The following is a 1,153,433-nucleotide window of genomic DNA, read 5'->3' as shown; positions in this document are numbered from 1 at the left end:
TAGGGATGAGGAGGCCATGCATACTAGGATAGGGATGGGCCATGCATACCAGGATAGGGATAAGATGGGCCATGCAAACCAGGATAGGGATGAGGAGCCATGCAGTCCAGGATAGGGATGAGGAGGCCATGCATACTAGGATAGGGGGAAAGGGGCCATGCAAACCAGGATAGGGATGAGGAGCCATGCAGTCTAGGATAGGGATGAGGAAGACATTCATACCCGGATGGGGATGAGGAGGCCGTGGATACCAGGATGGGAATGAGGGGATCATGAATACTTGGATTAGGGGCATATATATGTGTGTATGTATATACTGTGTATATGTATATATATATATATATATATATATATATATATATATATATAATCTCCAGATATTAGAACACAATGACCACATTTTTGGCTTCTATTAAATATCTTTAAATTATTAAATTATTATATAAGTGCTCTCTGATAAGCATTTTACATGATAAAAGAAAAAAGGTTTTGCATCAAAGCATGAATGAATGATTTGGGGAGTATGGCAAAGCATTATTGGATTTAATAAATTTGTATAACTTCAATTATTTATTTCTGCTACACATAGAACCAATTTTTATAGACTTACAGTAATTAGGTTCACATGTAATGGAGCAAATCTGTATGGATTTGGATGTGGATCTGCAACAAAATCCAAAAGTACAGTGCAAGTCAATATACACACTGACAATGTTAGCAGAAAATCTGCAAAGTGTGAAGAAGCCAAAATGATGCAGAACCACATGGCATAAGCACACTAATAATGGTTTCTAATGTGCTTTTCAGCTGCCCAGATTGAATCCATGTGCTTCTTCTGACCAAGGTACAGTTTTCTTGAATGATACTTGGTTGTGTGGCCTCGGTATGTGGCTGAGGAAGCCAAACATCTAGATGTGGTGGCATATGAAACCGATTCCTGCACTTACATCGGGGGCAGCATTGTTTTCTTGGAGAGGAAAAAAGACAAATAGGAGATTATGTATAAAGTGTGAACCTTCAACAGGTTAATGATTGCCCTGGTGCCAAAAAGAAGAAACAGCCAGGCTCAAGTGGAAGATTTGTCTGTTGTGCGCTCATTCTTCAGTCATTGCCAACTTTTAACAAAGATCTCATTGACTTATAATGTGTCCTTTATTAAAGTATGAAAAATAATGAGTAGAGAGCAGAACTTAACAGGACTTCAGCTTTACTCTGGAGCACAATTATGTCTGTATGTGCCTGTGACAATCTATCCAAGTACTGCTAATTCATGACATCATTAGAGACATGCTGAACCTAGCACTGAACAATCATATCTGCACTTTATTGCTTTGTGCTTATATGGGCCTCATTTATAGATGTATTGCCTGCATCTACAGAAGGCAAAGTGGCATGTCAAAAATCACACTCAAAATGAGGTATAGTTTCTTTTACCACCTATTTTTCTGGTCACTTCTTGAAAATAAGGAAAGAGGCAATTTGTACCCAAGACCCAACAATAAAAATGAGAAAAATTCATGCAAAAATATCTATGCCACAAATAGTATTTTATTTATTATGCACAAGTTTAAAAATTCTGTAAAATCTTTTTGTTTCAGTCAGATCTGTCTAAATAGCTAAAACACTTAGGCTATGTGCACACGCTGGGGATTTTGCTGCGGATCCGCAGCGGATTTGCCACTGCAGATTCGCAGCAGTTTTCCATGCGTTTACAGTGCCATGTAAACCTATGGAAAACAAAATCCACAGTGCACATGCTGCGGAACTGATGAGCTATTGGTCTGTGAGGGCTCATACTCACTTGTGAGAAAAACGGACAAGTGCAATCTGATAAAAAAATCTTTAAATGAGTAGGTGTGTCCAAACTTTTGGTCTGTACTGTATATATATATATATATATGTATATATATATATATATATATATATATATATATATATATATATATACATACAGTACAGACCAAAAGTTTGGACACACCTCATTTAAAGATTTTTCTGTATTTTCATGACTATGAAAATTGTACATTCACACTGAAGGCATCAAAACTTTGACTTAACACATGTGGAATTATATACGGTACTTAAAAAAGTGTGAAACAACTGAAAATATGTCTTATAGTCTAGGTTCTTCAAAGTAGCCACCTTTTGCTTTGATGACTGCTTTGCACACTCTTGGCATTCTCTTGATAAGCTTCAAGAGGTAGTCACCGGGAATGGTTTTCACTTCACAGGTGTGCCCTGTCAGGTTTAATAAGTGGGATTTCTTGCCTTATAAATGGTGTTGGGACCATCAGTTGTGTTGTGCAGAAGTCAGGTGGATACACAGCTGATAGTCCTACTGAATAGACTGTTAGAATTTGTATTATGGCAAGAAAAAAGCAGCTAAGTAAAGAAAAACGAGTGACCATCATTACTTTAAGAAATGAAGGTCAGTCAATCCGAAAAATTGGGAAAACTTTGAAAGTGTCCCCAAGTGCAGTGGCAAAAACCATCAAGCGCTACAAAGGAACTGGCTCACATGAGGACTGCCCCAGGAAAGGAAGACCAAGAGTCACCTCTGCTTCTGAGGATAAGTTTATCCGAGTCACCAGCCTCAGAAATCGCAGGATAACAGCAGCTCAGATTAGAGATCAGGTCAACGCCACACAGAGTTCTAGCAGCAGACACATCTCTACAACTGTTAAGAGGAGACTTTGTGCAGCAGGCCTTCATGGTAAAATAGCTGCTAGGAAACCACTGCTAAGGACAGGCAACAAGCAGAAGAGACTTGTTTGGGCTAAAGAACACAAGGAATGGACATTAGACCAGTGGAAATCTGTGCTTTGGTCTGATGAGTCCAAATTTGAGATCTTTATTTTCAACCACCGTGTCTTTGTTCGATGCAGAAAAGGTGAACGGATGGACTCTACTTGCCTGGTTCCCACCGTGAGGCATAGAGGAGGAGGTGTGATGGTGTGGGGATGCTTTGCTGGTGACACTGTTGGGGATTTATTCAAAATTGAAGGCATACTGAACCAGCATGGCTACCACAGCATCATGCAGCGGCATGCTATTCCATCCGGTTTGCGTTTAGTTGGACCATCATTTATTTTTCAATAACCTCACAAATCTACAGTTGAAAATCCCATAAAAAGTGAAAATGTATTAAATATTCATTAAAATGAAATAATGCAATTCAGAACAGGTTAATGGATAACAAAGGGAAACAAGTGAAGCACTATATGATAGTACAATAAACCAAAGGACTCATGTCCACCTCACTGCAGCATACGTACTAACTTATAGAAAGCCCATAGCCTTATGTCAAACTGGGATCAGTGTCCACAAAATCATAGATAACTGTATCAAAAGAGCAGGGCCAGCAACATCCACATGTACATGCAACTACATAGTAATGATGCAGTGAGCGGTCCAGAGTCCACCCCGACGCGCGTTTCGGAGCGCTAAACTCCTTCCTCAAGGGGCACAAAGAAATGGTGACGCATGTCACATTTTATAGCACCTTACCGGAAGTATCCCGGCACGCCGATGCCTAGATCCGCCGTATCCGGCGCTCACCCCGCCAGCCGAGGCAGGAAACACGTGGGGCCCCACGTGATCCTCCACCAGGTAGCCAGGGAGACGCGAGACCCGGTAGGACGCAGGCAGCGCGCATGCGCGATACAATCGCGGCCATATTGGAACAGGTAAAAGGTAAGGGCAAAACATTGCTCACCATTATAGATGCAAGATATAACAACAGATGAATGAATTAGACAATATACCAAAAATAAGAAGACAAGGACCTACAAAACAGTATATGAATACAAATATGACAAACCCACTAAAAAACAATAACCCTCGTAAGGAAAACAACAAAACAAACCAAAATAATACATGGACAGTCAAATAACACAGCTTATATGGATATGATTGCAAATATCCATGTGAAAAAAAGTCCCACGCATAGATTCTTGTCCAGAATATTGTTGCTTGAAGAATACATCATAGTGTCGACTGGTCACAATCAAGAATTTCTCCATCTGTATAAAGCTTCCAGAGAACGATGCATCTGTATGTATACATATAATACAATAAAATGAATAAAATCAGAATATAAAAAATGTACAAACCATAAGTGCAACACCCAGGTGCACAAAGAATAGGGATCACAGAAAAGGTGCAAATGAAATATTTTCATTTAACCCATTCGGGTATATGGTTGGAGAGTCCAGATCCATCTAGTCTCTGCCTGGGCGAGGCGTTTGCTGAGATTACCCCCCCTAATATTAATGCTCAATAGATCAATCCCTCGAACTTTTAGGCCAGAAGCGTCACATTGATGAAATTCCCTAAAGTGACGTGGCAGTGTTTTGAGGGTGGCTGTGTCCGTGCAGGCAGATGCCGCCTCAATACCCAAAACATGTTCTCTAACACGCACTTTAAGTTGGCGTGTGGTCAATCCAATGTAGATAAGACCACACGGACAAGTGGCATAGTATATTACATACCTAGAGACACATGATATATTCTGTTTGATGGTATATGTTTTCGTACCTCTAGAATCAACAAAAGAGGTACTTCTTTCAATATTAGGGCATGCGACACATCTACCACACGGAACACAGCCACCCCCTGGTCCCATCTTATCCAAAAAGGTGGTAACTGGCTGACTAGTATAATGGCTCCGCGTCAATCTATCACGAAGATTTTTTGCTCGTCGAAATGTAATTAGGGGACTGTCCGGAAGAAACTTACCAATTATCGGATCCACCTTTAAGATGGGCCATGCCTTATTCATCACTGCACGTACTTGAAGATGTTGGGGATTATAAGATGTAACAAACCTTACTGAACCACCTCCTTTAGATTGTTTAGGTACCTTGTTGTAAAGGAGGTTATTACGATTCGAGTGTTTAGCGCGATGGTACGCGCGCTTCACACTCCGATGACTATAACCCCTCAAGAGAAAGACTGATTTCAACTTCTCCGCCCTCTTCTCAAAGTCCGCATCAGTAGAGCAGACCCGACGAAGGCGGAGGAATTGACCTACTGGGATTGCTCGGATCATATGGTGCGGATGGCATGATGTAGCGTGTAACAGAGAATTAGTGGCCGTATGTTTCCTGAAAATATCAGTCTGAATTTGGCCATACCTATCTTTCCGGATGGTAACATCCAGAAAGTCAATTCTCTCTGAATCCCACACCGGGGTCAGACGTATGTTCAGACCGTTGTCATTCAAGACCGACACAAACCGCGCAAGGTCCACGGCCGTGCCCTGCCAGACAAAGAAGATGTCGTCGATGTACCGTGTCCATAAGAGGACACGGTCCATCGACCCCTGTTTGTCCGACAGGAATAGATCCCTCTCCCACAGTTCCAGGAACAGGTTAGCATAGGATGGCGCAAAGGCCGCTCCCATGGCTGTGCCCTGGAGCTGTAGGTAGAAGGATCCCTTAAAGACAAAAAAATTGTGGGTGAGGGTGAACTCTAATAGCTCCAGGATGAGGTCCCTCATGGATACAGGGAGACTCGACATACCCAGAAAAAATTTAACCGCCCGAAGGCCATCAGAATGACGAATGTTGGTATAGAGGAACTCAACATCCACGGAAGCCAGAAGAGTATCACCCTCAAAGCACAGGCCGTCGACCCTGCGCAGCATATCTCCAGTATCCTGGAGAAATGAAGGGAGATTACAAACCAATGGTTGAAGATAATAATCAATCCACTTATTCACCTTTTCAAGAAAATTACCTCTCCCAGACATGATAGGTCTGCCGGGTGGTGACATAAGATCTTTATGGATTTTCAGCAGAAGGTAGAGAGTGGGAATTGTAGGTTCCTTAACTTGCAGTGCCAGAACCAACTCCTTGGTGACAACGTCGCAGTCCAAGGCCCTCCTCAAAATAATCTCTAATTTAGCATTAAATGCAGATAGGGGGTTGTATGTAAGTTAATATACAGTGTTGTTTAATTGGCGGAATGCCTCCCCTTCATACATTGAGGTAGGCCAGACTACGACGTTGCCACCTTTATCGGCCGGCTTTAGCACCACATCAGGGAGGTCTTGAAGAACCCCAAGTCGAATTCTCTCTTCTCTCGATAAATTGTCCCCTCTGCCAAATTTAGATATTTTTTGAAGATCCTCTGTCACCACCCGCACAAACAAATCGATGCTGGGACAAGAGTTAAACGGAGGAAACTTAGCAGAACGTGGACGAATGCATGGAGGAATCTTACCTCCTTCACTCTCATGCTCTAAGGCAAGTTCTTCCAGGATCCTCAACGTTTCCTGCTCTTCCTCTGTAGGGAAGAGACGTTGAAGTTCATCATTAAAAAAGTGTCTCCTGAATAACAACGATCTGGCAAAGATATGTAAATCCTTAACAGTGGTGAAAATGTCAAACCCCGGGGTGGGAGAGAAAGACAGACCCCTACCCAAAATGGAAAGGTCAACCTCCGTTAACACATGTTTACTTAAATTAATCACCTTATTATCACTGCCATGCGCACCAAACGAAATTCCCGAGCGTCTCCTGTAGGGATGGTAAGCATGATCACGCAATCTCTGGGTGGTATTCATCATAAGTGAAGTGGCAGAAGAAATAGATGCCTCTGATTGGCCACTCAAAGAGGAAACAGATGTATAAGATGGTGTTCTCTGAATTTTGGAATCATACTTATTCCTCCACAAATATACCCTCTTAGTTTGATAGTCTTTTAGATCACGATTATACTTAATCTGATTTTCTGATTTCAACAGGACAATGACCCCAAACACACCTCCAGGCTGTGTAAGGGCTATTTGACCAAGGAGGAGAGTGATGGGGTGCTACACCAGATGACCTGGCCTCCACACCAGACCTGAACCCAATTGAGATGGTTTGGGGTGAGCTGGACCGCAGTGAAGGCAAAAGGGCCAACAAGTGCTAAGCATCTCTGGGAACTCTGTTATGATCTGGTGGCCTAAGAGCAGCATGAGACGTACTCTGGAGAAGGTGGTACCTGTACTGACCGCAGACCCTGAACTAAACACCGCAATTAGAAGTAGCCGTGGAATGTACCTAGCACTCCCTGGACATCTCGACACAGCCGGAGGACTAATTACCCCTAGAGATAGAAAAGGGAAAACTATCTTGCCTCAGAGAAAATTCCCAAAGGATAGGCAGCCCCCCACAAATATTGACTGTGAGAGGAGAGGGAAAAAACATACAGACTGAAATCAGAATTTAGCAAAGGAGGCCACTTGTAGCTAAATAGAAAGGATAGGACAGAGTACTATGCGGTCAGTATTAAAACACTAGAAAATATCCACCACAGAAAATACAAAAACTCCACAGCTAACTAAAGATATGGAGGGTACATCTGCATCTCCAGAGATACCAGCTTGGCTAAACAAATCCTTATACAGACCAAGCTGGACAAGACAAAAAACATGGAAAAGAACTGAACAATAAGGCCACAGCATGTGGACAGCAAAAAATCAAGGCCAGAACTTATCTTTGATGAAAAGAACTGCAAAGCAGGAGAGACCAGGCAGAGATGTGAATCCTCCAGGAACAATGGACAACTGGCCCTGACTAAAGGGTGAAGCAAGACTAAATAGCCCAGTCACAATTGCAGAAAGTGAACACACCTGATAAATGCTGTGATTCAGAGACAGCAGCGCTACCACTTACAACCACCGGAGGGAGCCCAAGAGCAGAATTCATAACAGAACAAGATTGTTGGAAGACCATTCCTGGTGACTACCTCTTGAAGCTCATCAAGAGAATGCCAAGAGTGTGCAAAGCAGTCAAAGCAAAAGGTGGCTACTTGAAGTTATATTCTGTTGTTCCCTTTATTTGTTTGAGCAGTGTGTATGTATATATACAGCACAGTGGCTCATTGGGCAGCACGGTGGCTCAGTGGATAGCACTGCAGCCTTGCAGCGCTGAAGTCCTGGGTTCAAATCCCACCAAAGACAACATTTGCAAGGAGTTTGTATGTTCTCCCCATGTTTGCGTGGGTTTCCTCCGGGTACTCCGGTTTCCTCCCACATTCCAAAGACATACTGATGGGGATCACAATCTAAATTCCATATCGGGGACAGATATGATAATGTGTGCAAACTGTAAAGCGCTGCGGAATATGTTAGTGCTATATAAAAATAAAGATTGTTATTATATATTTCATGGAGGGATAGCAGAATAGCCGATAATTCGATGTCGGCTTCTGCAATACCATTGCAGAAGCCGACAGGATAGGAGACATGGTTTACATTACATGGTTTTCATTACATGGTCTGCAATGATTGCAGAAGCCGACAAATGAATTATTGGCTATTCTGCTGTCTATGAAATATATATATATATATATATATTTATATCAGTGCCTACAAGTAGTATTCAACCACGTGCAGATTTAGCAGGTTTACACATTTGGAATTAACTTGGCATTGTGACATTTGGACTGTAGATCAGCCTGGAAGTGTGAAATGCACTGCAGCAAAAAAGAATGTTATTTCTTTGTTTATTTTTTTTTTAAATTGTGAAAAGTTTTTTCAGAGGGTCATTTATTATTCAACCCCTCAACCCCCCAGAATTCTGTTTGGTTCCCCTAAAGTATTAAGAAGTAGTTCAGGCACAAAGAACAATGAGCTTCACATGTTTGGATTAATTATCTCTTTTTCCAGCCTTTTCTGACTATTTAAGATCCTCCCCAAACTTGTGAACAGCACTCAAACATGGCCAACATGGGAAAGACAAAGGAGCATTCCAAGGCCATCAGAGACAAGATCGTGGAGGGCCACAAGGCTGGCAAGGGGTACAAAACCCTTTCCAAGGAGTTGGGCCTACCTGTCTCCACTGTTGGGAGCATCATCCGGAAGTGGAAGGCTTATGGAACTACTGTTAGCCTTCCACGGCCTGGACAGCCTTTGAAAGTTTCCTCCCGTGCCGAGGCCAGGCTTCTCCGAAGAGTCAAGGCTAACCCAAGGACAACAAGGAAGGAGCTCCGGGAAGATCTCATGGCAGTGGGGACATTGGTTTCAGTCAATACCATAAGTAACGTACTCCACCGCAATGGTCTCCGTTCCAGACGAGCCCGTAAGGTACCTTTACTTTCAAAGCGTCATGTCAAGGCTCGTCTACAGTTTGCTCATGATCACTTGGAGGACTCTGAGACTGACTGGTTCAAGGTTCTCTGGTCTGATGAGACCAAGATCGAGATCTTTGGTGCCAACCACACACGTGACGTTTGGAGACTGGATGGCACTGCATACGACCCCAAGAATACCATCCCTACAGTCAAGCATGGTGGTGGCAGCATCATGCTGTGGGGCTGTTTCTCAGCCAAGGGGCCTGGCCATCTGGTCCGCATCCATGGGAAGATGGATAGCACGGCCTACCTGGAGATTTTGGCCAAGAACCTCCGCTCCTCCATCAAGGATCTTAAGATGGGTCGTCATTTCATCTTCCAACAAGACAACGACCCAAAGCACACAGCCAAGAAAACCAAGGCCTGGTTCAAGAGGCAAAAAATCAAGGTGTTGCAGTGGCCTAGTCAGTCTCCTGACCTTAACCCAATTGAAAACTTGTGGAAGGAGCTCAAGATTAAAGTCCACATGAGACACCCAAAGAACCTAGATAACTTGGAGAAGATCTGCATGGAGGAGTGGGCCAAGATAACTCCAGAGACCTGTGCCGGCCTGATCAGGTCTTATAAAAGACGATTATTAGCTGTAATTGCAAACAAAGGTTATTCCACAAAATATTAAACCTAGGGGTTGAATAATAATTGACCCACACTTTTATGTTTAAAATTTATAAAAATTTAACTGAGCAACAAAACTTTTTGGTTTGTAAGATTTATGCATCTGTTAATAAATCCTGCTCTTGTTTGAAGGCTCTAACTTATTTGCATCTTATTAAACCTGCTAAATCTGCAGGGGGTTGAATACTACTTGTAGGCACTCTGTATATATATATATATATATATATATATATATATATATATATATATATATATATATATATATATATATATATATATACACACACACACACACACATATATACTATGTTTATATTTCTATTCTATCCTATTCCATACGTGGCATGTCAGCTTTTAATCTCTCTCCCTCTATATATACCGTATATTTATTAGTCCAAAAAAGGAAGCAGCACACCACTGTCTGTGAATAAGGACAGGAGCTATTTTATTTAGCCCATGATGGCGACGTTTCGGTTCAGTGTAGCGGACCTTTTTCAAATATATATATATATATATATATATATACACACATATATATATGTTTTGAAGATTATTTGGTTTGAAAAAACTGTCTACAGTTGAATTTTACAATGCAATTTTAACCTGAGCTTTTACATACGGAGAACTGCTGTATGTAAAACCTCATGTTAAAATCGCATTGCATACAGATTGCATACGCATGTCATAAGGATGTTCCGTGGGAAAAATTGCACGGAAATCGCATTACACTTGTCCGTTTTTTTCAGTCCGGATATCGGACCGTTCTTTTTCTCGCAAATGGGTATGAGCCCTAAGGGCCCATATACTGCTCTTGTACAAGGGCCCATTTCAGTCTGTGTCCGCTAGTGGATCTGCATGAATACAAAGTTGTGATTTATGTCATTTTAATCCTATGAGTATTGAAAGGTAATTTATCTGAAAATGCAAAAAGTGACACGTTGAAATAAGAAGGCAAATACAGCTCATCAGCAAAACAGTTTCTGTCAGTCTTAGGGCTCGCTCAGATGAGCGTATAATTATTCCGTGTGGCCCCATTATAGCCAGTGCACATAGCCAATTTATCACGCAAACGGAGGATCTGCATGGAAAACAAAATTGCAGCGTGCACTACTTTGGTCAGTTTTTCATTCAGAATAATGCATGCAATGGACGGAATCTCCGGCACCCACCGGCAGTGCAGAAGCGCATATGGAGCTGCACTCGGACCCTGTCTTGTCCGCAATCTGGGGTCACGACTGGCCCGATTTCCAATACGGCCATCTGAACCAGGCCTTACTGGCATGCAGGTTTTAAATTCACATTACCATACTGAGCTGAAAATCTGGTCAGCTTGTTTTGCCTGGGATGGACCAACTGTAAGAGCGGATGCTGACTGTATACAGCATCTGAATGGTAATTGGAGCATAGTGCTTATATCTGCAGAATTTAGGTCATGTTTGTACAGTAGTGTTTAAAATACTAGCAGTCCAATGTGACTAACCAGACCGATCACTGTTTTTAGTATAAATTATATTTCCACATGTCAAACAATTTCCCAGTTGGTGCAGTAGATTCTAAGGAAATAAACTCCGTATTCATGCTCTGCAGGTTTTTGATTCTATGTATTAGAATAATTAATTGAATAAGTAATAGCAGTGTGGAGTTCAATTAGTGAGGTCAATCATTCTGGGAAGAAACAGGTGTGATTCAGGTGGCCCTTATTTAAGGGTGAAGCCAGGATATGTTGTACAGGCATTTCTCCATGAAAGCCTGAGAAATATAGGTCTTTCAAGACATTATTCAGAAGAACAGCGTACTTTGAATAACTCCTTAACGACCATGGGTGTTTTTGGTTTTGCATTTTCATTTTTTGCTCCCCTTCTTCCCAGAGCCATCATTTTTTTTATTTTTTGGTAAAAATGGCCAAATGAGGGCTTGTTTTTTGCGGGAAGAGTTGTAATTTTGAACCATATCTTGTAATAGAAAACGGGAAAAAAATTCCAGGTGAGGTGAAACTGCAAAAAAAGTGCAATCCCACACTTGTTTTTTATATGACTTTTGCTAGGTTCACTAAAGGCTAAAACTGACCATCCATTATGATTCTCCAGGTCATTACAAGTTCAAAGACACCAAATGTGTCTAGGTTATTATTTATCTAAGTGGTGAAAAAACATTCCAATCTTTGAAAAAAAAAAAAAATTGACGTTTTCCGAGCCCCGTAGCGTCTTTATTTTTCGGGATCTGGGGCTAGGTGAGGGCTTATTATTTGTGCGCCGATCAGACATTTTTATTGATACCACTTTGGTGCAGATACGTTCGCCAGTTATTGCATTTTATTGCAATGTTGTAGCCACCAAAAAAAAATAATTCTGGCATTTCGATTTTTTTCTCGCTACGCAGTTTACTGATTGGATTAATTCTTTTTATATATTGATAGATCGGGTGATTCTGAACATGGCAAAACCAAACGTGTATATTTGAATTTTTTTTGTTTTATTTTGAATGGGGCAAAAGGGGGGTGATTTAAACTTTTTTAATATTTTTAAATATATATATATATATATATATATATATATATATATATATATATATATATATATATATATATATGTATATATATATATATATATATATATATATATATATATTTTTTTTTTTTTTTACTTTTTACGTGTTTCAATAGACTAGAAGCTGCACTTGTCTGATCGCCTCTGCTACATAGAGCAGGGCTGCAGCATGGCTCTATGTAGCAAATATGCTCACTTGCTATGAACGCCGACCACTAGGCGGCGCTCATAGCGATCCAGCAATGACAACCACAGGGGTCTCCAGCTGACACCGGGTTGTCATGCCAACCCATCAGCGACCCGCGGTCATGTGACACGAGCGCCGTTGGGAGGAGGTAATGATGCGCTTCATGTGCGTCCATGTTAAATACCGACGTGAGCGTTTGACAGCAGCATTTAACATTAACAGCTGCGGGTGAATGGCGATTCCACCCGCGGCTGTTCCGGGCACGTCAGCTGATCAGATCAGCTGTCGTGCTGGAAAAGGAGTGGGCTCATCGCCAGAGCCAGCACCAGACGGGGAGGCGTCCAATGACGACTGTGTCCATCATTGGACGTTAAGGGGTTAAAAAGTTGATTGAAGAGAGTAAAACTTATAAAGAAATGCAGACAATGATAGGCTGTTCAGCTAAAATGATCTCCAATGCTTTAAAATGGAAAGAAAAAAAAGAAGAGAGACGTGGATGAAAACAGAAGACTACTATTCGAATGGATGGAAGAATAGCCAGAATGGCAAAAGCTCAGCCAATGATCAGCTCCAGGATGACCAAAGACAATCTCAAGTTACGGTACCTGTGAGTACTGTGACAGTTAGAAGACATCTGTGTGGAGCTAATTTCTTAGCAAGTAGTCCCCGTAAAGTCCCACTGTTAAAAAAAACAAACAAAAAACCGACACCCAATCCCCGGACCTTAATCTAATTGAACACTTGTGGGGTGACATGAAAAATGCCGTTTCTGAGGCAAAGCCAACAATGTCAAAAAATTGTGGGATGTACTTCATGCAGCCTATATTCGAACAACAGTTGGCAGGTGCCAGGAGTTGGTTGACTATGAAACATAGATGTGAAGCAGTTCTAAAAACTGTGGGTATACAACTAAAATATTAGGTTAGTGATTCACAGGAATGCTAAATCCTCAAAAAAGGACATATCAGATTGTAAAGACAAAGGCACACACTGCTATTTTTTGTAGAACAGCACAATGTTCACTTTTTGTTATTTTCTGCAAAGTACCGTATATACTCGAGTATAAGCCGACCCGAGTATAAGCCGACCCCCCTAATTTGCCACAAAAAACTGGGAAAACTTATTGACTCGAGTATAAGCCTAGGGTGGAAAATGCAGCAGGTACCGGTGAATTTCAAAATTAAAAATAGATACTCCATACCGTTCATTATGGCCCCATAGATGCTCCACATAAAGCTGTGCCACATATAATGCTCTGCACCGTTCATTATGGCCCCATAGATGCTCCACATAAAGCTGTGCCATATATACAATGCTCTGCACCGTTGCCCCATAGATACTCCACATAAAGCTGTGCCATATATACAATGCTCTGCACCGTTGCCCCATAGCTGTGCCATATATATAGTGCTCTGCACCGTTGCCCCATAGCTGTGCCATATATATAGTGCTCTGCACCGTTGCCCCATAGCTGTGCCATATATATAGTGCTCTGCACCGTTGCCCCATAGCTGTGCCATATAGTGCTCTGCACCGTTGCCCCATAGCTGTGCCATATAGTGCTCTGCACCGTTGCCGCATAGCTGTGCCATATAGTGCTCTGCACCGTTGCCCCATAGCTGTGCCATATAGTGCTCTGCACCGTTACCCCATAGCTGTGCCATATAGTGCTCTGCACCGTTATTGCCCCATAGCTGTGCCATATAGTGCTCTGCACCGTTGCCCCATAGCTGTGCCATATAGTGCTCTGCACCATTGCCCCATAGCTGTGCCATATAGTGCTCTGCACCGTTGCCCCATAGCTGTGCCATATAGTGCTCTGCACCATTGCCCCATAGCTGTGCCATATAGTGCTCTGCACCATTGCCCCATAGCTGTGCCATATAGTGCTCTGCACCATTGCCCCATAGCTGTGCCATATAGTGCTCTGCACCGTTGCCCCATAGCTGTGCCATATAGTGCTCTGCACCATTGCCCCATAGCTGTGCCATATAGTGCTCTGCACCATTGCCCCATAGCTGTGCCATATAGTGCTCTGCACCGTTGCCCCATAGCTGTGCCATATAGTGCTCTGCACCATTGTTGCCCCATAGCTGTGCCATATAGTGCTCTGCACCGTTGCCCCATAGCTGTGCCATATAGTGCTCTGCACCGCTGTTGCCCCATAGCTGTGCCATATAGTGCTCTGCACCGTTGCCCCATAGCTGTGCCATATAGTGCTCTGCACCATTGCCCCATAGCTGTGCCATATAGTGCTCTGCGCCGTTCATTATTTCCCCATAGCTCTGCCATATAGTGCTCTGCACCGTCCATTATTGCCCCATAGCTGTGCTGCTGCAATAAAATAATAAAACACATACTCACCTCTCTTGCTTGCAGCTCCTCGGCGCCATCTTCCCGGCGTCTCTGCACTGACTGATCAGGCAGAGGGCGGCGCGCACACTATATGCGTCATCGCGCCCTCTGACCTGCACAGTCAGTGCGGAGAGAGAGAGACGCCGGGAAGATGGCGCGACGCCCGGCGTGTGGAACGAGGACAGGTGAATATGTAATACTTACCTGCTCCCGGCGTCCCGCTCCTTCCCCCAGACAGCTGGTCTTCGGTGCTGCAGCCTCTTCCTCTGTCAGCGGTCACCGACACCGCTGATTAGAGAAATGAATTATGCGGCTCCGCCCCTATGGGAGGTAGAGCAGCCTATTCATTTCTCTAATGAGCGGTCCCACGTGACCGCTCAGGGGAAGAGCTGCAGCACCCGGAGACCGTGGGACGGGTAGGGGGAGCGACAGGATCGCCGGGACTAGGTGAGTATATGACAGTCCTCACCCGCCGACCCCACCACCGATCATGACTCGAGTATAAGCCGAGAGGGGCACTTTCAGCCCAAAAATTTGGGCTGAAAATCTCGGGTTATACTCGAGTATATACGGTAGTTAAAATTATATACATTTCTCTTCATGTTTTGAATTAAAAAACAGTGCAAAATGTTCCCAATGCATGGAAATAAAAACTAGTATAAAGATTTTGTGATTAACTCTTATTTTTGAACACACTGCTATTATTTGTATGTTGCTTTCTTTTTGTCGCTACAATCACGGCAAAAAAACGCATCACTTTGCAGCAATTTTCCAAAATCGCTGCAAAAATGTTGGGGCTCCAAAAATTGCAACACAGCCACAATATATACATACATACATTCAGTGCAGGGAAGCTCTCGGCAGTAGCGCATGCATATTAGCAGCGCTCCTGCCGAACGCAGTTTTAACCCTGTGGACGCCGGGGGACGTGACAGACATCAGAATGTGAGTATGTACTGGTTTTTTTTTTTTACTTTTACAATGGTAACCAGGGTAAATATCGGGTTACTAAGCACGGCCCTGCGCTTAGTAACCCGATCTTTACCCTGGTTACAAGTGAACACATCGCTGGTTCGGCGTCACACACGCCGATCCAGCGATGACAGTGGGTGATCAGCGACCAAAAAATGGTCCTGATCATTCCCATCGACCAAGGATCTCCCAGCAGGGGCCTGATCGTTGGTCGCTGTCACACATAACGAGATCGTTAGAGGGATCGTTGCTACGTCACCAAAAGTGTGACGTTGGAACGATATCGTTAACGATATCGTTATGTGTGACTCAGCCTTTAGGGGTGGGGGCTCATCAATTTGTCTGTTTTGTAAGTTTGCTACTCAACTGAATACAATGGGAGAATCATTTAACCTCGTTTTCTCCAGAATTCACATAAATGGATTCACAAACATGGTGAATTGTTTCACCAATGCATACCAATTAAAAAGTGAATCAATGAAACAAATTAGGAAGAAATATTCTTCTCCTTCATCCAGTAGCCAGAACTTAATTTTAATAGTGAATATAGTTATATATCAAGCCATATAACAGAATATCTGTGAGTATTCTGCAGACTAGCTCTGAAGGAAGAGGACATAGCTGCTTACTGAGTCTCTTGCTACACAATGTTTACACCACATAATGAAGTCTGCAGCTTTTACCTATTCCCCAGCTCCCTATACAGAGATCCATGTTACATTCAACATGAGGTATTAAATTCTCTTTTTTTGAGAAGCAAGAAGTCTCACACAGCTGTCAAAAAGTGAGACAGTGGGAAGCCCGGACTTGAACAGAATTCGAAGGTCCTGCACACACACCATCTATAGGAACGGACGCCGCTGAGGAGATCGGCTGTCTGCAGAAGGTGAGTAGAACCATTTTTTTTTATTATTTTTAAACATTCTATCTTAATATTGATGCTGCATAAGCAGCATCTATAGTAAAAAGTTGGTCACACATGTCAAACACTATGTTTGACAAGTGTGACCAACCTGTCAATCAGTTTTCCAAGCGATGCTACAGATCGCTTGGAAAACTTTAGCATTCTGCAAGCTAATTACGCTTGCAAAATGCTAAAAAAAAAAAGCGAAAAAAAGGGAAAAAAACGCAAAAAGAAACATGCGGATTTCTTGCAGAAAATTTCCGGTTTTCTTCAGGCAATTTCTGCAAGAAATCCTGACGTGTGCACATACCCTAAAGGCTAAATAACACTCATCATCACCAACCAGCATAGATAGAGTAAAGGACAGCTGCTGGTATTTGCATAGCTAAAAGGATACATGATGTACTAAAGTGCACATTACAAGTCATTTAACCTACTTTAAGCTATCTATCTTCTAGTGCAGTCTTTAAAAGTTTTCCTCTGTGTTTTTTATTGTTCCTAAAAATTTCCTTTTGCAAGCCACGAGAGATCCTGCATGAAAAAAATCTCACAAGTAAATACAAAAAAGCAGAAAGCCAATAAAAACATTCAACTGGATTTATTAATGGTTTTACACCAGCATTTCTGAGTTAAAATTATTGGTTTCTAACACAAACTGTGAGTTTTCAAAAACTATTGAGAAAAGGGAGTGCGGTTGACCTGAAAAGTACGGTACGGCAAGTAGGGCTGTGGAGTCAGTAAGTCAAACCTCTGACTCAGACTCCTCAATTTCCCTGACTCAGACTCCTCAGCACTGTTCACTACTGAGCATGTACTTAAAGTGCAGCACAGATTCATCTCAACTAAAAGCCGAGATCCTTAGATCAGTAGCAGAATGAACATTTATAGGACATTTCATAACTTTCCCAAATTCTTATGAAAAAAATCACAGCACATCCTTAACTGAACTACTGAACCCAATTTATTATATATTTTAGGACTTGGAGTCGGTCCATTTTATACCGACTCCACCAAAATGGACACTGACTTCAACTCCACAACCCTGTCGGCAAGTTTTCATCTGATTCATCAGAAACTGGAGGAAAACCCTAACAAATCCATGCTGATTCACATCCGGAATAGATATCATCTGTCTGTAGAACAGTTAAAGTTGCATCAATTACACTGCTCAAAAAAAATAGGGAACACTAAAATACTACATCCTAGATATCACTGAATTAAATATTTCAGTTGCAAATCTTTATTCATTACATAGTGGAATGTGTTGAGAACACAAACATAAAAATTATCAAAGCAAATCCAAATGAATATCCCATGGAAGTCTGGATTTGTAATGATACTCAAAATCAAAGTGGAAAATCCAATTACAAGCTGATCCAACTTCAGTGGAAATGCCTCGAGACAAGGAAATTATGTTCAGATGTGTGTGGCCTCCACGTGCCTGTATTATCTCTCTACAATGCCTGGGCATGCTCCTGATGAGGCAGCGGATGGTCTCCTGAGGGATCTTCCCTCAGACCTGGACTAAAGCATCCGCCAACTCCTGGACAGTCTGTGGTACAACGTGACGTTGGTGTATGATGCAAGACATGATATCCCAGATGTGTTCAATCGGATTCAGGTCTGGGGAACGGGCTGGCCAGTCCATAGCTTCAATGCCTTCATCTTGCAGGAACTGCTGACACACTCCAGCCACGAGGTCCGACATTGTTCTGCATTAGGAGGAACCCAGGCCAACTGCACCAGCATATGTTCTCACAAGGGGTCTGAGGATCTCATCTTGGTACATAATGGCAGTCAGGCTACCTCTGATGAGCACATGGAGGGATGTGCGGCCCTCCAAAAAAAATGCCACCCCACACCATTACGGACCCACTGCCAAACCGATTATGCTGAAGGATGTTGCAGGCAGATCGCTCTCCATGGCGTCTCCAGACTCTGTCACGTCTGTCACATGTGCTCAGTGTGAACCTGCTTTCATCTGTGAAGAGCACAGGACGCCAGCGGTGAATTTGCCAATCCTGGTGTTCTGTGGCAAATGCCAATCGTCCTGCACGGTGTTGGGCTGTGAGCACAACCCCCATCTGTGGACGTCGGGCACTCAGACCATCCTCATGGAGTCTGTTTGTGCAGACACATGCACATTTGTGGCCTGCTGGTGGTCATTTTGCAGGGCTCTTCCTGTTCCTCATTGCACAAAGGCTGAGGTAGCGGTCCTGCTGTTGGGTTGTTGCCCTCAAACGGCCCCCTCCACATCTCCTGGTGTATTCGCCTATCTCCTGGTAACGCCTCCAGCCTCTGGACACTACGCTGACACACAGGAAACCTTCTTGCCACAGCTCGCATTGATATGCCATCCTGGATGAGCTGCACTACCTGAGCCACTTGCGTAGGTTGTAGAGTCCGTCTCATGCTACCACGAGTGTGAAAGCACAACCAACATTCAAAAGTGAACAAAACATCAGCCAGAAAGCATTGGTACTGCGATGTGGTCTGTGGTCCCCACGTGCAGAATCACTCCTTTATTGAGTGTGTCTTGATAATTGCCAATAATTTCCATCTGTTGTCTATTCCATTTGCACAACAGCATGTGAAATTGATTGTCAAACAATTGCTTCCTAAGTAGACAGTTTGATTTCACAGAAGTTTGATTTACTTGGAGTTATATTCCGTTGTTTAAGTGTTCCCTTTATTTTTTTGAGCAGTGTACATTAAAAGGCATGCACATATTACAATACATTTGGCGCCATTCAATCCAATGAGTTACAGTTTAGGCCTTAATTGATCTACAGTATGGTGTCCAATCTTACTCTCCTTCAAAGCTGAGTCATTTGGTATTATTATTTATATAGCACCACTAATTCCATGGTGCTGTACGTGAGAAGGGGTTACATCAAAATACAAATATCACTTACAGTAAACAAAACTAACAATGACAGACTGGTACAGCGGGAAGAGAACCCTGCCCTTGCGGCTTACATTCTACAGGATTATGGGGAAGGAGACAGTAGGTCGAGGGTTGCAGTAGTTCCGATGGTGTTGAGGTGGCCGTGTAGTCATTACAGGCTGTAAGCTTCTTTGAAGAGGTGGGTTTTCAGGTTTCTTTTGAAGGATCCAAATGTGGTGGATAACTGGACGTGTTGGGGCACAGAATTCCAGAGGATGGGGGATATTCGGGAGAGGTCTTGGAGGCAATTGGGTGAGGAGCGAATAAGCGTGGAGGAGAGAAGGAGGTCTTGGGAGGACCGGAGATTACGTGAGGGAAGATAGTGAGAGATTAGTTTGGAAATATACGGAGGAGAAAGGTTATGGATGGCTTTGTAAGTCAGTGTTAGTAGTTTAAACTGGATACGCTGGGAAATTGGGAGCCAGTGAAGGGATTTGCAAAAGAGGGGAAGCAGGAGTGTAGCGAGGAGAGAGATTAATTAGTCGGGCAGCAGAGTTAAGGATGGACTGGAGGGGTGTGAGTGTTAGAAGGTAGGCCACAGAGGAGGATGTTGCAGTAGTCGAGAAGGAGATGATTAGGGCATGCACGAGCATTTTGGTAGAGTGAGGGTTGAGGAAAGGACGGATTCTGGAAATATTTTTGAGCTTGAGGTGACAGGAGGTGGCAAGAGCTTGGATGTGCAGTTTGAAGGACAGGGCAGAGTCAAGGGTTACTGCGAAGCAGCGGATTTTGGGGACAGGGGAAAGTGTGATTTTATTTGGTATCTTTAGTAAAAAAAATATCGGAGAACCCCCAAAAAACTTGCAATATGTGAATGTTACTTATTAGGGAAAAGGAAGGACCCCCCGTAATGCCATATACCCCTCTTACACATGCATGCTCACATATCTGTATGAAGTCACTTTGTATATACTGTTCTGGTATGATCCACCAATCCACAACAATTACAGATAGACGCCATTTGTTTTTCATGTTTATTATCTTTCTCCAGGAGAAAATGAGACAACAGCAGATTTTCAGGCTGATAAATAAAACCTCTGCATAACTGTGGTGGGATGAGATCAGACAAGAAAAATGAGAAACAGAAAAAAATATCAACTATTCTATCTGCAACTGTTCTACAGGACAAGATTCAATGAGATTAGATTTGCGGTCACTTGATTCATTGCAGAAATTTCCTAAACTGAATGTTACACATAAAACAGAAGAGACCATGGCTACATGCAGAATAATGGAATAGTTCACTATACGGAGGATTTCAAATAGTACATTTACATTTCTAACAGAAATACCTATGGATCTAAAATATGGAGTCCGTCATAAAATAAAAAAAAAATTAAATATATAGAATTCCAATCAAACAAAAAAACAACATTATTGCTAGTGAGAAGCATTTTCATCTGGTCATTCTGGTCATTTTGCTGGATGGAGATTAAGAAACGTGCAGGGAAGGCCGGCCACAAGTCCAGCTTTGGCTCTGCCATTCTCTACTTCGTACGTTCGGGAGGGAGGCTATCGGTGAGGCATTTCAATTGTTCTTCTCCCAGTTTGATTTTGTCTTCCAGTTCTCGCTGCTCGAGGATGAGGGCTGATTTCATCTTCACAAAGTGCTCATAGTCTGCAAGGTTTTCTTCATTAAGGTAACTAGCCAAAATGTCAAAGACGGTGCGCTCGCGGCGGTCCAGGTTCTCTTTCAATTCCTTTGCATCTTCATGCTGTCTCGTCAGCAACTTCCTCTTCTCAACTAATGTCCGCTGAAAAGATAGACAAGCATTCATTAGAATAGGAAGACCCAAAACTTAAGATCTCATGTTGGGGACACATTCCTTAATATGATGGCCAAAAATAAAATGGATTTATATGAATACAAGCATCATGAACATGCCAGCAAGATGAATGACCAAATCAGAAAACTGGATATTCTAGATAAATGCTATTAATATGGTCCCCAAGAGCTAAAGAGGACTTGATCATGACACTTCTACATACCCTTTCTTCAGAGGAGGCATTCTCATCAAGGTTATTAAGGGCATTTTCCACCCGAGCGAGCCTTCCGGACAGTGACAACAGTAGATTTACTATTTTCTCCAGATCACCAATAAACATTCGGAACTTGTCGAATTCATTTGTTTTGCAGACTTCTTTCACTATGATCTCAACCTCCTCTCCTAACGCATTATTACACTGGATGTCCTCTAAGAGAGTTTCTCGGGCCTCACGTAGGACTTGTAGCTTCTTACTGATGCTGTCGATGAGTTCTTGCTGTGGTGAAGAGAGAGGAAAATATGCTGAATAATGACATCTAATGGATTATATGTGTTCTATTCAACATCCCAACATAACTGCAGGAAAATTTACCAAGTAGGAATGGAACTTTACTAAAACTTACCAGTGCCATAAAACACCATAGTAAATTTGTATGTCTATTTGGGACGACTGACGTTCATTTTATATGGAATAAGTAAAATAAAACTATTCATACAGTACTTTAAAAAAAAAAGAAAAAAAAGAAAATCTCCTTGGCCAACAAAGCCAGATTCCTAGGAAGCCTATCTATAGATTTCTTATCCGTATATTTTCTATAAATCTGTATCCATTTCCTGCATCTCTTCCAGAAGGGCAGCCGCAAACCCCGCAACGTAGAACTTGTAACATGTTTTTACACAACAGACATAATGCACTTGTTCCTTTAGTGACAGCATATTACCACCAAATGGTGATCAAATTAGATACAGTATACGCACAGTACTTCCATACAGTGCCCATATAATGAAGCCATAAGTTATATGCAGATACTTACACTTCACTACAGAATAGGTAGTAAGGGATAATGAAAATGTTCTTTATTGTTAAAGGGTTATACCCATAATTATATTTTTAATAAAGTGCAGTAAATGCATTATTGTTAATATACAGTGATCAGCAGCCTGTTTAGACTGAAAGATTATGGTACAACTCGTAGGAAGACTTGTTTAATGATAATCTTGAAGTGCAAATGCACCATAATGCATAATGTTTCCTTCTAGTACCTTACTGTCTTGTTTTCATCTATATCTGCCCCCTATGCATTCACCTTCACATAGCAGAATTGTCAGTCCTTTTACCAACTTCTAAAACTACATTTCCCAGCAGTACTTGCTTCTGCTCAGTGTTGTAGATCCCCCTTCCCTTGTGCGTTTGACTAGCCCAAACTCTCTGAGTTACCTATCTAACCTAAGGTTAGAATTCTCCTTATGTTTTGTGCACTCTCTGTTCCTGTATATGACCCTACCTGATGAATTAAATGTTCTGTTTTACATCGTTGTTAGAAAATTTCCACATTTTCCACAACGGAGTTTGCAATAACTACGTAGCACAGAGCGAAAACGTAAGTTAAGATGTGTTTGTTGCTAGCTGCTGACAGATCAATGAAATGAAACTGCAATTGCTGTCCTGTTGATGCCTATGGCAGAGGATTATCTTCTGCCACATACATGATCAGAGCAGCATTTACAGTTTCATATCACTGCTCTGTCTGCTGCAGTCAACACACACAGTTCATCTTGTGTTTCAGACCTGCGCTGACCATCACTGCAAACTGCACTGTGCATGAAGAGCGGAGCTAACAATGATGTAAAACCACACAGCTATACTGATGTAGAAGATAAAATTCGACTGGTAGAGTAGAGTTGTGTACAGGAACAGAAAGGGTACAGAGGAAGAGAGTACATTCAAAAGTTAGAAAACATTCTATGTCAGTGGAAATACAACAGGAAGGTTCCAATGGCAAATGGAGAGTAAACACAGCCTGGATATGTATGTTTTGGGCTGTAATATGGGCAAATATATGAATGAGTCATAACATCCTTTGTGGTCAAGGACAGTAAAGGGATTAATGGCAAAACCAACAGGGATGGCCTTAGGGAACTCAAAAAGTATACAGAGACACCACAGGCCCTCTAGTAATATTAATACACAAATCCCTAGCACTATAGGGTGTTGAAGGGTTAATAAGAGTCATTTTTTAGGAGGGCAAGGCTATGAAGGGTTGTTCGAGCTACCCCTGGTGTATTCTTATATAAAATCATTTTGAGAAAAATATGTTGTTTTCTCACACTGTCTTTATATCGCTTGCACAGACACTTGGAAAAAAACAGTAAATGGCTTTGAGGTTGAAAATGAATTTTGCAGTGAAGGTAATGTTAGAAGGCCTCACATGTAAGCCATTCAGTTTTAGTCAGCTCAGCGCAGAGGGGACACTGCGTAATAAGTCTTCTTAGAGAAGAGCTGGCCTGGCCCAGAGATGATCATGTATTATAGCTGAGGCATGAATAATCGCTAGAGCAAAATCTCATCTACAGAACAACAATCAGTCTCGTATAATGAGATCCCCAGGTTTTGTAATAAAAATTCAATGCAACACGTTCTCCAGGTTTACAGTCGGAAAATAGAGGAGGAGAGGGAGACAGCATCACGAAATCCAACGGAAATGTTTATCGGCTGGCATTTCCCTTTACTACGGTAGAATGCCATCTGAAAGTAGGTGATCAGCTGACACCATCATTGACATTCTTGTAAGGGGAACCAGTCCTGTCAAATAATGCCATTAACCTGCAGATATCGAGCTAGGCTGCAAGTTAATAGCGGTATATAAGAGTCCGGCCGCAGTACTGAAAGTGCGACACCTGGGAGAGGATGCAATTTATTTCTCCTGGGAGCCACCGGCTTTCAGTCACACAGGTATGCTGGGAGCAATTATGGTCACCGCTCATAGTAAGCAAACCCCGGCACTGACTGACAGCCGCCTCTGCAGTGCATTAATCTGGAGCTGGCTGTCAAAGTGGTGGGGTGTGCCTACAGCCGCCATTCATATATAAGCGAGATCCTTAGAACAGAATAATAAGACATAATAATACGAAGTCAGACCCTATAGTTAGTGGTGAGGGGGCTACACTCATGCAGGACACTCCCATAAATGGTGAAAACACAAAAAGACAGAGTAAAATCGCCCTGGATAAAAATTAACAAAGTTTATTAAGAAAAATAAGTGAGGAATCAAAAATAGAGAGGGCTGGGGCTGACAGTGGAGACTATGGGCAAGACCCTTGGATTACAGTATTGTCCTTGCTGATTGTGTCCTCCTCTTAAAGTGATATACACCTTATCACTCCTGTTAGTGATAAACACCTCTCCATTTTTGATTCCTCACTTGTGTCTCTCAACACCAGTTACCTATTTTGTACTATTCTGTATATGAGGCATTCAGTGATTGTATCTTCATGGAAACATGTACCGATGGGGGCATTAACCGTATAAGCACTTTAATTTGCTGCTATCTAATGGAATTTTCATCCACTAAAATAGTGTGGGACCTTGTGCTTTACACCTGTGTTCTAAACTGTCCACTATGTCAGCATTTTCATTATTTTGTTACTTTTTTCAGTGTATAAATATTTTTCTTAATAAACGTTGTTACTTTTTATCCGGGACGATATTGTTCTATGTCTTTTTGTGTTTTCAGTCGCCATTCATAGTAGTGTGTGCAGTGACTGTAATTACTTCAGGCACACCTGTTTAACTGACAGCAGTCGCTTCCGAGAGAAATAAACTTCATTTTCTCCCAGGTGCCGCACTTTCAGTACAGCAGCCGGACATTTTCACAACACTACTAACCTGTAGAATAACCCCAAATCTGCATGTTATTAGTGTTATTAGACATGATAGAAAGTAAAGTAAAAGAGAACCTACCAGTTAGTAATTGGTAATGTAGAGTTTTATCTTATAGTATACTATTAAACCTCAACCTTTATGTACATTTTTGGTATACCATGATCCAATAATTTCATAAAAATGTTATATTGCTGAAAACTATTAAAGGTCTCTCCTCTCCCCAGACATGTTTGTTTAGGTAAGTAACCCTTAAAATAACAATTCTGGAGCATCTTTTCTTATACCTTTGTGTTAAGCCGTTCCTCTATTATAACTCTCAAAAATGTAGGCATAAATTTTAACAATTAGGGGCGTGTCCCTGCACTGTCCAATCAGAGCTTGCGATAACACACCTCCGACAATGGAAATTGTAACACCCGGTTCTCACACCGTTCTCAATTTCCAAGAAGGAACAACAGATGAATACTACTGAATACTACAAACACTAAGAAAAGGTGCTGCAGAATTTTTACTTCATGGGGTATACATTTATTTACTAAAACAGTTACTAGTCAAAAATGTTTGGCCAAGTATACGGCGTATTAAATTGCCAAGCTGCCATCGTCACTACATTGTTACCTTTTTCTCATACAGGTTATGGTCCATCTCATCCTCCGAGCTCTCGTCATTGTGCTGATGCTCCTGCATGTCTTTCATTTTGATGAGGAGCTCGGCTTTAGGCGCAGATGTGCTGTAGTAGGTAGAGCTGGTTGTCAGAGAGATTGCTGCAGCTTTACTCAGCTCTTCTTTTCTGTGGGATATAAGTCACCGTGTTACTCAGACAAACCATAATATATCTATAGCTACAACCAAACATACAGCACTATGCATTGCTGCCCGCATGGTAAGGTCAAGTACGCATGTCGCATCAAGAAGCTCTTAAAGGCAAAGCCGCGGGTTTTTACTTCCTGCCAATGAATGGCACTATCCACTCGGAGCAACTATACAGTATTGGGTTACAAACAGTAACAAATAACAAGATGCTCTAGATCAGCGATGGTGAACCTATGGCACGAGTGCAATAGGGGGCACTCTGAGCCCTCGCTGTGGCCACATACGCCAGGCCCGGGAGACACCACTCCCTTCTTTCCATTTTCAAATGAATTTGCCTTGTTGTGTTTGAAGTATTTGAGACGTGAATAGTGAACAGTGTTGTGCCGGGACCGGAGCAGAGGAGCCTGCCAGCCCCAGGTCAGACGTGCAGAAGTATGATGGCGTCATCACACCACTGACATCACACTGCCACCTGGGGGCGCACAGGAGTGGAGACAGCATGGGCACTGATAAGAGGGGGAGCCGAACATTACATATATAACTGTGTATGGGGGGTGGGGGTAATTGTGAAAGGGGACACAGCTTTATTGGAGGCAGTGTATGAGGATGGGGTTTGCTTTATTCAGAGGGGCAGTGTGTGTGTGTGTATTTTGCAGAGGGACAGTGTGTGTACGAATACGTTGCAGAGGGCAGTGTGTGTGTGTGTGTGTGTGTATTTTGCAGAGGGGCAGTGTGTGTGTGTATATTTTGCAGAGGGACAGTATGTGTGTGCATACATTGCAGAGGGGCAGTGTGTGTGTGTGTATTTTGCAGAGGGGCAGTGTGTGTGTGTGTGTGTATTTTGCAGAGGGACAGTATGTGTGTGTATATTTTGCAGAGGGGCAGTGTGTGTGTGTATATTTTGCAGAGGGACAGTATGTGTGTGCATACATTGCAGAGGGGCAGTGTGTGTGTGTGTATTTTGCAGAGGGGCAGTGTGTGTGTGTGTGTGTATTTTGCAGATGGACAGTATGTGTGTGTGTATTTTGCAGAGGGACAGTATGTGTGTGCATACATTGCAGAGAGGCAGTGTGTGTGTGTGTGTGTATTTTGCAGAGGGACAGTGTGTGTACGAATACGTTGCAGAGGGCAGTGTGTGTGTGTGTGTGTGTGTATTTTGCAGAGGGGCAGTGTGTGTGTGTATATTTTGCAGAGGGACAGTATGTGTGTGCATACATTGCAGAGGGGCAGTGTGTGTGTGTGTATTTTGCAGAGGGGCAGTGTGTGTGTGTGTGTGTATTTTGCAGAGGGACAGTATGTGTGTGTATATTTTGCAGAGGGGCAGTGTGTGTGTGTATATTTTGCAGAGGGACAGTATGTGTGTGCATACATTGCAGAGGGGCAGTGTGTGTGTGTGTATTTTGCAGAGGGGCAGTGTGTGTGTGTGTGTGTATTTTGCAGATGGACAGTATGTGTGTGTGTATTTTGCAGAGGGACAGTATGTGTGTGCATACATTGCAGAGAGGCAGTGTGTGTGTGTGTGTGTATTTTGCAGAGGGGCAGTGTGTGTGTATATTTTACAGAGAAGCAGTGTGTGTATGAATATTTTGCAGAGGTGAGTATTTTGCATGCCTCCTGTTGTCACACCAGCGACAATGCCTCCAGTTATATCTGCACCAGCTCCAATGCCTCCTGTAGTGTCAGCATCAGCCCCAATGCCTCCTGTAGTGTCAGCATCAGCCCCAATGCCTCCGGTGATGTCCACACCAGCCCCAATGCCTCCTGTGATGCCCGCATGAGCCCCAATGTCTCCTGCGATGTCAGCACCAGCCCCAATGCCTCCTGCGATGTCCACACCAGCCCCAATGCCTCCTGTAGTGTCAGCATCAGCCCCAATGCCTCCTGTGATGTCCGCACCAGCCCCAATGCCTCCTGCGATGTCAGCACCAGCCTCAATGCCTCCTGTGATGTCCACACCAGCCCCAATGCCTCCTGTAGTGTCAGCATCAGCCCCAATGCCTCCTGTGATGTCCGCACCAGCCCCAATGCCTCCTGCGATGTCAGCACCAGCCTCAATGCCTCCTGTGATGTCCACACCAGCCCCAATGCCTCCTGTGATGTCCACACCAGCCCCAATGCCTCCTGCGATGTCAGCACCAGCCTCAATGCCTCCTGTAATGTCAGCACTAGCCCCAATGCCTCCTGTAATGTCAGCACCAGCCCCAATGCCTCCTGTAATGTCAGCACCAGCCCCAATGCCTCCTGTAATGTCAGCACCAGCCCCAATGCCTCCTGTAATGTCAGCACCAGCCCCAATGCCTCCTGTAATGTCAGCACCAGCCCCAATGCCTCCTGTAATGTCAGCACCAGCCCCAATGCCTCCTGTAATGTCAGCACCAGCCCCAATGCCTCCTGTAATGTCAGCACCAGCCCCAATGCCTCCTGTAATGTCAGCACCAGCCCCAATGCCTCCTGTAATGTCAGCACCAGCCCCAATGCCTCCTGTAATGTCCGCACCAGCCCCAATGCCTCCTGTAATGTCCGCTCAAGCCCCATTGTCTCCTGTGGGGTCCGCAGCAGGCCCAGGTTACATTGCTGTGTTAGCACTTTGATAAGTAAGTGGGTTTTGGGTAGCCGTTAGGACACTCCGTCTTTAAAAGGTTCGCCATCACTGCTCGAGATCATATAAATCCTGGAAGGAAAGATCACAAGACAGAAACTGACCTATTTTGGACATGTGATGAGGGCTAATTCACTAGAACGGTAGATGCTACTTGGAATGGTCAGTGATGAAAAGAAACGAGGAAAAAAAACTATAGGCCCAATGGCTGAATAAAATTAATAATGACATGAGAATGAACATGAAGCAATTGATAGAAGCCGTGGAAAACAGGGAAGCATGGCGAGGAGTGACTTTTAAAGTATCCAAGAGTCAGACACGACCGAACTAATAAAATCAGATGCACCTAGGACGGTCTAATCCTATTGCTGCATACACATTAAATGGGAGCAAACTTGGGACTACATAACAGGAAAAGGGTATTCTGGTTACAAGTAAGCTGAACAGAAGTACTCAATGTCAGGCAGCAGCCACAAAAGCAAACAAGATTTTAAGGTGTAAAAAAAGAGAGATAAAATCCTGCGAACCCAAAGTAGCATTGTTACCCCTCTATGAACCACTTGCGAGGCCACATCTAGAGTACGGGATCCATTTTTGGCCTCCACATTTCCAAAAGGATATTCAGAAGTTAGAGTCAGTTCAAAGGAGATTATTATATATTCACATTATTTATATATATATATATATATATATATATATATATATATATATATATATAAAAACCAACCAGCACTCCTAATGTAAACACGTGCACGCTGCTAACTGCATAAAATAGAAATGTATATATATATGTGTATATATATACACACACACATACATATATTTATATATATCGTATATATTCGAGTATAAGCTGAGAATTTCAGCCCATTTATGCTGAAATTGCCCCTCTCGGCCTATACTCGAGTCATTCCCAGGGGTCGGCAGGGGAGGGGGGAGCGGCAGCTGTCTAATACTCACCTGCTCCTGGCGTGGTCCCTGCACATCCCTGGTTCTCCGGGCGCCGGCGGCTTCTTCCTGTATTGAGCGGTCACATGGTACAGCTCATTACAGTAATGAATATGGACCCGACTCCACTCCCATAAGGAAGGAGCCGCATATTCATTACTGTAATGAGCAGTACCATGTGGAAGAAGCTGCCGGTGCCCAGAGAACCAGGGACGTGCAGGGAACGCGTCGGGAGCAGGTGAGTATGACGGGGGCAGTGCGCGATATTTACCTGTCCCCCGTTCCACCGTCAGCACCGCTGTGTCTTCTGCGTCCTCTGCAGTGACGCTCAGGTCAGAGGGCGCGATAACGTGATTAGTGTGTGCGCCGCCCTCTACCTGAACAGTCAGTGCAAAGGACGCTGAAGACACAGCAGCGCCTGACGGTGGAACGTAGACAGGTGACTAAAGCAAGTGCCGGGGGGGCCTGAGCGACGAGAGGTTAGTATGTCTTTTTTTTTTTTTAAATCGCAGCAACAGCATATGGGGCATAATAGTATATGGAGCATCTTATGGGGTCATAATCAGCATTTGTGCAGCATTATACGGGGCAAATATTTCTATGGAGCATCTTATGGAGCCATAATCAGCATTTGTGGAGCATTGTATGGGGCAAATGTCTGTATGGGGCAAATGTCTGTATGGAGCATCTTATGGGGCCATAATCAGCATTTGTGCAGCATTATACGGGGCAAATGTGTCTATGGAGCATCTTATGGGGCAAGTGTGTCTATGGAGCATCTTATGGGGCCATAATCAGCATTTGTGCACCATTATATGGGGCATATTTTAATATGGAGCATCTTATGGGGCCCATCATAAACTGTATGGAGCATTATATGGGGCTCCTGATTCAATATGGATATTCAAAAACACTTAACCTACTGATGTCTCAATTAATTTTACTTTTATTGGGATCTATTTTTATTTTTGACATTTACCGGTAGCTGCTGTATTTTCCACCCTAGGCTTATACTCGAGTCATTAAGTTTCCCCAATTTTTGTGTGGCAAAATTAGGGGTCTCTGCTTATACTCGGGTCGGCTTATACTCGAGTATATACAATATACCGTATATACTCGAGTATAAGCCGACCTGAGTATAAGCCGAACCCCCTAATTTTGCAACAAAAAACTGGGAAAACTTATTGACTCGAGTATAAGCCTAAGGTGGAAAATGCAGCAGCTACCGGTATATGTCAAAAATAAAAACAGATACCAATAAAAGTAAAATTAATTGAGACATCAGTAGGTTAAGTGTTTTTGAATATCCATATTGAATCAGGAGCCACATATAATGCTCCATGCAGCTCTTTATGGCCCCATAGATGCCCCATATAATGCTCCATACAGTTATGGCCCCATATAATGCCCCATATAATGCTCCTTGTAGTTATGGCCCCATATAACGCTACATACAGTTATTGCCCCATAGATGCCCCATATAATGCTCCATACAGTTATGGCCCCATATAATGCTCCATGCAGTTCTTTATGGCCCCATAGACGCTCCATATAGCATTGTGTCACATGTAATGCTGCTGCTGCAATAAAAAAAAAAAAAAATCACATACTCACCTCTCGTCGCTGCCCGCTGCTCCTCAGCATCCAGTCTCTCCGCACTGACTGTTCAGGCAGAGGGCGGCGCGCACACTAATACGTCATCGCGCCCTCTGACCTGCACAGTTACTGCAAGAGGACGGGAAGACGGAGCGGCGCCCGGCGAATGGAGCACGGACAGGTGAATATGAAATACTCACCTGGTCCCGGCGCTCCTGACGCTGTCCCTGCCTGTCCCATGGTACCGCAGCTTCTTCCTGTAATGAGCGGTCACCGGTGCCGCTCATTACAGTAATGAATATGCAGCTCCGCCCCTATGGGAGTGGAGTCCATATTCATTACTTCAATGAGCGGTACCACGTGACTGCTGAATAGAGGAAGAGCTGCAGCGAGGGAGACCATGGGACAGGCTGGGACAGCGTTAGGAGCGCCGGGACCAGGTGAGTATGCGACACTGCTCTCTCCCCCTCACCCGCCAACCCCACTGCCGACCATGACTCGAATATAAGCCGAGAGGGGCACTTTCAGCCCAAATATTTGGGCTGAAAATCTCGTCTTATACTCGAGTATATACGGTATATATATACGGTATATATATACGGTGTATATATATATATATATATATATATATATATATATATATATATATATATATATATATATATATATATATAGATAGATAGATAGATAGATAGATATTCGATACAAAGCACTGGCACTCATTACGGGTGAAGGAAAGGCGATTCCGGTAGCTAAATTCTTTACAGTTGGAGCAGTCAGGCTGTATAATGTCCTATCACCACAAGAGGAAGTGATGGCGGACACTATTAACAGCTTTTAAAAAAGGGCTGGATAATTTCCTCAGTACACAACATTGTGGGATATAGATAATTGATATAATGTATTAGTGGTGGAGAAAGGTTGAACTTGATGGACTTAGGTCTTTTTTCAACCTATGTAACTAGGTAACCCATGCCCCATATGTCTTATTACAGTGTAGGCAGCAAGTACCTAATACACATTATTACCAAAACTTAGCAAAAAGAGGAAAAAGCGTGTTGTCCCCATAGCCAACAATGCTCCAAAACTTCCAGATTCCTTCTCAGATATTTTTGAGCAATCTGCTATTTGGTCTTCAACTGCAATCTTGTTGTCTCAATATATTTGTTAAAAACATAAAATGCAGTTATGTTATGTAATGGATGACATGAATATACATACTTTTCCTCTGGAGGCCTTGGAGATGGAACTTTAGGATTCATCTTCCTGCGTTGCTGCGCTTCTTCAAGAAGATTTTCATCTTTTCTAAATATTCCTTCCATAAGGTCCATTGTGGTCATCATTTTGGCATTAGGATGTAAAATATCCGCAAGAGACTTATCTTTTCCTACAATTTCTCTCACCAGTTCCTCAGACTTCAGATCAGCATAGATCAAATCTTTGCCCTTGGAATTACCAGGTGTAAGAGATCGGTCAGGACTGGCATTCTCTTCAAAGTCCTGGACTGACTGACTGTTGGACGCTCTGGACTGGTCGTCTGAATCATGGTCATGTCTGGTATAAGCACAAAAGCGGGAATAGGACTGTTCAGATGTGCTAAGGGTTTTGATCTGGTCTTTGGTGAGACCGGTTGGTAAGGCAGGTGGCTCAATGGCACTCAGCAAGTTGTTCCTGCTTTCCTTCTCGGCATGACTTTCAGAATGGACAATTTTGATTGGGACCATCTTCACTGTTGTGTTGTCTATCACCCTTTCAAATCTGAAAAAAACAAAAAATATATTTTTTTAATTCGATTTTCTTGACAGTCAGGCTCAAATCAAGCACTGTGTGGATGACTAGAATTGAAAGTAAATTGACAAAATATGCAGAAATATAGTTTAGATGTTACACTGCTTAAATGCTATGGCTTGGTGTTCTGTAAAATTACACAGTAGGATAGCTCAAACCTCAAGCAACAAGAAAATAATTCATGTTTTCTTAGTTCTGTACAAAAATACATTCACTAAAATTAAAGGCTTAAGAAGATGCTGAGGGTCAAAAAAAGGATAAACGGATATGTTTAACTACAGGGACAAAGGGAAAGGAATACCGCCTCAAAAATAATAATAAAAAAACAACCTACAGTCCTTCTAGAGAAGGTGATGCAGATGGAAGACTCCAGGTTAGACTCTAGGCTAGACGTTCCCTTTGATAGGCTTTTAGTTGAATGACATTTATTTCCTCTCCAGGGATAGGTGATACATTTCAGATTTGTGCGGGTACAAATGAAAGTGCTCCTATCCTTTCTAATACAGTGAAAACTGGAGCACAATTATTGAGGAGCCGCAGAGATCAGAACTTTTCAATATATTTAGCAAAGGGCTTGTCTCAACATGACCACAATGATATGGCTGGCTTGGTCAACAGCTCAAACTGGTCAGCCATACATTACCAGAGCACAAGCCACGTAATACATGGAAAGGCTGGGACCACCAGAGAGGGAGCTGCTGATACTCGGTCTCCCTCTTCTCCATGAGATCACCCCAGCTGTCAGTATGGGCTGTTGGCGCATCTGAAGCTGGTATATGGAGTAAAATATGCCATATTTGCAGATGACACTGATTGGTTCAATATTATTTTAAAGTAATAAAAGTCTGAAAAATAAATGTCTTTTTTGTATTTGTGAGACAGGCGCATGTGACCACGCTGACAACACCTCCCGTCCGGGACCGTTTGTTAGTAATGCACCGAGAGGAAAAGTGGACAGCAGCATCAGTGTCAGCGCAGCAGGAAAAGTGAGGAAGGTCGTGGGGGGCAGCCGAGGACGCGGGGCGGTCCTCATGGGAGTGGCATTTTGCTTCAGTCAGATCTGTGGGCGAATACTTTTCGCTCCTTATGGCGCTGCCCTTTATGACTGGACAGCGTCCTAGTGCATTGTAAGTACACCCCCTCCCCCAGAGATGAATGAAATTAAACGCCTAATTGAACATTAAGACAATTAACACTTTAGCTGTCAGTAATTTCGGTTCCTTGCATCCCCACAACTAGGAGGAAAAACATGTTTTTGGCTCCTGATACTATATGCACAGGAATTTACAGTTTCCAAGTCAAAATTTGTGACAGGTCCTCTTTAAAGGGGTTGTCCAGTCAAAACGAATAAGTCTGCAGTCTCTAAGTATGACAGCAGGCATATAAATCCTCTCAGTGCACTCACTGTGGGGATTCGCCGGTTTCAGACCCGGGAACGGAGGGTATGAATGAGTTCTGCATACCACCGGGCAGTGGTATTGTATTGGGCCGAGGCAGCACCTCGTCTAGTGACGCGGCTGGCCAGTGGGCATCTCCAACTAAAGGGAGCGGCCTCGCTCCATACAAGAGTATAGAAGCGAGGACGAGCCAACTGGTCGGTCGTATGTATAACTCATACGTACCCTGTACTGTCTTCACAATTTTCCATGGTATATCTAATGCCGTGAAACATTTTTTGTACCTTTCTAATGACTGATAGCTTTTAACAGTGAGATCCCTTCGCTGTATTGTAAGCGGTTTAAGGATCATGGCTTTGGCTATAAAACGAAACTAAGAAAATGGCAGGGAAATCCTACTAGAACAGCTAAACTATACACAGGGTTAATCAGAATAACTGTAAATGATGGCAGCAGTGTACTGACTACTATTTACTGTAATATGAGTTTAAAAGCAGGTGCAGACAAATGCATATTCTCTCAGAAGAGAGATTGAGACCAATTCTGCAAATCGCGTTCTGATCAAACTCTGATCACAGTTTGAACATAGTGTGATACGATTTTCTCAGATGAGAAGATGGAGAAAAAAAATTCTGTGGAAATTGGACTGCATTCAGATGTCACCCAAGTGCAGGCCAATAGTTTCAAAGCACTCATTAACTTGCATGGCCTAGTGTGATCCGAATATTGAACATGCAGTCAATTCTCCCATCTGACATGTGCATGGCTCCATAGACCAACATTGATCCAAGGGCAATCCCATGTTCTGTGCGATCACCATCGCAATGAAAATGCACTCGATTGCACCTGTCCTAAATGCGATTCATCACAATGACAAATTATAAAAAGGTGTTCACACTTATGCAACCACATTATTTTAGTTTTTTATTTCCACCTTATTCTAGCTTGTTTCTCAATGTATTTGTACAGATTATGAGTGACATTAAAAGGTGGAAAAAGTTCTGAAATGGTTCCCCTTGGTAGACGTTAACTATATATACAGTGAAGGAAATAATTATTTGATCCCTTGATGATTTTGTAAGTTTGCCCACTGACAAAGACATGAACAGTCTATGATTTTAAGGGTAGGCTAATTTTAACATTGAGAGATAGAATATCAAAAATAAAATCCAGAAAATCACATTGTATAAATTATACACGGTAAATTTATTTGCATTTTACAGTGAAAAATAAGTGTTTGATCCCTCTGGCAAACAAGACTTGAAACTTGGTGGCAAAACCCTTGTTGGCAATCACAGCAGTAAGACTTTTTTGTAGTTGATGATGAGGTTTGCGCACATGTCAGGAGGAATTTTGGTCCACTCTTCTTTGCAGATCATCTCTAAATCATTAAGATTTTTAAGCTGTCGCTTGGCAACTCTGAGCTTCAACTCTCTCCATAAGTTTTCTATGGGATTCTTTTTGAGCCACTCCTTTGTTGCCTTGGCTGTATGTTTTGGCTCATTGTCTTGCTGAAAGACCCAGCCACGGCCAATTTTAAATGTTGTGGAGTAGGGAAGGAGGTTGTCACTCAGGATTTTATAGTACATGGCTCCATCCATTCTCCCATTGATGTGGTGAAGTTGTCCTGTGTCCTTAGCAGAGAAACACACCCAAAACATAATGTTTCCACCTACATGCTTGACAGTGAGGACAGTGTTCTTTGGGTCATAAGCAGCATTTCTCTTTCGCCAAACACGGCGAGTTGAGATATTGCCCAAGACCTCAATTTTTGTCTCATCTGTTCACAGCACCTTCACACTCACAGAATTATCCGGGTGTTCATTGGCAAACTTCAGATGGGCCTGCACATGTGTCTTCTTGAGCAGGGGGACCTTGGCGGCACTGCAGGATTTTAAACCTTTACAGCGTAATGTGTTACCAATGGTTTTCTTGGTGACTGTGGTCCCAGCTGCCTTGAGATCATTAACAAGTTCCCCCTGTGTAGTTTTAGGCTGATCTCTCACCATCCTCATGATCAAGGATACTCCATGAGGTGAGATTTTACATGGTGCTCCAGATCAACAGTCATTTCGTATTTCTTCCATTTTCTTACTATTGCACCAACAGTTGTCTCCTTCTCACCCAGTGTCTTATTTATGGTTTTGTAGCCCATTCCAGCTTTGTGCAGGTCTATAATCTTGTCCCTGACATCCTTAGAAAGCCCTTTGGTCTTGCCCATGTTGTAGAGGTTAGAGTCTGACTGATTAATTGAGTCTGTGGACAGGAGTCTTCTATAAAGGTGACTGTAAGGCTATGTGCGGTTTTTATTGCGGATTCTGCTACGGGTTTTCACCTGCAGTTTTCTATTGGAGCAGGTGAAAAACCGCTGCGGATTCTGCACAAAGAATTGACATGCTGCGGAAAATAAACCGCTGCGTTTCCGCGCGTTTTTTTCTGCAGCATGTGCACTGCGGATTTCATTTCCCATAGCTTTTCATGGTACTGTAAATGCAAGAGAAACCACTGCGGATCTGCAGCTGCGGAAACGTGGATCCGCAGCAATATCCGCAGCGTGTGCACATACCCTAAGACAGCTGTCCTTAATGCAGGTAACGAGTTTATTAGGAGTGTCTAACTGGGCTGGAAGGGGGATCAAATACTTATTTCTCACTGCAAAATGCAAATAAATGTATATAATTCATACAATGTGATTTTCTGGATTTTATTTTTGATATTCAATCTCTCAATGTTAAAATTAACCTACCCTTCAAATTTTAGACTGTTCATGTCTGTCAGTGGGCAAGCTTACAAAATCAGCAAGGGATCAAATAATTATTTCCTTCACTGTATACTGTATACAGTGCTCAAAAAAAATAAAGGGAACACTAAAATCCTACATCCTAGATATCCCTGAATGAAATATTCCAGTTGTAAATCTTTTTTCATTACATAGTGGAATGTGTTGAGAACAATAAAACCTAAAAATTATAAACGTAAATCACAACTAATATCCCACGGAGGTCTGGAGTTGGAATGATGCTCAAAATCAAAGTGGAAATTGAAGTTACAGGCTGATCCAACTTCAATGGAAATGCCTCAAGACAAGGAAATGATGCTCAGTAGTGTGTGTGGCCTCCACGTGCCTGTATGACCTCCCTACAAAGCCTGGCCATGCTCCTGATGAGGCGGTGGATGGTCTCCTGAGGGATCTCCTCCCAGACCTGGAGTAAAGCATCCGCCAACTCCTGGACAGTCTGTGGTGCAATGTGACGTTGGTGGATGATGCGAGACATGATGTCCCAGATGTGTTCAATCGGATTCAGGTCTGGGGAACAGGCAGGCCAGTCCATAGCTTCAATGCCTTCATCTTGCAGGAATTGTTGACACTCCAGCCCCATGACGTCTGGCACTATCCTGCATTAGGAGGAACCCAGGGCCAACTGCACAGGCATATGGTCTCACAAGGGGTCTGAGGATCTCATCTTGGTACCTAATGGCAGTCAAGCTACCTCTGGTGAGCACATGGAGGGCTGTGCGGCCCTCCAAAGAAATGCCACCCCACACCATTACTGACCCACTGCCAAACCGGTCATGTTGAAGGATGTTGCAGGCAGCAGATCGCTCTCCACGGCATCTCCAGACTGTCACGCCTGTCACATGTACTCAGTGTGAACCTGCTTTCATCTGTGAAGAGCACAGGGTGCCAGTGGCGAATTTGCAAATCCTGGTGTTCTGTGGCTAATGCCAAACGTCCTGCACGGTGTTGGGTTGTGAGCAAAACCACCATCTGTGGACGTCGGGCACTCAGACCATCCTCATGGAGTCGGTTTGTGGCCAGCTGGAGGTCATTTTGCAGGGCTCTGGCAGTGCTCCTCCTGTTCCTCCTTGCATAAAGGCTGAGGTAGCGGTCCTGCTGCTGGGTTGTTGCCCTCCTACGGCACCCTCCACGTCTCCTGGTGTACTGGCCTGTCTCCTGGTATCGCCACCAGCCTCTGGACACTACACTGACAGACACAGCAAACCTTCTTGCCACAGCTCGCATTGATGTGCCATCCTGGATGAGCTGCACTACCTGAGCCACTTGTGTGGGTTGTAGAGTCCGTATCATGCTACCACGAGTGTGACAGCACAACCAACATTCAAAAGTGACCAAAACATCAACCAGAAAGCATTGGTGCTGAGATGTGGTCTGTGGTCCCCACCTGCAGAACCACTCCTTTATTGAGTGTGTCTTAATAATTGACAATAATTTCCATCTGTTGTCTATTCTATTTGCACAACAGCATGTGATATTGATTGTCAGAGTTGCTTCCTAAGTGGACAGTTTGATTTCACAGAAGTTTGACCTGGAGAGTTATATTCTGCTTAAGTGTTTCCTTAATTTTTTTTGAGCAGTGTATGTCTATACGCTAGTGTTTTACATATACATATATATATATATATATATATATATATATATATATATATATATATATATATATATATATATATATGTATATAAAACACTAACATCTAAAGTTCAATGTTAATAGCCACTATCAGATGCTCTCGATTGGAGTACGATATATATGTACATTGAACAGTGGTCACCAGGAACTTAGAAGACCCACTTCTTATAGCTCCAGCACCATATGTGATCTTTAAATGACCTTTCCAAGGATAATAATTTCTCCTTTATTTCATTTTTTTTTTAAGTGAAAGCTGGAAAAAGAAAAAACCCAGATGCTTGATGCCATTAAGAGGGTTTAATAACAGCAGACGGAAAAACATTCATTCAGTTTTTCCGGACTAAATTTTCCAGCTGTTTGCAACAAGAGGCACTTGAGTCACTGTACATTTCACGCGGATACTCAGGGAATGTAAATTATGTAACCCTTCACTATGATATGTGACTAAAAATTCAACATTGCTATGAAAAAATATTTTTACGGTCATCATCGGCAATCTCTGCTTTTGTTCATCCACTAAACTGCATGATAAAGGTCTATTTACATAAAGTAGATGCACACATGCCAAGAAGTGATATGCTCAGGTCATTAAACATCCCTCTAATATTTCAGAACTGGAATAATAGGATGTTGTGGCTGGAAGGTAATATCGTGTATCAGCAGCTAGTCTTTCTTCCCTCATTGAAATAAACAAGCATACTCTAGCAAGATGTGGGTTTTTTCCTTAACTTTAGCATGTATGCCAATAAAACTCCTGACACATAGGATGAATGTGTCCACAGTCCAACATATACCATCCCAATAGAGGCTTAAAGCTGGGCTATGCTAATCCACTGCATGATTCAGGTCGGTTTTTACTGTCCCCAGTATTGCGATCGCCGTTATTCATGGAATAACGGAAACCGCAAAAAAAAAAAAAAAAGAAAAAAAAAAGTCTGATTTCCCACTTATTTCTCTCTCCTATGATATGATCTAGCACATCAGAGGAGAGAGAAATGGGGCCCTCCGCCCCCCTGGTGTCCCCCTGTCCCTCAGCATCTTCTTCCGGAAAGAAAATGGTGGGTGCATGCGCAGTGCGGCCGCCGAGATCTGCCGGCCAGCCCCCGGCAACAATAGGAGATTTTTCATATTGATTCATTTTGATCACTGAGATAGGGTATATCACAGTGATCAAAGTAAAAGAAAATTTTAAATCAATCCCCCCTTTATCACTCAATTAGTTAAGATATATTCAGCCTGTGTTGTAACCTTAAGTAGCTGCCTGTATATACGTCTAGGATTAAAACATAACCTTTATTCAAAAAATCTAAAAGGCAAAATTAACAAAATTTCTAAATTACAAAAGTGCAAGGTGCATAAGTAGTTAGATAAAAATAATCAAATAAAAAAATGTATTTTTTTCCATTAGGGTTGTGGTTGGGGTTAGGGTCGGGGTTAGGCTTGGGGCTGGTGTCGGGGGTTAGGCTTGGGGCTGGTGTCGGGGGTTAGGCTTGGGGCTGGTGTCGGAAGTTAGGGTTGTGGTGTCGGGGTTAGGGTTGGAGCTAGAATCGGGGGGGGTTTCCACTGTTTAGGTACATCAGGGGGTCATCAAATATGACATGGCGCTCCTTCTCTTCTTAGCCATGCCATGAGCCCAAACAGTGGCTTTCCCCCACATATGGGGTAATGTTTCCAAAGTAAATTTTTTTGTGGAAAAAGTTCAATGGGTTTTTTTTCCTTCCAAATTGCTTTAGCTCTCGTGAAGCACCTGAAAGGTTAATAAACTTCATGAATGTGGTTTTGTGCACCTTGAGGGGTACAGTTTTTAGAATAGTGTCACTTTTGGATATTTTCTGTTATACTGAACCCCCAAACTCACTTCAAATGTGAGGTGGTCCCTAAAAAAATGGTTTTGTAAATTTTGTTAGAAAAATGAGAAATCGCTGGTCAACTTTTGCTGATGCCAAGTAGACATGTGGGAAATGTTATTTATTAATTATTTTTTGCAATACGACTCTCTGATTTAAGGGCACAACAATTTTAAGTTTAAAAATTGCAAAATTTTCTAAATTTTTGCTAAATGTGTTTTTTTTCCCTAAATAAACGCAAGTCATAACGAAGAAATATTACCACTAACATGAAGTACAATATGTCACAAAAAAATAGTCTGAGAATCAGTAGGACCCGTTGGAAGTGTTCCAGAGCTATAACCTCATAAAGTGACAGAGTGACAGTGGTCAGAATTGTAAAAAATTGGCTTGGTCATTAAGTACAAAATTGGCTCTGTCACTAAGGGGTTAATATCTTCTTACATTGTGCCAATTTAGGGGGCCATAGGCAATGATGGCTTCAGTTTAATGTACTGGTTAGTAAATACCCTGTTTGTTCTAAACACTTTTCTTAAAGGGAACCCGTCACCCCCAAAATGAAAGTTGAGCTAAGCCCACTGCCATCAGGGGCTTATCTACAGCATTCTGGAATGCTGTAGATAAGCCCCCGATGTATCCTGAAGGATGAGAAAAAGAGGTTAGATTATACTCACCTGGGCGGGCGGTCCGATCCGATGGGCGTCACGGTCCGGGGCCTCCCATCTTCTTACGATGCTGTCCTCTTCTTGTCTTCCCGCTGCGGCTCCTGCGTAGGCATACTTTGTCTGCCCTGTTGAGGGCAGAGCAAAGTACTGCAGTGCGCAAGCGCTTGGCCTCTCTGACCTTTCCCGGCGCCTGCGCACTGCAGTACTTTGCTCTGCCCTTAACAGGGCAGACAAAGTACGCTGGAGCTGCAGCGTGAAGACAAGAAGAGGACGTCATCTGATGAAGATAGGAGGCGCCGAACCGGGACCGCCCCTGGGTGAGTATAATCTAACCTCTTTTAGGATACATCGGGGGCTTATCTACAGCATTCCAGAATGCTGTAGATAAGCCCCTGATGCCGGTGGTCTTAGCTCAACTTCCATTTTGGGGGTGACAGGTTCCCTTTAAGCGGTTTCTAAAAATCTGTTAAAAAACCCCAAAATAACATAAAATTAGATGTTTTCAAACTCAAGGTTAGATAATTTCCTTTCATTCAAATTGAATGGTGAAATATATAGAATTACACAAAGTATTATTACATTAGGAAAAGCCCAATAACGAAAATCAGAACAAGAAAACTATAATTTGGCTTTATATTTATCTTTTCTCTGTTTGCATACAATACCTTGCCAAGCTTTCATCCTGGACTAGAAGGGGAGGCTTATCCGTAAGCTTCTGAGGAGCAAATTGAGGAGATGGTGATCGTGATGGCTCCATCGCTGGTTTCTGAAGGTAAGAGGCCTTTGTCTCTTCAGTCTCAGAACTGTTGTGCTTCTTGTCTAGGTTCTGGCTGACATTCTCGGATGACCCAGAAAGTGTAGGGTTGGGCAAAAGGACATTTAAATGTTTATTTGAAGGCCCCCCGGGACTGTGGACAGGTGTTGTCTGAGGTTTCACAACATCTGCATTGCCTGGGGAATAAGATGCACTTTTCCCATGAGATGGTGTCAGTAAGGATTCGGTAGAAGTTGCTAGAGAAGATGTGGATCCGTTCTGCCGCCAGTATTTGTCTAGTTTTGGAGGTGGTGGTCTTTGAGGAGCTGGTCCACGTTTCTTGTTGACTAGTATGGGCTCTTCCCTCTGATATTCTTCTCTTGGATGTGTGGAATTTCCGGTGTTAGAATGAGATTCTGATATAGGCACAGCTGAGAAGCTGATATCTCTGCCCTTTAACCTCACATTTTCATTCGTAAATCTGTAATCACTGGGCAGTGTTCCAGAACGAGCCCTACTTTTCTGGGGAACATTGAGTGTATGTGTTACTTCAAAGGATTCATTTGGCACCTTCCTATTGTTCTCATACACTATAGTCTCCTTTATGGGCACAAGATCACTTTTATCTTCTACCTCTACGATCCTAAAATAAAACAGAAAGGCAGTCACAAAATGTAAAGATAAACCATGCGTACGTGCATACACACTAGTACTGGTGAAATGAGCAGAACACATAATGAAAGATGAGGTGTTAACAGAAAAAATGTAGCCAACACTGGACTCAAGAGAGAACTTATCAGAGGTGACAATTTTTGGAAATAATCATATGATAAAAGTCTAACAATTCCTCTGCAGATTTTCTTAATGCATTGTTCCTCTATTACTCCTCGATGTTCGCAGTTGGGGTAGGTCCCTACAGACTCTGACACTGGCCCATCAGTACTGGCAGTGTAGACATCTCATTGACAAGGGAATGGTAATACACAACGGTCACCTTATAAACAAATCTCTAGGAGGAGTAACAGAGGAGACAGCACAACACAAAATTAAAAGAAATGTTCTAGAACTGATATTTCATGGAGAACCCAAGTATTTACTAAAGCACGTGTCCGGAGAGCAGTCTGGTCCTGTTAAGAAGCCAAAATTGTACAATCATTAACAGGTGAAATTCCATATGGCCTACGGCACTCCAATAAATATAGATTAACCTTTGTAATTACTCAAATTTTGGTAAAATTTTGACAAATAGATGATGTTAACGGCGAGCGATATTGATGGCTTTTTGGAAACTGAAGAACTAAGTGGTGATGAAGTAGTGTGTCCACGGCAAAGCACAAACACTAGGAGGAAAAGTGAATGAAAAAGGAACAAAAAGTACCTCAGCGGTTCAGAAAGATCGCAGAGCTGTTCTGAAGCAGGAGACTGGAAAGACACCGTATGCTGAGAGAAGAAGCTGGAAGTGGATAGAGTATATTATCAGAATTTAATGACAGACTATTGTACGTTACACTGAAGCAACAGGGCAGCAAGACGTCAGCTCAAAGCAAACAAATGGTTATTAAATGAAAGCCTTCATAAAATAGAGAAGAAATTCACACCACCTCTAATAACAAGCATACATATGGTGCCCATCATAGAGGGAGCATAGGGCCCTGTTCACAACTGCTTATATGAGTAGGATTGATGCCAGGGATAGACATATTGAGGGATGCCACAGAGTATCGAGGAGTCTCCTCCATCAGTGGATGCATATGATGCAGAGGACTGGCGAAACCCACACAAGAACAAAGGGAACGGTTACTGGTGAATGACTGCTGCTGTGACTGCAGTGGACATTTATGTGCAAGAGAAAAGGCTAAAAATACTAGAACCATGAAAAAAGGAGCTTTATCGTTCCAAGGCAACGCTCTGTTATCTGTTGCTAAATCGAAGCCTTCCAGAATTAAACCAGTGATTTCAATGGAAATATTTAGCAATGAGTTCAGCACACATTGTAAACAAATGCTTTCCATTTTCATTTAGACCAGGGCTTGTAGTAGAATTTTTGCAAAAATTACTACCTTAGTACAATACTAGTATATATTTTATTAGCTATGCATTTCGAAAACTTTGTAAAAACAAACTGATCCATTTTATTTTAAAAAGAACCTTTGAAGTCCCATTAATATGTAATAATAATAATAATAATTTTACGAGGTTTGCGGTTCCGAATCTCGTGTTATTTTTTGTTTCCATACCCAAGATATAACCCTCTCTGTCTTGGATCACGCCCACTTGGCTGAAAAGACTACATTTACATACAAGGAGGTGAAGGCCATATCATTAAAGGAGAAGCAACGGGGTGAGAGAAAAAAAACAACAACACACCATCACCAGATTCAGAACAGCATCATTTAGACCAGATAAGACACTTACGTTTTATTGGCACATGATAGGTGGTCTTTACATATATAAAACCAGCAAAAGACCCATATTTTTATATACATCTTCATACGGGGCCTAGTCTTATAAAATGTCAAATTGTCTAGCCAATTAGTTAGCTACAGTAGGCAAAAATAGCAGCAGACCGTTATTTCCAACTTAAAGGTGCCTGTAAACTTAGGCTTTTCTGACCTTCCATACAGATGCACACTTAGGCCCCCGTACCCATTAGACTAATGTGTGCCGAACCTGCTGATATTGGCGGTTCAGCCGACAGTCTAATGTGTGCAGAGGAGCTGGTCGACCAATGGTTGGAGGGATGTTGATTGGTCAGGTCTGATTTCGAACTGCTGATCACATCGTTCTCTCTGAGATAAGTCGCCGGCTGAGGGGTCAGTCGGTACCTTCCTCATCGAGAACACAGGAGTGCTTTGCCGAACAAGTGCTCCTATGTTAAAGCCGGCCTTAAAGAATAAACACCATGGGAGGTGATGTAGGCGGAGAGGACCGATTTGGTTCTTGGAATTTCAACACCCGAACCTTTTTAGTGAAATATGTTGCTGCCAATGGTGTCTGGCAGTGACTTTATCCTTTCTCTCCAATGAAAACACCTGAACACTGGGCCAAGTTTTTCCGTCAAATATATGGGAGAGTCGGCTGAGATGGCTGTGGGTCGAACAGTAGGCGTAACGCCAGCCTTGGCTTGACCACCTCCGCTGGCATGGTTTCCTGGACATTATCTGCTACAGGACAGTTGGAATCCCCCCATACAGGTCTTACCAAAATCAAAGGGTCATGAAAACTTTGCTCCAATGTGTATGGGGGCTGTTCTACATTTAGGTATGTATGCTTCAGATTATCACTTAGAATATACCAGATCCATGAAGGCTTTTTACGAGAAAACAAAACAAATCCATATCATGTCACTTGCTTTGTATGAGATTTTGATACAACATAGCGTTTGAGGCAAAATTACAATTGGTGAGCATTTTTATCCACCCTGAAGGTGTTATTTTTGGCAAATCCATTACAAGATAATCAAACAAAGGGGACCTAGCCATCTAGGGATTAAAGAAGAGGACACGGGAGGAGGGAGAATGTGCATCATGTAATTTCATGTAATACTCTGATATTCCAATGTCTCTGACAGATTGCTGAACGTTGCACTGCATGTGAAAAGCAATGAATGCGGCAGTTTATTCCTGAACATAATGAGAGATGTTAATTATCGCAGCGGCTGTGACAGTGACGAGTCGTAATTTGACTTGAAATTGCCAATGAACATTCCACTTCTGAAAATCAAAGACGACATTTCTATGACAACTGCGGAAAACATGCCCGACCACCAGCCCACATTTATCAAAATTTTAGCTGAACTGTTGTGTTTTTTTAAAGCAGTTCTTCCATTAACACAGTCATTTTTGGCTCAAGGGAAAAACTTAAACATAATAGCTTATAGGGTTGATAATTTCAAATCTGTGGTAGTCTGCCGTGGCACCCACCCCCACTGATCAGCTTTTCTCAGCTCTGGCAACTGTTCAGTAGCAGCAGATCCGTAGTACCCGTCCTCTGCCACTAAACAGTTGGTGGAGCTGTGCTGATCAGCTCTGCCATTGATTACACCTGGTCAATGCAACCACCTGAGAACAGCAGATGGGTGGGTATGGCTGCATTTCAGACCCCACCAAACTAATACTGATAACTAATCCATGGGATAGGTCATCAATAATATTTTAGGAGAAGAACCTTTTAATTAATTTATCCCATAACAAAAATGTATCATCTATCCTCAGCATTGGGGATTAATGTATGAAAGCTGGGGCCCCATCACTAAAGCCTTCACGATAAGTAGAATGGGGGTCTCCAAGCCTTCTATGGATAGGAGACAACCAATAATTGCGGGGCAAACCTTTTAATCCTTTAGATGTTATGCTCATAAATGATCCTCTTTTACTAGTCTGATATTGGAAATACACTTACTGGCAGATTATGAGGGCAATCTGAGCTACCAGGGGCCCGAAGCTCCAGTGGGGCCCCATCACCCGATTACCCTCATTATAATGTTTTGTGCACCGCCATCTGCGGCACACATATCCCTGCAGGGAACTTTCCTGGCGCTTCGCTACCAATGATGCAAAATGGCAGCAAAGTTCAAGGGGAGCTCCCGTCGCGTCTGCTGTGAAGCGCCAGCACGATGTCATCAGCTGACGGAGGCGTGCGGATGTCATCACGCTAGCATGTACATGCTGGCCAGACTACAAATGGAGCCTCGGGGACCAGAGCACCAGGAGCGAGGAGAGTGTTTTTTTCTCTTATTAATATGTATATGGGATGTGCTGGCTCATACTGTATATAGGACGCTATGTGCAGGCTCGCACTGTACACAGCAGGCTATATGGGGGCTCTCACTGTATACAGAAGGCTATGTACAGGCTCACAGTATACAGGAGGCTATATGGGGGCTCATATGTATAGGAGGCTATATATGGGCTCACACTGTATATAGAGCCTATATGGGGCTCACTATACAGTAGGTTATGTGCGGGCTCGTACTGTATATAGGAGGCGTTGTACAGGCTCATACTGTATATAGAAGGCTATATGGGGACTCACTATACACAGGAGGCTATATAGAGGCTCATACTGTATACAGGAGGCTATGTGCAAGATCACACTGTATACAGGCCATGTGCGGGCTCATACTGTATATAGAAGGCTATGTCCAGGCTCACACACTATATAGGAGACTAGGTGCGGGCTTATACTGTATATAGGGAGTTATGTCAGTGCTCATATTGTAGCTAGGTAGGTAAATGGGGGCTCATACTGTATATATACGGAGCTACGTGGGGGCTCATACTGTATGTAGAGTTGTAGGGGCTGTGTGTGGTTTCATACTGTATGTACAGTGCTGTGTGGAGGCATATTGCCTGTGAGCTGTTATCTTCTTTGCGTTACAACTTATGATCTCCTTTTCTTGTCCCGATTGAAGGAATTCCCTGATAAAAACCTGAATGACCAAAAGAGGGGGAAAATGCGTCGGAAGAAGATGCTATTAAGCCAAGTATACAACTTTCAGGCCACATAGGGTGTGTGTGAGATATATTTCTTTATTTGACAAATACATATTGTAAATATTTATATATATTCATCACATTTTCTGATCACTTATTGAGGATGTCTTGTCATTGAGAGTAGTGATAGGGCACCAGAGGGGCAGTTGGTGAGGGGCAGGGCGCCATACTGTTTCAACTTAGGATACAAACCTCCGCTGTCAGGAAGGGAATTTTCAAGGGCAAAACTAGTCCCTATCTCCCCTCATTTCTGCTTTTTCATATCACTGTTTTTCTGTGCAAGTGTGCATTTATGTATTAGGTTTTTAAACTAAGTAAATAAAGAGAATTTTTTAAGTTTTTTTTTGTTATGGTTTATAAGTATAAGGGCCCCATAGGTTGATTACTTTGGTTGTTGATTGATGGGGCTATGTGGAGCTCATATTGTATGTGGGGAGCTATGTGGTGGGTCATTCCGTACATAGGGCGATGTCAGCATAATTACTTCTGCTCAATACTTAGTCATACAATTATTAATTATTATTTTTTAAATCATATTAATATTGAGCAGAATTAATTTCAGCCTATTGGTTCAGCCTCCACAATAGTCACAGTCTGTCATGTGGTCCCTTGGGAAAATTAATCTCATTTCGTATAGCGCCATGTTATGTATTATGCTATGTTATGTATAATGCTGTACTTAAGTGAAAAATTTGCTGCTATTCTGTATAGGGATGTGCACCTGAGCACCTGTGTGTTACTCACATGACCTATCGGCGGGGGGGGGGGGGGGGGGAGGTCATGTGATACATTGGGTACCTGAGGGTGTCAATGTCTTCTAAGTTGGGGTCCTGGCTACTCTTAATCCAGCCCCGAATACACTAGACGGCCAATGGCATGCAGACACTTGGCCATCACACCAATATGGGTCTACTGGACATTCCATTCAAAAAGCATGGTAGCTAATAAGTGAGAATTTGGTATGGCAGGTTCATTTTATAAAGCTCATGTTTATATCGCTTACATGTTGCTGGGACAGATCTAGCAGATAAGGAACTGCTCAAACTTAGTTGGCATTGTATGATAGTCACCGTTCCTGGCACTTGGCTCTTCGGCAGTAAATCTCCGCCTTTTAGTGAGGGTCATCTAGAATTAGTATAATTCCCGTACAAATTCATGATGCGTGCACTATGGGAGAAACAATGTCGGCCCTTCAAACATCGAAATCTCAAGCAAGGCTGTGCAACGTTATCATAAGTCAAGCAATACAAAAAAGGTATTCAAAATACTGGCGATTCCAGCATGTAGGAATGATCTCATGGGATGCAGTTAATGAATGTGCCCCCATGTGTGGAGAACGCAGCGTATGAGCCCCAAACAAACTGTAGTGTCAGAATAGTTATGGATTCATGTAACGAGGGACAGATGGCCTCCATACACGGCACCATGACGTGAGAAATTATTATATTCAATAAGGGTTCGCCAGCGAAGCAGGCAAAATACCACAAAAATATTCACTGACTGTTCAGGAAGCAGGAAATAACAGTCAGGATTTGTCTATCCAAATATATCACTCCGCATATAGTCAGGAACATGGTGCAGACATGATTCAACAGTCATCGTATTCTTCTTACACATATTACTGGGGTGTATTATTATGTAAGGCAGAAAGCGAAGCTGACCCATCACTGAGTGGGATGGGGAGACCCTTTAGCTGGAGATAGGTGTAGGTCCTGAGGGTTCTATAGATATGCCTTAAAGGAGTGTCCCCATCTCTAAGATGCTATCCCAATAGAAGGGGTAGTAATAATAATATTAGCAAATGTCTCCAATTAGAAATGTAGTATAGTCATTCTTTCTTGCTATGTTTCTTTCTTGATGTGCAGGCATTGCAAGACCTTAGGTATCCATGGTTATGACCACTAGCTAACTCACTATATGAGTTGTTTTAACCATGGATACCTAAGGTCCTGCAATGCCTGCACATCAAGAAAGAAACATAGCGAGAAAGAAAAACTATACTACATTTCTAATTGGAGGTATTTGCTAATATTATTATTACTACACCTACTACATATTGGGATAGGATCTTGGAGATGGGAATACCCCTTTAAATGTCCATCCTCAGCCAGACTCATATCTTGAATTTCCTATGACATTTACAATAGTTGTGTCTTTTTCTTTGTCAGAATCCCCCCTTACGCACCACGGCCTCTTTGCTAGCGGTATATTTTTGGACCGCTATAGCACTATAGATCTGTATATCGAGCACTCAATTGAAAACGGCAAAAGAAAAAAAAAACAGATCGGGACTGTTATTTTTCTCACTTTAATAGAAAAAAAAAATCGTAAAATCGATTGGGTACCTTTCTATCATTCCACAAGAAGTCTGGTTGGCAATGCCATCCTTTGTGTGGAAAGGGCAACGGGGGTTTCTAAAATCTGCCAGAGAAACAAAGCTCCTCTCTAACCATCTTCATCTTGGAACCTTTTTTTTTCTTAGAAATCTGAAATGCTATACTGACATACCATGATAAATACAAATAAGAGGATTTTTGGAAATATCCATTTCCTTCTCACTAAACCTCACTTCTGCCGGCAGATTACAATTTTTGCTCACATACCCAAAGACAATAATTCACATTACATGAAGCCATCACAAGGGAGAAAAAGCTCCTAAACTTTCACTTGTGTGTCAAATTGCCAAGTACGGTAATAAATCGTACAGAACGGAAACTTGTCTTTGCCTGTTTCAAAGGGATAACCAACTGGCATGTTTGGGTCGAGAGGACGAGCTGCCAAATACAACACAAATTAGGAGGCACGGGTAGTATTAGCTCAGCCTTTATTTTCTCTTACCCTTTTATCACACTTTTTATATGCTTATAAAATCAACCAACATGAAACACTTCCTTCAGTAATCTATTCAGGTGCGGACTTGAGTAGACAAAAAAACTGGCCAAAAAGGAAGGGTGCAGAATTCCAACCCAAAGTCATGGAGTACATCTAAATATATATCCTCTGCTTTTTTTTTTGTCTCAGCATTTACAAGGAATATGCCAGACTGTTGTAAATCAACACTGTGTGGAGTCAGCAGCCTCCAGCAAATAAGAAAATGTTGATTTTGTCAATTTTTTTTACGCAGGGCACATTTCTGATGATTTCTGAAAATATCATTGGGCTGATGACACTGGATGTGGTTCCAGGCAACCACACTACCTAATAATACTGCCAGTATATGGCGGCAGGCAGGCAGAATTTCCACTTTCGTAAAATAAAAAGTTGTTGATCCAAATAATATCAGGCTGACATTTCTTAGGGAAGTAAATTTACATCTGGATGCAGAAGCTGCTATTTTCTTGGATTTACACTTCCAGATCTAGCATAGGTCACCTTCACTCAGTGGGAGATCGTTATCCAAGTGTGGGACCCTACTGATCTTTTATCAGTCTTCAGAAATGGAGTTGTAGAGGAGCTTTGTGACTGAATAGAGGTATATTTTGCAGACTTTATAATGAAAAGGTTATCCCCAACAAGCCAAGTTATCACATATCCAAAGAATAGGTGAAAAGTAGCTGTTTGCTGGGGAATCCAGCCACTAAGTTCCTCCCGATCCCAAGACACGGTGTCCTAAAGTCCCTTTAAAATGAAACGGCGGTACCAATCCATTTATTTTCCATGGGACAACCGAGTACGTTGCTTGCCTACTATACCTCCAGCAGTCTCATAGTTAATGAACGGAGGTAAAGAGGCATTTTACTACACTTTTCTCATTATTAGGTCCCACCAGTTGGACCCTCATTGATCAGCAAGTTGAGACCTAATCTGTGGATAGGTGATAACTTGCCCTGCAGGAAATAACATTAGGAGGGGCGGGGGATGTCAGAGGTTAAAAAGTGCCCAGACATCAGTGCCCCAGAGCTACAGTTCTAAATTAATACAATCCATATAAAAAGATATGTTATGCTAAAGGCTGGCCCTGACTTCTGAGATCAATAAATAGGGAGAAAATACAAGAAGGCAATCACCCTCCTCTTTGTTGATTACATGCCATCAAAGCACTAAAATCATTCAATGGCCATTTGTGTCACATGACAATGCACCTTGCTAACCCCCCTGTGATCCGATGTGGTATTCTACAGAAATCCATGCTTTTCTTAATATGTAAATGAGTTGTTTAGATCTATGCGCTGAACACAGATCTCACCGATACTCTGCCTCCAGGGATTATTGTAAATGAAAGGGGGCGTTACCAGTGTGAGACATGTAATGACTGACAGTCTGCTCTCATGTCTCAAACTGGTATTGTCACCTTTCAATTAATAGAAGCTCTGCAGGTAGATTCTCAGTGAGATTTGTGTCCGGCCCTTATATCAAGACAACATGACTTCTCTGGAATAAGACACCGGCTTGCAGATTTCAAGGTATCATTCAACTTTCTGGGATCGACATGCCCATGTAGACGGATTAGGAAGGTTGTTCCTACCGACAGATGAACTTTAACTTGAGATTTTAAAAATAAACTTTATACTGATTAGAATCAGCTAGACAATGGTAAGCTGTGCCTGCTTAGAAGTATCCAACACCTTCAGCGGTTTCCTCTGGACACCAACACCACACTTAGGATCAGCACACACTGAATTCTTGCAAACAATGATTACTATATGCATACCTCCCAACTTTTTAAGAACAGAAAGAGGGACAAAATATGTGATGTGCATAGTGTGCTGCGGACATTTTTTCTCCCCTAGCCAGAGATGTCAGAGGTGCAGTATAGTATATAGTATATATATAGTATAGCAGACGCCCGAGACTGCAGGGCGTAGACCGAAATCCAGGACTGTCCGCAGTATCAGGACGGTTGGGAATAGAGATGAGCAGATCGATTCACGGGTCTCCCCGGCCCTGGATCTATCTGGGTCAGTGGTACCTCGCTGCTGGACGGGAGACCACAAATCTCTTACCTTCCAAAGTCCCCAGAGCAGCATGATTAGCCAGGCGGGCTGGCGCGGTGTCATCTGTGCATCCTGCTCATCTCTAGTTGGCATCTATGGATTTATTTTCTGTTCATTCATTCATAGTCCTAGCAGAAAGAACTTTCTCATCTTTATTTCGCTTCAGTATACCACATCTGAATTTTTGGTTTCTCTAAAGCTGTGTTCACACGATGCTTAAATATGGTGTTTTTTTTCAGCAGGTGTTCACACCAAACTACACAATAACAATCCTCTCTGATTATTGCATTTTGCTGCATTTTTATGCCTTTTCCACCATATTTAATCTGTTTTTTGTAATGATGTAAATCACTCTTTAATGTTTTTTTTTTTTTTTAACATGCGCTTATATTTAAGCTCCACATGGAAGTTTACTTATTTAAAAAAAGCGCCAAAACCGCAGAGTGCAGCAGCATCTTCAGAAGCAGACGGGGCGCAGCTTTCAGAAAATCATATCTACTGTACTTTGCTTGGACAGTTAAACAGCAGAATTTCTGTGCAAAAAAAGCAGAAAAATAGGCAGCATTTACACTATTCTTCCATAGGCTTCTATGTGGAGCCTGAAAAAAACACAAGTAAAAAAAAAAAAAATGCTGTTGCATTTTTAAACACAGTATTAAAGCATTACAAATGCGGATTCTCGTCTGCACCAAAAATGCATCAAATATGGGGGGAAATGCATAAAAGAAAGCAGCAAACATGCAATAACCAGAGAAGATTGTTATTACATCGTGTGGTGCAGACATCTGCAGAAAACGTGCAGGAAAAAAAGCAGTAGAGAAGACACAGTATTTACAGTACATGTGATCACGGCTTCAGCGTTACATTTTTTTTCTCTATTAAACACATTAAAAAAAGTATCAATCACACCATTTACCGATCCCCGTAAATAATTTGGTTGCTGTGTTGTGAAGGTCGTTACGATTACAGGGACACCAAATTATGTCCATGTTATTTGTGGATTAGTGATGTTTAATATTTTTTCATTATTTTTTTAGTAATTTTATAGGAAGAAAAATCATTTTTCTTTTATTCTCCCTCTAGAATACAGAGACATAAAAATACACTGTGATATACAATGTATCTCTATGTCTCAGTATAATCTGACTCTGGGTTTTAGAGGCTGTGATACAGATCAAGTATATAGTGGCATCACCAGAGCAGCAGCTTTAGCTCCTGCCTGCAATTACAGAGTTTGTCTAAGGGTACCGTTACACAAAACGATTTACCAACGATCACGACCAGCGATACGACCTGGCCGTGATCGTTGGTAAGTCGTTGTGTGGTCGCTGGGGAGCTGTCACACAGACAGCTCTCCAGCGACCAACGATGCCGAAGTCCCCGGGTAACTAAGCGCAGGGCCGCGCTTAGTAACCCGATGTTTACCCTGGTTACCATCGTAAATGTAAAAAACAAACAAACAGTACATACTCACATTCCGGTGTCCGTCAGGTCCCTAGCCGTCTGCTTCTCGCACTGACTGAGTGCCGGCCGTAAAGTGAAAGCAGAGCACAGCGGCCGCAGTGACTCACTCATATTATTCAAGCACACCAAAGATACTCGGATAACACGTTATCAGAGCACGCTCGCTCAGCACTAGATTGTCGTTATTTTTAGTAGTTTTACAGGAACAAAAAAATCTGACTTTTTCTTCACCTCTAGAATACATAAGAATAAACTGTTGCATATAATTTATCTCTATAATAGTATAATATACTTATGGATTCACAGATTGCAACACAGCTCAAGATGACCAAATTCTCCTATGGACATCCAACATGGGCTATGGCTCATTGCTACAGTTGCTCGTTGGTTTGTCTCAGGGAGACCCGATCAAAATACAAGAGAATAGAATAATTTAATTTATGCACTGAGCAGAGATGTGGCCCCACCCCTGAGGAGGAGCAGCTATGGAGCATCAGAGGGAGGGCGGCGGTACTGAGCCCTCAAATCGGGACTTCGGGACCATCCTGCTGAATCTGGAACGGTCGCGAGCTATGCTATATACACAAGTTATCAGATATTATTGAATATATATGGTACCCTCCATAGGTCAACTCAGTATTAAAGTTTGTAAATTAAAGGGAATCTGTCACCCCAAAATTGGCCTATAAGCTGAGGCCACCGGCATCAGGGACTTATCTACAGCATTCTGTAATGCTGCAGATAAGCCCCAGATGTCACCTGAAAGATAAGAAAAAGAAGTTAATTATACTCAGCCGCGGCGGTCCGGTCCGATGGGCATCGCGGTCCGGGTTCGGCTCCTCCAATCTTCATACGATGACGTCCTCTTCTTTGCTGCCTGCCGCGGCTCCTGCGCAGGAGTACTTTGTGTGCCCTGTTGAGGGCAGAGCAAAGTACTGCAGTGCACAGGGGCCAGGAAAGGTCAGAGAGCCCAGGCGCCTGCGCACTGCAGTACTTTGCTCTGCCCTCAACAGGGCAGACAAAGTACGCCCGCGCAGGAGCCGCGGCAGGCAGCAAAGAAGAGGAATTCATCGCATGAAGATGGGAGGAGCCGAACCCGGACCGCGACACCCATCGGACCAGAACAGAACCGGGACCGCCCCTGGGTGAGTATAATCTAACCTCTTTTTCTTATCTTGCAGGTGACATCGGGGGCTTATCTGCAGCATTACAGAATGCTGTAGATAAGCCCTGATGCCAGTGGCCTTAGCTTATAGGCCAATTTTGGGGTGACAGATTCCCTTTAAATGGTGAAAATCTTACTTTGCTCTAGGTGACGACCTGCTACGCACTTCAGTCCCGCACATTCACAACTGACTTTTACATTATTTCTAGCATTTCTTCATGGAGAGATTTTTTTTTAATGACGCATTCCACTAACCTGATTTTAATTAGGTTTTTGGGGAAGCGTAATGCCTGGCATTTTCATTCAACATTACTAATAATGTCTCAGAATTTATTTTCCACTTTACACTATCCAAGAACTGATCACGAGAGAAGGTTGTGGCTTCTGGTTATAGAATGACATTTTTCTTATGTTAGTATACTAATCATACACATACTGGAAAAGGAATATCCAAGATAATCTTTAACAAAGGTCGCAACCATAGAGGGTAGAAGGGATTTCGCAAAAGGTCCTCCTGGCTCAAAGACAACCAATCCTATTAAAGTCTGTAACAGTTGGGGCCCTGTTGTAGAGCCTGCATTGGAGCCTATGAGTGTCAAGTATCAACACTGCCATTACACTTAAAGTACAGATACAATTTAGTAAGATTTTTAATTGCTTGTGATATATAGGTATAGAATCATGGAATGGTAGAGTTGGATGGGACCTCCTGGATCATTGTGTCCAACCCCCCCTGCTCAAAGCAGGATTCACTCAACCATCTCAGACAGATGTCTGTCCAGCCTCTGTTTGAATACTTCCATTGAAGGAGAACTCACCATCTCTCGTGGCAGCCGGTTCCATTCATTGATTATCCTCACTGTCAAAAAAGTTTCTTCCAATATCTAATCTGTATCTTCTCCATATTTTATTTTATTTAAAATGTTTTAATTGTTTGTACTGTGACACAAATACATTACTGTATGTCAAATAAACTTCCATTTCAATATACCGTTATTTAAGCTTAGGCACCATGGCGGCTCTGATCCTGTGACATTAAAATTTGACCTTACATCTAACCTGGTTGCCTCATTGATGCTGCTGCAGAAGAGAAACTAAAGCAACATAATAATCCTTATCTTCCACTATTTATGGCTTTACACCACATTTTCCCTGAAAAGGGACTATATATTTGTTATGTTTGGTCATCGTACCTGCTGCCATCCATTTGCCTCCCGCTGTCTCCTCTTTTGAGACGGGCATTCCAGTCCTCTTGCGTCCAAGATGTCTGCCGTACTGACAAGGGGACATGCAAGTCTAAACCCCTGTTGTTGAGGCGTGGTTCAGACTCAAAGGGAAACGGTCATGATGCATAACGCTACTAGGGCTAATCTGCAGATTCATTAGAAAGGTGCCCGGTAGCCGTATTGAAAGCATGTCTCCAGGGAGAAACTTAACTTTATTCTTGACAGGAGCCGCTGCCTTTCAGCCACCTAGGCGTGCCTGGAGCAAATACAGCACTGTGACCGCCGGCTGTAAGCATGCCCCGGCACTTGGATTGCCAGCTCCTGGTGCAGTGTATCAGTGTAGAGTGCGGTTGTCAGTCAAAGTGATTCTTTGCAGTATGAGCGGTACTGTAACCACACCGGCAAATCTGGTGGCTCATAGTCTCCCAGGAGCTTTGCCATTAGTTCAATGGTTGGGCTGCTGACCTGCAGATTAACCCCACCTCTTTAAGCTAATAGCATTGTCCAACGTGACAGGTTCACACTAATGGTGTGCGCTCCATGCCACTCCAGTGGCCATCATGGATGAGGAGGATTGGAGGAGATGGCATCAGGAGACAAGTGGAGGGCTTTATGTAGGACGACAGGACAAATGTTTAATCCAGCTTCCTCGCCAGGGTGAATGGTCACTTTAGAAAGGTCTTAACATTTACAGAGTCCTACATATAAGGAATTCAGATGAGAATGTTTCATCTACTAATGATTTAAGAGAGAAAACATCATCTATAGGTTTCCTTTATCCCATTATGTGCATCTTGTAGACGCCATTGTTTGTAAGGCATGGGCCTCATGACAGATCGACTTCAGAGACATTGTAGTAGTGAGTCACAGATTACGGAGGTAAATCTCAGGTATTCTACAGTAAAGAAGTGCTACTTGAAGGGATTACTAGATGCAATTACTGCATAAAGTAAAAGTGGCTTGTTCAGGAGACATCATAAAAACAACAGTCTGCGGCGCATGAAGCAGAATATGTAAAGTTACAGTATTAAGAAAACCTCTTGCAGGAAGGTCTACACATCACAGAGGTTATTAGCGAGATCGTTCTCAAGGTTGGAAGAATTCACGAAGTTCCATAATATGGCTCCACATTCCAGACCTGGAATGCCATTTATATTCTAGGGACCTTTCCTTACACAATTACACATACTAACCTCTTAAAGCGCCCATGCCCCATGCCAATATTGGCTCGGCTCACAGTCTGATGTGTCTGGGGGCCTCCTGCCTCATAATTAAAGGGAGATAAGGATCCGGCATATTCAATTTCAGATTGCCGATCCTATACTTCTTGGTGCGATAAGCCGCAGCCAGAGTAATCTGCCAGTGGCTCGCTCAGAGAGAACACAAGAGCCTTCCTGTGTATGGCGGAGTTAGGAGATGGCTGTTGGCTGAACACTGTCACCTTTATGAAAATGTGACAGTATGGAGAAAAATGCTAAATTCTTATTGGGGTTCTCACCTGCAAGATAAGACTCTCTGACTTTTCCCGGCGCCTGTGCACTGCAGTACTTTGCTCTGCCCTCAACAGGACAGACAAAGTACGCCTGCGCAGGAGCCGAGGCAGGCGGCAAAGAAGAGGACGTCATCGTATGAAGATGGGAGGCGCTGGACCCGGACCACGACGTCCATTGGACCAGACCGCACCGGGACTGCCCCTGGGTGAGTATAATCTAACCTCTTTTTCTTATCTTGCAGGTGACATCGGGGGGCTTATCTGCAGCATTACAGAATGCTGTAGATAAGCCCCTGATGCCGGTGGCCTTAGCTTATAGGCCAATTTTGGGGTGACAGATTCCCTTTAATAAGGGTCCCAGTGATCAATTGTAATCTACAGTATAAGTAAACTTGGCAGTGTCATTTCCCTGCAGCACTACTAGAGGTGAAATTTGGTATTACACAGTGCCTGTTCATATCACTGAATGCTGTGTAGTGTAGGATAGTACAGATCCTCCAAAGCGAGAGACGCTCCTTATATCCGCTCTGCACTCTGGCCAAGTCAGGAGAATCCAGAGCAGAGTGTCTCCTCCATTAACCCAGCATTCCCCAGCACAGCATGTGAAAGTAGATAATGCTTTTAATCTGACATTTCTGTGTCTCTACTCTGGAAAAATCTGTTCAGTAACTACAGAACATCTGTATGCATGCGTACTGTATACCATATGTGCACACACCCTGTATACCATATTTCCGCACACTGTATACCATATGTGCACACACCCTGTACACCATATGTGCACACACCCTGTATACCATATGTGCACACACACTGTATACCATATGTGCACACACTGTATACCATATGTACACACACACTGTATACCATATGTACACACACTGTATACCATATTTCCGCACACTGTATACCATATGTGCACACACTGTATACCATATGTGCACACCCTGTATACCATATGTGCACACACCCTGTATACCATATGTGCACACACCCTGTATACCATATGTGCACACACCCTGTATACCATATGTACACACCCTGTATACCATATTTCCGCACACTGTATACCATATGTGCACACACCCTGTATACCATATGTACACACCCTGTATACCATATGTACACACCCTGTATACCATATTTCCGCACACTGTATACCATATGTGCACACACCCTGTATACCATATTTCCGCACACTGTATACCATATGTGCACACACCCTGTATACCATATGTACACACCCTGTATACCATATGTACACACACACTGTATACCATATGTACACACACACTGTATACCATATGTACACACACACTGTATACCATATGTACACACACACTGTATACCATATGTACACACACACTGTATACCATATGTACACACACACTGTATACCATATGTACACACACACTGTATACCATATGTACACACCCTGTATACCATATGTACACACCCTGTATACCATATGTGCACACACACTGTATACCATATGTGCACACACTGTATACCATATGTACACACACACTGTATACCATATGTACACACACACTGTATACCATATGTGCACACACTGTATACCATATGTGCACACACACTGTATACCATATGTGCACACACACTGTATACCATATGTACACACACACTGTATACCATATGTACACACACACTGTATACCATATGTGCACACACACTGTATACCATATGTACACACACTGTATACCATATGTACACACACTGTATACCATATGTACACACACTGTATACCATATGTGCACACACTGTATACCATATGTGCACACACTGTATACCATATGTGCACACACTGTATACCATATGTGCACACACTGTATACCATATGTGCACACACTGTATACCATATGTGCACACACTGTATACCATATGTGCACACACTGTATACCATATGTGCACACACTGTATACCATATGTGCACACACTGTATACCATATGTGCACACACTGTATACCATATGTGCACACACTGTATACCATATGTGCACACACTGTATACCATATGTGCACACACTGTATACCATATGTGCACACACTGTATACCATATGTGCACACACTGTATACCATATGTACACACACTGTATACCATATGTACACACACTGTATACCATATGTGCACACACTGTATACCATATGTACACACACTGTATACCATATGTGCACACACTGTATACCATATGTACACACACTGTATACCATATGTACACACTGTATACCATATGTACACACTGTATACCATATGTACACACACTGTATACCATATGTGCACACACTGTATACCATATGTACACACACTGTATACCATATGTACACACACTGTATACCATATGTGCACACACTGTATACCATATGTGCACACACTGTATACCATATGTACACACTGTATACCATATGTACACACTGTATACCATATGTACACACTGTATACCATATTTCCGCACGCATACTGTATACCATATTTACATATGCGTACTGTATACCGTATTTATATATGCAGTGTACACTATTTATACATACTGTATACCATATTTCCGCATACTCTACCATATTTCCGCACGCATACTCTACCATATTTACATATGTGTACTGTATATATTCACATGTGTAAATGTGAGCATTAAAGTGAGTAACAATATAACAGATAATCTCTCTGTATGGGAGTGTATAGGTATATATATCCAAACCTACACCTGTAACTTTATTTTATATTATTACTGAATAGATTATGGAATGGAGGAAAAAAAAAAAAATCACCACAGATTCTGATCTTTAGTTATGACTTGCCGTGAAAAGCTGTTGCCTAGCAACCACCAAATATGTATGTCTCTGTCAGAGATACGGCCACCTCCCTGTTACCAGGCAGAAAGCGATTTTTTTTTTTTTAAATAACAAAACTGCATTGAAATTTCATCATCCACTTATCCATGTAATACTTTTTTCCCCCAACTAGAAATGCAATGAAAGACAATGCAGCAACATATAAAGAAGCAACATTGCTTATTAACCCCTTCACAATTTTCCATCAACATGGCTGTATGAGGGCTTGATTTTTTTGCAGGACGAAGTTTGAACAACACTATTCGTTTTGCAATTCAATATACTGGACAACAGAAATTTTTTCTAAGGGGGTGAAATTGCAAAAAAATAAATAGATCTTCAATTTCTGGGGGGGGGGGGGGGGGGGGCTAGGAGAGGTGTTTTTACGGTTTTTCATTGCATGGTAAAAACATAATTCTCCAGGTCTGCACAGGTCGGTATTTTTTTTTTTTTAGTAATCTAAAAAATAATTTGAAAATTCTAAAAAAAAAAAAAAAATCGGCACCCCACGATTGCCTCTTGGTGGGAGCCTATAGGCGCATGGTGCCATATGTTGAGAAGAGATTAAACATTATATAATTTTTGTTAAAAAGGACTTATTGCTTGACATAAAAGTGTATACACGCTCTCTGGACAGCAATACTAATGCCAGCCACCGGCCAATCAGAGGCCTGCAGCTGACATCAGTGTGCAGTGCGGCGGCTTATGCCGTTACTGCACGCGCCGGCACGCCAATGTCAGCTGCAGGCATCTGATTGGCTGGAGGCTGGCACTGGTGTGCAGAGAGATGGTCTCGGCATGGCAACACATTTCAGTTGAATGTGCGTTCAAGGATGCATATTCAACTGAAATAAAGAGCTAAAGTCGGGGGGGGCCTGGAACGGGCTGCGATCGACAAGGGGTCTTACAGTGACTGCGGGCCGCATGTGCAGAAAGGAAGCCAAAGAAACAGAGGACAGGTGAGAAAAAGTGTTTACATTTTTTCCTTTTTCCCTTTTTTTAATGTGTATGCGAAGAATGGTCCAATAGGGGCCAATACTACAATATGGGGACCAGAATGGGGCATTACTATAATAAGGGTACCAGGATGGGTCATTACTACAAGGAGGGGACCAGGATGGGGCATTACTACAAGATGTTTGCCAGAATTACCATATGGTGCGAATTGTAAGAGAATATTACTGTATTGTCCCAACTGGGGAAAAAAAAAATTGCAAAAATACACAAAAAAATTCAAAATTAAGCATTAAAAAATATTTTGTCACTAAAATGCTGTTTTATATATAAACTAAAGTAAACAAAAAAGTGCACATTTGTTAGGCTACTTTCACACGTCAGGTTTTCAGTGTCAGGCTAAATCCAGCAAATTTTCAAAAAAACGGATCAGACGAATGTTGCCGCCGGATCAGGTTTTTATTTCCCATAGACTTGTATTAGTGCCGGATTGCACCGAATGACATTGTGTTTCGTCCGGTTTCTTGAGAAAGCGTCCATTGCAACGTTTTTGGTCTCCGGCGAAAAAGCCTGAAGTGCCGGATCCGGCGCTTCCGGCTGTTTGCTACAATGAAAGCCTATGGGAGTCGGAAGGTGCTGGATCCAGAAAAAGGCGGATCCGGCGGCCTGATCCGGTTTTTTAAACTGAGCATGCTCCAATTTTTTTTTTTTATCCAATAATCTAGATAGGCTGGCCGGATCCGTCAAAAAACCGGATCTGTCGCATCAGTTTTTCAAAATCTGCGCCGGATCCAGTTTTTCCAACATTCGCTGGATTTAGCCTGACACTGAAAACCTGATGTGTGAAAGTAGCCTTATTGCCACATCCATAAAGACCCAAGCCTGAGTTTGAGACTCCTGGAGTAGGTTGGTAGGTAGGTAGATAGATAGATAGATAGATAGATAGATAGATAGATAGATAGATAGATAGATATTTTACCTATACATACTCATCTGATGACAATCTTAAAGTAAGGGTGCCCACAGACTCAGGATAGCATGCACAACTACATAAAAGTGAATGGCTGGGGGTGTTCTGCATCTTGTAGAGATCTCTGGTGCTTTGGGGACAGGTAAATCCATCCTGTTGAACTCTCCTCTACCTCAACAACAACCCTTGGCTAAGAGTGATCTAGTCCCACAGAGATTCTGTCAAAATGTCATGTCCATGGTCGCTTTAGCAAATTCCCTATCTAAGAAGACAAGACGTGCGTATAGCCTGGGACACACCGCATGTGCGGACAGCCCAGAACAGAAACATACAGGATTGCTGCGAGGTTGCCTGAAGCCCCGTCCTCCTAGACGGGAGAAATAGTGAAGCCGGATTCATTCCTACCGTCTGCTGCGCTCCTGGAGCAGAAGACACAGGGATTCTTTGAAAAGACACTTACAAATCCCTCCACGTCGTGTTATTTGAGCCCGGCTACTGTCGCCTTCTGGATGGGGCTGGGCGAGTCGGGTTTATGTTTAAACAAGATTTGTTGCAACAAAAGACACAGAACGGATTACAACATCCACCTTCTTGGCACTATTAAATAACCGAGAGTCGAGCCCTTGGCACCAAGTAACCTGTGCGGTTCAGTCCCTTTATAAATGTGGCTCACACACTTATCGGAGCTCTTCAGTCTTTGCATTCAGGCGCTTTTACTCTTAGAATACTGAGGATATTACACGTTTCCTTACAGCAGCGGCAGTGTCGCTCCGTGCACGCACTGTCAACTTTAACCCTGTTGACAGAAGGTTTGGGCTGCACACTGTGCCCCTTTCATAGTGCACTGCCTGGAAGACTGACCGCCTACTAGAGCGGACATGCTAATGATAGAAAGCTGCACAAGACACTTCTTTTCACTAGGTTTCCCTCAAAACCAGAACACAGAAGGATCAGTAACATATAAGCTACAGGTATCACGGACGTGTGGATGTCTCACAACTGGGGACAAAATAGTAGTGATGAGGGCAGGCATTGTGCTTCCCACGTGGACATTACGGATAGATCCACAGGATATAGTGTAAATGTCTGATAGAGAGCAGTCACGGCACTCCAAACATGAACCAATGGAAACCTTTTCACGCATAACCATCAACTGGAAGGTGACTATGATGGAGATTTTAACTTTAGCATACCCTAAAATCATTATTGTAGTGGGAATACTGGTAAATGTCTCATAGATTGTAAGCTTGCGAGCAGGGCCCTCATTCCTACTGGTATCTGTTTTGAACTGTGATTTCTGTTATGCTGTAATGTCTATTGTCTGTATAAGTCCCCTCTATAAGTTGTAAAGCGCTGCGGAATATGTTGGCGCTATATAAATAAAATTATTATTATTATTATATTAAATGTGGTTGACCAGTTTAACATTTCATATTCTCTGCTATTTGACTTTTCAATTGTCTCATCATTTCTGGAAAATATACTTCAAACACTGCTTCGGCTCTTAATACATCCAACTAATTCTCCGATCGCCCAGGTATGAAAAGCCAGTTTTAGGTCAATGGAAAACAGGGTGCACTTTTGATGTCACAGGAAATTATAAAGTAGGCCTTCAGCAAACTGGAATATGAAGGGACCCAGATGTCAACTCCTAAAGATTAGTTCTATAGGCGCCTAACTTCAGAAACTAGAAATGTATTCGAGACATGAGATATCTTAAAACATCTATCCCTGTGGACCAAATGCCAAAAGCTCTAGCTAATAGGGGTTGGTCCACATTGGGAGGCACCACTATCATCTCAAGGTGTAGCTTTTCTCTAAATTTGTCTTTGAAATCAAAAGACCTTATCTGAAGAGTGTAAGTGGTTCTAGATGCAAAAGTGTTGGTTGACCAACTCCACATGAATGCCTATGGATTTAAAATGGGTTAAAAGCTCCAGGTCTTACGACCACCACTCAATGCTCATAAACTGCTCCAAAGTACTCTGCTCGCCCGATAAGACGTTCAGAAAACCTGCGCACCGAGTGGTGTATGGGCCCAAATAAAAGTCTATTTTGAGCATTTGGTGGGGGTCTCGGGACTCAGAACTTTCAGGTCTTTAGGATATGTAAACAAGGAAAAGACATAAGAAAAACATGATCTTTAAGATGTCTTATTATTGTATTAAATTGGAAATCACCAATCATTTAAGGCTTCTTGTCGTTCGATCTAACCTTTCCTTTCTTAAGTCAAATATATAAGAATATTTCACTACCGCTGAGTCTTAGCAGTCACACGTTATTAGCAGGTATTAAATGCTGACACCTTTACCATATATACTACACGGCAGCAGGATTTATTTCTAACCTAAAGCATAACTACATTAAAAAGTGATGACTTGAAATAAATATGATCTGCACTCTGCTCGTATGTCATCAAATAGCTCAATATGATATTCCTTTTGCCCTTGGAGACATAAAATGCAGTAGAGACAGGCGCACAGTATGACAAGTTCATTGCCCTCATAATAGTGCCATTTACCGCACACATCATCTTCTCCACCACCGACTGCCGAGCTGTTACACTTTTCCTCTAGGTCAAATCTAGGCCTCACATACTCCGCTTTGCCATTTATGTTACTACTAGGGCATGTCAACAACTCACTGGGATTTTACCTTGTATTTCTTCACATAATCTACGTTAAAAACCGCCCACAAGTGGCCACCCATTGTATGCAATGAGAACGTGGCTGTTCGAATGGCCACAGATTTTTCACGCTGTTGCTTGAAAACTGAAATATCACTTATTGGGGTGGTTTCTCAGTGGATTTCTCTAGGACACCATGTCTGGTAACCACATGGGTTAGGCCTCACAGAATAATCCATGGCAGAAACACAGAGTCCACTGATTCCTGCTGTGGATTCTTTTGCAAATACACATTGGGTTTTCTGTAACTTAAATTTTAATGTTCACACACAGTTTATTTTTTCCACAGTTAAAAGAGCAACCTCCCACCCTACCCACAATATGGGTCTGAGTGAAGGGACCTCCAATGATCCCTTGATTTTACCTCTTCACCTCAATGCTTCCAGCCAGATGCCATGCACCAGGACGATGGAGAAGAGTAGCTTTGAATTTCTACAGGTCCCATACACATGGCTATATCACAGATTCATGCTGTACAAAATGTAGATTATATGGACAAAAGTATGGAGACGCCTACATCTTACACCCAGAGGAGCTTTTATAACACCCCGTGCTCAGTCCAAAGGCATTAATATGGCGTTCAACTCCTTTGCCGCTATGACAGATGCACTCGCTGACCGTCTTCTCTTAATTTTATTGCATATAGCAGAAAAATATTTGAACATCGTATATATCAACAAGCACTGTGCCCTTTATTCAGTTATCTTCATTTATCTGTTTTCTTTATAAGCATCAAAGTATACACACTGAATAAAATAAAATAAATTATATTATATTAGCATTTTAGTAGATTCAATTTTTTAGTTTTAGAAATTGTCCAACTTTTTGAGACTTAGAAGAATTGGGACAATATCAGCAGAAATTACACATGTTCTATATTACATATGTCTCTAACCAAAAAAAATAAAAAAAGAATAATAAAAAGCTAAGCTGAGTCATTAGACTTAAAAGCATGTTCTGGTCTCGCAATGTGTTCACAAATAATCTACAACCAGATGTTGTTTTGTCTAAGAGCTGTAACCACAAGATCACCGAGCTGCGCTAAGTCCCATCTTCCTGATACCAGGCCTTCTTATATGGTCACTCATATGTCAAGCACAAGATTTAAAGGGCACCTCAAATGCTTAGCCTGGAAGCTTTGCTGAGGATCATATTATAATCAATGGCAGCTTAACAATGGAGGATCACATATAGAAACCAGCTACAGTGATACTAAAGGAGAGCATGAAATAGATACCCCTTCCCCGACTGTTTTCAGGTGTAATTTTGCCCCTCTTTCCTCCAATCCCACTGGAACTCTGCAGCATCACTTCTGAAAGGCATAGAGCTGCACAATACTGATCACACTTCGCGGCAGGAAGAGTGTGGCCCCTACAGATGACGCTCCGCCTGCGGAGTCACTTACATATGGATCCATTACCACTTCTGGTGAAATTGCGGCAGCTCCAGCACCGGGCCCAAAGGAAGTGGGAGTGCATTCAGATTTCTTTTTTTTAAGTAAGCCATTAAGAAAAGTGATGCATATTATTACTGCAGAACTGGAAAACGGAAGTAAAAAATAATTGGGAGATCCCTTCATGGAGTGCCAGGACTGTAGAAATAAAGACTCCAACCCTACATTCAAATATATTTTGACCTATTGAGACTAAGTAAAATTTTCCAGAAAAAACTCCTAAATTTAGTCAACATTTTAAAATTGTATAAGCCCACTACCACGTCATAGTGACCTGTTTCTAAATGAGAAATGCATGTGGGGTCAGTGTCTTTTTTGCTACCGCTGTGGTTTATTTACTTAATTTGTATCTGTCCCCTATTTTTAATTGCTTTCCTTTGGTACCGGCACTCCTTCCATTTGTACAGGGCCTCCCTTTTATTGTAGCAGGAGGTTCCAGCTAGTTGTCTGAAACTACATGAAAGTCTGTGCTTTAACGTCAGTTCACTAGGTTGTTGGTGTAGCATGGCAGCCATTGCTGCGGTAGTGCCGAGTCTGTAAGGTGGTGCTGCTCCGAGCCCAGGGAAGTCATGTTTGGCAGGCGGCAGGGCTGTGGGCACCTGGTGTCTATGAACAGTGGTGGCGATTGCCCCCAAGCAGTGCTACACTTAATAAGAGGTCACCATGATGTGGCAGTGGGCTTATACAATTTGATCAAAATGTTGGCTAAGAACCTCGTGTTCATGTTTGAACATTTTATAGTACATCACTGTGTAATATTTGGATGCACAATCTTAGTTTAATCCACCAAAGAGGGGCTAAACGTTAGTATGAATCCTTGCTAAAAGTGCGTATCCCTCCCCTTGCCCCTCCTCCCCCTCCTGGTCTTCCCTTCCCAGTTAAAATTTAAAACCCAATAAATTGTTTGAAAACAAAAGTGCACCAAAGAGATAAATTCGAAAAAAGTAGTAGCGTCATCCCTACAATGCAATAAGCCACAAGTCATCATTCTGCCCGACGACTCCGACTTTATACATCACGATGGCTAACTTTTTGGTGCATGTGGAAAGAAGAAAGGGAGAAGCTGCCACAACCATACTTCTGAAATATTTCTATGTTGAGCTTATACACACAGACCCCTAGTAATGACCTACACTGTCTGAATAGCTAGCACCTCTGACAAAATGGCGAGATTTACCACAAGTAAATGTTACTACCACTTTCAAATCTAGAACTTACTTCCACTTAAAGTCTGTGACCCCAGAGATGCCTTTCGAGCTACAGGAGCGAGCGTGTACGGACAGCTTGGGACGGTCTTAGTAAACGTGTCATCATGAGAATTGTCAAGCTGAAGGCAATTTGGATTGTCAAAGTGAAAAAAAAAGAGCATAAAAGAAAATGAAGCTGCGACACGAGAGAACGTGGAACGTGCAGAGGTTGTGTGTTTCCTGGCAGCGCTCCACAATGGCCCAACAGGTTCAACAAGTTCCAGTGATCATTACATGCAGCTACAAATCCAGGTCACAGCTCACAAAAATCATTTTAAGACCACTCGCTTCCAGAACGCTGTGGGGACTAGAACATGTCTGCTTCAGGTTTTATTATTCCCAATCCATCAACATATTCATGGGAAAGAGCGAAAGTGCTGAAGTCTGCGCAGCTCCCACCATGGTAACGCTATTCTCCATTAAAGGGAATCTGTGGCCAGGTTTTTGCTACTCCATCTGAGAGCAGGAGGATGTAGAGGCGGAGACCCCAATTTCAGAGATGCATCACTTACTGAGCTGCTTGCTGCAGTTTTTATAAAATTACTGTTTTTATCTGCCACAGATCTAGCAATTCTCCGAATACCAGTCCCTATATAACTCCGCCCACACCACGACTGACATTTATGTGTATACTGTGCATAGGCAGAAAGCTGCCAATCAGTGGGGAATGGCGGGGTTATGCAGAGCCCATGGATATGAAGGGCTACATGGCAGTGGGTTTACGAGTCCCTCTGGTGATAAAACAGGCATTTTATCAAGACTACAGCAAGCAGCCCAGTAAGTGATGCATCACTGGAATCAGAGTTTACACCTCTACATAATGCTGCTCTCAAATTAGATGGCAAAAACCTGGTGACAGATTCCCTTTATTCAGATTTCAAGCAATAACCTCAGCACATATAAATATTTCTACTCACTAGTAAATAAAAAAATGTCTACAACAAGATCAAAAGAAAAAATTATGGTACACTATGTAAGCTTCAAGAAAATGTTTTATCATCACTTTAGAGGGAACCTGTCACTGTCAAAATGTCGTGCTACAGAGCGACAGGAGGAGAGGAACCGGATATATAGCGGGAAATGATTCAGTACAACAAGGTTTATTGTTTCAAACAGATTATCCAAGAATTTTTTTTTAATGGACTGAAATGAGGAGAAGCAATAAAATTATAAAAAAAAATATGTATTCAGTGGCTAATTTCCCTATGCGCTGTGGTGTACCCTCTAATGTCAGGAAGGGATGATGAGTTGACTATATACTGACCATGCTACCATTACCGCTGAGGCCCATCATTGGCTGCAGTGGGTATATGCACTCGGCTGATAAAGGACCGGTGAGACAGATGCAGGGAATATGCAGCCATCGTCTATTAGCATAAAATCAGTGATTTCATTATTTTAATACGTTACCTAATTTGAGCCCCTCTTTGTGGCCTTGGGAGTCCTGTGGGTGGTCTCATTCCGACAGATATTTCTAGGTCCATGATCATACAGGGAAAGCGGACCTCCTGGTGAGTGGTTCTGGTGACCAGGTAGGGTTCCACCCCGTAATCCCATAGTAGCAATAATCCTGGCACTCAGGATAGTGTGAATGGAGTATCGCTACTGTTGTGGCACATGATGCCCAGCGCCCAATCAGCCCTGCGTCACTGTCCCCGCTTACATATGAACTGAACACGGAGAGAAGTCGGAGATCAGCTGCAGCCCGGACTGCCTCTTCATGTTCAGTTTGTCCAAAGGCGGGGACAGTGACGCCACCGCTGATTGGGTGACGGGCATCATGTGTCATTCCACCGCATCCATCACAGCGCCAGGACCGCGAGTGCCGACACAGTGGGAACAGCGCCAGCATAGGAGGGGAGCGTAGGCTTTATCATTTTATCGGGGCCGATTATTTAGTTTATGGCCTTTACCAAGGGGCGGTGCTTACAGGATTCTCTGGGGTCACCTCTTTGGGCTGCTCATTATAATTAGCATGTGAGCCACGCCTCTTTGGAAAAGACCAGAATAATCATTACATAAAAAGAATCACATCTCCAGAACCAAATGGTGGATTTGAAAAAACTAACAATAAAACAAAAACATTACTCAGGTAAGCAGAGGGAAGAACATAAGACTGGTAATATTTGACCTGGTGATAAGTCCCCCTTAAATGCTTTATTGCATTCCATTATGCTGAAAAACACTCCGCTCGGTGCCATCAGCCACTGAAATGGCTACATCTGCTAAAAGAGATGCAGACCCTCAGCTTTAATTAAAACGCAAAAAGCGAAAATAGCAAAATCAATCTGACTCTGCACATTGGTATGCTAAAAGAAAACATGTGGCGTAGGTATAAAATAACACATATATTCAAAGATGTTTGCCGCCCTGTCAAACCAAACAGCAGCCCTCTTATTACCACCCTCCCTTCACTGCAGAGGACACTGGATGCGATTCACTCCCACACACAATGCTTCTATCATAGGCACTAATGATAGATATATATGTATGTATGCGTGCATGATGTATGGGTGATGTGTGTATGCATGGGTGATGTGTGTATGCATGTATGATGCATGTATGTATGCATGTGTGATGTATGTATGCATGTGTGATGTATGTATGCATGTGTGTATGCATGTGTGATGTATTAATATGTGTGTGATGAGCGAATGTGCCCGAATTAGGTGTTTTCCGAGCACGCTCATGTGCTGAACAATTGACTTCGGTGTGCTCAAAAAGTATGTCACATACACGGATTACCTGTTTGCTGGGCAATCCCTGCATATGTTGTGGCGGTGGAACAGCTGCGAGACATGCAGGTGCAGGGATTATTCGAGCTCACCGAAGAAACTCAGCATAGGAGCATGCTCAGATGACACCTTATCCAAGCATGCTCGCTCGTCACTAGTGAACACCGAATGTATGAACTCTGGACTGAATTACATTACACCAAAAAAACAACACAAAAACAACAGATATTCGTGCACATATGGATCACACTGTGTGACCTACCTGACATTCTCCGGATAGGTTTGTCTGTTAGTATCAGGTCACCTTGTCGCTGGCAGATGGGCTCACACAGTGTAATCACACTGTGCGCTGAGCACCTCAGTTTATAGTAGTAATGCCGATCACAATTCATCCACTCAATGTTCACCTTGGTGTGTATGTGCCTGTACGCTGTAGTAATGCGGTCACAACATCCTGCACCTGCGCATTCATTTTATTTTGCTACTTCATTGCCAATTTCATTTTTGGCGGGATGTTTAATGTGTAGAAGGACCTGAAAAGGGAACCCGGGATATGGCATAGCACTAGAGCTATTATACCATCACTTTTTGGTTGGTGGGACCTCTGTGACTCCCCCATTCCCACCACGTAGCGCACGTTTCCTTGCACAGAGGGACTAGCAGCCGACCTCATTCTGGCCACAGTGGGTCCCAAGGAAAAACTACAGGAAAAAACGAAAAATAGCGCTATGAGAGCACTGCAGCCCCTGTCCACTTCAGGGCTAGTGGGGGTCCCGGAGAACCAAGCCTTAATAATCATAATAAGAGGGTATATCCTAGCAACACCAGTCACTGTATGGGATATTGCTAGGATCTATACACTGCTTGCCTCTGGCGGAGCAGATTGGCAGGAGCACTGGCTACCAACCCCCGCTCCATTACATGGAGAGGCCATCACATGAACTGCGCTGATAATGTGCATAAGATCCAATCATTATAGGAGTTTCTTTCTCCTTTTCAGTCTCAATACACCCTGCAAATGACCTACAGAAACCCCTATCTTCTCATGGTCCGCCTCTATGGTTTACACCGAATATCAATGTGAATCTTCACCCTTAAAGAGGAAAAATAAAGACCTGGCAGAGCACTACTATACCAACTGCAGCTTTACACACAGTCCCGACTCTGATCTCAGAGGACAGACTCACATTTCCATACTCTCAGCAGAAAACTATCCTGCTAAAGTCACCTGGAGGGCAGCGGTGGGGAATGGGAAATCTCCGGCAGGGATACGATGGCATACACTGAGGACAGCACAAATACCCAATAGTATGTACACAAGGGGAAATCAGCAGTGAAATCCGCAGCAACAGAAACCACTGCAGACGTCACTGTGGATACCTGCACGTCCCACCCTTGTACCTGGGAGTGAATCAGCCGTGTCAGCGGACAGCCCTCCATTTCTCCCCTGCAGAACCTCTTAGTTTGTAGTTGTGTACATGCTACTTACAGAAATAAGCTGCAGGTTCTGTGTCTGGAAGATCTGTTACAAATATTAAAGATCCAGGACTGAAACTCCACTACGTAAAACGCAGTGTGTGTACTTCCCCTAAGGCAGTCTTGCCCTACCTGTGGCTCTCCAGCTGTTGTAAAAGTACAGCACCCATCATGTCTTGACAGCTGGAGAGCCACAGGTTGGGAAACACTGCCCAAAGGGCATGTCATACACACGGCAGACCTCCGTAATGTCAGGTCATGCTATGGCAGGGATACAGCAAACATCTCCCCGGATAGTCCACAAATCCTGATAGTCATTCATAGGGCAAAAAAAGTCCCACTGTCCAGGAATTTACTCGAGTCCTCCGCGTGACCCTTCCAGGGTGTGTACATATGGATACATATCATTTCTTGTAGCCCCTGACCAGTCTATACATTTCCATGTAATATTCCTATTTATGCAGATACACTATGTCCCCAATACACGGTGCCATGTAACCCTTTACGTCCCGCATTCCACAAATCCTTCAGAAGAATAAATCCATGTCGTTTATATTCGGGGTAAGAGTGAAAACGTCTTTCTCAGCCGCCCCGGTGGGTGGAGGACGCACATCAGACACCGCTCAGACAGCGGAGAGCAGCGTTATGGCAGACAGTGATTTATGCCTCCTACACTGATCTAGAAATCAAATGGAGGCCAGGGAGAATACAGCTATACATGAGGCAGAAATAGGGGTCCGTGCAGAACAAGGGCCGATTGTGCCGGACACACAGGATGTTCTCTGAGAGGAATTTACCATTTTCTCTGCCTGTGTCATTCACTATATGGGAAATGCAACACAACACAGCCGGCTATAGCTACATACACAAGATATATACAAGAGGCTCTTTATGATATGAGCACGTGCTATTCTTTATATACAGGCATTATTGGGGAAAAAATAAAATCTGCATTAAAAAATAACAGTAATGTGTGTCTACTGACTATAGGATTTATGAAGTGCTAATCATCTGCAGAATTACTGCCTTGGTAACAGGGGAGGACCCTTACCTCACGGACGAGCCTTCTGTGGCACTGCTGCAGGGTGCGGAGCCGCTCTCAGCATCTTCCCCCTCGCCGCTCGGCTGCTTCGTTGGATCTACAACTGCTCCCTGCAGAAAAGATTTCAAAGCACACAGTCAGTCACCCAGTCATCAGGTTTCAGGACGGAGAAATCTGCGATTATGGAAGCCTGTGTTTGTGGGCTTGGTCTGCGGCGGAGAGCACGAAGCCAATAGTGTGCTGTCTTGTCATGCTGGCTGGGCTGCGAGCTCAGCAATGAAGCACATGACTCGGGCAGATCTGCTGCCACTTGGCCATTGTGCTCTTATCTGGGAATAAAGTGGAAACAGCAGCAGACGAGCGCCAAGAAAGCGTCAGACACTTGTTTCAATTATTCCAAGAAAGCAAAGTCATAAATATGAGCACGGTAATAATTGAGACTTGGGCTCTGTTCACATGTCACAAATGCCATCAAATGCTTTCCTTCTTCCATTATAATAACCCCCCCCACAACAAGCAGAAAGCAGACGGACCCCAAATAAATCTATGGGCCCCTCTGCTCCTGTTTGACACAGGATTGCTCAGACTGATCCGAATTCCATTGTTCGGCTTAGTCACGTGGCAGTTTTACTGCGCTTTTCCCGCGGAAAAAAAGCACTGTACCAGCAAAGTGAATGAGATTTCTGAAAATCTCATTCGTATGTTGCTTATTTTTTCCAGGTTTGAAGCAGTTTTTAATTTGAAGTGTGTCAATTCTTTCAGCGTTTTTTCACCCATGCAAGTAAATGGTAAAAAAAAATGCATTAAAGATACAGGTATATTAAGCAGAGTTTTTCCTGCCAAGGGACAGGTTTTTAGTGAAGAAATGTCTGCTGCAAATACTTACAAGTGTGCTCATCTGTTCCATATGTCTGTCCTAATTCTGACCCAAATGGAACAGATGAACGCAAAACACATCCTTGGGCTCAACTGACAGTCTAATGTGTATGGGGGCCTACCGACTCTCCCCTAATCGATGACTTTGGGCAAGATAAGGACTCCACATGTGTAATTTCAGCCCGTCGATCCGTTTGTTCCTGCCACCAGCAGTGTCCGGCAGCGGCTCTCTCCTAGAAAGCACAGGAGAACTCCGTAGAGCGAGCTTCCTGTATTGAGAAGTCGCGAGAGATAGATGCAAGCCAAACTATTAGCCAAACCATCGCTCAGCCGACAGCTATCAATTGAAAGATTTCTCTCTCCTTAACAGAAGTGCCACTGATGACCAGCAGCATTTCCTGTCCAGTTTGCGAGAGCAGGACCCAGGCAGAACGACGGCTGCCAGAATACACTGCTAGGTTATATTCACAAGTGCAAAATTTTTAATTTCTGCAATAAAAAACAAAACAAAACACATCTCAATGGGGTTCGCAAGTGCAGTCAACAAGGCAAAGCCAGGAGCGCTGGGGACCATGCAGGTGTTTGACGGGATGTAATCATGGCCAAAGGGGTTGGGCGACGCTTCGCTGAACAGCGAAGACATTTTCTAGAAAGTGAGTAAATTAAACACCTGTCCTTAGCATGTAAGGGAACGATTTGGGGACAGAAGTGTTAGGTGTCGAGTTGCCGCCGATGCACAGGGGGAATCTCGAACCATGTCCGCTGCGGTCTCCCATTCTCCTCCAGCCACAGTGGAACCTGCTCAGCGGAGACGTCGGTCCCAGCGTCTGGCTCAAGCTGATACTGTGCGAATGGTTACTGCTGCCTTTCCAGGCTCTGCCTTTGTAGCCAGCACAGATCAGCAGCAAGCAGGCCTTTCTGGGACTAAGTCCTGCTTTTCCCATACTGAGCATGCCCACGGGATGACCTCCCATTGGAGGTCGGGGGTCACATGCTCAGGTCCTGTTGCGGCTCCTATTGGACCATCAGGAAGGTCCTGGAGCACTACTGCTATAAAAGGTTCGCATGGCTGCTCGGCCATGCGCTAGTGTAAACTGATTTACTTGTGTGTGTGTGTAGATGAATGCCTGTCGATGGATAAAAGCTCTGAATAATTCCCATCCCTAGGGTTGTTGCCTGCTCGCAAATGGTGCAAGCTACCTAGCGCCAGACAGTGCTACTCTGCACATCCAGCACACAATTCTGCATCTCTCAGTAGCGACCACCAGTGTGGCGCTGTGCGCTTTCCGGGCCCTGGTTAGGGTGGTTAGTGGCGTCCGCCAGAGCAGCGTTGTAAGCACTCTTGTGCGATAAATTATTAGTTCAGTTCTACCCCTGACACCACAATAACGGTGTCAAGCGTAAGAGGTCTAGAGGAACTCTTTCCCCGTGTCTTGGGACAGAGTTCTGTGACCCTTTACTTGCGCTCTCTGTGCGGTATCGCAGCCCTGTGACGCAACAGGGTTCGCTTCCTTCAAGCCAGGTGAAGCTAACCCGTGTGTGTATTCACATTATACCGCCATGTAGTCCGCCATTACCGAGCAGCAGGTGTCCTTTCTGCACGGTGGACCCCGGACTGCGAACGCACCTCATATCATCGCTAAATACTATTTGGTGCGTTCCGCCAGTCCTAACAAGAAGTCTAAATCAAATAAAGGGGATTGGATGGGTATGGCACTAAGTTGGCTGGCCGGGGTCAATATTGAACTAATGTACAGTGACACTTAAAGGATATGCTTACACATTCAACTGAATCGTTGTAGAAATTCTCAGCGGATACTTGAGTTTTTGGCATAACTAGTCACCAAGAGGATAGCCTAATGGTTATTCTTTACAACTAAGGCTACTTTCACACTGGCGTTAACTGCATTACGTCGCAATGCGTCGTTTTGCCGAAAAAACGCATCCTGCAAAAGTGCTTGCAGGATGCGTTTTTTCTGCATTGACTAACATTAGCGACGCATTTGCGACGCAATGACACGTCGCAACCGTCGTGCGACGGTTGCGCCGTGCTGTGGCAGACCGTCGGGAGCAAAAAACGTTACATTTTTGCTCCCGACGGTCCACTTTTTCCGACCGCGCATGCGCGGCCGGAACTCCACCCCCACCTCCCCGCACCTCACAATGGGGCAGCGGATACGCTGGAAAAATGCATCCGCTGCCCCCGTTGTGTGGCGGAGACAACGCTAGTGTCGGGAACCCGACGCTAGTGTGAAAGTAGCCTAACTTGGTATTTGGGTTTTTGCGTTTTTTTTTTTTTTTTTTTTTTTTACTTAGGGCCAATAATGAACACCCTGTGGATTTTAAAGTGCATTATTACATGTGAAGTTTTTCTAGAGCTTTTGTGTCAGGCATAAAACATAGTGCAGTGCTATTGCATCGTACACATAACACACGTAGGGGGGAATCTATCAAGACCGACATCTCATATGCCAGCACTGTACCTATGGCCGCTGGAGGAGGATGCACCCAATTTATTAAGAGGTTAGTAACTTATGATGGACAATGGATGCAGGTAGGGAAACTTTATTAAATCAAATCTTATTTTAATTGTAAATTAGGATGTTTTTCTGAAGGCGTTTGTGCCAGACTGACCAGTGGCACGATACAACTGGTAACCTTTTACTAATCAGCTGTCTATACTTGATCGCTCAGTGCGCATGGGCTGACGTTCTACAGCAGCAAGAGACCTGTTTACACAGGATGATGCAATGCTGAGAGCAATGGTCTTTTACGCTGCCTAAAAAAATCATTTCACTGATGAACAAGCGTTTGCTTGTTCACCGGGTGATTGTTTACATGGCAGGATAATCGTGAAATGAGCGCTTCTAACAATGCTTGTTCATCATTAGCTTGCAGTGTAAATGCCCTTTGGTGTGGCTTGCAGATTACAATGCTATATCTCGGAGGTCTGGAGGAAACCTCACTACCATTGCATGGAAGTGCTGACAACGTGCAGGGAACACGCCTTACTGGAGTTTTAAGTTTGTTTATTTTGGCAAAAGAAAGTCTAAACCTCATTTAATTACTATGTTGAAATACAGTAAGGATCTACAGTCCCAGTGGTCCACCAGGGAATCAGATGATAATCAAGTGGGCCGAATCCTCAAGAAACATGCACCGAAGTAAGAATGTTTATTGTTACAGCACAAAAAGTGAGGAACTGTGTTAATTATTGAAACAAAGTGTCATCAGAACATGACCCGGTTAGTTTAGGTTAGTCATGTTTTTTAGGAATTTGTGGTGTCAAAATTTTCCATGTTAATATCTACAGTATATTGAAAAATAATTTGGACATTGTACAGTTGTCAGTCTGGCCACTGAGCCGCATGTTAGGCTGGTCCTTCCTACCCTGCACAGGAGACTTCAGCTGTCATCTCACTATAGTAAGGGGCAGGGAAACAGTAAGGCTAAGTGCACACGTTGCAGAATTGCCACGGAAATTTCCGCGGCAATTCTGCGCCTCTTGCCGCGGGCATATCGCATGCGGAATTGGCATGCATATTCCCGCAGAAAACTAGCGTTTTGCAAGCATAATTAGCTTGCAGAATGCTAGCGTTTTCCAAGCGATCTGTAGCATCGCTTGGAAAACGGATTGACAAGTTGGTCACACTTGTCAAACATAGCGTTTGACAAGTGTGACCAACTTTTTACTATTGATGCTGCCTATGCCGCATCAATAGTAAAATATAGAATGTTAAAAAAAAAATAAAAAAAAATGGTTATACTCACCTTCCGCAAACAGCCGATCTCAGCGGCTTCCGTTCCTATAGATGGTGTGTCCGCGACGTCATCGCAAGTCCTTCACACACACCATCTATAGGAATGGAAGCTGCCACATGCACAGCTGAGAGGCGGGAAGACTCCGGGGGCCATCAGAGAGTGAGTATATCACGATTTTTTATTTTAATTCTTTCTTTTTTTTTTAACAATTATATGGTGCCCAGTCCGTGGAGGAGAGTCTCCTCTCCTCCACCCTGGGTACCAACCGCACACGATCTGCTTACTTCCCGCATGGTGGACATAGCCCCATGCGGGAAGTAAGCAGATCAATGCATTCCTAGGTGTGCAGAATCCCCGCGATTCCGCAAATTAATGAACATGCTGCATATTTTACTGCAAATCGTTTCCGCTGCGGAAAAACTCTCAGTATGTGCACAACATTTGCGGATTGCATTCTAATTAATAGGATGCTTAATGTGAGCGTTTTTTTCGCGGTTTTATAGCGTTTTTATAGCGAAAAACCGCGACGTGTGCACATAGCCTAAGAAAGAACACCTATATAGAGAAGGACCAGATACTTCTCATCTCCTCCCTTTCCTGCACAACAAAATCTTCACGTGGCCCCAGGCATGCCTACACTGTAAGGCTGCGCACCCAACATCAGTAACAGTAGCATTTTGGCTGGCTAGCTTACTGGGCAGTGGCTCCAGGGAGAAAACGGTTAAATTCTCACTGCCGCTGCTTGCTTCCAGTCATGGGGACTGTGCAGAGAGCTGTTACAGTCCCTACTCACTACACAGTGAGGGCAGCCTTAGTCACTCCCATTGACTGACAGCCTGCTCTGAACATATGCTGCAGACTCTGCGGGAGAGGCTGTCAGTCAATGAGCAGGGGCGGGACCACAGCGTTCTCACTGTGTAGTGGACAATGGCTGATACAGCTCCCTGGCTCAAGGGTTTGAACAGTGACTTAGTGGTTAGCACCAGCTGCAGCGCTGGGGTTATAGGTACATATCCCAACAAAGATGACATCTGCAAGGTGTTTGTATGTTTTCCCCATGTTTGGTGTGTTTCCTCCGGGTACTCCGTATTCCTGTAATAAAGACATACTGAAAAGGAATTTAGAATATGAGCCCCAATGGGCATAGCGATTATGTCTGTGAAGCGCTGTCGACTTAACAGCGCTACATAAATAGGTCTCACATTAGTCAACCCCTTTACAGCGGCCTTTCCATAATATAACATTTTTTGATTGATGTAGGTCCAACATTCAGCATTCCTGCCATGATGCTTCTGTGCAGTGTCCCTTCCTAGTTATTAGACACAGCGGCAGTGCCTAGCATCATAGCTCCATTCCAATCAGGTGAATGGGCAGCAATGAGCTGTGAGCAGCAATAACAAGCAGAGCTGCCATCAAAAGTATGGAGGTGTGCCACATGGAGGATTGTAGACGATGAAGAAGACACGGCCAATACTAAGCAAGGCCATTCATTAAAAAAAAAAAAAAAAAAATTAGAAAACCGCTAAAACTGCAGCTTTGGCAAGATGGCCACCTCTATATCACGAGAGAAAAACAACAATAAAAAAAAAAAAAAATTCTGCAAATCAGAAAATTAATTCAGATTAGAAAAGAAAAATATTATCAGTATCTGCATTTAATAAGTAAAGGAAGGAGATACCTTCACCTTACATTAATTAAAAAAGGTGTGTAATGCCCTACTAATTATTCACAGCACAGTAGATTGCTTTCATGTGGGTAACAGGTATTTATTTTCCCTACCTACCCCACACAAAAGTTAGTTTCTGCCTTCCTCTAGATCAACACGTAATAATCTGCTGATGGACGTCTTTTCTGGCCATGTAATTATACTGTAGGTAAACATTTTGTTAAACTTGCAGCTAAATTTTAGCTGTGCACATTGGAAAGCTAAACGTGTACCCACAAAGTACATGTTAGGTCAGCAATGACCTTACTTCAACGATCACATCCTTACCAGAGGCCTTCAAGGGGAATTCCCATCTCACACATATGGAGCATATCCACAAGATACGCAAGAAATGTATATTCTCTAGAACAGGGGTCGGGTTGCACATGGGAACTAGTTAGAGGAGAGGTGAATGAAAGCAATGAGGTGAATGATCATTCTGACCACCTCTACGCGAACAGTGACAAGTTACAGGGGCCCCTTCAATTAGTACTTAAAGGGTTATTCTCAAAAACACAATCTGCTGATCGCTTGGGGCCTAAATGCCATACAATGCTATAATGCCATATTTAAATGACTTACATCTTGTTTCATTTTATTTTTATGATTTATGGACAGAAATAAAAAAGACAGGACTCCATCTATGCTTTTCAGTGGATTCTTTGTAGACAAGTCCTCACAACCATCTCACCAGGCAGCGGGGCCTTGGGTACCCTCCCCAAGCAATCCCAAGATCAAGGCTCTGAAACGTAAAGAACAGGGCTCTGCAGCCTTGTCTCAAATGAAACGAAGGAGCACATGCTTGGTCTCTTCACCATTTAACATGTATGGGCCTGCCGGAGAAAGAAGAACTCAGTATCCTGCTATTTCCAGCAGTCCCATTCATAATTGATTAGAGACCGAGCATGTTCACCTTGGGATTGTTGGGATTTTCAGTGGTCGAACTCCCACTGACCAGCAATTTATCACCTTTGAAGGTAATAAGTTGTGATTTTGGGAATAACTCTTTAATCGTCGAGATTCGTTGTGGAACCACTGTGCCTCGGACCGCGGAGAGCCTGGAGGGGCGTGACTAAGATCACCGGACTGTTCACTAGAGCCTCTGATGGTGAGGCTAGGCTTGGCTCCCGATGCACGCCAGGAGCCACTCCAGGACAGACCAACGGACGCTCGGCAGCTGGAACCGGAAGGACAGACTGGATGGTGTGGCAGGCAGGATATGCACCAGAGTGCAGCAGGCAGGATCTGCACCAGAGTGCAGCAAGGACTGGTATGCAACTTAGACTACACAACAGGAAGGTTGCTCAGGCACCTCCCCAGTGGGGAGGAAGCAATATATACATACTGCCTCACAGCCATTGGCTGGGGAGGAAATAGCAAATGCACGTGCTGGCCCTTTAAGAGGGAGGGCGGGCTTGCGCACACTAAGGACATGGCTAGAGGCCTGGCTGGAAACTCTGATGGAAGCATGCAGAGCACGAGAAAGGGGAGAACCGACCACAGCACGGGTGAGTGAAGAGACATGCCGGAGGCCCTGCCTGTCAGAGCAGGGATCCGGTATGGTGCTAACAGTTTTACACTGTATCAATGAGATAGCGGTGGTATTTCTTTAATGCTATAATGCCATATTTAAATGACTTACATCTTGTTTCATTTTATTTTTATGATTTATGGACAGAAATAAAAAAGACAGGACTCGATCCATGCTTTTCAGTGGATTCTTTGTAGACAAGTCCTCACAACCATCTCACCAGGCAGCGGGCCAACTCTTCCTCAGCACTAGTGATGAGAGTATATGCAGCGCCCCAGAGTCCTGGTCGTTGCAGTACTGACGCTCCGCCGCTAAGGGGAGTGATGGTACGTCTGATGGCACTTAAGGAGTTCACCTGACCAGGTATCACAGACACCAATACACTTCACAGTCTGGCCTCCAGGGTGAGCAAAGGGTACTATGTATTAGGCCACTCCTCACAATCTGGTAAAACTGGGGGTTGGATAGGAAGTTAGAGAGAAGCTGACTGGGTTGGAACTAGGCAACATCCTGTGGCAGAGGGTGTTGCGGGGAAAGATTCAGGGGGGTCCCTGTCAGGGGTGGGATCCTGACAGAGGCCTACCGAACAAGACAGAACGTTAAGGAACCGCGCCTGCACTACATTGCGGCGGTATCTCAAGAAAGGACAAGAAGCGAGGGTTATTGTGGAGAGTGAGAAACGAGATGACAGCAAAAAGGAGATAACACCAGTAGGAGTAAAGCCGTAAGATCGAGGCAACATCCTACTGAGGCGCGTAGCCGGTGGCCAGAACGCCGAGGGAGTATTGGGCTCCAAGCATTACTTCAAACCAACGGCAGGACAGTTAATTATAGGTTGGCGGTCTCACCTAAATCACCTAAGCAGACATAGGGGACGATTGTGGGAGAGGGGCGACACTAGGGTCCCGGAAGAACTCCAGGCCTACCCGTCATACGGGTGCGTCCTAGCCATATCATCTGGGGGCGGAGAAGAACATCAGAACAGATACAAGTTGTGAGAAAGAACATCAGAAACAGACAACAGTTGTGAGGACTATCCCGTGGTGCTCAGCAGGGAAGTACTACAACACACAGGCGCTAGAAGGTAGGCACTGATTTCCACCTGCAAAGGGAACTCTGGAGGTGCCTTCGGACCGGCCGGTCTCAGCCAGCCCTGTTAGCGGTACTCTGGATTGAGGATCCTGAAGCCTTCAGTAAAGAGGTAAAGAGACTGCAACCCTGTGTCCTCGTTATTCACCGCGACTTGCACCACGCATCACCATCACATCTTTCATTGGACGCCCCTTAGCAGGGTCACGGACCGGGTCTAGCCACCGTGACAACCCTAAGACCGAGACAGAGAGGCCCGGTACCGAGTACCCCTCGGCCCTGCGTCTGGGGGCGCTCCATATACTCGTTGCTCATTGCAGTATTTGTAACTGCTCGGAGATTTAGTTTTTGTTGACGCAGCTGCATGAGTTACAGCTACTAGCCAGCCTGAGTACATGGGGGGGTTGCCTGGTTGCTAGGGAATCCCCACATGTATTCAAGCTGTCTATCAGCAGTAAATCATGCAGCTGAGGCAACGAAAACTAAATCTCCGAGCACTCACAAATACTCGGAGACCACCCGAGCGTGCTCGGGAAAACCCGAGCAACGAGTACACTCACTCATCACTACTCAGCACCCACCCTCTCTTCCTAGGCTTGCTTTCTTCTCTCTTTGGAAACTGATTTCATCCTGTAGGTTGCTCTTTTCTCACCTACATGAAACAGCTCAGGAGGAGGCAATCTACAATGACCCTGGAATATTTACCTTCTATTACATAGAAGACCAGGTCATAAGTTGGGGCTCCTCTCAATTCCTGTTATGGAGCTATTGGAAAGGAGAGTCTAGGGTACATATTATGCTTTGCCACCACCTCCCACCTCAATCTTTTTGTTATAAACTAATACAAAAATTCAAATTTGAGGAAAACGAATGGACTAAATACAGGGCTCCATCTGTGACTATGTTTATCTTGGAAGCACCATTTCTGTGGCTGATAGGGTGCGCCCCCTAGGACCACAAACACTGAGCACTGTGTAATGGTGGCTTAGGTGTTGCCTCTGTACACAACAAGTTGTGGTTTCAATTCACATGAACCAAACGGATTTGGAAATTATTGTTTTATGTAGTAGGAAAACTTTCCCAGCAGTATAAATCACAAGATCATACATTTAAACGGCTGCAAAAAAGTACTCCTAGGCTATGCTCACACATGGCGTTTTTTCTGCGTATTTTACGCAGCATATTTGGTGTACACAGTGTGTTTTTACTGTGTGTATTTTTAGCCTTGCGTTGTTTTTGCCAAAAACAGCATGTCGATTCTTTCACCGTTTTTTGCAGCGCCTTTCACACATAAAAAAAAACAGCAAGTAAAAAACGCTGCAAACTTGCAAGTTAAAATTGCGACAAACACGTGTGTATCGGAAGCAGGATTTTTCCGGCCACCGCTCTATAGTAGGATTGACGGTACCTTGTACCACCCTTGTTTTCACCAGATTATGACCCTGCATTGTCTGCTATTATAATCTAAGGAAATTAGTGGATTCAAGTGCAATATTGATTTTCTACCTGCATTGTTAGAGCTATGTTTCTGCTCACTTTCTAGCAGCAGCCCGTTCAGCATATACGCTAACGGGCTGCTGTTAACGCAAGTGGTGACGTTACATCGCGCTAGCGCAGATAGAGCATCTGCTAGCTCTATCTGTGCTAGCAGTGACGGACCCGGAAACGCTGCAGCCCGCGTCTCAGGGTCCGTCACTCAATGACGGCACATGGCTAGCGCACGCCCATTGTGGGCGTGCGCTAGCGATGCGTCAGACATTGCATTCAATGGCGGCGTTAACGGACTACGTTACACCGCGTTATGCCGCGGTGTAACGTAGTCCGTCTAACGGACGCCAAGAACCCAATGTGAACCTAGCCTAAGACTGGCCTGGTACTGGTTTCTATCAGACGATCACAACATTTTGAGGCACTTCGTTGTTGTTTTTTTAGGTTTATTCATTTTTAATCATTTTTCTAAATAAAATCTTGATATTTTAATCTTTCTTCTTCTTCTTCTTCTTTCTTTCTTGTCACGTGTCTCTCTACCATCACGTATGTGATACGCTGGTGGTGGCACTATTGATTTCAAGCATCAGGTACACTGTCTGGTAAGTTACCGTTCATTTTTAATACAGAATTGCTTCACACGAAAATATCACAAGCGGAAGACCAAACACAATCAGTAAAAGCCTTTAACTCAAATGTTAACGTAGATCTATCATCAGATTATACAGACGGGTCTATTTGGCAAAACCGTGCAAAAAATAGTGATGATTGGATTATTGGAGCAATCACAGGATATATCAGACAGTTTCTGTGTGCAATATATTTATGAGAGCACTTCTGACACCATCTTAAGTGATTAACGAGGTACTATGCGTACACAGTAGCTAGCCATCAGTCACTGCGAGAAGGGGAGGTGGGGTGCTCCTCTTATTAATGCACCAGTGCTTTGCCCCTAACATTTCTTGTACTATTTTGGTTAATAGGACAGAGTTGTATAATTCTATGCTGTTCTTACATAGCAGCATATCAAGCTGATAGGTCTGATTTAAGAATATGCAGATGAAATAAGTCAATGGCAGAGAAACAAATTTACCTGAGTGTAGAAATCAGTTGTAGGGGATGATCTTGACCTCTCATGCATGTACTGTGATTTCTGAGACTGGTCAAAGTCAGCATCCAGAATATTATCAGCTGAATGGCATCTGCCAGAATTCTTCCTTTCTAAAGGTTTCTTTTGCTCTTTCCAAGATGCTTGGTATTCTGCAAAAGTGCCTAACCTCGGAAGCTGATGTGATGCAATGTTATCAGTAGATTTATAACTGACCCCATGATATTCGTCTTTACGATTTCTATCCTTATCAGGCTGATGTTCAAAGCCTAGCGATGCAGCCCGAGACCTATTTTCATACAATGATTCAGAAGGTTCTTTTTCAAAATCCTTGACATTGTGCATCTCATACGTGACATTGATTTCTGTTGCAACGAAAGGCAGTGGTTTCGGAGCAGCTGGAGGTTGCGTACTTTTGCTTGTCTCTTCAAAAAATTTCCATCTATCTGCAAAAGAACCAACTGTTCCTTGAGTGGCATCTCGACTTTGAAACTGAAGATTATCTTCATAAATCCCAACTTCATTCATCTTTTCCGGCTCAGAGTAGGATTTAAGTTTTTGCTGTGCTGTAAATCTTTTTCGGCCACCAATGCGAGTTATGTTTTGTGAATTACTTGTTGCTGTACTCTGCTTTGATTGAAGATTGTCAAACTGGTAAGATGTGCCATCAGAGGGTAACACAGGCTTTGAAATGCAATACCCTTGGTTTCTTCGTTCGGGAGAAAGTGTAGGGTCTACAAGACTGGGTTCTAAATCTCGACGCTTGAAAGAAGTAGCCCTTAAAACTCTGGCCTGAGCTTCTTTTAAATGGTTCTTGTACGTGTTGGAAAAAGAACCATCAGTAGAAGGGGTAATACTTTCTATAGAATCCTGGTTCCAGTTTTCTGCTTCTTCTCCTTCGTTCGATTCAGTTAACGCTGCTGTACTTTTGCTCTTCTGCAAACGGGCCCGCCTCTGTTGAATTTCGTTCCTGAGAGTTGTTGCAAATCGGTCACTTCTTCGCGATTGTTTGTTTGACTCTGTGAATGGTTGTTTTTCATTTGTTTCAGGGGAGCTTACTGATCGATTTCTTCCTTCCCGAGCTAGGGAATGCAACATAGGGGTAATCTGAGGCGTTATCTTGCTTTCTTCTTCTTCATTCCAAGAATAATCTTTCTGATGTGATCTATACTTATTGCTTGAGACAGCTCTGTTTGCCTGAACATGTTGTGCAAAATTATGGCTATCATATTGTTCTTCGTAGTAATCACTGTTTTTTCTCGGCTTCATCCTTTCATTACTGCCTGAATGACCGTCTTTTTTCCCTGTCATTTTAGGACTATATTTCTCACAGTTTTCTGGTGAAGGCGGATTGTTCTGCTGAGGTAGACAATAAGTGGTTTTTAGGGCAGTATTGTCTTGAGAGATAGATCTTCGATCCAAGACATCTACTTTACTATACTCCTCCCTATATGGATGTTGTGTGATGCTTCCCTGAGGTGGCAGTTTGGTTCCAGCACTGATAACACGACTCTGTCCATTATTGTCTCCTTTTACCTTTAATCCAGTATTGCTCTCAGAATTACTGAAGCTTCTTCGCTGATGTGGACCATAAGCATGCGTTGGGTCTACCATCAGCTCATGAGTTCCAGAATAGAAGGTCACTTGTTGAGGTTGTGCTTTGATAGAGGCTGAAGCTCTTGAATTTTGGAACAAAGTGCTCTCATCGCTGTACTGACGCTGGTGGTAGTAACTGTATGATGGCTGTACAAACCTTACATCTGTGGTGGACTGAGAAAGTTGCAATCTATTGGAATGAGGTGCAATGTTCTGATATTTGTCGTGATAGGATCCTATTTGATCCAAATTGATTTCTGACTGATAAGAAGCATTACTAATTCGTCTAACATCTTCTACGTTCCTATCTGGTCCTTTGATATGTCTTTGCTGGTAATCAGCAAGATCTGAACTCCAGTCAACTCTTGAATGAGATGTATTTGCAACATTAAAGTGCTGTGTGCCTGGTAATTCTGAATGTGTATGAGGAGGCTTCTCGTGGGTTTTAGTAATGGCATAACTATCGCTGCGAAGTGGAGGTGGTGGTGGAGGAGGTGAAGATGCCTTTTTCTTCTCAGGAACATGCCAAACTGGTCCAAAACTTGATCGTCCGGAATGTTTTGTTTCCCCATTATCATCTACTCTTGGAGACTTGTTACGCTCATAAAATGTAGAAGGCGACTGGTATCCCTGTTTATCTTCTGCTCCCTTGGTTTCATGGATAATCTGCCCAGTCTTTGTGGGTCCCTGTTTTGTAGTGTCCCATTCATTAATTTTATACAATATATTCTCAGTTGAAACAGATCCACTTTTAGACAGTGCATGGTCTGGAGTGACAAAGCTGGTGGAGAATGATCCATATGCCGAATCTCTCTTACTGTGGTTACCTATATTATCTATGCTGTTATTGGATTTAGCAGAAGATAGTCTGCCAAACTGGTAGGTCTGGTCAATACTGTCCATGCTACCCACTGAACTAAAATGTCCAGAAGTCCTGTGCAAGTTGGTTTGGTCCCAAGAGTTTGTTAAGTCATGAGATGATGAGCTAGAAAACAAAACAAAAACAAATATATCAGGTATGTTACAACTAACAGAATAGGAATACACATTATTGTCATCTTGTTCTTACATTTGCTTCCTAAAAAAAAAATAAGTTTCTTAATTTATATGTTTTATGTAACCTATATAAAAAAGTTTAACGATTATCATCCTAAAAAAGCAAAGCCTCTCGTCTCATGACACTTCACTTAAGCTGGTTTCAGACTTGCGTTCGGCAGGGCTGTGGATGAAAGCCTTTTCCCTCCGTTAAGCTCCGCCCACTGTTGCACCACTTAATTCAGCTCCGCCTACATCTACATGCGTTCCGCGTACCGCATCTTTAACATTGGGTACATAGGCCATGCGGATGTATGCGGATGCCTCCGCATGTGTCGTTTTGATGCTGTGCTGAACTGCGTCGAACGCAACATGTTGCATTTTGTTGCGGTCGGGCCAGCGTCAAAGCGACGCATGTGGAGGCATCCGCATGACCTGTGTACCCAATGTTAAAGATAGGGTACGCAGGACGCATGCAGACGTAGACAAAGTTGAAGGAAGAGGTGTGGAAGTGGGCGGGGCTTAACTGAGGGAGAAGGATGTCATCCGCAACCCTGAAGAACGCTAGTGTGAAACTAGCCTTAGTGTTCCTGTTTTCTCTATGGAGAAAGCCAAGTAAGCCGAAATAGGCAGAGTAGATGTCGTCCCTCAGAACAAAAGGCAATTGGATTCCAACAGCTCATTGCATATTTCGCCCTACATAAACTGTTGAGGAAGAGTCAGGAGGACCCCATACACAACAGATGGTTGTCCAGTCCCCCTGAGACATTCAGATTCAGCTGAAATTTACCTAATTTGTATGGTGGTCTTTTACATTTTCCACAGCTTTAAAATTATTTGTCTATCCTTAAAATTAAATAAATGTATGACTCCTGTATCACAGGTAACATTAGTCAGGGACAGGCTGCCCCATTACGGCCATCTATTTTTTACTCTAAAATGCTACTGAGATTCAGAGAAAACAGGGTATATAAGGGAGCCGGGAATGGCGAGAACAGTCATCTGGATTGGTCTGACAACTTCTCTCAGGCTAGTTCGATTGACAGGTCCCTATCTGTGGAGAAGGAGACTTCTCAATCCAGCCAACCCTGGCTGGGAGAAGCATGCAGGGCCAGGCCCAGATGACTGGACTCCTCCTTCCTGGCTTCTTTTTAAACTATCAGCCCTGTAAAGTCCCTGAAATATGTCAAGAAGGCTTGCGTATATTAAATTAGCAATATCTGTTCAGTCACTGAAGGTACATATAGCAACCTTAAATTATGCAGGATTATAATACAAGGTAATAGACAATTTTATGAAATAAAACCTAGAAAGGGTACAGAGATAAGTCACAGTAGTTCTGACAAAACGGGGTAACACACCATATAACACTAATTACCATAAGGCGTGTAGTATAGGACCATTAGGGTATATTTAAATATTTAATTATTTTTCTATGGTCAAATATTGCTTCAATGCAGAGATTACAATGCTTCAAGCTACAGCCAATATCCTGATGCTTCACAACCATAGCTGGCAGTCCACCTCCTAACCCCACGAACCGAATGGGGACTAAGCTGCTGCTACACCCCTCTGGGATGGCATATCTTCCATAAAAACAAGAGGACTTGTCTGATCCTAGCAGATATCGGGGGAAGTTGCACTACTACAAGCAATAGACATTAAAAACAATTACCTGGAATGATATCTGTTCCCCCACGTAGGGTTGAAGTTTGAGCTTGCAAGCTGTGCAGTCAAAGACTCCATGGGATTTTCAATAAATTTTGTAGAGTGCCAAGAATGAGGTCTATAAGTAATATCATTTTTCCTACAAAAGAAGAAAATTAAAAGAAAAAAGTTATTAATATTTACTTTAAGTACCCGGACATTTCAACAGTAAATGTAATTAGCCATAAAACTAGCGGCATACAAACTGAATTCTGGAATAATCCGTTATGGTCACAGATCTAATTTCAAAGGTTTTATAACTGAAAAATGGATAAGTGAATAACAAACCTAGCCATACATGTATTAAAGGAGGCATGCTTGCCTACAAATAGTATCCCCTGGATAAAAGTGATAATTGTTAGCTCATGGAGGGTCATACTGGTGGGACCCACATGATTGCCAAGCAGCAACACTGGTGTGTCTCAGTTTCCCCCAGCTGCAAGAATGGAGGCCTTGAATAAACTGGCTAGCTGCGCAAGAGCTCTGCTGCTCCAGGTAATGCCTCTGGCACTGACAAAGGTGGCAAGTACAGAGCAACGCTTGGCTGTTTCGTCTCTTTGGGGGCAGAGACTTGGCACCCATAACCCACTGCTCTATTTAGCTATTCCTGTAACTTTATATCTGAAACATCTTGGAAGAATTTCTAGCTCACATTATAAAAATTCCACCAGTGACCAGACCACTGATCCTCAATGAATATGTGGTCACAGTCCATAAAAATGAAGGGAAGTTTTAAAGAGATAAATTGCTGCAAAGTTTTGGTAAGGCCCATTCATGTCAAGGAGAACAGACTCTTCATGCAATGAGAATTAAGAGTGCAACTAGTGATTATATTTAGGGGTATTATATGGTGTGGGGGTTTGATCTTTTTTTTGAGGAGAATTAGATATTTTACAAGGCATACCAGAGAGAGTGACATCAGTCTGATCCGCATTGCCTTTCACTTCGTCCAGCAAACCGGCTCAAAGTGATCCAGTAGTGTTAATATTGTTCCCCTTTTCTCATTGAGTGGTAGATACTGTTTATTTAGCATGTAATTCATGCTGTCATCTAAGGTCCCCCTACATAATAGGCCAACGCTGGTGATACTGGTTTAATGTGCATTGAGGTCTCCTGACTCTCCCCAACAGTTGATGTCAGGAAAGATGAGGATCAAATATGTCCTAGTTCGGATCCTTTTTTCTCTGTAAGTTAAGTCGCCACCAGGAGTCTGACAATGGCTCTCTAGTAGAGAACACAGGAGCGCTCGGCACAAGTGTTCAAGTGTAAGGAGGAATCAGGAGAGATAGGCGGCCAAACAATCGATCTGCCTAATCATCGTTTGGCCGACAGCTATCTATTGTGTATGGAGGCCCTTAGTGGCCTGCTCCTCTCTTTTAGGGCTTGTTTCCATTTGCGAGAAACACGTCCGTGTCTCGCATGTGGAAACCAAGCTCTGGCGCCGACACTTGGGAGCAGAGCATGCGGCTCCATGTATTGCTTTGCGGCCGCACGCTCCGCTCCCAAGTGCCAGCACCAGAGCTTGGTTTCCACATGCGAGACACGGACATGTTTCTCGCAAATGGAAACAAGCCCTTAGAGTTAGCTTTTATATGTTTGTATTATGGGGTGTATTATAATTTTAGATTTCGTAAGTATCTTCAGCCTTGTAGACCATGAATAGCAATGCATTGTGTATGCTTGACTATTTCTCAAAACTAAACCTCACTCCTGCTGCTCTAGAACTTTTCAATACACTAAGGCTAGGTTCACGCTAATAATGCTGTTCGCTAAGCACTAAGGAAACTTGAACAGAGCTCTAGCATAGCCATTCACTTGCATTAAGCCAATGAAGCCACATCTTTTTCAGACATGTACAAAATTTGTCTGAAATACATGAATACTGGAGGAATGAGGCCAAACCGAGTTCACAGTAACTCGTTCGGCTAAACTGAAGTGAAGGGCTCTGTCGGGGAGACGGCACTATATAAGTGAGAACCTTGCCTAAAACTTGTAAGTTTTACTATCCGCACCATTAAAAGATAAAACGCTAGTTGAGAAAAAATAAAATCAAAATAGAGACGGAGATGGACATATATGTCAAAATTCAAACCGATGTACCGATGTAGTTCAACGTAGGGGACATACTTCTATAGGTTTCAAAGTGTATATCCTATGCATACATACAAATGTGAACCTAACTTTAGTTGAGTGAGCATCCATGTGTTCTTAAAGAAGAAAGCAACAGGGTTGTGCGTGGTAAAATACAACAAGTCCAATCTTTCCTTTCCCTGACATCGGCTACCTGGAAAAAGTTGGGTCATAACCATAAAAATAAAATGGACCTCTTGCTCCTCCTACCTAAACAATGTTTAAATAATGCGTTTGTATGCCACCTTAAAACACTCATATTTTATCATATGATAAAAAAGGTCCAAAAACCAAGGCACCAGACGTTCTCCGATTACCGGTAGTCGTCAACGTATGGCTGGACAAAGGCCCTATGTGGCCGAAACATTGCAGGTTATTTACTTTGTTAATTAATAAAGCTATTAATGATTAGAGAATGTCTGGTGCCTTGGATTTTGGATCTTTTGATGTTCTGACAACATTATGGAGCGTTGCACCAAGACTGCCAAGATTGCAGAGAGATTCATGGAAATATACCATTTGTAAAAGGAAATACAGGTGCCATCACAATGGAATATGAAACTACTACATAGCACAGAATGCTGTACACGGTAACTAATTAGATTTATCATGTATGACATAAGATAAATCTAAAATGCATTACGACAAGGCAAAGGCACAGAAAGGGGAGCACAGGAGTCTATGAGGATTCACTACGGATACAAGAACTAGTCAACTATGGTCACATAGGAGGGACAATACAGCAATACTGTACCTCATGGAACTTCTCAAGATGTTCATGAGAAAACTCCTGGCCACAAGGAGATCTTTATCTGATGGCATGGTCTTTGTTATAATATTCACCATTACTTGCCTCTTCCTGAGCCGCCAGCAAGCAATAGAGAGGACAAACCAGTTTAAGATGTCAAACCACTCCAACCGATTAAATTAATTTACTAGACGCCTCAGTGTAGAGGACAGAGTACAAGATATTACATACATCAGAAAATATTTTGAAAAAAATATATATTATTTTGGCTCTGTATTTGCACAATATAGCAGAGAGTTTCTACTTTGGTGCTCACATTAGGCTTACCGATAAGATCAAAGCCTTAGATAGCAGTGAAAGATGGCAGCTACAAACAGTGAATAACTGAAGGTCCAGCTATCATTTGGGAAACCACAATAACCTCTCACTCCTATCTAAACTTGCACTTTTAGTTGCTTGGATGGAGGCAAGCGGCTAAACCCACCTCTCTACCAACTCATCAACCACAATCAGACAAAATAAAATTCAACATGAAACCAAGAGTGTGGGGTTGGGGGGGGAAAGGCAAGTAAAAACCACAGCCTTTAGACTATTGACTAATATAGTCAGATGACCCTAACAATCATGGCCAGCTATCTAATTGGCATGGGGGTAGGGTCTCCTGACTCCCAAAAGAAGTTGAAGAAAGAACATATGCACACTCAGTCGAGTATATATATATATATATATATATATATATATATATATATATATATATATATATATATATATATATATATATATATCGGTATGGGAAAGAATAGTTAGCAGCTGACTATGAAAGCATATAAGCACCCTTGGGAAGGTTATACACTCTATACTTTTATTTTTTGTAGATCTAATGGCTTTAAAGTTATTGAGTGGTCAGGTTTACTGGGGAGCAAAGGAACATTGTGGTGATTTGGCTGCCCGTGGCAGTTTTAACAAAAAAAAAAACTGAAGAAGAGAGAAAATGTTTCCAGTGTAGTTACATTTATTGAGTATTTATAGGGAGGGTTTTGCAGACGAAAAAACAGTAAGTTTATTTTTTTTTTAAATCTCCCTTCTCAAACATGTAAGGATTTTTAATGACATGGTTGCCTGTTTGCGCAGCCACCGCTATCAGGAGGCAGCCAATCTCCTAGGCAAATAATCTGCTCTTGCAAGCTCTTTGGTATATAGGTTGTCAATGCTGATCTGAAAGTGTCCGGGTCGCTCCTCTCCTCTGAAGCTGCAGATGCCACGCGGTCTCCTCCTGGCACAATGAGAACAGAGACAGGGCCGCTGATTGGCAAACACTTACTAGCACACCACCCCTGGTAGGACTTCATCCATGGTGGACATCTAAAGGTACCGTCACACTAAGCGACTTTGCAGCGAGAACGACGACGATCCGTGACGTTGCAGCGTCCTGGATAGCGATCTCGTTGCGTTTGACACGCAGCAGCGATCAGGATCCTGCTGTGATATCGCTGGTCGGAGCTAGAAGTCCAGAACTTTATTTCGTCGCTGGATCACCCGCTGTCATCGCTGGATCGGCGTGTGTGACACCAATCCAGCCATGTGTTCACTTGTAACCAGGGTAAATATCGGGTTACTAAGCGCAGGGCCGCGCTTAGTAACCCGATATTTACCCTGGTTACCATTGTAAAAGTTAAAAAAAAACAACACTACATACTCACCTTCTGATGTCTGTCACGTCCCCCGCCGGCGGCTTCCCTGCACTGAATGTGTCAGCGCCGGCCGGCCGTAAAGCAGAGCACAGCGGTGACGTCACCGCTGCTGCCGGCGCTGACACATTCAGTCAGTGCAGGAAGCTCTCGGCAGCAGCGCGTAACCCTGTGGACAGCGGGGGACGTAACAGACATCAGAATGTGAGTATGTAGTGTTTTTTTTTTTTTTACTTTTACAATGGTAACCAGGGTAAATATCGGGTTACTAAGCGCGGCCCTGCACTTAGTAACCCGATGTTTACCCTGGTTACTCGGGTGCTGCAGGGGGTCGTTCCCCTGATCGTTGGTCGCTGGAGAGAGCTGTCTGTGTGACAGCTCCCCAGCGACCACACAACGACTTACCAACGATCGAATCGCTGGTCGTGATCGTTGGTAAGTCGTTTAGTGTAACGGTACCTTAAGGTACATCACTCTTACTGGTAGGTTATGTGTGTGGATTTTGATGCGTTTCTGGCAGCACAGATTTGCATCAATTCCACAGTGTAGTGCACAGCCAATGTTAGTCTATGTGAAATTTACGTTTGCTGTGCACATGCTGCTGGAAAAAAAAAGCGCGGAATTGCGGCTTTTTTTTCCTCACAGCATGTCAATTCTTTTGGCGTTTCTGCATATTCATGGACCCTCTCTAGGCTATGAATATCAGCCCGCAGCTGTCTGCATAGCCTTTCTGGCAATAAATTATAGGGGGACCCCACGTCATTTTTTGGGGTGGTCCCCCTATTTTAATAGCCAGGAAGGGCTAAATATACAGCTCCGGGCTGATATTCATAGCCTGGGACGCTCCATGGGTATTAACCCATTCCCAGGCTACAAACATCGGCCCCCAGTCGCTGGCTTTCCCACTCTGGAAGTGAAAATTGCGTGGGAGCCCAAGCAATTTTTTTTTGTAATTAAAATGATATTGTGATTAAGGCCGGGGTCACACTTGCAAGAAACTCGCACGAGTCTCGCACCTCAATACCCGGCACTGCCGTCGGCACTTGGGACGAGAGTGTGTGGCTCCATGTATTTCTATGTAGCTGAACGCTCCGGTCCGAGTGCCAGTGATGGGTATTGAGGTGCGAGACTCGTGCAAGTTTTTTTTAAGTGTGACCCCGGCCAACGCAGATTTTGTGTGTGTGTGTGTCTTTATTTAACTCTAAGTATTTTATTATGTTTATTACTAAAGATCAGGCTTGATATTATCTTTAGATATAGCCATCTATAGATAGATCTCTCTAGATCTATCAATAGATATATATATTTATCTATAGATCTATCTATCAATATTTCTGTGTGTGTAAACATTATTCTTCAATGGAGTATGTAAATGAAGAGGTTGGACAAGAAATGAAATCACTTTTTTTTTTTTTTCAATAATAGATCTTTATTTAGCTTTCAAAAAGGCATACAAATCTGCATGAAAAAAAGCGCATCAAATCTGCACCTGCGTTTTCTGGGAAGAAAGAATCTCTACAGAAAATTCCACATACCCGTACTGCACATACATGTGAACAAAAACCCCACAGTACCACAAAGAGGTGCACAGGCATCCACGTGAAAACTAATGAGGTATTCTGGAAATTGTGGTTCTACACCCGGAAAGCAATAAGCTGCCAAATAAAGAGAAGAACATTTCAAGCATATTTAAAAAAAAAACAGCAAATACGTCTACAGAAACAGCTAATGTTTTGAAGAAAGAAAGAAAAAAATAACTACCACAACACAAAAGAGCTATTGTCCCAGGGTCCCTAATGGTTACTGAAAGTGGTGGTGGAACCGCTGTGAACCAGCCCTTTATAGCTGCTTCCTCTTGATTTGCCTTCCGGTACTCGAAACTGATTTGTACGACAGCTTTTTTCAAACAATTTAATCCTGCCACCTTGTGGCCACAGTATGAAATGGCTGAGCGTCCAAGCCATTTTACAAAGCAATATATTATGACCAGTATTTCACCATGTATTGTATTCATAAAATAATGTATAATGAATCAAGACTTTAGGTAGGACTTAGTCATTTAGTCAGAAATGGAAGAAACTCTTCCCCCCCCCTCCCCCTGCTCTTCATTAGCGCAGATCAATTAATTCCAGAGGTGGCGCAGAAGGATATAAAATTAGATGCACATGTATATTTTCTTCTGGACATCATATTCACTCTTGTGGAAAGCCAGGTGACATCTCAGGTTTCCTACTCGGAAGGACTGCCCTTGTTTGTATTATGTTTTAGGAAGTAATAGGACCACATAGGGAATAGATATGCCATGGAGCAGTGTTCCTCAACTCCAGTCCTTGAGAGCCACCAACAGGTCATGTTTTCAGCATTTCCTTAGTACTGCCCAGATGACATCTGCTTCACCTTGACAGGCATTCTATCACCCTGGCAATACTAAGGAAACCCTGAAAACATGACCTGTTGGTGGCTCTCAAACACTGGAGTTGAGAAACACTGCCTTGGACAGCAACAAGAGCAGGGAGAGGATAGGCTGGTCCTGGTCAGATGGACTAGGCCTGACCATGTACTACATGGGTGCCCACTGACATGAATGGGAGATGTGGCGAAATACATACAGTAGTAGTTGGTATCAGGTTCTCTGGCAGAAGCAAATCATCTCCAGGAGGTTCGGTGGACAGAACTGTTAGTTATTGATGAATCCAATAATTATGGACACGAATACTCAACCTAAAAGAACGAGAAGGGTGGTTTTTTGGTGGGGGAGGGGTACGGAATTTCTATTGTTTTATTTGCCGGATTTGAGGTTTCTCTAACAAACTGTACAATCCTGAGACACGAGAACTCATATAGGAGGCACTCCATTGTAGATGGCAACGTGTCAGAGTTTTTATCCAATTAGTAATAGGGTGCAGGTCGGCGGGGTGAGATGTTTTTTAAAGCAGCTCTAAGGTAATGATTCTCCTTGAGGAGTTCTAAAAGCTGTAGGGAATCTCATGATATGGGCAAACTACGATTTTTCCAGGAGGGTTTGGAGAAAATCCACTCAAACCAGCCTGAAAAAGAGCTAACAAAATGCTCAAAAGAATGAACATTTCTATGTAAAAATGACTTGCTGTCCATATGTTCAGTCTTTTGGATGTCCTAACAGCTTTAGGTTTCTAAAAACGCCAAGAAGTTCAAAGAAGTGACCTGACCATTCTTCAGCCACCTTCTGCTTACAAGGCAGTCAATGGAAAGGCTCAAAAGTTGCCCAGTTTTTGGTTGATAAAAACATCTGGAAATCATTAGCACAAAAGACGCCCCAAAACACAGCAGGTCAAAAAAGCGACAAACAAACGTGCTCGGATAGGGTGTTAATCGAGCATGCTCGTGTGCTAACCAAGTGTCTTTGGCGTGCTCGAATAATATGTTCGTAATATGCCATATAATCAGGCAATCCCCGCATATGTCAGGCAGCCACGGGACTCAAACATATTATTCGAGCACTCCGAAGACACTCGGTTAGCACCCGTGCATGGTTGGAAAACGCCTTATCCAAGCACATTCGCTCATCACTATTAAACATTAAAAAAGTGACAATTCAGGTTTGGAAAACACCAGAGAAAAAGAAAATTTCCTGAAGAGTCTACCGCTTGAAAAATTGATATTTTTAAAAGCCTGAGAAAGAGGTTGTGTGCTCGTAGCCTTAGACGAGCTGACCTGCAGCATTAAATGCCCATCGACTACATGAAAGCATCATTTAATAGCCTGTTTGGACAGACTGCCTGGACTTCCATGCACACAGAACAATTATTAATGCAGTGCTACATTTGGTATATTGACCCCATAAGTAGGATGCCTCACATAGGAGACCCTTTAACTGCACGGTCAAGGGAGAGCCCCGGTGCAAGAACAGTATGTATAGGCACTTTACAGCCCAAAGGCTCCTCATAAGGCACAATTCCACCTAGTTTGGTGGTAAAAATTGACATTGCACATTTATAGCTATGAAACAGAGCCCCCCGGGTTTGCCAGGCCATCCATGCAGCTGGGCGGATCAACTTCATGGTGAATTTCCCGAGATTCATGTCCCTACAAATTTCACACACTGCTGAAGACTGGTGACATCAGCTGTGGTCACGCGGAGTTTTCCATAATGCCCTAAAACCGTAACATCACCAGGAGTAGTGCAGCCAATCAGGGAGGCTAATACTGCCAATATAAAGGATGGAGGCCAAGGAGCACCACTGTCTGCCTGTACAGTGCAGGAATAGGAGGTCAGAGCGCACAGTAATACATCCACTTAGGTGGAGTGAACGATCAGTTCTCTCTCTCTCTGCCAGGTATAGGCAGCAGAATCTCCATTATCTGTGCCAGTGATGGACGAGACTGGCATCTATGCAGAAGTGGAAAACAATAGTGGCAGTCAAACGGTATAATGCAATAATGTGACTGCCATCAGGTTTACTACTGTAAATGGACAACGATCGCTACGTCATAGTGGGGGTGCGATATACAAGTCCAGTATGCATAGTTTCACCAGCATAACCCCACAATTTAATGCATATTCTAATTTCTTTTCCATAAAGTAGCCAACCTTTTAAGAGTGAAGGATGCCACTGTATTCTTAAAGATCTCCAATACCAATTCACATGTTGTCCCCTGATCTGTGCCTTGAGATAATCCGGTCTTGGAGATCTGAAAACAATTCTTTTGGGAATGACATACATGGGCAGCAGTGGGACGTTATACAGACATACATGCACATTTCCAAAGCATGACCTATTCATGGAATTTGCCAGAAATCACTCCAACCTAGATATAGAAGTAACTTGATGGTTAAACAGAGCGTGCACTCAGGCTGAACCTCGAGCGTCCATATATCAGAGGACCATTTATTGACATACTAACCAAGGCCGACATGACTTCAGTAAATGTATAACAGATATGTATGTAAAATGCACTAAAGCAAATCTGCCGTAACAAATATTTTTCAAGAATTTATAGCAGCGAACACAACATGTCTCAAGAATCTACTCCACTGAAGAAACTATTCCAAGAATGTTATTGTACCTGGTCAGATGATGTGCTTCACATGGACCTTATCTTGGGTAAATTCTCCCGGGGACAAAGTGTTAGTCCGGCCCTTTCATGCCTTGTTTAGATGAATTATAATGTCAGTTACACAATGGCAGCCAAGTGGAAAGAGAAGAAACTGAGAACTGTACATCCAAAGACTGAGGAAAGCAAAATAGAGAACAGTTCCTCTGAAAATGAGAAAAACTAGGAGGCTCTTGAATCCTGCCAAGGAAAACACCGAGAGCTATTCAAAATGAGACCTAAACACCAGCAGATGGCTTAGAAGCTGTTTCAATTATTGCATTAGTCCATAATCTCCAACCTGTGGCTCATCAGCCAAAGCAAAACTGTAATTTCCAGTATATCCTGACAGTCTAAACACAAGGCATAAGGACCGGCTCCAAGTTTTTGTGGGAGGCCCGCCGGGCCCCTTCATTTTCAATTTTTCCTCCTCACCTTCCAAGAGCTATAACTTAAACTTTTCAGTCTACAGAGGATTATCAGGGCTTGGATTTTTTGGGAAACATAACTTTCTGATTTCTTTTTAGCCAATTTTATTTTATCATTTGGACGGTCACCGAATGGGATAAATATGATATTTTCAAAGCTGAACAGTTAGTTACGCACGTGGTGTTACCAGATACAGTGGGGCAAAAAAGTATTTAGTCAGTCAGCAATAGTGCAAGTTCCACCACTTAAAAAGATGAGAGGCGTCTGTAATTTACATCATAGGTAGACCTCAACTATGGGAGACAAACTGAGAAAAAAAAAATCCAGAAAATCACATTGTCTGTTTTTTTATCATTTTATTTGCATATTCTGGTGGAAAATAAGTATTTGGTCAGAAACAAACAATCAAGATTTCTGGCTCTCACAGACCTGTAACTTCTTCTTTAAGAGTCTCCTCTTTCCTCCACTCATTACCAGTAGTAATGGCACCTGTTTAAACTTGTTATCAGTATAAAAAGACACCTGTGCACACCCTCAAACAGTCTGACTCCAAACTCCACTATGGTGAAGGCCAAAGAGCTGTCAAAGGACACCAGAAACAAAATTGTAGCCCTGCACCAGGCTGGGAAGACTGAATCTGCAATAGCCAACCAGCTTGGAGTGAAGAAATCAACAGTGGGAGCAATAATTAGAAAATGGAAGACATTCAAGACCACTGATAATCTCCTTCGATCTGGGGCTCCACGCAAAAGCCCACCCCGTGGGGTCAGAATGATCACAAGAACGGTGAGCAAAAATCCCAGAACCACGCGGGGGGACCTAGTGAATGAACTGCAGAGAGCTGGGACCAATGTAACAAGGCCTACCATAAGTAACACACTACGCCACCATGGACTCAGATCCTGCAGTGCCAGACGTGTCCCACTGCTTAAGCCAGTACATGTCCGGGCCCGTCTGAAGTTTGCTAGAGAGCATTTGGATGATCCAGAGGAGTTTTGGGAGAATGTCCTATGGTCTGATGAAACCAAACTGGAACTGTTTGGTAGAAACACAACTTGTCGTGTTTGGAGGAAAAAGAATACTGAGTTGCATCCATCAAACACCATACCTACTGTAAAGCATGGTGGTGGAAACATCATGCTTTGGGGCTGTTTCTCTGCAAAGGGGCCAGGACGACTGATCCGGGTACATGAAAGAATGAATGGGGCCATGTATCGTGAGATTATGAGTGCAAACCTCCTTCCATCAGCAAGGGCATTGAAGATGAAACGTGGCTGGGTCTTTCAACATGACAATGATCCAAAGCACACCGCCAGGGCAACGAAGGAGTGGCTTCGTAAGAAGCATTTCAAGGTCCTGGAGTGGCCTAGCCAGTCTCCAGATCTCAACCCTATAGAAAACCTTTGGAGGGAGTTGAAAGTCCGTGTTGCCAAGCGAAAAGCCAAAAACATCACTGCTCTAGAGGAGATCTGCATGGAGGAATGGGCCAAAATACCAACAACAGTGTGTGGCAACCTTGTGAAGACTTACAGAAAACGTTTGACCTCTGTCATTGCCAACAAAGGATATATTACAAAGTATTGAGATGAAATTTTGTTTCTGACCAAATACTTATTTTCCACCAGAATATGCAAATAAAATGATAAAAAAACAGACAATGTGATTTTCTGTATTTTTTTTTCTCAGTTTGTCTCCCATAGTTGAGGTCTACCTATGATGTAAATTACAGACGCCTCTCATCTTTTTAAGTGGTGGAACTTGCACTATTGCTGACTGACTAAATACTTTTTTGCCCCACTGTATGTTTGGGATTTTTACCATTTAATATACGGTATGTGCTGGAAACAGAAAACGGGGGTGGGGATTATAAACATTTATATATTTTTTATTGGTTCACCAGAAGTCTTAAATTACAGATCACTAATAGAGCACACTGCACTACTCTAGTGGAGAAGTGTACTGTCAACTTGCCGATCTCCTATGAACCTAGCCAAGAGGTTCAGTCTACCAGCTGCCATGACAATGCCATTCCACAATCATGTTGTAGGAGGAGTAGATGGGCATCAGAAGGGACATCAACCTCCATGTTTAACCACTGAAACGTGGTGGTCTAACAGGTTAAACTGTTGCGATTGAGTGAGCCAGATCCTCAGACTGCTTCCATAGATTACAAGCAACTAAAGCCTGGGCAGAGAGGGACATCCATGCTTGTGGACCCTGGCACTTGCCTGGCTTTCCCAGAGGTCGCTTGTCACCTATATGACTGGAGACGTGTGCAGTATCGCTCTATTCATTTTCTGCGGGACTACCAAAGATATCACAGCTCTGCTTTGATATATCTCACTATGGCTCCCAACAAGGATTTTTCAAGGGCAGCATGTTGATGCCATTGAATTCTTTGCCTTAAATGTATCATATGTGCAGGTAAACTAAAGTTAATGAATAGTCTTACAAGACTGTCAATATATGTGGCTCTTTGGAATTTCAGACCTAGATTTCTCACTACAAAAAATGACAAACATGCATAATTTTCAGTTGCATGCCTATAAAGTGCCATCAGAATTCCCATGGCAACTTTTTGGTCACGGGTATTTGGTGGACAACGGACTTAAGTCCTGCTTTGTCACCACATTGATGACGGTACAGAAGCAACTTTTAATCAAAATCAATCATTCTAGCTCTCAGATTCAACTGGTTTTCAATGGATGTGCTGAAATTTTCAATATGTACCATACTCATCCGTCGATCTAACCTCCTGATGAGCCGTGTGGTGAAACGCGTAGAGGTCACATGACATCTAATTGATAAGTACTCTCCCCTCTGACTATTCCTCTGCCATTATGCGTTATTCTAGATCTTACTGATGTACTTAAGGGAGGTTCATATCTATGGACATTGTTCTGGTCACTAATATCCTATTTGAGGATTGAGCCTTTGGCTGATAGATCTCTAATTAGTATAGAATTGTCCGATATTACATTTGTGGATTGGGATTTGATCATATAAATTGTATTGGCACCCACAAACCCTCTGTCTCCAGATAATGTATATCGTGTATCTTTTGCAATCACTGGGGTATTGGTCTATTAGGGCTTCCTAGGGAAAGCTGTCATGGAGCGGGGGCGCCATATCTGCTGACCAGTAGAGTGCCAACCTCCGCTGTGTAGGCAGGGCACAGTGTTGGTATAGTACAGTGGGGTTATGCAATTAGCATTGAATAATCTTTTTCATCACTGTGCATAACGGGCCACTATCTCTGACCTTGTATACACCTTCCTGCCTGTTTTTCGCTGTCCCTACAGCAATTAGTGTGACTGTGTGGTCCCCTTTTGACATGTCAGTTATGTATTGGTCACTTTTGTGGACACACAGGACACTAGGATCAGCCATCGGTGAGCGGGGGCGCCATTCTCGTATTTTCTTATAGGGTGCCAACCTCCGCTGGTAGGTAGGTGATAGGTTTAGGGCCTATTGTTAGGGTGGACCTAGTATGCACTTTTTGTATGGTGTGTGTTATTACATGTTGTGTGTCCCCTTTTTAGGATTTAATAATAAAGGTTTAACTTTTCATCTGTCTTTAATGAGGTTTTTTATGATAGCTACGTCAAAAACAGCCTCTTGTATAATAGGATTTTTGCAGTAATTCTTAGTTTTTTCGTTTTTCTAACTGTGCATGTTGCTGAACTTTTCTTTGTTGGCAGTGGAATCCAGGCTTGCTGGCAGAGCATCCTGGCACGTCATGTGTCCTATGGTACATTGTGTCATATGATATATGGTTGCTGATAATCTCCCATAGAGTGTGATATACAGTGGGGCAAAAAAGTATTTAGTCAGTCAGCAATAGTGCAAGTTCCACCACTTAAAAAGATGAGAGGCATCTGTAATTTACATCATAGGTAGACCTCAACTATGGGAGACAAACTGAGAAAAAAAATCCAGAAAATCACATTGTCTGTTTTTTTAACATTTTATTTGCATATTATGGTGGAAAATAAGTATTTGGTCAGAAACAAACAATCAAGATTTCTGGCTCTCACAGACCTGTAACTTCTTCTTTAAGAGTCTCCTCTTTCCTCCACTCATTACCTGTAGTAATGGCACCTGTTTAAACTTGTTATCAGTATAAAAAGACACCTGTGCACACCCTCAAACAGTCTGACTCCAAACTCCACTATGGTGAAGACCAAAGAGCTGTCAAAGGACACCAGAAACAAAATTGTAGCCCTGCACCAGGCTGGGAAGACTGAATCTGCAATAGCCAACCAGCTTGGAGTGAAGAAATCAACAGTGGGAGCAATAATTAGAAAATGGAAGACATTCAAGACCACTGATAATCTCCCTCGATCTGGGGCTCCACGCAAAATCCCACCCCGTGGGGTCAGAATGATCACAAGAACGGTGAGCAAAAATCCCAGAACCACGCGGGGGGACCTAGTGAATGAACTGCAGAGAGCTGGGACCAATGTAACAAGGCCTACCATAAGTAACACACTACGCCACCATGGACTCAGATCCTGCAGTGCCAGACGTGTCCCACTGCTTAAGCCAGTACATGTCCGGGCCCGTCTGAAGTTTGCTAGAGAGCATTTGGATGATCCAGAGGAATTTTGGGAGAATGTCCTATGGTCTGATGAAACCAAACTGGAACTGTTTGGTAGAAACACAACTTGTCGTGTTTGGAGGAAAAAGAATACTGAGTTGCATCCATCAAACACCATACCTACTGTAAAGCATGGTGGTGGAAACATCATGCTTTGGGGCTGTTTCTCTGCAAAGGGGCCAGGACGACTGATCCGGGTACATGAAAGAATGAATGGGGCCATGTATCGTGAGATTTTGAGTGCAAACCTCCTTCCATCAGCAAGGGCATTGAAGATGAAATGTGGCTGGGTCTTTCAACATGACAATGATCCAAAGCACACTGCCAGGGCAACGAAGGAGTGGCTTCGTAAGAAGCATTTCAAGGTCCTGGAGTGGCCTAGCCAGTCTCCAGATCTCAACCCTATAGAAAACCTTTGGAGGGAGTTGAAAGTCCGTGTTGCCAAGCGAAAAGCCAAAAACATCACTGCTCTAGAGGAGATCTGCATGGAGGAATGGGCCAACATACCAACAACAGTGTGTGGCAACCTTGTGAAGACTTACAGAAAACGTTTGACCTCTGTCATTGCCAACAAAGGATATATTACAAAGTATTGAGATTAAATTTTGTTTCTGACCAAATACTTATTTTCCACCATAATATGCAAATAAAATGTTAAAAAAACAGACAATGTGATTTTCTGGATTTTTTTTTTTCTCAGTTTGTCTCCCATAGTTGAGGTCTACCTGTGATGTAAATTACAGACGCCTCTCATCTTTTTAAGTGGTGGAACTTGCACTATTGCTGACTGACTAAATACTTTTTTGCCCCACTGTACTTCTACCCCATTGGCAAAAAGACACTTTTGGCATCTAGCTGGACCCTTTCAGATTACGAGGTTGGATTGTCTTCCTTCCTTACATGCGGAACATGAACACCATTTTACTTTTTTAGTGACTAATAAAACCAGCAGATTCTAAAGCGTGCTCTAGTAGGTTTTTTTTAACCATTTTTAAAAAGGTATAAAATAGGTCAGAGAGTGATAATCTGTGCACTATCGAATAGTTGAGTCTTCCGCTGATTTACCCATCACTGCCGATATGACCTTTACAATAGAAATAAGCAGATGACCTCTGCACCATTCATACAGGACAGCAAGAAAAAACATAAAAAGTGCAACCTCAGACGTGCACCAATGGGACTTCTAAAGGTTTATTAAATCTCAATTAAAGGGAAGGTATCATCAGAAAGTTATTTTTCAAATGACGTTTTTGTATTAAATTTTTTTGGGGGGCGGAGGGGTTTATTTTGATTTTTAGCAATGATTTCCAGTATTTAAAAAAAAAAAAAAAAAAATAGAAATCCTGCAATTTTCACACTGGGGCTATTTTAGACTTATGCTTCTTGTTGTTTCAGGAAATCGACATTTATAATAGAAGCAATGAACAAACTGACTTTTTTGTATTCAACCATTTAATGAATGTGTGCAAAAGTTATTGTGACGGGAGGGGGACGGGGTCAGCTGTGACTGATAACACATATCCACCAATCACAATAGGTGAAATCAGAAGTGTCATTGTAATCATGCCTCTGAGGATAAGGAAAACTGCTGTAAACTCTTCCTGGGAGGACAGGACGTAGGAGGATAACATTCTCGTAGTGGCCAATATGATAATTGTAAGATTACTATTTTTTAATAAAATGTAATCAATTGCGATATGAAAAAAAAATATTGACAATTTTTTCATCCAGAAATACATATAACACAAAAACCTAATTTAAACAATAGGTTATTTTTGATGAAAACTTCCCTTTAAACATTTATACCCAAGGTACAGAGACCAAGTTTGGGGTGGCAGGCCTCCTTCACACATCCGTATGAAACACGTAAGGCTACTTTCACACATCAGTTATTGCCGTCCGGCACAATCCGGTGAATTGTGAAAAAAAACGGATCCGGCAAAAGTTGGCGCCAGATCAGTTTTCTTTTCTTATAACTTATATTAGCGTCAGATTGCGACGGATGGCCTCACGTTTCATCCAGTTTTTGCCGGATTCGTCAAAAATTAGTTTTCCAGTGGCAGGAGAAAAAGTACAGAGGAACATTTTTTTCTTTTGCAGCGAAAAAATGCACAGTGACGGATTCGGTGAAAAACAGTTGAAACGTGAGGTGAAATGATGGATTCCGGCGACTGATTCCGTTTCTTTTTAAAGAAATCATGCATTTTCCATTATGGAGTCAGTCTCTCGCTCTCTCCTTTTCCCCGGTACAGGAAGTCCATACTCTATCCCCAGGTTAAAAAAAGTCAGATCCAATCCGTCACATCAGTTTTTCACAATTTGCAACGGATCCGTTTTTTTTTTTCAAAATTAGCCGGATTGTGCCTGACGGCTCAAAACTGATGTGTGAAAGGGGCCTAAGTGAAAACCGGTATCGGTGTTATCAGTGTGTCCGTTTTTACCATCACTGTGGTCCTCAGTGTTTTTTCAGTATAGAGAAAGGAAATAATTACAAAGCGTCTCCTATACTTTGCAATGGTAGACACGAAGAGCACACAGACTATACACAGAAGCCATCCGTGAGGTGTACGTGTTTTTCACAGACCCATAAACTTGTACTGGCTCTTGTCATCCGCTCTGCCGGAAAAAAATGGACATGTCTTTGTTTGTTTTGCACAGACACAAGGTTGTTGGGAAAGCACCATAGGTTATAATGGTACGTGAGGCATCAGTGAAAAAAGCGGATATCACACGTACTGGAAACACAAAGGTATGAAGGAGGCCTTAAAGGGGTTGTCCACTACTAGAAAAAAAAACTCTTCTCCTACCTTGCACTTGGACCCGATAAAATAAAAAAGCCTATACTCGCCTACCGTACCGTCCCCACGGTGTCAGCACTCTCTGTCCACGGGGCTCCCCTGTGTGGTTGTTGTGACACATGACCCTGGCACCCAATCAGTGCTGGCGTTACTGTACTGTCTCCGCCATCGGACAAATTGAACATGAAGAGGAAGTCCGACCCGCAGCTGATGTCTAACTTCCTCTTCATGTTCAATTCGATACAAGGCAGAAACAGTAACAAAATGTCGCAACAACAGCACAGGAGAACCGGGGAGAGAAAGTGCCGACACCGAGGGAATGGCACTGGCAAGGGACAGGAGTAAAAGCTTTATTTTATTGGGGCCAAGAGTGGGGTATGAGAAGGGGTTGTCCAAGTAGCGGACCACTTGTTTAAGGTCAGGGCACATGGACCAACCAATGGTCATTTAAATGTCTGTTTACACAGGCAGCCCAAAGTAGATGGTGCCCACACAGTGCTGTTCATTTGCTCGCTAAGTGTGCATAGGCTCGGCAGCACAAGCCCTCCTGACACAAAGCAGTGTACCGATGAGAACAATGATTTTTTTTTTGTACTACCTGTTTACATGGTAAGGTAATCATTAGCGATGAGCGAATATACTCGTTACTCGAGATTTCTCGAGCACGCTCAGGTGACCTCCAAGTATTTTTTAGTGCTCGGAGATTTAGTTTTTATTGCTGCAGCTGAATGATTTACATCTGTTAGCCAACATAAGTACATGTGGGGATTCCCTAGCAACCAGGCAACCCCCACATGTACTCAGGCTGGCTATTAGCTGTAAATCATTCAGCTGCGGCAATGAAAACTAAATCTCCGAGCACTAAAAAATACTCGGAGGACACCCGAGCATGCTCAGGAAATCTCGAGTAACGAGTATATTCGCTCATCACTACTAATCATGAAACAATTATTTTTAATACCACTTGTTCACGATTATCTCGCAGTGTAAATACAGCTTTAAACTAGTGTATTCTTAAGGCCCCGTCTCACTAAGCGATTTACCAACGATCACGACCAGCGATACGACCTGGCCGTGATCGTTGGTAAGTCGCTGTGTGGTCGCTGGGGAGCTGTCACACAGACAGCTCTCTCCAGCGACCAACGATCAGGGGAACGACTTCGGCATCGTTGAAACTGTCTTCAACGATGCCGAAGTCCCCCTGCAGCACCCGGGTAACCAGGGTAAACATCGGGTTACTAAGCGCAGGGCCGCGCTTAGTAACCCGATGTTTACCCTGGTTACCAAAAAAAACAAACAGTACATACTCGCCTTTCGGTGTCCAGGTCCCTTGCCGTCTGCTTCCTGCTCTGACTGAGATCCGGCCGTACAGTGAGAAGTGAGAGCAGCAGTGACGTCACCGCTGTGCTCTCACTTCTCACTTTACGGCGGCTCAGTCAGAGTAGGAAGCAGACGGCAAGGGACCTGGACACCGAAAGGCGAGTATGTACTGTTTGTTTTTTTTGGTAACCAGGGTAAACATCGGGTTACTAAGCGCGGCCCTGAGCTTAGTAACCCGATGTTTACCCTGGTTACCAGTGAAGACATCGCTGGATCGGTGTCACACACACCGATTCAGCGATGTCAGCGGGGCCTTAACGACCAAAAAAAGGTCCAGGCCATTCCGACACGACCAGCGATCTCGCAGCAGGGGCCTGATCGCTGGTACGTGTCACACATAGCGAGATCGCTATGGAGGTCGCTGTTGCGTCACAAAACTTGTGACTCAGCAGCGATCTCGCTAGCGATCTCGCTATGTGAGACGGGGCCTTTACCAGTCCAGCTATGTAAAAGAAGAATTCCTGCTGTGTAATTCAAGGAGTCCAGTGCAAATAAAAGGCTCATAAATCCCTTATACATTTACTTTTTTTTTGTAAACTACTGTAGGGACTTTCCAGCACCAAAAGTCTCAAATCCTTTCAAAAGTTAAAAAAAAAAAAAAAAAAAAAAAAAAAAAGTGCCAAATTGAAAACTCCTCTAGCAGCCTTAAGGTACCTTCACACGAAGCGACCCTGCAGCGATAGCGTCAACGATCGCTGCAGCGTCGCTGTTTGGTCGCTGGAGAGCTGTCACACAGACAGCTCTCCAGCGACCAACGATGCCGAGGTCCCCGGGTAACCAGGGTAAACATCGGGTTACTAAGCGCAGGGCCGCGCTTAGTAACCCGATGTTTACCCTGGTTACCAGCGTAAAAGTAAAAGTAACAAACAGTACATACTCACCTGCGCGTCCCCCAGCGTCTGCTTCCTGATACTGACTGAGCTCCGGCCCTAACAGCACAGCGGTGACGTCACCGCTGTGCTTTCACTTTCACTTTAGGGCCGGCGCTCAGTAATGTCAGGAAGCAGACGCTGGGGGACGCGCAGGTGAGTATGTACTGTTTGTTTTTTTTACTTTTACGCTGGTAACCAGGGTAAACATCGGGTTACTAAGCGCGGCCCTGCGCTTGGTAACCCGATGTTTACCCTGGTTACCAGTGTAAAACATCGCTGGTATCGTTGCTTTTGCTGTCAAACACAACGATACACGGCGATCGGACGACCAAATAAAGTTCTGGACTTTATTCAGCGACCAGCGACATCACAGCAGGATCCTGATCGCTGCTGCGTGTCAAACACAACGATATCGCTAGCGAGGACGCTGCAACGTCACGGATCGCTAGCGATATCGTTACAAAGTCGTTTCGTGTGAAGGTACCTTTACTTCAGGTGGGCCTCTCGGGCGGGGTCTGTGCGGGCCTCTCGGGGGGGTCTGTGCGGGCCTCTCGGGGTCTTTGTGTGTGTGTGTGTGTGTGTGAGCAGGCATCGTCCAATGGGACTACAAGTCCCATGGGGCTATGCCTGGTACAATGACAGTGATTGACACATTAGCCAATGATGGGACAGTAGTAGTCCGGCTAATGTGTTGAATGTAAAAAACAAAACAAAACCCACATACATACTACATTCATACATATATACATCCATACAACATTCTACATACAACATTCTACATACATACAACAACTGACAACTAGCTGCTGTGCTATGGCCAGCGAGAAAGAAGCAATCAGGGAGATCCGGGGTGAGAATCATCTTCTGTTATAATTATCTCTGCTCCAAAATACTGTAATTGCAAAAAAAAAAAAAAAAAAAAACATGCTTAATCTAAAATGGTACTATCAAATATTGTCATATCATGCCATTATGCACAATGCCAGGAGTGGAAGATTAATTGTTTAGTTCAATTGTGATAAGTTTGGTTTTCAGACTTGCAAAGTAAAAAGAAAAATAAATGTTCCTCCTATTCCAGTTTCTTTCACACAGCTGCTTTATACTGGGACCTGTAACCTGCAGCAATTGCAATACAGAGATGTGCGCTACTGACTTGCCATAAACTTAGAGTAACCATCTTTACAATTTTCATTTCATAAATCAATAGCACACATGAAAAAAGTTTGTAAAATATCTTATAAGAGAAATCTGCTTGTCTTATGAAATAAAAATTAAGACGATGGTTACTCTAATTTTATGGCAAGTGAATAGGGCGCATGTCTGTACTGGAATGTACCGTCAGCCATAGAGCCGCGTTTACACTCTGCAGTCATCCCGGCGTTATGTGGAGTGAAAAAATGAAAACCCTATTCATACCGGCGTCCAGTACTTGTGAATTACATGGTTAGTTTGTGCTTCCCCAGTATTGTGACAAGTAGTGCAATACGAACCCAACCTAAAAACGAGAGTCACATCCATAACCAATCTTGGCAGGGGTAGAAAACAAAGATGCCAGTGACAATGTTATCTGCAACCCAGATGTCAAGAGCTGGTCCTGATGGACATCACCAGGTTCCTGCAGTAATACTAAAGGCAAATACGTCATCGTGTCCGGTCACACGTCTTCACCATCCGCATTTCTGAGGATATTGGACAATGGACCTTACATTCTCGAGGTGTACCAAAAAAAAAAAAAATTGTTAAGATAATCTGAGGAAATAATTAAGAAAAATGATATGTTCATACTCTACCCTAGGTCCAGTATATGACACATTGGCCTATTTTTTTTAGTATTTGATATTTTAATTCATACAAAAATAAAATAAAATAAAAATGTCCAACATGCCCAATCAATATTTCAGACTACTGTGAATGTTCGTCGTTCAGAAAGTCAATCGATGTTGGACCGTCCACGAACAAAAACCAGAACCATCGATGCTGGACCGTCCACGAAGAAAAACCAGAACCATCGATGCTGGACCGTCCACGAACAAAAACCAGAACCATCGATGCTGGACCGTCCATGAAGAAAAACCAGAACCATCGATGCTGGACCGTCCACGAAGAAAAACCAGAACCATCGATGCTGGACCGTCCACGAACAAAAACCAGAACCATCGATGCTGGACCGTCCACGAACAAAAACCAGAACCATCGATGCTGGACCGTCCACGAACAAAAACCAGAACCATCGATGCTGGACCGTCCATGAAGAAAAACCAGAACCATCGATGCTGGACCGTCCACGAAGAAAAATCAGAACCATCGATGCTGGACCGTCCACGAACAAAAACCAGAACCATCGATGCTGGACCGTCCATGAAGAAAAACCAGAACCATCGATGCTGGACCGTCCACGAAGAAAAATCAGAACCATCGATGCTGGACCGTCCATGAAGAAAAACCAGAACCATCGATGCTGGACCGTCCACGAACAAAAACCTTTCTACGGAACAATCGATGTTGGAATCGTTCACTTCATGAACTTTCTATCTATTATGTATGGGGGAGCTTTAGGAGACCCATAAAAAACTACTTCTAAGGGGTTTCTTTGTAGATGGGTCCCATTATTATCCCAAAGCACTGCATCCTAATCTTGGCTACAAGTTGTACTAACCACAAATACACTGGTAGCAGGAACATAACCACAAGGTAGTGCAATAAAGCCGGACAGAACATAAAACAAGAAGGTAAAAGCAGAAAATAGCAATACACACACGGAGGTCGCACACAATAACGCCCCACTACTTACTGTACCAGTCACTGGCCCCCATGTTCAGGCCCGTCAGCCTCAGACGGTGGATGATGGCTCCAGCACGTACCCATGGTGCCGGCAGTGAGCAGCAGCCGGTGTGGCGCTCTCCTGGTATGGAGCTCCCCTGGGGCCACACCGAGCAGCTTGGGTCCTACCTTGACAATGGAGCATTCCATTACCTACTGCACATGGGGGAGCACAGGAGAAGCACTTGGGAATTTCCCATGTGAACAATGCATTTTAAGAGCACAGAAACTACTTTAGTACATTGCAATGTCGCTCAATTTGTGACCCTATGACATCTGTCACTGCCAAAAAGTTAACCATCATTGTTTACCCTAAAGAAGCTACTGAAAGCATAGGATGACAAAGCCCACCCCCCTGCTGGCTCCTGAACTCACAGGGGCCCCCTCCTCGCTGATAATCCGGACCATTGTCTAAGCTTAGTGGATATAATTAGCCTAACAAAGCAGAGCAACTGTACCTGAGCCGAAACTCTGTGCCGACCCCCCCAGAAGTCATCAGTGGCAGAGGCCAGCGCCAGGAGCCCTCACAAATACATGGCTGCCGCACGGCTTGTGGACTTGGGTTGTTTGTGATAAATCCGAGTATTCACGTGAAACCAGTCTGTTTCTGGAGTAAAGTAGATCTGGAGGTGCTGAATCCAAGAGCTAGGCCCTGGCCCGCCACCATCTCTCCCGACTCCTCCATACACAGAGAGACACTGACAGACATGCCAGGTCCTTATCTCCCCAGATATTGTTTGTCAGAGTCCAGATCTCCCTCTCATGAAGCAAGATACCTAAACATTGTGACAGGCACATTGGGGACTTCTCCTAGGGTGGACCCTGACACGGACACACATTTACTCTTGCTATGGGTATGAAACTGTGACATGTTAACCATTTCTTATATGGCAGCACTTATGGTCATTATGACTATGATGTCATGAGGGCAGCACGGTGGCTCAGTGGTTAGCACTAGTCCTGCAGCACTGGGGTCCTGGGCTCAAATCCCACCAAGGACAACATCTGCGAGGAGGTTGTATGTTCTCGCATGGTTTGTCTGTGTTTCCTCCGGGGTATCCGGTGTCCACTCCAAAGACCTACTGATGGGGAATCTAGATTGAGAGCTCCAATGGGGACAGTGATGATAAAGTCTGTAAAGTGCTGCGGTATTAATGGCGCTATATTAGTGAGTAAAAGAAATAGGTTGCACATGTCTGCTAAAGGCATGGCTATGTCATATTTGTATATTATATGTATGGAGCACATTCTGATTAACAATTGTGTCATAAAACATTGCCTATACTGACCACTTGGCTCTTTTAAACATATGTATATTAATTTGTCTGTGCTAATTGACATGGTCCACCTTTTTGTACTGCTTTTTCTCTGCTTTTAAGGGTTTTTATGTACATCACTTGGTAATTTATAGCACTTAATAAAATGTCATTATGAGTATTAACTCCTTGTGTTCTCCAATTGCTGATGTATCCTGGAGCCTCCTGCTCCTAACTGAGAACAGCGCCCTTACCCCTACCCAACTGAGAACAGCGCCCCCTACCCAACCGAGAACAGCGCCCCCTCCCGACCGAGAACAGCGCCCCCTCCCGACCGAGAACAGCGCCCCCTCCCGACCGAGAACAGCGCCCCCTCCCAACCGAGAACAGCGCCCCCTCCCGACCGAGAACAGCGCCCCCTCCCGACCGAGAACAGCGCCCTTACCCCTACCCGACCGAGAACAGCGCCCTTACCCCTACCCAACCGAGAACAGCGCCCCCTACCCAACCGAGAACAGCGCCCCCTCCCGACCGAGAACAGCGCCCCCTCCCGACCGAGAACAGCGCCCCCTCCCGACCGAGAACAGCGCCCCCTCCCAACCGAGAACAGCGCCCCCTCCCGACCGAGAACAGCGCCCCCTCCCGACCGAGAACAGCGCCCTTACCCCTACCCGACCGAGAACAGCGCCCTTACCCCTACCCAACCGAGAACAGCGCCCCCTACCCAACCGAGAACAGCGCCCCCTCCCGACCGAGAACAGCGCCCCCTCCCGACCGAGAACAGCGCCCCCTCCCGACCGAGAACAGCGCCCCCTCCCGACCGAGAACAGCGCCCCCTCCCGACCGAGAACAGCGCCCCCTCCCGACCGAGAACAGCGCCCCCTCCCGACCGAGAACAGCGCCCCCTCCCGACCGAGAACAGCGCCCCCTCCCGACCGAGAACAGCGCCCCCTCCCGACCGAGAACAGCGCCCCCTCCCGACCGAGAACAGCGCCCCCTCCCGACCGAGAACAGCGCCCCCTCCCGACCGAGAACAGCGCCCCCTCCCGACCGAGAACAGCGCCCCCTCCCGACCGAGAACAGCGCCCCCTCCCGACCGAGAACAGCGCCCCCTCCCGACCGAGAACAGCGCCCCCTCCCGACCGAGAACAGCGCCCCCTCCCGACCGAGAACAGCGCCCCCTCCCGACCGAGAACAGCGCCCCCTCCCGACCGAGAACAGCGCCCCCTCCCGACCGAGAACAGCGCCCCCTCCCGACCGAGAACAGCGCCCCCTCCCGACCGAGAACAGCGCCCCCTCCCGACCGAGAACAGCGCCCCCTCCCGACCGAGAACAGCGCCCCCTCCCGACCGAGAACAGCGCCCCCTCCCGACCGAGAACAGCGCCCCCTCCCGACCGAGAACAGCGCCCCCTCCCGACCGAGAACACCGCCCCCTCCCGACCGAGAACACCGCCCCCTCCCGACCGAGAACACCGCCCCCTCCCGACCGAGAACAGCGCCCCCTCCCAACCGAGAACAGCGCCCCCTCCCAACCGAGAACAGCGCCCCCTCCCAACCGAGAACAGCGCCCCCTCCCAACCGAGAACAGCGCCCCCTCCCAACCAAGAACAGCGCCCCCTCCCAACCGAGAACAGCGCCCCCTTCCAACCGAGAACAGCGCCCCCTCCCAACCGAGAACAGCGCCCCCTCCCAACCGAGAACAGCGCCCCCTCCCAACCGAGAACAGCGCCCCCTTCCAACCGAGAACAGCGCCCCCTCCCAACCGAGAACAGCGCCCCCTCCCAACCGAGAACAGCGCCCCCTTCCAACCGAGAACAGCGTCCCCTCCCAACCGAGAAAAGCGCCCCCTCCCAACCGAGAACAGCGCCCCCTCTGAACTGAACAGCACCCCCTCCGAACTGAACAGCACCCCCTCCGAACTGAACAGCACCCCCTCCGAACTGAACAGCACCCCCTCCGAACTGAACAGCACCCCCTCCGAACTGAACAGCACCCCCTCCGAACTGAACAGCACCCCCTCCGAACTGAACAGCACCCCCTCCGAACTGAACAGCACCCCCTCCCAACCGAGAACAGCGCCCCCTCTGAACTGAACAGCACCCCCTCCGAACTGAACAGCACCCCCTCCCAACCGAGAACAGCGCCCCCGCCGAACTGAACAGCGCCCCCGCCGAACTGAACAGCGCCCCCTCCCAACTTAGAATTTTTGGAGGACTTTAGGACCTCTTCATATGCATTCTCTCTTGCATTTAAATAAAAAAAAAAAAACTTAAGAAACAGTAAGGAATGTGAACTCCTAATATGCCAAGGCCGCCTCCTCCCTTTTTCAGATTCTTAAAAGTTTACTGTGCTCCATGTTGTTTTTTTGGAGCTTGTGAAACATGTGCATTTACTATAGGCTTTATAAAATCTGGCCACAGTGTTTTTGTACAGAAATTCATGCTGTGAACACCACCAAAATAAAAAGCTTCAATATCGGTGTCCATGCCAAGGCCATTTAGGGTCATTAGACCCACGGTCGGGCTGGGGCTATCGGCCGTATTAAACTTGTGTGACCCTGGCCCAAGAGTAAGCCTGTAGTAAAGTGTCATATGATCTCGCTGCTGCCCGGAGCTCACATTATACACCACTTCTTTATCAAATTGCACTTTAGGGGATTATTATGAGCCTGGCCGTTGTGATAGATAATCAGGCACCGTCTAGCTCCATTTTTACTTACGGTATGCAATATACAATTCCATTTCTTTATTGATCTGACTCCTCTAAAAATTGTTTTAGATGTTCAAAACAAGTGAGATATATATATATATATATATATATATATATATACACACATACACACACACATTACCCTACACATATAAGTATAGTCCTTCTGAAAAGTAATGGACTGCACTTCTCCAATATACCACAAGGGGGAGTACATCAAATGTGGATTTTACACCAAAATGTACAAGGACGAAAAATAAGATCAGCAGCAGAGTTTTTGCTTTAAAAACAAACTGACATATTTTCATTTCTAGAATGGTCGGCTTTCCTTAGTGTGAGCTTCATGACATCTTATAGGACCCAAGGAAAGTGTGATTTCCATCACTGCTGGAAATTCTCAGCATCCTGTGAATCGTTACCAAGGTGCAAACTAAGAATGAAAAGGACCCCACTTGGTCACTCTACGGAGTCATCTGTATTTTTCACATGTGATTGGCACCATCCTTATTGAGCAATTTGTTCAGTGGAGCCTGCACGTACAACATGGCAGAGCCGCGAGGACACTTGTAGCTTTTTTTCTGAAGCTTATTAAGAATTAAACATTTTTTTAAATCGGTCATACAAAATAGACAAACAGCCACCAAAGACTTATCCAGAAGGTTAGCAGGTCTCCATGATGCTCTTGGAGGTCTTCCCACGGGGCCAAAAGGCATCAGATTTTCTGCTTCGGATCATGCATTACAATATAGTATTACATAGCTCCGTCACAATTTCTAGAGGAAATCTGCAGAACAAACTGAACAAAGCTGCAGAAGGAGACTGATGGCCGTTCTGAAGAGCTGGCACCTATGCCGGAAATAAATGTGCATGTTGCGCTTCTGTAGTGTATTTTCCAAGCAGTCGCGAGCAAGGGGCCAAACTTCTCAATTCCACAAATGCCGGCACCCAAGTAATATAGACAGTTCTCACTAGAAACGGCATATTTTGCCGAGAATTATGGTGCACTTAGATATGCTGATTTCAGCCCCTAAATGAAACATTAATGAGTGTCGATCAACTATACACAAGTCCTCATCGACTAATATTGATGGGGATCGAACGACAGGGAATCGATCATTGTGTTCCCATGGAGCATCATGATGTCAGCAGCATATCACCTACTTACACGGCGGCGATGCACTGCCAATAACAATCATTTCTTTTGTTGGCATAAACGATCCAAGCGCTTGATGAACATCACCGCCAAATGATTACCATCATGTTTATGCAGGCAGACAAGCGGATTATTGCCGATTCTACTGGTACAAATACACCATAAGTTTGTGCGTTCTAAAGATTGCCGTAAGGAAGGATGCTGAGCTCTACGGTAATACATATTCCCTAATAAAATACCACCTAGGAGAAGTAGCTGCCCTATAAATCAATGCCCAGCCCTTTAACCCCTTCACCCCCAAGGGTGGTTTGCATGTTAATGACCGGGCCAATTTTTACAATTCTGACCACTGTCCCTTTATGAGGCTATAACTCTGGAACGCTTTGACGGATCTTGGCGATTCTGACATTGTTTTCTCGTGACATATGGTACTTCATGTTAGTGGTAAAATTTATTCGATATAACTTGCGTTTATTTGTGAAAAAAATGGAAATTTGGCGAAAATTTTGAAAATTTTGCAATTTTCCAACTTTTAATTTTTATGCCCTTAAATCACAGACATATGTCACGCAAAATACTTAATAAGTAACATTTCCCACATGTCTACTTTACATCAGTACAATTTTGGAACCAAAATTTTTTTTTGTGACGGAGTTATAAGGGTTAAAAGTTGACCAGCAATTTCTCATTTTTACAACACCATTTTTTTTTAGGGACCACATCTCATTTGAAGTCATTTTGAGGGGTCTATATGATAGAAAATACTCAAGTGTGACACCATTCTAAAAACTGCACCCCTCAAGGTGCTCAAAACCACATTCAAGAAGTTTATTAACCCTTCAGGTGTTTCACAGGAATTTTTGGAATGTTTAAATAAAAATGAACATTTAACTTTTTTTCACACAAAATTTATTTCAGCTCCAATTTGTTTTATTTTACCAAGGGTAACAGGAGAAAATGGACCCCCAAAGTTGTTGTACAATTTGTCCTGAGTACGCTGATACCCCATATGTGGGGGTAAACCACTGTTTGGGCGTATGGCAGAGCTCGGAAGGAAAGGAGCGCCATTTGACTTTTCAATGCAAAATTGACTGGAATTGAGATGGGACGCCATGTTGCGTTTGGAGAGCCCCTGATGTGCCTAAACACTGAAACCCCCTACAAGTGACACCATTTTGGAAAGTAGACCCCCTAAGGAACTTATCTTGATGTGTGGTGAGCACTTTGACCCACCAAGTGCTTCACAGAAGTTTATAATGCAGAGCCGTAAAAATAAAAAATCATATTTTTTCACAAAAATGATCTTTTCGCCCCCAATTTTTTATTTTCCCAAGGGTAAGAGAAGAAATTGGACCCCAAAAAATGTTGTGCAATTTGTCCTGAGTACGATGATACCCCATATGTGGGTGTAAACCATTGTTTGGGCGCATGGCAGAGCTTGGAAGGGAAGGAGCGCCATTTGACTTTTCAATGCAAAATTGACTGGAATTGAGATGGGACGCCATGTTGCGTTTGGAGAGCCCCTGATGTGCCTAAACACTGAAACCCCCTACAAGTGACACCATTTTGGAAAGTAGACCCCCTAAGGAACTTATCTTGATGTGTGGTGAGCACTTTGACCCACCAAGTGCTTCACAGAAGTTTATAATGCAGAGCCGTAAAAATAAAAAATCATATTTTTTCACAAAAATGATCTTTTCGCCCCCAATTTTTTATTTTCCCAAGGGTAAGAGAAGAAATTGGACCCCAAAAAATGTTGTGCAATTTGTCCTGAGTACGATGATACCCCATATGTGGGTGTAAACCATTGTTTGGGCGCATGGCAGAGCTTGGAAGGGAAGGAGCGCCATTTGACTTATCAATGCAAAATTGACTGGAATTGAGATGGGACGCCATGTTGCGTTTGGAGAGCCCCTGATGTGCCTAAACATTGAAACTCCCTACAAGTGACACCATTTTGGAAAGTAGACCCCCTAAGGAACTTATCTAGATGTGTGGTGAGCACTTTGACCCACCAAGTGCTTCACAGAAGTTTATAATGCAGAGCCGTAAAAATAAAAAATCATATTTTTTCACAAAAATGATCTTTTCGCCCCCAATTTTTTATTTTCCCAAGGGTAAGAGAAGAAATTGGACCCCAAAAAATGTTGTGCAATTTGTCCTGAGTACGATGATACCCCATATGTGGGTGTAAACCATTGTTTGGGCGCATGGCAGAGCTTGGAAGGGAAGGAGCGCCATTTGACTTTTCAATGCAAAATTGACTGGAATTGAGATGGGACGCCATGTTGCGTCTGGAGAGCCCCTGATGTGCCTAAACATTGAAACTCCCTACAAGTGACACCATTTTGGAAAGTAGACCCCCTAAGGAACTTATCTAGATGTGTGGTGAGCACTTTGACCCACCAAGTGCTTCACAGAAGTTTATAATGCAGAGCCGTAAAAATAAAAAATCATATTTTTTCACAAAAATGATCTTTTCGCCCCCAATTTTTTATTTTCCCAAGGGTAAGAGAAGAAATTGGACCCCAAAAAATGTTGTGCAATTTGTCCTGAGTACGATGATACCCCATATGTGGGTGTAAACCATTGTTTGGGCGCATGGCAGAGCTTGGAAGGGAAGGAGCGCCATTTGACTTTTCAATGCAAAATTGACTGGAATTGAGATGGGACGCCATGTTGCGTTTGGAGAGCCCCTGATGTGCCTAAACATTGAAACTCCCTACAAGTGACACCATTTTGGAAAGTAGACCCCCTAAGGAACTTATCTTGATGTGTGGTGAGCACTTTGACCCACCAAGTGCTTCACAGAAGTTTATAATGCAGAGCCGTAAAAATAAAAAATCATATTTTTTCACAAAAATGATCTTTTCGCCCCCAATTTTTTATTTTCCCAAGGGTAAGAGAAGAAATTGGACCCCAAAAAATGTTGTGCAATTTGTCCTGAGTACGATGATACCCCATATGTGGGTGTAAACCATTGTTTGGGCGCATGGCAGAGCTTGGAAGGGAAGGAGCGCCATTTGACTTTTCAATGCAAAATTGACTGGAATTGAGATGGGACGCCATGTTGCGTTTGGAGAGCCCCTGATGTGCCTAAACATTGAAACTCCCTACAAGTGACACCATTTTGGAAAGTAGACCCCCTAAGGAACTTATCTAGATGTGTGGTGAGCACTTTGACCCACCAAGTGCTTCACAGAAGTTTATAATGCAGAGCCGTAAAAATAAAAAATCATATTTTTTCACAAAAATGATCTTTTCGCCCCCAATTTTTTATTTTCCCAAGGGTAAGAGAAGAAATTGGACCCCAAAAAATGTTGGCCAATTTGTCCTGAGTACGCTGATACCCCATATGTGGGTGTAAACCATTGTTTGGGCGCATGGCAGAGCTTGGAAGGGAAGGAGCGCCATTTGACTTTTCAATGCAAAATTGACTGGAATTGAGATGGGACGCCATGTTGCGTTTGGAGAGCCCCTGATGTGCCTAAACATTGAAACTCCCTACAAGTGACACCATTTTGGAAAGTAGACCCCCTAAGGATCTTATCTAGATGTGTTTTGAGAGCTTTGAACCCCCAAGTGTTTCACTACAGATTATAACGCAGAGCCGTGAAAATAATTTTTATTTTTTTTCTCAAAAATGATTTTTTAGCCCCCAGTTTTGTATTTTCACAAGGGTAACAGGATAAATTAGACCCCAAAAGTTGTTGTCCAATTTGTCCTGAGTACGCTGATACCCCATATGTGGGGGGGAACCACTGTTTGGGTGCATGACAGAGCTCGGAAGGGAAGGAGCGCCATTTGGAATGCAGCCTTAAATGGATTGGTCTGCAGGCGTCACGTTGCATTTGCAGAGCCCCTGATGTACCCAAACAGTACAAACCCCCCACAAGTGACCCCATATTGGAAACTAGACCTCCCAAGGAACTTATCTAGATGTGTTGTGAGAACTTTGAACCCCCAAGTGTTTCACTACAGTTTATAACGCAGAGCCGTGAAAATAAAACATCTTTTTTTTCCCACAAAAATGATTTTTAGCCCCCCAAATTTTTATTTTCCTAAGGATAACAAGAGAACTTGGACCCCAGAAGTTGTTGTTCAATTTGTCCCGAGTACGCTGATAACACATATGTTGGGGTAAACCCCTTTTTGGGCGCACGGGAGAGCTCGGAAGGGAAGGAGCACTGTTTTACTTTTTCAACGCAGAATTGGCTGGAATTGAGATTGGACGCCATGTCGCGCTTGGAGAGCCCCTGTGCCTGGACAGTGGAAACTCCCCAATTCTACCTGAAACCCTAACCCAAACACACCCCTAACCCTAATCCCAACGGTAACCCTAACCACACCCCTAGCCCTGACACACCCATAATTCTAATCCCAACCCTAATCCAAACGTAAATGTAATCCAAACCCTAACCCTAACTTTACCTCCAACCCTAGCCCTAACCCTAACCCTACCCCTAACCCTAAACGTGACTGAAATACGTGGCACTGAAATACGTGGCACTGAAATACGTGGCACTGAAATACGTGGCACTGAAATACGTGATACGTGGCACTGAAATACGTGGCACTGAAATACGTGGCACTGAAATACGTGGCACTGAAATACGTGGCACTGAAATACGTGGCACTGAAATACGTGGCACTGAAATACGTGGCACTGAAATACGTGGCACTGAAATACGTGGCACTGAAATACGTGGCACTGAAATACGTGGCACTGAAATACGTGATACGTGGCACTTAAATACGTGGCACTGAAATACGTGGCACTGAAATACGTGGCACTGAAATACGTGGCACTAGGTTTTTTGTGCAAAAAACGCTGCAGACAAAAACGCAAGTGTGAAACCAGCGACGCTTTTTATAGCAAAAAAGTTTTTGCGTCTCCACATTTTGAGACCTATAATTTTTCCACATTTTGCTCCACAGAGTCATGTGAGGTCTTGTTTTTTGCGGGACGAGTTGACGTTTTTATTGGTAACATTTTTGGACACGTGACCATTTTTGATCGCTTTTTATTCCGATTTTTGTGAGGCAGAATGACCAAAAACCTGCTATTCATGAATTTCTTTTGGGAGAGGCGTTTATACCGTTCCGCGTTTGGTAAAATTGATAAAGCAGTTTTATTCGTCGGGTCAGTACGATTACAGCGATATCTCATTTATATCATTTTTTTATGTTTTGGCGCTTTTATACGATAAAAACTAAAATATAGAAAAAATAATTATTTTGGTATCGCTTTATTCTCAGGACTATAACTTTTTTATTTTTTTGCTGATGATGCTGTATGGCGGCTTGTTTTTTGCGGGACAAGATGACGTTTTCAGCGGTTGTTTTTTGCCTCGTTTTTTTTTTTTTTTTCTTACGGTGTTTACTGAAGGGGTTAACTAGTGGGGCAGTTTTATAGGTTGGGTCGTTACGGACGCGGCGATACTAAATATGTGTACTTTTATTGTTTTGTTTTTTTTATTTAGATAAAGAAATGTATTTATGGGAATAATATATATTTTTTTATTATTATTTATTTAGGAATTTTTTTTTTTTTTTTTACACATGTGGAAAATTTTTTTTTTAACTTTTTTACTTTGTCCCAGGGGGGGACATCACAGATCATTGATCTGGCAGTGTGCACAGCACTCTGCCAGATCGACGATCTGCTGTGCAGGGCTGCAGGCTTACCAAGTGTCTGCTCTGAGCAGGCACTCGGTAAGCCACCTCCCTCCCTGCAGGACCCGGATGCCGCGGCCATCTTGGATCCGGGACCTGCGGCGAGGAGGGAGGTAGGAGACCCTCAGAGCAACGCGATCACATCGCGTTGCTCCGGGGGTCTCAGGGAAGCCCGCAGGGAGCCCCCTCCCTGCGCGATGCTTCCCTATACCGCCGGTACACTGCGATCATGTTTGATCGCGGTGTGCCGGGGGTTAATGTGCCGGGGGCGGTCCGTGACCGCTCCTGGCACATAGTGCCGGATGTCAGCTGCGATATGCAGCTGACACCCGGCCGCGATCGGCCGCGCTCCCCCCGTGAGCGCCGCTGATCGATGATGACGTACTATCCCGTCGGCGGTCATACGGGCCCACCCCACCTCGACGGGATAGTACGTCTGATGTCAGGAAGGGGTTAAAGAGTCTTGTAACATCAGCCAGCCACTGCTCTGCACTAATGAGGAGTAAAAACCCTGGAACTCTATGTAGATGATTTTCTAGCATTTGTTCCTGGTGATGTTGCCTGTTAAGGGGAATATGTCAGTAAGATCAACCCTTCCATATGGTCTATATGGGTACTCCGGTCATAAATGTATAAAATAATGTCTTAATATCTATGATCTGAAGGGGCATATAAACAAATAAGGATTGACAGTCTACTTTCCTGGTCTCACCGCAGAGCTGGGTGTGACTATGACAGTACAGAAGACCTAAACTTTGTTTCATTACACGCACATCTAGAGTTATAGAGCCTCCTCTCAGTGCTGTCAGTTGGATCAGGAGAACAAACTTTCCAGTGTGAGACATGTAATAGTAGACAGTCTGCTCTACTAACAGAGCTTAGTCTCATTTCAAACAGTTCTAGCAGCTCTCCTAAATAAATATATTTCTTAGGGTATGTGCACACGATCAGTCAACGCTGCGGGTTGGACGCTGCATACTTCTGTAGCATCCAACCCGCAGCAGCCAGAAGTTACAGCATAGTGGAAGAAATCCCATGTCCACTATGCGTCCAGAGACGCCCGTAGCTCAACCGCGGAGATGGACATGTGGCGCGTCTCTCCAGACCGCAGCATGTCTATTTATCTTGTGGAGACACAAGCCTCCACAAGATAAATTTCACCTATACAACGTATTGGACGCGGTAAATCACGGTTCAATGAACACATGCGGAATCACCTGCGTTCAATAGCCGGCAGCGCTTTGGACGCAGTGGACATGTGCTGCATCCAAAGCGCTGCCGATTCCAGATTGTGTGCACATACCCTAAAAGGTGCTACTGACATGAAATTCTTACCAGATGTTGGTAACAACTAGAGTTGAGCGAATATGTTCGGAATCGGTTGCCGAATCTGAATTTGCCATATTCATGCCATATTGTTAGCTTATTTGTGCAGAATTTATGTTTGATGATCAGTTCCGAACATATTCAATCATTCCTAATGCCATTGACTCCAATGACATTCGGCTGTGTTCAGTGAATATTGCAAAAAACAATATTCGCCAATCATAATCGGAACCTGAATTTTGAAAAATTTGCTCAACTCTAGTAACAACCCGTCCAATCCACACAATCACAAGTCAAACCATAGATGTCCATGAATTAAGTTACCATATGTGCCCTCACTAAAGTCTCTAATGACCTACTAACAGCTAAATCTAATGGTCACTACTCCATGCTAATTCTCTTGGATCTCTCCGCAGCATTCGACACTGTGGATCATCAGCTCCTCCTCACTATGCTCCGCTCCATCGGCCTCAAGGACACCGTTCTCTCTTGGTTCTCCTCCTATCTCTCTGACCGATCCTTCACTGTATGTTTTGCTGGTTCCTCCTCCTCTCCTCTTCCCCTTACTGTTGGGGTTCCTCAAGGATCAGTCCTAGGTCCCCTCCTCTTCTCTTTGTATACTGCCCCTATTGGACAAACAATCAGTAGATTTGGTTTCCAGTACCATCTCTATGCTGACGACACCCAACTATACACCTCTTCTCCTGCTTTCACTCCGACCTTCTTAGAAAACACCAGTGATTGTCTTACCGCTGTCTCTAACATCATGTCCTCCCTCTATCTGAAACTGAACCTGTCAAAAACTGAACTCCTCGTGTTCTCTCCCTCTACTAACCTACCTTTGCCTGACATTGCCATCTCCGTGTGCGGTTCCATCATTACTCCAAAGCAACATGCCCGCTGCCTTGGGGTCATCCTTGATTCTGAGCTTTCATTCACCCCCCACATCCGATCACTGGCTCGCTCTTCTTATCTGCATCTCAAAAACATTTCTAGAATTCGCCCTTTTCTTACTTTCGACTCTGTAAAAACTCTTACTGTCTCACTTATTCATTCTCGTCTGGAGTATTGTAACTCTCTACTAATCGGCCTCCCTCTTACCAAACTCTCCCCGCTCCAATCTGTCCTGAATGCTGCTGCCAGAATCATATTCCTCACCAACCGTTACACTGATGCCTCTACCTTGTGCCAGTCATTACACTGGCTACCCATCCACTCCAGAATCCAGTACAAAACTACTACCCTCATCCACAAAGCACTCCATGGCTCAGCACCACCCTACATCTCCTCTCTGGTCTCAGTCTACCACCCTACCCGTGCCCTCCGCTCCGCTAATGACCTCAGGTTAGCATCCTCAATAATCAGAACCTCCCACTCCCGTCTCCAAGACTTTACACGTGCTGCGCCGATTCTTTGGAATGCACTACCTAGGTTAATAAGATTAATCCCCACAAAACCGCGCAAAAAACGCGCTAAAAAACGCATGCGGTTTTCATGCGGAAATCCGGCAGAAATGTCAGGATTTCCACAGGAATTTTCTGCATCAATTCCTGAACGTGTGTATGGGGCCTTAGTTGTAAAGCATTGCGGAATATGTTGGCGCTATATAAATAAAAAATTATTATTATAAATAAAAAGGATTATATGTGTAATAATGAGAAATGAAACAGGGAAAAGTATTGATCACATGAAGAAAAAGGAGGTGCAATAAGCCATGGAAAGTCATGACAGCAGCTAAAATGTAACAGTAATTAGAAATCCTCCTATTTAGAGAAAAATAACGTCATTTGTTACAACTAGTGGCCTATAAAATGGTGTCTTCGACCACGTAGAGAAGAGGCATCAACTTTTTGATCTGCAAATATTAGTATAGATGGCCGTCCATATACAACTTCCTATAGGATATATCTGGGTGGTGAACAACTCAAAGTATAGCATAAATTGAAAAAGTAGGAATAGAAATGCAGTATTCTCCCATATCCTTTATTCCACACACGTACATCATTCTTCACGGCAACCAGGTAAAATCAGGGGTTAAATCAGGGGAGAGGAGAAACAACGGACTATGGCTGTTTCGCATCGTAAATGACGCTACTATGGGTCCATTCTCTTTATCCCCTGATTTTATCCGGTCACCGCGAAGAATGATGTACATGTGTATGGAATAAAGGACTTTTAATTCAAAGGTTATGGGCAAGTGCTGCATTTCTATTCTTACTTTTTGAATTTATAAAATGGTGTCTCATTACCAAGGTGCCACACAAGAAACACCTCATAATGGATAAAACCAGTGAGCTGTCTCAATACCTTCACAACCTTATTGTTGCAAAACATTTACTAGTTTCTAAACTACTGAAGGTTCCAGTGAGAACTGTTGGGGACATAATCCAGAAGTGGAAAGAACATAATTTCACCAAAAACCAGCCAGAACCTGCAAGATTTCAGACAGAGGTATGAAAAAAAATCAGAAGAGTTGTCCAAGAGTCAAGGATTACCTGTACAGAGCTACAGAAAAACCAGGAATCAACAGGTACAATTGTTTAAAAAACAATAAAGTGATCCACTCAACCCCGATGGCCTATATGCACGTTCACAACGCAAGACTCCATTGCTGAAAAAAGGCATGGTCAAGCGCCTTTAAAATTTGCTTAACCTTCCCCTAGTGTTAGCTTTCTGTTACTCTTTCTTATGTTAACGGGTCGGTTTTGACCAGTGTATTAAATCACCCCTAGGATACCCTAAAAACAGTTATTTATGATCCAATTTGTTTCTTACCTCTTAGTTATCTTGTTAGGGTTTCTCATCCATGGAAGGATTGATTTTAATATTTTTGTTGTGGCCCCCTGGGCCTTTCATTTGAGAGCATACCCTTCATTTTCAATATAAAAATATTGTCAAATGAACCTCAAGAGAATAATATAAACTTAAAAAAGTTTGTTATATTACCTGACTATTACTGAAGGGTTTTAGAACACATTTCTTAAATGTAAAAAAAAATTCATATATATTTTATATTATTAACTCTAGTAACATCTAGTGTTACGGGTCAATTTTGACCCATATCTAACTACTTTATGAAAAAGGCAAAAAACAGATTTTTTTTTTTTTTCTATAGAACTTTAATACAAATAAAAGATGAAAATTATATAGCTGTTCTGGTTGATGTTGAGGCAGGCCTGGTTGAGGAGGATGCTGGTGAGGATGCTCTTTGTGTTGCTGTGGGTGTGGACGAAGCACTTGTTGAGCTCTGGAGTTGTCGGACCAAGGCTGCAGCGGCTGGGTCTCGGGGCACTCGTTCCCTTTGGTCAATGTGCGCCTTGACAAGGGATCTTCCTAGTTCCTCAAGAAACATCCTCCGCTTGTTTTTTTTCTTCGAATTCAATCCTTGGTGAATGTGGGTCCACAACACAAGTGAATTGCATGCGGACACATCAAGGATGTTGTAAAATACAACCATTGGCCATCTCCTAGTCATTCGCTGGCAAGTGTAAGTGGCAGTCAGCTTGTCCAGGTTGTCCACTCCTCCTTTGTTTTTCTTATAGTCCAGGATGATTCTGGGCTTTTTGTCACTTACTGATGACACAGCTGCATCTTTGTGCAGTGTGGACATCAGTACCACATTCCGTCGTTTTTTGGGGCAGTATGAAACAGCAGTGGTGGTGTCTGTAAAAACAAACTTTGAGGAAAGTGGAGCCCTGTCCTTCATCTGCAACAATTCAGCGGGCAGCTCAGGTTTTTTTTTTTTTCCCACTGTGCCCACCATGGTGATTTTCCTCCTGAGAAGTTCTTGTCCAAGGTCATAGCTGGTAAAAAAAATGTCACAAGTAATGTTGTGACCCTGCAGTCCAGTAGTCATATCGAGGACTACACGTTTTCCTTGTTTTTTTTTCAGGGATGCCGCTTGCAGACTTGCCTGTGTAAATCTGTAGATTCCATGCATAGCTAGTTTTTGCATCACAGGCTGCCCAGATTTTTATGCCTGGCTTACATGGCATGTATTGCCGGAAGGGGCATTTTCCGCGGAAAGGGAGAAAACGTTCGTCTACTGTCACCTCTGGCCCTGGGTTGAACATCAGTGGAAGGAGCTGCACCCATTTCTCCCAAACATCCCTGATGGGAGCAAGTTTGTCAGATTTTGTTCTGGTGTCTCTGTTGTCAAATCTGAGGACTCTTGATATCATTTGAAACTTTTGAAGTGACATTGTTGCCCGGAAAATATTCCTGCCTGTCGATGCGTCCCAGAAACTATCAGTGGCCTCATTGCAGGATTTGTACACTCCAGCAAGGAGAAGAACACCAATGTAGGCATCCAGGACATCATCATGAAGGTCATTCCACATGTTGCCGTGGATTTTTTTTCCTTCAAGCTTTATCATAGCAATAATGACTTTTTTATTGACAATGGCATAAACAGATCAAAACATGTCTTGCTGTCACTTACTCTTGTCACAGCAAACCTTGTGATCCCAGGGGTCATTTTTATGACATTTGCAGCATCTGCCCTGCCATGTACATCTGGAGGTACTGAGCTCCAACTGATCTTGCCACTTTTGGATTTGAATCTTTCAGCGGGAGCAGCTTCAGCACCAGTGACCTCCTCATCAGACTGATCAGAACTGTCTGTGTCTTCCGGTTGATACTCCACATCATCTTCCTCCTCAGAAACCTGTTCATCTGTATCAGTTTGCTGCTGTGTGTCCTCTGATTCATTATCATCTAAGATATAATCCAGAATTTGGCTTACATCAAATCTTCTCCTCATTGTTGCATGTGTAAACTGGAGATGTATACTCTGCAAAGTACCAACTCTAAGGCTAGGTTCACATTGCGTTAGGGCAATCCGTTTAGCGCTAGCGGATTGCGCTAACGCAATGTTTTTTTCAGGGCCGCGTTTAGGGGTCGCGTTAACGTCCCCGCTCTCGCAGATCCCCGTCTGCGAGAGCGGGGAACGGACCTTGGGCGCATTTTCGCCGTGCAACGCTGTCCGTTAGCGTGCACACATTAACGCAATGTGAACCTAGCCTAAGCTGATTTGGCCATACATACCTGGACATGTCCCTAACTCAAGTTGTTGGAGGTAGAGCTGGCTGTGGGCTGTTGGTTTATATTGTGTTTATGAGTTCAGTTTTGGGACTTATTATTGTTTTTTTACTCTTATATTAGACCTGGGTCGAAATTGACCCCAACAACACAAATGTTATAATTTTAATAAGAGCATTTTACAATTTAGTAAAATAGTTTTATTTTATTGTATTTTGTTTAAAAATAAGTTCCTGAAAAAGTCAAAAAGTCTTGATGCAATAAACAAATATATGTAGAATTTGTATGCATTTAAAACCTAAAACGGGTCGGTCACGACCCTAACACTAGAGGAAGGTTTAACAATATTTAGACAGTGAAATACTGGGGGAATATAATCTGGTCAAATAAGACCATAACTGAACTCTTTGAATGCCATAATATACACCATGTTTGGAGGCCAAAAGGCACTGCATATCACCCAAAAACACCATATCCACAGTGAAGTTTGGAAGTGGGTACATTATGGAGTGGGGATATTTTTCAACATACGGCACTGGCAAACTTTATATAATTGAAGGAAGGATGAATGGACAAATGTACCCAGATGTTTTTGATTAAAAAAAATCTGCTGCCATCTACCATGAAAGCCCCTGCAAAGTGAGTGCCGACATCGTGGGAACGTCGCCAACACGGGAGGTGAGTATAGGCTTTATTATATTATCGGAGCCAAGCAAGGGGGTGTGACAAGAAGTTGTCCAAGTAGTGGACAGCTTCTTTAATTTATAGACATCTATGGTTTGATTACTTTATCTGTGTGGATGGTTGTTACAGGCATCTGATGAGAATTTCATGTTGATAGCACCTTTAGAAATACACTGTACTTAGAAAATTGGTGACTTGTTCTTATTTCAGGCACTTTGTAATCATATACAACTCTACTGAGGTTAGGTGAGCAGACTGTCAGTCATTACATGTCTCACACTGGTAATGCCTCCTTTAATTTAAAATAAGATCTGAATGCAGATCAGTGGATTTCTCTAGAATAAGAAATTGGATCACAAATATCAATATATACATTAATTTAAATTTCTATTACTTGCATGCCCGTATGGATGGCTCAAGAGTGGTGAACCTACTGACAGATTCACTTTAAAGGGCTGGACAATGTCTTCTAGAAGTAAACTCCTCCCGCAGGTGGTATGTAGTTTCTTTTGTTGTGGGAGAGCTCGTTTGCATGCTTTTCTCCCAAGGAACATTGCATGCGAGACACCATGCTAGCTGGTGTCTAAGAAATGGCACTTCCACCACGTTGCCTAAAGGCTCTTTGCCAGCTCTGCCCTGGTCGGCAATCACCCTGAAGCAGGCTGTCTGTAGATCAGTTTCTGGCTTGGCATTTATCCCTGGTTATTTTGCATGGTTCGATAAAAGGTAGAACACGGACTTATAGAGCGGCCATGTCAGGAAAGCACGCTCTGAGAATGAAAAAAAACTAACGCACATTATATAATACAATGCACAAAAATATACAGAGAACATAACGCAGACGTGTAATGGTAACCACAGTAAAGACCAGAATGCTACTATCCTGACATTATCTATTTTACTTTCCTTGTGTTTGGGAGTGGAAGGCCTAGAAATGGAGAATGAAAATAAGCAGGAGGATAAAGGTGCAGACCTGCCGGCTCTGCTGTCCCAAGGTTATCAGGATCCAGTTGGCACAGGAATGTGGGGGATTTATTGGTGTTAGACATACACAGTAGTCTGCACACAAAGAACCTACTGAACAGGAAAACTTCAGGCTCCCACTGAAGAATTAATTTGGGCTTTTGATGGAATGTGGAGATACCAGCAGGTCCGGCCATTGCTAGAGAATTAACTAAGAAAAACAGAATAGTGTGCAGATACAAAACCTAAACATGCATCATGCAACAGTAAAATATCTTTCATTCTATTAAATTTAATTCCATTAAGTTAAACTATTTTTATGACGACATATTCCCGATAAAATGAAGAAATCTATAATGAAAACCTGACAGACCCTATAATTATGAATGGGGTCCTCCGGATTCTGTTTTCATCTGCCACGTAACAGATCCATCGGCATGAACATAGTTTCACTCTTCTCAGAAAACAAATACCGTATATAACTGGCCTCTTCAGAGAGGAAGAGGACTTGAACTCTACTGCCACCTACTGGAATAGCAATCCTAAGGCCTCGATCACACATGCGCGAGATACGGCCGAGTCTCGCAGGTGAAAACCCAGCTCTGGCGCCGGCACTCCGGAGCGGAGCGTGCAGCCGCACACCAATACATGGAGCTGCTCCGCTACGGAGTGCCGGCGCCAGAGCTGGGTTTTCACCTGCGAGACTCGGCCGTATCTCGCGTATGTGTGATCCCGGCCTAAAAGTCAATGTGGACCCTGTAAGGACCCTTGTCACATGGCTTAGGATAAAAGCCAAACCAGAGTCTCAATTTGTAGATACGGTATTTCAGGGGGCTGCTCCTCGTCAGTGCAAAGCATGAGAACTGGTTTGGCTAGGTGAGAGGCTTCTGACTGGGATCTAAGGGGTAACATTTCTCCTACCCAAGAATAAAGGTTACCACCTGTATCCCAGAAAACAAACAAATAAAAAAGAATTGCCTAATGCAGATGTAAACCGGAGTGTACCCGCAGCCACATGAGGCTCTGCTATACAGTATATTCCCTATAACCATGTCACCACTTCTATAGAAGGAAACCCAACAGATTGAGAGGAAAGGGTAGTCAGAAAATGGTGGTAAGACTCAGCACTGACTTAAGAACCAGACAGAATTGTCCTAGAAGATTTGCTATAAAAACTTCTTTTTTTTTTTTTTTTTTTAAATAAAGGGTTAAAGAGAACCTGTCATCTGATTCATGCTGCCCAAACCAACGCCCGATTCCCTCTACAGGCCAGGACATGGTGGACCTGTGCCAGACTAGTCATCCGAGATGTGCAGTCCCTGGCCAGGCTCTCAAAGTATGTTTCCCATGAAACACTGCAACAATTTAGCATAAAATGTACACAGTGCCATTATCGGATTACTCAGGAAAATGAGGAGGACATCCAGTATGTGGCGAACTTCCTCCTCATTCTCCAGAATTTCAGCTGTGCCTCCTCCACAGGATCGGCACCATGAACTACGCAGCGTGGTGAGCTCAACCCAGCCCTTTTCATTTCTCATGTATGCGATTACTCCTGCACATGGACTGGACAGCATGAACTAGATGGCCAGGTTTTATTTAGGGAAAAAGATGAAAATCCAATTAAAACACTCACTTTTCCAAATTACACTATTACAAATAATTTAATTTAAAATCCGCATATCTTTTGATCATGTTGTGTTCCCAGTCATTTTCTTCTTGTGGTGACACATGGCCTTAGAGTAACTGGAAACCCATAGAATGGATGCTGACTAAGGCTGGGGTCACACAACCGGTTTTTCTCTACAAAAAAAAAAAAGAAATCGGTCCGATTAGGCTAATCAGATTCTGATCAGAGCATGATCACAGTGTGATCCGAGGTGGAAGAGAAAAAAAAAAGAAGAAGTTTCTCCGTCTTCTCCAGTCAGTCTCGCCAGTGAAACTGGACTGCACTCAGATATCATCATCATATGTTTTCCATGGAGCCAGACATGTGAATGGCCAAGTATGACCCGATTATCGGATACAAATCAGACATGTGCAGGGCTTCATTGAATAAAATGAGGACAAGTCCAATCCGTCAAAACAGCGGATAGCACTCGTCCGAGTTATATGGTCGTCTGCTGGAGCCCTAATGAGATCCTGCAGAGGTGGAAATCGTGGAATATGAGCCTTCTCCTGGTTGGGGGCACCAACCACCCCAATTTCTATCAATGGATACCAAGACATGCTTACCTCAACTCTCCAATATCAAATGACAAGACAACATCTCTTCTGAAGCCTCTGAAATGTTGCCTTCTTGATAGATATAATTACATACTCTAAACCGTGACTTAGTAGCGTGGTTTTCTATAAAATGTCTAACTTTAAAGGAGTTGTCCAGAAAAAACGTATAAAGGAGGATGGCAAACTGTCTGGCTCAGCTACTGAAATTGAGGAGTCGCCAAGCCCCTTCACTGCTTCGGTCACATGTTGGCCAAGAAATGCAACCATGTGCTGGACACAAACCAGAAGAGGTCCTGCCTCGATAAAATCAGACTTTTTTCCTTCATTGATGATCTTCACATGCACTCATTTTTACACCAATTATATAACTATAATGGAACCATATAAATATCATCTTATCATCCTTACTTCATCAAAGAGATCGGCAGCTGCCATAATTGTAAAATACAAGTACACAATATCACGTCATATCCTCAATTACAACCAAATGGGTTCCCACACTACTGGCAGATCTGGACAAAGCCTTGTAGGAACAGGACCCCATTTCCTTCTCCACACTTTGGGGCCATAAATGGAATCCTGGAGGGTAAGAGGTAAAAGAAGCTGTAATAATTTACAGAATAAGAACAACAATGCCACAGGGCATAAACCGCATTCCTGTATTGGCTTGTGTTGCTATCTTATCAGACGGAAGCTGCACTCAGGCTTCCCAAAAAAGAATTCTATTATTTGTCACAGGAAGCAAGTGTCCGAGCATCACTTCAGATTACATGCAAAAGTATGTCTCACTTGGCACACGTGCGGGTTCATTTCCAAGGCTGTCTTCACTAATCATGCTCCATTATTTGGAAGAAAAGCATAAAAAACATGCGTCATAATACAAATGTATCCAATAGGTGGCAGTTTTACTAGCCAATGTCTATATACTGTACAGTATATCATAGGGACTACTCAGGGCAAAAGCATGGAGATGCTAAAGTGGAATCTGAAAGGACATCTGGATTGTGATAGCTACACAAAAATAAGCAAAAAAGCCTATACACTGTGTTCCAAATTATTATGCAAATTGGATTTAAGTGTCATAAAGATTTAATTGTTTTGTTTTTCAAATAAACTCGTGGATGGTATTGTGTCTCGGGGCTCAATGGATCACTGAAATCAATCTTAAACACATGTGATAATTGGTTTTCTAGGTGATTCTAATTAAAGGAAAACTACTTAAAAATGATGTTCCACATTATTAAGCAGGTCACAGTTTTCAAGTAACATGGGAAAGAAAAAGGATCTCTCTGCTGCTGAAAAGCATCAAATAGTGCAATGCCTTGGTGAAGGGATGAAAACATTAGAAATTTTCCAAAAACATAAGCGTGATCATCATACTGTTAAGAGATTTGTGGCTGTATCTGAGCACAAATGTGTTTGTGCTGATAAAGGCATAATGAGGAAGATTTCTGCCACGCAAGTTCATCGGATTAAGAGAGCAGCTGCTAAAAAGCCATTACAAAGCAGCAAACAGATATTTGAAGCTGCTGGTGCCTCTGGAGTCCCTCAAACCTCAAGATGTAGGATCCTTCAAAGGCTTGCTGTGGTGCATAAACCTACTATTCGGCCACCCTTAAACGGTGTTCACAAGCAGAAATGGTTGTATTGGGCGCACACATACATGAAGACTAATTTCCAAACAGTCTTGTTTACTGATAAGTGTTGAGCAACCCTGGATGGTCCAGATGGATGGAGTAGTGGATGGTTGGTGGATGGCCACCATGTCCCAACAAGGCTGCTAAGTCAGCGAGGAGGTGGAGGAGTCATGTTTTGGGCCGGAATCATGGGAAACAGCTGGTAAGGCCCTTTAAGGTTCCTGAAGGTGTGAAAATGACCTCTGCAAAGTATATAGAGTTTCTGACTGACAACTTTCTTCTATGGTCTAAAAAGCAGAAACGTGCCTTCAGGAGCAAAATCATCTTCATGCTGACAATGCCCCATCTCATGCTGCAAAGAATACCTCTGAGTCATTGGCTGCTATGGGCATAAAATGAGATAAACTCATGGTGTGGCCACCATCTTCCCCTGACCTCAACCCTATAGAGAACCTTTAGAGGATCATCAAGCAAAAAAATCTATGAGGGTGGGAGGCAGTTCACATCCAAACAGCAGCTCTGGGAAGCTATTCCAACTTCATGCAAAGAAATACAAGCAGAAACTCTCCAAAAACTCACAAGTTCAATGGATACAAGAATTGTGAAGGTGACATCAAAGAAGGGTCCTATGTTAACATGTAACTTGGCCTGTTGGGATGTTTTGGCGTTAAATAGCTTTTTTGTTCAGTGAATGTGACCTCCTAATGCTGCAAATTCCACAAATGAGCATTTTCAGTTCTTTCAAACATATCAAATGTTTAGAAATTCTACTGCGCCTAATAATTTGGAACAGTGCATTTTGAGTTTTTATTCATTTTGGAGATTATACTGTTATCATTGGGAGATTTCTTCAATAAAATTCGATGTATAATCTAACGGGTGATGACTTTTATTAGACTGACTGTCATTTGCACTGACCATTTAGGAAAATCTGATAAAAATGTAATTTGCATAATAATTTGGAACATAGTGTAAATTTAGGGTATGTTCCCACGTTCAGTATTAGGCAGCGCTGTGGATGCAGTACATGTCCGCTCCGTCCAAAGAGCTGGTGGCTATTGAACGCAGGTGATTCCGCATGTGTTCATTGAACAGCGCGGAATCACTGCACCCAATACAACGTACGGGTGATATTTATCTTGCGGAGACTGAGCGTCTCCATAAGATAAATAGACATGCTGTGGTCTCAAAAGACGCACCACATGTCCGTCTCCACAGGGAAGCTGCAGGCATCCGTACACTATGCTGTAAGATCTGGCCGCTGCTGGTTGGCTGCTGCAGATGTACGCAACGTCCAACCCGCAGCGTCCAACCGGCAGAGTTTACTGACTGTGGGAACATACCCTATACCACAAGGGAAAAGGTCAGAGCTGCTTCTTCCACTGCATTAAAAAGCTTTCATCAAATAAAAGATAAGCAAAAAGAGTCAAACTACCCTGGTCCGTCATACCGTTGGGTCCTCCATGGCACCCGGACCAGGGCAGTAAACTCTGCTTGAGAGCCATGGTACCTCTACCACATACCAGGCCTCTGCAATGTCATGACGTCGAATGAGGCCTTGTCACCAGGACTCAAGTGGTATCATAATGTGCGTTGTGATGTTAGGACATTGTGGGGGCTTAGTAAATGACCAGGACGCCAGGCAGTGGCACACCAGAACAGAAGTGAGCAATATCCCAGACAGGCAGCCACGAAGGGCCGAACTGTACGCAGAACCATCTCTATACTATAACATTTATTTTTACTATTTAATCTACATGCATTAGTGTTTTGTTGGCCATTTTATTTTAGTTTTTGTTCACCTTGGTTTAAAAAGAAAACACTGTTCAGCTCATGATCTGCGCTAATTGGGCTGCTCAAAATGACATAAATCTAACATTCTACAATCTTACAGATAGTTAAAAAGTGCAGGGGCGGACACAGACTGCTTGGGGCCCCTGTGCAGGAAATGTGCCTGGGCCCCCCTCCTTTTAAGGCGACAAAGCTAAGGGACTGTGCTATACATAAGTGAGTATACTTTATACTAAGGGACTGTGTTAGACATAATAAATCGATAATGTCTTCCTCCACCTCCCCCTGTTCTTAAACCCATTATAAATCCCCCGCATCCCATTATTGCCCTCTCCCCCACCACCCATGATTGACCTCTTCACCACCTCCATTATTGCTTTCTCCCCCACTACCCCATATCATTGCCCATTCCACCACCTCCATCAATGCCTCCTCCCCACCACCCCCATCATTGTCCTTTCCACTGCCACCATCATTTCCTCCTGCCCCACCACCCCTATCATTGCCCTCTCCATCAACCCAATCATTGCCTTCGGCCCCGTCACCCCCATCATTGCCCTCTCCTCCACCTACACACACACACACACACACAGCACCATTCACCTCTCTGCACACACACACCTCACCTCTGCTCACACAGTATCCTGAAGCCGCACCATCGCTGGCAGCTTCCTGTCTCACGCAGCCGTGGCACTAAATGATGATGTCATTCAGCCGCTGCTGTGTGGCAGGAAGCAGGATGGATCCATTCCCTGCAGCTCCGCTGCCTTTTTCTCTTGCAGGCAGCGGAGCTGCAATCCCATGATGGCAATCTGGCCAGGGGCCCCCCGGAGACAGATAAACTGGCCAGATTGCCTTCATTATTAGCCACCCTGCAGGCAGGGATGGTTTTAGGCAAAGTGGGGCCCTAGGCAAAGTTTAAAATGGGGCCTCAAATCCTAACATATTGCACATTACACAGAAGCATTTCTGTTGTATTTATAAGCGCTGAGTTCAGGCCACTAAAGGAATGTGATCGACAATACTGAAGTTGTTCAACGCTTGTTTCCCGGCCTCTTTACACCGTCTGAGAAAGAATGATGGGAACAGAACAATCACTAATAGATCACTAACAGATCACCATACAGTATCATGTTACCAGCAGCACACCTACAGTTTACAACGGCGATGTGCTGCTGAGAACAATGATTTCTGTTCCGGCATAACCAATCCAATCAATGGATGAATAGGCAGCATTTTACTTGTTTAGTATAATACACCTCAGTCCTCAATATATTATAATGTGCACCACAGTCCTCCATATTGTAAAATACACACCGCATAATCCTCCATATAGTATAATACACTCCTCAGTCCTATAATTTACTTCCCACAGTATAATGCACCCCATAGTTCTTCATATAGTATAATGTATTCCCCATAGTCCTTGATGCAGTATAATGCAGCCCACATATAGTATAATGCAGCCACCCCATAGAGCATAATGCAGCCACCCCCCATAAAGTATGATGCAATCACCCCTCATAGAATATAAATATAATACAGCCCCCCCTAGAATATAATACAGCCCACCTCCCCATAGAATATAATGTAGCCCCATCAAAGAGTATGATGCAATCCTCCCTCATAAAATCTAATACAGCCCCCAAAGAATATAATACAGCCAACCTCCCCATAGAATATAATGCAGCCCCCCATAGTATATAACACAGCCTTCCCCATAGAATATAATGCACCCCATAGTATATAACACAGCCTCCCCCATAGAAGATAACGTATAATGTACCCACCTTAGTATACAACACAGCCCGCATAGTATACAGCACTGCCCGCATAGTATAAAGCGCAGCCTCATAGTATACAGAACAGCCTCATAGTATACAGCGCAGCCTCATAGTATACAGAACTGCCCGCATAGTATACAGCGCAGCCTCATAGTATACAGAACTGCCCTCATAGTATACAGCGCAGCCTCATAGTATACAGCGCAGCCTCATAGTATACAGCGCAGCCTCATAGTATACAGCGCAGCCTCATAGTATACAGCGCAGCCTCATAGTATACAGCGCAGCCTCATAGTATACAGCGCAGCCTCATAGTATACAGCGCAGCCTCATAGTATACAGCGCAGCCTCAGTATACAGCGCAGCCTCATAGTATACAGCGCAGCCTCATAGTATACAGCGCAGCCTCATAGTATACAGCGCAGCCTCATAGTATACAGCGCAGCCTCATAGTATACAGCGCAGCCTCATAGTATACAACACACAGCCTCATGGTATACAGCACTGCCTCATAGTATACAGCGCAGCCTCATGGTATACAGCACACAGCCTCATGGTATACAGCACACAGCCTCATGGTATACAGCACACAGCCTCATAGTATACAGCACACAGCCTCATAGTATACAGCGCAGCTCCCCCCCCCCAGAATGGCCCCACAGTCCAGTACTCACTGTTATAGAGTAAAAAAAAACAACAAACAACACAGCACACTCCTCACCTCTCCTCGTGCCCGCGCTGCTTCCAGTTCCTGCTCCTGCCGGCACACAGTGAGTGCGCGGCAGTGTCTGTCAGAGGCAGAGCGGGGAATGATGAGAGAGGGAGCGTCAGCTGACGCTCTCTCCTCCATCATTGCTTTGAACTGTACCGGCAGACGCCGGTATAGTTAAATGCGGTGGGGGAGTCAGCGCTGGCGGCAGGAGGGCCCCCTGCCTCACAGGGGCCCCATAGCATCTGCGTGATGTGCCGCTAGCTGGGGGCCCCTGGGAAAGCGAGGACCTAGGCAGCTGCTTGCCCCTAACGTCGGCCCTGCCTGCAGGGTCCTCCTGGAGCCTCCGGGCCCCTGTGCAGCTGCACAGGTTGAGCAGGCGGTATGTCCGCCCATGCCTCTGTCTCTCTGTCACCAATCTACAAAAATATGGGAAAAAAAATCCCAAAAAATGCTTTTCTATGTAAAAATCTAAAAAAATTAAATATTATACACAGAACAAGTTACACATATTTAAAGACATGCACCCGTAAAGGGAATTTCTCAGTAGTTTTTTTTGTAATTTGAGAGCAGCATAATAAAGAGCTAGAAACCCTGATTATGACCCTAATAATAATAATAATTCCAGGGATGTGCAACATCAAAAAGTTAAACTCATATTATGTAGAGTCATTACAGAGTGATATATTTCATGTGTTTATTTCTGTTAATGTTGATGATTATGGCTTACAGCCAATGATAACCCAAAAGTCATTATCTCAGTAAATTAGAATAATTAACAAAAAAAACACCTGCAAAGGCGTTTAAAAAGGTCCCTTAGTCTGTTTCAGTAGCTCCACAATCATGGGGAAGACTGCTGACTTGAAAGATGTCCAGAAGGCAGTCATTGACACACTCCACAAGGAGGGTAAGCCAATAAAGGTCGTTGCCATAGAAGCTAATGTTCACAGAGTGCTGTATCCAAGCATAATAATGGAAAGTTGAGTGGAAGGAAAAAGTGTTGTAGAAAAAGGTGCACAGCCTTGAAAGGATTGTTCAGAAAAGGCCATTTAAAAATTTGTGGGAGATTCACAAGGAGTGGACTGCTGCTGGAGTCATTGCTTCAAGAGCCGCCACACACAGACGTATCCAGGACATGGGCTACAAGTGTCGCATTCCTTATGTCAAGCCACTCATGACCAATAGACAATGCCAGAAGCCTCTTACCTGGGCCAAGGAGAAGAAGAACTGGACTGTTGTCAGTGGTCCAAGGTGTTGTTTTCAGATGAAAGTAAATTTTGCATTTCATTTGGAAATCAAGGTCCCAGAATCTGGAGGAAGAGTGGAGAGGCCACAATCCAAGCTGCTGGAGGTTTAGTGTGAAGTTTCCACAATCAGTGATGGTTTGGGGAGCCATGTCATCTGCTGGTGTAGGTCCACTGTGTTTTATCAAGACCAAAGTCAGCGCAGCCATCTACGAGGACATTTTAGAGCACTTTGGAGATGGAAATGTCATTCTCCAGCAGGACTTGGCACCTGTCCACACTGCCAAAAGTAACAATATACCTGGTTTATAAACAACAGTATCACTGTGCTTGATTGGTCAGCAAACTCGCCTGACCTTAACCCCATAGAGAATCTATGGAGTATTGTAACGAGGAAGATGAGACACCAGACCCAACAATGCAGATGAGCTGAAGGCTGCTATCAAAGCAACCTGGGCTTCCATAACACCTCAGCAGTGACACAGGCTGATGGCCTCCATGCCACGACGCATTGATGCAGTAATTGATGCAAAAGGAGCCCCGACAAAGTATTGAGTGCATTTACTGATGACATATTTCAGTAGTTAAACAAGAAGTTTCCCAAGATAAATATCAAAAATAACAGGTCCAAATTCAAAAAGCATTATGAACACAAAAAACCCCAATAGGTGTAATTAAAGTAACAGGGGAATCAAAGAATATGTTCAACCATAAAATCAATTTTATTAATAGAAATTAACACTTAAAAATCTGAGCATATTATCACTACCAAAGCAGGAAAGTTAGGGGATCATAAGAGAAAGTATAAAAAGGGGTAAAAATATATAATATAAATAAGTGTATGCAAAGCATAAGGCTCTGCCAAAATTGCACAAGTGAAATTGATGTAAACAGAGGTAAGTTACAAAGGGTTAAAAGATGTGAAAAAGGCAGAGCAACAATAGGGAAAAGTATAAAGTGAAAAGTATGGTCCCCAATAACACAGATAAAAATAGGTCTAAATGTGTCAACATACCATATGGCCATATAATAGAGAAAATAATTTTGTAGAAAGCTAATAATATCAATCATCAATTCATTAAATCAAATGATAAAATCCGTAACCTGATTGTCCACAAGCATCTATCATAATTAAATCAAGTCCATAAAGAGGTTCACAATCCCGGCTGTTCAACAGTCTATCAAGGCTCCATAATGTCTCATAGAAAAAAATAATAAAGAATTCACAGTCTAGCCAGAGACCATTTCTAGAGTTCATATATTCTGCAACAGATCCATGGAGTACAATAGCAGAGAAAAACAAGCTTGTTTGTAGGAAGACTTTCCTCCCCCAATTCTCCATCTCTTTATAGGATGAAAAATGTTCACAAAGTAGAAATCATCACATACATGGATATAGATAGGTGGATTAAAATCCGGCCTTCATGGCTGTATACTGCAGAGCAAACAAATATAAGTTAAAATCAATAAAAAAACACAAACCCACCTCCCAAAAGATGCCTCCATATTTCTAAAAATGAACCAAACCCCAGATTTTCATTAAGCCTGGTCGGTACCCAATCTAAAAGTCCACTTCCTCTCAACGTAAGCAAGAGTTTTCTTGAGATCACCACTTCTCGGTCCCAAAAGAACTCTGAGAAGACTTGAATCCCTATGATGGAATTGTTGAAAATATCTTAGTAGGGTTTTAAATTGTTCAAGATCATCCTCTGTCCTAGATTTGTCCATGTCTCTTACATGTTCCTTGATACATACGTGAAGTTCTCTAGCAAGGAGACCAATGTAGATTTTCCCACCTGGACATCGGGCATGATAGATCACCCATTAAATGGTGTCTGATGTCATATGTCTAATTTAATGACATTCCCCTGAAGGTAGCCCTCTCAGGTGTGTTCACAGTTGTCAATAATTGTGTCCTGTCCTGTTTATGAGACTAGGACACCTGCTGATTGTGCTATGTCTTCACATGTCTGTGTGGATGTGACGTCATAAGTCGTCTGCACCACAAATAATATGGGAGTGAGCGGTGACATCTTACTCCTTTAATCCCCATTCTCCTGATGATGCCTGAGAGCGGGCGAAACATGTTGGGGGACTAATGTTTACAGATTTAGGGCGACAGGACCTGCATTACAATAACGGTGACAATCCGCCAGTATATAACTAATCGCTGACTGCAGCAGTAAATGGTACGGTGTATTCACAGCCATTGACTGTGACACAATAGCACAAAGAAGCCGTAATAACAGGGTCATTTTCATTTATGGGGGTTTTAATTGTTTTCTTTGTGTTACATGTAAATAAAGCGATATTATAAAGAGGAAGAAGATGATTTCGGTGACCCCAGAGATGAGCAGCAGTGACCCGTCCTTCCCACGGATTGTGGTGGGATTACTGTAAATCACATGTGATGGGTTATTGGGAACGGTACAACCTGTATTATATATAGCACTGATGGCTTTATTATATACTGCCCCAATATCACCATATTCCTGGTAAGAGGTAATAATTGGTAGAAAGTGTTGGTTATACAGAGAATATAAAAGCTCAGGAAGAGTTTACAGCTCCGTGTATTCTGTCCATGAGGTGCAGTAGAGCCGGCTGGGTGGCACTGGGGGTAATAGGTGCGCACCACTTTGGTGGAATAGACTCTTGGGAGAAATGATAAAGGGAAATGGGACATCGAGGAAATATGTGATAAGAAACATAGAAAAACTAATAAAAATATTAACTTTACAATACAAAAATAATGTAAGTTATAAAATGGAACGATGATGAAACACATAGAGGGATTAATAATCTAATAAATAAACCACTGGAAGTCGCCATGAAGTTCTCTGCCGTTCCTCTGGACTCTAAACTGTCACCCATGATGCCCACATCACAGTGTATAGGGCAGAGCAGGGCCAGGAGCCGCTGCCTGGCAGGAGCCACCTGAGGGTTCCGTCACCTCTGACCTCTGGTCACCTGCACACGACCAACTGCCGTTTACTTTCAACTGTCGGCTGAAGTGATTGGACCGAGGTCTACAGACGGGAAGAGATTACAGAGAATGGCGACTACTGGACGAGGAGAAGTGAGCGAGAAGAGGAGCAAGGAGAAGGCGCGCGAGGAGAAGAGGAAGAGGGAAGAGGACAGCGTGACCGGATTAAAGAAGAAAAGGAGACGAGACCACAGCGGATTGGAGGAGCCAACACCTGGATGCAGCGGAGACCCTGGATCATCCGGCCCCTATGCCAGGCTTAACATCAGCCGCTTCAACATCCACCAGGTCCTAGGTAGAGGCGCCTTTGGCAAAGTAAGGTCTACATATTTGTTATTTGAAATCTGAGATTTTTCATATATCCCCATGTATTGTTCTCGGTTATCAGCCATGTCTTGCTTTGTTATTGCTCATTGTAGTGTCCTTCTGTGAGATGAGATATAAGACATCACCATAGTTAGGGCTAGTGCTGCTATAACCTGGTATTCTTCTATACTGGAGGGTTCATCTCAGGGGTCACAGCTGTAGAGGGCAGGGGACATTATTTTTTTCTCCTATCAGGCTGCCATATTGTACATACATTTGTCTGTGTTTTTATTAAATCTAGATAATCAATGATATTTGGACCATACTAATGCCAACTCAATACCTCTACTAATGCTTACTCTGTTTATTTCCATATGGTAACAGAGGAAAACCCTTTAAAAAGTCATCGTCATTTTAAATTTTATTTCATAAATCAATAGCAAACATGAAAATAAGCAGCTTTGTAAAAATTCTAATCAGATAAATCTTCTTTCTCCACCAAGAGAAAACTCTGGGTAAACTCTGTATTTAGTGAAGACAGATTGTTACATTACTGAGAGGAGATGACTGTTGGTGCCGATAATATTCTATGTAGTGGAGAGGAGGGGCTAAATGCAAAACTCCTCCCTCCTCCTCCCCCTCCCTTCTGCATAGAATATTATCAGCACCAACTGTCATCTCCCCTCAGTAATGTAACAATCTGTCTTCACTAAATACAGAGTTTACCCAGGTACATAGAATTTTGAAAATAAAAAATCAGTCCTGGCGGAGAAAGAAGCCAATTTGGCTGATAAAATGTATTACAAAGTTAAATATTTTCATGTGTATTATTGTTTTATGAACTAAATATTAAAATGACGAATATTTATTAAGACCTCTCCATAGCCCATCCATGGAGCAGGCAGTGCATTGTTCTGATAGATCTGCTCCTCTATATGGTCCTGGTCACTAGCAGACTGAGCGATCACTCAGTTTTCTCATGTGCCTTGTGGACTATAAAATCCAGATCCTTCCACCCCTGCAGACACCTTCTAAGTATTCTCCATTTGTGTTTTTCAGGTGGTCCTGGCATCTGTCCCCGGCAGTAACATCAATGTGGCCGTCAAAATGATCAAAAGGGACAACGAGGACACCATCTTGAGAGAGCAGCGGATACTCCTGGCGGCCAGACACTGCCCATTCCTGTGCCACCTCTATGCCGCACACCAGTCTCAGCACAAGGCATATTTCATCATGGAGTACCTGTCCGGTGGCAGCGTGGAGGATTTGATCAGGATGTGCGGCTGCCTGAACATCGGCAATGTGAGGTGAGAAACCAGAGAACGTACCTAAAAGAGAACTAAGAGAAAGGGAAAAAACCTGAGGTCGGGGTGCAGCTAGGGGAGCACTTATATATTTAGGGTGCTGGAAGCAGGAGGTGGGGTGCCATGGTATTTGGGGATTGCCAGAGAAGGATTTCATGACATTGATTCTACACTCTGTTCTCTCCATCAGATTCTACACAGCAGAGATAGTAAGTGGCCTCCAGTTCCTCCACGGACACAACATCGTCCACCGGTAAGCAGAACTTTCCTCCTTCTCTCTGTCCCCTTTACAAGCTGTAGATATGGCCCCCAGCTTCCCTGGTGTCCTGCCTCCTATTCTGCCGTATTTTGTAGTGACCCATTTTCCATCTCTTGTATCACTGGACAGATTTCTTATTTTGTTTTCTTCTTTCATTGCAGTGACATAAAGCCGGATAACATCATGTTGGATGCAGATGGCCACATCCGTATCATCGACCTTGGGCTTGCCCAAGCTGGCGTCTCCTCCTCCAAAAACATCTCTGGAGTGACGGGCACTTTCCATTACATGGCCCCTGAGGTGCATCGTAGAAAACGGTATAGCGCAGCAGTGGACTGGTGGAGCCTGGGGATTGTGGTGTCCAGGATGGCAGCAGGGCGATATCCATTTTACAACGGCCCCGTCAAGCAAATGGCTTTCAAATCCATCATCAACGAGAAGCCAAAATTTCCAACTTGGCTTGATGCTGACGTGAAACATCTCATCAAGAAGCTGCTGCGCAAAGACCCTCAGACACGCCTGGGTGTGAGCGGGAACATCAAAGAGCATCCATTCTTTACCACCATCGGCTGGGAGGATCTGGAGGAAAGGAGAGTAGAGCCACCATTTACACCATTCAGGCCAGTTCTGGAGAACCACCATCTGCAGTGGCCGGAGCACACAGTCCTTCACCCAGTGGCCGGATTTACGTACGTGTCACCAAGCTGGACCCGGTAAGTATCTCCTCCTCTGGGGATAACACTCATCAGGTGCTGTTCTCTCATTGTGGTAATCATCATCATCATCGATCTTACCTTTTTTCCACTTTTTCTGACAGTGACTTTATGTTTCTATTTTTCTTAGGTGGATGAAAAGATCTGGACTGTGAAAGAATTCACGACCATCTGGTGAGTGACCGATGTACACACAGGACACCTATTATGTCAGTACATTGCATCTGATGTTATATAGCAGAATGGTTCATTATAAAGACCATTCCCCTAATATAACATAAGATCCGGTAGATAGATTTCCTGTCTTCCTCTTATGTCTTGCAGGATGAGCCCGTGCCAACTGCCCAGAACTTCATGCCTCCTGACCCGTGCCTCACGTCTCTGCTGCTGTACGTCACCTCGGCTGCCCTTCAACATCATCTCTCTCTATACCCTCTTCATGCCGGACCACTGCCATTGCTGCCCCAGACCCTTGACGTCCTGGGCTGGCATCTAACATCCCTCCAGCCCGAAGATCTTCTACCCCAGGAGCGGCCTGTGCTAAGTTTCCATCTGGTGAGTTCAGGAACAATAGTCGCACCTTTCAGTCCTGGGGCCGCTGAGCAGCAGCATGTAAGGAGCGTCCATTAGCCCTGAACTCACCTTAGCACAGGCCTGGTAAGTATCGCACCCATCACCCACACTACATGGTCAGTGCAGGTCCCCACACTACATCATCAGTACAGGCACATACATAGCACACAGTACATATCAGCACATAGATGTAGGACATAGATCGGCTTCTGATCCTGAGATTTAATCTGATCGCCATATTTGGGGTCAGGAAGGAATTTTTCCCCCTAATATGAGGACAATTGACCCATTCCTCATAGGGGGTTTTCGCCTTCCTCTGGATCTACACGGCCTTAAATAGGTTTAGTATAATAGATTGATAAGTAGAATCACACACTAGTAGCACAAAAAAAGTTATAATAAAATAAAATGTTCTTACTTTAAAAGAAAAAAATAGTTCCTATAAATAATAATTAGTCCAAGTAAAGAAACATATATATTACTTTACATGACAGACATATTACACAGGTTAGGTACATTACACAGGTTAGGTATCAGCCTTTGATCTTGGGATTCATTCTGATCGCCATATTTGGGGTCAGGAAGGAATTTTCCCCCCTGATATGAGGATAATTGGCCGATTCCTCACAGGGGGTTTTCGCCTTCCTCTGGATCAACACGGCCCATAGATAGGTTTAGTAAAATAGAATAAATAAGTAGCTTATGTTTATAATAAAAAAATATATAATTTATGTAAAATAATAATATAATATTTTGGATTTACAATAATATATTCGACACAAATATAAACGTAAATTAGCCGAAAAATAGAAATTACTTTTATATTTTTATATAATAAACATTTATATAATAATAATATAATAATTTTAAATAATATATATTTTTTACATTAAACTTACGTATACACATTAGCTATGAGCCCTTGATCCTGGGATTCATTCTGATCGCCATATTTCGGGTCAGGAAGGAATTTTCCCCCCTAATGTGAGGATAATTGGCCGATTCCTCACAGGGGGTTTTCGCCTTCCTCTGGACCAACACGGCCCATAGATAGATTTAGTCTGATAGATGAATAATTTACACATATACATGATATATAATATATAATAACCTCATCTATAAATAAAATCTTCTTTTTACCCCTATACCTTTGTGTTGTCTTTACTCCATTGCTCGGCCATGTAGTCATTATTATACTGCCCCCTATGTCTGGTGGGTGCATACAGCAGTGTCCCCCACACTCCAGGCCTCACGGCCCCAACACATCATGGTGTCAGGATTTCCTTTGTATTTCTCGGGGGAGAGAACCTGCGGCAGCTTCTGAAGCCTCGATAATAATTCCATCCTCAGTGCAAAATGAAGGAAATCCTGACACCATGATGTGTTGGGGCCGTGAGGACTGGAGTTTGGGGATCAATGTCACACATGAGGTAAAGCTGGATGAGCCCCGATATCATTATATACAATGGGGATAAATCAGGTAATTGCTCTGATTCCTGGGAGTCTCAGGTCCAGAGCAGGAGACTCTGGGGCCTTTCTCCATTTCCGCTAATAAATGAGAACGCTGAGCCGCTCCATCCTCTATTACCTCAGAACTTCCTAACAGGACAGAGAAGAATGGGTTTCCTATACCAGACCCCCATATCATAGACAGCCAGTCTGATTAGATCCTCCAGAAAAGATTAATGAAGAAGGAGAATCCCCTGCAGAGAGGCGTCCACAGCAAGAGATGTGATAATAACAGCTTTTGTGTCATTTCCTAGTGATCTGTATCTGGAAATAAAGGATGACAATCAAAATAGCCGCCATTATCGCTCCTACAGGGGACATCACTAAGCTTTCATACACCCTGAACAGTACATGGTGTAATGACACATCCCCTCACATTACCACTGTTACAGAGGTGCCATAAAGCTCTCATAGATCCATGGTCAGCATTAGGGGTAGGCAGACTTGGCATCTGCCTAGTACCCTCACTCCTCCAGGGGCCTCCAGCCAGTGGTATACCGTTAATAGCGGCATACCACGCAGCCGCTAATACCGGCACACCATGAGGCCACTATGGGATCCGTGGGTCAGGGGATGCCGATACAGTTGAAAGCAATGATAGAGGAGAGAGCGTCATCTGAAGCTCCCTCTCCCATCATTCCCCTCTATTTCTGACGCAGTGGGTACGCGATGACGTCAATTAATCGCGCACCATGCTATGCCGGGCAGTGGAGCTGCTGAGACGCTCTGCAGCAGCGGGGGAACTAGGAGGAGAGGCGAGTATTGTATTTTTTTTCATATATTAGTGAGTACGTGCAGCCATAATACTGCAGGACAGTTGGGCTACATGATACTCTATGGGGTGGCTGCATTATACGCTATGGCAGTGTTCCCCAACTCCGGTCCTCAAGAGCCACCAACAGGTCATGTTTTCAGGTTTTCCTTAGTATTGCACAAGTGATGGAATTATTGCTTGTGCAGGTGATGCAATTATTACCTCTTCAATATTAAGGAAATCCAGAAAACATGACCTGTTGGTGGCTCTTGAGGACCAGAGTTGGGGAACACTGCTCTATGGGGTGCCTACATTATACTCTATGTAGTGGCTGCATTATACTCTGAGGGGGGGATGCATTATACTCTGAGGGGGCTCCATCATACTCTATCAATGACTATGACTATGGAGTGCATTATCCTTTATGAGGGCTGCATTACATTCTATCGTACTATGGGGAGTGCATTATACTATATGCACTATATGGAACCTGCATTATACTGTATGGAAGGCTATGGGGAATGCATTATACTATATGAAGAACTATGGGGTGGATTGCACTACATGAAGGACTATGGGGGGTGCATTATACAATATTGAGGACAAAAATTAGTGTACTATACTATTTGGAGGACTGAGGAGTGTATTTGTCACAACTCTGTTGTCGGGTGTCCTGGGACCAGGGGCTCATTCCCTGTCCCTAACACTAGGGGCCCCTAGCTTGCCCTGTTCCCCAGGTTACTTCTGATGATGAAGATGCTGTGGCCACATACCTTGCCTTAGCTCCACCCTCAGTCTGCACCCTTACCGCACGCAAGAAGGAGGTGATTAATAGTGTACTGTAATATACCAACCAGACTAACAAGATAATACGAACAGGGGTAACGAAAAATACCAAACATACAACCCCCCCATAGAATATAATACAGCCCACCTCCCCATAGAATATAATGTAGCCCCATCAAAGAGTATGATGCATTCCTCCCTCATAAAATCTAATACAGCCCCCCATAGAATATAATGTAGCCCCCCATGGAATATAATACAGTCCACCTCCCCATAGAATATAATGTAGCCCCCATAGAATATAATGCAGCCCCCCATAGTACGTAACACAGCCTCCCCCATAGAATATAATGCACCCCCCATAGTATATAACACAGCCTCCCCCATAGAAGATAACGTATAATGTACCCACCTTAGTATACAACACAGCCCACGTAGTACACAACGCAGGCCTCGTAGTACACAGCGCGGCCTCGTAGTACACAGCGCGGCCTCGTAGTACACAGCGCGGCCTCGTAGTACACAGCGCGGCCTCGTAGTACACAGCGCGGCCTCGTAGTACACAGCGCGGCCTCGTAGTACACAGCGCGGCCTCGTAGTACACAGCGCGGCCTCGTAGTACACAGCGCGGCCTCGTAGTACACAGCGCGGCCTCGTAGTACACAGCGCGGCCTCGTAGTACACAGCGCGGCCTCGTAGTACACAGCGCGGCCTCGTAGTACACAGCGCGGCCTCGTAGTACACAGCGCGGCCTCGTAGTACACAGCGCGGCCTCGTAGTACACAGCGCGGCCTCGTAGTACACAGCGCGGCCTCGTAGTACACAGCGCGGCCTCGTAGTACACAGCGCGGCCTCGTAGTACACAGCGCGGCCTCGTAGTACACAGCGCGGCCTCGTAGTACACAGCGCGGCCTCGTAGTACACAGCGCGGCCTCGTAGTACACAGCGCGGCCTCGTAGTACACAGCGCGGCCTCGTAGTACACAGCGCGGCCTCGTAGTACACAGCGCGGCCTCGTAGTACACAGCGCGGCCTCGTAGTACACAGCGCGGCCTCGTAGTACACAGCGCGGCCTCGTAGTACACAGCGCGGCCTCGTAGTACACAGCGCAGCCTCGTAGTATACAGCGCAGCCTCGTAGTATACAGCGCAGCCTCATGGTATACAGCGCAGCCTCATGGTATACAGCACACAGCCTCATGGTATACAGCACTGCCTCATAGTATACAGCGCAGCCTCATGATATACAGCACACAGCCTCATAGTATACAGCACACAGCCTCATGGTATACAGCGCAGCCTCATAGTATACAGCACACAGCCTCATGGTATACAGCGCAGCCTCATAGTATACAGCACACTGCCTCATAGTATACAGTGCAGCTCTCCCCCCCCCAGAATGGCCCCACAGTCCAGTACTCACTGTTATAGAGTAAAAAAAAAAACAACACAGCACACTCCTCACCTCTCCTCGTGCCCGCTGTTATGGACCTGGTGGTTAGGAGCACCCGGAATGACCTGATGAGTAAACTAGTAATCGGAACAAGCTCTGGGAAAGTGGGAACTCTGCTGACCGCAAACCCTACTCCTATCACACACACTAGAAATAGCCGTGGAGCGTACCTAACTCTCCCTAGACGCCTCTTCACAGCCTAAGAGCTAACTACCCCTAAAGATAGAAATAGAAGCCTAACCTTGCCTCAGAGAAATTCCCCAAAGGCAAAGGCAGCCCCCCACATATATTGACTGTGAGTTAAGAGGAAAGTCACAAACACAGGAATGAAACAGGTTTTAGCAAAGGAGGCCAGACTTAACTAAATAGTCAGAGGAAAGAAAAGGAAACTATGCGGTCAGCACAAAAAACTACAAAAAACCACGCAGAGTATGCAAAAAGACCCCCACACCGACTCACGGTGTGGAGGTGCAACACTGCACCCCAGAGCTTCCAGCTAGCAAGGAAATATCATGATAGCAAGCTGGACTAGAATTTAGCAGTACTAAGAAATATATTCAGACAGCAGTAACAACAAATGAACTAGCAGTGACTTAGCTTCTGCTGGAGTAGACAGGTCCTCAGAGAAGTCCAAGAGAGATCTGAACCAATACTGAAACATTGACAGCTGGCATGAAGTAACGATCTGAGTAGAGTTAAATAGGGAAGCAAGCATAACAATAAACGAGGGCAGCTGAGAAAGCAACCTCAGAGACCAGCAGTTCCCCTCAAAGCCACCAGAGGGAGTCCAAGAGCAGAACTAACCAAAGTACCATTCATGACCACAGGCGGGAGTCCGAGAAATGGAATTCACAACAGCCCGCGCTGCTTCCAGTTCCTGCTCCTGCCGGCACACAGTGAGTTCGCGGCAGTGTCTGTCAGAGGCAGAGCGGGGAATGATGAGAGAGGGAGCGTCAGCTGACGCTCTCTCCTCCATCATTGCTTTGAACTGTACCGGCAGACGCCGGTATAGTTAAATGCGGCGGGGGAGTCGGCGCTGGCGGGCCCCCTGCCTCACAGGGGCCCCACAGCAGCTGCGTGATGTGCCGCTAGCTGGGGGCCCCTGGGGGAGCGAGGACCTAGGCAGCTGCCTGCCCCTAACGCCGGCCCTGCCTGCAGGTGCCCCCTGGAGCCTCCGGGCCCCTGTGCAGCTGCACAGGTTGAACAGGCGGTATGTCCGCCCATGAAAAAGTGTATTAAAAACACACACAAACATATACCCATGCAATTATACATTTAATAATTATATGTTTGGCATCACAGTCCTATCCGGATATACTGGTCAAGTGAGATAGTGATGACACGAACATTTGAGGAAATGCAGACAAGCATTATCTCATTCACTTGATGGACATAACCAATCCTAAATATAAAGCCAAGCTGTCACTCCTATTTACAGACAGCCCTCGGCATAGCTAATTTTAGTAGTCTGTGTTCAGACTACAGTTTAGGGTTCTTCAGTTTAGTTTAGGTTTTTTAAAATAATGAAAAACGTACAATGCACAGCCCTAATTGTCAAGCTACTTTCACCATTAAAACTACTTGACCCAAAAAGAGCCTATTAAAATCAACGGAGGCTGTTGGGGTTTGCTGGTAATTGCTTAAAAATGGATATAGCATATCCAACATTACTCTGTAATAAACTGGAGCCAAGAAGCTGGTGTGAACTGAACCTAAGCAAGAGTATGGTACATTGGTGAAGATCATCGATGAAACGAGCGTTTCTAGGAAGTGTAAAGTGTGCAATATAAATGGACCTTTACAATGGTGAGCTAAGATAGTGGCATGTGGACAATTCCATTATTGCCACATTTACCAGTATTAAGCACATAAGCTGCGACTCATCAATATCGGTAATTGCTTGCCGGTCTTGATTAAGAGGCGTGGTGGAGTCAGACGCTCCTGATAAATCGGAAACGTGTGACGAGTGTGGTGCGCTACAACAGTCATGTCCTTACTGCGCTCCCTGTCCCACCCCAGGTCTATCCATTTTGGTGTAGCTGGGAGAAACTGATGGCAAAGGTTTGAAAAGTCGCAAAATGTTGGCGCAACTCCGAGTTGAGACAATATTCTGAGATTTTTTGAAGCTTTTATGCCACTTTTTTTGGAATAAAAGCTTTGATGAATTGGGGCCATAGATTTTTATGGTATCTAAACCTAGCATGAAGGGGATTTTTTTCAAAATTATGTCAATATTGTTTTAGAATTTAGAACTTATAACCAATAAAATAATTGTGCCAATAATAATGTGGCGAGTCTCTTACCTTTTCACAATCATTTTCAGCGTTTTGTGAGATCCTTTCACTAGACAAATCGCTTCCTGGCGGTAACCGGAGAGTGGTATATCATTGATATTCACAATCTCATCTCCGGCCATTAGTATCTCACCAGCTTTGCTCCCTTCTTCAACCTGCGATCAAGAATTAAAAAAAGAAAATGTAACGTCTGCAGCTACAAACCGATAGCAGTCAGAAGTATTATTACAAGGCAAAAAATACCATGTTCAAAGGCTAGGAATCCACTGACTGGAGGTTTAGGACATACAATCAATTTACATGATTTTAAACTTTTGTGGTCGACTCGACACCAATCTAGAAGTCTACCACGTCATCACCAGACCCTTCTGCCAAAACTGCAAAGTTTAAAGGGAACCTGTCACCCCCTTCCCCAGGAGTTTGTAACTAAAAGAGCCACCTTGTGCGGCACTAATGCTGCATTCTGACAAGGTGGCTCTTTTAGTTCGGGTCCCTGCCACTGCTGAAATAGCCGTGTTTGAAATATACCTCAAAATCGTCACGGGTGCAGGTCTTTCCCCCCTAATCCAGACGCCTCCCAGCCGTCACTCAGGGCCTCTGCACGTCGGGCGCTGCCTCCTCTTCCTTTATTAGCGTTCCTGGCGCCTGCGCTTTAAGTTCAAAAGGCAGCACAACTGCGCATGGCCGAAAAAAAAAATAACAGTGCAGGCGCCAGGAACGCTAATGAAGGTAGAGGAAACAACAACCAGAGGCCATGAGTGACGACTGGGAGGTGTCTGGATAAGGCTACGTTCAAATTTGCGTTGTCGTGTGCTGCGTCGGTGACGCAACGCACAACGCACGCAAAACGCAGCTAAACGCAGCGTTTTGTGACGCATGCGTTCATTTTTTAGCGCAAAAAAATGAAACATGCTGCGTCCTCTGCGCCCTGGCGCTTGCGCCAAAAAACCGCATGCGTCACAAAACGCAACAAAACGCATGTCCATGCGCCCCCCATGTTAAATATAGGGGCGCATGACGCATGCGTCACCGTGGCTGCGCCCGACGCAACGCAAATGTGAACATAGCCTTAGGGGGGAAAGACCTCCCCCGTAGCGATTTTGAGGTATGAGGGACAAATTTCAAACACGATTATTTCAGCAGTGCCAGGGACCCGAAATAAAAGAGCCACCTTGTCAGAATGCAGCATCAGAGCTGCACAAAGTGGCTCTTTTAGTTACAAACACCTGGGGAAGGGGGTGACACGTTCCCTTTAAGTTGTTGATACAAAGTTATGTGACCGATCTGCGACCAATATACACCAGAGTAAGATTCAAGACTGATCCGTCACAGAGAACACCAAGGAGGATTTCATGACCTCTCGAGGTTCAGAGACAAGACATAAAAATACATTGCTACATACATAAAGACAGGTCATAAACCTACACCGGTCAGAGGAATAAGTTATAAAAAGTCAAAGCTGCCCTGCGATAAATAAGGCTAATAAGCATGTGCTGGATGTGATAAGTGATGGTTGTGGCTCTATACTTATTTTGTGTGTGCAGACAGGTATAAACTTTATAACAGGTCACTTCCTTTAACATCATGTCCAACATAACTGCCACATATAAATAATCTGGTAGCAGAGGAACAAGTTATACAACTAATCCAGGTGAAAAAAATACAAAAAAAACTCAAGATGAAACAATGAATAAGAATATGAAGCAACCTGCACAAGAAGAGAAGATGTTTTATTAATTAATCATGGTGAAATAGGGAACATTAAAACAATTAAAAAGCAAAAAAAGGGGGAGGTGCTAAAAAGCAGATCTCCATAGAAAAATATATATGAAGACCTATAGATCTCCCGATCAGCCAAAAATAGGGCTGAATGCAGTAATAGAAAATACAGCAAAACAAGGCAGAGATGCTTACCTGCCTAGGCCACCAAACAAATGCACTCTCAGGATGCAGTGGACCCATGTGGTAGATAAGCATCTCTGCCTTGTTTTGCTGTATTTTCTATTTTTGGAGGATCTTTGAATCCTCTTTTTGTGCTTTTGCTGAATGCAGTAATATCAATACATGGGTTACAACAGGAATAGCCAAATATTACAAGTACAAATCTAAGTGCATATACGCAAATGACAGGAAATAATGGCTACAGTTAGTCTATAGATTACAAGAAATAGAAAGAGGCAAGCATAAGTGATGACACGTCCTCTTTAAAGGGAACCTGTCACCCCCCCCCCCCAGGCGTATGAAACTAAAAGAGCCACCTTGTGCAGCAGTAATGCTGCATTCTGACAAGGTGGCTCTTTTAGTTATTGGTGCTGTAACTGCAGAAATAATCCGTTTTGTAATTTGTCACAAATACCTTCCTTCAGTCCTGGAGGCAGGCCTTTCTCCCCTGCTACAGACGCCACACTGCCGTCACTCAAATCCTCTTGGCGCCGGGAGCCGCCTCCTCACCGCTGTTTTGAAATGATCCGGTGCCTGCGCTCTTTTCTCCTGCCTTGGGCAGGCGCAGTGAGCGCTGCCCGTCCTCTGTGCTCATATGCAGTCTTGCTGACTGCGCCTGTGCGGCCGCCCTGCCTGTGAATCCCAGCCCCGCAGTGTCTTCTGATTTATTCTCACTAATGGCTTACTCCACTCTCCCCGTTAAAACCACAAACGGTTAACCCTGCTGAGTATAGTATGGAGGATTCAGGAGAGAGAGCAGTCGCATGGAAAAGAGTGGGACAACAGTTGTACAGGGTCATCTTGTGTCACAAAAAGACAAGTATTCAGTAGGGATGATTCCATCTGCAGTGATATCTACTGTGCAATCACCTGGCTGGTGAAGCTTATTGGGTGTTGTGACGAGTGCTCAATTGTATTTAGACACCAATCAAAATTTTTAGGATGTTAGAAGATCTGAAACCAGAAACGATAAGGGCATTCGTCACCTACAGGATATACCAGCATCCGTATAACTCATGTGTCATCAGCTGTTCATGATGTATCCATTACATATGTATGCATTGCCTTATCCTATGGTGATTGGCATCAGTCACGCCAATTTCATGGCACATATATCCAATGGATGCCAGTGTGACATGCCAGTAAATAGCACCTGGAACCCATAGCCTCCAATGAGGTCTCCTACATTATTCTACAATTTATTTTTTGCAGTATATAAAACATCTAATGGTCAGAAAGTAGCGACAAGGACCCTCTTTTGGCCCCAGTGAGTAATGTACCCCTATGGTCATGGTTTAGAGAGTTTCGGTGTTACTCATTAATACATTCACCATTATTCATTCACCAGAGATTACAAAATGCTAATAAATAATAAGAATAAAAATGCTAAATGTTTTTAAATACCCCAAGGGTAATGCTGATTAAATAATTACTCGATGATCTATACAAGTTAGAGAAAACTCCTTGAAATTGTGCAAAACCTGCCTCTGGCGAACGGTGTGAAGTAATATCAGGCATGCCGTATACAAGGAGCAGTTGTGTCATGTATGTACGAGCGGCGGAGGCAAATTCCAGCCGGATCCCGTGATTGCAAAGCCAACATGAGCAAGCTTGTCAGCAGCAGCAGCTCGGACCCACACTGTATCAGCAAAAATCGCTCCTGTGGGCCGGTGACTTATTAACCAGAAAATCTGCTGCATAATGGGGGGTCAGGGCAGTCGCTGGGCCCTTCTAAACATTAATCAGACGTTACCTATTAGTTATTTCCTGCAAAGAATGTAAAAATGTTTTATGGCTGCGGTGTTATTCCATTATTTATTTGGCAGTCTGCTTTATATACAATGTAAACATTATCAGACCGATCTAGGGAACTCCCATCAACAAGGAAGCTTGCACAATCAGCGGAGCACATGTTCTGCGCGGAGATCACTAGTGGGAAGCAAGAAGTCCAAGGGCAAACATGGGACGGGTGGGGACACCTTGAAAACGGCTCGAATATGCACGCTAGAAACTGACTATTTCCCTCCTTAAAATGGCAGGACTTCTCAGTACTACACAGTGATTTTCACTATTTGATGAACTACTGATGTAACTGCATTAGGGTCAGTGCATAGACGGCTTTTTAAGCCGGTACAGTTCCACGACGCTCCTGATAAAGCACTACATAAACGCCAAGATTCTTTTAATCACTTCAGGTTTCCAAAGACGTAAAGCAGTTAAAAGGCGACCTGACGATTCTTCAGACGGGTCACTATTTAATTCATACAGAAAAAAGAACCTGCCGCAAAAAAAACCTCAAAGATGTAAAAAAAAGGAACTTCAGGAAAAAACACCACCGGTTTCTTGAAGCATCTTCTGTCTGAAAAAACTTGGCTCTGGAAATATCACCAGCACTTTCCACCTTGTAATGAATCAGCTCTGAAGCTAACCTGGACCATGAGCTGCTCCACAAAGAAGATAAAGAGGGGCTATGGCAACGTCACACAACCTTTTCTTCAGAAGCTCAAAAACAATGAGTTTTGTCAAACGAAAACTGATTTAGGAAACACAGGCGTATTTTATCCTGATGTTTTCGAGCAAAAAGGTTTAAAGTGAACTAAGAAAAACATTAAAATGGTACCCGTCATGTCAAAAAATGCTATTAACCTGCAGCCATGGGGTTAATCTGCAGGTTAATAGCGTTCTAAAGTTGTGTGGCCGCCACAGTATGGCTGTAAACACCCAGGCCCTAACTGACAGCCAGCTCAGGAGTCCATCAGTACTGAGCTGGCTGTTAGTCAGTGCCGGAGGCGCAGTTACACCGCACTGTGGACTCAGTAAACCAAACCTCCGACTCCTCAAATTCACTGACTCCCCCATACATGCCTCACTACTGAGCATGTATATAAAGTGCAAGAAATATTCATCTCAACTAAAAGCCGAGATCTTTAGATCAGGAACAGAACAGACATTTATTGGATATTTCATAAAGTTTCCAAATTATTATGAAAAAAAAACTTACAGCATATCCTGCATTGTACTACTGTACCCAATTTATCATATATTTTAGGAGTCTGAGTCGGTCCACTTTATGCCGACTCCACCAAAATGGACACTGACTTTAGCCTTGCGGTTGCAGCCGCTGCTCACTATGTACTGAGCGGTGACTGAAGCCGTGCTGGCCACACCCCTATGACTGAAAGCCCGAGGGTGCCACAAGGAATAAAGTTAATTTCCTCCCGGTAGCCAGGCCTTCAGTGAGGCGGCCACATGGCTTTAGAACACTATTAACCTGCAGATTAATCGCACATCTGTATTAACAGAGTTCTTTTAAATGAAAGGTTCCCTTTTACACAATGCTTCCTCAAAAACGATCACTTCTTTTAAACTCTAAGCAGTTTGGGAAGCCTAAAAAAAAAAAAAAAAAAAAATTAAAAAGGGTTTTCCAGGTTTTGGAAAAGCAATGGCGGAAGCTGGGAGACAGAGGGGCAATGTGCCCCAGAAGAAAGAAATTTGCATAACCACATTGCAGTCTCAGTCCACTTTTCATGTACATGTTTCATTCATGTTCTACAAATAAACTATTCCAGGTGTGTGTTCTAGGTTTTGTTTTCTTGGGGACAATGTCTGCAAAAACATTTACTTTTAAAGCTCACCAACTCAAGTGAATGTGTCTGTCAGTGTGGTGGGAATAGAGCTGGAGTGACAGAGGCTTCAGATCTATAATAGCGCTTCACTCCTTTAGAAATCAATATAAAACACATTTCTTCATCACGGAAGAACGGACTGGCTATGTAAAGGTATTTTTGGGCTTGGCTTTAAAAGAGCTACATGCACATAGAAATAGTTTTGGCAGTGAAATCCTGATGACATTTAAAAAAAAAAAAAAAAAAAAAAAAAAAAGGAGCTGATTAAAAACAGTCTATTTTTTCATATACTCAAAAAAACAAAAAAACAACTATCTGTGAGGCCTAGCCATAACAAAGACAGACAAGAACTTCCCATCTGACTCTTCGAGGACAGACTCTATAGGTATATGGGTTCCTTTAAAGATGATTTAGGATCTGAGGTACGGTATATATTTTTTAGCCAAAGACTGAAGAAATGATCTCTGTAAGCTCAGCTGTTTGCGAATCAGTCTCCACTGCCCTACAGTCTTGTGGACAGAAAGAATTAAGACTATAAGGGTATGTGCACACGTTGCGTTTTTTGCTATGGATCCGCGTTTTTGACGCTGCGGCTCCGCAGCAATTTTCCATGCTGTGTACAGTACAATGTTAACCTATGGGAAAACCGCGCGGAAACGCAGTGGTTTATTTTCCGCAGCATGTCAATTCTTTGTGCGGATTCCGCTGCGGGTTTACACCTACTCCAATAGAAATCTGCAGGTGAAAACCCGCAGAGGAAACCGCAAAAGAAACCGCGATAAATCTGCAGTAAAAACCGCAGCGTTTTTTGCGCAAAATTCCGCAATGGAATCTGCAGCGTGTGCACATGACCTAAAGGCTATATGCACACGTTGCGGATTGGTGTGCGGATTTTTCCGCACTGTTTTTGCAAAATCCACAGGTAAACTGAACTGCGCATTACCTGCAGATTTTCCGCGGTTTTTGTGCGGATTCCACCTGAGGATTCCTATTGAGTTGACATACTGTGGAAAAAACACTGCCGCGTTTCCGCGCGTTTTTTTCCCGCAGCATGTGCACTGCAGATTTTGTTTTCCATACGTTTACATGGTGCTGTACAACGCATGGAAAACAGCTGCAGATCCGCAGCGTCAGAACCACTGCGGATCCGCCGCAAATTCCGCACCATGTGCACATAGCCTTACAGCTTCAGCTATACAGTAATATAATGGATTTTACAGCCCACCATATTAAAGGGGTTGTCCAGTAGTTTTACACTGATAGCATATAAGAAGGATATGTCCGCATTATCAGATCAATAGGGGTGCAAAAGCAGGGCACCTCCACAGACCAGCTGTGATCAGTTGTGGAGCAGCACAGCACAGCTCTGTCAGCTGTACAGGAGCCAGGTACTGAACCTACTCAAATAACAGGAGCGGATCTACAGTACCTCACTGCGGCCACCACCGAGAGCCGCTGACCAGCTATGGTGCAGATTGTCGCACCCCCACCAAGTTGAAATTCATGACCTATCATAAGGAAAAAAGTAGTGGACAACCCCTGTAAGACTCATAGAACTACTATTTTCTCTATCCCCCACAGTACTAATGCCTCCCTGTCTTATGTGCCCCACAGTCAGTCATTAAAAAGTATCCTCGCCTCTCCATCCTCCTCAGAGTCCAAATGTTCACCTGTCAATGGTGGGCAAATTAGATCCGTCACCATTACAGCCTAGGAAGGCTACAGGGTAATTACGCCACATGCTGAGGCCTGAAGACCTATTTCTCCACTGACATGTGAGGGAGGAAGCAGCAAGTGTTCTATCGAGAATCTTGCGTAAGATCTGCGTGAAAAGAAGGTAAAATGTGGGATTATTACCAAACTTCTGTTGCACAATAGGGCATGAGCATGGACCATGTAAGGTGCCAGAGGGCCCAGTATATCCTGTATAAGGAATTCATCTAGCGAGACGATTCCTCCATAACACTGCATGTGAACAGGTCACAAACCGTGAGCCTACAAAGAAATGAAAGCCACAGCATTTCATTGTGGTACGTTCATATAAAGCGTTACTACACAGTCATACAGTCATGGCCAAAAGTATTGACACCCCTGCAATTCTGTCAGATAATACTCAGTTTCTTCCTGAAAATGATTGCAAACACAAATTCTTTGGTATTATTATCATCATTTAATTTGTCTTAAATGAAAAAACACAAAAGAGAATGAAGCAAAAAGCAAAACATTGATCATTTCACACAAAACTCCAAAAATGGGTCAGACAAAAGTATTGGCACCCTCAGCCTAATAATTGGTTGCACAACCTTTAGCCAAAATAACTGCTACCAACCGCTTCCGGTAACCATCAATGAGTTTCTTACAATGCTCTGCTGGAATTTTAGACCATTCTTCTTTGGCAAACTGCTCCAGGTCCCTGATATTTGAAGGGTGCCTTCTCCAAACTGCCATTTTTAGATCTCGCCACAGGTGTTCTATGGGATTCAGGTCTGGACTCATTGCTGGCCACCTTAGAAGTCTCCAGTGCTTTCTCTCAAACCATTTTCTAGTGCTTTTTTAAGTTTGTTTTGGGTCATTGTCCTGCTGGAAGACCCATGACCTCTGAGGGAGACCCAGCTTTCTCACACTGGGCCCTACATTATGCTGCAAAATTTGTTGGTAGTCTTCAGACTTCATAATGCCATGCACACGGTCAAGCAGTCCAGAGCCAGAGGCAGCAAAGCAACCCCAAAACATCAGGGAACCTCCGCCATGTTTGACTGTAGGGACCGTGTTCTTTTCTTTGAATGCCTCTTTTTTTCCTCCTGTAAACTCTATGTTGATGCCTTTGCCCAAAAAGCTCTACTTTTGTCTCATCTGACCAGAGAACATTCTTCCAAAACGTTTTAGGCTTTTTCAGTTAAGTTTTGGCAAACTCCCACCTGGCTTTTTTATGTCTCGGGGTAAGAAGTGGGGTCTTCCTGGGTCTCCTACCATACAGTCCCTTTTCATTCAGACGCCGATGGATAGTACGGGTTGACACTGTTGTGCCCTCGGACTGCAGGGCAGCTTGAACTTGTTTGGGTGTTAGTCGAGGTTCTTTATCCAACATCTGCACAATCTTGCGTTGAAATCTCTAGTCAATTTTTCTTTTCCGTCCACATCTAGGGAGGTTAGCCACAGTGCCATGGGCTTTAAACTTCTTCACAGGAACATTCAGGTCTTTGGAGATGGACTTGTAGCCTTGAGATTGCTCATGCTTCCTCACAATTTGGTTTCTCAAGTCCTCAGACAGTTCTTTGGTCTTCTTTCTTTTCTCCATGCTGAATGTGGTACACACAAGGACACAGGACAGAGGTTGAGTCAACTTTAATCCATGTCAACTGGCTGCAAGTGTGATTTAGTTATTGCCAACACTTGTTAGGTGCCACAGGTAAGTTACAGATGCTGTTAATTACACAAATTAGAGAAGCATCACATGATTTTTCGAACAGTGCCAATACTTTTGTCCACCCCCTTTTTTATGTTTGGTGTGGAATTATATCCAATTTGGCTTTAGGACAATTCTTTTTGTGTTTTTTCATTTAAGACAAATTAAATGAAGATAATAATAAATAATTTGTATTTGCAATCATTTTCAGGAAGAAACTGAGTATTATCTGACAGAATTGCAAGGGTGTGAATACTTTTGGCCATGACTGTATATACCCTTATATACTATCTTAAGTATATATCTAGAGTGCATGCACAGCTCTCATTAGTGCAAGAATATAAAAAGAAAGAAGAAATCGATCAACCACCTACTGACATTCAGCAACAGGACATTTGTATGCTTACTGTAAAATAGAAGGAACTGGGGAAAAAGATAAAAGGGCAACAGATTTTATATTAAAAGATGATTTCAAAGTGGAACTTTACTCCAAAACATGGACATGTGCCAGGATCTATAGTTCAGCACATAGCTACAAGGCTCGCGGGAGCGTCAACTGAGGAATTAAGAAAGCAAACACGGCTCAGAGCTTATACGGTATATATGGAAATGTGCCTATAAATGGTGCACAAACTACATTATATTATGTGGTTCTCTCGCCAAACTTAGACAAATTTAGTTATTTTTCTCGCCTATACAGCGCCATCATACAACAACATGGATGCCACGCGTCTTCCATCTATCTGCGGTTTTTACTGTTTAAATGGTAGAAGCTTAGACATTCTGCTGTATTCTTATGGAAATTAGAAAAACAAATGCCACAATGATGTATGCAGAAAAATTAAAAAAATAATGTCTGAGTGAGGCCTTAGTGTCCACAACTAGAACTGAGAAGTGTAGTGCCGACAGTAGACCACCATATATAAGCCACATGGTACCTGCACAGTAGTGCCACGTCACATCTATTCCCTATACTAGACCAACAGAGCAGGAATAATAACAGCACAGATTGGCCCAAACTTTATCGCCACAATATACAGTGGATTGCAAAAGTATTCACCCCATCTGGCATTTTTCGTGTTTAGCTACCTCACAACCTGGATTTAGAGTTTGCATCAGTTCATGTAAACTGAATACTTGATTTTCTTTTCATTATGAAGCAAACAACAAATAAGACAAAACTGAAAATTTCAGTGTGCATAACCACAGAGTGTATAACCCCTGTAAATTCAGTACTTTGGAGGCAATTACAGCTGCAAGTTGCTTTGGATAAGTTTCTTTGAGCTCTCCACATCTTGCAACTGGGACTTAAGCTCATCCCTCAGAGCAAAACTGCTCCAGCTCCTTCACATAAAATTGTTCCCTCTAGTGAACAGCAATCTTCAAGTCTGACCACAGATTCTCAATTGGATTAAGGTCTAGGTTCTGACCACGACCTGGACCATTTTCCCTGTTCCTGCTGACATAAAACATCCCCACGGCATATTGCTACCACCACCATGTTTCACTGTGAGAACTGTGTTCTTGAGGTGATGAGTCTGGTGCCAGACCTAGCGTTTACATTGGTGGCCAAAAAGTTCAAATTTGGCTTCATCAGAGATTGGGATTTTTTTTTTTTTAATAACCCAACCCCGACTTGTACTTTGACAACTTTGTCCCTGACTTGTTTGGAGATCTCCTTGGTCTTCATGGTGATTGGTTAGTGGTGCCTCTTGCTTAATACTGTTGCAGCCTCTGTGGTCCTTAAGAAAAGTTGTGTATATATACTGACAGACCATGTGACACTTACATTTGCACACAGGTGAACTTCCTTTCACCAAGCATGTGACTTACGAAGGTAATTGCTTGCACCAGAAATTTTTAGGGGCTTCATAGCAAAAGGGGTGACTACATATGCACAGGCCAATGTTTAGATATTTGAGCAAATACATTTAATGTATGCCTATATTTTTCTCACTTCACCAACTTGACAAATTTTTTTTTAATCATGTATTTTCTTTATTAAAGCATATGAAACACCAATAATACAGTCCGATACAATTTCCAGACAAATACCATACGTTAGATACCTGACCTGATAATACATTTTCGTTTTACTAAACAACACCCTTACCCCCTAACCAACTCCCCCTCTCCCACCCCCCAATCTCTTGCCCATTATCCAATACAACACCAACTTGACAATTTAGTGATGATGCATCACACATAAACGGGATTAAAAAAAAAAATTTCAGCACAGGTTGCAATGTAACAAAATAGGTAGAAAGGCAAGGGGGTGAATACTTTTGCAAGCTACTAGACTGTGCCTGATCTAATGACTATATTACTACAAGCATAAATTGTCAAAGCAAACTTTAGACATTGGGGAGGAATGTGTGATTACAGCTCTAGACTATAATTCTGGAGCGAGGACCAGATAAGTAACTTTCTATATTGAATACTCCCATATGTAAAGGGGCCTTAGTGGAATCTATAATTCCTGTTCTATTTCCAGGAAAGTCTGCATCAACCAATATTTACGAAGTAATAAAACACAATATTCATACAAGGCTGACCCAAAACATCATGATGGCTTTTCTGGGATAATTTCCAATGAATTCGTTGTGGGCGTCTGTAAGGAGTGCACACAGAAGACTAATTGGAATATTTGCTCATTTTTATAGCCCCATAAATCAGTTCTTCCGCTTAGTGTGAAAACCATGAGAGTGGCAGCTTATAACTGGACGCTTTACACTGGTTATTTTCTTAGTCACGTTACTTTTCCAGGAATACTCCCAATCATACTTTCTATGGGAAAAAATTGTAACCTGTTAAACATGTCAGGACGCTGCAGAACAGGTCATAGGCGTGCCAGCAAAACTTCCCTATGGTTTGAGTAACTGCATATAAGTGGATGGGGAAAAAAACAGTATCAATATAAATATTACAAACTTACTATTCGTTATGGGCAGACCTGTGGTTGTTCGAACTTCAATAAATCGTTCAGTTTTGGTACCAGAACGGTATTCAAATGAATGGGGGGCCCGAACATTTCGGCGTTTCCCACACTGTCATCTGTGTGATGTCATCTTTCATGCTACGGCCGGTCAGAGCACTGCAGTTCCCATACTGTCACACAGATGACAGAATATAAGCCAGCAGCTCTGGCCGCTGGTGAAAAGGTTAGCACGGCTGATGAGAGTAAAACTCATCAGTGTATGACTGGTCTCGCCAGTGGCAGTGAGAAGAGGCAAGGCTGATGAGAGTATTCATTATCTGGCACTCGTCCATAGAAATAAAATTTGACAGTGAGATACTCCACCTCCTAGACCGGTCCTCTGCTTTCGACACAGTTGACCACTGCCTCCTACTACAGATCCTCTCTTCCTTTGGCATCAAAGACCTCGCCCCATCCTGGATTTCCGCATACCTTTCCAACCGCACGTTCAGTGTCTCCCACACTACCTCCTCATCCCACCCTCTCTCTGTTGGAGTCCCTCAAGGATCTGTTCTAGGACACTTTACTCTTCTCAATCTTTACACTTGGCCTGGGACAACTCATAAAAGTCCCATGGAGTCCAGTACCACCTTTATGCTGATGACACTCAGATCTACCTCTCTGGCCCAGGCGTCACTTCTCTGCTGTCCAGAATCCCGGAGTGTCTATCAGCCATATCCTCCTCCTTCTCCTCTTGCTTCCTCAAACTCAATATGAACAAATCTGAACTCATAATCTTTCCTCCATCTCATAGATCTTCCTTACCTGACCTATCTATCGCAATTAACGACATCACGCTTTCTCCCGTATCAGAAGTCCGCTGCCTTGGAGTAACCCTTGACTCTGCCCTGTCATTCAAACCGCACATCCAAGTTCTTTCCACCTCCTGTCGCCTCCAGCTCAAAAATATCTCCAGAGTCCATCCTTTCCTCAACCGTCAATCTACTAAAATGCTTGTGCATGCCCTCATCATCTCCCGCCTCGACTACTGCAACATCATTTTCTGTGGCCTCCCTGCTAACACACCCTTGCACCTCTCCAGTCCATCCTTAACTCTGCTGCCCGACTAATTCATCTCTCTCCTCCGCTTCCCCCCTCTGCAAATCTCTTCACTGGCTCCCATTCCCTCAGCGTATCCAGTTCAAATTACTAATACTGACCTACAAAGCCATCCATAACCTGTTTTCTCCATACATCTCTGAACTAATCTCCCAATATCTTCCCTCACGTAATCTCTGGTCTTCCCAAGACCTCCTCTCCTCCACACTTCTTCATTCCTCACCGAACCGCCTCCAAGACTTCTCCAGAATACCCCCATCCTCTGGAATTCTTTGCCCCAACATGTCCGACTATCAACCACATTCGGATACTTCAGACAGAACCTGAAAACTTACCTCTTCAGGAAAGCCTACAGCCTGCAATGACCCCGCTGCCTCCTCACCACTACCGAAGCTACCGCCTCACCAACACTGGAGCTCCTGCAACCCTCAACCTACTGTCTCCTTCCCCACCATCCTGTAGAATGTAAGCCCGCAAGGGCAGGGTCCTCTCCCCTCTGTATCAGTCTGTAATTGTTAGTTTGCTTACTGTAAATGATATCTGTAATTTGTATGTAACCCATTCTCATGTACAGCACCATGGAATCAATGGTGCTATATAAATAATAATAATAATAATAATAATAATAATTGGTGCAGTGGTGTGTAGCTTACTGTACATGTATTTATTGAATAAATTTAAAAAAAATGTAGTGGGGTCCCCTCTATTCTTGATAACCAATGCATGTAAAGCGGACAGCTTTATAAAAAATAAGGGGTACCAAGCAATTTTTTTTAAAGTTATGTAAATAATTAAAAATAGCGGTGTGGGCCAACCACTCATTTTTGATAACCAGCCAAGCTAAAGCAGACAGCTGGGGGCTGGTATTCTCAGACTTGGAAGGGGCCATGGATATTGGCCCTCCTCAGCCTAAAAATAGCAGCCCACAGACGGCCAGAAAAGTCGCATCTATGACATGCACCAATTCTGGTGGTTTTCCCGGCTCTTTCCACTAGCCTTGGTGTGATGGAGTAATAGTTTTGGGGTTGATGTCAGCCGTTTTCTGTCCGCTGACAATAAGCCCAGGGGTTTGTAATAGACAGGCGTCTATCGGACATCCCCATTAGTAACCCAGTAATCAAAAGTAAGAAACACACAAAGAAAAAAGTCTTAATTGAATAAAAACACTCCCCACAAATCACCCTCTATCCATACATTAACCAAAAAGTAAAAATAAAAAACAACACCACAATATTCCTCACCAGTCCAACAATAATCCATATGACCCACAATGTGCTTCAACTCTGCTACATCTGGATGCATTGCTGAGCGATGGAATGACCGCTCAGCAATGCATCCATGTGTAGCAAAGTTGGAGTACGTTGTGGGACATATGGATTATTGTCGGACAGGTGAGGAATACTGTGATTTTTTATTTTTATTTTATGGTTTATAAATGGGTACAAGAGAGTTATTGTGGGGAGTGTTTTTTTTTCAATTAAAGGACACTTCCCTGCATGTGTCTTTATTATTTTTGACTATGAAGTAATGGGGATGTTTTCCAGACACCTCTCCATTACTAACCCCTGGGCATGATGTCAGCAAAAATAAAACAGCGGACATTAACACCAAAACTATTACCCCACTTGCTGCACCACTAATAGATTCGCCTTTTCGGGTAGGGCTGTGGGCTGCTATTTTTAGTCTGGGGAGGGACAATATCCATGGTCCCTTCCCAGTCTGAGAATTCCAGCCATCAGATGTCTTGTTTAGCTTGGCTGGTTATCAAAAATGGGGTGGACCCCACACATTTTGTTTTCAAATTATTTAATTAAAAAACGGCGTGGGGACCCCCTAATTGATAACCAGCCAAGATAAAGCTGACAGCAGCAGCACGCAGCTTTACCTGAAATGGTTACCCAAAAATAGGGGAGAACCCACATCTTTTTGCTTTTTTATTTTTTTTTTTATTTTTTTTACATACTCCACCTGAACTTACTGTACATGTATTTTTGGAATAAATTAATAATTGAAATAAATGGCGTGGGGTGTCCATTAATTTTCCTAACCAGATGATTGAAAGCTGGTGGGGGTTGGTGCTATTATGCTGGGAAGAAGCCAATATCCATGATTATTCCCAGGCTGTTAATATCAGCTCACAGCAGTCTATGTAGTCTTTAGTGGTTAGTAAAGGAGGGACACCAAAGAAAACAATGAAGTGGGGTCCCCCTTAATATTACTAACCAGCAAATTCTAAACAGACAAATGTGGGCTGATATTAATAGGCTGGGAAGGAGCCATGGATATCGGTCGCTTCCCAGACTAAAAACACCAGCACTCAGCCACCCGAGATAGCTAGATGGTGATGGTCATAATAGGACACTTTACTGGTTTCTAGATTTAGGACTCCGAAAAGTAGCCTTGGAAGAACATAATGGCGGACCCCAGAAATAGCGCATCCATTAGATACGCCAAACCTGGTGCTTAGCCTTGACTCTTCCCACTTACCCTGGTGAGGTGGCAAATTGAGTAATAGTATTGGGGTTGACGTCAGCCTTGTAATGTCAGCTGATATCAAGCCCAGGTGAGAACCTTATAACTAGGGGCTGCAGCCCGCAGTGGACGGCTTTGTCTGTGCTGATTGTCAAAAATAGAGGAGTCCCTTTTTTTTTTTTTTTTGTTTTTTTTTGTTTTTGTTTTTTTTACACAGTTTGCCGGACAATACTTGACATGGCTGTGATTGAGCCAAAAGTGCCCACACATGAAAGCTGGTTGATTGGAAGGCTGCAGCCTTTCAACAAGCTTTGTTTGGGCTGCCGAACCAGAACAGTAACACTGGACTTCAAGAAGTCAATGTTCCGTGCACTAGGCGTCAGGTACAGGTTCACCCATCTCTACTTACTATATACATAGCTGTTATGGACCTGGTGGTTAGGTGCACCAGGAATGACCTGATAGTTAAACACGGAATCGGGACGAGCTCTGGGGAAATGGGAACTCTGCTGACCGCAAACCCTACTCCTATCAACACAACTAGAAATAGCCGTGGAGCGTGCCCGACTCTGCCTAGACGCCTCTTCACAGCCTAAGAGCTAACTACCCCTAAAGAAAGGAAACAAAGCCTCACTTGCCTCAGAGAAATTTCCCCAAAGGTAAAAGCAGCCCCCCACAAGTATTGACTGAGTTAAGAGGAAATCACAAACACAGGATGAAATAGGCTTTAGCAAAGAGAGGCCAGTCTAACTAAACAGATTGAGGATAGAAAAGGGATCTTTGCGGTCAACACAACAAACTACAAAAACCACGCAGAGTGTGCAAAAAATACCCCCGCACCGACTCACAGTGCGGTGGTGCCACTCTGCACCCCCAGAGCTTCCAGCTAGCCAGGCAGTTTTATGATAGTAAGCTGGACTAGAACTTAGCAAAAAAAAACATAAGTAACAAATGAACAAGCCGGAACTTAGCTTTTGCTGGAGTAGTCAGGTCCTCAGAAAGATCCAGGAGAGATCTGAACCAGTACTAGAACATTGACAGCTAGCATGGAATAATGATCTGAGTGGAGTTAAATAGAGAATCCAGCCTAGCCCTAAACGAGGGCAGGTGGGGAAGGAATCTCAGAACCAGCAGCTCCACTCACAGCCACCAGAGGGAGTCCACGGACAGAACTCACCGAAGTACCATTCATGACCACAGGAGGGAGTTAGAGAACGGAATTCACAACAGTACCCCCCCCCCCCCCTTGAGGAGGGGTCACCGAACCCTCACCAGAGCCCCCCGGCCGATCAGGACGAGCCAAATGAAAGGCACAAACTAAATCGGCAGCATGGACATCAGAGGCAACAACCCAGGAATTATCCTCCTGACCATAGCCCTTCCATTTGACCAAGTACTGAAGTTTTCGTCTCGAAATACGAGAATCCAAAATCTTCTCCACCACATACTCCAACTCCCCCTCGACCAACACCAGAGCAGGAGGATCAACGGAGGGAACCATAGGCGCCACATATCTCTGCAGCAACGACCTATGGAACACATTATGGATGGCAAAAGAAGCAGGAAGGGCCAAACGAAATGATACAGGATTAAGAATTTCAGAAATCTTATAAGGACCAATGAAACGAGGCTTAAACTTAGGAGAAGAAACCTTCATAGGAACATAACGAGATGATAACCAAACCAAATCCCCAACACGAAGTCGGGGACCAACACGGCGACGGCGGTTAGCGAAACGTTGAGCCTTCTCTTGGGACAAGGTCAAATTGTCCACCACATGAGTCCAAATTTGCTGCAACCTGTCCACCACAGAATCCACACCAGGACAGTCCGAAGGCTCAACCTGCCCTGAAGAAAAACGAGGATGAAAACCAGAATTACAAAAAAACGGCGAAACCAAAGTAGCCGAACTGGCCCGATTATTAAGGGCGAACTCAGCCAATGGCAAGAAGGTCACCCAATCATCCTGATCAGCACAAACAAAGCATCTCAGATAGGTTTCCAAAGTCTGATTGGTTCGTTCGGTTTGGCCATTTGTCTGAGGATGGAAAGCCGAAGAAAAAGACAAATCAATGCCCATCTTAGCACAAAAGGAACGCCAAAACCTTGAAACAAACTGGGAACCTCTGTCAGACACGATGTTCTCCGGAATGCCATGCAAACGAACCACATGTTGGAAAAATAATGGAACCAAATCAGAGGAAGAAGGCAATTTAGGCAAGGGTACCAAATGGACCATTTTAGAGAAGCGATCACAAACCACCCAGATGACCGACATCCTTTGAGAAACAGGAAGATCTGAAATAAAATCCATGGAAACATGCGTCCAGGGCCTTTTCGGGACTGGCAAGGGCAAAAGTAAGGCAAAACACACTGCAGAGAAAAAAAAAATGGTCTCAGAACTTCTCTTTTCCCTCTATTGAGATGCATTAACACTTTGTGGGCCAGCTGTACTGTTATGGACCTGGTGGTTAGGTGCACCAGGAATGACCTGATAGTTAAACACGGAATCGGGACGAGCTCTGGGGAAATGGGAACTCTGCTGACCGCAAACCCTACTCCTATCAACACAACTAGAAATTGCCGTGGAGCGTGCCCGACTCTGCCTAGACGCCTCTTCACAGCCTAAGCGCTAACTACCCCTAAAGAAAGGAAACAAAGCCTCACTTGCCTCAGAGAAATTTCCCAAAGGTAAAAGCAGCCCCCCACAAGTATTGACTGTGAGTTAAGAGGAAATCACAAACACAGGATGAAATAGGCTTTAGCAAAGAGAGGCCAGTCTAACTAAACAGATTGAGGATAGAAAAGGGATCTTTGCGGTCAACACAACAAACTACAAAAACCACGCAGAGTGTGCAAAAAATACCCCCGCACCGACTCACGGTGCGGTGGTGCCACTCTGCACCCCCAGAGCTTCCAGCTAGCCAGGCAGTTTTATGATAGCAAGCTGGACTAGAACTTAGCAAAAAAAAACATAAGTAACAAATGAACAAGCCGGAACTTAGCTTTTGCTGGAGTAGTCAGGTCCTCAGAAAGATCCAGGAGAGATCTGAACCAGTACTAGAACATTGACAGCTGGCATGGAGTAATGATCTTAGTGGAGTTAAATAGAGAATCCAGCCTAGCCCTAAACGAGGGCAGGTGGGGAAGGAATCTCAGAACCAGCAGCTCCACTCACAGCCACCAGAGGGAGTGCACGGACAGAACTCACCGAAGTACCATTCATGATCACAGGAGGGAGTTCGAGAACGGAATTCACAACACATAGCTTTTTGTTGAACATAACTACACCGTCGATAGAGCATTAAGGACTATTACAATAGCCCTGACTGTATTGCCGCCAAAGCCTGAATTACAGGCTCAATTATGGGCCAAAATACTGGATGCCATTCTGCTTCTTGCGTTTTCAACAAGCTGTCTTCTGCTTGCCTCATGGTCACAACTTTGTTCTTATACCAGTAAGGCTCTAGTCACATGGCCGTGAAGTCTGTACTGTAGAGTCTTACCAAAAACGGAAGCAGATCTCTTGATTATGAATGTTTTACTTCCACATGATAGGACAATAGGTTTACAAGCAACATTCAGTTGGGCAGGTTTACTACTGTGAGTGCTCCTTGATTTTAGTGGAAATTGAGTCAAATTTAACTAAAACGTCCATTTACAGTACAAAACTATCAAAAAGTGTTCCTAGAAATGCTTGTTTCACAATAATCTTGCACTTTAAACAGGCTGTCCCTCATCAGTTAAAATTATCTTTAGTGTTGCAGAAAAGATCATCTTTCTTGGTAGAACATCATGTTGTGTAAACAACTGTGCCTCCGAGAACAATGGCAGCCCAGTGCCCATCTGAAGTGTGGTCTGCTGTGTAAACAGCCTATTAAAGGACCGCCAAGCAGCAATCAAGATGCTGGATAGCGGTCATTTAGTACTGATCAATGGTGGCAAACGGGGTAGTGTACAGCCCAGTGTAAATGGAGTGGCACACCACTGCTCAATTCATAGTCAACAGGGCCGCCAGAAAAAGCAAAGTGTAGCCGGCCAAGAGGTGATGTAAAATTGGTCATAAATGTCTAAAGATGAACAAAATTTGTAATTCACGGTGATCAGCTGTGATAAATCTTTCAGATGTTTAGTATGTATTAGATAGGATTAGTAACGTTCACTTCTCATGGGTTTGTAACTAAAGTAGGCCGTTTGATAATTTTATAGGAAAGAATGCACAGCAAGTTCAGCAAAATGTTACTTTGTTATAAAGCCATTACCTATAAATTCAAGAATGTGAGCATCTACTCAAGTCACAGGCAAAGTCTATGATATCACCTGAATGGCATGGAGGTTTTATAGCTGGAAAGCATTAGATGTGTGTACATTATAGAAGGTCAGGCGGCCCCCTACAAAGAATTTGTACTTCGGTAACTAAGCACCAACACATGGAACTGACACATATGTTCCAAATACGAATATGCAAATATTTGTCTTAGCCCCCATAAATAATGAACTAAAATAATTTTAATTCATCAAATAGTAATCAATAAATGTAAAAGATCCTCAAATTATTAATATTCTTAAATGAGCTGTTCAGTATGATGGAAGTTTTCTGGGATTTATGATAAAGTAGATGGAAAGAGCAGGGAGAAGGAGGTGAAGTTAAAAAAAAAAAACAACACACATTACAAAATAAATACATCATATGTAAGCGTCATCTATATAAGGCCGGGTTCACACTGCGTTATTGGCGCCCGTTAGACTGACTACGCTACACCGCGGCATAACGTGGTGTAACGTAGTCAGTTAACACCGCCATTAATTCCTATGACAGACGCATCGCCAGCGCACGCCCACAATGGGCGTGCGCTAGCTGTGTGACGGACCCTGGGATCTGGGTCCTGAGGATCTGTGGAAGCGCTGTGGTCAACATGATCTCCTTGTCCATTTCGCAGATGTCCTAATAAAGTCTTATCTGTTTTATCGGGCTTGGTGAGTGCAAACCATTTTTTTCTTTTTCTCTGGATCACACTCGCGAGAAACTCACACAAGTCTCTCGCTTCAATACCCGGCATTGCCATCGGCACTCGGCACTGCAGCTGCATGTATTTCTATGCAGCTGAACGCTCCGGTCCCGAGTGCCCGCGGCAGTGCTGGGTATTGACCCCGGCCTTAAACGCAATGTTTAATTAAAAAAAAAAAAAATTGAAAAAAATATGGCGTGGGTTCCCGCGCAATTTTCTGCGCCAGAGAGGGAAAAGCCAGCACCTGGGGGACTGATGTTTGTAGCCTGGGAAGGGGTTAATACCCATGGAGCTTCCCAGGCTATGAATATCAGCCCGCAGCTGTCTGCGTAGCCTTTACTGGCTATACAAATAGGGGGACCCCCCCCAAAAAAAAAAAAATGATGTGGGGTCCCCCTATATTCTATAGCCTGAAAGGCTACGCAGACAGCTGCGGGCTGATATTCATAGACTAGAGAGGGGCCATGGATATTGCCCCCCGCTACAAATACCAGCCCGCAGCTGCCCCAGAAATGGCACATCTGTAAGAGGCGCTAACTCCGGCACTTAGCCCCTCTCTTTCCACTCCCGAGTAGCAGTGGGATATGGGGTAATAAGGGGTTAATGTCACCTTGCTAATATAAGGTGACATTAAGCCCGGTTAATAATGGAGAGGCGTCAATAAGACGCCTATCCATTACTAATCCTATTGTAGTGAAAGTGTAAAAAAAATAAAATAAAGACACAGCCAGAAAAAAGTATTTTATTATTCTTAATTTCACCATACTTACCATACTTGAGCGCCTGCAAAAAAGTAAAAAAAATAAACCAACCGTATACTTACTTTCTGCCATAGTCCAATTAATAACGAATGTCCCACGACGATCTTCCTATGGAACAGTGACATCGGTGATGTCACTGCTCTATAGGCCTCCAGTGACACACTGCAGGAGCCATTGTCTCTTGTCAGTGTATCACTGAGGTTACCTTAGTTCAGAGTCTCACTTTATGGCAAAGCTGTGTGGGAATTTTCCCACACAGCAGTGCCACAAGTGAGACTAGGGACTATTTTCTCACAGGGGCGGAGGAATACATTGTGGGGAATACAATGTGGAAGGATACCTTCCATCATTGCATTCCTGGAGAGTGGTCACATCAGCTGATGCTGCTGCTCTCCACGGGAGATCGTCTTGGGACACACATTTTAATTGGTTATCTGCGGATCAGGGAGTATAGTGTTTATTATTTTATTATTTGTTACAGGTGACAATGGCTTCGGGGATCAAGGTGACAAGGTGATGGTGAGTATGTACTCTATGTTTAATGTACTGTATGTCTATATGTATGTACTGTATATGTTATGAATGTTGCATGTTCTGTATGTACAGTATGTTGCATGTTGTATGTAGTATGTTGCATGTCGTATGTTGCATGTCGCATGTGACATGTTGCATGTCGTATGTTGCACGTCACGTCGCATGTCACATGTTGCATGTTGTGTGTCGCATGTTGCATGTCACATGTTGCATGTTGTGTGTCGCATGTTGCATGTCGCACGTCACATGTTGTATGTTGTATGTTGCATGTCACATGTAGCATGTTGTATGTTGCATGCCGTATGTTGCATATTGCACGTCGCATGTCGTATGTTACATGGTGTATGTTGTGTGTTGTATGTGCACACAGTCTAGACGAGTCCGGCTCTGCTACATCTGGATGCCTGACATCCAGATGTAGCAGAGCCTGTAGATGATTGCGGAGATAACTCTCCAGCGATCACCTACACTGCAGCGTTCACACAGCTGACCGTGAGAACAATTTCAGGAAATTTCAGGAAATCCCCTCCACTATGCTGTAACATCTGGACGCTGCGTGTTTGACGCTGCGGCTCTACGCAATGTCAGACACGCAGCGTTTCCAGACCGTGGAAACACACCCTTAAGAAAAATAGCATGCGGTATAAAACAGCTACCAAATAGCACAGTGCAGTCAAAAAGTACCATGTGGGAAATGAGATCCCTGTGAGTATCACCAGGAGAAATGGCTTCCTCGGGGGGGGGGGGGGGGGGGGGTGCTACATGGAAACTATACCTAATAAAGCAAAAAACAAATATTGAAATGGAATACAAACACATGTAAACAAATAAAATGCCTAATCAGAGAGGATGACAAAATACTAATTGAGTGTTTCAGTACACTCCTGGAGTGGAATGCATCGTGCATCAAATGATACTGGCTCACAACCTCTTCACATAGTTTATTTTGGTTTTTCTTTGATTGTTACCTTTTAGGATTTGCTTTATCACATCATACAGCACAGATATTTCTTGCAGCACCAACCCCCCTGAGGAAGCCTGTTCTTCTGGCTATACGCATGGGGATTTAATCTCCCATATGGTGCTTTTGAGTTCCCTGTGCCATTTGATAGCTATAATATATTACATGCTATTTTGTTTGGTTATTTAAGCATATGAAGGATTTTCTTAGCCATTTCTTTCATGTTTTCTTTTACAGAGGTTTGGGTCATTAATGCCAACATGACTGTAATCAAGACATGTTTATTCCTCTTGGGTTGCAAATGCGGATTGTTCTTCCGCTGGAATGTTAGGATTTGCCATCCTGTTTATTTTAACACTGTCACACTGTCAAAACTGCAAACTCTGCAGTTCTAGTAACTTAATTATGATCTGCAGTTCCCATCAGGGGAAGTGGGAGATGAGGACGACTTCTCTGAATATAAACACTGGATGTAATAAGTCATCATGTTATGGCTAAAAGAAAAAAACGCAAGCGCAAAAGCAGCACATTGTAATTTCATCATTATTAATGCATAGAAAAAAAGGACCATTTTAAAATGGGACTTAAGAGAGGATTTGTCACCGGGCCAAGAGTGGCCGTTTTTGACTCTTTATTAGAGATGAGCAAATGTGAACTTAAAAGTTTGGCGTTTGTACCAGACGGTTAGTGTTTGATGCTAAACGCCCAACACAAACTTCTCCTAGAAACCCTCAGCAAGGTCCGGGGGAAGACAGAGAGAAAAGGAGAGCGCTCAAAAGTTAGCGTCCCCAATCTATTCAATGGTGATTGGGTTCTGGTTCCAGTTTAGTTGCAGTTCTGGTACCCGAACTTTGCACTAAAGTCCTAATCGGATATGCCCTAATTCTCACGGACCGGCCGCGCGGATCGTAGTGTGTAAGGATCAATAAAACTCAGTGGGTTAGGGTCCTGTAAAAAAACGGACAACACTAGGACGCGTCATACAGATAGATAAGTGAATGTAGCCTAATAATCAATGGATTAAAAAAAAAAAAAAGTTCAGTCTACCTCAGACCTGGGAAAGATGCAGCCAGTAAGCAACATCCAGCTCTCTGACTATTCCTGCCCGTGTCCGACCGAGACAGCCAAAGGACTGAAAACATTAGCCCAAACCATGCAGCCGCCTTCCACCGCCCGGTGTCCAGAAGTCACTCCTATCTGCACCCTTAGGGTATGTGCCCACGTTGCGGATTCTGCTGAGGATTTTTCCACAGCGGATTTGGAAAATCCGCAGTGCAAAACCACTGCGGTTTTCACTGCGGATTTTCTCGCGGTTTCTTCTGCGGATTCCTCTGCGGATTCCTCTGCGGGTTTTCAACTGCACTTTCCTATTGGTGCTGGTTGAAAACCGCTGCGGAATCTGCACAAAGAATTGACATGCTGCGGAAAATAATCCGGATTTTTCCGCAGCATGTGCACAGCGGGTTTTTTTTTCCCATAGGTTTACATGGTACTGTAAACTTTGGGGAAACTGCTGCGGATCCGCAGCGTCAAATCCACTGCGGATCCGCAGCAAAATCCGCAGCATGTGCACATACCTTTCGGATGCAAACAGAGGGCAGACAAATGGTGGATGGGATGATGGAGCAGACTGCTCTGTCTTCCACCAATCAGCGTGTGTGACCAAGGCAGCTAACGCAAGGACATTGCTATAGCACATCTGCCGTGCAAAGTGTCGGTGCACAGAGACCGGAGCAGACAATCGGGATGGAATGGAAGTGAGGTTAGTGTGTGCTTTTACTCCGGATTCCTCCCACACTCCAAATACATAGTGATGGGGAATAAAGATTGGGCGTCCCAATGGAGACAGTGCCAATAACGTATGTAAAGCGCTGTGGAATTAATGGCGCTATTTAAGTAAATTAATAATAAAGTAAAAAAGAACCATGGGTTGTGTGATTGTAGCCAGGTATGTTTTGAGTAACCGGCAGGGGACTGTCAGTAATGGCCGACTAGTCCAAGGCACGTCATTGGATGGCATCCCCTCGCCCAGCTGCAGTCTTACAGGTTGGACCGTGTGTACAATCACAGTCAGTGTCTGGCTCGTGCTGCCCGTAGTTCAGGGGGCATGAATGTGATGACAGGTCCTTTTTAAAAGTTACCAAAGGTAACCATGCAGTGGCTTTAATGTTCCCTCACCACTGAACAAAGTCACAAAAAAAGTGTCCAAGAGGAAGCATGACATTTCCAATGGGCAACATATGTTGGTAAGAAAATACAAAGCAGAAATTTGTATATATGCAGAGCAGCGTTTAACACCAGGGGACATTGGAATAAGCCCAGTATGTTTGGTAAAGCTTGCAATAAAGAAAAAAGTTTTAAAAAAAAATAAATAAATAAAAGTACACTTTACATCTAGTGGCAAACAAATTCGTAAAAAAAAAGTGTACAAAAAAAAAAAAAATCAGCTCATTTGGCAGTAATGTTCCCATCAATACATGTAACACCCAGGGTAGATACACAAGCTAAGGTAGCATAGTACCAGGTCTCAATATGTAAATGCAGGTACCCAGGTAGTGGCTTCTGCTAGCATGGGAAGCTTCAATATGAATGCCTGTCCCATAAAGACAAAAAATAAATGTGGATTTGCTAAAAGTGTCCTGATGTCAAGATATCAGCACCAGACCAGGATCCAGACAGCCCCAGATCCAGCTTGCTATCACACAAAAAAAAGTCTCCTGCGTCACATTTGATTAGTGCTATGTGTTTAAAATATGGATTTTAGCAACAGCAATTAAGCAGGGAATGTATGCACTCTAATGCATGATAGCTTTAAAGGGTTATTCCCAGAATTGCATTTTGTCACAAAGCACAGCAAATCCCTACTAATTGTTAATATCTTTGTGTATTTTTTCATCTTTCTGCCCCTTTTTGTATCCAGCTCCACACAGCAGAAAGGGCAGTCCTATGCTTGTAAAACTGCATTTCCCAGCAACATTGGCTTCTCCTCAGTGCTGACGCAGACCCTCCTCACTCTCCTTTAGGCTCCTGAGAATCCCCAAGTCTTATTATCGAGTCATCATCAAGGTAATTTAAGTTTAGAATTCCTCGTATGCTGTTGTGCACTCTCTGCTCCTGTGCAGTAACCTGCCTCACCAATTTTATCTTCTACCACCTGCATCAGTAGCAGTCTGTGATTTTAAAACATTAGCTACAGGCAAAGCTTAACTCTCCTGCATTCCTCCACAATGGTACTGTAGAGCTTTGCTTATTGCATAGTGTGGATAGATCAGTTTTGTGAAACTTATTCCACTCGATTGATGCATATAGCAGAAGAGAATTCTTGTCATATGCAACAATAGAGTGGGATTTGCAGTTCACAGCAGTGGTCTCTTAGCAGCAGGAAACAAACAAGCTCAACTAATCTCAGCCCCTGTATACAGCCCTCTTCAGCAATATATCCTCTCAGCTCCTCTATATAGAGCCCCATCCTGCTGTACATCACTTCTTTCAGCTCCCTCCTGCAGATCTCTCCTTTCAGCCTCCTGTATACGTAGCCCCCTCTGCAGTATCCCCCTCACTTAATTTCTTTGTATACATATTTATCTCCCATAGTGCATCTCTCCTCTCACCCCATGTATAGCGCACCTCTGCTCCCTGCTGTTAGATTTGCACTGTAATAAAGGAGGCTCTGCGACTTTCTGTGCCGTCATCCCCCACAATAGAACGTCTGTCCTAGACCCAGGACAGCTATGCTGACAGAATGGCAGCTGAGAGGCAGAATGCAATGTGCACGATAAATCGGTCCCGGGAATTACAGAAAGAGTCCAGTGGCAATTAAAGGGTAAATAGAGCTTGGAGGGTCTTCATTCAGGGGGAAGTTGGTATGTGCAAAACAGGTCATATTTAGAAATGGTTTATGTTGACTTAAATAAATGTGTACATGCTTATACGAACACATTGTGATTTTGTGAAATCCCCTTTAACATTTCCCAAAATGTAAACCTTAAGGTGGTGCAGAGTATTGTAAAATGCACCCAGCTACTACAATATAACAGTGCGCTGAGAAGGTAGCCCACCTCCCCCAAGTCTTAACAATTAGCAACTGCTGAGTCACTGACAGAAAGGGGAATTTCAGCAGTGAAGCACAAAAAGACCCTTTATAGTGGGGTCTGTTCATTCACAGTAGTTAAACTACCGGATTTACCGCTCTAGACAGTGCTGACAGATCACAAAGGTAGAGGAATTTTATGTTAGAATGGAAGTGATTTAAAAAAAAAATGACCGAAATGATAAACCACAAAGTTTGAACGGAGTTATCCGTCCTTTTATATAGATTGCCATCCTTAGAATAGCCCATCCATACAAGATTGGGGGGTCCTTCTCCCAATCAGCTGTGCGAAGGAGCTCATGGGTTACATCGGACCCATACACGATTGTTCCGCTGACCACCATCTCTCCCGATTCCCCCACACAGTAATGCACGGCTTGGTGAGTCTCCAAGAAAAGAAACAGGATCAGATGCTGAAATCCAACAGGACAGACCCTTACAATCACAGTCATCATCTGTCAGGTAATGGTCAGAGGCCTCCAGTCACATTACACTGCGGGACGATCCCACTGATATGGGCAGGACACTTGTGGCATCAAGCCCCTGAGCCACACAGTAACAGACTAACTGCTATGAGGAGGCCCCATGACCCTACACTGAGCTGCCAGAAGAGAGCTAGCCATTAGAGAGTGGAGGTCTACGGCCAACACCCCGGGGTAGCGAATATTCTTGCTCAGGCCCTGCTGGCATCTGTAGCCGAAGAAGAAAGCGTGGCCTGCAGCATTTTCTGCTCCGGATGGTGAACCAATCTGGTGCAAACACTGATATGGCTGGGTGAGTGAGAACAATGCCATAAACATTTATAGGATTAGACCGCTCTTTAGTTTTCCTCTACCCATGCATAGAAACCACAAAAAAAAAAAAAAAAAAGCAGCAGATGGAAAAATGGAAGTGGGCTCTAAACTAATATGGCTACGTTCACATCTGCGTTGTGCGCCGCAGCGTCGGCGCCGCAACGCACAACGCAAACAAAAACGCGGCAAAACGCATGCACAACGCTGCGTTTTGCGCCGCATGCGTCCTTTTTTCTATTGATTTTGGACGCAGCAAAAATGCAACTTGCTGCGTCCTCTGCGCCCGGACGCGTGCGCCGCAGTGACGCATGCGGCGCAAAACGCAAGTGCACCGCATGTCCATGCGCCCCCATGTTAAATATAGGGGCACATGACGCATGCGGCGCCCGACGCTGCGGCACGGACCGCAAATGTGAACGTAGCCTATGACATCATACAAGTCGAGTCATTTCGGGAGTGGACATTTCACACGTAACAATTAGTGCACTGGTGGTCAAGTAGCCTATATATATTGTTCTGCAGTACCAGGGAGCGGACCCTAAATAGTGTGACAGAGCTGATCACAAGGGGAACCACTGACCCCCAGCCGATCTAATACCGACGACCTATTCAGTGTCATTGGAGTAGAAAACCTCTCTAAACACAAAAGGAATCCCTGCATCTCACCTTATAGCTTTGTGCTTCTCGGAAGAAACTCTCCACATAGTCCCTCAAATCAGAAAAAAAAAAAAAAGATTTCCAAATCTTCCCTTATTGCATCATTAAAAGATTACACACAAGGCATGATGACGTTCCAGTCTCAAAATACCTTTTTCAAGCCAAAATTAAAAAGAAAAAACATGTTTTTCTTTCAGTTAAGGTCTGTTTGAGGCCAAAATGTCGCTATGCCATCTTTTCTCCTAGGATCCTTTTCGGGTGTTATGAATGTGACGACTGCAGTCCACAGTGGTCATATGACATCTTCCAGGAGAATGGGAAGCAAAGTGTCTGGGAGACTCCGGCAGCGGATTGAAATGAGACTATGCGTTATGGTTTGCTCTTATTTTTTAGACAAAGGAGTGGACAACTCCTTTAAAATAATTTAGGACAACATATTTTGCTAGATATTTAAGCAGCAATTAATATATTCATACTTAGCGTAGTCATGTTTATTTACTTTTAGATCTTTCTTTTTTTTCCGGGGTGGCGGTGTTAAATTTATGTATTTAAGTACATGCACAAAAATCAAAAATGAAATGAAAACATGGCTGCGAAATATAAACTATGCCGCATATTATACATGTATAAACGTGTGTACACTACAATATATACACACACATAATACCGGTGAAATATATATATATATATATATATATATATATATATATATATATATATATATATATATATATATATATATATATACATACACACGCATATACACGTATTCACATTATTCACATTCATGAAGTCCATGGCAGATCTGCATGACAAGAGACACATTTTGCCTGAGAAAAAATACCATGGCAGAACCTACTCTAAGTTTTTGGCTTCCTTTGTGTTGATGTCTATCTATTGCATGTCCTAACTCTTGGCGCCTAGAAAAACCAAGCTGGCTCTTGTACCCTATGAAGGGATGACCACTCAGAAGGACTACGAGTCAGGGGACGAGTACCCAGAGCTTCCTAACATGTTATAAAGACATTTGTCCACTATATGTTAATGATGAAAAGTCTGAAGAGACTAAAATATCGTCTTTGCTGTTCTCCGCTCCACTGAGTAATCTGTAAAGCACTGGAATTTCTCTCCTCAGCGTGCGCCTCAGAAAATCCCCCATGACACAAGGTTATGGCATCAATAGCCCCATACTGAGCTATTTAATTATGTCCCGAATGCCTGGAAAGAGACAACACGGCTAATGTCCTCTCATTCCCAGCAAACTTGGGTTTTGGATCAAGGTAAAGCCATACTCCCAGTCCCTAAAATACCTCGCATCTTCAGAATGGTTATTTAGACAGGAAATGTTTTAGAGAGCTTGTATATAGACATGTTGCTGGAACACTTGTCTATTTCTACATGATTATATATGGATGCAATCATCAGGGTACATAGAGTTTTTCTGAAGGCCCCATGCACATTAGATGGCGGTGGGCCTATAATCTTTAGGCCAGGTTCTCTCTCCCAAAGCTCCTACACACAGGAGAAAGGTGACTGGTAGGAGAGTACATGTTACATTTCTATTCATTCATTTATTTTTAAGATGAAGTAGTGGACCACCCTTTTAACAACATAAATGCTGATATCCCAAATTATTTCAGAGACAATTAATACAATTAAATTCTGCACAGAAAAGCAGATTAGCTCCCTTGAGTGGGACAACCCCTGGCACATCGCCATCAGATGCCCAAGTTTTAGCCTTTGATGGCTGATTATTTTTTAAACAGATCAGATTTGCCAAAACTGAATCAGAGACATGACACGCTCTATGGTCCAGATAAGACAAGTAGTAGCCATCAATTTGTTGAGTTTCCCACTGCAGGACGCCTTATAGTCCTCAGTCTATATGAAGACCGCATTGAAGTGGGAATTGATAAGAAATTGTGCACCTGTTACCGCTTTGTTCAATATCAACGAGGCTGACGAAAACAGCCGAGCGCTCTACAGATGTCTCGGTCAGTCCCAACAACTCTAAATAGAGCATCACCACTCAAGTGAGGAGGAACAAAAGGTTGAGACCCCCATTCTACTGATTGGAGTATGTTCCAGAGGTGAGGCTGAGGTACCTTTTTTTGCCGTTCTCTTCTAAAGACAGCTTCCTACTTGTCAATGGACTATGGCACTGAATCAGCAAAGCGATTAGGCTCAGCTGGTTTAGGCCAAGTTCAGACGAGCATACGCGACAGACTGCACACTGACCTGCACATGAGCAGTTTTACGCATGGCGACAGTGCACACAGAGAAATCCCACGCCAGCAATGTACAGATATTACAGGTCTGATCATTTCAACCATCATCTAAACGCAACATTACAACGCATGGAGTTGAGCTGCAATACAATACACACCCTGCGGACCTGTGTAAGAAAGCAGCCATGGACTTATAGTCCTGGAAAACCTATTTCAGCAGTCAGACATATTGGCTCAGGGGTTGGAACACTGTCGGTTACTAAAGGTTGCGAACCTATAGTGTACTAATAAAGGCTGCTGCTGATCAGCGTCCACTAACTGATTGGCTGCAGCGATCATCTGACATAAGGCCGTGTAAATGCCAGGAAACGAAGTGCTGTGATCAGGTTCTGGAGGTAAATACACAGTTTTTTTATCTTATGACTGACTGTGGAGCGAGTAGGCTGCGTTCCCACGACGAGCTGTTGGTGATTTTTCACGCTGCATATTAAAAAAAAAAAAATTAAGTAACCTTAATGAGGTTACAGACCCAAGCAAAGGTTAAAGAAAAACATGTAGTGGAGATTCCCTTCCAAGACTATGGGCTTGTTCACACCATCCTTTTTTTGCTGCGGATTTTTCAGGTCCTGATTTGGAAATCCCGCAGTGCAAAACCGCGGTGGATTTCCCTGCGTTTTTTTGTGCGGTTTCTTCTGCGGATTCCACTGTGGTTTTCCAACTGCACTTTCCTATTGGTGCAGGTGGAAAACAGTTGCGGAATCCGCAGAAAGAAGTGACATGCTAATTCTTTTTTTCCGCAGAAAATCAGCGCGGATTTTCCAGCGGAAAAAAGGAAAGTGGGAACAGCGGATTTGGTTTTCCATAGGGTAACATTGTACTGTACCCTGCATGGAAAACATCTGCGGATCCGCAGCTGCAAATCCGCTGCGGATCCGCAGCAAAAACCGCAGCGTGTGAACATAGCCTATAAGTGTATTCGTAGGACTTTTTTTTTTTTTTTTTTAAAGCAATGCTTTAGGCCTCACTCACATCAATATTTGGTCAGTAGTTTTCATCAATGTTTGAAAGCCAAACCAGGAGCGGAACTTAAGGCGGAGTCACACATAACGATATCGTTAACGATATCGTTTCAACGTCACGCTTTTGGTGACGTAGCAACGATCCCGCTAACGATCTCGTTATGTGTGACAGCAACCAACGATCAGGCCCCTGCTGGGAGATCTTTGGTCGTTGGGGAATGATCAGGACCATTTTTTGGTCGCTGATCACCTGCTGTCATCGCTGGATTGGCGTGTGTGACGCCGAACCAGCGATGTGTTCACTTGTAACCAGGGTAAACATCGGGTTACTAAGTGCAGGGCCACGCTTAGTAACCCGATTTTTACCCTGGTTACCATTGTAAAAGTAAAAAAAAAAAAAAAACAGTACCGACTCACATTCTGATGTCTGTCACGTCCCACGGCGTCCACAGGGTTAAAACTGCTTTCGGCAGGAGCGCTACTAATGCACGCGCTGCTGCCAAGAGCTTCCCTGCACTGAATGTGTCAGCGCCGGCCGTAAAGCAGAGCACAGTGGTGACGTCACCGCTGTTACTGCCGGCACTGACACATTCAGTGCAGGGAAGCTCTTACACTTAGTAACCCGATGTTTACCCTGGTTACCCGGGTGCTGCAGGGGGACTTCGGCATCGTTGAAGACAGTTTCAACGATGCCGAAGTCGTTCCCCTGATCGTTGGTCGCTGGAGAGAGCTGTCTGTGTGACAGCTCCCCAGCGACCACACAACGACTTACCAACGATCGCGGCCAGGTCGTATCGCTGGTCGTGATCATTGGTAAGTTTAGTGTAACGGTACCTTTACAGAAATAACTATAATTGAGAGATTGACACCTGTTCTGTGTTTTGGAGACACTTCTGGTTTTTAGCCTAAAAATCCTGATGAAATACTGGTTAAAAAATACTGATGTGTGAATATAAACGTCAAAGTTCGCTCAGATGTCGTTTTTCACGTATTGTACTTGTTTTTTCTGTGTTTTTCGTGGACAGAACACTTACCGATTATAACCTATGAGGAAGTTCACACGTAACGATATGAGTTTTTTATTGTTTCACGGAGACATGTCCATTTTTTTTCTAAGAGATGAAAAGGTACCGATACAAGTCTGGGTCTGTGAAAAACACAGACAGCACAGGGATGGCATCAGTAAAAACGGACACTGACCAAACACTGAGGAAACGCAAATCCAAATCTGTGATGTCACACAGACCATTTCTTGCATAGGTGAAGAAACCTGGACATCTGATTAAGGCCTTAGGTTGTCTTCACATTTTTTTACGTTCTTTGTCCACTTTTTTCTATTTTTGCATGTTTTTTGAAAAGGCAGAAAACTGCACACTGTGACCCAGTAACCGGTATAAGAAGGCTTCACAACGCTACAAATCTCATGTACACCGCCACACTGCATCAGGGGTTTATTATTCCGCAGCCTTTTTATAATGAGATGTTAATAGATGTTGTGTGTATAACAAAGCTAATAAATGGCCTATTACCTAGCAACCATGTCACCTGACACCTTAATTAAGTGCACCCCTGATGGTACACAGAAGCTGTGTGCAGGGAAGAGAACACCGATTTCAGGCTACATTCACATAGGGCAGATTTGTTACAGAAAGTTTTGGTGAACAGTGCGTGATTTTATCCAAATCTAATTTAGATGAGTGTGATCATAACCCTAACGGGGTGGTCTCCTTTCATCTATGTTTTTCCTCACATGCTCAGCGATAAGTAAAAAACAAAAACTGGGCTTTAAGTACTGAGCGGTGACTCAGCCGCTGCCCCAGGCTCTTTTTGGCTGCAGCGGTGACAAGGTAATGTAAAAGCTAATCACTGAGCTCAGCAGCTCCCCCCGTCTACATTGGCTGGGCCGCTGAACCCTGTGACTGACAGCAGTGTTGTCGACGTGATTAACATGCTGCAGCCGATCAACAAATTCTGGAGCAGCAATTGAGTCGGACCCACGAAAGGCAAGTACACTACTGGTCTTCAAAGGGCCCTTATGCGGTTTGTGCACAGGGGCCCTTTTCTTTCCAAGTCCACCAATGGCTCAGACAATCACTCGCTAAATCAGGTCTCCACAACGCCCAGTGGTTGACTTTCAGGCATTTTCTATAGTAAGTCTAGGCCCAGCAACCACAAGAAGCGGGAACCATGCAGCGCCGAGACCAGGCCTGTTGGGGGATAGGGAAGGGACAGTATGGCTTGATTTAAAAAAAAAAAAAAAAATCAGTCTGTGCAATTTGAAATAATTGAAATAATCTGTAAATTTTTTATAGTAAATTAAAGGAATTTTCCAACAAATAAAAATTGTTGATAAACTAATTGCAATTGTTAAAATTCTGCAGTTTTTAGCTTAGTCGTATGAACAAAAGAGCAAAAGAACTGTAGTCGTTTTGTAGTCCGGATACATAATGAAACCCATAGGCCTCCACCGCTTGTCCTCCATTTGGGGTGTGAGATCTGCCCCGATAGCTGTATAATCATAAAAGGTTAAGTTCCCAGGATAAGCTTTTGGTTTGTTTTTTGGTGAGTTTTTGATGGCCACCACCTTTCAGGGCTAATACACAGCATTCTATAATGCTGTATATCTGCCCCCAACCAGACCTGAAAGACAAGAAAAACAGCTTTACAAACCTGTGGGGAGCTCAGATCCAAGAGGTCTCTTTAGTTTTGGTCCGGCGCCTCCTTTCTTTTAGTGATGCCATACTCCATTCGTCATCAACCCAATCTCCCCGGCATTGCACTGCTCTGGCACAGACGTACTTCTCTGTCCCGTTGTGGGCAGAGCAAAGTACTGCAGTGCGCTGGCGCCGGGAAAAGTCAGAGAAGCCCTGGTGCTTGTACACTGCAATTATTTTACGCTGTCCTAGTCAGGGGAGTGAAGTACGCCTGCGCAGGAGTGCGATGCTGGGGAGACTGTGTGGACGACATAGGGAAGCATCATCCACACAAAACAAGCAGGAGGACAGCATCACAAGAAGATGGGAGGCGCCTGACCAAGACCAGCGACACCCCTCGCACCGGACCACCCCACAGGTGAGTATAATCAAAGCGTTTTTACTTGTCTTTCAGGTCAGGTTGGGGGCCTATTTACAGCATTACAGATGCTGTATATTAGGCCTGAAGTATGGGGGCCGTATGTCATAACAGTCAAGCCTGGTGACACGTTCGCTTTAAGAAAATAGGTCACTTGCACTTTTTCGAAAATACGCAACGTAAAAAAACTGGGAACTTTTTTTTTTTTTCAGAGAATATGAATGTTGTTTTGGGTTGTCATTATGATTTAAAAAAAGAAAACACAGTAGTTTGACAATAAATGGCTTCTTCCAACCACTAAGCATGAGTGGGGAAAAAGTTTTGGTGTCATCAATCATATTCTCTGGAAAAAGGCCAAGAAAGCAAAAATTCTGCCGGGGTATGTAAACTTTTGAGCACAACTGTTCACCCGATAGTTCAGTGACTCTAGGCAGAACATCTTTGTCACGTGACTACTGGAGAAAGGTTGCCGAGCCCCATATGTACATCGACTATAGAGCCCGGCCATGAAGGGCAACACTGCATTATGCTTGGGAATGTACACTTGCTCTAACATTATCTTTTTCTTGCTTTTTTTTTTCCTAAGCTGCACACAAAGGATTCATTACAGCTAAATTAAAATCCTACATGGGAAGGCGGGGACCACACGGAGGTAATTGTTTAATATGGTGAACTTTCTGTGTGGTCCCATGAAGGCCATAGCTTGTACAATAAGCTCTAAGAAACAAAAAGCTAATAATGTAATAAGTAGAGCACAAAGCTCCTCGCTCTACAAAAGACAGGTTACAGTCATTAAATATTAAAGAGTTTCCAGGAAAATGTTACGGTGCACCACATTAATTATATTCTGCACCACTGAACCTAAATATTAATCAACTTCCTTCAACTATGATGAACCCCTATGTGTAAATGAGAGCGCGCATTATATTCAGAGGAGGACCAATACTGTAGGATTTATAGGACAGGACAACAATATCAGATGGAGGGTGTCGAACACTTGCAGTACCGAAGAACTAATCCCACTGGGGAAGCCGGAACACTACTCTGTAGTGGGTGATCTCAGATACTGCAAGAGTTCGAGACCTCCGACAGTATGATATTGAGGACCTATCCGACGGGAAGGCGGTCAATATATCATGGAAAATCCATGGAATCTTTTGATAATATCAACCCTCCTAAGCTGTCTATAGGGGCATGCATCCAACACCTTATGCCAGAGAAATCTATGTTTTTCTTAACAGCTTTTATACATTAACCCCTTAATGACAGAGCCAATTTGGTACTTAATGACCAAGCCAATTTTGACAATTCTGACCACTGTCACTTTATGAAGTTATAGTTCTGTAAGGCCATGTGCACACGTTGCGGTTTTTGCTGCGGATAAGCAGCCGTTTTCCATGCGGTGTACAGTACAATGTTAACCTATGGAAAACAAAAACCGCTATGCACATGCTGCGGAAAAAACGTGCGGAAACGCTGCGGTTTATTTTCCGCAGCATGTCAATTCTTTATGCGGAATCCGCAGCGGTTTGGCACCTGATCCATATTAAAAAACCGCTGGTGTCTAAAACCGCAGTGGAAACCGCACAAAAAACGCGATAAATCCGCAGTACTTTTTGCACTGCGGATTTAAGCAAATCCGCTGCGGAGAATTCCACAATGGAATCCGCAGCGTGTGCACATACCCTAACACTTCAACGTATCCCACTGATCCCTTCAGATTGTTTTTCGTGACATATTGTACTTCATGTTAGTGGTAAAATGGAAATTGGGCACAAAAAAATATATAAAAATTTAGCAATTTTCTAAATTTAAATTTTTGTGCCCTCAAATCAGTAAATAACATTTCCCACACGACTACTTTACATCAGCACAAATTTTGGAAACAATTTTTCTGTTAGGACATTATAAGAGTTAAAAGTTGTTCAGCGATTTCTAATTTTTCCAACAAGATTTACAAAACCATTTTTTTAGGGACCACCTCAAATTTGAAGTGAGTTGGGGGGGGGGGGGGGGGGGGGGAGTCAATATGAGGGGAAATACCCAAAAGTGACATCATTCTGAAAACTGCATCCCTCAAGGTGCGCATAACCGTATTCATGAAGTTTAATAACCCTTCAGGTGCTTCACGAGAGCTGAAGCAATGTGGAGGGAAAAAACGAACATTTTACCTTTTTCACCAAAAATTTACTTTTGGAACAAAATTTTTTTTATTTTCACAAGGGTAATAGGAGAAAATGGACCACAAAATTTGTTGTGCAATTTCTCCTGAGTATGCACATATCCCGAATGTGGGAGAAAGCCACTGTTTGCGCTCAGAAGGGAGGGAGAACTGTTTGACTTTTTGAACCCAAAATTGGATGGAATCAATGGCTTGCACCATGTCGCATTTGAAGACGCCCTCATGTACCTAAACAGCAGAAACCTCCCAATTCTCCAACTCCAACCCTAAGGCTACTTTCACACTAGCGTTAACTGCAATACGTCGCAAATGCGTCGTTTTGCCGAAAATACGCATCCAGCAAAAGTTCTTGCTGGATACGTTTTTTCGTCATAGACTAACATTAGCGACGCATTTGCGACGCATTGCCAAATGTCGCGTCCGTTTTGCGACGCTTGGGCGTGTGGTAGCGGACCGTCGGGAGAAAAAAACGTTACATGTAACGTTTTTTGCTCCCGACGGTCCGCTTTTTCCGACCGTGCATGCGCGGCCGGAACTCCGCCCCCACCTCCCCGCACTTCCCCGCACCTCACAATGGGGCAGCGGATGCGTGGGAAAAATGCATCCGCTGCCCCCGTTGTGCGGCGGAGACCACGCTAGCGTCGGGAACGTCGGCCCGACGCACAGCGACGGGTTGTTCCCGACGCTAGTGTGAAAGTAGCCTAACACAGCACTAACACCAACCCTAACCCCAACATACCCCTAACACTAATCCCAACCCCTAACACCACAACCTTAACAAACACACCCCTAACACCACAACCCTAACCCCAACACCATAACTCCAACCCCAACCCTAACTCTAGCCCTAACCCCAACTATAAGCCCAACGGAAAAATGGAAATAAATACTTTATTTTATTATTTTTACCTAACTAAAGGGGTGATAAAGGGGGGTTTGATTTACTATTTTTTTTTAAATTTTGATCACTGTGATAGTGTATCACAGTGATCAAAATGAACCAATAGGAGATTGATGCCGGCTGGCAGGGGACACTGCCATTTTTTTTCCCGGAAGAAGACGCCGAGGGCCAGGGGGACACAGCAGGAGGGATATTTCAGGTACCGGGGGGGCTCGGAGGTCCCCATTTCTCTCTTCTCTGATGTGCTAGATCACATCAGAGGAGAGAGAAATAAATGGGAAATTGATTTTTTTTTTTGTGATCAGCGTTATTCCGTTAATAACGGTGATCGCAACACTGACCTGAATCATGTTCTCCGGGGTCACAGCTAGCCAAGACCCCGTAGAAATTCCAACGCTGGCGGGTGAAATACACTTGTTTCTCAGCGCCGTTAAAAAGAGGCGCTGAGGAATAATCACCCTTAACTGCCGCCGTTAAAAGGCATATCGGCAGTCAGTAAGGGGTTAAGATCTATGGGCAGGACAGAGATCTCCCGAAGATTCTGCCTCCAAAGCTTACTATAAATGGAAGGGGGGTGTTACTAGTGTGAGACATATAGATTAGGAGAGCAGACTGTCAGTCATTACATGTCTCACACTGGTGATGCTCCCTTTCATTTAAAATAAGCTCTGGGGGCAGAGTCTCACGGAGATCCATGTCCGGCCTATAGTTCCGCACAGCTGATTTACATAACATTGTGGGACTTTCTGGTATAAGCCATCGGATTGTAAATATCAAGTTATAATTTCAATCTGCTTCCTATGACCTACATGACCATATAGACGGTTTGAAAAGGTTGATCCTACTGATACTGTGATTAAACCATGCAAATAAACGAACCGTGTTAGGAAATTCTGCATTTTCTGAATGTACCATGGCTGTATATTGAAGGACACTGTTAGAAAGGGTAATAAATACATTGACTTGACACAATGGTATGCAATGATTCAAACAATGTTCCTATGATTATCAATTATAAGATAAGATGTTATTTAATAATTTAGGCAATGGAGAAGGCCACAGAATGGCATAATAAACATCTCAACTTTTAGTGAACTTTGTAAGATATGCTTCCAATGAAACCTTGGAAAGATACCAAGATGTCATTTTCACAAATTCGTTTAGGTAAATAAATACACATTCTCGGAAAGAACAGAACGCTAAAAGAGACAACCTAAACATACATCACTGGCGAGCAGCCATGTTTATAGGATTATCATGCTTGCTCCAGTCCATACAGTGGGAAAATGAAGAACAGATGGCAGTTAGTGCCAGTGGTAAAGGTTATTATGAATGTGCAATAGATCAAACAAGAAAAGTTTTACATCCTAGGACTGAGTTACATTCAGGCTTCATTCAGACTTCAGGTTTTTTTCATGTACGAAAAAACACAGGTCGACTTTGATCAGTGATTTTCATCAGAGTGTCATCCGAATTTTATCAATGTTTTCTCGTAGTGAAAAAAGAAAAAAAAGTTTATCCACCTTCTCAAATGTAATTTATTTATTTATTTTTACGACCTTTAGATTCGATCTTGAGCCATGGTGACTTTATGGAAGAACGATCTATAGGAAGAGCGATCTTGTGTAAGCCTAGATAGGTCCACCAGGGTTTTCTCCACCGTTATCTTGATAGAATCAAGCCATCGGGTTGCTGGTCTTAAGGTACCATCTCACAGTGGCACTATGGTCGCTACGACGGCACGATCCGTGACACTCCAGCGTCGCTCCATTATCGCTCCAGCGTCGTAGACTGCGGTCACACTTCGCAATGCACGGCGCTGGATCAATAATTTCATGACGTATTTGCGATGTAGAAGTCGTACGGGACAGTCGTACGGGCATGTCACACAGGAGGTGCTCTCACAATTCAGAGCACATTTTGCATAATCTATGGCTGACGTTCACGAGGGGCGTGTTGTGCTGCTAGCTAACTACACCTGTAATGTGCTGATTGGCCATTGGTTACTCATTGGTTGGAGAGAAAATACAGCGCTCGAGAGCTGCGGTTTTATCGGCCGGGAACAATAGTACCACGTCTGTCGAATGAGCGCACAGTATTGTACTGCCCAATCAGCACACAGGAGGTGGAGAATTTGGCGCTCCTACGTATCAAGCTCCTCCACCCATTACATCGTATACAATATCGTGCACACCTTTGTTACACGATGCGATCATGCCGCCACAGCGGGACACTTGACGACGAAAGAAAGTTTCAAACGATCTGCTACGACGTACGATTCTCAGCGGGGTCCCTGATCGCAGTAGCGTGTCAGACACTGCGAGATCGTATGTATATCGCTGGAACGTCACGGGTCGTACCGTCATAGCGACCAAAGTGCCACTGTGAGACGGTACCCTTACTCTCTGCCTTGTTCCTTCTATTCTTCTGTCCATGATGTCCTTTTCAGTGATTGCTCTCTTCGTATGATTTGTCCAAAATAGGCAAGTTGTAGACTGAGGATTCTTCTTTCGAGTGACATGTCTGGCATGATTTGTTTCAAGACTGATTTGTTTGTTTTGCTTGCCATCCATGATATTGATCACATCCTTCTCCAGCACTACATTGTGAAGGTGTTGATTCTTCTTCTGTCTTGTTTTGTTTATTGTCCAGGTTTCGCATGCGTATGTTACCACAGAAAAGACCAGACTGCTGTATGTAAAAGCTGTGTCTTTGTCGCCAGTGAAATGTTCCACGATTTGAAGACCTTGTCCAGTGATTTCATTGTTGATTTGCCTATCATATCTAACAGTCTGTGAAATGCAGACTGCACATGAGTGTCATGTTAGTGAGGTCCGATTTTTTTTTCCCACGGACAAGTTTGATTAGATACTTTGCTCAAGATTAGACATGTCTCTATGATTTTGCACAGACCTCTCAGTTCGCAAAATATCATAGACCTGTGAACAACCCTATAGGCCATTACAGGTACAAGTGATATCAGTTAAAAAAAAAGGATAGCAATCGCACGTTAAAAACGGACATCAGAACGAGTCCTATATGGTGACTTTGGCCGAGACACTGGTTGTGAAGCCAAAGATCAATGTATGCAGCTGCTACATAGCTGTAAAGCCCCCGTCTCACATAGCGAGATCGCTAGCGAGATCGCTGCTGAGTCACAAGTTTTGTGACGCAACAGCGACCTCCATAGCGATCTCGCTATGTGTGACACGTACCAGCGATCAGGCCCCTGCTGCGAGATCGCTGGTCGTGTCGGAATGGCCTGGACCTTTTTTTGGTCGTTGAGGCCCCGCTGACATCGCTGAATCGGTGTGTGTGACACCGATCCAGCGATGTCTTCACTGGTAACCAGGGTAAACATCGGGTTACTAAGCGCAGGGCCGCGCTTAGTAACCCGATGTTTACCCTGGTTACCAGCGTAAATGTAAAAAAAACCAAACAGTACATACTCGCCTTCTGATGTCCGTCAGGTCCCTTGCCGTCTGCTTCCTGCTCTCACTGAGTCCCGGCCGTACAGTGAGAAGTGAGAGCACAGCAGTGACGTCACCGCTGCGCTCTGCTCTCGCTGTACGGCGGCTCAGTCAGAGAGCAGGAAGCAGCAGACGGCAAGGGACCTGGACACCGAAAGGCGAGTATGTAGTGTTTGTTTTTTTTGGTAACCAGGGTGAACATCGGGTTACTAAGCGCGGCCCTGCGCTTAGTAAACCGATGTTTACCCTGGTTACCCGGGTGCTGCAGGGGGACTTCGGCATCGTTGAAGACAGTTTCAACGATGCCGAAGTCGTTCCCCTGATCGTTGGTCGCTGGGGAGAGCTGTCTGTGTGACAGCTCCCCAGCGACCACACAGCGACTTACCAACGATCACGGCCAGGTCATATCGCTGGTCGTGATCGTTGGTAAATCGCTTAGTGAGACGGGGCCTTTAGCGAATGGAATTATGGTACAATCTAATCCGCAAGGTAACACGACAAGCATATCACACAAAATCAGAACTAGTTGAATTTCTGGTCGCAGTACATTGTGGGTCACAATGTGATCCCAATCACTTGCATTATGCTGGAATCCAGCAGTGGCAAACAGGTATCTATGGATGATGGATCTGGGTCACGGACAGTCACCGTGTAGCCCCAAACTTAAAGAAAAATCTTCTAAGCGTTAGAATTTTATATTCATTTTCATGATCAATTATGATCATTGTCAAGACACCTGAAAAGCTGTTTCTATTTTTTTGGACAGAAGAAAGTACAGAGGGGTTTTCAGGACTTTGATATTGCTGACCTATCAGGAAGATCTGTGATGACGGCTGTGCCAATTACAGCCTAAGTCACATGATGAATGACGGACTGTCATCACTTCATCAATGTGTCTATTCAGAGACATGCAGAATAGATCTATTTGCCGTCATTGACATAAACGGCAAAAAAAAAAACAATATTCATACCATGCAACAGCACAAAAATAATAACCAGAGACCGCAAACTTTAGGATGGATCCCTAAGATGAGTGGACTTTTGGTTGCAATGAAATTAAAAAAACGAGCTGCCGTCTCATTAAATTCTAAAAATTAAGAGGGCAGTATGCCAACTCTGAGCGGTCTGCATCTTACTTTGCGCTATTTAGGGCATGCATAATTTACACGTGTTGGTAATTATACTGTTTAATCTACACCCCGTTAAGAAAAAGAAAAAAAAGATCACAAGTAGAATTAAAAGGTTTAAACCTCAGGTGTCAATATAGTATCAACTGTAATCAGATTTGGGCGCACAGTTTTTTAGCACTGGCTTTCGGATATTGGGGGCAGTGGGTGATTTATTATTTTAGGACTTCAATAAAACAAAGTAACACTACCCCATTTATGAGGAGAACCTTTTGGATTACATTACAGAAAACAAATGCTTGACAACACAGAAGCACTGTCACTCAATTTCTGAACGGCATATGAGCCAAAAGGCAAAACCGAAAAGCAGAGCGGTCCATAGTCCACTGTACAAAATGCGTTCCCAGCTATTTAATCAGCTTCACTCTTTTTTAGGGAGCCAGTGACTAGGTTTAGGGGCGCTAAACCATCAGCACATTGTAATGCTGCTGGCACTTAGCATCCCTAACATGCTGACGTAAAAACAGGTCATTTTAGAGTAAAGTAGTAAAAGAATGTAAATGTCACGGAAAACACCAGAGAGATAACGATGATCCCACTGCTGCCACCCATTTGTCATAGAATGCAAATCCGCTGCCTTAAATTGTCAGGACAGTTACGCAATTGAATGATGAGTAATTGACTAAGTTGCGGCTGCTTCCACTACTAGGCCGGGTATTGGGCTACTCACTGTGATTGTAGGGTACAAAATACGTACGCTACTTACCTGGTAGCGGTGTTTTTTCAGGAGCCATGAAGTAGCGTACGTATTTATTCAGTCGCCATGACAGCACAACGAGAGACTTTCAGAGGAAAAAAAGTGACTAGGGAGGGACTACCGCCTCCAGCACCCTTCTTCCGAATGTGAGGTCAGAGGAGCCACCTAGATCTAATCTATAGTGCTTAAGAAAGGTGGATGGAGAAGACCATGTGGCCGCCTTACAAATGTCTTCAATCGACACGTCTGCTCTCTCAGCCCAGGATGCGGCTACCGCCCGAGTGGAATGAGCCTTTATACCTTCTGGAATTTCCACGCCACCTGCGGTATAAGCGAGAGATATCGCCTCCCTAATCCATCTGGATAGTGCATTTTTTGATACCCTAAGCCCTTTCCTAACTCCCTGGTAGGATACAAATAAGGAGTGATCTTTTTTCCATTTGTCTGTTACTGAGATGTATCTGAGAAGACACCTACGTACGTCTAAACAATGGAACCTATGTTCCTTATCATTAGAGGGATTAGAACAGAAAGAAGGTAGGACCACTTCTTGGGATCTATTAAATTTTGAGGCAACCTTTGGAAGATAAAGGGGGTCAGGTCTCATAACCACTCTATCTTCCCTAAACTGCATATATGGAGGCTGTCTCGACAATGCTTGTAGATCACTAACCCTTCTCGCAGATGTGAGGGCAACTAAGAGGGCTGTTTTGACCGACAGGATTTTGATTGGAATAGTATCAATAGGTTCGAACGGGGCTTGTGTTAGAGCTGAGAGCACAAGATTTAGGTCCCATGGGACTATTCTTTGTTTAATAACTGGTCTGGATCTGGTAACAGCTTTGAAGAATCTAGATATCCAGTGATTATTGGCTAAGTCAGTATTATATAGCGCCCCCAGGGCTGAAACCTGAACTCTGAGGGTACTGGTGGCTAAACCCATCTCTAGGCCCCTTTGTAAAAATTCTAAGATCTGCGTAATATTAGGTTTTTGATCAATTTGTGCCCCCGAACTCAAAAGAAATCTTCTCCAGACCCTGACATAGATGTTAGTCGTGGAGGCTTTCCTACTTTTAAGCAGTGTATTGATAAGATTTTTAGAGAATCCCTTCCCTTTCAGAAGTGACCTCTCAAATTCCACGCTGTTAGGTGTAAGTTGGTTACTCGTGGATGTAGGACTGGACCCTGGGAGAGGAGGTCTGGTATTTCTGGTAGGATCCATGGTTGGGAAATGGACATGTTTCTCAGCCATGGGAACCACGATCTTCTGGGCCAGAACGGGGCTATCAGAATCACTCGGGCCCTGTCTTCCCGAATTTTCCTCAGAACTAAAGGAATCAGATTTAGAGGGGGAAAAGCATAGGCGAGACTGAAGTTCCAGGAGATTGAGAGAGCATCGACTGCGTATGGGTTGTCCCCTGGACTTAGGGAACAGAACTGATGTAGTTTTCTGTTTCCACGATTGGCAAAGAGATCTATTTCCGGACATCCCCATAACCGTACGATCTGATTGAAGACAGCCGGTTTCAGAGACCAGTCCCCTTGTCTGAGCTCGTTGCGGCTTAAATAATCGGCCCTGGTATTTAGTTTTCCTTTTATGTGGAGCGCCGTAAGGGAGAGCAGGTGATTTTCGGCGATCTGAAAAATACGATTTGCAACGTCCATTAAAGACCTAGACCGCGTACCTCCCTGGTGGTTAATATAGGCAACGGTCACTTGGTTGTCAGAGAGTAGTCTGACATGTCTACCCTGTAGAGGTATAAGGAACTCGTTTAAGGCACGTTCCACCGCCAACAATTCTTTTAGATTGGAGGATGACGCTCGCTCAGGCTGGGACCACAATCCCTGAACGCAATTATCTTCCCAGTGAGCCCCCCAACCCGTGGGGCTAGCATCAGTTGTTACTACTCGCGTGATCCGATTTGACCAGGGTACCCCTCGACGAAGATTTGGAATGTGTGTCCACCAAACTAGTGAATCAGTGGCCTCAACCGATAGAGAAAATTTGTTATCTAGGCTAGCGCCCAGCTGACGAAAATTATGTAGAACATCCCACTGCAGAGTTCTAGTGTGAAACTGTGCCCAGAGTACTGCCGGAAAACACAAAGTAAGAGAACCCAAAAGTGACATCGCCCCCCTTAAGGAGATTACAGGATTATTAATTGCTCTGGTGACCAGTCGGTGAATACTGTGGACTTTTGAGTCCGGCAGGCGACATTCCTGCTGATCCGAATCTACAATAAGACCCAAAAACTCCTGTGATGTTACGGGCTGAAGACGCGATTTTTTGAGATTAATAACCCATCCTAAGCTATGTAATGCTGTTATCACTTTACCCAACTGGTCTTTACAGTGTGACTCTGATCGTCCCACAATTAATAAGTCATCTAAGTAGGGAATTATTAGTATGTTTTGTTCGTGAAGGTGTGCCATAACCTCTACCATGATCTTAGTGAAAACCCGGGGTGCAACTGCAACACCAAAAGGGAGTGCCCGATATTGAAAGTGCTGTACTGTGCCGGCAAGAGAAACCGCCACCCTGAGAAAGCGCTGATGATTTACATGTATTGGGACATGGTAATAGGCGTCTTTCAGATCTAAGACGACCATAAAGCAATTGTGAAAAAGAAGCTTTATTGCTGTTTTCACAGATTCCATTTTAAAGGATGGGATCAGCAAAAATTCATTCAGGGCTTTAAGGTTGATGATGGTGCGATATGACCCATCCGGCTTTTTAATCAGGAATAAAGGGGAGTAAAACCCCTTACCTCGTTCCTCCGTGGGTACCTTAATCAGAACCCCCTTTTTTTGGAGATCATGGACTTCTGACTCCAAAGCCAATTGTTCTGCGGAAGAAGAACGGATAGGAGTTAATTTAAATTTGTCCTGAGGCATATGATGGAACTGAAACTCTAAGCCCTCTTTGATGATACTGAGGATCCATGGACTATTGGTGATCTTCAACCAGGCTGGGTAGAAGGCTAGAAGCCTACCACCCACCTGGTCCGCCAGTCATTGAGGTTTTTTGGAGTCTCGAGAGGAGTTAAACATATAACCTCTACCTCTCCGTCTGCTGTTGTAATATCTGGACGAATCTCTATTCGGCTCTCTATCGGATCTTCGGTGATAAGACCATCCTCTGGTGTAATTCCGTCTGTAAAAGGGTCTTCCCAATAGAGGGAATCGTTTTTTACTGTCACCAGCCTTCTCAAGCAGCTCATCTAGCACTGGACCAAACAAATGAACCCCCTCACAGGGGATGCCACATAATTTTGATCTGGCCTGCAAATCTCCTGGCCAACATTTTATCCAGAGTGCTCTGCGGGCTGCATTGGATAAGGCTGAGGATCTTGCGGCCAGCCTGACGGAATCCGCTGATGCATCGGAAAGGAAGGCTGCCGCATCCTGAATTATATAATAAAGAGAAACCAGGCGCACAACTATAGTCAAAGTAACAGGGAGGTGCCAAGGGGCCGGTAGTAATGAACTACATGAGCAAGAAAGAGAAAAAAGGCACTACCGTAAAAGCCCGCACACTACACCAAATAGTAATAATATAAAGCTTTATTAAGTACACCAAAACAGCAGAAAAAATGCATAAAACATAAGTAAAAACAGAGCAATAGCACCCCACTCCTGGACCCCCTATGCTGTGAGGGCACTACATCCACAATCCAAATGGTAAATAGAATGATGACAATAAATACATAGTTACAAAAAATATCAACATGAATATAAATATACAATAGTAACCATACACAATCCCAATGGTTAATAGAATGATGACAATAAATACACAGTAACAAAAATATCAATATAAATATACAATAGTCACCATAAACATATATAGTAATGCCCCAAGAATAACAGATGGCAAAAGACCTCCTATAGCAATCATGAATATATAAAAAAAAAAAAAAAAGGAAACAAAGCGCAGCTAATATAGTGTCATGTTTTCTTGCTCATGCTCATGCGCAGCTTAATGCTGTGATTTACATCTCATTTCCGGCTCCTGCATTCATGCCTCTCTCATGCACCTGTGGTCCACACCTGCACCTGGTACATCAATCAGCCAGCAGGTATTTATGTGCCTGGCATCCATGTGTACACATCTTCCCCTGACGAAGCCGTACGGGTTACGGCGATACGCGTTGGGTCGCACCCCGCTCTTACTTTCATCTGGGGCCCCCTTCTGGTTGGTATCTCCCTCTTATTTTGTCTGGGTCTTGATTTATTTTATGGCTTGCAGCTTCAGATCTGTGCGACTCCATTTGCACATATGACAGGGCCTTTATTGCACTTACTTTTTTGTGCGGGCCTTACTATTTGTCTTTCATGGGCTATGGTGGGTTAACTATAGCATTTGTTATCGTGGCCATTACTTTGACTGGGCTATAGGTATATACTCGCCCAAACAGGATTTATGCTGGCCACTATATTAGCTGCGCTTTGCTTCCTTTTAATATATTCATGATTGCTATAGGAGGTCTTTTGCCATCTGTTATTCTTGGGGCATTACTATATATGTTTATGGTGACTATTGTATATTTATATTGATATTTTTGTTACTGTGTATTTATTGTCATCATTCTATTAACCATTGGGATTGTGTATGGTTACTATTGTATATTTATATTCATGTTGATATTTTTTGTAACTATGTATTTATTGTCATCATTCTATTTACCATTTGGATTGTGGATGTAGTGCCCTCACAGCATAGGGGGTCCAGGAGTGGGGTGCTATTGCTCTGTTTTTACTTATGTTTTATGCATTTTTTCTGCTGTTTTGGTGTACTTAATAAAGCTTTATATTATTACTATTTGGTGTAGTGTGCGGGCTTTTACGGTAGTGCCTTTTTTCTCTTTCTTGCGCATCCTGAATTATGGACATAGATGATAGGATTTCACTTCTAGGAGTTTTATCTTTAAGTTGGTCTTCCAGGTGGCCTAGCCACACCATCAACGACCGGGCCGTGCAGGTGGCCGCAATTGCTGGTCTCAGGGATCCCGCAGATGTCTCCCAAGCCCCTTTAAGGAACACATCAGCTTTTCTATCAAGCGGGTCTTTTAAGTTGCCTAAATCCTCAAATGGGAGAGACGATTTTTTGCACGCCTTGGCCACCGCAGCATCCAATTTCGGGACCTTGTCCCAAGAAGACGAAGCCTCTTCCTCGAAAGGATACCTTCTTTTGAAAGCTGGTGGTAGTGAACCCTTCCTTTTGGGCTTTTTCCACTCCTTCGTAATCAGCGACTTGATTTTATCTACTACCGGAAAAACCCTTTTGGATTTACGGTCTATGCCCTTAAACATGATGTCCTGAATAGAACTTTCAGACTGAGTTTCCTCAATCCCCATGGTGTTGTTAACAGCTTTCACTAGATGATTAACCCTATCTAGCGACAGACAGGCTCGGCTGGACTCTATATCTTCAGAGGATGATGAAGACGGAAGTGAATCCGAGCTCACATCGCCTGACTCTGAATCCACATCTGACACTGGGGATGAAATCTCTTTCCTTTTTTTGGTGACTGATTTCTGGGACCTGGAATTCAAGGAATCTCTGACCTCCTGTCTAACCAGGTCCCTAAGAGTAGACGTTAGGTCAGGGGCCTCCTCCTCCAATAAATGCTGTATGCAGGATTTGCACAGCTTCTTTTTATGTCCCTCTGGAAGTGGTTCCGTACATATGGCGCACTCCCTATGCTTGGATTTGGAGGTACATTTTCTCCCCTAATAAGGAGAGAGGGAATACAAGGAGGGACAGCAATCAGAAGGCATACTTTCACGTAGCTCACTTACCCGGCCCTGTAGCGAATGGTACCGTAATCGGGGGGTCCTTATTAGCCGGAGGTTCCTTACGGCCTGAGGACTTTGATGATCTCTGAGCCGATATAGCTCCACCAGCGCGACTACTGCCACTAGACCGCTGCTGGGAGCCGACCTGAGGCTCTTCCAATTCGTGCTGCTGCTGCCGCGATGCTCCGTCCGACGAATCCATTGCAGAAATGAAGAATCAGGAGCAGCCTGCAGCTCACACGAGCTCCTTAATATACCCCCACGGTACCACCCCCTGATGGGGGACAGCAGGAAATCCAGGTGGTGCGAATTGCACTAAGTGCAAATAGGGCACGCTCCCCAGGGCCCGCCTGCACCGCCCCTGAGATCCGGCGCTATCCGGACAACAGGGCGCCGCCATTGCTCGGGGACGGCACTACTGTGCATGCCCCGTCGCGTCATCAAGCCGCGCCGCCCCTCGCAACATCCGGAAACGTCACTTCCGGTTGCGACTGCAGCAATGTCGGCCGACACGTGCGAGGAGACGCCAGCACCGCCCGAAACAGACAGCGCGCCCGTGGAGTAGCGCACAGATCCCCGGAGGTCTCGGCAGGCACGACCCCATGAAAGCAGCCCCAATACTCACCAGGTACGCGCAGCCCACAATAGAAGTCGGCTACCCCCAGAGGCCGCTTCTCTCTGCTGTCACCTACACCGACAGTGCCCCTGCCGTGTGGTGCTTCCACAATCTGACCAGACCGAGGTAGGGGACCCCCGCTACCTGCGTCGGCCTGTCAGACGTGGGATCTCCTCTTTTAATCTTCAACCCTCTTCATAGGGTCTGCCTGAAGAGGTTCCCCGTCAGGGACAGGAAACCAACTGGCGGGGGAGTAAGGTGCCGCCCTTTTTATGCCTGAGGTTTCCTGTCCCTGAAGGGCGGATCCCCTCTCTCTCGTTGTGCTGTCATGGCGACTGAATAAATTTTATATCTACAGACCGATTGGACACCCATAACAGGTAGTGTATGGCTTCAGGGGTGTGGTTTACAGAGCAAGAGGAACAGAGCTATCAAATGTTATATATTTAATCCAGAAAAGTAGGCAGTGTTCATAAAAAAAACATATAAAGAAGTGACAAAATGGGAACAAAATAATATGATATATACAAGCACATAGGATAAAAGGGATAACAAAAGAAAAGTATTAAACTTGTGTCACAGAAATGGCTGAGCTTAGCGGATGGAAGCACCTTAGAGAAATGGACAATGTCTTCTAGAACTTAAATGACAAAAACACAAACTCTGCTTTTTATCAGGTTAAGGTTACACCTACATACTTCCCGTTGTTGAGCTCATATGGAGGACTGGTTGTGGGATGTGCTAAGTCCTTTAAAAGTTTGAGATCCCCCAAATTTAAGGATATCTTTACCCCTGGAGGTCCCAGGAGGAGATGCTGTCGTCATGTTTCCTATCACGATTTTACCTTTCTATAGAGATGAAACGTGGCATGGATAGCATCATCCATCTGTCCGATATTAAGTTGGAGGTGTTCAGCCGGCCTAATGGTGATGTCAGTGAATGAGTTATGTTCATCCCTTCCTAGTTACACCAAAAATATATCTCCCATGAATATCCGATCAACACAAACCCCAATATTCATTACTGACCACTGGCTCGAGAGTGTCGGAGATAATTCCTTTGAACACAGGAAGCCCCTGTATTTCTCTACAAATCCTATACTTGTTGGCTAGTTCTCATCAGATCCCTTGTTGAAATTACATGTTCATGGCAGGAGGTCCTACTTCAATGGAGGTTGAAGTGTCAGCTCTTTCTCATGTCCCCAGCTATAATTAATCCCATATGTTCTCTCTCCGGAGAGGTCTTTATTGATTTTACAACTGTTCACTAAGACAGTACAAATTACTGAAATTAGTCTGGTAAAGGAGTCCATTTTAATTAACGTCAGTAGTGAACAAGGAGTATTGACTCTCAGTGTGCAGTACGCATTCTACCACTGCTGATGAACACCCCTCCCGACATATGTAAAAATGACTTTACTACCCATGCTGAAATGGCAGATTTTGACGTCCGCACGTATGTAGCTGCATAATAACATGATGGAAAATCTAGGTAAAAATGGTATTAAAAAGGGTTTTCCAGGCATAGGATATTGATGATTTATCTGTAGGATAGGCCACCAAAACCAGAATGGTTAGGGTCTGACACACAGCACCCCCACCAATCAACTCTTATTATTATTAGCTTCAGCGGTAGCCAGATGTAAACCTTGAACGGAGAGGCACTGTGCTGCTGCAATCAATGTGTAGCAGCCTCAACTGGGTACTGAAGGACAATTCATTCTCTACAGAGCTGACATGGGGTACTCGGCTGCAGCCAACACACATTAAATAGAGCTGCGCAGCACAGCTGTGTTCCGTGTTTATATCTGGCTGCCATCGGTGCTAACAACCATCGGATTCCACCAATCGGATATTGATTACCTATCCTTTTATATTCCAGGAGAATCTCTTTAAAAGATGAATGATACTGAATAAATCTGCCATAAGGGTTTTTACATACAATGCCATTTAGATACCCATGCAGTAACCCGTTTTCCCAGAGGAAGCCACTTCAGGATAAGGCTGGTGGTCATTTGGCGGGGGCTTTCACGTTATACTGTTAAAGTATAGAGAGAATGCCACTTTTAACTGCTTCATGGTTTCCGAACCTTGAATCAGATAAAGAAAAAGTGACATAAAACAGGACATGTACACAGCAGTGTCGTTTTTACATTGCTGTGCACAATGTTCATTTTATCAGGCGCTTTCACATTGCTCTGTCAGGTGGATAATACGCGGCATTCACGCACCTTAAAAAAAATATGTATATAACCTGAGGACTTGTCACCTTGCGTTTTTGCCCTGTTTTTCTGCCTGTTTTTTCTTGGAAAAAAGCATTTTATAGTACCAACAAAACCAATGAGGTTTCTGAAATCTCATATACATGCTGCTTATTTTTTCACTGCAGATTTAAATTGTTCCTTCAAATCTGCAGCACGTTAAATAATTCTTTCAGCGTTTATCTGTTCATCTATATGGGGAAAAACACAGGTAAAAAAAATGCATCAGAGACAGACGCCAACACTGTTTTTTGCAGCGGAAAAATTACCTGATGACCTGTTCTCACGTGCTGGAATATTTTTTATTTTCCTTTTTTAGAAAAACCTAGTGAGCATGTAATGCATGTAATAGAAATGTAGACGGATGCAGCGCACAACTATGGTGTTACGGTGCCGATATGACACAGATACACAATGTGTCTATCGCATGTGTCTGCTTTTACACGGCTTATCTGGTGAGCGTTATCAAAGCCAATATAACGAGAACATAAAAGGTGAACGATTCCTGACCCTGCCCTGTGACACAATCTGCGGCAGAGCAGATGAGCACTAGACTTAGCTGATTTCAGGGTCTTATACTGTATTACATTTTATCTCTTTACTCTTGCCATAGCAGCCACTGTATATTTAATCAAGTCAGTATCGAAACCAGATGGCCCCTGCTGGGTCTCCACGAGCCGCCTGCAGACTGACACTGCCCTTCACATACAGCGTTTCATGCTCCCCTGACGCGCACTTCACCTATTCAATGCTACTCACGTTTTCATTTTACTAACTTGTAAAACTGGTTTAAATCACCTACAGGATTACAGGTTTTAAATTGTTAATGAGGCCGTTTTCCAGTGCGAGCCTGCTGAAGAATGTACAAGAGGCCAGGAAAGAGCCTCCTCATGGTCTGTCTTCATGCCCTTAAAGCCAGGCACTGGGCACGGGCTCACCTTCATTACTAGTGCTTGTTTAGGGCCCCCAAACACGTTAGCCCAAAGTCAAACTTGTTATAGATGCTGAATGTCGAATGTGTATGGGGGCCTCACTACAGTCCCAAAATTCGGATTGCCAATCTATCTGCTCCCTAAGAGGTAAGCCTCCGCCAAAGACGTCTACCAGAGAACACAAGAGGGGTCGGCCAAGTTTTTTTGCTTCAAAATCTACATGAACTATTCAAACACTTTGAATAACCTTCCTATTCATTTCACATACAGTGAATTTTTTAAAACCCTCAACGCAGTGAAAAAAAAAATCACTTTTTAACGCAGATTTATAGTAGAAACGACAAACAAAACTTACTAAAGTAAAAACGGCGAAAAAAAAAGTGAAAAAAATACTGTTTCAAAAACAGACATGGATTCCTCTTGAAAAGAAACTCAGGCAGAATCTAATAAAAGTAAGTGTTCATTTGTGCTGAGAATTGTGCAATGTTAAAGCGGTCAGTTCGTTTTCATCCTTCGCATTTTCTTCTAGAAATGTTAAGGTATGAGCACATGACATCTTAAACTTGAGTGAACCTGACGCGTTTTTAAGTGAAACCAGCTTAAGGAAAAAAAAAACGTTTTTAAAACATTACAAAAGACGCCAGGAGCCTAACGCCTGTGTTTTGGGCTCTCCTTAGAATTCTTCAGTTTGTGGCATCTTCCAAGGGCAAGATGCCAGAAGAGTGGTCAGATCACCTCTTTTAACCACTAGGAGCATTTTGAAACCTAAACCGGCTAAAAGACGATTGTTATGATGACATCGCAATGCATATGTTCCATCTTTTGAGCATTTTTAGGGTGCTTTTTCAGGCGGGTTTCAGAGTGGTCTTGCCTGAAAAGACGTCATGTGTGACATACCCTAACATTGGTGACATGTCAGCATTCGGTCTTTTGCATCAGAATTTGTAAGCCAAAATCAGGAGTGAAACATACAGAAAAAGAAAAACTAGAACTGAAAAAAAAAAATCTATACCGGTTGTGCGTTTTGGATCTAGTTCTGTTTTTGCTGATCAGTTAGAATATTGACCAAAAATACTAATGTGTGAATAAAGCCATATGTCAAAAGATGTACAAGTCATGGGCTTATCCAGGATATGGTGCACTTTAGGAGCCAGTTACAACACTCCAACCACCGGGTGGGTGATGGACACCACTGTACGGTTACCCTCTAAATAGCCAACTACTCCTTCCAACCACCTCCCAACTGACTTATTTGGATATTTTATGTATTTATTACATATTCCCAGGATCCATATCAGGAGAACTTCTCGATTGCCATTTCCGGTTGTCATACTCTCCATAATGTTCGAAAAGGTGAGCACGCTGCCCAATCTTTTTATGTCCATGGGAGTTATTGAAGAAGTTCAGGAACTGGGCGATAATTATATCATAACAAGGGTGGAGGAGTACAGTGCTGAATTCTGCATAACCCCACCCTCTACCACTGATTGGCAGCTTTATGCCTATGCACAGTGTACACAGAAAGCTGCCAATCAGTGGTGGGGCGGGGTCACAGTGGGGGAATAAGTATTTGATCCCCTGCAGATATGAAGCAGTTTCAAAGTGCAGCATGTCAATTCTTCAGCGTTTTTCACCCATTCAAATTTCACACAAAAACGCAAGTATTTTCCACAGCGTTTTTTCCTGCCAAGAGACACGTTTTTGGTGTAGAAACAACTGCAGCAAAATCTTTACATTAATTTTTAATTGCAATATTTTTTTTTACTGTGGTTTATTTCTTCTTTTGACCTGTCATGTTTTATATAAAACCGCTTTGTTTTGGATACCACCTTTGCTAAAATTTTAGTGATAAAGTCATGGGGGATTACTGGTATTTTTATTGCTCTTCAGCCACAAAAACACAATAAAAACGCAGAGGAGTTTCTTTTCTGCAAACTTTCCTTATCTCATTGAAGTCTATGGGGAAAATCTACAAGTAAGACGCAGATTTACCACCAGAGAAATTGTAGATTTCACAATCACACCACAAATCAGTTTCTGCTGTGAAAAAAAAAAAAAGAAAAAAAACCATGAGATTTAAGGCTACTTTCACACTAGCGACGCACAACGAATTGCGTCGTTGTGACGCACCGACACAAGCAGTGAAAGCGCCGCACAACGGGGGGGGGGGGGCAGCGGATGCTGTTTTTCAACGCATCTGCTGCCCCATTGTGAGGTGCGGGGAGGAGGGGGCGGAGTTCCGGCTGCGCATGCGCGGTCGGAAATGGCGGACACGACGCACCAAAAAACGTTACATGCAACGTTTTTTGGTGGCGACGGTCCGACGCAACACGACGCAACCGTCGCACGACGGTTGCGACGTGTCGCACTGCGTCGCTAATGCAAGTCTATGGAGAAAAAACCGCATCCTGCAAGCACTTTTGCAGGATGCATTTTTTTCTACAAAACGACGCATAGCAACGTGCAGTGCACGACGCTAGTGTGAAAGTAGCCTTAGAGAAATCCCATACACTATTCTGGAAAAGTAAAAATATGCAGCAGAAAAAAAAACCTTGAAAAAATAAAAAAAAACTGAACTTAATGGTGAATTATTACACAATACTAACATTATTATTGTGGAATTTTTATGCATTTATCTGGTTTTAGAGGTTTTGCTTTTTTTCAAAATTTGATAAAATGTGTTACCAAATGCAGACCACGTAAACTGCTTGTAAAAACCTATCAAATTCTTGGCGCTTTGTCTTCGCTTGGTTTTGTTTGGCTTACGGATTATTTTGGCTGAATGCTCCCTGGCCTCCTGCTTTGTCGGAGGTGTAATTTCTCAGTGTGTTTTTACACTACGCCAATGGTGGACTTCGCTTTTATATTCATATGCGGCTTTTCCTTGACACATGACTTTATATTATTACTATATTGTAAATGCCAATATGACCAACGGTTTCCTTTGACTTAGGCTACGTTCACATTTGCGTTGTGCGCCGCAGCGTCGGCGCCGCAACGCACAACGCAAACAAAAACGCAGCAAAACGCATGCACAACGCTGCGTTTTGCGCCGCATGCGTCCTTTTTTTGATTGATTTTGGACGCAGCAAAAATGCAACTTGCTGCGTCCTCTGCGCCCGGACGCGGGCGCCACAGGGACGCATACGGCGCAAAACGCAAGTGCGACGCATTTCCATGCGCCCCCATGTTAAATATAGGGGCGCATGATGCATGCGGCGCCGCTGCGGCACGGACCGCAAATGTGAACGTAGACTTATCTACAACTTTGTGTATACTGTATCAACAAAGACAGGAAAAAGCACAGGAAATAACCTCAGATAGAAAGCAATAAGCTTCTTATCAGTCAGACAGTAAAGTTCTGTAACTTTTGCTGATTAAAGGTTATTCCCATCTTAGCTTTTCATAGCCGAGGCGGAAAGAACTCTTTCCTGGCTCCGACCACTGGAAGCTCCACCGTTTCTGGAAATGGGACTTCTGGAAAAAGCGCAGCACAGTTGCCCTCGGCGGTTTCAATTGCCCCACTTCCAGCGCTCGGAGCCAGGAGGAACTGATTTCCGTCTCAGCCAGGAAGACCTAAGATGGGAACATCCCTTCAAAAATTTGTAACAATGTCAAAGCAGCAATAAAAAAAAAAAAAAGAACAAATAAAAAGAAAAATGAGAACATTAACAGATTTATCAGGAATAGAAGATGATATGGCAACAACAACAGAATATAATAAAGAGAAAAAAACGGTTTCCCATTTTAACAGGCTACATACAAGACTCAATGCGGTAGCCAGTGATTGGCTGTTGGGGTCAATGATGGACCTGACGTCAGAGTTGTAGGATCGTCAGGGATCACAGGTGTGGTGATGCTGGGCAGAGGGGGATTGAAAGAGTGAGGTGAACAGCAGTTAGGAATTTTTTTTTTTTTTTTTTTTAAGAGCAGCCTGATGTAGGCAAAGAGACCCTGAATCGAACAATGTATCACTTAGATTACTGGGTGCAGCCACAGGAGTTTTAGATGTTACATGCAGCATAGTTGTGAAAGCTGCCCCCGCCAACACCAGGCTCTGTTTATATATTGTCTATAGATAGTGAGCTGCTTATCACGAGAAGGGGCGGAGTCAGACTAGCATGCACCATGTGATAAACCCATCAGTGTCTGTAAACAACAGCACACAGACTGAAGTGTGACATAGCATTGAATTCGGGGTTTTACCCCTACTTCATGCTGTCCTCAGATTACATAGCAAAAACCTGCTGACATATTCCTTTAAGGGTATGTGCACAAGTTACAGATTTGCCTGCGGATTTATCGGCACTGAATCTGCATCTCTTGGCAGAAAACGCAGGTGCGTTTTTGATGCTTTTTTTATGCATTTTTAATGCGTTTTTGAAAGCTAAATAAAGATGTATTATTGAACAAAAAAAAGATTTGTGATGTCATTTCTTGTACAACCTCCTCTTTTAGATCTGTCCAACCCACACTCCATTACACACACAGACAGACAGATAGACAGATAATAGATATAAATATAGATAGAAAATAGATAGAAGGAATGGGACAGATAGATATAGATAGATAGAAAGAATGAGGTGGATAGATCTATCTGTGGATAGATCTATCTGTGGATAGATCTATCTGTGGATAGATCTATCTGTGGATAGATCTATCTGTGGATAGATCTATCTGTGGATAGATCTATCTGTGGATAGATCTATCTGTGGATAGATCTATCTGTGGATAGATCTATCTGTGGATAGATCTATCTGTGGATAGATCTATCTGTGGATAGATCTATCTGTGGATAGATCTATCTGTGGATAGATCTATCTGTGGATAGATCTATCTGTGGATAGATCTATCTGTGGATAGATCTATCTGTGGATAGATCTATCTGTGGATAGATCTATCTGTGGATAGATCTATCTGTGGATAGATGTGGATTTTCTGAGCCAGAGGCGGGAAAGCCGACGGCCGGGGGCCAATATTTGTAGCCTGGGAAGGGGGTAATACCCATGTCCCCCTCCAAGGCTATGAATATCAGCCTGCAGACAGACGCGGAAATAGTGGTGGGATATGGGGTAATAAGGGGTTAATGTCTCCTAGTAAGGGGACATTAAGCCCGGTTAATAATGGAGAGGCGTCAATAAGACGCCTATCCATTACTAATCCTATAGTAGTGAAAGAGTTAAAAAAAAAAAATAAAGACACAGCCAGAAAAAAAGCATTTTAATATTCTTAATTTCCCCATACTTACCATACTTGATCGCCTGCAAAAAATTAAAAATAATAAACCAACCGTATACTCACTTTCCACCGTAGTCCAATTAATAACGAGTGTCCCACGACGATCTCCCCTATAGAACAGTGACATCACTGCTCTATAGGCCTCCAGTGACACACTGACAGGAGACAATGGCTCCTGCAGTGCATCACTGAAGAGGTTACCTGAGTTCATTGGTCTCATTTAATGGCAAAGTGGTGAGGGAATTTTCCCACACAGCAGTGCCACAAGTGAGAGTAAGAACTATTTCTTACAGTGAGAGTAAGAACTATTTCTCACAGCAGCGGAAGGATACGTCATTGTATTCCCGGAGCCCCTGAAGAGCGGCTGCATCAGCTCTCCACAGGAGATCATCGTGGGACACTCATATTAATTGGATATCTGCGTTCCCACACTTTTTTATGCAGCATATGCACAGCGGATTTGGTTTTCCATAGGTTAACATGCTACTTTTAAACGCATGGAAAACTGCTGCAGATCCGCAGCGCCGAAAACGCTGCGGATCTGCGGGAAAATCCGTAACGTGTGCACATAGCCTTAAAGAAGACACACGGACAACTATGTAATTTTCTGAAGAATATTCATCTGGGATATTACAAGAAGCCTAAATTGGGGTCAACAGAGCAGTTATCTCAACAAACCAAATTTACTTGATTTTTTTTTTTTTTAACCCCTTACTGACCTTGGACGGGATAGTACGTCCGAGGTCAGCTCCCCTGCTTTGATGCAGGGCTCCGCGGTGAGCTCCACCGTGCGTCCGTGGTCGGCGATGCTTTTCCATTGTAACCATAGAGGTCCTTGAGACCTCTATGGTTACTGATCGACCACTCTGTGGTCGGCGCTCACAGCACACCTGATTTTCTGCTACATAGCAGCGAACAGCAGATCGCTGCTATGTAGCAGAGGCGATCGTGCTGTGCCTGCTTCTAGCCTCCAATGGAGGCTATTGAAGCATGGCAAAAGTTAAAAAAAAAGTGAAAAAAAAGTGAAAAAAATAAAAAAAACATAAAAGTTTAAATCACCCCCCTTTCGCCCCAATCAAAATAAATCAATAAAAAAAAAAAAATCAAACCTACACATATTTGGTATCGCCACGTTCAGAATCGCCCGATCTATCAATATAAAAAAAGCATTAACCTGATCGCTAAACGGCGTAACAAGAAAAAAATTGAAACGCCAGAATTACGTTTTTTTGGTCGCCGCGACATTGCATTAAAATGCAATAACGGGCGATAAAAAGAACGTATCTGCACCGAAATGGTATCATTAAAAATGCCAGCTCGGCACGCAAAAAATAAGCCCTCAACCGACCCCAGATCATGAAAAATGGAGACGCTACGAGTATCGGAAAATGGCGCAATTTTTTTATTTTTTTTTTATTTTAGCAAAGTTTGGAAATTTTTTTCACCACTTAGGTAAAAAATAACCTAGTCATGTTAGGTGTCTATGAACTCGTAGTGACCTGGAGAATCATAATGGCAGGTCAGTTTTAGCATTTAGTTTACCTAGCAAAATAGCCAAGCAAAAAACAAGTGTGGGATTGCACTTTTTTTGCAATTTCACCGCACTTGGAATTTTTTTCCTGTTTTCTAGTACACAACATGGTAAAACCAATGATGTCGTTCAAAATTACAACTCGTCCCGCAAAAAATAAGCCCTCACATGGCCAAATTGACGGAAAAATAAAAAAAGTTATGGCTCTGGGAAGGAGGGGAGTGAAAAACTAACACGGAAAAACTAAAAATCCCAAGGTCATGAAGGGGTTAAAAGGATGATAGTTCTATAAATATCTAAAGCTGCATTTACTCTGATATGTGACAATGAGAAGACTAAGAAACTAAGGGCCACTACTTAGGTTTCGTTCACATTGGAGTCAGAGTCTCAGCGAATATAGCAGGAAAAAAAAAAAGGAGCTGCGTGCTGCACAATTGCACCCGATAAAACAACAACCTTACATAAAACCAATAGACTCCATAATAGACAATAGCCCGTCTGTGTCTGGGATAGATCCATCTACTGAAGTTCTGTTTTTCTGTTCCACGAACAGAATAAATGCAGAATTCAGAACACTAGTGAGAACTGTGCCTCAGACTGGCCCAATGGTGAAATACAAGCCCCATGCAGAATCACTATTTGGTGCACATCATTGGGGAACAAGTAAAACGTAGATTCTAAAGTTTGAGGAGTTCATAAAAAAAACTAATAAAAAATGGGTGTTCCTTACTAACTATAGGGAGAGGCTTAAGAATAGGGAAGGTAAAAAAAAGTGCTATAAATGATTTTAATTGCCATCTGTTACCAAAATACTCAGCAGATTTGCGAAGCTGATGCCTCCGACAGACCATTTAATTGTGCTGTAGACAATGTGACCAAGCCATCTGCACAGCGGGGCTCCTCGGCTCATCCGCCGTCACAGGAATGTGGCAGGAGTCACATTCACAACTAAACCGGCCGCCAGTAACAGGCCCGGCATGTCCGCAACGCCTGTATATCCACGCCTGACCAGGACAGGTCCGGTTACTTCCACGCGAAAAAGGCAATGACAATCTGCTCTGTACACTAGAAGAAAGAAAGGGTAGAGCCTGCAGTGAAAACTACAAAGAACGTGAAGAATCATTATATACATTAATAATATATTCTGCTCTATCATATATATCATGGATGTAGGAAAACCTCAGCTAAGATTAATAACGCTTTGGCATAAACATAACTTTTGTCCATAGACCGTCCATACTACTACCATCATTCTTGTTAAAAGCCAACATCAAACAAATCCGGTTTTTGAGTTACATGTATTTTTAAAAATTGTTGCCAATGGGTTTGGTTTCATTTTTTTTTATTTTATTAAAAAAGAAGAATAGTAATTTTGCCTTCTCCCACCCTGTCAAATGACAGCGAGCACGCACGCAGCTGTGATCGGAGGTATGAAGTTTACCTTGCAACCCTCAGGTGTTAGCTTTATCATGGCTGGTTATCAACAGAGGGGTCCTCATAGCGCGGTTGTAAATGATTAAAAAAAAATAAGAAAAAAATGCAGTGGGGTCCCCCCACTTGCCCTGGTGCGATGGCAAGTGGGGTAATGGTTTGGGCGTGGGTGGGGGGAGGGAGTTGATGTCAGCTGTTTTATGGCCGCTGGTATCAAGTCCACAGGTTAGTAATGGAGAGGCATCTATAAGACACCCCCATTACTAACCCCAGAGTTAGATTTTTAAAAAGACACAGCCAGAATAAAATCCTTTATGTGAAAGAGACACCTTTATTTAAAATTTTAAAAAAAGCCAATTAAGCTCTTATGCCCATTTTATTGAAACCCCTGTCCCCTGTAAAAAAAACCCCAGAAAGTAATAAACAATCATATCCCTCACCTGTCCAATGTGAAGATAATCCATACTGTTCCACAACGATTTGGATTGCGGTCACATCAGTGGTGCAACTCCTATCCCCACCAGCTGGAACACACTGACAGGAGCGCACTGCTCTACAGCTAGCCTCTGTTAGAAAGTTCCCCAGAGTTCATAACTGAACCAAATCATCCAGATTGTCGTGGAACAGTATGGACTATCTTCACATTGGGCAGGTGAGGCATATTGTTGTGTTTTAATTTTGTTTGTTTGTTTTTTAGAAGGGAATATGAGCATTGGTGGATTAGCTGGAAGGTGAGTATTTTTGTTGTTTATTATTTTCTGTGTTTTTTTGTTTTTACAGGGGACAAGGGTTTCAATGGAATAGGTACAAGAGGAGTGTAAATTTGTTTTTATTTTTAAAAAAGTGTGTAAAACAGGGTGACAAATTTCAAGGACAAATCAAAGAATATGCTGCTGGATCTGACTACACGGAGAATACTTGTAGTCTGTTGCCATGGAGTAACTCAAGTCTTCATATCATCTATAGAACTAAAACAATAAAAAGATTTATTTAGGACTATCTGAAGATTGGATTTATCTTTTTTATTGTATATGGAAAAGGGCAATAAAAAATAGTTCTGACTTATCTTTTACAAACCTGAAAGCTTCCACCACCTGTTCTACAAAGTACAACATCACAGAATAATTCAACTATTGTTTGTAACAAAAAGAAAAAAAAAATATTTGTGTTTGATTTAGGTGAGAATAGAAACTCACAATATTGAATAATGTTTGATGCTCTGGCCAACACTGAGATATTGTGTCATCTGTTAAATGTTTAAAGCACTTCTCATAGATTGTAAGCTTGTGAGCAGGATACTCACTCATCTTGGTATCTGTTGAATTAGGAGTTTCTCTGTTAGGTCTTTATTGTCTCTACAAGTCCCCTCTGAAATGCTAAAGGGGGTATCCAGGACTTTGTAAAAACACAAAAATGTATCTAAGGCCTTCAGTCTATTGGCGTCAGTTTGAAACCGCCATTTTCGTCAAATAGCGGATCCGCCATTTTTTGGGGGGCGGATCCGCTATTTTCCCATAGACATGCATTAGCGACGGATTGTGGCAGATGGTCGTCCGTTCCATCTGCCATGTGAGATTTGGAGGACGTCATCTAGACATTGACGGACATTATAACGTTTTTTGTCTGCGCCGAAATGGCGGTTCGCGACAGATCCGTCGCATCCGCCATTCCATAGAATGGCCGCCTATGGGCGACGGATCCGTCACGACCGTCATTTCGGCGGATCCGTCGCCCCAATCCGCTTTTTCAATTGCGCATGCTCCAAAAAGTAGATACTTTCCCCAGACAACGCCCAAGTAACGGATCCGTCAAAAAAACGGATCCGTTAGAACCGTTTTCTCAACAATTGTGATGGATCTGTCGATCCGTCACTATGTCGGAGGTGACTGACGCCAAACAACTGAAGTGTGAAAGAAGCCTAAGTACTAACAGGCAGATGATTGTAACTTACCTTCCTGTTGTGCACGGCTGCGTTCTTTTCCCGCACAGATCGGTCACAGACCGCTTGTGCTGGGGATTCAGCTGCCTCTGCTGATGCGATGGGGCGGGACTTCCGGTGTCATTCTGATTGACAGCTGGCTCCCCAATAAGGCAACTCGGATCCAGCTGTCAGTCAGAATGAAGCCAGAAGTCCCGTCCTGTCGACAAAGCAGAGCGGAAAAGAAGCCTCCTCTCTGTGAAAGTGACGTCAGCAGGAGCGTCTGTGACAGATCTGTGCCGGGGAAGAACAGCGCCGTACACAACAAGCAGATAAGCTGCAATTACCTGCATGTTAGTGCTTAGGTTTTTTTTTTTGTTTTTTTTGTTTGTTTTTGTTTTTTATAAAGTCCCGGATGTCCCCTTTAAGTGCTGCAGAATATGTGGGAGCTATAGAACTAAAAAAAAAAATATTTTAAATTTCAGCACTGGAGTTGTGCTGCTAAGGTAAGATCCCTGCACCTAATATTATGCTCACCAGCCGCTGTCTTCAGCTCTTCCCGATGCCGCTCCGAACCTGCTCCACCACCTTGTGACCACAACTTCTGGGTAAAGTTCACAAGCTTTCAATGCAAGCCAATGAGAGGCAGAACAAGACTCAGATTTGCACTGAAGTGACCTCCAGGTTGCACCAGCAAACACTGGAGCGATCCGACAGGTCCCAAACTGCTGGAGCCGGACTGGAGCGGCATGGATAGAAGATGAAAATGGCAGCTGGTGAGTGTAAGACTAAGGGCAGGGAACTTACAGGAGTGGCACCGCGCCTGCGCTGCAATAAAATAGAAAAAAGCTGGAGTGGTGCTTTAATTGGAAGATACAAGAATACTACAAAGAGGATAGGGGAAGATGCACTACCAGACTCAGCCTATGGCCAAGAGTGGCGCTGTAACTAGAACTAGGCAGACCCTTTTTTACTAGCCTCATAAATCTTACAAATAAGGATCTGGTGATAGAACAAAAATAACATGCTTAGATCACGCCAGTGAAACATGTCTGCATTCATACACTGGGCAGGTGAGCTAATACTCATGTCTGTGTCATCCCAGGATTAAGAAAGTGAATCGTTAAATAAACAAGAAAGTGAAGAAATTACTTAAAGGTGTATCCGAGTTTCGTCGACTTCCGCTTCTGCTATACAGACAACAGGTAAGCAAATTAGGGATGAAGCGAGAAAAAAGCTGCTTTCGTGAAAATTGTTTCGACACTATGCAAAACTACCAAAACCTTGAGCAATGTCCGAGACATATTCTTCCAGATCTCTCTCACATAATAAACAATCTATTATCTCCCTGCTCACGACAAAGGTCTTGGATGTATAGACGGTATGTGACAAATATGTCAGTAGAAGACACAAAATGTACTATATTCTGCTAACTGCAATCAGACCGATTCATGACCACAACTAAAGCCTTGGTGTGCTGCACATAACCACCATGACCAGTGATGGCCTGGAGTGGTCGCCACTTCAGCAAGGTGTACATATGCCAAAGGGTTTAAAAAAAAATAGCAGGAAATTATTTGTTATGTTATCCCACAATAAGCAGATACCGGTCTTGTCTAATGGGAGCCAGACAGGTGGTTATGCCCCACAATCATACTGCTATAAGGCTATGGGTAGTCAAGGAGGTGGAGACATTGTGCAGACAAGTTCATTCTGCCCCACTTGATTGACATCTCTGAAGAAAAGGTTTGGAACGTTGTGCCGCGACTTCAGGGACATCAATCAAGCCAGACTCGGCAGGATAAGGACGTGGTAAACTTGACTTGTCCGCACAGTGTCTCCACCTCCTTTACTGCACACTGCCACAGCAGGTTTTAGGGTATGTGCACACGATGCGGAAAACGCTGTGGATCCGCAGCGTTTCCGCAGCTGTGGGTCCGCAGCAGTTTCCCATGAGTTTACATTACAATGTAAACCTATGGGAAACAAAAAACGCTGTGCACATGCTGCGGAAAAAACGCGCGGAAAAGCAGCGGTTTACATTCCGCAGCATGTCACTTCTTTCTGCGGATTCCGCAGCGGTTTTACAGCTGCTCCTATAGAAAACTGCAGTTGTAAAACTGCAGTGAAATCCACAGAAAAACCGCGGTAAATCTGCAGCAAAAACGCAGCGTTTTTGCCCTGCAGATTTATCAAATCCGCTGCGGAAAAATCCGCAGTGGACCATTATACGTGTGCACATAGCCTAACACTTCATTTGCATGCTGCATTAGTAAGGACTGGCGCAATGCTGTATGGTAAGGGTTGCAGTTTGGGGGAAGAAACAACCACTTGACAGGTTCCTTTTGGTGTCAATCCGTCGCAATACGTCGCTTAATGTAAGTCTATGGGGAAAAAACGCATCCTGCAAGCACTTTTGCAGGATGTGTTTTTTCGGCAAAACGACGCATTGTGGCGGATTGCAGTTAACCCTAGTGTGAAAGTAGCCTTAGGATTAGAAAAACATGGCTACATTCTTCTAAAAAAACATTACCACACCTGTCCAGTGCATGTGTGTGGTATTACAGCCCAGACCTACATTCTGTATGTTCACACATGTCGGATTTGCAATAGACACGTTAAACATGTGTTTACTCCAGGATCTGCTGCAGAAATCCGAGGTAGTAGACACTTGGGATTTCAGCCTTGGATGTGTACACTGATGTGTTGTGGAACTGAAATAATCCAACACTTTTTTATGCAGAATTTTTTTGTGTAATTGGGAAAAGTATCGGTGCAGATTATTTCTAGTGAATGCGAACATGGTTAAAAAAAAAAAAAAAAAAAACCTTTTTATATGCATTTAATGCAGATTTTCAGTAGATTTCACACAGATTTTTGGAATGGAGTCCATATAAAATCTTGAATGTTCCGCATTGTAATACCAGTCACAACTGTGGCTCCTGATACATGAAGATTTGCAGCTGTGGAGGAGTGGTGGCAATATATATAATTTATAAACATACAGCCATGGCCGAAAGTGATGGCACCATTGAAATTGTTCCAGAAAACAATTTCAATACACCCCCCTCAATCCCGAAGAAGCCCACATGAAACGCGCGTCGGGTTGCATACACGTGGTATTTACACAGGGAGTAATGTGTAAACATAAACATCAATCCTTTGACTATACTTTATAGTTGTTAAGTTTTTACAATTGAGCACTACATTATGCATCTTGACCTTACCTCTTTCTTTGTACTTGAAATCCGCATGGTTCTAATATAGTCCATTTGGTGTTTTTTGTCCCTCCATATAGTGTCATCTACCATGGTGTTGCTCGTTTGAGGCTTCACATTTGATTCAGATTTTATACACTTATTTATCACTGTATTTATGTTCTTTTAAATAAAATTTCTACTTTTTACATAGCTGGTGAATATAGGACTTCTTGTTTTTGTAGGATCTATATTATTGAGTATTAGTCATCTGCACAAAAGAATGTGACCAATAAATGGTCAACAACTGGGAAAAAACTTAAGTCAGATAATTGTACTAACTTCAATCTCATGTCGAAGTGCAGCGTTCCAGATGTAAAAAGCAGATGGAATTAGTTTATACGGTGTATCTGACTTTCATCAGACTGACTTTGGCCAATTCCCACTGCAAAAATGAATGATATTTATGGAATAGGTGAAGTGACTGGATTTCCATACGCAAAATGCAGCTTCCTACAAAATATATGTGTGTCCCTGACAGTCGCTAAACTTCTGAACACAAACATGGCTGTTGTTGACCAAGAGTCTGCTGAGGCTATACAAGTATTTCCAAAGGAATCAGCACCTTCAATACGCCCACACAAACATTTATTTCACTCCCTTTCCCTCCCAGTAACAGCACGGCTCTTCCTAATTAGAAAACCTGATCTGCAACCGAATCCATGCTGCCAAATATCCCCTGCTCAAGTATATCACCGGGGAAGGTCACCAATACTCAACCACGTCAAAACCGTTACATATGGGACTCATGGGGAGCACATGTCTTTATATCACTAAATACACCAATATATTCTTCAGAGAAGAAGAGGACACACTCTGGTGCCACCTAATGAAGGTAACAATCCTAAAAGTCAGTATCGACCTTCAATCCACCAAACACATTACATGGCTGTCGGATGAATGATGCTTCTGCCGTTCGTTCAGCTGGCAGCCGTGTCGCCCGGCTCTCCCATACACAGTTGGCTCGCTCCTTTGTTCTCTATGAGAAAGGAACCACTTCACACATCTGGTGATTACTTATCTGCGGGAGATAATAAAAATGGCAATCTGAAATTGGACATGCCGAATAGATATTTCCAACAACAAATTGTCCAGGGCTCCCATACAAATGACACTGTCAGCCGAATTACGTGGCACCAGAGTCCATGCCATCTTCCTCTCTAAAAAGGCTAAATTCTCAAAGGTGCATTGTATGGCCTTATAAGCATCCCTACGACAAATGACCCTCCCCACAAGGAAAAACTTTACCCCTTAGAATCCCTATCACAAAATAGTTTTCTTGAATGGACACGAATTTCAGAATGCTATTTAGCACTAACAAGTGGCGTACTTTATAAATAAGAACATTATGGAGAGGTGGAAAGTCCATCAACTATGTTACTAAATTTCCGTAAACACCATTAAATACTAAGATTGCCTCTTGAAGATACAGTATGTCACAAGATTTCACAACACAAACTGCATATATAAGTGGATCTCTAAGACCTGATGACGCTGGTGTACTTCTCCTGACATTCTATGTCAGAGTGACTGCATAATCCTGAAATTAAGATAAGCATTTTAGGAGTCTGGCTGAAGAGGGAGAAAATTCATCCAAGTATATTCAATCTCTGTTCCCAAGCCAGATAAGCTGTCATCTTCAGCTTGTACTGAGCAGTGTGAGATCTCAGCAGCAGGAGGAGGGACTCTGAGGAGCAGTCAATAAGGCTGACAGGATGATTTCTACCCATGTTTAATATTAAGGGTATGTGCACACGTATAATGGTCCACTGTGGATTTTTCCGCAGTGGATTTGATAAATCTGCAGGACAAAAACGCTGCGTTTTTGCTGCAGATTTATCGCAGTTTTTCTGCGGATTTCACTGCGGTTTTACAACTGCGGTTTTCTATAGGAGCAGCTGTAAAACTGCTACGGAATCCGCAGAAAGAAGGGACATGCTGCGGAATGTAAACCGCTGCGTTTCCGCGCGTTTTTTTTCGGCAGCATGTGCACAGCATTTTTTGTTTCCCATAGGTTTACATTCATTGTAATGTAAACTCATGGGAAACGGCTGCGTTTTCCGCATCGTGTGCACATACCCTTAATGTTTCAAGAGTTGAACACTGACACAAAGTATGATAATTTTTGCATTTCGGCATTCATTTCTAGATTTAGCTTTTCTTTACAACGAGTCAAACTAAGAACATTCTTAATCACAATAATCAAGACAGAAGAAAACAATGGCATCATTTATCACTTTCAGCCAAGTACGTCCTGTCCTTTCACTACCATTTCAATCTTTTGCTCTATGGAGTCAAATCTTTTTCCATTCATTGCTCTCTATCTCTGAAATATTCTCCCTTGAGACCTTTGTCAGGAAAACCAAACTTCTACATGCAGACCCAGCTGGAAGTAGTAACTTCATGACGCCACTTCTCAACAGAATGGCGCTAAAATAAAAAAAAAAAATACATAGAAAATATAAAACGTTACTGGAAGAGAGAAAAATGAGAATCTATTTATACAATTGCCTTGTAATGTTTTCATTTCCTGTTTTGTCCAGATGTCACCGTATCCCAGAATTCCAAAAGTAGGAAGTTCACCGACCGCCATACTGGGACACCCAAGTGATGAGTGTCTCAATATGGAAACTGCTGCTGGTACTAACCTATTGCACGGTACCACTGGCGGAACACCGTCGCACCACGCACACACACACCCTCTATATGCCGTACACACTCACACAGCCTCATGCGCGGTACCACCAGTGGAACACCGCTGCAAACACACCGCCGCCGGGACCAGCCGAATGATTCACTGACCGCCACCATCTTTGTGCAGGAGGAGCGCATGCACAGTTTTAATGTGACCGCCGCTATCTGTCTGCACAAAGATGGCGGCTGTCTGATTTACTGCACCTGCGCGGATTACGCGCAGGTGCAGTGAATGATTTGGCTGATGCCAGAGGCAGATGCACGACGTGTCTACAGGCAGAGGAAGTCGGTCACATTAAAGGGGTTTTCCCACGACCGGAAGCTCATTTTAAAAACTGACTGTGTCTGACCATGTACGGAGCATACCACATCTCGTGGGCAGGGGAGAAAGCAAAATACAATACTGACATTACAGCAGGGGATCACAGTGGATTCATTTTGTGAGGTAATATATTTCACTGACTGTTTTTAAAAAATATTTTACCTCACAAAATGTATCCTCTGTGACTCTGTGAAAGGAAAGCAGCAAAGGCACAACATCGAAGACAACAAAGGGCAAATGAGACTCTTGAAGAGCAACAGCATCGCTGGGACAAAAACAATGCATATAAGCGTAGGTGTCAAGCACATGAGTCCCCTGATGCAAAAGTCAGTAGATTATCACGGGATGCCTTTGGCAACAACAGCGTAGCATGCCTGCCCCCATCGTCACATTACCGCCACCAGCACCCCCCCGATGAGATAGCATTGGGCCTCCATCTAGTGTAAGAATATTTGAGATGGTATTACAGATGTGGTCTGCTTGGACAACCCTGTTGTGTGAGAGGGACAGATGAAATGCAGCTCATTGCAGACGTACCCCTTGTGATCCACTTGTATTGTGGAGTTCATTCAGCGACTGATTTCCACTATAAGCATATCTCAGTATCACTTGTACTATGGATATAGAAGGGACATTATTGTCAATGGCCCCATCAGCGCATACACCAAATCCCGTTTTATGGGGTTACAGATGTAAGCCCTGACAGAGTCAATCGCTATTTGAACTAAGCCTGAGTTCCAAGTTCTTGTTTTTTGACTACATATTTCTAGGAGTAACGTGATCGAATCTCAGATCTCAAATGGTCAAGTATGCCTTAGGCTACGTTCACATTTGCGTTGCGTCGGGCGCCCCTATATTTAACATGGGGGGCGCATGGACATGCGTTGTGTTGCGTTTTGTGACGCATGCGTTTTTTTGGCGCAAGCGTCAGGGCGCAGAGGACGCAGCATGTTGCATTTTTTTGCGCTAAAAAAATGAACGCATGCGCCACAAAACGCTGCGTTTTGCATGCGTTGTGCGTTGGGTCGCCGACGCAGCACACAACGCAAATGTGAACGTAGCCTTAGGCTGGTTTCACAATTGCGGTTGTGTCCGCAGCATTTCGGACGCATACATCTGCATGAGTCTTGATTTAATATATTTTACATTGTGGACGCAGGTTCATGCGTTTGCATGCGTTCGCCCGCGTTTGCTTACGCATGCGTCGTTTCGCGTTGTGAGGCAGGACGCGGCTAAAGCACCATGTTGCAATTTTTGAGGCGTCAAATTTCTGCCGCCATACGTATGGGGACGCTTGCGGAAGGAGTGCGTCAAAACAACGCATTACAGTCTATGGGAACGCATAGGAAAGCACGGACATGCGTTTGCGTACGCATGCGTTTTCTGAGTACACAAGAAATCCCATGAGACATGCCCATTTGGCGTGGCTTGTGTCAAGGAAATTCTCCTGGAAAATCTTTTTCCTGTCGAATGCATGTGCATAAAAAGCACAAACGCAGCATTTTTTCCCCATCATGCGTAAGCTGATGCGGATAAAAAAATGCTGCGTTTGCCGACGATATGCTGCGGACTCAACCACAAATGTGAAACTAGCCTTACTGATATTCATAAATAACAAATAGAGAAGAGGGGGAGGAGGGGTGTGCAGCTGCAGGTTCTCACTCTGCATCTAAGAGACTGCATGCAGTGAAAGGCGAACGGAGGAGACATATGGATCACATACATTGAAAACAGACCCAATAAAGAACCACAAGCCAGAACTAGTAGGCACAACTGACACTACTAGAAAGGCCTCTGACTTAGAAAAATCATGGATGCAAGACATTATGTGCCAGTTCCCTACCACCGTCAATTGGTCACGAGGAATAAAAAAGTCTGATTCAAAAAAGGAAGTCAATAAAATGTGGACACAAAAGAAGTTCTCATACGCTTTCAGAAGAGCCTATTGGGACACAATAAAGAGGATAGGTGCCAAGCATACTCATTAGGACACGCATGTTGGTGCCATTTCCCTTTTACCACAACAGCATCAAAAGAATAAAGTAAAAGGTGACAAGGTCTATTTTCCTGAAACAACCTTCTGTGCGACTTTCCTTTACTAGTGAATTACTTGGTGTACATTGTGCCTAATGAGCTGCGGACATGGCGTGAAGGTGAAACCATGATATGAGCAACGATCATGAAAATGTGTGAGGAAAGATCTCCAAGGACGAGCCCGAAATGGCTCCTTCGCCCGGAACAGGAGCAAGCCACACATTACTACAATAGATAAGGGAAGCAATATAGCCATAAAATATAATTAGTCATAAAAGAAATGGTGGTTTTCAGAATGATTCAGTAAGAAAACGTTCCAAGTAGTCTTGAAGAAGAGACACTGGAGAAAGCAGAGTAGTTTGTGCTGAGCAGGACGGCGCTGCCTGCCAAAGGTCACTGTGTAAAGTTATCTTTGGAAGAGGCATCATGGTAACAGGATACATAGAAAAGACACCGACACCAACAGGAATTTTCTAAATCGGCTTTTAGATCAGCACAATCTGACTTAAAGGGGTTTTCCAGGATGTTTCAAACTTACGACAGAGTAAGAAAGGTTTTATAAAAGATATTACTTAGCAGATGAATCCTTTGCTGCCGCTTGACCACTGCAGCCAATCACTGAACTCAGTGAAGTTTGTATGTGTAGCACATGACTGCTGAGGACCATGATTCTAGGAAGATTTGAAAAATCCTGAAAAAAAAAAATTTTCTAATATTTTTTTTCAAAGTACAGTACAGCCATTGTAATCATCTAACAGCATATCTCATTGTGAACAAACACGGAAAAGTCACTTCCTCAAAAACCAGAGTATCTCTTCTAATGGATCATTCAGAACACCCCCTCGGAGGGTAGGGAAGTCCGGGATCAGCTGTCTCAACAATCTCACATACTGACAAAATGAAGAAGTAAACAAGTAATAGGTTTAGATCAGGGGTGGGGAACCTCAGGCCCACAATGAGCTTTTCTCCGGCCCCAGGGGCCGCAGTGCTCGGACTGGCAGCTGCGTTCTAACAACTGCTGGTCCTTTAATTTCTTCTTACTCAGAGGACGCAGCGTTCACTAAACTCTGTGGTGCGTGTAATGAAAGATTATGTCATAGCTTTGCACATCGGGGCAGGACTGTGGATAGGGTCTTCAGAGTTCGCATCTCTGCTTCAGGAAAATGGCCGCCGCGATCTCCATCTGCGCACCCGCGGCCATTTTCCTGAAGCCCCGGGCAGCCGAGCGCTCGATCTGCGCACACGCGGCCACAGGAAGATCGCCGCCCCCACCGATCACCAGGGGAATAGCGCAGATCGCGCTCTTTTCCCTCCCCTGTGCAGTGGATTCTGGACTTGGGCATGCGCACACCACTACGCCACCAACGGAAAACTAAGCAAGATCTGGGGGAAGACACCACGCCCATCTGACCAGACCAGCCTGATTGACAGGCGAAAACGGCTACTTTGGTAAGGTATTTCGGCAGCATAGGTGGGGAATCGGGGTCCACAAAATACACTATTGTAATGCACAGCTCAGGCCCTATTTAACAGTATTTTTATCTCATACGGAAAAAACGGGCTGACAGGTGCCCTTTAAGCAAAACTGATGGCAAAAAGCTTCAAACACATCTGTGCATCTTCTGAGCTTTCCCATTGTCTTGCATTGTACATGTTCCGCTCGCTTATTTTAACCGCTTGGCATTTTTAGAAACCTGAAGTGGTTGAGACATTCAAAATCCTGAACATGTGAACAGCAAGTTGTTTTTACATTAGAAATGTATATGTTCATTTTTTGAGAATTTATTGGTGCCTTTTCAGGGGTTCTTCCCATGACAAAATCTGCCTGAAAAAGACATTGTATGCACACAGTCCTAGAAAAAACCCTTCAACTTTGAAAATAATTGTCACTATAGGAGAAAAGTCTAAATTAGAGCTGATTAATATGATTCACAGGACGCATCAGTAGCCATAGATCAGAGCTCTGCAAACCTCTTCATATCTGCCAGAATCTTTGGGGCGCCTCCTCCAATATGTAAACCTACTAATCAGAAGAGGCACCGACGATTCTGGCAGGAAGGAGGAGGATGGCAGAACTCTAGAGATCTTTTTGCTGAACTCTAATGTTGATAAATGGGAGCCTTGGCTGACGCTCCCATTGAAACTGGTGGCCCTATGTTGAAACTGATTTCAAACCAAAACAGTAAGTATGCTCTAGTTTTAATAAAGTGGTTACATTGGGACTTCAGATAAATATTTTTGGTTGAGTATAGTTCAAAAGTTAAGGGTGTTTTCACACTACATTCAGTGGACCCCTTGGCGCTTACATCCACACCCCTCACAAAGTGTGATTCAGGCGTGTCGTAGGAAAAAAAAAAAAAAAAAGAGACATCTCCAGAGAGGGGACATATCACCCTCACAACAAACATATGGGATTAATTATAACTGGTAAAGTGAGAAAGAGCTGACATTAACCTCCATTTAAGTAGAACCTCCTGCCGTGAACAGGTAATTCCAGCATAGATCTGCTCTGAGGGCCAGCCAACAAGTCTAGGATTTGCATTTTCAGAGGCGGAATAGTACAGGGGCTTCATCTGTTGAAAGGAATTATCTCAGACACTCTGGAGCCAGTGGTTTGTGATGAATATTAATATTGATCAAATATTTATGCCATATATTTTTGCCGTTGCAGTGAAGCGATGAACATAACACATTCATTCCCATCATCATAATGCCGGCTGAACATCTTCAATTTAATACTGGGACAGATGGATGATGGTATCCCTGCCATGTTTCATCTCTATAGAAATGTAAGATCATGACATGAAACATGACATCTCCTGCCTGAGACCTCCAGGGGTGAAGATATCCTAAAAGTTGGGGTTCTCAGTCTTCTAAAGACCTAGCACATCCCGCAACCAGCCTCCCATATGAGCTTACAAAGGGGAGGTATGTGGGTGTAATAAAATAGAAGTTTGTGTTTTTGTCATTTTTATTAAACAGATCGTGATGCTGGCAAAAAAAAAGCAGCTTGTACAGTCCGGATCCAGGGAAAATATCTAGCTGCATATCCCGTAGTCATCATTGGGGCTTTCGTGCCTAATAGCTGGGCCGACTTTATTTTCAAAAGGAGCTGTCTTCATAAGACCACCGCTTTATAAAGCATAAAACACCACAATGTCAGGATATGCAATGTGGAAGTTTCCTCCTCGCCCTAATTCATGTAAATAAATTCACGGAGCAGCAGCCTCCAAAAATGTGAAAAGAAAACATCTTCAACCCCCACTCCCCACCCCCCCCCCCCCCCCCAAAAAAAAAAAAAAAAAAAAATTACATACCAATGCCCAGCGGTAATACTGAGCTCACGAGGAAATGATGAAGCTATTTAACATACTGAGATTAAATCTCAAGTTTCTTACAGAAAAATAAGTACCGGTACATATATCTTACGCATAAAGAAAAGCTTTCAGGATCTGGCTGCACCAGTGTCTGAAATGGCTCAAACACAAGTGCGTGCTTTATCGCAACCCGACACACAAGGCCCTCCACAAAGGGCAAACATAAAACATACACAGGCCGCTCAGCTAAGTGCTCATGTGAGCGAAAGGTGAAAGGTAGCGTCCATGACAGATTCCAGCTCCCCACCAATAACTCGCATTCTCCACATGTCTCATGGTTTCTGCAGAGCTTATTATTCCACGATACGTAGGATTATTCTTCTGGGAAGGTAGAAAAATGTAATGTCACAAACCAGCAGTTACGGAATCCATTGACATACAAGCGCACATGTAGCTCGCAGAGCACGCTGCGCAGCCTGGTGCACAAGAGGCCGCCACAGAGAACACTCCGCACTAGTGTTACAGAACATGGTTTCATAGTAGAAAAAAATTAATATTTCACATGGCACCACTGTTTTGTTTTTATTTTTTCAGGACGCAATAGAGTAGCTGACTACATATAGCGACAAGAAAGCATTTACTGTCATCGAGGACACAATGTGAAAAACAGTGCGCCAAAAAGTACGCTTGTGTACTCTACCATTCCAGAAAAACAGAACTTTTACAGAGAGTCTGCTTCCCTGATCTGGGAAATAGAGGGAAAGGGGCCCTGAACCGGGAAGCAGACAGGATGGGGCACTGAACCGGGAAGTAGGTGGGAAGGGGCCCTGAACCAGGAAGTAGGTGGGAAGGGGCCCTGAACCAGGAAGTAGGTGGGAAGGGGCCCTGAACCAGGAAGTAGGTGGGAAGGGGCCCTGAACCAGGAAGTAGGTGGGAAGGGGCCCTGAACCAGGAAGTAGGTGGGAAGGGGCCCTGAACCAGGAAGTAGGTGGGATGGGGCCCTGAACCGGGAAGCAGACAGGATGGGGCACTGAACCGGGAAGTAGGTGGGAAGGGGCCCTGAACCAGGAAGTAGGTGGGAAGGGGCCCTGAACCAGGAAGTAGGTGGGAAGGGGCCCTGAACCAGGAAGTAGGTGGGAAGGGGCCCTGAACCAGGAAGTAGGTGGGAAGGGGCCCTGAACCAGGAAGTAGGTGGGAAGGGGCCCTGAACCAGGAAGTAGGTGGGATGGGGCCCGGAACCAGGAAGTAGGTGGGATGGGTCACTGAACCAGGAAGTAGGTGGGATGGGGCACTGAACCAGGAAGTAGGTGGGATGGGGTACTGAACCAGGAAGTAGGTGAGAAGGGGAACTGAACCAGGAAGTAGGTGGGAAGGGGCCCTGAACGGGAAAGTAGGTGGGAAGGGGCATTGAACCAGGAAGTAGGTGGGAAGGGACACTGAAGTGCTTGGTCATGCCAAGGGTGCACTGAGCGCCTGTGCTTGGTTTGAACAGCCAATTTGTGCTGACAGACTTGATTAAGTGCTTTCTAGTACAAAATCATACCCCTAAAGTATAAATTAAAAATTACAAATTTACACTTCTATTACAGATATTAGGTCCGCTGGGCCTGCATGTGTTCTGTATGGGTAGAAAAAGTGTAAGCTGCTGCTAGACAGAAGGCTGTGGCTTATATCCTGGCAGAACAGAAAGTCTGGGGGCTTAAATTTACACTACGCGATCCTTCTCTCACCGACATCGTTGGTCAGGAGAAAGTCGGGAGTCCCCCATACAAATTTGATGGTCGGCTGGTACTGCTGACATTTTTTTTTTACCAAGTTTGCCAGCTGATAGATGCCCTTGGCCCACTCTCCCTTTGGTTGCATTCTTTCCAGTCTTGCTGTTTAGTTGTGGGATACCCTATGAAATGAATAAATTCATTACGTAGAATAACATAAGTTACCAAAGAAAACGGAGTGAACGGCACAATTAGGATTCACGTCAGGGAGTTCTCCAGAACTTTCTCCTAGTTGTTTCCCAGCAACAACACAAGAACAATGAAGCGGAGCTCCTGGTATTTTTCCATGGGTTCTCTGTTACGGCAGCACTGACAACAACATACGTGAGGAGAAGCTTTTCAGAATTCAAGGCTGATGAACCAAAAACAAACCCTCACATACTTCAGCGCAGTGAATAGATAGTTGTGCCGCAGGATCGGCTCCTCTTGTGATAGTAGAATAAACATGTCTTCCCTATTTATACATGGAAACCACAAACTCTCAACAGTTTGGTTAGCAGTACAAGCGTGACCCACCAGTTGGGCATAACTCGAATATACACAGATATGGCTTCACTGCAGACAGAGCTGGCCAAAAAGGCGAAAAATCCCATAGGGGAATTCATTATAGACCAAAATACTGGAGCAAAAAGGTTATAGACATTGGTGCATGCTTAAATATGCTACAATGTGTGCTTTAAATTTTTATATCACTCACCATTTTATTCTATTTTTAGTTTTTTTTGTTTTTTTTTAAAGATGTCACGACTTAAAAAGGTAACAAACTGTACTGTAGCGTATGCCAATTTCTGTCCCGTAGCTAATGTAAGTTTACTTTTCAGACAAAGAGCCTACACATTTATTAAGAGTAGAGTTGAGCAAATTTTTCAATATTCGGTTCAGATTACGATCGCCGACAAATCATGAATTGGCAATATTCGCCGAACGCCATTGGAGTCAATGATCGAATATGTTCGGAAACAATCGTCAAGCATAAATTCAGCACAAATAGGGTACCAATGTGGCACATATATGGCAAAATAGTATTCGGGAATCGTTTCAGAACATATTCGCTCATCTCTAATTATGAGGTCTACGTAATTATACAGTCAAGTTTCCCTATATCTGAATATTACAGTTTCTGCTGTAAAGACTACACTCCCCAGGGTGCTAATCAAGGAAACAAGCTTTTGTGAAGACATTGAGCTAGCAAGAGATTTCGGCTCTGGAGTCTGCAGAATTGTCATTACCGCTCTGGAGTATAATGGCCAAAGTCAGTAGAGGTCTGACATAATGTATCAATAACTTTTCACATGTAACGCGCCATGGAATAAATGGCGCTATAATAATAAATAACTTTTTACAAAAATGATTAAAAATGACAAGAAATATATATTTCAACACAAACGACACAATTGATGTGTTAGTAGGTGAACCAAAAGAAAAAAACACCCCTAAAGATAAGAACAAGAGTGGTCCTAATAGATAATATAAAGCATGGTCAATAAATAGTTAAATATGCAAATTAGGAGAACAATGGCACGGTAATGGAAAAAAAAAATGAGTTATGCAAAAAAGATAAAACATTAGGAACAGTAGTATGCATAATAGCAGCCCAGGTATAAAGGTTCACCCACCAAACACTCCCGACGCGTGTTTCGCAAAAGCTTTACCAGGGGTTATACGTTTGTCTAATTAGAAACATGAGAATCCGACACTCCGCGTCCCCAACAATCAGATTTTTCGATTGTCTGGGGAGCTTGTCAGATAACTGAAGCCATTTAATATCTACATCATGAGTGCTATAAGCAAACAGCACACAGGTAGATGGCACGATGTAACTGTTGAGGCGGTTGACCACTGCTTGGACAACCGCTTCTTAAATTCTGTATTTCCCTGTTAAAAATGAAATAAAAAAAACTCTTATACTCACCTTCTGCACTGGTGATATACCAGCAATGAAGATGCTAGGTCTCCTGGCGATTGCATGGAATTGTTGTCGTATGAGCGTTGTAGCCGAACAGAGATCCTACACATTAGGTCAATAAATGATTGTCGACTAGTTGGTTGGCCGCTAGGACGGAATATGACGGTAGATAGTGACAGGCTGTTTTGGTCCCTTGACATCCCACCAATTGCTGATGAGAGCGGGGAGGTCACAGTAGCAACAACCCCGTTAATACTCAGCTGTTTGCCTTTCTTCTAGGTCATTTTTGTAGCTGAATTACTTGAACATGGGATCTCGCAAAAAAACTTCTGCATATTATACCTAGTGGACAGGTTTAGGAAAAATTGGAACCAATAATAATGGTAGTAAGCTGAAGTATTCGTAGCCGCTAACACAGATATCACTAGTGCTCCCAGACACGGCCATATCAGTTACATCACTACTGCTCCTGTCACATGGGTGAGCAAGACAGAGGCCGAAACGTCATGGCGAAATATCCGAGTCTTGTGTTATTCTGTTCACGAATCATGTAATGATTAGGGGTGAGCGGTCCCGTGGAGGTTCAGGTCCTGGTAATGAACCCGATCTTGCAACAGATGTCAGGGAGAAGTCCGTGTTGCGGCGTTTAGCACTGGACACTAACTGCCCGGTACGAACCCCGAACGTTTAAGTTCAGGTTCGCTCATTTCTAGTAATCATACTTATGACACCAGAGTAAAAATCTTTACATTCATCAGGTACAAGTTTTTTTGCTTCCAAATGTAGGTACTGGACAGATTAACCCATTGGACCCTATTGTACTCCCCGAGATAAGGACTATTTATGGTGGCATTTGGGGTGATAGATGTCAGCTGAGCGACGCTTACCTCATGTCTACACGGTGTAAGGTGACTAAGAGCTTAGCGGATGTGTGACTCATCAGAAGTCTGCCCTGTCAGACAAATGGATGCTCTGCAGCCACCATGACAACACTACTATCACAATAGGCCCACAGAGACATGTCCGCTGACACAGTATTGACACCGGAGTCTCCTATTCTCAGCCGAAGAACCTCCCAAAAACAAAATAATACCAACAAGCTGCGTCTGTTCAGTGACAGACAGCAGAGGAAGGGTGTAGGGCTGACAGGCCTCGCCGAGGTGTTATTACAAGGGATAGCTTCATCCACCCCTCTAATTGTCTCCTTTCATACACACACTAGCCTTTTGAAGTGATATAAACCTGAGGAGGATTGTCCCCTCTTTTTGATGCTAAAAGCCTGAGAAGATAGAGACAAAGATGGGAAACGACGAAAGGGAACATTAGGTCTGGGAAGAGCCGAGATCAGACGTTGGAAAAGTCATTAAATCGTTTAGGAACATCCCAAATATACGTCATATACATCACATGCGGTAAAACATGGACAATACCGTACACCAATAAAAACATGGGACAGATGTGCGGGGTGTATAAACAAATAAAATCACACAGCAGCACACCTACACGGACCATCGGCCATCATTACTTTTTCACATCCTGTCTATAAGGCCGGTGTCACACATGCAAGTGCAATGCGAGTCTCTCACATCAATACCCAGCACTGCCGCCGGCACTCGGACCGGAGCAACCGCACACTCCGGGCGGCAGGGCCGGGTATTGATGCGCGAGTTTCTCGCATTGCAGTCGCAAGTGTAACACCAGTGTTGATATTCTGGGCAATGTATAAAGCCCACAACTGTACAGTTTTTTTATATTCCCTTTCATCAGTCTTCCACGAACTTGAAATTCAGAAATTCTCTGTCGAATCTATTTTTTTGGCATTAAGTTTAACATTGAAGACATAATATCAATTGTTACCTTAGAGAATAGAGGATACATAGTTATAAAGCTGTGGCGTCGGTAAGCCAAACCTCAGACTCCCCATACATGCCTCACTACTGAATGTACAGAAAGTGCAGCACAGATTCATCTCAACTGAGAGCCGAGATCCTCAGATCAGGGACAGAACTGACATTTATAGGACATTTCATAACTTTCACAAACTGTTCTGAAAACATTTTCAGCACAATCTGCACTGAATCCAATATATTATATATTTTAGGAGTCGGTCCATTTTATACCGACTCCTCAGCCCTGCCCCCACACTTGTACCGACAGGTCAGTACCTGGGTCTTCGTTTCTGTAGATCTCAGGTGATCAGGAGCCGTGATATACCCAATATGACGCCTCTCCTTGGTGCTTGCTTAGGCATATCTTGATATATGTAGTGCCAGCCTCTCTACCATGTGCTATACGTACACATTACACACTCCTACCTATACAGAGGTGTATGCCACTCATACAAGGTGTATGGTATTGCGGAACTTGCCACCATCAGAATATGCCAGTCCAAACATCACAGCGAGAGGCATCGGCACCTCAGACGACCCCATGTACTAATTTCATATCTATTCTTTGACAAAATTTTTATTTTGCCCTCTATGAGACAGCACACAGCTTAAAGGGGTTTTCGAGGACTTTAAAACTGCTGGTCCATGCTTTGGATACTCCAATGAGTTTAGATCTGTGCAAGGGTAACTCTGGGGGCCCCTGCGATAAGATGTCTGCAAAGTCAATGGCCCACGAGCCAGTGCTCGATCTTTACTGTTCCCCCTGCAGACCTCCATATCGTACCATGTCTGCTATTATGGAGTTGTCCTATAGAAGGACGGAGCTGGAATTCCAGGGACAACCACTACTAAAAGTGAGGAGCAGCACCTGGGAAACATATAGGGGACTCCGCTGTCCCTTCCAAGTGCAGGACCCCCAAAGATCTGACAACGAAGGCCTACCCTAAGGCTAGGACATAACCCACTTATTGGCAGGCATATCTCACTACTGCTCGTAGTATAGACTGCTGCAATAAAGTGTAAGCTCCTCGCTGTACTCTGCGGTGCAGAATATCTAGGTGCCATGACGTGGAGCGTGCAGCGATTATTCCAGGACCGCCTGGCGGTCACACCTGCGACTATGGCAGGACCACCTAGCGGTCAGATACGACTATAGCAGGACCGCCTGGCGGTCACACCTGCGACTATGGCAGGACCACCTGGCGGTCAGATGTGACTATGGCAGGACCACCTGGCGGTCAGATGCGACTATGGCAGGACCACCTGGCGGTCAGATGCGACTATGGCAGGACCACCTGGCGGTCACACCTGCGACTATGGCAGGACCACCTGGCGGTCAGATGCGACTACGGCAGGACCGCCTGGCGGTCACACCTGCGACTACGGCAGGACCGCCTGGCGGTCACACCTGCGACTACGGCAGGACCGCCTGGCGGTCAGATGCGACTACGGAAGGACCGCCTGGCGGTCACACCTGCGACTACGGCAGGACCGCCTGGCGGTCAGATGCGACTATGGCAGGACCACCTGGGGTCAGATGCGACTATGGCAGGACCACCTGGCGGTCACACCTGCGACTACGGCAGGACCGCCTGGCTGTCAGATGCGACTATGGCAGGACCACCTGGGGTCAGATGCGACTATGGCAGGACCACCTGGCGGTCACACCTGCGACTATGGCAGGACCACCTGGCGGTCACACCTGCGACTACGGCAGGACCGCCTGGCTGTCACACCTGTGTATCATCTGGATAACATTCTCAATATAAGAAAGTGCTGCAGACCCCCAGCGATTCTGCCCCTGTGGACGGAACCTTACGCTTCATACAGTCGCCCCTCTCTATAGGAGGGGGCTAAACTGACCATGGTGGTCTTCCAGGAAAAAGTTGCCAGCAAAGTTTCCTTACCTTAGTAATGATGAGGAGTTCTCCATGCTCTTTCCCTCCCTTCAGGGTAAACCCCCAAGGAGCCCCTCCAGTGAGAAACACATCCACAAGCCTGTAGCCTTCCAGCAGCCTCCGCTCCATCAGCACGGGCTGCCCCTGGTCCCCCGGTCCAGCGCTCAGGTCCTCGGGCAGGAAGCTCTCCTGGCCGCCTCTGCTCTCCAGGTTCTCCATGGTGCCGGCCAGTACTGAGCACAATGCCACATATCAGTCCTGCTCCTCCCAGCGCCCGGGACACAACTTCACGGCGCAGCCTGGAGCGGGCCCTGCTAGTGCGGCCATCGCCCTCCCTCCCCGGGGTCACACATGGGGAGCAGGTAACACGTCCTCCCCGGAACCATCCAGCACGGCCGCGGCTGTGTCCCCTCCCGGGGCGACCTCCGGGTCTCACTGTCCCACCTGTGCCGGGACGCGCTCACCTTCTATCTCCAGGTCCCCGCAGGTGACAGCTTCCACATTGCGTCCCTCCCCGCCCAGCAGCAGCAGGATCCGGTCACCGGAGAGGTGAGCGCCGCCGGGACTCTTCCTGTTCTTCCCTCTCTGCTGCCTGGTGTGTGCGCTCAGCACGTACAGAACACACGGCCGCCTGCAGGAGCCTCCCATCCCCCTCCTGGCCAGCAATCACTCACTGATTATCCCTGGGAGGGAATGTGTGCAGTCACTGTGCACATATGGAGAGGCCATACATCTGCGGGCACGGCGTGCGGCATGCATGGTGGGACATGGGGCATGGAGGAGCATGGTGGGACATGGAGGAGCATGGTGGGGCATGGAGGAGCATGGTGGGACATGGGGCATGGAGGGACATGGTACATGATGGGGCATGGTGGGACATGGTACGTGGAGGAGCATGGTGGGACATGGGGGTGCATGGTACATGGTGGGACATGGGGCATGGTGCTTGGTGGGGCATGGTACATGGTGGGATTTGGTGCATGGTGGGACATGGTGCATGATGGTGCATGGTACATGGTGGGACATGGTGCATGGTGGGATATGGTGCATGGTGGGACATGGTACATGATGGGGCATGGTGGGACATAGGGGTGCATGGTACATGGAGGAGCATGGTGGGACATAGTACATGGTGCTTGGTGGGGCATGGTGCTTGGTGGTACATGGTGGGGCATGGTACATGGTGGGATGTGGTGTATGGGACATGGTACATGGTGGGACATGGTGCATGGTGGGATATGGTGCATGGTGGGACATGGCACGGGCCAGCCCTCGTGTGCAGGGCCCTGGGTGATGGATCCTATACACCAGACCAGGGCTCACTGCCCAGAGACAAGGTGGCAGGAGCACTGAAGGCCCCATGCACTGTATGGCCATGTTCACACATTGCGTTTTTTGCAGCAGTTTTATGCAAATTTTCACAGTGCAAGCAGTCTTTGAGATCTCAAAAATCTTATGTACACACCTTGTTTTGTTTTTCCTGACTTTTGTCAAAAAGCTGTGATTTTGCAAAATGCTGCATGTTACTTCTTTCAACGTTTTTTAAAGCATTTTTGTGGTGCAAAACATACATAAAACATACAGGTATCAGGTTTTGCAGCGTTTTTGCTGCCAAAACCTGATGAAGTTGAATCAGATCATTATTTTTTTTATACACTAAGGCTATGTGCACACGGTGCGGATTTGCCTGCGGATCCGCAGCAGTTTTCCATGCGGTGTAAAGTACCATGTAAACCTATGGAAAACCAAATCCGCTGTGCCCATGGTGGGGAAAATACCACATTGTTTATTCCGCAGCATGTCAATTCTTTGTGCGGATTCCGCAGCGTTTTCCACCTGCTCCTCAATAGGAATCCACAGGTGTAAAACCGCAGGTGGAATCAGCACAATAAACGCAGGAAACACTGTGTTTTACCTGCGGATTTTTCAAAAACGGTGCGGAAAAGTCCGCACACGAATCCGCAACGTGGGCACATAGCCTAAGGGTATGTTCACACTAGGCGTTTTTCCATCTTGTTTTTTGCTGCAATACCTGCTCTCTTGGCAGCTGAAGCTGCAGAAAAAAAGGTTTAGCTTGTTTTTTTTTTTTTTTTTTGCTGCATTTTTCCTGTGTTTTTGTCACACTACATCTGTCTCTTGTGCATTGCTGATAAAGTTTAGTGCAAAAAAAAAAACTCATTCTATTCAGGTTTTGGCACAAAAAACGCTGCAAAACCTGATTCCTGCGTTTTTGGTGCAGATTTTTGTGACATGCTCTATTCTGCAAAACCCAAGCAATACACAAAATCCTGATGACAAAAAGCCAAGCTGTGCATGAGATTTCTGGAATCTCAGACTTTGCAGGGACTGTAAAACGCAGCTGAAAATTGGCATAAAAATGCAACATGTGAACATAGCCTAAACTTTATCAGCATGCACAAGAGACAAGTGTACCCTGACAAAAGCACAGTAAAAAAATAACGCCGCAAAAATCATGGAAACACTCAGCAAAACCTGCTTTCTTGATGTTGCTTCTTTACTGCCAATAGAGCAGGTTTGCCTGTGGAAAAAAAACACATAAAATATGCAGTGTGTGGAATTTATCAGCTGATAAATTACAAAAAGCAATAAAAAATTCCTCCTATGCAAACCTGCACGAATCATATTATAAAGCCATGACAAAATGGTTCTATGCCCGTGTAAGGGATTACAAAGACTGAAAAGACCCCCACCCTTCTCTCGGTTAAAACGTTCTGTGTATGTTTTACTACCAAACGCTTCTATGTGTATTGTATTAGCTATCTAATTACTGTGATGTGAATAGGGAAAGTGCAGTACGTTAATTAGGACACTAGATGGAGATACCTCAGTAGCTTCAATAGGAAAAGTAATAACATAGGAGGGACCAGCTGTGGATAAGTTATGAGTATTTCCTTGTTGGAGTTTAGTAGGACCAGGGAGCCCAGACAGTCCTGTAGGACTTAGAGCTCAGGACAGCACAGTGACCCTGCAACGTTCGCAAGATAAGAGCCCAGCCATCCAGAGCCTGAGTATTAGAAATTGCATCATCATAAGAGCGCAGGTGGCTCAATTATGTGGCCGCTTACTACGTGGGCAGATGCCCTTATGTCTGTTGCGAAACGGACAAGGGAACTCCTAAAAGTAGTGAAGCTGGACAGGGAGGACACTGCGGTCCCAGACAAGACACGACCCGGGTACATGTTAAAGGACATGAGGGAGAACTTGGACTCTGTCTCTTCATGCATAACAACGCCAGCAGCAGAACTTCAGCAGTCCCGATGGGACCCTGACGATGCAGAAGGTGAAGCAGAGGGTATGATGAAAAGGGGACATTGTATTCTTGTGACGGAGGACCAGGGCGTGATTGAGCGATATATGTCAGCCACGACTACGGCCCTGCTACCCCTCACACTTGGTGTGGTGCAGCAGGAACCCGCAGCCTTGCGATGTGGGAATGCCGTGAAAGATGAAGATACTGATACCCTGGATGAGACTGAAACCTTGGATGTGACCGATGCTATATTTGTGACCAAGATGGCGACCTTAAAGATGGCGGAAAATGGTGCCAAAGTGGAGAACGACAACTTTGATCCCACCCTTCGTGGGCGTTCTGACTTAGAGATGGCGTGAAAATCCGGCTGGCGACATCCCCAGGTCCACCCATGGTGGGCACGTATGAGAAGAAGGCCTCGCCCCTTGAACAGATTGCAGAGAAATGGGTGGAGCGGCCGGAAGCGACCCCACCTTGGAACGGTGCCGAAAATGAAGACTGAACCGGAACTTCAACATCGGGAGCCGGAGTACATAGCTGTATCGGCTGAAGAATTCAGCGGATGCGGGATGGGCACAGTCAGGATACCGGAACAGGAGGCGGTGAGTGCACCTCGGCCCTCGACCTCGGCCCCGTCTGTCTCGGTCTCCCGTCCCAGGGGGCGAGCCCCTGCGTACCAGTCCCACGCCTCTTGGCCTGATTACCGCTCATCAAACCCAGGAGACTAGACCCAGGTCTAGTAACAGCTCGTCTTGTCCTCTTTCACAGTCGGAGGGCCCCTTTCCATCTCCCGGGCAGGCCACCTGGATAGCGGGAGTTATTGAATGGAAAAAAAACAGCCTGAGAAGGAGGTCTGGGCAGAGTTGCACCGACGAGGAGGGGACGCTATGGCCAGACGTCGTACTTGCGGACAGCTAGTTCACCCGGACATTGATCGTGGCTACGGCTTTATACGCGAGGAAGGCACCAATGACAACATCTACGTTAATGCCGCTTCTGTCAAATACAGAAAGAGCCCTAGAAGAAGGGGATTGGGTCTCCTTTTTTAAAGAAGACAGCCCACAGGGATATTTCACGGTGGCTGTCACCTTGTGCCAGGAAAATGACCTGGAGCTGTATGCGGGCCCGGAGCTAGCCCAGGTAGCTTCCTGTTCCCAGGCCACTGCTTCAGCTGGCTCTGTCTCTGCTCTGCCTTGGCAGCCCATGTCTCTTGCGGCTGCAGAGTTGTTGTCAGCCCGATCCTGGGCATGGAGCTCAGAGGAGGACAAAGCGGCATGGGACGTGAGCCGATGAATCATAGACATTGCTGCTAAAAGGAAAGAGTTGTGCCTGTTGCACCATAGAAAATATATATAACGGGACTGTTCTGCATCCTAGTGGGCACAAGGAGCCCTGAAGCACCCTCAGAGTCAGGTGCAATGAGGCCAGTACGCCCAGGAGTAGACCTTTTTTTAATCATTTTAGTTTTGTTGCACCTTTCCTGCTGTATAGCAGCACTATGCCCTTGGACTAGGAACAGAACGTGTGCGGCTGTGGCAACAGACTGTTCTCCAGTTACAGGGAGCGCACATACAAAGAAAGGGCAGTGCTATGGACAAAGGAAGGGGATAAAACACCCTTCCCAAGGACTGGGGACCTAACGGACAGGTCCCATTGTTGTACATATGCTCGGGTACCATGGATGGACGGGACCGGGGCGCAGTGGACTACAGGCATCACCTGCAGGACTGTTTGCCAGGCACCTGTGATTCTAATGGACTCTCTTGTGGCGCAAACGGGCGTTCCCTGATCACGGCGGGTGGTGTCCGGTGTCTCCCACTGAGCCAAACAAAAGAAAAAAAAGACTTTGCTTAAACGTTGTTTTCTACCTCCCTGCGTGGAGTATTTCAATGTAAATAATAAAGTTGTAGGCATGATATGGTCAGGGACGACCATTCTTAAAGGAAGGGGGAATGTAAGGGGTTATAAAGACTGAAAAGACCCCCACCCTTCTCTCGGTTAAATGTTCTGTGTATGTTTTACTACCAAATGCTTCTATGTATATTGTATTAGCTACCTAATTGCTTTTGATGTGTATATGTGAAAAGGGAAAGTGCAGTACGTTAATTAGGACACTAGATGGAGATACCTTAGTACAGTAGCTTCAATAGGAAAAGTAATAGTTAACATAGGAGGGGCCATCTGTGGATAAAATAGGAGTATTTCCTTGTTGGAGTTTAGTAGGACCAGGGAGCCCAGACAGTCCTTTAGGGCTTAGTTTGGCTTTAGGGCTTAGTGCCCAGGATAGCACAGTGACCCCGCAACATTTACAAGATAAGAGCCCATCCGTCCAGAGCTTGAGTATTGGAAATTGCATCAGCATAAGAATGGAGGTGGCTCCATTATGTGGCCGCTTACTACGTGGGCAGATTCCCTTATGTCTGTGGCGAAACGGACAAGGGAAGCTCTAAAAGTAGTGAAGCTGGACAGGGAGGACGCTGCAGTTACGGACAAGACACGACCCAGGTACATGTTAAAGGACATGAAGGAGAACACAGGGAAAGAGAAGGATATAAGCTGTGTAGAACCCTATGTCGATGCTGTAATGGATCTATACATGCTGAGGAAAGAAACCAGTAAAGTTGTCTGTTTTAAGTTGAACTTGGACTTTGTCTCTTTATGCGTAACAACGCCAACAGCAGAACTTCAGCAGCCCCGATGGGACCCTGATGGTGCAGAAGGTGAAGCAGAAGGTACGCTGAAAAGGGGACATTCTATTCATGTGACGAGCGACCAGGGCGCGATTGAGTGATAAATGTCAGCCACGACTACGGCCCTGCTACCCCTCACACCCCAGCAACACTTTCTAGAATATTTCCCAATCAATCTGAATTATGTTGGAGAGAATGTAGCCAGAATGGCCTCATAGGGCTCATTCCCATCACCGTGAAAAAAAGGGTTCAGATTTCAGTCCAGAAAAGGATGGTTGTCATGCAAGTGTCATGCAAGTACAATCCGATTTTGCAGACCTAGCATCCGATTTACATCCGAGTGCAGTGTGATTTTAACATGAGATTTTACACAGAGCAATTCACTCTGTCATTTACACATCGTTTTCAAAGGAAATATTCATCAAAACACACACAAAGAAGAAAAGCCGGCAATTCAGCAGCCGCGTAGAGTAAAATCACAGTGTGACCTGACAGAATAGATTAGATATATACACATAGAATAGATATAAAGATGTCAGTCACATATGCAATTAGTACAGTGTGTGCAGCTTACTTATTGTACATGTATTTAATTAATAAATTATTATTTTTCTGAAAAAAATGGAGTGTGCTCCCGCCTAATTTTCCAAACCAGCAGATGGAAAGCCGACCGCTGGGGCTAATGTTTTTAGCCTGGGAAGGGTGTAATACCCATGAAGCTTTCCAGGCTAGTAATATCGGCTCACAGCTGTATACTTAGCCTTTACTGGTTATTAAAATTGGGGACCCCTTCCCCCCCAAAAAAAGACGTAGGGTTCACCTATAATTAATAGCAAAGGCTAGGCAGACAGCTGCAGGCTCTTATTAATAGCCTAGGAATGGGCCATGGATATTGTCCCTACCCCCCAGCTAAAAGCATCAGCTCTCAGCCGCCCCGCAGAAAAGGCACATCTATAAGAGTCTCCAATTCTGGCAGTTATCCTCGCTCTTCCCACTTGCCCTAGTGAGGTGGCAAATGAGATGATAGTAGGGGCGTTGATGTCACCCTTGTATTGTCAGGTGACACCAAGCCCAGAGGTTAGTAATGGAGAGGCATCTTTAAGACGTCCCAATTACTAACCCCATAGTCATATTGTATAAAAACACGCACACCCAGAATAAAGTCCTTTAATTGAAATAATGACGCAGACTCCTTTAATCAATTTGAATTAAACCATACTCGCGTTATCGCCAATTCCACTGAAGCCAATGTCCCCTGTAAGAGAATTAAAATAATAAACGACCACATTTTTTTCATCTGTCCGCCGAGAAGATAATCCATTTGTCCCACTATGGGTCCAGCTCTGCTACATCTAAAAGGCAGGCTGCATTGTTGCATGATGCTACTATACAGCCTGCCATCCAGCAGAGACACTGAGTAGCATGTGCTACCGCTGTTCAGTGTCTCACGGTAAACTCGTATGACCTGACTGACGTCATCGTGAGCGTGAGAAAGTTCTCATGCTCGCGATGCCATCAGAAAGGTCCTGGGAGTTCACAGCCTACGAACTCAGCTCAACTCACCAATGTCAGCATGAGGTGGGAACATTTCAAGCTGCTCTCTCACTGGCATCAGGTGAAGTGAATTCATTGGCTTCGAACTCCCAAGACCTTTCTTATGGCACAGCGAGAGTTCTAGAAATCCCATGTCCACAATGCGTACATCTGTGCCTGCAGATCTCATGCAGACACTGCCATGCGGCACGTCTTTCAAGACTGCAGCATGTCAATTTCTCTTGTGGAGACGTTAGTGTCCTGCAGAGAAATTACATCAATAGAAATGTATTGGATGTGGTATATCCTCATGGTTCAGTGAACACATGTGAATTTACCTGCGTTCAATAGAAGGCTGCGCTTAGACACTAGTTCTGGATCAAGGGCACAGATGGAGAAGTGCAGCAGAAAATCTGCTACACCAAAAACTCACCTCATACTCATTGTAAGGACGTAGCCCTGTAGGTGCTATATTATGGCCTCATACATAGTAGAGCAGTAATACAACTGATTTGAAGGTACATTGGGCACTGTTCATGCCAACTCTCCCAAAATGTTCAAGATAAAAAAGAGAAATTCCCTCGGCCTGGCTGGCAATCCTCCTGGGAGCATCACATACTCTCTGTCATGGGCTTCTCATGGTTGCTGATACAGACATTTAATCGTCACTCTGCATTAGGATATTATCTCCTGTAGGGTCTGGGCTCTAAACGATGAGCAATATCAGACCCATGGGTGGTATAGGGCTTAAAGGGTTGTCCACTACTAGGTCAACCCCTTCTTGAACTAAATGCTTGGCCTCGATAAAATAAAGGAGGTATAAAGTTTACCTCCATTTACTGGCGTTAGCTGATGAGACTACTGGGTCATTCCACATCAAGTGGACCAGTTTTAAAAATCGTCCCGACTCGACCTCCGATTTTGCTGAAAATTTATAAGGATGTACATGTATGTTTGAAAAGAGGTTCTGTAAATTTTTAGGGCCAGATCTCAAATACATTGGGCACTGTTGACCTTTCACTGGAGGTGGCCTGTAAGAGATTATGAAATAAAATTGATTTAAGAAAAGATTCCAAAGGGCCTGGCGAGAGTCAGGCACTTAGCCGACCTTATAAATTCAAGGTTGTGGTGGTCAGTTAGGAAGATTATTTGCTGTGCAGCTCCCTGAGGAAGGTGTCTCTCTTCCTTCAGACCCAGCAGACACTAAAGTTGGCTTCTGAATCTTGTAATGTTTTGTACACAGTCTATTTAGAGTCTTGTGCTTGTGTGCGAGGAAGACACGGACCGTATTTCCCTATGCTGAGTGTGACCCCGGTCTCATAGGTGTGCCTTTTCTGGGCGGCTGCAGGCTGCTATTTTTTGGCTGGGGGGACAATATCCATGGCCCCTTACCAGCCTGAGAATACCAGACCCAGCTGTCTGCTTTAGCAAGGCTGGTTGTCACAAATAAGGGGACCCCACACTGTTTCTTTAATTATATGTTTAAATAATTAAAAAATATGGTGTGGGGGCCCCTCTGTTCTTGATAACCAGCCTTGCTGAAGTTGACAGCTGAGGGTTGCAGACCCCAGCTGTGAGTTTTGCCTGGCTGGTTATCAAAAATGCAGGGGAACCAATGCTGTATTTTTTTTAAATTATTTATTTACAGCACAGGAGCCGGCTAATGAATACACCCATCAGCCACTCCTGCTCTCGCTTTTATTAGCGGCAGCAGGCATCGGATGATGGGAGCAGTAGGGTCATTCCATGTCAAGTGGACCAGTGGTCCCCACTCGACCTTCTCCGATTTTGCTGAAAATTTATAAGGATGTGCATGTATGTTTGAAAAGAGGTTCTGTAAATTTTTAGGGCCAGATCTCAAATACATTGGGCACTGTTGACCTTTCACTGGAGGTTCCACCAAGCCTGCGGCTTCAGCTAAGAGGATTTTGCAAACTTTGGCACATAGCCATTAGAGTTCTATACTGGCTATGATGCTGAAATTCGGCATACTAGCTCAACTTTTGCTGCTAAACAAGATAAAATTATTACTGGCTATGACAAAACAATATTTCGGCCGCAATTTTGTGTGAAAGTAGCTTGAAAAACGCGTCGCATAAAATTTATGCCAAACTTTGCCCATATATAACTCAAGACCAAAAACCAATAGTAACTGGTGCTTTGCCCTGTACACCAAACATCTACATGACTTTGCATTGCTGCAATATCACGGTCAAAGCATATATATTTGTGGAAATATTCACACCCACATATGATGAAAAACTTAAAAAAAACGAATTTTACCTATTTTTAGGTCAAATTTCTCAAAAAGGGTACCCCTAAAATATATTAATTCTGATATCATTAGAAAGAGCACATTTTTCTCTACAAGGATCATTGTTTTTTTTTTGAGTCTCTCAGTTTAAGAAATGAAAAATGCCACTGAACATGGTGTTATTTATTAATACACAATGAATGGTAACTGCACTATTCAAACCCTTGCATTGGTCCATGGTGGTTATACCACAACCAATTCCCTAAGAATTGGTATTATAATCCTATTAAGAATTGTAATAATGCTGTCTTTCGAGAATTGGCAGCCCCATCGCCTAGGAGCCATGGCCGATAGCCGTGCAAGGCGAGCCTCGGGCGGTCTCTTTATCGCAGGTTCCGAAGCCTGAGGGTGGGTGTCTTAGCCTAGGATCCCAAGCCTAATATTGGGTATCTTTTGTTGGTTCCCAAGCCATAATGTTCAGTCTAAGTGGTCTGGAATTGTTGCTGAATTTGCAACATAATCGGTTCAGAGAAGCTGTATTGTCGGCCCATTGCTGTCCAAAAAGGTCCAAATCTTGACATTGGCACCTAAAAGTTGGTCCATTAAGGCTATATCAGATGAATTTGGTGTCTCTGAACGAATGGTCAAACAAGCTCGAAAGCTTAAATGTGAACATGGGATCTTAGCCTTAATTAGAATCAAGTGTGGCCAGAAAGTTTCTGAGGAAGTGAAGAAAAAGGTGCAGGCATTTTTTGAGGATGATGAATTCAGTCGAATGTGCCCTGGTAAAAAAGACTATGTATCAGTGCGAATAGCAGGAGAAAAAAAAGCAGATGCAAAAGCGACTATTACTGAGCAGTATGAGGGAAATGTTTGTTGCCTATCGGGATCGGAATGGCCCTGAAATTGGATTTTCCAAGTTTTGTGAGCTTCGGCCAAATTGGTGCGTAACCATTGGATCTGCTGGAACACATTCCGTTTGTGTGTGTACCTTTCACCAAAATGTCAAACTAATGCTTGCAGCATGCCCAATCAATGATGACTACAAAGAGCTCATATGCAAAATGGTCTGTGGAATTGAATCCAAGGACTGTATGCTTGGCCGTTGTGATAAATGCCCGGGTCCTTAAGTTTTAAAAGAATTTCTAGTCAATGTGTTTGTCAACAGTGACCCTGAAGATATTATTGAGTTGAAACAATGGATTCACACTGATCGAGACACGCTTGATACCAAACAACTGACTATAGAAGATTTAATTGAAGAATTGGTTTTGAAAATTTCTAAACTTTGTAGCCATCACTACATCGCCAAGCATCAAAGTTGATATCTGAAATCGTTGAAGGAAAATCTGAGACCTGGAGAGCTTGTGATCCTTATGGACTTTGCTGAAAATTACTCATTTATTGTTCAAGATGCCATTCAAGGTTTCCACTGGGAAAATAGTCAAGCTACAGTACACCCATTTGTAATTTACTTCAAGGAGTTAAATGGTGAAGCTGCGCAGAACATCAGCTTGTGCATAATCAGTGATTGCTCACGACTAGTGTTGAGCGATACCGTCCGATACTTGAAAGTATCGGTATCGGAAAGTATCGGCCGATACCGGCAAAGTATCGGATCCAATCCGATACCGATACCGGATACCAATACAAGTCAATGGGACTCAAGTATCGGACGGTATTCCTGATGGTTCCCAGGGTCTGAAGGAGAGGAAACTCTCCTTCAGGCCCTGGGATCCATATTAATGTGTAAAAGAAAGAATTAAAATAAAAAATATTGCTATACTCACCTCACCGAGGGAACCGGCAGCGTTCTTTGCTTAAAATTCGCGCGTTTACTTCCTTACGTGAAGTCCCGGCTTGTGATTGGTCGCGTGCCACCCATGTGGCCGCGACGCGACCAACCACAGCAAGCCGTGACGTAATTTCAGGTCCTTCATGATTTTAAAATTACGTTCTGGCTTGTGATTGGTCGCATCGCGGTCACATGGGCGACGCGACCAATCACAAGCCGTGACGTCACAGGAGGCTGGACACCCGCGCATTTTAAAATGCGCGCATGTCCAGCCTCCCGTGACGTCACGGCTTGTGATTGGTCACGTCGCCCATGTGACCGCGACGCGACCAATCACAAGCCAGAACGTAATTTTAAAAATCCTGAAGGACCTGAAATTACGTCACGGCTTGCTGTGATTGGTCGCGTCGCGGCCACATGGGCTGCACGCGACCAATCACAAGCCGGGACTTCACGGAAGGAAGTAAACGCGCGAATTTTAAGCAAAGAACGCTGCCGGTTCCCTCCGTGAGGTCCAGGCTGCGTCGGAGAGGTGAGTATAGCAATATTTTTTATTTTAATTCTTTCTTTTACACATTATTACATTAATGTTGTTTCGATACCGATACCCGATACCACAAAAGTATCGGATCTCGGTATCGGAATTCCGATACCCGCAAGTATCGGCCGATACCCGATACTTGCGGTATCGGAATGCTCAACACTACTCACGACATGACACAGTTGCAGTCCACACTTTCTTAACAGTAATTGTGGAGTATCTCAAGACTCTCATCTATGGGATTCGTCATATCCACTACTTCAGCGATGGATCTGCAGCCCAGTACAAAAATTTCTAAAATTTTCTCTACTTGTGCCACCACAATGCTGATTTCAATATCAGCGCTGAATGGAATTTTTTTGGTACCAGTCATGGAAAGTCGCCCTGTGATGGAATTGGAGGGACAGCAAAGAGGTTGGCAGCTCGTGCCAGTCTTCAACGCCCAACTGAAAAACAAATACTGACCCCGGTGGATTTATTCAATTCAAGTTTTTTTTTGTTCCAAAAGAAAAAAATTGACGAAATACGGGTAGTTCAAGAGGAAAGGTTCAAAGATGGACATACAATTGCTGGAACAAGAGAAAATCACCAGTTTGTGCCAATTGATGACAAAAAGATTCGCATTTCAAGGGTGTCAAATGACCCATCATCTTTCATTGCCCATGTAGATAGATCTGTCAGATCAGAAATGCCTTTTGTGCCAATTGCAAACCTCCAGCCAGGGCAATACATTGCCTGCATTTACGATAGGAACTGGTGGATTGGAAATATTTCTGAAATTTCAGTTGACGAGCATGATGCATTAGTAAATTTTATGCATCCTCATGGACCAGCTAGCTTCTTTCACTGGCCTGTGAGAAATGAAACATGCTGGATTCCCGAGCAGTCAATCATTGCAATAATTCCAGCACCAGCTGCAACAGCAATGGGCCGACAATACAGCTTCTCTGAACCGATTATGTTGCAAATTCAGCAACAATTCCAGACCACTTAGACTGAACATTATAGCTTGGGAACCAACAAAATATACCCAATATTAGGCTTGGGATCCTAGGCAAAGACACCCACCCTCAGGCTTCGGAAGCTGCAATAAAGAGACCGCCCGAGGCTTGCCTTGCACGGCTGTTGTGAATTCTGCTTTTGGGTTCCCTCCGGTGGTAGTAGGTGGTAATGCAGTTGTCCCTGGGTTGCAGTCCTGGTCAGGTGTGTCTGCTGATTGCAGTTCTGACTGGGGTATTTAGGTGTGCAGGATTCATTAGTCCTTGCCAGTTGTCAATTGTTGTTGGGAGGTGTTGGACCTCTGCCTGGTTCCTCCTGCCTTTCTGCCAAATCAGCAAAGATAAGTGTGTTTTTTTTTCCTGTGGCACACATGCTGTGTGCTTCACAATTCAATGCTATTCTTTGTGTTTTCTTGTCCAGCTTAGATTGTGTCAGTATTTTCTCAGTCTTGTTGGATTCTCTGGAGTGGCAGATATACATTCCATGTCTTTAGTTAGATTGTGGAACTTTTTGTATTACCTGTTGTGGATGTTTTTGGAAGGGTTTTAATACTGACCGCCTAGTAATCTGTCCTATCCTTTCCTATTTAGCTAGAGTGGCCTCTTTTGCTAAATCCTGTTTTCTACCTGCGTGTGTCTATTCTTCTCCTACTCACAGTCATTATTCGTGGGGGGCTGCCTATCCTTTGGGGGTCTGCTCTGAGGCAAGATAGCATTCCTATTTCCACCTATAGGGGTATTTAGTCCTCCGGCTGTGTCGAGGTGTCTAGGGTTTGTTAGGCACACCCCACGGCTACTTCTAGTTGCGGTGTTAGTTCAGGATTTGCGGTCAGTACAGGTTCCACCGACTCCAGAGAAAGTTTTCATGTGGCTCCAAGGTCACCAGATCATAACACACGGCTATTGGCCATGGCTCCTAGGCGATGGGGCTGCCATTTCTGCATTATTACAATACTTAATAGGATTATAATACCAATTCTTAGGGAATTGGTTGTGGTATAACCACCATGGACCAACGCAAGGGTTTGAATAGTGCAGTTACCATTCATTGCGTATTAATAAATAACACCATGTTCAGTGGCATTTTTCATTTCTTAAACTGAGAGACTCAAAAAAAAAAACAATGATCCTTGTAGAGAAAAATGTGCTCTTTCTAATGATATCAGAATTAATATATTTTAGGGGTACCCTTTTTGAGAAATTTGACCTAAAAATAGGTAAAATTCGTTTTTTTTAAGTTTTTCATCATATGTGGGTGTGAATATTTCCACAAATATATATGCTTTGACCGTGATATTGCAGCAATGCAAAGTCATGTAGATGTTTGGTGTACAGGGCAAAGCACCAGTTACTATTGGTTTTTGGTCTTGAGTTATATATGGGCAAAGTTTGGCATAAATTTTATGCGACGCGTTTTTCAAGCTACTTTCACACAAAATTGCGGCCGAAATATTGTTTTGTCATAGCCAGTAATAATTTTATCTTGTTTAGCAGCAAAAGTTGAGCTAGTATGCCGAATTTCAGCATCATAGCCAGTATAGAACTCTAATGGCTATGTGCCAAAGTTTGCAAAATCCTCTTAGCTGAAGCCGCAGGCTTGGTGGAACCTCCAGTGAAAGGTCAACAGTGCCCAATGTATTTGAGATCTGGCCCTAAAAATTTACAGAACCTCTTTTCAAACATGCATGTACATCCTTATAAATTTTCAGCAAAATCGGAGAAGGTCGAGTGGGGACCACTGGTCCACTTGACATGGAATGACCCTACTGCTCCCATCATCCGATGCCTGCTGCCGCTAATAAAAGCGAGAGCAGGAGTGGCTGATGGGTGTATTCATTAGCCGGCTCCTGTGCTGTAAATAAATAATTTAAAAAAAATACAGCATTGGTTCCCCTGCATTTTTGATAACCAGCCAGGCAAAACTCACAGCTGGGGTCTGCAACCCTCAGCTGTCAACTTCAGCAAGGCTGGTTATCAAGAACAGAGGGGCCCCCACACCATATTTTTTAATTATTTAAACATATAATTAAAGAAACAGTGTGGGGTCCCCTTATTTGTGACAACCAGCCTTGCTAAAGCAGACAGCTGGGTCTGGTATTCTCAGGCTGGTAAGGGGCCATGGATATTGTCCCCCCAGCCAAAAAATAGCAGCCTGCAGCCGCCCAGAAAAGGCACACCTATGAGACCGGGGTCACACTCAGCATAGGGAAATACGGTCTGTGTCTTCCTCGCACACAAGCACAAGACTCTAAATAGACTGTGTACAAAACATTACAAGATTCAGAAGCCAACTTTAGTGTCTGCTGGGTCTGAAGGAAGAGAGACACCTTCCTCAGGGAGCTGCACAGCAAATAATCTTCCTAACTGACCACCACAACCTTGAATTTATAAGGTCGGCTAAGTGCCTGACTCTCGCCAGGCCCTTTGGAATCTTTTCTTAAATCAATTTTATTTCATAATCTCTTACAGGCCAGGATTGCGCAATGGAAAGGCTGATGCACTCTCTAGGATCCATTCAACGGAGACCCATCCATCTGCTCCTCCTAAGACTAATGTTCCTGATTCTAGATTCCTGGGAGTGATTCATAATCAAGATCTACTTAAGGACATCAAGGAAGCATACCATTCGGATTCTTTGCTGGCACTACTTCCTAGATACAGTTGTATGAAAAAGTTTGGCCACCCCTATTAATCTTAAGCTTAATGTTTTATAAAAATTGTTTTTTTTGCAACAGCTATTTCAGTTTCATATATCTAATAACTGTTGGACACAGTAATGTTTCTGCCTTGAAATGAGGTTTATTGTACTAACAGAAAATGTGCAATCTGCATTCAAACAAAATTTGACAGGTGCATAAGTATGGGCACCCTTATCATTTTCTTGTTTTAAATTCTCCTACCTACTTTTTACTGACTTACTAAAGCACTTTTTTCGGTTTTGTAACCTCATTGAGCTTTGAACTTCATAGCCAGGTGTATGCAATCATGAGAAAAGCTACTTAAAGTGGCCACTATCAAGTTGTTCTTCAGTTTGAATCTCCTCTGAAGAGTGGCATCATGAGCTCCTCAAAACAACAGTCAAATGATCTGAAAACAAAGATTATTCAACATACCTGTTCAGGGGAAGGATACAAAAAGCTGTCTGAGATTTAACCTGTCAATTTCCACTGTGAGGAACATAGTAAGGAAATGGAAGAACACAGGTACAGTTCTTGTTAAGGCCAGAAGTGGCAGGCCAAGAAAAACATCAGAAAGGCAGAGAAGAAGAATGGTGAGATCAGTCAAGGACAATCCTCAGACCACCTCCAGAGAGCTGCAGCATCAACTTGCTGCAGATGGTGTCACTGTGCATCGGTCAACTATACAACGCACTGTGTTTTTTTGCCGCCATGCATAACGCCTTTTTGTATGACCAAACAACTCAATCTTGGTTTCATCAGTCCACAGGACCTTCTTCCAAAAAGAAATTGGCTTCTCCAAATGTGCTTTTGCATACCTCAGCTGACTCTGTTTGTGGCGTGCTTGCAGAAACTGCTTCTTTTGCATCACTCTCCCATACAGCTTCTCCTTGTGCAAAGTGCGTTGTATAGTTGACCGATGCACAGTGACACCATCTGCAGCAAGTTGATGCTGCAGCTCTCTGGAGGTGGTCTGAGGACAGTTATTAGATATATGAAACTGAAATAGCTGTTGCAAAAAAAACAATTTTTATAAAACATTAAGCTTAAGATTAATAGGGGTGCCCAAACTTTTTCATTTAACTGTATGTTAGTCTTGTTTACAAGAATGGTGTGTGGTTTGAGGGGCAACGCCTGTATATACCTGAAACGGTCAGATTGAGAGTATTGCAACTGATCCACGACTCAAAGATAGCTGGGCATAGAGGAGGTCTAAAGACACAAGAATTTCTTTCACTTTTCTTTTGGTGGCCCACTTACAGGAAGGACATTCTAAACTATGTCACTTCATGCAAAGTTTGTGCGAGATGCAAGACACCACGTTCCTCACCAACAGGTCTATTGCAACCCCTACTCACCCCTTCCCGTCCATGGGGATCCATTTCCATGGATTTCATTGTGGAGTTGCCAACCTCTCAAGGGAAGTACACCATTCTAGTGGTAGTGGATCGGTTAACAAAGGCTGCTCATTTTATTCCCTGCATCGGCTTACCCACTGCTAAACAGACATCAGATTTAATGATTCAAAATGTGTTTCGCTTGCATGAAGTACCGGATGAGGTCATTTCTGATCGCGGGGTACAATTGATTTCAAGGTTTTGGCAGAATTTTTGTGCTGCATTGGACATTAATGTAAACCTTTCTTCTGCTTTTCACCCCCAGACTAATGGACAAACAGAACGGACTAATCAGACCCTGGAGCAGTATCTCCGCTGCTTTATCTGCCACCTACAGGATGATTGGGTGGATTTACTTCCACTGGCCGAGTTCTCCTATAATAGCTCTCAGAGTGCTTCCACTAAGCAGTCTCCTTTTTACACCAATCTAGGTTATCATCCTAACATTCTTCCTCAATTTCCCATAGATACGCCCTTGCCAGCTGTGGCTGAAAGAATCACGTCTTTACAACAGAATATTGATTTTCTAAAGGAAAATCTGGAATTGTCTCAGGAAAAGTATAAGAGAGCAGCAGATAAGTTTCTTAAACCTGCACCAACTTTCAAGGTAGGAGACTCTGTCTGGCTATCAACTAAAAATCTTAAATTGAGACTCCCATCATCCAAATTGGGACATAAGTACATTGGACCCAACAAGATCAGTAAGATTGTAAGTGCCGTTGCTTGTCGTCTTCAACTGCCCAGAACTATGAGAATTCATCCTGTCTTTCACGTTTCTCTACTAAAGGGAGCAGTACCCAATACGTTTCCTAGATGTTCTTCTCCCCATCCTGATCCAGTGCTGATTGATGGTCAGGAGGAATTTGTGGTGGAGAAGATTCTGGACTCCAGGTTATATAGGAATCAGCTACAATACCTGATTAAATGGCAGGGCTACCCAGTTGAGGACAACTCATGGGAATCGGTTAATAACATTAATGCTCCTCGCTTACTCCGTCAGTTCCATCAGAGGTACCCAGACAAGCCTGATCTGAGGTCATCCAGAGGCTGTCCCTAAGGGGGGAGTAATGTAAGGTTCTCAGTCTCTTTGCTATATATGCTGTGATTTTCTGTTATTGAAACCTGTTTTTTTCCGTAGGCCATTTTGCTTTGTCCTGCTTCAGTATGGAGTTTCTAGCTTCTATGTTTCTGCCCTGTTCTCTGCCTCTTGCCTTTTTAAGCAGCCTCAGCTGTTCAATCAGTGCTTCTGAATCATGTCTGCAGTCAGCCTGTGACCTGCTCCTGGACGTCTTGGACTTAGTAATCCAGCCATCTCCTACTGTGGATCTTTGGGATATTTGTGGACACTGGAACTCTGCTGCATGCTAAACAACATTTACCGGGGAAGTAACAGAGACTCGGAACCTGCTTTGTGCTTAATGCTGAACTTAAGGTTTACTCTGGTCTGCTGTGTCGCCCACCGTGTCTCCTGCCTCTGTACCTGCAATTGTGCAAAACCTGTTTCTCTGTGGCATACTTGCATGAAGTAATACAAGCAAGTCCTAACTAAACCTGTGTCTCCTGTGTCTTCCTCGCACCCAAGCACAAGACTCTAAATAGACTGTGTACAAAACATTACACTCTTTACCAAACCCGACAGGATATGAGACATAGTTTACGTACAGTAAACCATTTCATATCCCTTTTTTTTTTTTTTTTTGCACACTGCTCACCAATAATGTAAGAAGTGTCTGTGTACAAAATTTGGGGGCTCTAGCAGACACCTCTCCATTATTAACCAGGCTTAATGTCACCTTACAAAAGCAAGGTGACATTAACCCTTAATTACCCCATATCCCACTGCTACAGGGGAGTGGGAAGAGAGAGGCTAAGTGCCAGAATAGGCCCATCTTACATATGTGCCTTTTCTGGGGTGGCTGGGGGCAGATGTTTTTAGCCGGGGGGGACCAATAACCATGGTCCCTCTCTAGGCTATTAATATCTGCCCTCAGTCACTGGCTTTCCCACTCTGGCGGAGAAAATTGTGCGGGAGCCCAAGCTAGTTTTTTCCATGATTTAAGCCTTTATTTTAACAGCTAGAGCCCCAAAATTTTGCACACACACTCTACTAACATTTTTAGTGAGGAATATGCAAAAAAAAAAAGGGATATGAAATGGTTTACTGTATGTAAACCATGTCTTATATCCTGTCGGGTTTGATAAGGAGTTAGCAAAAGCCGGCAATTGAATTACCGGCTTTTATGCTATCTAGCGCTGTATTAAAATATATATATATATACAGTTAGGTCCATATATATTTGGACAGAGACATCATTTTTCGAATTTTGGTCATAGACATTACCACAATGAATTTTAAACAAAACAATTCAGATGCAGGTGAAGTTCAGACTTTCAGCTTTCATTTGAGGGTATCCACATTAAAATTGGATGAAGGGTTTAGGAGTTTCAGCTCCTTAACATGTGCCACCCTGTTTTTAAAGGGACCTGAAGTAATTGGACAGATTCAATAATTTTAAATAAAATGTTCATTTTTAGTACTTGGTTGAAAACCCTTTGTTGGCAATGACTGCCTGATGTCTAGAACTCATGGACATCACCAGACGCTGTGTTTCCTCCTTTTTGATGCTCTGCCAGGCCTTCACTGCGGTGGTTTTCAGTTGCTGTTTGTTTGTGGGCCTTTCTGTCTAAAGTTTAGTCTTTAACAAGTGAAACGCATGCTCAATTGGGTTGAGATCAGGTGACTGACTTGGCCTTTCAAGAATATTCCACTTCTTTGCTTTAATAAACTCCTGGGTTGCTTTGGCTTTATGTTTTGGGTCATTGTCCATCCGTAGTATGAAACAACGACCAATCAGTTTTGCTGCATTTGGCTGGATCTGAGCACACAGTATGGCTCTGAATACCTCAGAATTCATTCGGCTGCTTCTGTCCTGTGTCACATCATCAATAAACACTAGTGACCCAGTGCCACTGGCAGCCATGCATGCCCAAGCCATCACACTGCCTCCGCCGTGTTTTACAGATGATGTGGTATGCTTTGGATCATGAGCTGTACCACACCTTTGCCATGCTTTTCTCTTTCCATCATTCTGGTAGAGGTTGATCTTGGTTTCATCTGTCCAAAGAATGTTCTTCCAGAACTGTTCTGGCTTTTTTAGATGTTTTTTAGCATAGTCCAGTCTAGCCATTTTATTCTTGATGCTTATGAGTGACTTGCACCGTGCAGTGAACCCTCTGTATTTACTTTCATGCAGTCTTCTCTTTATGGTAAATTTGGATATTGATACGCCGACCTCCTGGAGAGTGTTGTTCACTTGGTTGGCTGTTGTGAAGGGGTTTCTCTTCACCATGGAGATTATTCTGCGATCATCCACCACTGTTGTCTTCCGTGGGCGCTCAGGTCTTTTTGCATTGATGAGTTCACCAGTGCTTTCTTTCTTTCTCAGGATGTACCAAACTGTAGATTTTGCCACTCCTAATATTGTAGCAATTTCTCGGATGGGTTTTTTCTGTTTTCGCAGCTTAAGGATGGCTTGTTTCACCTGCATGGAGAGCTCCTTTGACCGCATGTTTACTTCACAGCAAAACCTTCCAAATGCAAGCACCACACCTCAAATCATCTCCAGGCCTTTTATCTGCTTAATTGAGAATGACATAACAAAGGGATTGCCCACACCTGTCAATGAAATAGCCTTGGAGTCAATTGTCCAATTACTTTTGGTCCCTTTAAAAACAGGGTGGCATATGTTAAGGAGCTGAAACTCCTAAACCTTTCATCCAATTTTAATGTGGATACCCTCAAATGAAAGCTGAAAGTCTAACCTTCAACTGCATCTGAATGGTTTTGTATAAAATTCATTGTGGTAATGTCTATAACCAAAATTAGAAAAATGTTGTGTCTGTCCAAATATATATGGACCTAACTGTATATACACTATGTGTAGACATTTATTTGATCTATTCTAACCTGTCAGTGTGATTTTACTGTTCACCGCGCTGAATTACCGGCTTTTCTATAGAACACTGCTACGTATTTCTCACAAGTCACACTGAGGGTCCGTGTGTAATCCGTATTTTTCTCGCCCCCATAGACTTTCATTGGTGTTTTTTTGCGCAATACGCTGACAAACGCAGCATGCTGCGATTTTCTACGCCCATAAAATACAGCTGCGAAATATACGGCAGATAGGAGCTGCTCCATAGAGAATCATTGGTCAGTGTGCAATGCGTAGTTTTCGCGACTCATACGTCCGTAAAACTCTCTAGTGTGACCCCGGCCTTAGATGCATCAATTATGGCGCTTTGTCCGGCTCTTCCCACTTTCCCTTTAGTGGTGGCAAGTGGGGTTGATGTCACCTTTGTATTGTCCAGTGACATCAAGTCCACTGCTTAGTAACATTACATTACTAATCCTGTAGTTGTATGATAAATAAACACATAGCCAGAGTAAAGTCTTTTATTTGAAATAAAGCAAAACACACTTTTACTTTTTATTTAAAAATAACAAGCACAGTTATACTCACCTAATGCCTAATTTCAATGATTCCCTCATCTCTAATAAAACAAAAATAAAAAAACAATGTCCCTCATTTGTCGTTCTGTTCCACACCGTTGTCCATATCTGGGGGATAAACAGTTTTCATCCTGGACGGTGCCAAGATGCGAATATCCAGGCTGAGAACCACTGTTAACTGAACTGCTGCGAGCGCAGCATCAGTGACCGGTGGTGACGTGATCGAGGTTACCTTCAGTCACTGAGGCTGCATTCAGAGCCAGGCTGTACTGCGGTGACCTCAGTGAGATCTCAGCTAGCACCATGAGAGAAACTTTATTTTGGCAGTGTCTTTATTTACCATATAACTATAGGATTAGTAATGGATAGGTGTCTTATAGACTCTTTATTACTAAGCCATGGGCTTGATGTCATCGGACAATACAAAGGTGACATCAGCCAGACAAATATTAACCCCACTTGCCACTGCTACAGGGCAATTGGGAAGAGGCGGGCAAAGTGCCAGAATTGGCGCATCTAATAGGTGTGCCTTTTCTGGGCAGCTGCGGGCTGCTATTTTTAGGCTGAGTGGGCAATATCCATGGCCCCTTACGTGCCTGAGAATACGAGCCCCAAGCGATCTGCTTTAGCAAGGCTGGTTGTCAAAAATAGGGGGACCCCACACCGTTTTTTGTAATTATTTGTTTAAATAATTTAAAAATATTGCATGCGGACCCTCTATTCTTGATAGCCAACCTGGCTGAAGCTGACAGCTGAGGGTTGCAGCCCCTAGCTGTTTATTTTGCCTGTCTGGTTATCAAAAATACAGGGGAACTCACACTTTTTTTTAAAATTTTTTATTTACAGCGCAGGAGTCGGCTAATGAATACACCAATCAGCCGCTTCTGCTCTCTCTGTTATTAGCGGCAGCAGGCGTAGGATGATGGGAACAGTAGTCCCATCAGCTGACGCCAGTGACTGGAAGTAAACTTTATACCTCCAATTACAGCTGAGCGCTCACGCTGTCTCACGCAGCGGGAACAGCAGCTCTCTGACCAGCGGGGATGATTTCACTGCCGATCAGTAGCAATGTTTACCACCCCGTCGATCAGTAGCGATGTTTACCGCACCGTCATGCACATGACAGCATGGCAAACACTGGACTTTCGGGCCCCCATTCAAGTGAATAGGGTCCTGGTTTGGGTCCAGGGAATGTTTTGGTACCCAAACCCAAACTTTTTGTAACTGTTTGGCCGAAATCGCCGGACACAAACATCCAGATGTTTGCCCATCGCTAGTAGGCATGCAATGATGGGTAGGTGTAAAGTGATGGGTAGGCATGCAATGATGGGTAGGCATACAGTAATAGGTAGGTATATAGTGATGGGCAGGCATACAATGATGAGTAGGCATACAATGATGGGTAGGCATACGGTGATGGGTATGCAAAAACTGATGGGTAGGCATACGATGATGGGTAGGCATACGATGATGAGTAGGCATGCGATGATGTGTAGGCATACAATGATGAGTAGGCATACAATGATGGGTAAGTATACAATGATGGGTAGACAATGATGAGTAGGCATACAGTGATGTGTAGGTATACAATGATGGGTAGGTAAGCAATAATGGTTAGGTATACAATGATGGGTAGGCATACAAGGATGGATATGGCTTGAGTTGTACAAGAAGAGCAGTACATTGTGATGTGTCAGCCTTTCCCTTCACTATAAAGCAGTGTTCCCCAACTTAGGTCCTCAAGAGCCACCAGCAGGTCATGTTTTTCAGGATTTCCTTAGTATTGCACAGGTGATAATTGCATCACCTGGATAAGCAAGAATTCCATCACCTGTGCAATACTAAGGTAATACTGAAAACAGGACTTGGTGGCTCTTGAGGACTGGAGTTGGGGAACACTTCTATAAAGGATGAGTGGCTCCATGTAGGATTTGCTGATTGCATCGCTCCCCCCTGGGTTTCCCTCTCTCCTCCCCCACAATGATCCACCCCTGTCTCTTCTGATGGTGAGGCTCCTGGGCATGGAGGTCTGGAGACAGAAAGCCACAGGAGGAGCACTGGATGAAAGCATCGCTAACTATAAACCTAGAAGGAAAGATTTTTCTCCTGAATGTTGGTGGTTAACGTAATGGTGACAGCCATCTTCTATACCTCCAACAACCATTAGAGAAACTCAGGGTGGTGGTGGTGGTGTGTGAAGGGTGACTTTAATAATGTGTGTGGCATCTTGCACTTTTAGCCCATCATAAAACATTATTTGTTGTAGCACAGCAATACTCTCTCTTATATTTATATATATATATATATATATATATATATATATATATATACCGTATATACTCGAGTATAAGATTTTTGGGCTGAAAGTGCCCCTCTCGGCTTATACTCGAGTCATGGTCGGCGGCGGGTGAGGGGGAGAGAGGACTGTCACATACTCACCTGCTCCCGGTGCTCCTAACGCTGTCCCAGCCCGTCCCATGGTCTCCCACGCTGCAGCTCTTCCTCTATTCAGCGGTCACGTGGTGCCGCTCATTAAAGTAATGAATATGGACTCCACTCCCATAACGGTGGAGCCGCATATTCATTACTGTAATGAGCGGTACTGGTGACCGCTCATTACAGGAAGAAGCTGCGGTACCATGGGACAGGCAGGGACAGCGTCAGGAGCGCCGGGAGCAGGTGAGTATTTCAAAGTCACCTGTCCGCATTCCATCCGCCGGGCGCCGCTCCGTCTTCTCGTCCTCTTGCAGTGACTGTGCAGGTCAGAGGGCGTAGTGACGTATTAGTGTGCGCACCGCCCTCTGCCTGAATAGTCAGTGCGGAGAGACGGGACGCTGAGGAGCAGCGACGAGAGGTGAGTATGATTTTTTTTTATTGCAGCAGCAGCATTACATGTGGCACAATGCTATATGGAGCGTCTATGGGGCCATAAAGAACTGCATGAAGCATTATATGGGGCCATAACTGGATGGAGCATTATATGGGGCGTCTATGGGGCCATAACTGCATGGAGCATTTTATGGAGCATCTATGGGGCCATAACTGCATGGAGCATTACATGGAGCATCTATGGGGCCATAACTGCATGGAGCATTATATGGGGCATTTATGGGGCCATAACTGCATGGAGCATTATATGGGGCATCTATGGGGCCATAACTGCATGGAGCATTATATGGAGCATCTATGGGGCCATAACTGCATGGAGCATTATATGGGGCATCTATGGGGCCATAACTGCATGAGGCATTATATGGGGCATCTATGGGGCCATAACTGCATAGAGCATTATATGGGTCATCTATGGGGCCATAACTGCATGGAGCATTATATGGGGCATCTATGGGGCCATAACGGCATGGAGCATTATATGGAGCATCTATGGGGCCATAACTGCATGGAGCATTATATGGGGCATCTATGGGGCCATAACTGCATGAGGCATCTATGGGGCCATAACTGCATGGAGCATTATATGGGGCATCTATGGGGCCATAACTGCATGGAGCATTATATGGAGCATCTGTGGGGCCATAACTGCATGGAGCATTATATGGGGCATCTATGGGGCCATAACTGCATGGAGCATTATATGGGGCATCTATGGGGCCATAACTGCATGGAGCATTATATGGGGCATCTATGGGGCCATAACTGCATGGAGCATTATATGGGGCCATAACTGCATGAAGCATTATATGGGGCATCTATGGGGCCATAACTGCATGAGGCATTATATGGGGCATCTATGGGGCCATAACTGCATGGGGCATCTATGGGGCCATAACTGCATGGAGCATTATATGGAGCATCTGTGAGGCCATAACTGCATGGAGCATTATATGGGGCATCTATGGGGCCATAACTGCATGGAGCATTTTATGGGGCCATAACTGCATGGAGCATTATATGGGGCATCTATGGGGCCATAACTGCATGGAGCATTATATGGGGCATCTATGGGGCCATAACTGCATGGAGCATTATATGGGGCATCTATGGGGCCATAACTGCATGGAGCATTTTATGGGGCCATAACTGCATGGAGCATTATATGGGACATCTATGGGGCCATAACTGCATGGAGCATTATATGGGGCTCCTGATTCAATATGGATATTCAAAAACACTTAACCTACTGATGTCTCAATTAATTTTACTTTTATTGGTATCTATTTTTTTTTTTTAATTTACCAGTAGCTGCTGCATTTTCCACCCTAGGCTTATACTCGAGTCAATACGTTTTCCCAGTTTTTTGTTGCAAAATTAGGGGTGTCGGCTTATACTCGATTATATACGGTATACATATATATATATATATATATATATATATATAGTGAGATAGCGCTCACTAGCGTATTGGGGAATACTCGCTTGGCAGCAGGATAAGCATAGGCACGTTTTTTTCACATAAATAGTCCATGTGGTTTATTATCCACTCAGCACAAACCACGGAAGGCCATGTTCCACATCATAGACCTCACATAATACTAAGCACTTCACAGTATACGGCTTTGAAGCATAGTCAGTAAATATGCAGGACCTTACTTTGTCCAGTTGTCCTGGGTGACTGCATGCCGCACAGTTCAGTAACTGACCTTCATTAAGGCACATAGTCCCTTCCCCATACCCGGGGTTACCTCGTAGGAGCTCCTGCTCCACAGGCTGACTTCTAGTCAGTTCATGGTCCTCACCACAGGTGACCTGTCCGGGTGATATTCAGGACGTCCGTCGCCCGGATGGGACCGTCCAGCACCCCAGGCCACCAGTACCAGAGTCCCACCACGTGCTTTTCTGGGAGTCAACACTTCCAGGACCTTCCAGCACAGAACCACTCAGGTCCACACTCAGAGAGCATACAGGAACATGTGACCCACACCCTGGTCACATTATGTACCTGTAACCACTCCCACAGGTGAGGTATGGATCACATGGGCTGGTCACGTGATCCTGACATCATTGCAGGTCCTCAAACACCCGCACTGCCGAATAAGAAAAAGGGGTACAGTGAGCACCCTCACCCAGTGGTGAGGTATGTGGGTAGCCAGACCCTCCCATCTCTCATAGCTACCCGCAACCCGGACATAGATTCACTAAACAACATCTTAGTGCTCGTGTGCACCAAAGACCAAATACTCTGGGTTGCATTGTAGGGAGCATCTCCCCATATCAAGGGAGACTTACAGCGCAGAAGACCTCCTCCTCTGCGACACATACCGGCCTTTCACCACAATGCCGGACACTGTCTCACTATCCCCATTACGCCTCCATGCATGTCCTGGGGAGCACATACAGCGCCCCCTAGCTATAACAGGGGTCACTGCATCACAATATATTTATTTATGAATTGTTAAAAAAATGATTTTTTTTTATAGACTCTAAATTAATAGGCCTAGAATTTAAGGAGGTTGTCTCATCTGGCACCTGGTCATAAATCCTCTTAGTAATCACTTGGGATGACAGTGTGCCTCATGGCACCCATACAAGTTAGATAGCTATTGGCTAAATGATTAGTTAAGCTGACAGCAATCTCTTTTAACCCCCACGCACTACTGTTGGCTTCACACTCTAATATCGGCGTGTTCAACTGCCTGTAGTCTAATGTGTATGGAGTTCTTTAGGCCTCATTTAGATATCAGTGATTTTTCACATATGTATCAAACGGTGTGCCTTGGATCCGTTATTTTTCAATCTTTGGTCCGTGTGTCAGTTTTTACCATCAATAATTTTCACGTATAAAAAAAACTGAATAAACTACAAAGCTTCTCCTATATATTGCAAGTTAATCACGGACAGCAGACAGATTGTTCACTGATCTCATTGATGTGCAGGGGGTGATTTTCATGGACTCGGACTTGTATGGGTAATTTTGATCTGTGGCTCTAATCAAAAACAGACATCTCTCCGTGATTTTTTTTGTGGACATATGGTCTGTAAGAGCTCCATAGACTATAATGGTTACGTGTTCTATCCGTGAAAATCAAGAATAAAACATGTAAGTGTCAAATGTCTGGTTACAAATAGTAAATGAACAAACACCATATAATTGGAATTCCTTCTGACCAGTGGCTCCTTTTTTATTTTAATAAGCATATTAATTTTTACCTCAGTAACCACATTGAAAATTAAGGGATGTCAATACCAATCTTCCTGTTGGTTTACTTACTGTAGGAGAGATCTTGTTCATTCCTGCAGAAGGAAATCCTGCATAACTTTAGGATGCCACAGGGCTTCCTGTTCATATAGGGAAGCAGTAAGGGACCTGGAGATAAAAGTAGGAATATTTATCCTCTAACACTGTTAGTGAATCATCTTGAAAAAAATTGCATTGTCTAGATTGGTTAATGGTATGTTCCCACAGGGTGCATAAACAGTGAGTCTTCAGGACTAGTGATGATCGAACCCGTGGATGTATGGGTTAGGACGGACTTTTTGAAAAGTCTCGTTCGGAACCCTCACAGAGACTGAAGCTTGCTACTGGCAGTCCAATTAAAAAATTCACCCACAGAGCATGGGGCACAGTACCCACACTGCAGCTGATTATAAAGTTCACCCACAGAGCATGTTTTCACATTTCCCCCAAAACACAAAAATTTCAGTTCCAGTATCGTACATTATAAATGCCGCCAATTAAATGTTGGTAGTATGCTCTTGGATCGAGCTATTGGTCCAGTCCAGTCCAGTTAAGAATTTTGCCAACAGAGCATTGGGCACAGTACTCGTGCAGAAGTTGATTAGGAATTTCACCCACAGAGCATGTTTTCACATTTCCCCCACAGCTCCAAAATTTCAGCTCCAGTAGTGTACATTAAAAATTCCGGCGACAAAAAGCTGGTATCATGATCTTGGATCAAACTGGTGGTCTGCCGTGAGGCTTGCTCCCGGCAGTCCCAGCCCCTTTGACTTGGGATACCTCCTCAATGCTGTTGCCGAAGAGTCCTGGGGGCCTGAACTATGTACACCTTGAAAAACTTATTGTTCAAAGCAGACCTGAATTCTTAAGGTAGGGATAGTGGAATTTCACTCCATTTCTATATTTAAAAAAAAAAAAAAAAACACCAAATAATATCCCTTACAGAGCCATGAAGGTACTGCCATAAATAAATACCGAAAAAACACCTTCACATAAGACCAAGAAATAATTTAAAAATATGTAAACTTTATTGAAAGACACATACAAAACATAAAAACTGGGCAGTAACCACAAGTGCAGCTGCAAAGGTTGGAACCCCACAAGAACATCCTCTATCTAAACACTTAGTAAGGTGCAATTATGTACAGTAAATCGCAAAACATGTAAGAGAATCATAATAAATAATCAATGTAGTCTTCACACATGAATAATAGCATCTACCTTGCACTAATAGCAATATGTAACATAAGCTGGACAGCCTACCACAAAAACTATAAGTACTACATAAATATGAGTTGAAGGTATAGTTACCAAGAGGAGGAACCCGGGGACCCACCACACCCAACGCGCGTTTCGCACTGAAATGCTTCATCCAGGGGTGGTTGGGTACTGGCCAGATAGGGGTTATATATCGGTCATGACCAATGGCAAAACAGTGCTAATTAGAAAAAACACATCGGCACCGAAACAAAATTTTTTTTTATAAAATAGTTTTTATTGTGTAAAAACCCCAGAACATCGCTGAAATCGCACTGACCCGAAGAATAAAGCTTCCTTATCAATTTTACCACACGTGGTATGAAAAAAGAAGCAATTCTTGAATTGCTGTTTTATTCGGACTCCCATGACAGCACCACGAGAGAGGGGATCCGCCCCTTAGGAACAGGAAACCCACAGATACAAAAGGGTGGCACCTCTCCCACGTATCAGTTGGTTTCCTGTTCCTAAAGGGACGGGATCCTACAGAATTTACAAAAGGATCCCAAGCCGGCCGGCCGACTCAGGTAGCGGGGGGGGGGTCTCCTACCTCGGCTGGTGCGGAGATCCTGGAAGATGTCACGGTGGTCCTGGCAGGGCTGTACGGCAGTGACATTCGGCAGGGAGCGGTCGCCGGTGGTGTCCTGTCTCCGGAAGCAGCGCTGGATGAGTATGTCCCCTTGGTCTCCTCTTCCCGGTGCAATGGTGTGACTGGGGGCTCGGTGTACGGTGGCAGTGACATTTGGTGGCGCCACCCGGTGTGCTGCTGGTTAGCCGGCGTCCCACGCTGCTCTAAGCGCCGACAGGAAGCGCTGGGTGCCGGGGTGACGTCAGGGGTGGAGCCGGCAGTCACTTCCGGGTTTTCAGGGTCCCGCGCATGCGCGGTGTATCCAAGATGGCGGCGCCCACCGGTAATTGCACGCCGCTTCCTTTCAGACCCCGGAGATGTCCTCCTGCACCTGGGGGGAGGCAGGCAGCAAATCAGGGGAGCGCTGGACATATCTGCTGTCCGGAGGAGGGGTTATAAGAAGAACTCCGGATCGTGGTTCCTTGCTTCTGGCCTCATATTGTGAGTATGCAGGACGAGCAGGCACAGCAGTCTCAGCTGCCGGAAGAGGTGTCCCAGAAGCCAGAGGAAAGGAACGCGACAGAAGGAGTAGTGAATATGGCCGCAAAAGCTCCTCCAGACAGGGATCTGGAGCATCAGCCAGGAAGAATCCCCCTCATATTCCGGTACCTTTCTTTGGGGCAGCCGCTGGTAAGTGATCTTCGTGAAAGTTCACCCAGTGATGTAATCCCCCTCATATGTTTTATTATAGGGGAAGAAATGTGTCAGTAAGGCGAAACACAGAGAATGCGGCATCTGCGGGGTTCCCTTACCTGATTCGTGCCCTAAAAAACTATGTGGCCCCAGTATCCAGCAGAGGGTGAGGTCTCAGGAAGTGGGAGGGGGTGAGAGCATTACATCTACATAGATTAGATTGCCTTACTTGCCCCCTCAGGTAGCGTAGGAATCCCTTACTATGGCCGCAAGCTTGAAAGAGATGGTCAGGATGGAGGTCAAACAATCCATAAAGGGCCTATCTCAAGTGGGAAGCTCTAAATATAAAGCTCCATTGTTCTCCGATTCTTCAGCGGAGGAGGATAGGGAGCAAGTTTTCTCCGGTTCAGCTGCATCGTCCTCTTCCTCGGACGAAGATACCGCTCACTTCTGTCTACCCCTTGAGAGGATAGATAAGTTAGTTAAAGCGGTCAGAGGAACAATGGGCATAACATTACCAAGACCCCAGCTTTCCAAGGAGGAAATTATGTTTAGTGGATTGGAGCAAAAGAAAGGTAGAGTTTTTCCGCTCAATGGAAAAATTCAAGAACTTATTAATAAAGAGTGGAAGAAGCCTGAGAAAAAAGGTTCCTTACCACCAGCACAGAATCCTTAAGACCTGCGGTAGCTTCAACCTGTACAGCCAGATCAATGATGGTTTGGCTGGATCAGTTAGAGACCCAGTTGAAAGAGGGTGCTTCATGGGATTCTATTCTGACTGCCTTACCGGTGATTCAGGAGGCAGCTGCCTTCTTGTCGGACTCTTCCATTGACTGTTAAAATGGCTGCTAGGGCAGCATGACTCTCGAATGCGGCTAGGAGAGCCCTATGGTTAAAATGCTGTCCAGGTGATATACAAACGAGATCAAAGCTTTGTGCCATTCCTTGCAAAGGAGAATATTCATTTGGGCCCACCTTGGATGAACTCCTAGAGAAAGCGGGGGATGACAAAAAGAAGTTCCCTAATCTATTTGGGTCCTATCATCATCCCTTTAATAAGAAAAGATTTGGTCGTGGAAGAAAGCGTGCCTTTTCACCTGTAAGAGATCGGTCTAGATGGGATGATAGATGTAGAAGAGGTACAGGATATATGTTCCATCGTTCCTCAAAGGAGAGGAAGAAGGAGAACAAATGACTAGGAATTCCGGTGGGGGGTAGACTATCACATTTCTATTCAGAATGGTCAGAGATCACAAATAGTGTTTGGGTACAAAACACTATTTCCCGGGGTCTCACACTTGAGTTTTACCGTACCCCACGGGATAATTTTAAATTAACTCCTTTACGTTCTTCTCCCTTGGAACAATCTGCTCTAGAAGAAGAGGTGTGGTCTCTTTGTTCTAAAAATGTCCTTATAGAGGTTCCAGAGTCTGATAGAGGGAAGGGATTTTATTCTCCCCTGTTTCTTATTCAGAAACCTGATAAGACTTATCTGGTTAAACATACCTTTAAGATGGAGTCCATCAACTCAACAATAAAAATGCTGTTCAAAAACTGCTTTATGGTAGTAGTCGATTTAAAAGATGCTTATTATCATGTGCCCATTCATGAAGATTTCCAGCAGTTCCTGAGGGTAGCAGTGTTAATGGGGGGAGTAGTTCACCATTTTCAGTACAGAGCACTTCCCTTCAGTATAACATCTGCCCCTAGAGTATTCACAAAAATAGTTGCGGAGGTTATGGCTCATTTGCGGGAATCTAATATTCTTATTGTCCCTTACCTGGATGATTTCCTCATAGCAGGGAACTCAGTGGAACACTGTTTGTCTCAATTAGAATTAACTAGACTTAAATTGGAACGCCTGGGCTGGATAATTAATTATGAAAAATCCCGGTTCCAGCCCCTAAAAATTCAAACGTTTTTAGGGTTATTATTAGATTCAACTACACAACAGTGTCTCCTTCCAGAAAATAAATTAAGTCAGATTGGACATCAAGTATTAAAAGCGATTAATACACCCTCTATGACCCTTCGACAAGTATGTCCCTGCTGGGGTCCCTCACATCTTTCATCCCAGCGGTAAGGTGGGCACAATTTCATTCTAGACCCCTTCAGAAAGATGTTTTGATTAATGACAAGATCTTGAGGGGTGTATTGGGGGAAAAAATAATTTTGAAACCGGCGACTCTCGAATCCCTAAATTGGTGGCTGGATAGGGATAATTTGTCGGCAGGAGTTCCCTGGATAATAGATGTATCCCGGGTGATAACTACGGATGCTAGCTCCTCAGGTTGGGGGCTCACATGGATGACATTGTGGTTCATGGTCAATGGGAACCATACACAACGTCTTCATCCAATCAGAGTCAATTATTGGCAATTGAGTTGTCAGTTAAAAAACTCCTCGTGTATCTGCAGGGCCACCACGTCAGGATCCTCTCGGACAACCAGGTGGCAGTCTCCTATATAAATCATCAAGGTGGAACACGTTCCGAGACTCTGATGCAGGTCACAGATCGCCTGTTCCGGATGGCAGAAGAGAATTTTCAATCTTTGACTGCTCTCCACATCAGAGGAAAGGAGAATATAAAAGCGGACTTTCTCAGCCACAATATTCTAAGACAAGGGGAAAGGTCTCTAAATGGAGACTTCTTCAAGCAGATTGTCCGCCGATGGGGTCGGCCAGTGGTGGACCTATTTACTACAAAAGACAACAAAAAAGTAAATTCTCTAAATCCCAGGGAAAATCCGCTGACAGTGGATGCATTCCTCATAAAATGGGATTTTACTCTGGCTTACGCCTTCCCACCGTTGAACCTGTTACCTCTAGTGGTGAGGAAAATCAGAGAAGATCGTGCGAAGGTCATTCTGATTGCTCCTTTCTGGCCCAGGAGAACCTGGTTCGCATGGCTCAGGACAATGTCAGTAGGCGATCCCTGGGTGCTACCAGATATTCCGAATTTACTTTTCCAGGGGCCGGTATTCCATCCACAAGTGAAGGGACTCCATTTAACGGCTTGGAGTTTGAGCAGTCATTATTAAAAAATAAAAGGTTTTCCTCTAATTTGGTTGATACCCTTTTAAAAAGTAGAAAGCCGATAACAACGAGAATCTACTCTAGAACCTGGAGGAAGTTCCTAACTTCCTCAGAATTTAACATCAATGAAGGGGTACTGATACGCCAAATATTAGAATTTCTGCAGAGGGGGTTAGAGTTAAATCTCTCCACAAGCACACTGAGAGTACAGGTATCAGCACTTGGTGCCCTGTTCACGCATAATATTGCTAGCAACTATTGGGTGTCGAGATTCATTAAGGCGGTCGGTCTACTAGACCGTTACATAGAAATAAAATGGTACCGTGGGACTTAAATCAAGTCCTTTCTTCTCTAACAAAAGACCCCTTTGAGCCCTTACATGAAGCCTCAATCAAAATGTTATCTCTCAAAACAGCTTTTCTGATAGCTATAACATCAGCTCGCAGAATAGGAGACATCCAGGCGCTTTCTAGACTTCCCCCGTATACGGAATTTTTACAGGATAGAGTTATCCTTAGGCCGGACCCAGCCTACTTACCAAAGGTAGTATCACAGTTTCACAGATCGCAGGAGATAGTTTTACCTTCATTTATCCCTAATCCTTCTAACCCTAAAGAAAATGAACTCCATACATTAGATGTCAGGAGATGCCTTTTACAATATATTTCAGTTACTGATGACTGGAAGAAAGATAATACACTATTCCTATCCTTCCAAGGTCCTAGGAAAGGGGTTAAGGTACCTTCACACTCCAACTTTACAACGAGAACGACAACGATCCGTGACGTTGCAGCGTCCTGGATAGCGATCTCGTTGTGTTTGACACGCAGCAGCGATCTGGATCCCGCTGTGATATCGCTGGTCGCAGCTAGAAGTCCAGAACTTTAGTTCGTCGCTGATGACCCGCTGTCATCGCTGTGTCAGCGATGTGTTCACTTGTAACCAGGGTAAATATCGGGTTACTAAGCGCAGGGCCGCCCTTAGTAACCCGATATTTACCCTGGTTACCATTGTAAAAGTTAAAAAAAACCTCTACATACTCACATTCTGATGGCGCGCTGCTGCCGAGAGCTTCCCTGCACTGAATGAGTCAGCGCCGGCAGTAAAGCAGAGCACAGCGGTGACGTCACCGCTGTTACTGCCGGCGCTGACACATTCAGTGCAGGGAAGCTGTCGGCAGCAGCGCGCCATCAGAATGTGAGTATGTAGTGTTTTTTTTTTAACTTTTACAATGGTAACCAGGGTAAATATCGGGTTACTAAGCGTGGCCCTGCACTTAGTAACCTGATGTTTACCCTGGTTACCCGGGTGCTGCAGGGGGACTTCGGCATCATTGAAGGCAGTTTCAACGATGCCGAAGTCGTTCCCCTGATCGTTGGTCGCTGGAGAGAGCTGTCTGTGTGACAACTCCTAAGGCGACCACACAACGACTTATCAACGATCACGGCCAGGTCGTATCGCTGGTCGTGATCGTTGGTAAGTCGTTTAGTGTAACGGTACCTTTAGAGCGTCAAAATACATACTAGCTAAATGGATTAGGGAGGCTATCTCTCTGGCTTACACGACAGGTGGGGGTCCGGCTCCGCAGAATCTGAGGGCGCATTCCACCCGAGCCATGGCATCATCCTGGGCAGAAAGGTCTGGAGTGTCAATCGACCAGATATGTAAGGCGGCCACATGGTCATCCCCTTCCACCTTTTTCAAACACTATCGGTTGGACTTACATAGGGTTCTCCTCAGATCTCACCTTCGGGTTAAGGGTGCTGCAGGCTGTGGTCCCTCCCTAAAATGGCTTACATCTCTGTAAATCTCTCGTGGTGCTGTCATGGGAGTCCGAATAAAGCATTAAGCTACTTACTGGTAGCGGCATTTTTCGGAGGCCCATGACAGCACCCTTAGTTCCCTCCCTATTCACATGGGGGTTGCACATCCTTAGATTGAAAAAAAAAAAAAAGAGTGGTTTTCTCACGAGTGGTATCTGGATTGTTACTTTATTAAAGATATTGTATTTAACTGTATATAATGTTGTGTTTGCTTGTCATTAACTGCGGTAGTCCTCTCAGGCTCTGTAATCCAACTGATACGTGGGAGAGGTGCCGCCCTTTTGTATCTGTGGGTTTCCTGTTCCTAAGGGGCGGATCCCCTCTCTCGTGGTGCTGTCATGGGCCTCCGAAAAATGCCGCTACCAGTAAGTAGCTTAATGCTTTTTGTTTATTCTATCTCTCAAAAATCAGGAATAGAAAGCGATCAAAAAATGTCATGTGCCCAAAAATGGTACCAATAAAAAGTCAACTTGTCCCACAAAAAAAAATCACATGTCTCTGTCAACTGAAATCTGGAAAAATTATAGGTGTCTAAATATGGGGATGCAAAAACTAGTTCTTGCAATAAAAAGCATCTTTTACTGCGTGACAGCAGCCAAACATAAAAACCCGATAGAAATCTGATATCGCTGTAATCGCACCGACCCAAAGAATAAGTTGCCATATCACTTATACCACACGAGGAACCGCGTAAAAAATAAATAAAACCAATTCTTCACCTGCTATTGATTTTTTCATTCTGCCTCCCAAAGATCACAATACTGTTTGGCGCACATTTATCCTGCAAATTATGCTGAATTCTTACACCGAGATTTCCATGTAAATCTCTGAAGTACGTGATTCAGACTGAACTCCCGGTGGAAGATTCCCTATAATGAGGTTGTTGGAGGTACTGTGGACCCGTCTGATCTGTGATATGGCAGTGTCCATCTTTTTAGGTGAGTATAAAAGCACAGTCGACCACAGTTTTGTGTAATTCTGAAAAGAAGTACAATGCTGAACAGAGGCCAGATGGAGTCCACAGTAACTCTGCTGCCTCATTATAGTGAATGGAGCCCTCGGGGGTTTCAGCGTAGAGCGCCAGATAAATGTGATCATAAATGTTATGTAAAATATTCCCAATAGAAGCTTCAACTCAATCCATTAAAAAAGCAAGACCCCACTCAGGTCTGTCATCTGTTAACGGAAATATAGCGGGCTTCCACGTTACTGGTAGCACAAAGGCTCTGGAACAGCAAAATGACTCCTTGCCCCCAAAAAGAAATTCAGCAAATTCTGCACTCCCAAATACAAATGCCTCCTCCCTTTTGAGCCATAGTGTGTCTAAACCACACTTAGAACACACGTTTGGCATTTCTGTAGTGATGAGAGCCCGCCTAATTTACAGGTGTGAATCTCCAAAAGCATGAGCTGGGCATAATGTACTGTTCACTACAACGTACTGGACACTACAGCGCACTGGACACTACAGCGGCAGTTTGCAATTTTCACTCATCAACATTCACTACTGCTTGTTTCTGGAAAACACTCATGGAGTCAAAATCGTCACTGGACCTTTAGATAAATTGTGAAATGGGGATGCTTGAGGGGTGATTCTGCTTTTCTAGCACTTAGGGGCTCTTTATATGGAGTCCGCAAATTATTCTAGGAAAATCTGTGCTCCAGGAGACTGTGTGGCTAAGCAGTACTGTACAGCCACATATGGGGTATTTCTACATTCAGCAGAAATTGTGGGACAAATTTTGGTGCCATTTTACCCATTACCCAGTGTGAAAATGTAAAACTTATGGCTAACACACAATCTTGGTTGTAAAAATGTAAATTATTTTCTCTTCACTACCCAGTGGTATAAAATTCTGTGACACACCTGTGGTGTCAGTATAATCACTGCATGTCTAGATGACTTCATTGATAGGTTTAGTTTGTAAAATGGGGTCACTTATGGGGGATTCTGCCATTCTGGCACCTCAGGGGCTCTGCCACTGTAACAAGGCACCCTCAAACCAGTGCAGCAAAATCTGCACTGTAATATGGCACTTCTTTCCTTCTGAGCTTTGCACTGTGCCTCAAAAGTAGTTTTTGACCACATGTGGGGTATCAGTGAACTCAGGAGAAATTGCACAACAAAATTTTGGGGTCCATTTTCTCCTGTTACCCTTGTGAAAATACAAAATTTGGAGCTAATAAAAGATTTTTGTGGGAAAAATGTGATTTTTTTTTATTTTCATGGCTCAACGTTATAAACTTCTGTGAATCATCTGGGGGATCGAGCTGCTCAATACACATCTAGATAATTTCCCTAAGGGGTCTAGTTTCCAAAATGGTGTCACTTGTGGGGGGTTTCCACTGTTTAGGCGCATCAGGGGCTGTCCAAACATGACATGGTATCCGCTAATTATGCCAGCAAATTTTACATTCAAAAAGTGAAAAGGCGTTCCTTACCTTCCAAAGTCTGCCGTGTGCCCAAACCAAACAGTGGTTTGGGCACACGGCCGCCCTGCTTGTGATTCCCAGCCCCACAGTGACTTATGATTTATTCACATTGCGGGGCTGGGATTCACAGGCAGGGCGGCCGCGCAGGCGCAGTGAGCTGGGCTGCATATGAGGAAAGACGGGCAGCGCTCACTGCGCCTGCACCAGGCAGGGGAAAAGAGCGCAGGCGCCGGCTATTTTGAAAACAGCGGTGAGGAGGAGGCGGCGCCCGGCGCCAAGAAGATTTGAGTAACAGCTGTGTGGCGTCTAAAGCAGGGGGGAAACGCCGGCCTCCTTGACTGAAGACCAGGTATTTCTGACAAATTAAAAAACGGATTATTTCTCTAGTTACAGCACCCAGAACTAAAAGAGCCACCTTGTCAGAATGCAGCATTACTGCTGCAGAAGGTGGATCTTTTAGTTTGAAACGACTGGGGGGGGGAGGTTCCCTTTAAAGGCACAGTACTCCGACAGGCGGGAGGTGCAGAGTACATACAGCGGATTAAAGGCACAATTCTCCTACATGCAGGGGGTACAGAGTACATACTGTGGCTTAAAGGCACAGTACTCCCACAGGCAGAGGGTGCAGAGTGCACACAGTGGCTTAAAAGTACAGTACTGCCACAGATATGGGTTGCAGAGTAAACACAGCTAAAAGGCACAGTACTCCCACAGATATGGGTTGCAGAGTACACACAGCGACTTTTAGCACAGTACACCCACGAATATGGGTTGCAGAGTACACACAGCGGCTTTTTTGCAAAGTACATAGTCAGAATCTGTCCCTCACTCCAGCTACGTCCTATCCCTATAGTAATAAGAGCAGAAAGGTGGCAGGAAATCGTGATCCGGCCTTTATACAGGCCGGGTCATGAGGTGTGTCGGCCAATCACAGTGCCAACAATCGGAAGTGCCCACAGTCTAAAAGCTTGTTTATTGGCAGCACTGCGGCCTTTCAACAAGCTTTATTAATCTGGTGAACACAAACAGGAAACCAGACATCCAGTTAAAAGTCTGTGTTTGGGGTTCAGTACCGGACACTAGGTGTCCGATACTGACCCAGAACTTTACTGTTCGGGTTCGCTCATGCCTATTCAGGACAGAAAATCTGCTACTTTTACAGTATTTTCATTTTGCATGAGCTTTTAAGAATCCTCATGCACATCTTGAAGCGAATACAGTATAAATTGTGAGGAGGTCAGCAACAAAATTGGCCATGAGAACTTACCCTACAAGCAGTCTCTAGATCATAGGGTTTTTATGCTTAGTACAATGTAAAACAAACTGAATATAAGTTTTATATGTTTTCCCCAAAAATGTTATACAGGGTGCTTTTTTTAATTAAAGAGGGCCTGTCACTTGCTCAAATGTATAAAATACCTTGTCATAATACCTGAGTTTTTCTGATTCTGCCATTTTTTCCATTTTGCGCAGTGTCACTCCATTGCCGAAATATTCACTGTTTTGAAGTATGTGAAATCTCTACTTGTAGTGCCATTCAGCGTTTCGGTAGAGTTTTCTCTGAGGGAAAGTGGTTTCACCGCTCCCTCCCATTGCAGTACTTTGATGCATGCAAATGAGCATTGTCATGCTTAAAAATCATGGAATTCTTGTAAGATGCAGACTTTTCCTGTACAACTTGTAGCAATGCCAGGTAGGCTAAGGTTAAATACTATCTCTGCAGGCTTTGATTAGTGCACCTGGCTAGCTCTGCATGTAAAGAGGCCAGTTGTTCATCTAAAGCAGTCAGCCAGGGAAGCTCACCAGACCAGACGTGTCTTGGAGTTGGGAAGAAAGAGACAGAACAGAATTGCTCTGTAGTTGCTATTGACAATAGCTGTTTTGTTTGACCGAGCTGGGGTTAGCTCAGCCGTGTATGAGTAGCCAGGTTCTGTTCTGTTCAGTTAGCACCTGGACAAGGCTAGTGATATATACAGTATTTATGAGTAGGTTTTCATGCTGTGCAACCTATGGAAAGCAATAAAAACTGCATGGGTTTGGACCAAAAACGAATTGCCTGTGTGAATGCTACCTAAGACCTAATGTCGACCAGAGAGAGTGAATCCTTACAATTGGTGGAGAATGCGGGCATGAAAGCGAAGAGAACACAGGTGATTGCAATGTAAAGATTGAGTGTCCTGTGTAAAGGCAACTACAGCATTGCAAACACAGTCATAAAGTATGGAGGAGTTTGTTAAGCAATTAGTCCAGCAGCAGCAGACCCAACAGGAGACTAACAAACTTGTGATCCAGCAGTTTCAACAGCAGCAACAAGAGTTGCAGCAATGCTTACAACAGCAACATTGACAGCAGGATCAGCAGCAGCATCAGCAGCAGATGACTCCTGGCAGAACCTGTCTGCCAGCCAAAGTGAAGGTATCAGGGTGAAGCAATGGTACAGGATTCCTTGCAAAAAATGATTCTGGAGTATAACGTTGAGGTTTTCCTGACTGTCTTTGAAAGAGTGACAGACATGGAGAAACTGCCTTGTGCAGTGTGCAGAGATTCTTGCTCCATACCTTACTGTAGAACCGCAGAAAGTGTATTATGACCTGACCCTGCAGGATGCCAAGGAGTACGTTTATGTACCTCCAACAGATAATGGTATGAGTTGTAACCTTTGAACCCGGCACTGACCTCTCCTGGGTCTTTGTGTACTCCTCAGATGTGGGCTTGGGCCCCTTATTTGGGTCTCAGAAATGTGACCTTAGGCTCCCTGGATTGCTCAGGGAGTTCTTAATTTCCAAAGGTCATCTGCATTCTGGGGATCTGCTTAGGCAACCTAGCTTTGCATGGATTTCGGTAGTGAGTAGATAATTCAGTCTACCACCACTCTTTCCATCATCTGTGCTGGAGAGCAGGTCTCAGGCTGCAGCTACTTTTGCGCTAGGTATAACAGCTTAAACATTTGGGACCGGGGAGGCTTGTCCCTTTGTTGGTGCCAGAGGTGCACGCGTCACGCCCTGATGGACTGGCTTATGCCCCACAACAACCAGAAAAGATCCAAGTGAGTTCCTGGTCGCTTCGCATTTGATTCTTGTCAAATCTTTGGCAGTTAATGTGTGCCTTTTTTTGTCAACATGTATTTTGCAACCCTATTGACTATTTTCTCCAAAACATTTGATGGTTCTGTGATCACACCCCAAAATCATAGCAATTTCAAGAGTGCTACATAACCTGTCATGTTCTCAATGGCAAGAGAACATAGCATCAGCATATATAGGAACTAGCTCTTGGAAGATGGGAACTGAGCTGACCATGAACTAAACCTAACACACAACTAGCAGTGGCCGGGTAGCATGCCTACGTTGATTCTAGATGCCCAGCACCAGCCGGAGGACTAAATAATGCTAGCAGAGGAAAATATTAGTCCTAGCTCACCTCTAGAGAAATACCCCGAAAGGAGACAGAGGCCCCCCACATGTATTGGCGGTGAATTAAGATGAAATAACAAACGTAGTATGAAAATAGGTTTAGCAAATTTGAGGTCCACTTACTACATAGCAGAAGACAGAAAGGACACTTTCATGGTCAGCTGAAAACCCTATCAAAAGACCATCCAGAAATTACTTTAAAACTCTGGCATTAACTCATAACACCAGAGTGGCAATTCCTGTTCACAAGAGCTTTCCAGACACAGTAACGAAACTACAGCTGTGAACTGGAACAAAAATGCAAAAACAAACATGGACAAGAGTCCAACTTATCTAGTAGTTGTCTAGGAGCAGGAACAAGCACAGAGAGGCTTCTGATAACATTGTTGACCGGCAAGCAACTAACAGAGCAGAAAGGTTATATAGCGACTCCCACATCTTGATGGGAACAGGTGAACAGAGAAGCTGAAGACACAGTTCAATTCCACCAGTAGCCACCGGGGGAGCCCAGAATCCAAATTCACAACAGTACCCCCCCCCTCAAGGAGGGGGCACCGAACCCTCACCAGAACCACCAGGGCGATCAGGATGGGCCCTATGAAAGGCACGAACCAAATCAGAGGCATGAACATCAGATGCATTCACCCAAGAATTATCCTCCTGGCCGTATCCCTTCCATTTGACCAGATACTGGAGTCTCCGTCTGGAAACACGAGAGTCTAAGATTTTCTCCACAACGTACTCCAACTCACCCTCAACCAACACCGGAGCAGGAGGCTCAACGGAAGGCACAACCGGTACCTCATACCTGCGCAATAATGACCGATGAAAAACGTTATGAATAGAAAAGGATGCAGGGAGGTCCAAACGGAAGGAAACAGGGTTAAGAATCTCCAATATCTTATACGGGCCGATGAACCGAGGCTTAAACTTAGGAGAAGAGACCCTCATAGGGACAAAACGAGAAGACAACCACACCAAGTCCCCAACACAAAGCCGAGGACCAACACGACGGTGGCGGTTGGCAAAAAGCTGAGTCTTCTCCTGGGACAACCTCAAATTGTCCACCACCTGCTCCCAGATCTGATGCAATCTCTCCACCACAGCATCCACTCCAGGACAATCCGAAGATTCCACCTGACCAGAGGAAAATCGAGGATGAAACCCCGAATTACAGAAAAACGGGGACACCAAAGTGGCAGAGCTGGCCCGATTATTGAGAGCGAACTCTGCCAATGGCAAAAAAGCAACCCAATCATCCTGGTCAGCAGACACAAAACACCTCAGATATGTCTCCAGGGTCTGATTAGTCCGCTCGGTCTGGCCATTCGTCTGAGGATGGAAAGCGGACGAAAAAGATAAATCTATGCCCATCCTAGCACAGAATGCCCGCCAAAATCTAGACACGAATTGGGTCCCTCTGTCAGAAATGATATTCTCAGGAATACCATGCAAACGAACAACATTTTGAAAAAACAGAGGAACCAACTCGGAAGAAGAAGGCAACTTGGGCAGAGGAACCAAATGGACCATCTTAGAGAAACGGTCACACACCACCCAGATGACAGACATCTTCTGAGAAACAGGCAGATCTGAAATAAAATCCATCGAGATGTGCGTCCAAGGCCTCTTAGGAATAGGCAAGGGCAACAATAATCCACTAGCCCGAGAACAACAAGGCTTGGCCCGAGCACAAACGTCACAAGACTGCACAAAGCCTCGCACATCTCGTGACAGGGAAGGCCACCAGAAGGACCTTGCCACCAAATCCCTGGTACCAAAAATGCCAGGATGACCTGCCAACGCAGAAGAATGAACCTCAGAGATGACTCTACTGGTCCAATCATCAGGAACAAACAGTTTATCAGGTGGGCAACGATCCGGTCTATCCGCCTGAAACTCCTGCAAGGCCCGCCGCAGGTCTGGAGAAACGGCTGACAATACCACTCCATCCTTAAGGATACCTGTGGGCTCAGAGTTACCAGGCGAGTCAGGCTCAAAACTCCTAGAAAGGGCATCCACCTTAACATTCTTAGAACCCGGTAGGTATGACACCACAAAATTAAACCGAGAGAAAAATAATGACCAGCGCGCCTGTCTAGGATTCAGGCGCCTGGCAGTCTCAAGATAAATCAAATTTTTGTGGTCAGTCAATACCACTACCTGATGTCTGGCCCCCTCAAGCCAATGGCGCCACTCCTCAAAAGCCCACTTCATGGCCAAAAGCTCCCGATTCCCAACATCATAATTCCGCTCAGCGGGCGAAAATTTACGGGAAAAGAAGGCACAAGGCCTCATCACGGAGCAGTCAGAACTTTTCTGCGACAACACTGCCCCAGCTCCGATCTCAGAAGCGTCGACCTCAACCTGAAAAGGTAGAGCAACATCAGGCTGACGCAACACAGGGGCAGAGGAAAAACGGCGCTTAAGCTCCCGAAAGGCCTCCACAGCGTCAGGGGACCAATCAGCAACATCAGCACCCTTCTTAGTCAAATCGGTCAATGGCTTAGCAATATCCGAAAAACCAGCAATAAATCGACGATAAAAGTTAGCAAAGCCCAAAAATTTCTGAAGACTCTTAAGAGAAGAGGGCTGCGTCCAATCACAAATAGCTTGAACCTTGACAGGATCCATTTCAATGGAAGAGGGAGAAAAAATATATCCCAAAAAGGAAATCCTCTGTACCCCAAAAACACACTTAGAACCCTTCACACACAAAGAATTAGACCGCAAAACCTGGAAAACCCTCCTGACTTGCTGGACATGAGAGTCCCAGTCATCCGAAAAAATCAGAATATCATCCAGATACACAATCATAAATTTATCCAAATAATCGCGAAAAATATCATGCATAAAGGACTGGAAAACTGACGGAGCATTTGAAAGACCAAAAGGCATCACTAAATACTCAAAGTGGCCCTCGGGCGTATTAAATGCGGTCTTCCACTCATCCCCCTGCCTGATTCGCACCAAATTATACGCCCCACGAAGGTCAATCTTAGAGAACCACTTGGCCCCCTTTATGCGAGCAAACAAATCAGTCAGCAACGGCAATGGGTATTGATATTTAACAGTGATTTTGTTCAAAAGCCGATAATCGATACATGGTCTCAAAGAGCCGTCTTTTTTTGACACAAAGAAAAAACCGGCTCCTAAGGGAGATGACGATGGACGAATATGTCCCTTTTCCAAGGACTCCTTTATATATTCTCGCATAGCAGCATGTTCAGGCACAGACAGATTAAACAAACGACCCTTTGGGTATTTACTACCCGGGATTAAATCTATGGCACAATCGCACTCTCGGTGCGGAGGTAACGAACCAAGCTTGGATTCTTCAAAGACGTCACGATAGTCAGACAGGAACTCAGGAATTTCAGAGGGAATAGATGATGAAATGGAAACCACAGGTACATCCCCATGAGCCCCCTTACATCCCCAGCTCAACACAGACATAGCTCTCCAGTCGAGGACTGGGTTGTGAGATTGCAGCCAAGGCAATCCTAGCACCAAATCATCATGTAGATTATACAGCACCAGAAAGCGAATAATCTCCTGGTGATCCGGATTAATACGCATTGTTACTTGTGTCCAGTATTGTGGTTTATTATTAGCCAATGGGGTGGAGTCAATCCCCTTCAGAGGAATAGGAGTCTCCAAAGGCTCTAAATCATACCCACAGCGTTTGGCAAAGGACCAATCCATAAGACTCAAAGCGGCGCCAGAGTCGACATAGGCGTCCGTGGTAATAGATGACAAAGAGCAAATCAGGGTCACAGATAGAATAAACTTAGACGGTAAGGTGCAAATGGAAACAGATTTATCAAGCTTTTTAGTGCGCTTAGAGCATGCTGATATAACATGAGTAGAATCACCACAATAGAAACACAACCCATTTTTCCGTCTAAAATTCTGCCGCTCGCTTCGGGACAGAATTCTATCACACTGCATACTCTCTGGCGACTTCTCAGTGGACACCGCCAGATGGTGCACTGGTTTGCGCTCCCGCAAACGCCTATCGATCTGAATAGCCATTGTCATGGACTCATTCAGACCCGCAGGCACAGGGAACCCCACCATAACATCCTTAATGGCATCAGAGAGACCCTCTCTGAAAGTCGCCGCCAGGGCGCACTCATTCCACTGAGTAAGCACAGACCATTTACGGAATCTTTGGCAGTAAATTTCCGCTTCATCTTGCCCCTGAGATAGGGACATCAAAGTTTTTTCTGCCTGAAGCTCCAAATGAGGTTCGTCATAAAGCAACCCCAAGGCCAGAAAAAACGCATCCACATTGAGCAACGCAGGATCCCCTGGTGTCAATGAGAAAGCCCAGTCTTGAGGGTCGCCCCGGAGCAAGGAAATCACAATCCTGACCTGCTGTGCAGGATCTCCGGCAGAGCGAAATTTCAGGGACAAAAATAATTTGCAATTATTTCGAAAATTCTGAAACCCAGATCTATTCCCCGAGAAAAATTCCGGCAAAGGAATTCTCGGCTCAGATACAGGTGCATGACAAACAAAGTCTTGCAAATTTTGTACCTTCGTGGCGAGATTATTCAAACCTGCAGTTATACTCTGAAGATCCATTACAAACAGGTGGACACAGAGCCATTCAAAGATTAGAAGGAGAAAAAAAAAAAAAAAAATCTCAGCAGACTTCTATTTCTCTCCTTTCTCAGCCAAGGATTTTAACCCTTTAGTGGGCCGGTCAAACTGTCATGTTCTCAATGGCAAGAGAACATAGCATCAGCATATATAGGAACTAGCTCTTGGAAGATGGAAACTGAGCTGACCATGAACTAAACCTAACACACAACTAGCAGTGGCCGGGTAGCATGCCTACGTTGATTCTAGATGCCCAGCACCAGCCGGAGGACTAAATAATGCTAGCAGAGGAAAATATTAGTCCTAGCTCACCTCTAGAGAAATACCCCGAAAGGAGACAGAGGCCCCCCACATGTATTGGCGGTGAATTAAGATGAAATAACAAACGTAGTATGAAAATAGGTTTAGCAAATTTGAGGTCCACTTACTACATAGCAGAAGACAGAAAGGACACTTTCATGGTCAGCTGAAAACCCTATCAAAAGACCATCCAGAAATTACTTTAAAACTCTGGCATTAACTCATAACACCAGAGTGGCAATTCCTGTTCACAAGAGCTTTCCAGACACAGTAACGAAACTACAGCTGTGAACTGGAACAAAAATGCAAAAACAAACATGGACAAGAGTCCAACTTATCTAGTAGTTGTCTAGGAGCAGGAACAAGCACAGAGAGGCTTCTGATAACATTGTTGACCGGCAAGCAACTAACAGAGCAGAAAGGTTATATAGCGACTCCCACATCTTGATGGGAACAGGTGAACAGAGAAGCTGAAGACACAGTTCAATTCCACCAGTAGCCACCGGGGGAGCCCAGAATCCAAATTCACAACAATAACCATTGTAAGACATTTCCCATTTTTTGACTTTGCAGTGTCAGTTAAATCTCTTTTTTTGGCTCATTTTGAGTTAGGAAAACCATCTGTCCAATAATTCTGCACACCTTGATAAAGGGTCTTGTATCTTTAGGCCTCACTCTTCCTCACTATACAAATACACATCACCTGATGTGCTTCATCCAATTAGCATTCAAGAGATTTGCGGCCAATCCGTGCATCATGGCCCAGATTCAGACCACTACACATGGATGTGTGAATCTGACCTTAGTGAAAATGGAACTCACAAACCAACACAATATCGATTTCATATGGCTTGATTTTCTGCTGTGCTTTTGGACTGAAAATGGAAAGCTGAGCTCCCAGAAGAAACTCCAGGAGAATGCTCATGGAATTGTGAATTGCTGGCTTCTTGTAAGGCTGGGTTCACACTGCGTTAGTGTGATCCGTTAAACGGACTACGTTACACCGCGGCATAACGCGGTGTAACATAGTCAGTTAACGCCGCCATTACTTCCTATGGCAGATGCATCGCTAGCGCACGCCCACAATGGGCGTGCGCTAGGCAATGTGCCGCCATTGAGTGACGGACCCGAGACGCGGGCTGCAGCGTTTCTGGGTCCGTCACTGCTAGCGCAGATGGAGCTAGCAGATGCTCCATCTGCGCTAGCGCTGTGCCAAAGTCGGCACTTGCGTTAGCGCAGTCTGTTAGAGTATGCGCTGAACGGACTGCACTAACGCAATGTGAACCTAGCCTAAGCTCAGATGTTGCTGCTTTAGTGTGTTAGCTATAGGTCTGAGGCAGGGAATTATCATAATACAATCGGCTTTAGAAAGAATTTAATAGATTAAATGAAATTTGGATGTAAAAAGATGAATGTGTAAGCCATAATTTTAGTTACACAGAAATACAAAATGTCATTCATTTTCTTTTTATTCCATGAACTTTACTGCCTGGATCAGGAGACAGGAGATATTTCCCAGCTGCTGAATTCCAGGCTGTTTTGTATATTCTCCTGAAATTCTTTTAGATTCCATGTGTAGCAACTTTAACCTTTTTCATAGTTAATTAATATCTGCCTCCGATAGTAATGAAGTGTTACCTGTGGGGTGAGTGGTCAGTCGGTCTCTGCACACATTAGGGGCTCACATAAGGGAATTGTTTTTAATAATTACACATACTACATTGGTACACAAAGTAAAAAGATGATTTATAGGCAGCCAAAAAAAAATCATATCTCTTAAAACGGGTCTGCAACTTGTCAATGTTCAGCTGTTATATCGCCCACTATGGCAGTGTTTTTACTCTTACAAAATACACTACTCAAAAAAATAAAGGGAACACTTAAACAACAGAATATAACTCCAAGGTAATCAAACTTCTGTGAAATCAAACTGTCCACTTAGGAAGCAACACTCTTTGACAATAAATTTCACATGCTGTTGTGCAAATGGAATAGACAACAGAAGGAAATTATTGGCAATTATCAAGACACACTCAATAAAGGAGTGGTTCTGCAGGTGGGACCACAGACCACATCTCAGTACCAATGCTTTCTGGCTGATGTTTTGGTCACTTTTGAATGTTGGTTGTTAGGGTTGAGCGAAACGGGTCGGCCATTTTCAGAAGTCGCCGACTTTTGGCAAAGTCGGGTTTCATGAAACCCGACCCGACCCCTGTGTGGGGTCGGCCATGAGGTCGGCGATCTTCTGAATCTGGTATCGGAATTCCGATACTGAGTTCCGATATGTTTGCGATATCGGAAATCGGTATCGGAATCCACATTTAAGTGTAAAATAAAGAATTAAAATAAAAAATATTGATATACTCACCTCTCCGGAGGCCCCTGGACATCGCCGCTGGTAACCGGCAGCCTTCTTTGCTTAAAATGAGCGCGTTTACGGCCTTCCATGACGTCACGGCTTCTGATTGGTCGCGTGCCGCTCATGTGACCGCCACGCGACCAATCACAAGCCGTGACGTAATTCTCAGGTCCTACATTCCTCATTCTAGGAATTTAGGACCTGAGAATTACGTCACGGCTTGTGATTGGTCGCGTGAGCGGTCACATGGGCGGCCGTGACCAATCACAAGCCGTGACGTCATCTAAGGGCCTTCACGCGCTCATTCTTAAGAAGGAAGGCTGCCGGAAAGAAGCAGGGCGCGTCCGAGGGTGAGTATTTACCTAATAGGAATATACTCACCCTCGGCTTCTTTCCGGCAGCCTTCCTTCCTAAGAATGAGCGCGTTCAGGGCCTTAGATGACGTCACGGCTTGTGATTGGTCGCGGCCGCCCATGTGACCGCCACGTGACCAATCACAAGCCGTGACGTAATTCTCAGGTCCTAAATTCCTAGAATTAGGAATTTAGGACCTGAGAATTACGTCACGGCTTGTGATTGGTCACGTGGCGGTCACATGAGCGGCACGCGACCAATCAGAAGCCGTGACGTCATGGAAGGCCCTGAACGCGCTCATTTTAAGCAAAGAAGGCTGCCGGTTACCAGTGGTGATGTCCAGGGGCCTCCGGACGGGTGAGTATATCAATATTTTTTATATTAATTCTTTATTTTACACATTAATATGGATCCCAGGGCCTGAAGGAGAGTTTCCTCTCCTTCAGACCCTGGGAACCATAGTATCCCATTGCACTGCATTGGGTTTCGTGTTTCGGCCGACCCCGACCCCGACTTTTTTATAGGATCGGCCGATTTCGCTCGACCCGACTTTTGAGAAAGTCGGGTTTCGTGAAACCCGACCCGATCCTATAAAAATAAAAGTCGCTCAGCCCTATTGGTTGTGCTTTCACACTCGTGGTAGCATGAGATGGACTCTACAACCCACACAAGTGGCTCAGGTAGTGCAGTTCATCCAGAATGGCACATCAATGCGAGCTGTGGCAAGAAGGTTTGCTGTGTCTGTCAGCGTAGTGTCCAGAGGCTGGAGGCGCTACCAGGAGACAGGCCAGTACACCAGGAGAAGTGGAGGAGGCCAACAACCCAGCAGCAGGACCGCTACCTCAAACTTTGTGCAATGAAGAGCAGGAGGAGCACTGCCAAAGCCCTGCAAAATGACCTCCAACAGGCCACAAATGTGAATGTGTCGGCACAAACGGTTAGAAACCGACTCCATGAGGATGGTCTGAGTGCCCGACATCCACAGATGAGGGTTGTGCTCACAGCCCAACACCGTGCAGGACGCTTGGCATTTGCCACAGAACACCAGGTTTGGCAAATTCGTCACTGGTGCCCTGTGCTCTTCACAGATGAAAGCAGGTTCACACTGAGCACATGTGACAGACGTGACAGAGTCTGGAGATGCTGTGGAGAGCGATCTGCTGCCTGCAACACCCTCAGCATGGCCGGTTTGGCAGTGGGTCAGTAATGGTGTAGGGTGGCATTTCTTTGGAGGGCCGCACAGCCCTCCATGTGCTCATCAGAGGTAGCCTGACTGCCATTAGGTACCGAGATAAGATCCTCTGATCCCTTGTGAGACCATATGCTGGTGCAGTTGGCCCTGGGTTCCTCCTAATGCAGGACAATGCCAGACCTCATGTGGCTGGAGTGTGTCAGCAGTTCCTGCAAGATGAAGGCATTGAAGCTATGGACTGGCCCGCCTATTCCCCAGACCTGAATCCGATTGAACACATCTGGGACATCATGTCTCACACCATCCACCAACGTCACTTTGCACCACAGACTGTCCAGGATTTGGCGGATGCTTTAGTCCAGGTCTGGGAGGAGATCCCTCAGGAGACCATACGCCGCCTCATCAGGAGCATGCCCTGGCATTGAAGGGAGCTCATACTGGCACGTGGAGGCCACACACTACTGAGCATCATTTCCTTGTCTTGAGGCATTTCCACTGAAGTTGGATCAGCATGTAACTTCATTTTCCACTTTGATTTTGAGCATCATTCCAACTCCGGACCTCCGTGAGATATTAGTTGTGATTTATGTTGATCGTTTTTAGGTTTTATTGTTCTCAACACATTCCACTATGTAATGAATAAAGATTTACAACTAGAATATTTCATTCAGTGATATCAAGGATGTGGGATTTTAGTGTTCCCTTTATTTTTTTGAGCAGTGTATGAAGGAAATATGTCTTCAGAAAATGACAATGTTTAAAGTGAACCTGTCACCAGATTTGGCCGATAAGAGATACGGCCATAACCTTTCAGGGCTGATATACAGCATTCTATAATGCTGTATATCTGCCCCCAACCCGACCTGCAAGAGAAGAAAAATAACTTTTATAATACTCACCTGCGGGGCGGTCCGGTCCGTTGGGCGTTGCTGGTCTTGGTCTGGCGCCTCCCATCTTCTTACGATCCCCTTCCTCCTGCTTGCTTGATGTGGATGACGCGTCGCTTCGTCATCCACACAGTCTCCTCGTCACCGCATTCCTGCGCAGGCATACTTCTCTGCCCTGTCGAGGGCAGACCAAATTACTGCAGTGTGTGTGCTCCGGGGCTCTTTGATCTTTACCGGCACCTGCGCGCTGCAGTACTTTGCTCTGCCCTCAACAGGGCAGAGAAGTACACCTGAAGTGGGCGAGGGCAAGGCCGCCCATGCATATCCATGATCTGGCCCAGCAAAACTTCCACACTCAGATTCCATTTTAACAAACGTATCTTTACTGTTATACATTTTCATTAACACAGCGGAACACAATAATAGACAATACAAAATATGCCTATTCACAGAGATAACGTGTAATAACAAACTGTCCCTCACTGTCCCTATCCACACGTTACCAGTTCCTTTGCTCCAGGAGGTTATCTTCCCACGTCGCAGGCCTGTCTGTCAACGCTGCAGGGAGACGCTCCAGCCGAGGAGAAAACAACAGGGAGTAAACAAAACTCTGTCTCTCAGGTCCAGACTGTAATCCATGTGGTTCAGCAGGTAAAGATGGGGTGTTCGGCCTCTCAACAGAGGACCCGCTTACAGTTCATGGGCTCCAGGATCTGTGAAGATGTCACCGCTGAGTGCTCCGCAGTGTGGGAGCTGGGAACAATCTGAATGTCAGCTTCCAAGAGAGAGGGGTTATCCAGGCAATCCTCTATATCGCCTCAGCAGGAGCACACCAGCACACACAGACTTTTCTCTGTACCGACTGGTTTCCCGGGCTCTTCTTCTTCTCTCCCTCCTTCCTGGTCACATGACATAACAGGGGGGAGTCTAGCCAATACAGTTTGTTTCTCTGTAATCACATTCGGCATAGGTATAACTTCTGGCCACACGGGGGCAGTGTCTGTCACAGATTCTATGTCAATGATAACAACAGTCACAGCCGGCCAGCTCATTACACACCTATGCAGTAGCGCGGTGCCGAGGAGACGAAGAAAGCAGGAGGGCAGCACCGCACGAAGAACGGAGGCGCCAGACCAAGATCAGCAATGCCTTTTGAACCGGACCATTTTTCTCCTCTTGCAGGTCAGGTTGGGTGCAGATATACAGCATTATAGAATGCTGTATATCAGCCCTGAAAGGTGATGGCCGTATCTCTTATTGGCCAAAACTGGTGACCGGTTCACTTTAAATCTTGTCTTTGTGTAAATGGAGTAGTAGTGTGCATTCTCTGCCTATGGGACTGCTGGAGACCACTGTACTCAGCAGTTCCACCCCCTGCGATTATACAGTACATTTCATACCTTCCGAGGGGAAAGGTGATGATGAGTGTTTTGTATTTAAGTAAATCCATTTAACTTGCAAAGGGCTGAAGTACAATACTACAACTGCTCTTGGACAAAAGACGCCCTGTTTTTGAGGAAAAAAAAAATTCTAATCTAAAGAAACCCTTGTAACGTGGTATTCCCAGAATTGAAAGTTATTCCTTTCACAGCAAACTGGATAACTTACAAATCACAAGGAATATGGCCATGGGGACCCCATGTGATCCCAGACTGGGAGTCCAGAACGAGCATTCTTGACTGGAGTGGAAGTAGAAATTATTGACCTCAGCTTGATTCATTGTCTGTGGGACTGTAGGAGACATCTGAGTACAGAGCTCTTCTATTTTCAGGTGCCCATAGACAATGAATGGAGCATGCGGGCCTCTGATTTTCGATTCTCCAGGATCGCTGGAAGTCCAATGGTAGGACACCTACACATTGGTTTGTTTCCCCTTATTCTCTGGATAGCAGATAACATTCATTTCTGGCAATAATCTTGGTAAAATTTGATGAATTTTTATTTAAATAGAGATGTTGAGTCATACAGTATACCATATTCACACATCTGTGGGACATGTCCATATGCTGTCCTTTTTTTTTCGACCAACATATGAACCCATAGAGTTTCACAGATCCACACACACATCTTTGGAAAACACGGATCGTTGTGTGAGATCAGTGGGACTCAGAGCAGGACCTATGTGCGGCTCAGACTCCACTATACAAGTCTATAGGGATACATGAGAAATGGATACAAATCGTTAGGCTTCTCCATGATCCCTGTCTCACAGATCTGTTACTTAATGATACATTTAAAGACATTTCTTCAGTGAAAATAACGGATGCCACAAGTAGACAATATGATTGACACATTAGAAAGGTCCTTTTGTCATAAATGGTGAAATGTATGTGGATTTGTGAATGTAGTCTGATCATAGTGTGATTAGCATAATCAGGCCCATTTTTTTCAGATGAGAATAAACTTTTGTGTGACCCTAACCTTAGGGTGAGTTCAGATGTCTGTGTTTTATGGTCTGTATGTGGTCTGCACTGCTCAAATTGTTCACGGGTCTCTTGTACTCAAATGTAAATCACTGGATAAAACTGTCACTGAAAAAGACATACAGTGCCTACAAGTAGTATTCAACCCCCTGCAGATTTAGCAGGTTTACACATTTGGAATTAACTTGGCATTGTGACATTTGGACTGTAGATCAGCCTGGAAGTGTGAAATGCACTGCAGCAAAAAAGAATGTTATTTCTTTGTTTATTTTTTTTTTAAATTGTGAAAAGTTGTTTCAGAGGGTCATTTATTATTCAACCCCTCAACCCACCAGAATTCTGTTTGGTTCCCCTAAAGTATTAAGAAGTAGTTCAGGCACAAAGAAAAATGAACTTCACATGTTTGGATTAATTATCTCTTTTTCCAGCCTTTTCTGACTATTTAAGACCCTCCCCAAACTTGTGAACAGCACTCATACATGGTCAACATGGGAAAGACAAACGAGCATTCCAAGGCCATCAGAGACAAGATCGTGGAGGGTCAAAAGCTGGCAAAGGGTACAAAGCCCTTTCCAAGGAGTTGGGCCTACCTGTCTCCACTGTTGAGAGCATCATCCGGAAGTGGAAGGCTTATGGAAATACTGTTAGCCTTCCACGGCCTGGACAGCCTTTGAAAGTTTCCTCCCGTGCCGAGGCCAGGCTTGTCCGAAGAGTCAAGGCTAACCCAAGGACAACAAGGAAGGAGCTCCGGGAAGATCTCATGGCAGTGGGGACATTGGTTTCAGTCAATACCATAAGTAACGTACTCCACCGCAATGGTCTCCGTTCCAGACGAGCCCGTAAGGTACCTTTACTTTCAAAGCATCATGTCAAGGCTCGTCTACAGTTTGCTTATGATCTCTTGGAGGACTCTGAGACTGACTGGTTCAAGGTTCTCTGGTCTGATGAGACCAAGATCGAGATCTTTGGTGCCAACCACACACGTGACGTTTGGAGATTGGATGGCACTGCATACGACCACAAGAATACCATCCCTACAGTCAAGCATGGTGGTGGCAGCATCATGCTGTGGGGCTGTTTCTCAGCCAAGGGGCCTAGCCATCTGGTCCGCATCCATGGGAAGATGGATAGCACGGCCTACCTGGAGATTTTGGCCAAGAACCTCCGCTCCTCCATCAAGGATCTTAAGATGGGTCGTCATTTCATCTTCCAACAAGACAACGACCCAAAGCACACAGCCAAGAAAACCAAGGCCTGGTTCAAGAGGCAAAAAATCAAGGTGTTGCAGTGGCCTAGTCAGTCTCCTGACCTTAACCCAATTGAAAACTTGTGGAAGGAGCTCAAGATTAAAGTCCACATGAGACACCCAAAGAACCTAGATAACTTGGAGAAGATCTGCATGGAGGAGTGGGCCAAGATAACTCCAGAGACCTGTGCCGGCCTGATCAGGTCTTATAAAAGACGATTATTAGCTGTAATTGCAAACAAAGGTTATTCCACAAAATATTAAACCTAGGGGTTGAATAATAATTGACCCACACTTTTATGTTTAAAATTTATAAAAATTTAACTGAGCAACAAAACTTTTTGGTTTGTAAGATTTATGCATCTGTTAATAAATCCTGCTCTTGTTTGAAGTTTGAAGGCTCTAACTTATTTGCATCTTATTAAACCTGATAAATCTGCAGGGGGTTGAATACTACTTGTAGGCACTGTAGGTGTATGGGTGGATGGCATACTCAGATTGCATCAGGCAGCTACTGGTAAGGCTAATAAAATAATGGGATGCATTAAAAGATGCATAGATGCTCATGGCGCAAACTCAGTTTTGCCTCTATACTATTATTATTATTATTATTTATTGTTATAGCGCCATTTATTCCATGGCGCTTTACAAGTGAGGAGGGGTATACATAATAAAAACAAGTACAATAATCTTGAACAATACAAGTCATAACTGGTACAGGAGGAGTGAGGACCCTGCCCGCGAGGGCTCACAATCTACAAGGGATGGGTGAGAATACAGTAGGTGAGGATAGAGCTGATCGTGCAGCGGTTGGTTGATCGGTGGTTACTGCAGGTTGTAGGCTTGTCGGAAGAGGTGGGTCTTCAGATTCTTTTTGAAGGTTTCGATGGTGGGCGAGAGTCTGATGTGTTGTGGTAGAGGGTTCCAGAGTAGGGGTGATACGCGAGAGAAATCTTGTATACGATTGTGGGAAGAGGAGATAAGAGGGGAGTAGAGAAGGAGATCTTGTGAGGATCGGAGGTTGCGTGTAGGAAAGTACCGGGAGATGAGGTCACAGATGTAAGGAGGAGACAGGTTGTGGATGGCTTTGTACGTCATGGTTAGGGTTTTGTACTGGAGTCTCTGGGCAATGGGGAGCCAGTGAAGGGATTGACAGAGGGGAGAGGCCGGAGAATAGCGGGGGGACAGGTGGATTAGTCGGGCAGCAGAGTTTAGAATAGATTGGAGGGGTGCAAGAGTGTTTGAGGGGAGGCCACAGAGCAGGAGGTTGCAGTAGTCAAGACGAGAGATGATGAGGGCATGGACTAGGGTTTTTGCAGATTCTTGGTTGAGGAATGAACGGATTCGTGCAATATTTTTGAGTTGAAGTCGGCAGGAAGTGGAAAGGGCTTGGATATGTGGTTTGAAGGAGAGATCAGCGTCAAGGATAACCCCGAGGCAGCGAGCTTGTGGGACTGGGGAGAGTGGGCAGCCATTTACTGTAATGGATAGGTTCGTTGGGGGGGTCACGTGAGATGGGGGAAAGATGATGAATTCTGTTTTGTCCATGTTAAGTTTCAGAAATTTAGCGGAGAAGAAGGATGAAATAGTGGACAGACATTGAGGGATTCTGGTTAGTAGGGAGGTGATATCTGGTCCAGAGATGTAGATCTGTGTGTCATCAGCATAGAGGTGATACTGAAAGCCATGAGATTCTATGAGCTGTCCCAGGCCAAAGGTGTAAATGGAGAAGAGCAGGGGCCCAAGGACTGAACCTTGTGGGACTCCGACAGAGAGGGGGCGAGGTGAGGAGGTGGTGTGTGAGTGGGAGACGCTGAATGTCCGGTCTGTTAGGTATGATGAGATCCAGGATAGGGCCAAGTCTGTGATGCCAAGGGATGAGAGGGTCTGTAATAATAGGGAATGGTCCACTGTGTCAAAGGCAGCCGACAGGTCGAGGAGGAGGAGAACAGAGTAGTGTCGCTTGCTCTTGGCGGTTAAAAGGTCAGTGGTGACCTTAGTTAGGGCAGTTTCAGTGGAATGGTGTGGCCGGAAGCCAGATTGTAAGCGGTCAAAGAGGGAGCAAGAAGAGAGATGGGAGGACAGTTCAAGGTAGACGTGTTGTTCCAGTAGTTTTGAGGCATAGGGGAGAAGTGATATAGGGCGATAGCTAGATACAGAGGATGGGTCAAGAGAGGGCTTTTTGAGGATAGGTGTGATGGAGGCATGTTTAAAGCTTGACTTGACTTATACAAGTCATTAGTGTGACCACACTTAGAACACTGTGTACAATTTTGATCTCCGGTGTACAAAAAGGACATAACTGAAATAGAGAATGGGTGGACTGCAATACCAAGATATGTTGGTAAACATTTAGTTATTTCGTTTGGAAAATGAGAGGTTTAGGGACAAACTTATCACAATGTACATCCTCTATTTTTATTTATTATGCTTTGGTTATATAGCACTATCTTATTCCTCAGCGCTTTACATACATTGTCATTGCTGTCCCCAAAGGGGCTCACAATCTAAATTCCCTATCAGTATGTCTTTGGAATGTGGGAGGAAACCAGAGAACCCAGAGGAAACCCACGCAAGCACGGGGAGAACAAACAAACTCCTTGCAGATGTTCTACTTGTTGGGATTTGAACCCAGGACCCCAGGCTGTAAGGCTACAGTGCTAACCACTGAGCCACCATGATTAGAGGAAACAAGGTTTAATCATAATCACAGACGCAGATTCTTTACTGTTAGAGCAGTGAGACTATGGAAGTCTCTGCCACATGATGTTGTAATGGTTGATTTACTACTAACATTCAAGAAGGGACTGGATTAGTGTCTGCCTTATAGGGTATAAGTTAGACTCAAAGATCAATTTATATAAAGCAGTAAATGATACTGCTCCTGTTATTTAGCCCATGTATTTTGATTAACAGCTCCCAAACAGAATATACTTCCACAGTCCCCACACATAGTGTGATGTCCACATACAGCTCCTCAAACAATATTATGCCCCCTCATATAGTATGATGTCCCCACGCAGCTCCTCTACAAAGTTTGATGTCCCCACAAAGCCTCACTACATAGAATTATGTTAGTACAAATACCATCTATTATGTTTGGAAGATCAAAATGACTACCTTGGAAAGACTTGGCACACGTCACTCTATCTGGCAGATTCTAGAGGAACCTCAGCTTCCACCTTTAACCCCTCTTCAGGGATCTGGACTTAAAAGGGGGTCTACTTGATTGCTTCCACAGAAGAGCTGCTATCCTGAGGAGCAAACCAGAGGCAAGAGAATAGTTGGGTAGCTGGATCAGAATCAGGAGGTAGTTGTAGCGACAAAATTGCAAAGAATGAGAATAATAAAAAAGCAGGTCGAGGTCAAATGTTTGCACCTGTACACACCAGTTTTCTGTTTGGAAGTGACACTCAGGCTTTTCTTATTTGGATATTGGCTCTCTGACAGAGCAGTCCGCCCCTCAGCCTGTGGCAGTTTTAATTGCAGAAGGTTCCTACCTACCCATAAATGGAGGTTTCAGCCTAGGAGAGGATTCACATTAGAGCTCATACTCACTTGTGAGTAATTCAGATGAGTCTCACATGGCAATACCCGGCGCTGCACACGGCACTCAGGAGCAGAGCGTGCGGCTGCATGTATTCCTATGCGGCCGCATGCTCCCATCTGAGTGCCTGCAGCAGTGCCGGGTATTGCCGTGCGAGACTCATCTGAATTACTCACAAGTGAGTATGAGCCCTTAGATAGGTTCCCAGCATCTGGAGATCACCTTGTCGTTGGCTGCTGAGTACACATTAATTGGCCAAATTATGTGCTACTCATATCCATTATTTCTTATTATCTAGAGAAGTAATGCAATTAAAATTTCATATATTTCATATTTACATGCTATAGCACTGCAGAGTGCAACTTTATTTGTTTGAGGTAAAAAGTGAGGACTGTCAACTGGGAGAACAGCAAGGCAAGTTACACAGAAGCAGGTCAGAATATAACTGGCAGTGGACAAGAAAATTTCAGGATCTTAAATAGCTTGCAGTCTCACCCAAACCACACAGCAGTTAACAGCCCACTTGCACAGTATCATGTCCCCACACAGCTCTCTTACACAGTATTATGTCTCCATACAGTCACCCAATCAGAATAATGTCCTCACACATCCCCCTTGCACAGAATTGTGTCCTCACACTGCTCCCCATTCAGAATAATGTCATCACATAGTTCTCTTCCACAGTATTATGTCTAAGGGGTAACGTTTCTCCTTATGGAGAGTGACATACCAGCTGGCTTGTCCAGGTAAGGAGGCTTATTCGCTGTGCAATGCTCCTCTGGGAAATTAAATATGCAAATTGCCTCTTCTGAGAAAAAGAGGACTTAACTCTATAGCGCCACCTGTTGGAAGTAGCGATCCTACAAGTCACAATCAACCCTTTAACGAGTCGTGCAATATGACTTTGGATAAAAGCCAAATCAGTATCTCAATTCGCAGACACGGTGTTTCGGGCTGCTATAGAGTTAAGTCCTCTTTTTCTCAGAAGAGGCAATTTGCATACAGTATTATGTCCTCACTCAGAATAATGTCCCAACACAGCCTGGTTGTACAGTACTAGATGGTGGCCCGATTCTAGCGCATCGGGTATTCTAGAATATGTATGTAGTTTATTTATGAAGATTTAAGAATAATGCAATGAATACACTGGATCTTCCGGGTAAAATATATACATTATCATTAAATTTTATCACTCATAGAACTTAATACAACTGAACGAATTTATTAAACAGATCATCAAAATATATAAACCATTACATGAATATCTAACTGTATTTAAATAAATCATCGGACGAAAGAAGTACATCGACACTCTAATATATTTGTGCGTGGCAGTGTGACTGACAGAACTTGTTCAGTAAACGTGAGTGAACTACGTGGCACTGTGACTGACAGAACTTGTTCAGTAAACATGACTGAACTATGTGGCACTGTGACTGACAGAACTTATTCAGTAAATGTGACTGAACTACGTGGCACTGTGACTGACAGAACTGCGCCTGTCACTGATTGGTCACGGGCGGCTGGTGCGACCAATCACCGATGCGGGATTTCGATTACAGACAAACAGACAGAATTAGACAATTATATAGTAGATTATGTCACCACACAGCCTCCTTGCACAGTATTATGTCTTCACACAGCCCCCATGCAAAATGGTGTCCCCCACGCAAAATGGTGTCCCCCACAGAGCCCTCCTAAAGCCGAGTTCACATTTGCAGCTGTGTGCGCAGTGTACGATCCGCATCGATTCGCATGCGTCATGTGTACATATCTTTAACATTGTGTATGCAGTGACATGGTTTTGCATGCGTTCGCTTGCGGATGCGTACACATGCGTCGTTTTGAGGTGTGCGGTGGGGTCCGGCAAACGCAATATGTAGCATTTTTTTGAGGTGCATTAGTGGCTATGGTGACATGAGTACGAATGCGTTCGATATGCATGCGTACTTTAGACTGCGCATGTCCAGAAAATAATGTCACCGCCTCTACCATGCGGATAAAAAATGCCAACGCATGGCAAAATGCATTTAAACGCATGCACACGCAGCATTTTTGTTTGCATCATGCGCAAGATGATGCGCAGGCGTAAGCATGCTTTTGCATGCATTTTGGCATGCGTTTGCGCATGCATATGATACGCTGCGCACAGAAACTCTAAAGTGAACTTAGCTTTACTGTATTATACTCCCACACAACCCCCATGCAGAATGATATCCCCAGATAGCTCTCTATTATTATTATTATTAGTATACATTTATATAGCGCCATTTATTCCATGGCGCTTTACATGTGAAAAGGGGCAAATATAGACAAGCACAATAAACATGAGCAATACAAGGTACACACAAGTAAAGAAGGAGAGAGGACCCTGCCCGCAAGGGCTCACAGTCTGCAGGGGATGGGTGAGGATACAGTAGGAGAGGGTAGAGCTGGTTATGCGGCAGTTCAATAAGTTGTGGATCATTGCAGGCTGTAGTCTTGTCGGAAGAGATGAGTCTTACCCAGTATTATGTCCCCACATAGCTCCCTTGCACAGTATTATCTCCCTACATAGCTGCCTTACTTAGTATTATATCCCCACATAACTCTCTTAGGCTATGTCTCCACGTTCAGGATGACCGGCGGGATCGCCGCAGCGGCGAAGCCGCTCGGCGCTAAGCCCCGCCCCCTTTCTGGGACGCGATCATGCCGGATGTGTTAACTCTTCACATCCGGGATGATCGCTCGCTCCCATAGGGCCCTGTGATATGCCTTGCGGGGACGCTGCGTCCCCGCAAGGTGTACAGACATGCTGCAATCTGAAAAGATGCGCAGCATGTCCAGAGTCGCAGGGCCGCCGCGTGCGGGTTTCCACGCATAGTGGAGACGGGATTTCATAAAATCCCCTCCACTATGCTGGAACATCTGGACGCTGCTTTTTTGACGCTGCAGCTCTGCGCAGCGTCAAAAAAGCAGCGTTTCCTGACCGTGGAAACATACCCTAAGGGTATGTGTCCACGTTCAGGATTGCATCAGGATTTGGTCAGGATTTTTCATCAGTATTTGTAAGCCAAAACCAGGAGTGGAACAATTAGAGGAAAAGTATAACAGAAACATATGCTCCACTTCTGCATTTATCACCCACTCCTGGTTTTGGCTTACAAATACTGATGGAAAATCCTGACCAAATCCTGATGCAATCCTGAACGTGGACACATACCCTTACAGAGTAGTATGTCCCTACATAGCTCTTTAAGGGTATGTGTCCACGTTCAGGATTGCATCAGGATTTGGTCAGGATTTTCCATCAGTATTTGTAAGCCAAAACCAGGAGTGGAACAATTAGAGGAAAAGTATAAAAGAAACATATGCACCACTTCTGTATTTATCACCCACTCCTGGTTTTGGCTTACAAATACTGATGGAAAATCCTGACCAAATCCTGATGCAATCCTGAACGTGGAAACATACCCTTACCCAGTATTATATCCCTACATAGCTTCCTTACACCTTATTATGTCCCCACATAGCTCCCTTGCACAATATTATGTCCCTACATAGCTCTTTTACTCAGTATTATGTCCTCACATAGCGTCCTTACACAGTATTATGCCCTCACATAGTTCTGTTGCCCAGTATTATATCCCCCCACATAGGTCCATTACACTGTATTATAATAATCTCTTCCAAAGAATGATGTAAAAAAGCTACAAACAACTACTCACCTAACACCGTTTCCCTACTGTGGTCTTCACTGCATACTTCTTTTGTGATGTAGTGACGTCATCACGCCTGCTGCTCTCTCAGATACACAGGCTCAATGATGAAACAGATAGGTCTCCTGTTCCATCATTGTATTCACCAGTATCTGCATCCCGACAATTCATATGTGATGCCCCAAAGTTGTAGTGTATGTGACTTTAAGGCTTCTTTCACACTTCCGTCTTCCAAATCTGCACAATATCCGTCAAGACGTTGAAATGACGGATCCTGTGCAGATTGTGGAAAACGTGTGCATTGGGCGTGTCTTTCTAATGGACCCTTCGAGTCTACAATATGTGCGCCTGTTGTGTATGCGTCTTCGCAGCGGTTTTCCGCTGCGAAAACGCATACACAATACAAACCAGGTTAAAAAAATGAAAAATCGCAGTATTCTCACCTACCGGCGTCCCTCGCAGCGATGCTCCCGGCAGCTAGCGTTCCTAGTAATACATTGCGAAATCTCGCGAGACCGCGACTTCTCGCGAGATTTCGCAATGTATTACTAGGAACGCTAGCTTCCGGGAGCATAGGTGACGCTGCGCGGGACGTCGGTAGGTGAGAATACTGCGATTTTTTATTTTTTTAATTATTTTTAACATTATATCTTGTTACTATTGATGCTGCACAGGCAGCATCAATAGTAAAAAGAGAAAGAGAGCGAGAGAGAGAGAATTTCCCTGACGGGAAATTCTTCCACACATGCTCAGTTCGAAAAGACGGGACCCGTCGCTGGATTCCTGCTTTTCACAGTCAACGACGCATCCTGCGCCCATATGCTTCCATTGTAGCCAGTGACGGGCAATGCAGGATGTGTCGCTGACCGATTTTCCAACTTGCAGAAAAAACGTTCCTCTGAACGTTTTCTCTGCCCAACGGACCGTTTTTTTTACGCAGGATCCAGTGTACGACGGACGAAACGGATGGCCATCCGTCACAATCCGTCGCTAATACAAGTCTATGAGAAAATGCAGGATCCTGCAAATTTTTTTGCAGGATCCTGCATTCTCAAAAATTGGCAGATTGTGACAGGAGCTGAAAGACGGAAGTGTGAAAGAGGCCTAAGATGTAGCAGAGCTAGCAGCTACCTTATCAAGTTTGCACAATGTTCACATTCCCTTTGCAGATAATGTACGTACATAGAAGTGGTTTATATATACTGTACATTGTACATAGAGTGATGTACTTATTATGTTTTGCTATCAGGAGGTTGTTAAGAGTTAACAAAGCAGGTCTGCTTTCCATATAGAGCCATAAGGTCACATGGACCACATGACCTCACAGAGAGAAGGAGCAGGTAGGAAAGGGCCAGAACTCCTGTAAAAAAAAGAAACCACAGCATCAGCCTCAGACAGCGGTGCGATAAGGAATATGCATATAAGCAGAATTTTGAGACTCGAGAATCACTGCACCATTCTTATATCTGCATGACTGTATCGGAAAGTAACTGTGATTACTGCATTGGAATTGAATCTCTGTTAAACCATCGTTTATCTGGATGTATCTGTGTATTCGTGCAACAAGTAAAGTTTATCAACAGCCTCTCTGTTTTCTGGACTATTTGGAGTGCACCACATTACATCACAGTGCCAGGAAACAGAGGTGAATTAAGTGTACCCTGGCATCACGAGCTTCATTTTCTTTTATTTTTGCCCCTGTCATACATAGTGAAGTGGTAACATCTGCACACCACATGGTGCATGTCCTATGGCATAGTAGAGCATAACGGCATTACATATATATCAGTGAAAGTGAGACACTGGGTGGAGAGCGACTGCGTGGTGCAGGACGCCACTGCAGTGGAACAGCCATAGGGCCACATGTAGCCCTCGGGCTCACTTTGCCCAGGCCTATCATAGACTGACAGATCTTTCTTTAGACATACACAAAAGGACATTATTACTGTATGGTGCTGTATAGCTGTAAGGAAGCACAGGGGAACATTATTATGAGGGGGCACAGGGGAATGTTATTTCTATATGGTGCTGTATAACTAAGGAGGCACAGGATTATTACTATGAGGAAGTACAGAGGTAACATTATTACTGTGTAGGGGCTGTGATGCAGTGACCCATGTTACAGCCAGGGGGTGCTGTATGTTCTCCTCAGGATATGCATGGAGGCGTATCTGTAATGGTGATAATGAAACAGTGTCCGACATGATTGTAAATGGCCGGTATGGGTCTGAGAGGGAGTCTGCGCTGTAAGCCTGAATTGTTGTTCTGGGACCTGTAGTCCCACAACTTTTTGTATAGTTAATAAGGAGGCTTGCAGGGTTAGTCGGAGAGCTGGGTGGGACTAGCTAACCACACACACCTCCCAACTATGGGGGTGGTTACAGGTAAATAATGTGACCAGGGTTTGGTTCACATGGTTCAGAGTGTATGGATCTGAATGGTCTGTTTTGGAATGTCCTGGAGTGGACTTCCTGGAGTGGACTGGATTCCTGGAAGCACATGTTGAGGCCTTGGATTGAGGGCTTGTGTGTTGGAAGTACCTGAGACTGGACTTCCTGAATAGCGCACAGAGAGGCCATATCTGCAGAGCCTGTGATGGCTACTGTGTTGGGGAGGCTATAGTTCCGTCTGCGGGTCTGGACTATCTGAAGTGCCCTGGTCACAAGGACGGTGATCCCAGTTCGGCAGCTTCCCTGCAAACCAGGACTGACAGGAGTCAGTTTGTGGAGCAGGAGCTCCTGTAAGGTAACTCCAGATAAAAGGGGTTATGGGCAGAGAAGTATTTGCCATTGGAACAGACTGTCAGTGCTTATGATGTTCCTTTGATATAAATAATGAACTGTTCGTGGTCCGGTTTATGATGTTTAATAAACCGGATAGACTGTTTTTGTGAGAAAACGTGCCTGAGTGCTTTAATCCCGTTGCCAAGCGAGTGTCCCCCAACCCACTCAGGTAGCTCTATCTCACAGGGCACAGAGAGGGCACTGTTATTGTGTAGGGCACAATAGGAGGGTACTATTACTATATGGGGCAAAAAAGGGGCATTATCACTGTCTAGAGTATAGTTAATAACACTATATGGTTTATGTAGAATTGGTAGAATTTGAGGAAGGCCATGGAAAAGCAGTAAGTAAGGATGCCTGAGTGTTAAAATTTACAGGGACGAATTATAGATGGAAGAAGAGGCCATGGAAGTGGAGCGCCCCCAGACGCAGGGCCGCGGGGTACTCGGTACCGGGCCTCTCTGTCTCGGTCCTGGGGTTGTCACGGTGGCTAGACCCAGTCCGTGACCCTACTAAGGGGTGTCCAATGAAAGGTGTGTTGATGGTGCGTGGTGCAGGTCGCGATGAATAACAAGGACACAGGGTTGCAGTCTCTTTACCTCTTTACTGAAGGCTTCGGGATCCGCAATCCAGAGCACTGCTAACAGGGCTGGCTGAGACCGGCCGGTCCGAAGGCACATCCAGAGTTCCCTTTGCAGGTGGAAATCAGTGACTACCTTCTAGCGCCTGTGTGCTGTAGTACCTCCCTGCTGAGCACCACGGGATAGTCCTCACAACTGTTGTGTCTGTTTCTGATGTTCTTCTTTCTCACAACTCGTATCTATTCTGATGTTCTTCTCCGTCCCCCAGATGATATGGATAGGACGCACCCGTATGACAGGTAGGCCTGGAGTTCTTCCGGGACCCTAGCGTCGCCCCTCTCCCACAATTGCCCCCTATGTCTGCTTAGGTGATTTAAGTGAGACAGCCAACCTAAAGTTAACTGTCCTGCCACTGTTTGAAGTATTGCTTGGAGCCTAATACTTCCTCAGCGTTCCGGCCACCGGCTACGCGCCTCAGTAGGATGTTGCCTCGATCTTACGGCACGACTCCTACTGGCTTTATCTCCTTTTTGCTGCGATCTCGTTTCTCACTTCTCCACAGTAAACCTTGCTTCTTTTCCTTTCTTAGGATGCCACCGCATTCGAGTGCAGGCGCAGCTCCGTAACGTTCTGTTCTATTCGCTAGGCCACTGTCAGGATCCCATCCCTGACAGAGACCCCCCTGAATCTTCCCCTGCAACACCCTCTGCCACAGGATGTTGCCTGGTTCCAACCCAGTCAGCTTCTGACTAACTTCCTATCCAGCCCCCAGTTTTACCAGATTGTGAGGAGTGGCCTAATACATAGAACCCTTTGCTCCCCCTGGTGGCCAGAATGTGAAGTGTAAAGTGTGACTGTGGTACCTGGTCAGGTGAACTCCTTAAGTGCCATCAGACGTACCATCATTCCCCTTAGCGGCGGAGCATCAGTACTGCAACGACCAGGACTCTGGGGCGCTGCACTCCCCCCCGGTTAAATCCAGTACTCCCGGACTGGGAAGAAAACAACAATACATGTCAGCAAAAGACATACAAATTTTGAAATGCAATGAACAAGTAATAAGTAATAATAACAGTGCTTCCCTTTATGGGAGGTGAGGACTCTTGAGCGTTACAAACAAAACATGGTTAAATATTTTAAATAACATACTATAAATAACTTCTATTACCCAGCCGGGTATTCTACTAAGTGCAAATTCTGAACAATAATTTAACTTTTCCTTTAAGGGCGTATTGTTATGATCTGGTGGCCTAAGAGCAGCATGAGACGTACTCTGGAGAAGGCGGTACCTGTACTGACCGCAGACCCTGAACTTAACACCGCAACTAGAAGTAGCCATGGAATGTACCTAGCGCTCCCTAGACATCTCGACACAGCCAGAGGACTAATTACCCCTAGAGATAAAAAAGGGAAATCTATCTTGCCTCAGAGAAAATCCCCAAAGGATAGACAGCCCCCACAAATATTGACTGTGAGAGGAGAGGGAAAAAACATACACAGACTGAAATCAGAATTTAGCAAAGGAGGCCACTTCTAGCTAAATAGAAAGGATAGGACAGAGTACTATGCAGTCAGTATTAAAACACTAGAAAATATCCACCACAGAAAATACAAAATCTCTACAGCTAACTAAAGATATGGAGGGTATATCTGCATCTCCAGAGATACCAGCTTGGCTAAACAAATCCTTATACAGACCAAGCTGGACAAGACAAAAACATGGAAAAGAACTGAACAATAAGGCCACAGCATGTGGACAGCAAAAAATCAAGGCCAGAACTTATCTTTGTTGAAATGAACTGCAAAGCAGGAGAGACCAGGCAGAGATGTGAATCCTCCAGGAACAATGGACAACTGGCACTGACTAAAGGGTGAAGCAAGACTAAATAGCCCAGTCACAATTGCAAAAAGTGAACACACCTGATAAATGCTGCGATTCAGAGACAGCAGCGCTACCACTTACAACCACCGGAGGGAGCCCAAGAGCAGAATTCACAACAGCGTATAGGCTGAACCCACTAAAGGCTTACTATAAAACTCTAAAATATAAATCAACTTTTTCTTTATTTCTCTCTTCTAAGTGCAACACTCTTCTTTTTACTCTTTGATTTTTCATATGCAGGACTGCCTGTCTATCTGCCCAGGCCTACTGCCTCTTTTCTTAGTACAGGATCACTGAGCCATCTTTCTATGGCTCCCAGGAGGACTCACTAACCCCTACGGGTTTACTTCCTGTCCTCAATCTCTAGCAACATTATCAAACATTCTCTACAACTGTCTAGCTAACTACATATTACTCCTATGTAAAACATTATTACTATCTACTTTCTTTAAGGCAACATTATACTTTAAGTGCAACTAGTGAACCTTCCCTTTAAGAGGGAACCAAGTCTCTTTGAGGTAATGCAGACTCTCTCTATCTGCAAGTCCAGTTAAGACAAGAGCTTCCATGCTGTATTCAGGAACAGTCTCTTTGCAAAGCTCTACTTCTTGTAAAAACAGTAAGGGGCACCTTTAAGAAGGTGCGAACTATTTATATTACAGTTTGTGAACAATTCACCGTCCATGATTCGGCAGTCTTTGTAACATGGGTGAACAAAAAGCAAAAATGAAAACAAGAGCAAAAATAAAAAGCAATAGGGATCCCGGGTAAACGAAGGGATTCCTTCAAAAGTAACCCTGGTCGGGTATTAGCAGCAGAAGACACAGAAGACGAACAGTTAACGAACTATATACAAACACAGCAGCTTAGGCTCATAAATCAGGAGGTGGTTTCCACCAGGGCTTTACCTCACAGGTAGCCCTCTGGGGCTTAGAGAGGCTTGGCCCCAAATCCACCCCCCTCAGCCGAGGACGGGTGGAGCTCACGGTCACACATTGGGTTGAGACCGCCGGATGATCCATGGCGCAGGCGGTAATCGGCCCCTCAACAAGGGGTCCGGTCTCCTGGGCCTCAGGGGCGGCCGGAAGAGCTGCGCACCGCTGGACATCATGAGCCCTCCAACCAGTCCCTCGCTGCCACCGGGTATAGACTACAGCATCTCCAGGCTGCAGGTCGCGGTCCGCATCAATCATTCCGTTGCAGGGTTCCACCTCGCCCCGGGCGGCATGGACCTTCAGCGGCTCCCTGATCTCCTGAATAACTCCTCGTCCTTCCTGGGAGTTGAAGTTGACAAATACACCCCACTTCGGCGGAGGATCCTGCACTTCGGCTCTCAAGTCGATCACAGCCACAGGTTGGGCTTCCCTCTCCTTCTCCTCCCACCACGCGGTCACCAAGCGCCGCTGGTGCTCCATCCATGGCATCAGCTTCAGATCCAGCTCCCGCGGTTCACGGCCCGGTGACGGGTCCGTGAGTCCTCCGCGGTCGGGTCGAGTGAAGAAGGGAATGCAGGGGACAGGCGAACCTCTGCAGAGTGAACCAGCCGGGAACTCACCCGGGCGTGGGCTTCTCGGCACCGCTCCTCCTGCCGGGCTTCGGCCGCAGCCACCCATTCGTCCGGCGAGCGGCTGCTGGGTCCTCCTCTCACGAGCAGCTCTGCAGCGGTCAGCACCTGCTGTATCGGTGGGTCCTGGCTTGCTCCCACCAATGCGGGCTGGCGCCGGGTCGGGTCGTCCCCACATGGCTACTTGGAGGCCGCCATATCTGTCCCTTCTCTTTGATCGTCTTCTCGCGTTCTCTTTCGTGGGCGGCCCCGTCTCCATGGTCTCCACCCTCCAAAGAGAATAAGGAGGCGGACCTCAGCCGCTGACGGACACGTCCTCAGGATACAGCAATACTTAGACTGGGCGGCCATTGTCTTTCGCGCTCTTTAGCTTGTGTACGCCCACTTCCACGCCCTTCTTCTCTTCCTGCACTCCTCTTAGCGCTGTAATGGCGACGGTTTTGGTGGGAATCAGCAATGCACAGTCTTTGCAATAAGTCACTGTTCAAGCACAATTTAGACACAGTTCCAAGGCACACATGACCTGATTCTTCAGGCTTGAGTAGATCCTGTTCGTGACGCCAAGTTGGAGCGCCCCCAGACGCAGGGCCGCGGGGTACTCGGTACCGGGCCTCTCTGTCTCGGTCCTGGGGTTGTCACGGTGGCTAGACCCGGTCCGTGACCCTGCTAAGGGGCATCCAATGAAAGGTGTTTTGATGGTGCCTGGTGCAGGTCGCGATGAATAACGAGGACACAGGGTTGCAGTCTCTTTACCTCTTTACTGAAGGCTTCGGGATCCGCAATCCAGAGCACTGCTAACAGGGCTGGCTGAGACCGGCCGGTCCGAAGGCACATCCAGAGTTCCCTTTTCAGGTGGAAATCAGTGCCTACCTACTAGCGCCTGGGTGTTGTAGTACTTCCCTGCTGAGCACCACGGGATAGTCCTCACAACTGTTGTGTCTGTTTCTGATGTTCTTCTTTCTCACAACTCGTATCTATTCTGATGTTCTTCTCCGTCCCCCAGATGATATGGATAGGACGCACCCGTATGACGGGTAGGCCTGGAGTTCTTCCGGGACCCTAGCGTCGCCCCTCTCCCACAATTGTCTGCTTAGGTGATTTAAGTGAGACAGCCAACCTAAAATTAACTGTCCTGCCGCTGTTTGAAGTATTGCTTGGAGCCTAATACTTCCTCGGCGTTCCGGCCACCGGCTACGCACCTCAGTAGGATGTTGCCTCGATCTTACGGCACGACTCCTACTGGCTTCATCTCCTTTTTGCTGCGATCTCATTTCTCACTTCTCCACAGTAAACCTCGCTTCTTTTCCTTTCTTTGGATGCCACTGCATTCGAGTGCAGGCGCGGCTCCGTAACGTTCTGTTCTATTCGCTAGGCCACTGTCAGGATCCCACCCCTGACAGAGACCCCCCTGAATCTTCCCCTGCAACACCCTTTGCCACAGGATGTTGCCTGGTTCCAACCCAGTCAGCTTCTGACTAACTTCCTATCCATCCCTCAGTTTTACCAGATTGTGAGGAGTGACCTAATACATGGAACCTTTTGCTCCCCCTGGTGGCCAGAATGTGAAGTGTAAAGTGTGACTGTGATACCTGGTCAGGTGAACTCCTTAAGTGCCATCAGACGTACCATCACTCCCCTTAGCGGCGGAGCGTCAGTACTGCAACGACCAGGACTCTGGGGCACTGTCTAGAGTATAGTTAATAACACTATATGGTTTATGTAGAATTGGTAGAATTTGAGGAAGGCCCTGGAAAAGCAGTAAGTCAAGGATGCCTGAGTGTTAAAATTTACAGGGACGAATTATAGATGGAAGAAGAGGCCATGGAAGCCTGGGCCAAATTGAAAAGAAAAGGGAAAATGAATGTTGACAATCCAAACGAACATCACTAATGAGAACCTGTACAGTACACACATACAGCTCTGGCAAAAATTAAGAGACCACTGCAAAATTTTCAGTTTGTCTGATTTTTCTCTTTATAGGTATATTTTTGAGCAAAATGTAAATTGTTCTTTTATTCTATAAACTTCTGACAACATGTCTCCGAATTTCCAAGCAATACATTTTGTATTTTTTTCTGACAAAGAAAAATGGTCAAAATTAAAAAAAAAACCTGTGCTTTCAGACCTCAAATAATGCAAAAAAACAAGTTCATAATCATTTGGAAACAACAATACTAATGTTTAAACTCAGGAAGAGTTCAGAAATCAATATTTTGTGGAATAACCATGATTTTTAATCACAACTTTCATGCGTCTTGGCATGCTTTTCACCAGTCTTTCACACTGCTTCTGGCACAAAAATGTAATCAGTTCTTCTTTGTTTGATGGCTTGTGACTATCCATCATCCTCTTGATTACATTCCAGAGGTTTTCAAAGGGGTTCAGGTCTGGAGATTGGGCTGCCCATGACAGGGTTTTGATGTGGTGGTCTCTTAATTTTTGCTAGAGCTGTATATGGTCTGCAGAGCACTGGTGCTGAACTGATATTACCATTATATGGTCACTATATGGTGGTGATATCAGTCCTAGTACAGTGGTTTGGTCAAAGGGGTCCTCCAGGATTGAAGTTATAGTCTGCAGTCACTCTAAGTGCAGTATTATTATTCAATCTGTAGTGATATTAATTGGTATTATAAGAAATATTATTCTGCTGGTAAATCCTGATTTCCTCCAGGTAGGGTTATATTAGTAATGGATTTCCCCATCTGGGGCTCGGGGGCAGGGACACCACGGGCCTGTTTGCTTTCAAATGCCAGGGTTGAATTTCAGTCCCAGTCCGTCCCTGATCGGCACAGTTAATAAAAATGGTTCTACTGTATATGTGTGCATAATCTTAAAAACAGACCTGTCATTAAAGCATGCTGTCCTGTGTAAGACAGTTTGGTGAGAACTCCACTTTACTATTGGGCAATAAGGTACAAATATACTATGCCTTTGAGCAATAGAGCCTTCGGTATGCATAAGGAGAGCTCTCTCTCAGCCTGGTGTACAGTACGCATCACGCAGATACATGGAAGCCCATAAATCACTGGAGGAGGCAGCTTGAGTGGGGGAAGCACTCCCCTCCTGAATACAGCGAAATCATAACTATACTAATAATAACTAGAATCTGTATTCTTTATTATGCTCCACTAACCAAATGGCACAATATTGTTATGCCTTTAGGTTTCTACAGTATGCTGCCTTTAAATAGGACTGTATAGTTTGGCAAATACTTCCAAAATGTAATTTTAGACAAGAGTGGAGAGAAGACAACACCATGTCTTTTAAAATCATAAATAAAGAACAATTCACACCGCCTTATTACAGATCTGTTTTGTGCTGATCAGTAAAGCAATGCCTATGGGGCACAACCATGAGAAAGAATAACAAAATGTCACCCTGTTCATTCACAGGCAGTGTTGAGGACGTTTTCTCCCCTAATCCATACCCAACCTTACTCCATGGCTGCCATGCAGGATCCGTCACCACTTCTGCGACTTGAGCTTCGCCCCAAATGTTACATTTTTTCATTGAAGTGTTTATTGTTATTTGAAGAGCTTTCTTTATGTCACAAATACTGTAAATTAAAATGAAACTATGGGAAATAAATTCAAAGGTCAATATACAATAACGATCACCACCATGGTGCTGAGAATCTGTATGGTAGACAAAGGCAGCTCATGGTAGATGTGTACACTAAACCTCCCTAGACTCCACCGATTACCACTCCCATCAACATGTCACTGTTTCAAAAATCAAAAATGCTGAAGTCAAGGTATGTGAACTATTCAGACGTGACATGAAAGTTTATATTACTCCATCTTTACGTTTCCTCTGCTTAGAATTAGACTTCTCCTTGGCTCAGTTTCAGAAACCTAAACAAGATTCTTTTCATATACCGAGAGAGGAATGTGACACCAGATTAATTCTTCAGTAGTTTGACAGAAGTTTCACACCTCTGCAGTACCAGTCAAAAATTTGGAAACACCTGTTCATGCAGTGGTTTTCCTTGTTTGCACATTGTAGATTCAGACTCTAAGCAGCAAACAGTGAAGGAACACATATGGGAAGAAGAAATAAAGAAACTTATGAGACAAACTAGAATATGCATTAAACCATAGATTGCTCAAAGTACCACTCATTTACTCTGATGACAGCTTTACGCACCCTTGGAATTCTCTCAAGCAGCTTCATCAGGTGGTCATCAGGAATAGTTAACCTCTTTACGACGTCCGCCATACATCTACAGCTCTACAGGAGGTACTCTCCCGCAAACCGTCATACATGAACCATGTGGCAATCGCACAGGCTCATCCCCAGCGCCAGTGTGATAATCTTCAGATGTCAGAGCTACACGATAGCTGACACCTTGCAGTAATGCCCACAGTCTGTGCTGGTGCCAGTCGCCGGTGTTTAACCTCTCTGATGCCACTTTAGAAAGTGTACAGGGAGGAAGCTTAGTAAACTCACTGCTGCGCTGTAAGGCTTTAACTCACTGTGCAAGCGGTGATCTCATCAAGGTACTCGCAGGTCAGGGGCCCAGCCTGGAATGCAGCCTCTGTGACTGGACATAACCTCGATGACGTCACCACTGCTCACTGAAGCTGCGCTCGCAGTAGCCCATTTATCGGTGGTTCTCAGCCTGGATGGTTGCATCTTGGTACCGTCCAGGTTGAAAACTGTTTATCCCCCAGACACGGATAACATCATGGAACAGAACAACAGATTGGTGAAGAATATTGTTGTTTTATTAAAGGAGATGAGGGCTTCAATGGAATGGGCGATGATGTGAGTGGTTTAATTTAGAATTATTAAAGGAGTCTGTGTCATTCTTTCAATGAAAAGACTTTATTCTGGCTGTGTGTTTGCTTAAAATATAACTATAGGATTACTAATCCATGGGCTTGATGTCACCGGACAATACAAAAGGGACATCAATCCCGCAAATATGATCCCCACTTGCCACCGCTACAGGGCAAGTGGGAAGAGCCAGGCAAAGCGCCAGAACTGGCGCATCTAATAGATGCGCCTTTTCTGGGAGGCTGTGGGCTGCACTTTTTAGGCTGGGAGGGGCAATATCAATGGCCCTTTCCCAGCCTGAGAATACCAGCCCCCAGCAATTTGCTTTAGCAAGGCTGGTTGCAAAAAATGGGGAGGGGACCCGACATCATTTTTTAAAATTATTTATATAACTAAAATAAACAGTGTGGGGACCCCTCTATTCTTGATAACAAACCTAACCCCCAGCTGTCAGTTTTGCCTGGTTGTTATCAAAAATTCAGGGGAACCCACGTTGTTTTTTTTGTTTTTTTTATAATTTATTTAGAGTGCATGTGGTGGCTTATGAATACTCCCATCAGCCGCTCCAGCTCTCACTGTTATTAGCAGCAACAGCCATTGGCTGATGGAAATAGTAGTCCCATCAGCTGATGCCAGTGACCGGAGGTAAACTTTTTACCTCTGATCACAGCTGTGGGCTCACACTGTCTTTGGGACAAACACCCGGTGTTCGGGTGCCTGAACCTGAACAGTAACACGGACTTCCTGGTGAAGTCCTTGTTCGGTGTCCATGCATTACTGTTGGGGTTCGCCCATCTCTACTTAGGATAAGAAACCAAACTATGCTCTCCATTTGCAGATATGTGTTTCACTGTGTTTGCCTCTCATCAGTGCAGAAACAGTTGATCTGATTTAGGTAAAAGAGACACCTCTGACACAGGTCTTAAGGGGGAATATTTTTATTTTGTGTAGCGTGCCAATTGGTGGCATTAGATATACATAATTGATTTGCCCCCTAGGAGTCTTGTGCAGCACCTAGAAAAAGTAGGGGAATAGGGAACGAAGAAAAGTTGCTGTGTTTGTATGGGGTTTCTCCAGGTGTTAATAAGTTAATTTTAGATTTTTTCCCCCCAGTTGCTGCAAGGACTGATGTGAGTTAAAGGGGTATTCCAACTTTAAATATTTAGGACATATCCAAATTAGTGTCTGACAGATATACAGTGCCTTGCGAAAGTATTCGGCTCCCTGGAACTTTTCAACCTTTTCCCACATATGCTTCAAACATAAAGATTAGTGATGAGCGAGTGTACTCATTGCTCGTGTGACCTCCGAGTATTTATGACTGCTCGGAGATTTAGTTTTCATCTTGGCAGCTGAATGATTTACAGCTACTACCCAGGCTGAGTACATGTGGGGGTGGCCTGGTCGCTAGGGAATCTCCACATGTAATCAAGCAGGCTAGTAGCTGTAAATCATTCAGCTGCCGCAATGAAAACTAAATCTCCGAGCAGTCATAAATACTCGGAGGTCACACGAGCGTGCTCTGGAAAACCCGAGCAATGAGTACACTCGCTCATCACTAATAAAGATACCAAATGTAAATTTTTGGTGAAGAATCAACAAGTGGAATACTATTGTGAGTTGAACGAAATTTATTGGTTATATTAAATTTTTGTGGAAATTCAAAAACTGAAAAGTGGGGCGTGCAATATTATTCGGCCCCTTTACTTTCAGTGCAGCAAACGCACTCCAGAAGTTCATTGTGGATCTCTGAATGATCCAATGTTGTCCTAAATGCCTAATAATGATAAATATAATCCACCTGTGTGCAATTAAGTCTCCATATAAATGCACCTGCTCTGTGATAGTATCAGGGTTCTGTTTGAAGCACAGAGAGCATCATGAAGACCAAGGAACACAACAGGCAGGTCCATGATACTGTTGTGGAGAAGTTTAAAGCCGGATTTGGATACAAAATGATTTCCAAAACTTTAAACATCCCAAGGAGCACTGTGCAAGCAATCTTATTGAAATGGAAGGAGTATCATACCACTGCAAATCTACCAAGACCCGGCCATCCCTCTAAACTTTCATCTCAGACAAGGAGTCGACTGATCAGAGATGCAGCCAAGAGGCTCATGATCACTCTGGATGAACTGCAGAGATCCAGAGATCTACAGCTGAGGTGGGAGAGTCTGTCCATAGGACAACAATCAGTCGTACACTGCCCAAATCTGACCTTATGGAAGAGTGGCAAGAAGAAAGCCATTTCTCAAAGATATCCATAACAAGTGTTGTTTAAAGTTTGCAACAAGCCACCTGAGAGACACACCAAACATGTGGAAGAAGTTGCTCTTTTCAGATGAAACCAAAATCGACCTTTTTGGCAACAATTCCAAAAGATGTGTTTGGCGTAAAGGCAACAAAGCTCATCACCCTAAACACACCATCCCCACTGTCAAACGTGGTGGCAGAATCATGGCTTGGGCCTGCTTTTCTTCAGCAGGGACAGGGAAGATGGTTAAAATTGATGGGAAGAAGGATGGAGCCAAATACAGGACCATTCTTGAAGAAAACCTGTTGGAGTCTGCAAAAGACCTGAGACTGGGACGGAGATTTGTCTTCCAACAAGACAATGATCCCAAACATAAAGCAAACTCTACAATGGAATGGTTCACAAATAAACATATCCAGGTGATAGAATGGCCAAGTCAAAGTCCAGACCTCAATCCAATCGAGAATCTGTGGAAAGAGCTGAAAACTGCTGTTCACAAACGATCTCCATCAAACCTCACTGAGCTCCAGCTGTTTGCCAAGGAAAAATGGGCAAGAATTTCAGTCTCTCTATGTACAAAACTGATCGAGACATACCCCAAGCGACTTGCAGCTGTAATCGCAGCAAAAGGTGGCACAACAAAGTATTAAGTTAAAGGGGACGAATAATATTGCACGCCCCACTTTTCAGTTTTTGAATTTCCACAAAAATTTAAAATAACCAATAAATTTCGTTCAACTTCACAATTGTGTTCCACTTGTTGTTGATTCTTCACCAAAAATTTACATTCGGTATCTTTATGTTTGAAGCATGATATGTGGGAAAAGGTTGAAAACTTCCAGGAAGCTGAATACTTTCGCAAGACACTGTAGGTCACCCATAGAACTTGCACCTATGTACAGAACAGGTTTCTCAAGACTTCTAATCTACATGGTGAGACAGACACTCACTGCAGTCAAGTTGAAAATCAGTGCAGTAGATGCACATGAATTACAAGAATTACCGTACTTATTTTATGTTTACCAGTGATGAGCGAATATACTCGGTACTCGAGATTTCTCGAGCACGCTCGGGTGTCCTCCGAGTATTTGTAAGTACTTGGAGATTTAGTTTTCAGCACCGCAGCTGAATGATTTACATCTGTTAGCCAGCATACGTACATGTGGGGGTTGCCTGGTTGCTAGGGAATCCCCACATGTACTTATGCTGGCTAACAGATGTAAATCATTCAGCTGCGGTGCTGAAAACTAAATCTCCAAGTACTTACAAATACTCGGAGGACACCCGAGCATGCTCGGGAAATCTCGAGTACCGAGTATATTCGCTCATCACTAATGTTTACCTTTCTTATGTGTAATATGTAACATAGAAACTAATGTTCTGTCATGTTTTGAACTGAAGACAAGCTAGAGTATGAAAAAAACCCATGTATTCACAGGGAATACATGCAAACTCCATATACAGTAGTTATTTGCTTGTTAGTAAAGAAGACAAGTCTCTGGGCTTACAAAATGCCTACCACCTCATTAATGCTTATTTCTGGGATAAAATGGTAACAAATACAATGCAGAGAGCTGACTCTGCACTTGGTGTTATCTACTGCATGTTTCTTGCTGCTGGACTCCCTCTATTGGTTACTTAGGAATAACGCATGTGACAAATTGTGCAAAATCTAAAGATTAAAAAAAAGACTGGCATTCAGTGGCAAATAAATTCTTGGTGGGCTTTAATGCATTAGAAGATGGTGTACTTTGTAATGGTAGACAACATTTGTGTGACATAATTATGTTCAATATGTGTGACTCCCTCTGCAAAATTGTATTTTCTTTAAAGGGTAACTACATTATATATCTAAGTACTATTTTATAATGAACTTTTGTGTGTACATGAAGAATAACAATGTTTCTGGTTATATTATGACGTCAGTGACATAATTTGATACTAAAGGGCCCCGATATTCAATATCCTTCAACAGGGCCATCAACTATCACGGGTCATAATTAGTAATTGTCTACATTTTTTAGCCAGTGACCTTTTGGGACCCCTAGGATCCAGGGCTTAGTTGAAACTGCATCTACTATAGTTATAGCCATTCTTGTATCCTGCATTTCTAACCAGTTTTTTTTCTGCAGGCTGAATCTCACATTTTCAGTCGACTCTGCGCTGGTGTTAGAAACTAGCAACTACATTATCTACCATAGGTAGCACAGCAAACACCAATACATTTCTGCTCTTCATTATTTAGTTTGCACATGGACAGGAGTAGCTGCGAGCAAGTCATTACACAGCAGTACAGAGCTGTGTAAATGTGAATCCAGCTCCTGAGTAAGGCAAAAGACTTGTTGGAAAACTCAACACGATCTTTCTGTGTCTCCGTCTACCTTTGTTCTTCATCTTCTTTTTACTCCTCTTCCCCTTTTATTTTCCTTACAGTTTTCAATGTTCTATGCACACAGCCCTGCCATGTGCATGCAGTCCATTTTGTCTTGAACCAGACAGCATTAAGATCATTTTTCTTAGTTCAGAAGTCAAGGGGAGATAAAGAAGTGGTTTATATTTGGAGAAATGTTTCTTTGATAAAGTTTGCTATAAAGTTTCTTATATTTGCTTGTACTATTGATCTATGCAACGTTTGTTAAAAGTACAGTTCCTATTTAAGTCTTTTTTAGGTAAAATGGTCACTGAGAACAAAATTCTATTTAAGCTTTAAAAGATATGGCCACTAGGGATGAGAGAACGTGCTCAGTGATAATCAGATATCACTCGAGTATCTAGGTGCACGGAGGTGCTCGACACTCGGCGATGCTCGAATTTGAAACTCGAATTCCTGCATGTTTGGTGCATGTTACTCAGCAAATAAACATGTGGTTATTGCCTGCGAGTCACAGTAGTGCCGTAGCCATCTTGGTAGTGGCATTACTGTGATTGGCTGGCAGTATGACATCATAAGAGGTTATAAAAGAACAGGTGCTTCCTTGCTCGGCTCACTGACACCATTGCACAGCTCAGGAACAGTTGTTATTGGAGGCAGAGAGAGCTTGTCCAGCACTCTGTGTGCACAGTTGAACGAATCAGAGTTCTCTAGCGTTGATACTGGTGCTGATTCTGAGCCATCATACTAACCGCCGTTGTAAGGGATAAATCTGTGCTTTGCTGTTTGTAGCAGATACATTCTGCATTTACCAAAAATAAGAGAACAAACTGGAGTTTTTTAAGCTTAAAATATTCACCTAATCATGTGAAAACATTAAAATCCCCCGCAGGAGTTAAAAAGAACATACAAATGGTAGGTACTAGTGCGCATGCTAGTACAAATAGATCTGCCTACTTGCATGCACACTGGAGGTGACTTTTGGCAGCATGTGTAAGAATTTTCTTTTGTACTGATGACATTACTAAAGTATGGTGGTATATAGGCAGAATACAGTCTCTAGGCACTGCTTAGGGTTTGCAGCCTGTTACTAAATATACAGTGGGGCAAAAAAGTATTTAGTCAGTCAGCAATAGTGCAAGTTCCACCACTTAAAAAGATGAGAGGCGTCTGTAATTTACATCATAGGTGGACCTCAACTATGGGAGACAAACTGAGAAAAAAAAATCCAGAAAATCACATTGTCTGTTTTTTTATCATTTTATTTGCATATTATGGTGGAAAATAAGTATTTGGTCAGAAACAAACAATCAAGATTTCTGGCTCTCACAGACCTGTAACTCCTTCTTTAAGAGTCTCCTCTTTCCTCCACTCATTACCTGTAGCAATGGCACCTGTTTAAACTTGTTATCAGTATAAAAAGACACCTGTGCACACCCTCAAACAGTCTGACTCCAAACTCCACTATGGTGAAGACCAAAGAGCTGTCAAAGGACACCAGAAACAAAATTGTAGCCCTGCACCAGGCTGGGAAGACTGAATCTGCAATAGCCAACCAGCTTGGAGTGAAGAAATCAACAGTGGGAGCAATAATTAGAAAATGGAAGACATTCAAGACCACTGATAATCTCCCTCGATCTGGGGCTCCACACAAAATCCCACCCCGTGGGGTCAGAATGATCACAAGAACGGTGAGCAAAAATCCCAGAACCACGCGGGGGGACCTAGTGAATGAACTGCAGAGAGCTGGGACCAATGTAACAAGGCCTACCATAAGTAACACACTACGCCACCATGGACTCAGATCCTGCAGTGCCAGACGTGTCCCACTGCTTAAGCCAGTACATGTCCGGGCCCGTCTGAAGTTTGCTAGAGAGCATTTGGATGATCCAGAGGAGTTTTGGGAGAATGTCCTATGGTCTGATGAAACCAAACTGGAACTGTTTGGTAGAAACACAACTTGTCGTGTTTGGAGGAAAAAGAATACTGAGTTGCATCCATCAAACACCATACCTACTGTAAAGCATGGTGGTGGAAACATCATGCTTTGGGGCTGTTTCTCTGCAAAGGGGCCAGGACGACTGATCCGGGTACATGAAAGAATGAATGGGGCCATGTATCGTGAGATTTTGAGTGCAAACCTCCTTCCATCAGCAAGGGCATTGAAGATGAAACGTGGCTGGGTCTTTCAACATGACAATGATCCAAAGCACACCGCCAGGGCAACGAAGGAGTGGCTTCGTAAGAAGCATTTCAAGGTCCTGGAGTGGCCTAGCCAGTCTCCAGATCTCAACCCTATAGAAAACCTTTGGAGGGAGTTGAAAGTCCGTGTTGCCAAGCGAAAAGCCAAAAACATCACTGCTCTAGAGGAGATCTGCATGGAGGAATGGGCCAACATACCAACAACAGTGTGTGGCAACCTTGTGAAGACTTACAGAAAACGTTTGACCTCTGTCATTGCCAACAAAGGATATATTACAAAGTATTGAGATGAAATTTTGTTTCTGACCAAATACTTATATTCCACCAGAATATGCAAATAAAATGATAAAAAAACAGACAATGTGATTTTCTGGATTTTTTTTTCTCAGTTTGTCTCCCATAGTTGAGGTCTACCTATGATGTAAATTACAGACGCCTCTCATCTTTTTAAGTGGTGGAACTTGCACTATTGCTGACTGACTAAATACTTTTTTGCCCCACTGTATATCTGCTGCACGTGATCATACCTTTTTTTGGGGGGTGAAAAAATTTACAATATTTTGATCAATAGAGTATTACGTGGTTGTGGTACATTTCTGTGGTATGTAATACTCCAAAAAAGCATCGTAATTTATTTTCTAGATTCAATTGCTCATGTATACAGTATTACAGGAACAGATGAGCAGACTGCAGAGCCTACGATGCTCTGGAGAGACAAGGAGGCGAGCCAGGATCTGAGTGGAGAAATGCTACCGGGTCCTCTAGCTGCAAGGTACTGAGAGATGACATCTGGGGGGGGGATTGGTCAGAGTTTTAGAGTTTAGGACCTGTCATAACATCTCGTTCAACCAGCTGGCAGGTAAAGATGAAGGTGGAACACTTAGCTCGAAGGCTGCAAGAGCTGACTGCTGAACAGAGATCATGATTCTAACAATTGAGGGGCAACATTGCTTCTACGCGGTGGGTGTGATCTGAGAAGAAAGGGAACAGGATGAACCCTGCTTGAGGAATGAACGGGCCTGAGAGAAGCTCCTAGATGTGGCTCTAGATGGGGCTACTACCACCCCCGAGAGATTGGATTGTTCTTGGGATTCTACACCTCCTACGTGGGAGCAGGCGATGGTGCAAGTAACACACGTGGGCTGTCGCCTATTTCTACATGATAGGGGATCCAGCACTACCCGAAGCTAGATGGGTAGATACAGGTAGATATAAACACCCCGGTTCAGGTGAGTTAACAAGAGCCGGGGGAAGGCTAACAATGGGTCCTAGAGTTAGAAGGACCAGGAAGAAGTCTGCAAAGCAAACTGCTGAGACCTTCTTCAGTCAGATGCAGAGCGACGGTCTGCAGCCTCTGACACACCCATGATATCCATAGAGTATTAGGTACATTCTGTCACAGTTCAGTGGTATATAACACTTCAAAAAAGGATTGAAAGTTTGTCTGGATTCAATTAGTCATTCATAGAGTATTAAGTGCTTTCTGTTACATTTTGATAGTATATAAGAGTCCAATAAAGCATTGAAAAATTTGACTGTACTAAATTAGTCATCCATAAAATATTAGGTGCTTTCTGTGACATTTTGGTAGTATATAACACTCCAAAAAAGCATTGAAAAATTTGTCTGGATTCAGTTAGTAATCCATACAGTATTAGGTTATTTCTGTGACATTTTGGTGGTATATAACACTCCAAAAAGAGTTGAAAATTTTGTCTGGATTCATTTAATCATCCATACAATATTAGGTGCTTTCTAGTGATGAGCGAGTATACTTGTTACTCAGGTGTCCCCGAGCATGCTCAGGTGGTCTCTGAGTATTTGGCATGCTCAGAGATTTAATTTTCATCGCCACAGCTGCATGATTTGCGGCTGCAAGACAGGCTGAATACATGTGAGAATTCCCTAACAAACAGGCAACCCCCACATGTATCCAGGCTGTCTAGCAGTTGCAAATCATGCAGCTGCGGCAATGAAAACTAAATCTCCGAGCACGCCAAAATACTCGGAGAGCACCCGAGCATGCTTGGGAAAACCCGAGTAACGAGTATACTTGCTCATCACTAGTGCTTTCTGTTAAATTTCGGTGGTATATAAAATTCCAAAAAAGCATTGAAAAATTTGTCTGGATTCAATTTGTCATGCATAGCGTATTATGTGCCTTCTGTTACATTTTGGTGGTACATGAGACTCCAAAATTTTTTGGAAAAAGTTTGCTTGATTCAATTGGTCATCCATAAACTGTTACACTATAGTGTGTAAGGTGGCAGCTATACAGGTCATGGATGGGGTTATGTGTCCCCCAGGTGCGAAACCTCGGTGATGTAGGACCCGGAGAAGCAGGCTCCAGCACATATAGTGCTGAGAGATGTTTTTATGAGCCTGTATTATGGGTCCGGGTTTTACGAACGGCTGAAGGAGTTGGGTGGGATCAGCAACTCACCTCCAGTCCAGGTCTTGGATGGTGTGATTTAAGGCAGCTTGGGCTGTCTCACTTGGTCTGCGTGTTTTGCAAGGTGAGGAGGCACTGCATGTGCTTGCTGCTCAGACTCAGCTGGAGTCTGAGAAGAAAAGACTCACATTTAAATGGCTGAGCCGTGTGCTATATGGACTTGTCATTTTCTGTTTTGCTCTGTTGTACCTTTGTTTACCTGAAAGAGGCCGTTTACTTTAAGACCCTGATGATTTGTGGACTGTTTTTAATAAACTGCATGTTGGTTGGAAATAGTGAACTAAATCCCGTGTGTGAACCAGAGTCTACTGTACAGCCGATCCCTCACAGGTGGTATATAAAACTCAAAAAAACCCTTCCAAACATTTTTATGGAATCAATTATTTATCCATACAGTTTAACGCGGTTCTTGTTAAATTTCGTTACTATATAAAGCAAAAAAAACTTCCAAAACTGTTTATGGATTCAATTATTCATCCATACAGTTTATCATTGTTCTTGTTTCATTACAGTGGTATATAAAACTACCAAAAAAGTTCCAACATTTTTTATTTACTCAGTTAGTCATCCATACAATTTAATACAGTTCTTGTTACATTATGGTGGTATATAGAACTCTAAAAAAAACTTTCCAAAAATTATAATGGATTCAACTATTCATCCATACAGTTTAAGAAAGTTCTTGTTACATTACAATGGTATATAGAACTAAAAAAAACCATTCCAAAAATGTTTATGAATTCAATTTTTCATCCATACAGTTTAACGTGGTTCTTGTTACATTACAATGATATATAAAACTCCATAGAACCCTGCCAAAAACTGTTATGGATTCAATTTTTCATCCCTACATTTTAACGCCATTATTTTTACATTACAGTGGTGTATATAACTATCAAAAAACTTTCCAAAATTTGTTACAGTTTCAATTAATCAACCAAGCAGTTTACCGTGCTTTGTGTAAAGTGAAGGTTGGTTCAAATTTTTTAAAACTGTTTTGCCTGGTACAGTTCACCAAATGGTTTTGTTAGAAAAAATTGACTCTTGTCATATATACTGTATAACTTAGTTTTTGTGTAATTTTCTTTGAAATAAAAACCAAAATTGGACTACCACAGGTGTACAAAATTGGCCACTCGGTAATCAGTCCCCAGCCACCATTTCTCCCGGTGAGGCATCCCCACCTTGTACCAGCATATGTCCTGAAACATCACCTGTGTCCTTACTAACACGATTACTGTGATCGTCCACTTAATGATCAACACGTGGACAAGCGCTTGTGGGCAGGAATGCCTTCCGTGATGTCACGGCTTCTGATTGGTCGCGTGCCGCCCATGTGACCGCGACGCGACCAATCACAACAAGCCGTGACGTAGTTTTCAGGTCCTGAATGCCTAATTCTAGGCATTCAGGACCTGAAAATTACGTCACGGCTTGTGATTGGTCGCGTGCCGCCCATGTGACGCGACGCGACCAATCACAAGCCGTGACGTAATTTTCAGGTCCTGAATGCCTAATTCTTGGCATTCAGGACCTGAAAATTACATCACGGCTTGTTGTGATTGGTCGCGTCGCGGTCACATGGGCGGCACGCGACCAATCAGAAGCCGTGACGTCACGGAAGGCAGTAAACGCGCGCATTTTAAGCAAACAAGGCTGCCGGTTTCCTCGGTAAGGTGTAGGCTGCGTCGGAGAGGTGAGTATAGCAATATTTTTTATTTTAATTCTTTATTTTACACATTAATATGGATCTCAGGGCCTGAAGGAGAGTTTCCTCTCCTTCAGACCCTGGGAACCATCAGGGATACTGTCCGATACTTGAGTCCCATTGACTTGTATTGGTATCGGGTATCGGTATAGGATTAGATCCGATACTTTGCTGGTATCGGCCGATACTTTCCGATACCGATACTTTCAAGTATCGGACGGTATCACTCAACACTACTCGCGACCAATCACAAGCCGCGACGTCACCGCAGGTCATTCATGCGCTCATTCTTAGGAAGGAAGCCTGCCGGTTAGTACCAAGGCGCGTCCGAGGGTGAGTATATCAATATTTTTTATTTTGATTCTTTATTTAACACTTAAATATGGATTCCGATACCGATTCCCGATATCACAAACATATCGGAACTCGGTATCGGAATTCCGATACCAGATTCAGAAGATCGCCGACCTCATGGCCGACCCCACACAGGGGTCAGGTCGGGTTTCATGAAACCCGACTTTGCCAAAAGTCGGCGACTTCTGAAAATGGCCGACCCGTTTCGCTCAACCCTAGATACGATATCTACCCTCCTCAATATCACCACGTGCTGGAACTTCATATAGCGCTATTGCCGGCACCCTTGCATGGTGTCCCCCTCCCTGCATGTGCGCCAGCTTACTCACTGCCCCAGCCTCGCGGTGTGGTTTCTGCCATCTTCCTGCTTCCCTGTCACTTTCTGGTCTCAGGCGGCACGCCTAGTGTGTGCACATATGCTAAATGCTCTCAGCCTGTTGCTGAGATACATTTAGCATAAGGCTACTTTCACACTAGCGTCGGACGACGCACGACGAATTGCGTCGTTGCGATGTACCGACGCTAGCAGTGAATGCGCCGCACAACGGGGCAGCGGATGCTGTTTTTCAACGCATCCGCTGCCCCATTGTGAGGTGCGGGGAGGCGGGGGCGGAGTTCCGGCCACGCATGCGCGGTCGGAAAAGACGGGAACGACGCACCAAAAAACGTTACAAGCAATGTTTTTTGGTGGCGACGGTCCGACGCAACACGACTCAACCGTCGCACAATGGTTGCGACGTGTGGCAATGCGTCGCACTGCGTCGCTAATGCAAGTCAATGGAGAAAAAACGCATCCTGCAAGCACTTTTGCAGGATGCATTTTTTCTACAAAACAACGCATAGCAACGTGCAGTGCACGACGCTAGTGTGAAAGTAGCCTAAGTAGTACCCCTGCAATCTTGTATAAAAGAAATCCTCTCCCCTAGAGAATTGTCAAGCAATGTAGTGAATCATTAGATAGTAAGGTGTACTGCTAGTGAATTATGAGGTTTCCCATTGTGTCATGAAGCTTTGCATGTGGATCACGTTCAGATGGAGGAAGACATGAGACAGGGAGATACTACCCAGCTCAGCCTCATCTCATCTGCTCAGTACCGATTGAGTAACAATGAGGACGTGAAGGCTGAGGAGGATCAGGAGCTGATAGCGCAAAACAGGCTAATACCCACACAAGATTCGTCCTGCTTTTCCTATGTTAGTGGGCTAAGGAGGGGAATGATGAGGAAGAGATGGGGGAGGTGATGGATAGTAGTCATCATAGTGGAGACAGGAAATTGTTGGCTGTAGGAACCTTGGCACTTATGGCAGACTTTATGTACCACTGCCTTTCCCATGACTCTTGCGTTACATACATCTTTGCCAAAAAAGAGTAATGGTTGTTCTCCCTGCAAGATCGGCGTTACAAGGAGAACCTTGCATCTCTCCTTCCTGAGAGGGACAGGTCTACTAAAATGGTGTTATAGCATAATGCCATTGTAGAAAATATGTTGGCAAAAAATTCCCATCAAACAACGTTAGCGGCAAGGGGAAAGCTTCCTTGCCCAACCAAGGAGGAGAGGAGAGGGAGACCCACAGCTGAAGCAGGGGTACACTATCAAAGGCCTAGGTCAATTTCATGATACCATCCTAGTGTCCAGGCCCTGATGACCTGGTATTTAAAGTATAAAAATGTTTTTAAAGGTGATCAAGCAATTCTTGGCCGACAAAAAAGGTGTACTACCTAATTCGTCTGCGACCTTCAGCTATTGGGTATCAAAGCTGGACACCTGGCATGATCTTTCCCTCTATATTTTGGAGGTGTTGAGCTGCCCTGCCGCTAGCATCTTGTCTGAGCAGGTTTTTAGTACCACCGGGAGGTCAAGACAGACAGGTGCTTTTGCCTGTCAATAGAAAGTGATGACAAGCTCACTCTGATAAAAAATTAAACAAAACTTTGATTAGCCCCAACTTTTCCATATCACCAGATGACAGCAGCACATGAAATGTTTTTAATCTTCAATATTTGAATGAGGCCCTCCAGTTGTTGCCTTCAAGGGTCTATGGATGAATGGATGACCCTACTTATAATTTTTTTTCTGGCTTTGCACTTTGTGCAAAGCCTTTATGTGTGTAGGAGTTCATCGACTACACTTTCAAAATATTTTAATGAGACCATCCTGTTGTTGCCTACAATGGTCTATGGATGACCCTGCTTGTAATTTTTGGCAGGCTTTGCACTGTACAGAACTTTTATGAGTGTAGGAGTACCACAACTGGCCTTTGTGCATGATATTTGAATGAGATACTGTAGTTGATGCCTTCAAGGGTTTATGAATGACCCTGTTTGTAATGTTTGGCAGACTTTTCACTTAGTGCATAGCCCTTATGAATCTAGGAGTACCACTACATGACAATTTGAACAAAATGTGTATGAGGCCCTCCTTTATGGCTAATACAGGGTGTATCTGAGTCTCTATTCCATCACATTTTGGCAGCTCTTGTTTCCTTGATAAATTACACTGAAATTTCCAATTTTTTAATACAAATTTCAATTTTGGTTTACTTAAATTATTCTTTTTTTAAAATCCTTTTTACATTTTGCCTTATATACAAGTTAATATACAGGAAAGAATGTTCATTAACATTTTTTCCTGTAAACTTTAATTTTTCTTTGATTTTGAATGTTTTATTGTCAGTCCTTAAAGCAAAGTAAAAATGGGACACCATTGTTTTTAGCAGCATTCTGGGAGTCATAGATGCTTCCAGGGGTCTTCCGCATGTTGTTCTCCTTTCATTCAGTGGTTTTTCCATCCATTACAAAATTTTCACTGTCTTCCCAGATCTCCTTGTAGGGTTTGAAGGAAAAATTATTGGATTTCCCATTGACTCCCATTATACTCGTTACTCGAAATAAGAATCCGAGCATTAGGAATTTGTTGGTTCGAGTAACTAGCATATGAGCATTTTAGTGCTTGTTCATCTCCAATGGGAATCTTTCACCTTCAGGGGCATTTTTTTATTTAACCTCCTCAGCACTGCCAATTTGTGTTTCCTTGCTTTCATTTATTTCGCATTGTATTGCTGCTATAGATTCGCATTGTATTGCTGCTGGACTGTACTTGTTAGGTACTTAGCACACATTTTGATCAAATTGTGTGAGCTCATCTGCTTATGAACAAAGCAATTTTGACTTTGTCATGAACGAAAATTGAAGATAGTTTCGCACCAGACAGATAATAGCTATTGGGAGAGTCTGTCAGATAAGGTCAGTGACAAATTTGAATGTTATCTTCTTTTTAAATCTGCGATATACTGTGATATACAGACACTATAGTCAACAATTTTAATAAAGCCCTATTCAGAAAATGCTTTTTTGCCAAAATACATGCATTAAGTAAAATCAAAATGTCTCTAAAATTAAGTCAGTTTCTTTTAAAAGTATTTCCCTTTCTTAGCTTTAATTGAATCCTCCATAGATGCATTATAATCATTCAAGTATAAAGATGTTTTAGTAGCAAAGCATAAGCAGATATAACTGGGAATAGAATATAGTAGAACAGACATATACATTAGACTAACATCGCCCAAAACCACTGATACCAGTAGGCTTAGCTAGCAGTCTAATGGAAATGACGGTTTCCGGATTCTTTACCAACTGATGATATTTGGGGCGATAAGGATATGATATCTACAATTTCTGACTACCACATTAACTTTTAGGATTGCTACATCCAATAGATGGCACTAGAGTTCAAGTCCTCTTCCTCTCTGCAGAGTCAATTTGCATATTTCCCAGAGGAGCATTGCGGCTTTAAGTCTCCTTATCTTGGCATGCCTAACATGTAACTCTCTGCAAGGAGAAATGATACTTCTTGGATCCCGTTCTCAACGAGACAAGACTCCTCTGGGAGCGGCTCACTCATAAGAGAGCATATTGTTCCTGTGTATGGAGGACTAGGGAGAGATAGCTGCCAGTAAATTAATTGGTCAACAGCTATTAAAAGGTATCAACCTCTGAGGACTCTCAAATTTTAATATTTTCTATCTACTGGCTAACACGGTACAAAGATATATATTTTTGAGACTTTTGCAAATTTTGACACACAAACCTTGCAAATTCAGGGCATCCTGGAGTGAAAAGGGTACGGTCCTGAATTCTAGGGTGGTCTGTGGGATGCTACTGGAAGGTGGAGGGGTTTCACAGAGCACGACCTAAGCACCAACCAAGTTGCCAACTCTGCAAGTAAGGTAATGCCTCTCTGTAAGCCAATCTCCAGTTTGCCTATACTACACTGCTATCCTGCGGTAAACCATTTCTTCGCTACAACTAACATTTTGCATAAATCAATGCCATTAACCATTGCCCTGCAGGAAGATATAGCTCTGGACTTTCATACAGACTTTAAGGGCACATTCAGACATCCGTGCAAATTGGTCCAAGATCGGACTGCAATGCACGGACTGGCCATAGCTCTCCTGACCCAAGTGTGAGATCGTCTTAGAAATATATGAAGCTGTCACATTCATGTGAGGAGATCCGTGGCCAGTCCGTGCATTAGCGATTTGTACTCGGACATATTTGTACTGATGTTTGAATAAGCCCTAACTCAGAATCAGTTTCAAATAAGTAATGCAATATAGTTAAAAATGATAGTTAAGGGTGGACATACCTTGTGAAGCACGTTTTTATAAAATGCTCTTGTAGCGCCCCCGCTGCCGCAGGGCCGAGGGGTACCCGGTACCGGGCCTCTGAGTCTCTGCTCTGGGGTTGTCACGGTGGCTAGGCCCCGGTCCGTGACCCTGCCAAGGGGCGTACAGTGAATAATAGATATTGATGATGGTGGTGAAGCTGTAGTGGTGCAGTGCAGTAAATAACGAGGACACCAGGTTGCAGTCTCTTTACCTCTTTACTGAAGATCTCTGGGTCCTCAGTCCGGAACACGGTTTACCAGGCTGCGCAAGTCCGACCGGTCCAATGGCACCTCCAGAGTTCTCTTCACTGGTGGAAATCGGTGCCTTCCTTCTAGCGCTATGTGTTGTGGTCCTTCCCTGCTGTGCTTACAGAAAGTCCCCCACAACTGTTGTGTCTGTTTCTTAAGTTCCCTCACAACTCGATTAGATGATGTTCTGCTAATCCTCCGTCCCTCCCTGGTGTTCTGGTTGGGACGGCACCCGTTTGACGGGTAGGCTCGGAGCTCTTCCGGGACCCTAGAGTCGCCCTTCTACACAAGTTGCCCCCCAAGACTGCATAGGTGATATAAGTTAGATAGCCCGCCTTAGACTGACTGTCCTGCCGCTGTTTGGAGTATTGCTTGAAGCTGAATGTTATGATACTCCCTCGGCGTTCCGGCCACCGGTAGTGCGCCTCAGTAGGATGTTGCTTCGGTCTTACAGCATGACTCCTACTGGTATTCTCCTTTGCGTGATCTCGTTTCTCACTCAGCACAATCTATCTCGCTTCTAATCCTTCCTTGGGCACCGCCGCTACCCGGAGCAGGCACGGTCCCGTTACGTTCTTTCTTGTTGCCAAGCCTCTGTCAGGATCCCACCCCTGACAGAGACCCTACTGAATCTTCCCCCACAACACCCTCTGCCACAAGGTGTTGCCTGGTTCCAACCCAGTCAGCTTTCTGATCTAACTTCCTGCCTGACCCCCAGTTTACCCACTATGGTGGGGAGTGGCCTAGTGAATAGAACCCTTAGCTCCCCCCGGAGGCCCGACTGTGAAATGTATTGGTGTCTGTGATACCTGATCCGATGAACTCCTTCAGTGCCATCAGACGCACCATAGCTCCCCATAGTGGCGGAGCCACAGTACTGCAACGACCAGGACTCTGGGGCGCTGCACTCCCCCCTGGTTAAACACAGTACTCCGGGACTGAGAAGAAAACAACAATACAAGTTAGCAAAAAGACATACAGTTTTGTTGAGTGCAATAACAATAAGCATATTTGAACAGAGCTTCCCTTTATGGGAGGTGAGGACACTTGAACGTTACAAACATGGTTAGATATCATAGCAACATGCTATAAATAACTCTTCTTACCCAACCGGGTATTCTACTAAGTGCAAAATTGTTGAACAATAATTTAACATTGCCTTTAAGGACATACACTCTGTATCCACTAAGGCCTTCTTATAATCACATTATAAGGCAATTTAACTTTTTCATTCCCCTTCTTTAAATCTGCAGGACCGCCTGTCCTAACGGCACCAGACCTACTGCCTCTCCTTTCTATGCAGGACCGCCCCGTTCAGCCCGGGCCTACTGCCTTTTCAACTACTATACACGGTATAGAACATAACATTATTTTCAGTTTAAGAGCACTGAGCCATCTCTACATGACTCCTATGAGGACTCAGGGTTTACCTTCTATCCTAACTATCTATCAACATTATCAAAAACATTTTCTATTGAACATTAAGCCTTCTCATTATCTTTCTCTCTATCATGCATGCTGGACATCACGTCTATCCCTACGGGCCCACTGCATCCTTCTTCTATCTTTCACTTTTTCTTTTCAGAGAACATCATCAGCATTTCTTCACAATTAACTAGTCAAATACATATAACTTACTCATGTAAACATTATCATCACTTTCTTTCGTCAAAACATTATTGCTACCTGTCTTAAAGCAATATCATCGTTTAAGTGCGGCAAATGGACATCCCCTTTAAGAGAGGACCAAGTCTCTATGAGGTAGCGTGTCTTCTCAAGCTACCAGTCCATACTCAGCAAAGGTTCCAGTGTGGTATCTTCACAAAGAGTCCTTCTTTAAGTAAAACCAGTAAGGAGCACCTTTAATAAGGTGCAAACTATATACAAAAAGTTCGCATCATGCACTGTTCATGATTTCAGCAGTTCTTTTCAACTATAAACTTGTGCAAAAATTTCAGAAAAAACAAACAAAAACAAAACAATAGGGATCCCGGGTCAACAGAAGGATCCCTTTAAGAGTTAACCCTGGACGGGTTTAGCAGCAAAACAGGAAACCAACAAACAGTCAGAGAACTATTTACATATTTAAAGCGGTCATGCTTACTCGTTCTTCGGGGAGGAAGGTGGTTTCCTCCCGGGCCTCACCAGACCAACGGGTCGTCCTGCTGGTTCAAGGATCGGGTCCCGCCCCAACAACGACAGGATCCCTCGCCGGGATGTTCTTTTCACCGAGGATCCGGCACGCCCCCAAGGCACATGGTGGGTCCGGGTCCCCCGCTGCTCCGCAAGGTCAGGTTCCGTTGTCTTTTCAGCGGGAGGTTCATCTTCGGGGGTTGCAGCGGCCTGGAGCGCGACGCACCGCTGAACGCCCCGCGCCATCCAGCCAGCTTCGCCTGTTGCTCTCCTCCACCTGGTATAAGTTACGGCATCACCTGGCTCCAGGTCGCGAGCGAACCTTCCACCGCAATGTTCCACCTCCTCTCGGTCCACGTGGACTTGTAGCGGCTCCCCGATCTCCTGTATAACCCCTCTTCCATGTCGGGGGTTAAAGGAGACCACTACACCCCAGTGGGACGATGGGATCTCTGCAACGCTGGTCATATCAATCTGAACTGCAGGCTGGGGCCGGCTCCGCCACGCCGTCATCAGGTGCCGCAGGTGTTCGGCCTCCGGCAAGATCCTCATGCCCTGTGCTTGCAGCATACCTTCAGCTGCGGCCGGGTTGGGAGGAGTCGGGGACACTGGAGACAGACGGATCTCCGTGGGCTGACCCAGCCGAGCGAGCACGCGGGCGTCAGCCTCCAAGCGGCGTGCTATTTGTCGGGCCTCGGCTGCGGCCACACACTCCTCAGACGGTGGTAAGGGGGGTCGGCCCATCGGTGGCCCCGTGAGGGTTAATCCTCGCAAAGTTGGCGCGTCTGGGGCTATGTCGAGTGGCGCAGCCTCAGGCTGGATCGGGTCAGTCCCACGCGGTGTTCTCGGTGTCGCCATCTTTTCTCCTTCTCCAATGTCCTCTTCCCGCGGTCTCTTTCGTGGGCGGCCCCGTCTCCATGGTCTCCACCCTCCAAACAGGATCAGGAGGCGGACCTCGGCTGTTGACGGACACGTCCGCAGGACACAGAAATATTTAGACTGGGCGGCCATTGTTGTTCGCGCTCTCCAGCTTGCCTACGCCTACTCCACGCCCCTCCTCTTCTCCTGCGCTCTCCTCAGCGCTGCAATGGCGGCGGATTTTTGGCGGTAAATGGCGCAGCACACAGTCTCTCAATAAAGTACAGTAAATCACAGTTCCAAGGCACACATGACCTGATTCTTCAGGCTTAAGTAGATCCTGTTCGTGACGCCAAAATCTGTAGCGCCCCCGCTGCCGCAGGGCTGAGGGGTCCCCGGTACCGGGCCTCTGAGTCTCTGCTCTGGGGTTGTCACGGTGGCTAGGCCCCGGTCCGTGACCCTGCCGAGGGGCGTACAGTGAATAATAGATATGGATGATGGTGGTGACGCTGTAGAGGTGCAGTGCAGTAAATAACGAGGACACCAGGTTGCAGTCTCTTTACCTCTTTACTGAAGATCTCTGGGTCCTCAGTCCGGAACACGGTTTACCAGGCTGCGCAAGTCCGACCGGTCCAATGGCACCTCCAGAGTTCTCTTCACAGGTGGAAATCGGTGCCTTCCTTCTAGCGCTATGTGTTGTGGTCCTTCCCTGCTGTGCTTACAGAAAGTCCCCCACAACTGTTGTGTCTGTTTCTTAAGTTCCCTCACAACTCGATTAGATGATGTTCTGCTAATCCTCCGTCCCTCCCTGGTGTTCTGGTTGGGACGGCACCCGTTTGACGGGTAGGCTCGGAGCTCTTCCGGGACCCTAGAGTCGCCCCTCTCCACAAGTTGCCCCCCAAGACTGCATAGGTGATATAAGTTAGACAGCCCGCCTTAGACTGACTGTCCTGCCGCTGTTTGGAGTATTGCTTGAAGCTGAATGTTATGATACTCCCTCGGCGTTCCGGCCACCAGTAGTGCGCCTCAGTAGGATGTTGCTTCGGTCTTACAGCACGACTCCTACTGGTATTTCTCCTTTGCGTGATCTCGTTTCTCACTCAGCACAATCTATCTCGCTTCTAATCCTTCCTTGGGCACCACCGCTACCCGGAGCAGGCACGGTCCCGTTACGTTCTTTCTTGTTGCCAAGCCTCTGTCAGGATCCCACCCCTGACAGAGACCCTACTGAATCTTCCCCCACAACACCCTCTGCCACAAGGTGTTGCCTGGTTCCAACCCAGTCAGCTTTCTGATCTAACTTCCTGCCTGACCCCCAGTTTACCCACTATGGTGGGGAGTGGCCTAGTGAATAGAACCCTTAGCTCCCCCCGGAGGCCCGACTGTGAAATGTATTGGTGTCTGTGATACCTGATCCGATGAACTCCTTCAGTGCCATCAGACGCACCATAGCTCCCCATAGTGGCGGAGCCACAGTACTGCAACGACCAGGACTCTGGTGCGCTGCACTCTAACCTGTCTATTATACTTCTGTACATCTATATGCTTTATAACTGTCATTATCTGCACAATACTTTGTTATATCCTGCGGATAGACTTGATGGACATTCGTTTTGTTTTTTTCAGCCATACCATGAAAATACTATGTACTATATGTACTATATTATGTAACTATATTTTATTAATTTAATAATAATTTATTTTCTTTTACATGTGCGTAAATCTGGAATCTTTTGTTTTCAGACAGGCTTAAAATGCCTGTATAAACAAGTCCAAAGTTAAAAGCTGAAATACTTGATTTTCTTTGCTGTAGGAGGTTACATAACATACTTCTTCACTTCCGTTATCCTACGTGAGGACTGTTCTTTAGGTGACTGTATTACCTTGAATTTTAGGTTTGACATTAATGTACTACATATAAGACAGATCGTGTATGCCTAGCAGAGGCCACATTGGCAAAGAATCCAAAGTTTTCCTTGAATGAAGCGAAGCAGAGACATAGCTGCAGGGATTGTGAAGCACATGATCTGAGTAAACTCGTGATGAACAGCACAGAAGAATGAAGCCAACAAGTCAGAGTAAATTTCATTAAGCATTTCTGTTTTCTTTTCCTGACTTTTCTGAATTTCTTGAGGAGTCAAGCCATGGCTTCCCCTCGGCTGGAGACCTTTTGCTGTCCCAATAGGGATCCTGCCACTCAGCTAGTGCTAGATTATCAGCCAACGGTGTTCGGCTCTCTCTGTATCGGTAGTGGGCTGGTTAGCTTGATTTTTTCTGTTATACAATTACTACCAAAGGCGAAGCAAGGTTACAGAAAACAGGGCAGATCTACCTTACCCAAGTCGTCTTCATCAAGAATCCTGCTTCTAGTTGTCATCTGTGACCTTCTTGGATGCATAGGTAAGAAGACCTGGTTAATCTTTTTTCACCTACTGATTTATCTATTTGACTTACACTATTTAATTTATAATATATATATATATATATATATATATATATATACATACACACACACACACACACACACACACACACACACACACACACACACACACACACACACACACAGTATATACAGTATATATAAAGAAATATAATAGAGTGGTCAAATCTAGGCAGTTGGTTCTAAATTATTGTACAGAACTTATACCGTGAAAAAAGGAAGCAGAACTTTAAGGATATTTTTATCACAATGATGATATATCAACTGATCCAAACAAATGTATACATTGTAAATATCATTGAGCATGTGACTGGATGCTGTAAGAGAGAAAAATAAAACAGAAACAGTTCTGAAGGGAAATTAGAATTAATAGCTACGAATCCTAAGAGTGGACTTTAGATGAAGAATAAGATTATCTTAGGTTACACAAAAAAAATTTTCTGCGAGAAGAACGCTAAAAATGGATGTGTAGAGCAATTGTGCAAAGAATGAGAAATACGGTGGTTCAAAGTCAGCATTGCCCAAGGTTCCAAAAATGCGATCACACACGGTGGTGAATCATGAATGCGGTTTGTCAACGCGTTTCAAGGTTTCCATGGCTCCAATGCTTCATTGCGGTTTGGTCCTGATTAAGAGGTTTGGAAACCTTGAAACTTGCTGACAAATAAACCGCATTCATGCTTCACCTCCGTATGTGATTGCAGTTTTGGAACCTTGGGCAGCGGCGACTGTGAACCACCGTATTCCTCATTCATTGCATGGTATCTCCTTTGTGGTCCTGCTGCAGCCTTTACATGCTTCTATAGGTGTTGTGACTCTCACAACCCTATCAGGTGAGTGAAACCTATAATATCTTATACCACTTGGCTGTCAGATAAGACCCTTTTTGCACGTTTTGTCTCTTCAGCTTTACCGTTTGTTTTTAGAGCAATTGTGAGCATTAATTCATTGTTAATTGGTAGCTGCAAAATTAAAATAATTTCAATTTTTTTAACGGATGGGCTAATGATATAATGACATTAGCAGAACAAACTTTGTATAACTGTCCTTTTATGTTTAGGGCTCATGCACAAAATATTGTGTGCATGGATTTACACAGCAATCTAGAAATCCATGCCGCTTGTGTAATAAATATGAAACATTAGTTCATTAATGCACAATACTTTGCAACATAGCATTTTTTTAGAATCTGTAAAAAGAAGCTCTGCACACAGTAAAATTAGAGGCACATCCAGAGTTACTTAGGTTAGGTTCACATTAGCGTTTCTGTGCTCAGCGTATCATCTGCATGCACAAATGCATGTCAAAACACATGCAAAAACATGCTTACGCCTGCGCATCATCTTGCACATGGCGCAAACAAAAACGCTGCATGTGCATGCGTTTAAATGCCTTTTGGCATGCATTTGTGTTTTTTATGCACATGGTGGAGGCGGTGCCATAATTTTCGGGAAATGCGCAGTCTAAAGTATGCATGTGTATCGAACGCATGCGTACGCATGTCCTTGCATACCAATGCACTCCCATAGACAATTATGCGTTTTTTTTACGCAATTGTCCGCATGCGGATGATTGCGCAATATTTGACGCCTCAAAAAATGCAACATGTTGCATTTGCCGGACACCGCTGCACACCGCGAAACGACACATCTACATGCGAACACCATGTTAAAGATATTTACGCCGATGTATGCGGATCATACGCTGCGCACAGAAATGCTAATGTGAACCCGGCTTTATTCAGGATCTGTGTGATCGGATAGAATACAGCCATGTGTAATAGGTCTTAGGCCGCATTCACACATCCGTGTATCACAATCCTTGTTTCATGGACTGGTCACTGGTCTTCCCCATCACAAACTCAACATTCTCCCAAGTATACTTGAGGCTTTCAAGTTTGGGTCAGGAGACCCATGGCCAGATCTTACATAGCGGTCCGCACTCCAACCATGACTAATGAATGTGTGAATACATCGTTAATGTGGTTCACTCCTCAATGTAAAACAGTTTTATGAATGACAACAAATAAACATGTAAATGAGTAGGTTCACAAAGATATGCTTTGTTCATGTGACCTATTAATGGATATTGACATAATAAAGGGGGTGCTCCACTCTAAAAAGCAGTTGAAACCCCATAATAATCAATATGGTCCCTCTGTTTCTGCTTGCATCAGTTATGCAAAGGATCCATTTTGCTTATTAGTTCCACTTGTTTGTTCCTAAAACAGAAAAAAACAGATGGAATTAACTAACATAAATGTGAAAGAGCCCTTACAGGCTTAGTAAATATGCCCCAAACATCTGAATGTGTTTGTACACAAACAAACACTTCTAACCACATGTACACACCAAATTAGACAATTACATAGAGACACAGGCACACATCTTATAAACTGATAAATACATTTGTACATACATATACACCCACATTGGGCAGCCAGCTGCACAGCGCTTACTATCTCCTTTGTTGCTCTTCTGTTCGGTACACGAGCTTAAAGCTCCTCTCTGGCAAGTAGAAGTAGCATCATGGCGAGTAGAAGTAGCATCATGGCGAGTAGAAGTAGCATCATGGCCAGTAGAAGTAGCACATAGCCAATAGAAGTAGCACCATGGCCAGTAGAAGTAGCATCATGGTCAGTAGAAGTAGCATCATTGCCAGTAGAAGTAGCATCATGGCCAGTAGAAGTAGCACCATGGCCAGTAGAAGTAGCATCGTGGTCAGTAGAAGTAGCATCATTGCCAGTAGAAGTAGCATCATGGCCAGTAGAAGTAGCATCATGGCCAGTAGAAGTAGCACATAGCCAATAGAAGTAGCACCATGGCCAGTAGAAGTAGCATCGTGGTCAGTAGAAGTAGCATCATTGCCAGTAGAAGTAGCATCATGGCCAGTAGAAGTAGCACCATGGCCAGTAGAAGTAGCATCATAGCCAGTAGAAGTAGCACATGGCCAGTAGAAGTAGAACCATGGCCAGTAGAAGTAGCATCATTTCCAGTAGAAGTAGCATCATGGCCAGTAGAAGTAGCACCATGGCCAGTAGAAGTAGCATTGTGGTCAGTAGAAGTAGCATCATGGTCAAAAGAAGTAACATCATGGCCAGTAGAAGTAGCATCATAGCCAGTAGAAGTAGCACATGGCCAGTAGAAGTAGAACCATGGCCAGTAGAAGTAGCATCATGGCCAGTAGAAGTAGCATCATGGCCAGTAGAAGTAGCACATGGCCAGTAGAAGTAGCACCATGGCCAGTAGAAGTAGCATTGTGGTCAGTAGAAGTAGCATCATGGTCAAAAGAAGTAACATCATGGTCAGTAGAAGTAGCATAATTGCCAGTAGATGTAGCATCATGGCCAGTAGAAGTAGCACATGGCCAGTAGAAGTAACATCATGGCCAGTAGAAGTAGCATCAGGCAAACTACATGATGTGACTTCTTGCACTGCCTCTGCTGCCCAAAAGTGGTGGCATAACTGACTACCAGTCACCTGACTGCTACAGCCACTGACTGGATGCAGGGTCAGGATCAGCCAATCAGTGTCCACAGCAGTCAAGTTACTGATGGTTGGTGCCATCACCACTCCTGACCTGGCAGGATACTACCAGAACAGTAGCACCGGAGCAGGGAGAGAGGCGAGTATAATTTATTTTGTTGCTGTAACTCCATGGCTGCTCACTGCAGGATTTACTTTTTTACCTGAAAACTCCACTAATTCCCTGGGTCCGCTCCATATAGTGAGGGCGCATGTTGCCAAGGGCTTCTTATAGCAAAAACACAAAAACTGCTGAATTGATTATGTTATAAATTCAAGTTTTAGCATATAATTTTCATTTTAGGTGTTATACTCCGATCAACAGTATGGATATCTTCACCATCTCTTATCAGCAATATTTCCTTCAAGAACAGTACAGAGGTTTGGCCTGCTGCTTTTTGTGTTGGAAGTGCAGTAAGTATCAAACGTATTTGTATCACAGCTTGGTGATGAAGTTGCAGAGCATAAGTGCAGAGCAGACTGTCAATCAAAGTGTCTGGGCGTGCTTGCTGCCACCGCTCACATCATAGCTAATGTTGCGGTGAGCGATGACTGTAATTGCATCATGCACGCATATTTGCAGGTAAATAACACCTTCCGAGATGACAGGATCACTTTAAATTAACTCTCTCTTAAAACCCCTTCATGACCTATGATGTATATACAGCTCTGGCAATAATTAAGAGACCACTATATCAAAATGATGTAATGGGCAGCCCAATCTCCAGACCTGAACCCCATTGAAAACCTCTGGAATGTAATCAATAGAATGATGGATAGTCACAAGCCAGCAAACAAAGAAGAACTGCTTACATTTATGAGCCAGAAGCAGTGTGAAAGACTGGTGGAAAGCATGTCAAGACACATGAAAGCTGTGATTAAAAATCATTGTTATTCCACAAAATATTGATTTCTGAACTCTTCCCGAGTTAAAACATTAGTATTGTTGTTTCTAAATTATTTTTCATTTGTTTTCTTTGCATTATTTGAGGTCTGAAAGCACTGTTTTTTTTTATTTTTTTATTTTAATTTTATTTGTCAGAAAAAAAAATACAAAATGTATTGCTTGGAAATTCGGAGACATGTTGTCAGGAGTTTATAGAATAAAAGAACAATTTACATTTTACTCAAAAATATACCTATAAATAGAAAAATCAGACAAACTGAACATTTTGCAGTGGTCTCTCAATTTTTGTCAGAGCTGTATATGTCATAGGTTGTGTCCCTGCATTCCATGCGGGCTCCAGCACTGAGCCCGCATGTTTACCAGTGCATGTCAGCTGATTTCATCAGCTGACATGTGCCCCTTATAGCCAAGGGTGGAATTGCGGAAGCGAGTCACTAATCCCGCCCATCTGTGCCCGTGTCGCATGACCGTGGGGCTCTGATAGGTTGGTATGACAACCTGGGGTCTGCAGGAGATCCCTGTGGTTGTCATTGCAGATCTGCTGTGAGTGCTGCCCTGTGACCGGCGCTCATAGCAAATGATCATTTTAGCTATAAATAGCATGGCGTGTAGCACAGGCGATTGGATGAAGCAAGTAAAAGGTAGAAAAAACGTTTTTAAAAATATAAAAAAAGATTAAAAATATAAAAGTTAAAATCATCCTTTTGCCACATTTAAAATAAAACAATAAAAAAGTAAAAAATACACATATTTTGTATCCCGTGTTCAGAATCGCCCGATCTATCAAAGTATAAAAAGAATTAATCCGATTGGTAAACAGCGTAACGAGAAAAAAAAGTAAAAACACCAGAATTACGTTTTTTTGGTTGCAGCAACAATGCAATAAAATGCAACAATGGCTGATCAAAACATTATATCTACCCGAAAATGGTATCATTAATAACGTAAGCTTAAAAAAATAAGCCCTTACCCAGCCCCATATCCCCAAAAATGGAGACACCACAGGTCTCGGAAAATGGCACCATTTTATTGCGGGGCAAACTCTGGATTATTTGGTATCAGTTTGGTATCTGTGAACTAATAATGATATGGAGAATCTTAATGGCTGGTCAGTTTTAACATTTCATGAATACCGTTTTTCAGTACACGATGTGGTAAAACCAATGGTGTCGTTCAAAAGTACAACTCGGCCTGCAAAAAAACAAGCCCTCAAACATATTGACAGAAAAATAAAAAAGTTATGGATCTGGGAAGAAGGGGAGCAAAAAACAGAAACGCACAAACGGAAAACCCCAAGGTTGTGAAGGGTTAAAGGAAAGAAAACGATTTTGCTAGTATGTCTAAGTTGTAATATCTACTCTGTAAGCCTGTGCCTTTATTAATTATTAATGAAATGCCCATCATTTTTAGATATTGATTTATAGAGCAGATACTGCCACTAGTTGGCAGAAGCAAGATAGCTTTTTGTCCTTCTAGGAGAAAACTAGTATGCATTTTTCTCATGGTGCATTGCCAGTAAACCTCTGTGCTCAGCTGGTCTCCTTAGGGCTTGTCCAATCTAAATTGATCAGTGTGACTGCAGACTTATGTATCTCTCACCAGTTTCTGAGCAGGGACCGGTTGAGATGGTTTAGTGAATTTTGCATTGAGTAGGGGGTTGGACACGATGACCCTGGAAGTCCCTTCCAACTGTAACATTCTATGATTCTATGTATGCGTTATGCAAACTCCCGGGCAGAAATAATCTAGTGTGTGCCGACTTGTTCCATAAACTTGTAGCGAGCGAAGCTGCACCCCGTCTAACAATGCTTCAATCCAGTGGGTACAGCTTTGCTAAATACAAGTGTATGGGGCACTAGACAGGCTCTGGCCACGAGTATGCATATTGCATGCATCACTGCCGTTTCGGGCTCAGTAATCGGTGGATTCTCACAGTGCACAGTGTGTGCTGGGGCGATTCATAAGTCTACAGTCACTCAGAGGGACTGCTAACATATCAATTTAGATAGGACAACCCCTTTAAGGCTGACGAGATTCCAACCTCCAAAGCTGCATCAAGGAAATCTCAACCAACCAAGTGCCCTGCCCGTATGTCAGGCAAGTTCTCTGAAACTAGTTAGGCCTCCTTCTCATGTCCATGATGCAAGTACATGTTGCATCCATTATTTTTCACGGATATTCACGGATACCACACATATCCATAATAACCTATGGGGCTGCTCACATGTCTGTATTTTTAGATGGACCATGTGTCCTTGCTAACCACACAGATGTAACATCCCAGGGTCCTGGCTTTTTCACTGGCATTGCTTTCCTCACGGGGAGAGTGATGTCACGCTTGGAAGCAAGGGAAGATCTCTTCTATCAGTTAAACACAAACATGCAACATGTTCGCACTCCAGACCAGAAGGGGGAGCTCTGAACCCGGTTTTCAGGGGAACTCTCCTAGAGATATATTCTGGCTGGAGGGGAAGTGAGTGAGCAGTCTGTCTGAGGGACAGAGAAGGGAGTAGTCTGTCAGGAGGACAGAGGAGAGAGCAGTCAGACAGTGTCAGAAGGACTAAAGGGGCCATGCAGCCAGAGCTGCTGCAGTTCCTGGAGGAAGAGAATTCAGAAGAAAAGAACAGATTGTAGAGAGCATGCAGGAGAGCAAAACACATGAGAGTGACAACAGGGGAGGATAGCTGTGACTGGGCTACCTGCCTTTACAGCGCAGATTACCGGTAGCCAGAAGACCGAGGTTGTGTCAGACTCTAGGAGGCACAGCAAAAACCGGCAGGACAGCTGGGTTACACATCACCTGTCTGCCCTAATACCCAGGAGGTACAGTGGCACATAGAGCCCGGATTGTGATAGAGACCCTATAAAAAGGCTCGAGCCACCTGTCATACGGGTTTGTGTCCTAACCTTCATGGAGGACGAGTGAACTGTGAGGACCTTGCCAGAAGCAATAGGCAGCAAATGACAACACCAAAGAGCTGGTAGGAAGGCTTTCATCTCCACCTGGTAGAAGGGACTCTGAACTTGCTTCCAAGCCGGCCGGACCCTGCCTATACCTGTGATCTGGTGCCCTGGACTGTGGATGCCTAAAGTCTCCAGTAAACCAGGTAAAGAGACTGCACACCTGTGTCCTCGTTCTTTACTGCACATTTCACCACCTTCACCTACATACTAGGAGCCCTGGGGACCTACTTCACCTGTGGGAAGTTATACCATCTCAGCTGCCTTAACATCACCCCAGCAGACCCCTTTAAGCAGCGTCAGTCTCCACTGAACGTATACCACAGGTGGTGTCATGAACACAAACTTTATTCAAACCCCTTTAACCCCTTACTGACCTCGGACGGGATAGTACGTCCGAGGTCAGCTCCCCTGCTTTGATGCAGGGCTCCGCGGTGAGCCCGCATCAAAGCCGGGACATGTCAGCTGTTTTGAACAGCTGACATGTGCCCGCAATAGCGGCGGGTGAAATCGCGATTCACCTGCCGCTATTAACTAGTTAAATGCCGCTGTCAAACGCAGACAGCGGCATTTAACTACCGCATCCGGCCGGGCGGCCGGATATGAGCGCATCGCCGACCCCCGTCACATGATCAGAGGTCGGCGATGCTTCTCCATTGTAACCATAGAGGTCCTTGAGACCTCTATGGTTACTGATCCCCGGCAGCTGTGAGCTCCACCCTGTGGTCGGCGCTCACAGCACACCTGATTTTCTGCTACATAGCAGCGAACAGCAGATCGCTGCTATGTAGCAGAGGCGATCGTGCTGTGCCTGCTTCTAGCCTCCCATGGAGGCTATTGAAGCATGGCAAAAGTTAAAAAAAAAAGTTAAAAAAAATGTGAAAAAATAAAAAAAATATAAAAGTTTAAATCACCCCCCTTTCGCCCCAATCAAAATAAATCAATAAAAAAAAATCACACCTACACATATTTGGTATCGCCACGTTCAGAATCGCCCGATCTATCAATAAAAAAAAGCATTAACCTGATCGCTAAACGGCGTAACGAGAAAAAAAATCAAAACGCCAGAATTACGTTAAATTACATTAAAATGCAATAACGGGTGATCAAAAGAACGTATCTGCACCGAATTGGAATCATTAAAAATGCCAGCTCGGCACGCAAAAAATAAGCCCTCAACTGACCCCAGATCATGAAAAATGGAGGCGCTACGAGTATTGGAAAATGGCGCAATTTTTTTATTTATTTTTTTTTAGCAAAGTTTGGATTTTTTTTTCACCACTTAGGTAAAAAATAACCTAGTCATGTTAGGTGTCTATGAACTTGTAGTGACCTGGAGAATCATAGTGGCAGGTCAGTTTTAGCATTTAGTGAACCTAGCAAAAAAGCCAAGCAAAAAACAAGTGTGGGAATGCACTTTTTTTGCAATTTCACCGCACTTGGAATTTTTTTCCCGTTTTCTAGTACACAACATGGTAAAACCAATGATGTCGTTCAAAAGTACAACTCGTCCCGCAAAAAATAACTCGTCCCTCACATGACCAAATTGACGGAAAAATAAAAAAGTTATGGCTCTGGAAAGGAGGAGAGTGAAAAACAAACACGGAAAAACGAAAAATCCCAAGGTCATGAAGGGGTTAAAGACCTTCCCTTTAACATGGGTGCCCAGGGCCATGGACTGGTCGCCGACACTGTGACATCCACCTGTGAGTACCGGATCCGGTCCCGAGTACCCCACAGCCCTGGCGGGTGACTCACAGAGACATGTCCGTTTTTTTCCGGTATCACTGCTGACAAAGGCCAATACAAGTCTTTAGCTCTGAAAAACACGTCCAGCTCACAGATGGCATCCATGTGCTGTATGTGTGCTGTACATGTTTGCCATTGCAAGTTTTGGAGAAGCTTTGTAATTTCTGTATTTATTGATCCATCTGTGGTAAACACTAATAGTAATATATACGTACGGATGACACAATGATGACACCGTTAGCATTTGTTACACGGATGCGTGTGAGGGAGGTCTTACACTAAAATACCTAGCCATTTTACAAGGCTTGTTAAAGTCTGGACATTGACTTACAACTTGGCTACCTCAGCTGTGTGTGTAGCACTAGTTAGTAGCACTAGCTACTAGTGTGTGTAGCACTAGTTTTGTGGGAGGATAAAAACTCTTCTAAGTTTGTAATAAACTCACTTTCATCTTGTAACCACATTGTAACCCTTCACTAGTCCCCAGAACCTTCCATGATAATGGTGGTGTCCAATTCAAGATTGGGAACCAATATCAGCGTTGTCCTTTTCAATTACTTACATTTTGGTTCTGTTTATCCTGCAGATGTGGATACAATTATTTTACAGTGCAAGCTTCTGGTGGCTGTTCTGCTATGCAGTGGATGCTTACCTAGTGATCAGAAGGTCAGCTGGAATAAGGTATTTCAATGTCTGCTATTCACAATAGGGGCTTATCAGAGCTGTATCTCACTGCTGTAAAAAAAGGGGAAATTAGGTGAAATGATGCTCTGATATGTCCTACACATATAAAAAAATAGAATTAGATTTACAGGTAATTCGGTTTCTAATAACCCAGCACAACAGCACATCGGAGGATGTTACCCGTTTCCTAATAGGGACAGGAAATACCATGGAGGTTAAATACCGTAGCCTCTCCCACATCTTCCCCTCAGTCTTATTATAAAGGACCACAGGAGTATGAATGCTTCAAATTATGTTATTCTCCTTATCTGAGTACTGCAAACTTAATAAGCAAAGGGAGGGAATTACCCGTGCTGTTGTGGTGGGTTATTAGAAACCGAATACCAGTAAGTCTAATTCTATTTTCTCTAATAACCCACAACCTCAGCGCACTGGAGAAATACCCAAGAGTAATGTTAGGGAGGGATAATAGCCTGGAGCACTTTTTTTTCCCAAAGGCTAAAGGTACCTTCACACTAAACGACTTTGCAACGAGAACGACAATGATCCGTGACGTTGCAGCGTCCTGGATAGCGATATCGCTGTGTTTGACACGCAGCAGCGATCAGGATCCTGCTGTGATATCGCTGGTCGTTGCTGAAAGTCCAGAACTTTATTTGGTCATCAGATCGGCGTGTATCGTCGTGTTTGACAGCAAAAGCAACGATGCCAGCAATGTTTTACAATGGTAACCAGGGTAAATATCGGGTTACTAAGCGCAGGGCCGCGCATAGTAACCGGATATTTACCCTGGTTACCATTGTAAAAGTAAAAAAAAAAACACTACATACTCACCCTCTGATGTCTGTCACGTCCCCCGGCGTCCGCGCTGCTGCTCAGAGCTTCCTGCACTGAATGTGTCAGTGCCGGCCGTAAAGCAAAGCACAGCGGTGACGTCACCGCTGTGCTTAGGGCCGGCGCTTACACAGTGCAGGGAAGCTGAAGGCGAGGGACGCGACAGACACGGCAATGTAAGTATGTAGTGTTTTTTTTTTTTTTACATTTACACTGGTAACCAGGGTAAACATCGGGTTACTAAGCGCGGCCCTGCGCTTAGTAACCCAATGTTTACCCTGGTTACCCGGGGACTTCGGCATCGTTGGTCGCTGGAGAGCTGTCTGTGTGACAGCTCTCCAGCGACCACACAGCGACGCTGCAGCGATCGGCATCGTTGTCGATATCGCTGCAGCGTCGCTTAATGTGACGGTACCTTAAGTCTCTAACAGACATTAAGTCTAGCCTGTAATGCCTAGAAAATGTATGGACCAAAGACCTGGTAGCATCCCTGAATATCTGCTTGATGGAAGCGCTGGCTTTCTCAGCCCAGGAGACTGATACCGCTCTGGTAGAGTGAGTTGTGAACTTCTCTGGAGGTGAAAGGCTCTGGTTGCGGTATGCCTCAGTGATTGCTCTCTTGATCCAGTTGGCAATTGTGGATCTGGATGTTTTCGTCCCCTTATTCTGACCCTGAAGGTGGACAAACAGATTCTGATCCTTCAAACACCTCTCCATTTCCTGGAGATAGTGAAGAACTGTTCTCTGTACTTCCAGAGTGTGGAACTCTTTCTTTTTGATTTATTGTATCTTGATACAAGGAGGGAAGGATTACCTCTTGGGACCTGTGGAACTCCGAAACCACTTAGGTAGGAATGATGGGACTAGCCGAAGAATAAGTCGGTCCTCCAGGACTCTCATGTAGGGTTCATTAATTGAGACAGCCTGTAACTTGCACACTCAGGAAAGTCTGTCCAAATTTATAGATAATAATGGCTGAAAGGGTGGTAGTGTGAACCCTTTAAGGACAATTTTGAGGTCCCAGGAAGGGACTAGATTTGTAATCCTAGGACATAGGTGAGATACTGCTGGTATAAATCTTTTTACCCATCAGTGGTTGGCTAGCATCTGGTCAAAATAAGAACTTAGAGTTGCCACTTGGACCTTGAGGGTACTAGGATTGAGACCCTTCTTTAGACCTTCTTGTAGGAAATCCAGGATCCGTGCAACATTTGGTTGACGCAGGTCAGGTTGTTCGAGTAATGAAGGTCTTATTTACCTTATGGCATATGGTGTTTGTCACTGGTTTCCTACTTCTCTGCAGTGTTCTAATCTATCCAACAAACCTCTAGTTTTCAAGATTGAGAGTTTAGAAGCCAGGCAGTCAGATGTAGCTTCTTGGGATCCAGATGATGAATTGGTCCCTGGTGAAGGAGGCCTGTGATCGGGGAAGGTGTTATGGGCCCGTCTATACTTAAGTTGGTTAGGGTACCAAACCAGCTTCTTTTGGGCCAGAATGGTGCCACTGGAATCACTTTGGTCTTTTCGGATCTTACTGTTTGCAGGGCCCTTGGTAGGATTGGTACTGGAGGGAAGGTGTATGTCAGCTTGAATCTCCATTGGTGACCTCTACACCCTTTAATTCTCTAAAATTTGAGGATTAATGGCTTACTTTGTCTTACCAGAGTCCTTGGAATACATCCTGTGAAACCACGACTCCCCATCCCTTTCTGCTGGGGTTTACTTTTATTCTGCGTCCAGGGGACACCTTTGTCTAAGGCCGGTTTCCTACTTCCGCATGCATCCTGAGTCATCCTGCGTACCTATCTTTAACATTGGGTATGCAGGGACATGCGTTGTATGTGGATGCGTCCGCATGCTGCATTTTGACGTGACCGCCAACCGCACGGGAACGCAAAAAGTTGTGTTCGCATGCAGATGCATATATCTTGACTTCTGACGTATGCCATGACTTTGGACATGATCTTTGTTAAGATCCGTGGTGCAGATGATATCCTGATAAACTGTCTGTTATCCCTGGCTGATCACAAACCTTCAATAAGTTGGAGGAAAAGGGATGTGGTAGTATGCATCCTGTAGATCGATTGTTGCCATGACAAAATCTTGACCTATCAGAAGTATCGTGAACCTGATGGATTCCATCTTGAACTGAGCCACACAGGTAGAGACCGCGTTCGTATTTAGTAAGGCGCCGAGGCCTCCCAGGATTTTCTTAACAGACCATTCATCTTGCGTTCCAGAAGGTCTTTCAGCTGTGAGTAATCCTCAAATGGCAGGGTAATCTTTTTGGCTACCCGTGCAATCTGGGTGTCAATCTTTGGGATTTCTGACCAGCATCCAATTGACTCATAATCTACGGGGAATCTGTTTTTCAGCTCAGCGGGAGTAGTCAGCTTTTTTACTGGGAATTCCCACTCCTCTAGTACCAGGCCCCAAATGTTCTTATGGATAGGAAACACTAGTTTCTTCCTTTATCAGAGACCACCAAACATTTCTTCCTGTACTGTTTGGGAAGTTCTATCCTCCTCAACTTCCATAATTCTCCTTACCACCATAAGTAGTTCTATGTTTTCTAAGGACAAGTAGTATCTCTCCTGTTGAGAGGCTTCCGGGTCCAGAACTAGTTGCCCTCCTCCAGAAGTTGTTCTGGAATGGACATTTCGTACTGAGAGTCATCGTGCCCTTCCTCTTCTAGACTAAGCTTTCTTGCTTTAGACCCTGGGGGGATACTGGGAGAGGGTGTGGGATGGGAGAAAGCGGCCAAGGAGGTTTTGATCTCCTGGTGGACTAAGCCTTTAATTTCTCCCATTACGGAAATTTGTTCCTCCCTGATGACTTTCTCAGTGTATTCTTTACTCAAGTTTTTTTTATGTGACGAAGCCAGTTTCCTTGATCAGACTGCACATTTGTGTGAAGTCTTTGATTTGCTCCCTGGTGCAGGTTCCTTGTCCCCCTGAATGAAAGAGGAGAAGGACTAGTAAAAAAAATTGTACCTGCATCTGGGAATTGACACCCTGTGCCAGCATACTTATTGTGACTGGGAGGGCATTGGTATCTGGAAATGCAGAGCGGGAACAACCTGGCATCTCCATGATAACACACACAGAGTTGGTCCTACTTTGAGGTGTCTTCCTCATCAAGGGCTCTTATATGGGCAACCGGATCCAGTATCTGCCCTCTCATTAGATGACCTCCTCCCCCTGATGTCCAGAAGTGGGAGTCCTGGTCCAACACCTATTCGCCCTGAAAGTGCTATCCTATAGCCTGTTATGGTATGCGTTCCAGGATGGAAGGCAATGATCTTCCACGTCATTATGCGGTCACTTCCGGCCGCCGACATCTCAGACCCAGAAGTTCACGTTCACTCCAGCGTGATGCGTAGCACTTCCCTGCAACAAATGGGAGGAGGAGATGGGGTTGGAGAGCTCAGAGAGTCCTCCAGCCCGAACAACCTGTCAGAACTTGCCTGAAGGGGGAATCCCGTGTCCTGTTTTGAGACCGGAGCAGCTTTCAGGGAGGAGAGGTAAGCCTGTCCAGTCCCCTGATGACCTCTTCATCCCTAATAGGGAAAGGAAAAAACACTAAGGGGAGGATGTGGGAGGGTATATTTAACCTCTTTGGTATTAACCCCCTGTCCTGCTGTCGTAGAGGGTTATTAGAGAAAAACAGATATTTATTTAATGCTAATTTTTATGGTCTTTACTAAGGTTGTGTTCCTCTCAGGGTAATAAAGCAGAGTAGCCTAAAGTCTCTCCCCCAGAAAACCCTGTGAGCAACACCCCTTGGTGGAGGCTGTAAAAATTAGCACTAAATAAAATGGCCCATATCAAGGGAACCATATGGCTGATTTAAAAAAAAAACATAAGACGTAACACACAGTGGGGGGAACAGGACCGAAAGAAGAGAATTGGGCACTTTTCACCTGGTGACAGTTACTCTTTCAATGTGTGAAAAAAATATATATATAAATCTTGCAATTTTCACAATGGCCATTTGGGCTTTTTAGACTATTACTTGTTGTTTGCGGAAACAACACATGTACACAGTGCTTAGACCCGTCCCTATCTTTTGTATTGAAGTGACTAGTGAGCCTGTGCAAAGGTCATTGTAAAGGGAGGTGGAAGAGCAGGGTCAGCTGGGACATCCAGTATGATTTCTTAAATCTTTTGTTATCAGTTGTGTATAGAAGTGTTATCTGTCATTAAAATCCTGTCTCTGATGATTAGAAAACTCCTGTAAATTGTAAATTCTTCCTAAAAGGAAGTACTAGAAAATACCTAGTGGTCAGTGTGAAAATTACAAGATCACTTTTTTTGTTTTGTTTTTTAGAAAAGATTGTATATATAAAAAAAACTATTGATATCATTTAAAAAAAAATACATGTAACACAAAAACCTGATTTAAACAATAGGTTATTTTCTTCCCTTTAAAGGGGTATTCCCATCTCCAAAATCCTATTCCAATATGTAGTAGATATTATGAAAATATTAGCAAATACATCAAATTGGAAATGTAGTATAGTTCTTCTTCCCTATGTCGCTTAGGCTGGGTTCACACTAGTGTTTGTGTACACAGCATAGGGCTGCGTACTTCTTACCTTCAGATCCGCATACATCCGCATCCGTCATGCGTACCTATCTTTAACATGTAGTACACAGCAGGGACATGAGTGGTCATGCGTTGCATGCGGATGCATCCCCGCCAAACGCAACATGTTGCTTTGCCCTCAACAGGGCAGATAATTATGCCTGCGCAGGAGCGTGATGCCGGGGAGCCTGTGAAGCAAGCAGGAGGGCGGCATCACAAGAAGGCACCACAAGATGGGAGGCACCGAATCCATACCTGCGACACCCATCGGACCAGACTGCCCCCGGGAGAGTATAATAAAACTTATTTTTATTATCTTTCTGGTCGGTTCGAGGACTTATCTACAGAATTATACAATTCTGTAGATAAGCCCTGAAAGGCAGTGGCCGCAACTTATATTGGTCAAAACAGCTGACAGGTTTGCATTAACTATAACCCACAATCTTATATGTATCAAGGAAATCATCCAGCTCTTTTTAAAAGCTGTTATAGTGTCTGCCATTACTACCTCCTGTGGTAGGACGTTCCACATTCTGATTGCTCTAACTGTAAAGAACCCTTTCCTATTTAGCTGCCAGAATCACCTTTCTTCCACCCATAATGAGTGCGCCCTGGTCCTCAGCATGGTCCTTGGAAGGAATAAGTCATGTGCCAGTCCTTCGTACTGACCACACATATATTTATACATGAAAATGAGATCCCCATTGAGGCGTCTTTTTTCTAAGCTAAACAAGCCCAACTTTTCTAACCTCTCATCATGACAGGCCTTCCATCCCTTGTAATAATCTAGTTGCCCACCTTTGAACAGATTCTAACTTCTGAATATCCTTTTAAAAATGTGGAACCCAAAACTGGATCCCATATTCTAGATGTGGCCTCACTAGTGATTTATAAAGGGGTAATAATACGTTGGGATTGCGGGATTTTATCTCTCTTTTTATGCATCCTAAAATCTTGTTTGCTTTTGCGACTACTGCTTGACATTGAGTACTGCTGCTCAGCTTACTTGTACCCGAGTCCTTCTCCTGTGCTGTAGTCCCGAATATACTCCCATTTAATGTACAGTATTTGCAGCAATAGGATTACTCCGTCCTAGGAGCATTACTTTACATTTATCTACATTATACCTCATCTGCCAAGTGTTTGCCCATTCAGACATTTTATCCAGATCATTGTGTAATATTATATAGTTTATGCAAAAGACTGGTCAAAAGAAGACTTATTTATGAATATGCCCATGGGTGCAGATTGCCACATTAGGTTATATTCAAAAAGATTCAAAAGGTCAACAGTTTTATTTTATAAAACACTGTGACAAGAAGTCTGAATGATTAAGCCATGAAAGTGCTTCCTTTTCTCAGTTAACTGCAATTTAATACAAGGCTACATTATAAAAATAATTTAATTTGGGAAGTCATGCTTTCCTTCACACATTATCCACATGGTACAAAGATATCCTTCTAAGCTTCCATGGATGGCCAAAGGCGGAAAGAAACTCATCTGTATTTCCCATGAGTGATTGTAAGAGACTGATGTAAAAGGGCTGATAGGAATATGATCTGAGCCCAAGTATAATTAAACCTGGCAAGAAGCAAAATTAGCATAGTGAACATCAGGGTCTATTTACACTGGAGCGTGAAACCAGTATACATGTCCTAGTGTCCTACTTACTGTATGTGTGGGAGACAAGGGATCTGTTATAATACATGAACATCAGAACTGTGTCTCGTTTAAAGAAATGCCGTTTAGAAAGAGTGTATCCTATGAAATTAGTGCCGTCCAGGGTGGAAGTGACGTGAACGAAGCCCTTGTGACATGAAGCCTTTAGGCCCTTTATCATCTCTGTGAGACTTGATACCTTTTGAGATCTAATTTTATAAAGAGCAGGACATATAAATTAATGCAGGGGTTAAAAATTGGCATCCGCTTGTGAAAGAGACACTAGGCAGGCCAGCCATAATGTGTGTTCTTGTAGGATGCTAGCAGGTGCGTAGGATGCAATGACACACAGGAGGCAGAGCAAGGGTTAACAGGTTCTTTATGTATAGGAACAGTAATGGTACAAGCAGGGGGTAAAGGATGTGATAGGAGGATGGGGGAAAGTCAACTGCACAAGAATATAACAGGTTAATTTATCAGTCTCTGGGCGCTGGAGGAAGGTGGCTAAAAGATCCCTTGGCGGCACCTCAGGTGGCACGAGATGTCTCCGATCCGGTCCCGCAGATGAGCGATGCACTTTTTCCTTGCTACGACGAATCCTCCGGGTTCTTCGGCACTCGATCTCCTGATCTGTGCGCCCAGTGGGGCAGAGGTGATGGTCGGCGGCACAGAAGAAAAAGCAGAAGGTTCAGTGAGCAGGGCTGCAGTAGGCTAATTATGCAAATTGTCTCTTCAGAGAGGAAGAGAACCAGAACTCTAGTGCCACCTATTGGAAGGTAGCAATCCTACAAGTCAATGTTGACCCTTTAACGAGCCTTGTCACATGACTTAGGATAATAGCCAAACCAGAATCTCAATTTGCAGACACTGTGTTTCGGGGTACTGCCCCTCGTCAGTGCAAAGCAGAGATCTGGTTTGGCTTGTGAGAGGCGTCTGACCAGCCAAACCAAATCTCCGATTTGCACTGACGAGGGGAAGTACCCCAAAACACAGTGTCTGCAAATTGAGTTTCTGGTTTGGCTATTATCCTAAGTCATGTGACAATGCTCGTTAGGCTCGAAAGGGTTAACATTGACTTGTCGGATTGCTACATTCCAATAGGTGGCACTAGAGTTCTAGTTCTCTTACTCTCAGAAGAGACAATTTGCATAATTAGCATATTTCCCAGAGGAGCATTGCCGCTTTAAGTCTCCTCATCTCGGCACGCTTAGCATGTCGATCTCCGCAAGGAGAAACGATACTTCTAGGCTGCAGTAGGAGCACACAGTCCAGCGGACACAGCCACAGGCACAGGCCGATCCTCAGCAGGCACCGCAAAGATGTGACTAAGCGATGCCTCCGCGGTGGTGAGTGGAGCAAAAGTCCGTACTCTATCCTCGTCACTACCCGGTGAGGAAGTCTCTCTAGGCTGAAGATAGGAAATGTCGGCAGTCTGGCTAGCTGGGGGTATAGGCACAGCTAGCGGGTTTGGGTCCGTGAAGAGAGAGTTAACCGTGTTACTTACAAGCTCGGTCCCCGCCAAATGTCCCATCTTCCCGCTCAAACTGCTTTTTATGTCGGAGCCGCCCCCATCAGTCAGGTGCCCTTAACTGCTTTGGTCCGCAATCTCTTCCCCTGAAGCACTGGTTACAGCCCCGATAGTTCTGGCCCAGACACACAGGAGAGACCGTTGGCATTGCTCTCCACCCTAGATCCTCATAACAGTGTCACGTATAGTGACTTTGTGAGGTTGTCAGGGTGGTAGTCATGGCGAGGGGCAGCTGCTCCATCACACCCTGGCACCCCGCAAAGAAAGTATACTGTCCCATCTGTTGTGTGATGTGGGAGTATTGCAAAAGCTCATGTTTGCATTTACAGATCCTGCTGATCCGATAGTCCCGTTTCCAGACGATATCACACATTCAGGAACAGACACGAAATTCTGTTCTGTTATACCCTCATAGTGGTATAATGCACCCCTATAGAGGTATAATGCACTCCATAGTAGTATAATGCACTTCATAATATAATGCACCTCATAGTATAATGCACCCTCATAGGAGTATAATGCACCCCCATAGTAGGATAATGCAGATTCATACTGTGGCTTTAAAATATAAAAGTTTCTCCTTACCTGGCCGAGGTCCAGGGGTGTCCTCCGCTCAATACATCTGAGGCACATACCGTCGCATTACAGTGACGTCATTACCCGGCAATGTGCCCGCTGACGTCAGCTTCCAGCCTATGATTGACTGCCGGCTGATAACTGTTGCTGTGTGGGAGAAATCTCCCGCAAAGCAACAGATTTTAAGTGCTCAGTTGAGCTGGCAGATTCCACTGCGGAACCCCTCTGCTCGCCGGGCCCCATAAACCAGTAAGGGCAGTAACGCCCTGATGGTGGCCCTGAGTCTCAGTACAGTACATATTCATATTTTCAGCCTGAACTTTCCCTCTCAATGCAGACTCCTCTAGCCTCTGAGATGCTCGTCTTGGCTTTGCAGGCCCCATACGCCTGCACTCACTTTCCTGTACTGGTTCCTGTTCCAACTCCCTTCGCTGGATGATGATAAAGGTTCCTGTTTCCATACCTGATTCCAGCTTTGGCCCTGGATTCTCTAAGGGATACTGTTGTACCAAGTAACGAATGACTGCATTATGCTTTTCCCAACGTCCTGTTCTGCCTTCTTCTGAATCACTCTCCAGCACTTTTTTAATGTTGCAACTATAATACACTACTTTCCACAGCTGTCACTGACTGACTAAGAATCAGGAAGTCTCCCCTAGAAAAACTCACGCACTCCTACCCCTGGGAAAATCCCTTATTATTTTAACTATTCCTATTCTTGTACCCTAGTTTCCTAAGGCTGCTATCACACATCAGTTTTTTGCCATCAGTCACAATCTGTCGAATTGTGAAAAAAAAACGGATCCGTTTCAGATTGCTGATCCAGCTAATTGGATTGTAAAATAATTGGAGCATGCTCAGTTAAAAAAAAAGGAATCCGTCGCCGGATTCCGTTCTTTGACGTATCCGGCACCATAAGCTTCCATTCTAGCAAAGGACGGACGGCGATGGATCCGTCGCTGTCCATTTTTTTGATGGACACGAAAAACGTGACTATGTCCATTTTCTTCGGCCGCCAGACAAACAAATTTCGACGATCCGGCGAAAAATGGATGAAAGGGGAGGCCGTCCGTCGCAATCAATCGCTAATACAAATCTATGAGAAAAAAACGCTTCCAGCGGCAACTTTTGCTGGATCCGTTCTTTTCACAATTCGACGGATTGTGACTGATGGCAAAAAACTGATGTGTGAAAGCAGTCTAATTCTAGTGTACCCCCACTGCACTATACCCATTTCTATCCTAATCTATGCTCTATCCTTATCTCTAAACTTTCCCTAACACTATGCATAAATAACATTAATCTCTGTATATGAAATTAACCACACACATTAGTGATCATAGAATTCTATGCAGCATCACATATTATAACAGTCATGAATCAGTACACATTTTATACAAACACTGTTTAGAGCGGGAGAGGCAAATGACAGCCCCTTTCACAACCTTACAACTTCATAACAATGGCATACACAGTGCTCCTATAGTAGTGTTCCTCTCATTACTAGCAGTACTACAGTACCAGACAATCACAGTAACTCTATAACGGTATTATTATTTTTATGAAACCATAAGAATTGTGTTGTGCTTCTTCAGGAGGGAACACCCGTGCTGTCTAGAATTTGTGTACTTTTGTAATTTTATCTTTAATGGTAAGCTAGTGAGTTTGAACTATCTACTATATAATTGTCTAAGGGTCACTTCCGTCTTTTTGTCTGTCCTTCTGTCTGTCTGTCTGTCACGGATATTCATTGATTGCGGCCTCTGTCTGTCATTGAAATCCAAGTCGCTGATTGGTCGCGGCAAAACGGCCACAACCAATCAGCGACAGGCACAGTCCGGCGGCAAATGGCCGCACCTTCCTCCCCACAGTCAGTGCCCGCTCCATAATCCCCTCCAGTCAGCGCCCACACAGGGTTAATGGCAGCGGTAACGGACCGCGTTATGCCGCGGTGTAACGCACTCCGTTACCACTGCTATTAACCCTGTGTGACCAACTTTTTACTATTGATGCTGCCTATGCACCTGTCGCTGATTGTTCGCGGCCAGCCATGTAGTATAATATATATAGCAATTGTTACCATCCACCTCTCGTGTCTCCCCTCTTCCTCATAGTTTGTAAGCTTGCGAGCAGGGCCCTCATTCCTACTGGTATCTGTTTTGAACTATGATTTCTGTTATGCTGTAATGTCTATTGTCTGTACAAGTCCCCTCTATAATTTGTAAAGCGCTGCGGAATATGTTGGCGCTATATAAATAAAATTATTATTATTATTATTATAACAGCCCATGTAGTAAATAGCACAGCCACATAGTATATAGCACAGCCAGGTAGTATATAGCACAGCCACGTAGTATATAGCACAGCCCACGGAGTATATAGCACAGCCCACGGAGTATATAGCACAGCCACGTAGTATATAACACAGCCCACAGAGTATATAGCACAGCCACGTAGTATATAGCACAGCCCATGGAGTGTACAACAGCCCACATAGCAGATAACACAGCCACGTAGTTTATAACAGCCCATGTAGCATATAACACAGCTCACGTAGTATATAACAGCCCACGCACGCAGTATATAACACAACCCACGTAGTGTTTAACACAGCCCATGTAGTGTATTACACAGCCCAAGTAGTGTATAACACAGGCCACGTAGTGTATAACACAGCCCACCTAGTGTATAACACAGTCCACGTTGTGTATAACACAGGCCACGTAGTGTTTAACACAGCCCACATAGTATATTGCACAGCCCACGTAGTATATAGCACAGCCCACGCAGTACATTGCACAGCCCACATAGTACATTCCGCAGCCCACGTAGTAAATTGCATAGCCCACGTAGTATATAGCACAGCCCACGTAGTATATTGCACAGCCCACGTAGTATATTACAGCCCACATAGTATATTGCACAGCCCACATAGTATATTGCACAGCCCACGTAGTATATTGCACATCCCACGTAGTACATTGCACAGCCCACGTAGTACATTGCACAGCCCACGTAGTACATTGCACAGCCCACGTAGTACATTGCACAGCCCACGCAGTACATTGCACAGCCCACGTAGTACATTGCAAAGCCCACATAGTATATTGCACAGCCCACGCATTATATTGCACAGCCCACGTATTATATTGCACAGCTCGCATAGTATATTGCACAGCTCGCGTAGTATATTGCACAGCCCACATATTATATTGCACAGCCCACGCAGTACATTGCACAGCCCACGTAGTACATTGCACAGCCCACGCAGTACATTGCACACCCCAAGCAGTACATTGCACAGACCACGCAGTACATTGCACAGCCCACATAGTTTATAGCACAGCCCAAGCAGTACATTGCACAGCCCACATAGTATATTGCACAGCCCACATAGTATATTGCACAGCCCACGTAGTATATTGCACAGCCCACGCAGTACATTGCACAGCCCACATAGTATATTGCACAGCCCACATAGTATATTGCACAGCCCACGCATTATATTGCACAGCCCACGTATTATATTGCACAGCTCGCATAGTATATTGCACAGCTCGCGTAGTATATTGCACAGCCCACGTATTATATTGCACAGCCCATGCAGTACATTGCACAGCCCGCGTTGTACATTGCACAGCCCAAGCAGTACATTGCACAGACCACGCAGTACATTGCACAGCCCACATAGTATATAGCACAGCCCAAGCAGTACATTGCACAGCCCACGCATTATATTGCACAGCCCACATAGTATATTGCACAGCCCAAGTAGTATATTGCACAGCCCACGCAGTACATTGCACAGCCCACGTAGTACATTGCACAGCCCACATAGTATATAGCACAGCCCAAGCAGTACATTGCAAAGCCCACGCAGTACATTGCACAGCTCACGAAGTACATTGCACAGCCCATGTAGTACATTGCACAGCCCACATATTATATTGCACAGCTCACGTAGTATATAGCACAGCCCACGTATTATATTGCACAGCCCACATATTATATTGCACAGCCCACGCAGTATATTGCACAGCCCACATATTATATTGCACAGCCCACGTATTATATTGCACAGCCCATGTAGTATATTGCACAGCCCACGTATTATATTGCACAGCCCACGTATTATATTGCACAGCCCACGTATTATATTGCACAGCCCATGTAGTACATTGCACAGCCCATGTAGTACATTGCACAGCTCACGTATTATATTGCACAGCCCATGTAGTACATTGCACAGCCCACGCAGTATATTGCACAGCCCACGTATTATATTGCACAGCCCATGTAGTATATTGCACAGCCCACGCAGTATATAGCAATGTGGGCATCATATCCCTGTTAAAAAAAAAAGAATTAATTAAAAAATAGTTATATAATCACCTTCTGTTGGCCCCGGATGCAAGCGAAGCGGTTACCGACGCTCCTCGCGCGCTCCGTTCCCAAGAGTGCATTGCGGTCTCGCGAGATGATGACGTAGCGGTCTCGCGAGACCACTATGTCATCATCTCGCAAGACCGCAATGCATGGAGCGGTCACTGGAGCGTCGCGAGGAGCGGGGAAGGCCGGTTCTGGATCCGAGGGGCTGACGGACGGTAAGTATATAACTTTTTTTTTTTTTTTTAATTATTTTTAACATTAGATCTTAAAAGATCTATTGGTAGGCAGCAGCAATAGTAAAAAGTTGGTCACACAGGGTTAATAGCAGCGGTAACGGAGTGCATTACACCGTGGCATAACGCGGTCCGTTACCACTGCCATTAACCCTGTGTGAGCGCTGACTGGAGGGATTATGGAGCGGGCACTGACTGCGGGGAGGAAGGAGCGGCCATTTGCCGTCGGACTGTGCCCATCGCTGATTGGTTGTGGCCATTTTGCCGCGACCAATCAGCGACTTGGATTTCAATGACAGGCAGAGGCCACGATTAACAGACAGACAGACAGATAGACAGAAGGACAGACAGAAAGACGGAAGTGACCCTTAGACAATTATATAGTAGATTACACCTGCTACATATTGGGACAGAATCTTGGAGGTGGGAATACCCCTTTAAATGGGCACTGTACTTTCAGTCCAATTAATCTCATTTGATAAAGTCTTCTAAGCTGGCAATATGCAAATCACGTTAACTAAAAATAATGTTGTGTTAACCTGGTAAAATCACTCCAAAGTGACAGCCAGTCAGTGTTTTTCTGTCTAACTTCCTCTATAAATTGTATTCAGCACACAGAAACTGTACAGTTTTGATGGATCTAAAATAGGATCATTATCTATTATTATATGATTAAATGATGTCTCATCAGAGATGCTTGGAAATATGTACCTGTATAGTGTTTCTTGATCTACATATGGCTTAGAGTGCAAAAGATGCATTACATAGGATATGTGCTCATTGCAGCCATCTCCATTGTTATTCTATGTGCGGTCTGCTCTGGAGCACAAAAGATGAAGTGCGTTCCATGAGATACTTGCGCAGTGTTGCGGTATCCATAATGCATTGCTGAGCCATTACTGCCGATGTAGGGCGGATCTGTTTGGAGAGCAAAAGATGGTTATGGGCTCTACAGGGGACATGCGCAGTGTGGTTTTACCCACAAGGCATCACAAAATGGGGATGTCCAGCCCGCGATGCCGGAGGGAAGGGGGCCAAGAAGCGGGGATATTTAAATGGAGGTGAGTGTAGTATCGGTAAGACATCATATCCACATCGGGACCCATTTTTTGTATCGGGCCTCTTGATGAGTCAGAGGGGCGAAACGCGTTGAGGCGGAGCAGGCGAGTGGCGTGCATATGAGTACCATGATCTTTCCATTCCATGGCCAGTAATGACAGATATCATTCTTGTTTGAAGGCATATCTGGGCATGAACTGATATTGTTTATCATAATGGTTACCTGGTACTCCTAAATGTAAATAGAAAGGGATAATTATGGATATATATATAATCAAAAGGGGATTTTTTCCTCTAATTTTCTATTCCCCATGCTTTGATCACGGTTTACATTAGAAGTATCTATGATTGCCACCAAACGCCAATTGTGTTCTCTATTGTTTTTATGTTATATTATTATTGGGGGCTAGGGTCTGCCTAGTGATAGGAGTGACAATTGTCTAGATATAGAGGTACCCCTTAAATACATACATTGTGGGAGGGAACACCCGGATGACTAAAAGGATATCTAGGGCCTATAGGGGTTGTCATCGTTGAGCGGGGGTGCCCATATGTTTCCCATAGGGTGCCAACCTCTGCAGTTAGGTAGGTGCAAGCATAGGCACCAGACTAGGGACTCAAAAAACCCCCGTTAGGTTGGTTGTGGTTTGTGTTCTTTTTCACTGTGTGTCGGCTTTTGATGTGTAACCACTGGTTGGTTGTTTTTAAAAATAGTACTAATAAAATAAAATCAATTTTTATGGGGCATAATTATGATTTATAACTTCCTATTATCTGCCTGTTGTAAAATGTAATCCTTCTGTAGTAACAGAGATAGTAAGGAAGATTGCAGGACATCCGGATGGGTCTTTGCCTCTCAGCTTATCAGAGTTCAGGGCAGTGAAATCACTGAACAAAGAAAACATAAACGCCTGTAGTTGAGGGAACAGAAGTTCTTGCCCATGTAGTGCTGGTAGAACACTGCAGAACAACAACTGCCCACTAAAAAGAGAGAAAATGCAATTACAATGCTGGAAAATAGGAGTCGTTCTTGGCCATGCTACCCTGTTATGTGGACTAAAAGTAGCTTTAAGTTGTCCAGGTTTTACATAAAAGAACAGGTACACTTTATGTAAAATCAGCTAGTAGGTTCTGTCTGATTTCATGATAGATGGTGCATAACTGTATCAACGAAATAATGGCCCCACGGGTGTTTTCTTGTGGTTCCATGCACTGACATTGAGACCCCAAACCCCCTTATGACCAAACATTCCCTAGCTTGCAGTGGACTTTGGTCATCCAGATGTCTCCTGGCGGCAGGTATTAATCACATATGTGGGTTAATGTTTATGCAGTTTCTTAGGTTCTGAAGGTCTCAATTTTTGGATGTGACTTTGCTGTTAATGCGAGCGCTGTGTTCTACCTGGATAATACTTCACGGCTAATAAAATATGTAGAGGACTTGCATTGTGTGATAATATAATGCAGCAGGATCTTCTTGTCGTTGCAGCACTATTGTTCTATACCACATGATGACATGGGGCTTGGCGGTTCTGCTTTGCGTTGAAGGTGTCGCAATGCTCTACTACCCTTCAGTATCTAAGTGAGTATCATCATTCTGCATGTATTATTGAGGACCCGACTATGGAAGCCAACAGAAAAATGTCTCTAATTTCTGTCTATTCCTTTTCGGCCATGTTCACATAATACAGACACCAGACTGTTATACAGAAAACCTATGATACAATACAATATGTAGAATTTTATAATCACAAATGCCGTCCGTGACACAACATGACTTACTAAACTGGATTAAAATTAACTCCCCTCTCGATAATCTTAAACTCTGCTTTTATCCACTCAACTATGTCAACATTTAGTGATAATCCCTTATTTAAGAGTTTTGGCTATTGTTAATTATGCAAACCAGTTGTAGTCCAGAGACATATGCTTACTGCATGAACTTGCTAGAGAACCAAAAGTGAACTTCACTAAAGCAAATTTAGGGAATTTATCGAAGGCCGAATAGTTCCAAGTAGGGTTTCATTCACAGAATGTATACTTTTAGGCAGCTGTGATGTTTTGTCGCCTTTGTTACAAGCAATATATCTGGACCAGCAGCGCCTCTACTGAACTGGACGTACACTACCATAGAATAGAGACTGTGCTTTGTGAAGGCATTTGTGCTTTCATTCATACCTGAATGTCTGAGCAAACACACAGACCTCCTTGATATTTCTAGAGGACGAATCGACACAGGCTGTATGTTACAATCTTTCAGCGATCTCCATACCGACAGAACCCCTTCATCTTCTTTGCTCAGGAGCGCACCGCTCCCCTGCCTTTCGGTTTCCTGCTTGTCATGACAGTGCACTCTTGCTGATTGACATTTCAGACAAGCAGTAAGGGGGAAATCCTGGTCCGAACTGTGCACTCTAAAATGTTGCAAGCAGAGGCAGCTTTGCCTCGGAACAGCCGAGAAGTGCAGCGACACTGAAGCTGCATGGATCCAGCAATCCAATCATCTTCAGAGCAGCGCTCGCAAGCAAAGAGCTTGTAAATGCTGCACTCCTTGACTAAGAATACACAATAGAATTAAAAATCTTTTCCTTCTCAAAAATTAGAGATTTTTAATAGCAAGTAAATTGCAAAGTTGATTATTTTTCAAGCATTTTACAATATTAACCATTCATTATATTGCAGAGGAAACCTCGTTACCGGAAGGTCTTTTATACAATCCACCTTATATTCAGGTCTGTTTGGACCTTAACCTTTCCCCTGAAAAGTAAACAGAAGCAATTCATGAATATTCATTAACTGCCTTAAGGTTAAACTGTGAACATAATTGGAATCATTGTCAAACTCAATTTTTGGGTCGTTTAGGGATAGGGTGATATTTTGTCCTGATTTATAGGCACTATTGGAACAACAATGCAGCCATAAAAAATGAAAAATCAGCGATCCGTGTTTATTTGTATTCTTTGCCTCCACGTTGGAGATGCTTTTGTTTTCCAAGGATGGCATTATGCCAACTGTATATTAGTTACCTTTCCATATACAGACACAAACAAGCTATTCCTTAAGTGTCTGAAAAGTGCAAAAATGTATCTATCTCGCTATAACTTGCCCAATGTAGTTGCCCCATGTTACAGCCATATATGTTCTACGTCACCATGGCTTAGTGTACACATTGAAGTGATATAGAACTAAGGAACTGAACTTAGACTTTATTACTCTTTATTATTTTTACTGTTTATACTACTTTTTTATTACTTAAAATCATTGGAGAAATTTCTTAAAGGAGCAGTCCAAGATGTAGACAAATCCTAACACGGTTAGCATGTAAGCTGTCCACATTACATTTGGCACACAAGTTTGAACATTAGCATCAGACATGTGCCCTAAATGTGTGAAACTTTATGCTTATACAACTTACGTGAATCTGCTGTTGACTCCATTTGTAAAGATAAACTTCTATGTAATATGTATCTTTCGCAGCGTACAGTTGTAAAGCAAAGCGTACCGGTGTACAGCTGGTGTGTATAAATGCTGCATGGTTGCCATGTAGTGTGAATAGAGCCTTACAGGTCGGAATTTGTCTGATAGGGCACCACTTTATAATGTAGGTGAAAATGGTTTCATCTTGTTTTCCAGTTGTGAGGAGGGTCTAGAACATGCAATTCCTCATTATGTTACTACCTACGCACCTCTTCTGCTTGTAATGGTAGCTAATCCGATCCTGTTTAGAAGAACTGTTTCAGCAGGTAAGATGTCATAAGCCTTATTTATTCATGTGCATTGTGGAACCTGTTGCTACTATATACACAGTTATGGGCAGGGTTAGATATACAGGAATCCAATTTATTATACTGTATTTTTCGCTTTGTAAGACGCACTTTATTTCCCCCAAATTTGGAGGGGAAATGGGAGTGCGTCTTACAAAGCCGATATACCGCTTACCGTTACAGGCTGGGATGAGGGGATGTCCACCGCCGCTCCCGCAGTTGTCTGATGCCGCTGCCGCAGTTGTCCGCTGCTGCCCAGGGTGATGCTGGAGTCTCCGGTGCTGTGGGGGGTTCTGGCGACATTTTGTGAAAGGCCAGAGCCCCTCGGCAGTTCGTCCATGTTTTCCTGTGTGACGGACTCAGGGAAAATGGCCGCCGGAATCTCGAGAGATGAAATTTTAGCGCTGAGATCTCATCTCTTGAGATCTTGGTCCTAAGATCGCTATCTGCGCATGCGCCGCCTCCTGGTTGCCATTTTCCCGAGGTCCACCGCACAGGAAAGCATGGACGAACTGACGGGGGGCTCTGGCCTTTCACAAAATGTCGGCAGAGCCCCCCGCAGCACTGGAGAAACCCCCACAGCACCGGAGACACCCTTGCAGCACTGGAGACACCCCTGCAGCACCGGAGCCCCCCTGCAGCACAGGACACCTGCATACCCCCTCATCCCAGCCTGCAGCAACGCTCCACTCCTGCCTTCTCCAGCAGCGACCCTGGGACCCTGATCCACCGCAGCCACCACCCCCGGTAAGAAATAAGACGCATGGATTATAAGGAGCCCCACCAATTTATTAAAAAAAGGTTTTTTTCCTATTTTTCTCCTCAAAATTTGGGGTGCGTCTTATAATCCGGAGCATCTTACAAAGTGAAAAATACGGTAAGTGTTAAGGCAAATGATAAAATAAGTGACCTCACTTGAAGGAAAGATTCTCATTTGGTGCATTTACATAAAAAGTACATTAACAACAATTTCCTCCTAAATATTTCATGATTCCTTTTTAAATAGTAGTGACTTGACTAAAGAGGGAAAATGGGTACAGGAAATCAAATTGCCTGGACTTTCTCTTAACAGTACTGCCATGCAGGAGCTCTGCTCTAAGGGTACCGTCACACATTGAAATTTCCATCGCTACGACGTTACGATTCGTGACGTTCTAGCGATATCGTTACGATATCGCAGTGTCTGACACGCAGCAGCGATCAGGGATCCTGCTGAGAATCGTACGTCGTAGCACATCGTATGGAACTTTCTTTCGTCGCTTGATCACCCGCTGACATCGCTGGATCGTTGTGTGTGACAGCGATCCAGCGATGTCTTCGCTTGTAACCAGGGTAAACATCGGGTAACTAAGCGCAGGGCCGCGCTTAGTAACCCGATGTTTACCCTGGTTACAAGCGTAAACGTAAAAAAACAAACCGTACATGCTCACCCGTCGGTGTCCTTCAGGTCCCTTGCCGTCTGCTTCCTGCTCTGAGTGCCGGCCGGAAAGTGAGAGCAGATCACAGCGGTGCTGCGCTCTGCTCTCACTGTACGGCTGCACTCAGAGCAGGAAGCAGACGGCAAGGGACCTGAAGGACACCGACGGGTGAGCATGTACGGTTTGTTTTTTTACGTTTACGCTGGTAACCAGGGTAAACATCGGGTTACTAAGCGCGGCCCTGCGCTTAGTTACCCGATGTTTACCCTGGTTACCCGGGGACTTCGGCATCGCTCCAGCGCCGTGATTGCAACGTGTGACCGCAGTCTACGACGCTGGAGCGATATTCATACGATCGCTGCGACGTCACGGATCGTGCCGTCGCAGCGATGAAAATTTCAATGTGTGACGGTACCCTAACTCCAGGTAACACCAACTGGTGTCAACTATCAACTTTCCAACCTGACCTCAAGTGACTACATTTATGTCTGTGGATTATTTATCCTTTTTCAGGTTATGCTTTGTAAAGAAGTGTTGTTGAGAATGCATGCACTACCGAGAACAATGATGTATTATTGGGCAGCACAAAAGATTCATTCCACCCAAGGAATATTAATTGGTAGCCTGTTTAGACTGCAAGATTGCTCTGAAATGAACGTTCCTAGGAACACTTTTTCACGTTGATCTTGCAGGGTAATTCCATCTTTATTCTTCTTACCAACTTGTTGCTGGATCTTCCTCCATAGTTAAAAGTGGAATTAGAATCATAGAATGTTAGAGTTGGAAGGGACCTCCAGGGTCATCGTGTCCAACCCCCTGCTCAAAGCAGGATTCACTAAACCATCTCAGACAGATGTCTGTCCAGCCTCTGTGTGAAGACTTCCATTGAATGAGAACTCACCACCTCTCATAGCAGCCTGTTCTACTCATTGATCACCCTCACTATCAAATAGTTTTTTTTCTAATATCTAATCTGTGTCTCCTCCCTTTCAGTTTCATTCCATTGCTTAACCGATTTGTGATCTTAAAAAGAACCTGCTATCTTGTAGATTGTGAGCCCTTGCGGCAGGGTCGTCTCTCCTCATGTACCAGTTGTGACTTGTATTGTGTAAGATTATTGTACCTCTTTTTTATTATATATACCCCTTCTTACATGTAAAGCGCTATGGAATAAATGGCGCTATAATAATAAATAATAATAATAATTAACCTGCAGATATAGGGTTAATCTGCAGGTCAACATCATTTTGAGCCTGCCCTGGTACATAGAGAATTGGCTGCACTCATTTGTACTAAAGCAAGTGAATGTGTGAAACATGAAATGTGAATAGCATAATGGCTTATGAAATCTATGAAAAAACACATGAGATGCTTAGCACAAAATTTGGCCAAAAAATGTGAGCCCATCCACCAAACATCAAGGTAATCTCAGATCGGATGGGTACCTGACCTCTCTGCCTAGTGTGAACACTTACCTATGGCTAATGTATTGGTAAAGCCTGTATTTATGGGAAGGTCGGAACCAAATGTGTTTGGATGTAATTAAAATCACAGCATGGTGAAGGGCGGGGTGTTCAAGACAGAAAACATGGTACATAGCAAGTAATGGTGAACTGACTGAACAGAGAACTAGTCTGAACTGGTGCATACCAAAAACAACTAATATAGCAAATAGAGACATGGATGCACTCAATTGTACTAAAGCAAGTGAATGTGTGATACATGAAATGTGAATAGCATAATGGCTCGTGAAATCTATGAAAAAACACATGAGATGCTTAGCACAAAATTTGGCCAAAAAATGTGAGCCCATCCACCAACGTAATTCACTTGCTTTAGTACAATTGAGTGCAACCATTTCTCTATTTGCTATGTTAGTTGTTTTTGGTTATGCACCAGTTCAGACAAGTTATCTGTTCAGTCAGTTTACCATTACTTGTTTTGTACTATTTTTTCTGACTTGAACACCCCGCCCTTCCCCATGCTGTGATTTTAATTACATCCAAACACATTTGGTTTCGACCTTCCTATAAATACAGGCTTTACCAAGACATTAGCCAGAGGTAAGTGCTCACATTAGGCGGTTAGGTCAGGGACCCATCCGATCCATGAGATTACCTTGACGTTGGTGGATGGGCTCACATGTTTTGGCCAAATTTTGTGCTAAGGATCTCATGTGTTTTTTCATAGATTTCACAAGCCATTATGCTATTCACATTTCATGTATCACACATTCACTTGCTTTAGTACAATTGAGTGCAACCATTTATCTATTTTCTATGTTAGTTGCTTTTGGTATGCACCAGTTCAGACTAGTTCTCTGTTCAGTCAGTTTACCATTACTTGTAATGCCCTGGAACATAGAACCCCACTGCCAGGGGGAAATTAACTTTATTCCTCCTGGTATCATTCCAGATTTTGTCATGGGGGTGGTGCCAGCGCGGATTCAGTCAACACTCTGTGTATAGAGAGTGGAGGCTGTAGCTGTGTCCCTGGCACTGACTGACAGCCAACTCTATTGTTGAGCTGTTTTCAGTCAGTGCCGGGGGGGCTTACAGTCACCTCTCTCTACACACAGAGCAGTGACTGAACCCATGCCGGCGCTGCCCCTGTGTCTGAAGCTGGAATGCTACAATAAATAATAATAATAATAATAATTGGGAATAAAGTTAACTTCAAAACACTGTTAACCTGCACATTATGCCCATATCTACAGGTTAATAGTGTTGTTTAATGTGACAGATTCATTTTAAAAATAATCTGTCACCCCCCGAGACATAAGTGACCTATTAATATGGGCATACAGGTAATAGAAATATTACACTAGTCCTACCTGTATGCCTCATATTAGTGGTCTTATTGTTGAGAAATTTTATATTCTTTCTTTATGTTAATGATTTCTTCCAGGCTCCGGGGTGTGTGGTGCCTGGAAGAAATCATTAACATAAAGAAAGAATATAAAATTTCTCAACAACAAGACCACTAATATGAGGCATACAGGTAGGACTAGTGTAATATACACTCACCGGCCACTTTATTAGGTACACCATGCTAGTAACGGGTTGGACCCCCTTTTGCCTTCAGAACTGCCTCAATTCTTCGTGGCATAGATTCAACAAGGTGCTGGAAGCATTCCTCAGAGATTTTGGTCCATATTGACATGATGGCATCACACAGTTGCCGCAGATTTGTCGGCTGCACATCCCAAAGATGCTCCATACAAGGCAGGATGGATCCATGCTTTCATGTTGTTTACGCCAAATTCTGACCCTACCATCCGAATGTCGCAGCAGAAATCGAGACTCATCAGACCAAGCAACGTTTTTCCAATCTTCTACTGTCCAATTTCGATGAGCTTGTACAAATTGTAGCCTCAGTTTCCTGTTCTTAGCTGAAAGGAGTGGTACCCGGTGTGGTCTTCTGCTGCTGTAGCCCATCTGCCTCAAAGTTCGACGCACTGTGCGTTCAGAGATGCTCTTAGGCCTACCTTGGTTGTAACGGGTGGCGATTTGAGTCACTGTTGCCTTTCTATCAGCTCGAACCAGTCTGCCCATTCTCCTCTGACCTCTGGCATCAATAAGGCATTTCCGCCCACAGAACTGCCGCTCACTGGATTTTTTTTCTTTTTCGGACCATTCTCTGTAAACCCTAGAGATGGTTGTGCGTGAAAATCCCAGTAGATCAGCAGTTTCTGAAATACTCAGACCAGCCCTTCTGGCACCAACAACCATGCCACGTTCAAAGGCACTCAAATCACCTTTCTTCCCCATACTGATGCTCGGTTTGAACTGCAGGAGATTGTCTTGACCATGTCTACATGCCTAAATGCACTGAGTTGCCGCCATGTGATTGGCTGATTAGAAATTAAGTGTTAACAAGAAGTTGGACAGGTGTACCTAATAAAGTGGCCGGTGAGTGTATATACTATACTGTCTTCATTGTAATACTTACCCCCCTCCCATCAGCATCAGTTATTGCCATGGAATCCTGCGCCTGCACCCTGCACTCCCTCATAAATACATACCGCATCTTCACTGCTGTGGGCGCTACACTCAGAGATCTTCTGCGCAGGCGCCGGTAAATCACTGTGACATCCGGTGTGCGCACTGTCATCGCTAGGAACCATGTGTACATTGTGATGACTATGCAGGGAGGAAGTGGGGAGAGCACCTTATCGGAATGCACACCAGAGGTCACTGGAGCGGAAGTCACCGGTACCTGCGCAGAAGATCTCTGAATGCAGCGCCCATAGAAGAGAGGATGAGGTATGTATTTCTGAGGGATGCTGATGGAAGGGGGTAATGAAGACAGGAGGCAGGGATTTTTTCCAGGCACCGCACGCCCCAGAGCCTGGAAGAAATCATTAACATAAAGAAAGAATATTGCATTTCTCAGCATCAAGACCATTAATACCAGGCATACAGGTAGGACTAGTGTAACATTTCTATCACCTGTATGCCCATATTAATAGGTCACATACGTTCGGGACGGGGGGTGACAGATTCCCTTTAAATAACCACTGATCAGTAAATGTTTACCAATAGGCAGTCGTTTAATATCCTGTTTACACAGCTAGACAGTGCTTGACAATACACACAGAAAGATCTGCAATAAATCATTCGATGCACAAAGGCTGCCATGTTCTCGGCAGCACGAGACCTGTTTATAAAGGACAATGTGCTGTTGAGAATGATGGTCTTTGCAGTACAAAAGATAATTTCACCTAATGAATGACCATTTTGTTCGTTCATCAGGTGATCTTCAGCATTACTCTCGATCATGACAATCTTGCAGTGTAAATGCACGTTCAGTGACATTATCAGATGATTGCAGCTTCCTGCACTCTTTGCCGTTGTTCTTCTCCTGCCCACTCTCTGTCTTATGACGTGACCTCAGCTCAGATCGCTGCTGTCCTGTATCTCAGATACTTCTGGTGTCATATGTCTGGTGATTTCAGCTCAGGTCACAAGATAATGTGATGTTGGTCAGGGAGAGTATCAATCAGGAAGAGGAAGAGAAAAGCCAAGACAATGATTCCAGGGATCTGCAAACAACTTGTTACATGATGCAGCTAAAATGAAAGATGCATTACCAAGTAGTCAGGAATTTTTTTTTTCACAAATGTCAAAATTGTTCTGCTGTTTTCCCTAAATATCTAGCTTCTACAGTGAGCTTGCAAGTAATGTGCAGAAATCTACTTTTAACATACTTCTTTACTGTTTAACAGTTGCCACATTATTAAAAGGAAGACAAGGAATATACACAGAAAATGAAAGACGTCTAGGAACTGAAATTCAGATACGATTTTTCAAGATCATGTTGGTGTTCATGATATGGTAATGAGTTTCTGTTTTTTGTTAGGTCGGCTTTGCATCACATGCGTTTTTGTGCCCGCCTCAAAAAGGAGGAAACTGCCAAACATGAGGTTAAACACAGAACAAAGTGACTCTGTCTGCTTCATTAGAGTCAATGTCGGATATGCCTTTCCCGTTTTTCAGGGCTTTAGACTGAGCCACTGATTTGTGACTAAAACGTGATGTGAACCTAGCCTTAAAATGAAGAAGGAATAATTAAAAAAAGGGTTTGGGTCAAATGTGTTCAAATTGTAAGAATTTACAGGCATCATCTAGTGGGCAAATTATCAAAACCATAAGACAGTTTGTATTTTTTGAAGGGTGAGACCACATGTGTGCGGGTGGCTGTCACATGGCCTACACTGATGGGGTTGTGGCTGTATAATTTTATGGCACAGTGGTGTAGTTATTAGCTCCCTGCTGCTGGACGGAGTTTCAGCCACGCACCCAGCTTCACCATGACTTTTGCTTTTAACGTACGGTGCCTCCAAAAGGCTTCCCGAGGGGCAACTATCACTCCTGGAGTGGATGATGGTAATGGTGGCCTAACTTTATGTTACATGCAAACCCTGAAAAACACAATTTAAAAAATATATATCTGTATTCAATAGCACACTGATAACAATAATGTATAAAACAACTGCATTTTATCGGTCAGGAGAGAGTGTGACTAATGTGTCGTACATCACAACTGACACTAATATCTGTTTCATCTTTTTATCAGTTGGTTGTCCAATATAATCAATGAAAGCCTTTTGTTCTATCTGGAAATGCAGCCAGACATAAATGGAGATCAGCTGAAAAATGTCAGGAATGCAGCACTTATCACATGGTTCATCATGGTAAGCCAGCCATGAACTCAATCTGCTCCCATGCCGTGTCTAATGAAATATCTTCAGATGCCTTCTGGGGTTATATCTGTTCTATATTTAGTAATTTATCTAGAAACTCAATAACGAGAAGCTACAAATGGGTAAACTTAGCCCTGAATCAAGGTATCTTAGAGGTCAGAAATATTTAAAACGCATTACTTTATTTTGATGTTTGCACTTTCTGACCTCTATACTTTTAGGCTAGATCCACCCAACTGTGTCTGATTTTTCATAATTGAAAAACAAATCTGTGAAAATAGCGCATATAAGGCTTCAGTGTGTATTCTGCTTTTTTTCCTCACTTCCATAGACTTAGAGGGAATCTGTCAGAAGGATCAACTCTCCTACTCCATCGACATGGGCATGCAGATCCTACAACCGTGAATAAAATGATACCTTCATATCTGCGATTTGATGTCTTATTCCAGAGAATTCCATGTTTTTAGTAAATGAGCTTTTCAGGACTTTGGGCTGGACACTGACCTACATGAGAATCTGCTTCCAGAACTTATTTTAAATGAAAAGTGGCATTTCCAGTGTGAGACATGTATTAACTGACAATTTGTTCTCAAAATCACTCACAGCTCTGTAATGAGATCAGAATGAACACAGTACAGCAGAGCTAACACAGTGCAGCAGAGCTAACACAGTACAGCAGAGCTAACACAGTGCAGCAGAGCTAACACAGTACAGCAGAGCTAACACAGTGCAGCAGAGCTAACACAGTACAGCAGAGCTAACACAGTGCAGCAGAGCTAACACTAATGAAACAAAGATTATTTCTATTGTACTAACACATCAGCACTGACGATGTCCTCTCATAGTGCTGGCAGATGGTGTGGGGGGAGAGGCAGTACTGCAGAGTCAACTTCACTTCAAACGTGTTTTCAATGAGATGAGTTTCAATTCTGCTGTCCTGTATTAGTTATAACCAGGCACACCTCTGCAGCAAAGCTGCCAGCACTATGAGAGGACAAATGCTGCTACAAATGTGTGTAATGAGATGAAGTTCACTTCTGCTATACTGTGTTAGCTTTACTGTACAGAGCTGTGATTAAAGGTACCGTCACACTAAGCGACGCTGCAGCGATACAGACAACGATGCCGATCGCTGCAGTGTCGCTGTTTGGTCGCTGGAGAGCTGTCACACAGACGGCTCTCCAGCGACCAACGATGCCGAGGTCCCTGGGTAACCAGGGTAAACATTGGGTTGCTAAGCGCAGGGCCGCGCTTAGTAACCCGATGTTTACCCTGGTTACCAGTGTAAAATGTAAAAAAACAAACAGTACATACTCACCCTCTGATGTCTCTCACACGTCCCCCGGCGTCCGCTTCCTGCACTGACTGTGAGTGCCGGCCCTAACAGCAGAGCGGTGACGTCACCGCTGTGCTGTACTTTCATTTTGCGGCCGGCGCTCAGTCAGTGCAGGAAGCGGACGGCGGGGGACGTGTGAGAGACATCAGAGGGTGAGTATGTACTGTTTGTTTTTTTACATTTTACACTGGTAACCAGGGTAAACATCGGGTTACTAAGCGCGGCCCTGCGCTTAGTAACCCGATATTTACCCTGGTTACCATTGTAAAACATCGCTGGTATCGTTGCTTTTGCTGTCAAACACAACGATACACGGCGATCTGACGACCAAATAAAGTTCTGAACTTTAATCAACGACCAGCGATATCACAGCAGGGTCCTGATCGCTGCTGCGTGTCAAACACAACGATATCGCTATCCAGGACGTCACGGATCGCTAGCGATATCGTTTAGTGTGACGGTACCTTCAGGCTACTTTCACACATCAGGTTTTTGCCGTCAGGCACAATCTGGCGAGTTTTAAAAAAAACTGATCCGTTTTTTTTCCGCCGGATCCGTTTTTTCTCATAGAGTTGTATTAGTGCTGGATTGCGCCTGATGGCCACATGTTTCATCCGTTTTTTGCCGGATCCGTCAAAAAATTCTATGCTGGCGGACGGAGAAAATTTCTATATGAATGTTTTTTTCTGTCTGGCGAAAAAACGCTCAGCAACGTTTCCAGCGATAAACGGATGAAACGTGAGGTGTATTGACTGTATCCGGTCTCTCTCGTTCCCGGAACAGAAAGTCAAAATTGTATGCCCGATAAACCAAAACGGATCCATAAAAAAAAACGGATCCGGCGCATCAGTTTTTCACAATTTGCACAGGATCCATTTTTTTCAAAAATAGACGGATTATGCCTGAAGGTATAAAACTGATGTGCGAAAGTAGCCTAAGAGAGGAAAGTGTCAGTCATTATATATCTCACACTGGAAACCCCCTCCTTTCATATATTATAAGCTTTATACACAGATTCTCAGGGAGATCTATGTCCAGTCCATAGATCCTAACAGCTCATTTACATATAAGAGAAATCAATGTATCATTTTATTCAACTTTTTATGACCTGCACGCCCATATAGATGGCTTAGAAGGGTTGATCCAACTGACAGATTCCCTTTAAAAGCTCAAGTCTGATTTGCCAAAAATGGACCAGAATAAAACATACATGAGTCATTGAAAAAAATATTGATGTTGAAATAGCCCCTTTGATTTGTATGGGTCAGTGAGCTGTCATTTTGATCTTACAGAGATAAATTTTATTCACAACTCCATATTTTTGGTCATTAATTCCTCGGTAACTGTGAGATAACACAAGGAATAGCTCCAAAATTCTGAACGTTTTGCCTAATGTGTGAATAAGATCATAGAAGGAATTTTGTTCAGCGTTGTTGTGGTGGCCATTTTGCACATTTTTTCTTACTTAGAATTAAGATCCTGGAGAACTGACACTGTTTTATTGATTGAACATGTTGACAAAAGTGACAAGTGATCATCAGAATATAAGAAGTTAAAACAAAAATAACAGCTAATATGGCTGTGAAGTGTTGTACAGTAGGTTTTACAAAAATGACCACCACAAATCAAAAAATTTAATTTATCTTTGTAGCAAAAGATTACTAACATATGTCACCATTTGCAATTTTGGGTACACATCTATGTCTTGAATTTTATGCGGTCACAATTATGCATAATCTCTGAACAATTCATTTTAGGGCATACTAAATCCCATGCAGGGATTCCTATTTACGCTGGCATTTTATGGATGGACCGGTTGGAGCATTAGCTTCAAGTCTCAGCAAAAAGAAATCCCATGGGAGCCTCTGACCAGCTCATCTGCTGTAGAGCCCACACGTAATGGCGTGATGGGTTCCTTCCTGAATTATCCTGGGTACATCCAGGACCCAAACAAGGCTGAATTGGGGAATAGCCACCAGACTGACGAGGCACTAAGCATGCTGTCCGAAGGTAATGGGACTATAGCTGACAGGATAACCAGAAATTCTCCAATTTACCAAGGATGGTAGTTATAAGTCATTCCCAGCAATTTGATTATCCCACCTACTTATTGTCAGATGACTAATATGGAATGTTCAAGACCAAAAATATATTAAAAAGTGAATTTCTAACCTGTACAGCCAAGAAGAAAGTAATTTTGTCTTGGACCACTGTATATTAAACTTCTCATGCCTCACTTTCAATTTTTTTTTCAACTTTCAATTTTGCATTCTCCCAATCACTGGCTCGCTAAAATATAATTAGTATCTTAAAGAAACACTAATCATTTGTAATGTCCAAAGACTGCAAGATAATGAAAAGCTTTTTAATTTCTCAATTCAGGGCATGTCATCCGAATATGATCAATTCATATTACATCAAGTTTTTTGTTAAACGATGCTTTAGGAATTTTTTTTTTTATTCTTCATGTCATTTTCTATGTTGGAACAAATCAGAAATACAATAGGTATAACTTCTATGTTGATCCCACCGGATCCAACGATCACAATAATTGATGGTCACTACTCACCATCTCCCCGAGCACAATGACCTCTGCATATACTGTAGAAGTCAATGAGTCAACTCTACTATTTCTTCTATGCTCCATTTGGCTGCTGTAAAGTATATCTGTAAATGCTGTTAACAGCAGCTTAGGACAGATGGTCACCCCACAATCATGTATTAAACTTCAAACAATCTGAAAATAGATATATCTACAATCTGAAAATGGAAACAGATCAGATTTTTTTTTACATTCCCTTGTCTTTTGATCCATATTGCGATCAAAACTAAAAAAAATATATAAAGTATTATAGTTATAGATGGGGAAAAAAATTGGTATTGAGTCAAAATCTTTGTTCCCTAAAATTTCGGATTCAATTTGCATGAAGCCCAAAAAATGGCAGCCAAACTTTTGTCATTTTGCAGATTTTTATAGAGCCACAAAAGGGTAAATAACTGTAAAATATAATGTTTACCTGTCCGAGGCCCACCTGAGTCGCCCACCAGGGCAGGGTACTTGGTGCCGGGTCTGGTCAGCTATTAAAGAGGATGTCATGGTGGCTGCGACCCGGTGTCCGTGGCCCTGGGACTCACTGTAAAGGGGAACGGTCTTTAAAGGGGAATTATGAATAATTCTGTCATGACGCCACCTGTGATGTTCGGTCAATAGGAGGACTGACGCTGCTTTAAAGGGGTCCTCTGGGGGATATTGTTGCAGCAATGATTGTGACGCTTCCCACAGGTGGGTCCACAGGGGTCCTAGAGTTTAGTTGAAAAATACTGAAGCACCGCTATAGATAGTACTGGGGAGCAAACCTCATTAGCTCCCTTTACACACCCTCCAGGCGTATGCAAAAAAGGATAGCTCCAGGCAGAGATTGACAAGAAAAAGTGGAGCATAAACATCCATGACCACATTATTATATATAAAATCAGAACTTTATTAAATAATTATAAATCAATAGTATCACAGTAACAACATAAATACTGTAGTGAGTGCTGTACGCACTCCACAAGAACAGGGAGGCAACAAACAAAGGGACGTGATAGTAGCCAAGTACATTAGGGGGAAGCACATATAGATAAATATGCCCCTAAACTCTCTCGCCCATTAGGGTGCCCAGCCCAAACGGTATGATAAACAGGGTCCTTGCGGTATCCTAATCCCATCTAATACAGGGCTCTGATGCCAAACAGGCACCAATCATTGAATTAGGCTTACCCATAATGGATGCTTGAAAAGGGTTCCCCCTCCTGACGTGGCTCCCCTGGACGCGCGTTTCGCGTGATCGCTTTCTCAGCAGGGTTAATGTGTAGCCATTCTTGTGCAGTTTAAATATTAAAAAGACCGGAAGTGGAGCTGGTATAGCGGCGCATGCGCGGTGGCGCCAGGGGCGCGTCATTGCCTAGGCCGTCCCAGCAGGGCGAGCATAGGGGGAAACACCTCCCATAGACGTCATATGATGCTCGCCCTGCCAGTAAGGACGGACACAGCAAAGGACGCACTCCCCAGGCGGCAGCGGGCATGCGCACACCAAGCGTCCATTTTTAAGAAGACCACGGCGTCGGCCATATTTGCAGAGAACCAAAGGGCTAGATGTCTCTGTCCACCATGTAAGTGTGCTAAATGTGGAGTATCATTGTGCACAGGTAATATAATAACATATGGGGCAGAACAGGAATGAAATATGTCTCTATGCTCCCAACATAGGTGCAAAACAAGTCATGGACCTACAACAATATAGACCAAATATCACCAGTGCATAAAGTGACAGGTGCATAATACTAGTATAATATGTCTGAAAAAAATACAAAATTGAATAAGAAAAACATATAATTAAAATTATTTTTAAGGAAGTTGGTACTCCAATCTTCTTAAATAGAACAACAGTTGCTCCTTTATACTCTTTGTTTCTTCACCAAAATACGAAGTGGAAATATTGCATGGAGACAGAAGACATCATACCGCCCAAACAATATCAATGGCCATTGACATATAAAAATGAACTGAAATAAAAGACAAACACAAGAACAATTAATAAAACAATTAAAACAGAATGGTGGTTTGGCTCGGGAGTAGAGAATATGCTAATGGGCAAAAAGAATTACCCTATAACCAAATATCAAATTTCCCACTACTACACAGGCGCAACGAGTTAAAGGGATGTAGAAATGATGTGATTTCCCGTCCCTTTGTTTGTTGCCTCCCTGTTCTTGTGGAGTGCGTACAGCACTCACTACAGTATTTATGTTGTTACTGTGATACTATTGATTTATAATTATTTAATAAAGTTCTGATTTTATATATAATAATGTGGTCATGGAGGTTTATGCTCCACTTTTTCTTGTCAGTCCTAGAGTGTATGGTGATGATGGTGTTTGCCGGTCAATGAGTAAAGGACACAAATTGTAGAGTCTTTAGCTGGTTTACTGTAGTTGGCAGGCCACAGTCCAGGGTACCGGCAACAGGTACATTAGGAGTCCAGGCAGCCCGGAAACAAGTGAAATCCCCTTGGCAAGTCAGGTTGGGAGCCTTCCACTGTGGGCTTGCTATAGTCCCTTGCTGTCTGTAATATCCTAACAAGTTCCTGGTTCCTTCCCCTGTCCTGGGACAGGAACCTGTATGGTAGGCAGCTTGAGCAGTTCCTTCTGGGGTCTCTGCACAGTGACTCCAGGCTCCAGGGTACTGCTGTACCACAGGCTTAATTTGGGCAGTATGCGTGTAGTTCTGTGCCCTGCGGTTCTGCTAGGTGTCCTACAGTTCCACTCTAGCCTCGGGCTCCCGGTACCCGGTCTCTGCGCTTTGGCTCCTCGGAGGCCCATTTGCAGCCTCCTTGAGCCCTAAAATCTCTCCTCTGCTCCTTTCCTGTCACTGTCTGCTCCAGACTAAACTGCACTCACTGGTCTCTCAGGACCAACTGTCTGACGCCTCCTCCAAGCCAGGATCTTTATTCAGGGAAGCTGCCCTAAAACAGGGTTTTGAGCTCCCCCTCCTGGCCTGGATTCAGAAGGTGTTGTGTGTGTGATTTACCTGTCAAAGAGATCCCCTCTTGTTTCCAGGCATATCACTACCCTCCCCGAGAGGAAGGCAGCACTACTGTGGTACCCGAACTCCTGGGGTGCCACACACCCCTTACCTGTCCTGCTGTCACATCATGCGCCCCCTGACGAAGGTGTTCCAAAACGCGCGTTGGGGCGGGCACTGGGATCCTCCACTTGCCTGCTCCTGTTTGCACTTTACGGTGATGTATAAATGTTATCTCTCTTCCATCATGGTTACAGGTTATATTATAAATTGGTATGGCACAGCCCATTATAGGACCTATGTATGTAAATGTTTGTTCTTATATAACATGTTGGATACATCTATTACCTCCTATAAGTTGTATATAATATTGAGTGCTTCATGTAAATTCTGGCATGTAGGGTCCCCAATGCCCTATTTTTTAATTGGGTGATCATTCACTGTTGTTGCTGCCTTCTAGCCCCCCACAATAAAGCTGTAATAATTATAGGGGATAACTCAGGAGACTCTTTGCATGGAACAAGACAACTACAGGACACAGTTTTATAAGTGGTAAAGTCTATATTATCACACGGTGATTCAAACAGGTGCAGAGAGAAACTCAAGTCCACAACACTTGGAGTAAATATTAAATGCAGCTTAGCAGTCTATAGGAAACTTCAGAGGAAAATGCAATCACGCAGAAAGAAAATTATTCTTGAGGATACTTGAAACGAATAAGTCCTTGCTTAGTCCAAAACACAGATAGATATGCTTATAAGGCAGTTCAAATAATATCTTAGCTCAACAAGGGAGACCTGAGTAATAGTCTCAGGTTCTTGCAAAGCAGCAACAGCTTACATGTCCAGCAAATGCAGATGGAAGTAAACACGAGCAGCAGATGAAGGAGGATTACTGGAACTGGTGTATGCAGCAGGAACTCAGAGCAGAGTAGCAGGATAACCCCACAGGTTCACAGGAGCAGGTATATAGCCAGGGAGTCACCAGTGGTCAGGAGCTGGATGCAAGGCAGAATACTCTAGCACAGACTGAAGGCTGGGGTGGAGTTTTATAGCAGGAAGACACAGTGCACATGAGACCAAAGATGCCATCTTGGAAAAGGGCAGTAATGCACAAAAGGTAATAAAAAATGTTCAGTCCTGACATTACTCCCTCCATAGAAGCGGCCTCAGGACGATCCTGGACCTGGTTTCTCTGGGAATCTGTGATGAAAACGAGAAATCTTCTGTTGGGCATTGATGTTTTTCACAGGTTCCCAAGAGTCTTCCTCAGGGGGATATCCCTGCCATCTTATCAGATATTGGAGCCGATTCCTGCGAATCCTGGAATCAACAATTTCCTCCACGACAAATTGTTCTTGCCCATCAATCACCACAGGCTGCGGAGGTGGCACAACACGTCCCTGGAAGGTATTAGGAGATACAGGCTTTAGTAAAGATACATGAAAAACTGGGTGTACCTTCATAGTCCTAGGCAGCTTCAGCCGGCAGGCCACAGAGCTCACAATACCGTTGATCTTGAAAAGGCCAATGAATTTCTGTCCAAGTTTTTGTGAAGGAACGTTTATCTTCAGATTCTTAGTTACTAACTACACAGAATCTCCTACCTTGAACATGGGTGCAGGTTTTCAAAATCTATCAGCCGATCTCTTATAACGTTCTTGAGCTGTGGTCAGGGATTCCTTCAGAACCTCCAGATTTTGCCTCATTGCAGTCAGCCTTTCCTCCACTGCTGGAACCGGAGAATTGGAGACCTAGGTAAGATACACGGATGATAACCCAGATTGGCAAAGAAAGGTGTAAATTTAGTGGAGGCGCTCTGAGAATTGTTATATGAAAATTCGGCTAACGGCAGCAACTCCAACCAATCATCCTGGAGATGGCTGACATAGCATCTTAGATATTGTTCCAGCGTCTGGTTGGTACGCTCAGTCTGACAATTTTTCTGGGGATGGTAAGCGGAAGAGAGACAGACATTAATATTGAGTGCAGAGCAAAACCCCTTCCAGAATCTTGAAGTGAACTGCACTCCACAGTCAGAGATGATCTCATCCGGAACCCCATGCAACCGAAAGACATTCTGTATAACCAAGTTCACTGTATCTTAAGCTGAGGGGAGGCCGGTGCACGGAAGAAAATGAGCAGCTTTAGTCAGGCGATCAACTACCACCATGATTGTATTCATGCCCCCCGATATAGGCAGCTCCACAATAAAGTCCATTGATATAGACCCCCAAGGGCGGGACGGAACTGGAAATGGTTAAAGAAGACCCTTAGGTGCCACATGAGGAGTCTTGTAACGAGCACATACCTCGCAAGAGAGAACATAGTCCTTGGTATCCTTCAGGCAAATTGGCCACCAGAAGAATCGGCTCAGGAACTCTTGTGTCTTCTGTACCCCCCTGTGACCAGCCAACTTGGAGTCATGTACCAACTTGAACGACCTCAGGGACGTAGATACGTCGATCTCTGAACCACATGCCACCCTTAAAGACAAGATTAATATCCACAGGTGGGTTGGCCAGAAATACATCACCGTCATAGGCCTCCCTGCACTCCTTCCACAAGTCCTGATCATGGATAACTCAGATGAAATTGGCATCAGATAGAATGGTCTTGGACGGGGCTCCAGGTACGGAATCTGCAGCATGGAATCGGGATAAAGCATCAGCCTTCCCATTACGAGAACCTGGACGGTACGAGATAACAAAGTTAAATTGATTTAAAAATAAGTTCCAACGAGCCTGACGAGGAGAAAGACATCTAGTGGATCTAAGGAACTCTAAGTTGCGATGGTCAGTTAGCACTATGATCTGTTGTGCAGCTCCTTGCAGATGATGCCTCCATTCTTTGAAAGCCGCAATAATAGCCAGCAATTCCTTGTCTCCCATGTCGTAATTCTTCTCTGCTGAGGTTAGTCTATGGGAAAAGAAAGCACAAGGATGTAGCAGACCCTTCTCTCCAGTTCTTTGGGAGAGAATAGCCCCCAAAGCATTATCAGAAGCATCCACCTCCACAATGAAAGAAAGTGTTGGATTTGGGTGTATCAACAGAGGTGCTGATGTGAAACAGATCTTAAGCCGATCAAAAGCTTCTTGAGCCTGTGGTGACCACTTAAAAGGCTTTTCCTTCTTTGTCAAGGAAGTAATGGGACGGACAATATCAGAAAAATTTCGAATGAAGCATCTGTAGAAACTTGCAAAACCAATAAAACGTTGGACCTCCTTAACGTTCTTGGGTACTGGCCAGTCAAGGATAGCCTGAATCTTACCAGATTCCATGTTCAGCACCTGGGGAGAGATGATATAACCTAAGAACTGTATCTCAGAAAGATGGAACTCGCATTTCTCTGGCTTAATATACTGATGGTTCTCTTTCAGACGTCTTAAAACAGTTTTGACATGTTCTTCATGTTCCTGTAGAGAGTCAGAAAAGATTAGTATATCGTCCAAATAGATCACTACAAATTGGTCCAACAAATCTCTGAAAATGTCATTTGCAAGGTGTTGAAACATTGCAGGGGTGTTACAAAGCCCGAAGGGCATCACAAGATATTCAAAGTGTCCATACCGGCATCTGAATGCTGTCTTCCACTCATCCCCTGGACGAATACGCACCAAATTATAAGCCCCACGAAGATTCAGTTTAGAGAACACCTTAGCATGGCGGACTCTTTTCAGTAATTCGGGAATCAGAGGCAAAGGGTAACGGTTTCGTACGGTTACCTTATTGAGTTCCCGATAGTCAACACAGGGTCTCAGGGTCCCATCCATCTTCTTTACAAAAAAGATAGGTGCCCCTGCTGGTGAGGAAGAAGGACGTATGAAGCCTTTGGCCAGATTTTCATCAATATACTCCTTTAAGGCTTTAAGCTCAGGTGCCGCCAAAGGGTATACCTTACCAAAAGGAATAGCTTCCCCAGGAAGCAACTCAATGGGACAGTCATAATGCCTGTGTGGAGGAAGCTGATCTGCATTCTTCTTGTCACAGATGTCAGAGAACTCTTTATATGCTGGAGGTAAAGAAAATACCTGTACATGTGGTTCCGTAGCCAAGGACTCAGGGACAGCTTCTGTTAACGCTGAGTTGCTCCTTGTTGGAAAGATAATCTCCTTGGTCTCCCAGTTGATAATTGGGTTCAGAGAACGCAACCAAGGAATGCCTAAAATCACAGGAAAATGAGGAGAAGAAATTAGCAAGAAAGAAAGTTGCTCCTGATGATTAGGCTCCAACAAAATTTCAAGGGGTACGGTCTCCTGATCCACAGGCCCAGAGATTAAAGGTGACCCATCCACTGTTTCCATGGTAACTGGAGAGGCTCTTTGCTGACTTTCAATACCATGTTCCTTGGCAAATGCGATATCCATGAAATTGCCACCTGCACCAGAGTCAGAATTCAGTAGCATACTCAATAACAGAACGTTTTGCCTGGTGTAAAGGCAATAAAGCAGATTCAGCGGTTGCACGGCGATTAGGATCATCAAACATTAATGCCATAGCGGCCAAGAAATCATCCAAGTTATTTAACCGTGGGTCACGAGACTCAATCATCGGATTCGCCCAGGCGAGCGCTCGTGCGGTCAGCAGCATTATTACACACAATACTTTGGATCTATCATTAGGAAAACGGTCAGCAGGCACATCAAAATACAGCATACATTGATTCACAAAGCCAAAAAATTTGTCGCGATCTCCATTAAATCTAAATGGGGGCAACTTAGGTTGGCTAGCTGGTGGCGGTTGCCCATAGGGAAAAGTCGCTTGTGCAGCTATTTGCGTGCTTATGTCCTGAAAAGCCCATCCATACTGGGACTCTATGCCAGCAAGTTTGTTTTCCTGGGCTGCCATGCGGGTGATAACTCAGGAGACTCTTTGCATGGAACAAGACAACTACAGGACACAGTTTTATAAGTGGGAAAGTCTATATTATCACACGGTCATTTAAACAGGTGCAGAGAGAAACTCAAGTCCACAACACTTGGAGTAAATATTAAATGCAGCTTAGCAGTCTATAGGAAACTTCAGAGGAAAATGCAATCACACAGAAAGTCTATGAAGCACAATTATTCTTGAGGATACTTGACACGAATAAGTCCTTGCTTAGTCCAAAACACAGATAGATATGCTTATCAGGCAGTTCAAATAATATCTTAGCTCAACCAAGGAGGCCTGGGTAATAGTCTCAGGTTCTTGCAAAGCAGCAACAGCTTACATGTCCAGCAAATGCAGATGGAAGTAAACACGAGCAGCAGATGAAGGAGGATTACTGGAACTGGTGTATGCAGCAGGAACTCAGATCAGAGTAGCAGGATAACACCACAGGTTCACAGGAGCAGGTATATAGCCAGGGAGTCACCAGAGGTCAGGAGCTGGATGCAAGGCAGAATACTCTAGCACAGACTAGAGGCTGGGGTGGAGTTTTATAGCAGGAAGACACAGTGCACATGAGACCAAAGACGCCATCTTGGAAAAGGGCAGTAATGCACAAAAGGTAATAAAAAATGTTCAGAGTCCTGACAAAAGCAAGTTTTATTAGACCTATGGTTGTCGTTTGGGTTTTTCCCTCCCCCCTTTTTCTACGGTATGTGTTTGACAACCGGTCTTTCTACAGGTCCACGGCAATTATTATCCCTGGGCATTAATAATTTCTAATTTTGACTAATATTGTGTATAGTATTGCCCAGATGTTTACTCTTATTAATAATATTTTGCCTTTGGTCACTCCCATTTTTGTTTGTCACATCTTATCGCATGATCATCTGCTTACTCTCTTTTGGCCTTTGCTCTTCTTGCACTGACTAGGTCTCAAACAGTCACCTCTGTCACGGTGCTCCTCATTGTGCTGTAATGGAGTCTGTCATATGCTTCCCTCACTTTGGACATTGTTCACATTTGATGCGTGCTGTTCCAGAGCATTTATAAGCGTTATTGTTTATGTACTGTAATGTGAATGTATTTGATATGTGTCGTGTACAGAATTAGGGATAGAATAGAAGGTAGTATAGGACAATAGTGGGATTAGAATAGAGGGGGCATACTAGAAACAGGGAATAAGACTATTAGCTTAGGTATAAGCAGCATAGGGGTTTTCCAGACTGGGAGGAATTACAGAGTAGTGTAGTGCAGAACAGTGGGGATAAAGAGAAGATACTTCCTGGTTAGACAGCAGAGCCCGGGCAGCCATGCCCAGGGTAAGTTGTGATGCAGCAGTGAATTGGGACAGTCTGACAGCTGTGGGGATAAGGTTGCTTCTGTAAGAAGGGGCCCCAGGCTGAGTGTCGTGTGGGCGGTCACCAGCTCCAACAGGACCGTTCCAAGGAGGATCCAAAGCTTACGTCAGGGATTAGGTGAAGCTGAGATGGCAAGACTGTTACCCTTTAATTCGAAGCCGGACCAGGGGATTGGCAGGAAGTTGGTGGGCCTAAATGCGTGGACAGGACAGAGATTGTCCGGAAAGAGCAGTGATTGCTGTAACAGGACAGGAATTGTCCAGAAAGAGTAGCGATTGCTGGACAGAGGCAGGGATTGTCAGAAGCGAGGCAGGGATTGTCAGAAGCGAGGCAGAGATTGCCAGGAAGAACAGAGGTTGCCGGGAAGGCAGGGAAAACCTTAGAAATGTCACTCTGTATAAACTGTGCTGCATCTGTTCTGAAAACCCTGTTAATTACTAAAGTTAAACTGTTTGGAATGAACAATGAATCTGGAGTGGTTTGTGAGACCCATGGATCTGAAGCCGGAGTGACAGAAGACGAAGGGACTCCAGCAACTAATGTGAGTGTCCTGTTGCGCACATTACACACACGGCAGAAGGGACATTATTATGTTTCATCTGTGGGGCGCCAAGGTGTAACTCTAATTCTTCCTGTTATTTTTTACATATCCCAGAAAAGACGAAATACAGAAAGCCAAATGGAAATATCTTTAAGGCTGCCATCACACTGGCAATATTTGGTCAGTATTTTACATCAGTATTTGTAAGCCAAAACCAGGAGTGGAACAATTAGAGGAAAAGTATAATAGAAGCACATCACCACTTCTGCATTTATCACCAACTCCTGGTTTTGGCTTACAAATACTGATGTAAAATACTGACCAAATACTGCTAGTGTCACTGCAGCCTAAGAGACATACTTGCCAAGTACAAGAACATCTGGGAGAATTTCCTTAAAAAGGGTAGACCCCAGAACTCCCTAAAGATTTAGCAAATCGCTTCCGCACCACAAAAGCAGAAAACAGCACTCCTGAATATTTCTTGTGCATATCCATAAGATGCTACATCACAAGACAAATCCTTGATGTCCTATGCTTATAAAATGTTTAGTCTAGTGAAAACAAGTTATCACCTATCTACACCTATCTACAAGATAGGTGATAACTTGTTCATTGGTGGTGGTAAAACTGCTGGCAGCACTTTTATGCTTGTTAGAGCGGAGTGGCAATGTGCAAGTGCAGCGCCCCAGAGTCCTGGTCGTTGCAGTACTGTGGCTCCGCCACTAAGGGGAGCTATGGTACGTCTGATGGCACTGAAGGAGTTCATCTGAGCAGGTATCACAGACACCAATACATTTCACCGCCGGGCCTCCAGGGGGAGCTAAGGGTTCTATTTACTAGGCCACTCTCCACAACACTGGTAAAACTGGGGGTCAGGCAGGAAGTTAGACAGAAAGCTGACTGGGTTGGAGCCAGGCAACACCTTGTGGCAGAGGGTGTTGCAGGGGAAGATTCGGTAGGGTTGCTGTCAGGGGTGGGATCCTGACAGAGGCTTGGCAAACTGAGAGAACGTAACGGGACCGTGCCTGCTCAGTATAGCGACGGTGCCCAAGGAAGGACTAGAAGCGAGATAGATTGTGCTGAGTGAGAAACGAGATCAAAGCAACAAGGAGAATACCAGTAGGGGTCGTGCTGTAAGATCGAGGCAACATCCTACTGAGGCGCAAACAACCGGTGGCCGGAACGCCGAAGGAAGTATTACTATATACAGCTTCAGGCAATACTTCGAACCTACGGCAGGACAGTCAGTCTCAGGTGGGCTGTCTCACCTAAATCACCTATGCAGTCTTGGGGGGCAACTTGTAGAGATGGGCGACTCTAGGGTCCCGGAAGAGCTCCGAGCCTACCCGTCAAACGGGTGCCGTCCTAACCGTAACATCAGGGAGGGACGGAGGATTAGCAGAACATCATCTAATCGAGTTGTGAGGGAACTTAAGAAACAGACACAACAGTTGTGGGGACTTTCCGTAAGCACAGCAGGGAAGGACCGCAACACATAGCGCAAGAAGGAAGGCACAGATTTCCACCTGTAAAGAGAACTCTGGAGGTGCCATCGGACCGGCCGGACTTGCGCAGCCTGGTGAACCGTATTCCGGACTGACCCAGAGATCTTCAGTAAAGAGGTAAAGAGACTGCAACCTGGTGTCCTCGTTATTTATTGCACCGCACCACCACCACTACCATCATCCATCATATCTACCACTGACTGTGCGCCCCTCGGCAGGGTCACGGATCGGGCCTAGCCACCGTGACAACCCCAGAGCAGAGACTCAGAGGCCCGGTACCGGGTACCCCTCGGCCCTGCGGCAGTGGGGGCGCTACAACTTGGCATCACGAACAGGATCTACTTAAGCCTGAAGAATCAGGTCATGTGTGCCTTGGAACTGTGATTTATTGTGCTTGGACTGTACTTTATTGCAAGGACTGTGCTGCGCCATTTACCGCCAAAATCCGCCGCCATTACAGCGCTGAGGAGAGCGCAGGAGAAGAAGAGGGGCGTGGAGTGGGCGTAGACAAGCTGAAGAGCGCGAAGGACAATGGCCGCCCAGTCTAAATATTTCTGTGTCCTGAGGACGTGTCCGTCAACAGCCGAGGTCCGCCTCCTGATCCTGTTTGGAGGGTGGAGACCATGGAGACGGGGCCGCCCACGAAAGAGACCGCGGGAAGAGGACACGAGAGAAGAAGCAAAAATGGCGACGCCGGAAGCACCGCGTGCGAATGCCCCAACTCAGCATGAGGTTGCAGAACCCGACACAGCCCCGGACGCGCCATCGCTGCGGGAACTGACCCTTGCGGAGCTACCGATAGGCCAACCCCCATGGCCGATGTCCGAGGAGTGTGTGGCTGCAGCCAAGGCCCGGCAGGTAGCCTACCGCCTGGAAGCCGATGCCCGTGTAATCGCTCGGCTGGGCCAACCCACGGAGGTCCGCCTGTCTCCGGTGTCTCCCGCTTCCTTCGTTTCGGCCGCGGCGGCGTGTGAGCTGCAGGCACAGGGCCTGAGGATCCTGCCGGAGGTGGAGCACCTGCAGCGCCTGATGACAGCGTGGCGGAACAGGCCCCAACCGGCAGCCCAGGTCGATCTGAGGAGTGTTGAGGAGGTTCCACCGTCGCACTGGGGTGTAGTGGTATCCTTTAACTCCCGGAAAGGAAGGGGAGTTATACAGGAGATCGGGGAGCCACTGCAGGTCCGTGTGGATCGGGAAGAAGTGGAGCCCTGCGGGGGAGGGTACGATCCCGATCTGGAGCCTGGCGATGCTGTGACCTACACCCGGTGGAGGAGGGAAGCGGGTGGAACAGGCTGGATAGCTCGGGGTGTCCAGCGGTGCGTCGCCCTGCAGGCTGCTACTGGAACGCCGGAGGATGAGCCTTCCGTGGAGAAGGTGCCAGAGCCCGTCCCCGCGGAACCTCAGGAGGTCCGGGTCCATCGCGTGCCTCTGGGTCGCGCTTGCCCACAAGCTAGGAGGGCATCCCGGCGAGGGATCCTGTCGTTGCTGAAGCCAGGACCGGCCCTTGCCACACCAAGGCGACCCATTGGCCGGGTGAGGCCTGGAAGAAGACCACCCCCTACACTACAAGACTGAGTAAGCAAGAACGCTTCATTAATGTAAATAGTTCCGTGTTTAACTGTTTGTCTACTGTTTGCTGCTAAACCCGTCCTGGGTTAACTTTTAAAGGGATCCCTTTGCTGACCCGGGATCCCTATTGTTTTATTTGTTTTTCTAAGTTTTGCACAAGTTTTCCGAACTGCCGCAATCATGAACAGTGCATGATACAAACTTTTTGTAAATAGTTTGCACCTTCTTAAAGGTGCTCCCTACTGGTTTTACTTAAAGAGAGACTCTTTGCGAAGATACCGCTCCGGAGCCTTTGATGAGTATGGACTGGTAGCCTGAGAAGATATGCTACCTCATAAAGACTTAGTCCCCTCTTAAAGGGGATGTCCATCTGTGTACTTATGAGTAATACTGCCTTAAAACAGTAAAGTGATAACGATGCCTTGAAAGAAAATTATAATGTTTACATGTAAAAGTTATATGTATTGAACTAGTTAATTGTAAAAGAATGCTGATAATGTTTCCCGAAAGAAAGTGAAAGTTAGAAGAAAGATGCAGTGGGCCCGTAGGGGTAGACGTAGTGTCCTGCATAGTTGCTAGTAAGAAAGTAATGATGGAAGTTAATGCTTTAAGAAAATGTTGATAACGTTGATAGAAAATGAGGATAGAAGGTAAACCCTGAGTCCTCCTAGGAGCCATATATGGATGGCTCAGTGCTCTTAAAATTGAAAGTAATGTTATGTTCTATACTGTGCATAGTAGTTGAAAAGACAGAAGGCTTGGGCTGAAAGGAGCGGTCCTGTAAGAAAGGAGAGGCAGTAGGTCTGGTGCCGCTAGGACAGGCGGTCCTGCAGATTTAAAGAAGGAGAATGAAAGAGTTCAATTGCCTTATAATGTGATTATAAGAGGGTCTTTAGCGGATATTGAGTGTACGTCCTTAAAGGCAATGTTAAATTATTGTTCAAGAATTTGTACTAAGTAGAATACCCGGTTGGGTAAGAAAAGTTACTTATAGCATGTTGCTATGATATTTAACCATGTTTGTAACGTTCAAGTGTCCTCACCTCCCATAAAGGGAAGCTCTGTTCAAGTATACTTATTGTTATTTGCACTCAACAAATTGTATGTCTTTTTGCTAATCTGTATTGTTGTTTTCTTCCCAGTCCCGGAGTACTGGATTTAACCGGGGGGGAGTGCAGCGCCCCAGAGTCCTGGTCGTTGCAGTACTGTGGCTCCGCCACTAAGGGGAGCTATGGTACGTCTGATGGCACTGAAGGAGTTCATCTGAGCAGGTATCACAGACACCAATACATTTCACCGCCGGGCCTCCAGGGGGAGCTAAGGGTTCTATTTACTAGGCCACTCTCCACAACACTGGTAAAACTGGGGGTCAGGCAGGAAGTTAGACAGAAAGCTGACTGGGTTGGAGCCAGGCAACACCTTGTGGCAGAGGGTGTTGCAGGGGAAGATTTGGTAGGGTCGCTGTCAGGGGTGGGATCCTGACAGAGGCTTGGCAAACTGAGAGAACGTAACGGGACCGTGCCTGCTCAGTATAGCGACGGTGCCTGTCATGGTTCCCAATGGCAGGGACTCAGGCAAAAACGGACTAGCTCTAGGAATGATGGAATCTCAGATGACCGCGACGCTGAACCTAACACGCAACTAATAGTAGCCAGGGGTTGTGCCTACGATTATCCCTAGACACCTCGCACCAGCCGGAGATCTAGTTACCCCCTAGTAGAGGAATACACAGACCTGGCTTGCCTCCAGGGAAACCCCAAAAGTGATAGTAGCCCCCCACATATAATAACGGTTAGGTAAGAGGAAAACACGTACGCAGTATGAATATAGATTCAGCAAAGAGAGGCCCTCTGACTAGATAGCAGAACATACAAAAGAGGACTTCGTGGTCACCTCAAAACCCTAAACAGCCATCCTGAAATTACTTTAACTCCGTTATCAACTCATGACACCGGAGTAGTAATTTCAGATCACTAGAGCTTCCAGCAGCAAGAGAAATATAAATGCATGCTGGACAAACAAACACAAAAAATGCCAAAGATCCAACTTAGCTGAGTTGCAGACTTGGAGCAGGTAGCAAGCAACAGAGGTGCTCTGGTAACATTGATTGCCGGCACTAGAATGACTGAGAAGCCAGACTAAATAGGAAACTCCCAGTTTCCTGATGGGAACAGGTGCAAGACAAAAGTCAGCCAGTACCACCAGTAACCACCAGAGGGAGCCCAAAAACAGAATTCACAACAGGTGCCCAAGGAAGGACTAGAAGCGAGATAGATTGTGCTGAGTGAGAAACGAGATCAAAGCAACAAGGAGAATACCAGTAGGGGTCGTGCTGTAAGATCGAGGCAACATCCTACTGAGGCGCAAACAACCGGTGGCCGGAACGCCGAAGGAAGTATTACTATATACAGCTTCAGGCAATACTTCGAACCTACGGCAGGACAGTCAGTCTCAGGCGGGCTGTCTCACCTAAATCACCTATGCAGTCTTGGGGGGCAACTTGTGGAGAGGGGCGACTCTAGGGTCCCGGAAGAGCTCCGAGCCTACCCGTCAAATGGGTGCCGTCCTAACCGTAACATCAGGGAGGGACGGAGGATTAGCAGAACATCATCTAATCGAGTTGTGAGGGAACTTAAGAAACAGACACAACAGTTGTGGGGACTTTCCGTAAGCACAGCAAGGAAGGACCGCAACACATAGCGCAAGAAGGAAGGCACAGATTTCCACCTGTAAAGAGAACTCTGGAGGTGCCATCGGACCGGCCGGACTTGCGCAGCCTGGTGAACCGTATTCCGGACTGAGGACCCAGAGATCTTCAGTAAAGAGGTAAAGAGACTGCAACCTGGTGTCCTCGTTATTTATTGCACCGCACCACCACCACTACCATCATCCATCATATCTACCACTGACTGTGCGCCCCTCGGCAGGGTCACGGATCGGGCCTAGCCACCGTGACAACCCCAGAGCAGAGACTCAGAGGCCCGGTACCGGGTACCCCTCGGCCCTGCGGCAGTGGGGGCGCTACACATGCTCAACCACTGCCCCGTTCATTCTCTATGAAGCTGCCGAGCGCTGTGCTCGGCCTTTTCCAGCAGCCACATAGAAAATGAATGGAACAGCGTTCGGGCATCCAACATGATACACTATTTTGCAGCAGGGACAAAAGTGCTCCATAGGTAAAAAATCCCTGCTTTGCCAATCATTGCGGTTCTCAGTGTTTTGATTCCAGCCAATCAGTACGGTAATTTATTTTAACAGGACAACCCCTCGCACACAGATCTAACCTCCCCCTTGTGTGGTTTCATCTGATACAGCTACTTTCAGCTATTTAAAATTACATGGTTTGTCAAAAAGAGGAAAAATAGTCTGTAAGAAAAGGAACGAGCCCCATATGCCAGAAAAAAATAGAAGCTTTTTAGGTGAAGCCAAGAGACTTAGTTTTGAATAGGACAAATACTAAATACTGAATAAATTTATAAACTACTGTGAAATGTTTTTTTTCAGGTTCATTTAGGTTTTCAACCTATAGAAATTGATTACTTTTCAGCATTGGCTGATTGTTTGGTTTGTTGGGAGTGTGTGCTTGGAAGTTGTCTAATCTTTCAAGTTGTTTTCTTTTGGGCTTACTACATGAATGAGTTAAATGCATACCTGTCTATAACTGAGACATTATTTCTGATAAAGGCAGTGGTCATTCCCATTAAAATTTAGAATAAACCCTCGGGTCTGCTGCCTTTGAACACATAATGATTCTAGTCACAGTGCACCCATAATGCAGACATTTTTTTTTTGCCCCATAGTGCCCCCATTTTAGTAGCAATCATAGTGGTAACCCTCCTCTCTTGACATTGCACCCACCTGTTATGCCTGGAGCAGTCATGATGCCCATGGTAGGTTTGTTATGGCATCGGGGCTGACAGTACAGTACTGCCTGCACAGTAGTATGGGCTTACTTGCACATGCACAGGCAGCCGAAACAGAGCCTCTCCCTTCTGCCATCACTGGACCATTAATGAACTCAGAGTATGCTAAGGGAAAATTCTACTATTCCTGGAGGTCTTTTTTATGAGTCTCCTACAACATAAAGTAAGAAGTAATGGATGTCAAGTTTAGAAAAATATATAACATGGTCCATGTAACTCCCAAAATATTACTAGTATTTCTTGTAGGTTAGAGGTTTCTTTTTTTACAGAGAACTTGGGTTTATAATCTCTGTGATCTTCTTTTGCTACGTAGGACTAGCAGAATCCCCGAGTCCAATACATTGTATGGGTGAAATTTATCTTGCGGAAACTTGCGTCTCCGCAAGATAAATAGACATCCCTGACGAAGGAGAGCAATTTCCGAAACGCGCGTCGGGTGCGCAGGAATAGCCGTTGGTCCCCCCAGGTACATATGCATGGGATTTTTTCTGCACTGTATACCACGTGATTTTGGTACATTGCCGCACTAATTTAGGTACTGTATCCATGGTCAGCAGAGGCTGACATAGGAGACAGCGCTATATGCACTGATTTTGGCACTTTATATATATTATGTATTTTTTTGGCACATCACTGCATTAAATATTTTATATTTTTTTGTTATATACGGTCAGCAGATGCTGACTCAGGAGTTCTTTTCTTTGTGAGGCACTGCACATTTTTTTGCACTCTTTTGCACTTTGGTGTTTGCACCTCATGACCTTTTTTATATGTGGATATTGAGCAAAGAAATATTTTATCTTATATATTTTTTAGTGCACATGGTCATTTTTATGGTATATATTTTTCATGTGTGGTAATAGTTTACAATAGAAACCTGCAAAATCCTGATGTTTTAATGGGGACCGAGATGTAATTTTATCCTGCTATTTGATCATCTATATATGTTTTTAAATAAGTTTTAAAAAAATCTTTCTGGTATTACCATTAATAAAGGCTAAATTTCACTATTCCCGTGGGTGTATAGTCTCTTTTATCTTTGGTCCATACTGTATTGCATTGTCCATAAAAATGCCGCGGTCTGGAAAGACGCGCCGCATGTCCGTCTCCCCAGGTAAGCCGTGGGCGTCTGTGCACGCATAGTGGAGATGGGATTTTTTTAAAATCCCATCCACTATGCTGTAACATCTGGATGCTGCAGATTGGATGCTGTGCAACTATGCAGCGTCAAACCCGCAGCGTTTACTGATTGTGTGCACATACCTTTAGCCTTTTCTTCTCCAGACCACTGCTTCCTTTTTCTTCTGTACCAGGAAATGTTATCCTTTCTGTACAGTACTGTGTGGCTGCTGGGTTGAATTTGTCCTCAGCACATTCCCAATCTACAATCTTAATGTATTTATACATAAAACTGCTCTCTACAAAGTATGACTGCAGCATTAGTGACCGCTTTGTTGTGAGTCTGGACTTCTTTGCCAGTACAGCCATGGCACTGAACAGGGTGCATTAGAAAACAAGCTGGTGAGTGGGAAATCAACATTGCCGCCATGTAGAAGATGAATTTAGGTTCAGAGATGAAATGTCTGAAATTTGAAGAAAAGATCTTCACGTATGACCCTTAATAAAATTTATTGACAGCAGCTAGACCATCATAATGGTTTCCAGGTATCAATATTAAATTGGTTAACTGGGACTATTTTATTTTTTTCTTATGAGCGTAAGAACGGACAGGTGTCATCTCAGAGCGATCACAGACCACTCCTGCCGGCGATTCTGCTGCTTCATGTCAACTGAGTAGCTTTTCCGCGCTGCTCTGTTGATGGGGCGTGACTGCTGACATAATGCTGATTCATAGCAGGCTTCCTGCAGCTATACATCGGGGAGCCAGCTGTCAATCAGCATAATATCCTCAGTCACGCCCCATCAACAGAGCAAAGCAAAAGAGAAGGTGCTCTGTTGACATTATATTACTGGAAGCCGCAGAATCGCTGGCAGGAGTGGTCCGTGACTGCACTGAGCCAGCAAAGATCGGCGCCGGGCATGAGAGGCAGGTAGTTAACAACTACCTTCTTATTAGTTCTTAGACCCAAAAGAAAAAAATAAAATAGTCCTGGATGAACGCTCTAAAAAAAACAGCTTTACCATGAAAAAGGTAAATTCAACATTTAGAAAACGTTTACCTATAAGTATGCGATTTTAATTCACTGTCTCTTCTTGCCGCTAGCTGAGAGTCAAACACTTGCCGTAGATTTAGCACATAGGGCAATATATGGTCTACATGCATGTTCCCCACCTCACAAACAGCAGACATTTATAGAAAGTACTGAAACTGACATTCAGTTGTATCCCACTCACTCCAGGACACTGCTGTTTATTTAGCTGACGGAAGCAGTGCGCAGAGCGAGACATGATGGAGAATGTTGGCTTTGCCATTGTTTGCTTTTCTAATGTCAGTTTTTCCATGACAGCTCATAATAGTAAAAGCTGCGCTAACAGAGATTTCTGTCCCTTTACAAGTTCTGGGAAGAAGTGTATCTGAATAAATACAGAAATAAGAAAGGTTTATATTATAACGACTGCAAAATTACTTGGGCAGGGGTGGGCAATTAATTTTCCCGAGGGGCCACATGAGAGACTATGACTGTTGTGGAGGGCTGAACCAAAAGGATGATATTGATTCTACTCAATATTAATATCAATAATTATAATTATTATATTACCGTATATAATTATATTAATATTAATTGTATCACTTAATATTGAGCAGAATTAAGTATGCTGACATCTTACTATATATCGTTTGAACCCGAGTACAGCCCCTTTTGTATATCGTATGAGCCCCTACCACACAGCCCCTTATATACTGTAAGAGCCCTCACACAGCCTCCCCCATATGCGGCATGAGCTCCACACAGCCTACCCCATATGCAGCATGAACCCCACACCTTCCTTCCCAATATAGGGTATGAGCCCCACACCAGCCTCCCCCATATGTGGCATGAGCTCTAAACAGCCTCCCCCATATGCGGCATGAGCCCTGCACATCCTCCCTATATACATTGCATGAGCCCCGCACAGCTTCCCTATATACATTGAATGAGCCCCACCCAGCCTCCCTATATACACTGCATGAGACCCCCATAGCCTCCCCATATACTACATGAGGCCCCCATAGCCTCCCCATATACTGCATGAGGCCCCCATAGCCTCCCCATATGCAGCATGACACCCCCTTAGCCTTACCATGTGCAGAATGTCACCCCCATAGCCTCTCCATGTGCAGCATGCCACCCCCTTATACAGCACCATCTGCAGCATGCCACCCCCTTATACAGCACCATCTGCAGCATGACACCCCCATATGCAGCACAATGTGCAGCATGTCACCCCCATATGCAGCACCATCTGCAGCATGTCACCCCCATATTCAGCACCATGTGCAGCATATCACCTCCATATGCAGCACCATCTGCAGCATGTCACCCCCATATGCAGCACCATCTGCAGCATGTCACCCCCCATATTCAGCACCATGTGCTGCATGACACCCCCATATGCAGCACCATGTGCAGCATGCCACCGCCATAGCCAGAACCATGTGCAGCATGTCACCCCCATATGCAGCACCATCTGCAGCATGTCACCCCCATATGCAGCACCATCTGCAGCATGTCACCCCCATATGCAGCACCATCTGCAGCATGTCACCCCCATATGCAGCACCATGTGCAGCATGTCACCCCCATATGCAGCACCATCTGCAGCATGTCACCCCCATATGCAGCACCATCTGCAGCATGTCACCCCCATATGCAGCACCATCTGCAACATGTCACCCCCATATGCAGCACCATGTGCAGCATGACACCCCCATATGCAGCATCATGTGCAGCATGTCACCCCCATATGCAGCACCATCTGCAGCATGTCACCCCCATATGCTGCACCTTGTTGCAGCATGCCACCCCCATAGCCAGCACCATCTGCAGCATGTCACCCCCATGTTCTGCACCTTGTTGCAGCATGTCACCCCCATATGCAGCACCATATGCAGCATGTCACCCCATAGCCTCCCCATGCCCACCCAAACATCCCATACACATGAAAAAACACACCACATTCTCCCCTCGGTCCCGTTCCCCGGTGCTCTGCTTCTCTCTCTGCCTCTGGTGCGCTGACTCTCCGCAGTACACAGCTGACACGATGAAATGATGTCTTCGCGTCATCTGTTTCACACGTTGATTGGTGGAGGAAGTGGCTGGAGGCCCCTCCTCCACCAATGCAGTCAGCGCCTATGGAGACAATGTAGACAGTGAGCTGGCGGGCACGGGGCGGAGCATGGGCCTCTGGTTTCCAGCCCCACGGCTGTCTTGGTCCATTGGCCGGACTGAGACAGCCAGCTGGCTGCACTTTGCCCAGGTCTGACTTAGAGCATTGGATTAACAGAATATAGAATTTGTTTATTTTTACCCTCTGCCACTTTTTCAACTCCAGCTATCTACTTGGAAATCTCTTGATACAAGGGTGGGACAAACGCAAAGCAGGGGATTCGGATGCGCTCTCCTGAGCCCTGAGATTAAGCATCATTGCTGATGGTTGGATAATTGTTCACTTCCCCCATTGAACCCTTTTGTTAACAATTCCTTGTGTTCTTATCTGTAATACATACTCTCCATATTGCTCCGTCCTCTCCATACATGTGCAGTTTGCCAGGGTCTGTAGCAGGGTCCACTCCTTGTATCTTCTCTCTTACGGTACACTACATAGAAGCACCCATGGTACTTGGAGTCCTACAGTATTGTTTTATTAGGTAGTAACATCTCATTGGAATAAATGGAATCTCAATTTCACCCTCTTACCCCCCTTTATTGATATGTAGGCCACCTACTCTGTTTAACCCTCGTCTAGACCCTGATTTCATGTGTCACGCATAGATATGTCATTGCTTTTATGCAGCATAATTTTTATGAAATTGCAATATTTCGTGTAAGGGTTCCTGTTCCTGCACAGGGCACCTCGATGGGGAACCAGGATGTGGATGACAAACACTATAACATTTTTTTTCATCATGACTTTTCCATTATCGTTATGATAGGTGGCGATATGATGTCTGGAACCTCCACTGATTTTGATACTGAAGGGGTGGCTGCGCCAGTGTAGTGCTGCTTCCATCTCTCTATTTTGTCTTCGCACAGCAGACCTCAGTTACCTAGATGTCAGGCAAATTGCTGCACGGTGTCATTTAAGCTACAGTAGCATTGCTTCACCTTTATTCTTAGGGTTAACTAAACCTCCACCAATTATAAATTGATAACATAAAGTAAATCCTCGCAATGTAATAATAATAATAATAATAATAATAATAATAATAATACCATAGCTTTATGGGATGGAGAGCTCCTTTAAAGGAAATATGTCAGCAGTTTTTTTCTAAGAAATCTGCGAGCATTAGAGACCCTGATTCCTGTGATGAATCACTTACTGGATTGCTTGTTATAATTTGGATAGAATCCCTGCTTTCTCTGCAGTACATGTAGCAGCGGTCATAATACTGATCTGTGTATAACCCCGCCAACACCCCTGATTGGCAGCTTCCTTTGTACACTGTGCATTGTCAGCAAGACGACCGTAAGTGTGGGGTTACACAGATTAGCTTGACTGGCCTGCATGTGAAACCTAGTCCTCTATAAGCTCCTGCTGATAAAACACTGATTGTAATGAAACTACAGCACACAGCCTAATAAGGGACAAATCCCTGTAATCAGGCTCACTTGCCCTATATTACTCATATTAAATAGAAAAAACCTGTTGACAGATTCGCTTTAATAGCATCTGTTTTAGTTCCAGATGTCACTTAAATGTCTTACGTTGAATTGCAAACAAAAAATATATTTCCATTAAACATGATGCTATGCTGTGCCGCACACTATGTACCATGATTTTATTTTTTAAATCTGTGTATAAAATGAATTCATACTTTTCAAGATATTGTTGGAATAGACTGCAGTATATATTAGAAAGTGGTAACATTTACAATAAATATTTTGTAAAATACCTTGATGCCTTTTATTTATTGTATATATTTATAGGGTATTTTGCCCAACTAATTTTGCCGACATTGGCAATATGTCTGTGTTATGACCCAGCTGCTATTACTGCTGGACCTCTTGTGTTTCTCTTTTGCAAGGACAATTCCACTTAAAGGTGTTGTCTGAGATAGAAGAAAATTGGGACAAAGACTGGTAATGCTGTAAAATATCAAAATAGGCATTGCAAACTTGTAGAATCCCCTGTCACTCCTCCGCTGCTCCCCGGCTGTCCTTGTTTGCAGGGTTGTAGCGGTGATGTCCCATTTACAACACATGACCAGACAGCCAACCACCAGCCTTAGCGGTGAAGCCAGGATAACAGGTATATTTTCTCTGCGACTCGTTTCAGGGAAAATATGCCTTAAAGATCAGCTCCTCCCAGCGCTGCTGCAGCTGATTGATGGGTCTCTCCCTCATGTATATATTGGGATAGATCATAGACCTGTAAATCATCCACAGCAGCGCTGGGAAGAGCCGGCAGAGGACAGAGATGGGGTAGTCTTGTCTCTGGCTATGGTTCCTGATCAGATCTTTAAAATACTTTTTTTTCTGAAAGGCCTGAGCAATTTGGAGAAAAATATACCTGGCTGTAATCATGCAGACATGAACTTATTCTTTCTGCCCATGGTTTGGGCTGCAGGAATCATTCACCTTGAAAAAGGAATTTTTCGTTAAAAAAAAATTATTTTATTCCAGATTTGATGAGATCTGAATAGATATTTTTTGTTATTTTTGTATTCTGTCTAAAACTGACCTGTAAAAAGAAGATAATAATAATAAAATAATTGCAAGTTTTAATTTAAAGGGAATTTTTCAACAGGTTTTTGCTATTTAATCTGAGAACAGTATAATATGGGGCAAGAGAACCTGATTCCAGCAATGTAATCACATACTTTTCTGTCAGTTGTGGTTTCAATACAATCAGTGTTTTATCAGCAGGAGGTTTTCATTATAGGACTAGATCTCACATGCAAGGCAGTCTAGCTAATCTTTATAACCCCGCCCCTACCACTGATTGGAAACTTGCTGACAGTGCAGCTGCCAATCAGGGGTGTGGGCAGAGCCCAGAATTCATAGCACTTTTACATCTACAACAGACAAAACAGGGATTCAATTAAAACTGCAACAAGCAGTTCAGTAAGTGAAACAATACTGGAATCAAGTTCTCTGTGAACCTACATCATGCTTCTCTTGGATTACATTGCAAAATCCTGCTGACAATGTAAAACTGCTTAAACTGGCACATACCTTCTTTTTTGCATGAGCAAATGGGAAAGCAGGCATAAAATATAAAGATACATGAATTGATGGATGTCCTGAACACAGGTCTCTTTTGTTTTGCTAGGTTCTGAAGCTAGCACAATTGAAATCCACATATCCAATGAAGTGCCAGATTTTCATGACATAGAGGCTGACGATGAATCAGTGGAGAATGACTGTCACACTGAACCAAAGGATGCAGACTGAGAGTCATAATACCGTCAAATCATAGGACTCTCAAGAATTTGCATTGTAATGTTTACCCCATTAAAAGATTATTGAGATCATTATTATTATTCATTTTTATAGCACCATTTATTCTATGGCGCTTTACACGTGGAAGGGGCATACATAGACAAGTACAATAAACATAAGCCATACAATGCACACACAAGTACACAAGGAGAGAGGACCCTGCCCGCGAGGGCTCACAGTCTGCAGGGGATGGGTGAGGATACACTAGGAGACGGTAGAGCTGGTTGTGTGGCGATTCAGTAGGTTGAGGTTTGCTGCAGGCTGTAGGCTTGTCGGAAGAGGTGAGTCTTCAGGTTCTTCTTGAAGGTTTCCGTGGTGGGAGAGAGTCTGATGCGTTGGGGTAGAGAGTTCCAGAGTATGGGGGAAGCACGGGAGAAGTCTTGGATGAGGTTGTGGGAAGAAGAGATAATAGGGGTGTAGAAAAGGAGATCTTCAGAGGATCGAAGGTTGCGTGTGGGTAAGTATCGGGAGACCATGTCACAGATGTATTGGAGCATTTATAGATTGTGAACTGGAAACATTACACATCAATAAAGCTTCTGAGCAGTTAGGCCGAGTTCAAACATGGCAGAATTGTTGCCGTTTTGGTGATAATTCCACAGTGCTTTACATACATTATCATCCTTATCTGTGTGAAAATACTGTGAACTTCACCCAATGCAATACTAAGGGTGAAATGAGTAGCAAAATCAGTGCCGAGATCTGCATTTAATTCTTGGAATTTTTTGTTGTGAATTTGCACTAAATTCCTAGTGGGATAAGCATGGTTTGCTTGTAATACTCAGACATTGCTGCGGATGAAGCAGTTATCACCTACAAAATCAAGTGAGAGACTAACTGCTTTACCATATCGGCTTACCCCTAATGCAATGGCTGATCGGTGTACCAGCTCCTTATCCTTGGTGGAATTTCTACATATTTGTTCACCAGTGTCTTAACCTTTTGTTGTCTTCTCACAGCAATGGAGGATTGCCCTGTGCCATATGACTGTGGTAGCCAGTCATAAGCTGTATTGATGACATCCCCAGAGTCAAGAAGTCACTGCTGTGGTCAGTGATTAGTAGCAACGGTGACGGTTGAATCTTGGACAAGGGACGGTTACAGGACGAGGGGTACAGCAACAATCAGCAGACACGCACAAAGATATAATATTATTTACTAACCAGTCTATAAAACAAAGGAAAGGATGGTAGGTAAGCAGTGTATAAGTAACAAATGCAGTGATAGCAGTTACGCTCAATAACACCGACTGAGAGTATACACAGGTACACTTAAACAGAATTAAGAGTTATATGCGAGCAAAATACAACGCGATTAACCCTTTCTATGCATAAATCAATAAAACGACAATGTTGTACCATTACTTTAGTAATTGTCTACTCGGAGCAGTTTTCGAAGTGTCTCTGACAGAAGAGACACTGGACCTCTATAAGGCTATTTATATATATATTCAGATGTATGATGGTACCGATAAGTCCTGAAACTAAAGTAGAAGGGTCCTTGCTGGGCTAAGTGCCGAATAATCACAAACACCATCTTGAAGCTCTTAAGGTACCTTCACACGAAGCGACGCTGCAGCGATAGCGACAACGATGCCGATCGCTGCAGCGTCGCTGTTTGATCGCTGGGGAGCTGTCACACAGACCGCTCTCCAGCGACCAACGATGCCGAGGTCCCCGGGTAACCAGGATAAACATCGGGTTGCTAAGCGCAGGGCCGCGCTTAGTAACCCGATGTTTACCCTGGTTACCAGCGTAAAAGTAAAAAAAACAAACAGTACATGCTCACCTGCGCGTCCCCCAGCGTCTGCTTCCTGACACTGACTGAGCTCAGGCCCTAACAGCACAGCGGTGACGTCACCGCTGTGCTTTCACTTTCACTTTAGGGCCGGGCTCAGTCAGTGTCAGGAAGCAGACGCTGGGGGACGCGCAGGTGAGCATGTACTGTTTGTTTTTTTTACTTTTACGCTGGTAACCAGGGTAAACATCGGGTTACTAAGCGCGGCCCTGCGCTTAGCAACCCGATGTTTACCCTGGTTACCAGTGTAAAATATCGCTGGTATCGTTGCTTTTGCTTTCAAACACAACGATACACGGCGATCGGACGACCAAATAAAGTTCTGGACTTTATTCAGCGACCAGCGACATCACAGCAGGATCCTGATCGCTGCTGCGTGTCAAACGAAACGATATCGCTAGCGAGGACGCTGCAACGTCACGGATCGCTAGCGATATCGTTACAAAGTCGTTTCGTGTGAAGGTACCTTTAGGGAATGCCGATCACTCCAACGCAGGGCTTCACTAAGCCCTTAGAGATAAGGCCTCACGTGGACTAGCTTGAGATGCTGTATACGTGGTTGTCCTCACCGAGTTGTCTCACATTAAGCTGAACAATGTGTCCCAGAGTCAACAACAACAAATCCAGAGCCACACCGTCTTATCCAGATTTTCTCCAAGAATCTGCAACTTCACTTCCACCTGGACTCACCTTCGACTCCTCCCAACTGCCCTCTAACCACCAAAAACCACTGCTCTCCAACTGGCCAGATCGTATATTACATGACAAATCTCCAACATTACAGTAAACTGTGATAAACCCTTACAATGGAAGACATGTCATCGATGTAGCGGTGGATGACCCAGTCACAGCAGCTTAAAAATAGAACTATATTTAAATAATCTAAAGAAGATCAACGTAAAATGGATACTTCCTTGGACATTTGGACAAACCAGAAGAATAAACTAGATATTGAACTGCCAATTACTTAATGTTATATATTAGTACATATACATGTGTAATGTTATGACTTGGTAGTTTGAAATACAGAAGTCTTGGAATTAGATCTGACCTGGACAACAGCTATGTTAAGTTTGTGTGTTCTTTGTCTGCTTCATATTTTTATTTGTCCATAAAGAAGCAGTCCCGTCAAAATTTTTGTCCTCTTAATATATTGTCATCATCGTATTATATACTGTAGCTCTGTGTACTTACAACTTCTCATTTTGACTTTCCACCCAGCTAATTCTTTTTTCTCCTTGCATGAGTCATCCCTCTTCAACTCTTGACCCAGCTGCTCTGCTCCTCCCCCTGCCAAGGACTTTTGCAGTGAAAATTCATGCAGGAAAATTGACCTCTTTCTACATAGAGATTAAAAGGATTCAGCTAGTTTGTTTTTAATCATGTGATATCATAGAACTAATGGAAAAGAGACAGTTTAACTGGGTAGAAGGGCAAAATGAGCAATTGTAAATACACAGTGCCATAAAATATGATGACTGCAATATATTAAGAGGATACACATTTTTGATTGGAGTGCTTCTTTAAAGAGGACCTGTCACCCTATCAAAAGTGGGAAACTTCTGCTTGTATTGCATTCCTACTGGAGTATTCCATGTTTTATTAATCTGACATAGGGTCCCAGAGATATAGTCAGTGCCAATTATATAATCTTTACTAAGAGGGTGTGACATGCAGGGTAACAATGCACTGCTGGTTAAAGATACACTCACAGAGAATCCTGTGAGTCACGTCCCCTTGGTAAATACCATAAAAATTGTCACAAAATAAAAAGTGCCTTATCTATTGGACAGTATGGCAGATTAAAAAAAATAGAATACACCAAAAAGTGGAATACTCAGCCTCAGGAATAAAATAGGAGGAAAAAATGGCCTGTTCAGTATTGGTGATTCCTCTGATAGGTTCTCTTTAAAGCACCACTCCAGCATTTTTATAATTGCAGCGATGGGGTGGTGCTTCTAATGTAAAGTCACTGCCCCTGGTCTTATAGTTGCCCACAGCTGTCATCACCTTCTATCGCCGCAGGTCCTGATGGTCCCCAGCAGTTTGTGATTTTCCGATCGCTGCAGTGTTTGCTGGAGCAAGCTGAAGGCCACTCTTCAATGAAAGTCTATGAGACCCTTGTTCTGGCTCTCATAGACTTACATTAAGAGCTGGTGACGTAACTTATGAATTTTGGTTATTCAGGAGTTCCATTCACAAGATGGTGCCGTGGTACAGTGGCGGGTAAGCATCAGACTAGAGTCAGCGAACTTACATTACAAGCATCATTCCAGCACTGGAAAAAGAAACATGCTGTAGTGGTGCTTTATAGTAGATGTTTTCTACACTCCAAACAAATGGATCAGGTCATTGTCTTTCTATGAAATAAGTCATATTTTACGTGAGTGCTTGAAATGAGGACATTACCATGTAGAGCGAGAGAGAGGAACACGCTTGGACATTATCACAGTCAATCACATTCTCTCAGCTCACTCTCTGAAAATGTCTTTTGGAAGTAGAGAATTTCTTTGAACTTTGGAAAGCTATTGTCAACAGTCAATCACATAGACAAGTACAAAGCTTAAAAATGTAACATCATTACTACCCTTCTCAGGAAAGGTTACCTGACCAAATTCTCCAGAGGACTAGACAAAGGACTAGACAATGGCCACCTATTGTGTATAGTACATCAGGGTTCATTTGTCTCATATTACACTTAGCATTCTGATGTGCAATGATGCATATGAGCAGGGAGAAAAATGTTTTCTCAAAAACAATTAATAATCATCTACAATTGCTAAAGACTGATCGTCTCGAAAAGAAAGCAAGACTATACAGTATATGTCCATACATTTTGGTAATTGTCTACAAAAGAAAAATCAATTACTAAAATGGAAATGTCAAGATTAGTCTCCTTTATACAATCCCTTCTTATGCTTTATGGTCTGTTTTATAACTTCCCATTATACTCCAAAAAATACACTGGTCATGAGTTTCCCACTGTAAACTGTGGGAGTGCCTTGCAATAAATGTTCAGTTTCTCTGCAGAGCCTTCAAAGAGGCAATAAAGCATTATTTTGTGTCCTTTGAAATCTTTGTTGTCTTTTTATTCTATGGATCGGTTGGATACTCCAGAACAAGAGAGGGAGAAGAGCTTAAAGGCCCTCCGTATAATGAGTTCGGTTGGCAGACTTATGTGTATGAGGGCATCATCTGACTGATCATCAGGGAAGATGTCAATCAGGCATCTACAATACTGGACTGCCAATCGTATTGTTATCCCGCAGATAATGTCGGCCAATATGTCAGCTGTCTGCTTTCTCATAGAGAACATAGTATCGCTCAGCCAAACAAGCACTCCTGTGTATGGCAGAGTCTCCTGAGTTGGTTTTCGGCAGAACTATCGGGGGAAGTATTGTTTTGCCGACAGTCATCTAATTAATGTGTGTGGTCAGCTTTAAAGTAGCTCTTTGCACTGGGAAATCTAATATATAAAGCTGAATGTATGTATGTGTGTATGTCCGGGATTGGCATCTGAACCGTCGCAGCTACAGCCACAAAATTTTGCACAGTCACACGTCTGGACCCCGAGAGCGTCATAGGCTATGTTGTGAGGTGAAATTTTAACCCCGCACTTTCCAATTCACCAAACAATTTTGCCCCTATCTACATAATGGGGAAAAAGTGAAAGGAAAAGTGTTGGAGGCGTCACAGCTACAGGCACAAAATTTTGCACAGTCACACGTCTGGACCCCGAGAGCGTCAAAGCTATGTTGTGAGGTGAAATTTTAACCCCGCGCTTTCATGCAAAACTTGCACACACAGAAAAATTGCCACATGTACAAAAGTTGCACCACATGCAAAAGTTGCCTCACACAAAACTTGCACATACTCAAAACGCACCACACATAAAACTCGCCACGCGCAAAACTCGCCATGCACAAATCTTGCTGCATACAACTTGCTACACTAACCTGTCACATGCAACTCGACACACAAAATGTTGCTACACGCATGTCGCCACACAAAACTCATCTCACAAAAGTCGCTACATGCACGTCGCCACACGCAACTCAACACACACAGCTTGACACACGAAACTCGCCCTAAAACACACACAAGTCTGGTATTGTCCTTCAAAAATAAAAATCTGATTAATAAGCAGACAAACTACAAGACCAACAAATGTACCATATAGGAAATACGGCAGCTGTCAGTCACATGACCTGTCTATTATGTGTATGTGTGAGCTAATATATACTGCCAGGGGGGAGGGCTTCCTGTTGGCTGGGGATTTATCAGGCTGCCAATAGCAACCAATCACAGCTCAGCTTCTATTTTGCTACAGTTAATTAACCTGAGCTCTGATTGGTTAATATAGGCAACAAAGACATTCTCAGTATAACAAAGCTAATATATGTTGTGAAATTCTTCTATTAGCTTAGTTTTTGCCTTTTAATAATTACATTTCTATCTATTTGTTTTGTGGTTTTTGTGTGCAGAATAAATTTTTGTTAACACATTCTATTTTGCTAACAGCAGTCATTAACCCGGGCGAAGCCGGGTAGTACAGCTAGTTCATAATAATATGCAATGTGTGATTCCATTTTTTGCCTCTTTTCTAAACCAACACCATAAAAATGAGCTTGAATACTTGCTGATATAAGTGTAATAAAGAAGTGCACATTCACACTGTGGCCATTAACAAATATACATATAATCCCTTAAAATTTATAAATTTTATTAGTTTGTTTTAAAAAACACCACCCAGTGTGTAGGACCACAAAATAGTGTTGAGATACACAAAAGTAGGTAACAATTCTGTTAGATACATAGACTAATAATGTCCATGGAATAACCTAAAGGGTCCCTGGTTTAACCCTATCTGATCACTACCTAGCTGTGGAGGTTGGCACCATAAAGAGAATGGTTATTTGGCGCCCCCACTCAGCGACGGCTTTTCCAATCTCTCATTACTCCCTGTAGCTACACAGATGGGAAAACATATAGGTTAAAGATAAGAGATTAACTATAGATATGGTAATAACTATAATGCAGCGATATGTTAGGGATCATTTTTGTTATGACCAGGTAATAGGAAAACCCTAAGGAATACCAAATACAATATGAAACCTAAAAAATAAGTTCACAAATGAATTGTGTCACTATAATAACCAACACCACAGGTATAATAACCCTGTGGAGTAAAAGAGATTCCTGCTATGGGAAAAAAAACTCATAATAATTCAATCAATTCAAGGCCCAAATATAAAGGGAAGTGTAACCTAATTATTAAAGATAAAGACAGATAAGGTATACACAATAGTGATGAGCGAGTATACTCAGGTGGTCTCCGAGTATTTGTGACTGCTCGGAGATTTAGTTTTTGTTGACGCCGCTGCATGATTTGAAGCTGCTGGACAGCCTAAATACATGTGGGGGTTGCCTGGTTGCTGGGGAACACTGATCAACACTGATATTACTGCCATACGGGGACCATATAGCAGTAGATACCAGTCATCTAGAATATATAACAGATTACAGTACAGTTATTGATGGTGACTTACAGCTGACATTCTTTCTGGTGGAGTCATTCGCGTTTCCCGTCTTTTTCAACTGAACTGGCCCAGACCAACAGCCAGGACTCAACTGGAGAGATTACAACAAAGACACATATGACTTTTTCACATTTCAGGCACCGTCCCCATCTATACACAATCAGCAAAACTCCCTGGCCTGTTGATACCCCAATGCTGAGCCACCTGCTACCGCTGTAAGTGACCCTATTACTGCACCTACTGTGTGGTACTGTGTGCCCTATAATTTTGCTCCTATTGGAGCCCTAGATGCCTTTTTATTGCACTCATAAAGTATGATGTTAACAAAAGTGCCCACAAACACCATAAGATACCCTCACAGTAAATTCCTCCAAATTACCCACCACACGCACAGAATGATGACCCCACTATATCCCACCACTAATCTCCCCCGGAAAGTATGGTGACCCCAACACAGTATGATCTTCCAACTGTGACCCCCACATAGCCTTCCATGCAGTATATACTAGTATATTGGCTCCACACCTCTCCACACTGTGTAATGGCCCCCACAGCATGATAGACCCCACATAAACCTTTTCACTGTATAATTGCTTGCATACAGTACAATGCACCCCATAGTCGTCCACATAGTATAAAGCAGCCCATTGTCCATACAGTATAATGCACTCCCCATAGTCCTCCATATAGTATAATGCACCTCATAGCCCTCTGTATAGTATAATGCACCCCATAGTCCATCTATATATATAATTGTCTAAGGGTTTTTCTGTCTGTCTGTCTGTCCCGTTTATTCATTCGCTGATTGGTCGAGGCCGCCTGGGCCTCGACCAATCAGCGACGGGCACAGTATCGACGTAGAAATCCCGCGTCTCTGATTGGTCGAGGCCGCCAGACCTCGACCAATCAGCGACGGGCACAGCATGGCGACGATGATGTCATAATGGAAATCCCGCATCTCTGATTGGTCGAGGCCGCCAGGCCTCGACCAATCAGCGACGGGCACAGTATCGACGTAGATGTCATAATGGTTGCCATGGCGATGATAATGTCAAAAAGGTTGCCTCGACCAATCAGCGACGGGCACAGTCAGAATCATCATTGTCCATATACTACGGGGACATGCATATTCTAGAATACCCTATGCGTTAGAATCGGGCCACAATCTAGTACAATATAATGAGCATAATGTGTTTTCTGTATAGTATATGCATATGGTGAGTTTGAATCAGCATCACATGTTTGAAACAAAGTTGTTTACCCACAATTTTGGTAAGGCGCCAACAATTTTGTCTGCCTCTTTCTTGCGGTTTTATGTGACATTATGCACAATTTGCCTTTTTGTCTCTGTTTTTTTGTGCTGCTCCAATACACACAAAGGAAATAAACATGGGTATAACAAAACATGTGCAATTGCAATAATTTTATTGGAGAAATACTTAATTTTCTGAAACAATTTCAAGGGTGCCTAGACTTTCGTCCATGACTATAAATAACTTAGAGTACTTATTTGACTGTGTTTTGATAAAAAAAAGTATAAGCCATCCCACGTTGACAAGGTGTACCCACTCAGTATGGTCAAAGTGAAACCTCTTTATGTGCCAACTGGCCTCGATGAAGGCAGAGCAAGACCTAGATCTGACTAAATGCACAGCCCCAAAAAGGGAGCTACGTCCCTGCTTGTAGAAAGTAAAAAAAAAATACAGCAACATTAAAAAAACAGACCAACACAGCAGCCCGGCACGCTGGTCTCTGTTTTTCCTGCATGCTGGGTATTTTTCTTACAACGCGCACTGACAATGCACTCTTTTGCTAACTTATTACTTCTGATCAGAGCCAGTGATAGAGCGCACTGTCACTGTATATATTACACAATGAGAAGAATCTACTGAGCATACATTGGAATTAACAATCGATGCACAGGCAGTAGAGCAGGGACTAGCCTAGCGTCAGTGCCGCTCTACTCACCATGGTTTCTGCGCAGTTTCTGCTTATGTCTGGTCAGCTCATTGAGGTTTGCCTTTTGCAGCACTTCTCTGCATAGCTGCAACACCATGGTTTTTCCATTTGGACGTAGGGGGCGTGGCCGGTCTCTGGAGTAATTTAACCCTGCACTGTCCTGCGGAGATCATATTCCCCATCCTATTTCTTGTGATGAGGCACAATATTAGGAAGCTCCTCCCATCACTCCTTGCTCGAACTTTTCGTTCCTACCCTGTAGTCCATGTTTATGCTTGTTTCTGTAATCCGCTTCCCATTACCGACCTGGCTAGTCTTCCCGTCCTGTCTGACCTCTCCACTCCTGACCTATAACTTCTGATCATGTGATGCCTGCCCCGACCGCAGACTGTCTGACCACATTTTTGTCTTTGTCCTCCTGTACCATGTACATATGCCTCTGACTGTTCGGTCAGCTGCTGGAGTCCCGGGGACTGCCTTGGAGTAGTAACTGGTAACTATATGTGTCCAAACCTATCTTCACCACCAGAAGCTCTAGCGAAAACCAGGTAGTCACTTAGTCACGCCCCTCCAGGATAAGCTCGCCCCATGGCACAGTGGGTTCACACCCAACTGCGTTACATTCAACCTCTGAAAGGAACATCACTGATGGCGATTCATTTCAGGGCGGTGGCAGAGGCTGCGGCAGTGACAGCAACCTCTGCCCTCTGATGACAACTTGTTTAGCTATCCCAGCATTCACTGGGATTCTCAAACGAAACATCATCAAACACTAGTAGTAAAATAAAAATAAGGCAATTAGATAAAGTAATGAGGGAATGGTAGGGACTTTTTAATTAAAGTATATTAAAAAAGAAATTAGATTATGACAATTAATAGGCATTAAGGCTTAAAATAAATTTTAGTTTTGGACCACTCCTTCAAGCTATCTGTAATGGTGGCTCTAATTGTTGTTGCTCACCTCCATATTTGTGGATATCAACAATACTTTTTTATTTTCAGTAGTAGTGTTCTCTAGAATTCACGACTCTTCTTTTCAGCAGTCAGAACACATACGGTACTTGCCATCCATTTTTCACAAGAGCAAAACCAAACATTAATTGGAAACTTATGCTTAAAGATTCTTCACATACCTTGTGTTTTACAAATGTTATAGAAATTGGCAAGACACAAATATATATATATATATATATATATATATATATATATATATATATATATATATATATATATATATATATATATATATATATATATTACAGATAAGCCTGCCAAATGCCATTGGTCTACTAATGTAAAACATGTGCATCTTGTCGTGAATCCTTTGGACGGTCAGCGAATTTTTACAAATTCCTGTACATTTGTATCTCCATAACGTGTTAAACTACTGCCAGCCATACACATATATTGGCTATTGGTCGATCGATGCTTTGGCAGATTGCTCATCAGCCGGCCATCTCAGCGGTCTCTCCAACACACAGGAGCGCTCATTCTGCCAAGTGCTCCAGTGTTAAACTTCTTTTCAAGAGAACAAAGTGATCAGGAGTCTGAAATCCAAAAAGCCTTTGTACACTTTAATCTGTCTGTCGAATCCGTCAATATTGTCAGATTCATCCGACATTAGTCTCATGTGTATGGCGGCTTTAACACTGATTTTCAATGGCTGAGCTTTGATTGTGTTGATGTCTATATGTTGGTTACATTGTACAAATGGTCCTTGTGTCATCGGTTGCATATTCTATTCCACAAAGAGCTCTTCTCCAGAGAAACAATTTTTTTGCACCTTTTAATGTAGCTTTTTATTTTTAAAACTCTTAAGGTCAGAATTTTTATCTGCAAATTTTCTTTTGATCCCTTTCATTGTACTGATTACCTATGGCCAAGTAGTATTCATATTTTCTTATGCAAGTTGTTATGTTCCTCTATTAGCCAAAATCATACCCGAACTTAGCTCTTTCTATGGGATAGTGCACGTTTTTGTAATAAAAGTATGATTTTTTTGCAAATAAGTAAGATTTTATTGGTTTTCTCCAAAAGACAGTCCCTGTTCATTTGCCCTATTATAGATTGGGCCCCTGTTTAGAATTGTCCTTTATTTTCTAGTGTAGAGAGCCACTAAGAATGATCATATCTTAAAATACAGTTTTGGAAAAAATTAAGAGACCACCACATCTACAATATAATGGTAATATCAGTTCAGTACCAGGGCTCTGCAGACCATTTACAATGCTGGCAAAAATTGAGACCACCACCATCAAAACCCTGTCATGGGCAGCCCAATTTCCAGACCTGAACACAATTGAAAACCTCTGGAATGTAATCAAGAGGATGATGGATAGTCACAAGCCATCAAACAAAGAAGAACTGATTACATTTTTGTGCCAGAAGCAGTGTGAAAGACTGGTGGAAAGCATGCCAAGCCGCATGAAACCTGTAATTAAAAATCATGGTTATTCCACAAAATACTGATTTCTGAACCCTTCCTGAGTTTAAACATTAGTATTGTTGTTTCTAAATGATTATGAACTTGTTTTCTTTGCATTATTTGAGGTCTGAAAGCACTGTTTTTTTTAATTTTGACCATTTTTCTTTGTCAGAAAAAAAAACAAAATTTATTGCTTGGAAATTCGGAGACATGTCAGAAGTTTATAGAATAAAAGAAAAATTTACATTTTACTCAAAAATATACATATAAAGAGAAAAATCAGACAAACTGAACATTTTGCAGTGGTCTCTTAATTTTTTCTAGAACTGTATATGTAGATCAGGGAAAAATAGGTTTATTTTACTCAGCACTCTCTCCATTACTCATATCTTTAATTATTTGTCGTATTTTTAACTGGGATAGTTAAAGGGGTTGTTCCATGAACAAGAGATGATTTTAACCCCTTCACCCCCAAGGGTGGTTTGCACGTTATGGACCGGGCCAATTTTTACAATTCTGACCACTGTCCCTTTATGAGGTTATAACTCTGGAACGCTTCAAGGGATCCCAGTGATTCTGACACTGTTTTCTCGTGACATATTGTACTTCATGATAGTGGTAAAATTTCTTTGATATTACCTGCATTTATTTGTGAAAAAAATGGAAATTTGGCGAAAATTTTGAAAATTTTGCAATTTTCCAACTTTGAATTTTTATGCAATTAAATCACAGTGATATGTCACACAAAATACTTAATAAGTAACATTTCCCACATGTCTACTTTACATCAGCACAATTTTGGAACCAACATTTTTTTTTGTTAGGGAGTTATAAGGGTTAAAATTTGACCAGCAATTTCTCATTTTCACAACACCATTTGTTTTAGGGACCACATCTCATTTGAAGTCATTTTGAGGGGTCTATATGATAGAAAATACCCAAGTGTGACATCATTCTAAAAACTGCACCCATCAAGGTGCTCAAAACCACATTCAAGAAGTTTATTAACCCTTCAGGTGTTTCACAGGAATTTTTGGAATGTTTAAATAAAAATGAGCATTTAACTTTTTTTTCACACAAAATTTACTTCAGCACCAATTTGTTTTATTTTACCAAGGGTAACAGGAGACAATAGACCCCAAAAGATGTTGTACAATTTGTCCTGAGTACGCCGATACCCCATATGTGGGGGTAAACCACTGTTTGGGCGCATGACAGAGCTCGGAAGCGAAGGAGCGCCATTTGACTTTTCAATGCAAAATTGACTGGAATTGAGATGGGACGCCATGTTGCGTTTGGAGAGCCCCTGATATGCCAAAACATTGAAACCCCCCACAAGTGACACCATTTTGGAAAGTAGACCCCCTAAGGAGCTTATCTAGAGGTGTGGTGAGCACTTTGACTCACCAAGTGCTTCACAGAAGTTTATAATGCAGAACCGTAAAAATAAAAAATCATATTTTTTCACAAAAATGATCTTTTCGCCCCCAATTTTTTATTTTCCCAAGGGTAAGAGAAGAAATTGGACCCCAAAAGTTGTTGTACAATTTGTCCTGAGTACGCTGATACCCCATATGTGGGGGTAAACCACTGTTTGGGCGCATGGGAGAGCTCGGAAGGGAAGGAGCGCCGTTTGACTTTTCAATGCAAAATTGACAGGAATTGAGGTGGGACGCCATGTTGCGTTTGGAGAGCCACCAATGTGCCTAAACATTGAAACCCCCTACAAGTGACACCATTTTGGAAAGTAGACCCCCTAAGGAACTTATCTAGAGGTGTGGTGAGCACTTTGGCCCACCAAGTGCTTCACAGAAGTTTATAATGCAGAACCGTAAAAATAAAAAATCATATTTTTTCACAAAAATTATCTTTTCACCCCCAATTTTTTATTTTCCCTAGGGTAAGAGAAGAAATTGGACCCCAAAAGTTGTTGTACAATTTGTCCTGAGTACGCTGATACCCCATATGTGGGGGTAAACCACTGTTTGGGCGCATGGGAGAGCTCGGAAGGGAAGGAGCGCCGTTTGACTTTTCACTGCAAAATTTACAGGAATTGAGATGGGACGCCATGTTGCGTTTGGAGAGCCACTGATGTGCCTAAACATTGAAACCCCCCCACAAGTGACACGATTTTGGAAAGTAGACCCCCTAAGGAACTTATCTAGAGGTGTAGTGAGCACTTTGACCCACCAACTGCTTCACAGAAGTTTATAATGCAGAGCCGTAAAAATAAAACAAACATTTTTTTCCCACAAAAATTATTTTTTAGCCCCCAGTTTTGTATTTTCCCGAGGGTAACAGGAGAAATTGGACCCCAAGAGTTGTTGTCCAATTTGTCCTGAGTACGCTGATACCCCATATGTGGGGGGGAACCACTGTTTGGGCGCATGGGAGGGCTCGGAAGGGATGGAGCGCCATTTTGAATGCAGACTTAGATGGAATGGTCTGCAGGCGTCACATTGCGTTTGCAGAGCCCTAATGTACCTAAACAGTAAAAAAAAAACACAAGTGACACCATTTTGGAAAGTAGACCCCCTAAGCAACTCATCTAGATGTGTTGTGAGAGTTTTGAACCCTCAAGTGTTTCACTACAGTTTATAACGCATAGCCGTGAAAAAAAATAAAAAAAATTTTCCCCCCAAAATTATTTTTTAGCCCCCAGTTTTGTATTTTCCCAAGGGTAACAGGAGAAATTGGACCCCAAAAGTTGTTGTCCAATTTGTCTTGAGTACGCTGATACCCCATATGTGGAGGGGAACCACCGTTTGGGCGCATGGGAGGGCTCGGAAGGGAAGGAGCGCCATTTGGAATGCAGACTTAGATGGAATGGTCTGCAGGCATCACATTGCATTTGCAGAGGCCCTAATGTACCTAAACAGTAGAAACCCCCCACAAGTGACACCATTTTGGAAAGTAGACCCCCTAAGGAACTCATCTAGATGTGTTGTGAGAGCTTTGAACACCCAATTGTTTCACTACAGTTTATAACGCAGAGCCATGCAAATAAAAAATATTTTTGTTTCCACAAAAATTATATTTTAGCCCCCAGTTTTGTATTTTCCCGAGGGTAACAGGAGAAATTGGACCCCAAAAGTTGTTCTCCAATGTGTTCCGAGTACGCTGATACACCATATGTTGGGGTAAACCCCTGTTTGGGCGCACGGGAGAGCTCAGAAGGGAAGGAGCACTGTTTTACTTTTTCAACTCAGAATTGGCTGAAATTGAGATCGGACGCCATGTCGCGTTTGGAGAGCCCCTGATGTGCCTAAACAGTGGAAACCCCCCAATTATAACTGAAACCCTAATCCAAACACACCCCTAACCCTAATCCCAATGGTAACCCTAACCACACCTCTAACCCAGACACACCCCTAACCCTAATCCCAACCCTATTCCAACCGTAGATGTAATCCAAACCCTAACCCTAACTTTAGCCCCAACCCTAACCCTAACTTTAGCCCCAACCCTAACTGTAGCCTTAACCCTAGCCCTAACCCTAGCCCCAACCCTAACCCTAGCCCCAACCTAACCCTAGCCCCAACCCTAACCCTAGCCCTAACCCTAACCCTAGCCCCAACCCTAACCCTAGCCCTAACCCTAGCCCTAACCCTAGCCCTATCCCTAACCCTAATGGTAAAATGGAAATAAATACATTTTTTTAATTTTTTTATTTTTCCCTAACTAAGGGGGTGATGAAGGGGGGTTTGATTTACTTTTATAGCGGGTTTTTAAGCGGATTTTTATGATTGGCAGCTGTCACACACTGAAAGAAGATTTTCATTGCAAAAAATATTTTTTGCGTTACCACATTTTGAGAGCTATAATTTTTCCATAATTTTTTCCAGAGAGTCATGTGAGGTCTTGTTTTTTGTGGAACGAGTTGACGTTTTTATTGGTAACATGCTCGGGCACGGGAGATTTTTTGATCGCTTTTTATTCCGATTTTTGTGAGGCAGAATGACCAAAAACCAGCTATTCATGAATTTCTTTTGGGGGAGGCGTTTATACCGTTCTGCGTTTGGTAAAATTGATAAAGCAGTTTTATTCTTCGGGTCAGTACGATTTCAACGATACCTCATTTATATCTTTTTTTTATGTTTTGGTGCTTTTATACGATAAAAACTATTTTATAGAAAAAATAATTATTTTGGCATCGCTTTATTCTGAGGACTATAACTTTTTTATTTTTTCGCTGATGATGCTATATAGTGGCTCGTTTTTTGCGGGACAAGATGACGTTTGCAGCGGTACCATGGTTATTTATATCCGTCTTTTTGATCGCGTGTTATTCTACTTTTTGTTTGGCGGTATGAGAATAAAGCGTTGTTTTTTGCCTCGTTTTTTTTTTTTTTTTTTTTTACGGTGTTCACTGAAGGGGTTAACTAGTGATATAGTTTTATAGGTGGGGTCGTTACGGACGCGGCGATACTAAATATGTGTACTTTTATTGTTTGTTTTTTTTATTTAGATAAAGGAATGTATTTATGGGAATAATATATATATATTTTTTTCTTTATTTAGGAATTTTTTTTTCTTTTTTTTTTTACACATGTGGGATTTTTTTTAAAACTTTTTTACTTTGTCCCAGGGGGGGACATTACGGATCGGTGATCTGACAGTGTGCACAGTACTCTGTCAGATCACCGATCTCACTTACAGCCGTGCAGGCTTACAAGCACCTGCACGGCACCCGGAAGTAATCCCTGCAGGACCCGGATGCAGCCCCGCGGCCATTTTGGATCCGGGGCCTGCAGGGATAGGAGGTAGGAGACCCTCGCAGCAATGCGATCACATCGCGTTGCTGCGGGGGTCTCAGGGAAGCACGCAGGGAGCCCCCTCCCTGCGCGATGCTTCCCTGTACCGCCGGCACACCACGATCATGTTTGATCGTGGTGTGCTGGGGGTTAATGTGCCGGGGGCGGTCCGTGACCGCTCCTGGCACATAGTGCCGGATGTCAGCTGCGATAGGCAGCTGACACCCGGCTGCGATCGGCCGTGCTCCCCCCGTGAGCGCGGCCGATCGTGCTGGACGTACTATTCCGTCCTTGGGAATTAGGGCCCACCCCACATGGACGGAATAGTATGTCCAATGGCAGAAAGGGGTTAATCAATAGATCTTGGAATAATAATACCTTCCACAATTGGATGTCTTAAAATAAAATTGTTATGGTCTGGGTGGTAGTTCTGGCCTGGTGAATCAGGGGTTAATTCTTTTGGCCTCCTTCTGGTTGTGGGAGGGCTTTATATAGCCTCTTGTGAACTCAGTCCAGCGTCAGTTATATTATTGCCCTCGGCTGAATTCCTGACCCTGTGTACATGTGCACTGTCCGCTTGTGGATGCTTGTTTGTGTATGACCCAGTCCATTTACATTTCTGCGTTTGTCTCCCGTTTTTGTACTTTCTGCATCTCTCTGGTTTTGACCCCAGCTAGACCCTGACTACTTCCCTGTCTGCCCCTCCAGTACTGCTCCGATCACTCTGGTTCTAGCCCCAGCCTGGCCCTGACTATGTCCTTGTCTGTCCTCTCATGATACCTGGGTTGTCCTCTGGTTTTGACCTGCGTCTGTCCGACATCTCTTCTGCTTCCACCGCTGGAGCTTAGTTCTCCGGGGCTTCAGGGTTGTCTCTGCCTCCAGCCACTTCCTCGGCGGTCACATGCTTCAGGTCTTGCATGCCTGAAGCACATCTCCCTGCCGCCATCGTTCCACACCTCCGGGATCCTTGACTGCCCCCCGGACGTTGCCCTCCCTATTCAGGACACTCGCGTTGGGCTAACTTTTAAGTACTGTGTGGTGTGCCTGACAAAAGTGTTCCTGCGCTGAGATAATCTTATAGATGTGCCCCTGCTGGTACTGTGTAATGGCCGTGTCTGACCATACAGGAACATGGTCTGATCATACCACATCTCCTGGCCAGAGGAGTGATAAAAAGGATACCGACATTACACAATAGGATCACAAATGATTCTTTCTTTTATGTAAAACATTGTTTAAAAACAGGTAGCAAAATGTTTTAACTCACAAAAAGAATCAGCTGCGATCCCCTGCTGTAATGTTTGTACACTCTTTTGGGTCCTCCCCTGGTCAGGAGAAGTGGTATAATCAGACCATGTTCCTTCATGGTCAGACACGGCCATTACACAGTACACAGCAGGAGCACATTTATCTCAGCACAGGAACATTTTCATCCAATTGTAGAAGTTATTATTATTCCAAGACCTATTGATTCAAATCAACTTTTGTTCATCTGAAAACCCCTATAAAGCAAAAAAAAACAAAACAACAAAATAAGAATTACTTACTTGCAGCCGTAGAGATTATCTGTTGGCAAATACTGTTTTACGCCCTCTGAAGGGGTGTAAGGGATCTATTTAATAAGATATGCAGTTTGTATTGTGAAATCTGGTGACAGGTCCTGCATAATCAATAAGGATGCATTGGGTCAGTACAAGATACTGGTAAACTTTTGTATTTTATTGGAAAGTGAAGATATGTAGATAGATACTGAGTGGCTGCACCTCACATCTTTTTTGAAAGGAAACCATCCAGGACATTTTAGGTTGAGATGAGTGGATCTTTTGAAATTCAGATTTGCGGGCGTCGCTGAATTTTCTAAAAAATTTGATTTGCAGTGAATAAATTTACGCAAATCTCAATACTGGAAGCTGTGTTTACTCTCAAAATACACATGGGGGAGTGGAGGGAAAGAGAAGAACATGCTGACCATAGGAGATTAAAATCTACAAGAGAGAGAAACCCCACTGACCATAAAAGCTTACACTCTGCAGAAGAAAGCGACTTACACAGTAACTCTGGAGATGGAACCTCTGGTGTGTGATGGCCAAGGTACTGACCATCATTGTGCTATGTATAATAATCCACAAGATGTCATAGCTTTAAGGCATTATGGAGAAGCCCACATGGCCACACAAAAAGATGCCTGCCCTCAGATGGTGTGAGAAATGGTGACAGTCAAGTTTTTTTTTGCGAACCGTGAATCAAATCTTAAACTGTTCAAACTTGCGTGAAATCGAGAATTTAAGGAAATTCGATTTAAACTAGATCATTCACGGATTTTAGTTTTAGACCATTTAAACTGATTGTCACTTTTTTAGAAAATTAAACTTTTAGCCACTTGAATAAATTGCAAACTTATAAAATGTTTAATATTTCTGTCGCTGCTTTATCCCAAAACTTAGTATTATAGAACATTTGAGATTATATTTTTGAATATCCATATAAGTTCATCCTTATTAGCCAAGGAAAAGTACAACTGTCCAACCAATTTCTTACAGGGGAGTATATAACAACCCTACCAAACAAAAAACCTACCCCTAAAACCATTAATCTTTATTAATAATCCCGTATAATACCAAAAATCCACAAAACTAGATAAAACACATCCTTATAGGGGCTCAAATACCAGGAATTAAGGATATAGCCTATATATAGAGATGCTTATGCAAAAGGAATTTTTGTGATACCAAAAAACATAAGTATGAAAAAATGAAAAAAATGCCAAAAATAACAATAAAAAATTATTAAAAGTGAAAAAATGAATAATTGAAAAAAATATTATGCCTCTCCTAGCCCTAATAGGCCCTAGAATCTAATATCCTTCCTACCAGCGGAGGTTGGCACCCTAAATATGCGATATGGCACCCCCGCTCAACAACGGCTGTCCCTTATATCCCTGGGTGATCCCTAATAATCTGATAACTACAGACAAAACACACAAATATGGATCAAAATAGATCCATAATAAACACACATAAGCACTACTATGCACTATGGCTATACACTATACACTATACACTATACACCTTAAAATGTTATAAGGGCTACGATTTCCTCCTTTGCTAATGTGCAGAAGTACTTTACAAGGAAAGTAAAACAAAGACCCTATAATAGTGAACATAAAGATATTATTTGACCACAGATTGCCAGAAATTGAATTAAAGACCAAAACTCAAATCAAAAAGGGTACCAAGTCTTTAATATAACTTGTATTTTTTACTTTTTTTTGTATGACTTAGACAATCCCAACATTTTCATTTTTCTCATTTTTAGAATTAAGATTTTTAACATAAAAAATATTTTTTCTTTTCAAAAAATACAGTGGGTTCTTTCTCTTTAAAAGTTCATCTTTCTTTTTGTAAAAAGCTTTCTTGGCGTTGCATTCTTATAAAAAGCATGTGACACCGTGTCATGAAAAGTGCCCTTAAAAGCTAAGCTGTGGAGGGGAAAACTCCTCAGTGCAGGAGAGAACTTTGCTATGAAAAAGCAATGTTGGACACTCCATTACTGAACCTATTAGGAGCTTATAAGAAGGTGGTGACCAGAAAAAAGATATCTGCAAAGAACAAGGCTAAGCATTTCTTCAAGTGTGGTACTAGCCAGCAGGTCACATTGATCTTGAACAAAAGTAAAAGCTGAATTGATAGCAATATTAGTTCCTTACATACCCTTGGATCTTCCCCTAATCCACTACTCTGAGTTGGTAGAAAACCACTGAACAGGTAACGAAAGGAACAAAAAGTAGTCTAGAAAATAGAAAGTGTCATACAAAGTCATGTGGATCGTTTATTAAAAACTGGTCTTTGTAGGTCCTTTGGGAAAACTTTAGTGTTCAAATTAGGTTTGAAATGAGACAAATTAATAGAAATTGGTTTTCCCTTTTGGTTCATTGCAGCCTTTTCCTTCTATTTTGACTTTCACCATGTTTACCCTTTTTGGCACAGGTTTTGCCATGGCAAACAACTCAAAACCAAACATTTCTGTCAATCCCAAAAATTGGCCTGCTAATTCTGAGGCTGAAATACAGTAAGCCTGGCTGGAAAACCACAAACTTCTGATGGATGTCTGATAAAATAGGTCCATGAAAATTGTGGACATCCGTAAGTGTTCGCCTTTTAGGGAGATTCGGTTATGACGCACATTCTGACTGGGTCAGGTTTGTACTGAACCGGAATCTGTGATTTCAGACAGTGCACATTCAACGCTGGTCCATTTAAACGTGGATATTGGATTATCGGCTTCACTTCCTCAGATCCAGAACACACACCTGGAATAAAAGATCATATGATGGCGTCAAAGTGTTTTATGAATAAAGCATAACTTTATCACTTTACTGAGCATGCTCATGTGCAGGTATTGAATATTCATATGCAGTGTTAACTTATTATTCCCTCTTCCCTTGGTGGAGAATGGAAAATGGAGATCTAATTACCAGACAATGATAACACAGAAGCTTAGAATCATGTCCTTTAAAACAGAAGTCCATCAGAATCTTGTCCAAATGAAAAGGTTGTATAGCGATATCATATGCGCCATGTTCCATATCATTCAGTGATGACCTTGGTTACCACTAATGTAATTATTTATTTATCATGCTTTGCTTATGTAGCGCCATCATATTCTGCAACACTTTATAGACATTATTATCGCTGTCCCCATTGGGGCTTACAATCTAAATACTATCAGTATGTTTTTGTAGTGTGGGGGGAACTGGAGAACCCGGAGGAAACCCAAGCAAATGTAACACCCCCGGAAACCGGTTGTTACAGTGGTATTGCCTTCCTCATGGGGAGGGTGATGTCATGCCTGGAAGTGAGGAAGATCCCTTTAACAGGTAGCATGTACAGACAACACTGTTCTGACTCCAGGCCAGAAGGGAGAGCTCTGATCCAGCTTGTGGGTGGCTTCTTTCTGTATTCTGGATGGAGGAGGAGTTAGGTAGTCAGTTTGAGAGGAGAGCTGGAGCCATGCAGACACGTAGTTCTGCAGCTCCTGACACAGCAATCTGTGAGAGACTGTGAGGGGAGCAGAGGCAAAGGAGAGGAAAGATACTGGGAGTGGAGCTGCAAGAGGGCTCACTCCAGAATCAGCGCAAGAAACCAGAGGCCAAAATTCTGGGGTTGTGAGGGTTACTGTATGCCCCAGGGCAGAAACCTGCAGGCAGGAGATTTCAAGTCGCCTGTCCACCATTACATCCAAAGGCACAGCAGCATATAGAGCCAGAAGTTGCCGCAAGTAGGACACCTGTAAAAAGGCTTGAGTTACCTGCCATACTGATATTGTCCTACTATTAGGACAGAGAGAGAAAGCGAGGACCTTGTGTGAAGCCTTAGGCAGCAAGGGACTACAACACAGCGCAATAAGGAAGGCTTCCAACCCCACCTGGCTAGGGGGATTCCGAATTGCTTCCAGGCTGGCCGGACCTCACCATTACCTGTGATCTGTGCCCTGGACTGTGGCTGCATACTACCAGTAAAAGGTAAAGAGACTGCAACCTTGTGTCCTTCAATTCTTTCCGGCACTACACCGTCTGTCATCTTTGTCTACTACACTGGGAGCCCTGGGGACTAAGCTTCACCTGTGGGAAGCCATACCATCCCTGCTGCAATAACATCATCCCCAGTGGACCCCTTTAAGCAGTGTCGATCATCCCTGACCAAATATCACAGGTGGCATCACGAACATTCATTATTTTTTTCAAGAAGACCCCTTTAAAGACCTTCCCTTTAACTTGAATGCCCAGGGCCACGGACCGGGTCACTGCCAGCATGACTACCATTTTAAAGCCCACCGGACCCAGCATCGAGTACCCCACGGTCCTAGCGGGCTCTCAACAAACACAGGGAGAACATACAAACTCCTTGCAGATGTTGTCCCTGGTGGGATTTCAGCTAAAGACCCCAATGCTGCAAAGCAACAGTACTATCGACTGAACCACCGTGCTGCCTTCTGGAATGAAGACACTAGCCATGGGCATTTCTTGAATTATTTTCTTCGATTATTTTTAAAGCAGATCCCATATCCATTTGCTGAATTCAGACATTTGTGTTTCCTAGTCCGTATACAGACTGCAATACACAGACTACACGCAATGTCTAATTCTGCTTTATTATTTGTGTATTTTGTCACCATTGCATAAAGTTTCTTTGTATACATCCATCATTAATAATAATAATAATAATAATGATAATGATTTATTTCTATAGCATCAACATTGTGTAGCACTTTACAAATAAGAATGGAAAATGTACAAACTGTAGAAGACATTACACAGCAGTACATTATTCAACAATTCAAACAAGAGGAATCAGAAATACTCACTGATCCATCGGATGCACTTGCCCCTACTTTGTCACCTCTAGCGTTCCAACAAACTTCAAATATTCCTCCTGTCCCCCTGTAGCTGTGAACTAAAGAGCCATTCTGCCAATCAAAAATACAGAGATATGATGATTTACCCTTTGATTTACTGAACAGGCATTTTACACTTCAATGAGATTTGATACCACATTTATTCTGGTTTATATAATAATTGTGACATATATTGTTCCCCTGAGATTGTCATAGACCCACCCATAGACACCCTAGACACTAACAGGATAATGATTCAAGTCAGGTTAGAAGAGGTTATCCCAGAAGAACATGTATTACTGATCCACAGCATAGGTGATAAATGTATGAGCAGTGGGAGTTGAGACCCCTTTGATCGCTAGAATATGTGTTTCTAATATGAATGGACTAGGAGTTTGTAAGTGTGGCCACTGCTCCTTTTACTTCTATGGGAGCGATAGTGATGATATGTGACCATGCAGAGATGGCCACACATGTGCACAACCATTCTATACAAATGAGGACACATGACCACCATTCTCGCAATCTATGGAGGTCACAACTATCCTGCGGATATCGGTTGATCATGACATAGACCCTTCAAGTTCATGGTATCCGCAAGGTTGAAGACAGAATGAAAACCATTGCACATGAAGGATTTGAGAAATGTACAGGCCCATCCTACATTGATTGTATCATGGAGAGTGCAATTCTCTGGTATAGTATTGTTGGTAAACAAAAAAAAAACCACTTGAAATTTCTGAACATGTACTGCAATTTTTAATGTTACAGGGTACCAATAAGCTGAAGCATTATTAATATGATTTTTGCTTTTCCAGCAGGGGTGTAGCTAGAGGGGGTACTGTAGTAGACCTGTTACTGTTTTATTTTCTTACTAGATGGTGGCCCAATTCTAACGCATCGGGTATTATCGAATATGTATGTAGTTTTTTTATGAAGTTTTCAGAATAATGCAATTTATACACAGGATTCGGCCGGCCGGGTATATTGCCCAGCCACGTATATTGCCCAGCCACGTATATTGCACAGCCATGTAGTATATAGCACAGCCCACGTGGTATATTGCACATCCACATAGTTTATAGCACAGCCCACGTAGTATATAGCACAGCCCACGCAGTATATAACACAGCCCATGCAGTATTTAACGCAGCCCACATAGTATATAACACAGGCCATGTAGTATATAACACAGCCATGTAGTATGTAGCACAGCCATGTAGTATATTGCCCAGCCATGTATATTGCACAGCCCCATAGTATATAGCACAGCCCATGTAGTATATAACAGAGCCACATAGTATATAGCACAGCCCACATAGTATATAGCACAACCCACGCAGTATATAGCACAACCCACGTAGTATATTGCACAGCCCACGTAGTATATAACACAGCAACATAGTATATAGCACAGCTCACATGGTATATAACACAGCCACGTAGTATATAGCACAGCCCACATAGTATATAGCACAGCCAACGTAGTATATAGCACAGCCCATGTAGTATATAGCACAGCCACGTAGTATATTGGCCAACCACGTAATATATTGCACAGCCACGTAGTATATAGCACAGCCCACATAGTGTATAGCACAGAGACGTAGTATATAACACAGCCCATGCAGTATATAACACAGCCCATGCAGTATATAACACAGCCCACGTATTATCTAACACAGCCCACGTAGTATATAGCAATGTGGGCACCATATCACTGTTAAAAAAAGAATTAAAATAAAAAATAGTTATACACTCACCTTCCGGCGGCCCCCGGATCAAGGCCTGGTGTTTAGCAATGCTCCGCGCGACGCTCCGGTCCCAAGAATGCATTGCAGTCTCGCGAGATGATGACGTAGCGGCATCGCGGCGCCGAAAGGTGAGAATATACTGATTGCTGTCTCATCTGCTGCAATAGACTCTAATGGTATAACTTCCCACCTCTGCTTGCTGTCTCATCTGCTGCAATAGACTCTAATGGTATAACTTCCCACCTCTGCTTGCTGTCTCATCTGCTGCAATAGACTCTAATGGTATAAACTCCTGCTGCTGCAGGAGAAGGACTTGAGTATTGTGGCTACAAGTATGCTGAGTAGCAGTACTCAATGTCAAGCAGCAGCTGCAAAAGCAAACAAGATTTTAGGGTGCATAAAAAGATAGATAAAATCCTGCGAACCCAACAAATTGTTACCCCTCTTTAAATCACTTGTGAGGCCACACCTAAAATATGGGATCAAGTTTTCAAGTTTTGGGCTTCATATTTTAAAAAAGATATTCAGACATTAGAATCAGTTCAAAGTCAGTCAACTAGATTATTACAGGGGATGGAAGGCGTGTCATATGATGAGAGGTTGGAAAAGATGGGCTTGTTTAGCTTAGAAAAAAGACATCTCAGATTTCTGGGTTAACCAGAAAGTGATGTGCCGGACTGGTTAACCACATACCTCCCAAGGGGTGTGCTCCTATGATGACAGGAAGGTCCTATGTGTCTTCCTGGTTGCACCACATGGAGAATATCCATGTGTGAGACTGAAGATGGCTGGAGCTCCTGAAGGTCCAGAAGACACCAAGGATCTGGACTACGGACAGGAGCCAGAGGAAGCCAGGCTGGAAACCTGAGGTACTGTTAGCCAGGTAATCCAGAGCCTGGGGCATGGTGTCCTGACCGACATCAGGCATTGGTGCTGTGTCAATGGAACCAGACTGGAATAGACTGTTTTTGGGTTCTGGGTTGTTCACATGCCTACCAGGGCTTATAGAGTAGTTTATGAGGCTATAATAAACCTGTTGTTTTGGACTTGTTTAAAAGAGAATCTGCTTCTGTGTGTTCAAATATCGCTGCCATGTGAGTATACCCCACCCCGCTAGTGATAGCTACGTCACATGTGGTGGAGACTGCTAAGGGCACTCTTGTAGCCTTGTTGCTAGGGGCAACACATGAGGCCTACAAACTCGGTTCCTTTGGCAATGGACGAGGTGCATGTCTTCTGAATTCTGCAGCAATGCAGCCTGGTTGCTAGGGGCAATGATATCACTGTAACAGCACATGCGGAAGCAGGCATCTGGATGCGGCTCAGTGGAGGCCATGAAGAGTAAAGTTCGGTGGGGTTACAAAGGTTTCAACAGCCTCAACCCAGATTTGCTGTGGCTCGGAGAAGCGTGCCAGGACCTGGAGTGACCACAGAAGGAGCTGTGCAAAATGCATGGTGTGGATCGGTGTGCAGTCCCAGGAGGCCCAGTGACTGCCATGGAAGGCGAAGCAGCCATTTGTGAAGCGGTTTGCAGGGATGCTTTGGAGGAGTTCTATCACTCTATGATCCGTGGGCATCTGCAGGAGTCCCAAAAAGGGGCAGTATCCCAAAAGGGGTAGTTACTCAAAAGGGGGCAGAGTTCCAAAAGGGGCGTTATCAAAAAAAGGGGTAGTTGCCCAAAAGGGGGCAGTGTTCCAAAAGGGGGTGGTATCCCAAAAGGGGGTAGTTGCCCAAAAGGGGGCAGGGTCCCAAAAGGGGCAGTATCCGAAAAAGGGTAGTTGCCCAAAATGGGACAGAATCCCAAAAGGGGTGGTTGCCCAAAAGGGGGTGGTTGCCCAAAAGGGGGTGGAGTCTCAAAAGGGGATAGGTGCCCAAAAGGGAGCAGAGAATCCCAAAACGGGTGGTGCAGACAGACTGTTGCCAGGGACAAGTGTACTATGTGCCCAGTCTGCCATATGAACTACTTACTTGGCATGGGGCTATGTGAGTGTGCCCTGCAGATTGATGCAGAGGGCGTGGTTGGACTGATCGATTCTGGGAGCTTGGTGACTCTAGTGGGGCTGTGCCAAATGTATACATACTACCCAAAAGGAAGATCTGGGTCATTTGCATCCATGGGGACATTAAAGACTATCCCGTGTCCAGGGTGATCCTTGACACAGCCAATGTCATTGCCAGCCATGATGTTGTGGTAGTCCCGAACTTATCATATCCAGTGGTAGTAGGCCGGGACTCTAGGCTGTTCCCGGATTTGTGGGAGAAGGGAGCTCCTCTACAGCAGGAGGATGAAGTGCTTTATGCTGATGGGGATGGGTACATTACGCCACTTACACCTCTCAACATTGACGGTTCAGACGGAGGAATGACCGGAGGAAGGTATGTGTTTGCCCAACGTACTAACCAGACATCACCTGTAGTGTATCATGGTATAACTGGGAGTGATGGGGAAGCTAAAAGCTGACTCCCAGTTAGAGAGCAACCGGAGGGTTCACCATACTGTGGGGTGTGACACAGACTCCGGGGTTGATGGTGACTTTTCGAACCGACAGGAAGGAAGGGCCCAACAAGGATGGCAAATCCTCCCATCGCTGAAGTAGCAAGGGCCGCAAAGAAGTGATCCAACTGACTCTTGTTGAGGATGAGCGGATAGTTGATAGCGCCATGGGTGAAGAAGTGGAGAAGGTTGAAGACTACAAAGACCCTGAGGGTGAAGAGGTTTGATTTTTTCACGTACCCTTAGCCTACCATTGCCGATTTTGATCTGACTCTTGGATCAAAATTGGACATGGTTAAATTTTTTTAAACAGACCACTCAGTCTGAGATAAAAATTGGATATCTAAACAGCCCAATGTAGAACACAGAGATAGTTATTAGTTATGAGCTAAACTGATGTCTGAACGCGCCCTAACAGTGGCATAAACACGTGGTCAAAATTGTTGGTACCCCTCGTTTAATGACAGAAAAAAACCACAATGGTCACAGAAATAACTTGAATCTGACAAAAGTAATAATAATAAAAAAATCTATGAAAATTAACAAATGAAAGTCAGACCTTGCTTTTCAACTATGCTTCCACAGAATTTTAAGAAAAATAAAACTCATGAAATAGGCCAGGACAGAAATGTTGGTACCCTTAACTTAATATTTTTTTGCACAACCTTTTGAGGCAATCACTGCAATTAAACAATCCCTGTAACTGTCAATGAGACTTCTGCACCTCTCGACAGGAATTTTGGCCCACTCCTCAAGAGCAAACTGTTCCAGTTGTCTTGTGTTTGAAGGTTGCATTTCCAGATGGCATGTTTCAGCTCTTTCCAAAGATGCTCAATAGGATTTAGGTCAGGGCCCATAGAAGGCCACTTCAGAATAGTCCAATGTTTTCCTCTGAGCCATTCTTGGGTGTTTTTAGCTGTGTGCTTTGGGTCATTATCCTGTTGCAAGACCAATGACCTGTGACTGAGACCAAGCTTTCTGACACTGGGCAGCACATTTCTCACTATAATCCCCTGATAGTTTTGAGATTTCATTGTACTCTGCAGAGATTCTAGACACCCTGTGCAAGATGCAGCAAAAGCAGCCCCAGAACATAACAGAGCCTCCTCCATGTTTCACAGTAGGAACAGTATTATTTTCTTGATATGCTTCATTTTTCTGTCTGTGAACATAGAGCTGATGTGCCTTGCCAAAAAGTTCCATTTTTATCTCATCTGTTCATATGACATTCTCCCAGAAGCTTTGTGGCTTTTCAACATGTAGTTTGGCAAATTTCATTCTGGCTTTTTTATGATTTTTTTTCAACAATGGTGTCCTCCTTGGTCGTCTCCCATGATGTCCACTTTGGCTCATACAAGGATGGATGGTGCGATCTGACACTGATGTTCCTTGAGCTGGAAGTTCACCTTCAATCTGTTTAGAAGTTTTTCTGGGCTCTTTTGTTACCATTCATATTATCCATCTCTTTGATTTGTCATCAATTTTCCTCCTGCGGTCACGACCAGGGAGGTTGGCTACAATCCCAAGGATCATATAAATAAAATCATAATAAAATAATATAAATAAAATATAATAAAATAATATATGTAACCGTAGTCACAGGAACATCAAGCTGCTTGGAGATGGTCTTATAACTTTTACCTTTAACATGTTTGTATATAATTTTCTTTCTAATCTCCTGAGACAACTCGTTCCTTCGCTTCCTCTGGTCCATGTTGAGTGTGATAAATACCATGTCACCAAACAGCACAGTGAGTATCTATAGCCCTATATACAGGCCCACTCACTGATTCCAAGATTGTAGACACCTGTGATGCTAGTTAGTGGACACACCTTGATTTAACATGTCCCTTTTATCACATTATTTTCAGGGGTACCATCATTTTGTCTAGGCCTATTTCATGAGTTTTATTTTTTTTTAATTCTGTGGAACCATGGTTGAAAAGCAATGTCTGACTTTCATTTGTTAATTTTCATAGATTTTTGATTTATTATTACTTTTGTCAGATTCAAATTATTTCTGTGACCATTGTGAGTTTGTCTGTCATTAAACGAGGGGTACCAACAATTTTGACCTCGTGTGTATGTCATCTGTAGGCTATAATGTTGTTTCTTTAAATACATCTGCTAAGACTATTAATAAGCTCAGCACATGTATGTTAAAATAAATGCCTTTGATAAATGCCATAAAGTGGTATCCATCACCAATGGGCTCCCAAAAAAATAATAGAAAAACATGGTCTCAACATTTCCTAACATTAAACCTACCTGAGTGTTCCATATATGTACGCATTTGTCAAATGAGCCGCTGGCCAGATACTTTCCATCAGGACTAAAGGCTACGCTATAGACAGGTTCTTGATGTTTGGTTAATGTGTGAATGCAAACGCCTCTCTCAACATCCCAAAGCCGGACTGTTGAATCAAATGATGCGCTGTAACCAAATAGGACAACAAGCTGAATTTTGCTGAACAATCATGTATTATTAATCGCAGAAAAGTCATAATAATATATAAGTCATGTCAGGTTGCTACTTAAACCAGATCTATAATTGCACAGAAAGCCAAAGTATAAACTGTATATTGCAAAGACAATCAGTATAAATATGCACAGAATATAGATTGTCAGTATGGGGAAAAACCGCAATCGCTTCTGTGTTTTACCTTGCTAACATTATGTTTGCGTTTGGATTGCTGGTTCCAGGACCCGTCGGACTCCACTTGATTGTGTAAATTTCTTTATTATGGGCCTGCAGGTCATGTACACACACATCTTGCTTCATACTCCAGATCTACAATAAATTCATAAACAATGTTAATGTCGAAGTCTCCAAAATTAATATCTACACATAATGTGGAGAACTTAAGGACAATTGTTTCAACCAAGTTTATTATGGCATGGCTTAAAAAAATAAGTTTTGCCAAAGTCTTGATGTGTCTCCATTGTTACAGACTACAAATGTAGACTATGTGTAGTTTGATTCGGCAGACATTTGCTCATTTACAAATGGTAGAAAGGTAGGGGGATTTAATTAATGACAACCATAAAAAAAATGCTTCAATGCAAACTCTACTTTAACTCTCAAAAAACCAAAGCAGCTGGACGCCTGTGCACAGATTTATAATTAAATGTAAATGTAAATTAAATGTATCCAAAAATATTATTTCAGAGGGTTACATCAAGCAACATCAACTGAAATAAGGAAGTTTATAGAAGAGTCTCTGGGAGCAATAAACACTGCCCCAAAAAATAAAGGGAACACTGAAACAACAAAATGTAACTCCAAGTCAATAACACTTCTGGGAAATCAACCTGTCCAGCTATGAAGCAACACTGATTGTGAATCAATTTATCCTGCTGTTGTGAAAATAGAACAGACAACATGTAGAAATGATATGCAATTAGCAAGAAAACCCCTATAAAGGAGTGGTTCTGCAGAGGGGGACCACAGACCATTTCTCTGTTCTCATCCTTTTTGGCTGTTGTTTTGGTCACTTTTGCATTTCGTCATTGCTCTCACCCCCAGAGGTACAGTAGCATGAAGCAGAAGTTGCTCAGATAGCACAGCTCATCCAGGATGGCACATTAAAGCGAGCTGTAGCAAGAAGGTTAGCTGTGTCTGTCAGCACAGTGTCCAGAGCATGGAGCAAATACCAGGAGACAGGCCAGTATGCAGCGCCCCAGAGTCCTGGTCATTGCAGTACTGATGCTCCGCCGCTAAGGGGAGTGATGGTACGTCTGATGGCACTGAAGAAGTTCATCTGACCAGGTATCACAGACACCAATACACTTCATAGTCTGGCCTCCAGGGGGAGCAAAGGGTGCTATGTATTAGGCCACTCCTCACAATCTGGTAAAACTGGGGGTTAGATAGAAAGTTAGAACAGAAGCTGACTGGGTTGGATCCGGGCAACATCCTTTGGCAGAGGGTGTTGCAGGGGAAGATTCAGGGGGGTCCCTGTCAGGGGTGGGATCCTGACAGAGGCCTAGCGAACAGGAAAGAACGTTAAGGAACCGCGCCTGCACTACATCGCGGCGGTATCTCAAGAAAGGACAAGAAGCAAGGTTTATTGTGGAGCGTGAGAAACGAGATCAAAGCAAAAAGGAGATAACACCAGTAGGAGTCGTCCTGTAAGATCGAGGCAACATCCTATTGAGGCGCGTAGCCGGTGGCCGGAACGCCGAGGAAGTATTGAGCTCCAAGCACTACTTCAAACCAATGGCAGGACAGTTAATTATAGGTTGGCTGTCTCACCTAAATCACCTAAGCAGACATAGGGGGCAACTGTGGGAGAGGGGCATCACTAGGGTCCCGGAAGAACTCCAGGCCTACCCGTCATACGGGTGCGTCCTATCCATATCATCTGGGGGACGGAGAAGAACATCAGAATAGACATAAGTTGTGGGAAAGAACATCAGAAACAGACAACAGTTGTGAGGACTATCCCGTGGTGCTCAGCAGGGAAGTACTACAACACACAGGCACTAGAAGGTAGGCACAGATTTCCACCTGCAAAGGGAACTCTGGAGGTGCCATCGGACCGGCCGGTCTCAGACAGCCCTGTTAACCGTACTCTGGATTGAGGACCTTGAAGCCTTCAGTAAAGAGGTAAAGAGACTGCAACCCTGTGTCCTCGTTATTCATCGCGACCTGCACCACGCACCACCACTTACAACTTTCATTGGACGCCCCTTAGCAGGGTCACGGACCGGGTCTAGCCACCGTAACAACCCCAGAACTGAGACAGAGAAGCCCGGTACCGAGTACCCCGCGGCCCTGCGTCTGGGGGCGCTCCAAACTTGGCATCACGAACAGGATCTACTTAAGCCTGAAGAATCAGGTCATGTGTGCCTTGGAACTGTGATTTATTGTGCTTGAACTGTGACTTATCGCAAAAACTGTGGATTGCCACTTGCCGCCAAAAGTTCCCGCCAAAATCGCCGCCATTACAGCACTAAGAGGAGCGCAGAAGAAGAAGGGCGTGGAAGTGGGTGTAGACAAGCTGAAGAGCGCGAAAGACAATGGCCGCCCAGTCTAAGTATTTCTGCGTCCTGAGGACATGTCCGTCAGCAGCTGAGGTCCGCCTTCTGATCCTCTTTGGAGGGTGGAGACCATGGAGACAGGGCCGCCCACGAAAGAGAGCGTGGGAAGGAGGCACTGAGGAGGAGGCAAAGATGGCGATGTCGGAAGCACCGCATGGGGACGACCCGACCCAGCATGAGGCTGTTCTACCCATCACAGCCCCAGATTCGCCATCGCTGCAGGGACTGGCCCTCACGGAGTTACCGCTGGGCAGACCCAACTGGCCGCCATCCGAGGAGTGTGTGACTGCAGCTGAGGCCAGGTGGATGGCACGCCGCCGGGAGGCCGACGATCGTGTGACCTCCCGGCTAGGCCAGACCACGGAGGTCCGCCTAACTCCGGTGTCCCCCGCTCTCTCCATCCCGGCCGCGGCAGAGTGTGAGCTGCAGGCGCAGGGCCTGAGAATCCTGCCGGAGGCAGAATACCTGCGGTGCCTGATGACAGCGTGGAGGAATAGACCCCAACCTGCGGCCCAGATCAACCTGACGGATGCTGAGAAGGTTCCACCGTCACACTGGGGAGTGGTGGTTTTCTTTAACTCCCTGGAAGGAAGGGGAGTTATCCAGGAGATTGGAGAGCCGCTGCAGGTCCGCGTTGACCGGAGGGAAGTGGAGCCCTGCGGTGGAAGATATGATAAGAACCGCGACTTGGAGCCCGGAGACACAGTGACCTATACCCGTTGGAGGAGGGAGGTCGGCTGGACGGCTCGGGGCGTTCAGCGGTGTGTCACCCTCCAGGCTGCTGCTGGGACCTCGGAGGACGAATCCCCTGTGGAAAAGGTAACGGAACCCACCACCGCGGAACCCCAGGATATCCCGACTCACCGTGTATCTATGGGGCGCGCTCGCTCTCGGTTGAGGAGGGCGGCCCAGAGAGGGGTGCTGTCGCTGCCTGGACGGGGATCGGGCCTCCCTATACCACCGTGGCCGTTTGCCAGGTGAAGCCCGGAAGGAGGCCACCTCCTGATCAGTCAGAATGAGTTCTAAAGTTCTGCAAATGTAGATAGTTAACTGTTCGTCTTTTTGTGTTTTTCTGCTGCTATAACCCGACCAGGGTTATCTCTTAAAGGGATCCCTTAGTTGACCTGGGATCCCTATTTTGCCTTTTTGTTTTGTTTACCACTGTTTTAAAGACTACCGAATCATGGACGGTGAATGGTTCACAAACTGCTCTGTAAATAGTTCGCACCCTCTTAAGGGTGCCCCCTTCTGGTTTTACAAGAAAGAGAACTCTTTGCGAAGAAACTGTTCCTGGAAACCGCATTGGAGTTCCTGCCTTACACGGACTTGCAACATGAGTAGTTGCACTACCTCAAAGAGACTTGGTTCCCTCTTAAAGGGAATGTTCACCAGTTGCATTCAATTTATAATGTTGCTTTAAAGGAGAGTAAATAGAAATAATGTTTTACATAGAAAAGTTATATGTAGCCAGTTAGTTAATTATAGAAACTGTTTAATAATGTGCTAGAGAATGAGGACAGGAAAGTGAACCCGTAGGGGTTAGTGGGTGAGTCCTCCTAGGAGCCATAAAGAGATGGCTCAGTGATCCTGTACTAAGAAAGAGGCAGTAGGCCTGGGCAGATAGACAGGCGGTCCTGCATAAGACAAATCAGAGAATAAAAAGAGAATATTGCACTTAGAAGAGAAAAATGAAGAAAAGTTAATTTATATTTTAGGAGTTTTACCATAGGCCTTTAGTGGATTCAGCTTACACGTCCTTAGAGGCAAAGTTAAATTATTGTTCAGCATTTGCACTCAGTAGAATACCCGGCTGGGTAATAGAAGTTATTTATAGCGTGTTATTTAAGATATTTAACCATGTTTATAACGTTCAAGAGTCCTCACCTCCCATAAAGGGAAGCACTGTTATTTCCACTTATTACTTGTTTATTGCATTTCAAAATTTGTATGTCTTTTGCTGACATGTATTGTTGTTTTCTTCCCAGTCTGGGAGTACTGGATTTAACCGGGTGGAGTGCAGTGCCCCAGAGTCCTGGTCGTTGCAGTACTGATGCTCCGCCGCTAAGGGGAGTGATGGTACGTCTGATGGCACTGAAGGAGTTCATCTGACCAGGTATCACAGACACCAATACACTTCATAGTCTGGCCTCCAGGGGGAGCAAAGGGCGCTATGTATTAGGCTACTCCTCACAATCTGGTAAAACTGGGGGTTAGATAGGAAGTTAGAACAGAAGCTAACTGGGTTGGAACCGGGCAACATCCTGTGGCAGAGGGTGTTGCAGGGGAAGATTCAGGGGGGTCCCTGTCAGGGGTGGGATCCTGACAGAGGCCTAGCAAACAGGAAAGAACGTTAAGGAACCGCGCCTGCACTACATCGCGGCGGTATCTCAAGAAAGGACAAGAAGCGAGGTTTATTGTGGAGAGTGAGAAACGAAATCAAAGCAAAAAGGAGATAACACCAGTAGGAGTCGTGCTGTAAGATCGAGGCAACATCCTATTGAGGCGCGTAGCCGGTGGCCGGAACGCCGAGGAAGTATTGAGCTCCAAGCATTACTTCAAACCAACGGCAGGACAGTTAATTATAGGTTGGCTGTCTCACCTAAATCACCTAAGCAGACATCGGGGGCAACTGTGGGAGAGGGGCGTCACTGGGGTCCTGGAAGAACTCCAGGCCTACCCGTCATACGGGTGCGTCCTATCCATATCATCTGGGGGACGGAGAAGAACATCAGAATAGACATAAGTTGTGGGAAAGAACATCAGAAACAGACACAACAGTTGTGAGGACTATCCCGTGGTGCTCAGCAGGGAAGTACTACAACACACAGGCACTAGAAGGTAGGCACAGATTTCCACCTGCAAAGGGAACTCTGGAGGTGCCATCGGACCGGCCGGTCTCAGACAGCCCTGTTAACCGTACTCTGGATTGAGGACCTTGAAGCCTTCAGTAAAGAGGTAAAGAGACTGCAACCCTGTGTCCTCGTTATTCATCGCGACCTGCACCACGCACCACCACTTACAACTTTCATTGGACACCACTTAGCAGGGTCACGGACCGGGTCTAGCCACCGTAACAACCCCAGAACTGAGACAGAGAAGCCCGGTACCGAGTATCCCGCGGCCCTGCATCTGGGGGCACTCCAAGTACACCCAGAGATGTGGTGGGGGCTGTAGGAGGGCAACAACACAGCAGTAGGGCTGCTTCCACCTCCTCCTTTGTGCAAGGAGGAACTAGAGAAGCAGTGCCAGAGCCCTGCAAAATGACCTCTAGCAGGACACTAACATGTCTACTCAAACTGTCAGAAACAGACTCCATGAGGGAGGTGTGAGGGTCTGATGTCTACAAGTGGTGATGTGCTTACAGCCCAACACCGTGCAGGGCGATGGGTATTTGCCAGAGAACACCAAAATTGGCATATTTGACATTGGCACCCTGTGCTCTTCACGGATGAGAGCAGGTTCACACAGAGCACATGTGACAGACGTGACAGTCTGGAGACACCCTGGAGAACGTTTTTCTGCTGCCTGCAACATCCTCCAGCATGGCCGGTTTGGCAGTGGGTCAGTAATGGTGCAGGTAGGCATTTCTTTGGAGGGTCTCCATGTGCTAGCCAGAGGTACCTTGACTGCCATTAGGTACTGGGATGAGAGCCTCAGACCCATTGTGAGACCATATGCAGGTGTACTGGGCCCTAGGTTCCTTCTGATCGATGACAATGCTAGGCCTCATGTGGCTGAAATGTGTCAGCAGTTCCTACATGATGAAAAGACTGATACTTTGGAGTGGCCTGCCCGTTCCCCAGACCTGAATCCAAACAAGCACATCTGGAACATCATGTCTCGCTCCATTCAGCAATGCTACGATGCACCACAGACTGTTCAGGAGTTGACTGATGTTCTAATCCCGGTCTTGAAGGGGATCCCTCAGTGGAACATCCACAGCCTCACCATGCCCAGGCGCTGTAGGGAGTTCATAAAGGCACATGGAGGCCACACACACTACTTAGCTTCGATTCCTTGTCTTGAGATATTTCCACTGGAGTTGGATCGGTCTGTATTTTGATTTTCCACTTTGATTTTGAATATCATTCCAAATCCAGACCTCCATGTGATATTCATTTTTATTTATATTGATCATTTTTATACTTTATTGTTCTCAACACATTCCACTATGTAATAAATAAAGATTTGCAACTGGAATATTTAATGCAGTGATATCTAGAAAATGGTATTTTAGTGTTCCCTTTATTTTTTTTGAGCAGTGTATGTTTCTATACCCTTTGTTTACAAATTGGTAGGGGGATATGGGACAAAAATTTAGGTTAAATAGGTTTACTATTTTGAAACAACTGTTTCACTAAATATGTTCTTCTTTATTAGAAGTCCCTGCAGTGACTTGGATAAATCAATTGTACGATATCCAGCCCCACTCTGTCTAGCCTGTCCCTCATACAGCTCTATATAGAAAACCCGAACTATGCGCTGATCATAAGAAGAAACCTGAATGAATGATATTATTCTGGAGCAACCACAAAAATAAAATCACATGGAGATAGTCTGCCTTATAAACCACATCCTCAGTTCATCGACACACCAGAATCTAAGAGGATTTTTTGGAATGTAATAAAATATTTAAAGGGAATCTGTCACCATGAAAATGCAGTTTAAACTGCAAGCACCATGATATAGAGCAGGGGGAGCTGAGCAGACTGATGTATAGATTTGTGAGAAAATAGTCAGTATAAATTGTGTTTTCATCATTTAAACTTCTGCTCCTTCTAGGGTTTTGTGTCCAGTGGACGGACCTATCAGTAACTGACAGCCCCTTTTCTATGCACGCTTATACATAGACAGCTGTCAGTCACTGATAGGACCGTCCACTGGACTCAAAACTCTAGGAATAGCAGAGGTTACCCAAAACGGTTGTCAACCTTTCTGCTTCTCCCGGCATGTCTCTGTAACCTGCACATCATGTTTTAGTCCTAATCCAAAGGAATGGAATTAAGGACTTTTTCACATTCATTCCGACCGGTGAGTGCCACATCTTTTTTTCCTCAATTTTGCAGTTTCAATTAACTACTTTTGGACAATGCATGTGACAAAGGCTGACATGAGTAGTGGAAACTCAGACAAAACATAAGGAGCCATGAGATGCACAATTAGGAGGAGTAAATTCCACTTAAAGGGAACCTATCACCCCGTTTTTTTCGGTATGAGATAAAAATACTGTTAAATAGGGCCTGAGCTGTGCATTACAATAGTGTAGTTTGTGGACCCCGATTCCCCACCTATGCTGCCGAAATACGTTACCAAAGTAGTCATTTTCGCCTGTCAATCAGGCTGGTCAGGTCGGATGGGCGTGGCTTCTTCCCCCAGATATTGCGTAGTTTTCCGTTGGTGGCGTAGTGGTGTGCGCATGTCCAAGGTCCCCAATCCTGCACGGGGGGGTGAAAATAGCAGCGATGTCCGTTATTCCATTGGTGGTCGGTGGGCGCGGCCATCTTCCTTTGGCCGCGCGTGCGCAGAAGCGGCGCTCTGCTGGCCGCGGCTTCAGGAAAATGGCCGCGGGATGCCGCGCGTGCGCAGATGGAGATCGCGGCGGCCATTTTCCTGAAGCCGCGGCCAGCAGAGCGCCGCTTCTGCGCACGCGCGGCCAAAGGAAGATGGCCGCGCCCACCGACCACCAATGGAATAACGGACATCGCTGCTATTTTCACCCCCCCGTGCAGGATTGGGGACGTTGGACATGCGCACACCACTACGCCACCAACGGAAAACTACGCAATATCTGGGGGAAGAAGCCACGCCCATCCGACCTGACCAGCCTGATTGACAGGCGAAAATGACTACTTTGGTAACGTATTTCGGCAGCATAGGTGGGGAATCGGGGTCCACAAACTACACTATTGTAATGCACAGCTCAGGCCCTATTTAACAGTATTTTTATCTCATACCGAAAAAAACGGGGTGATAGGTTCCCTTTAAGCAAGCTTTTCTTTCCACTGGCCCCCAGCACTTCCCATGATTTTCAGACTCCAGTCACGTAGAAGAAGCAGTAATACTGGCATGGCAGTGAGTAACTGTGAGGGTGTATCAGCTGTACTCATTCACTTACATTTCTTTGTTCTCCACCTATCAAGTCAGATGAACTTTAGAGCATGGAAGACGGACACTGAACTTATATTAATATATATAGAAACACTTCTCCTGTCCTATGTACTGAGGGTTATTCTCAGTATCAGCTCTTACTCCGTATATATACATTGCACAGCACCACTTCATTCCTATTTTGATAAGATGATTTCAGCCCATAAAATGATCATTGACTGATTGTATACGAATCAATCAGCGTTCACTTAAGTTATTAGCCTATTTACATGTGTGGGTATTTATGGGATACCTGGAATATTACGCTGGCAGATAAATTAGGAACAAATGTTCTAAGAAATGTTTTTTTCTAGGATTATCATTTTGTCTAGATGGGCTTTACTATATCTAGTTATATGTGTTAATCCTGGTTCTCAGTATCTGCTGATTCGAATTTTTGAGTCTTATAATTGTTATAATTGTACTTCATCATAAAATTATCTAAATAAAGGAAGAAAGAAATATCTGACGGAAAGATCTAAAAACAATGAACCCAATGAAGCAGTTAACTCTGGAAACCAAAATTTTTCTAAGTCTGAAAAGATATGAGTATGTCTGTACGTGGAAGGAGCAGCAGCCGCTACAAAAAACACACAAGAAATATTGCTCTTCTTCCCATCTGACAACCTGGTCTGTCAAAAGAAGTCCTCCTAGCACCATCTGTTTCAAGGCTGTGACAGAACTAGTTTCAAGGGTACAGGTGCTTCTTACAAAATTAGAATATCATCAAAAAGTTAATTTATTTCAGTGCTTCAAAACAAAAAGTGAAACTCATATATTGTTAGGGCTAGCGGAACGCACCGGGTAAATATAGAGGTTTTATTCTAATAAATGCGTTCGCAGCTCGGGGTCCACCGTGCAGGAGAAACTATAAGGCGGTATGCGCTAACTCTGTTACTTCACAGAGTAGCCGAAACTCAAAGCACTGCGCCCTGTTAGACTTCACAGTGGCACAGGCTAACTACCCAACTGAGAGCAGTCAGTGGTCATGCATGCACACAAACTCCTCACCGGAGGTGCCAGCATTCTAGGGGCTTATTTCAGCCGGGTCCCTGAACACAAACTCACATGACCACACTGGCGCAAAGCACATAACATAGAACAATACTAGCGCATGGCCGTGCGGTCATGCGAGCCTTAAATAGTTGCAGCACGTACAGGACCTTCCTAGAAGGACCAATGAGAGGCTGCCACAGAGTGTGAGCACCTACAGGACCTTCCTGAAGGACCAATGGCCTTAGCTGCAGTATCTGATCATGTGACCCTCGATCTCCACTGAGAGATCTTACTCTGGGCATGCTCAGAACGAGAAAAGCAGGACTTAGTCCCAGAAGTGTCTGCTCGCCGCTGCCCAGCACTGACTTCAATGGCAGAAGCAGGAAAAGCAGCAGTAACTCTTTGTACAGAGTCAGACTGAGCGAGACGCTGGGACCAACGTCTCCGCTGAGCAGGCTCCACTGCGGCAGGAGGAGAATGGGAGACCACAGCGGAGATGGCCCGAGATTCCCCCTGTGCAGAGGCGGGAACTCGACCCCTAACATATATTATATAGAGTCATTACAAACAGAGTGATCTATTTCAATTGTTTATTTCTGTTAACGTTGATGATTATGGCTTACAGCCAATGAAAGCCCAAAAGTCATTATCTCAGTAAATTAGAATAATTAAAAAAACACACCTGCAAAGGCTTCCTAAGCATTTAAAAATGTCCCTTAGTCTGTTTCAGTAGGTTCGACAATCATGGGGAAGACTGCTGATTTGACAGATGTCCAGAAGGTAGTCATTGCCATACTCCACAAGGAGGGTAGGCCACAAAAAGTAATTGCTAAAGAAGCTGGCTGTTCAGAGTGCTGTATCCAAACATATTAATGGAAGGTTGAGTGGAAGGAAAAAGTGTGGTAGAAAAAGGTGCACAAGGAACCAGGATAACCGCAGCCTTGAAAGGATTAAGAAAAGGCCATTGAAAAAATTGGGGGAGATTCACAAGGAGAGGAATGCTGCTGGAGTCATTGCTTCAATAGCCAACACACACAGACCTATCCAGGACACAGGCTACAAGTGTCGCATTCCTTGTGTCAAGCCACTCATGCCCAAAAGGCAATGCCAGAAGTGTCTTACCTGAGCCAAGGAGGAAAAGAACTGGCCTGTTGCTCAGTGGTCCAAGGTGTTGTTTTTCAGATTAAAGTAAATTTTGCATTTAATTTGGAAATCTAGGTCCCAAAGTCTGAACTAAGAGTGGAGAGGCACACAATCCAAGCTGCTTGAGGTCTAGTGTGAAGTTTCCACAATGAGTGATGGTTTGGGGAGCCATGTCATCTGCTGGTGTAGGTCCACTGTGTTTTGTCAAGACCAAAGTCAGTGCAGCCATCTACCAAGAAATTTTAGAGCACTTCATGCTTCCCTCTGCTTTTTGGAGCTGGAAATTTCTTTCTCCAGCAGGACTTGGCACCTGTCCACACTGCCAAAAGTACCAGTGCCTGGTGTAAAAATAACAGTATCACTGTGCTTGATTGGCCAGCAAACTCGCCTGACCTTAACCCCATAGAGAAGATGAAAGACACCAGACCCAACAATGCTGCTGAAGGCTGCTATCAAAGCAACCTGGGCTTCTATAACACCTCAGCAGTGCCACAGGGTGATCGCCTCTATGCCACGCTGCGTTGATGCAGTAATTGATGCAAAAGAAGCCCAGACCAAGTATTGAGTGCAATTACTGAACTTACATTTCAGTAGGCCAACATTTCAGATTTTATAATCATTTTTCAAGCTGGTGTTATAAAGTATTCTATTTTACTGAGATAATGACTTTTGGGTTCTCATTGGTTGTAAGCCATAATCATCAACATTAACAGAAATAAACACTTGAAATACATCACTCTGTTTGTAATGACTCTATATAATATACGAGTTTCACTTTTTGTATTGAAGAACTTTTCTAATTTTGTGAGAAGCACCTGTATATACTGTATCTCGAGCAGGGTCTGCCATCTGGACAAGCACATGGATCTCACAGCACTGTTTTCCAGCGACTATGCAATAATTTTTTAACACGGGTTGTAGATTTGATTCCAGTAGAATTTTATAGTAGGGATCAGTAAGTTAGACAGTAGGTAGAGGTTGTCCAGCAAGGGAACAGTTTGTCAGTGGCTGAAAGAATGAGAACTAATGAGTGTTCTGGTATTTTTACAGCCTGACTATTGCCTGTGATCATACTGTACATTACGATACATGGCAGTTTTGCAAAACCCATAAAACATCAGGATCAGCTCATCAAATTCTTCACTGTCTACCAGGGATTGGATCATTTGCCGCAATGATTCTTCTGATCAGAGCTAACGACATCCTACATGCCTTTGAAGCAGTTATCTTAGGCTGGAGTTTTCCGACTCAAATGAGGTCAATGTTTCAAGGATGTATGAAACTGGCCTAAGAAACTATTTGTATGCTCGAAATAATTATCAATACCCTTTTACTTATTAGAAAAATCAATAATACATTTTCTATTACTGCAATGAGATTAGTAGCCTTCAGAGAACACTGCTAGGACTTAATTAGATGATCTGTACACGAGCAGTATGTTGTGATGTCCACCCACACAGGATATGGACCAATGTTATTGGATAAGACTATTCAGATCAGTAATTTTTTTTCACACAGAGCGAGTGTCCATGTAAAAAAATCAGAGCATTCACTATTCTCTTCCATATTTCGGATGAGACTCACCTGTTCAAGTCTATTGGAGCGCACAAAATATGGATTCCATAATAATTAACCATATTGCTTCTGTTTTTGGTAAATATTATTGCAATTGTACATTTTTTTACATTTTTGTACATGTTGTTTTAAATTTTACATTTAAAAAAAAAATACAAAATTTAAAGGCTCCAAAAAGGATAAAAATCGTCTGTTTTTTCAGGATGAAAATCAGACAATTATTCATTTGCTCTTCTGAACCCAACCTTAGGCCTTAGGCCGGTTTCACACGTCAGTGGCTCCGGTACGTGTGGTGTCAGTTTTCTCACGTACCGGAGACACTGACACATGTAGACACATTAAAATCAATGTGTCTCTGCACATGCCAGCGTGTTTTCACGGACCGTGTGTCCGTTTGAAAAACACGGAGACATGTCAGTGTTCGTGGGAGCCGTGTAAAACACGTACCGCACATGGATGCTGTCCGTGTGCAGTCCGTGTTCTGTGCAGGAGACAGCGCTACAGTAAGCGCTGTCCCCCCAGCGTGGTGCTGAAGCCGCCTTTCATATCTTCTCTCCAGCAGCGTTCGCTGGAGAGAAGGAATGAAAAATCAATGTTTTTTTTTATTTTTTTTGTGTTTAAAATAAAGATCCTTGTCACCTACCCCTCCCACCCCCTCTACGCCCACCCGCTGGAAATAAAATACTCACCCGGCTCCCTCCCATAGGGGTGGAGCCGCATATTCATCACTGTAATGAGCGGTACCACGTGACCACTCATACAGGAAGAAGCTGCGGCGCTGAGAGGAAGCATCGAGGGAGCCAGGTGAGAATTTTATTTCCAGCGGGCGGGCGCACAGGGGGTGGGAGGGGGGAGGTGACAAGGATCTTTAATTTAAACACAAAAAAAATAAAAAACTATGATTTTTCATTCCTTCTCTCCAGCCTTTGCTGGGAAGAAGGAATGAATTCCGGCTTCAGCACCAGATGCAGGCGACAGCGCTTATCTCTAGCGCTGTCTCCTGCACGGTCCATGTGGTACCCAGTCGGCACACGGGCGGCACATGGCCGGATAACTCCGGTACTGATTTTTCCGGTACCGGAATTATCTGGACGTGTGAGACTGGCCTTATTCAGATGTCTGTGTTTCACACATGTGATCCATCATTGTTTTTCACGAACAGAACATGTTCCAATTATAGTCTATGAAGCTCTTCATATACAGCAGCTGTATTTTTTTGTGGACTATGTGACTACAAAATATCAGAGATGTTGTTGTTTTTGATCCTAGTCACTGATAAATATCACCCATAAAATTTGTCTATGGGCCTATGAAAATCACAGATGGCACATGGATGTCATATGTTGTAACATTGCAATGGGTAAGCAATTTTTTCAGCTTAGCAATTATTTTTTTCATAAGAGAGAGAAAATCACGGATGAAACGCTGATAGTAAAAACTGACACACAGACCAAACACTGATAAAAATCTAGTCCAAAACACTAATGAAAATTGGTTGATTTTTTTCACATAAGATGCCTGAATGAGGCCTTTCTGATCTGTATATATGGTGATTATTTTTAATACAATGTATAGGTAACGCACCACTCCAGCGCCGTTCTTATATCAGCACGGGAGTGGTGTCACTAATCTATGTTCCCTGACCAGTGGCGAAACGATCACGGTCGCAGCAACCGGGCCTGTTGATGCCAGCAGAAACTTCAATTGAATGTGCATCCTCGGACACACATGTAGTTGAAGAGTATTGCGGCGCACAGACATATATTGAGTCAGCGCTCCACAATACACTCTGCTGGACAATCAGCTGATGTTGGCATGGATGTGACAGGACACATGGCAGTGACGTCACGTCACAAGCCGAAGTCAGCTGCTAGCTTCACTAGAGGACACGTATGGAATGGGTGTGAAGGGAAGGTGAGTATTTCTTTAATTATTTTTTTAAATCAGTGCCCATACTAGTACATGAATAACTATGGGGTGCATTATACTTTAAGGATGACTATGGGGTGCATTATATTATATGGATGACTATGGGGTGCATTATACTTTATGGATGGCTATGGGGTGCATTGTGCTTTATGGATGACTATGGGGTGCATTATACGTTATGGATGACTATGGGGTGCATTATATTATATGGATAACTATGGGGTGCATTATACTTTATGGATGACTATGGGGTGCATTATACTTTATGGATGACTATGGGGTGCATTATACTTTATGGATGACTATGGGGTGCATTACACTTTATGGATGACTATGGGGTGCATTACACTTTATGGATGACTATGGGGTGCATTATACATTATGGATGACTATGGGGTGCATTATATTATATGGATAACTATGGGGTGCATTATACTTTATGGATTACTATGGGGTGCATTATACTTTATGGATGACTATGGGGTGCATTACACTTTATGGATGACTATGGGGTGCATTATATTATATGGATAACTATGGGGTGCATTATACTTTATGGATTACTATGGGGTGCATTATACTTTATGGATGACTATGGGGTGCATTACACTTTATGGATGACTATGGGGTGCATTACACTTTATGGATTACTATGGGGTGCATTATACTTTATGGATGACTATGGGGTGCATTATACTTTATGGATGACTATGGGGGAGAATTATACTTCATGGATGACTATGGGGTGCATTATACTTCATGGATGACTATGGGGTGCATTATACTTTATAGATGACTATGGGGTGCATTATACTTCATGGATGACTATGGGGTGCATTATACTTTATGGATGTCTATGGGTTGCATTATACTTCTTCTATGGAGCCCCATGACTTCAATTATATGTCCATGTTGAAAATATTAGTTTAATTTCTTCTATACATTGAATAACAGCGGCAGAACGGGGACATATACCAAGATGGTGGATATATATACCAGGATGGGGCCTATGATAAAGGACATATAGCAGATGGGCGACATATATACCAGGATGGTGCCAGGATGAGGGACATACAGTATATAATTCAGGTTTTTGGGGAGACTCAGGTACAAATATTGCACCAGGGCCCATCAGACTCTAGTTAGGTCACTGTACCTAACGCCATCTTCAGCTCTTCCCAGCGTTGCTCCGGTCCCATCTGCTATCTCGTGCCCACAACTTCTGATTGACCAGAAGTCAGAGGTAACGGTCACAAGCTCTCAATGAAAGTCTACGAGAGCTTAGTTTAGGCCTCGTTCTGGGTCTCATAGACTTACATTGAGTTGTGACTTCTGGATCGCCCAGAAAACACTGGAGCACAGGTCACAAACTGCTGGAGACCGACTGGAGGGGTGCCGATAACAGATGAAGATGGCGGCTGGCAAATTCAATAATAGGGACTGGGAACTTACTTTAGTAGCACCACTCCAGTGGTACAATTAAAAAAAAAATTATGCTCAAGTGGTGCTTTAATCGTTTAATGGGGCAACAGGTGCATTTTTGCACATACAAAATCCATGTATGTCTCTTACAATTTACTGTCCCCATGTTCCCTAACAAGATTTTCTGTAATGTTTGACCATTAATAATGTTTCCTGCAGAATAAAATCATATTGTTATTCTTACCTTTAACGTCATATCGTCTGAGCATGAGGCCAGAAGCATCCCTGATGGGTCCCATTTAATAGCATTAACTTCATTCTAAGAGACAAGAGAAGGTTATATTATAAACTGAGATTTCACCCAGCATCCAGTAGAGGGCAGTCACGTATCACGTTACAGCAGGCGGTACAACCATATTAGACGTTTTCCTTCTTAGTGTTAACATATGTTCAGTGAGGATTGCACATAAACCTGTTTCTATTTTTGGGGCCGCACATTGTCTGTAAATTTCCAAGGTTAATGTAAAAGCTGAAGTTGTTAACTTCAGGAAATTACCAAATATCTTTCAGCCAAGAGTGTTAAACACATCCTTGAAAAAGATTAAGGTGTTGGATTTTATTTAGTGGAAAGGTGGATTAAGCACCAGGGAGTAGGCTGGCATGGAATAAATGAAGGATGAGAACCGTAAAAACAACTGAAATAATGCTATTAAGAATAACAGGCCTACCTGGATACGTTTTAAAGGAGAAGTTACGTACCACAATTTTTTTTAAACTGCCGACAAGAGATTTGTGGGTTTTTACACACAATTTCCGAGTGATAAAGGACATTTCCATCAGTGCAATCTTTACACTGCGTTACTGTCCTCTTGCATTGGCTGTGTTATGGAAAACCCTTCTTTAAAGAGAACCTGCCATGTTGAAAATCCGATCTGCAGGCAGGATGCTATAGAGCAGGAAGAGTTGATCACACTGATAAACATTTTTTTTGGAAAAGTTTCAGTAAAACTTGCATTTTATAATTAAAATCCCTGCTGTTTGTATGCATGAGTCCAGTGGGCGGTCCTATTCAGTGATTGACAGTCTTCCCTGTATGACTGTGAAAGCAGAGATAGCTGTGAATGCAGAGATCGCCCACTGCACTCATATGCATACGAAAATCAGGGACATTAATGACTAAAATACAAGTTATGCCGAATCTTTTCCAGCAAATCTATAATCATTCTGCTCAGCTTCTCCTTCGCTACACCCGGCTGCCAACACATAGGATTGAATGTACAATGCAAATGGTTTCCTTTAAATGTCGCTGATTTATAGATTGTTCAACTGACAACTATGATTTTATAAACAATTGGAGAATGTACTGTATGCACCAATAAATATGTTCTTCACATCATTATGTAATTAGAGAAATATTTTTCTCTTTGGATGGGTTACAGAAGTTGAGGTTGCACTTAAAGGGAACCTGTCACCAGAAATAACACTGTAAACCTGCAGGTATATGGTTAATCTGCAGGATAACAGTGCTATTATGCTGTCCATCACCTGCACACAGCCGAATGCAGCAGGAATAAAATGATCTTTATTCTTCCCACCAGCATTCAGTATTCAGTCATATGGGCGGGCCGGCTCCAATACAGTCGCTGCTCTGAGTATACAGAACGGCTGCTGTAACTACGCCTCTGGCCTTGACTGACAGTCAGCCTCAATGCAGAGCCAGTGTCGGTCAGGGCTGGGGAGCAGTTACAGTGGCCGCTTTGTAACTCAGAGCGTGACTGAATCCATCCCTGCCTCCATGACTGAATACTGAACGCTGGAGGGGAGAATGAAGATAATTTTCTCCCCGCTGCGTGCAGGTGCCGGGCAGCATCCTAATGCTGTTAACCTGCAGATTATCCGCATATTTGCAGGTTAACAGTCTTTTTTGTGGTAACAGGTTCCCTCTAAAAAGCTGGAGAATGGATGTAATGGTGGCTGTGAAGCAGACATTTTATTTTATTTTTTAATTATGCCTCATGCAGAGATAAAGTATTTGTCCTCTAATGAGTTAATTTTTGTTAAGTACAAGTGGGTGTTATCACAGAGTTTTCATTGGGGGTGTGTACTTCTCCTTGTATGATGCTGACCAATCATAAGCAGACAGTAACACTTAAAGGAAAGAAGAACATGTCCCCACTGCAGTTTGAGTTCCTATGTGAGGAAGGGCAGCACAGCTGAGTTTAGCTGTGTCACATCACAAGCCATTCTATCAGTGCTCCTACTTACTGTCACATCTGCTGTACTGTCCCACCACCCACAATGCCTGTTCAAAGATGATCTTCTTTCTCCTGAGTGTTGCTGTCTGCATATGATTGATCATACAGGAGGAAGATGTGCATGCCCCCTAATGAAAACACTTTGCTAACCCCCACTTGAACGTAACGAAAATTAACTCATTAGAAGCCAAATACTTTGATTGCTAATATCTCCGCAATGGAGAGGTGACATAAAATAAGGAAACAAATAAAAACATTTTATTCCGCTCTGCATCCTGTGTCCAGTTCAACATAAAAAATTTGATGAAAAGTCCTCTTTAAAGGCCCAAAATGATCTAGAAGGATCTAAAGGCTATTTTCCAATAATAATTACAGCATGTCTTAAAACACCACTCCAGTGTTTTTTTTTCCGCCATTGTAGTGGTGCTTCTAATGTAAGGTCCCTGTCTTCACCTTCTTTCGGCGCCATCTTGTGACTGCAACTTCTGACTGTCCGGAAGTCAGAATTTAAGTCACAAGTTCTCTATGCAAGTCTATCAGAGCCAGAATGAGGGTCTCATAGACTTGTATTAGTAGTGACCTCCACCTCACTTCGTGAAACACTGCAATGATGTGGCAGGTCACAAACCAGTTCGAGGTGAAGTGGTAAAAGGTGAAGACGGAGGCAGATGAGTATAAAAGTAGGGTCAGGGACCTTAGATTTGAAGCACCACTCTAGCGGTAAAATAAAAAAAAAATCAGAGTGGTGCTTTAAATAGACAGTACCCTGTCCAATGGTGGGTACGTTGCATCTTCATCTGTGATAGACTCTGCTTAGCCCTAACTAGTAGATGTGGTTAGCAGTGTCCGATTCACAGATGTCTTTTGGTCTTCGCATCTTTCTGAAAAGTTCTAATCATAGACTTATATTGAGTAGTGACCTCGGGTTTTCCCAGCAAACACTAGAGCAATTCACCAGGTCACAACCTCCAGGAGACTGACCAGACTAGAGCCAAGAACAGAAAAAGACAGCGACTTACACTTACATTAGTGACACTACTGAAAAACAAACAAAAAATGTTGGAGTGGTGCTTTAATTTGGCACAGGGGGGCGTGATTAGGAGATCCGAGGTAGGACTAGTCCGAGGGATGAGACGCCCCTCCAGACCAGACACTGCTGGTCAAATTTCATTTTTGACACATTGTACTGTTAGTATCTTACATTAAACATGTTATTGGAATAAGGAAATTGGCCTATATACCACCATAGTAGTGGTTGGGGACAGTCAGGGGACCTATATACCACCATAGTAGTGGTTGGGGACAGTCAGGGGACCTATTACCACCATAGTAGTGGTTGGGGACAGTCAGGGGACCTATATACCACCATAGTAGTGGTTGGGGACAGTCAGGGGACCTATATACCACCATATTAGTGGTTGGGGACAGTCAGGGGACCTATATACCACCATAGTAGTGGTTGGGGACAGTCAGGGGACCTATATACCACCATAGTAGTGGTTGGGGACAGTCAGGGACCCTAACAGGTGCTCTTTAAATCTGCTTGGCTTATGCCAGCCAGTCATGACAAAGATAGGAGCACCTGTAGAAATAGTGAAGAATAGGATACCCAGAAGAAACAGTGGCACCTGATACCAAATGCTTCTCTCCCAATAAAAATAATAGGTATTTTCTTGGTGAAAGTAGGTATTGATATCTCTAGAATTAATATATTCTTATATGACTTTAGAACCAATGATTGGTGCAAACATACTGTACATCAAGAGCTTATTACACATTGTATGTTGCGTCTCCCGACATGTGAGTGTCGGCTATTGGCCGCTATTTTATTTGCTTCCTGAAGTTATTGAATTCTGATATCTGCATATAATTCACTGCAGCATTGTCCCATCTTTCAGATGTTGCCTGTCCTTCAAATACACCTTTAACTATTGTTCCTTTATATGTGAAGGAATCCCAACGTCTTTGGTGAGGGGGCTGAATTTATCAGACATAATGGCATATTATGAGATTGCTTTTCTAGGGCAGCCTTCACTTCCATGCACTTTGTTTATTCTGGTCGTTCCTCATCCTGCAGATGGGAGAATGTTCTTCAGATGTTTTTCAATAGCTATTATTCAGTTATTCTCCTTAAGATGACATTATAAGGATGATGAAATTCTTACTGTATGTCCTTGGAAGGTTTTGACTGGGCGGTCACAACCAAGTCTGCAGACATGAATACACATATCTGTGCTACAAGAGGCAAAGGTGGTATTGTTCTGCCAGTCCACATCCAAAGCGGGAGCTACAGGGGAAACACAACACCAAATGTCATTGTTAGAATCTTATCTATGTGTAAGCGCTGGCACAGGGAACTAGGGAGGTCTGCATGGATTACATTGCCATTTTCTTATGAAAGAGCGTATTATTCCTCTGTCATGTATAAGAAATGCATTCTGCTGGAGTTTATGTAATAGCTGGCTTACTGCCTCCTCAATCAGAATCTGAAGGCATAAATATGGTCTTCCCACAGCTTGGCACAAAAATGTAAAAGAGTTTTATGGAGCCAAACTTGTCCCCACACAAATATCGTTTCCTGTACTGTTAGATATGGGAAATGCTAATAAATCAAGTGAGTCTTGTTAAAATGTAGGGAAATCCATAAGAAAACATGTTGATTAAAGGGATCATGTAATCACTTTTCATATGTTATCTGAGAGCACCATAATATAGGAGCAGAAACCCTAATTTCAGCGATGTGTCACTTTACTGGGCTGCATTTTCCTGTTTCAATATAATCAGTGGTTTATCATCAGGAGATTATCATTACAATGTCCAAAAATATATACGTAAGTATATAAGGTTCACGCAAGGAAAAGGCCCCTGGTTTTCTAAATAGGTGTCCACAGGTTGGTAATGCTTATAATGCTTACATGCTGGACACTGAATCTTATTATTTACAATTTTTTGTGGGAAATTGTTGGATTTGCTGCAGGATTTAGCCCTTCAGACACTTTGCGCCACTTCTTTTAGATGATTATCATTACAAGACAACTGGCCCCGTGTCTCCTAGTCCATCCCCGCCCCCAGCACTGATTAGCAGCTCTAGAGTGGTGTGGGCAGGGTTATATGCAACAACTGAGCTCTGCTACACCTGCAGCAGAGAAAACTGTGATTCTATCATAAATGCTGCACCCAGCATACTAAGTGATACATTGCCAGAATCAAGGCCTCAGCCACTACCTCATGCTGCTGTCAGATTACATAGAAAATCTGCTGACAGATTCCCTTTACGATATTTTAATCGATGGCGTGAATGGAAGTATTTTGAACTGGAATATACATTGCAACAAATGGAGACTACTAGTATTCTTTATGATCCACAAAATAAAAGAAAACATTCCGATCGACAACACATATACGGATGGTACCTGAATGGAAGGGAAACTGCTGCTTTGCTTCTCCCGTGTGAGCATCCCAGATTATTGTCGTCTGCAAAGGAAAAATACAGAAATAGTATTAATTGTCAGATTAGAGAATTCATCTCCTCAGCGCTGCCACTGTTATACAATGTTATCCTGATAATTGCTTTTTCGTCTGGAATATTTCTTAGCCTTTGGTGAAACCTGCGAGGAATATTTCTTTTCAGGTTACTCATTCCTCAGGCATTTCACTAGATCACTTGTCTTCTTAATCCCTTCAAAGTTTAACTATTTACCCCCGTGCACAGTACTAACCAGGAGTGAATGGAGACATTGTGCTAGGGTAAAGGACAGGACCGAATAAATCTCCAGATATGATTATATGAAAAAACAGAGAGATGGGCACTAACGTTGTTGTGCCAAAAAAATCATATTAGGCCAGCTTTAACACAGAACATACATAGGTAGAACCAGAAATGTATTTTAATCCTGATGCAAAAATCTGTACTACGAGGCCTTAGCCATCAAGTGCTGCTGCAGTAACGATGATATCTTTAATTCGCCCCAAATACCTTCCCAGAAGACCTTATAGCTCCTGGTTAACATCAGTAGATCAATAAAATGGGTATTGAGAACAAAAACAACTGTATTATAAAAATGATTTTTGGTTTCGAACAGCTTGTTTCCCCTCCGTAGTACTGCAGTAATATGAAAGACTTGTTGGTGGGTTTCTTCTTCTTTACATTGGATTAATGAGGGTACCAGGAGCAGGAACAAACAAATAATTGCATCATTTTGCAAGGTTCTTGTCGCACGACATGTGTATCCAGTATGAATTTGTGGAGAAGGGAAGACAGGGCTGCCAGAGCTGCTGAAGTTCTGGGTCTGGAATTGCTGGGGCCGAGCCTCCTGTTCAGGGGGGAACGAGATTGAAGCCGAGCAAGCTAGCAACCAGGGTGAAGTGGGTGTGATCAGTCAGTGTGAGGTAAATTGGGTTGAACGGCAATGGAAGCAGTGGTCCAGGCAGAATGGTGATGACTGCAAACGTTGAGAGGGGAGCGACAGGCCGCGGCATGAAGAGAAAGGGCGGCATAGTGAGAAACTCAATGAAATAGGCGGATGCGCCGGAGAGCATGAGATCGACAGAGCATCGCAGTGCGAACGTCCGGGTGTCGGCTGATATCCAGAGAGGCGCACGCCGGGTAAAACATTGCAGCGCAGCCCTTCAAATCACAGTGGCTACTCAAGGAAACCTGCGCAGAGAGTAATCCTGTGGGGAACTCTACTCTCCTACTCCACAGATATATGGTCTAGGGGCTCAGTGGCTAGAATCGGAGACCACCCGCTGCCGCCAGAAGAAGGACCGCGTGCTAGGCGAGGAAACCAGCGGACATTACACCGAACACCACCGGCATTCTGCGATACACGGGGACTTCAGAAAGTGACAGGCTACGGAGCCACAATAAGTGAACTGTTAATCAGAGACTGTTAGTTAAACAGTTTAGTTTTGTACCCTTTTTACCCTCCTATCTCCCTGCATGGAGTTCCCTACTGTTGACTAATTAAATATAGTGAATCCCTGCTCTGCAGCATTTGTGTTACTGCATCCCAGCACCTGCATATTACATATGCATACAATAAATAGCACTAGCATTCTGAGCACCACTGGAAACCCGCTCTGCAATCTCCTGCCAATTGCAGAGATGGCAATAATATATTTAAAGAGACTGCCTAGTGAGTGATATTATTTTCCAAAATGCTGGAAATAATTTAAAGAATAAAATACCACACCGATCCACCACCACTCATGCTCCGGTGTTGTTTGATCCCCTTCTGGTCTCCACTTACTCCTGAAAGGACATGTGAGTGATGCAGCCAATCGCTGGATATAGTGGGTCGCTGCAGAGTCCAATGATTGGATGCTGTGGTGACAAGTTCCAGTGACAGCATGTCACCACTGCAGCTATAAATAGGTACTGGTGGGGTACCTGACATCATTGGACTCGTAGTCTCATAGGATTTGTGAGCTGGGTATTGGATTTTTTTCGTTAATTTCCAATGATTTTTGCATCTTGTCTGTCTGCATGGATTCTCTATTTGATGTTTTTGAATTCCTGCCCCCAGACCGTTTAGGAGGCATAACAAAATCTCAGTTACTGTTTAAATAATTGAAAAGTGAGACATGTTTACCTGATAGGACTCCAAAGATCTGGAGAATAAGCTATAAATGGAAAGTGATTTTACATATGTCCTTCTGTCCCCATCACTCCACGGAAAACTGCCCGAACTAAATATACTAATGACTTATTAACTGTAAAAGCTAGCAGATGCTATTCTATACCCCTACTTCTTTACCTGTCCCCTGCCATCGACACCATCGACCACTCCCTCCTACTATAGATCCTCTCTTCCCATGGCATCAAAACCTTGCCCTCTTCTACATCTTCTCATACCTCATTAACTGCACATTTTGAGTCCCCCATTTCCATACTACTGCCTCTTCCTGTCCATTCTCTGTTGGTATACTTCAAGGCTCTGTCCTGGGACCCCTATTCTTCTCCATTTACATCTTTGGCCTGGGTGGTCCTAAAATTCCATGGCTTCCAGTACCACCTGTATGCTGTTAACACCCAAATTTTGCTTTCTGGCCAAGATATCAACTCTCTGCCATCCAGAGTGTCTATTAGCCATTATTCTCCTTCATCTCATCACACTCTTTAAAATTCAAAGTGGATAAAACCGAACTAATCATGTATCCTCCATTTCACTCAACTATCTCACTATACTTGTCTATCACAATAAACGACATTACGCATTCCCCTGTATCACAAGTCGGTGTCACTCGGAGTAACCTTTGACTTTGTGCTATTAGTAATGCTAATAATATGGGGCAATTTTTCTTTTCAGCAAATAGGCACCTCTTAGAATATTCCTAGCACCCATTATGTATTTTAATAAAGTTTGTCTGTGTTTGATTTAGCTCTTTATTCATTTCTTTAATTGGTGGCACCATTCAACTCAAAGATTAGATATATCTGGGTATCTGCTAATGAGTCTATATCTTGTAACCCTTGTATGACCCATAGAAGCACAAGCACAGCGCGAAACGGCCATCTTCCCCTGCTCACAAGAGCTTCGGCTCCCACTCCCCCGGCCATGAATTTTACTTGAAGATGGAATAAAGCGTTGATTTTCTGAGATCGGTGAGTGCCTTCTTATTTTCTCTTGTATGTGGATTGGACAGATACGTGTTTTGTTATATGTAATATTTGATACAATACATACCTTGTCAACTCCTGCACTTAGTATGTAATTCCCCTTCTTATTCCACTTCAATGCAAAAATGGGACCTTTATGTTGACCTAAAGTGCTTGCAAGATTGCCTGAAGAAAGAGAACAATTCCTTTAAATTGCAAACATTTCCATAGTAGAAGAAATCACAGAGAAAATGTCCCTTCGCCTGTTTGCATTTATAGATGGTATGCGGCAGTACCTTCCATTACAATCTTCTATAGATCTATATTATCTATATATACTACAGTAGCATGTAAAATTTTGGGCACCCTTGGTCAAAATTACTGTGATTGTAAACAGTTAAGCAAGTTGAAGTTCCTTTTCATTTTAGACAAATAAAAAAATATATTGTCATTTTTTACATTTTAAAACTTACAAAAAGGAAAATGGACTGAAGCAAACATTTGGGCACCTTTGGAGATTCATGCACTCAGATAACTTTGACCAAGTTTCAGACTTTATTTAGCTTGTTAGAGTTAAGGTATGTTCACTATCATCATCAGGAAAGGCCACGTAATGCAAATTTCCCAGCCTCCTCTAACCTTGAGCAAAAAAACAGCAGCCATGGGTTCTTCTAGGCATCTGCCTAACACTCTGAAAATGAAACTGGTGGAGGCCCACAAAGCAGGAGAAGGCTATAAGAAGATAGCAAAGTGATTTTAAGTTGCCCTTTCCTCATTTTGTAATGTAATTAAGAAATGGCAGTTAACAGGAACAATCGAGGTCAAGATAAGGTCTGGAAGACCAAGTAAAATTTCAGTGACAGCTCCTCCAGCTGTGGTACATTGTTTTACTTTTCAGAGATACCTGCAGAAATATGGCCTTCATGGAAGAGTCATCAGAAGATAACCTCTCCTGCATCCTCACCATAAAATTCAAAGTCAGACATATGCAAAAGAATATCTAAGCCTGGTGCATTTTGTTTTGGAAACAAGTCCTGTGGACCGATGAGGTTAAAATAGAACTTTTTGTCCACAATAATCAAAGGTATGTGTGGAGAAAAAAGGGCACAGAAATTCAGGAAAAGAATATCTTGCTGACCATGAAGAATGGGGGTGGATCAATCATGTTTTGCGGTTGTGTTGCAGCTAATGGCACGGGGAACATTTCACAGATAGAGGGAAGAATGGATTCAATGAAATTTCATCAAATTCTTTATGCAAACGTAACACCATCTGTAAAATAGCTGAAGTTGCGATCGTCAATAGCCGCTACTGCGCAGGTGCGGGAGGTGCCATGTTGAAGGAGGAATTTTTTTTCCTTCTCTAGCAAGATGCCGCCGCCGGCACCTGCGCATTAGCATCTATTCCGGCCTGCCTTGCTCAATACACTTACATTGAATGAGGCCGCACCCAACTAGTCATCACGTGACTGAATGTAGGCAAATCACATACATACACTGCCCATCGCTCCCAGCACTGGAGAATCCTGACAGTGTGCGGTGTGAGCGATGTGGGAATTCACAAGTCAGCAGTCACATAGAGTATCTGCAGACTTGTAGCTTAAGACTGGACAATCCATTTAAAATAAAAATCAGTTTTGCCAAGCATTTTAATTGGAGGGGGCAGAGGAACAGCACTGGTCACATGCTCCTCCGTCAACTGTCAATTCCAAAGTGTTTATAAAAATTGTAGGTGTTAATAATGTTGCTCCTATAAATATCGGATAACACATATTCAATGATTTCAAGTTAATTAATTTAATAAGAATTTGTTTATAAAAAATCTTTAGTTATACCACAAACTTATCTGTTGTAAATTTCATCAATACTAAGTACATGAATAATAAACCTCCACTATAACACATCATGTTTTGTAAATTTTATGTTATTAAATAGTTGTAATAGCAACTATAAAATGATCCCCATTACGCTCAATTACAAAACTGCAATTTTTTATTTTCATCCTTTCAACTTTATTTAATTATCATGATAGAACGTGGAATAATAACTTGCAATGAGACCTGCTCTAGTTTATAATTTGTGAATCACGGATTGATTTTCTCACTATACATAATAAGAGAACCAGGTTTCTATTGTTCTCATTATTCATCTAAATAACAAACGCAGCAGGACTCATCAGAAACAGCAGAACTTGTTGAAATGAGCCAGTGGAGTGTTAACACACTGTCATAAAACCCACATTTTAGTATTTGTATAATGTGCGATCTACCTACGCGTGATGATTATTTATAGCCAGTTATTGGTTATTATACCTAAATATATATTTGCTTGGACAAATCCTTCTCTATACAGTAACTCTACTCATATAGCATATTAACATCATTGTTCACACCATACTGTACATCTACAGTACAAAGGCAAGTCCAGCACATTGCCAATTCAAAGGAGTCAACTTCTTGTGGATGAACAGAAAAAAATTATTGTATCTAGATGTGATAGAATCGAGACATTACAATTGTGAATCACCAAATAATTGAATGTGTTCACAGTTAAACAGGTATTCTCAAATCTGAAAGAATAACTACTTGATCACTGGGGGCCTGTCCGCTGGGGCCACCACTGATCTAGGCTCTGAAGATCAGTCATTTTAATAGGACAGCTGGAGATGGCCGAGTGCAGCAAGTGGAGTGGCAATGCGCATAATCTATCAATGCTTCTTTCAGCCAGGGCTCTTGTTGGGATCAGTTTGGGCCCCAGCCATTTGACCTTGGTGATGGGGAATAAACCCGTTTTACCCAGGATGGGGGATAACTTTCAAACTTGAAAATACCCCTTTAATGCATAAAAAGTCAGTATAGTATGGCTTGGGCGCTGTTGATTTAAACAGCATTTGTTCAAGCTCCGGGAAACCATCTCAAGAAAGCAACTTTCAACGTGACTAAAAAAAGATAAAGCCCTCTAATGGCCAAAGAAACCCATATAATCAACACCTGCAGCTTAAAACTGAAGCCCGAAGAACCCTTTGTCAGAACATTAAGCGTTGAGCTGCAAAGGTTTTATTCAAAGACACCTAGAGAAATACCCAAGTGTTCAGATCCCAGTATTAGACATTGCTGCGTAAGAGCCAAATTGTTACAAGCACACATACTCCTGGTCGAGTGAGATGAGTGCCTGCTGCAACCCAAGACATCAATTGACAGATATCAAGATACCTTATCATTTTATTCGGCATCCTATGACCTACATGCCCATATAGACACCTTAGGAGGGTTGTTCTACTGACAGATTCTCTTTAAACTAAACACCAGTATACACTATGCCACTGAGCCCTAAGTCTTTTGCATCTCCCTCACTGCCCACAGTAAGGTTTTTGGAGGTGTTTTTAATTTGAGGCATTTAAGCTACTCTTCAAAGAATTTATTACTCTTGATAATGAAAAGTTGCACAAACTTTTTAAAGTTTGAAACTAAAGAGCATTTTTTTTTGTTTTATGCCAAATTGCTTGTGCCATTTTTAAGAACTTGGTGCAAAAAAAATCAGTGAATATCACAAGCCAAAAAAGAAAAGTGTCTTCAAAAAATCATAAATGATAAATAGGGGCCATGGAGTTAAACAGAGGATACTTGGGCCTGATCCTTGAAGCTGCTTTTAAAAGTTTTCTGGAGTTAAAGAAGCCCTCCTCCCATCAACATTTTATCTTCTTAATATATTGCAGTCATAATATAGGACTGCGTACTTACAATTGCTCATTTTGCCCTTTTACCCAGCTAATTCTTCTCTTATCCATTAGGTCTATGACATCATGTGATTAAAACCGACTAGCTGAATCCTTTTTCCTGTATGACTAGTCAGTCACTGCAAAAGTCCCTGGCAGGGGAACGGAGCGGGCCAGCTGGATCAGGAATTGAAGAGGGGAATAATAAATGCAGGGACTAGAGACTTCCTGTTTCTACTTAGAGCAAAGAAAAGAGAAGAATTATCTGGGTAGAAAGGCAAAATGAGCAATTTTAGCAAATTGAAGATTACATTATCTTTAAAAGAGCTAAAGTTAAAGGTGACACATTTCCTTTGTATTTTAGGCAAAAAATGGTCATTTTTTACATTTTATAAATTACAAAAAAGAAAATGGCCCAATGCAAAAGTTTAATTAGCCTATTAGGGTTATGGCTTGTTCACTATAATTGTTAGGAAAAGTCAGGTCATGCAAATTTCCCAGCTTTATAAAAACTCGGCCTCCTCTAACCTTGTGCCAAAAAACAGCCGCCATATGTCCTTCTAATCAGCTGCCTAGCACTCTGAAAATGGTGGAAGCCCACAAAGAAGGAGAAGACTATAAGAAGATAGCAAAGCATTTTCAAGTTGCCTTTTCCTCAGTTTAAAATGTAATTAAGAAATGGTATTCTATTGTGTAGATATGTGTATGTGTGGATCAAAAAGGGATTTCAGAAAAGAACATCTCCCCAACCATTAAGCATGGGGGAGGATCAATCATGCTTTGGGGTTGTGTTGCAAGGGGAACATTTCAGGGGGGAGAGTTAAGAAAGGATTCAATGAAGTCTCAACAAGTTCGTGATACAAACATAACACCATCTGTAAAAAAAAAGCTGAAGCTGAAAAGAGGATGGCTTCTACAAATGGAGAATGATTCTAAACACATGTCAAAATTCATGCACAAGGCCAGTCTTAATGAATCTGGTCCTTGAATTAAGTGTCAGGGAAAGTGCAATAGACCTACTCTTTTGCTACTTCTTTGTACATGGGCACAGCTTTAGTATTTATCTGAAATAATTCTTGACCTCCTGGCAAATGCATGGTCGGAGCTCAGTTAGGTATGGAATTGCTGTATTTTTTTCTCCTTTGCACAAATAATTGATCTCTTGGAACTTCTAATTCAAAGAGATCAATTATTTGTGCAAAGTAGAGGCAAATATAGAAATTCAATACCTTATAATAATATAATAATAATAATAATTATAGCTACCCTTATCTACAAAATGAACCATTTTGAATCAATCATCACAGTTATTACATTGTCTGTGCAGGAAAGTTTTGGACAACGTCTGGTATACAGTATTTTTATACCAGATGTTGCTGACATAATATGGGATATGATTTCAAGAGGAATATGCAATAAAGTTATAGAGATTTATGAACGTGGTCGAACATTATTGGAGAAAAAGGTTCTGTCCATTAAAACTGCGGCCCCTCCTGTTTACCATGATACCTGTGAACATAATGCATTGCTATACTGACTACTATAATTCTTACTCCCCACAGAGCTTTACAAATACAGTAGTAATGGTTTCTCAGCTGGAAACTCACAAATGGAGATGAAAACCTTATAAAAATGTATTTACCATCTTGTGTCCAGATTCTTGCAAAGCCGTCGTAAGAACCTGTAGCTAAGAGAGTGCCGTCCGCCTGTTGGAAAACAAAGCAGAAAAAACAATTTATTTCTACTGGCACCTGAGACCCTGGAATTAGAGCTCTGCATTGAATGTGCCAAGATTTCAGCAAAAGTGACTTTAACTGTTCTAACATACTTTAATGCTTGAAGCCTTTAAGTGCCAAGAACATGTGTAATATGTCATGAATTTAAACACTTGCGGCGATAAGAACAAAAGTCCTGAACGTTTTTTAGTTTTTTAAAGCTATGTGGCATTGCCCAACAACTTCCTCCACCTTCACAAAGACTTCCAGAACTCCCTTTACTGATCAGCCTGATCCTAGAGAGAAGTATGCTACTGTAAAATTACTGCTGCCTGGTCTTCTTCATCCCTTCCTTGCACTCTTCTCTTTGATCAGTGCTGAGAGGAAACAAGAAGCTGAGAAATACGTTTTCGCCTTTCTTCTACAGACTCTGGAGTCCTTGGAAGCATGGGAAGAAGTATGAGGTGAATGGGGAGAGGTCTGTGTAACAAACAGGGTAAATGAGGAGCAGTCTGTGTGAGAGGGGTCACGGGGAACAGTCTGGATGACAAAGGGGGAGTAATACTGTATGTGTGAGAGAGAAGTCATTGTGCACAGTCTGTCCAATAAAGATTGAGAAGAGACACATTGGAGCAGTCTGTGAGAGTTTTAATAGGAAGGTATTGTGTTCTTCAGTTGCTCTCCTGGACGTTGGGTTGCAGGCACATTGGCAGGACCCATGAGATCAGTATGTCGTAGAGGACTGGAGAGTTTAGAAGCTAAATTGAAAACCCCCTTAGAAGAATATATAATGGTCAAGCAGAGAATTGTCAGTATGTTGTCAAAATAACTTACATTCCAGTCTAATGAGGTGACGTCTTTGTTGCTTGGAACATCCTGTCCACCTTCTCGTATACAGTGCCGTAACACTAGCTGAGTGGAGTTGCTACTATTGTTTTCATTCAAATTCCATATTCTTGCCGTTGAGTCTCCTGACCTTTATATATATATATAAAAAATATGATTTTGTTTGTCAGCGTAGAAATTAAAGGAACTTTAACATCATATAGTTATTTATTTCCCATCTTACTTGATTTATTGGTTAGTTAAATGTTGCACTATACATAGGTATTTCAATACAAAAATGCCAAGACTCATATTAATCAGTAAACCAAGCGCCATCACCTAGCTACCTGTATACCACTCCATTACAATATACTAACAAAGGAGAAACATAGGAGTTTTATGGTAGAAAAACTTATGACAAATCTTTATTAATACAATCACACGTATATTGACAAACAATTTTTTAATTTTTTACCATCATATATATACTTTTTTTAAATTGTTTGTCAATATACGTGTGATTGCATTAATAAAGATTTGTCATAAGTTTTTCTACCATAAAACTCCTATGTTTCTCCTTTGTTAGTATACATAGGTATTTGCCTTCTTTTAACAAATACATTTTTTGAGAAGATAAAATGCATCTGTAAATGGTCACCAGATCTATTGACAAAGGGATAACTCAAAAAAGTTGCATTTCTTTTTGGCCATGCACTTGGTATGAACTAGTCAGGTGTAATGATTTTTTAAGCTGGATCAGAAATCCTCAAACTTGTGGTTTGTCTTGTGGAAGACGCTTATTTTACCTTGCAAAGCGTCGACAATAAACAGCATTCCTTTATTATGGTTCCTGGTGCTTTCTATAGAATTATCATTTGTACTCTTGGCAGTGGAGAAAAAACCCTTTTTCCCCCTTCTTAATTCGTTGACTATTTGAGGGTCTGCAGCAGCCTAATCCAGAACATTGTGTGGTGCAGTTCACAACCTGACCAGGTGGTACTTTCCATTTGGATAAGACACTATTGCCCATTTGTTTTTTCCATCTCTTCTATATTACATTCTATAGGAGAGAGAGTACTCTATTAACCATGTGATTACACCCTACAGAAGAGAGAGACACAGACAGAGAGAGAGGACCCCACTGACTAAAGGAGCTTACTGTCTATGGTTGAGAGATACAGAGAGGGGATCCTGCTACCCATAAATGCTTATTCCCTACAGAGGAAAAAGAGTGAGAGGACTCCATTGATCATAAGCGCTTACACGCTATAGGAGAGAGACTTACCCAGGAGACTTACTCTGGAGATGAAAAATGACTTTGCCATATTGTACAAATTGGGCTCCACTAGACACTGCTGATCTGTGATGGCCAAGGTAATTTGACAGATATCATCGCTGCTGGGCATCAGCAGTGCGGGAAATGATGCCATGCAAGGTTGTATTTGTGGATCAAATCTTAAATTGCTTAAATTTGCATGAAACTGCTAATTATAGGGAATTCAACATAAACTCCATCCTTCACAGCTGGACACACACATCTCTTGTATTAGGCCAGAGTCAAGCTACCGTACAATACAGCCGAGTGCTACGTGAGTAAACATCGCGTAGCACCGGCCCAGTGTTACGCTAGGGGGCAGCTCAGATCTGTGATCATTTACTCATGCCAAATTGGCATGCGAGAAGGTTGGCACTGAGACTTGATCGAGTCTCGGATCACCCATATAAGTCTATAGGTGTGAGTGACACAACTCACAATATCACCCGAGTGTGGTGCGATATACGCCAACGTTGGCAGCGGAGGAGATAAAGAAATTACTTTCTCCGCCTCCTCCGCAGCGGTGCTCCGATTCTCTCTGTGCGACAGGATAGGAGCACAGTAGCATGACACTTGGCTGCAGCTAACAGTAGAACAGGAGCTGGGGTCATTAGCATATTGCACACTAGTATGACTCCAGCCTTAATCTGTTTTATTAACATTAAGATTTTATTTGTGTTTAAGTTAATTATATGTTTTTCCCTATGTACTCTTGTAGCTGCTGCTTGGCATTGAGGTCCAAGGCTTAGTTTAGAATATTGCCAAACATTTTCAGGTCTGCTTTCACTAACAAACATGGAAAGCATTATGCAGTGTTCACACGCAACCTTTTTGCTGCATTTTTTGGGAGTAAAAATGCTGCGATAGAAAGGCACACGTTTTACAATGCTTTTGCGTCATTTTTCAAAGTGTTTTGCCCTGTATTTTTTGGGGTGTGGATTACCTGTGTGATTTGTCTGTAGTACATATTTAGTAAAGTTGTCTTTGTTCATCAAAAATGACACAAAATTGCTGCAAAAAAGCTGAAAAGAACTGAAATGCTGCAGATTTAAAAAACGCTACAATTCTTAAATTCAGTCATAAAAAAAAACAAGCGTGTGCATGAGATTTCTGAAATCTCATTGCTTTTGCTGGTACTGTAAAAAGCAGCTTTTAATTTGCATAAAAAAACTGTAAAAATGCTGGATGTGAACATAGCCTTACAGATAATTTTCCACTATGACCTTCTATATGACTGAATTAAAAATAAAAGTTCACTTTTACGATACAATTACATGTGACTTATTCTGTTTTCTTTGGATAGAATTTTGCTATATAATTTCTGATTTAGTTTCCTTACCCAGATGCTAATAGATCAGTGACTGGGTTCCAGGCACAGATGAATACTTCTGATTCATGTCCACGAAGTACCGTTGCCTTGTTTGATGGAATTTCCACATCACCATCAATTTCCATTGGTTCTGCATGGTTATCTGGAAAGTGCATGAGAATCTTGTTACATGTCCAATATCACTCACTGGTTACATATAATGATGCTGTCAGCAGCTGGTATGGAGAAATCATTTGCAAGCGCACCGCTCAGTGTCTGTTTTATATTCCACAAAAGCTTTCAAATAAAATGGAATTGTAAAAATTCGAGCAGTTTCCCATGTTATGCGGCAAGTGATATTTAAGATGCTTTATGAAAAGCACTGAAATAATGGCAGAATGAAAACATGATTACTTTTATAAACCAATTCTACAAAGATCCAAAGTATTCATGATTATTACGATTAATCAGAAATATGTGACTATTCTGGTTGGGGGGATAAAAAAAGGAATCTGCAGTGTTAAAAAAAATCCTAGAAAAAATACAAACATATTTTTGGAAAGGCAAAAATATTATTTCATATGCCTAAGGGAATTATTATAATCTATTGCTGGTTAATTTGCTAATTAGGATTCGACATAGTCATAACAGGGTACAAAAATCTATGTTTAATGGAGAGTAGGTTGCACTAGTCATTATATTTTTCTTACTAGATACTGTGAACATGAAAGGGAATTTGTCAAGAAAGTAGACACCTAAAATAAGTCATGTATGACATAAAAGCACTAAACTAATGGGTGCACCCAAATCTGTTGATGATTTTTTTTCTAATTAAGTTTCCACATTGACATAGCCAGCCAGCAAAAACTCTCTAATTTTGGATACAACTATTTATAGTGACATGTAAAACTTTGGGCACCCCTGGTCAGAATTACTGTTATTGTGAACAGTTAAGCAAGTTGAAGATGGAATGATCTCTAAAAGGCCTAACGTTAAACATGACACATTTCCTTTTGTTTTAGGCAAAAAAAAATAATATTATCATTTATATTTTAAAAATTACAGAAAACAAAATAGGCCAATGCAAAAGTTTGGGCATCTTGCATGGTTAGTACCTAGTAGCACCCCCTTTTGAAAGTATCACAGCTTGTAAACAGTTTTGCAGCTAGACAATAGTCTTGTTTGAGGGATTTTCATCCATTCTTCCTTGGAAAATTCTTCCAGTTCTGTGAGATTCCTGGGTCGTCTTGCATGCACTGCTATTTTGAGGTCTAGCCACAGATTTTCAATGATGCTCAGATCAGGGGACTGTGAGGGCCATTTTAAAACCTTCAGCTTGTGCCTTTTGAGGTAGTTTATGGTGGATTTTGACATGTGTTTAAGATAATTCATTATCCATTTGTGATGTACAATAACAAATTATATTGTGGTACCCTGTTAGCCATAAAAATAGATGTGAATACTTTCTGCCCAATGATGGCAAAAGTATTCTCAGAGTGATACCTTTATTGTCTAACCAGAAAATAAAATGGACACACCTGTGGGAAAACATTTCTCTGGAACTGGACATTGTATGACAGACTTAAAAGTCTTGACACTAAAAGGTCATTTTAAGGATGACAGAGAAAAAAAAATTGGGAATTCAAACTGAAAAAGATGTTAAAATCTTTGACACTAGGACTCAATTTAACACCTGGATTTATGAGTCACTACATGGATACAATTCACACCTCCACCAGACGGACTAAGAACATCATTCCCACTGCCTTTCCATTTAAATAAGAACATCATTCCCACCGCCTCTCCATTTGCAACAAAATGCCTAATTTGATTTCCTTTTCCTTCTTAATCTATTTGTAATCCTGCTTGAAGAAGGAGCCACTGTGCTCTGAAAGCTTGCAAACATTTTTTTCTGGTTAGCCAATAAAGGTATCACTCGGAGAATACTTTTGCCATCATTAGGCAGAAAAGTATTCACATCGATTATCCATCCATCCTCTTTCAACTTCAGCTTTTTTACAGCTGATGCTATATTTGCATCAAGAATATATTGAAATTTCATTGAGTCCATTCTATCTTCCACCTGTGAAATGTTCCCCCGTGCCATTGGTAGCAACACAACCCAAAACATGATTGATCCACCCCCTTCCTTATTGGTTGGCTAGATATTCTGTTCCTAAAATTCTGTGCCCTTTTTTCTCCACACTGCGCTCCAGTTCCAATGGTGAAGGCAGCAGTCACAGTACAATGTCTCCCGTGTAATGTATATGCGCAAGTCCCAGAGTCTCCTATGTGATGTACAGTATATGCACCAGTCCCAGTGTCTCCTATATGATGTATATGCTCTGGTCCCAGTGTCTACTATGTGATATATATGCACTAGTCCCAGTGTTTCCTATGCGAAGAAGGTGCACCAGTGCCAGTGTCTCCTTTGTGATGTATACAGAAATCTCAGTGTATCCTATGTGATGTATATACATCAGTCTTAGTGTCTCCAATATGATGTGTATACAGCACTCTCAGTGTCTCCTGTGTGATGAGTATACAGCAGTCTCAGGGTATCCTATGTGATGTGTTTACAACAGTCTCTGTCTCTATGTGATGTGTATACAGCAGTCTCGGTATTTCCTATGTGATGTATATAAAGCAGTCTCAGTGTCTCTTAAGTGCTCTATGCAGAAGACCTCCCACTGCTTGAGATCTATAAATGTAACATGAGCAGTGATGAATTTCCCTCTTTGAGGAGACATGCAGTGAAATATGCATTTGTGTTCAGAACGACTCACTGCAGAGGGCTGGTTTTTAGTGTTGAGCGATACCGTCCGATACTTAAAAGTATCGGTATCGGAAAGTATCGGCCGATACCGGCAAAGTATCGGATCTAATCCGATACCGATACCCGATACCAATACAAGTCAATGGGACTCAAGTATCGGACGGTATCCCTGATGGTTCCCAGGGTCTGAAGGAGAGGAAACTCTCCTTCAGGCCCTGGGAACCATATTAATGTGTAAAATAAAGAATTAAAATAAAAAATATTGCTATACTCACCTCTCCGAGGCAGCCTGGACCTCACCGAGGGAACCGGCAGCGTTCTTTGCTTAAAATGCGCGCTTTTCCTTCCTTCCGTGACGTCACGGCTTCTGATTGGTCGCGTGCCGCCCATGTGGCCGCGACGCGACCAATCACAGCAAGCCGTGACGTAATTTTCAGGTCCTTCTAGGCATTCAGTATTTTAAAATTACGTTCCGGCTTTGTGATTGGTCGCGTCGCGGTCACATGGGCGACGCGACCAATCACAAGCCGTGACATCACGGGAGGCAGGAGACGCGCGTATTTTTAAAATTACGTCACGGCTTGTGATTGGTTGCGTGCCGCCCATGTGACCGCGACGCGACCAATCACAAAGCCGGAACGTAATTTTAAAATACTGAATGCCTAGAAGGACCTGAAAATTACGTCACGGCTTGCTGTGATTGGTCGCGTCGCGGCCACATGGGCGGCACGCGACCAATCAGAAGCCGTGACGTCACGGAAGGAAGGAAAAGCGCGCATTTTAAGCAAAGAACGCTGCCGGTTCCCTCGGTGAGGTCCAGGCTGCGTCGGAGAGGTGAGTATAGCAATATTTTTTATTTTAATTCTTTATTTTACACATTAATGTTGTATTTTACACATTAATGTTGTTTCGATACCGATACCCGATACCACAAAAGTATCGGATCTCGGTATCGGAATTCCGATACCCGCAAGTATCGGCCGATACCCGATACTTGCGGTATCGGAATGCTCAACACTACTGGTTTTTTTACAAAACTTATCACAAAGAGTTGACTACGCTCCAGACTGACTGACATAAACCTGAAAACTCAGTTACGAATAGCAACACCCTCAATACCACCTTACATTACATGCCCCACCAAAGAAAAGTAGTTCCAGCCATCACATCATGGCCAAGTATAGCAGGATGATTTTCAATTTAATGATTTTGCACAGTCCACAACTGATGTTATAAATATCCAAATAGCCCTTGCCAGAAAAAATGTTCCCCACCCCTGATATTAAACAAAAAATGTCACAGCAGGAGGATAATAACAGATTGAAAACACAAGTCAACTATAAACTTGCTTTTCTTATGCTGCCTAACTAACTGAAGCAATTTAATAATATGCATGCCACAAATGTTTATGACCATGGCAGAAATTTCTTTTTGTGACTTCTGTATTCTCATAAGCATATGTACTGTGCCTAATGTATTGAGGTGTGAATGCAAAGCATTTCACGACAGTTTCCTTGCTTAAAAGCTTTCATAAATTTGGGCTTATGAGTCTAAAAAAGACCTAGTGGCCAGTGTGAAAATTTCAATATTACGAATCTTATTTTATAAATAAAGATAATGATTATTTTTCAAAATACATGTAACACAAAAACTTGATTTAAACAATAAGTTATTTTCTGATGATAGCTTCCTTTTAAACATTTCCTTTTACTTACTTATTGCATGTGCCCCATTTTCATCACCATTCACAGTGGCTGCTCCATTCTTTGGTGTGATCTGTTGTTGTGCAGGAGCTGCGGACGCAGTGGTGACGGGTGCTGCACTTGGTGTACATGCTGTTGATGCAGCTTGCTGCTGTGCCAACTTCTCTCTGAAGGCTTGTTGCCTGGTTTGTACAACATCTGGCATCACGGCATCAATCAGAGACAGTGACTCTATCGGCCGACCATCAAAGACTGTTCCGTCCTAGACAAATTAATACATATATAGTTATGAGTGCCGCAAACTACTCTTCCCTGATCTCTGAATGCAAAATCTGAAAGTACAAGGATGAGTCAAGCATCTTTTACTTTCCGGTTATACTAAACCTTTTGTTGACCACACTGAGTTATCAGCGCCTTTTACTTAAGGTCACTGTCTCCCCAGTCACTGCTGTGCATGTGTTCATGTCAGTTCATGTGTGACTGCGGCGTGAGAAGCAATGGCTGCCCCACATATGATTTGCACAAAAGAAGGGCAGCATGTAGTCATTTGCTCTTTTTTGTGATCTGAGCATGTGTCTGCTGATATTTATTGAAAATTTTGAGCACAATATGGAGAAACTGCATATATGGAGAAACTGAAATCCAAGGCATTGTGTTGTTGCATGGCAAGGCACATCTGCCTACCACTGCCAATACTGTCTACACTCTCCCAAAACTTTGTTTTGAGGTGTGAATAATAATAATAATAATAATTTTTATTTATATAGCGCCAACATATTCCGCAGCGCTTTACAAATTATAGAGGGGACTTGTACAGACAATAGACATTACAGCATAACAGAAATCACAGTTCAAAACAGATACCAGGAGGAATGAGGGCCCTGCTCGCAAGCTTACAAACTATGAGGAAAAGGGGAGACACGAGAGGTGGATGGTAACAATTGCTTTAGTTATTTGGACCAGCCATAGTGTAAGGCTCGGGTGTTCATGTAAAGCTGCATGAACCAGTTAACTGCCTAAGTATGTAGCAGTACAGACATAGAGTGCTATTAACTGCATAAAGTGTATGAGAACATGATGAGAGGAACCTGAATTTTTTTATTTTTTTATTTTTGAATGGGCCACACAGGGATGGTTAGGTTAATGCATTGAGGCGGTAGGCCAGTCTAAACAAATGAGTTTTTAGTAGTGTTGAGCATTCCGATACTGCAAATATCGGATATCGGCCGATATTTGCTGTATCGGAATTCCGATACCGAGTTCCGATATTTTTGCGATATTGGAAATCGGAATCGGAAGTGTGCGGTGCGTAAGGTTCCCAGGGTCTGGAGGAGAGGAGACTCTCCTTCAGGCCCTGGGATCCATATTCATGTAAAAAATAAATAATAAATATAAAAAATATTGATATACTCACCTGTTATGACCTCAATGGCAGAGGGTCTCAGAAATAATTACTAAGTCTGCAAACACAAAAAACCAGCTCATAGGGCAGTGGTAACTGAGCTGACCATATATCTAATCCTAGCACCACAAATAGAAGCAGCCGGGGAACGTGCCTACGTTGGTTCTAGACGTCTCGCGCCAGCCGGAGAACTAACTAACCCTAGAAGGGAAAAGAAAGACCTTTCTTGCCTCCAGAGAAAAGACCCCAAAAGTTGGATACAAGCCCCCAACAAATAATAACGGTGAGGTAAGAGGAAAAGACAAACGTAAGAATGAGCTAGGTATTTAGCAAAGAGAGGCCCACTAGCTAAAAGCAGAATATAGTAAGATGACTTATATGGTCAGCAAAAACCCTATCAAAATATCCACGCTGGATATTCAAGAACCCCCGAACCGTCTAACGGCCCGGGGGGAGAACACCAGCCCCCTAGAGCTTCCAGCAAGGTCAGGAATCACATTTAGTACAAGCTGGACAAAAATAAAAGCAAAGCAAATAAACAAAAAACAAAGAAGCAGGACTTAGCTTAATTTTGCACGAACCAAGACCAGCAGACAGGAGCAAACAGAAAGGATCTGATTACAACGATGCCAGGCACTGGACTAAGGATCCAGGAAGTTTATATAGCAACACCCCTGGACTAACGACCCAGGTGGGTGCCAAACTGAGGAAAGACAATCCCAGAGTCATATCACTAGTAACCACAAGAGGGAGCCAAAAAGTCTAATTCACAACAGTACCCCCCCCTTAAGGAGGGGTCACCGAACCCTCACCAAGACCACCAGGGCGATCAGGATGAGCAGCGTGAAAGGCACGAACTAAATCGGCCGCATGCACATCAGAAGCAACCACCCAGGAATTATCCTCCTGACCATAGCCCTTCCACTTGACCAGATACTGAAGCCTCCGTCTGGAGAGACGAGAATCCAAGATCTTCTCCACCACGTACTCCAACTCGCCCTCAACCAACACCGGAGCAGGAGGCTCAACAGAAGGAACCATAGGTACAACGTACCGCCGCAACAGACCTATGGAACATGTTGTGAATGGCAAACGACACCGGAAGATCCAAGCGAAAGGACACAGGATTAAGGATTTCCAATATCTTGTAAGGACCGATGAAGCGAGGCTTAAATTTAGGAGAGGAGACCTTCATAGGAACAAATCGAGAAGACAGCCATACCAAATCCCCAACACGAAGTCGGGGACCCACACCGCGGCGGCGGTTGGCAAAACGCTGAGCCTTCTCCTGTGACAACTTTAAGTTGTCCACCACATGATTCCAGATCTGCTGCAACCTATCCACCACAGAATCTACCCCAGGACAGTCAGAAGGCTCCACATGTCCCGAGGAAAAACGAGGATGGAAACCAGAGTTGCAGAAAAATGGCGAAACCAAAGTAGCGGAACTAGCCCGATTATTAAGGGCAAACTCAGCCAACGGCAAGAAGGTCACCCAATCATCCTGATCTGCCGAAACAAAACACCTCAAATAAGCCTCCAGAGTCTGATTAGTTCGCTCCGTTTGTCCATTAGTCTGAGGATGAAAGGCAGACGAAAACGACAAATCAATGCCCATCCTAGCACAAAAGGATCGCCAGAACCTGGAAACAAACTGGGATCCTCTGTCAGACACAATATTCTCAGGAATGCTGTGTAAACGAACCACATTCTGAAAGAACACAGGAACCAGATCGGAAGAGGAAGGCAGCTTAGGCAAAGGCACCAAATGGACCATTTTAGAAAAGCGATCACATACCACCCAGATGACAGACATGCCCTGAGACACCGGGAGATCTGAAATGAAATCCATGGAAATGTGTGTCCAAGGCCTCTTCGGGACAGGCAAGGGCAAGAGCAACCCGCTGGCACGAGAACAGCAAGGCTTAGCTCGAGCACAAGTCCCACAGGACTGCACAAATGACTGCAGATCCCGTGACAAGGAAGGCCACCAAAAGGACCTAGCCACCAGATCTCTGGTGCCAAAAATTCCCGGATGCCCTGCCAACACCGAGGAATGAACCTCGGAAATGACTCTGCTGGTCCACTTATCAGGAACAAACAGTCTGTCAGGTGGACAAGGGTCAGGTCTACCAGCCTGAAATCTCTGCAACACACGTCGCAAATCAGGAGAAATGGCCGACAAGATAACTCCCTCTTTAAGAATACCAACTGGTTCTGCGACTCCAGGAGAGTCAGGCACAAAGCTCCTTGAAAGAGCATCAGCCTTCACATTCTTTGAACCTGGTAAATACGAGACCACAAAGTCAAAACGGGAGAAAAACAATGACCAGCGGGCCTGTCTAGGATTCAGGCGTTTAGCAGACTCGAGATACATCAAATTTTTGTGATCAGTCAAGACCACCACACGATGCTTAGCACCCTCGAGCCAATGACGCCACTCCTCAAATGCCCACTTCATGGCCAGCAACTCCCGATTGCCAACATCATAATTCCGCTCAGCAGGCGAAAACTTCCTAGAGAAGAAAGCACATGGTCTCATTACCGAGCAACCAGGGCCTCTCTGCGACAAAACGGCCCCTGCCCCAATCTCAGAAGCATCCACTTCGACCTGAAAGGGAAGTGAGACATCAGGCTGGCACAAAACAGGCGCCGAAGTAAACCGGCGCTTCAACTCTTGGAACGCCTCCACGGCTGCAGGAGCCCAGTTAGCAACATCAGAACCTTTCTTGGTCATATCTGTCAAAGGTTTAACAACGCTAGAAAAATTAGCGATAAAACGACGGTAGAAGTTAGCAAAACCCAAGAACTTCTGAAGACTCTTAACTGACGTGGGTTGAGTCCAATCATGAATAGCTCGGACCTTGACTGGGTCCATCTCCACAGCAGAAGGGGAAAAAATAAACCCCAAAAAGGGAACCTTCTGTACTCCAAAGAGACACTTTGAGCCCTTAACAAACAAAGCATTCTCACGCAAAACCTGAAACACCGTCCTGACCTGCTCCACATGTGAGTCCCAATCTTCAGAGAAAACCAGAATATCATCCAGATAAACAACCATAAATTTATCCAGATACTTCCGGAAAATATCATGCATAAAGGACTGAAACACTGAGGGAGCATTAGAGAGCCCAAAAGGCATCACCAAGTACTCAAAATGACCTTCGGGCGTATTAAATGCTGTCTTCCATTCGTCTCCTTGCTTAATGCGCACAAGGTTGTACGCACCACGAAGATCTATCTTGGTGAACCACTTGGCACCTTTAATCCGGGCAAACAAGTCTGACAACAGAGGCAAAGGATACTGAAATTTAACAGTGATTTTATTCAGAAGCCGATAGTCAATACAAGGTCTCAAAGATCCGTCCTTCTTAGCCACAAAAAAGAATCCCGTACCAAGAGGGGAAGAGGATGGACGGATATGCCCCTTCTCCAGAGACTATTACAACGATGCCAGGCACTGGACTAAGGATCCAGGAAGTTTATATAGCAACACCCCTGGACTAACGACCCAGGTGGGTGCCAAACTGAGGAAAGACAATCCCAGAGTCATATCACTAGTAACCACAAGAGGGAGCCAAAAAGTCTAATTCACAACACTCACCCCTCCGGCGGACCCTGGCTCTTAGCGGTGCCTCCGTTCCTAAGAATGCAGGGAGTGAAGGACCTTCGATGATGTCGCGGCTTGTGATTGGTCGCGTGAGCGGTCACATGAGCGGTCACGCGACCAATCACAAGCCGCGACGTCAACGAAGGTCCTTCACTCTGCATTCTTAGGAACGGAGGCAGACGCTTGGACCGGTGAGAACCGGGGCCGTTGGAGGGGTGAGTATATCAATATTTTTTATTTTTATTCTTTATTTTATACATGAACTAGATGGCAGCCCGATTCTAAAGAATCGGGAGTCTAGAATCCATATATACTTTATTTATTCAAATGTAAGAATAATACAATTAATAAATAATAGTAAGAAAGAACAAAAAATGGCTGCACTCACCAGCTCTTGACAATTCTTGACAGTACGGCACATTTCTGATTGGTCGCTCGTGGCAGGCGGCAACCAATCAGAAAAGTGCCGCGCACCACGAAGGCATATATCTTTGTCCACCCTGAGCGGGTGTAGGACGCTGGTGACGTCACTTATCTCCGGACATTATCTCCGGACAAAGCCACGGAAGTTGGCACAAATTGCCGGAAGTAGTATTCTAGGCAATTATATATTAGATTTTAATGTTATTAGTGTTTACCTTTGAACGTTTATATTGTATTGTCCTGTCACCAGCCATGTGTACGATTATCGGCCGAAAGCCTCTCTGGAACCAATAATCACCCCATGTAAAGGTATCTTTATAAGTTAAAGATTCAGAATACTATGACTTTTATCATATCCTGAACAGTCAAGTTTTTTATGAACCGTTAAGGTTTTCTGGTTGAAGTAAAAAAAACTCTGAGTGTTTACAGTTTGAAACCATAAAATGTTGAAAAATTATGTCATTCTTGAGTATATCACTCAATGGTGCTCATAAACGTGTCAAATTTGATCTATAATATACTTTAATATACGTTACTTTAATCTTTAATATACTTAAGAACAGGGCCCCAGACATCACACAGGGGGTCTGAAACACCGCACAGTGGTCCAAAATATCGCTGTGCTCTGCCTGGGGCCCCATATGCTGCCTGGGGCCCCTGTGCTCTGCCTGGGGCCCCATATGCTGCCTGGGGCCCCTGTGCTCTGCCTGGGGCCCCATGTTCTGCCTGGGGCCCCTGTGCTCTGCCTGGGGCCACTGTGCTCTGCCTGGGGCCCCATATGCTGCCTGGGGCCCCTGTGCTCTGCCTGGGGCCCCATATGCTGCCTGGGGCCCCTGTGCTCTGCCTGGGGCCCCTTAGGCTGCCTGGGGCCCCTGTGCTCTACCTGGGACCACTGTGCTCTGCCTGGGGCCCCATAGGCTGCCTGGGGCCCCTGTGCTCTGCCTGGGGCCCCTGTGCTCTGCCTGGGGCCCCATGTTCTGCCTGGGGCCACTGTGCTCTGCCTGGGGCCCCATAGGCTGCCTGGGGCCCCTGTGCTCTGCCTGGGACCACTGTGCTCTGCCTGGGGCCCCATATGCTGCCTGGGGCCCCTGTGCTCTGCCTGGGGCCACTGTGCTCTGCCTGGGGCCCCTGTGCTCTGCCTGGGGCCCCATGTTCTGCCTGGGGCCCCTGTGCTCTGCCTGGGGCCACTGTGCTCTGCCTGGGGCCCCATGTTCTGCCTGGGGCCACTGTGCTCTGCCTGGGGCCCCATAAGCTGCCTGGGGCCCCTGTGCTCTGCCTGGGACCACTGTGCTCTGCCTGGGGCCCCATATGCTGCCTGGGGCCCCTGTGCTCTGCCTGGGGCCACTGTGCTCTGCCTGGGGCCCCATATGCTGCCTGGGGCCACTGTGCTCTGCCTGGGGCCCCATATGCTGCCTGGGGCCCCTGTGCTCTGCCTGGGGCCCCATGTTCTGCCTGGGGCCCCTGTGCTCTGCCTGGGGCCCCTGTGCTCTGCCTGGGGCCCCATGTTCTGCCTGGGGCCCCTGTGCTCTGCCTGGGGCCCCATGTTCTGCCTGGGGCCCCTGTGCTCTGCCTGGGGCCACTGTGCTCTGCCTGGGGCCCCATATGCTGCCTGGGGCCCCTGTGCTCTGCCTGGGGCCCCATATGCTGCCTGGGGCCCCTGTGCTCTGCCTGGGGCCCCTGTGCTCTGCCTGGGGCCCCTGTGCTCTGCCTGGGGCCCCATGTTCTGCCTGGGGCCCCTGTGCTCTGCCTGGGGCCACTGTGCTCTGCCTGGGGCCCCATATGCTGCCTGGGGCCCCTGTGCTCTGCCTGGGGCCCCATATGCTGCCTGGGGCCCCTGTGCTCTGCCTGGGGCCACTGTGCTCTGCCTGGGGCCCCATAGGCTACCTGGGGCCCCTGTGCTCTGCCTGGGACCACTGTGCTCTGCCTGGGGCCACTGTGCTCTGCCTGGGGCCCCATAGGCTGCCTGGGGCCCCTGTGCTCTGCCTGAGGCCACTGTGCTCTGCCTGGGGCCCCATATGCTGCCTGGGGCCCCTGTGCTCTGCCTGGGGCCCCATATGCTGCCTGGGGCCCCTGTGCTCTGCCTGGGGCCCCTGTGCTCTGCCTGGGGCCCCTGTGCTCTGCCTGGGGCTCCATGTTCTGCCTGGGGCCCCTGTGCTCTGCCTGGGGCCACTGTGCTCTGCCTGGGGCCCCATATGCTGCCTGGGGCCCCTGTGCTCTGCCTGGGGCCCCATATGCTGCCTGGGGCCCCTGTGCACTGCCTGGGGCCACTGTGCTCTGCCTGGGGCCCCATAGGCTGCCTGGGGCCCCTGTGCTCTGCCTGGGACCACTGTGCTCTGCCTGGGGCCCCATATGCTGCCTGGGGCCCCTGTGCTCTGCCTGGGGCCACTGTGCTCTGCCTGGGGCCCCATATGCTGCCTGGGGCCCCTGTGCTCTGCCTGGGTGTAGGACACTGGTGACGTCACTTATCTCCGGACATTAGCTCCGGACATTAGCTCCGGACATTATCTCCGGACATTATCTCCGGACAAAGCCACGGAAGTTGGCACAAATTGCAGGAAGTAGTATTCTAGGCAATTATATATTAGATATGGATCTCAGGGCCTGAAGGAGAGCTTCCTCTCCTTCAGACCCTGGGAACCATTCCGATATTTTGTGTCCCATTGATATGCATTGGTATTGGGTATCGGTATCGGCGATTTCCGATATTTTTGGGATATCGGCCGATCCAATCTGATACCAATACCTTTGCATATCGGAAGGTATCGCACAACACTAGTTTTTAGGGCACGCTTAAAACTGTGGGGATTGGGGATTAATCATATTAACCTAGGTAATGCATTCCAAAGAATCGGCGCAGCACGTGTAAAGTCTTGGAGACGGGAATGGGAGGTTCTGATTATTGAGGATGCTAACCTGAGGTCATTAGCGGAGCGGAGGGCATGGGTAGGGTGGTAGACTGAGACCAGAGAGGAGATGTAGGGTGGTGCTGAGCCATGGAGTGCTTTGTGGATGAGGGTAGTAGTTTTGTACTGGATTCTGGAGTGGATGGGTAGCCAATGTAATGACTGGCACAAGGTAGAGGCATCGGTGTAGCAGTTGGTGAGGAATATGATTCTGGCAGCAGCATTCAGGACAGATTGGAGCGGGGGGAGTTTGGTAAGAGGGAGGCCGATTAGTAGAGAGTTACAATACTCCAGACGAGAATGAATAAGTGAGACAGTAAGAGTTTTTGCAGAGTCGAAAGTAAGAAAAGGGCAAATCCATCCTTCCTATAGTCTTGATCTTGTCCCATAGGACTATCACCGATTTAGTCTCCTCAGAGAAGCCCTACGAGGACAAAGATTCACGTTTGACGAAGAGTTGTGCATTTGTGGCTCATAGAGCAGCCTTAAATAATTTTTAATGATGGAATACGAAAGCTTGTTGACAGCTGAACAAAGTGTAATGAAAAGCAGGGAAGTTATGTAAAAAATCATGTATTTGTCTTTTCTGAAAATTGATAATAATAAATTCTACAGCCAGAGTGGAGATAACTTGCTAACTCGCCCTCGTAAATTAAATGTGGATTATCCAGTTGAGGCAATATCTTTTTGATAAAAGGGTCCCTCAACAATAGAGCTGTGACCTCCAGTAATATCTCTGAGTGTCAGGGTGAACAGCAAAAGGTCAATTCTCCTGCAGTGTCACCACACAGTGAATCAAGCATTTCATCATACAATGGCCTGTCCAGGTAATGTATGGATGTGCCAGATCCTCCAGTGCATGAAACACTTTGTAGCCATTCTCCATTTCAGTTATTAAAGGAATTGTTTCAAGACTAGATGTTACATTGTTCTATTAGATCTCACAAAATGTCACAATTTTACAATTGGAATAATTTTAAAAAGAAAATTGTCCAATCTCTATCTACAGTTCGTGCAAATCAGTACGCAAGACCCGATCCCTCCGACACATCGATAATCTCTGGCAACTGGGCAAGAGCCCTGTTAATCAAGTTTTACCTGACTGCATCCTTGGCTCTCCTTTAAATTAGCCAGCCTGATGCTCTATCATCGGTTTTGCGAATCGACTCACACAAATTTTATTCCTGTCTACAGCTATTGCTGCTATAAATAATGGCGACTTAATGGGGTTCACTGGTTTAAAGCTACAAGTCTGCAGACAGTCTATGTGACTGCAAATTTGTGAGTCCTCACACCGAAGAAACTGCATGTAATGAGGACTCTTCATTGCTGGCACTGGGAGAGGCGGTTACGTGACTGCAAATATGCAATATGTATTCTCATGGGCCACATTCCAACTAGATGGGTGCAGCCTTGTTTAGTGCCAGTGTATTGAGCAAAGCTGGAATTAGTCTAGTCGGAATGTGGCCAGGAGTATGGATATCACATACGCATGACCGCCTGCTCCCGACGCCGACACTGGAGAGTCCACACAGCGCGTTATGTGCATGACGTGTGGATTCACAAGTCTGCAGCTACACATGCTAATTAGCTCTGTCACCATGTAAATTGTAACCATAGAAGTGTTGGGAAATTGAACAAGAATAAACTAGAAAACCGTATGTATCAGAAGTATCAACAGGATTTTTGCAAGTGCTAGATTTATCAAGTTTTATTGCAGTTGTGATCTTTTTAATATTCTGTTGTAATATTTTATGAATACATTATATAGCTGTCTATTAAAACCATATGACAATACTCCATAATACACACTGACTAATAACAATAACAACAGACATAGTGATAGATTATTGGCCAAGTCAGGCCCTGTGCCTCGGCGCACGCCTGCTAGTTATTCCTCTAATATATATGCTTTCTGTGTTATTATAGGCTTTCTTGTAGAGAGGTGGAGGAAAATTGTATTACATAATTAAACCTTTCTCAGAGTTCTCTCCGCTAATGTCATGTTCCCCTATTTTTCTTTCTTCACTTTAGAAAGTAATTATAAAACTGTTATTATCAAAAAAGCAGCTGATAATTGTGGACAAAAGGCGGCTGATAAGAAAATTACTGTGCTCCAGTTGATAAGAAAACAGTATTCTTTCGCAAACATAAATTTTCCGCCCTTAAATCGTGATTATATCTTTCTCTATAAATTTAATTACATTAGTGATTTAGGAAAACAAAGTGCTCAGGTTTAAAAGATCTCGTTATTTAACCTTTTGAGTGCAGAACTGGATTATAGTAGCAAACACATGAAGAAAAAAAATCAGGTAAATTTGCACGTGCTTTTATAACGACCTCTATATTGGTTATCTATGATATTTGCAAAATTGTGAATTGTGGATGTTTTGCAGAAATTTGCTATTGCCTGTCTTACCACTTTGATACAAACATGCAAATCAGTTCACTCCCAGAAGAATAAATTCACTAGTGCAATCTACTGTCCCACAAAGTACATTTTACTTAATAGCACATTTCCCTGGCTTGTCATTAAAGGAATTTTTCCATGATCAAAGTGCATTTTAATTAATTGATCTTGGAATAATAATAAGTTTCACAATTGTATATTAAAAAAATGTTGCTGTGCTGAAATATTCTCATAAATGTGACCTTGCTATATGGTGGTATTTGCTGTGTTCCACCATACAGAGCTGCTGATGTTCATGGTCAGCATGTACCACAACTTCCTGACAGTGGAGGAAGCAAAAGTCACTTATGATAAGTGATTATACAGATGAATCAGCATGAGTTCACAGCTGCTGATTTGTAAAGGTATCACATTTCGCTGCCTGTTTTATCACAGGAATAAGTGTTTCTACAGTGTCACCAGTCCTGTGAACTCATCATAAAACAAGTCAGTGACGAATAAGCTCAGCAACTTCTGGAGCTCCTAAGTACTGACTTGATTTCTGATTTGATTTATCATGAGCTCAGAGGCAGGAAAAGGTCTTGCCTCAGAAAGCAGTAACTGCAAGCCTTTGCTGTCTCATCTGTATACTCATTTATCACAAGTGACTTATGCTATCCACCCGGCAAAGGAGCTATGGCGACTGAAGATGTGGACTGGTCACTTCTTGATCACCTCTACTGGACCAGGGTGTCATTGTCACAGACTGTCAAGGGACTGTGGGCACATAAAAAATTCCTCTAACTAGGGGTGCCCTAGTCTGTCCCTGTCCACTGGATTACTCCTGAAGGTGGAGACACAGAGTACCTATCTACAGTGATGGAAATAATTATTTGATCCCTTGCTGATTTGGTAAGTTTGCCCACTGACAAAGACATGAACAGTCTATAATTTTAAGGGTAGGTTAACTTTAATATTGAGAGATCGAATATCAAAAATAAAATCCCGAAAATCACAGTATATAAATTATTTATATTTATTTGCATTTTGCAGCGAGAAATAAGTATTTGATCCCTCTGGCAATTGTGTATCTAAGATTACGATTGTTGCAAGAGTTTTATGACTCCATCTGGAGTGGTCACCCTGGGATCAATGCTATGCAGAAAGTTATATGTAGACTCTTGGTAACCATTCATGTTTAACAATACAAAAGGTTTTGTAGCCACTTGTGAAGTTTGTGCATGTGCTAAAATTTGTCATAAATGGCTGGGGAATTGGCTACATTGCCTATTCCAGAAATACCGTGGAATCATTTGTCCATAGATTTAATTTTCTCCTTTGAAAATTGTATCCAATAGGGGGGTGCAGTTTGTCTCTAAATTCATTTTCCTCTGCTTACCATCCTGAAACCAATGTTCAGACTGAGAGGACAAATCAGTTGTTGGAGCAAATTTTAAGATGTTTCGTTGCAGATCAGAAGGACTGGTCCTCGTTCTTAACTCTTGCAGAGTTCACCTTTAACAGTCGGGTTTACCAGTATACTGGAATGCACCGTTTTTTCGTAATGGTTTTCATCCTCATTTTGGTGAGTTCTCGAGGCTGAGTTCTTGCTGTTATGAAGTAGAGGTTGCCATGCAGAAACTATCGTGGTATACTTGGCCCCCTCATCCCCATACTGGTATACATGGCCCCCTCATCCCCATCCTGGTATAAATGGTCCCCTCATCTCCATCCTGGCATACAAGACCCCCTCATCCCCATCCTGATATACATCATGGTCCCCTCAGTCTCATTCTGGTATACATGGCCGCCTCATCCCAATCCTGGTATACATGGCCCCCATCTTGCAGCACACATATATATAAACCATTCTCCTTATCTTCCCTCCGCTACAGTGCCTTGCGAAAGTATTCGGCTCCCTGGAACTTTTCAACCTTTTCCCACATTTCATGCTTTAAACATAAAGATACCAAATGTACATTTTTGGCGAAGAATCAACAACAAGTGGAACACAATTGTGAAGTTGAACGAAATTTATTGGTTATTTTAAATTTTTGTGGAAGATCAAAAACTGAAAAGTGGGGAGTGCAATATTATTCAGCCCATTTTACTTAATACTTTGTTGCGCCACCTTTTCCTGCGATTTCAGCTGCAAGTTGCTTGGGGAATGTCTTTATCAGTTTTGTATATCGAGAGACTGAAATTCTTGCCCATTCTTCCTTGGCAAACAGCTCGAGCTCAGTAAGGTTTGATGGAGATCGTTTGTGAACAGCAGTTTTCAGCTCTTTCCACAGATTCTCGATTGGATTGAGGTCTGTACTTTGATTTGGCCATTCTAACACCTGGATATGTTTATTTGTGAACCATTCCTTTGTAGATTTTGCTTTATGTTTGGGATCTTGTTGGAAGACAAATCTCCGTCCCAGTCTCAGGTCTTTTGCAGACTCCAACAGGTTTTCTTCAAGAATGATCCTGTATTTGGCTCCATCAATCTTCCCATCAATTTTAACCATCTTCCCTGTCCCTGCTGAAGAAAAGCAGGCCCAAACCATGATGCTGCAACCACCATGTTTGACAGTGGGGATGGTGTGTTCAGGGTGATGAGCTGTGTTGCCTTTACACCAAACATATCGTTTGGCATTGTTGCCAAAAAGTTCGATTTTGGTTTCATCTGACTTCCACATGTTTGGTGTGTCTCCCAGGTGGCTTGTTGCAAACGTTAAATGACACTTTTTATGGATATCTTTGAGAAATGGCTTTCTTCTTGCCACTTTTCCATAAAGGCCAGATTTGTGCAGTGTACGACTGATTGTTGTCCTATGGACAGACTGTTCCACCTCAGCTGTAGATCTCTGCAGTTCATCCAGAGTGATCATGGGCCACTTGGCTGCAGCTCTGATCAGTCTTCTTGTTTGAGATGAAAGTTTAGAGGGACGGCCGGGTCTTGGTAGATTTGCAGTGGTATGATACTCCTTCCATTTCAATATGATCGCTTGCACAGTGCTCCTGGGGATGTATAAAGTTTTGGAAACCATTTTGTATCCAAATCCAGCTTTAAACTTCTCCTCAACAGTATCACGGACCTGCCTGTTGTGTTCCTTGGTCTTCATGATGCTCTCTGTGCTTCAAACAGAACTCTGAGACTATCATAGAGCAGGTGCATTTATACAGAAACTTGATTACACACAGGTGGATTATATTTATCATCATTATGTATTTAGGACAATATTGGATCATTCAGAGATCCACAATGAACTTCTGGAGTGAGTTTGCTTTACTGAAAGTAAAGGGGCCGAATAATATTGCACGCCACACTTTTCAGTTTTTGAATTTCCACAAAAATTTTAAATAATTAATAAATTTCGCTCAACTTCACAATTGTGTTCCAATTGTTGTTGATTCTTCACCAAAAATTTACATTTGGTATCTTTATGTTTGAAGCATGATATGTGGGAAAAGGTTGAAAAGCTCCAGTGAGCCAAATACTTTTGCAAGGCACTGTACTTTGCAGCATCCTGTTCTGATGCCAGCAGCCAATTTCAGCTTGTAAGCAGCACATGGCAGTGATGTCATGCTTACATGCTGATGTCAGCTCCTGGAATTCTCACTGCTCCCCACGCCAGGGACTATAGGTACACTGTTAGCTGCAGCCACCGACTTCCTGCAGCAGCTGGGCGATCACGTGTGCCTACTATTAAAAAGAATGAATACTCACTGCTCTCCACTCTCATGGGCGTGGTGAGCTGTGAATATTCATTCTCTTTAATAGTGGGCACACGTGATCATGCAGCAGCTGTAGGAAGCCTGCGCCTGTGGCTAACAGTGTGTCCGCTATTAAGGAAGATGAATATTCATTGCTACACACACCCACAGTCCGGCCCACCTCTCGGTGCAAACTTCAGTACAAAGAGGTGGGAGGAACTATGGGCGTGGAGAGCAGTGAATATTCATTTTCTTCAACAGCAGCACAGGTTTTAACTGGAGTAGCTGGCTCCTGCCTCCTGTTACCCCATCTTGTGTGCCTGATGCACCCCCCACCTCTCCCTCTACAGCTACAGCAGGTGCATCCAGACTATAAGACACCCCCCTATTTTTCTCCAAATTTCTGGAGGAAAAATGTGCATCGTATAGTATGAAAAATATTGTATGTGCATTGTGACAAAGCTTTTTTTCGTTTTGCTTTAATTCTGCATAGGAAATCTAGACTTTATGTGGGACATGGTGCAATTCAGACAGAGTGACTTTGCGATTATACATTGTTTAATAAAATAAAGGGAGCACTTAAACAACACAATGTAATTCCAAGTCAATCACACTTTTGTGAAATCAACCTGTCCATTTATGAAGCAACATCGATTGTGAATCAATTTCTCCTCTTGTGCAAGGGGAACAGACAACAGGTGGAAATGATAGGCAATAAGCAAGACAACCCCTATAAAGGAGTGGTTCTGCAGGGGATGACCACAGACCATTTCTCTGTTCTCATCTATTTGGCTATTGTTTTAGTAATATTTGCATTTTGTCTTTGCCCTCACCCATAGAGGTACTGTACAGTAGCATGAGGTAATGTCTACAACCCACAGAGGTTGCTTAGGTAGGGCAACTCATTCAGGATGACACATCAATGCAAGCTTTGGCAAGAAAGATAGCTATATCTGTCAGAACAGTGTCCAGTGCATTGAGCAGAGACCAGGACACAGAGACGTGGAGGGGGCCATACGAGGGCAACAACCCCTCAGCAGGACCACTACTTTCTCCTTTGTGCAAGGAAGAACAGAAGGAGCAGTGCCAGAGCCCTGCAAAATTACCTACAGCAGGCCAATAACATCCATGTGTCTGTTAAAACTGTCAGAAACAAACACTATTGGGCTGGTATAAAGGCCCAATGTCCAAAAGTGGGTCTTGTGCTTACAGTCCAATACCGTGCAGGGCGATTGGGCATTGGCCCGAGAACACTAAGATTGGCAGATTCAACATTGGCTCCCTGTGCTCTTCATGTATTAGAGCAAGTTCACACAGAGCAAATGTGACAGGGTCTGGAGATGCCATGGAGAATGTTCGGCTGCCTGCAACATCCTCCATCATGACCAGTTTGGCAGTGGGTCAGGCCTCTATTTGCTAGCCAGAAGTACCCTGATTGCCATTAGGTATCAGGATGAGATCCTCAGACCCATTGTGAGACCATGTTCAGGTGCACTGGACCCTGGGTTCCTTCTGGTCCATGACAATGCTAGGCCTCATGTGGTTGAAGTGTGTCAGCAGTTCCTGCATGATGAAGGCATTAATGCTATGGACTGACCTGCCCATTCCCCAGACCTGAATCTAATCAAGCATATCTGGGACATCATGTTTCATTCCATCCACCAATGCCACATTGCACCACAGACTGTCTAGTAGTTGAATAATGATTTAATCTTGGTCTGGGATTAGATCCCTCAGAAGAACATCCACTGCTTCATCAGGAGCATGCCCAGGCTTTGTAGGGAGGTCATAGAGGCACGTGTAGGCCACACATACTACTGAGCTTCATTTCTTTGTCTTGAGGCATTCCCACTGAAGTTGGATCAGCCAGTAATTTTATTTTCCACCTTGATTTTAAGTATGATTCCAAATTCAGATCTCTGTGGGATATTAATTTTGTTTTGCCTTGATCATTTTTATGTATATTATTCTCAATGCATTCCACTATGTAATGAATAAAGACTTACAACTGGAGTATTTCATTCAGTGATATTCAGGATGTGGTATTTTAGTGTTCCCTTTATTTTTCTGTACAGTGTATTTCAGAGAACACTGAGTAAGCAATCAGTTATGTGACTCATACAATATAAATGGAATTTGCAATAACGCTCAAAGCATAATGCTGATCTACAGTTACGGGTCAACACGGCTGTACAGATAATCTCCATCCAAGATCTGTTATGAGAATAATGTGCCATGCTACAGGATATCCAATATCTGTTTGTGATGCAAAAAACATATTAAAATAAATTAGAGATTAATGATCTATTATATATAATGTAGAGAATGACTCTACACTGCAGGTCAGAAAATAGGTTTAAGAAACACTATCAAGCTTTTAACTACAAATCTCAAGCAATAATTCCATGAAAGATTTACAGTATCTTTTCCATTAGTACAATTTACACATGCATTAAAGGGAAGAGCTGTAGTTACAAAGTGGCCCCCTAAGGTATAGGAGGTTGAAAAATGGCCTGTTACAAATGTCCGCCCAGTATGACACATTTGTTTGCAGCCTGGTCTCTTATTTATTAGAAGGGGACTAGGGGTAATACCTATTTATATTTGTAAATGCCTTCTAAGTGGGCCTCAAAGTAAATGGAACTGTACCCAGTATTTCAAGATAGATGGGGAATAATGATGAGCGAACGTGCTTGGCACTGCTTGATACTCGACTGAGCATCGGGGTACTCAATCGAGTATCGAGCAGTGCCAAGCATCGCATGGTGGTTGAGTGCTTGGATTCCCATAAGAAGCTCATTAGAATCATCTGAACCTCATTGAAATGGGGTATCCCCCTGCCAGAAGTGCACGTACGAAGAGAGATCGTCATCTGGAAAAATGCTTGTGTTTGCCATTCACTTCTATTATGCTCGCTACTCAAGTTGAGCATATCCGAGTAGCCGAAGTTCTCGATTCAAGTGCCGAGCACTTCAGCATTTTCGTGCTAGATCAACACTTATTGGGAACTGTAGAGATTAAAGGGACCTGTTGTCAGGGCTGCCTGTCAGATTTATCTATCAACAATATTCATAAAACACAATTGTCGTCCTAAAAATTAATAACTGTAAAAAATATTTTCAACTTGAACCATTCTTCTCTAAAATTCTTTTGAAAATAAGACCCAAAATAGGAATTTCTGGATGATTTTAGGATCGTTTCTAGGCAAATTTGAAGCCCTCAGTGCCACTGCCAGTTCCAAAACCAAATTTTAGAAAGAACTTGATAAGGCTTAGATTAAGTAGCGTTTAGGTAAGAAACACATTGCTCAGAGTTATGTGCACTCTTTTTTCTCCTCATGTGCCATTATACATAATTTTATGCTGTTTGTCTCTACCACTTATATTTTTAAATAACCTGCTCTGAAGGCAGAGTTGGAGACATTTGGCTTTTGTGAGTTACCAGTAATGTGGATATCTCTTATTTTCTACCTTAAAGATGAATGACCTGAGTCGAGGATTGTTTTTTGCCGAATGAGCTGACGTTTTTGCTGTTACGATTTTGGGCTGAGTAATATTAATTGCTTTTTAAGCGAATTTTGGGAGAAAAATAAACAAATAAACAGCAATTCAGGAATATTTTTCATTTTATATTTTTACGCAGTTCGTATAAATGATCAGACAACTTTGCTCTTTGGGCTAGCATAATTGCAGTAATACCCGGATTCATAGACAATATATATATATATATATATATATATATATATATATATATATATATATACACAGTACAGACCAAAAGTTTGGACACACCTTCCCATTTAAAGATTTTTCTGTATTTTCATGGCTATGAAAATTGTACATTCACACTAAAGGCGTCAAAACTATGAATTAACACATGTGGAATTATATACTTAACAAAAAAGTGTGAAACAACTGAAATTATGTCATATTCTAGGTTCTTCAAAGTAGCCACCTTTTGCTTTGATGACTGCTTTGCACACTCTTGGCATTCTCTTGATGAGCTTCAAGAGGTTGTCACCGGGAATGGTTTTCACTTCACAGGTGTGCCCTGTCAGGTTTAATAAGTGGGATTTCTTGCCTTATAAATGGGGTTGGGACCATCAGCTGTGTTGTGCAGAAGTCTGGTGGATACACAGCTGATAGTCCTACTGAATAGACTGTTAGAATTTGTATTATTGCAAGAAAAAAGCAGCTAAGTAAAGAAAAACGAGTGGCCATCATTACTTTAAGAAATGAAGATCAGTAAGTCGGAAAAATTGGGCAAACTTTGAAAGTGTTCCCAAGTGCAGTGGCAAAAACCATCAAGCGCTACAAAGAAACTGGCTCACATGAGGACCGCCCCAGGAAAGGAAGACCAAGAGTCACCTCTGCTTCTGATGATAAGTTTATCAGAGTCACCAGCTTCAGAAATCACAGGTTAACAGCAGCTCAGATTAGACACCAGGTCAATGCCACACAGAGTTCTAGCAGCAGACACATCTCTACAACAACTGTTAAGAGGAGACTTTGTGCAGCAGGCCTTCATGGTAAAATAGCTGCTAGGAAACCACTGCTAAGGACAGGCAACAAGCAGAAGAGACTTGTTTGGGCTAAGGAATGGACACTAGACCAGTGGAAATCTGTGCTTTGGTTTGATGAGTCCAAATTTGAGATCTTTGGTTCCAACCACCGTGTCTTTGTGCGACGCAGAAAAGGTGAACAGATGGACTCTACATGCCTGGTTTCCACCGTGAAGCATGGAGGAGGTCTGATGGTGTGGGGGTGCTTTGCTGGTGACACTAGCGGGGATTTATTCAAAACTGAAGGCATACTGAACCAGCATGCCTACCACAGCATCTTGCAGCAGCATGGTATTCCATCCGGTTTGCGTTTAGTTGGACCATCATTTATTTTTCAACAGGACAATGACCCCAAACACACCTCCAGGGTGTGTAAGGGCTATTTTACCAAGAAGGAGAGTGATGGGGTGCTACGCCAGATGACCCGGCCTCCACAGTCACCAGACCTGAACCCAATCGAGATGGTTTGGGGTGAGCTGGACAGCAGAGTGAAGGCAAAAGGGCCAACAAGTGCTAAGCATCTCTGGGAACTCCTTCAAGATTGTTGGAAGACCATTCCTGGTGACTACCTCTTGAAGCTCATCAAGAGAAGGCCAAGAGTGTGCAAAGCAGTCATCAAAGCAAAAGGTGGCTACTTTGAAGAACCTAGAATATAAGACATAATTTCAGTTTTTTCACATTTTTTTGTTAAGTATATAATTCCACATGTGTTAATTCATAGTTTTGACGCCTTTAGTGTGAATGTACAATTTTCATAGCCATGAAAATACAGAAAAATCTTTAAATGAGAAGGTGTGTCCAAACGTTCGGTCTGTACGGTATATGTATATATATATATATACACTCACCGGCCACTTTATTAGGTACACCTGTCCAACTTCTTGTTAACACTTAATTTCTAATCAGCCAATCACATGGCGGCAACTCAGTGCATTTAGGCATGTAGACATGGTCAAGACAATCTCCTGCAGTTCAAACCGAGCATCAGTATGGGGAAGAAAGGTGATTTGAGTGCCTTTGAACGTGGCATGGTTGTTGGTGCCAGAAGGGCTGGTCTGAGTATTTCAGAAACTGCTGATCTACTGGGATTTTCACGCACAACCATCTCTAGGGTTTACAGAGAATGGTCTGAAAAAGAAAAAAAATCCAGTGAGCGGCAGTTCTGTGGGCGGAAATGCCTTGTTGATGCCAGAGGTCAGAGGAGAATGGGCAGACTGGTTCGAGCTGATAGAAAGGCAACAGTGACTCAAATCGCCACCCGTTACAACCAAGGTAGGCCTAAGAGCATCTCTGAACGCACAGTGCGTCGAACTTTGAGGCAGATGGGCTACAGCAGCAGAAGACCACACCGGGTACCACTCCTTTCAGCTAAGAACAGGAAACTGAGGCTACAATTTGTACAAGCTCATCGAAATTGGACAGTAGAAGATTGGAAAAACGTTGCTTGGTCTGATGAGTCTCGATTTCTGCTGCGACATTCGGATGGTAGGGTCAGAATTTGGCGTAAACAACATGAAAGCATGGATCCATCCTGCCTTGTATATAGCATCTTTGGGATGTGCAGCCGACAAATCTGCGGCAACTGTGTGATGCCATCATATCAATATGGACCAAAATCTCTGAGGAATGCTTCCAGCACCTTGTTGAATCTATGCCACGAAGAATTGAGGCAGTTCTGAAGGCAAAAGGGGGTCCAACCCGTTACTAGCATGGTGTACCTAATAAAGTGGCCGGTGAGTGTATATATATATATATATATATATATATATATATATATATATATATATATATATATATATATATATATATATATAAAGAAAAAACTTTTTGTTTCTCCAGCGATCAGTCCAATGGTAGAGTAAAATATACCTTTTATTTATCCATTAAAAAGTTAAAGATTTCTTCAGTAACAATATGGACTCCATAAGGGATTGAATGTATGCAATATTGTTACTGAAGAAATCTGGAACTTTTTAATGGATAAATAAAAGGTATATTTTACTCTACCATTGGACTGATCGCTGGAGAAGCAAAAAGTTTTTTCTTTACATGCGTGGATTTATCCCAATCTGCTTTCCGTGCGAACTGTAACCACAGGTTGGATATATTATGGGTTAGCTTTCTGGTCTCAGTGAGGCTCCTTAGGCCTGTGACGTCACACGCTGCCTGTCAGCGGCGGCCATTTTTTCCTAAGTGTAACCAGGACTGCCTCCGGCCGGGATGTTCCCTGGCTCTACGCTTAGCAGCTACACTCCCACTGGTCGGGTCCGATCAGTATATGCGTGCCCATCCGTCCGCTACCCTCTGGAGGCCAGTCTCTCCCCTTTAGTTGCCACGGGGATTCGTGGGACACTGCACACCCCTCGGATACTCACCAGGAGCAGCTGGGTGGTTACTGAATGTAGCACACGGTAAGAGTCTTACACAGGCTTTGATTCTTTATACGCTGTTAGCGTCTGCCATAACTGTATATGTTTGATTTGCGGGGGACCACATTTTCTGGTTTTATTCACACAAGGACATACCGCTAGTAGCAAGCAGTTGGCCAGCTTGCGCAATATTCCCCAATTGGCTATACCATTATTTCTAGTGTGTCTTGTTCACCATCCACCAGTACACTCAGGTCTATCGTACCCCTGAAACAGGGATAGATCACCATAATCACCCGAGCGCGGTATCAGTTTTTAGTATATTTTTGGATATATTCCTGTTTCTTCAAAGCGGTGAGCTGGCTTTGCCAAAAACTCTTTTTGGTATATATATACAGTGGGGCAAAAAAGTATTTAGTCAGTCAGCAATAGTGCAAGTTCCACCACTTAAAAAGATGAGAGGCGTCTGTAATTTACATCATAGGTAGACCTCAACTATGGGAGACAAACTGAGACAAAAAAATCCAGAAAATCACATTGTCTGTTTTTTTATCATTTTATTTGCATATTATGGTGGAAATAAGTATTTGGTCAGAAACAAAATTTCATCTCAATACTTTGTAATACATCCTTTGCTGGCAATGACAGAGGTCAAACGTTTTCTGTAAGTCTTCACAAGGTTGCCACACACTGTTGTTGGTATGTTGGCCCATTCCTCCATGCAGATCTCCTCTAGAGCAGTGATGTTTTTGGCTTTTCGCTTGGCAACACGGACTTTCAACTCCCTCCAAAGGTTTTCTATAGGGTTGAGATCTGGAGACTGGCTAGGCCACTCCAGGACCTTGAAATGCTTCTTACGAAGCCACTCCTTCGTTGCCCTGGTGGTGTGCTTTGGATCATTGTCATGTTGAAAGACCCAGCCACGTTTCATCTTCAATGCCCTTGCTGATGGAAGGAGGTTTGCACTCAAAATCTCACGATACATGGCCCCATTCATTCTTTCATGTACCCGGATCAGTCGTCCTGGCCCCTTTGCAGAGAAACAGCCCCAAAGCATGATGTTTCCACCACCATGCTTAACAGTAGGTATGGTGTTTGATGGATGCAACTCAGTATTCTTTTTCCTCCAAAAACGACAAGTTGTGTTTCTACCAAACAGTTCCAGTTTGGTTTCATCAGACCATAGGACATTCTCCCAAAACTCCTCTGGATCATCCAAATGCTCTCTAGCAAACTTCAGACGGGCCCGGACATGTACTGGCTTAAGCAGTGGGACACGTCTGGCACTGCAGGATCTGAGTCCATGGTGGTGTAGTGTGTTACTTATGGTAGGCCTTGTTACATTGGTCCCAGCTCTCTGCAGTTCATTCACTAGGTCCCCCCGCGTGGTTCTGGGATTTTTGCTCACCGTTCTTGTGATCATTCTGACCCCACGGGGTGGGATTTTGCGTGGAGCCCCAGATCGAGGGAGATTATCAGTGGTCTTGAATGTCTTCCATTTTCTAATTATTGCTCCCACTGTTGATTTCTTCACTCCAAGCTGGTTGGCTATTGCTGATTCAGTCTTCCCAGCCTGGTGCAGGGCTACAATTTTGTTTCTGGTGTCCTTTGACAGCTCTTTGGTCTTCACCATAGTGGAGTTTGGAGTCAGACTGTTTGAGGGTGTGCACAGGTGTCTTTTTATACTGAAAACAAGTTTAAACAGGTGCCATTACTACAGGTAATGAGTGGAGGAAAGAGGAGACTCTTAAAGAAGAAGTTCCAGGTCTGTGAGAGCCAGAAATCTTGATTGTTTGTTTCTGACCAAAAACTTATTTTCCACCATAATATGCAAATAAAATGATAAAAAAACAGACAATGTGATTTTCTGGATTTTTTTTGTCTCAGTTTGTCTCCCATAGTTGAGGTCTACCTATGATGTAAATTACAGACGCCTCTCATCTTTTTAAGTGGTGGAACTTGCACTATCGCTGACTGACTAAATACTTTTTTGCCCCACTGTGTATATATATATATATATATATATATATATATATATATATATATATATATATATATATATATATATATATATATATATATATATACAGATGTATAAATCTGGTATTTTTTTTACTGCTTTTACACACACTACTTTACAAAACTGTTTGAGACCTTGTTTTTTGTGGTTGCAAAATGACATTATATTGTTATAGATTACTTTTTAATGTTTTTATACCATTTTTTGAGTGGCAATATAATGAAAGAAACCTGCAATTTTTTTTATGTTTATTTTTTTTTAATAGTTAAATAGCTGGATAGTTTTATTTTTTGAGTCAATTTGACTGTGGTGATATCAATTATGTGTAGGTGTTTTAGTTATTATTGTTTTGACAATAAACAGTATAAATTTTTCCATGACTTTTCATGCTTCTTTTTTTAATATATATTTTTGCCAACTTCATTGTGTTTAGTCATACCATGGGATCTGAACTTTCAATGAACTGATCCTTGTTCTAACCTGCAGTGCATCAGACCTGTCAATTTTAAACTGACGTGACCTGTTAAACACAATTTGTGGCTGGGCCTAATCGGCAGGGGTGTCGCTATCATGAGACCACTTGAGTCGGTTGCTTCAGGCAGCTCCACCTGCTGATAAAAAGGGGGCGGCATCTGTGGGGAGCGTTCTTTCAGATGCTGGCTTGTGCCTGCATTTGGCCGTTCTTGTCTCCCTGACATCCTGTTATCTCCTGCTGTGCTGCTGCCCACTTCATACTGAGGGACTATGCACTTTGATTACTGGTGTGCGGTGGCTTTTATGCTCCGGGTTCAGCAACTCAGAGAGGGGAGGTGTCCTACAGGAGAAGAACACTGGCCAATGAAAGCTCTCACATCACTGACAGAAGAGCTGATTGGCCAGTGCTCCTGTCCTCCTGCATGGCACATCTTTGAAGGGGTGAACTGAGAACCAGGAAATAAGATCAGAGAGGAGCTACCTGTGCTGGAAGATACAGGAGAAGCAGCTCCAATCCACAAGGTGACAGATCCCCTGCTGGGCAATCCCGGCAGAGAGAGTGGGTGTGGAGCTCAGCTGCTGTGAGCAGGGGAAGCTGCACATGTACACCAGCCCTCACCCCTTAGCACAGAAGAGTGTGTGTGTGTGGGGGGGGTTGTGTCGTGTGTGGGTTGTCTCTCTATCGCTGTGTCTTTCTGTGTGGTGTTTGAGTAGTGTCTGTGTGTGGGCTGTATGGGTTGTGTCTTTCTGTGTGGTGTGTGGGTTGTGTCTATGTGTGTGTCTGTGTATGGTCTGTCTGCAGGTTGCGTGTCTGTGTGTGGGTTGCGTGTCTGTGTGGGTTGCGTGTCTGTGTGTGGGTTGCGTGTCTGCTTGTGTGTGGGTTGCGTGTCTGTCTGCGTGTGTCTGTGTGGGTTGTGTGTGTGTCTGCTTGTGTGTATGTCTGTGTGTGGGTTGCGTGTCTGTGTGTGGGTTGTGTCTTTCTGTGTGGGTTGTGTCTATGTGTGTGTCTGTGTATGGTCTGCCTGCAGGTTGTGTGTGTGGGTTGCATATCTGTGTGTGGGTTGCGTGTCTGTGTGTGGGTTGCGTGTCTGTCTGTTTGTGTGTGGGTTGTGTGTCTGTGTGTGTGTCTGCTTGTGTGTGTCTGTGTGGGTTGTGTGTGTCTGCTTGTGTGTATGTCTGTGTGTGGGTTGGGTGTCTGTGTGTGGGTTGTGTCTTTCTGTGTGGGTTGTGTCTATGTGTGTGTCTGTGGGTTGCGTGTATGTGCCTGCTTGTGTGTGTGTCTGTGTTTGTCTGCGTGTGTCTGTGTGGGCTGTGTGTCTGTTTGTGTGTGTCTGTGTATATCTGTGTATGTGTCTGTGTGTGGGTTGCATGTCTGCGTGTGTCTGTGTGGGTTGCATGTGTGTGTAGGTCGTGTCTCTGTGGTGTGTGGGTTGTGTCTATGTGTGTGTCTGCATGTGTGTGGTCTGTGTGGGTTGCTTATCTGTGTGAGTTTCTTGTCCGTTTATGGGTTGCGTCTCTGTGTGTGGGTTGTGTGTCTGCTTGTGTGGGTTGCGTGTCTGTGTGGGTAGTTTGTGTGTAGGTTATGTCTTTCTGTGTGGTGTGTGGGTTGCGTGTCTGTGTGTGGGCTGTGTATCTGTGTGTGGGTTGTGTCTCTGTCTTTCTGTGTGGTGTGTAGGTTGTGTCTGTGTGTGTCTATGTGTGTCTGCATGTGTGTGGGTTGTGTGTGTCTTTGTGTGTGTAGTTTGTGTCTCTGTGGTGTATGGGTTGTTTCTGTTTATGGGTTGTGTCTGTGGTGTGTTTGCCTGTGTGTGTGGATTGTGTCTGTCTATGGTGTGTGGGTTGTGTCTGTCTATGTGGTGTGTCTGTTGTGTGTCAGTGTGGGTTGTGTCTCTGTGTTGACTGTGGGTTGTGTCTGCGTGTGTGTGTGTTGTATCTCTGTGTGGGGGGGCTGTGTATGTTTGTGTGTTTAGATATCTTGTGGGAATACGGAGGTGTGTATGTATATACACTTGTCCTGCATGCATGTTCTGTGTATATGATGTGTACCTGCTGTGCGTCTGTTATATAGCATGTGTGTACTAAGGACATGTATGATGTGTGTGTCTGTGACTGTATGATGTGTATGTAATGAGCATGTGTTGTCCAGTACATGTGTGCTGTATATAATGTAATTTAACCCCTTCACCACCGCTACAGCGGTGGATACCACGGCACCACAGGACACAGGCTAGGTCCCTACCCTAAGTGGAAATCATCGTCTCATAACTACATTCATGCTACTGGCTTCCATAGCCGTCTTCTTTACCACACATCCCTCTGCACGTTACTGATGAAGGGGACCGAAACGTCTTTATCACGCATTGGGATCAATAAATTCTTTTCAGCTTTTCAAAGTTGAGTGCTGGGTTATGTTTATTTGATTACTGCGGTTTGGGAACCTACCCATGCACCTTTAAGTTGCAGTGCACACGCTTTTTTGTCACTTGAAACGTGAACACTGCCTGGAGGAATGAAGGTTCAGTGAGGGCGCCGGACAGATTCAGAACACTATTAACCTGCAGATTAAGCCCATATCTGCAGGTAAATAGCTTTTTTTCAAGTAATTTTTTTTCTTTAAAAGAGTATTCCAGTCTCCAAGATCCTCTCCCAATATGTAGTAGGTGTAATAATAATAATAATAACATTAGAAAATGCCTCCAATTAGAAATGTAGTATAGTTTTTGTGATTTGTTATGCCTCTTTCCTCATGAGCAGGCATTGCAGGACCTTAGGTTTTCATGGTTACGACCACTAGCAACTAGCTAACTGTCACTATATCAGTGGACGTATCCATTGATACCTAAGGTCCTGCAATGCCTGCACATGGGGTAAGTGACATGGCTTATCAGAAAAACTATACTACATTTCTAATTGGTGGTATTTGCTAACATTATTATCATTACACCTACTACATATAGGGATAGGATCTTGGAGACGGGAATACCCCTTTATGTTGTGTTCTAACAGATAGAAGCTTGATGTTGTAATGAATTTATTATGCTTTTGCCATTATTTCGAGTTGGAAGCCATTTTTGTTAGAAATAACAGTTTCTCTCTTGGGTCAGCTCCACGGTATGAACCAAATGAAAGTCCATGGCCACTTCCAGCTGCTCGTGCCCTTATTATGTATTAGTGGTGTGTCGTTAGGACGCTATGGATGGAGGCACTTACTTCATTGATGCTGATCTCAGCTTCCACATACTGTAAACCTTTCTGTAGGATGGAGATAAGAGCTGCAGGTGGCACTAGTGTCCCATTGATGTTGGACTGGCTGATGTGGCTTTCAATACCAAAGGTAAATGCTGAGTGAGAGAAACCTGCAAAGAAGAACAGGCAGCCATGATACTCATCAACACAACACCCCTGCATTAGAAAAATAACAACATCTCGCTAGAGGAACACATTTATTACCAGACACTTATTTTTCTCCATGGTTCGATGCGCCATAATATATTTTACAGTCTCATTAACTATAGGATTTGAGTTGCTAATAAAATTCATACAATTTACGTGACATTTTCGTCTCTGAAAACGCAGTTGGTTTATTCATTACGAGCACTTTTATTAGCATTAGGCATGATGGCGGTGATTATGTCTTCAAATGACTGCGTCTGTGCAGGAAATAAGAACATAATTATCTCCAAAATGTAAATTGATTGAAATCTCATGTAGAGATCAGAGTATGAACAAAGCCGTGATTAGCAAATTGGAATTAGCAATATTTACGGTGACTTGTGACCATCGGAGACTCGACGCATCGCTTTATCAAGGACCATTTTACGGTAAGAGCGTTCCATAAAGCCTTTTATAGCCACCGTATTACCATGTGGAGACATCCCTGATGGAAGGTTCAGGAACACTGCAGCTGCTTGGTTCTGATGTCCACATGACAACTGTGCAGCCAGAAGGACACGACCATCCGAATCAATGTCTAACAGTCAGTATGTGGACATTGATGTGGATGGGCACTGGGTCAAAAGCATATTATAGGAGCTCGGCCAAGATGTCAAAGGGAATGTGAATGTTAGAAACATGTTAAACATATTTTTTAAGAAATCTGGATTTTTTTTCATTTTCCACATCACTTTCTATATATAAAAATAATTGCAGTTATCACTTCTGCCATTGAGCCTCACAATATTCTGACACTTTCTATTTTATTATTTTATTAGTTCTCACATTATCATCACAGGAATACAGTGTAAGATAACAGTTAGGTCTCAATCAGACATCAGCGATTTTTCTTAAATAAAAAATGTCGGATCGAGTTTTATACTAGTGTTTGGGATCAGATTTTCATCAGTGTTTGGTCAGTGTTTTAGTCTTTGCCATCAAAGAATTTGTTGTATGCTGAAAAACATCTCCTACCCATGGTAATATAAACAACGGACACAAATTTTACAGGGATTTCGTCTGCGTAATGTTATTTTTTACAGACCCAAAACGGCCTACACATCAAACTTTTTAAAGCAGAAAACTGTCTTGAAACATATTGATTGGTCTAAGAAAATTTCACGGCGCTCCGCCAAAATGGACAGCGATGGAGAGGAGCCGGGATGGGGCGTGCCTATGGTCGCCTGTCAAATTCAGCAAAAGTGTCGGCATTTCTACTTCTTCAATTGAGTAATATTTATGGCAAGGTGCACAAAGGCGCATGTCAGTAAGAAAGGGATATTTATTTACTTATTTTACTGATTTATATAGCACCATTAATTCCACAGCGCTTTACAAACATTATTATTACAGAAGAAAGCAAGGAAAATGGCACTCGTCATCGGAAATGTCAGTAAAAGTCACTTTAGTGTTTACTATTCCACTGATAGGTTACTGGGTGCAGCAGTAGCGATTGTCACGGTTTTCTCTGCTGCAGATGTAGCAGAGCTCACTTTTTGTATATAACCCCGCCCACACCACAGCTTTGTGTGTACAATGTATAGTGACAGGGAGCTGCTAACCAGTGCTGTGTGCATGGTTGGACTAGGGGGCACCAGGCAGCTTGTCCTATAATGATAATATCCTGCTGATAAACACAGGTTGTATTGAAACAGCAAAACACAGCCCATTAATTGACACATCACTGTAATCAGGGTCTCTGCCCCCACATTATGCTACTCTCAGATTACATAGAAAAAAACCTGCTGATGGATTCTCTTTAACTGCCACTCCAATAGTCAAACATCAGCGCTGGATGAATGAAAAGTAAATGTGAATTGTATTTACTTTTCTTATAAAAATTAGCATTTTTTTAAGCTGGCTAGTTTTTTTAAACATTTAATTTTACAATGTACACAGTAGTATATACAGTACACTGTTGTTCTCTAGATCTGGACCACATTCTGACGCACAGTCTATAATAAGAGAGATCTGTTTGAAAGATTTTGGGGGAATATAATAGACTAGATGGTGGCCCGATTCTAACGCATCGGGTATTCTAGAATATGCATGTCCACGTAGTATATAGCACAGCCACGTAGTATATTGCCCAGCCACGTAGTATATTGCCCAGTTACGTAGTATATTGCCCAGCCACGTAGTATATTGCCCATCCCACGTAGTATATTGCCCAGTCACGTAGTATATTGCCCAGTCACGTAGTATATTGCCCAGCCACGTAGTATAGTGCCCAGTCACGTAGTATATTGCCCAGTCACGTAGTATATTGCCCAGTCACGTAGTATATTGCCCAGCCACGTAGTATAGTGCCCAGTCACGTAGTATATTGCCCAGTCACGTAGTATATTGCCAGTCACGTAGTATATTGCCCAGTCACGTAGTATATTGCCCAGCCACGTAGTATATTGCCCAGCCCATGTAGTATATAGCACAGCCCACGTAGTATATTGCCCAGCCCATGTAGTATATTGCCCAGCCCACGTAGTATATAGCAATGTGGGCATCATATCCCTGTTTTTAAAAAAATAATTAAAATAGAAAATCGTTATATACTCACTCTCCGTTGGCCCCTCGGATCCACAACAGGCCTTTCCCGCTCGCGATGCTCTGGTAACCAATCCATGCTGCGGTCTCGCCAGATGATGACGTAGCGGTCTCGCAAGACCGCTACGTCATCATCTCGTGAGATCGCAGCATGGACCAGTTACCAGAGTGTCGCGAACGGGAAAGGCCTGTTGTGGATCCGAGGGGCCAACGGACGGTGAGTATATAACGATTTTTTATTCTTTTAATTAGTTTTAACATTAGATATTTTTACTATTGATGCCGCATAGGCTGCATCAATAGTAAAACGTTGGTCACACAGGGTTAATAGCAGCGTTAACCGAGTGCATTACACCGCGGCATAGCGCGGTCGGTTAACGCTGCCATTAACCCTGTGTGAGCGCTCACTGGAGGGGAGTATGGAGGGGGCACTGAGTGCGGGGAGTAAGGAGCGGCCATTTTCCTCCGGACTGTGCGCGTCGCTGATTGGTCGTGGCAATGGTCGTGGGTGTTTTGCCATGACCAATCAGCGACTTGGATTCCATGACAGACAGAGGCCGCGACCAATGAATATCCGTGACAGACAGAAGGACAGACAGACAGAAAGACGGAAGTGACCCTTAGACAATTATATAGTAGATTATCTTCTATTTAAGAGACTAACAGCTCATCTGCAGTTCTTGGTAGCTGCCGTTATACATGAAATTCATGGAGCTGTGTTGTTAAGCTGCATTCAATGTTTGTATTCGTCTGCCAGAGCAAATAACAACTGATCGGTGGGGTTGAAGGTGTCGGACCCCCACTGACCAGGTAATGATGATTTATCCTGTGGATAGGTCATCAATACCATTTACCTAGACAACTCCTTTACCATATGTATAGGGAGCTAAAAATGATCACTTATTAAAGGGGCTTTCTCGTCAGCTGATTGGACCAGGTCAAGCACTTGGCACTACCTGCTAATAACTAATACTGCTGGGAAACTGAGGTGAGCAAAGCATTTCTCCTGCACTATCCAGTCCAGAGTGGAACAGCTTTTACAGAGGGCATTGGGGGTGTAAGGTGTGTTGTGAATTTGGTTTTTGGGCTCCCCCGGTGGTCACTGGTGGTACTGGACTTGTGTGCTTCACTTTCTCTGTTCACCTGTTTCCATCAGGATATGGGAGTATCCTATTTAGCCTTGCTTCTTAGTTATTCTAGTGCCGGCCATCAATGTAACCAGAGCCTTTCTGTTGCATGTTCCTGCTTCTAGACTACTATCAGCTAAGTTGGACTCTTAGTCCTAAGTTTGTTTGCATTTTTGTTCCAGTTCACAGTTATGTTATGTTTCTGTAGCTGGAAGCTCTTGTGGGCCGAAATTACCACTCCGGTGTCATGAGTTGACACATGAGTCTTAAAGTAATTTCTGGATGGTATTTTAATAGGGTTTTCAGCTGACCGTGAAGTTCCCTATTGTATCTTCTTGCTATCTAGTAAGCGGACCTCGCTTTGCTGAACCTACCTTCATACTGCGTATGTCTTTTCCTCTGAACTCACCGTCGATATATGTGGGGGGCTTCTGTCTCCTTTTTGGGGGAATTTCCCTAGAGGTAAGCCAGGTCGGTTTTTTCCTCTATTAGGGTTAGTTAGTTCTCCGGCTGGCGCTGGGCGTCTAGGGATAAAACGTAGGTACGTCACCCGGCCACTGTTAGTTGTGTGGTAGGTTTAGCTCACGGTCAGCTCGAGATTCCATCACCCAAGAGCAGTCTGTTACTTAAGTTCTCTGATGTTCCCTTGCCATTGGGAACCATGACAAAGGTGCAAGGACAAAATGTATACGTTGCAAAAGGAATGTGAGAGAACCACTTGACTCCCTCTGCTTAGGGTGATGACGAGACGTGAAGGACTGGTGCTTTAAATGACATTCTAATTATATAGCTATCTACTTACATTACAGCTAGATTAAACAAGCACTCCTACAATCAAAATTTTTATCCTCTTAATTTATTGCAGTTATCATATTATATAGCACTGCGTGCTTACAATTGCTCATTTTGCCTTTCTACCTAGTTAATTCTTCTCTTTTCCATTAGATCTATCATATCACGTGATTATAAAATGACTAGCTGAAGCCTTCTAAGCTCTATGTAGAAACAGGAGGTCAATTTTCTCTGCACAAGTTATGAGTCAATGCAAAAGACTATGGCAGTGGGAGGAGGGAGCATCTGCATCATGAGTTGAAGAGAGGAATGATAAATTCCGGAGCATTAGACTTCCTATCTTTACAGATAGCAGGCAAAAGATATTAATTAACTGGGTAGAAAGGCAAAATGAGCAATTGTCAGCACACAGTGTTATATAATATTATGACTGCACTATATTAACAGGAAAGAAACTTTGATGGGAGGAGGGCTTCTTTAAAGGGGTTGTCAACTACTCAGATAACCCCTATTTAATCACCATATTCCCCCATGTAAAACAATAACAATCTGTAGTTATCTCCAGTGTCGGCTCTGTTCCAGCTGCGTCAGCACCGGATCTTCTGGGGGATGTGTGATGGGGTTATGTAACTTGAGCTCTGCAGCCAATCAGTGGCTGCTAATGGGCAGCTTCATTTTCACTTCCTTTTGACAAAATTGCCATCCAGAAGAAACGAGAGCTGCTGCTGCTCTTTGACCTCCTCCGGATGTCAGTTACATCCCAAGGAAGTGAGATTGAAAGCTGCCATTAGCGGCTGCTCACTGGCTGCCAAGCTCAAGTTACATAACCCCATCACACGAGCCCCCGGAGACCCGGCACCAACGTTGCTGGAACACTGCCAACACCGGAGGTGGGTACAGGCTGTTATTATTTTACATGGGAGAACGGGTAGTCCGAATACTGAAAAACTCCTTTAATAAGAATATCCAACATTGTTTTAAAGTGGATGTAAATAAATGAAGTAAATTTCAGAGTATGCGTCGGGTTTAGATTTAGCTTTAGGTTATGGGATATTGGTGCAGAGGATTCCTACCGAGATGCATCCATTGTTGTTTTGTTCCTTGTTAAAGATATTTGCATTTTTACAAAACAAAGCTCAGAACATCAGAACAATGCCTCCTTCATCTGTGCAGTATAAATGAGCCTTATTGTGTGAGTCTCTATTAAAACTCCCAATTTCAAGAAGATATACAATATTAATACTGACTCTGGGTCTCCAGAGAGACTAATCTGCTTATAATAACATTACTCTGAGCCCTTCTTGCTATTGGAAGTAATTATATGTCTGATTTTTTGTGAAACTATTCTGCAACCAAAAACATGTTCTAATGTTTTGATTTGCATATTTCTTGCGCAGGTATAATCTAAAACTACGCAGGAAAATGAGAATAACATACAAATTAGGATATGTGACAATGTACAGTGAATTTTAGCTATAAGTACATTTTTTTCTGCATATATATATATATATATATATATATATATATATATTTTACATCACAAAGCCTTGCTATTTTAAGACGTGCAGTAATATCTTTTTGTTTTTAGTCAATTAATCTATGAGACATTGTAATGGTGTTTATCATTAAGTCCCTTTTATCTAAGGATATTTACGTTGATTTCTTTTTTATACTTTAACATCTTGTAGAAATATATGGCCCATTCTAAATTTCTTTAGGAAAGCACCATATAGTAGCACATAGAGAGCCTTTGGCTTTGTAATTCAGAGCCGTAGAGACTCTGTGTGTTGTCGTACAGTCTTGGCGTTGCTGTGTGCATGAGGCTTAAGATGCTTTTCTTAACGAGCCTATACTGGTCTTGGTCTTATACATAGCTAATCTAAAAATGTTGTTTTATTATGACATCATTCTTCAGAGTTAGATTGTTATGAAGAATTCAAAAAATTAGGGAAATCTCAGACTAAACAGCAAGACTGATGTAATGGGGCGTCCCACACTATTTTTGCAGACTGCTGTTACATGGAATAGCGGAAAAAGGCTGTCCAGACTACACAATCGGGCTTCTGTTATACAGTCATGGCCAAAAGTGTTGGCACCCTTGAAATTGTTCCAGAAAATTAAGTATTTCTCCCAGAAAACTATTGCAATTACACGTTTTCTTATGCACATGTTTATTTCCATTGTGTGTATGGGAAAAAAAGAAAAAAAGTAAAATATGACATAATTTCATACAAAATCCCCAAAATGAGCTGGACAAAATTGTTGGCACGTTTCCAAAGCTTTGGGTTAACAAAGCATGGTTCAAGCATGCGATGCTCATTCAAATTCACCTGTGGCAAATTACAGGTGTGGACAATATGAATATCACACCTGAAACCAGATAAAAGAGGAGAAGTTAACTCATTCTTTGAACTGTGTGTCTGTGTGTGCCACACTAAGCATGGAGAACAGAAAGAGGAGAAGAGAAATGTCTGAGTACTTGAGAACCAAAGTTGTTGAGAAATATTAACAATTTCAAGGTTACAAATTCATCTCCAGAGATCTTGATGTTCCTTTGTCCACGGTGTGCATCATGATCAAGAAATTACAACCCATGGCACAGTAGCTAATCTCCCTCCACGTGGACGGTAGAGAAAAATTGATGAAGGGTATCAACACTGAAAAGTCCAGATGACTGATAAGCAGCCCCAAACAAGTTTTAAAAAAAACACAATGCTGTGCTGCAGGCTCAGAGTGCATCAGTGTCAGAATGACTATCCGTTGACATTTGAATGAAGTGAAACGCTAAGGGAGGAGACCCATTAGGGCCCACTGCTGACCCATAAAAAGCTAGACTGCAGTTTGCCTAAATGTACGTGAGTAAACCAAAATCCTTCAGGGAAAGCATTTAGTGGACAGATGAGATTAAGATAGAGCTTTTTGGTAACGCACACCATTCTACTGTTAGCCGAAAATAGAATGAGGCCTGCAAAGAAAAGAACACAATACCTACAGTCAAAAATGGTGGAGGTGCAAAGATGTTTCAGAGTTGTTTTGCTGCCTCTGGCACTGGGTGCCATTACTGTATTCAATGCGTCATGACTCATGAAATCTGAAGATTACCAAAGGATTTTGGGTCACAATATAGTGTCCAGTTTTAGAAATATGGGTTTTTGTCCTAGGTTATAGAAAGAAAGCCCTGGATAGTTCTGAAGTGGCCAACAATTAGTTTGGATCCAAATCCCATTGAGCACCTGTGGAGAGATCTTAATATTGCTCTTGGGAGAAGGAACCTTTAAAATATGAGAGACTTGGAGCAGTTTGCAAAATAAGAATGGTCCAACATTCTAGTTGAGAGTTGTAAGAAGCTTGTTGATGGTTATAGGAAGTAATTAATTCCAGTTATTTATTACAAAGGGTGTGCAGCCAAATATTAAGTTGAGGGTGCCAATAATTATGTCTGGACTATTTTTGTGAAATTATGTTCAATTTGCCTTTTTTTCTCTGTTTTTGTTGTTGTTCCAATACACGCAAAGTAAATAAACATATGTATAACAAAGCATGTGTAATTGTAATAATTTTCTGGAAGAAATACTTCATTTTCTGGAATAATTTCAAGGGTGCCAACACTTTCGGCCACGACTGTGTGAGACAGTCCAGACTGTATAGGTTTGGGTTGAAGGCTTGCATGTGCTACTATTTTGTAACTAGATGGTGGCCCGATTCTAACGCATCGGGTATTCTAGAAAATGTATGTCCACGTAGTATATTGCCCAGTGACGTAGTATATTGCCCAGCCACGTAGTATATTGCCCAGTGACGTAGTATATTGCCCAGTGACGTAGTATATAGCACAGCCATGTAGTATATTGCCCAGCCACATAGTATATTGCCCAGCGACGTAGTATATTGCCCAGTGACGTAGTATATTGCCCAGTGACATAGTATACAGCACAGAGCCGCGTAGTATATTGCACAGTGACGTAGTATACAGCACAGAGCCACGTAGTATATTGCCCAGCCACGTAGTATATTGGGCAGTCACGTAGTATATTGCTTAGCTACGTAGTATATTGCCCAGCTACGTATGTCACAGGTTAAAAAAATAAAAAATAAACATATACTCACCTTCCGCAGGCTCGTTGTAATTCTGTCGCCTGTATGGGGTGCAGGCAGCAGCTTCCGGTCCCAGGGTGTTATGACGTCGTGGTCCCGTGACCGTGATGTCACGGCAGGTCCTTCTCGCGCAGGCGCGCAGGACTTGTGATGATGTCGTGGTCACATGACCATGACCTCATGGCAAGTCCTTCTCCCAGACCATCCTTTCCACCGGAACGTGCCGCTTGCATGGATTGGCCGGAGCATCGCGAGGAGCGGGAAAGGCGGCGGAAGGTGAGTATATAATGATTTTTTATTTTTTTAATTATTTTTAACATTAGATGTTTTTACTATTGACGCTTCATAGGCTGCGTCAATAGTAAAAACTTGGTCATACAGGGTTAATAGCGGCAGGAATGGAGTGCGTTACCCACGGCATAACGCGGTCCATTACTGCCGGCATTAACCCTGTGTGAGCGGTGACCAGAGGGGTGTATGCGGGCACCGGGCACTGAGTGCGGGGAGTAAGGAGCGGCCATTTTCTTCCGGACTGTGCGCGTCACTGATTGGTTGTGGCAATGGTCGTGGGCATTTTGCCACGACCAATCAGCGACTTGGATTCCATGACAGACAGAGGCCGCGACCAATGAATATCCGTGACAGAAAGAAAGACAGAAAGAAGGACAGACAGACGGAAGTGACCCTTAGACAATTATATAGTAGATTTAGTTTTTTTCCTGTGTCACTTGTATCTACCATTGCTGCTTTTAAATCTGGATTAAATTTAAATGTTTTTTATGAAGACGCAAGTGCCGGCTTTTCACTTGGTTTATCACTTGGAGTACTTCTGCTTAGCACCGGACAGGTGAGCTGATTGCACTTTTTTCTTGCATTTGTATAGCTTCATTGCTGTTATAGGGGATGATCCAGGCTACACATCCCGGCTTCCTATTTAGGTCCAGGCTACAATCCTAGACTTCTGTTATAGGGGCCAGTCCATATTACATAGTTCGACTGCTGTGATAGGAAGTGTTCAAGACTCTAAAGTCAGACTGGGAAACAGTCTTTACTGTACAGTCTTCTTGCCGTTGTAGGGTATGGTCCAGACTACATGGCCAGACACTAAATATTTAGGGGAGGTCCAAGCTACACTAATAGACTACGTTTATAGGGGTGGTCCAGATTACACAGCCATACTGTTGTTATAAGAGTCATTCCAGGCAACACAGCTAAACTTCTATTATAGAGTGAAGTCTAGACAACACATCTGGACTGCTGTTGTAGAGTGAAGTCCAGACAACATTGTCAGACTGCTGTTATACAGTGAAGTCTAGACAACACAGACGGACTGCTGTTATATAGTAAAGTCCAGATAACACAGCCAGACTGCTGTTTTAGAATGAAGTCTAGACAACCCAATGGGACTGCTGTTATACAGTGAAGTCCAGACAACACAGCGGGACTGCTCTTAAGCAGTGAAGTCCACACAATACAGCCAGACTGCTGTTGTGCAATGAAGTCCAGACAACTCAGACGGACTGCTGTTATACAGTAAAGTCCAGATAACACAGCCAGACTGCTGTTGTAGTAGAATGAAGTTCAAACAACACTGCGGGACTGCTGATATAGAGTGAAGTCTAGAGTTTACAGATGGACTGTTGCCATTGGGGCAAATCCAGACTAAACTAGCATATTACTGTAATTGGGCAAGGTATAGGCTATGTAATGGGTGGAAAAGTCAACACAGCAAGACAGCTGTTATAGGGGGACAATTCAATAGACCCAGCCAGATTGCTGTTATACTGGCTGTCAATGCTATTTGGATAAAACAAGAGATTCAGTCAATCTGGATCCTTCAGACAGAACCTGAAAACCCACCTCTTCAAGAAAGCCTACAGCCTGCAATGACCCTGCTGCCTCCTCACCACTACCGGAGCTATCGCCTCACCAACATCGGAGCTGCCGCAACCCCCAACCTACTGTCTCCTTCCCCACCGTCCTGCAGAATGTAAGCCCGCAGGGGCAGGGTCCTCTCCCCTCTGTATCAGTCGGTTTACTGTAATTTGTATGTAACCCCTTCTCATGTACAGCAGCATGGAATGAATGGTGCTATATAGATATATAAATAAATAATAATAATAATAATCTAGCTAAGTCTATGTGGCATCATAGTAAAACCTAATCCTGAAAATGAAATGCTTTAGGAAATATAATATTTAAGAAGAAATCTGACAATTAAAAAACGCATTTTTTTGTCTAAGGTCACACTACAAGACTTGTATTATATTAGAAACGTATGAAACACTTACAGACATGTGTAAAACATCTGCTATGGTTTGTGGATAAACAGTCACAGTAAAAGACACAAAATAATGCTATAAATCTTAGCATCTGTGAAATACTAAGCAGCCTGCAAGGACTTGTGTGTGGGTACCTGAGAAGTACAGATAACTGTCAAATCCTATGTATTGGCACATTGTCTGTACACCACTAATGTGACATTAAAGCCTTGATAGCAGCTGTGTCAGGACAAAGCGGGAAGCAGGAAGTCATAAAATTCTGTGCTCCTTGTTAAAACAAACTACCAAAACCGATGCATCTCCCCTACATTACTCATACAAATTAAACTACACTTATTCACTTTAAGTGAAAACTACCATAACCATAGTGTTAACCATACCGTATATAACACAATCATATCTGAATAAACTGAAATATACAGTATTAATGTTAACATACATCTTTTTGCCAATTTCAAGTAATAATTCAGATTCAATTACTCACACCACAGTTCTTTAACTTTGCGATAAAGTTGGTGCTCAAATTAAGATTAAGATCCTTAGAACCACTGCTGTATGCATGTCCTACATGTCCTTCTGCCACAGAAAGCTATAATCTCTTGATATTGAAAAAAGGTGCAATATATCACATTTACTCTATTTCTTTATGCTATACTAGATGGTGGCCCGATTCTAACGCATCGGGTATTCTAGAATATGCATGTCCACGTAGTATATTGCACAGCCCACATAGTACACTGCACAGCCCACGTAGTATATTGCACAGCCCACGTAGTACACTGCACAACCCACGTAGTATATTGCCCAGCCACGTAGTATATTGCCCAGCCACGTAGTATATTGCCCAGCCACGTAGTATATTGACCAGTTACGTAGTATATTGCCCAGTGATGTAGTATATTGCCCAGCCACGTAGTATATTGCCCAGTTACGGAGTATATTGCCCAGTGACGTAGTATACAGCACAGAGCCACGTAGTATATTGCCCAGTTAAGTAGTATATTGCCCAGTTATGTAGTATATTGCCCAGTGACGTAGTATATTGCCCAGCCACGTAGTATATTGCCCAGTTACGTAGTATACAGCACTGTTATGGTTTCCAATGGCAAGGAAACATCAGAAGCATAGAATAAACGGACAAGCTCTCGGGTGATGGAAACTAGAGCTGACCACGATGCTAAACCTAGACACCACAGTAGAAGTAGCCAGGGGGCATTCCTGCGTTGTCTCTAGATGCCGCGCGCCAGCCGGAGAACTAACTACCCCTGGTAGAAGAAAACACAGTCCTGGCTTGCCTCCAGAGAATGTCCCCACAGGAGATAGCAGCCCCCCACATATAATAACGGTGAGAGCAGATGAAAAGACACACGTAGTATGAAAGCAGATTTAGCACAGAGAGGCCCGCTAACTAAATAGCAGAAAGATACAACAGAGGACTTCGCGGTCAGCTGCAAAACCCTTCAAAACACCATCCTGAAATTACCTTAACTCATGTGACAACTCATGCCACTGGAGTGGTAATTTCAGCCCAACAAGAGCTTCCAGCTGCAGAGATTAACATAAGTGCAAACTGGACAAAACATACAAAAATAGACTTAAGGACTAAAGTGTCCAACTTAGCTGAGCAGAAAACTGGGAGCAGGAACATGCAACTGAATCACTCTGGATACATTGATGGCCAGCATTAGAATGACTGAGGAGCAAGGTTAAATAGGATACTCCCACATCCTGATAGGAACAGGTGAACTGAGAAGGCAAAGCTTGCAGGACACCAGTACCACAAGAGACCACCGGGGGAGCCCACGAACCGAATCACAACACAGCACAGAGCCACGTAGTATATTGCACAGCGACGTAGTATACAGCACAGAGCCACGTAGTATATTGTACAGCGACGTAGTATACAGCACAGAGCCACGTAGTATTTTGCCCAGTTACGTAGTATATTGCCCAGTGACGTAGTATACAGCACAGAGCCATGTAGTATATTGCACAGCGACATATTATACAGCACAGATCCATGTAGTATATTGCCCAGCCACGTAGTATATTGGCCAGTCCGTAGTATATTGCCCAGCTACGCAGTATATTGCCCAGCCACGTATGTCACAGGTTAAAAAATAAAAAATAAACAAATACTCACCTTCCGAGGGTACCCTTGTAGTTGTGTCGCCTGTGTGCAGTGCAGGCAGCAGCTTCCGGTCTCAGGGTGTGATGACGTCGCGGTCACATGACTGTGACGTCATGGCAGGTCCTTCTCGCGCAGGCGCGCAGGACCTGTGATGACGTCGCGGTCACATGACCGTGACATCATGGCAGGTCCTTGTCGCACACCATCCTTAGCACCGGAACCTGCCGCTTGCATGGAGCGGTCACCGGTGCGTCGCGAGGAGCGAGAAAGGCGGCGGAAGGTGAGTATATAATGATTTTATTTTTTTTAAATTATTTTTAACATTAGATGTCTTTACTATTGAGGCTGCATAGGCAGCATCAATAGTAAAAACTTGGTCACACAGGGTTAATAGAGGCGGTAACGGAGTGAGTTACCCGCGGCATAACGAGGTCCGTTACCGCTGGCATTAACCTTGTGTGAGCCGTGACTGCGGGGAGTATGGAGCGGGCGCCGGGCACTGACTGCAGGGGAGTAGGGAGGGACTAATTGGACTGTGGCCATCGCTGATTGGTCGCGGCAGCCATGACAGGCAGCTGGCAAGACCAATCAGCGACTTGGATTCCATGACAGACAGAGGCCGCGACCAATGAATATCTGTGACAGAAAGAAAGACAGACAGACAGAAGGACAGACAGAAAGACGGAAGTGACCCTTAGACAATTATATAGTAGATATACCCATACGCAATTATTGTTATAAAATATTTACAGTAGATAAGTAGTGCCATGTAGTTCTCTGAAAAATGGTTATCATGCTGAATATGCCCAGGGCCGTATTTAGAGTTTATGCTACCCTAGGCACTTTTAGTGCTGCCTCCCCCATTGGTGAGTATGACACTATCGGTAGTGACTTTGGCAAGAATCGCTGATGTAAAAGTAGCATTTTGCAGCAGATTGGGCAGTTTTTCTGCATCTGCCGTGTAACGGATCACTTACAGCAACACTGCGTTTGGCCTCATTCATTCCCTATGGGATTTGTGGCACTTGCCGTGATCTGGCAAATGCGGTACCATACCTCCCAACTTTTGAAGAAGGGAAAGAGGTCTAAAGTTTGCGGCGTGCATAGTGCACCGCGGCAAATTTTAGGCCACGCCTCTGATCACACCCATTTCACAACTAGTCACACCCATATCCACGTCCCAACCACACCCATTTAGCACTGCTAATCACACTGTTTCACAAACAATAATTATAAACAAAAAAAAATATGGCCACACAGTGCTCCATACTGTATAATGGCCACACAGTGCTCCATACTGTATAATGGCCACACATGATGCTCAATACTGTATAATGGCCACACATGATGCTCAGTAATGTATAACGGCCACCACACATGAAGCTTCATATTGTATAATGGCCGCACACAGTTCTCCATACTGTATAATGACCCCACATGATGCTCAATACTGTATAATGGCCACACATTATGCTCCATACTGTATAATGACCACACATGATGCTCCATACTGTATAATGGCCCCACATGATGCTCCATACTGTATAATGGCCCCACATGATGCTCCATACTGTATAATGGCCACACATGATACTCCATACTGTATAATGGCCACACATGATGCTCCATACTGTATAATGGCCACACATGATGCTCCATACTGTATTATGACCCCACATGATGCTCAATACTGTATAATGCCCCCCTCCCATCTTGTATGCATGGCTCATCTCCCCCATCCTGTATGCATGGCTCATATCCCCCCTGTATGCATGGCTCATCTGCCTCCCATCCCATATGCATGGCTCATATAAGTATGCATGGCTCATCTCCCTCTCATCCCGTATGCATGACTCATATCTCCCCTCCTGTATGCATGGCTCATCTCCCTCCAATCCCATATGCATGGCTCATATCCCCCCTGCATGCATGGCTCATATTCCCTCCCCTCCTGTATGCATGGCTCATCTCCCTCCCATCCCATATGCATGGCTCATGTTCCCCCCCTCCTGTATGCATGGCTCATATTCCCCCTTGTATGCATGGCTCATATTCCCCCCTCCTGTATGCATGGCTCATCTCTGTTATGACCTGCTGGTTAAGAGGCCACACTGATATGACCTGGTGGCTAAAACGCAACATGGGACGAGCTCTGAGAAGGTGGTATCTCTACTGACCACAGTCCCTAATCCTAACAACAACACTAGTAATAGCCGTGGGATGTTCCTGACTCTCCCTAGACACCTCTTCACAGCCTAAGAACTAACTACCCCTAAAGAAGGAAATAGAAAGCTATCTTGCCTCAGAGAAAACCCCAAAAGGAAAGACAGCACCCCCCACAAATATTGACTGTGAGTGAAGAGGGAAATAACGTACACAGAAATGAAATCAGATTTCAGCAAAGGAGGCCAATACTAACTTGATAGACAGAGAGAAAAGGATACTGTGCGGTCAGTATTAAAAACTACAAAATCCACGCAGAGTTTACAAAAATGAACTCCACACCGACTCACGGTGTGGAGGGGCAAATCTGCTTTCCTAGAGCTTCCAGCTAGCCTGAATATGACATAGTGACAAGCTGGACAAAAAGAGACATATTTGCAGAGCAATAGAGTCCAAGCAAATGGACAAACAAAAACTAGCAAAAACTTATCTTTTGCTGACAAGGACAGGCCATATGAGAAATCCAAGGAGAGAACCAAATCCAACCAAGAACATTGACAGCTGGCATGAACTAAAGCCCAGAGCAGGTTTAAATAACAAACCCAGGCAAGGCGATTAGTGAAGGCAGCTGCCACAGCTACCTAAAGGAGCAGCAGTTCCACTCGAAACCACCAGAGGGAGCCCAAGGGCAGAACTCACAAAAATACCATTAGCAACCACAGGAGGGAGCTCCAGAATGGAATTCACAACACATCTCCCTCCAATCCCATATGTATGGCTCATATTCCCCCCCTCCTGCATGCATGGCTCATATTCCCCCCTCCTGTATTCATGGTGCATATTCCCCCCCTCTCCTGTATGCATGGCTCATATTCCCCACGTATGCATGGTTCATCTCCCTCCCCCTCCTGTATGCATGGCTCATATTACCCCCCTCCTGTATGCATGGCTCATATTTCCCCCCCTCCTGTATGCATGGCTCATCTCCCTCCCGTCCCATATGCAAGGCTCATATTCCCCCCTGTATGTATGGCTCATTTCCCTCCCATCCCATATGCATGGCTCATATTACCCCCTCCTGTATGCATGGCTCATATTCCCCCCTTGTATGCATGGCTCATATTCCCCCCCTCCTGTATGCATGGCTCATATTCTCCCCTCCTGTATGCATGGCTCATATTTCCCCCCCTCCTGTATGCATGGCTCATATTCCCCCCCCTCCTGTATGCATGGCTCATATTCCCCCTCCCTGTATGCATGGCTCATCTCCCTCCCATCCCATATGTATGGCTCATATTCCCCCCCTCCTGTATGCATGGCTCATATTCCCCCCTCCTGTATGCATGGCTCATATTCCCCCCCTCCTTTATGCATGGCTCATCTCTCAACCCCCCGCTCCCGCTCCTGCTCCCATCTTGCATGGCCCGGCTCCCCGTCCTCCTTCATCCCGCCGTCCCCTCGTCCCCCCATCCCTCATACTGACCTTTCCCACACCGCGTGGCCGCACCGAACATCCCTCTAGCTCTGTCCCGACTCCCGGCGCAGCACCTTCTTCCTGCGTGAGTGGTCATGTGGTACCGCTCATTAAGGTCATGAATATGCCCATATTCATGACCTTAATGAGCGGTACCACGTGACCGCTCACTCAGGACGAGCTGCAGGCGCTGAGACCAGGCATCGCTGGAGTAGAGTGAGTATGACGTCTTCAAGGAGGGTGGGAGGCTTCGGGGGGGGCTGGGGGGCGGTCGGTCGGGAGGTGACCCAGGACTTAAATTAAAAAAGAAAAAAAAAACTTGCTCAGGTGCCGCCCCCCGCATCATCCCGCCCTAGGCATGTGCCCTCAAGTGCCTAGTGGCAAATACGGCCCTGAATATGCCACAAGATGCTCAATGCCTCATCTGGAATACTGTGTCCAGTTCTGGCCACCACATTTTAAAAAAGACATTGAAAAACTGCAGCAAGTTCAGAGAGGAGCTACCAGGATGGTGAACGGACTGCACAGTATGTCCTATGAGGAATGGTTAAAGGATCTGGGAATGTTTAGCTTGGAAAAAAGAAGATCAAAAGGAAACTTAATAGCTGTCTACAAATATCTGAAGGGATGTCACAGTGTAGAGGGATCATCCTTATTTTAATTTGCACATGGAACATGAGAAGCAATGGAATGAAACTGAAAGGGAGAAGATACAGATTAGATATTAGAAACATTTTTTGAGGGTGATCAATGAGTGGAACAGACTGCTACAAGAGGTGGAGAGTTCTCCTTCAATGGAAGTCTTCAGACAGAGGCTGGACAGACATCTGGAGAGATGGTTTTGTGAATCCTGCATTGAGCAGGGGAATGGGCAAGATGACCCTTGAGGTCCCTTCCATCTCTAACATTCTATGATTCTAAGAGAAATAGGACCATACAGTACCCATAAAAATCACACATACAGTATGATAAGCACATACCACAATGTTCACAAATATATAGGGAGTGATTCACAAAAGCTTCTATGCCAGAAAACTAGTGTTAAACGCTTTGAAAAGTCACAAAATTCCATTGCAGCACTGAGTTTCTCAAACATTTTGCAACTTCAGATGTTTTCAAGCCAGTTTGAAGCACCTCTGTCAAAATGGGCTGAACTAGGGAGTAACTGGGATTGGATGGGGCTTGGCTATGCCCAACCATCAATTTCAGTAATAATGCACCCGTTTCTTACTCGAAAAATGCTACTCAAGTCCCTAGTGACCTGCACGGAAGCGAACGCCACCGAGAAGATATAATAAATTAATTAAAGAAGCACTCCTATCAACTTATCCTCTTAATATATTGCAATCGTCATATTATATAGCACTGTGTACTTACAATTGCTCATTTTGTCCTTCTACCATTTACCCAGCTAATTCTTCTGTTTAACATTAGGTCTATGACATCACATGATTAACAACTGACTAGCTGAATCCTTCTAAGCTCTATGCCGAATCAGGAAGTCTCTTTTCCCTGTTTGTTTTTACACTTGATAAAGATGCCAGTACAGCAATGAAACGCGCAGCGGACAATAAAGAACCTTCTAAGAATATCGCAGCAAGAGACTTCTTTCCAGTAGGCAACCAATTATTAAACATGTTTTTATCCTGTTTTTGATAACCACATGATTAAAAACAGACTACCTGAGTCCTTCTAAGCTCTAAGTAGAAACAAAAAGTCTGTTTTCCCTGCATGACTCATCATTATAACTACAATTCTACTCACTGCAAAGTCTCTACACGGAGGGAGTGGAGCATCTTGGCTAGGAGTTAAAGAGGAGGTGGAGCTGGGCCTCCAGAGACTTTGCAGTGGCACAATTGCTTCGTAGAGTAAAGTCTACTTCACACAAATATATTGCACACACATTTTCTCTGCCATATTCCCAGCCTTGCGAACCGAACTTACAGCATTATATATGTGTTTGATGTCATAAGTTTGGGTTGGGCTGGGAATTGAAAATACAGCCTTTATAGGCAGGGCGTACAGAATGTAGTTGTACAATTTGGTGATCATGGACTCTACTAGTTTTTGGATTGTACGATGTGAGTTATAATTGTAATCTAAAAAGGCCCCATATGTTGAGTTGTATATCTTTATTATAATGGTGTCGTACAGGAATGGTGATATATCTGGAGTGCCCCCACCGCCGCAGGGCCGAGGGGTACCCGGTACCGGGCCTCTGAGTCTCTGCTCTGGGGTTGTCACGGTGGCTAGACCCAGTCCGTGGCCCTGTCTGTCAGTGGGGGACGTCCAGTGCAATAAGTGGTGTTGTAACGGTGCAGTTGTGGGGTGCAGGTCGCGGTAAATAACGAGGACACCAGGTTGCAGTCTCTTTACCTCTTTACTGGAGATCTCTGAGTCCTCAGTCCAGAATACGGTTCACCAGGCTGCGCAAGTCCGGCCGGTCCAATGGCACCTCCAGAGTTCACTTCACAGGTGGAAATCGGTGCCTTCCTTCTTAGCGCTATGTGTTGTAGTCCTTCCCTGCTGTGCTTACGGAAAGTACCCCACAACCGTTGTGTCTGTTTCTTAAGTTCCCTCACAACTCGATTAAATGATGTTCTTCTAATCTTCCGTCCCTTCCTGATGTTACAGTTAGAACGGCACCCGTTTGTCGGATAGGCCTGGAGTTCTTCCGGGACCCTAGAGACGCCCCTCTCCCGCAATTGCCTCCCAAGACTTCATAGGTGATATGTGTTAGACAGCCCGCCTTAAACTGACTGTCCTGCCGCTGTTTAGAGTATTGCTTGAAGCTGAATGTTATAATACTCCCTCGGCGTTCCGGCCACCGGTAATGCGCCTCAGTAGGGTGTTGCTCCGGTCTTACAGCACGACCCCTACTGGAATTCTCCTATTGCTTGATCTCGTTTCTCACTCAGCACAATCTATCTCGCTTCTAGTCCTTTCTTGGGTCCCGCCGCTTCCCGGAGCTGGTGCGGACCCGTTACGTTCTTTTCAATGCCAAGCCTCTGTCAGGATCCCACCCCTGACAGAGACCCTACTGTCTCTTCCTCCACAACACCCTCTGCCACTAGGTGTTGCTTCGTCCAATCCAGTCAGCTTTCTCATCTAACTTCCTGCCTGACCCCCAGTTTACCCACTATGGTGGGGAGTGGCCTAATGAATAGAACCCTTAGCTCCCCCCGGAGGCCCGGCTGTGAAATGTATTGGTGTCTGTGATACCTGATCAGATGAACTCCTTCAGTGCCATCGGACGCACCATGGCTCCCCATAGTGGCGGAGCCACAGTACTGCAACGACCAGGACTCTGGGGTGCTGCACTCCCCCCTGGTTAAACACAGTACTCCGGGACTGGGAAGAAAACAACAATACAAGTTAACAAAAAGACATACAATTTTGTTGAGTGCAATGACAATAAGTATACTTGAACAGGCTTCCCTTTATGGGAGGTAAGGACACTTGAACGTTACAAACATGGCAAAAAATATCATAGCAACATGCTATAATTTACTTCTGTTACCCAACCGGGCATTCTACTTAAGTGCAAAATTGTTGAACAATAATTTAACATTGCCTTTAAGGACTCACACTCTAAATCCACTAAAGACCTTTCTATAATCACATTATAAGGCACTTTAACTCTTTCATTCTCCTACTTTGGATCTGCAGGACCGCCTGTCCTATCGGCACCAGACCTACTGCCTCTCCTTTCTGTTACAGGACCGCCCCGTTCAGCCAGGGCCTACTGCCTTTTCAAATACTATACACAGTATAGAACATAACTTTTCTTTCAGTTTGAGAACACTGAGCCGGCCCTACTTGGCTCCTATAAGGACTCACCCACTAACCCTTACGGGTTCACTTTCTGTCCTTAGTAACACATTACTAACTTTCGATGGGGAACGCAGGGTTTACCTTCTATCCCCCCCCTTTTCTTATCAACATTATCAACTATCTTCTTTTCACAACATTAAACTTTCTCATTACTTCCTTTTACTTTTTCTTTCAGAGAACATTATCAGCATTCCTTTACAATTAACTAATGGCATACATATAACTTTTACATGTAAATATTATCAGCATTTTCTTCCATTGACATTATTGCTACCGGTCTTAAAGCAATATCACCATTTACTTGCAACAAATGAACATCCCCTTTAAGAGGGGACCAAATCTCTGTGAGGTAGCACATCTTCTCAAGCTACCAGTCCATACTCATCAAAGGTTCCAGTACGGTATCTTCGCAAAGAGTCCTTGTTTAAGTAAAACCAGTAGGGAGCGCCTTTAATAAGGTGCAAACTATATACAAAAGAGTTCGGATCATGCACTGTTCATGATTCAGCAGTTTTTTTTTTTTTTTTTTAAACTTGTGCAAAACTTTTGGTAACAAAAACAAACAATAGGGATCCCGGGTCAACAAAGGGATCCCTTTAAGAGTTTACCCTGAACGGGTTTAGCAGCCCAACAGAAAACAGTAACTATTTACAGATTCATGGTATCGAGGTTTATTCTTTTAAGTCTGGGGGCGATCCCTGTCCCCCAGCCAACGTGGCACCCGTACTGGTAGTTGGTCTCTCAGATGCCATCAGATCAGCCGGTGCCTGGATTTGAAGGCTAATCCTGCTTGCGAGTTCGGTAGCCGCTACAAGACGTACCGTGGTGATGGGAACGAGGTCCGGCAAATCGGGATCAGTCATGATCGGGACACCAGGGGGCGCTCTCTCAGGCTCACACCGTCGAACGTTCCGGGCACACCATCCTTGTGCACTCCGATGGCGGGTGTAAGTCACCTGATCCCCTCTTTGTAACGGGTCACCATTTCGACTGCAGCAGGGGGTCTTCACATTATAGCTAGTGACAAAAACATCAGTTGGTAGCCCCGGTTCCTGTATGGAACCCCATCCCCTCTTCGGGTGGTAGGCCAGTACAGTTCCCCGCTTTACCACGTCTTTCCTGCCGGGAGCAGACTTCTTACGTGGCGTGTCAGGTGGTTCGGTCTCGTCCCGATCTTTCCAGTGTTGGATCAGACATTGCTTATACTGCTCCCAGGTAAGTACCGCAAGGGTGAGGCCATCCTCCCGGGTCCCATCCGGCCCTGTCCAGGGGGTGTCCCACCGAAGGATCACCCCGTCTAGGCCCACACCTATGGGTTCTCCCATCTTGGTTGGTAGCGGAGGCACTAGCTTCCCCATCGCGTTGGAGGTGAGGATAACCCGCTCCACCAAGAAGGAACGATCATTGCCGGGGTGGGGAGCGGTCACGGGAGTGGGATCGATCAAGGGAGCCGGATCGGTCGGGAGAGCAGAATCGGCCAGGGGAGTAGGGATGTCGTCCATACCTGCACCTGATGTGATTCCACCGATGTCGCTCCGGTCCGTTGACAAGGACACTGGAATCGGCTGCGGCCCGGACCACGGCTCCTCCGGAGTCATCTCTTGACATAACTCCGCCCTCCATGATTCCGTGACTAGGATAGGCAGGCTCGGCTCCTCCACTGGTGTCTCCAAGGAGTCCAGGTCCCTCACCGGCGGTGGACGCGAGTCCTCTTCTGATGGGTGAGGACAAACCGGGATCACCTCGCCGTTGTTCGGGCACCTGCTGTTCATCGTCGCTGTCCGGCATTCGGCGGCAATGCATGCATCTGACCCTGCCATTTCTCCAAGGTCGAGCTCCTCCTTCACCTCGTTCCTGCCATCGCAGGTCAGGGGGCGGTTCTCTGCTTTGAGGCAGGTCATCGCTTTGCAACAAGAGGCGCAGGGGGCGATCACCGCTTCTGGCGCCACTTTGGTAGTCTCCTCCCATGGCACGCCCTCCTGCTTCTCTGGCGTAGCAATGGCGGCGGTTTTTGGCGGGAACTTTTGGCGGTAAATGGCGCAGCACAGTCTTTGCAATAAAGTACAATCCAAGCACAATGAATCACAGTTCCAAGGCACACATGACCTGATTCTTCAGGCTTAAGTAGATCCTGTTCGTGACGCCAAGTTTGAAGCGACCCTACCGCCGCAGGGCCGAGGGGTACCCGGTACCGGGCCTCTGAGTCTCTGCTCTGGGGTTGTCACGGTGGCTAGACCCGGTCCGTGGCCCTGTCTGTCAGTGGGGGACGTCCAGTGCAATAAGTGGTGTTGTAACGGTGCAGTTGTGGGGTGCAGGTCGCGGTAAATAACGAGGACACCAGGTTGCAGTCTCTTTACCTCTTTACTGGAGATCTCTGAGTCCTCAGTCCAGAATACGGTTCACCAGGCTGCGCAAGTCCGGCCGGTCCAATGGCACCTCCAGAGTTCACTTCACAGGTGGAAATCGGTGCCTTCCTTCTTAGCGCTATGTGTTGTAGTCCTTCCCTGCTGTGCTTACGGAAAGTACCCCACAACCGTTGTGTCTGTTTCTTAAGTTCCCTCACAACTCGATTAAATGATGTTCTTCTAATCTTCCGTCCCTTCCTGATGTTACAGTTAGAACGGCACCCGTTTGTCGGATAGGCCTGGAGTTCTTCCGGGACCCTAGAGACGCCCCTCTCCCGCAATTGCCTCCCAAGACTTCATAGGTGATATGTGTTAGACAGCCCGCCTTAAACTGACTGTCCTGCCGCTGTTTAGAGTATTGCTTGAAGCTGAATGTTATAATACTCCCTCGGCGTTCCGGCCACCGGTAGTGCGCCTCAGTAGGGTGTTGCTCCGGTCTTACAGCACGACCCCTACTGGAATTCTCCTATTGCTTGATCTCGTTTCTCACTCAGCACAATCTATCTCGCTTCTAGTCCTTTCTTGGGTCCCGCCGCTTCCCGGAGCTGGTGCGGACCCGTTACGTTCTTTTCAATGCCAAGCCTCTGTCAGGATCCCACCCCTGACAGAGACCCTACTGTCTCTTTCTCCACAACACCCTCTGCCACTAGGTGTTGCTTCGTCCAATCCAGTCAGCTTTCTCATCTAACTTCCTGCCTGACCCCCAGTTTACCCACTATGGTGGGGAGTGGCCTAATGAATAGAACCCTTAGCTCCCCCCGGAGGCCCGGCTGTGAAATGTATTGGTGTCTGTGATACCTGATCAGATGAACTCCTTCAGTGCCATCGGACGCACCATGGCTCCCCATAGTGGCGGAGCCACAGTACTGCAACGACCAGGACTCTGGGGCGCTGCATATCATACATTTGATCATGGAAGGTCATGAAAGTCCAGAAAATACATACTAAAATCCTAAAGGATTATTATCATAATGCGTTCACAAATTTGAGCTTTTAGGTGCTTTATGAAAAGTTTTAAATATCTTCTGTAAATGAAATTTTCATTGCCTAATGAGATAGTTATCTTATGTCACAAAAACAATCCAAAAGTGCATCCAAACAGTGTTCCCATTATCACAAGCAGGGCAGGACTGGCCATCTGGCAATTCTGGCAAATGCCCGAAGGGCCTGTCTGGTTGTGGGCTGCCTTGTCTGCTACATTGTTAACAGAATCCGTTTTCTCAAGACATCCATACTGTTAAGAGTTGTGATGGAGCACGAAGTTGCTGACTCAGTCACTTATCCCAGCAGCTACGGGAATCATTAGACATACTGGTCTTGTAGAAAATCTTCCTTTCCTCCATCCAGGGTAATATTAGTGATATATCCCATCTGGTTCATGGGGACAGGGACAACATGGGCCTGTGTGATTTCAAATGCCAGGACAGAATTCCAGCCCCAGTCCGTACCTGATCACAAGTGACATGTTTGCTTCCTATCAGTATAACTTCATTAGCCATTCTATTTGACATCTGAAATGCCACTTTTCCAATATCTCACCATGGCACCATCCCGGGTCCTTACTGTTGATGACATAATAAGAACTCTAAGTCTAATTTCTTTCCTTCGCGGTGAAGTGTGAAAAAACAGTTCATCTTGACATTTTAGTGAGATACGAGTTTTCACATTACTCTAATGCTGCATTTTCTGACTTTAAAATCTGTCTATTTTTAAAGCACAAATGCACGTTGTTATAAGGCACAGCTGCGCTTTCAGAACCATACATGCCTGGCTGCCGAACTACTGTCTGATGAGCAAATTACTCTTGTACGGTAAAAGCCATTAAATATCATTTGGAGGATGAAATACAAAACCTGTAAATGTAATAAGGTAGCTTCATCGGTTTATATAACATTGCAGACTACATGGCTAGTTCATCATATCCTCAGAATGGCTTCTTACGCAAAAATAAGTGGATTGTAGCAAAGCAGCAAAACGCAAAAATATTTTCTATGCTTCATTTTACTAAATTGGCATCAAGTCTGAATACGAATCAATGAGCGAATCCATTTTAAACAAGTCTAATTTCTCTATGAACTTACCCATATGGGATTCAAATACTACGAATCCAGCAAAATGGTCACATAGCGGTGTGATGCACTATTTGATGTCAATGACCTGTGTCATGCCAGACGTGACCATGTGGGGTCCAGTTAGATGCGTCACTCTTTGGAGGACCAAGAGGAATAAGAAGAGCAAAGAGAAGCCAATTGAAGGACCACACAGGGAGCAGCGGAAAGACAGGTATGGGGAGAGTCAAGTAAAGAGTTTTGATTCACACAGAATTTATTCAGTGCAAATCAAATGTCTCCTGCCTCCCAATTAAATAAATTATTATTATTATTATTATTTATTGTTATAGCGCCATTTATTCCATGGCGCTTTACAAGTGAGGAGGGGTATACATAATAAAAACAAGTACAATAATCTTGAACAATACAAGTCATAACTGGTACAGTAGGAGAGAGGACCCTGCCCGCGAAGGCTCACAATCTACAAGGGATGGGTGAGAATACAATAGGTGAGGGTGAATAAATCTACCCAAATACAATTTTTGGAGACTCCCTGAACTCTACCTCTCAATGCTGCAATGTTTTCCTAATGATGTGGCATACAAGATCCATTGAATAAAAAAATGGTGTTGTTCCATTATTACTGACATCCTGTGACGTCCCATTGTTTTGTCACACATATGTGCTTGAATTAGAGCCATTGGGCCTTCTTTAATATGGTGTTATACTGTATATTTCTTGTATTTATGCCAAAAAACTAGAGAAAAATTTTCATACAAACTGGTTGTAACACTGGTGGGTGTGGACCCACTGGGCCATGGGCCACGCTTACCCTATGGAGGCGTGACTAAGCAACTACCTGGTTTTCACTAGAGCCTTTGGTGGTGAGGATAAGCTTGGATGCAGGTAGTGGCCAGGTATCACTCTAGGAAAGACCTCGGGCCTGCAGCAGCTGAACAGAGGGTCATAGCAGGTATGCGAGGTACAGAAGGGCGAGACAGAAGCATAGTCAGATGGTCTTCAGTTGAGGCAGGCAGCACGAGTTCACTATACAAGTCACAATCAGGAGAGGAGAAATCAGAATAGACGAGTAGCCAAGCCGGGTCAATAACAGAAGAGACTAAACCGAGGTTCTCCTTGGCAGTTAGCTAGAGCCAAATGCAACTAGAACCTCATATCAGGCAAAGGGGAGGCGGGAGTAGCTGCCTAATATATTCTTTGCCTGGCAAGGGAGTGGCTGGGGAAGACAAACCCTCCAGGACACAGCAGGGTTACATTCCTGCAGGATCTGGCTGCGTCTCCCTATAGCCAGTTGGAAACAGTAGGGAAATGCAGCAGAGTATGGGAGTGCGGCATGAGGACTCAGAGTAGTGGCCTTAGACAGGGAGCAGGCAGCAAACACAGCTAGTAGGGCAATGCTGAGAAGGCTTGAGGGTTACTGGCGTGACACAGGTTATATTATCCAATCAGAACTAGGCTTTCATTTCTTAAACTGATCTGGTCAAATAGTACCTCCTCAGTGACTGGTTGCTAAGCTATGCTACAAAATAGTGATTTAAGTTATATCAGTCATTTACCAAATAAAATATTGTAGGTTCATTATCGGTTATCATCAGAATTTTTTGTAATAATTCATACAAGTGTTATTATTTGTTTAAGGCCGGGGTCACACTACCGTAGAATACGGACGAGTACTATGCGAGAAAACATCACGCAGCACTCTGACCACCGTTAATCTATGGGGCAGCTCACATCACCGTATTTTTTCTCATGCGTACTCGACGTGCGTGTGAAATCGCAGTATGCGAGCCTATGGGTGCGAGAAAAACTCAGACACCACACGGACCATGCATGTGACTTGCGAGAAATACGCACACATTTTCCTCATTTCAGCCCATTGAGCCATTAAATTCAATTGGGAAAATCAGTGAGAAATGTAAAGCCATACCCATGTCATACGGATGCCACAAGGATACATAGGTGCAAGAAAATTGCATTATCGCATTGCAAATGCATTACACATGGATGACCATACGGAGAACACTTGTGCGACTCTCTGCAGGGAGACTCGGACCGATTTTCCATACATTTAGTGTGACACTGGCCATATTCTGAGACTGAAATTCTGTCTTGATTCAATATTGGTAGCAGCACATGATCAGCGTCTAGATGTAGCAAATAATATTTACATTCACTGTCTGCAAACTGTAATCTTAAAACTGAGGAGGGATTGAAATACAACATAAATCATAAAAAAACTGCTTAAACTTTTTATTATACAAATGGATAAATGCCAGAGAACCAAATTAAATTTATGCAGGCCCTACTGAGAATGTTCCAAAATGTGTCGTGATTAAAAATTAAAATAGTATAGTAAAGAAAATTAGAAAAAAATATAATGATTGCTTTATTGTACAGAATATAAAATTCTGCCTCAAATTTAGGTAATTAAAAAATTGTCAAGATTGAGTTATGCATTTTCAAGCATTGAAAGCCAGCTGGAAGAGAGTTGAATTTACATGCTAGCATCCTACACTTCCCATCTGCAGGACCATTATGTGATCATCATATAGTAATTCTAGTGATGCCAGGGTAACAATGCCAAATAAGCCAGATGCTAGTTGAAGGAATTTATCTTTCCCATCCTGACATCTGGATTTTGAAACTGCCATTCATAAGGGATGAGAAAAATTGGAAAGAGATTGTAATTTACCAAGCCACTAATCTATCACACCAAGCAATTTGCCTCCTGTTAAAATGTGCAGATATAATAAAAGGACATTAAACCGATGTATATTAGCCAAGATCTTTTACACTGATATTCATGACAAATGAAGTTGGGAATTTTAGTATAACAGTACATGGCAGAAAAATTAATTTCAGATGAAAATTTCGAAAATATTTGTGTGTTGGGTGGAAACCTTTAACAAACTTACTCGTTAAGTATTCCTGACTCAGGAGGGCGATTAGCAGGTTTTTCAGTAACACTAATTATGAGGGGTCACACTTCTTGTATCTAGTCGTTGTCCTACTTGGTTACCATTCATTGGTTATTTATATTGGTAAGCAGAAGAGTAAGCATTTGCAATTCTACATATGGTTCAAAAGTATTTGCTCCTTGCTGAAAATAGCATGGCACGCTGTGTAGAAGGTTATTTATAAGTGTCAGTGCAGTTCTTCAGTTAACTTTAGACTCTACAGTACATGAGGGTATTATTGCCAGGTTCATTATTCATGTGCTGTAAATTCTGGGACACCATGAAAACAGTAATATGTATATATATGCCATTACTACAGGTAACGAGTGGAGGACAGAGGAGCCTCTTAAAGAAGAAGTTACAGGTCTGTGAGAGCCAGAAATCTTGCATGTTTTTAGGTGACCAAATACTTATTTTCCACCATAATTTACAAAATAAATCTTGCCAGATCAGACAAGGTGATTTTCTGGATTTGTTTTCTAATTTTGACTCTCACAGTTGTGGTCTACCTATGATGTCAACTACATCTTCTTAAGTGGGAGAACTTGCACAATTGGTGGCTGACTAAATCCTTTTTTCCCCACTGTATAGTGGTGCCAGCTAATCAATAAGAATAAAAGAAGATAGTAGTGCTCTACATCCAAAATACAGTATATAAAGTGGTCACCCCAGTCATTCCACTTTATATATGTTTGATGTCTAGAATTACTATCTTCATTTATTCTTATTGACTAGCTCGCACCACTATATATATACTTGTACCACATTACTTACTTCTTACTTATACCTTATTATCATTCATGTTTCATTATTGCACTGTCTTTTTATGTATTTTTGTATTAATGTATGTGTGGTCTTAGTCATGCTTCTCATGTTAGGGTCTTCACAGTGTAAGTTTGCAAAGCAGCCCGAAGACACGCCTCCATTGAATTCTGTGAGCCACACCCTCTTGGAAAAAACTATAAAATTATCACTACGTAAAAAGGCTTTTTTCTCTGGTGGATTTTAGAAAGGAAAAAGCTGAATACTTTGGGGAGCAGCAGGAATAAAAATAGGAGCAAAACCGGTCCACATTTAACTTGGTGACAGGTCCTCTTTAAACACCACAGCTGCCAATCAGTTGGAAGAGGAACCATGAGGACTAATAGGTGACTACGCAACATTAGAAGATGGTTGGTGAAGGATGGTAAGGTGAGCGTGGTTTTCATTTTTTCAGAGCCCGAGACTTGTTATTATTATTATGTTTTACATGGTACCATAAAAATCAGAACTACAGGTATCGCAGATGTTGCTTCCTGTGTCCTTGGCAGCAGTGGTTTACATAAAACATGACTCCCTTATTCTAGCCATGAACACAATACATGAGGCTGAATAATAAGCCTTATTGTTCTCTACATTTCAAATGTGCCCATGCCCAGCGAGTTTACATGTCTTAGAAATGTTTAGAAAGGTCAAGGAAATATTTTATTGACCTCAGCAGCAGATCTCATTGGTTTGTTGCAAATTGAATACATTCTGCACAATAACAACATATTTTTTACTTTTAGAGCGGAGTTCAAACCAAGTATCAGTGGAACAACAATATTTGAATTCTTCTCATTTCTCAGCCGCCCTGCTGCTACACAGCTGAGGCCTATTTGTAATGTTCCAGAAATGCTTCATTGTTCTCAATCGTGTTCTTCTCCGCCGTGTTATCATATAAATAGCAGTTTTTAAAGAGGCACAAGGCATAACAAACATGATAAATATACGGAGAAGTGTGCATATTCTCAAAAATATTACATTTTTCAATTTAATATTAATGTAAATATGCAAGTATTATTATTTTCTGATACCAAGGTATTGTACATATGGTCCTAAAGAGAACCTGTCATCAGGATTTTATACCCTGTACTGATGGCAGGTGCTTTAATGCTGAGTAAATGATTACCTTAGCTGCAGAAATCCATTTTGCTGTTTTAGAGAAATCCATAGTTGTATGCTACTGAGATGCAAGTGGGTGAGCGCTGCACTTACTGCTCTCTTGCTTCTTTCCCAGCCTTATGTCTTCCTCTGTCTCTGACTGACAGGTCACTGAAACATGAGTGGGAAGTGTTGGGGGATTATTCTGTATGTGGGGCATTATACTGTGAGGGGGACAGTAGGGGCATTATCATATGTGTAGGGGTTATGGGCAGGGTTGCCAACTTTATTGTTCATTTTTTCTGGGCAGCTCAAAAATTAACATTAACAGACAGTTAACTAATTTTATGGACATGTTAGAAAACCATGGTAAACCATTAAGACTTTGTGGTACATGCCTATAGCCCATAATTGTGACCTGAAGACATTACTGTAGCTGCATTCACTGTAAACTGTAAAAGTATGATAGTTACAGTCATCATAATCTGTATACGTTTCTACAGCTTCAAAAAAATCATGGACGCAACAAATATTTTTTTATGGATGGGGTGAAAAGTGACATATCTTTACGGACTGTCCAGGAATATCTGGATGTTTGGCAACCCTGGATGTGGGGGCATTATACTTTTTGGGGGTCTACGGGGGCCATCATACTGTGTAGGGGTATTGTACTGTGTGTTATGGTATTATGACAGTGCAGGTTTCACTTTTTTACAGCAGAAAAGCTGAATTTTGATTGGTATGAGCAGCAAAGGCAGTTTTTCTTTCTGAATGCAATTACACTGCCTGGTGTGCTGTATTAAATGACCACCGGCTGGCAACGTGCTTGATGTTGGGCGGTTGTTTAATACCTGTTATACTGTTGGATCCAGCTGCTGAGCGAATCTGTAACAAACTCATTCAGTACACTTAGACTGCCATTGTTTACACAGGACGATGCGCTGCCGAGAAAGATTATCTTTTGTGCTGTCTAAAATGGGCATTCACAATAATTGTTCAGTGTGAATGCGCCTTATGACAGTTTTAATAACTACTTCCCACTTTCTAAAAGAAAAACTAACATTGTTGCCTATAGCAAGCAACTGAAGGCCAGAATGAACTTTTGAGACTGGCCATATACATTGCCCCAGAGTGGTCGAGAACACTTTGACCTACAGATTGGTGTGGTAATCAAATCTATTACTAAAATGTGTTTCACTGTTACTGATTATGTGGCCTTGCAGCTAAGGTATCATTCAGACATGCATTATTTTCTCGTACGTGATTAAAAAAAAAACAATTTTCATCAGTACTTGATCAGTGTGTCCAACTGTACCATAATGGATTCTCTGAAATGGATGCTATCCATGTTCTTGTATGACTAAGTGCACCTATTTTCATCCTAAAAAAATGATGATTTTTCACCTGTATTGCTACAGTACCTGTATGACATCTGTAAGGCATTGTTTTTTTAGAAATAAGCTAAGAATAAAATTTATAAAACTAAAAACAGCTTCCTGTATTAATAATGGCAATGGAATCGTAAAAATACGGTCGATCTGCACACCCATTGACTTGAATAGGCGAGCCTTATGTGAAATACAAAGGAGACTAGTTCATGCTGCGCTTTTTTCACATGGATAATTGGAGTAACAAACGGTCATCTGAATAGCCTAATTAAATAAGGTTGGTCATCAAAGTAAATGTTTCAGTTTGTTAAATAAGAGGCTTACAAATAAGATATTTAAAAATGTAAATTCTGCTAGGAATCTTTCATTGTGGAATAATTAAGTTTAAGTAAACAATCATTTTTTTAAAATTTTACTACAATTTTAAAGTGGACCTTAAAAGTTCCCAGGAATAAGGTACAAAAGGGAGCAGCAAATATTACCTGACTCTTGAAGATAGCGATACACCAAGAAATTCACCTCGTCACTGGTTATGCTCATCTTAGCCCCACCTCAAAGTGATGAGGTCTACAGGAAGTGAGATTCCCGCTCTGTAAAGAAAAGAAAAATATGTAAGATTCTTATACAAATAAGGTGTATATTCAATGAGCCATACATGGTGTAAATTTAGATTAGAAATTTGTCATTTCTTGTAAAAAATATTTTATCCATATACTGCAACTGGCATGCTTAGATGTACGTGGAAAAAAACATTAACGGTCAGATTTACCATAAGTCGTGAAAAATTAAAGTAGAGAAGTTAGTTATATTTTTTCCCAAATGGTTTCTTAACAATGAGAACAAAAATTCTGAGTAGTGGAGTTTTGCAGAGCTGGTTTGAACAGCTGACATCATCGCTCACACTGGCATGCTGCTAGTCTCATAGTGGGGGTTGCTAACGCACATGAACAAGTAAGTATTACACCTATAACCTAGTATTAATGCCACCTCCATTGTTCAGTTTAAGCAAATAATGCCCCCCTGCATGCCCACTTTGGAAAGTGAGGGTATGTGCACACGATCAATATTCGCTGTGGGTTTGATGCTGTGTACTTCTGCCGTGTCCAACACGCAGCATCCAGATGTTACAGCATAGTGGACGGGATTTCAAGGAATCCCATGCCTACTATAAGTCCACAAATGCCCACAGCTCATCTGCGGAGATGGACATGTGGTGCGTCTCTCCAGACTGCAGCATGTCAATTTCTCTTCCGGTGACGCTAGTCTCTGCAAGAATAATGTCACCCATAGAATGTATTGAATGCCTCCTTGGTCCCCATTGTAAAAAGTAACGATGCCTTGCATTCCTCTTCAAAATTTGTACTGTCACTTACAAAAAATAAAGTGCATACTCACCTTATCCTACTAACAGATTCTTTTTCTCTTCAGCACACAGAGTGGGATGTCACTGGTATCGCAATGCAGTGATGTCATGGCACCGCCTGTGCCTACATGCTTGCATCTTGTAGGATGAAGACCTACAGAGCAGATTGATAGGGCATATGTTTCCTGGCTCTACCACAGGATCTAACAATATTGCTAGAATTTTGATGTCAGTAAAGTTCATAGTGGCGTTCGCCCCTGAGATCGCGGTCACCCAGCCAGCAATATCACTGCAACTTTCTTTGTTTTCAAGTGTTACTCACCTAAGAATTTTGCAATTTTGGCAACTGCTTCTATAGCCTACCCGGTGCGATACCACTGCATGTAGTGATTAATATGTCGGTACATTGATGACATCACTGAAACCCCATGTGTTTACAAGGGATGCCAATTACAGGGGTGTTATGTGCAAGAAAGAAAAATCATGGTAAACACTTGGCAAAATGCCTCTTTTCCTCTAAGCCCCTTTATAATCAAATTTCTGCAATGAAATATGACATATTAAAATCCCCGAATCTCCTAGCAGAATTCCTATGTAATTGTGACAAACAGTTACCGGGTATTACTCCTAAAGAACACAGCAGGGAATACTCTATCCCTTCCACTTCTCCTGTTTTTGCAGCTGTCTGCGTTATCATTTAGGAGTGAGCACATTGTTATATTTAAATACTTCAATTCATTTATTTCCCCCGAGGAATGGAATTAACATGTAAAATGAATTAATTTCTGATGGAACATTTTACAATAGAGAAGCAAAGCTTTTAATCAGTTAATAACAGGTAAAAAAAATAAAATAAAAGAACTGTATTCATGATATTAAACCAGGGTTCTGCTCATTATGGAACTTGGCAATGAAAAAGGCTCTTCAAATAGGCTATAGTAGACAAAAACATCAATAGATGAGCAGCGAACCAATGTCTACAGTCTCCATGGAGAAGTACATTACAGCTGTCACAGCAACCAGATATGTGCGCCGCTGATGAATAGGACAAACAACTCTCGGAAAAAATGTATCCACTGATATCTCAATAGAAATGTATTTCAACATGTCTATAAAGCAGACCACCATTCACCTACCGGGGGCAACTGTTGTGATTTTGCTTTTTGCTCCCTCTAGTGGTCATTAGTGATTTGACTCTGGAGCGTCTGTCTTTTCCTATATCCTCACCTGGGCCGTTAGTTCAGGGGCGTTGCTATATTAGCTCCCTGGACCTTCAGTTCAATGCCTGGCATCGTTGAAATCAGAGCTAATCTGTTGTGCTCTTGTCCTCTGATCCTGGTTCCTGTTTTTCAAGCTAAGTCTGCTTCTTTGCTTTTTGCTTTTGTTTTGTTTGGTATTTTTGTCCAGCTTGTTCCTATCTGTATCCTGACCTTTGCTGGAAGCTCTAGGGGGCTGGTGTTCTCCCCCCGGACCGTTAGACGGTTCGGGGGTTCTTGAATCTCCAGCGTGGATTTTTATAGGGTTTTTGTTGACCAGATAAGTTATCTTGCTATATTCTGCTATTAGTAAGCTGGCCTCTCTGTGCTGAACCTGGTTCATTTCTGTGTTTGTCATTTCCTCTTACCTCACCGTTATTATTTGTGGGGGGCTTGTATCTTGCTTTGGGGTCCCTTTCTCTGGAAGCAAGAGAGGTCTTTGTTTTCTTCTCCTAGGGGTAGTTAGATTCTCCGGCTGGCGCGAGTCATCTAGCGATCACCGTAGGCATGATCCCCGGCTACTTCTAGTGTTGGCGTTAGGAGTAGCTATTTGGTCAACCCAGTTACCACAGCCCTATGAGCTGGATTTTTGTATCTTGCAGACTTACACGTTCCTCTGAGACCCTGTCCACTGGGGTCATAACAGTTCAGGAATCGGAATCTTGGGTTCAGACCTAGGATTTCTGGTAACATAATCTTGTATACCCTGCACACGAGCGGCAAGCTGGTCCACACTTGTAATCAAGGTCTGGACATTCATGTCTGCAGCAAGCTTAAGCCACTCTGAGGTAAAGGGGAAAAGAAAAAAAAAAAAAAAAAAAAATGAGAGAGGGAAAAAAAAAAAACTCAAAATTTTCTTTCTTATAATCCCACTTCTGCAATGCATTAAACATTTAATACTGGCCTGGCATACTGTTACTGTTATGACCCCAGTGGACAGGGTCTCAGAGGAACGTGTAAGTCTGCAAGATACAAAAATCCAGCTCATAGGGCTGTGGTAACTGGGTTGACCAAATAGCTACTCCTAACGCCAACACTAGAAGTAGCCGGGGATCATGCCTACGGTGATCGCTAGATGACTCGCGCCAGCCGGAGAATCTAACTACCCCTAGGAGAAGAAAACAAAGACCTCTCTTGCTTCCAGAGAAAGGGACCCCAAAGCAAGATACAAGCCCCCCACAAATAATAACGGTGAGGTAAGAGGAAATGACAAACACAGAAATGAACCAGGTTCAGCACAGGGAGGCCAGCTTACTAATAGCAGAATATAGCAAGATAACTTATCTGGTCAACAAAAACCCTATAAAAATCCACGCTGGAGATTCAAGAACCCCCGAACCGTCTAACGGTCCGGGGGGAGAACACCAGCCCCCTAGAGCTTCCAGCAAAGGTCAGGATACAGATAGGAACAAGCTGGACAAAAATACCAAACAAAACAAAAGCAAAAAGCAAAGAAGCAGACTTAGCTTGAAAAACAGGAACCAGGATCAGAGGACAAGAGCACAACAGATTAGCTCTGATTTCAACGATGCCAGGCATTGAACTGAAGGTCCAGGGAGCTAATATAGCAATGCCCCTGAACTAACGGCCCAGGTGAGGATATAGGAAAAGACAGACGCTCCAGAGTCAAATCACTAATGACCACTAGAGGGAGCAAAAAGCAAAATCACAACAGGCAACGATCTACTGCATAAAGGATGAGTGTGATCATATGTTAACCACATAGCTTATCCAGATGGGTTAATAATGCCATGGGGATTACTAAAGAGTTTTTCAGCGTTTGACCATCCAATTTTATTAGACGGTTCCACTGAAAATGAAGTGAACCCACATTTTCCCAGCAATCTGCTGATGAATACTAACACAAGTATTAGGTTTAGCTGCATCATCACGACAGGGGAAATTATGTATTACACATTGTCTCTAAAAGAAGCACTTCTCCCATCAAAGTTGTCTCCTCTTAATATATTGGAATCATCATATTTTATAGCATTGTGTACTTACAATTGCTCATTTTGCCTTTCTACACAGCTAATTCTCCTCTTTTCCATAAGGTCTATGACATCACATGATTAAAAACAGACTAACTGAATCCTACGAAGCTCTATGTAGAAACAGGAAGTCTCTTTTCCCAGCATGAGTCATCATTAGAACTACAATGAAAGTATAAGGTCCATGAATTCTTTACAATTCTTAGCATTCTGGTTTATACACATACATAAAAGGCAGCATGAAATAACGTTTGATAGAGGGGCGTCTCGGTCAGTCCCTATGCTGTGCCTTACATAAGAATATCTTTGTGAGTACATATCTTCATTTCTTTTTTTAGCTCATCTGATTCTGGAGCAAGTAGAAGAGTTCATAGGGTCTCATTGCGGGAATTATATTATAGCCGGCGTCACTATGGATTTGCTTCCCGTGACAATCAGAATTGTTAAAATGCAGATTTCCTATGACCAGTCACAGTGGTGTAAGACCTAAAAAGGCACATTATCCTACACACAGGAACCATATGCTAGCCGTATACGGAACTCATATAACGTATGTTCCCATAACTAATAAAACACTTCCCAGAAAGCTGCAATTCTTGTTAGATAAAATGTACCCCTAAACACATGGACGCTATCAGTACCACGACCAGTGTATACTAATGCACAAACTTTTACAATTTTAGGCTTTTTTATTGCCCCTGAATGTCATATATTACATTTGTTAGAACGTAAGGGTGAGGATATTGGAAGAGAAAGAATTATAGAGAATATTGGAACATTAGGGCAGATTTACTGCTCCTTGACCTTAATGAAAAAAAACCCAAATTATACTAATGTTATAGTTTTAAGCTAAACATTTATCATGTGGTTTAGACCTTGTTTGCTGCAGGACACTGGTGTGCCTATAGAGATGAGGTATGACTTAAAGTTTACAATTTGCACCAAAGTTTACAAAAATACAGGAACAAAAAAAATGTGACTAATAATTGGTGTTAACGTTCAAGGGGTATTCTCATCTCAAAGATTCTATCCAAATATGTTATAGGTGTATTATTAATAACAATATTAGCAAATCCCTCCAATTAGAAACATGGCATAGTTCTTCTGATTCACAATACCCCATGTGCTAGGCATTGCAGTAGCTTAGGTATCCATGATTAAGAGCACTAACAACTAACTGTCACTACATGAATGGTCATAACCATGGATTACCTAAGATGCTGCAATGCCCTGCACATGGGGTATTGTGAATCAGTAGAACTATACCGTATTTCTAATTGAAGGTATTTGCTAATATTATTATTATTATTACACCTACCATGGGGAAAGACACAGTTTATCAGAAGAACTATACTACATTTCTAATCTAGGCATTTGTTAATATTATTATTACACCTACTACATATTGGAACAGGACCTTGGAAATGGGAATACCCCTGTAAGTGTCTAAAGTTGCACCAAATGTATTATCTAGCATGCTAAATTTACACTCAGCATTAAATGGAAGTGCCGCAGTCTCACATTGTGTTCAGTTCAGTAGTAGTGGGTCACACGGTCCCTATATAATCCCCTCTATGCACGGTAAGGAAACCGGAATACCGTTGTAGGGCAGAAAAATGAAACATGGCTGGGTCAGATTTTACCACTGCATGCACTTTGCAAATTGTAAATTAAAATAATGTCTGTTGTCATTTTGTTTGGTCTACGGGCGATAAAAAATAATGAATTTTTCTTCATTTGCTGTCAGAAATAAAGAAGAAAGACACCTCTGTTCATACGAAATCTGACCAAGCGGCAGCATTCTTGTGATATAATAGCTCTCTCTTTTTTCCCGTTGAGAAATTTTGGCAGGTCCCTATCGAATGACTTTTTGACAAACGTTCTTTCTATAAATATATCAAAGCCTGAAACGAGATCTTTTCTTTCTATGAGCGCTCTCAAACATGTGCCATTTGAACTTTTGTACATCCAGATATTTATTTGGCACATCTCTTCTTGTTATTCTATTTCAAAGGTTGGCTCTTCCAAAAAAGAACTGCAGTACAGTCAGAATCCGCTCGGTACGTCGTTTGATCGCACTGCGGAAAATAAGGATTTAACTTACTTCTTTGAAGAGGGAATACAGAAAAGTGCTTGATTTATTATTATTATAAAGATGTTAGCAAGACAAAATATCTATCCTTTATCAAGGTGATACAGAAATCACTTAAAGAGGTTGTCTGCATTCCAAAATTATTTGTGAAATGCATTAATGAGGCCTAAGGAGGTAATGGAGCGGTGACTTTTCTCTCTTGACAGCTGTGTAACGCACATTTCTCTACTCTCTTGGGCGACCAGTGTCCATTACCACTTATTGATTTTAATGGCTAACACTCCATTTTCTTTGTGAGGTGTTATGCAGCCAGACACATTTATTACTTATCCACTGGTGCCCAACTGATTGACAGAAGGGTGAACGCTCATCCCCTTTAGTCTTAGTCACAAGATTAGAACTCCAGTCAAACATGTATGGGGTCCTCTCCACTCTCCCCCAACAGATGATATTACAGCATCGGACAGTTGGGATTTCAGCATCCAACCCTTTTGTTTTCCAGAGTGATAAGGTGGAGTCTGGCAGCGTCTCTTCCCATAAGGCCAACTAAAGTCTATGCTACTGGTGGAAGCAGCAGAGCACTGTGCTCAGCCAGCCTTACATTCCAGCTCCTCATGGGTGCGGTCTTGCAGCTCAGTGATATGGGGCACTGAGGCCCCTCATTGTAGTAATCAGTGGTACCACCAATGATCATTTGTCACTTATATAGTGAATAGTTGATAGGTTTCTGGCTAGAAAACCCCTTTCATGGGAATGAAGAGTCTACATTGTGGTACTCCTACTGAAAACACCAGAAAGTATCTATCTATCTATCTATCTATCTATCTATCTATCTATCTATCTATCTATTACCTATCTATTGTAACTATCATATCTGTCGATCTACCTATCTAGAGAATCTATCTATCTATTTATAGAAAATGGCCCATCATGCGACGTTTTGGCTCTGTATGTGAGCCTTTTTCAATCTTCAAAAATGTTGCATGATGGGCCATTAAAACTACATTTTTTTTGCATTATGGTGGTGTTTTGCTTCCATTTTTTCTATATATTACAAGTACTGATATGCACCTAGGAGGCTTTTGCACCCAGCTATTTATACTGGGTGCTGTTCTTTGCTTCTATCTATCTATCTATCGATCGATCTATCTATCTATCCCATATCTATCTATCTATCTATTCCATATTTATCTATCTATCTATCTATCTATCTATCTATCTATCTATCTATCTATCTATCTATCTATCTATCTATGACATTATACATCTGCTCTTTGAACAGGCTATATGAGAGTAATCCCATTGTCCCGGGATGAGCAGACTATAAGATTTACATTCGGACAGTACTACACTTCTTACCAATCCAATTTTCATAGCTAATGAAAATACTTCCCAGAAGGTCCCTATTCTGCTTAAACATTAAAATGTTATTATATATTAAGTAACGACTTCCTGGAGCCTTTCAGTCTTGTCCACTTGTTAAGTTAATCGAAAGCATTAACTATGAATAAAGTCTTAACCTTACAGTGAGGTTTGTTTTTAGCAGTAGTTTAGAAATAACATTCACCGTCGTTATCATAAAGGTTAACGTTACACTCATGAAAGTTGGTGATGATACAGTAAGCAATGAAAGCAAATATGAAACAGTGGTGTTAAAAGCACAATAAACCCTGACGCTGTGTCCTGAGGCGGATCTGTCTGTTATTCCATCACAGGACACTTTGTTTTGCTCTAGCCATTTCTCTTTCCTGTAGTAGAGCGCATATATTTTAAAGGTAACTAAACCTGAAATATTTTTGCATAGACTGCTGTATAGTTGTGTTTCTCTGTATGAGTCTGGATCCTGAGATTCCTACTGAACACTTAAAGGGAATATGTCACCAGATTTTTTCTGCCCTATTTGAGAGCAGGATGATGAAGGGGCAGAGGCTCTGATGTGTTACTTACTGAACTGCTTGCTGCAGATTTTATAACATCACTGTTTTATCTGTACAGATCTACCACTTCTCTAATGCTGAGATCTGTATAATCCCGCCCACACCACTGATTGGCTGTGTAGACTGTGCATGGACAGAAAGCTGCCAATCAGTGTTGGAGGTTGGGTTATACAGAACTTATAAAGGTGGAGGACTAGGTGGCATGGGGTTCACTATTCCTCCATGCATAATCTCCTGACAAAACAGGGATTTCATCAAAACTACTTCAAGTAGCCCAGTAAATGACATATCACTGGAATAAGGGTCTCTGCCTCTACAATATGTTGCTCTCAGATTAGGTGGCAAAAACCTGGTGACAGATTCCCTTTAATCCAGGGGGCAGAAAATTTCAGCTTATCGTGAAGTACAAGAAGTGAAATGTGTGGGTGTAGTAAAAAATCTTTGGTCTTTGATTTGAGAAACCAAGGGGAGCTAAGAACACAGTCCCCCACCCATCAACACTACTAAACAGGGGCTACAGCATATTTATATTTTGTTAAAGTTTATCTACCTTATAATTTAATGTAAATCTCATTTGTGTAATTAAGACCACACATAAATCTGTAATGAACCCCAATGTTTGGTTGAGAACTTCCATCCTACATCTTACCAGTCCCAAGCTGGGATTTTCCACTTACTTCCTAGAAATGATCTGACTTTGAGCTAGTGGCTTCTTACTCTAGGGTGGTCTTTCATATTCTGGAGGAATCATATTGTAAAGCAGGGGGAGCTTAGATGATTGACGTCTACTTTTTGCAGATTTACTATTATTTGTACTTTATTAATTGAATCCCCTCCTTATCCTGGGTTTAGCATTCAAGGGTGTGGTCCTAAATAGTAACAAATATTTCTGTATGGACAAGTCAACAGAAAAGGCACCAACTTGACTCCTAAAAGATTTTAAAGAGTATCCATCATTTCATTTTTTCAGAAAAATATCTTATTACAAAAATCTGCTTCTTTCCCCCCCTGGACTTATATTTCATTCTCAATATTCTCAGTTCTGATGTAACATCTGTCTTCGGTGACTACAGACTTTCCCATTGAGACAGGAATGGGCAGCTGGTGCTCATAAAGTTCTATGGAGGGAAAGGAGCTAAGTGGACAAAGACATTCTGCTGCAAATTCTACTGAAACAAAAGTCAAAATGTTATAAAAAAAATACACTTTATAGCAAATCTTTGCCCTCACATACATCTATCTTCCTTATGTATAAAATGCTCAACATTACACTGCATTTCCAGGCTAACAAGTTACCTAGAATCTCATAATTAGGAAATGAAATGTGTTTTTGGCAGTAAGGTAAAAGGTAAATGATGTTTCAGAAGAATCTACAACAAAATGTGTGTTTTCTTCTAGCTCCTCCATCTTCCTCACGAACCTCTTTTCTCCAACGAACCTAGTGAGGAGCAGCTGCTGTGTCCTATCTGAGTCATGGGAAAATCTGTCTTCACTTGATACAGATTTTACCTGTGATTTGAGAGTGAAAAAAATCAGTCCAGGAGAAAGAAACAGATTTCTTTGATAAGATATATCTTCACTTATCTTCACTTGTACTTTTGATTTGTATGTAACCGTATCTTTGTAATGACGGTTACTCCATAAGGCCACTTGGTAGTTTTTCTATGAAATGATTTCCTATTTAGTGCTTTCCCACATTTGGCAAATCTAAAACTATTTCACTTTCATGATTGTGAGTTCCAAGGCAGCATATTGCTTCAGAATCATACTTTGTTGGCAGTAGTAATGGTTAACATGAAATTGTGTATTGGCAACTGTTAGGTACAACGATATTATCCACAACCTTTCTATGTTCATGCATGCACTCACACTGAGAACTTAAAGAGTGACTATATCAACGTGTGAGATATCAAATATCCCAATCATTTAATATTCTGAGGGAAACTCCTTTTTGTTCCCCATAGTTAGGCAAGGTTGCAATTGTATTTTGCTACAAACCACCCTTACCGATTAAAGTAGAAGAAATCAGAATGTACAAACCTGACTTAAAAAACATTGATAAAACACATGTTGCTCATCTTATAGCTTCAATGTGAGTTCCTACTATACATGTCCCCCTTTTCCTTAAATTAGGTCTTCACCTTACTTCAACCTTAATGTCTTCTCTGCTGAAATCTTGCATATACAATGTGTTTTCCCGGTCCTTTGTCAGCACAGTTCTCTCCCATACGGTACATATCTGATGGGGCAGGCACCATCACCCACAAGAGGTAACCTATGTATTATTTGATTATCTGCTGGGATCAGCCTAATGATTCACTGACCGCCGCCATCTTTGTACAGGAGGAGCGCATGCGCAGTTTTAATGTGAAACACCGAATAATATCCCTTACAGGGCCATGAAGGAGCCACCATATGAAAATACCAAAAGAACACCTTCACACTTAGACCAAAAAATAATAAAAATATGTAAATTTTATTGAGACACACATACAAAAACATAAAACCAGGGCAGTAACCACCAGTGCAGCAGCAACAGTGGGACACACACAGGAACAACCTCAATGTGAAGATATATACAGCAGTAACATGAAGATAGTATAAAAATGATATCTAGCTTAATATTACATAAATATAGATAAGGTGCAAAGAAATGCATGTGGAGCATATAACAAAACAAAGTAAATATTAGAGTAGATCATAACATATAAATATCTATACAAATCTCCACAGCGCACCCCTAAAAAGAAGTGAAGTAAGCTAAACAAACTAGCACAAGATATATAAATACTGCATAAGTATTAAATATAGGTATAGTTACCAGGAGGAAGAACCCGGGGACCCACCACACCTGACGCGCTTTTCGCACTGAAATGCTTCGTCCAGGGGTATACCTATATTTAATACTTATGTAGTATTTATATATCTTGTGCTAGTTTGTTTAGCTTACTTCACTTCTTTTTATGGGTGCGCTGTGGAGATTTGTATAGATATTTATATGTTATGATCTACTCTAATATTTACTTTGTTTTGTTATAGGCTCCACATGCATTTCTTTGCACCTTATCTATATTTTTTATACTTTTTTTATATATCATTTTTATACTATCTTCATGTTACTGCTGTATATATCTTTACATTGAGGTTGTTCCTGTGTGTGTCCCACTATTGCTGCTGCACTGGTGGTTACTGCCCTGGTTTTATGATCCTGGCGGCAGATGCGCAATGTGTCTACAGGCAGAGGAAGTCGGTCACATTAAAGGGGTTTTCCCATGAACGAAAGTTCATTTTAAAAATTGTCTGTGTCTGACCACGTACGGAGCATACCACATCTCCTGGGCAGGGGAGGAAGCAAAAGACAATACTGACATTACAGCAGGGGATCACAGAGGATTTCTTTTGTCAGGTAAAATATTTCACTGACTGTTTTTAAATGATATTTTACTTCACAAAATGTATCCTCTGCGATCTCCTGATGTAATGTCAGTATTGTCTTTGAGGGGAGTACACAGCACAGGAAGGAGACAGCAGACAAGGGGATAGCACATGGGGTAGACAGGTCAAAGAAGAGAGCACGGATGGGAGAAGTCAGCACATGGGGAAAGAGAGTGGATAGGTGGTTGAGCCCATGGGGGAAAGATTCTCAATGCTGCAAAGCCTGCCCCCATCATGACATTACCGCACTCCATCTAGTATATATAAATATCTTTAACTGGTGGAGTTGATGTGTCCTTGGAGTGAAATGGGCAGTACACTGATCACAAAGGGCCCTATGTATTGGTTCTTTTTCCAGTTGTGGTGCTGCAGATGAACTGAACGTGTCTTCCAGGTCGCCTTAGATCTAAGCAGTTGAATATTCTGCGATCAGCCAATATTCGAGAGACTGTTCTGACTAAATGGGATTTTGGAGAGTGGACAAAGTGGCCATTTAAGCAAAGTTAAACATCCTTTGCAGCTTTGAATTCAAGTTAGACAGAATGATTGATTTCCCTTTAATGCATTTCCGAACATTCCATGGAAAGTAAAGTAAATTGATATAATAAATGATTCATATATTTCAGGTAGATTTCCTACACTGTCTCATGTATTATATTTGTGATAAGGGAATTAAAATGTAGGCACATGCTAGAACCGGGGTGGAAATGGAAAAATGATATGGTTTAATTTGATTCATGCAATACTTCCAGGAACAATCATCCATGATAATAATGTATATATAATTTATGAGATCCATAATTCACTGTTACATTATTGAACAGGTCTAATTTTAAACACTGCAATTCCACATTGTATAAGAAGGGTCAGTTATGTCCATGGAAGATTTTATTACTAGCATACACAGGATCATTTCCCACATGAATAAACTACCAGTAATAAATCATACTTTGCCATTTGTGCGTCTATTGCTAAATACCAGGTCGGAAATGAGTTGGTCCATCTTCATCACAATGATGATGACTTTTGGTCATAAAATGGCCCATTTAATACTTATGTATAATTAGTGGGTTTGGAGATACTTCCCAGATAGCCTGTGCCAAGAGAAATTTATTGGGGCAGATTTATCAACTTATTCACAATAGCTTTCTGGCATAAATTAAATGAAAAAAATTGGGCATTTGGGTCAAATTCATAGTAGTATACCCCATACAAATGTGTCTGGAAAACTGGCTGTGACTGACTTGTGCCAAGTACATCTCATTTCTGAACATTTTCCACTACTTGTTGACCTGTCGGAAATCAACACCGGATCAGAACTGCTGATGTTTTTAGTTTATTCATGATTCATTAATGACTATGGTTCATGCTGCACAGGGGAGGAAAACTACAGCCGCGCTCACCGGTATAACATAGACCAAGTAGATATTAAAGCTGTAAAAACGTTGTGATAGATATTCCAGCCTTATACATGTAATATACTTTACATATAAAGTAAATAAAAAAGTTGTAAAATATTGTTTTAATCTGATGTTAATATCTAGTGAGGATATTTTCACACCGCCATTTAGGTACTCCATCAAACATCTGTGGAAATGATATTCTTTTATAAAATGTAGACATATCTGTTACAACATACTTATGGGCTTCTATTGCACAGAAGTACACCAAAAGTGTGTCCATTTGACAATTTTCCTTATTAATGTATTCTTTAGAGTAGAATATCCTTCTATTAGAGTTCAGTTGAGCAAATTTGTTGAGATAAATTAATTTACCTGAATTTTTTTTAATTTTGATTCTCCTGAATCTGAAATGTTTCCAAATCACTTTGTGCGAATTGAGCAAAATGGGTTCACCAGACCATACAATGCCACAGCCAACTATCTGGTCCTCCACTCTGTTTGACCCCTCCTTTCTTCCTTTTTCACCAGGGTATATAGCGTCAAGGAGTCCTCTGATGACATGGTGTCATGACCGATGCGTTTACTAGGCGTTAGGTGTAGAGTGAAGATGGTCAAAAATAATGTCACATACTGGAGGAAGGAGGAAAGAGCAAGGCAGACAGAGCAAAACACCTGACATTGGACTATGGCAGCGAGACAGGTGAGTGATGACTTGAGTGGTCTTCTTTTTTCTACAAACTACGTTTGTTATAATTTATAATAAGAAATGTTCAAATCAAACAGAAATTCATTGCAAATTTGAGAGATCTGATAAATATGTATGTAGGCAAATTTGCTCATCTCTACCTTCTATGATTTCAAAATCGAAACCTTGAAAATTTGACACTTTTATAGTGGAAGTTACGGCAGATGGATCCAAACACATTTAGATATGTGAAACTTTATGCAGTTAGATACATCTAAAAAAATAAATCAATAAAGGACAGCATGATGTTACTTTCACTATTTCTATAGGATACTTAGTCATTATAAAAAATGTCATCATACTTTTACGTTTTTAGGCCTCATTTAGATGTTTGTTCTATCGATAGCTTTCACAGATAGAACATGCTCCCATTATAATTTATGGGGCTGTGCACATATCTGTATTTTTTCACGGACCATGTGTCCACAAAAAATCATGGAGACATGTCCGTTTTATATCAGGGTCATATATAAAAATCACCAATACAAGTCCTTGAAATCATAAACAATACACAAATAACATTTTGTACTGCTCTTTTTGCATACCTGAAAAAACACTGATGTCTGAATGAGGTCTTAAAGGGGTGGTTTGGCAACTAAAATGTATTTTTAAAACTATCCTTACACCCTAACAACTTTTGTACAGAGTGTTATTACACAACACCCTACACTTTTCCCTATCTACCTAATCTCTAAATGTGTTTTTTTTTAACTTTACTTCCTGTAGCGTTTAATTTGAGAAGTCTCAAGCGTGACCTTACAGGATGGTCAGGCTGCACTCAATTCCCACACCATCCATTGCCCCCTTCTGTAACAGGAGGCCAAGGAGGTCATAGGGGGCAGAGCTGCAGTTATTCACTAGTTTGTCGCATTGTCGCCTCCTCGGAAGTTGTCCTGGATCCTGAGTGATAGACGCTGATGTGAATACAGCACCGGCATTCTGCTTCTATCTCTGCTGCCATCTTAGCTTCTGTGAAAGAAGACATCATCAGAGGTCTGAAATAAAAGAATTGAGTGACACCAGCGCCACCACTCAGCTTTTAGCCCCACCTTCAAATGAGTCATCAGGGGGGCGGTGATAGAAGTGTGGAGTGACACCAGCATTGTCCCCTCATTTTAGGGTGGTGCTGGAAGCTGTGGGGCAGCGCTAATGTCACTCACTGCTTCTATCTCTGCCCCCTGACAACATCTTTTACAGAAGCTAAAGTGGAGGAGAAGACAGAAGCAGTGTGCCAGTGCTGCACTCACATTTGCTGCAGCATCCATCACCCAGGATCCAGGACGTCTTCAGAAAGGACAGCGATGCAAGAAACTAATGAGTAACCACAGTGCTACCCAGTGACATCCTTTTCCAGGGTGGGGGATGGACACAGCCTCTTGTAACATCACGTTTGAAACGCCCAAGGAAGTACAATAATAAAAAACACATTTAGATATTAGGTAGATAGAGAAAAGTGAAGACTGTTTTGCGATAAAGTTAGTTACAAAAGTGATTAAGGTGTCAGGTTAGATAGAAAATATATTTTAGGTGTTGGACCATCCCTTTAATATAATTTTCAGGAGAAGTTTTTTTTCTATGTTATAATTGTAATAGATTTTGATAACATTTACAATTATATTAGAGAACGGATCATAATACGAGACTGGAGCTTCAAAAAGTTTATGACTTCCATTTTCATTTAGCTGCAAGATTTGCAAATAATAATATTGCCACACTTATCGGTAATAATAAATGGATGATCTGCTTTGCAATTCGAAACACAAATCAATTAATAACGTACATGAATAGTACACATATCACTCATTTTAATGGCACCGAGCTAAGGTAGCAACAATTTTATGTCACTGGTCACTCCATAGTTCGGTGCCCAAGTGCCACATTTAATCTACTAATGAGTGAGTGTGATTGGAAGCAAAACCCTGATATTGGCGATCTATGCCTGGGCTATGTCTCAATAACAGAGGCTTGCAAAATTAATTTTAATATTTTATTCTTAATTATGTATAGTTGATATACAAATAATAATCATCAAGAAATAAAAAGAAACAAAAACAAGGAACATTTTATTGATCACCAAGTCCATATTCTCTAAATCATTATGACATATTATAACATACAGTGGGGCAAAAAAGTATTTAGTCAGTCAGCAATAGTGCAAGTTCCACCACTTAAAAAGATGAGAGGCGTCTGTAATTTACATCATAGGTAGACCTCAACTATGGGAGACAAACTGAGAAAAAAAAATCCAGAAAATCACATTGTCTGTTTTTTTCACATTTTATTTGCATATTATGGTGGAAAATAAGTATTTGGTCAGAAACAAACAATCAAGATTTCTGGCTCTCACAGACCTGTAACTTCTTCTTTAAGAGTCTCCTCTTTCCTCCACTCATTACCTGTAGTAATGGCACCTGTTTAAACTTGTTATCAGTATAAAAAGACACCTGTGCACACCCTCAAACAGTCTGACTCCAAACTCCACTATGGTGAAGACCAAAGAGCTGTCAAAGGACACCAGAAACAAAATTGTAGCCCTGCACCAGGCTGGGAAGACTGAATCAGCAATAGCCAACCAGCTTGGAGTGAAGAAATCAACAGTGGGAGCAATAATTAGAAAATGGAAGACATTCAAGACCACTGATAATCTCCCTCGATCTGGGGCTCCACGCAAAATCCCACCCCGTGGGGTCAGAATGATCACAAGAACGGTGAGCAAAAATCCCAGAACCACGCGGGGGGACCTAGTGAATGAGCTGCAGAGAGCTGGGACCAATGTAACAAGGCCTACTATAAGTAACACACTACGCCACCATGGACTCAGATCCTGCAGTGCCGGACGTGTCCCACTGCTTAAGCCAGTACATGTCCGGGCCCGTCTGAAGTTTGCTAGAGAGCATTTGGATGATCCAGAGGAGTTTTGGGAGAATGTCCTATGGTCTGATGAAACCAAACTGGAACTGTTTGGTAGAAACACTTGTCGTGTTTGGAGGAAAAAGAATACTGAGTTGCATCCATCAAACACCATACCTACTGTAAAGCATGGTGGTGGAAACATCATGCTTTGGGGCTGTTTCTCTGCAAAGGGGCCAGGACGACTGATCCGGGTACATGAAAGAATGAATGGGGCCATGTATTGTGAGATTTTGAGTGCAAACCTCCTTCCATCAGCAAGGGCATTGAAGATGAAACGTGGCTGGGTCTTTCAACATGACAATGATCCAAAGCACACCGCCAGGGCAATGAAGGAGTGGCTTCGTAAGAAGCATTTCAAGGTCCTGGAGTGGCCTAGCCAGTCTCCAGATCTCAACCCTATAGAAAACCTTTGGAGGGAGTTGAAAGTCTGTGTTGCCAAGCGAAAAGCCAAAAACATCACTGCTCTTGAGGAGATCTGCATGGAGGAATGGGCCAACATACCAACAACAGTGTGTGGCAACCTTGTGAAGACTTACAGAAAGCGTTTGACCTCTGTCATTGCCAACAAAGGATATATTACAAAGTATTGAGATGAAATTTTGTTTCTGACCAAATACTTATTTTCCACCATAATATGCAAATAAAATGTTAAAAAAACAGACAATGTGATTTTCTGGATTTTTTTTTCTCAGTTTGTCTCCCATAGTTGAGGTCTACCTATGATGTAAATTACAGACGCCTCTCATCTTTTTAAGTGGTGGAACTTGCACTATTGCTGACTGACTAAATACTTTTTTGCCCCACTGTATGACTTTCTATAGTGTAACATCTGTACTTGGTAATTGGAAACATATAGCCCTTCATTCTGCCAATAAAACCTACATTTTAACCACAGATTAAAAAAAAGGCTGTCAGTACCAAAGAAAAGTATAAGACATACTAAAAACTAAAAAAAAATGTGTTTTTTTAACAACTATTATGTTTACTAAGAGAGACCACTCCCAATAGGCAGATGTAACACAATTTAATTATCAATTATTGCTGGTTACATGTCTAAATGGGCATTTATCATATGGCAGCATCTAATGTACAAACTCCCTACAAAAATATTTAAAAAGCCTAAATAACATTACATCCTTAACAATTCCAAGGTTGTGGAGACAGTCAGGACAATCAGTAATAGATGGAATGATATGCAGATCAGACGTCTAAAGTTCATACTAAAAAGTTCACACAAAATTGATTTCAGTTGTATTGTTGACCTCAGGACTTTGGTTGTGATTGTCCCATTGAAAATAATTTTGTAACATAGTGTTGTGGAGGTCTAAAATAATAAATTGAGCAATTTGTATCCTTTTCCTCTAGCTTCAGCGACGTTGGCGAAGCCAATTAGCCCAGTACTTGGCTGCACCAATTACAAGCACTTTAGAAATGATGTCACCCCTGCAGCCAATCAACAAATATCAGAGCAGCAGCAGAGAGGAAGTGCTGAAACCAGGAAGAGTGAGGAACAGCTCTGTGTGTAATTTTAGACCTTTGCCACCCTGTGCTACATTCACATTTTAAAAGGAGCAACCCCTTGTATATAGCATTGTGGCCTGCTTGTTGTCATGAGGGTCTTCTGTTTCCCAGCTTGTGCCTTGTGGCAGACATGGTGCTTTGTGGAAAGTTACTTTTCACATTTCTTTTCTAGCAAACCCATGTCCCCTGGTGCCCAAGGAATTTTTAGAATTCAAGCAATAGGACTTGATTCAAAAACCTATTAGAAAAGCAACATCATATATATTGTTTTCAAATCTGGAATAGCAATATATAAATGAAAAGTTAAATGCCCTATCTGTATGTCAGTAATGTGTAAGCCACGAATCCAACAAATAAGCTGGGAAAAGAAGAAGCCTCTTGTCTATTTATCACACTTGCCCATGACGACGTGAGACATCAATTCTTGATTACTGAAATGTCACAGCACTGAAAACTCATAACTCTGCAATATTAACATCTCATGATAACAATTTGTGTAAGAGGCAATTCTGTTTTCTGTGTGTCTAGTGTAAGTCAATCATGCATTCATTCTGATTACAATATAATCACTTCAGGGTCCACGGCAAAAACTGTATAATTTAAAGAACAATTTAAGAAAATGAAGGCAAATTGTGTTTTGTAAGTGGAATTTATAGTGAAAGCCATGCTAATCTTTTAGCGGCTTAATCCTGGCATCTGTCATTAGCTATTTAGCATACCGTTAATATGTTACTAAGCAAGCAATTGATTAGTTAATGTTGTTCTGATGTGAATTAAGTCAGAAAAAATATCTCACAACCAAAATTGAATCTTAAGATAACTTGTGTGATGTAAAAATAATATATATTATATAGCTTGGATTGAGGAAGGGACAGAAGGAGCAACCAAATCTCCACATCCTACGTAGGTCTTCTTACCATTTGATCAGTGGTTTTTCTTGCTTTCTATTCCCTCTAATCAGTTACACAAGAGTTCCAGCCAGGGAAATAGTTAAGGGGGAGGTCAATGATTGTGAGTACCGAGCGTCGAGGGACACCAACCAGCCACTCCGCCTTAAACAGTTTAATTGGACACACAACTAGGGCAGCAAATGGAACCAGTGACCAGGGTGAAAGGAAAGCTAGATATAGTTCTGGTTCTTCCAGAAATTGCCCTAATCTGTACTTTATCGAGATTCAGAGTCCAGGTTATCCAACTCAGGCTTTTGACTAACTTGACATTTTTCTTCTTTTGCAATGGATGCTTGCTGAAGATATGTAAAAAAGTTTTTTTTTCTTTTTCCCTCATTTCAAGTCTTCATAAGAAATAGCTTTTGTATGACTAACTTGGTGTACTATTATGATGTAACATAATATAGAAATTATTTGACAATGTATTGAATATAATTGAAAATTCTACCTTAAATCCACCCAATGTTCCATAAATATTTTTTGGTTCGGACCACTATTATTTCTGGTAGGGAATGTTTTTTAAAGTTCTGCTGGTTTAGATTTGCTTATTGCTCACAATGAGAGAACTTAATTTGTCCCTCATTCCAACCTTTAGGGTATGTTTCCACAGTCAGTATTCGCGTACAGCTGCAGCATCCAATCCACAGCGGCCAGATGTTACCCCATAGTGGATGGGATTTTATGAAATCCCTTCTCCACTATGTGTGCACAGACGCCTCCGGATTCCCTTCGTAACCGGACATGCGGCGCATCTTTCTAGACTGCAGCATGTCAATTTATCTTGCAGAGATGCTCAGTCTCCGCAAGATAAATATCACCGTCCTATGTATAGAATGCGGTGATTCCGCACGGTTCAATTAACACATGCGGAATCACCGTGCGTACAAAAGCTGGCAGCACTTTGGACGGAGCTGCTTACAAAGCGCTGCCAATACTGAACTTGGAAACATACCCTTAGTGTTTAGGGAGACTCTTTTTTATTTCCACCTCCCTCATTATGACTAACACCAGCAATATGACTTGAATTCTTAGCTAGAGCAACAAATGCCAGCAGTGAGACCCAACAATCAGCTTTCCAACTAAAACTGAGATAGGGTTGCCAAAAGCAGGCAACCACTTTAAGAAGAAAATGCCCTTTGTTGGGGAAGCCTGATGTAAGCATTGAAAAAAATCCATATTTTTCTTCTGAGACACATTCCTTCTTTGCAGACAAAGTTATAATTTTTCATTATTTGCATTTTTACAATATTATTATAGAATTATTTTTTAGTTTAATATTAACTCCTTTCCGTTGAGTCTGTACCTTTCCAGGCACATGTCAGCTATGTCAGCTGATCTATATATAACTAGTTAAATGCCATTGCCAATTTCTGACAGCGGCATTTAACTAGCGTTTACCGGAAGCGCGTCCTTTATCCCGCACATCGGTGACTCCATCACATGATTGCGAGTCACCGATGGGTCACCATGACAACCAGAGTCTCCAGTAGACCTCTATGTTGTCATAGCCAGATTGCTATGAGCTCCGCCCGGTGGTCAGCGCTCATAGCAAGTGAGCATTTCTGCTACACACAGGAGATCCGATCATTGCCTGTTTGTAGCACAGGCAATCAAAGTACTGCAGCTTCTAGTCTCCCATGAAGACTACTGAAGCATGCAAACAGTAAAAAAATGTTTTAAAAAGTATATTAAAAAAATAATTAAAAGTTCACATCACCCCCTTCACCCCATTCAAAATAAAGCAATAAAAAATAAAACATACATATATTTGGTATCACCGCATTCAGAATTGCCTGATCTATCAATATAAAAAAAGAATTACGGTAACCCGATTGCTAAACGGTGTTACAAGAAAAAAGTCAAAATGACAGAATTACATTTTTTTTTGCTCACTGCAACATTGCATTAAAATGCAATAATGGGTGATCAAAAGATCATATCTGCACTGAAATAGTATCATTAAAAATGTCAACTTGGCACACAAAAACTAAGCCCTCCCCAGCTCCAGATCACGAAAAATGGTGCAATTTTTTTGTTTTTTAACAAACTTTTTAATTTTTTTCACCACTTAGATAAAAAGCCTTGAACCTAGACATGTTTGGTGTCTATGAACTCATAATGACCTGGAGAATCATAATGGCAGCTAAGCTTGGAATTTTTTTCTTGTTTTCCAGTACACAATATGTTAAAACCAATGGTGTCGTTCAAAAGTACAAGTTGTCCGGCAAAAAAACAAGCCATCACATGGTGATATTGACAGCAGAATAAAAAAGTTATAGCTCTGGGAAGAAGGGAAGAAAAAAACAAAAACGCAAAAACTGAAATACCCCGGGGTTGTTAAGGTGTTAATATAATACATAATATGAAGCGCCTAAGCCTGAATCCAAAATTTGTAATAGGGCGACTACAGGGAATCTGTCACTAGATTCATGCTGCATTATGTGAGTGTAGTATAAAGTAGTAACACAGACCCTGATTAAATTGATGTACCATTTACTTTATCCAAGTCATACTTTTAATAAAATCACTGTTAGCGCTGGAATCCTCAGTATTAGGTGCATGGGGAGTCGTCTAAATACATCAACTTCTGACTCCACTCACCATCAATTGACAATTACCTCTCTATACACAGTAGAGATTAGTAAATAAATTACAGTGGAATTGAATTCTACTCAAATTTTATGAAAATCCGCCTTCCCTAAAATGCAGATTTTTTTTGTAATTCGCTTCTGTAGGGATTCAGCATATTGAAGGCTGAAGACCGATTTTTCTTAAACGTTATCGGCCAAGAAAATGTTAAAAATGCTACATCTCCACCACTTCTTATGAATTACTGCTCAAGTGCCCAAAAGTTCACTGCATTATGGTGTCACAGTGCATGCACATGTGACACCAACTTGGCCTCCTAAGGCTCCATCAAAGCCAGACGTCACAGCCCTTTGTGAAAGGTTTCTGTACAAACAGCAGTGATCTGAAGATGCATGGACAGAGACGAAATTAAAAGGAAATTAAGTTCCCGGAGAATGATTTCACTAATGAAATTTCCTGTAAAAAATGCACAAACAGGCAAATTCGAATTTTGTCTGATCTGCAAATATCTAACATAGAGTAATGAGGAAACTTGTCAATTAGTGGCCCGGACATCCCACCACTTATGAGTTTGAGGACTCAGTGATTAGCTCTTGCAGCAGTTGTAAGTTTCATGCAACAATGATCAAGAAAATAGTAATGACTATGCTGCAGCAATCACCATTAAACATGTCACTTATAAACATGTTGTTTTTACATGTAGCAAAGACCTTTTGGGCCCCGTTAGGCATTAAGTGTTACCAGATCCTCTGTACCCCTATTGTTATGTAGGGCAATTTGGTTTTGGCCCATATACATTTGTAGCTTGTAGATGGCCACGTTAAAGGGGTGTTCTCAAGTTTAAAAGTTATCCTCAATCACTGCGGGTCCATTTCAGATGTCACCACCAATCTCGATAACCAGGTCTCTGAAGAGCCTTGGCTGAATAGAGTGGAGGTTAATCATGTGCACTTCCTCTTCATTCATTCTAATAGGAATTCTGATGTTCACCTAAATTGTGCGCTATTTAGCTTATACAGGCGCCCCCGCTTACCCTGCCTGACGCAAGCGCAGGCTTATATCTCCAATACACGGCGCCTATCAAGCACCGCCCAGCGCCCGCACCAAGCAGTGATCCCACTGCGCAGGCGCTGACAATACACCGGGTTACGTAACCTATACAGGCGCCACCGCTTACCCTGCCTGACGCATGCGCAGGCTTATCTCTCCAATACACGGCGCCAATCTAACACCGCCCAGCGCTCACACCAGGCAGTGATCCCACTGCGCAGGCGCTGACAGTACACCGGGCTCCTCTCATCGCTTACTGCGCAGGCGCCGGCGTCCACCATACCTCCGGTCACATGACCAGCCGGAGCATCATCAAAAAGCGGCGCTTTGCAGCTTCCTATACTGCTGGTTTCACCGCCAAGACACAGGGTGTGTCGGCGTCTCCCACCTTACCACCAACGCAGATTTCAAGCTCCCACATAGCGCTTCCTCGGATATTGGATGTGAGGCTACGGATCTATAACAGATAAGTTCCATACACATATGCACTGTTATTCATAATATGTACTTTTTCAGATCCGAGCGGATACCCCCACTCCGTTCTAGTGGGTCTATACACCTTGGAGCTGTTTTTGCTCCCAAGTAACAGCACCATAATTGCATCTAAACCGGATCTCACACCTAGGACGGGACATTTAGACTAATATCAAGGTACTACTACTCCCTATATGTTAAACCCTGTTACTCTGGACAGGGTCTTACGTGCATATATATTTATATATGTGTATATATATATATATATACCTAATATATACACTCACTGGCCACTTTATTAGGTACACCTGTCCAACTTCTTGTTAACACTTAATTTCTAATCAGCCAATCACATGGCGGCAACTCAGTGCATTTAGGCATGTAGACATGGTCAAGACAATCTCCTGCAGTTCAAACCGAGCATCAGTATGGGGAAGAAAGGTGATTTGAGTGCCTTTGAACGTGGCATGGTTGTTGGTGCCAGAAGGGCTGGTCTGAGTATTTCAGAAACTGCTGATCTACTGGGATTTTCACGCACAACCATCTCTAGGGTTTACAGAGAATGGTCCGAAAAAGAAAAAAAATCCAGTGAGCGGCAGTTCTGTGGGCGGAAATGCCTTGTTGATGCCAGAGGTCAGAGGAGAATGGGCAGACTGGTTCGAGCTGATAGAAAGGCAACAGTGACTCAAATCGCCACCCGTTACAACCAAGGTAGGCCTAAGAGCATCTCTGAACGCACAGTGCGTCGAACTTTGAGGCAGATGGGCTACAGCAGCAGAAGACCACACCGGGTACCACTCCTTTCAGCTAAGAACAGGAAACTGAGGCTACAATTTGTACAAGCTCATCGAAATTGGACAGTAGAAGATTGGAAAAACGTTGCTTGGTCTGATGAGTCTCGATTTCTGCTGCGACATTCGGATGGTAGGGTCAGAATTTGGCGTAAACAACATGAAAGCATGGATCCATCCTGCCTTGTATGGAGCATCTTTGGGATGTGCAGCCGACAAATCTGCGGCAACTGTGTGATGCCATCATGTCAATATGGACCAAAATCTCTGAGGAATGCTTCCAGCACCTTGTTGAATCTATGCCACGAAGAATTGAGGCAGTTCTGAAGGCAAAAGGGGGTCCAACCCGTTACTAGCATGGTGTACCTAATAAAGTGGCCGGTGAGTGTATACCTACTATGTATATTTTTGTCTCAGCCAACCTAGCTCTTGACAGAGGTACTAGAACCAGATTTACCCTGTCTCTGACAACCACCCATTGGACCTTAGACCTTATTTCCCCAATCTTGGTAAATACATTCTTTTCGTTTCTCTACATATATGTCTACACCACTATATTCGGTCATTCCCCACAGACTATCTCTAGTCCATGTACCCTTTAACCGAACAATACAGCATTCCTGTGTTTTACTGTGAGTGTATGCTACAAGAATAACGACATATATACCTTCTTTTATATTTGTCTGCCACCCATGTATAGGGAAATACGACGCCTTCTCTAACCTTGAACTCAGTAGAATATCTTTATATCACATGACGGAATACAAAACAACCATAAAGGGTACGTTAATCCATCTCTTACCTCCTGGATCTTACCATTTCTAGTCTCTTTTTAGATTTATTCCCAATCCTCGGCGTACTATACCTTGTTCTACATTATATTGCAGAACCTGTCAAATCTGTTCTTGCTCGCTTATTGTCCACAGACATCTGACATGTTTTCTTCATAAATGCTATAATGTATGTGATTCATACAGCATACTTTGTATATATTGTATATTTGAACATTGTATATATTTTGTATTTATACATTATTTTTTCTATCTTGTTACAGCACGCACTTTGTGATCAAGGCCACTGAGTGGCCGAAACATTAAAAAATACTATTGCCCTGTTGTTTTCGTCTCTCATCTTGAATAAATCCTCACGTTAGCAAAAATCAACATGATGAGTGCAGTGATTTGACTTTTTTCTCTAAATTGTGCGCTTGGCAGTCTCCAGAGGTCCCATTAAGAATTAATGGACTGGTAGTGCACATGATCGACCTCCACTCCATTCTGCCCCGGTTCTCTGAATCAGTGTGGTTCACGTTGGTCGGACCCCCAGTGATCAGCAAGTTTCCAATATCCTCTGGATAAGGGATATCTTTTAATCTTGAGAACACCCTCGTAATGTTTTTGTTGCCTATATACGACCAACCATTGTTACATTCGAATGGTTACTTAAAATCCTATATAAAATCTTCTTCCCTCATTATGTTCTCTTTAAAATCCTAAAACTTCTCCTAACAGCAGAACTCTTTATTTATATCCATAGCATCACAAGATGTCACTAACAGATGGCACGATAAATATAACATATTCAGTCTGACATGATTAGACAGATAAGGGCAGATTTTTTTTTTGCATTCGTCTTAGAAGTATTATAAGATGCATACCTGCTTTACAGTCAGTGTTATTCTATTTAGAGAAACGCGTTTCACAGACTTGTGATTAAATATGTTAAGCAGCAGAATGACTTTGAAATCATCATTTTACTAGATCTTCTTGATTAGATGGGTTCATTCTCATCATCAAATAAGCTCATAAAAATGATTATTTTGTTTATGGGGTGATCATGTACCAAAATCATTAGGGAAATTAATGCTAATGAGAAAATAAGTCATTTGAACCAAGCTTATTTCGAATGATTTAGGGTTGCTTTGAGCACACGTAATGTTTGCAGAGCTCTCTCCTGTGAGAATTTATCTGATAGGAAAGTAGCTTTTACTGCAGCAAAACAACATTTGATGTCTACTGTAGAGATCCTGCATCATAAAACATATTTCCCGGCAGCAGCAGGGGTTCCGAACATTGGAAGAAATCTGTTGGGTTCTGTAATTTAACTTGCATGTGTTGCAATTATTTGAAGACACATAGTATTGATGCAAGTCAAGTATTGCTTTGCTACGAGAATGGTTTACAATCATGTTTTCTAATTGGTCATTTCTCTATTGTTATGTATTTCTACTTTATTTTACTTTATTATCTATTTTACTTTATTAGCATATTTCTCTTTGGAACTAAAGCTTGGAAATTGGCATTTCCATAATATGTAGTCTTTTGGCTTTGGGTTGGAGAAAATAATGGATAGATTTTAAATGATAAAGGAATTCTTTTATGCAATTTTATGCCTCATTTAATGTGATCAGTTCATGGTTTACATGTCAGGAGCTAAAGGTATTGAAAATCCATTCATATCAACTGTGCAATCAAAATACACTGTTTTCATCTTCCCTATAGTTATCCCTCCCATTAATGAATGCACAATTAATGCACAGTATGAAGTCACAGTATGGCCCCGATTCATCAAAGCAATTATTCCAGGATTCTGCTGTTTTCACGCCAGTTTTCACTACAGTTTTGCCCAGCTCTGCCAAAATTGCTATAGCTGTTGCGGGATTGGTCATGATGGCCCAGTTCATTTATTTACCCAGCGACTCCGGTCGCATTACACGTGCGCCTACGTGGACAGGACTTCTTGCTGCATCCAGGCTACCCTACCAGAATTGGAATATATAGAGAAAGGATTAACGTTTTTCCCTGCACCAGATATCTTATATTTGTTCTGATGAAGGTCCGGATGTGGACCGAAAACGTTCGACTTGCCTTTATGGATGCACATCAATAAACCTTTTGCATATGATAATTATTGATCTAGAGTGCCAATTTTTTTCAGATTTGGATTTCTCCATCGTTCAAAGCTCTAGAAGCACATAAGGTCATCATCGTTCAGTTTACTTTCTTCACAACTGTCTCACTGGGGATTCAACTCAGATATGGCTTAAAGAGGTTGCAAGCATCCAGCAGATGACTTATGTTATATGTGTGGAGGGTTTATTAAAGCAAGAGGAAAAAAGTTCTCCATTGCATCATCAGTTAAGATGTGTCAAGCATACAAGGTATAATTTTGGGACGCCTGTTGTCGACCAGGACAAAAAGAAATCTCTGGACGGATGGTACACAGAGGAAAAGAGGGCTATGAAGTTTGGTGTTACAAGAATATGGTGAAAACCCACTGATCATTCCATGAACTGTTACTTAAGCATGGTGGACCCTTCTAAACGACGTGTTGGCAACAATGCATATGCAGTCATTTATACAAATATAACATCATCCGTTGTTCATGTATCACATGGCCCTGAACTTCCTGTTCCTACTCCTCCACAGAGGGATGAACCTAGTGATAAAAGTAGCAGTTCACAGATTGCGGTAGATTATGAAGATGAGAATAACAGTGATACAGATGAAGCCAATGAAAGAATAAGATAGTATCCCAACTAAAATTACCTTAATGATTTGATCAGGGACCTTGGTTTTATAAAGTCTAATGCTGACCTCTTAACATCTAGACTCAAGCAATGGAAGTGTTAGAACTGAGGATGCGACATCACACTTTCTCCATTGTTTTTATCCTTGACGAGTCTTAAAGCAGTATTACTCTATAATGGCAAAAAGTATCCTTCTCTTCCCCTTGCCCATTCAGCAAAGGTTAAAGAAGACTGAAAATGTGAACAGATTGCTAAATGTATTGAAATATGAGGAATATGGCGAAGAAGTAATTGAAGATTTCAAAATGGTTGCATTCTTGATGTGTTTTCAAGGAGTGAATACTATGTTTCCATGCTTTCTTTGTCTTTGGGATAGCAGGGACACTAAAGCACACTACCATAGACAATATTGACATGAACTACTGAGTTTTCTGTGAGGAATAACATTAATTGGGAGCCACTTGTAATCCCTCAAAAAGTAGTAATGCCACCTTTGCACATCAAACTAGGCCTCATGAAACAATCTGTCACAGCTTTGGACAAGGAATCAGTAGTATTCAAGCATCTGCAAGATCTCTTCCCAAAGCTTTCAGAAGCAAAAGTTAAAGCTGGTGTTTTCGTTGGCCCTCAAATCAAGAAAGTTATAGAGTGTCAAGAGTTTCCCAACTTCCTCAAAAAAGGAGAAAGAGGCATGGAACAGTTTTGTTAAAGTAGTTACAGGCTTTATTAGAAATAATAAAACTGAAAACTATGTTGCATTGGTTGAGACTGTGGTGAAAAGCTATAGCAAAATGGACTGCCAGATATCTCTAAAAGTACATATCCTTGATGTCCATCTTGATAGATTCAAACAGAATAACATGGGTGCCTATTCAGAGGAGCAAGGATATCAAGATCAAGACTAAATTTGGGGATTAATGCGTGAAAGTGATCTCACATATTCTTGCAAATCTCACAAGAGTAATCATTTCTTGATTCCTTTTCATCAATTTGTAGCATTTTGATTAAAATGCATTATTGGTTTAAAACATTGTATTTTGTTTCTATTATAAACTTAAACCTATAGCCCATAAACATTTGTAATTTTCCTTAAAGAAAGTATTCCAATTTCAACATTTTGCTGTCCTAACTGCAAAATCAAAGTTTTTGGAAACTAATACATTTTTTCCATGTGTTTAGGATATAACCAATTAAGAAATAACATTTATTCCATTGGAACAAAAATCATGTTACATAGTGTTATCAATATTCTATCTACAAGCCTGAAGACCTAATCAGAAGCGAGACCGAGGAGCAGAATTTATATAGTGAATAGAGTATATTAAGTGAATGTTGTATAAGCAATTGCCTAATACTCAAACCAAAGGCAAACCTCGGTATATGAGAGGCGTCTGACCGATATCCAAGAAGTATCTTTTCTCCTTGCGGAGATTGACATGCTAAGCATGCCGAGATGGGGATACTCTGCTGCTCTGGGAAATATGCAAATTGTCTCTTCAGACAGGAAGAGGACTAGGACTCTAGTGCCACCTATTGGAAGCAGCAATCCTACAAGTCAATGTCAACCCTTTAACGAGCCTTGTCACATGACTTAGCATAAAAGCCAAACCAGAAATGATACTTCTTGGATGTCGGTCAGATGCCTCTCACTCAGCCAAACCAGATCTCCACTTTGCACTGAGGAGGGCAGTACCCCGAAACACAGTGTCTGCAAATTGAGATTCTGGTTTGGCTTTTATCCTAAGTCATGTGACAAGGCTCGTTAAAGGGTCGACATTGACTGTTAGGATTGCTACTTCCAATAGGTGGCACTAGAGTTCTAGTCCTCTTCCTCTCTGAAGAGACAATTTGCATATTTCCCAGAGGAGCATTGCGGCTTTAAGTCTCCTCATCTCGGCATGCTTAACAAAAATGTTAGTAACTGTTATTAATAACACTTTGGAATATTATTTTATTAATTACATTTACATCTGATAGTTGCTTATTCATTTTACGAGAAACATATTTATCACCTTTGTTTCATGCTCCAACCAAAAGTTGCTAAATATTTTAAAGGCATGTTCACCTTTAGCAATGTGTAGGACCTACTGATGACTATGGAAGAAAGCATTAACTTTTATATTAAAAAGGAATAACCAAACTATCATATTTCCAAGATTCAACTTAAGAAACATTCCCTAACATCATTTTAAACTGCAACTGATTAAACTGAAATATCACAGACAAATGTGAGAAACACACTGAGAAAAACTAAAAAACTAAAAACACAACTGTCAGGAATCAGTTGAAACAAGAGAATGAAGTATGGAAAATACAGAAAACACATTAACCAAGACCCCAATGGAGTTTTTTCAGGATTGGTCATTCATATCTGACAGCTAGGTGTCCAACTTCTGGCAACCTGTTTAGCTGAATGGAATTACTATGTCCCCTTCACTGGTTAACAACCACATTTGATTGTGGCTGTGCCCGATACTGCAGCTCACTGTGAAAGGTTGAGCTTTAACCCAATGTACTGCTCTGTGTCTTGATTGGACTCCCCCAATCAAGTCTTGTTGATCCTATCCTAACAAAAGGCCTAAAAATATTGAATTACAGCTAGGCCTCTTTATGATATCTGCAACATCAAACCCCTAGTTTAGGATATCAACTGGGCAACCATAGGTTGGTTCCCTGTACAGTACCTTCTTATGATCCCATCTATTTTAGTGTTCTACTTTCTGCCCAAATGTTACAATCAAACAATGCAATCAGTTGCCTAAGTAACATCCAACTACTAAATGAATACATTTGAGAATATAGCTGCCCCCTTTATACCTACCTTTCCCAAGGTTTGGTCATCAAGTGTGGAATTGGGTGTGTAAGCTCAAAATCTGGTATTCCGGACTAGTGACGCCCTGTTTGATAAGATGTCTATGCTCTTGTCTGTGTCATATATCACTTACATATTTTTGTTAGTCTATGTATTAAATATTGACCATTCGTTTTGTTAGACGGACCTCCAAAAATAAGTTGATCTTAGTTTATTCTCTTTCTGGACCCCAAAAGGAATTAGCTCTTTTCTTCAAGTAAGTCTGTCAGCAATTGCTCAATTCCCTTGCAACACCATCACAGTAGTAACAAAATGTTACACTACGGTCATTAAAATTCAAGGACAGTATGTGTAATTCACAATCTTCTGAGGGTCTTAAGGGACATTTACTCTATTTCCCTTTTCTCCCAGCTAATTGATGGAGGCTAACAATAAGGAACATCCCTCTATGAATTTAGGATGCACTTATTGAGCACCCCATTATGTTGCAATGGCTATTTTCTATGAGTTTTGGTCTAGTTCATTATTGTGATAGCATGGTATGGTATTTCTTGGTCTACTTTTATTCTCTAATTGAGCACAAAGTATATCAGCTATATATATATATATATACACTCACTGGCCACTTTATTAGGTACACCTGTCCAACTTCTTGTTAACACTTAATTTCTAATCAGCCAATCACATGGCGGCAACTCAGTGCATTTAGGCATGTAGACATGGTCAAGACAATCTCCTGCAGTTCAAACCGAGCATCAGTATGGGGAAGAAAGGTGATTTGAGTGCCTTTGAACGTGGCATGGTTGTTGGTGCCAGAAGGGCTGGTCTGAGTATTTCAGAAACTGCTGATCTACTGGGATTTTCACGCACAACCATCTCTAGGGTTTACAGAGAATGGTCCGAAAAAGAAAAAAAATCCAGTGAGCGGCAGTTCTGTGGGCGGAAATGCCTTGTTGATGCCAGAGGTCAGAGGAGAATGGGCAGACTGGTTCGAGCTGATAGAAAGGCAACAGTAACTCAAATCGCCACCCGTTACAACCAAGGTAGGCCTAAGAGCATCTCTGAACGCACAGTGCGTCGAACTTTGAGGCAGATGGGCTACAGCAGCAGAAGACCACACCGGGTACCACTCCTTTCAGCTAAGAACAGGAAACTGAGGCTACAATTTGTACAAGCTCATCGAAATTGGACAGTAGAAGATTGGAAAAACGTTGCTTGGTCTGATGAGTCTCGATTTCTGCTGCGACATTCGGATGGTAGGGTCAGAATTTGGCGTAAACAACATGAAAGCATGGATCCATCCTGCCTTGTATGGAGCATCTTTGGGATGTGCAGCCGACAAATCTGCGGCAACTGTGTGATGCCATCATGTCAATATGGACCAAAATCTCTGAGGAATGCTTCCAGCACCTTGTTGAATCTATGCCACGAAGAATTGAGGCAATTCTGAAGGCAAAAGGGGGTCCAACCCGTTACTAGCATGGTGTACCTAATAAAGTGGCCGGTGAGTGTATATATATATATATATATATATATGTTTACAAAAGTCACATTTTTTTTACAGTTCTTTCAAAGTTCTTTGTATAAGCAGTAGGGGTATTTGCCATGATAACATCATATAGATAATGATTACTTGATAGCTTGCTGGAGGTTTTACTTGCCTTTAGTGGATCAATAAAACTATATGTGTAAGTGGAAGACACGTGAACTTGACATGAGCACTCATCGACCCATGTGCGTCATTCTTTTAAGTAATTATATAACCAAGTAAGAAATTGGATTTTAATTCTTTGAAAAGAAAAAAAAGAGTAACATCTTCACGCTGTAGTATTCAGTAAGAACAATACAGATGCGGACAGCGTCCGTTTCCAAGGCTTTTGACCTACTTAAATGTTTATTTTTTTTGTTCCCCGCTGTGAATTATTTGAATGGCTTTTAAAGAGACGTTGCCTTGCCAGCCTAACACAGACATCAGCGGTGCCCTGCAGGACTACAAGGCAGGGGATAGCCTTCATCAAAGCGGGATCTGGATGTGTGAAGCCAAGCTTGCATATAAAAGCCATGTTAAAAGGCTTGACAGTTTTCCCTTGAAATGCAGCAGTTTTTTTATCCCCCGAAACCAGGTAAAACACATCACGTGGGATGGTTCATGTTCAAAGTGAAATTGTTCTTTAGTCAGTGCAGAAATTAGATTATTATATACAGCACACTAGAGAATACAGACAGAGCGGATCACTTCTGCACAAATCATGCATGCTGTAGTGCTTAAACTCAGACAGACCGTTTGTTAGATTTAGTGGTTTTCTTTCAACTACATTGGAAAATAAAATATTGCTGGACATATGGTTTGCGTCCTGATTCATTTTTACACAAATCTTATATAAAACTGCAATAAAAACGGAAAATGTTTGCAAAAAAATATATTTTCTATCTATCTATCTAATATATATATATATATAAAAAAGGAGGCAGCACAACAAAATAGCAAATTAGAAAAATATTTAATAGTCCACAATAGTGATATTTTAGTCCATATGAGGATCTTTCTTAAGGTCTGCTTAAGAAAGGTCCCTATATGGACCGAAATGTCGCTATTATGGGCCATTAAATATTTTTCTAATTTGCTATATTAGTGCGCTGCCTCCATTTATTGCAGGACTGGTCTTATCTGGGAGGCTTTGCACCCTATTACTATGTTGTTGTTGCTTGTGCTGCACCAATATTTTTATCTATCTATCTATTTATCTGTCTATCTATCTGTCTTTCTAACTGTCTGGAAGGTAAAAAAGTATGCAGCACTCTATTAGTTATCAAAACAAGTGGACTGTATTTAGCTTACATGGCGTGACTACATGAGCTAAATAAAGTCCACTTGTTTTGGTAACTATTGGAGTGCTGCATACTTTTTTATTCTATATAAGTTAACAAAGTCTGGATGTTTTGTTTGGGACACATTTCTGCACCCACATTGCATATTTGCAAAGCCCAAAAATACAACCTTGGATAGGATACTTTGTCCCAAAACACAACCACAAAACAAAAAACAGTGATGTAAAAATGTGCAAGGAGCAAGGTAATCACCAATGAGTAAGAATTAGTTTTTATCATATTAAAAGCATAAATATATGCAACAGAGCAAACACAAAGATGCATTGTCCTGAAGGAAAATTGTCCCCAGCTCCATCTACTATATAATTGTCTAAGGTCCACTTCCGTCTTTCTGTCTGTCCTTCTGTCTTTCTTTCTGTCACGGAAATCCCAAGTCGCTGATTGGTCGCGGCAAAACGGTCATGACTCATGACCAATCAGCGACAGGCACAGTCCGGCAGCAAAATAGCCGCTCCTCACTCCCCACAGTCAGTGCCCGCATTCCATACTCCTCCCAGTCAGCGCTCACACAGGGTTAATGGCAGTGTTAACGGACCGTGTTATGCCGCGGTATAACGCAGCCCGTTAAAGCTGCTATTAACCCTGTGTGACCAACTTTTTACTATTGATGCTGCCTATGCGGCATCAATAGTAAAAAGATCTAATGTTAAAAATAAAAAAAAATCATTATGTACTCACCTTCCGTGGGCCTCCGGATCCAGCCGAGGCCTTTCCCGCTCCTCGCAACGCTCCGGTGACCGGTCCTTGCATTGCGGTCTTGCGAGACCACTACGTCATCATCTCGCGAGACCACAATGCACTCTTGGGACCGGAGCATCACGAGGAGCATTGGTAAACGCCTCGGCTGGATCCGGGGAGCCGACGGAGGGTGAGTATATAACTATTTTTTATTTTAATTCTTTTTTTAACAGGGATATGGTGCCCACATTGCTATATACTACGTGGGCTGTGTTATATACTGCGTGGGCTGTGTTATATACTACATCTCTGTGCTATATACTATATGTGCTGTGCTATATACTACGTGGCTAAACAAAGGAAAGAGAAAAAGATATAAAGATATGCAGACTAATGGGATCAACCTTCAATAAATTTTATTAGATACAATAGTACAAAAAGGCAAAGCGAAACACACAATTAAAACCATTTACAAGGCTTAAAGAGCCATGAAAAAATCCCCATTAGACAATAAACAGGACGGGTTGTGGAGTGTCAATTAAATATATAAACATTGGTACACATCCAGTTGAAAAAATACCAGCACTAACACCACATTTTTGCTGCCAACTGCCCTGTTAGACAATGAGAGAGCAACCCATAAAGGTAACCCACACAGATACACACTGTATTCACCAATAAATAATGCAATATTTCATGGCATGTATACATCCAGGTAGACAGAAATGAAAACAGCCCACACATATTGCAAGCTGAGAGTTCCATACCAAATGGCAATAATATAGCAATATTGTGGTGTCCTACCTAACAAGTGAGCCTAAGTATGTAGACACCAATTCCCAATAAGGGGGTCTATTTCCAACATCATGAAGCATAAACACAGAATACAGCCATAAAACGGTATACCATTGTGGTCTTAGTGCAAGTGCAATAGTGAGTTACCCATGCCCTGCCCTGCAGTTTATCTCCTTAGGAACAGGGCATGGGTAACTCACTATTGCACTTGCACTAAGACCACAATGGTATACCGTTTTATGGCTGTATTCTGTGTTTATGCTTCATGATGTTGGAAATAGACCCCCTTATTGGGAATTGGTGTCTACATACTTAGGCTCACTTGTTAGGTAGGACACCACAATATTGCTATATTATTGCCATTTGGTATGGAACTCTCAGCTTGCAATATGTGTGGGCTGTTTTCATTTCTGTCTACCTGGATGTATACATGCCATGAAATATTGCATTATTTATTGGTGAATACAGTGTGTATCTGTGTGGGTTACCTTTATGGGTTGCTCTCTCATTGTCTAACAGGGCAGTTGGCAGCAAAAATGTGGTGTTAGTGCTGGTATTTTTTCAACTGGATGTGTACCAATGTTTATATATTTAATTGGCACTCCACAACCCGTCCTGTTTATTGTCTAATGGGGATTTTTTCATGGCTCTTTTAGCCTTGTAAATGGTTTTAATTGTGTGTTTCGCTTTGCCTTTTTGTACTATTGTATCTAATAAAATTTATTGAAGGTTGATCCCATTAGTCTGCATATCTTTTTCTCTTTCCTTTGTTTAGTACTTACCTATATGTATATGGTTGATCCCTTATTTGATATTTTATGTGGTGCCCGCTATTTCCTTTTGTTTACTTATATACTACGTGGCTGTGGTATATATTATGTGGCTGGGCAATATACTACATCGCTGTGCTCTATAGTACGTGGCCTGTGTTATATACTGCATGGGCAGTGTTATATACTAAGTCTCTGTGCTATATAATACGTGGCTATGCTATATACTACGTGGCTGTGCAATATATTATGTGGCTGGGCAATATACTACGTGTCAGTGCTATATACGTGTCTGTGCTATATACTATGTGTCTGTGCTATATACTACGTGGCTGGGCAATATACTACGTGGCTGGGCAATATACTACGTGTCTGTGCTATATACTACGTGTGTGCTATATACTACATGGCTGGGCAATATACTACGTGGCTGGGCAATATACTATGTGGGCTATGCTATATACTATGTGGCTGGGCAATATACTATGTGGCTGTGCTATATACTTCGTGGCTGTGTTATAAACTACGTAGCTGTGCTATATACTACGTGGCTGTGTTATATACTACGTGGCTGTGCTATATACTACGTAGCTGTGCTATATACTACGTGGCTGTGTTATATACTATGTGGCTGTGTTATATACTACGTGAGCTGTGTTATATACTACGTGGGCTGGTGGGCTGTGTTATATACTATGTGGCCTGTGTTATATACTACGTGGGCTGTGTTATATACTACGTGGGCTGTGTTATACGCTACTTGGCTGTGCTATATTTCTCTGCTGTATCTGTGCATCATGAATCGTGGTATGTGTTAAAGAGGGGGGCCCACTGAGACTTTTTTCACCCGGAGCCCTCAAAAACCTGGAGCCGGCCCTGGCTTCACTGATTGTTCGCGGCCAGGTGTGACCAATCAGCGACAGGTGCAGTCCGGTTGCGAATTGGCACGGAATTTGAACCACGCTTCGCTAATTGGTCGCAGCCGGCCGAATCCTGTGTATAAATTGCATTCTGAAAACTTCATAAACTACATACATATTCTAGAATACCTGATGCGTTAGAATCGGGCCACCATCTAGTGTTATATAAAGTGCTCTAAGAAAATAAGAAAAAATGGTTATACAAGATAATTATGCGAGTCAGAGTGCCACTCTCTCCTCTTCCTTGTATTGGGGTGAGCCCACAGGAAAACTTCCTAGCAAAACTTGGACAAATATATGTATATATATATATATATATATATATATATATACACTCACCGGCCACTTTATTAGGTACACCATGCTAGTAACGGGTTGGACCCCCTTTTGCCTTCAGAACTGCCTCAATTCTTCGTGGCATAGATTCAACAAGGTGCTGGAAGCATTCCTCAGAGATTTTGGTCCATATTGACATGATGGCATCACACAGTTGCTGCAGATTTGTCGGCTGCACATCCCAAAGATGCTCCATACAAGGCAGGATGGATCCATGCTTTCATGTTGTTTACGCCAAATTCTGACCCTACCATCCGAATGTCGCAGCAGAAATCGAGACTCATCAGACCAAGCAACGTTTTTCCAATCTTCTACTGTCCAATTTCGATGAGCTTGTACAAATTGTAGCCTCAGTTTCCTGTTCTTAGCTGAAAGGAGTGGTACCCGGTGTGGTCTTCTGCTGCTGTAGCCCATCTGCCTCAAAGTTCGACGCACTGTGCGTTCAGAGATGCTCTTAGGCCTACCTTGGTTGTAACGGGTGGCGATTTGAGTCACTGTTGCCTTTCTATCAGCTCGAACCAGTCTGCCCATTCTCCTCTGACCTCTGGCATCAACAAGGCATTTCCGCCCACAGAACTGCCGCTCACTGGATTTTTTTTCTTTTTCGGACCATTCTCTGTAAACCCTAGAGATGGTTGTGCGTGAAAATCCCAGTAGATCAGCAGTTTCTGAAATACTCAGACCAGCCCTTCTGGCACCAACAACCATGCCACGTTCAAAGGCACTCAAATCACCTTTCTTCCCCATACTGATGCTCGGTTTGAACTGCAGGAGATTGTCTTGACCATGTCTACATGCCTAAATGCACTGAGTTGCCGCCATGTGATTGGCTGATTAGAAATTAAGTGTTAACAAGAAGTTGGACAGGTGTACCTAATAAAGTGGCCAGTGAGTGTATATAGTAAATCCAGACAAATTGGAGGCAGCACACCGTTTTGTAGTGAAAAGGAGCTATTTAATCAGCCCAGAAAGCGACGTTTCGGTCCCAGGAGGAACCTTTCTCAAGCCTTGAGAAAGGTTCCTCTTGGGACCGAAACGGCGCTTTCTGGGCTGATTAAATAGCTCCTTTTCACTTAAAAACAGTGTGCTGCCTCCAATTTTTCTGGATTTTTATAATTGAGGTTTGGCATTTGCCTGGGGGCTCTGCACCCGAACTGTCACGGGGGTACTGGGTAGACTACAGCTGATTACCCGGGCCCCTGCAATATCCCTCAAACTAGGGAAACCCTGTCTGTCCCTCTCCCAGAGTTTACACTGAAGGTGTGCATGTCTGGGTCGCCAGGCCTGACCCTGAGTCCTGTTTCAGTACTAAGCTGAAACCTCCACCTGCCACCCAGTGATAAGACCTCACACCAACCCCTACAGAAAGCACAGACAGGGAAAACTCTAAAATGTGCACAGGGCAAAACAATACAAATATAGGAAATACAGACAAGGTAAAGGTAAAACAACACTTAGCTTAAAGCTGCAAGGCACAGAACAGCAAGAAGTAACACCAGATTCACTGGACACAGCAGCAGAACAACAATTCCCAGCAAGCTCCTTCTCCCAGCTTGGTCGCTTTAGAATGAACTAACACCGACAGTCAGCTGATGAACCAGGTGACCTCTTAACCCCTCTGTGACCTTTGACGTACTATCCCGTCGAGGTGACCTGGGCCTATCTGACCCTCGACGGGATAGTACGTCATAGCCGATCGGCCGCGCTCACGGGGGGAGCGCGGCCGATCGCGGCCGGGTGTCAGCTGACTATCGCAGCTGACATCCGGCACTATGTGCCAGGAGCGGTCACGGACCGCCCCCGGCACATTAACCCCCGGCACACCGCGATCAAACATGATCGCGATGTGCCGGCGATGCATGGAAGCATCGCGCAGGGAGAGGGCTCCCTGCGGGCTTCCCTGAGTCCCCCGCAGCAACGCGATGTGATCGCGTTGCTGCGAGGGTCTTACCTCCCTCCCTGCCTGCTCCAGACCCGGATCCAAGATGGCCGCGGATCCGGGTCCTGCAGGGAGGGAGGTGGCTTCACAGAAGCCTGCTCAGAGCAGGCACTGTGAAGCAGCCTGCACTTCTCTCAGATCGGTGATCTGTCAGAGTGCTATGTGGAGCGCCCCCACACCGCCGCAGGGCCGAGGGGTACCCGGAGCCGGGCCTCTAGGTCTCAGTCCTGGGGTTGTCACGGTAGCTAGACCCGGTCCGTGGCCCTGTCTGTCAGTGGGGGACGTCCGGTGCAATAAGTGATGTTGTAGCGGTGCAGTTGTGGGGTGCAGGTCGCGGTAAATAACGAGGACACCAGGTTGCAGTCTCTTTACCTCTTTACTGAAGCTCTCTGGGTCCTCAGTCCGGAATACGGCTCACCAGGCTGCGCAAGTCCGGCCGGTCCAATGGCACTTCCAGAGCTCTCCTTGCAGGTGGAAATCGGTGCCTTCCTTCTAGCGCTATGTGTTGCAGTCCTTCCCTGCTGTGCTTACGGAAAGTACCCCACAACTGTTGTGTCTGTTTCTCGTGTTCCCTCACAACAACTTAATTCGCAATGATCTTCCTCGTCCCTCCAGATACTATGGTAGGAACGCACCCGTATGACGGGGAGGCTCGGAGATCTTCCGGGACTCTGTCTGCGCCCCTCTCCTGTTGGTACCCCCCTTTGCCTTCCTGGGTGATGCGTGAGACAGTCCGCCTCAAGCTAACTGCCCTGCCGTAGGTCTGAGGTATGGCTTGAAACTCTTTACCTCCTCGGCGTTCCGGCCACCGGTAGTGCGCCTCAGTAAGGTGCTGCCTCTTTCAGCACAACCCTCACTGGTATCTCCTTTCGCTTGATTTCGTTTCTCACTCAGCACAATCTATCTCGCTTCTTAGTCCTTCCTTGGGCACCGCCGCTATGCTGAGCAGGCACGGTCCCTTTACGTTCTTTCCATGCCAAGCCTCTGCCAGGATCCCACCCCTGGCAGAGACCCTACAGTCTCTCCCTTCACAACACCCTCTGCCACCAGGTGTTGCTCCGTTCAATCCCGTCAGCCTTCTCACTAACTTCCTGCCTGACCCCCAGTTTACCCACTATGGTGGGGAGTGGCCTAATGAATAGCACCCTTAGCTCCCCCCGGAGGCCCAGCTGTGAAATGTATTGGTGACTGTGATACCTGCTCAGAGAACTCCTTCCGTGCCATCGAACGCAGCATGGCCCCCCTTAGTGGCTGAACCATGCTACTGCAACGACCAGGACTCTGGGGCGCTGCACTCCCCCCTGGTTAAACACAGTACTCCGGGACTGGGAAGAAAAACAACAATACAGGTTAGCAAAAAGACATACAATTTTGTTGAGTGCAAATAACAATAAGTATACTTAAGTAGGCTTCCCTTTATGGGAGGTGAGGACACTTGTAACGTTACAAACATAATTAACCTTATAATTTACAGAGTATAAATAACTTCTGTTACCCAACCGGGTATTCTATTTAGTGCAATTTTTGAAATAATAACTTAACATTGCCTTTAAGAAACTCACACTCTTAGTCTATCAAAGGCCTTCCTATAATCACATTATAAGGCATTTCAACTTTACATTCTCCTTCTTGTGAACCTGCAGGACCGCCTGTCCCTACGGCACCAGGCCTACTGCCTCTCCTTTCTTCTACAGGACCGCCCTGTTCAGCCAGGGCCTACTGCCTTTCGCTACTATACACAGTATAGACATAACATTCCTTTCGGTTGAAGAACTCTGAGCCAGCTCTACTCGGCCCCTTTAAGGACTCACTCTCTAACCCCTACGGGTTCACTCTCTGTCCTTAGCAATAAAGTAACTTTTCAATGGGGACGCAGGGTTTACCTTCTATCCTCACCCTCATTATTACTTCTCTTACTTTCAACTGTGCAGACCTCTACTTCTACCCCTACGGGCTCTCTGCATCTTTCCTGTCTTCAAAACATTATTCAAATTTCACATTTTAACAAATTCAACACATATAACTTAGCATGTAAAACAGTTACATTTCTTTTCAAGGCATCATTAGGGCATTACTGTTCTGCAACAGTATCTCTTTCAAGTTCAGTTTCTCACATCCCCTTTAAGAGGAGACCAAGTCTTTCTAAGGTAGCTCGTCTCCTCAGCCTACCGGCCCATGCAAAGGTTCCGGCATGGTATCTTCGCAAAGTGTCTTTAACTAGAACCGGTAGGAAAGGTATCTTCGCAAAGTGTCTTTGGCTCAAACAAATAGGGCAAATATCTTCGCAAAGTGTCTTTGGCTAAAACCAGTAGGGAGCACCTTTAAGAAGGTGCAAACTATTTACAAGGGAAGTTCGAATCATGCACAGTCCATGATTTCTGCAGTTCTTTAAACTTCAGGAAAACAACAGTGACCCCGGATCAACAAAGGGGTCACCTTTAACCCTAGACGGGTTTAGCAGCAAACAGGAACAGTTAAAGGAATGAACAGTTAACTATTTACATTTTCATAAAGTAATAAAATCTTACTGGGGTTCTGCAGAAGGCGGCCTCTTATCCGGCCTCACCAGGCCAACAGATCGCCCCGGTGAGCCAGGACGCCGTTCCGGTCCCAGTAATGATAAAACCCCTCGCCGGGAGGTCCTCCTTGTCGGCAGGTGCACCCGTCCCTCCGGGGCACGGCAAGGCTGGGCTTCCCGGGGTTCCGCAGGGCCGGGCTCTGCTGCTTTCCCCACTGAATCAGCTCCTTCTGGTGTTCCGGCAGCAGCCTGGAAGGCAACGCATCGTTGGACACCTCGGGCAAACCAGCCCGTCTCGCCAGTGTCCCTCCTCCACCTCGTGTAAGTGACGGCGTCTCCCGGCTCCAGGTCACGATCGAGCCTCCCGCTGCAAGGCTCCACCTCCTCCCGATCCACGCGGACCTGCAGCGGCTCTCCAATTTCCTGAATCACCCCTCTTCCATACCGGGGGTTAAAGGCCACCACTTCACCCCAGTGTGAGGACGGGATCTCTGGAGCGCTGGTCAAGTCAACCTGTTCCGCAGGCTGGGGTCGGCTCCTCCATGCGGCCATCAGACGCCGCAGATGTTCAGCATCTGGTAAAATCTTCAAGTCCGGCGTCGGTGACATGCCTCCAGCCACGGCCGGGTGGATGGCGACAGGGGACACTGGGGACAGACGAATCTCTGTGGGCTGGCCTAGCCGTGTAAGTACGTGGGCATCGGCCCTCAGCCGGCGGGCTAGCTGTCGGGCCTCGGCCGCAGCCACACGTTCTGCAGACAGCGGCAAAGGAGGTCGACCCATTGGTGGCTCTGTGAGGGTCAGGCCCCGCAGCGTTGGCATCTTGGAGGCTGTCTCGGGTTGCGCAGCCTCGGGCCGGACCGGGTCAGCTCCGCGTGGTGCTCCTGGTGTCGCCATCTTTATTTGTCCTCCAATGTCCTCTTTTCGCGGTCTCTTTCGTGGGCGGCCCCGTCCCCATGGTCTCCACCCTCCGACCAAGATCAGGAGGCGTACCTCAGCTGTTGACGGGCACGTCCTCAGGACACAGAAATACTTAGACTGGGCGGCCATTACTGTTCGCGCTCTCCAGCTCGTCTACGCCCACTCCACGCCCCTCTTCTCTTCCTGCGCTTTCCTCAGCGCTGCAATGGCGGCGGATTTTGGCGGCAAATGGCACAGCACACAGTCTTGCAATAAAGTACAGTCCAAGCACAGTAAATCACAGTCTCTAGGCACACATGACCTGATTCTTCAGGCTTAAGTAGATCCTGTTCGTGACGCCAAGTTGGAGCGCCCCCACACCGCCGCAGGGCCGAGGGGTACCCGGAGCCGGGCCTCTAGGTCTCAGTCCTGGGGTTGTCACGGTAGCTAGACCCGGTCCGTGGCCCTGTCTGTCAGTGGGGGACGTCCGGTGCAATAAGTGATGTTGTAGCGGTGCAGTTGTGGGGTGCAGGTCGCGGTAAATAACGAGGACACCAGGTTGCAGTCTCTTTACCTCTTTACTGAAGCTCTCTGGGTCCTCAGTCCGGAATACGGCTCACCAGGCTGCGCAAGTCCGGCCGGTCCAATGGCACTTCCAGAGCTCTCCTTGCAGGTGGAAATCGGTGCCTTCCTTCTAGCGCTATGTGTTGCAGTCCTTCCCTGCTGTGCTTACGGAAAGTACCCCACAACTGTTGTGTCTGTTTCTCGTGTTCCCTCACAACAACTTAATTCGCAATGATCTTCCTCGTCCCTCCAGATACTATGGTAGGAACGCACCCGTATGACGGGGAGGCTCGGAGATCTTCCGGGACTCTGTCTGCGCCCCTCTCCTGTTGGTACCCCCCTTTGCCTTCCTGGGTGATGCGTGAGACAGTCCGCCTCAAGCTAACTGCCCTGCCGTAGGTCTGAGGTATGGCTTGAAACTCTTTACCTCCTCGGCGTTCCGGCCACCGGTAGTGCGCCTCAGTAAGGTGCTGCCTCTTTCAGCACAACCCTCACTGGTATCTCCTTTCGCTTGATTTCGTTTCTCACTCAGCACAATCTATCTCGCTTCTTAGTCCTTCCTTGGGCACCGCCGCTATGCTGAGCAGGCACGGTCCCTTTACGTTCTTTCCATGCCAAGCCTCTGCCAGGATCCCACCCCTGGCAGAGACCCTACAGTCTCTCCCTTCACAACACCCTCTGCCACCAGGTGTTGCTCCGTTCAATCCCGTCAGCCTTCTCACTAACTTCCTGCCTGACCCCCAGTTTACCCACTATGGTGGGGAGTGGCCTAATGAATAGCACCCTTAGCTCCCCCCGGAGGCCCAGCTGTGAAATGTATTGGTGACTGTGATACCTGCTCAGAGAACTCCTTCCGTGCCATCGAACGCAGCATGGCCCCCCTTAGTGGCTGAACCATGCTACTGCAACGACCAGGACTCTGGGGCGCTGCATATGCAAACTGGCAGATCACCGATCTGTATTGTCCCCCCCTGGGGCAAAGTAAAAAAGTTTAAAAAAAAATTTCTAAATGTGTAAAAAAAAATTTAAAAAAATATTCCAAAATAATGAAAAAAAAAAAATATTATTCCCATAAATACATTTCTTTACCTAAATAAAAAAAAAAAACAATAAAAGTACACATATTTAGTATCGCCGCGTCCGTAACGACCCGACCTATAAAACTGGCCCACTAGTTAACCCCTTCAGTAAACACCGTAAGAAAAAAAAAAAAAAGAGGCAAAAAACAACGCTTTATTATCATACCGCCGAACAAAAAGTGGAATAACACGCGATCAAAAAGACAGATATAAATAACCATGGTACCGCTGAAAGCGTCATCTTGTCCCGCAAATAACGAGCCACCATACAGCATCATCAGCAGAAAAATAAAAAAGTTATAGTCCTGAGAATAAAGCGATGCAAAAATAATAATTTTTTCCATAAAATAGTTTTTATCGTAAAAAAACGCCAAAACATAAAAAAATAATATAAATGAGATATCGCTGTAATCGTACTGACCCGAAGAATAAAACTGCTTTATCAATTTTACCAAACGCGGAACGGTATAAACGCCTCCCCCAAAAGAAATTCATGAATAGCTGGTTTTTGGTCATTCTGCCTCACAAAACGGAATAAAAAGCGATCAAAAAATGTGACGTGCCCAAAAATGTTACCAATAAAAACATCAACTCGTCCCGCAAAAAACAAGACCTCACATGACTCTGTGGACCAAAATATGGAAAATTTATAGCTCTCAAAATGTGGTAACGCAAAAAATATTTTTTGCAATAAAAAGCGTCTTTCAGTGTGTGACAGCTGCCAATCATAAAAATCCGCTAAAAAACTCGCTATAAAAGTAAATCAAACCCCCCTTCATCACCCCCTTAGTTAGGGAAAAATAAAAAATAAGTATTTATTTCCATTTTCCCATTAGGGCTAGGGTTAGGGCTAGGGTTGGGGCTAGGGTTAAGGCTACAGTTAGGGTTGGGGCTAAAGTTAGGGTTAGGGTTGGGGCTAAAGTTACGGTTAGGGTTTAGATTACATTTACGGTTGGGAATAGGGTTGGGATTAGGGTTAGGGGTGTGTCAGGGTTAGAGGTGTGGTTAGGGTTACTGTTGGGATTAGGGTTAGGGGTGTGTTTGGATTAGGGTTTCAGTTATAATTGGGGGGTTTCCACTGTTTCGGCACATCAGGGGCTCTCCAAACGCGACATGGCGTCCGATCTCAATTCCAGCCAATTCTGCGTTGAAAAAGTAAAACAGTGCTCCTTCCCTTCCGAGCTCTCCCGTGTGCCCAAACAGGGATTTACCCCAACATATGGGGTATCAGCGTACTCAGGACAAATAGGACAACAACCTTTGGGGTCCAATTTCTCCTGTTACCCCTGGGAAAATACAAAACTGGGGGCTAAAAAATAATTTTTGTGGGAAAAAAAAGGATTTTTTATTTTCACGGCTCTGCGTTATAAACTGTAGTGAAACACTTGGGGGTTCAAAGTTCTTACAACACATCTAGATAAGTTCCTTGGGGGGTCTAGTTTCCAAAATGGGGTCACTTGTGCGGGGCTTCTACTGTTTAGGTACATTAGGGGCTCTGCAAACGCAATGTGACGCCTGCAGACCATTCCATCTAAGTCTGCATTCCAAATGGCGCTCCTTCACTTCCGAGCCCTTCCATGCGTCCAAACGGTGGTTTCCCCCCACATATGGGGTATCAGCGCACTCAGGACAAATTGGACAACAACTTTTGGGGTCCAATTTCTCCTGTTACCCTCGGGAAAATACAAAACTGGGGGCTGAAAAATAATTTTTGTGGGAAAAAATTTTTGTTTTATTTTTACGGCTCTGCATTATAAACTTCTGTGAAGCCCTTGGTGGGTCAAAGCGCTCACCACACATCTAGATAAGTTCCTTAGGGGGTCTACTTTCCAACATGGTGTCACTTGTGGGGGGTTTCTACTGTTTAGGTACATTAGGGGCTCTGCAAACGCAATGTGACGCCTGCAGACCATTCCATCTAAGTCTGCATTCCAAATGGCGCTCCTTCCTTTCCGAGCCCTCCCATGCGCCCAAACAGTGGTTCTCCCCACATATGGTATATCATCGCACTCAGGACAACTTGGACAACAGATTTTGGGGTCCAATTTCTCCTGCTACCCTCGGGAAAATACAAAACTGGGGGCTAAAAAAATAATTTTTGTGGGAAAAAATTTTTGTTTTATTTTTACGGCTCTGCATTATAAACTTCTGTGAAGCCCTTGGTGGGTCAAAGCGCTCACCACACATCTAGATAAGTTCCTTAGGGGGTCTACTTTCCAACATGGTGTCACTTGTGGGGGGTTTCTACTGTTTAGGTACATTAGGGGCTCTGCAAACGCAATGTGACGCCTGCAGACCATTCCATCTAAGTCTGCATTCCAAATGGCGCTCCTTCCTTTCCGAGCCCTCTCATGCGCCCAAACAGTGGTTCTCCCCACATATGGTATATCATCGCTCTCAGGACAACTTGGACAACAGATTTTGGGGTCCAATTTCTCCTGCTACCCTCGGGAAAATACAAAACTGGGGGCTAAAAAAATAATTTTTGTGGGAAAAAATTTTTGTTTTATTTTTACGGCTCTGCATTATTAACTTCTGTGAAGCCCTTGGTGGGTCAAAGCGCTCAAAACACATCTAGATAAGTTCCTTAGGGGGTCTACTTTCCAAAATGGTGTCACTTGTGGGGGGTTTCAATGTTTAGGCACATCAGTGGCTCTCCAAACGCAACATGGCGTCCCATCTCAATTCCTGTCAATTTTGCATTGAAAAGTCAAACGGTGCTACTTCCCTTCCGAGCTCTCCCATGCGCCCAAACAGTAGTTTATCGCCACATATGGGGTATCAGCATACTCAGGACAAATTGTACAACAACTGTTGGGGTCCAATTTCTTCTCTTACCCTTGGGAAAATAAAAAATTGGGGGCGAAAAATAATTTTTGTGAAAAAATATGATTTTTTATTTTTACGGTTCTGCATTATAAACTTCTGTGAAGTACTTGGTGGGTCAAAGTGCTCACCACACCTCTAGATAAGTTCCTTAGGGGGTCTACTTTCCAAAATGGTGTCACTTGTGGGGGGTTTCAATGTTTAGGCACATCAGGGGCTCCCCAAACGCAACATGGCGTCCCATCTCAATTCCAGTCAATTTTGCATTGAAAAGTCAAACGGTGCTACTTCCCTTCCGAGCTCTCCCATGCGCCCAAACAGTGGTTTATCGCCACATATGGGGTATCAGCGTACTCAGGACAAATTGTACAACAACTTTTGGGGTCAAATTTCTTCTCTTACCCTTGGGAAAATAAAAAATTGGGGGCGAAAAATAATTTTTGTGAAAAAATATGATTTTTTATTTTTACGGTTCTGCATTATAAACTTCTGTGAAGTACTTGGTGGGTCAAAGTGCTCACCACACCTCTAGATAAGTTCCTTAGGGGGTCTACTTTCCAAAATGGTATCACTTGTGGGGGGTTTCAATGTTTAGGCACATCAGGGGCTCCCCAAACGCAACATGGCGTCCCATCTCAATTCCAGTCAATTTTGCATTGAAAAGTCAAATGGCGCTCCTTCGCTTCCGAGCTCTGCCATGCGCACAAACAGTGGTTTACCCCCACATATGGGGTATCGGCGTACTCAGGACAAATTGTACAACAAATTTTGGGGTCCATTTTCTCCTGTTACCCTTGGTAAAATAAAACAAATTGGAGCTGAAATAAATTTTTTGTGAAAAAAAGTTAAATGTTCATTTTTATTTAAACATTCCAAAAATTCCTGTGAAGCACCAGAAGGGTTAATAAACTTCTTGAATATGGTTTTGAGCACCTTGAGGGGTGCAGTTTTTAGAATGGTGTCACACATGGGTATTTTCTATCATATAGACCCCTCAAAATGACTTCAAATGAGATGTGGTCCCTAAAAAAAAATGGTGTTGTAAAAATGAGAAATTGCTGGTCAACTTTTAACCCTTATAACTCCCTAACAAAAAAAAATTTTGGTTCCAAAATTGTGCTGATGTAAAGTAGACATGTGGGAAATGTTACTTATTAAGTATTTTGCATGACATATCTCTGTGATTTAAGGGCATAAAAATTCAAAGTTGGAAAATTGCAAAATTTTCAAAATTTTCGCCAAATTTCCATTTTTTCTGCAAATAAACGCAGGTAATATCAAAGAAATTTTACCACTTTCATGAAGTAAAATATGTCACGAGAAAACAATGTCAGAATCGCCAAGATCCGTTGAAGCGTTCCAGAGTTATAACCTCATAAAAGGACAGTGGTCAGAATTGTAAAAATTGGCCCGGTCATTAACGTGCAAACCACCCTTGGGGGTGAAGGGGTTAAAGGATGGAGGGAGTGGTCACCACAAACATCAGCTGACCCAGCAGCAATGCAATAACACCAGCGGCCACCGAGGGGGGGGGGGAAACTGCATTAACCCCCGATGATCAGAAAGGAAAAAAGGTCTTAAACTGAGGTAAACCAGATCTGCCACAAATCCAAAATTGGATCGTGACACGGACTCTTTCTTTGTGCTCCACTAATTCTCTTTCATATATATATATATATATATATATATATATATATATATATATATATATATATATATATATATATGTATATATATAAATTTTCACTAAGTGGCAGGATTGCTTTCTAATTAGAGAATTCATCTGGTGTTATGACTTTCCATGGCTTTTTGCACCTCGTTTTCTTCATGTGTCTCATACTTTTTCCCTGTGTCATTTCATATTATTAGACATAACTTAATTTTTGGAGATCTATTTATTTATTTACTTATTTATTGATTTTACTCATTTATATGACACCATTAATTCCGCATTAATTCAGCAGCACTTTACAGACATTATCATCACTGTCCCCACTGGGGCATTCAATTTAGATTCCCTATCATTATGTTTTTGGAGTGTGGGATTAAACCCGAGTACCCAGAGGAAACCCATGCAAACACCGGGAGAACGTACAAACTCCTTACATATGTTGTTCTTTGATCCTCGGACCAAGCGCTGCAATGCTTGCAGTGTTAACCACTGAGTCACCATGCTGCGCCGTGCTCTATGGTTTGATTACTTTGTGCCTGTGCGGATTGGATGGGTAGTTATCGACATCCGGTGAGAATTTCATGTGAATAGCACCTTTAAAAATCTATTTACTTAGAAAATTGGTGACATATTCAATACTTATATCATTTTCATATATCATATACAGTATATAAACATATATATCAATGTTACATACCGTACCTATTGTTATATGTTTTTTTAATTAAAGAGCCTGGTGTGGTTATTACATGTCCAAGGGGAGATTTTAGTATAACTTGAGAAAGGGGTCTAAATAGTCAGGCATTCTGAAATCATGAGACAAAGGTCGTGATGATAATGAATTATTAATGAAGATCTTTTTATCTGGAGAGAATCATTATGTGTTTTTCATGGCAATTACTTTTTGAATATGTGTAAACCCAACCCATATAAATTCACCAATAAAAGAATAAATAAATGCAAGAATAAATGAAAAAAGAAATGTCAAGGAAAAAAACTAACAATAACAGACTAATTTCTCTTCACTGTGTGCAAATTACTTGCAACTCGCGGCATGAGGCGATTTTGCTCAAAAAGCTTTAATGATCTTAAAAACAGCTCTCTGCACCACCACGCTGTGTTCTCCATCTAATGTTAGATTTTATTTTGCTCTTCGCTTCCTTTTTGTAATGATTCTTGAGGGTTAATAACAATAATGCATGATAAAGTAGTGTTGACTGTAACAACTTGTCTGATTCTTTATTTTTAGTTACACCTACACAGGATGGAAATGCTGCATTTTTGCACTTTAGATTTTAGGACGGAAAATGTGCAGCAGACTACAGTAGCAGCAAAGCATATAGACTCTTAACAAATCTCATCCGCATGCTGCAGAAATTGACCACATGTAAAATTACCTCTTGTCGAGATTTTCTAAATCTTTGTGGATTTTGCTGCCAATTTGCAGCCAATTCTACAGTGCAGAAAATTATTCAAAGTAACAATTTATATATTTATTTACCTAGTCTTCTGCTACTTCTGCAGAAAAGCTTCCCTGACCCCTCAGGCATTTATGGTTTTCTTGCCACCTCTAACAATGTTCAGGGACCAGCCAGGAGGTGGCAAGAGCTTGGATATGTGGTTTGAAGGACAGGGCAAAGTCAAGGGTTACTCCGAGGTAGCGGAATTCTGGTACCATGACCGGACCCCACGCCGGGTCTAGCTCTCCTAGATCTAGATGGCAGGCTGCAAGGTTGCATGGTGCGACCATGCAGCCTGTCATCCAGTAGACACTGAGCACCATGTGCTCAGTGTCTACCTGTGAACTGCTATTCCGTGTCTTTGAGGGCACCATGAGCGTGAGAAAGTTCTCTTGCTCACGGTGCCGACAGACAGGTCCTGCGAGTTCACGGCCAATGAACTCACTTCCCCTATGTGACGTTGGCATGAGCACCATGGGAAAATTTCCCAGACACCATTATAGATGAAGTGATATGTCTGAAGGTTTTTGCATCTGTCATGCGACAAATACAAAGCGGATAATGGTTCTGGTGCCATACTCCTGGTCTGATAGTGGGTCTGGTGATATATTTCTGTTTGGATAGTGGTTCTGGAGACAAATTCATGTAGTGATGGTTGTTCTAGTGCTGTATTTATGTACCACTGATGGTTCTGATGATGTATTCATGTAGTGATGATGATCTTAGTAATGTATGCATGTAGTCATGGTTGTTCTAGTGATGTATTCATCACCAAAACTATCATCAGTATATCAATAAAAACCAAACTCATCATCAGTACATAAACATAACATCAGAGCCATCAATTGTACATAAATACAGCACCAGAACCATCATCAGAAAATAAATAGGTCACTAGATCTGCCATCAGTACATAAATATATCACCAGAACTACCATCAGTATACAAATATATCACCAGAACCATCATCAGTAAATAAATGCAACATCAGTACCATTATAAGTACACGAATGCATCACCAGAACCAAAATAAGTACTTAAATATAAGAACCAAGCTTAGTGCAGCAATCAATTGTAATGTCAGGTCAGCCCATATGCAATTGTATAGCATGAACCCACAACTCCCAGTATGTCCTTAAGAATAGTAAGTTGATGCTGGGAGTTGCTGTTATCAGTCATCATCAGACTGCAGATCATACAGGAACCATAGTACTGATGAGATATAGGCAGGATAACAATTAAATATTTACATCCAGGTACCCTAGATGTGACATTTTTTGTGACTGGAGTTGTTCTACCGCATTTCCTCTCCATCTTTCCAGATGCCATGATGGCTTCTCACATCCACAGCTTGTCTTTACAGGCTTCCATCTGCTCTGGTTTTCTGTAGCAAATCCCAACACGGTGCCCTTAAAAATAAGTGTTATTAAAATGCCATCTACATAAAAACATCTGTTTATTCTGTGTCCTAAATAAGCTTCATATGGTATATAGCCTCCACACTGTCTGCCCCTATGAGCTATAGCCACCACACCAGCTGCCCTTATGAACCATGGCCTATACCATGGCTGTCCCCTCTCCACTGTTTTCCCTTATACTGTCTACTCTATATCTCCACACTGTCCCTCACCATGCTTGCCTCTCTCCATAATGTGTCCCCATTTCATGCTGCACCCTCTCCATATCCATTCTGTGCCCCTTTTTCACAATATGCCCTCATACTGCCCACCACACAGTCCTCTCCAAAACTGTATCCCACAATCACACTCTACCCCTACACAGTATGATGGGCACAACAACTGCCCAATACAAACCATGATGGCTCCCACAACACCCCATTCAGTATTATGACCCCACATTTTCCCATACAGTATTATAACTCCCCAGGTCCTGATACAGATTCTTGGCCCCCACAGCCCTTTCTATACAGTGTATTGTTCCCCACAGCACCCCATATAGTATGATGTCTCACACAACTACCTTTACAGTGTAATGTCCCTCATTTGCGATGTACCCAAAGAAGACATATTTAAAAAATAGCTTACACCCATCTAAATCAGGGTTTCCTTCCACCACTCTGCTGTATCATCTTCTATCTGGTATGGCAGTGGGCACTGGACGGCGCGATGCAGTGATTTCATTGCACCACCCGCTGTCCCCTGCAGAGCACTCTCTTCAACAGGGCACACGCCAGAAGTAGCCTGCGTCTTGCTGGAGTCACCAACGGAGCACCTTGTCCAAGGTGGTGCCAGAGGCATTGCTAGAGTCAGAAAAGATCAGGGACCCAAGCCCCAAGACATATATTTCGCTCCCCCCCCCCAAAAAAAAAAGAAAATATTACCACCACAGACAACACAGTTTTAATGCCATTTGTACAGATAATATTGTAGATGCCACCTGCAGTCCTACGTACCACCACATATAACACACTGATAGCTTTCTTGGAACTGCAGATGACATTATCTGTGGTGTTACAAGGGACTGAAGGTGACATTTACCACATTATCTGTACTACAGTGTGTAACACCACAGATGATATAGTGATCACCCCTGAGTACAGATAATGCAGTACATGTCACCAGCAGTCCTGTGTAACACCACAGATAACACAGTGATAACTCTCTGAGTACAGATAATGCAGTACATGTCACCAGTAGTGTTGAGCGATACCGTCCGATACTTGAAAGTATCGGTATCGGAAAGTATCGGCCGATACCGGCAAAGTATCGGATCCAATCCGATACCGATACCCGATACCAATACAAGTCAATGGGACTCAGGTATCGGACGGTATCCCTGATGGTTCCCAGGGTCTGAAGGAGAGGAAACTCTCCTTCAGGCCCTGGGATCCATATTAATGTGTAAAATAAAGAATTAAAATAAAAAATATTGCTATACTCACCTGTCCGACGCAGCCGGGACCTCAGCGAGGGAACCGGCAGCGTTGTTTGTTTAAAATTCGCGCTTTTACTTGGTTACGTGAGGTCCCGGCTTGTGATTGGTCAGGGCGGCCATGTTGCCGGGACGCGGACCAATCACAGCAAGCCGTGACGAAATTACGTCACGGCTTGCTGTGATTGGTCCGCGTCCCGGCAACATGGCCGCCATTAACCAATCACAAGCCGTGACGTCACGGGAGGCTGGACATGCGCGTATTTTGAAAAGCGCGCGTGTCCAGCCTCCAGTGACGTCCCGGCTTATGATTGGTCACGGCGCCATGTTGCCGGGACGCGGACCAATCACAGCAAGCCGTGACGAAATTACGTCACGGCTTGCTGTGATTGGTCCGCGTCCCGGCAACATGGCCGCCATTAACCAATCACAAGCCGTGACGTCACGGGAGGCTGGACACGCGCGCTTTTCAAAATACGCGCATGTCCAGCCTCCCGTGACGTCCCGGCTTGTGATTGGTTAATGGCGGCCATGTTGCCGGGACGTCACTGGAGGCTGGACACGCGCGCTTTTCAAAATACGCGCATGTCCAGCCTCCCGTGACGTCCCGGCTTGTGATTGGTTAATGGCGGCCATGTTGCCGGGACGTCACTGGAGGCTGGACACGCGCGCTTTTCAAAATACGCGCATGTCCAGCCTCCCGTGACGTCCCGGCTTGTGATTGGTTAATGGCGGCCATGTTGCCGGGACGTCACTGGAGGCTGGACACGCGCGCTTTTCAAAATACGCGCATGTCCAGCCTCCCGTGACGTCACGGCTTGTGATTGGTTAATGGCGGCCATGTTGCCGGGACGCGGACCAATCACAGCAAGCCGTGACGTAATTTCGTCACGGCTTGCTGTGATTGGTCCGCGTCCCGGCAACATGGCCGCCATTAACCAATCACAAGCCGTGACGTCACGGGAGGCTGGACATGCGCGTATTTTGAAAAGCGCGCGTGTCCAGCCTCCAGTGACGTCCCGGCTTATGATTGGTCACGGCGCCATGTTGCCGGGACGCGGACCAATCACAGCAAGCCGTGACGAAATTACGTCACGGCTTGCTGTGATTGGTCCGCGTCCCGGCAACATGGCCGCCATTAACCAATCACAAGCCGTGACGTCACGGGAGGCTGGACACGCGCGCTTTTCAAAATACGCGCATGTCCAGCCTCCCGTGACGTCCCGGCTTGTGATTGGTTAATGGCGGCCATGTTGCCGGGACGTCACTGGAGGCTGGACACGCGCGCTTTTCAAAATACGCGCATGTCCAGCCTCCCGTGACGTCCCGGCTTGTGATTGGTTAATGGCGGCCATGTTGCCGGGACGTCACTGGAGGCTGGACACGCGCGCTTTTCAAAATACGCGCATGTCCAGCCTCCCGTGACGTCCCGGCTTGTGATTGGTTAATGGCGGCCATGTTGCCGGGACGTCACTGGAGGCTGGACACGCGCGCTTTTCAAAATACGCGCATGTCCAGCCTCCCGTGACGTCACGGCTTGTGATTGGTTAATGGCGGCCATGTTGCCGGGACGCGGACCAATCACAGCAAGCCGTGACGTAATTTCGTCACGGCTTGCTGTGATTGGTCCGCGTCCCGGCAACATGGCCGCCCTGACCAATCACAAGCCGGGACTTCACGTAACCAAGTAAAAGCGCGAAATTTAAACAAACAACGCTGCCGGTTCCCTCGCTGAGGTCCCGGCTGCGTCGGACAGGTGAGTATAGCGATATTTTTTATTTTAATTCTCTTTTTTACACATTATTACATTAATGTTGTTGCGATACCCGATACCCGATACCACAAAAGTATCGGATCTCGGTATCGGAAATTCCGATACAGCAAGTATCGGCCGATACCCGATACTTGCAGTATCGGAATGCTCAACACTAGTCACCAGCAGTCCTGTGTAACACCACAGATAACACAGTGATAACTCTCTGAGTACAGATAATGCAGTACATGTTACCAGCAGTCCTGTGTAACACCACAGATGATATAGTGATCACCCCTGAGTACAGATAATGCAGTACATGTCACCAGCAGTCCTGTGTAACACCACAGATAACACAGTGATAACTCTCTGAGTACAGATAATGCAGTACATGTCACCAGCAGTCCTGTGTAACACCACAGATGATATAGTGATCACCCCTGAGTACAGATAATGCAGTACATGTCACCAGCAGTCCTGTGTAACACCACAGATGACACAGTGATAACTCTCTGAGTTCAGATAATGCAGTACATGTCACCAGCAGTCCTGTGTAACACCACAGATAACACAGTGATAACTCTCTGAGTAGAGATAATGCAGTACATGTCACCAGCAGTCCTGTGTAACACCACAGATGATATAGTGATCACCCCTGAGTACAGATAATGCAGTACACGTCACCAGCAGTCCTGTGTAACACCACAGATAACACAGTGATAACTCTCTGAGTACAGATAATGCAGTACATGTCACCAGCAGTCCTGTGTAACACCACAGATAACACAGTGCTAACTCTCTGAGTACAGATAATGCAGTACATGTCACCAGCAGTCCTGTGTAACACCACAGATGACACAGTGATAACTCTCTGAGTACAGATAATGCAGTACATGTCACCAGCAGTCCTGTGTAACACCACAGATGACACAGTGATAACTCTCTGAGTACAGATAATGCAGTACATGTCACCAGCAGTCCTGTGTAACACCACAGATGACACAGTGATAACTCTCTGAGTACAGATAATGCAGTAGCTGTCACCTGCAGTCCTATGTAACACCACAGATAGTGATAACTCTCTGAGTACAGATAATGCAGTAGCTGTCATGAGCAGTCCTGTGTAACACCACAGATGACACAGTGACAACTGGATGGAGGGGGGATAGGATCAGGGGCCAGTCTCAGTTTGGATTCATCAGAGCAGTACTGACACCAGGCCGCCCTGTTACAGATTACAGGCAGTGATTAGTGACTGTGCTCACAGCTCCTTGCTCCCTTGGTGCTGTGTGTGGATGATCACTGATTCTAATCAGTGACAGAAGCTGGCAGGCAGCAATTTGTATTCCCGGCAATCCTCACCTCTTGCTGAAGAGTCCCTAGGTCCATGTGTGCAAATGCCACTCAGCACAGGCTGGAAGAGGAGAACTGAAGGTTGTAAGTGGCTGAGGAGAGGATGAGCCAGAGCAGCCTGAATGGATGGCATAAAAGCCGGCGTATCGGCACTGCGGAACTACACAGAGTGGCAATGGTTGGAGTGCGACCGCCGGGATGCAGGTGGTTGAGTGGTGTCAGTGACTGACACTGCTTGTCTGTGTGCACGCGCACTGGCAGTCACTGTGCTGAATGTCTGTGGCCAAGTAAAGATGCCTGGTGGCCGCAGGCGTTCGGCCATGTCAGGTTTGATTTTTTTTTAAAACTGCGTCCATCTCAGGGAGGCAAGAGGTAGCGCCCTAGGTTGGTGCCTACCCTGCTTACCCCTCGTCCAAGCCCTTCTATCATGTATTAATTAAGAATTAATCTTGGTTTATCAATCTATATGTAATTTTTTAAGCTTGCTTGTCGGTTAGATAAAACTAAATATCTGTTCATGAAATGCTCACTGACTGGACTATTGGACTTTTTGAGTTATTTTCTTTAAAGTAAACATGAGTTCAATGAATGTCACAGTGGCAACTTGTCAAAATTGACACTCTTGCAAGGACAGCCAAAATGTAAAGTCTAATAAAATCTTTTCTGTTACTCCTTTTGCCAACTCATGGCTGATGTACAGGTGCTTCTCACTAAATTAGAATATTATCAAAAAAGTTAATTTATTTCAGTTCTTCAATACAAAAAGTGAAACTCATATATTGTATAGAGTCATTACAAGCAGAGTGATCTATTTCAAGTGTTTATTTCTGTTAATGTTGATGATTATGGCTTATAATTTTTTGATGATATTCTAATTTTGTGAGAAGCACTCGTAGATTTAAACCACCCAAAGAAATTGCACAAGTTGAAATACAATTTGGGCATTTTATTTCTATTATCCATGGCACACTTCAAAATTATCATGACAATAAAGATTGACACACAGTGGCATAATAAGAGCCTTATGGGCACAGGTGCAAGATATGGATATATATACTGTATATGCCATCCATCCTGGTGTATATGCCCCTCATCCTGGTATTACAGTGAGGATAAATACAGCAAGAAAAGGGGCAGCAGTGTTTACCTGCCCAGGTCTCAGAACTAATGCACTACAGGATGCAGCCAACCTATGTAGTAAAGATGGCAGCAACACAGGTGCAACATACTGATGTGACAATCACTCACAACCTACCAGTTCATGGAGGGGGTGATTGCTTAGTATTAAATTACACAAAAGCAATGGTACTGGTCACACAAATGTAATGCACGGTGTCTGGCTTACAGCCTGATAGTGACACCCATACTATTAGATTAGGCAGGTTCCCAGCACTATCTAAGTGCACTCAATAAGAACAGACACCCTAGTTTACAAGGCCAAAAATAATGGGCTTGGCTGCACCCTGAAAAATGTAATGCAAAAAAATGTATATACATAATATATAAGGCATGGATGGATATTTTGGTCAAGATATGCAAGCTTGCAACCTGAGACAAGGATCCTCACACTTGCGAGTCCTAACACTAAACTTACAAGCAAAGACACAAAGGTCTCAGAACTAATGCACTCTCTAGATGCAGCAAACCCATGTATTAAAGATGGTGGCAACACACATGCAAAATACTGATGAGACAACCACTCACAACCTACCAATTCATACATTATGTAAATACATTTTTGTGCACTTCATTGTTGTTTGTATCTAACAAAACCATGGCCTCAATTCAGAAAAGTGGTTAAAACAGAACACTGAAACTTTTTTTTCACAATGCAAAACTTGGCAAAAAAAAGGCAACTTTTGCCATCTTTCCTATCACTTTTGGCCATTTCTGCCAAAGCAGGCAGAGCGAGAGAGAAGCCAGGCGAGATGGCCATAGCAATATTCGTCCAACAAATTAGTAAAAATTCATGGCTTACATTACTTCAGAAATGTTACTTTAGTCCCTAATAGGCAGGGTCAGGATTAAGGGGAAGAACAGCACAAATGCCCAGGACCCCCACTCCCCCAGGGGGCCTCCAGCCAGTTGCATGCAGTTAATAGTGGCAGACCATGTGGCCGCTCAAGGCCTGTGAGTTGGGGGAGGGGCAGTGCCAGCATCAGATCCAGTCACTGCCCCCTTCTGGTATTGCACATTCAACTGTATCGACATTCAGGATGCTGATATAGGTGAAATAATGATGGAGGAAGGAAGCCATCTACTGCCTCCCCATCATTCTCCTTCGGTATATGATGTCTCATCCACTGGGCGCAATGACGTCACTTCATCACGCCATGCTGTGCATGGCAGTTGAGCTGCTAAGCAGACATGCTGTGGAGGTTGGAGCAGCAAGGGAATGGGGAGAGGTGAGAAATGTATTTATTTTTTTTAAATCAGTGGCTACATTGTGGTGGCCATAATACTGTATAGAGGACTATAGGGTGTGCATTATTGTATATGGAGGAAAATAGGGGGTGCTTTACACTGTATGGAAGATTATGGGGGATGCAATATACTATATATACATATGCAGGACTATGGAGTGTGCATTATACGGTATGGAGAACTATGAGGGGTGCATTATACTATATGGAGGACTATGAGGTGCATTATACTAAATGGAGGAGTATGGGGTGTGCATTATACTGTATGGAGGACTATAGGGGATGCATTATACTATATGGAGGACTGTGGGGAGTGCTTTATACTGAATGGAGAACTATGGGTGGTGCATTCTAATATATGGATGACTATGGGGAGTGTGTTATACTATATGGAGGTCTATGAGGCCCATTATATTAAACGGAGTACTATGGAGGTACATTATATTAAATGGAAGACAATGTGAAGCCCATTAGACTATATGGAAGGCAATGTTGAGACCTTTGTAACATTTGGAGGGCTATGTGGGGCCAATTTTATTATTTGGAGGGCTATGTGGAGAACATTATAATATTTGGCGGGCCATTATACTATATTGAGGGCTGTGCGAGGACCATTATAATATTTGGAGGCTATGCGGAGGCCATTATAATATTTGAAGGGCTATTATAATATATGGAGAACTATGTGGAAGCCTTTATACTTTATGGAGGGCTATGTGGGAGTCATTATACTGTATTATACTGTGTTGTACTGTATGTGAGCAATTATACCATATGAACCTTTGTGTGGGGTCCATCATACTGTGTGGAAGGCTGTTTGAGCTCCATTATACTGTTTGTAGGGATGTTTGGGGTCCATTATACTTTGTCTCTGTATGTATGTGCTCTGTCCATGCATGTGTTGGCATGTATGTGCTCCATCCATGCTTGTGTCTGCATGTATGTGCACCATGTATGCATGCATCTGTATGTAGGTGGTCTGTATACATGTATCTATGTGCTCTCTGTATGTGTGTATGTGCCTGTATGTATGTGATCTATGGATATGTGTGTGCTATGAGTATATACATGTGTGTGCAACATGTAGTTTGTGTATATGTGTGTTACATACTATGTGTTTAGCATCCACATTTATAAATATGGGTAGCACAGACGGGAGTCTGTAGGTGTAAACATCAGCAAACACCCAACGAACAAGCAAAATGCTGTCTATTCATTGGGTGACTGGATTGTTTATGCCAGAACAAAAATCATCATGCTCAGCATCACATCGCCATAATGGTAGCTATATGTGTATGCTTGTTTGTTCATAGAGAAGCTTAGCAATGACTGATGAGAACCACCCACCTGACCTCAGAAATATGAAAAGAGTGCAAAAGAAGATAAAGTATATTAAAAAGAGTATGAAAGAATATGTAAATAACCAGGCAATAAAGGAAAAAGCATGAATAGAAATGATTACGGTATACTCATCGTCGCTACTTTCATATAATCTCTACATTCTATTTCTGTCTTTTGATCTCTTTCATTTGTTCATTTACATGTTTCTATTACTTTTTTCATAGAACCATTTGATTTTAATGCCTTCTATAGTGCTATGGACATTCCTACTTTCACTCTTTTATCCTTTATTGATTGCTTATCTGTATATTCTTTCATACTCTTTTTTGTATCTTTTTATCTCTTTTCACATTCTTTTCATCTTTCTAATTTCACCACTTGTATATTATGTTACTTTTTCCTTAAAGTGCAGTTGCCTTAAATACATTTCCATTTTAACTCTTATAGTTCAGATACATATGCTTCATGCATGAGCCATCTGTTCTCTGTTCACAACATATGAGCGCATGCGCCGAGCAATATATTATACAGTAACTTCATCTGGCCTCTCTTCCGCTTCATGTCACTTTGCTTCCAGGTCATGCCTGGCACTCATGCCAACATTTATTTCAGGCAGTGGTGCTCTTAAAGATGTGGATCTCCTGGGCACACTTCAGCACCAACCGCACAGTGACATTTTTTATTTTTGCTTTCATCTTCTTTCGCAATCCGATGAGCTTCAATGTTTAAAAGGAAAATGTCAGCAGGATTTCACCCCTTAAACTATTTAGGGGTTTTCAAAGACAAGTTCATCAATGCCTTTACATGGTCAGTCCATTCCTCCATTACTGAGAAATCGGAGTTTGAATTGATTTGCAAATTAGGCTGTAGATCTGTTTGTCTGAAGCCTCTGTCACGCTAACTCTATTTCCTGCCCAGCAACGACATCTCCTGCTTGACTGACAGCCTCTATATTCTATGACTTCAGGCAAATAAGTCATGAGTAGTGTTGAGCATTCCGATACCGCAAGTATCGGGTATCGGCCGATACTTGCGGTATCGGAATTCCGATACCGAGATCCGATACTTTTGTGGTATCGGGAATCGGTATCGGGATTAATATCAATGTGTAAAAGAAAGAATTAAAATAAAAAATAGGGATATACTCACCTCTCCGGCGGCCCCTGGACTTTACCGCCATAACCGGGAGCCGTTGTACCTAAGAATGCGCGCTTGAAAGACCTTAGGTGACGTCACGGCTTTGTGATTGGTCGCGTAGCGGTCATGCGACCGCTACGCGACCAATCAGAAGCTGCGGACGTCTTCTAAGGCCCTTCAAGCGCGCATTCTTAGGTACAACGGCTCCCGGTTACGGCGGTAAAGTCCAGGGCGCGTCAGAGGGTGAGTATATCCCTATTTTTTATTTTAATTCTTTCTTTTACACATTGATATGGATCCCAGGGCCTGAAGGAGAGTTTCCTCTCCTTCAGACCCTGGGAACCATACAGGATACCGTCCGATACTTGAGTCCCATTGACTTGTATTGGTATCGGGTATCGGTATCGGATTAGATCCGATACTTTGCCGGTATCGGCCGATACTTTCCGATACCGATACTTTCAAGTATCGGACGGTATCGCTCAACACTAGTCATGAGTCAAGCAGAAGGAGGCAGCCCAGGGAAGGAAATAGAGCTTGAGTGACAGAAATTTAGCATCTAAACTAAATCTTCATCCTAATTTCCAAATCAATTCAGATGCTGATTTCTCAATAACTGAGGAATGGACTGGCCATGTGAAGGTATTGCTGGAGCTGCATGCACATATAAATAGTTTTAAAGGGACTCTGTCACCTGAATTTGGAGGGAACAATTTTCAGTCATATGGGCGGGGTTTTCGGGTGTTTGATTCACCCTTTCCTTACCCGCTGGCTGCATGCTGGCTGCAATATTGGATTGAGGTTCATTCTCTGTCCTCCATAGTACACGCCTGCACAAGGCAATCTTGCTTTACGCAGGCGTGTTCTATGGAGGACAGAGAATGAACTTCAATCCAATATTGCAGCCAGCATGCAGCCAGCGGGTAAGGAAAGGGTGAATCAAACACCCGAAAACCCTGCCCCTATGGCTGAAAATTGTTCCCTCCAAATTCAGGTGACAGAGTCCCTTTAAGTGTGAAAGCCTGATGACAGATTCCCTTTAATATACTGTATTAATTTGTCTAGTCTTTCAGTTTCGTGGGGGTGGGATTATGTGTGGTAATGTGGTGGGGGGCAAGATTATGTGTGGTAATGTGGGGGGGCAGGGTTATGTGTGGTAATGGGGTGGGTTCGGGATTATCTGTAGTAATGTGGTTGAGGGGCGGGATTATGTGTGGTAATGTGGTGGGGGCGGGATTATGTGTAGTAATGTGGTGGGGTGGCGGGATTATGTGTGGTGATGTGGTGGGGGCAGGATTATGTGTGGTAATGGGGTGGGATTATGTGTGGTAATGGGGTGGGGGGCGGGATTATCTGTAGTAATGTGGTTGGGGGGCGGGAGTATGTGTGGTAATGTGGTGGGGGTGGGATTATGTGTAGTAATGTGGTGGGGTGGCAGGATTATGTGTGGTGATGTGGTGGGGGGAGGGATTATGTGTGGTAATGGGGTGGGGGCAGGATTATGTGTGGTAATGGGGTGGGGGGCGGGATTATGTGTGGTAATGGGGTGGGGGGGCGGGATTATGTGTGGTAACGGGGTGGGGGGCAGGATTATGTGTGGTGATGTGTTGGGGGGCGGGATTGTTTGGTGATGTGTTGGGGGGGTGGGATTATGTGTGATGATGTGTTGAAGGGGCGGGATTATGTGTGGTGATGTAGTGGGGGGTGGGATTATGTGTGGTGATGTAGTGGGGGGTGGGATTATGTGTAGTAATGTGGTGGGGTGGCGGGATTATGTGTGGTGATGTGGTGGGGGCAGGATTATGTGTGGTAATGGGGTGGGATTATGTGTGGTAATGGGGTGGGGGCAGGATTATGTGTGGTAATGGGGTGGGGGGCGGGATTATGTGTGGTAACGGGGTGGGGGGCAGGATTATGTGTGGTGATGTGTTGGGGGCGGGATTGTTTGGTGATGTGTGGTGGGGGCGGGATTATGTGTGGTGATGTGGGGGGCAGGGCTTCTGTGCAGGGGGCGGGATTAGCGAGTAATCACGATGCCTCTTATATATATAGATGTGTGTATGTATGTATGAATACATCAATCTATTCAGCTTTACCTGCTCTGCAAGCTGCTCTACAACAAGATGCCAGAATAATGAAGTGCTTTTAAATGACAGATTCCTTTTAAATCACTACTCCGCATCTTTTTTTTATTTCAGCGCTGGAGTGGTGCTCCAAATCTAAGTTCCTGCCCCTAGTATTATATTCTCCAGCCATCATCAGCTCTTTCCAGTGCCTCTCCGGTCCCACGGCGCCATCTTGTGACTGCAACCTCTGACTGACCAGAAGTCAGAAGTAACAGTTACAAACTCTCAGTGTAAGTCTATGAGAGCATCGTTGTGGTCTTGTTCTGGCTCTCATAGACTTACATTGAGTTGTGACTGGAGCGATCCGGCACGTCACAAATTTCTGGTGACTGACTGGAGCGGTGCCGATAACAGAAGAAGAATGCGGCTGGTAAGTATAAGACTGGGGAAACTTACATTACAGTGCTGCAACAATGCAATGTATAAGTAAGAATGGATCTGAAAATGGTTTGTTGTTTGGTTTCCAAAGTTCCCACCCAGATGTGCGTCCATAGTAACAGACTACAAACAAACTGCCCGTAGTCTGACTCTGCAGCCATACTTCTTTTTATTTGTTTTCTACTTGGCAATTTACATTGGGGAAGTAGTAGCAATATAATAAATGGTTGTAAGGTGGAGAAATTAAAAACAGTGAGGGATTAATATGGTAATAGATGCTGGCTAGATTTCACATAGAGCGGCTAGCTGTAAATTAATTAGCCCACAGTCTATTCCATTATTAGACATTTTATTGCCATTGTCTGGCTTTATCAGCTCCGAACTTCTGAAGGGAGAAGGAATAATCATAAGAGTACATAAGGTAAAATACATCTAAACACTAGTTCTCGAGCTTTCAAAGCTGTTATTGTCAGAGACATTACAGGGTCCACATCTGCTGCTGAATCAGGAAATGGTCCAGAGACACAAATAAAATGCTTTTTCAGGTATTGATTCCTGCCCTCTATTTCATGTCAGCTTCCAGGATTTGAGTCAGAGGAAAACATGAAAAGGTAATGAGTTTCTGAACACACAGTGTAATGGTGAACACTGCATCAAAGCTTTCAGCAGTTGCCTAGATGCAGCTTCCCAGCACTACTAAACAACTTAAATATAATTAGCTGGAAGCCCCATAGGCTACATTTCCCCACTGGGACACCGCTTACACTAATCCATTTATCAGGCTGACAGATGACTGAATCACTGCTAACATGGGTCCTATTCCATTTATATTTTTGCAGTCAAAATGTCAGATCCCTATTTATACAGCATTCATCGAAGACATTTGCATTGTTGGGGGAAGGGAAAAGATGAAAACTTACACTGTAGAGTAAAGAATATCATTATGATTCCATTAATATACTTCTAAAAATAAGATATGTAAATGGACTTGAAAGTTTGAAAGAGAACCTGTCACTGGATTATGCTATTTAAAGAGTAACTTTAAACTTTATTTCATAAATCAATTGTGCATATGAAATTACCGTAAGAAACTTTGCAATGCATAATTTCAAAGAAATTTGCTTCTTTCTCCTCCTTTAATGATTATTCACTCAAAAAATTTTAAATTCACTGGTAAAATCTGTATTCATTGAAGACAGAATATTACATTACTGAGTTAGGAGATGGTTGTTATTACTGAGAAGATTCTATTTTGTTGTAAGTGGGGAGGAGGTGAGAAAAGTTATAGTCAGAGTCCCATCTACATAGTATATTATCATTAGTAACTGCCACATCCCATCCCCCAATGTAACATTCTGTCTTCACTGAGTACAGGCATTACCAGTGTATTGAGAATTTTGAGAGTGAATGATGAATCCAGAAAGGTGCAAATTTTCCTTCAACCACCTGGTGAATACCACATAACTTTTTTATGGGCATGGCTGTATTTTGATTGGCCAGCATCATAAGAGAAAAAAGGAAACACCCATGAGTAGTTCTGTATTATATGCCCAGTTGGATGAAGGGAGAATTTGCATATTTGGTGGTCTTTAGGTTCCTCCCCCTCTGCAACCCTTTGTCAGCCTTCAGTCTCCTTTGGGAGATAGATACACATTATCTGTGGCTCTTGGTCTACAACATTATCTGTGGCTCTTGCCTGACAGTTGGACTGGTACTTCTTACTTTTTGTTGAGGGAAACCACCAATCTTCAACCATTGCTGTTGGCTTTTTTGGTGTGGAGGGACAGGGAAAGATTTGTTGAGGGTCCTTGTTTCATTGACGCTCGTTTCACATCAAGCTTAATCAGAAGAACCTGTGATGAAGCTTGATGCAAAATGTGCTTCAAGGAGCACTGGATGAAACGTTGCCAAGAAGGGTCTGCGTAACTGGGTTGTGGATGCTCCTTACCAGGTCGTGAAAGACCTATCTACTGTGATTGCACAATACTAAGCACTTTATTTCTAGTCATTCATTTGGTCATTTAGGCATTGTTTCCACATGGAGGTACTGCTGTTATGATACGTTATGGATGGAAGAAGTAGTCATGGTAGTCTGGGTCTGGGCCGAATAAAAAAGAGTAGTGAAAATGAATGACAACAATCAGCAAGAACGTCACTGATGAGAACCTTCAAATACACACATATATGGTTAGCAGAGTCCTGGTTTAGGACTGATATTACCACTATACGGTCAGTGTATGGGGGTAATACCAGTCCTAGTACAGAGGTTTTAGTTTAAGAAGCAGGCTCATATATATTTTTTTTACGGTATACGTGATCCATCACCGTTCTTTGCTTCTCAGTGATAAAACCTCAATTCCGACTAGCCGGCTAGTTCTATGAGTGACCCGGAAATGGCTTTTACAATGTTAGCCAATGGGCATTGTTCTGACGCTCCTTAGACTTACAATGTAAACCAGCATGGTCGTATTATCAGCAATGTATAAGCTGGTGGTATTTGTCTGTTACATTATAATATTACTATTATTAAATCTTATATAGTGGTGTTATTGGAAATATACTGTAGGTAGCAGTAAATCTTGATTTCCTGCATGCAAGATAATTTAAGTAATAGAGACCCCAGTCTGGGGAAGGGGACAGAGCCGGCATCGGCCTGTGTGCTTTCAAATGCCAAGTTGAATTTCAGTCCCAGTCCGTCCCTGCAACACGTCATTATGATAGCAATGATGTGGTGATGAACTACAGCACCGGAGGAACAGGAACAGCACAAAATTTGCAAAATCAATATATTACTATTGCTATTTTTAGAGATTTAGAGATGACTGGTGGAAATTTTATATATGTCGAAAGCCTCTTTCATACCTGAGGAAGAATCATGATATTTGAACAATGCCAAAAGGGCTGTACTAAAGTCTTGCATGTTTTTTAGGAATGTATGTAGTTCAATCAAATGTCCTCTAAACCCATGAAGCACTTCCGGAGGCACAGACACTTCTAGCTTTTAATCTTTTAACTTGCAATGAGACTGAAGTTATCTCATCTTCTTAAAGGGGTAAAATTGCAAAGTGCTTGTAAAAAACAACCATCTTTGTAAATTACTCTGTACTGAAAAAAAATAGAGGCATTGTTCATTTTTTAAAAAACAGTTTAGTAACTTACTCAGCTTGTAGCCTCAGACAGAACACATACCTGGCAAGTGACACAACCATGCGCTTGGTCTGAACTGCCAATCATCAGGAGTACACAGCCCCAGAACATCAGGAAGTGGGACAGCAGGGTAGCCGTGTGCTCCTGAACACAAAACATAGGACAATCCCTTTAAAGCAGAATAATTTATTTTATCCCAATACATTAAATCGACGCTAAAGGATAACTCAGATGACAAAGGCAGAATTGTCGGACTATGGTGAGATATCATAGTAAGTTCATTTCAATAATGTGTATGATTTTCCTCTCTACCCACTGCCATAAATAAACTGTTCAGATCACCTGTGTTTTGCAATAAATTGTATTTCACTTTATAGATTCAGTCTGTGTCCCTCAGTACAAATAACCTCAGTGTTTGCACAAAGGTGACCAGACTATGACTCATGGTAAATAACAGGATTGAATGGGAAAAGGTTAATTCTTGTTATTTTACTGAAATTACTTTTGCATTGATGAAAGATGACACAATAAACCAATGGAGTATGGGTCCAGCAGTTGTGTGAAATTATAGTAAGCCTTGTAGTTTACAATGAAAAATGATATGCTAATTCCTTCTGGAAAAACTATATTAACTTAATTTCTTCATCTTCTCCATTGACTCTGTTTGAGTACATTTGACTGCATTTGGCTGACATCTGAGTGCAGTACGATGTTTCACACCCACCCATAGACTTGTATGGATCTGAATATTGGAAACACAAGAAGCATGCTGCATTGGTTTTCTCATGCTAAATCGGCATGACAAAATGATGGGAAATGATGGGAAATCTGCACTGCCCCATAGTAGACAAACAGGCCGAGTGCTATCCGATAAAACATCAGATGGCACTCAGCCGAGTTATACGGCAGCGTGAGCGTATCCTTAATGCCATCTTCACACGTTCAGTATTTGGACAGTATTTTACATCAGTTTTTGCAAGCCAAAACCAAGAGTGGGTGATAAATACAGAAGTGGTGACATGTTTCTATAATACTTTTCCTCTGATTGTTCTGCTCCTGATTTTGGCTTGCAAATACTGATATAAAATAATGAGACTGATATAAAATACTGACCAAACACAGAACATGTGAACGTGGCATTATGCAGAAAATCCACATATAAAAAATGCATGTAATCCTCACATGACACAAAGTTCTGTTAAAGCCAAATACCAAGAAGTATCAAAAACAAAGCCACTTTATCTAAAACACAACATACCAAAAAGAGACAAAAACTGCAGCATAAAAAAGCAATAAAAACTTATGTAAAAAAAACACTCAAAAACTCAATGAAAGAAAAAAACACACAAGTATCCTAATTTGTCCAACAGGTGCAGAAATGCTGTAGACAATCTGTAACATTAATAATTCACAATTATAAACTCACCAAAAGCACATTATGGGAACGTAGTCTAAAGAATTATTTATATAGTTTATATTTTTACATACTGTAGATTCACTTAAAATTCAAATCAAAAAGTATTCTTAGAGTAATTGAAGCAGCAGTTAAGATAAAACAGAAACTCTATGTGAACTTACGACAAGGCCACGTGCACATGTTCTGAATTTGGTCAGTATTTTCCATGTATTTTAAAGCCAAAACCAGGAGTGCAACAATCAGAGGAAAAATGTAATAGAAACATGTCACCACTAGAGATGGGTGGACCCCTGGATGTTCAGGTCCGGCGGGTTTGGCCGAACAGTTAAAAAATGTTGGGGTTTGGGTACCCGACTAGTACCCAGACCCTATTCACTTGAATAGGGGGCCCAAACATCCAGTATTCAATGTGTATAACAGCGTGGCAAACACTGATTCTGATTGTACAATCATTACCAATTGTCAGACACCTGCGGTTCCCACTCTGTCAAATGACAGCATGAACCCGCAGCTAGGATTGGAGGTAAAATGTGTTTACCTCCTGTCACTGGTGTAAGCTGATGGGACTACTGTTTCCATCAGCCTGTGCCTGCTGCCGCTAATAACAGCTGATGTGATGTGCTGTAAATAAATATTTTTTTAAAAAAAGGGTGTGGGTTTCCCAAAATTTTCGACAATTAGCCATGCTAAAAGAGACAGCTAGGGCTTGTATTTTCAGGCTGCAACCCTCAGCTGTCATCTTCAGCAAGGCTGGTTATCAAGAATAGAGGGGTACCCATGCTGTTTTTTTTTAATTAATTGAATAAATCATTTAAAAAACGAGATGGAGTCCCCCCATTTTTGACAACCAGCCTTGCTAAAGCAGACAGATGGGGGCTGGTATTCTCAGGCTGGTAAGGGGATATTGGCCCACCCCAGCCTAAAAACGACAGCACGTAGTCACCCAGAAAAGGAGCATTTGTTACATGTGCCAATTCTGGCGCTTTGCCCAGCTCCTTCCACTTTCCCTGTAGGATTGCAGCCCGCAGCTGTCAGTTTTGCTGGCTGGTTATCAAAAATACAGGTGAACCCATGCCATTTTTTGTTAAATTATATATTTAGTGTAGGTGCTGGCTGTTGAATACTTCCATCAGTCAGTCCTGCTCTCGCTGTTATTAGTGGCAGCAGGCATCTGCTGATGGGAGCAGTAGTCCCATCAACCGATGAGAGTGATCGGGCTCACACTGTCATTTGACAGTGTGGGAACCACGGCTATCTGATTGGTAATGCTTTTACCGCTGATCAGATGCAGTGTTTGCCATGCTGTCATTGTCATGTCGGATGCTGTTCAGACCAGGTCGTTCGACAGACAGCGGTAATTCCACTTTTGACCACTATTTGCTCATTGGCGTCGGCTAGATTCTATCTAGCTGTTCCGGGGTTAATTTACCTGATCCTCGGATTGGAAGCTGGGCCATGCCCATTGCCTTTAAATAGCTCTCCTGATCATTGGGTGTCAACGATTATAGCTTCTGTCTTGTGCGTTCTTATCTCGGTCTGGAGTGGAAAGCTGGTTGCTGGAGAGTCATTGCTGGTGGTGTATTTTCCTTTGTCTTATTTACTCCTATGTTGTGAACTCTGTTCTCGGGCTCCCTCCTGTGGTCAGGAATGGTATTTCTGTGAGTTCTGTCCGTGGGTTCCCTCTGGTGGCTGAAAGTGGAGCTGCTGGTCTGGAGGTGGCTTCCTCAGCTGCATCGTTTAAGACTGGGCTGGTTCCTCTATTTAACTCTGCTCAGATTGTTACCTGATGCCAGTTGTCAATGTATCTGTACTGGTTCAGATCTCACTTGGATCTCCTGATGACCTGTCTACTTCAGCAGAAGCTAAGTCCCTGTTAAGCTCATTTATTGTTCATTTGTGTGCTGAATATATTTCTGAGTACCTGCTAAGTTTTGTCCAGCTGGCTATCATGATATTGTCTCGCTAGCTGGAAGCTCTGGGTTGCAGAGTGGCACCTACCGCGCCGTGAGTCGGCGCGGGGGGGTTTCTTGCTCACTCTGCGTGGCTTTTTGTAGTTTTTTGTGCTGACTGCAAAGTTCCCTTTATCTATCTTCTGTCTATTTAGTAAGTCGGGCCTCCTTTGCTGAAACCTGTCTCATTCCTGTGTTTGTGCCTTCCTCTTAACTCACAGTCAATATATGTGGGGGGCTGCTCTTTTCCTTTGGGGAATTTCTCTGAGGCAAGGTGAGGCTATATTTCTCTTTAGGAGTAGTTACCTCTCAGGCTGTGAAGAGTCGTCTAGGCAGAGTCAGGTACGATCCACGGCTAATTCTAGTGTGTGTGATAATAGATTAGGGCTGCGGTCAGCAGAGCTCCCACTTCCCAGAGCTCGCTCTATTTTGCAGTTTTGACTATCAGGTCATTCCCAGTGCTCCTAACCACCAGGTCCAGCCATAACACTCCTACCTATATTTGTATTTATTTTGCCCTGCACATTTATAGTGTATTCCTGAGTGACTGCGGCGTGGTGTATATTTTCCTTTATCCTTGTCTGTGCTAACTGTGGGTATTGGTGAATTACATCTTCACTGGGTGGTGGGCGGAGGTTTTCAGCCTAGGGTTGAAACAGGAGACAGGGCGAGGGTCGAGGCTTGGACATGCACACCATCAGTGTAAACTCCAGGTAGAGGGTCAGTCAGGATTTCCTTAGTCTGAGGGAAATTGCAGGGGCCCGGGTTATTAGCTCTCGCTCACCTAGTCTCCCCGTGACAGTCATGCACATGACAGCATGACAAACGCCCGGTGTTTGGAGGGCCAAACCTGAATAGTAACACAGACTCTTGGTGAAGTCCATGTTCGGTGTCCATGCTCGAACAGTAGGTGTTCGGTATGCACGCCGAACATTACTTTTTGGGTTTGCCCATCTCTAGTCACCACTTCTGAATTTATCACCCAATCATGGTTTTGGCTTACAAATACAGAAGTTAAATACTGACTGAATACTAAACGTGTGAACGTGGCCTAAGACTAAGTGGTGGTTCCGCGTAATAGTAAAGTACCTAATTTCTTAGTAATTAACCAGTAATATCAATAATGTGCAAAGATACAAATTTATTCCAGGGTCAGCTTATTTTGTTTTCTGTTTCTAATTGTGGCATTGTTTCAGTAAAGCAAAGAAAAAAGTGAAGTATTACAGAACTGTTGTTATTCTCATATTTCTTGCTTCAAGCTAATTAAAGTTTCAAAAAGATTAGTGCCTGTCTCTCACATAAGACACTAATCTCAATTAATCCTACCCAGCTGTTTAATTGAGCGCAAAATTGAGGAGAATACGAAGCAAAAATAATATTTAATGAATGGTCGAAATAATAAGTGGAGCTCTATCGCAAATATTTGTATTTAAGCCAGCCACATCAACAAAAACTTTCAACTGCCTGCTCAATGAGCAAGCCTCTGAGGGGTGTTGGAAATTTTGGGGAGCAGTACTACTAAGAGCTTTCTGGGATCATAAAAGCTTCACCAAAGGCAGGCAGTGTGATATAATAACCAAAGAACGTTCACTCACAAGTAGGGTTGAGCGACCTTTACATTTATAGGATCGGGTCGGGTTTCACGAAACCCGACTTTTTCAAAAGTCGGGTCGAGTGAAATCGGCCGACCCTATAAAAAAGTCGGGGTCGGGGTCGGCCGAAACTCGAAACCCAATGCAGTGCATTGGGTTTCCAATGGTTCCCAGGGTCTGAAGGAGCGGAAACTCTCCTTCAGGCCCTGGGATCCATATTTAAGTGTAAAATAAAGAATTAAAATAAAAAATATCGCCATACTTACCATCTGATGCGCCCTGGTACTAAGCGGGAACCTTCCTTCCTTAGAATCAGCCTTCCAGGACCTTGCGGTGATGTCGCGGTGACGTCGCGGCTTGTGATTGGTCGCGCGGCCGCCCATGTGACCGCTCGCGCGACCAATCACAAGCCGCGACATCACCGTGACGTCACCGAGGGTCCTGGAAGGGCTGATTCTTAGGAATGAAGGCTGCCGGAAAGAACCCGAGGGTGAGTATATTCCTATTAGGTATATACTCACTCTCGAACGCACCCTGCTTCTTTCCGGCAGCCTTCCTTCCTAAGAATCAGCCCTTCCAGGACCCTCGGTGACGTCACGGTGACGTCGCGGCTTGTGATTGGTCGCGCGAGTGGTCACATGGGCGGCCGCGCGACCAATCACAAGCCGCGACGTCACAGCGACGTCACCGCAAGGTCCTGGAAGGCTGATTCTAAGGAAGGAAGGTTCCCGCTTAGTACCAGGGCGCATCAGATGGTAAGTATAGCGATATTTTTTATTTTAATTCTTTATTTTACACTTAAATCTGAATTCCGATACCAATTCCCGATATCTTAAACATATCGGGAATCGGTATCGGAATTCCGATTCCAGATTCAGAAGATCGCCGACTTCATGGCCGACCTGTCATGATCTCAATGGCAAGAGAACATAGCATAAGCATATATAGGAACTAGCTCTTGGAAGATGGGAACTGAGCTGACCATGAACTAAACCTAACGCACAACTAGCAGTGGCCGGGTAGCATGCCTACGTTGATTCTAGATGCCCAGCCCAGCCGGAGGACTAAATAAAGCTAGCAGAGGAAAATATTAGTCCTAGCTCACCTCTAGAGAAATACCCCGAAAGGAGACAGAGGCCCCCCACATGTATTGGCGGTGAGTTGAGATGAAATAACAAACGTAGTATGAAAATAGGATTAGCAAATTTGAGGTCCACTTACTACATAGCAGAAGACAGAAAGGACACTTTCATGGTCAGCTGAAAACCCTATCAAAAAACACCATCCAGAAATTACTTTAAAACTCTGGCATTAACTCATAACACCAGAGTGGCAATTCCCGTTCACAAGAGCTTTCCAGACACAGTAACGAAACTACAGCTGTGAACTGGAACAAAATGCAAAAACAAACATGGACAAGAGTCCAACTTATCTAGTAGTTGTCTAGGAGCAGGAACAAGCACAGAGAGGCTTCTGATAACATTGTTGACCGGCAAGCAACTAACAGAGCAGCAAGGTTATATAGCGACTCCCACATCTTGATGGGAACAGGTGAACAGAGAAGATGAAGACACCAGTTCAATTCCACCAGTAGCCACCGGGGGAGCCCAGAATCCAAATTCACAACAGTACCCCCCCATCAAGGAGGGGGCACCGAACCCTCACCAGAACCACCAGGGCGATCAGGATGGGCCCTATGAAAGGCACGAACCAGATCGGAGGCATGAACATCAGATGCATTCACCCAAGAATTATCCTCCTGGCCGTATCCCTTCCACTTGACCAGATACTGGAGTCTCCGTCTGGAAACACGAGAGTCCAAGATTTTCTCCACAACGTACTCCAACTCACCCTCAACCAACACCGGAGCAGGAGGCTCAACGGAAGGCACAACCGGTACCTCATACCTGCACAATAATGACCGATGAAAAACGTTATGAATAGAAAAGGATGCAGGGAGGTCCAAACGGAAGGAAACAGGGTTAAGAATCTCCAATATCTTATACGGGCCGATAAACCGAGGCTTAAACTTAGGAGAAGAGACCCTCATAGGGACAAAACGAGAAGACAACCACACCAAATCCCCAACAGAAAGCCGAGGACCAACACGACGGTGGCGGTTGGCAAAAAGCTCAGTCTTCTCCTGGGACAACCTCAAATTGTCCACCACCTGCCCCCAGATCTGATGCAATCTCTCCACCACAGCATCCACTCCAGGACAATCCGAAGATTCCACCTGAACAGAGGAAAATCGAGGATGAAACCCCGAATTACAGAAAAACGGGGACACCACAAGTGGCAGAGCTGGCCCGATTATTGAGAGCGAACTCCGCCAATGGCAAAAAAGCAACCCAATCATCCTGGTCAGCAGACACAAAACACCTCAGATATGTCTCCAGGGTCTGATTAATCCGCTCGGTCTGGCCATTCGTCTGAGGATGGAAAGCGGACGAAAAAGATAAATCTATGCCCATCCTAGCACAGAATGCCCGCCAAAATCTAGACACGAATTGGGTCCCTCTGTCAGAAACGATATTCTCAGGAATACCATGCAAACGAACAACATTTTGAAAAAACAGAGGAACCAACTCGGAAGAAGAAGGTAACTTGGGCAGAGGAACCAAATGGACCATCTTAGAAAAACGGTCACACACCACCCAGATGACAGACATCTTCTGAGAAACAGGCAGATCTGAAATAAAATCCATCGAGATGTGCGTCCAAGGCCTCTTAGGAATAGGCAAGGGCAACAATAATCCACTAGCCCGAGAACAACAAGGCTTGGCCCGAGCACAAACGTCACAAGACTGCACAAAGCCTCGCACATCTCGTGACAGGGAAGGCCACCAGAAGGACCTTGCCACCAAATCCCTGGTACCAAAAATGCCAGGATGACCTGCCAACGCAGAAGAATGAACCTCAGAGATGACTCTACTGGTCCAATCATCAGGAACAAACAGTTTATCAGGTGGGCAACGATCAGGTCTCTCCGCCTGAAACTCCTGCAAGGCCCGCCGCAGGTCTGGAGAAACGGCTGACAATACCACTCCATCCTTAAGGATACCTGTGGGCTCAGAGTTACCAGGCGAGTCAGGCTCAAAACTCCTAGAAAGGGCATCCGCCTTAATATTCTTAGAACCCGGTAGGTATGACACCACAAAATTAAACCGAGAGAAAAATAATGACCAGCGCGCCTGTCTAGGATTCAGGCGCCTGGCGGTCTCAAGATAAATCAAATTTTTGTGGTCAGTCAATACCACCACCTGATGTCTGGCCCCCTCAAGCCAATGGCGCCACTCCTCAAAAGCCCACTTCATGGCCAAAAGCTCCCGATTCCCAACATCATAATTCCGCTCAGCGGGCGAAAATTTACGGGAAAAGAAGGCACAAGGCCTCATCACGGAGCAGTCAGAACTTTTCTGCGACAACACTGCCCCAGCTCCGATCTCAGAAGCGTCGACCTCAACCTGAAAAGGTAGAGCAACATCAGGCTGACGCAACACAGGGGCAGAGGAAAAACGGCGCTTAAGCTCCCGAAAGGCCTCCACAGCATCAGGGGACCAATCAGCAACATCAGCACCCTTCTTAGTCAAATCGGTCAATGGCTTAGCAATATCCGAAAAACCAGCAATAAATCGACGATAAAAGTTAGCAAAGCCCAAAAATTTCTGAAGACTCTTAAGAGAAGAGGGCTGCGTCCAATCACAAATAGCTTGAACCTTGACAGGATCCATTTCAATGGAAGAGGGGGAAAAAATATATCCCAAAAAGGAAATCCTCTGTACCCCAAAAACACACTTAGAACCCTTCACACACAAAGAATTAGACCGCAAAACCTGAAAAACCCTCCTGACCTGCTGGACATGAGAGTCCCAGTCATCCGAAAAAATCAGAATATCATCCAGATACACAATCATAAATTTATCCAAATAATCGCGAAAAATATCATGCATAAAGGACTGGAAAACTGACGGAGCATTAGAAAGACCAAAAGGCATCACTAAATACTCAAAGTGGCCCTCGGGCGTATTAAATGCGGTTTTCCACTCATCCCCCTGCCTGATTCGCACCAAATTATACGCCCCACGAAGGTCAATCTTAGAGAACCACTTGGCCCCCTTTATGCGAGCAAACAAATCAGTCAGCAACGGCAATGGGTATTGATATTTAACAGTGATTTTATTCAAAAGCCGATAATCAATACATGGTCTCAAAGAGCCGTCTTTTTTTGACACAAAGAAAAAACCGGCTCCTAAGGGAGATGACGATGGACGAATATGTCCCTTTTCCAAGGACTCCTTTATATATTCTCGCATAGCAGCATGTTCAGGCACAGACAGATTAAATAAACGACCCTTTGGGTATTTACTACCCGGGATTAAATCTATGGCACAATCGCACTCTCGGTGCGGAGGTAACGAACCAAGCTTGGATTCTTCAAAGACGTCACGATAGTCAGACAGGAACTCAGGAATTTCAGAGGGAATGGATGATGAAATGGAAACCACAGGTACATCCCCATGAGCCCCCTTACATCCCCAGCTCAACACAGACATAGCTCTCCAGTCGAGGACTGGGTTGTGAGATTGCAGCCAAGGCAATCCTAGCACCAAATCATCATGTAGATTATACAGCACCAGAAAGCGAATAATCTCCTGGTGATCCGGATTAATACGCATAGTTACTTGTGTCCAGTATTGTGGTTTATTATTAGCCAATGGGGTGGAGTCAATCCCCTTCAGAGGAATAGGAGTCTCCAAAGGCTCTAAATCATACCCACAGCGTTTGGCAAAGGACCAATCCATAAGACTCAAAGCGGCGCCAGAGTCGACATAGGCGTCCGTGGTAATAGATGACAAAGAGCAAATCAGGGTCACAGATAGAATAAATTTAGACGGTAAGGTGCAAATGGAAACAGATTTACCAAGCTTTTTAGTGCGCTTAGAGCATGCTGATATAACATGAGTAGAATCACCACAATAGAAACACAACCCATTTTTCCGTCTAAAATTCTGCCGCTCGCTTCGGGACAGAATTCTATCACACTGCATACTCTCTGGCGACTTCTCAGTGGACACCGCCAGATGGTGCACTGGTTTGCGCTCCCGCAAACGCCTATCGATCTGAATAGCCATTGTCATGGACTCATTCAGACCCGCAGGCACAGGGAACCCCACCATAACATCCTTAATGGCATCAGAGAGACCCTCTCTGAAAGTCGCCGCCAGGGCGCACTCATTCCACTGAGTAAGCACAGACCATTTACGGAATCTTTGGCAGTAAATTTCCACTTCATCTTGCCCCTGAGATAGGGACATCAAAGTTTTTTCTGCCTGAAGCTCCAAATGAGGTTCGTCATAAAGCAACCCCAAGGCCAGAAAAAACGCATCCACATTGAGCAACGCAGGATCTCCTGGTGTCAATGAAAAAGCCCAGTCTTGAGGGTCGCCCCGGAGCAAGGAAATCACAATCCTGACCTGCTGTGCAGGGTCTCCGGCAGAGCGAGATTTCAGAGACAAAAATAATTTGCAATTATTTCGAAAATTCTGAAACCCGGATCTATTCCCCGAGAAAAATTCCGGCAAAGGAATTCTCGGCTCAGATACAGGTGCATGACAAACAAAATCTTGCAAATTTTGTACCTTCGTGGCGAGTTTATTCAAACCTGCAGTTACACTCTGAAGATCCATTACAAACAGGTGGACACAGAGCCATTCAAGGGTTAAGAGGAGGTAAGAAGCAGCTAGACAGCAATTAAGGGCTAGGCAGCAGAACTCTGAGGGGGAAAAAAAAAAAAAAAAAAAAATTTCCCTTCAACACTTCTTTTCCTCCTGCTTCAGCCCAAACAATTAACACTTTGTTGGCCGGTCAAACTGTCATGATCTCAATGGCAAGAGAACATAGCATAAGCATATATAGGAACTAGCTCTTGGAAGATGGGAACTGAGCTGACCATGAACTAAACCTAACGCACAACTAGCAGTGGCCGGGTAGCATGCCTACGTTGATTCTAGATGCCCAGCCCAGCCGGAGGACTAAATAAAGCTAGCAGAGGAAAATATTAGTCCTAGCTCACCTCTAGAGAAATACCCCGAAAGGAGACAGAGGCCCCCCACATGTATTGGCGGTGAGTTGAGATGAAATAACAAACGTAGTATGAAAATAGGATTAGCAAATTTGAGGTCCACTTACTACATAGCAGAAGACAGAAAGGACACTTTCATGGTCAGCTGAAAACCCTATCAAAAAACACCATCCAGAAATTACTTTAAAACTCTGGCATTAACTCATAACACCAGAGTGGCAATTCCCGTTCACAAGAGCTTTCCAGACACAGTAACGAAACTACAGCTGTGAACTGGAACAAAATGCAAAAACAAACATGGACAAGAGTCCAACTTATCTAGTAGTTGTCTAGGAGCAGGAACAAGCACAGAGAGGCTTCTGATAACATTGTTGACCGGCAAGCAACTAACAGAGCAGCAAGGTTATATAGCGACTCCCACATCTTGATGGGAACAGGTGAACAGAGAAGATGAAGACACCAGTTCAATTCCACCAGTAGCCACCGGGGGAGCCCAGAATCCAAATTCACAACACCGACCCCACACAGGGTTCGGGTCGGGTTTCATGAAACCCGACTTTGCCAAAAGACGGCGACTTCTGAAAATTGCCGACCCGTTTCGCTCAACCCTACTCACAAGTTATATTTGCTGCTCCCTGCTAGTCTTTGGTTAATTGTCTGCGGTGATGTCATGGCATCCACATGGGCGACAGTTGCAGCCAATCATTGGTCTAAATGATCAGTGATTGGTACCGCGTACTGGGGGTATAATGAACTTCTATGCCGATATTTGCTGCTGTTACTGTGTGGTACTTTTTTGCAAGATCAGGCTGCGAGGTGCGCCATCACTCCAGCTGAAGCACAATACTATGATTTTTTTATATACATGATCTCTATAAAAGTGGTCTGTCTGATTCGGACAGTGATCCTGTGTGCTAAAAAAGCTACAATTTTCATCATTATTTTAAGTTTTTACCACGAGTGATTTTCTTGTATGAAAAAACAAAACACCTACATTTCAAAGCCTTTCGCTACCCATTGCAATGTTAAATATGGACAGCATATGGCACACGGATGACAATGTATGCTGTCATTTTTCACAGATCTGTAGAATTTTATGGGTTATTTTGATCACAAAACAGATGTCTTGTCTTTTTGCTGACCAGTTAACAGCGTTGTTTTTTTTTTTTTTGGCAAATTTATGACTTTAAACTTATAACATTTTGTTAATTTTGGGCAAAATTGAACCCCAAGGAAGGCGTAGTGACAGTTTAAATAATCATGCTACTTTTCCTGTACAAATAAAAAGTCAAATCTGAACAAAATGGGCATCCACCTAAAATGGAGCTTCTGAGACAGCTCTATACAATCCCTGCACACATGTGATAGAATTTAGGATCTATTCTGCCATTAAAAAAGTGTTGAATTTTGACGATTAATAACCTACTTGTTTATGAGATCCAAGAACCAGTACACAATTTTACCAACTTCATTGTATTCGGCTAAATTTTGGATTGAAAAAAAACAAAAACTGAAATCACTTTCACAGAATACCGGTCAATGTGTAACTTCAAAACACAATTTTTTCTTAATGAAGCAAATTATTAGATAGCTACCTAGACGGCAAAAAAACCTTATCCTGATGTAATCAAAGAGATGAAAAAGTATGGTAAAGAAAACCACAAAAGAATACGAGTGTCATAGAATTCCTTTATGCAATTTAATAGTAGTTTTTTTACGGTTAGGTTCATCAGATTGCAGTAATTTTGTGTCCATACTCTGCACTTTGTGACCAGCGAGTCTTGAAATTAACTTAATTAGGCATAAATACCACAGCACAGAATGTCTGAGGAATTTTATAGAATAATTGCAGAGATTTATTTTAAACTCCATTCTATATTCTAATAAGTCTGGTGCAAGATTTGACTTTAATCATGTAGGTTATTATTTGAGGGTTTTTTCACTATGCTTTTTGAATAATAAAATCCATAGCGATAGAAATATATCACAGAAAAATGTTTCTTAAAGGAACCATTTTATACATTGAGATTTTCAGTCCTATAACTTTGAACGCACAGAGCAATTTTTATGCCTTACCTGCTTATATCAAATTTACTCCATTGACTTCAAAAAGCCATAGCCATTTCATTTTGCAATCAATGTAGCCATATGAGAACTTTTTTTTTTCTTGCAAGGGAAATTGTATTTTGTATTTTTCCATACAATATATTTTTGTAATAAAATAATTTCTTACTGTGTCTCCTCATTCTGAGAGACATAACTTTTTTTTTAATTTTTCAGTTGAAGGAGCGGTTTAAAGGCTTTTTTTGTGGGATGAGTTATATTTTCTACTAGTAGCATGTTAGGGTACGTAAGATACATGTGATATGGGAACTTTAATCAATGGGTTAGTACGATTGTAGATATATCAAATATGCTGTATATGTTTTTAATGTTTTGCTCCTTTTGTCTAATAAAATATATTTTTTGAGGGAAAATCTTTACTCTTTTGTGAGCTATAACTTTTTCATTTTTTGGTTGAAGGAGCTGCATGAGGACTTGGTTTTTTTACAATACAAGTTAAATTTTTATTGGAACCATTTGGAAACCCATTTTTTTTGTTTACACTTCATTTTTTTGGACAATGAAGGCTAAAGAAGAGCAATTCTGTCATTTTTTTTTACAGTATTCACTATATGTGTTAAACATTATATTCGTCTTTTTTATAAATACATTTATCCCTCATCGAATGCTAATTAATAAGCACTCATGACAGATATTTTGTAGTATAAGGCACCAACGACAGTTGAGCTCCGTCCTTTAACCCCTTCCTGACATGCGCTGCGGGATCTTCGTTCCCGCAAATCGCATACATATATGGCACCGTAATCGTGCAGGCTCACGCTGAGTGTCGCCGTGATCGAGTGTGGGTGTTTTTTTGGAAAAAAGTTATCCAATAAAAACATTTATTTATGTTAAAAAAAAAGTACATACATTTGGTATCACCACGTCCGGAATGACCCAACCTATAAAACTGTCCCACTAGTTTACCCCTTCAGTGAACACCGTAAAAAAGAGGCAAAAAACAATGCTTTATCATCATACTGCCGAACAAAAAGTGAAATAAAACGTGGTCTAAAAGTACAATCTACAAAAAAATGGTGCGCTAAAAATGTCATCTTGTCTCCCAAAAAGCAAGCTTCCATCAGCAGAAAAATAAAAAAGTTATAGCTTTCATAATAAAAGGACGTAATTTTTTTTTTCCATAAAATAGTTTTTATTGTGGAAAAGCGGCAAAACAAAAAAAATATAAATGAGGTATCGCTGTTATCATACTGGCCCAAAGAATAAAGCTGCTTTATCGATTTTACAACACGCGGAACGGCATAAAAAAATAATAATAATAATTCCTGAATTTCTGGACTTTGTTCAGTCTGCCTCCTTAAAATTGGAATAAAAAATGATTAAAAAATATAAACGTCAACCTGTCCTGCAAAAAACAAGCCCTCACATGACTATGTGAGCAAAAATATGGAAACATTATAGCTATCAAAATGTGGCAATGCAGAAACTAGTTTTTGCCAAGCATAAAAAATATAAATCTTATATAGCTGTAATCGCACCAACCCGAAGAATAAAGTAGTCTAAACACTTATACCACACAAGGAAAAGCATAAAAAATAAATAAAACCAATTCTTCACCTGCTGTTGATGTTTTCATTCTGCCTGTCAAAGATCGCATTATGTCTCTGCTCAAATTTATCCTGCGCTCTATGCTGAGCGCTTACATCGGGGTTTCCGTGTAAATCTCTGAAAAACATGATTCAGACCGAACTCCTGGTGGAAAATTCCCTAAAATGAGGCAGATGGAGGCAGTGTGGGAGACGTCTGGCCACCTACGATCTGGTGGTGTACGTCTTTTTAGGGGTGCATAAAAGTGCAGTCGACCACAGTTTTGTGCACCTCTGAAAAGAAGGACATCGCTGAACAGAGGCCAGATGGAGTACAGAGTAACTCTACTGCTGTATTATAGTGAATGGACCCCTCGGGGAATTCATCTGAATCACGTCACTCTGAGATTTAGATGGAAACCTTGATGTAAATGCACAGAGTAGAGCATTGGATAAATGAGATCTGAAATGTTATGTAAAATGTTCCCTTCAAAAGCATCAAATTAATCCTCAAAATAGAAAGTCCCCACTCAGGTCCATCATCTGTTAACTGAAATATAGGGGACTTCCACATTACTGGTAGTACAAAGTCTCTGGTAAAGCACTATAATGCCTCACCCCCCAAAAGAAATTCAGCAAATTCTCACTCCCAAATAAAAATGCCACCTCTCTTCTGATTACCACAGTGTGTATAAACCACATTTAGCATCCACATATTTGGCATTAGTGTATCGATAACATTCCACCTAATTTATGGGTTCTTGTCTTCAAAAGCATGAGCTGGGCACTACCATGTACTGGGGACTAACACATACTGGTGACTACAACGTTCTGGTCACTACAACGTACAGGGGGCTACAATGTACTGGGCACTACAATGGCAGTTTGCAATTTTCACTCAGCAACATCCACTGCTGCTGGGAAAACACACATGGAGTCAAAATTGTCACTACACCTTTAGATAAGTTCCCAAAAGGGGTATAATTTCCAAAATGGGGTCACTTGATGGGGGATTTTACTCTTCTAGCACTTAGTGGCTCTATATGTGGAGTCTGTAAAGTATCCTAGCAAAATGTGTGCTATAGGAGGAAAATAGCGCTCTGTCCCTCCTGAGTCTCACCGTATGGCTAAGCTGTACTGTACAGCCACACTTGGGGTATTTCCACATTCAGCAAAAATTGTGAGAAAAAATTTGGTGCAATTTTTACCCATTTTCCAGTGTGAAAATGTAAAATCTGGGGCTAAAACAAAATTTTTGTTTTAAAGATGTAATTATTTTTATTTTTCCCTGCCCAATGGTATAAAATTCTGTGACACACCTGTGGTGTCAGTGTGATCACTGCACCCATAGAAGAATTCATTGAGAGATGTAGTTTGTAAAATGGGGTCACTTATTTAGGGGGTCACTTATTATGCTATTCTCGCACCTCAGGGACTCTACCAGTGTGACATGGCACCATCAAACCAATCTAGCAAAATCTGAACTCTAATATGGCGCTTCTTCCCTTCTGAGCTTTCTACTGTGCCTCCAAAATAGTTTTCTGCCATATATGGGATATGGGATAATTGCACAACAAATTTTGGGGTCCATTTCCCATTTTCTCCTGTTAACCTTGTGAAAATAAAAAATTGGGGCTAAAAGAACATTTCTGTGGGAAAAAATGTTGTTTTATTTTCATGGCTCAACAATATTAACTTTTGTGAAGCACCTGGGAGTTCCACTGTTTAGGCACATCAGGGGTTCTACAAACATGACATGACACCTACAGAATATTCCATCATAATCTGTGTTCCAAGACATTTCATCCTTTCTGAGTCCTGCCCATATATGGGGTATCTGTGCAGTCAGAAGAATTTGCACAACAAATTTTGGGTCCATTTTTTCCTGCTAACCTTTTGAAAATAATACATTTGGAGCTAAAAAACATTTTTGAGGAGAAATTTAGATTTTTCTTATTTTCACGTTAACGTTATAAATTTCTTCGAAGCATCTGGGGGTTTAAGGTACTCACCACACATCTAGTTAAGTTCCTTGAGGGGTCTAGTTTCCAAGTTGGGGTTATTTGTGGGGGGTTTCCACTGTTTAGGCACATTAGGGGCTCTCCAATTGTGACAAGGCATCCGCTAATTATTCCAGCAAATTTTACATTTCAAAAGTCCAATGGCGCTCCTTCCCTTTCCGAGCTCTGCCGTGGGCCTAAACAGTGGCTTTCCCCCACATAAGGGGTATCAGTGTACTCAGGAGAAATTGCACAACAAATCGTATGGTCCATTTTTTCCTGTTACCATTTCGAAAAAAAAAATTGGGGACTAAATTAAAATTCTTGTGAAAAGAGTTAAATGTAAATTTTTTCCTTCGAAATTCCATTAATTCCTGCGAAGCACCTGAAGGGTTAATAAACTACTTGAATGTGGTTTTGAACACCTTGAGGGGTACAGTTTCTAGAATGGTGTCACTTTTGGGTATTTTCAAAGTCACTTCAAATGTGATCCCTAAAAACATGGTTTTGTAAATGTTGCTGGAAAAATGAGAAATCGCCAGTTTTAACCCTTATAACTTCCTTACAAAAAATGTTTCAAAAAATGTACTGATGTAAAGTAAACATGTGGGAAATGTTATTTATTAACTATTTTGTGTGACATAACTGTCTGATTTAAATACATAAAAATTAAAAGTTTGAAAATTGCAACATTTTCCAAATTTTCGTCACATTTCTGATATTTTTGCAAATAAATGCAAGTCATATAGAACAAATTTTACAATATCATGAAGTACAATATGTCACGAGAAAAAAACCTCAGTATCAGTGGGATCTGTTGCAGCGTTCCAGAGGTATTACCATAGAAAGTGACACTGGTCGGAATTGAGAAATTTGGCCTGGTCAGGAAGGTGAAAACAGGCTTTGGGGTGAAAGGGTTAAGTAACCCTCACCAATACTGTAGGTGAATAGGCCATGATGATGGTGTAGTGCTGTGTTCCTTCTTAGTGCGTAGCTGCACCCTAGCTGGCTATTGTTGTACAGGGACACACAGCACAGCCGCATTCAGCTGGCACAGCACAATAGTGAAGAGGCACAGCGCTAAATAGTCTTTATTGTATACTGCATACCCTATAAATGGCATAACTGGTTGCTTCTACTAACACCCCCATATACTGACTAGAAAGAAAAGCCAATGGATGGTAACTCATACAGTAAATGGGCACCCATTTATTTGAATCAGGGCCATAATAATTACTAGCATTTTGAGAAGCTAGACATATGGAATTAGGTTTACCATAATTCCTTTTAAGAAGTTATGATTACGTCAAACCCTGTATCTTTTATTTTTGTGCTGTGTTTTTTTCTGTAGAAATAGTTCTAGGCATATTTATTAACTTACGGTTTTGTTGTTGCACGTTTTGTGGTAGCAATAACTGTCAAGCTTTCCGCCCTCATACACTTAGTGTTCTTAGCATGCTTCATTAATTAAATTTACTTCCCAGAAAATTAGGGTACATGGTTCTTACCTTTTTATCCATATGCTGTCCACTGATCAGTCTTGCCATGACCCCAATTACTCCTGGACACACACAACGCCTCATCTCACTTATGTAACTATTCCAGTTTTACTCTTCAAAACTTTTCTTCCAAATCTGGTCCCTCATATAATCTGTTTACACTGCCTCCATGCACTTAGGGTATGTGCACACGTCCGGATTTCTTGCAGAAATTTCCTGAAGAAAACCGGAAATTTTCTGCAAGAAATCCGCATTTTTTTTTTGCGTTTTTTTTCCGTTTTTTTCGCGTTTTTTTAGCATTCTGCAAGTGTAATTAGCTTGCAGAATGCTAAAGTTTTCCAAGCGATCTGTAGCATCGCTTGGAAAACTGACTGACAGGTTGGTCACACTTGTCAAACATACTGTTTGACAAGTGTGACCAACTTTTTACTATAGATACTGCTTTTGCAGCATCTATAGTAAAAGATAGAATGTTTAAAAATAATAAAAAAAATTAAAAAAATGCTTATACTCACCCGCAGACAGCTGATCTCCTCACCGGCGTCCGTTCCGTATAGATGGTGTGCGCGCAGGACCTTCCATGACGTCACGGTCACGTGAGCGGTCACATGACCGGTCTCGACCAATCACAGGACCGTGACATCATCGGCAGGGTCCTTCACCGCACACCAGCTACAGGAACCGAACGGCAGCGTGCAGCGGTGAGGCGGGAACACTGCGGGGGACATCGCGGGTGAGTATAGGACTATTTTTAATTTTAATTCTTTTATTTTTGACCAATTATATGGTGCCCAGTGCGTGGAGGAGAGTCTCCTCTCCTCCACCCTGGGTACCAACCGCACATAATCTGCTTACTTCCCGCATGGTGGGCACAGCCCCGTGCGGGAAGTAAGCAGATCAATGGACTCCTAGGTGTGCGGAATCCCCTGCAATTCCGCATTTTTAATGAACATGTTGCTTTTTTTTCCGCGATGCGATTTTTTCGCGGAAAAAATTGCAACATTTGCACAAAAAATGCGGAATACACTGTAAATAATAGGAGGCATATGTTAGCGTTTTTTTCGCGTTTTTATCACGTTTTTATAGCGAAAAAACGCGAAAAAAACGCTAAAAATCCTGAACGTGTGCACATGGCCTTAATATCCCTCTGTATCAGTACTTATACAGATACTGACTGGTGACCGGTTCATGCAGCGTTATTTGCATGCGCTATTTATTATATTGATGGCTGCACTGTACATGACAAGCACGTTTTACCATTTACCTTTCGTGTCCCCCCTATTTTCTCATAGATTGTACACTTGCGAGCAGGACCCTCACTCCTCTTGGCATCTGCTGAATTATGTGTTACTCGGTTATGTCTTTATTGTCTGTACAAGTCCCCTCTGAAATGTAACCTGCTGCGGAATATGTTGGCGCTATAGAAGTAACAATTAATTTTATTGCAATTATTTATTTTTTCTTCATACTTTTTTGCTCCAAATTATTATCGTAAATGGTTTTGGCGGTCCCAAAACTATGATTTATAGGCTTTTTAACAGTTATTACCATCCGCTAAATAGGGCTCTGAAATACCTCAATAAAATGCAGTGATGGCTGTGCATGCACATTGTTGTCTATGCGACTGCAGGGGATAGTCAAGTACAGTACTGAGATGTTTCCATCAGTCCCACAGAGATGTTTGGTTGCTGCTTCCTTATGATGGGGGATTCATAAAGTTCCATCCTCGGGATTGACGGGGATCCCAATGGCCGGACCACCAGCTATTTGAATGTTATCACCAATCCTTTGGACAGTTCTCCCAAACGTTCCTGGAGAGTTGGTAAGAATGCTGTATTATATGGATAGTATTTATAAGCTCAATGGTTAGCACTGCTGATTTGCTACGTTGGGTTCCTGGGTTGAAAACCTGTCAAAAGACAACATCTGCAAGGAGTTTGTATGTTCTCCCCGTGTTTGCGTGGGTTTCCTCCGGGTACTCCGGTTTCCTCCCACACTCCAAAGACATACTGATAGGGAATCTAGAATGTGAGCCCCAATAGAGACAGTGATGATAAAGCGCTGTGCAATTAATGGCCCTATATTAGCAAGCATACAAAATAAATATGTTGTAGCATTTCAAATTGGCATGATGCTTCTTCTAGTGCTCCCACCTGTAGAGGGCACTATTTTGACATATAAAATTATATTCAGGAATTGTGAGTCCCAAGGCACCTGTTTTTAAATCATTACTATGTATGCTTTTCTATAGATTTTTTTACATATTTCCTTATCCCCCAGTCAAAAGAATCTTGTCAGAGATCCAGAACCAGATCCATGCCAACACACTGGGAACACTTTGGAACATTAAAGTGATTTAAGTATTCTGGTGGCATAACCTACATTCTTGGGATTTTTTTCTACTATAGTACTTTGTGAGGCTGAAGTGTGTTCCTTTGCCATGCACATTTAAAAACCAACATTTGTTGCTAGGCAACCAAATATTAAGGCTGAGAACCGCTGAGATCCACTATGCTTATAGTTCCATGAAGGTTTAATCTGTAGCTAAATTTATTTCTTGACTATTGGATATTTAACTGACTGATGTTAATGCTATTATTTTGCTAAATGTCTTAGAGAAAGCCCACAGTCTGGTATATAATACAGCACAGTCGTCTTCAGATTCTGATTATTTTCCTCCCCGTGAACAGTAAATACTTAATTGCATTTGCATAACAATTTATTTTTTTAACTTCAATACCCCCATTTAGCATTTTGCTGGGGTTTGCACCGAGAGTGCAAAGAACAATCAATTCATATTTCACTACTTACTGGAATAAAAAGTGAACTATAAATAAAAAGCTATTAATATCTTTTCATACATACACGATTATAATTGTCATTATCTGCATGCAACAAATAAACTAGTACAATCATCCATCAATTATATTGCTATAATCACAGAAAATGAATGTAATTTACAATGATCCCAGCCATACGGTTTGTCAATTTATGGTTTTAGAATTAGATAAGAAACTGTTAACTGTCAAGACGAGGGCATGCCTTATATATTAAAGTCAGTCCGGCATCTAATACATGCAGCCTAATCCATGGGTGGCATGTACCAGGCACTGGTTGTATGATCTCATTCTGAAACAATGCATACTTCTAAGAACCGCTGGGCACCGAGTCATGCGGCATACTAGCTGGACAGGCAGAGGCAGGTCTCCGGCAGCTTCTCCGCACCCACTGGCCGTGACTGACAGGTTTCGGCCTACTTGTGCATATAGGATAGAGACCTATCAGACACTGTCAGTGTGGAGGAACTGCAGGGGACTCCCCTGTTCATCGTCTGCCGCATAGCTCAGTCCACGGCAGCTTTAAAAGTATGTTTTTTCTGAAATGCTGCAGCGTTTCAGAGTGAAACATACCTGACTGGGTTCATACAGCCAGTGCCTGATTCATGCCACCCATGGATTGGGCAGCTTGTATCAGATTCTCTTTAAAGGGGTATTCTATCCACAAATATTAATTACCTATCTACTGGACAGATGCTAAATCATAGATCAGTGGGGGTCTATGTTTACACAAAGTTTTATTAAAGATTTTTTTGGAGCAGATCAATTTCAAAATCCTCCTAAAATACTGCTTCAAAAAAACCTCGGACCCTAATCATTTCTACGGGAAATCCACTTTGTTCTTAGGAGGGTTTTTACGATCTTTTTTCCTCAGGGTATGGGCACTTGTTGTCATTTAGCCACCAACACAACCACCAGCATTCCCAGGTGAAGCCGCTGTCTTTTTCCTAGGATGCCATTGTCAGCGGCTTTACTGGCTGCTTTCATCCTATACCGTTAAGTATAGAGACAGCTTCCTGACAAAAGACACCTGTAGGATGAGCATGTCACTTTCTTAACCACTTTAGACTTTCAGAACCCTGAAAAGGTTAAAAGATGTGACATACGATGGAACATGTGCACAGCAATGTCGTTTTGACATTGCTGTATTATGTTCATTTTATGGGGCTCTTTCACTCCATCTTATATGGCAGATACTGGGCAGAATCTACCTGAAAAGGATGCCATGTGCATATATCCTCATGAGGCTTTGAAAAACACCAGGCAAGAAAAAAAATGGGTATCATTTGAAATCCTGAAGAAAATTTCTCCAAACTAAAAACAGTCAAATCAAAAGACTTCAGAAAAAAAACTCTTCAAAAACTATACACAAACTATTTAAAAAAGGTTCAGGAAAAGAAAAATGCCTCAAAATCCTCCCAAAAAATAAAGAATTTCCTAAAGCAGATTCAACTTCTAAAGCTCATCAGATTTGTCAGATTCAAAAAACTTCAAGTGAACATATTCTAGCTGATGAGACCCCAACTGATTGCTGAACCACCAAGTGCATGACTACAGAAAGGAGAATATTCAGACGCGAGAGTCCTCAGTGGTTGATACCTTTTAATGGCTAACTGAAAAGATGGTAACAAATTGCAAGCTTTAGAGACTACGCATGTCCCTTCATCAGGTAAAGACTAATACGAATTCTGAAGAATCTCATACTTATATACAACACAGCGCAGAGAGAAAGTAGGCAATAGATAAGACAAGTGACGTGAAGCAGAATTCTCATTATGTGAGAGGGATAGACATAGATATTGGAACAGTTCATAGATAAGGAAGTCTTAATGTTTTATGGTCTTCTGAATAGGTCTAGTTCTCTCTGTGCTGTGTTGTATAAAAGTATGAGATTCTTCAGGATTTCTATTAGTCCTTGCCTGATGAAGGGACCTGTGTAGTCTCGAGAGCTTGCAATTCGTTACCATCTTTTTAGGTACCCATTAAAAGGTATCAACCACTGAGGACTCTCAAGTCTGAATATTTTTCTATCTACTGGCTAACACGGTACCAAGATATATATCTTTGTACAGAAAGGAGGAGTTGTGTATTGCGCAGTGTTCAGCCATGTTGTCCAGTGGATCAAGCAAGTGTTCAAAGACAAAGGATATAAGGAACACAACAAGCTTAGATTATGCAATGATGCTTTGATTTTGAATCATTTACGAATATCTTTTTAATGTTTTACCTATTATCTCTAGTGTCCTTAAATCACCACACCAGCATTTTTTCTTATTTTACCCCTAGAGTTGTGTTACTGATCTAAATTCCCTGCCGCTAGTCTCATACTTACTGGCCGCTGTCTTTGTCTTTAATTTGTGCCGCCCTGGTCAATCTTCTGCAGGTTAACATCGTCATGTATGGATTACACGCATTTTTAGTGCATTTGTGCAAAGCACTAAAAATGCTTCATTTTTTCCTGGGTATTTATAACATCTAATTATATGGACAAAATCAGTACCTAAAACTCAACATACCCACAAAAGAAATTGACATGTTGCAGATTTGTCACATGCACCACACGTCAGTTTAAGCCATTTAAAAAAATACCCAATGGGCATGAAATTTCTATAAATCCCATTCACTTTGTTGGAACTCAACAAAACCTCATAGTAGGAACTTAACCCAAGGCTGGGGTTACATGATAAAAAAATTGGTCCAATTTTCATCCAGAAAACTCCGCGTGCAATCTGTTTTTTTACTGTAGCAGTTGTTAATTGCAGAATTGCAATGTAACTATGTAAGGATAGGTGCAGACGAGCATGTATTGTCTCATTCAAGAAAATCGGGTCGATTATGGAAATCATACTCTGATCAAATGCTGATCAGGGTTTGATCAGAGAGTATAATCATAGCATGATCCGATTCTCTTGGCTGAGAAGATGGAGAAAAAAAATTACTCCATCTTCTCCATTATTTCAATCTGTGGAAATCAGACTACACTCAGCTGTCATCCCACTGCAGTCCTATGGTTTCCACAGTCTCCTTCACTTGCATGGCCCAGTGCGATCTGAATCAGATCAAACTTGGATATGCGGCAATTTTTTCCTCTGACAGACTCTGTCTGAGAAAAAAGTTGGAAATGTGTATGGCCCCATAAATAACATGAAAATTAATGCTTTCCATCAAAATGAAATCCCCGGTGGGTCCTTGGCTTTGGGAAGAAGGAGAGGAGGAGAAAAAGAAGAAAGAAAGAAAAAAAAGTCTGCAGTTTTTAGGGGCACAGGCCCTTTAAAAGCGTAGGCAGCGTATATGCAGGGGTATGCACACGCAGCGTTCATTATCTGAACCGCTGCATCGCATGCCCCGATCGATACTGTCAAGTGTGCATCCATCATCACCGGCGTATAATGTCAGTGTCATGTGTCACATGTGACAGGCGCACATATTCATCTCCAGCCTCTGCTATGTCGACGGCCATTTTACTATGTGCGTGCCGAACCCGCAGAGGAGGAGGACGCTGCCTGGCACTGGGAGCGCAGGAAGGTAAGAGGAATCTTTTTTTCTCTCTCTCACTGTGTGCATGAAGGCAGGACAAGGGGCCAGGATGAATATATGGAGGTCAGGAAGGATACATCTGAGGAGGGAGGATGGATACATATGGGGGGCCAGGATGGATACACATGAGGGGCCATGATGGATACATATGGTGCCCAGGGGGCCAGGATAGATATATGAGGGCAGAATTGATATATGAGGGCCACAACAAAGGACCAGGATGGATATATATGGGGGGCAGGTATGGATAAATATGAGGGGCCAGGATATGGGGGGCAGAATGGATATATATGAGGGGCCAGGATGGATACATATATATGGGGGGCCACGATGTATATATGGGGGGCCAGGATGCAGATATATGGGGGAGCCAGGATGGATACATATGGGGAGGCCAGGATGCATATATATGGGAGGCCAGGATGGATATATGGGGGAGCCAGGATGCATATACAGGTGCTGCTCACAAAATTAGAATATCATCACAAAGTTAATTTATTTCAGTTCTTCAATACAAAAAGTGAAACTCATATATTATACAGAGTCATTGCAAACAGAGTGATCTTTTTCAAGTGTTTATTTCTGTTAATGTTGATGATTATGGCTTACAGCCAATGAAAACCCAAAAGTCATTATCTCAGTAAATTAGAATACTTTATAACACCAGCTTAAAAAATGATTTTCAAATCCAAAATCTTGGCCTACTGAAATGTATGTTCAGTAAATGCACTCAGTACTTGGTCAGGGCTCCTTTTGCATCAATTACTGCATCAATGTGGCATGGCATGGAGGCAATCAGCCTGTGGCTCTGCTGAGGTGCTATGGAAGCCCAGGTTGCTTTGATAGCAGCCTTCAGCTTGTCTGCACTGTTGGGTTTAGCATCTCTCATCTTCCTCTTGACAACACCCCATAAATTCTCTGTGGGTTAAGGTCAGGCAAGTTTGCTGACCAATCAAGCACAGCAATACTGTTGTTTTTAAACCAGGTATTGGTACTTTTGGCAGTGCGGACAGGTGCAAAGTCCTGCTAGAGAATGAAATTTCCATCTCCAAAAAGCTTGTCGGCAGAGGGAAGCATGAAGTGCTCTAAAATTTCCTGGTAGATGGCTGTGCTGACTTTGGTCTTGATAAAACACAGTGGACCTACACCAGCAGATGACATGGCTCCCCAAACGATCACTGATTGTGGAAACTTCACACTAGACCTCAAGAAGCATGGATTGTGTGCCTCTCCACTTTTCCTTAAGACTCTGGGACCTTGATTTCCCAATGAAATGCAGAATTTACTTTCATCTGAAAGCAACACCTTGGACCACTGAGCAACAGTCCAGTTCTTTTTCTCCTTGGCCCAGGTAAGACGCTTCTGGCATTGTCTTTTGATCATGAGTGGCTTGACACAAGGAATGCCCATGTCCTGGATACCTCTGTGTCTAGTGGCTCTTGAAGCAATTACTCCAGCAGCAGTCCACGCCTTGTGAATCTCCCCCAAATTTTCGAACTGCCTTTTCTTAACAATCCTTTGAAGGCTGCGGTTATCTTGGTTGCTTTTGCACCTTTTTCCACCACATTTTTTCCTTCCGTTCAACTTTTCATTAATATTCTTGGATACAGCACTCTGTTAACAGCCAGCTTCTTTAGCAATGACCTTTTGTGGCTTACCCTCTTTGTGGAGTGTGTCAATAACAGCCTTCTGGACTTCTGTCAAGTCAGCTGTCTTCCCCATGTTTGTGGAGCCTACTGAAACAGAGTAAGGGACCTTTTAAATGCCTAGGAAGCCTTTGCAGGTGTTTTTTGTTATTTTATTCTAATTTACTGAGATAATGACTTTTGGGTTTTCATTGGCGGTAAGCCATAATCATCAACATAAACAGCAATAAACACTTGAAATACAGTAGATCACTCTGTTTGTAATGACTCTATATAATATATGTTTCATTTTTTGAATTAAAGAACTGAAATAAATTAACTTTTTGATAATATTCTAATTTTGTGAGAAGCACTTGTATATGTGGGTCCAGGATGGATATATGTGGGAGCCTGGATGGATTTATGGGGGGAGTGGGGGGCAGGACAAGGGATCAGGATGGATATATGGATATATTTCAACCCTGAAACCCTAAAACAACCAGCAGGCAAGATCTTATTTGAATAATTATATATAACCATTCAATCAATACCCTGGTGAGTATTATAAAGTGACATGTATACAGAAAGGAACAATGTCACCCAATGTTGCTCCTCGTTCAACCAGATTTCATTTCTAACAAACAATGCTTGTAAGGTCCTATTTGTCCAAATTTGATGGGGAAGGCTCTCACATGTGTCCATACATTACCCCACCACAAGGACATACCATAGAACCTATCGCAATGTTTCCCCAAGGTTCAACTCCAACTCACATTGCGATTTGGACAAATAGGACTTTACAAGCATTGTTTTTTCTAAACGAAATCTGGTTGAACGAGGAGCAACATTGGGTGAGATTGTTCTTTTCTTTACATATGTCACTTTTTAGTACTCACCAGGGCATTGATTGAATGGTTATATATAATTCTTCAAATGAGATCTTGCCTCCTGTTTGTTTTAGAGTTTCATGGTTGAAATCTTTACATCATGTTGCATTATCATTCCCTTACCCATGTTTATATACTTCCATCCCTATGGTGAAGCGATGTTCTTTATATGACTTCTATGTGTGTTGTATGTAGTGTCCTACTTCTAGGGAACCATAAGGGCTCCATTATTTTATTTTTGAATTATTAAAAGTTAAATTTTACCAACACATCTCCCTTGCTTTTTCATAGTTCTTGCTTCAGACTCAGTTAAGCGGACTGTTACTAATCCTAGTTGCGTAGCCCTGTTCCAAAAGATGCCTTTGTGTATCCCAGACTTGCTATCCCTTTTGGATAGATGACACTTTGCAGAAGACAGTGTGGTCTTTTAATTAGCCTTGAGCACATATTTTGACATTGGATCCTAAAATCCTCATTTTATACGTTCTCAGTTTTCATCTAAATTTCTCCTGCTCCCTTATCTTGCTACCTTCTTTGTATGTTAAGCTGCAAGTACCACGTAACACCTTATACTAAAGATTAGTCAGTAATGATATTCAACAGATTCTGTCTCAGCTGCAGGGTTTGGAGGTTGAGCTTTGCTTCAGTGCACATATTCCTTGATGATATTCATTGCACGACGTTCTCCATCCAGCAACTCAGCAAGCATCCAATATCCGTGATAGCATGAAGGCCATAGTTTGCATTGCATCATGCACTAAATATGACAGGGCTGCTTAGGCAGTGGATAACCCTCATAATCATTCATCTTGTTATTTATAGTAATGGAGTACGAGCAATGGATGCAGCCGAGAAGCTGCCCAGCAGATGGCCATCGGATGTCTAATTTTCATATCACCCCAAAGAATAAAAAATCAACTGTATTTCCATGTGATAATGTACAGCTTTACATTGGATGAGGTCTATGCTGCTGACAGCTACTCATCTCAATAGGCCTAGGAAGCCGTTTTTATTGCTAAAAGGGGATACGCAACCAGTATTCTTTCTGTATGAGACGTTTGCATCTGTTCATAGCGGATCTATTTATATTCCAGTATATAGCTATCTTTATCTTATTTTTAACAACCAGCTTGTGCAAGAAGAGGCAAAAAGAAGCAATTAGTAACAAGGTCTCAAAGGGGATTCTCTTCTTCACATTAAAAGATAATGACCAAGTCTGTTTAGCTGGTTACCAGGGTTGTCTGCAGCCACGGTAATTGGTCGCTAATGATACAGTCGATATTTGCTAATTTTGGAGGCTGACAGATATTTCTTTATGTCAGATAAGAGTGTTGTATGGATCATCTGATGCGTACGATTGAATTTATGATACAAGATGAATTCAAAATGTTAGGCTGAAGTTTAAAATGAGGTGGGCACAATTCCAATCAACCAATATTTACCAAAAACAGACCATGCTCCAGGGATTTCGAGCCTCAGTTGATAATACTAACTAAGGGAATTTTCCAAGCAAGTCTAGACAGGCCACATATACAGTTGTAATCAAAATTATTTAATCCCTATGGAAAATTAGGTTGATAAGCAAAATTTACAAGCTTTATGCTATTTGCAATAAATCAATCAAAAACCAACAATGTAACTCAACACAGCTACTATAGCAAATGGTTTCTCCAAGTTCAACAGGTATGGAACTTTTAATGCCTTCTTAAGTTTTTTGATTATTCAACAACTACATGACAACCATCTCCGTACAAGTCAAAGAGAAAAAGGGGATTCCAGCATCCTCTTGATGTTGAGATTAAAACATGACTTTTAATGATAACATTTAAAATGAAAAAATCAAAATGATAAAATAAATTAGGGGGAAGAAAGAGGAAAGTAAGGAGTGAGGGGGGGAATTAGGACAACTGTCAGATGACATGAAGGATAAGTTTCTGCCTGTATTTTTCACCACTGATGACACCATTATTTCTGCCCAAATCTGCATCTCCACTTGCTGAAATGCAGGCCTAAACTTACAGGGAGCCTCTACCATGCATCACTGTTGCTTTCAGTCATTCATTCTTCGACGAACAAGCTGCAATCTGTTAGGGCCAACTATTTTACGTTTTTTTTTCTAAATAATCCAGAGCACCTGCTAAAATGTTTTGCACCCCAGTTCCCATGATTTCGAGCATATTAAGTCGCTTAATAATCCTTTGATGATGCTTTGAAGGCAAAGGGTGATTTAGATTTCTCTCTTGTTCATTCACTTTGCATCTTGTTAATTAATAAAAATAAACTATTAACACTTCTATTTTTTATTTACCGCATTCTTACTTTGCATCTTTTTTTAGCAACTGTTTAACCCCTTAATCCCCGGAAGCATTTCCGTTTTTGCATTTTCGTTTTTTGCTCCCCTTCTTTCCATAGCCATAACTTTTTTTATTTTTCCATCAATATGGCCAAGTGGATGCTTTTTTTTTGAGGGACGAGTTGTACTTTTGAACTGCACCATTGGTTTTAACACATCGCGTACTGGAAAACGGGAAAAAAAATCCAAGTGAGGTGAAATTGCAAAAAAAGTGCAATCTCACAGTTATTTATTTATTTTTTTTACCATGTTCACTAAATGCTAAAACTGACCTGCCGTTATGATTCTCCAGGTCATTACGAGTTCATATACACCAAGCATGTATAGGTTCTTTTTTACCTAAATGGTGGTGAAAAAAAATTCCAAAGTTTTTTAACCCTTTAACCCCCAGAGCTTTTTATGGTTTTGTGCTTTTTGCTCCCCTTCTTCTCAGACTAACTTTTTTTATTTTTATGTCAATATGGCCATGTGAAGGCTTGTTTTTGCAGGACGAGTTGTACTTTTGAACGAAACTATTGGTTTTACCATGTCGTGTACTAGAAAACTGGAAAAAAAATTCCAAATTGTGCAATTTTGTGATGCCCATAGCGACTGCATTTTTCGTAATCTTGGGTTGGGTGAGGGTTTATTTTTTGCATGCCGAGCTGATGTTTTTAATGATACCAATTTGGTGCAGATATGATTTTTTGATAGCCCGTTATTGCATTTTAATGCAATTTCATGGCGACTAAAAAAAAGTCTTTCTGGTGTTTTAACTTTTTTCTTCCTACGCCACTTAGCGATCAGGTTAATCATTTTTTATTCATAGATCGGGAGATTCTGAACACGGCGATACCAAATATGTGTATGATTGATTTTTTTATTGTTTTATTTTGAATGGACGAAAGGGGGGTGATTTGAACTTTCATTTTTCTTTATATTTTTGAAAGCATTTTTTTTTTTACTTTTGGCATGCTTCAATAGTCTCCATGAGAGACTAGAAGCTGCCACAACCCGATTGGCTCTGCTGTCAGATCGCCTCTATATATCAGAATTGCTCACTTGCTATGTGTGCCGACCACTGGGTGGTGCTCGCAGCAATCCAGCACTGACAACCATAGAGGTCTCCAGGAGACTTCCGGTTGTCTCGCCAACACACCAGTGACTCGTGATCAAGTGACGTGGGTCACCAGTGGGCGTATTTCCAGCACGATTGCCAGAAGCACTTGTTAAATGTCGCTTTCAGAGTTTCACAGAGGCATTTAGAAGCTGCCACAACCCGATAGGCTCTGCTACATACTGGCGATGATAAAAAAAATGGGATATAGAGGTAGATTCTTCTCTGTGCTGCTTATAAAATTAGAAGCCCAATTAAGTAATCCAATGAAAAAGTGGCTTTATTCAACGTGTTTTGGAGCACCATGGCTCCTTCATCAGGATAACACATGTGAAGTAGCTGTGGTGCTCCGAAACACGTTGAATAAAGCCATTTTTCCATTGGATTACTTAATTGGACTTCTAATTTTATAAGCGGTGCAGAGAAGAATCTACCTCTGTATCCCATTTTTTTTATGTTTTGTTGGTCACGAGGAGTTCGGTGGATCTGCAGCAGCTTAAGTCTTTATGAGCCTGTGTTAGGGCTCGATCTGGTGAGTAAATTTGAATAGAATTTATCTCTTTATATCCAGATAAGACCCTATTGCTCTTTTAATTTCCTTCTAACCTTTTATTGACATACTGGCGATGATCAGATTGCTTGCATGTAGCAGAATTGCTGACCACTGGGCGGTACTCATAGCAATCTGGCAGTGACAACTATAGTGGTCTGCTGGCAATTCAGCTGCTGCATGTCAACAGAGTAGCTATTCTTTGTCTCGGCTGCTCTGTCAATGGGGAGTGATTGCTGACATCATGCTGATTAACAGTTGGTTTCAGTGTGATGTCGGCAGTCACGCTCCATCAACAGAGCACAGAGGAAAGGAAGCCACTGCTCTGTCGAGGTGGGGTCAATGGATACCACTAAATCGCTGGCCGGAGCAGTCTGTGACTATTCTGTGCCAGCAGAGATTGGCGCCCGTGCAGGTATTTAGCAACTACCTGCCTGTTAGTGCTAAGGCACATTGTAAAAAAAACAAGGCCTCAGATAACCCGTCCTAAGAGCAGGTACATATTTGAGCCCAAGCTTTGAAACACATTATAGCATAATGTTTCTTAAATCGATATAAACATTTCACCACGCTCCTCCTGGTACTCTAAGTTCACGTTTCAACTTTTGGTGAGCATTGTTACATTTACATTATGTGCAATTGACATCTTTTTGCAAGATTAAGTATATATTTTGACATTTTTTGGTCCCAATTTACACTAAAAACTGCTTAATAAATGTGGGTCACTGAGTAATAAAATGTAAGCACGTTTTGTGCGCAGCAAAAATGAACTTAATTTGCCTATTCCCAGAAATGCACATAATATACAATTCAATCCAAAGCTCTTGCCAATAATAGTCTTTGCACTTGCGCAGCATGAGAACTTTTTTACTAAGGAAAAAACATCAGTTTTATTCAGCATGAATAGAAAGCTCTTATCCCCACATCCAAGCTCTCTGCATTACAAGTGAACCTAAATTTCCTGGCCATTGTTTGCAGTACCACTCAATTAGAAAAGCAAACTTCAATCCAAAATGCTGGAATTTCATTATATCTATTTGTTTAGAAGTAAACTTTTTAAAAAAATGAACTCGTAGATGTGGCCTGTTCTGGTCTTTAGAATTTTTCAATCTGTCATTGTCGACCATTGTCATTTTTTTACCGCGTTCACTGTATGGTATGAGTAGTGAGACAGTTTTACTCCACAGGTTAGTATTATCATCATAATGATGTCACATTTATATAATTTTTATGCTTTGCTACATTTGCCTTCTTAGGTAAATTTTATAGAAAAAAAAATATCTGAGTTTTTAATATTGTTTGAGTTTTTATGGTTTTCATTCTGGAGGTTAAAATGTAGGAAGGTTTTATAGATTGGTCATTCAAGATGCAGCGCTACCAAATATGTATATCTACATTTTTTAATTTGTTTTTGTTTTTACATAAAAATAAACATTTCTTGCTGAATCATTTTTTTCAGGATTTTTTTGCTCTCTCTTTTGTATTTTGTTTTTGCATTTTTCAATATACTTGAAATTTGTTTCTTATCTTCACTTTATTGTACAACATCTTTCATTCATCTGATTGCTTATCTAATACCCTACAACACTTTTGTATTGCAGGTTATTAGACCTGTCATTACCAAACTGAGAGGGCACATGTTATAACCCTTGTTTGGGTGCCGTGGAAACTATTAGCTCCCTGTGATTGAATTGTGGTGGGCCAAAGGTGTGAGAGAGGAAGACCCCTTTCACTCACAACCTTCTAAATGGACGATCACCTTTGGACTTACTGTAGCAGTATGTCCATTTGAAGGAACTCCATACAAAATAAGGTGTTTCAGTAGTTCGATCCAATGTCAGAAATTGGTTAAATAAGGGGGCATATTATGGTAACAGATGAGTCCCAAGTCTCTTGGGAATATCAGCTGCTTGACTCGTGGCGATTGGGTGCTTTCCATGGAAACTTGGGGATGATACAATGTTTTGTTTGCTTCTTATTGCATTTTTTGAGCTGTTGCAACTGTAGAAAAAATGCAAATCTGGAGTTTTAATTTTTTTGTCATTATTGTCTTACTAATCGAGTTAATGAATTTTATATTTTGATGGCTTGGACTTTTATGAATGTATCGATACCGCATGTGTGACTTTTTTTACTTCTTGATTTTTAATGGAAAATAGGAGGGTGATTCAAACTTTTTTATTTTTTTGCAATATATATATATATATTTTTACTATATTTTGTTGTTCCTCCAGGGTGCTTCAACCTGCAATTGCCTGATCGCTTGTGCTGTTGTAAGGGGGCGACTAGGGACGTCACCTGCCTCCCCTTCTTTGGACACTGTTCCCATGATTACGTGAAGCACCTTGTCGTTCACTAATGTTAGTGTAATGTTGCTGTATTGTTTATATACTGTAATGTGATGTATTCGATGTGTGTTATGTATAGAAGTAGGGATAGAATAGAAGACAGCATAGGGCAATAGTGGGTTTAGATTAGTGTGGGCACATTAGAGATAGAGAATAGGAGTATTAGTTTAGGTTTAGTTAGCATAGGGCTTTTCCAGTTGGGAGGGGCTATAGAGTAGTGCAACATAGAGCAGGGGGATATAGGCAGGCACTTCCTGGTTGGGAGTTAGTCAGGATGCAGCAGTGAAAAGTGACAGTCTGCTAGCTGTGGGGATAAGGCTGCTAAGGTAGGAAGGGGCCCCAGGCTGAGTATCATGCAGGCGGTCATCAGCGTGAATAGAAACCAACCCAAAGAGGATCCAGGGTCTATGAACGGGGCAGGTGAAGCTGAGACAGTGAGCCTGGCCCCTTTTCCTTTTGAAGCCGGACCAGTGGATGGTAGGAAGCAGGTGGGCCTGAATGCACGGACGGGACAGAGATTGTCCAGGAGCGGGACATAGATTGTCTAGAAGCGAGGCAGGGATTGCCAGAAGCAAGGCAGGCACTGCCGGGAAGAATAGAGGTTGCCGGGAAGGCAGGAAAAGCGTGAGAGATGCCACTCTGTGTACATTGTGCTGCATTTGTGATAGAAAACCTACAGTTAAGTAAAGTTGAACTGTTTAAAAAGGACATTGTCTCTGAGATGGTTTGTGGAGCTTGAGGATGCGGAGTTGGAGTGAAAGAAGCCGAGGACACTCTGACAGTGAATGTGAGTGTACTACTGTACACGCTGCACATGCAGCAGAAAGGACATTGTATTTCATGTGTGGGGTGTCACGGTGTGGGAACTCTACAGCTCGCTGCCACAACTAGCACCCTGGGCGCGTTACACTATGTATGGCAATTTCACAGTATTGCTATTTATAGCAAAAAAATACACAGGAGGACTGTCATGACAGGCACATGGATCTCTAGCAGATCCCTGGGTGTCACACGAACCCTTTGGCTCCCTGAAATCATGTTGCTAGTGTGCCGAAGTGAGATCACAACAGTGTGCCAGGGGTATGTGCGCTGTAAATGCCACTGTCACAGATGGACAGCAACATTTAAATGTTTAACAGCCATAGGTAGAGCTAAGCTCCATGTGTGGCTATTATAGGGAGAGGATGACTGCTATCATCTGCTAGAAAAGATGCAGGCTCAGCTTCTGAGCCCATATCAAAGTCAAGGAGCTAGCATATGTCGATATAGGGTTAATGAAGAAAAAAATTGAAGGTGCAGGAATATTGATCATATTCCATATTCACAATGTGAATAACATAATATACAGTAGAACAAATCACAGACCTGTGAATGCGTCACTGTATCAATGATTACATTATTTATAAATCAATCCATATTAAAAGCTGCAAAAACTGGAAATGATATTTTCTTCATAAGCCTGAGTCAGGATTTTTTCAGAAATACACAGAAGCTTTTACATAAAATGTACGGTATTTTTATGTTGATCCCAATTGTTAGGGTAATAGCATTTCTAGAAAGTCATTACTTAAATTACAAAAATTGTATTAGTCATGATTGTAAATGTGGCCTTGTGGTTTATTTGCTGAATGCATTTCAGAGAAATGCACTTTGATGAAAAAGGATAAATGAAAATGTGAAATTTCAAACTGTTTTACTTCTGACTGACATCTACATTTATCTCTTTATCTATCAATCCACAGATGATTTCATAGTTTTCTATTCACAAATTGTGTTAAAGGCTCCAATTCCACACAATTTAAATTCAATACAGTGGGCAGCATGGTGGCTCAGTGGTTAACGATGCAACGCTGGGTCGTGGGTTCAAATCCCACCAAGGACAACACCTGCAATAACTTTGAATGTTCTCCACATGTTTGTGTGGGTTTCCTCTGGTTTCCTCCCACACTCCACAGATATCCTGATAGGGAATCTAGATTGTGATCCCCAATAGAGACAGTGGCAGTAATGTCTGAAAAATGCTTTGGAATTAATAGCGCTATATAAGTGAGTAAAATAAACTGCCTGCATGTCACTTGGTGGCCATAAGCAAACATAAATAGCTTAAATTTCCTAGACAGAGTATCACAAAATCTCATATTTTTTGGCAAAGCTGGAAAACTGTCACCATTCAACTCAGAAAATCTCTTGAATCTAGAGGAAGGGTAAGGAAGTAGACATGAGTATATTGAAATAACTTTACCTATCTCTTCATATTAACTACTCATATCCATCTATGAACCGACTACAAGTTACGTCTGTCTGAGGTCGTCAGCGGAACAAGACTATCTCAGGTATACAGTACTTGGTGATAGCAACTCCATTGAGAAGGTCCCAGAGGATCCCTAGCGTTCACCCTATTACTCCTATATAATGATCGTGACTAACAAAGGTACTCCCTGGGTTGCATCTATGGAGTAGCTGCTGACTAGATGAGAATGCCATGATAATAATCAAAGAAGTTGAGTCACTAAAATGGGGATCCCAGAGAGGCAAAATCATGGTCATAAGCCCAGTCAAGAAAATATGATTACAACAGAAAAATAGCGCAGGAAATAAACCAGGCACAATAACTGGCAGCTCCTAGCGGTATTCTGGGAGTTTATATAGCGTATATCACCTACTGAGCTGCTGGACAACGCACACCCATTCTGTTTTGCAGGGTTTCACTAGTGTCTCTGACTGGACACTGTTGTGAATTCTGCTCTTGGGCTCCCTCCGGTGGTTGTTAGTGGTAGTGCAATGGTCTCTGGATTATAGGCCAGGGCAGGTGTTTCTGCTTATTGCAGCTCTATTAGGTATTTAGGTTTGTAGGATCCATCAATCCCTGCCAGTTGTCCATTGTATCTTGGAGAGATAGCATCTCTGTCTGGCTCCATTTGCCCTGCTGTCATTTCAGCTAAGATAAGTGTCCTGTTTTGGTTCTCTGTAGCACGCATGCAGTGTGCTTTTATGTGCAGTGCAATCTATTGTATTTTTTGTCCAGCTTAGACTTGTTTGGATTTTTCTGTCATGCTGGTTTCTCTGGAGATGCAGATATACATCCTATGTCTTTAGTTAGATGTAGGATATAGTATCTTCTGCTGTGGATTTTTCTAGTGTTTTAATACTGACCGCTTAGAACTCTGTCCTATCCTTTCTATCTAGCTAGAAGGGCCTCTTTAGCTAAACTCTGTCTTTTCTGCCTGTGTACGTATTTCCTCTTAAACTCACAGTCATTATTCGTGGGGGGCTGCCTATCCTTTGGGGCTCTGCTCTGAGGCAAGATAGGATTTCCCATTTCCATCTTTAGGGGTATTTAATCCTCCGGCTGTGTCGAGGTGTCTAGGCCTGGTTAGGTACATCCCACGGCTACTTCTAGTTGCGGTGTCAGTATTAGGATTGCGGTCAGTACAGGTACCACCTACTCCAGAGATAGTCTCATGCGGCTCCAGGGTCACCGGTTCATAACAGGACAGCCTTTGCGGTCTAGAGATATTGGCCATTATTCCTCTATATTATGTATTATACATCTGTCTGTCCATTCCCCTATATGTCTAAAATAATATTTTGCATTTGTTACGGCTATTTGTTGACTATGTGTGATTGGAATATGAGTATGATGGATACTTTGGTAACATATCATACCAATATACAGCACGTCCCTCAATAACCTATATATTGGTGATTATATTGTCAGCATATATTAAATCTACCCTTTATTCTTTCCTAGAAGAATAAAGCATTCAGATCGAAAGAGTTTGCATGTTCTGGCACATTGAACATCTTCTGCATTCTTAATCTACACTTGGCTACAGACCAATCACCATGTTACACTTTATAAAAACAAATGTTTGTCTCCTTCCCCCTTTTATTTGATTTTAATTCATGCCACCTGCACATGATGTAATACAAGTTGAATAGGATCAGAAAATCACAGCAGCGTTGTTAAATTGTTTTACATGCTTTGACTTTCAGATGAGCCATAGGCCTTTTACTAAAGAAAAACAGAGACTGCGGAATGTACATATGGTCTAGACAGGGTTTAGAAAGTATGTACACAAATAGGCCCTGTCTGTGACAGTAGGGGGTATGGCTAAATATATTATATAACCCCGATTAAACAATGACTGAAGTAGTAAAACTTTTCCCCATTCATTAGTGATCATATGTTCATATTATGGCCTTAAGTTGGGTTTCACTAAATCATGTCAAAGTATAACCTTAAAGAGATTCTGGAATAAAGCCATATTTGTTTTTATGGCAGAATGGCAGTCACTCTCTATATTCTGTAAGTTTTGAGAGCATATGCAGCTGGTTTCCATAAACACTTGGTTACACTTAGGATTTAAGTATAAATCTGGTGTCAATAAATCAACAAAGGAATTATCAAGGGGAAATAAATCCAATTTTCATTCTTAGAAAGAGTGATGTGAGATATTTTTAACATGATATTTGCTAACAGGCAGATCAAAGAATCGTAAAGTATAACTCATAAACTATATCGCTAGGGATAGCACAGTGGCGTAGAATGGATAGGCAGCACCCGAGGGAAGGCAAGTACTGCAACCCTATCCCAGTAATAATATGATTAAACACACAGAGTTGGCTAGCACAGCCTCTTTGCGCTGTCAGCCCCAATACATTGATGTCTTGTAGGCCGTAGGCCTGCCTCAGCCTTTGACCTATAAGATGATGTGTGGTTGGGCCAGCTACAAGATACAAATGTATCGGCATCATGTAACTTCCATATAGTTCAAAGTGCTACTCACCCAAAGATCTAGTGCACCTGCCCAGAAGTCTGGGGCCTGGGCTACTCCTACTTCTTATTTTTTTTCACTCTTGCACCCCTACAAAATTTATACCCAGCGCAACTTCACTTGAGCCGTCCCCCGAACACACACTACTCCACCCAGAAGTCCAAATTTTCCTTCTGACATTTGTCATTGAGAGAGAGTGGGGTATGGCCTTACTCATTAGATGGTTGCTGATATTCATTTTCGACATGTTACTACCTTTAGGCTAGATGTTTATGAGCATATATTATTCATTCATATCAAAAAGTCATACTTTTCATGGTGATGATGACACGGTCATCCACCACCATATTTGATGGTAAGTAAAAGATAATTTGTAATATTATCACAATTTGTAATGGTAAATCTATAGTCTTATCTTAAAGACCCACTCCTCCTCCCATCAATACTTTTATCCTCTTAATATATTGCAATCACCATATTATATAGCACTGCATACTCAGCTTAACTGCTCATTTTGCCATTCTGCCTAGATAAATATTCTCTTTTTAAGGTCTATGAAATGTTGTGATTTAAAGGGAACCTGACACCCTCAAAATTGCAGGTGAGGTAAGCCCACCGGCATCAGGGGCTTATCTACATTCTGGACTGCTGTAGATAAGCCCCCGATGTATCCTAAAAAATTAGAAAAAGACATTAGATTATACTCACCCAGGGGCGTTCCCGCTGCTGGTCTGGGTCCGGCGCCTCCCATCTTCATCAGATGACGTCCTCTTCTGGTCTTCACACTGTGGCTCCTGCGCAGGCGTACTTTGTCTGCCCTGTTGAGGGCAGAGCAAAGTACTGTAGTGCGCAGGCATCGGGCCTCTCTGACCTTTCCCGGCGCCTGCGCACTGCAGTACTTTGCTCTGCCCTCAACAGGGCAAAGTACGCCTGTGCCGGAGCTTAAGTGTGAAGACCAGAAGAGAACATGATCTGATGAAGATGGGAGGTGCCAGGCCCGGACCAGCAGCGGGACCGCCCCTGGGTGAGTATAATTTAACATCTTTTTCTCATCTTTTAGGATACATCGGGGGCTTATCTACAGCTTTATAGAATGCTCTAGATAAGCCCCTAATGCCGGTGGGCTCACCTCACCCATGATTTTGGGGGTGACAGGTTCCCTTTAAAACAGACTAGCTAAATCCTTCTACACTCTATAGGGAAACTGGAAGTCTCTGTTCACTCCATGAGTCATCAGTGCAAATTCCCAGGCAGAAGGGAGGAGACGAGCAGCTGTGTCAGGAGTTGATGACTCATGCAGGGAAAAGAGATTTCCTGTTTCTACATAGAGCAGAGAAAAGAGAATAATGAATTGGGTAGAAAAGCAAAATGAGCAATTGTAAGTAAACAGTACTATGTAATATGACAATTGCAATATATTAAAAGGATAAAAACTTTGATGGGAGGAGGGCTTCTTAAATTGAATAAAAAGTTTTCAATTCATTTTTTTTCAATGCATTTGCTCTTTAATCAGTTTTGACATGTTTGATGGTATGATACTATTGTTTATCATAAAATTATGTCATATTTATCGGTTGACTTAATATACTAATAATGCCCTAAATTAGAATATTGCCTTGCATATACTGGTTTGGTGTATTTTTCATGTTAATGCCCCTGTTTATGTGTCTATGATACAAATGTAATTTTGTTCCTATGCCGTTCTCACTATGATGATGACTCATAATGCAGATAGACATAAAATGGCAACGGTTTCTATCTGTTTATGGTTGATTGGTTGCTTTCCCCTTCTGATAGCTTCAGGCACGGAAGAATAGAGAGGCTTATCAAACACTTCAATCTAGTTTGCTGAGTATAGCAGCTTAACAGAAAATGGCTGCCTTATTTTCCAGGCCTTTTGGGATATGACCGTGCAGGAGAAAATGAGGAAACAACTTTGTTTTGACATTTAACATTTAAAGCCATTCCTTGTAGTAATGAACAATCTGCACAGATTTAAAGTTAGTAAGATGATGTATCTGCAGCGGCTGCACAGATGAATCATTAGCATAAAAACCCCACCATTATTCTTCTTCCCCATTCACCGGTGCGGTAAGCATGGTAATCATGGTGTTCCCATCTTATAATGTTAGGTACATTATACCGCAACATTATCATCAATTAGGGGGTCAAATTCTAGGACCCCTTCTGATCCTGAGACTGAAGGGCTCGATGTTTTTTCTCTTGAAGGCTAGAAATTCAGGCTACAGTCATGTTAAAACATTTCTGATATTGGTGTCTTACGAGAAATAAAGGGACTGACGTCTTTCTGGCTTTTTCTGCACCTGATGTACAGGAGTCTATAATAGAGCTTTTTTTTCAAGGGCAGTAAAAATGTAGACGTTGCAGTGATTAATTGGTGTAGTGAATCCCTTCTTTTCTAAAATATCAGTGGGGGTCCTGACAGTTTGACATTGATGATCAGGAAGTAATGGAAAATCCAAGCTACAGGCCATTGAATGGAGAACAATTTATACAAAGCATTTATCATCGGAATCTGTACATATTACTATTCCGTTCACCATGTTAAAGGTAAAATAGAAAATACATGTAAAAAAAATTACAAAATATCTCCCAGAAATTGCAACCTTAATTTTCTCCCTTTGTGTCCTATTTTGTCTTATCGTTAAAATTGAGAAATATAGAAATAAATCTTCTGTGTCTTAGTATTTGTTTCCTTCTTTCAGTCCAGTGCCGCTCTAACACAACTAGCTGAAGCATGTGTCCCTGATGTGCCATGTCTGCACTAGGCCAAAAGATTGCAATAACCAGCCTAGGTGTGTAAGGAAGGGGCGGATGGGGCTTTAGCCAGTGTCCGAACATGGCACTCATCAGTGGATATAATTGGACAATCAATTTACCTATTTTTTGTCATAAATTCAACAAAATATAATAACAAACAAGGTATATTATTTTACCAATGCATGCCAATGAACAATGAATCAGAAAAAAACAAAAAAAACAGGCGACAAATTACTTTTCCTCCCACTATTCATAAAGAATATTGAAGAAAAAGACAATTCACAGTTTGGGGCTGTGATAACTGAAATTAAGATCTTTGATCCCATAATATATAGAAGCGTTTTTTATTCCACAACGCATTTCCACAACGGACTAGCGTCTTTCTCAAGAGCAAAAACCAATGGTACACATGCTGTGGAATAAAAATGCTCCTTTAGATTATTGAATCAAAGATCTTCATTTCGGTTAGCGCAAACTTCCATTGAAGGAGAACTCACCATCTCTCGTGGCAGCCTGCTCCACTCATTAATCACTCTTACTGTCAATTTTTTTTTCTAATATCTAATCTGTATCATCTCCCTTTCAGTTTCAAGTCTCGCAGAGTTGTCATGATAGTGATAGAGCAGAGAGTCTGACTCTTCAACACCCTTCTACATTGTGGCTTTTTTTCATAACGAAAACTAAAGCAATGACACAATGCCGGATCCGTCACATGATGATGTCAAACAGACCCACTAACGTACAGCAAGGTCTGTCACGTCTTTCCAATACTTCTATATTGAATATCTATCAATCAGATAAGTCATCAGTATGAGATCGGTGGGTTTCTGACATCTGGCCTCCCTCGATGTTCAGTGACTGGAAATAAACAATGTATGGAGTGGAAAACTACAGCTATCTACATTTTTAAACGAATAGTAGCTGATCTTCAGTACCCAATAGAAAAGTATAAACAGTATGTAGCTGATGTTTTCTGCTTCACTCTATTGAAAATAATAGGATCTGATCTGCAGTACCCGGCAGCGGTCACTACATAATATACGGAGCTGTGGTGTCCCACTTCATGCACTGTGTGCATCCTGATATCAGCTGATCAATGGGAGGACTGGGTCTCAGCCCCCACAATCTTATATTGATTACCTATGTAAAAGTACTGGAGAACCCCTTCATGGTCTTAGTTATTTCAGCACTGTATACAATGCATTGCTATTTTGCCATTGTGGATAACAGAGATAAAGTTGGAGGCTCTGAACAGCATCTTATGTGATCAATAATCAATAATGATTAGTGATGAGCGAGTATACTCGTTGCTCGGGTTGTCTCCGAGTATTTGTAACTGCTCGGAGATTTAGTTTTCCTTGCCGCAGCTGCATGATTTGCAGCTACCAGACAGCTTGATTACATGTGGGGATTCCCTAGCAACCAGGCAACCCCCACATGTACTCAGGCAGGCTAGTAGCTGTAAATCATGCAGCTGAGTCAACAAAAACGAAATCTCCGAGCAGTCACAAATACTCGGAGACCACCCGAGCGTGCTCAGGAAAACCCGAGCAACGAGTACACTCGCTCATCACTAATAATATCATATTGAAATATTGTTGAGTACACTCGCTCATCACTAATAATATCATATTGAAATATTGTTAACTGTTGACAATTTTTTTCACTTACACGTGAATATTTCCATAACTTCATGTGTATATAGACATTTGCTGTTCTAACCGTTAGGTGCAGGCAGACGTCTTCACAGGCGAAACAATAACTTTACTGGGTAATAGCAAGACGTTCAGTTAATCTTGATAGAAATAAGAGACAGAAATCCTATTGAATGGATGAATCACAGAGAGAAGTCTCAATAAATAGGACTACAAAAAGCAAACCCTTTGAGTTACACTGCAGGGCTTTGCAAATGGAAAAACATGACATGCTGGCCTTTATCCTTGACAAATTCCAATTTCATTTATTTTGTAGCAGATGCGGTGACCTAGCCCTTTATTGCAGGGAAACAAGAGGCTCTATAAACAACATTCAAAATAACAGGGCTGGAGGACACAAAATAGTGATTTGCTCAGGATGTGAAAATTCAAAGACATAACATTACTCAGCCCAAAATTCAGACAAGTCTCCACTAATACAATGCAGATGTGTGAGCTGTAATATTAAAACATGATATGCAAATTAGATCTCCTTCCGAAGAAATCAAAATGACTTCTCAAGTGTCAGCCTAAGCTAATGTCCTTTCCTGTAAAGTGAATCGGTCAGCAGGCTTTTGCTAAGTAATCTGACAGCAGCATAATATAGTGACAGAAACCCTGATGCCAATGATGTATCACTTAGTTTATAGTAGTCCAACAATTGTGCAGTTCTATCAGAGCTCAGAATGTTGAGCCATGTGTAACTCCGCCCACACCACTGATTAGCAGCTTTCTGTGTACAATGTATATTGCTATTGTCATGATCGGGATCAGGTTTGGGGTTTTGTCTCTCCTTTCCCAGGTGTCTCTCCTCTCCCAGGTCTGGTCATGTCAGGGGTTAACTTTCAGCCTCGTTTTGGTTTCAGGTCAGTTATTTCTCTGCGCTACATTCTGCAGGCAGTGTCAGTTATAATTCCTGCCTATGGCGGGTGAAACCCTAATTTGTCCTGCTGCGTTTAACTGACTTTCCCCATGTGTGTTCATTCCGTCCTTCCCACCCTGGCTCTGTGTTTTCCCTTCATGTCTGGATTCCCCGGTACTCGACTCGGTTTTGGCTCTGACCTGACTCTGTCTCTTCCTTCTTGTACTTCTGCTTCGGACTGGTACTGACCTCTTGGCGCTCCTCTGACTCCGTGTGTGATTTTCCCCTTGGTGTTACGCTACTCTCTGGTATCTACCCGGATTGTTTGACTATTCTGCTGCCACCTGCAATTCTGCTGGTCTGCTCTGAACAGGATTTCTGTCCTCTCTCCACTCTGCTGCCACCTAATGGAGTCTGCATTTACCTGCAGAGCTGCAGCATGACAGCAGAAAACTGCCAATCAGTGCTGGGGGTGTGGATGGACTAGGAAGCATGAGGGCAGCTGGTCTTAAAGTGATACTTTTCTGCTGCTAAAACACTGATTGCATTGAAACAGCAGTATGCAGTATAGTAAGGGACCCATTGCTGGAATCAGGGTCTCATCCCCTACATTATGGTGCTTTCAGATTACATAGCAAAAACTGGCTTCCCCCTTGATTCCCTTCAAGCCTTGAAACATGACTTAGCATATTTGCCAAATCAGAATCACCTGTAAAAGGATATCTATCTGTAGGCAGATGTTTAGGGATTCTTGTCAGTAAAGAGCAGGGCACTGGATGGTTACATGAGTGATTTTTTTGAATAGTAGTGCTCTTTCTTGCAGAGACCTACAGTTGATGAACTTCTCAAGATGGAATAGTATCCCTGAGGCTTAAAGGGGTTGTCCAGGCTTAAGCTACCAGTCTGCAGTCACTATATGTGACTGCAGGCTTGTAAATTATATTATGCTGGCGCCGGGAGTGGGAGGTCATGTGATCACAAGTATGTGTGCGATATGCATACTCCTAGCCACATACCGTCTAGACTGTTTCTGACCTTTCAATTCACTTGCATTGAGCAAGACAGTGTCCATCTAGTCGAAATGAGACCAGAAGTAAGCACACTGCACACTTGTGGTGACGGGACCACCGCTGCCAGCACTAGAGAATCTTCACAGAGCGCAGTGCATGTGATGTACAAGTCTGCAGTCACACACAGTGACTGCAGACTTGTAGCTTATGAAGTCATATATTATTTTTTTTATTTGTGCCTCCAAGCTGGATATTGTACCCCTTTTAAATTAGTAGTAATCATTGACAGGGAGTATTTCTACTTCTCTTATCAATGTATGCCTACTTATACTTAGCAATTACTGTTCCAGTTTGGCCATAATATTAAAAGCCCCATGTAAATGTAGAATGATGAACCTATCATTTATTCATTATTGTATTCATATTCCTTCTCTTTTTGTTATTTAAATTGTTTAGAGCTTTATTTGTTTTATTTTATAGCTTAAAAGAAAAAATAACCGATGCTGAAAAGTAAGGTTCAGCTTTTATTTGTTGTTTTTTTTAATCAGAGTTATTGTCTGATGCTATTTGGCGCACAGAAGACACAGTACAAGCTGCTCTTGCAGTTTAGTGAAATATTCTGTCAAATAAATGGATCACATAGAAGGTGTAAATGTAAAATGAAATTCTTGACAGAAAATCAATACAGAGCTTCAGATGAGCCTAACTCAATTAAATCAATTGAGCGTGTGGGAGGCGGGTTTGGATTCAGCAATCGAAGACTGAAACCTATGTAGTCCTTTCTCCTTCATGAAGTGAGTTAATAAAATTAGTTTTATGACAAAAACCTTACTCTTTGGTGAAGAACTGTGGACAATGGACAAAAATTCTTAAAGGGAACTTGTCTTCTGAATTATCGGCGCTACACCCGCCCAACATGCTATGTCGCTCTTTATTACCTTTCCTTGCATTTTTTTGCTTGATAAGTTATAAAATATAAAAGTAGTTTTTAATCATACCTATGTTATATGCATTCTGAAGTAGTCATATGGGTGGAGCCGTAGACCCAAAAACTCAAGCAGTCCCTGCTAAAATCACACTATTTGAAAATCTTCAATGCATGTACAAGATTTCAGCATTTATTTTCAGAAGGTCAACTACAACAATGGAACCAATGTCTACCCTCAGATGATTAGTTCAGGATAAATATAATATAGCATGAACATGGTTAAATAAATATTTATATATACATGTTGGAGTGCATCTTATAGTCCGAATGTAGCTTACCGGGAGGTGGAGCAGGGCACAGGAGGCAGAACCACCGTTGCAGGGAGCCAGAGGAGGCAGGAGTGGTGTGATGCTGCAGGACCTGGGCTGGGAGGAGAGGGTGTCTCAGTGGCGAGCTTCATGAAAATGTCAATGGTGCAGGCAGGAGCAGAATCCCCACCTGCTCTCCCAAGTAGTGGGCTTCAGTAAAATGGCAGTCGGAGGCAGTGCATGTACAGATTGAGATCTCGGCTCAATCTCAGCATCACTTCATTCCTGCAGTGGCAACCCTGCCTCCATTGACCCCTCTCCACCAACACTGCCCTCTGGTAAGCCGAATTCGGACTATAAGATAGACCTCCATTTGACAAATTAAATAATTTTCTTCCTATTTTCCTCCTCAAAATGTGGGGTGCGTCTTATGGCAGGTGCATCTTATAGTCTGCAAAATATTAGCAATATATAAGAGTATATACATGAGTTTGTCATTTGTAACCATGGAAACACAGTTTTTCATGCATATATACTATAGCTACAAAACAAGGTATTTGACGACTCGTAAAGTCGCATCATTGTTTGTTTTAGATACATTGAAGGAATTAAACCTTCATTGAGAACTATATATTTCTTTTAAAGGGAATGCAGGATTGCCAACTCAATGTTAATCAAATTTAAGCTTTATAACCTCTCCTCTCTTGCTTCTAATTATTCTGACTGGTAAGGCATATTGTGTATATACAGCTCTGGCAAAAATTAAGAGACCACTGCAACAAAACCCTATCATGGGCAGCCCAATCTACAGACCTGAACCCCATTGAAAACCTCTGGAATGTAATCAAGAGGATGATGGATAGTCACAAGCCATCAAACAAAGAAGAACTGCTTACATTTTTGAGCCAGAAGCAGTGTGACAGACTGGTGGAAAGCATGTCAAGACACATGAAAGCTGTGATTAAAAATCATGGTTATTCCACAAAATATTGATTTCAGAACTCTTCCTGAGTTAAAATATTAGTATTGTTGTTTCTAAATGATTATGAACTTGTTTTCTTTGCATTATTTGAGGTCTGAAAGCACTGGTTTTTTTTACATTTTGACCATTTCTCCTTTTCAGAAAAAAAATATAAAATTTATTGCTTGGAAATTCGGAGACATGTTGTCAGAAGTCTATAGAATTAAAGAACAATTTACATTTTACTCAAAAATATACCTATAAAGAGAAAAATCAGACAAACTGAACATTTTACAGTTGTCTCTTTTTTGCCAGAGCTGTATATATATACACTGCTCAAAAAAATAAAGGGAACACCTAAACAACAGAATCTAACTCCAAGTAAATCAAAGTTCTGTGAAAATAAACTGTCCAGTCAGGAAGCAACACTGTTTGACAATCAATTTCACATGCTGTTGTGCAAATGGAATAGGCAACAGATGGAAATTATTGGCAATTATCAAGACACACTCAATAAAGGAATGGTTCTGCAGGTGGGGACCACAGACTACATCTAAGTGCCAATGCTTTCTGGCTGATGTTTTGGTCACTTTTGAATGTTGGTTGTGCTTTCACATTCATGGTAGCATGAGACGGCCTCTACAACCCACACAAGTGGCTCAGGTAGAGCAGCTCATCCAGGATGGCACATCAATGCGAGCTGTGGCAAGAAGGTTTGCTATGTCTGTCAGCGTAGTGACCAGAGGCTGGAGGCACTACCAGTAGACAGGCCAGTACACCAGGAGACGTGGAGGGGCTGTAGGAGGGCAACAACCCAGCAGCAGGACCGCTACCTCAGCCTTTGTGCAAGGAGGAACAGGAGGAGGACTGTCAGAGCCCTGCAAAATGACCACCAGCAGGCCACAAATGTGCATGTGTCTGCATAAATGGTTAGAAACCGACTCCTTGAGGATGGTCTGAGTGCCCGACGTCCACAGATGGGGGTTGTGCTCACAGCCCAACACCGTGCAGGATGCTTGGCATTTGCCACAGAACACCAGGATTGGCAATTTCGCCATTGGCGCCCTGTACTCTTTACAGATGAAAGCAGGTTCACACTGAGCACATGTGACAGATGTAACAGTCTGGAGAAGCCGTGGAGAGCTATCTGCTGCCTGCAACATCCTTCAGCATGACCGGTTTGGCAGTGGGTCAGTAATGGTGTCGGGTGGCATTTCTTTGGAGAGCCACACAGCCCTCCATATGCTCGCTAGAGGTAGTCTGACTGCAATTAGATACCGAGATGAGATCCTCAGACCCCTTGTGAGACCATATGCTGGTGCAGTTGGCCCTGGGTTCCTCCTAATGCAGGACAATGCCAGACCTCATGTGGCTGGAGTGTGTCAGCAGTTCCTGCAAGATGAAGGCATTGAAGCTATGGACTGGCCCGCCCGTTCCCCAGTCCTGAATCCAATTAAACACATCTGGGACATCATGTCTCGCACTATCCACCAAAATCATGTTGCACCACAGATTATCCAGGAGTTGGCAGATGCTTTAGTGCAGGTCTGGGAGGAGATCCCTCAGGAGACCATCCCAGGCATTGTAGGGAGATCATACAGGCACGTGGAGGCCACACACACTACTAATCATCATTTCTTTGTCAGGAGGCATTTCCACTGAAGTTGGATCAGCCTGTAATTTGATTTTCCACTTTGATTTTGAGTATCATTCCAAATCCTGACCTCCATGGGATATTCATTTTGATTTACATTGATAATTGTTATGTTTTATTGTTCTGAACACTTTCCACTATGCAATGAATAAAAATTTGCAACTGGAATATTTCATTCAGAGATATCTAGGATGTGGTATCTTAGTGTTCCCTTTATTTTTTGAGCAATATATATATAACTATGTATTTCCATGGTTACTATTTAAAAACTCTTTGTAGTTTGAACTGGCAATTGTGCTACCTTTCCTGCTTCTTGCTAATGGACCATTTATATATTATATTAGTATCAAGAGGCAGACAAGAAATTAAATCAGTTTCATGTAGTTTTCATAATGTGACATCAGAGTTATGGGGATGTCGGTTGAGTTATTGTGTAAAAAGAGGTATAGTAAGGCAAAAAAGGTGTAACTCATTGAGTTTAAACATCCATATCATAGTTGGCAACTTCCCTTTAATAATCAAGGCAAAATATTTTTTTTAAAAAAGTATTAAATAAATATAACATATAATTAGTTCAGAAAATGGCAAAAATAAAATTAGACATACATAATATGGTTCCTAAAAGGTAGAACTATATTCTTTGCAGTGTTGCTATGCATCATGCCGCGGTTTAAAGCTGAGTAATGCAAGGTGAGTGGGATCTTGTTTACGTCTTATGTGTGGGAAGTAGATAGAAACTGTAATTGAAGACAAAGGTTAGGGCATGCATAAATTGAACTAAGTGGGAGCATTCTTATGTTTGCAAAACAATACTACTAAAGTTATTTTTAATAGAAGCAATTCACGTTTTTACACAATATCCATATTGTGTATGGTTGGGAGCACTGCTGGACATGATTGCTGAGATTACCTTCCTAGAGTGCTACTGTATATGTGGAAACTATCGTGCACTAATGTTTTACTATTAAAACATTAATAATATAATGTAATATATGATAAATGTTTATATACCTGTCCAAAAATGGGTTCTGTAGCTGTAATAACCACTTCACATTAGAGGAAGGGTCAAATCAGCTAATCTACTGTTCATCCTTCGTAGTTGAAGATGACCATGACTTCAGGGTTTATAGTAAGATCAGTGGCTGTGGGTCTGGAGGTGACTGATGGGGCCAATCGGGTCTCTGAAGGCTCACCCACATACGTGATGTAAGTAACTAGATGTAGTTATGACAGTAGATACCGATAGTGCCTTGGGCACAGCTTGCTTTCTTTCTCCTTAAAAAATTATCCTGTCTTCAGCTGCACGTGCTCCTGAGGTTATCCTGCCTCTCCAACCTGGACGTTCCAGGGCAAGAGCTTCTCCCATTTGTTGATGTAGTCACCCAGGTTTTTTGAGGGACACTTTAAGGCAGTCTTTGTAACATTTCTTCTGCCCCCTGACTGTTCACTTTCCCTAACACAGTTCTCCGTACAGGAGTTGTTTAGGCAATCGGCTGTCTGGCATTCTGACCACGTATTCAGCCCACCTGGTTTGGACTTTCAGCAGGAGAGTATAAACAATACAGAGCACAGTTTGCTCCCGCATTACAGTGTCGGTGACATTGTCTTGCCACCTGATGTGGAGAATTCTGCCAAGGCAACTCAGGTGAAAGTGATTGAGCTCTTTGGCATGCTAGCTGTAGACAGTTCAAGTCACGCTGGCATAGAAAAGTTTGGTACGGCGATGTAGACTTGCAGTTTGGTGGTAAGGCTGAGTCCCCTTCGTTCCCAGATGTTCTTAGAGAGTCTCCCAAAGGTGGCGCTGGTTTTGGCAGTTCTGTTGTTGACCTCAGCGTCAATGGTCACTCTGCGAGAAAGTTTGCCAACCAGGTAGGTGAAGTTGTCGACTGCTTTGAGGTTGTGTTCCTTCACTGTAATCTTTGGCTCCTGGTATGGTTTTCCTGGAGCAGGTTTTACATAACTTCAGCCTTCAGCTTGTGAAAAACAATCTATTTCATGCTGCATCTGTTATATAATCAATGCAGGCTTAAAGGGAACCTGTCACCAGAATAAAATGATGAGTAATATTTTCTCTACAGGGGCACAGGGCGCATTATTGATTCTCCTTCAATGACAGGTATCTCAACCAATCCTCCTTTACATCTGTGACAATTTTCTTTCTTTCCAGACAACAGCTGGGTCACTTTTGATACCGTATTACACGTCTTTACCCTGCAGTTATTTTGCTCTAACATAATGAGACATGAATCTGAGTTTGACTAAATACAATAATTAATAATGTTGATTTAAAGGGAGTAGTAAATAAACCACTGCCATTTCTTGCAAGCTAATGGGAAAATATTTCACAATATTAGTAGAGATTGGCGTTTACAGCTTAAAGGGGTGGTCTGAAGGCAAAGTCATTTTGCTCCTAAATTTGTACCTATTTGATGCTATAATCTAAGTTTTTTCTAATATACTTGCTTTAAAAATTGCCTACTGTTCCCTAACTACCCTGTCTAACTACTATTGTACTTTTTTCTCTAATTCCCGTGCGATGACGACTCGTTTAAGTATCCCAGTGCTCACTGCTGCAGGATCTGCCAACTCCCTGAAATGAAGCGTCATCAGTGGTGCTCGGTTCAGGGGCTGTGCAGTCCCTGCGCTGTGTCCCCCATGCGTTGTCTCTTCTGTGCGCCATCTCCCCTGTGCAATGAGCGCGCTGCCTCCTTTGTGTGTACTCTGTTTCCTTCGATGAATAGTAATAAGTCGGGGACAGAGCGGTGTCAGAATACACGGCAGAGACCAGTGACGGACAGCACGATGGCTCAGTGGGTAGCACTGTTGCTTTGCTGTGCTGGAATCCTGGGTTTAAATCTCACCAAGGAACAGATCTGCAGGAATTTTGCATGTTTTCCCTGTGTTTGTGTAGGCTTCCTCTGAGTACTCTGGTATCTTAGATAGTGAGCCCCAATGGGGACAGTGTCTGTCATGATGATGTCTGTAAAGCGCTATGAAATTAGTGGTGCTTTATAAGTGAGTTATATAAATAAATAAAATCCTTTATAGGGAACCCAGCAGCAGGTTTTTTTGCCATAAGTTGCCAGTTGGTGGAAAGGGTGGGAAAGTGATGGACAAGTAGGGAGAAAAATATTTGCAAATTATTATAATTTGTGTAAAATGGAATATATCCAATAAACAACTTCATTTCATACAACCCCTTTAATGTTGGGAACCAACAATCTCCAAGCATGTCCAATTATGATCGATTGGAGTTACATGGCAGGACTAGCATGAATGATTATCAAAGTTCACAAATGGGATTAACATGAATGAATCACTGGTCCTTTGTGATATCAGGCAAATCAATAGTCTATTGATCGGTTTATGTGTTATGCTCCAAGCTTCCTGATATAAGTAAGGTAGTAAATTCACAGTAGGTTGGTCAATACAAAACAAACGGGTGCAAAGATTATGCAAAGGACCACCACCAAACCGCTAATAAGTTATAAGAATACATCATTTAATAGAGATACGGTATATAATATTATATTCACAAATACAAATTTGACACTCAGGATTCTCAAAGTTTCAGATCTTTGTACTTAGATGCAGCATGAATTCTAAGGAAAAATATGATTGCATGTAAAAGAATTGAGAAGGAAAACTTAGTTTTTGCGCTATTTCACTTCTATTTTGGATTTTAGTATTTATTCAGTGCAATGAAACATGATGAGCAGAAGTTGATATTCTCATAAAGAATAAAGGCATCTTTACAAAATAGCTAGTGCTACACTCTAGTTAGCACTGTTGCTTTTCAATGCTCGGTTCCTGGGTCCAAATCCCAACCAAGGATAACATCTACAAGGAGTTTGTATGTAGTCTCCATATTTGCATGGTGTGCATGGTTTTCCTCTGAGTAGTCTGCTTTACTCCCACACTCCAAAGACAGAATTTAGATTGTGCGGTCCCAATGGAAACAGTGACTACCATATTTGTCGAATTTAGATTGTGTGGTCCTAATGGAAACAGTGAGTACCATATCTATCAAATTTAGTTTGTGTGGTCCCAATGAAACAATGAGGATCATGTCTATCAAAGTGCTGTGGAATACGCTGTCTGCTATATAAGCAAGCGTTACCTTGTCAGTTTGTTTTGATCTTACTTGTCTGACCTGCAGCCAGGTGTCTATCTTATCTTTATCTACCCTTAACTTACATGCAATAACTGTAGTTATTTCAAAGCTCAGTCCAACTTAATAGGACTTGTCTACACTCATCACTCAGCAAGCAAGTTAACAAATTCTTGTATCTGTTCTCAGTGTTGATTACGCCTAGCTTCTGCAATCAATGTAACACATGTCGTCAAACAAATCTCCAGTTTGGCTATACTTCTTTGCTATAATTTTCTTTCTACAAATGCCAATTTGCATGCATTGCTACTAGAAACTATGGCATTCCTTGAAGATACCCAATTGCATACACATCTCTATATTCTTGTGATTAACTGCATCTCTGCTGTAAGAAATTAGTTTCCTATACAATTTCTGTTCCTGTGTGTATTTGAGTACCTAGCACAGCTCTATCTGGTGCTACCAGCTCTGCTAGTTTGTCTGCCTTTCTGCACATCCTACTATCCTGGCCCTTGATGATCATGAGTCGCCGGTCAAGACCATCTTTGCTGCATTATGGCCTCCGGTCAGTGCCTTTCACCTTAATACCTCTAGCTCTTAATAGCTAGGCTTTATATTTATACATAATGGAATTATTGTATATTTGGAAAGACTTCCTTATTCTCTATCTGGACATTCTAATAATACAACATAAAAAAGTACTAAATATAATAATAACAATCTCCAGGAATAATTAGATATCTGTTTTTGCATAATGCATAAAGCTAGATACTAAACTAATGTTTGATCAAATTACCAAAGCATTTGTTTTAAAAAGATTTCATGTACACTATATTTCCATTGCAATAAATATCCAATAATTGTAATACTGTATTTGTAATATTTGATTAAATGTAATCTACTAGCATACGGTTGTTTGACAAATTAATGAAATCACCAAGTTGCAATGTGTCAAAGATTCTAAGGTGTAAACAAATTTGAAGGAAATGAACTCCAAATTATGTATTTAGGACATCAAGGTCTCAAAGTAATTCATAACATTACCATGATAATCACAACTTAAAATGTGATCCTTCTTTAGGCAATGGAACTGAATAAGTCATGTATTTCTCCGAACATTTAAAGTCTTAAGATCTGAAACATTTCACTAACATGGTCAGGTTCTTCTGAATCACCTTGAGACACAAATGTCCTAAATAAATATGAATTTACATCTTGAAGCCTAGAGTATAGTTCTTTCCCATTTCACCTATATGATTTATTGGTCTATGGGCAGTTAGGACCTTATATACGCACGGTATCATCTATATGTACAGTAAGTAAAGTATAACCACTTATGAAATAAAGAGATTACAATGTATGGTTTCATGTCAGATACTGAGAAAAACATGCATTTGTGTCTTTTTATGTAGTGTATGTAAACTTCTGGTTTCAACTGTAGAAGCGTTTTTTATTCCACAACGCATTTCCACAACGGACTAGAGTTCTCAAGTGTAAAAACCGACTGTACACACGTTGTGGAATTAAAATTCTCCTTTAGATTATTGAATCAAAGATCTTCATTTCGGTTAGCACAGACTTCCATTGAAGGAGAACTCACCATCTCTCGTGGCAGCCTATTCCACTCATTGATCACCCTCACTGTCAAAACGTTTTTTCTAATATTTAATATTCTATATCTTTTCCCTTGAGTAGAACTTTACTCAAACAACTCAACCACCTGTGAGCCAGGAGTGCTGAATAGCTGACAACCCTATTCAGAGGACAGGGTCATAATTTTAAAAAGCAACAGATGACATGTAGGACTGATCTCCAAGAATGGTGGTGAATGAATTCCTGATACTCTGTGGCTGCAGGTCTACTGACACTTCTTCCTTAGGTCTCATTCACATTTCCATGTTTAAATACGTGCATAAAAAAACTGGTATTGGTGTCATCAGTGTTTTGGATCAGCGTTTGTTCTGTGTGTCCATGTTTCCCATCAATCATCCATGTTTTTCACAGATGGATAAATAAATTAGAAAGCTTCTCTTATCTTTTGCAATACGGACATTACACATGTGTCATATGCATGTTCTCCATGTGTTTAACATGTTTCTTTACTGATCCATAGACTTGTGTAAGCATTTTTCATCCATGACACCAGAGAAAAACGGACACGTCTCTGAGTTTTGCACGGACACATAATCATTGATAAAGCAGAAACATGTGAATAGCTCTGTAAAAAAAAAAAAAGATACAAAGTGGACGTGTGAATGAGGCCTTAGACTGACTCTCTATATGTGAACATATAGGGAGAAGCCTATCAATCTAGAGTTAGGCCTCTTTCACACTTCCGTCTTTCAGCTCCCGTCACAATCCGTCGATTTTTGAGAATGCAGGATCCTGCAAAAAAAATTTGCAGGATGATGCATTTTCTCATAGACTTGTATTAGCGACGGATTGTGACGGATGGCCATCTGTTTCATCCGTCATGCACTGGATCCTGCGTAAAAAAACGGTCTGTCGGGCAGAAAAAACGTTCAGAGGAAAGTTTTTTCTGCATCCTGCACTGTCAGTCACTGGCTACAATGGAAGCATATGGGCGCAGGATGCGTCGCTGCCTGTAAAAAGCAGGAATCCAGCGACGGGTCCCGTCTTTTCAAACTGAGCATTTGTGGAAGAATTTCCTGTCAGCTAAAATTCTCTCTCGCTTGCTCTCTTTCTCTTTTTACTATTGATGCTGCCTATGCAGCATCAATAGTAACAAGATATAATGTTAAAAATAATAAAAAAATAAAAAATCGCAATATTCTCACCTACCGACGTCCCGCGCAGCGTCACCGATGCTCCCGGTAGCTAGCGTTCCTAGTAATACATTGCGAAATCTCGCGAGACTGCAACTTCTCGTGAGATTTCACAATGTATTACTAGGAACACTAGCTGCTGGGAGCATAGGTGACGCTGGACGTCGGTAGGTGAGAATATTGCGATTTTTTATTTAACCTGGTTTGCGTTGTGTATGCGTATTCGCAGCAGAAAACTGCTGCGAAGACGCATACACAACAGGTGCACATAGCCTCGACAGGTCCGTCAGAAAGACAGGCCCAGTGCTCACGTTTTCCACAATCTGCACAGGATCCGTCATTTCAACGTCTTGACTGATTCTGTGCAGATTTGGAAGATGGAAGTGTGAAAGAAGCCTTAGAGTGGATCAGGAAAACGCCATCAACTGCGGTGGTTCAGGCTACATGAATCTCATGGCAGGTTGCCTTTAACCTTTTACTAAGGAACCGCTTATGGAATTAGCTTGTTGTCCTATTAACATTGCCATTACACATCCTAAAAAGAAATGGGTTTGGCCTGAATATGCTGTAGAAAATGATATACTGTACAATGAGACCTCTATGAAACAACAAAATTACATAGAAATTCATAGGTAAACTGAACCAACTGCAAACACTTCTCTATTGACTTTATTCACTGTATTGGGAGAAAATAAATATACAAATATAGTAAAACTAGATGATGGCCCGATTCTAACGCATCGGGTATTCTGGAATATGTATGTAGTTTATTTATGAAGATTTAAGAATAATACAATGAATACACAGGATTTTCCGGGTAAAATATATACATTATCATTACATTTTATTGCTCATAGAACTTAATACAACTGAATGAAATTATTAAACAGATCATGAAAATATATAAACCATTACATGAATATCTAACTGTATTTAAATAAATCATTGGACGAAAGAAGTACATCGACACTATAATATATTTGTGCATGGCACTGTGACTGACAGAACCTGTTCAGTAAATGTGACTGAACTATGTGGCACTGTGACTGACAGAACTTATTCAGTAAACGTGACTGAACTACGTGGCACTGTGACTGACAGAACTGCGCCTGTCACTGATTGGTCAGCCCACGCACAGCCCACGTAGTATATTGCCCAGCCACATAGTATATTGCCCAGCCACGTAGTATATTGCCCAGTGACGTAGTATATTGCCCAGTGAAGTAGTATATTGCCCAGCCATGTAGTATATTGCCCAACCACGTAGTATATTGCCCAGCCACGTAGCATATTGCCCAGCCACGTAGTATATTGCCCAGTGACGTAGTATATTGCCCAGCCACGTAGTATATTGCCCAGTTACGTAATATATTGCCCAGTGACGTAGTATATTGCCCAGCCACGTAGTTTATTGCCCAGTTACGTAGTATATTGCCCAGTGACGTAGTATACAGCACAGAGCCACGTAGTATATTGCCCAGCCACGTAGTATCTTGGCCAGTCACGTAGTATATTGCCCAGCCACGTATGTCACAGGTTAAAAAATAAAAAATAAACATATACTCACCTTCCGAGGGCCCCTTGTAGTTTTGTCGCCTGTGTGCGGTTCAGGCGGCAGCTTCCGGTCCCAGGGTGTGATGACATCGCAGTTACATGACCGTGACGTCATGGCAGGTCCTTCTTGCGCAGGCGCGCAGGACCTCTGATGACGTTGCGGTCACATGACCGTGACGTCATGGCAGGTCCTTCTCGCATACCATCCTTGTCACCGGAACCTGCCGCTTGCATGGAGCGGTCACCAGAGCATCGCGAAGAGCGGGAAAGGCGGCGGAAGGTGAGTATATAATGATTTTTTATTTTTTGATTATTTTTAACATTAGATGTTTTTACTATTGACGCTGCATAGGCAGCATCAATAGTAAAAACTTGGTCACACAGGGTTAATAGCGGTGGTAATGGGGTGAGTTACCCGCTGCATAACGCGGTCCGTTACCGCTGGCATTAACCCTGTATGAGCGGTGACTGCAGGGAGTATGGAGCGGGCGCCGGGCACTGACTGCAGGGGAGTAGGGAGGGACTAATCGGACTGTGGCCATCGCTGATTGGTCGCGGCAGCCATGACAGGCAGCTGGCAAGACCAATCAGCGACTTGGATTCCATGACAGAGGCCGCAACCAATGAATATCCATGACAGACAGATAGAAAGACAGACAGACAGAAAGACGGAAGTACCCCTTAGACAATTATATAGTAGATATGTAGCTTCTAAATAAAAAATTGTATATACTTATCCACAACAAGAAATGGTAAATGCTAATATTTTAAAGGGATTTGATTTTAGGAAGTCAATAGTCACTGATGTGACAACCAAGTGAGGAGAAATAGACCTGTAGTTGACAGTCATTTGCTTCTTTACTAAGATATGAAGCATTGCAAAAATATCAAGTTACCACACAGTATTATGAATACTAGAAAACAGGGTACAGTTGATTATTTGCCAGCAGAATGATAGTGATGAGAGTCTTTCATTGTTCACAAGAAAAAGAACTTGTTTTGGTTCGGTATGGGCTGGTCCCATCTAAACACCTATATTCCTCTGACATTTGACCCACCTCTTCCGACAAGCCTACAACCTGCAGTAACCACCGATCGACCAAACCGCTGCATGACCAGCTCTACCCTCACCTACTGTATTCTCACCCATCCCTTGTAGATTGTGAGCCTTCCCGGGCAGGGTCCTCTCTCCTACTGTACCAGTTATGACTTGTATTGTTCAAGATTATTGTACTTGTTTTTATTATGTATACCCCTCCTCACTTGTAAAGCGCCATGGAATAAATGGTGCTATAACAATAAATAATAATAATAATAATAATAATAATTTGGCAGGCAATTTTAATTTTACAGTCCCCCCTAAACCACTTTATAGCATGAAACATAACATTTCTGTTAGATCAAGCATCAATTAAATTTTTCGTCCAGATAGTCCTGTCCCTTACTAGTCACGGTGGTCATCTGATTCACTTCTCAGAAAACCCACTTAATATACTTTTTTTCTGATGTTAATTCCTCAATATATTTTAAACTTGTAAGTAGTAAAGTAGAGATATTGTGGTTAATCATTAAAGGGGGTTTCCAACCAAGTACATTTTAATTAATTAATCTTGGAATAATAATAAGTTCTACAATTTGATGTGTTAAAACATGTTCCTGTACTGAGACAATCTTATAAATTTGCTATATGTTGATATTTGCTGTGTACAACCATACAGAGCTGCTCCAGTTCATCATCGCCATATAACACAGCTCCTGGCTGGGGATAGGCATAAGTCACTTTTGAGAAAGTGAATAAACAGATGAAATATCAGGAGCTCACAGCTGCTGCTTTCTGAGATAACATATTTTTCTGCCGTCTTATGACAGGAGTGAGTTTTTCTGAAGTGTCACCTGTCCTGTGAGCTCATCATAAAAAAGTCAGTGACTTATAAGCGGCCATTCCTACATCACTGACTTGATTAATCATGAGCTCAGACAGCTGTAGATAAGGCAGAAACACTGACTCCTGTGATAAAACAGGCAGGTAAATGTGTTAAATGAGAAAGTAGCAGCTGTGAGTCTATGCTGTTTTGTCTGTATGCTCACTTATCCTTATGCTACCCCAGACACAGCTATAACACAATATATATCAATACATATCAGAGCTACATTTATAACATTATCTCTGCACAGGAACATTTTTTAACATGTCAAATTGTAAAACTTATTATTATTACAAGATCTATTAATTAAAATGTGCTTTGTTTGTTGGACAACCCCTTTAATAGAAAAATGTCTTGGTTTTAGTTTTGTTAGAACAAAGCCCTGATGAGCCCTTGACAAACAATGATGTATCAAGGAATTCAGAAGTGTGGTCCCACTATCACCCTTATATAGATTCTGCCTACAGTTATGAAACAGTGTAATTTTCATGTGCGAAAATTGCTTTCACAGTTATGGGACAGAGCGACCACTGTCTTTACAGATTTCAGTGCTTGAGAATTCTGCCTTCTCGAAACAACAGCAGAAAATTTCCCCTATAATATCTTTTGATGGCTTCAGACATTGACTCAATTTAATGTGGGGGATATTATGCAAATAAAATGTGCACATCTGCTTTTATTGGGTCAGTGAAACAGATATATTCTCACTGCAAATAACATGCTCTGCCTTGCGTGAAATTGTTGTTGAAATTTCAAAATGATGATTAATGCAGACTCTAAAGAACTCATTAATACCAAAATGCAAAACACGGTATATGTGATACACTGAGCACATTTCTAAGCAGTTCATGTCTCTATGTAGATATTTCTGAATAAATTAGGTTTTCATGGAATTCTGGTCTTTTTCATTTCTGATTTCTAGTGATAGATCATTTTATATGGTAGATAATGCCAATCTCATTCATCACAGTGTTATAAATGTGAAGGGATCAGGGATAGTCAAGTGTAAGAGATGTACCCATGTTCTCTGCAGGAGTTGTCAGTTGTAGCATACAGCTGACAAAGCCTGGGATTAGTGATAGGCGAACCTGTGGATGTTCATGTGTGGTGGGGGGTTCAGCCGAACATCTAAAAAACGGTACCCAAACCCAGATGAGAGGGGGGCCCAAACATCCTTTATTTGTAATGCTGGCTCTGATCTGTGGTAAGACAGCATGAGGTGTCAGCTGATAAGAGAGTACTACTCCCATGAGCCTACACCTGCTGTCTCTGAAAAAGGCAAGAGCAGGCACCTGTGTTACAAATAAATAAGTAATAAAAAAAATTACGTGGGGTCATGGTACTCACAGTGATTTCATTGAGGTCATTGCAGTTGATCATCTCGGTTAACGTCGGTAGGAAAGCAGCCTCAGTAACCTGCAGTAACTGCTAGTTGATGATGTCACCGCTAGTCACTGAAGCTGTCTGCTTTAGCTTGGCTGGTTGTCAAAAATTAGGGGGACCCTACGCCATTTTTAAAAATTATTTATTTAAATAATTAATAAAACACAGCATGGTGACCCCTTTATTCTTGATAACCAGCCATGATAAAACTGAAAGCTGAGGGTTGCAACTGCAGCTGTCAGTTTTTCTTGCACTGGTTATTAAAAATTGTAGAGAATATACCTCATTTTTTTAAGTTTGTTAATGGCACAGGCGCCAGCTGATGAATACTCCCATCAGCGGCACCTACTCTTGCTGTTTTCAGTGACAGCAGGTGTAGACTGATGGGAGTAGTACTCTCTCATCAGACGATGCCTGTGACCGGCGGTAAACTTTTAATAATCTTACCGCCGATCAGAGCCGCTTGTGTTTCACGCACTGTCATGCTGACACAGCATAGAAAAAAACTATGTTTGGTGTTCCGAACCTGAATTGTAACAAGATCCATGCCCGAACACTAGGTGTTTGGTACGGACTCCAAACTTTACTGTCACTGTACTTAGGACATGATTAAGTCTAATCCTGACTATTGGCCTAAAAATATCCATGTACCAGAGCCTATTGGGACCTGTCTTTGAAATTTGAAACATATGGGACCATATTAAATGCATATTAGAGTAACTTTTATGCACCATTTATAATAATGGTATCAGCAGGCCCTCTCCGAAGGCACTGAAACTTGGGGGTGACTATTAAAAAATACACTTCTGTAGCTCCTCCCCTAACAGACATAATATACTGCAGTACTGGAATATTGCAATCTATTAGTGAAGGATCAAAAGGTCAAGAGTTCCCCAATGAGACTAGTAAAAAGGTAAATAAAGTTTGCAAAAAGTTTATTTAAAAGTTTAAAAAACTGGGGGGATATGTGCTTTAAATCTATTTGTCCTACATTGCAAAACAGGGTTGACACCCCTGGATGCCACCAAATAACTTAGGCAGTTGCCCATTTATATAATTAGAATTACAGTAATAGTGGCAGGATTAGGGACCAAATGAATATTTATTATTTTACCCTGCAATTTTAAAATTATATTAAAAGTTAAGTTTTATGGCTTTATTTTGTTTTAACATTTTTAGCAATTATTGTTGTCATTTCAGTGTTTGTTGAGTAAGAAAATTAGATTCTCAAATATATGCATTTGTTCTGAGTACATTCACCTAGAAGCATTGTCCTTAACCCCTTACTGACCTCGGACGGGATAGTACGTCCGACGTCAGCTCCCCTGCTTTGATGCAGGGCTCCGCGGTGAGCCCGCATCAAAGCCGGGACATGTCAGCTGTTTTAAACAGCTGACATGTGCCCGCAATAGCGGCGGGTGAAATCGCGATTCACCCGCCGCTATTAACTAGTTAAATGCTGCTGTCAAACGCAGACAGCGGCATTTAACTACCGCATCCGGCCGGGCGGCCGGATATGAGCGCATCGCCGACCCCGTCACATGATCGGAGGTCGGCGATGCTTCTCCATTGTAACCATAGAGGTCCTTGAGACCTCTATGGTTACAGATCCCCGGCAGCTGTGAGCGCCACCCTGTGGTCGGCGCTCACAGCACACCTGATTTTCTGCTACATAGCAGCAAACAGCAGATCGCTGCTATGTAGCAGAGCTGATCGTGCTGTGCCTGCTTCTAGCCTCCCATGGAGGCTATTGAAGCATGGCAAAAGTTTAAAAAAAAATTACAAAAAATGTGAAAAAAACAAAAAATATATAAAAGTTTAAATCACCCCCCTTTCGCCCCAATCAAAATAAATCAATTAAAAAAAATCAAACCTACACATATATCGCCGCATTCTTAATCACCCGATCTATCAATAAGAAAAGCATTAACCTGATCGCTAAACGGCGTAACAAGAAAAAAATCGAAATGCCAGAATTGCGTTTTTTTGGTCACCACAACATTGCATTAAAATGCAATAACGGGCGATCAAAAGAATGTATCTGCACCGAATTGGAATCATTAAAAAAACGCCAGCTCAGCACACAAAAAATAAGCCCTCAACCGACCCCAGATCATGAAAAATGGAGACGCTACGAGTATCGGAAAATGGCGCAATTTTTTATTTTATTTTTTGTAGCAAAGTTTGGAATTTTTTTTCACCACTTAGGTAAAAAATAACCTAGTCATGTTAGGTGTCTATAAACTTGTAGTGACCTGGAGAATCATAATGGCAGGTCAGTTTTAGCATTTAGTGAACCTAGCAAAAAAGCCAAGCAAAAAACAAGTGTGGGATTGCACTTTTTTTGCAATTTCACCGCACATGGAATTTTTTTCCTGTTTTCTAGTACATGACATGGTAAAACCAATGATGTCGTTCAAAAGTACAACTCGTCCCGCAAAAAATAAGCCCTCATATGGCTAAATTGACGGAAAAATAAAAAAGTTATGGCTCTGGGAAGGAGGGGAGTGAAAAACGAACACGGTAAAAACAAAAAATCCCAAGGTCATGAAGGGGTTAAAGGGGATATCTTGGACTTTTTTCATTTTCATATGGGGCTAAGCACTCATTGGCAGGTAATTGCTAATGACCTGCGTGTTCTGCCATGTGACAATCTCTCCCGCTTAGATCTATTACGGACCGCTCCTGCCAGCAATTTTCCCACTTTCTGTGATGTCATTTTGACAGAGCAGATCTTTCTCTTCTGCTTTGCTATGTCAATGGGCATCGCTGCCGATGTCATGTTAATTGACAGCTGGCTCCCCACTGCGTTAAGCAATCAATTAATTTGATGTCGGCAGTGACATCCCATTGACAGTGCAGAGCAGGAAAGAAGGAATTGCTATGTTGACATGACATTACAGGAAGTAGGAGAATCACCGGCAGGAGCGGTCCGTCCATGAAAATTCTGTCATCTGAACCACTCAATTGAATAACATTGGTTCTACTGCTGTCCAAGTGAGGTCAACTTTTTTTCACGGATAGCATAAAAAATACAATTGAGTAAAAAGCATTTAAAAAAAAAATCTAAAAAATGTCACTAATTGAATATTCTAACTTAAATTCAATCATTTAAATTAATGATGCGATGGTTAGAACATTAGGCCACATAGAAATCTCACGCTATTGGGCAATACAGCCCATTTCATCTGAAAATTGGTGGAATCCAATGTCCTTACTAAACATAATATAATAAGGATAAATGCATTAAAGTAAATTTAATTTTTAATTAAAAAAAATGATTTTGATTTGTAACTCCTTCTTGTCTTAGCTTTGTTTTTCGGATCGTACATAGATTGTGATAGGAGGAATAATTATCCTCTATCGATGGCCATGGTGCAGAAGATCCATCCTTTGGTATTATCTTTGCAAAGTGACCCTAATATTTCAGAGTCATGACCCTGATTTAAACTAGCAATTAGTATTTATCTTTCATTTCTTGGCCTTTTTCTGCAGTGAATAAATGGAATAACTTATTTTCTGCTTCTTGTCTCCTCTACCAAGAGTAATGTAGTGTAGCAATTCTATTAATAAGCTTCTACAGCATATCCCTAAGGCAAAGCGTATGAAGAAAAACCTCTTGTGATGTTGCTTGCCTATGCTGTTTGTACTCAGATCATTTTTCCAGTGGGGTGACTGACATAGACGGTTCTCTACTTGCACATTTGCCAGTCATGTTTTATGTGTTTATGTGCTGTTTGCTAGCAAATAAGAATCCACTCTTCTTTCATCACAACCACATGTCGTGGAGCACTCTGCGGAAAAAGACGGTGATAGAATACATTCAGTGATCTGATGTATTAAATATTCCTAATAACTCTTCATGTAACTATTGCTCTCACTTCATTTTATTCATGTTCCATCTTAATTATGGTAAAACAGACCACATAAGGATTCTTCATCACAAGATCATCATAGAAAAAAGTCTTGGTTGCCTATGCAGCAACAAATCAGAGTTCAGCTCTCATTTCTCAATTTATTTACCCTAGGTATAATAAAAGCTGAACTGTGATTGGTTGTTTAGGACAGAAAAGACAGTTTTTCACTAACCTTTTCCACTGTAATCTTATTTCCTTCACAATTCTTCCTTTAACCTAATGTTGACCATATCATAGAATCATAGAATTATAGAATGGTAGAGTTGGAAGGGACCTTCTGGGTCATCTAGTCCAATCCCCTGCTGAAAGCAGGATTCACTAAATCATCCCAGACAGTCTGTCCAGCCTCTGTTTGAAGACTTCCATTGAAGGAGAACTCACCACCTCTCGTGGCAGCCGGTTCCACTCATTGATCACCCTAGCTGTCAAAAAGTTTTTTTTTCTAATATCTAATCTAATATCTAAGAATCATCTTCCTCAGCTTCTCAATATATATTTCCGGGGGCCTACAAGCTGAACAGGATGGATGTCTCAAATCCGCTTCTGTTTCACTCTGCATAATCTGCTGCCATCTGTGTTCCTGCTGCAGCTTACACCCTTGAGAAACGCATGCTTCTTCTGGGGGGAACCTGCAAAACAACTGCATTTGATTTTGAGTTGCAAAGACTCATTTTTCTGCTGTGACCTCAATCATTCCCAACCATCATGCGACAGCCTCAAATCACCCCAAGTCCCATTTGGGAGTCTACAGAACCAAACCCCTTCTATCTTTCTACAGTTTTACAAAAGCGGACTAGTCCATGACTGAAACCACAGTCTAAATTTGTGGCCCCTGAAGGGAACTGCTCCAGCAATGCTCCTAGGACTCCAACCTGTAGCTATATGGCTAGATACACAAATAACTAATTATATCTAAGTAATATATAAATAAATGAGCATGTATTATCATATATCATGGGGTGCAACGTTAGTCCGCCTCCACGTGGTGCACCCTTGGAAACGCTAAAGGACTAACAATCTTGACGACCAAACAATCAAACTACATCTAGATTTATGCCATTAATGCAAAAATAATATCCATATACCCTCATATATACAGTGTATATATATATATATATATATATATAGATATATGTAAAAATATACACATATACTGTATACACCGAACCTATAAAATAGGAAATTCATAAAGTATACGCTGCCAAGTTCAATTATATATCCTTTTGGAAAACACATTAAAGTTATAGGGGATAAACCATTTTAAATTATTTCTTGTTGCATTGGTTTTATTTGACAACTTTAGTGAAAAGCTAGAAACAAGGATATACAGAATATTAGACTGAGGATTTACGCTTATCCCCACCAGGAGAACCAAATGTCATTTTCTTTCTAATTTCGTATTTTCTGTTTCAATCCCACTACTAAGATAAAATGATTATTCTTTCAATCAAACTGCAATCCGCAGACAAAGTCATGAATATTCACAATATGTACTTGAGCCACAAGAACACATGAATACATTTCATTAAACTCAGAACTGGCATACAAATAAATGCATAGTCTGAGTAGATAGAGCCATTTGAAATATAAATGGAAATCGGATATTTGTGATACATATGTTCCATATCCTGCAGAGATAGTCTGTGCATTAGGGCTGAAGATGGAATACTAGTTATGCTTTACATGGCTTCAATGGAAACTGTATTTAGATAAACTTTGCAGAAATCATTTGTACATGTGATTATGAAAAACCTTGTAATATATCTTATCAGAGAATTTTGCCTATTTTTCCACTTATGAACCAATTCTTCTTCTCCCCCTTCCTTCCATTAAGGATCATCTACTCTGAAAACAAGCAGCTCAACTACAGCTTGCTGAAAAAACAAGACAGACTGTCAGCCTAGTGGGGTAGCAGGTTACTCCTCTTATTTTACTCTATGGAGAGGGGACAGGTGATGAAGAATGAGGAGTAGTATGAAAAAACGGGCAGAGGGAGATATAAAAAGATCATGCAGATCTTTCCAACAAGTCTTTTACCTCACTCCAAAGCTGGATTCACATCTACATTACTCAGTAATGCTGTATAATTTCCTCCATGCTGCTTTTGCTTGTGTCTGTGTAATCACTATGGAATAAAGAGCAGGAATCCCTCTCTCTGTGCTGTGCTGTGTATGGGAGAGATCACAGGAGCTAGTCTTCTGACACCAGTTCGAAGACAATTACAAATAAAAATATGGAGTTTGCCAAGTTAAAATCCAGTGAAAATGCAGAATGCAAGTCATATAATGGCCAGATGTAGTGTTATTCTTCAACTATACAAGTATGACAGATTATTTTGAAAATGTATTTGAAAATATGGTTACCCCACAATATTGGCTTAGATTCTCCTTTCAATTTGTGGAATGCAGAAATGATCAAACACTGTCAAAGTCCATGTACTGTATGTACCAATCCAGTTAAACATGTTCTAACATTGAAGCCTTTAAGCTGACAGCTTCATGATCTTTTATCCATCATTGGGTTTGCAGATGTATTAATGTTTAAACAGACGCTCGCTGTGTCATGAACATTCGTTAACCATGATGAATGTTCACATACAATGTACGCCAATGCAGCTGCTCCAATACAGTAAATGTGTGTCCTCGCTACATTAATTGCATAGGCTATGTTAACGCTGTAGCACAGATTATACACATCCGTATTGGAAATCGAAACTGTAAGTTAATTGTTTTTAACTGAAAGGGGTTTTGCCATGAATAAAGTTAATTTTAATTAACATATCCTGGAATAAAAATAAATTCCACAATTGGATGTGTTAAAAAATATCTTCCTGTGCTGAGATAATTTTATAAATGTGTCTCTGCTATGTACTGTGTAATGGCTGTGTCTGACTGTGCAGGAACATGGTCTGATCATACCACATCTCCTGGGGAGGACGCAAAAGAGGATACAGACAGGACAGCACGGGATCACAGCTGATTCTTTTTGTGAGGTAAAACATTTCCCTGCCTGTTTTTAATGGCCAATGAAATGTTTTACCTCACAGAAAGAATCAGCTGTGATCCCATTCTGTCCTGTCTGTATAGTTTTTTGCGTCCTCCCCTGCCCATTAGCTTTGATATGTTCAGACCATGCTCCTATACGGTCAGACACGGCCATTACACAGTACACAGCAGGGGCACATGTATAAGATTATCTCAGCACAGTAATCTTGCAATTTTCACATAAGGGCTATTTTAGAATCATACTTTCTGACCTTTCAGGAATAGTTTTCAGCTTGGTTCCTTATCAGCAAAGCAGGATTACAATGACAGATGACACCTCTATGCACAGCTGAAAGCACAGAATCCACCATTCACCAAAATTAATGCTACAGCTGACCCTGCTTCACCTCCCTTCACTATGATGTTTGCACATGCTCATAAGATGCTTCAATACAAAAGATAGGGTCAGGGTCTGTACATTGCTGCTAATGTTCATGTGTTGCTTCCTGAAACAACATGAAATATGGGTCTAGAAAAAGTGGCCAGTGTGAAAATTGCAAGATTTCTATTTTTTATTTTTAATACAAATGGTGATAAGAAAAAAAAATTGATAATTAAAGAAAAATATTTACATTTAACATAAAAGCATGATTTCTATAATAGGTCACTTTCTGATGATACTTCCCGTAAGTCTTATATATTATAGTAATATAATAATAGTATATTGTAGGCCTCCATTGATCAATGTTGTTTTTCTAGAACATCCGACAAATACTCTGTCATATAGATCTAAATCTGGGGAATCTGGAGGCCAGGACTGTGAACTCTTTGCCATGTTCCTTATACCATTCCTGAACACTGTAGTGTGTCAGGGTGCATTATTCTGCTAAGCTAAGGCAGTGCCTTAAGGAAATACCATTACCATGAAGGAGTCAAGGCAACATCCACATGAATGCCAGTGCATCCATAATAATATCACACAAAAAGCTTCATTAAATTCAAGAATAATACAAATAATTAAAACCATAGACAAGCCAGGGAACCATTATAATGAAAAAACAATAAAAAGAGAGATGGAATACTAGTAAAATGAAATGGTGGTATAATAGTACATCACTAATAGCAGAAATGACAATAATGTGACAGCCAAATAACCAATTACAATTATCCCCCAAATAAGTAGAAATGTAGAGACGAACACATTGAATATACATAAAAATAATGACAAATCAACTATTATGCCCTTTACCCTGATGATGCTGGTTTTTACTGTAGTATTTCGTTCAGGTCATGTTTATTCTATGTGCCATTCTGTACATTTATTACTTATTATTATGGGTATTTCCAAATAATTTTTCACTGTTTTAGAAAACACATATGTATCCCACTAATGGCAGAGACTTTGGGGCTGGCGTGGACGCGTCCTCTCTGGAGAATAGCGATAGCACAACAGATGACAGTAAATGTATTATATTACAAAATAAATAGAAGCTTTGCCTTATTATGGTGAGTTTACGCATAACGGGATTTTCCACCTGTTTGCTTGGCACAATATGCGCAACAGTTTTTGGAAAGTGAACTGCAGATGCGTTTATAATATGTCACATTTCCAGCCAAGATTAAATCTCTGTTGATATCTTTGTCAGCGGAACTGAAATGAAATAATGGTGAGATCCGTAGCTACTGACCCAGCTTATTACATCAGTAATGAACAACGGAAAAAGGCAACTGGATGGTGCCGTCATTCTAGTCTGTAATCAATTCCTGTTAGGTAGAATAAAAAATGAATAAAGATTCAAAATCCAAGCAAAAATATATGAAAACGGGATATTTACAAATAATAATACATTCCATTGAAGCTAACATGAAACGATATATTGTGCCACCACCATCATTAGGCGCACAGTAAGCTGGTGTAGAATTGGCCAAATATACCACCTGGCATAAATATCATCAGAGGCTTCGGTAATGTTGCCGCACTGAACAATTTTTCAACTTGCTTGTTGCCAATGAGTCTCTAGACGTAGGATAGATAATGTTTTTCATAATAACACTTTCACTTACCCACCCGGTGATCAGATGTGATTGGTGGTGTCTTAACGAGTAACTGTTGCTTTATTTTTATTTCATGAATCAATAATAGACTTGAAAATAAGCTTCTTTCTCCTAATGGACTAATAATTTATATTCAAAATTCTCAATTCATGGGGATAATCTGTCTTCAGAGAAGACAGAATGTTACATTACTGAGATAGGAGATGACAGGTAATACTGGTAAGATTTTTTGTAGACAGGAGCTGGGTGGGAAGAGAGGAGAGGAGCTCTGCCTCTAGCTCCTCTACTTTCCCCCACTCAACTTTACATAGAAACTAGAGATGAGCGAATGTGCTCATTACTCGGGTTTTCCGAGCATGCTCAGGTGTCCTCTGAGTATCTTGGGTCATGCTCGTAGATTATGATTATGTCTCCGCAGCTGCATGATTTCCGGCTGTTAGACAGCCTGAACACGTGCAGGGATTGCCTGTTTGTTAGAGAATCCCATGTGTTCAGGCTGTCTAGCTGCTGCAAATCATGCAGCTGCGGTGACTCAAACATAATCTACGAGCACGCCCAAGATACTCGGAGATCACCCGACCATGCTCGGAAAACCCGAGTAACGAGCACACTCGCTCATCACTAAGAGAATCTCATTGGTGGCAGCTGCCATCTCTTATCTCAGTAATGTAATAATTCACTGAAGACAGATTTTACCTGTGGATTGACAATTTTGAGAATAAAAGATCTGTCCTGGAGGAGAAAAAAGCTTATTTCTCTTATTAGATATATTAGAAAGTTGTTTTTTTTCACATAAAAATAGATTTAAAGTACCCTGGCTCTGCGTCCAGTTTGGTCTTCCTTGTCAGCTCATCCAGGGCAGTGTTCACTCCTGTGCCCAGCAATCCCCTACTAGGTGAACGTCACGAGAGGCCTACTAATCCAGGATCGCTGGAGAAGAAGTGAACATTTGCTCATCTCATGTGCTAAAACTTAGATTTCTCCCATAGCAGCTTCTGCAGGGAAAAAGGAACATTACAGGACAAAACCAAATATAATTCTCTTTTTGGACCCACAGAGGCAGATAACAGCCTTAGGGGCATCTATGAGCCCTACTAGAACATACAGAGGTCAGGGGAGCCTACCATACCATAGGGGCCACAACTAAATCAGGTGACTGACAGCCATTCATTCATTATCTCTGCCTCAATAGTCAAAGTGCATTGGTTTCTGTAGGGACATAAGCCAAAATCAGGAACAGATTAACAGATTCTGGCAGAGGTTTTTTTTATTCAACCTGTTCCTTTTTTCGGAAAAACAGGGTAATTTATTTTCCAGATACTAGCAGGTTCTGCTACAAACCCCTTTGCTTCCTCGCAGTGCTTAGTCAAGTAGTGGCATATGATAATGAAACACATGGCAGATGTATGAAAGCTCTAAAATCTGATGACAGTGCGAGATAGTCTGAATATCAGCGTTATCAAACACCAGATTCATTTAGAAGCACAGGCATATTCATATTTTCATCCGTATGCATTAATACGTTAATATATCTGGCTCACAAAGATGGATCTGACTGAGAGGACTATAGCTCAGCCGCCTTTACAATACGAGGATGATGTTCAGCATTTCTTCTCTTTACAACTCCACAGCTGCTGTAAGTCAAGTTCACTCAGGGCCCTATATCTTACCGTTACTTTGGCACTATACGGCCCTATTATGTAGCCACATTCTGGCCAATATTGATGGGTTCTGCACGACAAGCAACTATAAATAATTAAATGTAGAAAAGGGAATCAAAAATGTTCCATAGCCCTAGACAGATGGTGAACACATACTACTAACTGGAAGAAATATGGCGCTGAAAATGAGTTTCTTTAACTTTAGCCAATTTTCATTTTTAACACTTTTTTCCCCTCCCCCTTTTCCAATAGTCATAAATTTTGAATTTTTCCATCAACATAGCTGTATGATGGCTTGTTTTTTTGCAGGACAGGTTATAGGTTTGAATGACACCGTTTAATATACTGGAAAATGGGAAAAAATTCCAAGTGTGGTGAAATTGGGAAAAAAGGCAATTCTGCCATGTTTTTTGTGGGTTTTTCATGATGTACATTCTGTGTTAACCGCTTAAGGATCAGTTGTATGTCCGTTTTTGCGTTTCCATTTTTGGCTCCCCTTTTTCCCACAGCCATAACTTTTTTTATTTTTCCATCAATATGGCCATGGGCTTGTTTTTTGAAGGACGAGATGTACTTTTGAATGGTGCCATTGATTTTAGCATATCGTGTACTGGAAAACGGAAAAAAAATTTCAAGTGCGGTGAAATTGCAAAAAAAACCTGCAATTCCACAATTGTTTTTGGTATTATACTTTTGCCATGTTCACTAAATGCTAAAACTGACCTGCCATTATGATTCTCCAGGTCATTATGGGATCACAGACACCAAACATGTCTAGGTTTTTTTTTTATTTATGTGGTGAAAAAAAAAATCCAATGTTTGTAAAAAAAAACAAAACCCTGTAGCGTCTCCAGTTTTCAGGACCTGGGGCTGAGTGCCGGCTTATTTTTTGTGAGTCAATCTGACGTTTTTATTGATACCATTTTGGATTAGATATGATCTTTTTATCGCCCATTATTGCATTTTATTACAATGTTGCAGCAACCAAAAAACGTAATTCTGGTGTTTTGATTTTTTTTCCCGCTACGCCATTTACTGATAGAATTCTTTTTAAATATTGATAGAAATGTTGATTCTGAATGTGGCAATAGCAAATATGTATATATTTGTCTTTGTATTGTTTAATTTTGAATGGGGCAAAAAGGAGATGATTTGAATTATTATATTTTTATATTTTTTAAATATTTTTTTAATTTTTTTTCACCTGCTATGAGCTCTGACCACTGGGTGGCGCTCTTTGTTGTCCAGCTATGACAACCACAGAGGGCTGTCATGCCAACTCATTGGCAACCCACGGTCATGTGACACAGGCGTTGATGGGTGGGATTAATAACACGCTTCCTGCGCATGCAGGTTAAATGCCAGAGGCAGAGGCATTTAACATGTTAACAGCCACGGGTGGATCCCGAGACCGCACCAAACAGGGGGAGGCGTCCAATGTCGGATATATCTGTCAATGGACGTCAAGGGTTTAAAAGCTACTTTTAATCCTGATTGTTCAGGTCAGCACAATGATGACGATACCAAACTTGTGTATTTGTTTTTATTTAAGTGGAGAAAAATAAATTCAGAAATTTGTAAAAAAAAAATGTGTGGTTTGTATATAGCCTGCAACATTTTTTTTTTTTCCGTCGATACATCAGGGCGAGGGCTTGTTTTATTTCCTTGACGAGCTGACAGTTTTTTCATACCATTTTTGGACATATATGATGTTTTAATCTGATTTTACTGCATTTTTTTTAAGGAGGAGTAGTAACCAGAACACTGGTGTTTTCATTCTCTTTCTCATTACGGCTTTTACCGATCAGGTTATTGATTTTAATATTTTTATAGACTGGACTTTAATAATTGCAGCAATACCTCGAATATGTAGTTTTTAATTTTTTTATTTCTCTATTTTAATTGGAGGAAAAAGGGGTTATTTGAATTTTGAAACTTAAACTTTGACTTTATTTGTTAGTTCCAGTATTGCAGTATATTATGTAAATCTCGGTCTCCCTTATAGCTCAGCATCTGTGCGTAATGCTCATCTTTAGCTTGGACCTTTGGATTTATATTGTTCATTCACTGATTCACAGTTGTAACAACCAGAACTTTCTAATTTTTAAGAAAACTTCACTACATGACATCTGTTTTTTGTGTTTTTCATAAAATCACATCCATTTTGCTTGGACGGTTTAACACAGCAGAATATCTGTGCAAAAGAGCAGCAGAAAAATGCAGAATTTACGCTTAATGTGAACATGGAAAAGTTGATGTGATTTCGTGAAAACTCATACCCTCGGAGCATCTAAAGGTGCAGTTGAGCTGCATTTTTTCCCTTTAGGCTTCTATGTGGAGACTGAAAAAAAGCACATGTAAAAAAATGCCTTTGCACTTTTAAGTGCAGAATCACAGCTTTTCTGTACTATGAAAAAAAAGCTTTAAAAACACTGTTTCACATCTGCACCAAAATCGCATCAAATAAGGAAAGCTCATAAAGAAATGTCGCCAAAAACCCCAACATTTACACTACATGTGAACACAGCCTCAGCGTTAGATTTCTATTACTTTTTACACCATTTACTGATCTGATTACTTTGTTGTTTTGATTGCAGGGATGCTAAATATGTCCATATTATTTACTGATTTGTAATGTTTACTTAAAAAAGGCATTAAAATTAAATTTTTGTAATTGTTTGTAATTTTTGTTTAGCAATTTTATATGAAGAAAAAAAATCTTACTTTTATTTTCCCTCTGGAATACAGGGACATAGAAATACACTGCTATGCACAGATGAATATCTATGTAGCAGTGTGAATTGCCTAAGAGCCTGTAACTCAGCTTCAAGTATAGAAAATCCTCATTTCCTGGTCATTAGAGACTGTGGCTTATAGCTTTAGCTGCTGCCTGTAATGAAACATCTTGTGTGTTCGAATCCCTGGCAAGACCAGGTCTCAAGCAAAGAAGTTGCTAGTTTATTTAATTAATGGTAAGCGGCTCTGCTTCCTAAGGAAGAGGAGCTAAGGAGCAATAAAAATGCCAAGAGAAGCCATCACACTGAGAGGGAGTGGAAGTTGGGACACATCACTGCTCGGGACATTGCTGCAACAACAGTAACAAGGTCATGCTTTTACTCCTGTTTTGGGTGAAATAGCAATAACTGTTAGCTTTTTATAATGCAAGGATTATGACTAATAAGACTGAAGAACTGCCCTAATGCCATGCCTCTTCATTTTGCACCTAGCTCCACTTACAATCACTTATCAGTGAAAAGGTTCCACTCTGTTGTACAGGGTTGGCCATTTATATGGATAGACCTGGGTGGACCATGTATATGGATACACCTAAATAAAATGGGAATAGTTGGTGGTATCAACTTCCTGTTTGTGGCACATTAGTATATGGGAGGGGGAAAACTTTTCAAGATGGGTAGTGACCTTGGTGGCCATTTTGAAGTCAGCCATTTTGGATCCAACTTTATAAATGGCCCACCCAGGTGTATCCATATAAATGGCCCACCCTGTACTATGAAATAATTGTATGTATGAGAAATATCACAGCAGTGCACACATTGCTAAGTCACTTTTTCCATTCACTGTGTTCAGATCAGACAATTCCATTTTATATTGACATTTGTTCTGATCATATGTCCTCTGACATATGTTTACCAAGTTAAAGGAGCTTCCAAAAAGAACGCAGACTTTAAAGCATGTTTTCTGTTGTGTGCTGTTTGTGTAGGTTTTTTAATTGGTTTTACTATGCAATGTGCTCTCCCCATTATTTCGGTAATGCGCGCTTCCTTTAGATTAAATTTCTAGTATATAGTTTCTAAATTCTAGAGGCATCCAGGATGTCAGGCTGGAAATGCCTGTCACAGAAATGTAGACTGACCTGGTTTGTCTGCCACGGAGGACCAAACTGGATGTCAGACTATTTTTTTGCTCAAAGGGATATTCCTATTTCCAAGATTCTATCCCAATATGTAGGAGGTGTAATAATAATAATATTAGCAAATTCCTCCAATTAGAAATATAGTATAGTTCTTCTGATTCGCTATTCACTTACCCCATGTGCAGGCATTGAGGTAGCTTAGGAATCCATGGTTACGCCCACTAACTGTTACTATATGAGTGGTGATAACCATGGATACCTAAGCTACTGAAATGCCCTGCACATGGGGTAAGCAACATAGCTAATCAGCAGAACAATACTACATTTCTAATTTGAAGTATATGCCAATATTATTATTATAACACCTACTAAATATTGGGATAGGATCTTGGAGATGAGAATACACTTTAACTCTAAATATTATCTTACATATGTTCTATATGTCAGTTAAATGATAAAAACTTTTTGGATAGAATAATTTTGTTTAGCATATTTGCAATACTGTGGCTTCTCTGACTTTCAATGTTGATTGTTCTTCATTTGGCCCCTAAGGAATAAGGGCTTTATTGTGGATACAAGCACCATAAACGCAGTTATGCAACGGGCACATTCTCCAAGAAAAGCTGCCCTACATAACACATCGAATTCCCTTCTTTCTTCCATGTAGTAGGACAGTGTTAAATAATTTTGAAAATCCCGGATTGGAATTTCAATAACCAGCAAAGCTAATGATAACTCCCATGTTATTTACATGGGACTGGATACTTATTCTGAATGCCAGGTTCATTTCCAATACTTAGTATTCAGATTTTCCTGGCTTTGTAAGATGAAATAATATAATGAAAGAACGGAAGGTCACAATCAAAATATTAATGGGTATAAGCGGAATTAAAGAATTAAATGCACATCTAGACTGTTTGACTTTCTACTTTCCAAGGATTTTTGAGTCATTTTCAGAGTTTCCAAACAGCACGGCCCAAATTACATTCTAATGTAAAAATATCATAAACTCATATTCGGGGTCCAATTGTAGAGCTTTAGCCGACATGATGCGAAAAAAGCCATGGGAACCGGTGTGACTCTTACCACTAAAGTAACTTATGCTAAGGAAATCTGGAGAAATTTGCTTACGCCAATTATTTATTTATAGGGCATCTTTCCTTTACTTAATACTAAAATAAAGAAAAAAGTGTAAATCCTATTTAGCTCTTGATTTGTACTTTGCTTTTCTATATTGCATGTTTGTGAATGTAGAAATTGATATATTTAATCTGTAGGTTACAATGAGCCAAGTTTTCACATATTTTCATATAGGGTTGTCCCAAAAACAGCATTTATGACCAATTCGCAGACTAGAGAATAAATGTTGATTTCTGAGGTCTGGCAGTTGAGATCCCCACTAATCCTATGAATGGGGAGCCAAAGTCCCCCGTGGGATGGAGAGATAATATACAGAGTGAATAGAGCAGCGGTTGCACATGCTCACTACAGCTCCATTCACACAGAGGAGTTTGGAACTCCTGTTCTCATGATTGGAGCTGTTCCTAGCATCCCTTAGCGATAACACATTTGTTACTTATCCTGTAGATAGGTCATGTATGTTGTTTTATGGAAATTTGACTATTGTTTTATGTCAACAGCTCTTATGCATACCTATATGTTTCTATGGTAACAGAACCCTGAAGTCTGACCACTCTCCTACTTCTTGCTAACATACAGGTCCTTCTCAAAAAATTAGCATATAGTGTTAAATTTCATTATTTACCATAATGTAATGATTACAATTAAACTTTCATATATTATAGATTCATTATCCACCAACTGAAATTTGTCAGGTCTTTTATTGTTTTAATACTGATGATTTTGGCATACAACTCCTGATAACCCAAAAAACCTGTCTCAATAAATTAGCATATCAAGAAAAGGTTCTCTAAATGACCTATTACCCTAATCTTCTGAATCAACTAATTAACTCTAAACACATGCAAAAGATACCTGAGGCTTTTAAAAACTCCCTGCCTGGTTCATTACTCAAAACCCCCATCATGGGTAAGACTAGCGACCTGACAGATGTCAAGAAGGCCATCATTGACATCCTCAAGCAAGAGGGTAAGACCCAGAAAGAAAATTCTCAACAAATAGGCTGTTCCCAGAGTGCTGTATCAAGGCACCTCAATGGTAAGTCTGTTGGAAGGAAACAATGTGGCAGAAAACGCTGTACAACGAGAAGAGGTGACCGGACCCTGAGGAAGATTGTGGAGAAGGACCGATTCCAGACCTTGGGGAACCTGAGGAAGCAGTGGACTGAGTCTGGTGTGGAAACATCCAGAGCCACCGTGCACAGGCGTGTGCAGGAAATGGGCTACAGGTGCCGCATTCCCCAGGTAAAGCCACTTTTGAACCATAAACAGCGGCAGAAGCGCCTGACCTGGGCTACAGAGAAGCAGCACTGGACTGTTGCTAAGTGGTCCCAAGTACTTTTTTCTGATGAAAGCAAATTTTGCATGTCATTCGGAAATCAAGGTGCCAGAGTCTGGAGGAAGACTGGGGAGAAGGAAATGCCAAAATGCCTGAAGTCCAGTGTCAAGTACCCACAGTCAGTGATGGTGTGGGGTGCCATGTCAGCTGCTGGTGTTGGTCCACTGTGTTTCATCAAGGGCAGGGTCAATGCAGCTAGCTATCAGGAGATTTTGGAGCACTTCATGCTTCCATCGGCTGAAATGCTTTATGGAGATGAAGATTTCATTTTTCAGCACGACCTGGCACCTGCTCACAGTGCCAAAACCACTGGTAAATGGTTTACTGACCATGGTATTACTGTGCTCAATTGGCCTGCCAACTCTCCTGACCTGAACCCCATAGAGAATCTGTGGGATATTGTGAAGAGAAAGTTGAGAGACGCAAGACCCAACACTCTGGATGAGCTTAAGGCCGCTATTGAAGCATCCTGGGCCTCCATAACATCTCAGCAGTGTCACAGGCTGATTGCCTCCATGCCACGCCGCATTGAAGCAGTCATTTCTGCCAAAGGATTCCCGACCAAGTATTGAGTGCATAACTGAACATTATTATTTGATGGTTTTTTTGTTTGTTATTAAAAAACACTTTTATTTGATTGGACGGGTGAAATATGCTAATTTATTGAGACAGGTTTTTTGGGTTATCAGGAGTTGTATGCCAAAATCATCAGTATTAAAACAATAAAAGACCTGGCAAATTTCAGTTGGTGGATAATGAATCTATAATATATGAAAGTTTAATTGTAATCATTACATTATGGTAAATAATGAAATTTAACACTATATGCTAATTTTTTGAGAAGGACCTGTATAGTATGCAAGTAAGAAGTTATGCTACGTTCACATTTGCGTTGTGCAGCGCAGCGTCGGCGGTGCAACGCACAACGCATACACAACGCATGCAAAACGCATGCATAACACTGCGTTTTGCGATGCGTGCGTTGTGATTTTGGATGCCAAAAAAATGCAACTTGCTGCATCCTCTGCGCCCTGACACTTGCGTCAAAAAAGACGCAAGCATCAAAAAATGCAAGACAACGCATGTCCATGTGCCCCCATGTTAAATATAGGGGCGCATGATGCGTGCGTCGCCGCAGCTGCGCCCGACGCTGCGCTGCACAACGCAAATGTGAACGTAGCATAAGGGAAAATAATAGCCATATAAACCAGTGACAGTATTCCTACAAAGTGTCAAAGTGTGATCTCCTTTAGGCATCTATGACTCTCAGATTATTTTGACTGGACTTCCCCTTTAAGGATCCAATACATTTTTTAAAGTGAAAATACAATTAAACTGAACAGAGCAGTACATAAAAAAAGATAATGCTATACCCATCCTCTCCTTCATAGAATAACACTCAGATCCTGGTTGTCAGAAAAGTGTTTAAAGGGATTCTCTCAGCAGGTCCTTTACTGCATTTGATGGGCTTCATGTATAGAGTATTAGGGTATATGCACACGCTGCGGATTACTTTGCGGATTTTTCCGGACTGATTTTGGTAAATCCGCAGGTAAACCGCACTGCGGATTACCTGCGGAATTACCTGCGGATTTACAGCGATTTTTTTTGCGTATTTTGTGCGGATTCCACCTGCGATTTTACACCTGCGGATTCCTATTATGGAGCAGGTGTAAACCGCTGCGGAATCCACACAAAGAATTGACATGCTGCGGAATAAACAACGCTACGTTTCCACAGCATGTGCACTGTGGATTTTGTTTTCCATAGGCTTAAATGGTATTCTAAACTCAGGGAAAACTGCTGTGAATCCGCAGCAAAATCCACAACGTGTGCACATGCCCTTATACCTATCATGTAAAGAAAAAGGAAAAAAATCACGGCCTTTTATGTCTGCAGAATCCTAGAAAGCCACTTTCCTGCAAAACTGTTTGAGTTTTAGAAAACAATTGTTCTTTGAACAATACATGCAAGGTTGTGTGTAAGTATTAAAGGAGCGATCGCTTGGATACATAAAACCTATCATTGGATATACAGAATGAAGAGCAACTTTATTTATTTATTTATTTTTTGCTTTGTTATGTAAGACACTATGTCCCGTTGCTATATAGGATGCAGACCATAAAGGTTATAAATAGTAAAGCAATATGATCAAATCCAATATCATTGTCTTCCACCTTGTCCGATAAATGCCGGAGCGCAGTCGTTCCTTCCCACTGCCATATGGATCGTTAAATTTGAGAGCGGCAAAAAACATATAAAGTCCCTTTAAATGGTTATTTTAGCCAAAATGTTACATTCCCATCCTTACATGGAAGGTTTTAGAAAGATTTATTTGAATAATCATAATAATCAGCATAGTGATCATGAAACCCTCAGGAGTAGAGAGTCCATGCACTCAATGGTGCTGAATGAAGGTATGGAGGAGAGAAGCAGAGATGCTGGCTGACGATCCGAAGGTTTGCACCTGTGGCGACATGTCGGGGGTCCTCCCCCTTTTCTCAAACCTTTCATGTACGTCTGGATATTTAATGTTTTGGATAAAAGAAGTATTTAAAAGGACTTTATGTGTTTTTTGCCATTTTTCAATTTACTAAGATGTAAAGGTTCCTATAGACATTAAAGTTGTGCAGAAGTCGATGATTTCAGGAGGACTGGACAGTCATCTAATGTTAGGTGGGTCTCCCATTTTACCTTCTGGGGTATGAAAGATCGGGCAATTTTTAGTACAAACCACCCAATCCTTTTGTTCTTGTCCAAGATAAGCCGCGACCAGAAGAGTCCGGTTGTGTTACTTTCCCCTCCGCACACAGAGTAAATGAACACTTCACAGAAAAGACTGTTGACTAGTTCGGGGGTCAGGAGAGACAGCTAGGTATTCATATGCATTTTCGGTTATGGATGCTGAAATGGCCTTATTGTAAACCTGGAGTTTAATACAATATGTATTCGTCATTTTTATGCACTTTATTAGGATATATGGCTGCAGAGTAAACCAAAAAGCAGTGACCCAAGGCATGGTAGAAAATACAAATAGGTAAGGCTAAGTTCACATTATTGTATCTGTGCGCAGCGTATCATTTGCATACGTAAACGCGCTTTTACTCCGCATCATCTTATGCATGACGCTAAAAAAAACACTGTGTGCGCATGCGTTTAAATGCGTTGACATGTGTTTGCATTGTTTATGTGCATGGTGGAGTAGGTGACATAATTTCCTGGACATGCGCAGTCTGAAGTACGCATGCATATCGAACACATGCATACGCGTGTCCTTACATACCAATGCGTTCACACAGAGAGTAATGCGTTGTTTTGACGCACTCATCCGCATGCGCAAGCCTGCGCATAATTGACGCATCAAAAAATGCAACATGTTGCGTTAGCTGCATACCGCAAAACAACGCATGCGTATGCATCCGCATGCGAACTGATGCAAACACTTGTCCCTGTGTACACAATGTTAAATATATGTATGCAAGATGCAGATCGGTATGCAGGTATATGCTGCGCACACATACGCTAATGTTAACCCGGCATAAAGTAATCACAAAATGATATACAACACAAGTAAACACTGTACCACCGCACTATATAAGGCCAAGTAAATACTGCTCAAGTAGAACCAAAAATTGTGGGCGGCTAATAACGAAACAAGTTAAGAAAAGGGAATCCAAGTGTCAAAATAGTTGTGACCTCTCTCCAGAGTGACTGCAGATAGCAGTAAAACATCAGGGTCTCTTTCTCTTCATCATGCCACACTCAGGTGGGATAGCAAAAAACTGCTGTCAGATTGCCTTTAATTCTGCACATTTGCTTTTGTTAATTACAGTTCTATGGTTAGAAGAATCCTTAAATACACAGGAAAACTCATTCTGAAAGCAAGTAAAATCTTCAGCTGAAGCACAAGGCAATTAAAATCTGTGAATCTCAATAATATGCATTGTAGTGGTATCTGACTGTACCATTATTACCCTGTGCTCCAAATTATTATGCAAATTGGATTTAAGTGTCATAAAGATTTAATTGTTTTGTTTTTTAAATAAACTCATGGATGGCATTGTGTCTCAGGGCTCAATGGATCACTGAAATCAATCTTAAACACGTGATAATTAGTTTTCGAGGTGATTCTAATTAAAGGAAAACTACTTAAAAATGATGTTCCACGTTATTAAGCAGGCCACATGTTTCAAGCAATATGGGAAATAAAAAGGATCTCTCTGCTGCTGAAAAGCGTTAAAAAGTGCAATGCCTTGGATAAGGTATGAAAACATTAGATATTTCACGAAAACTTAAGAGTGATCATTGTACTGTTAAGAGATTTGTGACTGAAACAGAGCACAGACAGAGTTCATGCAGATAAAGGCATAATGAGGAAGGTTTCTGCCAGACAAATTCGTTGGATTACAAGAGCAGCTGCCAAAATACCATTGCAAAGCAGCAAACAGTTATTTGAAGCTGCTGGTGCCTCTGGAGTCCCTCGAACCTCAAGGTGTAGGATCCTTCAAAGGCTTGCTGTGGTGCATAAACCTACTATTTGGCCACCCCTAAACAGTGTTCACAAGCAGAAACGGTTGCATTTGGGCCCCAAACATACATGACCAATGACTAATTTTCAAAAAGTCTTGCTTACTGATGAGTGTCGAGCAACCCTGGATTATGTTATCAGATAAAATATACAATTCCACCAAAATCTGTAAAACCTTCTACTTACACTGAGGATACAGGATGCCAATCCACGTTTTCTTTTATTTTCTGGGCCCTTTACCACAGCCAGCTTTCACAGGTGGTACCTGCAAAAGTAACATTTCAAGTTTTATTCAGAGAAGACAGGATCTTATATACAGGTCATACTTATGTTTTGTAAATTGTATGAATACTGGAAGCTACTAACCACTCCACAGCCAATAAGGGAATGTGCACATGGACATTTTTTGAAGTGTTAAAAAAAAGATTTTTTTTCTATTAGAAACCGATTCAGAAATTGCTCCCTCAATGTGTCATTATTTCAGCGCTATTTGCCCTAAAGTGTTTTTTTATGAACATTTTGTTCACATTTTCTGAAATATATTATGTACATATTTTCCTAAAGCATCTTCTGTAAATGTTTTTTAAGCATTTTTTGTTTTTCTGTGGGCGACTTTCTTGCATTATTTATGAGCAATGAAAAAAACGATAGCGTTTTATGGGACTCGCTCAAAAAATACTAAAAGCACTAGGTTGTAGAAACAAGGGATATCTTCTAATGCTGCATTTACATGGGCCATTAGTTGAGCATTGATTGAATATATGCAAATTTACATACGTAGTTAAAGGGCAAAAAATGCTAATCCGATTTTTATGCCCCCATACAGCTTTATGAATGAGGCAGCATGTCCCCTGTTTACATGTGCTGATAGTAGTAATGACTCTTATGCAGCATAAATTTTCAGTTCACCCGACAAATGAATACATAAAGAATATATTGCCAGAAACCATTATGCAGGACATAGTTAATCAATGTAAAGTATTACTAAATAAAATGAAAATTGCCATACAGTGACCACATAAGGTTGCTCACATGTAGTAGGTAAACATTATTTATCAATTTTTCTGCATTCTCCAACAAAAAAGGTTCTGATTTCTTCTAATTAGACTTAAAACTTATAATGTGTAAAATAATCTTTAAAGTTTTGATGGCTCTTAAAGGGGTTGTCCACCACTCGGATGACTCCTTCTCAATCAGAGTTGTCCCACAATTTCCTGCACCCAATCTGCGCTGGCTTCACTCTGCCCACCTTCGGATGAATCAGACATCAAGAGGAAGTCAGAGCTGTGACTAACCGCTCACTTCCTCTTGATGTCTGATACTTCTGAAGGCGGGGAGAGTGATGCCTGTGCTGACTGGCCTTAGGGATCGCTTGACATAACAATGTTACAAGATCCCCTGGAGAAAGTGAGTGCTGACCACTGCTGGTACTGGCGGTGAGTAGAGGAGTTATTATTTTACTGGGGGCAAACATGCTCATCATGTTGTCTGATTAGTGCACAACCCCATTAAGTGAAATATAAATCTGTCCAATTTTGAGGATTGTTTCAATATATCCAGGACATTGGATGTGACATAATTTCATGTCCAGATGAAAGCATATTACGATGCAGGATGAAAGATGGAGTCGTTAAATGTTAGGCTCTGGAAGAAGAGGACACCGGTCAATGCAACATCGTAGCAGTGTCAAGTTAATAAAATCAGTAGCCAGTGAAAACAAGTCACCATTAGGGATGAGCAGACCTGTTGAAGTATGGGTTCTGGAACACTACTCGAACTTTATTCCAAAGTTCAGTTCTGGTACCAGAACTCTACCCGAACTTGAACAAGAACACCATTGAAAATAATGAGATTCTGAACTTTTGGGATGGAAAAATCTTTCTCTCTGCAATGGACTTCCCCTGGAACTCCGAACATTGCAATAGACTTCCGGGAAGTCCGTGTTCGGCGTTTAGCTTTGGACACCAACTATCCGGTACAAATCTCGAAGTTCGGGTTTGCTAATCTCTAGTTATCATCTATCCATGGGATAGCTGAAAATGTATTGATTGGTTTTGATCTGAATCCTGGAATCTGTACTGATCAGCCAAAGGGAGCACTTTTATTCCCATTAGAATGGGACGATGGTGCTCATGCTCAACAACTCATTCCCTATAGAGTCACCAAGCGCTGCACTCGTCTTTTTCTGGAAGGCAAACATAGAATTAATTGAGGGACGCTTGCTCCATTTTGTACTTGGGTTGAAATAACCTCATGTAGTTAAACATTCCCTTTTCTGTGCGGGTCGCGACTTCATTGATTAGTAAGTTATGACCCTTTCCCTAGATAGGTGAAAACTTGCCTTTACCGACTACCCTTCAGTCATTTTTAATGTAATCAAACTTTTTGCACCAGTGTTCTTACTGACTTATGTAGAAAGGATTAACCAGAGTAAAAAAAAAAAAAAATAATAATAATAGCTGCTTTCTTTTCTAAAAGCAGTATTATTCTTGCTCACAAGTTGTGGATAGTATTGTAGCTCAGTCCCTTAAGCTGCAATAAAGTACGGTAAGTAAACCTTGGTCAGGCATGACAATATTTTTCTATTAATTACGTTCCTATTAATATCCAAGTTCAAACAAGTGATTTTAAATGAGAAATGTTCCAAGCGAGTGTAATATCTACTGAAAAGTGAAAATGAATTTACTGCATCTTACTCATTACTATGGAAACTCTTTTATATCTTATATTATAGTCATTTTCTTACAGAAAAGTGCATTTTTCAAGTCTGTACTTAAATCCTGTAAGGTGATAATTTTAGATTACTATATATTTTTTATGAACAAATACACTGCACGTAGTTTGGTTTTGGCAGCATGGTACGTCTGTTATCACCAGCTAGATTACGGATTTTACTGGCTTTTGCTACAGAGGATGTGAGATAAGGTGGGATGCATACATTCCGTGATAAATATGCTTTGCTCAATTGCATTCAATTAACTGTAGTTTCTTCCATGTGCGAACGTAGATGGGAAGAAGATAATCAGAACAGTAAACATCACGCAATAGTCTTCGTTTCCTCCTTAAATGCCCTAACGTAACCTTCATTTACAACTTTCAGTCTTAAGCCAACATAGTTAATATTGGACAGTGGATTCATTGTGATTCTGTACTCTGCTCTTTTGAAAATTCTGCATACATTTTGACTTTCATGCTAAAGTCCACTTCTGTTTATTTGTAGAGTTTAATGTGCACCTTTTTATTTAATGATTATGTTCATCCTGTTACACTTACGGCAGCTCAGCGGGGGTCTAGGTTCTGATACCCCTCACCAATTACTCAATAAACCACTCTGCATCGTGGTGATTGGTAGAGAGAAGTGTTGGCTATGTACAGAGAGTTCATAGACTTTCCATTGAGCCCTCTACATTGCTCCGTGTGCACTCATGTTGGAGAAAAGCGCTTCTGCCTCATGAACGGGTTCATACAGAGTGGATTTTTGTGCAATCTGTGGGGTGCTAGGTGTGTGTAACGAAGTATGGACATAAGAAAGATAGGTATGCTTAAAGTACATCATTCATTTCATACCGTCTATGTGATTCTAGAGCCCAGATGTAGCAGTCCAGAACCCTCTGAGCACCAAGTAGGTCCAACATGTGGTTCATGTCCCATCATCTTCTACAACCAAGTGCTCTCACACAGTGCAGAGCAAAAACAGTAAAGTGATCACTAGATAAGCTCTTCAATACCCCCTGGTTCCTTCATTTTGACGATCATGGAGGATATCAGCATTTTGACTGCAATGATTACACATTGATCTTATATACTATCAGTAGAGATAAGCAAATAGATTCAATGCAAAATGAATTTGTGTAAAATTTTTGTAATTTGCAGAACTCGGCAAATTTGACCAATTTGTGATTCATGTTGTGCAAATCAGCTAAAATGACGGCCACTAATTTACACTTTGCAGAAAGATGCATCAACCACAGAAGGATGACATGACCTCAAGGGCGGCTTCCCCATAATGCCTAGAAGATATCGCATCACATGGTATAACACAGCCAATTATCAAAGTCTATATACAAAAAGCAGGAAATGCAGCCATATCAATTAATCTGGTTAGTGACAGCAACACCACCACTCACAGTCTAGCTGTAGGGATAGGGAGAGAAAGCCATAAAACACTGAACAAATTGAACACATAGTGTATGACAGCACAGTTGTGAAGAAGATTAGCGTGTAAGGAAAAAAGAATAATGCAAAATAATAAAAATGTAGTGTAGTTCTCCTGATTCGCTATGTCCTTTACCCCATGTGCAGGGCATTGCAGAAGCGTAGGTATCCATAGTTGCAACCACTCATACTTTGTTTGATCAACTTGTTTGTGACTCCTTTGGGAGTTCAGTTGGAACCCCTGAAAAATGGGATTCAGACATGGCTCTGATAGATAATGAGACTAATGAATCACTTAGTACTCCTTCTGGCCTCTATTCCAATCAAAGACTACCACATGATTGTGTCCACCTGAAAAGTAACACGAGAAAAGAGACCAGATGGAGGACAAAGCTGCTAAGTATGCTGGTTTATAGTAAACAGCTCTGTGGGGGGCACAACAAAATCCCTGACAAAGTGGCAAACATGCAAAGGGCCTGAGATATAATTATTGAACTGTTGTATATTGGTTTGTTTCCTTGCTTTGTAGTCATCTGATTTAATTTGGTGCATTTGAAAGCTGAATTTGACCTTTATGTGTGTATTATTATCAGGACTTTACTCATGGTTATTTAGTGTTGTATAGCTGCAATTATTTGCGTCCCGAGAGCCAGCATTTTTTAAATAAAAAAAATATGTGACACCAGAGAAAACCTATATCCCAAAATATAAGCCCAAAGAAAAGGGGATATATCCGCATATGGAGCGTGTACTATGTTTGTGTGAATCGGGCCTAACTCTTGCTATTCTCAGTAGAATGTCAATGGTGTCATCAATAATGCATTTTTCATGGTTAATATAAATCTTACTTGTAGGAATATACAGAAAACTAATATAGTATCTGATTATGGGTGAGGAATGATGCAATGCATTTATAGAATGGTAAATTTTAGTGGGAAATTATTAATAATAATAACAACTTTATTTTATAATATTAAAACTCTTCAATGTTACTATGTCAGGGATGGGGTATATGACAGAAATTGCAGTTTTCATTTTTATTATAATACTTTATTTTCCTAATGTAAATGTTATTTATTTTAAAATTAATTGATTTTTATAAAAGAAAGCATATATTGATCCTTTATATACATTTGATTTTCAAGGTACGGTAATTAACAGACTTGATAAACGAGGAGGAGGTGTTGCATTGTATGTTAGAAAAGCATATATCTGCACAGAGATTGAAGCTTCAGAGACTGGGAGTTCTGTGGAAATTGTTTGGGTAAGAATACAAGGAGAGAACAACGGAAAGGACACCATTGTAGGCATTTACTACAGGCCGCCTGTGCAAGCTGAAGATATGGATGAACTCTTTATCCATCAAATGGCCAAGTTCTCCAAAAAATATGACATAGTGGTCATGGGAGATTTCAACTATCCAGACATTTGTTGGGAATATCTCTCAGGCAAAACTAACAGGTCAAACAAATTCTTATCCTTTCTTGCTGACAATTTTATCTTCCAAAAGGTAGGAGAGAAAACAAGGGGTTCTGCTACTTTGGATCTAATCCTAATAAACTGGGAGGAAATGGTTGAGGAGGTAAGAGTGGCTGGGACCCTAGGAGGTAGCAACCATGCTATTTTAGAATTTTGTATAACTAGAGGAGGAAGACCTGTGAAGACACAGACGTCATGGTTAGATTTCGGAAAGGCAGATTTTAAGGGACTCAGAAAGAGAATTGGAGGGATCCAATGGCTGGATATCATTAAAGACAAAAATCTCCAGGTAGAATGGGAAACCTTGAAAAATGAGATTCTCAAAGCACAATCGTTAACAATTCCGAAAAGAGGGAAGAATAGGGAGCATTTAAGGAAACCAGGATGTGTGAACACAGAACTTAAACACATGCTAAAAAGGAAGTAAGAAATGTTTACCAAATGGAAAGATGGAGACATATCTAAAGAAGACTATAATGTTGTCTGCAGAACCTGCAGGGCACAAATCAGATTATCTAAAGCTGACAATGAATCAAGGCTTGCAAGAGATGTCAAAAGCAATAAAAAAGGATTTTGGGGATATGTCAAAAGTAAAAGAAAAGTCAAAGATGCTATAGGATTTTTACAGGATGAAAATGATGAAATGGTAAGAAAGGATGTTGAGAAGGCTGAACTTTTAAATTCCTATTTTGCATCTGTTTTCTCTCAGAAAGAAAATGTAACATCAACTGATTTTCACTGTCCTATTAAGGGAATAGAAGAATCCAGGATATCTATAAACAGAAAGATAGTGAGGAAACACTTAGCTGACATAAATGAATTCAAGTCTCTGGGTCCAGATGAATTACACCCTAGAGTACTGAAGGAGATAGCAGAAGAAATTTTTGAACCACTCTCCATAATTGTTGGAGAACAGGAGACATCCCAGAAGACTGGAGAAGAGCAAATGCTGTTTCTATTTTCAAAAAGGTGAAGAAGAAGGTGGACCCAGGGAACTACAATTCTGGGATGTATTGACAGAAGCATACAGTCTAGATCACGCAAAGTCATTATTGTCCTCTTCTCCTCTTTGGTCAGACCTCATCTGGAATACTGTGTCCAGTTTCGGGCACTACATTTTAAAAAAGACATCAACAAATGAGCAAGTTCAGAGAAGAGAAACCAGAATGGTGACTGGTCTGCAAACCTTGTCCTATGAGGAACATTTAAAGGATTTAGGAATGTTTAGCTTGCAAAAAAGAAGACTGAGAGGAGACTTAATAGCTGTCTACAAATATCTCAAGGGCTGTCACTTTGTAGAAGGATCATCTTTATTCTCATTTGCACAAGGAAATACTAGAAGCAATGGGATGAAACTGAATGGGAGGAGACACAGATTAGATATTAGAAAAAACTTTTTGACAGTTAGGGAGGTCAATGAGTGGAACAGGCTGCCATGAAAGGTGGTGAGTTCTCCTTCAATGGAAGTCTTCAAACAGAGGCTGGACAGACACCTGTCTGGGATGATTTAGTGAATCCTGCTTTGAGCAGGGGGTTGGACCAGATGACCCAGGAGGTCCCTTCCAACTCAAACATTCTATGATTCTATGATTCTAATTTGTCTCATATGAGCAGCTATTCTACATGTGTCACATGTGTTTAGTTGACATTGTTAATTATATAATATACCATATATGTAGAATAATTTGAGACCAAAGCAACAGAAGCAACAGAAGCAACAGAACTGAGTGAAAACCTTTTTTCCACCTGCTACCGAAACCCATCATACCACAAATTCTTTCATTGTTCTCCTGGACTAATTTAACCAGCATAAACACTGTTCAAAGTAGATAATACCAAGGCCTACAAAAAATATTTTTTGTAATCATCGCAGGTGACTTTGTACTTTTCTGAATCATCTTTTTGTCCTGTTTCAAAAATGTATATAGTTTTTCTGTGCACGTATAGTTTCCATGGAGCAGCATCATTATTATAAGGTATAGGAAATATACTGGCGACATTAAGAAAACAGTAATCTACATATCAGAAAAAATGGTTCACCTTACAAAACAGTTTTTATTGAACCAAAATAATTTCACATGCAAAATAGAAAAAATATGAGCAGAAATTTAAAGGGCTTGACCTTAGACTGTCGTTGATACGATTTTTCAGGATTGTCCCTATATAACATCCAACAGTAATCTGCCATCATTGAGTCATTCCAAAAACCCTGGTAGCGGTGTTCCATTACTTTAATGTCCTGGTGAAACCACTCACCTTGTTCATCGCTTACATCCCCAAGATTTTGAGGGAAGAAATCTAAATGTGAATGCAAAAAGTGCATTTTCAGAGATATGCAACATCCAAGACACTGCTATGCATTTAGCAGTTCCTCAACACCTTCAACATATTCTGGAGATTTCTATTTTCCTAAGATGTTTTCACAGATCCACTTGAAGCTTTTATAATAATAATAATAATAATAATAATAATTTTTATTTATATAGCGCCAACATATTCCGCAGCGCTTTACAACTTATAGAGGGGACTTGTACAGACAATAGACATTACAGCATAACAGAAATCACAGTTCAAAATAGATACCAGGAGGAATGAGGGCCCTGCTCGCAAGCTTACAAACTATGAGGAAAAGGGGAGACACGAGAGGTGGTTGGTAACAATTGCTTTTGTTATTTGGACCAGCCATAGTGTAAGGCTCGGGTGTTCATGTAAAGCTGCATGAACCAGTTAACTGCCTAAGTATGTAGCAGTACAGACACAGAGTGCTATTAACTGCATAAAGTGTATGAGAACACGATGCAAGGAACCTGATTATGTGTTTTTTTTTTTTTTTTTTCTATTTTTAATAGGCCACACAGGGATAGTTAGGTTAATGCGTTGAGGTGGTAGGCCAGTCTGAACAAATGCGTTTTTAGGGCACGCTTAAAACTGTTGGGATTGGGGATTAATCGTATTAACCTAGGTAGTGCATTCCAAAGAATCGGCGCAGCACGTGTAAAGTCTTGGAGACGGGAGTGGGAGGTTCTGATTATTGAGGATGCTAACCTGAGGTCATTAGCGGAGCGGAGGGCACGGGTAGGGTGGTAGACTGAGACCAGAGAGGAGATGTAGGGTGGTGCTGAGCCATGGAGTGCTTTGTGGATGAGGGTAGTAGTTTTGTACTGGATTCTGGAGTGGATGGGTAGCCAGTGTAATGACTGGCACAAGGTAGAGGCATCGGTGTAACGGTTGGTGAGAAATATGATCCTGGCAGCAGCATTCAGGACAGATTGGAGCGGGGAGAGTTTGGTAAGAGGGAGGCCGATTAGTAGAGAATTACAATAGTCCAGACGGGAATGAATAAGAGAAACAGTAAGAGTTTTTGCAGAGTCGAAAGTAAGAAAAGGGCGAATTCTAGAAATGTTTTTGAGATGCAAATAAGAAGAGCGAGCCAGTGATCGGATGTGGGGGGTGAATGAAAGCTCGGAATCAAGGATAACCCCAAGGCAGTGGGCATGTTGCTTTGGAGTAATGGTGGAACCACACACGGAGATGGCAATGTCAGGCAAAGGTAGGTTAGTAGAGGGAGAGAACACGAGGAGTTCAGTTTTTGACAGGTTCAGTTTCAGATAGAGGGAGGACATGATGTTAGAGACAGCGGTAAGACAATCACTGGTGTTTTCTAAGAAGGTCGGAGTGAAAGCAGGAGAAGAGGTGTATATATGGGTGTCGTCAGCATAGAGATGGTACTGGAAACCAAATCTACTGATTGTTTGTCCAATAGGGGCAGTATACAAAGAGAAGAGGAGGGGGCCTAGGACTGATCCTTGAGGAACCCCAACAGTAAGGGTAAGGTGAGAGGAGGAGGAACCAGCAAAACATACAGTGAAGGATCGGTCAGAGAGATAGGAGGAGAACCAAGAGAGAACGGTGTCCTTGATGCCGATGGAGCGGAGCATAGTGAGGAGGAGCTGATGATCCACAGTGTCGAATGCTGCGGAAAGATCCAATAGAATTAGCATGGAGTAGTGACCATTAGATTTAGCTGTTAGTAGGTCATTAGAGACTTTAGTGAGGGCAGTTTCAGTAGAGTGTAAAGAGCGGAAGCCAGATTGAAGAGGGTCAAGAAGAGAGTTATCTGAGAGATAGCGGGTAAGACGGGAGTGGACCAGGCGTTCCAGGAGTTTAGAGATGAAGGGAAGATTAGCGACAGGTCTATAATTAGCGGCACAGTTTTGGTCGAGGGAGGGTTTTTTAAGTAATGGATGTATGATGGCATGCTTAAATGAGGAGGGAAAAATACCGGAAGTGAGGGAAAGGTTGAATATTTTTGTTATGTGAGAGGTGACAGCCGGGGAAAGGGACTGGAGGAGATGTGATGGAATGGGGTCACTGGTGCAAGTGGTCGGGCGAGAAGATGCAAGGAGCCTGCTTACTTCTTCTTCAGTAACTGGTTCAAAGTCAGAGAGTGAACTAGATGCAGTGGGGGAGGGAGGACAGTGCCTGGTATGAAGAGATTGGGAGATGATTTCCTGGCGAATGTGGTCAATTTTTTCTTTGAAGTAATTGGCCAGATCTTCAGCGCGGAGATCTGTGGTTGGGGCCTGCTCTCTTGGGTTGAGTAGGGACTGGAAAGTGTCGAAGAGACGTTTAGGGTTATTGGACAGTGAGGTGATGAGGGTGTTGAAATAGGTTTGTTTGGAGAGGTGAAGGGCAGAGTTGTATGTTTTTAGCATGAAGCTTTTCCAAGATCTCAATTCCTTATCATTTAGAGTTCCTTTAAACACATCATCTCTCATAAGCTCTCTGATCTGAGGACCAACAAATACCCCTTTCTTCAGTTTTGCTGATGAAATGCTGGAGAATTTCTGTGAAATATACTGGAACCCTTGTAAATTTGTCTTTGCCAAAGTTTTTAATCAATCCCAACTTTATATGTTGTGGAGGAAGAAAGATTTTTGTTGGAGCAACTAAAGGATTATGCTGAACATTGCCTCTACCTGGAGCATAGATGTTTCTCTGTCCCCAATCACGACGGACATAATGCTCGACTGTATTTCTACTGTCCCATAAACACAAGAAGCAACAGTATTTTGTGAAACCTCCTTGCATTCCCATTAGCAGACCAATCACTTTCAAATCTCCACAGATATTCAATTGATAATGCTTATATTGTATAGTATCCAAAACAACTGACAGATTTTCATAACTTTCCTTTAGATGACATGAGTGAGCGATAGGGATTGATGGTTTCATATTTCCATTGTGAAGCAACACTGCTTTCAAACTTCTCTGGGATGAGTTAACAATCTATTGCCAATCTGCAACAAAATATTCTTGATTCAGTTCTTCAAAGAGGCCATTCACATTGTTACACCATTGGTCCATCAACTGTGAAAAATTGTGTTAAAGTGTTACTTCTGTTTCTGTAATAACACACTTTGACATCATCATGAAGAAGATTCTTATGTTTCAACCTAGATGCAAGAAGTTCAGCTTTATCTTTTGACAATGAAAGGTCTCTGATCATTTAATTCACGTTGAGTAAAGCGTTCTGGCTGCTTGGCTGCTCCATCAGGTACATACGCATCTTGACTTGAGGTCTCCATGTCTTCTCCAGTAGCTTCAACTCCATAGTCTTCATATGCTACTTTATTTTCATCCAATCCAGACAACGGTGGTACAGGAACTGGCAAGGTACCATTATGTGGAACTGGTCACCATCCTTTTCTGACTGACTCAAATCTTACCGCCTCATAACAGTTAGCTCCTCCCCATAACATGTGACTTTCCGAGAAGCAGTCATTGGTTGACTGAAATGTCAATACTCCTTCCCATAAAACTCACTAAAACCTTTACTGATGTTGTTCGTGTAAGAAAATTCACAATTAAGTAAGACAAAGAAATGGGAATAACATAGGAAAAACCACATATATTTAAAATGCAGAAATAATGCAATAACACAAATACTTCTATCTCAGAAACTTTATATTATAGAGCAAACCTAAGCATATTTTTGGAATCAGCACATCAAACTCCATAAAACAGGAATATTACCTTTGCTGATGACTTTTTGGTGTTGACCAGTGAATAATTATGGTTGTCCTTCCAAGTATAGCAAGGCAAGATAATTGTATATTCTAATATAAATATATATTTATAGGCATATATTTGCCTGCAGTTTTTTTAAAGTTTCACTTCTAGTTGCAATTTAGTTCCTCTCTACTGTCAGTCATGTTATATAACAAAAGAGATTTAATAGGGTTATCCAGGATTTTACATTGATGACTTCTCCATGTATAAAGGTGAGTGAACAAATTTGTAGGATCCCAATCCAATGGCCATATAAGTATTCAAGTCCTGAGAATCACCTCCTACCTGCCAACATCCACAGCTCCTCTGTTTTAATTAGCTGGCCTAACATAAATTCAATGCTTGTAGAATGATGCAGAGATTACACTGTGCCAGTTTGACTAACCAAAAGAGGCAGCCACATATGTTGTGTATCCACTTTTTGGGCTCCCCTGGTGGTTGCTGGTGGTACTGGTGACTTGTTTGCACTTTGCTTCTTCTGTTCACCTGCTTCCATCAGTGTTTGGGAGTTTCCTATTTAGCCTTGCTCTCCAGTCATTTCCTTGCCGGTCATCATTGTAACCAGAGCCTTCGGTTGCATGTTCCTGCTACTAGTCTGCTGATCAGCTAAGTGGACTTTGTCCTTTTGTTTTGTACCTTTTGTCCAGTTTGCAGTTTTTGTAATTCTCTGTAGCTGGAAGCTCTTGCGGGCTGAATTTGCCACTCCTGTGTCATGAGTTGACACAGGAGTCTTAAAGTAATTTCAGGATGGTTTTTGAAAGGGTTTTCAGTTGACCGTGAAGTCCTCTTTTGTATCCTTCTGCTATCTAGTAAGTGGACCTCTCTTTGCTAAATCTACTTTCATACTGTGTATGTCTTTTCCTCTTAATTCACCGTTATTACATGTGGGGGGCTGCTATCATCTTTTGGGGTATTTCCCTAGAGGTAAGCCAGGTCTGTTTCTTCCTCTACCAGGCGTAGTTAGTCCTCCGGCTGGCGCGTGGCATATAGGAAGCCGTAGGTATGCTCCCTGGCTACTGTTAGTTGTGTGGTAGATTTAGCTCACGGTCAACTCGAGTTTCCATCACCCGAGAGCTCGTTCGTTACTTATATGTTTCTTACGTTCCCTTGCCATTGGGAACCATGACAGTCCAGGCTATTCATGATTGGACTCAACCTACATCTGTGAAGAGTCTTCAGAAGTTCTTGGGTTTTGCTAATTTTTACCGTCGCTTCATCACTAATTTTTCTAGCGTGGTTAAGCCTTTGACGGATTTGACCAAGAAGGGTTCTGATGTGACGAATTGGTCTCCTGCGGCCGTGGAGGCCTTTCAGGAGCTGAAACGTCGGTTTTCCCTTGCCATTGGGAACCATGACAGTATGACCGGCCATGTGTTAAACTTATTGGCAGGAGAAAGGAGAGAAAAAAGAAGTCTGTAATTTTTTTTTTTTTTTTTTCCCTTTTTTCTCTATGCTTGCTCCATAGTTGGATCTGTTGTATTTCAGCTTTAATTACAGCCTTTGCCTTTCTCTCCTTATAATCCTTGAATGGCTCTGAGCTCACCTGTTTAACCCCTTCACCCCCAAGGGTGGTTTGCACGTTAATGACCGGGCCAATTTTTACAATTCTGACCACTGTCCCTTTATGAGGTTATAACTCTGGAACGCTTCAACGGATCTTGGCGATTCTGACATTGTTTTCTCGTGACATATTGTACTTCATGATAGTGGTAAAATTTCTTCGATATAAGTTGCGTTTATTTGTGAAAAAAACGAATATTTGGCGAAAATTTTTAAAATTTCGCAATTTTCCAACTTTTAATTTTTATGCCCTTAAATCACAGACATATGTCACGCAAAATACTTAATAAGTAACATTTCCCACATGTCTACTTTACATCAGCACAATTTTGGAACCAAAATTTTTTTTGGTGACGGAGTTATAAGGGTTAAAGGTTGACCAGCAATTTCTCATTTTTACAACACCATTTTTTTTTTAGGGACCACATCTCATTTGAAGTCATTTTGAGGGGTCTATATGATAGAAAATACCCAAGTGTGACACCATTCTAAAAACTGCACCCCTCAAGGTACTCAAAACCACTTTCAAGAAGTTTATTAACCCTTCAGGTGTTTCACAGGAATTTTTGGAATGTTTAAATAAAAATGAACATTTAACTTTTTTTCACACAAAATTTATTTCAGATCCAATTTGTTTTATTTTACCAAGGGTAACAGGAGAAAATAGACCCCAAAATTTGTTGTACAATTTGTCCTGAGTATGCTGATACCCCATATGTGGGGGTAATCCACTGTTTGGGCGCATGGCAGAGCTCGGAAGGAAAGGAGCGCCATTTGACTTTTCAATGCAAAATTGACTGGAATTGAGATGGGACGCCATGTTGCATTTGGAGAGCCCCTGATGTGCCTAAACATTGAAACCCCCCACAAGTGACACCATTTTGGAAAGTAGACCCCCTAAGGAACTTATCTAGATGTGTGGTGAGCACTTTGACCCAACAAGTGCTTCACAGAAGTTTATAATGCAGAGCGGTAAAAATAAAAAATCATATTTTTTCACAAAAATGATCTTTTCGCCCCCAATTTTTTATTTTCCCAAGGGTAAGAGAAGAAATTGGACCCCAAAAATTGTTGTGCAATTTGTCCTGAGTACGCTGATACCCCATATGTGGGTGTAAACCATTGTTTGGGCGCAGGGCAGAGCTCGGAAGGGAAGGAGCGCCATTTGACTTTTCAATGCAAAATTGACTGGAATTGAGATGGGACGTCATGTTGCGTTTGGAGAGCTCCTGATGTGCCTAAACATTGAAACCCCCCACAAGTGACACCATTTTGGAAAGTAGACCCCTAAGGAACTTATCTAGATGTGTGGTGAGCACTTTGACCCAACAAGTGCTTCACAGAAGTTTATAACGCAGAGCCGTAAAAATAAAAAATCATATTTTTTCACAAAAATGATCTTTTCGCCCCCATTTTTTTTATTTCCCCAAGGGTAAGAGAAGAAATTAGAGCACAAAAGTTGTTGTGCAATTTGTCCTGAGTACGACGATACCCCATATGTGGGGGTAAACCACTGTTTGGGCGCATAGCAGAGCTCGGAAGGGAAGGAGCGCTATTTTACTTTTCAATGCAAAATTGACTGGAATTAAGATGGGATGCCATGTTGCGTTTGCAGAGCCCCTGATGTGCCTAAACATTAAAAACCCCCACAAGTGACACCATTTTGGAAAGTAGACCCCCTAAGGAACTTATCTAGATGTGTTTTTAGAGCTTTGAACCCCCAAGTGTTTCACTACAGTTTATAACGCAGAGCCGTGAAAATAAATTCTATTTTTTTTTCACAAAAATGATTTTTTAGCCCCCAGTTTTGTATTTTCACAAGGGTAACAGGATAAATTGGACCCCAAAATTTGTTGTCCAATTTGTCCTGAGTATGCTGATACCCGATATGTGGGGGGGAACCACTGTTTGGGTGCATGACAGAGCTCGGAAGGGAAGGAGCGCCATTTGGAATGCAGACTTAAATGGATTGGTCTGCAGGCGTCACGTTGCATTTGCAGAGCCCCTGATGTACCCAAACAGTACAAAACCCCCACAAGTGACCCCATATTGATAACTAGACCCCCCAAGGAACTTATCTAGATGTGTTGTGAGAACTTTGAACCCCCAAGTGTTTCACTACAGTTTATAACGCAGAGCCGTGAAAATAAAAAATCTTTTTTTTCCCACAAAACTTATTTTTTGGCCCCCAGTTTTGTATTTTCCCAAGGGTAGCAGGAGAAATTGGACCCCAAAAGATGATGTCCAATTTGTCCTGAGTACGCTGATACCCCATATGTTGGGGTAAACCCCTGTTTGGGCACACGGGAGAGCTCGGAAGGGAAGGAGCACTGTTTTCCTTTTTCAACGCAGAATTGGCTGGAATTCAGATCGGATGCCATATCCCGTTTGGAAAGCCCCTGATGTGCCTGAACAGTGGAAACCCCCCAATTATAACTGAAACCGTAATCCAAACACACCCCTTACCCTAATCCCAACAGTAACCCTAACCACTCCTCTAACCCAGACACACCCAACCCTATTCCCAACCGTAAATGTAATCCAAACCCTAACCCTATCTTTAGCCCCAACCCTAACTGTAGCCCCAACCCTAGCCCCAACCCTTGCCCTAACCCTAGCAATAACCCTAGCCCTAACTCTAGTCCTAACTCTAGCCCTAACCCTAACCCTAATGGGAAAATGGAAATAAATACATTTTTTAATTTTTTTATTTTTCCCTAACTAAGGGGGTGATGAAGTGGGGTTTGATTTACTTTTATAGCGTTTTTTTTAGCGGATTTTTATGATTGGCAGCCGTCACACACTGAAAGACGCTTTTCATTGCAAAAAATATTTTTTGCGTTACCACATTTTGAGAGCTGTAATTTTTCCATATTTGAGTCCACAGAGTCATGTGAGATCTTGTTTTTTGCTGGATGCGTTGACGTTTTTATTGGTAACATTTTCGGACACGTGACATTTTTTGATCGCTTTTTATTCCGATTTTTGTGAGGCAGAGTGATCAAAAACCAGCTATTCATGAATTTCTTTTTGGGGAGGCGTTTATACCATTCCGCGTTTGGTAAAATTGATAAAGCAGTTTTATTCGTCGGGTCAGTACGATTACAGCGATATCTCATTTATATCTTTTTTTTATGTTTTGGCGCTTTTATACGATAAAAACTATTTTATAGAAAAAATAATTATTTTGGTATCGCTTTATTCTCAGGACTATAACTTTTTTATTTTTTTGCTGATAATGCTGTATGGTGGCTCGTTTTTTGCGGGACAAGATGACGTTTTCAGCGGTACCATGGTTATTTATATTAGTCTTTTTGATCGCGTGTTATTCCACTTTTTGTTCGGCGGTATGATAATAAAGCGTTGTTTTTTGCCTCGTTTTTTTTTTTTTTCTTACGGTGTTTACTGAAGGGGTTAACTAGTGGGCCAGTTTTATAGGTCGGGTCGTTACGGACGCGGCGATACTAAATATGTGTACTTTTATTGTTTTTTTTATTTTATTTAGATAAAGAAATGTATTTATGGGAATAATATATATTTTTTTTTCATTATTTTGGAATATTTATTTATTTATTTTTTTTACACATTTGGAAAATTTTTTTTTAACTTTTTTACTTTGCCCCAGGGGGGTACAATACAGATCGGTGATCTGTCAGTTTGCATAGCACTCTGACAGATCACCGATCTGCGAGAAGTGCAGGCTGCTTCACAGTGCCTGCTCTGAGCAGGCTTCTGTGAAGCCACCTCCCTCCCTGCAGGACCCGGATCCGCGGCCATCTTGGATCCGGGTCTGGAGCAGGCAGGGAGGGAGGTAAGACCCTCGCAGCAACGCGATCACATCGCGTTGCTGCGGGGGGCTCAGGGAAGCCCGCAGGGAGCCCCCTCCCTGCGCGATGCTTCCCTGCACCGCCGGCACATCGCGATCATGTTTGATCGCGGTGTGCCGGGGGTTAATGTGCCGGGGGCGGTCCGTGACCGCTCCTGGCACATAGTGCCGGATGTCAGCTGCGATAGGCAGCTGACACCCGGCCGCGATCGGCCGCGCTCCCCCCGTGAGCGCGGTCGATCGCGTATGACGTACTATTCCGTCCTTGGGAAGTAGGGCCCACCCCACATGGACGGAATAGTACGTCTAATGACAGAAAGGGGTTAAAGATGGATCCTCAGAGTTTGGCTGCAGGTTTAAATAATCTTGCTACGAAGGTTCAAAATTTACAAGATTTTGTTATACATGCTCCTATTTTTGAACCTAAAATCCCTACACCAGAGGTGTTTTCCGGAGATAGATCTCGGTTTTTGAATTTCAAATATAATTGTAAATTATTCCTTTCTCTCAGACCTCACTCCTCAGGAGATCCTGTCCAGCAGGTTAAGATTGTAATCTCTTTGCTGCGAGGTGACCCTCAAAATTGGGCATTTTCATTGGCACCAGGGGATCCTGCGTTGCTCAATGTGGATGCGTTTTTCCTGGCGTTAGGGTTGCTTTATGAGGAACCTAATTTGGAGATTCAAGCTGAAAAAGCTTTGATAGCCCTATCTCAAGGGCAAGATGAAGCGGAGATATACTGCCAAAAATTTCGTAGGTGGTCTGTGCTTACTCAGTGGAATGAGTGCGTCTTAGCGGCAAATTTCAGAGAGGGCCTTTCTGATGCCGTTAAAGATGTTATGGTCGGGTTCCCTGCGCCTACAGGTCTGAATGAGTCCATGACAATGGCAATTCAGATTGATCGGCGTTTGCGGGAGCGCAAACCCGTGCACCATTTGGCGGTATCTTCTGAAGAGACGCCAGAGAAAATGCAATGTGACAGAGTTATGTCCAGAAGCGAGCGGCAGAATTATAGGCGTAAAAATGGGTTATGCTTCTATTGTGGTGATTCTGCTCATGTTATATCGGCATGCTCTAAGCGTACTAGGAAGGTTGACAAGTCCATTTCAATTGGCACTTTACAGTCCAAATTTATTTTGTCTGTAACCTTGATTTGTTCATTATCAGTTATTACCGTGGATGCCTATGTGGACTCTGGCGCCGCTCTGAGTCTTATGGACTGGTCCTTTGCCAGGCGCTGTGGGTTTGATTTAGAGCCTCTGGAAGTCCCTATACCTCTGAAGGGTATTGATTCTACACCTTTGGCTTGTAATAAACCACAGTTCTGGACGCAAGTGACTATGCGTATGACTCCAGACCATCAGGAGGTGATTCGCTTCCTTGTGTTGTACAATTTACATGATGTTTTGGTGCTTGGATTACCATGGTTACAGTCTCATAACCCAGTCCTTGACTGGAAGGCTATGTCTGTGTTAAGCTGGGGATGTCGGGGGGCTCATGGGGACACTCCTATGGTGTCCATTTCGTCATCTATTCCATCTGAGATTCCGGCATTTTTGTCTGATTATCGTGATATTTTTGAAGAGCCTAAGATTGGTTCACTCCCTTCTCACAGGGATTGTGATTGCGCCATAGATCTGATTCCTGGCAGTAAATTTCCAAAGGGTCGTTTGTTTAACCTATCTGTACCTGAACATGCTGCTATGCGCGAGTATATTAAGGAGTCCCTGGAAAAGGGACATATTCGTCCTTCTTCATCACCTTTAGGAGCCGGTTTTTTCTTTGTCTCTAAAAAGGATGGCTCTCTGAGGCCTTGTATTGATTATCGTCTCCTGAATAAAATTACAGTCAAATATCAGTATCCGTTGCCTTTGCTGACTGATTTGTTTGCTCGCATAAGGGGGGCTAAGTGGTTCTCTAAGATTGATCTTCGTGGGGCGTATAATTTGGTGCGAATTAAGCAGGGGGATGAGTGGAAGACCGCATTTAATACGCCTGAGGGCCATTTTGAGTATTTGGTAATGCCTTTCGGCCTTTCTAATGCACCTTCTGTCTTTCAGTCCTTAATGCATGATATTTTCCGTGAATATTTGGATAAATTTATGATTGTGTACTTGGATGATATTTTGATTTTTTCTGATGACTGGGAGTCTCATGTTCAGCAGGTCAGGAGGGTTTTTCAGGTTTTGCGGGAGAATTCTTTGTGTGTAAAGGGTTCAAAGTGTGTTTTTGGGGTTCAAAAAATTTCATTTTTGGGGTATATTTTTTCCCCTTCTTCTATTGAGATGGACCCTGTCAAGGTTCGGGCTATTTACTACTGGACGCAGCCTACTTCTCTGAAGAGTCTCCAGAAATTCTTGGGCTTTGCTAATTTTTATCGTCGATTTATAGCTGGTTTTTCTGGCGTTGCTAAACCTCTGACGGATTTGACTAAAAAGGGTGCTGATGTTGCCAATTGGTCCCCTGCTGCCGTGGAGGCCTTTCGGGAGCTTAAGCGCCGCTTTTTGTCTGCCCCTGTGTTGCGCCAGCCTGATGTTTCTCTTCCCTTTCAGGTTGAGGTCGATGCTTCCGAGATCGGAGCGGGGGCGGTTTTGTCGCAGAAAAGTTCCGACTGCTCAGTGATGAGACCTTGTGCGTTCTTTTCGCGAAAATTTTCGGCCGCCAAGCGAAACTATGATGTTGGTAATCGGGAGCTTTTGGCCATGAAGTGGGCATTTGAGGAGTGGCGTCATTGGCTTGAGGGTGCCAGACATCAGGTGGTAGTTTTGACTGATCACAAGAATTTAATTTATTTGGAGTCTGCCAGGCGCCTGAATCCTAGACAGGCACGTTGGTCGTTGTTCTTTTCCCGGTTTAATTTTGTGGTCTCGTACTTATCGGGTTCTAGGAATGTGAAAGCAGATGCTCTTTCTAGGAGTTTTGAGCCTGACTCTCCTGGGAATTCTGAACCTGCTGGTGTCCTTAAGGATGGAGTGGTTTTGTCTGCTGTCTCTCCAGATTTGCGACGTGCTTTGCAAGAATTTCAGGCGGATAGACCTGATCGTTGTCCGTCTGGTAGACTGTTTGTTCCTGACGAGTGGACCACTAGAGTCATCTTGGAAGTTCATTCTTCTACTCTGGCAGGTCATCCGGGAATTTTTGGCACCAGAGATTTGGTGGCTAGATCCTTCTGGTGGCCTTCCCTGTCTCGAGATGTGCGTGTTTTTGTGCAGTCTTGCGATGTGTGTGCTCGGGCCAAGCCTTGTTGTTCTAGGGCTAGTGGGTTGTTGTTGCCCTTGCCTATTCCGAAGAGGCCTTGGACGCACATCTCTATGGACTTTATCTCGGATCTCCCTGTTTCTCAGAAGATGTCTGTCATCTGGGTGGTGTGTGACCGTTTTTCTAAAATGGTTCATTTGGTGCCATTGCCTAAGTTGCCTTCCTCATCTGAGTTGGTCCCTCTGTTTTTTCAAAATGTGGTTCGCTTGCATGGTATTCCGGAAAACATCGTTTCTGACAGGGGTACCCAGTTCGTGTCTAGATTTTGGCGGGCAGTCTGTGCCAGGTTGGGCATTGATTTGTCCTTTTCGTCTGCATTCCATTCTCAGACCAATGGCCAGACGGAGCGAACTAATCAAACTTTGGAGACTTATTTGAGGTGTTTTGTGTCTGCGGATCAGGATGATTGGGTTGCCTTTCTGCCGTTGGCGGAGTTTGCTCTTAATAATCGGGCTAGTTCTGCCACTTTGGTTTCTCCTTTCTTTTGCAATTCAGGGTTTCATCCGCGTTTTTCATCTGGTCAGGTTGAATCTTCGGATTGTCCTGGAGTGGATGCGGTGGTGGATCGGTTGCATCGGATTTGGGGACAAGTGGTGGATAATTTGGAATTGTCCCAGGAGAGGACTCAGCAGTTTGCTAACCGTCGTCGTCGTGTTGGTCCCCACCTTCGCATTGGGGACTTGGTGTGGTTGTCTTCCCGTTTTGTCCCTATGAGGGTTTCTTCTCCCAAATTTAAGCCTCGGATCATCGGTCCTTATAGGATTTTGGAGATTCTTAACCCTGTTTCCTTTCGTTTGGAGCTCCCGGCATCTTTCGCTATCCATAATGTGTTCCATCGGTCGTTGTTGCGGAGATATGAGGTACCGGTGGTTCCTTCTACTGAACCTCCTGCTCCTGTGCTGGTGGAGGGTGAATTGGAGTACGTCGTAGAGAAGATCTTGGACTCCCGTATTTCCAGACGGAGACTTCAATATCTGGTTAAATGGAAAGGCTATGGTCAGGAAGATAATTCTTGGGTAACTGCCTCTGATGTTCATGCCTCGGATTTGGTTCGTGCCTTTCATAGGGCTCATCCAGATCGCCCTGGCGGTTCTTGTGAGGGTTCGGTGCCCCCTCCTTAAGGGGAGGGTACTGTTTTGTATCCGCTTTTTGGGCTCCCCTGGTGGTTGCTGGTGGTACTGGTGACTTGTTTGCACTTTGCTTCTTCTGTTCACCTGCTTCCATCAGTGTTTGGGAGTTTCCTATTTAGCCTTGCTCTCCAGTCATTTCCTTGCCGGTCATCATTGTAACCAGAGCCTTCGGTTGCATGTTCCTGCTACTAGTCTGCTGATCAGCTAAGTGGACTTTGTCCTTTTGTTTTGTACCTTTTGTCCAGTTTGCAGTTTTTGTAATTCTCTGTAGCTGGAAGCTCTTGCGGGCTGAAATTGCCACTCCTGTGTCATGAGTTGACACAGGAGTCTTAAAGTAATTTCAGGATGGTTTTTGAAAGGGTTTTCAGTTGACCGTGAAGTCCTCTTTTGTATCCTTCTGCTATCTAGTAAGTGGACCTCTCTTTGCTAAATCTACTTTCATACTGTGTATGTCTTTTCCTCTTAATTCACCGTTATTACATGTGGGGGGCTGCTATCATCTTTTGGGGTATTTCCCTAGAGGTAAGCCAGGTCTGTTTCTTCCTCTACCAGGCGTAGTTAGTCCTCCGGCTGGCGCGTGGCATATAGGAAGCCGTAGGTATGCTCCCTGGCTACTGTTAGTTGTGTGGTAGATTTAGCTCACGGTCAACTCGAGTTTCCATCACCCGAGAGCTCGTTTGTTACTTATATGTTTCTTACGTTCCCTTGCCATTGGGAACCATGACACACATAGTACTGACGTGGCCAATGGATTAGGGTCCTGTGAATTAATTTGCTTATCTCTATTGTTAAAGGGGTTGCCCACTACTAGGACAACTCGTTCTTATTCCTCATGTTTGGCCCCATTAAAATAAAAACACCTATACTAACCTCCCGCACCAGCGCCATTCCAGCTGTGTTGACATTCACAATCCTGGAGCTCATGTATGAGTGGACTATTGGTGTTTTTATTTTACTGGGCCAAACATGAGGAATGATAAGGGCTTGTCCAGGTAGTGAACAACCCTTTTAGGTCCTACTCCTAAGCCTAACACTAATTAATAGGACTTAGGTTGTTGCTGATAGACTGCAGCGTTCTCATGATATAGTGTCATGTGACTGCCGGGAGACATAACATGGACATTGCTGGAACAGCACCAGTCTGGGAGTTGAGTATGATTTCTTTTTTAATTTTACTTCAGCTTGTTAGCATTTAAAAATGTGTTTTTCATTAGAACAGAACTAGACATAGTGATGTCCGTGTAGATGTGTCTGGCACTGTAGCTCAGCTCAATTCAAGCCTGTAAGTTCTTAGCTCTATAAGAAAAAAATGTAAAAGTCCTGCTTTTAAGGAGATGGACGTTTTATGCCACTGGCAGGATAAATTTTAAATAGTAAAATACTAATGTGTGAATAGAGCCTGTGGGCCATTTTAGTCTACATTAAAAATGAACAATGACAATAAGCTTATGGTTTAAATAGTAGCAAAATATTGGTCAAAATTAGGAAACATCCATGTATTTCTATACCCACAACAACAGTATACCTGAACCAAATCAGAAGAGGAAACATTAGTGTTAGTATTCTTTTCAAGCTTTGAGCTTGGGAATTGGAACGTTCATTTTGCGATATAGCAGTATAGAACATCATAGCTCCAGCCAACTGGATTAGAAGATATGTACACACAGTTAGGGTCAGCACCGCAAAAATGCCTCAAAAAAAGAACATAGTGCACAGCAATGTTGTTTTAACATGTTCCATGTTCATTCTTTGGGCTGCTTCTTCTCAAAAGACTTCCACTGGACATTTCCTGATTGGATTTCACCTGGGAAAACTTGTCTGCTACACTGATGTCTAAGATGCACATGTGAGGAGATGGACATACTACCCACGTTCCACCTTGAAGAACAAGTGTATTATTTAATTGTTTAACGTGAACTGTGGCATGAGTTAATTGTGTCATATTGTGTATTGTCCAACGGTAGGGAAAGTTAGAGTTAATGATTGAGACTAGCCCAGAGTGGGAGGGGCTAACTGAAGAGACAAAGATAGTTTCCTGTCATAAAATCAGATAGACCCCAGGGTGCATCTGAAGTAAACCTAAGGTCTAGACAGTAAGCAGTGCCGCATGACATGGGTGACCTGAACTGAGGGAAGAACAACGCAATGGTTAGCGTGGACTGGAGAAAAGAGAAACAGAAAACTGACGAAAACCCAGAATGTTTAACCAAAGATGTGCCCCAGGAGAGGATACCTAGCAGTACAGCCCCGAGTTTACAAGTCAGAGAGTTAATGGGTCAGGATGGCACACAGACAGAAAAAGCAAGATGAAGAAAGAGAGAGAGAGTGCCCCTGTTGGGAGCTCTAGAGCGTCAGTAGCAGAGAAGCTAAGTACCGGCCACATACACATACATACTGGCAACATAGATGGGAAAGAATACATGGAACCTCGTGTTGAGAATAGGACTCTTTCCAACTGGACTGTAGTACTGAGCTTGTTTGTGGTGAAGCAGAAAGGAGTGATAAAGATAAAGAACAAGTGAGTAAAGAGGAAGGAATTGGAACTATGTGTGAAAAATGCTCCGTTTTGTAAAGGAAATGTTCATAAAGTTGTGAACCTGCTATCTACTGTATATAATCCCCCCCAGGTTATCGTTAAGTAAAAAGTTTATTTATGACTAGTGGTCTCCCTAATTGAAGTCCTCAACATCTGATCCTGGCCAACCAAAGTCATCGGTCACATGCGACCTGCAAAGGCGTAGCACCCCTATAGTACAACTCCACACACCCAGCCAGAACCCCCACCTTCATGTAACATGCCGGGGTGCAAGAGACGAGTGCCTCTTCCATGGCTACCGCTATGTTACACACATACCTGTAGCCTTTCACAGAGTTTTTGGAGACGGAAAAATTCAACATGATTTTTGAGAGCTATGCACATCAGAATCCATGCTTTTTTTTAATAATAAGGTTTGCAGTTGTGACCTTTTCTCTCATTAAGAATAAATAAATATATAAATAATAGTAATGACAAAAATAAGACACATTTGTTATAGCTGCATCCATTAAATTCTGATCTATCAATATATAAAATTAATTCACCTAATTGGTAAACGGTGTAACAAAAAAATTGCAATGCCAGAATTGTTATTTTTTGGGTAGTTGCAGCTCAGGAAAAAATGCACTAAGAAGTAAATAGAACATTGCATCTAAAGCAAAATGGCATCAGTAAAAATATCAGCATGCCTTGCACAAGCCCTCACAGGGGTCCATTGACCGGCGTAAAATATTTTTCACACTGTAAGTTGGTTAATGGAAGGACCTAAGAGGGCAGGAAGAAGGCAGCAGATTGACAAAAAATGTTTAAAGGGTATTGGCTGCAGCAGTTTTATGTGCTGCAGTCGTGGTGAAGCAGGGCTGGACCTGGGGAGGGAAGGTAACAGATGTTTTTATTGTTTTAAATGGAAGCTACCACCAGAAAACAATCCATTCTTTTAAAGCAGGTTTTTGTGTTACGTGTTTTTTCATTAACTGCTGCCAGCTCTTATTTTTTTTATCACGATCATGGAAAGAAAACAAAGATGCAAAAATGAAAAATTGTCATGTTGGAAAATTGAAAAAGTATAGTACTGAAAACATACCATGCAAAAAAAGTCTAGCAATTGTAAAGGGTCCTGCTAGCAGAGGATCTTGATGATTTGTGTGCCAAAGTGCGGTCGGCTTAGTGGAATATTCCTCAATCATTAATAACCCCATAGATAGCAGACAAGATGGGTTGCGCTTATATGAGCGCATAACATGGTAGAGTGCTATTGGATGTTTTATTATTGTATAGCACTCGGCCCAATGTTATACTATGGGGCAGTGCAGATCTACAATTTTTTTTCATGCTGAGCAGCTTCATAATTCAGATCATGCACATTCATTTAACTCTATAGTTACGTGTGAGATATTAGACTACATTCGGATATCATCCGAGTGCGGTCCAAGATCCGAGGACTCAGACAATGGAGAGGATGGAAAAATTAAGTTCTCCATCTTCTCCGCACCTGTGCTGCGATTCTATCAAGAGAGAGAATCGGATCACAGTAAGGCTACTTTCACACTAGCGTGGCTTGCTGTACGTCGCAAAGTTGCCCGCAGGATGCGTTTTTTCTCCATAGGCTTGCATTAGCGACGCATTGCGATGTACGGTCACGTGTGACGGATGCGTCGTGTTTTGGAGGACCGTTGGCACAAAAAAAGTTACATGTAACGTTTTTTTGTGCGTCGTATCCGCCATTTCCGACCGCGCATGCGCGGCCGGAACTCCGCCCCTTTCTCCCCGGACCTTACAATGGGGCAGCGGATGCGTTCAAAAACTGCATCCGCTGCCCCCGTTGTGCTTTTATTTCACAGCATGCGTCGGTACGTCGGGCCGACGCACTGCGATGGGCCCGTACCGACGCTAGTGTGAAAGTAGCCTAAGCTGACACTCTGCTGAAACAGCATTTGAGCAGAGGGTCATTAGTATAATTGACCTGACTCTCTCTCAAAGAGAATCATCGCTTGTGTGACCACGGCCTAAGTGTGTGTAATTCTGCGCGTTACAACGCTCATACTCGATAATTAATAAATTGAGATGTTTTGTGAATTCTGCTTCCATTTTTTCATCATTGCATATGATTAACATGTCCATGTATAATGTGATTCCCATAATTCCATGATTGTTCCTTCTTCTTGTTGGAAGTTCAATGTTGAGGAGTGTGTTTAATTATACATTAATTATATATGTATCTTTTAGGCCGGAGTCACACTAGTCTGTAATACGGACGAGTGCTATGCGATAAAAAATCGCATAGCACTTGGACCAATGTTAATCTATGGGGCAGCTCCCATCATCTGTTTTTTTCTCGTCCGTATTATACTTTCAAGTGAAATCACAGCATGCTGCAATTGTCCGCGTATCTCAGCTGAGAAACGCCAATGCAAGTCTATGGGTGTGAGAAAAAATAGCACAGCACACGGACCATCAGTGTGACTTGCGAGAAATTCTCAGGCATTGGGCAGGTGACAGGAAAGGCTCAGCCGTTATTTGCTCATTTCGCAAGTGAGAAAATCTCACCATACGGATGAGATACTGATAACACATGGATACTTTTTTGAGAAAAAAATGTATCCCGCTATTGCACACGGATGAGATACGGATCACCGTACGGAGAACATTTGTGCGATTCTCAGCAGACAAAATCGGATAGGTTTTTTATACATTGTGTGTGACTCCAGCCTTATCAGAATAAAAGAAAATATAAGAAACATTTGACTTATAATGGCTTCAAAACTTAAATGAAATGCATCATGTTACTTTCTGACTATGAAAAATGTTATGACTATTACAAATATGATCCAGTTAAAATGATCTGCATTCTAGTGTTTCACTTTCCCTAATAATACATATGAACTCTAAATAACATATTCAATTCAGCTGCTTTCTCCCTTTAAATATTTATTCAATTTTTTTCGCCTTCCAGGGCATCCATCTGTGATTACACACAGTAGTTGAAGAACACCTAGAGAAAGAATTATACAATGGTTGGAAATACAAATCAGAGAACTATAGAGTGTTTGTCTTTTGCAAATGGACACAGCAGGACATGAACAGAAGAGCACATAAGGTCAAGTTTCGCAATGATTTTTCAGATAGAGGAAGGAAATGGAATACAATCAGGCCGTGGTTGGGTGTGGGAGGAGTGAAAAATGTACAGTAAGAGTTTAGAGATCTCATAATAGTTCAACTAGAAATCCAAAAATACTGAAATGCAAAATAAAAAGGTTTTGATAGAAGTATTCACTTATACAAAAATGTTTAGGGTCTACTATCACATCCTAAATAACTTCATTGATCCTATATATTGTGCCAGAGTCACTGGTGACGTGATGGAGGGGATATATGTGTCACTGCGCAAAATGGTGTCAGTGATGTGAAACCAGAGTAGTTTCCTCCAGCATTCTACGTGTTGTCAGGGTTAAATTAAAGTTATATGATGGGCTGGTTTTTAGGTGGACATTCATAGTGCGGGTAGGAGAATGTCCACCTTATCTCCACCTACAGAGCCAAGCACTGTGGTGTGCTGACAGAACCTTGGTGATGCCACAATCATGTGATCAGTCACATGGTCTGGGGCCTAAATGGCTGGCTGCCAAAGCTTTTAGTGTTCAGTGTGTGCCTGGTAAGGAAGCACTCCTGGAAAATGTATGCTAAAAACCTGAACCATGTGTGTTCTGCTAGCCGTGGGTGAGAGGAACCCGGCTCTCAGAAGGACTGTGTTTTCTGCCACCATTTTGTTTTGTTTTCCTGTTTTTGGGCTGTATTTGCTTTACTACACCTTGGTTTATGCTGCCTATAATAAACCAAAGGAAGTTCTTAAAGCCTCTGTATACCCGTGTCTACCTCTGTGTGCAGCCGGGTGAGCAGATCTACCACAATAGGTGCATTACATTACAATGAAGGCATAGGTTTAGCAGGTACTGAGGTGGAAACTGAGACCTTGGTGTTCAAAAGCCCCTTTGTAAATAGAAGAAAACAGTGGCATTAATAATGGCACAGCGGTTCTGGGATTTCCTGTTATAGATTTGGCATTGGAGCCCAGAAGCTTTAAGTAATTCTTTATATATGTTGTTAAATTGACTACATAAACATTTCAGAAAAGATATGTGGGTTTGCTGCAGATTTGTCACAGATTTAAGTATAGATTTGAAACCCCTCCCGTGAAGATGGTGAAATCCATGATGTAAATTTACTAAATCAATTGACATGCTGCAGGTGTAAAAAATATTGCCTTGCATGTACATTTTTTACCTGAAATGTTCCACTGTGTGTAGATGAGATCTGTCCATCTATGGGAGAAGCAACAAGGAATCCACATGTCCTATGTAGCTCAGTCCCCGGCAGCTTGTAAAGTATGTCTGTATCTGAAGGGCCGCAGCATTTCAGAGTCAAATATCCATGGTTGAAAACATGCGGCCAGTGTCTGATTGATGATGCCAGTGGACCAGGCAGCAAGTATCAGCTTTCTAGTTCCCGGTAAAGTTCTATTAAGAAATTCCTGGGGAAAAAAAATCTTATAATAGGCCATAAATGCTGCTTGGATGAAAACACCACTGATTCCAGAAGTTTCACTTAAATGTCACATACTATAACACTAAGAAATAGTGTTGAGCATTCCGATACTGCAAGTATCGGGTATCGGCCGATATTTGCGGTATCGGAATTCCAATACCAAGATCCGATACTTTTGTGATATCGGGAATCGGTATCGGGATCGATATTAATGTGTAAAATAAAGAATAAAAAAAAAAATATTGATATACTCACCTCTCCGACGCAGCCTGGACCTTACCGATGTAACCGCCACGCGACCAATCACAAGCCGTGACGTCATCTAAGGTCTTTCAAGCGCTCATTCTTAGGAACGGAAGCTGCCGGTTACATCGGTAAGGTCCAGGCTGCGTCGGAGAGGTGAGTATATCAATATTTTTTATTTTTATTCTTTACTTTACACATTAATATGGATCCCAGGGCCTGAAGGAGAGTTTCCTCTCCTTCAGACCCTGGGAACCATACAGGATACCTTCCGATACTTGGTGTCCCATTGACTTGTATTGGTATCGGGTATCGGTATCGGCGATATCCGATACTTTTCGGGTATCGGCCGATACTATCCGATACCGATACTTTCAAGTATCGGACGGTATCGCTCAACACTACTCAGAAATTAAAAACTAGACTCTGATCAAGTTTTCAGAAATTAGGCTCATTGGGGGCGATGCATGCGCCAGTCTTAATGAGGGGCTTGCTGGATTATGATTTGTTAAATTCATTAAGACGTGCATGCCACTTAATGAACCCGAGTTCTGCGTGCTTCTCCAGAAATGCTACTCCAGTCTACACTCATGGTGTAGCATTTTTGGCCTCGGATAGGCCAGAACTTTTGTTGAAGTTCACAGGTGAGTGCAGCCATGCCCAGTCCCACCATAGCTTCTTTCCCGTTCTGCCCATTTCAGTGGAGCTGCTTCAAAGTGTCGAAAAAAAGGCCAAAAGTTGCAAATTTGTAACTTTACAATGTGTTTTTACAAAAGTGTTCTATGCCAGTTTTCTGTTGAACACAGAAGGTGACAGAGGTGCTCCCTGAGACAGGGGTTTTCTATTTTGTGTTATTTGAATCAGTTACACACCACCCCTAAGGTTCTCCAGTAGACATAACATTGTGGCAGATTTCCCAATACTCTCAAATTTCCTCATACTACAAACTTAGACTAGAATGACTTAAGATGTGCTGCATTTATAAAAAAAAAAAAAACGCCACTGAAGTGGTGCTTTAAAGTAGTGGATCCCACATGGTCCACCCAATCCAAAGTAGTCCAGTCAGAGAAACCTTCAAAAACACAAACACTACAACAAAAATAACAGTAACAAGAAAGAGAAAAAACCTGTTACTCCCAGATACTTTGCCCTTAAAGATCAGGGGCATATCCTTTTTTGCGCTTACATTTTCTGCTCCGCTTCTTCCCAGAGCCATAACCATGTTAACTAAATGCTAAAACTGACCAGACATTATGATTCTCCAGGTCATTATGAGTTTGTAGAGGTCATTATGAGTTTGTAGATACCATTCATGTATAGGTTCTTTTTTATTTAAGTGGTAAAAAAAAAATCCAAAGTTTGTAAAAAAAACAAATGCTTTTTTTCCAAGACCCGTAGCGTCTCCATTTTTCGGGATCTGGGGCTGGCTTTTATTTGTGTGCTGAGCTGATGTTTTTATTGATACCATTTTGGGGTAGATACGAAGTTTTTATAACCCGTTATTGCATTTTATTGCAATGTTGCAGCAACCAAAAAACCTCATTCTGGTGTTTTGATTTTTTTCTAGCTAGGCCATTTACCAATCAGATTCATTATTTTTATATTTTGATAGTTCAGGCATTTCTGAATGTGACAATACCAAATTAATTTTTTTGTTTATTTTGAATGGGGCAAAAGGGAGGTGATTTAAACTTTCATTATTTTTTTAAAACTTTTTTCTACTTTTTACTTGCTTCAGTAGTCTCCATGGGAGACTAGAAGCTGCGATCATCTGATTGCTTGTGTTACGTGTAACAAAAATGCTCAACTGCTATGAGTGACGACTACCGAGCATTGCTCATAACGATCTAGAAATGACAACCACAGGGGTCTCCTGCAGACCCATGGTTGTCATGCAAACCCATCGGCGACCTGCGGTCATGTGACATGGGAGCCAATGGGCAGAGCTAAGACGTGCTTCCAGCGTGGCCATGTTTAAATGCCATTGCTGGAGTTTTACAGCGGCATTTAACAGGTTAACAGCTGCGGGTGGATCGCAATTCCACCAGCGGCTGTTAGGGGCACATGTCAGCTGCTGAAATCAGCTGACATGTGCTGGAAAAGATGCGGGCTCAGGGCTGGAGCCTATATTTGTCATTGGGCGTTAAAGGCTTAACCTATCCAGCGATGTGTTTTCTTTTTTATGCAGTCTTTGGTCTGTGCTATATTATTCCTATATATCATTATAGGGGGCCCTTAAGGCCCGGGTCACACTAGCGTAAAATTTGAACTAGTGCTATGCGACAAAAAAATCACATAGCACTCAGACCACTGTTAATCTATGGCTGGGGTCACACTAGTGTGGAATATGGACAAGTGCTATGCAAGAAAACATCACATAACACTCGGAGCACTGTGAATCTATGGGGCAGCACCATATTTTTTTCTCAGGCGTATTTGCTGTGCATGTGAAATCGCAGCATGCTGCGATTTTACGCGTATATTGTCCGAGACTCTCCAATGCAAGCTGCAAGCCTATGGGTGAGAGAAAAACTCGGACACCACACGGACCATCCGTCTAGCTTGCGACAAATATGCGCACAATTTCCTCATTTCAGCCCATTTAGCCATTAAATTCAATGGGGAAAAGCAGTGAGAAATGTAAAGCCATATGGATGTCATATGGATACATAGGTGGGAGAAAATCGCATCATCGCATTGCAAACGCATTACACACGGTTGACCATACGGAGAACACTTGTGCGACTCTCCACAGAGAGACTGGGATTGATTTTTCTTACGTTAGATTTGACCCCAGCCAATGGGGCAGCTCACATCACTGTATTTTTTCTCAGGCAAAATCGACGTGCATGTAAAGTCGCAGCATGCTGTGATTTTACGTGTATATCGTCCGAGTCTTGGCAATGCAAGCCTATGGGTGTGATAAAAACTCGGACACCACACGGACCATCCGTCTAGCTTGCGAGAAATACGCACACGTTTTCCTTATTTCAGTCCATTGAGCAATTTAATTCAATGGTGAAAAGCAGTGAGAAATGTAAAGCCATACAGATGCCATACGGATACATAGGTGCGAGAAAATCAGACACATTACACACAGATGACCATATGGAGAACACTTGTGCAACTCTTGGCAGGAAGACTCGGACCACTTTTCCATACGTTAAGGTATGTGCACACATCCAGATTTCTTGCAGAAATTTCCTGAACAAAACCGGACATTTTCTGCAAGAAATCCGCATGCGGATTTTTCACGTATTTTATGCGTTTTTTGCACTTTTTTTTGCGGATTTTTCTGGAGGTTCTGGGATGCAATAATATAGTGGGAAATCCGCAAAAAATCCGCAAAATAATGAGCATGCTGTGTTTTTTCCGCGATGCGTTTTTTTCGAGGAAAAAAGCGCAACATATGGACAAAAATTGCGGAATGCACTCTAAATGATAGGATGCATATGTATGCGGATTTTAAGCATTTTTATAGCTTTTTTATAGCGAAAAAAATGCAAAAAATCCGGAAGAAATCCTGACGTGTGCACATACTCTAAGTGTGACCCCGGCCTAAGAATGATATTTACTGGTATTATACCAAACTATAAATAATATACTGCCATTTAATTATCAATTATGTGCTAAGCATTTCCACCCTATTAGAGGACAATATTTATAACTATGACTACAAAATCACATTGCATGCAACCTAGAGAGCTGTTCCCTCATATTACCTCCCCCATCTCTGAGAGTACAAGGAACTTTCTTTGCGACCATACAGATCTAATTTAGGAAACACACTTCTTCCTCCAGTGCTTTGACAGGAAACAGGAATGACAGAAATGTGAAGCAAAGGCTCCAACATCTTTCTGCTGCAGACGTTATTTTACCGATGGCAGCATTTCTCCCTGATACACAATCCAATAAATCTAGATTTATTTTAGATTTTAATATGTGACAGAATGACAGTAAATCATCAAGCAGTAAAATCAGATGAAACCTTAAGAAAGAATTAATATTACAGTTTCTTAATAAAAGTGGATCTAAAAGGGAACATTTTCTCCTTGTGGGCAGCGCCAAACCGACGTAAGGAGACTTATAGACAATATAAACTGAGGTTGTCTGATTTGGCTTCCTATCCTAAGGGACGTTATAAGGCTCATTAAAGGGTTGATATTGATATTTAGCCTTCCTAGATCCTATACTTGGTGCTAGAGTTCCAGTCCTTTTCTTCTCTAAAAGCATCACTCCAGCATATGATTTTTCCGCACTGGAGTGGTGCTTTTATTCTAATGTCCCAGCACCTACTTTTATTCTTGGGAATGGGAAAAAACGAAAGTGTTGCACTTATATTTTTGTTCGGTATATTTTATATTACAAACCAGCCACCAATGCTTCTATATAAAATGGTCTGAAGAAAATAAAGTATCCGGCCACAATGTTTATTTACTTCATGGGATGGAAAAAAGACCAAGACTAAATACTTTCATTATGTCTTGTACACCCCTTCAAAAACTGTGCTTTCCAACTTCTCTGAATAGTTGCATAATGTGCCAAGACCGTGCACAATTCTTATTATACTTTGTATTTCCTGGCTCTTACATGACTTTATACACCGTTCTTGGAATGCCAGTTCTTTGTGGTTTTTACATAAACTTGTTACCATCATCATGGGTGAGTATAAACGTACATGGATTTATCCAATAATTTAGAGGGATTGTACAGGATTAAGGGTAGAGTAATTAACAACTATCTACTGTGATCCATAAACAGGTTGCATATGGAAGTGCAACTCGGCAGCATTAACTTAAATAGTGGTGAGCTGCAATGCCAGGCACATCCCAAGGGTGAGTGGTGGGTTTTTGATTCTGGAGGAAAACAGCCATGTTTTATAATCTTATGCAACCCCTTTCACCACTTCCTACTACATGATGTACTACTAAATTATGTAGCAGCTGCAATTATAAGAAGAAGGCTAAGGAGCTGAGCCTGCTACGCAAAAGGCTGTGTTATACAGCCAGCACCTGCCTCCAACAGCAGAGATTGTAATTAGCTCCAATCACTGCTGTTTAACCAATTAAATGCCACTACAAATCTTTGACAGTGGTATTTAATTTGTTTAAACCTGGAAGCTCATCCGTGCCAGGTGCCCATCGGCCCCCTAAATGCAAGCCTTGATTGTTGAATGGTAAAGGGTTGACATGGCAGTTGGTCCTGTTGAAGACCCACATCACCACCATATTGGCACTTCTGAAAAGCCCATGCTGGACTTCATATGTGATGGTAATTTTCCCTATACAGGATACTGCAATATTGAATTATTGCAATATATAGTTCAAGAGCCGAAATTATCACAGGTTTAAGTTCGTTATTAGGACTAAAAACACAGCATAAAGTAAAAATAAAAATTAAAAGTAGAAAAGCAACCTCACGGGCTCATACTCACTTGCGCGAAACTCGGATGAGTCTCGCACATCAATACCCGGCACTGCACCCGGCACTCAGATCGGAGCATGCGGCCGCATAGGAATACATGCAGCCACACGCTCCGCTCCTCTGTGCCGGGTGCAGTGCCGGGTATTGACGTGCAAGACTCATCCGAGTTTCGCGCAAGTGAGTATGAGCCCTTAAACAAAAACTACCTTCATTTTAAAGGGAACCTGTCACCTGAATTTGGCGGGACCAGTTTTGGGTCATATGGGCGGGGTTTTTGGGTGTTTGATTCACCCTTTCCTTACCCGCTGGCTGCATGCTGGCCGCAATATTGGATTGAAGTTCATTCTCTGTCCTCCGGAGTACACGCCTGCTTAAGGCAATATTGCCTTGCGCTGGCATGTACTCCGGAGGACAGAGAATGAACTTCAATCCAATATTGCAGCCAGCATTCAGCCAGCGGGTAAGGAAAGGGTGAATCAAACACCCCAAAACCCCACCCATATGACCCAAAACTGGTCCCACCAAATTCAGGTGACAGGTTCCCTTTAACAAGTATATTCAAAATTGCTGTGTCCATAAAAGTACTGTCTATGAAAATTTAAATCTAATTAAGCTATGTAAAGGGAAAAAAAATCAAAACACAAACACAAACCTGTTTTGTGGGGATGCCTTTCTGCCCATAAATAATTGAATAAAAAGTGATGTAGAAAAAAAATCTCTCATACAGCTCAATCGCCAAAATTATAGGCATAGGACTCAGAAAATAATGACAAACACCAGAGTTCAAAGTCAGAATTTTTTAAGCAAATTAAAATAATAATAATAATAATAATAATAATAATAATAATAATAATAATAAAAACAACATATAAAAGTATGGTATTGCCATAATCATACTGACCTGGAGAATCATGTTGCCAGGTTGAAAGCGAAACAAAGAAAAGAAATTGCAGAATTATGGTTGTCTTTCACCATTTTACCTCACTTGGATTTTTTTCCAGGTTTTTCAGTACATTATACAGTAAAGTGAAAGGTATAATTCAAAATTACAACTCATCCAGCAAAAAATAAGGGTATCTAAAAACTAAAGCTCATGAACAAAAAAAGTAGAGAAGGTGTTGATATCCCAAACAAAAGTAACCTTATGGTTCACAAATTACTTCCATTTCTTCCAACAGGTACAGAGCAAGATAGGTTAAGTGGGAAAAGATTGATTAAAATAGTGCTTAATGAAAACACAGTGCACAATTCATCAAGACAGGCATGAACAACGTGTGCTGGAGAGTAATGCGCTGGAGTCAGCTGCTCCTAATTCATGTAGAGGCTTACATCTCTTTATGAATCAGGAGTAATGGATGAGTGTTGTGCACCATGAATTTGACGAGCCGCAGTCCATCCCATCTCTGCCTATTTTGTCGGAGCTGGGAGAAACTGGAGAGAGAATGGCAGAAGTTGCAAATTTTGGTGCAAATCTGAGTTGGGCATACATTTTGCGACTTTTCAAAGCCATTACTACAGAATTCTAGGGTGAAAGCTTTGATGCATTGGGCCCACGGTGTATAAGAAATTTCCAAATAATATATGAAACAAATACAATAGATTTAATAATTTTCATTAAATAATAGCTATTCACTAGCTATAATGCCATAAAACACTAAAATCAGACACCAATTAAAAGTGTTTTCTCAAGTTATTCAACTTCTTTAGTTAGACAGCATGGAAATAAGCAAGTTTGCAAGTTTGACTTGCTTTTTCTATGTGCTTTCATTCTCCTGCTGTAAGAGTTTATATCTGACATAGTGTACAGCTTGTTTCCAAGGAGCTTGACCACCAGAGCTTGCCCAGAACTTGCACAAATGCTACATTCTAGGAGACGAGTTAACTCCTAAAATCCCAGCCAATTGATTTCTATCCAGCAGTTATCTGCTCACCTTCATGCCTCTCCCTCTCAGTTTCTGAGGAGCTGCTCTTTACATTCCTGTGTAATCACAATTTGTGGTCTTCAGCATTAGCTCTCACTTTCCTGAGCTATGTGCTTGCTCAAATACTCTGTTATCTCCATATGTAAATATAGTGATACTAGCATACACTCCAGAGCCACTCATCACTGAATGTATTACATCAGAACTTGTGCTGAGCTTCATAGCTCTGCTAATACTACAGCTTTTTGCTTCTCACCAGAACTGTCACTCAAGGAGAGGTGTCCACCCACCACCAGAAACCAGGGAGTTAGGAGACTGCAGAGTTGTGAGCTGATCAAAAGGCAACTTGAAAATAAACGTTAATGTACATGTTAGTAACATAAAAGGATACGTATAATACAAAAACACTAACTAGGTAAGGACATTTAAAATTGTAATATCTTCAGAACCTAAAATGAGTCACCACCTCAAACCCGAGTGATCAAGCAGTCAAATTGATTAGTTAACACATCAGTCTTAGGTCAAGGGAAAGAAGAGATGTGAAACATATGTCTACATGGGAAAAGTCCGGAAAGTCAGAATGAATTATGGAGCGTCACTAGATTTAAGAGCATACCCACTGGTCCCTCATCATCTAATCAATGAACATAGTGGAACCCATCACTGCCTGCAAACTTTGAATTGATGTAGAAAAAATGTTCCTGGGAATATAAATTACTGCCACAATATGGAATTGTACAACATTATTAATAGAATATTAATGCATACAAAAAAGTAAAAAACATATTGAATGAGAAATTACTTCAGAACGAGTAATTCAATTCAATAATAAAATGAGATCGTGTCTTAACAAAAATTCCATTTTCAGGTGGCCTATGTCTGACCTTTAAGGAATAGCACAATTTGTTGTTGTAAAGCTCCCGTTTGGGCAGATGAATAGTGAGTGCAAGAAACAATAATTTAAAATGCAGCAGATTGCCAATGAAATTGAGCCGAGTGTTCATGTCTACAGAACAAAAGGTCGTTTTCTTGTAAACTAATAATGCTGCCTAAGCAAAGTGTTATTTTTCCGGTGTGTGACTAATTAATGAAATCAGCATATTAAGTATAATTTTATATGAACCTGCCAGTGGATATCTCCGTGCATAATGGAAAGAAACTGTAGCTAGTAGAACATAATGTCCAGCATGCTGGATAATTAACGAGTGCATTGCATTATAAAGGCTGCTATTCACTTGAGATATCAAAGACGTTTAAACAAAGGAGTTATGCTGTTCATGCGACTTCTAGGAAATGTCTCTGTAATAGATTATTAGAGCAGTCGTGTCAAGGTGACATTGTCAGTACATTAAAACTCTTCTATATTGTTTCAGTCTGAAAAGAACATAAAGAGCTGTGTATGACTATGCAAGAATAATTATAATACCGTGTTCTGAGTATGTCACGCATTTACAGTATATTTTGTGCACCTCAGTATGTCTCTAAATTTTTGTGCTAGAATCATACAAGAATTATAGTGACGTATTCTAATGTGTACTATATAACCAATATCCAAGAAGTATCGTTTCTCCTTGCGGAGATTGACATGCTAAGCATGCCGAGATGAGGAGACTTAAAGCCGCAATGCTCCTCTGCTAATTATGCAAATTGTCTCTTCAGAGAGGAAGAGAACTAGAACTCTAGTGCCACCTATTGGAAGGTAGCAATCCTAACAGTCAATGTCGACCCTTTAATGAGCCCTATATAATCAAGCAATTATTCTAGGGGAAAGTACTATGAGTTTTGGAGGCTCCACATGGTGGTGCATAGGACATGGTGAATGCAACCCAAAATGCTACTCTTTAACCCCTTCGCCTCCGGGACATTGTCTGTCTTTTTTTTTTTCATTTTTGTTTTTTCCTTCACTTCTTTCGAGAGCCATACCTTTTTTATATTTCCACCAATATAAAGGTTTGTTTTCTGATGAGTTGTACTTGTGAATAGACCATAAATGTTAGCATATAGTATACTGCAAAATTTAAAAAAAATTCCAAGTGCAGTGAAATTGCAAAAAAAGTGCAATTCCACAATTATTATTATTATTATTATTATTTTTTTTTTTTTTAATCTTTTTAACTTATTATGTTCCCTATATGGTAAAACTGACCTGCCAATATGATTCTTCAGGTCAGTACGAGTACAAAGAAACAAAACAAATATACATTTTTTTCATTTAAGTGGTAAAAATGTTTTCTGAACTTTGTATGAAAAAAATTGTTTGCTTTGTTGCTATTTTCCGAGACCAGTAGTGTTTTTATCTTTTGTGATCTGGGGCTGGGTGAAGGCTTATTTTTTTTTAACCCTGAGCTGACATTTTTACTGATACAATTTTGGGGTTGATATGATGTCTTAATCACCTCTTATTGCATGTTATTGCAATGTTGCGACAGCCAAAATTCTATGATTCTGTTGTTTTGATTTTTTTCTTGTTATGCTGTTTACCAATTTGATTAACTTATTTTATATTTTGATAGATCACAATACAGCAATACCAAATATGTGTATGTTTTATTTTTTTAAGTGTTTTATTTTTAATGTGGCAAAAGAGGAGTAATTTGAACTTTTGCGTTTTTTTTTTCATATTTTTAAAACTTTTTTTTTTTCACTTTAATATTCCCTTTAGGTGACTTGAAGCGGCACTCGTTCAATAGCTTGTGCTATACATGTATACTTGTGCTGCTATGTATAGAAAAAAATCACGATTTCCTATGAACATCAGCCACAAGTCGGCATTCAGAGGAGTATCATAATGACAGACAGAGGGGTTATGACAAACATCGGCACCCTATGTTCACGTCACAGGCATGCCGATGGGATCGTGAAATGACACCGCCCCTCTCAATATGTGTTAAATCCCTCTGTCAGATATTAACAGCAGACTTTAAGAGATTCACTGCCTGGTTAACTGCTGCGCAGATGTTAAAGGCATATGATGGCTGAATAAATCAGCTGTCATGTGTAGGGAAAAAAGTGGGCTTAGCATGTGAGCGCACATTAAAGTCAAGGACATGACATATGACGCAAATATATGTGATTTGTTGTGACGAGAAAAATGAAATAGATTGACTCACAGAAAATAATCTATCATTCAGGTCATTTCTTTTCTTTTTAAAGTAACAAGATATGGGTCTTGAAAGATGGCGAAACAAAGTAAAATCAAAAGATCTGAATTTTTTTAAGCTCACTAACAGAATAAAAAATAGATATAAGTTTGGTATCTCCATAGTCATACTAATCTGAATAGTCATGTTGCAAGGTTTAAAGTGAAAAAAAGAAAATATTGTAGAATTATGGTTTTCTGCTGCCATTTCACCTCCCTTATTTTTTCCTGTTTTTCTTTAAATTATAAGTGAATAGTATCATTCAAAACTACAATACGTCCCACAAAAAACAAGGAGAGAAAAAAACGTAGGGAAGGTGTTAAATTTGTTAATATCCCAAACAAATGGTAACATTATGGTCCATAAATGTGCATGACCTTTCAGATGCATGCAGTTAGAATAGTCATCCAACTTTGGAGTCCTGAAAACCATGGCTATAATGAATCCAGGCCTGGCTCCCTTATCATAAATTACCCATGTTTATTCAAAAACTCTGCAGTGTTTTATAGGAAAATACACTTTCAACAATACCACAAAAACGGAGTGAGCAAGAGGACAAGTCACCAAGTCGGACCCCTGCAGGATTTTCCCCACTCAGATCTGCTTCATTCACAGGTCTCTTCTATTTGGGAGACTGTAAATCATATAGAGCTGGGCAGGGAGAAGACAATAGGGGCTTACTTGATGACTAGTCATTGTGTTAACTTATGTGGGACCTTCCCAACCGGGTGATTTTCATTTTTGTTCTTTCGTTTTTTCCTTACTTTTTTTTCAAAACCAATAACTTTTTCATATACCGTGGTGTGAAAAAGTGTTTGCCCGCTTACTGATTTCCTATTGTTTTCATGTTTGTCACACTTAAATGTTTCAGCTCACCAAACAAATTTAAATATTAGACAAAAAACTACAAATAAACTCAAATTGTGATTTTTAAATGAAAATCTTTATTATCAAGGGTAAAAGAAATCCAAACCTACAGACCCCTGTGTGAAAAAAGTAATTGCACACCTTAAAACATAAATTATTTGTGGTATATCACATCTTTGGGAAGCTCAGTTAAAATTCCCTAGTCGCACACAGGCCTGATTACTACCACACCTGTTCTCAATCAAGATGGACAACTTGCTCTGATACAAACAAATTCAAATACAAATGAGAAACAAGTAGTTGAGATCTATCAGTCTGGAAAAGGTTTTAGGCCACTTCTAAAGCTTTGGGACGTCAGCGAACCACATTGAGAGCCATTATCCACAAATTGTGAAAACAAGGTGAACTTTCGCAGGAGTGGCCGGCTGACCAAAATTACACCAAGAGCGCAGCGACAACTCATCCAATAGGTCACAAAAGACCCAACAACAACATCCAAGAAATGCAGGCTTCACTTGCCCCAGTTAAGATCAGTGTTTATGACTCCACCATAAAAAAAGACTGGCCAAAAATTACCTACATGTCAGAGTTCCAAGGTGAAAATCAGTGCTGAGGAATAAGAACATAATGGCTCATCTTAATTTTGCCAGAAAAAAACTTGATAATCCCCAAGACTTTTGGGAGAATACTCTGTGGAATGATGAGACAAAATTTGAACTAATCGGAACATGTATGTGCCATTATACCTGGCGTAGGAGTAACCCAGCATTTCAGAAAAGGAACATCATGCCAACAGTAAAATGTGGTGGTAGTGTGATGGTCTGGGGCTGTTTTGCTGCTTCATGACTTGGAAGACTGCTGTGATGAAAGGAACCATGAATTATGCTATCTACCAAACAAATCTGAAGGAGAATGAATGTCTGGCCATCTGTTCATGACCTCAAGCTGAAGCACACTTGGGTTATGCAGCAGGACAATGATCCAAAACACACCAACAAGTCCACCTCTGAATGGCCTAAGCTAATCAAAACTAAGAATTTGGCGCGGCCTAATCATAGGTCTGAACTTAATCTGATTGAGATGCTGTGGCATGACCTTAAAAAGGTGGTTCATGCTTGGAAACCCTCCAATGTGGCTGACTTGCAATTCTACAAAGATGAGAGGGCTAAAATTTCTCCATAGTATTGTAAAGTACTCAATGCCAGTTATCACAAACACTTGATTGCAGTGGTTGCTATAAGCTTGACTCAACCAGTTATTAGGTTTAGGGGGCGATCATTTTTTCACACAGGGCCCTGTAAGTTTAGGTACAGTTAGGTCCATATATATTTGGACAGAGACAACATTTTTCTAATTTTGGTTATAGACATTACCACAATGAATTTTAAACAAAACAATTCAGATGCAGTTGAAGTTCAGACTTTCAGCTTTCATTTGAGGGTATCCACATTAAAATTGGATAAAGGGTTTAGGAGTTTCAGCTCCTTAACATGTGCGACCCTGTTTTTAAAGGGATCAAAAGTAATTGGACAGATTCAATAATTTTAAATAAAATGTTCATTTTCAGTACTTGGCTGAAAACCCTTTGTTGGCAATGACTGCCTGAAGTCTTGAACTCATGGACATCACCAGACGCTGTGTTTCCTCCTTTTTGATGCTCTGCCAGGCCTTCACTGCGGTGGTTTTCGGTTGCTGTTTGTTTGTGGGCCTTTCTGTCTGAAGTTTCGTCTTTAACAAGTGAAATGCATGCTCAATTGAGTTGAGATCAGGTGACTGACTTGGCCATTCAAGAATATTCCACTTCTTTGCTTTAATAAACTCCTGGGTTGCTTTGGCCTTAGGTTTTGGATCATTGCCCATCTGTAGTATGAAACGATGACCAATCAGTTTGGCTGCATTTGGCTGGATCTGAGCACACAGTATGGCTCTGAATACCTCAGAATTCTTTCGGCTGCTTCTGTCCTGTGTCACATCATCAATAAACACTAGTGACCCAGTGCCACTGGCAGCCATGCATGCCCAAGCCATCACACTGCCTCCGCCGTGTTATACAAATGATGTGGTGTGCTTTGGATCATGAGCTGTACCACACCTTTCCCATACTTTTCTCTTTCCGTCATTCTGGTAGAGGTTGATCTTGGTTTCATCTGTCCAAAGAATGTTCTTCCAGAACTGTGCTGGCTTTTTTAGATGTTTTTTAGCAAAGTCCAGTCTCGCCTTCTTATTCTTGATGCTTATGAGTGGCTTGCACCATGCAGTGAACCCTCTGTATTTACTTTCATGCAGTCTTCTCTTTATGGTAGATTTGGATATTGATACGCCTACCTCCTGGAGAGTGTTGGTCACTTGGTTGGCTGTTGTGAAGGGGTTTCTCTTCACCATGGAGATTATTCTGCGATCATCCACCACTGTTGTCTTCCGTGGGTGCCCAGGTCTTTTTGCATTGATGAGCTCACCAGTGCTTTCTTTCTTTCTTACGATGGACCAAACTGTAGATTTTGCCACTCCTAATATTGTAGCAATTTCTCGGATGGGTTTTTTCCTGTTTTCGCAGCTTAAGGAAGGCTTGTTTCACCTGCATGGAGAGCTCCTTTGACCACATGTTTACTTCACAGCAAAGCCTTCCAAATGCAAGCACCACACGTCAAATCAACTCTAGGCCTTTTATCTGCTTAATTGAGAATGACATAACGAAGGAATTGCCCACACCTGTCCATGAAATAGCCTTTGAGTCAATTGTCCAATTACTTTTGGTCCCTTTAAAAACAGGGTGGCACATGTTAAAGAGCTGAAACTCCTAAAGCCTTCATCCAATTTTAATGTGGATACCCTCAAATGAAAGCTGAAAGTCTGAACTTCAACTGCATCTGAATTGTTTTGTTTAAAATTCATTGTGGTAATGTCTATAACCAAAATTAGAAAAATGTTGTCTCTGTCCAAATATATATGGACCTAACTGTATATTTTCCCTTAACAATAAAGACCTTAATTTAAAAACTGCATTTTGTGTTTACTTGTGTTATCTTGGCTAATGTTTACATTTGTTTGGCAATCTGAAACATTCAAGTGTGACAAACATGCAAAAGAATAGGTAATCAGGAAAGGGGCAAACACGTTTTCACACTACTGTAATTGTTGACATAGACGTAAGAAGGCTTATTTTTTGCGGGTCAAGTTGTAGTTTTGAATGCGACCATTCATTTTACCATTCAACCTACTGGAAAATGGAAAATAAATTCTCGGTACAGTGAAATTGCAAAAAAAATGGCGCCATTACACATTTTGGGGGTTTTGATTATATGGTATTCATTATATAGTAAAAATGACTTGTAAACATGATTCTATAGGTCAGAATATTTAGAGCAATAATAATAATAATAATTTTATCTCTATAGCGCCAACATATTCCTCAGTACTTTATATTACAGAGTGGGACTTGTACAGACAATAAACACATAACATAAATACACCTAATTCAACAGATACCAAGAGGAATGAGGGCCCTGCTCGCAAGCTTACAATCCATGAGCAAACTTGTATCATTTTTTTGAGTGATGAAAAAAAATGGAAACTCATAAATGAATGACCCATGATTAGTGTTGAGCATTCCGATGCTGCAAGTATCGGGTATCGGCCGATACTTGCTGTATCGGAATTCCGATACCGGGATTCCGATACTCTTGTGGTATCGGGTATCGGGTATCGCAACAACATTAATGTTAAAATGTGTAAAAGAGAGAATTAAAATAAAAAATATCGCTATACTCACCTGTCCGACGCAGCCGGGACTTCAGCGAGGGAACCGGCAGCGTTGTTTGTTTAAAATTCGCGCTATTACTTGGTTACGTGAATTCCCGGCTTGTGATTGGTCAGGTCGGCCATGTTGCCGGGACGCGGACCAATCACAGCAAGCCGTGACGAAATTACGTCACGGCTTGCTGTGATTGGTCCGCGTCCCGGCAATATGGCCGCCCTGACCAATCACAAGCCGTGACGTCACGGGAGGCTGGACACGCGCCCATTTTAAAATGAGCGCGTCCAGCCTCCCGGCTTGTGATTGGTTGACCGCGGCGCAACCAATCACAAGCCGTGACGTCACGGGAGGCTGGACACGCGCCCATTTTAAAATGAGCGCGTCCAGCCTCCCGGCTTGTGATTGGTTGACCGCGGCGCAACCAATCACAAGCCGTGACGTCACGGGAGGCTGGACACGCGCCCATTTTAAAATGAGCGCGTCCAGCCTCCCGGCTTGTGATTGGTTGACCGCGGCGCAACCAATCACAAGCCGTGACGTCACGGGAGGCTGGACACGCGCCCATTTTAAAATGAGCGCGTGTCCAGCCTCCCGTGACGTCACGGCTTGTGATTGGTCAGGGCGGCCATATTGCCGGGACGCGGACCAATCACAGCAAGCCGTGACGTAATTTCGTCACGGCTTGCTGTGATTGGTCCGCGTCCCGGCAACATGGCCGACCTGACCAATCACAAGCCGGGAATTCACGTAACCAAGTAATAGCGCGAATTTTAAACAAACAACGCTGCCGGTTCCCTCGCTGAAGTCCCGGCTGCGTCGGAGAGGTGAGTATAGCGATATTTTTTATTTTAATTCTTTCTTTTACACATTTATATGGTTCCCAGGGCCTGAAGGAGAGTTTCCTCTCCTTCAGACCCTGGGAACCATCAGGAATACCGTCCGATACATGAGTCCCATTGACTTGTATTGGTATCGGGTATCGGTATCGGATTGGATCCGATATTTTGCCGGTATCGGCCGATACTTTCCGATACCGATACTTTCAAGTATCGGACGGTATCGCTCAACACTACCCATGATTTCATTTTTGGACTAATGGAGCTATGTGAGGGCTTGCTTTTTAGATGGCAAACTTATGATTTTATTGCTTCAATTTTTAAGTACAATATTTTTATTGCTTTTTTAATATTTTTAAAAGTAATTTTGTCTTACTTTTTATTTTATTAGTCCCTTTAGGTGACTTGAACTTGCAATGGATATACAGTAAAAAGTCTGAATACCCATGTTATATTGCCAGGTTTTTGTGATGTAAAAAAACATACCAAGAAAAATCATTTCAAAATTTTTTCCACTTTTAGTGTCAAGTATAATCTGTACAATTCAAATGAAAAACAAATCCGTAAAGCCGATTTTGCAAGTTTTCCCACCTACAAAAAATAGAGGTTTATAATTTTTATCGTAGGTACACTTCAACTGTGAGAGACAGAATCTAAACAAAATTCAGAAAGTCACATTGTATGATTTTTACATAATTAGTTTGCATTTTATTGCATTAAATAAATATTTGACACAATAGAAAAGCAGAACTTAGTATTTGGTACATAAACCTTTGTTTGCAATAACAGAGGTCAGACGTTTCCTGCAGTTCTTGACCAAGTTTTCACACATTGCAGCAGGGATTTGGCCCACTCCTCCATACAGATCTTCTCCAGATCTTTCAGGTTTCGGGGCTGTCACTGGGCAACAATGTGTTTCAGCTCCCTCCTAAGATTTTGAATTGGCTCCAGGTCTGGAGACAGGCTAGGCCACTCCAGGACCTTGAAATGCTTCTTACAGAGCCACTCCTTAATTACCCTGGCTGTGTGTTTTTCTGGTCATTGTCATGTTGGAAGACCCACCCACAACCCATCTTCAATGCTCTTACTGAGGGAAGGAGGTTTCTGGCCAAAAATCTCATGATACCTGACCCCATCCATCCTCCCTTCAATACTGTGCAGTTGTCCTGTCCCATTTGCAGAAAAGTACCCCCAAAGTATGATGTCTCACTCACCATGATTCACTGTTGGGACGGTGTTCTTGCAGTTGTACTCATCCTTCTTCTTCTTATTCTTCCTTGCAGAGTGGAGCTGATACCAAAAAGTTGTGTTTTAGTCTCATCTGACCACATGACCTTCTCCCATGCATTCTGTGGATCATGCAGATGGTCATTGGTGAACTTCAAACGGACCTGGATATGTGCCGACGTAATCAGGGGGACCTTCCATGCCATGCAGGATTTTAATTCATGAAGGCGTAATGTATTACTAACTGAAATATTCAAAAGCGTGGTCCCAGCTGTCTTCAGGTCATTGACCATGTCCTCCCATGTAGTTATGGGCTGATTCCTGACCTTTCTTAGAATCATCCTTACCACACAAGGCAAGATCTTGCATGGAGCTCTAGATCAAGAAAGACTGACAGTCATCTTGTGTTTCTTTCATTTTCTAATAATTGTGCCAACAGTTGTCTTCTCACTAAGCGGCTTGCTTATTGTTCTGTAGCTCATCCCAGCCTTGTGCAGGTCAACAATTTTGTCCCTGGTGTCCTTAGACAAATCTTTGTTCATGGCCATGGTGGAGAAATTGAGTGGGATTCATTCAGTGTGTGGACAGGTGTCTTTTATACATGTAAGGAGCTCAAAGAGGTGTAATTCATACAGTTAATGAGTGAAGAAAAGGATGGCTTCTTAAAGAAAATCTAACAAGTCTGTGAGAGCCAGAATTCTAGCTGTTTGGTAGGTAATCAAATACTTATTTCATGCAATAAAATGCAATTTAATTATTTAAAAATCAAACAATGTTATCTTCTGTTTTTTTTTTTTTAATTCAGTGTCTCACAGTTGAAGTGTACCTACGATAAATATTACAGACCTCTACATTATTTGTAGGTAGGAAAACTTGCTAAATATGCAGTGTATCAAATACCGTATTTTTCGCTTTATAAGACGCACCTGATTATAAGACACCCCCCCCAAATTTGGTGAAGAAAAAGAGAAAAAAAATAATTTTATGTTAAATGGGGGTCTGTCTTAAAATGCCAGTGTCTGTCTTACAAATCATATATATGTCCCTTATCCTGGTATCTATATAACCCCCATCCTGGCACATGGCCCCCCTTGTGCTGGCACATTGCCCCCCTGTGCTGCTGGCACACTGCCCCCCTGTGCTGCTGGTACACTGCCCCATCTCATCCTGGATATGGCCCCTGTCACTATAAGCCCCCTGCTGTCATGCACATGGCCCCCTCTCTATATGCCCCCCTGCTGGCACACACATGGCCCCCTTCTCTCTATATGGCATGCACATGGCCCCCCCAGTCACTATATGCCCCCCTGCAGGCATGCACATGGCCCCTCAGTCACTACATACCCCCCTGCACGAACACACATGGCCCCCCCAGTCACTACATGCCCCCCTGCAGGCACACACATGGCCCCTCCAGTCACTACATGCCCCCCTGCTGGCAGGCACGTGATAAAATAACAAACACTTAACTCACCTTCTGATGATGGCTCTGTGCTCCCAGCTCCTCGGTTGCACTTCCTGTTTCCCAGGCATACACACACAGTGATGACATCACTGTGCCGATCACATGATTGGATGTCAGCACAGACACAGGAAGAGCCACGGGAGAACAGGGAGCAGGGAGTCATCATCAGAAGGTGAGTTAAGTGTTTGTTATTTTATCATGTGTCTGCCTGCAGGGGGGCATGTAGTGACTGGCACATTGTCCCCCTGTGCTGCTGGCTCACTGCCCCATCTCATCCTGGATATGGCCCCCTGTCACTATAAGCCCCCCTGCTGGCATGCACATGGCCCCCTCTCTATATGCCCCCCTGCAGGCATGCACATGGCCCCCCTCTCTATATGGCATGCACATGGCCCCCCAGTCACTACATGCCCCCCTGCAGGCACACACATAGCCCCCAGTCACTACATGCCCCCCTGCAAGAATGCACATGGCCCCCCAGTCACTACATGCCCCCCTGCAGTCACACACATGGCCACTCCAGTCCCTACATGCCCCCCTGCAGGCACACACATAGCCCCCCCTGGTCACTACATGCCCCCCTGCTGGCAGGCACATGATAAAATAACAAACACTTAACTCACCTTCTGATGATAGCTCTGAGCTCCCAGCTCCTCGGTTGCACTTCCTGTTTCCCAGGCATCAGATCATGTGACCTGGGCACACAGTGATGACATCACTGTGCCGATCATATGATCGAATGTCAGCACAGACACAGGAAGAGCCACGGGAGAACTGGGAGCAGGGAGTCATCATCAGAAGGTGAGTTGAGTGTTTGTTATTTTATCATGTGTCTGCCTGCAGGTGGGCATGTAGTGACTGGGGGGGCCATGTGTGTGCCTGCAGGGGGGAATATTCATGATGGGAGGAGGGGGAGTGCAGGCACATGTAATATGCACTGCTCCCCTGTCATCCAACTTGGCGCAACTTCAGCACCGAGGTGATGGACAGCGGGTGCAGTGAATATTACATGAGGCTAATGAGTGGGAGCACAGGACCTCCTGCTGTCTCTGCAGCCCGCAGCCAGCCCCCTGACACCACTTCAGAGCTGCCCCCCCTCCTTTACAGCACAGCACATCACACAGATTCGGATTATAAGACGCACCCCCCACTTTCCCCAAAAATTTTGGGGAACAAAAGTGCGTCTTATAATCCAAAAAATACGGCACTTATTTTCCTCACTGTATACTATATGGTAAAAATAACAGTCTCCTATGAACATCAGACACAGGTTGGTTTTCGTAACATCACCATCATGACAGTCATGGGGTCCTTCATCAGATAGGGATGTCATGCCAACTCATCATCACATGTTTTAAATGGCATTTTCGGAGATCGGTTAACAAACCAGCCACTGAAATCAGCTCTACCCGCTGCTCTCAGAGGCAGATGATGGCTATGTATGATAGGCATTATCTGCTGGCAATGATGCAGGGTCATCAAAGGGGGACCTGACATATGAAGTTATGCAGGCTTGAGAGCTACATTCTCCTAGCATCTCTGGAGTGTTTAATGTCTGCCCAGGGTCTTCTTACAGGTAGCTATCCTCCAGGAGAAAAAAAGCTGTCTCTCCATTGTTACCTACACCTACAGTAATGGCCAGAAGTGTTGGCACCCTTGAAATTATTCCATAAAATTCAGTATATCTCCCAGAAAATTGTTGCAGTTACAATTGTTTTATTCATGAAAGAAGTGAAAATTATGCTGCAGGTTACAACTCAAAAAGCAAGTGTATTTTTACAAAGGAGAAACTAAATTCCCTATTCAAAACTGTACTGCATGTACTACAAAGGGTGTCGTAGATTGTATTGAGTGTCCTTGTAAAAAAAAAAGATGTATTGGACAAACCAGATGTTCTGAGAACATATGCAAAATATTAAAAACAATTTTCTTGGTCAAACTATTTTCTTGGTCATCCCCTATCAAAACATTACGATGTGAAACATAGGTGCTCCCTTAACGGCACACTAATATGGGGCATACAAAAGGTTAGCAAAGACTTGTGAGGAGGGAATTACGGTATATTAAGCAAATCTCCTGTATTGAGAGCCAGTGGACCTTTGAATTGGACTCCTTGAAAAGAAAAGGTTTGGACAGCGACATCGAGCCGTTTGCATTTTATTAATGTTTTGAATATATTTATACAGTATATTGTCATCAGATGCTATTAGACTGGACTATTAATGGGTTATCTTACCATTCCGGATCATCCCCAAGGAAGGAAACTGTTGTTTCCGAAACGCATTGGTCCACACCAGGAACCAAACCAGCCTAGCTACGTGGCGCCATGCTACAACCTTTCATTCTGGATACTTACCAAAAGAACATAGACGAACCTCCGGAAGCATTCTTCTTACAGCGCATGCTACCGGCCAGGCATCGCTCAATTGACTCTATCAGTCAAGGCCACTACATCTATGGATTTGACAATGAACAATTAGGATTCTAACTACATTGTACCGCAATTTTTTATATATACGTACGGTGAAACCAGAGACATCAGCTACTATAGCGGGGTAGAGTACTCTGTGTACAGATGCTATAGCCCTTGAATATTAATTGCTAGTGATTGTACTTCATTTTAGCGCAAATATATATTAAATACAATACTGTTTAATCCCTGGCAGGATGGTGGAATTCTGAATATTTATTTGCAGCTTGGGATTTGTGCAGGTATTAGTGCCATATTGATATATTATGAGTAACATCAAAATTCATCAAAAGCTCACCGTGGGAACCTAACCTAAAGGTTTTATTTTGTTCTTAAACAGAGCAAATATATATATTTTGCACAGTAGTAAAACTTATCACCATTCTAGGAAAATTTCCATTTGTACCCACAAAACATGTTGTATATGCTGGCAACTTAAAGGCTAAATCCATGCAATATGTTTCTTTTGTGTCTCTCCTATTTCCTCATAGATTGTGAGCTTGCGAGCAGGGCCCTCACTCCTCTTGGTATCTGTTGATTTATATGATTATTGTTATTCTGTAATGTCTTTTGTCTGTACTAGTGATGAGCGAATATACTCGTTACTCGAGATTTCTCGAGCACGCTCGGGTGTCCTCCAAGTATTTTTTAGTGCTCGGAAATTTAGTTTTTATTGCCACAGCTGAATGATTTACATCTGTTAGCCAGCATAAGTACATGTGGGGGTTGCCTGGTTGCTAGGGAATCCCCACATGTACTTATGCTGGCCAACAGATGTAAATCATTCATCTGCGGCAATAAAAACTAAATTTCCGAGCACTAAAAAATACTCGGAGGACACCCGAGCGTGCTCGGGAAATCTCGAGTAACGAGTATATTCGCTCATCACTAGTCTGTACAAGTCCCTTCTAAAAACTGAAGCTCTAAAGAATATGTTGGCGCTATAGAAAAAAATGTAAAAAAACCCCCATTTTTATTATTATAGTATCCTTCAAATAAATGAATGTGGTGTAAGTTGTAGATGTATTAAACAAATAGAAGAAATGCAGTTCTATAAAATGAAATGTCATCTGCTGCAGAACCTAACGAGATGCACTGTCCAGAAGCACAAATCTTGGTTTCCCTTACATGTATCTCAGCTCCTTGACCCCATTATCCCATCTGGATGCACATTCCACAGATTTGCTCATGAAATTAAAAATGAAGTGCCTACAAACCAAGAGGTATAAAGAACAGTCAGACTTCTACTATATTGTTCTCCTGAATTTTGGAAGACAAAACCTTTCTTTCGTATACTCAGTTCTAGGACCCCTACTCTTCTCCATCTACACCTTCAGCCTGGGACAGCTCATCGAATCCCACGGTTTGCAGTATCATCTCTACGCAGATGACACGCAGCTCTATTATCTGGACCTGACATCACTTCCTTACTGACCAAAATCCCACAATGTCTGTCAGCTATTTCATCTTTCTTTTCTGCTCGCTTTCTAAAACTGAACATGGATAAAACAGAATTCATCATCTTTCCCCATCTCACTCTACCCCTCTACCAGACCTATCTATTAATGTCAATGGCTGCTCACTTTCCCCAGTACCGCATGCTCAGTGCCTCAGGGTGATTTTCGACTCTGCCCTCTCTTTCAGGCCAAATATCCAAGCCCTTGCCTCCTCCTGCCAACTCCAACTCAAAAACATTTCCCAGATCCGTACATTCCTTGACCAAGAAACTGCAAAAATGCTTGTGCACGTCCTCATCATCTCCCGCCTTGACTTTGCAACCTCCTACTTTCTGGACTCCCTCTAGCACTCTTGCACCACTCCAATCTATCCTAAACTCTGCTGCCTGACTAATCCACCTATCTCCCCGTTATTCCCCAGCCTCTGCTCTCTGCCAAGCCCTACACTGGCTTCCCATTGTCCAGAGGCTCCAGTTCAAAACCCTAACTATGACATACAAAGCCATCCACAACCTGTCTCCTCCATACATCTGTGCAATGGTCTCCCGGTACTTACATGCAACCTTTGATCCTCTCAAGATCTCCTTCTCTACTTCCCTCTTATCTCTTCTTCCCACAACCGCATACAAGACTTCTCCCTTGCTTCCCCCATACTCTGGAACTCTCTACCCCAACACATCAGACTTTCACCTACCACGGAAACCTTCAAAAGGAACCTTAAGACCCATCTCTTCCAACAATCCTACAACCTTCAATGATCCTCAGTCTACTGAACCACCGCACGACCAGCTCTACCCTCTCCTAGTGTATTCTCACCCATCCCTTGTAGACTGTGAGCCCTCATGGGCAGGGTCCTCTTTCCTTCTGTACTTGTGTGTGCCTTGTATTGCTGATGATTATTGTATTTGTCTATGTATACCCCTTTTTCACATGTAAAGCACCATGGAATAAATGGCGCTATAAAAATCAATAATAATAATAATGCTAAAAACAGATGTAGCAAGTGAAATATGCTCCACTGTCACGCTAGTCTGTGTAAATATCTCACCCCTTATTTTTTTTATAGTGCTCTTCAAACAGGCTAAATGAGGAATCACCTTCGCAAATTACCTAGGCCCATAAAGTCAAGGTCAAAGGTTGCTTGAATTGTCAAGGAAAAAGTGAATCTGTCACCACAATTTTGCTCCCTGCGATGTGAAGTATCACTTATTTTACTAGGTGCTGCAGTTTTGATGAAAAACTGTTTTATCTGCTACAGGTCTACCAGTTCTCTGATTGACAGCTTTCTGGTAGACTGTGCATAGGCAATAAGCTGCCAGAGGTTCCCCACCCCTGCTCTATGGGGTTAAGGTCAAACAAGTTTGCTGCCCAATCAAGCACAGTGATACTGTTGTTTTTAAACCAGGAATTGGTACTTTTGGCAGTGTTGACAGGTGCCAAGTTCTAATGGAGAATGGAATTTTCATCTACAAAAAGCTTGTCGGCAGAGGGAAGCATGAAGTGCTATAAAATTTCCTGGTAGACGGCTGCGCTGACTTTGGTCTTGATAAAAAACAGTGGACCTAGACCAGCAGATGACATAGCTCCCCAAATCATCACTGATTGTGGAAACACTTGAGGGGAGATTCTACTCTTCTACCACCTGGGGATCTGTATATGGAGTCCGCAAACTAGACCAGGAAAATCTGCGCTCCATGAGGCAAATCACACTCTGTCCCTTCTGAATTTCACCGTATGGCTAAGCAGTACTGTACAGCCACATATGGGGTATTTCTACATTCAGCAGAAATTGTGGGATAACTTTGGTGCCATTTTTACTCATTTCCCTGTGTGAAAATGTAAAATCTTGTGCTAAAACAACATTTTTGTATTAAAAATTAATTTTTGTTCCCTGCCCAATGGTATAAAATTCTGTGACACACTTGTGGTGTCAATATGATCACTGCATCCCTAGATGAACTAATTGGGGAGTGTAGTTTGTAAAGTGAAGTCACTTTGGGGGTTTCTGCTGTTCTGGGACCTCTGCGAATGTGACATGGCATCCTCAAACTATTTCAGCAAAATCTGAACTCCAGTATGGCGAGTCTTCTCTTCCAAGCTTTGCACGGTGACTCAAAAGTAAATTTCGACCACATATGGGGAATCGTTGTACTGGAGAAATTGCAGAACAAATTTTGTGGTCCATCTTCTCCTGCTATCCTTGTGAAAATAAAAAATGTTGGGGCTAAAAAATTTTTTTGTGGGAATAACAATTTTTTTTTTATTTTCACAGATCAATGTTGTAGAATTCTGTGAAGCACTCCAAAAGTCAAATAGTGCTCTTTACTTTCTGAGCTCTGCCATGCACCAAACGGTAGTTTTCCCCCACATATGGGGTATCAGCGTACTCATGAGAAATTGCACAACATATTTTAGGGTCCATTTTCTCCTGCTACCTTGGTGAAAATAAAAAAAATGTGGCTAAAAGAACATTTTTATGGGGAAAATGTGATTTTTTTACATTTTCATGGCTCTATGTTATAAATTTATGTGAAGTACCTAGGTATCAAGATGCTCACCATATGACTAGATACATTCCTTGAGGGGTCTTATTTCCAAAATAGGGTCTCTTTTGGAAGGTTTCTATTTAGGCATATCAGGGGCTCTTCAAAAGCAAAATAGCATTCGCTCTTAATTCCAGCTAAATTTGTTTTTAAAAATGTCAAACGGCCATCCTTCCATTCCAAGCCCTGCCATGCCATCAGAGTACTCAGGAGAAATGACACTATCATTTTTGGTGTTCATTTTTTTACTGTTACCTTTGTGAAAATAAAACATTTGGGGCTAACAGAACATTTTTGTGGAAAAAATTAGTTTTTTTTTTATTTTCACAGGTCAACATTATATATTTCTATGAAACACCTGGGAGTTCAAGGTGCTCACCACAGATGTAGATAAGTTCCTCGAGGGGTCTAGTTTACAAAATGGGGTCAGTCGTGGGGGGTTTCCACTGTTTAGGCACATCAGGGGCTCTCCAAACATGACATGGCGTCAGCTCTTGATTCCAGCCAATTTTGTGTCAAAAAATCAATCAGTGCTTCTTCCCTTCTGAGCCCTGCCGTGCTCCCAAACAGTAGTTTCCCCCACATATGGGGTATCGGCATTAAAAATTATTTTCTTCTTTCCACATTGCTTCAGTTCCTGTGAAGCACCTGAAGAATTAATAAACCTATTGAATGTGTATTTGAGCACCTTGAGTGGTACAGTTTTTAGAGTGGTGTCACTTTTTGGTATTTCTTTTCATGTAGGGTCGTCAAAGTCACTTCAAATGTGATGTGGTCCCTAAAAAATTGTGTTGTAAATTTTGTTGGAAAAATGAGAAATCACTGGTCAACTTTTAACTCTTCTAACTTATAATAAAAAAAATTATGTTTCAAAAATTGTGCTGATATAAAGTAGACATATGATAAAAATGTTATTTTTTAACTATTTTGTGTGACACAACTCTCTGGTTTAAGGGCATCGAAATTATAAGTTTGAAATTTGCGAAATTTTTGCCAAATTGCCATTTTTTTTTCACAAATAAACGCAAGTTATATCGAACAAATTTTACCACTATCATATACTGTGTAGTTACTACTGAAATATATGTCATGAAAAATCAGTCTCAGAATCAGTGGGATCCATTGAAGTGTTCCAGAGCTATTACCACATAAATTGTCACTAGTCAGAATTGCTAAATTTGGCCTGGTCATAAAGATGAAAACAGGCTTGAGTTAGAAAACACATTTCCATTGACCTATTAGAGAATAATGAGTTAATAATGGACTTAAAATGCTTAGAATGGCACTACATGTTACTGCACATGTTGGGCTTCTATTAGTCTTCTATGAGTTCCCTTTAGTTAAGTTGAGCTTAATGGAGTCAAAGAAAGAGCATAAATCTATAGAAAAATATTTAGAATTGAGAGTCCTCAGTGGTTGATACCTTTTAATGGCTAACTGAAAAGATGGTAACAAATTGCAAGCTTTCGAGACTACATACGTCTGTTCATCAGGCAAAGACTACATACATAAATCTATAGATATGTATAAGGCTATGTTTCCACGGTCCGGATATGCAGCAGATACCAGCTCCGTCCAAAGCGCTGCCAGCTTTTGTACGCACAGTGATTCCGCATGTGTTCCTTGAACACATGCGGAATCACTGCATCCTATACATAGACTGTGTCATTTTTCGGGCGGAGACTAAGTGTCTCTGCAAGATAAATAGACTTGCTGCGGTTTATAAAGATGCGCCGCATGTGTGTATACGCAGGTCTGCCACCTGCGTGTTTGAACGCATAGTGGAGATTGGATTTCATAAAATCCCCTCCACTATGCTGTAACATCTGGATGCTGCGGATTGGATGCTGCAGCAGCATTTCCTGACAATGGAAACATACCCTTAGAAATCAAGCACTCACACTAACAAGCAGTTGTATGGGCATACACAAATTGTGCAAAGCAAACAAAATAATTTGCAGACACAACCAATGGCATTTTAGAATCCTGGTTATAATACATGTTCTGAATGTTCTCCATGAGCTAAAGGTAATTATTTTTTAATTTATATAATTTACAATTATGTATCTTATAAATGGTAAAATATGTTTAATTGATTGCAGATCGATTTTACTAAAGAAGCACTTATCCCATCAAAGTTGTTATACTCTTAATATATTGCAGTCATCACATTATATAGCACTGTGTACTTACAATTGCTCATTTTGCCCTTCTACGTAGCTAATTCTTCTGTTTTCCCGTTAGGTGTATTATGACATCACATGATAAAAAACTGACTAGCTGAATCTTTCGAAGGTCTGTATAGAAACAGGAAGCCACTTTCTAGCATCAATGTATAGTCCCTGGCTGGGGGAGAGGAAGGAGCAGCTGGGTCAGGAGTTGAAGGGGGGGTGAGGGGGATAACTCATGCAGGACAAGAGACTTCCTGTTACTACATAGAGCAGAGAAAAGAGAATAATTAGCTGGTTAGAAAGGCAAAATGAGCAATTGTAAGTACACCGTTCTATATAATATGATGACTGCAATAAATTAAGACGATAACAATTTTGAAGGGTATTCTTTAATTATTTTTTTAATGGTACTTCTATTAAGGCCATGTGATGTAATGGGAAGATGCCTTTAAGAAAAATATATTTTTCAAAGTAGAAAACCCCTTTTACCTATGTTACCTGCATAATTAGTGAATTATTTGAAATGATGACTGACTAAATATATAATATTAGCTGAGATCAACGTCATCGCTTTTCGCAGACATTCTTAAAGATTGTTTCAGTAAAAGGCAAACTATAAGTGTCAGCCACAGCTAAGTGATTCCTAATATCCATCTCAATTACTACCAGCAGGCTTGAGAAAACTTCCCAATAGTACAGACAGAATGTATTTCATACATTAATATTTGTAATGCCTCACTGCAGATCAGCATATTTTAACTTTACTCAATGTCATTTATTTAAAGTGTAAACTGTTGGCAGTAAAAGAAAATAGCGGAAGCCATTTTGCAATTTCAATGCCAAACACAGTTTTACTCTGCAATCATTACAAGGTCGTGGAACATGATTTATCATTACTCTTTATAATGCAGCAGATTTGTAATCTGACAATTTTCCATCATTTATAATTCTGTTAACACAACAGTTACAAAAAAAGTGAAAATTAGTAATTACTGTGCCATGTGTAGCACTGCCCTCAAAAAGGGTATAAAAAAAGGTTGAAGGGGTTTCCCAAAAAGGACAAAGGATAAGTTATAAATGTGTCAATGCTGGGAGTGGAAATGGATTTTAAAGAAAAAATGAGCTATATGGAATGGTCTTAATAAATTACAAATTAAGTACAAGAAGAATCTATAGAGTGTATGGGGGTCTCTCAACATTCCCCATACTGGAAATTTTGAGGGAAAAAAACAGAGTTGTTTTGGTTTTGTCCTAACTCTACTCTGACTGCAGGTATTAGGCATACTGAATTTGAACATTCCAGATCCTTTGCTGTTCTTGAAGACAAACCACTGTCAGAGTTTTAGTATGCATGATAGGGATTATTGTATAGAACTGTAGAAACCCTCTGGGCCATACTGCTCCTCCATATTTCTGAAAAATTGTTGAATGCAAAGTCACACATTACATTGTAGAGGGGCAATATCATACACAACATACACAACTGATGGGCCAAAATGTTACAGCTCAATAAGTCCCACCATGCTCCTCCTAAATGTGCCATGTGCTTGTGGCATCAGGAAGTTTTATATATATATATATATATATATATATATATATATATATATATATATATATACAGTATACACTGTATATTGTGAGATAGCGCTACCTGAGTGGGTTGGGGGCCACTCGCTTGTCAATGGGATTAAAGCACTCATGCACGGTTTCTCACAAAAACAGTCTTTTCCAGTTAATTTAGACTCATAAACCACATCACAAACAGTTCATTATATACATCAACAGAACACATTAACCACCGACAGTCTGTTCCAATGACAGATACTTCTCTGCCCATAACCCCTTTTATCTGGAGTTACCATACAGGAGCTCCTGCGCGCACACTGACTCCTGTCAGTCCTGGTTCCCAGGGAAACTGCTGAACTGGGATCACCATCCTTGTGACCAGGGCACTTTAGATAATCCAGACCCGCAGACGGAACTGTAGCTTCCCTAACACAGTAACCATCACAGGTTCTGCAGATACAGACTCTCCGTGTGCTATTCAGGAAGTCCAGTCCCAAGCACTTCCAACACACAGGACCTCAGTCCATGTCCTCACCATATGCTTCCAGAAATCCAGTCCACTCCAGGACATTCCAACACAGACCATCCAGGACTTTACACACTCTGACCATTCTGGTCCATACACTCTGAACCATGTGACCAAACCCTGGTCACATTATGTAACTGTAACCACCCCCATAGGTGGGAGGTGTGTGTGTGGTTAGCCAGTCCCTCCCAGCTCTCCAACTAACCCTGCAAGCCTCCCTTTTAACTATACAAATAATTGTGGGACAAACAGGTCCCAGAACAATACTACAGGCTTACAGCGCAGACTCCCTCTGCGACACATACCGGCCATTTACAATCATGTCGGACACTGTTTCATTATCGCCATTACAGATACGCCTCCATGCGTATCCTGAGGAGCATATACAGTGCCCCCTGGCTGTAACATATGGGTCACTGCATCACAATATATATATATATATATATATATATATATATATATATATATATATATATATATATATAGTACATATATATATATATAATGTTTCATTCATTCTTTATGATAAAACTGTGTGAACAAAAATTTTACATGTCATAATATGTGGCAGACAAAGTAAAACTATTGAAAAGGGCAAAATGAAAACATATATAATTTCTTTCTGCAGTTTTAAACCTATTTAAATATATATATGCTTTGGTTTTCTTACAGTTACATGATCACTAATTTCACAGTTTCTGAACTGACCTACATTTATGTAGGTCAGTCTAAACTGCAGTATCTAACTTCCATTTATTCGTAAAAGCTGTTATTTTACCAGAGATATTCCTCTTTTTGATTAATATACAGTAAATTCACCTTTTCTTAGAATAATCATATTATTTTTCAGTGAAATATCAACATGATTTTTTTAATAGAAACGCACAAATGTATAATATGCATACATATTTATATGCATTATATATCTTTTAAAGAGTAACCATCGTTTTTCTTGTTAACACATAAACAGAACATTTGAAAATTAAAAACTTATTAATACATTATCAGAGAACTCTGCTTTCTTCCCTGCCAGGACTGATCAATAATTTTCAAAATTCTTAATTCACTGGTAAAATATACTGTATATTCAGTGAGGAAACTTCTACATTACTGAGACTGAATAATCAGTAAAACTATCACCTCTTATATAAAGGGAAGGGAGGAGGAGGAGGATGGGGGAGCAAAATGCAAAGCTCCTACTCCACTTTCTATAAATTAATAAATAAAATCTTATCAGTAGGAACTGTCATCGCCTGCATCAGAATACAAATTTTACCTGGGAATTGGGAATTTTGAAAATGAATAATCTTGTCCTGGTGATGAAAGATAGGGTATATTACTAAAGGTACCGTCACACTAAACGATATCGCTAGCGATCCGTGACGTTGCAGCGTCCTCGCTAGCGATATCGTTTAGTTTGACACGCAGCAGCGATCAGGATCCTGCTGTGATGTCGCTGGTCGCTGAATAAAGTCCAGAACTTTATTTGGTCGTCCGATCGCCGTGTATCGTTGTGTTTGACACCAAAAGCAACGATACCAGCGATGTTTTACTCTGGTAACCAGGGTAAACATCGGGTTACTAAGCGCAGGGCCGCGCTTAGTAACCCGATGTTTACCCTGGTTACCAGCGTAAAAGTAAAAAAAACAAACAGTACATGCTCACCTGCGCGTCCCCCCAGCGTCTGCTTCCTGCTCTGAGATCCGGCCCTAAAGTGAAAGTGAAAGCACAGCGGTGACGTCACCGCTGTGCTGGTAGGGCCGGAGCTCAGTCAGTGTCAGGAAGCAGACGCTGGGGGGACGCGCAGGTGAGCATGTACTGTTTGTTTTTTTTACTTTTACGCTGGTAACCAGGGTAAACATCGGGTTACTAAGCGCGGCCCTGCGCTTAGCAACCCGATGTTTACCCTGGTTACCCGGGGACCTCGGCATCGTTGGTCGCTGGAGAGCGGTCTGTGTGACAGCTCCCCAGCGATCAAACAGCGACGCTGCAGCGATCGGCATCGTTGTCGCTATCGCTGCAGCGTCGCTTAATGTGACGGTACCTTTAGTTTCTAATGTTCTTGTGTACTATTGATTTATGAAATAAATATTAAAAGGACAGTTATGTTTTAAGGAGAACATCTCGCGATGAAAGCGAAATCTAATCTGCAGGCAGCATGTTGTAGAGCAGGGAGTGCTGAGTAGAATGATATGTAGTTTTTTGTGAAAAAATATGCAGTATAACCAGCGATTTTATCACTTAAACCTCTGCACTTTCTGGAGTTTTCAGTCCAGTAGGCGGTCCTATCAGTGATTAACATCTATCTCTGTATACACACTTATACATAGAAAGCTGTCAGTCTGTGATAGGACCGCCCACTGGACCAAAGGCCCAGAAAGTGCAAATATTTAAATGATAAGATCACAGGTTATACTGATTGTTTTCTCACAAAACTATATACAGTTGTGGTCGAAAATGTACATACCCCTGCAGAATTTTTGCTTTCTTGACCGTTTTTCAGAGCATATGAATGATACCACCAAAACTGGGGTGAAGCCATTTACTGTCAAACTACTGCGTTTTCTTAGGAAAGATGAATGCAGCACGTTATCAGCAAACACCGAAGGCGAATGAGACTTACTTGAACTTTCCAACATGACAACGATCCAAAACACGAGGCCAAGTTGACATGTCATTGGATATAGCAGAATAAAATGAAGGATCTGGAGTGGCCATCTCAGTCTCCTGACATCACTATCATTGAGCCACTCTTTACAGATCTCAAGCGCGCAGTTCATGCTAGACAGCCCAGGAATTTACAGGAACTGGAGGCTTTTTGCCAAGAAGAGTGGGCAGCTTTACCATCTGAGAAATAAAGAACTTCATCCACAACTACCACCAAAGACTTCAAGCTGTCATTGATGTTAGAGGGGTAATACACAGCATTAAGAAATGGGGTATGTGAACTTTTGCTCAGGGTCATTCAGATGTTTTGGGTTGTCATTATGATTTAAAAAGAAAAAACACAGTAGTTTGACAATATATGGCTTCACCCCATCACTAACCATGAGTGGAGAAAAAGTTTTGGTGTTATCATTCATATTTTCTGAAAAAAGGCCCAGAAAGCAATTATTCTGCTGGGGTATGTAAACTTTTGAGCACAACTGTATCAATCTGCTCAACTCCCTCTGCTCTGTAATATGGTGCCTCAGAATGGGCTGCATTTTCATGGTGACAGGTTCCCCTTAAGCTAGCAGCTCTCAACAGGAATGGACAGTTATGATCTCTACAGAGCAAATGAATTGATGGCACTAGTGTCTCCTTGAAATGACAGTAAACTACAACCCCTGTGGCATTGTACTAAGCCCAGCTGACCGAAAAACAAAGTAATATGTTTAACTTCTATGGTCCACCCAGATATGTATAGTCTCCAATCTGTCATAACTTTAAAACCATCTGCCTAATGGTATATAGATCTCCCTTGTGTCACCAAAACAGTTTTGATTCCAAGAGGCATGGACACCTATGGCGGTATTCTCTGATCTGGTGCCAAGACATTTAACAGTAGTTGCAATGTAGGGCCTCCATGGCTTAAATGCTCACATTAATGCTAAATCAAATTTAGAGCCTGAAATTTTGGAAAATAATTGAAATTATTGTCACCTTTAAACCATTCCTAAACAGTTTTACAGTGTGGCAAGTGAACGATTCTGCTGAAACAGGCCACTGCTATTAACTCTGATAACTGCTTTTTTGTCTACAACTATATTTAGATGTACATGAATGCCAGGACCAAAAGTTTTCCAGCAGAACCGAAAGTATGATACTGCCTCCACCAGATTGCTTTGTTGTATACTGTTGCTATCTCTTCAAAAAATGTATTACACAGACATACTATAAATATGGTCATTCACATAATCTCAAAGGAAACATACATTAGGGTTGAGCGAAACGGATCGTTAATTTTCATAAGTCGCCGACTTTTGGCAAAGTCGGCGTCTCATGAAACCGAGCCGATCCCTGTGTGGGGTCGGCCATGCGGTACGCAACTTTCGCGCCAAAGTCGCGTTTCAATGACGCTAAAAGCGCCATTTCTCAGCCAATGAAGGTGGACGCAGAGTGTGGGCAGCGTGATGACATAGATCTCAGTCCCCACCATCTTAGAGAAGGGCATTGCAGTGATTGGCTTGCTTTCTGCGGCATCACAGGGGCTATAAAGGGGCGTTCCCGCCGACCGCCATCTTACTGCTGCTGATCTGAGCGTAGGGAGAGGTTGCTGCCGCTTTGTCAGAAGCAGGGATAGCGTTAGGCAGAGTACATAAAGCCACAAACCGCTTGTGCTGTAGCGATTTCCACTGTCCAATACCACCTTTTGTTTGCAGGACAGTGGAAGCTACATTTTTTTTTCCTCAGCGCTGTCGCTCATTGGGCTGCCCTAGAAGGCTCCCTGACCCTGATAGCTGCGATGCTTTGTGTGTACGCCGCTGTGCAAACCAACTGCTTTTTTCAAAGCACAAATCCTGTTTTTCCTTCCTTTCTGCACAGCTATCTTGTGTGTTTGTCCACACTTTTGTGTGCAGCAGTCCTTTTTACAGCTGCCTGCCATACTTTTCTGAGATAACTGCAGGGAGATAAATATTGGCAAGTCTGCCTCCGTGCCATTGCTGTGTGTGGCATCTCTCTCTCATTGTGTGGCACCGAAAACACTGTGTAATACTTGGCCTTTTTTTTTTTTTTCTAAATTCTCCCTTTTCCAAAAAAAAAATTAGTGGGAGATAAATATTGTCAAGTCTGCCTCCGTGCCACTGCTGTGTGTGGCATCTCTCTCTCATTGTGTGGCACTGAAAACACTGTGTAATACTTGGCCTTTTTTTTTTTTTTTTTTCTAAATTCTCCCTTTTCCCCCCAAAAAATTAGAGGGAGATAAATATTGGCAAGTCTGCCTCCGTGCCATTGCTGTGTGTGGCATCTCTCTCTCATTGTGTGGCACCAAAAACACTGTGTAATACTTGGCCTTTTTTTTTTTTTTTCTAAATTCTCCCTTTTCCCCAAAAAAATTAGAGGGAGATAAATATTGGCAAGTCTGCCTCCGTGCCATTGCTGTGTGTGGCATCTCTCTCTCATTGTGTGGCACCAAAAACACTGTGTAATACTTGGCCTTTTTTTTTTTTTCTAAATTCTCCCTTTTCCCCAAAAAAAATTAGTGGGAGATAAATATTGTCAAGTCTGCCTCCGTGCCATTGCTGTGTGTGGCATCTCTCTCTCATTGTGTGGCACTGAAAACACTGTGTAATACTTGGCCTTTTTTTTTTTTTCTTTCTAAATTCTCCCTTTTCCAAAAAAAAAATTAGTGGGAGATAAATATTGGCAAGTCTGCCTCCGTGCCATTGCTGTGTGTGGCATCTCTCTCATTGTGTAATACTGGGCCTTTTTTTTTTTTTTTTTTTTAGGGTAAATTCTCCCAGAAAAAAAAAAAAATAGTGGGAGATTAAGATTGGCATTTCTGCTTGAGTGCTGGGCCTGTGTGTGCCATCTGTCTCAAATTATTGGGCCACAGAAAACCTAGTGTGTAACATTGGGCCTGATTTTCCTTTCAGTGTCAGGCACCTATAAAGGTATATATAAATTCTACAGAAGCTTGAGTTCACCTTATAAGTTGTTTTACAGTAACAAATAGTGTTACTTTGGTTACGTTTTGCAAGCAATGAGGAAGTCTAGTGGAAGAGGTCGTGGCCGTGGGCGGTCATTGTCAGCTGGTAATGATGGTAGTGGTGGTGGAGCATCAGGTGGTCGTGGTAAAAGCAGTACAGCACCTAAGTCTCGAGTTGTTGAGCCAGGTTCGTTGTCTGGCTACACAAGGCCTCAAACGCTCTCTTTTCTGGGAGTAGGAAAAACACTTTTGAAGCCGGAGCAGCAGGAACAAGTGTTGGCTTTCATTGCTGACTCTGCCTCTAGCTCTTTTGCCTCCTCCTCGGAAAGTGCCAAATGTCAGAGCAGTGCATCGTCAGTGGATGCTCCCGGTCAGGGACAAGTCGCTTCCTTGTCTTCTTCACCCAGAACAAGAGAGAAGGATGCGTCAGGAGACACAACGGGTTACTCCATGGAGCTCTTTACACATACCGTTCCTGGGTTAGACAGTGAAACAGTTAACAGGCCATGTCCATTAGAAGTTGAATCGGACATGGAGTGCACAGATGCACAGCCACAGCCAGATTACTATGCTGTTCCTTTGACTCAGACCAGAACATTGCCCTCGCAGTGTACTGAGGCAGAATCAAACCCAGCGGAGACTATGGTGCCCCGTCACGGACGCTATACCACCGGCTTACACGGTGACACAGACGAAATCGCACACGACATAGAAGAGGAGGTCATAGATGACCCAGTTGTGGACCCCGATTGGCAGCCATTGGGGGAACAGGGTGCAGGCGGCAGTAGTTCTGAAGCGGAGGAGGAGGAGCCGCAGCAGGCATCAACATCACAACAGGTTCCATCTACCGGGCCCATATCTGGCCAAAAACGCGTGGCAAAACCAAAACCAGTTGGAGGACAGCGTGGCCATCCGGTTAAAGAAGCTCAGTCTGCAATGCCTGAAAAGGTATCCGATAGTAGAAAGAGTGCAGTCTGGCATTTTTTTAAACAACATCCAAATGATCAGCGCAAAGTCATCTGTCCAAAATGTTCAACAACCTTAAGCAGAGGTCAGAATCTTAAAAGTCTAAATACAAGTTGCATGCATAGACATTTATCCACCATGCATTTGCAAGCCTGGACTAACTACCAAACGTCCCTAAAGGTTACAGCACCCTCGGCCAATGAAGCTAGTCAGCAACGCTACATCCCTTCCCTCCCTGTAAGCCGACCATTTCCCACACCACCTGCAGTATCTGTGCAGCTTTCGTCGCCAGGCCAAAGCACTGCATGTAGGGTACCGGCAAGAACACCATCTCCAACCCTCTCTCAGTCACCCATGTCCACCGGCACCACCGCTAGTTCCACGATCTCCAGCTCTCCAGTCCAGCTCACCCTACATGAGACTCTTGTTAGGAAAAGGAAGTACTCATCCTCGCATCCGCGTACACAGGGTTTGAACGCCCACATTGCTAGACTAATCTCATTAGAGATGATGCCCTACTGGTTAGTTGAAAGCGAAGCTTTCAAAGCGCTGATGGACTACGCTGTACCATGCTACGAACTACCCAGTCGGCACTTCTTTTCTAGAAAAGCCATCCCAGCCCTCCAACAGCATGTTAAAGACCGCATCGTCCATGCACTCAGGCAGTCTGTGACTACAAAGGTGCACCTGACAACAGATGCCTGGACCAGTAGGCATGGCCAGGGACGTTACGTGTCCATCACGGCACACTGGGTGAATGTGGTGGATGCAGGGTCCACAGGGGACAGCAATATTGGGACAGTTTTGCCTAGTCCACGGTCAAGGAAAGAGTTGGCTGTAGGTGTTCGCCCCCCCTCCTCCTCTTCCTCCTCCTCATGCAGAAGCGAGAGCTCGTCCACACACCGCAGTCGCACATCCACTCCATCCGCAGCTGCCACTGTTGCACACCAGGTGAGCCATTATGGGACAGCTAGTGGCAAGCGTCAGCAGGCTGTATTGGCAATGAAGTGTTTGGGCGACAACAGACACACCGCGGAAGTTCTGTCAGAGTTCTTGCAGAATGAAACTCAGTCATGGCTGTGCACTGTACATCTTGAGGCAGGCAAGGTTGTGAGTGATAACGGAAGGAATTTCATGGCTGCCATAGCCCTTTCCCAACTGAAACACATTCCTTGCCTGGCTCCCACCTTAAACCTGGTGGTGCAGTGCTTCCTGAAAAGTTACCCGGGGTTACCCGACCTGCTCCTCAAAGTGCGCAGACTTTGCTCGCATATCCACCGTTCGCCCGTACACTCCAGCCGTATGCAGAACTATCAGCGGTCTTTGAACCTTCCCCAGCATCGCCTAATCATCGACATTTCAACAAGGTGGAACTCCACACTGCACATGCTTCAGAGACTGTGCGAACAGAGGCGTGCTGTTATGTTTTTGTGGGAGGATACACATACACGGGCAGGCAGTTGGATGGCAGACATAGAGTTGTCAGGTGTGCAGTGGTCGAAGCTACAAGACCTGTGTCAAGTCCTTCAGTGTTTTGAGGAATGCACATGGCTGGTTAGTGCAGACAACGCCATAATAAGCATGAGCATCCCCCTAATGCGTCTGCTGATGCAAAGTTTGACGCACATAAAGGAGCAGGCGTCTGCAGCCGAGGAAGAGGAAAGCCTTGATGACAGTCAGCCATTGTCTGGTCAGGGCCGTGTAGAGGACGCGGTAGCGGGCGAAGAGGAGGAGGAGGAGGATGATGGGGATGAGTACTTTTTTAATGAGGAAGCTTCTCCTGGGCCAACAGAAATTACTGGCGTTGCAAGGCCGGGTTCTGTTTTTTTAAGGGAGACAAGTGACGTAGATTTGCCTGTAACTGCCCCACAAACCAGCACAACCACAGAGTTGCCAACAGGAACTTTGGCCCACATGGCGGATTATGCCTTACGTATCCTCAAAAAGGACCCACGCATTACTAAAATGATGAGCGATGACGATTACTGGTTGGCCTGCATCCTTGACCCTCGATATAAAGGCAAATTGCAAAATATTATGCCACATGAGAACCTCGAACAAATCTTAGCAACCAAACAAGCCACTCTTGTAGACCGTTTGATTCAGGCATTCCCAGCACACAGCGCCGGTGATGGTTCTCACACAAGCTGCAGGGGGCTACATGGCAGAGGTGTTAGAGGTGCACAGATCAGAAGTGGCGTTGGACAGAGGGGTTTTCTGACCAGGTTGTGGAGTGATTTCGCAATGACAGGACAGGACAGGTACTGCAGCATCTATTCAAAGTGACAGGAGACAACATTTGTCCATTATGGTTACTAACTATTTTTCTTCCCTTATCGATGTTCTCCCTCAACCGTCATTCCCATTTGATTACTGGGCATCAAAATTAGACACCTGGCCTGAATTGGCAGAATATGCGTTGCAGGAGCTTGCTTGCCCAGCAGCTAGTGTGCTATCAGAAAGAGTATTCAGTGCTGCTGGTTCAATATTAACCGAAAAAAGGACTCGTCTGGCTACCCAAAATGTGGATGATCTCACCTTCATTAAAATGAACCACTCCTGGATTTCAAATTATTTTGCCCCACCTTTCCCGGCTGACACCTAGCTTTCCTTTAAAAAGGTCTTCCTTGTGGACTGGTCTTACTGAGTGTTCCAATCTGTTAATTTGCAGCAGCTGTTTGTCCAGCATACGACATGTTTACACCTCCCCCAATGGGAAAAATCCCCCCACGGGGCCGTTGTCTCGCCACTTGGCGCAAGCACCCGTTACAGTGCTGATTGTCTGAAGAGGCGGGTGTGCCTGCTTTTGGTCGCTGGCATTGCCACTGGGTCCCTCATAGTACAATGTAGTGTCTCTGGCAGTGGTGGTGCGCACCCAACGTCAGACACACTGTTGTAACATGAGGGGCCCTGGGGCGGTACCGCCGGCCCAAGAGAGTTTCCCCCCCCCAGCTCAAACTGTGCTCTACCACGTGCAAAATTATCTCGCACAGCTCCACCAATGTTTAGTCTATGCACTGACATAATTCAATGCCTGGCACTGACAAACAATACCAATTTGTTTGCATCTATGATGCTAGTTAAAGTAGTCTGGGTCAGTGTCCTATATTGACACCAGTAAATACTAATTTACTGCCAAATTACTTTGTCATAAACTCTTCAGATGAGCCCACCCCTGTACCTAAGCATGCCACCCTTTTTTTACTTATAGTTGTTTTGCGAGACATTAACATCTATTTATTTTTTTGGAGTACTAACTGTGTTAGACACTCCTTGCAATACTCCTCCACTGACCACAATGCTGCCTGCCTGTGCATCCATGTAACCGATATAAAACTGCCATGAGCCTATTGTTTGTTATTTTAGGCCTTTGATAGCCTGTCTGCCGTCCCTACTTGCATTACTCCTCCACTGACCACAATGCTGCCTGCCTGTGCATCCATGTAACCGATATAAAACTGCCATGAGCCTATTGTTTGTTATTTTAGGCCTTTGATAGCCTGTCTGCGGTCCCTACTTGCATTACTCCTACACTGACCACAATGCTGCCTGCCTGTGTATCCATGTAACCGATGTAAAACTGCCATGAGCCTATTGTTTGTTATTTTAGGCCTTTGATAGCCTGTCTGCGGTCCCTACTTGCATTACTCCTCCACTAACCACAATGCTGCCTGCCTGTGCATCCATGTAACCGATTTCAAACTGCCATGACTGCCTACTGTTTGTTATTTTAGGCCTTTGTGAGCCTGTCTGCGGCCCCTACTTGCATTACTCCTCCAATGACCACAATGCTGCCTGCCTGTGCATCCATGTAACCGATATAAAACTGCCATGAGCCTATTGTTTGTTATTTTAGGCCTTTGATAGCCTGTCTGCGGCCCCTACTTGCATTACTCCTCCACTGACCACAAAGCTGCCTGCCTGTGCATCCATGTAACCGATATAAAACTGCCATGAGCCTATTGTTTGTTATTTTAGGCCTTTGATAGCCTGTCTGCGGCCCCTACTTGCAATACTCCTCCACTGACCACAATGCTGCCTGGAGTGCCTGCCTGTGTATCCATGTAATCGATGTAAAACTGCCATGACTGCCTACTGTTTGTTATTTTAGGCCTTTGTGAGCCTGTCTGCGCCCCCTACTTGCAATACTCCTCCACTGACCACAATGCTGCCTGGAGTGCCTGCCTGTGTATCCATGTAACCGATTTCAAACTGCCATGACTGCCTACTGTTTGTTATTTTAGGCCTTTGTGAGCCTGTCTGCGGCCCCTACTTGCATTACTCCTCCACTGACCACAATGCTGCCTGCCTGTGCATCCATGTAACCGATATAAAACTGCCATGACTGCCTACTGTTTGTTATTTTAGGCCTTTGTGAGCCTGTCTGCGGCCCCTACTTGCATTACTCCTCCACTGACCACAATGCTGCCTGCCTGTGCATCCATGTAACCGATATAAAACTGCCATGAGCCTATTGTTTGTTATTTTAGGCCTTTGATAGCCTGTCTGCGGCCCCTACTTGCAATACTCCTCCACTGACCACAATGCTGCCTGGAGTGCCTGCCTGTGTATCCATGTAACCGATGTAAAACTGCCATGACTGCCTACTGTTTGTTATTTTAGGCCTTTGTGAGCCTGTCTGCGGTCCCTACTTGCATTACTCCTCCACTGACCACAATGCTGCCTGCCTGTGTATCCATGTAACCGATGTAAAACTGCCATGACTGCCTACTGTTTGTTATTTTAGGCCTTTGTGAGCCTGTCTGCGGACCTACTTGCAATACTCCTCCACTGACCACACCAATGCTGCCCGTGTACCCCTGGAACCTATTTAAACGTTCATAGAGCCTAGTTATGTATTTTATTTACTATTAATAAGGCCATGATGGACTACGCTGTACCACGCTACAAGCTAACCAGTCGACACTTCTTTTGCGAAAAAAGCCATCCCAACCCTCCACCAGCATGTAAAAGACCGCATTGTCCATGCACTCTGGCAATCTGTGAGTACAAAAGTGCACCTGACAACAGACGCATGGACCTGTGGGCATGGCCACGGAAGATTACGTGTCCATTACGGCGCAATGGGTTAATGTGTTGGATGCATGGTCCACAGGGGACAGCCTACTAAGTCTGTCTGCAGTCCCTAATTCAAATTGTCCTCCACTGTCTAAATCGGAGCTTCCACCTTCTGGCTTTCGGCCTATAGTATCAGAAATTAAACTGCATTTGGCCTTCAACTTTGGTTACGGCCTACTAACGGTGTCTGCCCCTCCCTGGTGTTTTTCCTCAACTGAATAAAGCTGAGCTTCAACCTTCTGGCTCTCATTAAGTGCTGTTTTCAAAAATTGGTGGTTAGGGCCTACTAACGGTGTCTGCCCCTCCCTGGTGTTTGCCCTCAACTGAATAAAGCTGAGCTTCAACCTTCTGCCTTTGGGCCTATAGTATCAGATATTAAACTGCATTTGGCCTTCAACTTTGGTTACGGCCTACTAACGGTGTCTGCCCCTGCCTGGTGTTTTTCCTCAACTGAATAAAGCTGAGCTTCAACCTTCTGGCTTTGGGCCTCTAGTATCAGATATTAAACTGCATTTGGCCTTCAACTTTGGTTACGGCCTACTAACGGTGTCTGCCCCTGCCTGGTGTTTTTCCTCAACTGAATAAAGCTGAGCTTCAACCTTCTGGCTCTCATTAAGTGCTGTTATTTTAAAAATTGGTGGTTAGGGCCTACTAACTGTGTCTGCCCCTACCTGGTGTTTGCCCTCAACTGAATAAAGCTGAGCTTCAACCTTCTGGCTTTTGGCCTCTAGTATCAGATATTAAACTGCATTTGGCCTTCAACTTTGGTTACGGCCTACTAACGGTGTCAGCCCCTGCCTGGTGTTTTTCCTCAACTGAATAAAGCTGAGCTTCAACCTTCTGGCTCTCATTAAGTGCTGTTATTTTAAAAATTGGTGGTTAGGGCCTACTAACGGTGTTTGCCCCTACCTGGTGTTTGCCCTCAACTGAATAAAGCTGAGCTTCAACCTTCTGGCTTTGGGCCTCTAGTATCAGATATTAAACTGCATTTGGCCTTCAACTTTGGTTACGGCCTACTAACGGTGTCAGCCCCTGCCTGGTGTTTTTCCTCAACTGAATAAAGCTGAGCTTCAACCTTCTGGCTCTCATTAAGTGCTGTTATTTTAAAAATTGGTGGTTAGGGCCTACTAACTGTGTCTGCCCCTCCCTGGTGTTTGCCCTCAACTGAATAAAGCTGAGCTTCAACCTTCTGGCTCTCATTAAGTGCTGTGTTTTCAAAAATTGGTGGTTAGGGCCTACTAACGGTGTCTTCCCCTCCCTGGTGTTTGTCCTCAACTGAATAAAGCTGAGCTTCAACCTTCTGGCTCTCATTAAGTGCTGTGTTTTTAAAAATTGGTGGTTAGGGCCTACTAACGGTGTCTGCCCCTCCCTGGTGTTTGGCCTCAACTGAATAAAGCTGAGCTTCAACCTTCTGGCTTTGGGCCTATAGTATCAGAAATTAAACTGCATTTGGCCTACTAGTGTGGTTGGGCCCTTAAAACAGTGTCTGCTGCTCCTGGGTTTGCTACTCCACTGAACAAAGCAATGCCGCCTGTTTAGTCCTGTCCTGTTACCAATTTTGAACTGCATTTAGCCTACTTTATTCTTTGGCCCTATATCTGTTTCCTCCTCATCCTGCCCATTGCCCAGCCACTGCTAGATGAGTCTGCTGGTACATTGACCTAGACCACTACATTCCCCTTGCACTCTACACAGCCAGAATCTGACCCTGCTGAAAGTAAGGTTCCCCTTCCCGCATGTTATACCACCTTACACAGGGACAAAGAGGAAGGTGCAGATGAAAGTGCAGGTTCCTTCATCAGGTGGGGGGGGGGCATACTCGGCGACGTCACTGGCACAGGGCCCCTGAGAGTACGCAAAAGTGTCGCTGCTGGTGGGAGGCGCCCCCGCCGTGCAAACACACCGCTGTACTTTGAGGGGCCCTGTGCCAGTGCCAATGCGAACAAGTGTGCCCCCCTGCTTGCTCAGGATCACAGCACTTGCAACGTTGAAATACTTTCCTCTCCCTGCTCCACCGCCGTGACGTAGTCCACGATTTCTGGGCCCACTAAAACCTTGAACCAGCCCTACCCCCCACAAATTTGCCAAATGACCCCCAATTTCCAATGCCCAACTATTATTATAAAGTTAATTAAGATTGACAAGCTTCAGAAACAAGAATGGATGTTTTTGGCATTAAAATGGGCACTGTAGGTGTTTTCCTGGCCTCCACTCACTGTCGACTATGCTTCCCCATTGACTTGCATTGGGTTTCGTGTTTCGGTCGATCCCCGACTTTTAGCGATAATCGGCCGACTGCACTCGACTCGACTCTGGACTAAGTCGGGTTTCACAAAACCCGACTCGATCTTAAAAAAATGAAAGTCGCTCAACCCTAACATACATCATTAAACCTGGCTACATGGTTTAGATCTGATTTTCGAGTTCCTAATATAGGCCTTTTTAGCAATGGACAGAAATGAGCATGAATGCATCAAGCTGCCAGACACCGGTTTATTTTGATACATTTCAATCATAGCTAGCATTAACTTTTTAACTTTACCAAAGTGTCTTGCTTTCACTGCCCACACATACTAAAAATCCTTGGGTACCCATGACCCTGTCTTCAATTGTCCTTTCTTGGATAAAACACTGCAAACTTGATTTGATGTTTTGGAGAAGCTCTCATCCAGTTGTTTCGCCATCACAATTTGGCCCTTGGCAATTTTGCCCATTTTTCCTTCAATCAACAGGTCGATTTCAGAATATGCCTGACATATCTCACCACTTGGCAGGTGTCGTTTTCACAAAATAATTAATGGGACTCACTTCACCTTTCAGTAGTTTAATGTTTAATGTTATGTAAGTAGAAGCTTCATGAAGCCTTCAACCATCACAACATTGACATTTTCTTAACCCATAAATTGCACCTTCCTCAATGGCACTCAATGTGACCGTTTACTGTTCCTATTACTTTTCACAGTCCAACATATTGTCTATTGGTATCAGCCCGTTCTAAAGTTAAGAGTTAAATTAACACTGTAAGGAAACATTTTTATCATCTAGAAGCATATTTGGAAGGAAGTGTTCAATTTCCATATGATGATCATGATATATTAATATGGTGGTATGTCATGTATAGAAAGAAGATTTCTTTTTACATGTAATAAGTAGTCAACCAGTAGAATAATATGTTGTTCAACTTTACACATTTTTATAAACCCTCAAATGCAAATTAATAGTATTCAAATAACTTAGAAGCTGGTGAATTCTTAAGTCCACTGCAAAATGTATTCATTCAATAGCCAAGAGTAACATTCTTTGCCTGCCAAGAAGGAATTAAATCGACATATGAATTTTCCAGGCAATGTTGATGTATTTAAATTTGCAGGAAGTTTTTGGTAGCTAGTTATGCAGCTTCCATTGAAAGCTATTTGTAGCACATCCAAGAAATTTAAATTCACGCCTCTTACTATTGAAAAATATAACATTTTCTGAAGCGCTGAACCACACCCGTACATAAACAGCCTCTGGGATTTTAGGAGATTTTGAACACTTGTGATTAGTCTTTCTATGTCTCAAAATATTGCTGCATATTAAAGCATATTAACAACTGATATGGCACTCAAAAAATAAGTGAACCCCTCTTCACATAGAGGTAAGATACAGTTGGTAATGATTATAGTGATGAAAATAAGTAAACAGTAACTCCATTCTAAGTACATAGCTGCACGATTATTTTTTGTGCCTTATGCAGGGCGCTCTATTCCAGTAATGGAGCAGCTCTTGCATTTATCTTGTGTGGTGACATCCCTCTGCACTAGATCTCCACTTTGTAATCATTATGCATATTCCAGCTTTTCTGTAATGATTACATTTTTGGGTACATTATTCCTATGCTATGACATCCCTCTATGTTATCATCATAGAGTTAAAAGGGTTGTCCACTACTGGATAACTCCTACTCAATGAGTTTAAGGTAAGAACAATGTATACTCACCTCCTGCAGTGGAGTGGTTCCCGCAAAGCCTGTACCACAATTCCCGCTGCTGATAGACTGTAGATCATCAATATTCCATCAGAGCAGATATCCACTCTCTTGAAATAGTGAAGGCTGCAAATGATCAGCCGTTGCTGAGTGGCAGGACTGAGGACACTGCTGGAGGTAAGTACTCAATGAGTTCACTTTAAACAGGGCCCTGAAGTGATTATGCAGGGGTTAGTTAGTAGAAGATAACTTCTTTAAAGGGAACTTGTGACCAGGTTTGGCTGATATGAATTACAGCCATCCCCTATCAGGCCTTATATTCAACATTCACCAGGTTTGGCCGATACGAGTTACGGCCACACCCTTTTAAGGCTTATATACAGCATTCTATAATGCTGTATATAAGCCCCCAATCCGACCTGTAAGAGAAGAAAAATTACTCTTATTATTCTCACCTGCGGGGCGATCCTGTCCAATTGGTGTCGCTCTTCTTGGTCCGGCGCCTCCTATCTTCTTTTGATGCCGTCCTCCTGCTTGCTTCATGTGGATGACGCGTCCCTGCGTCATCCACACGGGCTCCCTGGAATTGTGCTCCTGCGCAGGTGTACTTATCTGCCCTGTTTAGGACAGAGCAAAGTGCTGCAATGCGAAAATGCTGGGAAAGGTCAGAGAGGAGCTGCACCTGTGCACTGCAGGACTTTGCTCTGCCCTCAAAAGGGCAGATAAGTATGCCTGCGCAGGAGTGCGATTCAAGGGAGCATGTGTGGATGATGCAGAGATGCGTCATCCACATGAAGCAAGCAGGAGGATGGCATCGCAAGAAGATCGGAGGTGCTGGACCAAGACCAGCGATGCTCATCGGACCGGACTGCCTCCCCAGGTGAGTATAATAAAAGTTATTTTTCTTCTCTTACAGGTCGGATCCGGGGCTTATATACAGCATTATAGAATGCTGTATATAAGCCTTAAAAGGGGGTGGTCGTAACTCGTATCAGCCAAACCTGGTGACAGGTTCACTTTAAGCCACCATACAATAAATGTAAGCAATTACAACTTTTCATGCTAACCAAAAGCTTGATCGTCGCTCATGTCATATGTATATGCAAATAGTCCAAATGATGCAGTCAGTCTTCTGATTGTGCGCACGGCATAGGCCATGGCCAAAGTCTGGGACAGACTAAAACACTGGCTGGGTTACTTTTATTGTACGCTGACTCATCAATAAAGACTCAAACTTTAACTTCGTGTTTATTTCAGTACTGTGATTCTTCTACTCTAGTAACTTGAGGGTCAATCTCTATCACAGGGCACCAACACCGAAAGCTACGAATGCCAATCTGATTTTGATTTATAATAAAATTAAAGACCAATCCAAAACTAGATTTGTTATGCAGCACTTGCTTTACTCTTCCCATGTAGAACACATTTACACTGTGCCAAGTGTGACGATTTGGCGAGAGCAGTTGGCAAACAATATACCCCATTCCTAATGTAGCTACAACACCCTAGATTTACTTTTTTTTTTAAATAATAAGCAATGAAATTATTAGAATAGGATTACAAATAAGGATTTATCATTTGACCCATATATGTGAGGGCTACATGGCGTCAAGTCGCACCACAAAAAGCATCTGGTTCAACTTAGATGTAATTTGCTGCTTCATGACTATATGTTTATGGTTTTGTTGTAAAAAAAAAAAGTGGCCAAATCACAGGCAAGTCACATGCAAGTTGCAGTCATATGTGACTTGTATTGAAGTCTACGGCAAATGATTCGTGTGCGACTGTCAACCAGTGACAGAAAACTCAACTTATTTGGAAACAATTGCGACTCTACAGTGGATATGGAAAGCATTCATACCCCGTTAAATTTTTCACTCTTTATTTCATTGCAGCCATTTGATAAATTCAAAAACGTTCATTTTTTCTCATTAACGTACACTCTCCCCCCCATCTTGACTGAAAAAACAGAAATGTAGTAATTTTTGCAGATGTATTAAAAAAGAAAAACTGAAATATCACATGGTCATAAGTATTTAGACCCTTTGCTTAGCATTGAGTAAAAGTACTCTTTTGAGCTAGTACAGCCATGAGTCTTTTTTCACACCTAGGTTTGGGGATCCTCTGCCATTGTTCCTTGCAGATCCTCTCCAGTTCTGTCAGGTTGGATGCTGAACGCAAGTGGACAGCCATTTTCAGGTCTCTCCAGAGATGCTCAATTGGGTTTAGGTCAGGGCTCTGGCTGGGCCAGTCAAGAATAGTCACAGAATTGTTCTGAAGCCTCTCCCTTGTTATTTTAGATGTGTGCTTAGGGTCATTATCTTGTTGGAAGGTGAACCTTCAGCCAAGTCTGAGGTCCAGAGTACTCTGGAAGAGGTTTTCATCTAGCATGATGCTGCCACCACCATTTTCACTGTTGAGATTGTATTGGGCAGGTGATGAGCAATGACTGGTTTTCTCCCCACATACCACTTAGAATTATCACCAAAAAGGTCTATCTCTGTCTCATCAGACCAGAGAATCTTATTTCTCATAGTCTGGGAGTCCTTCATGTGTTTTTTAGCAAACTCTATGCGGTCTTTCATATGTATTGCACTGAGGAGAGACTTCCGTTGGGCCACTCTGCCATAAAGGCCCGACTGGTGGAGGGCTGCAGTGATAGTTGACTTTGTGGAACTTTCTCCCATCTCCCTACTGCATCTCTGGAGCTCAGCCACATTGATCTTGGGATTCTTCTTTACCTCTCTCACCAAGGCTCTTCTCCCATGATTGCTCAGTTTGGCTGGACGGCCAGGTCTAGGAAGGCTTCTAATGATCCCAAACATCTTCCATTTAAGGATTATGGAGGCCACTGTGCTCTTAGGAACCTTGAGTACTGCAGAAAATCTGTTGTAACCTTGGCCAGATCTGTGCCTTGCCACAATTCTGTCTCTGAGCTCCTTGACCAATTCCTTTGACCTCATGATTGTCATTTAGTTTGACATGCACTGTGAGCTGTGAGGTCTTATATAGACAGGTGTGTGCCTTTCCAAATCAAGTCCTATCAATTTAATTAAACACAGCTGGACTCCAATGAAGGAGTAGAACCATCCAAGGAGGATCACAAGGAAATGGACAGCATGTGACTTAAATATGAGTGTCTGAGCAAATGGTCTGAATACTTATGACCATGTGATATTTCAGTTTTTCTTTTTTAATAAATTTGCAAAAATTTCTACATTTCTGCTTTTTTTCAATCAAGATGGTGTGCAGAGTGTACATTAATGAGAAAAAAATGAACTTTTTTGAATTTACCAAATGGCTGCAATGAAACAAAGAGTGGAAAATTTAAAGGGGTCTGAATACTTTCTGTACCCACTGTTTTCTTTCTTTTATAAAAATCATTTAATTTTAAAATAAATAACATTTCCATTAGGAAAATAAAGTATTATAATAAAAATGAAAACTGCCATTACTGAGTTTTAATATAATAAAATAAAGTTATTATTATTATTATTATTATTATTATTATTACTATTAATTAGTATTATTACTATTATTATTATATCCCCAGTAAAATTGATCATTCTATAAATGCATTGCATTATTCCATACCCATAATCAGATACTACATTAGTTTTCTGTATATTCCTACAAGTAAGATTTATATTAACCATTAAAAATATTATTGATGACAACATTGAAATACTATTGAGAGTAGCAAGAGTTAGGCCAGGTTCACACAAACATATTTCACGCTCCATATGAGGACACATATCCCCTTTTCTTTGGGCATATATTTTGGGTTATTTTCTTTGGTGTCACATAATATTTTTTTTTTATTTAAAAAAATACTGGCTCTCAGGACACAAATAATTGTCTCCATACACCTCTGAATAACCATGAGTAAAGTCCTGATAACAAAACACACATAAAGGTCAAATTATTGATGGAAAAATAAAAAAAAGTTATGGCTCTGGGAAGGAGGGGAGTGAAAAACGAAAACGCAAAACCGAAAAAAGCTCCAGGGGTTAAGGGGTTCATGAGAAAAAAATGAAAATGAACTTTTATGAATTTACCAAATGGCTGCAATGAAACAAAGAGTGAAAAATTTAAAGGGGTCTGAATACTTTGCGTACCCACTGTATGTCGTAGTTGCAGGAGGTTGCAGGTTGCAGCATAACGCAATAGAAAATAATTAGATACAATGTCGAAATTCGACTCTCTGTCACCATGTAGTGCTAGCTTTATAAATAAGGTAGTTTTGCCTCATGTTTTAAACTTTAGTTATATTAATTATATTAGGTATAAAAAGTGGAATGTTTAATGAAAGTCAAAAACACCAATAGAGATATGTTCCTAATAAAACCTGATTTAAATACTATGTTGTATTCTAACATCATATTCTCTTTACAGGACCAACATTTCTATTTTTAAAGCTTTGTAGCTATTTGAAGCCATGGAATAAATGGCGCTATAATAATAAATAATAATAATAGTAATGTTATCTGCAGTAGATATCATATGTTATTAGTACAGATGGTGAAAATCGATGAGTCATCGCTAAGCGAACCTCCTCCTACCTGCCAGCAGATCTTTTTTGGATAAGCTGGTTCACTGAGTTCACTGAGCTCCCATCAGGCAGCCACAGGTTACTGACGTGGCCATTGGACTGGGTTCTGTAAGTTGATTCATACAATCTCTTATTTTTGGGAATAAATGTGGTAACTTTTCATACATACCGTACTTGCTGGTAACTGCAGTGACACATCGATGTGGTTATCTCTAAGGCTAGGTTCACATTGCGTTAGTGGGTGATCGCTAATGGACAGCGTTGCACAGCGAAAATGTCGCAATTAACGCCGTGCAACGGGTCCTTTAGCGCACCCATTGACAGCAATGTTGTTTCTGTCTGAAGCGCATCGCTAGCATGTGCCTTTTTCGGTTCGCGCTAGCGATGTGCCGTTCTTTTGTGGCGCACCTCGGATGCTGCTTGCAGAGTCCGCGGTGCGCCCGAGGTCCATTCCCCGCTCTCGCAGATAGGTTATCTGCGAAAGCAGGGACGTTAACGCGACCCCTAAACGCGACCCCTACAAATACATTGTGTTAGCGCAATCCGCTAGCGCTAAACGGATTGCCCTAACGCAATGTGAACCTAGCCTAAGTGATGTACAGGTATGGCATTTTGTAAAAATGATTAATTGGCCCTTGAAAAAATACTTTGTAAGAATATTTTAAAAAAATTGTAATCATTACTTAGTGTAAACAGTGTATATTTTAATAGATAGATAGATACATAATGAAATTATATACTGTATATATTATGTAAGATTACAATTAAAAAGTATATACGGTATGTATACAGTGTAACACCGATTGCCCTTTATAAAATAGAAATCATTTCTTTTTACTATTATTACTTTTATTTCCTGTTGAGATGCATGTTTATAAGAAGGATTAAACAATGAGCTGTCTCTGGATTTCACAAAGATTTAAAAACTACTATAATTATTCAAACATCTAATTAAATAAAAATATCTCTCTCCAGAGGAAAGGGGCAATAAATATAATTAAGAACATAATAGTGTACAATTATTGAAGATACAAATTAGTATGGTTCTGGGATGGGATTTAGAAAGCATAACACATGGGTATAAAGTATTATAGCTTTGAATATATTAGATATCTTTAAAATAAATTGTTAAGGTTTATAATATCAACATAAAATCGGAATATATTGTAATATCTATATTACATTGGATTTAATTACATAAAAAATGATTATAGCCATATTACATCATTCTGGTGTTTACCATGTCCATGTAAAGATCTCGGTCAAATCATCAGGATTTCTAATTCTTTAAACGGATTTGAACTGTGACATTTGCTACCTGGAAACAGACAACAAAGTGTCAAACTGTCATTAACACATCTTCTGATACTGTACGTTGTTTTTCCTTCTACCAATGTCTGGTCTCACTACGCATGAATGAAGGTACAAACACATTAATAAATCCCTTCCTCGGAATACAAGCCCATGCCATTTGTTTGGAATTACTTCCCTCACCACCTTTTATTGGAGGAATAAACCCCATATAGAAAGATCAATAATCCTCTGTGTGTTATTATCTTTGAATTTGGAACTTTGGGATTGGCTTCTTTTTCAACCGATAGCTGCTTAATTGGATTCACTGCAAATTGCGCCAAAAGGAACTTTGTTAATACCTGAAGTAGCACATGGGCATAGAAAAATATAGAGGACATTCACATAAGTACTGTGAGGGTTGTTCGCTTTCTTTCAAAACCAGCGCCACCTCTGACCATGGGTTGTGTGGCTCAAGACCACTCACTTCGAAGGCTGTGAATTGCAATACCAGTCACAACCCATAGTCGGAGCTGGTGCTATTTCTGAAACAAAGCAGCCATACTTTTCTAACTCTGGGCATTGTGTATTCTATGTAGTAAGAAGAAAAATATAAAAATAAAAAAATACAGCAACAACAGATGAGAAATATTGACAATTATAAACCATAGTTGATAATACGATATTTTTTCCATATTTTGTGATAATAAGAAGTCTTTCAAGAAATAATAAGAATTGCAGAACAATTTTTCATAGTGTGCTATGCCATGCTTGGTGGAGGTATACATTAAGTGGATTTCACAACATATGCCTCTCTCTGACTTATGTCACTGCAAAAAAAACCAAGTACCGTATACCACTTTTTTTAACCATACAGCATGCATTTGCAGTGGAGCAGTCTATAGTGCTATTCCACATAGTAAAATAGATATTGTGGCTCGGAAGAGTCCAGAAGGGCCCTCTTTCGGGCTCCTGCAGGTGAGGGGAAATTGACAATTTTCATGTGTGAGAGTAGCTCTGTATATTGCAAGTACTAAGTAAAAAGGCTTTCCACAACATTAATTAAAAAGACAGGGGAACCCAAAAGGAGGGTCACATTGTTCTTCATTTATACAAGTGATGCAGAAGAAAAACAAATGCAGGACCCCTGTCTATGGCTTATCTTATGTTTACATGCCCATCAGTTATTTCATTTTTTTATCTGTTTTGGAATGACAAAAATTAAAACAAAGTGTTCCAATACAGCATCCATTCATTTGAATAGCGGTGGAAATGTCCTAAAATGTTTTCTGAATTCAATTTTTGTAACATTGAATCCTACCCGAAACGGATCCTACCAGATGGTCTTGAGTTATGTCATCCATTAATGAATCTCAATTGGAGTCTAAATACAAAAAAGCAGACTTCTCAGTAACAGAGGAACTGTCTAGCTAAAACTAGAACTAGTCTTGTCTTTGCAAGATCTACAGGTGCATATACATAGTTTGGGGGTGAAATCCAGTTGACAGATTCCCTTTAACAACTTCAGGATGCCCCATGGACTTTAAATGTCCAGGTGGTCCTCATTCTACTCTGCAGTCACATTCTAAAACATCACCGCCATGTAGAGCAGCTGCAGGACATTGTGCAGATGCAGGGGAAAGTAGCCAGCTGTCATACTGAGCCAGACTTGCTACAGAGAAGGCAGGCATGATTTATTATCATTTCTACCCTCTCCTTCCTTCTCTGTATACATACACAGCACTGAAGAATTGTTTACTGTGCTTCCTCCTCCGGCACCAGAGCAAACCCAGGTAGCTCTGCTGTGAAAAGAAGAGGCTGATTTTCCCCTGTAACTGGGGCTCATATGCCACCCAGTTACAGGGGAAACCAACAATAAAACAAATATATTAATATGTTCTATAGACAGCTGATGCCACAGAATCCACAAATCACAATTGGCGATATCACAGCACTGATTTTTCCCTGCACTTCATAATGACCTTTGCACACTCTCTGTAGTGGTTAATTGTTGCTAAGGTCCATCTAGGTTTCCTGAAACAGCAGTCCTGCTGGCCAGTGTGAAAATTGCAAGACTTTTTAATTTTTTTTTAATAAAAATTGTGATTTGTAAGAAAAAACTTTGCCAAGATTAAAAAAAATTAGATGCAAAATGTATGTTAAAAATATGTAATTTTTCCATTGCCACCTCATCACTGCTGATCTGAGCCGACCAAATAGCGTATGCTGTCATTGTGCATATCTCACAGTGTACAGCGCAGGGACTGTCCGGGTCCCTGGAACAAGTGCCACTGATGACACTTCTTTTCAGGGAGGAGGCAGGGTCTGCGGCAGTGACAGTAGCCTCTGCCCCCTGACGACACTTGGTTTGATTATCCCAGAATGCATTGTAATTATCAAACGATGCATCATCAGAAAGGAAATTGGGAAAAAAAATAGAAAAGCCGTTAAGTAGTGTAGTTAAGGAACAGTAGGGAATTTTTAATGTAAGTACAGTTGTGTGAAAAAGTGTTTGCCCTTTTCCTGATTTCCGATTGTTTTGCATGTTTGTCACACTTAAATGTTTCAGATAACCAAAAAAATGTAAATATTAGACAAATAAGTAAACACAAAATAATGTTTTTAAATGAAGGTCTTTATTATTAAGGGGAAACGAAATCCAAACCTACAGGGCCCAGTGAGAAAATGTGATTGCCTCCCCTACCTTAAAAAATAAATTAGTTATGGTTTGTTACATCTTTGGGAAGCTGAGTTCAAGTTCCCTAGCCACATCCAGGCCTGATTACTGCCACTCCTGTTTTCAATCAGGTAATTACTTAAATAGGATCTGCTGACAAAGTGAAGTATACCAAAAGAACCTCAAAAGCTAGACATCATACAGCGATCAAAACAAATTCTGGAACAAATGAGAAACAAAGTAAAGAAAATGTTATAAACCAATTTGTAAAGCTTTGGGACTCCAGCGAACCACAGTAAGAGCCATTATCCACAAATGGCGAGAACATGGATCAGTGGTGAACCTTACCAGGAGTGGCCGGCCAACCTAAATTACCCCAAGAGCGCAGTGACGACTCATCCAAAAGGTAGCCAAAGACCCCAGAACAACATCCAAAGAACTGCAGGCCTCACTTGCCTCAGTTAAAGTCAGTATTCATGACTCCATCATAAGAAAGAGACTTGGCAAAAATGGCCTGCATAGCAGAGTTCCAAGACAAAAACCACTTCTGAGCAATAAGAACATAATGGCTCGTCTTGGTTTTGTCAGAAAACATCTTGATGGTCCCCAAGACTTTTGGGAGAATATTCTGTGGACTGAGTGACGAGACAAAAATTGATCTTTTTGGAAGGTGCATTACATCTGGTATAGAAGTAACACACCATTTCAGAAAAGGAACATCATGCCAACAGTAAAATATGGTGGTGGTAGTGTGATGGTCAGGGGCTGTTTTGCTGCTTCGTTACCTGGAAGGCTTACTGTGGTAAATGGAACAATGAATTCTGCTGTCAACAAAAAAATCCTGATGAATGTCTGGCCATCTGTTCGTGACCTCAAGCTCAAGCGTACTTGGGTTATGCAGCAGGACAATGATCCAAAACACACCAGCAAGTCCACCTCTGAATGGCTTAAGAAAAAGAAAATTAAGACTTTGGCCTAGTCAAAGTCCTGACCTTAATCTGATTGAGATGCTGTGGTAGGACATTAAAAAGGCTGATCATGCTTGGAAACCCTCCAATGTGGCTGAACCCAGTCTGGGCCCACTTCTGTACTTCTGCGTACTGAGCCCCATACAGCATTAAGGGCAGCAATACCCTGATAGCAGCCCTGCCAGTAGCTCCTGTGAATCTTTAAGGTATTGAAATCAATATTCTCATAAAATGACGATTTCTCTCAGATTGTAGTTGGGATTCATTAGATACTTGATGAAGATCCAAATTTCGATGATGAACACTGAAAATAATAAAGCAATCATTTTGCATATTTGTATACCCTTTGAGGCACTGGAGTATTGATAGCAAATTATTTTGTATCAATTTTTTTTTGTAGGATTTGAAGTCCCGAGAGACTTTGGTGGCTGAATAAATGCATAAGTTTATAACACATGTCTTATTCTGTCCAAAATTTCTAACAAATTAACAGTTGAGGTTGTGTATTACGAATTCTTCCATAATTACAAATACAATATTTTAAAGAGAATCTGTCATCAAATTTTTGCTAGCCCATCTGAGAACAGCATGATGTAGGTGCGGATGCCCTGATTCCAGAAATGTGTCACCTATTGAGCTGCTTGCTGAAGTTTTCATAAAATCACTATTTTATCTGCTGCAGATCTACAAGTTCTCTGAATGCTGAGCTTTGTATAACCCCACCCACACTGCTGTTTAACTGTTTTCTGTGTGCACTGTGCATAGGCAGAAAGCTGCCAATAAGTGGTGGAGGCAGGGTTATATAGAGCTCATGAATATGGAGGATTACATGGGGGTAGGTTTACTCTTTCTCTAGTGACAATCTCCGCTGTAAATACAATGATTTTATAAAAAATGCAGCAATCAGCTTAGTAAGTGACCTATTGATGGAATTAGACTTCTCAACCCCTAAATTATCCTGTTCTCAGATTAGGAGGCGAAAACCTGGTAACAGGTTCCTTTTAAATGCCCAGCTGCAGCAGAAGATTTTTATAAAGCGTAGGTGCTATATGTAAATCCATTAGTAATTTACACAGCTGGGGGGTCTACAGTTAAATTATTGGGGCAGGAAATGGTTAAACTAGTAAGGAGTAAAGGAGCGACCTGGGAGGTAACGGTGACTAATCGTAAAGGGAGTATAGAAAGTCACTTTGGGACCTGTCAGCGGTGCAGAAAGCTATGTACCATACTTCACTGGTAAGCAGGTGACATGAGAAACACTGATGAACAGATTTCATTTCCATGTCTATATAATTGGTGAGTCCTGCGATGAGCATGTGATGATTATACAAGTGTGATTTACACATGTAATACAAATAATACAAATCATTTCTAATTTTATCTTTTATGGTGACAAATATTACATCTTATCTAACTTGATAATGACTACTATGTCTTTTTCTGTTGCAGTAAAAAAAAAAATCGCCAGGGAGTCAGCTGAACTGAACCGTTCATAGATTCTCTAAAACTATTGCAATGAACTAAACTTGAGCAATCCATCAAGTTAAGTGTCCTGTCACCTCAGCCTCAATAACCACTACGTTCTTAAGAGCTGTATGCTCTCCCAAGAAAATGCAAGCCATTTGTTTATCACTTTTTTTAGATAGCTGTAAGTGTTCATCATTTGTTGTTCCATTTTCTATAAAAAAAATTGTCGTTTTCGGTTAAAGAAGTCAGATAAATTACTATTTTAAAAATTAGATTAGAGAGCAAACATCAATAAATATATTTTTTAACTAATATCAGACAATAATATTGATTATTAATGAGTCACAATAAGATTTACCCTCAGCCGAGTCCCAAGACTCAGAGTTTGTTTTTTTTCCCATTTGTGCATACTGCCTATACAGCGGCAGACAAAGCGACGACTATGGGGCCTGTAAGCCAGGGAGGCCCGGCACTGCTTGACACCTGCCCCTCCAACATCCTTTATCACGATATCAGCAGCATCCTCCGCATCCTCAGGACATGGATACCATTGAACAGAATGGTGGATTAGGGAGCCGAAGGCAGTGGCTGTGAGTTTGAGATTCGGTGAACGGCAGACACGGTCATGTCACTATTGTGTACCTGCAATGCGGAGCCTCAGGATTGCACAAACTACAGCAGCACCCTGGAGGAATGGGGAATGTGACTAGTGTTTAGTTAGCTATTTTACTAAAGTCAGTAGCTGTGGTGACCCCCATAGCCTCCTATTGAGTGGATTTTGTTGGGGACATTATAGTGGGGGTTTACTGTGAGAGAAATCATGTTGAGTGGAGGCTGTGGGGACTTCTTAATTAGTGGGGGTGTGTGAGGGACAGCATACTGAGTGGGGTCCTGTGGGGCAATCATATTGAGTTGAGGGGTGGGCTATTGGGGACATCATACTGAGTGGGGTTGGGCCTGCATTCTGAGTGGGGGTTTCCTGTGGGGATTTCAAACAGTGGGGGACATTGTGTTGAGTAGTGGGGTATGGGGACATCTTACCAAGTGGAAGGATGTGTAGGCATCATACTGATTGGGTGCATGTGGGCCATCATACAGAGTGGTGGGCTAGTATTTGGAGCCAGACCGAGTAAGGGGCTGTAGGACCATCACACTCAAGAGTAATCATATTCTGTAGAGTACTGTGGGGACTATGATACTATGTACGATGGTGTGCTGTGGGGTATCATACTGAGCGGGGTGATCATACTGAGTGAGTGGCTGTTGGAGCATCATACTGAGGGGCTATGAGAATATCATACTGAGTGGACTATGCGGGGGTTATGGGGACAATAATACTTTGTGTTGGTATCATACTGAGTGATGGCTGTGGGGCATCATGCTGAGTGGGGCCATCATGCTGAAAGGTATAGGGATATGATACTCATGTTGACAAAGCAGGTCTATCTCTTCCACTCCTTTTCCCTTTATAATCTGGGCTCTGATACAAATCCTTGTCAGAGCTAGCTTTATTGCTGCATGACTAACTGAGGGAGAGGATTTCGTATGAGAAGGAGAGTTGATGGAGTTATTAGTGTCTGTTGCTTGGTTTGTATGTGTGGTAATTCCTTATCCTTCTCTGTTTTGGTTTATTCCCTACCTTCACACCCTAGTGCATTTCTCACTTATATGTGAGTGAACATTTTGTATGCCTGGAGTTTTCTGTTAACTCTTGCTTGTGTTGCCCTGTTTGTCAGGTTGGTGTACTATGATGTACAGTAGCGCCCCCTCTTCCCTTGGAGGGAAAGAGAACAGACGGAGGGCTAACTCAAGAGATAAGGCAAGAGCAGAGGTCTCATAATCTTCGCCATCTGAAGTATCCAGGGGAGCAGGTCAAGCTAGGGCACTCCCTAGTGTTAGGGACAGGGAAGGAGCTCCTGGTCCCTGGTTACCCGACAGCTGTGTTGTGCCAATGACAGAGTTCTTGAAAGAGAAAAAAGCTAGCTCAGCGCAGTGTGATTTGCTTTGCCTGAGTTGGAGCATGAGCAGTACAAAAATCTCTGCAAGTGACTGATTTTGAGCACCTATACAGGGTATCAGTGTCAGTTGCAGACTTATATCACTACACTACTAATGCAGTGTAAATAACATTAACTGAGTGTGCCTGGGCTGAGTAAGGTAGCGAGGAAATTGCTGTCAATCAACATGATGTTGACAGTGACTACCCGTCAACAGCGCGGAGAGTTTCTCTGTCAATGTGATATGACAGAAAATGGGGAAATTGCAACCAGGAGTGGTTTTGTGACTATACTGAGCTAAGAAAGATGAGCACATGGCAGAATAAGCACGTAGTAGGTAGCCTTGCAGCATGGGAGTCCTGGATTCAAATCCCACCAAGGACAACATCTGCAAGGAGGTTGTATGTTCTCTCCGTGATTTCGTTTCTTCTGGGTTCACCGGTTTCCCCCCACACTCCAAAGACATACTGATAGGGAATCTAGTGTGTGAACCCCAATGGGGACAGTGATGATAATGTCTGTAACACACTTTGGAATTAATGGCGCTATGTAAGTGAGTTAAATAAAATAAAATAATTAAACTACCTACCGATAAGTGCTTAGACCTATGGAAGAAAAAAAAGTCTGGCTAATCCTTTCAATCCCATAGGTCAGCAAAACAAGATCACAAAAATGTATGATTTTTTTTAGTCTGAACAAACAGGTATATATGACATTTCCACAACATTTCTGAAAGTATGCCCTTTTACATACAGTTTGCATATTATCAGCAGTCCATCCCGTTTATATGGGGTGATGTGCTGCTGTTGACAAATGGTACGATAATTTTTTAAGCTACATAAAAGATGTGATCAACTGGCAAACTAATGCTCGCGCTTTCATTGACTGACATGAAAGCATTTACACAAGCATTCCCAGAAACTTTAGTTCAGTCAAATATATTGGATTACAGGAGCCTGAATACAACTCAGTTTCTGAAATACAAAGCTAATAAGTACTTTGACACTGAGTCACTTCACATGGGCAAGCCGTGAGATGGGAAAGTGAAGGAGTCTGAGGTCAAAAGCCAGGAGAGTACGTCATAGACAAAGGGGCAAAGTCTGGGGTCAGGAAACCAAGGGCAGAGTGTGTCAAGGCAAAAGGGGCAGTACAAAAGGCAAATCCAAGGCCCGGCAAAAAGGTCAGAATAAAAGAGCAAAGAGCACTGAGCTCAGAACAAACAAACCACTGAGCTGAAAGCTACTACTGGCAATAGTCCTAGCATAGACAGCCAGTTAAATGGTCAAACAATTACTCTTAAAGGTCGACACCTGGAGGACTTCCATCAGGCCTGGCCTAAATGGGCAGCAGGGAAATCCCATACACAAATCTGACAACTTAAAACACCTCTTCAGTGAAACTATAGGATGGCCAAGCTGTCATTTGCGATACTGACAACCCAGCACGCAACCTATAGGAGGGCTGAGCTATCACTCACTGCATTCCTAGGATACAGTGAGTGGTGGGATTGTGACAAGTACCTTGGTTAGCACATGTGGAACTATGACATCAATTACTCTGCTACAGATAAGCCTTAGTGGATTGCATATATACATTACTACTGATAGAAGTATTTCTCATTCATGAAAAAAAAACATCCCCCCCGTGATCAGGACGAAATTATAGGAGATAGTCTACTATGAAGGTAAGCGCTACATATACTCTATTGAGATACCATGTTTAAATACAATCATAGAATCCCTTTAAGCTTTGTATCTTCTATATATTCTTCTTAATATAAATGTTGATAAATCGTTATTTCATGAAGAACAGCACTGTGACAAAAGTTTCATTTAACTTTAAAGTCTAATTAATAGTAACATCTCTTCTATTAGAGAGGCCTCCTGGGGATATGGATGTAAAACTGCTGTAAAGTCAAGGTACATAAACAAAACCCATTAAAATGTTCGTAGTCAATTACAACTAATTGCAATAAAAAGAACTGTGAACTAGAAAATGGACTTCGTTATTCGAAAGAAAAAATGCTCCCACTGTGATGGGTGAACTCTTTTATGAAGTTAATGATTAAAATAAAACTTAATGACTGCCTGTGTTAGAAGAATTGTGCTGAGCTAGACACTTTGAGGAAAAGTATTAGTGTCCTAACCAAAATCATAAAATAAGCAGCAAACTTAATCTTAAAATAACATTTATACCCAAGAATATTGTTAAGAAAACCTAAAACGAGGTTGAAAGTTGGATAAATATCAAGCTTGGTTTAAATCAATCAAGTCTTTTAGCTGTCCCCTTCCATCATGCTTTCCTGATTTCTTTTTCCAAGGAGTTTATTGGGTTTTGTAATTAACATCAGGGAAGGGGAGAATGAAGGGAAAATAAGAGGGATAACCAGGGTATGTGGGAAGGGAAACAAATCGGGAAAGGGAACAGTAAAGGACTTATTCCAGAAGATATGTCAAATAAAAAAACAAAAACAAACATACATATATATAAAAGCAAAACAAATATTGATTTATATATAAAACAATTGCAAGGCCTTATGGTAAAACTTCCAACCAACAGAACAATTTTTTCGAGAATTTATCAAAACAATTACTAATACGATTTTGTGTTCAAAGGATTTATGGAATGACATTTTTTCTGTTAAATCTTGAATGGAAGGAATATCTGGAGATTTCCAATAGTAAGCAGTACTGGATTTGGTTACTAACAAAATACAGATTATTAATTGTTTCAAGGCAGGTTCTATACAGTCTGACTCCAGAGAGAGAAGAGCTAATTGGGGAGATAATATGAAGATTTTTGTTTGCAATTTGGTCAATAAGAAAAGAGATGTTTGCCCAAAGAGGCTTAATTTTGGGGCAAAACTAGAATATATGTAATAGGTTCCCTTTCTGACTGCTTTCTCTCCAGGAACTCGAAGAGTTTTCTGGATTGATGATGGCCAGTCTCGTCGGGGTATAGTACCATCTCGTCATAAGTTTGTAAAATGATTCCTGCAAAGCCATTGAAATAGTTGACGAGTAGGTGTTATAGCCTTTTCCCAGTCTTCTAAGTCGACAATTAAGTGTAGGTCAGATTCCCATTTTAGCATATATGCAGATTTTGATATATCACTGCCATCACTGAACCATTTGTATATATTGTAGAAGCTTCAAAAAATTTTATGGCCAATATTACATAACTAGTGTTGAGCGATACCTTCCGATATTTGAAAGTATCAGTATCGGATGGTATCGGCCGATATCCGAAAAATATCAGATATCGCCGATTCCGATACCCGATACCAATACAAGTCAATGGGACACAAATATCGGAAGGTATCCTGGATGGTTCCCAGGGTCTGAAGGAGAGGAAACTCTCCTTCAGGCCCTGGGATCCATATTCATGTGTAAAATAAAGAATAAAAATAAAAAATAGGGATATACTCACCCTCTGACGCGCCCTGGTAGTAACCGCTGTAACCGGCAGCCTCCGTTCCTAAGAATGAGCGAGTGAAAGACCTGCGATGACGTCGCGGCTTGTGATTGGTCGCGTGACCGCTCATGTGACCGCTCATGCGACCAATCACAAGCCGTGACGTCATCGCAGGTCCTTCACTCGCTCATTCTTAGGAACGGAGGCTGCCGGTTGCACGTCTGAGGTCCAGGCTCCGTCGGAGGGGTGAGTATATCCATATTTTTTATTTTTATTCTTTATTTTTTACATGAATATGGATCCCAGGGCCTGAAGGAGAGTCTCCTCTCCTCCAGACCCTGGGAACCTGTTGTGAATTTACTTTTTGGCTCCTTCTAGTGGCTACTAGTGATTTGACTCTGGGTTTGTCAGTCATTCCTTTTATGCTCACCTGGGTCGTTAGGTCAGGGGTGTTGCTATATAAGCTCCCTGGACCTTCAGTTCAATGCCTGGCAACGTTGATATCAGAGCTAATCTGTAGTGCTCTTGTCTACTGATCCTGGTTCCTGCTTGATTAAGCTAAGTCTGCTTTTCTGCTTTTTGCAATTCGTTATTGTTTGCATTTTTTGTCCAGCTTGTATATTATCTGTATCCTGACCTTGCTGGAAGCTCTAGGGCGGCTGGTGTTCTCCCCCGGGCCGTTAGACGGTTCGGGGGTTCTTGAATCTCCAGCGTGGATTTTTGATAGGGTTTTTGTTGACCATATAAGTTATCTTACTATATTCTGCTATTAGTAAGTGGGCCTCTCTGTGCTAAACCTAGTTCATCTCTGTGTTTGTCATTTCCTCTTACCTCACCGTTATTATTTGTGGGGGGCTTGTATCCTACTTTTGGGGTCCTTTCTCTGGAGGCAAGAGAGGTCTTTGTTTTCCTCTTCTAGGGGTAGTTAGCTCTCCGGCTGGCACGAGACATCTAGCGACCAACGTAGGCATGTTCCCCGGCTACTTCTAGGGTTGGCGTTAGGAATAGATATATGGTCAACCCAGTTACCACTGCCCTATGAGCTGGATTTTTGTATTTTGCAGACTTGCTGATATCTCTGAGACCCTCGCCATTGGGGTCATAACAGTTTGCCAGGCCAGTACTAAATGTTAAATGCATTGCAGAAGTGGGATTATAAGAAAGAAAGTTCTGAGTTTTTTTTTGCTCTTTCTCATTTTTTTTTTTTTTTTCTTTTCCCCTTTACCTTTGAGTGGCTTGTGATTGCTGCAGACATGAATGTCCAGACCTTGATTACAAGTGTGGACCAGCTTGCTGCTCGTGTGCAGGGCATACAAGATTATGTTACCAGAAATCCTATGTCAGAACCTAAGATACCGATTCCTGAACTGTTTTCCGGAGACCGATTTAAGTTTAGAAATTTCAGGAATAATTGTAAATTGTTTTTGTCCCTGAGACCCTGTTCCTCTGGAGACTCCGCTCAGCAAGTGAAAATTGTTATTTCTTTTTTACGGGGCGACCCTCAGGATTGGGCTTTCTCGCTGGCGCCAGGAGATCCGGCATTGGCTGATATTGATGCGTTTTTTCTGGCGCTCGGTTTGCTTTATGAGGAACCCAATCTTGAGATTCAGGCAGAAAAAGCCTTGCTGGCTATGTCTCAGGGCCAGGACGAGGCTGAGGTGTATTGCCAAAAATTTCGGAAATGGTCCGTGCTGACCCAGTGGAACGAGTGTGCATTGGCTGCAAATTTTAGAAATGGCCTTTCTAAGGCCATTAAGAATGTGATGGTGGGTTTTCCCATTCCCACAGGTCTGAATGATTCCATGGCCCTGGCGATTCAAATTGACCGGCGGTTGCGGGAGCGCAAAACCGCAAATTCCCTCATGGTGTTATCTGAACAGGCACCTGATTTAATGCAATGTGATAGAATCCTGACTAGAAATGGGCGGAAAATTCATAGACGCCAGAATGGCTTGTGTTACTACTGTGGTGATTCTGCACATGTTATCTCAGCATGCTCTAAGCGTCTTACTAAGGTTGTTAGTCCTGTCGCCATTGGTAATTTGCAAACTAAGTTCATTCTATCTGTAACTTTGATTTGCTCACTGTCATCGTATCCTGTCGTGGCGTTTGTAGATTCAGGTGCTGCCCTGAGTCTTATGGATCTGTCATTTGCCAAGCGTTGCGGTTTTGTTCTTGAGCCATTAGAAAATCCTATCCCTCTTAGGGGTATTGACGCTACGCCATTGGCAGAAAATAAGCCGCAGTTTTGGACACAGGTTACCATGTGCATGACTCCTGAACATCGGGAGGTGATACGTTTTCTTGTTCTGCATAAGATGCATGATTTGGTTGTTTTGGGGTTGCCATGGTTACAGACCCATAATCCAGTCTTGGACTGGAAGGCAATGTCAGTGTCAAGTTGGGGCTGTCATGGAATTCATGGAGATTCCCTGCCCGTGTCTATTGCTACTTCTACGCCTTCAGAAGTTCCGGCGTATTTGTCTGATTATCAGGATGTCTTCAGCGAGTCTAGGTCAAGTGCATTGCCTCCTCATAGGGAATGTGACTGTGCAATAGATTTGATTCCAGGCAGTAAGTTTCCTAAGGGAAGACTGTTTAATCTGTCGGTACCTGAACATACCGCGATGCGTTCATATATCAAGGAGTCTCTGGAGAAGGGGCATATCCGTCCTTCTTCTTCCCCTCTTGGTGCGGGATTCTTTTTTGTGGCTAAAAAGGACGGATCTTTGAGGCCTTGTATTGACTATCGGCTTTTGAATAAGATCACTGTCAAATTTCAGTATCCTTTGCCGTTGTTGTCAGACTTGTTTGCCCGGATTAAAGGTGCCAAGTGGTTCACCAAGATAGACCTTCGTGGTGCGTACAACCTTGTGCGCATTAAGCAAGGAGATGAATGGAAAACCGCATTCAATACGCCCGAAGGTCATTTTGAGTACTTGGTGATGCCATTTGGGCTCTCTAATGCACCTTCAGTTTTTCAGTCCTTTATGCATGACATTTTCCGGAAGTATCTGGATAAATTTTTGATCGTTTATCTGGATGATATTCTGTTTTTTTCTGATGATTGGGACTCGCATGTGGAACAGGTCAGGATGGTTTTCAAGATTTTGCGTGAAAATTCTTTGTTTGTTAAAGGCTCAAAGTGTCTCTCTGGTGTACAGAAGGTTCCCTTTTTAGGGTTCATTTTTTTCCCCTTCTGCTGTGGAGATGGACCCAGTCAAGGTTCGAGCTATTCATGATTGGACTCAACCCTCGTCAGTTAAGAGTCTTCAGAAGTTCTTGGGTTTTGCTAACTTCTACCGTCGTTTTATCGCTAATTTTTCTAGCGTTGTTAAACCGTTGACGGATATGACCAAGAAAGGCTCTGATGTGGCTAACTGGGCTCCTGCTGCCGTGGAGGCTTTCCAGGAGTTGAAGCGCCGGTTTACTTCAGCGCCTGTTTTGTGCCAGCCTGATGTCTCACTTCCCTTTCAGGTTGAAGTGGATGCTTCGGAGATTGGGGCAGGGGCCGTTTTGTCGCAGAGAGGCCCTGGTTGCTCTACTATGAGACCTTGTGCCTTTTTCTCTAGGAAGTTTTCGCCGGCAGAGCGAAATTATGATGTGGGCAATCGGGAGTTGTTGGCCATGAAGTGGGCATTTGAGGAGTGGCGTCATTGGCTCGAGGGTGCTAAGCATCGTGTGGTGGTCTTGACTGATCACAAAAATCTGATGTACCTCGAGTCTGCTAAACGCCTGAATCCTAGACAGGCCCGCTGGTCATTGTTTTTCTCCCGTTTTGACTTTGTGGTTTCGTATTTACCAGGTTCTAAGAATGTGAAGGCCGATGCTCTGTCTAGGAGCTTTGTGCCTGATGCTCCTGGAGTCGCTGAACCTGTGGGTATTCTTAAGGAAGGAGTTATCCTGTCAGCTATTTCTCCAGATCTGCGACGTGTGTTGCAGAGATTTCAGGCTGGTAGGCCTGACTCTTGTCCACCTGACAGATTGTTTGTGCCTGCTAAATGGACCAGCAGAGTCATTTCCGAGGTTCATTCCTCAGTGTTGGCAGGGCACCCGGGAATTTTTGGCACCAGAGATCTGGTGGCCAGGTCCTTTTGGTGGCCTTCCTTGTCAAGAGATGTGCGGTCATTTGTGCAGTCCTGTGGTACTTGTGCTCGAGCTAAGCCTTGCTGTTCTCGTGCCAGCGGGTTGCTCTTGCCCTTGCCTGTCCCGAAGAGACCTTGGACACACATCTCTATGGATTTCATTTCGGATCTTCCGGTGTCTCGGGGCATGTCTGTCATCTGGGCGATATGTGATCGTTTCTCCAAGATGGTCCATCTGGTTCCTTTGCCCAAACTGCCTTCCTCTTCTGATCTGGTTCCTGTGTTCTTCCAGAACGTGGTTCGTTTGCACGGCATTCCTGAGAATATTGTGTCGGACAGAGGATCCCAGTTTGTTTCCAGGTTCTGGCGATCCTTTTGTGGTAGGATGGGCATAGATTTGTCGTTTTCGTCCGCTTTTCATCCACAGACTAACGGACAAACGGAACAAACTAATCAGACTCTGGAGGCGTATTTGAGGTGTTTTGTCTCTTCTGATCAGGATGATTGGGTGACCTTCTTGCCGTTGGCTGAATTTGCCCTTAATAATTGGGCTAGTTCTGCCACCTTGGTTTCGCCATTTTTCTGCAACTCTGGTTTCCACCCTCATTTTTCCTCGGGACATGTGGAGCCTTCTGACTGTCCTGGGGTGGATTCTGTGGTGGATAGGTTGCAGCGGATCTGGAATCATGTGGTGGACAACTTGAAGTTGTCACAGGAGAAGGCTCAGCGTTTTGCCAACCGCCGCCGCGGTGTGGGTCCCCGACTTCGTGTTGGGGATTTGGTATGGCTGTCTTCTCGATTTGTTCCTATGAAGGTCTCCTCTCCCAAATTTAAGCCTCGATTCATTGGTCCTTACAAGATATTGGAGATCCTTAATCCTGTATCCTTTCGCCTGGATCTTCCGGTGTCGTTTGCCATTCACAACGTATTTCATAGGTCCTTGTTGCGGCGGTACGTTGTGCCTGTGGTTCCTTCTGCTGAGCTTCCTGCTCCGGTGTTGGTTGAGGGCGAGTTGGAGTACGTGGTGGAGAAGATCTTAGATTCTCGTCTCTCCAGGCGGAGGCTTCAGTACCTGGTCAAGTGGAAGGGCTATGGTCAGGAGGATAATTCCTGGGTGGTCGCCTCTGATGTGCATGCGGCCGATTTAGTTTGTGCCTTTCACGCCGCTCATCCTGATCGCCCTGGTGGTCTTGGTGAGGGTTCGGTGACCCCTCACTAAGGGGGGGGTACTGTTGTGAATTTACTTTTTGGCTCCCTCTAGTGGCTACTAGTGATTTGACTCTGGGTTTGTCAGTCATTCCTTTTATGCTCACCAGGGTCGTTAGGTCAGGGGTGTTGCTATATAAGCTCCCTGGACCTTCAGTTCAATGCCTGGCAACGTTGATATCAGAGCTAATCTGTAGTGCTCTTGTCTACTGATCCTGGTTCCTGCTTGATTAAGCTAAGTCTGCTTTTCTGCTTTTTGCAATTCGTTATTGTTTGCATTTTTTGTCCAGCTTGTATATTATCTGTATCCTGACCTTGCTGGAAGCTCTAGGGCGGCTGGTGTTCTCCCCCGGGCCGTTAGACGGTTCGGGGGTTCTTGAATCTCCAGCGTGGATTTTTGATAGGGTTTTTGTTGACCATATAAGTTATCTTACTATATTCTGCTATTAGTAAGTGGGCCTCTCTGTGCTAAACCTAGTTCATCTCTGTGTTTGTCATTTCCTCTTACCTCACCGTTATTATTTGTGGGGGGCTTGTATCCTACTTTTGGGGTCCTTTCTCTGGAGGCAAGAGAGGTCTTTGTTTTCCTCTTCTAGGGGTAGTTAGCTCTCCGGCTGGCGCGAGACATCTAGCGACCAACGTAGGCATGTTCCCCGGCTACTTCTAGGGTTGGCGTTAGGAGTAGATATATGGTCAACCCAGTTACCACTGCCCTATGAGCTGGATTTTTGTATTTTGCAGACTTGCTGATATCTCTGAGACCCTCGCCATTGGGGTCATAACAGGAACCATACACTGGGAACTTCCGATTCCGATTTCCGATATCACAAAAATATCGGAACTCGGTATCGGAATTCCGATACTGCAAATATCGGCCGATACCCGATACTTGTGGTATCGGAATGCTCAACACTATACATAACAGGTTTATGGAAGGTTCTGAAAAGATCAACTTTTTAAGAAGGAATTCTTTAACTTAATTTTTTAGGATGATGTATTATAAAAAGGAAGAGGCGGGTACATTAAAGTGATTCCTGATGTGAGAAAAAGGGTAAAAGGATTTACCATCATAGATGTCTTTTAACTTTGTGATCCCTAACTCTTTCCATGAGGGATCAATATTGAAATTGTTTATGTAAGAAATCAATGAAAGGGGTAATTTTTTCATCAGATCTATTTTGGATGAACCTTTCTTGGGCTTTGACAGTTTCTTCCACGCCTCAAGTGAGGCTTGAAAAAATGGGATGGGAGTTAGAGATAACTTTTTTGTGAGTGAGTTCGTTGAGAATAGACAAGATTGGAGGAAAACCTTTGCTAAAGGAAAATTCAAGGTCATACCAAGCATTTTTGTATTCCTGAGGCCACCAATACATGTTCTGCTTTATTAAGTTAGCGTAATAATACGCAGTAATATTAGGGAGGCCAATTCCCCCGTGAAGTTTGCATTTAGAGAGAACATTGGTAGCTATTCTTGCTTTTTTATCTCCCCAAACAAAGCTATTGATTTGAGTTTGAATGCTGGTCAGGAATGAAGTGGATATTGCCAAAGGAAGAAATCAAAAGCTTTCCTGATTTCTGAACGGCAATATGCCTATTCATGAATTATGGGAAGGGGGATACTTTGATTTGCTATGCCAGAGTCTAGGAAAGTTGAAATCATGTGAAGGCTGCAATGATGACCATACTAATTGTTTCCCAATGGAAACAGACATGCTGTCCAGCTATATTGGTGGCAGGAAGAAACCTTATCATCCACACCGGAAAGCATGGCTGGAGACATGCCCAAGCCCATGCAGCGCTCAGCATTTGTAAGCTGATTTGCTGTTGTAGTTACCAGTTGTAGCTGTTTTATAATTTACAATATATGTATTGAAGAGACAGTGACCTTTAAGCTGTATTTCATAACTGTAACTTGCAAGCTGTATAAAGATTAACACCACAAAGCTAAATGCCAGTGTTCTGCATCACATTTGCAGTAAAAATCATAGGGGTGTTCCCATCTCAAAGATCCTATCCCAATATGATGAAGGTGTAATAATAATAATAATATTAGCAAATATCTCCAATTAGAAATGTAGTATCGTTTTTTTGATTCTCTGTGCCTTTATCCTCATGAGTATGCATTGCAGGACCTTAGGTATCCATGGTTACGACCACTAGCAACTAGCTAACTGTCGCTATATCAGTGGTCGTAACCATGGATACATAAGGTCCTCCAATGCCTGCACATGAAGAAAGAGACATAGCAAATCAGAAAAACTATACTACATTTCTAATTGGAGGCATTTGCTAATATTAATATTATACCTACTTCATATTTTGATAGGATCTTTGAGATCGGAATACCCCTAAAAACTTTACTCCAAATGTGATATAAAAGAATTCCAAAGAGTTCAAAAAATGTATAGTGTATTCAGTATATATTATACAGTATAATACATACTAATGGGGTGGGTGCATTGTCTTTGGTGTCTCTGCTACCATTCAGGTCTTGCATTTTAAATTAGCCTAGCACATATATCTACCTCATCATTGGCACTATTTATATGATCACCTGAATCTTTTCCCACTGTGATATTATTACGATCCTTGGTCTATTAAAAACAATTTAAAAAATGAAAAATACACATATTTGATATCGCATTCAGAAATGTCCAAACTACCAGAATATAAAATAAATTAATCCAGTCAGTAAACAACATCACAAAAACAATATTCGAAACTCGAGAATTATGTTTTTTTGGCCATGCAATAAGAGGTAATCAAAACATCGTATCCACCCCAAAATGGTAACAGTAAAAGCACAAAAAATGAGCCCTCACCCAGCCCCATATCCTTTTTATTCTTCTCTTACCAGGAGAATCATATTGTCAGTTTTACCGTGTAGTGCATATGGTAAATAAACCCTCCCCCCCAAAAAAAAACAATTGTGAAATTGCACTTTTTTTGCATTGTCATTTAGCTTGGACGGTTTTCCCGTTTCGACGTGCACTATATTGTAAGTCGTCAATGGTGTTATTCAAAAGTACAACTTGTCCCACAATAATCAAGCCCTCATATAGCCATATTGATGGAAAAATAATACATAAAACAGTTATGGCTCTGGGAAGAAGGGGAGGAAAAAGAAAAATTTAAATGGTCCAGTGGTGAAGGGGTTAAAGGTGGAAAAACTCCTAAAATCATTCTTCTTTTGTATGTTTTTTTTTTACATGACAAAAACCTGCCATTCTATCAGAGACGTCTGAAGGTATACACAGTATATGCCTGGGGCTTATTACTTTAGGCAATTTCATAATTATCTAAATATTTTGCAATAAAAATGAAATATTCTTGGTGGCATCAAACATCTATAGTAGCAGGCTTCTCATGTATCGCCAGTTTTCACAATATAAACTGTATACATTACTAGACCTGATGAGAATGGTATACTTATTTTGAAAATCTATGTAAAAAATGTTGACACCAAACCCCATATACTTAACACTTCATTAGAATAGATGAGTTTTGAGTTGCATTAGCATTTTCTGCTAGTAAAATAGTTACATATGCAATGTCTATATAATGTAATTTCCTGTATTCCATTCAAAGTCTGCAATGAAACTCCATTCAGCAAACAATTAGAATTATGGTAAAAGCGTGTGCTTATGTCCAAGACTTCCAGTTAAAGCCCAAGTGTTTCCTGAGCTCAGCCAAGTATGGAATAGACAATGTACACAAGTAGCTCCTTTGGTAATTTGCAGAGGAGTCTAAACCACTATATTCTGTGCTCTCATTTTCTGCATGGCAGGTTCTCTACTCAAATCCCTAGGAAAGCAAATGCCTCACAGGAACTATGGAAAGTCTTTGTATAAATGCAGGAATATTCCTTATTTCACTAACGCAACATCTGCTACTCAATAGACCAAATGTGAAGTGCATTAAATAAAGGTCAGTGTTTACCAATAAGCCTGGGGAGAATCAGCCAATGATATCATTTCTAAGATGGGATTCTGACTTGTTTTGTTCTTATTTTGATTGCTACTGCAATATTGGTGCCATGATATTGTTTTTCAGTTTGTTAACCAAGCTGTGATGTTGCAGATTTCAGCTTTTAGCGGAATTATTGCCACATTGTGAGAGGAGGAACTGTTATATTTGGGATATATATAGAAACCATCAACTTCATTGTCAACAACTACAACATGGAGGATTACGGGAAGAAGATAATGAGTGCTGTATGTCCTAAGTAAAACAGTTAATTCCTCTACAATATCTGATTGCTAGTGATACTGCTGAAAGCTGAAATCCACAACATACATGTGTGTGTGCAATTTCAGATCAGTAGATTTGGTGTATAAAAGTGGTGGTGTATGGACTGAGCAGTACACTAAGATATTGTCAATTGATTTTTCAACTGGAAATGGAAATAGCTAATCCCCCATTAACAAGTAAGTTTGGCTAGCTTAAACTATACGTGAATCACCATGGAAACCAGAAGAAAGACTAGCTACCATACAGCTGGTATGGTCATAGTCTTGAGACTTGAGATGGCCATTTTCTGAACAACTGGTGGTTTACACTTGGTCTATGAATACTGTTCCTCTAAAGCAACTAAGTTCTTCATAATCTCTACCAACAATTGAGCAAATCCAAAATAGCTGATGAACATTTCCTGCAAATATCTGCCTCAGACCAGTATGAAGAGGTACCATTAGCCAGCAGAAAATGGTCTAAATGGACCATGCACAGGTAATATTAGTGTCACTGTAATAAGCATATTTGTTGGGCAAATGTATCTTAATACAGTGAAACCTTGCATTTTTTATGGTGCTAATTAAAGTCAGGTGTGGATTCTAAGGCTAGTTTCACACTAGCGTTCGGCAGGGCTGTGGATGAAAGCCTTCTCCCTTCGTGAAGCCCCGCCCACTGCCGTGCCTCTTCCTTCAGCTCCACCTATGTCTGCATGCATCCTGCGTACCCTATCTTTAACATTGGGTACACAGGCCATGCGGATGTGTGCGGATGCTTTTGCCGTCTTGACACTGCACTAACCTGCTTCAAATGCAACATGTTGCATTTTATTGCAGTAGGTGCAGCTTCAAAACGATGCATGCGGAGGCATCCGCATGACCTGTGTACCCAATGTTAAAGATAGGGTACGCAGGATGCATGCAGACGTAGGTGGAGCTGAAGGAAGAGGCACGGCAGTGGGTGGGGCTTCACGGAGGGAGAAGGCTTTCATCCACAGCCCTGCCGAACGCTAGTGTGAAACTAGCCTTAGTGATGATCATGTACCTCAGCAGGGATCTCTACAAGTCCAAAGCAGTCACATCAGAAGTGCTGGCCAACTGTTAAAAAAAGAAAGGGATCAACTAGATCTAACTGTCAAAACATATGTCAAAGCCCAGGCTATCAAGACTGGATCAAACATAGTTAAGCGTTAGATTTATTCAAGCTAGGAGTAAAATCCACAAAGGGAAACTGATACTTAAGAAAGGGTCAAGAGGCCTTTTCCTGCTTCACAAAGGTCCTGGTTATAACTAAATGTCGAGTGATCATGGCAAATGAATGCTAGGGCTAAAAACATCATAGGCCCTCGCGTGTTTCCATGGCAATGCAATGTACTTGATTTGCTGTGGAGCCACGATGGGTTGGGAGAGGTAATTTATAATATTGTGGTCAGTAATCATTTACATCTGTAATGTAGGCTGAAACCAGCTCATACACAGATTTGCATCATCATTAATATCAGATACTCTTTCCAGTGAGGAAATTTACTTGCAATAATATCTTAAGGACTAACATTAAGAGTAGTTTCATAGGAAAATTATACATATACAGATATATTTTTGGAATTTGAAGGAAACAAGGGAATCATAAGCAGACATAGTTAATCAAAAGGTGAACATACTAATTATTTAATGCTAATGCTTAGATTAATAGCTAGAACCTTCAGGATACAAGGAAAACAATATTATTCGCTAAGCTAGTGCGTTTCCCCATTTTGTTCTTTTTATGTAGTTGACGTAGTTGACTGATATATTAATTGAAAGGCAGAACATAGTTTTCCTAGACTAGTGAAGGATGGAATGACCATGGAACATCACAATTTAATAATCCTAAGCTAGGATAACTCATGATACACATTTGGGTTCCATTTGTCATAACTAAAGATTTATATAAAAAATATGAAACATTTAGACCATTGGTACACTCTATATATAAGATATATAAATATATGAAAAAGATAATCAGAAAATTAGAAGACACCTTACTGGAGGCATCAGTTCTATATCTTATAATATATACAAATGGAAACAGAATCAGACATGAAATATCACTATAATTATTAAACCAGGCTCTCTACTAATCGCGAAGACATCAGTAAAACTGGAGCAAGGTCCAGGTCAGTGATTTGATCGAACATGATTCACAGTAATCAGGTAAAATACAACTTTACTGCATCAATGATCGTTAGAGCAGAATCAACATCATGTGGAATTCTTACTCTTTGTCATACTTTCAGCATCAACGTACTAATTCAATGATATTATCATCAGTTTTAATAAGACCAATAGATTCACAAGCCATCAATTTACTGTCAGTTTGAGTTTCCCTTAAAGAAAAGCTGCTTGCTCAGGAAGAAGCCGACAGGCGAAACCTAGGGTCAAGTTGAAGCTGACATGATGCTGTGTTTGATGAACTCTCTAAGTGTTTTTTTAATATTTTACTTATGTGAGAGGAATAAAAATAATAAACGGAAGCATATTGTATGGCACCGCTGCTCTAAGTCTTTTTGTTCTTTAACAGAAACTTGGGATAGTATTGTTGGCGGTGATGGCTTGTAGAACTACTGGTGTCAGCAGGACTGATTGTTGATTGTAGCATCATTGCGTGAATACACCAACATTTTAAAAGTAATGAAGAGGGGAGGATTAGAAATTATGTGAATTCTTTTTTAAAGATCGCTGATGCGGTAAAGTATTATTTTATCTGAATCAAATATTCAAATATTCAAAATCCAATATTTTCTTTATCTAAGCTCTACTTTCCTGTATAATTGTTTCTCCTTGACATCATCTTAAACTGGGTTAACACACCCACATGATCCAGATTCTAAAATAGGTTTCTGTATTTGGCCATTCACGCCCACGGATATATTCTTGAATAAGTTGATAAGAAGATGGAAGAAATGTTTCATTTATAAAGTAACAGAATTGGAACTAAGAGAAGACAGATATTTCACACGGAATTGTACAAGATTGTCTTGATTTTATTGCCGAGGTTTACATAATATACTCCATAAGTATAATAAGAAAAATGGTATTGATTCACACATAATATTAACCACGCAAGTAAAAAAAAAAATAATAAAGAGTTTATGTCAAATGACAGAAAAATCACATGACTTACAAAATGGTTCGTCTATGTGGGTGGGGTGGGATAAGAGACATGATGTTCAACATCTGTAATAATCATAAAATATCATTCATAGTCATAAATACAGCAACTATTATAAGAGTCTGATAGCTCATTAGTGAGTATTGATAAAGACATTGATGACATAGATTGTGCAGGAGACAATGAAAAAAGGCACAGGGAACGACCGCTTCTTGTAAATGCAGCCTTATAAAGTTGTGCAACCGGCCCCATCATTTGGGGGCATCTCACTCCCCGTTTCTCACTAATACTGGTACATACCAATCACTGGTACATTGTGTGACAGATTAAGTTCTGTAAGTGACAACCATTTTTTAATAACTTTTTGAATTTTTTCTTTAAATGGATGAAATAGAAAAGACTGTGACTGTCCATTGAGTTGCCCTGTAAGCCCAATAAACCCACATTATATAACGATGCTTGAGTGTAATTTCTGTGACAGTCTGGTTTTCATCAACGCATTTATGATTTTCTTCCAGCAATATTTAAATTAAAATAATAGCATTTTAGTGTCCAGTAGTATAATTTGGCATTCTTCATTTTCTGGGCTTTGACTCCAATGAAACATAATATAAGCAGTGGCTTATTTTTTATTTTCCTAGCTTTATTATATTATGTAATGCTGGCATTTCATATACCACAGTGGAAAGATTGTTTGAATAATACAAAAAATAGATTTCATTTCCTATTACTGTTTAGTTGTGTCCTAAACTTTTAAAAAAATATATATTTCATCATAAGTATCATACTTTTACACTTTTTTGCTCCTAATAGATGTCTTAGACATTTTTGTGCACAGGACAAAATAATCCTGGGTCTCTCTCAATAAAAATGGGTTACCTAATCTTAAAGGGGTTGTACCTAGAGATGAGAGAACCCACACTGTAAAATTTAAGGTTCGCACCGATGTCCGGTGTTGAACTCCAAACTTCAGTGTTCGAAGTTCTGGGAAGAGAGAGGCACCATTTTACAACTCCAAAATGTGGATTTCCATTGATTTCTATAGGGTTCGGGTTTTGGTTACAGTTCATGTAAAGTTCTGGTACCCAAACTGAACTTTGGATTAAAGTTCGGTCGAACCTGGCGAACCCGAACTTTTACTGGTCTGCTCATCCATAGTTATACCAAGTTACTAAATTAACTCCTATTTATAGGATAGCGAAAATGTTTTGATCACTAGGTGCCTGAGGTCTGGGACTGTCATGAATAAAAGAAAAGGGTCTTTAAAGAGTTCAGAATGTAGTGGTGGTTGAGCATGCACAAATCTTGTAACTTTACGTGGACTGCCATTTCTTGGCCAGGTTGCTGTGGCCCATAAATGCTTCCACTTTTCAGTAATAATAACGCTCACAGTTGATTATGGAATATTTGGATGGGATGAAATTTCATGTACTGACTTGTTACAACGGTGATATCTTCTCAACAGTACAAAGCTCATATTCCGTGACTTCTTTAGAATGAATCTTTTACAAATGTTAATAAAGACAGACTGAATTGCTAGTGGTTTGATTTTTAGACACCTGTGGCAATGAGACTGACAAACATGAATGGAATACTGTAATTAAGATTGGTATCCCAGTACTTTTGTCCATATAGTATATATAACACTCTTTATATACCAACAAAGCATGCTAATTAGCTAGATGTAGCAAACTAATATTAGATTTTAGTGAGTTATTCAAAGAACATTCTGGAACAGAATTTCAAGGGGAATTACAATTTAACTCATGAAAGACCAAATTTGAAACAACAATTTTGTTTCATGTTGAACATAAATACCTACATTATAAAATACGAAGAAAACACAAAAAGAGGTATATTAAGCAAACTGGGCTGTTCACTGTGAGGCTAAGTTTACACAAGCATATAAAAAATCATCCAGACAAAGCTGATGATTATTCATCTGTATTGCCATCTGCATGATTTATGATATCCATGTTAAATCTATGTCTCATCCATATGGTATTTATTTTATACATTAACAGAGAATACAATTTACAAAACCAAAGACAGTTTCCTTTGTTAATAATGGCACTGTATCTGTAAAAAAAATGGATGTAATATGGCTTATCTGTAGGGGATACATTTTTTGTGTGCACCCAAAGACTTCAAGGGGAATTTGTCAGTAGGATCAACCCTTTTAAGCCGTCTATATGGGTTTGTAGTTCACAGGAAGTTGCAAAAATTAGACCTTGATATCTGCAATCTGATGTTTTATTCCCAAGAATTCCATGTTTCTCTTAATATGTAAGTGAGCTGTTAAGATTTATGGACACTGATCTCTCTGAGAATCTGTCGCCAGATCTTATTTTAAATGAAAGGGGACATTACCAGTGTAGATCAGGGCAACAGACTGTCCGTCATTTCATGTATCACACAGATAATGCCTTCTTTCGCTCATTCCCTTTACTGTTGTGAATTAGACTTCTTGGCTCCCTCTGGTGGTTATTAGTGATATGACTCTGGGATTTTCTTTCCTCAGTTTGCACCCACCTGGGTCGTTAGTCCAGGGGTGTTGCTATATAAACCTCCTGGATCCTTAGTCCAGTGCCTGGCATCGTTGTAATCAGATCCTTTTTGTTTGCTCCTATCTGCTGGTCCTGGTTCGTGCAAAATTAAGCTAAGTCCTGCTTCTTTGTTTTTTGGGTTATTTGCTTGCTCTCATTTTTGTCCAGCTTGTACTAAATGTGATTCCTGACCTTGCTGGAAGCTCTAGGGGGCTGGTGTTCTCCCCCCGGGCCGTTAGACGGTTCGGGGGTTCTTGAATATCCAGCGTGGATATTTTTGATAGGGTTTTTGCTGACCATATAAGTTATCTTACTATATTCTGCTATTAGCTAGTGGGCCTCTCTTTGCTAAATACCTAGCTCATCCTTACGTTTGTCTTTTCCTCTTACCTCACCGTTATTATTTGTTGGGGGCTTGTATCCAACTTTTGGGGTCTTTTCTCTGGAGGCAAGAAAGGTCTTTCTTTTCCCTTCTAGGGTTAGTTAGTTCTCCGGCTGGCGCGAGACGTCTAGAATCAACGTAGGTACGTTCCCCGGCTGCTGTTATTTGTGGTGCTAGGATTAGATATATGGTCAGATCAGTTACCACTGCCCTATGAGCTGGTTTTTGTGTTTGCAGACTTAGAAACTATTTCTGAGACCCTCTGCCATTGGGGTCATAACAGTATGCCAGGCCAACATTGAATGTTTATTGCATTGCAGAAGTGGGATAATAAGAAAGGAAATTCTGAGTTTTTTTTTTTTCCTCTCTTCCTCCCCTTTACCTTTGAGTGGCTTGTGCTTGCTACAGACATGAATGTCCAGACCTTAATTACAAGTGTAGACCAGCTTGCTGCTCGTGTGCAGGGCATACAAGATTTTGTTACCAGTAGTCCAATGTCTGAACCTAAAATACCTATTCCTGAACTGTTTTCTGGAGACCGATTTAGGTTTAGGAATTTCAGGAACAATTGTAAATTGTTTCTTTCTCTGAGACCCCGTTCATCTGGAGATCCAGCTCAGCAAGTGAAAATTGTTATCTCTTTTTTACGGGGCGACCCTCAGGATTGGGCTTTTTTGCTAGCGCCAGGAGATCCGGCATTGGCAAATATTGATGCGTTTTTTCTGGCGCTCAGATTGCTTTACGAGGAACCCAATCTTGAAGTTCAGGCAGAAAAAGCCTTGCTGGCTATTTCTCAGGGCCAGGATGAAGCTGAAGTGTATTGGCAAAAATTTCGGAAATGGTCCGTGCTTACTCAGTGGAATGAGTGTGCTCTGGCCGCAAATTTCAGAAATGGCCTTTCTGAAGCCATTAAGAATGTGATGGAGGGTTTCCCCATTCCTACAAGTCTGAATGATTCTATGGCGCTGGCTATTCAAATTGACCGGCGTTTGCGGGAGCGCAAAACCGCTAATCCTCTGGTGGTGTTGTCTGAACAAACATCTGATTTAATGCAATGTGATAGAATTCAGACTAGAAATGAGCGGAAAAATCATAGACGTCAGAATGGGTTATGTTTTTACTGTGGTGATTCTACACATGTTATATCAGCATGCTCTAAACGCCTAACAAGGGTTGTCAGTCCTGTCGCCATTGGTAATTTGCAACCTAAATTAATTTTGTCTGTGACTTTAATTTGCTCATTGTCTTCTTACCCTGTTATGGCGTTTGTGGATTCAGGTGCTGCCCTGAGTCTTATGGATCTGTCATTTGCCAAGCGCTGTGGTTTTGTTCTTGAACCGTTGGTATATCCTATTCCTCTTAGTGGTATTGATGCTACGCCATTGGCGGAAAATAAACCGCAGTTTTGGACGCAGGTAACCATGTGCATGACTCCTGAACATCGGGAGGTGATTCGTTTTCTTGTTCTGCATAAAATGCATGATTTGGTCGTTTTGGGTCTGCCATGGTTACAGACCCACAATCCAGTCTTGGATTGGAAGGCAATGTCTGTGTCAAGTTGGGGCTGTCAGGGAATTCATGCTGATTCCCCGCCGGTGTCTATTGCTTCCTCTACTCCTTCGGAAGTTCCTGAGTATTTGTCTGATTATCAGGATGTATTCAGCGAGTCCAGATCCAGTGCTCTGCCTCCTCATAGGGACTGTGACTGCGCCATAGATTTGATTCCTGGTAGTAAATTTCCTAAGGGAAGATTATTTAATCTGTCTGTACCTGAGCATGCCGCAATGCGTTCGTATATCAAGGAGTCTCTGGAGAAGGGGCATATCCGTCCATCCTCTTCCCCTCTTGGTGCGGGATTCTTTTTTGTGGCCAAGAAGGACAGATCTTTGAGACCTTGTATTGACTATCGGCTTCTGAATAAAATCACTGTTAAATTTCAGTATCCTTTGCCTCTGTTGTCGGACTTGTTTGCCCGGATTAAAGGTGCCACGTGGTTCACCAAGATAGATCTTCGTGGTGCGTACAACCTTGTGTGCATTAAGCAAGGAGATGAATGGAAGACTGCATTTAATACGCCCGAAGGTCATTTTGAGTACTTGGTGATGCCTTTTGGGCTCTCTAATGCGCCCTCAGTGTTTCAGTCCTTTATGCATGATATTTTCCGGAAGTATCTGGATAAATTTATGATTGTTTATCTGGATGATATTCTGGTTTTCTCTGAAGATTGGGACTCACATGTGGAGCAGGTCAGGATGGTGTTTCAGGTTTTGCGTGAGAATGCTTTGTTTGTTAAGGGCTCAAAGTGTCTCTTTGGAGTACAGAAGGTTCCCTTTTTGGGGTTTATTTTTTCCCCTTCTGCTGTGGAGATGGACCCAGTCAAGGTCCGAGCTATTCATGATTGGACTCAATTCACGTCAGTTAAGAGTCTTCAGAAGTTCTTGGGTTTTGCTAACTTCTACCGTCGTTTTATCGCTAATTTTTCTAGCGTTGTTAAACCTTTGACGGATATGACCAAGAAAGGTTCTGATGTTGCTAACTGGGCTCCTGCAACCGTGGAGGCGTTCCAAGAGTTGAAGCACCGGTTTACTTCGGCGCCTGTTTTGTGCCAGCCTGATGTCTCACTTCCCTTTCAGGTCGAAGTGGATGCTTCTGAGATTGGGGCAGGGGTTGTTTTGTCACAGAGAGGTCCTGGTTGCTCGGTAATGAGACCATGTGCTTTCTTCTCCAGGAAGTTCCTGCTGAGCGGAATTATGATGTCGGCAATCGGGAGTTGCTGGTCATGAAGTGGGCATTTGAGGAGTGGCGTCATTGGCTCGAGGGTGCTAAGCATCGTGTTGTGGTCTTGACTGATCACAAAAATCTGATGTATCTCGAGTCTGCTAAACGCCTGAATCCTAGACAGGCCCGCTGGTCATTGTTTTTCTCCCGTTTTGACTTTGTGGTCTCGTACTTACCAGGTTCAAAGAATGTGAAGGCTGATGCTCTTTCAAGGAGCTTTGTGCCTGACTCTCCTGGAGTCGCAGAACCAGTTGGTATTCTTAAAGAGGGAGTTATCTTGTCAGCCATTTCTCCTGATTTGAGACGCGTGTTGCAGAGATTTCAGGCTGGTAGACCTGACTCTTGTCCACCTGACAGACTGTTTGTTCCTGATAGGTGGACCAGCAGAGTCATTTCCGAGGTTCATTCCTCGGTGTTGGCAGGTCATCCGGGAATTTTTGGCACCAGAGATCTGGTGGCTAGGTCCTTTTGGTGGCCTTCCTTGTCACGGGATGTGCGGTCATTTGTGCAGTCCTGTGGGACTTGTGCTCGAGCTAAGCCTTGCTGTTCTCGTGCCAGCGGGTTGCTCTTGCCCTTGCCTGTCCCGAAGAGGCCTTGGACACACATTTCCATGGATTTCATTTCTGATCTCCCGGTGTCTCAGGGCATGTCTGTCATCTGGGTGGTATGTGATCGCTTTTCCAAAATGGTCCATTTGGTGCCTTTGCCTAAGCTGCCCTCCTCTTCCGATCTGGTTCCTGTGTTCTTTCAGAATGTGGTTCGTTTACACGGCATTCCTGAGAATATTGTGTCTGACAGAGGATCCCAGTTTGTTTCCAGGTTCTGGCGATCCTTTTGTGCTAGGATGGGCATTGAGTTGTCGTTTTCGTCTGCCTTTCATCCTCAGACTAATGGACAAACGGAGCGAACTAATCAGACTCTGGAGGCTTATTTGAGGTGTTTTGTTTCGGCAGATCAGAATGATTGGGTGACCTTCTTGCCGTTGGCTGAGTTTGCCCTTAATAACCGGGCTAGTTCTGCTACTTTGGTTTCGCAATTTTTCTGCAACTCTGGTTTCCATCCTCGTTTTTCCTCGGGACATGTGGAGCCTTCTGACTGTCCTGGGGTAGATTCTGTGGTGGATAGGTTGCAGCAGATCTGGAATCATGTGGTGGACAACTTAAAGTTGTCACAGGAGAAGGCTCAGCGTTTTGCCAACCGCCGCCGCGGTGTGGGTTCCCGACTTCGTGTTGGGGATTTGGTATGGCTGTCTTCTCGATTTGTTCCTATGAAGGTCTCCTCTCCTAAATTTAAGCCTTGCTTCATCGGTCCTTACAAGATATTGGAAATCCTTAATCCTGTGTCCTTTCGCTTGGATCTTCCGGTGTCGTTTGCCATTCACAACGTGTTCCATAGGTCCTTGTTGCGGCGGTACGTTGTACCTGTGGTTCCTTCTGTTGAGCCTCCTGCTCCGGTGTTGGTTGGGGGCGAGTTGGAGTACGTGGTGGAGAAGATCTTGGATTCTCGTCTCTCCAGACGGAGGCTTCAGTATCTGGTCAAGTGGAAGGGCTATGGTCAGGAGGATAATTCCTGGGTGGTTGCCTCTGATGTGCATGCGGCCGATTTAGTTCGTGCCTTTCACGCTGCTCATCCTGATCGCCCTGGTGGTCTTGGTGAGGGTTCGGTGACCCCTCCTTAAGGGGGGGGTACTGTTGTGAATTAGACTTCTTGGCTCCCTCTGGTGGTTATTAGTGATATGACTCTGGGATTTTCTTTCCTCAGTTTGCACCCACCTGGGTCGTTAGTCCAGGGGTGTTGCTATATAAACCTCCTGGATCCTTAGTCCAGTGCCTGGCATCGTTGTAATCAGATCCTTTTTGTTTGCTCCTATCTGCTGGTCCTGGTTCGTGCAAAATTAAGCTAAGTCCTGCTTCTTTGTTTTTTGGGTTATTTGCTTGCTCTCATTTTTGTCCAGCTTGTACTAAATGTGATTCCTGACCTTGCTGGAAGCTCTAGGGGGCTGGTGTTCTCCCCCCTGGGCCGTTAGACGGTTCGGGGGTTCTTGAATATCCAGCGTGGTTATTTTTGATAGGGTTTTTGCTGACCATATAAGTTATCTTACTATATTCTGCTATTAGCTAGTGGGCCTCTCTTTGCTAAATACCTAGCTCATCCTTATGTTTGTCTTTTCCTCTTACCTCACCGTTATTATTTGTTGGGGGCTTGTATCCAACTTTTGGGGTCTTTTCTCTGGATGCAAGAAAGGTCTTTCTTTTCCCTTCTAGGGTTAGTTAGTTCTCCGGCTGGCGCGAGACGTCTAGAATCAACGTAGGTACGTTCCCCGGCTGCTGTTATTTGTGGTGCTAGGATTAGATATATGGTCAGATCAGTTACCACTGCCCTATGAGCTGGTTTTTGTGTTTGCAGACTTAGAAACTATTTCTGAGACCCTCTGCCATTGGGGTCATAACACTTTACGACATTTGATGTACCTATACGTCATGGTTGGAAAGGGGTTCCTGACCCATGCCATATAGGTATGTTATGGCAATTATGCGAGGCACAGGAGCTGTGCCCACATGATCACCGTCGGGAGCTTGGCTTAAGTGATAGCAGAGCTGCAGCTGTCAAAGCCAGGCCACCCCACTCCAGGTTGTTTAACCACCTGAATGCCATGAACAATGGCGATCATAGCATTTAGGTGGCTGAACAATTAGCACCCCTGCGATATAATCGCGAGGGCCTGATGATAGTCCTGGCAATCAGAGGTCAAATGATGATCTCTGGCTGTGCCAGCTATGGTAGCTTGTTAGACCATGCCAGGAGCATGGTCTCAAAGGCATTCTTTTAGTGTAACACTGACAGGTATAATGCATTGCTGTGCTGGTTCCATCCCAATTCTCGCCATGTGGCTAAGCAGTACCACACAGCCACATATGGGGTATTGCCACATTCAGCAGAAATTGTGTGACAGATGGAGTGTTTCTAAATCAAACTTTTCAAGAATATTGCCAAAAGTACCAAAAAAATACATATGCATGTATATATATGTGGCTAGCTTTCCAAGGTGATTGGAACAAGTTATTTTAAAACTCTTTGAAAGTGTAGAAGTCTAAAAAAGTAATGCTTGTGATGCTGTTTTGAAGGAAAAGTTAGTTTATGATTAATCCACTTATCTCTGTAGGTATCAAAACAATAACAAAGCAATGAATTTATAAGTGGGTTTCCTTCCATTATATTGTTTTATGCTTGACAGCAAAATACTATGCATTTTACATGTTGGATAGGGTTGTCATCTAGAAAATAATTTACATTTTTCTCCTTTTCCAGTATGTCCATCTCTATAAACATTGGTAGTGTCAACACTAGATCAAAAATAAGATTGACACTGGCGGGAGATCATAGTGGGCAAGACAACAGTAAGCCAGAGACAGCACATTGCTTGCCTACAAAGCCTTGTGAATTGAAAGTAGATTATTCACTTAGGCTAGTTCCACACTGAGCTTTGCAGTGTCCATTTGCTGTATTCAAACTTTTTGCCTTTTTTCAGGCTAGAATACAGCAGGTATCCATTCACCTCATACGTATCTCCTGGAAAAATGATAATGGCCTATGGGTTTCTAATTCATATGCCATGATTAAGAACAGTTCTGACATCAGTTTGAAACGCGTAGGCCGTTAACATTTTTACTGTCCTGTTTTCAAGTTGTGTGGTTATTTTTAACAATCAGTGGAATGAATAAAGCTGTGTTTTAATCACTTTTTTAAAATTTGAGTGCCAGACTACTCACAAATTTTTCTCTTGGGAACTTTGTTTATACATTGGGCATCTGGCATACATCTTTACTGATGTATGGAATAAAGTAAAAGGTCCTACAATCCGCAGTGATCCCTTACAGATTTATAGCGAGTATGTTTTCCCACAATTTCTTAGCAATTACCAATCCCCTAGAACCTGGACAATTTTTTTTTGTGGGACAAGCAATCCAATGTATAAAGTGACTAAATTGTTTTCATAAAGAAGTGTAATATCATACGTTGAAGTGGCAGGCCTAATGGTGGTTCATAGATTGCTGGCAACATGGAAGGTCAGCAACAAAGAATTTCTTGCAGTTGCACTACTACATTTTTGGGTTGTTTCTGCTGCCATTGGGGTCTTATTACAATTGATTTCTATGTCACTGCTACATAACTACACTGCTAGACTTGTATGCATCTTTAAAAATCCAGATTTACAGAAACAAAATAGCTAGAACAATATTTCTACATGTACACACGTGGTCAAAATTGTTGGTACCCCTCATTTAATGGCAGAAAAACCCAAAATGGTCACAGAAATAACTTGAATCTGACAAAAGTAATACAAAATAAAAGATCTATGAAAATGAAAAAATTAAAGTCAGACATTGCTTGTCAGCCATGCTTCCTCAGAATTGAAAAAAATAAAAATAAAACTGATGAAATGGCCTGATCAGAAATGATGGTACTCCTGAAAATAATGTGACAAAAGGGACATGTTAAATCAAGGTGTGTCCATTAACTAGCATCACAAGAGTCTACAATCTTGGAATCAGTGAGTGGGCCTTTATATAGGGCTACAGATACTCACTGTGCTGTTTGGTGACATGGTGTGTATCACACTCAATATGGACCAGAGGAAGCGAAGGAAAGAGTTGTCTCAGGAGGTTAGAAAGAAAATTACAGACAAACATGTTAAAGGTAAAAGTTATAAGACCATCTCCAAGCAGCTTGATGTTCCTGTGACTACAGTAGCATATATTATTCAGAAATTTAGGATCCATGGGACTGTAGCCAACCTCCCTGTATGTGGCCGCAGGAGGAAAATTGATAATAAATCAAAGAGATGGATAATACAAATGGTAACAAAAGAGCCTGGAAAACTTCTAAACAGATCAAAGGTGAACTTCAAGCTCAAGGAACATGAGTGTCAGATCGCACCATCTGTCGTTGCATGAGCAAAAGTGGATTTCATGGGAGATGACCAAGGAGGACACCATTGTTGAAAAAAAAAACATAAAAAAGCCAGGCTGGAATTTGCCAAACTACATGTTGACAAGCCACAAAACTTCTGGGAGAATGTCCTACAGACAAAAATGGAACTTTTTGGCAAGGCACAACAGCTCTATGTTCACAGACGGAAAAATGAAGCATATCAAGAAAAGAACACTGTCCCTACTGTGAAACATGGAGGAGGCTCTGTTATGTTCTGGGGCTGCTTTTCTGCATCTGACACAGGGTGTCTAGAATCTGTGCAGGGTACAATGAAATCTCAAGACTATCAAGGGATTCTAGAGAGAAATGTGATGCCCAGTGTCAGAAAGCTTGGCATCAGTCACAGGTCATGGGTCTTGCAACAGGATAATGACACAAAACACACAGCTAAAAACACCCAAGGATGGCTAAGAGGAAAACATTGGACTATTCTGAAGTGGCCTTCTATGAGCCCTGCCTGCCCTAAATCCTATTGAGAATCTTTGGAAAGAGCTGAAACATGCCGTCTGGAAAAGGCAACCTTCAAACACGAGACAACTGGAGCAGTTTGCTCTTGAGGAGTGGGCCAAAATACCTGTCAAGAGGTACAGAAGTCTCATTGACAGTTACAGGAATCTTTTGATTGCAGTGATTGCCTCAAAAGGTTGTGCACCAAAATATTAAGTTAAGGGTACCATCATTTCTGTCCAGGCCTATTTCATGAGTTGTATTTTTTTTTTAAAATTCTGTGGAGGCATGGTTGAAAAGCAATGTCTGACTTTCATTTGTTCATTTTCATAGATCATTTATTATTACTTTTGTCAGATTCACATTGTTTCTGTGCTCATTGTGGTGTATTCTATCATTAAGGGGGTACCACCAATTTTGACCACGTGTGTATATATACAAAAACATTGCAGAGAAACCGCTTTTCACTAGACAATTTAGATATAGAATGTTCTGATTTGGAGAACCTTAAGTGTTATGGTTCTAGCATAAATGTCTGGTTCAAGCCAAGTGGTGGGGGAAATGTGAAAACATCTCTGTTATTTAAGGTGATAGAAGATCATCTCTAAAAACCTCCAAAGGCCAACAGCTGTTTCTCCTGACTCCTCCATATACATGAGCACTCGGCTTGGCTGAGAGTTCGTGTGTTTTCAAAGGGGAAAACAGAAAAGGAGACTGCCAGGGTCCTGAATAACTAAAGGGTTGAGGGTTAAAATTCATTTATTTAGATTAGACTATCGTTTGATCCCACAGTAAAATCAGATTTGGCAAACTTTGGTCTAATGTGCATCAGTGCCTTAAGGCTAGGTGCACACGTTGCGGATTGGGGTGCAGAATTTTCCGCACAAAATCCGCATCTCCTGGCAGAAACCGCCGGTGCGGACTTGCCGCGGATTTGCAGTGGATTTTGTGCGGTTTTGATGCAGAATTAATGCGGATTTTGTGCGTTTTTTACCACTGTGGATTTCTATAATGGAAGGGTGCAGAAACACTGCAGTTCCGCACAAAAGAAGTGACATGCACTTCTTTTCAATCCGCTGCAGATTCAGTGCAGATTTTTCCGCACCATTAGCACAGCTTTTTTTCCCTATTGATTTACATTGTACTGTAAATCACTGTAGCGTTTCTGCGCAGACAAATCCGCTGCAGATTCGCACCAATTCCGCATCGTGTACACACAGCCTAAGATTGTCCATACATTTAGGATTGCAGACCTTTCTTTGACTGACAGCTATTCCTGTTGACACCCCATACACATGCAGAAAAGTCTAAGGGTACCGTCACACCGTGCAATTTTCGTCGCTACGACGGCACGATCCGTGACGTCGCAGCGTCGTATGAGTATCGCTCCAGCATCGTAGACTGCGGTCACACTTTGCAATCACGGCGCTGGAGCGATGCCGAGGTTCGCTGGTAACCAGGGTAAACATCGGGTTACTAAGCGCAGGGCCGCGCTTAGTAACCCGATGTTTACCGTGGTTACCAGCGTAAAAGTAAAAAATAAAAAACTGTACATACTGACCATCTGATGTCCGTCAGGTCCCTTGCAGTCTGCTTCCTGCTCTGACTGAGTGCAGCCGTACAGTGAGAGCAGAGCGCAGCGGTGACGTCACCGCTGTGATCTGCTCTCACTTTCCGGCCGGCGCTCACAGTCAGAGCGGGAAGCAGACTGCAAGGGACCTGACGGACATCAGATGGTGAGTATGTACGGTTTGTTTTTTTTAACTTTTACGCTGGTAACCACGGTAAACATCGGGTTACTAAGTGCGGCCCTGCGCTTAGTAACCCGATGTTTACCCTGGTTACCAGCGAACGCATCGCTGGATCGCTGTCACACACAACGATCCAGCGATGACAGCGGGAGATCCAGCGACGAAAGAAAGTTTCAAACGATCTGCTACGACGTACGATTCTCAGCAGGGTGTCTGATCGCTGCTGTGTGTCAGACACTGCGATATCGTAACGATATCGCTAGAACGTCACGAATCGTACCGTCGTAGCGATCGTAATTGCACTGTGTGACAGTACCCTAACTCGATACTTAACTGTACAAATTCAATAGCTTTTGTTATCGAAGAGTAAACTTTCTACATCATGATATTTTTCTTTTGTGTTAGTATAAGAAAGGTTACATCTGAACATAATGTGCAACAAACTAGCTAGGATGAGAATATATTATCTTTGAGGACTTGTCCAGGCTTGTGATACTGATGACCTATATGTGGAATAGGTCATCAATATCAGACCGGTGATGGTCTGTTACCCAGGACTCACACAAAACAGCTCTTTTCAGCTCAGGTGGTGACCGGATGTAAACAATGTACAGAGCTAGAAGAGTACAGCTCCATACATTGTGTGTACCGCATCCATCACTGCTGATGGAAAGGTGTGCTGGGTGCCTGATCACCACTGATCCTAAGGATAGCTCAAACACATCATAGAGGCATTTTTGGGGGGACAAGAGTCTTTTCACATGGACCAACCAGCACCACTTAAAGACCCCTGATCAGCGGTTGAGCAGTAGCCTGTTTTCACAGGCAGACAGTGGTCACAATGTGCACTGAGTAGTCTGTAGATCCATCTGTACACCTAGACTGCCATAGTTCTCAGCAGTGCAAGTCCTGGTTACACAGGTCGATGTACAGCCAAGAATGATGACGAGCTTTACCACTGCACAAGTGATCATTTCAACCGATGAATTACCATTTTGCTCGTTCATCAAGTGATCGACAGACTGTTTATACTGAAAGACTATCATGAAAACATTGTTCTTGTCAATGCTCATTCACCATAATCTTACAGCGTAAATGGAGTTTAAGGGAGAAATTCAACCATCATGGGAATGTAGTTATACAAGCAGGAGACTTTTTAGCAGGTTGGCTGAAGCATCAAGTTGTCTATACCATCTCTGGCCATTATGGCACTTTTATGATTGTATATCTGTACACCATATTTTTGATAAATTTAATAAAATGTATATTTTTAACAAGCTTAAATGGAAATAATCCATTGTATGTAGATATCTCAAAGTTAGACGATTATTGTAATAGTGATGCAATGTGTGGATTATGGTAGATTTGCAGGATGTTCTGTTCATTTTCAACATGCTGGACAAAATAAAAAACATCTTACAGGAAGAATGTTGGAACACGTTAATATGATTACAATATTCCCAAACTACTGACTAAAATCATTTCAATAATTACTTTCAGTTATTTAAAACCCCAAAAAACAAGTTTTCCTTCCTTCTATGTAAGAGTTGGCTTCCATGCATTTTTAAAAAGCTCAGAGCAAGCAGAACTGCAGATTTCATTCACACAGTATCTATTTGCATTTAATTTAGGATAAGTGTTTATTGCTGAACAGCAGCTTTTTATTTATGGAGATCATTTCTTTCTGTGATCAGTTTTTTTGACTGCATTAAATGGTAGAAATTCAGCGTAACCTCATGAAGATAACCCTTGTCCTTATGCTCTGTTGGTGGGATCTCCCACTCAGAATCTCCATCTATGAGCCCCAATAGAGCCATTTAAGGGGAATATGTCACTAAGTTTGTGCTTATTAAACTGAGACCAGCAAAATGTAGACCCTGATCCCAGTGATGTGCCAGTTACGGGGCTACTAAAACCCTTAATGACCGGAGCTTTTTTGCAGTTTTGTGTTTTCGTTTTTCGCTTCCTCCTTCCCAGACCCAAAACTTTTTTATTTTTCCGTCAATATGGCCATGTGAGGGCTTATTTTTTGCAGGACAAGTTGTACTTTTGAACAACACCATTGGTTTTACCATGTCATGTACTAGAAAACGGGAAAAAAATTCCTAGCGCGGTGAAATTGCAAACAAAGTGCAATCCCACACTTGCTTTTTGTTTGGCTTTTTTGCTAGGTTCAATAAATGCTAAAACTGACCTGCCATTATGATTCTCCAGGTCATTACAAGTTCATAAACACCAAACATGTCTAAGTTATTTTTTATCTAAGTGGTGAAAAAAAATTCCAAACTTTGCTTAAAAAAAATTGAGCAATTTTCCGATACCCGCAGCATCTCCATTTTTCGTGATCTCGGGTTGGGTTAGGGCTTATTTTTTGCGTGCCAAGCTGACATTTTTAATAATACCATTGTGGTGCAGATAAATTCTTTTGATCGCCCCTTAATTATTGCATTTTAATGCGATGTCACAGCGACCAAAGAAAACGTAATTCTGGCACTTTGAATATATTTTTTGCTACGCCGTTTAGAAATCAGGTTAATCCTATTGTTTTATTTATAAATTGGGTGATTCTGAATGCGGCGATACCAAATATGTATATGTTTGATTTTTTTTAATTGTTTTATTTTGAATGGGCCGAAAGGGGGGTGATTTGAACTTTTATATTTTTTTATTTTCTTCATATTTTTTAAAACCTTTTTTTTACTTTTGCCATGTTTTAATAGTCTCCATGGGAGGCTAGAAACTGGCATAATCTGATCTGGTCTGCTACATAGGGGCGATGCTCAGATCGCCCCTATGTAGCAAAATTACTGCATTGCTATGAGCGCCGACCACAGAGTGGCGCTCACAGCAATCTTGCATCAACACCCATAGAGGTCTGCTGGAGACCTCTGGTTGTTATGCCAACGCACCCCTATCACGTGAAGGGGGTCACCGGTCCATGCATTTCCAGCGGGATGGCCGGAAGCGCTTGTTAAATGTCACTGTCAGCATTTGACAGTAGCATTTAACTAGTTAATAGGCACAAGTGGATCGCGATTCTGCCCATGCCTATTGCGGGCACATGTCAGCTGTTCAAAACAGATGACATGTCCCGGCTTTGATGCGGACTCACTGCCGGAGGCCGCATCAAAGCGGGGGTTCTGTCTTTGGACATACTATTCCATCCGATGGCAGAAAGGAGTTAAAGGGATCCTGTCACCAGAAATAATGCTATTAACTTGCAGATATGGAGTTAATCTGCAAGTTAATAGCGTTACTAACAAGCCCAATGCGCACACTTAGCCGAACTTTATTCCACCCAGCAGTGTTTGGGTTTTAGTCACAGGGGCGGCGCTTGCGCTGGTTCAGTCACCGCTCTGAGAATACAGAGCGGCAACTATAACCACGCCCCTGTCCCTGACTGACATCCAGCTCCAATGAAGAGCGAGAGTCAGTCAGTGTTAGGGGCACGGTTACAGATGCTGAGCTCTACAGTCAAAGTGGTGACTTAACCTGTGCTGGTGTCGCCCCCATGACAGAAATCAAATGCTGCCAGGGGGATTAAAGTTCAGCGTTTGGCTAAATGCAGCCGCTGGGCATGTTAATAATGCTATTTGCCTGCAGACTAACCTCATATCTGTAGGTACTTTTGATTAAAATCTCCATTTATCAGTAGGGGATTACTACTACAGTACTAGTAAACCTGCTGTTATTTAGTCCAAAAAAGTGATTTTTAGCAAAACTGCTGCAAGAAGCCCTGTTAGGGGCACATTCAAATCGATAAGTCTGCAGTAACTCTGTGTGACTGCAGACCTATGCATCACCCCAGCGCATGCACCGTGCGCTGCGGGTAATCACCGGTTTCTGACTGGAGGGCATATATGCATTAAACAGTACATACTCCTGTCCAGAGGCCATCCAGTGGGCGTGAATTTGCTCCATACATGCCACTGTACGGTCACGTCACTTGTCAAGGCACGGTCTCGCTCAATACAAGTGTCAAGTGTTATGGAATGAGGCCACGCACACTAGTCGGGCTCTAGCAGGGCATATGTATAACGCATACATACCCTCTGATTTTGGCTCAGAAATCAGTAAATCCTCATAGCGCACAGTGTATGTGCTGACGGGATTCATGACTCTGCACTCACATAGATTGACTGCTGACTTACCGATTTGGACCGGACAACCCCTTTAATCTTTTAGCAAAATATAAGACTGTAAGCTAGATGAACATGAAAAAGGAGCTTGTTGACAAATATGGTTAATCTTGAATTAATATATAATCTCCAATGTTTCAAATGTGAAAAGGGGTGCACAAGCCCCCTTTTTCTTTGCAAAATAATGCTGGAAATGATGGGCTGCCCCTGGCACAGATGCTCTCTTTAGTGTTTCCTCATCAACTCTTCAGTTGGTTCCAATTTTTGTTTCTTTAGTGTCTCTGCCCAAGGTATCCCATTTTGCCTCACTGAATTTCATTCTTGTCCAAAAGCCCTAGTGAAGCATTGGCAGGACAAGCAGATACTCGGACACCCCCATGTCTCAGTGCTTCTGAACAGAGTAAGCTTTAAGCTCTTAGCATTCAGGTTTAGAGCCAGCCAGAAACAACGAGCTCATATTATACTAAGGTCCTCATTGAGGATACTGTAGCAATATTGATAGCTACTATAACTGTAAGGGGCATTGTTATCCAGATACATAGGTTATATCAACAGATCACATAGGATTTCTACCGTTCTCACAGCTACGGTCCTAATTATAACAGAAGTTAGATATGAAGTTAGATATCTACCCTATTAATTTGTTTATATTTGTAAATAATTAAGAAATTAAGAGACATATAGTACAACCAGAAGGTTATGGATGTAAGTGAATGTGGGCCTTGCATTGATCAGTTATAGCAGTAAAACCACTGACTGTTTGGAATGAATAACACTGAACATCTGTAGAAAATGGCACCTGTCAAGGAGAGGAATATATTAGGTAGCATATAAACAATCATTTCTTGACATTGATGTGTTGAAATCAGGAACAATTTCCAACTGTAAGGAGTGACCATGGCAAGGACCAAATTAAAGATAGGCACACATGACAGAGCACCTCCAAAAAACAGGTCTTGTGGGCTGTTCCCAATATGTAGTTACTAGTTGGTAGAACAGTAGGTACCAAAAGTGCAGGATGTGCTGAAGAATCAAATCTGATCCATGGAGACCCCACCTTCAGAGGGGGCATGCACCACAAGACAACTTTAGAGGTGTCAACTACAATCGGACACTTTGTGGATTCCACATCTAAGCAGGTCAGAGATACATTGATGGCATGAGGGGGATTATATGCAATATTCAGCAGGTGCAGTTAATTTTATGACTGATTAGTATGTATTAAATCATACTTCCAGTTTCACAAGAGAATGTTATAGTTCAGTATACTCATTTCATTTTTATTGGTGGTTTTTGCTAAGAACGTACAGTTTGGACCACCCGAAGTCTGTGCTGCTGGCTACACAAAACTAAGGCTACTTTCACACTAGAATCATTTTGCCTACGTCGCAATGCATCGTTTAGGAGAAAAAACGCATCCTGCAAAGTTGCCCGCAGGATGCGTTTTTTTCCCATAGACTTACATTAGCGATGCATTGCGACGTATGGCCACACGTCGCATCCGTCGTGCGACGGATGCGTCATGTTTTGGCGGACAGGATAGATAAATAAACTCGTGTACTGCCTTAGTATTAGCGGTGCTCAGGTAGGTTCCAACACCATAACCATATATAAATAAACCTGGCACTCAACTTTCTTATCTAGAGATTTATTTTATTCTCAGCAACAAAAACGTTTCGGTCTCAAACACCGCGTTCGTCACATCATCCCTGCATGGGCTTTGCCTAGTCAGCCGTTTACAGACTAACACTCTGCATCTTCATGGAAACTATCAATCATTTGCCTACACGGGCACATTTTTCTCCAAACCTCTGCATAGCACGTAACTGAGGAAGGTCCAGTTTGAGACCGAAACGTTTTTGTTGCTGACAATAAAATAAATCTCCAGATAAGAAAGTTGAGTGCCAGGTTTATTTATATATGGTTTTGGCAGACCGTCGGCACAAAAACGCTCCATGTAACGTTTTTTTGTGCGCCGAGTCCGCCATTTTCGACCGCGCATGCGAAGCCGAAACTCCGCTCCCTCCTCCCCACTCATCACACTGGGCAGCGGATGAGTCGTAAGACTGCATCTGTTGCCCACGTTGTGATTAATTAGCACACTGTCCGTCGGTACGTCGGGCCGACGGTTTGCGACGGCCCGTACTGACGGACTAGTATGAAAGTAGCCTTAGTAGCATCCTTCACCTGCAGATAGGCTACTATTTAGTGCGGTAGCATGTGTCAAAGGGTTGACAATAGTCGCTAAGAGTAAGGCGCAGAACTCTGCTTAGTTTAGTGTAGCCTGCAGCACAGACTTTGGGCGGTCTATACAAAATCAGCCAAAATCATTAACAGAGTGATTTAGAAAACAGATTATACTACAGAGTCGTGCTCTATAATCATTCTCATGTGAAACTGGAGGTTTTCTTTAATAATAACTTGATACAGCACTTTGACAACGTGTCCCGCTATACATTTCTTTCACCCCATGTCCTACTATGGTTTTACATTTTGAGCAATTACTTAGCTGTCTTATGTTTCTTTCTAGAGTTTCATGAAGTTGGACCAAGGATATAATCAAGATAAGATCTCAGAAGCAGGAAGATGTTCATTTTTTTCTCAGTACTTTCGCACTTATGTCACTGCAGTACCGAAAAGATACCTGCTAAGTCTCTGAATTATTCAGTGAGGACAGCGAGAGGACAAGATAAAAGCAGTTGAAGGGAAAGTAAAATCTTTTCAGTTCTAATATATAAGCTCAGTTTTTTTTTTCCCCAAATAACTGTAAGGAAAAAGAAGAATTCAACTTATAGGAACATTCTAAGCAAAATGTATTTGATATGACACAGGGGTCCAAAGTAAACAAAGCTGAAACCCACTGTGTCATTGATGCTCCCTCGAGCCCTGCACAAGGCATGACGTGGCATATCAGTTTTATCTAGGGTTTTCCTATGAAGAATGGTTTCAGAAAAGATATATTTACTTATGAAAGAAATCAGCATTAAGGCTTAAAAACTGGAGAGAATATGAAAATAATAATTTTATTATTTTGAAACTTACTTTATTTGGTAAAAAATGTATAAAATGCTAAATTCATTTTAAAGGCTGCTATAATTCACCATAACATATGATTACAATTCTCAGGGGAAACTGTTACTTCTTTGCAAAGACTGACTGATAGCAGAGGCAGTCTAATGGGCCAGGTAATACTTCATAGGAAAATTGCATGCAATGTTTCACCCCTACAAAAGAAAAAAAACAACTAACTTCTTATTGCCATCTATACGAATTAGCTGTCGTCGGAGACTCAGGTTTGTGAAATATCCTTCATGGGCTTGTTAGGCTTCTTTCACACTTGCGTCGGTACGGGTCCGTCGCTAAGCGTCGACGCGACGTACCGACGCACGTTGTGAAAATTTGGCACGACGTGGGCAGTGGATGCAGTTTTTCAACGCATCCGCTGCCCATTCTAAAGTCCAGAGAGGAGGGGGCGGAGTTACGGCCGGGTATGCGTGGTAGGAGATGGCGGACGCGACGTACGAAAAAACATTCCCTTGAACATTTTTTTCATGCCGACGGTCTGCCAAAACGCGACGGATCCAGTGCACGATGGATGCGACGTATGGCCACACATCGCGATCCGTCGACAATACAAATCTATGGGCAAAGAGGGCATCCTGTGGGCACATTTGCAGGATCCATTTTTTCCCCAAAACGACGCATTGCGACGGACGTCACACGACGCAAGTGTGAAAGAAGCCTTAAATGGTCATATATTGACTTGTGGGACAGCCATCTCCAATAGGCTGTGGAAGAGAGATAGATTTTTTTTTTCTTCTAGAGGATAGCAAATTTGCATACCGCTTTCCTGTTAGAGATTGTCTGGCCTTCAAAAAAAATCCCTCATGAGCTGGTGGGCTCCTTAACAAGAAAACTGTAACCCCAAAGAGATATGTCAAAGTTTATCATCCAGTCAACCATCCCACTACTCTGTATGGATGAGGATCAGGGGCATAATGATCGTAGCTGCAGAGGGTGGGACCGCGACCAGGCCCATGCGTGAGGTGTGACTGTCGACCCCATCAGCTATTTCAGCTGGATGCCATTGCAGGATGCACACTCAACTGAAATATATTGAGACGCAGAGACCTGCCGGGACCCTGCACCGCAATACATGCTGCCGGCCAATCAGAAGCAAGCAGCTGACATTGGCAGGCGGTGCATGGCAGTGATGTCATACTTTGTCCATTGCAGGCACCCCAAAGTCAGTTGCTAGCCTCTGTTGGCTACAGAAGAGGACGCCGCATAATGTGGGAATAGGGGAAGGTCAGTAGAATGTGTTTTTATAAATCATGCATTAGAGAACAGTGGCAGAATGGGGGACATATATATCAGGAAGGAACCCAGGATGGGGTGCATGTATACCAGGATAGGGGACAAATATACCAGGAAGGGGCCCAGAATGGGGGCATATATACCCGGAAAGTGAACATAAATGCTAGGAAGTGGCCCAGAATAGGCTACATATATACTAGGATGGGATGCATATATACCACAATGCGAGACATTTACCAGGAAGGAATCCAGGTGGGGGTGAATATATACCATGATGGAGGATATATATAATTATTATTATTGTTATAGCCCCATTTATTCCATGGCGATTTACATGTGAGAAGGGGTATACATAAAAACGAGTACAGTAACCTTACACAATAAAAGTCACGACTGGTACAGGAGGAGAGAGGACTCAGCCCATGAGGGCTCACAATCTACAATATATACCAGGAAGAGGCCCAGGAAGGGGGACATTAGTACATGATGGGTGATATTGCTACATAATGGGGATGAGCAACACGTGTTCTTACAGGATTTAGAATGCTACAAGGGCCCGTACATCTAACAAACCTGCAGGAGGGGCAGGTTCAAATTCTACATCATCGGACACTAGTTAGTGGGTCCCAGTGGAACACAGCGGGGCACAGGTCTGGCAGTATGGATGGCAGAATTGAATTCCATCACCAGTGGATTATCCAGATCATCATAGTCTCTCTTTTTCAGTATCGCAAATCGCTGCAAATTTATTCAACACAAATCAAATTTTTGCAGAAAAAGCTGGCAAATCAACTCATCTCTAGTACTGTTGAGCGATACTGTCCGATACTTGAAAGTATCGGTATCGGATAGTATCGGCTGATACCCGAAAAGTATCGGATATCGCCGATACCGATATCCGATACCAATACAAGTCAATGGGACACCAAGTATCGGAAGGTATCCTGATGGTTCCCAGGGTCTGAGGGAGAGGAAACTCTCCTTCAGGCCCTGGGATCCATATTAATGTGTAAAATAAAGAATTAAAATAAAAAATGTTGATATACTCACCCGTCCGGAGGCCCCTGCACCTTACCGCTGTTAACCGGCAGCCTGCTTTGCTTAAAATGAGCGCGTTCAGCACCTTCTATGACGTCACGGCTTCTGATTGGTCGCGTGCCGCTCATGTGACCGCCACGCGACCAATCACAAGCCGCGACGTCATTCTCAGGTCCTAAATTCCTAGAATGAGGAGTTTAGGGCCTGAGAATGACGTCGCGGCTTGTGATCGGTCGCGTGGCGGTCACATGAGCAGCACACGACCAATCAGAAGCCGTGACGTCATGGAAGGTGCTGAACGCGCTCAATTTAAGCAAAGCAGGCTGCCGGTTACTACCAGAGCGTGGCAGAGGGTGAGTATATCCCTATTTTTTATTTTAATTCTTTATTTTACACATGGATATGGATCCCAGGGCCTGAAGGAGAGTTTCCTCTCCTTCAGACCCTGGGAACCATACACTGGGAACTTCCGATTCCGATTCCCGATACCACAAAAGTATCGGATCTCGGTATCGGAATTCCGATACCGCAAGTATCGGCCGATACCCAATACTTGCGGTATCGGAATGCTCAACACTAATCTCTAGCTGATATATTTCTTCACTTTAATAGTTGTGTTAAAGGGTCAGACTTGGACTTCCTCAAATAAGCTGAACTAGAGAAGAGACTTACTTTGTACATGGTTGGTTGCAGTGAATGACTATTGTAGTGCTATTTTCAGGTAATGACATCTTCAGAAGATTACAGACCTTTTCAAAGTTTTTCAATTGGTAACATTAAAAAGAAATCTCAGTGTATCTTTCATTTTTCTTCTGAACCTAGTGTAATGTTAAAATAAGCAAAAACAGAGTAGAAAACTGTAGAAAGGCCTGGGCAAGATATTATCACTTCTGTCAAAACTGCCTCAGGCCGTTGATGGTCTATCAAAAGTGTTCATATTTGCATATTTTCACCAACAAACTGTCCAACCTGTATTTTATGGAAAAGAAGTGCAGATGCAGTACAATAAAATGTGTACCTTTTGTACCTTTGAGGATCTGATAACAAAATCACTATAGAAGTGAAAAGTTCTATTCTATTCTTAAGTGCAGAGTAGGGTTGAGCGAAACGGATCGGACAAATTCAAAAATCGCCGACTTTTGGCAAAGTCGGGTTTCATAAAACCCAGCCAGATCCTAGTGTGGGATCGGCCATGAGGTCGCCAATCTGTGCGAAAAAGTCGCATTTCATATGATGCTTTCAGCGCCATTTTTCAGCCAATGAAGGAGGAGGCAGAGTGTGGGCAGCGTGATGACATAGGTCTCGGTCCCCACCATCTTAGAGAAGGGCATGACAGTGATTGGCTTGCTTTCTGCGGCGTCACAGGGGCTATAAAGGGGCGTGCATGCTGACCACCATCTTACTTCTGCCGATCTTAGCATAGGGAAAGGTTGCTGCAGCTTCGTCAGAAGAAGGGATATAGTTAGGGAGGGAATATTAACCCCCAAACTGCTTGTGCTGTAGCGATTTCCACTGTCCAACACCACCTTTTTTTTGCAGGGACAGTGGAGGCTAGATTTTTGTGCATCAGCTCTGTAGCTTATTAGGCTGCCCTAGAAGGCTCCCTGATAGCTGCATTGCTGTTTGCACGCTGCTGTGCAAACCAACTGCTTTTTTAAAAGCAAAAATCCTGTTGCTCCTTTCTGCACAGTTATCTTGTTTATTTGTCCACACTTGTGTGCAGCAGTCCTTTTTATTGCTGCCATTAGGGTTGAGCGAAACGGGTCGATCATTTTCAAAAGTCGCCGACTTTTGGCTAAGTCGGCGTCTCATGAAACCCGATCCGACCCCTGTGCTTGTCGGCCATGCGGTACGCGACTTTCGCGCCAAAGTCGCGTTTCAATGACGCGAAAAGCGCCATTTCTCAGCCAATGAAGGTGAACGCAGAGTGTGGGCAGCGTGATGACATAGATCCTGGTCCCCACCATCTTAGAGAAGGGCATTGCAGTGATTGGCTTGCTGTCTGCGGCGTCACAGGGGCTATAAAGGGGCGTTCCCGCCGACCGCCATCTTACTGCTGCTGATCTGAGCTTAGGGACAGGTTGCTGCCGCTTCATCAGAAGCAGGGAGAGCGTTAGGCAGGGTCCACTAACCACCAAACCGCTTGTGCTGCAGCGATTTCCACTGTCCAACACCACCTTCGGTGTGCAGGGACTGTGGAAGCTATTTATTTATTTTTTTCCCCTCAGCGCTGTAGCTCATTGGGCTGCCCTAGAAGGCTCCGTGATAGCTGTATTGCTGTGTGTACGCCACTGTGGAAACCAACTGCTTTTTTCAAAGCACATATCCTCTTGTTCCTTCCTTTCTGCACAGCTATCTTTTTTGTTTGTCCACACTTTTTATTTAATTTGTGCATCAGTCCACTCCTATTGCTGCCTGCCATACCTGGCTTACATTACTGCAGGGAGATAGTAATTGTAGGACAGTTTTTTTTTTTTTTTTGTTTTTTTTTTGTGGGAGATTAAGATTGGCATTTCTGCTACAGTGCCATCCCTGTGTGTGCCATCTCTCACTGAGTGGGCCATAGAAAGCCTATTTATTTTTTCCGTGATTTGTGTTCTAAAATCTACCTCAACACAGAAACACTACATCAATCAGTGGGAGAAAAATATTGGCCTCAGTCAGGGCTTGTGTGCAACTGCTGTGTGTGCGCTATCTCTCATTCAGTGGGCTATAGCAAGCCTATATTTTTTTTTTTATTTTTTTTTTAATATTATTTGGTTTCAAAAGTCTCCCTGAAAAAAAAAAAAAACCTAAAAAAACAGTGGGAGAGTAATATTGCCCTTTCAGCTTGTGTGCCAGTCTTGACTCCTGGGTGTGCCACCTCTCTCCCTCTCATTCAGTGGGCCATAGAAAGCCTATTTATTTTTTTTTTTAAATATTATTGGGTTTCTAAAGTCTCCCTGAAAAAAACAAAAAATACATAAAAAAACAGTGGGAGAGTAATATTGCCCTTTCAGCTTGTGTGCCAGTCTTGACTCCTGGGTGTGCCACCTCTCTCCCTTTCATTCAGTGGGCCATAGAAAGCCTATTTTTTTTTTTTTTTTAATATTATTTGGTTTCTAATTCTCCCTGAAAAAAAAAAAAAAACCTAAAAAAACAGTGGGAGAGTAATATTGCCCTTTCAGCTTGTGTGCCAGTCTTGACTCCTGGGTGTGCCACCTCTCTCCCTCTCATTCAGTGGGCCATAGAAAGCCTATTTATTTTTTTTTTTAAATATTATTGGGTTTCTAAAGTCTCCCTGAAAAAACAAAAAATACATAAAAAAACAGTGGGAGAGTAATATTGCCCTTTCAGCTTGTGTGCCAGTCTTGACTCCTGGGTGTGCCACCTCTCTCCCTTTCATTCAGTGGGCCATAGAAAGCCTATTTATTTTTTCCGTGATTTGTGTTCTAAATTCTACCTCAACACAAAAACACTACATCAATCAGTGGGAGAAAAATATTGGCCTCAGTCAGGGCTTGTGTGCCACTGCTGTGTGTGCTATCTCTCATTCAGTGGGCTATAGCAAGCCTATTTTTTTTTTTTTTTTTTTTTTTTAATATTATTTGGTTTCTAAAGTCTCCCTGAAAAAAAAAAAAAACCTAAAAAAACAGTGGGAGAGTAATATTGCCCTTTCAGCTTGTGTGCCAGTCTTGACTCCTGGGTGTGCCACCTCTCTCCCTCTCATTCAGTGGGCCATAGAAAGCCTATTTATTTTTTTTTTTAAATATTATTGGGTTTCTAAAGTCTCCCTGAAAAAACAAAAAATACATAAAAAAACAGTGGGAGAGTAATATTGCCCTTTCAGCTTGTGTGCCAGTCTTGACTCCTGGGTGTGCCACCTCTCTCCCTTTCATTCAGTGGGCCATAGAAAGCCTATTTTTTTTTTTTTTAATATTATTTGGTTTCTAATTCTCCCTGAAAAAAAAAAAAAAACCTAAAAAAACAGTGGGAGAGTAATATTGCCCTTTCAGCTTGTGTGCCAGTCTTGACTCCTGGGTGTGCCACCTCTCTCCCTCTCATTCAGTGGGCCATAGAAAGCCTATTTATTTTTTTTTTTAAATATTATTGGGTTTCTAAAGTCTCCCTGAAAAAACAAAAAATACATAAAAAAACAGTGGGAGAGTAATATTGCCCTTTCAGCTTGTGTGCCAGTCTTGACTCCTGGGTGTGCCACCTCTCTCCCTTTCATTCAGTGGGCCATAGAAAGCCTATTTTTTTTTTTTTTTTAATATTATTTGGTTTCTAATTCTCCCTGAAAAAAAAAAAAAAACCTAAAAAAACAGTGGGAGAGTAATATTGCCCTTTCAGCTTGTGTGCCAGTCTTGACTCCTGGGTGTGTCACCTCTCTCCCTCTCATTCAGTGGGCCATAGAAAGCCTATTTATTTTTTTTTTTAAATATTATTGGGTTTCTAAAGTCTCCCTGAAAAAACAAAAAATACATAAAAAAACAGTGGGAGAGTAATATTGCCCTTTCAGCTTGTGTGCCAGTCTTGACTCCTGGGTGTGCCACCTCTCTCCCTCTCATTCAGTGGGCCATAGAAAGCCTTTTTTTTTTTTGGTTTTTTTAATATTATTTGGTTTCTAAAGTCTCCCTGAAAAAAACAAAAAAAACATAAAAAACAGTGGGAGAGTAATATTGCCCTTTCAGCTTGTGCGCCAGTCTTGACTCCTGGTTGTGCCACCTCTCTCTCTCTAATTGTGGGCCATAGAAAGCCTTTTTTTTTTTTTTTTTTAATATTATTTGGTTTCTAAAGTCTCCCTGAGAAAAAAAAATAAATAAATTAGGTGGGAGATTAATATTGACATTAGTGCTTGAGTGACAGTCCTGCGTGTGTGTCATCTCTGTGATTTTGTGCCACAGAAAACAGAGTGTGTAACATTGTGCCTGATTTTCCTTGTGGTCTCACCAACCTGTTAAGGGATATTGAAATCATACTGAAGTTATAGCTCACCGTGTAAGTTGTTTGATAGCAACAAATAAAGTTACTTTGGTTAAGATTTTAAAACAATGAGGAAGTCTGGTGCAAGAGGTCGTCGTGGGCGTTCATTGTCAGCTGGTAATGATGGTAGTGGTAGTGGAGCATCAGGTGGTCGTGGGGATAAAAATATTCCACCTAAGTCTGGAGCTGTGGAGCCAGTTTCGTCGTCAGGCTACACAAGGCCTCGAACGCTCTCTTTTCTGGGAGTAGGAAAACCGCTTTTAAAGGCGGAGCAGCAACAGCAAGTTTTGGCTTACATTGCAGACTCAGCCTCTAGCTCTTTTGCCTCCTCTTCCGAAACTGGTAAATGTAAAAGCAGCGCGTCGCTTGTGGATGTTCACGGTCAGGGACAAGTCGCTTCCTTGTCCTCCTCAGCAAAAACTACAACAAGAGAGAAGGATGCAGCAGGCGACACAACGGGTCACTCCATGGAGCTCTTTACACATACCGTCCCTGGCTTAGAAAGTGAAACATTTAACAGGCCATGCCCATTACAAGTATATTCTGACATGGAGTGCACTGATGCACAGCCACAGCCAGAGTACTATGCTGCTCCTTTGACTCAGACCACCACATTGCCCTCTCAGGGTACAGATCCACAATCAGACCCTGATGAGACTATGTTGCCCCGCCACGAACGCTATACCACCGACCGACACAGTGACACAGACGAAGTTGCACACGAGCTCGAAGAGGAGGTAATAGATGACCCAGTTATTGACCCCGATTGGCAGCCATTGGGGGAACAGGGTGCAGGCGGCAGTAGTTCAGAAGCGGAGGTGGAGGAGGGGCCGCAGCAGGCATCAACATCGCAACAGGTTCCATCTGCCGGGCCCGTATCTGGACCAAAACGCGTGTCAAAGCCAAAACCTGTTGGAGCACAGCGTTGCCATCCGGTTAAAGCTCAGTCTGCAATCCCTGAAAAGGGATCAGAGTCTAGGAAGAGTGCAGTCTGGCATTTTTTTAAACAACATCCAACTGATCAGCGCAAAGTCATCTGTCAAAAATGTTCAACTAGCTTAAGCAGAGGTCAGAATCTGAAAAGTCTAAATACTAGTTGCATGCATAGACACTTAACCACCATGCATTCTCAAGCCTGGACTAACTACCAAACGTCCCTCAAGGTTGTAGCACCCTCGGCCAATGAAGCTAGTCAGCAACGCAACATCCCTTCCGTCACTGTAAGGCCACCATTTTCCGCACCACCGGCAGTATCTGTGCAGGTTTCTTTGCCAGCCAAAAGCAGTCAGGGTCAGGGAATCACCAGTTTTGTAGGAGGAAATATTGCATGTAGGGCACCGGCGGAAACAATACCGTCTCCAACCGTCTCTCAGTCTGCCATGTCCACCGGCACACCCGAAAGTTCCACGATCTACAGCTCTCCAGTCCAGCTCACCCTACATGAGACTCTGGTTAGAAAAAGGAAGTACTTATCCTCGCATCCGCGTACACAGGGTTTTAACGCCCACATAGCTAGACTAATCTCGTTAGAGATGATGCCCTACCGGTTAGTTGAAAGCGAAGCTTTCAAAGCCCTGATGGAGTACGCTGAACCACGATACGAGCTACCCAGTCGACACTTTTTTTCCAGAAAAGCCATCCCAGCCCTGCACCAGCATGTTAAACAGCGCATCGTCCATGCACTCAGGCAATCTGTGAGTACAAAGGTGCACCTGACTACAGATGCATGGACCAGTAGGCATGGCCAGGGACGTTATGTGTCCATCACGGCACACTGGGTGAATGTGGTGGATGCAGGGTCCACAGGCGACATCAATTTAGGGACAGTTGTGCCTAGCCCACGGTCTAGGAAACAGTTGGCTGTAGGCGTTCGCACCCCCTCCTCCTCCTCCTCGTCCTCCTGCAGAAGCTACAGCTCTTCCACAGAACGCAGTCGGCCAACCACTCCATCGGCAGATGACACTGTTGCACACCAGTTGTCCCATTATGGGCCAGCTACTGCCAAGCGTCAGCAGGCTGTATTGGCTATGAAGTGTTTGGGCGACAACAGACACACCGCGGAAGTTCTGTCCGAGTTCTTGCAACAAGAAACGCAGTCGTGGCTGGGCACAGTAGATCTTGAGGCAGGCAAGGTAGTGAGTGATAACGGAAGGAATTTCATGGCTGCCATCTCCCTTTCCCAACTGAAACACATTCCTTGCCTGGCTCACACCTTAAACCTGGTGGTGCAGTGCTTATTGAAAACTTATCCTGGGTTCTCCGACCTGCTCCTCAAAGTGCGTGCACTTTGCTCACATATCCGACGTTCGCCTGTACACGCCAGCCGTATGCAGACCTATCAGCGGTCTTTGAACCTTCCCCAGCATCGCCTAATCATAGACGTTGCAACAAGGTGGAACTCAACACTGCACATGCTTCAGAGACTGTGCGAACAGAGGCGTGCTGTTATTTATTTGTGGGAGGATACACGGGCAGGCAGTAGGATGGCAGACATGGAGTTGTCAGGTGTGCAGTGGTCGAAGATACAAGACATGTGTCAAGTCCTTCAGTGTTTTGAGGAATGCACACGGCTGGTTAGTGCAGACAACGCCGTAATAAGCATGAGCATCCCCCTAATGCGTCTGCTGATGCAAAGTTTGACGCACATAAAGGAGCAGGCGTCTGCACCAGAGGAAGAGGGAAGCCTTGATGACAGTCAGCCATTGTCTGGTCAGGGCAGTGTACAGGACGAGGTAGCGGGCGAAGAGGAGGTGGAGGATGAGGAGGATGATGGGGATGAGTATATTTTTAATGCGGAAACTTTCACGGGGGCACAGGAAATTGGTTGCGTGTCACGGCCGGGTTCTGGTTTTTTGAGGGACACAAGTGACGTAGATTTGCCTGCAACTGCCCCTCAACCAATCACAACCGGAGATTTGACAAGTGGAACTTTGGCCCACATGGCGGATTATGCCTTACGTATCCTACAAAGGGACACACGCATTACGAAAATGATGAACGATGACGATTACTGGTTGGCCTGCCTCCTTGATCCACGCTATAAAGGCAAATTGCAAAATATTATGCCACATGAGAACTTGGAACTAATATTAGCAACCAAACAATCAACTCTTGTTGACCGTTTGCTTCAGGCATTCCCAGCACACAGCGCACGTGATCGTTCTCACACGAGCTCCAGGGGGCAGCAGACTAGGAGTGTTAGGGGTGCACACATCAGAAGTGGCGTTGGACAGAGGGGTTTTCTGACCAGGTTGTGGAGTGATTTTGCTATGACCGCAGACAGGACAGGTACTGCTGCATCAATTGAAAGTGACAGGAGACAACATTTGTCCAGTATGGTTACTAACTATTTTTCATCCCTTATCGATGTTCTCCCTCAACCGTCATTCCCATTTGATTACTGGGCCTCCAAATTAGACACCTGGCCAGAATTGGCAGAATATGCATTGCAGGAGCTTGCTTGCCCGGCAGCAAGTGTCCTATCAGAAAGAGTATTCAGTGCTGCAGGTTCAATATTAACCGAAAAAAGGACTCGTCTGGCTACCCAAAATGTTGACGATCTAACATTCATTAAAATGAACCACAACTGGATTTCGAAATCTTTTGCCCCACCTTGCCCGGCCGACACCTAGCTTTCCTATGAAAAGCTCTTGCCTGTGAATTACTTTTCTAATGTCTAATTTGCTGCAGCTGATTGTACAGCATACGACATGTTTACACCTCCCTAAATGGCAAAACTCCCCACACGGGGCCGTGGTATCGCGACTTGGCGCAAGCACCCGTGAGACTGCTGTTTGTCTGAAGAGGTGGGTGTGCTCGCTTTTGGTTGACGGCATTGCTACTGGGTCCCTCATAGTACAATGTAGTGTCTCTGGCGGTGGTGGTGCGCACCCAACGTCAGACACACCGTTGTAACATGAGGGGCCCTGGGGCGGTCCCGCCGGCCTCAAGAGAGTTCCCCCCTACCCCAGCTCAAAATGTGCTCTACCACGTGCAAAATTATGTCGCACAGCTCCACCAATCTTTAGTCTATTCGCTGACATCATTCAATGTCTGGCACTGACAATACAAATTTGTAGACATCTATGATGCAACTTAAAGTAGTCTGTGTCTGTGTCCTATATTGGCACCATTAAATAGTTACTGCAAAATTACTATGTCAGAAACTCAGTAGATGAGCCCACCCCTGTACCTAAGTATGCCACCTTTTTTTTTTGTTTTGGTTGTTTTGCGAGACATTAACATCTATTTATATTTTGGGAGTACTGGGACAGACACTCCTTGCACTACTCCTCCACTCACCACCAAGCTGCCTGTGTATCCATGTAACCGCTGTAAAACTGCCATGAGCCTATTGTTTGTTATTTTAGGCCTTTGATAGCCTGTCTGCGGTCCCTACTTTAAATACTCCTCCACTGACCACCAAGCTGCCTGCCCGTGTATCCATGTAACCGCTGTGAAACTGCCATGAGCCTATTGTTTGTTATGTTAGGCCTTTGATAGCCTGTCTGCGGTCCCTACTTTAAATACTCCTCCACTGACCAGACCACTGCTGCCCGTGTACCCCTGGAACCAATTATAAAGTGCCTACAGCCAGCCCATTTTCTTATGTTAGGCCTTTGAAGCCTGTCTGCGGTCCCTACTTTAAATACTCCTCCACTCACCACCACCAAGCTGCCTGTCCGTGTATCCATGTAACCGCTGTGAAACTGCCATGAGCCTATTGTTTGTTATGTTAGGCCTTTGATAGCCTGTCTGCGGTCCCTACTTTAAATACTCCTCCACTGACCAGACCACTGCTGCCCGTGTACCCCTGGAACCAATTATAAAGTGCCTACAGCCAGCCCATTTTCTTATGTTAGGCCTTTGAAGCCTGTCTGCGGTCCCTACTTTAAATACTCCTCCACTCACCACCACCAAGCTGCCTGCCCGTGTATCCATGTAACCGCTGTGAAACTGCCATGAGCCTATTGTTTGTTATTTTAGGCCTTTGATAGCCTGTCTGCGGTCCCTACTTTAAATACTCCTCCACTGACCAGACCACTGCTGCCCGTGTACCCCTGGAACCAATTATAAAGTGCCTACAGCCAGCCCATTTTCTTATGTTAGGCCTTTGAAGCCTGTCTGCGGTCCCTACTTTAAATACTCCTCCACTGACCAGACCACTGCTGCCCGTGTACCCCTGGAACCAATTATAAAGTGCCTACAGCCAGCCCATTTTCTTATGTTAGGCCTTTGAAGCCTGTCTGCGGTCCCTACTTTAAATACTCCTCCACTCACCACCACCAAGCTGCCTGCCCGTGTATCCATGTAACCGCTGTGAAACTGCCATGAGCCTATTGTTTGTTATGTTAGGCCTTTGATAGCCTGTCTGCGGTCCCTACTTTAAATACTCCTCCACTGACCAGACCACTGCTGCCCGTGTACCCCTGGAACCAATTATAAAGTGCCTACAGCCAGCCCATTTTCTTATGTTAGGCCTTTGAAGCCTGTCTGCGGTCCCTACTTTAAATACTCCTCCACTCACCACCACCAAGCTGCCTGCCCGTGTATCCATGTAACCGCTGTGAAACTGCCATGAGCCTATTGTTTGTTATGTTAGGCCTTTGATAGCCTGTCTGCGGTCCCTACTTTAAATACTCCTCCACTGACCAGACCACTGCTGCCCGTGTACCCCTGGAACCAATTATAAAGTGCCTACAGCCAGCCCATTTTCTTATGTTAGGCCTTTGAAGCCTGTCTGCGGTCCCTACTTTAAATACTCCTCCACTCACCACCACCAAGCTGCCTGCCCGTGTATCCATGTAACCGCTGTGAAACTGCCATGAGCCTATTGTTTGTTATGTTAGGCCTTTGATAGCCTGTCTGCGGTCCCTACTTTAAATACTCCTCCACTGACCAGACCACTGCTGCCCGTGTACCCCTGGAACCAATTATAAAGTGCCTACAGCCAGCCCATTTTCTTATGTTAGGCCTTTGAAGCCTGTCTGCGGTCCCTACTTTAAATACTCCTCCACTCACCACCACCAAGCTGCCTGCCCGTGTATCCATGTAACCGCTGTGAAACTGCCATGAGCCTATTGTTTGTTATGTTAGGCCTTTGATAGCCTGTCTGCGGTCCCTACTTTAAATACTCCTCCACTGACCAGACCACTGCTGCCCGTGTACCCCTGGAACCAATTATAAAGTGCCTACAGCCAGCCCATTTTCTTATGTTAGGCCTTTGAAGCCTGTCTGCGGTCCCTACTTTAAATACTCCTCCACTCACCACCACCAAGCTGCCTGCCCGTGTATCCATGTAACCGCTGTGAAACTGCCATGAGCCTATTGTTTGTTATGTTAGGCCTTTGATAGCCTGTCTGCGGTCCCTACTTTAAATACTCCTCCACTGACCAGACCACTGCTGCCCGTGTACCCCTGGAACCAATTATAAAGTGCCTACAGCCAGCCCATTTTCTTATGTTAGGCCTTTGAAGCCTGTCTGCGGTCCCTACTTTAAATACTCCTCCACTCACCACCACCAAGCTGCCTGCCCGTGTATCCATGTAACCGCTGTGAAACTGCCATGAGCCTATTGTTTGTTATGTTAGGCCTTTGATAGCCTGTCTGCGGTCCCTACTTTAAATACTCCTCCACTCACCACCACCAAGCTGCCTGCCCGTGTATCCATGTAACCGCTGTAAAACTGCCATGAGCCTATTGTTTGTTATTTTAGGCCTTTGATAGCCTGTCTGCGGCCCCTACTTGCAATACTCCTCCACTGACCACAATGCTGCCTGGAGTGCCTGCCTGTGTATCCATGTAACCGATGTAAAACTGCCATGACTGCCTACTGTTTGTTATTTTAGGCCTTTGATAGCCTGTCTGCAGCCCCTACTTGCAATACTCCTCCACTGACCACACCAATGCTGCCCGTGTACCCCTGGAACCTATTTAAAAGTTCATAGAGCCTAGTTATATATTTTATTTACTATTAATAAGGCCATGATGGACTACGCTGTACCACGCTACAAGCTAACCAGTCGACACTTCTTTTGCGAGAAAAGCCATCCCAACCCTCCACCAGCATGTAGAAGACCGCATTGTCCATGCACTCTGGCAATCTGTGAGTACAAAGGTGCACCTGACAACAGACGCATGGACCTGTAGGCATGGCCACGGAAGATTACGTGTCCATTACGGCGCAATGGGTTAATGTGGTGGATGCATGGTCCACAGGGGACAGCCTACTAAGTCTGTCTGCAGTCCCTAATTCAAATTGTCCTCCACTGTCTAAATCGGAACTTCCACCTTCTGGCTTTCGGCCTATAGTATCAGAAATTAAACTGCATTTGGCCTTCAACTTTGGTTAGGGCCTACTAACGGCTTCTGCCCCTCCCTGGTGTTGCCCTCAACTAAATAAAGCTGAGCTTCAACCTTCTGCTCCAAATTACCATTTTGAAAAATGCAATAGGCTTTTCAGGCCTACTAAAGGAGTCTGTCTGTGTGCCCCTGCCTGGTGTTGTCCTCAACTAAATAAAGCTGAGCTTCAACCTTCCGGCTCTCATTAAGTGGTTTTAAAAAAAAAATGGTGGTTAGGGCCTACTAACGGCTTCTGCCCCTCCCTGGTGTTGTCCTCAACTAAATAAAGCTGAGCTTCAACCTTCCGGCTCTCATTAAGTGGTTTTAAAAAAAAAATGGTGGTTAGGGCCTACTAACGGCTTCTGCCCCTCCCTGGTGTTGTCCTCAACTAAATAAAGCTGAGCTTCAACCTTCCGGCTCTCATTATGTGGTTTTAAAAAAAAAAATGGTGGTTAGGGCCTACTAACGGCTTCTGCCCCTCCCTGGTGTTGTCCTCAACTAAATAAAGCTGAGCTTCAACCTTCCGGCTCTCATTATGTGGTTTTAAAAAAAAAAATGGTGGTTAGGGCCTACTAACGGCTTCTGCCCCTCCCTGGTGTTGTCCTCAACTAAATAAAGCTGAGCTTCAACCTTCCGGCTCTCATTAAGTGGTTTTAAAAAAAAAATGGTGGTTAGGGCCTACTAACGGCTTCTGCCCCTCCCTGGTGTTGTCCTCAACTAAATAAAGCTGAGCTTCAACCTTCCGGCTCTCATTAAGTGGTTTTAAAAAAAAAATGGTGGTTAGGGCCTACTAACGGCTTCTGCCCCTCCCTGGTGTTGCCCTCAACTAAATAAAGCTGAGCTTCAACCTTCTGCTCCAAATTACCATTTTGAAAAATGCAATAGGCTTTTCAGGCCTACAAAAGGTGTCTGTCTGTGTGCCCCTCCCTGGTGTTGTCCTCAACTAAATAAAGCTGAGCTTCAACCTTCCGGCTCTCATTATGTGGTTTTAAAAAAAAAAATGGTGGTTAGGGCCTACTAACGGCTTCTGCCCCTCCCTGGTGTTGTCCTCAACTAAATAAAGCTGAGCTTCAACCTTCCGGCTCTCATTATGTGGTTTTAAAAAAAAAAATGGTGGTTAGGGCCTACTAACGGCTTCTGCCCCTCCCTGGTGTTGTCCTCAACTAAATAAAGCTGAGCTTCAACCTTCCGGCTCTCATTAAGTGGTTTTAAAAAAAAAATGGTGGTTAGGGCCTACTAACGGCTTCTGCCCCTCCCTGGTGTTGTCCTCAACTAAATAAAGCTGAGCTTCAACCTTCCGGCTCTCATTAAGTGGTTTTAAAAAAAAAATGGTGGTTAGGGCCTACTAACGGCTTCTGCCCCTCCCTGGTGTTGTCCTCAACTAAATAAAGCTGAGCTTCAACCTTCCGGCTCTCATTATGTGGTTTTAAAAAAAAAAATGGTGGTTAGGGCCTACTAACGGCTTCTGCCCCTCCCTGGTGTTGTCCTCAACTAAATAAAGCTGAGCTTCAACCTTCCGGCTCTCATTAAGTGGTTTTAAAAAAAAAATGGTGGTTAGGGCCTACTAACGGCTTCTGCCCCTCCCTGGTGTTGTCCTCAACTAAATAAAGCTGAGCTTCAACCTTCCGGCTCTCATTAAGTGGTTTTAAAAAAAAAATGGTGGTTAGGGCCTACTAACGGCTTCTGCCCCTCCCTGGTGTTGTCCTCAACTAAATAAAGCTGAGCTTCAACCTTCCGGCTCTCATTAAGTGGTTTTAAAAAAAAAATGGTGGTTAGGGCCTACTAACGGCTTCTGCCCCTCCCTGGTGTTGTCCTCAACTAAATAAAGCTGAGCTTCAACCTTCCGGCTCTCATTATGTGGTTTTAAAAAAAAAAATGGTGGTTAGGGCCTACTAACGGCTTCTGCCCCTCCCTGGTGTTGTCCTCAACTAAATAAAGCTGAGCTTCAACCTTCCGGCTCTCATTAAGTGGTTTTAAAAAAAAAATGGTGGTTAGGGCCTACTAACGGCTTCTGCCCCTCCCTGGTGTTGTCCTCAACTAAATAAAGCTGAGCTTCAACCTTCCGGCTCTCATTAAGTGGTTTTAAAAAAAAAATGGTGGTTAGGGCCTACTAACGGCTTCTGCCCCTCCCTGGTGTTGTCCTCAACTAAATAAAGCTGAGCTTCAACCTTCCGGCTCTCATTATGTGGTTTTAAAAAAAAAAATGGTGGTTAGGGCCTACTAACGGCTTCTGCCCCTCCCTGGTGTTGTCCTCAACTAAATAAAGCTGAGCTTCAACCTTCCGGCTCTCATTATGTGGTTTTAAAAAAAAAAATGGTGGTTAGGGCCTACTAACGGCTTCTGCCCCTCCCTGGTGTTGTCCTCAACTAAATAAAGCTGAGCTTCAACCTTCTGCTCCAAATTACCATTTTAAAAAATGCAATAGGCTTTTCCGGCCTACTAAAGGTGTCTGCCCCTCCCTGGTGTTGTCCTCAACTGAACAAAGCTGAGCTTCCACATTCTGGCTTTCGCCCTATACTATCAGATATTAAACTGCATTTGGCCTACTAGTGTGGTTAGGCCCTTGAAACAGTGTCTGCTGCTCTTGGGTTTGCTACTCCACTGAACAAAGCAATGCCTCCTGTTTAGTCCTGTTACCAATTTTGAACTGCATGTAGCCTACTTTATTCTTTGGCCCTATATCTGTTTCCTCCTCATCCTGCCCATTGCCCAGCCACTGCTAAATGAGTCTGCTGGTACATTGACCTAGACCACTACATTCCCCTTGTACTCTACACAGCCAGAATCTGTCCCTGCTGAAAGTAAGGTTCCCCTTCCCGCATGTTATACCACCTTACACAGGGACAAAGAGGAAGGTGCAGATGAAAGTGCAGGTTCCTTCATCAGGTGGGGGGGCATACTCGTTGGCGACGTCACTGGCACAGGGCCCCTCAGAGTACGCAAAAGTGTCGCTGCTGGTGGGAGGCGCCCCCGCCATGCAAACACACCGCCGTACTTTGAGGGGCCCTGTGCCAGTGGCAATGCGAACGAGTGGGCCCCCCCCCTGCTTGCTCAGGATCACAGCACTTGCAACTTTTAAATACTTACCTTTCCCTGCAACACCGCCGTGACGTAGTCCGCATTTCCTGGGCCCACGAAAAACTTGAGCCAGCCCTACTCCCCCCACAACTTTCCCCCAATTCCCTATGCCCAACTATTATTATACAGTTAATTAAGATTGGCAAGCTTCAGAAACAAGAATGGATGTTTTTGGCATTAAAATGGGCACTGTAGGTGTTTTCCTGGCCTCCACTCACTGCCGACTATGCTTCCCCATTGACTTGCATTGGGTTTCGTGTTTCGGTCGATCCCCGACTTTTAGCGATAATCGGCCGACTGCACTCGACTCGACTCTGGACAAAATCGGGTTTCCCAAAACCCTACTCGATCTTAAAAAAATGAAAGTCGCTCAACCCTAGCTGCCATACTTGTCCTGAGATCATTGTAGGGAGATTGAAATTGTACTACAGTCGTTTTAGTTTGTCATATATCTGCCAGCCACTTTCTGCCACTTACATTGTGTTGTTTTATAAACTGGGCCTGAGTTTTGGCTCAGTCTCCAAAAAAAAAGTGATATTCAAATTCTCACAAAGTGGATATACTACAGTCCTGTTAGTTTGTCGTATATCAGCCAGCCACTTTCTGCCACTTACATTGTGTTGTTTTATACACTGGGCCTGAGTTTTGGTTCAGACTCCCCCAAAAAAGGGAGATTTAAATTCTCAACAAGTTTATATACACCTTCTACCTTGTTTTACAGTACCATATAACGGTTGTTATTTTGGTTAGATTTTCCAAAAAAATGAGGAAGTCTGGTGGAAGAGCCCATGGGTGGTGGTTGCCAGCTGCTACTGATGGTGGTGGTGCACAACCAACGTCAGACACACCGTCGTAATATGAGGGGCCCTGTGCCAGTACCGTCGCCCATGAGAGAGTGTTCACCTGCAGCTCGAACAGTGCTCTAGTACTTGCAATACTTACCTCTCCCTGCTCCACCACTGTGTAGTCTGTGCTGTTAAAACCTTCAATGGCACTGCCAATACAAATTTATTGAAATTATAGATGATAGTTAAAATATACAGGGGCCCTGGCCTCCATTTAGACCAGTTAATACTTTGCGCCTATTACCACTGTCTGCTACTCAGCAGAGGAGCCCACCTCTGTACCTAGCTATGCCACCTGTTTATTTATGAACAATTTTTTGGCAGACATTTAGCCCACTTTATTATTTGGGCCTACTAACTGTGTCTGCCACTCATTACAGTTTTCCTCCACTGAACAAAGCAATGCCGCCTGTTTAGTCCTGTTCCCAATTTTGAACTGCGTTTAGCCTACTTTATTATTTGGGACTATATCTGTGTTTCCTCCTCATCCTGCCCATTGCCCAGCCACTGCTAGATGAGTCTGCTGGTACATTGACCCAGACCACTACATTCCCCTTGCACTCTAAACAGCCAGAATCTGACCCTGCTGAAAGTCAGGTTCCCCTTCCCACATACTATACCACCTTACATGGGGACAAAGAGGAAGGTGCAGATGAAAGTGCAGGTTCCTTCATCTGGTGGGGGAGCATACTCGTTGGCAACGTCACTGGCACAGGGCCCCTCATAGTATGCAAAAGTGTCTCTGCCAGTGGGAGGCGCCACCCGCCGTCAAACACACCGCCGTACTATGAGGGGCCCTGTGCCAGTGCCAATGAGTGGGTCCCCCCTGCTTGCTTAGGATCACAGCACTTGCAAAGTTGAAATACTTACAGTACCTCTCCCTGCTCCACCGCCCTGACGTATTGGAATCAGGGAGTTTCCAAGGGAGGAATTGCTTCTGTTTTTTTTTTTTTGTTAATTAATACTTTGTATTTATTTTAAATTAATGTTTCTGTGTGGTGCAATCCCCATTAGGAAATGTGCTCCACAATTGTTAATGCCATCCAGTGCACATCTTGCCACATGTATGCAGTCCTTGACCAGCTGGTCGAGGGTGCATACTGCTGTGCGAGATGTGAGCACGTTGTGCATTTGGAAACCCAGATACTGGATCTAAATGTGCAGCTGGCAACACTGAGATCCATAGACAATATGGAGAGGAGTCTTCTGCTCACAGAGCAGACGCTCAATGGGATAGATGAGGAGGGGGGTGGTAGGATGGAGCTGCAGGACAGTGTGGCAGTTAGCTGGGTGACAGATAGAAGGCGGGGTAGAGGGAAGAGTGCCAGGGAGGCTAGTCCTGATCTGGCACACCCCAATAAGTTTGCTAAGTTGGTAGATGAGGGGGGTGCCAGTACAGGGGTAGCACTGCTGCAGCCAGGCATGTCCTCTGAAAGCCGGAGGAGTGACTGCTCCAGTAAGGAGGGAAATAGGAGAGCAGGGCAGGCCAGACAGGTGCTGGTAGTGGGGGACTCAATTATTAGGGGAACAGATAGGGCAATCTGTCACAAAGACAGGGATCGTCGGACGGTGTGCTGCCTACCTGGCGCTCGAGTCCGACACATCGCTGATCGGGTGGACAGATTACTGGGAGGGGCTGGTGAGGACCCAGCGGTCATGGTGCACATTGGCACAAATGACAAAGTTAGAGGTAGGTGGAAGGTCCTTAAAGATGATTTCAGGGAATTAGGCTGCAAGCTGAAAGCAAGGACCTCCAACATGGTATTTTCCAAAATACTGCCTGTACCACGTGCCACGCCAGAGAGGCAGCGGGAGATTAGGGAGGTTAATAAGTGGCTCAAGAATTGGTGTAGGAAGGAGGGGTTTGGGTTCCTGCAGAACTGGGCCGACTTCTCAGTTGGCTACAGGCTCTACGCTAGGGACGGGCTGCACCTCAATGGGGAAGGGGCAGCTGTGCTGGGGGAGAAAATGGTTAGAAGGTTGGAGGAGTGTTTAAACTAGGGATTGGGGGGGAGGGTATTCATTTTATAGGAGGGGAAGATAGTGCAGATAGAGACCTGGGCACAAATAAGGAAGTTGGGGGTGGCGGTGGCATGGGGGGTGGGGTTAGAACAGTTAGTAATTTAAGAAAGAATAGAGGTACAGAGAGGAACATCAAGTGCATGTATACTAATGCCAGAAGCCTCGCCAACAAAATGGATGAATTAGAACTAATGTTGTTGGAGCATAATTATGACATGGTGGGGATATCTGAGACGTGGCTGGATGAGAGCCATGACTGGGCTGTTAACTTGCAGGGCTATAGCCTGTTCAGAAATGACCGTACAGATAAGCGAGGGGAAGGGGTGTGTCTATATGTAAAATCTTCCTTAAAACCCATCCTGCGTGATAATATAGGTGAATTTAATGAAAATGTAGAGTCCCTGTGGGTGGAGATAAGGGGAGGGGGAAAAATAATAAATTACTGATAGGGATTTGTTATAAATCTCCAAAAATAATGGAAGCAATGGAGAATATCCTCGTAAAGCAAATAGATGAAGCTGCGACTCAAGGAGAAGTCATTATTATGGGGGACTTCAACTACCCTGAAATAGATTGGGGAACAGAAACCTGCAGTTCCAGCAAAGGTAATCGGTTTTTGACAACTATGAGAGACAATTACCTTTCACAACTGGTTCAGGACCCAACAAGGAGGGGGGCACTGCTAGACCTAATATTAACCAACAGGCCAGACTGCATATCAAATATAAGAGTTGGGGGTCACTTGGGGAATAGTGATCACAAAATAATAAGTTTTCATGTAACCTTTAATAAGATGGGTAGTAGGGGGGTGACAAGGACACTAAACTTCAGGAGGGCAAATTTCCAACGGATGAGAGAGGATCTTGGTGCAATTAACTGGGACGATATCCTGAGACATAAAAATACACAAAGAAAATGGGAGACGTTTATTAGCATCCTGGATAGGACCTGTGCACAGTATATACCGTATGGGAATAAACATACTAGAAATAGGAGGAAACCAATATGGCTAAATAGAGCTGTAAGGGGTGCAATAAGGGACAAAAAGAAAGCATTTAGAGAATTAAAGGAAGTAGGTAGTGAGGAGGCATTAAATAAATACAGAAAATTAAATAAATTCTGTAAAAAGCAAATCAAGGCAGCAAAGATTGAGACAGAGAGACTCATTGCCAGAGAGAGTAAAAATAATCCCAAAATATTCTTTAACTATATAAATAGTAAGAAACTAAAAAATTACAGTGTTGGCCCCCTTAAAAATAATCTGGGGGAAATGGTGGATGAGGATGAGGAAAAAGCCAATATGCTAAATGACTTTTTTTCATCAGTATTTACAAAAGAAAATTCCATGGCAGACAAAATGACTAGTGATAAAAATTTCCCATTAAATGTCACCTGCTTAACCCAGCAGGAAGTACAGCGGCGTCTAAAAATAACTAAAATTGACAAATCTCCGGGCCCGGATGGGATACACCCCCGAGTACTGCAGGAACTAAGTACAGTCATTGATAGAACATTATTTTTAATCTTTAAAGACTCCATAATAACAGGGTCTGTACCACAGGACTGGCGTATAGCAAATGTGGTGCCAATATTCAAAAAGGGGCAAAAACTGAACTCGGTAATTATAGGCCAGTAAGCTTAACCTCTACTGTGGGTAAAATCCTGGAGGGCATTCTAAGGGATACTATACTGGAGTATCTGAAGAGGAATAACCTTATGACCCAGTATCAGCACGGGTTTACTAGGGACCGTTCATGTCAGACTAATTTGATCAGCTTCTATGAAGAGGTAAGTTCCGGACTGGACCAAGGGAACCCAGTGGACGTAGTGTATATGGACTTTTCCAAAGCTTTTGATACGGTGCCACACAAAAGGTTGTTACATAAAATGAGAGTAATGGGGATAGGGGAAAATATGTGTAAGTGGGTTGTGAGCTGGCTCAGGGATAGGAAACAAAGGGTGGTTATTAATGGAGCACACTCGGACTGGGTTGCGGTTAGCAGTGGGGTACCACAGGGGTCAGTATTGGGCCCTCTTCTTTTTAACATATTTATTAATGACCTTGTAGGGGGCATTCAGAGTAGAATTTCAATATTTGCAGATGACACTAAACTCTGCAGGGTAATCAATACAGGGGAGGACAATTTTATATTACAGGATGATTTATGTAAACTAGAAGCTTGGGCTGATAAATGGCAAATGAGCTTTAATGGGGATAAATGTAAGGTCATGCGCTTGGGTAGAAGTAATAAGATGTATAACTATGTGCTTAATTCTAAAACTCTGGGCAAAACCGTCAATGAAAAAGACCTGGGTGTATGGGTGGATGACAAACTCATATTCAGTGGCCAGTGTCAGGCAGCTGCTACAAAGGCAAATAAAATAATGGGATGTATTAAAAGAGGCATAGATGCTCATGAGGAGAACATAATTTTACCTCTATACAAGTCACTAGTTCGACCACACTTAGAATACTGTGCACAGTTCTGGTCTCCGGTGTATAAGAAAGACATAGCTGAACTGGAGCGGGTGCAGAGAAGAGCGACCAAGGTTATTAGAGGACTGGGGGGTCTGCAATACCAAGATAGGTTATTACACTTGGGGCTATTTAGTTTGGAAAAATGAAGACTAAGGGGTGATCTTATTTTAATGTATAAATATATGAGGGGACAGTACAAAGAGCTTTCTGATGATCTTTTTAATCATAGACCTGAGACAGGGACAAGGGGGCATCCTCTACGTCTGGAGGAAAGAAGGTTTAAGCATAATAACAGACGCGGATTCTTTACTGTAAGAGCAGTGAGACTATGGAACTCTCTGCCGTATGATGTTGTAATGAGTGATTCATTAATTAAATTTAAGAGGGGACTGGATACCTTTCTGGAAAAGTATAATGTTACAGGGTATATACACTAGATTCCTTGATAAGGCGTTGATCCAGGGAACTAGTCTGATTGCCGTATGTGGAGTCGGGAAGGAATTTTTTTCCCCATGGTGGAGTTACTCTTTGCCACATGGTTTTTTTTTGCCTTCCTCTGGATCAACATGTTAGGGCATGTTAGGTTAGGCTATGGGTTGAACCAGATGGACTTACAGTCTTCCTTCAACCTTAATAACTATGTAACTATGTATTCCGCGTTTCCTGGGCCCACGAAAATCTTGAGCCAGCCCTACCACCCCACAACTTTAGCCAAATGACCCCCAGTTTTCAATGCCTAACTTATTATAAAGTAAATTAAGATTGACAAGCTTAAGTAATAAGAATTGATGTTTTTGGCATTAAAATGGGCATTGTAGGTGTTTTCCTGTCCTCCACTCACTGCCGACTTTGATTCCCCATTGACTTGCATTGGGTTTCGTGTTTCAGTTGGCCCCCGACTTTTCGCAATAATCGGCCGATTTCACCCGACCCGACTTTTGACAAAGTCGGGTTTTGCGAAACCCGACTCGATCCGAAAAAAGTAAAAGTCACTCAACTCTAGTGCAGAGTAGCAAAAATGTAAAGATTAACTCCTTAAAGAAGCACTCCTCCTCCCATCAAAGTTTTTAACTCCTTAATAAATTGCAGTCATCATATTATATGGTGCTATTTATTTACAACTAGATGGTGGCCCGATTCTAACGTATCGGGTATTCTAAAATATGTAGGTAGTATATAGCACAGGCTACGTACTATATTGCACAGTGACGTAGTATATAACACAACCGACATAGTATATAACATAGCTACGTAGTATATAACAGAGCTACGTAGTATGTAACACAGCATACGTAGTATATAGCAGAGCTACGTAGTATATAACACAGCCACGTAGTATATAACATAGCCATGTAGTGTATTGCACAGGTATGTAGTATATTGGTCAGCCACGTAGTATATAGCAGAGCCACGTAGTATATAACATAGCCACGTAGTATATTGTAGAGCCACGTAGTATATTGCACAGGCACATAGTATATAACACAGTCACACAGTGTATTGCACAGCTACATAGTGTATTGCACAGCTATGTAGTACATTGGTCAGCTGTTATGACCCCAATGGCGAGGGTCTCAGAGGAACGTGGAAGTCTGCAGAATACAAAAATCCAGCTCATAGGGCAGTGGTAACTGGGTTGACCATATATCTACTCCTAACGCCAACACTAGAAGTAGCCGGGGATCATTCCTACGTTGATTCTAGATGACACGCGCCAGCCGGAGAATCTAGCTACCCCTAGTAGAGGAAAACAAAGACCTTTCTTGCCTCCAGAGAAGGGGACCCCAAAGCTGGATAGAAGCCCCCCACAAATAATGATGGTGAGGTAAGAGGAAATGACAAACACAGAAATGAATCAGGTTTAGCACAGAGAGGCCCGCTTACTGATAGCAGAATAAAGAAAGGTAACTTATATGGTCAACAAAAACCCTATCAAAATCCACACTGGAAATTCAAGAACCCCCGAACCGTCTAACGGTCCGGGGGGAGAACACCAGCTCCCTAGAGCTTCCAGCAAAGGTCAGGATATAGATTTGGAACAAGCTGGACAAAAATACAAAACCAAAACAAATAGCAAAAAGCAAAAGGCAGACTTAGCTGATATAACTGGAACCAGGATCAGTAGACAAGAGCACAGCAGACTAGCTCTGATAACTACGTTGCCAGGCATTGAACTGAAGGTCCAGGGAGCTTATATAGCAACACCCCTAACTAACGACCCAGGTGCGGATAAAAGGAATGACAGAAAAACCAGAGTCAAAAAACTAGTAACCACTAGAGGGAGCAAAAAGCAAATTCACAACAGTACCCCCCCCTTAGTGAGGGGTCACCGAACCCTCACCACGACCACCAGGGCGATCAGGATGAGCGGCATGAAAGGCACGAACTAAATCGGCCGCATGAACATCAGAGGCGACCACCCAGGAATTATCCTCCTGACCATAGCCCTTCCACTTGACCAGGTACTGAAGCCTCCGCCTGGAGAGGCGAGAATCCAAGATCTTCTCCACCACGTACTCCAACTCGCCCTCAACCAACACCGGAGCAGGAGGCTCAGCAGAAGGAACTACAGGCACAATGTACCGCCGCAACAAGGACCTATGAAATACATTGTGAATAGCAAACGACACAGGAAGATCCAGACGAAAAGATACAGGATTAAGGATTTCCAATATCTTGTAAGGCCCAATAAAACGAGGTTTAAATTTGGGAGAGGAGACCTTCATAGGAACAAAGCGGGAAGAAAGCCATACCAAATCCCCAACGCGTAGTCGGGGACCCACACCGCGGCGGCGGTTGGAAAAGCGCTGAGCCTTCTCCTGTGACAACTTCAAGTTGTCCACCACATGATTCCAGATCTGCTGCAACCTATCCACCACAGAATCCACCCCAGGACAGTCAGAAGGCTCCACATGACCCGAAGAAAAGCGAGGATGGAAACCAGAGTTGCAGAAAAAAGGCGAAACCAAGGTGGCGGAACTAGCCCGATTATTAAGGGCAAACTCAGCCAACGGCAAGAATGTCACCCAATCGTCCTGATCAGCAGAGACAAAACACCTCAAATAAGCCTCCAAAGTCTGATTGGTTCGCTCCGTCTGTCCATTAGTCTGAGGATGGAAAGCAGACGAAAACGACAAATCAATGCCCATCCTACTACAAAAGGATCGCCAGAACCTGGAAACGAACTGGGATCCTCTGTCTGACACAATATTCTCAGGGATGCCGTGCAAACGAACCACGTTCTGGAAAAACACAGGAACCAGATCGGAAGAGGAAGGCAGCTTAGGCAAAGGAACCAAATGGACCATCTTGGAGAAGCGATCACATATCACCCAGATAACGGACATGCCCTGAGATAGCGGAAGATCAGAAATGAAATCCATGGAGATATGTGTCCAAGGTCTCTTCGGGACAGGCAAGGGCAAGAGCAAACCGCTGGCACGAGAACAGCAAGGCTTAGCTCGAGCACAAGTCCCACAGGACTGCACAAATGACCGCACATCTCTTGACAAGGAAGGCCACCAAAAGGACCTGGCCACCAGATCTCTGGTGCCAAAAATTCCCGGGTGACCTGCCAACACCGAGGAATGAACCTCGGAAATGACTCTGCTGGTCCACTTATCCGGGACAAACAGTCTGTCAGGTGGACAAGACTCAGGCCTATCAGCCTGAAATCTCTGCAACACACGTCGCAGATCCGGAGAAATAGCTGACAAGATAACTCCATCTTTAAGAATACCAACAGGATCAGCGACTCCAGGAGCATCAGGCACAAAGCTCCTAGAAAGAGCATCGGCCTTCACATTCTTTGAACCTGGTAAATACGAGACAACAAAATCAAAGCGGGAGAAAAACAATGACCAGTGGGCCTGTCTCGGATTAAGGCGTTTAGCAGACTCGAGATACATCAGATTTTTGTGATCAGTCAAGACCACCACACGATGCTTAGCACCCTCGAGCCAATGACGCCACTCCTCAAATGCCCATTTCATGGCCAACAACTCCCGATTGCCCACATCATAATTTCGCTCGGCAGGCGAAAACTTCCTAGAGAAAAAGGCACAAGGTTTCATAACAGATCAACCAGGGCCTCTCTGCGACAAAACGGCCCCTGCCCCAATCTCCGAAGCATCCACCTCAACCTGAAAGGGAAGTGAGACGTCAGGCTGGCACAAAACAGGCGCCGAAGTAAACCGGCGTTTCAACTCCTGGAAAGCCTCCACGGCAGCAGGAGCCCAGTTAGCTACATCGGAGCCCTTCTTGGTCATATCCGTCAAAGGTTTCACAATGCTAGAAAAATTAGCAATAAAACGACGGTAGAAGTTAGCGAAGCCCAAGAACTTCTGAAGACTCTTAACTGACGAGGGCTGAGTCCAATCAAGAATAGCTCGGACCTTGACTGGGTCCATCTCCACAGCAGAAGGAGAAAAAATGAACCCCAAAAAGGGAACCTTCTGTACACCAAAGAGACACTTTGAGCCCTTGACAAACAAAGAATTTTCACGCAAAATTTTAAAGACCAACCTGACCTGCTCCACATGCGAATCCCAATTATCAGAAAAAACCAAAATATCATCCAGATAAACAATCAAAAATTTATCCAGATACTTCCGGAAAATGTCATGCATAAAGGACTGAAAAACTGAAGGCGCATTGGAGAGCCCAAAAGGCATCACCAAGTACTCAAAATGACCTTCGGGCGTATTGAATGCGGTTTTCCATTCATCACCTTGCTTAATGCGCACAAGGTTGTACGCACCACGAAGGTCTATCTTGGTGAACCACTTGGCACCCTTAATCCGGGCAAACAAGTCAGACAACAGCGGTAAAGGATACTGAAATTTGACAGTGATCTTATTTAAAAGCCGATAATCAATACAAGGTCTCAAAGATCCGTCCTTTTTTGCCACAAAAAAGAATCCCGCACCAAGAGGGGAAGAAGACGGACGAATATGTCCTTTCTCCAGAGACTCCTTGATATATGAACGCATAGCGGTATGTTCAGGTACCGACAGATTAAACAGTCTTCCCTTAGGAAACTTACTGCCTGGGATCAAATCTATAGCACAGTCACAGTCCCTATGAGGAGGCAGTGCACTGGACTCAGACTCACTGAAGACATCCTGATAATCAGACAAATACTCCGGAACTTCCGAAGGCGTAGAAGAAGCAATAGACACAGGCAGGGAATCCCCATGAATACCACGACAGCCCCAACTTGAGACTGACATAGCCTTCCAGTCCAGGACTGGATTATGGGTCTGTAACCATGGCAGCCCTAAAACAACCAAATCATGCATTTTATGTAAAACCAGGAAACGTATCACCTCGCGGTGTTCAGGAGTCATGCACATGGTAACCTGTGTCCAATACTGCGGTTTATTTGCTGCCAATGGTGTAGCATCAATACCCCTAAGAGGAATAGGATTTTCTAATGGTTCAAGAGTAAAACCACAGCGCTTAGCAAATGAGAGACTCAGGGCAGCACCTGAATCTACAAACGCCATGACAGGATAAGATGACAGTGAGCAAATCAAAGTTACAGACAGAATAAATTTAGGTTGCAAATTACCAACGGTGACAGGACTAACAACCTTAGCTATACGTTTAGAGCATGCTGAGATAACATGTGTAGAATCACCACAGTAGTAGCACAAGCCATTCCGGCGTCTATGAATTTTCCGCTCATTTCTAGTCAGGATTCTATCACATTGCATTAAATCAGGTGTCTGTTCAGACAACACCATGAGGGAATTTGCGGTTTTTCTATCACATTGCACCGAATTAGGTGTCTGTTCAGACAACACCATGAGGGAATTTGCGGTTTTGCGCTCCCGCAACCGCCGGTCAATTTGAATAGCCAGTGCCATAGTATCATTCAGACCTGTGGGAATGGGAAAACCCACCATAACATTCTTAATGGCTTCAGAAAGGCCATTTCTAAAATTAGCGGCCAGTGCACACTCGTTCCAATGTGTCAGCACGGACCATTTCCGAAATTTTTGGCAATACACTTCAGCCTCGTCCTGCCCCTGAGACATAGCCAGCAAGGCCTTTTCTGCCTGAATCTCAAGATTGGGTTCCTCATAAAGTAAACCGAGCGCCAGAAAAAACGCATCAAGATCAGCCAATGCCGGATCTCCTGGCGCCAGCGAAAAAGCCCAATCCTGAGGGTCGCCCCGTAAGAACGAAATAACAATTTTTACTTGCTGAGCAGAATCTCCAGATGAACAGGGTCTCAGGGACAAAAACAATTTACAATTATTCACGAAATTCCTAAACTTAAACCTGTCTCCGGAAAATAGTTCAGGAATCGGTATTTTAGGTTCTGACCTAGGATTTCTGATAACATAGTCTTGTATGCCCTGCACACGAGTAGCCAGCTGGTCCACACTTGTAATCAAGGTCTGGACATTCATGTCTGCAGCAAGCATAGCCACTCTGAGGTAAAGGGGAAGAAGAAAAAAAAAAAAAAAAAAACTCAGAATCTTCTTTCTTATAATCCCTCTTCTGCAATGCATTAAACATTTAATACTGGCCTGGCAAACTGTTGTGACCCCAATGGCGAGGGTCTCAGAGGAACGTGGAAGTCTGCAGAATACAAAAATCCAGCTCATAGGGCAGTGGTAACTGGGTTGACCATATATCTACTCCTAACGCCAACACTAGAAGTAGCCGGGGATCATTCCTACGTTGATTCTAGATGACACGCGCCAGCCGGAGAATCTAGCTACCCCTAGTAGAGGAAAACAAAGACCTTTCTTGCCTCCAGAGAAGGGGACCCCAAAGCTGGATAGAAGCCCCCCACAAATAATGACGGTGAGGTAAGAGGAAATGACAAACACAGAAATGAATCAGGTTTAGCACAGAGAGGCCCGCTTACTGATAGCAGAATAAAGAAAGGTAACTTATATGGTCAACAAAAACCCTATCAAAATCCACACTGGAAATTCAAGAACCCCCGAACCGTCTAACGGTCCGGGGGGAGAACACCAGCTCCCTAGAGCTTCCAGCAAAGGTCAGGATATAGATTTGGAACAAGCTGGACAAAAATACAAAACCAAAACAAATAGCAAAAAGCAAAAGGCAGACTTAGCTGATATAACTGGAACCAGGATCAGTAGACAAGAGCACAGCAGACTAGCTCTGATAACTACGTTGCCAGGCATTGAACTGAAGGTCCAGGGAGCTTATATAGCAACACCCCTAACTAACGACCCAGGTGCTCATAAAAGGAATGACAGAAAAACCAGAGTCAAAAAACTAGTAACCACTAGAGGGAGCAAAAAGCAAATTCACAACAGTCAGCGACATAGTATATAGCAGAGCCACATAGTATATAACATAGTCACGTAGTATATTGCACAGTCGACGTAGTATATAACAAAACCGACACAGCCACATAGTATATTGCACAACTACGTAGTATATAACACAGAGCACATAGTATATTGCACAGTCACGTAGTATATTGGACAGTCACGTTGTATATTGCACAGTCACGTTGTATATTGCCCAGCTACATTGTATATAGCACAGAGATGTAGTATATAACAGAGCCCATGCAGTGTGTAACAGAGCCCATGTAGTATATAGCAATGTGGGCACTATATGTGTGGTTAAAAAAGACTTAAAATAAAAAATAAACATATACTCACCTTCCGAAGGCCCCTTGAAGTCCTGGCGCCTGTGTGCGGTGCACGCGGCAGCTTCCAGTCCCAGGGTTGGTATGAGCGCAGGACCTGTGATGACATCGCGGTCACATGACCGTGACGTTATGGCAGTTCCTTCTCGCATAGCATCCTTGGCACCGGAACCTGCTGCTTGCACTGCCGAGGACAGCGTGCGATGTCGGAAGGTGAGAATAACCTTTTTTTTATTATTATTATTTGTAACATTAGATCTTTTTACTATTGATGCTGCATACGCAGCATCAATAGTAAAAAGTTGGTCACACAGGGTTAATAGCTGCATTAACGGAGTGCGTTACACCGCGGTCCGTTAACGCTGGCATTAACCCTGAGTGAGCGCTCAGCGCTGACTGCAGGGCAGTAAAGCAGCGGCCATTTCGCTGCCAGACTATGGCCGTCACTGATTGGTCGTGGCAATGGTCGTGGGTGTTTTGCCACGACCAATCAGCGACTTGGATTTCCATGACAGACAGACTGACAGACAGAAAGACGGAAGTGACCCTTAGACAATTATATAGTAGATTGCTCATTTTGCATTTCTAACAAGTTAATTCACCTGTCTAGGCTAAATGAGTAATTATAAGTACGCAGTGCTATATAATATAATGATTGCAATATATTAAGAGGAGAAAAACAAAGTTTTCATCAGTGGGTTCAAAACGACAAGACTGCCACTGAGTATTAAAATGTTTGGGGATAAAGGTTCAGTCATGCACCGCTGTCCTCTGAGACTGAAGAAGGAATATATTGGATTTGTTTTGAGCAGTCGAAGGGGATATTAGCACCCAGAGTTCCATTGATCAAATCATCCGAAATGTCTCTATGTCATGTCAAAAGCTGTTCAAACGTGCAGTAATTCTATGACATTTTATTAAAAAAAACTTGTTATTGTACTTTTGCACATATTGGCAACCAATTGACCCTACACTGATTGATGCAAAAGTCACCTATGTTTGTTGCAATGCCCAGGCATCTCATTATTTTGTATCCAGATCTACCAGCCAAGAAACAGTAGCTATGTGTTATTAATTTGATTTAATGTAGGCAACTTTAATGGATATGTCTGTGCTGTGCTGGAGTGAATAAAAAATTTTGTCCATTGAGGTCAAGTGTTCTTTGAAGCCAAACATATGATTTCTACACTGAGCTGAACTTTGGGTTTGCAAGATGAAAAGATCCAGGACATTTGCCCTCCAACTATACAGAACATATCCCATATCCATTTTTCATTGCATGGTGAAGTTATCACTGTACACTCAGGGCAATTATCTGAAATGGATTGGATTGGAAAGTAAACACCTGTAAATGGGCTGTCATACACTGAAAGCTTGATGCCCACTACTATGGCAGAACCAGGTCTACTGCTATGTTCATCGGCCAGTGCAACCTGGCTTCAAGGAGATCCTGATTCAACTAGAGGTCTGCCATTTGCTTTCATCTTTAGCAGCAGAAATTTGCACAATCCTAACTGTATATCAGCATCACAAAGCAATCACACATTAGGGTTTCATTAATGTAAAGATCGTACAGCCATGTCAACCTGTCATGGTCATTAGGCCTTATCCTGGGAAAACTACCAAAATCTTACACATTGAAGGTTGGTATAATTCCTCCACCTACTGTGGAATGAGAGAAATCCATGACAATCTTATCATCTGCTTCAAAGGATCTGATTGGGGACTCATTTTTGAATTCCCTTATTCTGACAGAAAAAATTATGCTAAATGCCGCTCTATTTTATGTGTCAAAATGATGAACACCTCAACAAAATTCCTAACACCACTGGTGTCTGGCTTGTGACGGATTAAGTACTGTGTTGTGGTTTCTGTTTCTAATGGAAAACATGGCACAGAGCTGAAAAAAAATTGCAATTTTTAAGAGGAAGCACACTAAAGTAATTGATATTTTATACACACTATTACCATTATGTATCGCTCTATGTGAATGTTTGATGAGATCCATTTATGAAATCAATCTTTATCTAAATACTTTTGTAAATATTAGCTTCCTGTCTAGCAATAGTGCCTCTTTAGGTAATTTGTAGTATCTGCCACATTCATACCATGTCACTTGAGGGCCTCTGACTAAAGCTAACTAAATATATTTGATGTGATCAAAATCTGCATTTGCCAAAATGCCGCTGGCTGCCATTTTTTTCTGGCACTCCGCTACTCACCATCACCTTTCTGGCCCTGGCCACATCTTATCACCATCGCTCTTGCTGAAGTCCCTGGCTCTGATGAGACTTGGGAGGGTTCAGCGCTTGTGCACGTAAGGTCGTGGCGCACATTGAGAAATCATGATGTTGTGACCTATCGACCGGTTGTGGAGATTTCAGTGCTAGAAGATGTGGTAATTATTTGGGGCGAGGATCATACGTGTGACATTGAGAAGTGGTGGGGCTAGAGATGTGAGAGGTGAGGTAACTATAAAGATTTTTCTAACTTTTCCCATCAATCAATCAAATTTCCTGGAAAAATCGAAGTGAACAGATGAATTTGAATTTTTCACGATCTGCTCATCTCTACCTCTGATTTCGATTTGATTGCCTCCAAATTACCAAGTAACATATGATTAATGCTTTAGTTAACAAGAAATTTATGATTAATTTATAATCAGCCACATCTAAATCAACGCATTCCTTTATTACACTTGCAACAGATGCTTTTCGCACTTTCGTCGTGTTGCTAAAATAATATATTTTAATTTATTTAAATGGCCTTTCCTTTACTGTGAGGAAATATTCAATACGGCTGCTGTTCCAGGATTGACAGATTAAGAAAAATGCTGACATTGCTGGATAGAATAATATAGTGCCAGTTCCTGTCATGTGCCTATTGCAGTTCACTGAACGCCCAAATGTGTGGACCCATCCATCGGTGTAAATCTTCAACATGACAAGGTACATTTACACAATACAAAGAGGAGCTGTATAGATTTTGAGTTGAAAAGAATATGAAATAGCATGGAAAATGGAAATCCGGCTGTGTGTGTGAACTGATAACCCACAAAATAGACCAAAACAAAACGCTATGTCACATCGGATTCAACTGATGTCCGAAGTGAAAATGTGATGGTAAAAGTTTATTTGCTCACAATGCAGAATTGCTTAAGAATGAAAAGAAAATAGGCAGATGTAAGGTCAATTAGGCCTGAAACACAGCTGTCTATTGAAGCACGTCCACTCTTATGTCTAGAAATAAAGCAAAAATACTACAAAAATGCATGAAGAGAAAGTGCCGTATACTGAGACTGGCCAAATCTGCGTTCTTCCTGAAATTGTGCATTTTGTTGATGTAATTAACTAGAAACAGAAGCAAAGTAGAAATAAGATTCCTGCTACATCCCCTCTGTCAATCCCTTCTCTGGCTCCCCGTTACCCAGAGACTCCAGTACAAAACCCTAACCATGACGTACAAAGCCATCCACAACCTGTCTCCTCCATACATCTGTGATACTTACCTACACGCAACCTCCGATCCTCACAAGATCTCCTTCTCTACTCCTCTCTTATCTCCTCTTCCCACAATCGTATACAAGATTTCTCCCGCATATCACCCCTACTCTGGAATCCTTTACCACAACATATCAGACTCTCACCTACCATCGAAACCTTCAAAAAGAACCTGAAGACCTACCTCTTCCGACAAGCCTACAACCTGCAGTAACCACCGATCGACCAAACCACTGCATGACCAGCTCTATACTCACCTACTGTATCCTCACCCATCCCTTGTAGATTGTGAGCCCTCGCGGGCAGGGTCCTCTCTCCTCCTGTACCAGTTGTGACTTGTATTGTTTAAGATTATTGTACTTGTTTTTATTATGTATACCCCTCCTCACATGTAAAGCGCCATGGAATAAATGGTGCTATAACAATAAATAATAATAATAATAGTTTTTGTTCTGATTTTCCTGTTTAAAATAGTGAATAGCATGAATATAGAAAATACAAGGCCGGTTACCATCAGAGTTTTACAGTATTTCTTCCATAGCCAGGTACTATGAGAATCTGAACAGAAAAGAATTATATATTTCAGAAAGCTGTGGTCAATGACTACAGTGGTGTGCAAAAGTATTCACCCCTTTGAAGTTTTACCTATTTTGTTACATTGCCAATAGTCTAAGTTTGTGAAATGAAGTGAAAAAAATATAGGCATAAATAAAATTTCTGGGATCAAATAACTAAAAATTGTCATGTATATACTGTATGTATTCACCTTTTTTGCTGTGAAGCCCCTAAAAAATTCTGGTGAAAGCCTTCACAAGTCACAAGCTTAGTGACAGGTCATCCACCTGTGTGGACTTACCCAAAGCGACTTGCAGCTGTAATTGCCACAAAAGAAAGCTCTACAAAGTCCTGACCTTAGGGGGAATGAATAGTTTAGGGGGATGAATAGTTATGCACACTGAAGTTTTCATTTATTTTGTCCTATTTGTTGTTTGCTTCACAATAAAAAGAAAACCAAATGTTCACAGTTGTAGGCATGTTCTTTACATGAACTGATGCAAACTGTGAAATTCTAGGTTGTGAGGTACCAAGTCACGGAAAATGCCAAGGGGGTGAATACTTTTGCAAGCCACTGTATTTAGGTTTTTATATGGAAAACTTCACATGAAAAAAAATTGCAGTGAAAGCTGATGGATTGCATGGCTGGTACACTTGGCTATAATACTATGCTACACATATCTACTTGTAACTATAGCAAAATGATTCTCTGTTTCAGCATTATTCTGTAACACGTAATGTAAATGACTAGAACCGATCGAACAATAACAGTACCGTATTTTCCGGCGTATAAGACGACTGGGCGTATAAGACGACCCCCCAACTTTACCAGTTAAAATATAAAATCTTCTTAAAAGTCGGGGGTCTTCTTATACACCCTATGTCGTCTTATAGGGCCGGTGAATATGTGCCTTTTGGGGGGGGGGGGAGTGATCCTGATGCCGAGGGGGCGTCTCACAGGAAAGTGAGTATCCCCCATTACCTTATCGTAGCGGTGCAGCGTGGGGGTCTCAGTGCTGGGAGTGGCGGCGGCGGCTGCTGTGCTCTGGTGCGGCGGCTCCTCTTCTGTGTGGGGCCTCTGTGCTGTGAGGTGGCGGTGGCGGCGGCATATCGTTATCCAGTTGGGGCTCCTCCGGCATCTCCTTAGCCCTGGAGGCCCCGCCGCAACTCCATCGGTGCAATGCAGCGGCCATTTTCCCGGAGGCAGCTCAATAGGTGCGATGCGGTGGCCTCCGGGAAAATGGCCGCTGCTCAGATTCAGATCTCGTCCCGAAATCTCGGGACACGAGATCTGAATCTGAGCAGCGGCCATTTTCCCGGAGGCCACCACATTGCACCGATGGAGTTGCGGCGGGGCCTCCAGGGCTAAGGAGATGCCGGAGGAGCCCCAACTGGATAAAGATACGCCGCCGCCACCGCCACCGCCACCTCACAGCACAGAGGCCCCACACAGAAGAGGAGCCGCCGCACCAGAACACAGCAGCCGCCGCCCCTCCCAGCACTGACACCCCCACGCTGCACCGCTAGGATAAGGTAATGGGGATTACTCACTTTCCTGTGAGACGCCCCCTCGTCATCAGGATCACTCCCCCTCCCCACCCACCATATACACCGGCGTACACGACGATTCCCGGCGTATAAGACGACCCCCGACTTTTAAGAAGATTTTCGGGGGTTAAAAAGTCGTCTTATACGCCGGAAAATACGGTAAATCCAAATCGTGATGAATCCAGCATTGCATAAAAATTTAAACTGCTATGTTTTATTAATGTAGATATTTTGTGAAAGTAGGATGAACTAAAGTTTTAGCACAACGTTTTAAAACTATACTGAGAATTTCCCCTCAGGGCATTCAGTACTATACCGTTTATTGTTGGAGTTATTATTTTCCACAGGAAGTGATAACCAACATTATTATGATGACAATTAAAATAGTTAAAAAAATGCACAAACTGATCCAAAATCCACCCAAACTGAAGCTCAGGGGGAATAACTCACATGCAGAACATATAAAGTATTGTATAGAGATCAACCACGCTGCAAAAGAGCAAAATGCGCTGCCCCTAATACATTATGGATGAGTAAAAACATGGGGTGCTGTGTGCACACAAATATGCAATCAATAAATGCTAAATAATGCACTATTTTTTTATGGTACTGCATTATTTAATATTAATTGATTGTTTATTTTTTGCATGTACTGCACCACATGTTGTTACTTATTCAGGTTGTCTTAAGGGCAGTGTATATTGCTCCATTGCAACTTGGTTGTACTTAATACAAACAATGGCCTCTTATGGTTTTTAAGTTTTTCATGGGGGAGTTTTTCCTTTAGCTTCTTTTTGGGTTTGGAGTGTCAGTTTTTGGCGCAGTGTTTTTTTTTCAATTCTTTGTCCAGATTTTTGTCTAAATACAGATATGTATTATTTTATACCTTGGATGTTCAACCGTAGTATGTACAGTTATATGAAAAAGTTTGGGCACCCCTATTAATCTTAAGCTTAATGTTTTATAAAAATTGTTTTTTTTGAAACAGCTATTTCAGTTTCATATATCTAATAACTGTTGGACACAGTAATGTTTCTGCCTTGAAATGAGGTTTATTGTACTAACAGAAAATGTGCAATCTGCATTCAAACAAAATTTGACAGGTGCATAAATATGGGCACCTCACCAGAAAAGTGACATTAATATTTAGTAGGTCCTCCTTTTGCAAAAATAACAGCATCTAGTCACTTCCTGTAGCTTTTAATGAGTTCCTGGATCCTGTATGAAGGTATTTTTGACCATTCCTCTTTACAAAACAATTCTAGTTCAGTTAAGTTTGATGGTCGCCGAGCATGGACAGCCCTCTTCAAATGATCCCACAGATGTTCAATGATATTCAGGTCTGGGGACTCGTATGGCCATTCCAGAACAGTGTAATTGTTCCTCTGCATGAATGCCTGAGTAGATTTGGAGCGGTGTTTTGGATCATTGTCTTGCTGAAAGATCCATCCCCTGTGTAACTTCAACTTTGTCACTGATTCATGAACATTATTGTCAAGAATCTGCTGATACTGAGAGGAATCCATGCGTCCCTCAACTTTAACAAGATTCCCGGTGCTGGCATTGGCCACACATCCCCAAAGCATGCTTTTCCATACCTCAGCTGACTCTGTTTGTGGTGTGCTTGCAGAAACGGCTTCTTTCGCATCACTCTACCATACAGCTTCTCCTTGTGCAAAGTGCGTTGTATAGTTGACCGATGCACAGTGACACCATCTGCAGCAAGTTGATGCTGCAGTTCTCTGGAGGTGGTCTGAGGATTGTCCTTGACTGATCTCACCATTCTTCTTCTCTGCCTTTCTGATGTTTTTCTTGGCCTGCCACTTCTGGCCTTAACAAGAACTGTACCTGTGTTCTTCCATTTCCTTACTATGTTCCTCACAGTGGAAATTGACAGGTTAAATCTCTTAGACAGCTTTTTGTATCCTTCCCCTGAACAACTATGTTGAATAATCTTTGTTTTCAGATCATTTGACAGTTGTTTTGAGGAGCCCATGATGCCACTCTTCAGAGGAGATTCAAACAGGAGAACAACTTGCAAGTGGCCACTTTAAGTAGCTTTTCTCATGATTGCATACACCTGGCTATGAAGTTCAAAGCTCAATGAGGTTACAAAACCAAAAAAAAAAGTGCTTTAGTAAGTCAGTAAAAAGTAGGCAGGAATATTTAAAACAAGAAAATGATAAGGGTGCCCATACTTATGCACCTGTCAAATTTTGTTTGAATGCAGATTACAAATGTTCTGTTAGTACAATAAACCTCATTTCAAGGCAGAAACATTACTGTGTCCAACAGTTATTAGATATATGAAACTGAAATAGCTGTTGCAAAAATATATTTTTTTTTATAAAACATTAAGCTTAAGATTAATAGGGGTGCCCAAACTTTTTCATATAACTGTATATGTCTATTCTTTGGTATGTTATCTCTTGTATGTTTCATATACATAGCTTGGCAGCCCATAATGAGATTTGATGAGGTTCACTTTTTATGTGTTGATAATAGTCAATTTTGGGCCAGCCCTTTAAATCTTTGGTAGGTTAATATAATTAAAGGGAAACTGTCACCATAAAAATTAATTCTAATCTGTAGGCACCATGTAATAGAACGGGAGAGCGGAGTAGACGGATATATAGTTTTGTGATAAAAACATTCAGGATAACCTGTGTTCTCATCATTGAGAGCTCTTTCTGGGGTTTTCAGTCCAGTGGGCGGTCACTGGACGAGAAATCACTGAAAAAGCAGTTTTAATGAATAAAACACAGGTTATGCTGAATGTTTTCTCACAAAACTATATATCAATCTCCTCAGCTCCAACTGCTGTATAACATGGTGCATACAGATTAGACAGAATTTTCATGGTGACAGGTTCCCTTTAACCCCTTTCTGACATTAGACGTACAATCCTGTCGAGGTGGTATGGGCCCGTATGACCACCGATGGGATAGTATGTCTAACGCGATCAGCCACACTCACAGGGGGAGCGCGGCCGATCGTGGCTGGGTGTCAGCTGACTATCGCAGCTGACATCCGCCACTATGTGCCAGGAGCGGTCATGGACCGCTCCTGGCACATTAACCCCCGGAACACTGCTATCAAACATGATCGCAGTGTTCCAGCGGCATAGGGAAGCATCGCGCAGGGAAGGGGCTCCCCTGCGTGCTTCCCTGAGATCCTCGGAGCAATGCAATGTGATCGCACTGCTCCGAGGTTCTCCTACCTCCTCCTCTCTGCTGGCCCCGGATCCAAAATGGCAGCGTGGCTCCTTCCGGGTTCTGCAGGGAGGTGGCTTGCAAGCACCTGCTTAGAGCAAGTGCCTGCAAGACTTATTCAGTGCCTGTGTGATCGCTGATCTTACACAGTGCATTGCAAAGTGTCAGATCAGCGATCTGACCCTATACTGTGATGTCCCCCCGGGGCAATGTTATAAAGTAAAATAAAAAATAGTTACATATGTAAAAAAAAAAATTCCTAAATAAAGAATAAAAAAATATTGTTCCAATAAATACATTTCTTTATCTAAATAAAAATAAATAAATAAAAGTACACATATTTAGTATCACCACGTCCCTAACGACATGACCTATAAAACTGTCCCACCAGTTAACCCCTTCAGTGAACACGGTAAAAAAAAAAAAACAAGGCAAAAAACAATGCTTTATCATACCGCCGAACAAAAAGTGGAATAACACGCGATCAAAAAGACGCATATAAATAACCATGGTACTGCTGAAAACGATATCTTATCCTGCAAAAAAAGAGCCAACACACAGCAGCATCAGAAAAAAAATAAAAAAGTTATAGTCCTCAGAATAAAGCAATGCAAAAATAATTATTTTTTATATAAAATAGTTTTTATTGTATAAAAGCTCCAAAACATAAAAAAATTATATAGATGAGGTATCGCTATAATCGTACTGACCCGAAGAATAAAACTGCTTTATCAATTTTACCAAACATGGAACGGTATAAACGCCACCCCAAAAAGAAATTCATGAATAGCTGATTTTTGGTCATTTTGCCTCACAAAAATCGGAATAAAAAGCGATAAAAAAAGTCACGTGCCCGAAAATGGTACCAATAAAAACGTCAACTCGTCCCGCAAAAACAAGACCTCACATGACTCTGTGGACCAAAATATGGAAAAATTATCGCTCTCAAAACGTGGAGAAGCAAAAAAACTATTTTTTGCAATAAAAAGCGTCTTTTAGTGTGTGACAGCTGCCAATTTTAAAAATCCACTAAGAAACCCACTATAAAAGTAAATCAAACCCCCCTTCTTCACCCCCTTAGTTAAGGAAAAATGATAAAATAAAAAAATGTATTTATTTCAATTTTCCCATTAGGGTTAGGGCTACAGTTAGGGTTAGGGTTGGGGCTAAAGTTAGGGTTAGGGCTGGGGCTAAAGTTAGGGTTTGGATTACATTTATGGTTGGCATTAAGGTTGGGATAAGGGTTAGAGGTGTGGTTAGGGTTATGATTGGGATTAGGGTTAGGAGTGTTTTGGAGTTAGGGGTGTGGTTAGGGTTGGGATTAGGGTTAGGGGTGTGTTGGGGTTAGGGGTGTGGTTGGGATTAGGGTTAGGGGCATGTTTGGGTTAGGGGTGTGGTTAGGGTTATGGTTAGGATTGGGATTAGGGTCAGGGGGGTTTCCACTGTTTAGGCACATCAGGGGCTCTCCAAACGCGACACGGCGTCCGATCTTAATTCCAGCCAATTCTACGTTGGAAAAGTAAAACAGTGCTCCTTCCCTTCCGAGCTCTCCCGTGCGCCCAACAGGGGTTTACCCCAACATATGGGGTATCAGCGTCATCAAGGCAAATTGGACAAAAAAGTTTGGGGTCCAAATAATTTTTGTGGAAAAAAAATATTTTTTATTTTCACGGCTCTGCGTTATAAACTGTAGTGAAACACTTGAGGGTTCAAAGTTCTCACAACACATCCAGATAAGTTCCTTGGGGGGTCTAGTTTCCAATATGGGGTCACTTGTGGGGGTTTCTGCTGTTTAGGTGCATCAGGGGCTCTGCAAATGCAATGTGACGCCTGCAGACCATTCCATCTAAGTCTGCATTCCAAAAGGCGCTCCTTCCCTTCTGAGCTCTGTCATGCGCCCAAACGGTGGTTCCCCCCACATATGGGGTATCAGCGTACTTAGGACAAATTGGACAACAACGTTTGGGGTCCAATTTCTCCAGTTACCCTTGGGAAAATACAAAACTGGGGGCTAAAAAATAATTTGTGTGGGAAAAATATTTTTTTATTTTCACGGCTCTGCGTTATAAACTGTAGTGAAACACTTTGAGGTTCAAAGTTCTCATAACACATCTAGATAATTTCCTTGGGGGTCTAGTTTCCAATATTGGGTCACTTTTGGGGGGTTTCTACTGTTTAGGTACATCAGGGGCTCTGCAAACGCAATGCGATGCCTGCAGACCATTCCATCTAAGTCTGCATTCCAAACAGCACTCCTTCCCTTCCGAGCTCTGCCAAGCACCCAAATTGTGGTTCTACCCACATATGAGGTATCAGCGTACTCAGGACAAATTGGACAACAACATTTGCAGTCCAATTTCTCCTATTACCCTTGGGAAAATACAAAACTGGGGGTTAAAAAATAATTTTTGTGGAAAAAAATAGATTTTTTATTTTCACGGCTCTGCGTTATAAACTGTAGTGAAACACTTGGGGGTTCAAAGTTCTCAGAACACATCTAGACAAGTTCCTTGGGGGTCTAGTTTCCAATATGGGGTCACTTGTGGGGGGTTTCAATGTTTAGACACATCAGGGGCTCTGCAAACTTGACATGGTGTCCTATCACAATTCTAGTCAATTTTGCATTGAAAAGTCAAACGATGCTCCTTCCCTTCAGAGCTCTGCCATGCGCCCAAACAGTAGTTTACCCCCACATATGGGGTATTTGCGTACTCAGAACCAATTGCACAACTGATTTTGGGGTCCAATTTCTTCTGTTACCCTTAGGAAAATAAAAAATTGGGGCAAAAAATCATTTTTGTGAAAAAAAATGACTTTTTATTTTTATGGCTCTACATTATAAACTTCTGTGAAGCACTTGGAGGGTCAAAGTGCTCACCACACATCTAGATAAGTTCCTTAGGGGGTCTACTTTCCAAAATGATGTCAATTGTTGGGGTTTCAATGTTTAGGCACATCAGGGGCTCTCCAAATGCAACATGGCATCCCATCTCAATTCCAGTCAATTTTGTATTAAAAAGTCAAACGGCGCTCCTTCCCTTCCGAGCTCTGCCATGCGCCCAAACAGTGGTTTACCCCCACATATGGGGTATCAGCAAAGTCAGGAAAAATTGTACAACAACTTTTGTGGTCCAATTTCTCCATTTACCCTTGGTAAAATAAAACAAATTGGAGCTGAAATAAATTTTTTGTGAAAAAAGTTCAATGTTCATTCTTTTTTTAAAACATTCCAAAAATTCCTGTGAAACACCTGAAGGGTTAATAAACATTTTGAATGTGGTTTTAAGCACCTTGAGATGTTCAGTTTTTAGAATGGTGTCACACTTAGGTATTTTCTATCATATAGACTCCTCAAAGTGACTTCAAATGTGATGTGGTCCCTAAAAAAAATGGTGTTGTAAATATGAGAAATTGCTGGTCAACTTTTAACCCTTATAACTCCCTAATAAAAAAAATTTTGTTTCCAAAATTGTGCTGATGTAAAGTAGACATGTGGGAAATGTTACTTATTAAGTATTTTTTGTGACATATCTTTGTGATTTAAGGGCATAACAATTCAAAGTTGGAAAATTGCAAAATTGTAAAAATTTTCGCCAAATTTCCATTTTTTTCACAAATAAATGCAGGTAATATCAAAGAAATGTTACCACTGTCATGAAGTACAATATGTCTTGAGAAACCAGTGTCAGAATCATCAGGATCCATTGAAGCGTTCCAGAGTTAGAACCTCATAAAGTGACAGTGGTCAGAATTGTAAAAATTGGCCCGTCATTAACGTGCAAACCACCCTCGGGGCTTAAGGGGTTTTAACTTGAAATTCTTCTGTGATTAACACATTATCGAACTTGGGACTTTCCGTTTCTGTATTTTCATTTTTTGCTCCACTTCTTCCCAGAGCCATAACTTTTTTTTATGTTTACATCATTTTACCATATTGTGCCCTGGAAAAAAAGAAAAAAATTCCAAGTGCAGTGAAATTAAAAAAAAGTGCAATTGAACGATTGTTTTTTCTTTGCCATGTTCACTAAATGCAAAAGCTGACCTTCCATTATGATTCTCCAGGTCATTATGAGTTCGCTGATTGCAAACATGTTTAGGTTCTTTTTTATTTAAGTGGTGAAAAATAGATCCATAGCATCTCTATTTTTCGGGATCTGGGGCTGAATGAGGGCTCATTTCTTTGTGCACCGATCTGATGTTTTATTGATACCATTTTGGTGTAGATATGATGTTTTGAATGCCTGTTATTGCATTTTATTGCAATGTTGCAGCAACAACAAAAAAACAAATTCTGGTGTTTTGATTTTTTTTCTCATTACGCTGTTTACCTATTGGATTAATTTAGTTTATATTTTGATAGATCAGACATTCCTTAATGCTGCGATACCAAATATGTGTATTTGTTATTTTTTGTTATTGTTTTATTTTGAATGAGGCAAAAAGGGGGTGATTTGAAATGCTATATATATATATATATTTTTATATATATATTTTATAAAACTTTTCTCTACTGTTTCCTTGCTTCAATAGTTCCCTTAGGAGACTTTAAGCTGCAATCTTCTGATCGCTTGTGCTATACAGGGTGGGCCATTTATCTGGATACACCTGGGTGGGCCATTTATAAAGTTGCATCCAAAAGAGCCAACTTCAAAATGGCCGCCGTGGTCACCACCCATCTTGAAAAGTTTTCATCATCTCATATGAACTCCGGCCAAGGGTAGGGTTTTTAAGGAGAACTGCCATGACAAGCACGGGGTTCTTATGCAGATCCCCGGTTATAATGCCAACCAATCGGCATCGCACAATCATGTGATAGGGGCATCAATGGTTGGGGTTTGTCACCTGCTTCCTGAAATTGCGAGTTAAATGCTGCTGTCAGTGATTGATAGCGGAATTTAACATGTAAACAGATCCACCCTCGGCTGTTAAAGGCAAATGACAGTTGATCAAATCAAATGACTTGTGCCTGGAAAGATGGGGGTTCAGCGGTGGAGCCCCCATCAATGCAAAGGACACGATGTATAACGTACCTATGCATCATGGATTGTGAAATGGTTAAAGGGAACCTGAAAATAATGATATTAAGGCTATATGAGTTAATCTGCACAAATCAGATGACAGGTCCTCTTTAAAGTATATTGAGTAGGTGATGACAATAAAAGTATAATGTTTCATAATATGTATACTACATATATAAATTACAAGGGTTTGGGGACTTTGGGAGATCATTTATCACTCACTCTATATGGTGCTGTCAAAACCAGAATACATATATAAAAAAATCTCCTAGAAATAAACTGGGTTACTTGTCATGACCACTGTAGACTATAGTTAGTTATTTTAGAATCAAGTCTATGTTGACATTTCTGTCTACCGATGAATAAATGTACTTGCAGAACATACTTTCTAGAGCCTCCCAGGACTTGTTGAAATGTAAGACAAGTCAAAGGCCATCCAACTATAGCCTGGTATGACAGAAGAATTGCATTAAGCTGAAAGAAAGTTATCATACTTAGCCAAGTATCAGCTCATATATCATTTTATGTTGAGATTATTTCTAATTTGTTTAAAATACGTAAGACCACAGGCTTATTTTTATGAAACCTTAAGTAATATATTAGGCAATTGTTAGCACATTAATAATATGTTGCGATTTTCTAACTTATACCCTTTAAATCTGACCATATAAACAGGGGCTCATTCACCCGTCAGTGAGTCAAGAGTGGGTCTCGTCCTTCTGAGGTTAGATTGTGTATCACAGATCTTCCATTTAGCCTGTGTGTGTTTCATCTTAAATGGATTTCTTTCTTTTGGTGCTGAAGAGTTTAATGACTCTTTCTATGCTGGTTTGAAACTTTCAGCTCCAGCTCACAGTTGTTCCTGACCTGGTCAGTTCTGCTCTCTATACAATCTGTCCAGACCTTCTCTTCCTCGCCAGTGAAAGTTTTACTTCCTAGCTAATTGGAGTTGCTGTGCTGAGTTGGAGATCGTTGTTGCTGCTTTTGGGGGTATGCCTTTCTCATTGTCCTATTCACATTTTGTATGTTAGTTGCATTTTGCTATCCCTCTTTGTCTATACACTAGTATATTTATCTTAGGCCTCCTGAGGAGGAGGAGGTGACAGCTTAGGCTTGCATATTTCCCATAAGGGATGGGGGCAGTGTTCTGGATCACTGCGTTGAGAAACACGTGATGGTGTCTCCGCAGTGTTGGATGTTTTGGTCTCCCCGAGGTCATTCATCTGTTCCTTCATAGCTTAGGCTATAACAGGAGAACAGTAAAGGTACCTTCACACGAAACGACTTTACAACGAGAACGACAACGATCCGTGACGGGCTCCCCTGGTGGTTGCTGGTGGTACTGGTGACTTGTTTGCACTTTGCTGCTTCTGTTCACCTGCTTCCATCAGTGTTTGGGAGTTTCCTATTTAGCCTTGCTCTCCAGTCATTTCCTTGCCGGTCATCATTGTAACCAGAGCCTTCGGTTGCATGTTCCTGCTACTAGTCTGCTGATCAGCTAAGTGGACTTTGTCCTTTTGTTTTGTACCTTTTGTCCAGTTTGCAGTTTCTGTAATTCTCTGTAGCTGGAAGCTCTTGCGGGCTGAAATTGCCACTCCTGTGTCATGAGTTGACACAGGAGTCTTAAAGTAATTTCAGGATGGTTTTTGAAAGGGTTTTCAGTTGACCGTGAAGTCCTCTTTTGTATCCTTCTGCTATCTAGTAAGTGGACCTCTCTTTGCTAAATCTACTTTCATGCTGTGTATGTCTTTTCCTCTTAATTCACCGTTATTACATGTGGGGGGCTGCTATCATCTTTTGGGGGATTTCCCTAGAGGTAAGCCAGGTCTGTTTCTTCCTCTACCAGGCGTAGTTAGTCCTCCGGCTGGCGCGTGGCATATAGGAAGCCGTAGGTATGCTCCCTGGCTACTGTTAGTTGTGTGGTAGATTTAGCTCACGGTCAACTCGAGTTTCCATCACCCGAGAGCTCGTTCGTTACTTATATGTTTCTTACGTTCCCTTGCCATTGGGAACCATGACAGATATCGTTATGTTTGACACGCAGCAGCGATCTGGATCCTGCTGTGATATCGCTGGTCGTTGAATAAAGTTCAGAACTTTATTTGGTCGTCAGACCGGCGTGTATCATCAGGTTTGACACCAAAAGCAACGATACCAGCGATGTTTTACGCTGGTAACCAGGGTAAATATCGGGTTACTAAGCGCAGGGCCGTGCTTAGTAACCCGATGTTTACCCTGGTTACCAGCGTAAAAGTAAAAAAAACAAACAGTACATACTCACCTGCGCGTCCCCTGCCGTCCGCTTCCTGCTCTGACTGAGCGCCGGCCCTAAAGTGAAAGTAAAAGCACAGCGGTGACGTCACCGCTCTGCTGTTAGGGCCGGCGCTCACACAGTACAGGAAGCGGACGCCGGGGGACACGCAGGTGAGCATGTACTCTTTGTTATTTTTACTTTTACGCTGGTAACCAGGGTAAACATCGGGTTACTAAGCGCGGCCCTGCGCTTAGCAACCCGATGTTTACCCTGGTTACCCAGGGACCTCGGCATCGTTGGTCGCTGGAGAGCGGTCTGTGTGACAGCTCTCCAGCGACCAAACAGCGACGCTGCAGCGATCGGCATCGTTGTCGCTATCGCTGCAGCGTCGCTTCGTGTGAAGGTACCTTAAGGCTGGTGGCCCAAACCTACTCACCTTTAGAGGTACCTTTGGAAGTAGGGATAGTTAGGGTCCCAGCCCTAAGGACAGTGCAGGGCACCTTTCCCTATTTACATACAATCACAGCAAGACACAGTGATTTTGTATGCAAAAAATGGCCCCAGTGTGATCAGTGTTTTGAATCAGCTTTTCATCACAGTTTGGTCAGTGTCAGTTTTTTACCATCAGAGTTTGATCAGAATTTCATCAATTTTTATTGGATGAAAAAAAACTTATAGAAGTTTCTCAAGTTTCTCCTGTCAAATAGTCAGTGAAAAATGGGCAGCACACTGGTGAGACCTGAGTGCCATCCGATTTTTTAAGCGACCCATAGATTGCATTGGCAGGTATTTTATTAGAAACTCTGATCAAAATCAAACCTGTCTCAGTGATTTTGAGCAATCAGTGCATCCGCAAAAATACATGAACAAGTGAGAAGCTCCATAAACTAAACGAGACAAGTTCTATACGTGAAAATACGGATTTAACTTATATGAAAAAACTAACATCTGAATGAGCCCTATACGGTAAGTCTGCCAATATTCCAGATTTTGATCATTTTGCTAATGGTTTTTAATATTATATGCAAATTATTTGATAGGTACTGTCTGTCAGAAAGTGATGTTGGATTTTTTTTTTTTTTTAGCAATCATTAGCTTAAAGTGCATATTTGTGACATGACATGATGGGCCAATTATGGTTGATACCTATCCAATTTGTGCTAGCCCAACATTTTACACTTTTTGCCAGTTTAGTTAAGAATGATGATATTTGGATTAATCATATCATAGATCCGCTGCTTAATGGATGATCAGCACCTGCACATTTGCTAAACATGTTCAGTTACCTTGATTAGCATTTGCAGAAAAGGATGCACCCAGGTACAGCCGAGAAAGTGCCATCACTGATTAGCATGTACAGAAATGGATGCACCCAGGCACAGCCGAGAAAGTGTCATGTGTACTGTATAAAGCATGTGCTCACCTTCATCCTATGTTTTGTGGAGGCAAAGGTCACATTTCTGTTATGTTCACATGGCCCATACATTGGCAACTACTATCCTTCTATTAAAGCCAATGGATCACCAAAACAATTTGGTGTTGCCATAAAGCCATACACAGTTAGCACACCAAGGGCCCAGTTTATCAACACCAGAATTGTTCACGCCAGTCTTAATATGGAGATTGAATGAAGTTAGATGCTCGTGATTCATGAAGAGGTGTGTGCCTTTTTATGAATCAGGAGCACCAGATAAGTGTTGTAAATCTCTGTGTGCACTTCTCCAGAAATCCTACTCCAGACCCTGGAGTAAAATCTGTGGCATAGCGCACAACAGCCACTTGTCATGAATTTGATGTGCAGGGGTTGCCATGCCCCCGGATCCTCCCACTTTTTTGGAGCTGAGCGAAAATTGTGTGAGAATGCCAAAAGTAACATAATTAGCACATAGAACTTTTCAAAGTGTTTTTTTTTTTTACATCAGAGTAGCGGTGTAAAAGCTTTGATGAATCAAGACCTGTGCTGCTAAGATATTCCTATATTAACATGCATCTTAAAATTCTAAACTCACATTGTCTTATGTTAAATAATTACTAGTTGGTTAAGTACAGCTAATAATTTTACATGATCCACACTGTATTATGGATTTGCATATATAGCAATTTCCTAATATATTTTCAATAATCCAATAATAGAGTAGGAAGCCACGGGAGATAAATCCCTAGGGTCTCCTTCCAACTGTCAGCCAATAAAGGCTATTTTATGCCACGCTTCTCTTACATTAGTCTTACTTATAGCCAATATAGTCATTGAGAATCTCCTCCTTATGAATGCAAAGGTAATCGTACAATTACATGAGTGATGCAAGGAAGCTTCACACAAGTGTCAATGTTAATTAACACATTTAGGTTGAATGGTAACTTAAGAAACAGTTTATTGAAAGAAAAATTGTTCTGGACATGTGGGAGTAATTTAGCTGCACAGTCCTTTAAGGCACTCAATGTCAAGTTAACCATGCTGGTCAAAGCCTCAATGGCATGCAACCACAGTAGAGAAAGACTGTAGAAATTGGTCTCGGGACAGCCAATGACCAGGGCAGGCGTCAGCACCCAGCGTACCCGGGCAAGTGCCGGGGCCCTGAGCAGGCTGGGGGCCCACTCGCTGATTGATGGAACATTAAAGTAACAGAGGAGTTGTCAGAAAGAAAAAAACGCTGCAAGATTCCCTAAGGTTCCCATGTACTTCAGCAGCCTTTATCCTTTCTACCAGACTCTATAGCTTATTGACCTCATGTCTCATGGCCACGTGGTGACAGACACACTTTTTCTAGTTTGTTTCTCTGTATCGCTTACATCCACAGCAACTCGTGTCCCCTGGTTACATTTGATATGAATGTGGACATATGGCTCTTTACCATTCTATGTTAATATGTCTATTTTAGGTCTCTCAATCAAGCAAGAGAAACAAAGCTTATTCTTGAAACATCTGACTCTTATAATAGGTCACCCATGAAATCACATGGATGGATTTCTTTTATATTGTTCAGTCAACACTTAAAAAAACCATGGGTGAATACATAATTTATTTATAATTAATAAAGAAATTGTTTTTGTTGCCTAATACAGCCATGGTGCCCACAGATCAGGCAGATGTATCAGCTGTGAAAGCCCCTAGATTATTTTTAGACGAAGCAGCCAGCTTCAGTGAAAAAAAAAATATGTGAAAAAACAGGGAGCAACTAAAATGCAACTAGGATAACACTATGAAAATAAATTAGTTCTGGAGTGAGTTTGCTGCACTGAAATTAAAGGGGATGAATAATATCGCACACCCCACTTTTCAGTTTTTGAATTTCCCCAAAAATTTAAAATAACCAAAAAATTTCGGTCAACTTCACAATTGTGTTCCACTTGTTGTTGATTCTTCACCAAAAATTTACATTTGGTATCTTTATGTTTGAAGCATGATATGTGGGAAAAGGTTGAAAAGTTCCAGGGAGCCGAATACTTTCGCAAGGCACTGTATATGACTGTCAGATACAGGGCATGACACCTCTGCTCTTCAGGATGGGGCTGCAGATCCCTGTTCTGAGGTTTCCAAAGCTCAGATCTCCCGAATTGCTGTGGTCCCAATGGTCAGATCCCCAGTGATCAATAAGATATTCCCTATCGTGCTGATAGGGAATAACTTGATTATTTGGCAATAATATTTTAACAAACAAATGGTAAAACATATACTCAGCGTTCGCACAGTGGGTTCTGAAAAAAATATTGCATCTTTAATTTTTCAATTCCAACAACATCATAATGTAAGTTTGCATGATCTTAAGTCTTGAAAGCAAAGCTACTTATACATAATCCACATATTAAACTATGAATGTTTGTCTAGGCTTTCAAACCACCGATCGATCATTTGTTGGTCATTATAAAGTCACCCAAGAAAAACTTTGAAAATGTAAGAAAATGGTAAAGTCTATTAGCTGCTTTGATCAGAATTTGCAGCTTTAGTGGAGCCATAGAGCTTACAGCACATATAATGTATAAAAGCATATTGATATGGCAATAACTGCAAACTCACAAGAAAAGAATATAACATCTGGTTTAATTACAATTAGCCCGATTTAATATCAATTTATTTTCCTAAATGACAATTTATGACTTTATGGCTTAATTGGAGTACAGCATGAGCTCCCCTGTTCTGAATGCTTCCTACTCACATTACAGTTTTCTAACATGAAAAGAACCAAAACAGCTTTTCTATCAGTAATTTGCAAAAGAAAACACTTCTCTGTGTTCTATATAGAACATGTGATGTGCACAGACTGGTAATAAATAACAAAGTACATGAAATTATATGGTAGGAAACATTTCACAATAACCAAAGTCAGTTAAGGTTGGCCTATTTTTGACTTCTAATATGACAACCTGAGACATTAATTTAATGGACTGTTTTACAATCAACACAAACTTTCCTTCCAGGTATAAATACTATATTAGTCAGAAAACACTTAGATTATCCAAGACAAGTTCACTAGTAACCAGCTATAACCTGTATAATCAGTGATGTAACTAGAGTCCGATGGGCCCTGGTGCAAAATTTGGACCCGAGCCCCCTACCCACACGCACATACACACACACCCTGCCACATCTGCTCCCGCATGTTGGTCAAATGTATGGGCCCTTGCAGCCTTCTAAATCCAATAAGAACATACAAATTGCCCCCTCTTCCCCACTTTGTAGTAATGTACCCAATCCATAAGGTTTATTTTTCTGCATTTTTTTGTGCTGTTTTTCTATTTTTATATTATTATAAGGCTGGGTTCACATTGTGTTAATAGCAGCCCGTTCAGCACATACGCTAACGGGCTGCTGTTAATGCAAGTGCCGACGTTCCATCGCGCTAGTGCAGATGGAGCATCTGCTAGCTCCATAGCTCCATCTGCGCTACCAGTGACAGACCCGGAAACGCTGCAGCCCGCATCTCAGGTCCGTCACTCAATGACGGCACATCGCTAGCGCACGTCCATTGTGGGCATGCGCTAGCGATGCGTCCGACATTGCATTCAATGACAGCGTTAACGGACTACGTTACACCATGCTATGCCGCGGTGTAACGTAGTCCATTTAACGGAGTCTCTGAATGCAATGTGAAGCCAGCCTAAGGAACAATTGGACTATTGGTTGGAAAAGCTTGCACGCCAATTGAGGTATTTGATGGTGTAGTTCTAATTTTCTCACTTTATATTTATATATATATACTAGCTGTACTACCCGGCTTCGCCCGGGTTAATGACTGCTGTTAGCAAAATAGAATGTGTTAACAAAAATTTATTCTGCACACAAAAACCACAAAACAAATAGATAGAAATGTAATTATTAAAAGGCAAAAACTAAGCAAATAGAAGCATTTCACAACATATATTAGCTTTGTTATACTGAGAATGTCTTTGTTGCCTATATTAACCAATCAGAGCTCAGGTTAATTAACTGTAGCAAAATAGAAGCTGAGCTGTGATTGGTTGCTATTGGCAGCCTGATAAATCCCCAGCCAACAGGAAGCCCTCCCCCCTGGCAGTATATATTAGCTCACACATACACATAATAGACAGGTCATGTGACTGACAGCTGCCGTATTTCCTATATGGTACATTTGTTGCTCTTGTAGTTTGCTTATTAATCAGATTTTTATTTTTGAAGGACAATACCAGACTTGTGTGTGTTTTAGGGCGAGTTTTATGTGTCAAGTTGTGTGTGTTGAGTTGCGTGTGGCGACATGCATGTAGCGACTTTTGTGAGATGAGTTTTGTGTGGCGACATGCGTGTAGCAACATTTTGTGTGTTGAGTTGCATGTGACAGGTTAGTGTAGCAAGTTGTGTGCAGCAAGATTTGTGCATGGCGAGTTTTGCGCGTGGCGAGTTTTATGTGTGGTGCATTTTGAGTATGTGCAAGTTTTGTGTGAGGCAACTTTTGCATGTGGTGCAACTTTTGTACATGTGGCAATTTTTCTGTGTGTGCAAGTTTTGCATGAGGTGAGTTTTCCATGAGGTGAGTTTTGCACGTGTGGCGAGTTTTGCGTGAGCCTAGTTTTGCATATGGCGAGTTTTGCATGTAGCGAGTTTTGAGTGGTGACTTTTGTGTTTCGACTTTTATGTGGCGAGGTTGGTGTGTGTGTGTGGTGAAATGTGTGCTGAGGGTGGTATATGTGTTCAAGCACGTGGTAGTGTGTGGCGCATTTTGTGTTTGTGTTCATATCCCCGTGTGTGGTGAGTATCCCATGTCGGGGCCCCACCTTAGCAACTGTACGGTATATACTCTTTGTCGCCATCGCTCTCATTCTTTAAGTCCTCATTGTTCACATCTGGCAGCTGTCAATTTTCCTCCAACACTTTTCCCTTCACTTTTTCCCCATTATGTAGATAGGAGCAAAATTGTTTGGTGAATTGGAACGCGCGGGGTTAAAATTTCACCTCACAACATAGCCTATGACGCTCTCGGGGTCCAGACGTGTGACTGTGCAAAATTTTGTGGCTGTAGCTGCGACGGTACAGATGCCAATCCCGGACATACACACATACATACATACACACATTCAGCTTTATATATTAGATATACCTGTATGTAATCTCCTGTATATAGTATATACCTGTGTGTCATCTCACCTATATATAGTATATATCTGTGTGTCATCTCCTGTATATAGTATATACCTGTATGTCATCTCCTCCTATACATAGCATATACCTGTGTCATCTCCTCCTGTATATACTATATACCTGTAGGTAATCTGCTCCTGTATATAGTATATACCTGTGTGTCATCTCCTCCTGTATATAGTATATACCTGTATGTCATCTCCTCCTGTATGTAGTATGTACCTGTATGTCATCTCCTCCTCTATATAGTATATACCTGTGTGTCATCTCTCCTGTATATAGTATATATCTGTGTGTCATCTCCTCCTGTATATAGTATATACCTGTGTGTCATCTCCCCTGTAAATAGTATTTTCCATGTGTGTCATCTCCTGTATATAGTATATAGCTGTATGCCATCTCCTCCTGTATTAGCCCTCGTTCACACGTTATTTGGTCAGTATTTTTACCTCAGTATTTGTAAGCTAAAATGGCAGCCTGATAAATCCCCAGCCAACAGTAAGCCCACCCCCTGGCAGTATATATTAGCTCACACATACACATAATAGACTGGTCATGTGACTGACAGCTGCCGGATTCCTATATGGTACATTTGTTGCTCTTGTAGTTTGTCTGCTTATTAATCAGATTTTTATTTTTGAAGGATACCAGACTTGTGTGTGTTTTAGGGCGAGTTTCGTGTGTCAAGTTGTGTGTGTTGAGTTGCGTGTGGCGACATGCATGTAGGGACTTTTGTGAGATGAGTTTTGTGTGGCGACATGCGTGTAGCAACTTTTTGTGTGTCGAGTTGCATGTGACAGGTTAGTGTAGCAAGTTGTGTGCAGCAAGTTTTGCGCATGGCGAGTTTTGCGCGTGGCGAGTTTTATGTGTGGTGCCTTTTGAGTATGTGCAAGTTTTGTGTGAGGCAACTTTTGCATGTGTTGCAACTTTTGTGCATGTGGCAATTTTTCTGCATGTGGCAATTTTTCTGCGTGTGCAAGTTTTGCGTGTGGCGAGTTTTGCACGTGTGGCGAGTTTTGCATGTGGAGAGTTTTGCGCGTGGCGAGTTTTGAGCGGCGACTTTTGTGTTTCTACTTTTATGTGGCGAGGTTGGTGTATGTGTGGTGAAATGTGCACTGAGGGTGGTATATGTGTTCGAGCACGTGGTAGTGTGTGGCGCATTTTGTGTGTGTGTTCATATCCCCGTGGTGGTGTGATTATCCCATGTTGGGGCCCCACCTTAGCAACTGTACAGTATATACTCTTTGGTGCCATCGCTGTCATTCTTTAAGTCCCCCTTGTTCACATCTGGCAGCTGTTAATTTGCCTCCAACACTTTTCCTTTCATTTTTTCCCCATTATGTAGATAGGGGCAAAATTGTTTGGTGACTTGGAAAGCGCGGGGTTAAAATTTCACCTCACAATATAGCTTTGACGCTCTCAGGGTCCAGACGTGTGACTGTGCAAAATTTTGTGCCTGTAGCTGCGACGCCTCCAACACTTTTCCTTTCACTTTTTCCCCATTATGTAGATAGGGGCAAAATTGTTTGGTGAATTGGAAAGCGCGGGGTTAAAATTTCACCTCACAACATAGCCTATGACGCTCTCGGGGTCCAGACGTGTGACTGTGCAAAATTTTGTGGCTGTAGCTGCTACGGTTCAGATGCCAATCCCGGACATACATACATACATACATACATACACACACACACACATTCAGCTTTATATATTAGATATATATATATATATATATATATATATATATATATAATACTAGATGGTGGCCCGATTCTAACGTATCGGGTATTTTAGAATATGCATGTCCACGTAGTATATAGCACAGCCCACATAGTATATTGCCCAGCCATGTAGCATATTGGCCAGTCACGTAGTATATTGCCCAGCCATGTAGTATATTGCCCAGTGACGTAGTATATTGCCCAGTGACATAGTATATTGCCCAGCCACGTAGTATATTGCCCAGTAATGTAGTATATTGCCCAGCGATGTAGTATACAGCACAGAGCCACGTAGTATATTGCCCAGCCACGTAGCATATTGGCCAGTCACGTAGTATATTGCCCAGCTACGTAGTATATTGCCCAGCCACGTAGTATATTGCCCAACCATGTAGTATATTGCACAGCGACGTAGTATACAGCACAGAGCCACGTAGTATATTGCCCAGTTACATAGTATATTGCCCAGTGACGTAGTATATTGCCCAACCACGTAGTATATGCCCAGCCACGTAGTATATTGCCAAACCACGTAGTATATTGCACAGCAACGTAGTATACAGCACAGAGCCACGTAATATATTGCCCAATTACGTAGTATATTGCCCAGCTACGTAGTATATTGCCCAGCCACGTATGTCACAGGTTAAAAAATAAAAAATAAACATATACTCACCTTCCAGGGCCCCTTGTAGTCCTGTCGCCTACTTCTCGCGCAGGCGCGCAGGACCTGTGATGACGTCGCGGTCACATGACCGTGTCGTGGTCACATGACCGTGACGTCACGGCAGGTCCTTCTCACGCAGGCACGCAGGACCTGTGATGACGTCGCTGTCACATGACCATGACGTCATGGCAGGTCCTTCTTGCAGACCATCCTTGCCACCGGAACCTGCCGCTTGCATGGAGCAGTCACCGGAGCGTCGCGAGGAGCGGGAAAGGTTTGTATATAATGATTTTTATTTTTTTTTATTATTTTTAATATTAGATTTTTTACTATTGATGCTGCATGGGCAGCATCAATAGTAAAAACTTGGTCACACTGGGTTAATAGCGGCGGTAACAGAGTGAGTTACCCGCGGCATAACGCGGTCCGTTACCGCCGGCATTAACCCTGTGTGAGCGGTGACTGGAGGGGAGTATGGAGCGGGTGCCGGGCACTGACTGCAGGGGAGTAGGGAGGGACTAATCGGACTGTGGCTGTCGCTGATTGGTCCAGCAGCCATGACAGGCAGCTGGCGAGACCAATCAGCAACTTGGATTCCAAGACAGACAGAGGCCGCGACCAATGAATATCCGTGACAGAAAGAAAGACAGAAGGACAGAAGGACAGAAAGATGGAAGTGACCCTTAGACAATTATATAGTAGATATATATACACATACATACATACAGTGGGGGAAACAAGTATTTGATCCCTTGCTGATTTTGTAAGTTTGCCCACTGACAAAGGCGTTGAACAGTCTATAATTTTAAGAGTAGTTTAATTTTAACATTGAGAGATTGAATATCAAAAATAAAATCCAGAAAATTACATTGTGGAAATTATATAAATTTATTTTAATTTTGCAGTGAGAAATAAGTAGTTGATCCCCTACCAACCAATATGACGACTGGCTCCTACAGACCAGTTACATGCTCCTAATGAACTTGTTACCTGCATTAAAGACAGCTGTCTTACATAGTCACCTTTGTAAAAGACTCCTGTCCACAGACTCAATTAATCAGTCAGACCTCTACAACATGGGCAAGACCAAAGAGCTTTATAAGGATGTCAGGGACAAGATGGTAGACCTGCACAAAGCTGGAATGGGCTACAAAACCATAAGTAAGACACTGGGTGAGAAGGAGACAATGTTGTTGCAATAGTAAGAAAATGGAAGAAATACAAAATGACTGTCAATCGACATCGATCTCGGACACCATGCAAAATCTCACCTTGTAGTTTATCCTTGATCATGAGGAAGGTGAAAAATCAGCTTAAAACCACACATGGGAGCTTGTTTATGATCTCAAGGCAGCTGGGACCACAGTCACCAAGAAAACCATTGGTAACACATTACGCCGTAAAGGTTTAAAATCCTGTAGTGCCTGCAAGAGACCCAAAGAACACCATCCTAACTGTCGAGTATGGAGGTGAAAACATTACGTTTTGGGGGTGTTTCTCTGCTAAGGGCACAGGACTACAGTACGTCACCACATCAATTGGAGAATGAATGGAGCCATGTATGGTAAAATCCTGAGTGACAACCACCTTCTCTCCGTCAGGACATTAAAAATGGGTCATTGCTGGGTCTTCCGGAAAGACAATGACCCAAAACATACAGCCAAGGCAACAAAGGAGTGGCTCAAAAAGATGCACATTAAGGTCATGGCCGAGCCATTCTCCACACCTTAATCCCATAGAAAACTTATGGATGGAGTTGAAGCTCCGAGTTGCCAAGCGACAGACTCAAAATCTTAATAAATTACAGATGATCTGTGCAGAGGAGTGGACCAAAATTCCTCCTAAAATGTGTGAAAATCTCATAGTCAACTAAAAAAAACTGACTGTTATGCTTGCCAACAAGGGTTTTGCCACCAAGTATTAGGTCTTGTTTGCCAGAGGGATCAAATACTTTTTTCTCACTGCAAAATTCAAATAAATTGATATAATTTATACAATGGGATTTTCTGGATTTGATTTTTGATTTTCTGTCTCTCAATGTTAAAATTAACCTAGCCTTAAACTTATAGACCGTTCATGTCTTTGTCAGTGGGCAAACTTACAAAATCAGCAAGGGATCAAATACTTATTTCCCCCACTGTATATACATTCCCCATCCTGGTATATATGACCTCCATCCTGGTATATGTGTCCCCATACTGAGCCCCATCTTGATATATATGTTCCCAATCTTGAGCCTGATCCTGATATATATATTACCCATGCTGGCTCCATGATGATATGCAGTGGCATGTAAAAGTTTGGGCAACCATGGGCAAAATTACTGTTATTGTGAACAGTTAAGTAAGTTGAACATGAAATGATGGACCCACCCTGGTATATATACTGTATGTCCCCCATCCTGGGCACATTCCTGTATATATGTTCCCCATCCTTATATATATGTCCCATATCCTGTGCCCCATCCTAGTATATGAAAATCTAGAGAAGCCGATTAGGATCCAGTCCCAACATATAGCGGAAGCGCTGTTGCGCAAAACAGCCATTTTTCCCTCTCTCCTGCACACTCCCTGCCCTCCACTCTGCTTGTCTTTGTTCCATTGGATTAGAAATAAAGGATTTTTTGAATCACACGCTTGGTGAATGCCACTTTTCATTTTGTCTTGGATGCCCAACTAAATGATTCTACTCACTTTCACTTGACTCATCAGCCTCGCGGTGTCCTCTTTTGAAGCCGGCAGCTGACTTCAGTGTGCAATCGATGGGAGCGCATGAAGATATTACCATGCACCCCAGGTCACGTGCACAATTACATCAACTGCTGGCCTTTAATTGGCCGGCAGCATGTATTGAAGCAAACAGACTCCTGTGCCGCAATACATTTCAGCTGAGGACTCACATCCAGTTGTATTTTGTATTGGCACCAGTGGGCCCCACACCCGTTCAAGTACGGTTGCGGTTGCAAGCTCTGCGATCATTTAACAAACTAACCAGTTTATAATTATATAAATGTGTGAACAAGTGTAATGTAATATTTGCATGCAGTTAAACAGTGGACCCCCAGAGTCAGTTACTGGTGGGCTCATGACATCTCAGTCTGATATGAGGTTGGAGTAAAAACCACAAGCAAGGATCCAATTTAAAGAAGACATTTCACCAATCTCATCATGACTGTTTTAATAAGAACTCATATTCCCCATGAAGCAATAATTCGGGAACATCTTTTCTTAGATCTTTGTGTTGTGCTGGTCTTCTATTATTCCTCTTAAAAATATATGAATAAATTGACAACTGGGTGTTTCTAGTAGTGACACAGTCTGACACTGTCCATTCTGTGTTGACAGTGCAGACTGTGCAGGGAAACACCTTAGCTAATAACACCCATTTTTGGTGAAAAAAAACAGAGGGAAGACACAAGATCTAAGAAAATAATATCAAGAATTGTCGTTTTATGAAGAGTACAAATATTTATAGAGACAGACATGTCAGTAGAGGTGACAAAATTTTACATTTGCACTGCTTGCTTAGCCACAGCTTCCAACAGATAAGCAAATCCTGGAGCATATTGTTAAAATATAAAATAAGTAAGTCAGTCATTTGTAGAAAAAAAAGGAAAACTTCATTAATCTTTTTTGTCTCTTCCAATGTATAAAATGAGAACCCTTGCACAGGATGCAAGTTGGAAACCCACATACATTATTTAATATACCAGCTTTTATAAAGAGCTGTGGATGATGGGCTTATAATTACACTGACCTAGGGGAATAGAAAAATGTTCTAAAAATAAAGACAGCGAGTAAATGTTCTATTTAAAACCTGCATTTTGCTAGAAAGGACATGTAGCTGTGTCTACTGGTAAATAATACTGGAAAACAGAAATACACAGGAAACAAATGCTAGAGGACCCAAAATACAGACTGTGGCTGCAGTAGGCGTATAACAATATTTATTGAAAACAAGCAGTAACCACAAACATGAAACCAATTCCAGCACACAAAGCAAAGCATTATATTAGTTCTGTAAGAAAAACACAAAGCCAGTCTCACAAACACAAGTCAACAATGCGGAGCTTTAGTAGACAACAGACCTTAGAATTCCATTGTAACTGATCTAATACATTCCAAACATAAAATATATACATTCGATCATTTATATTTCTTTTCCTTTGCACTATACAAAAGAAATGTATACATTTCTAAATTTGCTGCCATACAAATCAACATTTTTCAATTCAATTAACATATTATAATCTCCGAATGATCAGCGCTTACCAAAGACCCCATACAAATTAGACTAATGTTGACCAAACCCCTTGATAGCGGCATTATTGGGGTCAGAAATGTAATGTGTAGGGGGCCTCCCAGCTCTTCACTGACAACTGAGGATGGCTAGAGAGGAATCTGGCATGTTGGACTTCCAGCGACCGTTCCTTTTGTACTCCAGCTGATAGGACACTTCCAGAGGAGTCTGGCCGTGGTTCTTGTATACAGAACACAGGAGCGTTGGCCAAGCATTCCTTTACATGGATAATTTGGGAGAGACTCTCTAAACTCCAATAATAGTCCAGAGATTGTTAACTTGGAATCAAATATACTATTTAGCATCAGCCTTTAATTTCAAAAAGAAAAAAGAATAGTTCATCAGCTTACCACAAACCAAAGCCATACAAGAATTGCCAATATGGAAATATTGAAAAATAGTTTTATGTTCAGATGTCTAGAAGCCAATGTTCTGGACAGCAGGAATGACAAAAACAACGTGGAAGAAACTGAACCAAAAGATCATGTATTAAAAATCCATTTATTAGAAACGGTTAATATCCAAGAAAAGGAGGCGCATCTTCCATGTTATTTTTCTCATTCTATCATTTCAAAGTCCTTATATTGTACGTTTTAAGGCACTACTACTAACGACTACCATATGAGAAGTTTACAAGTAACATATTTATGAACTAGTTTACCATTAGGGTATATTAACATGCAGATTTGTTGAAGAAATTTTTGTGACATCTGAATTATTAATTTTTATTTTATTATGGAATTATGGAATTATTTCTGCAGCAATTACATGGATTTCTGCAAGCTTTATATGACATCATTGAGCCATTTGCAGATCTTCCGCATGTGAATATGTCAGGAAAATACCCCTATTTTTTCTAGGGATTAGATAAAAAGTGACCTTCTAATATTTTGTAATTAATGGAATAATTTTTTGTCTGGATCTAAAGATAGGGAACTGTAATTGGTGAACTTATATTTCCTAATTCGTTCATGCATCCGGCAGATAAAAAAATAAAATATCATTCACTAACAGATAGGTTAGAAAATCTCTTCATGTACAACAGAAGTTGTGTGGAATGTCCACTAGGATGAACTTTTAATCTCATGGGGCATGCCACTTATTAAAAATGTCACACCCCCTTACACTGGAGTTCATGGTCCTCTTAAAGAAATCATCGCATCCTATACATAGACTGTGGTATTTATCTTGTGGAGACGGAGCATCTCCGCGAGATAAATAGACATGATGTGGTCTATAAAGACACGCCGCATGTCCGGATGCGCAGGGCTGCTGAATGCGGCCGTGCGCATATAGTGGAGACGGGATTTCATAAAATCCCCTCCACTATGCTGTAACATCTGTACGTTGCGGATTGGACGCTGCGGCTGTACGCAGCACCCAATCCGCAGCAAATCCTGATGTAATCTGGCACGTGGAAACATACCCTAAGAATTCAACACATTCAAACAGGCAATTCTCACACTCAAGTTGGCCCTCAGTTATGCTTATCTAGTCTACTTCACAACAAGCATTTCTTCTTCGTTCATCAGTCCGGTACTTGCAAAGCAAGAGGAACAGCTCCTATGAACTCAGATGACCTTATTGTACTTGTAAATAAATAAAAAAAATAAATTAGTGCGATCACCCATAATTTTCATAATAAGCAGAAGGAAGGCCGATAGCTGGGGGCTGATGTTAATATTGTGGAAAGGAGACAATATCCATAAAGGTTCCCAAGCTATTAGTATGAGCTCATAGCTGTTTACTTAGCCTTTACTGGTTATTATAGGGGAGACAGGCCACCCAAAAAATGATGTGCGTTCCCCCATTTTACTCAATAACCAGCAAACACTAAATAGACAGCTGCCACCTGATATTAATAGCCTAGGAAAGGGCCATGGAGATTGGCCCCTTCCTATACTAAAAACGTCAGAATTAGATGTGCCAATTCTGGCACCTACCCTCACTCTTCCCACTTGCCCTGGTGTGATGGTAAGTGGGGTAATAGTATTGGGGTTGCTGTCAGCTTTGTATTGTCAGCTGACATCAAGCCTAGGGGTTAGCAATGGAAAGGCATCTATAAGACACCCCCATTACTAACTTAATCATTAGAGTGTAAAAAAAACCCAGCCAGAATAAAGTATTTTATTTGAAATAAAGACAGTAACTCCTTTACTTGAAAAAAAAATTATACTCACCTTTACGCCTAATCCATCGATGCCCATGTCCCCTGTAAAGGACAAAAAATAAAAAAAAGATATTCCTCACATATCCAATGAGAAGATGAGAAGATAATCCATTGATGCCCATGTCCCCTGTAAAAGACAATAAATACAAAATTCCCCACCTTTCCAACGAGAAGATATTCCATTTGTCCCTTGACGAGTTCAACTCTGCTACATCTGGCCTTACTGATCGATGGCATGATGCAACCATTCAGCCTGGCATCCAGAATAGACACTGAGCTGCGCATAATAGCACAGCATCAGTGCCTTGCGGTGATGTAAGAAAGATCACCGGAGGTCATAGCTGAAGAACTCCCAGTCACTTTCTCATGCAGTGAGCGATGTCGTAATTGTTGTGATCAGCTGTGAACTCCAGTAACCTTTGTCACATCACTGCTACACACTGCAGCAGCATTCTCATGCTCCTGTCTCAGTGTGAGCCGGCTGGTGTAGATAGTGGGTACATCACTGATGTGACCACTATCCAAATCAATTGGATCATCATGGGACAGATATGGATTATCTTCTCGTCGGACAGGTAAGGAATATGGTGGTTTATTACATTTTTTTGCAGGGCACATGGGCTTCAGTGGATTGTCTTCTCGCCGGACAGGTGAGAATATGGTGGTTCATTATATCTTGTCTTTTACAGGGGACATGAGTAATGATGGATTATCTTCTTATTGGACAGGTGAGCAACATGGTGTTTTGTTACTTTTTGTCTTTTTCAGGGGACATGTGCTTCAATGGATTAGGTGTAAAGGTGAGTATAATTTAGGTTTTTGATATATTTCAAATAAATGAGCTAGTGTCTTTATTCAATTAAAGGACTTTATTATGGCTGGGTTTTTCTTTACAATCTAGCTATGTGGTTAGTAATGAGGTCGTCTTATAGACATAAAACAGCTGACATCAACCCCAAACATATTACCTTACTTGCCAACCGCACCAGAGCAAGTGGGAAGAGCCGGTCAAAGCGTCAGAATTGATGCATCTAATAGATGCACCTTTTCTGGGGCAGCTGCAGGCTACTATTTTTAGGGTGGGGAGACCCCTTCTCAGTTTGAGAATACCAGCCCTCATCTGTCTGCTTTAGCTTGGCTGGTTGTCAAAAATCGTGCATCTTGCTCTGTTTTTATAAGTAAATTTATTAAATAATTTAAAGGAAATGGCGTGGGACCCCTCTATTCTTGATAACCAACCATGATAAAGCTGACAGCTGGAGGCTGCAGCCCGCAGCTGTCGGTTTTGCCTGCACTGCTGGTTGTCAAAAATAGAGGGACCACAAGTTATTTATTTTTAATTTATATATTGCACAGGTGCTGGCTATTGAATTCTCCCATCATCGTACACCTGCTCTAGCTGCTATGAATGAAAGCAGAGGTAAGATAATGAGAGCAGTACTCTCATCAGCCGACGCGTGTGACCGGCGTTAACCTTTTTACTGCCTGTGAGAGCTGCTGGCTCACACAGTCATCTATGTGACAGCATGGGAACTGCAGCACTCTTACCTGTGGTAATGAACTTATCGTTGATCAGAGCCAGTGTTTCTCGCACTGTCACACAGATGATAGCCTGGGAAACACCCGATGTTCGGGCTGCCAAACCCGAACAGTAACACAGACTTCCTGGAGAAGTCCGTGTTTGGAGTCAATGCATGGATATTAGGTGTTCGGTACAGACCCTGAACTTTACCGTTCAGGTTTGCTCATCCCTAATCAACTTTCCTGCATCTCATTTAACTACCCTACCAGACCTATCTATCACTATAGACGACATGACACTTTCCCCTGTACCACAAGTTCACTGCCTCAGAGTAACCCTTGACTTTGTCCAGTCTTTCAAACCACACTTCTAAGCCCTTAACACCGGGTGTCCTGCCACCTCCAACTCACAAATCTTTACAGAATATCTCCATTCCTCAACCAGGAATCTGCTAAAATGTTAGTGAATGCCCTCCACATCTCCTGCTTCTATTAGTGAAATATCTGCCTTTTAGCTAACACTCTTGCACCTCCAGTCCGTCTTTAACTCTGCTGCCCTATTAATCCTTCTCTCCATTCATTACTCCTCTATCTCTGAGCTTTGCAAATCACTTCATTGGTTTCTAATTTTCCAATGGATACAGTTTAAACTTGTAACAGTGACCTACAAGGTTGTCAATAATTGGAGCTGCTGCAACCCCCCCAACCTACAGTCTCTTTCCCCATTAACCTGTGGACTCTAAGCAAGGTGTAGCGTTTGCATCCTTGCATGCTTCCCTCCTCCCCCACCAAGGACGCTGACTCACTGCCGCGACGGCCCCTGTCCTGCACTTCCTCCTCCTCTTGTTGCTGCCTGCAGCCTGCGCATGGCTCTCAGATCCCCAGGCACTGTGCTTAGGGTATGTTCATGGGCTCCATCCTTCTTAAAGGGACAGAGCACCATCCTAAAGTGTCCTCAGCCAATGACTGGAAGACACTTATTATTTAAGGCACCTCCAAGTGTATACTCTGCTTGTCTGCATGCTTGCTGGCTCTCAGGTCCCCTGTTTTACTTTATTTTCCGGTATCTGCCTGTCCCTACCTGTTCCAGCCTGTGCCTGCTATACCAGCCGTACTTGTCATACCAGCATGCACTTGCCGTGCCCATCTGTATACCAGCTGTACCTGCCTTCACCTGCAAGTGCCTGCCTGTATACCAGCTGCACATGCCTGAACTTGCCATGTCTACCTGTATACCAGAATTATTTGCCTTCACTTGCCGTGCTCAATTGTATATCAGCCATACCTGCCTGCACCTGCCGTGCCCACCTGTATACCAGCCATACTTGCCGTCCCTTCCTGCACCTGCCATTACCTGCCTGTGTATCAGCTGTACCTGCCTGCACCTGTCAGTGCCTGCCTGTATACCAGCTGTTACTGTTTGCACCTACCAGTGCCTGCCTTTCCTGTGTTCCTGCCATGCCTGCATGTACCATCTGAACTTTCCCTTCTAGGCCATTCCAGTTTCCTGTCCCTTGGGGGTCAGCTGCTGTGTGTCGGAGGTCTGTTCTGGTTTAGCACCAGGTGCCCATCAGGAGCCAAGTTTAACACTACCATCAGGGGCTCTAGCTAAGAGTCAGGTGTTAATCTAGTTATGCCCCTCAAGGCTCTCCTCGGATCACAGCACAGTGGGTTCCAGCACCACCCCAGTTACACCAGGGCAAGGTCCCCATAAGAAAGGTCCTCTTCCCTCTCTACTATTCTATCACTGTTAGTTTATTGTACTTTATATATATCCTACTATATAATTGTCTAAGGGTCACTTCCGTCTGTCAGTCTGTCCTTCTGTCTGTCATGGATATTCATTGGTTGCAGCCTCTGTCTGTCATGGAATCCAAGTCGCTGATTGGTCGTGGCAAAACACCCATGACCATTGCCACGACCAATCAGCGGCGGACATAGTCCGGCGGCAATATGGCCGCTCTTTGCTCCCCAAGTCAGTGCCTGCTCCATACTCCCCTCCAGTCATCCAGTCAGCCCTCACACAGGGTTAATGCCAGCGTTACCGGAGCGCGGTGTAACGCACTCCGGTTACGCAGCTATTAATCCTGTGTGACCAAGTTTTTACTATTGATGCTGTGTATGCTGCATCAATAGTAAAACGATCTAATGTTACAAATAATAATAATAAAAAAACCCTTATTCTCACCCTCCGACATCGCGTCCTGTCCGCCGGCAGGTTCCGGTGCTAAGGGAGAAGAACCTGCCATGACGTCACGGTCATGTGACCGCGACGTGACATCATCACAGGTCCTGCGCTCATGGTTATACCAACCCTGGGACCGGAAGCTGCCGGGTGTACCGTACACAAGAGCCAGGACTAAGGTGAGTATATGTTTATTTTTTATTTTATGTCACTGGGCAATATACTACATTACTGGGCAATATACTACATGGCTGACCAATATACTACATACTACGTAGCTGGGCAATATACTACGTGGCTGGGCAATATACTACATACTTCGTGGCTGGGCAATATACTAAGTGGCTGGGCAATATACTACATTGATGGGCAATATACTATGTTACTGGCCAATATACTACATGGCTGTGCAATATACTACGTGGCTGGGCAATATACTATGTTGCTGGGCAATATACTACGTGGCTGGGCAATATACTACGTAACTGGGCAATATACTATGTAACTGGGCAATATACTATGTGTCTGGGCAATATACTACGTAACTGGGCAATATACTACGTGGCTGGGCAATATACTACATACTACATGGCTGGGCAATATACTAAGTGGCTGGGCAATATACTACATACTACATGGCTGGGCAATATACTAAGTGGCTGGGCAATATACTACATTGATGGGCAATATACTACATCACTGGGCATTATACTACGTGACTGGGCAATATACTACGTAGCTGGGCAATATACTATGTGGTTGGGCAATACACTACGTGGGCTGTGCAATATACTACGTGAACATGCATATTCTAGAATACCCGATGTGCTAGAATCGGGCCACCATCTAGTATATATATATATATATATATATATATATATATATATATATATATATATGTATATATATATATATATATGTATATATATATATATATATATATATATATATATATATATATATATATATATATATATATTGTATGTAAACCGTACAGCGCCATAGAGTCAGTGATGCTTTAAAAATAAATGATAATAATAATAAAAAAAAAAAATACTGTTATAATAGATAAAGTACAGATTTACATTTGTCCAATGAAAAGTAAAGGTACCTTCACACTAAACGATATCGCTAGCGATCCGTGACGTTGCAGCGTCCTGGCTAGCGATATCGTTGAGTTTGACAGGCAGCAGCGATCAGGATCCTACTGTGATATCGCTGGTCGTTGGTTAAAGTTCAGAACTTTATTTGGTCATCAGATCGCCGTGTATCGTTGTGTTTGACAGCAAAAGCAACGATACCAGCGATGTTTTACAATGGTAACCAGGGTAAATATCAGGTTACTAAGCGCAGGGCCGCGCTTAGTAACCCGATGTTTACCCTGGTTACCAGTGTAAAATGTAAAAAGACAGTACATACTCACCTTCGCGTCCCCTGGAGTCCGCTTCCTGCACTGACTGAGCGCCGGCCGTAAAGTGAAAGCACAGCACAGCGGTGACATCACCGCTCTGCTGTTAGGGCCGGCACTCAGAGTCAGTGCAGGAAGCGGACGCCGGGGGACGCGAAGGTGAGTATGTACTGTTTGTTTTTTTTACATTTTACACTGGTAACCAGGGTAAACATCGGGTTACTAAGCGCGGCCCTGCGCTTAGCAACCCGATGTTTACCCTGGTTACCCGGGGACCTCGGCATCGTTGGTCGCTGGAGAGCTGTCTGTGTGACAGCTCTCCATCGACCAAACAGTGACGCTGCAGCGATCGGCATCGTTGTCTGTATCGCTGCAGCGTCGCTTAGTGTGAAGGTACCTTAAAGGCCCCGTCTCACATAGCGAGATCGCTAGCGAGATCGCTGCTGAGTCACAAGTTTTGTGACGCAACAGCGACCTCAGTAGCGATCTCGCTATGTGTGACACGTACCAGCGATCAGGCCCCTGCTGCGAGATCGCTGGTCGTGTCGGAATGGCCTGGACCTTTTTTTGGTCGTTGAGGTCCCGCTGACAGCGCTGAATCGGTGTGTGTGACACCGATCCAGCGATGTCTTCACTGGTAACCAGGGTAAACATCGGGTTACTAAGCGCAGGGCCGCGCTTAGTAACCCGATGTTTACCCTGGTTACCAGCGTAAATGTAAAAAATAACAAACAGTACATACTCGCCTTCTGATGTCCGTCAGGTCCCTTGCCGTCTGCTTCCTGCTCTGAGTGCCGTACAGTGAGAGCACAGCACAGCAGTGACGTCACCGCTGCGCTCTGCTCTCACTGTACGGCACTCAGAGCAGGAAGCAGACGGCAAGGGACCTGACGGACATCAGAAGGCGAGTATGTACTGTTTGTTATTTTTTACATTTACGCTGGTAACCAGGGTAAACATCGGGTTACTAAGCGCGGCCCTGCGCTTAGTAACCCGATGTTTACCCTGGTTACCCGGGTGCTGCAGGGGGACTTCGGCATCGTTGAAGACAGTTTCAACGATGCCGAAGTCGTTCCCCTGATCGTTGGTCGCTGGAGAGAGCTGTCTGTGTGACAGCTCCCCAGCGACCACACAGCGACTTACCAACGATCACGGCCAGGTCATATCGCTGGTCGTGATCGTTGGTAAATCGCTATGTGAGACGGGGCCTTAAGACATTCTCACACCAATTGTCACCTTGCTATGTCAATATAAGTATAATCTTTTCAACTGACCTTTTCTAAACAAGACTGTGGGAAGCAGCATTGTAATGGGCATGCTAATAGTCACCAGAATAGTCTGTTGTTTTGTTTGTGCTGTCTATGGCTGACCATACATCACCTTTAAGGTTCCTAAACTACATCCAAACAAAGAATTAATAGGATTAGGAACAGCTTAAACTTCAGCTTCTTAACCTTTTTACAACTGTTTCATCAGACAAAACATGATGATACCTAAGCCAGCAGGTCAAAGTCCATGGTAAATTTAAATTCTTCAAATTAATTTATGTTAATGTGTTTTCACCTACAGTACATTATCTGACTAATTACTACAATCATAATGTTTAGTCAAAGTGGAAAATAGCTAAATGACTAACTATGTATAATCAAACAAAGTGGTTTCTACAAATCATATATTTCCCATGAGCATAACAACAACCATAAAAAGGGTTTCTTCATCTCAGACATTTTTGCCATAACACATGATATACGGGTGCAATCATTCAGCTGAGGTGATGAAAACTAAATCTCCGAGCAGTCATAAATACTCGGAGGTCACCCAAGCGTGCTCGGGGAAAACCCGAGCAACAAGTACACTTGCTCGTCATCACTAATCTCTACCTCACAACCTCTTCAAGGAGGAGTTTACATATTTTAAGGTTATTTGTGTCTTATTTAAAAATGAAGTAATACAAGTAAAGGAAGAGTGAAAGAAAAACAACAATACTATAGTCACAGTAAATTCTCGGTTAAAACCCTCACACATATTAGATTAGAGATGGCCGAACCCACTGATATCAGATGGATTGGCTGAGGCTACTTTCACACTAGCGTCGTACACCGCACGTCGCTATGCGTTGTTTTGAAGAAACGCATCCTGCAAAACTGCTTGCAGGATGCGTTTTTCTCCATAGACTTTTATTAGCGACACAGTGCGACGCATTGCCACACGTCGCAACTGTCGTGCGACGGTTGCGTCGTGTTGCGTCGGACCGTCGCCACCAAAAAAAATTGCTTGTAACGTTTTTTGGTGCATCGTCTGCAGCATTTCCGACCGCGCATGCGTGGCCGGAACTCCGCCCCGCCTCCTCGCACCTAACAATGGGGCAGCGGATGCATTGGAAAACTGCATCCGCTGCCCCCGTTGTGCGGCACATTCACAGCTAGCGTCGGTGCGCCGCAACGGTGCATAGCGATGTGCAGTGCACGACGCTAGTGTGAAAGTAGCCTGACATGGACCTCCTAACTCTCACAGATGATCCATGTTGACTTTTCATTTGCAAGTTCCTAGTTGTCTTTGACGTAGTCCCATTAGACATCAATGTAAGCCGCGTGTAAGGTGGCTATGTAGTTATTTTTTATTACAGCTAAAATTTAACAATTAAAAAAATTACATGACAACTGTAGTATTGAGCGAGAACACTCGTTGCTCAGGTTTTCCCTAGCATACTCGGGTGGTCGCCGAGTATTTGTTAGTGCTCGGAGATTTAGTTTTCCTTACCTCAGCTGCATGATTTACCGCTGCTAGACAGGCTGAATACATGTGAGGAATGCCTATTTGCTAAGGGAATTCCCACATGTAATCAGGTTGTCCAGCAGTCGTAAATCATGCAGCTGAGGGACGAAAACTAAATCTCCGAAAACTAAATCTCCGAGCACTAACAAATACACGGAGATCACCGGAGCGTGCTCCCGAGCAGCAAGTGCTCATCATCACTAATGACAAGTTTTGTGAGGTTAAGGCCCTGTCACACATAGCAAGATCGCTAGCGAGATCGCTGCTGAGTTACAAGTTTTGTGACGCAACAGCGACCTCAGTAGCGATCTCGCTATGTGTGACACGTACCAGCGATCAGGCCCCTGCTGCGAGATCGCTGGTCGTGTCGGAATGGCCTGGACCTTTTTTTGGTCGTTGAGGTCCCGCTGACATCGCTGAATCGGTGTGTGTGACACCGATCCAGCGATGTCTTCACTGGTAACCAGGGTAAACATCGGGTTACTAAGTGCAGGGCCGCGCTTAGTAACCCGATGTTTACCCTGGTTACCAGCGTAAATGTGAAAAAAAACAAACAGTACATACTCACCATCTGATGTCCGTCAGGTCCCTTGCCATCTGCTTCCTGCTCTGACTGAGTGCCGCCGTACAGTGAGAGCACAGCACAGCAGTGACGTCACCGCTGCGCTCTGCTCTCACTACGGCGGCACTCAGTCAGAGCAGGAAGCAGACGGCAAGGGACCTGACGGACATCAGATGGTGAGTATGTACTGTTTGTTTTTTTTGGTAACCAGGGTAAACATTGGGTTACTAAGCGCGGCCCTGCGCTTAGTAAACCGATGTTTACCCTGGTTACCCGGATGCTGCAGGGGGACTTCGGCATCGTTGAAGACAGTTTCAACGATGCTGAAGTCGTTCCCCTGATCGTTGGTCGCTGGAGAGAGCTGTCTGTGTGACAGCTCCCCAGCGACCACACAGCGACTTACCAACGATCACGGCCAGGTCGTATCGCTGGTCGTGATCGTTGGTAAATCGCTATGTGTGACGGGGCCTTAACTTTAGTGGCACTGCAAAGAGGGCAAACCTGATTGGTTGCATGTTGACTATGTGTGTGCATTGTGTGTATGGCTTATAAAGAGGAGTATATATTCCTGCCGCCTTCAACTCAAAAATATTTCACGGATCCGTACATTCCTAAACCAAAAATCTGCAAAAACCCTAGTCCATGCCCTCATCATCTCCCGCCTCGACTACTGTAACCTCCTCCTCTGTGGCGTCCCCTCTATCACTCTCGCACCCCTCCAAACTATTCTAAACTCTGCTGCCCGACTAATCCACCTGTCCCCCCGCTATTCCCCAGCCTCCTCTCCCCTCTGTCAATCCATTCACTGACTCCCCATTACCCAGAGACTCCAGTACAAAACACTAACCATGACATACAAAGCCATCCACAACCTGTCTCCTCCATACATCTGTGACCTCGTCTCCTGGTACTTACCTACACGCAACCTCCGATCCTCACAAGATCTCCTTCTCTATTCCCCTCTTATCTCCTCTTCCCACAATCGCATACAAGATTTCTCTCGCGCATCACCTCTACTCTGGAACTCTCTACCACAACATATCAGACTCTTGCCTACCATCGAAACCTTCAAAAAGAACCTGAAGACCCATCTCTTCCAACAAGCCTACCACCTGCAGTAACCACTGATCCATCAAACCGCTGTACGACCAGCTCTACCCTCCCCTACTGTATCCTCACCCATCCCTTGTAGATTGTGAGCCCTCATGGGCAGGGTACGCTTTCCTCCTGTACCAGTTGTGACCTGTATTGTTTAAGATTATTGTACTTGTTTTTATTATGTATACCCCTCCTCACATGTAAAGTGCCATAGAATAAATGGCGCTATAATAATAATAAATAATAATAATAATAATATATTAATCTCTACGTTATAGGACCATAGAAACTCCATGTCAGTACCTACCACCTCTCTTTCTGCTTCCATCACCGGGCCATGTTGCGCTCTTGTTGCGGATGTCATGAAGTGACAGCACAGTATTTTTGTGTGATCCTGAGACTTGTGACTTGTACTATCCTGGCCAGGAGCTTAACGGTTAACTTTTGTCTTGCTATTGACCTTGGGTGGGGCTTTTGGCTATTTAAGATCCAAAATACCTGTTCCCTATTGCTAGTTATAGTTCTCCTAGTCCCACAGATGCTGTCAACCTTTATCCTGCTTGTAGTTCCCTGCTGATATGACCTCGGACTGTATTCTGACCTTCCCATCTGCCTGACATTTCTCCTACTGTTCTGGATTTCCTCGTTTTGACCTTGACCTGTATTCTGACCATCCCACCATAATAACATTTCTGCTCTTGTTTTGGGCATTCTGGTTTTGATGGGGTTTTCTGGCCAACCTTTTCCAGCTACCTCCACCAGCCATTCTACCGCATTCACCGACCCATGACACACTGCAACGTGAAAATTATAGTGTCACTTTGCATCAAATCGTTGTCAGTGGGGTTGCGTAGTGAGACCAACAAGCTAGTAAATTCGTGCCGCAATCATAACAAAATATCTTTCCATGTTGGGTTTTTGGTTGCTGGTCGCTAATAATTTACAAGTGAGAACCATTTTCAATTATGTCACCTTTAAGAAAGTATTGCTTTGGTCACAACTGTTTCTAAGGTGCCAGTATTCCTGCCAATAAATTTGGTGTTGATCTATTTCCAGTGCAACCTTTCACCAATTGGCAGTAAAAATATTATAAGACACACACCCTCAACGAGCACCTCTCGTAGCTATGCTACAGCATTTACGATAAACAAATCCATAATCTTTAATGGACCCAATATATCACAAATAGGTATCATTTTTGCGTATAGTCGTGAGGTATAGGTTTTAGACTTTTTACAGTGAGGTCAATGGGCAAACCTGAAAACAGTGTTAAAGCAATATTTTGTAAAAAAAAAATCTAAGAAACTATCCCAATCTGCAAGAAAACATAACAAAAAAATCTAAAAACAAACAATAAAGTATGCAACAAGTTGACTTTTCCTTTACAAGATAAACAACAACATGCGATCTACCAATCTGCACTACAAATTTGGTTACAAGGGTTGATTCAAGGGTGGTACTTCCGGAACATAGAACCAAAACAACTCTATAGGCAACAGAACTAAAAAAAAAAAAAGACCATTGTAGAACATTCTGACATTTGACGTAAGGGATCAAATGCTGTCTAACACACAGCCCATGAATGGGATTCCCCTCCCCCCCACTCGGGGTGCTTGAGGAAACTCCAAATATACACACACCATCTGCAATGTGAATACCTGGCATTTTTACAGTATTTTTACCCTCCATACGAAAATAAATATGGGAGGAATAAGCTAGTGCACTACCATACTCAGCATAACCCATCCCCCATCACTTCTTTAGATACCAAAATACAAATTACGAAGCACAGCGGAATTATCACATTACAGGAACAAACGTTACTATGTCTTTGGAGTTATTTTCAGTTTTTAACAGGAAATATCTACAGGTAAAAGCATGTGTACCGACTAAAGTCATCAGAAAGCACTGCAAAATATGTTGGTGCTATATATGTTGCATATAAAAGGCATTACTATTACAACACAAGCCGATAGTGTAGGAGAAAATTGAGCTTTGGTTCTAGAGGTTGGGGGAGGGGAAGGGGGTATAAACTCGACTGAAATGAATGGGTAATCTCACTTACCTCACACTAAATGTAGGCTAAAAAGAGACAGCGGTGTAGTTCCGAAAAGCAGGCTGGATCAACTTCTTGCTGGAACAGCACTCCTAGTCCATTGACTTCCTATAAACTCTGCATGATAACTCTTCTCCTATAGACCCTGGGGGGGTTCACATACCAAAATATCAACCACTGTTGTTCTTGTAAATCCACCAGAGTTAAAAAAAAATAAAAAATCACCTAAGAAAATAATTTTGAAAAATCCTCCAAAAGTCTCCAAAGACGGTGGAAAGTTTAGTTTGTATTAGGACTGTTGTGTCTGGTCTTGGGCTGGTTGGGCTCTTTATTTTCTTGCTGTGGCTATGAGAATACAGGGCTAACTAGTTCATTAGCAGAGTTAGTTAGTCTGTGTTTGTGTGTGAGTGAAGCTCCCACAGACACAGCAGCAGCAGCTAGAAGAGGGGGGGAAGAGAGAAGAGAGAGGGAGCGAGAGAGACTGGCAGGGAAAAAAGAGATCCACACACACACATACAGAAACCGAGACACTGAGCGGATGACCTCCGAGAGAGAAAAAATACCAACTGACCTGAGCTAGTGATATAATAACAATATTCCCTTCCTTACTCATACACATGGTCATGATTGAGATATTTGCCTTTGTGTAGACCTCATGTTTATATTAAACAAGGGTAAAACAAAGGTCTGGATATAAAAAAAAGGTCTGCGATTAATTCTGATTGCACTGATCCAAAATAAAAAGGCGAGAGATACAGTCCTGGAGCGATGAGAATTCAATCGGCGTCAATGGGGGAAGGGAAATATGGCTACCGAAGAGATCTGTGTTTATCTCGTACTGTATATCTGTTATCGAGCACGGATATGAAGGTCTGCGTATAAATCGCAAAATGCACTTACATTCATAATGTGTATGGTACATATAGGTCTCTAGATTGTAGTAGTTATTAAAGACGCACATGTAACATATAGTACAAAAAACAGCATAATAGAAACACTCAAAACATAACCGTATAAGATACACAACAGTAAACATATATATAGAGAGGAAAAATATATCTATGCAGAAGAATAAAAGGTACCATGACAGTATGAAACCACACGGTGACCCTTGTGACTTTAATGTCTTTTTCTTTTCTTTTTTAGATACACAAATAGGAAAATTGGTGGACTTACAGCATCTCCATAATTGTGATTCAGCAGAATGGATTACACTAAAAATATTAATCAATGACCCCCCCAAAAAGTGTTATTTTCAGATTCTGTGTACCGCCCCGGTCTGGTGCTTAACGGGTTAGCACGTATTTTCTTTGATCCTTACACATTACTGTGGAAGTAGAAAACAAATTAAAAAAAAAAAAAGACCAAGAAAGGCTTACAAAGCAAGCATAAGTACATGATGCAACATTGCCCTGATTCCATGTGCTTCCCTTCCCCCATGGCTTGCTGGTGGGAGTGCTGTTTTTTCCGCCTGTAGGGTCACATTGTGGCTGATTGATTCTCCTTTCGCCTTGCTCAGTCATTCAGATTTGGAAAGTAAATAACAAGTTGACATCATTACAGCTCTCTGCATTACTGTGACACATTCCTCCGCTACCACGCAACCTCTAATAGAGGCGCATCAAAACAGGACTAGAAGCCTCAGCTTTGTGATTTTCATTCTGCAGTTAAAGGCGGTTGGATTTCTATTTTCCGCTGTAAAAGCTTTAGGTTTTAGATTGTGTTCTTCATCACGCTTCAAGGTTATCTCCTTGGATTAGCCATTGGATTCTGAAAGTTAGATTTATGCTGCGATGACATAAATAACAGATATGAAAATATAAAACAAGGGTTGTAAAGGTCTCGTGACACAAAAAAACCCCCACATGTTTTCATGCTGAGTATATGAGGTGGCTACAAATGCTTAAAGCTTATCGCTATGTGAAAGGGAAGATGGTTTATCTGACAAATGGAGATGAAACGAGGTAGTAGCGCCTACCAATAGGTGTGGAGGTATTATTATGGCCTAGACGTATAACTGTTTCATTTGTAGTAACCATCAAGCCACTAGCCGAATGCTGTTTGGTAGCAGCAAAAAGTCTTCAGCCCAGATATTGCTTTACTGACGCCCGAAATGGGGTTTACAAGCAGCAGGATGACCACCACCTCGATAAAGATTGTTTTTGTCAAATAAATGTATAAATGTGATGCCGGATCTATATGACCTAATATTTAGAAGGTGCTTAGCTTGATCAATGACAGTATGTTACATGATGTGATCTAATATTACATTACAGGGGAATTGCCAGCCAAAAATGACTGCTCGAACCAAGTACAGTCACCCTTAGCTTGGCCAAACCGATCGGTGCTCCTTCCCATCTACTTGTTTGGCATCTATCATGGCCTTACTCTTCCTTTGACTTTGACTTAACAAAAGTGAGAGAAGAAGAGTTAACCGTTTGGTCACACCAAGTGTGCACCGAACATCTAAGCTTGGTTTCAATGGTCATTTTGTGTTGAAAGGAATGTCAATGAATCCTGATGAAAGCATCCTCAATAGTAAATGTGAGGAGAAAAGAGATTCAAACAAGTTTGATTTTTACTTTAGAGCCTTTGTTGTAACAGGAGAGAAGCCACCATCATAACTGTTCACCAGCAGCTTATCTCTATCTTCCCTTTTAAGATAAAGTTATTATTTTTGTATAATGTGGTGTTTTGATTCATTGACCTGCCCAAAAGACAGTGTACCAATAGACATCGGACATTGCTCACAATGACCCCCTGAAAACACCTATCTTGATGTCGAGTATGGATGGAGTACGAAGCATCTGATTCATTAAGAAGCATGCATCTCTTAATAAATTAGGCGAGGCTCAAAGTGTGCACCTCGTTACAAATCTTACTCCAGTCATAGACTAGAGTCATAGACTAGAGTAAGCTTTGTGATGTAAGGTATTCCATCGTTTAACATGAATTTTATGAACAGGGATCGCTCCCGGTCACATCACCAACCCACCTATTTGTCAAAGCTGGTCAGAAATTACATAAAGATGCTAAAAGCTGCAAAATTTAAGAATTTTTAAAGCTTTTTTTGCTCCATAATTCTGTAATAAAAGCTTTAATGAATCAAGGTCTACATCAATATATTATTTGTGACATCAATGTTAGTTAATGCTTGCCCCATCTCTTTCTGCTTTTGCCAGAAGACTGCATTGAGCCTTCACTGCAGGCAACATTAGTAGATAACACAGTCTTACTGTGTGATCCTTGGGAACTTGCAGGATAGGGGACTTAGGGGTTAATGTCTATCTCTGTTTTTTGTTAGCTCCCTGCTGATATCCCTGCTGTGAGGCTGCTGCTATTTAAGTTTTTGAAGCCCTTTTCCACAATGCCAGTTATAAAGTTCATCTTGATCTAGTCCACATCCCTGCTGTCTGCTCCTATGGCACTAATTCCTGTTTTGCCATTCTTTATTATTTATTTTTTTGTTTTCTGAACTTGGCTCATTTTCTGACCACCTGCTTGAATCCCAATTCTGTGTTTGACTTTGATCTCCTTGTAATGATTCAGCTTGATGACCCCTCTTGCCTCACCTGCCAGCAGCCTACTCCATGGCCTCAACCCAGAGGGACCAGTATACGTCCAGATTGCTGCACAGTGGTTAAAGAGTGAAGGACAGGGCGGCCACTGGGTTCTGGTAGATGGAGTGGCCATCTCTACACCTGTTGCAAAAGCCCTATTAAGGATATGTTCCCACGATCAGGAAGTGGCAGCGCTTTGGACCCAGCGTATGTTCGCTGCGCCAAGAACACTGCATTCTAATCACACAGGTAAATATGCATGTGTTCATTGAACCATGCCGATTTACCGCATCCAAATACATTGTATTGTGGAAAATTCTGTTGCCGAAACTATCGTGTCCGCAAGAGAAATTGATGTGCTGCGGCTCGTAAACCAGCGCCACATGTCGGTTTCGGTAGGTGATCCACAGGTGCACATACACGCATAGTGGAGATGGGATTTCTGTAACATCTGGCTTCTGTGGTTTTGACACTGCATAATTATGCAGCATCAAATCCGCAGCAATTCCTAATTGTGGGCACGTACTCTAAGAACTGCCCGGTATTAATGCAAAGAGCCTGTGTGATATTATCTATTGGGTGGCATATAGACATCACATTAGCAGACTTTAGCCACAGGGGATTCAGAGGTCCCTGGTGTTAAAGGTTTTCATTGGATTAAACCAATTATGACAGATTCTACTAAGTCTTTAATGTGCTTTGGGGGCTGTTAGACCTTTCTTTTATTCACTTATGGAAAACTTTAAAGTTGATCCTACCCAATTCATCCTATTTCCATTCTCTGATAAAAGAACTGTTACAATAGAACAAAATGATTGGGCTGGCATTTATCACATATCTGTGGGCTTCTCTAGAGTATTATGAATATATAGCGTTACTCAGACTTCTGCTAAAGTAGAGGTTATTGATCTATGTCAGTCTGGACTAACTATAGTAACTATTTTTCATACGCTGAAGACTTGTGTGCATAATACTGACGTGTTATATAACGACAGAGTGATACTTACATGTAAACTTATGACATCCGTATACTAGTCATTATAGAATATGTAAGAGCATGAACCTTCAATGTTATTCTGGATGGTTTCTAATGATAATTGACTAATAAACAAACTGGTAGCAATGTGTATACAGCATTTCAGAATATGCTGCTGCTATATTATCAACAAGAAATAAATAAATATCTATGTGATGGTCTTAACAATTCCTGGAATCAGTCATTATTAATTATTGATGGAAGTGAAATTGTAGCATATACATGCAACTTTAAAAATAAGGTGATGCACAACTTTTCAACTCAACTCTATTCTTAAAGGGGTTGTCCACTACTTTCAATTAACCCCCCAATGTATCCCCCCGGGGCCCCTGATGAATTGTGTAATTACCTTGCGTTGCCGTTTTCGCCTGTGAGCGGCGCTATTCCGGCGGCTGAGTCCGGGTCACGTGACCCCCAGGCTGCAGCCGCCGCTTATTTCCGCCGACGTCACGTCAATTTCCAGACTCTGGAAATTGACGTGACATCAGTAGCAGGTGTGAGCCAGCCTCACAGTCAGCAGTCACTCATCAAGAGGGGGCTGGTGGCTGCAGGCCTGTGCTGGAGGTGGGCGGGGCTAGGCAGGGATGTGCGGGCAGGGCTAGGCAGGGATTTTTTGTGTGGGCGCCGGTGCTGTGCGGTCTGGCGCCGGCGCTGTGCGGTCTGGCGCCAGTGCTCTGCGGTCTGGCGCTGTGCGGGCCGGCGCTGGCGCTGTGGGGTCCGGCGCTGGCGCTGTGGGGGCCGGCGCCATGTGGTCCGGTGCTGTGCGGGCCGGTGCTGTGCGGGCCGGTGCTGTGCTGTGCGGTCCGGCGCCGGTGCTCTGCGGTCCGGCGCTGTGCGGGCCGGTGCTCTGCGGTCCGGCGCCGGCGCTGTGCGGGCCGGTGCTGTGCTCTGCGGTCCGGCGCCGGCGCTGTTGGGTCCGGTGCTGTGCGGGCCGGTGCTGTGCGGTCCAGCGCTGTGCGGTCTGGTGCTGTGCGGTCCGGCGCCGGTGCTGTGCGGTATGTGTGCTGGGGGGGTGGTCTTTGGGGTGTGTGTGTGTGTGTGTCTCTGTGTGCGTGCGTGTGTGTCTCTGTGTGCAGGCATAGTCCGATGGGACTACAAGTCCCATTGGGCTCTGCCTGCTACAGTGACAGTGAGTGACACATTAGGCAATGATGGGACAGTAGTAGTCCCATCATCCGGCTAATGTGTTGAATGTAAAAAAAAAAAAATAAATACACATATACAGTACATACATACATACATACAACACACACCATGCAACGACATGCACCATGCGACAACATGCAACATGCACCATGCGACAACATGCATCATGCGACGACATGCGCCATGCGACGACATGCGCCATGCGACGACATGCACCATGCAACGACATGCGACATGTACCATGCGACAACATGCAACATGCACCATGCGACGACATGCACCATGCAACGACATGCACCATGCGACGACATGCACCATGCGACAACATGCAACATGCACCATGCGATGACATGCAACATGCATCATGTGACGACATGCACCATGCGACGACATGCGCCATGCGCCATGCACCATGCGACAACATGCAATATGCACCATGCGACGACATGCGACATGCGCCATGCGACGACATGTACCATGCGACAACATGCGACATGCAACATATGACATGCAACATGAGACATGCGACATGAAACATGCCACATGCAGTACGTACATACATACAACATACATACAATACATACATACAACATACAACAGACATACAGTACATGTAACATACAGTACATACTCACCATCACTTGTCACTTTGTTCCCCGAAGCCATTGTCATCTGTAAAAAATATTAAAATAATAAACAACAAATATACTCCCTGATCCGCCGAAATCCAATTAAAACGAGTGTCCCTCGACGATCTTCCGTGGAGAGCAGGAGCATCTGCTGATGCGACTGCTCTCCAGGGGCTCCAGGAACACAATGAGAGGAGGAAGGTATCCTTCCACAATGTATTCCTACGCCCCTGTGAGAAAATAGTCCCTAGTCTCACTTTATGGCATTGCTGTTGAGAAATTTTCACAGGCAGCAATTGCCATAAAGTGAGATTTGTCCTAAGGTAACCTCTCAGTGATGCACTGCAGGAGCCATTGTCTCCTGTCAGTGTGTCACTGAGGGTCCTATAGAGCAGTGACATCACCCGATGTCACTGTTCTATAGGGGAGATCGTTGTGGGACACTCGTTATTAATTGGACTACGGCGGACAGGTAGTATACGGTTTATTATTTTACGTTTTTTGCAGGCTCTGAAATATGGTAAGTATGGTGAAATGAAGAATATTAAAATACTTTTTTCCTAATGTGTGCGTGTTTTATTAACCCTTTATTAATATTGGATTAGTAATGGATAGGCATCTTATTGACGCCTCTCCGTTATTAACCCGGCTTAATTTCACCTTACAATAGCAAGGTGACATTAACCCCTTATTACCCCATATCCCACCGCTACACGGGAGTGGGAAGAGAGGGGCTAAGTGCCGGAACTGGCGCATCTTACAGATGCGCCATTTCCGGGGCGGCTGAGGACTGGTATTTGTAGCCGGGGGGGGACCAATATCCATGGCCCCTCTCTAGGCTATGAATATCAGCCCGCAGCTGTCTGCATAGCCTTTCTGGCTATAAAATATAGGGGGACCCTACGTCATTTTTTTGGGGGGTCCCCCTATTTTAATAGCCAGTAAAGGATACGCAGACAGCTGCGGGCTGAAATTCATAGTAGGCTACAAATATTGGCCCCCGGCCGTCGGCTTTCCCCCTCTGGCGCAGAAAATTGCGCGGGAGCCCACGCCGTGTTTTTTTTTAAATTACATAAACATATTGTTTATTAACCCCTTTCTACAAGCTGACGGAATAGTACGTCAGGTGGCAGTATCCCCCACTTTGAGGTGGGCTTCGCGGTGAGCCCACTTCAAAGCCGCAACATGTCAGCTGTTTTCAATACAAAAAAAAATGTACTTGATCGCTAAACGGCATAGCGAGAAAAAAAAATCAAAAGCCAAAATTATGTTTTTTTGGTCCCCGGGACATTGCATTAAAATGCAATAATGGGCGATCAAAAGAACGTATCTGCACAAAAGTGGTATCATTAAAAACGTCAGCTCGGCGCGCAAAAAATTAGCCCTCACCCAACACGATATCTCAGAAAAGACGCTACAGGTATCAGAAAATGGCGCAATTATTTTATTTCTTTTTAGCAAAGTTTTGAAATTTTTTTTACCACTTAGATAAAAAATAACCTAGACGTGTTTGGTGTCTATGAACTCGTAATGACCTGGAGAATCATAATGGCAGGTTAGTTTTATGCTGTATGCACACGTTGCAGATTTGGGTGCAGAATTGTCGGCACAAAATCTGCATCTCCTTGCGGAAAACGCAGCTGCATTTTGGATGCAATTTTTTCACGTTTTTTTCATGTTTTTGCGCGGTTTTGATGCGGCTTTTTTCTGTGGTTTTGATGCTGTTCTTGGTGCGGTTTTTGGTGTGGTTTTTGCGCGGTTTCGATTCAGTTTTTGCTGCAGTATTTGGTGCGTTTTTTTGCGTGGTTTTGATTCAGGTTTTTGATGCTTTTTTATGCAGTTTTTGGTGAAGATTTGATGCAGTATTTGGTGCGGTTTTGATGCAGTTTTTGGTGCGGTTATGGTGCAGTTTTTGGTGCAGTTTTTGCGCGCTTTTGATTCATTTTTTATTTTTTTGGGTGCGGTTTTTGAGTGTTTTTTGTGCGTTTTTGTATGCATTTTTGAAAGCTAAAGATGTATTATTGAACATTATTGAGTGATGTCATTTCTGTCCAACCTCCTCTTTTACATTTGTCCAACCCACACTCAATTACACACAGATAGACATATAGATGATAGATTAAATGGATAGACAGAGCTACATATAGATAGATCTATAGATGCATACATCTATCTATTCCTATATCTATCTATAGATATATGTGGATAGATATATCTATTGATAGATGTATGGATAGTGTAGGGTGCGTGTCCACTGTCAGGATTACATCCGAATTAGCTGCAGATTGGATGCTGCGTACTTGTAGTCCCATTGGATGATCCCCGCACACACCCGAACAGTCCCACACACACCCGAACAGTCCCCCACATCATCACACACACCCGAACAGTCCCGCACACACCCGAACATTCCCGCACAGCGCCGCACACATCCAAACAGTCCCGCACACATCCGAACAGCCCGCAGACCCCGCACACACCTGAACAGTCCCGCACAGCGCCGCACACATCCAAACAGCCCGCAGACCCAGCACACACATACACGCACACCGTCACTGCCCACATTCCACCCACCAGGGCCGGACTGGCCATCTGGCACTTCTGGCAATTGCCAGAAGGGCCGGTGCCAGTCGTGGGCCGCTCGATCCGCCTCCCCCTGCCGCCACCGACTCACCCCCCTGCCGTCGCATTCAACTATACCGGCGTCCATGACGCCGGTACAGTTGAATGCAATGATGGAAGAGAGAGCATCTACAGACGCTCCCTCTCCCATCATTCCCCGCTCTGCCTCTGACACTGCGGGTGCGCAATGATGTCATATCATCACGCACCTGCTGTGTCCTGGGCAGACTGCAGCTGCTGAGACAGGAGCAGGAAGCAACGCGGGCAAGAGGAAAGGTGAGGAGTGGGTTTTTTTTGTACCGGACTGTGGGGACATTCTCGGGGGGGGGGGAGGAGGAGAGATGCAGGCTGTGCTGTATATACCACTGTGCAGGCTGTGCTGGATATACCACTGTGTGGGCTCTGCTGCATATACCACTGTGCGGGCTGTGCTGGATATACCACTGTGCGGGCTGTGCTGTATATACCACTGTGCGGGCTGTGCTGTATATACCACTGTGCGGGCTCTGCTGGATATACCACTGTGCGGGCTGTGCTGTATATACCACTGTGCGGGCTGTGCTGTATATACCACTGTGCGGGCTGTGCTGGATATACCACTGTGCGGTCTGTGCTGGATATACCACTGTGCGGGCCGTGCTGGATATACCACTGTGCAAGCTGTGCTGTATATACTACTGTGTGGGCTGTGCTGTATATACTACTGTGTGGGCTGTGCTGGATATACCACTGTGCGGGCTGTGCTGGATATACCACTGTGCGGGCTGTGCTGTATATACCACTGTGCTGGCTGTGCTGGATATACCACTGTGCGGGCTGTGCTGTATATACAACTGTGCGGGCTGTGCTGGATATACCACTGTGCGGGCTGTGCTGGATATACCACTGTGCGGGCTGTGCTGGATATACCACTGTGCTGGCTGTGCTGGATATACCACTGTGCGGGCTGTGCTGTATATACCACTGTGCGGGCTGTGCTGTATATACCACTGTGCTGGCTGTGCTGGATATACCACTGTGCGGGCTGTGCTGGCTATACCACTGTGCGGGCTGTGCTGTATATACCACTGTGTGGGCTGTGCTGTATATACTACTGTGCGGGCTGTGCTGTATATACCACTGTGCGGGCTGTGCTGGATATACCACTGTGCGGGCTGTGCTGGGTATACCACTGTGCGGGCTGTGCTGTATATACCACTGTGTGGGCTGTGCTGTATATACTACTGTGCGGACTGTGCTGTATATACCACTGTGCGGGCTGTGCTGGACATACCACTGTGCGGGCTGTGCTGGATATACCACTGTGCGGGCTGTGCTGTATATACTACTGTGTGGGCTGTGCTGTATATACCACTGTGCGGGCTGTGAGGGATATACCACTGTGCGGGCTGTGCTGTATATCCCACTGTGCGGGCTGTGCTGTATATACCACTGTGCGGGCTGTGCTGGATATACCACTGTGCGGGCTGTGCTGGACATACCACTGTGCGGTCTGTGCTGGATATACCACTGTGCGGGCTGTGCTGTATATACTACTGTGTGGGCTGTGCTGTATATGCTACTGTGCGGGCTGTGCTGTATATACCACTGCGCGGGCTGTGCTGGATATACCACTGTGCAGGCTGTGCTGTATATACCACTGTGCTGGCTGTGCTGTATATACCACTGTGCGGGCTGTGCTGGATATACCACTGTGCGGGCTGTGCTGTATATACCACTGTGTTGGCTGTGCTGGATATACCACTGTGCGGGCTGTGCTGGATATACCACTGTGCGGGCTGTGTTATCTACTATGCGGGCTGTGCTATATACTATGTGGGCTTTGAAATATACTATGGGGAGTATATTATCTTCTATGGGGAGGCCATGTTATGTACTATGTGGCTGTGGTATATACTATTGTGGGGGTATATTATATTCTATGGGGGAGGTTGGGTTATATACCATGGGGGAGGTTGTGTTATATACTATGGGGGGCTGCATTATATTCTATGGGGGGCTACATTATATATTATGGGGAGGTGGGCTGTATTATATTCTATGGGATTACATTATACTCTGTGGGGTGGCTGCATTATACTCTGTGGGGTGGCTGCATTATACTGTGGGGTGGCTGCATTATACTGTGGGGTGGCTGCATTATACTGTGGGGTGGCCGCTTTATATTCTGTAGGGTGGTGGCTACATTATACTATATGTGGGCTGCATTATACTGTATTGAGGACTATGGGGAATACGTTATACTATATGAAGGACTATGGGGTGCATTATACTATGGGAAGTGAATTGTACTACATGGATGACTATGGCGGTGCATTATACTATATGGAGCACTATGAGGAGTGTTTTATGCTATATGGAGGACTATGAGGAGTGTATTATACTATGTGGAGGACTGAGCAGTGTATTTTAATATATGGAGGACTATAGGGAGTGTATTATACTATATGGAGGACTGTGGAGCACATTATAATATATGGAGGACTATTGGGTGTATTTTACTAAACAAGTAAAATGCTGCATATTCAGATTGTTTTTGCCGGAACAAAAATCCTTGTTCTCAGCAGCACATCGCCGCTGTAAACTGTAGATGTGCTGCTGATAACATGATACTGTATGGGGATCGGTTAGTGATCTGTTAGTGATCGTTCTGTCCCATCATTCTTTCTCAGACGGTGGAAAGAGGCCTTGAAACAAGTGTTGAACAACTTCAGTATTGTCGATGAAACTCATTTAGCGGCCTGAACTCATCGCTCATAAATACAACCGAAACACTTTTGTGTGATGTGCAATATGTTAGCATTTTGGGCCCCATTTTAAACTTTGCCTAGGCGTAGGGCCCCACTTTGCCTAAAACTGGCCCTGCCTACAAATGTACAAAGATATTATACAGTCACCATGTGACAAGTGGGCCTGTGTAACTTCAAATGCCAGGGCTGAATTTCAGTCCCAGTCCGGCCCTGCCACCCACACACTTCCATCCTCCCGAACCGCAGCGTTTCTCGGACCCACATCCGCATCTAAACTGCAGATCTTTATTACAACTGCGGTTTTGCTGCGGATGTGCCCGACTCCATAACAGTCTATGGGTGCAGAAATGCTGCAGTTCGGCACAAAAAAAGTGACATGCTGCAGAGAAAAAAAAAAGCTGCGTTTCGGTGCGGCCTTTTCCGCAGCATGTGCACAACAAGTCTGCGGCTCCCATAAACTTACATTGGTTGTTGTGCACTACACTGCGGATTTGATGCAATTCTGTGCAGCAAAAAACCCTGCGGATCTGCAATCAAATCCACAACGTGTGCACACAGCCTTAGCATTTAGCGAACCTAGCAAAAAAGCCAAGCAAAAAACAAGTGTCGGATTGCACTTTTTTTGCAATTTCATTGCACTTTGCCTTTTTTGCACATTTTCTGTTACACGACATGGTAAAACCAATGGTGTCGTTCAAAAGTAGAACTTGTCCCGCAAAAGATAAGCCCCCACATGGCCATATTGATGGAAAAATTATGGCTCTGGAAAGAAGAGGAGCGATAAACGAAAAAAGCTCCAGGGGTGAAGGGGTTTAGAAACATGGATATGGACATATCTATGGAAATAGATATATAGATATATCTGTATGTATGTATGTATCTATCTATCTATCTAATCTATCTATTATCTATCTGTCTGTCTATCCCATATCTATCTGTCTATTATATCTATCCATCTGTCTATCTCATATCTATCTGTGTGTAATGGAGTGTGGGTTGGACAAATGTAAAAGAGGAGGTTGGACAGAAATGACATCACAAATCTTTTTGAAGAGAGAGGAGGGAGAGGAGGGAGGGGTTGGGGTGTGTTTTGGAGTGGGTGTGCTAGGTTCGTGCTTAGTAGCAGTGCAATGCATCATGGAACTTGTAGTATTAGAGCACAATAACTCAGGAGAAAGGAAGTTGTCGATTAACCCCATGAGAGCTGGATCCAGCACTGAAAATGTGCTGCTACAGCATGATAAAAGGTAATATTGCTAAAATAAAGACAGTGGATGTTTTCAGTGGCACATAATAGCAAGATTTATGAAAAAAAAAAAGTTTATTGTAGTAGACAACTTCTTTAAGTTTAAATTCCTTATTTCTAAGCTGATAACAAATTGCACAGAATTAAAGGAGCATATAAATGAAGTCCTCCCCTGCTGAATTGGCATGTGAGCATTTCTACAAATGCCTTCATCTGGGGGTCATCCCCAGCAGGAGAGGACTTCACTTGTATGAGTACAGTGTTTTGTATTTATAACTATTTTCTCTTTTCATGGCTCCTTTGTTATATATACCTTGGATTACCTTATACTATATATATTTTCACTGTGCCCTTTTTTAATACCTTTGTACTTTACACATATTTGTCTATATATTGTGCTCTCCTGCTGGGTGTCGCTCCTCTATTTACAGTTGCCTCCATCTATCTGCCTTTTTCATCTTTATTACTTTTTTGTATTTCCAATAAATATTTTGTTTAGTGTAATTTTTATGGACTTAAGATCTTTTTTTTACTTCTTTGCTAGTATACAAATGCCCACCACTCCTTTGGCAGCAGTGTTCATCAGAGACCTGTTCTCAAGTCATATGCTGGTCCCATTGGTGGGGATTAGGGTTGAGCGAAACGGGTCGATCATTTTCAAAAGTCGCCGACTTTTGGCTAAGTCGGCGTCTCATGAAACCCGATCCGACCCCTGTGCTTGTCGGCCATGCGGTACGCGACTTTCGCGCCAAAGTCGCGTTTCAATGACGCGAAAAGCGCCATTTCTCAGCCAATGAAGGTGAACGCAGAGTGTGGGCAGCGTGATGACATAGATCCTGGTCCCCACCATCTTAGAGAAGGGCATTGCAGTGATTGGCTTGCTGTCTGCGGCGTCACAGGGGCTATAAAGGGGCGTTCCCGCCGACCGCCATCTTACTGCTGCTGATCTGAGCTTAGGGAGAGGTTGCTGCCGCTTCGTCAGAAGCAGGGAGAGCGTTAGGCAGGGTCCACTAACCACCAAACCGCTTGTGCTGTAGCGATTTCCACTGTCCAACACCACCTTCGGTGTGCAGGAACAGTGGAAGCTATTTATTTTTTTTTTTTCCTCAGCGTTGTAGCTCATTGGGCTGCCCTAGAAGGCTCCGTGATAGCTGTATTGCTGTGTGTACGCCACTGTGCAAACCAACTGCTTTTTTCAAAGCACATATCCTCTTGTTCCTTTCTGCACAGCTATCTTTTTTGTTTGTCCACACTTTTTATTTAATTTGTGCATCAGTCCACTCCTATTGCTGCCTGCCATACCTGGCTTAGATTACTGCAGGGAGATAGTAATTGTAGGACAGTCCCTGTTTTTTTTTTTGTGGGAGATTAAGATTGGCATTTCTGCTACAGTGCCATCCCTGTGTGTGCCATCTCTCACTGAGTGGGCCATAGAAAGCCTATTTATTTTTTCCGTGATTTGTGTTCTAAATTCTACCTCAACACAAAAACACTACATCAATCAGTGGTAGAAAAATATTGGCCTCAGTCAGGGCTTGTGTGCCACTGCTGTGTGTGCTATCTCTCATTCAGTGGGCTATAGAAAGCCTATTTATTTATTTATTTTTTTTCTTATTATTTGGTTTCTAAAGTCTCCCTGAAAAAAAAAAAAAAACAGTGGGAGAGTAATATTGCCCTTTCAGCTTGTGTGCCAGTCTTGACTCCTGGGTGTGCCACCTCTCTCTCATTCAGTGGGCCATAGAAAGCCTATTTATTTTTTTGGTTTTTTTAATATTATTTGGTTTCTAAAGTCTCCCTGAAAATAAAATAAAAAAACTTAAAAAAACAGTGGGAGAGTAATATTGCCCTTTCAGCTTGTGTGCCAGTCTTGACTCCTGGTTGTGCCACCTCTCTCATTCAGTGGGCCATAGAAAGCCTATTTATTTTTTTTTTTAAATATTATTGGGTTTCTAAAGTCTCCCTTAAAAAACAAAAAATACATAAAAAAACAGTGGGAGAGTAATATTGCCCTTTCAGCTTGTGTGCCAGTCTTGACTCCTGGGTGTGCCACCTCTCTCATTCAGTGGGCCATAGAAAGCATTTTTTTTTTTTTCCTTGATTTGTGTTCTAAAATCTACCTCAACACAAAAACACTACATCAATCAGTGGGAGAAAAATATTGGCCTCAGTCAGGGCTTGTGTGCCACTGCTGTGTGTGCTATCTCTCATTCAGTGGGCTATAGAAAGCCTATTTATTTATTTATTTTTTTTCTTATTATTTGGTTTCTAAAGTCTCCCTGAAAAAAAAAAAAAAAAAAAAAAACAGTGGGAGAGTAATATTGCCCTTTCAGCTTGTGTGCCAGTCTTGACTCCTGGGTGTGCCACCTCTCTCTCATTCAGTGGGCCATAGAAAGCCTATTTATTTTTTTGGTTTTTTTAATATTATTTGGTTTCTAAAGTCTCCCTGAAAATAAAAAAAAAAAACTTAAAAAAACAGTGGGAGAGTAATATTGCCCTTTCAGCTTGTGTGCCAGTCTTGACTCCTGGGTGTGCCACCTCTCTCATTCAGTGGGCCATAGAAAGCCTATTTATTTTTTTAAAAAAATATTATTGGGTTTCTAAAGTCTCCCTTAAAAAACAAAAAATACATAAAAAAACAGTGGGAGAGTAATATTGCCCTTTCAGCTTGTGTGCCAGTCTTGACTCCTGGGTGTGCCACCTCTCTCATTCAGTGGGCCATAGAAAGCATTTTTTTTTTTTCCTTGATTTGTGTTCTAAAATCTACTTCAACACAAAAACACTACATCAATCAGTGGTAGAAAAATATTGGCCTCAGTCAGGGCTTGTGTGCCACTGCTGTGTGTGCTATCTCTCATTCAGTGGGCTATAGAAAGCCTATTTATTTATTTATTTTTTTTCTTATTATTTGGTTTCTAAAGTCTCCCTGAAAAAAAAAAAAAAAAAAAAAAACAGTGGGAGAGTAATATTGCCCTTTCAGCTTGTGTGCCAGTCTTGACTCCTGGGTGTGCCACCTCTCTCTCATTCAGTGGGCCATAGAAAGCCTATTTATTTTTTTGGTTTTTTTAATATTATTTGGTTTCTAAAGTCTCCCTGAAAATAATAAAAAAAAAACTTAAAAAAACAGTGGGAGAGTAATATTGCCCTTTCAGCTTGTGTGCCAGTCTTGACTCCTGGGTGTGCCACCTCTCTCATTCAGTGGGCCATAGAAAGCCTATTTATTTTTTTTTTAAATATTATTGGGTTTCTAAAGTCTCCCTTAAAAAACAAAAAATACATAAAAAAACAGTGGGAGAGTAATATTGCCCTTTCAGCTTGTGTGCCAGTCTTGACTCCTGGGTGTGCCACCTCTCTCATTCAGTGGGCCATAGAAAGCCTATTTATTTATTTTTTTAAATATTATTGGGATTCTAAAGTCTCCCTTAAAAAACAAAAAATACATAAAAAAACAGTGGGAGAGTAATATTGCCCTTTCAGCTTGTGTGCCAGTCTTGACTCCTGGGTGTGCCACCTCTCTCATTCAGTGGGCCATAGAAAGCATTTTTTTTTTTTCCTTGATTTGTGTTCTAAAATCTACCTCAACACAAAAACACTACATCAATCAGTGGGAGAAAAATATTGGCCTCAGTCAGGGCTTGTGTGCCACTGCTGTGTGTGCTATCTCTCATTCAGTGGGCTATAGAAAGCCTATTTATTTATTTATTTTTTTTCTTATTATTTGGTTTCTAAAGTCTCCCTGAAAAAAAAAAAAAAAAACAGTGGGAGAGTAATATTGCCCTTTCAGCTTGTGTGCCAGTCTTGACTCCTGGGTGTGCCACCTCTCTCATTCAGTGGGCCATAGAAAGGCTATTTATTTTTTTGGTTTTTTTAATATTATTTGGTTTCTAAAGTCTCCCTGAAAAAAAAAAATAAATAAATTAGGTGGGAGATTAATATTGACATTAGTGCTTGAGTGACAGTCCTGCGTGTGTGTCATCTCTGTGATTTTGTGCCACAGAAAACAGAGTGTGTAACATTGTGCCTGATTTTCCTTGTGGTCTCACCAACCTGTTAAGGGATATTGAAATCATACTGAAGTTATAGCTCACCGTGTAAGTTGTTTGACAGCAACAAATAAAGTTACTTTGGTTAAGATTTTAAAACAATGAGGAAGTCTGGTGCAAGAGGTCGTCGTGGGCGTTCATTGTCAGCTGGTAATGATGGTAGTGGTAGTGGAGCATCAGGTGGTCGTGGGGATAAAAATATTCCACCTAAGTCTGGAGCTGTGGAGCCAGTTTCGTCGTCAGGCTACACAAGGCCTCGAACGCTCTCTTTTCTGGGAGTAGGAAAACCGCTTTTAAAGGCGGAGCAGCAACAGCAAGTTTTGGCTTACATTGCAGACTCAGCCTCTAGCTCTTTTGCCTCCTCTTCCGAAACTGGTAAATGTAAAAGCAGCGCGTCGCTTGTGGATGTTCACGGTCAGGGACAAGTCGCTTCCTTGTCCTCCTCAGCAAAAACTACAACAAGAGAGAAGGATGCAGCAGGCGACACAACGGGTCACTCCATGGAGCTCTTTACACATACCGTCCCTGGCTTAGAAAGTGAAACATTTAACAGGCCATGCCCATTACAAGTAGATTCTGACATGGAGTGCACTGATGCACAGCCACAGCCAGAGTACTATGCTGCTCCTTTGACTCAGACCACCACATTGCCCTCTCAGGGTACAGATCCACAATCAGACCCTGATGAGACTATGTTGCCCCGCCACGAACGCTATACCACCGACCGACACAGTGACACAGACGAAGTTGCACACGAGCTCGAAGAGGAGGTAATAGATGACCCAGTTATTGACCCCGATTGGCAGCCATTGGGGGAACAGGGTGCAGGCGGCAGTAGTTCAGAAGCGGAGGTGGAGGAGGGGCCGCAGCAGGCATCAACATAGCAACAGGTTCCATCTGCCGGGCCCGTATCTGGCCCAAAACGCGTGTCAAAGCCAAAACCTGTTGGAGGACAGCGTGGCCATCCGGTTAAAGCTCAGTCTGCAATCCCTGAAAAGGGATCCGAGTCTAGGAAGAGTGCAGTCTGGCATTTTTTTAAACAACATCCAACTGATCAGCGCAAAGTCATCTGTCAAAAATGTTCAACTAGCTTAAGCAGAGGTCAGAATCTGAAAAGTCTAAATACTAGTTGCATGCATAGACACTTAACCACCATGCATTTTCAAGCCTGGACTAACTACCAAAGTCCCTTAAGGTTGTAGCACCCTCGGCCAATGAAGCTAGTCAGCAACGCAACATCCCTTCCGTCACTGTAAGGCCACCATTTTCCGCACCACCGGCAGTATCTGTGCAGGTTTCTTTGCCAGCCAAAAGCAGTCAGGGTCAGGGAACCACCAGTTTTGTAGGAGGAAATATTGCATCTAGGGCACCGGCGGAAACAATACCGTCTCCAACCGTCTCTCAGTCTGCCATGTACACCGGCACACCCGAAAGATCCACGATCTCCAGCTCTCCAGTCCAGCTCACCCTACATGAGACTCTGGTTAGAAAAAGGAAGTACTTATCCTCGCATCCGCGTACACAGGGTTTTAACGCCCACATAGCTAGACTAATCTCGTTAGAGATGATGCCCTACCGGTTAGTTGAAAGCGAAGCTTTCAAAGCCCTGATGGAGTACGCTGAACCACGATACGAGCTACCCAGTCGACACTTTTTTTCCAGAAAAGCCATCCCAGCCCTGCACCAGCATGTTAAACAGCGCATCGTCCATGCACTCAGGCAATCTGTGAGTACAAAGGTGCACCTGACTACAGATGCATGGACCAGTAGGCATGGCCAGGGACGTTATGTGTCCATCACGGCACACTGGGTGAATGTGGTGGATGCAGGGTCCACAGGCGACATCAATTTAGGGACAGTTGTGCCTAGCCCACGGTCTAGGAAACAGTTGGCTGTAGGCGTTCGCACCCCCTCCTCCTCCTCCTCCTCGTCCTCCTGCAGAAGCTACAGCTCTTCCACAGAACGCAGTCTGCCAACCACTCCATCGGCAGATGACACTGTTGCACACCAGTTGTCCCATTATGGGCCAGCTACTGCCAAGCGTCAGCAGGCTGTATTGGCTATGAAGTGTTTGGGCGACAACAGACACACCGCGGAAGTTCTGTCCGAGTTCTTGCAACAAGAAACGCAGTCGTGGCTGGGCACAGTAGATCTTGAGGCAGGCAAGGTAGTGAGTGATAACGGAAGGAATTTCATGGCTGCCATCTCCCTTTCCCAACTGAAACACATTCCTTGCCTGGCTCACACCTTAAACCTGGTGGTGCAGTGCTTATTGAAAACTTATCCTGGGTTCTCCGACCTGCTCCTCAAAGTGCGTGCACTTTGCTCACATATCCGACGTTCGCCTGTACACGCCAGCCGTATGCAGACCTATCAGCGGTCTTTGAACCTTCCCCAGCATCGCCTCATCATAGACGTTGCAACAAGGTGGAACTCAACACTGCACATGCTTCAGAGACTGTGCGAACAGAGGCATGCTGTTATTTATTTGTGGGAGGATACACGGGCAGGCAGTAGGATGGCAGACATGGAGTTGTCAGGTGTGCAGTGGTCTAAGATACAAGACATGTGTCAAGTCCTTCAGTGTTTTGAGGAATGCACACGGCTGGTTAGTGCAGACAACGCCGTAATAAGCATGAGCATCCCCCTAATGCGTCTGCTGATGCAAAGTTTGACGCACATAAAGGAGCAGGCGTCTGCACCAGAGGAAGAGGAAAGCCTTGATGACAGTCAGCCATTGTCTGGTCAGGGCAGTGTACAGGACGAGGTAGCGGGCAAAGAGGAGGTGGAGGACGAGGAGGATGATGGGGATGAGTATATTTTTAATGCCGAACCTTTCCCGGGGGCACAGGAAATTGGTTGCGTGTCACGGCCGGGTTCTGGTTTTTTGAGGGACACAAGTGACGTAGATTTGCCTGCAACTGCCCCTCAACCAATCACAACCGGAGATTTGACAACTGGAACTTTGGCCCACATGGCGGATTATGCCTTACGTATCCTAAAAAGGGACACACGCATTACGAAAATGATGAACGATGACGATTACTGGTTGGCCTGCCTCCTTGATCCACGCTATAAAGGCAAATTGCAAAATATTATGCCACATGAGAACTTGGAACTAATATTAGCAACCAAACAATCAACTCTTGTTGACCGTTTGCTTCAGGCATTCCCAGCACACAGCGCACGTGATCGTTCTCACACGAGCTCCAGGGGGCAGCAGAATAGGAGTGTTAGGGGTGCACACATCAGAAGTGGCGTTGGACAGAGGGGTTTTCTGACCAGGTTGTGGAGTGATTTTGCTATGACCGCAGACAGGACAGGTACTGCTGCATCAATTGAAAGTGACAGGAGACAACATTTGTCCAGTATGGTTACTAACTATTTTTCATCCCTTATCGATGTTCTCCCTCAACCGTCATTCCCATTTGATTACTGGGCCTCCAAATTAGACACCTGGCCAGAATTGGCAGAATATGCATTGCAGGAGCTTGCTTGCCCGGCAGCAAGTGTCCTATCAGAAAGAGTATTCAGTGCTGCAGGTTCAATATTAACCGAAAAAAGGACTCGTCTGGCTACCCAAAATGTTGACGATCTAACATTCATTAAAATGAACCACAACTGGATTTCGAAATCTTTTGCCCCACCTTGCCCGGCCGACACCTAGCTTTCCTATGAAAAGCTCTTGCCTGTGAATTACTTTTCTAATGTCTAATTTGCTGCAGCTGATTGTACAGCATACGACATGTTTACACCTCCCTAAATGGCAAAACTCCCCACACGGGGCCGTGGTATCGCGACTTGGCGCAAGCACCCGTGAGACTGCTGTTTGTCTGAAGAGGTGGGTGTGCTCGCTTTTGGTTGACGGCATTGCTACTGGGTCCCTCATAGTACAATGTAGTGTCTCTGGCGGTGGTGGTGCGCACCCAACGTCAGACACACCGTTGTAACATGAGGGGCCCTGGGGCGGTCCCGCCGGCCTCAAGAGAGTTCCCCCCTACCCCAGCTCAAAATGTGCTCTACCACGTGCAAAATTATGTCGCACAGCTCCACCAATCTTTAGTCTATTCGCTGACATCATTCAATGTCTGGCACTGACAATACAAATTTGTAGACATCTATGATGCAACTTAAAGTAGTCTGTGTCTGTGTCCTATATTGGCACCATTAAATAGTTACTGCCAAATTACTATGTCAGAAACTCAGTAGATGAGCCCACCCCTGTACCTAAGTATGCCACCTTTTTTTTTGTTTTGGTTGTATTGCGAGACATTAACATCTATTTATATTTTGGGAGTACTGGGACAGACACTCCTTGCACTACTCCTCCACTCACCACCAAGCTGCCTGTGTATCCATGTAACCGCTGTAAAGCTGCCATGAGCCTATTGTTTGTTATTTTAGGCCTTTGATAGCCTGTCTGCGGTCCCTACTTTAAATACTCCTCCACTCACCACCAAGCTGCCTCTGTATCCATGTAACCGCTGTAAAGCTGCCATGAGCCTATTGTTTGTTATTTTAGGCCTTTGATAGCCTGTCTGCGGTCCCTACTTTAAATACTCCTCCACTCACCACCAAGCTGCCTGTGTATCCATGTAACCGCTGTAAAGCTGCCATGAGCCTATTGTTTGTTATTTTAGGCCTTTGATAGCCTGTCTGCGGTCCCTACTTTAAATACTCCTCCACTCACCACCAAGCTGCCTGCCCGTGTATCCATGTAACCGCTGTAAAGCTGCCATGAGCCTATTGTTTGTTATTTTAGGCCTTTGATAGCCTGTCTGCGGTCCCTACTTTAAATACTCCTCCACTCACCACCAAGCTGCCTGTGTATCCATGTAACCGCTGTAAAGCTGCCATGAGCCTATTGTTTGTTATTTTAGGCCTTTGATAGCCTGTCTGCGGTCCCTACTTTAAATACTCCTCCACTCACCACCAAGCTGCCTGCCCGTGTATCCATGTAACCGCTGTAAAACTGCCATAAGCCTATTGTTTGTTATTTTAGGCCTTTGATAGCCTGTCTGCGGTCCCTACTTTAAATACTCCTCCACTCACCACCAAGCTGCCTGCCCGTGTATCCATGTAACCGCTGTAAAACTGCCATGAGCCTATTGTTTGTTATTTTAGGCCTTTGATAGCCTGTCTGCGGTCCCTACTTTAAATACTCCTCCACTCACCACCAAGCTGCCTGCCCGTGTATCCATGTAACCGCTGTAAAACTGCCATGAGCCTATTGTTTGTTATTTTAGGCCTTTGATAGCCTGTCTGCGGTCCCTACTTTAAATACTCCTCCACTCATCACCAAGCTGCCTGTGTATCCATGTAACCGCTGTAAAGCTGCCATGAGCCTATTGTTTGTTATTTTAGGCCTTTGATAGCCTGTCTGCGGTCCCTACTTTAAATACTCCTCCACTCACCACCAAGCTGCCTGTGTATCCATGTAACCGCTGTAAAGCTGCCATGAGCCTATTGTTTGTTATTTTAGGCCTTTGATAGCCTGTCTGCGGTCCCTACTTTAAATACTCCTCCACTCACCACCAAGCTGCCTGCCCGTGTATCCATGTAACCGCTGTAAAACTGCCATGAGCCTATTGTTTGTTATTTTAGGCCTTTGATAGCCTGTCTGCGGTCCCTACTTTAAATACTCCTCCACTCATCACCAAGCTGCCTGTGTATCCATGTAACCGCTGTAAAGCTGCCATGAGCCTATTGTTTGTTATTTTAGGCCTTTGATAGCCTGTCTGCGGTCCCTACTTTAAATACTCCTCCACTCACCACCAAGCTGCCTGTGTATCCATGTAACCGCTGTAAAGCTGCCATGAGCCTATTGTTTGTTATTTTAGGCCTTTGATAGCCTGTCTGCGGTCCCTACTTTAAATACTCCTCCACTCACCACCAAGCTGCCTGTGTATCCATGTAACCGCTGTAAAGCTGCCATGAGCCTATTGTTTGTTATTTTAGGCCTTTGATAGCCTGTCTGCGGTCCCTACTTTAAATACTCCTCCACTCACCACCAAGCTGCCCGTGTATCCATGTAACCGCTGTAAAGCTGCCATGAGCCTATTGTTTGTTATTTTAGGCCTTTGATAGCCTGTCTGCGGTCCCTACTTTAAATACTCCTCCACTCACCACCAAGCTGCCTGTGTATCCATGTAACCGCTGTAAAGCTGCCATGAGCCTATTGTTTGTTATTTTAGGCCTTTGATAGCCTGTCTGCGGTCCCTACTTTAAATACTCCTCCACTCACCACCAAGCTGCCTGCCCGTGTATCCATGTAACCGCTGTAAAGCTGCCATGAGCCTATTGTTTGTTATTTTAGGCCTTTGATAGCCTGTCTGCGGTCCCTACTTTAAATACTCCTCCACTCACCACCAAGCTGCCTGTGTATCCATGTAACCGCTGTAAAGCTGCCATGAGCCTATTGTTTGTTATTTTAGGCCTTTGATAGCCTGTCTGCGGTCCCTACTTTAAATACTCCTCCACTCACCACCAAGCTGCCTGCCCGTGTATCCATGTAACCGCTGTAAAACTGCCATAAGCCTATTGTTTGTTATTTTAGGCCTTTGATAGCCTGTCTGCGGTCCCTACTTTAAATACTCCTCCACTCACCACCAAGCTGCCTGCCCGTGTATCCATGTAACCGCTGTAAAACTGCCATAAGCCTATTGTTTGTTATTTTAGGCCTTTGATAGCCTGTCTGCGGTCCCTACTTTAAATACTCCTCCACTCACCACCAAGCTGCCTGCCCGTGTATCCATGTAACCGCTGTAAAACTGCCATGAGCCTATTGTTTGTTATTTTAGGCCTTTGATAGCCTGTCTGCGGTCCCTACTTTAAATACTCCTCCACTCACCACCAAGCTGCCTGCCCGTGTATCCATGTAACCGCTGTAAAACTGCCATGAGCCTATTGTTTGTTATTTTAGGCCTTTGATAGCCTGTCTGCGGTCCCTACTTTAAATACTCCTCCACTCACCACCAAGCTGCCTGCCCGTGTATCCATGTAACCGCTGTAAAACTGCCATGAGCCTATTGTTTGTTATTTTAGGCCTTTGATAGCCTGTCTGCGGTCCCTACTTTAAATACTCCTCCACTCATCACCAAGCTGCCTGTGTATCCATGTAACCGCTGTAAAGCTGCCATGAGCCTATTGTTTGTTATTTTAGGCCTTTGATAGCCTGTCTGCGGTCCCTACTTTAAATACTCCTCCACTCACCACCAAGCTGCCTGTGTATCCATGTAACCGCTGTAAAGCTGCCATGAGCCTATTGTTTGTTATTTTAGGCCTTTGATAGCCTGTCTGCGGTCCCTACTTTAAATACTCCTCCACTCACCACCAAGCTGCCTGCCCGTGTATCCATGTAAACGCTGTAAAACTGCCATGAGCCTATTGTTTGTTATTTTAGGCCTTTGATAGCCTGTCTGCGGTCCCTACTTTAAATACTCCTCCACTCATCACCAAGCTGCCTGTGTATCCATGTAACCGCTGTAAAGCTGCCATGAGCCTATTGTTTGTTATTTTAGGCCTTTGATAGCCTGTCTGCGGTCCCTACTTTAAATACTCCTCCACTCACCACCAAGCTGCCTGTGTATCCATGTAACCGCTGTAAAGCTGCCATGAGCCTATTGTTTGTTATTTTAGGCCTTTGATAGCCTGTCTGCGGTCCCTACTTTAAATACTCCTCCACTCACCACCAAGCTGCCTGTGTATCCATGTAACCGCTGTAAAGCTGCCATGAGCCTATTGTTTGTTATTTTAGGCCTTTGATAGCCTGTCTGCGGTCCCTACTTTAAATACTCCTCCACTCATCACCAGCTGCCTGCCCGTGTATCCATGTAACCGCTGTAAAACTGCCATGAGCCTATTGTTTGTTATTTTAGGCCTTTGATAGCCTGTCTGCGGTCCCTACTTTAAATACTCCTCCACTCACCACCAAGCTGCCCGTGTATCCATGTAACCGCTGTAAAGCTGCCATGAGCCTATTGTTTGTTATTTTAGGCCTTTGATAGCCTGTCTGCGGTCCCTACTTTAAATACTCCTCCACTCACCACCAAGCTGCCTGTGTATCCATGTAACCGCTGTAAAGCTGCCATGAGCCTATTGTTTGTTATTTTAGGCCTTTGATAGCCTGTCTGCGGTCCCTACTTTAAATACTCCTCCACTCACCACCAGCTGCCTGCCTGTGTATCCATGTAACCGCTGTAAAACTGCCATGAGCCTATTGTTTGTTATTTTAGGCCTTTGATAGCCTGTCTGCGGTCCCTACTTTAAATACTCCTCCACTCATCACCAAGCTGCCTGTGTATCCATGTAACCGCTGTAAAGCTGCCATGAGCCTATTGTTTGTTATTTTAGGCCTTTGATAGCCTGTCTGCGGTCCCTACTTTAAATACTCCTCCACTCACCACCAAGCTGCCTGTGTATCCATGTAACCGCTGTAAAGCTGCCATGAGCCTATTGTTTGTTATTTTAGGCCTTTGATAGCCTGTCTGCGGTCCCTACTTTAAATACTCCTCCACTCACCACCAAGCTGCCCGTGTATCCATGTAACCGCTGTAAAGCTGCCATGAGCCTATTGTTTGTTATTTTAGGCCTTTGATAGCCTGTCTGCGGTCCCTACTTTAAATACTCCTCCACTCACCACCAAGCTGCCTGTGTATCCATGTAACCGCTGTAAAGCTGCCATGAGCCTATTGTTTGTTATTTTAGGCCTTTGATAGCCTGTCTGTGGTCCCTACCTTAAATACTCCTCCACTCACCACCAAGCTGCCTGCCCGTGTATCCATGTAACCGCTGTAAAACTGCCATGAGCCTATTGTTTGTTATTTTAGGCCTTTGATAGCCTGTCTGCGGTCCCTACTTTAAATACTCCTCCACTCATCACCAAGCTGCCTGTGTATCCATGTAACCGCTGTAAAACTGCCATGAGCCTATTGTTTGTTATTTTAGGCCTTTGATAGCCTGTCTGCGGTCCCTACTTTAAATACTCCTCCACTCACCACCAAGCTGCCTGTGTATCCATGTAACCGCTGTAAAGCTGCCATGAGCCTATTGTTTGTTATTTTAGGCCTTTGATAGCCTGTCTGCGGTCCCTACTTTAAATACTCCTCCACTCACCACCAAGCTGCCTGCCCGTGTATCCATGTAACCGCTGTAAAACTGCCATGAGCCTATTGTTTGTTATTTTAGGCCTTTGATAGCCTGTCTGCGGTCCCTACTTTAAATACTCCTCCACTCACCACCAAGCTGCCTGCCCGTGTATCCATGTAACCGCTGTAAAACTGCCATGAGCCTATTGTTTGTTATTTTAGGCCTTTGATAGCCTGTCTGCGGTCCCTACTTTAAATACTCCTCCACTCACCACCAAGCTGCCTGTGTATCCATGTAACCGCTGTAAAGCTGCCATGAGCCTATTGTTTGTTATTTTAGGCCTTTGATAGCCTGTCTGCGGTCCCTACTTTAAATACTCCTCCACTCACCACCAAGCTGCCTGTGTATCCATGTAACCGCTGTAAAGCTGCCATGAGCCTATTGTTTGTTATTTTAGGCCTTTGATAGCCTGTCTGCGGTCCCTACTTTAAATACTCCTCCACTCACCACCAAGCTGCCTGCCCGTGTATCCATGTAACCGCTGTAAAACTGCCATGAGCCTATTGTTTGTTATTTTAGGCCTTTGATAGCCTGTCTGCGGTCCCTACTTTAAATACTCCTCCACTCATCACCAAGCTGCCTGTGTATCCATGTAACCGCTGTAAAGCTGCCATGAGCCTATTGTTTGTTATTTTAGGCCTTTGATAGCCTGTCTGCGGTCCCTACTTTAAATACTCCTCCACTCACCACCAAGCTGCCTGTGTATCCATGTAACCGCTGTAAAGCTGCCATGAGCCTATTGTTTGTTATTTTAGGCCTTTGATAGCCTGTCTGCGGTCCCTACTTTAAATACTCCTCCACTCACCACCAAGCTGCCTGTGTATCCATGTAACCGCTGTAAAGCTGCCATGAGCCTATTGTTTGTTATTTTAGGCCTTTGATAGCCTGTCTGCGGTCCCTACTTTAAATACTCCTCCACTCACCACCAAGCTGCCCGTGTATCCATGTAACCGCTGTAAAACTGCCATGAGCCTATTGTTTGTTATTTTAGGCCTTCGAAGCCTGTCTGCGGTCCCTCCTTCCACTAGGCCTCCACTGACCAGACCACTGCTGCCCGTGTACCCCTGGAACCAATTTTAAAGTGCCTACAGCCAGCCCATTTTATTGTGTTAGGCCTTCGAAGCCTGTCTGCGGTCCCTCCTTCCACTAGGCCTCCACTGACCAGACCACTGCTGCCCGTGTACCCCTGGAACCAATTTTAAAGTGCCTACAGCCAGCCCATTTTATTGTGTTAGGCCTTCGAAGCCTGTCTGCGGTCCCTCCTTCCACTAGGCCTCCACTCACCTGACCACTGCTGCCCGTGTACCCCTGGAACCAATAATAAAGTGCCTACAGCCAGCCCATTTTATTATGTTAGGCCTTTGAAGCCTGTCTGCGGTCCCTCCTTCCACTAGGCCTCCACTGACCAGACCACTGCTGCCCGTGTACCCCTGGAACCAATAATAAAGTGCCTACCGCCAGCCCATTTTATTATGTTAGGCCTTCGAAGCCTGTCTAAGGTCCCTCCTTCCACTAGGCCTCCACTCACCTGACCACTGCTGCCCGTGTACCCCTGGAACCAATAATAAAGTGCCTAGAGCCTATTTTTTTATTTAATTTAATATTAATAAAGCCAGGATGAACTACGATATACCACGCTATGAGCTACCCAGTTGACAATTCTTTTGCGAGAAAAGCCATCCCACCCCTCCACCTGCATGTTAAAGACCGCATTGTCCTTGCATTCTGTCAATTTGTCAGTCCAAAGGTATACCTGACAACAGACACATGGACCTGTAGGCCTGGCCACGGAAGGTTACGTGTCCTTTGTGGCTAAATGGGTTAATGTATTGGATGCATGGTCCACACAGGGGACAGCCTGCAAAGTCTGTCTGCAGTCCCTAGTTCAAGTTGTCCTCAACTGAATAAAGCTGAGCTTCTACCTTCTGGCTCTGATTAACTGCTGTTTTTAAAAAAATTGGCTGTTCCGTCCTTCTAAAGGTGTCTGCCCCTGCCTGGTGTTGTCCTCAACTGAATAAAGCTGAGCTTCAACCTTCAGTTCCAAACATACAACAGAAAACTGGTACAATACAAAAAGTGGCCTCCAGCTACAAAAACTTTCTCCTACAAGTAGTTAACTGACAGTTTTTTTTCCAGTGAAAACACAGATATGGCATCCAACGAGTGTTGTCCTGTCTCGTCTTCTTTATATTATTGCCAAGAAGCTGCAACTGAATAAAGCTGAGCTTCAACCTTCAGTTCCAAATTACCATTTTTAAAAAAGCAATTGGCTGTTCCGGCCTACTAAAGGTGTCTGTCTGCCCCTGCCTGGTGTTGTCCTCAACTGAATAAAGCTGAGCTTCAACCTTCTGTTCCAAATTACCATTTTTAAAAATGCAATTGGCTGTTCCGGCCTACTAAAGGTGTCTGTCTGCCCCTGCCTGGTGTTGTCCTCAACTGAATAAAGCTGAGCCTCAACCTTCTGTTCCAAATTACCATTTTTAAAAATGCAATTGGCTGTTCCGGCCTACTAAAGGTGAATGTCTGCCCCTGCCTGGTGTTGTCCTCAACTGAATAAAGCTGAGCTTCTACCTTCAGTTCCAAATTACCATTTTTAAAAATGCCATTGGCTGTTCCGGCCTACTAAAGGTGTCTGTCTGCCCCTGCCTGGTGTTGTCCTCAACTGAATAAAGCTGAGCTTCAACCTTCTGTTCCAAATTACCATTTTTAAAAATGCAATTGGCTGTTCCGGCCTACTAAAGGTGTCTGTCTGCCCCTGCCTGGTGTTGTCCTCAACTGAATAAAGCTGAGCCTCAACCTTCTGTTCCAAATTACCATTTTTAAAAATGCAATTGGCTGTTCCGGCCTACTAAAGGTGTCTGTCTGCCCCTGCCTGGTGTTGTCCTCAACTGAATAAAGCTGAGCTTCAACCTTCTGCCTCTTACTAACTGCTGTTTTTTTAAAAAATTGGCTGTTCCGGCCTACTAAAGGTGTCTGTCTGCCCCTGCCTGGTGTTGTCCTCAACTGAATAAAGCTGAGCTTCAACCTTCTGTTCCAAATTACCATTTTTAAAAATGCAATTGGCTGTTCCGGCCTACTAAAGGTGTCTGTCTGCCCCTGCCTGGTGTTGTCCTCAACTGAATAAAGCTGAGCCTCAACCTTCTGTTCCAAATTACCATTTTTAAAAATGCAATTGGCTGTTCCGGCCTACTAAAGGTGAATGTCTGCCCCTGCCTGGTGTTGTCCTCAACTGAATAAAGCTGAGCTTCAACCTTCAGTTCCAAATTACCATTTTTAAAAATGCCATTGGCTGTTCCGGCCTACTAAAGGTGTCTGTCTGCCCCTGCCTGGTGTTGTCCTCAACTGAATAAAGCTGAGCTTCAACCTTCTGTTCCAAATTACCATTTTTAAAAATGCAATTGGCTGTTCCGGCCTACTAAAGGTGTCTGTCTGCCCCTGCCTGGTGTTGTCCTCAACTGAATAAAGCTGAGCCTCAACCTTCTGTTCCAAATTACCATTTTTAAAAATGCAATTGGCTGTTCCGGCCTACTAAAGGTGAATGTCTGCCCCTGCCTGGTGTTGTCCTCAACTGAATAAAGCTGAGCTTCTACCTTCTGCCTCTTACTAACTGCTGTTTTTTTAAAAAATTGGCTGTTCCGGCCTACTAAAGGTGTCTGTCTGCCCCTGCCTGGTGTTGTCCTCAACTGAATAAAGCTGAGCCTCAACCTTCTGTTCCAAATTACCATTTTTAAAAATGCAAATGGCTGTTCCGGCCTACTAAAGGTGAATGTCTGCCCCTGCCTGGTGTTGTCCTCAACTGAATAAAGCTGAGCTTCTACCTTCAGTTCCAAATTACCATTTTTAAAAATGCAATTGGCTGTTCCGGCCTACTAAAGGTGTCTGTCTGCCCCTGCCTGGTGTTGTCCTCAACTGAACAAAGCTGAGCTTCCACATTCTGGCTTTCGCCCTATACTATCAGATATTAAACTGCATTTGGCCTACTAGTGTGGTTATGCCCTTGAAACAGTGTCTGCTGCTCTTGGGTTTGCTACTCCACTGAACAAAGCAATGCCGCCTGTTTAGTCCTGTTACCAATTTTGAACTGCATTTAGCCTACTTTATTCTTTGGCCCTATATCTGTTTCCTCCTCATCCTGCCCATTGCCCAGCCACTGCTAGATGAGTCTGCTGGTACATTGACCTAGACCACTACATTCCCCTTATACTCTACACAGCCAGAATCTGACCCTGCTGAAAGTAAGGTTCCCCTTCCCGCATGTTATACCACCTTACACAGGGACAGAGAGGAAGGTGCAGATGAAAGTGCAGGTTCCTTCATCAGGTGGGGGGGCATACTCGTTGGCGATGTCACTGGCACAGGGCCCCTCAGAGTACGCAAAAGTGTCGCTGCTGGTGGGAGGCGCCCCCGCCATGCAAACACACATCGCTGTACTTTGAGGGGCCCTGTGCCAGTGCCAATGCGAACGAGTGGGCCCCCCCTGCTTGCTCAGGATCACAGCACTTGCAACGTTGAAATACTTACCTTTCCCTGCAACACCGCCGTGACGTAGTCCGCATTTCCTGGGCCCACGAAAAACTTGAGCCGGCCCTACTCCCCCCACAACTTTTGCCAAATGACCCCCAATTCCCTATGCCCATCTATTATTATAAAGTTAATTAAGATTGACAAGCTTCAGAAACAAGAATGGATGTTTTTGGCATTAAAATGGGCACTGTAGGTGTTTTCCTGGCCTCCACTCACTGCCGACTATGCTTCCCCATTGACTTGCATTGGGTTTCGTGTTTCGGTCGATCCCCGACTTTTAGCGATAATCGGCCGACTGCACTCGACTCGACTCTGGACAAAATCGGGTTTCACAAAACCCGACTCGATCTTAAAAAAATGAAAGTCGCTCAACTCTAGTGGGGATCACATCTACAATACATTCATGGTATATTCGATGGATCGGCCATGAATATGTTCTGTTTCATATCTTTCAATCAATTTAGAGCCCATGATTCAAAGCTCATATAATACAATGACACATAAACTGCTGGAACAAGTTACAGACAGACACTAGACTTCTGAACATTATGCTCAGCAAGCTGCCCAGATATTAAGCAGTGCATTCTGCATTAAAATTAAAGGATGCATTGAGGGTACACTACATGCCGTGTGTAATTAGTGTAATGAGGTGCATATGTATTGAGTGGCCAAGAGAACCACAGAAAAGATAGTAGGGGCGGAGGACAGACATGAGATGTTGGGTGGGTATACATATTTACGTTTGCTAGAATGTTTACCTATTGGCAGACATTTTAAAGCCGATTGGACGAGATAACTGCACATCACATGTACACAGAATAATCGATAATAGATCATTCTGTGTGAATGGGCTGACATCATCCTATACAGCAAATATCCTGTTTACACAGGATGATGTACTGCCGAAAATGATGATTTTTAAGCGAGCTTAAAAATCATTTAACCAGACAAAAGGGCACTTTTCTCATTCATCAGGTGATTGTCAGACTATTTTACACTGCCCGATTATCAGGAAATGAGCATACCTAGGAGCGCTCACCCACAATAATCCTCCAGTGTAAATGCATCCAAAGAGTATTCTACACTGGCCCAGAAAGAAGGAGCAAACACAGTTCTTGCTATTACCAGGGCCAGACTGGCCATTGGGCAGTTCTGGCAAATGCCAGGAGGGCCAGTGCCAGTAGTGGGCCGCTGCACGCTGTGCTGTTGTCAGCGGCGCCAGCGCTGGCTCGCCCCCCCGCCAGCAGCGCCGCATTAAACTATATCGGTGTCATAGATGCCGATACAGTTCAATGCAATGATGGAAGAGAGAGCTCTGCCTCTGACACTGCAGGTGTGTGATGACATCATCGCGCACTCACTGTGTGCCAGGCAGTGCAGCTGCAGCCGCCAAGACTGGAGCAGGGAGCAGTGTGGGCACGAGGAGAGGTGAGGAGTGTGTTTTTTTTTAAGTGGACTGTAGGGCCATTCTCGGGGGGGGGGGGGGGGCTGTGCAGTATACTACTATGTGGGCTGTGCAGTATACTATTGTGTGGGCAATGCTGTATACTACTACGTGGGCTGTGCTGTATGCTACTGTGTGGGCTGTATACTACTGTGTGGGCTGTGCTGTATACTACTTTCTTTTTTTATAATCTTTATTTTTTTTTATATAGCGCTAACATATTCCGCAGCGCTTTACAGTTTGCACACATCATCATCGCTGTCCCCGATGGGGCTCACAATCTAAATTCCCTGTCAGTATGTCTTTGGAATGTGGGAGGAAACCGGAGTACCCGGAGGAAACCCATGCAAACATGGAGAGAACATACAAACTCTTTGCAGATGTTGTCCTGAGTGGGATTAGAACCCAGGACTCCAGCGCTGCAAGGCTGCAGTGCTATCCACTGAGCCACCGTGCTACCCGACTATGTGGGCTGTGTTATATACAACGTGGGCTGTGTTATCTACTACGTGGGCTGTGCTATATTATGCAGGCTGTGCTATATACTATGCGGGTTGTGCTATATACTATGCGGGTTGTGCTATATACTATGCGGGCTTTGCTATATACTATGGGGGTATATTATATTCTATGGGGGAGGCCGTATTATATACTATGTGGCTGTGCTATATACTATTGTGGGGGTATATTATATTCTATGGGGGAGGCTGTGTTATAACTATGGGGGTATATTATATTCTATGGGGGAGGCTGTGTTATACACTATGAGGGGCTGCATTATATTCTATGGGGGCTACCTTATATATTATGGGGAGGTGGGTTGTATTATATTTTATGGGGGCTAGATTTTATGAGGGATGATATCATACTCTTTGATGGGGCTGCTTTATATTCTATGGAGAGGTGGGCTGTACTATATTCTAATCGGGGCTACATTATATTCTATGGGGGGCTGTATTATATTTATATTCTATGAGGGGTGATTGCATCATACTCTATGAGGGGGCTGCATTAAACTATGAGGTGGGCTGCATTATATTCTATGGGGGTTACATTATACTCTGTGGGGTGGTTGCATTATAATCTGTGGGGTGGCTGCATTATACTATATGTGGGCTGCATTATACTGTATCGAGGACTATGGGGATTGTGGTGTATTATACTATGGGAAGTGAATTGTACTACATGGATGACTATGGTGGTGCATTATACTATATGGAGCACTATGAGGAGTGTATTATGCTATTTGGAGGTCTATGAGGAGTGTATTATACTATGTGGAGGACTGAGCAGTGTATTTTAATATATGGAGGACTATAGGGATTGTATTATACTATATGGAGGACTGTGGTGCACATTATAATATATGGAGGACTATGGGGTGTATTTTACTAAACAAGTAAATTGCTGCATATTCAGATTGTTCTTGCCGAAACAAAAATCATTGTTCTCAGCAGCACATCACCGGTGTAAACTGTAGATGTGCTGCTGATAACATGATACTGTATGGTGATCTGTTAGTGATCTATTAGTGATCGTTCTGTCCCATCATTATTCCTCAGCTGGTGGAAAGAGGCCGGGAAACAAGCGTTGAACAACTTCAGTATTGTCAATCAAACTAATTTAGCGGCCTGAGTTCAGCGCTTGTAAATACAACAGAAGTGCTTTTGTGTGATGGTGCAATATGTTAGCTTTTGTACAAAGATATTATACAGTCACCATGTGACAAGTGGGCCTGTGTAACTTCAAATGCCAGGGCTGAATTTTAGTCCCAGTCCGGCCCTGGCTATTACGGTACTTTTCTCTAAAAAAGAAATTTAAGAATAGTGTCTTTCGCTTACATCATGTGGCACATAAGCAGATTCAGTAGGAAGTAGGGTTGAAATTCATCAAGGGTAATATTTTCAAAGAGTCTGATTGTTCACAATCACTATATGGGTTTTTGATAGATGTTGTGGCTAGAGTGCACCCATAAAAACTATACATCACATTATAGCATACATGGTGGCTCAGTGGTTAGCACCAAGGACAACATCTGCAAGGAGCTGGTATATTCTCCTCGTGTTTGCGTGGGTTTCCTCCAGGTTCCCTGATTTCCTCCCACACTCCAAAGTCATACTGATAGGGGATCTAGATTCTAGAATTATGACAGTGATGGAAATGTCCGTACAGTGCTGCGGAATATGATGGCGCTACACAAGCAAAGCAAAATAAATAAATATTAAATAATTTAAGCTAAAGTTTGCAGCATTGTCATTAAAAAAAATAAGTAGAAAAGCATTTATTATTTTCTTTTTCCTCAGTAGCAGTGCCTTTATTATTTGGTTATATGGGACTATATGTGATTTTTGTAGTATTTTTTAGTAACTGACATTCTGATAGGGAATTTAGATTGTGAGCCCCATCGGGGACAGTGATGATAATGTGTGCAAACTGTAAAGCGCCGCGGAATATGTTAGCGCTATATAAAAATAAAGATTACTATTATTATTACTGTTTTCTGCTTTATAACATATTTCTGTTTTAATTCCATCTATATTTGTTTGCCTTTGTTTTTTTTTGCTTTTGCATCATTAACTAAATTTCTAATAAAAATGCAGAGCCATCCAGGCATGGTGCTATCCTATCAACATTTTTGTTACAATGTCACCACTTTATCTCATCACCTATTCAGCTATTGTTTTCATTACCCCCTGTCAGTTATCTAGTTTACTAATTGCAATGCCATGAGAGCTATTACAGCCTGTCATTACCTAGTCACCCTTCTAACCTCTTCAACACTTCTTTGAAGCCCATCCCCCCATTTTGTCTTTTGTGTAAATACTGTTTGACTTATTACTGGGAAGGTCAATGACAGGCCCTGAAGCCGGATAACTGTGCTGTGGATAATATGGGAGGTCGATGAGCAAGCACATGTCTGAGCTGACAGGTAGGAAAGGTTAAGCATTTGTGCAAATTGTAAAAGGAAAATCAAATAAGCCTGATATTTTACAACACGCACTGATGGCTATGGTTCTCCCTTGTTTTCTTGCTTTTCTAGACAGGTTTTATGACATTAGTGTAAAAAAAATCCCGTTATTTACAAATAAGAGGAGAGATTTACACCGCCTAAGGGAATGTGAGACGAGATACAAATATCTCCATTGTATCATTTATGTCTAACGTCATTGAAATATTTACCAAGATAAAAATGTTTCAAGAAAGAAAAATCATGGAGGCCTCAATGTATCAGTTTTCATAGAAATCTGGCACAACACTCTTTTGAAATGTTGCAAAATATTGTGCAACTTTGTAGGTATGCAAAAAATGTGCTATTTTGTAATTTTTATGCCAATATTCAGGAGCAGCACACCCATCAACAAGACCACCTTGCATAACGTCAGTATTGATGAAAGGAGGCTCAACTTTTTCATGTCTTTTCCTGGGTGATTCCTAACAGGACACAATAGTAGCAGGGTCATATAGGGAAAGCCGGCGTTGAGTGGGGGAGCCATATTTTATCATATTAGGGTGCCAAACTCAACATGATTAGGGCTCATGCAACGTCTATGGATCTCTGTCCGATCATGGATTGCATTGCAAGGACTAGCTAGTTGGTCTCATGACCAAAGTGTGACAGCCTCATATAAATATTTCAAGCTGTCATGCTCGGGTCAAGAGACCTGTGACCAATCCATGCATTGACATATGTAAATGGATAGACATCCACAGACTTCTGCATGAGCCCTTAATCCTTCCTCCTTCCATCCTGGTGGCCCTTATGCACATTGATAGTCAATCCCCAGGCCTAGTTTCATCATATGTTTATGGGCACCTTTAAAACTGGCCTCTAAAAAACAAAAATGTACCGCATGGCAGTTTTGTAATATTGCAACCGAAAGAATAATATTTATAATTATTATTTTTATTATTATTTATTATTATAGCGCCATTTATTCCATGGCGCTTTACATGTGAGGAGGGGTGTACATAATAAAAAACAAGCACAATAATCTTAATCAATACAAGTTACGACTGGTACATGAGGAGAGAGGACCCTGCCCGCGAGGGCTCACAATTTACAAGGGATGGGTGAGAATACAGTGGGTGAGGGTAGAGCTGGTTGTGCAGCAGTTTGGTCTACTGGTGGTTATTGCAGGTTGTAGGCTTGTCGGAAGAGGTAGGTCTTCAGGTTCTTTTTGAAGGTGTCCACGGTAGGCGAGAGTCTGATATGTTGGCGTAGAGAGTTCCAGAGTATGGGGGATGCGTGGGAGAAATCTTGTATACGATTGTGGGAAGAGGAGATAAGAGGGAAATATAGAAGAAGATCTTGTGAGGATTGGAGGTTGCGTGCAGGTAAGTACCGGGAGACGAGGTCACAGATGTATGGAGGAGACAGGTTGTGGATGGCTTTGCATGCCATGGTTAGGGTCTTGAACTGGAGTCTTTAAGTAATGGGAAGCCAGTGCAGGGATTGACAGAGGGGAGAGGCTGGGGAATAGCGGGGGAACAGGTGGATTAATCGGGCAGCAGAGTTTAGAATAGATTGGAAGGGTGAGAGAGTGTTAGAGGGGAGGCCACAGAGCAGGAGGTTGCAGTAGTCAAGGTGGGAGATGAGGAGGGCATGGACTAGGGTTTTGCAGATTCTTGGTTGGGGAGTGTACGGATCCGGGAAATATTTTTGAGTTGAAGTCGGCAGGAAGTGGAAAGGGCTTGGACATGTGGTTTGAAGGAAAGATCAGGGTCAAGGATTACACCAAGGCAGCGAGCTTGTGGGAGTGGGGAGAGTGGGCAGCCATTTACTTTAATGGATAGGTCTGTTGGGGGAGTCAAGTGAGATGATGAATTCTGTTTTGTCCATATTACGTTTTAGAAATCTGGAGAAGGATGAAATAGCAGATAGACATTGTGGGATTCTGGTAAGTAGGGTGGTGATTTCTAGTCCAGAGATATAGATCTGTGTGTCGTTGTCATAGAGATGATACTGAAAACTGTGAGATTCAATGAGCTGTCCCAGGCCGAAGGTGTAAATGGAGAAGAGCAGGGGCCCTAGGACTGAACCTTGTGGGAATCCGACAGATAGGGGGCGAGGTGAGGAGGTGGTGTGTGAGTGGGAGACGCTGAATGTCCAGTCTGTTAGGTATGACAAGATCCAGAAAAGGGCCAAGTCTGTGATGCCAAGGGATGAGAGGGTCTGTAATAATAGGGAATGGTCCACTGTGTCAAAGGCACAGGACAGGTCCAGGAGGAGGAGGAGGACAGAGTAGTGTCGCTTGGCCTTGGTGGTTAATAGGTCATTCGTGACCTTAGTTAGGGCAGTTTCAGTGGAGTGATGTGGCCGGAAGCCAGATTGAAAACGGTCGAAGGGGGAGCAAAAAGAGAAGTGGGAGGTCAGTTCAAGATGGATGTGTTGTTCCAGTAGTTTTGAGGCATAGGGGAGAAGTGATATAGGGCGATAGCTAGATACAGAGGATGGGTCAAGAGAGGGCTTTTTGAGGATAGGTGTGATTGAGGCATGTTTAAAGCTTGAGGGAAAGACACCAGTTGTTAGTGATAGGTTGAAGAGGTTGAAGAGATGGATTAGGGTTGGGATGAAGACTGTGGTGAGGTTTGGGATGAAGTGGGATGGGATCCGATCAAGTGCACAGGTGTGATCTGGTATGATCCTTTTTGCTACAACCTTGATTAGTCATTATTGTTATGGACTTATCTGGACTCATTGCTTGTCAAAGAGTCACAAAAACTGCAGCGGCTAATGTTGTGTGATGATTTTTGGCAGTGCTGCTCTGCTTGGTCTTACTCTTATTGCTGAATGATTCCAATATTCGCTTGCCATTGTTTATTACTAATTATCTAAGAAGTTATTTTAGTAAATCATTTGCCATTGTGCATGTGACACATACTATAATAAATGGGAAATAAATGCATCATTTTTGGTATATGTCTCTGTGAAAAGCAATAAGGTATCTGTGCTAAAAGTTAAGGCATTGCTGCAGAGTAATAGAAATGCAGCAGTTTCAAAAAGGCAGCAGAAATTCTGGCCAAATAAAGCTTTATACGTCTTCAAGATTAAGGGTAAGAAATAGAGGTTTCCATGGCCTCACAAAATGCAGTACATTTCATTTTTCATTGCCGATATCATAGAAATATGGCACTAGAAGCTTTGAAAGCCCCAAAGAATAACTTGCGCTTAAAAACAAAACAGATGAGAGAGTCAAGGGTATGCCACTGTTTGCTTCAGAGAGTATCACATTATTGTGGTGCTAACATTTCTGGAAATAGTAGGCGTATATTCTTTTTACTGGCATCAGTAAAGATATTACAAAGATATGATGTTTATTCCAGAATAATATAACAATATTTGTCAGATGCACAATGTTTTGATGTCAAATACCATTGTAATAATTTGTGTACTCATTTATTACTCTTATACTTTTATTTGCTGTTACATATATAGCACATGTAAAATTTTGTATACTATTTAGGATAATAATAATTAAGACACTATTTATTTTTTGGGAATTAATCTCATATGTCCCACATACCCATATTTTATGTTCTGTACATTTAAAAATGATTATAATAAATAAATAATATTAATCATTTTTTAAATTATAATGATAATAAATAATAATTAATAATAATAATAATAATTTTATTTATATAGTGCCAACATATTCCGCAACAATTTACAATTAAGCGGGGACAGGTGCAAACAATAAAGACATCACAAAGTAATATACAGTTACAGGAGGAGTGAGGGCCCTGCTCGCAAGTTTGCAATCTATAACGAAAAGGGGGGAGAGAGGTTAAAAACGCAGTATTAGGCAAATAGAACAGAACTACATGTTACTCTGTTGATTTTTGTAGCTGCTTTTAATGAACAAAGGTGGCTGCAAACATTGGATAGTTTACAGATCCAATCCTTATGACCGGATGTCTCCCAATGATTAGCTAACAATAATTTGATAGCTTTCACTCTACATGTGTGGATACCTGCTTTCCCCAGTGAGAAACATCATTTTTTGTTTTTGATAACTGTTTATACACTACACTCTTGAAATAACAAGTGGGTCCAGCTAACCATTGGGAAATTACATATGCACATTGTCTCTTCAGACAGGAGGAGGACTTGAACTTTAGTGCCACTAATTGGAAGTAGTAATCCTAAAATTCATTATCGACCCTTTCATGATCCTTGCCATATGACTAAGGGTACTGTCACACAGTGGCACTTTTGTCGCTACGACGGTACGATCCGTGACGTTCCAGCGATATCCATACGATATCGCTGTGTCTGACACGCAGCAGCGATCAGGGACCCTGCTGAGAATCGTACGTCGTAGCAGATCGTTTGGAACTTTCTTTCGTCGCTGGATCTCCCGCTGTTCGCTTGTGACGTCACCGCTGTGCTTTCCGGCTGGCGCAGACACAGTGCGGACAAGCAGAACGCCGGGGGACAGACACCGGAATGTGAGTATGTAGTGTGCGTTGTATAGCTGACCGATGCACAGTGACACCATCTGCAGCAAGTTGATGCTGCAGCTCTCTGGAGGTGGTCTGAGGATTGTCCTTGACTGATCTCACCATTCTTCTTCTCTGCCTTTCTGATGTTTTTCTTGGCCTGCCACTTCTGGCCTTAACAAGAACTGTACCTGTGTTCTTCCATTTCCTTACTATGTTCCTCACAGTGGAAATTGACAGGTTAAATCTCTTAGACAGCTTTTTGTATCCTTCCCCTGAACAACTATGTTGAATAATCTTTGTTTTCAGATCATTTGACAGTTGTTTTAAGGAGCCCATGATGCCACTCTTCAGAGGAGATTCAAACAGGAGAACAACTTGCAAGTGGCCACTTTAAGTAGCTTTTCTCATGACTGCATACACCTGGCTATGAAGTTCAAAGCTCAATGAGGTTACAAAACCAAAAAAAGTGCTTTAGTAAGTCAGTAAAAAGTAGGTAGGAGTATTTTAAACAAGAAAATGATAAGGATGCCCATACTTATGCACCTGTCAAATTTTGTTTGAATGCAGATTGCACATTTTCTGTTAGTACAATAAACCTCATTTCAAGGCAGAAACATTACTGTGTCCAACAGTTATTAGATATATGAAACTGAAATAGCTGTTGCGAAAAAAACAATTTTTATAAAACATTAAGCTTAAGATTAATAGGGGTGCCCAAACTTTTTCATATAACTGTAACTCTCCATAAGGAGAAGCATTACTTCTTAGACTCCATTCAGAAGGCTCACAAACAGATAAATCAGATCTCTTGCTTTGCACTGAGGAAGGTAGCACCCCAAAGCATTTGTCTGCAAATTAAGATTCTGGTTTTGCTTTTATCCTAAGTCATGTGGCAAGGTTTGGTAGAGGTTCGATAGTGACTTATAGGATTGCTACTTTCAATAGGTGAATGCTAGAATTCAAGTCTTCTTCCTCTCTGAAGAGCCAATTTTCATATTTAATTTCCCAGAGGAGCATTGCATGGCCTATAGCTGTTTTGTACTTCAATATTGATGATCAATCCTAAGCATATGTTATCAATATCAGATCTGTAGAGATTCAACATCCAGCACCCTCAGAATCAGCTGTTATCAGCTGCAGTTACTCCGATCACTGCTCTTGGCTACTCTACTACTGCAGCTCAGCTCCCATTCATTTCAATTGAAGTTGATCTGCAGTGCCTGGGGATGGCGACTGCACAAGAAATGGAATTGTGCTGCTCTGGCTTTTAGCTTGTTTTCATCCAACTGCCACCAGAGCTGATGACAGCTGATCGTTGGGGTGCAGTGCATTGAACCTCCTCTAATCTAATATTGATGATTAATTGTAAAGCTAGTTCATCAATATTGAAGCACTGGACATGCTCTTCATAGTGAAACTGTCACATCCAGAAATGCTATTTTACTGCTGATACAGGGTCATTGACAACTGAATATTGTTTAAATCCTGTTTGGCTGGCTTACTGGAGCAGCGGCTACAAGGAGAAAATGAAGTTTTATTTTCACTGCAGCTGCTCAATTCCAGAAATTGGGTCAGTTCAGGTTGCCAGCAGCTCTGCACATGCACATTGATGAGAAGGATGTCAATCAATGTTCCATGGAGTCATTACACTGCTCTCACTGTATAGTAAGTGGTGACTCTTACAGCTCCCTGCATCTCCCCGATGACTGGAAGTGATCAGCAGCAGGGAGAATATAACTTTATATTTTCCCTGTAGACCCTTTTCGAGTAAGCCGGCTATATGGAGTTTATATGCTATCTACCTCCAGATTAAGCCTGTATTTGCATGTAAATAATGTTTCTGGAAGGACTCCTTTTTACAATCAGTTTGAAAAGTGCATACTTTGTGGTGGAACTGCAGCCACCATGACATTTAGATATATGAAGAATGTTTTGGTAGGAAATTTGCAACTAAGAGTCATTTTCTTGGTGGGCTCCTGGCACCTCAGTCCGACATTAAACTTCAAGCTCCGTGGACATGTCTACAAGCCTTGTTTCAGTGAAGCCATGGAATACATCTTTTTCAACAAATCCTCAATCAGAATGTTAAAATCAAAATGGTAGTTCCTTTCCTAAGGTCAGTAGTGTGACAAAACTAGAAGTACTTGTTGCTGTTGGTTTACTCCAAGTACTCTGGTTTCCTCCCACACTCCAAAGACATACTCATAGGAAGTTTAGATTGTGAGCCCCATTTGGGACAATGATGATAATGTTTGTAAAGCGCTGTGGAATATGATAGCGCTATATATGCAAAAGCATAATAATGAATAATAATAATAATAATAATAAATACTGTCTCAGTCAGTTCTGATCCACTTTGTAACGATTTGCATCTGATTGCTGCCAATGTTATAATGGCTGATTGGAATGGGTACTGGGTGATCGGTTTCAGACCCTCCACCATTCATATATTCATAACTCATTCTACATATAATTCATCAAAATAAAAGGAATGGGCCTTTTCCAAGCAAATATTTAATTTCATTAGGAAGAAACGAGGGGTCATTTTAAATTTTTTAAATCTGACCAGTGTCACTTTATGTGGTAATAACTCTGCAATGCTTCAACAAATCCCAGTGATTTTGAGAATGATTTTTCATGACACATTATACTTTATGATAATGATAAATTTAGGTCAATATGTTTTGTGTTTATTTAAAAAAACTATCAAAAATTTGAGAAAAATGTTAAAAAATTAGCAATTTTCTAAATTTGAATGATTATCCCTTTAGTCCAGATAGTCATACCACAGCAAACCATTAATAAATAAAATTTCCCACATGTCGGCTTTACATCAGCACCATTTGTAAAATGTTATTTTATTTTGTTAGCATTTTAGGAGGTTTAAAAATGTAGCAGCAATTTTTCATTTTTTCAAGGAAATTTGCAAAATTTATTTTTTTAGGGACTTATTCATATTTGAAGTGACTTTAGGGGTCCCATATATTGGGAAACCCCCAAACATGATACCATTTTAAAAACAGCACCCCCTGACATATTGAAAACTGCTGTCAGGTAGTTTATTAACCCTTCAGGTGCTTTGCAGGAATTAATGCAAAGTGGTATGACAGAAATGAAAATGTGTATTTTTACCACCTAAATGCCTCTAACTTCTGAACAGATTACTAGAGCTGTCAGACTGTAAGGGTACTGTCTCACAGTGGCACTTTGGTCGCTACGACGGCACGATCCGTGGCGTTCCAGCGATATAGTAGCAGATCGTTTGAAACTTTCTTTCGTCGTCAAGTGTCCCGCTGTGGCGGCATGATTGCATCGTGTAACAAAGGTTGTATACGATGTGCGCACAGTAACCAATGGCTTCTTCATCGCAAATACGTCATGAAATTATCGCTCCAGCGCCGTGCATTGCAAAGTGTGACCGCAGTCTACGATGCTGGAGCGATAATGGAGCGACGCTGGAGCGTCACGGATCGTGCCGTCGTAGCGACCAAAGTGCCACTGTGAGACAGTACCCTAAGGGTACTGTCACACAGTGCAATTTTGATCGCTACGACGGCACGATTCGTGATGTCGCAGCATCGTATGATTATCGCTCCAGCGTTGTAGACTGCGGTCACACGTTGCAATCACGGCGCTGGAGCGATGCCGAAGTCCCCGGGTAACCAGGGTAAACATCGGGTTACTAAGCGCAGGGCCGCGCTTAGTAACCCGATGTTTACCCTGGTTACCAGCGTAAACGTAAAAAAAAAAAACCGTACATGCTCACCATCTGATGTCCGTCAGGTCCCTTGCCGTCCGCTTCCTGCTCTGACTGAGATCCGGCCGTACAGTGAGAGCAGAGCGCAGCGGTGACGTCACTGCTGTGCTGTGCTCTCACTTTCCGGCCGGCAGACAGTCAGAGCGGGAAGCAGACGGCAAGGGACCTGACGGACATCAGATGGTGAGCATGTACGTTGTTTTTTTTTTACTTTTACGCTGGTAACCACGGTAAACATCGGGTAACTAAGCGCGGCCCTGCGCTTAGTTACCCGATGTTTACCCTGGTTACCAGCGAACGCATCGCTGGATCGCTGTCACACACAACGATCCAGCGATGACAGCGGGAGATCCAGCGATGAAAGAAAGTTTCAAACGATCTGCTACGACGTACGATTCTCAGCAGGGTCCCTGATCGCTGCTGCGTGTCAGACACTGCGAGATCGTAAGGATATCGCTAGAACGTCACGAATCGTGCCGTCGTAGCGATCAAAATTGCACTGTGTGACAGTACCCTAAGGCCGCTATTTGGATGTGAATTGCCATGGCAAACATCAGGACCTCACAATCATGATCTGAGGGCACCAGTTTAGATAAAGAGGAGGCCCCCACACTCTGTTAACCATTTATATGATGTAGTCACTATTGACAGTAGCATCTAAGGGGTTAAACAGATTTGGAAGTTGCAAATACTGATCGTGGCTGATACAGCAAGTTGTCAGCTATAGTGTACAGCCGACAGCTGTTGGATTCTCACCTGTATGGGGATGCTATTCTGTTATATCTCAGGTCAGTTAAAAGACGTATTGGCGATCATTAAGGGGTTAAGAGAAGTCCATTTATTAGAAACTTTAGTTGGTTACTAATTTGGTGCACAGAAAGTATTGAAACTAATGGCAAGCTATAATACATATGTTACATTTATATGTATGCATGTATGCACAGGGCATCAGTGGAAATATATTTTCTACAGCTTAGATTAGGAAAAGTTTTTCTGAATGAAGTGTTTCTAAGTGAATCATTATCCATGTACAATTGCTTCATCCTCCGCTATCTCCCACACATATATTTTACTTGTTTATGCGACATGAAAGCTTTTAAGCAGCATCCTCCCCCTCTTGCTGCACAGTTTATGGCCTTTATATTCTATTGTAAAGGAAAATTAGATTATGACATTACACAGGAGAAATAGCATATTTCTTGTATGTAGGCACATTGCTTGTATGTAAGAAGACAAAGATTTACCGCGTGCCATGCAGATGAAAATATCTTGAAATATGGTAGACTAGTATGATGAATAGAAGCTGACCTAAAGTACCCAGAAGTGGATACTAAACAGTATTCGAGACATATTCTTCTAGCCCTAAAGACACACATTAGATAAAAGTTGTGAGGACCCACTGATATCAGTCAGATTGGTTGTCCTTCTAACGTCCATGGGGGTCCTTCTGGCTGACCTGTGACAGATTATGCTGGGAACATAAGGATTTGGAGGTTGGAATTTGCTTGATCACTAGGGATGATTGTAACCGTCCATAATAGAAAAAAGTAAAGCCGCACAGCTGCCCCACGATCCGAGACCGACTGCGGACCTGTGGAAGCGCTATCGCAGGTGCAAAACAGCTGTCGTCACATCCTGCTCACCTCCTTCTCTGTTTCACCATCCCGGACTATGAATAGGACGGCTGTGTTTTACATGCTTCAATAAAGGAATTGAACCACACTTGGATTGGTGAGTGTTGCCACATTTCTCTGTATCTACTAGGGATGATTGTACCTTAACGATAAAATTCGGGGTACGTACCGGACACCTAGTGACACTTAACGAACCCTGAACATGGACTTTTCAATGTATGCCTGGTTTCCTGCTGAGGTTAGCCAGTCTAATAAAGCTTGTTGAAAGGCTGCAGTGCAGCAAATAAACAAGCTTTTTTACTGTGGGTACTTCTGGAGCCATTACAGTCATGCAAGTATTGGCTGTGATTGACCTGTGCAGCATGTGACAAGTGATAAGCGAGCATACTCGGTAATGCTCGGTAGTCGCCTGAACATCGCTGTACTCGTGTTGCTCGGCGAGCGCCGAGCATTTCCGAGGTTATTCGGTGGGAGCTCGGGTCCCCGCCTTGCATGTTTGGTGCTCTTTAGAGCACCAATCAACATGCAGGGATTGTCTGCCATGCACTTTAATGCAGCAGCCATGTTGGTTGTGGCATTACGGTGAATGGCTGGCCACACTGCATCATCAGGTCTATATCAGACATGGCACCACCCTGCTCGGCACAGTCAGCTCCAGAATCACCAGTGTAGGGAGAGTTGCTGCAGGGATAGGGACAGAATAGGTAGAGTATACAGTTACTGTGGGTATACCATAACTGAATACACAAATCCAGCTAAACCAACAGTCTTTCTAAGGACTAAGGCTGGTTTCACATTTGCAGTTGTGTGCGCAGCGTTTCTTCCGCAATTATCCACATGCGTCATGTATTTCTCTCTATATTTAACATAAGGGACACATGTGTCTGCGATCGGTTGCGTTTTGCCGCGTTTGACGACGCATGCGTCGTTTCGCTGTGGTTTGACGTGGTAAACGCTACATGTAGTAATTTTAGAGGAGTCAATTTGCCACCTAGAAGCGTATGCAGTTGTTAGCAGAAGGAATGTGGCAAAAAAACACATTGCTGCCTATGTGAACGCATGCGTTCACAAGCACATGCGTTTGCTTGCGTTCGTGAACGCATGTGTTGCACCAGAGAAAAACATGTCTAGACACTGATTAGCCACCCCCCACATACAAGGCGATAAAGGGAGGGAGTGGACATTTGCAGGTCACTACTCAGCAGACTGGGAACAAGAGCAGACACAGCAGACAGATACAGGAAGGAATCTACACTCTGAACAATGTGAGTATATCCTAGCCAATGTCTTTATTTTCTGACTCTATATGTCCTAATTTCTGCCATTTCTTTCTTTCTGCGTGCATCAGAATGTCATCTTCTTCTGAGGAGCAACGGCCTGGGCCTGCACAAGCCGAACATGTCAGTGAAGTGAGTACTGACCTCCTCTGATTGGTAAGTATTCACTGTCACATCTATATAAACCGGATATCAATAAACATGGTACCGCTGAAAATGTCATCTTGTCCCACAAAAAAAAGCTGCCATACAGCATCATCAGCAGAAAGATAAAAAAGTTATAGCTCTCGGAATAAAGCGATGCAAAAACAATTATTTTTTATATAAAATAGATTTTATTGTGTAAAAGTGCCAAAACATAAAAAAAATATAAATGAGGTATCACTGTAATCGTACTGACCTGAAGAATAAAGCTGCTTCATCAATTTTACCACACGTGGAACGGTATAAATGCCCCCCCTAAAAGAAATTCAAGAATTGCTGGTTTTTGTTCATTCTGTCTCCCAAAAATCGGAATAAAAAGCGATCAAAAAATGTCATGTGCCCAAAAATGGTACCAATAAAAACGTCAACTTGTCCCGCAAAAAACAAGACCTTACATGACTCTGTGGGCCAAAATCTGGATAAATTATAGCTCTCAAAATGTGATGATGCAAAAACTATTTTTTGCAATAAAAAGCGTCTTTTAGTGTGTGACGGCTGCCAATCATAAAAATCTGCCAAAAAAAGCTATAAAAGTAAATCAAACCCCCCTTCATCACCCCCTTAGTTAGGTAAAAATAATATAATTTAAAAAAATGTATTTATTTCCATTTTCCCATTAGGGTTAGGGTTAGGGTTAGGGCTAGGGTTAGGGTTAGGGCTAGGGTTAGGGCTAGGGTTAGGGTTAGGGCTAGGGTTAGGGCTAGGGTTAGTGTTAGGGTTGGGGTTAGGGTTGGGTTTAGGGTTAGGGTTGGGGCTAAAGTTAGGGTTGGGGTTAGGGTGGGGGCTAAATTTAGGGTTGGGGCTAAAGTTAGGGTTAGGGTTGGGGCTAAAGTTATGGTTTGGATTACATTTACAGTTGGGATTATGGTTGGGATTAGGGTTAGGGGTGTGGTTAGGGTTATGGTTGGGATTAGGGTTAGGGGTGTGTATCATAAAGTACAATATGTCACGAGAAAACAAACTCAGAATCACCAGGATCCGTTGAAGCGTTTCAGAGTTATGACCTCATAAAGTGACAGTGGTCAGAATTGTAAAAATTGGCCCTGTCAATTAGGTGAAAACAGGCTACTGGGTGAAGGGGTTAAATCCAGGTTGAAATAAAAGCTCTCCATGTGAAGATCTATCATGACACAGGATACAGTAGCACACTGTAAACATTTCAGCAGTCCTAGGGTCTATATATAGATATCCCATAATACACGCCCTCTGTAGTCCCATTGGCAGTGTCTGGTTATCTAGATTTTTCTCCTGAAAAAAATTCCACCATGCGCACAAAAAATGCAAACGCATGCAAAACGCATGCAAAAGCATGAAAACGCTGCGTCATACTTTATTGCCTACATCATGCCTATTATATATATATTGACCGTATATACATAGCCCCAGGTATCATTAGCCAAGAATAAAAAAATTTTTTGCATCTTAATCCTCTTTATTTAATTCCAAAGCAAACCAGAGCATATGTTATTTTTCTCCATTAGGTTGTTGTGACTGCAGAATACAGCCAGATCCTTTTCATAGTACAGCGTGAAAATCCAGCAATTTAAAACGGGTTTGCCTGTCCCAGCGGTCACATCTGAGTGGGCATAAAATTCTGCCATTTTTGTGGTACTGTAAAAATTTTTGGGAGTGTCTTATACAATTTTTTGACACCATTTTGCTCTCAAAAAAAATTTTACCTGCCAAAAAAATATTTAGCTACATGGCAGATATTTTATACTGGGTTTTGTCTGCCACACCGATCGCATATCATTGCGGTCAAAATTGTGCCATTTTAGGCCTCCATAGGATTATTTTTGTTGTGTCTTAGCCTACTTACTGACACAATTTTGCTGGCCCCCCCAAAAAAATACAGAAATACAGGCCAGATATTTTACAGTGTGGTATCTCCGTCACACATCTCATCTATCTGTGGGCTAAAAAGTGGCATTTCATGCCTCCATTCAACTGTTTTTCCTGTGTGTTACTCTAGTTCTTGACACTATTTTCCTGTAAGAAAATAAAAATACAGGCCACATATTTTACAGTCTGGTATCTCCGTCACACAACTCATCAATCTGTGGGCTAAAAATTGTGGCATTTCAGGCCTACATTGAACTGTTTTTGATGTGTGCTACTCTAGTTAGTGACACAATTTTGCTGTAAAAAAATAAAAATACAGGCCACATATTTTACAGTATGGTATCTCCGTCACACGCCTCATCAATCTGTGGGATACAAAGTGTGGCATTTCAGGCCTACATTGAATGGTTTTTGCTGTGTGCTACCCTAGTTTGTGACACTATTTTGCTGTAAAAAAATAAAAATACAGTCCACATATTTTACAGTTTGGTATCTCCGTCACATGCCTCATCTATCCGTGGGCTAAACATTTTGGCATTGCAGGCCTGCATTCTACTGTTTTTGCTGTGTGTTACCCTAGTTCTTGACACTATTTTCCTGTAAGAAAATAAAAATACAGGCCAGATATTTTACAGTCTGGTATCTCCGTCACACGTCTGATCAACAGTGGGCTAAAAATTGTGGTATTTCAGGCCTCCATTCAACTGTTTTTGCTGTGTGCTACACTAGTTAGTGACATTATTTTGCTGTAAAAAAATAAAAATAGAGGCCACATATTTTACAGTGTGGTATCTCCATCACATGCCTCATCTGTCTGTGGGCTACAAATTGTGGCATTTTAGGCCTACATTGAACTGTTTTAGCTGTGTGCTACCCTAGTTAGTGACACTATTTTGCTGTAAAAAAAATAAAAATAGACGCCACATATTTTACAGTGTGGTATCTCCGTCACAAGACTCAGCTATCTGTGGGTTACAAATTGTGGCATTTGAGGCCTCCATTCAACTATTTTTCCAGTGTCTTAGCCTAGTTATTGACACCAGTTTGCTGAAAAATAAAATTGTTAGCTACAGACCAGAAATTTTAAACTGTTGTTTTCCCGCACACGGATCACATATAAGTTCACTCCAAATTCAGCCATTTGTAGTGAACGTGGAAGCTATTGTAGTCCATTTAAAATGGGCAAGGTGTGTGGCAAGAGACAGAGAAGTGGACGTGATGGTGATGGTGCATGCAGAGGCCGAGGCTGTGGGCAAGCTGAAATTATGCCACAACAAACACCCACATCTTCTCCCCTGATATTCTTGTCTGAATTACTAGGGGACCGCAGAACACCACTATTGAACCCAGAGCAGTGTCAAAAGGTTGTTGGTTGGATAGCGGATAATGCTTTCAGTCACTTTGCCACACCACCACCACCTTGTCTTCTACATGGTCAAGCCTGAGTAGCCGTGAGTCTGGACCACATATTCCTCACCCTGATCGTCCTTCCTCCCACCATGCTGAGTGCCCGGAGACAACTGATCCTACATTTGGACACTCCGAAGAGCTGTTCACTTTTTTATTTATAGATTCGGGCCTCTCGCCCGGTCAAGTTGACATGGGGCAAGATAATAATACTAATTTTATTTATATAGCGCCAACATATTCTGCAGCGCTTAACAAATTATAGAGGGAATTTGTACAGACAATAAACATTACAGCATAACAATAATCACTGTTCAAAGCAGATACCAAGAGGAGTGAGGGCCCTGCTTGCAAGCTTTCAAACTATGAGGAAAAAGGGGAGACCCGAGAGCTGGATGGTAACAATTGCAACAATTGCAAGTTGAGATCGCATGTAGTAATGCCCAAATATTTGAGCAGCCATGGTCACACAAAGGCGACAATAGGAACGTGTCACAAGAGGTGAACAATAATGAGACACAATTGCCAGAAAGTCTGGAGGAGGACCAGGGTGTTGAAGTGGAAGACGAGGTGGTGGATGATATAGTAACTGACCCAACCTGGGAGGAGGACATGCAGAGTGAGGACAGCAGCACACAGGGGGAGGGAGGCATAGCACCCCAACAGGCAGGAAGAAGCAGTGTGGTAGCCGCAGGCAGAAGGCGGGCAACCGTTCATCGTAACACCAACATGACGGAAGTTGTCAGTACAACTGTTAGGTCTTCCCGAATCTGGTTGCTTTTTTAAAGACTCTGCCGATAACCCCAAACAGGCCATTTGCACCATCTGCCATGTCAATATCAGCAGGGGTAGCAAAACTACCAGCCTGACCACCACCAGCATGATCAGGTACATGGCAGCAAAGCACCTGGCTTTGTGGGCCGAACCCCAGGGTCCAGGAACACCACTGCACAGCGGGTGACACCAATGCTTCTTCCAAAGTTGTGTGTGAAAGCCAATCCCCTGTCCATGGTGCCTGCGAAAGTGCCTCATGCCCTGCACCTGTCATTGTGCACACTCAACTAGCACCATCATCAAGCATGTCCACATCCTTCTCCCAGCACAGCATTCTGTTGAACATACACCAGTCCTTGGAATGCAAGCGTAAATACGCAGTCAATGTCCCACAGGTAACAACACTAAATTCACACATTTCTCATCTGCTTGCGCTCTAAATGTTGCCTTTTAGGCTCATGGACATGGAAACTTTCCACAACCTGATGGCGGCAGGCGTCCCAAGGTACACGGTCCCTAGCCACCACTATTTCTCCCGGTGTGCCGTACTGGCATTACACCAGCATGTGTCCCACAACATTAGCTGCGTCCTCAACAATGCTGATACTGGGAAAGCCCACCTAACCATGGACAAGTGCTTCTGGGCAGGGGCGGTACATCTTGCTGATGGCACACTGGCTTAACATAGTGGAAGCCGAGATCCAGTCGGACCTTGGGATGGAAAACGTCCTCTCGACGCTGAGGATTGCGAGCCCTACATCAATCAGGGTTGCGCCCACAGTCTACAGCTCCTGCACCTCCTCCTCTTCCTCTTCAGCCTCCATCTCTCTCTGAAATGACCACATCAGTCACAAGCTGTAAGCACTGCAGCACTGCTTCAGCCAAGCGGCAACAGGCTATGCCGAAGCTAATATGCTTAGGTGAAAAACAGCACAATGCTGAAGTGTTGTGGACAGGTCTGAAAAAGCAGGCAGATCTGCGTCTGACACCGCTGAACCTACAGCCAGGCATGGTCGTGTGTGACAATGGCCCGAACCTGGTGGAGGCTCTGAGGTGAGGCGAGATCACACATGTACCATGCCTGGCCCATGTGCTTAACCTTGTTGTTCAACAGTTTCTTAAAAGCTACCAGAATCTGTTTGTGAGAGTACGCCACCTGTGTGCCCATTTTAGAAAGTAAGCTGCAGCTTCTGCCACTCTAGCCGTGCTTCAGCAGCGTTTGCAGCTTCTGGCTCAACGACTGGTGTGTGATGTCCTCACGCGTTGGAACTCTGCACTGCATATGTTGGAAAGGATTTGTGAGCAGAAGAGGGCAGTTGATGACTACCATCATCAACAAGGCCGTCGGTATTCAGTTCAGACTCCACACATAAGACCTCAGGAGTGGACATGGATGTCAGACATATGTACCATCCTACAAAACTTTGAGGAGTCCCCAAGATGATGAGAGGCGATGATGCCATAATTATCATCACCATCCCACTTCTCTGTATTCTGAAAAGCTCTCTGCTCACAATGAAAGAGGATGCATTGCAGGCGGAGCACGATGAGATGGAGCAAGGAACCATAGAGGGTGATTCCAAACAACCCAGCCTCATGTCATCCCAATGTGGATTGGTTAACAATAAGGAAGAGGAGGAGGAAGAACAGGAGCTACTTTCATGTGCTGGACAGTACTACAAGCACAACTGTCATACCATCTGTTCAGCATGGATGGCCTGAGGACAGGGAGGAGGGGAGCATGGTCAGTCATCCTCTTGGTGAGGGCACAGAAGCCTTGCCCGTTAGCAGTCTGACACGCATGGCTGATTTTACGTTGCGCTGCCTTTCCCGTTACCCTCATATTCTCCAAATTTTGGGTGACAGTCACTTCTAGTCGCACGCTACAAGGAGAACTTTCAATCTCTTCTTCCAGAGGCAGACAGGTGTACTAAAATGGTGCAATACCAGAAGGCAATTGTTGCGGATTATAAAAAAAAATCCCATCTGAAATCCCTGGCGGCAGAAGTCACAATCGTTGGCCAACTAAGGAGTACAGGCGAGAGAGACACAACTCCAATCCATCAGAGGCAGGGGAGCACTCGCAAAGTTCTGGGAGTTTTCTCAGACCCTTCCATTGCACTGGCCCTGAGGTGCAGGATACTCTCAAAAGGAGTGCAAAGTTTTGGAAGATGGTGAGGGAGTACCTTGCTGACCACACCAACGTCCTCCGTGATTCCTCTGTGCCTTTTAATTATTGGGTATCCAAGCTGCACACATGTCATGAACTGGCTCTCTTCGCCTTGGAGGTCCTGGCCTGCCCTGCCGCTAGCGTTCTGTCAGAGCGAGTTTTTAGTGCTGCTGGTGGAAATATAACTGATAAGTGCATCTGCCTGTCAACTGAAAATGCTGATAGGCTGACTCTTATAAAAATGAACAAGGGCTGGATTGGGCCAGACTTCTTAACACCACTGAATGATAGCAGCGTAACATAAACTCAAAACCAGTGTCTTTTTTGGGAGGTCTACTCCCATGCACCTCTTCCCATCCACACATGAGTATATGCTTCCTGATTTTGGCTATTTGCTGTTGTCTCCTTCTCCTCATCCTCTTCCTCAACCACCATATCACCAGAGTGAACATGGTCCATGATGCAACAGCCACGTTATTGTGTTAAAGGGTGTTTTTGATACCAGTAGAAAAATGTTTACACATTATGTTGATGCGTACCCCCCAGGGGGAAATGTTTGCCTGCCAAAACACTTTGTGTATGGGCATTACAAGTATAGGAGATCCGCTCTTTTAAACTAGGAAAACATTTTTAGAAGGCCATCCTCCATGTCTCTTCCGACACCACCACTAGATCACCAGGGAGAATGTGTTCCATGATGCAACAGCCAAGTTATTTTCTTCAAGGGTGTTTATTATGCCTGTACAAAAAGTGTTTACACAGTATGTTGAGGTGTACCTCCCAGGGGTAAATGTTTGTCAGCCCATACAATTAGTGTATAGGCATTACAAGTATAGGAGACCCGCTCCTCTAAACTGGGAAAAAAAATTTTAGGGGGCCATCCTCCATGTCTTTTCCGACACCACCACTAGATCACCAGGGTGAACGTGTTCTGTGATGCAACAGCCAAGTTATTGTGTTAAAGGGTATTTATGATGTCCGTATTAAAATGTTTACACACTATGTTGATGTGTGCCTCACAGGGGTAAAATGTTTGTCAGCCCATACACTTACTAAATGGGTATTACAAATGTAGGAGACCCGCTCCTTTAAACTGGAAAACATTTTTCAGAGGCCATCGTCCACATTTATTCCATGGGGGATTGGGGTGCATGCAAATTTGGGGCAGACCTTGCATTCACTTCATGGGCAAACTTTATGGGAGTACCGAATGACTAATAATGGGAAATTTGTTTCATGTGGCCATTCAAGATGTCGGTTCAAAGGGTAATTGGGGTGTATGTAACTTTGGTGCAGGGCAGGCCTTGCATTCAATAAATAGGCAAACAGTATGGGAGGACCAATGAATAATGGGAACTTTGGTTTCACGTGGCCATCCAGTACCTTGATTCAAAGGCTTATTGGGGTGCATGTAACTTTGGGGCAGGGCAGACCTTGCATTCAATGCATAAGCAAACAGCATGGGAGTGCCAAATGAATAATGCGAACTTGGTTTTCCTGTGGTCATCCAGTATGTGGGTTTAAAGGCTTATTGGGGTGCATGTAACTTTGGGGCAGGGCAGGCCTTGCATTCAATGCAGAAGCAAACAGTATGGGAGTACCAAATGAATACTGGGAACTTTGATTGCCTGTGGTCATCCATGATGTCTGTTCAATGGGTTGTTGGGGTGCGTCCAAATTTTGGGCAGCCCTGCCACTCACTGCAGTTGCAATAACAGAATAATGGACCCACTGTTTAATAATGGGAACAACAAAGAAAAGCCAGCTGATGGCTCACTAAGAATAGTGAGGGCTGACTGCTGGCCCTATAAAAAATAGACTTTGTGATTTTCAGAGTCCCTCCTTCATAAATGAAACAGAGTGTGTCTCATGATGTGTCACACACCACATGGCCAAATAAGGTTGTAAAATGTTAAAATGACATTTCTCAGTGAATGTATTTGTCTTGGTTGAAAGAAATGCAAAAGTTGAAAAACGCATCAAAAACGCTACGTGTGAACATAGCCCAAGTGGCGGAGGAACATTTTTTTTATTTTGCCTTACATACAAATCATTACCCTGGAAAGGATGTTCCTTAACATATTTCCCAGGAAAATCCATTTTGGTTTCATTTTTTGGATGTTTTATTGTGCGCCTGTAATAGTGGCGTAAGACTCTGATAACATTGTTCACAGTAGTAACCTGGGAGTCACAAATGCTTCCAGGGGTATTCCTTATTGTGTTCCCAAGTCATTTGAGCACTGTTCCCATTGATTTTAGAAGTTTTTAGATCCTAAAAGGACCCCCCGGCTTGGGGTCGCGTAAGAAATGGTCGGTTTTTCCATAGACCTTACATTGGGCTCACTGCTTGGGTCGAGTACCCGAGCATTCCAATTTGCTCAACCTGAGCAATGAGCACCTGAGCATTTTAGTGCTCGCTCATCACTGCACGTGACCCATGATCCTGAATAAAAGTCAGATTGCAAGTGCTGCCACTGTTCTGCTCTCATTAATGTAGGGATAGGATGCAGCTGGAGTGAGGTACAGATTTTGACTGTGAACTCTGCAAAAAAGCTTCTGTGTATACTCTGCAACTCATATCTGTGGGAGTATTGTGCTAAAAAGTCGCTCTGTGTACTCTGAAACCCAAATCTGTGGGAGTACTGTGCCAAAAAGCCACTCTCTGTAATCTGCAACCCATATCTGTGTGAGAACTGTGCAAAAACTGCAACTTGCAACCACTGCCTGTGGAAGCACTGTGCCTTTAAGCTGCTGTGTTTAGTCTGTGACCCCCACTAGTGGGAATACTGTGCCTTTAAGCCACTGTGTATACTCTGCACCCTCCACCTATTAGAGTACTGTGCCTTTTTGCTGCTATGTGTACTCTGCACCCTCCGCCTATGGGAGTAGTGTGAATTGAAGCTGCTGTGTATACACTGCATACACCATCTGTGGGAGTACTGTTTCTTTAAGCCGCTTAGTGTTTTTAGTAGTCTGGGAAATAAGTAATTGGCATCAGCCGTTTCATTGACAGAGAAATAATTTTTCCTAAACTGGCGTGTGCTTTACATTAGACTGATAAATAAATAATTGGCATCAGCCATTTTGTTGCTATTTCTAAGCCAAAGAAATAATGTTTCTGGACCGGTGTGTCTTTTTTTAGTAGATAAGAAATGAAGGACAGCATCCAGTCCAGGTGAAAGTGTTCACAAAACGATTCCTTTATTTGCCAAAGTGCAACGTTTCGACCCAAATGGGTCTTTATCAAGCATAAAACACATGGGTAATGGCGGATTCTTATAGGGGATGGATTAACATAAACCAATCCCCACAAGGTATCCGCCCACATCAGAAATAACTCTTAAAATTACATATAATAAAAATACATATATCACATCTTAAATATATTACAGATTCCAAGGCAGAGCACAGAAACCGTCGTATAATGGGCAATAAAACCCGCATAATATGCTGGTTAAAGATCTATCCCTGCGTCCTTGGTAACCATCAACCAATGGGTATATATGTAACAACCACTCAAAACTCATCCCACCTATCAGGTTCAATTAGACAATCCAGCCGGTCACATGTATAGAATCAACCAGTCTAATCCATGCATCCACGTTTATAGGAAAAGACAGGGGGGCGTGAAAATTCGGCTACATTTGGAAGACCTTTATTTAATAGATGCCAGTGCCTTCTCACAATCCCACTAATCTGGTTACTGGCAGGAATGCTGGATGGGTGAGCAGCTCATCTATTGGCTTGCTGATGTTTGTAAACATCACTGAATGAGTTGGTTTGGTTGGCCGCTATGTGACACAGTGCATGTTGGGTGCTATACATGATTGGTGCAACACTTTGATGGATTAGACTGGCTGATTCTATACATGTGACCGGCTGGATTGCTGATTGGAGGCGAGTAACATGCTGGACGGGTGAGCAGCTCATCTATTGGCTTGCTGATGTTTGTAAACATCACTGAATGAGTTGTTTTGGTTGGCCGTTATGTGACACAGTGCATGTTGGGTGCTATACATGATTGGTGCAACACTTTGATGGATTAGACTGGTTGATTCTATACATGTGACCGGCTGGATTGTCTAATTGAACCTGATAGGTGGGATGAGTTTTGAGTGGTTGTTACATATATACCCATTGGTTGATGGTTACCAAGGACGCAGGGATAGATCTTTAACCAGCATGTTATGCGGGTTTTATTGCCCATTATACGACGGTTTCTGTGTTCTGCCTTGGAATCTGTAATATATTTAAGATGTGATATATGTATTTTTATTGTATGTAATTTTAAGAGTTATTTCTGATGTGGGCGGATACCTTGTGGGAATTGGTTTATGTTAATCCATCCCCTATAAGAATCCGCCATTACCCATGTGTTTTATGCTTGATAAAGACCCATTTGGGTCGAAACGTTGCACTTTGGCAAATAAAGGAATCGTTTTGTGAACACTTTCACCTGGACTGGATGCTGTCCTTCATTTCTTATCTGGTATGTACATCTTCCATGGGGGTCCAGTGGAACTAGGACGTGCATCCGTTTATCCGTGTGCTGTTGGCCAGCTACCCTTTATATAGACTGTCTTTTTTTAGTAGTCTGCGAATAAATAATTGGCATCAGCCATCTTGTTGCTATTTATAGGCCAAATAAATAATTTTCTTAAACTTGTGTGTTTTTTAGTAGTCTAGGAAAAAATAATTGGCATTACCCATCTCTTTGCCATTTGTAGGCCAAATAAATAATTTTTCTAAAATGGTATGTGTTTTATAATAATCTGGGAAAAAAATAATTGGCATCAGCCAAATCTTTGCCATTTATAGTCCAAAGAAATAATTTTTTCTTGACCTCTGTGTGTTTTATAGTAGTCTGGGAAATAAATCGATAGCATCAGATATCTTGTTGTTATTTATAGATCAAAGAAACCATTTTTTAAGGGCCGCTATGTGCTTTCTAGTTGTGCTGTAAATAAATAATTGGCATCAGCCATCGCGTTGCCATGTATAGGCCAAAGAAATAATTTTTCTGGACCGTTCTGTTTTTTTAGTAGTCTAAGAAATAAATAGTTGGCATCAGATCAGCCATCTTGTTGCCATTTGTAGGCCAAACAAATAATTTTTCTAAATCGGTATGTGTTTTATAGTAGTCTGGGAAATAAATAATTGGCATCAGCCATCTTGTTGCCATTTCTAGACAAAATAAATAGTTTTCCTAAACCGGTGTTTTATAGTAGTCTGGGAAATAAATCATTGGCATCAACCATCTCATTGCCATTTATAGTCCAAAGAAATTATTTTTCAGGACCGTCGCATGCTTTCTAGCTGTGCTGTAAATAAAAAATTGGCATCAGCCATCTCGTTGCTATATATAGACAAAATAAATAATTTTTCCGGACCGATATGTGTTCTTTTAGTAGTCTAGGGTATAAATAATTGGCATCAGCCATCTCGTTGCCATTTCTTGGCAAAATAAATAGTTTTCCTAAACCGGTGTGTGTTTTATATTAATCTGGGAAATAAATAGGTATCAGCCATCTCGTTGCCATTTCTAGTCCAAAGAAAGTATTTTTCTGCACCGCTGTGTGCTTTCTAGCAGTGTTGTAAATAAATAATCAACATCTTCTGTCTGTTAGGGGTCGAGTTCCCACCTCTGCACAGGGGGAATCTTGGGCCATCTCCGCTGCGGTCTCCCATTCTCCTCCTGCCGCAGTGGAGCCTGCTCAGCGGAGACGTCAGTCCCAGCGTCTCGCTCAGTCTGACTCTGTACAAAGAGTTACGGCTGCTTTTCCTGCTTCTGCCATTGAAGTCAGTGCTGGGCAGCGGCGAGCAGACGCTTCTGGGACTAAGTCCTGCTTTTCTCATTCTGAGCATGCCCAGAGTAAGATCTCTCAGTGGAGATCGAGGGTCACATGATCAGACACTGCAGCTAAGGCCATTGGTCCTTCAGGAAGGTCCTGTAGGTGCTCACGCTCTGTGGCAGCCTCTCATTGGTCCTTCTAGGAAGGTCCTGTACGTGCTGCAACTATTTAAGGCTCGCATGGCCACACGGCCATGCGCTAGTATTGTTCTATGTTGTACTTTGCGCCAGTGTGGTCTCATATGATTGTGTTTAGGGACCCGGCTGAAATAAGCCCCTAGAATGCTGGCACCTCCGGCGAGGAGTTTGTGTGTTTGAGTATTCAGGGACCTGGGTGAAATAGGCCCTAGCATGCTGGCACCTCCGGCGAGGAGTTTTGTGTGCATGCATGACCACTGACTGCTCTCGTTTGGGTAGTTAGCCTGTGCCACTGTGAAGGTTAACAGGGTGCAGTGCTTTGAGTTCACGGCTACTCTGTGAAGTAACAGAGGTAGCTCATACCGCAATTTAGTTCTGCCATTTGCTAGCAGCAGGTTCTCCTGCACGGTGGACCCCGGGCTGCGAACGCATATATTATAATAAAGTCTCTATATCCATTTGGTGCATTCCGCTAGCCCTAACACTGTCTCATTGCCATTTCTAGGTCAAATAAATAATTTTTCTAAACTGCTGTGCTTTTTATAGTAGTCTGTAAAAAATATCATTGGCATCAGCCATCTTGTTGCCATTTTTTGGCCAAATAAAAAATGTTCCAAAACCCGTGTGTGTTTTCTAATACAGTATGTTGCAAATAAATATTTGGCATCAGCCATTTTGTTGCCATTTCTAGGCCAAATAAATAGTTTTTCTAAACTGGTGTGTGTTTTATAGTAGCCTGGGAAATAAATGATTGGCATCAGCCATCTCGATGACATTTCTATTCCAAAGAAATTATTTTTCTGGACCGGTGTGTGTTTTCTAGTAGTGTTGCAAATAAATAATTGACCTCAGCCATCTCATTGCCATTTCTAGGCCAAATAAATAATTTTCCTAAGCTGTTGTGTGTTTTATAGTAGTCTGGGAAATAAATCATTAGCATCTGCCATCTCATTGCCGTTTATAGACCAAAGAAACAATTTTTCAGGACTGCTGTGTGCTTTCTAGTTGTGTTATAAATAAATGATTGGCATAAGCCATCTCATTGCCATATATAGGCCAAATAAATAATTTTTCAAGACTATGTGTGTTTTCTAGCAGGTTTGGAAAATAGATAATTGTCATCAGCAATCTCGTTGCTTTTTCTAGGCCACAGTAATAATTTTTCTGGACTGGTGTGCATTTTTTAATAGTCTGGGAAATTAATAATTGTCATCAGTTGTGTTAGGGTTTGTGGAATGCACCGAATATATTTATTGATGGGATTGGTGCGTTCGCAACCCGGGATCCACCGTGCAGGAAAGATCCTGCTGCTAAGTGAATGGCGGCACAATATGGCGGTATGAACCACCTCTGTTAGCTTCACAGAGCGGCCGAGAAAGCAAAGCTCTGTGCCCTGTTAGACTTTCACAGAGGCACAGGCTAACTACCCAGATGAGAGCAGTTAGTGGTCATGCTTGCACACAACACTCCTCGCCGGAGGTGCCAGCATTCTAGGGGCTTATTTCAGCCAGGTCCCTGAACACATTCAAGCACATGACCACAGTGGCACAAAGCACGTAACGGAAGATACTAGCGCATGGCCGTGCGGCCATGCGAGCCTTAAATAGCTGCAGCACGTACAGGACCTTCCTAAAAATGACCAATGAGAGACTGCCACAGAGCCTGCGTACCTACAGGACCTTCCTAGAAGGACCAATAGATTTGGCTGCAGTACCTGAGCATGTGACCCTTGATCTCCACTGAGAGATCTTACCCTGGGCATGCTCAGTGTGTGCAAAGCAGGACTTAGTCCCAGAAAAGCCTGCTCGCCGCAGATCAGTGCAGGGTACAATAGCAGAGCCTGGAGAGGCAGCAGTAACCCTTTGCACAGAATCAGGCTCAGTGAGACGCTGGGACTGACGTCTCCGCTGAGCGGGCTCCACTGCGGCTGATGGAGAATGGGAGACCGCAGCCAACATGGATCAAGATTCCCCCTGTGCTGCAGAGGAAACTCGACTCCTAACAAGTTGTCTCATTACCATTTGTAAGAAAAAGAAATAACTTTCAGGACCGGTGTGTGTTTTCTAATTGTGTTGTAAATAAATAACTGGTATCGGCCATCTCGTTGCCATTTCTAAGCCAAATAATCTTCCTAGTGTGTGTTTTTATAGTAGTCTGGGAAAATATATAATTGGCATTAGCCATCTCATTGCCATTTCTAGGCCAAATAATTATTTTTTTCAGGTCTGGTGTGTGTTTTTTAGTAGTCTAAGAAAGACACACTTTTTTCCCCAAAATTTGGAGGTAAAATGGAGGAGTGTCTTATAATGCGAATATAACTTACCGGCCACGGTGGATCAGGGTCCCAGGGTCGCTGCTGGAGGAGGCAAGAGTGGAGCATTGCTGCAGGCCGCAGGCTGGGATGAGGGGGTGTTCAGATGCATGGGGTGCCACTGCGGGTGTTCGGTGCTGCGGGGGCTCTGCTGACATTTTGTGGAAGCCCAGAGCCCCCACAGTTACATCGTTTCCTATGCAGTGGGCTCTGAGAAAATGTCTGCTGGGGGCGGCGCATGCGCAGATGGCACCATCTCTCATGAGATTTTTTTAACCAACTTTGGATTTTTTTCCACCACTTAATTAAAAAACAACCTATGTATGTTTGGAATCTATGAACTCGTAATGACCTGGAAAATCATAATGGCAGGTCAGTTTTAGCATTTAGTGAACATGGTAAAAAAAATTGAAAAACTTGTGGAATTGCACTTTTTTGCAGTTTCACCGCACTTTGAATTTTTCCCGTTTTAAGTACATGATATGGTAAAACCAATGAGGTTGTTCAAAAGTACAACTTGTCCCACAAAAAGCAAGCCCTTACATGGCCATATTGATGGAAAAATGAAAAAGATCTGGGAAGAAGGTGAGCGAAAAACAGAAGCACAAAAGTGAAAAAGGGCTCTGTCATGAAGGGCTAATATTCTCTGAAAAAAAGCCAAGAAAGCAAAGTACCTCTAACCCCTGGGTGGCCAGCCAGGACAGTATCATGATGCTCCGCCAACACCTTTAGGCGGAGATGAAGCGGTTCAAAAGATTTGTTGATGGGAAGCTCAGATGGTACCTCCTCCTGAGCCTCGGCAATCTCAGCCTCAACCTCGGTAGTGAGGGCTGAAACCACAACACCCTTTTGGAGAATGGGTACTGGGTCTTCCCGAGGTTCTCCCCCCAGAAAACACCTGGACAGAGCATCCGCCTTAGTGTTTTTAGACCCTGGTCTATAAGTGACAACAAAGTTGAACCGCGTGAAAAACAATGCCCAGCGAGCCTGCCTGGGTGACAGACGCTTGGCAGACTCCAAATACAGCAGATTCTTATGGTCGATAATAACAGTGACCTGATGTACCGACCCCTCCAAGAAGTGTCGCCATTCCTCAAAGGCCAACTTAATAGCCAACAACTCCCTGTTGCCGATATTGTAGTTACGTTCAGCGGACGACAGTTTTTTGGAGAAATAGGCGCACGGACGCAAACCACTCAAGGATGAGCCTTGATATAGTACCGCCCCCACACCAACCTCAGACGCATCGACTTCCACGACAAAGGGTTTAGATACGTCTGGCTGCACAAGAATGGGGGCTGAAACAAAACTGTTCTTGAGAAATTCAAATGTGCGAACAGCAGCCTCAGGCCAAACGGAGAAATTGGTACCCTTTTTAGTCATGTCAGTTAGCGGTTTAGCAATGATAGAAAAATCCTTGATAAATTTCCTATAGTAGTTAGAAAACCCAAGGAACCGCTGAAGTGCTTTCAGGTTATCAGGACGTTCCCAATGCAGCACCGCTTGCACCTTAGCGGCGTCCATTTTAAAACCAGAAGCCGACACAATATAACCCAAGAACGGCAACTCTTGAGCAAAAAATACACATTTCTCAAGTTTAGCATACAGCTTATTCTTTCTGAGAAGCTGTAACACCTGCCTGACATGATCTAAATGAGCATCACGGTCGCAAGAATATATGAGGATGTCATCTAGGTACACGATAACGAATTTCCCCAAAACATGCGAGAACACATCATTGATGAAATGTTGGAACACTGCAGGTGCGTTAGTTAACCCAAAAGGCATCACCAAATTTTCAAAATGACCCTCAGGGGTATTAAAAGCCGTCTTCCACTCATCACCTTGACAGACTCTTATGAGGTTGTACGCCCCCCTGAAGTCAAGCTTGGTAAACCATTTAGCACCTGCCACCTGGTTGAACAAGTCAGGTATCAGTGGCATAGGGTATGGATCACGAACCGTAATCTGGTTCAACTCCCTGAAATCCAAACACGGGCGTAATCCGCCATCTTTCTTTTTCACGAAGAAGAACCCTGCTGCCACCGGCGAGGATGACGGCCTGATGTGCCTTTTGCTCAAACTTTCAGAAATGTAATCCTTGAGCGCTTGTCTCTCTGGACCGGAGATGTTGAACATCCTTGCTTTAGGCAACTTGGCCCCTGGTTTAAACCTGATAGAACAGTCATAGGAGCGGTGTGGCGGCAACTCTGAACAACCCTTCTCAGAGAACACATCCGCATAATCCTGAAGTGACTCAGGAACGCTTGAAGTCACAGCGGACACACATGTGGCCAGGCAATTCTCCTGACAGAAATCACTCCACTGGATTATGTCCTGAGTTTTCCAGTCAATCACCGGGTTGTGTGTAGACAACCATGGAAAACCCAGAACCAATTGTGCCGGAAGACTCTTGAGCACCTTACATGTGACCTGCTCGAAATGAAGAACCCCAATGTGGAGTTTAACCTCAGCCACGAACTCAGTAATCTCCCCCTGTGGAAGAGGAGCAGAATTGATGGTGACCACACGGATAGGATGGGGCAGTTTTTCAATCTTAAAACCAGCAGTGCGCGCAAACTCCTCATCAATGAGATTTGTGGCGGAACCACTATCCACAAAAATAGTGATTGGTATCTCTCTGCCAGCGACAACAACCTTGGCAGGGAGCATGCACTGAGAAATCATCATGGAGGATATACATAAGTTCAGACTGGACTCCTCCACACCCTCTGAGCTCAGAAGTTTTCCGCCGTTGCGTTTTTCTTTAACAGCAGAGGACAGATATTAATAAAATGACCAGTTTTACCGCAGAAAAAACAGGCTCCCTGCTTCCTGAGTACAGGGGTACGATTCTTAACATGTGACACCCCTGCGATTTGCATAGATTTTGTGGGCTCACCTGCAGCAACCTCACGTGAACCTAAACCTTCACCCAGGCGGCGTCTCATGATTCCCCTGATGCAAACGGCGATCAATGCGGACAACAAGACTCATAGCGGAATCTAGTGAAGCAGGAGTCTCGTACATCAGGAGGGATCTTTTAACCCTATTAGAAACTCCATGAATAAAGTGACTCCGCAATGCTGGCTCAATCCACTGAGTGTCAACCGCCCAGCGGCGAAATTCAGAACAGTAATCCTCTGCAACACGCTCCCCCTGGCAAATAGTGCGTAACTTAAATTCTGCTAGAGCCATTCTGTCTGGATCATCGTAAATGTGTCCTAGAGCAGAAAATAAACCCTCCACTGAGTTAAATGCAGCAGAATCAGACGGCAACGAAAATGCCCATGCTTGGGGATCCCCGCTTAATAGTGACAACACCAGGCCCACACGTTGAGCCTCATTACCAGAGGAGATCGGGCGCATATGGAAATACAGTTTGCAAGCTTCACGAAAAGAAACAAATTTACTGTGTTCCCCAGCAAACTTTTCAGGCAAAGGAAACTTGGGCTCATTAACTCCTCCTGTCGCTCCAGCCTGTATATTAGATATTGCTATTCCCTGTTGCTGCACTGCTCCCCTCAACTCAGTGATCTGTAGGGACAGCGCCTCCAACTGGCGGGTTATGGAAGTCATGGGATCCATGACAAAACACAGAAAAGAAAAAAAAAGGAACCCCCTTTTTTTTTTTTTTGTTGGGCCGATTATAATGTCACGGGGATATAAGGAGGGCGAAACCCTGTCTGACCCTCTACCTGAAGTTTACACTGAAGGTGTGCATGTTCAGGCCTCCACCCTCACCCTGACTCCTGATTCAGCCCTAGACTGAATACCACCGCCCACCACCCAGTGAATGCAATAGACCAATATCCACAGTTATAACAAACAAGGATAAAGGAAAATATACACCACGCCGCAGTCAATCAGGAATACACTATAACGGTGCAGGGCAAAATAAATACAAATATAGGAAGTAGTAAATAAGACAAGGAAAATACACCACCAGCAACGATTCTCCAACAACCAGCTCTCCACTCTGGACCGAGATAACTACGGATAAGACAGAAGCTATAATCGGCGACGCCCAAAGATCAGGAGAACCATTTAAAGGAAATGGGCATGGCCCAGCTTCCAATCTGAGGATCAGAAAAAATTAACCCTGGAGCAGCCAGACGAAAACTAGCCGACGCCAATGAGCAAACAGTGGTCAAACGCGGAATTACCGCTGTCTGTCAGACGACCTAGTCTGAACAGTGTCGACATGACACCCACCCTTGACAGGGACCCTCTGTCTGCAGCTCAGATGTTCCTCCTTTCCCCCTGTCTGCCTGACAGGTGTTGCCTGGGCAAAGCCCAGCCAGCGTCTCCCTAACTTTCTATCCAGCCCACCAGTTTTACCCTTCTGTGAGGAGTGCCCTAGTAGATAGCAGCAAGGCTCCCCCTGGTGGTCTGGAGTGTGAAGTGTAGTGTAAGGTTTGTGATACCTGGTAGGTAGATCTCCTTTATTACCTTCAGACATAATATCACTCCCCCTGGTGGAAGAATGACATTACTGCAATGACCAGGACTCTGGGGCACTGCATTGTTGTTGTGAAGTCACAAAGTCAGGAGGTCCAGGGTGCAGTGGAGGAATGTGAGGTGGTGGATGATGAAGTCACTGACTCAACCTGGGAAGCTGTCATGTAGAGAGAGGCCAGTAGCGTTGAAGGTGAGAGATCGGCAGCACCTAAACAGACTGGAAGAGGCAATGGGATAACTAAAGGGAGACGGCGGGCAACAGTTTCAGAGAGTATTATTAGCTACATGTCATCTAACCACTCAATTCGGTGGGCCGAAAGCTTAGGGTGACACCACTGCCTCTTCCCCTATGCAAGGTGCTTCACAATCCCCTGTTCAAAATATTGGCACAGATGCCTCCTGCTTTACACCAATTCTTGCAGATTCTGACTTACCATAATTAGGCACTTCCAAATCCTTGCCCTGGCACAGTGTTAAGCTGCACTTACACAAGGCCTTGGAATGAAAATGGAAAGTTCTCAGCAACCCACCCACAGGTTGATATGCTAAATGGGCGCATTTCAGGCTCCTTGCTGTGAAAAAGTTGTCATTTAGGCTTGTAAACAAGGAGAATTTTAACCAACTCATTGCGGCAGCCATCCCATGGTACTTGGTCCCCAGCCGTCTCTTTTTCTTCAGGTGTGGCTTCCCCTCCTTGTACCAGCACATGTCCAGGAACATCACACGTGCGCTTACCAAAGAACTTACTAACATTGTCAACTTAACAACTGACACATTGTCATGCGCTTGTGACTAGGGACGCTACATTTCCCTGACATCACACTGAATTAACGTCATGGATGTTGGGGCTGAGTTACACCCTGGCATGGTGCAAGTGCCTCCAACACCGAGGATTGCTGGCCCTTCTTCTACCAGGATTTCCTCCACCTCCTACAGCAGTTCATGCACTCGCTCCTGCTCCTCCTCATCCTCCATCTTCGATGTGCTATCTCAGGGTACGTCATCTACATCAGCTGGAAGATACAAAGCTCTGCAGCACCGCTTCAGCAAAGCGGCAACAGGCTCGCTTGAAACTAAATTTTTATAAAGATGTCCAAAATATATTGCTTTAGGCACTTCTACAATAAATGTTTTACATTTCACATCTCTAGAAACTAAGTTGTATAGGAGACAAACCATACACCACGGCAGAGTTACTTAAAAGTATAACATATAAAATTCTTGTAAGACAACAGTAGCAGCAGGATGCAAGATTCCTTGCACAATCAAGGAGGAGAGGTCAGGAAGGCAAAAAGTAGAGGCAGGGGAACACTGTCAAAGGCGTGAGCCAATTTCATGACAGCAGCCCAGCACACAGGGCCTGATGACTGGGTATTTTTGACAATGGGGGAAAACATTTTTAAAGATGGTTAAGCAATACCTGGCTGACCAAACTAGCATACTCTCTAAGTTCTCTGTAACTTTCAACTATTGGGTCTCAAAGCTAGACACCTGGCATGGGCTGTCCCTCTATGCCTTGGAGGTATTGTGTGCCCTGCCGCTAGTGTCTTGTCTGAGCAAGATTTTGGTGCTGTGGGGTCATAACAGACAAGCGCTTTCACCTGTCAACAAAGAATGCAGACAGGCTCACTCTTAAAAAATTGAGCAAAGCTTGGATCAGCACATACTTCTCCACACCACCAAATGACAGCAGCACATAAAGTCTTTGTAATAATCAATATTTTAATGAGGCCCACCAGTTGTTGCTTTTCAAGGGCTTATGGATGATCATTCTCATAATTTCTCTCTGGCTTTGCATTCTTTAAAGCCTTTATGACTTTATAAGTTTATCAACTACACTTTCAAAAGCCTTTGCATGCGTTTTTCTATTGCACTCAGATAATGACTTTCAGGTTTTCATTGGATGTAACCCATAATCATGAGCATTAAACACTTGAAATAGATCATTCTGTAATGACTCTATGTAATATATGAGTTTCACTTTTTGTATCAAAGAAATAAATTAACTTTTAGATGATATTCTAATTTTGTGAGACACACCTGTATGTTGATGTTACTAACCGTTCTGCTATGTTATAGAAGCTCAAATAAACAACTAATAATATATGTATCAAAGGAGACAATTCTGATTAGTATCCAACAGAAGAATAAATAGAGCTCAAAAGTGACAATTCAGACTCCCTATAAGTAATTTAAAAAAATACAAAGTTTCTCAAGTTTTTTCTTCAATTAACAGCACTTAGAATTTTTTTGTCATTTTACACAACATTATATGCTAAAATAAATTACATCTTTTAAAACTACATCTTGTCCTACCAAAAAAATAATCAAAAGAAAAGCTCTGATTTTGCTATGTCGTTGAAAAAATTAAAAAAGTTCCATCTCTTGGAAGAAAGGAAGGAAAAAACTGAAGTGCCAAAATAGAAAATCACCCAGTTGGGAAGGGGTTAATATAATGACTGAGGAGTAGTGCCGAGCGATACCGTCCAATACTTGAAAGTATCGGTATCGGAAAGTATCGGCTGATACCGGCAAAGTATCGGATCTAATCCGATACCGATACCCGATACCAATACAAGTCAATGGGACACCAAGTATCGGACGGTATCCTGTATGGTTCCCAGGGTCTGAAGGAGAGGAAACTCTCCTTCAGGCCCTGGGATCCATATCAATGTGTAAAAGAAAGAATTAAAATAAAAAATAGGGATATAGTCACCTCTCCGGCGCAGCCTGGACTTTACCGCCGTAACCGGGAGCCATTGTACCTAAGAATGCACGCTTGAAGGGCCTTAGATGAGGTCACTGCGCTCTGATTGGTCCGTAGCGGTCGCGTGACCGCTACGCGACCAATCACAAAGCCGTGACGTCACCTAAGGTCTTTCAAGCGCTTGAAATACCTTAGAAGACGTCCGCAGCTTCTGATTGGTCGCGTAGTGGTCGCGTGACCGCTACGCGACCAATCACAAAGACGTGACGTCTTCTAAGGTATTTCAAGCGCTTGAAAGACCTTAGGTGACGTCACGGCTTTGTGATTGGTCGCGTAGCGGTCACGCGACCGCTACGGACCAACCAGAGCGCAGTGACCTCATCTAAGGCCCTTCAAGCGCGCCTTCTTAGGTACAACGGCTCCCGGTTACGGCGGTAAAGTCCAGGCTGCGCCGGAGAGGTGAGTATATCCCTATTTTTTATTTTAATTCTTTCTTTTACACATTGATATTAATCCCGATACCGATTCCCGATACAACAAAAGTATCGGATCTCTGTATTGGAATTCCGATACCGGCAAGTATCGGCCGATACCCGATACTTGCGGTATCGGAATGCTCAACACTACTGAGGAGGCATATGTAATAGGTAACTGGCATTAACATACCACTCTACTTTTGCCTGGGTATTTAAAGGCAAGGTTAGAGCAGAAAATGTAATCTTAACTCTATGAAAGCCCACAGTAGCTACAAAGATTATTCTATTATTATATTGTGTATGTTAGGAAAGAGACCTCATCAGGCTTATATTATAGTGATCAACAAATATGTGGCAAGAAGCAACATTAATAAAAATATTAAGTCTCCCTCCGAATGGTGTGCGTTGGGGGAAATTATACACATATTTCCAAATGTTTTTTCTTTCTTGTCACATCTCTTCAAACTGAAAGTATTTTCCACTGTCAAGAAATAGTGCAAAAAGAAATAGCTATACAAGGCAATATTTGATTAAAATGCTTGCAGCCCAGAACTTTCACAAGCACCTCTGTCTTATATGTCACCCGACTTATGCTATCAATAAATATGGAATGACAAACTTGGCAAGCACTCTCACTGACCCGAGGAGAACACACTAATATTTGTCTATATTTTCTGAGCTGCTGACTGAATATGTTACAATTCTTTGTATCCTTTGGCTGATTTCTAATAAATTAAGATTAAACATCAATATTAGCATACATTTTTGTTCCCCCCCAAAAAGTAAATCATTGCTATTTGTTTATTATAGGCATTGGTTAAGCTTTAACAACTTACAAAAGTGTGACATTAGCCCACATCTTTCCATGTCAGATGATTTGAACAGCTGACATGTGCCCCTAACAGCTACGGGTGGCATCGCAATCCACCCATGGCTATTAACCGGTTAAATGCCACTGTCAATCTCTGACAGCAGCATTTAGTGTGATCGTGCCGGAAGCGCATCACTAATCCACCTATTGGCACCCTTGTCAAAAGACCATGGATCGCTGATGGGTTGGCATGACAACCTGTGGTCTGCAGCAGACCCCTGTGGTTGTCATTGCTGTATTGGTGTTATTTATATTGCATTGATTTATATCTACAGCAGTTAGGATGCAATAGCTATCCATATGATCATAACTCATTGTGGCTGCTGGCTATATAGATTTTGAAAATTACTTTATTTTGCTTCTTTTATGCACTCCATACATTTTCCACTTGGAAATTATTATTTGTATAGTGAAGATACTATTATTATGTGTATATTGAAAATGACTTCACTATGCACTTTTTTCTATACTTAATGCACTATAGTTTTATTATTATCCTTTATTGTGCAGCAGCCCGACAGTGAATTTTCTGTAACATATAGCTTTTCTGTTCTCCTTGTAATATGAATTACTGCATATTGATTTTTCTCTTCTTTGTCAATTTATTAGGCATACCCTGCCCCCTCATACATACATGGTTTTATATTTCATTTTTTAATCTTTTGTTGTGTACTCATGTTTTTATCATGTCTTTTGATTATATATTAATAAAGCTATTACATTATATTTACCTTGTATGAATACAGTTTTTGGTTGGTTTGGCATTCATATGGTACTTGCTGGCCCATGCAAAATTTTTGCACATTGGTTGTCAGGGGTGCAGGCAGTTTCAGGAAAATCAAGCTGGTCAAATGTTAATGTATTTAACGAGATGATGAACACAGAGAGGTATTTATATATGTAGATTGGTAATACAATAAATTGGTTTGATAAGTAGAGGCTAAAAAAATGTCTTGAGGTTGTGGTGCCACCTGCAGGTTATTGTTTTTTCTGCAGGTTTCTGAAAATGAATTTTTAAACTGTATTTATTGATCAAATCATGAATGTGTGGTTTGTTTGTGTCTTTTCTTGCTGAAGGGGGCAGGTTTACCTTTCAAATGGTGTATTATTTGTGTATGTGGAGCGAAGTAATCACCGAAAAAGCAGTGCATGTTTACAAATATGTTTGCATATGTAACTCACCTGCAGTGAAGTGTGCAATCCTTGAATTTTCCTGAAATAGGCTGGGCAAGCACTTCAGCAAGCTGGAAAGACCCCAAGACAAATGCCACCTGCAGGTAATTTGACCTTTGAAATGGTGTATCATTTGTGTGTGTCGGTGGAGCATAAACGGAGCAAGTGTGCAATTGAATAAGCAGTGCATGTTTACAAATGTACCATTTCTAAAATCCAATCTTTATTGTGACCATTTAAAACATCATCAGCAGGGGGTGTAGAACAGGAAGAAAAAATCGGACGACGGCCGGTATGTTCTCGAGGGCCAAATATAATTTTTTATGTGTTACATTTGTATCGTGCACTTTTTTCTTAGTTTGGGGATATATACTATGTAGGCAAAAGTAGGGACATCTACACAATAAAGGGAACATGTCACCAGGTTTTTCCCATTTAAAATAGGGCCAGCACCTAAAAGCCCTCATAAACTGCTTTCTAGAATGCTGTATATATTTCTCCAATATGCTCTGTATAACACAAATAATAGCTTTTATTACAGTCACCTATGGTCCGATTGGCATCATTGGTCTTGATCTTATACCTCCTCTCTAGCGATTGTCATCTTGCTTTATGTGGATGACACATCCTATTTTATCCACATAGAGTTCATCGCTCCTCTGCGCAGGCTCACTTCTCTCTGCTTTTGCCGAGAACAGAGAAAACTACTGTAAATCGCATGTGCGGGAAAAGGTCAAAGAGCTCCTGCCTATAGCACTATAGTACTTTGCTCTGCCGTCAGCAGAGCAGAGAGAAGTACGCCTGCACAGAAATATGATGGAGAACACTATGGACCAAGATGAGCAATGCCCATCAGATTGGACTGCCCCGGTAATCACAGTTTAAACGCTGCTGACTGGCATTATAGATTCCTTAGATATCTTTTTGTATCCCTTTTCTGTTTTATCTTGTTTTATACAGTTCAACTACCTTTTCCCGTAGATCCGATGACAATTCTTATTTGTTTTTGTTTGACTCACAATCCAGAAAAGTCAGTGGCTGGATGAAAGATGCAAGAGTCTGTCTGTATCTCAGAAACTCACTCAGCTTTTATGCACACACATCGATTACAAGCAAACAGGTCACAGGTGAGGATGTTACCTTTAGAAGCCATTCAAACCCATTTGTGTCAATTTCTGTGCATGTTACTAGGTCAAAATCACCAAGGTATGTAAACTTTTGATCAGGGTCATTTGGATGTTTTGGGTTGTCATTATGATTTAAAAAGAGAAAACACAGTAGTTTGACAATAAATGGCTTCACCCAACCACTACCCATTAGTGGAGAAAAAGTTTTGGTGTTATCATTCATATTCTCTGAAAAAGGCCAAGAAAGCAGAAATGTATACTGTATGTAAACTTTTGAGCACAATTGTACATGTGGCACATTCATTTTGTATGTTTTTCTTCATTGTCTCCGTTGGACTGTAAAGCCACTCAGTCAATAATTTTTCAACCAAAAAATGATCATGCAGTTTTCTATATATTGTGTTAGCATTAGCAATTACACCCAACAAGGATATGTTACTTACAAGACATATTGTATGATGCATTTGATGGGACAGGATGGGAGGACTGATCCACTATGGAAGGTTCATAAAAATTAGTATTGAACTAAAAATATGTTTAACTTTATTAATTTCTTAAGATTCCTCTTGAGAAGGCTGCAGTCACGAACAGTGTTGAGCGATACCGTCCGATACTTGAAAGTATCGATATCGGAAAGTATCGGCCGATACCGGCAAAGTATCAGATCTAATCCGATACCGATACCCGATACCAATACAAGTCAATGGGACTCAAGTATCGGACGGTATCCCTGATGGTTCCCAGGGTCTGAAGGAGAGGAAACTCTCCTTCAGGCCCTGGGATCCATATTAATGTGTAAAATAAAGAATTAAAATAAAAAATATTGCTATACTCACCTCTCCGACGCAGCCTGGACCTTACCGAGGGAACCGGCAGCGTTCTTTGCTTAAAATGCGCGCGTTTACTTCCTTCCGTGACGTCACGGCTTGTGATTGGTCGCGTGCCGCCCATGTGGCCACGACGCGACCAATCACAGCAAGCCGTGACGTAATTTTCAGGTCCTCAATGCCTAATTCTAGGCATTCAGAATTTTAAAATTACTTTCCGGCTTGTGATTGGTCGCGTCGCGGTCACATGGGCGACGCGACCAATCACAAGCCGTGACGTCACGGGAGGCAGGAAACGCGCGCATTTTAAAATTACGTCACGGCTTGTGATTGGTTGCGTGCCGCCCATTTGACCGCGACGCGACCAATCACAGCAAGCCGTGACGTAATTTCAGGTCCTGTATGCCTAATTCTGCATTCAGGACCTGAAATTACGTCACGGCTTGCTGTGATTGGTCGCGTCGCGGTCACATGGGCGGCACGCAACCAATCACAAGCCGTGACGTAATTTTAAAATGCGCGCGTTTTCTGCCTCCCGTGACGTCACGGCTTGTGATTGGTCGCGTCGCCCATGTGACCGCGACGCGACCAATCACAAGCCGGAACGTAATTTTAAAATTCTGAATGCCTAGAATTAGGCATTGAGGACCTGAAAATTACGTCACGGCTTGCTGTGATTGGTCGCGTCGCGGCCACATGGGCGGCACGCGACCAATCACAAGCCGTGACGTCACGGAAGGAAGTAAACGCGCGCATTTTAAGCAAAGAACGCTGCCGGTTCCCTCGGTGAGGTCCAGGCTGCGTCGGAGAGGTGAGTATAGCAATATTTTTTATTTTAATTCTTTATTTTACACATTAATGTTGTTTCGATACCGATACCCGATACCACAAAAGTATCGGATCTCGGTATCGGAATTCCGATACCCGCAAGTATCGGCCGATACCCGATACTTGCGGTATCGGAATGCTCAACACTAGTCACGAATATTGCTGTAATTTGGAGAGGTTGTCCATTTAAAAATATATATAGATGTGGTATTTTTAATTTGATTCTGCCACAGTCAATAGACAAAGAAGGGAACCACTTTCATACAGAATGTGAGAGGAAACACATGCAAACATGGAGAGCATGGAAAATCCATACAGAAGCAGTCTTCAGTCCGATTCGAGTCTCAGCACTGAAAAGCAAAAAAAAACTATTCACTGAGCCACTATATAAAAACATTGATACAAAACACTGGCTATAAGGGGATGTGCACACGTTCAGGATTTTTCGCATTTTTTTTGCATTTTTTCCCCATAAAAACACGCTAAAAATGCATAAAAAGCGCATACATATGCATCCTATCATTTAGAATGCATTCCAAAATTTTTGTGCACATGATGCGTTTTTTTCCGCCAAAAAAACGCATCGCGGTAAAAAAAAGCAGCATGTTCATTAATTTTGTGGATTTTTTGCGTTTTTCCCACTATTTAATCCATTGGGAAAGCTCCGGAAAAAAACGCGAAAAAAAAAACCCCACGAAAAAACGCATGCGAATTTCTGGCAGAAATGTCCGGTTTTTGTCAGGAAATTTCTGCAAGAAATCCTGAACGTGTGCACATACCCTAACACTTCTGTGTGAAAGCAGCTCATGGTTTTGATTTTAAGCTTTAGTCTAGGTCATTATAGTTTTTTTGTAATGAATTAAACCACTTTAGGGTAAGGAGGCATGTGCCTCATGTGCCTCAAGAATAACATACATTTTTTGCTTTTCCATCCCTGCATTCTGAATGTAACAATTTTTAAGCTTTTTGTGGGATGGATGGTATTTTACACCCTTTTTTCTGAATTTTTTGGGAAGAGAAGAAATGTAGAATAATGTAAAGGAAAAATATATATCAAGGACACTAGTGATTTGGGGATTTGTTTTTACAGCACTTTCCATGCTTCATAATTGAGTCTACTGTGTAGGTGGTTAGGAGTATAGAAAATACCAAACTACTTTTTTTAGATTTTACTTTTGCACAATAAGTTTTCATTTACTTATCTCAATAATAATGTAATTTACAATGGAAAAAAATTCTTATTTTTTTTTTTTACTTAGGTTCTTGCTGTTCCATATGATCATTTTGTAGTGGTATCATATGGGAAAATGACTTTGTGAAACTATTTAGGATCTTTATTGACTGTGATATCTAAAAGGTTTAGAAGTAACTTTGTTCCCAATTGTTTCAGTATATCGTAATTGTGAAGATTGTAAAACCCTCTTCTCCGGAGCGTACCTAAAGCACTTATCAGCCCAAGGTGCATAGTCCATAATCACAGTATAATGCCAATATTACAGAAATGTTATTTTTTAGCATAAGGTTGTCTTTATTATAATATATAATAAAATATCAAAATTAAAATCTCAACTATGTATGAACAGAGTCTCCATCACTACTGAAGAGGGAAGAATGGGACAATATAAGAATACATTAATACTACTAATAAGAGGCCCAGATATACAGTGTAAGGCTGGAGTCACACTTGCCAGTGTGACGCTAGAAACTTGCGCGAGTCTCTCGCATCAATACCTGGCACTGCTGCCGACACTCGGGACCGGAGAGTGTGGTTGCATGTATTTCTCGGGTCCCTAGTGCCAGCGGCAATGCCGGGTATTGATGCGCGAGTTTCTCGCATCACACTCGCAAGTGTGACCCCCGGCCTAAGTATGCCATCAGTCTCACATTTCCTTATTTTTTAAATGGAAGAAGTCTTACCTGATTGAAAGAAAGGCTAAAGCCTAAAATGATCATGTTTTATCTTATTTTATATTATTTAAAATGTACTAAAGGCAGGCTCGGATTACAAGAAAATATGAAACAGCTTTTCCAAACTGAAACCACATTTTTTATATCTTTCTTCAAAGCAAAGCATGATTCTTTATGCGAATTCTTTGCAGAGAGAAATAGCTTTGAGCCAATACTAGACATTTTTGAATAGCTTACATACCAAAAGTCCAAATCATTCACCTTGTGAGAACAAGACTAACACATATACTGTATATCACCTGAACCGTGTCATTATTAATTATGACAAATCTGCCAAATCTTTTCAACAAATCAATGACAGAACTGTAATATGTTTTTACATTTTATGGATTATTTAGGGACGCTTTTGTATCTTTTTGCATTCTATGGCTCTGTTTACATTTGGAACTCAAGCTAATTGGCCAACCATACTTAAACTTAGTTATTAATTCACTTTTATAAAACATGCAGTGCCACTTAAAAGGGTTTTCCCAAGAACAAAGTTAATTTTAATCAACATTTGATGTAAAGCATTAATTAGAAATAGCCAGGGAAATGTTTTACTTCACAAAAAGAATCACTCTGATGCGGTGTGCGACTTGTCTCCTAAACAAGTTAGTGTCCGCAGAGCCTGTTTCCACTTCGCTGAGACAATGCTGCGGAGCTTCCACCTTCCGGCTGATGTGGATGATGTGCTCTGAGTAGTGTTGAGCATTCCGATACTGCAAATATCAGGTATCGGCCGATATTCGCTGTATCAGAATTCCGATACCGAGTTCCGATATTTTTGTGATATCGGAAATCGGAATCAGAAGTTCCTATAACTTCCAAGGCGTGTGCGGTGTGTATGGTTCCCAGGGTCTGGAGGAGAGGAGACTCTACTTCAGGCCCTGGGATCCATATTCATGTAAAAAATAAAGAATAAAAATAAAAAATATGGATATACTCACCCCTACGACGGATCCTGGACCTCAGCAGTGCAACCGGCAGCCTCCGTTCCTAAGAATGCAGTGAGTGTAGGACCTGCGATGACGTCGCGGTCTTGTGATTGGTCGCGTGACTGCTCATGTGACCGCTCACATGACCGTGACGTCATCGAAGGTCCTTCACTCTCTGCATTCTTAGGAACGGAGGCAGACGCTTGCAGCGGTGACAGCCAGGGCTCGTCCGAGGGTGAGTATATCCATATTTTTTATTTTTATTCTTTATTTTTTACATTAATATGGATCCCAGGGCCTAAAGGAGAGTTTCCTCTCCTTCAGACCCTGGGAACCATCCAGGATCACTTCCGATATTTGTGTCCCATTGACTTGTATTTGTATCGGGTATCGGTATCGGCGATATCCGATATTTTTTGGATATCGGCTGATCCAATCCGATACCGATACTTTCAAATATCGGAAGGTATTGCTCAACGCTAGCTCTGAGATAAACAGAAAAACTGACCAGCACATCCAAGCTAGTGTGTACAGGTCCCAGCTAAGACTTTAAGTCTAAGATAAAATAGTTGCACTCTGATATACTATTAATAATACATTTTGAAAATGGAATTGCATTATTGCCATAGAAAATTGATATACTCTACATGATGTACATATGGAAAATTTGTAGCTGCAATATTTCTATAAGAAAATTACAGTAAAAAGAAGGTACTTAGTGTATAGATAGGCCAATATATGTCAGCCCAACAGCCAATGTCAAGGCGTTCTTCATTATTGGGTCCCTGTCCTGATAAGACATCTCTCTTGGACTAAAAAGCCTACTATATATGGGGCAGGAAGGAACCAGCTAATTAAACAGACCTAAGGTTGATGCTCTGAGATAACACAATGGAGATGGAGGATGAGGAGGAGCAGGAGGGAGTGCAGGAACTGGTGTACGAGGTGGTGGAAACTGATAGAAGTGGGGTCAACAATCCTCAGCATCAGTAGCACATGTGATGTGACAGGCTGGAAGTTCAGCAGGAAAATAAAAAAATCTGCTCTGTGATTCCTTTAAGTAACTGCAGTGGTGTGCGGTTTATCTCCTATACGAATTAACTTCAACAGAGCCTGCTGCTACTTCACTGAGGTAGTGCTGCAGAGCTTCCAGCTGATGTGGACAACATATTCTGAAATAGCACATCGGAGATGGAGGATGAGGAGGAGCAGGCAGAGCTGCTGAAATGGCTGTAAGAGGTGGAGGAAACCCTGATAGATGTAGGAGCAGCAATCCTTCATAGAACATGTGCCATGCCAGGATGGGACAGTAAAATGTATTGTCCCTGGCCACAAGTGCTTGTCCACGTGTCGCTCGTTTAGTGGAAAATCCCAGTAAGTGCATTGGTAAGGGCACGAGTGATGTTCCTGGAAACATGCTGGTACAAGGGGATGATGCCACACTGGGAGAAATAGTGGCAGCTGGGGACCGAGTACTGAGGGCTGGCAGCAGCCATGAGTCGTCAAAATCCTCCTTGTCAACAAGCCTAAACGGCAACATTTCCATGGCAAGCAGACTGGAACTGTGCCCATTTAGCATTTAGGCCTGTGAGTGGGTGTCTGGGAACTTTCTTTTTAATTCCAAGACTGTGCTGGGACAAGGATTTGGAGGTTCCTGATGATGGTGCATCAGAATGTGCAAGAACACGCAGTGCTGTCACCCCCTGGCACCAATAATGGACCCAGACGTTTGGCAGACCAAGAAGACCTTGTGTCATGATGTGGATAGAGATGAGTGAATTTGTTCGGATTCGATTGCGAATACGATCAGCATCGAATATTGTTTTTGCAATATTCGTCGAACACAGCCAAACGCCATTGAAGTCAATGGGAGTAGAAATTTTCGAATATGTTTGGAACTGATCATTAAACTTACATTAAACTTACATTCGGCATGAATAGTGTTCGAACACAGCACGAATATGTCAAAATCAGATTCAGGGACAAAAATCAAACAAATTCACTTATTTCTAGTTGTGGATGGTTTCTGTACCCTGATTGGTTGCCGGAATCAACACACATAAAGTTAATAGAAAAAAACTAAATGCGTATATCTCCTGTAATCTCTTCAGAAGCTCCTCTAACCCCTCCACGCCCCCTCCCCTCATCAAACATGTCCGGTCATCAGAAGGCACCACTATCTTAGCCAAAGTCATACAAAAGCATGGTAACGCAAGGATTTACCGAACTGTGACTGACTTTTGCTGACTTTATTTAAAAATGCTTGTGAAAGTGAACACGAATCCGAATGTGCCATGTTCGTGCCGAAGATGATATTGGCGAGAATTTTCCGAACATATTCGCTCATCTCTAATAGTAATCTCTGCTGTTCCATGGTGCCTCTCTGCACACTCAGCTTGGCCTTCCTAAGTGCCTGTTAACACACTTATCTCTGCTACTCCAAGGTATATGCATACTCAACTCTGCTGATCCAAGGTGCCTGCCCATATGCTCATCTTGTTTTTTTAGCCTGTCTGCTCATAAACTTGACTGCTGTTTGAAGTCACCTGTATTCCTAATAGGCTCTGCTGTTTCAAGGTGTCTGTTATCACACTTAACTTGTATTTCCAAAGTCCCTGCCTGCACACAGTTTCTAGTTATGCTTTTCTACATGCAGTACAACTTATCTAACTCCACTGTTCCACGTGCCATTCAGTATATCCAGCTTTTGTGTTTCGTGGTGTTCCTTGTGTGGTCCAGCATATTAAGCTTTGCAGCTGTACTCTGCTCTGGGTGCTGACCTGCATATATAGATTTACTTCTCCACATGCCTTTCGACTTATCCAACTCCCTCAATATCTGTCTACATCAAGGATTCTGGTCCATGCTGCTCATCTAGACCTACAGTTTAGGCTACTTTCACACTTCCTTCGGTATGGGCCCGTCACAATGCGTCGGGCTGACGTACCGATGGACGCTGTGAAATAACTGCAAGATGTGGGCATCCGCTGCCCATTCTGCAGTCCGGGGAGGAGGGGGCAGAGTTTCGGCTGCACATGAGAGGTCAAAAATGGCGGACGCGACGCACAAAAAAAGTTACATTGAACTTTTTTGTGTGTCACGGCCGCCAAAACACAACACATCCGTTGAACGACAGATGCGACGTGTGGCCATACGTCGCAATGCGTTGCTAATGCAAGTCTATGGAGAAAAAGCGCATCCTGCGGGCAACTTTGCAGGATGCGTTTTTTCTCCAAAACGACGCATTGCGACGTACGCCGTAATACGGAAGTGTGAAAGTAGCCTTTTGTGAAACTACCTCACAAATAGTACAGGATGAAGTCAATTGACCTCCTTGTAAATGCTGAAGGTCTTTCTTTTGTGAAGTAAATGCGTTAGCTGCAAGATCTCTCAAATGTATCATGCTGTTTACACCAAACAGCAACTTGAAAAAAGTGAAATTAAAACACAAAGTATATTCCACAGTTTGAGAAATTTTAATTGTTCAATTATTAAACTTTATCTGTGTAAAACTAGAAAACTCATTTAAGTAACATAATATTAGGAAAAACCATGCTTTATATAGACTACAGCTCCCTTGGTACTAAAACAACCTTGATGTTTACAAGCTACTTAAGTAGATGAAAGTGTTTTAGCACAAGCCTGGGAAAGATAATGAACTAAATGAGGTATTAAAAGAACAAATAGAGTAATAAAGTAACAAAAATAGATAGAAGTGTAAAGACATCAAACAACAGGCTGGCATAGGCGTAAAAGGACCTTTTGGTGTATATAAATCTCGTTTCATCCCTACTAGATCAGACAAGATAAGTTCTTAAGTTTCCATACATTAAAGAGGTTGTTCGAAACTAACATTGATTTAATACTAAATGTCTTTATCTTTAATGTAATAATCTAACCTCTTTTCTAATACACTTTTCTAGTCTCTCTAACAGCTTTCTTTTTTGTTGTGGTTTGATGACATTTTATTCGAGAATCCCTAGTGCATGCTGGGATACTTAAACGAGATGTCATCAGGGGGCAGGGTGTTGTGAATTCCGTTCTCGGGCTCCGTCCTGTGGTCGTGAATGGTACTTTGGTGAGTTCTGTCCTTGGACACCCTCTGGTGGCTTTAAGTGGAACTGCTGATCTTTGAGGTTGGCTTTCTCAGCTGCCCTCCTTTATTGCTGCTGCTGGCTTCCCTATTTAACTCTGCCCAGGTCGTTAGTTCATGCCAGCTGTCAATGTCTCAGTACTGGTTCAGATCTCTCTTGGATTTCTCAGATGACCTGTCTACTCCAGCAGAAGCTAAGTCCTCGCTAGTCCATTTGCTGTTTATTGGTTTTTGAATATATTTCTCAGTACATGCTATGTTTCTAGTCCAGCTTGCTATTATGATATTTCCTTGCTAGCTGGAAGCTCTGGGGGTGCAGAGCTGCACCTCCACACTGTGAGTCGGTGTGGAGGTCTTTTTGCACACTCTGCGTGGTTTTTGTAGTTTTTAAAAGTGACCGCATAGTTCCCTTTCCTATCCTCTGTCTGTCTAGAAAAGATTTGGCCTCCTTTGCTAAAATCTGTTTCATTCCTGTGTTTGTTACTTCCTCTTAACTCACAGTCAATATTTGTGGGGGCTACCTTTACTTTGGGGAATTTCTCTGAGGCAAGGTAGGCTGCTATTTCTATCTTTAGGGGTAGTTAGCTCTTAGGCTGTGAAGAGGCGTCTAGGGAGAGTTAGGTACGCTCCACGGCTATTTCTAGTGTGTTTGATAGGATTAGGGATTGCGGTCAGTAGAGTTACCACTTCCTCAGAGCTTGTCCCAGGTTTTTCCATTTTAACCATCAGGTCATTTCGGGTGCTCCTAACCACCAGGTCCATAACAGCAGGGTGCCACAGCCTATTTCTCCACTCTGAAACAAAGTGTCATCAGTGATGTATGTTTCAGGGGCTGGGCTTGGCCAAGCAATACTGAGCATGAATTAGTTGGGAATTCCATCCTATGCTCAGTATGAGCTCCCTTGTCACTGTGCAATATCCTTTTCAATTCACAATAACAGTGCACTCACACTCCAGCTCTGATGAGAAGTGAGGATCCAGCAAGAGAGAGCATTGTCATTGTACATTGTGAAGAGAAAACCCAATGAACAGGAAAGCTTAACGGGCGTCACTTTTGAGGGTGGTTCTGATCTCTGTTATTGATACTTGCCAGGTTCTCTTGCTGACTCATCATGTCTCATCATAGCTGGTTATGGAGCGCATTGTCACTGTGCATCAGAAGGAATATCATACATTACACAGTGATAAGGGAGCTCATACTGAGCATACGTTGGAGCTGACAACTGACGCATGTGCAGTAGAGCGGGAACTAGCCCGGTCCCTGAAATGGACATCACATATGATGCTTCATTTCATGGTGGGAACAGAAGCTGTGGCAGTGACCTCAGTCTCTGCCCTCTGATGACATCTCATTTGAGTATCCCGACATGCACTGGGGATCCTTAAACAAAATGTCATTACACTGGAAGTAGGTGAGAAAAAAAAATCACTTAGAGAGAGTATAGACTGATTGATAGGGACCTTTTAATTGAAGTATATTAGAAAATCTATTAGATTATTACAACAAATAGCCATTTAGGCTTAAATCAATGTTAGTTTTGACCTACCACTTTAATTTCAGGGTAAAATTCTTGCAATAGATCTGGAAAAATTACTGAAAAACTGGCATAGAAATTTAAATATGTTCAACCTGAACATGCAAACAAACAACCATTTTCTGTGCCTGCAGATTGTATTTCACTAATTTCATTTACATAATAACATTAGTTTTTTTTATTTTCTGCTCTTCGTATTTCAAGGACTTTAAAATATGCAGAATTAGTAGCCATTTCACGATGTGGAAGTATTGTAAGCAGTATCGAAAATGTGATGACTATAATGGGTATATAAGACACAATTTTTTAGAAATAAATTTAAAGGAAACTTGTCATATGACTCATTCAGTATGAGTCATGGATCAGCGCTCTCATTGCAAACACGTAGATTTTACACTGAAACTTTGCTGCTTTTCAAAGAACAAGGTAAATTTAAAACAGGGCTGGAGATGAGGTGATTAGTCACAGGGTTATGTCCCATCTGATTTCTCCCTGTCCGCTCAGCTAGACTGACAGGTCAATACTTATGCTTGTATAAGGAGAGGCTTGTTAATCCAGCTGATTGGGCAGGGAGAAGCCATCAGGTACATACTTCCATTACTACATAAAACAAAAAACCTGTCTAGCACCTCCATATAGTGTGAACAGGTGCAAGCTGCAATGACTGTACAACATACAAAAAGGGGGACATAGCAGCACTCTGTAAGGACCAAGATATATACACATGGTCAAAATTGTTGGTACCTCTCGTTTATTGACAGAAAAACCCGCAATGGTCACAGAAATAACTTGAATCTGACAAAAGTAATAATAAATAAAAGATCTATGAATGAAAGTCAGACATTGCTTTTCAACCATGCTTCCACAGAATAAAAAAAAAATAAAACTCATGAAATAGGCCTGGACAGAAATGATGGTACCCCTTAAAATAATGTGACAAAATGGACATGTTAAATCAAGGTGTGTCCACTAACTAGCGTCACAGGTGTCTACAATTTTGGAATCAGTGAGTGGGCCTGTATATAGGGCTACAGATTCTCACTGTGCTGTTTGGTGACATGGTGTTTATCACACTCAACATGGACCAGAGAAAGCGAAGGAAAGAGTTGTCTCAGGAGATTGGAAAGAAAATTATAGACAAACATGTTAAAGGTAAAAGTTATAAGACAATCTTCAAGCAGCTTGATGTTCCTGTGACTACAGTTGCACATATTATTCAGAAATGTAAGAGTCATGTGACTGTAGCCAACCTCCCTGGATGTGACAGCAGGAGGAAAATTGATGACAAATCAAAGAGACGGATAATACGAATGGTAACAAAAGAGCCCAGAAAAGCTTCTAAACAGATTACAGGTGCTCCAAGCTCAAGGAACATCAGTGTCAGATCGCACCATTTGTCATTGTATGAGCCAAAGTGGACTTCATGGGAGATGACCAAGGAGGACACAATTGTTGAAAAAAAATCATAAAAAAGCCAGACTGGAATTCGCCAAACTACATGTTGACAAGCGATAAAGCTTCTGGGAGAATGTACTATGGACAGATGAGACAAAAATGGAACTTTTTGGTAAGGCACACCAGCTCTAAGTTCACAGATGGAAAAATGAAGCATATCAAGAAAAGAACACTGTCCCTACTGTGAAACATGGAGGAGGCTCTGTTATGTTCTAGGGCTGCTTTGCTGCATCTGACACAGGGTGTCTAGAATCTGTGGAGGCTAAAATGAAATCTCAAGACTATCAAGGGATTCTAGAGAGACATGTGCTACCCAGTGTCAGAAAACTTGGTCCCAGTCGCAGGTCATGGGTCTTGCAACAGCATTATGACCCAACACGCACAGCTAAAAACACCCAAGTATGGCTAAGAGGAAAACATTGAACTATTCTGAAGTGGCCTTCTATGAGCCCTGACTTAAATCCTATTGAGCATCTTTGGAAAGAGCTGAAACATGCCATCTGGAAAAGGCAACCATCAAACACGAGACAACTGGAGCAGTTTGCTCTTGAGGAGTGGGCCAAAATACCTGTTGAGAGGTGCAGAAGTCTCATTGACAGTTACAGGTATTGTTTGATTGCAGTGATTGCCTCAAAAGGTTGAGCAACAAAATATTAAGTTAATTGTACCATCATTTCTGCCCAGGACTATTTCATGAGTTTTATTTATTTTTTTTAATTCTGTGGAAGCATGGTTGAAAAGCAATGTCTGACTTTCATTTGTTCATTTTCATAGATTTTTTATTTATTTATTATTACTTTTGTCAGATTCAAGTTATTTATGTGACCATTGTAGTTTTCTCTGTCATTAAATGAGGGGTACAAACAATTTTGACCACGTGTGCATGCAAACACGAGATCTAAGCTACATTGTTGCTGAATAAAATGTACTTATAAAAAGAAGGACTTACAAAAAATAGAGATTCTTAGCACATAAATTGGCCTTTTTATGTGTGCCCATCAACCACAGCAAGGTGACACTTCTCTGATGGGTTTTAACATCCTAAACATGTCTCTCTTGGGCTATAAGACTATAATTTAAATGGGCAAACATGCCTCTCTCGGGTTATAAACCTTCAATTTTAAATGGCCAGGTAGGGACCCTCACAATTTAAAAGCATCCTTGGACTGTTGGGAGGAGAACAGAGCTAGAATGAAGGCAGTCACAACCTCCAATGGCAAGCTGCAAAAAAACAAAAAACCTGATCAGCACCTCCATATAATGTGAACAGGTTCAAGCTGCAATGACTGCATAACATACAATAATGGGGACACAACAGCACTCTGTAGATCTCATATTTGCATACATCTTGGTCCCCCTTTTTTGTATGTTGTGCAGTCAGAGAGGTATCACCTTGCTGTGGTTGATGGGCACACATGAATAGGCCAATTTATGCACTAAGAACCTTTTTGTAAGTACTCCTTTTTATAAGTTCATTTTATTCTGTAACAATATAGTTTAGATCTCGTGTTTGCTTATATCATGGTCCTTACAGAGTGCTGCTGTGTCCCCCTTTTTTATACTTCTGTGACTAGTCAAGACATCAGCATTTCAAGTCTATATGCATGTTTGTGACTGTATAAACATTCTCTGATTCATGATGAACATGGCTTGGCATGCATAATATGACTAGTTCCAAATAATATTGAATGTTGAATATTGAGCATATCCAGTTTAAACTACTAACACTGACCTACAAAGCCATCCATAACCTTTCTCTTCAGTATGTTTCCGAACTAATCTCTCAATATCTTCCCTCAAGCAATCTCCAGTCCTCCCAAGACCTCATTCTCTCCTCCATGCTTATTCGCTTCTCACCCAATCGCCTCCAAGACTTCTCCTGAATATCCCCCATCATCTGGAATTCTGTGCCCCAACACATCCGGTTATCCATCACATTTGGATCCTTCAAACGGAACCTGAAAACCCATCTCTTCAAAGAAGCTTAAAACCCGTAATGACCACACGACCCCCTCAACACCATTGGAGCTTCTGTAACCCACGACCTACTGTCTCCTTCCCCATAATCCTGTAAAATTTAAGCCCGCAAGGGCAGGGTCCTCTTCCCTCTGTACCAGTCTGCCATTGTTAGTTTTGTTTACTGTAAGTGATATTTGTATTTTGATGTAACCCCGTCTCATGTACAGCACCATGGAATTAATGGTGCTATATAAATAAATAAATAATAATAATGTGTAGTTTTCTGAATGTTTAAGTTCTGCATCTCATAGATATGTTGCATTATGAAGGTATCCACAGCACTGCTCAATCTACTGAATATATGGGTAGGTGGCAAGTCAAAAAGCTAACATCCCCTGCACAAACACATAGGTTATCTATAGAAGTAAATGTTGCAAAGGTATTGTATATTGCACACTTGATGAAATGTGTAATTCTAATTTAGACGTTTAATGTTGACTTTTTCCACTTTTTCTCTACATAATGCGATAAATCACTTTGCAAATATCCTAATTTACTAACAGTATTATTTGTGTAAATTTTAAGTTCCCGACCTGTGACACAGAGTATGCGTCATGAAAGTCGGTGCCAATCTGACCTGTGACGCATATGCTGCGTCACAGAATGATCGCGTTCCTGCAGATCGGGTGAAAAGGTTAACTCAAATTTCACCTGACCTGCAGTGACAGGGGGAGTGGTACTTCAGCCAAGGAGGGGTGGCTTTGCCCTCAAGTGGCTACGATCGCTCTGATTGTCTGTTGAAAGTGAAACAGCCAATGAGAGCAATTTGTTATATTTCACCTATGAAACTTGGTGAAATTATACAATCCAGCCATGGCTGATGCAATATCATTGGCCACGGCTGGAGACCCCGATCTGCCCCCGCCACCGACTGACAACGGCGATGTGCCGCCGCCGTCAGTGTTTCCTACCCCTCATCCTGTCCTCCGTGCCCTCCTCTCCCCTCCGCCCCCCCTGTCCTCCCTTCAGAGCCCCCGCTGTCCGATCCCATCCCCATACGTACCAAGTCGCGGTGTCCCTCCATCTTCTCCTATGGGCACCGCCATCTTCCAAAATGGCAAGCACATGCGCAGTGCGCCCGCCGAATCTGCTGGCCGGCAGATTCATTCCATACATTTTGATCACAGTGATAGGTTCTATCACAGTGATTAAAATAAAAAAAAGTAAATAAACCCCCCCCCCCCCTTTATCACCCCTATAGGTAGGGAACATAGTAAAATAAACAACATATATTTATTTTTATTTTTCCATTAGGGTTAGGGTTAAGGTTAGAATTAGGGTTAGGGTTGCAATTACGGTTAGGGTTAGAATTAGGGTTAGGGTTAGAATTAGGGTTAGGGTTGGAATTAGGGTTAGGGTTAGAATTAGGGTTAGGGTTAGAATTAGGCTATGTGCACACGGTGCGGATTTGGCTGCGGATCTGCAGCGGATTGGCTGCTGCGGATTTGTAGCAGTTTTCCATCACGTTTACAGTACCATGTAAACCTATGGAAAACCAAATCTGTTATGCCCATGGTGCGGAAAATACCGCTCGGTATTTTCCACAGCATGTCAATTCTTTGTGCGGATTCTTCAGCGTTTTACACTTGTTCCTGTATAGGAATCCGCACAAAAAACACTGGAAATCCGTGGTAAATCTGCAGGTAAAACGCAGTCCGTTTTACCTGTGGATTTTTCAAAATGATGCTGAACAATTCGCACACAAATCCGCAACATGGGCACATAGCCTTAGGGTTAGGGTTTGAATTAGAGTTAGGGTTGGAATTAGGGTTAGGGTTGGAATTAGGGTTAAGATTAGGGTTAGGGGTGTGTTGGGGTTACGGTTAGGCTTGTGGTTATGGTTATGGTTAGGGTTGGGATTAGTGTTAGGAGTGTGATGGGGTTAGGTTTGTGGTTAGGGTTGAGATTAGGGTTAGGGATGTGTTGGGCTTAGGGTTGTGGTTAGGGGTGTGTTGGGGTTAGGGATGTGATTAGGGTCATGGTTAGAGTTGGGATGAGGGTTAGGGGTGTGTTGGGGTTAGTGTTGGAGTTAGAATTGAGGGGTTTCCAATGTTTAGACATATCAGGGGGTCTCCAAACAAAACATGGTGCACCATTGATTCCAGCCAATCTTGCATTCAAAAAATCAAATAGTTCTCTCCCTCCCTTCCGAGCCCCGATGTTTGCCCAAACAGTGGTTTACCCCCACATAATTGGTACCAGCATACTCAGGACAAACTGGACAACAACATTTGGGGTACAATTTCTCCTGTTACCCTTGTGAAAATAAAAAAATTGTTTGCTAAAAAATTATTTTTGAGGAAAGAAAAATGATTTTTTATTTTCACGGCTCTGCGTTATAAACTTCTGTAAAGCATTTGGGGGTTCAAAGTGCTTACCACACATCTAGATAAGTTTCTTGGGGGGTCTAGTTTCCAAAATGGTGTCACTTGTGGGGGTTTCTACTGTTTAGGCACATCAGGGGCTCTGCTAACGTAAATTGACGCGCTCAGACCCTTCCATCAAAGTCTGCATTTCAAAACATCATTACTTCCCTTCCGAGCCCCAACGTGGTTTACCTCCACATATGGGGTATCGGCGTACTCAGGACAAACTGCACAACAAATTTTGGGGTCCAATTTCTCCTGTTACCCTTGTGAAAATAAAAAATTGCGGGGCTAAAAAAAAATCATTTTTGAGGAAAGAAAAATGATTTTTTATTTTCACGGCTCTGCGTTATAAACTTCTGTTAAGCACTTGGGGGTTCAAAGTGCTCACCACACATATACATTAGTTCCTTGGGAGATCTAGTTTCCAAAATGTGGTCACTTGTGGAGGAGTTCCAATGTTTAGGCACACAGGGGCTCTCTAAACGTGACATGGTGTCCTCTAACGATTGGAGCTAATTTTCCATTCAAAAAGTCAAATGGTGCCTTTTCCCTTCCGAGCCCTGCTGTGCGCCCAAACAGTGGTTTACCTCCACATATGAGGTATTGGTGTACTCAGTAGAAATTGCCCAACAAATTTTACCATCCATTTTATCCTGTTGCCCATGTGAAAATGAAAAATGAGGCTAAAAGGAAATTTTTGTGAAAAAAAAGTACCTTTTCATTTTACGAATCAATTTGTGAAGTACCTGAGAGATTAAAGTGCTCCCTATGGATCTAGTTAAGTTCCTTGGGGGGTATAGTTTCCAAAATGGGGTCACTTGTGGGGGAGCTCCAATCTTTAGGCATACAGGGGCTCTCCAAATGCGACATGGTGTCCGCTAATGATTGGAGCTAATTTTTCATTCAAAAACTCAAATGGCGCTCCTTCCCTTTCAAGCCTTGCTGTGTGCCCAAACAGTAGTTTACCCCCACATATGGGGTATCAACGTACTCAGGACAAACTGGACAAGAACTTTTGGGGTCCAATTTCTCTTGTTAGGCTTGAGAAAATAAAAAATTGTGGGCTAAAAAAATCATTTTTGAGGAAAGAAAAATGATTTTTTATTTTCATGGCTCTGCGTTATAAACTTCTGTAAAGCATTTGGGTATTCAAAGTGCTCACCACACATCTAGATAAGTTCCTTGGGGGTCTAGTTTCCAAAATTGGGTCACTTGTGGGGGTTTTCTACTGTTTAGGCACATCAGGGGCTCTGCAAACGCAACTTGACGCCCGCAGACCCTTCCATCAAAGTCTGCATTTTAAAACGTCACTACTTCCCTTCCGAGCCCCGACGTGAGCCCAAACAGTGGTTTACCCCCACATATGGGATATCAGTGTACTTGGGACAAATTGGACAACAACTTTCGGGGTCTAGTTTCTCCTTTTACCCTTGGAAAAATAAAAAAATTGTTGCCAAAAGATAATTTTTGGGACTAAAAAGTAAAATGTTCATTTTTTCCTTCCATGTTGCTTCTGCTGCTGTGAAACACCTGAAGGGTTAATAAACTTCTTGGATGTGGTTTTGATCACCTTGAGGGGTGCAGTTTTTAGAATGGTGTCACTTTTGGGTATTTTCAGCCATATAGACACCTCAAACTGACTTCAAATGTGAGGTGGTCCCTAAAAAAAATGGTTTTGTAAATTTTGTTGTTAAAATGAGAAATCACTGGTGAAATTTTAACCCTTATAACTTCCTAGAAAAAAAAAAAATTTTTCCAAAATTTTGCTGATGCAAAGTAGACATGTGGGAAATGTTGTTTATTAACTATTTTGTGTCACATAGCTCTCTGGTTTAACGGAATAAAAATTAAAATTTGAAAACTGCAACATTTTCTAAATTTTCTCCAAATTTCCATTTTTTCACAAATAAACACAAAAATTATCGACCTACATTTACCACTATCATGTAGCCCAATATTTCACGAAAAAACAGTCTCAGAATCGCTAGGATCCGTTGAAGCATTCCTAAGTTATTACCTCATAAAGGGACACTGGTCAGAATTGCAAAAAATGGCCATGTCTTTAAGGTCAAAATAGGCTGGGTCATGAAAGGGTTAATAGATAAATCTCCATTAATACACATATTTCAAAATTCTTCAGATGACCCTTAGAATTGTGAATCGCCAGTTCATTTAGAATCATGTGGAAGATTACAAAAGCTCATTTTTAAAGTCAAATTAACAATATAATTTATCAAACCACCATTGAATAATATACAGTAGGGTACAAAGATAGGAATTGGTAAGGAAAAGGTGTTCACAAATGCCATTAAATGCCAATCATGGCAAGTAATATTAAAAGCCACGGATGGTGAGTTCCATTTTGGATTCCATGCCATGGGAAAAAAGAGATCTGTTGCATGGAAAGTTTGCTATAGCAGTACACACTAGCCATACAAGTGAAAAGTAATGCAAGACTGAATGGGCCTGCTGGAACTGCTCTTGCATATATTGGGAGGTAAGAATACCCCAAAGGTATGAACTGGGATATAGATTGGTGTGCATGCAGCATGTAAACGTATGTTCACACTAGCCACTGACCAAAAAAAACCAAAGACAGAAACATAATGATCAAATATCCTGCAGTAAATAGTACACTATTTAGTTAACATGTTTTTTTGATAAAAAAGTGCAAAACCATTTATTGGGAGGTCCCAAGTGAGGAAACCCTTCTAGCATGTCCATAAGCTCTACTAATACATATGTACATTATATTGCAAAAGTATTCACCCCCTTGGCATTTTTACATTTTGTTACCTCACAACCTGGAATTTCAGTGGTTGTTTTGAGGGTTTGCATGACTTTTGGATAGGGGACGGATCCCCACTCCATCTTAAAACAACCATAACTACAGTAAACCTAGGCACTAGAATAAATACATAAAGCACATTATTTTGGTTTTCAAAATGGCCACAGCTTTATTTTAATCACAGGATTAAAACAACCACAGTAGGAGTCAGGTGAAGTGCTAGTACATTGGGATTCACGAGTACTGTGATCTCCCCGTCTGTCTGACATACGGCACCAGGACAGACAGCCATAAAAGGGGCGGCAAGCACTGGGGGCCATTCAAGCAGAGCCAGCAGACTTTCAGGGCCCCAATGACCCTATTATCCTCACTCCTGTGCTTAACCACTGTGCCCGCCCCTGATTGACATTACCATTACAACATCCTTGAGGCTGGCCACCAAAGCCGCCTGTTCACCACCATGAGGTTTTACATCCTCTATTAGTTAAATTGAGTCCGCAACTTCCACCTGACTCCTAAACTGCCACCAAGAGGCCATTTGACACCTTAAATGGACTCAACAACCATCAACTATGCCTAATAAAGCCATCAACCATTTCTACATGCTATGGAAAGACTGTGCCTACAAGTAACACAATTTTAGAGCTCCAGCAGAATAATTTTATCAATGCAACTCTACCAAATTATGATCGATAATGCTGTAACTAATGCAAAATAACAGTCGGTAAACATCCTGCAATGAGAATACCATCATGGGGAATGTGAAAATACACCATAATAAAAGTGGTAGCTACAGTCTGAATACCTGTATAATGACATCTGTCTCATGCCTCAAAACTTATTATGCTGCATGTATCTAGAACAATGTGGGAAGGGATAGGCCAGAAAAAGCCATACACATGACAAATACTATTGAGGACTCTGCTACTAGAAGTGGAAGGGAAAAACAAAGACAAAAAAATCTAAATAATAAAAAAAAAATATTGGAGAAAGAGCAACCAATCACAAACTAAAATGTTTCTATACGAATGCACAAAGCATGGGCAACAAACAAGGAGAATTGGAACTACTAACACAGTAAAAGAAATATGATGTCATTGGAATCACTGAAACTTGGTGGGACGATACACATGATTGGAATACAAGGCTAGAAGGATACAACTTATTTGCAAGAAACAGACTTGATAAACGAGGAGGAGGTGTCACATTGTATGTTAGGGTACTGTCAAACAGTGCAATTTTGATCGCTACGACGGCACGATTCGTGACGTTGCAGCGTCGTATGATTATCGCTCCAGCGTCGTAGACTGTGGTCACACTTTGCAATCACGGCGCTGGAGCGATGCCGAAGTCCCCGGGTAACCAGGGTAAACATCGGGTTACTAAGCGCAGGGCCGCGCTTAGTAACCCGATGTTTACCGTGGTTACCAGCGTAAAAGTTAAAAAAAAAAAAACGTACATACTCACCATCTAATGTCCGTCAGGTCCCTTGCCATCTGCTTCCTGCTGTGACTGAGTGCCGCCGTACAGTGAGAGCGCAGCACAGCAGTGACGTCACCGCTGTGATCTGCTCTCACTTTCCGGCCGGCAGACAGTCAGAGCGGGAAGCGGACGGCAAGGGACCTGACGGACATCAGATGGTGAGTATGTACGGTTTGTTTTTTTTTACTTTTACGCTGGTAACCACGGTAAACATCGGGTTACTAAGCGCGGCCCTGCGCTTAGTAACCCGATGTTTACCCTGGTTACCAGCGAACGCATCGCTGGATCGCTGTCACACACAACGATCCAGCGATGACAGCGGGAGATCCAGCGATGAAAGAAAGTTTCAAACGATCTGCTACGACGTACGATTCTCAGCAGGGTCCCTGATCGCAGTAGCGTGTCAGACACTGCGAGATCGTAACGATATCGCTAGAACGTCACGAATCGTGCCGTCGTAGCGATCAAAATTGCACTGTGTGACAGTACCCTTAGAAAAGCCTATATCTGCATAGAGATTGAAGCTTCAGAGTCTGGGAGTTCTGTGGAAACTGTTTGGGTAAGAATACAAGGAGAGAACAATGGAAAAAACACCATTGTAGGCATTTACTACAGGCCGCCTGTGCAAGCTGAAGATATGGATGAACTCTTTATGCATCAAATGGCCAATTTCTCCAAAAAATATGACAGAGTTGTCATGGGAGATTTAACTATCCAGACATTTGTTGGGAATCTCTCTCAGGCAAAACTAACAGGTCAAACAAATTCTTATCCTCTCTTGCTGACAATTTTATCTTCCAAATGGTAGGAGAGAAAACTAGGGGATCTGCTACCTTGGATCTAATCCTTATAAACATGGAGGAAATGGTTGAGGAGGTAAGGATGGCTGGGACCCTAGGAGGTAGCAACCATGCTATTTTAGAATTTTGGATAACTAGAGGAGGAAGACCTGTGAAGACTCAGACGTCAAGGTTAGATTTCAGAAAGGCAGATTTTAAGGGACTCTGAAAGAGTATTGGAGGGATCCAATGGCTGGATATCATTAAAGACAAAAATGTCAAGGAAGGATGGGAAATCTCAAAGCACAATCATTAACAATTCCGAAAAGAGGGAAGAATAGGAAGCATTTAAGAAAACCAGGATGGATGAACACAGAACTTAAACACATGCTAAAAAGGAAGAAAGAAATGTTTATCAGATGGAAAGAGGGAGGCATATCTAAAGAAAAATATAATGCTGTCTGCAGAACCTGCAGGGCACAAATCAGATTATCTAAAGCTGACAATGAATCAAGGCTTGCAAGAGATGTCAAAAGCAATAAAAAAGTTTTGGGGACATGTCAAAAGTAAAAGAAAAGTCAAAGATGCTATAGGATTTTTACAGGATGAAAATGATGAAATGGTAAGAAAGGATATTAAGAAGGCTGAACTTTTAAATTCCTATTTTGCATCTGTTTTCTCTTAGAAAGAAAATCTAACATCAACTGATTTTCCCTGTCCTATTAAGGGAATAGAAGAATCCAGGATATCTATAAACAGAAAGATAGTGTGGACACACTTAGCTAACATAAATTAATTCAAGTCTTCGGGTCCAGATGAATTACACCCCAGAGTACTGAAAGAGAGAGCAGAAGAAATTTTTGAACCACTCTCCAAAATCTTTGAAAATTCTTGGAGAACAGGAGAAGTCCCAGAAGACTGGAAAAGAGCAAATGTTGTTCCTATCTTCAGAAAGGGGAAGAAGGTGGACCCAGGGAACTGTAGGCCGGTGAGTCTGACGTCTATACCAGGAAAGATCTTTGAACAAATTACTAAACAACATGTATGTAAGTACCTTGACAAGAATGAAGTGATTAAACAGAGTCAGCATGGGTTTGTAACTAATAAGTCATGTCAGACTAACTTAATTTCCTTCTATGATATATCTTGACTTCAGCAAAGCGTTTGACAAAGTATCTCACACAATCCTTATTGAAAAAATGACTAAGTATGGAATGGACAAGGCAACTGTTAGGTGGATTCATAACTGGCTTAGTGATCGGAGGCAAAGAGTGGTCGTAAATGGCTGCACATCCAGTTGGAAGAATGTCTCAAATGGGGTACCACAGGGCTCTGTCCTGGGCCCTGTATTGTTTAACATCTTTATCAATGATTTAGATGAAGGAATTGAGGGTAAACTGATTAAATTTGCTGATGACACAAAGCTAGGAGCGATAGCTAATAGTAGAGAAGAGAGAGAGCGGATTCAAAAAGATATAAATAAACTGGAGCAGTGGGCAGAAACTAACAGAATGATTTTAACAGGGAAAAACGCAAAGTACTACACCTGGGCAATAAAAATGAAAAAAGCATATACAGAATGGGAGGAATAGGGCTAAATAACAGCACATGTGAAAAAGACTTTGTTATACTAATAGATCACAGACGTGAAGTCATTATTGCCCTCTACTCCTCTTTGGTCAGACCTCATCTGGAATACTGTGTCCAGTTTTGGGCTCCACATTTTAAAAAAGACATCAACAAACTGGAGCAAGTTCAGAGAAGAGAGACAAGAATGGTGACTGGTCTGTAAACCATGTCCTATGAGGAACGTTTACAGGATTTGGGAATGTTTAGCTTGCAAAAAAGAAGACTGAGAGGAGACTTAATAGCTGTCTACAAATATCTCAAGGGCTGTCACATTTTAGAAGGATCATCTTTATTCTCATTTGCACAAAGAAAGACTAGAAGCAATGGGATGAAACTGAATGAGAGGAGACACAGATTAGATATTAGAAAAAACTTTTTGACAGTTAGGGTGATCAATGAGTGGAACAGGCTGCCACAAGAGTTGGTGAGTTCTCCTTTAATGGAAGTCTTCAAACAGAGGCTGGACAGACACCTGTCTGGGATGATTTAGTGAATCCTGCTTTGAGCAGGGTGTTGGACCAGATGACCCAGGAAAGCCCTTCCAACTCTGACATTCTATGATTCTATGATAATAGACAGCTCTAATAATTCACCAATTCACAGTTTTTGGTTCTAGAAACCACCACTATATACAGTAGCTGTGCTGTGCAGTAATCATTTCCTAAACCCACTTACTACTACTACCAGAAATGTGATGAGTATATATAAAGAGAAAGATACTGTAAATAAGGAGTAATTTAAAGCTATACACAATAAAACATCCACACCGACGCTTAAATAAATTTTATAATACACTGTGTGCAGAATTATTAGGCAAGTTGTATTTTGATCACATGATACTTTTTATACATGTTGTCCTACTCCAAGCTGTTCAGGCTTGAGAGCCAACTACCAATTAAGTAAATCAGGTGATGTGCATCTCTGTAATGAGGAGGGGTGTTGTCTAATGACATCAAAACCCTATATAAGGTGTGCATAATTATTAGGCAACTTCCTTACCTTTAGCAAAATGGGTCAGGAGAGAAATTTGACGGGCTCTGAAAAGTCCAAAATTGTGAGATGCCTTGCAGAGGGATGCAGCAGTCTTGAAATTGCCAAACTTTTGAAGCGTGATCACCGAACAATCAAGCGTTTCATGGCAAATAAACAACAGGGTCACAAGATACGTGTTGGGCAAAAAAGGCGCAAAATAACTGCCCATGAATTGAGGAAAATCAAGCGTGAAGCTGCCAAGATGCCATTTGCAACCAGTTTTGCCATATTTCAGAGCTGCAACGATACTGGAGTAACAAAAAGCACAAGGTGTGTGATACCCAGGGACATGGCCAAGGTAAGGAAGGCTGAAAAACGACCACCTTTGAACAAGAAACATAAGATAAAAAGTCAAGACTGGGCCAAGAAAAATCATTCTTAAGACTGACTTTACAAAGGTTTTATGGACTGATGAAATGAGAGTGACTTGATGGGCCAGATGGATGGGCCAGAGGCTGGATCAGTAAAGGGCAGAGAGCTCCACTTTGACTCAAACGCCATCAAGGTGGAGGTGGGGTACTGGTATGGGCTGGTATCATCAAAGATGAACTTGTGGGACCTGTTCGGGTTGAGGATGGAGTGAAGCTCAGCTCCCAGACCTACTGCCAGTTTCTGAAAGACAACTTCTTCAAGCAGTGGTACAGGAAGAAGTCAGTATCGTTCAAGAAAAACATGATTTTCATGCAGGACAATGCTCCATCACATGCCTCCAACTACTCCACAGCGTGGCTGGCCAGTAAAGGTCTCAAAGAAGAAAAAATAATGACATGGCCCCCTTGTTCATCTGATATGAACCCCATAGAGAACCTGTGGTCCCTCATAAAATGTGAGATCTACAGGGGGGGAAAACAGTACACCTCTCAGAACAATGTGTAGGAGGCTGTGGTGGCTGCTGCACGCAATGTTGATGGTAAACAGATCAAGTAACTGACAGAATCTATGGATGGAAGGCTGTTGAGTGTCATCATAAAGAAAGGTGGCTATATTGGTCACTAATTTTTGGGGGTTTTGTTTTTGCATGTCAGAAATGTTTATTTCAAAATTTTGTGCAGTTATATTGGTTTACCTGGTGAAAATAAACAAGTGAGATGGGAATATATTTGGTTTTTATTAAGTTGATTAATAATTCTGCACAGTAATAGTTACCTGCACAAACAGATATCCTCCTAAGATAGCCAAATCTAAAAAAAACCCACTCCAACTTCCAAAAATATTAAGCTTTGACATTTATGAGCCTTTTGGGTTGATTGAGAACATAGTTGTTGATCAATAATAAAAATAATCCTCTAAAATACAACTTGCCTAATAATTCTGCACACAGTGTATTTGGATATAGTAATTGAAATAAACCTATAGCAGAAAAATGTGCAAATGCATTATTAATAACCCTGCCATGCCATTGTTGATTGTTTTTAAAGCACTTGATGACATTCTCTGTTAACTGCTCTAACTGGGTCAAAGTCATCGGGGAAAGCATCTTGCTCTTCATGTTGATGCACTTAATTATTTTACCCTTAGCCACTCCCCCTGACTCAAGGGCATCGTGAATAGGCATATTTGCCTTTGTGTTAATGCACATTATTTTACTCTTAGCTGCTCCCACCATTTCAAGAGCCCTGGAATAGGCATATTGCCCTTCATGTTATTGCACTTGATTACTTCACCCTTAGTCAGTCCCCACTGACTCAAGAACACCCAGATTAGGTACACTGTTCTTCAGTTTAATGCACTAGATTACTGCTTTGTCCAGAATACAACCGTAAAAGTAGCAAGAGTTGGTCAATATAAGCAGTAAAAATCCATGCCTCAGCATTCTAAAGCCACATGAACAAAAAGAGAGGGTCCTTGAAACGACAGATCATATTGAATAGCATGCTTTTTATTTTCTCTTCTTCCCTCCAGCTGCTGTTCCTAGCTCGGAGGAGCCAGTTGCAATTTATTCTTTAGGCGTGCAAAATAAGATTGCCATGACCCCAAGGACTTTGCTCTAACAGGGTCTTATAGGCTATAAATGCTTCTGTAGACCAGGAGGCCATACCGTAATGGTCATCCTGGATAAATATGCCACAGCAGCCTTGTTAATTAATATATTTACATTATAAAAATGAACATATCAATGTAACATTGACAAATAAGGAACGGGTCTATGAAAGCCGTGCACCAGCTTTGTTGCACCATCAGCCGCACCTAAGGCCCTCAACCGCATCACTCCGATTTGAGGAACTTCCAGCTTATGCCCTCAACCGCACCACACCATTTCGAGGACCCTACTGAATGGCACCACTAAATAAATTGTCCCACTGAGACCTCAGAACGTGAGCCCAGTAGGGACCCTTTTTATTTAAATTATACTCTGACCACTAAATTAAGCAAAAGAGGGGAAGGGTAGGTAACCACCCCACCAAATGGGCCCCTTACTCCCCCTATGCTACCATCACCTGGCTCTCCACAGACCCATTCCCGCCCCACCCAAGGGGGTTGCCCCTTCACTGAATAATATTAAACAACAATAACTTGACTCTGAAAAAAGGAGGAGGGGAATTGAAGGTTCAACCCTTTTGAAAAACTGCAACAAACAACTCCACCATGCCACAACCAGCTGTATCGCAACTGGCCCGGGGGACCCAGCTGACTGTTGCCAATACCAAAAATGTCCATTTGAGACTTCTCTCAGAAGGGACCCATTTTAAATTTTAACAACAAACAGCTCCACCAATGCACTCCCAGCTGCACCGCAACTGACCCAGGAAGACCCAGCTGGCTGTTGCCAAAAACAAATAATTGCTTTAATTCAGTTCCTGAAATGTATATAAGTGAGGATGAAACATCATGTATGTACATTGTTATGGTCTGGTGATTAAGGAGCGACATGCGACTAGCTCTGAGCAGGTGGTAACTATACGGACCGCAGTTCCTGATCTTAACACAGACACTAGCAGTAGCCGTGGGATGTTCCTGTCACTCCCTGGACACCTCGTCACAGCCGGAGATCTAGCTACCCCTAAAGGAAGAAGCAGGAAAGCTATCTTGCCTCAGAGAAAATCCCCAAAGGATAGGACAGCCCCCACAAATAATGACTGTGAGAGGAGAAGGAGATGACATACGTAGCATGAAACAAGATTTAGCAAAGGAGGCCACTACTAGCTAGAAAGAATTAGTACAGAACAGAACACTGTGCGGTCAGTAAAAAAAACTAGAAAAAGTCCACCGCAGAGAAATGCAAAAATCTCCACACCTGACTAAAGGTGTGGAGGGCAAACTCTGCTGCCCAGAGCTTCCAGATTAGCTGACTAGATACATACTGATAAGCTGGACAAATGAGCAAAACATAGAAAGTGCTAAACAACAAAGTCCACAACGAGTGAACTGCAAAAAGACAAGCAAGGACTTAGCTTTGCTGAAATGGTCAGAGTGACAGGGAAATCCTCAGAGAGCCATGACTCCAAGCTCAATAATTGACAACTGGCATTGAAATAGGGAAAAGGCCAGCCTAATATAGCAGAGCCAGAAAGACGATCAGTGAAAACAGCTTCTGATGCTAAATCCAAGAAGCAGCCATACCACTCAAAACCACAGGAGGGAGCCCAAGAGCAGAACTCACAAAAATGCTACTTATAACCACCGGAGGGAGCCCAAGAGCGGAATTCACAACAGTACCCCCCCCCTTGAGGAGGGGTCACCGAACCCTCACCAGAGCCCCCAGGCCGATCAGGACGAACCAAATGAAAAGCACAAACCAAATCGGCGGCATGGACATCGGAGGCAACCACCCAAGAATTATCCTCCTGGCCATAACCCTTCCACTTGACAAGATACTGAAGCCTCCGCCTTGAAAAACGAGAATCCAAAATTTTCTCAACCACATATTCCAACTCCCCCTCAACCAACACCGGGGCAGGAGGATCAACAGATGGAACAACGGGTACCACATATCTCCGCAACAAAGATCTATGGAAAACATTGTGGATGGCAAAAGAGGCTGGAAGGGCCAAACGAAAAGACACTGGATTGATAATCTCAGAAATCTTACAAGGACCAATAAACCGAGGCTTGAACTTAGGGGAAGAAACCTTCATAGGAACATGACGAGAGGATAACCAGACCAAATCCCCCACACGAAGCCGAGGACCAACACACCGACGGCGGTTAGCAAAACGCTGAGCCTTTTACTGAGACAACGTCAAATTGTCTACCACATGAGTCCAAATCTGCTGCAACCTGTCCATCACAGAATCCACACCAGGACAATCAGAAGGCTCAACCTGCCCTGAAGAAAAACGAGGATGGAAACCAAAATTACAAAAGAAAGGCGAAACCAAAGTAGCCGAACTGGCCCGATTATGAAGGGCAAACTCGGCCAACGGCAAGAAAGCCACCCAATCATCCTGATCAGCAGACACAAAGCATCTCAAATAGGTTTCCAAGGTTTGGTTAGTTCGCTCAGTTTGGCCATTTGTCTGAGGATGGAACGCCGAAGAAAAAGACAAATTAATGCCCATCTTAGCACAAAAGGCCCGCCAAAACCTGGAAACAAACTGGGAACCTCTGTCAGACACAAAATTCTCTGGAATGCCATGCAAACGAACCACATGCTGAAAAAATAATGGAACCAAATCAGAGGAGGAAGGCAATTTAGGCAAAGGTACCAAATGGACCATTTTAGAGAACCGGTCACAAACCACCCAGATAACAGACATCCTCTGGGACACAGGTAGATCCAAAATAAAATCCATGGAAATATGCGTCCAAGGTCTCTCCGGGACAGGCAAAGGCAAAAGCAACCAACTAGCGCGGGAACAGCAAGGCTTAGCCCGGGCACAAGTCCCACAGGACTGCACAAAAGAACGCACATCCCGCGACAAGGAAGGCCACCAAAAGGACCTAGCAACCAAATCTCTGGTACCAAAAATCCCAGGATGACCGGCCAACACAGAACAATGGACCTCAGAAATTACCTTACTTGTCCATCTATCAGGAACAAACAGCTTCCCCACAGGACAGCGGTCAGGTTTATCAGCCTGAAATTCCTGAAGCGCCCGCCGCAAATCAGGGGAGATGGCAGACAGAATCACCCCTTCCCTAAGAATGCCAACCGGCTCAAGGACTCCAGGAGAATCAGGCAAAAAACTCCTAGAGAGGGCATCCGCTTTAACATTCTTAGATCCTGGAAGATATGAGACCACAAAATCAAAACGGGAGAAAAACAGGGACCACCGAGCCTGTCTAGGGTTCAGCCGCTTGGCCGACTCGAGGTAAATCAGATTCTTATGATCGGTCAAGACCACAATGCGGTGCTTGGCTCCCTCAAGCCAATGTCACCACTCCTCAAATGCCCACTTCATAGCCAACAACTCACGATTGCCGACATCATAATTGCGTTCCGTAGGCGAAAACTTTCGGGAAAAGAAGGCACATGGCTTCATCAAGGAACCATCAGAATTCCTCTGTGACAAAACGGCCCCTGCCCCAATCTCAGAAGCGTCAACCTCAACCTGAAAAGGAAGAGAAACATCCGGCTGACGCAAGACAGGGGCAGAAGTAAATCGGCGTTTAAGCTCCTGAAAGGCCTCAACAGCCTCAGAGGACCAATTAGTCACATCAACGCCTTTCTTTGTCAAATCGGTCAGGGGTTTAACCACACTAGAGAAGTTGGCAATGAAACGACGATAAAAATTAGCAAAGCCCAAAAATTTCTGAAGGCTCTTCACAGATGTGGGTTGAATCCAGTCATGAATGGCTTGGACCTTAACAGGATCCATTTCTATAGACGAAGGAGAAAAAATAAACCCCAAAAAAGAGACCTTCTGAACTCCAAATAGGCACTTAGACCCCTTCACAAATAGAGCATTATCACGAAGGATCTGGAATACCATCCTGACCTGCTTCACATGAGACTCCCAATCATTGGAAAAAATCAAAATATCATTCAAATACACCATCAAGAATTTGTCAAGATAATTGCGGAAAATATCATGCATAAAGGACTGAAATACAGAAGGAGCATTAGAAAGCCCGAAAGGCATCACCAGGTATTCAAAATGGCCTTCGGGCGTATAAAATGCAGTTTTCCAGTCGTCACCCTGTTTAATACGAACAAGATTATATGCCCCTCGAAGGTCAATCTTGGTAAACCAACTAGCCCCCTTAATCCGAGCAAACAAATCAGAGAGCAAAGGTAAAGGGTATTGGAATTTGACCGTGATCTTATTAAGAAGGCGATAATCAATACAGGGTCTCAAGGAGCCATCCTTCTTGGCAACAAAAAAGAATCCCGCTCCCAATGGTGACGAAGACGGCCGAATATGCCCCTTCTCTAAAGACTCCTTTACATAGCTCCACATGGCGGTATGTTCAGGCACAGACAGGTTGAAAAGTCGGCCCTTAGGGAACTTACAGCCAGGAATCAAGTCAATAGCACAATCACAGTCCCTATGTGGAGGAAGGGAACTGGACTTGGGCTCATCAAATACATCCTGGAAATCTGACAAAAATTCAGGAACATCAGAAGAGGGGGAAGAGGAAATTGACATTAAAAGAACGTCACTATGTACCCCTTGACAACCCCAACTAGTCACAGACATTGATTTCCAATCCAGCACTGGATTGTGTACTTGTAGCCATGGAAAACCCAGTACAACAACATCATGTAAATTATGCAACACCAGAAAACGGCAATCTTCCTGATGTGCTGGAGCCATGCACATAGTCAGCTGAGTCCAATACTGAGGTTTATTCTTGACCAACGGTGTAGCATCAATACCCCTTAAGGGTATGGGACTCTGCAAAGGCTGCAAAGAAAAACCACAGCGCCTAGCGAATTCTAAGTCCATTAAGTTCAGAGCAGCACCCGAATCCACAAATGCCATGACAGAAAAAGATGACAATGAGCAAATCAGGGTCACAGACAGGAGAAACTTAGGCTGCACAGTACTAATGGTAAGAGATCTAGCGACCCTCTTAATACGCTTAGGGCAATCAGAAATACCATGAGCAGAATCCCCACAGTAAAAACACAGCCCATTCTGACGTCTGTATCCCCTCTGTTCCGCTCTAGTGAAAATCCTATCACATTGCATGGGCTCAGGACTCTGCTCTGAGGACGCTGCCATATGGTGCCCCACTTTGCGTTCGCGCAGGCGCCGATCAATCTGAATGGCCAGAGACATAGATTCGCTCAAACCAACAAGTGTGGGGAACCCCACCATAACATCTTTAAGGGCTTCAGAAAGACCCTTTCTGAAAATTGCTGCCAGAGCATCCTCATTCCATTTAGTGAGCACAGACCATTTTCTAAAGTTCTGGCAGTATAATTCTGCCGCTTCCTGACGCTGACACAGGGCCAACAGTGTTTTCTCAGCATGCTCTACAGAGTTAGGTTTGTCATACAATAATCCAAGCGATTGAAAAAATGCATCTACATTAAGCAATGCCGGATCCCCTGACTCAAGGGAGAATGCCCAGTCCTGAGGGTCACCACGCAGCAGAGAAATAACTATTTTTACTTGCTGAATGGGGTCACCAGAGGAACGGGGTTTCAGAGCAAAAACAATTTGCAGTTATTTTTAAAGTTCAAAAACTTAGATCTATCCCCGTAAAACAAATCTGGAGTAGGAATTCTAGTCTCTAAGGACGGAGTCTGAACAACATAATCTTGAATACTCTGTACTCTTGCAGCAAGCTGATCCACACGAGAAAACAACCCCTGAACATCCATGCCCGCATCCAAATCCTGAATCACCCAGAGATTAAGAGGAAGGAAAAAGACAAAACAGACTAAAGAAAAAAAAATGGCTCAGAACTCTTTTTCTTTTCCTTCTTTTGAGATGCATTCAGCTCATTTTTGGCCAGTTGTACTGTTATGGTCTGGTGATTAAGGAGCGACATGCGACTAGCTCTGAGCAGGTGGTAACTATACAGACCGCAGTTCCTGATCTTAACACAGACACTAGCAGTAGCCGTGGGATGTTCCTGTCACTCCCTGGACACCTCGTCACAGCCGGAGATCTAGCTACCCCTAAAGGAAGAAGCAGGAAAGCTATCTTGCCTCAGAGAAAATCCCCAAAGGATAGGACAGCCCCCCACAAATAATGACTGCGAGAGGAGAAGGAGATGACATACGTAGTATGAAACAAGATTTAGCAAAGGAGGCCACTACTAGCTAGAAAGAATTAGTACAGAACAGAACACTGTGCGGTCAGTAAAAAAAACTAGAAAAAGTCCACCGCAGAGAAATGCAAAAATCTCCACACCTGACTAAAGGTGTGGAGGGCAAACTCTGCTGCCCAGAGCTTCCAGCTTAGCTGACTAGATACATACTGATAAGCTGGACAAATGAGCAAAACATAGAAAGTGCTAAACAACAAAGTCCACAACAAGTGAACTGCAAAAAGACAAGCAAGGACTTAGCTTTGCTGAAATGGTCAGAGTGACAGGGAAATCCTCAGAGAGCCATGACTCCAAGCTCAATAATTGACAACTGGCATTGAAATAGGGAAAAGGCCAGCCTAATATAGCAGAGCCAGAAAGACGATCAGTGAAAACAGCTTCTGATGCTAAATCCAAGAAGCAGCCATACCACTCAAAACCACAGGAGGGAGCCCAAGAGCAGAACTCACAAAAATGCTACTTATAACCACCGGAGGGAGCCCAAGAGCGGAATTCACAACAGTACCCCCCCCCTTGAGGAGGGGTCACCGAACCCTCACCAGAGCCCCCAGGCCGATCAGGACGAACCAAATGAAAAGCACAAACCAAATCGGCGGCATGGACATCGGAGGCAACCACCCAAGAATTATCCTCCTGGCCATAACCCTTCCACTTGACAAGATACTGAAGCCTCCGCCTTGAAAAACGAGAATCCAAAATTTTCTCAACCACATATTCCAACTCCCCCTCAACCAACACCGGGGCAGGAGGATCAACAGATGGAACAACGGGTACCACATATCTCCGCAACAAAGATCTATGGAAAACACTGTGGATGGCAAAAGAGGCTGGAAGGGCCAAACGAAAAGACACTGGATTGATAATCTCAGAAATCTTACAAGGACCAATAAACCGAGGCTTGAACTTAGGGGAAGAAACCTTCATAGGAACATGACGAGAGGATAACCAGACCAAATCCCCCACACGAAGCCGAGGACCAACACACCGACGGCGGTTAGCAAAACGCTGAGCCTTTTACTGAGACAACGTCAAATTGTCTACCACATGAGTCCAAATCTGCTGCAACCTGTCCATCACAGAATCCACACCAGGACAATCAGAAGGCTCAACCTGCCCTGAAGAAAAACGAGGATGGAAACCAAAATTACAAAAGAAAGGCGAAACCAAAGTAGCCGAACTGGCCCGATTATGAAGGGCAAACTCGGCCAACGGCAAGAAAGCCACCCAATCATCCTGATCAGCAGACACAAAGCATCTCAAATAGGTTTCCAAGGTTTGGTTAGTTCGCTCAGTTTGGCCATTTGTCTGAGGATGGAACGCCGAAGAAAAAGACAAATTAATGCCCATCTTAGCACAAAAGGCCCGCCAAAACCTGGAAACAAACTGGGAACCTCTGTCAGACACAAAATTCTCTGGAATGCCATGCAAACGAACCACATGCTGAAAAAATAATGGAACCAAATCAGAGGAGGAAGGCAATTTAGGCAAAGGTACCAAATGGACCATTTTAGAGAACCGGTCACAAACCACCCAGATAACAGACATCCTCTGGGACACAGGTAGATCCAAAATAAAATCCATGGAAATATGCGTCCAAGGCCTCTCCGGGACAGGCAAAGGCAAAAGCAACCAACTAGCGCGGGAACAGCAAGGCTTAGCCCGGGCACAAGTCCCACAGGACTGCACAAAAGAACGCACATCCCGCGACAAGGAAGGCCACCAAAAGGACCTAGCAACCAAATCTCTGGTACCAAAAATCCCAGGATGACCGGCCAACACAGAACAATGGACCTCAGAAATTACCTTACTTGTCCATCTATCAGGAACAAACAGCTTCCCCACAGGACAGCGGTCAGGTTTATCAGCCTGAAATTCCTGAAGCGCCCGCCGCAAATCAGGGGAGATGGCAGACAGAATCACCCCTTCCCTAAGAATGCCAACCGGCTCAAGGACTCCAGGAGAATCAGGCAAAAAACTCCTAGAGAGGGCATCCGCTTTAACATTCTTAGATCCTGGAAGATATGAGACCACAAAATCAAAACGGGAGAAAAACAGGGACCACCGAGCCTGTCTAGGGTTCAGCCGCTTGGCCGACTCGAGGTAAATCAGATTCTTATGATCGGTCAAGACCACAATGCGGTGCTTGGCTCCCTCAAGCCAATGTCACCACTCCTCAAATGCCCACTTCATAGCCAACAACTCACGATTGCCGACATCATAATTGCGTTCCGTAGGCGAAAACTTTCGGGAAAAGAAGGCACATGGCTTCATCAAGGAACCATCAGAATTCCTCTGTGACAAAACGGCCCCTGCCCCAATCTCAGAAGCGTCAACCTCAACCTGAAAAGGAAGAGAAACATCCGGCTGACGCAAGACAGGGGCAGAAGTAAATCGGCGTTTAAGCTCCTGAAAGGCCTCAACAGCCTCAGAGGACCAATTAGTCACATCAATGCCTTTCTTTGTCAAATCGGTCAGGGGTTTAACCACACTAGAGAAGTTGGCAATGAAACGACGATAAAAATTAGCAAAGCCCAAAAATTTCTGAAGGCTCTTCACAGATGTGGGTTGAATCCAGTCATGAATGGCTTGGACCTTAACAGGATCCATTTCTATAGACGAAGGAGAAAAAATAAACCCCAAAAAAGAGACCTTCTGAACTCCAAATAGGCACTTAGACCCCTTCACAAATAGAGCATTATCACGAAGGATCTGGAATACCATCCTGACCTGCTTCACATGAGACTCCCAATCATTGGAAAAAATCAAAATATCATTCAAATACACCATCAAGAATTTGTCAAGATAATTGCGGAAAATATCATGCATAAAGGACTGAAATACAGAAGGAGCATTAGAAAGCCCGAAAGGCATCACCAGGTATTCAAAATGGCCTTCGGGCGTATAAAATGCAGTTTTCCAGTCGTCACCCTGTTTAATACGAACAAGATTATATGCCCCTCGAAGGTCAATCTTGGTAAACCAACTAGCCCCCTTAATCCGAGCAAACAAATCAGAGAGCAAAGGTAAAGGGTATTGGAATTTGACCGTGATCTTATTAAGAAGGCGATAATCAATACAGGGTCTCAAGGAGCCATCCTTCTTGGCAACAAAAAAGAATCCCGCTCCCAATGGTGACGAAGACGGCCGAATATGCCCCTTCTCTAAAGACTCCTTTACATAGCTCCACATGGCGGTATGTTCAGGCACAGACAGGTTGAAAAGTCGGCCCTTAGGGAACTTACAGCCAGGAATCAAGTCAATAGCACAATCACAGTCCCTATGTGGAGGAAGGGAACTGGACTTGGGCTCATCAAATACATCCTGGAAATCTGACAAAAATTCAGGAACATCAGAAGAGGGGGAAGAGGAAATTGACATTAAAAGAACGTCACTATGTACCCCTTGACAACCCCAACTAGTCACAGACATTGATTTCCAATCCAGCACTGGATTGTGTACTTGTAGCCATGGAAAACCCAGTACAACAACATCATGTAAATTATGCAACACCAGAAAACGGCAATCTTCCTGATGTGCTGGAGCCATGCACATAGTCAGCTGAGTCCAATACTGAGGTTTATTCTTGACCAACGGTGTAGCATCAATACCCCTTAAGGGTATGGGACTCTGCAAAGGCTGCAAAGAAAAACCACAGCGCCTAGCGAATTCTAAGTCCATTAAGTTCAGAGCAGCACCCGAATCCACAAATGCCATGACAGAAAAAGATGACAATGAGCAAATCAGGGTCACAGACAGGAGAAACTTAGGCTGCACAGTACTAATGGTAAGAGATCTAGCGACCCTCTTAATACGCTTAGGGCAATCAGAAATACCATGAGCAGAATCCCCACAGTAAAAACACAGCCCATTCTGACGTCTGTATCCCCTCTGTTCCGCTCTAGTGAAAATCCTATCACATTGCATGGGCTCAGGACTCTGCTCTGAGGACGCTGCCATATGGTGCCCCACTTTGCGTTCGCGCAGGCGCCGATCAATCTGAATGGCCAGAGACATAGATTCGCTCAAACCAACAAGTGTGGGGAACCCCACCATAACATCTTTAAGGGCTTCAGAAAGACCCTTTCTCAAAATTGCTGCCAGAGCATCCTCATTCCATTTAGTGAGCACAGACCATTTTCTAAAGTTCTGGCAGTATAATTCTGCCGCTTCCTGACGCTGACACAGGGCCAACAGTGTTTTCTCAGCATGCTCTACAGAGTTAGGTTTGTCATACAATAATCCAAGCGATTGAAAAAATGCATCTACATTAAGCAATGCCGGATCCCCTGACTCAAGGGAGAATGCCCAGTCCTGAGGGTCACCACGCAGCAGAGAAATAACTATTTTTACTTGCTGAATGGGGTCACCAGAGGAACGGGGTTTCAGAGCAAAAACAATTTGCAGTTATTTTTAAAGTTCAAAAACTTAGATCTATCCCCGTAAAACAAATCTGGAGTAGGAATTCTAGTCTCTAAGGACGGAGTCTGAACAACATAATCTTGAATACTCTGTACTCTTGCAGCAAGCTGATCCACACGAGAAAACAACCCCTGAACATCCATGCCCGCATCCAAATCCTGAATCACCCAGAGATTAAGAGGAAGGAAAAAGACAAAACAGACTAAAGAAAAAAAAAATGGCTCAGAACTCTTTTTCTTTTCCTTCTTTTGAGATGCATTCAGCTCATTTTTGGCCAGTTGTACTGTTATGGTCTGGTGATTAAGGAGCGACATGCGACTAGCTCTGAGCAGGTGGTAACTATACAGACCGCAGTTCCTGATCTTAACACAGACACTAGCAGTAGCCGTGGGATGTTCCTGTCACTCCCTGGACACCTCGTCACAGCCGGAGATCTAGCTACCCCTAAAGGAAGAAGCAGGAAAGCTATCTTGCCTCAGAGAAAATCCCCAAAGGATAGGACAGCCCCCCACAAATAATGACTGCGAGAGGAGAAGGAGATGACATACGTAGTATGAAACAAGATTTAGCAAAGGAGGCCACTACTAGCTAGAAAGAATTAGTACAGGACAGAACACTGTGCGGTCAGTAATAAAAACTAGAAAAAGTCCACCGCAGAGAAATGCAAAAATCTCCACACCTGACTAAAGGTGTGGAGGGCAAACTCTGCTGCCCAGAGCTTCCAGCTTAGCTGACTAGATACATACTGAAAAGCTGGACAAATGAGCAAAACATAGAAAGTGCTAAACAACAAAGTCCACAACAAGTGAACTGCAAAAAGACAAGCAAGAACTTAGCTTTGCTGAAATGGTCAGAGTGACAGGGAAATCCTCAGAGAGCCATGACTCCAAGCTCAATAATTGACAACTGGCATTGAATGAGGGAAAAGGCCAGACTAATATAGCAGAGCCAGAAAGACGATCAGTGAAAACAGCTGCTGATGCTAAATCCAAGAAGCAGCCATACCACTCAAAACCACAGGAGGGAGCCCAAGAGCAGAACTCACAAAAATGCTACTTATAACCACCGGAGGGAGCCCAAGAGCGGAATTCACAACAGTACATATAAGTTCTAGTTTACAACCAAGGTATACAAGAGGTTAATACTGTCAATTCTCCCATCACAAGGTCATATATAGTCAGTGATGGGCAATGTTAAGTCATATGCTGCAACAATAAATGAGGAGAAGCCGCCTGCTCCTCTACAGCAGTTACAGACACGGCTCTTAAATCACCAGCTGCACATAAATAGTAAGAAATATAATAAGTATGTCTAGTATAAACATATAATATACTTATAAGCAAAGGGAAGGCATTCGCCAATTACAAACTTTGGATGATAATGTGTCTAAGACGGCTAAAAAGGGGGGGAACATCGTGGTTTGGCCCGTTGTTATATACGAATGGGAGGCTTTCCATTAGTTACGGGACAATGAAGTATATACTACGTTAAGCCATAATCCGATGGCCTCTTTTTCAGCACAACTCCAAAAAAATCCTTTTTAAAACATTTGACTTAGAGATTATCAACAAGCAAGTTTTGGAGGATCTGACAGAGGTATTCCCTAAAGTACCAACTTTTTATTTACTTCCTAAGGTGCACAAGGATGCCGTAAATGCACCTGGATGTCCGATTGTGTCCGGGATAGGTAGTTTATGTGATCCCATATGTAAGTTCATTTATCATAATTTGAAGACTTTGGTAGAAACTCTACCTTCTTATATTAAAGACACAAAGCATGTCCTGGCTAGGGTTGACGGCGTCTTTGTTGACATGGGTACACTTCTGGTGACAGCGGATGGCAAGATGTTATACACCTGTATAAATCATGAAGATGATTTGCGGGCTGTCCGTTTCTTCCTCGAGGCCTCTGACCTGGACGGCCCTCTCTGTAAGCTTATCGTTGAACTGCTGCACTTTGCCCTGACACAACATTTTTTTTACTTTTAAAGATCAATTAGCCATGGATGCGGCCTGTGCACCTGCGTACGCCAACCTTTTTCTAGGGTACTGGGAAAGGTTGGTGTTTGGTGATTTGGGGGAGGGGGCTGCCGACCATGTGCTGTGCTGTTATGCTATATTGATGATATTTTGTTATTTTGGCGAGGTATGGTGCAATAGTTGGGGAACTTTATGACTGTGTGGAATACTAATGCTTTGAATATTAAATTGACTTTCAGGCATGATCCTATTAAAATTGATTTCTTATACATTAGTTTGGAGGTGGATTCATCCTTATCTATCCAGACTGATGTCTTTCGAAAAGCAACATCGGTTAATGCTTTAATGCATGCCAAGTCCGCACACAGCCATGCTACGATCAAGGCCATCCCGGTCGGACAGGTCTTGAGGATGAGGCGGATCTGCTCGATGAACCAGAAATTTGAGAGACAAGCCTTGTATTTAAGGGAAAGATTTAGACAATGTGGTTACAGCAAGAGATGTATCAAAAATGGATATAATAGGGCTAAGGTGACATCTCGGGATGCGCTGTTATACCGTAGAACCAAGAGAGAGAAGGAGGATGAAACCATACGGTTCATCTCTGTGTTCAACCATGAATGGGATAGTATGCGGGCCATTCTAAGCAGGCACTGGCTTGTTTTGAGTGCCAAACCCTCCCTGGCACCTTTTCTTACAGACCGGCCGCTTATGACCCACCGCAGATCCAAAAATCTTAACCCCTTAAGCCCCAAGGGTGGTCTGCACGTTAATGACCCGGCCAATTTTTACAATTCTGACCACTGTCCCTTTATGAGGTTATAACTCTGGAACGCTTCAATGGATCCCAGTGATTCTGACATTTTTTTCTCATGATATATTGTACTTCATGATACTGGTAAAATTTCTTCGATATAACTTGCGTTTAATTGTGAAAAAATGGAAATTTGGCGAAAATTTAGAAAATTTTGCAATTTTCCAACTTTGAATTTTTATGCCCTTAAATCACAGAGATATGTCACACAAAATAATTAATAAGTAACATTTCCCATATGTCTACTTTACATCAGAACAATTTTGGAACCAATTTTTTTTTTTGTTAGGGAGTTATAAGGGTTAAAAGTTGACCAGCAATTTCTCATTTTTACAACACCAATATTTTTTAGGGACCACATCACATTTGAAGTCATTTTGAGGGGTCTATATGATAGAAAATAACCAAGTGTAACACCATTCTAAAAACTGCACCCCTCAAGGTGGTCAAAACCACATTCAAGAAGTTTATTAACCCTTCAGGTGTTTTACAGGAATTTTTGGAATGTTTTTTTAAAAAATTAACATTTAACTTTTTTTCACAAAAAATTTATTTCAGCTCCAATTTGTTTTATTTTACCAAGGGTAACAGGAGAAAATTGACCCCAAAAGCTGTTGTACAATTTGTTTTGAGTACGCTAATACCCCATATGTGGTGATAAACCACTGTTTGGGTGCTGAACTCGGAAGGGAAGGAGCGCCATTTGACTTTTCAATGCAAAATTGACTGGAATTGAGATGGGATGCCATGTTGCGTTTGGAGAGCCCCTGATGTGCCTAAACATTGAAACACCCACAAGTTTCACTATTTTGGAAAGTAGACCCCCTAAGGAACTTATCTAGATGTGTGGTGAGCATTTTAACCCACCAAGTGCTTCACAGAAGTTTATAATGCAGAGCCGTAAAAATAAAAAATCATATTTTTTCACAAATATGATGTTTTCTCCCCCCATTTTTTATTTTCCCAAGGGTAAGAGAAGAAATTGGACCCCAAACGTTGTTGTGCCATTTGTTCTGAGTACGCCGATACCCCATATGTGGGGTAAATTACTGTTTGGGCTCATGGCAGAGCTCGGAAGGGAAGGAGCGCCATTTGACTTTTCAATGCAAAATTGACTTGAATTGAGATGGGACACCATGTCACGTTTGGAGAGCCCCTGATGTGCCTAAACATTGAAACCCCCCACAAGTGACATTATTTTGGAAAGTAGACCCCCTATGGAACTTATCTAGATGTTTTTTGACAGCTTTGAACCCCCAAGTGTTTCACTACAGTTTATAACGCAGAGCCGTGAAAATAATTTTTTTTTTTCACAAAAATTATTTTTAGCCCCCAGTTTTGTATTTTCCCAAGGGTAAAAGTAGAAATTCGACCCCAAATGTTGTTATCCAATTTGTTCTGAGTATGCTGATACCCAACATGTGGGGAAAGTACCACCGTTTGGGTGCATGGCAGAGTTAGGAAGGGAAAGAGCGCCATTTGGAATGCAGACTTAGATGGTTTGGTCTGCAGGCGTCAAGTTTAGTTTTGAGCATTCCGATACCGCAAGTATCTGGTATCGGCCGATATTTGCGGTATCGGAATTCCGATAACGAGTTCCGATATTTTTGTGAAATCAGAATCGGAAGTTCCCAGTGTATGGTTCCCAGGGTCTGGAGGAGAGGAGACTCTCCTTCAGGCCCTGGGATCCATATTCATGTAAAAAATAAAGAATAAAAATAAAAAATATGGATATACTCACCGGTCCGGCGGCCCCTGGACCTTACCGATGTAACCGGCAGCCTCCATTCCTAAGAATGCAGTGAGTTTAGGACCTGCGATGACATCGCGGCTCGTGATTGGTCGCGTGAGCGGTCACATGAGCGGTCACGCGAACAATCACAAGCCGCGACGTCATCGAAGGTCCTTCACTGCTCATTCTTAGGAACGGAGGGTGCCGGTTACATCGGTAAGGTCCAGGGGCCGCCGGAGGGGTGAGTATATCCATATTTTTTATTTTAATTCTTTATTTTTTACATGAATATGGATCCCAGTGCCTGAAGGAGAGTTTCCTCTCCTTCAGACCCTGGGAACCATCCAGGATACCTTCCGATACTTGTGTCCCATTGACTTGTATTGGTAACGGGTATCGGTATCGGCGATATCCGATACTTTTCGGATATCGGCCGATACAATCCGATACCGATACTTTCAAGTATCGGAAGGTATCGCTCAACACTAGTCACGTTGCATTTGCAGAGCCCCTGATGCACCTAAACAGTAGAAATCCCCCATAAGTGACCCCATATTGGAAACTAGACCCACCAAGGAACTTATCTAGATGTGTTGTGAGAACTTTGAACCCCCAAGTGTTTCACTACAGTTTATAATGCAGTCATGAAAATAAAAATTTATTTTTTTCCCACAAAATTGTTTTTTTAGCCCCCCAAATTTTTATTTTTCCAAAGGTAACAAGAGAAATTGGACCCCAATTGTTGTTGTCCAATTTGTCCTGAGTATGCAAATACCCCATATATTGGGGTAAACCCCTGTTTTGGCGCACGGGAGAGCTCGGAAGGGAAGGAGCACTGTTTTACTTTTTCAACGCAGAATTGGCTGGAATTGAGATCGGACGCCATGTCGCGTTTCGAGAGCCCTGATGTGCCTAAAAAGTGGAAACCCCCAATTCTAACTGAAACCCTATCCCAAACACACCTCTAACCCTAATCCCAAGCATAACCCTAACCACACCCCTAACCCTGACACACCCCTAACCCTAATCCCAACTGTAAATGTAATCCAAACCCTAACCCTAACTTTAGCCCCAACCCTAATCCTAACTTTAGCCCCAACCCTAACCCTAGCCCTAAACCTAGCCCTAACCCTAGCCCTAACCCTAACCGTAGCCCTAACCCTAGCCCTAACCCTAACCCTAACCTTAACCCTAGCCCTAACCCTAGCCTAACCCTAACCCTAACCCTAGTCCTAACCCTAGCCCTAACCCTAACCCTAACAATAGCCCTAATGGGAAAATGGAAATAAATACATTTTTTTTATTTTTTTATGTTTCCCTAACTAAGGGGGTGATGAAGGGGGGTTTGATTTACTTTTATAGCGTTTTTTTATATCAGATTTTTATGATTCACAGCTGTCACACACTAAAAGACGCTTTTTATAGCAAAAAAGTTTTTGCGTCTCCACAATTTGAGACCTATAATTTTTCCATATTTTGGTCCACAGAGTCATGTGAGGTCTTGTTTTTTGCGGGATGAGTTGATGTTTTTATTAGTACCATTTTTGGGCATGTGACATTTTTTGATCGCTTTTTATTCTGATTTTTGTGAGGCAGAATGACCAAAAACCAGCTATTCATGAATTTCTTTTGGGGGGGCATTTATACCGTTCCACGTTTGGTAAAATGGATAAAGCAGTTTTATTCTTTGGGTCAGAACGATTACAGCAATACCTCATTTACATAATTTTTTTATGTTTTGGTGCTTTTATACGATAAAAACTATTTTATAGAAAAAATAATTATTTTTGCATCGCTTTATTCTGAGGACTATAACTTTTTTATTTTTTTACTGATGATGCTGAATGGCAGCTCGTTTTTTGCGGAACAAGATGATGTTTTCAGTGGTACCATGATTATTTATATCTGTCTTTTTGATTGCGTGTTATTCCACTTTTTGTTCGGCGGTATGATAATAAAGCGTTATTTTTTGCCTGTTTTTTTTTTTTTTTTTTTTTTTTTTACGGTGTTCACTGAAGAGGTTAACTAGTGGGATGGTTTTATAGGTCGGGTAGTTACGGATGCGGCGATACTAAATATGTGTACTTTTATTGTTTTTTTTTTATTTACCGTATTTTACGCTTTGTAAGACGCACTTTATTTCCCCCAAATTTGGGGGGGGGGGGGGGAAATGTGAACGCCGCTGTCGTCCGCCGCCGCTGCCGGGGTTGTCCGCTGCTGCCCCGGGTGATGCTGAAGGCTCCGGTGCTGCGGGGGGCTCTGACAACATTTTGTGAAAGACCAGAGCCCCCCGGCAGTTCGTCCATGCGTTCCAGTATGACTAATTCTGGGAAAATGGCCGCCGGAATCTCGGGAGATGAGATTTCAGCGCTGAGATCTCATCTCTCGAGATTCCGGCGGCCATTTTCCCGGAGTTAGTTCCAGTATGACTGACTCCGGGAAAATGGACGCCGGAATCTCGGGAGATGAGATTTCAGAGCTGAGATCTCATCTCTCGAGATTCCGGCGGCCATTTTCCTGGAGTCAGTCATACAGGAACGCATGGACAAACTGCCGGGGGCTCTGGCCTTTCACAAAATGTCGCCAGAGCCCCCCGCAGCACCGGAGACAGCCCTGCAGCATCGGAGACAGCCCTGCAGCACAGGAGCCCCCTGCAGACCCCTCATCCCAGCTTGCAGCACAGGAGCCCCCCTGCAGACCCCTCATCCCAGCCTGCAGCACAGGAGCCCCCCTGCAGCACAGGAGCCCCCTGCAGACCCCCTCATCCCAGCCTGCAGCAATGCTCCACTCCTGCCTCCAGCAACGACCCTGGGACCCTGATCCACCACAGCCACAACCCCTGGTAAGTAATAAGACGCATGGATTATAAGACGCCCCACCAATTTATTAAAAAAAGTTTTTTCCTATTTTTCTCCACAAAATTTGGGGTGCGTCTTATAATCTGGAGCGTCTTACAAAGCGAAAAATACGGTAGATAAAGAAATGTATTTATGGGAATAATATTTTTTTATTCCGTAATAAAAGTCCGTAATGACCCAACCTATAAAACTGTCCCACTAGTTAACCCCTTCAGTGAACACCGTAAGAAAAAAAAAAAACGAGGCAAAAAACAACGCTTTATTATCATACCGCCGAACAAAAAGTGGAATAACAAGCGATCAAAAAGACAGATATAAATAACCATGGTACCGCTGAAAACATCATCTTGTCCCGCAAAAAACGAGCCGCCATACAGCATTATAAGCAAAAAATAAAAAAGTTATAGTCCTCAGAATAAGGTGATGCCAAAATAATAATTTTTTCTATAAAATAGCTTTTATCGTATAAAAGCGCCAAACTATAAAAAAATGATATAAATGAGATATCGCTGTAATCGTACTGACCCGAAGAATAAAACTGCTTTATCAATTTTACCAAACGTGGAACGGTATTAACGCCTCCCCGAAAAGAAATTCATGAATAGCTGGTTTATGGTCATTCTGCCTCACAAAAATTGGAATAAAAAGCGATCAAAAACTGTAACATGTCCGAAAATGTTACCAATAAAAATGTCAACTCGTCCTGCAAAAAACAAGACCTCACATGACTCTGTGGACCAAAATATGGAAAAATTATAGGTCTCAAAATGTGGAGATGCAAAAACTTTTTTGCTATAAAAAGCGTGTTTTAGTGTGTGACAGCTGCCAATCATAAAAATCCACTATAAAAAACGCTATAAAAGTAAATCAAACCCCCCTTCATCACCCCCTTAGTTAGGGAAAAATAATAACATTAAAAAAATGTATTTATTTCCATTTTCCTATTAGGGTTAGGGCTAGGGTTAGGGTCAGGGTTAGGGCTAGGGTTAGGGTTAGGGCTAGGGTTAGGGCTAGGGTTAGGGTTAGGGTTAGGATTGGGGCTAGGGTAGGAGCTAAAGTTAGGGTCAGGGTTGGGGCTAAAGTTAGGGTTAGGGTTGGGGCTAAAATTAGGGTTAGGGTTGGGGCTAAAGTTAGGGATAGTGTTGGGGCTAAAGTTAGGGTTAGGGTTTGGATTACATTTACGGTTGGGATTAGGGTTGGGATTAGAGTTAGGGGTGTGTCAGGGTTAGGGGTGTGCTAATGGATACCATTGGGATTAGGGTTAGGGGTGTGTTTGGATTAGGGTTTCAGGTAGAATTGGGGAGTTTCCACTGTTCAGGCATATCAGGGGCTCTCCAAACGCGACATGGCGTCCGATCTCAATTCCAGCCAATTCTGCGTTGAAAAAGAAAAACAGTGCTCCTTCCCTTCCGAGCTCTCCCGTGCGCCCAAACAGGGGTTTAACCGAACATATGGGGTATCAGGGTACTTGGGACAAATTGGACAACAATGTTTGGGGTCCAAGTTCTCTTGTAATCCTTGGGAAAATAAAAATTTGGGGGCTAAAAATCATTTTTGTGAGAAAAAAAGATTTTTTATTTTCACGGCTCTGCATTGTAAACTGTAGTGAAACACTTGTGGGTTCAAAGCTCTCACAACACTTCTAGATAAGTTCTTTGGGAGGTCTATTTTCCAATATGGTGTCACTTGTGGGGGGTTTCTACTGTTTGGATACATCAGGGGCTCTGGAAATGCAACATGACGCCTGCAGACGAATCCATTTAAGTCTGCATTCCAAATGGCGCTCTTTCCCTTCCAAGCTCTGCCATGCACCCAAACAGTGGTTCCCCCCCACATACGGGGTATCAGCGTACTCAGGACAAATTGGACAACTACTTTTGGGGTCCAATTTCTCCTGTTACCCTTGGGAAAATACAAAACTGGGGGCTAAAAAATCATTTTTGTGAAAAAAAAAGAATTTTTATTTTCACGGCTCTGCGTTATAAACTGTAGTGAAACACTTGGGGGTTCAAATATCTCACAACACATCTAGATAAGTTCCTTGGGAGGTCTAGTTTCCAATATGGGGTCTTGTGGGGGGTTTGTACTGTTTGGGTACATCAGGGGCTCTGCAAATGCAACGTGACGCCTGCAGACCAATCCATCTAAGTCTGCATTCCAAATGGCGCTCCTTCCCTTCTGAGCTCTGCCATGCGCCCAAACAGTGGTTCCCCCACATATTGGGTATCAGCGTACTCAGGATAAATTGGACAAAAAATAATTTTTATTTTCACGGCTCTGCGTTATAAACTGTAGTGAAACACTTGGGGGTTCAAAGCTCTCAAAACACATCTGGATAAGTTCCTTAGGGGGTCTACTTTCCAAAATGGTGTCACTTGTGGGGGGTTTTAATGTTTAGGCACATCAGGGGCTCTCCAAACGCAACATGGCGTCCCATCTTAATTCCAGTCAATTTTGCATTGAAAAGTAAAATGGTGCTCCTTCCCTTCCGAGCTCTGCTATGCTCCCAAACTGTGGTTTACCCCCACATATGGGTTATCAGCGTACTCAGGACAAATTGCACAACAACTTTTGTGGTCTAATTTCTTCTCTTACCCTTGGGAAAATAAAAAATTGGGGGCGAAAAGATCATTTTTGTGAAAAAATATGATTTTTTCTTTTTACGGCTCTGCATTATAAACTTCTGTGAAGCACTTGTTGGGTCAAAGTGCTCACCACACATCTAGATAAGTTCCTTAAGGGGTCTACTTTCCAAAATGGTGTCACTTGTGGGGGGTTTCAATGTTTAGGCACATCAGGGGCTCTCCAAACGCAACATGGCATTCCATCTTAATTCCAGTCAATTTTGCATTGAAAAGTAAAATGGTGCTCCTTCCCTTCCGAGCTCTGCTATGCTCCCAAACTGTGGTTTACCCCCACATATGGGTTATCAGCGTACTCAGGACAAATTGCACAACAACTTTTGTGGTATAATTTCTTCTCTTACCCTTGGGAAAATAAAAAATTGGGGGCGAAAAGATCATTTTTGTGAAAAAATATGATTTTTTCTTTTTACGGCTCTGCATTATAAACTTCTGTGAAGCACTTGTTGGGTCAAAGTGCTCACCACACATCTAGATAAGTTCCTTAAGGGGTCTACTTTCCAAAATGGTGTCACTTGTGGGGGGTTTCAATTTTTAGGCACATCAGGGGCTCTCCAAACGCAACATGGCATCCCATCTTAATTCCAGTCAATTTTGCATTGAAAAGTAAAATGGTGCTCCTTCCCTTCCGAGCTCTGCTATGCGCCCAAACAGTGGTTTACCCCCACATATGGGGTATCACCGTACTCAGGACAAATTGCATAACAACTATTGTGGTCTAATTTCTTCTCTTACCCTTGGGAAAATAAAAAATTGGGGGCGAAATATCATTTTTGTGAAAAAATATGATTTTTTCTTTTTACGACTCTGCATTATAAACTTCTGTGAAGCACTTGTTGGGTCAAAGTGCTCACCACACATCTAGATAAGTTCCTTAAGGGGTCTACTTTCCAAAATAGTGTCACTTGTGGGGGGTTTCAATGTTTAGGCACATCAGGGGCTCTCCAAACGCAACATGGCGTCCCATCTTAATTCCAGTCAATTTTGCATTGAAAAGTAAAATGGTGCTCCTTCCCTTCCGAGCTCTTCTATGCTCCCAAACAGTGGTTTACCCCCACATATGGGGTATCGTCGTACTGAGGACAAATTGCACAAAAACTTTTGTGGTCTAATTTCTTCTCTTACCCTTGGGAAAATAAAAAATTGGGGGCGAAAAAATCATTTTTGTGAAAAATATGATTTTTTTTTTACGGCTCTGCATTATAAACTTCTGTGAAGCACTTGTTGGATCAAAGTGCTCACCACACATCTAGATAAGTTCCTTAAGGGGTCTACTTTCCAAAATGGTGTCACTTGTGGGGGGTTTCAATGTTTAGGCACATCAGGGGCTCTCCAAACGCAACATGGCGTCCCATCTTAATTCCAGTCAATTTTGCATTGAAAAGTAAAATGGTGCTCCTTCCCTTCCGAGCTCTGCTATGCGCCCAAACAGTGGTTTACCCCCACATATGGGGTATAACCGTACTCAGGACAAATTGCTCAACAACTTTTGGGGTCCATTTTCTCCTGATACCCTTGGTAAAATAAAACAAATTGGAGCTGAAATAAATTTTGTGTGAAAAAAAGTTAAATGTTCATTTTTATTTAAACATTCTAAAAATTCCTGTGAAACACTTGAAGGGTTAATAAACTTATTGAATGTGGTTTTGAGCACCTTGAGGGGTGCAGTTTTTAGAGTGGTGTCACACTTGGGTATTTTCCATCATATAGACCCCTCAAAATGACTTCAAATGTGATGTGGTCCCTAAAAAAAAATGGTGTTGTAAAAATGAGAAATTTCTGGTCAACTTTTAACCCTTATAACTCCCTAACAAAAAAAATTATGGTTCCAAAATTGTGCTGAAGTAAAGTAGACGTGTGGGAAATGTTACTTATTAAGTATTTTGTGTGACATACTGTATCTCTGTGATTTAAGGGCATAAAATTTAAAGTTGGAAAATTTGCAAAATTTGCAAAGTTTTTGCCAAATTTCCATTTTTTTCACAAATAAACGCAGGTAATATCAAAGAAATTTTACCACTATCATGAAGTACAGTATGTCACGAGAAAACAGTGTCAGAGTCACCGGGATCCGTTGAAGCGTTCCAGAGTTATAACCTCATAAAGGGACAGTGGTCAGAATTGTAAAAATTGGCCTGGTCATTAACGTGCAAACCACCCTTGGGGGTAAAGGGGTTAATATATATAGGCTTAACATCACGGGAATTGAGAGTGCGTGTAAGAGAACACGTGTGGGAAAATATAACCCTGACTGCCCTCTCTTTTTGCATTTTTAACTGGTTTGTGTGTGTGTTTTTAATATTTGTATTTTTTGTCTGCATAGTCTGAAATGTTATGTGCAGTTCCCTGCAGGATCGTTCTACTTACCATGGGTCTTACTTCTGATCCGGACATCTATTATGAGTACGTGAGGATTCGTATCCTGATAGAAGCCATTGGAAGAAGATTCAGCAATTATTTTTCTTCTGCAATTTGGACGGAATATAACTTCTACGTGTTCTATTATCCTTTTCTTCTGTGTATATCTGTTGCTTATTGTATTTATATAATTTTTTGACTCCATGACAATTGTAGTATTACATATATATTTTCTGCTTGTTATGGCTGTGGTGCGCGTGGATTTGCTAGCTGCTCATGGCTGCCAACCGCTATCCGGCATTATCCTGCTAATGCGCGACAGAGACCCCGTTGGGTGCCCACTCGTGTGTGTGGCTGGATGCGCCCGGATTGAGGGGGTTCAGCACGGGTGGTGGCGCGCACTTGCTCCACATCCACACAGCCAGGAGGAGGCCGGGTCACGTGATACCCTTGTGACCAGTATCCATGGATATTTAAGGTCCTGTAGCTGATTTAAACCACACCTCCCCTTGAGAAAGCGAGGCTGACAGCAGCAAAACGTGTGTCGGGGGGCTTTCGGTGGGCACTTCAGCAAATGATGAGAGTTTTTCTTTCCTCTTCCCTCCTTTTATGTCCACCATGCTGGGCGCATTTGATATGGTTTAACGCCTTAGAAAGCTGGTGGATGCATATGGGAATATTGCCCTAGGTGGCCATAATGGAATTTTAATGATTGAAATGGCTTTGATAAACTTTATATAGGGACATGTTATGGGATAACATAAAAGAAGGGACTCCTCTCACCAGCTACTAGATATCTTATATGATGTAATATTTTGTACTGAGTGCCACAATTTTTTTGTGTCTTACACATAACATATCTTTTTACTCGTGTGTTGTGACAATAAAGCTTTTTGTATTTTTTATTCAAACTCCTATGTTTCTCCAGGTTTTTGCATTGTTAGTTAAGGAGTTATACATAGTGGCCAAGTGATTCACACAGGTCACGTTGAGTCTGGATATTGTGGTGTTAGCCATAGGTGTATGTGTAGAAGACTGCAAGTTCTGTATCTCATTCAGTCACGCTACCTACATACAATAGACAAGAGACAGGGCTGAAAAATAGGTCCATGTTGTGTCCTCAAGAGCAAGGTGCAGCATCACACTAGGAGTGCCCACTCAATGCCCCGCCATGTGCTGAGTTATTAGTGCCCACTCACTACTTGCCATATGCTGCGTTATTAGTGCCCCTCTCACCGCCCTGCCCTGTGAGTCAATCCCCAAATATTTATATTATATATGATGAAACATATATATTAAAGTTCCAGGTAATCCACTCCGGCATGTGCTATCCACCATCTTAGGTAATATACAATTAGAAATTGATGGGTATACACCGATCCTGTAAAATATGAGGGGAACAATATACAGAAACAGAATGGATATATCAGCCAGGACAGCGTGCCACATAAGAGGACTAAAAGCTGCCATAACTACAGAAATAATGAACTAAGCTGGAAGTCAGGTCCATATTATATGTACAGCAAGGAAAAACCTGCATACACAGGATCTTTGTACACAGCATGATCTGTATATAGCGAGTGAGAAGTGATAACACGTACCTCAGGTACGTATCCATGGTAAGTATACAGCACATTTGGACGGAGCCTTTACACAAATACCACAGATATAGTCAAAGCAACCTGGTTGCACTGAATCTGTACACACAAGATGACCAACATATAGCAAAGATGAGATCACATATGGAGCGCCCCCACTTAAAGGCAATGGGGTACTCGGTACCGGGTCCTTTGGTTCGGGAATGTCACGGTGGCCTGACCCGGTCTGTGGCCCTTTGAGGGAAGTCCAATAAAAGGAAGAGTTTTTATGTGATAATGTTCGTGACGCCACCTGTGGTATTCGGTCAGGGTGACCGACGCTGCTTAGTGGTCCGCTGGGGTGATGTGATGGCAGTTAGATGGTATACCTTCCCACAGGTGAAGGGTATCCCCAGGGCTTCCCAGAGTGTAGATGGTGGATGGTGGATGATGTAAGGCGCAGTGAATAACAAGGACACAAGGTTGCAGTCGTTTTACCTTTACTGAAGGCTTCAGCATCCACAGTCAGTCCAGGGTACAGACCACAGGGTAGGCAGAGTCCGGCCGGTCTGAAGGCAAATCCAGAGTCCCCTTATCCAAGTGGAATTCAGTAGCCTTCCTCTAGCGCCTGAGTGTTGTAATACCTCCCTGCTGAGCTTCTCGGTAAGGTCCTCACAACTGATGTTGGTGTTCTAGATGTTATTTTCCTTTCTCTCTGTCCCCCAGATGGTATGGATAGGACAAACCCATATGACTTAGGGCCTGAGGCTTTTTTACAGGGACTCTATCATGCCCCAGCCCCCACAAGTTGCCACCGTGCCTCCTAGGTTTAAGGTCAGGCAGTCAACATGGACTTAACTGTCCTGCCAGTCTCTGAAGCAAGGCTTGGAGACGATTGCTCCCTCGGTGTTCCGGCTACCAAATTCTGCGCCTCAGAAGGAGGCAGCATTTGGCAGGGCAGAACTCCTTCTGGATTCCTCTCCTTGTGCTATGACTTCATCAACTTGCTGCAGATGGTGTCACTGTGCATCGGTCAACTATACAATGCACTTTGCACAAGGAGAAGCTGTATGGGAGAGTGATGCGAAAGAAGCCGTTTCTGCAAGCACGCCACAAACAGAGTCGGCTGAGGTACGCAAAAGCACATTTGGAGAAGCCAATTTCTTTTTGGAAGAAGGTCCTGTGGACTGATGAAACCAAGATTGAGTTGTATGGTCATACAAAAAGGCGTTATGCATGGCGGCAAAAAAACACAGTGCGTTGTATCGTTGACAGATGCACAGTGACACCATCTGCAGCAAGTTGATGCTGCAGCTCTCTGGGGGTGGTCTGAGGATTGTCCTTGACTGATCTCACCATTCTTCTTCTCTACCTTTCTGATGTTTTTCTTGGCCTGCCACTTCTGGCCTTAACAAGAACTGTACCTGTGTTCTTCCATTTCCTTACTATGTTCCTCACAGTGGAAATTGACAGGTTAAATCTCTGAGACAGCTTTATGTATCCTTCCCCTGAACAACTATGTTGAATAATCTTTGTTTTCAGATCATTTGACATTTGTTTTAAGGAGCCCATGATGCCACTCGTCAGAGGAGATTCAAACAGGAGAACAACTTGCAAGTGGCCACTTTAAGTAGCTTTTCTCATGACTGCATACACCTGGCTATGAAGTTCAAAGCTCAATGAGGTTACAAAACCAAAAAAAGTGCTTTAGTAAGTCAGTAAAAAGTAGGTAGGAGTATTTTAAACAAGAAAATGATAAGGGTGCCCATACTTATGCACCTGTCAAATTTTGTTTGAATGCAGATTGCACATTTTCTGTTAGTACAATAAACCTCATTTCAATACAGAAACATTACTGTGTCCAACAGTTATTAGATATATGAAACTGAAATAGCTGTTGCAAAAAAAACAATTTTTATAAAACATTAAGCTTAAGATTAATAGGGGTGCCCAAACTTTTTCATATGACTGTACTATCGGCTATCTAAACATTATTGCTATCTCTAATTACCCTATAATATACTAACTTTTTATCAAGGTGCAAGAATTCAACATTCCCTTTAAGGGCAAAACAATATTCAAGTCTTTTCTGAGGTAGTCCAAAGTAATCACATCATCAGTATGCAAGTTAATTTAATGGTGACATGATGCGAGGGACCCGTGACAAACCCCCAACTTTGGTCTTGGGTGGGCTACAAGACGTGTAATCCTGACCCGGAATTCGGCCACACCAATGGGTTTTTCTTCAGGTCTGAAGGCAAAGCAGTTATTTTTACAGTAATATTAACAGCAGTTCCTGTTAAGAGGCAGTCTCTGTAAAAGCCTCCTTTGTAAAACCAGTAGGAAGCACACTTAAGAAGGCGCAACTATGTACAAGTACAGTTTGTGATCATGCACAGTTCATGATTCCGCAGTTTGTTGATAAAAGAAATAAGAAACTTGTGCAAAAACATAGGATCCCTTTAAACAAGGGACCCCTTTAAGTAATATCCCTGAACGGGTTTAAAGGAAAGAAAATAAATTGTTTTTAAGAACTATTTACATTCGGTGTTTCGAGGTTTATTCAGGCGGTCTCCACCAGGGCTTTACCTGGCACGTAACCCTTCTTGGCCTGGGAAGGGTAGAATCCAAGGTTACACCTGGCGCTGGATAAACACTGTTAGTCTGTCTTTCATGCACGGTTAGGTCATGCGCAGCAATGAAAGTTTGGGTGACTTGAGCGTAGGACTTCACAATAGCAGAGGCCGTGGTGTCAGTCGTTGTAGCTACTGGCAATTCAGCTGCGGTGGTAGTGGGGATGATTTCCGGAACCCCCGGTGATGTAATGAGTGCTTCACTCCTTCGGACATCTTGAGCCAACCAGCCGTTCCCCTTCCGATGTCTGGTATAGCCTATGATATCTCCAGGGAATAGGTCCTGATCTGAATATCCCTCTCGAGAACTAGGTTCCACTTCGTCCCTGGTTACATGGACCCTCACCGGTAATCCAATCTCCTGTATAAACCCCTTCCCTTTCTGGAGATGAAAGACCACCACAATACCCCATCTCAGTACCAGGCTGTCCTGCATCTTACCTCGGGCCCTTTTCTCTTCTCTCTCCCACTGCATAGTCAGGAACTGCCGGTATTCCTCCCAGGTGAGGATTCTAATGTGGGACCCGTTCGGTCCAGGGTCCGAGACATAGCCAGGAGGAGGTACCGCTGGTGTGTTAGCAGCAGCGGGTGCTGGGGCAAGGTTAGCGGTGAAGAGGGAAGGGGTCGCAGGAGTGGGTTTGGTCACCGGGATGGGGCTGTTTCCTGTACCTGGACTAACGGCGACTCCACCGATGCTGGCCCACTCCGCTGTCGATGGCTCCAAGAAATCCATGCTCTCCAGTGGTGGCATGTCTGGGCAATCCTCCGGTGACGGGGGTCTATGCTGGGCCATGTTCTTTCTTGAGTCCCCACCGGTTTACATCTCCGCTCTTTCCTCTCCCAGAGGGTGGCTTTGTTTTCTTTTTCTTCACCCGCCATCAAGGATCAGGAGGCGGATCTTGGCTGCTGACGGACACATCCTCCAGGTACAAAGATATTTAGACTGGGCAGCCATTCTTTTCCACACTTCTCAGTTCATTCACGTCCACAACTCCATGCCCTTCTTCTTCTCCTGCGTTCCTCGTGGAGCTGTAATCGCGGCGGTTTTGGCGGGAATTTTGGCGGTAAATGGCAATACACAGTCTTTCAGTAAATCACACTTCAAATACAGTTCTGGCACAGTTCTTAGGCGCACATGACCCGATTTTCAGGCTTAAGTAGATCCTGTTCGTGATGCCAAAGTTGGAGAGCCCCCACGTAAGGGCAATGAAGTACTCTGTACCAGGTTCTTCGGTTTGGGGAATGTCATGGTGGCCTGACCCGGTCCGTGGCCCTTTGAGGGGAATCCAATAAAAGGAAGAGTTTTTATGGGATAATGTTTGTGATGCCACCTGTGGTATTCGGTCAGGGTGACTGACGCTGCTTAGGGGTCCACTAGGGTGATGTGATGGCAGCTAGATGGTATACCTTCCCACAGGTGAAGTGAACCCCCAGGGCTTCCCAGAGTGCAGATGGTGGATGGTGGATGATGTAAGGCGCAGTGAATAATGAGGACACAAGGTTGCAGTCTCTTTACCTTTACTGAAGGCTTCAGGATCCACAGTCCAGGGTACAGACCACAGGGTCGTATGACTGATGGCCTGAGGCTTTTTACAGGGACTCTATCATGCCCCAGCCCCCACAAGTTGCCACCGTGCCTCTTGGGTATAAGGTCGGGCAGTCAACATGGAATTAATTGTCCTGCCGGTCTCTGAAGCAAGGCTTGGAGACGATTGCTCCCTCAGTGTTCCGGCTACCGGATTCTGCGCCTCAGAAGGAGGCAGCCTTTTGCAGGGCAGAACTCCTTCTGGATTCCTCTCCTTGTGCTATGACTTTGTTCCTCACCTGCTACATTATAATTCTCTTTTGTGTCCTTCCTTAGGATGCTGCCACACATGGGGCAGGCGCAGCTCCTCTGTCTAGGCCTCTGACAGGATCCCACCCCTGTCAGGGACCTCTCTCTGTCTGCAGCTCTGATGTTCCTCTTTCCCTCTGGCTGCCTGACAGGGTGCTGCCTGGGTGAAGCCCAGTCAGCTTCTGCCTCACAGGGTACTGTGTTATGATCTGGTGACCTTGGAGCCGCATGAAACTTTCTCTGGAGTTGGTGGAACCTGTTCTGACCGCAAATCCTGAACTAACACTGCAACTAGAAGTAGCCGTGGGGTGTGCCTAACATACCCTAGACACCTCGACACAGCCGGAGGACTAAATACCCCTATAGATGGAAATAGGAATGCTACCTCGCCTCAGAGCAGACCCCCAAAGGATAGGCAGCCCCCCACGAATAATGACTGTGAGTAGGAGAAGAATAGACACACGCAGGTAGAAAACAGGATTTAGCAAAAGAGGCCACTCTAGCTAAATAGGAAAGGATAGGACAGATTACTAGGCGGTCAGTATTAAAACCCTTCCAAAAATATCCACAGCAGATAATACAAAAAGTTCCACAATCTAACTAAAGACATGGAATGTATATCTGCCACTCCAGAGAATCCAACAAGACTGAGAAAATACTGACACAATCTAAGCTGGACAAGAAAACACAAAGAATAGCACTGAATTGTGAAGCACACAAAATGTGTGCCACAGGAAAAAAAAACCAGACACTTATCTTTGCTGATTTGTCAGAAAGGCAGGAGGAACCAGGCAGAGGTCCTACACCTCCCAACAACAATTTACAACTGGCAAGGACTAATGAATCCTGCACGCCTAAATACCCCAGTCAGAACTGCAATCAGCAGATACACCTGACCAGGACTGCAACTCAGGGGCAACTGCATTACCACCTACAACCACCGGAGGGAGCCCAAAAGCAGAATTCACAACAGTGCTGCCTGGGTGAAGCCCAGTCAGCATCTGTCTCACAGTCTCCCCCTGGTGGACTGGAGTGTGAAGTGTGGTGTATGGTTTGTGATAACTGGTAAAGAGGTCTCCTTTATTGCCTTCAGACATAACATCACCTGGTGGAAGAACGACATTACTGCAACGACCAGGACTCTGGGGCGCTGCACATACATGTCACAAGACTCCTTAAATGGGAAGGGGAGAGGGAATAATCAGCACAGCAAGGCCAGTACACACAGCATTGTCATGAAGCGCACACAGGAGCTGTCGCAGCAGTGTGTGTAGTAACCTGTAGCAGCCACCTGAGTGAACATGGTGGCCACATGAATCTCTGATTTAATATTAATCCCATATATGATGTAGGAGCTGATGCTACACTAATACATGATGTCTGAGGTGCCTATCAGCTGTAATGTGAAATGATAAACCCCAAGTATTATACTTCCCTGAAACTGCAGTGATGCACTCCATTTCATCTGGTGAAAGAAGGAGGTAGAAAGACAATTTTACCTCCTCAATATAAACCCCTACCCCCTCACAGAGAGAGACCAACCCCCACCCTCCTTACAGAAAGAGACAGATAACCTCACCTATATAAGCCCCCCACCCTCCTCACAGTGAAACACCAGGCACAAACATATCCTTCAGTCTTAAAGCAACATCACTCTTGCTTAAAATGTGCACCACTATACACACAAAACTGTAGGACTAAAAGATCCACCCTTCCCAAAGTCATGCCCCTTCTCCGCCTATTGCTCCTGTGGTTTCTGTTCATGTAAAGAACATGCCTACAATTGTGGACATTTGTTTTTCTTTTTATTGTGAAGCAAACAACAAACAGGATGAAATAACTGAAAAATTCAGTGTGCATAACTATTCACTCAACTAAAGTCCTCTGTAAAGTCAGTACTTTGTAGAGCCTCCTTTGATGACAATTACAACTGCAAGTCACTTTTGGATAAGTCTGAGTTTTTCACATCTTGCCACATTTCACTAGGCTTTATAAAAAAGCATTTCATAACAAAATAAAAATATAACAAAAAAGAAAAAAAGAATCTGTGACAATCCGTACAAAAACAAAAGTGGACCCTCTGGATGACGATCCCCTCACGGGCGAGCTGACCAGATGGACTGCCCCCTATACAGGGAGAGTTAGGGGTAGGCCCGTGAGGGACTATCGCCACTGAAGCTGGAGGACCAAGATGGAAAAAAGATGAGAAAACGGACTGGTGGGAGAGGAAGGGGACTCAGGATAGGTGGATACTGCAACACTGCAGCAACAGTAAAAATGACGAGAGCTCTGCAGAGACCAAATGACTAACCAGGTATGCAGAGACACAGGGAGTGATGGGAACGTGCCAGAGACACAGGAACAGACGAGGTACCGTAGAGACACAGGGACCGACGGGGATACGGCAGAGACACAGGAATTGGCGTGGTACCGCAGAGACACAGGGATAGACGGGAACACCACAGGGACGCTGGAACTGGCGGGATACTGTGGAGAAAGAAGAAACCCAAAGTCAGAGAGTATAGAATGCACGGGGACCACTGTTATGATCTGGTGGCCTAAGAGCAGCATGAGACGTACTCTGGAGAAGGTGGTACCTATACTGACCGCAGACCCTGAACTTAACACCGCAACTAGAAGTAGCCGTGGAATGTACCTAGCACTCCCTGGACATCTCGACACAGCCGGAGGACTAATTACCCCTAGAGATAGAATAGGGAAAACTATCTTGCCTCAGAGAAAATTCCCAAAGGATAGGCAGCCCCCCACAAATATTGACTGTGAGAGGAGAGGGAAAAAACATACACAGACTGAAATCAGAATTTAGCAAAGGAGGCCACTTCTAGCTAAATAGAAAGGATAGGACAGAGTACTATGCGGTCAGTATTAAAACACTAGAAAATATCCAGCACAGAAAATACAAAAACTCCACAGCTAACTAAAGATATGGAGGGTATATCTGCATCTCCAGAGATACCAGCTTGACTAAACAAATCCTTATACAGACCAAGCTGGACAAGACAAAAAACATGGGAAAGAACTGAACAATAAGGCCACAGCATGTGGACAGCAAAAAATCAAGGCCAGAACTTATCTTTGATGAAAAGAACTGCAAAGCAGGAGAGACCAGGCAGAGATGTGAATCCTCCAGGAACAATGGGCAACTGGCACTGACTAAAGGGTGAAGCAAGACTAAATAGCCCAGTCAAAATTGCAAGAAGTGAACACACCTGATAAATGCTGTGATTCAGAGACAGCAGCGCTACCACTTACAACCACCGGAGGGAGCCCAAGAGCAGAATTCACAACAGACAACGGGCGGCCAAGAGCACAAGAAAGCACAAATGAGCATCAGGCATAGAGGGGCGGCAGGAAGCGGTATACATACCGGCGTGAAGAACACTTCCGGGTAACAGTCCTCCAGGAGGATGGAGGAGGGGAAGGAGCGCCCGACAGGAGAATCAGAAGAGCGCATGCGCAGTGCTGAATCTGGCGTGCGTGTGTGCCCGACGAACATCAGAGGCCGGGAGCAAGCGCAGAGAGGAAGACGCCGCTGGAGAGGAGGCTTGCCGGAATGCCGAAGACAGGTGTGTATGAGTGGGTGAGGCTGGCGGCAGCATAACAGAATCATGTACAAAATGTATGCTAAAATCCATGCTGTGTAGGACAAAATAGTATCTATATATAAGCATATATATATATATATGCTATCATTGAATGCATACTAGTAAGATTGTTCAAGCGTACAATATAGATGAAAATAGCATGAGACATAATTAGACATAGTGTATTTTGCTGAAGAGTGAATAGTGCCAAAGGAAACAACACGAATGACTTTACCATTTACGTTGTGAGTAGGGATGAGAGGACCTGTGGAAGTTCAGGCTTTGGTACCCCGATCCAAACTTTATTTCAAAGTTCGGTTTGGGTACCAGAGCAGTACCCGAACCTGAACCAGAACCCGAACTCCATTGAAACCAATGGGGACTCAAACTTTTGAGCTGGAAAAAATGTTCTCCCTCTCTGTAATGGTCTACCCCCAGAGCTACGAACATTGCAACTGACTTCCGGGAGAAATCAATGTTCAGCTTTTAACAGCGGGCACTAACTGTCCGGTATGAATCCCGAACTTTTAAGTTCGGATTAGCTCATCTCTAGTTGTGGGAGCTAGAAATATGTAAATAATAGTCAATTGCATATCAGTTTAATAATGAATGTGAATGATGCTAAGGGCTCATGCAGACAGCCAAATTATCAGTTTGAGCGAGATTTGACAAAACATCAGATTGCAACCGGACCACTGTCTGTAGAGTCATGCAAATGTCCGATTTTCATCAGATGGGAAAAAACACCACTGCTTCTTCTGCTGTTGTGCATGCAAGCCAATCCTCTGTCCATAGTGCATGCGAAGATGCCACCTGCCTTGCACCTGTCATTGTACAAACTCAACTAGCACTAACATAAAGCACATCCATGTCCTTGTCCCAGCGCAGCGTCCAGTTGTCCATACCTCTGTCCTTGGAACACAAGTGCAAATACGCAGCCAACGCCCCACAGGCCACACTACTAAATTCACACATTTCGCAACTGCTTGCGCTCAAAATGTGGAGACAGAAGCTTTCCGCAACCTGATGGTGAAGGCCATTCCTTGGTATTTGGTCCCCAGCTGCCACTATTTATCCTGGTGTGCCGTCCCCGCATTACACAAGCACATGACCCACAACATTAGCCATGCCCTCAACAATGCAGTTACTAGGAAAGCCCACCTAACCACTGACACATGGACAAGTGCTTGTGGGCAGGGATGGTACATCTCGATGATGGCACACTGGGTTAAAATAGTGGAAGCTGGGACCCTGTCAGACCTTGGGATGGAACACATCCTCCCACCACCGAGAAGGCCCTACATCAATTAGGGTTGCCCCCACAGTCTGCAGCTCCTGCACCTCCTCCTCCTCTTCAGCCTTCATCTCCGAAATGACTACACAAGTCACAAGCTGGAAGCACTGCAGCACTGCCTCAGCCAAGCGTCAACAGGCTGTGCTTAAGCTAATGTGCTTAGGTGACAAACCGCACAATGCTGAAGAGTTGTGGGCAGCTCTGAAATAGCAAGCAGATCTGTGGCTGAAACCGCTGAACCTACAGCCAGGCATGGTAGTGTGTGACAATGGCCGGAACCTGGTGGCAGCTCTGAGGTGAGGTGAGCTCACACACATACCATGCCTGGCCCATGTGCTTAACCTCCTGGTTCAGCGGTTTCTGAAAACCTACCCGCAGCTGCTGGATCTCCTTGTCAAAGTACACCACCTTTGAGCCCATTTTAGAAAGTCAACCACAACTTCCGCCGCCCTTGCCGTACTACAGCAGCGTTTACAGCTTCCGGCTCACTGACAAGTGTGTGATGTCCTCACATGTTGGAACTCTACATTTCAGATGTTAGAAAGGATTTGTGTTCAGAAGAGGGCAGTTGTTGGCTACCAGCATCAACAGGGCCGTCGGCATTCAGTTCAGACTCCACACATAAGACCTCAGGAGTGGACATGGATGTCAGACACATGTACCATCCTCCAAAACTTTGAGGACTTCATCAAGAGCAGCGATGACACCATAATTAGCATCACCATACCTCTTATCTGTGTTCTGAAACGCTATCCTCTTTGCAGATCATCTCTAAATCATTAAGATTTTGAGGCTGTCGCTTGCCAACTCAGAGCTTACACTCCCTCCATAAGTTTTCTATGGGATTAAGGTCTGGCGTCTGGCTAGGCCACTCCATGACCTTAACATGTTTCTTTTTGAGCCACTCCTTTGTTTCCTGGTTGTATGTTTTGGGTCATTGTCTTGCTAGAAGACCCAGCCACTACCCATTTGTAATGTCCTGACAGAGGGAAGGATGGTGTCCTCAGGATTTTATGATACATGGGCTCCATCCATTCTCCATTGATGCGGTGAAGTAGTACTATGCCCTTAGCAGAGAAACGCCCCCAAAACATAATGCTTCCACCTCCATGCTCGACAGTGAGGACTGTGTTCTTTTGGTCACAGGCAGTACTTCTCTTCCTCCAAACACGGCGAGTTGAGTTAATGCCAAAGAGCTCAATTTTTGTCTCATCTGACCACAGCACCTTCTCCCGATCACTCACAGAATCATCCAGGTGTTCATTGGAAAACTTCAGATGGGACTGCACATGTGTCTTCTTGAGCAAGGGGACCTTGCTGGCACTGCAGGATTTTAAACCCTTGCGGCGTAATGTGTTACCAATGGTTTTATTGGTGACTGTGGTCCCAGCTGCCTTGAGATCATTAACATGTTCCCCCATGTAGTTTTAGGCTAATCTCTCACCTTCCTCATGATCAAGGATACCCCACGAGGTAAGGTTTTGCATGGTGCCCCAGATCAATGTCTGTTGTACCAACAGTTGTCTCCTTCTCACCCAGCGTCTTACTTACGGTTTTGTAGCCCATTCCAGCTTTGCGGATGTCTATGATCTTGACCCTGACATCCTTATGAAACTCTTTAGTCTTGACCATGTTGTAGAGGTTAGAGTCTGACTCATTAATTGAGTCTGTGAACAGGAGTCTTTTATAAAGGTGACTCCCTTTTGATAAAGCCTACGCGAAACGCGTGTCAGGGGGTGGATCCGTTGTGGTACACTCACCATGGGTAAGCTTTGCTGCTATTAGATGCATGGTTATTTTCTTTCTCCTCAGTGATAGCACTGGCTTATGGAATAGCCTGAGTGGTTTTGCTTTATACTTAGGACATCTAGCTTCAGGAGTAATACTTTGATTACGTGAACTATGTTTACATTTGATGCTGGATGCATCTATGGTCTGCATGACTAATAGTGATATGTTACTAGCACCATTGTGATACACATAATTGTTCTTTATGCCCGGGTGTTACTTGCTCATTACTAGGGTCTCTTTTTTTGTTGTTTTTTGATTATGTTAATTGGTGATATATCATGTAATGGTATTTATAATGAAATTTATATATTTTTTTACCTAATTTATGTGTATGGAACTCCGATTTGTTTGTTTAAATGTGTATTGGGAGTATACACCTACTATCTAGATACTCTATGGTTAAATACATAAAGTCACTGGGACATTACTTGTCATATGGGACCCATATTCTTTCTGTGAGTTTGAGCATATTATAAAGGTGACTATGTAACACAGCTGTCTTTAATGCAGGTAACGAGTTGATTAGGAGCTTCTAACTGGTCTGTAAGAGCCAGAAATCTTAATGGTTGGTAGGGTATCAAATACTTATTTCTCATTGGAAAATGCAAATAAATTCATATAATTTATATGATGTGATTTTCTGGATTTTATTTTTTATATTCTATTTCTCAATGTTAAAATTATCCCACCGTTAAAATTATAGACTGTTCATGTCTTTGTCAGTAGGCAAACTTACAAAATCAGCAAGGGATGAAATACTTAATTCCCCCACTGTAATTTAAAGTACTCTATAAATAGAGTATTGAAGAAATACTGAAAATTAGGCATTGCAGTCCAAACTACAGTTCATATCTTACAAATATAAATACAATGGGTACGGAAAGTATTCATACCCCTTTAAATTTTTCACTCTTTGTTTCATTGCAGCCATTTGGTAAATTCAAAAAAGTTTGTTTTTTTCACATTAATGTACACTCTGCACCCCAACTTGACTGAAAACAAACAGAAATGTAGAAATTCTTGCAAATTTAATAAAAAAGAAAAACTGAAATATCACATGGTCATAAGTATTCAGACCCTTTGCTCAGTATTGAGTAGAAGCACCCTTTTGAGCTATTACAACTATGAGTCTTCTTGGGAAATATGTTTTTCACAACTGGATTTGGGGATCCTCTGCCATTCTTCCTTGCAGATTCTCTCCAGTTCCATCAGGTTGGATGGTGAACGTTGGTGGACAGCCATTTTCAGGTCTCTTCAGAGATGCTCAATTGGGTTTAGGTCAGGGCTCTGGCTGGGCCAGTGAAGAATGGTTATAGAGTTGTTCTGAAGCCACACCTTTGTTATTTTAGCTGTGTGCTTAGGGTCATCGTCTTATTGAAATGTGAACCTTTGGCAGATTCTGACGTCCAGAGTACTCTGGAAGAGGTTTTCATCCACGAAATCTCTGTACTTGGCCGCATTCATGTTTCCTTCAATGACAGCAAGTCATATTTTCCCTGTAGCTGAAAAAAAACCCCATAGCATGATGCTACCGCCACCATGTTTCACTGTTGGGTTTGTACTGGGCAGGTGATGATCAGTGCCTGTTTTTCTCCACTCATACCGCTTAGAATTATCACCAAAAATGTCTATCTTCGTCTCATCAGACCAGAGAATCTTTTATCATAGTCTGTGAGTACTCATGTGTTTTTTTTAGCAAACTCTATGTGGGATTTCATATATCTTGCACTGATGAGAGGCTTCCGTCAGGCCACTCTGCCATAAAGGCTTGACTGGTGGAGGGCTGCAGTTGGATGTGGGAATAAAAGGACAAGAAATAGGAAAAACCCAATGTGGCTAAAGAAAGAAGTAAGAGTGGCAATTAACAGTAAAAAGAAAGCATTTCAACTAATAAAGCAGGATGACACCATTGAAGGTCTAAAAAACTATAGGGAGAAAAATGCTTTATCTAAAAAACTTATTAAAGCTGCCAAAAAGGAAACAAATAAGCACATTTCTAATGAGCGTAAAACTAATCCCAAACTGTTCTTCTCTATATCAATAGTAAAAGAATCAAAAGTGAAAATGTAGGCCCCTTAAAAAATAGTGAGGAAAGAATGGTTGTAGATGACAAGGAAAAAGCTAATATATTAAACACCTTCTCCTCCACGGTATTCACGGTGGAAAATGAAATGCTAGGTGAAATGCCGAGAGACAAAGAAAACCCTATATTAAGGGTCACCAATCTAACCCAAGAAGAGGTGTGAAACCGGCTAAATAAGATTAAAATAGATAAATCTCTGGGTCTGGATGGCATACACCCACGAGCACTAAGAGAACTAAGTAACGTAATGGACAAGCCATTATTTCTTATATTTAGGAACTCAATAGCGACAGAGTCTGTTCCATAGGACTGGCGCATAGAAAATGTGGTACCAAAATGTAATGTCGGACGCTGTTCAGACCAGGTCGTCCGACAGACAGCGGTAATTCCGCTTTTGTCCACTATGCGCTCATTGGGGTCCGCTAGATTTTATCCAGCTGGTCCGGGGTTAATTTACCTGGTGATCGGATTGGAAGCTGGGCCATGCCCACTGCCTTTAAATAGTTCTCCTGAACATTGGGCGTCGCCGATTATAGCTTCTGTCTCGTGCGTTTGTTATCTTGGTCTGGAGTGGTGAGCAAGTAGTTGGAGTATCGTTGCTGGTGGTGTATTTCCCTTTGTCTTATTTACTCCTTCCTATTTTTGTATTTACTTTGCCCTGCGCATTTATAGTGTATTCCTGAGTGACTGCGGCGTGGTGTATATTTTCCGTTATCCTTGTCTGTTCTAACTGTGGGTATTGGTGTATTACCTCTTCACTTGTGGGCGGTTGATTTCAGCCTAGGGTTGAAACAGGAGACAGGGCGAGGGTCGAGGCCTGAACATGCACACCATCAGTGTAAACTCCAGGTAGAGGGTCAGTCAGTATTTCCCTAGTCTGAGGGAAATTGCAGGGGCCCGGGTTATTAGCTCTCGCCCACCTAGTCTCCCGGTGACATTATAATCGGCCCAACAACAAAAAAAAAAAAAAAAAAAGGGGGTTTCTTTTTTTTTTTTTTGTGTTTTGTCATGGATCCCATGATTTCCATAAACCATCAGTTGAGGACGCTGTTCCTACAGGTCACTGAATTGAGGGGGGCAGTGCAGCAACAGGGACTAGCAGTGTCTAATGTGCAAGCCGGAGTTACAGATAAAGTTGCTGAGCCTAAGTTTCCTTTGCCTGAAAAATTTACTGGGGAACGCAGTAAATTTGTTACTTTTCATGAAGCTTGCAAACTGTATTTTCGGATGCGTCCGATCTCCTCTGGTAATGAGGCTCAGTGTGTGGGCCTGGTGTTGTCATTATTAAGCGGGGATCCCCAAGCATGGGCGTTTTCTTTGCCATCTGATTCAGCTGCATTTGACTCAGTGGAGAGTTTTTTTTCGTCTCTTGGAAACATTTACGAGGAACCTGACAGAATGGCTCTAGCAGAATCTAAGATACGCACTATTCGCCAGGGTGAGCAAGTTGCAGAGGATTACTGTTCTGAATTTCGCCGCTGGGCGGTCGACACTCAGTGGAATGATTCCCCGCTGCGGAGTCATTTTATTCATGGAGTTTCTGATAGGGTTAAAAAAGCCCTCCTGATGTACGAGACTCCTACTTCACTAGATTCCGCTATGAGTCTTGTTGTCCGCATTGATAGCCGTTTGCGTCTGGGGGAGCATGAGACGCCGCCTGTGGGAGGAGGTTTAGGTTCACGTGAGGTTGCTGCAGGTGAGCCCACGGAACCTATGCAAATCGCAGGGGTGTCACATGTTAAGCATCGAGCCCCTGTTCTCAGGAAGCAGGGAGCCTGGTCACTTTAGTAATATCTGTCCTCTGCTGTCTAAGAAAAACGCAACGGTGGAAAAACGTCTAAACTCAGAGGGTGTGGAGGGGTCCAATCTGAGCTTATGTATATCCTCCATGATGGTTTCTCAGTGCATGCTCCCTGCCAAAGTTGTTGTCGCTGGCAGAGAGCTGCCAATCACTGCTTTTGTGGATAGTGGTTCTGCCACAAATCTCATTGATGAGGAGTTTGCGCGCACTGCTGGTTTTAGGATCGAAAAACTGCCTCATCCTATCCGCGTGGTCACCATCAATTCTGCTCCTCTCCCACAGGGGGAGATTACTGAGTTTGTGGCTGAGATTAAACTCCACATTGGGGTTCTTCATTTCGAGCAGGTTACATGCAAGGTGCTCAAGAGTCTTCCGGCACAATTGGTTCTGAGTTTTCCATGGTTGTCTACACACAACCCGGTGATTGACTGGAAAACTCAGGACATAATTCAGTGGAGTGATTTCTGTCAGGAAAATTGCTTGGCCACATGTGTTGCTGCTGTGACTCCAAGCGTTCCTGAGTCACTTCTGGATTTTGTGGATGTGTTCTCTGAGAAGTGTTGTTCAGAGTTGCCACCACATTGGCCCTATGACTGTACCATCAGGTTTAAACCAGGGGCTAAATTGCCTAAAGCAAGGATGTTTAACATCTCCGGTCCGGAGAGACAAGCGCTAAAGGATTACATTGCTGAAAGTTTGAGTAAAGGGCACATCAGACCTTCATCCTCACCTGTGGCAGCAGGGTTCTTCTTTGTTAAGAAGAAAGATGGTGGACTACGGCCGTGTCTGGATTTCAGGGAGTTAAACCAGATTACGATTCGTGATCCATACCCTATGCCCTTGATACCGGATTTGTTCAACCAGGTGGCAGGTGCTAAGTGGTTTACCAAGCTTGACCTCAGGGGGGCGTACAACCTCATAAGAGTCCATCAAGGTGATGAGTGGAAGACGGCTTTTAATACCCCTGAGGGTCATTTTGAAAATTTGGTGATGCCATTTGGGTTGACAAACGCACCTGCAGTGTTTCAGCATTTCATTAATGATGTTTTCTCGCATGTTTTGGGGAAATTCGTTATTGTGTACCTAGATGACATCCTCATATATTCTTGCGACCGTGATACTCATTTGGATCATGTCAGGCAGGTGTTACAGCTTCTCAGAGAGAATAAGCTATATGCAAAACTGGAGAAATGTGTGTATTTGGTACAGGAGTTGCCTTTCTTGGGCTATATTGTGTCTGCTTCTGGTTTTAAAATGGACGCCGCTAAGGTGCAAGCGGTGTTGCATTGGGAATGGCCTGATAACCTGAAAGCACTTCAGCGGTTCCTTGGGTTTTCTAACTACTATAGGAAATTTATCAAGGATTTTTCCATCATTGCGAAACCGCTAACTGACATGACTAAAAAGGGTACCGATTTCTCCGTTTGGCCTGAGGCTGCAGTGTGCGCATTCAAATCTCTTAAGAACAAGTTTGTTTCGGCCCCCATTCTTGTGCAGCCAGATGTATCGAAACCTTTTGTGGTGGAAGTTGATGCGTCTGAGGTTGGAGTGGGGGCGGTACTGTCACAAGGCTCATCTTTGAGTGATTTGCGTCCATGCGCCTATTTCTCCAAGAAACTGTCGTCCGCCGAACGTAACTACGATATCGGCAACAGGGAGTTGTTGGCTATTAAGTTGGCCTTTGAGGAATGGCGACACTTCTTGGAGGGGTCGGTACATCAGGTTACTGTTATTACCGATCATAAGAATCTGCTGTATTTAGAGTCAGCCAAGCATCTGTCCCCCAGGCAGGCTCGCTGGGCTTTGTTTTTCACGCGGTTAAATTTTGTGGTCACTTACAGACCGGGGTCTAAAAACACTAAGGCGGATGCTCTATCCAGGTGTTTTCCGGGGGGAGAACCTCGGGAGGATCCAGTACCCATCCTCCAAAAGGGTGTTGTGGTTTCGGCTCTCACTACCGAGGTTGAGGCTGAGATTGCCGAGGCTCAGGAGGAGGTACCATGTGAGCCTCCCATCAACAAATCTTTTGTACCGCTTCATCTCCGCTTAAAGGTTTTGGCGGAGCATCATGATGCTGTCCTGGCTGGCCACCCAGGGGTTAGAGGTACCTTGGAGTTGGTGTCACGTCAGTTTTGGTGGCCCAAGATCCGACAGGACGTGGTCTCATACATGTCAGCTTGTACCACGTGCGCTAGGGCTAAGACGCCACGCTCCCGTCCTGTTGGCACACTACTTCCTCTTGAGGTACCTAGTAAGCCATGGATGGAAATCTCCATGGATTTCATCACTGATTTGCCCTCATCAGCTGGGAACACGGTCATCTTGGTGATAGTTCATCGGTTTTCAAAAATGTTGCACTTTGTGTCCTTGCCTTCGTTGCCTAACGCTAAGACTCTGGCTCAGGTATTTGTGCAGGAGGTGGTCAGACTTCATGGGGTTCCGTCTGACATCGTGTCTGATAGGGGTCTCAGTTTGTGGCAAAATGTTGGAAAGCATTTTGCTCACGGCTGGGGATCAAGTTGTCTCATTCTTTGGCGTTCCATCCTCAGTCAAATGGTCAGACTGAGCGTATGAACCAAAATTTGGAACAGTACCTACGCTGCTTTGTCTCTGATAACCAGGAGGAGTGGTCTACCTTTCTTCCTTTGGCTGAGTTTGCCATCAATAATCACTGCCAGGAGTCATCAGGGGAGTCTCCATTTTTTTGTGTTTACGGGCTACATCCTCAATTTTGTACCTTGAGTCAGAGGGGATCTTCCGGCGTTCCTGAGGAGGATCAGTTAGGAGCACAATTGTCATCAGTCTGGAGGAGAGTTAAACAGCGCCTGTTGAGTGTGGGTGCTAGGTACAAACGTGTGGCTGACAGTAGGCGTGTGCCAGGTCCGGACCTGAGTGTGGATGACTGGATGTGGTTATCCACAAAAAACATAAGACTCAAAATACCGTCCCTTAAATTGGGTCCACGGTTTATTGGTCCATTTAGGGTCACCGCCGTCATTAACCCAGTAGCGACCGATTGGAGCTCCCTACGGTGTATAAGATACACAACGTGTTCCACAGGTCTCTTCTAAAGAAGGTGGTGGGTTCTGTGGACGCGGCGCCAATGCCACTTCCAGTCTTGGTGGATGGTAATTTGGAGTTTGAAGTCTCCAAGGTGGTTGACTCTCATGTAGTGCGCTGCACTTTACAGTACTTGGTACACTGGCGTGGTTATAGGCCTGAGGAGAGGTCCTGGGTACCAGCTTCGGACGTTCATGCGGATCGGCTGGTCAGATTGTTTCACCGCCGCCATCCGGACAAGCCGGATCCTATAAGCCGTGAGGGCCCTGGGGTCCCTCGTAGAAGGCGGGGTACTGTCATGTCGGACGCTGTTCAGTCCAGGTCATCCGACAGACAGCGGTAAATCCGCTTTTGTCCACTTTGCGCTCATTGCCGTCCGCTAGATTTTATCCAGCTGGTCCGGGGTTAATTTACCTGGTGATCGGATTGGAAGCTGGGCCATGCCCACTGCCTTTAAATAGTTCTCCTGAACATTGGGCGTCGCCAATTATAGCTTCTATCTCGTGCGTTTGTTATCTCGGTCTGGAGTGGTGAGCAAGTAGTTGGAGTATCGTTGCTGGTGGTGTATTTCCCTTTGTCTTATTTACTCCTTCCTATTTTTGTATTTACTGTAGCCTGCGCATTTATAGTGTATTCCTGAGTGACTGCGGCGTGGTGTATATTTTCCGTTATCCTTGTCTGTTCTAACTGTGGGTATTGGTGTATTACCTCTTCACTGGGTGGTGGGCGGTTGGTTTCAGCCTACAGTTGAAACAGGAGACAGGGCGAGGGGCGAGGCCTGGACATGCACACCATCAGTGTAAACTCCAGGTAGAGGGTCAGTCAGTATTTCCCTAGTCTGAGGGAAATTGGAGGGGCCCGGGTTATTAGCTCTCGCCCACCTAGTCTCCCCGTGACACAATAATCAAAAAGGGCTCTAAAAGTGAACCTGGAAATTATAGGCGAGTAAGTCTAGCCTCTATTGTTGGTAAAATATTTGAAGGGTTTCTGAGAGATGTTATTCTGGATTATGTCAATGAGAATAACTGTTTAACCCCATATCAGCATGGGTTTATGAGGAATCGCTCCTGTCAAACCAATCTAATCAGTTTTTATGAAGAGGTAAGCTATAGACTGGACCAAGGTTAGTCATTGGACATGGTATATCTTGATTTTTCCAAAGCGTTTGATACCATGCGCACAGGAGGTTGGTACACAAAATGAGAATGCTGGGTCTGGGGGAAAACGTGTGTAAATGGGTAAGTAACTGGCTTAGCGATAGAAAGCAGAGGGTGGTTATAAATAGTATATTCTCTAACTGGGTCGCTGTGACCAGTGGGGTACCGCAGCGGTCGGTGTTGGGACCTATTATATTCAACATATTCATTAACGATCTGGTAGAAGGTTTACACAAAATATCGATATATATTTGTAGATGATACAAAACTATTTAAAGCAGACAATACAAGAGAAGATAGTATTCTGCTACAGATGGATCTGAATAAATTGGAAACTTTGGCCGAGAGGTGGCAGATGCGGTTTAACAATGATAAATGTAAGGTTATACACATGGAAAGAAGGAATCAATATCACCATTACACACTGAATGGGAAATCACTGGGTAAATCTGACATAGAGAAGGACAAAAATCTGAAGTCTTATTCCCATAAAAGCAACGTTTTTCTTAATATATAAATTAACTGTTAAGATCTATGGCTGGGACTTAGATCTCCCTGAGAATCTGCCTCTGGAGCTTTTTTTTTTTAATGAAGGGTAGAATTACCATTGTGAGACATGTAATGACTGACAGTGTGCTCTCAAATGTTCAAAAACAGAAGATATCACATGTGCCACAATGGTAATGCCCTCTTTCAGTTGAAATGTCCAGCCCATAGATCTTAATAACTCATTCACATATTGAGAAAAAATTAGATTTCTCTGGAATAAGACATTGGTTCCCAGGTGTCAAGGTATCATTTATTCTACTTCCTATGACCTACATGCCCATATGGATGACACAGGAGGATTGATCCTATTGACAGATGCCATTTAATGGGCAAATTTGGAACATTTTAAAACCCGTAAATGTCCCAATATTCATCATGAAAGTTTTTCCTCCACATTAAAAAAAAACAATTATTTCCATACAGTAGACAAAAGAAGGTGAAAGACTCAAAATATGCCAATGGGAAACATTTTTGACTATATTATGCTTGTTGTTGCATTACGTGTAAGATTGTTTTTTCTTTCATTTAAACATCAATGAAAATGGTGGTAATCACACTTTTATCTTATTGATGCCTTTGTCAGGAAGTTCAGCTTGTTGCTGAAGGTTGACTTGTGCAGGTATTGTGGACAGAAACTCACCACTTCAAAGGCAAGATGTAATACAAAGTTTAACAGCTGATATTTATGTTTACATCAAAGAGTTGGAAAGGGTTAATTAACTATGCTTGGTTTGAAGTACAAACCTTCTTACAAGATTACTAAAGGCATGTGCAATATGTCCATCACATACTGTGAATGTATTATCTGAGTCAGTGAGAGCTGCTTCCCTTCTTAGATTCCAGGAAATTAATATTCTAGGAACAGATTATATATAGCATCACACGTCCTGCCGGTTATTTCGAACATGTAGAAATGAATGACTTGGTTAGGGCTGATTTTAGAAAAATTGGGGCCATGGGCAAAATTCAAAGTGGGGCTCCCAATCCTGAAATATTCCACCAACAATTTTAGTAAGCCCCTCTTCACATGTTCATATAAAACAAGTACATGTTACACCGATATTGATGTCACCAGTGTTTTGAATCAGTGTGCTATCCATGTTTTTCCGGTATGGATACTGGAAATGAAATTACAAAGCTTCTTACACACTTTCCATCTTAAACATGGTCGGCACACGGACTGCACATGTACAGCACACACACAGCACACGGATGGCATGTTTACACAGACCCATAGACTTGTATTGGCCCTTGTCATCTGTGCTGCTGGGAAAACATGGACATGAGTGCAGTACTGTAGTTTAAATAAGGCACACGTGGCATCCGTGACAAACATGATACACAGTTGTGTGAAGGGGGCCGTATAGTCACATAATAGAAATCATTAGCAGAATTGCCGTCTTTTTCTACATCCTACCTCACAAACAGCAGAAAAAAAGCGATTAAAAAAAAGTCCTACATGTTCCCCAAACTAGTCTGCTAAATCCCCTCTGGCTCCGTGGCCAATGGTTGGGGGTAACTGATGGTTATTATTCACTTTGCTGCTATAATATAAGGTGGAGCCACAAGACGACTGCAGCCCAGTGTTAAGACTGGTGGGAAACCTCCAGAGCATCGGTGATGGAGCCGCGGGGGATTTATCAATTCATGCTAATTATTGTAAACCCCTGTAGAGACTGTTCACATGCACCATTTTTGCTGCAGATTGAACTGCAGTCTTGGCAAGAAATTTTCTGCTTTTCTGCAGCCTTTTCATTTGCATTTTTGTGTCCCGTTTAGTGATGAGCGAGTGTACTTGTTACTCAGGTTTTCCCGAGCATGCGCTGGTGACCTCCGAGTATTTATGACTGCTCGGAGATTTAGATTTCATCGTGGCAGCTGATGATTTACAGCTACTAGCCTGCTTGATTACATGTGGAGATTCCCTAGCAACCAGGCAACTCCCACATGTACTCAGCCTGGCTAGTAGATGTAAATCATTCAGCTCATCACTAGTCCCGTTCATTTGAATAGGGAACGTTGCAGAAATGCTGAAAAATGACATGTAACAGATTAATAAAAAAAGTGTATTCTGGCCGGTGTCCGTGTCTGCCTGCTGTACTGAGACATCACGGAAAAGTATAGTAGACTGTAATATTCCATCCAATAGTACACTGCTCAAAAAAATAAAGGGGACACTAAAATCCCACATCCTAGATATCACTGAATGAAATATTCCAGTTGTAAATCTTTATTCATTACATAGTGGAATGTGTTGAAAACAATAAAACCTAAAAATTATCACCCTCAATCACAACTAATATCCAACGGAGGTCTGGAGTTGGAATGATGCTCAAAATCAAAGTGAAAATGAAGTTTCATGCTGATCCAACTGCAGAGGAAATGCCTCAAGACAAGGAAATGATGCTCAATAGTGTATGTGGCCTCCACGTGCCTGTATGACCTCCCTAAAATGCCTGGGCATGCTCCTGATGAAGACGGTGGATGGTCTCCTAAGGGATCTTCTCCCAGACCTGGACTAAAGCATCAGCCATCTCCTGGACAGTCTGTGCTGCAACGTGACGTTGGTGGTGCAAGACATGATGTCCCAGATGTGTTCAATCGGATTCAGGTCTGCGGAACAGGTGGGCCAGTCCATCAATGCCTTCAACTTGCAGGAACTGCTGACACACTCCAGCCACATGAGGTCTGGCATTGTCCTGCATTAGGAGGAACCCAGGGCCAACCACACCAGCATATGGTCTCACAAAGGGTCTGAGGAGCTCACCTCAGGACCTAATGGCAGTCAGGCTACCTCTGGCAAGCACATGGAGGGCTGTGCGGCCCTCCAAAGAAATGCCACCCCACACCATTACTGACCCACTGCCAAACTGGTCATGCTGAAATATGTTGCAGGCAGCAGATCACTCTCCACGGCATCTCCAGACTCTGTCCCGTCTGTCACATGTGCTCAATGTGAACCTGCTTTCATCTGTGAAGAGCACAGGGCGCCAGTGGAGAATTTGCCAATCCTGGTGTTATGTGGCAAATGCCAAGTGTCCTGCACAGTGCTGGGTTGTGAGAACAACCCTCATCTGTGGACGTCGGGCACTCAGACCATCCTCATGGAGTCGGTTTCTAACCGTTTGTGCAGACACATGCACATTTGTGGCCTGCTTGAGGTCATTTTGCAAGGCTCTGGCAGTGCTCCTCCTGTTCCTCCTTGCACAAAGGCTGAGGTAGTGGCCCTGCTGCTGGGTTGTTGCCCTCCTACGGCCCCCCTCCACGTCTCTTGGTGTACTGGCCTGTCTCCTGGTAGCATCTCCAGCCTCTGGACACTACGCTGACAGACACAGCAAATCTAACCACAGCTCACATTGATGTGCCATCCTGGGTGAGCTGCACTTCCTGAGCCACTTGTGTGGGTTGTAGAGTCCGTCTCATGCTACCATGAGTGTGAAAACACAACCAACATTCAAAAGTGACCAAAACATTAGTCAGAAAGCATTGGTACTGAGATGTGCTCTGTGGTCCCCATCTGCAGAACCACTCCTTTATTGAGTGTGTTCATAATTTCCAATAATTTCCATCTGTTGTCTATTCCATTTGCACAACAGCATGTGAAATTGTCAAACAGTGTTGATTCCTAAGTGAACAGTTTGATTTCTCAGAAGTTTGATTTACTTGGAGTTATATTCTGTTGTTTAAGTGTTCCGTTTATTTTTTTAAGCAGTGTATATTAACCCCTGTACCTCCGAGGGTGGTTTGCACATTAATGACCAGGACAATTTTTACAATTCTGACCACTGTCCCTTTATGAGGTGATAACTCTGGAACGCTTCAACAAATGTTGGTGATTTTGAGACTGCTTTTTCGTGACATATTGTACTTGATGATAGTGGTAAAATTTATTCAATATAACTTGTGTTTATTTGCATAAAAAATTGAAATTTGGCAAAAATGTGGACATTTTTGCAATTTTCAAACTTTGAATTTTTATGTCCTTAAAACAGAGAAATATGTCACACAAAGTAAGTTCACACAGGGCATTTTTGCTGTGTTTTTTTTGCTGCATTTTTATGCTAATTTTCTGCTGCTTTTTACAGTACCAGCAAAGCCTATGAGATTTCAGAAATCTCATGCACACACAGTGGGTTTTAGTATGATCAGTATTTTGTGCTTTGCATCATTTTTTTGACATAGGGCATGTCACTTCTTTCAGCATTTTCGCGTGATCCACATTTTAAACAGCAACCTATACTGGTTGGCCACCTTTCTCAGGCCACGGTGCAAGGAAAAATTTCCTTTGCTACTGTTGCAGTCACCAAGAGGTTTCACAATTGAATCCATCAAGAGGGCCTTTGTCGATCATTTGATGACAACATCAGACTCAGACACCGCTGGTAGCAGAGGTACCAGCTCTTTTCAGCAGCATGCATTAATGGGGAGAGACATGCCCAGCAGGTCCAAAAGAGGTGGGGAGAAAATGTCCACAATCTGGGTCATCTTCAATAAACCGGCTCATCAGCAAGGGCTATGTGGACCGGTAACAATGTCAAGGAGGCAGAAGTTGAATAACATGATCAACGAGTATCTAAGTGACCATACCTGCATCCTTCCTGATGCTTCGGTTCCACTTAATTACTGAGTATCCAAGCTGCACAGTTGGCAAGACCTCTCCTTATATGCCTTGGAGGTACTGGCCTGCCCTGCTGCTAGTGTGGTATCAGAGCGTGTTTTCAGTGCTGCTGGGGTGATCATCACAGATGCACACACACGGCTGACTACAGAGAATGCAGGCAGGCTGACTCTGATAACATTTAACAAGGAATGGATTTTGCCACAGTTTGTAAGCCCTCCAGATGACATCATCACAACCTAAAGTCACCTAAAACGTTCTTTTATGCTACTGGTGATCACGTCCATCCCTTCCCATGCCAAACCCCTTTCCTCCTTCTAATTACATGTGTATCCTATAGCTGCTTCTGTCACATGTACCTCATGGTCAACAAGCTTGAAACAGTGTTCCATTTATTAGTATTTCCCATCAGAGGCAATTGTGATGAGACATCCTTTCTTCATCAACTATGGTATCATGCCCCTTGGGCTAATTTTTTAAAACACTATGTCTATGCCTGCACATTGGGTACTGGAACTACCGTGCTAGTAGTTTAGTCTAGTTTCATAATTGTCTGGCCCTTGAGCCTCCTTCCTGCGTCAACCATGATACAGCCCTTTGGGCTAATTTTTGGAAACACTATGTCTATGCCTGCACATTGGGCACTGGAACTACCATACAAGTAGTCTAGTTTCATAATTGTCTGGCTCTTGAGGCCTCCTTCCTGCATCAACCACGATACATAATTTTTTGAAGACACTATGCCTGCACATTGTGCACTGGCAGTGGAACAACAAAGACAGTAGTCCAACCTTTAGAATTGTGAACCCCTTGTGATGATGATGGGTGGCTTCTTCCTGCGTTAACTAAAGGTACCGTCACACTAGGCGATATCGCCAGCGATCCGTGACGTTGCAGCAACCTGGATAGCGATATCGCTGTATTTGACACGCAGCAGCGATCTGGATCCCGCTGTGAAATTGCTGGTCGCTGCTAGAAGGTCTGCACTTTATTTGGTCGCTAGGTCGCCGTGTATCGCCGTGTTTGACAGCAAAAGCAAGGATACCAGCGATATTTTACACTGGTAACCAGGGTAAACATCGGGTTACTAAGCGCAGGGCCGCGCTTAGTAACCCGATGTTTACCCTGGTTACCAGCGTAAAAGTTAAAAAAACAAACAGCACATACTCACCAGCGCGTCCCCCAGCCTCTGCTTCCTGACACTGACTGAGCGCCGGCCCTAAACTGAAAGTGAAAGCACAGCGGTGACGTCACCGCTGTGCTGTTAGGGCCGGAGCTCAGTCAGTGTCAGGAAGCAGAGGCTGGGGGACGCGCAGGTGAGCATGTGCTGTTTGTTTTTTTAACTTTTACGCTGGTAACCAGGGTAAACATCGGGTTACTAAGCGCGGCCCTGCGCTTAGCAACCCGATGCTTACCCTGGTTACCCGGGGACCTCGGCATCGTTGGTCGCTGGAGAGCGGTCTGTGTGACAGCTCTCCAGCGACCAAACAGCGACGCTGCAGCGATCGGGATCGCTGTCGCTATCGCTGCAGCGTCGCTTAATGTGACGGTACCTTAACATACAGCTTTTAACCACCTGCTTTTAAACAATCATGCACCCATTTCGGCCTTTTCCTCAGGCCCCCAGAGCGCTTTGTAGGGTCCAGCATAAAATTACTCGTATTTCTCATTGACTTGCATTGGACTTGCTACTCGTTACGAATACCAGAGTATTAAGACCTACTCGTTACGAGTACAGTGAGTCCAAATATTTCACTACTCGCTCATCCCTAACTAAGTTCAGTTCTCCAAAGCATTGAGCATTAGATGTTCTAAGAAAAGCAAAACAAAATACATAGTGAACTATAAAGGAGCTGTTCAGCAGAGTACTCAGAACAAGAGAACACTCTTGAGAATAATACTAAATTTATTTTTCCTAGTTTGCAGGTGGATCCTCAGGGTCCATTTCCTTCACATACATATTAATGACCTAACAAACATACACTTCCACCCTTCATTTGATTCTTGGTGTTCGGGTATCCAGAAGTTCACAGTGTATGGAACGAGTAGGCCATAGCTTCATGCATTGTTTAGTGGTCATTCTCCATACTGCAGCTTAGCTTCCATTGAAGTGAAATGCTCTCAGCTATTTCCAAAACTGAACTTCAATGGCTTGGACCTGGATGCTGTCATTATGGTACCAGCCATAAAAGGCTGAAATGTGAATAACCCCTCAAACTTTATTATTAACTCTTCCAGTTCTATCAAATGTCTCTCTCAGAACAAAATATATAGCACAACATGCATTGGCGACCCTAATCATCCAGGAATAATAATAAAAAACTGCAGTCAAGAAGAGCTGGAGGCAGAGAATGAAGAGGGAGACAGCTCAGATGCTCCTTATTCCTCCACCTCACTTCAAAATGACATTTGCACATATCACAAAGCATGCTCATAACAGTCCCCCATAGATTTACAATATATAATTCAGTTTTACAATTTGGCAACTTTTTGCAATTTTATTGATAAACCGCATATAACTATTGTTCTTGTCCAGATCTGGATTATCAGGAATTCTGTATCGGATTACGGTTAATCCTCTATAATTATCTCCATGATAAATTTATTTTTTCTATTCATATTATTTTTAGCTATTCTCTTGTTTTACATTAAGTTTTCATTTACAATATTATTACCTATCACTATAATGTTAAATAAACCGTTTCAAACTTTGTAAATCAATAACATGAGAATTTTTTTTCACACAAGAAAAAAAAAACACGTAAGTGCGGAGACGCAGTAAAGGCACATTTATAAAATGGTGCTCCATTTCAAGGATAATGTTTAATCTTGTGTTCCCAGTGCAGAGAATGATCATCCGTCATTTTGTAGCAACGTCCTTGGGGAATGCTGTGAGTAAAGATGAAGGCACAAAGTGCTAACAGCCTGAATAATTTGTTCTACGTTTTTTGAAACGTTTGTTGGCACATACTATCTAATGATTTCTGGGAGGAAAAAAAAAGCATTAGTCTTTTAGTTGCACTGTAACTTAAATAAAACATTTAGGTAAATTCATTGTTTTTCTTCAGGATATAAACATACTTCATACAGTTTATGCCAGTTATGACAGGGCTGAAATAACCACTTAAATAATGTTGCACATAAGAACACTTGAAGACATATTTTCATGCTTGAAATTCTGGTAAAGAAACTGTCCTCAATAAAGCTTTGCATGTCAAAGAGCAAAAAATATCCAAATTAATAGTGTTAATATGCACTATAACTATAAATGCTCTGCATGCCATCTATACATGATTAAAACACTTGCATAGTAGGTAAATTTGTTAGAGATGAGTGGATTGATTCACGAAGGTTCAAGTTCTAGTCGAATTTCCTAAAATTAACAATTTCATGAGAATTCACACATTTTGTAATTTGATTCACAGCTCGCAAAGTAAAAGAAAACTTGTCTGGTACCATTTCCCATAATCCTGAAGTATCAGTGAGTAGACTAACATAATTTATAGTGTACAGTGGTGGTTATTACCTGACCTATCTGAGATCATTGGCTACCAATGGAGCATAGTTTGTATGTCAGGTTTTTTTCATCTCCAGAGTCACGAGATAAGTCTCTCTCACTTCTGTACTGTGGCATCTCTTTATCTCTTTCTCTCCTCTGCAGTGTGTAAATTCTTATGGTCAGCGGTGTCCTTCTTCTCTCACCTGTAGAGTATAAGCTCTTATCGTCAGCGGGGTTGTTTCTCGCTCTCCTGTAGAGTACTTGTATAAGCTCTTATTATCTGTCCCTAACAGGGGTTCATGGCATTGTAATTATAGTCTCTTAGTCAACAGCATGTGTAGTCAGCGGTGTGTATTCTTTATCAGGTAGGTCATCTATCCGGTCAGGCAGTGCATCCACAACATCATTCTGTCTTGGGTGTATCTTCTGGTATGGGAGCTTTCTTGCAGTGCGATGTGTGGATCCAAGTGGGTCTTCCCTCCAGTTTCACAGAGGTTGGTGTCACCACTTGCACTTGGAAAGGACCATCAAATCTGGGATCGAGTGGTGTTCTCCTTACAAACTTTTTCACCAACACCCAGTCTCCTGGCTTCAAGGAGTGCGTACCGGACACTGAATCTGGATTTGTCAATGAAGCAAAAAACCTTGAGAATAGATATTACCAAGTTTCTTGGTGAGTTCAATTACAGAAGCAGACAAAGTATCATGCTGCATAGTCAGCTGCTGAGGGAAGAATACCCCTAACCTGGGTCTAGACCCAAACAAAATTTCATAGGGTGACAGTTTTTCTGGGCCTCTGGGAGTGTGCCTTACACTAAATAGTACGATCGGGAGTGTCTTATGCCATGGTTTGTTTGTCTCTTTGCTGTGCATGTCCCATGTCCATTCACTTTACAAGTCAGAGGATACTGTACATGTAAAAAACAAATCAGATGTTAAAAGCTTGCATTTTTTCTGAAAGATAGTTGACTAAATAAAGGTAAAAAATGTATATTTTGTATGGTCTAGCTTTCTTTTAAAATAAATAACGTGGTGCACAATACTGAAAAGCCTCTGTTTGCCCAGAAAATATATGTATAACATTCAGATAGCTCCTTGGAGTATAATGAACCTATTTTGAGCTCTATAATTGAAAAACAGCCTTATTAATGGCCAAAGGACTTTGTACACTATTTAAATTGTAAAAATGGTCCAAAAATTATCCCTATCTGAGAGAGATGCCTACCTATCTGGTGTTTATACACAGGCAATGCAACTGGAAGAGGCCTTGGCTTATTTACATAATAATAATAATAATAATAATAATAATAATAATAATAATTATTGTTTTTTATTTATATAGCGCCAACATATTCCGCAGCACTTTACATTATAGAGGGAACTTGTACAGACAATAGACATTACAGCATAACAATAAACATAGATCAAAACAGATACCAAGAGGAATGAGGGCCCTGCTCGCAAGCTTGCAATCTATGAGGAAAAAGGGGAGACACGAGAGGTGGATGGTAACAATTGCTTTCGTTGTTTGGACCAGCCATAGTGTAAGAATCGGGTGTTCATGTAAAGCTACATGAACCAGTTAACAGCCTAGATATGTAACAGTTCAGACACAGAGGGCTAATTAAATGCATAATGTGAATGAGAACATGATGCGAGGAACCTGATTATGGTTTAAGTTTTTTGAATGGGCCACACAGGGATAGTTAGGTTAATGTGTTGAGGCAGTAGGCCAGTCTGAACAAATGCGTTTTTAGGGCATGCTTTAAACTGTGGGAATTAATCGTATTACCCTGGGTAATGCATTCCAAAGAATTGGCGCAGCCCCATTGACATGGTAAGAAAAAAAATTATTCTCGTTTGGGTAAAAGAGCTGTTTTCTTTGCTAATGAAGAAGTAATAGCTTTTTCACAATGTTTTTTTTACCGAGCAGGAACAGTCCACTTGTTTTCAAAGTGAAAAATCAATGGCTTGTCACCAAGCCTTTACAAAAATTAACAACATTTTCATGTGTGTGCACCCTCAGGAGAGTGTGCTTCCCAGTAGAGATGTGCGAATCATTCCAAGGGGATCAAATCAAATTTACTGAAATTCATGGCTTAAATCAAATTCTAACATTTTGAGATTCCATTTGAGTTTCAAAAAAGAAAAACTTACACCAAAATGGCACCATTTCCCACACTGCTAAAGCATTAGAGAGTTGCCTCACATCATTTTGCATCATCACTCAGACCTGCCCATAATTCCCTACAACTATGGCATCTTATGAATTATCATACCTTGTACATTGGTGATCAGTACCATCTAAGATCAGAATTTGTATTATTATTATTATTATTATTATTATTTACTTTTAGAGCAGCATTAATTATATGGTGCTATACATGTGAGAAGGGGTTTACATACAAATATAAATTACATTTAACAAACCAACCAGTGACAGACAGGGAAAGAACCCTGCCCTTGTGGGCTTACAACTTACTGGGCAAAGGGGGAGCAGACAGTGGTTTTGGAGGTTGCAGTAGCTCCGTTGGTGGTGAGGTGACAGTGGGGTTATTGTAGGCTGAAAGTATTTTTGAAGAGATGAGATTGGAATAAGCCTAGGAGACAATTGGGTGAGGAACATATAAGTGTGGAGATGAGAAGGGCGGCACTGGCTCTTACCACAGTAGCTCGGCTGTATTCTAAACCAAGCTCAAGGAGGTGATTTAGATTGGTGCTGCTGTTTCACCTCTTCCTGCTGATAACATTCTATGCTTCTTTCGTCAGATTGACTAACCAATCATATTGATGGTAGTACGAGGACTGCTAAAATTGGTCCCCGCATTGCACGATGGGCAGCTGTGTGTGACTGATACTGTCACAAACTTTTCACTGTGTGACAGTTTAAGTTCATGATGGGTACAGTGCACCATAATATGAGTAATGAAATCAAACCAACAGAAACCACATGGGCCCCACACCATCCGTGTGTAAGTGTAAGCGGTTGATTGTCCTTACCCATGTATATAATTGGAAAGTAATAACGTATACTCCGAATAACTTAGTTTAACCAAAAAAAAAAGGAGTTTTTATACGAATATATATGTATAGAAAAAAAGGAAAATTACCAAATGAATAAATATAAAAATATAAATTTTATTGTGACAATAATAAAAACACATAGCATATTTTAGTATACAGATAAAAGGAAGAACCCTAGTAACGAACATCCAAGTCACAGGCAAAGGAAGAAAAGTAGAAAACACATCAGGGTATTCTCATAAGTCAGCATCAGTATCAGCGCAGAAAAACATGGTGTAACTATATTATATCATTTGAAGGTCCATGTGGACATGCATCTACCATGCTTAAAATCAATTGCTGTGCCTACTTAATGCGAGACTGCTTACCCATGATGAAATAGTGAATCTGCCTGGGGCTCCGAATACCCCCTGACGCGTGTTTCGCGTTTCTTTGAAAAAGAAACGCGAAACGCGCGTCAGGGGGTATTCGGAGCCCCAGGCAGATTCACTATTTCATCATGGGTAAGCAGTCTCGCATTAAGTAGGCACAGCAATTGATTTTAAGCATGGTAGATGCATGTCCACATGGACCTTCAAATGATATAATATAGTTACACCATGTTTTTCTGCGCTGATACTGATGCTGACTTATGAGAATACCCTGATGTGTTTTCTACTTTTCTTCCTTTGCCTGTGACTTGGATGTTCGTTACTAGGGTTCTTCCTTTTATCTGTATACTAAAATATGCTATGTGTTTTTATTATTGTCACAATAAAATTTATATTTTTATATTTATTCATTTGGTAATTTTCCTTTTTTTCTATACATATATATTCGTATAAAAACTCCTTTTTTTTTTGGTTAAACCATAATATGAGTGCTGACACCTGCTTATGATGTACTTTACCCATCATTGGTTGTTAAGGCGTTAAACTAGCATTCACTTGACAGCAGTTCATTGGTAGTTTACAGCTGATATTTAAGTATTAAACTTGATCCAACAGCTGATATGTGGAAGACCCAATTTGTTTTTTTAAACTCTGAGCATTCTTTTTAATTTATATAGAAGTTCTAGAACAAGTTAGTCATCTCTAGTCTTATGGTTTGCACCTTTGATTTATCATTGATAACTTGAACTAGGCTAATTTTAAACCTACTAAAATATAATAATTTCTAAGCCTCTTGTTACATGCATTTTGTCACACATATTTTCCCTCATTCTGTCTATTCCTTACAAAAATGAAATTATGTAATCTTACACCTTCTGCGTCAGCTAAACATTCAAGGACTGCATGTCCTCAGGCATTGTGCCAAAGAATTGTGACTGATGTAGTGACAGAGCTTAAATAGGGAGAAAAATCACATATAAAAATTGCTACTGTATATAGATTTGTTTTCTTGATGTTCACATCTTAAAGGTTTTTCAAGGGTTTCTAGCTCACGCAATAATACAATAGCACATAAGAATACATTTATATGAAGGTCGGTACAAAATACAGTAACCTAATCAATCCATCAATGTTTTTCAAGTCCCTTAAATCTTCCAGGTGATATTTTCATAATTTCTGCTTTTAATAATTGCATTATGTTAAAGTTTAGCAATAATGATGAACGAATAGTGAAAAATTTGGATTTGGGAAAATCAATAAGAATAATTTCTAATTTCCAAATATTCGTACCGAGTAACAAATTCAATGCAAGTCAATGGGAAAGTCGAATATTTTTCTGCTGGACCCAATAAACAGGTCTGGAGGCCTGAGAAAAAAGCAGAAATGGATGGGAAAAGTGCTAAATGGAAGCAGCATGGAGAAAATGACTGCATGCCTTTCTGACTCACATATGGTATCTGGGAATAATGTCAGATTATTGCGCCAGTTTTACACATTTATAAGGCCTACCAAACCAAACCTACTTTTATTTTTAAAGGAAAAATGCTAAGAAACATGTTTTCCTTCATAATTACATGTATATATAATGCAAAATAAAAATAAAAAACAGTAAAAAAATATACCTCCCTTTAGCATGTGTTCATACGGAGCGTTTGGCTTTAGTTTTTTCTTTTACATGTGTGAGGGCTCTCACTTCTACATTTGGGAGGTCCCTCTTTCATTCAAAATTGTTAGCTAGATAGTGGAATACATATTCCCCATCACTTTACAATGCCAGCTAAAACATGCCCATTTGAATTTTGTGCTTAGCCCGCCACCACCACCACGTCCACCGCCATGTCATTATGCGTCCCCCGTTTGACATTTTCAGAGGTCCACCATGTGCCGTGAAACCTGACTTTGGGAAGATCCCTTTGGTGGCCCTGTGTCATACATTTGGGAGAGCTCTCATTCCTACATTCGGGAATTCCCTCCCTCATTCAAAATTGTTAGCTAGATAGTGGAATACATATTCCCCATCACTTTACAATGCTAGCTAAAACATGCCCACTTGAATTTTGGGCTTCGACAGCCACCACCGCTACATCCACCGCCATGTCATTATGCGGTGTTCGCTTGACATTTTCAGAGGGTCAGCAGGTGCCGTGAAACCTAAGTTTTGTGAGCTCCGCAGTTCATTTTGGCCAACGTTTCCCAATGAAGCCACAGTCATAGCGGATGAAGCTGCTGTAAGGTGAATATAATACAGGAGTTGGGAGAGTTGTATGCTCAATGTCAATAAATTGGATTCTAACAGACACTAAAAGCATTAGAATTAAATTGTGAATAGAGTGTTTTCAAGCGAGGACCTGTATTGTGGTCAGTCTGTCAGGCTTTAAACCCATCTCAGGAACATGTACAAGCCTCATTTTACTCGGAAACAGCCTCCTCAAGGGAAAGTGACAGGAGAGCTAATCTGCAGACGCCTACACACTTCTTCTGGAAACTACACAACCAGGCAGAATGTATCTTTTACATGGTTTTGAGCAGCAATGGAGTAATTACAGGATATTTCCAAGTGAGAGTGTCGAGGTCTGTGGAGTTTATTACTCAGGTGACAGGCAGTGCTATAGGGCTTAGGGAAAAGACTAAGCATAGCAATGAACATGTTCCAATATGTGTAAGGCAGCTGCCTAAATAGGTCTGTGGAGCGTATTAACCCAGTCTCTGCAACCTGCTTAAAATGTACAGAAACTGGCCAATACTCGACCACCATTTCTTTTTCGACCAAAATTTAGAACATTTAACCCCTTTCTGCCATTGGACATAATAGTATGTCTGATGGCAGGAACCCCCGCTTTGATGCGGGCTCCGGCAGTGAGCCCGCATCAAAGTCGGGACATGTCAGCTGTTTTCAACAGCTCACATGTGCCCGCAATAGGCGCTGGCAGAATTGCACCTATTTACTAGTTAAATGCCGCTGTCAAACTCTGTCAGCGGCATTTAACAAGCACTTCTGGCCATCCCTCCGGAAATGCGCACACCAGTGACCCCGTCACATGATTGGGGGTCATCGGTGCATTGGCATAACAACCAGAGTCTCCTGCAGACCTCTATGGTTGTTGATGCCAGATTGCTGTGAGTGCCACCATATGGTCAGCGCTCATAGCAATGTTGTAATTCAGCTACATAGGGGCGATCTGCGCATCGCCCCTATGTAGCAGAGCCGATCAGGCTATGCCAGCTTCTAGCCTCCCATGGAGGCTATTGAAGCATGGCAAAAGTAAAAAAAAATGTTTTTAAAAATATGAAAAATTAAAAAATTACTAAAAGTTCAAATCAACCCCCTTTCGCCACATTCAAAATAAAACAATATAAAAAAAATCAAACCTACAAATATTTGGTATCGCTGCTTTCAGAATCACCTGATCTACCAAAAAAAAAATTAAGCGGTGTAGCAAGAAAAAATTCAAAATGCCAGAATTACATTTTTATGGTCGCGTCATTGCATTAAAATGCAATAAAAGGCGATCAAAAAAATGTATCTGCACCAAAATAGTATCATTAAAAATGTCAGATTAGAATGCAAAAAATAAGCCATCACTCAACCCAAGATCATGAAAAATGGAGACGCTGCAGGTATCGGAAAATTGCACAATTTTTTTAATAAAAAATAACTTAGACATGTTTGGTGTCTATGAACTCGTAATGACCTGGAGAATCATAATATCAGGTCAGTTTGAGCATTAAGTGAAGCTAGCAAAAAAGCCAAACAAAAAACAAGTGTGGGATTGCACTTTTTTTGCAATTTCACCGCACTTGTAATTTTTTCCCATTTTCTAGTACAAGGCATGGTAAAACCAATGGTGTTGTTCAAAAGTACAACTCATCCTACAAAAAATAAGCCTTCATATGGCCATATTGATGGAAAAGTAAAAAAGTTATGACTCTGGGAACGAGGGGAGCGAAAAACGAAAGCTCATTAAGGGGTTAAGGGAAGCGAACGCATGATATGGAGACACAAGTCTCATTTTGGAGCCTGGAAAAGCCAGGAATGTCTTTCTTATACACCGGAGACCAGAACTGTACACAGTATTCTAAGTGTGGACGAACTAGTGACTTGCATAGAGGTAAAATTATGTTCTCCTCATGAGCATTTATGCCTCTTTTAATGCATCCCATTATTTTATTTGCCTTTGCAGCAGCTGCCTGACACTGGCCACTAAATGTGAGTTTGTCATCCACCCATACCCCCGGGTCTTTTTCAGTTACAGTTTTGCCTAGTGTTTTACAATTAAGCACATAATTGTACATCTTATTTCTTCTGCCCAAGCGCATTACCTTACATTTATCCCCATTAAAGCTCATTTGCCATTTATCACCTCAAGCTTCAAGTTTACATAAATCCTCCTGTAATATAAAATTGTCCTCCTCTGTGTTGAAATTCTACTTTGTATGCCCCTACAAGGTCATTAATAAATATGTTAAAAAGAAGCGGGCCTAATACTGACCCCTGTGGTACCCCACTGCTAACCGCGACCCAGTCCGAGTGTGCACCATTAATAACCACCCTTTGTTTCCTATCCCTGAGCCAGCTTTTAACCCCCTTACACATATTTTCCCCTATCCTCATTGTTCTCATTTTATGTATCAACCTTTTGTGTGGCACCGTATCAAAAGTTTTTGAAAAGTTCATATACACCACATCCACTGCGTGTCCTTGGTCCAGTCCGAAACTTACCTCTTCATAGAAGCTTATCAGGTTAGACTGACAGGAACGGTCCCTAGTAAACCCATGTTGATATTGGGTCATCATTAGGTTATTTCTCTTCAGATACTCCAGTATAGCATCTTTTAGAATACCCTCCAGGATTTTACCCACAGTAGAGGTTAAGCTTACTGGCCTATAATTGTGTAGCACTGGACAATGTAAAGTGCTAACAAATGCATATAACTAACAATTTGGGAAGAGATATATATGCTGACAAGGGACAACTGGAAGTTGCGCTTGCAAAATGAACTGGACATGGCTGCTGACTTGTGTCTGAGCAACTGTAGTTTGTGGGCAAGAGGCATCAATGCATCCTTCCTGAACATGCAAATTGCCTCTTCAGAGAAAAAGAGGACTTAAACTCTATAAAAGAAAAAAAAAAAGAGAAGCCAGCACTGCTAATGGTCAGAACGCAATGCAAATGGTGCACATGCACCTACTGAATTCTAACTGTAGTTCAAATATGAGACATTTAGCAAATAATTGATCAATTTTTTGAGCTACCCCGCCACTTCACGGCAATCTCATAATGGGGCAGTCCTACGCTACGTTTTTTATTAACGTTGTGCCATTACGGCCTCCTAGATATATAAAAAGAGCATAAAAAGAAAGACACCATTACTTTACTTAAACTCTATAGCGCCACCTGTTGGAAGTAGCGATCCTACAAGTCACAATCAACCCTTTAACGAGTCGTGCAATATGACTTAGGATAAAAGCCAAATCAGTATCTCAATTCGCAGACACGGTGTTTCGGGCTGTTGGCCCTCGTCAGTGCGAAGCATGAGAACTGATTTGGCTAGGTGAGAGGCTCTGGACTGGGGTCTAAGGGGTAACGTTTCTCCTTATGGAGAGTGACATACCAGCTTTCTTGTCAAGGTAAGGAGGCTTATTCGCCGTGCAATGCTCCTCTGGGAAATTAAATATGCAAATTGCCTCTTCTGAGAAAAAGAAGACTTAACTCTATAGCGCCACCTGTTGGAAGTAGCGATCCTACAAGTCACAATCAACCCTTTAACGAGTCGTGCAATATGACTTAGGATAAAAGCCAAATCAGTATCTCAATTTGCAGACACGGTGTTTCGGGCTGTTGGCCCTCGTCAGTGCGAAGCATGAGAACTGATTTGGCTAGGTGAGAGGCACTGGACTGGGGTCAAAGGGGTAATGTTTCTCCTTATGGAGAGTGACATACCAGCTGGCTTGTCAAGGTAAGGAGGCTTATTCGCCGTGCAATGCTCCTCTGGGAAATGCTTCCTGAACAGCAGATTAAAAAGAACATAACACAGTGTCAGGACCAGTGGTTTCACCCTTAGAGACAGATTTTGTACCCAGTTGTTCTGCCCACCTACTTGGGTGCTGCGTATGTTATCAATATATAGCGTATGGTAACAGAGGTATTATGCCAAATTTCCCTTTTTAAAGGGATGTGTGGTTAAGATTTTCTAACTAGCAGAATATATATAGAGCATGTTTCATTACTCATTTTATTATTCTGTGTCAGGCTGAAAACTGAAAAAGTGTGTGGAGCATCTGAATGCATTGATGTTCAACAATATCCAAGTGCAAACCCAAAAATCAACATCAGGCTCCCAGATACACGCTTAAAGAGACCGTGAGAAGGGCAACACAATAAAAAACATATATTAATAGAATTCATAGAGATTGAGAATAAAAATTTGACCATTGCACAATGTACAAAGTTTTCCAAAAATCACCCAAGGGGTCAGTATCATAAACGCTGAAAGAGGTCATGATGGGGACCTCACACTACATTTTGCAGTTATTAGAATAGCTAGAGATATTCAGTACAAGTTTCAACATTACAAAATGTTCAAAGGTTTCCAAAAATATTTAGAATTGAGAGTCCTCAGTGGTTGATACCTTTTAATGGCTAACTGAAAAGATGGTAACAAACAAGAGACTACACAGGTCTCTTCATCAGGCATAGAATTCTATGCCTCAATTTAGAACTCAATTCTAAATATTTTTCTATCTACTGGCTAACACGGTACCAAGATATATATCTTTCCTGTATCAAAGGTTTCCAAAAACTATCTAAAGGGTTTGTATCATACATGCTGAAAGAGACAGTGATGGGGACCTCACAATCCATTTTGTAGTTAGATTAGCTAGCGATAGGGATTTGGACTGCATTTTCATTGGCCTGCTGTCATCTGTTGGACTTTCAAAGTCGGAGGATATCCAGCCTTTGTTCAATTTTAGAAGAGTCCGCCTGTCTGCTTTTTCCGTTGACAGGCTTGTGCGCCTATCCATTATGATTGCACCAGCTGAACTAAAAAGCCGCTCGGACAACACACTAGCGGCAGTGCATGGCAGCACCTCCAAGGCATACAAGGAGAGGTCTGGCCAAGTGTGCAGCTTGGACAACATATAGATAAAGGGCACTGAAGAATCAGGAAGGATGTTGGTATGGTCACTTAATTACTCCTTCACCATGTTGGTCAACTTCTCCTTCCTTGTCTTAGATACAGTCACAGATAGCCCTTGCTGCTGATGTGAAGATTTCATAGACATGGCCAAGTTGGTGGACATTTCCCCCCTAATTTGCACCTGGTGTGCGTCTCCCTCTCTTGTAATCCTTGCGGGTGAAAATATCTGATACCTATGCCAACAGCGTTGTCTGCGGGTAATCTTTCAGCGAGTCTTCAACAACGGCCATCTGGCATGCATGCACTGAAAATAGCATGTTTGCCTCCAACATGAGAGAAGGAAATTTCTACTTGTACCATGGGTCCAGAAAGGAGCACAGCCAGTATATCATGGTGGACATAATGTCTTTCATTGGAGGGTCTTGGGAAAGACATCTGGACATGAACTGTGCCATGTGTGCCAGACTACAAAGAGTCAAACGTTCAGTGTCCATACCAGGATAAACAGTAACCATCCTTTCCTCCTCATGACACATCGCCTCCTCCTCCTCTTCAGGCAATCCATGCTGGACAAGCATGAAGGTAGAATTGAGAGTCCCCTCTGTAGCGCAGACCAAAAACTTGCTTTCCCCCTCCTCCTGTTCCTCGTCATCACCCTATGTGGCCTGAGAATATTGTGTGAGGCTGGGTTGTGTGGTGTCAGCCACTGTAAAGTCTTGCTCCATAGCCAATGGCTCAGCATTCAAAGCTTCCTCTTTGAGATTCTGCAGCAAATGTTTCAATAGACAGATTAGCGGGATGGTTACCATTATAATAGCATCATCAGCGCTCACCAGTACTCAAAGTTTTGAAGAACCTCACATATTTCAGCGATCCACACCTGCTCGGCAGTTATGTGTGGGGGCTGAGTGTTACTCTGTTGGGCATTGAGAAGTTGGAATTCAGACACTGCCCTCTGCTGCTCACTAAGCATTGCCAACATATGAAAGGTTGAATTCAAGCATGTGGACAGGTCACAAATTAGTCAGTGACGACTCAAATTAAAAGCACTGCTGCTGCTCAGCCAGACCAGTGAAAACCTGAGATGACTTTCAGAAATGGGCGCTGACACGGCATACCTTGGCAAGTAGGTCCAGAAAGTCAGGGTATGTTTTTAAAAAATGCTGCACAACCAAGTTCAGCATGTGGGCCATGTATCAAATGTGTACCAGCTTGCTGAGCTTTAAAACTGCCACCAAGTTACACCCATTATCACACACAACCCAACTTGGTTGGAAGTTCAGTGGGGAGAGCTACAGATCAGTTCTGTCTTTTATTACTTTCAACAGCTCTGCTGTTTGGTGAGCTTTTTCACCTAAACAGATGAGCTTCAGCAGAGTGTGCTGCTGCTTCGCCAAAGCAGTGCTGCAGAGCTCACAGCTGGGGAGTGATAGGGAGGCTACTTCAGCTGTGAATGAGGAGGAGGAGAGACAGGACCTGGAATATGAGGAGACTGAAACCCTGATGTAAGTTGGGCCCACTATTCTTCATGTGGGTAAGATGTGTGATGTCCCAGCCTATAACTTTATCCCAGACTCCACCAGGTTCATTCAGTGTGGCATCAGGGTATTGCATTCTGGTGATGTTCAGGTTGGCAGTGTTCTTGCCTCTTCTCAGTTTGATATGGCAGATGCTGCAAATTACAGTTATTTTGTCTGAAGGACTTTCAGAAAAAAACTTCCATACAGGGGAACAACGCAGCCTTGGTCTTTATCTAGCCGAGTGGGGGGGGGCTCTGTGGAATAGTTGACCGAGTTCTCCCTCCGGTCAAACCACTACCTCTTTTTGCCTGTTTTTGTGCTATGGGTTCATTCCTTTCTGCATTGCTGTGCTCGATGTGCTGGGTTGGATCAGTGGCATCATCATCGACCACGTCATCTTCCAATTCATCTATCTGATCCTCTTTCTGAATTGTGATTTTAGGCTGACCTGACGGCAACTTTGCATCTTGATTATCCTCCACCTCCACAGACATGAATTGACCTTCCCGAATGTGGCTTTCTTCTGGCCATGGGTGTTCACATTTTTGTTCATCACTGCACTTCACCTCTTCATGACCCTATTTAATGGTGCTCTGTGAGAGTCCAGAACAATTACAATGAAACGTACACACTTCCTGCCAGCTTTGGGGACATATGTCTCCTGGGACTCTTGATGGAGGAGGAAGGAGGACCAAGTTGAGGATTGTGAGGCTCAGCATCTTGTCTACTGAGACTGGACTGTGTAGAAGACTTGGTGGTGCTGCTTGACAACACACTGGAGCCTTTGTCTGCCATCTAACCCGCAACATCCTCGCACTTGTCTGGGTTCGACAATGGTGTAGCATGCAAACCGAATTTTAACAGGAAGCTAGAATGAGGTAAAGTCACCTTCTTATCTGTCACATGGCCTTGGAGGGCATGACCACATCCCCGTCGCCATTCCTTAACGTTACGCTTTCTCATACTGAATGCGTTATAAAAAACAAAAAACTTGAAAAATTCCTGGTTTTATTTTTCACAAGTACCCTCACAGAGGTGTTATGTACAAAGTCCCTGTATCTGTGGGTAATTTGTATTAGCTATCTACTTTATTACACATGGGAACAGCAGACTAAGGAAAATTACTAGTAAATAGTGATGTCTGCGTATCTCTGCAGGCTTTGCGCCACTCGCACAACTGCTAGACAAGTATACGCTATTTATTTAACCAATAGAAATTTTTTTTTATATCGCTTTTATGACACACGGCAACAGCAGACTCAGGGAAATTGCTAGTAAATAGTGACGTTTGTGTATCTCTGCAGGCTTTGTTCCACTGCTAGATAAATATTCACTATTTATTTAATGAATAGAATTTTTTTAAATCACCTTTATGACACACTCCAACAGCAAAGTAAAGAAAATTATTGGTATTGGTAAATAGTGACGTTTGTGTATCTCTGCAGGCTTTGCCCAAGTTGTGTAGCTGCTAGATAAATATACACTATTTACTTAACCAATTATATTTTTTTATCACCTGTATGACACATGGCAACAGCAGACTCAGGGAAATTACTGGTAATTATTGATGTTTGCCTATCTCTGCAGGCTTTGCGCCAGTCGCACAACGGCTAGATAAATATACGCTATTTATTTTAGTAATAGAAAATTATTTTTCGGTGTTTCGGGTTGTTGGCCCTCGTCAGTGCGAAGCATGAGAACTGATTTGGCTAGGTGAGAGGCTCTGGACTGGGGTCTAAGGGGTAACATTTCTCCTTATGGAGAGTGACATACCAGCTTTCTTGTCAAGGTAAGGAGGCTTATTCGCCGTGCAATGCTCCTCTGGGAAATTAAATATGCAAATTGCCTCTTCTGAGAAAAAGAAGACTTAACTCTATAGCGCCACCTGTTGGAAGTAGCGATCCTACAAGTCACAATCAACCCTTTAACGAGTCGTGCAATATGACTTAGGATAAAAGCCAAATCAGTATCTCAATTCGCAGACACGGTGTTTCGGGCTGTTGGCCCTCGTCAGTGCGAAGCATGAGAACTGATTTGGCTAGGTGAGAGGCTCTGGACTGGGGTCAAAGGGGTAATGTTTCTCCTTATGGAGAGTGACATACCAGCTGGCTTGTCAAGGTAAGGAGGCTTATTCGCCGTGCAATGCTCCTCTGGGAAATCCTTCCTGAACAGCAGATTAAAAAGAACATAACACAGTGTCAGGACCAGTGGTTTCACCCTTAGAGACAGATTTTGTACCCAGTTGTTCTGCCCACCTACTTGGGTGCTGCGTATGTTATCAATATATAGCGTATGGTAACAGAGGTATTATGCCAAATTTCCCTTTTTAAAGGGATGTGTGGTTAAGATTTTCTAACTAGCAGAATATATATAGAGCATGTTTCATTACTCATTTTATTATTCTGTGTCAGGCTGAAAACTGAAAAAGTGTGTGGAGCATCTGAATGCATTGATGTTCAACAATATCCAAGTGCAAACCCAAAAATCAACATCAGGCTCCCAGATACACGCTTAAAGAGACCGTGAGAAGGGCAACACAATAAAAAACATATATTAATAGAATTCATAGAGATTGAGAATAAAAATTTGACCATTGCACAATGTACAAAGTTTTCCAAAAATCACCCAAGGGGTCAGTATCATAAACGCTGAAAGAGGTCATGATGGGGACCTCACACTACATTTTGCAGTTATTAGAATAGCTAGAGATATTCAGTACAAGTTTCAACATTACAAAATGTTCAAAGGTTTCCAAAAATATTTAGAATTGAGAGTCCTCAGTGGTTGATACCTTTTAATGGCTAACTGAAAAGATGGTAACAAATTGCAAGCTTTCGAGACTACACAGGTCTCTTCATCAGGCATAGAATTCTATGCCTCAGTTTAGAACTCAATTCTAAATATTTTTCTATCTACTGGCTAACACGGTACCAAGATATATATCTTTCCTGTATCAAAGGTTTCCAAAAACTATCTAAAGGGTTTGTATCATACACGCTGAAAGAGACAGTGATGGGGACCTCACAATCCATTTTGTAGTTAGATTAGCTAGCGATAGGGACTTGGACTGCATTTTCATTGGCCTGCTGTCATCTGTTGGACTTTCAAAGTCGGAGGATATCCAGCCTTTGTTCAATTTTAGAAGAGTCCGCCTGTCTGCTTTTTCCGTTGACAGGCTTGTGCGCCTATCCATTATGATTGCACCAGCTGAACTAAAAAGCCGCTCGGACAACACACTAGCGGTAGTGCATGGCAGCACCTCCAAGGCATACAAGGAGAGGTCTGGCCAAGTGTGCAGCTTGGACAACATATAGATAAAGGGCACTGAAGAATCAGGAAGGATGTTGGTATGGTCACTTAATTACTCCTTCACCATGTTGGTCAACTTCTCCTTCCTTGTCTTAGATACAGTCACAGATAGCCCTTGCTGCTGATGTGAAGATTTCATAGACATGGCCAAGTTGGTGGACATTTCCCCCCTAATTTGCACCTGGTGTGCGTCTCCCTCTCTTGTAATCCTTGCGGGTGAAAATATCTGATACCTATGCCAACAGCGTTGTCTGCGGGTAATCTTTCAGCGAGTCTTCAACAACGGCCATCTGGCATGCATGCACTGAAAATAGCATGTTTGCCTCCAACATGAGAGAAGGAAATTTCTACTTGTACCATGGGTCCAGAAAGGAGCACAGCCAGTATATCATGGTGGACATAATGTCTTTCATTGGAGGGTCTTGGGAAAGACATCTGGACATGAACTGTGCCATGTGTGCCAGACTACAAAGAGTCAAACGTTCAGTGTCCATACCAGGATAAACAGTAACCATCCTTTCCTCCTCATGACACATCGCCTCCTCCTCCTCTTCAGGCAATCCATGCTGGACAAGCATGAAGGTAGAATTGAGAGTCCCCTCTGTAGCGCAGACCAAAAACTTGCTTTCCCCCTCCTCCTGTTCCTCGTCATCACCCTATGTGGCCTGAGAATATTGTGTGAGGCTGGGTTGTGTGGTGTCAGCCACTGTAAAGTCTTGCTCCATAGCCAATGGCTCAGCATTCAAAGCTTCCTCTTTGAGATTCTGCAGCAAATGTTTCAATAGACAGATTAGCGGGATGGTTACCATTATAATAGCATCATCAGCGCTCACCAGTACTCAAAGTTTTGAAGAACCTCACATATTTCAGCGATCCACACCTGCTCGGCAGTTATGTGTGGGGGCTGAGTGTTACTCTGTTGGGCATTGAGAAGTTGGAATTCAGACACTGCCCTCTGCTGCTCACTAAGCATTGCCAACATATGAAAGGTTGAATTCAAGCATGTGGACAGGTCACAAATCAGTCAGTGACGACTCAAATTAAAAGCACTGCTGCTGCTCAGCCAGACCAGTGAAAACCTGAGATGACTTTCAGAAATGGGCGCTGACACGGCATACCTTGGCAAGTAGGTCCAGAAAGTCAGGGTATGTTTTTAAAAAATGCTGCACAACCAAGTTCAGCATGTGGGCCATGTATCAAATGTGTACCAGCTTGCTGAGCTTTAAAACTGCCACCAAGTTACACCCATTATCACACACAACCCAACTTGGTTGGAAGTTCAGTGGGGAGAGCTACAGATCAGTTATGTCTTTTATTACTTTCAACAGCTCTGCTGTTTGGTGAGCTTTTTCACCTAAACAGATGAGCTTCAGCAGAGTGTGCTGCTGCTTCGCCAAAGCAGTGCTGCAGAGCTCACAGCTGGGGAGTGATAGGGAGGCTACTTCAGCTGTGAATGAGGAGGAGGAGAGACAGGACCTGGAATATGAGGAGACTGAAACCCTGATGTAAGTTGGGCCCACTATTCTTCATGTGGGTAAGATGTGTGATGTCCCAGCCTATAACTTTATCCCAGACTCCACCAGGTTCATTCAGTGTGGCATCAGGGTATTGCATTCTGGTGATGTTCAGGTTGGCAGTGTTCTTGCCTCTTCTCAGTTTGATATGGCAGATGCTGCAAATTACAGTTATTTTGTCTGAAGGACTTTCAGAAAAAAACTTCCATACAGGGGAACAACGCAGCCTTGGTCTTTATCTAGCCGAGTGGGGGGGGGCTCTGTGGAATAGTTGACCGAGTTCTCCCTCCGGTCAAACCACTACCTCTTTTTGCCTGTTTTTGTGCTATGGGTTCATTCCTTTCTGCATTGCTGTGCTCGATGTGCTGGGTTGGATCAGTGGCATCATCATCGACCACGTCATCTTCCAATTCATCTATCTGATCCTCTTTCTGAGTTGTGATTTTAGGCTGACCTGACGGCAACTTTGCATCTTGATTATCCTCCACCTCCACAGACATGAATTGACCTTCCCGAATGTGGCTTTCTTCTGGCCATGGGTGTTCACATTTTTGTTCATCACTGCACTTCACCTCTTCATGACCCTATTTAATGGTGCTCTGTGAGAGTCCAGAACAATTACAATGAAACGTACACACTTCCTGCCAGCTTTGGGGACATATGTCTCCTGGGACTCTTGATGGAGGAGGAAGGAGGACCAAGTTGAGGATTGTGAGGCTCAGCATCTTGTCTACTGAGACTGGACTGTGTGGAAGACTTGGTGGTGCTGCTTGACAACACACTGGAGCCTTTGTCTGCCATCTAACCCGCAACATCCTCGCACTTGTCTGGGTTCGACAATGGTGTAGCATGCAAACCGAATTTTAACAGGAAGCTAGAATGAGGTAAAGTCACCTTCTTATCTGTCACATGGCCTTGGAGGGCATGACCACATCCACGTTGCCATTCCTTAACGTTACGCTTTCTCATACTGAATGCGTTATAAAAAACAAAAAACTTGAAAAATTCCTGGTTTTATTTTTCACAAGTACCCTCACAGAGGTGTTATGTACAAAGTCCCTGTATCTGTGGGTAATTTGTATTAGCTATCTACTTTATTACACATGGGAACAGCAGACTAAGGAAAATTACTAGTAAATAGTGATGTCTGCGTATCTCTGCAGGCTTTGCGCCACTCGCACAACTGCTAGACAAGTATACGCTATTTATTTAACCAATAGAAATTTTTTTTTATATCGCTTTTATGACACACGGCAACAGCAGACTCAGGGAAATTGCTAGTAAATAGTGACGTTTGTGTATCTCTGCAGGCTTTGTTCCACTGCTAGATAAATATTCACTATTTATTTAATGAATAGAATTTTTTTAAATCACCTTTATGACACACTCCAACAGCAAAGTAAAGAAAATTATTGGTATTGGTAAATAGTGACGTTTGTGTATCTCTGCAGGCTTTGCCCAAGTTGTGTAGCTGCTAGATAAATATACACTATTTACTTAACCAATTATATTTTTTTATCACCTGTATGACACATGGCAACAGCAGACTCAGGGAAATTACTGGTAATTATTGATGTTTGCCTATCTCTGCAGGCTTTGCGCCAGTCGCACAACGGCTAGATAAATATACGCTATTTATTTTAGTAATAGAAAATTATTTTTTTTTTATCCCCTTTATGACACACGCGAACAGTAGAGTAAGGAAAATTTTAGGCACTGGTAAATACACTGTGTGCAGAATTATTAGGCAAGCTGTATTTTAGAGGATTATTTTTATTATTGATCAACAAATATGTTCTCAATCAACCCAAAAGACTCATAAATATCAAAGCTTAAAATTTTGGGAAGTTGGAGTGTGTTTCTTTTTAGATTTGGCTATCTTAGGAGGATATCTGTTTGTGTAGGTAACTATTACTGTGCAGAATTATTAGGCAACTTAATAAAAACCAAATATATTCCCATCTCACTTGTTTATTTACACCAGGTAAACCAATATAACTGCACAAAATTTTGAAATAAACATTTCTGACATGCAAAAACAAAACCCCAAAAAATTAGGGACCAATATAGCCACCTTTCTTTATGTTGATACTCAACAGCCTTCCATCCATAGATTCTGTCAGTTGCTTGATCTGTTTACGATCAACATTGCATGCAGAAGCCACCACAGCCTCCCCGACACTGTTCCGAGAGGTGTATCGTTTTCCCTCCCTGTAGATCTCACATTTTATGAGGGACCACAGGTTCTCTATGGGGTTCAGATCAGGTGAACAAGGGGGCCATGTCATTATTTTTTCTTCTTTGAGACCTTTACTGGCCAGCCATGCTGTGGAGTAGTTTGAGGCATGTGTTGGAGGCATTGTCCTGCATGAAAATCATGTTTTTCTTGAACAATACCAACTTCTTCCTGTACTACTGCTTGAAGAAGTTGTCTTCCAGAAACTGGCAGTAGGTCTGGGAGTTGAGCTTCACTCCATCCTGAACCCGAAAAGGTCCCACAAGTTCATCTTTGATCATACCAGCCCATACCAGTACCCCACCTCCACCTTGCTGGCATCTGAGTCGGAGTGGAGCTCTCTGCCCATCCATCTGGCCCATCAAGAGTCACTCTCATTTCATCAGTCCATAAAACCTTTGAAAAGTCAGTCTTAAGATATTTCTTGGCCCAGTCTTGACGTTTTATCTTATGTATTTTGTTCAAAGGTGGTCGTTTTTCAGCCTTCCCTACCTTGGCCATGTCCCTGGGTATCGCACATCTTGTGCTTTTTGTTACTACAGTATCGCTGCAGCTCTGAAATATGGCAAAACTGGTGGCAAATGGCATCTTGGCAGCTTCACGCTTGATTTTCCTCAATTCATGGGCAGTTATTTTGCGCCTTTTTTGCCCAACACGCTTCTTGCAACCCTGTTGGTTATTTGCCATGAAACGCTTGATTGTTCGTTGATCACGCTTCAAAAGTTTGGCAATTTCAAGACTGCTGCATACCTCTGCAAGACATCACAATTTTGGACTTTTCAGAGCCCGTCAAATTTCTCTTCTGACCCATTTTGCCAAAGGAAAGGAAGTTGCTTAATAATTAAGCACACCTTATATAGGGTGTTGATGTCATTAGACAACAGCCCTCCTCATTACAGAGATGCACATCACCTGATTTACTTAATTTGTAGTTAGCTCTCAAGCCTGAACAGCTTGGAGTAGGACAACATGTATAAAAAGTATCATGTGATCAAAATACAACTTGCCTAAAAATTCTGCACACAGTGTAGTGACATTTGCGTATTTCTGCAGACTTTGCGCAATTTGCAAAACTGCTTGATAAATATAGGCTATTTATTTAATCAATAGAATATTTTATATATCACCTTTATGACACACTGCAACAGCAGACTCAGGGAAATTACTGGTAAATAGTGATATTTGCGTATCTCTGCAAGCTGTGCGCAAGTCGCACAACTGTTAGAAACATATGCTAACTATTTAACCAATAGAAAATTATTATTTTTATATCACTTTTATGACACACGTTAACAGCAGAGTAAGGAAAATTATTGGCACTGGTAAATAGTGATGTTTGCGTATTTCTGCAGGCTTTGCGCAAGTCGCACAACTGCTACATAAATATATGCTATTTATTTAACCAATAGAAAATTCTTTTGTTTTTATATCGCCTTTATGGCACATGCCAATCGTATCTCTTCAGATTTTGTGTGTCCTCATAACACCCAGGTGCCTGCATTTCCCTCTCCCTCTTATTAAATCTCTCCCTATTTTATCTCCACCTAACAGAGAACTAATCTTCATTCTCAGTAGCTCTTAAAAGAGCTTTTTGTAACCACAAGCTCTCCCTATATGCTGCCTTCACTCTCCCTACTGTTGTGAACTCTGTTTCCGGGCTCCCTCCTGTGGTCGTGAGTGGTACTGTGTGAGTTCTCTCTTTGGGCTCCCCCTGGTGGCTCTTTTTGTTATTCTGCAGGTTTCTGGCTGGGATCAGCTGTCTCGTCATCTGCTAGTCAGGTTTCCTATTTAATTCACCTGGTCCTTCATTCCTTGCCTGTTGTCGTTGTATTCAGTGCTATTCTGATTGCTCCTGTCTACATCCGTTATCAGTCTCTCCAAGAGAAGCTAAGTTTTGTTTGCTTATTTTTGTCTCATCTGTGTTCAAGATGTTTCCTAGTATATGATGTGTTTGGTCCAGCTTGCTAATATGTGATTTCCCTGCTTGCTGTGCTCTGGGGTGCTGAGTTGCTCCCCACACATCGTTAGTTGGTGTGGGGGTTCTCGCATTCTCTGCGTGGATATTTTTGCATAGGGTTTTTTACTGACCGCACAGATCCCTTGCTATTTTCTGCTATCTAGCGTTAGCGGGCCTCATTTGCTTAACCCTAGAATGCGTGACCATAGAAATCTACACTATTACGTACCTGGGGCCTTTGAGGCCTGTTTTCAAATAACATGGAATAACTCAAAAAAAATTTTTTTCAAAGTTATTTGAAAGTAAGCATGCATTCCCACTAGCTCTGGGGTCCGCCTGGACGGGATTTTGTAATGGATCTGACCTCCTGGTGACCCCGGCTAAGGCTGGTAGAACGCGTACCTGGGGCCTCGCAGGCCTGTCAGGTTACTTTTTTATTATTTTCTGTAAAACTACTTTAGTTACAATTTTGAAACTCTAGGTATTCCTCAGCTATATAGTTGTTAGTAATTTACAGTTGTTCGTATATTTTTATGTTATAGGCATTTCGTATAGCAACGCTTTTTTTGTGACTACCCCATATTCACGTACCTGGGGCCTTTTAGGCCTGTGTGCAAATAACATGGAATAACTCAAATAAAAATACTTTTCAAAGTTTATTTTAAATTTGCAAAGTAAGACTGCATTCCCACTAGCGCTGGGGTCTACCAGGAGGGGATCCGTAATGGATCTGACCTCCTGGTGACCTCAGCTAAGGCTGGTGGAATCCCGGAATTCCATCAGCCTTAGCTGGAGTTACCAGGAGGTCAGATCCATTATGGATCCCATTCTGGTGTACCCCAGCGCTACTTGGAACATAGCCTAAGATGTGTATAATTCCCCCAAAAAATTATGTACATAAAACAACAAAAATGTAACTAAACGGGCACGCCCAATATATTCACTCAGTACAATTTTTTATGATGGATACATTTTTTCTTATAAAAAGTTTTTACATAAAGTCTGTAGCAAACTTGGTGCAGGAATATTTATTTTCCACTTTACATATTCCCCCGACAATTCTTGCATATTATTTTTTCTTCAGAATGTTCCCTGCATACATTTTGTCCGCAAGTAGAACAGAAACGCTCCGATTTTCTTTCTTTCTTTGCTGGACAAATATAGCAGCGCTTTCTTTTTTTTTCTCTTTGCTCTGGCTGTTCCTGAAAGCATATTCCACATCGGATCATTGCCTCTGTAATTTGCCTTGATAAGCATTTTGTGCTGCTTCTCTCTAGCATAGTAGGCATCAAAAGTTCATAACAAAGTTCTGTCAAAAATATACGTCTATTGTCCTTCCTGTTGGCATGGAATTCTGGATTAGTTTGACAATAAACAATATAGCTATTGAGGGATGACACATCAAGGATATTGGAAAAAAGGGCAACAGGCCAACGTTTAGTCTGCCTTTTACACGAATATTCAGTAATCATTTCGTCCATCTTGTCGACACCTCCTTTTGTCTTATTATAATGAAGTATAATTTCAGGTTTTTGTTTCCTGTCATTGGTGTCAATACTTTCATCGTGATGCATTGTGCTCAGTAATATCACAGATTTTTCTTTCTTGGCTTTATAGGACACCATTGTTGCCTCATTGCAGAAACCGAATACACTCTCGTAGATTGGTCGCTGTGCATTGTGCTTCATTATTGGTGGAATTTCGCGGCGGTTTGGTCTCATTGTACCAACAAGTGTTAGTTGTTTCTGAAGCAAAAAATTGGCCAGTTCTAAATTAGTAAAATAATTATCCATAGTGATATTTTTTCCAGAATGGAAAATTGGTAAAGCTAGTGTTTTCACTATGTTGGAACATAGATCTTTCTGGACTGGAGCGTCAGCTTCTTTTCCACAGTAAATCATGCCATTCATCCCATAATAAGTTGCTGAATCGCACATCCAGAAAATTTTTATGCCGTATTTAGCTGGCTTACTGGGCATATATTGGATAAATTTGCAACGTCCCCTAAAGGCAAGAAGTTGTTCGTCCACTGTCACATATTCGCTAGAATTGTAAAGTTTGTAACAGTTCTTGATAAAAAGATTCCATATATAGCTAATAGGCGCTAATTTATCGGTTGCCAACCTCACAGGCCGAGTTCTCTTTTCATCAAAACGAATGCATCTCCGAATAGCCTCAAATTTATCTACGGACATAGTGGCTTTGTAATGTGGATCTGCAAATGGGTTCAGAAATAACTCTCTGATTGGCACATCATATGATTTAGTCGACCCTGCCAGAAGAATAAGGCCAATATAGGCATATAGTTCCTCTTTAGTTACATTTTTCCAAGTTTTTTTTTTTCCGAAGCAATACGTTTACCTTCCACATTCGTACACAAAACTACCTCATCTGCAATATCATCTGAAACAAATTTACTGAAAACATCTTTTTTGGACATGAATTGGGAAATTCCGACAGCTCCTTGAGGAACTCTAATAATGTTATGTGATGGGGTGCGTGCATGAGCCACAGCAGTACTGTTCCAAAAAACATTTGTTTTAGATGTTCTACTTGCACATTCTGCTGGATCCATTACTTCTTCATCATCTGAGGAATCGCTGGACGATGAAGTTGATACATTAGCTGGTGGAATATACTCTTCATCCGACAAAGAAATGTCACTGTCTTCATCACTATTGAAAATAATCGCCTCAATTTCTTGGACAGTCAATCCCCTTGATGTAGACTGTGCCATTGTAATCTTAGATGTGAGTAAACTAAAATGAAAAGTAAAAAATAAAGATTACAATCAGGCTTGTGCACTATACACTGTGTGTGCTAAGACTTTGTTAATGTTTGTGTGCTTAGGGTAAAGTACAGCCCCCCTACTCTTACCTTCAACAGATCACTTTCTTGTAAGTGCAGTAGAAGCCTCTGGTTTTGGAGCTCAGAAAGGTTCTTTGTTACAGACCAAAGAAAGCTGACTTCTTCCTCCAAAGTCTCTCCAGCAACTAGGATTTAGGACTAAAGGACCTGTACTGACATCATAATCACGTTACTTTGTGAGGGGAAACTCCCTTCCAGGATCACATTACCATGTCAGGCAGAATCCACACTCTTCCCAGCAACAGCCATCGACCAATAGTCATAAAGACTGAGTCATAAGTTCTTCCCCAACAACAGTACAGACAAAAAGACTGAGGAGTACATGTAAACCAAAGCAGGCCTCAAAGGCCCCAGGTACGTGAATCTGGGGTAGTAACAAAAAAAGCGTTGCTATACGAGATGCCTATAACATAAAAATATATGAACAACTGGATATTACTAACAACTATATACCTGAGGATTACCTTGAGTTTCAAAATTCTAACTAATGTAGTTTTACAGATAATAGAAAACAAGTAACCTAGCAGGCCTGCGAGGCCCCAGGTACGCGTTCTAGGGTTAACCTGTTTCATCTCTGCATTTGTCTTTTCCTCTTAACTCACCGTTATTATTTGTGGGGGGCTTCTATATCTTTGGGGTTATTTCTCTGAGGCAAGTGAGGTCTTTGCCTTCTCTCTAGGGGGTAGTCAGTTTCTCAGGCCGTGAAGAGACGTCTAGGATTTCAGGAAACGTTCCACGGCTACCTATAGTGTGTGCGGTTAGGATCAGGTTTGCGGTCAGTCCAGTTACCACATCCCCAGAGCTCATCCTATTATTTTCTACTTAGCTGGTTAGATTTGTGATCCTAAGCCACTGAGGATCATAACAGTACAACAGGCCAAAAAGTGTTAAATGCATCGCAAAAGTGGGATAAGAGAAATCCTGAGTTCAATTTTTTTTTTCTGCTCTGCAGTGTGTCCTGCTTCTCTCCTCCCCTTAATCTCTGGGTGGCTCTGAATTTAGTTGTAGACATGGATATTCAGAGTTTGACTTCTAGTGTGGATCATCTTACTGCAAGAGTACAAAGCATTCAGGATTACGTCGTTCATAGTCCTATGTTAGAGCCTAAAATACCTATTCCTGAGCTGTTTTCTGGTGATAGATCTACGTTTTTGAATTTTAAGTATAATTGCAAGTTATTCCTTTCTTTGAGACCTCGTTCCTCGGGTGATCCTGCTCAGCAAGTTAAAATTATTATTTCCTTGTTACGTGGCGACCCACAGGATTGGGCCTTCTCACTGGCGCCAGGAGATCCTGCATTGCTTAACGTGGATGCGTTTTTTCTGGTGCTTGGTTTGCTTTATGAGGAACCTAATCTTGAGGACCAGGCAGAAAAACTTTGCTGGCCCTCTCTCAGGGTCAGGATGAAGCAGAGGTCTATTGTCAGAAATTTAGGAAATGGTCAGTGCTTACTCAATGGAATGAGTGTTCCCTGGCGGCAATTTTCAGAAAGTGTCTTTCTGAAGCCCTTAAAAATATTATGGTGGGGTTCCCCACGCCTGCGAGTCTGAATGAGTCAATGGCTTTGGCCATTCAGATTGATCGGCGTTTGCGGGAGCGCAAACCTGTGCACCATCTGGCGGTGTTTTCTGAACAGAGACCTGAGTCTATGCAATGTGATAGGAGTCTGACCAGAATTGAATGGCAAAATCATAGACGTCAGAATGGGTTGTGCTTTTACTGTGGTGATTCAGCTCATGTTATCTCAGCATGCTCTAAGCGCACAAAAGACTTCGCTAAATCTGTCACCATTGGTACTGTACAGCCTAAATTCATTTTGTCTGTTACTTTGATTTGCTCTCTGTCATCTTACTCTGTTATGGCATTTGTAGATTCAGGTGCTGCCCTGAATCTGATGGATTTGTCATTTGCCAAGCGCTGTGGTTTTATCCTTGAGCCATTACAGTTCCCTATTCCATTGAAGGGAATTGATGCTACACCATTGGCCAAGAATAAACCTCAATACTGGACTCAAGTGACCATGTGTATGACTCCTGCACATCAGGAGGTGATTCGCTTTCTTGTGTTATATAATTTGCATGATGTTGTCGTGTTGGGTCTGCCATGGTTGCAGGCTCATAATCCAGTCCTGGATTGGAAAGCAATGTCTGTGTTGAGTTGGGGTTGCCAGGGAATTCATGGCGATGCTCCCTTGGTATCAATTGCTTCCTCTACTCCTTCTGAAGTCCCTGAGTTTTTGTCAGACTACCAGGATGTATTTGATGAGCCCAAATCCAGTGCCCTACTTCCTCATAGGGATTGTGATTGTGCTATAAATTTGATTCCTGGTAGTAAGTTCCCTAAGGGACGACTGTTTAATTTGTCTGTACCAGAGCATGCCGCTATGCGGAGCTATGTAAAAGAGTCTTTGGAGAAGGGACTTATTCGCCCCTCCTTGTCCCCTCTTGGTGCGAGATTCTTTTTTGTGCCCAAGAAGGATGGTTCGTTGAGACCCTGTATAGATTATCGCCTTCTAAATAAAATCACGGTCAAATTCCAGTATCCCTTACCATTGTTGTCTGATCTGTTTGCTCGGATTAGGGGGTCTAGTTGGTTCACCAAGATAGATCTTCGCGGTGCGTATAAGCTTGTCCGTGTAAAGCAGGGCGATGAATGGAAAACAGCATTTAATACGCCCGAAGGCCATTTTGAGTACTTGGTGATGCCTTTTGGACTTTCAAATGCCCCTTCTGTGTTTCAGTCCTTCATGCACGATATCTTCCGAGAATATCTGGATAAATTTATGATTGTGTATCTGGATGATATTTTGGTCTTTTCAGATGATTGGGAATCCCATGTGAAGCAGGTCAGGATGGTATTTCAGGTCCTGCGTGCCAATGCCTTATTTGTGAAGGGTTTCAAATGTCTCTTCGGAGTCCAGAAGGTTTCCTTTTTGGGCTTTATTTTTTCCCCTTCTTCTATTGAGATGGACCCAGTCAAGGTCCAGGCTATTCATGATTGGACTCAACCTACATCGGTTAAGAGTCTTCAGAAGTTCTTGGGTTTTGCTAATTTTTACCGTCGCTTCATTGCTAATTTTTCTGGTGTGGTTAAACCTTTGACGGATTTGACCAAGAAGGGTTCTGATGTGACTAACTGGTCTCCTGCGGCCGTTGAGGCCTTTCAGGAGCTGAAGCGCCGGTTCTCTTCGGCTCCAGTTTTATGTCAGCCAGATGTCTCTCTTCTGTTATGACCCCAATGGCGAGGGTCTCAGAGAAACAAGTAAGTCTGCGACGTACAAAAATCCAGCTCATAGGGCAGTGGTAACTGGGTTGACCATATATCTACTCCTAACGCCAACACTAGCAGTAGCCGGGGAACATGCCTACGTTGGTCGCTAGATGTCTCGCGCCAGCCGGAGGACTAACTACCCCTAGAAGAGGAAAACAAAGACCTCTCTTGCCTCCAGAGAATAGACCCCAAAAGTAGGATAGTAGCCCCCCACAAATAATAACGGTGAGGTAAGAGGAAATGACAAACACAGAGATGAACTAGATTTTAGCAAAGAGAGGCCCACTTTACTAATAGCAGAATGTAGTAAGATAACTTATATGGTCAACAAAAACCCTATCAAAATCCACGCTGGAGATTCAAGAACCCCCGAACCGTCTAACGGCCCGGGGGGAGAACACCAGCCACCCTAGAGCTTCCAGCAAGGTCAGGAAACAGATTATATACAAGCTGGACAAAAATGCAAACAAAAACAAATAGCAAAAAGCAAGAAAGCAGACTTAGCTTAATCAAGCAGGAACCAGGATCAGAAGACCAGAGCACTACAGATTAGCTCTGATATCAACGTTGCCAGGCATTGAACTGAAGGTCCAGGGAGCTTATATAGCAACACCCCTGACCTAACGACCCAGGTGAGCATACAAGGGATGAATGACATACCCAGAGTAAAATCACTAGTAGCCACTAGAGGGAGCCAAAAGGTAAATTCACAACAGTACCCCCCCTTAGTGAGGGGTCACCGAACCCTCACCAAGACCACCAGGGCGATCAGGATGAGCGGCGTGAAAGGCATGAACTAAATCGGCCGCATGCACATCAGAGGCGACCACCCAGGAATTATCCTCCTGACCATAGCCCTTCCACTTGACCAGGTACTGAAGCCTCCGCCTGGAGAGACGAGAATCTAAGATCTTCTCCACCACGTACTCCAACTCGCCCTCAACCAACACCGGAGCAGGAGGCTCAGCAGAAGGAACCCCAGGCACAACGTACCGCCGCAACAAGGACCTATGAAATACGTTGTGGATGGCAAACGACACCGGAAGATCCAGGCGAAAGGATACAGGATTAATGATTTCCAATATCTTGTAAGGACCAATGAAGCGAGGCTTAAATTTGGGAGAGGAGACCTTCATAGGAACAAATCGAGAAGACAGCCATACCAAATCCCCAACGCGAAGTCGGGGACCCACACCGCGGCGGCGGTTGGCAAAACGCTGAGCCTTCTCCTGTAACAACTTCAAGTTGTCCACCACATGCCCCCAGATCCGCTGCAACCTATCCACCATGGATTCCACCCCAGGACAGTCAGAAGGCTCCACATGTCCCGAGGAAAAACGAGGATGGAAACCAGAGTTGCAGAAAAATGGCGAAACCAAGGTGGCGGAACTAGCCCGATTATTAAGGGCAAATTCAGCCAACGGCAAGAAGGTCACCCAGTCATCCTGATCAGAAGAGACAAAACACCTCAAATAAGCCTCCAGAGTCTGATTAGTTCGCTCCGTTTGTCCGTTAGTCTGGGGATGGAAAGCGGATAAAAACGACAACTCAATGCCCATCCTACCACAAAAGGATCGCCAGAACCTGGAAACAAACTGGGATCCTCTGTCCGACACAATATTCTCAGGAATGCCGTGCAAACGAACCACGTTCTGGAAGAACACAGGAACCAGATCAGAAGAAGAGGGCAGCTTAGGCAAAGGAACCAAATGGACCATCTTGGAGAAACGATCACATATCACCCAGATGACAGACATGCCCTGAGACACCGGAAGATCAGAAATGAAATCCATAGAGATGTGTGTCCAAGGTCTCTTCGGGACAGGCAAGGGCAAGAGCAACCCGCTGGCACGAGAGCAGCAAGGCTTAGCTCGAGCACAAGTACCACAGGACTGTACAAATGACCGCACATCCCTTGACAAGGAAGGCCACCAAAAGGACCTGGCCACCAGATCTCTGGTGCCAAAAATTCCCGGGTGCCCTGCCAACACCGAGGAATGAACCTCGGAAATGACTCTGCTGGTCCATCTAGCAGGCACAAACAATCTGTAAGATGGACAAGAGTCAGGCCTACCAGCCTGAAATCTCTGCAACACACGTCGCAGATCTGGAGAAATAGCAGACACGATAACTCCTTCCTTAAGAATACCCACAGGTTCAGCGACTCCAGGAGCATCAGGCACAAAGCTCCTAGACAGAGCGTCGGCCTTCACATTCTTAGACCCTGGTAAATACGAGACCACAAAGTCAAAACGGGAGAAAAACAATGACCAGCGGGCCTGTCTAGGATTCAGGCGTTTAGCAGACTCGAGATACATCAGATTTTTGTGATCAGTCAAGACCACCACACGATGCTTAGCACCCTCGAGCCAATGACGCCACTCCTCAAATGCCCACTTCATGGCCAACAACTCCCGATTGCCCACATCATAATTTCGCTCTGCCGGCGAAAACTTCCTAGAGAAAAAGGCACAAGGTCTCATAGTAGAGCAACCAGGGCCTCTCTGTGACAAAACGGCCCCTGCCCCAATCTCCGAAGCATCCACCTCAACCTGAAAAGGAAGTGAGATGTCAGGCTGGCACAAAACAGGCGCCGAAGTAAACCGGCGTTTTAACTCCTGGAAAGCCTCCACGGCAGCAGGAGCCCAGTTAGCTACATCAGAGCCTTTCTTGGTCATATCCGTCAGCGGTTTAACAACGCTAGAGAAATTTGCGATAAAACGACGGTAGAAGTTAGCAAAACCCAAGAACTTCTGAAGACTCTTAACTGACGAGGGTTGAGTCCAATCATGAATAGCTCGGACCTTGACTGGATCCATCTCCACAGCAGAAGGGGAAAAAATGAACCCCAAAAAGGGAACCTTCTGTACACCAAAGAGACACTTTGAGCCTTTTACAAACAAAGAATTTTCACGCAGAATCTCAAAAAACATCCTGACCTGCTCCACATGCGAGTCCCAATCATCAGAAAAAAACAGAATATCATCCAGATAAACAATCAAAAATTTATCCAGATACTTCCGGAAAATGTCATGCATGAAGGACTGAAAAACTGAAGGTGCATTAGAGAGACCGAATGGCATCACCAAGTACTCAAAATGACCTTCGGGCGTATTGAATGCGGTTTTCCATTCATCGCCCTGCCTAATGCGCACAAGGTTGTACGCACCACGAAGGTCTATCTTGGTGAACCACTTGGCACCTTTAATCCGGGCAAACAAATCTGACAACAGCGGCAAAGGATACTGAAATTTAACAGTGATCTTATTTAAAAGCCGATAGTCAATACAAGGCCTCAAAGATCCGTCCTTTTTGGCCACAAAAAAGAATCCCGCACCAAGAGGGGAAGAAGAAGGACGGATATGCCCCTTCTCAAGAGACTCCTTGATATATGAACGCATCGCGGTATGTTCAGGTACCGACAGATTAAACAGTCTCCCCTTAGGAAACTTACTGCCAGGAATCAAATCTATTGCACAGTCACATTCCCTATGAGGAGGCAGTGCACTGGACTTAGACTCGCTGAAGACATCCTGATAATCAGACAAATACGCCGGAACTTCCGAAGGCGTAGAAGAAGCAATAGACAAGGGCAGGGAATCTCCATGAATTCCATGGCAGCCCCAACTTGACACTGACATAGCCTTCCAGTCCAAGACTGGATTATGGGTCTGTAACCATGGCAAACCCAAAACAACCAAATCATGCATTTTATGCAGAACAAGAAAACGTATTACCTCCCGATGTTCGGGAGTCATGCACATGGTAACCTGTGTCCAAAACTGCGGTTTATTTTTTGCCAATGGCGTAGAATCAATACCCCTAAGAGGGATAGGATTTTCCAATGGCTCAAGAACAAATCCGCAGCGCTTGGCAAATGACAGATCCATAAGGCTCAGAGCAGCACCCGAGTCCACAAACGCCATGACAGGATACGATGACAGTGAGCAAATCAAAGTTACAGATAGAATAAATTTAGGTTGCAAATTACCAATGGCGACCGGACTAACAACCTTAGTAAGACGTTTAGAGCATGCTGAGATAACATGTGTAGAATCACCACAGTAGTAACACAAGCCATTCTGGCGTCTATGAATTTTCCGCTCATTTCTAGTCAGGATTCTATCACATTGCATTAAATCAGGTGTCTGTTCAGACAACACCATGAGGGAATTAGCGGTTTTGCGCTCCCGCAACCGCCGGTCGATTTGAATAGCCAGGGCCATAGAATCATTCAGACCTGTGGGAATGGGAAAACCCACCATCACATTCTTAATGGCTTCAGAAAGGCCATTTCTAAAATTAGCAGCCAATGCACACTCGTTCCACTGGGTCAGCACGGACCATTTCCGAAATTTTTGGCAATACACTTCAGCCTCGTCCTGGCCCTGAGACATAGCCAGCAAGGCCTTTTCTGCCTGAATCTCAAGATTGGGTTCCTCATAAAGCAAACCGAGCGCCAGAAAAAACGCATCAATGTCAGCCAATGCCGGATCTCCTGGCGCCAGCGAGAAGGCCCAATCCTGAGGGTCGCCCCGTAAAAAAGAAATAACAATCTTTACTTGCTGAGCGGAGTCTCCAGATGAACAGGGTTTCAGGGACAAAAACAATTTACAATTATTCCTGAAATTTCTAAATTTAAATCGGTCTCCGGAAAACGGTTCAGGAATCGGTATTTTAGGTTCTGACATAGGACTTCTGATAACATAATCTTGTATGCCCTGCACACGAGCAGCAAGCTGGTCCACACTTGTAATCAAGGTCTGGACATTCATGTCTGCAGCAAACACAAGCCACTCAGAGGTAAAGGGGAAAAGAAAAAAAAATGAGAGAGAGAAAAAAAACCTCAGAACTTTCTTTCTTATAATCCCGCTTCTGCAATGCATTTAACATTTAATTCTGGCCTGGCAAACTGTTATGACCCCAATGGCGAGGGTCTCAGAGAAACAAGTAAGTCTGCGACGTACAAAAATCCAGCTCATAGGGCAGTGGTAACTGGGTTGACCATATATCTACTCCTAACGCCAACACTAGCAGTAGCCGGGGAACATGCCTACGTTGGTCGCTAGATGTCTCGCGCCAGCCGGAGGACTAACTACCCCTAGAAGAGGAAAACAAAGACCTCTCTTGCCTCCAGAGAATAGACCCCAAAAGTAGGATAGTAGCCCCCCACAAATAATAACGGTGAGGTAAGAGGAAATGACAAACACAGAGATTAACTAGATTTTAGCAAAGAGAGGCCCACTTTACTAATAGCAGAATGTAGTAAGATAACTTATATGGTCAACAAAAACCCTATCAAAATCCACGCTGGAGATTCAAGAACCCCCGAACCGTCTAAAGGCCCGGGGGGAGAACACCAGCCACCCTAGAGCTTCCAGCAAGGTCAGGAAACAGATTATATACAAGCTGGACAAAAATGCAAACAAAAACAAATAGCAAAAAGCAAGAAAGCAGACTTAGCTTAATCAAGCAGGAACCAGGATCAGAAGACCAGAGCACTACAGATTAGCTCTGATATCAACGTTGCCAGGCATTGAACTGAAGGTCCAGGGAGCTTATATAGCAACACCCCTGACCTAACGACCCAGGTGAGCATACAAGGGATGAATGACATACCCAGAGTAAAATCACTAGTAGCCACTAGAGGGAGCCTGTTATGACCCCAATGGCGAGGGTCTCAGAGGAACGTGGAAGTCTGCAGAGTACAAAAATCCAGCTCATAGGGCAGTGGTAACTGGGTTGACCATATATCTACTCCTAACGCCAACACTAGAAGTAGCCGGGGATCATTCCTACGTTGATTCTAGATGACACGCGCCAGCCGGAGAATCTAGCTACCCCTAGTAGAGGAAAACAAAGACCTTTCTTGCCTCCAGAGAAGGGGACCCCAAAGCTGGATAGAAGCCCCCCACAAATAATGACGGTTAGGTAAGAGGAAATGACAAACACAGAAATGAACCAGGTTTAGCACAGAGAGGCCCGCTTACTGATAGCAGAATAAAGAAAGGTAACTTATATGGTCAACAAAAACCCTATCAAAATCCACACTGGAAATTCAAGAACCCCCGAACCGTCTAACGGTCCGGGGGGAGAACACCAGCCCCCCTAGAGCTTCCAGCAAAGGTCAGGATATAGATTTGGAACAAGCTGGACAAAAATACAAAACCAAAACAAATAGCAAAAAGCAAAAGGCAGACTTAGCTGATATAACTGGAACCAGGATCAGTAGACAAGAGCACAGCAGACTAGCTCTGATAACTACGTTGCCAGGCATTGAACTGAAGGTCCAGGGAGCTTATATAGCAACACCCCTAACTAACGACCCAGGTGCGGATAAAAGGAATGACAGAAAAACCAGAGTCAAAAAACTAGTAACCACTAGAGGGAGCAAAAAGCAAATTCACAACAGTACCCCCCCCTTAGTGAGGGGTCACCGAACCCTCACCACGACCACCAGGGCGATCAGGATGAGCGGCATGAAAGGCACAAACTAAATCGGCCGCATGAACATCAGAGGCGACCACCCAGGAATTATCCTCCTGACCATAGCCCTTCCACTTGACCAGGTACTGAAGCCTCCGCCTGGAGAGACGAGAATCCAAGATCTTCTCCACCACGTACTCCAACTCGCCCTCAACCAACACCGGAGCAGGAGGCTCAGCAGAAGGAACTACAGGCACAATGTACCGCCGCAACAAGGACCTATGAAATACATTGTGAATAGCAAATGACACAGGAAGATCCAGACGAAAAGATACAGGATTAAGGATTTCCAATATCTTGTAAGGCCCAATAAAACGAGGTTTAAATTTGGGAGAGGAGACCTTCATAGGAACAAAGCGGGAAGAAAGCCATACCAAATCCCCAACGCGTAGTCGGGGACCCACACCGCGGTGGCGGTTGGCAAAGCGCTGAGCCTTCTCCTGTGACAACTTCAAGTTGTCCACCACATGATTCCAGATCTGCTGCAACCTATCCACCACAGAATCCACCCCAGGACAGTCAGAAGGCTCCACATGACCCGAAGAAAAGCGAGGATGGAAACCAGAGTTGCAGAAAAAAGGCGAAACCAAGGTGGCGGAACTAGCCCGATTATTAAGGGCAAACTCAGCCAACGGCAAGAATGTCACCCAATCGTCCTGATCAGCAGAGACAAAACACCTCAAATAAGCCTCCAAAGTCTGATTGGTTCGCTCCGTCTGTCCATTAGTCTGAGGATGGAAAGCAGACGAAAACGACAAATCAATGCCCATCCTACTACAAAAGGATCGCCAGAACCTGGAAACGAACTGGGATCCTCTGTCTGACACAATATTCTCAGGGATGCCGTGCAAACGAACCACGTTCTGGAAAAACACAGGAACCAGATCAGAAGAGGAAGGCAGCTTAGGCAAAGGAACCAAATGGACCATCTTGGAGAAGCGATCACATATCACCCAGATAACGGACATGCCCTGAGATAGCGGAAGATCAGAAATGAAATCCATGGAGATATGTGTCCAAGGTCTCTTCGGGACAGGCAAGGGCAAGAGCAAACCGCTGGCACGAGAACAGCAAGGCTTAGCTCGAGCACAAGTCCCACAGGACTGCACAAATGACCGCACATCCCTTGACAAGGAAGGCCACCAAAAGGACCTGGCCACCAGATCTCTGGTGCCAAAAATTCCCGGGTGACCTGCCAACACCGAGGAATGAACCTCGGAAATGACTCTGCTGGTCCACTTATCCGGGACAAACAGTCTGTCAGGTGGACAAGACTCAGGCCTATCAGCCTGAAATCTCTGCAACACACGTCGCAGATCTGGAGAAATAGCTGACAAGATAACTCCATCTTTAAGAATACCAACAGGATCAGCGACTCCAGGAGCATCAGGCACAAAGCTCCTAGAAAGAGCATCGGCCTTCACATTCTTAGAACCTGGTAAATACGAGACAACAAAATCAAAGCGGGAGAAAAACAATGACCAGCGGGCCTGTCTCGGATTAAGGCATTTAGCAGACTCGAGATACATCAGATTTTTGTGATCAGTCAAGACCACCACACGATGCTTAGCACCCTCGAGCCAATGACGCCACTCCTCAAATGCCCATTTCATGGCCAACAACTCCCGATTGCCCACATCATAATTTCGCTCGGCAGGCGAAAACTTCCTAGAGAAAAAGGCACAAGGTTTCATAACAGAGCAACCAGGGCCTCTCTGCGACAAAACGGCCCCTGCCCCAATCTCCGAAGCATCCACCTCAACCTGAAAGGGAAGTGAGACGTCAGGCTGGCACAAAACAGGCGCCGAAGTAAACCGGCGTTTCAACTCCTGGAAAGCCTCCACGGCAGCAGGAGCCCAGTTAGCTACATCGGAGCCCTTCTTGGTCATATCCGTCAAAGGTTTCACAATGCTAGAAAAATTAGCGATAAAACGACGGTAGAAGTTAGCGAAGCCCAAGAACTTCTGAAGACTCTTAACTGACGAGGGCTGAGTCCAATCAAGAATAGCTCGGACCTTGACTGGGTCCATCTCCACAGCAGAAGGGGAAAAAATGAACCCCAAAAAGGGAACCTTCTGTACACCAAAGAGACACTTAGAACCCTTGACAAACAAAGAATTTTCACGCAAAATTTTAAAGACCAACCTGACCTGCTCCACATGCGAATCCCAATTATCAGAAAAAACCAAAATGTCATCCAGATAAACAATCAAAAATTTATCCAGATACTTCCGGAAAATGTCATGCATAAAGGACTGAAAAACTGAAGGCGCATTGGAGAGCCCAAAAGGCATCACCAAGTACTCAAAATGACCTTCGGGCGTATTGAATGCGGTTTTCCATTCATCACCTTGCTTAATGCGCACAAGGTTGTACGCACCACGAAGGTCTATCTTGGTGAACCACTTGGCACCCTTAATCCGGGCAAACAAGTCAGACAACAGCGGCAAAGGATACTGAAATTTGACAGTGATCTTATTTAAAAGCCGATAATCCATACAAGGTCTCAAAGATCCGTCCTTTTTTGCCACAAAAAAGAATCCCGCACCAAGAGGAGAAGAAGACGGACGAATATGTCCTTTCTCCAGAGACTCCTTGATATATGAACGCATAGCGGTATGTTCAGGTACCGACAGATTAAACAGTCTTCCCTTAGGAAATTTACTGCCTGGGATCAAATCTATAGCACAGTCACAGTCCCTATGAGGAGGCAGTGCACTGGACTCAGACTCACTGAAGACATCCTGATAATCAGACAAATACTCCGGAACTTCCGAAGGCGTAGAAGAAGCAATAGACACAGGCAGGGAATCCCCATGAATACCACGACAGCCCCAACTTGAGACTGACATAGCCTTCCAGTCCAGGACTGGATTATGAGTCTGTAACCATGGCAGCCCTAAAACAACCAAATCATGCATTTTATGTAAAACCAGGAAACGTATCACCTCGCGGTGTTCAGGAGTCATGCACATGGTAACCTGTGTCCAATACTGCGGTTTATTTGCTGCCAATGGTGTAGCATCAATACCCCTAAGAGGAATAGGATTTTCTAATGGTTCAAGAGTAAAACCACAGCGCTTAGCAAATGAGAGATCCATGAGACTCAGGGCAGCACCTGAATCTACAAACGCCATGACAGGATAAGATGACAGTGAGCAAATCAAAGTTACAGACAGAATAAATTTAGGTTGCAAATTACCAACGGTGACAGGACTAACAACCTTAGCTATACGTTTAGAGCATGCTGAGATAACATGTGTAGAATCACCACAGTAGTAGCACAAGCCATTCCGGCGTCTATGAATTTTCCGCTCATTTCTAGTCAGGATTCTATCACATTGCATTAAATCAGGTGTCTGTTCAGACAACACCATGAGGGAATTTGCAGTTTTTCTATCACATTGCACCGAATTAGGTGTCTGTTCAGACAACACCATGAGGGAATTTGCGGTTTTGCGCTCCCGCAACCGCCGGTCAATTTGAATAGCCAGTGCCATAGTATCATTCAGACCTGTGGGAATGGGAAAACCCACCATAACATTCTTAATGGCTTCAGAAAGGCCATTTCTAAAATTAGCGGCCAGTGCACACTCGTTCCAATGTGTCAGCACGGACCATTTCCGAAATTTTTGGCAATACACTTCAGCCTCGTCCTGCCCCTGAGACATAGCCAGCAAGGCCTTTTCTGCCTGAATCTCAAGATTGGGTTCCTCATAAAGTAAACCGAGCGCCAGAAAAAACGCATCAAGATCAGCCAATGCCGGATCTCCTGGCGCCAGCGAAAAAGCCCAATCCTGAGGGTCGCCCCGTAAGAACGAAATAACAATTTTTACTTGCTGAGCAGAATCTCCAGATGAACAGGGTCTCAGGGACAAAAACAATTTACAATTATTCACGAAATTCCTAAACTTAAACCTGTCTCCGGAAAACAGTTCAGGAATCGGTATTTTAGGTTCTGACCTAGGATTTCTGATAACATAGTCTTGTATGCCCTGCACACGAGTAGCCAGCTGGTCCACACTTGTAATCAAGGTCTGGACATTCATGTCTGCAGCAAGCATAGCCACTCTGAGGTAAAGGGGAAGAAAAAAAAAAAAAAAACTCAGAATCTTCTTTCTTATAATCCCTCTTCTGCAATGCATTAAACATTTAATACTGGCCTGGCAAACTGTTATGACCCCAATGGCGAGGGTCTCAGAGGAACGTGGAAGTCTGCAGAGTACAAAAATCCAGCTCATAGGGCAGTGGTAACTGGGTTGACCATATATCTACTCCTAACGCCAACACTAGAAGTAGCCGGGGATCATTCCTACGTTGATTCTAGATGACACGCGCCAGCCGGAGAATCTAGCTACCCCTAGTAGAGGAAAACAAAGACCTTTCTTGCCTCCAGAGAAGGGGACCCCAAAGCTGGATAGAAGCCCCCCACAAATAATGACGGTTAGGTAAGAGGAAATGACAAACACAGAAATGAACCAGGTTTAGCACAGAGAGGCCCGCATACTGATAGCAGAATAAAGAAAGGTAACTTATATGGTCAACAAAAACCCTATCAAAATCCACACTGGAAATTCAAGAACCCCCGAACCGTCTAACGGTCCGGGGGGAGAACACCAGCCCCCTAGAGCTTCCAGCAAAGGTCAGGATATAGATTTGGAACAAGCTGGACAAAAATACAAAACCAAAACAAATAGCAAAAAGCAAAAGGCAGACTTAGCTGATATAACTGGAACCAGGATCAGTAGACAAGAGCACAGCAGACTAGCTCTGATAACTACGTTGCCAGGCATTGAACTGAAGGTCCAGGGAGCTTATATAGCAACACCCCTAACTAACGACCCAGGTGCGGATAAAAGGAATGACAGAAAAACCAGAGTCAAAAAACTAGTAACCACTAGAGGGAGCAAAAAGCAAATTCACAACAGGAGCCAAAAGGTAAATTCACAACACTCTTCCCTTCCAGGTCGAGGTGCATGCTTCTGAAATTGGAGCAGGGGCTGTTTTGTCACAGAGAAGCTCTGATTGCTCTGTGATGAAGCCATGTGCCTTCTTTTCAAGAAAATTTTCGCCGGCTGAGCGAAATTATGATGTTGGTAATCGGGAGTTGTTGGCAATGAAGTGGGCATTTGAGGAGTGGCGACACTGGCTAGAAGGAGCTAAGCATCGTGTGGTGGTCTTGACTGATCATAAAAATTTGATTTATCTTGAGTTGGCCAAGCGGTTGAATCCTAGACAGGCTCGTTGGTCATTGTTTTTCTCACGTTTCGATTTCGTGGTCTCGTACCTTCCTGGTTCGAAGAACGTGAAGGCTGATGCTCTTTCTAGGAGTTTTGTGCCTGACTCCCCTGGAGTTTCTGAGCTGGCTGGTATCCTCAAAGAGGGGGTAATTTTGTCTGCCATTTCCCCAGATTTGCGACGGGTGTTACAGGAATTTCAGGCGATAGACCTGACCGTTGTCCATCAGAGAGACTGTTTGTCCCAGATAGATGGACCAGCAGAGTTATTTCCGAGGTTCATTCTTCGGTGTTGGCGGGTCATCCTGGGATTTTTGGTACCAGAGATTTGGTGGCTAGATCCTTCTTGTCGCGGGATGTGCGTTCCTTTGTGCAGTCCTGAGGGATTTGTGCTCGGGCTAAGCCTTGCTGTTCTCGTGCCAGTGGGTTGCTTTTGCCTTTGCCGGTTCCTAAGAGGCCTTGGACGCATATTTCCATGGATTTTATTTCGGATCTTCCGGTCTCTCAGAGAATGTCTGTCATCTGGGTGGTTTGTGATCGTTTTTCTAAAATGGTCCATTTGGTGCTCTTGCCTAAGTTGCCTTCCTCCTCCGATTTGGTTCCGCTATTTTTTCAGAATGTGGTTCATCTGCACAGCATCCCTGAAAACATTGTGTCTGACAGAGGATCCCATTTTGTGTCCAGATTTTGGCGGTCCTTTTGTGCTAAGATGGGCATTGATTTATCTTTTTCGTCGGCCTTCCATCCTCAGACGAATGGCCAAACCGAGCGAACTAATCAGACCTTAAAAACTTATTTGAGATGTTTTGTTTCTGCTGACCAGGATGATTGGGTGACTTTTTTGCCATTGGCCGAGTTTGCCCTTAATAACCGGGCTAGTTCAGCTACTTTGGTTTCACCTTTTTTTTGTAATTCTGGTTTTCATCCTCGTTTTTCCTTGGGTCAGGTTGAGTCTTCTGACTGTCCTGGGGTAAATTTTGTGGTGGATAGGTTGCAGCAGATTTGGAACCATGTGGTGGACAATTTGACGTTGTCACAAGAGAAGGCTCAGCGCTTTGCTAACCGTCGTCGCTGTGTGGGTCCCCGACTTCGTGTGGGGGATTTGGTGTGGTTGTCTTCTCGTTATGTTCCTATGAAGGTCTCTTCTCCTAAGTTTAAACCTCGTTTTATCGGTCCTTATAAAATTTTGGAAATCCTTAACCCTGTGTCATTTTGTTTGGACCTCCCGGCATCGTTTACTATCCATAATATGTTCCATAGCTCTTTGTTGCGGAGGTATGTGGTGCCTGTGGTTCGTTCTGTTGAGCCTCCTTGTTATGACCCCAATGGCGAGGGTCTCAGAGATATCAGCAAGTCTGCAAAGTACAAAAATCCAGCTCATAGGGCAGTGGTAACTGGGTTGACCATATATCTACTCCTAACGCCAACACTAGAAGTAGCCGGGGAACATGCCTACGTTGGTCGCTAGATGTCTCGCGCCAGCCGGAGGACTAACTACCCCTAGAAGAGGAAAACAAAGACCTCTCTTGCCTCCAGAGAATAGACCCCAAAAGTTGGATACAAGCCCCCCACAAATAATAACGGTGAGGTAAGAGGAAATGACAAACACAGAGATGAACTAGATTTAGCAAAGAGAGGCCCACTCACTAATAGCAGAATGTAGTAAGATAACTTATATGGTCAACAAAAACCCTACAAAAATCCACACTGGAGATTCAAGAACCCCCGAACCGTCTAACGGCCCGGGGGGAGAACTCCAGCCTCCCTAGAGCTTCCAGCAAGGATAGGATACAGATTATGTACAAGCTGGACAAAAATGCAAACAAAATCAATAGCAAAAAAGCAAGAAAGCAGACTTAGCTTAATCAAGCAGGAACCAGGATCAGTAGACAAGAGCACTACAGATTAGCTCTGATATCAACATTGCCAGGCATTGAACTGAAGGTCCAGGGAGCTAATATAGCAACACCCCTGACCCAACGACCCAGGTGAGCATACAAGGGATGATAGACATACCCAGAGTAAAAACACTAGTAGCCACTAGAGGGAGCCAAAAGGTAAATTCACAACAGTACCCCCCCCTTAGTGAGGGGTCACCGAACCCTCACCAAGACCACCAGGGCGATCAGGATGAGCGGCGTGAAAGGCGCGAACTAAATCGGCCGCATGCACATCAGAGGCGACCACCCAGGAATTATCCTCCTGACCATAGCCCTTCCACTTGACCAGGTACTGAAGCCTCCGCCTGGAGAGACGAGAATCTAAGATCTTCTCCACCACGTACTCCAACTCGCCCTCAACCAACACCGGAGCTGGAGGCTCAGCAGAAGGAACCACAGGCACAACGTACCGCCGCAACAAGGACCTATGAAATACGTTGTGAATGGCAAACGACACCGGAAGATCCAGGCGAAAGGATACAGGATTAAGGATCTCCAATATCTTGTAAGGACCAATGAATCGAGGCTTAAATTTGGGAGAGGAGACCTTCATAGGAACAAATCGAGAAGACAGCCATACCAAATCCCCAACACGAAGTCGGGGACCCACACCGCGGCGGCGATTGGCAAAACGCTGAGCCTTCTCCTGTGACAACTTCAAGTTGTCCACCACATGATTCCAGATCCGCTGCAACCTATCCACCACAGAATCCACTCCAGGACAGTCAGAAGGCTCCACATGTCCCGAGGAAAAACGAGGATGGAAACCGGAGTTGCAGAAAAATGGCGAAACCAAGGTGGCAGAACTAGCCCGATTATTAAGGGCAAATTCAGCCAACGGCAAGAAGGTCACCCAATCATCCTGATCAGAAGAGACAAAACACCTCAAATACGCCTCCAGAGTCTGATTAGTTCGTTCCGTTTGTCCGTTAGTCTGTGGATGAAAAGCGGACGAAAACGACAAATCAATGCCCATCCTACCACAAAAGGATCGCCAGAACCTGGAAACAAACTGGGATCCTCTGTCTGACACAATATTCTCAGGAATGCCGTGCAAACGAACCACGTTCTGGAAGAACACAGGAACCAGATCAGCAGAGGAAGGCAGCTTAGGCAAAGGAACCAGATGGACCATCTTGGAGAAACGATCACATATCACCCAGATGACAGACATGCCTTTAGACACCGGGAGATCCGAAATGAAATCCATAGAGATGTGTGTCCAAGGTCTCTTCGGGACAGGCAAGGGCAAGAGCAACCCGCTGGCACGAGAACAGCAAGGCTTAGCTCGAGCACAAGTACCGCAGGACTGCACAAATGACCGCACATCCCTTGACAAGGAAGGCCACTAAAAGGACCTGGCCACCAGATCTCTGGTGCCAAAAATTCCCGGGTGCCCTGCCAACACTGAGGAATGAACCTCGGAAATGACTCTGCTGGTCCATTTAGCAGGCACAAACAATCTGTCAGGTGGACAAGAGTCAGGCCTACCAGCCTGAAATCTCTGCAACACACGTCGCAGATCTGGAGAAATCGCTGACAAGATAACTCCTTCCTTAAGAATACCCTCAGGTTCAGCGACTTCAGGAGCATCAGGCACAAAGCTCCTAGACAGAGCATCGGCCTTCACATTCTTAGAACCTGGTAAATACGAGACCACAAAGTCAAAACGGGAGAAAAACAATGACCAGCAGGCCTGTCTAGGATTCAGGCGTTTAGCAGACTCGAGATACATCAAATTTTTGTGATCAGTCAAGACCACCACCCGATGCTTAGCACCCTCGAGCCAATGACGCCACTCCTCAAATGCCCACTTCATGGCCAATAACTCCCGATTGCCCACATCATAATTTCGCTCTGCCGGCGAAAACTTCCTAGAGAAAAAGGCACAAGGTCTCATAGTAGAGCAACCAGGGCCTCTCTGCGACAAAACGGCCCCTGCCCCAATCTCCGAAGCATCCACCTCAACCTGAAAGGGAAGTGAGACGTCAGGCTGGCACAAAACAGGCGCCGAAGTAAACCGGCGTTTCAACTCCTGGAAAGCCTCCACGGCAGCAGGAGCCCAGTTAGCTACATCAGAGCCTTTCTTGGTCATATCCGTCAGCGGTTTAACAACGCTAGAGAAATTTGCGATAAAACGACGGTAGAAGTTAGCAAAACCCAAGAACTTCTGAAGACTCTTAACTGACGAGGGTTGAGTCCAATCATGAATAGCTCGGACCTTGACTGGATCCATCTCCACAGCAGAAGGGGAAAAAATGAACCCCAAAAAGGGAACCTTCTGTACACCAAAGAGACACTTTGAGCCTTTTACAAACAAAGAATTTTCACGCAAAATCTCAAAAACCATCCTGACCTGCTCCACATGCGAGTCCCAATCATCAGAAAAAAACAGAATATCATCCAGATAAACAATCAAAAATTTATCCAGATACTTTCGGAAAATGTCATGCATGAAGGACTGAAAAACGGAAGGTGCATTAGAGAGCCCAAATGGCATCACCAAGTATTTAAAATGACCTTCAGGCGTATTGAATGCGGTTTTCCATTCATCGCCCTGCCTAATGCGCACAAGGTTGTACGCACCACGAAGGTCTATCTTGGTGAACCACTTGGCACCTTTAATCCGGGCAAACAAATCTGACAACAACGGCAAAGGATACTGAAATTTGACAGTGATCTTATTCAAAAGCCGATAGTCAATACAAGGCCTCAAAGATCCGTCCTTTTTGGCCACAAAAAAGAATCCCGCACCAAGAGGGGAAGAAGAAGGACGGATATGCCCCTTCTCAAGAGACTCCTTGATATATGAACGCATCGCGGTATGTTCAGGTACCGACAGATTAAACAGTCTCCCCTTAGGAAACTTACTGCCAGGGATCAAATCTATTGCACAGTCACATTCCCTATGAGGAGGCAGTGCACTGGACTTAGACTCGCTGAAGACATCCTGATAATCAGACAAATACGCCGGAACTTCCGAAGGCGTAGAAGAAGCAATAGACAAGGGCAGGGAATCTCCATGAATTCCATGGCAGCCCCAACTTGACACTGACATAGCCTTCCAGTCCAAGACTGGATTATGGGTCTGTAACCATGGCAAACCCAAAACAACCAAATCATGCATTTTATGCAGAACAAGAAAACGTATTACCTCCCGATGTTCGGGAGTCATGCACATGGTAACCTGTGTCCAAAACTGCGGTTTATTTTTTGCCAATGGCATAGAATCAATACCCCTAAGAGGGATAGGATTTTCCAATGGCTCAAGAACAAATCCGCAGCGCTTGGCAAATGACAGATCCATAAGGCTCAGGGCCGCACCTGAGTCCACAAACGCCATGACAGGATACGATGACAGTGAGCAAATCAAAGTTACAGATAGAATAAATTTAGGTTGCAAATTACCAATGACGACCGGACTAACAACCTTAGTAAGACGTTTAGAGCATGCTGAGATAACATGTGTAGAATCACCACAGTAGTAACACAAGCCATTCTGGCGTCTATGAATTTTCCGCTCATTTCTAGTCAGGATTCTATCACATTGCATTAATTCAGGTGCCTGTTCAGACAATACCATGAGGGAATTTGCGGTTTTGCGCTCCCGCAACCGCCGGTCGATTTGAATAGCCAGGGCCATAGAATCATTCAGACCTGTGGGAATGGTAAAACCCACCATCACATTCTTAATGGCTTCAGAAAGACCATTTCTAAAATTTGCAGCCAATGCACACTCGTTCCACTGGGTCAGCACGGACCATTTCCGAAATTTTTGGCAATACACTTCAGCCTCGTCCTGGCCCTGAGACATAGCCAGAAAGGCTTTTTCTGCCTGAATCTCAAGATTGGGTTCCTCATAAAGCAAACCGAGCGCCAGAAAAAACGCATCAATATCAGCCAATGCCGGATCTCCTGGCGCCAGCGAGAAAGCCCAATCCTGAGGGTCGCCCCGTAAAAAAGAAATAACAATCTTCACTTGCTGAGTGGAGTCTCCAGAGGAACAGGGTCTCAGGGACAAAAACAATTTACAATTATTCCTGAAATTTCTAAACTTAAATCGGTCTCCGGAAAACAGTTCAGGAATCGGTATCTTAGGTTCTGACATAGGATTTCTGGTAACATAATCTTGTATGCCCTGCACACGAGCAGCAAGCTGGTCCACACTTGTAATCAAGGTTTGGACATTCATGTCTGCAGCAATCACAAGCCACTCAGAGGTAAAGGGGAAAAGAAAAAAAAATGAGAGAGAGAAAAAAAAAACCTCAGAACTTTCTTTCTTATAATCCCGCTTCTGCAATGCATTTAACATTTAATACTGGCCTGGCAAACTGTTATGACCCCAATGGCGAGGGTCTCAGAGATATCAGCAAGTCTGCGAAGTACAAAAATCCAGCTCATAGGGCAGTGGTAACTGGGTTGACCATATATCTACTCCTAACGCCAACACTAGAAGTAGCCGGGGAACATGCCTACGTTGGTCGCTAGATGTCTCGCGCCAGCCGGAGGACTAACTACCCCTAGAAGAGGAAAACAAAGACCTCTCTTGCCTCCAGAGAATAGACCCCAAAAGTTGGATACAAGCCCCCCACAAATAATAACGGTGAGGTAAGAGGAAATGACAAACACAGAGATGAACTAGATTTAGCAAAGAGAGGCCCACTCACTAATAGCAGAATGTAGTAAGATAACTTATATGGTCAACAAAAACCCTACAAAAATCCACACTGGAGATTCAAGAACCCCCGAACCGTCTAACGGCCCGGGGGGAGAACTCCAGCCTCCCTAGAGCTTCCAGCAAGGATAGGATACAGATTATGTACAAGCTGGACAAAAATGCAAACAAAATCAATAGCAAAAAAGCAAGAAAGCAGACTTAGCTTAATCAAGCAGGAACCAGGATCAGTAGACAAGAGCACTACAGATTAGCTCTGATATCAACGTTGCCAGGCATTGAACTGAAGGTCCAGGGAGCTAATATAGCAACACCCCTGACCCAACGACCCAGGTGAGCATACAAGGGATGATAGACATACCCAGAGTAAAAACACTAGTAGCCACTAGAGGGAGCCAAAAGGTAAATTCACAACACCTCCTGCTCCGGTGCTGGTTGAGGGAGAATTGGAATACGTGGTAGAGAAGATCTTGGATTCTCGTATTTCGAGACGGAGGCTTCAGTATTTGGTTAAGTGGAAGGGCTATGGTCAAGAGGATAATTCCTGGGTTGTCGCCTCTGATGTTCATGCGGCTGATTTGGTTCGTGCCTTCCATGTGGCTCACCCTGATCACCCTGGGGATTCTGGTGAGGGTTCGGTGACCCCTCCTCAAGGGGGGGGTACTGTTGTGAACTCTGTTTCCGGGCTCCCTCCTGTGGTCGTGAGTGGTACTGTGTGAGTTCTCTCTTTGGGCTCCCCCTGGTGGCTCTTTTTGTTATTCTGCAGGTTTCTGGCTGGGATCAGCTGTCTCGTCATCTGCTAGTCACGTTTCCTATTTAATTCACCTGGTCCTTCATTCCTTGCCTGTTGTCGTTGTATTCAGTGCTATTCTGATTGCTCCTGTCTACATCCGTTATCAGTCTCTCCAAGAGAAGCTAAGTTTTGTTTGCTTATTTTTGTCTCATCTGTGTTCAAGATGTTTCCTAGTATATGATGTGTTTGGTCCAGCTTGCTAATATGTGATTTCCCTGCTTGCTGTGCTCTGGGGTGCTGAGTTGCTCCCCCCACATCGTTAGTTGGTGTGGGGGTTCTCGCATTCTCTGCGTGGATATTTTTGCATAGGGTTTTTTACTGACCGCACAGATCCCTTGCTATTTTCTGCTATCTAGCGTTAGCGGGCCTCATTTGCTTAACCTGTTTCATCTCTGCGTTTGTCTTTTCCTCTTAACTCGCCGTTATTATTTGTGGGGGGCTTCTATATCTTTGGGGTTATTTCTCTGAGGCAAGTGAGGTCTTTACCTTCTCTATAGGGGGTAGTCAGTTTCTCAGGCCGTGAAGAGACGTCTAGGATTTCAGGAAACGTTCCACGGCTACCTATAGTGTGTGCGGTTAGGATCAGGTTTGCGGTCAGTCCAGTTACCACATCCCCAGAGCTCGTCCTATTATTTTCTACTTAGCTGGTTAGATTTGTGATCCTAAGCCACTGAGGATCATAACACCCTACGCTCAGATTACGCTCACACTACGCTGTTTTCGGCTATAATGTGTGCAAGATGGCGTCGGCAGGGCCTAAATATTGCCCATGACGCTGTAAAGTTTGCCAATCACAGTAATGCCACACCAAAGAAGGCGCCAATATTACTGTGATTGGCAAGCAAGTCCAGCATGTTCATTGGCTGCAAATAAAGCGCCAAACATTCTGGATGGGTCACTCGAATATACCGAGGTGAATAGCAAATTACTCCCTGAATAATGAATAGCCTGAATACCACACTATTCATGCGAGTAACCAATAGTGCCGAATGTATTCACTCATCACATTTTAGCAGATTCTGCTATTCAAGATACTGTAATATGTTAGAATAAACACACACACGTAGTACAAAAGCCATCCACTGATTTATAGGGCCTGACTGGCATTTTGTGTTCCAGACTTCATGATGTGTGTGCTGGAACACACTTTTCATTAAAGTAATTATGAAAGTGATTTTTCAGAAAGTTTGAGAAGTCAGTATTCACAATGCCCTGTAACCCACGTGTTCATCATGTATATGACCATCTTAAGGCTGGACCTCCATGAAAATATTTCATACATAATGTCGGATTTTTTGCTATTAATGCAAATGACAAGCAATTCTGTTCTAGTTTTATGGTAACTTAGATCTCCTAATTATTTAAAAGATTATCTTTTTCTTTATCAGGATAAATCTTGTTACCAACATGTTGCCTTTCCTAAATCCAAAAAATACATGAACATATCAATTATTAGAGTAATATCCTTGGTCTATAAATATATCAAATTTCTCTGTTGTAGAAAACTACATAAAATATGAAGTTTCGGTGCAACCCGCATGAGTTATGAATAGAATGCTCTACTTTAGCATCTCCCTACAGAGTAATATTTATTATAGCAATATATTTTATTTTTTTAATGAAGCACCATGAAACAATAAGGTAAAACAGCTTTGAGATACTTTACATAATTATGTAATATTTTCAAAATATATTTTAAAAAATATCTTAAAGCCGCATAATGCTAGCAGTTTCAAAAATGTATTTCCCTTTTAATTGAAAATGGAAAATTAGGATTATTTTGAGAAAAATCTTAGTCATTTGGTAACGAATCTGAACATTCACCTGATCTTGGCAAAATATGTTGTGGTTATTTAATCAGTTTAGGGTAAGGGTCCTCACACTGCGGCCTGTGGGCCACATGCAGCCTGCCGAGGACATTTATCCGGCTTCTGGGCTCAGCCAACATTGAACTTCACTACAGTTCAATGCCGGCTGGCACTGTAATCGAGGGTAGAACGATGAGGCGGCGAGGAAAGACGATGCGTGGCCCTCCATATGCAGCACAGACCACATGATTGTCATCAAGCCGCCTGCATCCCTTGATGACATCATGCCACCTGTGCCAGAAGAAGACAAAGTCTAGCTGGTGGCTCTTCAGAGCAGTGGGGGACATAGGTGAGCACTGGTATTTTTTTTTTTTTAACGCCGGGTCCGGTCTATCATGCCAATTGGAGACCTATGCTGCCTATTGGGGATTATGCTGCCTATTGGGGACCTATGCTGCCTTTTGGGGGCTATGATGCCTATTGGGGACTATACTGCCTATTGGTGACCCATGCTATCTATTGGGGACCTATGCTGCCTATTGGGGACATTTACCTGCCTATTAGGAACTATACTGCATATTGGGGACATTTACCTGCCTATTGGGGACCTATACTGCCTATTGGGGACATTTACCTGCCTATTGGGGACTACGCTGCCTATTGGGAACTTATACTGCCTATTGGGGACTATGCTGCATATTGGGGACATTTACCTGCTTATTGGGGACATTTACCTGCCTATTGGGGTCATTTACCTGCTTATTGGGGACTATCCTGCCTATTGGGGACATTTATTTGCCTACCAGGGACTATGATGCCTTTTAGGGACCTATACTGCCTAGTGGGGACATTTACCTGCCTATCGGGGACTATGCTGCCTATTGGGGATATTTACCTGCCTATTGGGGACTCTCGCCCCACACCAGTTTGAGCCTGAGGTAAAAGCAGAGTTCCACCAATATGGGCATTGGTGAGGCTGAAAGGATATTGACTGGCAAGGCTGCATTGATGGGCACTGATCAGACCACATTGATGGGCAGTGCAGTCTGTATGTCTCTGTGTGGGCAATTTTATTGCTGGTATATTGTTTTTGTAGCGCTGTATATATATTGGTATTTTACTAATAGCAATTTGGAATCCCTAGGAAACCATGATATCAACAAAGAGAACAATTGCTTTACTTGTTATGACTAGCAGTGACAAATATGGACATTGACCATCTCATTAGCGAAAAGCAGGCCCATAGTTCCCATTGAAATACCGATAAGTTTGTTGATTTAACTTTACTTGTTTTTCATTTTAAATATTGTATTTGTTCCTGTTTTGTTTTTTTTACTTCAAAATAAGATTTGTGCAGTGAGCATAGGAATTTGTTCATAGTTTTATTTTAAACTATATTCCAGCCCTCTAATGGTTTGAGGGACCGTGTTAGGGCTAGCGGAACGCACCGAGTATAGGTAGGAAGCAACAAGGTGCGTTTGCAGCCCGGGGTCCACCGTGCAGAGATATCTGCTGCAAAGTAATGGCGTATAAACTCTGAGCTCACACGTGGGTTAAGCTTCACCCCGTGTGAACTGAAAGTGATCTCTGTTGCCGCACAGATTCGCGCTGTACACAAAAACTATAGCCCTAACTAGGGTTGTGCTTGCAAGCAAGCCAATGGCTAATTGCCGCCACTGATGCTAACTGCCTGCCTAAGTGTACAGTCCCAGTGCTACAGTCACACACCACATGTATAAAGAGTGGTATAGTATCCACTGGCCTAAACCATACACATTTGATACTAGCGCATGGCCGTACAGCCATGCAAACATTTTATAGTTGCAGCTCTTCAGGACCTTCCTGGAGAACCAATAGGAGCTGCTACAGGGCCTGAGCATGTGACCCCCGACCTCCAATGAGAGGTCCTCCTGTGGGCATGCTTAGTGTGTGCAAAGCAGGACTGAGTCCCAGAAAAGCCTTCTCGCCGCTGACCAGTGCTGGCTACAAAGCAAAATCTGGAAAGGCAGCAGTAACCCTTTGCACAGTATCAGGCTGAGCGAGATGCTGGGACCGACGTCTCTGCTGAGCAGGCTCCACTGCAGCTGATGTAGAATTTGAGACCGCAGCAGACATGGTTCAAGATTCCCCCTGTGCAGCAGCGGGAACTTGACTCCTAACATTACTCCCCCTCCTAGGGCCCCCCTTATTGGGCCTCAATGCGCTCAAAGGCTGCAATGAGCAGCGGAGCCGAAATGTGCTCCACAGGTTCCCAGGTTCTGTCCTCTGGGCCGTGATCCTTCCAGTCCACCAGATAGTATTTTTTGCCACGTACCACCTTGCACCCCAAGATAGAGTTCACCTCATACTCATCCGTGGACGAACCCGATGTCCCGGCAGATGACTTGGAAAACCGGGACATATAGACGGGCTTTAAGAGGGATACATGGAAAGTGTCGTTGATACCTAGGCGTGGAGGAATAGCTAAATGGTAGACCACAGGGTTAACCTGTTCCAGAACCTTGAAAGGACCTATGTAGTGAGGCACAAACTTAGTGGACTCATCTCAGAGCCTGATGTTACGGGCGGAGAGCCACACTAAGTCGCCAGGAGCAAAGGTCGAAGCGGGGCACCGGTGTGCATCGGCAGAAACCCTCATTCTCTTCTTGATGGCCTGGATGGAATCCTGTGTGCAGTCCCAAATGTCCCATGCCTCCGCCACCCAGTCTGCCATCCTAGAATCAGTGGATGACACGGGCATGGGCACAGGGACACGCGGATGCTGGCCGTAATTAAGGAGAAATGGAGTCTGCCCGATGGAGTCAGCTACGGCGTTGTTAAAAGCAAATTCTGCCCAAGGTAGCAGAGATGCCCAGTCATCCTGCCTAGCAGACACAAATGTTGCAAATATGTCACCAGAGTCTGGTTGGCCCTCTCTACCAACCCATTCGTCTCGGGATGATATGCAGAAGAGAGATTCAGTTCTATGCTCAGTAAACTACAGAGCTCTCTCCAAAACCGAGATGCGAACTGGGGACCCCCGTCACTGATAATTTTGTCAGGCATGCCATGTAGATGGAAAATATGTTTTATGAACAACGCCGCCAAGGGCTGTGCAGAAGGTAACCGTGGAAGCGGCACCAAGTACACCATTTTAGAGAAATGATCGGTGACTGCCCAGATAACAGTGCAGCTACGAGACTTGAGTAAGCCCACCACGAAGTCCATCCCGACCATCTCCAAAGGCCTGTCTGCCACCGGCAGGGGGTAAAATAGCCCAGCAGGCCATTGCCGAGGAGACCAATTCTTGGCGCAGGAGACACACGCCCAAATATAGTCCCCGACGTCACAGGCCATATGCAGCCACCAGTACGTCCTCGCCAAAAGCTCAGATGTCCTCTTGGTCCCAAAATGTCCACACACCCTGGATGAGTGAGCCCAAGAGAGAGCCTCCGGTCACAAATTAGATGGAATGAAAGTCTTGCCTGGGGGAACAGACTCTAGCGAAACAAGAGCCACAGTTCTCAGGCTCTCTGAAGGGACAATAAGCCGAGGCTATTCCTCTTCCTCCTCAGATGACACTACGGAGTGGGAGAGAGCATCGGCATGAATGTTCTTCTCCCCGGAGAGAAAATGGAGGATGAAATGGAACCGGGAGAAGAACAGGGACCATTGTCCTGGTGAGAATTTAGCCGCTAGGCTGTCTGTAAGTAGACCAAATTTTTGTGGTCAGTAAAAACTTGGAAAGGAAAACGAGCCCCCTCCAGGAGGTGTCTCCACTCTGAGAAAGCCAACTTCATAGCTAGCAACTCCCTGTCCCTGATGGAATAATTCCTCACCGCAGGTGAAAAGGTCTTGGAAAAGAAGAAACAAGGATGCTTCTGACCTTGAGCATTCTTTTGGAAGAGGACTGCTCCAGCACCAACGGATGAGGCATCCACCTCCATTATAAATGGCTTATCTACATCGGGGCGATGTAGAATGGGAGCACTAGCAAAGTTGACTTAATACAGAGAAAGGCCTTGGAGACCTCCTCCGACCACATTTTGGGATTCGCTCCTTTCTTGGCTAGGGCAACCAAGGGAGCTACCAAAGTTGAGAAGTGGGGAATGAACTGGCGATATTAATTAATGAACCCCATAAAGCACTCCACCGCTTTAAGAGAATGGGGTTCCTGCCAGTCCATCACAAACTGTAGCTTGGCAGGATCCATAGCCAATCCCTGGGCAGAGATGACATAGCCAAGGAAAGGCAAGGACTCCTGCTCAAACACACACTTCTCTACCTTGGCGTAGAGGGAGTTTGCCCGTAAGAGGTCGAAGACTTTTCAAACATCTCTCCGGTGGGAGTCAATATCTGGAGAGTAGATGAGAATATCATCCAGATAGACTACAACCGAGGTGGTGAGCATATCCCGGAAGATGTCATTCACAAAGTCTTGGAAAACAGCTGGGGCATTACAGAGCCCGAAGGGCATCATCAGATAATCATAGTGCCCATCCTTGGTGTTAAAAGCCATCTTCCATTCGTCCCCCTCACGGATGCGAATCAGGTTGTAAGCACCCTGCAGATCTAATTTAGTAAATACTCTTGCTCCACGTAGCCTATCAAAGAGCTCAGATATCAGGGCTAGTGGGTACTTATTCTTAACGGTGATGGTGTTAAGACCTCTGTAGTCTATGCATGGATGTAGTTCCCCACTCTTCTTCTGCACGAAGAAGAACCCAGCCCCTGCATGTGACACTGACTTCCTAATGAATCCTCTTGTCAGATTCTTTCGGATGTACTGGGACATTGCCTCCGTCTCCAGAAGAGATAACGGATAGACTCGACCCCGGGGAGGCTCAGTACCAGGCAAGAGGTCAATAGGACAGTCATAGGGGCGGTGAGGCGGAAGGGTCTCCGCAGCTCTTTTGGAGAAAATGTCCACATAGGGCCAATAGTGCTTGGGGAGAGAGGAGAGATCTGCGGGTACCTCAGTAGTAGCAACCTGAACGCACTCCCTCTGACATCTACCCTCACAGGATTTACTCGATCCCAGAATTCTCCCAGAGGACCCCTCTATATGAGGAGAGTGGTAGCGTAGCCATGGTATCCCCAACAGGACCTCATCAATTCCCTCGGGAATGACGAATAGGGAAATAATCTCCTGATGAAATGGAGACATGGAAAGAGAAAATGGAATGGTTTGGTGAGTAATCTGTGAGGGTAGTGTCGACCCATTTACCACTCGAACAGTCACTGGTTTGGTGAGCATCACCAGGGGTATTGCATGTCATTGGTCATGATGCCACTACCACCATGTTTTACCGTTGGGATTGTATTGGGCAGGTGATGAGCAGTGCTTGGTTTTCTCCACACATACCACTTAGAATTATCACCAAAAGGTCTATCTTCATCTCATCAGACCAGAGAATCTTATTTCTCATAGTCTGGGAGTCCTTCATTTCTTTTTTAGCAAGCTCTACGCCGGTTTTCATATGTCTTGCACTGAGGAGAGGCTTCCGCCGGGCCACTCTTTCATAAAGGCCCAACTGGTGGAGGGCTGCAGTGATAGTTGACTTTGTTTAACTTTCTCCCATCTCCCTACTGCATCTCTGGAGCTCAGCCACAGTGATCTTGGGGTTCTTCTTTACCTCTCTCACCAAGGCTCTTCTCCTACAATTTCTTAGTTTGGCTGGACAGCTGTTATGATCTGGTGGCCTAAGAGCCTAGGTAGTGGCCTAATTACCCCTAGAGATAGAAAAGGGAAAACTATCTTACCTCAGAGAAAATCCCCAAAGAACAGGCAGCCCCCCACAAATATTGACTGTGAGAGGAGAGGGAAGAAACATACACAGACTGAAATGAGAATTTAGCAAAGGAGGCCACTTCTAGCTAAATAGAAAGGACAGGACAGAGTACTATGCGGTCAGTATTAAAACACTAGAAAATATCCAGCACAGAAAATACAAAAACTCCACAGCTAACTAAAGACATGGAGGGTATATCTGCATCTCCAGAGATACCAGCTTGGCTAAACAAATCCTTATACAGACCAAGCTGGACAAGACAAAACATGGAAAATAACTGAACAATAAGACCACAGCATGTGGACAGCAAAATCAAGGCCAGAACGTATCTTTGTTGAAAAGAACTGCAAAGCAGAAGAGACCAGGCAGGGATGTGAATCCTCCAGGAACAATGGACAACTGGCACTGACTAAAGGGTGAAGCAAGACTAAATGGCCCTGTCCAAATTGCAAAAAGTGAACACACCTGATAAATGCTGCGATTCAGAGACAGCAGAGCTACTGTTATGACCCCAATGGCAGAGGGTCTCAAAAGTAAATACCAAGTCTGCAAACACAAAAAACCAGCTCATAGGGCAGTGGTAACTGGGCTGACCATATATCTAATCCTAGCACCACAAATAGCAGCAGCCGGGGAACGTGCCTACGTTGGTTCTAGACGTCTCGCGCCAGCCGGAGAACTAACTAACCCTAGAAGGGAAAAGATAGACCTTTCTTGCCTCCAGAGAAAAGACCCCAAAAGTTGGATACAAGCCCCCAACAAATAATAACGGTGAGGTAAGGAGAAAAGACAAACGTAAGAATGAACTAGATATTTAGCAAAGAGAGGCCCACTGACTAATAGCAGAATATAGTAAGATGACTTATATGGTCAGCAAAAACCCTATCAAAATTTCCACGCTGGATATTCAAGAACCCCCGAACCGTCTAACGGCCCGGGGGGAGAACACCAGCCCCCTAGAGCTTCCAGCAAAATCAGGAATCACATTTAGTACAAGCTGGACAAAAAATAAGAGCAAAGCAAATAACCAAAAAACAAGGAAGCAGGACTTAGCTTAATTTTGCAAGATCCAAGACCAGCAGACAGGAGCAAACAGAAAGGAACTGATTACAACGATGCCAGGCACTGGACTGAGAAAACAGGAAGTTTATATAGCAACACCCCTGGACTAATGACCCAGGTGGGTGCCAAACTGAGGAAAGACAATCCCAGAGTCATATCACTAGTGACCACAAGAGGGAGCCAAAAAAGTCTAATTCACAACAGTACCCCCCCTTTAAGGAGGGGTCACCGAACCCTCACCAAGACCACCAGGGCAATCAGGATGAGCAGCGTGAAAGGCATGAACTAAATCGGCCGCATGCACATCAGAGGCAACCACCCAGGAATTATCCTCCTGACCATAGCCCTTCCACTTGACCAGATACTGAAGCCTCCGCCTGGAGAGACGAGAATCCAAGATCTTCTCCACCACGTACTCCAACTCGCCCTCAACCAACACCGGAGCAGGAGGCTCAACAGAAGGAACCACAGGCACAACGTACCGCCGCAACAAAGACCTATGGAACACGTTGTGAATGGCAAACGACACCGGAAGATCCAAGCGAAAGGACACAGGATTAAGGATTTCCAATATCTTGTAAGGACCGATGAAGCGAGGCTTAAATTTAGGAGAGGAGACCTTCATAGGAACAAATCGAGAAGACAGCCATACCAAATCCCCAACACGAAGTCGGGGACCCACACCGCGGCGGCGGTTGGCAAAACGCTGAGCCTTCTCCTGTGACAACTTCAAGTTGTCCACCACATGATTCCAGTTCCGCTGCAACCTATCCACCACAGAATCTACCCCAGGACAGTCAGAAGGCTCCACATGTCCCGAGGAAAAATGAGGATGGAAACCAGAGTTGCAAAAAAATGGCGAAACCAAAGTAGCGGAACTAGCCCGATTATTAAGGGCAAACTCAGCCAACGGCAAGAAGGTCACCCAATCATCCTGATCTGCAGAAACAAAACACCTCAAATAAGCCTCCAGAGTCTGATTAGTTCGCTCCGTTTGTCCATTAGTCTGAGGATGAAAGGCAGACGAAAACGACAAATCAATGCCCATCTTAGCACAAAAGGACCGCCAGAACCTGGAAACAAACTGGGATCCTCTGTCAGACACAATATTCTCAGGAATGCCGTGTAAACAAACCACATTCTGAAAGAACAAAGGAACCAGATCGGAAGAGGAAGGCAGCTTAGGCAAAGATACCAAATGGACCATCTTGGAAAAGCGATCACATACCACCCAGATGACAGACATGCCCTGAGACACCGGAAGATCTGAAATGAAATCCATGGAAATGTGTGTCCAAGGACTCTTCGGGACAGGCAAGGGCAAGAGCAACCCGCTGGCACGAGAACAGCAAGGCTTAGCTCGAGCACAAGTCCCACAGGACTGCACAAATGACCGCACATCCCGTGACAAGGAAGGCCACCAAAAGGACCTAGCCACCAGATCTCTGGTGCCAAAAATTCCCGGATGCCCTGCCAACACCAAGGAATGAACCTCGGAAATGACTCTGCTGGTCCACTTATCAGGAACAAACAGTCTGTCAGGTGGACAAGAGTCAGGTCTACCAGCCTGAAATCTCTGCAACACACGTCGCAAATCCGGAGAAATGGCTGACAGGATAACTCCCTCTTTGAGAATACCAACTGGTTCTGCGACTCCAGGAGAGTCAGGCACAAAGCTCCTTGAAAGAGCATCAGCCTTCACATTCTTTGAACCTGGTAAATACGAGACCACAAAGTCAAAACGGGAGAAAAACAATGACCAGCGGGCCTGTCTAGGATTCAGGCGTTTAGCAGATTCGAGATACATCAGATTTTTGTGATCAGTCAAGACCACCACACGATGCTTAGCACCCTCGAGCCAATGACGCCACTCCTCAAATGCCCACTTCATGGCTAACAACTCCCGATTGCCAACATCATAATTCCGCTCAGCAGGCGAAAACTTCCTAGAGAAAAAAGCACATGGTCTCATAACAGAGCAACCAGGGCCTCTCTGCGACAAAACGGCCCCTGCCCCAATCTCAGAAGCATCCACTTCAACCTGAAAGGGAACTGAGACATCAGGCTGGCACAAAACAGGCACCAAAGTAAACCGGCGCTTCAACTCTTGAAAGGCTTCCACGGCTGCAGGAGCCCAGTTAGCAACATCAGAACCTTTCTTGGTCATATCCGTCAAAGGTTAAACAACGCTAGAAAAATTAGCGATAAAACGACGGTAGAAGTTAGCAAAACCCAAGAACTTCTGAAGACTCTTAACTGACGTGGGTTGAGTCCAATCATGAATAGCTCGGACCTTGACTGGGTCCATCTCCACCGCAGAAGGGGAAAAAATAAAACCCAAAAAGGGAACCTTCTGTACTCCAAAGAGACACTTTGAGCCCTTAACAAACAAAGCATTCTCACGCAAAACCTGAAACACCATCCTGACCTGCTCTACATGCGAGTCCCAATCATCAGAAAAAACCAGAATATCATCCAGATAAACAATCATAAATTTATCCAGATACTTCCGGAAAATATCATGCATAAAGGACTGAAACACTGAAGGAGCATTAGAGAGCCCGAAAGGCATCACCAAGTACTGTTATGACCCCAATGGCAGAGGGTCTCAAAAGTAAATACCAAGTCTGCAAACACAAAAAACCAGCTCATAGGGCAGTGGTAACTGGGCTGACCATATATCTAATTCTAGCACCACAAATAGCAGCAGCCGGGGAACGTGCCTACATTGGTTCTAGACGTCTCGCGCCAGCCGGAGAGCTAACTAACCCTAGAAGGGAAAAGATAGACCTTTCTTGCCTCCAGAGAAAAGACCCCAAAAGTTGGATACAAGCCCCCAACAAATAATAACGGTGAGGTAAGGAGAAAAGACAAACGTAAGAATGAACTAGATATTTAGCAAAGAGAGGCCCACTGACTAATAGCAGAATATAGTAAGATGACTTATATGGTCAGCAAAAACCCTATCAAAATTTCCACGCTGGATATTCAAGAACCCCCGAACCGTCTAACGGCCCGGGGGGAGAACACCAGCCCCCTAGAGCTTCCAGCAAAATCAGGAATCACATTTAGTACAAGCTGGACAAAAAATAAGAGCAAAGCAAATAACCAAAAAACAAGGAAGCAGGACTTAGCTTAATTTTGCAAGATCCAAGACCAGCAGACAGGAGCAAACAGAAAAGAAACTGATTACAATGATGCCAGGCACTGGACTGAGAAACCAGGAAGTTTATATAGCAACACCCCTGGACTAACGACCCAGGTGGGTGCCAAACTGAGGAAAGACAATCCCAGAGTCATATCACTAGTGACCACAAGAGGGAGCCAAAAAAGTCTAATTCACAACACGCTACCACTTACAACCACCGAAGAGAGCCCAAGAGCAGAATTCACAACAGTACCCCCCCTTGAGGAGGGGTCACCGAACCCTCACCAGAGCCCCCAGGCCGATCCGGACGAGCCAAATGAAAGGCACGAACCAAATCATCAGCATGAACATCGGAGGCAACAACCCAAGAATTATCCTCCTGGCCATAACCCTTCCATTTGACAAGATACTGAAGCCTCCGCCTCAAAAACCGAGAATCCAAAATCTTCTCAACCACATACTCCAACTCCCCATCAATCAACACCGGGGCAGGAGGATCAACAGAGGGAACAACGGGCACCACATATTTCCGCAACAAAGATCTATGAAAAACATTATGGATGGAAAAAGAGGCTGGAAGGGCCAAACGAAAAGACACTGGATTGATAATCTCAGAAATCCTATAAGGGCCAATAAACCGAGGCTTAAACTTAGGGGAAGAAACCTTCATAGGGACATGACGGGAAGACAACCAGACCAAATCCCCAACCCGAAGCCGGGAACCAACACAGCGACGACGGTTAGCAAAACGCTGAGCCCCTTCCTGAGACAACACCAAATTGTCAACAACATGTGCCCAAATTTGCTGCAACCTGTCAACCACAGAGTCCACCCCAGGACAATCAGAAGGCTCAACCTGCTTTGAAGAAAAACAAGGATGAAAACCAGGGTTACAAAAGAAGGGTGAAACCAAGGTAGCAGAACTAGCCCAATTATTAAGGGCAAACTCGGCCAATGGCAAGAAAGCCACCCAATCATCCTGATCAGCAGACACAAAGCATCTCAAATAAGTTTCCAAAGTCTGATTAGTTCACTCGGTTTGGCCATTTGTCTGAGGATGAAATGCGGAAGAAAAAGACAAATCAATGCCCAGCCTAGCACAAAAGGCCCGCCAAAACCTAGAAACAAACTGGGAACCTCTATCGGACACAATGTTCTCCGGAATGCCATGCAAATGAACCACATGCTGAAAAAACAACGGAACCAAATCAGAAGAGGAAGGCAACTTAGGCAAAGGTACCAAATGAACCATCTTAGAAAACCGGTCACAAACCACCCAGATAACTGACATCCTCTGGGAAACCGGAAGATCCAAAATAAAATCCATAGAAATATGCGTCCAAGGCCTCTCAGGGACCGGCAAAGGCAAAAGCAACCCACTAGCGCGGGAACAGCAAGGCTTGGCCCGCGCACAAGTCCCACAGGACTGCACAAAAGAACGCACATCCCGTGACAAAGAAGGCCACCAAAAGGACCTAACAACCAAATCTCTGGTACCAAAAATCCCAGGATGACCGGCCAACACAGAACAATGAACCTCCAAAATCACTTTACTAGTCCATCTGTCAGGAACAAACAATTTCCCCACTGGACAGCGGTCAGGTTTATCAGCCTGAAATTTCTGAAGAACCCGTCATAAATCAGGGGAGATGGCAGAAAGAATCACCCCTTCCTTCAGAATACCGACCGGCTCAAGGACCCCAGGAGAATCAGGCAAAAAGCTCCTAGAGAGGGCATCAGCCTTAACATTCTTAGAACCCGGAAGATACGAGACCACAAAATCAAAACTGGAGAAAAACAGGGACCATCGGGCCTGTCTAGAATTCAGCCGTTTGGCAGACTCGAGATAAATCAGATTCTTATGATCGGTCAAGACCACAATACGGTGCTTGGCCCCCTCAAGCCAATGTCGCCACTCCTCAAATGCCCACTTCATAGCCAACAACTCACTATTGCCGACATCATAATTGCGTTCCGCAGGCGAAAACTTTCGAGAAAAGAAGGCACACGGTTTCATCAAGGAACCATCAGAATTCCTCTGAGACAAAACGGCCCCTGCCCCAATCTCAGAAGCGTCAACCTCAACCTGAAAAGGAAGAGAAACATCCGGCTGACGCAACACAGGGGCAGAAGTAAATCAGAGTTTAAGCTCCTGAAAGGCAGAAACAGCTGCAGAGGACCAATTCGTAACATCAGCGCCTTTCTTTGTCAAATCGGTCAGGGGTTTAACCACACTGGAGAAGTTGGCAATGAAACGGCGATAAAAATTAGCAAAGCCCAAAAATTTCTGAAGGCTCTTCACGGATGTCGACTGGATCCAATCATGAATGGCCTGAACCTTAACCGGATCCATTTCAATAGATGAGGGAGAAAAAATGAAGCCCAAAAAAGAAATCTTCTGTACTCCAAAGAGGCACTTAGACCCCTTCACAAACAAGGCATTATCGTGAAGGATCTGAAATACCATCCTGACTTGTTTCACATGAGACTCCCAATCATCTGAAAAAATCAAAATATCATCCAAATATACAAACAAGAATTTATCAAGATAATTCCGAAATATATCATGCATGAAGGACTGAAACACAGATGGAGCATTAGAGAGTCCGAATGGCATCACAAGGTATTCAAAATGGCCTTCGGGCGTATTAAACGCAGTTTTCCATTCGTTCCCCTGCTTAATACGAACCAGATTATATGCCCCTCGAAGGTCAATCTTAGTAAACCAACTAGCCCCCTTAATCCTAGCAAACAGATCAGAAAGCAAAGGCAAAGGGTATTGGAATTTGACCGTGATCCTATTCAAGAGGCGATAATCAATACAGGGTCTCAAGGAGCCATCTTTTTTGGCAACAAAGAAAAAACCTGCTCCCAATGGTGAAGAAGATGGCCGAATATGCCCCTTCTCCAAGGACTCCTTCACATAGCTCCGCATGGCGGTATGTTCTGGCACAGACAGGTTGAAAAGTCGGCCTTTAGGGAACTTACAGCCTGGAATCAAGTCAATAGCACAATCACAGTCCCTATGCGGTGGAAGGGAACTGGACTTGGGCTCATTGAATACATCCTGGAAATCTGACAAAAACTCAGGACTTTCAGAAGAGGGGGAGGAGGCAATTGACATCACAGGAACGTCACCATGAACCCCCTGACAATCCCAACTAGTCACAGACATAGATTTCCAATCTAATACCGGATTATGCACCTGTAACCATGGGAAACCCAGCACAATAGCATAATGCAAATTATGCATGAAACTAAGGAAAAAGGGTGCACTCTAGCTGTATGTTCATAATACGTATGGGTGCGGTGCCTAGTCCAATGATAAATATAGCCAAGACAAAAAAGAAGAAAGATTGGACTAAAGTAGGCTCGCACAACCTAATTGTATGCAAAAATATGAAAAGCATTTATTAGAACACCACGACAAAACAATATAAAAACATTTAAAAATGCACATATAAGCACACAACACCCCAATATAACTCAATAAGTATAATAATAATGCACTTAATAAGCACAGCTAGACCTGCATGTAAATACCCATATCCTGATCAGGACCCAATATAATGAACAAGATGTTGGTGGAAGAGAACCACAATAATATATAGTGGATCCCACTATTCTGTGGCAAAAGGTGGATGAACCCGCAAATAGCCAGAATGATAGTACTCAATATGCAGATAAACCGCTTAATGCCATACCTAATCCATAGAAATAGAAGGCAAATCAGAGCTGCAGAAAAATAGAGCTCAGAGAAGGAAGTCACCTAGACCCCATAAATCAGGGAAGGTCAGCTGCAAATAAGAATGGGGTGTGAGGAACTGGCCCCACGCGTATCGCCGCCGCAGCAGCTTCGTCAGGGGAAGTCATGCAAATTATGCAACACCAGAAAACGACAATCTTCATGATGGGCTGGCGCCATGCACATGGTCAGCTGTGTCCAAAACTGAGGTTTATTTTTAGCCAACGGTGTAGCATCAATGCCCCTCAAAGGAATAGGACTCTGCAAAGGCTTCAAGGGGAAACCTGATGCCTATTTCTGCATTCAGGACCTGAAATTACGTCACGGCTTGCTGTGATTGGTCGCGTCGCGGTCACATGGGCGGCACGCAACCAATCACAAGCCGTGACGTAATTTTAAAAATGCGCGCGTCTCCTGCCTCCCGTGACGTCACGGCTTGTGATTGGTCGCGTCGCCCATGTGACCGCGACGCGACCAATCACAAGCCGGAACGTAATTTTAAAATCATGAATGCCTAGAATTAGGCATTGAGGACCTGAAAATTACGTCACGGCTTGCTGTGATTGGTCGCATCGCGGCCACATGGGCGGCACGCGACCAATCACAAGCCGTGACATCACGGAAGGAAGTAAAAGCACGCATTTTAAGCAAACAACGCTGCCGGTTCCCTCGGTGAGGTCCAGGCTGCGTCGGAGAGGTGAGTTTAGCAATATTTTTTATTTTAATTCTTTATTTTACACATTAATATGGATCCCAGGGCCTGAAGGAGAGTTTCCTCTCCTTCAGACCCTGGGAACCATCAGGAATACCGTCCGATACTTGGTGTCCCATTGACTTGTATTGGTATCGGGTATCGGTATCGGATTAGATCCGATACTTTGCCGGTATCGGCCGATACTTTCCGATACCGATACTTTCAAGTATCGGACGGTATCGCTCAACACTACTTATAATCTATAATGAGGTGGGGGAGATACAAAGTACAAGTGTGTATTTACAATTATGTATTTACAATGATGGTCCAGCCATCTTCAGGGGGTGGGGGATAGATGGAGATAGTGAATGGGCCACACACACACAAACAAAATGACTTTGATTAGTGAATGTGGTAGGCCGCTTTGAACAAATGTGTTTTGACCAAATGGCTGCAATGAAACAAGGAGTAAAAAATTAAAGTGAAGGTGCTGGAGTGGCCATCTCAGTCTCCTGACCTCAATATCATTGAGCCACTCTGGGGAGATCTCAAGCATGCAGTTCATGCTTGACAGCCCTAGAATTTACAGGAACTGGAGGCTTTTTGCCAAGAAGAGTGGGCAACTTTACCATGTGAGAAAATAAAGAACCTCATCCACAACTACCACAAAAGAATTCAAGCTGTCATGTTAGAGGGGGCAATACACGGTATTAAGAAATGGGGCATGTGAACTTTTGATCAGGGTCATTTGGATGTTTTGGGTTGTCATTATGATTTAAAAAGAGAAACCATAGTAGTTTGACAATAAATGGCTTCACCCAACCCCTAACAATGAGTGGAGAAAAAGTTTGGTGTTATCATTCATATTCTCTGAAAAAAGGCCAAGAAAAAACAAATTCTGCCGAGGCATGTAACATTTTGAGCACAACTGTGATTTACACACTCTTTATGGAAACTAGTAAACTGTGGTTAACATGGTACATCTGTGAACCAGGGAAAACTTTAATAATATAGGTAGTAAGGATGTTGTGCATAGGCAAAGTACTATAATGTATTCCTATGGTAATTTACCTTTACTATGGTTTTACAAGAAGCATCAATACATGCAGGTTTTTGATGTTCCATTATAGGCATTCCTTACTTTATTTGATTTTATCTTGAATTTTTATTAATTTCAATAAATTTTAAAGTTTTTATTAAAATCTCTTCCTTTGTCTGGGATATATATTATAGTAACATAGTATTTAAGGTTGAAGGAAGACTTTAAGTCCACCTAGTTCAACCCATAGCCTAACATGTTGATCCAGAGTAAGGCAAGAAAAACCCATGTGGCAAACACTAAGCTCCACATTGGGGAAAAAAATTCCTTCCCCACTCCACATACGGCAATCAGACAAGTTACTTGGATCAACACCCTATCAGAGAAACTAGTATATACTGTATGACCTGCAACATTATACTTTTCAAGAAAGTCATCCAGTCTCTTCTTAAATTTTAGTAGTGAGTCACTCATTACAACACATGGCAGAGAGTTCCATAGTCTCACTGCTCTTACAGTAAAGAATCCGCATCTGTGATTATGATTAAACCTTCTTTTCTCCAGACGTAGAGGATGCCCCCCTTGTCCCCGTCTCAGGTGTACGAGTAAAAAGATCATTAGAAAGGTCTTTGTACTGTACCCTCATATATTTTTACATTGTAATAAGATCACCCCAAAGCCTTCGTTTTTTCCAAATTAAATAACCCCAAGTGTAATAACCTGTCTTGGTATTGCATACCCCCCAATACACTAACAACCTTGGTCACTCTTCTCTACACCCGCTCTAGTTCAGCTATGTCTTTCTTATATGCCGGAGACCAGAACTGCACACAGTATTCTAAGTGTGGTCGCACTAGTGACTTGTATAGAGGTAAAATTATGTTCTCCTCATGAGCATCTATGCTTCTTTTAATGAATCCCATTATTTTATTTGCCTTTGCAGCAGCTGCCTAACACTGGTCAGTAAATGTGAGTTTGTCGTCCACCCATACACCCAGGTCTTTTTAAGTGACAGTTTTGACCAGTGTTTTACAATTAATCACATAATTATACATCTTATTTCTTCTGCCCAAGTGCATGACCTAACATTTATCCCCATTAAAGCTCATTTGCCATTTATTAGCCCAAGCTTCTAGTTTACATAAATCTTCCTGTAATATTAAATTGTCCTCCTCTGTATTGATTATCCTGCCGAGTTTAGTGTCATCTGCAAATATTGAAATTCTACTCTGTGTGCCCCCTACAAGATCATTAATAAATATATTAAAAAGAAGAGGGCCCAATACTGACCCCTGTGGTACCCCATTGCTAACCGTGACCCAGTCCGAGTGTGCTCCATTATTAATCACCCTTTGTTTCCTATCCCTGAGCCAGCTCTTAACCCACTTACACATATTTTCCCCTATCCCCACTGTTCTCCTCCTCCTCGCTTTTATGTATCAACTTTTTGTGTGGCACTGTATCAAACACTTTTGAAAAGTCCATATATACCACATCCACTGCATTTCCTTGGTCCAGTCCAGAAGCTTATCAGATTAGTTTGACAGGAACGGTCCCATGTTGATATTGGGTCATAAGGTTATTTCTCTTCAGATACTCCAGCATAGCATCTCTTAGAATACCCTCCAGGATTTTACCCACAGTAGAGGTTAAGCTTACTGGGCTATAATTCCCAAGTTCAGCCTTTGTCCCCTTTTTGAATATTGGCACTACATTTCTTATACGTCAGTCCTGTGGTACAGACCCTGTTACTATGGAATCTTTAACCCCGATTCACCCGCCGCTATTAACCTGTTAAATGCCGCTGTCAAATGCTGACAGCGGCATTTAACCGGCGCTTCCAGCCGCGCTGCCGGAAATGAGCGCATTGCCGACCCCTGTCACATGATCAGGGGTCGGCGATGCATCAGGATGGTAACCATAGAGGTCCTTGAGCCCTCTATGGTTACTGATGCTGTGAGCGCCCCCTGTGGTTTAATGGAGAATTTTTGTTATCGCTGATCATGTTGTCAATCATAGGATTTTCAGTAAATACTGTTGAAAAAAAAGTCATTTAGCATATTGGCTTTTTCCTCATCCTCATCCACCATTTTAAGCAGACTATTTTTAAGGGGGCCAACACTATCATTTTTTAGTTTCTTACTATTTATGTAGTTAAAGAAAATTTTGGGATTATTTTTACTCTCTCTGGCAATGAGTCTCTTTGTCTCAATCTTTGCTGCCTTGATTTGCTTTTCACAGAATTTATTTATTTTCTGTATTTGTTTAATGCCTCATCACAACCTACTTGCTTTAATTCTCTAAAAGCTTTATTTTTGTCACTTATTGCGCCCTTACAGCTCTTTTTAGCCATATTGGTTTCCTCCTATTTATAGCATGTTTATTCCCATACGGTATATATTGTGCACAGGTCCTATTCAGGATGCTAATAAATTACTCCCATTTTTTGTGTACTTTTATGTCTCAGGATATTGTCCCAGTTTATTGCACCAAGATCATCTCTCATCCGTTGGAAATTTCCCCTCCTGAAGTTTAGTGTCCTTGTAACCCCTCTTCTACACATCTTATTAAGGGATACATGAAAACTTATTATTTTGTGATCACTATTACCCAAGTGACCCCCAACCCTTATATTTGATATGCAGTTTGGCCTGTTGCTTAATATTAGGTCTAGCAGTGCTAGGAAAAGTATACTAGAAACATGTCACCACTTCCGTATTTTTCTCCCACTCGTGGTTTTGGCTTATAAATACTGAGGTAAAATACTGACCAAATACTGAACGTGTGAATGTGGCCTTATACACAGCCTCCACCTGCAGCACCTCACTCTTCTCTATACACAGGCTCATACTGCAGCAGCACCCTCTCTTATTTTCCCCTCACTCCTCTCAATTTCCCCTCACTCCTCTCAATTTCACCTCACTCCTCTCTTCCTCTCACAAGTGCACAGCAACCTCCTGATATGAGCACAGCGGTGAAATCAATGAGGCTCCTCCCTTTCCCTTGACATCATGCCTCACAGGAGCAACTTCATTCTAGACACAGCAGAGCTAGATGTGGCCTGGGCCTGCCATGCACTTATACACTGAAGGCGGCGCCCCTTATTCTAGCAGTGGCTGGGACATCGCAGCCGGTGAGTTTTGCTGGGTGACTTTCTAGGTGAATGTGTATCCGCTTGTGTGCGCTAACAATGTGGGCTGTGTGGATGGCACTTTGCGTGTGGAGTGAGTGTGGCTATGCGGAGTGGGCGGGGCTATGTTGAGTGGGCGTGACTTGATACATACACACATACATACACTCAGCTTTATATACAGTATATAGATGTTAATCTTCTTAGAGGACTTGAATTTGGGATCATCTGAATAAAACACAGCCTCCTATAAATCCCAATCATGGGCTGGCTTACACATGAGTACTGTCATGATAGGCATGTGCATCTTCAGCAGACTCCTAGCTGTCACGGCAACCTATCATTGCCTCGCAATCATGTTGTGATAGCTGTGATGGCTGGTTAGAACAGTGTGCCTCCAGGGATGCTCACTGTAAATGTCACAGACTGACAGCCGCATTTGTCAGGTTAACGGTATTTAACAGCTGCAGGCGGAGCTTTGTGCTCTCATGGCTGTCAGAGGCAGCCATCATCAATAACTCAGCCATGGTCTGTGGCAAAGATGCCCTTTCAGTTTCTGAGCCTGCATCAAAGTCAAGAACCCAGCATAAACCGGGTTTAAAGAAAATGATTTTTTTTTTCAAAACACATAAATAGAACTTATTAAAATAATTCTTCTCATTCACTCAAAATTCTTAAACTTTGTAAAGAAAATTTTCAGCTCAAGAGACTACAGCTCCAGAGCTTATTCAATATGATCTTATATAATGTGATCTTATATGTATTCACAGACATGAGATCAGATGTTAGCAGTGTATTAGAAATGTGAGATTTATCAGATTTGTCTATCCTACCATATAAGTGTGTAATATGACATTTTTTTTATGAGAAGCAAATATGAAGTGTGCTATGTTTTGCATTTTTATACATTTCTGAAAGTGGTGTCAACTTTGTAACAATAAATAATTCACAGTTATAATTACTTTGTGGGATATATGAAAATATTAAAATGTATAATCCCTTATATTATATTTTTAAACTGGTTGGTTTAGGTACGAAAAAGGACTGCCATTTTTCATCTCCACCTTACACACAAATTCAATAATACGCCCTTTGTAAGTGATTGTTTAGGTGACCTGGAAAACATTGAACTTGGATGACCTGACTCCTATTCAATTTATGTTACTGTATAGATACATATATAATGAGCAGAGATAAAATAGGTCACAGACAGGATTTATCTAGAGCAGAGGCTTTACATGAAAATCATCACATGATCTAACTGGCTACATTAAATGTATACTTTATGCTGTTCTAGTAACTTTGCACTTGTAGCTCCGGTGAATTATTTTACAGAGCCAAAACATTGAACCCTCCCTAATGACACCTGTTGTAGTGACACCTGAGAAAAAGCCCAGAAATAAAAATTAATATGATGTAAATGTTTTCTTCCCTCTTTGTTGTCCTGCATACCAAATTTTTTTTTCAGGGATTACTTAAAAATTGGTCAACAGTTGGGAATGTCATAGAGTAATGAAATAACTATTACTTACCCAACTAATCCTCTGCTGATCCAGTGTCACTTGCACAAAGTCAGGGATTTTATAGGATTAGAGCTAGATGTGTGAGTGACCAATTATACAAAATAGGTTATACTGATAATCATTGTCATATGTAAGTTAAAAACAGTTATTAACTGGAATAGAAACAGATGTGTATGAGACTTAAAACTAGATGAGGTACAGCCTAAGTCTGCTACAAAATAGAGTTTATGCAGGACAGTTTTATATCACAAGTCATACACCATGGCAACACCAAGGACAGCAACAAGACACAAAGTAGTACTGCATCAGAACAATTTACCAGATTTACATCCTTGGCCTGAATTTGCTCACAATAATCCGGCTTTAGAGTCTGTCAGCAAATTATCTTTCTTCTCAGTCTTTGATCAGAAGTCTCATCTACCTCTGAATCTCAAAGTCAGATTCCTGCAATGAACAACATTAGTATACACGTACCTAACTGTTCAAAACTGGTAGGCAGATGTGGTAAAAATGATACAAAGTATGAATGCTTAAAAAAAAAAGTTTCCCACAGAATAGGGGGTAGTGGTAAGCTTAGGAAACTGACACCCATTGAGGTACGTGACCAGGTGACCTGATTCTCCCAACCTGGCTTCTCCAAATGTCTCCATGGGGCCAGGTAACCTGATTGTCCCAACCTGGATTCTCTGAAGGTTTCCATCAAGCCAGGTTACCAAAACAGGGTTCCACTGGTTGAGGTAGATGGCCCTGGAAGCCTCAAAGTTGTTGCTGCCCTAATTCCAGCTATCCAGCGGAAGGGTGAGACTCTGTAATTAGCGATTTACCATCTTGTGTATTTGCTGGGACTGTACTATAATGTTATTGTTTATTGGTCATTAGGTGTGAACAGGTGCTTTCTAAAGGCCCCGTCTCACATAGCGATTTACCAACGATCACGACCAGCGATATGACCTGGCCGTGATCGTTGGTAAGTCGCTGTGTGGTCGCTGGGGAGCTGTCACACAGACCGCTCTCCCCAGCGACCAACGATCAGGGGAACGAGTTCGGCATCGTTGAAACTGTCTTCAACGATGCCGAAGTCCCCCTGCAGCACCCGGGTAACCAGGGTAAACATCGGGTTACTAAGCGCAGGGCCGCGCTTAGTAACCCGATGTTTACCCTGGTTACCAAAAAAAACAAACACTACATACTCGCCTTTCGGTGTCCAGGTCCCTTGCCGTCTGCTTCCTGCTCTGACTGACTGAGCCGCCGTACACTGAGAGCGCAGCGGTGACGTCACTGCTGTGCTCTCACTTCTCACTGTACGGCCGGCAGTCAGTGAGAGCAGGAAGCAGACGCCGGGGGACCTGACGGACATCAGAAGGCGAGTATGTATTGTTTGTTTTTTTTTACATTTACGCTGGTAACCAGGGTAAACATCGGGTTACTAAGCGCGGCCCTGCGCTTAGTAACCCGATGTTTACCCTGGTTACCAGTGAAGACATCGCTGGATCGGTGTCACACACACCGATTCAGCAATGTCAGCGGGGCCTCAACGACCAAAAAAAGGTCCAGGCCATTCCGACACGACCAGCGATCTCGCAGCAGGGGCCTGATCGCTGGTACGTGTCACACATAGCGAGATCGCTATGGAGGTCGCTGTTGCGTCACAAAACTTGTGACTCAGCAGCGATCTCGCTAGCGATCTCGCTATGTGAGACGGGGCCTTAAGGATGGCTACTCTTAGTAAGCACCTGTTCACACCTAATTTCTTTTTAGATGTGATGGTCAGTCTTTTGATATTTTTATACATTGGCTCTCTGACTGAGCGCTCCACCCCTCAGGATCAGGCACTTTTAATTAAAACAGGATTCTACCTTCCCATAGAAATGTAGACTTTAGTCTAAGAGAGGATTCACATTAGACAGGTTCCCGGTAACGAGAATCGCCTTATCGCAGCTGCCTGATACACATGAATTGGCCATTTTGTGTATTTGTTCATTGTGTTTCAATGCGTATTAACAAGAGATAGGGAATAAAAAACCTGAGGGGATGAGAGGGCCACTTGCTATGAATTTCCAAAGGAAAGATATTTTTGATACACCTTATAAAAGTCAAAGCGGTCTTCTTTCTTAGTCTAACATCAAGTCAACACATTGCCTATCAAAAGTTTTATGAAAAATACCTTTCCTTTGGAAATTCAAATTCTGTGGCTCCTACATTCTGAAGCAACAGGCAGAGATAGACGAAGTTCTTGACTAAAAACTGTGAAGAAAGGTAATTTGCTAGTGGTCTCTGAAGCAGAATTGTTTTGAGCACATTTTGGACAAGGAAGTAATTCTGGCCAATTATTCTGATTGTCATTGTAAAAGATTTAGAGATATTGTTCCATAGAATGCATTATTATTATGGTTTGTCAATTCCTTTCAGGATAGAATCTGTTCCTAAATTACATAGAAATTTGCATTTTCATTCCAATACAAATGATACGTTAATCACTCTTGGCTTGACAGAGGACTGTAAAGGCCCCGTCACACATAGCGAGATCGCTAGCGAGATCGCTGCTGAGTCACAAGTTTTGTGACGCAACAGCGACCTCAGTAGCGATCTCGCTATGTGTGACACGTACCAGCGACCAGGCCCCTGCTGCGAGATCGCTGGTCGTGTCGGAATGGCCTGGACCTTTTTTTGGTCGTTGAGGTCCCGCTGACATCGCTGAATCGGTGTGTGTGACACCGATCCAGCGATGTCTTCACTGGTAACCAGGGTAAACATCGGGTTACTAAGCACAGGGCCACGCTACCAGCGTAAATGTAAAAAAAAAAAAAACAGTACATACTCACCATCTGATGTCCGTCAGGTCCATCGCTGTCTGCTTCCTGCTCTGACTGTCAGACGGTGACGTCACCGCTGTGATCTGCTCTCACTGTATGGCGGCACTCAGTCAGAGCAGGAAGCAGACAGCGATGGACCTGACGGACATCAGATGGTGAGTATGTACTGTTTGTTTTTTTTGGTAACCAGGGTAAACATCGGGTTACTAAGCGCGGCCCTGCGCTTAGTAACCCGATTTTTACCCTGGTTACCCGGGTGCTGCAGGGGGACTTCGGCATCGTTGAAGACAGTTTCAACGATGCCAAAGTCGTTCCCCTGATCGTTGGTCGCTGGAGAGAGCTGTCTGTGTGACAGCTCCCCAGCGACCACACAACGACTTACCAACGATCATGGCCAGGTCGTATCGCTGGTCGTGATCGTTGGTAAATCGCTATGTGAGACGGGGCCCTAAGAGTCTCTTCCACTTTAGGATATTTCACTGTCTAGCACCTGCCTATTTAAATTGATTGATGGCTCACTGTCTGATTTTTTTGCCTGTTACCTGATGTCAAACAGTGAGCTATCAACTAGGCTAAAGAGACTGGTGATAGGTGGGTAAACAGCCTCTGGAGGCAGTGGCTCCTTAAGTTCTCTGTTATGCCCAGAGCACTTACCGCCTCATTTATTTAACAATGAAAACATTACTTTTTTGGAATGCTGCAACAGATAGAAGATGTCAAAGGAGATACATTTCAAAGACTTGTATATCCATGCATATGTATGTGGTTTGGGAAGGTTGATCTTACTAACAGATTCCCCTCAATATTGGAACAGTCCTTTTGAGAATAACCTCCCACTCTAATATAAAGACACAATTTATCTGACAGGTGATGGGCTTTCTAGGAAGAAAATCATTTTTTACAACCTATTTATATGGCTGAATTTTCTCCCTGGTAGGAGACTTCGAAGAATTTCTGACTTTTGGATCATGAAGATGAAGATCTCTCTCCATAGACCTTTTCTTCAAATGTAAGTAAACTTAGATGGCGAGAGAAATCACATCTTCCAAGGAGGTTGGCAAGTCCTTATCAGCTAGTTTCTGTTTATTGGGCTTGACAATTCTGCATACTAGGTTGCAAAAGAAAGCTTTCATGTTCCAGGACAGTTCTGTTGCCAAGTTACGGAGCTAGGAAGCATATTGACACACCAAATGAGTTTCTTGTTTCAAATTAAGTAATACGTCAGCAGCAGAATGTACTCAGTCAGGCTTATCAAACACTTTATAAAATGCATAGAGGATTGGTCAAAGTTCAAAATGTATAGTATAAAACCCTGAGAGGCCTTAGGATATCTATAAAATAAGGTAAGGCTGGGGAAGGTAAAACGATGATTCCCAAGTATGAATGAGAAGGATTAAGGTAAATTCTGCAAAACAGAAAGTGAAAGATAAACATTTGAACTAGTATGTCCAATCAGACAGAAAGATTTTTCACATAATGGAAGACCTCACATTAAGTTATGTTACCAGTCCAGGCAATTCCTCAAAGTCAACCAATAAAAGGTATGTAAAGTACTTTTGTAATCCATGGCCTAAGAATTCTGTTATGTCTAACCTTGTTAGATAGATTCTTGAAGCCTTTGGTACAGATGAATAGCTGCAGTGCAGCATGGACAGATTGTGGAGTGGGGAGCCATTTCTTTTGAAAAAGACCGATGAGCGATACCTGCTAATTATTGCCATGAACTGGTAGGTATTTGAAGATGTCACCGCTAGTGATGAGTGAGCGTGCTCATCACTATTCGTTAAACAATCGAGCATCCGTGTGCTCGGAATACTCGTTACTCGACGAGTATTTTTTAAATGTTCGAGCAGGTGCTCGAGTCCCTGCCCTCATGTTTGGCGCTTTTTACATCATCAATGAACATGTGGGGATTGCCCGACAGTCACTGTAATGTCTTAGCCATCTTGGTTGTGGCATGACTGTGATTGGCTGGCCGCATAGCATTATCAGGTCAATATAAACCCGTGACCCCATGCTCGGCACACTGTACCCTGAACACAGGCAGCATAGGGAGAGGTGCTGGTGACAGAGGGACAGAATTGTAACTGCGTATTAGCCAGGGATATAACCACAATTATATTTCTGTTAAGTTCAACAACTGCCCTTCTAAGGGCTAATTTTAATAAATTGTAATACGTCTGTTAATAATCTAATAATAATAATCTTTATTTTTATATAGCGCTAACATATTACGCAGCGCTTTACAGACATTATCTCACTGTCCCCAATGGGGCTCACAATCTAAATTCCCTATCAGTATGTCTTTGGAATGTGGGAGGAAACTGGAGTACCCGGAGGAAACCCACGCAAACATGGAGAGATCATACAAACTCTTTGCAGATGTTGTCCAAGGTGGGATTTGAACCCAAGACCCCAGCGCTGCAAGGCTGCAGTGCTAACCACTAAGCCACCGTGCTGCCCTGTTAGCATGGAAAGATTGTGCTGAAGGGATCGTGTAGGACAGGATAGGGTGAATTGTACATTTTTTATGCCGCAGCCTGCAACTGATACCAAAACCTCTTCTCATGGCTAATAATATTAATTTTCCTCTTACTCCTTCAAATTGTTCTTAGCAGGGAAATATTATACTCCATTTTCACTGTGGCAGTTGTGCATCAAAAGCATACTGCCACACTTGGTTGGATCTCAGTAGCATTGCTATATTTATACTGCAGTCTCATTCATCAATCTGAGGTGTGAAAATTTGCCTGACAATGTAATGCAACCTTATTTGAACTGAGAAATTTTATATGGCATATAGCATGCTACAGCTGTGCCTCAAACCTCCCTCAAAAAATAGTTTGTTAAATAAATCACATTGCTCTATTTTCACTGCAGTCTCATACGTCCATCTCAATTGGGCAATTTTTGCTGACACTGTATTACTGCAATTTTTTTGAGCTGTCAAATTTTATACAGCATTTAGCATGCTACAGTTGGGCCTCAAACCCCCCTACTACTTCTTTCACACTAATTGAGGCAAATGTCGAGGATGACATTCAAAAAGGAGGGAAGAGTGTGACAGAAGTAGAGAACTCCATAAAAAAACAAGGCACAAAACAATGCTTTATCATCATACTGCTGAAAAAAATAGAACTAGATGGGTATTTCCTGAAGGAACTACAGATAGTGCTTTGGAATGGTGCCCGGGCTGCCCCTGCAAGACTTTCACACTTGGGTGCCCCTCAGGGTTGAGGATTTGGTGGGTGGGGCCCCTTAGGGTCCGATTTGGTGGGCGGGGCCACTCTGGGTCCGATTTGGTGGGCGGGGCCACTCTGGGTCCGATTTGGTGGGCGGGGCCCCTCTGGGGCCGATTTGGTGGGTGGGGCATCTCAGGGTCCGATTTGGTGAGCGGGGCCCCTCTGGGTCCGATTTGGTGGGCGGGGCCCCTCTGGGACCGATTTGGTGGGCGGGGCCCCTCTGGGACCGATTTGGTGGGCGGGGCCCCTCTGGGGCCGATTTGGTGGGCGGGTCCACTCAGGGGCCGATTTGGTGGGCGGGGCCCCTCAGGGACCGATTTGGTGGGCGGGGCCCCTCAGAAACCGATTTGGTGGGCGGGGTCACTCTGGGTCCGATTTGGTGGGCGGGGCCCCTCAGGGGCCGATTTGGTGGGCAGGGCCCCTCAGGGGCCGATTTGGTGGGCATAGTAACTGGGTCTGACTGCGCATATCAATGAGCTAATCAGCCAGGTGGCAGTTGGCAGTTATTTTGAAATTGCCTCAGAAATCAGGCTATTTATAACCTTATGGGAAAATTTCCCTATTGAAACACATTGAGACAATATTTTCAAACGCAAATTGCGCCAAAACTACAAATCCGATCGGCACGAAAAATACTTAGCACACCTCTCAGGAACGCTGGCTTCGAAATGACACCTCACTGGAGTCTGTGAGTGCAGCGGTTCGGGCCGCATTAATTGCAGACTGAATAAAAATAATAAGAAGTTAACTACGATGGAATAACAATATAGTGCTTTGTGCCAAAGCACTATAATAAAACACGCTCAAAAGATGAATATAAATAAACATGGTACTGCTGAAAATGTCATCTTGTCCCACAAATAACAAGCCACCACACTGCTTCATCAACAGAAAAAATAAAAAACTTATAGCTCTCAGAATAAAGCGATGGAAAAATTATTATTTTTTTTATAAAAAGATTTTATTGTATAAAAGTGCCAAAACATAAAGATATAAATGAGGTATCACTGTAATAGTACTGACCTGAAGAATAAAACTGCCTTATCAATTTTTCTACATGCAGAATGGCATAAACCCCTCCAATAAATCCTGAATTGGTCATTTTTGTTCATTCTGTCTCCCAAAAATCAGAATATAAAGTGATGAAAAAATGTCATGTGTCTGAAACTGGTAATAATAAAAATGTCAACTCGTCCCACAAAAAACAAGCCCTCACATCACTCTGTGGGCCAAAATATGAAAAAATTGTTTTTCTCAAAATATGGTGTGGATCCCTCAGGGGTTTTATCTGAATCACGTCACTCAGAGATTTAGATGGAAACCCCAAAGTAAGTGCTCAGTGTAGAACGTTGGATAAATGTGATCCCATAGATTATGTAAAATGTTACAAATAAAAGCTTGAACTCAATCCACAAATAAGCAACACCCCACTCAGGTCTGTTGTCTGTTAATGGAAATTCCAAGTAACTGGTAGTATAAAGGCTCTGGAAAAGCAAAATGACTTCTCACCACCCAAAAGAAGTTCAGTAAATTCTCTTCTTCCAAATCCAAATGCCCCCGCCCTCCTGAGCTCCACAGTGTAGCTAAACTATATATGGAAAATAACCAAAAGGAAAAGTAGAACAGCACTAGATACAGCTACAACCGATGCAACATAGGGATAAAATGTAGGGGCAAGATACTCCTCTGACTTCTAAATGGTGGTGATTGGCACTTCTATTGTGGTGCTCAATGACAAACAGCAATGCATATTCAGAAAACATCAAAGAAATAGAAGATGTGGCACTCACCAGATCGTGCTATTAAAAGTCCTTTAATAACCCCGTCTTGCGGGCTGAGGACACTACATCAAGGGCAGCAGGTACATTGGTAGGTGCAGGGAAAAAACAGGACAACAGCCGTTTCGCACCGACTGCGCTTCAGCGGGTCCAGGTGCATGATAAAAAATTATGTCAGTTCCTTTATAGGGAATACTAAACATCCTAATTAGTACAAATGTAAAATTTGCAAAATATTTGTACAAATACATAACATAAAAACAGGAAATAACCACACAAATATACAGATAGTAATCATAAATGAATATTTATAGGAAGACCGACATGTCCAGCTTATCATTCAAGCCTATTGGACCTTGTGCATTAGTTCTCACGATCCATCTAGCCTCACGCTGCAAGAGGATTTTATTGTGGTTTCCACCTCTCTGAGAAAATGTAGCTATTTCCAGACCTGCAAAACTCAGAAGTCTGGGATTTGCATTATGTTTGTCCTGCATATGTATAATGAGATGCAAAGAGCCATTCCCTGTAGTTATTGAATTAAAATGTTCTCTGAATCTAGTAGACATAGGACGGATGGTTTTTCCTATGTAATAGAACAATCAAGGACAGCACAGAATATACGCCACGTATTTACTCTTACAAGAAATAAAATCCTTTGTGTTTAATCAAACCTATTAAAAGAAGATTTTCGGTTATATGAAACTGACAATAATTACAGTTGCCGCACTTATAATTACCCGGGGTGGAGGTGGTTTTTAACCAATTTCTTTCCTCCGGTACCATATGATTATGTACCAGTATATCTGGAGTGGCCCCCAGACGCAGGGCAGCGGGGTACTCGGTACCGGGTCTCTCGGTTCTGGGGATGTCACGGTGGCCTGACCCGGTCCATGGCCCTGCTAAGGGGCGCCCAATTAAAGATGTAGGTGACAGTGTAGGTCGCAGTAAATAACGAGGACACAGGGTTGCAGTCTCTTTACCTCTTTACTGAAGGCTTTGGCATCCGCAATCCAGAGCACTGCTAACAGGGCTGGCTGACACCGGCCGGTCCGAAGGCACATCCAGAGTTCCCTTTGCAGGTGGAAATCAGTAGCCTACCTACTAGCGCCTGGGTGTTGTAGTACTTCCCTGCTGAGCACCACGGGATAGTCCTCACAACTGTCGTGTATGTTTCTGTTCTTTCTCTCCGTCCCCAGATGATATGGATAGGACGCACCCGTATGATAGGGTAGGCCTGGAGTTATTTTATAAGGACCCTAGAGACGCCCCTCTCCCACAATTGCCTCCGTTGTCTTCATTAGGTGTAAAAGGTGAGACAGCCAACCTAGAGTTAACTGCCCTGCCGTAGTTCAAAGTAATGCGTAGAGTCTATTACTTCCTCGCCGGCTACGCGCCTCAGTCGGATGTTGCCGATCTCGGGGCATGACTCCTACTAGTTCTATCGCCTTTGTGCTGTGATCTCGTTTCTCACTTCTCCACAATATCCTTTGCTTCGTGTACTTTATTATGATGCCGCAGTAATGAGGTGCAGGCACGGCTCCGTAACGATCTGTCCTTTTGCTAGGCCACTGTCAGGATCCCACCCCTGACAGGGACCCCCCTGAATCTTCCCAAGTAACGCTCTCCTCTCACTAGATGTTACCTGGGCAAAACCCAGTCAGCTTCTCCCTAACTTCCTATCCAACCCCCAGTTTTACCAGAGTGTGAGGAGTGGCCTAATACATAGAATCTTTTGCTCCCCCTGGTGGCCAGAGTGTGAAGTGTAATGTGTGACTGTGATACCTGGTCAGGTGAACTCCTTTAGTGCAATCAGATGTACAATCACTCCCCTTAGCGGCAGAGCAACAATACTGCAACGACCAGGTCTCTGGGGCGCTGCACTCCCCCCCGTTAAATCCAGTACTCCCGGACTGGGAAAGAAGAACAACAATACATGTAAGCAAAGACATACAAAATTTTGAAATGCTGTAAACAAGTAAATTTAACAGTGCTTCCCTTTATGGGAGGTGAGGACACTTGAACGTTACAAACAGAAACATATTTACATGGTGTTTAAGATTTGAAATAACACTTATTAAATTACTGACTATAAATAACTATCATTACCCAGCCGGGCATACTATCTACTAAATGCAAATTCTAAACAATAATTTAACTTTTCCTTTAAGGGCGTAAGGGCAGGTACCCACTAAAGGCATACTACAAGACTAAAAGTGCAAATCAACATTTTTCTCCTAGCTCTCCTTCTCATATGCAGGACTCTCTTGTCTACCCCCACGGGCCTACTGCATCTTTCCTTGGCTCTCTTTCATCAGTTCTAATAATCACTTTAACTTCAATTTTATTCACATATCATTATCAACATTCCTATTCCTTATCACTATCTTTTTATCTACATACTACTGCTATGTAAAACATTATTACTATCTAACTATTTAAGGCAACATTATGGGTTAAACTAAGTGCACAACTAGACATTCCCTTTAAGAGGGAAACCAAGTCTCCTTGAGGTAGTGCAACTCTCAAGTTGCAAGTCAGTTTAAAGCAAGAACTTCTGTGCTGTAATCCGGAACAGTCAATTCAAAAAGCTCTTCTTTTTGTAAAACCAGTAGGGGGCATCTTTAAGAAGGTGCCAACTATATACAGCAACAGTTTGTGAATCATTCACCGTCCATGATTCAGCAGTCTTTTAGAACACTGATGAACTTGTGCAAAAACAAACATAAAACAATAGGGATCCCGGGTAAACGAAGGGATCCCTTTAAGAACTAACCCTGGTCGGGTTGTAGCAGTGAAACAGCAGACAAACAAACAGTTAACTATTTACAGTTGTTCCGGTTCTGAGGTCTATTCTTGTTGCGGCAGCGGCTTTACCCTGCACACCATCCCCTTCGTCCGGGAAAGGGTGGGACCCAGGGTCACATCCTGGGCCCATGCCGTTTGATCCTGGGCAGCGGGAGCCACCATATCCATTCCTGCAACGGACTCAGCTCCCGTGTTCTCCGGCGCCGCCTGGAGAGCTGCACATCGCCGGACGTCCCGTGCCCACCAGCCTTTTCCTCGCTGCCACCGGGTATAGGTGACGGCATCCCCAGGTTGCAGGTCACGGTCAGCGTCGACTTCCCCGTGGCAGGGCTCAACCTCGTCCCAAGCAACGTGCACCGTTACCGGCAACCCGATCTCCTGGATCATCCCCCATCCTTCCTGGGGTCGGAAGGCCACGACAACACCCCATTTCGGTGGGGAGTCGTCCCGCAGGTTGATTGAAATCCCGCACCCAGCCTCCTTCCACTCCATCCTCTCGTGCCGCCAATACTCTGTCCATGGGAGAACCCTGAGGTCCATTTCCCGTGACCCATGGCCGGGCAACGCAGCAGCCGGGTCCTCCGCAGCAGATGACGGGGCAGACGCGGGGGTCAGCCGGATCTCCGCGGCACGACCAGGTCCAGGATCCGTCCAGGAGCCAGCTTCACCGCGGTCGGTCCACTCTGCAGGTGTGAACGCCACTGCCTGCAGCAATGTGGGCCGCGTCCCCCTCTGAGCACCAGCCAACGGGCCTCAGCCAAGCCCAGCCAGTCATCCCACGGCTGGCTCTCGGGCCCCCTCGCATGGGGCTCCAGTGAGGTCACTCCCCTCAGTGGTGGCGGGTCAGAATCTTCTTTCCCCGCTGGGGACTGGTGCTGGGCCGAAGCACTCCCACGTGGAGACCTGGGGGTCACCATGTTGGTATCTGATTCCTCCTCTGGATTTCCTTCATGCGTTCTCTTTCGGGGGCGGCCCCGTCTCCATGGTCTCCACCCTCCATAGAGAATGAGAAGGCGGACCTCAGCCGCTGATGGACATGTCCTCAGGATACAGAAATATTTAGACTGGGCGGCCATTGTTCTTCGCGCTCTTCAGTTTGTCCATGCCCATAAATCCACGCCCTTCTTCATCTCCTGCGCTCCTCATGGCGCTGTAATGGCGGTGGTTTTGGCGGGAATTTTTGGCGGCAAATAGCAATACACAGTCTTTGCAATAAATCACGATTCAAGCACAATTCAGTCACAGTTCCAAGGCACACATGACCTGATTCCTCAGGCTTAAGTAGATCCTGTTCGTGATGCCAAGTTTGGAGCGGCCCCCAGATGCAGGGCAGCGGGGTACTCGGTACCGGGTCTCTTGGTTCTGGGGATGTCACGGTGGCCTGACCGGGTCCATGGCCCTGCTAAGGGGTGCCCAATTAAAGATGTAGGTGACGGTGTAGGTCGCAGTAAATAACGAGGACACAGGGTTGCAGTATCTTTACCTCTTTACTGAAGGCTTCGGCATCCGCAATCCAGAGCACTGCTAACAGGGCTGGCTGAGACCGGCCGGTCCGAAGGCACATCCAGAGTTCCCTTTGCAGGTGGAAATCAGTAGCCTACCTACTAGCGCCTGGGTGTTGTAGTACTTCCCTGCTGAGCACCACAGGATAGTCCTCACAACTGTCATGTATGTTTCTGTTCTTTCTCTCCGTCCCCCAGATGATATGGATAGGACGCACCCGTATGACGGGGTAGGCCTGGAGTTATTTTATAAGGACCCTAGAGACGCCCCTCTCCCACAATTGCCTCCGTTGTCTTCATTAGGTGTAAAAGGTGAGACAGCCAACCTAGAGTTAACTGCCCTGCCGTAGTTCAAAGTAATGCGTAGAGTCTATTACTTCCTTGGCGTTCCGGCTGCCGGCTACGCGCCTCAGTAGGATGTTGCCGATCTCGGGGCACGACTCCTGCTGGTTCTATCGCCTTTGTGCTGTGATCTCGTTTCTCACTTCTCCACAATATCCTTCGCTTCGTGTCCTTTCTTAGGATGCCGCCGCAATGAGGTGCAGGCATGGCTCCGTAACGATCTGTCCTTTTGCTAGGCCACTGTCAGGATCCCACCCCTGACAGGGACCCCCCTGAATCTTCCCAAGTAACGCTCTCCTCTCACTAGATGTTACCTGGGCAAAACCCAGTCAGCTTTTCCCTAACTTCCTATCCAACCCCCAGTTTTACCAGAGTGTGAGGAGTGGCCTAATACATAGAACCTTTTGCTCCCCCTGGTGGCCAGAGTGTGAAGTGTAATGTGTGACTGTGATACCTTGTCAGGTGAACTCCTTTAGTGCAATCAGACGTACCATCACTCCCCTTAGCGGCAGAGCGACAATACTGCAACGACCAGGTCTCTGGGGCGCTGCATATCTGATAAATTTTGCGTGCATTTATAAGAAAACTGTGGAGTACCAATATTCATTCTAGCCAAGTCTCTGTCTGTCTGTAGAATATGCCAATTCCTTCTAATCGCCGTATGTACAGCTTTGTCCATAGGACTATGTTTGAAGTTAAAAATAACCTTTTGCTGCCCTTCTAATTTCTGACTATGTTTACTCAAATCTCTGCGTTTTTGTTTTTTTAGCAGGTCCGCCTGTGTCACTTTTTCAGTCCGTTTTTCGGCCTCTTGTAGGAGGGATTTTGGATAACCTCTATTCATGTTTTTAAATCAGTTATTTGCTTACCAAATACCTCTTGATTTTACGGTATCTCAACATTTGACTATAAGGCAATCCCTTTTTTGTATGAAAGGGATGCGCACTGTCAAACCGCAACATATTATTCGTGGCGGTGGATTTTTTATGAACCTGAGTATGTATCTTTCCATCCACTATATCGATCTTAACATCTAGGAATACCAAACTCATGCCTCAAAAACACGACGTAAATTGCATACTAGCATTATTCGTCAGATTTAAATATTGTACACAATTCTCAAATTCCGTTTCTGTACCATCCCATATAATGAACACATCATCAATGAATCTCAAAAAAACTCCTAATGTGCTTCAAAAAGGGGTTAAGTGTGCTATAAATATATTTCTCTTCAAACACCACTAGAAACAGGTTCGCAAACACACATGCGACTGGTGTACCCATCGCGGTACCGATCTTTTGTTAATACCACTTGTCCAAAAATTTAAAGGCATTATGTGATAAAACAAATTTTAAACCTTCCAAAATAAACAAAATTAGGCTTTGGTCCGTACCACAGTCTGCCAAAATTTTGTAAATAGCTTCTATGCCTGCATCCTGTGGAATCCTCGTATACAAGCTCACGACATCTATCGATGCCAGCGAGAAACCCATCTGCCAGTCGGTATCTTTCAACATTAATAGAAAGTCCCCAGAATCCTTTATGAAAGAAGGTATTTCCCGTAATAATGGCTTTAATAGCCAATCTAAATATCTCGACAACGGCTCTGTTAGGGATCCCACCCTTGATATTATAGGGCGTCCGGGTGGTTCTTTCGCATTTTTGTGTACTTTAGGCAGACTATACCAATAAGCAATGGTAGGAAAATCTGGGAGTAAACTCTCACCTCTCTTCTTAGTCAAGGTTCCATTGCTACATATTTATTAAGTAGTAGTCTTAATCTCTCTTTATATTTTGAGGTTGAATTTCCATCTAACACCATATAGGTGACCGGATCATTCAGCTGGGAAAGAGCTTCTCTTATATAATGTTCCCGATCTAATACTACCAGATTTCCACCTTTATCCGCTTTGCGGAATACAACGTCACACCACTCTATCATCTCCTCTAATGCCCTCATCTCGTTACTACTTAAATTTGAAATAGGAGGATGGTATAATATTGCTTCGATATCCCTTATTACTGACTCATGAAATAAATCAATGTCATTCCCGGGAGAGATAGGGGGCATAAAATCGGACCGTATTCCACCTTTAAAAGGAGCAATATGTGGCTGTTTTCTTTCAAAGGCTACATCCTGCCCTTTTGTGACCTCACTATCAACATAAAACCCAGATTACCTACTAATATTGGATTTTCCACAGGACTGTCAATGTAACTAGAATTTTTATTCTGCGCGCTAGCATAGTATTTTTGAAGATGGAGTTTCCTAGTATTCTTAAATAAATCAATTTTAACCCCTTCCCGACCTTTGACGCCACGTAGGCGTCATGAAAGTCGGTGCCAATCCGACCTGTGACGCCTATGTGGCGTCATGGAGGGATCGCGTCCCTGCAGATCGGGTGAAAGGGTTAACTCCAATTTCACCCGATCTGCAGGGACAGGGGGAGTGGTGCTTCAGCCCAGGGGGGGGTGGCTTCACCCCCCCATGGCTACGATTGCTCTGATTGGCTGTTGAAAGTGAAACAGCCAATCAGAGCAATCTGTAATATTTCACCTATGAAAATTGGTAAAATATTACAAGACCCCGATCTGCCCCCCCCACCGCCACTGATCTCCTCCTCTCCATCCTGTCATGTCCCCTGCTCCCCTCCGTCCTCCTGTCCACTCCCCCCGTCCTCCTGTCCGCTCCCCCCATGCTCCGATCCCCCCACCCGTGCTCCGATCCCACCCCACCCATACTTTCCGAGCTCCGATGTCCCTCCCGGTGTCTGCCCGTCTTCTCCATGGCCGCTGCCATCTTCTAAAATGGCGGGCGCATGCGCAGTGCACCCGCCGAATCTGCCGGCCGGCAGATTCTTTCCAGGTACATTTTGATTGCTGTGATAGGTTCTATCACAGCGATCAAAATAAAAAAAATAGTAAATAACCCCCCCGTTTATCACCCCATAGGTTAGGGTTGCACTTAGGGTTGCACTTAGGGTTAGGGTTGCACTTAGGGATAGGGTTGCACTTGCTAGGGTTGCACTTAGGGCTAGGGTTGCACTTAGGGTTAGGGTTGCACTTAAGGTTAGGGTTGCACTTAGGGTTGCACTTAGGGTTAGGGTTGCACTTAGGGTTAGGGTTGCACTTAGGGTTTGAATTAGGGTTAGGGTTGCAATTAGGGTTAGGGTTGCAATTAGGTTTGGGGTTGCAATTAATGTTAGAATTAGGGTTAGGGTTGCACTTAGGGTTAGGGTTGCAATTAGGATTAGGGTTAGAATTAGGGTTAGGGTTACAATTTGGGTTAAGGTTACAATTAGGGTTAGGGTTAGAATTAGGCTATGTGCACACGGTGCGGATTTGGCTGGGGATCCGCAGCGGATTGGTCACTGTGGATTTGTAGCAGTTTTCCATCACGTTTACAGTACCACGTAAACCTATGGAAAACCAAATCCGAAGTTTCCATGGTGTGGAAAATACCGTGCGGAAACGCTGCGTTGTATTTTCCGCAGCATGTCAATTCTTTGTGCGGATTCCGCAGCATTTTACACCGGCTCCATAATAGGAATCCGCAGGTGAAATCCGCACAAAAAACACTGGAAATCCGCAGTAAAGTGAACTTTACCTGCGGATTTTTCAAAATCGGTGTGGAAAAATCCACACACAAATCCGCAATGTGGGCACATAGCCTTAGAGTTAGGGTTGGAATTAGAGTTAGGGTTGGAATTAGGGTTAAGATTAGGGTTAGGGGTGTGTTGGGGTTAGGGTTAGGCATGTGGTTAGGGTTATGGTTAGGGTTGGGATTAGGATTAGGGGTGTGTTGTGGTTAGGGTTGGGATTAGGGTTAGGGGTGTGTTGGGGTTAGGGTTGGAATTAGGGTTAAGATTAGGGTTAGGCTTGTGGTTAGGGTTATGGTTGGGGTTGGGATTAGGGTTAGGGGTGTGTTGGGGTTAGGGTTGTGATTAGGGTCATGGTTAGAGTTTGGATTAGGGTTAGGGGTGTGTTGGGGGTTAGTGTTGGAGTTAGAATTGAGGGGTTTCCACTGTTTAGGCACATCAGGGGGTTTTCAAACGCGACATGGCGCCACCATTGATTCCAGCCAATCTTGCGTTGAAAAAGGCAAATGCTGCTCTCTCTCTTCCGAGCCCCGACGTGTGCCCAAACAGTGGTTTACCCCCACATATGGGGTACCAGCATACTCAGGACAAACTGGACAACAACTTTTGGGGTCCAATTTCTCCTGTGACCCTTGGGAAAATAAAAAATTGCGGGCTAAAAAATTATTTTTGAGGAAAGAAAAATTATTTTTTATTTTCACAGCTCTGCGTTATAAACTTCTGTGAAGCACTTGGGGGTTCAAAATGCTCACCACACATCAAGATAAGTTCCTTTGGGGGTGTAGTTTCCAAAATGGGTCACTTGTGGGGGGTTTCTACTGTTTAGGCACATCAGGGGTTTGCAAACGCAACGTGACGCCGGCAGAGCATTCCAAAGTCTGCATTTCAAAACGTCACTACTTCCCTTCCGAGCCCGGACGTGTGCCCAAACAGTGGCTTACCCCCACATATGGGGTATCTGTGTACTCAGGAGAAACTGGACAACTTTTGGGTTCAAATTTCTCCTGTTACCCTTGGGAAAATAAAAAATTCTGGGCTCAAAAAATTTTTTTGAGGAAAGAAAAATGTTTTTGTTTTTTTTTTCACGGCTCTGCGTTATAAACTTTTGTGAAGCGCTTGGGGGTTCAACTTGATCAACACACATCTTGATAAGTTCCTTTGGAGGTCTAGTATCCAAAATGGGGTCACTTGTGGGGGGTTTCTACTGTTTAGGCACATCAGGGGCTCTGCAAACGCAACGTGACGCCAGCAGATCATTCCATCAAAGTCTGCATTTCAAAACGTCACTACTTCCCTTCCGAGCCTCGACGTGTGCCCAAACAGTGGTTTACCCCACATATGGGGTATCAGTGTACTCAGGACAAACTGGACAACAACTTTTGGGGTCAAATTTCTCCTGCAACCCTTGTGAAAATAAAAAATTGCGGGCTAAAAATCATTTTTGAGAAAAAAATTTTTTATTTTCACGTCTCTGCGTTATAAACTTCTGTGAAGCACTTGGGGGTTCAAAGTGCTCATCACACATCTAGATTAGTTCTTTGGGAGGTCTAGTTTCCAAAATGGGGTCACTTGTGGGGAAGCACCAATGATTAGACACACACGGGCTCTCCAAACGCGACATGGTGTCCGCTAACAATTGGAGCTAATTTTCCATTCAAAAAAACAAATGGCATGCCTTCCCTTCCGAGCCCTGCCGTGTGCCCAAGCAGTGGTTTACCCCCACATATGTGGTATCAGCAAACTCAGAACAAACTGCACAACAACATTTGGTGTCCAATTTCACCTGATACCCTTGGGAAAATAAAAAATTCTGGGCTAAAAAACCATTTTTGAGGAAAGGAAAATTATTTTTTTATTTTCACGGCTCTGCGTTATAAACTTCTGTGAAGCACTTGGGAGTTCAAAGTGCTCACCACACATCTAGATTAGTTCCTTGTTGGGTCTAGTTTCCAAAATGGGATCACTTTTGGGGGAGCTCCAATGTTTAGACACACAGGGGCTCTCCAAATGCGACATGGTGTCCGCTAACGATTGGAGCTAATTTTCCATTCAAAAAGTCAAATGGCACGCCTTTCCTTCCGAGCCTTGCCGTGCGCCCAAACAGTGGTTTACCCCCACATATGAGGTATCGGCATACTCAGGAGAAATTGCCCAACAAATTTTAGGATCCATTTTATCCTGTTGCCCATGTAAAAATGAAAAAATTGAGGCTGAAACAATTTTTTTGTGAAAAAAAAGTACTTTTTCATTTTTACGGATCAATTTGTGAAGCAACTGAGGGATTAAAGTGCTCACTTTGCATCTAGATAAGTTCCTTGGGGGGTCTAGTTTCCAAAATGTGGTCACTTGTGGGGGAGCTCCAATGTTTAGGCACACAGTGGCTCTGCAAACGCGACATGGTGTCCGCTAACGATTGGAGCTAATTTTTCATTCAAAAAGTCAAATGGCGCTCCTTCCCTTCCGAGCCTTACCGTGTGCCAAAACAGTGGTTTACCCCCACATGTGAGGTATCGGTGTACTCCAGAGAAATTGCCCAACAAATTTTAGGATCCATTTTATCCTGTTGCCCATGTGAAAATGAAAAAATTGAGGCTGAAATAAATTTTTTGTGAAAAAAAAGTACTTTTTCATTTTTACGGATCAATTTGTGAAGCACGTGAGGGTTTAAAGTGCTCACTATGCATCTAGATAAGTTCCTTGGGGGGGTCTAGCTTCCAAAGTGGGGTCACTTGTGGGGGAGCTCCAATGTTTAGGCACACAGGGGCTCTCCAAACGCGACATGGTGTCCGCTAAAGATTGGAGCCAATTTTTTATTCAAAAAGTCAAATGGCGCTCCTTCCCTTCCGAGCCCTGTCGTGCACCCAAACAGTGGTTCCCCCCACATATGGGGTATCAGCGTACTCAGGACAAATTGTACAATAACTTCCAGGGTCCAGTTTCTCCTTTTACCCTTGGGAAAATAAAAAAATTGTTGCTAAAAGATCATTTTTGTGACTAAAAATTTAAATGTTCATTTTTTCCTTCCATGTTGCTTCTGCTACTGTGAAACACATGAAGGGTTAATAAACTTCTTAAATGTGGTTTTGAGCACCTTGAGGGGTGCAGTTTTTAGAATGGTGTCACTTTTGGGTATTTTCAGCCATATAGACCCCTCAAACTGACTTCAAATGTGAGGTGGTCCCTAAAAATAATGGTTTTTTCAATTTTGTTGTAAAAATTAGAAATCACTGGTCAAATTTTAACCCTTATAACTTCCTAGCAAAAAAAAATTTTGTTTCCAAAATTGTGATGATGTAAAGTAGACATGTGGTAAATGTTATTTATTAACTATTTTGTGTCACATAACTCTCTGGTTTAACAGAATAAAAATGCAAAATTTGAAAATTGCAAAATTTTCGCCAAATTTCTGTTTTTTTTTCACAAATAAACGCAAAAATAATCGACCTAAATTTACCACCATCATGAAGCCCAATATGTCATGAAAAAACAATCTCAGAATCGCTAGGATTCGTTGAAGCGTTCCTGAGTAATTACCTCATAAAGGGACACTGGTCAGAATTGCAAAAAATGGCCAGGTCATTAAGGTCAAAATAGGCGCTGGGTCATGAAGGGGTTAAACTCAACCAAATCAAATTTTTCTGGTAGACAAAAATTTAAACCCTTTGATAATACTGACGTATGATCGCTATTCAAAGTTCTATGTGACAAGTTGATTATTTGGAAAGCGTCATTAGAAGTCGTTATTTCATCCAGGACACTTGTTTCCACTTTTTCCAAGGATTTGCGTTTTCTTTCCCCCCGTCTGATTTCCTTTCTATAGAGGGTGAAGAGTTTAAAGAAGTTGAAGCTTGTTCTTGATCTTCCATCTTGCGTCTCATTGAACATATGCAGAACAAACATAATGCAAATCCCAGACTTCTGAGTTTTGCAGGTCTGGAAATAGTTAAATTTCCTCAGAGAGGTGGAAACCACAATAAAATCCTCTTGCAGCGTGAGGCTAGATGGATCATGAGAAATAATGCATAAGGTCCAATAGGCTTAAATGATAAGCTGGACATGTCGGTCTTCCTGTAAATATTCATTTATGATTGTTATCTGTATATTTGTGTGGTTATTTCCTGTTTTTATGTTAGGTATTTGTACAAATGTTTTGCAAATTTTAAATTTGTACTAATTAGGATTTTAGTATTCCCTATAAAGGAACTGACTGTTATGATCTGGTGACCTTGGAGCCGCATGAAAACTTTCTCTGGAGTCGGTGGAACCTGTATCCTGAACTAACCAAATCCTGAACTAACACCGCAACTAGAAGTAGCCGTGGGGTGCGCCTAACAAACCCTAGACACCTCGACACAGCCGGAGGACTAAATACCCCTATAGATGGAAATAGGAATGCTATCTTGCCTCAGAGCAGACGCCCAAAGGATAGGCAGCCCCCCACGAATGACTGTGAGTAGGAGAAGAATAGACACACGCAGGTAGAAAACAGGATTTAGCAAAAGAGGCCACTCTAGCTAAATAGGAAAGGATAGGACAGATTACTAGGCGGTCAGTATTAAAACCCTTCCAAAAATATCCACAACAGATAATACAAAAAGTTCCACAATCTAACTAAAGACATGGAATGTATATCTGCCACTCCAGAGAATCCAACAAGACTGAGAAAATACTGACACAATCTAAGCTGGACAAGAAAACACAAAGAATAGCACTGAATTGTGAAGCACACAGCATGTGTGCCACAGAAAAAAAAAACCACACACTTATCTTTGCACACCTAAATACCCCAGTCAGAACTGCAATCAGCAGACACACCTGACCAGGACTGCAACCCAGGAACAACTGCATTACCACCTACTACCACCGGAGGGAACCCAAAAGCAGAATTCACAACAGTACCCTCCCCTTGAGGAGGGGTCACCGAACCCTCAACAGCGCCCCCAGGCCGATCAGGACGAGCCAGATGAAAGGCATGGACCACATCAGCAGCATGGACATCAGAAGCAAAAACCCAAGAATTATCCTCCTGGCCATAACCCTTCCATTTGACAAGGTACTGAAGCCTCCGCCTCGAAAAACGAGAATCCAAAATCTTCTCAACCACATACTCCAACTCCCCATCAACCAAAACAGGGGCCAGAGGATCAACAGAGGGAACAACGGGCACCACATATTTCTGCAATAAAGATCTATGGAAGACATTATGGATAGCAAAAGAGTCCGGAAGCGCCAATCGAAAAGACACCAGATTAATAATCTCAGAAATCCTATAAGGACCAATAAACCGAGGCTTAAACTTAGGGGAAGAGACCTTCATAGGAACATGATGGGAAGACAACCAAACCAAATCCCCAACCCGAAGCCGGGAACCAACACACCGACGACAGTTAGCAGAACGTTGAGCCTCCTCCTGAGACAACACCAAATTGTCCACCACATGAGCCCAAATCTGCTGCAACCTGTCAACCACAGAATCCACACCAGGACAGTCAGAAGGCTCAACCTGCCCAGAAGAAAAACGAGGATGAAAACCAAAATTACAAAAAAAAGGCGAAACCAAAGTAGCCGAACTAGCCCGATTATTAAGGGCAAACTCGGCCAATGGCAAAAAGGCCACCCAATCATCATGATCGGCAGACACAAAGCATCTCAAATAAGTCTCCAAAGTCTGATTAGTTCGCTTGGTCTGGCCATTTGTCTGAAGATGAAATGCAGAAGAAAAAGACAAATCAATGCCCAGCCTAGCACAAAAGGCCCGCCAAAACCTAGAAACAAACTGGGAACCTCTGTCAGACACAATATTCTCCGGAATACCATGCAAACGAACCACATGCTGAAAAAACAATGGAACCAACTCTGAAGAGGAAGGCAATTTAGGCAAAGGCACCAAATGAACCCTTTTAGAAAACCGGTCACAAACAACCCAGATAACCGACATCCTCTGGGAAACCGGAAGATCAGAAATAAAATCCATAGAAATATGCGTCCAGGGCCTCTCAGGGACCGGCAATGGCAAAAGTAACCCACTAGCACGGGAACAACAAGGCTTGGCCCGCGCACAAGTCCCACAGGACTGCACAAAAGAACGCACATCACGTGACAACGAAGGCCACCAAAAGGACCTACCAACCAAATCTCTGGTACCAAAAATACCAGGATGACCAGCCAACACAGAACAGTGAACCTCAGAAATCACTCTACTAGTCCATCTGTCAGGAACAAACAATTTCCCCACAGGACAGCGGTCAGGTCTATCAGCCTGAAATTCCTGAAGAACCCGCCGTAAATCAGGGGAAATGGCAGAAAGGACCACCCCTTCTTTCAGAATGCCAACAGGTTCAAGGACCTCAGGAAAATCAGGCAAAAAACTCCTAGAAAGGGCATCAGCCTTAATATTCTTAGAACCCGGAAGATACGAAACCACGAAATCAAAACGGGAAAAAAACAAGGACCATCGAGCCTGTCTAGGACTCAGCCGTTTGGCAGACTCGAGGTAAATCAAATTCTTGTGATCGGTCAGGACCACAATACGGTGCTTAGCTCCCTCAAGCCAATGTCGCCACTCCTCAAACGCCCACTTCATAGCCAACAACTCCCGATTGCCGACATCATAATTGCGTTCAGCAGGCGAAAACTTGCGGGAGAAGAAGGCACACGGTTTCATCAAAGAACCAACAGAATCCCTCTGAGACAAAACGGCCCCTGCCCCAATCTCAGAAGCATCAATCTCAACCTGAAATGGAAGAGAAACATCTGGTTGGCGCAACACCGGAGCAGAAGTAAATCAGCGTTTAAGCTCCTGAAAGGCAGAGACAGCCGCAGAGGACCAATTCGCCTCATCAGCGCCTTTTTTCGTCAAATCAGTCAAGGGTTTAACCACGCTGGAGAAGTTAGCAATGAACCGGCGATAAAAATTTGCAAAACCCAAAAATTTCTGAAGGCTCTTCACAGATGTGGGTTGAATCCAATCATGAATGGCCTGAACCTTAACCGGATCCATCTCCATAGATGAGGGAGAAAAAATAAAGCCCAAAAAAGAAACCTTCTGCACCCCAAAGAGACACTTAGACCCCTTCACAAACAAAGCATTGTCACGAAGGATCTGAAATATCATCCTGACCTGTTCCACATGAGACTTCCAATCATCGGAAAAAATCAAAATATCGTCCAAATATACAATCAAGAATTTATCAATATAAGTCCGGAAGATATCATGCATGAAGGATTGAAAAACAGATGGAGTGTTAGTGAGCCCGAATGGCATCACAAGGTATTCAAAATGGCCTTCGGGCGTATTAAACGCAGTTTTCCATTCATCACCCTGCTTAATACGAAGAAGATTATATGCCCCCCGAAGGTCAATCTTCGTAAAACAACTTGCCCCCTTAATCCTAGCAAACAAATCGGAAAGCAAAGGTAAAGGGTATTGAAACTTGACCGTGATCTTATTCAAGAGGCGATAATCAATACAAGGTCTCAAGGAGCCATCCTTCTTAGCAACAAAAAAAAAACCTGCTCCCAACGGTGAAGAAGATGGCCGAATATGCCCTTTCTCCAAAGACTCCTTAACATAACTCCGCATGGTGGTATGTTCAGGCACAGACAGGTTGAAAAGTCGGCCCTTAGGAAACTTACTGCCTGGAATCAAGTCAATCGCACAATCACAGTCCCTGTGCGGTGGAAGGGAACTGGACTTGGGCTCATCGAATACATCCTGAAAAATCAGACAAAAACTCTGGAATTTCAGAAGAGGAAGAAGAGGAGATTGACATCAAAGGAACATCATTATGAATCCCCTGACAACCCCAACTAGTCACAGACATAGATTTCCAATCCAACACAGGATTATGTGCCTGCAACCACGGGAAACCCAGCACGATAACATCATGCAAATTATGCAATACCAGATATCGACAATCTTCCTGATGGGCTGGCGCCATGTGCATGGTCACCTGTGTCCAAAACTGGGGCTTATTTTTAGCCAAAGGTGTAGCATCAATCCCCCTTAAAGGAATAGGGTACTGCAAAGGCTGCAAGGGAAAACCACAACGCCTGGCAAACTCAAAATCCATTAAGTTCAAGGCGGCGCCTGAATCCACAAACGCCATGACAGAAAATGACAACAATGAGCAGATCAAGGACACCGATAACAGAAATTTAGGTTGTACAGTACTGATAGTAAATGAACTAGCGATCCTTTTTGTCCGCTTAGGGCAGACTGAAATGACAAGAGAAGCGTCGCCACAATAATAACACAACCTATTCTGACGTCTGAATCCTTGTCGTTCCGTTCTAGACAAAATCCTATCACACTGCATTGGCTCAGGACTTTGCTCTAAGGGTGACGCCACAGCGTGCACAGTTTGACGCTCCCGCAAGTGCCGATCAATCTGAATGGCCAGAGACATAGAATCACTCAGATCAGAAGACGTGGGAAACCCCACCATAACATCTTTAACGGATTCAGAAAGACCCTTTCTGAAAATTGCCGCCAAAGCATCATCATTCCATTTAGTCAACACAGACCATTTTCTAAATTTCTGACAATACAATTCTGCCGCCTCTTGACCCTGAGACAGGGCCAACAAGGTTTTCTCCGCTTGATCCACAGAATTAGGTTCATCATATAATAATCCTAAAGCCTGAAAAAAGGAATCTACATTAAGCAAGGCCGGATTCCCAGATTCCAGGGAAAATGCCCAATCCTGTGGATCGCCACGCAGCAGGGATATGTGTTGTGAATTCCGTTCTGGAGCTCCCTCCTGTGGTTGCTAATGGTATTTTTGTGAGCTCTGCCCTTGGGCTCCCTCTGGTGGTTTCGAATGGAACTGCTGCTCCTTTAGGTAGCTGTAGCAGCTGCCTTCACTAATCGCCTTGCCTGGGTTTGTTATTTAAACCTGCTCTGGGCTTTAGTTCATGCCAGCTGTCAATGTTCTTGGTTGGATTTGGTTCTCTCCTTGGATTTCTCATATGGCCTGTCCTTGTCAGCAAAAGATAAGTTTTTGCTAGTTCTTGTTTGTCCATTTGCTTGGACTCTATTGCTCTGCAAATATGTCTCTTTTTGTCCAGCTTGTCATTATGTAATATTCAGGCTAGCTGGAAGCTCTGGGAAAGCAGATTTGCCCCTCCACACCGTGAGTCGGTGTGGAGTTCATTTTTGTAAACTCTGCGTGGATTTTGTAGTTTTTAATACTGACCACACAGTATCCTTTTCTCTCTGTCTATCAAGTTTAGTATTGGCCTCCTTTGCTGAAATCTGATTTCATTTCTGTGTACGTCATTTCCCTCTCCACTCACGGTCAATATTTGTGGGGGGCTGTCTTTCCTTTTGGGGTTTTCTCTGAGGCAAGATAGCTTTCTATTTCCTTCTTTAGGGGTAGTTAGTTCTTAGGCTGTGAAGAGGTGTCTAGGGGGAGTCAGGAACATCCCACGGCTATTACTAGTGTTGTTGTTAGGATTGGGGACTGCGGTCAGTAGAGATACCACCTTCTCAGAGCTCGTTCCATGTTGCGTTTTAGCCACCAGGTCATATCAGTGTGGCCTCTTAACCACCAGGTCATAACAGTACAGCTGGCCCACAATGTGTTAAATTCATCCCAAAAGAGGGAAAAGAAAGTTCTGAGTCATTTTTTTTTCCTTTGTAGCTTGTTTTGTCATTTTTTTCCCCTTAATCTCTGGGTGGTTCAGGATTTTGGTGCTGATATGGAGGTTCAGGGTCTGTCCTTGCGCGTGGATCAACTCGCTGCAAGGGTACAGAGTATCCAAGATTATGTTGTCCAGACTCCGGTATTAGAGCCTAGAATTCCTATTCCTGATTTATTTTCTGGGGATAGATCTAAATTTTTGAACTTTAAAAATAATTGCAGATTGTTTTTTGCTCTGAGACCCTGTTCCTCTGGTGACCCCATTCAGCAGGTGAAGATTATTATTTCTTTGCTGCATGGCGACCCGCAGGACTGGGCATTCTCCCTTGAGCCAGGAAATCCTGCATTGCTCAATATTGATGCATTTTTTCAAGCGCTCGGATTGCTGTATGACGAGCCTAATTCTGTGGATCAGGCAGAAAAAACTTTGCTGGCTCTGTGTCAGGGTCAGGAAGCAGCAGAAGTATACTGCCAGAAATTTAGAAAGTGGTCTGTGCTCACAAAATGGAATGAGTATGCCCTGGCAGCGATTTTCAGAAAGGGTCTTTCTGAAGCCCTTAAAGATGTTATGGTGGGGTTTCCTACGCCTGCTGGTCTGAATGAGTCAATGTCTTTGGCCATTCAGATTGATCGGCGCTTGCGCGAGCGCAAGGTGGTGCACCATATGGCAGTGTCCTCTGAGCAGAGTCCTGAGCCTATGCAATGTGATAGGATTTTGACGAGAGCAGAAAGGCAGAAATTCAGACGTCAGAATGGCCTGTGTTTTTACTGTGGTGATTCTGCTCATGCTATTTCTGATTGCCCTAAGCATACTAAGAGGGTCCCTGGGTCTGTTACCATTAGTACTGTACAGCCTAAATTTCTCTTGTCTGTTACCCTGATTTGCTCATTGTCGTCCTTTTCTGTTATGGCATTTGTGGATTCTGGCGCTGCCCTGAACTTAATGGACTTAGAATTTGCCAAGTTCTGTGGTTTTTCCTTGGAGCCTTTGCAGAGCCCTAATCCCTTAAGGGGGATTGATGCTACGCCATTGGCCAAGAATAAACCTCAGTACTGGACACAGTTAACCATGTACATGGCTCCAGCACATCAGGAAAATATTCGCTTTTTGGTGTTGCATAATTTGCACGATGTTGTTGTGCTGGGTTTTCCATGGTTACAGGTACATAATCCAGTGTTGGATTGGAGATCTATGTCTGTAGCTGGTTGGGGTTGTCAGGGGATACATAGTGATATTCATTTGATGTCCATTTCCTCGTCCCCTTCTTCTGAAGTTCCTGAGTTTTTGTCAGATTTCCAGGATATATTTGATGAGTCCAGTTCCCTGCCTCCTCATAGGGACTGCGATTGTGCCATTAATTTGATTCCTGGCTGTAAGTTCCCTAAGGGCCGACTTTTCAATCTGTCTGTGCCAGAGCATGCCGCTGTGCGGAGTTATGTAAAGGAGTCCTTGGAGACGGGGCATATTCGCCCGTCTTCGTCACCGTTGGGAGCGGGATTTTTTTGTTGTTGCCAAGAAGGATGGCTCCTTGAGACCCTGTATAGATTATCGCCTTCTCAATAAGATCACTGTCAAATTCCAGTACCCTTTATGTTATGACCCCAATGGCGAGGGTCTCAGAGATATCAGCAAGTCTGCGAAGTACAAAAATCCAGCTCATAGGGCAGTGGTAACTGGGTTGACCATATATCTACTCCTAACGCCAACACTAGAAGTAGCCGGGGAACATGCCTACGTTGGTCGCTAGATGTCTCGCGCCAGCCGGAGGACTAACTACCCCTAGAAGAGGAAAACAAAGACCTCTCTTGCCTCCAGAGAATAGACCCCAAAAGTTGGATACAAGCCCCCCACAAATAATAACGGTGAGGTAAGAGGAAATGACAAACACAGAGATGAACTAGGTTTAGCAAAGAGAGGCCCACTCACTAATAGCAGAATGTAGTAAGATAACTTATATGGTCAACAAAAACCCTACAAAAATCCACACTGGAGATTCAAGAACCCCCGAACCGTCTAACGGCCCGGGGGGAGAACTCCAGCCTCCCTAGAGCTTCCAGCAAGGATAGGATACAGATTATGTACAAGCTGGACAAAAATGCAAACAAAACAATAGCAAAAAGCAAGAAAGCAGACTTAGCTTAATCAAGCAGGAACCAGGATCAGTAGACAAGAGCACTACAGATTAGCTCTGATATCAACGTTGCCAGGCATTGAACTGAAGGTCCAGGGAGCTAATATAGCAACACCCCTGACCTAACGACCCAGGTGAGTATACAAGGGATGATAGACATACCCAGAGTAAAGACACTAGTAGCCACTAGAGGGAGCCAAAAGGTAAATTCACAACAGTACCCCCCCCTTAGTGAGGGGTCACCGAACCCTCACCAAGACCACCAGGGCGATCAGGATGAGCGGCGTGAAAGGCGCGAACTAAATCGGCCGCATGCACATCAGAGGCGACCACCCAGGAATTATCCTCCTGACCATAGCCCTTCCACTTGACCAGGTACTGAAGCCTCCGCCTGGAGAGACGAGAATCTAAGATCTTCTCCACCACGTACTCCAACTCGCCCTCAACCAACACCGGAGCAGGAGGCTCAGCAGAAGGAACCACAGGCACAACGTACCGCCGCAACAAGGACCTATGAAATACGTTGTGAATGGCAAACGACACCGGAAGATCCAGGCGAAAGGATACAGGATTAAGGATCTCCAATATCTTGTAAGGACCAATGAATCGAGGCTTAAATTTGGGAGAGGAGACCTTCATAGGAACAAATCGAGAAGACAGCCATACCAAATCCCCAACACGAAGTCGGGGACCCACACCGCGGCGGCGATTGGCAAAACGCTGAGCCTTCTCCTGTGACAACTTCAAGTTGTCCACCACATGATTCCAGATCCGCTGCAACCTATCCACCACAGAATCCACTCCAGGACAGTCAGAAGGCTCCACATGTCCTGAGGAAAAACGAGGATGGAAACCGGAGTTGCAGAAAAATGGCGAAACCAAGGTGGCAGAACTAGCCCGATTATTAAGGGCAAATTCAGCCAACGGCAAGAAGGTCACCCAATCATCCTGATCAGAAGAGACAAAACACCTCAAATACGCCTCCAGAGTCTGATTAGTTCGTTCCGTTTGTCCGTTAGTCTGTGGATGAAAAGCGGACGAAAACGACAAATCAATGCCCATCCTACCACAAAAGGATCGCCAGAACCTGGAAACAAACTGGGATCCTCTGTCCAACACAATATTCTCAGGAATGCCGTGCAAACGAACCACGTTCTGGAAGAACACAGGAACCAGATCAGCAGAGGAAGGCAGCTTAGGCAAAGGAACCAGATGGACCATCTTGGAGAAACGATCACATATCACCCAGATGACAGACATGCCTTTAGACACCGGGAGATCCGAAATGAAATCCATAGAGATGTGTGTCCAAGGTCTCTTCGGGACAGGCAAGGGCAAGAGCAACCCACTGGCACGAGAACAGCAAGGCTTAGCTCGAGCACAAGTACCGCAGGACTGCACAAATGACCGCACATCCCTTGACAAGGAAGGCCACCAAAAGGACCTGGCCACCAGATCTCTGGTGCCAAAAATTCCCGGGTGCCCTGCCAACACTGAGGAATGAACCTCGGAAATGACTCTGCTGGTCCATTTAGCAGGCACAAACAATCTGTCAGGTGGACAAGAGTCAGGCCTACCAGCCTGAAATCTCTGCAACACACGTCGCAGATCTGGAGAAATCGCTGACAAGATAACTCCTTCCTTAAGAATACCCTCAGGTTCAGCGACTCCAGGAGCATCAGGCACAAAGCTCCTAGACAGAGCATCGGCCTTCACATTCTTAGAACCTGGTAAATACGAGACCACAAAGTCAAAACGGGAGAAAAACAATGACCAGCGGGCCTGTCTAGGATTCAGGCGTTTAGCAGACTCGAGATACATCAAATTTTTGTGATCAGTCAAGACCACCACCCGATGCTTAGCACCCTCGAGCCAATGACGCCACTCCTCAAATGCCCACTTCATGGCCAATAACTCCCGATTGCCCACATCATAATTTCGCTCTGCCGGCGAAAACTTCCTAGAGAAAAAGGCACAAGGTCTCATAGTAGAGCAACCAGGGCCTCTCTGCGACAAAACGGCCCCTGCCCCAATCTCCGAAGCATCCACCTCAACCTGAAAGGGAAGTGAGACATCAGGCTGGCACAAAACAGGCGCCGAAGTAAACCGGCGTTTCAACTCCTGGAAAGCCTCCACGGCAGCAGGAGCCCAGTTAGCTACATCAGAGCCTTTCTTGGTCATATCCGTCAGCGGTTTAACAACGCTAGAGAAATTTGCGATAAAACGACGGTAGAAGTTAGCAAAACCCAAGAACTTCTGAAGACTCTTAACTGACGAGGGTTGAGTCCAATCATGAATAGCTCGGACCTTGACTGGATCCATCTCCACAGCAGAAGGGGAAAAAATGAACCCCAAAAAGGGAACCTTCTGTACACCAAAGAGACACTTTGAGCCTTTTACAAACAAAGAATTTTCACGCAAAATCTCAAAAACCATCCTGACCTGCTCCACATGCGAGTCCCAATCATCAGAAGAAACCAGAATATCATCCAGATAAACAATCAAAAATTTATCCAGATACTTCCGGAAAATGTCATGCATGAAGGACTGAAAAACTGAAGGTGCATTAGAGAGCCCAAATGGCATCACCAAGTACTCAAAATGACCTTCGGGCGTATTGAATGCGGTTTTCCATTCATCGCCCTGCCTAATGCGCATAAGGTTGTACGCACCACGAAGGTCTATCTTGGTGAACCACTTGGCACCTTTAATCCGGGCAAACAAATCTGACAACAACGGCAAAGGATACTGAAATTTGACAGTGATCTTATTTAAAAGCCGATAGTCAATACAAGGCCTCAAAGATCCGTCCTTTTTGGCCACAAAAAAGAATCCCGCACCAAGAGGGGAAGAAGAAGGACGGATATGCCCCTTCTCAAGAGACTCCTTGATATATGAACGCATCGCGGTATGTTCAGGTACCGACAGATTAAACAGTCTCCCCTTAGGAAACTTACTGCCAGGGATCAAATCTATTGCACAGTCACATTCCCTATGAGGAGGCAGTGCACTGGACTTAGACTCGCTGAAGACATCCTGATAATCAGACAAATACGCCGGAACTTCCGAAGGCGTAGAAGAAGCAATAGACAAGGGCAGGGAATCTCCATGAATTCCATGGCAGCCCCAACTTGACACTGACATAGCCTTCCAGTCCAAGACTGGATTATGGGTCTGTAACCATGGCAAACCCAAAACAACCAAATCATGCATTTTATGCAGAACAAGAAAACGTATTACCTCCCGATGTTCGGGAGTCATGCACATGGTAACCTGTGTCCAAAACTGCGGTTTATTTTTTGCCAATGGCGTAGAATCAATACCCCTAAGAGGAATAGGATTTTCCAATGGCTCAAGAACAAATCCGCAGCGCTTGGCAAATGACAGATCCATAAGGCTCAGGGCCGCACCTGAGTCCACAAACGCCATGACAGGATACGATGACAGTGAGCAAATCAAAGTTACAGATAGAATAAATTTAGGTTGCAAATTACCAATGACGACCGGACTAACAACCTTAGTAAGACGTTTAGAGCATGCTGAGATAACATGTGTAGAATCACCACAGTAGTAACACAAGCCATTCTGGCGTCTATGAATTTTCCGCTCATTTCTAGTCAGGATTCTATCACATTGCATTAATTCAGGTGCCTGTTCAGACAACACCATGAGGGAATTTGCGGTTTTGCGCTCCCGCAACCGCCGGTCGATTTGAATAGCCAGGGCCATAGAATCATTCAGACCTGTGGGAATGGGAAAACCCACCATCACATTCTTAATGGCTTCAGAAAGACCATTTCTAAAATTTGCAGCCAATGCACACTCGTTCCACTGGGTCAGCACGGACCATTTCCGAAATTTTTGGCAATACACTTCAGCCTCGTCCTGGCCCTGAGACATAGCCAGCAAGGCCTTTTCTGCCTGAATCTCAAGATTGGGTTCCTCATAAAGCAAACCGAGCGCCAGAAAAAACGCATCAATATCAGCCAATGCCGGATCTCCTGGCGCCAGTGAGAAAGCCCAATCCTGAGGGTCGCCCCGTAAAAAAGAAATAACAATTTTCACTTGCTGAGCGTAGTCTCCAGAGGAACAGGGTCTCAGGGACAAAAACAATTTACAATTATTCCTGAAATTTCTAAACTTAAATCGGTCTCCGGAAAACAGTTCAGGAATCGGTATCTTAGGTTCTGACATAGGATTTCTGGTAACATAATCTTGTATGCCCTGCACACGAGCAGCAAGCTGGTCCACACTTGTAATCAAGGTCTGGACATTCATGTCTGCAGCAATCACAAGCCACTCAGAGGTAAAGGGGAAAAGAAAAAAAAAATGAGAGAGAGAAAAAAAAAAACTCAGAACTTTCTTTCTTATAATCCCGCTTCTGCAATGCATTTAACATTTAATACTGGCCTGGCAAACTGTTATGACCCCAATGGCGAGGGTCTCAGAGATATCAGCAAGTCTGCGAAGTACAAAAATCCAGCTCATAGGGCAGTGGTAACTGGGTTGACCATATATCTACTCCTAACGCCAACACTAGAAGTAGCCGGGGAACATGCCTACGTTGGTCGCTAGATGTCTCGCGCCAGCCGGAGGACTAACTACCCCTAGAAGAGGAAAACAAAGACCTCTCTTGCCTCCAGAGAATAGACCCCAAAAGTTGGATACAAGCCCCCCACAAATAATAACGGTGAGGTAAGAGGAAATGACAAACACAGAGATGAACTAGGTTTAGCAAAGAGAGGCCCACTCACTAATAGCAGAATGTAGTAAGATAACTTATATGGTCAACAAAAACCCTACAAAAATCCACACTGGAGATTCAAGAACCCCCGAACCGTCTAACGGCCCGGGGGGAGAACTCCAGCCTCCCTAGAGCTTCCAGCAAGGATAGGATACAGATTATGTACAAGCTGGACAAAAATGCAAACAAAACAATAGCAAAAAGCAAGAAAGCAGACTTAGCTTAATCAAGCAGGAACCAGGATCAGTAGACAAGAGCACTACAGATTAGCTCTGATATCAACGTTGCCAGGCATTGAACTGAAGGTCCAGGGAGCTAATATAGCAACACCCCTGACCTAACGACCCAGGTGAGCATACAAGGGATGATAGACATACCCAGAGTAAAAACACTACTAGCCACTAGAGGGAGCCAAAAGGTAAATTCACAACACCTTTACCTTTACTTTCTGATTTGTTTGCTCGGATTAAGGGTGCCAGTTGGTTTACTAAAATCGACCTTCGAGGGGCGTGTAATCTCGTGCGTATTAAACAAGGTGATGAATGGAAAACAGCATTTAATACGCCCGAAGGCCATTTTGAATATCTTGTGATGCCATTCGGGCTCTCTAATGCTCCATCGGTATTTCAGTCCTTTATGCATGATATTTTCCGAAATTATCTGGATAAATTCATGATTGTGTATTTGGATGATATTTTGGTTTTCTCCGATGATTGGAAGTCTCATGTGAAGCAGGTTAGGATGGTATTTCAGGTCCTTCGTGCTAATACATTGTTTGTGAAGGGGTCTAAGTGCCTCTTTGGAGTTCAGAAGGTTTCTTTTTTGGGTTTCATTTTTTCTCCCTCGGCTATTGAAATGGACCCTGTTAAAGTCCAGGCCATTCATGATTGGACTCAACCTACATCTGTAAAGAGCCTTCAGAAATTTTTGGGCTTTGCCAATTTTTATCGCCGCTTTATTGCTAACTTTTCTAGTGTAGTGAAGCCTCTGACCGATTTGACGAGGAAGGGCGCTGATGTGATGAATTGGTCCTCTGCGGCTGTTGAGGCCTTTCAGGAGCTTAAACGTCGTTTTACTTCTGCCCCTGTGTTGCGTCAGCCAGATGTTTCTCTCCCTTTTCAGGTTGAGGTTGATGCTTCTGAGATTGGGGCAGGGGCCGTTTTTTCTCAGAGAAATTCTGATGGCTCGTTGATGAAACCATGTGCTTTCTTCTCCAGAAAGTTTTCGCCTGCTGAGCGTAATTATGATGTCGGCAATCGGGAGTTGTTGGCTATGAAGTGGGCATTTGAGGAGTGGTGACATTGGCTTGAGGGAGCCAAGCATCGCGTGGTGGTCTTGACTGATCATAAGAATCTGATTTACCTCGAGTCTGCTAAGCGGTTGAATCCTAGACATGCTCTGTGGTCTCTGTTTTTCTCACGTTTTGATTTTGTGGTCTCGTATATTCCAGGATCTAAGAATGTGAAGGCTGATGCCCTTTCTAGGAGTTTTTTGCCTGATTCTCCGGGAGTTCTTGAGCCGGCTGGGATCCTTAAGGAGGGGGTGATTCTTTCTGCCATCTCCCCTGATTTGCGGCGGGTACTTCAGGAGTTTCAGGCTGATAAACCTGACCGCTGTCCAGTGAGGAAACTGTTTGTTCCTGATAGATGGACTAGCAGGGTAATTTCTGAGGTTCATTGTTCGGTGTTGGCTGGTCACCCTGGGATTTTCGGTACCAGAGATTTGGTGGCTAGGTCCTTTTGGTGGTCTTCCTTGTCGCGGGATGTGCGTTCGTTTGTGCAGTCCTGTGGGACCTGTGCTTGGGCTAAGCCTTGCTGTTCCCATGCCAGTGGGTTGCTTTTGCCTTTGCCTATTCCTGAGAGGCCCTGGATGCATATTTCCATGGATTTTATTTCTGATCTTCCTGTTTCTCAGAAGATGTCTGTCATCTGGGTGGTTTGTGACCGGTTTTCTAAGATGGTCCATTTGGTACCTTTGCCTAAGTTGCCTTCCTCCTCTGCTTTGGTTCCATTATTTTTTCAGCATGTGGTTCGTTTGCATGGTATTCCGGAGAATATTGTGTCTGACAGAGGTTCCCACTTCGTTTCTAGGTTTTGGTGGTCCTTTTGTGCTAGAATGGGCATTGATTTGTCTTTTTCTTCAGCATTCCATCCTCAGACAAATGGCCAAACTGAGCGAACCAATCAGACCTTGGAAACCTATTTGAGATGCTTCGTGTCTGCTGATCAGGATGATTGGGTGACCTTTTTGCCGTTGGCCGAGTTTGCCCTTAATAATCGGGCTAGTTCGGCTACCTTGGTTTCGCCTTTCTTTTGTAACTTTGGTTTTCATCCTCGTTTTTCTTCGGGGCAGCTTGAGCCTTCTGACTGTCCTGGTGTGGATTCTGTGGTGGACAGGTTGCAGCAAATTTGGACTCATGTGGTGGACAATTTGACGTTGTCTCAGGAAAAGGCTCAACGTTTTGCTAACCGTCGTCGGTGTGTTGGTCCCCGGCTTCGTGTTGGGGATTTGGTCTGGTTGTCTTCTCGTCATGTTCTTATGAAGGTTTCGTCCCCTAAGTTCATGCCTCGCTTTATTGGACCTTATAAGATTTCTGAAATTATCAATCCGGTGTCTTTTCGTTTGGCCCTTCCAGCTTCTTTTTCCATTCATAATGTGTTCCATAGATCCTTGTTGCGGAGATATGTGGTACCTATGGTTCCCTCCGTTGATCCTCCTGCTCCGGTGTTGGTTGAGGGGGAATTAGAATATGTGGTGGAGAAGATTTTGGATTCTCATTTTTCGAGGTGGAAGCTTCAGTATCTGGTCAAGTGGAAGGGTTATGGCCAGGAGGATAATTCTTGGGTTGTTGCCTCCGATGTACATGCTGCCGATTTGGTTCGTGCTTTCCATTTGGCTCATCCTGATCGGCCTGGGAGCTCTGGTGAGGGTTCGGTGACCCCTCCTCAAGGGGGGGGTACTGTTGTGAATTCCGTTCTGGAGCTTCCTCCTGTGGTTGCTAACGGTATTTTTGTGAGTTCTGCCCTTGGGCTCCCTCTGGTGGTTTCGAGTGGAACGGCTGCTCCTTTAGGTAGCTGTAGCAGCTGCCTTCACTAATCGCCTTGCCTGGGTTTGTTATTTAAACCTGCTCTGGGCTTTAGTTCATGCCAGCTGTCAATGTTCTTGGTTGGATTTGGTTCTCTCCTTGGATTTCTCATATGGCCTGTCCTTGTCAGCAAAAGATAAGTTTTTGCTAGTTCTTGTTTGTCCATTTGCTTGGACTCTATTGCTCTGCAAATATGTCTCTTTTTGTCCAGCTTGTCATTATGTAATATTCAGGCTAGCTGGAAGCTCTGGGAAAGCAGATTGGCCCCTCCACACCGTGAGTCGGTGTGGAGTTCATTTTTGTAAACTCTGCATGGATTTTGTAGTTTTTAATACTGACCACACAGTATCCTTTTCTCTCTGTCTATCAAGTTTAGTATTGGCCTCCTTTGCTGAAATCTGATTTCATTTCTGTGTACGTCATTTCCCTCTCCACTCACGGTCAATATTTGTGGGGGGCTGTCTTTCCTTTTGGGGTTTTCTCTGAGGCAAGATAGCTTTCTATTTCCTTCTTTAGGGGTAGTTAGTTCTTAGGCTGTGAAGAGGTGTCTAGGGGGAGTCAGGAACATCCCACGGCTATTACTAGTGTTGTTGTTAGGATTGGGGACTGCGGTCAGTAGAGATACCACCTTCTCAGAGCTCGTTCCATGTTGCGTTTTAGCCACCAGGTCATATCAGTGTGGCCTCTTAACCACCAGGTCATAACAGAGATGACAATTTTAACCTGCTGAATGGAATCACCGGAGGATCGCGGTCTCAGAGCAAAAAACAGTTTACAATTGTTTTTAAAACCCCAAAATTTGGACCTATCACCAAAAAACAGATCAGGGATAGGAATCTTCGGCTCTAAAGCAGGAGTCTGAACAATATAATCAGAAATACCCTGTACCCTAGCAGCAAGCTGGTCTACACGAGAAGCTAATTCCTGAACATCCATGCTGGCACAAGACTCCTCAGCCACCCATAAATAAAGAGGGAAGAAAAGACAGAACAGACTGCAGAAAAAAAAATGGCTCAACACCTTTCTTCCCTTCTTCTGAGATGCATTTAACTCATTATGGGCCAGTTGTACTGTTATGATCTGGTGACCTTGGAGCCACATGAAAACTTTCTCTGGAGTCGGTGGAACCTGTACTGACCGCAAATCCTGAACTAACACCGCAACTAGAAGTAGCCGTGGGGTGTGCCTAACAAACCCTAGACACCTCGACACAGCCGGAGGACTAAATACCCCTATAGATGGAAATAGGAATGCTATCTTGCCTCAGAGCAGACCCCCAAAGGATAGGCAGCCCCCCACGAATAATGACTGTGAGTAGGAGATGAATAGACACACGCAGGTAGAAAACAGGATTTAGCAAAAGAGGCCACTCTAGCTAAATAGGAAAGGATAGGACAGATTACTAGGTGGTCAGTATTAAAACCCTTCCAAAATTATCCACAACAGATAATACAAAAAGTTCCACAATCTAATGGCAACAGGAGAGTAAGGAAAATTATTAGCACTGGTAAATTGTGACGTTTATATATCTTTGCAGGCTTTTTCGCGAGTCACACAATTGCTAGATAAAGATATGCTATTTATTTTGCCAAGAGAAAATGTAGTATTTTTTTATTTTGCCTTACATGGCAACAGCAAAGTAAGGAATATTACTGGTAAATAGTGACTTGTGCTTCTCTGCAGGCTTTGCACCAGTTACACAACTGATAGATAAAGATATGCTACTTATTTACCCAATTTAAAATTAACATTTTTTATATGGCCTTTCTGACACACAGGAACAAAAGAGTAAGGAAAATTATTGCCACTGGTAAATTGTGATGCTTGCGTATATCTGTATGTTTTGTGACAGACGCACAACTTCGAGATGATGATATGCTATTTATTTGACCAATATAAAATTAGTAATTTTTTTATATCACCTTTCTGACACATGGCAACAGCAGAGTTAGGAAATTTTTTTGCACTGGTAAGATGTGATGTTTGTGTATCACTGCAGGCTTTGCAGAAGTCGTACAACTAACAGATAAAAATATGCTATGCATTTAATCAATAGAAAATTAGCTTTTTTAAATTTCCTTTCTGACAAATGGCAACAGCAGAGTATGGAAAATTGCTGGCACTGGTAAATTGTGACATTTGCGTATCTCTCCAGGATTTGCGCCAGTCGCACAACTGCTTGATAAAGATACTCTATATATTTAACCTATGGAAAATTAGTATTTTTTATATTGTCTTTCTGACACACGGCAACATTTCCTAAACAATAGGTCGGAGCTGTCAGAATGCCAACTTAAATTCTGCTCAATACAAAATGATTCAAGAAATTAAGGACATGTCTCAAATATTGGTCAAAATGGCTGATAAGGGTGGACTGGTTGTAATTATGGATACAGTCACCTATTGCAATCAAATAAATCTTTTATTGCAGGACAACACAACTTATATGAATCTAACTTGTGACCCTACATGCCAGTTTCAGATAGAAATCTTCAGAGTGATTGATGAAGGCTTTGCATTGGGGTTTTAACCAAACCTCAATCTGACTTTCTCAAAGTGGATTACTCTGTATTACCCATTATACATGCATTGCCAAAAATACATAAAAAGGTTTTGCCACCCCTTGTGCACCTCATCATATCTGGCATTGGTTCGGTCACTGAACATCTCCGCCAGTGGTTGGACTTTTTATTACAGCCTCTGGTTGTTCGTGTACCAGGACACAAAAGATGTTCTAGAATAGATTTTCAACATTGAATGGTGGGATGAATTTTGTTGATTCTGTTGTGATGTAAATGCATTATATACATAGATACCTCAAGATTTATCTATTATAGCTATTGAATTTCATCTTAAAAAGTACAGCAACTACACTCCTGATCTATGTCAATTTATTATTCAAGTGCTGCATTTTTTAATGAACCATAACTATTTTTGTTTGATCAGAACTATTATCTCCATTGCAGAGTAGTATCAATGGGTGGTAAGGATTCACCTTTTTTTGCTTATTTAGTTATGTCTTATTGTTAGGAAAAAAAAATTATTCTGTTGACAATCCTTTTTTGTCTTACGTTTTTTGGTAAGATAGATACATCGACGATACCCTCCTCATTTGGACAGGCGATGTATCTGTCATACCTGATTTTGTAGCTTATTTGAATTCAAACCAAATTAATTTAAGGTTCACTTACAATTTTGATCCTTTTAATATATCATTTTTTTGGATTTGTCATTAAAAGGTATTGTAGGGTCATCAATTATTACTTCTACCTAATCCAAACTCATGTCAGGCAATAGCATTTGGCATGAGACCAGTAGCCACCCTCACCATACTATCCGAGCAATTCCAGTAGGTGAATTGACATGGACTAAGAGGAATTGTGATGATCCTGATCTTCTTGACAATGAAATTGCAACTTGTTGTGACACATTAAGAAAGCAGGGCTATCCAAAATGGACTCTAGATAGAGCCAATAAAATCGTACAAAAGAAAAAACAGTGTGAATTGGTCACATCTAAAACATCCACTAAAAAGATGTCCATTGGAAAACCGGTTTTATATATACAATATAACCCCAATTTGATACAATAAAATCAATTATTCATAAGTGTATTCCCATTTTACATGAAGTCGACATTATCTTCTGGCTGCCACATAGTTGCCAAAAAAGCCCTCACCATGGACAATATTATTTCTCCTAGTTTTTTAAATTCTACACACAAACATCACGACTGGTTACATCATCCAGGTTTCTTCAATTGTTGTATTTCCAAATGTAGAACCTGGGCACATTCCACTAAAACACATACGTTTTTTGACAGCCACAATTCTAAAGAATGCAAAATACATCAATATATCAATTGTAATTAAAAAAACGTTGTTTATTTCATTAGTTGCACTAGTTGTAATTTAGTCATGTGGGATGTACCACACGTAATTTAAAAATAAAAGATAAAAATAGTGAACACTGGCGCTGCACTTCTCGGGCAATAAGAAAACAGGGCGGGGAGAAGTAAGGAAATGAAGCTGCTGGTGGGGTGGCAGGGTCTGTGCTATACCCTTTCTAAAATAAATGTAATAAAATTTACCGATAACACACCTGCGCTCTAGTTAATATCGTAGGTACTATGAGAAGCCTATGCCCAACAAGCGTAACAATAACCCACCTGCGTTCGCATTAATGTAATAGGTTCAATAAACAGACTGTGCCCAACACACATATAACACTGATTTAAGTGGAATAGCAGACTATCCGCTAGAAGCTGACAGTGTTAAAGTGCCTGTTGGTACATATACACTTACTAATTGTGAAGGTGAAGATAGTTGCGGGGGTCGGTGGATGTCCAAGTCACTTGTTGATTGACGTGTTGGGCTGCACCGTGCAGCTGGGGGGGTGCCAAGGCCAGCTATCCCCAGATCAGTGGCTCAACGCTGGGTATCTGGAAGGGCAGGAACCGCCAATTCCTAGCGTGCCCCGGCCGGAAGCAACGCCGGAGCAGTACACAGGGGTGTACTCCACCTCTGGGTACACACGATATTACCCAGAGGTGGAGACATCAAGAGGTCACTTCTAAGACGAGAGGCTTATTGGATGCTCAGTTTTGGAACTTTCTTTCCTACAGGGCTCAATGCTTGCAAATAAATTATGCATCATTATTAGTGTGCATCTATTGTTTTTTTATTTTTATTAGTCTTGCAATTACATCTTCAAACAAAATTATGATGAACATTGTTTTTAATGTTGTGTTTGGTCATGTGTTTTCTAGTGCTGATTTTTATTGGTTGAGTTGTTATGTAAATTATCCAAGTTGCTTGTGATATGTAGCTTTGAGAAAGGACAAATTTTGTGTTTGAAACACGTAGCTGCTACCCTGTTCACATGAACTATTTCCTCATGACTTTTTTATACAAATAACTTAATACATTTTGGATCTTTTTGGAAGCTGGAGCAAATTTTTTTCTTTCATTGATTGCACATGAGACTACACAGGTTCCGTGCTGCCACAGCTGCTATAGGTGAGCTGGTTTTTCCTTCACACATTGACAGTAAACTAATCCCTTTTTTCAGGGCTAAATCTAATTAATTCTATTCTGTTGTAATAATACCGCTATTATCTACAATTCGTCTACGGTGATGTGTGGTAGTAGGTATAGTGTATGACAGGCTTATTGCCTTATCATTTCAAAGCCTTGTGGTTGCTTTTTTCCATGCACTCACTGACTGTTTCATGATTTTACAGTAACTTGTACTCTTAAATTCATCAAAGCTGCCAGTGTTACTTGCGTTCCTCCAGAATTTGTTGCTGCCATGTACAATAAAAAATCTTTTCAGGACAAGTTCAAATCCCTTCTATATTATACAATTATACTGTTCTTATCTGCAATTCATCTAAGGTGAAGTGTGGCAGCAGGAATATCATATGACAGGCATCTAGTTATGCATTATTCCCTTAGGAATTCTAAGCTTTTCTGCTGTTTTTTCCATGTACTTATTGACCAATTCATGTTTTTTACAATGATCTGTACTCTCTATATAATAAACTGGGTTGTTTGCTTAATGAATGAGATGCTGTTTTTCCCTGTACATAGAGAATCAAGTGAATTATGACAAGTACTGCCCATACAGTAAAGTTGGGGGCCTAGATCTGCACAGGGGCCCACCGGGGAATTCCCCTGTTCCCCTGTGGGCCAGTCTGAGCCTGCATGAGTCTCCCCACCCAAACTCATCAACCTCATATATGTCAGGTTAAGGCTATCAAATTCAGGTCAGAAGATCTGATGCCAGGCTGTACATCACAGTCTGCACTCAGATTCTGTTTCACGGATGTTTGAATGAAGTATTAAGCTTATTTTTGTCTTTAAAGTTCTTATTTTATAAAATAGTAAGGAAAAATCAGGAAGCAGATGTCACCCATGCGCTGCTGAAGATGAATCAACATTGGCTTCCAACAGATAAAAGTTAGAACATTTATTATACAGGTTTACAGGGTCAATGTGCTTCGAGGTCGCAGAAGAAGACCTCTTAATCATAACAGAAACCTGGACCAGAAACCATTGTGGATATATCTTCAGCAGCGCATGAGTGGCATCTCCTTCCTGATTTTTCCGTACTGTTTGGTCCGCTCAGTAACCGATGTCCTTGCAGCAGCTGATATATAGTTCATACCAGTTACATGTTGCTCTGTAGCAACCATACAAGGTTTTACTGGTTAAGACCCTTTTGTGCTTTCTTTCATTCCCAGTTTCTGTTTTGCATTTTATAAAACACAAAGACTACAATCTTTCTTTGATCTCCAGAATAGGTGATTCCAGAAGATTGTCTGTCCCAATATGCACCAATCAAAAAGAGACTTTGGCATTACAAAATTGAATTTCCAAATCATAGAGTGTTTGAGTTCAGCAAAAATAAAACATAAATAAAAGCAATAATAAAAATAATAATGTTTATTTTTATACAGTGCTAACATTCCGTAGCACTTTACAGACATTATCATCGCTGTCTCCAATGGAGCTCACAATCTAAATTCCCTATCAGTATGTCTTTGGAATAATAAAAAAGTTCACTCATAAAGATGTAACAATATTTTTTGGAATTAATTTGGTTTAATTATATAGTTGCTTTAAATTAGATTGGTTTAATGCATTGCTGTTTAAGTCTGTTATATACAATATTTTCTAAAATTTAGTATATTTTACTTTAAAATTGTGTTCGCAGCACTTTTTTTTCATTATGAATATTACTGTGCAGTGCAGGATGTCATACTAAATGATTTACACCAAGTGTTGGCTTATTCCTTTTTGCATTTTGTGCTTTTCATCAGTCAAGCTTTATTCAATTTAACTTCAAGGCCTCCAGAGACAAGAGTGTTAGCATGTGCTATTATACCGTAAACCGAGTTTATGTAGCACTATTGATTTATTATTAAAATTGTCACTACAGGGTAGAGCTTATAGTAAAAAAAAGGTATGAATCACCAATCTTTTATCAGCTTTGATGTCCCAATCAATTAATTCAGATTTTCAAGCAAATTTTAGTTTAAAGTAAATTATGGAAAACATTGTCTGGTACTTGACAGTAATTTTCTATATAATGCTGGACTATGAGACTACATTTGTTTTATCTTTCTACAATATCTATCCACAGTATTTATCCCACAAACCTTTTTCTTTCTCTTCATATTTCCAAATGAATAGTAGGTAATTGAGTATAAAAGGATAGGACATGCATAACAAGGAGAATTCTACAATTCATTTATTTTACTAGACATAATAGCACTCAAACATATTAATTAATTTCAAAGACATAAGAAATTAGACATAAAAAATGAATCGTTAAAAGTATAATTTGAGACTTTTTCTTTTAAGACATTGTTCACATAATAATTTTTATACTGTAAATTCTGATGACTGTGGACTGCCAATGTGGAAGGCATAGCGGAGACAAAATATATGTCATTGAGACACCTTTCCATATTGAATCATTTATTTGATATATGAGACAAAATAGTTGGAATGTTTGAAGAAATCCATACTTACTGTGCATCATTGATGTTAATATTACATTTTCGGAAATGTTAGACTTCATTTCCACCTATCTGACTGTCTGGCTTTTTTACCATCCAAAGTGGTAGTAAAAAGCTAGTGGGAAATTGAGGCATAATGTTCCATGGAATCTTCCAGTGGCAACATTTGAAAGAAGCTTGCAAAAGAACACACGAGACGTCCACACATATATCTCACTGACTTTTCATGTGCTGCAGAGCTTCCTCCACCTACTAGCATGTGCGACATTACCTGCTTCAGAGCTGATTGCAGGAAAAACTGATTTGTCCCCATAGGATCTTTTTGACACATGTCGCAAGCACTATGTTTCGCCAATAACAACAACCTCCTTCGCTAATGATCAATTCCCTGTCTGGATCCCAGATTTTGTCCAACACAGAATAATCATCTTCATCCATGATTCAGCTGACATGTGTCTCTCTACACGAAATGGCCGACACGACCTGTAACCATAATTCCTGATCCCATTCCGAAGATTGTCATGGTTCAGAGTGCAACTACCATGGACAGCATCTTTACCACCTAGGCTAATAGAGCCTATAACACAGTTTGACATTAGAATCATGTTGTCCATATCCACTGGCACCATGTTTTCCAAGAACAAAGGCAAACTGTTTTCTAGTTTAGTATGCTCCTTAACCCCCAGGGTGCTGTAGGTTAGGGTACTTTGAGGTAGAATAGAAACACTATTCCACTCTGTACAACAATACATATTGTGGTGGCAGAGGAAGTTAACAGAGTAGAACACTAACTGATGGTGTCGCTGACAGATAATAATAATTTTACTTTATTCTGCAGCACTTTACTTTTCAGAGGGGACTTGTACAGACAATAAAAGATATTACAGAACAACAATAATCACATAAATCAACAGATACCAAGAAGAATGAGGCCCTGCTCACAAGCTTGCAATCTATGAGGAAACAGGGGTGACACGAAAGGTGGATGTTAACAATTGCTTTCATTGTATAGTCCAGCCATCAATGTAATAAATAGGGTGCTCATGCAATGCTGCATGAAATGGTAACAAACCGGTATGTGAAAAAGTACAGGCACAGAGGGCTACTAAATGCATAAAGGGTGTGAGAAAAAATGATATGAGGGTCCTGGTTTTGAAGAAAAATTTGAATGGACAACACAGGGACAGTTAGATGAATATGTTGAGATGGTATTCCTGTTTGAAGAAATGCATTTTTAGGGCACACTTAAAACTGGGTATTGCGATTAATCAAATTTTCCTGGGTGGTGCATTCCAAAGAATTGGTGCAGCATGCGAGAAGTCTTGGCGACGAGAGTGGGAGGTTCGGATTTTTGAGGATGTTAATATAAGGTCATTAGCAGAACGGAGGTCACAAGAAGGGTGGTAGACTAGATAAGGGAGGAGATGTATGGTGGTTCTGAACCATGGAGCGCTTTGTGAGTGAGAGTGATAAGTTTATATTGAACTCTGGAGTGCATGGGTAACTAGTGCAATGACTGGCACAGGGTAGAGGCATCTGTGTAGTGGTTGGTGAGGAATGTGATCCTGGCTGCAGCATTCAAGACTGATTGGAGAGAGGAGAGTTTAGTAAGAGGGAGACCGATTAGTATAGAGTTACAACAGACTAGAGAGAGACTACATTATCTAGCAGTGATTGAGATGACCAACGGGACATATACTCCATTACACTCTCCACTTACTCCTTGCTAATGCACTGGCTAGAGATTGTAAATGAGGCCAAATGTGACTTGCATTAGGTACTACTACTTCTGAGATGTTGCTTCCAGCACTATTGGTGGTGTTGGAGCTGCTGCTAGTGATAATCACATTGTTATCCGTGATAATTTTTTCTATCACTCTGCACTTCATTTTGCCCGTACCATGTTTGGGTTTAGCAGAAGTCTATGGGATTGGTCTCAGGGTATCTGTCAGAGAAAGGACACAGTGCAGTCTGTTTAGATGGTGTGATGGTGTTAATAAAACATCTGATCCATCATTTTACATATACTATAATTGCTGCTACTAACTTGGTTATTTGTTGTAGCTGTCGTCCTGGCACACGTGGGGGACAGGGCCCCCAAGAAATTATTCACAATTCAAACAAAATGTATACATTTTATTAAATAAAATTGCATTACAGAATTCCAAGAATTAGAATGGAAGTGATGACTCTGCAGAAAGGGGAGAAGGTTCTCCTGGTTTCATGTGAGATAATCAACTATATGCTGTGCAAAAGTTTGACCAAGCAAGGAACACAATTTATCATAGTAATATGCCAATTTACAAAAATTGTGCATTTTAAAGGAGAAAATTTAATTATGGAATTCATATAATTTTGGCTTTTATAAATTCCAAGAACTTTACCCTACCCTGACACAGGGAGCCAATACTGTGAGTCATGAGATATATTTAAAATTTGATACTCAATGCATAATAATTAGCTTTGTTCATAAAATAATGGCTGCTATGTATCTTCCATTGAGACTTAGACAGATGATTGCTTTTTTTTAGCAAAAAGCAATAAATTCCAGGTGGTTTTGAATTGTGGTGAATTTGGACATATGGGTGCTCAGATTTCCCACATACGGATGGATGACTGGATGCATTCTTGAGGATACAAAAGATTAAACGATGACAAAAAAGAGTGAGAAGGGAAAGAGAATGGAAACCAGTAGATTAGGATAATGATGATGGTGCTGATGACAGCAACAAGTCACTATTTGTGGGTGTGGACAAATTACCAGAAAGATGATGATGAGGAGAAGGATAGGCTTAGCCTTCCACATCTTGCTTGACAGGTGTCATGTCGGACGCTGTTCAGACCAGGTCGTCCGACAGACAGCGGTAATTCCGCTTTTGTCCACTATGTGCTCAGTGGCGTCGGCTAGACTTTATCTAGCTGGTCCGGGGTTAATTTACCCGGTGATCGGATTGGAAGCTGGGCCATGCCCACTGCCTTTAAATTGTTCTCCTGAACATTGGGCGTCACCGATTATAGCTTCTGTCTTTTGCGTTGTTATCTCGGTCTGGAGTGGTGAGCTAATAAGTTGGAGTATCATTGCTGGTGGTGTATTTCCCTTTGTCTTATTTTCTCCTTCCCATATTTGTATTTGTGTTGCCCTTTGCACTTGTGTATTCCTGAGTGACTGCGGCGTGGTGCTTATATTTCCTTTATCCTTGTCTGTGCTTACTGTGGGTATTGGAGTATTAACTCTTCACTGGGTGGTTTTTCAGCCTAGGGTTGAAACAGGAGATAGGGTGAGGGTGGAGGCTCAGACATGCACACCATCAGTGTAAACTCTGGGTAGAGGGTCAGTCAGGGTTTCCCTAGTCTGAGGGAAATCGCAGGGGCCCGGGTTATTAGCTCTATTCTACCTAGGTCTCCCGTGCCAACAGGTTGCTTTGCCCACATGAGCAGGTGATGTAGTTTCATGTGTTGACAAATTGATGTAGTTCAAAGTTGATGTGTGCCATGCAGTAAATGGCTTATTTTACTATGAGATGTGATAGCTGCAGAGAATTATGGGAAAGTCTGTGCAGGCGGACATTATTAACCCACTCTTTGAATCTTCATGCTTGTGTGTGAAATGATGCCATTCATTTTTTTGGCTTATCCACGCAAATTGAATCACAGAATGTTCAAATTTCGAGACATTTGTCTCAAACTCGCTTCACTGAGGATCAATTTGCTCGTCTTTAATCACTACTAAATTAAAGAATGTGAAATGTTAGCATAACACCAGCCAATTATTTTTTCAATTGAATTTGAGTCAGATATTATTTAAATCTTTATTTACTAAAATAATATTTGTTTGTGTTAGGTGTTGAGATCCCGCCTCTGCACAGGGGGAATCTCGAACCATCTCCGCTGTGGTCCCCCATTCTTCTCCTGCCGCAGTGGAGTCTGCTCAGCGGAGACATCGGTCCCAGCATCTAGCTCAGGCTGATATTGGACGACTGGTTACTGCCACCTTTCCAGCTTCTGCCATTGTAGCCAGTACTGGGCAGCGGTGAGCAGACGTGTTTGGGACTAAGTCCTGCTCTTCCCTTTCTGAGCATGCCCAGGGCAAGATCTCTCGTTGGAGATCAAGGGTCACATGCTTAGATACTGCAGCAAATCCCATTGGTCCTTTAGGAAGGTCCTGAAGGTATTCTTCTTCTGTGGCTGACTCAAATTGGTCCTTCTGGGAAGGTCCTGTTCTTGCTGCAGCTATAAAAGGTTTGCATGGCCGCACGGCCATGCGCTAGTGTATATTTGGAATCGTGTGTGTGTTGATGAGTGCAAGTCGTTCCTTAAAATCCCCTCCCTTGTGTATGACTGTTTGCAAAAGGTGGATGCTTGCTGTCTAGCGCCCGACTAAGCTGTCAACATAAAGACACACGATACAGTGTCTATTGCTGTAACTGCCAGTGCGGCGCGTGTGCTTATAGAGCGCTCTCCTATCCCAAGTCTGGGTGGTTAGTGGCGTCCGCCAAAGCGGCACAGCATGTACTCTTGTGCTTTAAGTTATATTTTCTGTTACTTTGACACCCCAGTTGCGGTGACGAGCACAAGTGGTCTGAACGTACTCTAATCCTGTGTCTTGGGATAGAGTCTTGAGACTCCTTGCTTGCGCTCTTGGTGCGGTACCGCGGCCCTGTGATGCAACAGGGTTTGCTTCCTTCACACTGGGTGAAGTTAACCCATGTGTGTATCCACATTGTACCGCCATATAGTCTGTCATTACTCAGCGGCAGGTTCCATCTCTGCACGGCGGACCCCGGGTTGCGAACGCACCTTATACCATCTCTCTTATAATTTGGTGCGTTCCGCTAGCACTAACAGTTTGTTTCTTAATGAAGTGAGGTGGTTCACTTGTGCAGAAATACCAATCGGTCTGAAAATTGATCTTCGTTAGCGAAAAATTGATTGGCTATTGTTCATATCATTGTCTTTAAATATAAAGTATGGCAACAGCAATAGCTGATTAGTTTTTATTCATGAAAAAATCAATTTGCTGACTGATGAAATGCAGTGTTAGTGGTAAAATTAATTGTTCATCACTTTTACTTGAGTAGTTTACTGATACAAGAAGAGCAGGATTCACCTTGAGGTCAAATCAAGCCTCTGGCTACAGGCAATGTATACATTCATATACAAATGAAGTGCACGAATATGTTATTAAGGTAATCAAAATGATGTGGAAATAAGAGGAGTACATTCAAGGAGCTGCAACAGAAAAGATTCTTGGTCGTTATTAATAAAAAAAAAAAGAATATTTGTATTGTTGCGTTTGAAAGTCATTTTGTTAATAACAGAAAATTATTAAATCCCATAAATACATTGTTTTTCTATCATTTTGACTCCCCAAAAATTAGAATAAAAAGCGATCAAATAGTCATATATGCACCAAAATTATATCTTTAGAGGACATTTTACCATGGAAAAACAAGTCCCTTGATAGAAACAGGAAAAAGGGATGGATTTCAGAAAATGGTGACATAAACCAATTTTTTTTACAAAGTTCTGCATTTAAAAAATCTATTCAAGTTTAATGTTGCTATCATACTGAAATGCAGAATCACAGTACCAAGTTATTTTTACAGTGCAATGAACACCATAAACTGAACCGAAAATACATTGGTGAAATTACGCTTTATTTCACTATTTCACCCTACTCTATTTTTTTCTAAGTTTTTCAAGTTTTTTTAATGCATTATATGGTACCTTATTTGATTCAAAACTACAACTTGTCAAAAAAAAAATAAGTCTTTATAAGGCTATATCTACAGAAAAGAAAGTTATGGTTTTTGGATAAAAGGTGGGGGGAAAAAGAAAATTTGCTTCAACAGGAAGGAGTTCGCAAACAGTTTAAGACCTGTCCCGTTTTGTGGTATAACTGCATTTCCTTCAGTGTGGCCAATACATTTGAACCTACCCTTCACTGCATATTCATAAATGTCACCTCTTGGATACTTCTCTATCAGTAGAACATGGATTCACTGATTCCCATCGGTCAATTTCCATCTGCTGCATTTTTCATATAAATAATTGGATATTTGGCTGTATGCAGACAAAGCGCTTTTCCATTAAAGTATATAAAAAACATGGCATTCAAGTATTAAAGGGAATCTGTCACAAGGTTTTTTTCTACTTTATACGAGAGCAGCATAATGTTGAAAATGAGACCCTAATTCCAATGAGATATCCCTTTAGTTTTCTAGGTGCAGCAGTTGTGACGCATTAGAAAGCTAACCCTATCCACAACAGAGCTACCCCCTCCCACACCAAGCTCTCTACAGTATATACATTGTCTATTGACAGTGTGCTGCTTATCAGAAGAAGGAGCGTGGTTGTATACCTTTGCACGAGGCAGCTAGTCAGGGCAATGACAATGCCCTAGTGATAAAATCTTCACTGTAAGTAAACAACAACACCAAGCCTGATAAGTGACATATCGCTGAATTCAGTACTTTAACCTCTGCCTCATACTGTCCTCAGGATTCAAAGCAAAAACCAGCTGGCAGATTCCCTTTAAAGAACAAAGGTCAGGTAATATATGTATGTAGATGTTCAGAATCAATTTTACTGGTAGGTCCTTGGCACCGTAGTTTGACACTGGCAATAGATATTAGATTTAGATATATGCACATGTAGCCGAAAGCTGTTTTGTGTGAAGGTTCATTTTAAGGCACCAGACAATTTGTGACTACAGACTACTTGGATCTTTCTAATTTCTCACGCCCCTTGAAGAAGTGTGGACGAAACGCGCGTCGGGGTGGAGGAACACGGCACCAGCCCAGCACAATGTAAGTATAACTGGGATTATTTATCCATATCGCTATATGTTGGAATTCTAATTTTGTAGCGGCACATTAGGATTAGTAGCATCTTGATATGTTAGCATATTGCCAGGACATGCATATAGATATCAGTTTGATGTTGAACATTCCTTTTTGCCTAGTCACTTTTTGATTGCTTCCTACACTAAAGATTGCAGATTATTCCAAGTAACTTTGATGATTTTGTTAGTGGTGTGTTTAAAGGGGCTTGTAGCCTATTGTGTCCCTCACATCTGAGGTTATTTGGTTGAATGTGTCTTTGTTTTTTGTAATTACTTAATTATCTTGGTTTCTTTTTAAAAATAATTCAATAAAATACAATTTTATGATAGTCTTGGAATTGTGCATTTCTGTTTCACTCCTTATGGATATCATTGTGTAACGGATGGAATTTGTTGTTGGGTCGTTCTCAGTAGCGGGAAGATAAGTCCATTTTTTATGAATCATTCTGACAATTTGTCACCGACACAAAATCCATACTTAAAGATGTTAGCTTTGATGGTGTCACATCCAGTAAGTGTGGGATGCTTTCTAAACATAGAACATCTATTCCCTAGAAATAAACATCTTTAGTCAATCTAGATATTCTAGAGCGTTATTCCTTTCCTTTAATAAATTATCCCACACAAAGAGCTATGAAATTATACGTTAGATAAGTAATTACCTAGTTCTATATCTGTAGTAGACACTGAGATGGTGGATGTATGAAGCTTGTCATTTATCTGTCAGTTACATTTCACTGGTATTCTATTCCTCATTTAATTCACAAAAATAAAATCATAAAATAAAAGTAAACCTACAACTATCTACAAAACTGTTATGAATATGAAATAACTTGTTCTTTTTTACATTCCAATTTAATGCTCACCATGTCTACAAATCAGTTAGTAATCTGAAGCTATTTGAAAATAAAATATGTTACACTTCAAAAGTTCCCCCCAAAATATTGCGACTCCCCCGGTCAATGAAAGTGTGACTAATGTCAGAGGTAACTTTCCATACTGTCATTTTAGTGTGAGCAGGGTAAGTGGGGACTTGTGGGCAACCCATGCTTATTTTACTGCCACCACAATTACTCCCTGATATTTCTGTCATGCAATACCTGAAACCCTATGATTAGTGTTGAGCATTCCAATACCGCAAGTATCGGGTATTGGCCGATATTTGCGGTATCGGAATTCCGATACCGAGTTCCGATATTTTTGCGATATCGGGAATCGGTATCGGGATGCATATTCGTGTGTAAAATAAAGAATAAAAATAAAAAATATTGATATACTCACCCCTCCGGCGGCCCCTGCTCTTAGCGGTGACTCCGTTCCTAAGAATGAGCGCGTGAAGGACCTTCGATGATGTCGCGGCTTGTGATTGGTCGCGTGAGCGGTCACATGAGTGGTGACGCGACCAATCACACGCCGTGACATCATCGCAGGTCCTTCACGCGCTCATTCTTAGGAACGGAGGCTGCCGGTTGCAGCGGTTACAACCAGGGCACGTCCGAGGGTGAGTATATCCCTATTTTTTATTTTTATTCTTTATTTTTTACATGAATATGGATCCCAGGGCCTGAAGGAGAGTTTCCTGTCCTTCAGACCCTGGGAACCATCCAGGATAGCTTCCGATACTTGTGTCCCATTGACTTGTATTGGTATCGGGTATCGGTATCGGCGATATCTGATATTTTTCGGATATTGGCCGATACTATCCGATACCGATACTTTCAAATATCGGAAGGTATCGCTCAACACTACCTATGATATAATTCCTAAAATATTTTCCAGATTTAAAATTATCTGACATAAGGAAGCATAAACTAAGTTATGATTTCACAGGAATAGTCAGAGGAATTTAATACATTTCAGTCTTATAATAAGCCAACCAAAATGAAATTTGAATTGTACAGTCTTTAAAGAGGTTGTCTACAGCCTTAACATTGATGACCTATCCTTAGGTTGTCTGATCAGTAGGGGTGCGACAATGTGCAGCCCCACCAATCAGTCAGAACTGGTCAGTTATGAAGCTGCTCCGTCTACTGATAGTGGCTACGGCCGGTACTGCGCATCCTCCTCTTATTGATTTGACTCAATAACTGAGCAGTTCTGCCCACCGCTGACACCAAGAACTGCTGATCGTTGGGGCTGCAGGGTGTCGCACCCCTACCAATCAGTTTGAAAATGCCAAAAGTCAAAACATTTCAGAACAACTTTGAGACTTTTCAAAGCTTTTACAAAAGAATTCTGTAATGAAAGCTTTGATAAATTTGACCGTACATGTCTTGTTAGAATGGAAGAAAAAGCACATCATGCAGAACTTTTTCTTCTGTTCTAACAGAACAGTGTTCTAGCTGACACATAAGGACCACATAATAATCAATGGATCCCTCTTTTTCCACTTGTATCAACTATCTGAGTATACAACATTGACATATTTCACACTTTACAGACATTGTTCACACTGGGGCTCATAATCTCAATTCATTCTATGTATTTTTGGGGAGAAAACCCATGCAAACACACGGAGAACATACAAACTCCATGCAAATGTCCTTGGTGGATTTGTACTAAGGCCACCAGCACTGCAAAGTAATGATATTAACCATTGTGCCACCATGTTACCATAGTTGTTTCATGGATCCATAGTGTGTTAATTACATGTGTCTGTTCCTAAAAACAGAATATCAAAAATCAAATGGCAACATAGCCTAATGCAGGGCGTACCTTTTCTTATAAAATACACACTCCAGTAGGTAAATAATTTTTGAAAACTATCTGGACAAGTGGTGTATTTGAATGGCAGACATATGTATATAAAAGGTATATTGTTGGATAAGTCTTGGGTACACATTCATTGACCTATTAACCCCTCCATGTAACAGACAATTTCCATTACTATGTTTACTATATGATACAACTTACCTGGAAATATGAATCTACAGGTTAGTACGATTATGTAGACACCAAACATGTATATGTTTTTTTTTTCCATTTCAGTGGTGAAAAAAAATCATAAATTTGTAAAATAAAAATTAAAAAATTGCATCTGTTAATTTTTTTTTCAGTTTTCAGTATATGGGGCAGTGTGAGGGCTTGTCTTTTGCACGCTGAGCTGATGTTTTTACTGATACCATTTTTGGGTAGATATTTTATTTTGATTAACCTCTTATAGCGTTTTATTCAATATTAAGGCGACCAAAAAAACTAAATTCTGGAGTTTCGATTTTTTTTGTGTTATGCATTTACAGATTGGATTAATTTATTTTATATCTTGATAGATCAGTCTCTTATGGACTCAGTGATACCAAATATGTGTATTTTTTGTAGATTTATTTTTCCTGGGGCAAAAAGGAGTTAACTTTGAACTTTTTTCTTTTCATATTATTAAGAACTTTTTTTTTATTTTTTCGCTGGATTCGTTAGTCCCCTCAGGGGACTTGAACCTGTGATCAATCGATCACTTGTACTATACATAGCAGTGTGTTCCTATGTACAGTTGCTTCTCACAAATTTAGAATATCATCAAAAAGTTAATTTATTTCAGTTCTTCAATACAAAAAGTGAAACTCATATTATATAGAGTCATTACAAACAGAGTGATCTATTTCAAGTTTTTATTTCTGTTATTGTTGATGATTATGACACACTCCACAAGGAGGGTAGGCCACAAAAGGTCATTGCTAAAGAAGATGACTATTCACAGAGTGCTGTATCCGAGCATATTAATGGAAAGTTGAGTGGTAGAAAAAGGTGCACAAGCATTCAGGATAGCCGCAGCCTTGAACAGATTGTTAAGAAAAGGCCATTCAAAAATTTTGGGGCGATTCACAAGCAATGGACTGCTGCTGGAGTCATTGCTTAAAGAGCCACCACACACACAGACATATCCAGGACATGGGTTACAAGTGTTGCATTCCTTGCGTCAATCCACTCATGACCAATAGACAACACCAGAATTGTCTTACCTGGGTCAAGGAGAAAAAGAACTGGACTGTTGCTCAATGGTCCTAGGTGTTGCTTTCAGATGAAAGTCAATTTTGCATTTCATTTGGAAATCAAGGTCCCAGAATCTGGAGCAAGAGTGGAGAGGCACACAATCCAACCTGCTTGAGGTGTAGTGTGAAATTTCCACAATCAGTGATGGTTTGAGGAGCCGTGTCATCTGCTGGTGTAGGTCCACTGAGTTTTATAAAACCCAAGCAAAAAAAGAGATGATAACACGGTCAAATTTCAAAAAGATCTATATACATTTTATTATCAAACTATTAAAATTACATAACACCAAATTGGGGAAGAAGGTGAAATAGAGCGACACATTCGCTTAGTGTAATACATGGTAACCGACGCCATCAACTGGGACAACAGCTAAACTGCATAATATGTACATAAGGTAGTCCCTTCTATGGACCACTACCAGCTGCAGTTCATATACCATAATTGCCACATAATACAATGTTATCTAGTTGCAACTAGCTGGTGCAGATAGAGACCTCAAACCCCCATATCCATCTCTCTATATATTCAAGTGACCACACCAAAGGAATCCTCTAAGTAAAGGAGATACCATGTCCAAAAAAGGACCACATAAACCGGTCACCAGTAATTACCTGTTAATTACGGAGATATAGGGGTAATGCTGAAGTCCAGGTGAGTGCGTCCGCCCCGACGCGTGTTTCGGACCTTTCCTTTTTCAAGGGGCCTGACGGGACTGCTCCCAGCCAGTCTTTAAATAGTACTGCATAAGCTCACCCAGTGACTCGAGTCACCGGAAGTTGCATTCCCGACCCGGAAGTGACGCGCCACATCGCCGAGGCAACCACAATAGCAACCAGCGCCGGCGTCACAAGGAGGAAAAGTCACATGACCAGACCTCCATGTAGAGATGCCGACAACGGGCAGCCGCAGCGGTGACACTGAGTTTTATCAAGAACAAAGTTAGCGCAGCCGTCTACCAGGACATTTTAGAGCACTTCATGCTTTCCTCTGTCGACAAACTTTTTGGAGATGGAAACTTCATTCTCCAGCAGCACTTGGCACATATCCACACTGCCAAAAGTACCAATATCTGGTTTAAAAACAACAGTATCACTGTGCTTGATTGGCCAGCAAACTCGCCTGAACTTATATGGGATATTGTCAAGAGGAAGATGAGAGACACCAGACTCAGCAATGTAGATGAGCTGAAGGCTACTATCAAAGCAACCTGGGCTACCATAACACCTCAATAGTGCCACAAGCTGATCGCCTCTATGTCATGCCACATTGATGCAGCAATTGATGCAAAAGGAGCCCCGATCAAGTTTTGAGTGCATTAACTAAACATACATTTCAGTAGGCCAACATTTCGGATTTTAAAATAATTTTTCAAACTGGTGTTATAAAGTATTCTAATTTACTGAGATCATGACTTTTGTGTTTTCATTGACTGTAAGCCATAATCATCAACGTTAACAGAAATAAACACTTGAAATAGATCACTCTGTAATGATATATGAGTTTCACTTTTTGCATTGAAGAACTGAAATAAAATAACTTCTTGATGATATTCTAATTTTGTGAGAAGCACCTGTATTTATTTACTTATTTTTCATTTTTTTATTAATTTCTTTTATTGAGCTTGAACTCAAGTGATAATTTAGTTACCTATATAGGACAATGTAATGCTGTAGTATTGCAATTTATTGCATTATTTCCATTCTTCTATTTAATAGGTGTACCAACATGACAGACACAAGGGCCTTCAGTATGCCCCGATTGCTGTAACAACTTAAAGGCATCCCACAATCATGTTTCATGGGGGATCCATGGGTATTGCAAATGCCATCTACCCCATTCCTAACCCCCTAAATGCTGCTGTCACAATTGGCAGAGGCATCTGAGTAAACTGTTGTGATCAATCCAATTAATTGACAGGTCTCATTCATTTGTGTATAAAGTTAGGGACCTATGAGTTAATTTGAGTAGGGTGGGGAGAAACCGGCTACATCAGATTTGTCAGATATCTTCATATCATCCCAAGATTTCTTTCCAGACTATTTTATCCTTGACATGTCACAGGGGTTTGCTCACAGGGGTTTGCTCACATCTGCTTACTAAAAATCACTCCAATGTTTATTCGAAAATTTGAATGAGTGGTTTCGGTATGGTTTATGTGTTGTAATGCGAGTGCTATGCAAGTGTTTTTTTTTCTTGCCTAGCATCTGTATGACATCCGTATGACTTGTGTATGCAATCCATATCCCATGCGTTTTTAACATCATCTTTACTAAAATACTATAATACTATAATACTCTAGAAAGTTAAAGCTAGTTTACCATAGCTATTATAGAACAAAATATACATAGATAGAACATATAGAATAGAATAGAAAGAATAGATAGATATTCTGCAGATATTTATTTTCCCAACCACACTGCATAATGCAAATTTGTATACTTTGGTGCCTTTCATGTGGAGTTTATTCTACAACTTTTTATGCTTGTTAAAACCAATGAATAAATGAAAAACATGACGTGGGATCCCACCCATTTTATTAAACCAGCAAAGGTAAAGCACGTGTAGAAACAAGGGGTGTCATTGGGTGCTCTTGTCTGCTGGCCTGAGACTGCATGGACCAGAGCACATCCACAGAATGCCCGCTCTCTTTTAACATGGGCATAATACTACTCAGACATGACAGGGTAAGGTAAAACAGTGTGGCAATACTTAATTGAACCACCAACAAACAAAAACATATAGAACAATCCCTGCAAATTACAGAGTCTAACCCTTATGCTGACTCACCAGGATTAGAGCAGCTGTAATTTTTGGACTTCCAGGGCAGACTACACCCAACAATGGCACCCCACTTTTGGTGGGCACCGACAAAGAGAAGGTGACAACAAGCTTAGGAAGCTGACAGTCCATTTGGGTACAGTACGAGGCCAGGTGACCGGAGGGTCACAACCTGGCATCTCAGAACATCTCCATGTAGCCAGGGGACCATTGGGTTCCAATACTGGCTTCCCCAAATGTATCCATGGGGCTCAGGTGACCAGTGGGTCCAAATCCTGGCTTCCCCAAATGTAAGTGGGTGAACAGCTGGCTCAGGGATAGGAAAAAAGAGTGGTTATTAATGGAGCACACTCAGCGGTTAGCGGTTAGCAGTGGAGTATCATAGGGGTCGGTGTTGGGCCCGCTACTTTTTGCCATATTTAATAATGACCTCGTAGGGGGCATAAACAATAGAATTTCAATATTTGCAGTTGACACTAAACTCTACAGGGTAATCAACACAGAGGAGGAGAATTTAATATTACAGGAAGATTTATGTAAACTAGAAGCTTGGGCTGATAAATGGCAAATTAACTTTAATAGGGATAAATGTAAGGTCATGCACTTGGGCAGAAGAAATAAAATGTATAATTATGTGCTTAACTGTAAAACACTGGGTAAAACTGTCACTGAAAAAGACCAGGGTGTATGGGTGGACGACAAACTCACATTTAGTGGCCACTGTCAGGCAGCTGCTGCAAGGGCATATAAATTAATAGGATAGATTAAAAGAGGCATAGATGCTCATGAGGAGAACATAATTTTACCTCTATACAAGTCACTAGTTCGACCACACTTAGAATACTGTGTACAGTTCTGGTCTCCTGTGTATAAGAATGACATAGCTGAACTAGAGAGGGTGCAGAGAAGAGCAACCAATGTTATTAGAGTATTGGGGGATATGCAATACCAAGACATTTTATTACACTTGGGCTTATTTAGTTTGGAAAAAGGAAGGCTTAGGGGTGATCTTATTACAATGTATAAATATATGAGGGGACAGTACAAAGACCTTTCTGATGATCTTTTATGCTTAGACCTGAGATGGGGACAAGGAGGCATCCTCTACGTCTGGAGGAAAGAAGGTTTAATCATAATCACAGACCTGGATTCTTTACTGTAAGAGCAGTGAGACTATGGAACTCTCTGCCCTATGATGTTGTAATGAGAGATTCATTACTAAAATTTAAGAAGGGACTGGATGCCTTTCTTAAAAAGTATAATGTTACAAGTTATATATACTAGATTCCTTGATAGGGCTTTGATCCAGGGAGCTAGTCTAATTGCTGTATGTGGAGTCGGGAAGGAATTTTTTTCCCCAATGTGGAGCTTAGTGTTTGCCGCATGGGTTTTTTTGGACTTCCTCTGGATCAGCATGTTAGGCTATGGGTTGAACTAGATAGACTTAAAGTCTTCCTTCGAACTTAAATACTATGTTACTATGTGTCCATGAGTTCAGTGTTGGTCAATGGAGCAAATCTGTATTCTTCCAGCTGGGGCTGCAGTCCTCTAAGCTGACATCTTGTAGAATGTCAATTTTGTGTCCCTCTTGATGGAGTCATGTTGTTCTGGTAGAGTGTTTCTTTATGGAGCTATGTATCCTGGCTGTTCTTCTGTCAAGTCACTTGATTCTTCTTGCAGAATGATAGAAATCCCTTTTTATACCTACATCTGTGGCTCAGGTCATCTTGCACAGGTCAGGGGGAGGTGATATAAGTTTAACTCTCATTGATTGAGTATTTAATCAACCTGCATAGTTCGTCCTTCTTTGTTTTGCAGGTCAACAAACTAGCTGTCCTGGTGCAATGCGTAATCAATATATTAGCAAACATCTACTGTTCAACTACCCTGCATCCCTGTTATCCAAGATCTCATATATACATACCTATATACATATCTTTTTGTCGTGTATACAGTTTTAAATGTTTTTAAATATAAGTCGTGTGCTTGGTAGACATTGAATAAAATTTTGTAACTTTTTCTAGTTGATTCCTGCGTTTGTGCATGTTTCTTTTCTTCTTTTTTTTCTTTTATAGGATCTCTGAATGATCCAATGTTGTCCTAAATGCCTAATGATGATAAATATAATCCACCTGTGTGTAATCAAGTCTCCGTATAAATGCACCTGCTCTGTGATAGTCTCTGGGTTCTGTTTGAAGCACAGAGAGCATCATGAAGACCAAGGAACACAACAGGCAGGTCCGTGATACTGTTGTGGAGAAGTTTAAAGCTGGATTTGGATACAAAATGATTTTCAAAACTTTAAACATCCCAAGGAGCACTGTGCAAGCGATCAAATTGAAATGGAAGGAGTATCATACCACTGAAAATCTACCAAGACCCTGTGATCCCTCTAAACTTTCATCTCATATAAGGAGAAGACTGATCAGTAGTGTTGAGCGATACCGTCCGATACTTGAAAGTATTGGTATCGGATAGTATCGGCCGATACCCGAAAAGTATCGGATATCGCCGATACCGATACCCGATACCAATACAAGTCAATGGGACACCAAGTATCGGAAGGTATCCTGTATGGTTCTCAGGGTCTGAAGGAGAGGAAACTCTCCTTCAGGCCTTGGGATCCATATTAATGTGTAAAATAAAGAATAAAAATAAAAAAATATTGATATACTCACCTCTTCGATGCAGCCTGGACCTTACCGATGTAACCGGCAGCTTCCGTTCCTAAGAATGAGCGCTTGAAAGACCTTAGATGACGTCGTGGCCTGTGATTGGTCGCGTGAGCAGTCACGTGACCGCCATGCGACCAATCACAAGCCGCGACGTCATCTAAGGTCTTTCAAGCGCTTGAAAGACCTTAGATGACGTCGCGGCCTGTGATTGGTCGCGTCAGAGGTCACGTGACCGCCATGCGACCAATCACAAGCCGCGACGTCATCTAAGGACTTTCAAGCGCTTGAAAGACCTTAGATGATGTCGTGGCTTGTGATTGGTCGCGTGGCGGTCACGTGACCGCTCACGCGACCAATCACAGGCCGCGACGTCATCTAAGGTCTTTCAAGCGCTCATTCTTAGGAACGGAAGCTGCCGGTTACATCGGTAAGGTCCAGGCTGCGTCGGAGAGGTGAGTATATCAATATTTTTTATTTTTATTCTTTATTTTACACATTAATATCGATCCCGATACCGATTCCCGATATCACAAAAGTATCGGATCTCGGTATCGGAATTCCGATACAGCAAATATCGGCCGATACCCGATACTTGCGGTATCGGAATGCTCAACACTACTGATCAGAGATGCAGCCAAGAGGCCCATGATCACTCTGGATGAACTGCAGAGATCTACAGCTGAGGTGGGACAGTCTGTCCATAGGATAACAATCAGTCGTACACTGCACAAATCTGGCCTTTATGGAAGAGTGGCAAGAAGAAAGCCATTTCTCAAAGACGTCCAAAAAAAGTGTTGTTTAAAGTTTGCAGCAAGCCACCAGGGAGACACACCAAGCATGTGGAAGAAGGTGCTCTGGTCAGATGAAACCAAAATCAAACTTTTTGGCAACAATGCCAAATGATATGTTTGGTGTAAAGGCAACACAGCTCATCACCCTGAACACACCATCCCCACTGTCAAACATGGTGGTGGCAGCATTATGGTTTGGGCCTGCTTTTCTTCAGCAGGGATAGGGAAGATGGTTAAAATTGATGGGAAGAAGGATGGAGCCAAATACAGGACCATTCTTGAAGAAAACATGTTTGAGTCTGCAAAATACCTGAGACTGGGACAGAGATTTGTCTTCCAACAAGACAATGATCCCAAACATAATGCAAAATCTACAATAGAATGGTTCACAAATAAAGTATCCAGGTGATAGAATGGCCAAGTCAAAGTCCAGACCTCAATCCAATCGAGAATCTGTGGAAAGAGCTGAAAACTGCTGTTCACAAACGATCTCCATCAAACCTCACTGAACTCGAGCTGTTCGCCAAGGAAGAATGGGCAAGCATTTCAGTCTCTCGATGTACAAAACTGATAGAGACATACCCCAAGTGACTTGCAGCTGTAATCGCAGCAAAAGGTGGCGCAACAAAGTATTAAGTTAAAGGGGTCGAATAATATTGCACGCCCTCCCCTCTTTTTATTTTTTGAATTTCCACAATAATTTAAAATAACCAATACATTTTGTTCAACTTCACAATTGTGTTCCACTTGTTGTTGATTCTTTACCAAAAATGTACATTTGGTATCTTTATCTTTGAAGCATGATATGTGGAAAAGGTTGAAAAGTTCCAGGGGGCCGAATACTTTCGCAAGGCACTGTATATCAACAGTGGTCAATAAAAACACAATAGGCTTACATACTCAAATCAACCAATACTTAATCCCCAATATTGCACAATTATCCATATAGATATAGTTTTTAATATGCACATGTAAATAATTCAACCCTTCTGAAGGACGATTTAGATATGAATTTGACCAAATAACAGATCACAGTGATGACATCTATGATTGGAGTGAACGCACCTTCAAAGTTGACACATTCACAGAAAGGTAGGATAGGAGTATCTGCACCTGGAGACAGTCGGGGAATTGGTAGTAACCTGCACACACAAACCTGCTCAATAGCAAAAATATCCATCCTGGGGAAATTAAGGACTTAAAGACATTGTCATACACTATCTTTTTTGTAGGCGTGAATGGTTTTAAATGGAAGCATCTTCACCTTCAAGCACCCCGTTGATCCAGCCAGGTGTCCAGGTTGGCTCCATAAGCAATACTGTAACTGCTCACTTGGGATGTCAACTAGACCACAGCAGTTCATGACTGACTATAGCAGTCAGGTGATTTGAAGAGTATGTCATAAAAGAAACTTCTGATCATACGCTTTTATAGTCACCTGATCGTTGCAGTCCATAACATGCTGCAGTGGTCTTGTTGACTTTTAAATGGAGCAGGCATTACTTCTAGAACCGACAGGGACCTCCAAAGCAGCCTAAGTCGCGAGGGTGCTGGAGGGTGAGCATGCCTCAGCTTATTGTTTTAAAACTATTCATATCTAGAAAATATTTATTTCAGCGTTAGACAACCTATTTAAATATGTTTGTAGTATGTGTTTTTCTTGCATTCCATCTCCCGTAAATGTAAAGCTGTACAAAATTATATAGTAAAGTGAAAGAAAAATTTAGCATTTTGTATATTACGTAGTAAATGTAGTTCTTAAGAGTAGCAAATATAGCTGAACTTTGTGGTAGATTTAGTGCAGAGCTTTTGAGATAGTCAGCCCTCAACTGGGATTGTAAGAGGCAAGCAATTGAAGTGAGTGCACGTATTACAAAACAGCTTATGACGGCAGACAGATTGTCTGATGTAGAAAAGATAGGCAGGATGTATCACAGGTGAAAGTGATTAATATGGAGAGATGTTCAGACTGCATCTTGGCAGAACACTTTGTTAAAATGTGACTTCATATGCAATGTTATTCCAAATTAAATTCCATATTTATTTCAAACTGCATTTTAAGATTGGCTCTGAAAATACATCTGTATTCAAAACAATATATGCACCTAACATCACAATATCTACGCTGCCTCTATGAGGAATAGATGAATTTGCTATGCATATCTGTGTATCTGGTTATCTATACGTATAGATAAATAGATGGATACACACTTATTAACCTTGAAATTGCAATGCTAAAAGTGGAATTATGAAAGACATGGTAATGATATGCAATTGATGAAATACTGGAAATAGAATTTTCTAAACATCTTAATATATTCAGTATCAAGTATGAGCGCCACACATAGAAATATACACACTTACACATCTTGGCTGCCATCAATTAGTTTATTAATGGCTGTCTGAGGAATGCTCTGCTACAATGAATGCATATGGGCACGTATATCATCAAGATTTGTTGCTGGTAGTGTTGAGCGATACCTTCCGATACTCAAAGGTATCGGTATCGGATGGGATCAGCCGATATCCCAAAAATATTGGATATCTTCCAGATGTGCCTTTTCTGGGGTGGCTGGGGGCAGATGTTTTTAGCCACGGGGGGGCCAATAACCATGGACCCTCTCCTGGCTATTAATATCTGCCCTCAGTCACTGGCTTTACCACTCTGGCGGAGAAAATTGCGCGGGAGCCCACGCCAATTTTTTCCGCGATTTAACCCTTAAATTTAATAGCTACAGCGCCGAAATTTTGCACATACACACTACTAACATTAGTAGTGTGGAATATGCAAAAAAAAGGGGGATATGACATGGTTTACTGTATGTAAACCATGTCTCATATCATGTCGGGTTTAGGCAGGAGAAATGAAAAGCCGGCAATTGAATTACCAGCTTTTCAACATTATCGCGCTGAAGCAAATATTAAAAAAGTATGCTTCCCCATTGAATTGCATTGGGTTTCGTGTTTTGGCCAATCCCCGACCCCGACATTTCAGTAAGATCGGCCGATTTCACTCGACCCGACTTTCTCAGTTGGGTTTCGTGAAACTCGACTCGATCTCAAAAAATGAAAAGTTGCTCAACCCTACCCGATACCAATGCAAGTCAATGGGACACAATTATCGGAAACTATCCTGAATGGTTCCCAGGGTCTGAAGGAGATGAAACTCTCCTTCAGGCCCTGGGATCCATATTCATGTAAAAAATAAAGAATTAAAATAAAAAATATGGATATACTCACCCCTCCGGCGGCCCCTGGACCTTAGCGATGTAACCGGCAGCCTCCGTTCCTAAGAATGAGGAGTGAAGGACCTTCGATGATGTCGTGGCTTGTGATTGGTCACGTGACCACTCATGTGACTGCTCACGCGACCAATCACAAGCTGCGACGTCATCGCAGGTCCTAAACTCACTGCATTCTTAGGAACGGAGGCTGCCGGTTACATCGCTAAGGTCCAGGGGCCGCCGGAGGGGTGAGTATATCCATATTTTTTATTTTAATTCTTTATTTTTTACATGAATATGGATCCCAGGGCCTGAAGGAGAGTCTCCTCTCCTCCAGACCCTGGGAACCATACACTGGGAACTTCCGATTCCGATTTCCGATATCACAAAAATATCGGAACTCGGTATCGGAATTCCAATACAGCAAATATCGGCCGATACCCGATACTTGCGGTATCGGAATGCTCAACACTAGTTGCTGGCATTTCCCATTGCAATTGCCAATTATGTCCCAGGTTTGCTTATCGGGAGACATGGCCGGAGATGCTGCAGCATGGTAGCACGTGTTGGAAATGTCGCCTTGGACACTTTTATGTCACTTATGAGGACCTCCAAGAAAATAGTAGACTCATCACTGAAGAAATTTGACCTCCAGTCTGGCTTCTATTGCTGCTTTGCTCTGCACCATATTAGGCTTTGATAGTGGTGGCATGAGGTAAATGGAACACCTGTAGCTGGATGTCTGGCTTGTAGCCTAATGTCATGCAAATGCCTTCTAATGTTTTGTGTAGATACTGTTTGATGCCTTAAGGTACCTTCACACTAAACAACTTTCCAACGAGAATGACAATAATCCGTGACGTTGCAGCGTCCTGGATAGCGATATCGTTGAGTTTGACATGCAGCAGCGATCTGGATCCCGCTGTGATATCGCTGGTCGGAGCTAGAAGTCCGGAACTTTATTTGGTTGTCAGGTCGGCATGTATCGTCGTGTTTGACATCAAAAGCAACGATGCCAGCAACGAGCATAGGGGGCGTGGCAGCGTCTCCTTCTAGCCAGGTAGGCGTGTTGCATTCCAAATGGAGACGCCCTCAGCCGCGACGTCCCTCCAATGGTAGCTGGGCGTCTCCCTGTGAATGCTGATAGGCCCCAGCGGGATCATCTGTAGCTGCGTTCCGAAATATAAACCGCGACTCTACTCCTTTGCAATCACTTGTGCGTCCTCCTGGACCTTAGCGATGTAACCGGCAGCCTCCGTTCCTAAGAATGAGGAGTGAAGGACCTTCGATGATGTCGTGGCTTGTGATTGGTCACGTGACCGCTCATGTGACTGCTCACGCGACCAATCACAAGCTGCGACGTCATCGCAGGTCCTAAACTCACTGCATTCTTAGGAACGGAGGCTGCTGGTTACATCGCTAAGGTCCAGGGGCTGCCGGAGGGGTGAGTATATCCATATTTTTTATTTTAATTCTTTATTTTTTACATGAATATGGATCCCAGGGCCTGAAGGAGAGTCTCCTCTCCTCCAGACCCTGGGAACCATACACTGGGAACTTCCGATTCCGATTTCCGATATCACAAAAATATCGGAACTCGGTATCGGAATTCCGATACAGCAAATATCGGCCGATACCCGATACTTGCGGTATCGGAATGCTCAACACTAGTTGCTGGCATTTCCCATTGCAATTGCCAATTATGTCCCAGGTTTGCTTATCGGGAGACATGGCCGGAGATGCTGCAGCATGGTAGCACGTGTTGGAAATGTCGCCTTGGACACTTTTATGTCACTTATGAGGACCTCCAAGAAAATAGTAGACTCATCACTGAAGAAAATTGACCTCCAGTCTGGCTTCTATTGCTGCTTTGCTCTGCACCATATTAGGCTTTGATAGTGGTGGCATGAGGTAAATGGAACACCTGTAGCTGGATGTCTGGCTTGTAGCCTAATGTCATGCAAATGCCTTCTAATGTTTTGTGTAGATACTGTTTGATGCCTTAAGGTACCTTCACACTAAACAACTTTCCAACGAGAATGACAATGATCCGTGACGTTGCAGCGTCCTGGATAGCGATATCGTTGAGTTTGACATGCAGCAGCGATCTGGATCCCGCTGTGATATCGCTGGTCGGAGCTAGAAGTCCGGAACTTTATTTGGTTGTCAGGTCGGCGTGTATCGTCGTGTTTGACATCAAAAGCAACGATGCCAGCAACGAGCATAGGGGGCGTGGCAGCGTCTCCTTCTAGCCAGGTAGGCGTGTTGCATTCCAAATGGAGACGCCCTCAGCTGCGACGTCCCTCCAATGGTAGCTGGGCGTCTCCTTGTGAATGCTGATAGGCCCCAGCGGGATCATCTGTAGCTGCGTTCCGAAATATAAACCGCGACTCTACTCCTTTGCAATCACTTGTGCGTCCTTCGCCATCTTCGAGCCTCTCGTGAGCGTCCTGTTTGGAAATCCAGAACTCTGCATCGTCTTCATTCTGTAGCCTCTCGTGAACGACCTGTTTGGAAATCCAGAACTCTGCATCATCTTCGTTCTCTATATCTCTTTCAGCTCATCAACGGTAAGTATATCTTTGTGCTGTTAGTTTCATCTGCCATGCAGCAATGCTAATTTATGTGTATTGTAAAGTGATGTATACTACATCTCTGCAGAGATCTGTTTGAGCTTGCAAGTTTGTTAACAAATACGCTTTTGCGCTGGCTGGCAGCCACTTTGAGCTTTCACTATATGGAAAGGTAAACAAATACGTTTTTACGCTGGCTGGCAGCCATTTTTAGCTTTTGCTTTATGGAAAGTGTATTGTAGAGTGATGTATACTACATGTCTGCAGAGATCTGTTTGAGCTTGCAAGTTTGTAAACAAATACGCTTTTGCGCTGTAGTATTGGCCGTTAGTGGTCATTACTGGGTAACAAGGATTTGGTGATGTATTGTGTTAAGATGTTAAGATGTTCACCAACAAAATGGCCACTGCCAAATTAACTTTTGCCATCCACAAAATAACCACCATTAGAATTAACACTTTTTCCACCCACAAAATGGCTGCTGACAATAGGAAAAAGCACACGGCCCATCCACAAAATGGCTGCTAACAATTCGAAAAGCACACGGCCCATCCCATCCACAAAATGGCTGCTGATAATGGGAAAAAGCACACGGCCCATCCCATCCATAAAATGACTGCTAACAATAGGAAAAAGCACACGGCCCATCCCATCCACAAAATGGCTGCTAACAATAGGAAAAGCACACAGCCCATCCCATCCACAAAATGGCAGCTAACAATAGGAAAAAGCACACGGCCCATCCCATCCACAAAATGGCTGCTAAGAATAGGAAAAGCACACGGCCCATCCCATCCACAAAATGGCTGCTAAGAATAGGAAAAAGCACACGGCCCATCCCATCCACAAAATGGCTGTAAACAATAGGAAAAAGCACATGGCCCATCCCATCCAGAAAATGGCTGCTAACAATAGGAAAAGCAAACGGCCCATCACTTTTTTGCTTGCTGTAACTTAACTATTTCTTTCTTTTTTTCAGATGTCTGCCAATGACCAAGACTTTGTTCGGGCACTCATCAATATGTACCGCTCCCTGCCCTGCTTGTGGAAGATCAAGTCTGCGGATTACAGCAACCGCTACAAAAAGAAAGCTGCGTATGAGAAGCTGGTGGCCCTCTACAAGGAGCATCATCCCACTGAGACGGTGGATGAAAACATTGTGCGGAAGAAGATCCAGGCTCTCCGCACAGTGTACAAAAAAGAAATGAACAAGGTCGAAAAGTCCAAGAAGTCTGGGGCCGGAACCGACGACGTCTATGTGCCCAAGTTGTGGTACTATGACCTGCTGGTGTTCACTCGGGACCAGGAAATCCCTCGACCATGCCAGATAGTGACAAGCATCTGCCGAAGAGATCCTGCCCGAGTCTCCTGACGAGCATGTAAGTACCCCCTAGCTTCCCTTCTTGTAGCATGCCGTGTGTCTTGTATGTTATGAGACTGCACGGTTTACAATAAGAATAATTCACGTTTTTCATGTTTAATCCCCCAGATAATAACAGTTGCCACTTCCTGTTCAGATAAGTGTGTCCAAACAGTCCTTCCCTTCCTTTAAATGCTGTCTTATTTCAAAAGTCTATAACATAAATTAACATTTTGTGTCTTCTGCACATTCGTACAGTATAGCCGGCAAAAGTTTAGCCCAGCTCTGTAAGCTCTGTAACCCCTGTGGTTTGCTACCTAGATAACTGTTCCTCATAGCTTCCCGTGGATGGGCATAGATGTGTTGGGGAGGTGGGGGCTCTCTAGGGCTGATTTGTTTGTATGTTATTGACTTTTTTTTGTTTTTCCTGTACTCGCAGGTGCCTCCACAACAGCTCGAAACACCGGAAGGGAACGATGACCAGACCACTCAGTCCTCCATAAGCCCATGTGTCGAGGAGCAGACAAGTCCACAGCGGCCATCTCGCAAAAGAAAGGTGACTGCGGGCACACCTGTGGATCTCCTGGCACTGGCCAACAACATTATGACCCAGCATGCCACAACTCAGCTCACCGGATTCCCATCCTTCATTGCGGAATGGTTAAACAGATTGGACGTTACCCAGCGAACGCACGTGGAGAGATTAATGTTTGAGGTTTTGAGCGCGGCAGCCACTGGCAAACTGAGTGAGACATCAACGGTGACCATCAGAGACCGTCAGCCCAGTGGCCAGTTTTATTGGGGACACCAGCAGGAGCCCATGCACAGCACTCCTGGCCGCAGACCTGGCCCACATCATTTGCAGTTCCGGACACCACCTCCACCCCCTTCTTTTGGTGACTTTTCGCAAGGACCTCCTATGGCCACACACCTGTACAGCGAGATGGACACCTACTATCAACATCTGTAGGGTTCTTGGCTTGAAAACAATAGAGACTTCTGTTTCATAAGCTCCGTAATGCCCTATGCCTACTCCGCTGCACTCACTGCCCGGCGCCCGCTCCGTAATCCCCTATGCCTATGCAGCATCAATAGTAAAAATATGTCATGTCAAAAATAAAAAAAACAAAAAACAAAAAACAAACAAAAAAAAACACCTGCTATACTCACCCTTCGCCGCCTTTCCTGCTCCCGGGACCGCTCCATTGCAAGCGGCAGCTTCCAGTCCCAGGGAAAGGCGGCGGATGGTGAATATAACAGGACTTCAATGGGACTTCGGAAGGTGAGTATATATATATTTATATGTTAATAAACTTTATAAGTACGATTAGTCCCTCCCCTACTCCGTAATCCCCTATGCCTATGCAGCATCAACAGTAAAAATATGTCATGTCAAAAATAATAAAAAAATATTTATTTTTTAAAGTCTCTATACTACGTGGCTCTGTGGCTGGGCAATATACTACATCGCTGGGCAATATACTACATGACTGGGCAATATACTACGTAGCTGGGCAATATACTATGTGGCTGGCCAATATACTACGTGGCTGGGCAATATACTACGTGACTGGGCAATATACTACATGACTGGGCAATATACTACGTAGCTTGGCAATATACTATGTGGCTGGGCAATATAGTGCGTGACTGGGCAATATACTACATGGCTGGGCAATATACTACGTGGCTGGGCAATATACTATGTGGGCTGTGCAATATACTACGTGGACATGCATATTCTAGAATACCCGATGCGTTAGAATTGGGCCACCATCTAGTATATATATATATATATCTATATATATATATAGATGAAAATCATGACAGCGCAAGGGCAGAGGATTCTGCGGACTCCCAGTATTCATAAGTTTGATACAGAAGTAGAGTATGTGCATAGATAGATATATATTTATGTAGACATTGAGACAGAAAAAGGAATTGCATTGGTCATCGACAAAATGGTACACGAGAGCACATCAACCCCAAAAAATGTATTCCATAATACATGGTACAAGTACACAAAAGCACATCAACCCAAAAAAATGTGTTCCATAATACATGGTAAAAGTAATGGCTACAGTTACGCTACTGCTGGAGATGCTGCCATGGGATAGCCCCTGGCCCATTAAAAAAGTCACAGTACTTCTCCCTGCAAATCGTCACATCATCAGAGTTCCTCCTGGATCCAAGACTTTCCAAGCCTGAAACCCTGTGCTCATCTAGACGCCATTCGCCCTGGGTTACATCTCTGTTTGCAGGGTCAACAGAGTCAACATATTGTGGAGGGCTACATGCACTGGCATCATGGCGGCATAGAAAGTTGTGCAGGACGCAACAGGCAAGCACCACAGAGTCAATAGACGAGAGTTTCATGTTGAGTGCAGTGTGGAAAACCCGAAATAGGTTTGCCATAATACCAAAAGCATTCTCCACAACGCGTCTAGCTCTGGAAAGTCTGTAATTAAAAATGTGTCGCTCCGGTGTCAGAGTTTTCTGGGAGAAGGGCTTCAGAAGGTTGGGATGCAGTGGGAACGCCTCATCTCCAA

General features: G+C 43.1%; 4 protein-coding genes and 1 long non-coding RNA gene across 14 annotated transcripts; 3 read left to right on the top strand and 2 right to left on the bottom strand.

The window, feature by feature from the left end:
- Positions 1 to 20,605: 20,605 nt before the first annotated feature.
- SHROOM2 (shroom family member 2) lies at positions 20,606 to 235,447 on the bottom strand. 4 transcript variants are annotated; one of them, XM_077294740.1, is made up of 11 exons: positions 234,760 to 235,447; positions 152,900 to 153,045; positions 89,190 to 89,321; positions 84,869 to 87,464; positions 73,334 to 73,434; positions 43,514 to 43,588; positions 42,047 to 42,778; positions 32,476 to 33,012; positions 25,917 to 26,088; positions 21,639 to 21,911; positions 20,606 to 21,403 (listed from the first exon to the last, which is right to left on the bottom strand). In XM_077294740.1, the coding sequence occupies exons 1-11, from the start codon at positions 234,967 to 234,969 to the stop codon at positions 21,137 to 21,139; spliced, it is 5,241 nt and encodes a 1,746-aa protein (XP_077150855.1). In that variant the 5' UTR covers positions 234,970 to 235,447; the 3' UTR covers positions 20,606 to 21,136. The 4 variants fall into 4 exon arrangements, with proteins under 4 accessions (XP_077150855.1, XP_077150857.1, XP_077150856.1 ...); XM_077294742.1 differs by having other exon boundaries at positions 235,215 to 235,407; XM_077294741.1 differs by lacking the exon at positions 43,514 to 43,588 and having other exon boundaries at positions 234,760 to 235,417.
- On the top strand, positions 144,447 to 145,408 carry LOC143817170 (RAC-beta serine/threonine-protein kinase B-like). Its single transcript, XM_077298337.1, has 4 exons — positions 144,447 to 144,554; positions 144,742 to 144,804; positions 144,972 to 145,355; positions 145,387 to 145,408. Exons 1-4 carry the CDS (start codon positions 144,481 to 144,483, stop codon positions 145,406 to 145,408), a joined length of 543 nt encoding a protein of 180 aa, XP_077154452.1. The 5' UTR covers positions 144,447 to 144,480.
- LOC143815496 (uncharacterized) lies at positions 145,489 to 146,760 on the top strand. The gene is made up of 3 exons (XR_013223762.1): positions 145,489 to 145,523; positions 145,654 to 145,697; positions 145,848 to 146,760. It is a non-coding gene; the product is annotated as an uncharacterized LOC143815496 (long non-coding RNA).
- A 93,621-nt stretch (positions 235,448 to 329,068) lies between the features above and the next one.
- On the top strand, positions 329,069 to 395,581 carry GPR143 (G protein-coupled receptor 143). 3 transcript variants are annotated; one of them, XM_077294733.1, is made up of 9 exons: positions 329,069 to 329,633; positions 333,505 to 333,614; positions 339,404 to 339,498; positions 355,856 to 355,948; positions 358,000 to 358,109; positions 364,776 to 364,884; positions 365,627 to 365,744; positions 368,847 to 369,099; positions 394,986 to 395,581. In XM_077294733.1, the coding sequence occupies exons 1-9, from the start codon at positions 329,378 to 329,380 to the stop codon at positions 395,030 to 395,032; spliced, it is 1,191 nt and encodes a 396-aa protein (XP_077150848.1). In that variant the 5' UTR covers positions 329,069 to 329,377; the 3' UTR covers positions 395,033 to 395,581. The 3 variants fall into 3 exon arrangements, with proteins under 3 accessions (XP_077150848.1, XP_077150847.1, XP_077150846.1); XM_077294732.1 differs by lacking the exon at positions 394,986 to 395,581 and adding an exon at positions 393,857 to 394,135 and having other exon boundaries at positions 339,404 to 339,483; XM_077294731.1 differs by lacking the exon at positions 394,986 to 395,581 and adding an exon at positions 393,857 to 394,132.
- An 18,143-nt stretch (positions 395,582 to 413,724) lies between these two features.
- On the bottom strand, positions 413,725 to 866,801 carry TBL1X (transducin beta like 1 X-linked). 5 transcript variants are annotated; one of them, XM_077294734.1, is made up of 17 exons: positions 866,597 to 866,801; positions 865,227 to 865,362; positions 668,652 to 668,730; positions 520,544 to 520,651; positions 488,674 to 488,819; positions 461,623 to 461,872; positions 457,162 to 457,294; positions 454,517 to 454,658; positions 453,610 to 453,673; positions 448,342 to 448,439; positions 445,066 to 445,126; positions 443,818 to 443,939; positions 439,642 to 439,716; positions 423,806 to 423,933; positions 423,411 to 423,576; positions 416,865 to 416,966; positions 413,725 to 414,810 (listed from the first exon to the last, which is right to left on the bottom strand). In XM_077294734.1, exons 4-17 carry the CDS (start codon positions 520,599 to 520,601, stop codon positions 414,784 to 414,786), a joined length of 1,572 nt encoding a protein of 523 aa, XP_077150849.1. In that variant the 5' UTR covers positions 520,602 to 520,651; positions 668,652 to 668,730; positions 865,227 to 865,362; positions 866,597 to 866,801; the 3' UTR covers positions 413,725 to 414,783. The 5 variants fall into 5 exon arrangements, with proteins under 5 accessions (XP_077150849.1, XP_077150851.1, XP_077150852.1 ...); XM_077294736.1 differs by lacking the exon at positions 866,597 to 866,801 and adding an exon at positions 866,394 to 866,556; XM_077294737.1 differs by lacking the exon at positions 866,597 to 866,801 and adding an exon at positions 748,054 to 748,148 and having other exon boundaries at positions 865,227 to 865,740.
- Positions 866,802 to 1,153,433: the final 286,632 nt, after the last annotated feature.

Source organism: Ranitomeya variabilis, chromosome 3 (assembly GCF_051348905.1).
Source record: "Ranitomeya variabilis isolate aRanVar5 chromosome 3, aRanVar5.hap1, whole genome shotgun sequence".
NCBI lineage: Eukaryota > Metazoa > Chordata > Amphibia > Anura > Dendrobatidae > Ranitomeya > Ranitomeya variabilis.
This window is presented reverse-complemented; position numbering and strand designations above follow the sequence as displayed.

What these genes read in the sequence shown, in the direction of transcription:
- TBL1X (XM_077294734.1), bottom strand. Translation starts at nt 520,601, where the DNA reads ATGAGCATAACCAGTGACGAGGTGAATTTCTTGGTGTATCGCTATCTT. An exon ending in TCACCTCATTAGACTGGAAT is followed by an intron (nt 453,674 to 454,516) that starts GTAAGTTATTTT and finishes GTTTTCCAACAG; the next exon opens with GCGGACGGCACTCTCTTAGC. An exon ending in CAAGTGCATCCGATGGATCA is followed by an intron (nt 414,811 to 416,864) that starts GTGAGTATTTCT and finishes CTTTTATTCCAG; the next exon opens with GTGTGTGTTCTGGATCTGAG.
- LOC143817170 (XM_077298337.1), top strand. Translation starts at nt 144,481, where the DNA reads ATGGAGTACCTGTCCGGTGGCAGCGTGGAGGATTTGATCAGGATGTGC. An exon ending in CTGAACATCGGCAATGTGAG is followed by an intron (nt 144,555 to 144,741) that starts GTGAGAAACCAG and finishes TCTCTCCATCAG; the next exon opens with ATTCTACACAGCAGAGATAG. An exon ending in GGACACAACATCGTCCACCG is followed by an intron (nt 144,805 to 144,971) that starts GTAAGCAGAACT and finishes CTTTCATTGCAG; the next exon opens with TGACATAAAGCCGGATAACA.
- GPR143 (XM_077294731.1), top strand. Translation starts at nt 329,378, where the DNA reads ATGGCTTCCCCTCGGCTGGAGACCTTTTGCTGTCCCAATAGGGATCCT. An exon ending in CTTTTTGTGTTGGAAGTGCA is followed by an intron (nt 333,615 to 339,403) that starts GTAAGTATCAAA and finishes TTTATCCTGCAG; the next exon opens with ATGTGGATACAATTATTTTA. An exon ending in TTATCACATGGTTCATCATG is followed by an intron (nt 365,745 to 368,846) that starts GTAAGCCAGCCA and finishes AATTCATTTTAG; the next exon opens with GGCATACTAAATCCCATGCA.
- SHROOM2 (XM_077294740.1), bottom strand. Translation starts at nt 234,969, where the DNA reads ATGGAGAACCTGGAGAGCAGAGGCGGCCAGGAGAGCTTCCTGCCCGAG. An exon ending in AACTCCTCATCATTACTAAG is followed by an intron (nt 153,046 to 234,759) that starts GTAAGGAAACTT and finishes TCTTGATCGCAG; the next exon opens with GTTGAAGAAGGGAGCAAAGC. An exon ending in CAGGATGAAAGCTTGGCAAG is followed by an intron (nt 33,013 to 42,046) that starts GTATTGTATGCA and finishes TGTTTTTTTCAG; the next exon opens with ATTTGAAAGGGTGATAGACA.